General features: G+C 39.4%; 9 protein-coding genes and 6 long non-coding RNA genes across 38 annotated transcripts; 7 read left to right on the top strand and 8 right to left on the bottom strand.

The window, feature by feature from the left end:
• Positions 1 to 31,248: 31,248 nt before the first annotated feature.
• CCDC91 (coiled-coil domain containing 91) lies at positions 31,249 to 205,986 on the bottom strand. 10 transcript variants are annotated; one of them, XR_010390784.1, is made up of 14 exons: positions 205,759 to 205,932; positions 181,011 to 181,053; positions 180,091 to 180,169; positions 167,755 to 167,924; positions 164,201 to 164,389; positions 162,311 to 162,415; positions 139,347 to 139,424; positions 123,476 to 123,583; positions 108,120 to 108,212; positions 107,874 to 107,942; positions 105,285 to 105,461; positions 92,826 to 92,939; positions 34,338 to 37,068; positions 31,249 to 34,168 (listed from the first exon to the last, which is right to left on the bottom strand). XR_010390784.1 is itself a non-coding variant. In XM_064517438.1 (13 exons), exons 2-13 carry the CDS (start codon positions 181,038 to 181,040, stop codon positions 36,994 to 36,996), a joined length of 1,287 nt encoding a protein of 428 aa, XP_064373508.1. In that variant the 5' UTR covers positions 181,041 to 181,053; positions 205,759 to 205,932; the 3' UTR covers positions 31,249 to 36,993. The 10 variants fall into 10 exon arrangements, 9 of the variants coding, with proteins under 9 accessions (XP_064373508.1, XP_064373486.1, XP_025958205.2 ...); XM_064517438.1 differs by having other exon boundaries at positions 31,249 to 37,068; XM_064517416.1 differs by lacking the exons at positions 31,249 to 34,168; positions 34,338 to 37,068; positions 205,759 to 205,932 and adding exons at positions 48,007 to 49,232; positions 205,939 to 205,986 and having other exon boundaries at positions 181,011 to 181,072.
• On the top strand, positions 39,136 to 54,082 carry LOC135329361 (uncharacterized). Its single transcript, XR_010390786.1, has 2 exons — positions 39,136 to 39,219; positions 53,859 to 54,082. It is a non-coding gene; the product is annotated as an uncharacterized LOC135329361 (long non-coding RNA).
• An 88-nt stretch (positions 205,987 to 206,074) lies between the features above and the next one.
• On the top strand, positions 206,075 to 221,022 carry LOC135329358 (uncharacterized). Of its 2 annotated transcripts, none has more exons than XR_010390776.1 (3): positions 206,075 to 206,563; positions 215,488 to 215,589; positions 218,055 to 221,022. It is a non-coding gene; the product is annotated as an uncharacterized LOC135329358 (long non-coding RNA). The 2 variants fall into 2 exon arrangements; XR_010390777.1 differs by having other exon boundaries at positions 218,047 to 221,022.
• Positions 221,023 to 301,945: 80,923 nt separating this feature from the next.
• On the top strand, positions 301,946 to 315,519 carry PTHLH (parathyroid hormone like hormone). 6 transcript variants are annotated; one of them, XM_064517368.1, is made up of 5 exons: positions 303,684 to 303,777; positions 304,212 to 304,263; positions 304,740 to 304,862; positions 310,511 to 310,933; positions 315,018 to 315,519. In XM_064517368.1, exons 3-5 carry the CDS (start codon positions 304,762 to 304,764, stop codon positions 315,025 to 315,027), a joined length of 534 nt encoding a protein of 177 aa, XP_064373438.1. In that variant the 5' UTR covers positions 303,684 to 303,777; positions 304,212 to 304,263; positions 304,740 to 304,761; the 3' UTR covers positions 315,028 to 315,519. The 6 variants fall into 6 exon arrangements, with proteins under 6 accessions (XP_025958215.1, XP_025958216.1, XP_064373438.1 ...); XM_064517372.1 differs by lacking the exon at positions 303,684 to 303,777 and adding an exon at positions 303,822 to 303,849; XM_026102430.2 differs by lacking the exons at positions 303,684 to 303,777; positions 304,212 to 304,263 and adding an exon at positions 301,946 to 302,198.
• Positions 315,520 to 343,547: 28,028 nt separating this feature from the next.
• LOC135328825 (uncharacterized) lies at positions 343,548 to 348,003 on the bottom strand. The gene is made up of 2 exons (XR_010389911.1): positions 347,892 to 348,003; positions 343,548 to 344,709 (listed from the first exon to the last, which is right to left on the bottom strand). It is a non-coding gene; the product is annotated as an uncharacterized LOC135328825 (long non-coding RNA).
• Positions 348,004 to 380,935: 32,932 nt separating this feature from the next.
• KLHL42 (kelch like family member 42) lies at positions 380,936 to 398,227 on the bottom strand. Of its 5 annotated transcripts, XR_010390751.1 has the most exons (5): positions 397,134 to 398,227; positions 389,506 to 389,699; positions 383,363 to 385,537; positions 383,028 to 383,078; positions 380,936 to 381,762 (listed from the first exon to the last, which is right to left on the bottom strand). XR_010390751.1 is itself a non-coding variant. In XM_026102413.2 (3 exons), exons 1-3 carry the CDS (start codon positions 398,015 to 398,017, stop codon positions 385,086 to 385,088), a joined length of 1,530 nt encoding a protein of 509 aa, XP_025958198.1. In that variant the 5' UTR covers positions 398,018 to 398,216; the 3' UTR covers positions 380,936 to 385,085. The 5 variants fall into 5 exon arrangements, 1 of the variants encoding a protein (XP_025958198.1); XR_003259514.2 differs by having other exon boundaries at positions 383,028 to 385,537; XR_003259515.2 differs by having other exon boundaries at positions 380,936 to 383,078.
• A 9,633-nt stretch (positions 398,228 to 407,860) lies between these two features.
• Positions 407,861 to 415,250, bottom strand: LOC135329350 (uncharacterized). The gene is made up of 4 exons (XR_010390762.1): positions 415,179 to 415,250; positions 414,749 to 414,907; positions 409,647 to 409,754; positions 407,861 to 409,521 (listed from the first exon to the last, which is right to left on the bottom strand). It is a non-coding gene; the product is annotated as an uncharacterized LOC135329350 (long non-coding RNA).
• Positions 409,215 to 419,090, top strand: MANSC4 (MANSC domain containing 4). Of its 3 annotated transcripts, none has more exons than XR_010390753.1 (4): positions 409,215 to 409,512; positions 414,271 to 414,405; positions 414,690 to 417,328; positions 418,921 to 419,074. XR_010390753.1 is itself a non-coding variant. In XM_026102417.2 (4 exons), exons 1-4 carry the CDS (start codon positions 409,215 to 409,217, stop codon positions 418,980 to 418,982), a joined length of 918 nt encoding a protein of 305 aa, XP_025958202.1. In that variant the 3' UTR covers positions 418,983 to 419,090. The 3 variants fall into 3 exon arrangements, 2 of the variants coding, with proteins under 2 accessions (XP_025958202.1, XP_025958200.1); XM_026102417.2 differs by having other exon boundaries at positions 414,690 to 415,112; positions 418,921 to 419,090; XM_026102415.2 differs by lacking the exon at positions 418,921 to 419,074 and having other exon boundaries at positions 414,690 to 417,405.
• Positions 419,091 to 424,403: 5,313 nt separating this feature from the next.
• Positions 424,404 to 449,742, bottom strand: MRPS35 (mitochondrial ribosomal protein S35). Its single transcript, XM_026102428.2, has 8 exons — positions 449,553 to 449,742; positions 448,072 to 448,115; positions 446,638 to 446,805; positions 446,194 to 446,254; positions 443,645 to 443,784; positions 438,514 to 438,623; positions 436,227 to 436,296; positions 424,404 to 424,909 (listed from the first exon to the last, which is right to left on the bottom strand). Exons 1-8 carry the CDS (start codon positions 449,680 to 449,682, stop codon positions 424,631 to 424,633), a joined length of 1,002 nt encoding a protein of 333 aa, XP_025958213.1. The 5' UTR covers positions 449,683 to 449,742; the 3' UTR covers positions 424,404 to 424,630.
• Positions 449,743 to 463,336: 13,594 nt separating this feature from the next.
• On the top strand, positions 463,337 to 962,311 carry LOC112984511 (potassium voltage-gated channel subfamily KQT member 1-like). The gene is made up of 17 exons (XM_064517311.1): positions 463,337 to 463,719; positions 493,997 to 494,087; positions 510,953 to 511,079; positions 518,152 to 518,230; positions 521,123 to 521,219; positions 526,070 to 526,210; positions 531,889 to 531,999; positions 533,064 to 533,159; positions 534,442 to 534,570; positions 536,382 to 536,544; positions 563,118 to 563,232; positions 566,607 to 566,618; positions 747,778 to 747,853; positions 751,387 to 751,481; positions 752,478 to 752,518; positions 761,498 to 761,559; positions 960,494 to 962,311. Exons 1-17 carry the CDS (start codon positions 463,337 to 463,339, stop codon positions 960,647 to 960,649), a joined length of 1,974 nt encoding a protein of 657 aa, XP_064373381.1. The 3' UTR covers positions 960,650 to 962,311.
• On the bottom strand, positions 863,849 to 871,795 carry LOC112991562 (uncharacterized). The gene is made up of 3 exons (XR_003261329.2): positions 871,733 to 871,795; positions 866,476 to 866,562; positions 863,849 to 864,036 (listed from the first exon to the last, which is right to left on the bottom strand). It is a non-coding gene; the product is annotated as an uncharacterized LOC112991562 (long non-coding RNA).
• Positions 951,812 to 986,772, bottom strand: LOC135329344 (uncharacterized). 3 transcript variants are annotated; one of them, XR_010390745.1, is made up of 3 exons: positions 986,605 to 986,772; positions 982,484 to 982,558; positions 951,812 to 952,229 (listed from the first exon to the last, which is right to left on the bottom strand). It is a non-coding gene; the product is annotated as an uncharacterized LOC135329344 (long non-coding RNA). The 3 variants fall into 3 exon arrangements; XR_010390744.1 differs by lacking the exon at positions 951,812 to 952,229 and adding an exon at positions 952,895 to 956,336; XR_010390747.1 differs by lacking the exon at positions 951,812 to 952,229 and adding an exon at positions 980,019 to 980,142.
• Positions 986,773 to 1,021,207: 34,435 nt separating this feature from the next.
• On the bottom strand, positions 1,021,208 to 1,025,384 carry CDKN1B (cyclin dependent kinase inhibitor 1B). The gene is made up of 3 exons (XM_026114133.2): positions 1,024,411 to 1,025,384; positions 1,023,690 to 1,023,820; positions 1,021,208 to 1,022,381 (listed from the first exon to the last, which is right to left on the bottom strand). Exons 1-2 carry the CDS (start codon positions 1,024,883 to 1,024,885, stop codon positions 1,023,699 to 1,023,701), a joined length of 597 nt encoding a protein of 198 aa, XP_025969918.1. The 5' UTR covers positions 1,024,886 to 1,025,384; the 3' UTR covers positions 1,021,208 to 1,022,381; positions 1,023,690 to 1,023,698.
• A 51,491-nt stretch (positions 1,025,385 to 1,076,875) lies between these two features.
• LOC112991556 (cyclin-dependent kinase inhibitor 1-like) lies at positions 1,076,876 to 1,090,085 on the top strand. Its single transcript, XM_064517297.1, has 3 exons — positions 1,076,876 to 1,077,020; positions 1,080,970 to 1,081,412; positions 1,085,580 to 1,090,085. Coding segments are annotated over exons 1-3 (513 nt in total). The 5' UTR covers positions 1,076,876 to 1,077,018; the 3' UTR covers positions 1,085,648 to 1,090,085.
• Positions 1,090,086 to 1,132,106: 42,021 nt separating this feature from the next.
• On the top strand, positions 1,132,107 to 1,145,411 carry GPR19 (G protein-coupled receptor 19). The gene is made up of 2 exons (XM_026114107.2): positions 1,132,107 to 1,132,307; positions 1,143,813 to 1,145,411. The coding sequence occupies exon 2, from the start codon at positions 1,143,829 to 1,143,831 to the stop codon at positions 1,145,080 to 1,145,082; it is 1,254 nt and encodes a 417-aa protein (XP_025969892.1). The 5' UTR covers positions 1,132,107 to 1,132,307; positions 1,143,813 to 1,143,828; the 3' UTR covers positions 1,145,083 to 1,145,411.
• Positions 1,145,412 to 1,153,433: the final 8,022 nt, after the last annotated feature.

The following is a 1,153,433-nucleotide window of genomic DNA, read 5'->3' as shown; positions in this document are numbered from 1 at the left end:
CTAGCTTACCTGCAGTAACCATCAAAGCCCATGGCTTTTACCTTGGAAGGCTGTGAAGGTAATGAATGATGGATGGAACCAGAAATGAAGATTTTATTCTACAAGATAAATTACATGGCAATGTCATTTGTTGAGAAAAAATTTAAATAGTTGTAATTTTTTTTTTAATGGGCAAAAGACACCCTTATCATTTACTGCTTACTGTCATCCTTAGTTTCATGTGTCCATCAGCCCAGTCCTGCCTTTTTCCCTGATCACACCCTTCATTTCTACCTTGCTTCCATTCCTTCTCCCCCTTTTTCCTTGTATCCAGCTGCATGTCTCATGATCTTTTCCCATGCTTTTTAGACATCCTACCCTCCCTGTGCTTGTTTCCCATTTCCTTCATCCCTGGCCCTAGTAGTCAGGGATGCTGCAATTACCCTCAAAACGAGCATTAAAAACCTAGGAAGTAAAAAATTAAGATTCTAATTTAATAGAAATTGAAAATATGGAAACACAGCTGAAACACCCAAAGAAGTTCAATTCCATTCTGTGTTGCCACAACAAAGTCAGGCAAGGATAGGCAAAAATGAAAGACACTGTTAAGTACCAGTTTAATCAAATCTTGAAAACAATCTTTACATTGTTTTAATCATAATATTGTTACTGAATGGTGTAATCCCAGCACAAAACTGTTTGGAGGCTATTCTGAGCATTTCTGTAACTTAATATGTTTGGCTACCTTTCAAGGTTAATGCATAGTTTGAATTTGCTGGGTTTATATGTTTGATTAATGGATAGTTATTACCTCATCACAATACGTTTTATTTTACATTATTAATGTCATATTTACAATCCTAAATTCCTCTTAACTTTTTTTTTCTTTTTGGGTAACACATCAAGGACTGTCAACCCAGCTAATAAATAAGCAAGCTCTTTAATCTGAAACAGTTCAATATCTATTCTTCATTCAGGTTTCATTGTGGACTGACAGCTGAGTGCACAGAGAACCAACTGGAGCCTGTTGACTCTAAACATAACTAAAAATAAAAGGTTTCTTAAAGGAGATTTATTTTCACAGACTAATGGAGTATTTCCATGATTTTGATTTTACTCCATTAGTCTTTAAAAAATTACACATTGCCTCCCCATATCTGAAATCCAGACCTTGTAGCATTGAGAAATCAAAGTAAAATGACCTCAAAAACTAATTGGGTTTATTTTCATCACTCAGATCTATGCAGACACAAAAAAGAAGAAAAATCTCAGTAACAAAAAGTAAGATGACCTTTTGTACGGCCAGCTCAGCTAATTTAGTGTGCTCTGATGAATACAGATCTGTGCCTTTTTGTTTTCATCTTGTATGGCTCTGAACATGTAAGAACATATATTGGGTCAAGCCACTGCCCTGCCCTGCATGGACCCAAAACTCCATCCATATTCTGTTCAGTGCAAGATCAATGGCTGGGGACTTACACTAACAGTGCTCTTTTACTCATTTGCATTGTAAATAGGGTCTAAATTCTAGCTTTAGTAACAAAAATGGTATTAACTCTGAACATTTGCATGCATTTATGTTAAATGCATTACCTTTGTATTTAGCCTGGGGCTAGGCTCAGTGTCATGTGAAGATGCCTTTTTTTGTGCAACAAGGAAGAAGGGATGGGCTGGCTCTGATCACAGATACTCACTTTTCTTGTTTCCCAGAAAAGGAAAATGTTTACTGAAAACAGAGATATTTTCAGTGCAGAATAATTGTCAGCTCATTTCTCCCAGTAATTTAGGATTGGGCAAGCAATACTGTATCTTACCAAATGGACCATAATAAGAATGGCAGTTCAAGAAAATCTTTCTAGCTTTTTCTTGTAAGTATAGGTTATCAACTGTAATAATGAAACAGCCAATTGAGGTTGTATATTAACAAAATAAGCCTCTATATTTCACTGCTAATAGCCCTCCACCCATGCCTCTTCATACAAAATAACCTCCTCTGCAGCCAAAGAATCCTACACCACAGGTGTCCTCTGGAGCCCATCTATGCTGTGCCTCAAGGTAGCTCTGTAAATTGAGTTTGCATGGCTATGGAGTGATGTCAACCATTCTGCTTCACTCCCAGCAGGCATCAAGTACTATTCATCTCAAGTAAGATTTGCATCAGGTTGCTTGAGTACTCACATAGGGGAATGATATCGTTATTGCAGGAGCTGTGAAGTTCCCAGAGAAAAAGGCTCCTTATTCTAATTACAATCGATAAAACAATTACTTGGATATTGAAATGCAGGAGCTTCTGGGATGGGTGGGCAGCAAATAAGCAAAAAACAAGATGATGAATTATCTACACCTGCTGGTAAGATTCTTGACTTAGACATCATGAAGAAATTGATGGTGTGACAAGATTTTTAATTCTTGTATAGATTCCTAATGGATCTTTGCTCTCCATACTTCATAAAAATATATATAATATTTCAAACTATGTGGCCATGTGAATGGATCACTTTTTTTCTCTCATTTTCTCTCTCACTCTTTAAAAGAAAGATGAAAAGTTGAGACAAGCCTGGTGGAATTTTCTCCTATTTCTTCCAAACAATCTTTTATTTTGAAGTGGATGCTTGGAGAACTGAAATCAACCCTTCAAGTGTACACTTTGGGAGATCTAACATGCTTTCCTCGGAAACCCACTCTCATTCTACAACCATCGGCATGCAGCCTTACAGTTTTATTTATACACTTGGAGACATGCAGATTATTCCTGGAACCATCCTTCTCAACCTCCCCTGCTCCCACTTTCAGCATAATTGCTCTTGAGAAACAGAATCATTTTTAAAATGACCCATTCCTTTGCTCAGCTACTAGCCAATTCAGTCTGGCAGCAAGATACATACTTCAAGTCAGAACTGGCCAAATGTGAATAATGAATTCAGAAGCGTTTTGGTTCAGAGCTGCATTTTGTTAGTTGTGTGTATTTAAAAAAAAATCTTGGCTGTGAACCCAATGAAGAATTTCTTTAGAATTTTCCTAAATTAATCATTTTTGTAGACAAAAGAGTCAGCCCTGCAGACATACAGGGTTGCATAGCTAGATATTCTTGTTCATAGTGCGTAGTGTAACAGGTCTCTTTTCTTGGCCACAGAGCCATGGCATGACACAGAGCAGACCTTCTTTTTGCAATCTAGAGGGACATATTAATTATTTATATCTTTCCTTAATGGACCACCACCATGGTCAAGCTATGAACCAAGCTGTGAAAACAGCATTGACTCATATTAAAGTCATGTTTAGACAGTGGAAGATGTAATTTTTAATAAGCCTTACCCTGTCTGTGTTGTTTTATTTATTAATGTCACTTTAGTAGCCATAAGTCTATCACTTGGAGCTGTAGAAGCTGTGCTCTGTGTAACTTCAAATGAAACACTGCCTCCACTATCTACATTGCTTAAATTCCAGTTTCTGAAATAATAAAGTATTTCCAAGAAAATAAAAACATGGTTATCATCTAAAAAAAGGCTTCCCCTCTGGATTTATGGCTTATTCTGAGCATGAAATGATGCTGGCACAGGCAGTCTGTAAGAGAAGTGCAGGATGTGAAAATTTCTCTTTCATTACAAATGTATTTGTCTGTCTTCTATCTGAGGAATTCCAACGATGACAACAACTGGGGTCCCTCTGGCTGTTTTTTACACCGAGACGGATGAACAGAAGCAGACAAGAATTTCCTGAGTGAGGAGGAATGAATTCATAGCTGTCAGAAACAGGGAGCTTGAATTTGGAAGTTGGAAGTATGGCCTAAACACCTGTTTTCAAGCCCAAATCTCATTAAGGATGGAAGCTAGAGGGAAGAATGCAATAAACAGCGAGAAATCCCTATTCACTGCAACACTTCCAAAGACAAGTCTAGGAAGGCAAAACTCTGAGAAAAACTTTGGCTCAGTCAAAGAAAAAGGTCAAACAGTAAAATTCCCCTTACCTTTGTTCCTGGAATATTGCCCCACTAGGACAATTCTAGGACAGTGAGAATTGGAACAGGGCACATTGAGTAAAACTTAGGCAATAGCCTCAAAAATTTCACTGCAGTAAAATGATACTAGCTTCATCTCTCTAGCAGACCTATCTCAAAGGAATCTTAAATTAATTTGCCTTCCCTACAATAAAACCAATGCATTGCAATGGAGAATTCCACTTCCCTTCCTGCAGCTGCTGTGACAAAGCAACTTTTCAAAATGGGTATGTGCCATTAAGGCTTGAATGGCAGAGGTTACAGAGAGCGATTGCTGCCTGTTGGCCCTTGGATTTGATTAAAAGAAAGCCATCTTGTTTTATTCAATGTTGCTAGGAATGAGTAAATTAGCTTGGTTAATAAAAGAATTGGCCTGAACCTTAGCCAAAAAATCAGACTCCATATTTCTGTGGTATCTCCGAATTTCCTGGCTGCAGAGAGAAGCCAAAGTGCAAAACTCTTGGAGAAAGCCCTTCTTTGGAAAGCTCTTTATATTGAAATCCCAGTCAGAGTAAGCAGTATTGTAAATTTGCCAGTCAATTAGGGTGCTCTTGAGAGATCTCTTGACTTATTTTTAGAAAAGGCAGGTTCATAAAAGCTTCTCTTAAAGCTACTAAATGGGTTGCATGCACAAAACCTTGTTTGTCTTGCCTCTTACTGATTTCAGGCTAGGTTACGCAATGAGCTAAGTTGCTCAGATCCCAAGGTGAGAGGTGCTTTAACAGTATGCAGACTCACTTTTGCCTGTGAATTTTTGAGGATGACTGGGAACAATGTCTGTAGATGTCATTAATGTTGTTACTGCTAGGCAGCCAGATGACCTCAGGGGCTGACTGAGGAGTGACAACATTCAATGCAGAAATCCTCCTTTCATCATAAGTTTTGACAAAACAGTGACAATGTTGGTGTTGAGCTGAGCAAAGAACTTTTGATTTGAATGTACTTCTGGCTGAACTGGACAGCTAAGTCCTCTTCTCACCTACAGAACTGACAAAGCAGGGATAACACTTGTGCAAACCACTTCCAGTTTCGGCACATTTTACTGATGACCTGAATGGAGAAGTGTAATCCTTCTACATCAGCTGATGGCTGAAGGGGCTTGTGAGTTCCTACCCTCATGTTCATTTTTACCCAAAGAATAGCATCCATCTGCAAACATTTGAAATAAACAAAAATAACCAAGCTATTTCAAAGACAGTAGGCCATTCCCAGCCATCAAATGGACGCAACTTTCAGCTGCTTTTATCTGAACCAGAGTTAACCCTGCCAGCCTAGAGATGACAAGTTCCTTACCTCATGAGCAGTCTTCTGATTGTGTGATCCCATTCAGATGAAGGTTTTCACCCCTTCAATAATAGCAACATCAACAATGTAGTCTCCTCTCTAAATGAAAATTAAAAACTTTTTTTTTAAGAACAACAGAGAACACGTGCCAGCTGTGGATAAGACATGGGCCAAAGTCTACAGGCTTCTGGCACTGCAGCCCTGTTTCTTCCAGCTGAGGAGTAATAATTTGACACCTCTGAAGCAGCAGGACTTCATACTCTGACAACTGGAGCCTTGTTCTACAGCTCTAAGCCATTCAAACACATGACAAAAATCACAGTCAGCAACATCCATAGTGGATTTTTTTCCCACCTTAGCAGTTCTTTTTCTCCTCTGATGTGGGCTTGGAGATATACTCTGTGGTATCACTGTTAAGCTTTTCATTTATTTTTCCATGCTTACCTACACAGAATGAAACACTCCCTTTTAGACGCCAGGCCAAATTATTCAAGAATACTTTTGGCAGCTGCCAAGTAATTTAGAACGATACCTTCTTAACACCTTCTCAAAACAGACCTGACAACCCAGAGGAGTAAAGCTTCCCCCACTTTTAAGTATTCTATGCATGCTAAATTCTACCAAAGATATTCATTACATTGAAGCATAGTTTTTTTCTTCTTAGATGGGTGAAGGGACTTCATGTTACTCTGAGTTAGAATGCATTTTGACATTTACAAAGTGCTATAGTTTTCCTCCATTTGCCACCACCTAAATCCACACTTTGGCTGATGAGTCCTTAATGGAGTGCAGAGTGTTTTAAAAGATACAGTTACCTTTAGAACATGATCCATTACAATACTTAATGGGTCCTGCAAAAAACATACAAGCTACCTAACTGATCAAACCAAAGTCTACCTTTCAAGAGCTTTCTGGTACCATTCTTAAGTTTACAGTCCAGCAAATAATCATAATAGGGAAGTCACCTGGTTAGTTTAAATCATCTGCCTTGCTGGGTTACCCTTCACTTTGGGAATAATTTTTCTTGAATCAATACAGAACATTATTCCAGAAAATTAGGCATGATGGTGGCTGACTCTTTTTGCAACACTGTGAATTGCTCCATGGACAGAGCAGGTAAAACCTGGCACACATCTGAGAATGAAGTTTGAGTCACAGAGAGTGGTTCATTACCATCAAATATTAATAAAATTGTAACTCCAAACTGAGCTCTTAAATTGATTCAGTTAAAAGGCATATAGCTAGAAGCACTTTCAGATATGTGGCCTTCTTTAGTGCTTGTGGCCGTCAGCAGAAGCCCTTGTGGACACAGATTTTTGATCCAGGAAACTCCCCCAAAGTTGAAAAAAAGCTGCATCACTTACTTACCTACAACAATGCATGCCTGTGAAATGTGTGGATATATAATACCTAGGCAGCATAAACCATGTGTTCATCATTATGGATAAATACATCTCTCAGCACCAGACATTTTAGCAAGTAGATTAGAAAAGAATGCCACAAGCAGTGTATTTTTTTTTTTAAAAAAAGACAAAACAAAACAAAAAGCAGGAAAAACCTGTCATTGCAGCAGCAATTAACCCTTCTACCTTATCCCTCACTCCTAAGCCCCTGCTGACTATGAGTCCAAGAAGTTAAAAAAAATAAAAATAAAAAAATAGTAAAAAGGAGCAGGACCAGGTAGGCTTATGTTTAATTTTTGGCATGATCATTGCTTACTGAGCAGATGTTTTCTTTGAAGGAAGGTCACAGCTGACATGGAGGTGTTGGAAGAATGATGTAGCAGCTAGTGTTTTAGACTAGGTCTCAAGAGCCATTTCTCAAACAATAACACAACTCTCACTTATTGCAAAGGGTCTTACCAATAGAAAGCACTCGAAATTGTCCAACACTCCATGACTACAGTAATGACAGCTACAGAAGGAGCAGAGACAGATAGAAAACTTAAACTGATCCATTTGAACAGACATAACAAATCTTGAGGGTCTCCAACTGCTCTGCCCTCCTTCCCTGCTCTCTGCTGAGCGTGGCTATTAGAAATAACAGGGTTTCTTTTGTTCACGTTCAGCATCTTGCAGGGATCATTTTCAGAGCTGTGCAGCATAGTGGATTAGGCTGGTACTTGACCTTTACAAAACAGCAAGGAACAGGGTTAGCCATTCAGCAGGTGGCACCCTTCCCCTCCTTATTGGGTCCTCAACCATCATCTCAGCATGCAACTGGTAGGCCTGGTGTTGTCGGCCTTCAGGTAATATCTCACAGGTAAGAAAGATACTTTAACACAGAGATCATGAACACTCACAGATAAAGGCACAAAAAGGAATTAGATTCTTCTCATTTAGTAATCCAGACAGCCTGAGCAAGCAGGTTTCTTCATTGTCACAGCCTCTCAGAAACATGGCTTGTTCCCCAGCAACTACCGACGTAACAAAAGCCATTCTAGGCCTCTTATCCTTCTCTTTACATCAGATATTTTTGTTTCTTGCACTTGCAAACTGTGAATGCGAAACCTTAAGAATAAACTCTTTGGAATAGCAAAACTGTTGTTGCTGTCTTTGGCAAAAGATAGTTCACTGTCCACTCTCCCTATCTATAGAAACATGTCTTAGTGTGTGACTACTTCTGGTCTTAAAAAAGGTTGCAGTTAGGTGTGTTGGCCCTGATACCTTGGCTGCATCACAGCTTGTCTTTAACTGGATATGCTGTACATCTTTGTGGTCTGCTTTCAGATGTTGCCTTCATGTTGAATGCAAGTGAATAAACTCTTCATGAAAACCCACTAATTTCAGTAACAAATGAAGTGAATCAATTCTTTTTTATAAAAATTCTTATTCTTCCTATAGTGGCACTGCCTCCCTACCACCATGCACCTACACACCAAAATCTGACACAAGGTGGTAGTGGAGAGAAGGGAAAGAGAAGGGTGAAAGTACTTAGAAAAAGTACTCTGGGTACCAAATATGTCATGTGTTTTCCCTGTGGAAGGCTCACAGCAAACTGAAAATTAAGAGTCCAGTAATACAAATAGTGAATATATGATTTATAAAGTATAGTAAAAATCTCCAGAAGGTTGAACCAGAAAGGATGTATTGCTTAAAGAATACGGTGGGAGTGAACAGTCTGGATATTCCCAAGAAATGGCTTTTGGGAAGGATGGGATGCATGATCACAGAGAAGTAGGAAATGAAAATGAAATCCTTACAGCCACAATTGGTCTAAAACCTCCATGATCTTAAAGCTGTAATCCTTTTGGTAAAAGTACTTGGAGAGGAAAAGGAGGGAGAGAGGGGAAAGGATGTTTCATCACTAGCAAAAAAAGGGAGTATCTCACAAATGCTCTGAGCACCTTCCCCAAGCCAGTCAGCATCTTGGAACAGCTACACACTGCCTAAAACTGGGAACCTGTGCAAAAGTGACGAGTCAAAGTGCATCAACTTCACCGAAATCCAGGTAAACCTGTGTGGAAGAGAAATCTTTTATATTTATGCAACCAAAGCACAAGTTAGGGATACCTGAGGTTGAGCATACATTTCCTAGGTCTCCAAAAAGTCTATATAGAGGATGATGTCATCATATGACAGGTAATGGGGAAAAATTCCTCCCAGGGAGCATTACACAATAGTCCTCCAGCAAGGAACAGACAATGCTGAAATAATTTACGGACTTTCTATCCTTTTGTTCTCAATACAGAGATGCTGTTAAAGAAGGAAGTTGAAAGCAGTGGACCTTGCACTTGAACTAGAATATGATGAAGTTAATCATGTTCCTTGGTTCAGTTGATGATTAATTCACTGGCTTGGGGTAGGTTCCAAGAACTTCTTACTCTACCTCTTGCTTAAATCAGCTGTAAAAATTTCAAAGCAGAACCACTGAAGAAGTGCTACCAAATTTGCTTCTGAAACTGCCATGACCTAGCTTTAACTAGTTAACTTGAAAAGAGCTAGTCATACAGGCCCGGCACCCTTGCGCTCCTGAGGAGTTTATCAGCAGAGTATTTAAATAAAATGGAGCTTACTTGTTTTTCTTTTTTTCTGTAGCCTGTGCTACACGCTATTCTGTTGCAGATGCACTGGTAGCAGCAGGCATACTGACTATTTATTTAAAGGTAATTAAGTTATATCTACAATAGATACATTCTTTGAAGTGACTATTTTTTAGATCTAGCCTTAGATGCTCACATGTTTTAATATGACTGGAAATATATAGGAAGCCTCAAGAGTAGGCAGCAGGTTTAAGAAACTCATTGTAGCCAGCAGTTGTGGAGATTCAGTGTTGCTTCCTGTATCAGCCCTCACCCAGCATATGGTAGATCTGTGGAACTCCTTGTCCAAGGGAATTGTTGACACAGAGTTCAAAAGAACACAAAGTTCATGGGTTCAAAGGAAGACTGGGCAAGTATATGGAAGAGAGCTCCATTACTAACTGGACAAAGCACATCAGGCTCAGGAAATATCGAAGGCTGAAGATAGCCAGAGACTGGGAAAATATTTGGGGGAAGTATAGTATAGCTTAGTCTTACCTTGGCATCTGTCCATGGCCACTGTTGGAGACTGGGTCCTTGCTAGACTGTCTTAGATGAGCCTTTGGTAGTCGTTCTTAAGTTGTTATACCAAATTGAAAAGACACTTGAATTCTCTGGAAAGATGTGACATTACTGTAGAGACAATACTGGGGAAAATGGGATTTTACTTGAGACTAAGTGCAGTTAATGCAGGAATAACCCTCAGCTGGTGTAAATCTGCTTGAACTCACTGACGTGAAGGAGCTTCACTACTCTGCCCCAGCTCTGTGCAAGACAGATAAAAATACGCTGTTTAAAACACTTACTGAACTACACTAAGCAGATGAATACATTTAATAAATTATTTGAATCATGGCTTTGGCATCCTCAATAAACTTTTAAAATGGTTAATGGAAGTGCTCTTTAATTCTGGATAAAAATTACTAAAAGGGCTGACTCTGAAATACTTGAGAAGTTTGGTTTGTATTAATGTTTAAAGGTTGGATTCTTATCCCAAACTTTTTGGATATTTTTGGGCAGCAAATCATATGTGAACAAGCTTTCCCTTGTGGTTTGTAGGCCTTATGCTTGGCAGTGTTAGAGTTACCACAGGAAGAGCTTTTTCTCATTGCATTTTGGCTTCCGGTCACAAGCATAGCCTGGAAGTACAGAGGCGTGGGAAATTAAAATAAGAGGGAAAACAGTTAACCAAAACTCTGTGAAAAGGCTTTGGATTCACTAGAAGTTATGGGAAGGTCAGTCCTTATTGTATCCAGCTCCCTCCTTATTGTATCCAGCTCCCTTCTCTCATGCCTACTAATAAACTACAGGAGTAGGTCAACAAACCTAAACATATAAAAAGACAGTAAAATATCTGAGGTCTTTCCTTTTGCCAGATGAGGACTTTCCTGCCACTCTGTAGCCTCTGTATTAGGTGAGACAAAGTGTTAAACCTGACCCCTCTGTGTGATGATGCAGAGCCCTTGATGCTTCATCAATCCCATCCTACTCCCTCCATCCTGTAACCAGTCAATAGTCCCTTGGCAGTGTGGTCCTCAATTCTGCACATTTTCTTGAGAGAAGATTCATTTTATCCTGGTGTTGATACTCTTGGTATATTCAAAGGTCACCATAGAACAGCTTTGCCATCAGGACCCAGATAGTTTTGGGTCTTCCCTTTATGGTTCCCCAACTCTGCCTTTTCCTCAGGAGGAAAACAATCTCAAGCCAGGAGAAGAGACACTGAGATAGCTCAACCTTTGAGTTTAATTGAAACTTAAAATAAAAAGTGTGGAAGCTTCAGTCCTGTAATCCAAGTCACTTAACAAGCTTGAATTTTCAAGCTGAGATAGCAGGCAATGCCAGTAGAGATTTGTGTATTAGGTTGTCTGTTCTTCAACACCCTTGTTCTCCATGGCACGGTCCTACTTTCCTATTCGTTTGAAAAAAAAATTAATCGTCTGGAGAAATGAGATATCTCTTTTTTGTGTGGAGGGAGTTAATTTTAGAGAAGTGAATTATGGAGTTGGGGAAGCATATAGTGGATTTGGATTACTGCTCAAGTGAGCAAGTCTCTTCTCTAAAATAAACCAGCCTAAGGACAGACACTCAGCAGTCAGACATGCATTCTACAAGTATGGAAGCCCAGCAAAGAATGGTTAATTTCACCTTAAAACATTGCCATCTGCTTTTGTTCTGTGGAGAGTAACACTTTATCAGCATTTGGGAAAGGAATAAAGACAACTGAGTAATGACAGAATTAGCATTTGTCTCTTTTGCAAAAGTATGTTATATTCAGAAAAAAGATTGATGTTAGGAGCTCTTTGGTGTGAAAGATTCAAATCTCATAAAACGGGTCTAAATACAATGAGGCCACCTAATGTGTGAAGTGAAAGAGAGTGAAAGCTAAAGGAGCATTTCAGTAGAGCTGACCAGATTTTGGGTCATATCCACCAGGATCTTTTTAGTATAATCAACTAATCAGATCCTATTGTGCCTTGGACTTCCGCATATGGAAGACAGCCTCTTTCTGTTACATCCTCAAGCTGCTGAAATCAGCATAAATTCCTGAACTGTGAGCTTCACTGGCCCAAGAAAAAGGAAAGTGGTGGCACAGTATGTCATAAATAACTGTATATGGAAGGAGTTTTTCATTAAAAACTGCCTACCTGTCTTGGACAGATATATGGGCTCTGGTGTCAGAGCACCCCTGTTAATCTGCTTATCCTCACAAACATCCAGGAGGTTTTACCACCAACTGATGAATACAGGGATTAAATGACTTTACCAAAGTCATATAGGAAGTCTGTGGCAGAGCAAGGAAATGAACCTCAATGTCCTGAATTCTTGGCTACTATCATAAGCACTTTCTGCCTGTAAAATAAATCTTATGCTAGAATTAAAATTTTGGGTCACACTTTGAGACTCATTGGGAGCCCAGATCAATATGTTTGGTAGGGCTACTGTAAATTTTCTCCAAAGCTCTTCTGACTCAGAAAGTAGGAAAATAAAGTAGGTCTTTTATATAACTGTGTCAAGAGGCAACTCAGACAGCAGCCAAGCCTTTCAAGGAAAGTGGATTTCCCTTGTATGTTCTGGCTTAAAAGGACAGGCTATAAACCCTGTCTCCTTTTTTTTAGGAATATAATTGTCGCACCTTCCAAAACAACACAAGAAGCCAACTGCAACAGTCAGTGTCTTGCGAGCCTGTGAATGATCTTGGCTAATGCAAGGAAAGAAGAGTTGGTATCAAAATAATCAGAAAGAAAGACAGAAAAATACAGCAAACAGGTTCAACCACAACAAATAAGTCACTTTGGGCAAGAATCGTCTCATTTGTTGGATATACAAAAATGAGGCATTTTGTCTCTATGATCTCTCTAGTCAACGGAGAGCAAGCCTTCCAGATGCTGATTCAGTCTTCCTGAGATAGGTTTCTAAAATAAATATGATGAATCACTCTCTAGTGGCTCCTGTCTCCCTCCACTGACTATAGATGAGCTTACAGTAGACACGTAACTTTGATGACTAAAGTTAGATGAGAAGAAACCCAGACATCACTTCTTTGATGTGTGCCAGGTACAAAGCTTTTCCTAAGACACATAGGTAGAGCAGTTAAGGCATCTCCCTATTCCTTTTCCCTGATTTGCTCCAAACAGATGTTCACCTGCCTAAGATTTGTAAAAAAAGATCATGAAGGAACTTCTAAACACTTTAAAATATGCAGGAGACAAACATTTTCCTATACACAAAGACTATTTCTTGAATGTATGTATAGCTAGGCTTCCTGATAAAAATATAATCTCTTGAATCATCCAGCTGTATTTCTTCTTCAGAGTCCTCTGAAGAAGACCATCAGCCAAACAATAAAGAAAACTGATAAACATGAAGTCTAGTCAGCATCCTTGCTGAAAGGCACTGTGGTGCAGAATTTTTTCCATCTCCGGAAATTCCTGCCTGTCACTTTTTTTCTTTACTTACAGAAAACAAAAACAAACAACAAGACCCCCAAATAGATCAGCTGTTGCATCCTCTGACCAGGACAACAATATCCACCTGCTTCTACTAGCTGAGGTAAAAGAGTTCTTCCCAGGCACACATGCCACAAATGAAAGGAAGCAGCTGCCTCTAATTTCCTTTCCCTGTCTGAAAGTTACTTTCTTTTATCCTCAGGTCAAATTTCACCTAAACCCAACTCTTTTAGGTGGCCATTAAAGGCATTTTTCACTTCATAATCTTTTGTCAGTTAAAAGATTAGAGGAGGAATATTTTACCATTGTACTGTATAACATCTAATACAACAGCACCTCATAATTTTCAGGGTGCCACCTTCACATAAGTTATAAAAATGACAACAGGAAGCTAAAGGATCTGCTTCTCCTTTGAACTATAGTTCCTGAATAATTTAGAAATCCTTCCAGTCAAAATATCAGCATTACACTGATACACAAATGATGCAAGAGAATCAGGGTATGAGCTTGAGTATACATGGATCATGCACCAATATTCATGCACATACGTAGCAAAAGAATAAACAATGTCTACATATGTAAAGTAAATAACAAGTCTAAACTGATAACACAGCACCTACAAAGCAAGAGCCTAACTACTGCAACATGAAAACCCAGTTTATACCCTGTGACACCAGCAGTCTCATTCCTGCTTTGAAAGCCTACATGTTTTTGTAGGGCCCTAAAGTTAAATTAATCCTTGAAGAAACTCCTGTGGAAATGCACTAAGGAAGAATTTGATTTTTTCCAGTTTAATTTCTAGAGAGAACTTAAAAAAAACCACAGATTTTTCACAACAACAATTGCTGGGTAACTGTAAAAGAATTACATTGTTCTTTTCTATTTAGTTGTTTATGTTGTAATAGCCCTGCTCTCCTGCTGAGCTCTTTGTGCCTATTTTTTACTTTGCCTACATTTTTTACTTCCTTTTTTAACTGCTCTGCTGAGCTGGCACAGAGTCTAGCATTTGAGCAGCATTGGGAGCTATCAGACCATCCATGCTGACTCTCTGATTAACTCAATGATCGAGCTGTTGACCCCAAGACATTCTCCAACCCCAAAATTCCCTTCAGGCCTTGTAAGAGGTGCACTCATGTCATTGGGAAAAGACAAAAAGAGGACTCCTGTTTAAAATAGTAGATGATGATACACAGATTGTCTGGCATTTTATTTTTAACTAGGTCAACCCAGTAGTGCCAGTGCCAGTGATGGCTGAGATGTCTGATTAAAGTCATAAAGTGATTAGGGCTTGCTGTTGAGGAACATCTTCCCCTGACTGTGCTAGGATAACCCAGTCTGGAGCTACTTCAGACTCTGACTTACTATTCATTCTCTAATACTTCTCAATCTTTTCCTTTGACTGTATATGCTGTTGTCTTTGCAGTGTACCTTGATCCCAGCTCACACCTTCTGTCATTTTTTCCTGTCCTGGCTGTCTCCCAGCTCCCATCCACCACCTGCTAATTCAGCATAACACTGATGCAATTATATGAGGACACATCCTATTCCCTTGCAGGCTCATTTGGCACAAACAGCACCCGGTTACTTGCTCTGCAGCACTGTGGGTCACTCAGAGATTAAACCGAAACATTGTAATGCTAAAAAGGGTTGGTAAATTGTCAAGCCTAGTGTATTACATACATCTATATTTTTTTCATTAGGAAAGCAACAGGCTGATGTATTCCTCTTTTTCAGTGAAAATAAAATATATGCTATTTCTTTAGACAATTATTTACCAGCAGCTATTAAAGTTAAATGTATTTTTTATCTGCAAGAATAGATAATTTGCAACCAAGAATATTAAAACAATTGGCCAAGGAGATCCTAAACCATTCTTAATGTTGACTTATAAGAAAGCTTAGAACATCAGGAAATTCTACAGGATTGAAAGTTAAGAAGTCAGTTGGGGTAAAAATAAGAAGGTGAGACTGACAAGGACCTTAGGCAAAGTCATGGAAAGGCTGCTATGGGACACTATCCATAAAGAAAGAAGAAACCGTAACATCAAATGAAAGATACGTCATGTTAAAAGGCTTATGGGTTTTTTTTTTTTTTTAGTATTATTATTATTTCCTTTCTTTCCAAGACTACAAATTTGACAGTTAAAGATATTTTTGACATAGCATTTTTAGCGTTCTGTAAAGCATTTGATATAGTTCTGTGTGACATTCCAGCAGGAAAAAGAAATAAATAATAGTTAAAAAAAAGGAACATCAGTGTAGCTAGTGTAGTTCACATTAAATATATCAAAGGTTAAGAGATTACAGAAGTTAATTGTATACAGAGGGGTTCATCATACAGAGCTGTTTCTACTGTCATCCCATAGGCTTTTGTGGCTGAATGCTGCTTGGTATCTTTATGAGGGGTCTCAAAGAGTATATGATAAGTAATTGGTAGCAAAATTTAAAAATAATATTAAAAGCTATTGGAACGGACGTGTTGTCAGAGAGAGATCATATTAACCTGGATCCAAAATGATACAGATCTCATGGTGAAGTGGGCTTACTTAAAACATATGTATTTTAAAAACTCTGAAGAAACAGACACTGTGCCTATAAAATGAACAAGTGAGTTCTGCAAAGTAATAGGTCTGAAAAATGTTTGTGTATTATGGCAAATAGTCACTTGTGAGCATCTGGTGAGGTGCTGTGACTGTCATGGTAGACATAATCTTTGGTAACAAATATTGAGTAGAAAAAGAACATGAATATTACCCCTCTATCTGGCACCAAGGAAAGCTTTCATGGCGTTACCTAGCCAGTCTGATGTCTACCCTGCCAAAAGACTGTTGAAAAAATGAAAAGTGTTTAGAAAGAGCTATAAGAATGACCTGAGATTACAAATACATGACTCACAGTGTGAGACTGGTTTGGAAATATCAGGATGAAAGTAATTTCTGATAATTGCTAGCTTTCTAATCTAACAAAAGAAACTACAAATAAGTGTCAGTGACTGGAAGCCACAGTTAGACATAAACCAAACTAGGAGTAAGCAAACATTTTTATCAGGAAGAGAAATCAGCCTTTGGGAACATGTGTTTTCTCTATCAGTTGGACTCTTGAAATCAAACCTGAATCTAGACACACAGAATAGGTCAGCCAGAGCTCTGGGCTTGGGGTAGGAACATCTGGGCAAGATGCTATGCACATGCTTACTCTGAGTAAGAGTTAGACTAGATTATAATTGTCCTACCTGTGAAAAAATCAGTTCACTCATTACAGAAAACAGGCTGAGTATTCCTGTGTCTCCAGAAGAGGCATGGCCATGTACTGAAGTGCAGTCTGCAGACTAAAAAATGTGGAATAGTTAGAGCAGAAGGGTGCCCCACTGGATTGTTTATACTCACTATATCTGTGGCAGACCTGAATGAGGTTTTAATGTGCATTAAAATTATTCCATAAGCAGTTATATACTGTGAAGCTAAAAATTTCCTTTCCTCCACTTTCCCCCATCCCAAGCCCTAAGGCTTTCATTTACAGTAGAAAAATGGAGCCAGTAAATCTATACTGTTCTATAAACAGGGCAGCACAATGTCTGTTAAAATTCTGTGCAATTTCTTGTAATCATATATACTTAAGTAAAATTTACATGGTCATTATGAGCTGCTCTTGGGCAATGGCTCTTTGTCAGCCTATAGTGATTAGCACATTTGCGCTGCCAGGACAAAATTCTGTCAGCACCACAAGGAGCAATTTCTTCAGGTTTCTTTTTACACAGACTCACAGCTCATACTGGCCCTGCAGCCTACTGGATTTTTTATTTTATTTTTATTTTTTTTACTTTTCCCTAGCCATGCAGTTTGACTCTTCAGATGGAAATTAAAACAATTTCAAGAATGAATAGTTTTAGCCTGTTTCTAAAAATAGCACTGATCTTCAGCAGGGGATGTGATTCCTCAGCCATGTGCAACAAAGATGACCTCTTTGTCAGGTCTGGTCTGCAGCAGGAGATGTCTGCGCCTGGTCTACTTTTACACTGGTTCAAAAATAAACAGCCAGTTCCTCTGGCGGGCCTCCCTCACCAAATGCGGGCATGGAACATTCTGTAAAAGGACGCACTCACAATCGTTTGAGGGGCCAACTCTAATGAAGTTAATTGATGCATCAACAATGTGTGCTAAACATTAATGCTTTTCTAATATGTTCATGGGTTGTACAGCTATGTATTATGTTATTGCACAGTAAACATAGTACAGGCATTTGGGATATCCTACGGATGTGAGTTGATAGAGAATGCATTTATTTTTTGCAAAATGGAGTCTTTGTGCTCAGATCTGAAACTTGTTTAACATGCCAGGGACACCAGAATATATCACCTACTTTTCTACAGACAGTTGAATAAACCAGAAATGTGTGTAATATTTTACAGCAAAAATTATCCCAATAAACAAAAGGTCGCTTGAGTCCTACATGAATTACATCTTTTAGAAAAACAAAAACAAGGAAGGGAAAAAGAATTAAAGCTGAAGCAACATGAATGTCATTAAAATATGGGCATATGTTGAAAATTGACCCCTGTTTTAACTCTCTTTTACATCCAGGAACTAAAAAAACTACATCACAGTGCAGGGATGTTCAGAGTGAAGTATCAGGTAAAGAATGGGCTCACAGTTCAAGCAGTGTTAAAGAGTTAAGATGGGATAAAACAAATGTGTATACTAAGACATGTTTTATCTGTAAGACAGATGTGCAGTGTTGTTCAGTTAAGAATTTAGACCTATATCTTTGACCTTGAAGTAGCACATACACCAGGGAAATGATTGAAATTGCAAGCACTGCACACAATTCACCCTGTTCCAGCTACATTGCCATGTAGTGATTAATGCATTGAAAGACAGGAATAACACTTCTGATAATGCCTTGGCTAGAGAGCAATCATTTGGGTTTAGGGGAGAAACCTCAGAGGAGACACAGTGCAGAGTCACTCTGAAATGGCCTTCCTTTGAGACAAGATATCAGTAGTTTAGCTATGTACAATATAATGGCCTCCATCTCACTGGGCAAAGAGACAAAGTTATTTGGCAGCCAGAGCAGGATCTAAAGTCAGAGTAGTATCTCATACACTGGGCCATTTGAGCTGCTAACTCCTTTAAAGCAAATGGTAACACTAAAAAGGTTTATTTTGTTCTTATTGTTAGGTTATGTGGTAAGGAGCTTGTCTCCACACACACAGAGGAGCACAGAGAAATAATAGTAGGTTGGGGAACCCAAACACCACCTTGCCCCAGCTACTCCCAGGCCCATCACGAGGGAGCGCTCAGCTCATGAAGGCTCATCTCCACATGCATGCAGGAGCACAGAGGCACAACAGCAGGTGGGGGAACCCCAATAACCTGCTCAGAGAAACAGGACACCAGAATATATCACCTACTGGCCACACTGTGCACCTCATCAGCACAGTCTGTCCTGCCTTCTCGTTAAACTCCATTTCTAACTCTTCTCCTGGGTGAGGGGCTCTCTAATCTGTGTGCATGTGTAAATGGAGGTCTAAGTGCTAGCAACTGGAGTTGGACCAGAGGTCTCAGGGGCCTGTGTGTTTCTGGTGCCAGCAGCTGTGTGAGAGTGCCACATGTTAGTGTGCGATTGCTAGTGAATATCAAGCTGGACTAGCTGGCAAGTAGGTCAAATGGTCTAGGAGTCAGGTGTGTGCGTGTCTCTGAAGGTGAGGCACTTGAAGGAGTTGTCTACCAGAGGGAGCAGGAAGTTTGCATGAGTACTGAGTGTTTCTGTCTGTGTTCATCTGTGTGGCCTGCCGTGTGTGTTTGTGTGTGTGTGTGTGTGTCTGTGTGCGCGCACGCATGCGTGTGCATGTGTGTATGTGTTGTATATGTGTCCTTGTTGGCTACTGCATTTGGCAGCTCCCTAACACTTATGATTTCTCATGTGCCTGGCTGCCAGAGCAGGGAGGGGATTACAGAGCCTATGGATCTATAAGGTTGGAGCTTAAGTCCAAAAAAACGTAACAAATGTGATTAAAGCCATGACAGACTTTTATGTGATGAAAGATTTGAAAAAGGTGAGGCTGGTCTAGAGAGCAGGTCTGTATAGGCACAGGTGTACACTGTCAAAAACTGAACGGGCAAGAATAATGTTTATTTTTTCTGAGAATACAGAGACAAGACGACATCCATTGAATATGAAATGCAATCCCTTGTCAAATATAACACAGTTCCTTGGGGAGCCCAGCGTCACAGTATGTTGCTGAGGGCAAGTGGTTAGTGAAGAGTCAAAAATAAAGAGGACAAGATATTAAGACTGCAGATTCTCAGTCTTCAAGGTGTAAAAGCCAACCTCTGACTACCTAAAAACCAGGAAAGAATATTTTATCTCTTAGCCTGTTACTCCATAATTTTCCATTATGGGATTTCTTGATTTGCTCTTAGGACTACCCAGCACAACTGACTGTGAGAAGCAAGAGCAACTCTGACTGTGGGTAGCAAGGTGTCTATTTCCTTTATCGGTACTGAAATCCAGCAGAAATCATACCAGTGCCTCATTTTGTGGAACGCTGATTAAGTAGGTAACTTGACTATGAACTCTAGTGGAAAGATTGTGCAATTAGGAATGTGGAGAAGTACCCGGAAGAGTAAGCGCGAATGGCGATGTGTTATTCAGTGATCTGCTGAGTCTTACTAAGTTCACTTCTTTAATAAAAACCAGATCATGGATGATATACATTAAGGTGATCTGAATATTGCCAAGTGGCCCTGGAAATGAAAGAACTGCAACCATGTCACCTGTTCCTCGGGGCAAATATTGTGCCTACCATATGAAAAAGATTCAGCAATAAAGACTGGCATCATTCAAACATTTGTATAGACCTGGGAGAGTGATTCACTTCTCTGACACAGACTTCTAGTGTGACTTCATGTCTGTGTTTTAATTTTTCCACATTGTGGTTTTCCCATTTGTAAAAGAGAGATGGTAGTACTCTTCCTTAACTCACAGGGTTTTTCTGAGGTTAAAAAAATGGCATGTGAGGTGTTAAATAGCTAGCAAGAATGATCCAAGCAGGTAGGTAAAATGACAGTCTGCGTACAAAGAAATCTCTTTACTAGCGAACTTTTCAGAGGCAGGGATTTGGACAAATTGAACAGATATAAAACCAGCTCCTTCATTGTTACGTAGTACTTTTTCTTATCACTTCTTCTAATTAATGGTTCTATTTGTGTCCATGTTGCCTGCCTTCTCCTTCCCATTTGTCCTGACATTGAAGCCACCATTACACAGGCATTTGAGCCAGAAATGCCAGATCCAAACTTCTTCAAAGACTGGAAGATGGGAGGAAGGGGGAGGGGGTTTTGGCTTGCAGAATGGAATTTCTGCTGGGGATTCAAACTTCCACCTAGTTTGGGACTGTGCAGTTGTGACACTCCAGTTCAAGTTCATCTCTCCAGTCAAAAGATAGAATTCGTGACATTAAAATTCCTTCCACAGCACCAAATGGATGTCACTATAATCACTGGGTTACAACTTCCTGTGGCGGACAGATGAGTGAACTTTTGCCTTAAACATTTCTTGGTACATAAGGTGCAAGCAAACCAAAACCCCGAACAAGCCATCTGTTCCCAGCGGAAACAGGACTGAGCTGCTGCGACCCCTCCCGCGACCATGTGGGACACACCGAGCCTGCGCTGAACCGGACCACGATTGGACAGAGACTTTGGGACCTGGACTGCAAATTACTGCTGCTTAACACAACTTTTATAAAACTTGCTTAGCCGCACTCCCTAGTTCAGTGAGAAAGGGCCCCAGAGCTGGTGCAGACTGGAAAGATAAGGGAGTTACAAGCAGTTTGCATTCCTATGCTTCACACTCCGGGAGGGAGGATGTCAAGGCTTTGAAATAAGGCCTGCTTGGGTGCCAGGACCCTGGGAAACAAAGCCTCCCCTCACTGCTGAAACAGTGTTAATTAGGGGGGGTCTGGATTATATCCTCCTCGTCAGGACCTTGGAAGATAACACCTACTGTCACTGCTGGGGCAGTGCTAATTGCTGGAACAACACCTGTTTGTCAGGGCCCTGAGAAAGAAGGGCAGAACCCGAGGAATCAACACATTTGTCAGCAGAAACCGCAACAGTAAAGATAAGGGAGAAAAGCAGCCTGCCTGGGAACAACGATGAGACCCAATAGGGAGCAGGAGACCCCAGACCCAAAAATTACTATTGGTCTGAACTACCACGTGAGGGGTGGGAAACTTAATTTGAAAAAGCTATAATTGCCCAGGGATTTCTTTGTTCAGGGTCCCTCTTCGGAGGCACCCAACTCGAGCTGTAACTACTGCACGCGTGTCATTACAATTTATTTATTTAATTTGCCTTGATTTGACTCCGAACTTTTCAGCGGGAACCTAGGGTCGGACCCTGCTCGAGTTGTAATTACTGCATGTGCATCGCTAAAATTTACACCCAGGGTGAAGAGGACCAACGGGACGCCGCTGGATCCACGGGTGGTGATATCTCTTTCTCTCCCCCCCTTTTTTTCTCTCTCTCTTTCTCTCTCTCTCTCCTCCCCTTTGCCTTTCCCCACCTTTATTCCCCACTCTGTGGAAAATAAATTTAAAAGGTTGTACGATATTTGACCGGTTTTAGTGTCTTAATCTCGTCCTTGGGATCGTAACGAAACCCTCCCGATATTGGATCGGGACACTTCCCTACAGGTGGCTGCAAAAAAAAACTAGTGCAGGAGCAGCAGAGACCTTCCTTAAAAAGCAGCATGACCTTTCAGTAACAGAAAACACGGAAAATCTAAGTCTTGAAGAAGCTCTCTTAAATTTTGGCTTGACCTTCTGTGCAAATCTCTGTGTAATGAGGAGTTTCCCAGGATTTCATGCTGTCTCCTTAACTGTAGGCACAATTTTGCACATAAATATTCTAACTCTGAAATCTTAATATACTGATATTTCTAAAGTGTAGGGATTCATTGTGAGAAAGACAACCACAGTGACATCTAAGCTCTGAATTTGGATGTGGAAAAAATAACAACGCAGAAATAAAAACAAGGAAAAGAAACAGTCTGTGTTGGAGTCTTCCTAAAAATCAGCTCAAGAATACAGAAGGAGGGAGTTCTGGATGCTGTGCATGCCTAACACAACCAGCAGATAGATGAATGCCTTGGAGACATAAGAAGTAAGTGCTAGGTAGTTTCCTAACTAGGGAAAGTGCCAGACTGCCAGTTGGGATTTCAAATGTTTATGGTAAGCTATGCTTCCTATCTTTTTTGGTCTGGCTTGAGTGCTGTCTTAGAAACCATAAATGGAAACTTAAGGACCAAACATTTTGGGGCTGGTAATGAACCCACTTTCCAGCATGTAAGCCTCCTGAGGTTTGTGATCACCATCGGATCAAAAAACGTGTCTTCAGGACAAGCCATTCTCTCTTCACCAAAAGGTACATAGTACGCAGACCATAATATTAACAAAGGCAAAGGCTATACAGCTTTAAATTTTCCTTGCAAGTGTCATTCAGTTCTTTTCAGCCTTAACTTCTCCAGTTTTTGTTCTGGGGAAATACTCTTTCCGAGTATCTCTTTTTGCATCCCCCTCCCTTTCCCCGCTGCTACTCACAGCACCCTCAGCCTCCCCATCTTCGCATCTAAATGAACATTTTATGTTTTGATGGTCACTTTCAACCTGTGAGATTCAGCCCAGGCTTGTCCAAGTGGTTTAGCTTCCTTCTTTTCCCCTTTCACCACCACTGCTTGTTATGTAAGGAGGCAGTGTTTGCTACTTCTCTAAAGACAAATGCTGTAAAATTCCAGCTGTGAGCATGTGTGGTCAGGCTTTCGTGGACAAAAGTGGTGGTTTCCTATTCTCAGAGTTCTTGGAGTGCAGAATAAAAATGATGAAAGCCCAAAATGACACACAGTGTTTATGCTAAGCAAACCATCTCTATTGTTTTGTTTGAGTCAGGTGCATTGATTCAGCAACAGACCTTTTTTCTTATTTGTCCAAAGAGATAAGCTGCAGCCACCCTTTCAGGGATGATCATGATGCCACTGTTTCTTTCTCTGCTCTCTGGAATAGCAAATACTGCTCCCTTGGACTATAAATACCTAACTTACCCATCCCTTGCTACAGTTTGTCCCAGTCTCTCAGCATTATGGTAAGGTCTGGAATGAATTATTTGCTGTTCTGATTTGCAGCAGAACCTGAGCTAACTCAGCAAGTAAGGATCCAATTGGCCTGAAGCTTATGCTTTTTAATCTGTTCAAAAACATACATCATCTGTTCAAAAACATATATCAAATGGGAAACACCAGAAAGGGGAAGGTTCCCAGATGTTGGAATGGTGATCTGGAGCCCTAGGGAAAAAAGGGTCATTAAGGCCTGAATATGTATTGCAGATGTCAGTTTGTTTTATAGGCTTGATTCAAAGCCCATTAAAGTCAAAGAGAATCTTTACATTGGCTTGGATGGGGTTTGGATGAGACCTATGGATATAGAGGGGTCTTGAGTGACAGCCTGAGTAGGAATGATAGCAAACCATTGGAAAGTGACTATCTTGTAAAGAGATTTTTAAGCAGAATATTCATGGCAAATCTTTGTATCTGTACTTATGCCACAGGTTAATATGTGAGCTATTCCAGAATGGTGCCCAGCACTCTGTTCCTCTTACTGTGACAGCATGAACAACAAGCTGGATAGGGAGAAAAGCCCTTTTCCGGTTGGATTTCCCCTTTAGTACAGCTTTATGTGCTTGTATAATATGAAACAGTCTTTTCTATTTCTGTTCAAGCTCTGGAGGCTTGGATTTCCCCCAGAATTTTTGATTAACAGCTGAGCCTAAATCAGAGCTGCCTGGGGTCTCCTTTGCCTTACTGACACATTGTAATATCCTTTCATCTGCTATTCCAAGCCAGTTCCTTGTTCTCTCAAGCAGCTCACCCCCTCTGAGAGAGCATGTTGATCCCTCTCCCTTGCTGTTACAGCTTTACTCAGCTGTTTTGAAGCTGGACTTCCACCACTGTGGGGAAAACCTCTTTGTTTGACTGACTCACAACTGGACTGCAAAGGCTACTAGCATGGACTGCAGGCCAGAAGATGGATTATGTTAAAGGTGGCCAGCTTCTGTATACTCAGGCCGACTTTGGGCCCTACCCAAACCTGAACAGCCATGTTTTCACACCACCTCAGGTAAACTAAGACACTCTCACTGCACCAGCTAGGAGCTGCACATTCCTCCTTGCCACTAAACACATATAGAAAAGCCCTCTATGTGGCTGGACTGAGGAATAGATTGAATTCTTGCAGCTGGAAGAGGGAGGGACTAAAACTGATAGAGCTAATTTATGATCTGTACTGGGCTGCCATGTAACCACCCTCAAACTAACTGAATCACAACAGGCTTTTTTTCTATTTTTTGTGACTAAGTATGTCTTGACTGAACTGGTAATGTAAATGGCAAAAAATGGTAAATGGTAAAAGTGATAAGATTACATGTGCATTGTCTGTACGAGTAGAAGTGGAGTCAGGAAAGCCAAAGTTCAGCTGGGAGGCAAAGTTCAGGGAGGCAAAGGACAATGAGAATGGTTTCTATAAGTACATTGGTAGAAAAAGAAAGGCTAAGGAGAGTATGGGCCCATCATTCAGGGGGGCACGGGACCTAGCTACAAGCAACAGTGAAAAGGATGAGGTACTCAATGCCTTTTTTACCTCAATTCTCACAGGTATGGCTTGTCCTGAGGCCTCCCAGCGATGTCTGTGGGAGTAAACAGTACCCACAGCAGAAGAAGAAAGAGTTAAGGATCAGTTTACCCATTTGGACATTATGCAAGTCCATGGGACCAGATGGGAATGCATCCAATGGTACTGAAGGAGCTGGCCAACTTCTTCGTACGGCTCACCTCCATCATCTTTGAAAGGTTAGATAGTGAGGGAAGGTTTCTAGAGATGGAAAAAAATCAGATATAGCACCCATCTCCAAGAAGGGCAAGAAGGAAAATCCAGGGAACGGCATGTTCATCAACATAACCTCAGTCCCTGGGAAGGTTATGAAGCAAATCCTCTTAGAAGCCATTTCTAAGCACATAAAGAACTAGAAGGTGATTGGGAAAGCCAGTATGGATTTATCAAGGGCTAAGCATACCTGACCAACCTCATTGCTTTCTCTAATGAGGTGCTGTGGACAAGGGGAGGGCAGTGGATGTTAAATACCTTGATTTTTAACCAGCTCTTTCACACAGTCTCCCATAGTCTCCTTATCACCAAATTGGTGAGATATGGGCTGGATAAGCGGAGTGGAAAATTTGCTGAACTATCAGGCTCAAAGAGCTGTAATCAGTGATGGAAAGTCCAGCTGGTGGTCAGTAACTAGTGGTATACCTCAGGGGACACTGGGATCAATATCACTTCATATCTTCCTTAATGACATGGATGGTCAGATGGGGTGCACTCTCAGCAAGTTTGCAGATGACAACAAATTGGAAAGAACAATCAGTATGCTGGAGGGCAGGTCTGCTATTCAGAGGGAGTAGAACAGCAGAGATAGGTTGGAGAAATGGGCTGACAGGAACTTCATGAAATTCAACAAGAGCAAGTGCAAGGTCTTGCATCTGGGATGGAATAACCCTATTAAACAATGCAGGCTGAGGGCTGACTATCTAGCAAGCAGTTCTGCAGAAAAGCATCGAGGGGTCCAAGCGGAGAACAGACTGAACATGAGTGAGCAGTGTGTCCTTGCAGCAAAGAAGGCCAACCACATCCTGGGTTTTATTAGTAGAAATGTAGCCAGCAGGTCCAGAGGAGTGATCGTCCCCTTCTATTTGGCACTTACGAGGCTACATTTGGAGTACCGTGGCCTGTTTTGGGCTCCCTAGTACTGGAAGAATATTGGCATACTGGTGAAGTGAAGGGCCACGAAGCTGATTGTGGGGCTGGAGTGCATGGCTTATCAGGAGAAACAGAGTGCTGGGTCTGTGCAGTCTGGAGAAGAGAAGGTGAAGGGGTGAACTTACTGCTGTCTGCAACTACCTGATTGTAGACAGAGTTGGACTTTTCTTGGAGGATGAGAGGCAACAGCCACAAATTGGAACCTGAGAAATTCCAATTAGATGTTAGCAAACAATATTTTTATCATGAGGTTGTCTGAATACATGAATAGATGCCCAGAAAGGAGGTGGGACTAGATTACCTCTGGGGGGTCCCTTCCAAACTATGTTATGATTCTATGATTCTGTTACCCTGAAATTGAATATTCCTGCATAGCTTTTCCTCATAATAATTCTGTGGACCTCAGTACTTAAAAGAGAAGGTCATGGGCTCTATGCCCAATAATCCTCAGAATACGAACCCAGAATAGTTAAGGACATTGTTTAATATACATTGATTGGTGTTATTTGCTATAGCAAATTTAACTTTGTACAACTAGGATATGTTCATCTAAATCTTATCTTATACCCTACTTATTTTTGTTTCAAATGTGGAAAAAAGAAGCTGACATTGCTCTAAGTGCCATGCAATTTTCCAGCTTCTTTTAGACAAAATAGAAAGAAGGCTTTGAAATCTAAACCCAAGGGGTTACCCCACAATTCATTTTGAACAAGTGTGTGTAATGCTGTAACTTCAGGTTGACACTGCCGACGTTCTCAGGAGATTCTCACTCCTTTGAATAACAATGATGTTTAATCAAACTAAGGAAAGACTGTCATCCTCTGTAGAAACAGAACGATTTGCAAGCTTCATACTTCTTTCACTGTTGCTAAGGCTAAATCTATGATTCTTTTTCAGCTCCCACTTTCCCTTTCCAAAAATTCCCTCCATAGCAATTACTGACAAATATCTACTGGATTTTAAAAATCGTACCAACAGACAGACTACAAGAGTGAAAAATTTCAGCATGAAACCTAGGAACATAGATCCAATGACATAGGGAGTGCCTTTAGAAACTGTTTTATAACCTTAACAATAGTTTTTGCTACTGAAAACTTCAGCTGAAAATTGAAGCTGAAAATATGCTTATACAAAGCAGGCAGATGTTTTGTTGGCAGGTCTTGGGCACCATTCCATAACATAATCCATAGCCTTTAATTTTTCCACTTTGTTTTGGCCATATTATGTTTATTTTTCACCTGAATAAAAATCCAGTCACACAGAAAAGGCTCTTAGAATCAAACTTATTAGAAGAATATTAGAAGACTTCTTATTAGACTGTTCCCAAGAAATGGGAGTATATTCTTTCTAACTCTAAATTCTTCTAATTTCTTCTTCAAATTCTGATAAAATCAGAGGTTAAGGCCTGCCCCTTAGAAGTGAGCAGGAGTTCTATTATTGCCTTCAATTTTTTTCTACCTCACTACCTTGCCTGGTAGGTATTATCTCTCTGCTTCTGACAGGGGTTTTCCTCCTTGCCCATGCAACTGCCTCAATCACTTAATCTCCTGCTGAGATTTTTGGACAACTGTCAGTCCTTCATTACTTTCCCCATTTTTTACACCATAAGGGCAAGGTGGTTCCATGCACTTTGTATGGCTCTTTGAACCACTGCCTGTCCACAGTTTGGAAAACATAGGTCAAAGAGATCTGAATTCTGCTCTGGACATGCGATCATTCTTTAGATTCCTCTCTTAAAAGCCAGTGCTATTAATAAAAATCTCATGGATAAGTTATAGAGATATTTGTGAGATACAGCTGAATAGGAAATTTAAGTAAGCTTCTAGTATTAGCTCTCTACCCTTGTTGTTTTGAGACCTAGTGTATCAGACCCTGACAGTTCCCTGAACAACATACCAGAACCCTTTGCACTGCTCATCTCTGTGGGACAAAATGGACAGTGGTTGCTCTAAGGAAAGCCAAGACCTTCCCAAATATAAAGCCATTATAGAGAACCTATTGAATCTGCCACCCAGGTGAAGTGACCTGGAGACAGCAGTGGATAAGAGTGGAAACAAAAGAGAGTTAAAGTGTATTGCCCTCTGATTATCCTCAGTGAAGAGATTAATTCAAAAGACCATTTGTACCAAAATAATTTAGCAAAGCATTTAAACTGCTCTAAATGTCACCCAAACTGAACCCTATCTCCTATTAAGCACCAGCTAAAGTGGGGGAACATAAAGAAGGGAGGAGTTACTTTCCTCCCTCTCTAATCTCTCAAGCTATGCCTTGAGTACAGCTCAGTCAACCCCAGAGCTGTTATCTCCATTGCATGCTTTTCCAGAATGTCAGATTTATGTTTTCAGTGATGCTTCCCCCAGTTTCTGGCATTTTTTCTGAAGTATACATAAGCTAATAATAATCCTGCAGCATATGTAGGATACATCTTTCTATCCTGCCTGTTAAAAACTCTTGGAAGTTTCAGAGATTTCATTAATAAATTTGTAACTTATAATTATATGTTTGCTTTTAGACAAAAAGCACTATGAGGTAATTGACTTCAACCGTCAGCCTGCTCAAATTAACTGGAATGTAAACAACAGAGACATGGGACAAAACTGTGGAAAGGAAAAGAGGAGTGGAGTATTACTGCAGTGTTAAATTTTGTCTGGATATGTAAACAAAAATAGTTTTTTTAAGAAAAAGTTTGACTTCTCACTTCCTATTTAATACTTCCATTACACAATGTAAATATGTCCAAACATCTCCAGATTCCTTCACGCTGAAAATCAGGTTATTCTTAAACAAAGTTTGTGTGTGTCCTTCTCTGGCAGCTACCAATTAAATGTCACTGTTTTAAACACCATTTTTAGAACCTGCTTTTATACTTTGCCAGATGAGGTCACAAATGCTTCCTGTTAATAGCTAGGTATTTTGCTAAAATACAGAATTGATGGCACATGTGTTTTCTGTTGTTTGCTTAATTGCTTGATCTAAAAAGAAGTGTGTGTGTGGGGGAGAAGGGGAGCCAGAGAGACATTGATCATGAAATATAGAAATGTTCATCTTTTAAGTAGCCCCTGCAACATAAGGCTATTTCAGTCACATGAACACCCTCGCTGTATGATCCTGCAGTACTGCCAGGGGACCCATGTGTCCTGTCAGGGCTTCCACACCCCATTACTGATGCTTTCCAGGGTTTTTTCACAAGGCAGGAACAGAGGAACATGAGGACCCTTCTCTTTGTTCTCTCTAGAGTCCCTGTGTAAACCAGCACTAACTCATGACCTCCTGTAACACAGGCAGCTAATAACTCTGACAGGCCCTGGAATGAACACCACGAGATCATCTGCCAGCTGAACCAGCTGATGTCCTGTGTCAAGCCCACCTTGTAACTCTGACTGACTAGGGTCAAGTGAGGTATTGGCATCTGCAACACCTGCAGAGGTTGTCACAATGCTTTAAATAATGTGAACCATCAAAAGCAGATCCTGAACGGGATAAAGAAGAAATAGCACTTTTAAAAGACAGAATAAAAGCAAATCCTTTAGAGTAATTTGCATCATTTTCACCAGAAAAGGGACCAAGTCTTTCCCCTGTACTTTACCATCTGAAAAGGACAGTTAATCAAATAACATTTCCTGGTATGAAGTACAAATCCAGGCTTCTCTGAAAGCAATCGTTATGAGATCAATTTGTTCTATATGCAAAATAATGTGAAATAACCTCACAGTGAAAGCTGTTCAAGTCAGCAAATAAATGGAGATAGCACGAATTAGTTTGGTGACCACTTAATCCAAATCAATCCAACTATATCCTATTGTGGAGACAGAGGGCTTTCTATCTGGCCTTTTTGCAGGTGTAGCAGGTAATCTTCCAAAATCCTTATGGTACCATTGCTGAGCATCAGCATCTGTCTTTAAGTAGGAAAGCCTTGACCATGTTGTCCTTCATTCCTTTTATAACCTATGGTGGTCTTTGCAAGAACAGAGCTGAGGAGCTTTTTAAGAAATCAGAAAAATCAAGTCCTGTTTTTGCCATGATGAATAGCAATACAATATTTTTATCCCCTTAGAGCCCCCTGCACACCTCCGCAGTCAATTAATCTTGTTCCCAATACAGCAACCAGATCCAAGACTTCACACCTCCAAGAGGAGGTTGTGAATCCAACCTCACTCTGGAGGTAGAAATACTTAATGCTTGGTATGACTACAACAGACAGCTCTTTATTCCCTAAGCCCATCCAACAGGCAATCAGGCATGTAAATTAGTCTTTCGTAGGAGTGAGCTGGGTGTCTAAGAAACTATCAGCTGTCTAAGGACAATTCCTACCTCTGCAGATGTCAAAGAGCCTCCTAGGGCTTGGTGCCTCCCAGGATGCTGGAGCTCTTATCTTCCTCAGGTGAAATGGGCACTGTGTGCCAGCACAAGCCCCAGCTCACCGTCACCACAGGATTCACTTATCACAAGGATTTGGCAGCTCAGGCACTCCTAAGTTTTAAGTCAAACGCACCATCACCATGTTCCTTCCAATTCGCCGTTGGTTTCCAGTTGCACAGAGCTTGTAGCAGGTGTACATTGGCCATTTAAAGACCACAGCTGGATGGCTATGTATAGATCTAGGAGGTTATAAATCAGATGAGCCTTCTTTGCCTCAGATATGTCCCAGGCTTTTCCAAAACTCCACTACAACACATTTACACTTCGTGAATCTGGGATTTGGGGAATAGCAGGGATTCCAATGTGAAGGTTCTTCACTAACTGCCTTCTATGACAGCATTTTCTATGATAGATCTAGAGCTCTCACTAGCCTCTTCCTGTGGCCAGTCAGCAAAAATGTAGATCCCTTCACTTTCTCACATAGCCTTTGGTCATACTGGAAATATATATTTTTTATTCTGAATACAGTTGCCTTGAATTTGTCTTTCCATTGACTTCATTTGCCTTTGAATCTGGCCCTGAATGCAGCTTGGAAGCATATGCAGTGACAGCATGACTGAAGGAAACACCCCTGCTTGTCTGAACATCTGCTAGATGTGAGCAAAAAAACAGAGAAAGTTCAGATTACCCCTCTTAAAAATATGACAGATATGAGTAAGAGGTACCACTCATGAGACACCTCTGTGGAGCAAACATTTTGGAATAATATTCCAGGCAACAACTACAGAGGCTCTAACAACAGATCGACCAGCCATTTATTACATTTCAAACAAAGTGACTCAAAGGAAAATGTTCCAAACAGGCACCACTAGGCATTTGACTCAGCCCAAGCAATCCTTTAACTATTGCTCTGCCACAAAGAACATGTGACTTCTGTAAACCGTGTCCTGGTAGCCATTTTTGAATAAATGGATAGCACATTTAACCATTTTTTTCCTCCAACTTTTTAAAGGGAGAAGCCATTGCAGGATGCTGCTGTTTCCTCCCAGTGCATAATACCAGGTTCAAATAATTGTTTAGATCATTGCAAACATTTTCTCCTCCTTAAATAACATTAGCTTTTTGGACAAGCTGAAGGCCTAAAAGCTGGTTTTAATTTAAACATAAATAATATCCTGAGTGACTGCTTGATTGTTCTAAAAATAGATTGTTTTCCATCTTAAATATTTTGGTGCTCTTAAGCAAAATTGGTGTTGGCAGGGGGCAGGATGTCCAGGTCTGTTTCAGGCTGGGGGTGCCTCAGACCTGTGGCATGCTGACTCTAGAGAGGTTGGTCATGTCTGAGATACCAGTATTTTATCTAGAAGTGTATTTATGACACTTTAGTATCAGCATGGCCATTCAGAATGTGATTCAGAAATTACAACGGGAAATCACACACTGTTAAGAGTAAACATTCATGAGCGATCCTCAGTTACGGCAAGTTCAGCAGCAGAGACTGTGGTCAGTGCAGTTACTGAAAGTTTCCAAAAAAACCCCAAGAAAACAAGTTGCTCCAGGAAGAAATTCATACGTTCATGATTTATAACAGTGGGAGTTAGTCCATAAAGCAGGATGAACCCAGTGAACCCACAGTCATCGGCCACCCATGGACTTCGGTGTTGTCTCCAGTGCCTTAGCTCATTTTAAGTGGTCCATAACAATGGGTATGGGCCTCCTTTGTTCTTAAGAGTGTGCAATGGTCAGAAACTTCTATTGGCTTAAAGGCTGCTGATGAATTTCAATGCAAGTAAGCATTAACAGGGAAAAGTATAGGGATCCTATTTACTGCCTGCTGGCAGCAGACAGGTAGAAAAAAAAATACCCCTCCAAAATCAATGTTTGCTTTATGGAGAGGGCCTCCTTAGGTGTACACTGGAAACAATTCTGTCTGTCTTCCACCACAGTTAAGTCACCCTACAGTTAGGTGTGCCAGCCAGTAGTAGCCAGCAGTCCAGAATCAACAGGTTTCTGCTGTTGAGCAGTACCAGACCATATGGCCAAAAACAGATGGAAAATATTATATGTGACACAGCACCTGATGAATGATGATAGTGAACAAAAAGTATAGCAGGGACCAGTGGACATCTTGGCTCCTTTTCACCCTACTTGTGACATGATGTAGCAGTCGGCACCACTAATGTGAGAAATATTTTCAGCAGCAAAGCTCCTCCCATCTAGCACAAGCCAGCCCTCTTCTAGCTCCTTCTCATCACTTAATCTCAGTCCAAAGGAGGTCACATCAGGAGCCTGCTTCTTCAGTCACTGGCACCTTGTAGAATCATTTGATCCTGGGAAAAGTAGCTAGAAAACACATCTGTTGAGAACTGTCAATTCATTTCCTTTGATAGGAGCAACTTTAACCCTACTGTTCAAAATCATGGCTGGTCATCCAGTGCACAAAGCAATGAGAAAAAAGTGCAGCCACTGAAAGCACCTTGAAAGCAGGGCCCATGAACTTTGGCAGCTTTCTGACTATCCTTTCTACATATAGTTCTCTGTGCCTTGATTTCTGCACGTGAATTTTTCACTATGAGGGGCTCCCCAGTCCAGAAACTTGATGTTACTAAGTCACTTGTCCTGACATTCTGATTTAAAACTAAAGTCATTCCCCTTCTCTTCATCATTTCATGTAAAATAATGGTAACTCAAGTCTTACATGCTCATTCTCATGGGTACTAGATGCCAATGGAAAGGCTTTATTAAAGCCCTTGCTACAGTGTTCCAGTTTTCCCTATTAGGTCAGTGGAGTGACACTTTCAGAACCATGAACTCTGTTGTATCACAGTCACCACTTGACTTTCCAATCAGCAGACAGAAAATGTTTCTCAAAGAGGCTTCTGTAACAAAGCATTTCAGACAAGCATAGCAATCTCCGTGGCTAGCAGAATGCTATGAACTGGCAAAGTGCCTGAGAACCAAACAGTTTGACGACGTAAGAGATGGTATGTTCTCTGCTACAGAGTCTGATGTGACTATGTGCCATTATTAGCCAAATGCATACATGGAAAGAAATATATGATAGCTTTCTATAGAATGTAGCTCATGAAACCATGCAGAACTGGGCAATGAAAGTAAATACCGGTTTTGACTGATGCGATTTTATCAAAAGCAAAAGAAAGTACTAATTTGCTACCTAAAAGCTTTCTGCTAGCATTAGCTTCCCAGTCCTAGAGCCTTCTCTAGAGCTAGTGAATATGTGCACCATGTGAAGTCAATGGGACTGTAGTACAAATCTGTCCTCAGGCAGAGGCAATCGCAGGATCAGGCTAAAAGAGTGAGAAGGAGTTAATGCCAGCAGAGTTCAGTGCAGGAGGCTGGAACGTATATCTCTGAAGTGAGGAACAATCCAAACACTGCAGGTTGCCTTCTAGTAGTATATTCCTCTGCTATACTTGAAAAAAATCGTCCCTTAAAACATACCACCAAAGAAGCAAAAACACACTTGTGGACAGAGATGCTGCATTGATTTAATAGTTACTTCATCTTCTGCTAACTGTGGGCACTGCTCCCACCCTCAGTGTTCTGCAAGAGCTGCTGCTAACAAACAACATGCGCTTCAGGGCCTGACCTCCTGCAGGCTTGCCAGGTCCTCCAGGGTTGCATTTACACACTTGGCACATACTTCAATGAGGCACACTGGAGCAGGCAGCTAAGGTAGTGTTTTTGCTCCTGAAAAACAACAGAAAGGTTTTATTGCAGATCTTATCCTATCACAACCCTTTCTCCCACCCATACTCAAATCTTACTAAAAAGAATCTGCATAGTTATGATAACCATTTTTAGTTGTCATAATTATATCCTGAATAGAGTGTGAAATGTGCTTTTCCACATAATTTACCGTTTTCCTGTGATTCATGAAACCTCTTTTTTGCATGAATAATTGATCACTTCTTGTTTATATATCTCCATGGTACATAGCTCCTAGCAGGCCAAAAAAAAAAAAAAAAAAAGACACAAAGCTGGCATTTAATCATTACATCTACGTAGAACTTAACACCCCCTTCCGCCAAACTCCTTCCTTTTTACCTACCCCCATAAAAAGAAGGTGCAGAATTTTTGACAGTGGAAAAGTTTCCTAAAAAAGATTCTGGCTGTTTTACTTTTTTTTAGCACTCATTAGCAAATTATTTTGCTTCATGCTTGTTTTGTGCTTCACATTTTCCAGAAAATAAACAAAAAGTCCCTTATGAATGAACTGAGATGACAGAGAAGGAGAATGTTTTGGGCACACTGTTGTTGGGAATGGCAACTTTCCAAATACAAATTTGTTCATTTCTCGAGGGAGATAGTCACAATTCTGCTTATCAATAGTCACCTGAATTAGAAAGCACATCAGTTCGTTCTCAGAATACTGTTCCAGCCTTGAAACACTTTAGGGATCATCAAGGGGCACATTATATACTTTTTGCAGTCAAGTAAACTGAGGCACAAATTAATTTGTTTACAATGACTACTTACTGAGTCACTACTCAACTCACTTTGACTCTTTGATATGCAGAGCTTCTCTTCTGCCTTCAGCTACAGCTTCCCAAAGAGATTGCATGATTAGCTCAATCTGACATCTACCACAAATGAATGTGTATCTCTGTATGTGCATGTTTATCTAACACTTCCTGCCTTTAAAGCTGAGGGATGACCTTGTGAAGTATTTTGACAGTAGATGAAAAAAAAAAAAATCAAACAAACAATTTTATTTATGCTTGAGAGCATTGTACCGTGGCAATCCAAGAAAATGTCAGAAAACAGAAGTTAGCAGGAACACTTAAGAACATCAGAAAAAACATCTTGGCTTAATACCAGCTATCAATCTCGTCCAGTAGGCTGTCTCCAGCAGTGGCCAGAACCAATACAAAAACTGAATGCAACAGAAGAAGAAGAAGAAAAAAGTTTGTTATAGGGAATACACAAGGACATTAATCTCCTTTTTACCACAAACCCCAAGCAACATCAGGTTTTAAGACTGGGAAAAACAGCTGAGTGTTTTTTACCTCATTTAGACATGAGTCAAAACCAAAGCCTCAAAATCTGATCTTATTAAAAAAAAAAAAAAAAAAAGGAGGGTGAGCTGTGAGGTTTTTGTTTTTCTTTTTTTTGGCAATGAGGTAGAGACAGGAGGGAGTGAAACTTTGGCAAGTGGTAGGGATTAGGACAGTGGAAGGAGAGAAAAGACAAAGGAGAGAGAAAAACAGCTGCTTGGAGTCTAATCTTCTGATTCAAACACACCTTAGCAGCACTGGTTGGAAAGCAGGCTCAAAAGCAGAAAGAAATTTTGGGCCCCAATCAAGATTACAGAAATATCTCAATCTTTGCTGGGCCATAATCTAATGAGAAGGCTTGTGAGAATTTGATATTCCCAAACTAGAACCTTAAAACTGATTTGGACCAGAACTACAGTTGGTTTGAAAATGTTTTACTTCTTCCTGTGGAAAAAAAGCCCCAAAAATGGAAAAAAGATTCAGCCAAACCCAAAGTGCCCGGACTCATTACAAGCTCAGGAAATCAACTCTATTTAAATCTTTTTCAGCACCACTGTCCAACTTTAATAGTGTGCGTGTGGAAGCAACTGTTACACAGAAGTTCACCCTCTCCTCCTGGTTTCTCCCTCTCCCACTCCCACTCTAACCCCATATTTCTGTCTCTAAATGGTCACTATGTGCATTTTTCTTTCTGATTAGTCTTCTCCAGACTTTTTCTCACTAAACACTGCTTTTTTTTTTTTTTTTTTTGCATCGCTCACCTCACTGCCTCTGTCTGTGATCCTCATTATCTCACCCTTGCAGTGTGGTGTTTCGTTCAGTCCTGACTTCCGTGACTTCTCTGGTGTTGGCTCCGAATGTTATTGGTTCCTCTTTTCTTGGCTGCCTCACTCTCCCCCCTTACTCTGTCTTCCCCTCTTCTCTAGTCTTCTAACGCTTGGGATGCCAAAATTGTTTTTATGACATCAGCATCTGAGTGCTAGATGAGTTCACCCAGCTTTCTGCCACAAGCTTATCTTATGCTGCTGGGACTCCCCTAAGCAAGCGTACCCTTAGGAAGGCAGGCCTGCTCCATCCCATGTCCATTCTTTCCTCACCACTACCTCTGAACACCAGTTTCTTTCTCTAGGCTATTTTATTTCTCTTTCCCTGCCCTGACCCATTCTTATGCTTCTAGCTCTTGCTGACAATCACCAAGCCGTGAGATGAGGAAAGACCCCTGGGAGACTCGCACTGATTTTCTGGTCCCATTGACATGACTGGAGTGGGTATCCACTTAGACAAGTTCTATTACCGGAGGTCCAATTTCAGTGCTGAATACTCTCTACCTTTTTTGTTTGCATTTACTATTATTATAAAATCCTCAGCTCCAGCATTCGGCAGTTTACCTTGTTTCTGAATCACCAGCATTAGGTGCATCCTCTGCTGCATGGATTTACTGATCTATTTCTCTGCATGTTGTCAGAACAATACACTTGCAAAGTACTACGTGGGAGGTTGGTCTCTAATGCTGCTGGGCTAGTTGCTCCACCCTCTTTCTGTTCTCTGCAATGCTGCAATGCTACTTCCTTCGGGAACCACATGGCAGGAGACCTGGCAAATCAAATGACATTTTCTAATGTATTCAGTTATTAATTTGCAATGTCTTACATGTCAAACATCATAGGTTTGGAAAAAGCATCTCCATACTTAATAAATAAATCAATCCTATTTCAGTATTAAATTGTTTTTTGCTGTACCAAATGAGCACTTCTTACAAGACTGATGGGTTTTTACTTACCTACAGGTTTCGCCATTTCCATGCAGAGAAACCAGCTGACTCTTGTTTCTCTTTATCTGTACAATGAGGTCCTGTTATTTTCTATTAGTTTTCCAGTGAGTGATGGGAAAGACATTGTATACAGCATGCTCTGAAATGCCATTCTGAAGGGCCAAAGTCCATTAGATTGTCTTTTCTTTCATGAACATCTATGAGGACCTAAAATGCTTCTAATATTTCTATATCTACAGTGAACCTCTGACTAGCCATCTTTATTTATTTTTATGTTTTTATTTTTAATCTTAGTTTAGATATAGCCACAGGTTAATTAATAGGGAAAAGAATTGCTTTCTTTCCCTATTGGTACCAAAGTCTCCCTAATTATTAGCAATCACATGTTAAATAAATCTGCCAACATTAAAATCAACAGGTGCTGCAAATATATGTTTTGATCATATCAGCTCTGCACATTTTGATTGTGTTTTACTGTGAACTACAATGAGGTAAGACTTGGGCTTTCTATTGTGAAAAAAATTTCCTGTAAACAGGATGATCAGGAGAATTTTGACACATTGAGCACAGTTGTTAGTTTACACATATCTGCCTTATCTGTATCCAAACTGCCTAGCAGCCTGTCACTTTGGTATGTAATAAGCCAAATAATGTGAGGTGATTAATCTAGGAGCTGCATGATTTTATTCACATTTGTGGCAGACTGTGAACAATAACTAGTGAGGACTTTATACTTATACACAGAAGCTACTGCTCCAGTAACTGCACCAATACTACAGAGGCATCAGGAGCAGTCTACCAATTGATACTGCATTGGGATTTACAGTTCTTTTACACAAAATTAAGTCCATTTCCTAGTGTATCCTGCAGTGGTGACTTCTGTGCGAGGAAGGAGGCAGATTCCTTTCCACTTAAATAATGTCAAAACAAAAATGCTTGTCAAGAGATTAAAAGTTAGATGACATAGGAAGACCTGACAGAATGTCATGATGCTTTCTTTTTCTTATTAGTGAGAATCAGAAGAATGTAAGATCACCAGTCACCCAGTATAAACCAGCGTTACTCTAAAGCCTGCCTAAGATCTAACCTCAAACCTTCAACTTGGGGGGCGGGTGAAGTTATGACCATACTGAAGTTACGAGCGGAACTGGAGAAGTAGGGTTGAAATATGACACCCTCCTTCAGGTGAACTATTGATCTATCCAAGACAGGGCTGCTCTGCTAATGACTTTATCACAGGTTTTACAGTATTTGATGTTTTTCTTAAAGTCTCACCTCCTGGGATCCTGCGAGTTTTAGCTCTCATAAAGGAGAAAAAAGGGTTTCTGGCACTTGCTATTACAGAGAAAAGATCAGAAATAAGAATGTTAAAGGTTTCAAAACTCTAAGGCAAATAGTGTAATCATTTCTTATTAAAAATGGCTAAAAAACCACTTTATGACTTTTAAAAAAATCTCAGGATCTTGGAAGACTTGACCATAATGTCTGAATATTTTAAGATTTTAAAGCATTGTCAAGCACCTATGTGTCTGAGCACTAGTTTATTGGCCATTTAACGAGAGGCAAATAAAAGAGTAGGAAGCAGTCAATTCCTAAATCATTTCTAAACATGTCAGGAGAACTGCATGCATGATCTCTGTACCAAAGCTGAGCCTAAAGCTGAATGATATATGATGCCATTGCTGTACGATATTGATATCTACTTTAAAAAAGGCAACTGAGGTTTGGTAGTGATGATAGTAACTAATATTAAGCCCTTTTTCAGGTATACGTGAGTTCCTTGTTAGCATCCTGCTACCTGTTGGTAGTAGCCTGGGAAAAACATGGGATGGGAAAGAACAAAGGGAGAAGGAGAACAGACTTATATAGGATTGCATTATATCTGTCTATGCAAAGGTTTGCAAAGGCCCTTGTTTTGCTTGTTCCTACAGGTGAGGCTGAAACTGACCCCCAAGACTTCCACAAAGAGAGGAGTAAGTCTACTTCATCTCCTTTGAGTGGTTATGTTTGGAGTGTCCTATTTGCTTTTTTAATGGGTTCCTCTGAGTAATTTTGCCTCATCACCAAATTTTAAATGCTAAGTAAGATACAGTAAGATAGACACAATACCTTTCCTTAAACAAAAGCTGAAAGCCTTCCTGTATCAGCAATCTCCTCCTCTACATAGAGGCATACTGGCAGTTTTCACTAATGCAACACTTTTCACTAATGCAACAGAAAATAACATTCAAGATCTTATTGCATAGTCACTTTCCTCTCAATATAATGTTATTGTATCAGAAGAGTATTTAACACAATATACAAGAGGACAGCTATACTAACTCCCAGATTAAAAGACCAGTGCAGTAGCAGAGCATGCCAGGATGCAGAGCTGAGCACAAGATGTCATGTCGCTATAACAGTGTGATAAGGCAATTTCCTCCACAACTCAGAACACATTGTAATCTATGTAAGTAGGGGAGATCTCCCTGAAAACACTAAGAAATTAACAGAATGAGGTCTTCGGAAATGGAAGCACGATGTTCCCAAGTGGACTTCAGGCTGGAAAGCTTTTCAGTGTCTCTCTCTTTATAACGGGTATCTTTCCTTGCTAGAGAGCCCTTTGTAAACATCGTATCACTGATATTCCCTTAAAGCTCCATTGTCAAGAAGGGGAGACAATAGCTAGAAACAATGAATAAAATCCTGATCTCACTCAAAATACTCTTTGAAATAAAGAAGAGCAAAATTCCACCCTAAAGCCACAAAGCAAATGCTTCCTGCTAGCATTTGGGGATGGAGAAAGAAGCCTGGGACCTTGCCTGGGGGCTAGCTTGTCCAGATCAGGGAAAGCAGGGAACCCCAAAATAGAGGGGTACATTGATACCAGGAGAGTGGTGCACATATAATGCCTTTTTTACTTTCTGCCCTGAGTTTTTGCTGCATGAGATGGTCGTGTTCACGTCAGTAACAATTCTGTTTGTGACTCACGAGCCAGAATAAAACCAAACTCACTCTGTCCAAGCTCTGCTGGCTCTGAAGGATTAACTGCAGGAGTAAAATCCAGTAACAAAATTCTTTGACCTGCAAGTCAGCAGAGAACACATCTGTTTTGGTTAGTTTTAGGATGCTGTTATATAAATACATAATTTTCAGAGCACCACAACACTATAAAAAACATTATTGATCAACAATTTTCTTAATTAATAAAAGCAAACAACTTCCTTGGCACATGGATTTTGTCTTCTTTAAAGGTAACCAACATCTGTTTCACTGAGCTCAACAATAAAAAGTCTAGAAAGTGTGAATTAGTTCTCACTGTAATGTACAAAATCTATTTTAAAGTTGTTAATTGACATTTCTGAGCTTTGTGCTGGAGGCAGCTGTAATGAAATCATTCATGACGCTGACAGTATACAAGGCACATAAAACACTTCAATCCACTTTCCAGCTTAACTTATTGAAGTTGAACCTACAAGAAAAAAAATTAAATATATTTTTTTCATTTAAAATATGATTAAACATATCATTGATAAGCCAAGGGACATGCAAACTACTGTGCTACGTCTGCTCTATGAAAAGTAACATGCACTTCCAGATGCTTACACACGATAGTAGGTATTAACATTTGGCCCTAATGTATAACAAACTAACCAACCATTCAGTTGGGTTCCTCTTAAGTGGAAGATGACCTCATCATCCCCTCCTTCAACTCACTTACTCTTTTAGAGTGCCTGAGAATTTACTGAAGAAAAATTGTCTTGCAAATTGTACATATATACATTGTAACTGATATTTATATTACATATTCATACAATTGAGTGCAATTTAATATTCATCCTGCTTGCACTTATTTGTCTTCTTCTGAATATTCATGTCACTCCTGAATTGCCTAGTTACCAGTCTTTTATAGACTTTTCCCCCTACTCTCTTGAGCTTATGGGAATTTTTTATTCAAATTTCAGTAATATGTTCAAATGAAAAATTATTTCGTCCAAGACTTAAAGACATTTCTTATTCCCAAGAAGGCAGATAGATGATATATAATCTTCCAACACAACATCTAGACCTCTGTATTTTTTTTTTTTTTTTGGCAGACATTTGAAGACTTCTTTGTCATGTACATAGTATTTTTTTAATATTAGTGTAATTATCAAACAAGAATATCCTTATCATCATGATACAGTAGTATCCCCAGCAAACACCATTCCTCCAGAGACACTCTCAACACATTCTATCCAGGATGTGGAGGAATCTCACTTCCAGACATGCGTCAGACTAACGTATTTGGGTCTCAACATGTCAGCCTTGTAATGCTTTTAAGCTTCTTTACAAAGTATAAATACTGTTTTCCTTTTTTTTTTTTTTTTTTTTTTTTTTTTACATTTTTGAAAGTGGTTTTGAAGGACAGGTCCTCCTCTAGCATGGTCTCTTTGTGAGAACTGAGACCTCATGGCTAAATTGTCCAGGTCCTGACCCCAACACCATTAAGCCTGAGAAGTGCTAAAGGACATGCTTTTCTAGACCATCAACCTTTTGGGCACACTGGCTCCCATCCTGGCTCACACAGCCTCTGAGGATTGTGTGGCAACTGAAACAGAGCAGGAAATACTTTTTTTTTTAATTTTTACTTATTTTGCTGATTATATCTGAGAAGTTTGTAGGTTCAGGTGAGTACTTTCTAAAGGGTCTAGAACCTAATTTCTGCATATTACTTCTCATCTAAACCTGTCATCCTTCTGTTGTGTGAAACCATCTCTTTTCTTTCTCTTAATATACAACAGATAAAATAATATTCACAGCATAAAAGCATACTTATCTCTTCTTCTTCACCAAGTCCATCTCAGTTCATAAACCACAGTACTATAATTTTCTTTTTTCTGCATGTAGAGAACTTCTCTTCCTTCAAATACCCTTTCCCTCAGTAGCAACAGTGTGGAGAAAACAAATTCCACTTAGTTGACAATTGCTCCTTTTCTACACCGCCACCTATAGGTGGTGATCATCATGATCGTAAGGATTTAGAAGGACACTTCCCTTTGCCCTAGGGCATGGAACATGAGACAAATACGGAAAAAAAGTTATGAACCGTAAAGACACAAGAGTTTGAAAACTGTACATGGGCAGATTTCTGAAATAATCATGCTTTCCAATGTTGATGTCACCATTTCAAACAGACTAAATGCAGCACTGCCATCTTCAGACACAGCACCCACTGAAAGCCTTGGGTGATGACACTCTAGGACAGATTTTGTCCTGTTCTATCTAATAATCCATAAAATAGCAATATGCTTTCATTTATATGATCTTTTGACCCTGACTGATTTTTTTAAGAATCATCCTAGTTAAACTGAGATTTTTATCAAAAGACATCTAAGTGTAAACTTCACAGATGGATCATATTTGCAGGAGATACAGTATTTGGGAATTTCCTCATTTTCTTTGTCAACTAAAACTAATAATCAAAGGGATATATAACAAATACTAGCATCTTACATTTACTTTCATGTTTTCCACTACTGTCAAGTCTGATGCTAAGATGAAGTAATTTGTACCTTTGTGATAGTGACTTCACTGACATATCTAAATATGTTTTTTCCAGGCTTTTCAACAGGGGATACTATAGAGATGCTATCAGTTCTGATGTATTGATGGAGAAGCAACTTATTTCAGCAAGAATATCAAAATACATATTTCTTAGCAGTAGTGCAGTAATATTGAGACACAGATATAACCTCATCAAGGTTTCAGCCAGCAGCTCTTTCCCATCTCCATGAATGGAACAAACGCAGTATTTTCTTAAAAAAAAAAAAAAAAAAAAAAAAAAAAAAAAATCTGCTCTTGAAAGAACTTCAAACCAACCCGGTTTCTGGGCATATTTCTGGACCCACACAAAGCTGTGTATGTTATATTCATTGCAGATGCAGTTGCAAAATACGTGAGGAAGGATGAAATCTTGAGCTGGAAATAACCAACAGCAGAATTCTTGCTAACTTCCTGGGAGCCAGAATTGCACAATCACTGTTGAAATACATAATCTATGTTCACAATAAAAGAGCAGGATGCTTAAATGATGGAATTTGTAAAATTATTGCCACAAAAATAGAGACTGGCCATGTATCATGGTGACTGGCCATCATTTAGAAAATTTATATACAAAGATAGGTTTGAAGTCTTAACTGATGCCCTAATTTGGTAGTAGTAAAAGAACTTGCAAAGTATCTTGCGGAGTATCTTATAAAGTTCACTCAGCAAAAACAATTCTGTTTCTCCTTTGGCTAAAGTCTAAAAGGCCTTCTACCATTATACTATACAGGGGATCAGTTAAGAACAGTTTCTTTTTAGAGTCAGAGAGGTGCAAATTCCTTTCACATGTGTGAGAAGAACACAAAATATCTGAATAACTTGAAGAAAGAGAATGAATCTCAATGACTTGCAATCTGATGGTGATCTACATTTATTGCAACAGATTTATGATCAAATCTGAAAAGAAATATGAGATAACCCATGGCATTTCATTGATAATTGTATTTTTAGGAAATGTGTATTAACAAACGTCCCATTTTTTACTAGGGTTAGCTGTCATACTGTTTAAAAATGCCATCAGAAAAAAGTGGAACAGCCTGAGTGTTTATTCAATAATCCTTTCTTTATGTATCATATTACTCATGCCAGACAATGGAAAACATCTAAAAAATGCTGGTTTTATAAGCCTGAAATGTGAAGAATTATAGGCAATATAAACAAATGTGAATCTCTGATGCCTATTAAAATAGTTATAATTACACAGAGAGTATGTAAGACATGGATGCAATACCAATACCATATCTATCACAGGAAATGATTGTCCTGAAAGGTGATGCAGCAAGTTTAAAATACACGCTCTACAGTAAACAAGATCAAAAGAAAAAAAAAAAGAAAAATTTTTTTTGGCTTGCCAAATACCACACTATCATCGGCATCTACACTTGACTGTCACCACTTTCAGGACATTATGGTAGGTCTTTATAAAGAAGTAATGCTAGCAATGCTTCCCACAGAAATGTAATCATAATAACCTACCACGTGTATCTGTGGCAAATGGCATAAAGCAAGACTGACCTTTTGCTCCACATACAAGGGAGCTTGATGAGGGCATTTTTAGCTACTGCATCATTGTAGCAAGTGAACTGCTTAGGTAATGTCTATAATAAGAAGTCACCACACCTCAGTCCTCTCCTTTTGCTAATGAAACATATGCCTGCAAAGGCAGTTACAGACCTTGAGCCAAACAGAGTGCAACTCTGCTGATTTCCTCATGAAGTTAAGCTGATTTGGGTGAAATGTGGCCCTGAACTGCTATTCAGCAACAATTACATCAGTTTAACGTAGGCTTAAAAAAATATAAAAATCTGTTCTTAAGCTCTATTAACAGGCCATTGATTCCTGAAGCCTTGGAACAATATTACTGGATAGATCCCAGAAAAGACATTTGTTTAGCCTGCTCCTGAAAGCACATGGAATAGTTAGGGCTTAAATTACACCCAGGTAAAAAGTGTTTCCTGGATCAGTATTTCATTAGCACATTTATAATCTACTGCTGAAAAAGGAATGCCACAGGCGTTATAAAATCTTTCTAGACAATATTCAGAACTACCATGTAAAAATTCTTACAGCAATCTTGTGTACTAGTTAATTGCTGCTGCAACAAAGCCTGCAGTACCTAAAGTTCTCAACGCAGACTATGTGTTTCAGGTAGCTTAGTGTGGGCTGCAATGCAGCTGATGAAGCAGGGACATACAAATGTGAAGTCAGACCATGCCGAGCTCTGTGCTTTAACATTTACCCATCTGGCATCAAGAAAGCTACCTAGCTGGAATCTAGATTGACTATAGGTATAAAATGTACTTTCAGAGACCATTTTACATTTGCGCTAAGTCCATTTGATACTGTACTGACATTGTACAGCATCTGAAAGTGAGTATAAATTATATCTGTGTCCACTTTATGAACAATTTATCATCAGTGGCTATATCCTGTTGGGAAAAAACATGAAATTATCAAAGACTCCTTCCAAGGGGAGAGGACAAATCTGCAGCTCAAATATTTGGCCTAAAAAATAAAGAGTGGAGGAGAAGGGTTTAGAGAGCTAAAAGGGAGTTTCAGTGTGAACAAGAATTAGGCCCTTTCAGGTCATGTCCACATGGATAATTACAGTCAGTCAGGAATTAATATTGCCATTTACCAAGCAAGCTGGACATGAGGCAACTTTTGAGCAGAAACCAATGTAAAGATGCACAAAAATCTCAAAACACTAATGTGACCTCAGCCTCTGGAATGACTACTGCATTTTCTCTGTTTGGCCTTCCTATGATATAGGGAAGGAATTTAATGCTTTGTTAATAAAAATGGTATTTATCAATGACATTCCTAGAGCAAAATAAATATTCAAATATTCCCTCACTGATCTCAATTCTGGACAGTGTATAGAAAGTGTGTGGCAAATGATTTCCTCTTTGTTAAAAACTTCTACATACATAGGCTTAGGGCTAACCTAGAATTTTGTAGTGGAAGCAACTAGGGAGCCAACAGAAACATATGGAAATATAACACAAATTCATAAGACTGTATGATACCATGGCATTCAGTATTAACATATCAAATTATTAGTTACAAATCCCACTGTTCTGTTCTTCTCTGCTCTAGATCATCAAATAAAACTGTTAAAATGGAACAGGCCTGACACTAATAGCAATGAAAGACACCATTATATATAGCAGTTCTATTGTCACCCCAGTCTTCTAACTAGGTTTTAATACACACAACTGTTTGTTTAAAACACATCTTTGCATAACAAGAATTATGGCTTATTTTTAATTTAAAGTATAGAATCATATACACACACACACACACACACACACACACACACACATATATATATATGCATGCATAAGTTTTGGTGATGTTCTAGGCTGCAGATTCCCTAGCTTGAAAATTTCTGTTCTTGCATTTGTCACTTATAAGGGTCAGTTCAATGGGCAATGATTTTCTTGTTTCTCCTATTAAATATCACTCTTGCCAAAATTATTTTCTACAATCACGGTTATTAAAGATACTGATACTTGAACATATTATAAAAAGGAAAAATTCTACCAAGATGGCAGCCATGCCTCAAAGAGGCAGAAAAAGTTCTACCAGTAGGTCTTGAACATACTACTTCTCTTATATGTCATTCTTCAGTCTGTCAGGAGAGAAGAGAGAGAGAGAGAAAAAAAAAGAATTCTAGTGTCACTAGACATTACTCTAGTGCTAGATTGGGTTTTGCAAACCCTTCCCTGCCTTCCTCCCTCCCAAAACTCCACAGCCTGTATTGTTCTGTAGTTATGCAGAAATAATGTAAAATAAAACTAAGCTCTAAAGCTTTGGGTGGGATGTAGAGAAGATGGAGATTATTGCATACTGAAAAGCTTGCATACTGGATAGCTTTTTCTGCTGGATAACAAAATTTCTTCTCTGAGACTTGGGGTTTTGAATACAATCCAGGTTCTGAATCTGATTTTTCTATGACTGTGGTCTAATTCTGTTTTATTAGTTGTCACCACTTTAAGTAGCAGACACTAAATCAGCAGTTTTGCTCAGAGTGTAGAGAGAAAGATTAAGGGACTAAATCTGTCAAAGGTAAAAAGGAAAAACAAAACAAAACAAAACAAAACACCCCTTACAGCTCTCTGTGATAATCACCATATTCAAGAGTTGACATTAAACAACACATAATGCTAATGGGAAAGATAAACAGTAGTTGTCAGTGAAATCTTATTGACACCCATCAAAAACTTCTGTTAACAAGTGCTTTTGCATATTACTGCAACTCAGAATATAAAACTCTTCAGTACAAAAATGCTGGTAATGCATTAGGGCTCTGGATTTTGATGGGGAACACTTTGCAGTCTATCATAGAAAGGAATACTATTCCACATATGACCCTAGAAAAGAAATACCAGAAGGCTGAAGTCCATCTAGGAATCTATTCATATCACACCTCCACATTTAAACATAGATTGTGAGACAGCACTATACAATCAACTTTATTTTGCACTAACTCTGCTTCCCTGCTTGAGTAATGTGTAGATCAGCACCATCCTAGCTGCAGTTGACAAAGACATGAATTACACTTGCTTGGGACCAATAAACAAATAGAAGACTGCAATCTGCTGGCCAGGACCTGGAGATGAAAACTACTCAAATTCTCCATAACCACATAGCCCTGAAACAAAGCAAGACTTACATACCAAAACTGAGTAACAAAGGGGGACAGACGTTCAAAACTAAGAGAATCAGAACTATCGAGACTGTATCCTTTGCCTATTCTCTCCAGGTAAAAAACATCATTTGGTCAGCTAGAAGTAATGGAAAGTAATCAGTCAATCAAGATATGTATAAAAAAGGAGACTGATTTTTCATTCATTAGTAGAGAAAGGTCATCATACAGTAAAACCTGCATTATTTACTTCTTCAGTGAGCCTTTGCAGTCATACAGAAGATAACAATATTGGTTTTGACTACAAAAATGAAGCACGGAAAAAGAAGGTTTAAATAATACCTAAACACCCTGTAATACATATTTCACATGGCAAAATACATATGCACCATTTGGAATTTCTTTATTAACATAAGAAAGCCCATTATGCATGAAAAGTAACCCTGATGTAAAAAAATCCCAACACTAAATACCAAGTGCAAAGTGTATCTTCACTATAAAATGCCGATGAGTCCCAACTGAATCACAAGCCCACTACGAGAGATATCATTCTCAATTTATTTACATTCATAAGTATGAATAATATTTTTATTTTCCTTTATTTCATTCAGAACTCCTCTAAATTAAAACTCCAAATCCACAATCAGTAGACAGTAGGCACACTGCCATTAGCAAGACTGGATAGACCCAATGATCCAAAGCCCAATACAGTCAGTGGGGAGTATTTTCTACTTTCTTCAGTAGGTTTAGAAAGGGCATCTGAGGTCAGCATCCTGCACTCATCCTGTCAGAAATTCCACTGAGGCAGTGCAGTATCAGTCTCCACATAATTACGTGCACTTTTTTCCTGAAACTGAGGTCAGTCACAATCCCACTTTCACGAGAAAAAGACTTTTGGAATCAGACTAGCTTCAGGAAAAAAAAAAAAAAAAAGAGAGAGAAAAAGAAATAAAGTATAAACTATACATTAGTTATTACAACACAAGACTTCTCAAATGCTTTGCACTACTGTAAAAAGATGTAGTGTTTAGTTTTTAAACTTTTCTATTTCTAGAGCTGGAGCTCTTTTTAAATGATTAAGGAAATGCCTGTCAACACCCTTAAAATTCAGTACTGATCTTCTGTTACACATCCAAAGTAACAGAAGGTAATAAGCTCTTCAGGCTCACTTGGGGCAATGCACTTGGGCATATACTTTGGAAATAAAAATAGACTTGCATGAATATTTAATTAAGTCTTTTTCTCTATTTTAAAAAAATATCAAAACCATTAATAAATTACCCAGACACATGATACCACTGTTTAAGCAGTCACAACAGGGAAATGTTTTCATTATTGCTGCAGTTACCTAGCATATCAATCATGGGCTACTAGAATATACAAAGAAACCACAATCATAAATAAAAACAGATGTGTTTTCTCTAGTGATTTTCTTATTCCTTATTTTCCAATCTGATAATAGTAGTCAGAAATAAAAAAAAAAAAAAATCAAAGAACAACATCCACAAATATTTCTATCATCCATAGCTTCAGATCAATCTTGAACCAATGGTAAAATCGCAAATGATTAGAAAAGACAACATTTGTCATTTGCTACATTGAGATTTGCAGCTCCACAAATCACACTGTATCGGTGTACTCAGAATGTCACTCTCTCTTTTCTTCAGTAGTGATCATCTCTTCTTTTAATAAAGTGCTTAATTGTTTCTGTGCACATGAGAGGAAAAGTTCCAAACTAGACAGATTTCTCTGACGGACAGCTTGATCAAGCTGTTGAAACAGAAAAGGAAAGAAAGATCAGTTTTAAGAAAACCTGAAAATAAATGCCAGAATTTGTCAGCGACAATTCAAACACTCAACCAAAAATCCCAAATAGCTTACATGCATGCAATTTAGCAACAATTTTTTACCTAAGTATTCCAGTTTCTCAAAGATAAAACACATGTAAGTCTAAAAATAATTTTTCAATACCTGCCAAATTCCATGAAAGTGTGGTGACAAGAAATTTGAAAAAATTGGCAACACGCTTCACACTTTACATAATAGACAGTAGGTGCAAAGAATTAAGCCAGTGTGGTTCTTGTTCATGCTCCTTTGACCGGTTAGCCTAAGCACATGTTCTGCACATGGCTCTCAGTAAAAGGGATAGGACTTTTAACCGTTTCTAATAGAACATCATTTTCCTGACAAACTACTAGTAGGGAGAGGGAGATTACAATGTGCAATAAAACCACAACTCTGTCAACTCCATTCTATTTGATATCCAGCAAAATAATGAGTTTTAGTTCCCAGGTTCACCTTTGAGGAACAGACAAGGATTTCGAAGACTGTTTTATGAGAAATTTTCCCTCATATGTAGCCAGGTGTTTCTGTCCTTCATAAATTGCCCGAGTTTGTTCCAGGACACAGCAGCTGTTTTATTTTACTTATGAAAATTGTAAGGGCAACGGGTGTACTGGGTGAAATATTATAGGGGTATAGGTGTAAGAACCTGGGACATTGATGATTTCTATGCTGGGGTTGCATTCATTATGGCAATAACAGGTATTTGCTTGCAAGTTTTACACTTAGTGCTCAGGGATAGCCTGACCCATTCCCGGACATTATGGATAACAGTATTTTTTGCTTCTAATAATAAATTTAGCAAGATTGGGGGTGGGTGGATTTGAACTCTAAAAAAAGATACTGCCTTTATTTACAAACCTACCTATGAACAGTTAGCATTCAAAATGAATTCCAAAGCATTAAAATGAATTCCATTATTAGCTTTTTTTTCTTCCAGAAATGCACAAAACCCTACATTCCTGACTGCATTTCCCATCCTCAGCATGAACTAGATGTTCTCTAAAAGTACTTCACTCAGCTGAGAATAACTCAAGCAACATAATTCCGACTGTTAAATTTGAGTGTCCTCATAATAATTCTTATTTTATAAGGATGTATGAAACCCTTAGATGGCATTCATCAATATTAACTGCTTTTACTTCAATGAAAATACAGGAGTTTACTCAACTGAGAATACCTCCTCATATCTTTCACCTAAAGTCTCATGTTGATTTCCTAACCTCACACTTAAAAATGTTTGTTTATTTATTATCAGCTCTAGACAGAATCCAAATACAACATAAACAAGTGACCAAAGGAGGTGGATGGAGGATTAAAATTCTGGGTCCAAGTAAGGTCAAAGGAATTTTTCCAATGGATTCAAAGCAGCAAGAAGTCCAGTAGTAAAAATACACCTTTATAAAGCCTATTCTCTGTAGAATGAAATTTGCATTGAGCTGCATTCGCCTATATGCAAAAATAGCTATATTCAACTGTAAAGAGAATGAGGGGAAAAAGGAGTTAGATTGGCTAGTACTGCCAAAAAAATATTAAGATAAATCATCTGAAAATAAGGGTTGATTTTATATTATAATATTGTTCATGACCACTTCAGTTTCATGGGGGTTATTCTAAACAGCATTCAAAACTCCTGATTTGATCTGAACTATCAGAAATAGGCTCAGGGACCACAAGGTCATTATTTCTCAAAATTCACCATCTTTATCCTCCCAGATAATATAGCAACAAAATTTACTAACTCTGAAGTCATTGAGTACAAGCTTAAACATACAAGCAAAATAAATCTACTTGTAAACAAGAGAATACTAATAAAGCTTTGAGTAAGGATTTTTGAAAAAAGTTCAGCAAGTACAGCAATCTTAACAGCCCATTTGCCCCACTAGATAAATCCTCACAGAATCTGTTAAAATTACAGCTGTTCGCTTCATAAAAGACAATGTTTCTGCTTTAAAATGAACACTATATATGACTATATATTTCAGATTTCAAAGTGTACTTTTAATTTGAATGATAACATGTTTAAATAGGTCCCAAAGGAAAAGTGGTAATATTTTCTGTTTTGTTTCTTCAAACATTTTGTTCTTTCAGTTGTTGGAGTCTCCTATGGTCAGGGAATGTGAACTAAGTACTTGCAGTAAAGGAAATGCATCCCTTTCTTCCCCTCCCCTTCAAAAAAGACAGGAATCAAATGACAGGATTTGTCAGGTTGCATATGAATGACATAAAAATATGGCTTACCAAAAGGTTTTTGAAGGTGCTTAATGCCATAACGTTAGAAAATAAAACATACAGCAGACTCCCTTTCACTTGAATTCTATAGCAAACATCACAACTGAATGATGTTTTGAATATAACTACCCTTTGGTCAGCCAAAAATTCAACCGAACATATAGATAATAAAGATACAGGGCGAGACTGAGAGGTAGAAGTACAAAGCTAATTAGACATAAAAGTTATGCCACTCAAGGAAGTAAGTAATGGAATTTGGAAGAAGCCTAGCTTTGCACCACTTCTGGCAAACTGTAGTGCACCACTGACTAATTAAGGTTTTGAACTCTGTAAATATTAGCAAAACAGCAGTGTGAGGCCATGCGGCCATACAAGACCTATACTGGCAAGCATGTGCAAATGGCCATGGTTTTTGAAAGCATATTACATGCCCCATATATCTAGCCCTCATGGTTTTAAGTATAGCTTTCATCAAAAATTGCTCCTGTGGTATGTTTCAGCATATATAACAGACAGCTCGCCATTCATCAGTTGCCATAAGGCTACAGCAATCATTTGAATGGATATCTTGTTCCATAAGAGATATCAGCTTTTTTCATATTAATATAAAATGCAGTGCAAAGTTGATTATACTTTCCCACCTCTCTTTGAAAATGTATTCATGGTTTAATTACAGCACTATGACTGAACGTACACAGAAACATTTCTATAAAGCTTTGCTTTGATGAACTTTACACTCCTCTAAAATGCAAACTAGGCTTTGGTAGTTTAAATATTTTAGCATTTTCTTTCAACAGTTATGAATGTGTCAATTCCATAACACACACCTATTTTGTAGAAGTCACACAGTCATAAAACTCTCCTTCAGTAATACAGATCTGCTTGTATTCTTTCTTGTTCTGTTGCTTCCTGCAAATTCCCAGCCGTTGTGCAAATTTTTGCATCTCATTGCAGAGCAGCCATTACTGCTCTCTACATAGCCTGATATGTACTTAGTCTACTGATTTACAACAGATTTTCAAACAGATCAAGTAAATTTCAGAAAAGCCTGCACCTGACATACTTAAGTAACACCTGCCAGTAATAAGAAAACACAAGACTTAGAAACAGCAAACTAAGCCCCAAAGAAGCTGTATCTAGAATGGACAGCCTGAAGCAAACAAACAACATAAATACGCCGTTCTTGCAATAGTGTGTATCTTCTGGTTTGAAAGGTGTCTTGCCTCCTTCCTCTCCTCCAGTCCAAATTATAAAGGGCATTTTGCATGGGGAAGCTTGCAGGTGTTTTTGTGCTTGTGACGCATATTTCTCTGGGGAATGGGTAGATAAAGTCAAATTCACATAAATCATCTGTTATGTCTTATGAAAGAACATATGAGACCTATTTCTGTAAAAGTATGTCATCAGATTCTATTGCTTCTGGTAGATGTATCAGTTTGAAAATGGTTTTCTGATTACTGCACATTATATCATTTATGCTCTTAGACTGTTCTTTATTGAGGCACCAAGAGCTTTGGCTAAACTCTCCCTTATCTTTTCTTCCAGGCTTTACTTGCAGCTTCTGTTTTAAAAAGATCAAAATAGCTCTCCATATGTGTGTTCTGTGATATGCTGGTGTTAACCTTCTTTACCAAGACAGCAATCCCAAGCTGTATACCATTAAAATTATTTATTTCATGAAGCAGCAATGTAAATGTTTAATATGTATAGTGATTGGCTGCAGTATGAACAAAAAAGAATTTCTTCAGACTTTGAGAAAGACGTTAACAGTCTAAAGTGAATTAGGTAAACTTTTGGGTAATCTTTGCTGAGCTCAAGTGGTTAGCTGGTAGTCTGTTCATATGGAAAGTTTATCGCTTGTTAAAAGTTTATGTAAATTCAATACCAGAAAAGTTCAGAACTCAGTTGCCCCTTGTCTGCTCAGTTTATGTATAAGCTTTGCTTTAAATAGTATGTTTTAAAATTTTTTCAAGCTACAATAAATGACAAAGCATTGTGTGAAAAGACTTAGCAACTTCACCGAGCAACACAAAATGAGAAACAGTGAAATGATGCTGGCTTTGAAAATGATACATTTAAATGTGTTTAAAAGAACATTCCCTTTAATGGAGTAATTGATTAGGAAAATAGAAACAAATCCTGTGAAGCTTTGTTATGTAATATATTGTTTAATGAAGTGTTATCAACACAGTCAAATGTTTTTGAACAGTGCCTTGATATGGCTGTACTTCTGCTTGCATAATATACCATGAGACGTGAAAATATGTAAGTAAGGCATTTTAAACCTTGTTTTTCTGAACTGTCTTTCCTCTGTATTTTTAGGTCCTGTTCACTTCATGGAATGATCTCATTATTTAAACAAACATAAATGGACATCTGGCAAAATCAAACTGAATGTGACTCATATGCAAATGTGATCACTATGAATAACACATATTAGAAATGGAGCATTCATGCAACCAAACCCAACTGTTCTAATTCTGTAGATACTGAAAAATGTGTTGATCCAGATTTGCAACATTAAAGGGAGATTCTTCTACCTCAGATCATCACTGTTTTTATTATTATTCAATGTTTTTCTACCTCCATGTGAAATCCAGTTCAAAGCTGCCAGTTCTATAGATTGTCTCCTGTTGGCATAGATTAAATCAGCACAAAGTTTTAATGCTCCTGGCATTAAACGTTTTCCTGAACTCTTCATTATTTTAAGATACTAAGTATCTTTTAAAGTTTTTCAACTTTTTTTTTTTTTTTGAAAGAACCAGAGATGTCTTTCTATGTGCTTGTGTTTCACCTACTGAGGAACTGGCTATGTAAGATATCGAAAAGCAGTTCCCAAGAATTTGACTCAAGAAATAAAACTAAAGGCTCAGACATAACAATGCAGAATGCCACCAGGTGACTGTTATCATTCCAGGCTGCTTTATTTTATTTTATGTCATTCCTTTTTCTCATTAAGTGTCATTGAGATTATCCACAGATCAAACTAAACTTAAGAATTATCCTTCTTAGCTCCCAATTTTTCTTAGAATTTATCTTTCAGTTCAAGTTTTCTATAAAATGGAATGAAAACCTACATGGCTGATGTCTCAAGTAGAAAATACTCTGTTTCTTACACAAATAAGTGAGCATACACATCTTAAATATTTTCCCCTTCTAATGTAACTGCCCACATATAAAAGTATTTTCATGGCATGAGCTTTTAGCTTCCTCTATTGACTATTCTCCACCCCTTTGAACATGTCAAATTGCTAAAAGAAAAACTGAGTCAGAGCTCTATAAATAACCATTATATGTTATAATTATATTATCTATTACCAGGAACTAATAAAATATTTTATGGAAAATACAATTTTGGGTTTAGACATGAAGATTAAAGGATGAAATTCTGATCTCACCAAAGTGAAAACATGTTTTTTTTTTTTTATTAATCTCAGTGTAGCCTGAACTTCACTTACAAAAGTGAAGAAATGCAAAGCTAATGTTACACATGGATCCTTCACTTTTCCTTTTACTATAAACATTAAGACTTAATTTTTCCCCCCACACTATTTCTTAGAGAATACCATTTTATACAGCTTGAAATACAAATGTGTATTGAACAATTTAACTTCAAATGACAGTGTGATGATTAATATATCCCAACGCATTTCAACTCACAATTTTGGCTCTTTAACACTAACAGGAGTAGAAGTTGAAATGTTCTTCACAAATATAACCACTAGAGGCTAAAAAGAGCAAAGTTGAGTAAAATTATTGAGTAAAAAGTTGATAGTTTTACTTTTATTATTGGTATTTTTCATAGTTGACTATATTTAATTACAATCATGCTATTTTTATTTGGTAATAAAGCAGAGTGAGCAGTTTCCCTTAAAGATCACAAAATCAGCTTTCAAGTTGTGCTGATTTTTTATGAAACATATAGAAAAAATTGTATCACAAAATCATTTTAGCATAGGGATATATATGTTTATATTCATCCGTAAAGCAAAATAAGAAGAAATGGACCAGAAATCCTGGAAAGTATCCTTTGTTACTCAAACAAAACAGGTTCTTGCAAAGACTGAGCATAGGAAATTTCAAACCCAAACTGAATGGTTTAGTGAAGTGAAAACATGGAGATTGATCTATAAGAGAATGCATTCTGAAGCTTGAGTTTGGCAGGTCTAGATTTGTGGAGCTGATAGAAAGGCTTTACATTCACTTACTGTTTACAAGTGGCTGCTGGTTAACTGCTGAATAGAACTCATTGCCAAGTTAATTCTTTCAAGTTGAATATTGATTAGCCACAGATAATTACGGACATCATCACAGAACCATTACACACATTTTTTCAAAGTGATTAGTAGCGAGAGAAATCCTACATATTTCAGCATCTTCCTGCCTTCTTTTCAAGTAATTTTCAGGGGAAAGAGTACATGTCAACATTGTTGCTAAGAGCAATCAAAATTTGTTGTAATATTTGTTGCAAATTTATCTTTTTAATGTAATCTTGATTTTTTGCTAAATATATTCATTATTGATAACTATACCAAAGCTTTTTCTATTGGTTGTTTGTGAATTAACGATAATTGATTTCTATTTATTTGACTATATGGTATTACTATATGTAATTATAAATTAAATCATTTTAAAACAGTAAATATAAACTGATAAATGATGATTAGCCTACTATGATTTTTTATAATTTAATTAAATATCCTACTTTTTGGAAAAGAAAAAAAGAGCCTAAGCTTACAATGAAGTGAACTGATACTTCTTCCCATGAAAAGACTCTGGTATAATTTTATTTTATTTATATATATATATGTATATTCCTAACATAACACAATTTGGTCAACACTTAGGTGGATATCTCCAAGAAGAATATAACACTAGTGAAATGCATTGACGATAAAAGACTGCTTCTTCTAAACACTTATGTATGCACTTAACAATTACGGCCTAGAGTAAAAATTTAGTTAAGTTCTATTGAAATCAGTGGAATCAGGCATATACTTAAAGTTAAGTAAAAGCGAGAACTTATGGCTCTTGATTTGTTCATGTACATACATGTTTTTACAAAAACATTCTTTCAATTGTACTTTTTCCTCTGTGCAGGAGGTTATGCTACGTAACCAGTATGATATTAAAGAAATACTGGGTTGCTCATGTTGCAGTTTCTCCAGCTTGTAGTCTTTGACCATTATTGTTGCAATCAAATTCACATTTAGGTATTTCCATTCTGTCCCTAGCTATAAGTACATCTATAAAGGTATGTAATAATGTTCTTAAAAAATATATTTTAGCATCAGTCTGCATATAGGTCATGGTCTTTCTGAAGGACAGCCTGAACTTCAGTGCTAAGTAGACTAACAACAGCATTTTAAATCTGTTTTAACCTTAGCCACTTTTCAAACATCTTTTGAAAAACACAAATTCTGGGGGGCACATTTCTGAAAGATTACAGGTTTTCTTGTGTGATTGAAGTCTTAGCTTTTGAAGCTTCCCTCTGCCCCATACATGGTGGACAATAATCCCCTGAAATGCACTGTTGCAATTTACTATTTAAGTTTCTTTGCATATACCATACAGTATATTGGCTACCGAACCCACAGTATTTAGCAGAATAGTTATTTATAGTTTAATTAAAGACTCCTACACGTGTTTTCGTATTTTCATCTGTAGATATCTCTTTCAGGAAAAATCAAAGATGAGGGATTTGTTTGGTAGAATTTTTATAACGTGAAGTTTTTTTTTCCACAACTTAACCCACAACAGCAAATGAGCCTGACATGATCCTGAAAAATTCTATAGTTGCAGAGGTTCAGCTATATCATTATATTTTCTAGTAAAACTATAGGCTCAGGAAGCTTTCCTAGTGCACTTACATGATCTTCTCCCCAAAGATTCAACAGAAGGCTTTAAAAAATTCTCCAGCACACTAAATAGAGCACATAAAAAAATTATTACCTTGAAGAACCTGAAAATCTGTGAGCTGGATGAGAAAACAATGAACTACTTCCTCTCATTTCTATAATGGATGAAAAGGAAAACAGATCCATATGCTACATATGTGTAACAGAGTTTATTTTAGAGTTAATCCCAGAACAGGACATTTTTGTCTGTCCACCTGTGAATTTCTACTATTGATAACACTTACTAAGTATATAAAAACAAGGTTCTTCATGGCTGTAATTTATACAGTATCTGCTACACATTAGAAAGACATCAGTGTTCAAGACTGAACCTCTAGGAAACAGTGATGTTTAATAAATTATATCGCCATGTGAAAATGTTTCTTTCTCCTTAAATAAATAGTGCTGCAACCTCTAAAACCTTAAGGATTTTATGCTCTGAACTTGATCAGTGAAACTATTAAATAATACCACATGTTGGACACATCTTTAAAACAGATTTGCCTAGTCGGCTGAAGGTGATGGGAAAACACCCTGTCAACTCTCTCAGAATCTCTACTGTCTCCCAACTGGACAGGGGAATGTAAGAAAACACCAACTTTCCTTCTTCATATAAATATGAGAAGGAAATTTGCTTTCAATTAAGGAAGCTAAATTGAGTGCAAAAAGGAACTAAAAATTGTTGCAGCACCTGCCTAGAATACCATAAAAGATGGAAAATGGGTATTATCCAAAACCAAACAAAAATAATAATGGAAATATTAATCTGTAGAAACAGATGAGCAACCTGGGCAATGACCTACCCACGTACTAGATCAGGAGTATGGTACTCCTCTATTATTTGTAGACTATTGACACACACTAAATATATAGAGCTAACATTTTTTTCCAGCAGATTCAACATAGTTAAGACAAATGTATTGAACTACATGCAATATACAACTATCTGAACATCTTATACAATGAAATGCACTTGCATAATCTTACAAATTAAGGCCCTGAACCTACCAACTTTTGGACACAGGTAGAACTTTGAGAACAGTAGGAATGTTCACACTATTGAAGTCACTCATGGATATAACATGAACATAAATCTCATTGTTTTTTTTTAAGGTTTCCAAAAAACCAAAAAGCTTTCTCAAAAACTTGTTTTACTTGTAGAAAATAAGTGCTTTGCTTACAGCTTAACATCTAATGCATGAAAATGCTGATCAGATATAAGAATGAAGTCAGGCTGCTTTTATACTGAGCCTATATAGTCTCTAAGCTCTATGTAAAAGATTTTGTTTTACAAATTACAGTAACATAAATCAAGAGAAAATGACTGATATCACATCAGTTTTTTATTGTTATTAGCTACAAGCAGTATATCTATTTGTTATATATTCTTTTCCAGTAAATACTGGAGTCTTATCCGCTAGTATACGGTGGGAAACTTCCTTTTTAAAAAGCAGACCTTGATGCTCTACCACAGAAGTCAATGACAGCTTTGCTACAAAACAGGCGTAGGACCAACTGACTTAAAGAGAATTCAAGTGTTAGCAAGATGGAATTATTATGTAGAGATATCGATAGCATGTTTTTGCATATACACAAGGCAATTCTGGTTCACATCTTTATGTCTATGAAACTTGAATTACAGGACTTAGCAACAATCAACAGCAGCATTCAACGTTTCAAAGGATCATCTTTAAATATTCAGCACATATCTGTAGGAAAATAGCAAAAATAGGCAATAAAAGTCTCACAGTGTTTACTGTTCTGTAGGCAGAACCTTCCTCTACTATTTCAGTCATATTAATAAAGGTAGCCCTTGGGATTCAAAGAAGTCATTTATATTTTCAAACTATTGCTGAAGCAGAAATATAACACAGAGAAATAGTTGTTGTTATAAGGTAAGGGAGATCTGAACAGCAACTGTTACGTTTACGCTATGCAATAAACTCATAGTGAAAATAAGAGTGCTAAATAATGGCTTACTACTATCCATGGCAGATCATTCGAATGAAATCCTGAGTTATTCGGAACAATCCTGAGTTAATCTTGAATTAAATCAATGACAAAACTCTGAATGACATAAATGGACACAGGAGTTTATCATGTGGACTTATTTTCTGCCCTGAGAAGAAGCTAGTTTTGAGCACATCTGTCATCTCAGTATTTAGCAATATACTACATAACAAGCAAAGTGCATAAAACACAATCCAGGCTCATAGTTAGATAAACAGGCCTAGTCCTGGTCCTGGATATCAAATCTAATGAACTTGATCTGAATTGCAAAATGACAAATTTTGTGATTCTACCTTCTGACTTTTCAGTATCAGCATGTGACGATGATCTCTCAGTGCAATCCAGGGCCCATTGGAATTTTGTCACTAACTTAATGCATGTCAGGATTTTGCCCGAAGTGCTTTGCTGGTGCAAGCACAGCAATAACAAACTGATCTTTCCCTTCCTCCCCACTGTTGAGGAGTGACATTCTATTGCACACCTATCAACTACGCATCAGCCTTTGACTGCTTACACAGTCTTTCCAAGAACATAGGATTTTATAATGGTGACATAAAAGCTACTGGGAGTTGTTGTTAAAATTCACTTCAATTTATAGACATTGAAACAGAGTGAGCTCTGCCTTCTCTTGTTCCCTCTACTAAAACACGCAGCTATCTTCAGTGTCAGTACTTTCTGCTTATTTTTCACACATAGAAAAGAAAAAGCTCAATTTCTCAACCTTTGTTTTCATCAAAGAACCATCTAGCTGTCCTAAAGAAAAATTCCCTAACTCATCACGTATCCTTCTCGTTTAATAATTGTAGAGTATTAAACAGACTACATACAAATTAGGTAAACAAAGATCAGTTTCACTACAACAATAACCAAATTTAAATTTGGTACTTGCGTATTACATGAAAAATGTATGCATTTGAATTAAAGAAAATCAAACCGTAGAACAGAAATTATTTTGCAGAATACCTCCTGCTGTCTTACAGACTATAGTTTGAGTAATACTGGCTTAGACTTGGTTGGTTTTGATAAACATGACTTCTCACATGTTATACCAACTAAGAACAATTCAAATTTTCCTTTGTGCGCATTATTTTCTTCTAGTTTTGAGAAAGGAAAAATCTTCTGGAAAAAATACTATTTGTCATATTAAATGCAATAAATTTGTGCTGGCACAAACCACAAATAAAGATGCTTATCATCCCCTGTTTATTCTAAATACCTTTATGTTGTCCTTGCTGGTACTAAGTATCTTAATCTATATGATATTTCTGAGTACTATTATGACCATTTTACAGATGGAGACATGAGAATATATATGCTGTGTATATTCCTGAGTTAGATCTGACTCTACCCAGAATGTAAGCCAGCATAGTCAGCAAAATCTCTGAAAGAAAAATGGTAAATTAACTCACATTTGGTTTTGGCAAGTGGCTGTATAGATCTCTTCTACACTAGATTACTGTCCCTGCACTGCAGGTACAAAGCAGAAGACCAATCACAGAGTAACTGAGGGTCACATTCATCAGATCACCTCTTCTGGTATACAAAACATCTCAATAAGAGAGTTGCAAATCCTTCAGACTGCTTTCTATTCAGGCTTGCCTGACTCTGGGTCCTTATAGAGAATGTAGAAGACTTTAATAGTTTTCTATCTTGAGCCATTTTAAGTATCCAAATCAGCCTTGGGCACCATCACATGCTGTTTCAATATGGCTACAAATGACTTGGTAGAGATTACACAGGGCTTCTGTGGAGCATCATGACCTCAAATTGTGTCTGTCCAGGAAAGTGCCTGATGACTATCGGACTATCCTTCCTGCAAAGCCCCAAGTGCAGGACTCAGTTGTGGATCTGGTACCAAATATCTGCTTCTTTTGTCAGTATGGAAACACATTCCAAATTAATCCAGGATAAGCATGTTCAGTTAAAAACAACAGCGATTTCCCCATATGTATAAACTGTAATTGTTATCAATGAAAAAAGGTTATCTGATGTGCTCATGGTGAGCTGTGCTTATGGAATTGCCTTGCAACATTAAGGTCATAGCCACAAAACTGGAATCATCAAGCCTAGCTCAAAAGGAAGCAGCAAATGAAGACATTAATAGTAACAGTATATTCTATTACTGTGAGGATTTTATGCTATAAGGCAATACATGTGTAAAACAGGCATAATCACTGCATCGTAAGTGTTTACAGTGAATACAAAGTGAAAAAGTACCTAACGTAGTTCACCACTGGACAACCATGAGCTAAAGCTTTCCACAGTTGCATAATACTGCTATGCCGTTGCCATGAGTGCTTTCTAAACGTTAATGAAGAATCATATTGGATATAGGTAAGACACTCACCAGGACAACAATTTCTCTGCCTCTAAGGAGAAATACAGCAGGTGGTTAATAACATACAGCAAAAGAGAATCACTGTTTTAGAGATGTGAAAGCCAGTGTTACATATAAAGCTGAAACTACAGATAATATAGGAGTTAGATTTTAGATACTGTATTTAGATATCAATGAGACTCGAGTTAGTATCACAATTTCATAGGAAATTTCAGATGATCATAAGCCATATGACAATAAACCCCAGCTACCTCTACAGCAAAATGTTCTCTAACAACACATGTGAGCTCAATATGTACCGAGGTATGGGGGAAAAAAAATCCTACCTCTTAGTCTTCCAGATGTAAATTTTCATCTTGATGAAACTTAGATTATAAGATGTGACAGGATGAAACAGTATATATTTGAAGGCACAGGCAAACATGATACTGTACAGAATACATACATCTTAATTTATTGTCACCATTATGGATTAAAGTTAATGGATTCACATGAAGAAACTCAATAAGGAAAATCATCCAAAAGTGAATCTGTGGTCAGTCCAGCTTTTAGACAGTGGTAATTATATATGTGTTAAAATAAATCATTAAGCCTTGTAGTTTGGAGAACAGCAAATTAATTTTTTACTATCCTACTAGACATTTTTGAGACGACATTTACTACTAGACTTCTCCCTCAGTATTGACAGGACTGCAGATTTTGATCTCTTTCTCTTTTTTTTTTTGCTTCTAAACTGTCAGACATATTTTTGTGGAAAACTCAATTCGGAATTTGAAGCCAAATTAGTGCAGCAAAGTTCATGACAGCTGCTGCAGAAGCACTTCATAAAGCTGCAGCTGCAACAATGTCAAAGACAAGACCTCCTTGTTTCAAAACAAACAGATTAACTACCCATTGCTCTCAGCAGGTCATCACTTACAACACCACCAGGAGAAGACTCTAAAGGGGGAGCAAAGATTCATCAGCAAAAAATAATAATCTGCAGACTTTGTGCTCCACGCAACTCCAACTTTTTTCTCCAACAGCTAGCCACCAGAGACTTCTCAAGAATGCAAATAAAGTATAATCCCAAAGCAGCTTTCCCTTGGTTACTAAGGTAGCCATTCTGCTTCTTCCCCAGGTGCAAATTTACAGACCAAAGCTTTGGACTGAAATAGCATCAGGGACATACAACTTAAAATAGAGTTTTAGTTTCTTATCCTCGTAATTCCGTATTTTGCATATAAAAATAGACAAAAAACCCTTCCCCTCACCCAAGCCAAAGGGTTTAAAAAAAAAATTTCCATGGCCTGAAACTGTCTTTCCCAAATAATATAAGTCAGTAGTCAACACAGATGGTGATAACAACAACAACAATAATTTAATATATATACACATACACACACACCTATATATATAGGTAACTCATTAAAGCATCATGCTAAATTTCTAATATTTGGAAAGAGACTACTTAAATTTTTATTATGCAAGCTGACTGTAGTATAAAAAGTAAATAAGAAACCACATAGTGTTGCTTCATCTATTTTATCTTACTAATGCACAGGTAGGAAAATTTACTTCTTTACATTTCTCTATCTTAAGAGAGAACTTGATTAGGTCTCACATTCTGACCTCACTGGCTTTGCTGCAGGAATCAATCACAAGAAAGAGTAATCATAATATATTTGATAAGGCACACTTTCCAATTTGCTTTTTCAAACAAAAGTTCAGCAGAAGAGTAAAAAAAGTGTTTCATGTACAATATGTATTCATGTACATACACATATACATAAATACATGAAACAGAGCAAACAAGCTACAAGATATGGGATAAAAATAATTTCAAAATTTCTGCATAGGACCAGTTCTGAAATATTTCCAAGAATTCCACTGCTAAAAACCTGACAAGAAAAATAAACAGTTAAAACTACTGAGATTAAAGAATCTCCCTAAAAGTGGACTTAAACGTGAATGAGAATCAGTTTAAAAAAAAAAAAAAAAATCAAACCAAGATGGTTCCTTAGCTGTAGCAAAATACACTTAGAATCAAAATCTGCCTTCCTTACGCACAAAGTTATCTACTCATTTTATTTATTTGTGCAGTGAACAAAAGGAAAAAAGTAATTCCCTTTCAAAACAGTAGGGCTGACAGAATCTGTTAAGTAATGGTCCTTTGTGGTCCCAAACTTACTGTTTTGGCGTACGCAAACTTGTCCTACCCTGGTCCACGAATATAGAAATTCTGTAGACTACCCCCTTTTCTTCTTTTTTTCTTCTTTTTTTTTTCCTCCCTTAAGATGTGTGTGGATTCTGAGTCTTCGCAACACAGTCAGGGGACCACAACAGTGTTCTCGCACGTCACAGAAATGCAATGGATAAAAAGGCCTTCTGTACTCTGTCCTGGGCCCTTTGCGGCCCTTTGCAGCCCCAATTCTAAGTTAAAGATTCATAGAAGTGTATGAATAGAAAAGACCTTGACCTTTGCACTGAGAACTCACAATAGCATTGATCAGAGTGGAATAACTGCCTCGTCCCTCTTGCATTTGACAGCCTTCCAGGTGCATGCCAAAATGCTTCTACTGAGTAAGTACATAGTTAACATTTAAGGACTCTTTAAGATCTCCTTGGTACCAACAGAATGGTACAACAGGGACTTATAAAAAGCCAAGAAGCTAACCTATGACTAAGAAAAGAAACTGCACATGAATTACTCAGGTTTAGTGAATCCAAGCTGATCATACTGAACTGATTAAATTTTGTATAGAGTACAAAGTAACGTGGTTACAAATCTTAAATAATAAATTTTATAACTGCTTCTGTGTTACCGACACATGTAATTATACATACTTGAAAACTCTCAGTTAAAAAAATGTCGGCTGAATACAAATCACTGTAACACAACTTTGGTTGCAAGAATAGAGATGGATTTTAAAGAAAAAGACAGCAAATGAACAAAGGTTTCTTTCTAATAGGAATGACAAAATCTTCACCCAGTCCGCCTCCTCAAAGCATGAACTCACTCAGTCCAGTAGAATGTTAATTGTCTAACCTCCAAAATTCAACCATCCTGAACTTTCTCATTGAGAGAGCAAAATGAGGGTATTCGAGTTCATTCATATGCTAAGGTCTTTGGTCTTTCTTTTTTTTTGATTTGTTTTGTTTTTTCATTAGCTTCTCTTAGTCAACTTAAAGTTCTCTTGTGAATGTCTATGGACAACAGTCATGAGTTGTAACAAAACGATTAATTCCACATATCAAATTAAGAACTTTGAATTTTTCTTCTGTTTAATCTCAAAACAGATTTCCAGAAAGTTGTACAGAACACAGAATAATCCAACTGATAACAAGCTCATTCTCTCAAGGATAACATTCCCTCCTGAACCTCAAAACCAATGATGTTGTTACAACTCTAAGATTTCCAGAAACACAATTTAAATACAGTTCAATTCTAAAACAAGAAGAATAGATAGCAGATTGGTTGATGTATGTTACAGGAGAGCCTCACTTACAGGGGCCAGGAAGAGCATAAGGGCACATCACTCCCTCTTCTCTCACAGACTTTCTCACAGGCAACAGAAAAAATACGGAAGCCTCTTCTGTTTCTGAATCAAATACATGCAGAATAGAGGGAAAGTACTGGCACAGTAATGGAAAAAGGAGGAAAAAAGTAATCTTCTGAAAGACACATTTTCCTTGGACTTCAGGTGTTGCTTATCACCTAAGGTGATGCTTATCAATGGTGGGCAAAAACTCCACTACCCACTGATGGATACATGCAGGTGACATTAATACAGTGTACACTGCACATTCCTTATTAATGTGAACAGTCTATAACTAGATGGTTGGCTGCATGATTATGTGACTGCAGAGCAAAGCCAAAGTTTAGGTATCTCTTACAGTAATTACATTAGTGCATTCGGGATTGAAAACACAATGTATATACATATAAAACTTCTGTTGTAATTTAACAACCAGTCATCTCACTGTTGACCATCATCATTCATCCTGTCTTTTTTCCCCTTTTGGCTTTGATATCACAATCTTTTTTCAGCAATAACACCACTTGATTTCAGTTTCAGCTGGAATTTTGCCTGAGTAAAGAGTACAGGCATAATTTCAGTCTTTGTAGATTTATGCAGTGAGGCACACAAAAGAATAGGAAACAGCTTTAAGTAACAAATTTCAGACACTTGTAATTTTACTCTAGAGTAATTGTAAAATACATACATAGGCTATATATGCAGTTTCAACTAAATTCCTTTCATCAGCATAAATGACTAGACAAGCAGTCTGAAAACTTTAATTTTGGTTATTTAATCAGGTTTTGGGGATTTTAATGGACCTATATAAGTGGCAGAGAACTGTATTCTTCTCTTTCCATTTTCAAATACAGAATAATAATTTCCAGGAAACTAAAAATTCTCTTAAATGCATGATGCTTCTGTATTGAAATGTGTCAGAAAAATGCTATAAGACCCTCTGAAGAAAAATGTCTAATAGGATGCATAGAATGAAATTCTATATTCCTCCATCAGAAACTATCATTTCATTTTAATATTTAGAAAGGATAATTTCAAAATTATAGAGATTTGAAAGTTCAAAAGAATGCTAAGCTCATTTCTGTATCATATGCAGTACACTGCTTCAGCCTGCCTTATTCACAGAAGAAAATGGACAGCCAGGTGTACCAACTCATCTTACACTACAACTTTACATAAATCCCCCACTTAATCCTTTGGATTTATACTGCTCTTTGAATTGGGTAATGGAGCAGTGTGAAAATGCTCCTAAAGCCTCAACGTAAATGTTTCTTTAATCCTATTAAAGCCACAAAACAGGCCCAGCTGAATGAGCAGGAAACTGAGCTAAGGAACTCTCAGTGAACCCATCACTACTGTCTCTCTTGGCACTGACCCATTGGTCACAAGTTCATCCTGGGCATGCTGTGGATGTACTGACATTGGGCTGATAAAGAACATCAGTATCTGGCCCCTTGGTATACATATGTACACAACAGATGGTAGTATGTTTTGTAATAACATTAAGCTTTGCATTGGTAACTTAAAACTGAATTAAAACAGTTGATACAGACATAGTAGAAGTGATTAAATGGTTTTAAATGCAACTTTGTTGCATTACACAGATCTTTGTGAAAAGCATTTTCCCCAAATATGGCACTGAATTCAGACAAAATGATACGGCTTTAGTGCTTTTCTTTTAAAGTCAGAAGAGGGGGGAAAAGTTAAAAGAAAAACACTCAAGGTGACACCACACTTTAAAAACCGGGAAACTGGTCTGTTAAAACGTGTTGGTGGTAACATTTAGGGTTTGGACTCTCTTAATGTGGCCCCAGGGAAAATATAAACACTCTTTCTGAAATTAAATCTTGAGTTTGTCCACCACAGTCTTGTTTTCAGCTTCAGCTGCTGGCACTTCAGCCTGCAATTGAGGCCTTGCATCAAATGCCAAGCCAAACCTTCAGGAACAAGAATGGTAATGACACCCTATTTTGTTCTAAGTCATATTAAAACATAGCCGGTATTTGAAATTACTAATTTAAAAGAAACTTTTTTTAGTCTCTCTCACTTGCACTTGCCTTTAAGTAAGAAATCTTCAAAAGAAAATTGTTCCTGATTCTTGAAATTGAGCACAATTATGAGACAATAGTGTACTTCAAAATTCTGATAACCACTGACTGATACTGACAAGTATGAGTTTTACCTACAGGAGCTCAGAAATGAAGTCTCCGTTTTTGGTGCTTCCTTTTGCAAATCACTTAGAATGAACAGACCAGTAAATTAAAGTCAGCAATCTGTAACACAGGTTTCTCAAGAAGGATCCTTCCTATTCACTACAGTGGGAGATACTAATATCATAACTCTACAAATGAAACATTTAATACCAGCAGCCATTTAAGTTCTTCCTCTTATTCCTCCCTTCTGTTGCTAAATACACTACCTACAAAGTAACAGCGTCCTGCTCCAGCTATTCACTTTTTTCCTCTTTCTCTTCTCAGACTGTAGCAGTAGCCTTCTGTAATCTCACAATGTAGATGGATCAAGAGTATCAGACAAAATGTATGACATAGCCCTGCCCCAGGTAAGGGTACTAGACAAAATGTACGATACAGCCCTGTCTCACGTAAGGCACTGGGATTTCCTGCAAGAAAAGGGAATGGCCAGGCTTGCCCACCTTCCCTCCAGCTTCTGTACTGCCACAGACACTATCCCCTATACAGGGAAAAATTAAAGTCTGGATCTAAGTGGGATGCATGGAGTGTCTTATGTAACAGTTGCTCTAACACATTTTCTTTTCAAGTGATGGGAATCTGTGTTGCAAATTAATCTGACTACGTATCACTGTAGATCACTGATTCAAAGCAGTTATTAAAGACAGCTTACCTGCCACTGGAAAAATAGAAAACTAGAAGGATATGAAGCTATCCACTTATAAAAAAGACAAAAGAAAGAGTGGGACAGGACTTTATCAATAGTCTTAGAAAATCCATTGCTAGAATTGTGAAATTGTTGAATGCAATGAGGGGAAACATGCAGAAGTCACTTGAAAAATAAGAGACTACAATATACTCTACAGTTCTACCTAATATACTGAGTGAATATACTGAGACAGGCTTTTCTTGCCTTTATTTTAAAGAGTAATCATTAAAATCAACCCTGATATGTGAATGACAAAGTGCTACCAATTAAGTAAGTGCTGACTCATGGCCAAGCCTCCATCGCTGGCTAGAAACTTTCCACTTTTATTTGTAGACTACCTGTACTTATGCCTGGATGCACTAAGTAAGGAGATGCTGCATGCTTGTAATGCCTTTTCTGAAGCAAATAACTGAGGAGAAGGCAGAGTGTTGAATATTTTATACTGTGCTAAACTATAGCTGAAATAGTTTGGAAGCAGACATTTTTCACATGCAAGCACAACGAATCACGTCTGCGCTCTTCTTGGAACAATGAAGTCAAGTATATATTTTAAAAACTGGAAACCATACATGTACGGTCTAGCTACTAGAAAGTTACCATACCATCTTGTGGTTCATTTCATTCATACATTTCACATTGCCTTTTTAGAATGCAAGTAAAGTGTTTTCTTCTTTTGCTTCCACTCATTGTCATGCCAATTGCTGTGTAAGTACCTAGTTTACTAGAGACGGTAACTAATTTTGCAAATTTAGTTAAGAGTAAAAAACAAGATTGGATGGGCACAGCTGGGCAGTAATAAAGTTAAAAAAAAAGGAAATGAATGTATGATCTAAATACGATTATCATCCCAAGAATATGACCTCTTACAGTGTGCTTATCTTGGATTTAAAGTTACATTAGGATTCAAATTTCAAGTTTAGATGTTACTAAACTGTAAAAATGGCTACAGCCAATAGATGTATCACAAAAGTAGATACATAATGACTAGAAGCAGAGACGGAAGCCAAGGTACAGTCAATGAGGAGATCAAGGAATTCCAACATAAACAAAGGTAAAAGAGGTAACATTACCTACATAATACATGTCTAGAAGGAAACCAATTTAATAATTTCAAAAAAACCACAAAACAGATCAGCAACAGCTGAACTCTGTGTTAATTCTTGGTTGGAGAGAAAGCCAAAATGCTATTAAAATTGATTTAATTACAATGTCCTACAAATATGTTAACAAGCTTGAAGACTGATGTATGGGCAAGATAAGAATGGTTCCAAGCGTTGTGACATTTGCTTGGTGGCAGAAATACCAACTACATATAGACATCTTTCTAGAGAGACAATGTAAGCTTCTAAAGAAGAAAATTAGAAACCTTTAACATGAACAGCAAGGACATAACATAGATGTTTTCATGTGTGATAACAGGGACCAATATGTCATTTTTATTTTCTATTTGGGTGATGTTTGAATAGGTTTTCTGACAATAATTTTGCTTTCAAAGAACTTTATACAATCACAGCCAGTTTCAACTACCAGACAGATAACTTTTTTCTCTTCTACTGTGCTGATTGTCCTCATTACTTTTATCTAATTCTTAATGTAAAAAGGGTTACAAACTACAAGGTCCTTATGAAGATTACATGACCTTTTACATATTTTATATTCTTGCCAATATTGTACAGAACTAAAATATTATTTTAATTGTAGCATTAAAATATGCAAAGGGGGAACTTTTAGTTTCATTTAAGAAAAATTTCACTGACCATTTTCTCTAATGATTTCAATAGACAAACAACACAGCAGCTATGTAAGTATACAGATATCTTCTCATTTGGCCAACCTGTAAGAGTGAATTATAGCCAGTTCCTCAGATAATTCCAACAACCAGAAGGAATTTGCTGTCTCTCCTCGACAGAATAGATAAATCTTATTTAAGTGAAAATGTACCCTTGGCTTCAACCATTTTCTTGCAGTCTTTACCTTGAATGATTCTAAATGCAAGATACTATGTTTCATGGCAAAATGTTCTCCTAGAGTATTAAAGAATGATGTACATTGCAGACAGAGCCATCTTTTCCCATTTCATCCAAAATTACCTCTTTCAGAAAAAGTTTGAGATATCCTATAAGAGAATGTTCCTATCATCACTATCTTAAATGAGACTTTTTTTTTAAAACTGACAAATGTCATTTCAGAAAACAGACTGCTTAATCCTTAGAAAATTGCTTAAATTCTGGCCTGTGCTAATACTAATCAAATCAGCTGATAAGGAAGACTCACTCTCCCCCAGGGAGTAACAACTGAGAAGTAAGCAATCTGAAAATCTAATTTACAAATGGAGAACAAATAAGCATTTATACATAATTTCCCTAGGGTTTATTTTGTGAGTCATTTTTATGTAAGATTCTTCTTACAATAAATGAAAGACAATATGTGTACTTGTTTTCGGTTTTAAATCCTTTCATTTCCTTTTTCCATTTCTATTATTTTACTTTATTAAAAAAAGATAATTAACAATGTTTAATTCTTTTGTCCTGATATTTCTACTGTGCATAACAAAACATGTGTCTTGTCTTTGTATTAAGTGTATAGTATACCAAAATTAAAAAAAAAAAAAAATCCCCAAAACAAGTGTGTGAAAAATAATGCATAGTAGTGAGGAGTAACTTAAGAAAAATCAGTAGGTTGTGTATGGAGCTTTTAAAGAACAGAGATTTATTTACATACTGTACTTTATGAAAACAATCCCCCCAGTACCATGACTTCACCAATATCACATGGCAATTCAAACCTACAATGCTTTAGGTTGTACGACGACTATGTTCCAAAACATATTTCTTACTCAAAATGTAATCACTTTTCCTGTAAACTCCACATCTCATCTTTAAGGAAAAGAATTTCAGTAACAGTATATTTCATGACTGTAAAATTCTTCAAAGAACTGGGACCCTGAATAAGGCCTCAACTGACTGCTAAAGTTTTATCCACTTTTCATAATTGCAAATTATTGTAGTGTCTTGAGCATCAGATCATGAGTAAAAATATATTTATTATTAAATGCTACTGTTCAAAGTCAGGTCCAGCAGAAGGAAGCAAGCTTCGATGACTACAAGAACCAATATCAACAAGGGTGAAATAACTTAACTTTGTAACCTCAAATGGTATTCTTTTCCCGGTCAGAACACCACTATAAAACCAAAAAAAAAAAAAAAAAAAAAAAAAAAAGTACAAAACCATTCAACAGCCAGAGCTAGTTAGAAGACAACATTTCAACACTTCACACCTTCCAGTTTGGCCCAAAAGGCAGAAAAGAGAAGGTTCAGGAATTAAAGTCATAAATATAAAACAAGTATGCTAAATGACTAAGAGAAAAATAGTGTAGACAGATAAAGACAGATAATTTTTCTACATGAACTGATTGTCCTCTTACATTCCTAAGATTTTGTTTCTAATTAGCCTTTTTCCTTTACTGCTTTAAGAAATCCTGTTCCTTCTTTTCCACTTTTCTTTCCTCACTGCTAGAATATTTTATTTATTAGGGAAATGATCTGTGTTAAGCAGTCAAAATAAGTTTTGGAGTTCCAAACACATTATTAATAGAATCATCTGCCTATAATAACCTTACTCAGATTTAAAAACTGCTGCATGATGTTGACAGTACCCATGAAGAAACTTCAGTGAAAACTTGTAATTTCTCTTTGGGTTTAGATTTTTTTTTTGTTTCTTCCCCCCAGTTCTAGACTCCTCCAGTACTCTCAGCTTTTTAAAATTTTTCTGATACGCAAGCACTAAAAACAGTCTCTGCAGTGACAGCATACAACAGGTATTCAACCTAACAAAATTATTGTTTGATTGTCTTTTATAAGCACACCTCTCAAATAACATTCAGGTGACATTCATTTGCAGAATACCCAGCCATCCACAGATTTCTGATTTGAATGAATACAATAAATTCAGATATTCTCTGTGAATGCTGCAAAGAAAATATCCCACTTCACAAATTAGGAAAAAATCTACATAGAAAACAAAGGGTTAGAACAACAGTAACACAGATGATCTTCCACAATTTACACTGTTGAAGGTGCTTTCAAGATAGATTTTAAATGCTTTGAACTTGAACTACAAAATTTAAGGTAAAAAACAGAAGTGTGACTAGAAGTGTGTTATGATAAATCAAATCTATAAGACTCTATTTAATTATGAAATGCAATACACAGAACTTCAAAACAATCATAATGGGATTTGGCACCATAACTAAACCCAAAAGACACAGCACACCAGATAAAAGACCACCCTAAAAGCCAAAACAAAGGTCTAGTTGTTTCCCCACAACAAAGCAAACATACAAAATACACTTCACAAATCTAGTACATTATTAAAAGTAACTCTGATACAGGAGAATGGGAATCAAGGGTGTTAAACTGACTTACTAATAGATATTTCCTGCTCTCTTGGGTATAACTTGACCTCTATTTTTCTTACCTTAAAAAGCAATGTGATTAAAATTCATCTGTGCAAAGAATAAAAGAATAAAATTCACAGTTCCCTCTGCAAATGTTAAGTACTTGTTTCTTTCCAGAATAATCCCACTGAAACCATCAAATGGACTACTTGTACTTTAAGGTACAGCCCAATATCAGAAGATCCTATATAGACATGTATTAAGGTAAATGCTTGTATTTCCCAAATATGTTTCCAAGTCTTCTAGTTAGACGGTAAACAACCTAATTCCAATCTCACTGTCCTAGTACATACCAAGTCCCTGTTAATCTCCCACATACCCTCTCTGGTTGAACAAAACTCCACAGAAAGCACGAAGACAGTGAAGCAGCAAATGGGACTGTAAGTCTAGTTTCCAAAAGTAATGGTATTATTACCAAACTAGAGAAATACTTTCTCTACACAAAGCCAGAGCAGAAACTTTTCAGCTTGTTCTTCACTTTACAATAAAACAGACCTGGTTTATACAAGGTTGCCAGTGATTCTTGCCTTTAGCTTCTACAATACTGGAAAAAATGATCTATTAAATACCAAAACCAAAACAAACAAACAAAAAAACCTTCGGATGTTCTGAAATGTGCACTTACATTTTGGTAAATATTAGTCAGAGAAATGCAGTGTTTAGTTATGCTCTCTACTAAAGGTTATGAGGCACAGCTGCACAAACCATATGGGAACACACAGTGGTACAGTGAATTTCACTAACAATAGTTTTATCTTTGCTCCCAGCTTCTGTCACTTAAAACCAGATGGGAGTGCATTTGTGATGAGAGTTTTGTCTGTCAGGGAAATACAGACTGAATAAATACAAGTCTTTCATTCAAATGATTACTCAAGTCTTGACACAAAAGCTAATTTCTTTCCCCTGTAGGCCAAAATATGTCCTTTGGAGTCAATGAGAGCTGTGTACATGTATCAGGACAAAATTCAACTGCTTAATATAACTCACTTAGTTGTCAGAAAAAAAGCAGTAAATTTTCCTGAAAGATGATGAATGTCAATATAAATAGGAAAAACTTAAATTTGATGGCTGGCTATAAGGGTAGTAGTTCAGGAACTATGACTAAAAAAAAAAAAGCTTACTCTAGGTATTTCCTTCATGAAGTAAATTTTTGTCATTTAGAAAATTTCTTTAAACAACATATTCAGCATGAACAGATTTAATTTGTAGAAAACTCTCTGTGGTGGCTTGCTTACTTCCACGTATGCCAAGTACAAGAATTATTTTCTTTCTCTCTGCATAGCTAATAGTCATAAAAATTTAAAAAGTATATAAACAATAGACAATATTTGTGTTTTTGCCTGCTATACATATGCATAACATATTGAATATTTTATGATGCACTCAGTAACAGTAAACAGTAAGTAAATTACTGAACTATGAGGTTTATAAACAACTTTCAATCCCTACCATTGACAATAAAAATACTGGAATTGGACAACAGAATAACTTTATATATCTCCATTCCATAAAACTTCCTAACATTTGTATGATCTTAAGAGTTGATGGTGTGTGGTTTTGAACAAAAGGCAAAAGACATCTACAGATTACATAGAAGCCTGAACACTGCACGTGTTTTAAAAAATATGAAGCAGAGCAAAAAGTTTCCTGATCTTTGTAAACAACAAATAATTGCAAACAGATCTTGGTTTGAAATACATTAGTGACCAATTAACTGCTTTGATTATTAGAATTTTTATAAGACATTTCCAAATAATATTTTGTTTTTTACTTTTATGGAGTTTAGCCTGGGTCAGTTTCTGGACAGTTTAAAAGGACACCATCAGCATGGAGAAAAAATAAATAAATAAAAAATCACATTTTTGTCTGTAAATTTCCTACCTAGCTATATGTAACCTCTAAAGTGACTAGAAATGAAGGACATTCATAAAAACAAAGAAAACACTACACTATTTCCCTCAGTTTGTTTACTTTTTTCTTTTCGAGCAGGTGTGAAAGAACAGGAACAGGAAGGTCAGCTGTCTTACTTTCCCCAGATCAACGTGAGTCAGAAGAACAGTGACTGCTGTGCAGTATATGAGTTAAGTTCTTCCTTTCGCAGGTCTACATATTCACTGAGGAGAAAATAGTATTTTAGAAGTTGTGAGACCTTACTTTCTGTGTAGTAGCCACAGGCAGAGAGGCATGCACACAAGAGGTAGCAAGCAGCTATGATGTTGACTTTCTTGAACCTTCCCATACACCAGACAGTGATAGAGATCAGAAGGAACTAAAACATTAACATGTATTCTCTGATGGTATTCTAGTCTGCATACATGTCTCCTCGGACAAACAAATGCATACTTGCTTACATCAGTATTACACGGCTACTTCACATTAAAACATTTAAATGGTGTGATGTCCTGAGTTAGAAGACTAGGAGAATAGCCTGGAGTGACTAACTGCATGGAACAGAGCTCTCCAGGGGGAAGACTTCATTTGGGAGCACAAATATTCCAAGGCTATTGAGTCTATTTCCTGTGGTCTTAAAAGAATTTTTTTTCTTTCTTTCTTCAAAAAGCTCTATGCAGCACTGCATGTGTTCTCTTGAGTATGGCTGCTTTTTGTGCAAGCAACTTATGCAATTCAGAAAGCCACAAATATTTTGTCAGTTGTGGCACTAAACTATAATGAAAGTATTTTTGAAAATGGCTTCTGGAGATTTCACCCCCCCCCCCCTTAAAAATATTTCTCCTTATTTTCCATTAGGAAAATAACACATGACAGCTACATAGCTTGAATAGGGAATTAAATAGGGACAAAGTATACCAAAGATCTACCTGCTCCTGCAGCCAAAGACTGAAGGAGAAGAGATGCAGATGTGTGGTGAGGCTGGCAGCTTGGAATAATACTCAGCATGGTTGTTCTCTAAGGAATCAAAACATCTTGCTGTGGCTTTGCATCCTCTATTGAAAATATATACAGAGTAAAATTTGTTATTGAATTCATAGGAATACTTGCAGTAATATTCCTGAACACAGGTTCATAAACATGGACAGATCTTTTGTTTGAAATTAAGTCTTCCTAGCACTGCCAGACAAGATTTACTATAATTCATGAAAAATAGTATTTCAGGAAAAATACAGTATTTAAAACAGGCTGTCAAACTGATAAGCTTTTGCCATCATGTTATTTGTTTTCAGTCCTAAAAATGTTTACGGAAATGCTTTAAAGTAACATTTGATTCTCATGGGTAATGTGATGTGCTGAAGGTATGCATATTACAAGAAGTTTTTACTTTTAAATACCAGGTTATAATTTCAAATTTCTTTAAAAATGCATCTTTTATCTATGTACTACAGGAATGAAATCCGTATATGTATTACTTCATGACATAAAAGCATAACGGATTTAAGAGCTAGCTTCTGCCATGTGTCCCGAGACAATTAAAGCAGAAATATTTGAAATTATACCATGAGTCATAATTTATGTTTTTACCATCCTACCACTTTCCACAAATCCTTCTTTGTTGCTGTTGTTGTAGTAAATGCAGAAGAATTGATTGTACATATGCAGAAATAACAATCTAAATCAGAAATGTCCATATTTAGTGCTGAGACAACAAATGGTACATGAGCCACAAATAGGTCCTACAAATGTGGCAGCAGTAGCAGCAGCTACCAACCTTACTGTCCCCCTTGAAGAAATGGAAAACAAGTACCTCCTTCAGCACTTGCACATGACACAGCACATGACCAGTGCATTTGGCTTTTCTTCCAGACATGACTTTGTTTTTCTAAAAATAGCTGCAGGTCTGTGAATTCCTTTTCATTATCAGTAGAGTTTGTTTACATAAAAGGAACATAACGAGAAGCTGTACTCTACGTGTCAGTATACGTCAGACCAAATTCCATCTAGCCCAGCATCTATCTTTAACAGGGACAAATAGCAAGTACCTAGTAAAGAAAAGAGTATAACAGGAGTAGCACTGAAATAATTCCCCCCAAAACTCACCTATCTTACTACCTGAACCAGAGCAAAAAACGTTTTCTTTAATAGTGCTTCATGGAATTTCCTTCCATAAATTTGTTCAGTCACTTTAAAAACAAGCAAACAAAACATAAAAACAAACAAACAAACCAACCCCCCAAGCCCCACACATTTAACTTTTTAGCATCTACGACATCTGGCAGCTAGGAGTTCCAAAGTATGTGAAGTAATAATATCCTCCTGCTTGTTTTGAGCTTGTCATGTTCTAACTGCACATACTAGACCACTTTATAATCGTTAATGTCATTTTTTCCTAAGAATCATTACTTGCAGGCTTTCATGAGTTAGTAGTATGCTGCAGTGTTCAAATGCAAACCTTTGTCAGAAATAGTTGCTTGCTCAGAAGGCCCTTTTGTATTGAATAAGTTAGAAGCTAGCAGTTTTGAGGCTTCCACTAAAACAAGATCATAGACCTCTTGGAACAGATGTTCTACAACACCCAGCTAAGGAGAGAAACACTTCTGAACATTTGCATTTTTCCCTGGTTTCAGCAAAAAATGCTTCTACAATACAATATTTTGTATCTAAATGGAAGCCATCAACAAGGTGAAAGAACATTCAACCATGTCTACAAAGCAATTACAAAAATGGATGACTTCTAAGTGTTTCAGCTGCACAAAGGATCAGGTCAAACACAACGGGGGGTAAACTCAAGTCATGCTCTTGTACCGGTTCTTTATGAAACATGGAGAAAATATGAAAACATATGATGATGAATATTTCTTATATTAGATATTGAATAAGATTGAAACTAATGGAAAACAGTAACTTGAATCATCATGAGCGCCTAACACCCATTTGAAAGAAACCCCTTCTTCAAAAATTAAAATAATGTATCCCTCATTTAAGATGAGAAAAAGTTCTAAAAGTACTGAGAGTACCCAGATGTCGCAGGACAGTTATGTGAGCACAGTGCTGGTTTTGATAATGTATCTTTAAATGCAAAGGCCAAAAACAAGCAAGAAAAATAAAGTGTTGATAAAGCAGTTATAAGGAAACTGAGAGCACAATTAGTATCTCCATGCTCAAAAAAAGAAATGGCAGCAATCAACTTTCATCCTGTTTAAAAAAAGCATCATACTCTAGTTTGACTGATTTCTTGCACTGAGCCCCTCATGCTTGTGTTTATTCTTTTCATGCAATAGCCATGGTGATTCAAATGATCAAACAGGTATGAAAAAAAAATGAATGTGTATTTAAACATGTGGAATATTACATACAACTAAATCAAGTTGCTTTTGCAAACTGTAAAAAGAGGAAATAGAACAAAATATCCAAAACAAATACATTTGCAGATCTGTAGTTAATACTAGTTAAGTTACTTTATACATGGTTTGTGTGCTGAAGGCAAGGTGAAGGTTAAAAATCATTCCTGGACTTAATTCATTCTTCTTAATTTATTCCTAAAACATAATTTCATGAATTTACTACTTGAATATTCTCTGAAAAACAGTTTATCCACTAAGTTGGAGAATAAAATTGTTGAGGATATATTGAAGAACAGGATCTGTTAATATTACTAAGTTTGGCTTCAGCTACATTAAATATTTAGCATTGTTGCCTTAGTGCATGGTTCAGAATTTGTAAAACTAATTACTTATGGCTCCAGAAAAATATTGGGATTTTAAAAAGGATGAATCATTTGCATTTTAAGTTGTAATCAGGAACAGCTAAATATCAATCACAAAGTTTAAAACCACGTTAATAACCAAAGGTGTGACTCAAAGTCATTGAAAGTTTCCTTTTAAACATTAAAAAAAAGATCAGACAAACTAATGACATATGGACAGCGCTACCAAAAATAGAAGACCATTTCAGAGGACACAAGTAGAGAACTATTTTTAATTTACTTTCAATATAAAAAGTGGCATAGTAAGACATGCGTTCTCACCTAAGCAGAACTGAGGTGCAACAGCGCATGTGACTGATGTTTCAAGTCTCTTCCATGCTACGTCTACTGATTTCAGCCTTTAGTTTCTAACACAGCAGATCCAGCAGATCTTTATACCCATTCCAATTAGCCAAAATTCCCCCAAACAAAACTTTACTACAAAATTCACATATTGGACCAGATAACACTATGCTAAATATAGTTTTTTTCAATAGTTTTCTACTGTTCTGGATCTAGACCAAATATGTTACACACTCCTTCCCACCGTGGCTTAATTTTGCAATAAAGAAAAGTGGTTTAATACAAATTATATATGAAAATCTGGTAGAAAAGATGCTAATAAAGAAATCTGAAAAATACAGGAAATAAACATTTCTGCATCAAGATATTATTTCAGATCACGGAAACACTATTTCTATTCCAAATACTGTTCAATTCACCCTTTCAGAACCCAGTTCAATCATGTATTGAACACTACTGAAAATAATTATTTTAAAGCACACAATGCACAGTATTGCAGACATTAAAAACTGAACCACAGGAATGGAAAAAAACTAAAGCACATAGGATAGAAAAAGGGAAAAGAGGACATAAATGACTTGTACAAAACCTCACATGAACAAGTAACTACAAAAAGAACCTCCTCCTAAGTCATTCAATTATTTAAAATGTCTAATGACCCACAGTCAAAACCCCAAGATGGATAAACTGAAAAAGTAAGAATTCCTGTAAAATAACTGGGAAAATTAAAATTAAAATTCTATGTTTCTGGATAAAGACGACATTTTTGAGGCAATGATATTCATACTCAAATCAAATGGGAACTTTGTCATTTACTTAAATGGGCACTGGATCAAGCTCCACATGCAAAAAAGATCATAAAACTCTTACGTGCTGACTAAAAAAAAGAATCTCCAAATAATTCCATATACAAAAATACACTAAGGTCCCATTACAGCATTCATGCAACTTCAGCACACCTAACTGAAAATGAAAATCACAGAGTACAGAATAAACTATATTCTGACAAGCATCTCTTATCTTTAATTTCTGAATCATGACAAAGAGATGGCAAATCCAGGTAAGACAAATTATAAATTAAGGCCAAAAGTTCCAAAAAGACTGCACAGTCTGAAATTCACCAATTTTAATCTTTTAAGACTTAATAAAAAAGATTTTAAAATAATTTTTAAAGTTCCTTTTCTCATGCCTATCTGCAAAGTAATACAAAATCATCTCAGCTGGTGATCTTAAGGTAAAATGTAACTTTCATGAATTATCTTTATGGAACAGCGGGCACTAAACTTGGCACATACGGAAAAATCTGTGATCCACATTGTGAGTACAGAGATCAGGTCAGAACCTGGTCTTTAGGAACACTTTCATTACTCTAGGATTAAGAAGCATGGGAGCTTAACATCCTCCAACACTGATTTTATTTCATTCAGATATCACTCTTCTGCTATTTTATTTTATTCTCAAGTTTATTTCTTGTTCAGAAATTAACTCTTTCTCCTGTAAATCTGCTGATCTGGCTTCTCTCAGACCAATAAATTCTGAAAATTCACTTGACTAACTTACAACAATACCTATTTTCTACTATACAGTTTCACTGATTGTTGCATCTGCTACAGTGTGCAGCTAGTTTTCTTCACGTTGGATCACTGAATGGAGACAGTGCAAGCGAACCAGTAAAGCAAATTTGTTCTTCAAACATTATTTTACACAGCAATAATACAGTTCCCTTATTCTTCCAATTATATTATATATGTACACACAATATATATAAATATCATATATATACATACACACACGCACGTGTACCTACATACAGACATGCAAACGTACATCAGGATGCCAGCTGCCATTTTTGCAAACCAGATCAAAAGAAAAGAAAAAAACAAAAAAAAAAACCAAAAAACCAAAAAAACCCTCAAGAAACCACCACAGTGTTGCTTCATCTAACAGTGGAGAAACCCTTCACATATATTCAGTATGAAAGCAAAGGCCAGAATTTTTAAAGACTCAATGCAAATAGCTTAACATGGGTGGGGGGTGGGAGGGGAAACAAAGTTTGTAGAGAGAAGAAAAATCATGTATTAGAGAAAATGTCATAGTTGACAAGGGCAGACATTTTTATGCATACAGTTACTTTATTAGATTTAGCAAAAAAATAGAATCATTATGTTAATTAAACAATGCAAAGGAAATAGGTAGTTGCAGGAAGGGACAAAGAAGTACAAACTTGCAATAGACCATAAAACCAGTATCTCTATAGAATTTATGATTATCAGTACCTAGTATACTGATTGGAGTTCTTGGAATTAGAACTGAAATGTGTTTTATGAAAAATGCCCTCCCACTTGTAACCAAGCGTTTCTGTGTACTGACTGTGCAAGCTCTGTTTGGAGCTCAGTGAAGCTTCAGGTTCACCTGAAGAGCCTGTGTAAGAACATTCTGTGGATGGATGCAGTATGTCATATTTTGGGATGAGTATATACAGACTCCACTGATTTTGAGCATTCTGTTGTGGGAGGTAGCAATTATAGACACTGTGGAGATTTGCGGACAGATTGTACATTTCTTGCTCTGGCAAAGTCCAGATCGAATGTCAAATCTATGTTAACCATTCAGTAACACTGCGAGTTAAAAAAAAATGAATATGATATAACAATGATATATTTTGTTACTTGTCACATAAAGGACCAAAGTAATGACTTATTTAGAAGCATCCTATGACATTTAAGTGGCACCAGCACAGTATTTATTAATGGATAAATACAAAAAACTTTAATGAAGCCTGAAGAGAAGCCTTTTCCCTTTGCCAGTAGATTTAAATCAATTCTAAGGACCTTTATGCCAGAATTTTCTGAACAGAGTGGATGCATATGAAATAGGTGGTGTCAGCCAGTGGGTTTTCTTTTAATATTGTAGTACTAATATATTATACTATACATTGCTGAGTAGCTGATAACACTTACTAACATGATTTGCCCAAATTCCTTTCATAATAACTAAAAATATACAACAGTTGTTAAAACATACCACTTCATGAAGAATCTGAGCTCTATAGAAAGATGATCAGAAAAATTTGACATGGTGTGTTCTAAGAAGCAAAACTGAATGTGTGTACTTATCCTTTTTTCCTTTGTATTGCAACATCCTCATATAGTAATTACAAACTTGAATAATGTCATGATTATTAAGAAAAAAACCTATTCCTAGAATCAATTAAAAAAAAAAAAACAGATCAACATTAAAAAACCAAGTTTGTTTTTTTTTTATTAGATAAAGGAATGGGAATTTTCCATTTAGTAAATGCAAATTAAAGGAAACAAGGAAAAAAATGCTCAGTTTGGGGGAATTCTGTTATCAAAGAATCTAAAAGGTGTCACTGAACACTGATCAAACCAAGGACATAAAATTAAAATTAGTGAGAATTCACTGGATTTATCAGAATTAAGTGATACTGAAACAGCTATGTTAAAATTACAATGCCAGTTCTCACAAGTCTGAGAACAAATGACTGCAGAGACAATCTGCTTTTATCTCATTTTACTAGATTGAGACAATGATTTGAAAGTTCAACTCAATTCACACGAATGTGTAAAATGGATTTTTTTTTCATGTGAGCATTGCATGAAGATGCTGAATTAAGTCATTGGAAACTGGTCACATATCAAATGTACTGCTCCTCAAGGACAAAATAGTTTAGATAGTTCATTTTGACTTACACCAGCAAATGACACAAAATAATTCTGTTATTAATCGCTTTTGTTTGGTCAACTGTAGCAATCAGAATATATGTATTTAGCATATCCATATGGATTACAACTATTTTTATGGTTAGGTATGGTATTCATTGACAGTTCAAAATGCAGTAATGATAATGGATCACGCTGCCACCCAAAGGGAATGTACAGTGCTTGACTTGACCCACAAGAAGAAAAGAAGAGGGACAACCCTTTCTGAAGTATTACTGTGCACACAATGAGCTCAGTGAGAGTCAGCTAGAGACACTGTCTGTCTCATCTTGGTTGGATTTTTCCATTTATTTTCATGAGCAGCAAATGTCATCTTCCCTTTGAGCTTCAAAAAGAAAAGAAAGGTAAGTTTACATACTTTGCAAGTGACCAAAAGCAAACTTCCAGGAAACAACAGGTTTGGCTGAGATTGAAACATACTTTTGCTTTTCCCAGTACAGTTGCTAATTTCTAAATTTTGTTAATTTCTAATTGCTAAATCCCTGACTGGTTGGCCTACGCGATTTGTTAAAACGTGGGGCATTTAGTATAGTGCGACCTGTCACAACAGCAGCTGTTTTCAAAATAGTCAGTTGACCAAAGACAGCAGTGCAAGGCCAGAGGTTATAGGATTCTGAACATCAGGCAACAGAAGGCAACCCTGGCAAATGAGTTAGTAAATCTTGAGCTTATGTCAGAATGGAGAGAGACTTTGCATACTCACTGACAAGCATCTCATTAATCTTTACTCAACTCACTCTTTAGCCAAACTGAAGGATTTGGCTTGCCTCCACATCCAAATCCCATGGATATAGGTGGGACCCAGTACCCATGCAACTGGACACTTTCCAAGAACATAATTCATTTTTATGAGAATTAATAGTGAATGCAGTGGCTTGCCATTTAGTACTTAAATGCCTGTCTTCCTTTTATCTGTGTGCTAGAACTCTTCTTGTTCCTATCACTAATAGGAAGGTAAAGAGTTGTTTTGCCTTCCTAACTGATACTTTTACTAGAAAAAACACATATCAATGCTACAAGATCAAAAATATATGTTCAGGAAACTAGTAATTTTCTGGGCAAAATGTGGGTGTGGCTTTGCTTAGGAAAGTATCTCTGATTAGTCATTGTAGCAATGGGATTCAAATTTTACTTCAGAGTTTTCTGAAGTTTTATATGAACCTCTACAAGCCTGATAACTCTGGAAGATGCCTTGAACAGAGGTAACAGCTTTACTCAATTTCAGTTATGAGGCACACTTGCGAATCATGGTGATGGTGGTGAAACACTAAAAGGTCAAATTCTTCACTGCTAAATGATTTCCTTCACATCTTAGATAGCCAGGTTTTTAACACATTATTTGTGGCAACATAAAAAACATTTTTATAGTATTAAATTCTTCATTTAATGTAACAGACAAAATAGAACTATGATTGCAGTACGTAAGTGGAACTGTTTCCAATATAGTGCTATATATCCTTAAAAACTTGAGTTTTTATTTGAAGTATGAAAAAGGTAACCACAGAGCATTGTCGATCTTTCATTTACTGCATGAAAATAAATGTTGTCCTCATACTTGCATTTTTTTCTTTCAGTCTGTGGATTCCTTTCATCAAATGCAAAGAATTGTCTACATAAGACTTCCACTAGCTTTAGACAAGAGTATGTGAGCTATGCAGCTGTAAGAAGATAGGAAACAATATGCTTATAAGTGATAAAGTTTATTTGTTGCAACCTCTAATAAGAACCCTCCCCCCCCCCCCAAAATAATAATAATAAAAAAAGCCTAAAGCATATTTCAAGCCTATGTATAAGCCATTCTGCAGAAAGCTAAAGGATCTGAAATATAAGAATGGGAAGATAAAGATGATTCAGGTTATCCAGTCTGCTGCAAAGGCATGGAGAGGGGAAATTTTCTTCCTCTTACCTGGGGCATTTCAGCATGATGTAGCATTATTAATCCATCGCCCCCTATTAATTTTAATCTTCTTGACCTCCTCTTCTTAATTAAAAAAAAAGTGCACTGAAGGTCATTTGTTTGCACATGAGAAAATATGATCAAGACTGCAAGTCCTTTTTGTTTCACTGTTACTGAATGCGACTCATTTATGCATAACAAAGTCAAAGATGTATCACATGAAAAGCTTCTTAGTTTAACTTGAAATTTTTTATCTGTGAAAAGCTTTGAAATAAGGTCTTTACAGATTCACTGAAGTACGAATGAATTTTATGCATGTGACATTCTTTAGCAAAGAATCTTAAAGGCGGGACATTAACTTCTCTCAGCTCTAAAGAATTCACATTAAGATCACATATCAGTAAAGAAAAAGGTTGAAAGATGTGTGAGGACAAAGGAACCTTAATTTTTCTCTTTTTGTTAACTTATTACAGGAAATATACACAGGATAATTTGAAGTATATAAGCAACATTGATTAACTGCGTATTGGCGGCTGACATGCTGGATTAGCGACTGGTAAACAAATGAAGCATGAGTAACTGCTAATTTTGAACATAAGTATTCTAAAGCACACTATTTTCATTGTCCACGCCCTATGATAATAGACTATAACTCAAGACGGAAGTAGTAGTTTAATGCATAAGGAATCTTGATACATTTTGAAACTCATTTTGAAATTCAAGAAGGAAAAGGCTGTTCTTTAGATTCACTTTTAAAAGCCACAATAAAGCCTCGAAAACATACTAACTGGCTTGTTCTGTAACAGGTATGGAAGAGTTTAAGAGCAAAGTAGAGAACATGAAGTATAGTTAATGTAGGAGGGTTACAGGATTTGGAGAAAAATTTCACAAGGTATAGAATTAACTTATATGAATTCTAAACTCATGGAAAATGGTGTCTCCAAAGGTAAATATAAACTAGATTACTGCCTACAAAAAATCCTGCCCTAAAAGAAAGTAAATATAACAAAGTAATGCCATATATTCACAAGAAGGATGGATTGGTCGAGGACAGAAACATCTTATTCAAGTCCATTCCAAACAACTCTTTGACAAATGGAAACACATAAAAGAGGGACTTCAGAATACTCATTAAATGAGGTGGGAAAAAAAATGACCAACTATAATAAGTATCTAAAAGAAATGGCAGCTATATGCCTGTAAGTCAATCAAAACCCCTTGGAGTTGCAAAAGTTACAGAAAATTTAAGACAGGAGGAAGAACTGTATATATTTGAATGGACCATAATGAAAAAGTTCTGCTGAAAGCTGCCTTAAATGAGCTTTTCTGCTCTAAATCAAATTTTCTTGGACCAACTTTGAAGAGCTTCTACTCTGTGGCCTCTTGATATGCATGCTGGAAGATATAACTAGACCAGGCTGTTATGCAATACTAGACCTTGAATCTGCTGAAGAGTGTTCGGAAAGTTTAGAAATGGTGGACTGACAGACGGCCTTAAGATAGGAGCAGCAGACTGATAAACCCAGAGCAAACCCAAGGCAAAAGTATCATTCTTGACAATGACTTTTCTGCTATAGCTTTTTGAGGAAGGGAAGATGGCATTTCTGTTAGAAATTTGTGGACTGACCATTAAAACAGGCACAACTGAGTTATGTTCAGCTAGTAACTTCTCACAGTACCTCTACAACAATCTTTAGAGAGCCTGTAAGAGATGCCAAATAAGAAAAGAAATCCATGTCATGATTTTAAGGTATCTTCTTGGAAAGGCTCTGTGAAAGTATTGAAGAAGCTGCAGTCTTCTGAATTATTTTCAGATAGATTCCTAACTTACCTCCTTAAAAATCATACTAAAGAACCTGAACTGGTCTTCACATTTGTGTTGCTGAAGAGGGGCATGTTGGTGAATATCTGCATTTTGGTCCTAATAGGCGCTCATTTCATTGTGCAACAAAGGAGGCATTGAGATGGTAGATCCACAAGTGTCTTCAAAAGTGGCTGTGTCATTAATCTTGTGCCACAGGATGGGGATCACTGCTGATCATGACCCAAAAGAAGTTTTTTTCGAGTTCCAGAGCATCTATTATGTAACCGTAAGTGGTAAAAGTAGCTGGAATTGAAGAATTGTAGGTCACATGGAATACAGTATCAGACAGAATGAAGCCAATATAGATGGAAGCCTACTATTGTAATATTACACCAAATGTTCTCATTCAGATATTACTAGCATCATCCACATTTAGTGATAACAGTTGCTGAGTACTGATCATGCAAAAATGTGGTTCAGCAGCTGTGAATACATCACAGTGTGGGTAACATTTTGCAAGGATAGTATTAGCTAGATTAAAGAACAGTGACACAGATTTTCTTATCTAGTAACATAGAGAGAGGCTGGTGACAAGATCATATGCTGCTATATTGGACAGGAAAAATGATTCCTGCTGAAAGATAAATACAACGAGGTCTCTGAATATTTAATCTTATAGCCTCTTGGCACTCAAAAGTAACTATTATTTCAGCAGTAACACTTAACTAGAAGTCAGTTCTGGAACTGTATCAGGAAATTTCTGAGGTTTGTTTTTATTGTATATGTTACATTAACACAATAATTTATATGAATAAATATCAGATCAATCTGTTTTGAAAAGACTCATAATGATAAGTTTTCCCAAAGCTCTGAATTAAGAAAGCATTTACTACTATAAATACTTTCATTATGTTTATCACTCTTTAGAGCACCATGGTCATTTAGTTGTCTATATAATAAAACTTACAGAAAATTTGTGTAGATTATATTCAACTGCAAGCAAATAGGCATATTGTAGCTAGCATTGTTTTAACTGAGCATATCCATGAAGCTTAATTTTGAAGACAATTATCCATTATATTAACCCAAATCCTCACTATTAAAAAAAAAAGTTAGATCTTTTAAAAAAGCTGAGACTGAATACAAAATTCATTTTTGATATACAGGAAAGATGCTTATATTATATTTACATATAGAAAAGACCGCTTCACAGCAAACTCATATGTCAAGGTCACAGTTCTGGGATAGGCTGAAACACTTCATTCTAGTCCAAGGTCATCAGTCATCACAAACCACAACTGTTTCCTCCAATGGGAACACGTCAAGGGATGTGGTCTTTCCTGTCTCCTCTTTGAAAAAGCCACAAAATTGATTAAATCTACTATTAACTTCAGCACATGTGGTATTACACTGGTTACAAAAATAAGCTATTTTCTTAGTTTTGCATTTTTTAAAAGTTAAGATTATTTTATTATATAGAGTCTTTTACTGTTCAGTAAAAGTCTGAGAAATAGGTTTACTACTGGACTGTATAGAAGTAAGTAACTGAAAAGACTCCAATTTACAGCAATCTCAGAAAAGTTATTTTCCTTTGATCAGAGAGAATGAATAAACCTTCATACTGTATTTTAGAAAGAAAACCGAATATTCAGGAACTTCCCAGTACTAATTACTCCATATTCAAAATCTCTCTGTAGCATTTTAAATACCCATAATAAAAGGGTTTTTTTTTTTAATAAGAACAACAAAATACTACTTTGTCAGGTTTTTCCCCCATCATACCCATTTTTTCTTTTTCTAAGTAATAAATATAATGCTAGACTACATATATAATGCACTGCAAGATTTTTGAGATTGTCAGATCTAGTACATATAAATCGTTTTTAGAAACTTTTCTAAGAAACCAAGCACAAATACAACAGTAAATGTCCATTATTATTTTTAACTATTTGTAATAAATATGTAACTGGCGAAATCTATAATTGATTTCCTCAAACTGATACCACAGCTACTACAATTTTTGTAAAAGAAAGCTCTAATGTAATAAATGCCTAACTAGGTTACAAGCTACTTTGAAAACTGGTACATGCAACATTTACTGTGAGGAAAGAAATGTACTTTGTACAATTACAAAATAAACTGAAGCTTCTGGATAAGAATCTGTTTATGAGTCTTTTCCTGAAACATTTAATCACCAGTAACTAAATAGAAGTACTGCTGTGTCCATATTCCTGCTTTGAAGGATTCTACACATTCATTTGCAAAACAACAATGAAATGTACACCCACACAGTGTACGCTACCTTTGCAGGGGCATATCTGGAATTTCCTCTGCCATTCAAATTAAAAAAAACACATCATCACTGAATCACAGCCAAAACAAGAGGTGAAAACTGTGTTTTCCCTGAGGTTCTTTCTAGAAATTCCTTCCATGAGCTGCTACATTTTATTATAGCTCATAAAATATATTTACTACTTTGACATGTGCACAGGCTTGACCAAGGTCCATATAGTCTGCCTCTCATATAACTATATAAAGCCTACTACGTCAAACAATTTGGAATTAAAAATATCTTCCATGTTTGACTTCAATGTGGACACACTTTACAGATCTTATGCCAGAAAAAGCTATCTGTCCTAAGGCATAAATTTTGTAATATATGGACATACATGGTGATTGATCAATGAAGGAAAAAAGTCCATTGAAATACTTTGATATTCAAGAACTCTGTGGACTGAATGGAAGCACTACTCATACTTGAAGAGGATCTTGTTTCTTTGAAGACTATATTTTCACTGTTTCATTGATAAGTTCTTGAAGAATTTGGTGCATCTTTTACTTATAAACATTTTGGTCCATTTAACTTTTCATTAATAACAAAGAGCATCCTTCTCCCAATTTCTTCATCTTGAATTTTATATGTGATACCATGCAGATGCAATAACCTCTCTCCTATTAATTGCTCATGCTTTTATTTTTTTTTAGGTGTCTAAATATAACTACATACTCAAACGCAGTTCTCAGCTTACATACATGGCAATTCAAGGAAAAGAATATCATTTTCACACACTGATAAACACTATAAATTTGTCTTGCATCTCAAAATGAATCTAAAATATGTTTCTAAAATGATGGTGGCAAAACTTTTGTTTATGACTTCATTAAGAAAACATATTCAGGTTGTTCTTCAACACTGACAAATACTGAAGCATGTTGCATCATAACAACTTAAGATTTTGAGTGGATGAAAAAAGGTGCTTGTGCTATGTCCTATAACAACATGTTCCTCAGCACTGTAAAATTAGAAGAACACGAGATGACAGAATAATCTTTATGCCCTTTCACTTTTTTGCAGCCTTTGCAATTGTTTTTCATTGGGAAAAATGTGTAAATACAAGGCAAAACCTGGTCCAAAGTTTTTTATTTTTAAATCTTGAACTAATTCGTGAAAACTTCACAAGGACAAGACAAATTAACAGTAGGCATATAATAGAATAATGGCAACCAGCTCCATTAGGCAACTCTGTCTGTAGTTAGGGGGAAAAAAAAAAAAGAAAAAATGTCTCCATTCCAAAAGCAAATGGAAATCTAATGAGAGATTAAGTACAGATCAGTTGATACAGATAGGCCTGTAAAATAATCAAGTTCTGCATGATATAATCTTTCTTCAATCTTATTTTTTTTCCTCTGAAAATCATTTTACGATGTTTTGCTCTGGAAAGAAAAACAGATGCATAGGTATTTATCAACAATCAAGTTCTGAAGGAAGTCTAATAAACACTGCATAGAATTTGCACATTTTTGCAGTTGTTAAAAATTATGAACCATATTTCCATGTCTGATGTTTTTTAGATTTAAAAAAATGCACAGAAAGAATGGTCAGAAGTCATTCCCACCACTCAGTTTTCTCCGTTAGATAGCTAACTTAGACACCTAATCTTCTCTAGTTCCCATTTCAGTCAAGGAGAGAGAAGGTCCTCTGAAGACTGACTTACAATACTGAAATTGAGCTCCTGCTCTTCCCCTCTGGAAGAGGGAAGGACCTTATTTCTTCCACAAACTACAGGAAGAACATAGAAGATTTAAAGAGTTAGACTAAGCATTTAAGCTTAAATCACAAAAATACACCCTGCACATTATCATTAGCGGTAAGTAACTATTTCTGGGTCCAAATATTTTGTGCCATTTATTGTAAAATATCTGTAACAAGTTGCAACAACATCTCTTCTACACTATGAATATCATATGCAGTTGTTTTCTTGCTGGTTCAGTTTACTACAAGGTGCTGAAATGTAGTTGTTAGAAGAGGAAAAAAAGGCAGTGACACAAACAACTTTCCTGGGTTCAAAGGAGTTGAGAACAACAATGATAGGCCATCAGTTGAAGGCAGAAGTTGACTAGCTGTTTCCCTTCAGAAGGGAATGCTTTTATACTTCTCAAATGAAATTAGATACCAAAAGGCAACCCAAAGACTGTAGACTTTAAGAAGACAGGAGGATGGACTGACTTGATAGTCTGAGCGGAAAATGAGGATGGGCTGTGGGACCAGGTGGAAGCAGAGAGAGACTTCAGTGCTACCAACTGCTCCTTTCTTGCCACAAGGGAACAATAAAGTAGGCTGAAACATTCCTATACAGGGACACACAGTAATATTTTCTATACATTAAATACTTTTTCTATTAAGAAGTAATATGCCTTACTGTGTTTGGAAGAAGCTACTTTGCAGCCACCTTAAATCAGCCCTTGCCATCATCATCTGCAGAAGAGATCTAAACCCAGGTTCTAACCCCACTGGAATAAATTTAAACAGTACCTGGGAACTGCAATTCAAGATCTGGTGTCAGAGCAGACAAAATAAGAAATGTAACCCAAATGAATGGAGTTGGAGTTGCCAAGAATGACAAAGGGCAGAGGATTGATACTTATGAATCATACCTGTGAAAATCCAGGCAGCACAATGAACCCAGTAACTAAGACAATAGATAAAAGATTTTAAATTTTGCCTGTACATGGGAAAATACCTGATACTGTGTGAATTATTGTTATTCTTAGAAATCACTGTATAAAGAATGGTAGAATACCTACTGGTAACTCATACTGTACACATGACTTCTGGAGAAGATTATTTTAAATATATCTCCTGAGCAGCCAAATCATGATCTTTCAAGTCCAACTGGATGGAGGAATCATCCGCGTTTCTTATTGCTTACTATTTTTTGGAAGGAAATGGAAGAAGCTAGAAATCTCTGCATGAGCAATGAAAGCCGTGGTATTTTTGGTAACTAGGGAATTATTAGGACTGTTTTGTGAGCCATTTTTTGTCTATACCTATACCTTATGTACTTTTAAAATAAACAAGTGAAACAAGTGTAATAAGATAACTTTGGTTATCTTATGATATGATAAATATGGTGTACCCGCAAATGAGTTGAAAACTGATTTGTGAGTCTATTCACATACAAAAGAAAATTGATAGGAACTCTGCAGGAGACAACTGCAGACTTTTCCTTCTGTTACTTTAAACCAAATATTGAACTATAAAATAAAATCCTCAATTTTTCTCCCAGACACAGTTGAAACAAAATCTCTTTTGGGAAATCTAGACATTCTTACTGTCATCTCACAATTGTGTAATCTAGCTGTCAACAGTGCGGAGTCTGCACTAGATGCTTAGTGGTCCTATTAACCAACTTATTTAGACTACAAGCTATTCTAACAGTAGATGTATTTTCACTTACCACACAGTATATCCTTTGTAAATGACCAACTTAAGACATAAACAAGCTTAAACATCCTTAGGGATAGTGTTTTTCCCTGGACATCCCTTTTAAACATCTTAGCCAGTAAGACCCTTACTGATAAATGTAAACTACTCCATCCGTAAGATAATGAAAGAGAGTTCATCCAGTACTAATTTTGAACTCGTGAAGTTAAATCCCCACACTACTCTTCAGCCTATAATAGCAGGGAATATAAGAGGACAAACCTCATTTCTAATTCCTCCTCAGGATAGAGTTACATTCAAGCTTAGCGATTCTTTTTCCGTAGAACACAGAAATAAATGAATTTGAGCTCAGGCTGCTGCTGCCATTTGAGAGGTTTTTTTGTTTGTTTTGTTTTTTTTTCAAAAAGCCCCAAGGGTGAGTAGTGCAGTAAAAATTTATTCTGCTCCTGAAAGTGAATTTATCTTAAAAGTCACTGTTTATTGCTTATACACGTCTATTAGCATGCAAGTATATAGCATTAACAGAATACCTGAAACCAAATTTCATAATATCACATTTCAGAACAAGACCAGTGCACTGAATATAAAGCATTCCGAACAATACACCAAATACATTTTCAGACTGTCATATAACATAGGTTGAGAGGAACAGTTAACAACTGCTGTGTGTATGCAGACTACACAATAAAGTTCATTTGTGAACATAAAATAGCATCTGTTATTGATACCGAAATTGTTTCACTGAATTCAACTCAGATCCCAACTTTAATGTGATGGACTGCATGTATGCCTTCTCTTTAAATTACTGAAACAATACTGTGGATTTCAAACAATGCATTCGTTTCTGCTGTTCTGATTTCTGGTTTGTGATGAACCCATAATTCTGTAAATATGCATGAAGAAATATAGTAACAGAAATCATTTTGAAAAAAAGGAGTGACAAATCTGAAGAAACAACTCCTGATTCTGTTTTCTGTGCATTTCAAGACAGGTTTCAGGATTGATAAGCTTCATTGGTTTCTCCCCATAGGAACTGAAAGCCATTAGAGACTGGTAACTCACCCTTTTCTGTTCTTTAATATATTCCATCAGTTCCTCCCTTGTCCTTTTCACAGCTTCTTCAACTGCCTTTTGACTACGTTTTTGCTCTTCCATTAATGCTTCCTTGACAATTTCCTATGTAAAAAGAAAACATATAAGTCTAAATATTTAAAGTATTTCACAAACATAATGCAAGTCATCCCTTTCCCTTTTTCTAAAATTTTATCATAATCACACTCCTTTTGCAACGATAGTTATCCTAAAAGTGCACATCAACATCTTTATGCAAACCTTATAAATTCAGTACTACAATCACTAAGGTGCTTAAAAAGAGAGAAAGAACCAGCTCAAAACTGTATTAATAGATGCATGATGTTCACTGAGAGCAGAAGAAAGGATGCTAGAAATACAGTACAGCACAGAAAGCTGGGAGCAACTCCTTAAAACACCTCTACTATCTCTAATACAACTTAAGTTATCAGCTTAGGAAATGTCTTCCTGGTCCAAATGCACTGCCCTCAAGCTCATGTCCCAGTCTCCTAAAGTCTCTCAAATAAGGAAAAGCATTATTTAGCTAAAAGTTTGGTTTTCAGAATTCAGGAGCATTGAGGTGACAAACATTGGTTTCCTGAAAAAGAAACATACAAGAGGGTAATATCAGAAAACTATAAAACATTCGACAAAAATCAAACAGTATGTGCTAAATAATTTATACACCCCCCCTCCCCCCACAGAAAAGGATTTTTAAGGGACCATCCAGAAAAAGTCAGAGGAATTACCATATATTATATTTGTAAATGTGGACACAGCATAATAAGCTGTACGAAAAAGTAGTGGACTTCCACTGGAATTTAATGCTTAACTACCTGAGCCCTACATCAATCAGTGGAGAGTTTGCTTTGGTGTGAGGCAATTTTCATTTCATCACATCTCAGACACCAGGTAGTGCACCTCGTACTTTCTACGTCTTTGAGGCAGACATTCAAAGGTGATAATAGCAGAAACACTAGTGGTGCTCCTTCAGAATGAACCAGGGATATGCAAAATATACTTCCATTAATTATTATCACTGAACCTAAGCTTACACACTGCATTCACATTAATGTGCAAGTTCTGTCAGAAATTTATACTTCATTTATCTTTTTAAATAATACAAATATAGCATATAGCAATACAGGTGGCCAGAAATATTACTTCTTCACAAAAAGAAAAAAAGCTTTTTTTTTTTTTTTTTTTTTTTTTGGACAAGAAGTCCCAGTCCTATAGAATACATACGTGAAAACTAGAGGGGGGAAAAAAAAGAAATACTCGAAGAAATTTTAAATGAGGTAACATGACCTTACTTGCTCCTATGAGCCAAAATTCATCTGTCCTGTAATGCACACACAAGTTTTTAAGACACAAATTTGCGACTTGGAGAGTATGTACGTGCATGGAGAGAAGTGGGAGATGGTTGGTCATTTTGTTTTTTTGTACTTCTAATGGCTAAGGACCACGTATCAAAACAGTTTTCAAAGTTTTTCCTTTGCTATATGATACATTATCAAATATGATCCATTATCTGTTGTTATCTAACCATTACATCAGAATAATGCCTACTAAGTAACACAGGTTGTACACACAAAGCAGAACTGTTAAAACCATATATTTCACTTCAGTAAGAAAAAAAGAATAACCAATGGGGGCTTAATTTACTTTTAGGATTGAATTATTCATAGGCTTTCAGGCTTGCCAAAATGAATGTGTGCATCCCGTACACAACTTGCCAGGCTTAGAAGAAAATAATTACCTTGCTGCAGTACTTAAAAGTACACAATTGAAAATATCCACTTAAAACATAACCCTTATTTATATAGGAATAATGACTAACGTAAGGGGAAATACATAACTTTAAAATGTTTGTGAGGTCAGATGATGATCTTTTCATTGCTATGCTTTACTGATTTAGGCAACATTTTTCAAACTTTCTTTAAAAGTGTCACTTTCTTTAAATACAGCATCACAGAAGTCTAGCTAATTTAAACATTGATGGTGCTTTACAATTCTACTTTCTTTGCAGAAAATATTTTTGCTGAAGCTCAGTATTATTGAACGGATTCACTCTGGAGAACAGGTTGAATTCTAAGGCTTTTGAAGTACAAGATGCTTATGAAGATACATAAGTTAACTGCAAGTATGTGACTAGCATTTTATCATAATGCTATTAGTTCACAAAATAAATAATAGCGTTATCCCAAATTAGACCAAACAGACCAAATTTCATTTTATAAAGACTCTTCAGTGGAAGTCTTTCAACTGAAAAACACCATATGCTTTCTTACCCTTAGCTATTGACCACTTTTGAGCCCAAACTGAATTGTTTCTGCAAAACTGTATTTTTATTATCTTTATAGGAGAAAAACTTTAAAATCACAAATTTAAAATGCTCATTTGCATAGTTGTCCCTGTTCTGGAATACAGAAAATATCAAAACCATACTTATGAAAGCTGATTATCTTTTTTTTTTTTTCTATTTTAATTCAAGTTTACCAAAGAAAAATCCTGAGACAAAAGTCTCTTTCACTAGAGAACCCTGGCAAGACTAAAAGAAAAAGTAGCGGAGTTGCACATTATACAAGTTCTCACAACTACATTCTCACGCCAGCTTAATTTGTGAAAAGGTCCTGAAATACCTTGTCTCATATTACAATGGGGGAAAAAAAGTCAAATGTCCTATTAAACTCTTAAAAGCAAAAGAGAGATGTGATAAGATGCTACATCTTAATATGCAAACAATTTTACATCAATCAAATACTTCAAAAAAAAATGTATCTTGATTTTCCTTGATATGATGATACTAGAAACCTTAAACAAACAAACCATATGAACAAAGGTCCAAATAATGAACCAATGAAATTCTGCAAGTCTATTAAAAACTTCCAAGAAAACAAAACCCACTAGTAATATAATTATAAAATACTACTCTTCTTACCCTAAGATTACAACAGAAAAAATAAAATTGGGAAGAGTTATTTTCCATTTATAGTGACAACTTCCCAATATTAAGAACAGTATTAGTTCTCTTTTACAAAAATGAAGTAACAGATAACAGACAAAGCTAATTTGTTTAACATCCTCTTTAAGGAATAAGCATCTAATTGGACACTTAACACACTGTCATAGGTAGGCTAGCTTCTACTCTTAACGATCAAGACTCATTTTCAAAGAAACAAGTTTATAAAGCAAATGTTATTTCCTAACATTGTATACTCTTCTCACTTTCATAATACCTTATACAGTAAGAGCTTTATGTTCAAAAGAATCCAAGGGGTCCTCACAGCATCCCTAGAATTTCCCAAAAGTGAAAGTCTGAAAAATTCGGCAAAGTTCCTCACCCTTTTTCAGTGCCTTACTCTACAGCAAAAAGGCTAGTTTTTTTGATAGATTCTCCTGGTCCACTGCTTCAGAAAGTTTTGAATAGTCCTAAACTGGCAGTTATTCCAAAATTCCCATACCTTAAACAGCTATTTTCAACTCTTCAATTCCTGTGCTTTCCTTTCTCTTACACAGATTCCCTAATTACACAGTGGATGCCTCAAAATTTAAGGGCAAATAACTGGTGTACCAAAGACTTTCTGATAATAATCCAAAACACTTCTTATCTTTGGAGATTAAACTTCATTAACCATACTCTAACATGAATCACATGGCTCTGCTTCTCTGTAATTTGAGTGTCTAAACTAAGTTTAAACATCTCTCCCAAGTTTATTAACCAGGATAATCAAACAGTACAAGAACACACACAGTTTATTTCCCAGGCATATGTCTTGAAAACAGCCACTAACATCTTCAATAAAGAACTGGCTGATTTAATTCATACTGTCCCTTACTTGCCATTTACGCTGTGAAATCATAGGCCTCTATGTGGAAATACCTGGACTGCTCAAGGCTATCAACAGAGAGCTTTGCTGCAGTATCACAGAACTGGGAAGAAAAGTCTCTTCTACTCATCCCACTCAGTATGGAGAAGGCTGCAAAGAGCCAACAGATCTCCAAGACTCCATCTAAAGCAAAACACAGGCATCAATAAGACAGCTTATTTGTTAATGAGGTATAAGGGAAATTAGGAAAACAAGTATATGATTATTCAGCACAGCAGTATAAGTACAGCTGATCATGGTTTCTTGAGAGACTCACAGTAACTCTCAGGGTATATGCTGTCATTAGCAATATGTGCAATATACATTTGTCATTTTCCTATGATGGCACCATAAGTAGACAACCAAATTAGGTGATCATGCAGGAGATGATTTTTTTCCCCTCTACCTCAGATGAACACAAACATGTACTGTATCTGTTGTCCAAAACCTTTGGAGAGACACAACTTAAGAAAACATGAGTTGCTCTAAAATAGTTTATCCAAAACTTAATACCCTATCCAACATTCATATACTCTTGTACAACCCTTTGAATAAATCAGTGATACTAATTTTTCCTTCTGTGAAAAGAATCTTCATTCTTTCTTCTATACTGTCCTTCACGAAATCCTTTCCTCAAAGGCACTGCCATTCTTCAAACTCTTTTTCTGCCACAGTCCTTACAGTAAGTTATCAACTGATATGAAGCTTTTTAAGTTCTGATACCACCTGGTACTTACATGCACGTACATCCTATCGGTGTATGTGCTCACTCTTCCTTTCATCTCCTTCTTTGCTCTTTCCAATATTAAATTTTATCCTGATTTAGTTTTCTGGTTGCAAAGATAAAAATTGGCCCTAACCTCATCTCTAGTTAAAATGGGAATGGCGCTATTAAGAGCCGTAAGTGACAGCTTAGTGTCATTTTAATTCATTCAAGAAAATGGGAAAGCCCATTTTCCTAGATGCAGCTCAGGAAAAACATTCCACTCCATCATACCCAATTCTGTTTTTCCTTTTTTTGAACTTAGAGGCTATCAGTACTCAGAGTCAAAAAATAGCCTTTTTGTGGACACATGCTTGACAACAATCACAGAATTAGAATGGTTAACAAAGTTATTTAAGTACTCAATTGAGAAATCATATTCAAACATATATTAGGAATCATATAAATGTAAACAGATAATTATATATATCCACAAGAAGACAGAAAGAAAAAATAGTGCACTGTGTATACCAGAGCACTCCACTCAATATTCTAAAAACAATAGGCTATATGATGCTTTTCAATTTTACAGTAAAATTCTTTTCTTTCCACAGAAGGATCAGGTGGCAGTACTGAATTTTATCTAGGAAATGCAACCACAGACTGCAATGTGAATGGTTATTCAGAAAATAGTAACCCTCAAATTATAATGTCTGTGGTTATAAACTATTACAAAGTACTTCTGAAGTCAGACATGCTTAAAGTCTGCATGCAGTGGACTACTCCTTTTCCAGACTTTGTAAGTATATTAAAAATAAACTGATCTAATGACAGAGACCTCTTCCCACTCAGTGCTGTTGTATGCTTCCTTACACACTGTTCAGAGAACATTTATTTTAATGAAAAATGCTTTTCCATACCCTTCTGGAATCACCATGATCTCTGTAAGTACTGGATATATTATTGTTTCTGCAAGAAACTAGAAAAACAGGAAGAAAGTGAAACTGAAAATTACTTCTAAAATATTTGTCATTTCTTTCATGTTTCCATAATGAAACTATTCTAACTTATGATGATATAAATAATTTGAGACATTGACTACAGAATCAATATTTTTAGTGTAGACAGAAATAGTGCTCAAAGTGGGGAAGAAGGAAAAAAGTGAGTTAGGCTTCCAAATACAACAGGAGTCAAGACGTAATTTTGTACAGACAGCATAAAGCAGCTACCTAATCAGAGAGGCAATAGTTCCTGATCCTACTGAAGAAGCATAACATCATTGAGTACCACAAAAAACTACTGCCAAGCAGGTACCCAAAGGCATTGCCTCTGCCTAAAATAGTGGTTCCCAAACTAGCCGATCTGCTCCCTTGCCAAAATTATTGGATCAGTTGTTGCTTCACACAGGAACAAGAGACTAGTTCTGTGATCTCTTCTAGGCAGATCGTCAGAACACAGATCTTTATGATATCCTCCACATTTCTGTTATGAAATCATCAACACCACGTAGCCCATCGCTTAAAGAAGACAGTCAGAAGAAATAGATTTTTGCACTTTCATCATGGGAATAGCAGTTGAACCTGTGTTTGCAAGTAAGCTGTTAAAGAGAGAGCATACATATGAAAGAGATGACTAGATAGGGTAGGAAGAGATTTCAGGAGAATAGATGAGAAAACACTCCTCCAAGGACAACACTGAAAACTACTGTGTAAAACAAAGAAAATAAAGGAAGATTTAAGTTGATTCATAGTGTCCAATTCATTCAAATTTCAAAGTCAGGAAGGGGGCATGCACTTGCAACCAACATTCTCTATTTTTAAGAGAAATGAACCCTCAGGAGCGTGAACAAATTCAATTGTCTTGAATGCTTAGACACTTTCTGGGCAAAGACTACTGGGAAGTTCACATTTTTTCCATAAGTTTTTCACTTAAGTTTTTCTTCCAAAAACATTTTTTCTTTGTATATCTCAGTATATCTCAGTTGTGGCTTGGCTGAATGAAATACTCTAGCCTCAATTTTCCTGAAATACTTTCCCATTGGTAAGATCATTTTGCCTCGGTGCTTTTGCTCATGTCCAAGAGGAAGCAGACTTTATGTTAGTTCTTTTAATAAATTAAAGGTTTTTCTTTTTGCCCTCTAATTATTTGCAGCCTTCAGAACACTTTTAGTCTCTAATATATCTGCTGTGTAGATTATGGCAATGATGAAGTCAAGCTCTCTTTCCCTTGAGAGCCAGAGTAAAGCATACAATATTTTAAATATAACTTTAAGTCTTCAGGAAATGACAAGGGTGATTCTTTGCTTTAAGTGCTTTAGGAGAGTTACTAATTTCAAGCTGTGACATGGACCTGAATTTCCAGGGCTTATCCTTCATCTGCCAGCTTTAATTCTATTTCTAATACATTTTCTTTAAAACCAAAATTGTTGTATATAAATTATCTCTTCAACTTCATCTACTTCTCTAAATTTGCACCTCATTTATGCAATTAAGTATTTAGCTTTGTAAAACGCTAGCGCTACCATGCTCACATTGTAGTTACACTGCTTTTCCCACTAACTATAAACGGATTCTAACATCCTTTCTATTTTATCCAAATGTTTATGGATCTCCTCCTCCTATAGCCCCAAAGTTTAGTCTCTCAAGAGTAAAAATAAGTGAAAAGATGACAAATCTATGAAACAGTGGAGAGCACTGTCCGTTCTCTTTTTGGACTAAGGTCTTAGTTTTACCCTAGGAGCTTCATTGCAATTTTGAATTTTGTGGAAAAAGCTTCAGCTTCAGCCAAATCACCTATTACAGTTTCTCCGTATCTAGAGGGCAACCACTGCTTTATTTGAAAGAAAATGTTCTGGAAAAAATATTCCAATGGGAGATTTTTCTATTCCACCAGGCATTCCTCTCAACACTGAGAACTACCAGACATATTACACTATGTTTGCATAGAAGTTACCACCGTAAAAAACATACAAGTATCAAAAACAGAACAACAGCAACAAAAAACCGGAGACATGCCAGCATATATCTAGCCTGCTAAACGTATGAGTTTCTCACCTATAATGACTTTTCAATATGTTGTAAAAAAACCCATGAGGCTACTGTGCAAAGTCACGATATCATCAATTAAAGATTAATTCTAAGGAGAGTTTATTCTCCCCAATTTACAGGACAATGCCAACCTCCCCAAAACAATTCCACAAATTCCTTTTCTGAATAAGACAAGTCTCTTATGAAAGCACTAAGCACATGGATAACACATATATAAAACCTGAAGATGCTACCATACTCTACTAAAAGGAAACAGTCTCTTGGACTTACTAATACCTTACATTCTCTTGAGACAGCACTTAAGAAGTTTGAGATTTCCTTGGTCATGTAGTATATCTCATTTACCCCTGCCAGAACTGTCAGGCTTCAAAGAATAATATCTTTGATTTAATTAAAAATCACAGGTCTCCAACTAAAGACCCAAAGCCACTGGAACAGTCAAAGCTTTCATGAAAACTAATGTAATATTCATGTTACTTTAATTTTTTAATTCCTTTAAAAAAAGGGGGAAAGAGAGCATGAAACGGTTATTCTATCAAGCTGAAATGTTAACTCAGAACAGCTTAGTTTCTATGAAGTTACTTGCACTGTAAGTTTTTCTTTACTTTGCTCTTTCATATTTGGTAACTAAATAATTGATACTGATCATGAACCATTTACCAAACTGCTCCCAAATCCCAAGTTTTTTCCTCTGGCAAGGTTAAATTAATAAAATAAGTCTTACAATGAAGTAGCACCTCCCTATCTGCACACTCAGCATCTTACTGAGGACAATTTTTTTTTATGACAAAGGTTTGTGAAATATGAATATGCAAAAACTAAAAGCAATCTGCATCAAGTTTCCATTTCGGCTCTCCTGCTCAGCCATTCTACAACGACAAACAACAGAAAAGGAACAAGCACCAAAAACAACCTCTTCCCCTGCCAACTCCATAAATACAAATCCCCATCACATCCCCACATGGCAGATGTTAATCTTTTCTTCTTTTAAATAATTCCATTAGAACATGAAGTGAAATCATACCACTTGATTCAGCAAAAACTTAGATCTTCAAAGCTTTATTGCTTCTATACTAAAATTTATTGGCTGAAGAAATTAACTGACATATGTTAAGGTTCTTCCAATAATTTTCTCAAATTTAACAAACCTCTGCAAGGTTCTTCCACTGAATATGCTTAAAAATATGGAAAAAAAATAATACCTTTTATTTTCTAAGTAAAATTAGTTGATAATAAATTCCTCCTTTAAAACAAAAAAAGAGATCAAAACACCTAAGCATATTTTCTGATCTAGAAGGTTTATTTTCCTTCATTTTCATTGTTTAAAGGTTTTACAGATACACAATTCTGCAATTCCTGCACTGCAATTCCTGAAATACGTCTTTCCCATCTGATTTATCAAACTTTTGGCCCATGCATACATCAATGTCCTTTTTTTCCTATATACAATAGTTCATCTTTTCAGTGTTTAACATTCATTTATGTCTCCTTAGCTCTTAACAGATTGCTGACAACAATATGTATATTTTTTTTGAGTCCCAGGTTTTTAAAACAAAATCTCAATTCTTGGTTATGTTTCTTAGTGTCTACTATGATATAACCCAGTTTCTACTAACAAATTCACAATTTTCTTGAGCTCTTTTTTGGCTGTAAAACCTGGGGTCTTAGTTTCTCCTGTTTTATTCTAGTCAACTCTGGCACAGACCAAAATAGATTTCAACTGCACAGGTTATAAAGTGGATTTTCATCCTAAGGAAGCTTATAAAATTTTTAATGTCTTCAACTTTTTTGCATTAATTATTCCTAGAGTTACTTATCTGTACCATGACCAGAAACCCTTCTGCCCCACCTATTTGCAGAAGCCTACAGTGACCCTTTCTGATTTTTCTCTTTCAACTTTGCAGACTTACAATATTAGCAGAGGAAAGTTCTACCTCTTTAATACTATGCTTAATTTCTATTTTGTTTGTTTTAATCGGTAAAGTAAATGTCTTCAAGTTAACTTACAGCACTATAAAAACAAACTTATTTTTGTTTATATTTCTGTGACAATCACTAGTATAATATGAGAAAGAAAAAAAAAAAAAAGGAGACTGAGATGTAAACATATCTTTGCTTTCTCACACACAGATTCTGTCCCTTGCTGATAACTTGAAAAAAGATGACCAAAGAGAAGAGAGTTTTTGCTAAAGACAGTCATGCTGCTTTATTCTTGTTTTGCTTTTAGTTCCAGACTCACGAGTTAGTCGGAAAGAAAGTACTCTCTCCTAAATTAACAATATTGCTCTTAAGGACATTTTTATATAGCTGATACCAAATAGACACTATTCTGCACATTCATTTATATTCATCTACAGTCGGTAGCTTCATTACTTGGTACTAAGCCAACAGTTGTATCAAGTGATGATTCTGAAACAGGACGAACTACACTGAGAAGTGTTACTATACAACACAGCATAAAGAATTAAATGAGAAAAATGTTATTACGTATGTTGTCACAATTTTACATTTCATTTTCTAAAATACTAGACTATGTTTTATTGTTGGCCCTTACAGCTCTGACTTGAAACATTAAACCACCTACACAGTAATCGCAAGAAAGTCAATATTTCAATTACACCTCTTGAAAGAAAAACCTTAAAGAAAAAATGCAAACAAGAAACAACTCTGAGTGGAAGGTTGTACTCAGAAAATCAATGTCAACAGACAAATTGCCTATCTGTAGTTCCAAGTGTTTTTCAGCACTAAACCAAAGTCAAATCTGACATCTTACGTAAGCTGTCAGTTGGCACATTAGCTCCACAAGACTTCTTTTGCTGTCAAATGGACAGAATTTTAGTAGAAATACGGTTGCAACAGTTACAGCCTAAGGACACAGGCGACTGGTTGGCAGAGGTAACAAGTGAAAACTTCTGCAAGAAACAACTTTCTACAAAACAAAACATCACGCCCAGAGAACTTGCACTCATTAATCAGAGAAAAAAAGAGGGTAACTTCAAATATGCTATACATTTAAGTGAGAGAATCTTGGAAAAGATAAAAGAAATCGGCATCGTATCTAACTGAAAATAGGTTAACTATCTGAAAAAAATGAGCCTAATGCAAAGGAGAAATCAACATATATTATAGCAGACTAAGAGAAAGCATTTTGTGCTGTCAAACTTGTCAGAGCTATGCAGTATGATAGTATAACATAACTATATGAGGAGCAAGATTTGACCACCACTAAATACTCCAACACCATCATTTAGTAGCTTGAGCTGAAAAATCTGTCCTCCTGAAAGGCCTAACTTTCTACCTCAGAAAAGCACTGACATCTCACCATGTTTAAGACTTTGTTTTAAAGAATTCATCCATCAGTTTCAAATGACTTTTAATATTACCATGCCCAGTGACAACTTCAAAGGCAAGATCAACAACAAGAAACTCAAGCAGAACACTCCACAGGGAATGTAATCCCACCCTGGATCACTACATTAACTTAATCCTCCACTCTCCCACCCCAGGACATTTTACATGTTCCCCAAATCCATAAAAATGGAATCCTGGCATATGCAGACACAGGACCCCTTCACAGGAGAATGTTCAGGATTCATCAGAACTATCCTCAAACTTCTTAATAGATAAAGAGCAAAATTTGTACAAGACTAAACAGATTTCTACATTAAATTACATGACACAGAACTACCTGCCCCAGAAGGTCACTGTCATATACAAACTTAACGACACATTACCATAACCCTCCCATAAATCTCTTTATCTGTATCAGATAACTATTTTATTGCTCTCTCCCTTCTGTGAACAGCTCCTCAATTCCACTGGTACCATTTCTCATTCCAGATAGTCTAAATGATTCATATCTAACTAAACATTAAACAAATGTTCTCAGTTTGAATTTAGCTTTGAAGTCAGATGCTTCTCTTTTAGTTGCAAAGGAGATCTTGAGTGCTTGAAGGTTTGTTCATATTCTTGCAGTTTTACTATACTAATAGCTTACTTGTTGATGCCCTTACATTCAAAATTAGTAAACAAATGATATTTAGGGTGTATAACTTATTTATACTTTATTTACACTAGGAAGTAGGCAACACAGATATAGAGCATAAAAATGGCTTAGGATAAAAAAGCAATTTTGTCTAATTAAGGTATAAAATGAATAATTCTGTCGAACATTAGAAAAGAAAACATTGGATCTGTTTCCAAAAAGAGGGTATTTAAATTTCTATGACATACTAAAAACTTCTATTTTAATTAAATTCTAAAAAGGAAAACCTCTCTAAAAAGTAACTCTAGAAACATTTCTGGCTCATTAGTGTTACAGTTTTCCAGTTTCAATAACCTTCTTTCTATTTATCTTGTATCTATTCTAGCTTTTGTCTTAGAAAAATATCTTTTTACTAAGATAGGGACTGGAATTCCAGCATAATAAGTAAGAACAGTAACATCTCTTCTCCTCTATAGATATAAAAAAGAAAATCATCTAACCTTCCTACAACACAGATGCCTGTATCTGAGCTAGCTATCTTGGGTTCCTTTTGAAGCCAGTGTAGAGAAACAGGTAGTTACAGGGCATGATTCATCTCATTTCAATATATATGCCTGAAAAGGTCACAGGAATTGTGTTCTAAATGTGCCAATACGCGTCTCCATACACATGGTACAGATGAAAATAAACTAACAAGATTGCTGTGCATTTCAAGTATCAGGTAGGTGCAGTGATAAATGATGGATGACCTATTTTTAAAGAAAATCTACCACAACATTAGGAAGACATTCAAAAGATAAAATAAAATACGCAAAGCAGGTCCACGAAAGGGTAAAATATACTAACTTGATTATGTTTTCTTTGTTCTTGCATGGCTTCCAAAACAGCCTGGGCAATCTTCTCTTTGTGTGTGTCACGTTCTGCTTCCCACATTTTTCTTTCTTCTGCATGAATCTTCTCCACATTTCTCCTTTCCTCCTCTACTGCTTTCAGAACAGCCTCCTGCACTACTTCTTTTTCAGCCTTTGAAATATATCAAGCACAAATAAATGACCAAAATACCCAACATTTGTGCCTAATGCATAAGTATTACTTCTTTTAATGAGACCTATGAGCTGACAAGATACGAGAAATGTTTTTACTTCTAAACTACAAGCTCAAATTTATCTTAAGGTGCTACTAAGCAGCTACGATTGGGCAATGACTTTATAGTTACAGGAAGAAACAAGACAACAAAAAAAGAAGTTATAAGCAAGGATCTTAATTTCCCACCTATTGAAGTCACAGTATATCATAACTAGTTCTTTCCTGCTAGGCAGCAGAGGGGCCAGATATTGAATAGCACTACAGACTGAAAATCTTCATATTCCTTAAGGAATTATCTGTAAAATTGGGTATGTCATTTTGGCAAAGCAACATGAAAGAGGGTTATATGATGCAGTAAACACAGGAAATGAATTCTTTTCTACAAGTAAATACAAAGTGTTTTATTTTGTTTGTTTGTATTAAAACAGAAAGAGAAAGAAACCTTTCAATTTGAAGTCTGGCACAGACTGGGGAGGAAGAAGTGGAGAGGAAACCAAAAGACATACACAAAGCTATCCAAAGCCTTTCTGCGTGCTTGTCACAAATTTTTGCACCCCAAAGAGCTGCAAACAATCCCGTGGAATTAATCTGTCCCTCTCAGCTTGCTGAAGAGTGAAAAGAATCTTCATTACTTTTCATGAAAACAGATAACACTTCACTAACAGAGCAATTTCCCAACTTTCCCAACGTCTGTCAAATGTACAGTTCTTTGACACAGAAAAATCCACCTTGGATACATCTGTGTTGACTATGAGTCAAAACTCAAACTTTCGAAGTATTAAAAAGACAATTAGATACTCATCTAACAAGCTAATATTCTGTTTTGCTTAATCCAAACATGACATGAAACCAAAATCACTTTAGTGTAGGTGATACTAATTCCTCTCATCATTGCCCTCCCAATGTTGTTTGATATTGCCATCTATGAGATACTACTGCTCTTATCTTGCAAGTATCTAACATACAGTCCAGAAATGGTGAGCTCTTTCAGTGACAAAGTAGCCAATACGCATGTAAAACAAACATGTCTCCTCTCCCAAAGCTCTTTAGCTATCCATTCCAAAAGAACACTCATAATTTTTTTCAATAGTCAATGATTACACAAAACCATCAGGTGATACAGACTGAAGCTGGAGGAACAAAGGCAATGCACAGCTTTACATACACTGAGCTACGCATAAGTGTATTTATCAGCAAGACAATCTGGCATTCTATAATATCTACAGATAAATAATAGTATGCTGAATTTCAAGACAAATAAATATTGGCTGGCAAAAAAAGCATTTTAATAAGCCTATAGGTCAGTAATTCCTTTAGTGGCAATTGTGGAACTGGTCAAGTAAGGTTATAAATTGAAATAAATACTGGCTTTCTCAGGCACATACACTTAGAAGAAAAAAAATTTAAAGAAAAAAAAGAAGAAAAAAATTTAAAGAAAAAATTTAACTAGATGTTCATAAAATATAATAAAATACTTAGCAACAGAAATTAAGAATACTTTACTGTACAAACATTTCTGCCTGGGTATCAACCATGTAACAAAGTCCTTTGTGCTGCTGGATGTTATTCAAAGAGATGCTCAGAAAATGTGTGTATACTACACAAAGATATACAGGAAATAATCATATACCCAAACTAACTGTGTTAGGTTACATCTCTAGAGGTTTCCCCAGAATATTATAAGCAACTACAATTTTGTATTGGATTCTAGAAATGAAGTATATTATAACACATAGAATATTACACTCCTAACCACAATGCACTTAATAATGAAGTCAATTGAAGAAATCATACTGAAAAGTGAAAATTTATTTTTAGTCTAACGTGCTACTTTATGAACTGATGTTGTTAACCTTTGCTCCTAATGTTTGCTAAAGTTTTCTTATGAGATTTTATAAAATAGTATACTAGAAAATTGACTATTTTATTCTATCCTCATTCAAAATTACTTTATAAAACAATAATTAAATCAGATGCAATGCTAATTGTCTTAATAAGGTCATCAATTGACTCCACTACCTAGTTCTTCAAATCAAGAGGTATTGATGTTGTTAATGAAAGACTATGAAAACAGATATTTTTTATTTAGGTAACACCAAAGATCCTGACTTCTTGGTATAAATTAATTCAGAGGTTATCTTAAATAGAAGTAAGCAAGCTACATCTCCTGAACAGTTAGGATATCTCTATGAAGGCCTAAGCTATAGTAAATTTATTTATGATTTATATATTAAACACGAATGAGAACATAATTTTTGACATATCTAGTTATGAAATGAGAATCAGCTTGCTGAACCTAATGACACTCATGGAATCTACATTGTATAGCTACAAATTTACAAGAGATACCTTTGCCACAGCTGCCAGAGCTTCCTTACTTCTTTTCCTTTCTTCATCCAAACATTTGTCAAGCACTTCCTGCAAATATGAAAAATTAAATTGCAATACACAATAGATGAATGGCTAAAAGTCATTTCAAACACTTAAAGTGCTTGACAAGGCTTCATTATTTCTGCCAATAACTGTGACAGGATCATTCCTTATGAACTCTAAAACGCAGTCCAGACTCTTGTTTTTTGTAAATAAAAGGAATACCTTATGTTTTTGTGATTGTTGCAGCAAAGCTTCTTCTATCTTTTCTGATAACACTTCCTTCTCTGCTTCCAAAATGTCAAGAAGTCTCTGATGCTATTGGAAGAAAACATCCGTATCATAACTATAGTCTGCTAGTAGAACAGACAAAAAGAACTCAGGCAACACAGTTAGGTTTGTTCTTGGCTTATAAAATGATTCAAAATCTAGATTTGATTAAACAAACACTGCTCTTTAATTGCTTTGATGACAAGGGAAACTCGCAATAACATGAAACATTTAGTATGATGACTATCTATTATATCCTCTAGAACTGAAGAGAACAACAAAGAAAAGTGAAAAAAAAAATTACTATATAGAGCAACACTCCTTACAAAATTTATAAAGATGGCTAGAGCAACATCATACTTGAAAAAATTCATTTAAACAGCTGTGGAAGTTAAAGTATGCTTGTACTAACTTTCACTTTAACATATGGCAGAAGTTAACTGTAAATATTTTTTTTCAACCAACTGTGATACTCGGAGCTCTAAATGCCAGGAGATGACAGTAAAAGAGAAAGCTGTTTTCTTCTAGCTTTCTTGTAATCTGAAATATTTTTCAGGGAGATGGTGAATACTGAAATAAAGTGACCGAGTAGTCTATGTCTGATAATATAATGTCATCGCTATTTTTAATCATAATCCTTTTATCTATATTTTTCAACAAACCAAATATAACATCCTAGAGATGTAGGTTTTGCCTTAAAATAAGCTGTACTCCAAATCTAAAAGTCATTACTGGAAATTACTGATTCCATGTGTATTTGTCAAGAAACAATGGATAGCAAAGCAGCACGTTACATGCTATTTAAGAGATAATTATTGTAACCTTAAAATAAAAATATAGTATCAATACATCATATTTTAGAAGATCACCAAAAAGTATTACACTACAGCTTTAAGAATAAAAGTATATGTACTGAACACAAAACTTTCACGCAAACTCTTAAGCAGGCAAATACACCTTTAACCAGTATTTCTAAGAAACTGCCATTTCTGCTTCATGAATTTTATTATGTTTTAATTAAAAGTGTCTTTAATGTCAACAAGAAACACATTACCAAACTGCAATACTATGTTCTGAAAAATATTTTTACATTTGAAGAATAGAAAACTTTTAGACTGCTTTATAAAATAAAACACCTATCTGTCTTTCCAGGATAAACATGCAAAGAGGCATTTCCTTGTGAATTTACTTAAAATAGGTCTGAATGGAGCAAACATATTCTAACGGAAAACATTTGTGGAAGAAGTGGTTATACTTAATGATGTGTAACTGACTTCTCTTGCGGGCCCAGTATCTTTGAACATTAGCTTTTAATTATCAGGGCAGCTATTCCCCCCCCAGTAACTCAAACAAAAGTGAAACAATAAATGGATGTTATTACTTGGATAATCTCCATTATTCTTCTTCACTTAACTGACTGCAGAGTGACTACAAACTGGCATCTGTTATTCCATGTTCATTTGAAAGACTGATGCAATAACAGACAAACATACTTAAAGACTGAATCAGATACATTCCGCAAATCAAAGTTCAGTAACGTCAATTTAAAGAAGTGAACTTTACTGGCTTTAGATAAGAATTGTAGAGGGATTTTCTAAGGTATGACTATCAGAGAAAATCACATCTTTACAGCTTTAAAACATCTACAATAGGATAGCAATCAACTTCCTCTGAAGGATTATAATTTCTAGTATAACAGTTACAGGCATTTATCTGCAGTTTGACACCAACCACCAGACTTCTGGGTTGGATGAGAAGAAATTGTGTGTGTATTTAAAGTTGCCATACTGGACCAGCTATTATATGTATTTTACAACATCCCCGGTGGGATCACTATTTTCAGTCTTCAACCTTCAGAGCAGGTTTAGAAATTTAATTTACATATATAAGAAAACAGATAAGCCCATCCTGAAAGTTCTAAAACAATGCTGAGATTTGCATTAATTCAATAAATAACATGCCTACACAGACAACGAAGCCAACTAACATCTGTTTTATCTGCAGCTGAAATAGATACCTTGATGACTACAGCCTTCTGTGTGAACCTCACCTCACTACACAGCAGGTTTTTTGGGGAGAGGAGGGGGCGGGGGGGGGGGGGGGGACAAACCAACCCATGTAGACCTACAATCCTGAAAAATACAGAAATTGGGACTGAAGCATTTCTAGCCTAAGTAAAATAGCAATGTTCTGATCTTGAATACACCTCTGAAATAAAAATGTACCTCCTTCCCTGCAAAGAGGAGAGTATAACTAAATCCAGAAAATAAGTATTTGTACAATACAAGACAATTTTATGCCCGCTGGGTGATACAGTGTCGAGGAGGTACATATTTGTCAAATTCAACCAATTCCACTGAGATACAGCGTAATAAACAATTTGAAATATAGATAGCAGTGTAAGAAGAAATCTTTTTGCTTCTTCTGGAAGCAGAAAGGGAAACCTTTAAAATACAGTATACTGCTTTTGCTCAATGCTTTTGACTACAAAAAAATTGTCTAATGAGTAAACAGTTACCAAAAATGTGAAGGCTGCTGTAAGTGCAGTTTACAGTATGATCACTTTAATCTAGCTCAGGATCTCTTATTTCCTTGGCAGATTAGAAAACCAAGTGATATTTTATTTGGAATTCCATGGAATTCATGGAAATTTACTAAGAATTGTAATTTTTTTAAAACACTTTTTTTTCTGTGTATAAATACACACTAGTTTTTATTTTCAAGATATTGCAGGCAAACACTAGCCACAAATATATTTAGAGTGTTTTAAAAATATAAGCTAATGACCTCTGGAACACTTCAAAGCAACTTCTTTTACATTAAATATATTTGCATCAGAAACAAGGATGCTAAAATTCATTATTTCATCAAGATTGTAAGCTTCTTGTGACTAGCTTGGCATGCCCTTTCCTATTACAATGTAAATATTTATGTGGAATAATCCTTCCATAAACGGTTACCTTCATATCTGAACTTCCAAAAGTTCATATATCTTCAGAAATGTTGCAACAGCTGTCTGTACAACCCAGTAAAGCACATTCTCTTGTATCAGAGCTCGAGAAATACCTTGAAGAACTGTTTATTTGGCTTTAAAATTTATATTTGGCCAACTAGATTTCTTTTTCAGAGAAAAACGTACTTTCAACTATTAAATTACATAACTTATTTGGAAAGAAATAAGCAACTGGAAATAGATAAAGCAGAATAAAACAGTGTAAACCACTTCTCCTGAGAACAGGTCTTGAGTCCAGAAAGCCTGTATTGCATAGTTCACACAGATATAATGAAAAGGATGAAAACTGACACTTTGCATTTAATTAAGAGAGGTTATTTACTAAGAACTTCTGTTTTTCCACAGTAGTGTGCTTCATTAGTCCTTATATTGAGCCATGGACTCTCCCTGAAAGTCATGCCTATTAAAATGCAGTAATGTGAGCTCAGTGACATCACTGATCCATTCCATAGACAAGAATGCATCTCTCTGTCATCTGCATCCCTTTTTCACCACAGCACAGATTTTTCAAAGGCACACTAAGGTACCTAAATGTTTTTGGAAGACCTCAACAAGTCCTCATATTATGCATAAACCTTGAGCATTAAAGGTTGCATACACCAAGATAAATGCCTATGGGTGAGCAAGTTTGACTCATAACCGCCTCCTTTCCTCATCAGAAAGAAAAGCTATAGAAAGGATGTGAATTGAATGAATCTCATCCAACATTTCCTTGTTTCCACAGGTAAGAGTTATGAATGTGTTCTTCTGTTAGACACAGTTAAAGGAGTAAATGAAGAGCTTCAAGACTACTCTGAGCTATCTCTATGTTGAGTTCAATTTCCCAGGCCGCTGTTTATCAGGTTTATTCACATCAAAGTTGGGGTTCTTCTGGTAACTGTACCTGTCAAAAGGACATTCCCAATTATCCAACAAGTAAACCTAATACAAGCCTTCAAGAAAGAATGGTTGGTCTCCTGTAAGTAGGATAATGAATTTAGACGCAACAGTCCTATACAGAAAATGATAAAGACTACCCCAGTTCTTTGAAAGTTATGACAGAGACCTGCTATGGAGTCTTAAATTTGGAAAAAATTATCCAACCTCTGTAGACTGTAAGACATGAAGCATCCATGAAGCTTATAATGGAAGTTGAAGTGAGATTTTCCCTTAATTGATCAACAACCCAAAGACCAGAAAATAGATCAGAAAATTATAAAGATGTTGGGGCTTTGGATGCAGTTATCCAGCTATTTGCAAACAAACACACCTAACTGAATTTCAAGACTAAACGGTAAAATTGGTGAAAAGTTATGGCTAAAGATAATTTGGAAAAAAAAAAAGTCTGAACTGATAGTATGGTGCATAAATTAGCATGAAGCCAAAAGAAATCTCAGCAAAAATTCCACTTTAATGAAATATGAATATTTTCAGCCAGCGTAAATTTGCTGCAAATTTACACAGCACATGTTAGCTATAACGCACAGTAAGAACACTATGCAGAGGTACTAAGCCAGTTCTGAATACCTTAAACTTCGATGCCACAAATAGTATAGCATATAAACTTTCATATAGTGTATAGAACTTTATGCATTACTTTTTCTGAATTAATTTACCTAGCTTAACTACTCCCTCTTCAATCAAGCCTACAATTGCTCCCTTTAATTCCCTGGTCAGAGAGTATAAGGCTTAGAGTGTAAAATTTTGGAGTGCAAAAATACTGAAGAGCAAAATCATAGTGGGATGTGGCAGGTTGAAAGTGTTTTGCCACCAATTAAAAAAAAAAAATATATATATAAAAGCAGTATTCCAAACTGGAGAGAAATACTAGCATTTCTACCCTCCTCTGTGGAAAGCAGCAAGAGAGGGTCAAGAAGAGTCAAAAGAAAATTAACCTAAAACAAAAGGCATTCAAAATAGGTTATGTTTTTCTCCCTGAAAGAAGTTCTTTAGGCAACAGTTCCAAATGAAAAATGTTTGATGTAGATTCAAATATAAATACAGAGGTCCTGTGGTTTTTCTTGATTCCTGTAAAAAAGGAATCAAAAAAATCTTTCTTTTTTTCTTCCTGGAATGTGAGTCAGAGAAGATATTGTAAACAGATTTAATCACAATAGCAACTTGTCTTCTTTTTTTTGTTATTTTTATAGATTAAATTTATTTCTGAAGAATCCTGAACAGTTTTACTTCAGGTATGCATCTTTTGAAGGGTTACATAGTATATATTATAAATACTCTGTGGAGTGAATGAAATAATTCAGGATTCTTTTGAGTTATCTTGCAGGTAATATGCTATATTAAAGCTATTAATAAACTAGCTCTAATTTAATATGTTTATAATCCTTGCATATTCCTATTAATCCTAAAATCCAAATTTAAAGAAAAATGAAAAATAGGGTGTCCCAAATGAACTGAAATCAATTTTAAAAATATGGACAGTTTCTTTCTGGGCCCTGTACATTTCATCTGAAAGGGAATGGATACAGAAATTCATACACAAAGATACAATTCTTCTGCTGTAACTGATGGGTTTTATGCTTCTGTGAATTTATTGTGGATCGCGATTGCTTATCCAAGTACTTTTACATAACCTTTGAATAGCAGCTAAAAAGTGAATTTATCCATACTGAACTTGCTAACCTGTGTGTGATAATTTACTCAGTTCTCAGAAGCACCTATTCAAAAGAATAATCAAAGTTAAAGTACATACACTTCTACTAAACAGAAAAAAAGTCTGCTTTATTTGGAGCATCACTGTAACTAGTCATGATACTTTACAGCTTCAAAGACCTTTCATCTGAGGAAAAAAAATTTCCACACACTAGTGAAGTGATATTTAGAACCATCCTGTAATAGCCTCATTCTGAAAACCAAAAAATTAAGACATGAAATATATGTATTTCTGAATTTACACTCCAGTGAATGATCAATTTTTGTTGCAAGAAAAATCTATCAAATTTCTTCATCTAAAAAACTACATTCTAAGTCAGTGGTTTAACAGGAAAAAACACAGCCATAGTAAGACTTCACCTCTCACCTTCATATAGTTAAGTTTTTCTTCTGCCTTGATTACATATGGATGTAGAACAATCCCTATACCTCATTTTCAAGATCTGGAAAAAATTATCTACAGAAACAGTTAGCAAATATTCCAGTCCTTTATTCATTAGCAGGAACATTTTAACATGAAAACTTCTTAACCCCCCAAGTTCTACTTCTACTTCACTTTCTCATGAAGGAATCTAGCAGTAGGAAGAAATAACACTGGTCATGGGAAAAAGCTCATTACCTGTATTTGAGATGGATACGACATAATAAAAATACACAGTTAGAGCGTCATGACTGTCCGGTTCAATGAAAATTAGATAAGTATTTCAGGATGCTCACTTAAGAGCTATTAAATATCAATCGGTACAGAATTTTAACTGCCATTTACAAGCCTGAGGTAATGTTATTAAAATATGTCTATTTCTACATCCTATTCAAAATATTATAGAGGAAAAAGGCAGCCTTAATAAAATAATATTAATACTTCTCTGCTCTTGTAGAAAGGCCAGCTATATTAAATATCACACTACTTTACACTGCACCTTTTCTTCATCACTTCTAACCTATGTCTAAGTCACATGTCAAACTAAAAGATCAGGTAATCACTACTGATTTCCTACACTCCTACACTGCCCTCACTATCTGTGGCATAGAAGGTGGAAAATCTGTGTGCAGAAATCCAACATCTGCTATATATTTCCACTTCCTCAAATTATAACTTAGTATTGCATGGTTGAACTGTATGTTGCCAGTTTGAGGTCCAAGTGGCCAAGAAGACAGCAAAACTTCCTTAAGAGGAATCCGCTCAGGAACCAGCAAAACATTATTCAAAAACAAAAGTTAAACCAATCAAAATATGAAGAAAAATTATAATAAGGGTAGTAAAATAACTAAGCCTACTACTTCAGCTCAGAGTTCCAGCCAGCTGTGTACTGAAGAATGTGTATAACTTGAGGAACATCAGAGGCTGAATTTAAAGCAAGTCATCTACTACCAGGCTTTATATATTTTTTCACATGTGTTTTATTGTTTATAAATAAAATGAGAAGTTATTCAGAGTTGTTTGATACTGAAAATACTTTTCTCACTGAGGCTACATGGTAATGGAGGCTATTAAAAAAAGCAACTGATTAGTAAACAGAGGTAAAAGATTTTAATTAAAAAAAAAAAAGAAAAAGAAAGAAGAGTATTCACTAGGACTTCTGTTTTCACACTCTGACACATCTCACAGCCTGTTTGAGTTCTTGCACAATTGCTCCATCTATCAGAAAAAATAAAAGGAAGAGAATTCCCAAAATAAGAGCAATCTAAACATCAAAATATTCAGTAATGGAAGATAGCAATAGGGAAAAAATATTTGAACAATAGCTGACAAAAATAATTGAAGAGAAAAATCATACTATATTACTGATTTGTTCAGTATTGACAAGAGTAGATGACATAGATTCATAAAGTAATGATTTTAAGGAAAATCGTTATATAAGCAAAAGCTAGCAAAAAAAAAATAAAAAAAAATCCCCCACACCCAGGATCTACTTTCAACTGGAATTTGACAAATCCAAGAAAGATTTAACTTGGATTATCAAATGCAATGTCCAAGTAAGATTTTTGTTTCAGACTCTGAAAGAATCCTGGCACTGCAAAGGGACTACAAAGGGACTGCAAAATCATCCTTTAACTATTTTGTGATACCGGACAGATCAAAATGAAACTAGAAGACTTTGGTAAAGATTTACTTTTATTTTATTTTTATTATTATTATTATTTGTATTTTTTGGTAAAAAAAAGTGCCTTTTTAGATATTAACAATACAACTTTTACTTGGGGAGATATACACTAAACAATAAGTGGATATAAGGTCAACACATCAAAACCAAAGCACAGAGCTAGGATCAACCAAACTTTTCCAGGGGAGGGTGGGGTGTCTTTCCAGCACAAGAACAGCAGAAAACAAGGAGATATTCTGCATTTGGGAGTAAATAGCTCAAGTTGAGAGTAGAAGTCTTGTAAGTACTTTTTCCTTTACATAGCCAAGAACTACCATAGAATCAAGAAGTTCTGATACAATCTAACTCCCCCCCCCCTTGGCAGAAGGGAGATAGACCTGAAAAGATACATCTAGAAAAGCTGTGTTTAAGGATGAGAGGTTAGCTGTAAAGTGAATTAGAGGGAAACATAATGAGAATGACTGATAGGAAGGACAGTGTTGTGGTGCAAAAGAACAAACAGTTGTTCCCAGGTCAGGAAACAGCAAGATTTTTGAGGACTAAGTGGAAATGCCCAAAGACAGCAACATGAAAAATATTGTCAAGAATTTCCAGATCTATTATACCTATTTGGAATTAATGAACCAGAAAGGTGATATCCACTGCACTCTTCATTTTTTCAGTCTTATATGTTGGGATTCTGCAGGTATGTACTGCTCTCACTGCAAAAAATTGACTACTGTCTCCTTAAAGTGCATATATATAATTAGCATATATGCTAATTAGCTATGCAGATGCATTAGCACATGCTTCTGATAAAGCATGAAAAATTTTGCAATTATCACCATTAACAGAGAAAGAAGCACAGAACTTCTTTGCTTACAAGAGAAAAATCAAACAAGATCTTTAGAATAAACATTATTATATAAAGATGCTGCATGTGACAAATAGGTATTAAAAAAGTTGAAATAATAGAAAATGATAGTTTCTGATTGTGGAACTAAGTTGCTGAAACAAATAAATATTTTCTCTGGCATATAGACATTTGCTTATTATACAACCCAGAGGTAAATTCTCTATTTGGCATTCCAGAAAATGTGTGTGTTGGGAGACTACTGAAAATGCAAAGCACATCCAAATGCATTATCCCAACACTGGAGAAGGCAAGGCATCTATCACATTCCAGCATGAGCTGCTCATTACCTTTGCCACACCAAATTTCTGCTTGCCCACAAGCTCACATATAAGCCATTTTTAGAGCATTCATATACTTTAAAAAATTGAGTTCCAGCAAATAGAACTTGTTTGGGATGAACTTTTGGCAAATTGTTTTCAAAATGAAGCTAAAAATACTTTTTTTTGAGTATGTGCCAAAAAATTGCCGCAAAATTTCATGCACCACTGAACAGATTTTGAACAACTACTTATGAAGTTAGAACCATGAATACAAAACACTCTTACAGCCAACATCATGATATAGAGAGGAAAAGAATTAAGGACACGAGGATAACTCAGCTTATCTCAAAATGCTGTTACATCTACAAATGTGATATTTCTTTCATAGCTTCAAATAAAATCATCACAAAAATATCAACATACAAAAGCACAGAGGGAACTTTTAACCAAGTTCTTTTTTGTGCGACACTGTGTTTTAGTACTGTTCTGTCTCATCAATTACACTAGTAGCTGCTTTGGCTTCTTAAGCTTTGGAAAAAAAACTTCAGCACAACATACTCTATAAAAGGAAAACTACAGACTGAAAAAACTTCTCAAAAGTTTACAGAATAGAAGAAAAGACGACCAATGTGGGAGAAGACTATGCATGCACTTGAACTGCAAAATTAAAGGCTTCTATTACTTTTCTTTCTTTATTCTTCCTTTACATGAATCAAAATGGTAAATATCCAGATTAATAAAATCTAAGATAAGCAATCTCTGATGGCTACTGCTTCCTGAAGAAGACATAGAGAAAAAGAGGGATATTGCCAAGTCATAATTTAGTGACTGTGTGATCTGAATCTGATATCACACGTACCTTCATTCCTTTCCGTCCATGAATGCCTGCTTCCCTTCACCTTGTTTACAAGACAGTAAGGAAGACCACCATCAAGAAAGGAAAGGAAAGAGCAAGATAATTGTACAGAAAAAAGATTTCTCATACATAACAAGTGATTTGCTGAAGGTATTTAAGATTCTATTTTATTTTGATGGAACATGTGACTGTTTTAAATAGAATATCTCAACTAATTATGATATAGACCATATTTTTAGGACTAGCTACCTTAATCAAATAGTAAGAGAAGTTTTTGATAAATCATCATTTCTAAGGCTTACAGTGAAAACAGATCATCTCTTTACCTTATCATGCTCAGGGTCTAAGAATTTAATCTTCTGCAAACTATGAAGTGTTTTCCTTCTATAATCTGTATCACTAATAAAGAGGAGGGTTTAAATAGTGGATGTGATATCAACCATACTAACTTCAAAATCTCTGTATTACTACGTAGGAAAAATTACAATAGGGGAAAAAGGGATTCACCTCCCACCTGTTAATTACAGCACCTTTCTCAGCAAGAAAAACATAACTAAAAAGCAGAGAGAATAGCATTAATATGTTACTGACATTCACAACTATTAGTAAAGCAAAAATTCTATACATTTTTATCCCTACAAAAGAACTTTACTAATCAGAAACCATACCAGCTACTCGTTCTGCATTTATACAGGATAGCAATTATTTTCAAAAATAAATGAAACTGTACCAGATATGAAAGACAGCTTAATCAGAGTGTAACTACCTAAATATATTAACAAATCCTGACCCCTATACTTGGCTTAGTATCTTTCATTCTCATACTTTCGAAAACACAGAACAAAATAGAAAACTTGATATCAAGAAGGAAACTATGATTTGTCTCATTCCTCTGCATTCTTCGTCATCAAATAACTACACAACGTAATGCAATTTACAACTCTATCTCTACATCTCCCTTCTTCACTATGTTCAGATCACTTGACACATTGAGATCCAAACCTGAATGTATTCTATTTTTTTTTTTTTAATTAAAAGCTTCTACTGCAATGGATAGTAATTTATTTTCAGAGAACATCAGAAACATACTAAAGCAATTGTAGAAGAAATTATGCTTGGAAAAAAAACAGATGCTAATTTCTTGAAAAACAAAATAGAGTCCTTATGATTTGATAAAATGCTAAAATCGAAAGTCTGTTTGATTTTCTTTAGGTGGAAAAAGAAACCCCTGAAAAAGCTGCAGGGTGGAACAAACATATTTTATTTTAATCAAATAATGACCTTGTGTTCCACTACAAAAGGATATTTATTCCATAAATTTAAGAGAGCTTCTATTGCCAAAATTCCTTATTTTGAAAAAAGAGGTAAGTAGTCAAAATGGGGTACCATCACACTAATTAGCTGGGCCTAACACCACAGTATCTGCCTTTATACATTGAAACACTTTTACTAAATGGCTTTTGTACATATGACTGCATTTTATGAAGTACTGAAAATTCCTATTGAAAAGTTCTATCTTTTACTACGTTTTTAAACAGACCTGAATAGTTAACTTACTCTGTCTTCTTCTGAGATACAAACAGTGAAATCTGAATCCAATACCTTGTACAACTCAAACTCCCTTCAATTTTTCATGTAAAGCTTTCTGGATGGTTTTGTGGTCAGTGGCATTTGTTTTTCCAGAGCACTGTATTTTGATCAAAAAGTTTCATAGGACCAAGTTGTTTAGTATATATTTCAATAGAACACATGAGTTCAAACACAAGATCAAAGTTAGTGTTCATTTTCACATGGCAATATCAAAGAGGTTAGTCTCAGAAGAACGTTACAATGAAATTATTTTCCCATTTATAATAAACTGACACATTTGCCATTGACGTCTTCTCTGATATCAAGTCCTAGAAAAGTACAATTGATATGCATTCCTTTCCTAAACACTCATTCCATAACCTTACTGCTTCCTGGCATAGAGGAGAATGTTCTCATTGTCCTGTTCAGTGATGAAGGACACCATGAACCTGGTGACCATGAATATAGCCTGAGAATGTCTGGCGTGCTTTGTGAAATGTTGATTTGAAAATGCACTTCCCTGAAAACCCAACAGCCCTGAAAGAAACTGTCCCCACTTAAACCAGGAAGTGCCCATTACAGTGGTCAATGACTTCAAGGGAACTTGTCCTTTCGATCCAACTCCACGAATGGGAACTGTCACTTCCACAGTTAAAGAACACATGGGCTAGGATATTCAAGACAAATGACATTACTGGACTCAGAAAAGGGCAGATGTGGAAATAACCTGGCATCAGTGGATATCAACTGTATAGTAACTGCTGCTGCAATTCACCTTTCAAGTGGTTGTAGCAAAAGCAATGGATAGCAATAACGATTCATATATAACAATACAGAGAGACACTTTTTTGAGAGGCAGTTCAGGCATGTCAGAGAGTATATTGAACAATGCCACTCAAGGAGATCCTGTAACAACTGTGCAAACTGTCCCAGGAGGTCTTGAAAACCTCAGTCCAAAATCTGAGGCTTCTGCTACTTGAGGAAAGAAACAGAGTACTGTATACTGGTCACATATCAATTTCAAAAAGAAAAACCAGAACATAGGCCAGAACTTTCTAACTTTAGGATCAGTGGTGAAGGCATTGGTCAGAAGGACGACAACAAAAAATGTCTCAATATTTCACCTTGCAGAATTTTCTGCAATTTTAGCGAGGTCCTAAATTGCTAGTGGAGTACCAAATTAGAACTGGGAGAAGAATCCAGTTGAAAGATATCTGACAGGCCTGAAACAAGATACATAATTAAAGACAACTTGTGCCGATGAGCTGACAGTTCCCTCTTGGCGGGGAGGAGAAAGGAAGGGAGAAGCTGATAATGATGCTACCTATAGCTAATCAGTGTGGCGGAAGATCTTGCATGTCACAAGGATTAACTCCAGAAATTTGTCTAGCAGAAAACTGAGATAGAACTGGGCCTTTCACTTCTTCCCCTAGCCTAGAAGTCACAGCATTGTAAATGGAATATATCAGGAGTATGGTAACCTTCCAGTCTTTTACCATATGCCTCCATCACTGACACCCAGGCAAAATACAGCTTAGATATCAAAAACTTGAATAAACTCTAATGATTAGTTAAATACTAGTGGAGAAAAAACAGCATTTCCTCTTTCCCAAAGAGCTATTTTAGGAAGGTGGGAGCAGGATACTGTTAAGGTGAGAGTGGGGTTAGGAGAAAGCATAATGAAGGAATCATGAAATTACATGAGATAGCTTTCATTCTGTGGAATTCAAAATATGGAATTTGGAAGGAAGCAGAAGAGGATAAGAACTCAGAAGGTTGAAAAACCGCTTCAAAGGTGTGAAGGCAAAACACTGTTTGTAAAACAAGAATATTAGAAGAAAATAACCAAAAAGTGCTATGCTTATTTTCAGAGCAAACTTGTACTGTGTGATGACTGCTACAGCATAAAGCCTCTTCAAACTGAAAGTGAGATGGATACTTGTAATTCTCAATATAAGTGTGCATATGCATGTATAATGTCATAATACAAAATATTAATCAACTTGCTGTATAGTCATTAGTCATCATTTCAGCAATCTTAACTATTAGCACAGAGCAAATCCCTTGCAGAAAAACAAATGCTAAAAACACACACATAAGTAGATAATACATTTAAAAACAGTTATATTAAAAAAATCCATAGCACGCATTTCTCAGAACTCTTCCAACAAACTTTTATGACTGAACAAAATTCGTAAGTATAAATGTTATTTTATAAAAACTGGTAATTCTATCGTAAACACTCATAGTTTTTATCTACTTGCTTAGGCTTCAAAATCCCAGAGTCTAATATTACAATTAGAGATAGTAAACCTTGACTGAGTTGAGAAAGAAATGACTTGGAAATTTGTAAACAAAAAGTAAACCTTTTCTGGGATCCAAAAGTCATATTATGTTACATTAAATGTAGCCACAATATGAACTGGTTCCTGTGTTATGGCAGAAGTACTCTTCTGTCCTACAACCAAGAATAGGTCCTTTGCATTTGTGAGTTCTACTCAAAAACTGTCTCATTTAGATCCCAAGGTATATTTGAACTTCTTGAACATGTTTGCACATTTCTGTCCCCAGCTTGTGGTTTGAAATGTTACATATCATCGAACAGTATTTTTGCTAAATTTGAAAGTACACCCCCAAAAAATCACTCTACAATTCTTCCAGATTTCATGAGATTCACTCATTTTTAAAATTCAGAAGGTTACATTAAATCAGTGCACAATATATTCATTTCAGAAACACAAGACATTTTTTAAAAATCCATTTTTACTTCCTCTTTAGGCATAGCCATAGGGTATGCACTGAGTAACTCTGCAGTTCTGTGCAGTATGCTCCTCTTTCAAGACAGAACTGATTTCTCCGAGCTGTCATGCCTCTTTCTGTTACACTGTTTATACAGATGCTTACATATTTGTAGTAAACTTTAACTGATATGATAACAGTCAGAAATCCATAAAATACTGTTGAAAATGGTGAAATATTTCAAGTGGACTTCTGATGTGTTTAGGTCTAATTTACCTCTGGAAAGTTAAACTGATAAACAAACTATTATCCTTTCCATTTTTAGTAGAATTGTTGCTAATGGTACTTGAATAGTAACTGTAAACAACAATGTAAACAATCTTAGAATGCTATTAGAAAATTAACTGATTTATAAAACGAAACAAAAAACTTATTTACTAATGACAGTTATTATTCCAATTCATGAGTTGTACTTAAATCCAACTAAGGTATTTTCAAAAACCAGACAGGTTTACACTGTTCAGATACTCATCAGTAATTGATGTGACTTCAATTTCTTGTTATGCAGTGTGCCTTTAATCACCAAGCAATGTTAAGTGGTAAAGGTACACACTATGTAAGCATATTTATTTATATACATTTCTGAATTTTATAAAATTTCTCATATTAATACTTTTTTCTATTTTTTTTTACAAAATTTCTGTGAAACAAGAATAGGTTTGAACAACAGTTGTTTGTGTGTCTACTGTCTAAAAAGCGTCAAAAGATTTGGACCAATAATGTGTGTGAAGCCCATACAACCAAATGTTGCATTTAAATATGAAAATTAAAGTTATTACATGTTTTCTCCAAGGCTACAGAAAATGACAGACATTAAAGGAGTATGCATTAAACTACTGTAAGATTCCTCCTCCTCAGTGCTACACTCTTCTTGAATTTTTGCTAAGTGGATTTAAATGTCATAAAATACCTTGGATCCCAAGAAACAGAGAGTCATTGTTTGTTGTGCATTTTTGAATACCTATGTTTACTATTATGGTGAGAACACAAAGTGAATGATTATTTTGTTTGGTGATCATGTATGTTCACATTTTCTCAAACAAAATAGAAAATAACCGAAACTAAAAGAAAATCATGAAGCTTTTTGTATTGCATATATACACAGATAATGATATGTATATGACAGACAGATAGCCTATGTATACATGTCTGCGCACATCCATACCTGAGCATTAAGAAGTTCTTCACATTTGTGAGAGTGTTTTTCAATTGTCAGTATATACTGTTTTTCAATAGCTGCTTCTTGCTGTTGAACTGTAGACTGCAGCAACGCCTGCAAAAAGAAAGCACAGAATATTCAAAGATGTAACTGAGATGTTTATCGGAAACTGGAAATCAGCTATATACTTGTGTATAACCAGAACATGGAATGCTGTTATAAATGCAGAATGTGCAACTATTGAAGTACCTTTCTATGTAACACCACTTTGTTTTTAGATTTATATCTTCCCACAGCCAAGATTAAAAATTTTTGGATCTCAGATTTCCTATACACAGTCTCTTACAAGACAGCAATACACAGAAGATGGAGAGTATTTCTGTTAAATATGCTCAGTGTAGTGAGACCACACAAGAAGAGAAGCATACGAGAGCTGCTGAAGAAAAAAAGAAGAAAAAAAAAAAAAAGCCAGACATATTTCACTGGCTGACAAAACTCCACATCCTCTCGGCACACTGTAAGATCCCATAGGCCAAGCATGATCTTCATGACCACAAGTCAAGTAAAAGCAGATGGAAATTCTGAGCAATTTAAAACATAAAAGAACGCCCCCCCAGGAAGTTCACACTTGAATGTGAAACAGTGAAAGTCAAAGTGTGGAAAGTTAAAGTACCAAGACAATACCAAGAAGATAATAAAACCAGGAATTCTGTGTGTATGCATGCGTGTGTTTGCACACATGTACATGCACACATACACCTGACTGAACTCTAAAGAAGTCACAGCATCTGCACGCAGAAAGAAAAACATAATTCAAATATATGAAAAACTAAATCACCATTTGAAGGAACTGCACTCTGATTTCCTTAAAACAATGCTATATTTTTGCCCAGGATTTATTTAACTCAAGTGCTATACAAGTTCCCCCCCCCCCCAATATTATAAAGTATTTATGTCACTTTCCAAATATTCATTGGACTATTTATACACACTACAGCAAACTATTTTTAACTAGTAATCAACATAGCAAACTAGTTGGAATTACTGTATAAGTTAAAACAGACACAAGTTTTATAGAAAACAGATCTTTGGCCCAAACGGAGACAAAGCAAACAAAATAAAAAAGTCCCATCTTTCAAATAATCTTTGTTTTGGAGACATATTTACTTGATGGAACATAACACAAACATTAAATGCAATTTTGAGAACTTTTTTTTTTTTTTTAAAAAAGCCACACACACAACAACATTATATAGAAGTTACTTTTGCCAGTTTTTGAACGATCTTCCCACATTTTCCTCTACTTAGCCTGTTCTGCCAAAATCAGGTTCTTCAGGATATCACTCATGCTACAGTACAGTTGTAGTTTCAACACAGGTTCAGAAAGTTTTGAAAGTTAACAAACGATAGATCATACTTGATATAAACTTTAACTGAAGAGTAAGTTTGTTGGCTTTTTCAGGGTATTTAACTAGTTACAAGTTTACTTTCATAAAAGCCAATTTCTTTCCAGCTACCTTCAGTTCTTGTACTATTTAAATTCAGACAATCACAAAAATTTAACTCGCAAAGGAGTATAACTTCTGCATGTGAAACTTTATATTTAGCTGAAACCTACTGTGTATACACTGAAATTGCCATGTATCAGTGGCAAAAAAGTCTGTACTTTGAATTTCTTTTTCTTCCTTTTTTTCTTAAACTAGTGTGACAAGAATTGTTCATTAAAAAAAAAAAGCACAAAAGGAAAAATATATTCTGATCCCATCCCAGAAAAACAGTAACAGAACAGTCATTAAGTTGCAATGTAGTTTCTTAAATTGTTTCTTCTTGCTCACACCAAGGGTAGAGTCACTTTACAGACTTTACTATGTGAGCTTAACTAACCATTATTAAATGGTACCAAGCACTTCCTGTTTTGTAGGAAGTAAGTTATTACCCATGAGATGGAATAGGTAATTAAAATTTTATCTTTTTTTAAAAAACAAAAACCTTCCTTTTCCATCACCTACACTACTAATATAGCTTGAACAGCAACATGGAATTGACCCTGTGTTTGAGTATTCCGCTAGGTGACCAAGTCATGAGATAGAGAGGGATATTACTATACGTGGCACAGAACTTCAGAGATGGCTTCCATGTTGTGCCATGAAAACTGGCTAAACAAACCTTTATTTTCTATGGAGAGATGCAGCAGACCAGTCAAAGAGACAGGCATTTAAAATACAGAATCTACTGAGTGAAAGTAATGTAAATTATTTTGACCAATGCGCAAATTTTAAATGATTTAAAACAAAATGAGGTGTGTCATACAAAACTCTAAAATAACAATAACTCCTTTGTATAAAAATAATTCCCCTTTCAAGGATAATTTGAAGATTCTCTGGCCCTATGATTTTAATACATGCTTTAGAATCAAAATACAATGCTAAACTACTTATTTTTATTTATTATTTTATTATGTATTAAAGTGTAGAATGTTTTTATTTTCATGAGAGAATACACATCCGCAAGTAAGTTTTTATGCTCAGGACTGATCATAATTGTCAGTACTAGAAGATAAGGAGCTTCTATAAAACAGAAATTCTATTCTTAGGTATGAAAAGTGTCATAGACAAGTGGCATTGCTTGACAAATATAGCTGTATCTTGCCCTTTGCACTCTTTCATTATTCTTCATTGTTTATTAAATGCATGTCCCATGTTTATTATCAGAAAGAAAATTTTTTTTTAAATAAAAGTCAGATTTGACATAATTTCCTTTAATTTTTTTTTTAACATGCACCTGGTGCCAAGGATACTACTATGTTCACTGCCAACAGCCTACATCTGCCTGTCTTTAGCTCACCATAGAAAATAGGGATGCCATGAGAGATGGCTGAACATAAGGATGTCATAAAAGAATGTCTTTCCAAATGATAAAAAATTAGGACATTTTACTCTTTATCTGATCACAACAGCTATTTAAGGTCTCTTGGTGGGGTAAATACAGCAGAGATGCATGGTATCCACTGCTTTGGAAAATTTCAGAATAATCAACTACTTAGGTTATTAAAGAATTGCATGCATTTTTCTCTTTGGTGATAGACATCTCTAACTTACGCTTCTTATGCTCTTAATATGCCTTCTTCAGTACAAGGAAATAGAAGTCTCTAATTGGTACTCTGGGCAGCTACTCATCACTGCTTAAACATCACTTTCTTCCCAAATTAATTACATGTTATCCATATGGGCTGATGTTCCACAAACCTGTGGTCATTGACCTAATATCAACATGGTATTCCTGAAGCAGCAGCCATGCTTCAATAGCTCATGGAATCTGTTCAAATAAGATTAGAGCAGAATGTAGCCTATGGCATCTCTAAGCATAAAGTCAAAGGGTGGGATTTCAATATAGGTATTCTTGGTAATCTCCTTCTCCCTCTGTATATTGCACAATGAACTTTCAAGGGGCACCCTGTACCAACAGTCAGTTTCAGGACTGTGACGACAGGAGGCATCAGTCTCAGCGTGGATATGTTGCTATATTCCTATCATATTTATTATCTAAATCTACACTTGTTATAGTCCTAGAAGTAGTGATAGCTTCAGTTCCTCAGGATGTCTTTACATATATCAAATGCCCACTACCGATTTTTCATTTTCTTCCTCAGACATCACGAAACACTTTACACAGCCCTAAGTAGCCTCGCCTTTAACAAAAACTGAGCTTGTCCTTTAGGTCTCTGTTAGAACCACACAAACAGTAGCACTTTTCAGGGTGTTACTGGATCTTTTTTGCCCATGGCTCTCAAAAATCTTTTCCACCACTCAGAAAACTCATTGTATCTAAGGTACCACAGTCCTTTACACAACTACTTTAAAGCAGTTTGCTTAAAATTCAAAGCCATGCATGAATGAAATCTCTATTCACTATAGAAATAGTTATGATCATAACTACATCATTGTTTTTTGAACTGATATTTCCACTAATCAAACAACAGACTTTACGAGGACTATGTACTGAATAATCAAAGTATATTTAGGTATATTAAAATAAGAACAGTCACATTTTTTCTCAGACTTCTGAACTTAAAATAAAAACACCACCACTACAGCTCCAAGTAATAGGCAATCAGCTACGCTTCTTTGAATTGAAATTGAAACTTTTACTGTTGGCCTTTTAACATTTCCTTCTTTGCTGCATCACATTACTTTTTACCATGACTAAACTGAACAAAAAAAAATCAACTCAGAAAACCAAGAATTAATGTCCAAACTGATAACAGTGTACTAGCTTTGGCTCAGAGGCATAATTCATTTCCAACTTGGCATAATCTTCTTAGCTAGTCAAAGGTTTAATTCAGTCAAGTTTTAAGCCTCAGACTTCAATCTGTACCTCCCTTGGCTTATAGGCCAGAAAAAGAAAAAAATGTAGTTTGATTTGTAGGATTTTTTGTTTTGAAGAAAACTTTGATCAACATTCCAGTTATTCAAATGGCATACAAAATGTGGATACATGTAAGAAAAGATGTCTTCCCTTGAGCAACCTGGGGAGGTGAGGAGGGGAGAAGACTGTCATCTACAGCTTGAAAGACGACACAGTCATACTTTTTAAAGTCCAGAGAAAGAAGTGAAGACACAGTAAAGTAGTATACGTACTGCAACCAAATGCAAGCTATTATATATGCCAAGTGTCTGTTCTCATAAATTTGATGAAGAACATTAGTGTTAAAATAGAATTCAATTGTTTAATTAACAATTTTGTGACATTTATTTTGCTCCTCCTTTGTTTTTGGCCCCTTAATTTTATTAATCTTTCTGTAGTGTAGGAAATAGGGGGAGAGGCAGAAAAGGGTCACATAAAAAAGTAAAAGTAGGAAAGGACATTTTCAAGTTTCTTCAGTATTATAGGCAACAAAAGTGTCTGAACAGTCAATGTTTCAAATCACTACAGTAAGGCACTACCAGCCTTGCAACTAAACAACACAAGCAGGATCAACACCACTCTGTAGAAACAATGTCAAAAGGTCCAACTGGAAGAGCAATCCACTACCAGAGTGACATGCAGCTCTCTTACCATGCATGATCTGCAGCTACGTTTTGAAAGTCAACAGAATGGTTGATACTTGCCAAAACGACTGCTGTCAAATAAGTCACTGCTTATCCATAGTTCTGAATTACTGGATAGCTGAGTCCTTCTGGATTGAAAAAGCTAATTCCTGATAATACGGAATCCACTGGTGAACAAATCTTAGCATCTTGTCTGTTGCAACTACAGAGGTTTCCATTTTAGCTCTGACTATGAATTTGCGATGTTTTTCATCCATAAGCTCTCCTACATAGAGCAAGTTTGACATAACAAGATGAAGGTGTAATCTAAATAAAAGCCTATGTCCCATATAAGTCCTTTTTAAGAACAGAATAACATTTTGAATAAGCTGCAAATTCTTGTATCTTTACAGATATTTACAAATTATGCCAACTGTTTCATGAGATGAAAAGAAATGGTCTCACCAAGCAACAAAGCAAAGGCTGAGAGCATATTAAAAAAATATAAATCATACATGCCTTTAGATATCCTGCCCACCTCTTTTGAGGGACAAAGATATGATTTACATAAGAAAGCCATCAAAAGGTGATCAGTGTTTACATTTTAAAGACCAGTAATACACCAATTGCAATTGCAAATCAGCTGAAGTACCTTTACAAGAAAAGCCAGATTATTGTTATTTTTTATTTCAGTTCATCTTCAGATGCACTAATATAAAAAGTAACTATTGATTGTTGATGCATATTCTGCTCTGGATTTACAATACACATTTCCTTTGAATTATACTTACATGAATGGGACAGCTCTACAATAAACTAACAGCACATCTGCTACTGCACTGCTTATTCTATTTCCCAATCCATACTCTAGCCATGAAGGTTATAAAACTCAACCCAACCCCTGAGTAGAACTGAATGTTTAGGGGGAGAAAAGGGTGTCAAACTACCATATACATATTTGATTCCCTTAAAATCAGAATTACTTCCCAAAATTACACCAGGTACCTACTAAGTTATATTTGGTCAAAAAGCAGTGACAAGCAACTATTCTTCCCCAAAACCATGTTCATAAAAATCCTCAAACGTTTATATGTTCACACAAAGGTTAAATGGTTTGGTACAAAACATCTTCAAAATGCTCTGCTAGAAAATTTAAAAGCGAATACATCTTAGTTTTATAAAATGGATTTTTTCCAAGACAAATTAAATTTACCTGAGTACATTGGGCCAAATGCTCACTTCAGCTCAGATAGAGAACTAAACTTAGTTTCGAGTTTTATGTATAAGGATATTTGGGAAGACTGAGTTGAAACCAGATCCAATCATCATAAGAACTTTATTCATAACCATTACGGGGTGTCCTTGTGGAGTAAATATTGGTAGATTCTGTATCTGCAATATGTATTTTATTTATTCTTATAAGTGCTTTAGCAACAGCCAAACTTGGTTTGCATCACAAGTTTAGAAAAAAAGGGACAACGCTAAAGGCTGTGCTCCTGTGTACAGTCAGGTTGTCCTGGAACTTAACTGACAGCAAACTGTGTGTTCTGTGGGAACACTAGAGACTTACTTCACTGCATATAGGCTAGAGACTGAAATAAATGTGTTTGATTCAATCTCAGAACAAAAGTTTAAAAAGTCAGAAAATACGACTACAACTGGACAAAAGCACAAAGATATTTATCCCCTATTTCTACAGGCTGTAAGTGTAGAGTACTTCATGCTTTCTAAAGTTTGTGCTTATCCTTGGAAAGGACAAAGTTCAATGACTAAGATTTTGCCAAAACCAAAGCACAGCCACCACTCCAGCCCATCTTTAATATAAAATGATTTGCCAACCTGTAGCACATACTGTCTAAATTCTACTGACAATAGCAACCACAGCCGATTGCCCAGAGAAAGGATTTATTGCATGGCTAAAAGCCAGAATTTAACAGAGTACTTCTTTAATTATATAGCAAAAAGAGACCCTTACCTCCCAATTCACCCCCATTTCCCTAAAAGTAACAAATTGCCAAATTTCTGTCTCTTTCTCTCTGTCTCTTTCTCTCTCTCATCCCCCTACATTTTCTAGCAGAAAAAAAGTTATTCAGAAAACAAAAAAGGAACAGAAAACCACAGTAGAGTTAATCAGCCTTCCTCATCACCTCCAAAAAACAATATTAAAGCAATTCTAAACCCTGCAAGAAACAGATTTCTCAATTGTAACATTGCTTGATAAAGTTAAAAATAGATCAATTCACATAAAACATTACTATGAGATGTCCACCATGATGCACAGGCTGCTGCATTAACCAATATGAGATACTTAAAAGTACAGCACCAAAAAACCTGAGCAAATCCAAAAGACTCGTCATTTTTTCCCCACCACTCTGGCCTCATTAACTTGCTTTGGTAATTAAACATAAACCAGTACATCCAATATCTGCTTTACTTCAAAATTTCGAAGTCAGCATGGTCAAAAGAAGTAATGTTTTAAAAATAAAACCACCTACAGAAACCAAGCATATAATACTTCAAATATATGAAAAATAATAAATACTAGCATTAATTTCAGCAGTAGTACATAATAATTGCTATGTTTTATAGCATGAGACAATGATTCATCTAATTCAGTATCCTGTCTCCACCAGTAGCTGGTTCCTGCTACTCTGAGGGCAAAATATTAGATAACATGCCTAACCAATTATTGAATTATTATTCAATAACAGGGAAGAGGAAACAGTTAACATTTTTTCCTGACCCTGGAGATGATACACTACTTCAACAAACCACAATATTTGACTGACTGTATCATAACTTAGTTATCAGCTAGTACACATATCATATAAATTAAACTATTTCAAGGTTTTTCCAAAAATGTCTTTTTCAACAGAATCCAAGACACTGCATATTTTTATTATCAGGCTACTGTCAGATGAGCCTTCCTTGAAGTGAAAATGACACACTCCAATTTGAGTGCTATGAAATAAAGACTTTTTTGTACAAATAAATACTAACCAAAAATTGAAGCAATTTAACTCCTGTTTGGGTCAGGGTGAACATGCAATTTACAATAAAGTGGACTCTCAATGAGATAAAATAAAATGTTGAGTTGAATTTCCTGGATTGTTTCCACTCATAATCATAGCATATTACCAAAGCTTAAATAGAGCTCCTGCTGTGAAATTTTACATATGGAGCTGAACAGTATTTCCTGTGGAAAATTCTTCTCGGAGTTATTCTTGACAGAAAATCAACCCATCAGGGTATGAAGCTGCTTTGCAGTTTCACTAACCACTGTCCTGTTTACAGTGTGCACTGAGTTTTAGTCAGGTGTTTCAAAGACGTACTGTAAGAGATATTTGAATCAAATACAAGAACAGGCTAATGTAATTTTATAAAGTAGCATAACAGAATTCCACGTTCATTCCACAGCTGTTTTTAGTACACTGGCAATGATCAACAACTACAGTTTTAATACCTGTTTAGCTAGACCTCTCAGTTTTACTGCTCTGTGAGTTTAATGGATTTATTTTCCACGAAACACTTAGTTTTCCCTACTCTTGCAAAAAAACAAATAACAAAACTCATTTTTAATCAAAACATTCAAATATTATCATGACTTACCATCTTACTTATTGTTCAAGTCAACATTACAGTCACAATCTCACACAACAAATATTATTACTAAAAAAAGGAAGAGAACTTTCTTGTCATTTTTATCATTGAAATATTACAGTGCTTTCATTAATATTAAAATATTTTTCTAGCCAGACTATTAGGAAATCTGAGACTTTTTTGAATCCTTTCTTTTATCACAATTTAGTAGAAAGGATTTATCTATATTTTTACAATAGTTCCATCACTGTTGTATTTGAATACTGGTACAATGTAGAAATGACGGGGAATATCTTCCTTTCTTTTCTAGCCATCAGTTCTTCATGACAAAAGACTGCATTATATTATGGCCTACAGTGAAAGCATGCCAGAATGAACAGTCCTATTGCAGGAAAACAACTAAAGAGTGTGATTTCCTAATGTTGTAAAACACTGAAATGCAACGTAAGTAATAAATTTCAGTAAGATAAGCTATGTGTGAGGCACAGTAAGAAAATAAATGCAGAAATCTTTTATAAAACCTTTCCAAAGATTATGAACTTTCACAGAAGAGAAATTCAGTGAAAAACAATTTGAATATTTTCATGATAAACAATACTTGTTAAGACATAACAAGCGAATGTAAGAACAATAGCTAACAGAAGAGAATCAGGATGAAAGTTTCTGTACACCTTCACAGAAGGCCTACCCCATTGTTGTTAAGATGCACATTGTGGTTGATGTAGGCATCACCCCTTCCTCTTCATTGCCTGTGCAGGGAGGGAACTCATCTCCCCATTTAGGTAACTTCAAACAATACCCTCTGTTTCTGAAGTTCTTCCTAAACAACCCAACAAACAAACTAAGGAAGAAACAAAACCCCAAAACCACTTAAAAGCATCTGATTGCTAAATCTGAGTCAGGTTACAGACAAAGACATGGTTTAAAAACAAACAAGCAAAAAACCCCTTATTTTATTAATGAACACTTAATTTTTGGTTGAAAAAGGATATGCATTCATACAGTCATTGTCAGACCTATATAATTTTATACATCTGACTTCTAAATAATGCTGGCTTTCATCCAAACTATAAGGGTAAGTACAAATTTCCACTAACCCCCCCGCCTTGTGATCAAATATTCTTCCACTTGAAGTCCTACTGTGCAGATTCCTAGAACACTAAATATTCTCTCCTAAGTAGCATTCAATAGCCATACAAAATAAAGAATAAAAAATAACCCCCTCAACTCCCCCCAAAAAACAAAACCAACCGCCCTTCCCCCCAAAAACCAACCGCCCTTCCCCAAAAAAACCAACCAAACAAAAAAAGAACATGGAAAGACAGCCCATGCAACGAATGCAATGTTTTCAATACTGCCTCTTTTAGTATAGGCATCATTGCCTAATGTAACAACATCATAAAACCATAGAAAAGCCTCATGGAGTAGCTGAAGTTCACAGAAAGCAGGACAGCCCAAATACCTTCCTTGAACTGGAGTCTTTGAAGTGAGGTCCTTTTATAACTACATCTTACCCCAGTACTCAAGATTTGGGCATGATATTACAGGGCTTTCAATCTCATTTGGGACCCTGTATTGACCACCATACAGACATTTCAGTGATACTGCTCTTTTCTAAGACCCTTTTCTGGCTATATCTAACATAAGCACTATTGCTTTTGAGGTGCTAATTGTACAACATAAAAATAAGTACCAAGGAAATACTGTTGAGTGCCAGTGCTTTTCTCCAGTAAAATATCAACATTCCTAATTAATTTCTTCCGTAATTTCTCTGAATCCTCAGATATAGAACTTCTGCTCGGTCCCCTAATAAAACTCGAAACAAAACTTAAAATCATCGTTTCCACTCAAGGGATTGACTGTCTTGTCCTTCTCACGCAGATATTTGGTTCTTCTTTCTTGAAGACTAATGGCACACAACATTAATTTTTTTAGGCACAGAGATAAGGCAGGAACATATAAATGCCATTCCAAGAACTAGGTCCCCTACCAACTGAGCTTCTCCTTTTTTTTTTTTTTTTTTTTTTGAAACAAGACCCTCTTTATTGCATATCAGGTAATCCAGTTGCATAAGCCATCTCCAGAAAAGTATACAGCTAAGAGGGTCAAATTATGTGATTATCACAGCTACTGCTTTTGATAAATGAGCAGAGATACAGTTATTCTCAGTAGAAAAGAAAAAAAAACACTGAAAAACAAGAGAAAGTAGGTTTCACAGCATGATCTGAAGATGATTAGACATTCTCTCAGACGTGGTTTGTCCAAGATGTACATTACTCCAGATGCATGCAGCGAGGGATTGACAAAAAAATGATGTAATTTTGAATAGTGTTGCCGTCTGACTCATTAATGTCTACAGTCATGAAGTAACAGACTGCATTTGAGTGGAAAGAGACATTTACAGCCACTGGTGGAATTAAGAAGCCATTTTCAGCTTGAGATTCAATGAACCCTCTGCTACATAAAGTACAGAAGCATAAATTCACAATATCCTATGAGAAGGATAGACTAGTAACTGTCATTACAATTTGCACTGATTTCATGTAGTCTTTGTTTAAACAGGTACTTTTAATGCCTCATACTGTTTCCTCTAACATCAGAATAAAGCTGAATATTCGTAAGCATTTAATTCTTAACAGATATTCTTAATGATTTTAAAACTTTCCTGCTATCCAGGATGGTGAAGAATTACCAGAAGATATGAAACCTATTTCAAATTTAATAGTAATATTACCTTATGTTGGGTTCACAAAATATAGTAATTTTTATTGCACTCTGACTCAACACCCATAATCACCATTGAGAGCAAAATTCAAAAAGGATAAATTCAGGTAGCAACAGGATGAAAGCACTTGGGAAAATTATCGATTACAGCATATCCTAAGAATCTGCTGCCAGAAAGAGTTACAAAAAGAGCTGATATAGTTTAAAGATACTTTCTGCAGAAGAATTCCTAAGGAAAGGAGACAGTACTGGAATTAGTTCCCTTCTTAAATTTCCCTGCTGGTTGAAATTAAACATTCTTACAGTTAACAGTAAATCAAAATCATTGACTGTAACTGTCTGAGCAACGATTCTGAAAGATTTGGGCTGCACTGTATTAATTGTTTGAAGTTTGTGGCTTTTGTTCAAATATTTCAGTCTAAACTAACCTCTCCATACCATAGGAACAAGCTAACTCACTGGTGAAATATGCTTATTAAATCTGCCAGTGTTGAAGTCTATTGGTCCACAGCAGATTTAGAACAGCTGCTTTACGAAATCTTATACATGAACCTCGCATGATGAGGAACAGTACTCTCAAAGCAGTTTTTACAATAAAATTTCAAACACATCCGTATATTTATACTGTAAAATACATGATACAATTTTTCAGTAAATTATTTCAAGTTGAACTAATGCTTGGATTACCAACACATGGATCCTTTTCTAAAATCTTTGTTTTAAAATTAGAGAAACAGTGGTCCTTTATTCCTTCCAATCAAAGACATTGGCAGCAGAACTGACAGCATTACAGCTGACTGACAAACTTACTAACTGAAATAAGGACCTTTGGGGTTAGCTTTCTGCTCCCAAATGACTACAGTTCAGTAAAGGAAAAGGAGCTTTCTCAAACAATGATAAAAAATTAAGACAAAGTCGAGCTGACTTCAACACAAAAAATTCCTAAAATTGTATTCATTCTTCAGTTATAGTTAGATTCTAAAAATTCCTCTCTCTCAAGCATCACAATCCTAAAATCATCATGAGCAGAAAAGGAGCTTAGGATATTGGTGAATTTAGAAGAGGTCAAAAAACAGGTGTTTTTTAAACAAGCTTTTGTAAGAGAAGACTGAAAACTGAACAGTAGTTAGGGACAATGCTGAAATGGATAGCTTTTTGAACTCAGATCGTCACGTGCCTCAACTGTTAATAAATTGCCTGCTTCAGGAATTGAGCAGGTAAGAGTGGGTCCAGATATTATTCACTTGCTTTTAACCATTTTAAGAAAAGAAAAAAAGGATTAACTAGAGTCAAAACTCATGACAGATTTTCTGCCAGAGGCCTTTACCCAGCTTAATATTGTTTCTTCAGCTCCACTGTATTTGCATCATACTAATTTATATTCCTTTGGACATACTGGCACATACTTGAAGGCCCAAGTTGCACATCATTGTGCTGTTAATTCTACCACAACTGGCACACGGACTGGTATAGAAGTTAAGTGAAATGCAAACACCTGCAACAACTTTTGAATTTAACCCTGTCTTTTTGTGTCAGGCCTTTCTGGGCAAGCATGTCATCTTGGAAATTGAATAAGCCAAGCTGTGGTGTTTCAGACAAAGAGCTGAAAACTGGCTAAGTCCCTCTCTAGGGCTAGAACTATGTTTAAAAAACAGATACCCTGATTTAGGTTAGCTTCTTTTGTAATAAAATCTTTTAAAATTTTGCTCCATTTGTTAGAGGGTATCTGTTCAGAACAGTATATTTCTGAAAGGCAGTCCTATGGCCCTTACACATCCCATACTTGCCAAATTTGTCTGCTCTTACATTCTGGGCAATGAAACAAAACAAAACAAAAACACCAAAGACTTTCAGTAAAAGGAAGCACCCATCTGATTCATGCAAGCTGTCTTTCAGAACACTAATAATTGCATAAAATAATCCAAGTAAATAAATACCACCAAATAAATACACCTGCCTGTAACCTCATACTCTTTAAAGCCTACACTAAAAAATATTTTATATGGTGAGAAATATAAGCAAAACAGATTAAAAATCTTAACTCCTCTATTTACAGAACTATGATAATTTTAGAACAAAAGCTTGATTAAACAAGCAAAAGAAAAATTCTTATGATGCTTGTGGTAAGTATCTTACAACATAACACGATCCCACAAGCATCATTTCCAAGATCTACATTTACTTATCTTTAATGTAGTTAATTATGAAGGATAAAAGTTTAAAAAAATAATGATGTGAAAGGCAGAAATTAAACAAAATTAGGTAAACACTAGAAGGGGACACTTGGCCTACACAGGCCACTAAGTTCATTTTCAATTTGCTTTTCCATGTTTTTAATAAAAATTTCTCAACTTTTTTCCCAGTGTGTTATAGATGGCTTATTTGTTGAAATAAACATAAGAGCATCAGATGCTTAACAATGGCCAAAGTTTTTTGAAGGTTTGTGCTACAAAGTGTTTAAAGGTGTCTTTTACTGAATTTTTCCCAGCACATTTGGTGAGCTAATATTCCAAAGATAACTGGAATGATTTTGAGGGCTGACAAGTCCTTCAGGTCAGATCACTCAGTATTTCAACTTCTTAAATAAGCTCTGTTTTCTACACTGTTACTATCCTAAAAAAGACCATTTATGACTAGGCCAGAAATTGAAAAGGTTTGGTCTTAAGTTTAAGTTCCTGGCCTGTCTAAGACTAACATATTAAGGAAAGATTAAAGGGTAGAAATATTGTCCTTTTTAGAAGAAATCATTCCCCAATACAAGGGAGAGTGATCAATCAGAAAATATAAGTCATTTTTAAGCAGAAAGAGATATAACAGAAACAAGGTTGCTGCAGTAAATCTGCAGAGAGTAATAGTTTGCTCTAAACATAATGGAAAATACGAACTTTTTGATTACTAATCTGTATGGTAACATCTGTTGGCCATATATATACATAAAACAGTAGCAATATTTTCAAATCATTCTATATATAATATGTTTTTATCCTAAAGATTCTACAAGTACTGTCCCATAGTTGAAACACAGACTGCCAAATACCCTAAACTTCCAGGGACAAGATGAATTCCATTTAAATCTTTCTATTAGGTTCTGATTGAGTTTCCTTAAAACCTTGTAAGTGATAGGCCTCATTCACTGTCCCCACAGTCCACAAGATGGCGGTTCTCCTCTCTGACAAAAAAATAGCGTTGAGATGCCTACCATACCATAAGCAAATAATAGTTTATTAAAAAGTATGATATGCAGGGCAGGTAAACAGCTCCAAGTTTTTCCAGGAATATAATTCTCTGAAGTCCGAGGCCTTTTTTTTTGTAGATGGCCCACTCGCTGGCAACCCTGTAGGCAGAGGCAAAAAAAGGCAACTCTCTTTTCCTTCGTAAGCCCAAAGTCCCTTTCACAAACTTACCAGTAAGAACACTTTTCTATGCCAGGAGTACAAAAAAGGTAATAAAGGCAAGTAGTCAACTCTTTTTCAGTGCTGTTTAACATGGAGTTTCAATACCTAATCTGGGGAGGTACAGTCACTTGGGACTATTTTCTGGGGATTATCTTCTGAGGCAACTGATGAATGGCTTGTTTATATACTTTGGCTATCACCAAACATTCAGCATCTGGCATTATATTCACTCATGTTGGAACTCTACTTGAGATAGCACTGGATATTGACAGCTGAGTCATATCAGACGGATGTCATGATTGCAACAAAACCTAACTTGTGCCATGAACAAGCACTTGATTAGAATAATCTGTATAGTTTTATTAAGACTCAAGGAATGCAAAACAGGACTGTATATACTGTAAGAGAGGTTTACCCTCCTATCCCTTTTAAATGATTCAGTAGACTTGTTTAAGTGATCTACACTTCAGGTACTGTGCAGACTAATTCGTTAATACTTATACATTTACTGAAAATGAAAACCACTTCCACATATAAATTATGAGTATTACTGTAACCCTAAAGACGACATTTTAATACATTATGTGTGGCTAAGCGTAAGTGTATTAAGAGATTCTATAACTTCCACTATTCTGTGTTTCACTAAAATGGCTGATCAGATTTTCCTTCTTTCTTAAATTAAAAAAATCCTATACATAGGATCCTTACTCAGTTATCTGGCTACTAACTGAGTGTAACTGCTGTCATGTCTGCTGCATATAACAAAATAAATTCCTTACGATATGAGTGCTAAAAATATAGACTACTATTTTCATAAAACACACACATTTTACTTTTTTACTTGAAAAAAGTTAATTCTTAATCTGTGTTCCATAATAAAATATTAACCATGAATATAAAATTTTAAACAGAATCCAATTGATCTGTTTTCCTCAAAAAAAGTATAGACTGAGACAATATGTCATGCAAAATTTCAGGCCAATCTATGCTGGAAGCAACTGAAAAGATGGTCTTACAATGAAAAGAGGCTGACGAAACATAATGGAAAGTACTAAAGATGACTACTGGTAGTGTATACTTATATACTGCTCTGTTAATATTATTTGGATTTTGTCTTGACAACTCATTTACCTTGAATTCTTCAACAATAATACTCAAGGCTTCATGTCCAGCTTTTCTCATGTCTTCTAACTCCTGCTTATGCTTTTCCTGCACAGAAATAAGGAAAGATTACATGCAACATAGGTACCTGACATAGCCATGTCAATTGAGCCAAGACCAACTATTTTCCTCATTTATCGTCTTTCACGAAAAAATGCACACATCTTGGGTTTTTTTGCATATTACATATAGGCTCAATTCAAGTTGTTTCTAAACTTCTCTTTTTAAGTGCAGATAGAAACACTCCAATATTTTTGCCTTTCTGTAAAAATGCTTACCAGGGCACCCTTCACTAGCATTACCAGGCAAATCAAGATGCAAAGCCTGCAAATCTGCAAAAAATGCTGTTTCTCTTCTGACAGTAAATTTCAAGTTTTACAGAATTTGCAATTTAGACCTGATCAATTCAGGGAATAAATATTTTAGAGTATTTACTTTAAACATTTCCTGAAGAAAAGCAAATATTCTCATTAGTGAAGAACTACTGGTAAGGCATAATCTGTGTAGGATTGATCACGTCTAGCAATCCATTTCTGTGACACAGCTAGCAGAAAGAATGAAAAGGCATTATTACAAGTACACAAAAGAAAAGTTTTTAAGATCACACTCGGATACTCCCTGCAAAGAAGGACATCATCCAATCTTGTGAGTTCTGAAATATTTATAAACATGCAAGTGCTACATTACATTGCCTGTAGCATGTGTCTGTTTGCAAGATTTTTCAGCTAAGATAGCAGACCTGTAAGTTTACTTCTTTTAACTTGTAAAAGAGTGCAATTCAATTCCTCCTGAGGATGGCGGGCCTTTTCTTCTGAAAGTTTGTCAAATACTGTTTCATAATCGTGTTGATATACCTCTCAACAGAATGCATGCTTGGTCCTTGTAATACTCAATAAAGAGAAGACCAAAAGAAATTTTAAGTAATTATTTTTGAAGTGTATGCATTGATTTACTCTCTAATAATGAAAACGCACCAAAGTTCCTGAGTTTCATGATTTCACTATAAACAAAAGGGACATCTTCCAAGAACAGCAGCACACTGATTTGATGAACAATGGTCATAACAATTCTTCACAAATCCTCAAAATAAACCCTGGTTTCTGTGGAAAATATGTGTTTATGAGTTGACACAACTACTCTTAAAAATAGTACTCTGGTGTTAAGAAAGAAAAGGTCTGTGAAAACTTTTGAAAGGTGTGGACCTAAAATTAAGATGCAATATACAGATTCCGTATTAGAGGGGCTTCTGTGTTTTCTGCCTCTTGTAGAGTCCGAATGTACGGTTTGTATGACTTTGGAGAGTTTTCCAAGAATGTTGCTGTCCCCTTCCTGTATTTCACAAATGCTTTCAAGAAAAGAATCAAACTAGAGTTGAGAGGTTGGAATTTCAGTAAAATGATCTTCAGAGGACTTTCCCCTTGTCCCCTTGTGCTCTCATGGACAGAATCTCACATCACAGCACTGACAGGTAATTAAATAGAAACTTGGAACTTTTTTTTTTTTTTAATTTTGTGATCAAAATCTTGATGATCATTCTAGATAACACTGAGAAGGAGGCATTTTACACTGACACAATACAAAAGTAACAGAGAGTAACTCATTATTCAATGGTTATCAGTGTCTCAATCTTCCAGCTTTGTGACTCTTGCCTGAGCAAAAATATCTTTGCAAACTATTTATGCATAAGACAGTATGTTTTAATTTTAACAAACGCATGTGTCTTCATGAATACACTAGATATAGCTTGAATGATAAAAAAATGAGTGAACAAAATATCTTTTGATAGTGATCAGACCACAACAGTAAATGTCATAATAATTTCAGAGTGATAGCTGTATAGCAGGCAGAACTAACACCAAAAGCATTAACTAGCACCAACAAAACATTTAAAGTGAGTGAATAAATGAATTTATATCATGTCTATTCAATTTGTGGCATTTTCTCTACAGGTACATTTTCCCATGGATTTTTTAATTGCTCTTGTGATTAGAGTAAAAGAAGTTAAAATATGAGATAGAATTTATTAGGATATTGATAATCATAAGCTGTGACATGAAAAAAGATCAGAGAAATAATACATAGATGAAGCAAAAGCCAGAACCATATAACAGTACTAAGAAGTCACACTTACGGGGGAAATAAAATGATGAAAGAAATAAAATGAATTCAGGAAAAGTTCCTAAAATTTTGCCCACTATCATTAATAATGAACTATGATTTACAATAATAAAATCTGTGTTTTGGGGTCAACTGAAATTATGTGCTTATTCTGAAACCCTGTTTTAAAAAGAACATTATCAGTTAGTAAAAGTATACCAATGAAATGTTAAATCAACGCAGTGATAACCACGGGATAACTCTACACATGATTCTGTAACACCCATGAAGAGTCGTATACATGTGATGTGCAGGACTGTTATCTGAGTTGATGCTGGCTTTGTCTATCTTCTGTAAGGCTGCGATAGCTCCAAAATTATCTGCAAGTCAGAGCCAGCATCTTAGGAAGTGATATTCTCTCTTCCCCCTAACTTCAGTACTACAGCAAAAAGGCAACAAAATGTAGTTGTCTACATGCAACTAAATTGGAAGGCAAAGTTCACATTCGTCTTGCACACAGTTTTTCTCTATACAATTAAATCATTTTGACTCTTCGCATTAGACTCAACTCCTCCATTACATCAAGATTTTTCCTCTCCACAAGGTTTTCTTCCTTTTTAAGAAGCATTTTTTATAATAAAGTCAACAACAAATTATAGTTGGTATCATACTGATTCTGTTAGTTAACTAGTAACTTCAACATATATTCTTTCTCCTGCTCACCAAAATATAAGGCAAAAATAATTCCACTGAATATGGGAGAGTTAAATCCCTGCAAAATTGATTTTAAATGTGATCAGAATCAGTCCATAATGGCTAATTAATGGACACGCTAGAGTGTGCTGCTTTGTATGAGATGCAGATTGGTCACTACTTCTGTTCATCTCAAATAACATTCGCTCTATCTTAAGAGCTAAGACATAGGACTGCCTTCATATCAATAGCAAAGCAAGTATTTTCACTTTGGTCATACTGCCAACATCCCAGCAAGAGACAGAACTGAGAGCCTAAGGATATAAGGACAAATATTTTTTTACAGGAAGAAAAGAAAGAATATTTCAGATTTCTCTTCATTACCAACAGAAATGCAGCATGCACAACCTTAAGCTCACCACAAGAACCAACGAGAAGCTATAATTTATTTTATACAGGTAACTATCACTGCTACCTAGAGCATACAACAATAATTGACTATGAAGTGAATAATGAAGTAAAGTAGTGGACAGACTTTCACGAGCAACTTCCTTACACAGTGGTGAGGACATTTCCTGCTGATTTAGAACTCTGTTGGAGCTGAGTGAGTGAGAATGGACCAGTCTGCTGGGAAAGATTATGAGTGATTAAATGTGAAAAACTGTGGAAATGAAATAATATGGCAGAGACTGTACATACTCAAAACAAATCCCCTGACATCCTCAAAAACAGAACTGACGTCCAAAAATCGGAAGATGGCTGATGGAAGGTATGATGTGCAACTTGAACAAAAACAGCAGATCTTGCAGGACAACAGGAAAGACAAACATCTCTTCATCAAGCTTTGTATTTGTTCCATTAGAGAGGTGATGAGGATTTAGATCAAAAGACAAAATGAAGAACATTTTAGGAAACTGAGCATCAAATCAGGTAGTCTGGAATAATACAAAGGCATGTACTGAAAAAAAGACAGCAAAGCCTTACAGACTGCTTCATCTGAGGATCTGCAAGACAAGCTTCTTGTTCAAGTGAAAAAAGGGTTATGAAATAGAATACTTCATTTAGATCATAGTGCGCAAGGCAGAATGAAAACTGCATCCGTAACTTATTGCAACATTTCACTTGCACCTAAAGAGCAGTTATCAAATTGTGAATTTCTAGATTAAATTGTTGATTATTTGTTAAACTTATCTGGCAAACCATAAACACTCTGAGCATCTGGGTGGGAGAGGGGGAAAGCATGATCCAAACAGACGCATAAGTTTCAAACTCTGCCAGAGAGAACAAAAAGCAAATCAAAAGAAAGCAGAACCACCAACATCTTTTACCAACTTTTAAAAGACAAGAACAATACCTCTTCAGTTTTCAAAGGGAAGAATTTGTTGCCTAACTTCAGAAGAATCCTTTCTGGAAGTATCTCTCACAGTCCAGAAAAAAGATACCCAAGTCACAGATGCACAGATTTTATAATATGCCCTTCTCTTTAGTGTTTCTTATTTTACAGAACTCCTCATGCAGTTCCACATTTTGAATGATCATATTTTGCTTACTGCAAAGTCTCATTATATTATGAACCTAGAAATACAGGATGAGTTCCTATTCTAAGAGGACAGTTGTATTTCCCCATAAAACTGTGATTTAAGTTTACAGTAACTGATATTCTGATTAGTATATTTCAAATACTGTATTAATCAGATTTTTGGTACAGGCATTCCTGACCCTGCCATTAATTGCTAATATCTTATTGCTAGCAGCTATCTAGACCAGAGTTGAGTAAAATATTCCATATAAACCCCCCTAGGAGTATCCCCTGGATTTGAGTTATGACCTTAGTGACTGGGAGTGGACTTTTTTTTTCCTGTTTATGACCAAATTATTAAATCAGAAAAATCACACAATCATTCAGATTGGAAGGGACCTCAGGAGGTCATCTAGAAGTTGAACCTCATGCTGAAAGCAATATCAGCACTGAATTCAGATCAGATTGCTCAAGGCTCTGTCCAGCCAGACCTTGAAAACCTCCAAGGACGGAGACTCCACACCTCTTTGCCCCAAAATATTTTTTTTCCTTACATCAAGTTGGAACTTCCCATGTTTCAATTTATGACTATTACCACTTGTTCTCACATCAGTAGAACCTGGCGTCATCTTCTCTGGCAATCTTGTAAGTATTGGACAGCTTCTGATAGGTTCCCCCTAAGCCACCTCTTCCCCAGGCTGAAGTCAACATATACAACATCCACTACATTCCCCTTATCCACAGTGTAGTTTTCTCATCACAGAAGAGAATCAGGTTGGTCAGAAATGATTTACCTTTCAGTAAATCCATGCTGGCTATTTCCAGTCACCTTCTTCATGTACCCAGAAAAGGCTTCCAAGAGGACTTGCTCAATGATTTTTCCAAGGACCAAAAGATTGGCTAGCCTGTATATCCCCAGATCATCCTTGTCTTTCTCCAGTCATCAGGGACTTTCCTCAGTCTCCGAAATGGCATCTCACAGGGACAGCAGACAGCTCTCCCAGCATCTGACTAAACTGAAGTCTTGTCTCCTGAAGTCTGTGGTCTATACTCTGCTGCAGGACTTCCTCACTCCTTTCAGGGAGTTGGACTCCAACATTTCACAGCTGCCACAGCCAAGGCTGCCACTGATTATCACATTCCCCAAAAAAGTTATTTTAAGAAGATTTGTCCACCTCCTCACCCCAACTGGGTGGTCTGCAACAAACTCCCACCATGATGTCACTCTTACTGGCCTTTTCTCTCATCCTGACCCACAAGTTCTCTACCATCCTGCTGCCCATTCCATAGAAAAGCCCCTTATATCTGAGCTACTCCTTCACCCCCCAACCTCCTCCTCCCTGCCAATCTTTCCTAAAGAACTAGGACCCATCCATACCAGAATTCCAATGACAAAGCATCCCAACATGTCTCAGTTATTCAAATGATGTTATAGCTCTGCATCTGCATATGGAGCTCTAGCTCCAGCTCCTCCTGCTTTTTTCCCAGGTTACATGCATTCACATAAACACATTTGAGAAGGGCCTCTGAAAAATGATTAAATTTTTGTGGTGTTTGATGAGTGGGAGACTGTTTTTTGGTTATTTGTTTTTATTGGCTCTGAGGTGGCTGAAGTGACATTTCTTAAAAATAAGGGGATGTTAAACTCAGATCTGAGAGAAAGCAGGTATTCTTGCTTCCTCCCCATGCAAGCAACACATAAAATGGTCAAAAAGATGGTAGTATTTAGTTCCTAAGTCTGCATTTAAGGACTTGACCAGCAAAGATGATAATCTATAGCTCCCTGTCATCCATAAAGTTCCAGTTGTACAACACCTGTATTAAAAAAAGAAAAAGTGTTCATACTTGGAGCCTAGATAGAGACTTAGGCATCTAAAGAGCACTCCAATGTGAAAACATGCATTTATTCATTTTTAACCCTGTGAGGAAATGGAAACAGATACAATCCAAACAAAAAGGATTTCTCTATTCACTTCACATGAAATACTGATGTCACTGAAATAAAAGCCAAACTACTTATTTCAAAAGAGTGAAGCCTTAGTTACCTGAGTTTTTCTGATTAAATTTCCTGAGAAAAAATTAATCTTTACTAAGAGGGCTGATGTTTAGTCTATTTTCTTCTTCTCTAAGCAAACAGGTCTCTTAAATCATCAAAAGTTATGCCAGCAAAATCTCTAGTTTCAATAAAATACTAAATGCAATTAACATTGACAATTTTTATTTAAACCAGAACATATCAGAAGTAATGTATTATGAAAAACTCAGCAATGGTGGACATTGCATTAATACTTATAGATAACGGAAAGCTATTATAATAGTTTAATTGTGATTTTTTTTAATTTTGTTGCAAACTGTTAAAAACATTTACACCTGCTAAATTTTAAAAACTACAGATCACTAAACTATCTCTGCTTATCCAGCTTAAAAACATGATCCTGTTGTAAAAATCGAGGAAAAAAGCAAATGGATTCACAGAATAAACATTCAAAATTCTAACATCTTAGTGAAAACACAAAAATACGCACCAACCTGTGTCTTTCAAAAGACACTCTAAGAGAAACAAAATTCAACATTGTGTGTCCAGTTCTGGGCTCCCCAATACAAGAGAGAGATGGAGCTACTGAAGTGAGTCCAGTGGAGGGCTACCAAGATGATTAAGGGACTGGAGCATCTCTCCTATGAGGAAAGGCTGAGATAGCTGGGCCTGTTTAGCCTGGAGAAGAGAAGACTGGGGGGGGGGGGGGGGGGGGGGGCAGAATCTTATCAATGTGCGTAAGTATCTGAAGGGAAGGTGTAGAAGGGATGAAGCCAGACTCTTTTCAGTGGCGCCCAGCAACAGGACAAGAGGCAACAGGAATAAACTGAAACACAGGAAGTTCCATCTGAACATGAGGAAAAGCTTATTTACTGTGAGGGTGATAGAGCACTGGCACAGGCTGCCCAGAAAGGCTGTGCAGTCTCCTTCCTTGGAGATGCTCAAAAGCCGTCTGGACAGGGTCCTGGGCAACGTGCTCTAGGTGACCCTGCTTGAGCAGGGGGGTGACTAGATGATCTCCAGAGGTCCCTTTCAACCTCAACCCTTCTGTGATTTTATTTTTTTTTTAAACTGAGGTGTATTTGACATGCTCCATTTACTCCTCTTTTGCGTATCATCTCAAAAGACAATGAGGAAAGATGATGGACATAAAACTAATGTCTTAAAATACAATAACTTGAAAAAGTACCATGCCTTCACCATCAGCACTGCAATACTAGTTTATTCAGATCTGCCTTCACAAACTGTTTTTTTTCCCCAAAAAAGATTACTGCTGTTAACTCCTCTGACTGACAAAGTCACTACGCTTTTGAGGTGACTGTAAATTGCCTTGCAGCTTTTCTGGTTAGTACTCAGACTTTAAAAGAAGAAACTATGAGAAACAGATCCCTTGAGAAACACCACCACTTCTTTTGAAATTTAGTCTTTTTAAAAATGTAAGAGTAAACAGAATTACAACTGAAGGATAAAATAGGAAATTGGAGACAATGTTAGGGGGGAAAAAAAAAAAAAGTCTGTCAAATTTGGCCTTCAGTTGAAACTTCTATTTACTTCAGTTGAAGCTATATGGGGATATCCCAAAAAGAACCTTCCCATTCCCATTTACTTTTACAAGAACTGAAAGAAAACTGCCTAGAAACTTCTTCCCTTCCCTCCCCACTCAACCCCAAGAAGAGAGATCAAGTGACATAAACAGAGTTAACATGGATAAAATTCAATTTCTCATCTGTCCTCTCACAGTCTCAGTCTTTTATTTTCTCATTGTCCCAGTTCAGAAAATGCACTTCCCTCCAAGACCTGCACATGCATAAGTTTGAGGTAATAACTGACTCTCCCGTTCCTGTATCTAACACTCACTCACTTTCCAGATCTTCTGTCACTTTGCCATTACATTGTTTCTAAAATATACTTTCCCCTCTCATTCTCTCCTTTCCTCCCACAATGGTAAAACCATGGTTCTCATCTTTGAAATTCTTTCTTTGGACATGAGTAACTCTCCAAACCTCCTTTCTTTAATCTATTCACTATGCAGCGGTTAAAGAAAAAAAAGCAGAAGAAAGGCCAGAAATCACTTTTTTCCCACCAACAAAATCAAGAGGAGGGTGAAACAACAAGAGCAAGAATACACTCCTGTTGCTGAAAAAGCAAGAGAGGCTCAGAGGGATTCTAATTCGGATACAAATCTTACTTCCTCCAGCTCTACAAGCTAAGACCACACCTACAAACTAAGACCGCCACCCCACTCAAGGTCCTTCAGTTTCCTTCCAAGCCAGCTGGCAAGGATGCAATAAGAAGCTCACACTTTCTTTGTTGTATAATACAAATCAAATTGTAAATAGATTTTAAAAGGCCGTAGCATTAGAACTGAGTTTTGACTAAAAGCTTTAGCTGTTTTTTAACCTCATTTGGAACTCCTTGGTATTTTACACTACATCAGACCTCCCACAAATTGGCTAATCCAGATGAGAAAATCATAATTAAGGCACATTCTTCTCATTCTGAGCAGCTCCTCTCTTCAGGTTGGCATAAATATTGCTTACAGTAAGGCTCTTGGCTAAAAGCCTTTTGAAAAAGAGAAGGCAAATAGTTCTGGAACACAGCCTTCCTCAACTGGATACATGCAGATTTATTAAGTAGATACAAAGGTATTTAAAAGATTGGAGGCCACATTAAAAAGCTGAAAAAGTGCAACAAATTAAAAATGCAAAATTTCAAAAATTGAATTAAAAATTGTTTTTTTCCTTCAAAGTACTACTGAGTTTCCATTGTGCAATGGAAGATTAATCAGCTACCCTTATACTGTTATGTCAGTGATTAGAATCCAGTAAGATAATTTAAAGTGGTGGTGACAGAATAGCAATGTGTTGAAAGTTTATGAAATGCTGCCTAGGAATTGCAGCATATCTCAAAAAGTTCTATTATTACTTAACAAGCATTCAGCTCCTGAAAGAAAATGCTACAGCAAAGTAAAAAGGGAGCAAATGCTACTAGACCCTCATCCATATGAGAATTTTTGCATAGTATTTTCACTTCTAAGATATTATCAGACTATTCCTGTAGTCTTTGCTACAGGATAGCTACAATATTCTTTTCCCCTGCACATAAGATGTCCATTGTGCTTTTGCCAGAATCCCATAAATCCCTAAATAATTTTCCTTAGTTAATACAGTCACCACATTTTTAGTAAATGAGGACAGTATTAATCTTAAATCTTAATCTATCTTAAAAACAATAGCATTGAATGCAATAAAGTGATACATGGCTAAAATGAACATTTATAAGCAACAGGTCCAAGTCCTGCTCACTGAAGCAACTTTCTATCATTCCAGCAGCATGCAGCTGCTTTATGGCTGGCCATCAGAGGATTCTGCTCAGGTAATCTCAAGACAGCACAGACACAATCATACTCCATATGAAACAGAGATATTGTTTTCATTTTGTGACCAAAATTGCAGTTGTCTCCATTTACAAGAGGGAAGTTCCTGAATGAAGCAAATCCAATGCAAGTGACAGCAATATCCAAAACCACTCAATAAATACTAAAAGACACAAGATGGAGTGAAGGAGAGCAAAATCTCCCCTACAAGTAGTTATTTCAACATAATCTACTACAGAATTTCTAGAGTTTTCAACCTGAAGCATTTAACTCTGCTCACTACTAAAAACAGGACAATAGTTTAAGCAAAAATTGGAACTGCTACATAAACATAAAAAATATGGTATCAGTTTGAGATCAAATTTTCCCCAATGGAAACAAATATGTCATGTAATATTGTATTTAAAACAAAAATTACACTCATAGGCACTTTAATAATAACAATAGCTTGCTAGTAGTTTTAAGCCACAATCATTAAATAGTACAAACACATTCTTTTAACAAAATACTTTGCAAAGCAATGCCACAAAAACAAGCAACAATTAACATGAAGCACTACCTGAAATCATGATTTAGTAAATCAAATGGAAAATGGATATTTGTTTTTCTTCAGTGCTAACAAGGAGGTTCTTTGATCATAAATATTACTTTTCCAGTTATAGTGGTTGAATGTAATGCTGGTTGGGAAGGCTTATTCTTTCTTGCATATGAGCTCAAACACACTGTGTTTTTTCTCTTTTACGCTTCCTTGAGTTACCTAGCCTTACTTCAGCTTCTACATCTAGCAGAAGAATAGAAATTTGCTTTGCAATGACAGTTACTTCCTTCTATATACATATTTTCAAACTTATTCTGTAGCCTCAGCCATCAGAAAACTAGGCACAGGAACCTGATTGTTCCCACTAGATAAAAATGAACTATAACATTAACTCCAGTATTATTGCACTTATTTGGGGGGGGGGGGGGGAGGGGGACAGACATGCAAACTTACAATACATGAAGAAATTCCAAACTGCTCTCACAGTCTTTTATTACAGTATCTTGGATTATTTTTTTTAAGCATCAATCAGGCCTGCATTTGCAGATTTATGAGATTTCATTATAATATTTATTTCCAGCAATAAATTCTGATCATCCTATGTTTACCATCCTAAATAATTAGTCGTTTGAGGATGCTTAAATTTGTGACTTAAATCCTAAACTAAAATACTGCCTCTCTAGCAATAGGTTTAAATAATACATTTATTATTAAGGAATTGCATAGGACAAGGAAAGCTCGTTTTAAACAGCAGTTAATTTATCTCAGTATCCTTCAGGTTTAAGAGCAGATGTTCTAGTTTTGACTAGGGCAGTCTTCTTTTAAAAAGAACTCAGGCTGTAGATAAACCTTTACCCAAGAAAGCTTTTTTTTTTTTTTTTAATAAAAAAAACAAACTTAAAAATATTCAAGATTTTAAGTACATGTTTATTTTAAATGCCACATTCTGTTCTGGACCTTGTAAGCCTTTAATGTGGAAAAAAATATACAAGTCTCAGCAGCAAAACTTTTTTTTTAAAAAAAAACAGTAGCAATGAACTAAATAATTAGCATCTATGTAGTTATATATAAGCAGAATCAAAATTTTTCAGCATAAGAACTTATGATAGGAAATTACTTTGATAACATAAATACATAATTGTATTTAAAGAGAAAAAATTAAATGTGGCAATCTAGTTATGTTGGAATATGATCAGGATTGACTTTTATCTTGCCTTTTCTCCTCCAACTCCCAAATCTTTTTTTGTCCTTTTAAGTTTCTCATAGTCAGTTGCTAGTTGCAAAAACTCGATGATATCAAGTTGCTATGCTATGTTTATGTTCTATTATGATCACTGCAACAACTAATACTTTAAGAGTGTAACTGTTTTCCCAATATCAGGAGCTTCACAGGTATGATCTGTCATTCCTTGGCAGTATGTGTTTACATCACTGTTTGTTTGTTGAAAGTAAGATGTCACTCATTTTGCCTATGTATTCAAAGTTTCAGCAACTGCACTACTCAAGTAAAAAGAAACTAAATTTTAAAGGCATAATTAATTAGGAATTGTCAGAGTTGACACAGAATGTATGAATAACAACTTTCATATCCAATTCACTCTAGTTTTTCTCAATAAAATAAACTACAGTATGAATTTGTTAGATTAGAATATATTTACACAAACAAAATTAACACTTGACAAATAATATAATATTTCATCTAATCAATCTGTTCCAACACCAAGTTTTTACTAAATACATAAAATTAAATACAGCTTGAAGTAAATGAAATGGTGTTTAACCAACACTCTAATTAGACAATAAAATATCCCTCAATGGTGTAAGGTATTCGCCCAAGTATATTGTGACCAGTTTATGAATGAACTACAATCAAAATGAGATGATTTAGCAATTAGAGAGACTGCCAAAATATCCTCCTAATATTTGTTATTCATCTCATTTCTCCCAAATACATAAACATGAAAACCACACCACTGTTAAAAGTATTGACTAATTTTGACTAATATTGACTAAGATCTAATTTTTCAATAGTCAGCAATGACTAAGTACTCACTATAACTACGTTAGCTGTGTCAGATGCTTGACATTGAATACAAACAGGAATCAAGTGGATCCAGAGATAGAGTTGCTTTCTATCGGTACTGTTCCTCATATTTTTGAGAAACTGCATGCCAAGTAACAGTTAATAAACTTATGAGCATTCTCGTAACAGTTCAGTCATGCAAGTTCTACTATGTGAGTCACCTTAATTTTGGGTATACTTTGCACAGTTCTAACTCATTTTGTTCCTACAAAAGCTAGGTTCAGTGAAAAATTTGAAAACTTGATGGGACACACCTCCAATTTGTCAGTGGATTAAATACGTTTTGGGTGTTTCAAAAAGGTCTCAATTAAGACTCTCCATTTTAAAAAAGAGAAAAAAAGAAAAAGATGAATCATGTTGAACACACTTACTAAGAATGCACAGATAGAGACGTGCAGTTGCTCTGATGGACTTGTGACACCCTGAACTTAAACTAGCCAATTCATTTAAATAGATCTAGGATACACTGGCATAAAACAGGTAAGGACAGTTAGAAAGTGGTCAGATTAGAACAATTTTTATGCCTACACGCTTGAAAAAATAAAGTTGTCTAAGCACAATTTCTTGTTTAAAATCAGACAACCAAAGGAAGTGCATAATTGTAAAAAAGAAAATTTTCTTCAAAAAGAAAATTAGCATGCTAAGTCTGATATCCACTCTTCTAAGTAACCATTCTGAAATGACGACATAAAATAATTCATAAAAAGTAAGTTAAGTTTAAAGGAATAAAGAAGAAAACATGAGGCAGGAGAGCAGAAGCTCCTCCTAACAGAAATAACGTTATTTTTTCCATACTGTGCAGAAATAATTTAGAAGAATGAAGGCATCAAAATTGGAAAAAAAATATATAGGCCAAAAGATAAATAAGTCTGAAATGATTAATAAAAACAAGACTTTAAGGGAAAATAAGTGTCAGAAGGAAGAGTATAAGGGTACATAAAAAAAGGAATTTTTTAAAAGGTGAAGAAATAAATGTGAGGTCTCTGGCACACACTTGAAACAGAGGTGGGCAAGGGATATTACCACAACCATAAATACCTTTAACTGTTCAGCAAAAAGATACATTGCTGTCTATGAAAGTGCCTTTTCTGAATTCTCCAATTTTCACAGTGTTCCATAATTTTAAACCCTGCTGTGCCCTGTGAAATTTCCTGGAATCTTATTTATAAATTTAGTTGCAGGTACAGTAGATAACTTTTTTAACACCTATTTTTCATTATTAGTATTCTGTCTCCTCTATGTCTGCACCTAAAACCAACCTAAATATTTTCTTAGAAGATGGTATTTAACAGGATGTAAGTCATATATTAGTTTTGAAAGAAAACATACATTTTTTTAGTACTCTAGCCACAAAAAGCACCTACCTCCAAAACCTGTTTCCAGTCTCCTGCAGAACATCTTTTTCAAAATCATAAATGGACAGAATGAAATATAAAGTTTTAGATGGAATTTTTCTTTTTTTTTAATCACTATTATTCCAAGAACAGTAGTTTTCAAACTAAGAACTGATATACAGGGAAACAAAGAGCTTACTATAAAGCATCATAGCAAAAATATAACATTGACTTAACTGTCAAATGCCATCAGAGGTTTTCTTTGAGTCATTCTAAACTTTTTACTGGTGTTCACTAATTAAACAATTAAAATAGCACAGCTTTCATTCAGGAGTTCTTCATCGCTGGTGTTACAGTCCTAAGCAGTATCACTCATAGTGTCACACGAGATCATTTACCCCAGGCCAAGAGTCTGAAACAACTGTAAGTCTCCAGTTTCCATTAAGAAAAAACAACACAACGTTATTACCATTTTCAAATTTGAGACATTTATGAAGAATCTTATGTGAATTAGATATTCAAATCCCATTTAAAATACCAGAAAAAAAATACATCAAAACTGCCCAGATTACTTCCAATTTTAATGCGTGGCAAAACTGAAATAGTTGCTAAACTAATTCAGCTCAGCTAGCATGCAGGCACAGAAGTAGTTTTGCTTAGCCTATTTCAGTAGTTCAGAAACAGAAACAGGAAAGATGGCAAAATAGTATATATTTTCCCTGTTGACATGATCTAGATATGCTAGTCATCTCTAAATCTCCAGGGCTGGTTGAAGACGAGCAACTGTGTTTCACAATCCAACTTCTTGGTAACAGGAGAATTCAACTGACCAGGTCTGTTACGGCTGGAATATACACAGTATGGTCTAGTCCATTTTTTCAACCCTCCTTCCCCAATCTGAACTGAAGGTAAGCTGAAATTACTTAAAATCTAATTGAAACAGAACAAGCTACAGCTATGGGGTTTTTTGTTTGTTTGTTTTGTTTCTTTTTAACTAAAAGCCTACTGAAACACAACAGTGAGTAAGAAAAGGAAAACAGTAACTTTTCCCTTAAGCTCAGATACAGATAATGAGGGGAAAAAAAAAATCTCAGAAAAGCATAAATAATTTCTTCCCTTTAAGTACAAAGACCACAAAGCTGTCGCAATGAATTCATCAGGGTATATTCACCTTGCAGCCAGAAGTAAATCCATCAGTCACTAGTAATTTGGAAATATCCTGCTTTCCCAGTTTCTCTGGAACAGAGAGAAACTTTGCAGCCAGAATACTGTGAAACTAAGTTAAACTATAGTTTGAAGGAAAAACATGATTCCTAATGCTGTAAATCATTTTAAGTTCCAAATAATGGCAACAGACACATTTTTTGGATGCTACGGTCCATTACTATAGCATTGGTTTCAAGAGCTATCCTTCCAAATGGAGAAATTGCTGTCTTTATCAAAGCAGAATAAAGACTTGTCTGTTCACATGTGGTATGTTATATATACTAAAATAACAAGAAACAGGGAATAATTCTTTGAGAGAAATATCATCAAGACAGAATACAAAATTTAATGGTCATATGACCAGCTAGCACTATAGGAAACATGACCAATTCACCCTGCCACTTTGACTGTCAGTGCTGAGAGCTTGCTCTCCTAGGTATTCAAACTGCAGGGTTGCTTCTTGAAATCACTTTAGGAAATGAATGTTCCTGCAAGGCAAGCATTGCTTATGTACATTAAAAGCACAATACTAGGATCTTCCACAATAGGAAACAAAAGCTTTCTCTCTTGGATCAACTGTGTTCATTCCAAATATGCCAACTTTGACACCTTCCTATTGTCAGCATGAACAGGTCTATGCAGGTCTATGCACAGGAGATGTGCATTTCGGATTTCTCCCATCTGCCCTTGCGTTTCAGCCATTGTTAGCCCTCACAATATGGCCAGCTGTTGGATCACATACAGCAGGTCTAGAAAATGGAAATGGACAGGCTCCCCTATCTACAAAAACAAAATAGGCTGAGGTGGTTAGAGAGGACAAGCAGCCCAGTTCTTTGTTTTCTCAAATGCTGGGAAGGACTAATACTAGAGACAGAACTATACTCCCCAGGAACCTTCTCAACAGATGCATGCTGTCAACACTGGAAGAGGAGGAAAGAAGAAAGGTGGAGGCAGAGGGGAGGCAGAGAATGGCTGCATATATGTATTAGGTAAGCAAGGTTAGAAACAAGTGGGGAAATAGGAGAAGGACTACAAACAGAGAAAGAAGGGGCAAAGTCCGTTAGTGCAGGGGATGAGGAGGGAGGAGGAACTGCCTTAGAAAAGGAGCAGACCAGAAGCATTACCCATATCTCACACCAGTCACCACAGCACAGTCATCTGTGCCCTATGCACACCAGCCATTCTGAGTCCAGATCGGTGCCACCTGGCATCATCACTACAGGATGAAGTCCCTTTAGAGGTCCCAGCCCTTGGACAAAATCGCATTGAGAGCAGTGAGAGGGTGTGATATTTATGATTAACTTCCCTTTCCTCAATCCTTATTAGTCTCCTATTCACTCTTAACGGCTTTCCTCCTCCCTTCCTTGGAATACAACTGGCATTTGGCCATCAAGACCACAGCTCTCCAAAGCTTCTATACTCCTCTCAGCCAACCACATTCCCACTTTTTTCTGGAACCTCTTCTGTCATCATTACCAAACTCAATTTTGCCATCAGCAGTGAGGACAAAATGAATTATCTTGTCTCCTGTTCTTGGAGTGGCAAAAGTCTAATGCCAGCTTTGGTCCAAGAGATTCTCTTTTCATTATATGAAGTTTAGCATGCAAACACTGGGGCTAGTATTTATTTATTCAGCCATTTATTTAAATAATATTCAGACTGCTATGATACTGTTTAAATCTAAAATTGCAAATTTTAAGATACAATGTGAAATATCATGAGGCTCAATACAACCCTGAAAGCAAGTAACTACCTAAAGTAAGGGGGATAGAGGGCTGCAGCAATTAGGAGAAGTGATTTTAAAACTAAAAGAAATAGGAAGAAACAAAAGGATCCATAAACATATCATCATGCAACACGGCCATAAACACATTACCTAACATTCTTTATTCAAAAGCTGATGATAATGAAAAGGAGCTTTAAAATAATTAGAAAAATATAAACAACTTAATTACCTGCTGTAATATTTTTAGATAAAAAGCATTTTGACAAGTGATCTTACAGTTACCATCTAACAACAAGCTATTACTGAAAAGAAAAAACAAAGACAATTATTTAAAGTCCTCCTAAGCACAAAACAGCACAAAAGCTGTTTTGAATGGGGGACAGTGAGAAGGAGATGAAGGTAATCCAAAACTTCTTGATTTTTAAATGCGGAAATAAGAACTCTTTATGAAAAAATAATATTAATTTTCTGTAAGTTTTATTGTTAAAACTGCTTATAACATAGCTCCCTGTTTTTCAAGAGGCTGTATAAAATCCTTGCAAATCTGACTATACCATTTTGATTAACTGTCAAGTAGCAGAGGATAGATGGTTAAAGGTCAGTTCTGTATCCTTAAAGCTTGGACCATTAAGGAGGATAAAAATTAGTGCAACTAATCAAAATACATGTGGAAAAAAAATTAAGCATTACCACCATGCAGCTTTACATTTCTTGCAATAATTTATTCAGCCTTAACATGTTTTTACCATACTAAAATCTATTTAGTGTTACTTATTTATTTTTATGTTTCAAAATAAGAAAGTTGACAAAACAAAACTCTGATTTACAATAGTTTTTGTTTTAGCAATAGACACCTGCATTAGAGATTCTTCTAACACATAATCTGCTTCCTCCACATTTTTTTCCTCCATATTGTTGTGGTGATAACAGCTTCCTAAAAAATGGGTCAGGCAAACATTCTGCAAAGTGATAAAGACACTAAAATGCAGTCTCTCACTGAGTGATTCCTCACATTCCAGTTACTTTTCTAGATTTAAACAGAACATACAAAATTAACAGACTCTTAGAGAAAAAGTTGAAAATTTCCTTAAATATGTCTCCATACATGGGAGATGTTTCTCTACTGCCTAATGTTAAAAAAAAACAAAACAAAACAAAACAAAACAAAACAAAAACTGTATTGATATAAACTCAAAACAAACTGTTTAGAATCCATTTCAAACTGTTGGGTACAAAACAGATTGCTCTCCTGAATATAATTGAAAACAATAAGCTGGCAGATGACAAGAGGGTTCTTCTATGAGTACAAGCAAATTTATGTTTATTAGGTATGATTTTTGAGATTCATATGAAGCACTCACCTAAATTATAAGCACATCAAAATCAGTGTTTGTACAATTCTACTTAAAGGCAAAATTGTATGATCAATCTAACACTACAGAAAATTCTCAATCTTATATTCCACACTAAGAATGTTTTAAGGTTTTGAAGCATCATCTCCAAAACCAAGAGACACAATCAAGTACGCATTTTATATGAATGATATGTGCACATAATATATAAAGAAAACAAAATTAACAGGCAATAGTAATTGGAATAAAAATAGAAACTAAAAAAACAGCCCTTGGAATTGAGGGATGAAGCTGTATCCCAAAAATCTCAAGTTTACCCTTTTCTACCTTTACTTCAGTACACTTAAAATTCTTTTGTTCATGATTTGAAACTTCATCATTTAAATGATACTTTTAACAGGTTAACCAGTGAAAAAATCCCCAAACATCGACAGCCACTGAAATATAGATGAAATGTTATCACTAACGGCAATGATCATACTTAAATTACCATTCAATTTAATCCCAGTTAGGTATCACAACATGACCTACTGGCATTTCTCAGAAATTTCTCTGCATCATTATGTACTGATCTATAAATGTTTCCTTCAGTATAAGCTTCCTTTCCAAAAGGAAATCATTGTACAAAACTAATTCATTTTTAATCACAACTTTTTGCAACAAGTGGAATATTGTTAAATAAAATAAGCATAAAGCCTTTTAAAAAAAAATACAAAGACATTCCCTAAACAAAAGCGGTGTACAGAAACAAAGGATTTCAAACAAAAACTTTGTTTAGCACTTTGTTTTAGCACTTAGAAGAATAGAATCAGCTGCCAAAAGAAAAAGCAAGTCTATTTCAAAAGAAAAAGATTGCATGACATCAACTATACAGCTTTGTGGAAAAAAACAACCTGCTTAATTTCTAGAAAGGGTTGATGACAGCAAAAAACGTGTAAAGTGGCAATCAGAATTTTCCAGTAGCAACGCAATACAACTTCAAATGTGACTATATGGTAAATCAAAGAAATAGCAGGGGAAAGCAACAGTCCAGTTCTTGGTGAATCATCAAATACTGTTGTCTGCTGATAGACCAAACATCAGAAGTCTTATCAGATAAACAAGCTATCGTAAAAATTAAGTTCCTATGCAGGGTGCTAGAACCGAGACAATATTTTTTAAAAAAAAGTTAAGGTGAATATATGTATGTCTATTTGACCACAAAAAAGACATATTTGCATCTGCTTCCTTCCAGTCTAAATATGAAAGAAATAAGGCTAAAGCTGTGTTTATGCAATTCTATGGTTGCAACAATGCACACAAGCAAAAAATTCAAAGTTACACTTCCCATAGCAATTTTAACTCAGCTACATTTTGTATGCAAAGAACGTAAAGTTACAGTATGTTATTCTGCCTCTTAAGATATTACAAATACCAAAGTGGGAATCATAACTAATTTTACCAGTTTGCATGAGTACAAGATCTCAAAGAGACCATTGCATTAAACATCCAAATGACTCTAGCAATTTGTTTATTTCATTTATGAACCTGCTGCTGCCCCTCTACTGTCTCTGGTCGTTACAGTTACACACAGAAACATTAAGAATGTGAGAATACCACATGCTCTGCTCAATTTTTTTTTACTTTAATTTTATTTAGACGAAATAGAACTTTTTACTGTTATACAGAAGAATAAATATGACAACACTGCATTGTCATCAGTGCTAACATTAAAACAGACTCTGAATTCTGGTCCCAGTGATTAGAATCGCTGATTCCCACTCCCCTCCAATTCTTCCATTTGTAGTATTACCAAACTAAATACCACTTTTTTTCCTCAGATCCATGATGAGGAAAGTTAAAATCCTATGTGATTAGCTCAAAGCACAATTCACTTCAGAGTACCAACCCAATTCAGGGAAAACATTTGTATGAGCTTTATGCCTTCACTATGTCTTTGAAAATGTTTGTATCAATATACTCAAAAAAAAAATCAAAAACATATTTAACTGAGATGTTTCTCTGGCGAAAAACACCTTGAGGTAACAGAGTTGTCACCCTTGTTTAAGCAAGAAAAGTGTAGGAAAAGAAGAGCAACCACTTTGCCAGTAAATAGTAGGAAACTATGCATAATGGATGGAAGCCTTGGGCCTATGAAGCAATATTATTTACTGAAGAAAATCAAAAATGGATTATTACAATGCCAAAGTGCTACCTCGGATTTGGAAGACAGATAACCTGCCTCAGAAAAGGTAATCTGAGTGATAAAAATTGAGAGGTTCTTTGATTCAAAAGAAGTAATGCTATTAAAGGTTAAATGTGTTGTCATAAGATTAAGTCTCATTTACACCTTTCTGTTTTTCTCATCTGCCACTTGAACGAGGAATCTGTTGTGTATTCTTTCAATCTACACTCTATCTACCAGCAAAGCTTATATGCTTGCATATGAATTTTCCAGATATTTAAAAAACTACCTGCAGTAATTAAAACTGGATCAAAACAATACTTGTATCTTCTTATACAAACAATTCAGTTGCTTTGGGGTCATATAAATAGCTGTAGGAAAGTTCTGGACTGTGACCAGGATTAGATAACTTTATACACATTAATATTTGCAATTGAAAAAGAACTGATCAGATGACAGCAATGAAATAAAGAGCTTCTAGGTTTCATTATCTATACAAGAAAAAAGATTTCAGAGAATGAAGTAACGAAATTTGTTTCTAATAAGCAAAAAGGCTAGCTCTGTACTCCCCAGTTTTGTAATTATTTTAAAATTCTGAGGATTTTTTAATTTACATTTTGATACATTTTTCTCTGAGAAACACAGATACTGAAAAAAAAATCCACAAAAATGCAGAACGGTCTTAGGAACATATGACTGACCTATGAAGCCTTCAGTTAGTTTGCTAATCTCACAGAAAGCTATTTTATTTACAAGGGAGCATTCAGAAATATGTGGCTATCAGGAAGTGGTAAGATACGTTCCAACAGCAGTAAGGTTTACATCAGCTTAACTGTTAAACCCTACCCTCAACTTCCACCTCTGTTGTACTGGTACAACTGTTTGTACGGAACTGATCTATTCAGACCTGGAAAACAGCTGGATGAGTAGGAAATACTTAAAAGCTGAGACTAACAACGTAAAATGGTCTTTATAATCACCAATTCAAATCAGCCTGAACTCCTTCCAGTACCTGAAAAATCATAGAGCCTTTAAAATCCAGAAAGAGTAACTTGGCTTAGCTGACAAAGTCAAATTGAGCACAATAACCTCATAAAAAAGAAAAAGTCTATTTACCGAAATATTACCTTATTTGAAGATTTGACTGGCAGTTTGGCTCTATTACCTCCAAACCAGCTTTTGAGAATGCCACAAAAGCCAGAAGCCCATTAACTAGTAAATATAAAGGTGCATGAGATAATATATGTTCACATAAATAACCCATTAGACACATCTCATGAGGCATTTGTTTTCGATATTAGACTCAAACATTAGAATAAAGAAATTTCTTACAACAGGAATTAAGTCAATGCAAACCTAGTGCTTGGGAAGCCACAACCAGTTCCATTAAAAGTCTTAGCTTGAGAGTTCCCAAAGCTAATTCAGAACCACCAGTACAGCCTGCTTTTAAGCTTCTCAAGTCAACAGCACAACTAGGCAGCTGTTTCTGCTGGAAAAAACTAAACATTCTGTAGCTGTCAAATCTACCCAGTGTGTGGCCACAGGTGTCAACCTTAGTGCTTCAGAAGCCAAAGGAGAAAGACAAAAGAAATAGGTGTTAAGAGCTCCACTAACGGACACGGTCCAATATTCAAGTTTCACAAAAGTAATTTTAACTGTCAGCTCTTAGAAGCACAACTCACTTTTCTCCTCTGATTTGATTCTGATTATACCCAGAAGACAAGAGGAAGTATTTGAGTCTTTCTACAAAGTAAGTTAAAGGTTATGACCCTTTCGTCTGATGTTCTTGTACTGTTGAATCTGACTTCCTCAAAAAGATACAATATAGTCAGAGACTCTCAGACCTCAGTAACATTTCCACCACCTAAATGCTTCTGCTTAAATAGAATCATGAAAATATTAAAAAATAACATCCAATAATTCTATCGTCTTGAGTTTATGATGATGTGATCGACTTTAGCCAACAAATGCTCCATATATCAGAAGATTTTTAGGAAAGCTTATTTTTATAATATGGCTAGCAAAAATTTCTTTCTTTGAGTAAGGTGACTGCACAGATACACAAGAAAACAGACAAAAAAGAACAAAAAAGAAAAGATTACCACAAGGTCTGGAAGTAGTAGCGCCAGGAATTCAATATAGACATAGAATGGACATGCTTTACTACAGCAACCCTTCCATACAAATGGGAAAGGATGCAGCAGCTACTAAACCATTCAGGGCAGCAAAAAACTGAAGCAAAGCTGAATTACCAGTGAGAAGCTTTTCAAGTGTTTTAAGTCTATCATTTTCAGTTTGTCCTGCTAGGACACTGGAAGACTGAAAACTAGAATGAAAAAAATTATTAAGCATGTATTTAGTGAATAGTCTTTATGTTTATGATGGAAGTGGTTTTAATTACATTGTCTAGCATCCATCTAGTCACGCTTTCCAGATTTTCACTATGCAACACAAACTATTCCACTCATAGTCAAGTCAGCTAATACTTTACAAATAATCAGCCATAACTACTGCAAAACATGTTAACTCATACTGTTAACACACATTTAATGCGCAATGTGATTTTAATCTGTTCTGTGAGGTAGGTGAGTGATTTGACTGAGAATGATGTATTTATGTGAAAGTAGACTATTAAACGTATATTCCTGCTAATGTTGAAATAAGACTGTAATCTAAAGACCCTAGAATTTCTTTAAATTCAAAAGGCTTTGGAGCAGGGCTCTAGATACTTAGAGGATTTGCTGGATATAAGTATACTCTACACAAAACTCCCCTGAAAACAATGAGACACTGAGAAAGAAACAATACTACCTGAAGCATCTTGTAATCATCTTGATGCGAAATGCCTTTTTCCTTTTTTTCCTTCAAGAAATCCATTTCTAGAATACTATGTTTCTCCAGTAAATATTCTAATTCCTGTAAGGATTACAAATTAAAATACAGGAAATTAAACCTTTGTGAATTGTGAAAACACAAATTCAGGTAATCATTCTATCTAGTTTCACTTCTGAAAACTAAAACATTTCCTATCTTAATACACAGCATATCTCAACACTGAATCTCTCTAATATTTTTTTAGGTTTCTCTAATATTCATCACTAAAGTACCTTTCCAAAACAAAGAAACAAGCCAAAAGGTATTATGTTGACAACTGTATACAACAGATTCATCCTACTTCTCAAAAAACTATACTCTGGATCCACAGAAGTCATCACAATGCAAATATACAACTGAGCTGAACTATCTACAATGCACTCTCTCTCCATTATTATCTTCAGCAGAGATGAAAGGGTCTTGCCAGAAAAGCCTGACTGCAGTCTTTAAATTGAGATGTTTGAGAAGTACAAGCTATTTTAAATAAATGATTTCCATATTTTTAATGGCTTGTTTTGTTAATTTTAAGTTTTAAGAACATATTAAACAACCTTTAAAAAAAAAATTCACTAAAAAGGCAGAATTCCCAATTCATACAGCCCTAATGATTTCCATCTACACCCCCAAAATGACTATAACTTTGAGATACTCTGTGCTGATTTAGCTACTTGCAAAGAGCCAGCCTAGTATCCTCAACATGAGCCTCTCTCTTAGAGGAAGGAGAGTAACACTACTAGCAAAAAAAAAAACCCAAAATTATTTGCTATCCAAAGAGCTAAAGACCTTTTTTTATTTTTTTAAGAGGCTGTTGCCCTACCAAACTCATTCCTACTATACATAAGCCAATGGTAATTATTTCCACAGTCACGCAGACAGTTTAAAAAGAGATGACCTGCTGGTTCACTGTACAGCTACTCAAAGGCACAACTGAAGGGGTCATGAGGAGAACAGAAGGAGCAGGTCTGCTTAATTCAACCCTGTTCTTTGAGGAAATAGTAAAACCAGTTCTTGAGACTCAAATTCTTAGATTCATCTGTAAAGACAGGTACAGATTTTGCAACCATTCTTCATTCAGCACCTAGCTCTCAATCTCCTCTTACAGTCTGTACTCATGCTTCCCTTATGGCTTTCCTCTATACTCTTCATTCATACCAAAATCAATCCATTACAGACCTTCCTGTCTTTGGCTCTAGCAAATCATCCTCGTTTTCCTTTCTAACAAGCCAATTCCTTCTTCTCTACCACACCTTGATAGATATCAAGGAATAGCATTAAGAATACATGAAATAAAGCTTTCTTTCTCTTACTCTCCAGGGCCTTCAGTGACTAATTCAGACACATCATTAGAGGCAAAGTCCTGCCGGATACCTACACTCTATCATATTCATTGCAGAGGGAATATGAAGAATTTAGCTACCAGACCCTCCCCGCAAAAGCCTGTATTACGTTACATTCACAAAGACAGCCAAAAGCACCTTCAACTTCAGTGACCACACGCTCACTTTCAAAACATGGGGGAACCACTGCATCTTCTAACCACATGGCTGCGTGCTAAAGAAAATGTCTCTGTCCATCCCCCCCCATACTTTTTTTTTTCTAAAGGGTAGGCCAAATCATTTTTTATTAAAACACTAGAAAAATTCAGCCTGAAACAGACATGTAAAATGAAAAATTTCTATTTTGGCTAAATTTAGCTAATTTCTATGAAATTTGGCTTATTTCTATGAAAAAGCATTGCAAATCTCACATGAATACAACAGCCAAATCCCACTAGATTTAAATTCTGTGTAAATATCAAACATTTTTCTATGAGAAAAGTAGTCACACCTTTTTAATGATAAATTTTTCTTCTTCAGCAGTGCCAAGTTTAATTTCTAAGCTTGCAACAGTTTGTTGAAGGTCATTCTTTGATTCTTTTGTTCTCTGTATCTCAGCATCATGCAAAGCAATGGTTGATGTGACTAAAGACTTGTCTTCAATTAGATTCAAAGAGGCAACTGGAATATCTTCTTGAATCTAATTCACAAGAGAAACAAAATGGTAAAGAAAATGTTAAAGGGAATATAATATTCCAAGCAAGTTAATTTCATTTCCAGATGAAATTACAGAACTTAAGAACTGTAAACACTAAGGTTACTTAAATGTAACCACAATTCTCTGGCCATGCATGTTCTTACATGTAGGATGGCCAATAACAGTCTCTAACGATGGAACAGTAGCTAGTAATTCTTGATGCATTCACATCCATCTTTCCAACTTCCTTGCTGCTTTTCAAGAACACTTTAAGAGAAGGCTTTAAGAGGGAGAATGACAGATTCCTCAGTTTCCACTGCCTCCTGAGGCTGAAATACTCAAAGAGGTGAAAGTAGATGGGAATGAAACAATATCTCATCTCAAAGCATGATGCTTACAAAAAAAAAAACCTCTCTTTGGATTAGTCACTTCATGTTTTTACCCATTACAGACTGCAAAACCCTAGAAAGGAAAGTAGTTGAAAGGGATTCTAATTAAAAGACGAATACAACATTTTTGTGCTAAAACAAACATCTGAACCTGAAGCTAGACCAATACAATAAAAGTAATTGGGACATGTCTACAACATTTAGCTAATGCTGTTCAAGTGAATTGTAGAAGTACAGAAACTGAAATTGAGGCTTCTCGAACACACAACCCAAAACAGATGGGACATAAATGATCAAGCCTATACTTTCAGCATAAAGATAAATTATGAGAGATTTAAAATATTTTGTGGTATAATTCACAGAAGCCAAAGCTCTTTTAAAAAAACTTGTTTGTTTATATAACAGAGAAGTAACTTCAAAGGGAAAAACTGATAAGTTAAATTTGGCTGCCATTTTTTTGCAACAACGTTTTTGAAAGTTAACAGCACTTGAGAGTTGGAAAGGGTGGTAGACAGAACATCTCAACATGTTTATCAAGCCAGGTTTGACTAATTTGATTTAATCTCTGCCCTTAACATCTTTTAATCCCAGCAGATGCTCAAATAATGAATTAGCTTTTTGATTACTAAATGAGTATCTTTGGATTCAAAGAAACAAAAAAACAGCCATCTGAGACATCTTGAGTGTACATGCATACACAAGATCCAGTACACAAAGCAGACAAAAAACAAGCAGTAACTTGTGCTCTGATTTCCCCTTCCATGAGAAGCAAAAAGAAGTTATATGTTCTAAATCTACCTCTGAGTACCACTCTTATCTCAAGTCTGGCACTGTTGATAATGACATTGGAGTTTGAAAAGTGGCTCTGGAGATGCAATTACTGAAGAATATGGTTAACATCCTCCTCCAACAGGTGGAAGGATATTTTATGTCCACCATACTTCCTCAGTCATTTTCCTTAGCTTTATCCAAAAGTACAAAGGCTGGTCTCCATTTCAAAACAATATTAAATAACTCAACAGCCCCTCTTCCCTTGCAAAATGCTTGCTAATGTTGTACTCTTTAGTTTACATTATTTCCTGCATTAAAATCAGTGCAAATTTTATGTTTATGGAACTATGGGTCAGTCAGTAGCTGGCTAGAACAAGATATGAGGAAGACTGAAGTATAGCCTGTAATAAAATTTGGGCATACAATTATTCAGAAATAGAAAAGTATATTGCCTATTTTCAGTAAGATTATCTAACCAAACAACATCTTAAACAACTTAAAAGCAATATACCTAAGCCTTAGTATTCTGGAATATCCAAAGTGCTCTTACCAGAGAACACAGATAAAAACATAATGTTGCTGGCCTAGCTCAAACAGAAAGGATACCAATTATTCACATTTCACTGTTAGCTGAAATCAAAAAAGGATAGGATCTACTGTGGCTGAAGACAAGCAGAGGCTGAGCACCTCCCCAGTAAAAAAAAAAATCTGCATATCGAAATATTGTCACAGAAGGAGAGAAAGAACTTTCAATATGGACCCTGACTGTTATCGGTCAAAAGAAATTTAAAAAAAAAAGAAAAACCTAAGTAAAACACCTTTTTGATTATTATGAATTCCTGAGCATTGTTTGCATTTGCATATATTTCTCCACTTTTTATAGGCTTCTCCCAGAACACTTGGCTGGGGGGGGGAGGGGGGGAGTACCTGAGTCACTACTAACATTAAAATACTGGAGTTGTTCTAGCCACACTCTTTTTGGAACTGTGAACATGCAGAGGTTGCTCAGTTTAATCAAAATAAGTGTTTTGCCCAAGATGTCTAAATAGCTCTAGCAAAAAATAAATAAAATAAACTTTATTCTGAAATATATAGCTTTTAAAAATTCAGATTATGTAAATCTGACTTAATTGTGGATTACAGGTTGCACAGTGAGTAGCCCAAGGACTTGATGGGACTCACTGAAGCAAGGTAACTTAGCAATAATAACCTAGTAAGTGCTAGAAACAGGGGAGTCACAACCCAGCCCAAAGTACTGACTGAGTCAGAGAGAAACAAGAGCATTTTCTGATTCAAGTATATACTATTTTGCATCCTGAAAAAAGGAACTTTGCAGTCAATAAAACTGCTCCAAAAATAAACAGTCAGTGGCAATAAACATTCAGTTCCATGAGAGGCTAAATCTATGTCATTTCTGTCTACAGCAGTCTTGCATTTTTCTTGCTGACCTCCATACAAAAATTCCTTTCCCTCCCTTGCCCATCTGCTTATGTGATAAAAATAAGCCCCCACTCTCCTACGCTCTACCTCCCCATCCCCTTAAAAACTCCAAAGATTAGTTCCCAGAACTAATCTCTCCGCAAGGGGAGATCGAGCATACACAACTATGACTGCAGCAGATCAGGAGGAAGGAAAAAAAAGAAACCCATAAAAACCAACAAAACCGACTTAGACTGTCATGGAAGTCCACCTTTGAAAAGTAAGAAAGAAGAGTAAGGAAAAAAAATGTAAAAAATAAAATTTAATTTTAATTAAATTACTTTTATTAATTTTAAAAATTAAAGATTTTGTAATTCTAAAACCTTTTGAGAAAATATGAGATCTTGACAGCTTTAATCTCTGTAACTTTAATAGCAGTAAATTTGCTTAGAGAACTTTCCTGCTGCTGTCTCCTACTTTCATGCCTTACTGTATCAGCATGCCTTTAACATATTAATCGTCCTTTAACACACACCTCTCTCTTACAGTCTATATGAAAGTAATATGGTGTCTTACAATTATTACAGGATTTATGTATTATTCACTTACATGTTCCACACTAACAAATTAAAATGTACTGCACTTCAAACTCTAAGTCACAGAAATCATTTAAGGCCCAGCTTTCATTCTTACAAGGCAAACTAACCTAGATTGGGTAAGAAAAGTTACAATGCTGTGATATTTAATACATCAAGTTCTCATAATAAAATAGAGGAACTGTGGTTTTACCTGTTCTTTAAGAACAGCTGCGTTTAAAACACTGTTGGCTGTCTGAACAGCTGTTGCCACGTTATCATTTGATAAAGCGAACGGGTCAGAAGGAACAAGGCAGGAAGAAGGCACAGAGTGCTCCAGCAGAACATCCGGAGAAACATTCTGAGATGCATGGACTTCAGATACTAATGCAAGAAATAAAAACAGAAGAACAAAACATGATATGAAAAAGCATTCAAATATTAAACAATTCTGTATCTGAAAATCTAAACCTAGCAAAACCAGTGTATCAACAAGTATAAATAGGCTAATGTAAAGTTATCTACCTTTTACAATCTAATCTCACTAAAGAATAAGTCTGTACAAAGTTATCATATCTTTGAATACCATAGACTTAAGGATATTTGAAGTTGTACAGGGGGTAGTCACACTAAATTTACTTTGTAACTTACAAAGGTTTCATAAGACAACTGCCATCAAAAACAGTAGTCCTCCCACTCACAGACTTTCAGCTTCAGCATGATCTTTAATCAGTCTAAGACAGCCATAAAACTATACTTGTATGGTCCTAAATTTCCTAAATTTTTAAGGTTAAAAAAATCCTCACTGTGTCTTAAAGGACATATACAAAACAGCTTACCAAAAAACATGATAAAAGCAGTTAGTTTCTCACTTTATAAAAGAGATCAAAAGATAACAAAAGAAGTAACTCTATAGCTAATAAAACAACATAAGCGTAATTAATATTGGAGTGAGAGCTCTTCCATGCCTAAACACCATACCAAAACAGTTTATTTGAAAAGCTTTTGTGAAATGTTCAACAGTAGAAACCTGACATTTCTGACAGCAAGAGCCTTTCTGCTAGAGATAAGTAGTTCTATACCACCAAAAAGACTATCCAATTACGTTTTTTTTTGAAAAAGCAGCTCACATGATCATTACAGATCTGGTGGATTGTTGAAGATTTCACTATTCCTGAGCAAGCTTCAGCATTTCAATGTTACTGTTTTGTAGACTACAAAAGTACACATACACAGAGTAAACAAGCACATACATTGGCCTAATGGCATTCAAAAGAACACTCTAATCTTTGAATCCAGTTGCTCTGTGTATATCCAAGTTCTGGGATTCAGGGTAACATGGAGGAGTATGCAAACCTCATCTAGCAAAGGGAAGAAACAAAATGGACCAAAAGACGGAGACAAAAATATGAGGATGTTAAGTGCTGCAAAGATGGATTTGGACACACAGAAAAAAAGCTGAGTAGAAAATGGAAGCTTGGATGAAAAGCCTGGAGGATGGTATTTCAGCAAACAGAACAGGAACCAATTTAAGTAACCAGGACAAAACAAAACAGGACCGGGCCACCACAGCACCTCAACAGTAAACTCTTCTCCAGAATCTGAAATGGGACTTTTTAAGCTTCCTTTACCTAACTAGAAGTTACCTGTGGAACAAAGTATCCTATCTGTCTTTTCCCTCTCCATCCAGATGACTGTTCACAAAGAAAAGGCAGCTTCATATAGCCGTTACCAGCTCTGTTATTTCAAATGACAGAAATTGTGACAGGGAGAAAGAACTGTTTAGTTAAAAATACCAATATTATTACACTTGTAAAGTCAAGTGTTGAAAGCAGAGAAATATGATAGGACTTCTAACACATGCTCTTTGTCAAGTAAACTCACTAATGATGCACCTGAAATAAGCTATAAAGCTTCACTTTTACAAAAAAGCTATCTTTTAATACACTGAATTTCAGTTTGAGCTCACCAACCAACTCATGGAAAACAAACCAGAATAACTAAAATAACCTGGTAATTCTGACTGAGCAGACAAGCTATTTCTCTTAATAGAAGTGTTAAGTTACAAGAAAATACCGACCTTGACACAGATCTTCACAGATCTCTGATGATGATCAATATAGTATAGGCATAGTTCATATACAATTAATTTATCACTAGAAGTCATATAAAGTGAGACTGGGTTACAGACAGAGAATGCAGACTCTCAGAGATTAAAGCTACAGGTATTCACTTATTTTGGGGTATCCAATACTAGACATAAGACTTAGTTTTTCTGAGAATACAGTTTTATGTGGAACCTTCTACAATCAAATTGAGCTGTCAACGATTTCAGTTATCGTAATGAATGGTTAGCATTTTGAGGGAGAAGAAAAAAACAGAAACAAAATACCAAACTCTCGGTTGTCAAAATAAAGCTTAGGAAAGGAGGAACAACAACTGATGACCACCTCTGAACACTGTGGTTTAAAATCATTTGACTGAACATACGACCTTGCAGAAGACCACAAGAACAGAAGGCAACTCTCCAAGTCATTTTTCAGCCATCTTAATTAAAAAACTTTCATTTTTGGCAATATTAAGGATTCATAAGTTAGCAAATGTAATTCTAGGAATGTCTATATCTGTAATTCAAGTTCTATGCCCTCATCCAATCTTCTTGTGTATACACTAGGTGAAATTTCATTATCATTTTAGTTCAGATCAAAATGCACTTATGCAGAAGCCTTAGTTATAATGGAGAAGTTTCAGAACTGTGAATGAGATTCCCACCTGATAAAACTAAACCAGAAGACTGTACTCCAATAGCTCATGGACATTCTAAGTCCAAGGGGCCAGGCTACAGCTAGTCTGAAGTAAAACTCCTGAAACACATCTAGTATGGAGAATGACTTTACAGCACCACTTTATGGATCCTTTCCTACCCAGCTGCACAACCACTTGCTACGATAGGCACAGCCATTCTGACACAGTCTTTAAGAACAAACTGTTCTGCCACAGAATCTTGGCCTCATTCAATATAAATCCTCTAACTTCTTCGGTATGTGAAGCAGGAGTCCTACAACTCTTGATGGATTTCCAAAGAAAAATGGTGCTGTTCACTGATCAAAGCTGCAGTACTATGAAGAAAAGCAGCACATACTCACTTAATTACAGGCTATATCAAAAGTCACATATCCAAGAAGGCTGAAATAAGATGCAGATATGAATTATAGTCAGAACTTTACTTAAAGAGATAGCTGATCACCTTTGAACTCTTGACTTTCCAATATTAAGAATATTCTATTATAGGCTTGTACATAAGAACAGACAAAACAGTTTGTTAATAGAAGCAGAGATAGTAACTTAGGCTGTATTGGCTTGCTAATAGACGAAAAATTCTGTATCTTTATCCTACTAATAAAGCTCAAACAAATTTTGAAAATCACTGCAGAGATTCTGAAAAGAAGATCAAGTGCTTATACATGAACTGATAAATAAACATTTCATAAAAGCCACACAGGTTTTGAGCTTCAGAAACAAGACATGAGATCTGAAATATACCAATAAATTAAACGAGTAATATTTATAATTGGATGTTATTTATACCCAGAAATTAAGAGATGATACATCAGCAGGGCTCTCACATACAGAACAAACTACTAGCACCACAGTTCCTCAACATACAGGCTTCAGGAAAAAAAAAAAAGAACAAAAACAAACAAAAAAACACACACACAACCACTTTTGTCTTCTACTTCCCTTGTCACAGTTCACTAGCACTTTAAATTTTATTTCACTTTAAACTGTATCACTGAGCACTTTTAAGTTAAAAGTAACCTTCAGAGAGTGAAAGACTATTTTGTGTGTTGATTTCAATGAACTGTTTAAATCCCAATCCCACGGATGGCTGCTCAGGCACAACTGAAGAGACAAGGAACTCTATCCTGAAAGGCAGCAATTTCTGTCACCCATAATGTCAGAGCCAGAGTATAGGGATCTTCAGCCTGCATAATGCTGAATAAGCAACTTCAGGAAAAATAAACTGGAAATTACCGTATATATAGACATCAACTAATATACATTTTCCAATACACAGCAAACTAGCACACAATGGAATATGTCAAATACAATTTAAAATAAATAAATCCCAAACATCCAATAAACTTTTCCTATCACTGCCAGTGGAAAGCAATTGAAATTTATGAAAGAAAAACAAAATCCTTTCAAAATTCTTTATCTTCTTTCCCAGCTAAACAAACAGGAACAGCTAATACATTTGATTCAAAATAGACAAAGTACTTCCTGTATTTTTACATTGTTTTTAGCTTAATTAATCTCTATGTAAATGAATAGCTATTAGGAAGGGTTACATCACTTAAAGAATAAGTTGAGAGATACTTTAAAAGGCATCAACATTACATCCCATATGCTTATAATAAATGTTTTTAAAAGTCTCAGATGACATCCAGTGTTCTGTAACGCTGTAGTAGTTTTATTGGTTTGCTTACCAATTTTCTCCTTCCCAAAACAAATTAAAATCATTATATTTGTAGATCACTGATTTCACAGGATGAGGATGCATTTTCACATCTGCAGGGGAATACAGACTTCAAAAATGAGCAAAAACGTATCACTGTATTGCTTCTAAAAGTATAACTAGAATTAGAACCAACTGCCAAAGATCTACCCACCACTGAAGTTGATGGCATCTTCTCTATCGACTTCAGTTTGCACAAATGTCCTTCTATCAACAGGAAACACTTGGCTGCTTCTCCACACATACCAGTTCACAGCAACAGTGCCAAAACATAGACAAGGAAGAATACCACTCTGTGTTTTCAAAATTAATTCTTAATATTTGCAGCAAAATGCTCTTATCCACATTTTATTCTTCCAAAGGCAAACTATTCTAGAAAATAAATAATTACATATGCTATTCCAGCATCTGAAATCGTGATATTGAACATAATAAAAACTATATTTTTGATACTAACATTTAGACATTTTCCTAGAAAAGAAATCTTAATTTAATTGAATTTCACAGTTCAATAAAATAATTACAACTGCATTCACACGAATACAATCTCTCTAGCTGGAAAGAAAGAAAAATGTATTATTTAAAGCCGCTCTTCAGAATTAGGCATTTTTGACTTTACGTTAAGAGGGATAATTGATTTGAAAACAAAAAATGCTAACACATTCCAAAGATATGGCAATATCAGTCACAGGATCTTTATCATTTGATTAAACCAAGTGTTTAGAGTAATTTTTTAAATTGTGCCAGACGCACTCCTGCAAATTATTAAATAACTACTTCTCTTTTTTCTGCCAATGAGTACAGGCGCAAATGCACTGCTACTCTTCCAAATGCCATAGTGTGCTTTTCTATAATCTACTCTACTGCTGGGAAAATCCTTAACCTGAATTATGTGTGTATGTCTCCATACTGAATTTCTCTTAGAATTCAGCTTGCTAGCTGGAATGAAGAAAACGCATTTATAGGATTCCTTTTTCTATCCTACTCCTTCTATGGGGCTTTCACTGGCTCCTTAACAAGGACAGCACGTCTATCATTGCAAAAATACCTCACCTTAAAAAGAAGTTATTTATTTATTTTTAAGACTGAAATAAAATCCTTCAAATGTACCACAACAAATGTCTTTTATGTAGATATAACATCACTAAATTCTGGAATTTCTCACATAATTACAAAATATGTTTGATTTATCCATGTTCATGATGCCCACTTGCATGCATCAGTGAGGACATTGTATCTTAATATTTTGTTCCATGAAACTCCAAGGTACTTCACAATTCATAGGTCACACAACAGTCTGCTAACACCTTCCCCAACTCCCACACACAATATCTGAACTGAGGCAACTGGTTTACAGAAAATTGCCAAAATACTCAGTTAATCTCACTGTCTTTTAAGGTATCTGCAAGAAAGGAGAGAGGAGGTCGTATGCAATCCAATAAGCATGCAGCATGTATATGTATATTCTAGATACTCATATCTTAAAAGATATTTTACACAATTTCAAAGCAGAGTATCCCAGGTAACAGCAATGTCAGCAAATGAAAAGCAAGACCATTCCACAGTTGAATGTGGGTGCATACCATTATCAACAAAAATCATTGAACCTCATCCAATCATGACAAGAGGTGGAAAACATTCCCTCAGACCTCCTGAGAGATATCTTAGTTTTCTACTACTTTATTTTTCATTTTTTCCCCTAGTCAAGATGTTGGCATCCAGCAGAACCCAAAACATCATGAAAAGAAACAACTGAAAATGATTTCAACACAACAGTTGAAAACAGCACCTTTTGAGCTAAGCAGATGTCTGCTACATGTCTACAAACTTGCGCAGATTACCTGACCTCATATTGCCTAAACTGAATTCATAACAGAAATGTGGAAAATAGGCTTTGCATTCACACGGTCCACCTGCATTCTCACAGAATGTAAGACTACTGAAACAACAAGGAGAAAAAGCTTTTCCAGGAACTTGGAGGACTCTCTGTTATCTAAGCAGATGTTCAGAGAGCTCAATATCAGACTAAACATAAAATTTGGCTAAATTAATACAAGCAGTAAACCAACAGCTTCAAAATTGTACATGCTACCTCTAAATCCTTACGTGAAGCATATCAATGTGACACAAAGAAAGCATAGAAAAGACTCCCAAAATAACTGAAAAGAGGTCCTCTGACACACCTTTGCTCCAAAAAGTACTGAAAATATATTTTAGCCCAAAATTAATAAGTAAAACAAAGACAGGAAATATAGAAAGGAATCCACATATAAAAAACATTAAACAATTTTTCTAATATATGTAACCAAAGGATAAAAACAAGCCTTAAAAAAAAAGTTGTACTCTATAAACAGCCAAATTAATGAAACTGAGAAGTGTGACAGGCTTCCACATTAAGACACAAACTTTGGTGTCTAAGCGACCATTAGAGACAACAGAATCCTATTCAGTTCAAATGGTAGACAAAAAAGCTACTTGGCTCACCCTAAAAGCTGAATTCAGGTTTTGGTCAGCTGAATAGCTTTCCTGTTCATGAACTGAACTGATCAGATTTCCATTAAACAAATAAAAGTCATCTAGCTCACATAAAACACTGGTATTAGGGTATTTACACTTTAGTGCTGGTTTCCATACAATTGTGTTCTTGTCCTCTAGTTCTTGTAGTTCCTTTGTCTCCCATGGTACTAGGTTATAGCTACAACATTCAGGTTATAGCACTTCTAAACCTGCAAACATGCTTAATGAGCAGGCATCTTTTATAAAACAGAATGTACAGTGGCTGGATCCAACCATCCTTTCATTTGGTGAAGCACTAAGTCTATCATTACCCAGTTCCTGACTAGGAGAAAGACAAAAACAAGAACAAACTACAGCCCCCCCCCCCCCACACACACACCCTGGAGACATGTAATCAACAGAGACTATACACCTTTCGAGCTTAGCTGAAACTAGCCAGCATACTCAAAACCTATAATGGAGGAATATGGGCTGAAAGCAATAGCATAAGCTTCATTTCCTCAGGAAACCAGGCTAAAAAATAAATACTGGCACCTCATCTGCATGTAACACCACCGCATCTCAACTAACTCTTGCAAACATAATTGTTCTGAATCCACACAGTTAGGAATTCACTGAAAAAGCATCTCCTGCCCTGCCCCCCTCCCCTCCTTTTTAAGACAGCTCTTGTTTTAGTTTGCACAATCTACAGCGGGCCAGATTCATGAGCCTCCGTCTCAGTCAAAACAGTTCCTCTCTGGTGAGCATGGATGTACAAGGCTTCTCCCCCCACACTGTTCCCATATTTGGGCTCCTTCTGAAGCCCAGAGCTACAAAAGAGATGCTACCAAAACAAAACACTGACATACTACGCAGAGACACAGATTCTGCTGCTGCCATTCACTGTCAGTGACAGATATATTATTCGTAACCTTAGAAAAGCAGTGATGACACCAAAATCGGTTGACATGCAAGCACAGTGCTAAATTTCAAGATTCCCCTTACAGGCGTAAAAGTACACAACTTGGTATCTACAGAAGTGCAAGAAAAATTATCAGTTTGCGCTTATCTTCGGGGGTGGGGGGGACATACAGAGAAAGCATAAAGTGGTCATTACTAGCACTTCAGTAAACCACAACCACAAAAACAAACCTACAACTATTTGGTTTTATCAAGTTGCATAGAAACAAATTTCTATTACTAAATATCTGAAGAAGAAACACAGCAAAACTAATTTAAGAATAATTATTTCTTCCACTGAAGTATCTTGCTTTTCAGTTAAAAGGAACATCCTAGATCCTTTAAAATACTGGAGAGTTACTTTCGTAAATTAAAAAAAGTGTACCAAATGGTCTCCAGTAACATCTTTAAAGTCAACAGAAACACATTAACACAGTGGTGGAATCTAACTGCTAAAGAGCTCAGATTATATATTAATACTTAATATTAATAAATGAAATTATTTGAGAACAGCACAGTTGTTGCATTTCTTCTGCTCAAAAAAATGTTTATGAATTCAAAGAGCAGAGGTCCCCTGTAAAGTGTCTTACAACAACAAGCCAAGCAAAAATCATGAGGTCTCTAGCCAGTCATAACACTTAATATAGTCATTCCCTTTGAAGCTCTACTGAGAATCAGAAAGACTAGGTATAAGGCAGTAGAATATTCCATAATCTCTAACTTCTTTTAGAGTTCCAAGTGCTCTCAATTCTGAACTGTATTAACTGCTTAAACATAAGATTTAAAACCCCATTCTTATGCAGAAGTCTCTTCTTTCCAGAGAACAACTTAATTTCATTTTGAATTGTTTTTAGAGGTGTCCCTGTTTTTCACCCTTACAAATACATTTACGGAATCCATGGTAAGAAAATGCTGACGTTTTGAGTAGTCACCTCACATTCCTCCACAGCCCAGACACTGGGCATACCGTAGAGATTCTTTTTAGTACTTCCCCATATTAGGACTGGAAAGGAAAAAGGGAATCTATCACATGTACAACGACACCAAACTAGAAGTACTACTTGCGTCTACTTCAGGTAAAACAGCCAGAAGGAACAGACTTGCTACATTGGTACAGCAGGCTGTTTTGCAAACATTGCTAACAGTAGTATCAAAGATGTCTAAGTATAGTTAGATATCTAAGACTGCACAAATGCAAACTATTTTTTTTCTTTCACTCTTTGCTCACTCCGTCATATTTGTGTTGCATACTTTCCACAGAGCTAAGCTGTTTGGAGCAGCCCCATTTGCTATCTTTATGTTTATACAGCATCCATGGGGTGGGTACTTGATTGAAAGTTGCAACCACAAGAGATGAAAGAAAAAGTCTGTTCTCACTTTAGAGTAAAAACATTATTTCCTTATTTGGCCACACTGCTAGAGAACCCTACCATGAAAAGAGGTACACATTGTCTCAACAGCCCTGGTGGGAGGAAGAATGGTTTCTCTTGTATGAATTATTATTTTTCTCCTTTTCTGAACCAGCATCCATAATTAACAAACGTTTGGAGATCTAGAGAACTTCACAGAACAGACTATTTGCACATACTAATAAACGTATTTTATCATACTGTAAATCTATTGAAGAAGTGAAATCCATGTACAAAAAGACAGTAAGAAGCCCAAGTGAAATTTCAAGGGCAAAATTACTCACTGTAATCAACACTGGGGCATTAGAAATCAGTTCTGATTACTTCTAGACCTGTTAATCCAATATGCTATACTTGCACACTAAGAAATACTAAGACTGGTTTCGATGTTTTGTTTTATACCTTTTTATATCATATGAATGTCAAATACACAGGAAATTGATGAGATCTGTAACATATACTCCTTTTTCATAAAGCTCAGTGATTCTTGGGTTTGTAAAACAGGACCACACCCCAAATTTATCAAAATCATCTTGACAACACCATAATGCATTTGAATTTCAAGCATTTTTCAACAAAGCTTACAACTGACAAGTTTATAGAATAAGGAAAGGACAATTTTGTATAAAAAGCATTCAGCATGCAAAGCAGTGATTTCTCTCATTAAAAGTATTAACTCACAAGTCAATGCCTAACAAGCATTTGATCAGTCCCATTAAAACATTGCCTGTTAGAATAAGGTACTTTATTCAAAGCAACGTTCCCATGCATGAAAAGGGCATGGAAAAAGAGTTTAAACTACCAACGTTATCTAAATGTAAGGGTTTTTCTTTCAATATTAAAACACTTAAAATAATTTGCTATAACCTACCCCCAAAAATTCAGTGTTACTTACGAATCATACAAAACATTTAAATGTTACATATCTTAATATGAAAGTGTATGCCAGTTGGTTTATATTACATACTATTTATTTATTTATATATATATATAAAAATATATATCTCATATATATATATATATGAGATAGAGGTGCCTTAGATTTAATTTGGTAAAATTAAATACATTCAAATATGCTAATGAATATACAGAGTTGTCTTGGATAGCAGTCAAAATGACATGATTAATATAAAAGGATTCCTGAAAATATGCTTCCTTTTTTTTTTTTTTTATTTCAGTGACCAATAAAACAAATTATAATGGGTGAAAAACAGTAGTGCTAGAAATAATTTTAAAAAATTAGAAGAGAATTTGTGGAGAGATCATATTGACACAACTATGTCAAATTTCTGTGCGATTTCTACAACTATATTAGTTTGTATAATTTATTCAGTTCTATAATGTAATAATAGGTAGAAATTTTCAGTTCCCAAGAGAAGAATAAAATGTTTTTTCCCTAATACTGCTAAAGTGATTTTTTTTCCTGTGAAAGCTGTGAAATTGAGACAAAATTCCAACAACCAAATGAAATGTGAAACAGTAACAGCTGCTTAGTCTGCTGTCCTACTGATATCGTAGGAGAAGACTACTGTATGGTAAGCTGGGGAGGTGTGGGAAGACAGGAGGAGGTACAAGAGTTTTTTGACATAAGCAATATTTATTATTTAGCAGGTGTGCCAGAGGCTCAGCAACATAATATACTTTGTGTATATTATGTAGAACTGTAAATATACAACTCTATATAACATATGTTGCTTTACAAAGGGAGACTTGATTGTAACAGAGCTCTCAAATGAAGAAGTTAATGGTAACATTCAAAGGTATAAATTTCTTTACATTGTGTTAGCAAATATCTTTAGTATATAGACTAGTCTATATACTAAATTGCTAAACTGGCATAGCCAGGTTGTATACATTACCAGAATTTTTATTCACAGCCCTTTACAATCTACCTATATATTGATTAAATAATCTATATTTATACACACACACACGTGTTTGTTTATGAACTATGACACATTGAATTTGCCTTTTCCCACCCAAACAGTACTCTTGCTTTCAAACACTGCTTACATTCCCAATCTCTAAGATCTTGTCTATGAGCAAGTTCAGAAATAAATTTACATCATGCAAGCAATGTACTTCAACTCCCCATCATACTGATATTCTCTGAGTACACAGCAACTGCAAAGCAGCTATTAAATTATATTGTATTTAACATTAAGAATTTACAAAGTTAATAATTGCTAGGTCTCCATATGTGCACTTTTTTCCAACTGAAGAAATTTTAAATGTAAGCAAACATTAAGCAACTTCATTCACTTCCTTTTTGGCTTTTATTCTGAGGATATCACTACTAAAAACTGAGTCTGAAAATATTTGTTTCACAAAATTATACAAGTCTGAAGGCAGAACAACAAATATTTTTAACTTGTTACTACTAGATTAGACAGAAAGTATTAGACCGTGCCATTGCAAAGAAAAGATTCCCTATCTTTTCCAAAGAGAGTGACAGCATTCATTTCTAAATTCAGAATATCTTTGGACTTTACAGTGTAATTTATAGAAGAGATTTTGAGAAGTATGTACAAGTCTCTTATACATTTCCTTTTCCTTTCCCTAAGAATCATGCATAGTGGAACTTCAAGTTCTAATAAGGCTTAACTTTATGCATCAATGTTTATAAAGACGGAAAGAGAAATTTCTAGCACATCAGACATTTTAAAATAGTCTGCATGGTAGATTAAGAATAAACATTCATCAAGAACATCCTGTGATAATTCACCTATACTTAGTGACAAATAGTGCTCTTCTTTTAAACATAGCTAGGTTTTACAAAAGAACAGTAGATTTGATCATAACATATTCTAGCTGTCTTTCCTTTGGAAAGCTCATCATTTACAACAGACCTTCTACACTCAAGAGTAGGAATAATCTTTGATGGAAGAAGTTCCTTTTCTTCTTCTCATGAGATGCCAATCAGCCTCTGAATTGGATAAATTGATCTTCTCTTTCTGACTTATAATCCTCATGAAAGCGTAACTTTAAGAAGTGCAGCTTCCCAAAATAATTACTCAGGACAATCTTATGCTAGGTTTCCACTGCTGCCCACATAACAGCCACTATTTTATCGGGTATATGCACCCTTCTGGGTACTAGTATTTACAATGAATATAGAAGGACAGCAACACATGAAAAAGAACGTTAAGAGTGGTCATATCAATACCTGCAGGAAATGCTGCCCAAGGAATAGCAGGAGATGTAGTCTGTGTTTCACCATTTCCACACTCATAGGACTCTGCTGCCTAGAAACATAGAAAAATAATTTTGTAGCACTTTTTACAAAACGTTATATATCCATATAACAAACATTCTAAAATATTTATTTACAAAAGCCTTCAAGTATGTTTTACTAGTGTAAAGTGGAAGGGCATTTTTAATTTATAAACATTGTTTACTATTATATACCATTTTATTTTATTTATAAATATAGTATATTTTATTAGATATATTATAATTGTTATATTTATTATTTATAAACATTTTAAAGTTATTTATCTAACTATATTGAGCCATTAACTCCTTAACTTAACTCCTACTTAACTATATTAATATTATTTGTCAGAACAGTACAGAGACACAGAAGTCAAGTATAAACTGTATCCATCTACAAAGCGCAAACAAGAAAGGCCCCAATTAGAATGGAAATACTAAACACCTAAAATCAGCTGTGCGACTGGGTCTCAAAGCAATGGAACAACAGAAGTTTTGAAGTATATTAACAGACTGGATATTTGATATACATAGAGATGTGAAAGATGTGTATAGCATGTCTATTACTTGACAAATGTCAGCTATGTGTAGGTATTAAAATCTATATAAAAAATACAGAGTTATGATACTAGAAAATGTAACACTTAGGCACTTAAAGAAGGACTTTAAGATACTTATCATCCTCTATTTCTATTTTACCTAATTTTACCCAATTACTGACATACACAACTGTTCAATTCACAGCATGACAAAATTTTTATGAGGTTATAATTAGCAGAAGCACAGGTGTAATACATTTCTTGAGAAGAATACTTAAGACCATTTTCTTGAAGAATAGTTAAATTTCAACATTAAGTCACCAAAATAACATACCTCAAATCCTCCAAAGTCGTCATCATCCATCTTTCAACTGGTACTAGAAAATAGCAGAAATCCTGTTATAAAAAACAAGAACCAAAACCCTAAGCGGTTATATCCAGTTTACTCATAAAACACCAATAAAAACTATGTAAAACAGAAGCTATGGTGTCAGTTTTAAAGGACAGATTCAAGTAGAATCTGTTATAGCAGCCAAGCCTTAAAGCCCAGCCGTATGAAGTAATACAACACTCTCCATTGCAGGAAGATGGGGATGTTTCATTGGCCAGTCTCATAAGAGAGGCCTGTTGATTTCATCATCAACTAGGGGTCAAAAAACAAAATGACTCATATATTTGTACATCAGTTAGATGGCAGGCGAGTAACTTCTGATATAACTGCTTCCTAGGTCACCTATATGCTCGCCCTAACCTCATCACCTCCCCATCTAGGTTGAGCAGTCTGCCTTCCACCCAGGTACTTATCTCCAAAGATCATCTGAAATCTTTCTAATTTACAAGTTCTTGAAGGACAAGTTCTTCCTCAGAACACTATTGCACAGATGATACAAGGGCTAAAACTGCAAAATCTCCCTTAAGGAACTCTTTTGTATTGACCAAGATAAATAACAAAATTGTGTATTTTTAGGATGGAACTCAAAAAAATCTTCAAGGGAAAAGATAAGCATTGCCCAGCAATATCGTTGAAGATATTTTCAACATAAGAAAGTAGAAAAAGCTTTCTAAGATAGGAAAATAGGAAGAGATACTTTAAAAGTTGTCTGTTGCTTTTAAGTATAGCAATCAAGTCCCCTTGCCTCAAGAAACGGTACTGAAAACAACAGATAATCCAATCATTTGGATATTAAAAAAATAAGTCTAAGTAGCAGGATCCCTGCCTTACCACCAGATTCCAAAAAATGAAGAATTTTCTTCCTTAGTAATGAACAGAAGATCTGATCCATTTACATAATTTAACAGAATATAAAATCTACAATGTACTCTGTAGTTTTATGTTCATGAGTTAAAATATAAAAATTTTCCAGTGTTAAGTTCCTTTTCCAAATCAGCACCGTGATTAAATCCAAAAAGGTTTCCTGCTTTTCCCATCTCTTCTTAGTTGTCTGGCAACATCAGCACAAACTGCAACTCAGAAAAAGACTGTGGTGAATTTCTGGAAATTTTTCTGCTACCACAGAGGTCCTTCCCTAGTTTTCATGGAGGGGCTAATTTAGATTTTAAAAACTGATCAGCATTTTTGAGTTGTAGCCCTGACTTCTGTGGCATTTTGATATATTTTTAGTTAAACTGCTGCTCCTTTTGCAAAAATGCAAGATTACTCAGCTAATGAAAGTAACTCAAGCTATACATGGGTGTTCAAGAAAGGGTATGCTAAATATATGCTTTGAAAAAACTCCTCCTGATATATGAATGAAGGATGATCCAAAAAGTCTTCAGTCTGTCTTTTTATAAACAAAAGACAAAATGGTTGCAAAAATTGAACTGACTTCAGTTTAAGTAGACTACAGGCCGGGGAAACTTTTATTACTGCAAAAGCATATTCTCAGAAATAGAAGAATAGAAAAAGTTTGGAGGAAATGTCTGATTAAAATATTAGAATAAGTCATAGGTGAACACTTTCAGTTTATGTCCACTTCTGAAAATCACTACCCATGGAAAACTGCAATTCAGACCCACGTCTTACAGCATTTGACGAATTTATTTCCAAGTTCTTATTGATGACTGTAGATTAACTCACCACTGTCAAAGTATAAGTGGACAGATCTGATTAGATAAAAGAAAAATATTGTCTGCTATCCACATGTGGTATAAGAACTAAATATCTCTTCAGGGAACTCAAAGGTGGGGTTTTTTTGGAAAAAAGACAGTTGGATATTTTATCAATCAATGTTATCCTTAACTGGTCAAATATTCATGCATTAAGTTAACATTCACAGCTTCAAAATACTACTCAAAAATATAACATATGTACACACAAATTACATCAATGGAAACTATACAGATAGAACACCACTGCTGAAGCAGAGAGCAACGCACAAACAACTCAGAATGCCAACTTATTTGCGCTGCCAACTATTAAATGGCATCCAAAACACAAACTAGACAGCTATATAAATACTGCAAAATTTAACCTAGATTTGAAATTCTAGCAACAGCCTGGGAGTTCCTAATGTTTTCTTTTTCTTTATTTAGAAGGCCTTTAAGTTACAGGAGTCTTTCTCGTGATTTTAAGAGAGCTCTGATGCAGGGAAGAATATAAATAATTACACTAATGCCACTGCTTCATAACTACGTTCTATTTAATTAAAATTAATGTTAGTAATAGATTTTCAACATTAACAATTATTGACGCATTCCTAGTTTCATTAAGCCCTACACATAACCTGATTTACTTCATATCACACTTTTTTTCCTGAATATACTTAAACTCATTCTTGATCCAGCCAGCAGAATTATTTGTGAGAATAGCTGAAATTACTTTCCTAGGTCTTCTTTTTGTGTATATGCTTGAGAAACTCCAGTCTAATGCATTTTAGAATAAATTTAGTCTTAAAATATGCACCTGAGATGCATCTAATACAAGAGCCTTTCAAACCACTGAGTAGGAGTAGCCTAAACCTATTCATTCAAAGAAACATAGCGTTGAAGTAGCAATCACAACAGCTGTGTTGGAGAAAAAGTGGCTTTACAAAGACAAATCGGTATTTTTTTCCATACAATATGATAAGGTAGCCAGAAACCTAGAAAGCCAGTGCCATGTGAACAGGCCCCACAGGCTCTACCAGAAGTTGCTTCAAGGAATGTAGTATGAAAAGGAGATTTTCTCCCCAAACAGCAAGAGATATTACTCCTTTCTTCTCAGAAATGGTTGGGTATCAGCTGGAGAAAGTACATTCTATATTTGGCACTGTGCTTTAAAATGACAGACTGAACAAGTTCAGAGGAGTGCAATAGAAATTAAAACTACTTTGGAAAGGCAAGCTAAAATTCATATAAACAGGCTTTTTTTTGTTGTTGTTAGGAAAAGGCAAGCAAGCATAACTATAGAATAACAAAAATGAAGTTACGAAAAGAACAGTTATAATTATTTTCAATTACCATCAACTGCAGCAGAGACATTAAATATAAAATAAAAACGTGTATTAAATACAAGGATTTTCAAAAAGACAACATAATAAACCACTACAAGAAAATTTCTAAGAACCTATTAATACATAAAACAGAGTCAGTTTTGATACAGAAACCCCTTTAAAGGGTGCAGGGGCAGAAGAAAGAAAAGAACGACTTCTCATTGAATCCACTATCCTTGCTATAACATATCATACATGGTATTCTTAAGTCAGGTAAAAATAATCTCATGATCAATGATTACCTTACTCCACAAATTTTAACACAGACATTTCATGATTACAACAGCATTATTACTGTGTAAACTATGCCTCACATCATATTTTAATGAAACTAAAGAGAAACAGTCCCTAAGGAAGTCCCAAAAGTATCAATGGTGTTTTTATAGCTAATTGCGGAGGAATCCTCTGATCTCCAGTTCTTAGGAGATGTCACAAGAATTCAAGGTAAGTGACGCTGAACCAGCTAGGAATGATTGTTGTTTGTGTATTGGTGTATACCTTCATACATGTGCGTACGCCTCTTTTTTCAAGCACAAAGCTAGAAGTCTACAGTCTTGCCAAAAATAAATTCTTGATTTGTTTACACATTTTGTTTGCTGTAGGCAAAAATAAAAAGAATCAGAATGAAACTGGCAAGCTTAATGTGCATTGCAAGCAAGCAGTAGATCAGAACAGAAAGCACAGGTAAGTCCTGAGGGACATTTAAACTCAGAGACTGAGGAGTTTTTCTTTTCAACCAGAGTATTAGTGAGCTAAGAGCTATTGCTGAGAGATGCTGTCTTTCTGAAGAGGAGGGAGGGAGGGAGGGGAGAGAGAGAGGGGGAAAGCTACTTTTCCAAAGCTACTTTTAGTTAGGAGTCTTTCACAAACCTCAGAAGTACGCACACATTTAGTGCTAAAGAATCTTTGAATAATAACTGATAACAATACTAAAACCATTACCAATTACACCATTTCTCAATTCCACCCCTTATTTTGGTGATAGAAACGGTCTTCTGGTATAAACGAACAGTAGCACTCACCTAAGACTTGACAAAGAACTACAACAATTTTGAGAACAGCATTTTTAAATTAATCATCTATTCCAAAATGTGTAATCAAACTTTTCTTTCTTCACAGACTAGGAACATTATTTGTGGCACCAGAATAGCGAAGAATACATTAAGTGCTGACAATCTTGAGAAGGATTTAAAAAACAAAACAAAACAAAACAAAACACGAACAACCCACACAGTCTTACCATGACTAAATGTGGTCTCTTAAAATATGCCTGATACTGGAGTCAAGTAACTGTAAAATTGGGCAACAAAAAGTTGACCTCAAAATTACAGATTCATAGAAATTGTGGTTGGACAAGACATAGGTCATCTAGTCCAGGCCATTTTCAAAACGTTGCAGTTCTCCAGACAATCATCTCCTACGAGGCTTGAGAAGCTTCCCAGCCTCATACTCCTGCGAAAAGAGGGAAACTTTTCTTGGATCATGAAGATGTAAACCACTGCATTTTCAGTGAAGAGTAGATTCTATCAAAAAGTTTGTATTCATAGACTCATAGAAAAATTCAAACCAAAAGAGACCTCAGCAGGTCATGTAGTCCAACCTCCTGCTCAAAGCAGAGGCAACGCTGAATTCAGGCTAGGTTGCACAGGGCTTTGTTCTCTGATAACATCACACACTGAATGCATTGAAATATAGATAGTTATGCATATCTGAGATGTTTGCAAGCTTTCCTATACACAAAGCAGTCACCAAAGCTTGGCCATCAGACTAACACAGGTCATGAGAACTTTGAGATGTACTTACCTAACAGACATATCAAAGTCATGTTTTTATACACAGCAAGATCAGGAGCCATTCACAAGGAAGAATACAGAAAAATATATGGGGGGGGAGGGGAGGGAGGAACCTCTTTCTCACTTTAACTGTTAGGAGGAGGAAGAATAAAGTTGTAATTCTACTGGAAATCCTCTTATACTTCATTTCCAAAAGCTAGAAGTGGTAGACAGACCAAACTCTGTGTTAAGAAGGTTTCCTCATCCACTTAAAAGACTATCTTCAGATACTAAGAATTGAAATTATAATCAATCCCAGATCTATTACTAAATATAAATTGCCACAATAACACAGACACTCAAAACTACTTTCACCAGGTATATACAACTAGACACTATGCTATTGGTTCTGTAATTTTGAGTAAGCAGCTATCTTACTTGTAGAATTTTGTACATTTTAAAGGAACAACTTGGAGTATAACTGCTGTTCTGTCAGAACTATGTGTGTGGATCTGCCTGAGAGTGGGGCTGCTCCATTTGTATTTCTGGCAAACACAGTCAGTGGTTAACCCTACCTATGACAACGTATCGGTTTTACTTGCATGTTTTTGCTTACTGAATGACTCATTCCATGTGTTCCATCTAGGACAGGCACATTAGCTGTTTCGTTACCGGACATAACACAGACCGCATTATCTGAAGAATAAATCTTTGGCTGAAACTGCAGGCTCCAAAAAGCCTATCCAAGATATGTATGAGAAGCAAAAAAAAAAATATGTATTTATATAGTCATTTAGAAAGCATATATACTGGCAAAGCCTCCATGATAAACAGCAGAGTAGAAGATACATTTCTGTATCACAAACTTCTAATCACCTCGCAAGCATTTTTCCACATGGCTTTTCTGCCAAAACTCCGAACAGCTCTGAACAATCTTAAAACGGGAACTTTTACTTTTTTCTTTTTGTCCATCTCATATATGCACTTTTCTCTTGATCTACAACAATTATACTGCAGGATAAGTATGTACTCTGCAGGATAAGTATGTACTATCTTCACAAGTTACGGTAGCTAAGTTGTTAGAGTTAAAAATTGCTGATTGCAGAAGACACATATTCTAAGGAATACATGAAAACTAAAATAATTTTACAGCATTTGTAAAGTATTCAGAAAAAAAATGCATATTTCTTACCTCATGCCTGCTTGAGATCTAAGCACTAAAAATTGTCTGTCTGTTCTATAATACTTAGATCATAAACAAAAGGATACTTTACATGTATTATGGTAAGGAATTCAGTGGAATGAAAGACACTATAAGCAAAGACCATTGTTCAAAACAAGAATTAACCAATGGCTACTGACAGAATTTTTCTGAGGTTGAGAAATTCTAATTTCCCCTTCCTAGAAGTAAGGCTAAAAATTTCTGATGACCTATCTGTCCGAGATCAATTTCTAGAACTAGCAGACATAATGAGGCACTGACATGCATGTGATTTTTCATTTTTTCTTCAGAAAGAGTAAAATGGTATGATACAGTAATTTTCAATCCCTGAAATCACTGGAGAGTTCAATCCTTTTAAAGTTTTATTTTGTAATCTGCAATTCTTAATTTGCCTCACAGCAATATGTTATTTGCAATGAAAAGCTTCTAAAGTTTTTTCAAGAAGTTGATTACACAGTAACATTGTATGGAAAAATTTCTTACAAAGATAGCAATGAACCATGTAGTTAACATTCACTTAGTGGTTTGTTATTTATTTACTTAATGAACAGAGTTCACAGTCTTGTTACAGAAATGAAGAATATTCTGTACTGTTTTTAAAAGGAAAGCTCTTTACAGTTCCTAAATTCTGTATTAATTTTTCAGTATTTATCACCTGTATCTAACAAGTAAAGTATACAACTGATCAGAGGCTACATCAAAAGGCCTTGAAGGCATGAGACCAGAGGGAATTTTAGGATTGTTTTTCAATTTGGAAAGTTAGACTGCATTAGCAATTACAATAAATGTGATCTTAAAAATATCTTGGAAGTAACAAAATTTACACAAGTCTTCCATTAAGAAATTATGAATTTGTGCCAAAAATATAATCAATAAGATAGGAAACGAGGCTAATTGTTTCCTGAGAGATACTCCAAATTCTTCTACTATTAAGAGACATGTTACTTTGAGTGCTCACTAATGAAACTTGGATAAGCTACAGTTTTTGAAAAAGTTATCTATAAGACTTCTGGATAAAACTGAAAGTAAAAATTAGAAAATCTTTTAAGAAGAAATTTAAGCTTTTTAGCATTTCAGAGACTGAAGTGCCCAAAACAAACCGGGAAGTTCAATTAAGTCTTCTACTTTCAGAAGGAGGAGGGGGTTGGTTCTCATTTTTTGGTTTTGTTTTTCTGAAGTCCAGCAACATTTTTAACATAACACAAAAGGCATGAGCCAAACACTGGTTTTGAATTTTAGGAAAAAGGAGAAAAATAATTACTTGGGAGGGTATCATTTAATACTATTCACAGCAATGAGTTGTTGCTCACTACATATGGCACCCATATCTCTATATTAATTTAAACACAGCATAACTTCTTGAGATCACAGAGGCAACCTGTGACTACATGAGAAAAAGAAAGCCTGTATTTTTTTCTTAAATTAGAGCATCTAAATCCCTGGAGGTGTGCAACCTTATACCTGTACATGCCAGTTCCTAAAGAAGGTGATTAGGAGAGGGGACTGAAAATCTGTAACATCAAAGATGCAAGGCTGAAATTGCAACAAGTGCGTTTCGCTCCTTTACTCAAAGATCTGCTCTCTTATTTTTCAATGAAATGATCGATACAGCCTCACATGAAGCTGTTCAGGGACTGTATGTCCTACCCCCTGTCATGAGATAGTGAAAAACAGATCAAGTCAGCAAAATGCAAATGCTCTCCATTATGTGACAGGCATGTATGTGACAGGCATGAAGGGACATGTAAGAAATTCCCAGCCCTATGAAACAGTAACATGACAGTTAGCATCTATATTTACACTGCAGAAGCATGTCTAATAACATAATAAAGGAAAAGGCTTCAAGACCATAGGGAAAAAGAAAAGAGGACACAATATGTAGTAGATCTGGTCCTGGATCTGAACCCTGTGCATATTCAAGAGACCTCAGGGGAAGAGGATAACACAGAACAGGTCACATGAATTTTCTCTTGGGAAGAAAGGTTCATTTCAGTCCCGACATTGACTTAATAGGTATTTTGCTAAATCAAGCTTTTTGTTTTGTTTTTTTAAAGACCATAACCTATTTAACAGGCGTAGTTGCTTGTATTACAGATTCCATTGAAATTTATGTGGCTTTTAAGTCAAAACCAATTCTGGGAGGCACCTGAGGAGAACACCTGATGAAATCCCACCTGAAAGCAAGGCTATCTTAGACACTACATCAGGTTGGTTTAAGGTCACATACAGTCAAGTCTAAAAATATCTCCAAGGACTGAGATTCCACAGTCTCTCTGGGCACCTGCTCCAGTGTTTGACTACTGTCATCATGTGAATTTTATTTTCCTATCTCTCTCTTTCATCTATTCCTTTATCCTTTTATTCGGGAGACTGCAGAAGGTTCTAAGGCTTAGAGATGAAAACAACATATTAAAAGATGAAACAATAAAAGGCAAACATTGACTTACACAACATAGGATATCTAAAAAGCCAATAGCTAAAACTTATCTATCCATTCCTGAATGAATTTAACATTAAAAAAAATTTTTTTCCAACACCCAAGAACAGAAAACTCTGTAACCCTTAGCCCTTTTCTCAGGAGTCACTCCCTGAACCAAAAGGTCCAGATCCTGTAAGTAAATGAGATTCCATACCATATGAAACGAGATTTTATACCTAAATTCAAGACTAATTTTGAAATATCAATTTGTGTAACACTGTGTTTGTACATAATAAATAGCAGCAACAAAACATGTAGCATTCACATCAGTTTCATATAACAAGAATGTCTTATGAAATCTGCAAGACATATAGCTTTCTCCTATGCCTTTTCCACTTTTATTTAAAAGAGCATTTCTAGAAGAAAAAGCACGCCATGATTAAACACTAAATATATCTTGTATAACCAACATAAAGGTGGCAAAACTTGCAACAAATATATCCAATCATAAACAACACCTGAGTAACATCCTGCTTAAAGAAATTAGAATAAAAATATTCCATATGAACCACACTCTCAGCTGAAAATAAAATGAACTGAAATGAGCAAAAATCCCCAAACTCCCACAAAAACAGATGAGAATATGCAGAATCAATGCAACAAAAATTTGAATGTTAGAACTTGTGGGTCCTCTTCTTCAGCATACAGCTTTGGCTGTTTTAAAGAGTGCTTAAAGCAGGAAAAAAGCAATAAAGTGCAAATTCCAAGTCCATTTTACTCTCCTAGATCAGATACAGCTTCACAAAAAAGGGAAATAATAGTTCAGCTTTTACCCTCAAGAACAGGCTCTGATAGCTCCCACAGCGGAGGTACTGGCTTTCAAATTCACCTTTCTAAGGCAACAGAGGAAAAAACACCACTGCCTTGTGTGGAAAACACATTCAGTAACTGACAATTCCTCAGAGTTAACCTAGAAAAAACATCAGAGAACTAACAAAAATGTCTTCTGTGAAAGCTGATCTCTGAAAAGCTATTAACAAATGGATTTGTAAAAGGTGTGGTGCACTAAAGTTATTTAGAATAATATTGTGAGCTACAAAGAACAAAAAGAGATGGACTGAGAGCAAGAGAGATCACTAGCGTGAAGAAAACGTGCAATATTTGAAGCTGCATAACTTTCATTTGTCTGCTCCTCAACCACACATATATGTAAAACTACCACGTTTGTGGTATGGAAAGAATGAATATAAACTGGGAAGGAAGTGCTTTCAGTATCACCAGATCAATAAAAAGTTGTGAACCATAGGCTGATGTCTAGAAAACTATTGTGCTTGTGATTCAGAAACAATTGCCGAGTTTGATTTCAGAGTATTTCCTAAGGTAGCTGTAACACATTGAGAAATACAAACTAACCACCTACAGCTGTACCAGATGCACGTACCATTTTCGTACCAGACCACAACCCATGGACTGCATGAGGATTCCATGTGTAACTAAGTACTCAGAGGATAGCATCATTCAGAAGACTAGACTTTGCAAGTACCACAGTAGTAATTTTTGCACATATTTTCATCTAAAAGGCCCAGCAGAGAAAAGGTCTGTATAGTCTGGCTTTGAAACGTTTTGATCACTGAGATCTATTTATGGTTGTGGAAAAAAAACAAAAAGCAGAACAATAGAAAAAAAAAAAACACACCCCCTCCCCTTCAGCTGTAAGTTTATTTTTTGTAAAGTGCTTATTCATGTAGCACATAATCTTGATACTTGGAAGCGCAGAAATGAGTGGTACAATAACATTCCCTGTCAAGGGTTTGGGAATGCTAGGATGTACAGTGGTCTTTCTTCTATAGGGCAGGTTGCATACACTCAGCAAGTAGAAGTTTTAGAAGTAAAAATTGTCATATGCATTTTACCAGCATTTCCAACTAAAAATTAGCAAATTTCAACAACTGTTTAGATTAACAATTGAAATATCTATGTTTCTCCATTCTTCTCTGTCAAAAGCCAAAGTTCCCAAATGCAGGCAAATCTTTTCACTAGCAAATCACCGATGTATTTTTACCAGACATAGAAAGAGTTGTCTGTTTGTGAAGGGAGAAGCTTTCCAAGAGTAAAAACCATCAAGTTCTGCCTCAAGGGAAGTTTGTCACAGAATTAAATCTCTGAAAATAGAAGATTTGACACAATCTTAGTAACAGTTAGAGCACCATAACAACAATGTAATAGGACAATATGTCAAACAAAAACTTAAGTCTTTGAAGTGTACTGTCATATGGATGTGTGGCAACTCGTACAAATACTATTAATGCTAATATAAGTGAAGAGCTCAAGTTCTTACATATTAAGACGGAATATACCCTTTAAAGAATCATAAAGTAAGTGGGAAGACAAAATTGGACTGCTTGGCTCAGAAATAGTCTTTCTACAATAAACAGGATAAAACTAGGTTTTTGGCATGCTGCATCGCCTAGGAAAATTTGGGGCTGAGTGAATCACTGATTCTAAAAGCCAACGTTACTTCCACCAGAAAAAAGAATCTTACATGTAAGAACATGAGCTTAAATATCCACTAGATCACCTTCATATGCACTTAAAAATGCAGCCTTTTCTCCCCATGGGGTGGGTGGGGGTGTGGGGGTGGGGTTGCAAAAGGCAAACTGTAAAGGGTGCTTAGCAAACCTGACAGTTAAATATTATGAAAGGGGTATTGTTTCCCGTTAACTTGTGTATAGACAGTTTACAAAATCTACAGAATGGCAGACTTCAGAGATTATTATTTCATTTTTATATTAGAAAAGCTGACAGATGGCTATGGATACAATAAAGAAAATCATTCGTACACAGCAACTCTATTATGCAAAACAGGCATCCTTTATTTTTAGTGTATTTCTCCCAATATACTCATTTTTCCAATTAATAAGACTCCTCCCAGCTTCCCCTAAGCCTTAGAAGTGCTGTACTTCAAGGCATGGAACTAATTTGAGAGTGTTTTCAGGAGAAGAAAAAGAAATCAACCTACTTCTCTGCCAGAAGAGACGTTCAAATTATCAGAAGACTAAAAAATTATGGCTAAGATTTTCAAGTCTTAGTAATTTTACATGACTCAGTTTTTAGTCTTGAAACTAAGCACCCTCCAGAAAACAAACGAAAACACTCCCCCTCTCCCCAATAACCTATATGAAATTCAGGTTCTGTAAAAGATTCAATCGGAGTAACCTAAACACTGAAATAAAAGATAACTAATCTTTTTAAAAGCTTTTATTTCTGTGCTTTGCAAGCTCTGGACATACTATTAGCAACAGGAAAAAACAGGCATTATTCCCTCCACATGGAAAGAAAACACATCATCACTGTGCCTTTTCCCCCCTGCTTCACTGATATTAGAGAAGGTGACCTTATAACTTCTTATTCATATACCAGTAAACAGATGAATTTGATTTTACCTTATCTCCTAAAGAGAAGTTTGATTCATGTAGAAGCAACAAGTGAATTTAAAATCATTTTCATACGATCCTTATGAGGCAACTGAAAAGGTTTCACATTGTCCAAATGTGTCAAAAAAAAAAAAAAAGCTAATTTGCTTTCTAACAGAAAACATCATTGCCAGAATACCTGTGCATATTATCCTTCCTTTTTTTTTTCTTTTTTAGTACACTCCTAAGCACATTGCACAATACTTTTTATCACTTTGACCAAATGGATAGCATCATAATTGTATGGTCTCTTTTGCAATGAAGAAAAATATATTTAGCTGTCATAGAAAAGGTTGATTACCATTGATTTATCCATAAAAATATATTAATAGGATTATACTCTTCGTATTAAGAAGAGGAAGTTGAGGAGCAAACATCACAGATCAGGCCAGAAAAAAAAATGGGGTTAGGGCCAAGTCCTTTTCTTTGCTGCTGAAGCACAATCATTTACAGTAATTTCTAACTGTATACATTATACCTACTATGCATCTCTAGAATACTTTTCTTCGCTAGTCCCAAAGCCTTTGACAAATATAAGTAAGTGCTGTTGATCCCATTTTAGAAAGATGGGAAGAGTTACTAAGAGGACCTATATCCAAAGTTTCCAGCATATTTAAGTAATTTAAGTACCAAGTATGTGAGAAGGGCATTGATATTTATTTGGTAATTTATATTATTTTATCAATAAATTATTAATAAAAAATAATACAAAAGCAAGCTGCCAGCCAGATACTATCCCCCTCCCCCCACGCAAATCATCCATCATACAGTCCCTTTGATTTGGTCACCTTCCCTAGATAGTGTACAGACCTAGGCAGGGAGCATACTAGGTTAACTGCTCTAGAAACACAAACCCTACTTTCTTTCCCAAGATGTCCACAAGTGCCTCTCAGTTCTGCTAGCAGAGAAGTATTTATCACACAGTTAAAATGTCATCAGTGATGAGCTGGATCATCATCAATGGATGATAGCATTTTGGCAATGTGCTATTAGAGAAGTAAGGATTTCCATCCTCATATTACACTAGCAAACAGATAATTCATGAAAATGGATAATTCAGAATAAAGTGCAGAATAAATGGGATGCACAGTATATAAACCATATGCAATATATGCAGACAAGACTCCATTCTGCACAGAATACACCTAATTCAAAATGGTCCAGAACTCCCCAGTTTAATGGAGAGTAGCTGTTCTCCTTCTCCCATGTAATGTATTTCAGATTACAATTTCGTATATTCTCCAAGACCTTTGTTAAATTGTAATTCCCTTGGAAACAAACACATGCCGAATGTGTATTCATCCTAAAATATAAAGCTGCCATATATGTAAAGTTGTATGTTATATACACACAAGGGTAAAAAATAAACTACAGTGGATGTTTATTTTTATGAATTATGTAAGTTCACAAATATCCTACATAAGTATCATATATATAAAATGAACATATATATATGCACACATTCACAATTATATACACATGTATATAAAAGCAAAGCTTAATAGCTTTAATAGCTTTTGAAACAGTCACTGTTTAAAGAAAGCCACTGAAATTTATCCAAAAATTACCATGCAAAAGTGATACCTTTTGGCAATGCTGAGGAAGCAGATAGAATATTCAGGTTCCAACTACATGTAGAGTGATATATTTTAAATACATTAATTACTGGGAAATTATATAGCCTTTAGTCAGCAAAATTCCCAATAAAGACAAAGTTTTGGTTGATTAAAGACAGCAAGGAAAAGCCTGAAAACGATACATTCAACAAAAGTTACAGGTAATTACTATAGGCTTCTATAGAGACTCTAACAAAAAGTTTATGTAAACAGACAAATTCAGCTAAACCACTAATTTTTTAAAATATTAACTTTTTTTGAACAATCTGATAAAAAGATCACAACTGCTTTTCTTCATTCATAATGAGTATTACTGTAGGCTACTTCTATAATCAAACCACTGTTTTTCCTGAACAAATATTGTTGCGTGCACAACTTATATGCACAACTAAGATCACTAACATCTCACTAATTAAGAAAGAACAGAGAAAAATTATTTTTTTAATCCAAGTACTCCATGAAATTCAAGCCCAGTGCATTTAACAATAGCAGCTCACAATGTAGCCTGGCTGTCTGTCACCAGGATACTGAATGGGAGCTGCAAGCTGCCAGAAGACTAAAACTAAGTTCAACTGTGCACATTGTTGGTCTTTTCACCCTTCCTCCACCTTTTTAAGTGTGTGGTTTTGTAATTCAAACCTAATGGAAGAACAAGGACTGGATTAATAAGCAAGAACTGCACAGTAGCCCCTCCTGCAAAAAAAGACACTGTTACTGTTCTATCCTTCATCAGTTTTACTAAATCCAGATGTTTTATAGTCATTTACAGTTTAACCAGGTTAAACACAGAGGTGTGTGCTTCTATAAGATCCAGTGTTGACATACTTAAGTATTTTTTAATGTTATTTTTAAATAAAATCTCTCATTTATTATCTAGACTTCTAAGACAGACACTACAATCAAATCACATGGTATTTTATAAGGAAATTTAATTTGTGTGAACAGCTAAAGTATAGCTGCTACCTGATGAAGATCATCAATTTAAAAATGTGTTTTATTTTTACAACCTTATTAGCTTGTTTATTCTATAAGAATGGCTCAGGTGTCTTTTAAAAATCTAATCACTTCATTTCTGAATTTTTTTTTATATATCCCATGTAGAATAGCAGTAATAAGACGTGATTTTTTTTAAACTACCTGTATTTTGCACACTCTCAGTACTCAGTATTTTTTACATTCTATGATATACATCCACTTTACTAAAGCATGTCTTTAGCATAGTTCACATCTCGAAATGATGGACAAATGAAATTTCTAAATCCCTCCTAAACATGCTCTGTAATACATCAGTGTAAACTGGCAGGTTTAAACCTGTAAAAACATTATGAAAACTTTTACTGATAAATTTATTTTCTAACAGTATTACCATGGCACCTTTCAAATACATTAAAAAATGTGGTTTAATTCTAAACTCCAAAAGTGTGCACTAGAACGATTAAACATTTGCATAACATATTTTCTACCCTATATGAGAAAGTATTTTTTAAAATTAATAATTTTATCTGCTCAACTGTTTGTGTACCACTGGGGAGAGAATCATATGGTAGCATGATAAGTAAGTCTTAGAATATATAGTGCCTATTATCAGATGGTAAAACAGAAAGGATCTATGTACTCTAAAGTCTTAAGGGGACATAGCCCCTTATGTAATAATTTTTAAAAAAAAAAAAAAAAAAAGGAAAGGAGGGGGATTATTTTTCAAAAAATATGGCTCTTCCACCAATATTGCTCTTTTGACCCTAACAAAGGACAAGTCAGGCCTCTTTATAAACATTAAAAACAGTTTAAGTATGTATTTACAAGTTCATCTTCAATATCAATGAAGTTAGATACCTATATACCCATATCACACATTTTTTAAGCACTCATTAAAGAGAAAGAAGTATTCACAAAAAACCCAAAATGAAAGCTATTTTTTTTCTTCTAATAATAAAATTAATATGATCCTGGAGGGAAAGGGAACTACATTGCTGGATAAATATCTCATTTTGTCATTCACCATACAATAATTTAAATTAAATTTCTATATGAAACATTTTTAAGTGGACTGTAACTTTTAAAGTTTTTTATAAATCCAGTTTCTGAGGCCCTTTCTGCAGTAATTCTACAATATTACTACACACCAGTGGTACACAAGCCTGCAAGAACTTGACCGGGGGGGGGGGGGGGGGGGGGAAGTAAAAAGATATAGATCAAATTGTTTAAAGAAAAAAAAAAATAGTACTGCGCTAACCGTACTGTGCTAACCATGAAAAGTTTGAGAACACATTAGCAGAATATATCATAGATAATGAAAGTACACTGAAAACCAGCAGTTTAGACTAAATGCTTTCTAAAATAAGAAAATTGCCAGAAATCCCCCAAACAACTTTTCTTGAACTGTACTAGATTGTTTTGTTTTGTTTTAGGCCAAGATGCTGATGTATACCTCCAGCGGCTTATAAAACCAAAGGCAAGTCAACTATGGCATGCATATCACATGGAAATCTCTTTAGAAGCTCTGCATTATTTTCATTTCAAAAGTCACACCCTATGGAAAGTCTATTTAAAAGCTTAACTGGCAAGTGTATGCTAGAAGTATTTTGTTTTCTATCTGAAACTACACTAGACTCCAATCCACAGAGACAGAATTTCTAGTTTATTTCTCTCTATCCATATGCACTAAACCCCAAAACTGTAACGTAGACAAGCATTGCTGAATTTCTGAAGAAGGAGTAAGGCTAGTGTAAAGTTGCTTATGGTAAGCCTCTGTTCCTCAGAAATTCAAACAACCAAACAAAAAAATCACTGTCCTGTGTTCTTTAGTAAATTAAATATTTAAAGAGAAAACTTAGGTATTTAACATGCAAGTATGCTAAAACAAATTCAAAGTAATGCAACTCAATCCCTACCTCAAACACTGACCCAAAATAAATGAAATCAACTCTAGCAATGCGTTCACGCTACAAATGGAACGATTTCTAGCAAAGTATTTCATGAGAAAAATTCAACTGTAAAGAATTATGAGGCCAAGTTTGGGAAGCACTACGCAAATTTTTGGATAGCTTTTACCTACAAACACCTTACCAACAAGCATAAGGAGATATAAAATGAATTTATAATATTTTATAATATTATAATGTTATAATACATTTTAAATATTATAATATATTGTATTTTATTATATAAATATATTAGAATTACATTTTATAACAGTAATTTTATTAACACAACTTGAGAATCGAGAGGATGCACAGAAAGTATTGTAAGCAACTGAATTTTTTCATAGTAGTAGATGACATTTCAAAGTAACCAAACTCTATAAACATTTGTGTATATTTTCCTAAATTATTTTGGTACATACTTATTGTTATTTCCCCCATTCTACAAAGACTTTAATTGCAATTAAAACAATGAAAGGGGGTTCTTTCTTATTCTTCTCCTTAAATTTTTTATTGAGTTCAAATTAAAATTATAGCCAAATAATTTTTGTGATTTATCAAAAAGTAGGCTCTCCCCTCAGTAGCACGGTTCAACAACAATTTCTTATTTATCAGACAATCAATTCTGTATGAGAAGTTACATTGTGCCAAAAACTAGAGCAAACAATCAAGAACAAGAAGTACAGCATATAAGTAGTCTGCTGACTTTTTTGGCTCTCAAGCATTTGAAAATAAATCATTCCACAGGACACCTAAATAAAAGTAGAAGACGAGTGGCTTAAGAGTGAACTTGGCATTTTTCTGTATCTGCCAAGGGTATCTATAAGTATTTACATAGACACACAACTATTTTAAAAGTAAATTGGTAGTCTGTATTGTTAAATATATATACACACACACACACACACATATATATATTAAAAGCACTTCATTTTTGATTTAGCAGTTTTATATCTCAATCTGACTGATTTTGCCACTACCACTGCAAGCTAAGTTCAGAACTCATTGTCACATCCACCAAATAACCTCTAGGTGCAAACTGTCCCAGAGAATCTACTAGCAACAAATCATCACAAGTCTCATGTTCCTTGTTTGAAGTTCAAACTAGTTTGGTCCCACAGCTATCTACAATAGCATAGTATCACAAAACCACTTCCAAACTAGTCAGTTTTGTTTTTTGAATCTTCAGATTTTACTTTCAGGCTACATCAGCAGACTAGCCCAATTTAATCTAGCATTGCTATTGCCTATTCAATCAAAAACGTCAATTCACACAGTTAAGACTTATTTTAACATTCAAATACACTCACTTCTCTGATCTAGATGGCTCTCTGAATATAAATTTCACCGACTATTACAGCAGGTTATGTCTTCAAACAAACATATAATTGGAACTCTTCACCTCTTCTATGGGCAAAAATTTTATACATCACTCAATAACAATGCCTTTTTAATATTAACTACACGTGCTGTAGCAAGGCATGACTTTCAAGCGACTTTCAATGGACTTGATCAGACACAAACACCTAAAGAAAATAGCTCGAGAAATATGATACACAGTAACTTATATTAGTTACATGGTTCTTCACGGGTGGTAGTCTGTGTAGGTAGGTGTGGCACCTACCAATGCCCACACTTAGTTCTGAGGCCAATGCATTTGAAATTAAGCAAAACTAGTGCATGCCTGCATGGGGCTACTCAACACTTAACACTGAGTCATGCATATTAGATCAGCAACCTTTTAATCCGTTTCTTTACTGTACTGGCCAGCAATCAGCAAAATAATACCCACATATTTGGCCCAAATACAAAAAACTAAAAATGGAAGATAATTTTACTGGGAGAGGGGAAGGGGGAGGATGGGAGAAGGCTATTGCTGTAGCAGTGACACTATCTGCATCCTCTGTTCAGAATTAACAGTAACCTAATGACACAACAAGGAATATACTGTCCTACTTCACAGACAAACACTTACTAAAGAGTTTGACAGCCCATTAAGCAAATCTTCTGCAAACTGCTGTTCAGATAGATAGTTTGTAAACAAATGTTTTAGATGAACCACTCAGAATATTCTTGATAAATCATCCCTCCCCCCCATCCCTCAACTTAGGTCAATAGTTACCTATTTCAGGCATACGCAGTTTTATTTTATTTTCCCAACAGGTCTACTGTCACTCAATGAATTTAGATTCCTGCATTACACTCATCACTGCCAAAACCATATGCAGAAGATAGGCTAGTTTCCTAGCATCTGCTTTTCCTGTAATTTCATACCCCAGTATAATGTAGAACATAGAAATCTAAACAGTGTACTGGTGGAACAAAGACAAGCTTTATCTTTTATAATTTCACTTGAATATAATCCACAGAGCCACTTACAGGAAGAAGACAAAAAATTGCTTATAAAATTTTATTTTTAAAGCTTATAAGACATTGTTACAGAGAGGCCCTTCATGATCTTGTATATTTAGTTGGAGTTGTTTATGAAGTCGCTGTAATGTATTGTTAGCTTCTGCTTTTCAGATAAAGAGCTTTTTTTAAATGTTAAATTACTTTCAGGGATTGGTTTAGCCACCCGTTTTGCTTTGCATTTAAATAGAGTAAGGGATTATATTCACTTTTCACACCTGCTAGGGAGTAGCCACCATTAACTGAAGGCTGCTGCTTCTCAAGCTATCCAGTTCTATCTGCAAAGCACATCTTGCCAATGCCCACACTAAAGAGTGGAAAGGCATATAATACATTTTAAAAAGACACCAATTGTCCTTTTAGTTTTCTCTGATCACAGAAGACTATGCACATAAACTACATTTATTTGCTGTGTTAACTTAACTGGAGTTCTGACTCTTGAGACCAACAGGAATGAAAATGGTAGGTGTGTGTGATCTGGTCAGCTCCCCCAACTCATTTACATAAAAAAAAAAATCATCCACTAACAAGCTGGACTGAATTCAGGTCAGTGACTTTCAAGTGAAAGATTCTGTACTCCCTTTCCTTTCAAGGCATTCTAATCTGTCCTACTCTTGCCCCTTAAAAGGGCCGTTATAAACACTTTTGGTGGAAAAAAACCCACACAAATTGTAACATTCTTAGAAAACTACAATTAGTATCTGCAGTTGAAACGATTGCAAATTGCAAATTTTTTTTTGCTTTTTAGACCAAGAGACTATAGTGCTCTGACGTGACTTTTTCATTTTAGCATACAGAAAAGCTGAGAACCTAAATAAATACTCAAGAACACAACACTTCATAATTAAAGTACAATTCTTCATTAAATACAGGAACTGAAACACAACCAATAAGCCTATTTAAACACCAACATTTTCTGTGGTAATGTCACTGTGAACTGCTTTTATAGAACCAACAGATCAAGTCCCTTCATAAGTCCTCTGCTGAAGCAAAAGCAAGAGTTCTAGTAATAGGTGCAGAGTTACAGTCTTTAAAATTAGTAGTTTTCCAACTAGAAGAATTTGCTTTTCAGCTGTTTCATACCTTAACATGTGTTTGCGCCCCTCATATCCTTATTTCCAAAGAAAATTGTTCTTAATATTGTCATTTCTCTGCAGCAGTTTCCAATTATACTCCACAGACTACAAGCAACCTACTCTCCAATACAGATTGCTTTTCACTGTATAGTATCTCCTACAGCCTTATAATCCCCAAAAGATGCGTAAAAGCAAGAGCCACAATTTGCAACCTCACCTGCTACCAGCACAATTACTTTAATTACTCTTTCCTAAAGCAAAAACCCAATATTGTCACATAGTCACCTAAAATCATTTTACATGTGTGCACAAAGAACCACTATCTTTTCCAAAAGGACTGCATTACAAATAAAAGAAGCATTATTCCTGGAGTTAAAAGGTGGAAGAATTGGACAAGACCTGACTTATATTTCACTGCACCTGACTGGTTACACTATGGTATTAAAAATCTGATCATCATCCTGCCAAAAAGTTATTAAATGAGCAAATTCACAGAAATTAGTGAAAAGATCCAAAACCTTCTTTGACCAAAAAACTGCTGAACAGGTGAAAATTGTATGTGTTTTAGAACTATTACTAAAACTGCTAGTGGCAACCTCAAAAAACTGGAAAATGAGAAAGAACATTTCTGAAAGTGAATGTTCTATAATGCAACAAAAAAAGACAGTGTTCCATAAACTGGCTAAGCTTTTCGATTTTTTGATACCAAATTATCACAATAATTTGAGAATGGTTAATTTTCTTAAAAAATTAGAACTTTATACAACCACAAATATAAGAGAAGATCTATTCTATACCAACAGAAATTAGCCACTTGAACTCATCTCTAGATTCTTCCCTAAAATACACACAGAAAGTGAACTGTGATCATTTTAATGAAAAAAAATAAAAACTTGCCTTTTTTTCTTAAAAGTCTTCAGCACATTGTTTTCTAATATGGATATAAAAAAAAAAACACTAGAAGTTATACAAGCATGAGAAACACATACTTTTTGAGGATCCAGAACAGCCCTATAAGTATTATGTCCATTCCTCTTGCCCTGTTCTCAAGGCTTGAAAAGTTTACTAGCCAATACCTGTTAAAATGTGATCAACATGAAAAATTAGCCTCACATATGTAAGCAGGTTACAGGCAGACAGAGCCCACCACGTCCATCTGCTGAGAAACTGAAGAAGATTGAGCTGTCTCTGAAGTCTGCTTAGAAATCATTTTAACAAACAAGTAAATATAACAAATAAATCAAATTTGCTTTATTTTTATTCAAAGTGTCCTCTATGGTGGCTGAAAAATAAATGTATGCATACCCAGTTCTGCTTCTCCAAACATATCCTACAATAGATTTTACATATTTAAGTCTTGGCTTCATAGAAAGAGTGAGCAGAACCCCTAGACTTCATTCCAGTCACTCCAGAAATAAACCAGTCAATTGAACAATTTAGAGGGAAAAAGCCTGCTGTGTCAGAAAAGTACAATTCTTCACAGAGGTCAATCCCAAACTCTTTAGGAAGAAAGAATGTGAGCGCAAATCCTCCTCTGAGTTAAATTCTACCTTCCACATTAATCTACATTAATAAAATCACAAAATCACTTAACTTGTTTCTGTAAAAACAGCACTACTTCTTGGCTCTGAACAGCAGGTACCACTGTTTAACGGACACACAAGGAATAAAGGAAGGAGATTAAGGCTTCAATAGTCATTATCAGAAAAGCTAGATCCAAGTCTAAAATTTTAAGGATTTGTTTTTACTAACACAAGGAAGGGTTGTTATCACATAAATCTCAAAGCTTTAAAAAATAAGCAAAAAAAACCCCAAAACAAAAAACTTGAATTTCTGATGCCTTCTTATGACTATAAATATGTAAGTAACAAAATAAATGAAGTGTTACACATGGTAAAATACTGCCTGAAAAGCACTTTGCAACAATTTTAGATAGCCTACACAGTGCATGTAAGGTAGTTTTAGGCTTCGCAACCTGAAATTTACTCTGTCTGCAAGCTGAAACTCCCACACTATGAAAGAGGCCCTTCACAAAAGAAGCCTTAGTTGGAAGAAAAAGTCTAGATTCGTTCAAAAATAGTTTCTATCTTCACTATTAGTCAAATTAGTTTTGCATAAGCAGAGAGAACTTACTCATATGGGCATTTGAAAGAGTCAAAAACTGCACTAATTGACAATAGCAGATTGCGAGACACACGAGAGTATCAGATCACCGCAGAATTAAAAAACCACCTTGTGAATCTGAATGGACTCAAATGAACATGGGAAAGGTTTTGTGAGCTTTTAAATTAAAGATTCACAGAAAGCTTGTTCCCATCATACCACAACCTTTTTCCATTTGGTGCTGCAAGCCTTCTTGGATGTTGGTTTTCAGAAAGCCAAAAGTAATCAAGCCAACTACTCAGATAAGCACTATCCTTAGATATCTTAGCAGTTCTGTAAACATTTGGAGAATGCCAGCTATTGCCCTTAACATCGCTATCTAATTGCTCCTCTGGACCACAAATACGCATTATAGCATAATTGTATTCTGGCACCTACAAAGCTATGTAGCTGTCATTATCCTGAACATCAGCCTGACACCACATGAACAACTAGTATTGTCTAGACGACATATATTCATCTGGCAGTAGTTGTGTCACTTGGAAAGAAAGGAGCTGGTCTAACAGCCCGTGGGGTTCAAAGACAAACAGGAAACAATCAAGGAGCATGTAATTAAAGGAAAAAAGTACTTAAGCTGCACTGAGAGTTCTAGTCAAGCACAGACTGATGGGAACACCTCAAAATCCTTATGGAGGATGTACATATGAACTTCACAGGTTTGAACATTTTCAGTCATTTCTGTCTTCACATAAGAAGGAATCCTTAAACGTAATTATAACAATGGTCACAGTAAAGATTTGGATAACATGTTCAAATGTGATAAGGCTCTATTTTAACATCCGCTATCTCAATTCAGTTTGTATGAGATTCACCTACCTCCTCAGATACGCTACAAGTAAATACCATCTCACCATTAAGGTAGAAGGAGCCAGGACATGGAGATTCCAATGTCCTAAACTAATAGCAAAAGGCATTATCAGTGAAGCTATTCACAAAGGTAGGTAAGCACAGTTCAGGCAGGCAGTACACACTTGTGTTTTATATTCACCTGGCTTTCTTTCACAATAGTTTAAAGTAAATCTGTGCTAGATTCTCAAGAAACCCCTAAAGAGGCTCTGAAGAAGGCTCCGGGATATCTGCTCTGTCTGTTGAGCATCCAGACATCACCCATCAGAACACTGTTGGGATTTCTGTTCTGCTTTCAAGTCGTACTAGCCATAGGGTTCACCACTGCACTTAACAGACATGCTCTACCCAACAAGCAATTCTTGAAAGTGACCAGCAGTCCACTTCCTGTATTAGTGACTGAGAAACCAATATTTCCCAAGAAAAAACAACAAAGCACCAGGATACAAGCACCAACTGCTACTTAGGCATTCAGGCCACAGATGTAGAGACACTCAGAACAAAGACAAAAATTAAGAAATTTATGCAGATGAGCAAAATCTCAAAAGAAGGTGAGAACAAATACAGCGTGAAAGAACTGAGAAGTACTAAGAAGAAAAAAAAGTTAAATCTACAGAAATAGGTGTTCAAGCACTGTGACAACAACTAACCAAAGTCCCATTAAAATACAACAGAAAGACACAGGCAAAAAGAACTGCTAAGACAAGGAAGGATAACTGCTCATAAGATAAACCAGATTCTGCTGAGAAGATCTACAGCTGTAGACAGAGCATATGAAAGGAGATTCCCAGAGCAAAAGGTTAAGTTCAGATGCTGAGGAATGAAGTGGGTAGAGTCAATCCTCTTTTACAGGTGAGAAACTCAGACTTGAAATACTTAAGGACTAGATTTATAACAGATATTTTAGATGCCTTAAGATTCAGAAAAATAAATAACAGTATTTTCAGAAACACTTCAACACCTAACTGCATTTACATGAACAAATATTATGCACACAAGTGCTTCTGAAAATCTTACAAGACAGCTACCCACAACTTAATTTCTGCATACATTTGAAAATTGGCCATGCACAGTTTGCCCCCAGAAGCAGAGTGGCAGAGAAGTCATACCCTTCCAAGACTTCCAAAACTCTGGGCTAGTGAACTCAAAAGGTTCTCCTTCCTATTGACAGAAACATTAGTTTCCCAGTGTAGGGAAGGAAGGCTCCCACTGCTCCTGTAAGCTATTAAAACTCCTTTTGTGGCAACCCTTTAATTACAACATTCAGCCACCACAGGACATGGATACCAATACTGGTGCAGCGTGGCTCTGGCACAGGTAGGGCCTGGAGCAGGAGGCAACACTAGCAGCAGTAGAGGAGTCAGGAAGTGTTCTTGCAGGTAAGCACAAAAATGCAGAAGACAGTCCTCGCTGAAACAGTGCCCTTTGGAGTCAAACTCTACCACTGCTGGTACCAGGCCAAATTCACACCCTGCACTCTAGAAGGGGAGGAGAAGGTGAATCGGGTGGGAACTGCATGCCTGCTAGGCTTATTCGATCTGTACAAGCCGCCTCGAAAGGGCAGGACAGAAACTAGCCTCCCCCCTTCCGCTGGGGCTCACTCCACGACGGCTCCTGTCAGGCATAGCCCGCTAGCCCGCCCTCCCGCGACCCCAGGGACCGTTAGGACCGTTGGTGTTCTGAACATCCCGTTACCTGTCAGGCGCCTTGCTCCAGCGCCCCCCGCCCACTCCCGTACGCAGGCACGCACCCTCCACCGGGGGGAGGGGGCGCGCACGCTTGTCACTCAAGGCTGCCACCACCCCTGCACAAAGCGCCCCACCACCCAGCACGCGAGCCGGTCACACACGCCACCCCTAGACGGCGGGGCCTCACCCGGATGTGGATTTCGCAACGCCCCCTCCCCCCTCCTCCAGCCCCTCCTCCAGCCTCTCGCGAGTCACGTGGGGCCGGCCCCGTGTTCCTAGCCGTCGCTGATTGGGCGCTGCTGAGGACTCGTGGCTGTGTGGGTGGGGTTGTTCCTGCGCGAGGTCGGGGGAGGTGTGTGTGCGCGCGGGGCGCCGTGGTAACTGTCGTCCTGGGCAGTGCCAGACAGGATGGGGCCTCATCTGGGCGGACGCGGGGGGCGGCGGGTTTGCTCTCCTTACTGGGTTAGCTAGGGGGAACCCGACTCCACGGGAGATCCCCGTTCCTGGAGGTAACCGGTGCTGGCCATAGGGCAGCCTCTGTCCCGGGCTGGAGCATCGGTTGCCTCCTAGCTCTGCCGCCGAAAACTACTTGCTCGCCCTGCCTGCGTGGTGGGCTGAGGCTCGCTGCCTCAAGCGTTGTCTGCAGTCGCTAGTGATATGTTTGCTGTCAGCTACCACCCTTGCAGATCATGACAGAGAATGAATCAAGAACTGAGTGGACAGTGGAGATCAAACCACCCCACTCAATCCAGCCATTTAAGCAGGCCTCTCCGCCTTTGCCATAAGATGTCGAAATGACCCCATGTAAAGAAGTAAGTGGAAAAAACTAAGGCATATGTTCCCAGCATCCAAGTCATGCCACAGTAGTATAAATGGGGAAAACAGCTGGCTGTTTTCACTACTGGACCTCTTCTATGGTTAAAACAGTTTCACTCTCTAATAATACTTTTTTTAATGAGCAGTTCATTAAAAGCCAGATAAGAGCTAAAAGATTTAGCATTATGGTGCTGTAGTAATTTTCATGTGCTGGACTCTGCGATGGAAAGCAGAAAAGATATTTTAGGCTGTATGTCCCATTGTACCTGGCAGCAGTATTCCTAAGGGTGGTGATAGAAACTGAAATTTTTTGGAAATATATGCACTTTTAACAGTCTTTTTACAAGTTATGCCATGGTAAATAAAACTTGAAAAAAAAGACTTTAATAAGTGTGCCTTAATCACTTTAAAAATTGGAAGATTGGTGGACAGTTTTGAAACATTTGTCCTTAGCTGACAAAAATTGCGGTTCTGACAATTCTTGTTTTCTGCATTAATCAACCACTGCAGTATTATCACAGCTCAAGACCATTACATAGGTCAGTCAGATGGCAGAGTTTCTTCTTGGATGTGCAAGAGAGAAAAAATTCTTAAGAGAACTTTTTGAATGTTCTCTATTAATGTATGGACATTCAAAAAGTTTTATAAAGTTTTAGTCAGTAGTTATCTCATTGATTTCTACAGTACTAGAAGTGCAAATTCAGATTCTCAGGACTTCAGGAGATCCTTTCCAGAACAGTGTTCAAACACACTCCCAGGACGGCCTGTTCCTGTTCTGTCAGTAAACTGAAGATTTCACTTTTTTGACTATCAAAGTAGTATTCTTTGTACAGATTAATGCAAAATTCTATTACTGATTAATAGGAGAAATCCATAAGTATACTATGTTTACAAATGACTTGCTCTGTTTTACCTCTCTGGAAACATTTTTTTTTTAAAGAGTTTGCCATATTGTTTTTACAGAAGAAATAAGCATATTCTGGGCAAAAATCCCAAAAAAGTAGCTTTACCAAACTAAATTAGGTAGTTACATTTTCAGCGTGTTTTTGAAGTACAGCTGTATCTTTTGGGTTGTGAAAATGAGTACATAATATACTTAACTTTATACTTTTCATCTTATGTAAGGGGAAATGTTCCTTCAAAATGCAGACTTGTCTAATTAGCTCATTTTCTCCATTTTGAAAATTAGTAAAAGTAAATGCATTGCTTATTATAATTCTAAAATTTATATCTTTCCTGAATTTACAAAATAGTGAATATTAGCAGATGTCTCTTACTTTTTTTTTCTGTGTCAGAACTAGGTAGAGGAGAAAAAAATTAAATCACTTCTGTTTTGATTTTCCATTATTAATAGGACTGAAGTGATTACATTAGGGTTGTATCTCAACATTTTTTGATAATATTTTAATAACAGATAAAATACAGCAAGGGAAGATGACATGTAGTTACTCCATTTTTTCTGTGCCAGGAGAATGATACCAGTAATGCCATTTTCTTAGTAACTGAAGAAGACTGATAAAATGATGCTGTGATTTCTTTTAGTAGATAACACAGTAAGATCACAGTGTCTTACAGAGTTTCTTGAAAACCTACAATCTAGTCGCCAATATTCTAAGACTGTTTTACTCTATATAAAAATTGGGTATGCAACTTCTGTATTCATGTATAGGAAACCAATATGAATCTAGAAAACAACTTCACAAACTTATTTATGTTTCTCTAATATAAAGTGCTCAGAAATTCTTGAAATAGTATACAAAAGTGTCTTCTAGCTTTAATTCATCTGTCAACATCACAGCAGAGGAAAGTGTCCCTAGTATACTAAAACTGTTCCAAAACAATCAAATACCAGATTTTTTCATAGATGATAATGCTTGGCTTGTCCGAAAGTTCAGTTTCAACATCAACTCTGCCCAATTTAGATTTTTATAACACAACCCTCTGTCTCTAGTTGTTGTTTAGTTTCCACAAATTAACTCAAGTGGGAAAAGTCCTTGAAGTCTATAATTTTCTGAATTTTTGTATTTTATGGTTTCCTTAGGGTCTGATGTGGTATTGTTTTGATATTCATCTTCCCTGCTGACTTGCCACAATGTAGCGCTCGAAATAGTCAATCTATTTCAACTTTTACTTCAGCTGACTGGTCCTGAGGTACTAGTCAATTAATTTTGAAAGTCTGCCTGGATAATTTTCCAGGATAATGCCTCTGAGATTTTAAGAGCATTTCCAATTACAATGCACTCCAAGGAAATACAAAACAGAACGATAATTCGCTTAACTTTCTGTCGCTACAGTTAACAGAATAGCCTGATCTGGGCATACCAGCATCATAAGTTGTTGGCAGGCATTCTGCTAAAGTAGTGCCCATTCTTGACAGTCACCAAATTCTGGGAAACTGGAGAACTAAGAAACAAGAAAGAGAAGAAAATCCATTCGCCTCTCCATCAGACTCATTCATTATAGCCTGAGATGGACAATATAATAAAACTAAATTTAGCATGTAAAGAGGAGGAAACACACTCCAAGCTATATGCTGATTATGATTTTGAAAACGTTTCAGGAGATAGGAGCTATATAGGAGGCTTATATTTTGAATTAAGATTGAACATTTTATAGCAAAAGGTAAGTAGGTTGTTTGATGTCTGTACTACGTCTTCAAACCACATGTTTCTCTCTAGAGTTTTATGAAGTATGAAAGAATACTTTTTATAATACTTAGATTACTAAAAAACAGGAAGTCCAGTATAATTACACCCAAAATATTTATAACCAATCTTTAAGACCAGAAACTCCTTAATTAGGGCTGATTGTTATTGTTATGTCTCTTAGAGAGCGAAGTTTATAGAGATTCATGTCTGCTCTGAAAGTTCTTTTTTTGAACTGATTCAGCCATACATGGTAATGTTAGGTGGTTATGAATATGTGGGTAATATTACCATTCAGTGTAACAGTTTGTTTGGTATGAAGCCAGTCATATTTGTGGGTCTTCCAAATCAAACAGTGTTTGTAATATTACTGGACTGAATGCTATTTTAAATCTTCTTTTTAGAAAAATAAGAAAAACTGTGTTGAACAAGTATTAATTATTATAATGTAGATATGAATTAATTCAACACTATTAAATGCCATCACTAACCTGAAGACCTGACTTCCTTACTGAGGGAAGCTAGTGAGGTTACTATGGCAAGAGAATGAAGTATTCACGTTTCTTGTTTTGAAGCAGGTTGAGACGATGGGTGGGACAGTAAGCTTCTTTTATATAAAACATTGCCACTATTTTGTACTATATAATACTATAGCATTCAATATTTTCAAATACAGTCAAGGGTGATAGCAGCTAAAGTTTTTATCATCTGTTGTTTGTTGATCAGCAGGAAAGAATGGGCCCAGTTCAGTTTGGAATTTGACAGAATTCAGCAAACATAACCTCTTACTCTTGTGGTCAGTATCAGGAGTGAGAGGCAAACAGTGACAATTTGAATGGGCAGAAGAAAATACTGTATCAACCCTGAAACTAGCCATCCCTTGTAGAGAAATTTCATCTGTTTCATCAACTCAAAACTCTAATTTTTCTCATATCCAGGTCATCCTGAACCCAGGACTCTGGTCATCACTTAGTTCCGTCCTCACCCATATTACCACAACTGGCAATAAAGCAAACAGCATATAAGTTGCTAGATCACAATCCTCCTGCTTAGCAGAAAAATTCTGCCATCCTTTTCTACCCAGAAAAAAAAAACGTAGTCAAAGTACGCAAAACTTGTTTACCTCTTCTGTTTTTATAGGAAAAATAGTGGTATAGAAGTTGTTACAATTTCCTTTCAAAACAATTTGATAAAAAGTGGACATTTAAAAATTACCCCAAAAGTCTGCAATAGAGTACCATTTATTCCAGCCTGTTCTGATACATTTCTCCTTTTGGATGACAGCTGTAAAACCTGGAGAACAAGTTACAAAGTTACTTTTTCCCATTTGTAGTGTCTGTATATTAGTAAACTCTTTAGGCAGTTATAGGGAGAAATGTAAAGTTTTATTGAAGTTCATCGAGTAGGCATTCTGTTAAAGTGTTGTACTGTACCTGCCATCTCAAGAGTCAGGCAATCCTTTGCATGCAATGAATTAATAACATCCCTTTACTAACCTCCTCTGATTGTTACAGCTTTTATGTATTTAAATAGATATGTAAGCAGCAATGCTACACTGGAGGCTTCTTTGTGAAATCATTTAAAAAATTTTAAGACCGATTTTTGATTCAGAAGAGCAAGTTTTTTAAATCAGTTTTTGCATGCATCTTCAAGAGTGATTTATGAACAGTGCTCTTAGTTCAAGTGGTATTTTCCTACAGTATTTTAGTTTCCCTTTTTTAATGTTAAAATAAATAAATACTTGAGTTCATAGAAATTCTAGAGAAAACAATATTGTACAAAGAAATCACCCAGTTAATCATGGAAAACTGCACAAGTTCTGGGAGTTTGGTTAGCTGTGAGGGAAAAGTCCAAGTAGTCCTGTTTAAAGCTATTACAAGCATACTTGCAGCAATTTAAGTCAGCCAAATCTCATCAGCAAGAACTAGAGCTCTATTTTTCAGATGGCAGCTAGTGTACACCTGGTTTTGGGAGATTTGACATTGTGGACAAAAAAGGTCTATAAATTCTCTCCCAACTAAGTCCAAGAACACAGAACTTTACCCAAAACAAAAAAAAATGAAAATGAAATTATTGCTATTTGAAAACAATTCTGTTTTTCACTTAGAACATCAGTATTCCAGAGTTCTATGATCATACTGAAACAGAATTTTATTTCTAACGTAATCAGTACCCTTTCCAAGATGTTGCCAAAATACATGAAGTTAAGAGTAAAATCCCAATCTCACAGAAGTAGAGATTTTCAAAAGTAAATTGACTGGGGCAAAATTTTTCCCAAGGCTTTTGATCTTCTACTTAAGATTTTGTAGTCTGGTTGTTTTTTATGTATTTGTTTTAATGTTTAGTAACCTTACAAAAAGAACAGGCTTTCCAGCACTACTGTATTTATTCCATCAACATTGTTTTGTGAAATGTACCTCAGGGAATGAGAGTACAGTTAAACTGTGCTGCTCCATTTACTTTTAGTACATCTATCCATAGTACCAGTATTTGAAAGGTAGGGCTTTATCATGAAATTTTGGATTATTTATTTACATTTTGGTAAATACCTGAGAAAATTTATGGTAATAAATTTGCTGCATTAATCACAATGATTTGACACAGATATTCAGCAATCTAGGAAGTCAATGTGTAAACTGTCTATGTGCAGTTTTGTCAAGCAATAAATTTACAACTTTAAACAGTCAGTCCTGAACTTCCCTCAAGCAGAAACTGACACAGTTCTCTAAGCTCTGGAAATCTGGGGCTGGCACTGTAAGCAAATGTCTAGTATGATGGGCCTGGGAAAATTAGTTTTTCTTGCAGTTTTACCATAAGTTTAAGCTCTGGCCTTAGGACTGAAAAAATATGAATTATTTTCTTAATAATATATTCCTAATAATAGTCTTAATAATGGTTCATATCACATAACGCAGGCATTACTTTAAAATATCAAGCATCTTCTTAAGTGATGTGTATTATCATGTATGTAACGTACAGTCAGTTTTGGTCTTAGACTTTTTTCAGTGCCCCCTGCCAGGAGTTACAAGAAGATGCAGGGGCGGGGAGGTGAAAGTAGGAGTGCTTGCAAACATTCGAGGGTTTACTACTGTGCTTCAAAAGAGTGTGACCCAACAGAAAGAATTTGTCACAGAAAGATGAGCTACTGATAGGACATAGTCTTGGGTTTGGGCCAAGTAACTCTAAATCTTTCTCCATGCTGTATGGAGGACAAGAAGAAAGCTTATTCATTTGTTAAAATCTGAAGTTTAAAGCAAAATAACAAGTATGGCAATTTTCTCAACACAGCATTAAATAAAGAAACGATCAGTTCAAACAAGCCACCATGTTGGTCCAAACATTTCTTACAACATAGTGGAAGTTCTGTTGCACAAAACAAGTTTCTCTCTCCATTCTGGAAGGGGGAGGGTTGTCAAGTCTTAAAGAGTCCCTGATTAACAGATCTGAAGTATATCAGAACAGAACTATACAGAATAGTTTGCTTTTATAAACAGTTTGCAAAATATTATTTGATACAATTTCACAAATCTCAGGTGGATGGTCAAAAAACTAAAATCTAGGGCCAGAATTTGCCAGAGATCTTAAGTGAATAACCACCCCAGTTACTGACTCAGGGGCTAAGTCAAAAGTTTGCAAGTGAGCAAAGACAGAATTCTGCAAACAAGGTCATCATCTGAGCGCTGAAGAAGGCCAAGTACTGATATTCTGATAAATTGCTACATGGAATTACATGTCCTATAGTGCAAGATTTACTGCATCAGATTGGTCAGCATATCAGCATATCATTTCTTTATGAGTAATTTAATATCCACTTTTGAAAATAGCCTGCAGTAAGACCTATTTGTATTGCAGATGAACCCCACAGTTTATTCCTTGGAAGCTGCTCACTTATCTCACCTTGCAATGTTCAGACCAGCCTCTTCACACTGAAGTTACAACTGATTATAACTTAGTTATGTTTGAGACAAATGCAGGAAAACAGTCAGAAATGTTCTGGAACAAAAATTCCTCAATTAGTTGTCTTTGAAAAAGTGCGTGTCCTTTACTAAGTCCAGGACTTTGTCAGAAATGGTGGCTATACCCACCTTTGTCAGGAGTGCTACCACACAGGGAATGGTATTGTTTCCACCGTTAGTCAGAGGGGGACTGACCATTTCTTTCTTCAGCAGTAATTCAACAATGTCAAAGAATTGCATCAAATGGGAGCCCTGAAGGAATTCCACTCTACCTGTTTTTGTCTATTCTCATCTAGTTATAGCCCAAAGACTGAGTCTGAAATTACAGTACTAGGAGGAACACAGATTTATGCTCCACGTGTTTCCTGAATAAAGATATTTTTTCCATCTCTTCCCAGTAAAGTTGAAGGAGAAAGGTATATCTCTGGCATTAGAAGCAATCATTTGTACTGACTGACCATTTGCAAAATAGCTACAAATGGGTTTTGTTCATATTAGAGTTCAGAATAATTTATTTAAAAATGAAAACAGCTAAAATGTAGCAATGAGCAATTACATTTTTCTTTCAGTCCTAGATAAATTAATTTATAGTTTATTAATTAAGGAGGCTTTAATGCTCTTAGTTGAAGTGGTTTAGTCAAGAACTTATGTAAGCTGTGTAGTAGCATTTCTTCTATGGAAGGAAAGAAAAGACATGGAATGAACACTTGAAATGATAATTATTCCCTGTATACTGTTTGATATTTATGGTTTTTACTGTCTGATGTTTACCCTGGTGTTTATTTTTTGATACAGTAAAATCATGACATGCCTGTAGCAAATATTTCTTGCAAATTCTTTGGGATAGCACTATAGCAGTGATAATCAAGCAAATAGTGCAAAAGACCAAGTCCTGATTATGTCATCTATTGGAGCTTCTTTTTCAATTAGAAGCACTCTCAAGTCATCCAGCTGCTATGCAAAAATGTAATTAGAAACATAAAATGGTCGTTTGACTAGGTATTTATATGGTAAATAGCTAAAGCACTGTGTGTCTGCTAGTGTGACAACATAGCAAAGAAACACAAATCAACAATGAAGACTTCTGACATTCAAAAAACACAGACTCACCTTGGGGGAATTATTGCAAGACAATAACCTTTTTTTAAAGAATATAATTTTAACTCACTCATTTTATCTGAAACAAACAAAAACACAACATTCATTGGACAAACCTAGGAAGATGATGTTCAGGTAGTAAGTGCTCCCAACTCTTACTGCTTTCAATGAAACTACTGGCTGTTGTTCACATTAAGATTTAGTGTTATCATGTGTTTAATTTTCATTCAGTTTTTTATTGACTTCCCCGTTTTTGCCTCAAATCAGGCTTTTGCAACTGCAAAAATGTGTGTACTGTTTTCATTAACGTAGAAAGTATTTTAGTTACAAAGACAAAATTAAGTGATTCAAAAATGTGTTTGCCACACTAGAAACTAAGATTGCTTGCCTCATGCTCAAAAAATGATAATATAACATTAGAAATAAACCTCTTCCTATAACCTGCCTTTGGTACTTTTAGCTGTTGGCAATTATTTTTACCAAAGCAAGCATTTAAAAAGTGGACTGTCGGCTTTCCAGTAAGATGTTTCTGGTAGCAAAATTTGATGGCCACTATTTCAGTTGGTTTTCATTAACCATGAATAAGTGAAGGAACTTTCATACTGAAAGTATATTCACAACTCCAGAAAGTTATGTCATAATCTTTGCATTATCATGCTCATTAACTACATACTGCATAGAATTACTTTAGGCAGTCACAGAACCCATGAGAAACTACTGAACACCTGGTATGGCCTAAAATATAGCAAGCTCTTAGAGTTTACTTACAAGATGTTTGTGAAACAACTTACGCATGTATGGCAGATTTGCATTTTTCAGTTACATGAACTATTACCAACCATTTAAAGTAGTGGAAACAGCTGTCTTTTTTAAAAAATATGAATTAAGAAATGAGTCTATATGTGTAAAAGTGAGATTAATATTAGAAAAAATACGTAGGAGAATTTTGACCTGAATCCTGATTCACATTTTAGCATACAATAGACATTAAAAATAACATTACTTCTATATGTGTTACTGTATTATAAAGAAACATCACAAGGGCATATTATTTGCATGAGTGAAAAAGGAGAAAACCTAATACCAAAACTGAATTTTTTCTCATTTATGGTAAGCTGCTACTTATGGGGGAGAATAATTGGTTTTACACTTAAATAATTTAGACAAATGTACATTTCTTAAACATGGAGAAATTAAGCCTATATTCACTTTCTTTTCCAGATTGCATACTTCTATGGAAATAAAATTTTCATTTGGTACAGCAGTAAACTAACATTAATATTCAAGACATATAACCAATTTTGGAAAGTTATTTTATGTACTGTAAGTATATTTTTAAGATATTTATTTTGGAAAAACACAGATAAAAGAGGGAATTTAGAGGAACAGCATCATGTTACTCTTGAAAGTAAATTTACATAGTCTTAATACAAAATGGCAGAATATTGTGGCAGAGATTAAAAGGAAACTAGTTTTACCTTTTTAAATTGTATTTTGTGGACTTGAAAGAAATACATACTTAACCAGTTTCATTATCTTTGATCAGTCATTTTGCTTTTACATCATGATCAACAAAGAAATATTTCCACTAAGAAACTAATAATCCATAAGAAAATATACTACATAAAATGTCATAATTCATTTTGTTGACCAGAATTCAGGGTTTACTACTGAATGATAGTTTTCTCTATTTGATAGCTGAAAAAACTTTGTCATCTCATGTCTTCTTTGCATGGCTGTCACAAACAGATAGAACAGAAAGTTCAAAGTATGGTTTGGTGATAACTGGCATTGTAGAATGCCAAATCCAATCAATCCAATTGATTTAAAAATCAATTACATGTTTTCCATATATTCCAGTGCCTGTGAAACAAACCTTAAGCTGGCATACTTTAGATGGCAAATCATGGAAGGTATATTTAAATGATATGATAGCCTGTATTGTAGATATATTAAAGAAAATTGTCTTGTACTTTAGGTACAAAAAAAATCTCCTTGCTTGTCTTTTAAATGGTTTACAAGAATGAAATAATTTAATAAACTGTGGTGAAAAAGAGTTCTCTAGCTACTTCGTGGACCAAAAGTAGCAGATTACTATTAGACTGATGCTTTTGATTGATAGATGAAACAAGCAAAAAATATCTAGGGAAATTCTGGGTTGTCTCTTGCTGTGTTGAGGAAATTGATTGGCCAAGATGGACAGCTTCCTATAATGAGGTAGGAGTGTACAATGTGGTAAGTATGTATAATGTTTCTTCTTTCAAGCTAGCTAGCAAAAAGAAAAAAAAAGAGAGAAATACAATCAATATGGAAGCATTTTAGGAGGAAAAATCTAACACATCACTGAAACGTAATGTTAGAACCTAATGTTAACCTAAATGTTAGAAGTACTTTATAAATTTAACAATAAAATGCAATAAAACAATAAAAAGGTTTCTCTAATTCCAGCTTAATTGAATGAGTAATAAACATAAACAACATAAGTAGTGGCAAGAAATTTATTTCTGAAACATTTTCAGTTTTGTTTCAAAGTCTGTGTAGTGCAGGTAAGGAAATTTATTTTGAGACATCTTAATAATGTCATCTTCATTTAATAAACTAGGATACACCAACAGTTTCCATACCTGGAACACTAAACCAGCTATGCAATAGATAATACATGAATCTTCCAACAAGACTAGGTCATATACAAATATAATCTTTCAAATACCTTTGTCAAAATACTACTAAACGTAAGTCACGCAGCCCTCACACCATCTAGACTAGTAGACTTCAGCCAGACCGTGTTGCTGAATGTCTTGAATTTATATTTAATGCTTATAGTTTTCAAAAATACTCACTTTATGTAATTTATTTGTATGACTAATTATTAGATGGAATACACAGTAAAATGGAAAATATATGTACAAATGTATCTACTGAGCAACTTCTTTGACATCTGAAAATACTATCTTTCAATATTTTCCCGCTAGAATTTTTATTCCTTAACACAGAACTGCCTTACATTTCACATAATTTTTTATCTATCTCCAAAGAGGGCAACAGCAGGGTAGAGCATGAGCAGAACACCTTTCAGTTGCTATTTCTGGATAAAAATCGCTCTGTTTTCAGCCTGACTTGACTTATTGACACCAAATTCATGGTCACATTACTGTCTATTACACCATCCTGTATTGCCTCCAATTTTGGCCTTTGTGGTACTATGTGTGGAAAGCTAACTTACAGAAGCTTTAGGAATTTTTTGTCAGTTACCATAGAATAGTAGAGGTTGGAAGGGACCTCAGAAGATTGTCTAATCCAGCCTCTTACTCAAAGCAGGATTAACACCAAATTCAGAGCAGGTTGCTCAAGGCATTCTCAAGTCCGATCTTGAAAACCTTCAAGGACAGAGGTTCCACAGCATGTTCCAATGCTTATATGTCCTCTTATGTTCTACTGTTCTGTTACAAATCTCTGAAGGAATCTGTTCTTTCATCTGTATCTGTCAACTTGATAGTCTTGAAAAGCAGAAATCCTGTCGTAGCAGAAGGGTTTTTAAAAAAGGTGTGCCAGAGAAAATAAAATTCATAAAGCACCTGAAGCAGAGCATTGCAGCAGACATTAGAACATAATGAATTGAGCTGCATTCTCCATTTTCTCCTACTAGTACAGTCTAAGACCAGCAGGAGCCACTCATCATCGAGTAGAACAGTGCTCGCCATCTGCTATGTCCTATCTGAAATGTCAGCTGCCTTATAGTAATGCCACATCACCAAAGATTTTTTTTTTTCTTCCCGTGAGTATTGTAGAGTGCCCTCTCTATTCAAGAGCAGAGAGACAAAAGGAGGAGGAAGGAGCAAGAGAAGAAGCAGGAGAGTGCTGCACAAGAAACAGAGGAAGGTATATGGAACATTGTGCATTTTCTGAAACACCAAATCTGATTGACCACAAAATCCAAGCAGTCTTCTTCAGACCACACAGCACACATCTGTGGGCAAATTTGCTTACTGTGTATTTTACCCCCGACATCTCCTACACAGATGCTACAGCCAGTCTCCAAATACATTCCTCTCTGAACAGAAAGCAGAATCAGAAGTTCACTGACTTTGTAGCATTAGCTTTTGTGGCTTTTGTTCACCTCATCTCTCACCTCTTGTTTGAAGATGCAAATCTGAAAACTATTGTTAATATTAACTAGACTCTTCAGATCTTCTGTTTTGTCCTGTTGGTTCCATTTGGGCTTTATATTTCTCTAAAATGCTTTTATTCTTCTCTCAGGATCCTCACTCTTTTTTTCTATTGTTTGATACTACTGTTAATTAAAATTTTGATCTCCATAACCAGAAACTGCCATAGGAGCATGCTTCAGATTACCTATAAAAGAGGAAAATCACTGCAAAATGTACAAATGCATGAGGCGCAGATATGATGAGATGCATCTAACTCCCTCAAGACTTCTAGGACTTTTGAGTGTAAGAGCAGGCTAAAAACTAAGAAGGCTAGAACTCTCCTAGCATTCATCTACCTGTTGGTCAATACACCTCTGTATCACATATAAAACCATGCCTCAGACTACCCAGTATTAGTCAGATTGCTCCAAGGTGGTCAGTGCTGCTTACTCTAGAGCCAATTTGTCAGCAGCAGGTTATTAGTATTAGGAATGTTTGTATTGCACAATGGTTCTGTCAACATTTGCAGATTTATATTATGTGACTGAAGCAGCAACACTGTTGGTATCTTGTGCAGAAGATTGTCAATCATAGGACTTCATCTCTAAACACGTAGTATCACCAGATTCCTATTTAGATCACCAGGATCCAGAGGTTTTTTTCTTGCCACTTCTCCTACTGTGATGGAGTTTTAAGAGTTGTTGTGTCATCACAGACATAGGTCCTTTGCTAGGGACATAAATCGTTGGTGTCTTCTGTACCAACCTCCGATACCTTATTCATAATTTCCAGGCCTTAATGACTCCCTAGGAGTATGTTTCACAATACAGGATTTGCTTCCAATGCCTGATCATGAGACTTCCTTTCCCCCATGATTCTGAGAAGGATTCTATAGGTGTGCCCACATTAGTATTTTGACTTAGATGAGGAGTGTGTTTATTAAATGAATCTCACAATTGTCCCCATTTGTTGTGTAGGGGCAACACGGGCTGGCTGCTGCCTAAGGGATGGGGAGGCAGAAGCTGAGCACAATAGTACAGCCAGCAGGGCTGGCTCGCCAGGCAGGACCCAGTCCCAGAGTACCTGGGTGGGCAGGACAGACCATGGCATTGTGGCCAGGTTCAACCAAGAGTCAAGACTGCCCAGTAAGTTTGTGGTGATAACACAGATCACAGGTGAAGCCAGGAAATCAATCCACAGGCCAGGATCAGGATCAGATCCAGTGACTGCTGGATGGGTCCATGGTGACAAGGAAGGTCTGAGGTCAAGGCAGGAAGTGAGTCCACAGGTTGGAATCTGGATCAGCTGGGATCGCAGCCAGACACAGGCATGGTGGTGGCTGAGCTAGAGATTGGGTCTCCTCCATTATGGCTCAGACAGGGACTGAAGGCCCAGGGCTGATCTTAAATGGACTCCTGGGCCTAAGGGCAAGGTGGCTGGAGGCCCCAGGAAAGGCTGGTCAGGGCCATTAAGGCCTCTAAGTGCCTTCTGTGCCCTGACACACTTTAATTCACACTGTAGAATGGTCTTGGAACACGAGCTGAATTTCTTTTGGTTAAACTGGAAGGAGCGCACCTAATATATGCCAGCTGTTAATAGATGTTCAGTCTATAAGACCAGATAGAGATACAAAGTAAAATCCCTGAAACACATAGTGTGGACTGAAACATCAGCACTGTTTTGTTCTTCAGATCTGCTTCTATCATGTTGCACTACTGTAGACATTGCCTATAGGTACTTGAACAACTCAGCAACTCATTAGTGCAACACTGGGTGAAGATCTTCTAGAAATAAAATAAAAGATTATAGCAGAATCTATGACTGACAGCTGTAAGTCTTTTCAAGATCTTCCGAAGTAATCTCTTCTAGAGATGTCTAATCTCTTCTAGGGTATGTAAACACTCTAGTAATTGTAGTCTGAGGAAAAAAAAATGTTTTTGCACTTCTTGCCTCTACCCTTAAACAAGGGTTTGCTAGAAGCAATTTTGCTGAAGAGAATCTGGGGGTCTTGGTGAAAAACAAGTTGGACATAAGCCAGCAGTAGGCTCTTATGTTGAAGAAGGCCAACTGCATTAAGAAGAATGTAGCCAGCAGATTTACATAAATTTAATTAATTGGAATAAATGGAATCAATGAGTAGTATCATATAATAGGGAACTCAGGTCATGAAAAGGCTATGCTATCTGCCGCTGCTGACATTCAATAGCTACTTTTCTCTTATGTAGAATATGAGCTGAGTATTAGGCCAACCCTGAAGTTTTCTTTTTGTTTAGAAAGTGGCTTCACGGCTTTCTGGGCAGCTGTGGATGAAGAATTTCATCTTTCAGTGTCCCTGAAGAAGTAATACAACATAGTGGCTTCATGGCCTATATAAGTGAGATAAAAAGAACAGAATTAGATCTTATAACACATAATCACCTTAAGTATTTAGTTACTATCAAATATGTGTGTATTGCTAAAGGGAGGGGATTTCTGCTCATTTGTTAAAGAGAGAATGAATGAATGACTCTATTGTTAATTAGAATCAGATTGCAAAAAGTATTTGCATTTGAATAAAGAAACTTCAGATTTAAAAGTCACTGTTCAGTCTTGCCTACCGTTGTGTGCACATACTTTCTAAAATCAGCAAGTGTTGGCTAGCACTGTAGCAGATAAATGACACGTACGCATGTGTCTGGGGGCCATATTGACCCCACAGGCTGTAAGACTTGCCACCACCTAACTTTTCACATTCCATAAGCATGGTATGGATGAACCTAATTCACAATAATAAGCTTGCCTGTACATTTTAAAATCATGGAAGCTTTATTATAAATGCCCTTCTACACAACTTACACACCTATTTATAAAGCAAAATGTGACTTCCATTTCTATTAGCTCTAAATTCTCTTCTCACTCAGATTTACTTTATTAGGACTTTCATTTATTTTTAAGAAAGCTATCCTAATTAGAATTACAGAAAATTCATTTTCTTTTAGGTACACATCAAATAATGATATTAACAAAAGTATTTGGTATAGGAGTTTTCATCAGAGAGTTGTTTAAATGTCTATTTTCTATAGTATGATATCTATTCTCTTGTACTTTACCTTTCCACTACATGTATAGTTTTCAGCGTTCCTCAGAGATCTGAAAGATCTGGAGAGGTGCAACCTCTGAAGTGGTGCATAAACTGCCCTGATAGCTGATGTTTAGACTCATATTAGGCTCAAGCAGTTACAGAATTTTCATAGCAGGAGTTTGGACTTGCCTTTATTTCGTGTGTACTTCACCCCCCCATGACCAAACTTCCATCCACACTCCCTCTGCAAATTTACCTGCATTATGCCTGTGTAGTCAGCCAGATTTCATAGAAGTTGTCTGTCTTCAGCAATGACCTTCCCTTAGCCTGCAACTGGAGTATGCATAACATATACATCTGTGGCAAGGGGATCTCCAAAATCAACCTTCTCGCTGTCCAGTTAAGGACTCATTCCCTGTGGCTTTACACCTTGAATGTACCATGGAGGCTGTGGTCTAACTTGCTGTTTCACTTGCAGTCATGTGAGTGAATCACAGGTGCTCAAGGATTACATCACATGGATTACATCCAGTCTGCTCTTCCTGGAACAGGCAGGGCTAGCTGAGGTTTTGTATGTATACATATAAATCCTTCCTTTTTTAAATTTGTAGTTGTATTCCCTGTTCTATTGCATTCAGATCTGAGTCATATTCCCTCCGTGGCCTTATGTGCTGATCAGAGATTTGTCAGAAGAAAAATTTTGCTTTCTTAACTATATCCAGAAATTTGATTTTTCTCCCAGGCTCCAGGCCCCTGGACATCCCTTCTATATTTTTATTTACTGACCCTTGTTGCATGTACTAACTACAAAATTATATAATGACTCCCCCCAAAATGAAAGTCTGTTTCATGCCTAACAAATTTTTAGTAGAACACTGGGATTACATCTGCATCAGGTCATGGGAGAAGGTCATGAGCAAGCTGATAAACTGTTGGAGGATTAGAGCCAAGACAACTTAAGTCAAACTCAACTCAGCCATGCCCACACCTTCTGTAACAATAGAGCTGAAGCACAGACCAGATCTCAATCCTTTCTTCCTGTCCCTTCTCCAATATTAAGTTTGTCTGCCAAGGAGCAAGCTGGCATATGCCAAATCTGAGTCTGAACATGCAGTAACATGTAGAAAATAAGGATTTTAGGGGAGCTAAATTTTAAGACTGAGATTGTGCAGATAGGAACCAGGAAAGTCTACACTCCAGAGACCACTGACAAAAAAATCCATTATTTAGGGGATGACTGTCATTATGAAGTCCACTGACACATTTCAGATCCATTGCTTTGTTATAGCAGGTATTGTAAGAAGCTGTGAGAATAGTTTTATGATACTGATAGAATCTATCTAGCCTCAGGTATCTAAATCCAAATGTGTTCTTGGTTTTGGGGATCGGATTCTTTCTCAGGGATTCCATTTTGTTTAGGATGGCTATGATTTTGGCTTTTCTCCAATAAACATCCTGTCAGTTTCTCTTCAGCCAAAATTTGCAATTTTTTAGAAAGAGTTCATTAAGCGCATTCTTTTGAAACAAATTATGAGACTAGCTCAACATTGCTAGTTATGATTCTTCAGTGGACTGAAAGAGAAGAAAAACTCAGTGAATCATGTAAGTGTAGACAGTGTCTGGTTGTGAAAGAATGTCAGTTAGTGGCAATCATGGCTCCTTATCAGGGCTTTGAGAAGAGGGGAATTATCAAGTTACAATAGTCATACAGTGAACAGTCTCAGATAACTTTCAAAGGTCATGGAGATCAAGAGAGGTGCCTGAGGACTGGAAAAAAGCAAATATCACTCCAGTCTTCAGAAAGGGCAAGAAGGAGGACCCAGAGAAACAACAGGCCTATCAGCCTCACCTTGATCCTTGGGAAGGTTATAGGGCAACTTATTCTGGATACCATTTCCAGGCACGTGAAGAACAGGAAGGTGACTGGGGAGTAGACAGCATGGATTCACAAAGGGGAAATCATGCAAAACCAACCTGATAGCCTTCTATGCTGGGATGACTGGTTGGGTAGATGAGGTGAGAGCAGTGGATATTTTCAACTTTGACTTCAGTAAGGCTTTCAGCGCTGTCTCCCATAACAGACTCATAGACAAGCTGATGAAATATGGGCTAGATGAGCAGACAGTGAGGTGGATTGAAAACTGGCTGAATGGCAGAGCTCAGAGGGTTGGATCAGTGGCGTTAAGCCTAGTTGGAGGCCAGTAACTAGCTGTGTCCCCCAGGGGTCAATACTGTGTCCAATACTGTTTAACATCTTCATCAACGACCTAGATAATGGGAGAGAGTGCACCCTCAGCAAATTTGGTTATGATACAAAACTGGGAGGAGTGGCTGATACCCCAGAGGGCTGTGCTGCCATTTAGAGGGACCTCAACAGGCTGGAGAGATGAGCAGAGGGGAAACTCCTGAAGTTCAATAAAGGGAAGTGCAAAATTCTGCATCTGGGGAGGAATAACCCTATGCACCAGTACAGGCTGGGGACCAACCTGATGGAAAGCAGGTCTGCAGAGAAGGACCTGGAGGTCCTGTTGGCCAACAAGTTGAACATAAGTCAGCAATGTACAAATTACTTTGAAGGAGTGATATTCTCAGAGACAATTTGAAAACCAAAAGTTTGACATTTGCACCAAATCATGTGCCAAAATACTTTCTGTTATTAAAACTTTCTCTAGCTATTATTTAATTTTCTAGGGTTTTGCATTTTAATTGAAATATTTATAAAAAAATGTTGCTACAACACCCATAAAGTGTTACTTTATTTTTTTGATGAGAGGGAAAAGGCTATTATACTAAAGAGGTCAAGTTTTGCTCATATTGCATTTAACATTCATTAGTATGTAATTTGAGAGCAGTAAAGAGAGAAAACTGTTATGAAAATATGATCGTGAATTATTATTTTCACTAATAGGATCTCAAGTTCATTTTAGAAGCATAAAGAATTTCATTGGATTTTGCTTATGGCACATTTAGCTTTTTGTTTCTCTTGGAAAACAAAATAATCAGGCAGTTTATTAATGCTTTAAAAATAAATCTGAGTATGCAGTTTCCTTTTCTGAACTTGCTTTATATTTTCAGTGGGTGTGTTACCAAGTTACATTTCATTCTGGATGCATGAAAACAATTTTAGCAAGTACTTTCAGCAAAAATATACATCAGTAGAGCTAATTTGCTCTAGAGGTATCTGTTTGGCCCATCCTGTTATCTGTGTGGAAGATGTGTCTGTATGGCTTCCATAGAGCTTGAGAAGGCAGCATTGCATCCAAATATTTCAGCTGAGATTTTAATTGAACGATACACATGAACTGCATGAACTTTGGCAGCTGAGGGCTTATGAGAGAAAAGTATCGCTAAGTAGTATATAGGATTGCAAGTATTTGTATGTTATAAGGATACTGCATCAATGCTGACACTTGGTAAGCATATTATCCTTTCACTTCTGTGTGAGAAACCAATAGGATGCTATCTAAGTGTGTTTAACCAGCTGAAAGCTATCAAAGAGTTCCTCCAAACAAACACTGTTTGAATTCATACGTTATTTCCAAAGGAGTTACATTGGCAAGGTATACGGTAACATGTGGTTTAGAAAAATAAACCTAAATAAAATGAAAACAGAAGCAGCAGAAACTGTTTCAAGTCTTATATGAACTCTGTGTGGATTTTATCTCACATGGTAAATGACTGAAAATTAGAAGGAATATGCTAATGAAAAAAGGTCAAGACACAAAGGAAAGATTTGAACACAGCGGAAGCACCCTTTAAGTCTTATTACATGTGGGGTCAATGTTTTGTAATGTATCAGCAAAATTTACTCTACCTTTTGATATAGTCATTATTCAGTTCTTATAATATAACTGGCATCTGTTTAAACACATTTTCTAAACACGTGAGACCTGATCCAAAGGTCAACAATGTCAGTGGGCTGATTATCAATGCTGTGATTTCTAAATAGATAAAGGTGATGATTTGGAGAAGCTGGGAATGTTGTCTGGCTGTCTTTAAATCAAAAATGAATGTCTGAAGAGCTTATGGAAGAAAGCAAGCCAAGCATTACTTCAGTCTAGTCTTCTGAGTCTTCTAGAAATTCTCTATTCCCAACTCTTCCAGTTTTCTTTGACATGTGATATTCTCTGATAAATCACTTGCTGATCAGAGACTACTCATGCAGGTAGCTTTGAGTTATGAATAAAATGAAACTCTGATAATGAGAGGAAATAGCTTAGGTACAGATTTTTCTAGAGAGCTTATCAGCAGAGGATCTGAGCATTTTCAAGATGTGTTCTCAGAATATTGCTTTACGTAAGAAAGTGATATCTGTATTTCTCAAATGAAAAGCTCAGTTTCAGGGGAAAAACTGGAGAAGATGCTGACTAACTTGTAGAAATAACTGGGGAATGAATGTCCATGAATATGTCCATATTTCCTTCAGGGTATTTATTCTGTACAAGAGGGTATTTATTCTGTACAAGTGTGGCTCATTTGGTAAAACTTTGAGCTCTTATCTTTTGAGCTTCAACTTGCAGACTCAAATTATTGTCTATACTTTACAAAAAAAACCAATTTATTAATGTGAATAGACCTGGACTACACATTACCTCAAGATAGACATACTCACAACTGAGTTTAAGGGAGAACAAGAAGAAAAACAGTGGTTCCTTTCACTGAACAGCTTTGATATTTATATGTTAGTGGAAGAAGTATGGGAAGTATTACGTAAAACTACTTTAATGTGGAAGAGGTTAAGGAAATGGGAAAGTTCACTTAATAACTGAGTTTCTGTTTACTTGTAAACTTACACTGATATCAAACATTAGTTTGTAAAATATATAAAAATACTTACAATATGAAAAGTTCCCTGAAAGTCATTTAGGTTCACTGAAAGTCACCACTCATTTCTTTTCAAGGAATCACATCATTTTACTATCTGTCATTTGGTAGAACATATTGGTCAATGGCTAAGCAATCTTTGACATTAACTATGCACTCAGTATTCAGTGGCAGATAAATACATGAAAGCTTGTTTATCAAGAACCAGACAAATCAAGGTCTTTTGGAGCTTTTTGGATTTTAGCTAATAAAGTTTTCCTCTTCTCCAGTTCTTTATGAATCATGTTTTTTTCGTGGCCATGGAGGTAGATAATACAGATGAATGCTCCAAATGATCTGTAAGAACCTATCCTTTAAAAAAGTTGTGTCTAATAATTTATTTTAATTCACATTTTGTTTGAGCAGACCAAATAAATGGATATTTGTCCTTTCCTAAGAATACCTTTGATTTGTTCTTTATAGCACCTTCTACCACAAATAGATGAAACTTAGATACATAGCTGTTTCCAAAAAAGATAAGGATCCCTGTATAAGGAATTATGTTCTAACATTTTTAATCTATTAAAATCCAGTTTATTTTATTTAATATATTGATTTAAACATGCTTCTTTCCACTAACTAGAAATCAAATCAGTGAAAGTATACTTTTTATAAGATGCTTACTTGTTTAATGATACCAAAAGCTTGTGAATGTTTAGGCAAAAAAGATCCGGAGAGCCAAGTTAAAACAAAGAAAGAGGGGTAAAGCTGTATAACCCAAAATCTTTAAAATCATTTAAACTTTATTAGACACTGACTAGAAACGTATGTGCACTAAAGTTTTAGCAAAAACTGTCTCTGGCAACAATCTCAATAAATCATTATCAGAGTGGTAAAAGAAAAGATTTCCAGTGTCTCCTTATCCTGCTTGATATATCTATATTATTTTATTTCTGGCTTACAATCTCTCTGGCAACTAGAGAAGTCACTTAAATATTTAGTAAGCTAAGAAAACCCTATTGTTTCAGGTAATGAAAGAGAAAGTTCTTCTATGGCAATGCTGTAATTACTTGTCTGACCTTTGTATGAGATGAATGTATCTCCATGCATATTTTAAATACCGCTATTTACAAAGCCACCTGTAATGTAAGAACTTTCTAGAAAGTAAGAGTAAACCATTTATCAAGCATGGCATGTTTATAAAGTATTGTATAATTCTGGTTCTTACTTAGTATTCGTTCACTTTTATCAGCTGAGAAAAATACATTTTGGAGCGGTGTAGGTGAACCAGATAATTTTTGTTAGAATTTCCAGCATGCTGTCACACCAAATCAGATTTGATAAAGATTTTAACATTGCTGCACATTATAATCTCCCTTAGTTAATATGGAAGTGGGAGTACATGGGTAATTCTGTGGCAGGTAGTACATGTACTGTGGTAACAACGTACATCTAGTGTTGAAGAAATAAAATGATCCATCCTTCCCTGCATATACACAACTCCCCTGAAGATCTCTGGGAACTGTATATGTGTAAGGCAAAATTTGATGTTAAAGGCTTATCTACACATTTAAATAGATAAAAATAGCCTTGGGATGAATGACCAGAGCCATTAGAATTATATTCAGCAACTAAAATCATAGCCAATCTTTGTTTTGTAGTCAAAAAAAAAAAAAAAAAAAAAAAAACTATGGAAACCTCAGTTTGAACATGATAGTCAACAACTGCAAGTCTTACTCTTCAGAATGCTGGCTTAGGAGTCATACCATTCTTTTGTAGACAAGTTACAACATATTGCATGTTAGAATCTATGTATTTAAGCATATTGCTGCCATCACATGGTTATATATTTTTTTTGTCAGAATGGTATAATGAGAGCAGTTCTCCATTTTAAAAGAGACATTGTTATGTAAGGAAGTATAAAGTTCACAGTAAAGTAGTAATGAGTGATAAAGATTCTGATCCTATTTCATGTTTAGGCTGTACCAGCTGACTGTCTAAATACAAAATACAGTCTCCCAGAGCTGAATGATGTGTAATCCATATAGAGTGACATAAAGATAATATGCTTAAGTGTTAGAGAAAACACCATGGGAGAAAAGTCAGTGGGAGTTTTGCCTAAGTAAGGAGTGAATATAAACCAAGATAATCTGTCAGAACATATCCCAGGTGGTTACAGAAGTAGTCATGTCAGTGCATTACAGTATGTAATGTCAAACTCAGCCTTACTCCTTTTCTCTCTGATCTTCTAGTTTTGGAGCTTCTCATGCAACCTTCATCAATTAATATTTTGGCCTTCCTTGACTGATTTTTAAAATAGATCTAACTTGCCTTTTCAATATCAGGCCGTTATGTGTGCTGGCAGGCACAAGTCATGTTGAAGTAAATACTCTAGATCATAAGCCTAGCCAGTCTTACAGACACATAGTACAACATGGCCAGGAAGAAAAAAATGAAAGAATAGGGTAAGAAATGAAGAATATACCCAAGTATCATTATTTAAAAGCTTTCATTGGTAGAAAAAAAAAGTGTAGTTCTATATTGGATGTATTTTCTGAAGATTTTATGAAATATGTTACCATCAGTATGATGAAAACTGTGAGTATTTGAAGACAAGATTGTTCCTTTTCTTTTAACTTTCAGTTGCACAAAATCTCACGTGACCAGACCTGTTTGGTTTACCTCAGATCATCCAGCCTGCATTAATTTCTGCAACATATTATTTACTTTGAAATAATTCTACAGGAAGTGACAAATCTGTGCTTACATCTTTGCACCAGGTTAACTTAGGGTTAGAAGAGCTGACTCATAATTATATGAAATATAATAAGCTTCAGAGAGTTTATTCAGGCACAAAAAATGATAGATAGAAAGGATAGAAAGGACAATAACTAACTACTCCAATCAGTCACTAAGTTCACTTTACCAAGTTCAAAAGATGCATATCTTCCTCAGCTATAAAACAAGGAAGAGCATTCCCAGGTAAGCTTCATCATAGTAGTCCACAATTTCAGAGCACAGCATCAAAACCATGTATTCAGTAAGGATTTTAATTCTACATGGCCAGACTGCACTAGACAAGAGGAATAAATCTAGTTGTCATGTATATTGGAAACAGACGTTGAAGGGATGTAAAAAGGTTTTATAAACATAAGTTTAGAATTACCACATTGCTCATAATGATGAAATCACAAGTGCAGGTTCTCATAGATGTGCAGGGCTTTTATTGTTCCAAAGGAAGCAATGATAGAAAACCCCCCCAAAAAAACTCTACAGTGGTATTGTCTCCCTATTGAAGGATTTCTTTCACTGTTTTTTTCCTAAGGTAGCAATGTGAAACTGCTTTTGCACCTTCCATTGCCCTAGGATGCTCGTCTAATGACATAGGTCAGAAGTCTTTTGTTTCACTTTTTTTTTTTTTTTTTTTTTTTTTTTTTTTTTTTTTTAGCATTTGTGTTTAATAAGACTTATGGAAAAGCAGAAGAGGAAAACTCTAAAGGTTCTGGATATTCCTGCCATATATTATACAAATAAAAGTCAAGTCTCAGATCTCCCTCAAAATCCCGCCCTGTGGCAGCAAGCTGCATACTTCTTCTAGCATACAATGAAGGTCATTAAAAGAGGAAAATAGAATTATTCCTAAACTGAAGAATCCTTACAGAGGATACTCTATGGCTAGCCTTCTGTATTTTCAGTCAAGAAGGACTTAATATGAGGATTCACTCTAACACTGTCTTTGGTGATTTGACACAAAGAGCAAATTGGTTTTGTCAAGCCCAGTCACGGAGGACTCGTTATCAGTACCTTAGAGCAAAACCCAATTTCTTACATTCCAGTTAGGAACCAGTTCACAGCAAGGTACACCAGGGGCATATGTTGCTGCTAACAATAGCCACTCTTCTTTTGGTATGTTGTGTTTTGTAGGATTTTGGATTACACCCCAGGTAACTACACTTTAAAGTGACCCAGTCCTGAAGTATGAAAAGCAAGGATCGTAGCAGCAGTTTCCACAGTCAAAGGAATTGTTTCAATCTTCTAAGCACAGACAATACAGCGTTTTTGGTAATTCCTGCTATATGATCAGAGAGCATCTGGTATTCAGCATAAGTGAAATTTTGTAAACGTAAGTAAGAAATAGTGGAACAGTGAAGGATATAGTGGTTTTATGATTGAGTTACTATCCCCGATCATGCCATCAATTTAATCCCAGTTGCACTGGATGAATCAGTTAGATTTCATCCTTCTCCAGTTCCCCTGGACTTTTGGCAAGACACTTCCACTGACTGTAAGAGGAGTGATAAAATTATGGTAAAGAACATCCTGGAAACAATACCTAGATCCTATTGCTCTCACTCACCAACATTCTCAAATACACATTGAACAGGAAAGATGACGAGACAGATCTCCACTGTAGTCCCCCATCATAGTGCATTAGGAAAGGGTAGGGAGGGGAAGGGAAGGGAATTTCCCACAGGACATTTTGGGAGAAGCAAATTAGGTAATAGAACAGCAATTTAAAAGCAGTGGTCACCGTTCTTGTGGGATATGAAAGCTAGTGAAACTTGGAGGAATAGTCTAACAGTATTATCATGGATATTCAGTCTTGATGGGTTCTCAGGTCGGTGGAAGCAGTGCCATTTCTGTCCCATACCCAAGCAAATAATGGGACTGAGAAGGATCAAGGAGCTCTGAGGCAACAAGATCCCTGGGAATTTTCTTTCCTACAAGGTCTGCTATGATTGTGATGAAAAATAGAATGGAAATAATAGGTTGATAGTTAACAGTCAACATGAAATGTCCATTGTTCTTTGTTACAAAACTAGTCATTACATATATTTCACACACATAACATTGTGTTAAAAGGTTTAAAAGATCATACAGGATTGCAAACTCATCAGGTACTCAAACAAAGAGACTGTCATAATTTTGGGTCACGTTTTGTATATCCATCAAGATCATATGATTGAAGGCCATAGTGTCTTTTTATTTTCTCCGGGGGAATCTGCCTCATTGGGTCTCATCTCACAGGCTGGGCAGTCTTCAGTTAATAGACAGGTATGGAATATTTTGTTCAGTATGTGATTTCTTGTCCTATTTGTTGCAGAATATTGAATCCATGATGTAAAAGCAGAATTACACATTTCCCTCTGGCTTTTTTTTTTTTCATATTCATATCTACAGTTTCTGAAAAGCTTCACAAATATTAATGATTTTATTTTCACAAGACAATCTCAGGAAACATGGTATTATAGGCAGAGAAAAGCAACACAAAGATTATAAGGTCAAAAGTTTTTACTGATTGTGAGGGCCAGATCTTACATGCCTAGGAGTAGATCTTTTCAGAAGCTATAGAATTACATACCACTTAATGTGCCCAAAGCACAGTTCCCATTGGTGTCAAATACAGTTCTGAGCATTTGGCCTTTCTATAAATCAGTCCCAGAGGCCTAAGGCAGGCATCTAGAACATTGGGGATACGCTTAACTGATCATCTGGGAACAGACTGATTTAAGTCAGCTGTCTATTACTTTGGAAGTAGCAGAGTTCAGGATAGAGTCCTCCAGGGCAACATTTGTTTTCCCTGAGGGCACTCTTTCTCTTACCACATGGTCTCTGCCTTAGACCTCTCTGTGCCTTGTTCACTTGGACTTCTGCTACAGCTAAAGTTTCCTTCATTATACTGAATAAACCTGGGATCTTGTTTATAAATAACTCTGTGACCATGTAATTAAAAATGATATTGTGCCTATGTATGCAAGTGGCCAAATTAAGGTTGCACAAGTAATTCTAGTTTTGGCTTTTCATAGCTTTTAGCATTTGACTTTATGACCATAATACATAATTCTAGTGTAATGTTTTATTTCTTCTTAGCTTTTTAAGAAAGAAACTGGAAAAAAGTGCTGTATTCTGGCAGCAAATGTCAGGAGGGCTGGAATCTGGATCTACTGCATCGCTTTGTCCTGCATAAGCTTGCAGAGTAATTGGTGGTAGGATGACTTACCGTTCTCTAGGTGAACCAGCACAACCAGAAATGATATATTTTTCTGGGAAAGGAAAATGTGAAGGACTAGTAATTTTGGGTTCCATTCAGAACTACACTCTTCAGTTTCCTCTTTCCAATCCATGTATCTTTGCCTTTTCCTGGAGTGTTTTTATCCTAGACTTAGTTTCTTTGTATGGCAACTAAAAGGCCCAGCTGATATTCAGTGAGCAGTTGCACTGCTCGCTGTTGCTTATATACATGCAGCAGACTGGAAACATCTAGTCCAACTTTCATGCTAAACCCTTGAGTTGTAGCTCAGGCAGTTCCCATTGCGAATTGATGAGAAGGGCTGCTTGTTAATTTGTTTTTCTCCTACCTAGCCCTATGCTTGGAACGATATCTCCTAGTGTCTCCTTCCTGTCAAAGGCCAGCTCAATTCTGCCCATGCCCTAAGCTCTCACAGTCTAATCCCTGTTCTCCTCACAGGTATTCAAACATCCTCCTTTCTCCTCCCTGCCTGTCCTTGCTAAAGGGAGAAAATGTGTTTCAGAGTTTTTTGAAAAGATGCTCTGTCTTCAGACACCCAAACCTGAGCTGCATGAAAAGTACAAAGCAACCTCAGCTAATTAAAGAATCTGCCTACTGGTTTTCTTCCCAATGCATCCCTGTTTCCCACAAGATCTGTGAATAGAGAATCTTATTTTTATTTTTCTAGTCATTTGGATTAGCTGCTTTCGTGTTTTACTACAATACAGGACTATTTTGGATTATCTGTTTCAGATATGGACAGAACACTTACCATACTATGAAGCAGAGTTATACAATGAAATGACAATGCATTCTCAATTAGATGTAATCAAAATTTGATTTCTGCCTCATCCTGTAAGTCTGAGCAAGGCTGGTTGTATTTGTCCTTTTAGTCCCCACCCTGTACCACTTTACTGCAAGGAGAATAAGGTTTTACATGCCCAATAATAGTGTGTTAAATTAGAGGCAATGGAATGTTTTACCATTATGGGATTATGTTTATACAGAGGTGCAAAGAACTCTCACACACAAAACCTGGTGATTAATAGGGTATTGTGGGTCCTTGATGTTTCTAATTCCAACTTTTATTGACTATGAAGCCCTGCCGCCCTGTGGCAAATTGTCTTTGTTCATCACAAAATAGTAAGTTTTCCTAGCTCTTGAGCCTAAATAGAGCTTAATTATAGATTCAATTGAGAACTAGAACAAAAGAAATGTTGGGCTCTGCATAGTGAGGCGCATTAGCTATCGTGTTGTGGCCAAATTAATTTCAACATAATTGAACTGAATAATTCTCCCTACCTGAATTCTCTTTGATTCTTAAGTGAATGTAGTGTTATTCAGCTGTTTGGAAATGCTGTGCACTACTAAACTGCTACTTTTCAGTGGGCCTGTGTTGTGAACTCCATTTCTTTCCAAGCCTGAGCAGCAGGTCCTCAGCACCAGGAAGGCCTTCTGGAGAAAACTGAGGACAGAGAAAAGGAAGAAGTGTCAAAGGTGCTCAAAACTTTCCCCGCATCCCAGGGACTAGCCAACTCAACCTAGAAATGGCACAGCTGGGTGAGAAAGTGCACTGATTCACTGTATATCCTGGGCAGTCCTGGACAAAGCAGGTTCTGTGCAACCCCACCCCTTGCTTTATTCATCTGAGCGTTTCATTTGCTTTTGATTGCCTTTCCACATTAAGCAGATGTTTTTATTAAGCTCTCCACAGTGACACACAGGTCATTTTCTTGGGTGGTTACTGTTAATTTAAAACCCAACAATGCATATTAGTAATATCCTTCCAACACACCTTATTTTGAACTTTCCATCATGAACTTCCTCTGTCATTGTGCTGCCTAATTGCCTAGGCAATTGTCTTGACTAAACTAAATAATTGCTCAGTTGAATAGTTATTAATTGTTAAAAAAATACTTCCACAGCAGATCTTGCTGCCATGCTGATTAAGCCCTTTTCCAGAACATAAGTGTATATACTAAAGTTCTTTCAGCCTTACCATTTTCTGCTGCTAACCTCTGCCATATTGAAAATGGACCATTTTATTCTATGCTGTTTTCTTTTAGCCATTTTGTAATCTATAACGTAACTTCCCCTCTCACCTTAGAACTTCTTAGTTTCCTTACTAGCCTCTTATGAGGTATTCTGCCAAAAGCACTATAAGAGTCCAAATAAATTATGTCAATTAAATAACTCTTGTTTATAGTCCAGTTGAATTCCCACTCTCAAAGTGTACTGATTTAATTCAGAAAAAAAAATAGGAACACCAGTAAATTGTATTTGATTTATTTGTTTTTAGTAGTTTGGCAACAACTGTATTGATGCTATGTCTGACCTTTAGCCATCTATATTCTGACAGAAAAATTAGTAGTGTTAATTGTTGCTCTGGGAGTCCATGGAATACTGAACAGTTTCCAGGACCTGATGCATCTAAGGAAGGCAAAAAGCCCTCTTTGCACACCTGGTCTGTCTGGGAACTGTGTGTTCAAAAGTCCTGGGCAGTAGGAGGAATGGAGGTGCTGGGCTGGAGGGCAAAGAGCACTTTTAGCAATTGGATGAGGTTAAAACTCTGTGTGAAGTGAGTCCCATCCCATCCCACAGTGTCTGCTTTCCTACTGCCAGAAATTTTTAATTGATTCCATGAAAATCCTCTCACAGCTGACCTAATCTCTTTGCTGCCAGCTCTGTATGTCTGGGGAATAGGAAATATTTTTGGCAGGGAGAAGACAGAGAACATGCTGAAGGTAGTAGAGAGAAAACAGGAACACAAAGGGCTGAAACTATATTGTTGGATTTTGTAAATTGACTGGGGGAAAGGGGATAACCTGATTATGGAAAAGACAGGATTCTAGATAAAGATGACGGTAGGGTCTTTAGTGTTAAGAGATATAGTAATCGCTATGGAGAGTGCATTTTACTTTCTAAAGAATAAGGTTCCATTCAGCATTTCAACTTTAAAAATTGGCATTGCATATCTCACCTCAAGAATTGACAAATTGCTGGAATAGGAAATGTCCTGGAATAGCAACGTTGTATCAAAGTGATCTGAAGAAACAGTCACATTGCTTTTTAAAAAATTTTCATTGTCACTCACCAGTAGGCCCTTTTGCTTAAAAACTTTCCTATCCACACCAAATACATGTATTCTAAGTAAATGCCAAAATGGAATAACTTAATGTCTTGGAAATAATTGTGAGCAAGTCACATTATGTTTCCTGCCAGTTCACAGGAATCTTTTTTTGCAAAATATGAGTGTTATATTGCTGCTTAAGAAAATCTTAAACTTCAAAGAATACATTGAAAAGTTCTCTTTTGTCTTGGCAGAGCAGTACAGCAACACTGCCATACTCTCAAGTTACGATCTAGGAAAGGTTTAAACTGAAATGTATGATCCAAACATGGGTAAATAACATAGGTAAACATCGGGTACATTAGGTACCTCTTTTCATATGCCTGTGTTTTCAGTGACATAAGGACACACTTGCCTCTCACATTTTGTGTGTTTGCAGTTCATACTAAATAAATTTTCCCACAAAGGGAAAAATCATCTTTTATTTAATGGAAAATTAGATGATACACAAGTCAAGTTTCATCTCTTTGTTTCATCTTATCACACCTTTGAATGGCTCATGGAAGCAGTTTAATACATGTGGGTTAAAGACTGGCCTCTGTTATGCTGCAGGGAGTTGCACCATCAATCATTTGAAATAGTATTTATCAGTGGATCAGACTTTAACTTATTCTTCTGCAGTGATATGAAGCAGGAGTAATTCAAAGCAAAAGTCAAAGTAATCAGGAGAATAATACCCACTGTGGGACCACTGCAAAGCACAGCTGTTCAGTAGGTAGCATTTCCTTTTTTGACTAAGATATCTGGAGGTTTGTCAATGACAAGCAAGGTAAATTAGTGCTTGATGAAATCTTTGATCCCTTATGTTAAGCACTGCTGGCCCAGAAACTGCTTCAGTGGTTCAGCCACAAGGTCATTCAACTAGACAGTTTAAAAACATCTTGGGAACATCTATATCATGCTGCAAGCAATGACTATGATGGATTGACGACTGCCCTTTATCTCTTTTATTCTTGTGTTAACATTGCCTTATTTCATACAACGCATGGCCCACAGATGGCACCTGAAAGAACAGTATCTGTTCCAGAAACAAATTCCAGGCTCACTTCTTTTTCCTCATCTTCTTCCAAAAGAAGAAAGCACACATACTTTGTGTGTGTTATGGCCTTATGCAGAACACCACCCACAACCTCACCCTTTTTTCCCCTTCCATGGATAATCTTTTCACAGGGTGGAGAGGAGATGGGATGGGATGGGAAAAAAGAGTTGCTTTCATGTTTTCTAGCAATGATTTTGTCTACAACTATTTCCTTCTCAGCTTCTTACTCACTGTTTATGAAATTTCCCTGTGCTTTAACAATAGCATTGTTGCTACAGCTGCGCTGATTATATTTCCCCAACTTCTCTCATTTTGGAGCTTGAAGTCAGTGTGGTTTGTTTTTATACATGGTAACTTGGAACAGCCTATGATAACATTACAGAAAGTCTTCATAATATAATTGTAATGTGCACACACACTACTTTCTCTGCTTTTTGTCTCCCTGATCAAATGACTAATTTGTATTTATTTATTTTTAATATTCTGCTTATAATAAAAAATAAAGTGCTGACTCCAGATGGGAGCACTACAAAATTTAAATACTTAATTAGCATATTCATAAAAGGCTAGTGAATGTTTAAATATTTCATTGCACAGCCATGTATATCATCTATACTTTTTTTGAATATGCCATATCCAGATTCCTATTTAAAATAAAGCAAAAATACCAAGAAAAACATTGAAAATGCCTAAGGTATATGATTATTTTTATATTAGGTTATCAAAATCATTGTGCCCTTCTCATCCAGCATTCAAAGCAAAGATTTTTTTTTTTATTTATGCTAAAACCTGTGTGACCACTTTGGCAAGGCAAAGGGTCCTGACAGTGCAAGGTTCATCCCCAGTCTGTAGACTCCTTGAACTTTGGAGCAAGACCCAGCCCCCACCCCTTTCTGGAACATCACTCAACATTCAAGAAAACAATCTTAGTGTTCTTAAATAAGAATGATGCTATATATCAAATATGTCAGTTTGAAAAGCCATTCATTTGCTGAAGTATCACTTGGAGACAAATAGGTATATGTAATGAGCACCTACTGCAATCAGCATTTCCCCACTATAAAAATACTGGTTGTGGGACATTCATTTAGAAATATGAGGTAATGCAACAGGACTCTCTCACATTTAGATTGCATCAGATACCTATACAAGTCTTAACATACTATATACTTTCCATTGTTTCCAAGGTTGATTAATGCCAACAAAACACATCTCACTGACAGTGTGGGACACAAAAATTCCCTTAATCTGTATACCCCAAACAGGATGAACTGTGGAAGTCAGGACATCACCCTACTGTCCTGCTCAGCTGCATAGATACTCTCAAACAGTTTTAAGGTGTTGGGGCAGAGCCCAAACGATAGCACATGTGTTATGGATTGCCCTGTTATGAGTCAGCCCCTGAGATAGACCCTCTGTGAGAAAATCTTGAGCAGACTCAGTTGGCCCAAAGAGGGTATATTCTACTATTGTCCTCCATTAAAAAGCTCTCATAAAGGCCTATATACTAATGTCACACAGAAAAGTGAAAGGAATTAGACCCTAATGATATTCCATTGTTTCCACTGATTCAAGTAGACTCAAACAAATAACTTAGAACAAAAGACTCTGTATATTCTTAATTGTTCCATTAGTTATTCTGTTCCCCATGTTTTTTGTAATCTATCGCAATTACAATCTTCTTCCCAGCATGTGGGCTATAAATAAGGTGGTTATTAAATCCAGAGTAGATGAATAGCCTTGGCACTGTTACTTCTCACTTCTAATGAACTAGAACTGTAGCATTCACAATTTATTTCTCTGGTATCACTGCATATATTTAAATGATAAGAAGCAGGAGGCAGCATGCTCAGACTCTTAAGATATTAAAGAGGAAAGTGAATTTAAAATCCAAAAGGTAAGGTTTCTTGCAGCTCCATAGTAATTGCTTTTTGGCAAATTAGGTTTGAAAGGAGAGCAAAAAACCCTTTAGAACCAAGCCTGGGAACTAGATTATGTGTCTCAAGGTTAATCAATGCTCTCATCATTGAATGCTCTCATGCATTCTCTAACAGATGCAGAAAAACCTTTACACAATTAAAGAACAGGGTTGTCGGCATGAGCCACAGAAGATTTGTCTCTCACATAAGTGGATGGTTAAAAAATTCAGTGTCTGATGTTTGCACCAAACAAATTAAAGAGGTTAGCAGTCAAGACTGTTTAACACTAGTCAAAATAGAAACCCTGCAATAAACTGGCAAACTAAGCATCAGTTTAAGTTATCTTTTGTTCTAAGCATACAAGTTATATCTGCCTAAGGGATTCTGTTGTAACTCACATATACTTAAGCCTGTTTCAGATGAAGTTTTCATTTTATTTTCTATTTCTCTTCCTTTCACCTGCACAGATTAGCCTGTGCTTTCCTTACTGGACATGCCTGTAAATTACCGGATGCATGTCTGAAAAAAAGTCATGCTGGTGAGTGCAAGCTGAACCCAAAAGGTAAACTGAAAAGATAAAGCAAAATCAGTGCAATTTTTAGGTGCACCTTATAGAAAGTTGCTTAATTTTTATTAAGATCAAAAGCTTTCTTTTAATATGGCATAAAATTTTGCAATTGTCCTTTGAACATGCTATTACTGTTACTCCAGTGGAAAAAAATCCTGAGAGCTATATGTATGTTACACTTGTTTTGTAATTTGAATATCAACCAGTCTTCATGAGGTTTGAGCATAATCTCAGGTCCTATGAATTGTGAGCAATTCATTTCCGTATTTCTCTTATTGATCCTATATTTGAAGCTACCACGCTTCCTGGTTCGATCTAATATGAGAAGCAGAAATACTGAAACATACCAAACACAGCTATGGAGATTTGTTTGGAAATAACACTAGAATGTTTTCTTAATTTTAAAATTTCACACCCAAGTAATTTGGAAAGTGTGTTCTTGCTTAAATGCATTCATTCCTGAATGACCAAGCTATCTGATACTGACCAATTGGAAAAATAAAAGAAAATTCATCCAGTAGAGAAGATATTCTTGCAGAGCTTAATATTTAGGTCTAAGAGCAAGAAGATCTCTTTCCCTATTCCCTTCTCTTCTGATGTGATGAAGAGAAAGCCATGTGACTACTTTAGGCTATGTCCTATAACCCTTATGTTGAGAAGGCAGGGAAACTATTGCAAAATGAGTTATGACACAGTGTGAATAAAAGGACATCAGGAAGTATCTCTTTACAGCTACATTTTTGAATGTATTCTGACCCTTTGATTCAGTGGATGTAATGCATCTTGGTGCCTTATAGGACTTTTTTTTTCCCACCATCAAATAATATTTAAGAGGTTGGGAAGGTTTATAGGGCTTAATTTGCTGCCTTTCTAAAGTATGATGTGATCTTCACCGCAGAAGCAGTATCATTTAATGTACCTTTTATAGACAAGGTTGAAATTTGAATTCAAGGTTTCTACATAGGAAGGTAGCAACTCCTACTATTCTGTGCTTCTGCTTAATGTTAAGCAATTAATTGTACTACTTTTTATGTGTAACAGGTCACTTGATAAGGAATATCCTGCTTGCTAATCAATCTAAAAGGAATATTGTCTATATTTATCTCTTTTGGTAACTGAATGTGTTAAAATTGTCAATATTAGAATGAAAGTGGCTGCAACAGGGAAAGGAAGGAATGTCATATCTATCTGCACTAGGGCTGAGTCAGGCTAATCTACAGCACAATATGGCTCTTACGCTCATGTAAGTAACTTGGCTGGAGAAATACCCTCCCCCTCACATTACAAATGTCTCTCAACAAGAAAAAAAGCTGATTACCTAATATGTCATTTGAAGATCAAGTCAAGATCTTCCAAGTATATTGTTTTTTCCACTGAAAATGGATTCTGAGTTGCTAGATCTTTATCTCTTGCTACATTGTTTTGGCACTCTATCCAATATGAAATGAACATTTTGTTTTTTTTTTTTTCCAGAAAATATATTAATAAATTTTAAAACTCTTTTCCTTATAGGTGAAGGATTGAACAACATTTGAACAGCAAAATATTGTTCTGCATCTTTTAGTAGCTCTGTACCTGAAAATATCGTTAGGAAAGAGAATTGTGCAGTCTACATTGCTGTAATTACTGTATATTATATTTAATTTGAAAGAAGTAATCTACTGTTTATTTAAAATAGATGTAGCAAACTTTGTCAATTATTTTGAAGCACAGACACAGGGAGGTTGTAATTAATTTTGTAAATTGTTTGTAAAGGCAGAGAGTGCACTTTCATTAAAAGAAAGTTATAGATTTCTCAGAAATACTGTGAAATGTGGAAATTGTCAGCACAAACTTTGGCCTGAAGAAATATGCATAACCAGTAACTTATGTCTTTTTGCTTTGCAAAACATGAGGAAGCTGGTGACATACACATGTCCTTGAGAAGAGGAATTAAAATGGAACATGCCTCTATCAGAGAGGATAGCTGCATTTTAGAGAAGTTCATACAGAGAAAAGGGAGATCTCACCTGACTTCATTGTATGATTTTGGGAGGATACACCAACTACTGCTGGCAATCTATGGGAAGCTTGACAGTCACCTTAAGCAACATTCCTCTGTGGTTCACTATTCAGGTATTCAAGCTTCATCATGAGAATGTTATGGCTCCTTTGCTCCATCATTAATGCTTACCTTTGCCAGATTTTCTTGTATCAAACTATCTGTGTTCTATTTTGCACCGGAGGAAGACAAAAGCCAGGGATGAGTCTACTCACTAGAAATCTGTCTTATTCATCTCTAGCCTGTTTGAACAGGAATATGCTTTCCAATAATGTTACCACTGGTTCTGTTTTCTTCACGCCACGTATCTTCCAGGTTGCAAAGAACATACTGGAATTTAGACGTAACACAGAGGTAGGTCTCTTAGAGCAGCTTGCAATACACCAAGTCACAAAATAGTCTAGAGTGTCTAATTTAGAACACACTTCTTTTTGGAGAAAAGGATCATTCCTCTGTGCTATCATTACCCAATTAAGAACTTCAGAGCCTGCCAATATTCTGATAACTGCATTTTTCCCTTCTTTGTCTAAAACAACATGATTAAAAGTGCCACATTTCTGCCATCTTTCCTTTACTGATACTTGAAAGGTAGTGGGGGATCTAAGGCAGTGTAGCGATTACATGTTTATATGCCACCCATAGGCCCTAGGTCTTTTCTAGAAAAAGGAAGAGGAAAAAAAATGAAGATGTTCCACAAAAACGTAAATGCTTTTTTAATATTGAAAGTCTCCTCAGACATACCCCACACTAGGTCCAATAAGCATATGAAGAGAGGGCATGACTCAACCTGAAGATTGCCAGACTATCTGCTGCTTTGCAGAGGGCTAGCTCATTATCAATAAGTGAGGGGTTAACTTTCTTCTGAAGTCACCAGTTTACATGTGCATGGATACAACTTAGTAAATGGGCTGAATTTTCTACCTGAAGAAATATAGATTAAGAAGAAGAAATCTCTCTGAAAATTTATGGCATCTATCCCAGAGGGATATCAGGGGAGACTAGGACTTTTCCACATGCACATCCTTTACATTCCTTCTTCAGTTCCAGACCTTGGCAGTCACTTCTGCCCCATGTCTGCTAGAGATCTCTCCTTGACCGTATCAGGCAGATGTAATATCAAAAAGGAGTATGTCTGTGTCCCCATCACTAATTGTGTCTAGGCTTACTGGCTATGGCCGTGACAGAATGCCTTGCAGAACAACCATAAATGCAGGCCTTCTCCAGGCTCTGGCTGTTTTATATCCACATGGTTACCTTACTGACAGTCCACGTCTGCTGGCAAATGAACTTTTTGGTGTATTTGCACATAGGATGGAGAGAGGGCTCCCCCGTGCTCTGAAGGATTTGCTTTGGCCATGCTTTCATGTGCAAAATACTGAATAAGTGATTTTAGTTTGAGGAAGGCCTTGAGATTGCCCTTAATAAGCAATGTAAGCAATGCAATGCAGTGATTTCAGAGTTTTTTTTTAATTTCAGGTCTAGTTCAGACTTGTTTATAATAGTGATGCTGTTGGATGGTATTTGGGTAAGAGACTCATCTTTATTTCCACATCTCCTGTCAGGGATCAGGTTTTGAAGAGTTCTTATTTGAACACTGGCATCATCTTCAAGTTTCTGTAGTCCTTGTTTTCTCTTCATGATGATCATGGTATATGCTACTTGCTCTATCCCAGCTCTGTGGGAGGAAGAGAGAAATCAAAACAGTAAAGACTGAAAGGAAATAGAGAGGTAATGTTAGGACAGAATGAGGAGAAAAAGGAGGGAGAACGTTGGATGCAAGAAGACATTACAGTAGAATGGGAAGGTGTCTAGGATAACAAGAATGTGTTTTAAAAAGAAATGAGCTTGGAAAGACATAGAAAACCTACAATTTAAAAATTAGTGGAAGGAAAACAAGCCCAAGCAAAAAAAACTGAGCTAGAAAGTCATAAGGGAGCAAGGACCAGTAACACAGTGGGACTAGGTTTTTTATAGCTGTCATGACTTATAAGTCATACCTTAACTTGCATTTAATATTTTAAAAAGTAGTGCTAGTTTCTAACCCACAATAATTTCTTCCTTGGTTTTGGGGGTGGGGGTGATGCTTCTGTTCGGCCATCCATCACCAAAGATCTGAATACTTTCCAAATAGAATGGAAAGCAACTGTGAAGTACTTTACAAAATTCAGAGATTTTCTGACATTTCCTTAGTCCTGAGGTAACCTAAAACTCTTCTTTTGGTTTACATTTTACTGTTTTCACACAACTTCTGAGCCAAAGGGAGGAGAATCAACATCCCTTTCCAGACCTCACCTCCTTTTCTGGCTGCAAACCCCTCAATCCCTCCTGCTTTTTGAGAACTCCAGTGATATGGAAATGAATAATAAATTATTATTATTCATTAGCAATTCTATTCTAGCATCTCTCTGATGGCCTGTTCTATGAGGCACTGCATGAACACAGAGCCCTTGTCCTAAACAGCTTCCAACCAAATGCAACTAGACATTTGGACTAAATAACAAGGGAATAAAATCGCCACTCAGAACACACATTGATTTCCCTAATGAAATTCAGGGTGGGTATACTGGGGTAGACCCATTATCAGATGTTGTTCCTAAGCCTGCGCACATGTCCATATTTGTATTTAGAGATTTCTAAATGAGATAAACTTCCAAAAATAAAATCAGACAGAGACTTTTTTTTTCAAATAAAATAAAATCCAGTACTGAAATTTCTAGCATGCCTCTTGATAGATCCTTTCTTGATTGGTATACAAAAAAAGAGGTTTCATGTTATTCAGAACTTCTTAAACAAGAGGGACATCAGAAAATAATAGTAGATTTGTTCAGTATTAGGGCAGAGTATATAAACCACAGTATCTCTGTGAGGAAATAGACTTCCTGTCTCCCGTTTTTTGTGTGTCTAATTAAGTACAGATTTTTTGGCTACTAAAGCATTTTTCCAGAACTACCAAGAAATAAAAACTAAACAAGTCAAATAAAGCCATGAATACATAAAAACTGTGGTACTCTTTCACAATAAACCTGGAAACTTCCACATGCAGGTACACCCAGCTCTTCTGACATGACCATTGTTCAGCCATCTTACTTCTAGCAAGCTGTTAACTAACTGCTCTGGGAAGACCATCTCTAAACAAGAGTCATTTTCTCTTTCTTGTGCTCAAAGAAAGCACTATAATTCATCTTCTGATGTTGCTAGCTCCATTTAAGAAAAGCAGACCTTGTATCAAGCGGATCTACCATGCAAATGATTCCCAAACCATGCAGCTGCTAGAAGAGGCGGGAGGAACAGGGTCAGAACAAAGGAAGGAAGCAGAGAATGAGGACCCATGGTGCTGAAGATTCAGGGTCTACCCCACACTTTATGAATTCCTAGTTCAAGGCTCCATGACAGCATATGCTCAAATTTGTTCTCTTTAATTGACTGACATCACCTAATCGGCTGTACTCCAGGGCTCCTAAAAAAGAGCCATGAAGAATGCAGTGCTTCCTGATAGATCCACACAAGATCTGGTGCACTTTTGACAAGGGGACTTAAATTGTGCATCACGTTTGTGCAGCACTTCTGCAGGAAGGAAGGAGGATCACTTAACTTACAGCAGCATCTTCTGCAACTCGTACCCTCCCTGGAGCTTTGCCCATGTCCCTTTATCCCTATCTGACTTATTGGATGAACAGATTTTCAGCCAAGAGGAAATGGTCCCTGTTCTGTAGGAGGATATAGCTGGGGCACTATAAAACTTGGGAACTCTGCTACCGATTCTGACCATCATCTACTGACAGCTTATCTATTACATTTGATTAGACATAGAATACTCATGCAACACACAGACTCCCTTTTCTGGCCAATGAGTAACCAACTTCATTCCCTTCACACTGTCTGAAATGTTATTTGCACTGTTTTCCTCATATTATCACCATGCAACGGGGAGAGCCTAAGGTAACCAAAATTTAGTGAATAGGTCTCCAGAAGCTGATTACCACCATTGTCTGATGGACGTATTTCCTATGGAAGGGAATGAAGGAGCAAACTGGCTCAGAAAAACGTTAGCTGACCAGAACCTTTTCCAGGAACTCACATAGAACCCAAAGCAAAAAACTCAAAATACTAGAAATGGCAGTAGACAGCCCAGTCTTGTGAGATTTTCACTGAGATTTCCACAAGGAAGAGGCTTACCAAAGGGGCGGGGCTTGGTTTTGCAAAAGGATGTGTGAAGTGAAACATACAGAACCTCACAGGAGACAGTTTTCTTTAACCTACATGGCAAAATGACTGTTATGCATAATGACATGGCATATGAGAGTTTTTGCAAATGGCAAGCCAGGGAGATGCTTAGTGCTTATGTTGAGAAGCAGTTAAAGTATGCCGTCATGAAGAAAGAAGTGATAGTAATAATTTGCACAGCTGTGAAGATCCTTGTCTTGCTAGCTAACCATCTCAAAATGTTGTGAGATGTCCTTTGAAACCTTTGGGCATGAGCTGGCTACAGCAGCATATGACTTTATCCTGTTACACAGTTTCACAAGGCAGTAACCAGCCTTGCTCATTAATGAAATATAATAACAAGTAGTTTCTTAAGTCTTCCATTTCCAAAGTAAGTACTATTTCTTTGGAATGTTGTGTATTCTACATGAGGCAATTTCTGACCTTTACAAGATTTTCACAACTGGTTAGAGCAAGTGCTTAGATGAAAGTTTGCCTTGCTTGCTCTGTTGGTGGACTAAAAACTTCATCACATCTTTAGCTCTCAGTTTTTTACAAATAAGAAAGCTGTAAATAAATACCTGAACATGAAATCTGATATTAGCTATGCTGTATCCAGAAGACATCAACAGGACAACAGTCAAGCTAGTAATTTAATTTTCAGATAGAAGTAAAAAGATGAGAAATTGAACACAAACACACAGCATTTTGAATATGTGTGGTTAGTACAGGAGTGAAACTAGATGAAAGATTCATCTTAACAAACACAGGAAAAGCCACAAATACTTTTCTCATATTCTCTTACTTTTGAGGCATGGGCCAAAAGGATATTTTTATGGCATAGGAACTAAATCATGCTTTTCAAATATGTTTTCCATCAGTTTAAAGTTTCATAACACTGTGCACATTTACATATATTGAATCCTTCTGCAGAATCAAAGATATGTATCTTTTTGACTGATAGACAATGAGGTTTATGGAATGTGTGAAGTGCCAGAGAAACTGTGCAGGTTGAATGCCTAAAAAAAAGTCTGAAAGCAGGGTGGTCCTCTGAGTTCAGTTTTCACTTGAACTACTGAGTCATTTGGTGACCTTGGACAAGTAATCTGACCTTTGGCACTTCAATGAGGCCAACCGTAAAGCAGTGTAAGTGCAACAGTGTCATGGAAGATCAGAAAAAAATGAGAAAAAAAGGAGTCATTTGGGTAGCATAATAAAGCCCCTTCAATATCCGCTCTCCAAAAATATCCTAGACAAGGCAATATGCTGGTATGTGTTTGCTTGTATCTGTAGTGATCAAACTTGTTAGAATAGTTATTCTATGAAGGTATTTGCCAAGCCTTTCTGAGCTACTTTATTTCCCCTCTCTGAAGTGTTTCTTTTGTAGACTTCTCCATTGCCAGATTGAGTTGTAGGCTCAATGAAAAAAATGATATATATCTGCCACTAGACCTTTGGATGGTTCTAATTTCTCTAAGCTTGGAAATCAGAAAAGCTATTTCAGAGGAAGGTAATCACTAGGTTCTGAGCCTATTCTGAAAGCAAAATTTTGAGGTTTGAAGGGTCCCTTTGGTTTTACTTTTTTTGTTTTTGTTTTTTAATGTCTGTGAGGTGAGCCCAAGGCCAGACTTATGATTGCATCAGGAAAATGGAAAGATGAAGAGAAGAGAGAAAGAATGGCCTCGGCCCTAAAATAGCACTGTAAAGGGCGTTTTACTTGGAACTTTCTTTCAGTTGACATCAGTCAGGGTAAGTGAAAGATTTTAGTTCAAAAGGCTAAAGCTAAAATAGAGCATTTACAGCCGGATATAACACTCTGATCTATTTGGTCTTTTGAAAAAAAAAGAGAAGTTTCCACTTGGACCAGAAGTTTAATCATTGTTTCTTAACTTCAGAAACATTGGGCTTGTTCTGATGTTTTTGACCCTGGATAAGAAAAAGAAGGTACACAATTCAAGACACACAGAAAAATAAAAGGAACTTATGAGCGACAACAGATATTTGGTTCTTTTATTCTTGGTGGGTTTCAGGTTTTATTCTTGGGTGGATTTCAGGAAAAACAGTCTGGAAAGGTAGGTATCAGAAGCTAAGCTTCTGATGATATCTGATGTTCAATGCCAGTGCCATTGGGAATTGCCCAGGGAAAGGCATTTACACCAGGAAAAGATTAAAGTCAACAATGCTGAAATGTATTAATATAATGTATAGGTAAGACACCATTCCTTTTTTGTCCAAAAGCTGCAGTTTGCTCCATGGACCTCCTTCAACCAAACTAGGTCTTTATGTGTACTTTCATTGAGCAAGAAAACAAAGCAAGCCTGGGAGCTATGTAATCATGAGTTTGGTTCCTCAGTAGGAAGTGCTTTTTTCTCAGTCAATACTTGCAACCATGTATCTTAAGTCTATCCTACGCCCAAAAATTTCAGTGAAACTTTGATTTTACCCAGACCAAGTAATCCCACTTTTTCACCAAATTATCTGTCACAGATTCAGATTGTAGTGCATAAAATTGAGAACAAGCAACTTGTACATGAAACTTCACCTACACATCTAGAGTGAACATCCTTCCTACAGATGCAAAAAGGGGCAGAGTAGACAATGACAGGTTAGAGTAGATAATGGGAAGAATACAAGTAGGAGCTTGGGCCAGGTGATAAGACCACAGAGTGATGAAGAATAGAAGGATTTGTTACTTCTTCATTCCAGTTGCCCATGTCTCTTATGCCCTTTTATGCAACTGGACATGGCCTCCAACCCTAAATGCTTCTCCGTTGGCTAACAACGCTAAGAAAAGGATGTTGGAACACCTATTCTAAGCACAATATCAGACATATACCAGGGTTCCTTTTATAATAATTAATACTATCTCCAAGTGATCAGCTTCTTTAATTAAGATGACTTGTGTAGCTGAAGTTTTTCTCTGGCAAGCGAACAGATTGATGATCTGCTGACCACTCTCCCCAAATCATAATTTTAACTAGTACGCTACATAAACTGTTTCATCTTTGTACTAGCATTAAATGGAAAAGAAGGTGTGAGGGAAAAGGAAAAACAAGTCTTTTCATCAGGCAGGTTTATACATGCTTAGCCAGCTCTTCTGTTCTGGTTTTAAGGCAGAAGAAGAAGAAGAAGAAGAAAAAAAAAAAAAACCCTGAAACATAAAGCAGTGTGGATTGTATGGAAAATTTGACTCAGATCAAGTGCCTAGCCCACACCGCAAAATGGACTGGAGACAAATCTGATAATTAGAAAAAGCAGTGAATAACAAAATATTTTTGACTCATGCCATATCAGGCAGGCTCAGAAAATTCTCAGAGGCAACAAAACAGGATTTCATTCCCCACAGTTTATTACAGTTTATTACAGCCATGCCACTGACTTCAATGGCATTATACTAGTGTAATACTGGAGTAACACAGTGGGGAATTAAGCCCAAGTGCACCTCATTCTTCCATAGCTGTCCATTTTTATAGCTATTTACTCAGATTGCACAAACAATCAGGTAAATCAGGAGTGACCACACTTACGTCAATATTGTACAATTGGTATAAAACAAGATCAGAAACACTCCTATTGTATTAATCTGATTTACAGTGCCTGGGCTTTGTTTTTGTTTTCTTTTTAGACCAACAGGCCAAGGTAAACATATATGCTGTCAAGTCCACAGCAAGGGTGGGATAAACATCATGACCATCACACAGTGGATACCATATAGGGGTAAGTGTGTCTGCTGTCTGTTTTTCATCTACTGCTACCACTGCCACTGCCAAGTAGAAAAGGTAGTGGAGGCTGGAAGGCACAGTGATGAAGGCTGGAATAGAGTAAAAAGTTGCCAGAAAGAAGTTGAATAAGAGCACAGGGAAGAGGAGAATAATGCCTGTGAAGGAGCCAGAGCACACAACAGTGGCAATGGTAGGGAAGAAAACCCAGGAAACAGCTGGACCAAGCAGTAAAGTGGAGAGATGAAGAAAGCCTCCAGAAGCCAGGGCCAGGAGAAGATGAAGCAGGAGTAGTGATGAGAGGGGCAAACAAGCACCAGAATCTGAAAGGAGATGAGAGGATGCACAGGAAACCCTTATCACAGCTGTTGCACAATATATTTGACTTCATTTAGAGAAGTGAGATGACAATAACCCTAACAAGCATAAGTACCATCAGTGTTCCTACCTGATGCTTTAAATGGCTACAAAAAATTGAAGTCAGTCCTTTGAAAGTTGTTCTATCCATGATACCTGTTTATGCCTAAAGGGACTCTGAGTTATCAAAAGCATCCAGTGTGGTTTCACATGGCCTACATCTTTTGTTTGGAGGCATATGAGAAAAGCTAGGTGAGCAGAGAATCAGCTAGTGCTCTCCCTCTCCTTGGGATGTTTGACTCAGGATTTCCCTCTAGATTTTCTCACTTTCCTGAATATTAATGAAGATCAAACAGATGCTTCATGTGTGTTTTGTCTGGAGGTTTCATGGGCTGTGGCACTGTGTGACACTCCTTCCACCCCTCACAAAGGTGTCTGTTGGCTTACACCTTTCTCCCTCTCTCCTGGTCCTTCACTGGTAGAGCAGTATGTGGGAGATCCAGAGGAAAAGGGAAGCACTTTGTGAGGCAAACTTGTAACTTCCAGCTCAGAAGGAAGCTTCCCATGTGTGACTCTCAAAGAGAAAAAAAAATCCGTGGCTATTAGGAACTTTACCTTTTCTAAACTACAGTGAGCTTCCCTTGTCTTTGCAATACATATTTTTATTTTGCTACTTCCTTCTTCATCTGATTTCCTTTAACTCCTCCCTCTCTAACAATACTGATAAACAAAGAAAGGCACCTCCTGATGTTACCCACTGTGACTCTGCCCTAAGCAACAGGTTAGCTGAACCAAATAGCTCAAGTATATACAAGCTAACAGAGATAGTGAAGAAAATGAACACTATCAAAAATAAAATATAAAGCAGAATAATGGCAAACACCAAATAAATCCCCCCCCACACACACACTTTGTGGTTTGTGTGCTTAGGCTGTTGGATAAAAGGGAAGGCCTTGTTTCCAAATGAGCCATAACCAGTTACCTCCAAAGAGCTAAATACTTACTACTTACATGTATGCTCCATTGCTTAACAAATTAAGCAGATGTATCCATGCTCTCAGCTTTCACATGCTATTCTGTCATCTGTGTTATACCTAGCAGAAGCAATGTGGAATTTGAATAGAGTTTTGGCTCAGAAGAAAAAGAGGAATGGGAAAAGTTTGTGTGGAATTCACCAGCATGAAATGAGGTCCTTTTGAAGGCCACGTTAGCTGCCAAAGCTGAAGTATTTCTATGAACAATCTTCTCTTGAAAGCCTCAGTAATGCTGAGAAAGTGCCCACAGCAATCATAAAATTCACTCCTTTTAAATTCTTTGGTTGCTTGGTTTCTCCGAGATGCTGGACCTGTTGTTGGAGGACCAGTCCACTAAAGGAACTTAGAGGCTGAGTCTAGTCTTAAACTTATAGCAGGTTTGAACCATCCCCATTTGCCCTACAGATTTTGATTCAGATTCATGACTGGGTCAAGGTTTCAGTTCAGAGCATGATATGCCTACAGCCACATCAGTTTTTTGTACCTGAACTAACCTGAAGTAGATATCTCTAAGGATTTAACTAATGACTGAGTGATTACCATTAAAAAACCCCCAACATTTGTTGTCAGCTGACATAAGAGTATCAGAAATATCTTTCTATTTTTATTTCCCATTATTCTCTTTTGGACGACAATGCTATTGTAAACAATTTGCCAGTGCTGGAACTCTGCTAGCATTTTAAGTAATGGCTATGGAATACTGAATTATAAATCTAAAGAATGAAAACCATTCAGACCTCCATTTATGAAAATAATTCCCATTTCTTAGTGATACTATTATCAGCTTAAATTGTATAAAGTCTTATTAGCTGAAAAAATAATTACCAGAAGAATATTCCCATGGTTCCCCATTCCTGGGAGGCTATTCTCAAATGTAGTAAACATTTCCTGAAATCTTTAAATTCCCTGTTTAGTGAATTTAAACGTAGGCACATTCTAAATAATATTTTTATGCCACTTGCCTTTGTTATTAGAGAGTTTTGTTAGGACCATTTAACAAGCTAAAAGAATCTGCAAAAGAGACACTATGTTAGTTAGAATAAATTTTAAAATTAAAATAATTTGAAAACAGTTTTGCAAACAATTATTCCAGCTGCATAGAATCAGTCAAAATCAATGTGGCATCTTTTCCTGATTTGTGCTCCTGCCCTTTTTTGAATCCCTTTCAACTAGGATACATCAGAGGAGCAAAACTCGAGCAAATTTAAAAGAACATGAATAAGTTATGTGATCATGTGCTTACATACTGTGCTGAATAGGTATGGGCTTAATGGTGTGCTTCAAGATTCAGCGCCCCTTAGGTAAATATTCCTCTATATGAGTAGAGCTAAAAAACAAACCAAATATTTTTCTACTTAAAACTTGCCCATGTTTCAAAATCAAAAGATGTCATGGAAACAATTAGATTTCGATTTAATGTTCTTTCAGATACCTGCTTTGCTTACTGACAGTGTGACTGCATGGCTCCTTGGCAGTCTCTGGGTGAAGAAGAGAGCCTCAGGGAGTGACTGGGGTTTGAGTTCCAGCTTACTATGGATAGACTGCCTTAATGATCAAGGGCTCCAGTGGTTCCCAGATTTACTTATTTAACTACTTTTCATGTAGTCATTTATATGTATACCTATATATCCATATTTCTTTAGAAAAAATATATACATACATCTGACTTTCCTCTGTGTGTGAAATACAAAGTCTTACAGAAAATAGGGAAACTATGGATTCCTACTTTTAATTACTGCCATTTTTAGCATGTAGTAGTACTGCTTCTATAAAAAGCTTACAAAGTGCTGAGAAGAGTAACAAAACATTTAGTTACAGAGATTTTTTTCTCATTCTTTATGTCAGAAGTAAGAATATATTTCTACGTCAAGAAGTGTTGTATTAACATACGTGAGGCAGAGGTGGAAGCAAAGTTTTTAAAAAGCAAATGCATTGTACTTTCTAGAACCAGAAATTACAGTACAGAAAGTAGTCTCTTTGTGACTGGGTGGACAAAGCGTACTAAAAGGTATGAATAAGAGCTATTTCACTGTGAAGAAGCATAGCAAAATCAGATTAAGTATTATTTGTGATTTGGTACTATGACACATTTCAGTAACATAGCAGCTTCTGAAAGAGGAAGCATTTTGGAAATATTACTGTATTGCTAATATTCTTGAAATATTAAAGCCTTTTGCTTGTTAGGTTGTATGTTCCCAATGCATGAAGAAAATTTCCAGTCTACAGCTATGATCAGGTCGAAAGTAAAGACAGAAGGTAGAAAAAGATGGCTTTTGTAGGCTGCTTCTCTTCAGAAATCCACAGCTTACTGGGATGCATCTAAAGTGTTGTAAGGGCAGTTGCACCTGTAAAAGAGTTTCTCTGTGTTTGAAGGCAGGGAAGAGGTTACCAAAAACACTGAAGACCTTTACTTATCCTATCTTGGCTCCCCTCTTCCTCACCTTACAAATTCCATCCTCATCAGTCCAGTTTTAAATGTTTGTCAGCCAGCAGAGACCCTCATCCAGGCTGTCAGCTCTTTGTATCAGCTAATGGCCAGATCTGCTACAATTCCAGTCTATGTGCCTGGGAGGATAATATGTCTCCATCCTGGTCACATGATCAGAACTGTAAAGAAATTGAAAGGCACTGTTTATAATAGCCTCTGCAGTAGTTGCTTTAAATAAATTAAGAAAAATGTAATCAGCATTAATGCCCCAAATCTATATTCTAGTATGGTAGAGCCAAGACTTTCCAGAAACATTACTCTTGGAGAGGTTTTATGCCTGTGCTTTTTACAGATCGTAATTAATCAGGTCAAGAATATTTTGGTTTTTTTAAGTTATGTCTAGTATATAAGGAAGCTGATGAATTCTGACCTGTGACACCTCTGCTACTCTAATCTTTAATTCTCAAATGGCTTTGCTAGAGCATTATAATTTTAACTGGCAGGTACATTAGCTGCCGTTAAAGCGTTAGTTGCCCCCCTGACTCCGCAGATGGCTTGTTCTTATGTTATAAAGCAAAACCATGCACAAACTGTATACATAGGCCACCAGTGTTACTACTGCTACTAATCTGGTGTTCTTTTTTCTACATTTCATTTTGCTGCTTGCTCTCATTTTTCTCCTGATTCTGTGAACTACTTTATGTGAGTGGTTCCAAGTGCCCAACTATGGCTTGACTAATCTCAGCAAAGCTTTGTGTTGTCATGAAGACCTACCCATCTAGATCATCTTAGAGGGGATGGGGCTGAGAATATAGAAGAACTATGCATGAAGATCTATCTTTTCCTGGAAGTTTTCAAAACACATAGCAATTAACATCCCGGTCCTACAGGGCCTTTCTGGAAGCTGCAGCAGTTCAAAACCCAAGAGTTATGGAACTGGTACCACACCTCTATGTGAATACTTCAGATTGATTAGGCATAAAATATTTTTTGCATGCCAGATGTTTGCAAAAAGCTCCCCCTCACTTTTTCTCAAAAAATTCACGATTGTCGATTTTAAAAAAGTTGCCAGAAGGTGGAGAGAAGAAAAAAATACTTCAATGTCTCTGTCTCCTCATATTCGGAGGTTTATGGTATTAAGATAATACAGTCAAACTCTTCCAGGTTCACCCCCTTCCTCACTCCTTTAGCTACCATCCTATATCAGTAATGCTCAGCATTAACTGAACATGTTATAAATTTATCTAATTACACAATATATAGACATAACAGCCATCACTTACAGATGATAATCTGACTAGAAGGGACAGAGTTATGAGGGTATGCAAATTAGAGCTAATGAAGTGAGCAAGTGACCTGTTGAAAGTTTTTGATATATATTTGCACAATGTTTCTTCCCATTTTTTTTCCAAATTCCAGTTAAAGCTCCTATTTTTAGTTCAACTTAAGGCTGGCCTTTTTCTGTACAGAGATTGCCAAATGTGACAAACCATAAACTGTTTGTCAGCAATTTAGAGCATGGTGAACACAATGGCTCGTGCTGAGTTTATGGGTGAGTTCTGCTGACTGCTCTATTAAAGAAGTCTGTACTCAATCATTCAATCAATTGAAAAGAGAAACACTTTCAAATTTCATGTGATCAAGCCCACAGTTATGTCAAATTGACAGCAGGATTTGGCAAGCAGCTTTTCCTTCTCCTTGGAGAACTGTAAAGTGAAAATACAGTAAGTTAAAAAGCAGGTCTTTTTCTTTGTTGGTGAACAATGAAAAAGCAAGAGTGAATTCTACTACTAATACTACACAGGAGTTCTAAATGCAGATGCTCTGCTTGTCTCAACTGAAAATGGAAATGAATTTTTAAATAATAGATTAAAGTTTTTTTCTGGCACAGAGTGTAGAACAATCACAGAAGATATTATCCCTAGAGGATCACTCTTCAATTTTTATACTGAAAGCGTTGGGACAGGTCTCTAGTTGCCGTTTGTGACCACTCAGCACAGACACGATCAGTAGCATTTAGAGCTGAAGCTCAAGTCTTTGTGTGCTGGTTTAAGCAAGCTCTCACAACTGGTACCCTGTGAACAATTTAAGTTTATTTACTGATACAATGCTGCTAGATTACGTAAGTAAGTACAGCTGTTTTGCCGTAAGAAGCAAAAAAATCTGGAAAAGTCTTGGAATAAAACACCCTGGAGCTGAAAACTTTTCATTGCTTAGCAGTAATATTTTATACTGATTATTTTTAAGTACTTTTGTTTACCTATCCAGTTCTTCACATTGGTCCAGAATATACTTACAATTTACTTTCATTTTATGTTTCCAGTTATACTTTGAGGTCAGAGCCTGATTTATTAGCTTGTCCTAAATATAAATTGAAAACGTTTGGTTGTTGGAGCCTCTCGTATTTATGCTCCACGATTATGGAATCAGCTTCTTACTCATATTCGGAAATCGGAATCTGATTTAGAGGCATATTTGATGCTGTTTTTAATTAGGTTAGACATGTTAAGTTTACTGGGATTTTTTCCGAATGGTACTGTAGAAGAACTGTTTTGAAAGAGCATTACTTCCTTTTAAAGATCAATGCATTATCAGAGCTTCGAAATTATAGACCAGCCCAGAAATCTCAAGCATTTATTTGCATAAAGCTATTTTTATGTGGGAGGAGGTAGTAAAATGAGATACAAGAACTCTAACACATAAAAACTGCATAAAATATAGCCCCATAGTACATAGATGGAAAAATCTCTGCTATTCTGGGTCATTCTGACACAAAATTATCCTGCCTTTAGAAATAAAGGCAATACATCAAACCTTAGCAAAACCTTGCTCGAGATTCTTATCTTCTCATTTGCTACCTCAACACCTACAGACTTTTCTCCTCAGAAGGTTTCCCTGCCTCTTATTTTTCTCCTCAACCTTCCCGTTTTTCTCTTGGTATAGCAATTGCGTTATATTATTGAACTGCTAGAAAGTGTTGCCTCTGAATCTAACCTGCTCAAGCACTGACTTGCAATTTCAGCATAAAATTTGCATCTTAGAATTTAGTACACACGTCATTGGGTGAACAATTTTTGGAAGATTATTCCATCCTTACTATCTGTGTGGGAGTAGGTGGGCTTTCAGAGAAAAAGAAAAGAACAGTGGCACTCACATGACCCCAACACTACCTCATGCCATTGAACAGAGACTGAGTTGTAAAATGAATGTCCAAAATCTAATTAAGAAGAATCAAGTAATGATAGCTAATAACTGCTCTTTCTGCAGTGGAAGGGAATCCCCACCCAGCTTTGCATCTGCTGCCAGGGACTTGCCTCAAGCTTTCTCTCTTCTTGTAAGAGAGGAAGTGGAGAGGCTGATGACTAATTCCAATATGGTACTTACTTCCATTTCTGCTACCCCAGTCATTAAAGCCAAAACAAAATTTGCTTGCAGGGTAAGATAGTTCTCCCTAGCTCTTTTTCCAATACAGGCTTTTTGGCCCTGGAGAATAAATACCTTAGTGCCTCTGAGAAAGCAATTCCCCAAAAGAAAAGCGTGATTACATCTGACAGAGAGCAGTGTAAAACAGAAACGCAACATAGAAAAAACAGATGATGAAAGAAACAGCTGCCATTGGCTAGACTAGCTAAATCCTTTCAAAATGGCACCAGGCAGGCCAGATTAGGAGTTTGTCAAGGTATAAACTGAGCTCACTGGATTCCCTGAATTGCCTTTTTTATTTCTGCACAAGAAGCTGTGTCTCTGACCCTTGCAGTCACCATGCTATGGTGGCAGGTGTGTGGAGGGGAGAGACAGAAAAGGAAAGAGCTCCTTTGCTAAGATCATGATCTCAGCTTTTCAGTCCAGTGTTGTTTTTTTTTTCAGGTAAAGAGAGTAAGTCACTTTGTTCCTAGGCTCTCATTTAGGCATAGTACAGACCCAAGACTGATGTTTGTATTTTCGGAAGGATATTTGAAGTTCTGTGGTTTGTGAGAGAAGAAGGAGAGTCTTGAACACCAAACTCTGTGCTTAGGCAGGAGACAGCTGCTACATTCTCAACAGAAGTCTAAGCTTTTTCTAGTCCCTATCTCAATTGTCTGTTATTGGAAGACATCAACTGCAGAGGTATGAGAGCAAAACTTTTCTCAGACTGCTTTGGTGCTTGGGATTTTTGCCACAAAAAGGCAAAAATGAGTTGAGAGATCCTGTACTGTGAACATTTATGTGCTAGGAAACACCAAGGTCACCAGCTCGATTTACACAATCTTCCTCTGATAAAATGAGCCAAGGCTGAAAACAGGGAAGAAGGAAAAAAAAGTCTCTCACATCCCACTATGAATTTCTGAGACATCCATTCACCCACCAGAAGTGTGTTTATCTTCACCCTCCTGTCTCGACAGGACTTATAGGAAAAAGCTGAATGAGTCTCTAGGAATGTTGAAAACATTTACTCATGGAAGAACATTGTCAGTAACAATTCATAAGGAGAACAAAAAGAAAAGAGCCAATGGGAAAAGCACTAGACTGAACCTTTTTTTTTTTTTTTTTTTTTTTTTCTAAGGCCTACACGCAGCTGGACCACTCTGATAAGGTCAGAGATGTAAATGGAGTACAGTGTTGTTCCAAGATGCCAGGAGCAAAGGCAAAAGTACATTTGCCTCCTGAGGATCCCTGATAGACACTTCTGACAGGTGTTCATGAAAGGTTTTTGGGTGCAATGTGCACACCTTGTTTCTAAATGGCTCAGTGCTGCCAGTCTCTTAAGTGCAGCAGAGGGGTCAGCAAAAGGGCAGCAATACAAGTCTGCTGGCATTTATCTTCCTTGCTATCATTTTGCGACATAAGTTTTTTGGGAAGGAAAGGGACAACTTTCATCATCTACTTACCTGCAGCAATCATTTGACTCATTTCCTTTCAGTCATATGGCAATATTCCACCTAACACTAGTCACACACCTGACGTGCAGTGTTGATGCCCTGGAAGTTAGTGGGTATATATGTGTGCATATATAGATAGATAGATAGATAGATAGATAGATAGATAGATAGAGATATATTGGTGTAGACATGTATAAGCATATAAATGTATATAGGTATAGATATTATATTTTATATATATATATGTATGTGTATGTATGTGTGTGTAACTATGGACACAGAATTTTCAGACTGGAGGGAGCTGTAGCAAGGAGCAGATACGAAAAGCAGCAAGCAGGTCTTTGGGTTGGCTGCTTGATGAAGAAGAAGACAGCAGAGTACTTGATCCCTTTGCCCTTCCTTGCCCTGAGCTCACTCTATTCCAAAGGGTGTGCAGACTCAGGCATATTATGATTCATTCTGTATGTGTCATCTGGTAGAACTTAGCTGTAAATGCAGCAGTTGCAAGCCAAATTACCACATAGTTTATAACATGGCCTAAAGTGCTGATCTATGCTATTCTTTCTCCCTTTTCTTCCCTCTTGCAGCATGCTATAGATGTTCTCCTGCGTCCGAGCGATCACTAAGCCTGCTGGGAGTAAGTAAGCAACTTAAGGTACAGGTATTATCCCATTTGTGACTACCTGGCAAAGGTTCAGTTTCTCTGTTTGTTTCCCATCAAGGACAGCTAAGATATAAAACTAGATCAAAGATTTCTCAAAAGAATGAACGAAGGCCCAGCCCTAATTCATCACAGGCAAATTACGTCTAATGCTTACTTCCTTTCATTCAGTTTCCCAAGATCTTTGGAAAACAGCAGCACTTAGTCTGCCAAAGCAGAGGATGTCCCTATTGGATAAGGAAGAAAATGGTTCCTCCTAGATCATTCAGATATCTTATGACTGCTTTTTTTTCTAAACTCACTGTAGCTAGCATACATCATGACCTAGTATTCACAGCCACCCAACAAACTGAGCCCTTAAAGGCCTCATGAACCTGATCCAAAATTCATGGAAAGGAACAAAATCCTTTCCATGACTTCAGCGCTGGATGGGGAATATGGAACTAGTATTCAGATTCCCATCAGTATCTGGTTCTTACTGGGGAAACAAACTAGCAAAATACGTGAACATAATTCTATGCCAGAGCACAGTGGAGCTCTCTAGTCCTTGACCCAGCCTTTCAAATTCAGCAGCTTACCTCAAATGCTGGATTAAGCCATGGCCTTAAGCTAGGAGCCTGCTCTACTATGGCTTTCTTTCAGGTGTCTGAGTTTGTCCTCAGTTCCCGCTAGCTGGAGCTCATTAGCCAGGATCAAAGAACTGCTCTTTTCAGCTTGAGCTCTGGTAACCGCAGCCTAACCACAGATAACCTTTGCAGCAGCCCACGTTGTTCGCTAGCTAGTTGATACTTTGAGCCTGCAGACTCCATCTTTTGACACCAGACTTATGTGCATGCTGATTCCTACTTCGCTTGCTCCATTTGCTATTGCTCTCTTGACTCTGACACTAGATTTTGTGAATTAATGGGATGTTCTTCCTTTCTTGATTTAGTTTGTGCCCCCTTTCTTTCAGCTGATGCAGAAGTTTTAATATTCCAAATCAGTCCCTCAGTGTTTGCCACAAGTTTCAGAAAAGCACTCCATATCCAGTGATAGAAGTAGTTCCTTTATGAATGGGCTGAAGCACTCTGGCACAGCAGTAGCTCAAGGCTCAGGATACATTTTTATAGAGTGTCACATGCCCCTTGAGCAGGCAAACTGCAGGACTGTGCCTCAAAGTGACTTAGGAAGAATCTTTCAACACTACTGTCCTCTTTAGGGAGCAGAGATTGGCAAATTAAGCACTGACATTTCTGTGGTTTTCTCTAAAGAAAAATGAAGCTAAGTCCCAGTGAAAGGAGACAATCTGAGAAATCCCAATAGTGAATACATCTATTGGTTCCCAGGGGTTGTGTGACACGCAAAGCAGCACATACACTCTGTCACTATTATATTGCCTATGCATCTGAAACTTGCTATGACAGACCACAAGCGAAGAGTAAAAGAATCTTTTATTTCCCTAGCTCATTAAATCCTTGTTTTCCGAGAGGCTGTCAGTGAAGAAACTAGCTGATTTCAGCAGGGATCATTTTATTTTTGGTACAGACAGCCTTGTACAAAAACTCGACTATCTTCTTGCAGGCTCCCAAATAGTTGTGAAGCAATGTTTGATATGAGAAATGAAGTATCAAGGCAGAGGTGAAAGCTGTCTGGTCTTTTGACAACTGTAATAATCCATCATTTTATAATAGGTGTATTTATTATATGCTGATTTTAGATTCATTTCCTCCTCATATCAGTGCTGGTTTCTAAATTAGATTGTCCAAATTTAAAACACTTCAGTCCTCTTCTTTAAGTGTGCATTACTCACTGTCTTTTCAATGGGTTCATGAGCTTCTAGAAAACTGATTTGATTCAGAGGTCTGCATTTAAGTTGAAAAATCCTGGAAAATCCTACTTGCTGTATCTTGAAATGTGATCTTCTAATCAGATGGACTTAGAGAAAAGTGAGGCACACTCATTACTGAAAATTTTTGCTTATGTTCATTCCAGCAGGGAGGAGTTAGGGCTGAGATATAATATCTCCAGAAGCCACGGTAAAAGCTTTTGACTGGTAGGGCTAACTACAACTTTGTAAACAGAACATGTTCTTTCCTCTCTCGTAAATAACTGATATTCTTCCATTCCTTGTCAAATCCTATTTGTATAGCAACACAGAGAAATACTTCCCTGGTATTTCTGGTTGCACACATCAATTTGCCCTTCCATATTAAATCTTTCCATTGACTTTCCGCACAGAATTTTATTCAGTATTTATTATGGACTATATATAAAATAAAATGTATATTTTCTAGTATTTTTAGCTTTAACCTCAAATGATTCTATAACGAAATTATGGGTTAACATGGGTCTGGTTGTAATTGTTTCTACTGTTGACCATAACTTGTAGTTTATACATCCTGAAATAAAATGGTATATATTGCTTCAAGGACTCATGCCAAGCACAAAGGTAAATTGTGTCACCCCTTTAGCAGCAGTGGTTTCAAGAAAGTGCTTTTATGGATTTAAGTTATGCGTCTAATTACCAGAAAAGAGCCCTAAAGGCTTTTGTGTTTAATAATCCCTTACCATTCTGTTTCAAAATTAAGAGTACCATAAAAATGGAACAATACTCCATACCTAGCATAGGCTGTACTTAAAGAATGATTTTATTAACATATATTTCATATTAGGAATATACCTTATGCAAAATAATTAAAAAATTATCCCTGATATTTCTTTCAAAATAAAAGTACTTAAATGTCTATTCAGCTTCACATACGATAAAGGTTTATATCTGTGTCCTGTTCCTGAAAATCTCGAAGCAAGGATGGTACTAACACAATCACAGAGTTTCACAAAGTTCAAAGAGTTTAGCCAAGCAGATCCAGTAGCACAGTTAAACCATTAACTTCCACATCATAAGCACACACATCATTCCTGGAATTCCCGCAATAGATTAAAATGATGACACAGTGCAAGGATATGTGGACAATAACAGCAAAAACTGTTTATTCTATACTATAACTATAACAGCAATCCATAGTCACTTTTATAGAATCATTGAACAATTAAGGTTGGAAGGCACCTCTGGAAGTCTCTGGTCTAACCTCCTGTTCAAAGCAGGGCCTTTTTGGAAGCTAGATCCTGTTGCTCAGGGCCTTGTCCAATTAAGTTTTGAAAATCTCCAAGGAGATCCAACAGCCTGTCTGGGCACCTGTTCCAGTGCTGTGCCGCTTTCACGGGAAGACATTTCTCTTATGTCCAGCTGGAATGTCCCTTGCCAGAATTTGTGTCTTTTGCCTCTTTTCAGTGTGCAAATCTGAGACGAGTCTAGCTCCATTTTCTGTATTGTCTCCCTTTAGGGTAGCCAAAGATAGCAATGAGATTCACCTCTCTTAGCCTTTTCTTCTCCAAAGTGAACAAATCCAGCTCTCTGGGCCCCTCTCATACATCATGTACTCCCGCCCCCTAACTTCTGCTGGAATCACTCCAGTACATCAATGTCTTTCTTGCAAGGGAAGCCCCAACTCAGCACAGTACTCCAGGAGCAGCCTCACACCTGCTAGATAGGAAGAGTGATCACTTCTGTTGACCTGCTGGCTATGATCTTGCTAGTATAGCCCAGAATGTGTTTGGCCTTCATCATCACAAGGACATACCGCTGGCTCAGGTTCAACTTACTGACCATTGGGATCCCCCAATCCTTTTCTGCAGAGCTGCTTTCTAGCTAGTGAGTCCCCAGCCTATACTGAGGCATGGAGTATTTTGTCCCATGTACAAGTATCTGTGTTTGCAATTGAGCTTCATGAGGTTACTGTCAACCAATTTCTCCAGCCTGTTGAGGTCAATTTGAATGACACCTTCTAGCATGTTACCCACTCTTCCCAGTGTGGTGACATCTATAAACTTTCTGAGGGTGCACTCCATCTTGACAGCCTGGTCGTTGATGATGCTAAACAATATCAGACCCAGTAACCAATCACCAGTTGGTCTTCAAGCCTCTGACCACTTCCCTTTAAGCCTGACAGTCTAGGCAGTTTTTCACCCACCTTGTAGTCCATATATCCAGCCCCTATCCCTGCCATTTGTTTACAAAGCTGCTATGGGAGACCATGTCAAACTTGAACACATTAAAGTCAAGTTCTCACCTTCTATTATCTCCTCTCAGTGTCCTTGAGCTCCCTGTGTGAACTCAGCCACAGTGAGTTCACCCCACATGCAGTATGGGAGTGGCAGTGTGGGCAGTGTTTAATAAGAGAGAAACATTTGAGCTATTCTATTGCTTAGGAAACTGAGACATTGAAATAACTAACAATAGGCATTGTCACAGGGCTGGCAGTATACCTTTCTTCTGTATGGCAGGAATACAGCTCTGGATTCCTCCAGTCAAGCCAAACTGTAGAGCAATAAAGACAGATGCTTTCTTTGAATTGGAGACTGCATAGACACATCTTTCTTGTGAGACTGAGGTCTGCTTAGAACAGAGATTCCTCTCCAGTCTCAGGAGGTAACAGTTAAATTCATTAGCTCTCAGCATGAGTTCCCTTTACCCCATCCAGCTGCATATGAATTATTTGTGCTGAGTCTGGTTATTCCATCCAAGTGTAAACCTTAAATTAGAATAGCTGAAGCTCAGGAAGGATGATTATCTCAGACCACAAAAATAAACATTTCCAGCTTTTTTGTTTTCAAACTCAAAGCTTTTCAAATATAAGCACAATAACCCTGAGAGGCCATATCTGACCTATAAACTAAAGGCTGTAGTGAATTAAATCTATTTGCTTTGTTCTGCAGATGTTAAAAGAATTGCCTGCAAAATATGACAGGTTTGGTTAATTTTATCTTAGACAAATATAATAAGCATCTGTTTTGATTTTCCAAGCCATCGATAGGATTTCCTTTTAAACTTGATACCAGCTGGTTTATACAAGTGTGCAAAAGTTGTAAACAGCCAAAGATGAAGCTATTACAGTGATGACAAATGTTTATTTATTCCATTGTTATTTTTACACTAATAATAATGAAGAAAGTCAAGAGTATTTCAATATACATCAGGATATTTACATATAAATATGATCCTATTTACAAAAATACTTTATATGTCCAAATAAATACTATATACAGTATATGCACAAATATGTGGATGGTGTTATCCTCATGATAAGCTTGGAATCATAGGATAAACTGCACAGCCATGCACTGAATAATATTTATTATGTGGTGCCGCAATTTATTATGTGCTTCTGATCACCTCACCTGGCCTTTCCCTACTACCCTGCATCTTCTGGGACCGCTTTTACCATTCCATACTTCTCAGCACCTTCAAACAGCTGTTCTTTTCTCTCTGGGCAATGTACCATGACAAAAAGTTCTATTCTCTGAAGATACATCTGTCAAATTCTCATTCTTGTCTCTCAGCAGATTGCGGCGAGATAGGCAGCACCACTAAAGCCTTATGAGATATTTGAACCAAGTACCAGTGTAGCTTCCTTCTCTCCTTACTTTTCCAGTCATACACCAAGATGGAAATTCAGTGTCATCTCCGCCTCTGAGTATTTTTCGGCATTCTGTAGTCCATATACCCAGAAGGAAATGGAAAGGCCATTCTTCCTGTAGACACAAAGTCTGGACTCTGGTAACATGTGATCTGAAACACCACAATAGGGCTTGCTCAGTGATACTGAATGTGAAGGGTTTTGGCATGTTTCTCTCCCCTAAAAAAAACCCCAAACCTCCTATACTATGCAAACTGCGGGCTGAAAAATGCCTATTCCACAATTATAAATCATCCAAATGTAAACTGACATTTTTGGAACCCATAAAAGGCACCTCCCTAAGTCCAGATTATCCTTCCAGGAAATTTTCAATCATACTGTGAATGATAGAAATCTTAGGATAATCAAAAAGGACATGTTTATGTATACTTGCATGTATGAAGATGCAACAGTAAATGCTGCTCTTCTAATGACAAAATGAAAGCAAAGACTAAACAGCTTCTCCAGTGACTTTTGATGCAACATTAGATCTGGCATTAGATATTATATTTGCTCTCCTAGTGTTTCAGAAGCTCCTGGCTAGGAATCCTGACCACATGGCCATTTCAAGTTCCACATCGTTGGGGTAAGGAAGGTTCATTCAGCTTACTTGAAACTGTTTTGAAGAAGTACCACTTTTTCCCCATTCAAATTGCAGTGGATCTTGAGTATAGCTCAGAGGTAAAATAAGAGATAAAAGACAGGTAGACAGATAGAAAATAGGAAGATGGGAAGAGATGGAGAAAGCTCAAGGTAACTAAATTCATAATTCTGCCATGTTGCCTACTAAGCTCCTGTCTTTTATAGAAAACACGGATGCCAAAATACCCTCACTCAACATTGGTAGAAATACATCACAGTGCCACTGTTTTTCACAAAATATATCCACATCTATAATATCCTTATTGTTTTGATTGTGATAAAGCCAAAGAAGACCCTTAAAGAGTGAAAAGCCACTATGCTTGATTTGTACTTATAGAATAGTAGAATTTGACCCAAGTTGCATTGCAACACAAAATTTTACAATATACTATCCACTGCCTCAAAAAGCCATTATAAATTGTTTCTTGTGTCCAGTTGTATGCTAAATCTCTTAGCTGGTTCCTCTTTTGTAAAGGTGCTTCTTGGTTTTCTCACTTAAATAACAAAATATTGTAAGGTGTTAGGAATATTTTTCAAATTGTCTAGTAATTTGCTTTCTCCTTTGATGCTAATAGGCATAATTGAGACATTATTTACTCAGTGAAATAGCTTTCAGCATACTCTCGGCTTCCTTCAGTTGAGTTAGGTTTTTTTCCACATGTTTATTGCATATGGCAAGGATTTTGTTTGTTTGGAACAAGTACAGTCTCGCATTGGGATGTAATCTGAATGGGAATTGGGTCAGAGGGGAAAGATTGTGTAGTACTTATTTGTGCATTTCTTAGGTCAGATGAGTTTGAATTCACTTCTCATCCGCCTGTTTTTTTCTTTATATTAGAGTCAGTATGTAAAGCTGCCACCTATATCACCACAAATCAGTACAGTAATTATGTTTACTGTTTTGGAACAAAATATACGTAAGTTGAATGATCAACAGATTGAATGGCACAGTTTAACTACCTGTAAAGGCTGTGGTTCTTTCTTCTGCTTTAAGCACACATGGGACAACTCTAATATATAATATAAACCTATATAATATATAATTATAATATATAATATATATTGCATAATGTATAATATATAATGTATAATATATCATATGTAATCCTCTCCATATGGTGTGATACAAGCCACAACAATCACAGAACTTGCTTGTATGTGTCAATATAACCAGTTTAGATTATTAGAGAGAAAATGAGTATTTCTGATTATGTCCCAAGTGATAACTTTGAAGAAGCTTTAAAGAAATGATAAAAATATTTCTTTGTTCCCTGCCTATTTTCACTAGCTTTTTATAACAGGGCAAATCTTGTAACTAACTGGTCTGAACTCATTACAGGCTGATACACCCATTAACTTGTTTTATAGACAAGGAGAATTTAAAAACTTTGGAATGCGAGAAAACAAACACTCATTTTAGTTAAAATGTGAATAGCTGTGAAATGTGAACCAAGATGCCAGTCCTGCAATCAGATCTATGCAGACAGTCACATGCTTCTGATGTACTTCCATGGGGTTAAAAAGAAAAAAAAGGTGATCTTGCCATTCAAGATAACAGGGCTCTCCAGGTGAAGGAAGCACTGATAAAGGATACAATTATATGATCAGATCTTCTACTCGAACAGAGCAAGACAGTTTTAAAGTACATTTCGTATGTCATCTCACTAGTCTGTGGGTAAGATATGGTGCATGAGAGTATATCTTGATTCCATTTGAACCAATCTTAACATTAATAAATGTTACTCTGATAGAAAAATCTATCATATGTGATCTAGAGGCATAATCCTTTACTGTTACAGGATGAAAGCATTTTGAAATAATTCTGACTAATGAAAAATTTCAAGTTAACAATCAGATTAGTGAAAATGATGGCATCATAAAAATTCCTCCATTTTAATCACTGGCTAATGTTACCTGTAAACATTGTAAAACTTAAGAGCTGTTGAAACAGATCAAAGTTACTAGAGCTTTTTATGATTTATAACTGTAACAGTCCCATTCCCAAGACAACCAACTTGTTTTAATGAAATATGGCTTTCAATTTCATACTGTAAAGCAATCAGCCAAACTGAACCTCTACTATAAATTATAATTTTTTGCAGTAGAGATTTAAATCTCCTATAGAGGGTGTACTGAAGGAAATATATCTGGAAAAGGCATTCTCTTCCCGTTAGTGGCACTACCTATGTGAAGTTAATAAGAACATAAATCTTTGGACAACTTTAGCAAGCAGATTCCATTTCTTTGTATTGTACTTCAGAAACTGATAATGACGGAAATGTTATAATCTTGGTATTTAGAATAGTCACCTGAAGTGAGGAATAGGATAGCAATAGCCATCTCTCTCTTTCTCTTTTTTAAGAGCTTTTAACTGATTATCTGAATTACACAATTCCATCCACAGAAGTCTTTGATATACTGTTTCAAAAATTCACCCTCAGTTTCTATTTTGGATTCATATTCAGCTTTGTCACATTAATATCCTATCTCCCAGAGCAAGTTCTCTCCATTACCAAATTTCTGTCCTCCATGTAGAGGAGGAATGTATAACCCTTCAACAGGTCTCTCCATATCATTCTTTTTGTATAACTAAGCAACATGAGATCCTTTCTAATTACTGGTCATTATTCTTATGGCTCCTCTCTGAACCATCTGAGTTATCATCATGATTTTTGATTTGTGTTCTGGGCACAGTGACTGTGTCCAGACTCCTCTGCTAAAATCACCTTAGTGAGTGTGTCCAGTCTGCCTCTGGTGGTGTCTGATCCCCAGTGAGCCCCTGGCATGACAACACTGCATCAAAGCTGAGCTGCCCTTGGGAATACCCACTGCCCTGTAAGTCCTTGCAATACACTGAACACAGACCTGCTGGCACTCATAGTTAGTAGTCTTCTTTGTGTTCTGCTGCTAGAGCTAATACACAGCCCTTTATAAGAAATATCATCCAGTGTTGTCTTTCACAATGCTCTTGCTTTCTCAGTTTACTGCGACAGGATGCTATTCACAGACACCAAGGAACCTCAGTGAAGAAGTCAGAGGCTTCACAGGAGGCCAGAACAAGCATCATGGTTCCATATCAAATGCTGTGCTGCCCTGGCCTGCTCCTAGTAGGCTGCTCTGTCACACCTCAAAAGCATAGCCAAGTTTTTGAAGGTGCTACCATTAGGCTGACGATCACTATTCCCAATGGTTGTGGCTAAATATCTAGCACATATGGATAGAACCCCATAGGCATGCTCGTATAGACTGGTGCCATAGTAGCTGGGCATTGGCACTCCCGTGTCACTCTAGTCATTATGGAAGCTTCTTTGATCACATGTGGGCAGACCTGCACTTGAGTGTCTGCTACTCAAGAAAACATCTTGCCATTCAGCATACTCAGCTGTGCATCGGCCTTAAGCAACTCCTATTTGGTGTATATCAGAAGGGACCCCAATAATTCTAACCATCACAGGTGTCATACTCCATCTTACTTCAGAGTCTCAGTCTATGCACCTTAACAATCTGTGCATCTCAACATCAGCAAGCTGGCTTACTTTGTATGTGGCATACATTGTTTCAAAAATCTAGTATCTACTTCACAACAAAATCTAGCCTCTGCTGTCCCTATCATATGTTTTCACCCCTATGGTTAGAGGCAACTACCTGCACCTCTGCCAATCCCTTGCTGCTTTTTGTTTGTGGGCTTACTGTGACAACCCTGACAACAACAGGCAGTTCACCTTTGTCCTCAACTTCTATCTGTTGACTACTGAGTACAACCATGAAGTCTTCAAGAATGACTGCTGCTTCCTACTCAATCAGCTGGACATCAGCATGGAGAGCACCAGTAGGATTGCAGTGACCTCCTGTTTATCTTCTCTTCAAAATCCTTGTGAGGAGAGCAGCCAACCTGTCCAACCTCAGAAAATACTGGAAGTCTGAGTGCTCCTGAGAGTCCTTGGCTAACTGCCAGTACTCCTGGGTAGGTTGTTTTCAGTGAATGTGGCTCAGTCTCAAGACTGGGTTTTTGCAACGTGTTTTGTATGTACTGGTGGGCTCACCTATGCCTTTCTGTCATGGCAGTATAACTCAGCTCTGCCTCACCTCTAGAGCCTTAATCCTTCCCTCTTTCCTCTCCCTCTCCCAAGAAAATTTCCTTAAGCCTTCCATATACTCCCTTCTCTTGCTTTGCATCCCCCCAGACTCCCTCCTTCATTGCCATGATGATGAGAAGCATGTTGGTTGCACTGGGCTGCTCAAGCCACAGTTCCAGGTTACCTCCCCTCAAAATTCCTCCTGCTCTGAAAAACTTTTGCCCTCTCCTAGACTCTTTATTATTTGGCTATACTGGAAAAAAAGATTTCCTTCTCACTGCCATCCCCAGCTCGGAAAATATGCTTGACAACCCATCACGTTGACACACTCTTGGTATGATTCTTTTGGACATTCCTCCTTGCAAGTGCTAACCATGTATCAAGAAGGAGGAGCTATGGTTCTGCTCAATGTCCAACATACCGTCAAGTGGGTAGCATCTTACATATCTGCCAGATATGTTCCCCCAGTTTCCATGCCTCTCACATGCAAACAGCAAAGGGGCTCCCCCATACCTCAGTGCTAATATCACAGGGTAAAGGGGAGACTGCATCAGACTTTATATTCACCAGTGTGGCTGCCCACTGCTTAAATGACATGGAACAAGGAAGTTTCTTAAGACTTCTAGAATACTTTCATTCATGATAGAGCTAGCACATAGGATTAAGCGAAAAGGATTTGAGCTGTGAACTCTGAAATCCAGATTACCGTTCCTTAATAATGACATCCGACTGCAGTGTGTAAGAAAGCCTGCAGTATCTCTGCAAATTCAGTTAAGATATATATTAGTAGCTTTCCCTGCATAACACCTGCAGCCTCAGGGATTCAGTTTTATCTCACTCAGCAGTTGCTAAATTCTTTAATGAGTTAAGTAAGTAATTCCACAAATAAATGAACTTCTATATATGGTCTGATGAAACCACCACTAAGGCAACATCATGTGTTCCATGAAAGTCCCTTCTATGAAAATTTCTTTTCTAGTTGCTAACAATTCTGCTTGAATAACTGGACAGATTAATGCTTTGCTGTTAGGCCGATCTCATACTGTTTCATATAAATGAAGTCTTGCTCTCTCTTCATATGGTAGGTCAGCAGACAATATAGATGTGTCTAGGATTCCTTTTAATTACACAGACTCTGTAGAGTATAAAGAGTTCAGTTTCAGCAATTTCCTCTTTGAAGATCTGCTTCATTTACAGGAAACATCATGTGTGCTTGTATTTGAGTTTAATGTTATTTTACCTTTATTTCTTATTTGAAGAGAGATGTGAGAAAAGTGGATACATTAAGTGTATTTCTCTATCGTACAACGAAATTTACAATCAATGTGTATATTGTTTTCATGAAGCGTACAGTTATGGTTGGTTTTATAAGCTGCTGCTGCACAATGAAGTTCTGCTAAGTTTAAGAAGCTTTATCAGTTGTGGGACAGATCCTTGCTGCAAGCCCCTTTCTGGATGGCAATATAAACATTTCCAAATAAAAACACATTTTGTAAGAGTAAATACTATCCTGTTGCCATTAAGGAAAACAATAATTATTATAATAAAGAGTGTCTTACACTAAGTGATCTTGTGGTTCTAAAATGTCTTAGTCTTGCTTTAGTAGTTAGGGCCAAATTCTGCTTCTACTCAAATCAATGGGGAATTCTATAAACTTCAGTGAGGAAGAGATTAGATCCCTCATGAGCTGCAAAAGCCATCTATTTCTTTGTGTATGATAACTCTTCAACTTCCATCCCTTTCAATTATACACTTAAGCAAATTTTAGCTTTCCCAACTTAGTCAAGCAGGATACTACCTTAGAGGACTTAAAGTTGTCTAGTAATTATCTTAGCTGTATTTTTACTGCTGTAGTGTATTTTAACCCCTCTGCAGCACATAATGCAGCCTTAGAGCATTTTACTGCAGGCCAGTGAAAAGCAGCAATATCTAACCATTGGTTCTTATATGCTGCACTTCACTGATTATGTTTCCAGCATTCAATTATTCATTGAAAGAATTAAACTTTTATGATCTACCTGTTGTAAAACAGAGAAGACTTTATGTCTGGAGAGATGGCCCAAATTCAACTATCTCAATAGCAGCTCCTCTTTGCTGTCCTCCCTAAGGAATGGTGATGAAACACACTTCTACTCATCAGTGTTGAGTTACACAACAGAAGCACGATAAACCTTTCTACATTCTGTGATTTTCATACATTAATGAGACGGTGATGATAAGGTATTACAACATAAGTGCACAAGACTGGGCACTGTGTGTTACGACAGGAGGACTGCCTTGATTTGTTAGAGGCGATTTAACCTCTCCCTGCAAGAAGAGCTAACACTTAATTAGCACAATGTGCCCAAGTATCAGTCACCACCTTGTAGATTTACAGAGCTCAATGCTTGTGCAGGTACAGCAGTAATTAAAGAGCCAGGCTTGCAAGCTGGGTGATGTAACAAACCATACCACCTGCCTATTGGCCAAAAAAGGAAATATCTAATACAAAATTATGAGAATGAGAGATCCACTTTCTTTCGTTGTCTGGAAGTCTATGTGCCCATGGGTCCAATGGTCCTTGCCTTTGAGATGAACAGGAAATGAAAAGTGAACTGAAATGCTGTTCAGCTGGAATAAGATGTGTAGGAAGACTAGAGAACTTTATTCTTCCATACTCTTCACAGGATTAGACAGTAGCATCTGTACAACTGTACTAGTGTCCTCAGAAGAACACCTCAGAGTTGGCTTTTCAAAAACCAGCATTTACTAACAGGTGCCACTTTGGAGATATATTAGGCCTATGAACACTAAAGTTTGCTCTGATTTCTCACTGTGATTAGTGTTGTTAAATGTCTGACTCCTTAATGAGAATCATCATGTTTTTACTGTTTTCAAGGAGCTGATCAGCCCCTTTATGGATATGAAACATGCTTCAAAAGCTGCTGCAGACATCAGATAGTCTAAGCAGAGCACTAGTACTTCACATGAAGTACATCAAATGCTCTTCTCTGGTGGATGTGCCATCGTACCACAAAGTCACCTCAGTAAACTTGTCATCTCCTCCTTCTGCTGCTGCATTGCTGGTTTTCATGGCATACAAGTGAAGAGAAATGGAGGCTAACTCAAGAATGAAAAATCCTTGAAGAACGGGGACTAGACTCATTGCTGAGCCAAAAAGCCTTTGTGTGAAGGAGGAAGCAGGGAACAACGGAGGGGAGGAGCATCAAATCCAGACGTTACCTCAGGCATTAATTCCCTAAGGGTTAACTAGAGATATATTAGTATGTTTATAGAGACAGATTGAAATCGGATTTCACACATAGATATCTAGCACACCAAGGGTTATGAAAATCTTCCCGGACTGGTGAAAGCACAATAGCATAGCCGTTTGTTGCTCAGCAAACCTGAGGAAGCTTGGCTCTGATTCAGGCCAGCAGACAGTAAAGAAACCACAAAATGAATAATTATTTTCATACAGAACTCAGAACTTTTCCTTTTTGAGGAAATCTCAAGTGAAGGAGGACACGATCTGAAGGGTAAGCTCGTAGTTACACAAATCCACCCTATCTTTTAGGTACACCTCAGTCCACTATTATTCAGACTGTGAAGCCATTCACTTTCTACATCATTTCACAGCAAGTATTAGGTATAGTGAACCACTTCTTTAAGCTTTTGAGCAATCATTCTTTCCTGGTGCCCTAGCCTGACATGGTGGGAATGCCGACACAACATTTAACAAGCAGACGAGAGCCAGGATTGCATGTGCCTTGACCAACTGCCAGCTCAGTCTGCTTGCTCTCTGAGCTGCCCAGACCAGAAGCAGTCAGTGACCAGAATGTGGTCAGCCCTGAGCTGGAGCTAGCATTGCTGTGCCAAAGCTAATACAGCTTGTCTCCCAGCTGAGCTAATGGAAGCTTCATGGTGGCTCATGAATGGCTCAAGCAGGCTCTCGTCAGCCTGGAAAATACCAAATAGATAAACCCAGTGTAGCTTACAAAGAAGGCAAGAAATTAATATGCTTACAGGCGGAAGAACTGGGCCTTTACATGCTGCCTATACCACTGAAGAACTTAGCTAATGCCAGACAAACAAAGTAGTTCTGGCTATCTGAACAGCAGTCATGCATTTCCTACTATTGATTTGGTTTAAAACATTCTAACCTGGGCTCTCCCAGTGAAACAGTGACTTTTTGGCAGTCTGGATATCAGTTATACAGACTGCCTACACTCACAGCTTCTGCTCTGAAAATAAAAAAATGTGGGACTCTGTTAAGATGTGATACCATGTTAAGACTCAATACCATGTTAAGACATGATACCAGATGGGCATTCTCACATGAAAAAAATTAGGAAAGAAATTAGGAAAGAAAGAGATCTTAGTATTTCTTCTTGCTCCCATGCTATGGGAGTGGAACATGTACACCTTTTATTTTTCAATCCTAGAAATTTAGCCAACACTAGCTATTTCAGTGCATCTCCAAAAAGAACACGTTTGGATATTTTCCATTAAAAAAAATGAAAAGCTAATATTTCTCATTTATATTTTTATGTCATCCCAGATCAGGGAAACTCATAATCATGAGTCTCATTGAGGCTAAACTACAGGTATGACAGTGTCTCAAACTGGTTAGGGACAGTATTCATGTCCCATAGGCATGTTATTATCAAATTACAGAGTATTAATAAAACCATGCATGCAACATGCAACATGCATCATGTTTAGAGACAGTCATATCATGAAGCTTCACTGAGCTGAAGTGTAGGGGAAGCATCTGTGAAATCAGTGGAACACCTTATCGTTAGATGCACAAGGAACATCGTTGTGTTGAAGCTATAAAGGGTCTGACTATAATTTAGCTAAAATTTTGTCACTAAGACCACATCTCCAGATGAATTTCCCTCCTCTTTTTGTGCTTTGTATGTAGAAATGATTAAGGATATTTATTAAACCCATTCTACATCATCTTAGAGTACAGTGAATCTTCTGTAAAGAAAATACTGTGAGGCAACTATAGGCCTGTGCACGAAAATCTACATAGCTTATTAAAAATAAATGATAAATCAATGACTCCCTTCTCATAGGCTCCTTGCACTACCTGGGACTATTCACTGTAAAACACTCTATGAAGACATTTACAGGGGATTACACATCAAAACCATTCGTAAAATCGTACAAAAATAATCCTGGAAGAGGCTTTAAGGGATTATAGTCCATCCTGCTGCCCAAGACAAGATCAACTAACTTTACCTGCTCTTGACTGAGGTCTGTCCAGTCTATAACCTCCACAGGCAACTTCTTCATAGCACTGGAAAGATTTTACCCCCTGTCCAAATGAAACCTTCCTCTCTCCAATTTGGCCTATTACTTTTAGTTCTATTTCCCATAGACATAAAAGAACAAATTATTCCCTTTGTCTTTGCAGGAGACCATTATGTATTTATATGAACTGCCTCAGTCTTTTCTCTAGACTAATCAGCCTCAGTTCATTCAATTTTTCCTTACTTGTCACGCTTTCTAGATCTCTGATCATTGTTGCTGCCCTCTGTTGACTTCTCTGCCCGTGCAGAGCTAGAGAGCAGATGTAACACACCTGTTTGTACAGCCTCGTAGGGCTTTTGCCTATCTTGAGACTGGATTATTATTGGCTCATTTTCAATCTGTAACCTATGATCTATAGCGCCTCTATGGCTTTTTCAAAAGACAGCTTTATTTCATTCTTCAGAAAAGAGAACATTCTCCAATATGCTGAATGGTGTTGCAGTCTGAAGTTGTTCTAATAACTCATGCACCTAAACGCATACAAAGGCATACACACTCAGTGAATGTGAATATATCTGGCTAATAAATAGCTATACTATATAATTTCAGCCACACAATTTGCTCTCAACACATTAATCTACCTTCCTAGAGCTTAATGTAGAAACTTGAAGAAATTCTGATATTCTTGCAGGAGACCCAGTACGGGCAAGGTTCTGGCCCAGGCCACAGTTTTTACATATATTTATATATATAAACATTTCATTATCTTAAAGTTTGATAAATTAAAGCCCTGCAAGATTAGATAAGGGAGCTTTATATCTTTTGGAAGAGGGAAATTCCCAGCATTGCAGCGAAACAACTGTTGCTTCTAGCTATGTAAGGGCCCAAAATAAAACTAATTAAAGACTAAAATTAATATATGTAAAATTCCTCTCAAATAACCAAAAATAGCCTAACTTGAAAGAGCTGTGATATTTTAATCTGCTCCTGAGTTTTACATGTATTTACAATAGCTAGGGTCTTATATGCTCAACAGAGAAGAAAGAAGTATTTCAAAGCTTTTAAATTTATTTTCATAACTTGTGCACATATTTATACATTACTGTAAGTACACAATTGGGGTTATTTATAATCATACTGTTGTTCATCATGCTGATCCTATCTTAGACCTACCCATAGATGCATGTACTTGGTCACACCATATGGGCAAATACAATGTCTACATGTTCTTACATACTGTTGATTTGTAGGAAATTGATACGCCATGGGTGAGATTTTTCTAAAGTGCTGAAACATGAAACTTTGAATGTGTTTTGCAAACATAATCCAGTAAATTTCTACATGTGCAAACTCAAGTAACATCTCTCTGAGAACTGATTCTTCTGGGAACTGTACAACTAAACTCATGAAAATTTTAATCTGCCTCTTGACAGACTAGGTATAAAATGTATTCCATTTCTCAGGTATGTCACCATCATGACAGCCATTTGCAAGCTTGTGGTTTAGTATGGTCTGTATCACTTTTGCATGAGCACTTCTTATAAAACATACAAAAGTAATTAATAATTTCATTTCAGCTTAGCACTGATCAGATCTTGTCCTCTGAGACATTCTAGGTCTTTACTTTCAATTTCTCTTTCCTTCCATGGCACTTTTAGCAACTTATATAGTAGAATTAAGGATTTCCAACTGCATTGTATTAGAATGAGTTATTAAATTATACTAAGGAATGTTTATTTTTAGCATCAAAGGATTTTTTAGAATAGTGCATCTCTACCTTTAGGAAACACAGGCTGTATCAAAATATATACTGTAATTTCGCTTCTAGTTAGTGGCCACAGATTTCAATATGCAAGTGAATATATTTCACAGTCCTAAAAGAAATATTCATGAACTATGACTCATTTTAGACAACTGGTTATTCTCTCTCTCTCTCTCTCTCTCTCTCTCTCTCTCTCTCTCTCTCTCTTTTTTGGCCTACACATAAGAAGGAAAGAGTGTGAGGAGAAAGCAGGACAGGTGAGCATAAAATCAGACCTTATACATGAGGTGAATGCACTGAATCGCTTGTAACTTTTAGTGACAAAATAAAGATAAAGAATAAAACAAAAAGAGGGAGTTTAGCAAATATTATTTAAGCTCCAATGACTCCACTTTCTGTGTTTGAGGGGCAGTACTAAAGTAATTAAAGAATTTCTATTCACTACACTCTTCCAGAGACTGGGAAAACTGTTAGGCTGGCAGTCTTGTTTTGGGATTATTTGAGATGATGCAATGCACAGAAAGGTGAAAATAGAAAAAAAACTTATGAGGACAATTTGTCTGAACCTTGGCAAGTACTGATGATTCAAATTAGCTGTTTTGTCTTGAAAAGTGCTTTAGTACAGTTCTGTTAAATTGATTCTAACATAGTTTGCTCTTTTCAATACAAAAAAAGGGCATTTAGAGCCAATAAAAGGAGCAGTTAATCATAATAGATCAAGTTCAGCAGAAAGTTGCAGAAAAGGCATCTCCACAAATCTTCCCGGTAGAAAAGAAGTGCACAGCAGAAAAGTAATACCTTACTTTTGTCTATCCTAAAATATATTGTATTTGAGATTATGGCTTCATTCACTCCTAGAAAACAGGCCTGACCTCAGATGGTAGTTTGGAAGGTGAGAAGAGTGAGACTCAAGAAAATTGGACAGAAACCTGTCACACGTGTTACGGCTCCAAGTATAACCCCTACTGAGAGATACTTGCATATAGAGCAAGTAGGGTAAGAAACTACTAATCTGTCCTGCAAATCAGTCAGTCTTCCTTTTTGCTTCCCTCCCTTCCTCCCCCACTCCTTGCTTTCCTCTGTTGTTCCAGTTTTCACTGGGAGGAAGCTCAGAATTTCTCAAATATATTTTGAAAACAAACTCCTTTGCTCGGTGATCACAGATGCAGGAACAGGTCCCTGCTCTGCCTGATTCAGACCAAGCTCTTGAGTCTGGGTTACTTAAGTCTCAGGTAAGAGCTCCATGCTGTCCATGCTGTCCTCAGAATCTCTTCCCCCCACTCCCCTTTTCCTTTCCTCTTTCAGTTTCTGAGAAATCTTTCCTGACTCAGATTCCCTCACAACTGATGTAGTTTCGTGGGAAGATTAACTTCAACAGGTCAGCATTTTCCAAAAAAACAACAAAATAAATAGTGTCAGATAATTCTCAGATAGCTCTGTATGTGTTTCTCCTGAAATCTCTTCTTGGGTACAGGATATTCTCCTTGTGACTCCACAGAGAGAGGCTTTGTATTCAGTTCATACATTTAGTTGGAGTACGATAACAGAATTTTGCCCTTGCAGCTGAATGGAAAGGAAGTCTACAGCAAAGTATCTGTTTGTCTGGAATAATACAACTATAGCTCAGAATTAGCAGTGTATTCATTAATCAACAGTCCAAGCCCCAAATATTTCTTCATTGTCCTTACACTTGAACACTAGCCCCAACCCCCCCTTGTTTGGTTCTACCTGTAAACTATCATGCAAAAAGGTGAGGTAGTAACAAATGGTGAACATACAAGTAATGAGAGGTGGATTTTTTTTTTTTTTTTTTTTTTGAAGGACAGGCTGACATGGGGGACTGGCAATGTCTAAGGAGGAAGAGGAGCAGGAGATCTGGGAAGGACACCAAATCCTAGGGAGTGTATTCATCTTATTCCAGGCATGACTTGCCTAATAATACAGGAAATGTATTATCTAGAAATCCCATTTATTACACATACCAAAGTGAAATTGCATCAGTTATGAAATTTCCCATACTACTATCCTTTACTCATTCAGAATAGCAATGAATTCAGCCATGTCTTAAGAAATAGCCATCATGATGTTTAAAAACTGACAAGAGATTTTGAAGTGGCAAATTTAAAGGGGAACTAGATTATTTCAGAACTTTTCAACCTTTCAATATAGATTAAAGTACAGCCAGATGAACACTGAGAAAGCTATAGAAAAAAAGTGTTTTTCAACCTTTATTTTAATGGCTGGCCACAGCACTAGGTATGTTCCTCCAGTTATTACGTCTTGGGAAATGCCTATACACACTTGCTCAGTTGCCAGTATCTCAGTTCCTACAACCAGTTGCTTATTTGATACTGCACAGGAGTATGCTTAGTGAATTAGTGTTATTTTATCCATTCAGAGAAATTCACAATTCCATCTGCTCTGACTGAGGTCAAATGATAGAAATAATAATTAATAACAGCAAACCCACAGTGCTAGCCCATTTTTTTATTATATATGTGGTGGGAAACAGAAAACAAAATACACAAAGGGTAACAAGCCTGCAATAAATCAGAACAGTTCTGAATTCTACCTAATAGCAGCATTCATTATATCTTCTTTCTTCCAGTCTTTTGAATTCACCATGTACCAGATCAATGAAGCCTGAACATTTATTATTATTTTATCCACACATTCTCACAGGAGAAAAACAAAAAGATAGGGGGCATGAAACAATAGTAGGTTAGCTACTTTGTTTATCTCTACTATACAGTGCAATTAGAATACTTTTTTTTTAAAGGAATTAAAAGGTTAAGCAACATACTTAATGCATAAGAAAATAACTTATTCGATTGAACTACATTGAAATATGATAGATGGCAATTAGATGTATTCAAGCCTACAGGATGATATATTTTATTCATTCCCTACCAAAAAAACTCAAGAGTTGAAAAGATATGAAAGAATACATTTCGCAAAGCAAGCACAATCCTACATGTACCTAATCTTTTCTAACAACCTAACAATGTAATCCAAATTGCCTATGGTAAAGGAATGAATATAAAGGGAGAATGCACATTATATTTCACTAAAGAGAATAAATATTAATTTAATTAGACAGAAAATCTTCATAGTGCTTTCAAAGCAACCACAATTGTAAACACATTTAATCTCAGAGAAAGTGTCTATAACAGTAGATGGTACATCTCGGCTAGTGAAACTGCAATGGGAACATGGCTGGAGCCTTCACATTCACCTCTTAAATAAGACTTTGTTTTGACCCTAATTTCTGGAGTTTAAAATGATAGCATTGACAGCTCTACCATGGCTTTTGAGCACTGCTTTTGTAATGCTTGACAAAAACAAAGTTTTTAAATTTATTTTGAATTTACCTGTTTGTGTCTGAGAGCAAAATCTGACAGTATAACTGTAATGATTAGTTTTAGCCTGTCTCACAGAGCCAAAATAATATCCACCAGTCTAGAAATCTGGAAAGGGTCTTTCAAATTATACTCCTGTTCAGCAAAAATGACGCAACAAAACTTGGGTGAAATTCATTCCTGTGCATTCCTTGTTAGTAATTTAAACACGAATTATTACAACAAACCACTTAAGGAAACATAAACTTGACTTAGACAATCACCCACACCTTTTGCTTAGGTGTTCCCTTTCCCTTCTTTTTCCAAAACATTTTAAGGTAACTAGGAAAGACCAGATGCCATTAACTTTATTACTGTTTTCTGTAGCTTGGTGGGTCCTACTGCTTCTTTTAACTTCAGAAAATAAATATTTGATTTCACAAGGTGCTCCGTACAGCCCTAGAGTCACAGTTGTAACATTATACCCATCTCCACCCTTGCAGACAGCTTTCAGAGTATAGGGTGGAAGTGCATGCGTATATGTGCTTGTATAGGAACACACATATGGACATATGCATCACTGAAACTATTCATTCCCTGGCTCCTTTGCTGTAGTAGATTATGCGACAAAGAGTCGTTTCTCCCTCTCTTGCTTAAATTAAATCAGTAATGTCACATATGTCTATGGCATCTTAAGAAGAGATATACGGTGTATGAAAGAAAAATAATTTCAAAGGTATGAGAATTAAACCAGTAAAACTAGTAGCTGGCACCTAATAAGACATTTTAACAGTGGGAAAAATCCATTAAGCGTTAATTACAATTAGCAATAACAACCATATTGAAATTTCTAGGACCTCCTAAATTGCAAAAAGTGAAAGGCAACTCTAGATGATCTTTAGCACTTTCCCAGGAAGTCTAAGGATTAACTAGAGAAAAGCTTCCAGTCATAAATACTTAAATAAATTGGAAATGCTTGGGTTTTTTTTCTCTTCCTATCTCAAAAGATACACACACAGACACACATTCTCCCTTACTTTTTATCATTAAAAGTCAACAGTTACGAGAATGGATGCAAATCTGATCTGATGGATAATACTGCATTAGTAACTTCTCCATTGGACATCTTACAGTGGATGATTTATGCAGAAGGACACTGAGGGATAGTGGACAGCCCCCTTAGTACCCTCAAAAAATCTGCTGCTGGTTATGCACCACTCTGAGATAACAAATATACTTCCTTATAAGTATAACTTCCTTCGTTCCTTAACTACTGCAGTGTTTTGGACTCCCACATTGTCATCAGTTGGGTGATGTACTAAGGAACTTTTTCACTACTACACATAAACAGTAGTGAAAAGTATGTGGTTATGAAAATTTCTCTGCTTTATCTTCCAGACTCAGAATAGACAACAACTTTTTCACAGAAGGTATCTGCAAGTAATTCTGTTTCATGCTTCTCAGCAGTGCTGCATGTTCACTGGAGGGGGTGAACTCAGCAGTTGTGGAGATTTTCTAGGAACCAAGAAAACTGAGCAGGTCACTTTTCCAGCATCCTAAAATCTTGCATTGGATAATGCTCTGACCTGAAACACTGTTGCTCCCCTTCTCCTGGGGCAGGGAATTAAATCCTTTCTTTTGTAAAGTTTGTTAATGTGGACTATAAATCACAGTGGATCCCAGCAACATGAGGGAAACATCCACTGTCCAGTTCCTTTGAATTCCGACATTTCATGCTCTACTGTAAAAGCAAAGCTTTGTAGCAGCAAGGGTAACATGGCACAGCTTCCTGAGGACTTCGGAGTCAAATCTGTGTGAAGTCATGCTGGACTTTACAAAACTATGAAAAAAGGAAAGGAAAAAGGGGGATAAAAAAAAATAAATGAAAAGGAGAGGAATAAGAGGGAGAAAGCAGGAGGAAAAGGAGAAAAAGGTGAAAAAAAGGAGGGAAGGGTAAAAAAGAGTGAGAAAAAAGGGAGGAATGGAGGGAAAGGTAGAAGGGGGAAGCAGAAAATGGGGGAAGGAAGAAAAGTTGGAGGCTAAAAAGAGGGAAAAGAAGTGAAAGTGAGAGGCAGAAATACTGAAGAAAGTGGGAAAAAAGAAGAAAAGACATGACCACAGTTCCAGATGAGAGGTGATGTAAATCTGCGCAGCTTCAGGTCTCACCTCTTTTAACTCTTTGACTGTGCCTTATGCATATCTGTCTGTAGGTACTATCTGTTCTTTTCTTTAGCAAACCACTTTCTTATCCTTTTAAATCAGTGTACATACTAAAGCATTGCACTGTTTGAGAGTCAAAATGAAAAGTAAAGCCCTTACAGTCAGCAAGGAAAGGGGATTCTTCTTGCTGTGAAAAAGAGGCCATTTTGCTAAAAGAGCTGCTGCCTAGAATACAAATAGCACATAGGAATCTTCTTCCTTTTTCCTCAGTCAATTAAAAATCATATATAGATTTACTGATGAAGGATGGTCATGGAGAGGAGTCTGCATTTAGCTTTCCATGGTGTAGTACAAGACATCATTTCTTTCATCACATTGCTCTACAAAATGTTGGCTTAGAACAGAGCCTGCAAGAAAATTTAGAATGAGTTCTGATTAGGCCAGTACCACTAATTACAAATAAGAAAATATTACTGTATTTGTATTATAAATTCACATTGTTAAATCTTAAATTGCACTTCCAGCCTATTTATTAGACTTACGTGTTACATGAGCCTCATTCTGATTTCATGATATGAATTCCTTTCTCAGTGCTATCAGTTCTATTCCTTGCTATTTAAGTGCAAGGTATTATTTATAAAATGTTTCCCTCATATGTTTATGTTCATGTACACATGCAAATATACACACATTTATAACCTTAGCAAGCGCTTAACATTAAAGGAAATGTTCGTTGATTAATTCTTGGGTGTGGCAACAAAGCAGAGTTTTAAGACCAATTAGATGATGCAAAGATTAAGACTTTAGAGGACAATAGCAGAATTCAGAAGACATGTGGCAAAAGTGAAAAAATAAAATAATTCTCCTGGACTTTCATGTGGGTGGATCATGTCCAGAGGCAACCCATTTCCAGCTCCTCCAAAAAAGAAATAACAATCCCTTCTGAAAACAAATAAATACCTTGGCAGAAATCAAAACAATCAATCAATGTATACATTAACCTAGCCATGAAAACTTTAGCAATAGTATGGTTTAACAAGACTATCACATTCTGTGAACATTAACAGAAATGATAATTGAAATTTCAAGATGATTCCTCATGAACTAATTAGCTAAAGAAATGAGAGGATGGGAAGGAATTGGGAAAGTGAGGAGGACTATACAGCTAAGATCAAGGAATTGCTATCTCTTGTTCCTACTAATTTTCTTTTGTTCAAAGTGTGGGGAGCAGCAGTCATATCAAAAGCTAACCACTGACAGGTGCTTCTATGCTGAAATGGTTATGGCAACCTTCGCTGGAATCTTATGATTCTGTATTGTACTGAGAAGACATAAAACCGTTGTGCAGACTTGGCATAACTATGACAATGGTGTCTTTTCAGCCAAGCATTATTTCTGAGGACCTTCACAAGATCTCTTCCTCCCCTTCCCCTCTCCTCCTCTTCCCCCCCTGCCACTTCCCTTCCCTTCCCTCTTCTCCCTCTTCTCCCTTCCCCCCTTGCCTCCTTCCCCATTCCCCCTTCTCCTTTCCTCTTTCTCCTTTCCCTTTCCCCTTCCCCCTTCCCTTCTCTTCCCTTCCCTTTCATTTTTCTGAAGAGTGAGTAATGTCCCAGAGCATATAAATCCTCTGTCTCCATCATCTCTTCAGATCAAGATTTCTGTTAGGACACAGGTTATAGTTAGCAATAATGATGTATGTATTTACAAGTATCCATGAATGAATGTGGGCTGACAAAGCTTTCCCCAACAATCATGTTTGCCTAGACAAAGCACCTGGAGGTAATACAGCCACATAGAATTTTTGCACTACATGTTGCGTGAGTGTCAGCTTTTTTCAATAAAAAGGAGATGGAACATATGCTGGGTAGATATTTACAGACACTCCCTCATCAGGACACCAAGTGTTAGCTTGAAATGGTTTCCCTCCTCTTACCAACTATCCGTTAGCATAGCATTTCCATAATGTAAAGCCCATGTGACTGAGGAATGCTGCTGGAAAATTCCCCTTCCCATGAAGGTGTAGATTTCACTCCTTGCCAAATAAAATAACAACGACAACAAAAAAGTGGTAGCTTCAGATCTCACCTTGTACATCTGGATTGAGAGTACTGGCTGATATTTCACAGGGCTATGGAGCACCACTAGCCTCTTATATTACATTCAGAATAGCTGAATTTGCAGACCCTAATTTGGAGTAATAATGCAATACATTATAAAATATAGAAGCAAATGCTTAAAAAAGGAGTTTGATTACATCTCTTCAGCTTTCACAGTATTTGACACCACCCACACAGAGAGATTTTCATCTTACAAAAATGGGAATAAGCCCTACTACCTGCATAATTGTGTCTGTATGGCACTGCGTGTGTCTGTATGCAATTGCATGGCTTTCACTTCCAGTTAACGTTCTGGTAGGAGTCTTCCTAGGCTAAGCCCTGTCCCCTCCAAGTTTGACTGTAACTTCAGTAAGTTGCCTGTCAGCTGTCTTCTTAGACTGTCCCCCTTCTTCTCAGGACAGCTCATTTCCTTTGTATCATGCCCTCTCTATGGGCTCCAAACCCCTATCATCATTTTGCTTTGCTGTCCTCCCTTATGGCTTCCTCTGCTTCAATACTAACTCCTTCCATGGTAATGGCAGAACAGCTCAGTCCTCCATCATGGAGAACATGTTTAAAATGGCAAAGAAAATCCTTCTGATCTCATCATCACTTTCTTAACAAGGGGCCTTTTAGCACTTGAAAAACACCCTCACATTAAAAACAAACAAATATCTTCCTCAAGATTTTAATAGCTCACTTCAGTGCTGGTGACAGATGTCAGAATGACATCCTTTGAGAAGACAGTCTTCAGGGAAGACAGGTACTGGTTAGGTGCTGATAACCCGTTCTGCCTGCTATCCCACCCCCAGACCTCCCCTCATGAATATAAAACATGGTGCTGAAGCTGTCACCTGGAGAGACCACCTTGAAGAACAGCGTAATCCTCATGCCAAATTAATGCTTAGGTTCCTAGCTGACACTGCCAAGAGAGGTGCCAGTCATGATGGTCTTTATACTGTAGATACCTACCACCCACTGAGAGCCAGACTGAGAGACCATCAATTCATAAATTTATTCTATTTATTTTATGACATCACATCAATTAAACTTCTATTCCAAAACCTCGTGTTGTAGCTGAAAATACCTCCAGGCAATATCCTTCACATTTAAATTAAAAAAATACCTCACTTCATCTGGCTTCTTCTGTTCCTTCTTCCCCCCCCCCCCCCCCCCCATTGTAACTCGGAAATGACATAGAACAGATGAAGGAGTATGGAAATAAACTTAAAATCACTGTTTTAGAAGCTATCCCAGCAGGTGTGCATGTTTTGCTTGGAATTTATGAGGGACAGCAAATATTGCTAACTCAGCCCATCTTACAGCAGACTCTTGCTAGCTAACTTCTATGAAGCATCCAATCACCACTGATGGCAGTGAATGTTGCTGTCAGATCCCACTACAGAAGACTCTAAAGGGCTAAAACTTTCTAGTATTGCCACCCAGTAATGCCCTAGAGTTGTTTTAAGTGCTTTTATATTTCTATCTGTTTGGATGCGTATCAGCAACAAGCAGAACAAATCCCTTGGTAAAGTAGTGGACTGAGTCCTTTCCTGTTCAGATGCAGATCACTTGGCCTAAATAAGCAATCTGTCACTGCTGAACTTCATTATCCATTTCCTGTCATTAAATTAGATGATATTATGTAAGTAAAAATTGACAGACAGCCAAATTTTGCTCTCCTATAGAACACGTCCCCAAAGGAAACGCTGAAGAGAGTCTGGTCAGTCATTATATGTAGTTCATTGTGGAGACGAACAAGTACAGTGGAACTGTTTTCCTAATCTCTTTTCTTAACTCCATTTATCCCAGACAGGCATCCCAGTCTTATGGCTGGTAGGAAGTACTCCTAGACAGAAGCCAGGTTTTGAAATATATGAGAAGGGAATCCAGCAAAAGCAAGACAAGATAATGACATTTCAATGAAACACAATATTCATCCTCTACTAAGGAGCCCAAGGAGGAGAAAACATTCACAGAGAGAAGTACCAAGAATTTACACTATCTTTAAAGCAGTTTCCTCCACAAGGGTATCCTATTCCACATGCCCCACTTGCAGCCTATTCTTCTGAGGTGCTGACCTGGAAGTGTGCCCCACATCTCTGTCTCCCCACTTTCTTCCCCCAAGATTAGACCACCTGGTGAAGAAAAATAAGAGTGTGTAAGAAAAGCTGAAGGGCAAATAGAAATCAGACTTCAAGCTGCTGCTTTGCCCTGAATCTGATCCTATGGAGCCTGGGTGATACAGAGAAGAGTGTTATTGTAGTGGGAGCTGGCACCAATCACTATATTTAAGTTGCCTAATGCTTTTCATTGTAAGATTATTGCAATCAATTTTCAAATAATGTTAACACCTCCATTGTTCATCTTTGAAATCTGGCAGAAGAGGGGACTGCTTCAGGGCCAGTGACATGCCTTTTGCTGGTACTATACGAATAGGTTCAAATTTGGCCAAGTAATAGAGATGTTGAAAATTGCCATTTTTTATTGTATTTTCCAGAGCCCAAAGCCATTCTGGGAATTAGCTAAAACCCCCACATATTTGATGTGTCTGCCTCTGTGCTGCACTTATAGCATTTCCATGAACAACCATGTCTTGGGCTGGCACAGACAAAAAAGCTCTGCCAGTCCACCAGGGAGACTTAATGTAATAGGCACAGGATCACAAAGGCCAGTGTCAGTACATGACATGGCAGCAGCTACATCAGAAAATAAGGCAAGGAAGAGCAGGCCACTGGGATGAGATATACAGAGCATAGCAGCAGCTGACAAAGAAAAGAACTATTGGGATGAAGGGAAAACAGAGACTTATGGACAAAGATGCCATGGAGACATCACTTTGAAGGAAAATTAACTTAAAGAAATAGAACTCACAGTAATTCTCCCTCAGATGTCCAGTTCATATAGAGAACGGCCTTTTCTCCTTAGGTTGCACATATGGTGGTAGTTCCCTTCATTGATTTAAATTTTTGTGCTTAAAGGAAGGTCCTAGACCAGGAAGAGGCAGTGCTGGGGAGGAAGAGAGCAACACAAGGTTTCTCAAACGCAGCAAACTGTGAGGTAGTCACATCACTATGGGAAGGTGGAAGCAACCACAAGCCCTCAAGTCATCATGAGCTAGACACAATGTCAATGCTTAAGAAGATGGAAAACAGGATTGAAATATGGTCTGCGCTGACCTGTACAGATCTGTTGCTTTTAACTGCAATTAGTCATGTAGCTAAGCAACGCCGCACAGCCCTGAGGACTCACACCCACCCTCAACCTCCATGCAGTTTTTCAGCCTTTGTCTTTCTAACAACCAAACAACACCGTTGTTGCATATAGACTGCTCCCAAGGCCCAACAGTCTGGCACACACCGTTTGTCTGCTACTGTCTTCAACATTTGGGAGCTCCAGGACTTCACCACATGCCTCCAACTGTGGAATCAGTTATGGAGTTATTATAACAGAAGTTATAGTAATTGAGTGCTACATCTGGCTTAGCTGAGATTTCTAGATACCACAATAGCCTGCAGGAAGATTTTGCAGTTGTTCAGCAGAGGTTGAACACAAAGCATTCCAACAACTGAGAAGTAACAGCAGCCTAATTCTTCAAGGGAAAAAAGACCCTGTTTCTATGGTTTCCATGTAGATTTTCAAGTCACTTCTAGACTCATTTTTATAAAAATCTCAAACTCAGCATGCTCTTTGAGTACAGATTTAAACAAATTTTGCTAGGCCTTCTGAACTTCCTCAGCCTGTCTAACAAAAGGGAAAAATATTGCAAATGGAATAATATTGCAAATAGAGTGTGGAATTTAGGAACTCCAATTTTGGCTGACACTATTAGGATTACCTCTAGGATTACTGTTTACAAATTTCCAAGCAATGTTTATTTATTAATTATTTCAAGGCAATGTTCCAAATTTTTTCCCAAGGGGCCATGTTAATATAACCTTGCTGAACTACTCTTTAAGTCAGTATGCACTGAACAAAAGCTGCACAAAGATTTGGCAATGTAGAGGTAAGCTTTTTTGCCATATAAAATCCATGACATTTGGGAGTAGACTGGAAGGTAATGATTGTGTCTCACTCAAACTTCACTTGAGGTATTGCATTTCTGCATTTTTTGGTGGATATAATATTCTTTTCTGTGTGTGTGTTTCTGGAAATATTGCCTGGTACTGCTGTGCAGTGTTAAAATATTTTTCTGTTTCATCCCATTATGTCAACAAGTGAAGATACAGTATCTGAGACAAAGCCATTAATCCCAATGGAAATCATTCCTTGGGCTTTAAATCAAGCTCACATTAAGATTTGCAAATTATGCTCCAAATCTGCACAGTATTTTGAAAATTTCTGGAAAAAGTGTCTTCTGGGAAGAGGAAATACCATTGTAAGGTGGACATGTACTTAAAGAACTCCAATAGTATAAAATATACAAAGTAATTCTTATACAATTGTTTAAAGAAAATCAAAATCAAGAATAACAAAATCCAAGATTGAAAGAAACAATTTGTTAGAATATACATTAATTGCATTTCCATAGCAAGACATAACAAAACAGTCATTTTCAAAATTTGAAATGCATTCTTTCCATGTAGCAGTCAGAACATGTGTGGGGGAACTGAATCAGTTATGACATGGAAATAATGCTCAATAAAATATGTTTAATTTCAGGAAAAAGGCTTGGTCATGTCTACATTAAACTTAGAATGATTAATCCTTCAGCTATTGTTTTAATACCTAAAGGGCAACAACTACTATTTTCCCATTAAACATTAGCACTGACTCAGCATGCGGTAATATGAGGTGCTCTTTTCACACAGTCAGAACTTGACGATGACGGTAAAAACACTATTTTTTTCAGGGTGAATCTACCCACCCATTACTTGTCAGTTTTTGTTTTAAGATCTTATTTTTTAATCATACATTATAGTCATACCTGTTAATCTTCTAACTCACCAGTATGATATACTGCTAGGTATGTGGTATACTGGGACAAACCAGAAAAACCTCAGGATAGATGCTTTCTAGATAGGATGTGCTGTTTAGCATTTTGGGTAGTGAAAGCTAAAGTTCATTCACACATGGATTTACTGAGAGGAAGGAGAGAAGGGGAAAAGGCTTTCAGTTCCCTCCAGTACACATTGGTTGGTGTGGTAAATGCTTCTCCACCACAAGATACAGTCCCAGACATGAGGTTTCATAACCCATTGCCAACCGTTCCTCCCTAACTAGATCAGTCCTGAATCCGCTTCTACACGCATTTTTTAATCTTAGATTTTCAGTTGCTTACAATTTCCCAAACCACTTCATTTTGTATTGAAACACCCTATGCCTGCATTCTGCCAGAAGGTGATTTATTCTTTAGCTTAGTTTTAGTCTGAGCAAATCTCATTTATTTGCACTCTCCACTTGCATGCTTCCCATATGTTCCAAGTTTTGCACTCACTAGAACATAAAAATCACAACCAAAGCTGTAACTTTTACATGTAGGCACATGTAAAAACTCCTGCTTCTCCTACTGACATGACTAATGCTACCAAATAATGTTACCAAATTTCATGGGTCAACTCAAGTAAATAATGTAACCAATATCCACCCTAACCAACCAGAAGCAGCAAATGAATAAATACCCTAAATTAGGGGGGAAAAAAACCCCAAACACTAAAAATAGGCAGCAGAAAGAATGGAGGTAGTCCAAGACTGTAATGCACCCAGTACCAAACCACAGCTCTGTAGAAAAATATATGAATTTATTTCAGGTTATCAGGGGTGGATTCTGGGATGAACACTTACGTTGTATATCATTTATTTGTCTCACAGGGGGTCTTCCTGTGCAGAAGAACTTTCTGTTACTTCTCAGCCTTACTGTTGTATGCAAATAGGTATGTCTACATACATATATGAAGTATATGTATATGTATACATATGTACACATAATTTCTATATGTATATATGGGAAATACATCTAAAATATTATTACTATTATCTATAAAATGTGACTTATCTAAACATATATGTAGGCATATATGGATAAGTGTATTGCCTTTTATTACACATTGGTCCCATAAATTCAGAGGGTTAGGACTGAGCAATCTGAAGGTTTCCATGTCCAGAACTCCCTGTGAAAAGTGGGATCCTCAGGAAAGTTGAGCTTTTCCCCTGCAAGAAACAGCTTAAAAATGCTGAATATGGCTTTTTTCCCTAGCCAGACCACAAAACCCTTTCTCAAGAAAGAATGACCTCATATCTTATTAACCCAAGCACAAAGTGAATGAGCTCACACACACACACACACACACACACACACACACACACACACACACTAGCAAGCACACGCACGCACACACAGAAACACACAACTAAACGGCCAAGCAAAAGCTAAGACACAGACCTTTAGGAACAGGACTTCCAAAGAAAAGCAACTAAATATGGATTTTGGAATCTAAATTCTTTTCTAAGGGCCATGTCTGCTGATGGTTCTTCAAAAGCTTTCAAAACCAGACAGGTAATTACATAAAGAATTTTCAGGCGTACTTTAGATTTTTTCTTCTTCCTTTTCTTAAGTTCAAGGGAACCTTACACACAAATAAAGAAAAAAATCCATCTCTGCCATCTCTTTGGGTTGCTTAGAGGGGAAAAGTAACTTGATATTTTCTTTGCAAATACTCCAGTAGAACTGAATACACAGAAATCATTCAGAACAAGCAACACTAAAGCTGCATACAGAAGCTGCAGAAAAACAGTGAGTAACTGGACATTAGCACAGAAAAGGAAAACTGTAAATGTGTGAGAGAAAAGAAACCTGAGTCTGCATATTCTTACATGGTGTGTTTGCCGCCTTTTGAATAATCGTGCAGTTCTGGTTGTCCTGTGTCAAAAAAACACTACAGTAGAAATAGAAAAGATACAGAGCATGACTGCTAAGAGAAAGATGACTTGAATTAAGGAAAGGCTTGCACAGGAAAAAAAATGAAATCGACTACAACTGCCCTGCAGGAAAAAGGGATGACAGAGGGGAAATATAATAGAGGTCTACAAAGTTATGAACGGCAAAGAGAGGATGAGCAGAAAATGACTATTCACTAGTTCTCATAACACAAAAAATAAGGGAGAATTCTGTTCACTCAACATTAAAAACAAATAAAAGGAAGTACTTTTTCACACAACGTAATAATTAAACTGTGGAAATCTGCCACAGGATGTTGTGGAGGCCAGCATTATAACTGAGGTCAGAAAAGACTTAACTAAAATTCATGAAGAATAAATCAATTGGTGGCTATTAAAAATGATGGTACAAATGCAGCCTCTAGTCATCTTCTAAATCGGTGATAACTGAGAGATGGGGGAATTTAACTGGAGATGTGTATCTGCTGTGTATCTGCTACTGGCCACCAGCAGAAACAATCCAATGGACTAACTGCACCTTGTTTCTGACCTAATATGGTTAGTCTTATGCTCTCTAAAACCTTTAGATATCAAGTTTTGTACAAAGTTAGGTCCTATGAAATAATGTATGTGAACATAGTACTATGATGTTTTTTCTTTCATTGCTATGTCATATTACTAAGTTAATAAAGGCATGTGTAAGTCAGGAAATGAACCCCCAGTCTCCATGTTGACAAGGATACTCAGGCTATGATTTGGGGTCATTTTTCCCCTTAAGCTCCGTATAGTTTTATAGTTCCCTTACTTTTGATACATGTGCATGTTTTAATCGGTGAATTTTGGTTTCGAAAGGACTGCTTGCAGGCTTAAAGTTAAACATATGCTTAGGCTATTCTATATCATTGATTTCCTAACTATATCATTGTGAAATAGTTGGGGTTTTTATATATATATATAAAATTAACAAATGTTACTTAGTGTATAATTTGAAGTAAATTGAAATAGGGCACTGTGCGACCTTACTGCTCATTGAAGAGGCTAATACTGGCTAAAGCCAGGCATGTAGCAGCAAATTTTCCATGTAGCTCTGCAACGCCTCTTAATCCTAACATGGGTTCCAGCACCCTTGGTATTTTAGTCCCTGTTGTCCTTGGTTCTGAACCAAAAAAGCACAGCAGCCTGTGCTTAACTTTAAGCACTTGAGTAGTCTCTGTGAAGTCAGTTTGCTATTTGTACTTCCTATGCGCTTTGTTTTCTCATGGCTTTAATGTACCAGTCTCGCTTTCAGCACACCTTCTGTTCCACTTCTCTGGACTACTTCAAAGCGTGGATTTTGTAGCAGCTATATCTTTATTATTCATTAGGTATCAAGATGAAGAAACCAAACCCATGTCAACTTATTCAGGATGTTAGCCCAAGTCTCATGAGATGAAAAGTCCGTCAGGGCATAACTAAAAGGGCACTGTCCCAAATTCATAATTTATTCCTAGCAAATTCTACTGCAGTTTCTTAGGACTGCCATAAATTTTCAAGGATCAACATTACTTTTGGAGTGCAGACTACCTAAGCAAGGGTCTTATATGAAAACCGGGAGGGATAAGTAGTAACTTGGCTTCCTTTGAACTTCTGAAAGCACATTCTTCTGTTTACATTCTTCCCATTTGTATTGTTGTTTGAAATGTTTGGTGAGTTTTCTGCCAGTCTGTAATCCATAGTGGCTGCTTAAATTTAAAACATGTCACATCCGTGACATGTTGGGAAGTATCACAGCCCAGTATAATATTTAGTTTTCAAATTTTTGTTTTGCAACAAGAGGACCAACAGTCTAGATCAGCAAAGACAACTTTGGTTATTAGAGTTTGGACATGAACTTGGCTTGCCAATGCCAGAGAAATACAAGTGCGTCCTTTCATGCTTTTAATGAAATCATTAATTATGTCAGCAGCTCAAATGATAGATCTCCAAACACTTTACATTGCTTTGCAAATGGGTAGTCACATAGAAGTCTTAGAAAAAATATTCTCAAATTCTAAATTCATAAATTCTAACCATAAATAGACTTCTGGTTGCAGGGATTTGTCCATTTCCTCTCATCTTCTAATTCTGTCAAACTGTGACAAAAAAATTCTGTTATTGCTTGTGGGGAAAAAAGTGAACAGAATAATGTATCTATATACTGTTGCCTTGTTGTAACCTAGATGAACTTCCTGAATCTGAATATTTGCCATGCTTTTGATTAGCAAGAAAACTGTCTCAATGGGCTGCTTTCTTTTCACCTAAGCATTTACAGTACTTGTGATTTTTACTGTATTTCATGTAATTGCTAAATAGTTTATTTTGATTAAATAATCAACCTGTTGATAATGACACAAATAATAATTAAATCATGTATCTTTCTTGATTTAAGTCTGCATAGCTTCATCATCTAAAATAGCCTCCACTACAGAAATGAGCTTTTATATATAATAAATAAAAACAGATTTCACCCTTTAGAAGCAAAAGATAATCTTGGGGAAAACTGTTTCTAGTCACAGAGCTAGAATAATGCTGTCTGTGCTTTACACTGTACCACACTTAGGAAGACAAAGAACTTGTAAAGTGAAGCAAGGGCTTATGTAGGACTGATTTTGTTTATCTTCTGCATGAAGTATTTGATCTAATTCTTTATTCCAAGAAGGCCTATTCCATCTTTGCTTCAGTAAACAGCCATTCATTGTCTTTTCCACATCACTGAAAGACAAGTTTATCTGTTCTGTGCTGGCATAACCCCCCCCCCCCCCAAATAACAGTATGACAGGATAAAGCAAGTAAGACTTGATGTACATAAATCAACACTAAGACATTTTGTTACAAAGTAAGTCTGTCATTCTGTTTGTGCCTGAGCGCTGTATTCACATGCCTTATCACAATGTAATAAAAATTCCGTAAAAGAGACTGGAAAAAAAATCATCATTTCTTCTCACAGAAATGCTTTTATGGAACTCAGTACATATAATTTTTGGACCTAAAGGTGTGATTACATAAGCTATAAAATGCTTCCAGCAAAACTCTGGAAATAATGACAAAAACACAGAAAAACTTCAGATATCTCTCCTGTCCAATATTCTGAAGGAACATTCCAGTATACAGTATAAATTAAACAAGCAGTTTCAACTGATGTTTGAGAGGATGGTCAATGAACCAGTTGGCTTTGTTTGGTTCTTTGGAGAAACTTTAATGACTCAGTAACTTCTGTATGAACTACTAAGGAATGAGTATAAAACTCAAGATGTCTCTGAAATAGACAGGAAAGCAGAAGGGTATAATCAAACTGTACACAAAAATAAACAGGTCAGGAAAATTATAAAAAAGCTTGAGGACCAGGGTACCTATGGAATATAGGAGACAAACTCATTACAGAAGTGACAATCACAAAGAAGTGAAAATCCACAAAGAACACTAATGGGCCTAAAGGATAAAAAAAAAAAGAGAGAGAGAAGAAACATACTTTTCATACTCAGGTAAAAAAACTTAGGAATAGGGAAGCTGGAATACACAAAGTTCTGCCCTTGGTTGCATGGTTATAATACCACTGAAGCTGATCAAAGTTCCTTACATTATACAAGCAGAATTACATACCTGTGAACTTTGGACTCAGCAAAATATTTCTGTCCTAGACTAAAAAGGAGGAAAAACATTAGAAAGACCCACAACACTGTTTTAAGCATGCTGTAGTTCTTCCTCTCTTCAAACAACCCATACGTGACAATATTCCCACTCTCTTTCTTACCCCAGATGAGGGGGCAAGCTTTTTATAATAATAACAACAACAACAACAACAACAACAACAACAAAACCAGACTCCTTCTCACTGATTCCATTCACAGCTGTCTCTAGTTTAAATTTAGCCTCTTCTTTCGACTAAAACAGTTCTCAGATAAGTTTCCAATCTTTTTCTCTTGGCTAAATCCCATGGCTCCATCTCTGTCCACATCCTCATTAAACTGCTCCTGAAGTTCTTCTGTTCAGCAGCACCCTAAGTACCACGTTGCACTGGGCGTCATGTTTCATCACATTCCTTTACTTAGGCATTTAGAGCCTTATCCAGATGATCTTTCTTGTTTTCCCTCTTTCCCTTTCATTGGGCTTTACCCTGTGCTCTGTCATCGAACCCTGCCTTTGTGACTGATTATTGTGTGTTTGCATTACCATAACATCTAGGAGTCTGAATTATGGCTCAAGACTTACCGGCTCTCCTAAACACAGTACTTCTAACCACTCTGAAATGATCTTAATGACACATGGAATTTTCTCCATCTAATCCCATTTTTTATTCCATCTCTCACTTGAATAGCCTTAAGTTGATAGCAGCTTAAGCTAAACCCAGTTAAGATATCAGTTCAGCTCCACTCCAGTCCCACACTCTTCTTTTTGTCCATGGGAATGGATTTTGATTTTTTTGGAAGGATGTTGATACTTCAAACATTTGGCCTATGCTCAAATATTTTGCCCTTGCAGCAGCTCCAGAATGCAGCCTGAATAAAAAGCTTTCACCTAGGTGCTTCACTCTTGCACCTTAACCCTCAGCCATTACAAGCTTTTTGCTCCCTGGTCTTTTCAAAAAACTGCCTAGATCATTTTCCTTAGTAGTTACGTCAGTCATACTATACATACCACCCATGACCTTCTGCTAGCTCCCCACCCTCTTTCCTAAAACAAACAAAAAAAACCCTCCCTTTTTTCCCTCCCTCTAATTCCTTTCACAATTTCACTGTGCCTTACCTGGCTGTTCAGTTCTTGCTGCATTGCCATCTTCATTCTACTAGCACTGTCAGCTTTCTCTGTCTGTCACCCAATTTAGCTCCTATTCCTCTGTGCTTTCTCTCCTTGTGTCCCTTAATGCCATTAAGCCACTTCCTCACATACCTTTAAATTTCACCTGAAACTTTACTTCTGTCTTGATGTCTAATAATTATTGCCTGGTAGACAGTGAGTTGAACTGATACAAGGCTAACTGAAGCAGATTTGTTACCCATTTGTCATCTTTCTTTCTCACTCATTTCTCTATTGCAGCTTATAACTAAACTGGATGGTGAGGCAGAGACTGTCTCTGTACCACAGGACAGCATAGCACCGAACACAGCAGAACGCTTGTGCTCATTTCCAGCCTGTAGAAACTACCTATTCTGCAAAAACTACAGAATATACATGGGACCTCTGAGGCAAGAATGCTTGGCAGAATGACAATAGCAGAACTTTTGTATGTCATCTTTTGTATGTTTATGAAAAAAGGCCCTTAAATTTAGCAATGATGCTGTTCCCTGAATTCTTGTATGCATATTGTTCCCTTTTTTGGTAAATCCATTCCGAAACATAACAAGTAAACAGCTTACACAAGCCCGCGCCTGAGACTGAGCACCTGCAGCTCAAATAAGATCATCATTGTTTGAGTAGGGTTTAAATAATTGAGTACAAATTGGCTTCCCTATAGGTGTTGACAAGCCCATCATCACCACGTACTAATGAGTACAGGATTCCAGAGGACTACACAGATATCACACTCCTCCTTACACTGCACATGTGTCCCCTGAAACAAGGTATTTCATAAACAAGCACCTGGAGGCCTTGATTAAAAACACCTGCTCTGAATCTGTTTGGAGGACAGATTGCACAGTATGCAGATGGCCTTTGCAGCATGGCTTGCTGATCTTTGTGATATCTGTAGTCATTGAAATAAATTTTGTTCCCTTTCCTCCCCCATGCCAACCCAACCCTTTATACTGGCTGCATAGTGGTTGGTTTCATAAAAGGACTTTATGAGTATATCCTCAAAGAGATGGTTAAGGGAGTGCCTGACATGATCTGACAATGACTGCAGCCATATGAATTATGAGGCCTAACAAACCCTGCCTTTGTGACAGGACAGGCTGTTGTTATTACTTTTTACCTTTTGGTCTGATATTGCAAAAATAGTGATATCTGGTGAAAACAGGATAAAGACATCTCATGGAGTATTTAGTGATAAGCACCATCTGCTTCACCACCTATTGCACAATTTTTTTCCCTGTTCATGCTTGTGTGGACTCCGCGGATTGTAAATGCAAAGCCATATAGATTTAATCAGGTCTGACATTCCCCCTCCCCCAAGCCTGGCAAACTCTTTTTTTTCATACAGGTGGGATTCCCTGAATTTGAATGTCAGATTTTCTGTTCCACTGGTCCTGGTGCAAGGTTTCTGTAAGAGTTTCGATGCTGTGTTTTCAAAGATGTAAAGGAATGGAGTGAGGAAGATTTCTGTCAGGTTTGGGCAGGTATGAGGAATTTCTGCAATGAGTAGGGTCTGAGAGGGTCTTGGTAAAAAAGACTGGAGTGCCCACACGCCCTGAGTGACTTAAATCTTCATGGGAAGCCCAGGAGACTTTTCTGTAGGTGTGTACACATGATTTCAAAACTGATACATCACCTTAGGACTGGAATTGAGAAGCTCATCACATCTAAAGGCTCAGCGGCTGGCCATTTCCAGAGAGCAACCTCAAGCAAGCCTGTGTTAGGCACTTCTAGATGTGCTTGATGTACTGCAGGGGCAAGTCTTATTAAAGAGCCTTCAGTGAGCACAATACTCTGATAGGATCAAGATGGAAAAGTGAGATTCACTCCACTGAAGGATTTTGTTTCTAACCTGGTAATCTAAAAAAAAAAAAAAGAAAAGAAAAGTGAACTATTTCTTATAAAACAGAAACCAGCCCTGGCTGCCACTGTGATCTACAGATTGGAATAATGACTACAACCTCCTTTTATCAGGAATGTGTATTACAGCCTTGGATCTTAGTCTTGCCAGCATAACAATCTGCAGATCCTTCCAGGGCTGTCCTCAGCCTGCACTAAGTATAGCTTGCTTTGTTGTTACATGTGCTATGACTACAGAGGCCACTCCTGAGTCATATGGGCTGCTCTCAGAAAATTCTCTCATGTGTCATTCCCTCATTTGCCAGCTCAAGAACCTGGATAAGAATAAAGTAATCTCAAGGGCTTGGAAGACTGAATGATTTCAAGGAGGGTAGCAGGACCCAGGAAGTCTGACTATCAAGGTCCAGTCCTGATAAGAACCAAAAATCCTTACTGCTCTTCTATTTTTAGCAGAAAATTAAAGACCTTCCAGCCTTGGCTTGGCTAAAGCCAAATATGGCTTTACCATTTTTTTCTGCATGCTTCAGCTTCCATTTCCCACAGTCACTGCAATAATTGCTTCAAGTATTTGGCAGAAATAATTCCTAAGAAACAAAAATCAGCTTTTAGACTGATTAGGAGAGTACAAGGGATAGATCACTCCAAACACACAGAGTATTGCTTCTGTTTAAAGAGATGAAAGCTGGAGATGGATAGAGCAATTAACTTAATCTCAGTATCAGACAAGGTGTTAAGATGATGTAAGAAGCAGTTTAATCATCTTGGAGTAAACAAGTAACAGCTAATATATAAATTTTATAGCTGACCTTTATTTATTTCTTTGGGTTAATTGAATTTCGTGTTTGATAAGCTAGCAATTTTAGAACCCTAACTTGCAAGAGTGAATTGAAGCTCCTTTAAAAATGTGCTTGCTCACATCTCCTGCTGTCCAAGTTGATTATGCAGAGTGTCGTTGGCAACGCTACAGGCTACATTTCACTATGCACAGCCTGCTTAAAGCAAGTCAGGTGGTCATTCAACTTTTTTTATCACAGCCTAGGCTTCACAGCCTATGGAATATCATGTCAAACCAACCACACTGCAAGATCAAAGAACACTCAAAATTTGGATAAGTGTTAGCCATGTAAGAAGCTGACCTCTGTCCAAATATAGTGAATGAAGAGAATCAGTTTGGCTTTTGTGAGGGCTGGACTGGATCCCCTGACTTCTCAGAAAAGTTTAAGCATTCATTTTGTTCCAATGGTAATTAAGGATACAAAAATGGATAATTAATGCAATATGAAAGGAGTGGATATGGCATCATTTTACGTGTCCAGAGAAGGAGCAAAGCACATTTGAATTAAAGCAGATGAAGTACCTAACAGTTCTAGTCATTTGTTTGTTTTAAAAAGAACAGCAGGAAGAAACAGAGTTCCTGTAAGGCAGATTGGAGAAGAACAACAATAATTATAATAATAAAAAAAGCATTTGTAGCAGAGATACATGTTTAAGAAATCTTAACCAAAAAAGGCTATGCTCATGGTAGAGCGTGTGGTACCTTGCTGTCCAGATCCATAAGCAGAACTTCAAGCTTCACACAAGCAACTCAGTTTCATTAGTATGGTCTTCTCAGCTGGGAAGTCAAATAAGGCAAAACTTTCTCTTGTGTTCCATTTGCTAAAGAAACCAAAAATTAGAACTAAAGCAAGCATGCCTTAACCACACTAGCGCTGCAGGCCTCGGGAAGGACAGAGCCCTGCCTTTTTCATAGCACACTCCTTTCTTTTCATGTCTTGCAATTCCTTTCCATTACTGTCTGATGGCAGCACTGAGTTCTCCTTGTTTAACCAAAAATCCCAGGCTGCTCAGTGTAACTAGCTGTTAGATGGGAGTTTTTCCTTGACTAAGTGTTTGGTTTTCTCCCTCTGAAAAATATCAATTCATCACTAATGTCATCAGGAAGGTTCTTCAGGTCTGGGATGGAACTGAGAGGAGCCAACAGTCCAGGGATTAGGGGTCTGAATCAGAGAAGGGTAAGGACTTGAACTTTGGTGTCCCACATCCCAGATGAGTACACTAACCACTAAGCTATTCCAGGGCAAGAGGTGAGTCTGTATCCTCTCAAAAAAACGGTCTGAAGGGCTGGATTTTATTCCAACATAGAGGAAAAAAAATGTAAAGCTTCTATCCCCACTCCTTCTTTCCTTTAAATTGAATTCTTGTTCTCCAGCCAGCCCAGCTTGGTAATAGTTTTGTGTAAATTAAACAGACCAGACACGTTTGTTCCTGTTGTTTAATAGATATTCAGTCAAAAAATGGAACAAATAGAACAGACCAATCTATGTTAAGAGATATTTAAAGCTGAAGAAAAGACCAGACCTAGAGAAGTACAGCTTAACAGCTTAAGGTTTCAAGGCACTAAATGAAAATACATGCATCACTGTAAGTATGGTTGCTGTTAGGGGTTCAAGTATCATGAATGTTTGGTGTGGGGATGTTTGTAAGCCTTGCTTGAACAGGGGTCTAAAGTAACTGCCTGTTACTTTCTGATTACTCACCTGGAGTTTACAGTACAAGTAGAGGCATTAGAAATAGAAATGGAAAAGATCTATTAGATCGCTATAATCGCCATCCCCTTATAAGAAGTCAGGATTAGAGAGCCATTAACGCAGGATGTGGTAATATCTTTAAAATGGCCCGTGGGTACATTCTTCAGTGAGCAGAAATGTCTTTTGTACTCCAAAACCACCAGAGAGTCACCCCTCTGATGATATTTGCAGAAGGGCACCTAGGGGAAGGTGGTCTGTGACTTGCTGTCACAGGAGGAAAACTAAATCAAAAGTCCTTAACCACCATGGACAGCTCACTGGGGCTAACCAGTCCCAGGCACTTACAAACTCCATCCGACTCGTAATCTGATTTGCTTCTTTATCCTCTGGAGTTTTTCCATATTCCACAGTCTACACCACGACAGGATGCCAGCTATGTTCACCATGGAACTATATATAGTAGGAACAGGCTTTATGAATTAATAACTGTCTCTTTGCCCTCAAATTTGAAAATTATTCCTTTCGGTGTCTACTAAATTCTAGGAATCAGACAGAAGATTTGGCAAAACTGTATCCAGTTCCACACAACTTTTTTTTTCTTGAACGCGTTAAATTAAATGCACATTGTCTAAATAAACCGTGTATTGTGTCAATAGCTGAACTGGGGAGCTCCAGCTGCTTCTCGGGTGGGAGAGGAAGCTCTGCTCGGTTAGTCTATCGTTGTTTAATAAAGGAGATTAGTGTGCACAAATCCAGCGCCACGAAACGCCTGGGTCTTGCTGATGAGGGTGAAAAAAAGCTTTTCTCCCGAAGCAAACTCTTCATCCAGTTAGAAGAATACACCACATCAGACAGGAGTTTCTCTTACCTGACAGCTGCCGGAGAGCCAGAGTGGAGGAAGACAACTGCTATGAGAACTGGGGACACCAGAGAACTACAGGGATAGGTTGCAGGCAAGAGTGAGTATATGCAAGAAAATCTGCCTAAATCTGCAATCAATTCTATTTGCTACTAGCTGCATAACAGGCTTACCCTCAAGACCACCCTGCAAGCTTTTAAAAAAACGCTGGGACTTTGCACCTCGCCTCCAGAAAGCTGCACTCACTCACTGTGAAGCACGTCAGATCTGGGGTTGTATAAGTCCCAGGGGGTTCCTGGTCCTCTCAGGATGAAGCCAGCAATCGTTCCCTTCCCTTCCTCTCCAAACTCTCAAGCAGTCAGCACGGCTGTGTTTTTTTGCTGAACACCATTTTTTTCCACCCTGGGAAGAATGAGGAGGTTAAACTCCCCGTCTGAGCCGAAGCCCTGGTCGAGTGCAACTGAGGTTATATAAATCTGGGAGGGGAAATGACGAAAATGCCTTATTGTGAATAAAACAAGCGGGAGAAGGGAGAGAAGGAACTTCACAAAGGTGAAGGATGGGAAGTTTGCAGAGCTCAGGATTTTGCCTGCCCCTGACCACCGGGCGGGGGGTTAGTCATTAATTTCTTCTTTCTCTCCCTCTGAGGCTACACTTACAGCTCCTCTCGGATTAGCTGAACCTGTCCCACTTGTCTGCTTTTGTTTCAGGGGAAGGTTTCTCTCCCGAGCGGAGTTTGAGAGAAGCCGGTCCCTCACCCGCCCGCAGCCCCTGGCCCTACTCCCCGCTCGGGAATTAACATGCCAGACCTGGAACAGGGACTTATCTTGCTAGCCAACCTCCCAGGTCAACTTCCTTGTAGGAAAGCTGATTTATGCCTGTTTATACGTATGGAAAAAGGAGGCAGAAGCCAAGCGCGGCATCCCTCCAAATTCTCATTGTCTTTGCGACGGGAAGGCGGGGGGGCAGTAGAAAACACAGAACGATAAGGTGTGTCTGCGAGAAAAAGGGTCGTGGTAGCGAGGGGGCGACCAGAAAGACAAACCCAGGGTTTTGCCTCACCTCCCCGCGGCTGAAGCCTCTTTCAGGTCCGACCAAACGACCTGTTCCTCCGTGTGCCCCGACTGGGAAAACAACCAGCCACCGCAAGCGCCTAGCCTGGCGGGGAGCCCTGCTGTAACCGAGGCTCCGGCAGGTGAAACCTAAATAAATCTGTGTCCTTCCCCCTCTCCTAGAGGCCAGCCGCGCCGGGGGTGCCCCATGCGTGGAGCGATGCTTTGACATAGGTGTAGGGACAAGGCAATTCCCGTCCCCACACCTGTGCCAAAGCCCGGCTCCGCCGCCTCTTCCCCTTGTCCTGCCTCATCACGTCTCCCCCCGAGGCAAGGGGAAAAGCGAAACGTGCCCCCGGCCGCTGCCCGGGGCTGGCGGGGAGGAGAGGCTGGGGCAGAGCAGGGTAAGGTGCGGCAGGTGGCGGCGGAGCCGCTTCCCCGGCGGCGCCTCCTGCCCGGCTTCAGCCGGCAGGAAAGGATGCAAAGTGGGGGTAGGACCCAAATTCAGAGGTGTTTTGCCCCGTCTTGCCGCGGTGAGAGGGCTTAGGCTTGCGGTGAGGCTAGGTACCGGGAGGAGTTTGCTCAAGGCTTAGGCATGTGTGTAGGTGGCAGGAGAAAAGCGCTGCGTCAGTTGTGCAGATGACAAAGTATTCGGGGGGGAGGGGGAGGGAAAAAAAGAGGGGGGGATGGTGTCATGGTATGATAGTAAGTCTTCGCAACGGGTTTGGCACTGCTTAGTTCCTGCCACATTAGCAAAGCCATAGATTTTTTTTTCCAAGCCCACTGAGGCAGAGATGAGGCAAACTCAGCCATAGGAAGGTGGTTGGTGATGTCACAAGTTTGGTCTTTTCAATAAAAGCAATAGAGAAGGGTCTCCCTCACTATATATATTAGGAGAAGCTTCTGCTCTTCACAATAAAAAGAGCAGCAAGGGAGAAAAGCACCTGCTTTAAAAACCCTTTATTTAACACTAACATCTGCTGCACGCGAATAAAAACTCTTTAGGGCTGGATTTCTTTTGAAAAGTATTTCTTTTTTTGATTTATTTCACTTATTTTTTTCTGTTTTCTTAAGGATAGAGAATAGTTTTGGAAGCGGTTGCTGAGAAGATCAGCCAGGGTGATCTCTGAGAGGCACAGAGGGCTGTAACTCAAGGAAAAGGTGAAGTAATAAATTGTGAAGAAAGTTCAGTATTCCAAGTTTATAAAGGCTATTTATTTTTCCTGAGTCTGTAAGATTTTTTTTTTTTAATTTCTGGGGGAAAGGAAATTCTAAAAATATTTGATGGGCGTTTTACCATTAACACCAGCAATAGAGCTATGAGTGTGTGGGGGGCTGTTTTCGGGGGATGTCACAATTATTTTTAATTAGTCGAAAAGGCAATGTAAATCAAAGAAGCCTATTAGCTATACATTTTAATTTATAGGTGCACAAGGGATTTATTTACAGCATAAACGATTTAATGTTTTCAGCATGATTTCTATTTCAGTTCTTATGTTTTCGGTTTTATTTGCCTGTGTGGTATGAAATTTGGCTGACTAGCTGGGGTTTTTTAATTGTGGCAGCAAGTATCGTTTAACGCAAAATAACCTGCAGGTATGAAAACGGTTCGCTCGCAACTAAACTTTCCTCAGAAAGCGTTCTGTAAAACGGGGCGAGGATGAGAAGGAGTCACCACCCACCACACCTCAGTGTTTTGTTGCGGCTTGTGAGGGCGCTGGGAAGCGGTTTGCTGTAAACCAGGCTGTCGGTGGCAGTAACCGATGACCCCTGCGTACCTGCTGGCGGTGGGGACGGCGGCGGCAGCGGACGGGTCCCGCCCGCGGAGGTGTCCGCGGGGCGCGGAGCGGGGCTGTGTGCGGAGTGCGCTGGCGGGGATGCTGCCGAGGGGGAGCCTGTGTCCCCCAGGTGTTTATTGCTGCCGGAAAACACCTGGGCAGGGCCAAGGAGTGCAGGAAAACCCATCCTCTATTGTTACACAGTTTCTCAGAAGATTGGTTTACAAATTATTTCCATTTGGAGAGAAGAAGAAAAAAAAAAAAAAACTGGCCACGGGGGAGAGGGAGAGGGAGAGGGGCATCAAAAAAACACAGGCTTTTCTCCCCATACGTTACTTCATAATAACCCGGGGCAGTTTCTTGCGCGGGAAGGATGTATAAAGGGGCGGATTGTGTTACCTTTGGTTTTTTACATAAGTGTTTTCCTGTGATGGAAAATTCGGCCGTTGCCTCGGCGGGGGAGAAGCGCGGGGCTGCGGGGCGCGGGGCGGCGGAGGGGCGCACGGGGCTGCCGGCGGAGGGGCCCAGCACCCACTGCCGCCGCCCCTCCGCCGCCGCCCGCCTCTCGTAACCCGACGCAGATACTCGCAACGGCCCGGCCTCGGTAGACTTTCGCGGAGGCGATAAGTTGAAGGGAGCGCAAGAGGGAAAGGAGGAGGAAAACTTTCCACTGATTTATTTTTTTGGCCAGCAGCGCCTGTGTGCACAGACTGCGAGTCCTTCCCCCCAGCCCTCCCCTTTAGACCCCCCCCCCCCGCCTCCCCTTTACTAGCATACAATTAACATCGTTAGGAATCAGCCCCGCAGCTAATAGGTGAACTCGCGACGATCAACGGTAGGTGTGTGAAAGGAAAGGCGGCAACGATCCCAGCCTAGGCTTTTGGGCTTGAACTGAAAAGTGCCCCGCTGATGGGGGATCGCCCTTTTCACCGCGCTGCGGCAGGGGAGGCGCTGACCTAGGGGTAAACACGAAGAGGGAGAGGGAGAAGAGCCCTGCTGCAGAAGATGAGAAGAGCTTGGCGGGAGTCCTTGGGGTCTGCTGCGTGCATGTACTGCCGCGGGTGTTTCCCTTTCTTCGCTCCGTTTTGATTCCGGTCCTGGGAAGCGCTGATTTCTAGTCTCTTTTTTTGGCTGCGGATATCCCGCGCTGGGCTCTCGCTCGCTCCGCACATGTTCCTAGGGCGCCATCTCTTTGCAAAACCCTCCGTCCCCCTGCAGGTCTCCCAGAGGCTGCTCCGGAGCGTGTGAACATTGCAGGCTCCAGCCCAATCCAACCTGCACAGCCAAGCATGCTTCCCAGCCTCTGAGCTTCCCCGGGCTACTGCTCCTCTTAGACCTCTCTGGCTTTCCAGCTTCACAACACACTTTTGCTTGAGTTCACTTTCCTTTGACACAGTGTGGACCCAACTCTGCGGAAGCGACGGACGTAAACCTGATTTTTTTCAGAGGTACAGACAGATATATAGATGCGTTTCTCCCTGCCTCTATGCTTGTGCGTTTGTGTGTGTATGTGTGCGCCTGTTTAGGGAAGAGGATAGCTAAGCTGACTTTTGGGAACCTTTCCTTATCTGAAAAGAGGGTTTGCCTTGTAACGTAAAGCCCTGAGCCAGCCGCTTTCCAGGCTAGAGTTGAACACGGCGCAGGGAGACAAACGGAGACGCGCCTTAACCCGATACAAATGTGAGCTGGATTTTTTTAACAATATTAAGAGAGATCTTGCCTCCACGTAGCTTTAGAGAGAGAGAGGCAGGCTGCAAGGAAGGGAGAGGACGGAACAAAGTTTGGAAGGAGGGAGCCGCTGCCGAGAGTTCAGAAAGTTTGTTTTTCCTTCACAGTCTCAGAGCTGGTGCAGCCGAAAGCAGGGACCGTTTGGGAACGGCGCTGGCGCATGTGTCGCTCGGAACTGATCTTCCTTTCCTTGCAGGTTTTAAGACCCGGAGGATACAATGTTCACTAAACTCTTCCAGCAGTGGAGTTTCGCAGTGTTTCTGCTGAGCTATTCCGTGCCCTCTTACGGGAGATCAGTGGAGGGGATCAGCCGCAGACTGTGAGTTTCCCTTTTCTCGCTTTGATCCTTATGTAAGTGGGGAGGAAGGTCGGGGGGGACACAAACCCGTGGGCCCGCAAGGCGAGCGCTTGTAGCGGGAGCAGCCCGGTAGGTTTCCCAGCCTCCAGCAGGGCTCCCCAGCGCAGTTCGGCACGGGAGGGGCTCCGGATTTACCTGCCCCCAGGTGCTCTTGTCACTGTTTTTGTCCAAGTAGCAGGTAAAGGGGCTTCTGCAAGCAGCCACTTGCACCAGGCAAAGGACACTTTTCAGTTCTCTGACCTTATAAAACTTTTGGACAAGGGAATGCTGAACTTGAGGGTGCCTTCTTGGTGTGGGGAGCAGCAATACAGCTGTACGTTTGCCCAGCATACAGTGTTGCCTACATACCTTTCTGCACCCTGGGGGAGTCCTAGGAGGGAGCATCCTGTCTTATCAAACTTCTGTATGGTAGATACTGTACTATATACCCTTTTACACCCTGGCATGGAGCCAATATTGATAAGGTTAGTGAAAATACACGGTAGTTAGGGCCATCATGAAACTGAAGTACTTAGCAATTTATTTGGATTTCTGCCCTATTAGCAATAATTTTTCCACTGGGAGTCCAGTATCTGACTTGGAGGCAGAAGCATGTTTTTGATAAATGATAATGTAACTTAAGAGATTCTGTTCAGGAAATGACCTCTTTGCCTCTTCCAAAATAATCAACATGGCTCATACTAACATCCCCTAGGCAAAGTGCAGCAGAGAAAAAACTGGTCTGATGTAGGAGCAATTGTCTCACTCATGTAGCTCACTGGATCTCTGTGGGCAGTTCAGTGGCGGACTTGCATCACATTTTCTAAGGAAGGAACCCTTCAGTCTCTACTGAGGAGGCCTGTGTTTTTATTAAGTGCAAAAGGGAGTCAGGAGAAAGAGGATTAGAAAATCCAGTCACACCATACAGGGCAGCGTGACAGAGGAAACTTAACTCCAGATAGGTTCTCTGGCAGCTGTTTCATTATGTATATAAGGACAAGCGCTCCAGATATCTCTTCCTCTGCCATTCAAGCAACAAAAATTCCCCCAGGTGAAGTGACTTCAGACATGCCTGAACTTTGGTACCAAGTGGAAAGCTATTATAAATCTCCTACAGCAAATTTTGTAGGACATTGTACTGATGATAATGCAACTGTGTATTCTTCCCAGTCCATTAACATTTGTACTCCTGCAAACTACCCTTGAACTATTTCTTTTGTCTGAGACTCTTTTCTTCTCTTTGTCTGTACAGAGAACCCAACAAATAAAAAAATGAAAATAATTGAAGTACAGTCTAATACTGTATTTCTTTGGCTAAGAAACTCTGAATTGGAGCTAAGCCAAGTTTGTTAGAAAGTTTAGATTTGCAAAGAAATACTCTTTCTCTTTTTTAAGTTAGGGTTGTTATAACCCTTGGTTTTAAAGGTCAAGATTAGAGGTCTTCCCACTATCCCTATTCTATCCTGACAGAGGGAAGAAAAGTGGAAGCTAAATAGTCAAAAAAGCATTTCTCAACTCCCTCTTTGCCATGGCGTGTAAAACACACACAAGAACCAGTTAGCTGTCAGTTAGTGGCATTCACGTAGTTTTGTTTGTGGGCACAGCACAAACACAGACACCACACTCAAACATGTGTCCTGTTTTAATATCACCACAAACCATTCCTAGAGTTAATGGTTAATAACTCACTTAAGCCTAGAGATTTTTTTCTCAGTCAAAGGAAGGCTTAAACCAGTAATGGATGAAAATACTGAAGGACATTATTATAGTCATGAAAAAAAAAAGGCAAAATGCCACAGGCCTAGTTTTACAGACCTTACTAAGGCAAATCTCCTATGGAAAGCTATCTACTATTATAAACTGCCCCCAGAAAAAAGTGCCAGACATACTATTTGTTATAGAAATGCTTTAGCTGCTAAAGATCTTTTGAAAAACCCAGTAATGTTTCAAAATGAAATTAGATATTTTTATCAGTGTGCCTAGACACTGCAGCATTATGTCCCTGAATCTGCTGAAAACATTTTTCCTAATCCTGAGATAGGTTGAGCAGCTTTCATTCCCTTTGGAGCCAGTGCAAGGCAAGGGCACTCAGAGTCTTGCAAAGTCCAGACAGAAAGCTCACTGAAGCCTTTCCACTTATTTTGCTGAACTAATGATCAGACTCAACATGAATATTCAAGGATAATGACAGTAAAATAAGAACAATTCTGAGATAGAAAGCTGATGCTTGAAGAATGTTACTTCTCAGTGACACTAGATAGCTAGTGAAAAAAAAGAACAAAGAATGTATCTGAAAAGAACAAGTTATCAGGAAGTTAGTGTTTAGAAGTCAGAATGGCTAGAAGTCCTAGATTTCTATGAATTGTATTTTTCTTATAAGGAAACATTGTCTCATTTGTGAGTAGTATACTTGGATACAATAATTAGTTTGGGCACTTTGGTGAAATACAAACCATCACCATCGTCCTTCTCTCAGAAATGCCTTCCACATGTAAGCTTAGCATTTACTGCACTTGGTTTGGGGTCAGACTCTTTTTTCCTTGGATGAGAAGTGTATTTTATAGAAGGATGGAAGGGACCTCTAGTGGGTCATCTTAACCCTAACAGCTTAATATTTCTTACATATCATACCCAAAATGTGAATACAATAATTTTGGTTTCCATTGCCTCCGTACTGTGTGTGTAGGTGAGATGTTGTTGATATCTCTATTATGAAGCACTTCTTACATCAGCTTCCTTGGGCAAGCTTTTTCTCTGGTTTACAAACATAGCAGTTGTTTGAATGACTGGGCTGAGGGAGGGAGAAGGTCAGAGAGATATGCATCTACCACATCTTCATTTTAGGGAGATTTTTGATCTACAGTATACAAAGGAAATTGGTAGGCAAAATGTAATCCTCAAGTCTGGCTGAGTAATAAAAGTCATCTGAAATGTAACGCTACATAATGTTATACAATCATCTGGAATAGCAGAATGTTATTTGGGGCCAGACTTGATGCTAGATATCATACAGACATTTAAACAGAAACCCACCCTCTTTGGCACACTAACCTTCACACGTCAATCCATGCATTATTTTGGAAATGCATACTCACACAAGATGTATGTCCTGTAATGCTGTTTGACTGTCTTGTGTGTATTGGAACCAAATCTTTAGGTTTCAACTCTGTAAAATGGAATAACTTTTCAATCAAGAGTCCTTTAATAATAGGCTTTAGAGAGACAGGATTTTGTAACAGTGGGGAAATTGACCAAATACACATTACAGGATTAAGGCAGCTTTAGGTTGTCTGTGATAAAAGGAATTATTCTTGATAGTTTACAAGAGGCAGTAGGAAAGCTTTGCTCATCACATGAGGCATACTATTTTAAACTCAGTAAAGCACTAAGATTTTGTGTTTTTTTTTTTTTTTTTTTTTTTAAGTAGAAGAGTGAAAGGAGAAACCTTCCCCATTTCCCATGGAAATATCCTGGGAAAATAGAGTTCTGAAGCTAGGAATGTAATTTGGGTCACAAAGGATAGATTGAGGAACAGCACAAAAGTATGCCATGCAGAAGAGTCCAAGGTGCTAGCTTTATTAACATACTTGCAAATCAGACTGACCTTAACAAGAAGGTGGTTAGAGAAGGCTGTTGGAGAGCTTCAGTAAGTATACTGGTCAAAACAGTTCTCCTAGGGGAGATCCTGAGCTTGTGTTAATGGTTACAGCTGCACTGAAGAGAATGAGAGAATGAAACAATATGGATTCAGCTCAGTATTATCACATTGTATTTTTGCTTAGAGTCATTGAATGGAAAGGCATATCCTTGCCCTAAAGTCTGAAGTCATCTGAAACTCATCTGATTTGAGGATATGTAAAAGACGGACAATATTTGGTGAGGGGTGTGCTCACAAACCTTTTGAGCATATGTAGGCCTGATTTTGAGCAAGTATGCCCACTGTATCATTTTATGTGAAAACTACACTCATCTTTCCATCTCATTTTGGAGTGAGGGAAAGCTGGTGTTTATATCTGATTTTTGCACTAAGTTATGACCACTTTAACCTAATACTCACAAAGTGCAGATTTACAAAGACAAAAAATGAAGGGGATACTCTTAAACCAGTGCTATATGAAGTTGCCAATTTCAAACAGCTCAACTGCTGGTCAAATCACAAATCTAAAGTGTTTGGCTGAAGAGATTGAGAAAGATAAACTACAGAACACTTCCAATCATTTGGCATACCATCTTTGTCCACCACATCTTGAAACCTGGTAACATAGCAGAATGATTAGAGATGGGATGGAAGGAAGAAATATTCACACACACTGTTGTGTGTCATCTCCCGTTTCACCCACATTCAGAAACAACTGTGTATCCAGCTAACTGACCAAATCATTATATGACAGACAAGGCACTGAATTCATTTTCTTTGGCTAGTAAGGATCCAGTCACATACAGTACCCTGATACAAGATGAGAGGATACATAGCCAATCTCAGCACAGTGAAGTAGGGCAATTGGAAGCATAAACTGTATTATAGCATTCATGGTAACATAACTAAAACCCCCACCGTGCACTGTTGCTGTGGTTCACAGTGCAGCTGTACATCCATCCCACAGCAAGGAAAAAGTGTGTATTTTTTCACAGCTATTTATTATCCAGGTGCCACTTTTATCTTCTGTCCCTAAAAGTTTCACACCTTGTTTGCCAGTACAACCTCTCATCTCCCAGTTTCCTCAAGAACTAGACAGATGTTAGTGAATCAAAATGTCACAGCAGCAATGGTGAGTAAATGAACTCTGAAAGAGCACCAGAAATCTATTCAAACAAACCAGGATACTCTGGAGGAAGATCCAGTGAGGAGAGCTAGTGTAAGACCCTAAGAGCACAGAACACAACAAATTCAGGCCCAAAAGTTCACCCTTAAAGGAGTATCAAGAAGGCATCTGAAACCATAATTAGACACAGGTGGTTAAGCAATAAAATCAGCAGGCGCAGCTGAAGCTCATCACTGCTGATGCTCAGGCTGCCTGTCTGGATATCTCATTATGGACTGAAGTGCCTATGTTTTAGGCACCCAAATCTGAACATGTTTCCATCACACTCCAGCAATTGCATTTATTTAAATTTAGAACTGAAATGCACTTTTACGTATTTATTTATATTTTTTAAGTACGTGACTGAGCAGAAGAAAATTATTAGAGTGGTGCTGTATAAACACCACTTCCGGCTTCAGTATTTTTTCCCTCTCTTGTTTGACTGCAGTGCTCCACTATCTGACCCCCTAGTTCTCCTGTCTCTGGCAACTGCCTTCCTGGTTTTACTGCCTGAAGTGTGATATATTAAGAGTTTAAATGCTTTCCTAGAACAGAGTGGTGACTAATCCAGCCCCAGGTCTGGTGGTGTATGATCAGTCAGCTGTGAATTGTTAGTGGCTTAGGTCTTTCCCTTCTCTGCAGGGAGCAGCTACTCTAAGAAGCAGAACTTGCTCCAGCAGTCTGACTTAGCTTGATGTCCCCAAGCTGGAGAGCTGGTACATGGTCACTGAGGCCACCGCTGTCCGAGGAGAGAGGAGTTGTTCCAAGCACTGGCAATAACCAAATTCTAAATATCTTTTTTTCCCTTCTGCTCTTCTCTTTCTTTAGCAAAAGGGCTGTATCAGAGCACCAGCTGTTGCATGACAAAGGCAAGTCGATCCAAGACTTACGAAGAAGAATCTTCCTTCAAAATCTAATTGAAGGGGTCAACACTGCAGAAATCCGTGCGACTTCGGAGGTTTCACCTAACCCTAAGCCCGCTACCAACACAAAGAACTATCCCGTCCGGTTTGGCAGTGATGATGAGGGCAGATACCTAACTCAGGAGACAAACAAATCACAGACCTACAAGGAGCAGCCCCTGAAGGTATCAGGAAAGAAAAAAAAAGCAAAGCCTGGAAAACGTAAGGAACAAGAGAAGAAAAAGAGGCGAGCCCGTTCGGCTTGGATAAATCCTGGCATGTATGGAAGTGGTATGACAGAGAGCCCGCTCTTGGACACTTCTGCTACTACACATGATCACACTTTAAGGTAACTCTGCAATATCCTTTCCAGGGGGATACTGTATGTTTACTGAAGTTGTTATGCTGCTGTGCATGAGGTCAAGGCCTCACTCAGTCCTGGAGTATTAGCACACATTTTTGCTCATAACAAGGCATATAGCTTTTCAAGCAGTGTACAGTCTTAAAGTGCTTTCTGAAGGTAAGTATCCTTTCCATTTTGCACTGCTAATTTTCATGCCAGAAATAAACATTTTACCTTTGGCCACACAGCCACTCACTGCCACAGCAGGGTAAAGCTCACGGCCCTACCTCCTCCAAGACAATCTTGTCTTCCTTTCCTATGACCACCAATCAGAGTAAACTACTTATGGCCAAAATGAGCTTCTGGAAACTGAGTTTTTAGGCAAAATAAAGTTATTTCTGCTAAAAGAATACACATCATAGGCATTAAAATCTCCTGTACTGTTTTTATGTAGTATCTCTCACTTCAGATCTCGGTCCCATGTTTGGGCCTCAGCAGATTGAAAGCTTCAAGTTTTATTTAAAGCTCTTTAAAACTCTGCATCTATAAAATGGCAAAGTTTTCTTTCCTCTCTCTCAACACCCCCCTTTTTGGCAACTTTCCTACCCTTACTTTACAGTTTTTCATTTTACTGTTTAACCTTAGGGGAGAACACGGAAAATTTCTCTCTTAGTAATATCTGCAAACAACGCAGACCAGCCTTTTGCCATAAAATTTTCCCTGCCATTAGGACTTTTTAATTCAGCTCCATCTTTTTGCCAGCTTGTGAAACAATTACGTTGCTGCTGAAAAATGTTGAGCATTGCTTTTGGAGAGAGACGTGCTTTCCTCCTGTATGAGAATGAAGGGTTTTCAGGGCAGCAGTGAGCTGGAGTCTGAAGACTAGGTAACCCCAGTGACTCGTCCACTTGAGGTCATCTGAATTTGAATGGAGGTCTGAACACCTGGAGACAAAACCAAGCAGTAGATCCCTCAATTCTCCTCAAAAGTTTACATTTCCAACAGCAGCCCCTCACCCCTTTTTCTCTCCTGCCTTCCACTTTGGCTGAATAGGGACTTAATAGAAGGGCCTTGCTCACAGTAAATACCTTAGGAAGAGATGCCAACTGTGGGATTTACTAAAATTCTTCCTTAGGTTAAGCTTTACGGGCCCTCAGTTTGCAATGTGCTCCATCACCTCAACTTCTGCTGGCATCTGTGGGAGTTACTGGCATTGACCTCCCAGCCTCACTGGGAGGCGTTCAGTGTTCCTGACCATAAACCATTTAGTGCAACTTCAGCAGTGAGCAGTGAGGTAACGGAGGCTGGTTTTGATTCAGTGTCTTAGGAAAGGCATGTTCCGAGGCTTCTGTCAGGAGATGCCTGAAGTTTCAACAGATGTTAAGAAACTATGGTGGTGAACAAAAAGCTCCTGCCCTCAGCACGCAGAAATCTTAAATGTAGGGAAAAAACATCCAAAGGCATTTTCAGTGTTATTTGTTTTTATGACTATTTCTTTTGTTGTATATCCAGTGGGATTGGTAAATTAGCTACAAATACAATCCTCTAGATTTTCCTCATTTAGACTATATGTTTCAAACACATTTGGATGGCTAAAGGCAGTCAGCCTTACAGTCCAGTCCAGACTTAATTTTACCCCCCTGACATTACTGCCCAAGTTGCAGTTTTACTCCAGGGGGAAAGACAGTTTCCTAGGGCCATGTATGTATTTCAGATACTTAATTGAAGATGATTAAACAAAGAGAAATTATAAAACAGGAATTCAAAATTCCTCCTTCACATGTATAGAGCATAATGTGCAGATTCAGCTCTTAGGAAATGGCTAGTATATCAGGCTATACATATCCCAGTAAGCTGGCAAAAAGGTATTGTTTCTAAAATTTAAATGTAGACAAGTGCCAGGTCCCCGTGTATTTTAGATAGAAGGAGTCAGGTTCGACACAGTTTTCCATGCTATTATTGGGACAAGATGGGCAAGCACATCTTAGCTGGGATGACCACATCTGAGTGAGGTTCGTTCCACAGATGTATGGAGCTGAATCAGGAACTTCTGCTCTATCTGTTGGCTGGGGATGAGGAAGGCATATCCAGTCAGGATATCCATTTGTTACATCAACAGAAGCTGCTTTTGTAGCACCTGTAAAGCTAGCTGCAGCTCGGAAGAAGCACCACTACATTACGGTGAAGAAATGGATATGCATCATGTAGCAAGGCAGATGTTGAGGAAGTGCAAAGATAAACTTTGAGTCTGCTTTTCACAGCATCACTCTGCTTCCTTCCTCTTCAACAGGCTGAACTAAAATCCTCATGCCAATTCCCTCCATCATCCCAAAATCTTGGGCTCAGGTCAGAACAAAGACTGAAACTGACCTGCTCTCTAGATCATTTGTCTTACTACAGGAAGTATCTCAAAGAAGCAGCTATCTTGCAGTATCTGGGACCAAAATCACAGAAAGAAGCCTGCAAGTTATTGGTGATATGGAGGCCATCCAAAAGCTGTGTTTTAGCTCAAACTCTAAAATAAAGCCTTAATCCAAATCAGAGTGAAAATGTCACTGTCTTGAAAATAGGCCTACGTAGTGCAGACTCCCATATACAGTTGTGCTGCATGAATTATGCAACCATCATTATACATATTGTAATATATGCTGAATATTAGTATTGCTAGTTAATTACAAAGAAGCTTCATGCTAACTTTTCCATTCTAGGCACTTAAAAAATTCTTTCTCACAGACATTCCAACTATTTTTCCATTCCAACTGAATTTAACCGTTATTACCCAATTTCCTGAAAAATCTTTCAAATGAGTAGACCGCCTAATGTTAAATGTAGTCCCACTTTCAATGTGCACATTAAGAAATCCTTAAATTCTCAAGAATTTGGCATTTTTGTGTCTCTCACCCACACACTTCTGCAATGTGGACCACCACCTACAGCTTTGCTGATGAGTCCAGCAACATAGCAAATCATACTCTGTCCTATAGTTCCACATTCTACCCCACAGCCATTTCCAAGGAAAGCTATATACGTTACAGAAATGTACTGCACACAGTGATAGAAGGGGAAAAAGCCCAACACTTCAGTATTTCCTATGGCACAGCTAGAAAATAATTTAAAATATCATATTGTAATGTAAGTAATATACTGACAGAATGGGAGCAGATCCTGCTTTTGTTCTCATAAATTCACAAAGCAGGGAGGATTACAGAATTTACACCAGTCTGTCAGCAATCCTTAGAAAACTTCCAAATTTTAGGAGTATATAGAGGAAGATGCTGAATGTTTCAGCTTTGGTTGAGCACCACAGGAGTTGCGAATACTCAGAACTTAACATGAGATGCCTATTTTCTTTCAGGATCAAGCTCTTTGTCTGACAAATACAAAATTACAGGACTGTAGGTTTTTCATTCATTCGATAAGCAATGAGAGAAACATTCAGTCAAGCGTTAGTTCAAGACCTGAACAGACTTTACTGAAGAGAAATTCATGTACAAGTCAGGATAGTATATCTCTAAAATAAACAGCCTTTTGTCTCATGGGTGGTCTATACTGGGGAAGATAGCCCGAAAGACCACCATGGGACAGGTTTAATTGGAAGCCTGATTTCACACCCAGGCAACTAATACAACAGCATGAGTACCATGAAGAGGAAATAAGGATTTTTATCTTTCTTCCTTAAAACCAGATTTCTCATTTCTCCCACTATATTTTTCTTTTTAGAGCTTGGCCTATTTGTTACAGGTTGATACGATCTTTTACCCAAAGCACTCAGGAATCTTCTTGCATAAGGTCTTAAGGAAGCCAAAGCCTCTTGGTATTTCTCTGAGAGGAAAATGTAGTGGAACATATGGCCTCAGTTTCATGACAGACTGCAGATCTTACTGCTAGCTGTATTTAATTGAAAGCAATATAATAGAGACTTTAAAAAGATGTCTAATACCTTATCACTGTTAAACTAGACTTGGTAGTGCAAAATTTTATTAGCAAGGCATACCCCTTATCTGTGGCAATCTTACCATTATTTTATGTCCATGTATTTGAAGTGAAAATTATCTTTTCTACTTTTTTTATCCTTTTCTTCTCTTTGCAGGAGGCGCTGACATTTTCAGCAAGAGATCTTTGGAAGACATATTGCAGTATTCTGTAATAGTGAACATATGGGAAGTATTAAAATATTTATTACCTGTAAATATTGTAAATGCTAAGAATAAAACCTTTTCCCCCATTTCTCTCTGAAACTGCACATTTGTTGTGAATTTTCCTTTTTTTTTTTTTTTTTTTTTTTTTTTTTGGCTAAGGTTAAGACAATTATTATTGTCACATTTACCATAATTTATTTTGTTGACTGGTGTATTTATTTTGTGAAAGTATCTTGGTGCTGCTGACTTTCTATATTTTTTGTAACATAATGCACTTTAGATATACATATCAAGTACATTGATAACTGACATAAAATGTTCCTGTTTTGTGGTTGACTTCAATGAATGCCTACATACAATTGTTCAAACTGATTTTCCTTTGTGCATGTAAAATAGCAGTATTTTAAAATTTGTAAAGAATGTCTAATAAAATATAATCTAATTAAATCATGACTCAGAAGGAGAAATGTGTCCTTTAGGAATATCAAGAGCAGGAACACCATTTTTTTTCTTCACTACATTTGAAAATGGTTTTAAATTTAATATGTTTACATTGGTTCAAACTCTTACATTTTCACATTAGCTTTTAGTTAAAAATCATTATATAAACATATTTTGTTCCAGTGTTTTATTTCAGGGCAGCTGAGCTGCTGAACAACCTGGGGGTACTGCCATGTAGCTTAGACTCTGCTGCAGGAAAAACATTACTCCCAGCCTTTCCAGACCCTAACCATGCAAAGGCTGAAGTGTTCCACTCTCCAAATGAGATGATGTGAAAACCAGTCCCAGGGGCTGCATCACTTACTGCAGTCTTGGAAGGTGCTCACATGTCACACCCCGTAGTCTTGTGCAGAAACGGATAGATGCTCAGTATCCTCTGCTCCCACCAACTTCACTAGGAGACAAAAACGTCTACCGTATAAGTGGAGAGTCTCAGCTCTTTGTACTTTGGGGTCACCTTATGTTAAAGTGAGAAAAAAAAAAGAGAACATTTATTGGGTGAATACATAAGGAGAAAAAAAATCAGAAATTGCAATAGGTACCAATAGGCACTGTTACATTGCGTGATTTGCCTTTCCCCTCTCTCACCCCCAAGATGCATCGTATTGCTCTGTTTCTGAAAAACATCTGCATTAATTTTAATTCTGCCCTTACACACACAGTTAATGGCAGTTAAGCAGGAGGCTATCTTCATTATTTAATAGCCAATAGCTGCAGAAAATAACAGAAGAAAGTTATGATCTCCTACCATTCTTTTAAAGTGAACATGAGCCCTGCTTCCTACCCTCTGTCCTGACACATATTCTCCTTGACTACTGCCCACATATGAACACAATTAACACTACCCCCCACCTAAGGGTTGGGGGCAATCTGAGGAAAGGAGGTTATTTTACAAAGATATCTGTACCTGGTAAAGTCCTACAGAATTCCCCCCCCCCCCCCCCTTCAACATCAGCAACATTAGAAAAATGCATGCATGGAAAAATACGTTATGAATCCTGGGAATTTTAAGACAATTCTTGTAATTGTTGCTCCATTCTGTAGTTGCCAAGCTTCTCTTTTCATTCTTCGTTCCTTTTTTTAAAGTGCCATCCTTTTCCATTGCCAAATACAGCCATCATATGATATGAAACAGATGTCTTTCTGTTCTCTCTACCCAATCTTGCAGAGAACTACCTCCAAGAAAACATTTGAAGCAACAAAATTTGAGAAAACCTCCCTCATCCACTTCTCTGAAGTGTGAAATTCAATGCTTCATTATGTCCAGTTAGTTATTACAACCACCGAGCACCAAGCACCAAGCACGTGCATTCTTTGTTTCCTTTTCAGATCAAAAAAGCTGTATGTGACAAAATGTAGCACAACTTCAGGGTTGCATTAAAGAAAAAGCCATAGTTGCTGCACATTTTTAACTTGGCCTCCTTGTACATCCTGCCTATTTATAGTATTCAGTTAGTTCTTGGATTTGTACAACTGAAGTTAACTGCAATACATTCAGAAGATGATTTTGTGTCTCAGGATTACCAGTATATCCCAACTGGAACAAAAATCTAAAGCTGCAATGGGCAGAGGCAGTTTATCTTAATCAAAAAGAATGATTCTTGGCAGAAAGAAGCACAGGGAGCATAAGACAAAAGCACATACCCAAATGTTAACCCTTGGCTCTATAAAATTGGCCACTTAATAAAATAAGGCCCAGTTCTGAAGTGCCTCCAGTTTCCCCCAGATCTGTATACTGTCCATTAAGGGCTTGCAATTATTTTCCCATTTACAGGCTTTTATAAAGTTTGCTATTATAGCAAATTTAAGCAACAGTCCTGTTTTTCTTATAGAACATTACAGGCTTCATAAAAGCTATCTATGGATCCTGTAGTTAACAGACTATGGTTTGAAAGACAATGCTGTAGACTGTTGGATTTTACTCTGCAAAGCTGAATGCAAGTTTTTTGAGCTCCCAGTTTGCAGGCAAATAAATCCTGAAAACCTTTATTTCTGAGACAAGCTACATCAGCTTTGTCTTTCTAACTGTGGGAGACAAAAATGTTCCAGAGAAATCAATTTCCCAGAGAGTTCAAGCCCAACTATATAACTTGATCTGTAAGATGTCTCAGAGACCCTGCACTAATCTGGATTTATCCTGATATTTTCTTATATACATCACATCACACATCAAATGTAAGGTATGTTCGTTCCATTGGAGAAAAAGTTGGTGCTAGAATTTCAACTTTTGCATTGTATGACATCTTGAAAGATGTAAGGCCTGCACTTTACACTAGTGCATGTCTGCACACTTAATGTTGTATGTTGCACATGTGCATACCTAAGCACACTTAAAATGGACATCTGACCTCTCTGCTTACACATTACAGTCAGGGCTAAGAAGACATGATCACATGTTACTGTTCCTATTTCACCCACCTATTTTCTCTTCCCTCTCTCTCCCCACGTTTTCTCTCCACCTCCGGCTCCCCATCTCTGCTTCAGTCCTTCTTCTCCATCAAAAGCAAATCCAGCTCTTGACATTTCATCCAAAGTGAGCCTCTCTTCCCTCTCTTTGGTTTACTTTCTCTACTCTCACCATTCTTGCCATGGTTTCTCTCCTCCTCCTTCTCTCTCCATACCCAAAGTCCTTTGAGCTCTGCTTCTCCTGGTCCTCACCATCCCCGGCCACACTCCAGCTTTCCTTCTTTTTGCCCTGCTTTACCAGCTTCAGTGTCCTTTGCCAGCCTCCTGGCCCAACAAGTCTCTCCTCCCCAAACTGGCTCACAGGCACTGCTTTTGTCTTTCTCCAAACTCTTCATCCCAGCTTTTCTCCTACTTGGTTATCATCTTCTCTCAGCATTCACACTAGCCTCCTTCTGCACTCTACCCACCTGCCAGCAAGAGAACAAGCCAGAGCACAGCGAGAAGTCTTCCTCCTTGCAGTTGCTATGTACAGCGCTACTAACATTCCTTTCCCCAAACTCCTGGCTAGGCAGGCATTACCAGGAAAGCTGGGCTCCACCCTTATAGCCTTTGTGCATGAGCCTGCTCAGATAGCAGAGCAGATGCATAACCTAGCAGGACACGGGAGCTGAAAGGTGTTGGGATAGGTTTGGTCGTTTGGTAAGGCATGTGCATTTATAGTCCAGTTATGCACGACAGTGTGATCTTGCTCAGTGATGGATGTATTTCCTGATAAAACAATAAAAGAGCCTCCATTGAAGGAGTGTGGTATTTCAGAGGATTACAATGTGGCCAGGTTTTCTTCGAGGTGATAAAAGAGCTTTCTCAATGGAGAGGGCATATCCTTCCAAATTTCCATTTTCTTTCCCAAGTCACAGAGGTGCTAAAGCTTCTCAGAAGAATTTCCAGAATGTTTCTGATGTGGTCAAAACAATATCTCCTTTTTTTTGTTTTATTTTGCTTTTAAAAATGATAGGACTGTTTTGGCTGAAATTTTCCAGAAGACGGCTTGCAAATTTTCGTATGGAGAGGTTCAAAGTGAGGCAGAATTTCAAAAAAAATGACATCAGGTTGTCATACAAAGAGATAGGCAACTGCCTTGGAAAAGCACTGTGAAGTCCTCCTGCCTCGCAGCTCCAGCTGACACATTCAGAAACATTGTAACAGCCCATTTCAAGGTAGACCAACACCTCAAAGGGGAACCCATACTTGGCACCGGATAGGTGTTCTGGTCCTAAAGTAATCACCGCGCTTACTACAGTGTTTAAAAGTTGTTAAGAAACACCAGATGACGACAGTTCTTCACAGCAACTACCCTGTTGCTGGACCTCAATAACGGACCCTTTTCAAGGTCTGTGCACTTGGCAGTAGCAGTTCAGTAGCAGTAGAGTTCCACTTGCAGAGTTTGTTTCATGATCCTTTGTAAATAAAAAGACATTCATTTGGCAGTCAAGATACACACATAGAAAGGCCAACATAGTTTATGTCTATAACATGGAATGACTGAAGCTCCATGCTCTCAAGGAAGGAATTTCAAGCACAGGAACTATTTGGCTTAGTTTTAGGCATTCACAGTCTTGACATGCAGACAACACTGTTCCCAATACAACGCACCTGCAGTATAGTAAGCATGTATGTTCCCCTAGAAGTAAAAGCCTGTGCTCTCCTGAGCCACCACAGAGAACTTCACTGTCTTGCAGTAATTCAGAAAGTAGGGGAATGTTATCTGTATTTAGTTACAGTATTTGAAAGTTTAAAACTTTTTGGTTTTGGTTGTAATATCGTGCTGAGGAAAGGTTCTGGAATAATACCTCTGGAGACTGAAGGTCTTTATTTAATTGCAGAATAGATACAACACAAGTAGAAGCAGCACAAACTACCTTTCAAGCATCATACCATCACCCCATTATGAAATGGAAACCATCAGCATGAGGAATCAGGTCGTGTGAACCATATACTCATTACAGAGTACACAGAGACCATCAGAGTACTGAGACCATTGCTCAAGTTGATTAAGGGCTTCCTGAACAAACATGGGAAGAGGCACTCCTATTCTCCCCCAATTCTGACACGAGCAACACTGCAACATCTTGGGCAAGTCACTTTACTTCTTCATTCCAGTTATTATTCAAAACAAAGTCAGACCTGCCCACATTTCTAAAATGTTCTGAGATCTACCACTGAAAGGTTGTTGTGGAAGGGCATAGCATTACTGTAAAGTGCAGAGATGACCATGCTGAAAGACAGTCTCTCATCACCCATCCACCAAGATGCCTCTCTAGACATTGACTCCAGTGGAAGTTATGCATAGAACTTCCCACACAGTTCTTTGAAAATATACCCCCCAGAGTCCTCTCTTTTAATCAGTTTCCTGGACTCTTCTACTCACAACTAAAATAATTTTTTCCTATAGTTAATGTTAATTAATTTACTGTGGAAAATATCTATGATCTAACCTTCTCCATGCCCCTCCTTCCAAATGAGTTAGTGATCCAACAGAATGGTTTCCAATGCATATGCCATGGGCTGTCCTTTTCCAAGGGCTGGATCCTGTACTCTGACAAGGCAGGTGAGTACCTCTGCAACTTACAGAACACACTGCTACACTAGAGTACACATTTGCATTTTAGAAGGCATGGTTAAGGCAATTCTATGTATTGTGGGCAGGTTTCCATTAAGCAAAAGTTCAGAAAAATTGAAGATATTTTTGCCCAGTGACAACTTCAGGGTAAGTTCTATGTATGCACTAATGAAAATCCTTCATTAGCAGCAAAATATTGGAATGAACCCTTCTTACTATGAATGTGCATGTACAAGCATGTTGGGGTGGGGGGTGTTTATGTGGATTACTGCTGCTAGAATTACGTTTTATAAGATCTGCCTCTCTTAAACAGAAAACTAGGGCAAGACATAAGGAAAAAATTCCTGCCTTGTAGGCTGAATTTTCCAGTATGTATCCACATTTTCCGTTTTGTCACCACACGGAGGAGTGAAGAAGAGCCACTTTGATATATTTCAAGTTTTCAGACTGTTAGTCACTATAACTGTGTTAAGAAACTTACCCTGCTTAGTCTTTCCTTCTTTTATCCTCTTGTAGTTGAAAGGACACGGAAACACACAAACATGTCAGAGTAAATCATTGACTGCAGCTGAACTCTGTTCCCAGTAAGATCAGGTTTTTTCCTAATAATAATAAGAAAAAATAAGGAAAAATGGCTGTACACCACTTTGTCAAAGGCTCAGTCCTGAGACCTGATCAGCCCCCAATGTGAACTATGAACTGCCCCAAGGCTCCTCTGATCCAGGCTGAGCTCACAGGAGTGATGATGGAAAGCCATCGAGTAATTCCTAATTCAGGCTATCAGGGCAGTCTGCTTTTTCAATTCTGAGACAAAACAGGAAAGATCTGGTGTTTTATTGTACTCACTTAAAATGTCTACAGCTTTCAATACCAGCAGGTAAAAAATGTCTGTAAATAGATTTTTTTTCTTTCCACTTCTTGCATTGCTCTATTTTCTGTTTCAGTAATAACCCAGAGATTTAGCAGGAAAGCATATAGACTTCTTAATAAATTTTTCTTAAGATAAATTGGGCTTATCACGCTTTTGGGAAAATAGATGGGTCTTCTCACTACATAGTGATGACATTCCACTCATGCATACAAAAATTCAAGAGATGAATGACGAATCTCCTTGTAAGTCAGTAGCTATGGAAGTAGCTAACTTGGACATACCTTGACTTGACATGCTTGTTTTTTAGGGTCAAGCAGTTTGAGTTTAATAAACCAGTATAAGTCTCACATGATTGCTTACTATTGTTAAGCAAGCAAGGATTACATGGTCTCTTTGACCACATAGGGACTGTTCACATGCATGAGCTCTTGGTATTGCAGGCATCATCACAGATAGATCCTACGTTTGCTGACACTCTGGATATAGCACCTGCCCATTGCATGCAGCAAAGGCACAGCGATGCACTCACTGCAAAGCTGTGGTACCACTGAGAGGAGTAGGTGCAGAGTCACCAGCAGCAGCTGGGAAGATCTGAAGGGGCATCTTTCAGTATAACCAAGCAGCATAGGAGGGCATTACTGGCAATAAGCTGGATGACAGTCAGTTCCAATTGAGCTGCCATGAGAAACTGGCATCAGCACAAAAACTTGACAAAAATACTGTTTGTTTGTTTGGTTGATTTTTTAAGTGTGAATGATACACAAAGGGTGTTCTATAAAAGGCCTTTTCTCAAGTAGCCTAGCTGTTGTGCGATGGCTGAAGGGAGTTCCTTACAGACCAGAGTAGTTTCATTTATATTCAAAACACCAAATCATGAAAGAAGATATAGAAAATGCTATCTACGTTAATGAAATGCAGCTGACATCAATTAAAGGTTTTTTTACGTTGCACTTATTCTCACATTGGGACTGTGTACAATGGTAGGGCTAAGCAGATCCAGAGCTCTTGGCTTTGCTCAGTTTCAGAGGCTCACTATTGGCAGAGAAAGTGAACAAAAACTTAAAATAAACATAGCACAATCACTGTGACTGCATTTGAGTTACTCAAATAATGATAAGATGACATTGGGTAAATAGTTCAAGTTAAGAGCTGCTCTAACAACAGATGATCTGTCATTTATATTTAATCCATTTAAGAGATGCTTTTATCAGACAAAGATCAACCTACTGGGACCATTAATAGTTACACTTACAAAAAAAGCAAGCCGTCAGAGACCAGCAGAGACAGACAAAACAAGAGTTAGTCTCACAGTCCAAAATCACCAGTAAATTTAGAACACACTTACATGAACAATTTGCTGTGCATGTCATTATTTAAACAATATTATAGTAATAACATATGCACACATAATGAAAAACAACTACAAGGATCTAGTTAAAATTCTTTGAAAAAAGACCTCAGGAAAATGTGCTGCTCATCCTAGGTGATTTTAACATGTTAAGAGGAAAGAGAGTAATGTTGGCAAGTCGCCTAAAGCTGGAAAAGAGTGGTCTGTGATGTGATTTTCATCAGAGTCCAGGTAGAATTATATGAAACAATCTACAGTGCTATACACAATGTCTGTTAGGTATGGTGAAAGGAATGCTTGTCTGGGCTCACTATAAACAACGGGCTGAGCTTTTGTTGATGTTAACAGGAGCGATCCCTGAGGGTGCAGCACACACATGGGATGTCCTGCTGCAGATTGCATGCACCCAGTCATCATGCATACTCACACACACAGATGTATTCGGCTTGTCTGAGGGCAGCCTCTTCGTGCAATTGGAAAAAAATTATTAATAGCTGACACACAAACCAGAGGTTGATCTCACACCAGCTTCTAGGGAGCAGTCCTGCATTTCACCACCATTTTCCCTTCTGCCACTGAGCAATGCTAGCAAGAGCCAGGAATATCTCTCAGCAGATCAGATGCACAGTGATGGCAGAACAAAAGGGAAGGCTACTGATATTTCCAAGCAATAAAATGTATGTATTAAGTATCCTGATACAGTTTTCAACAACAGACTAGGAATTCGTTCATGGACATTTTTTTTTAACACACAAGCTTCTACTTTTGTTGAATTTGGTGAAATTAGGTACCACAAGGAACAAAGCTGTCTTCAGACTGCGTACAACTATTGGAAGGGCTATAGGATGTAGCAATTCATTTTCAGTTTTGATGTCTTTTGGTAGGTTTGGAGGGAGAAGGAGAGGGATGCACTAGGGCTATATTCAACTGCTCTTCATCAGGCAAACCTTCCATTGGAATTCACTGGTAGCTTTGCCTGTGTAAAAAATATTCTCAGAGAGCTGTTGGAGTTTGTGGTGCATTTCCAACACAATTCCACTTTCAATCTATACCAATCTGTGTCCTCTACACATACAGAGGTGTCTCAGTTCTAGCTTTTCTCTTTAATTCCCATCCTCCAGGTCTTGTCTCATCAGCCCTCTTTAGAGTACAGATTTATATGCTGTACATAGAAGGTGAGCAGGCTTATAGCTTCAGAGCTTCTGGCACAAGGTACAAAGAAATAGCAACAAAAACACTGACATATGCAGCTGTTTCTTTAAATAAGGGAAGGCCAAGCAAGGTGACCGCTGCCAGCCAAGTCTGAATGTATAAAGAGAACCACTTCCAGAAAGAGGGCTCACAAAGTTCTTGAAAGTGGGACCACCTCAGAGACGAAGTTAGTCCCTTCCCCTCCCCCTGGTCCTCCCTGACCTGCTTCAAACTTTAGCAAATCAGTTTTTCCACGACTCTCACCCCCCCCCCCCCCTTAAGCAGTCTGATTTTTCTATGTGAACATTTTGACAGGTCTCAGAGCAGTTTTACTCATTCATTTAATAGTCACAAATGATGGTTCTATTTCACCAACTAATTATTTCCCCAGCCTCACAGATGCATGCCTTTCCTGCATGCTCAGCGAGAAGGAATTCAGTGCCCATATGAGCACCAAGGACAATAATTTCATTAAAAAACTGATGTGTTCTCATTTCTTCCCTTCAATAGATTTCTGTTAAGAAAAAAATAAGGGATAGGGGGAGAATTAACCCAGCGTCTTTAAAAGGACAGCATACAGGATATAAATGAAGAGAACCACTGGAGGTCACTGTGACAGAAAAGTAGAATGACTCAGAGGCAAGCAAGACCTCCAGTGCACCAGTCCCCCGTTTGAGGTGTGTGTGTTGGGGGGGGGGGGAGGGGGGGGGGACCAAAAGGGAGAGAGAAGAGACTGCATCTCCGTTCAGACTTTACTGGAACTTGGAGGCACTGGCTGCAGAACCAAGACATGAGATGAGGCCGTATCCACATCAAAAGCTTGAAGTCTGACCAGGTTTACCTCCAAAGAATCTCAAACTTTTATCTACTGTATATACTTACATGTTTACAGGCTTCAGTCTAACTGTGAAGTGTCCTGGCCTGCTCAGAGCCTCCCAACTCCATGCCACATTGAATAGAAGCTTTTTTAAAAAAACAAAGTTATATTATATCGTACATATATAATATCATTTGGCTTTTAGAAATACTGCTTTTTACAGCACCAGGGAAAAGCTAACTCAAGGCTGCAAATGCTTGATCTCTGCCTCAGCTGGCAGTGAGGGTTTGATGCCACAGTGCTGTACACAGCGAAAGGAATTCTTTCCTAAAAGGAGAGCTGCAAATTGGTTACAGTGCCGCTGACTCTCCATCCTGAGAATTTCCAAGAAATGCATAGCTTGAAATCCTTATTCACTCTATTAATGCAGGTGTAGGAGGGAGGAAGTGTGGTGGGGGCGAGGGGACAAGGCAAGAAACATCATGCCTTTTGAACACAGGGGGTCATTTTCTGCTCTTTCCACTCCGCCTCCTGACAGCTGCTAAATCCAATGTTTTTCTCCAGCAATGCCTGCTGCCTCTGCGACAGAGGTATGCACAGCAATCATCACTTGCAATGGCTGAAATCACTTGGCTGGACCTGCAATAGAAGAGGTTTGCAAGTTCATTTGGAATAAGAATCCAAAAAGCTACACAAGTTTTTCTGCCATTTAGAGGCCCCCTCTTTAGCCTGTAGCTTCCTTTCCACCCCATAGTCTCTCTCTCTCTCTGACTATTTTCTGCTATGCCCTTAATTCACCCCACTGTGCTCCGTGAGTCTCTGGTAACTTCATATTCAACACAGAATACCTTATAAAAGCAGGAGAAAAGTGAAATATCTGCTATCAAATAAAAGCACAAACACAAAGCTGTAAACACTGCATCTTGCAAATGATGTTCCTTCAGCAGCAATTTTGCCTTTCTGCCTTGTTTTTAGTGTATGCCTGCATGTATTTTTGACTAATAACTATGCATACATGCACATGCACGTACGAGTGTGTGTGGGAGTGAGAGCCAGAGAGCATATAAAGGGTATTTGGGGATTCTTTGGTTTTGGACTCTCTCATATAGTTGGGGGAGGCAAGTTATAAACATACAGGTAGATCCAGGAATGAATACTTTAATATTTGCAGATCTCGAGAGCTGCCAAACGCTAGCATTTCAGGGATGCATATTCACATGCAGCTGGCAACACACTTTGGAAGATACTCAACATTTTGCCAGTTAGGTTCCAGCCTTGACATATCTCAGCAGACCCACATATATATCTTAACACCAAGTAGGGAATGTTTCCCCTTGTTCTCCATACTCCTTAACTAATAAGCAAGCAAAATGGCTTGCTGAGAATAGCAGAGGAGAAATAAATTGCTCACTAGAAAAAAACAGCCTTTTAGAAAAAAAAGTTATCCTTCCTAGGGCCTCCAAGTCAACCTGTTAGCTCCCTAACCTGGAAAAAGACAGTAAAGCTTATTAGACTTAATAAAAATCAATGCACAGTCATCCCCCTATGGGATGCCTCACCTCCATGATACTTCCTAAGCATTTAAGTGGTTCAGTGCAGCTGGACTTTTTATTTAATTTCATTTTCTTAATGCTATCACACAGCTCTAACATCCCCCAGCTTGTTTACTGCAAGTCTCACCAGCAAGTTGAGTTCCAGTTTTATTTAATTTGTTTTTTCCAGTGGCAGCAACAATCTGTGTGGAAAGCATAAACAGAGGGGAATAATCTGGAATCAGCAAATGGTGTGCACAGCTGCACACCATAATTTCTGCAAGTGAAAGTTTTAATTCAGTTCATCAGAAGAAGAGCAGAAGCGTTGGAGGCGAAGAAGAGGTGGAGTAATGGAAGAAATATAGCAAGAGGAAATAGTAAAATCCAAGACAGCTGGAGAATCTTGGAGTCACTATAATTAAGGCCCAACAGGTTACAATTCCTCTGAAAAAGAAGTCAAAACGAGAAAACAGCCAATAGAGCTTCAGGAGGGATTGCTCAAAGATGGGACTCTAAAATAACACTGCAATGGAAGCAGAGAAGCTGCATATTGCCTTCATTTCACTTGCAGATAACAACATTCAGTCAAGATACAAGATGAGAAGAAAAAGTCGTAAGAAAAACAAAACTATGTAGACCCAAAAAAGGAAGTGAGTAAATTCTAAAACCAGAAGTTAAGAAGTATTACTATTGGAGATGAAACTGAGGTACTACAACTCTAAAACAGCGTTTCAAATCACTCTTTAATAAGGAATAGAAGGACAAGTAAATGGTAAATTTGCAAGCCATAGCAAAAAGCAGATGTAAATACAGAAATAACTAGAAAACATACCCATCACCTTTTCCTCAAAGGCACCGCACAGCAGCTATTATTGATTGTAAAACAAATTAGCTAGTGAACATATTGAATTGTTAATATCTATACTTTGAAGTAATTAGGAAATGTAAGACTGGGAAAAAAATTGAATAGTGTTATTTTAAAAAGAGGAAGGAAGGAAGAACCTTGTCAATTAGCACTCAGGAAACACAATTTCAACACAATTTGAACAAAACTACAAGTGCTCAGAAAAGCATCCTCAGCATCTAGAGGCTAGTAGATATTTCAGGAATAAGAAGTTTGGTTCCTGATTTGTTTCCTGCTGAATACTCCCTGGTTTCAAGTCTTTCCCTTTAAATGGAAAGCAGCTTTTACAGTTTCTAGAGTCTTCTCATTTTAATCAATAAGTTCATCCAGATGGATTCTGTCACTTGCTTTCCTGAAAGCTTGCCATAGACTATGTTCATTGCTACACAGGCACAATTGCCTTTTATGCCCCTATTCACGAGATATTACTAACCAACAGTGTCCCATGTCAGCGAATGATCATGATGATTGCTATTCTTATTAAGACTGAGCTCCAACAGAATAATTTAATCCTCTACAGGCTTGGATGATTTCTCGCTCCCTAGATGACATATCTCACAAGAGCCTGTAGGCTTTCATTTGACTATCCATCCTGTAATTTTTTTATATATGGGTTTGCGTGAGAGAGAGGCAGCTAAGCGAAGCTTCTAAAACACTTTGGGCTGCAGTGCCATTTGTATGCCCAGTACATCTAACTCTTTTTTTTTCTTTTTTCCCCCAAGATCTAGTTGTCTTGGTGCTTTCAGATGAGGAGTCCAAAATAAAAGGTGTTAGACCAAACTGGAGATGATGCTGGTGGAAAGACTCTGAGTCACTACAAGGGGACATGTTTCATTCTTCCTTTGTGAGAGACTGCATTTCTGTTTGGTTCAAGCTGCAGCAGTCCTTCTGTTTTTCTGTTGAGTCACAAAGTAGCACCGGTGTCTGGACATGCCTTCTTTTCTTCACAGACTGCTGACCAGGAGATGGTAGGCCTTGCTTTCTTTTGGCTGATAAACCTGACAAGAGGCCTCTACCCCTTTGTCTTGTCAGGTGTACAGTTATCAGAGCAGTTAGCAGAAGTCAGAGAGAATGACGGAGAGAAAGCTATGATCCACAGTTACAACTTCCTAGTACAACATGTGCACATGCCAGATTACCAGATGAGAGGCCTTCACTTTCTGTCATCATCCACTTTCCAGATTGCAGTTGCAACTGGCCTTGTCTGGCTTGGAGTATTGTCTAAATAATGCTTTGGATTGCCTTTTGTCAGCCATTTAAGCATCTAATTAAATGCAGATATCAGTAAATCGCTTGGTTTGGTGATGGCAATATTACAGAAGCACAGCATGTTTGTGCTGTATATATTCCACAGCTACTTTCTGTCTGCTGGAGAAATTGGAGACTCCAGCTTTGATCTAGCTTGACACAGGTCCTACAAGGCTGGGTCCCACTCTTTTTTTAAAGACTGCCTCTTCCATATACAACCCTGCTCAGCCACCCCCTGCTGAAGTACCAACCATCTAGATAAACTGCTCAGCATATGAAGCTGGATGGAAGATCCAAGGACTCTGGCCGTGGTTATCTGCTCACTTTAGTTAGATGCTGGGCTTTTCCATGCCAGAAGAATGATCTTGCCCATGCTCAGCTACTTGTTCTTGCCACTTTCCTCATTTCAGTGCTGGCATTTATGCAGCATTTATTAAAACAATCAGGCCAAAAGATCAGTGTCAGCGCCAGCACAAGACACTTGATGGAAAAGAGAAGTCAATGGTGGGATGGAGAGGAAGGCAGGAATACCCTTTTGGCAGCTGCATAGATTTACATCAAATTAAAGTGCCCATTCAATGACTGGGTGGGATCTCAAAATGGTTGACTGTTAAGTATGTTCATGAACTGAACAGTTCATCTGTATCTCAAACTTTTAACAATTTTTGACAGCCTTTGCAATTTTCTTTTAATTCACTGTCATACAATTAATCAAAGACTTCTCCCTTAATAGCAGTAGTTGGCATTTCTTATTAGTGGATTTAAAAGAAAGAGAGTGAAAATATATTGAAAAAAGGCCTGAACCAACAGACTTGTGCAAAGAGAATTTGTTTAAATACAGATAAATACAATAAATATAAAAACAAAGTCTTTTCAGGTAAACAATAGTTTTTTATTTTGTTTTTTAAGAAAAGCTACAGATAAAGAAACACAGATGAAGAAAACATCTACATTTTAGCAAAGAATTCAACATATTGTCATAAAACCTTACTCAGTTATTTCAAAATTGACTTGAACTTCTATACTGTCAGACTGGAAACTGGCTGAAAGACCATAAACAAAAGGGCAATAAGAAAGATGCATTTTTGTCACAGCTGTCATGTGAGTCATGGATTTTCATGTGCTTTCAAAGTATCCGTGACTTTTGATATTTGGGGATTTTGTATGTGGGCTGGTAAACGTGATGGTTAAAGAGCTGAACCAATTTCTCTGAAACCTCGAGTTCTGCCAAGTTAAACCCTAGACTGCACAGGAGGCTAATAGAGAGCAGGAGCTCAGCAACAACACTGTGGTTACACAAAGGATCAGACCAGGGAATTCTCACTGAGAGCTTTAATTCCTCCAGGGATAGAGAGATTTCTCTTTCCCCACAACATTTGCAGTTAGGTTGAGTTTGCAGAGGCCAGCTCTGGCAAGACAATGATGGAGGCTAAATGGGTTCTCACAGCAAAACGCAAAAGAAAAAAGAAAAAGAACAAGAAAAAGAAAAAGAGGAAAAGAAAAAGAGAAAGGGAAAGGGGAGGGGGAGGGAAGAGGAAAGAGAACAAGTGTGTTATCTATAGCAGAACAAGCACCTCTTCGCCTGCATCCCTGCATTTGTCATGTCTTTCTCAGGACGTGTCCATAAAACTGTTGTAACTGTAATGAGTCAGACTGAAGATCTGTTTGGCTCAGCACCCTGTCTCCAACACCGGCCAAAAGCAGATGCCCAAGGAAAATTGTAAGAAAGAGATACAGTGATACTTCCTTGGAACACTCTTTCAACTTTCAGAAATTTGCAGTTTAGGGACTTTCTGGTTTTGTATTTAATATTATTACTAGATTCTTCTGCCATGAATTTGCCCGCACACTTTTTGAAGCTGTGTAATTTCTTTTTTTTTTTTTTTTTTGAAGCTACTGTCTCTAAAAATTAATCAAAGAATTCAACACTAAACAATGATGCTAAATAAATACACAGAAAACACAGGCAGACTTGCCAGAGGAGTTGCCCTTGGTCCTGTGGTGAACATTCCTTAAAAAAAAAAAAGAAAAGAAAAGAAAAGAAAAGAAAAGAAAAGAAAAGAAAAGAAAAGAAAAGAAAAGAAAAGAAAAAAGAAGAAGAAGAAGAAGGAGAAAGAAATCTTTCTATTTTTCCATCAATTGCCTGGTCACATAACCAGTATGAAAAAGTGGCTGACTATCTCAGGATACAGTAGAGCTAATTATACCCCAGAACTACTATATATACAAAATAAACAAATGAGAAATTAAGATGGAAAAATAGTGTTTACAGTAACAGATGCTGTTAATAGTTATTACAGCATGGAGAGAGATTTCAGACAGACAGATGATAGTTTCCTTAAAAAGCAATGATCAGGCTATTTGTCCCTTTCCAAATGCACTTGTTCAAGTAGAAGAAAAGTTTTGCAAAGGGACACTGAGTTTTCTGGCCTACATTTTTTCATATTTAGCTGGGACAGACAGGGCTTCACCAGTGCAGCTTAAAGCCATGAGACCTGTAGTTTGTCCTTTACCCTCTTGTGCTAGAAGTGAGGTGGCCAGGAGCTGGAGTATGCTTGATCAATATTCACTTTTGAAAATTCTAACCCCTCAAGGCTTTTCCACAATAATTCATTCATTTACCATAAGACTGATAAAAAAGTTCTCAGAGCTTTCTTACAGAGCTCTCCCCTTTCATCAGAACTGGAATCCTCTGCATATGCATCAGGACAGAAAACTGTCATGTTTTCTGTTCTAACATGCCAAGTTCCTTGGGGTAAAGATTATGTTTTCCATTGTCATACACTAGTGAACATATCAACTCTGATCTTAAACCAATTAGAAGCATAATAAGAATGTCTTTCTTCTTTTTTTTTTTAAGGGGACAATTTAATTCCATAAACATAGGTGGGGAAAAATTTATGACAATCAAAACCTTAAGTTGCAAAAAAATTCTCATAGACATTGGAGGAAAACCTGTTGTATAGACTTTTAAAAACAGATTGAATATAATGGGCAAAATAAAATTCTGCACTGAGACATAGTTTCTGAAAATGCCAAGGCAATTATGTGTCCTTAATTTGCATGGACAATTACAGCATTGATGCATACAAAGGAACAGTTGTAAGGGAAATTATTGCAATGACATACCAAAATAAGGCATTCAGTAGGGCATTGGGTATTGTGAAAAATCCAACCTAACACAGCTTCCTTATTCCCTATAGCTACTAGTCATTGTGGATACAATAAAACTTAGAAATAATCATGTGCATTGAAGCAGACATTTAATGTGGAAGATGTCAGATCAAATTACTACAATTCAATAAATTCAAAATAAATACCAACAGGTAGTGCTGCCAGCTCTACCTTAGGTATATAAAGTGTACATATGCTTTGGAAAGACCTACTGTCTTTCAGAGGACAAGTTTCCCTGGACTCCAGAGCCCACACCGGCTCAAGGATGCAGCTTTGTGGTGGAGATGGAGACCAGTCATATAGTAGATTTGTCCAACTTTGCCCACCTCAGCCATACAAAAATCAGTCAAAACAAAAAAAGGTCTTTCTTTTTTTATGCTGCATTCTGAATACATTATTTACCTTACGGTCTGAGATCTTCTATCACATCTTTGGTTCATATCTTCGGGCCACTCTCTTTCAGCACAAGTCATGGAAGCTTCTGTGTTTCCTGTTCCTGGTCAAAGGAATTTGGTCTTTGAACAAACCATCACATACTGAGAGAACCACCAACATTATACAGCAATATCAAAATACCATTCCAATGCATACTCCAAGGAAAGACCATCACATTAGTCCATATAATTTGCACAGGCAGTAAGTTCCCTGTGACTGGAAGGTGCTCCAGGATTTTCTACCTCTCCTGTTTTCTTATGTTACAAAAGACAGACAATTTCTGTTGGTGCCTGAAGGTTTGACCTGAATTACCATATATTCATTTTCAATACCACATAAAAGTCACTGAGACCTATATAATGTCTTTAGTGCCCGTATAATAGACAAGAAACCCCGTTCTCTATTCAGTTTCTGCTACTCCCCTTTAAATTATTATTTTTTAGTTTAACTGCATGCTTTCCATTTACTTGTTTGGGGAAGTTTTATTGAATTAGGTTAGTTTCTCATTCTTAATGTCCTTGATCACATCCCTTGAAGAGGAAAAGACAGATTTTTAGATTACTCCTGCTTCATTCTCACAAACCATAGTGGTCCATGGGAATTCCACAGTGCCATCTGCTGCAAGATACTAGAATAACTGCTAACGCAACTGCAATGCAACATTTTGCTTTTCCAGTTTATCTTACCTTCCTGAGTTGTTCCAAGGTCTCTTTTTCTTCTGCTAAGATCACAGCACATTTCGTTACCATGCCAGTTTCTCTGGTTTTCTTTTGTGCTGTATTTGTGGTCATAGCGTTGCACTACTTATTTCCAACCCTAATTTTACCATTTATATTATTATATCTTTTTGTGGGTAGGTATGGTAGAGCCATGTTGGTTTCTGAGGCATGACCAAGCCCCTTGCCAGGTCACTGGCATCATTTCCTTCAAGGAGACCTCGAGAAAATTCCCTTCAGAGCCTGCCATGATGATTGCTCATTGACTAGGGAGTGAGGTGAGAGATTCAAACCAAACAAAGCACTAGCATCCTTCCTGACAGAGCCAAATATGCTGTCTCTGCAGCTTCTGCTGGGCTTGGAAGCAAAAGATCAGGATAGAGAAATATACTGCTATTCAATTCAAAAGCAGTAGAGCAGAGTCTAAATTGACTGGCAATTCTAGCAAGGCCTGGCACAGCTATGTATTTAGCAAGGATCAAAGCAACCAAGGCTCATGGGACTGTGTATTTTCCCTTTGACATTATGAGCTGTTCCATAAGGTAAAATGCAGAAGCCCAGTGATTGAGTGGGATACAAGTGGGCTGTAGGCCTTGGGTTAATCCTTCCTGATTCTTTTCTGTTCTAGAGAAACTCTAGGGCTCAGTGAGACACAGTAAGAAATGGTTATCAGTTAGCATGATCACAAGCTGACTTAACTTAAACCAATATTTGGAATCAAAGTTTCTTCCTTATCTGAACAGTTTATTAGCTTTAACATGCTAGAATAAAAATAATAAAAAAATGAATATTTGATATCATCAGTCTCCACTATACTCATGCAATTATTATATCCTTCATTCTTCTCCTGATGAGTAGATTAAGAGGATTTCAACTCTGTCCATGGAGTGTGTAGCCAAAAAGACACTTACCTAGCACTTGCCCACAATCTGACTAGCCTATATTAGACTGAATGCTCTTCACTGCAGCTGCCAGTGGCTGTAGTCTAAAAATCCCTATAGAATAACAAAATGGAAAAGGAATGGAATGGGAAAAATATTATGCTGCAAATCACAATATCCCTCCAAGCCAAAGCAAGGCATATTTATTCCCCAGACTAGTTCTCACCTCATATTTGATTGATTACTGCCATGTTTGCTCCGAATTACAGAGATAATAATGAACTGCACAAATTATGTAAACACAGAAAAGATAATGAAGTATTGTCATCAATGTATATGTTTCTTTAAATTATAGGCTTCTGTGTATGCTGGTTATGTACAAATGTCTGAATGTTAGCACATGTTTGACAATCCTAGGCAGGAAAATTTCCATCATAACTATAAATAGATTTGTAGCCCATTAAGTACTAGCACAGTCATTAGCAAGTTATGTTTATTCTCTGATCAGAAAATAGATCCACCTAACCATGCCAAACAGACATTGATATTTCTAAAATTAGACAAGAGAGGTCAGTAATCTTTTAATAGCACTGTTAAAAATTGGCATCCTAATTAAGTTATCAATTACAAAAGTCCTTTGAAGCTAGAACTGCTTGCCCAAGGAGCACACGGATATATAAGGAGAAGCCCCTCACCAAGTTGTGATTTCTTTCTATATATGTAATGCACAGGAATCTTGAATAAGGATTGATCCCAGCTACATAAATGTCTTGAGAGTTTGTTAGCTTCTTAACAGTTGATCTAAGGAAAGAGTAATTGTATGTGTGGTTTCCTTTTATTTGTGTATGTCTGTTTTGTTAATCTTGGAGTAAGAATAAAATTGTCCTTTACTTTTACTTGGTTTGCTTTCTTTTGTTTTGTTTTGTTTCATGGAAAGGGTAGTTGGCAAACCACAGAGGCTTTTCAGAGGAATTAGAGTATTCCCCAATATGCAGTACTGGACCATGACTACAATGACCAACTTTTCAAAATAATACTCAAGGTTACCCAGGAGGCAGTGAGATGACCCCTTTCTAAGCAGTATGGAGGACAGTTTGGCAATACTACTGTTAGGAACTGCTGTGGAAGTGAGGGCTTACAATACAGAGCCTTACCAGAGTATCCACAGAGCAGGAGAGCGAGTTCAGCACCTGAGCTTTGAAGGTCACTCACAGGTTTCTGTGCCTGATGAAACTACTGAAACTGAACATATTTTGCTCCATTTACCACAATCCTAAAATGTTTTTTAAAGAGTTAAAAAAAAATACAGTTCTCCTCCCCCCAAATAAAGGATCCCCTTGGAGTCCTGGTCATCCATACCTGCAGTTCACCTTAAGTACTCAGAAAGTCCAACCATTCTCCCAACCCAGCAGAGGAGTGCAACTCTTCATTGGGTTGGGGGCTATTTTCCCAGGCAGAAATGATCCTCTGGGCATTGTAACATATGCTCAGCTCATATTTACCTGATCTATTAGAAGCAAATGCAGTTCTGACAAGAACAGTAATTACAAGAATGTAATGTTCTTTTCTACAGAAGGCACGGTGTCTGCATGCCTGGGAAAGGCCCAAGATGCTTACAGCATTTCTATTTTCCATGCTGTGGTGAATTTGGAACCTTTACACAGCTTAAGACAGAATAAATTTCACTCCAGCACAAATCTCTTGATCATTTCTCCTTCAAATGTGGGAAAACAACACTGAGAATGTGGAAAGTGTAGAGCACATCATAAATCCATGGACACAGGAACTCAGAAAGCTGCATAAGGCACATAAGGTCTGCTATAAAGGAAGCACTGTGCTTTCATATTATTTTCTGTTTTAAATCTACATATGTGGTTTGGGACAAAGGTCTTTTAGTGTGGAAGAAAGAAGGTTCAGTGTTTTTCTTCTTTTTTTCTTCTTTTTCTGTGTGGGTTTTTTTTCTCTTTTTTTTTTTTTTTCCTGAAGAGAGGTACGTCTCTGGAGAGACAGTGGAGAGATGTGCTCCAGTCTCTAGCATACACCACTGAGGAAAAGGGGAAATTTTTGAAACCACAGAAATAATAGTAAGGAGAGCTCAGCACCTAGGATATGGTTCAAGTATGAATTACCAACAGGTGTTTATTCAAAAATAGAGGTCTGAATGCTAGCTGTCATTTGCCGAGTTTCAGTATGGATTTCTGATACTGTAAGTGGGATTTCCAAGGAAGTTTCTACCAGAAAGCATACACTTTCTTCCCTTCTCATTTCTCAGGTAGGCAGAGTAATCCCATCAGGCCCACTATGTAGCTATTTCAATCTCAGTAGCAGTCTCAGGTGCTAGAAATACCACCTGAATATTCCTACTGTTCCTTTAGAGAACAGATCCCTCACACTGAAGAAAAGCATACTGCCAGCCAGTATTTGTCTGAAGCTGAGATGATGAGAATATTTACATGTTGCCTGGCTTGTCAAGGCAGAGTCTGGGAAACCTTTTGGTTTCCTTTTTGATTTTTCCTATGTTCTACATATCTTCCCTTTTCCCTGTCATGAATGAACTGCAGAGTTAAAATCCTTAAAGGACTTTAAATACACATAACCTAGACAATCTAAAAACAAACTGTAGATGAGTCATCTATTTAATAGAAGAGGTCAAGTCATCAGCATCAGCTGTCACAACAAATACTATCAACCCTATTTTTGCCTGTATATGCTCTATATTAGGGACAGACAGAGAAGTAGAATTTTGTAATTGATGGTCATTGGGGATATCAATGGTGGGTTCATCTCCTCTAACTTTCGATGATTACAGAGTAGATTTCATTCTGTAGCCAAATGAGTCCCTCCAAGCTCCCTTGATAATTAGTGAAGACAAAAAGGCACTTTTAGAGACCTGTTTTAGTTGTCTAGCTTAGGATGGGACAGGTCATGCTCTAGAGGCTACTACTTATACTGGCTTACTTATGACTGTAAATGGAGCCCAGTGTGACCAGTTCAGCTTTGGTCATCTATATTGTATTCAGCTACCTGTAGATGAGCCCAGCCTTTCATGCTTGAAGCAAGGGAGATGTAGTTCTCACAGCACTGTGACTGCAGAATCACAAGATTTCTACTCTCTTGATTGTGAAGTTAAATGTGATAACTGGAATATAAAGTATGTGGGTTTTCCTTAAGTTTCACACATCTCAAAGCCCAAGTTTTGCTCTCATGCACACTGATCAAACCTCAGAGACAGTTTTCATCACATCAGCGGAACAGCAGAACCTTGGTACCAATGGAAAAAAAGAAAAAAAGAAGAAGAAGTTCTTACTACAAATGCAGTAGGACATCATTATGCTAACAGGTTTTTAGCACCTTTCCTGAAAACATACCTCAAAATACATTCTCTCTTCCACCCACCTCATGAAATTGTCAAAGGAGTATGAGTAGGACAGTTCAATGTCCTGCATTGTGGAATGACTGAACTGGAACACTGGAGAGCCCACAGACCTCTAAGGACAAAATAGGCTCAGATTGTTTTGGGACAAATATGGCCTGCCTTCTTTGAAACAAATCATAAGATTCATATTATCTGTGGCATGTTAAAGTTTTTTTCCTAATTCACTCAAAATTTTGTTATATTTTCCACCTTTCTTTACATAAATGCACTTTTTGCTCATTCAGAGAAGTGTTTTAAAAACTACACATCCAAGATGGAGTCTCACGAACAAACAAGATTTCTAACCCAAATAAATCTGCACAGTATACATACTTGTTTGTAAATTTTTGTTAAATTATGTGGTGGAGAGGAAAGGTAAGGTAATATTTTCCTCTAGGGAGGCTTGTTTAGGTGCAATGAATTTCAATAGTTATTATTATTGCTTTAGAAAAAAATGTTTTTGATTGTGACATAATCATGCAGAAACCCCAGAGTGCAACTAGAACTCAACCTACATGAAAGATGAGTCGAACTCCTGGAAATCACGATGACTGCTTCACTGTGCTTTGTGCATATGTTCTACAGCATTGCAAATCACAGAGCAGGGAGGCATTTGGCTGCTCCTGTTCCTGTAGGCTGCGGTGGGGGAACTCAGAATGTGGAATTGCTCTTCCCTGCTCCATAAATATGGGTTTTGACAAAATGGGAGATTGTAGAAAATCGAGGTTCCTTACGCAAGGAGGTATGTCTGTGCTGTCTTTCATGTCTGACCATTTATGACTCAGATTCTAACCATCCCCTAAGCATCTCCCATTATGAGACGCAAGGTCCCCAGTAGGCTCCATGATGGACCTAAGACAAGCCCCCCTGTACATGTAATTTTGATACCAGTGGCAGCCATGGTACTACCTAACCCCAGGCACCTAATTCCCCCTGGAGCCCTTCTACAAGTTCTGCTGGAGGTAGTTATGATCACAGAGATTCTTGCTCTGTGTTGGCCTCTGGAGAAACCCATCACCCAAGGAGTCCAGGGCTAACCTAGCCAGCTAATTAAGTTCCTTGAATTGGATGGTATGCATATTTGCCTAGATAATTACATGTAATTTCTCAGCAAGGAGCAGAACATAAGCTGTTACATAGCTGTAAGGGAGACACCAATTTTTTGGAGATCAAGAAGGATCTGATTTCAAAGATTTTGTCTCTGTTTCAAGAAGTTTACAGTAGAGAGGAATCCAAGAACGCAAGGTCTCACCCCTAATTTCTACATGTCTCTGGATTCTGAAAAAAGAAGAGTGGTAGTGCAAATAACAGGCTTGAATGGATTTATTCATCCTTAATTATAGTGGATTGGAAAACACTTGTAGATATCTTAAGATTATGCTGTTGACATACAGATAATAAGCAATAGCCACAGAGAAGATAAGGAAAGCAGTAAGACAGAGTCCTTGGGAGGTCAGAACCTTAGAACTCGACACTTACGAATATACATTTGTCTACATGTATACAGAACCTTCTGTGACAAAACATCCTTAATTCTGTAGAAAATCAACATGGGAATCTGTGCCAAACAGATGTCATGGTCTCATATACACACAGAGTGTCCTAAATGCTAATGGAAAGCTCCTATTGCTTTGTATGTACAGAAGAAAACAAACAAATAGCATATTAAAAATTCTACCTTGAAATCTACGTGGATTCCAGCAGGCACCACAAACCTGTGTTAGCACTACAAGCTGCAGGAGACAGGGGGTTGTATTGAAAAATTTTGTCCTACCATACCATGTAATAAACAGCTTTTTAAAAAACCTCTTCTGGTTACTGGCAGTGTAGGTAGGAGAGCTAACCTCCCACCTACTGGAATTTGCTCAAATCCATGGAAAGAATATCAGTGATTTTACTTTGGAACTAGCTCTAAAAGCATACATATCTTATGTAAAATCAAAGAATTTCTGTATAACCACATCATAATGCCTTGTGATTCTGTGAAACAAGAGTATATATTGTCAAAATTTTCTGAATAGAGCTGGCTTACTTGTCACTGAAAGCATGCCCATAAAATATCCGATGATATTCGTCACCATGAGGAACTTTTGTTGTACTCAGAACCCACATTTAACACCTATTGAAAATTGCTGTATTTCCAATATATTTTCTAAAGTAAATATATTTTTTCCTAAAATTGTTACCAGGTTATCATCATCTACAATCCTCAGCAGTTTTCCAAGGAACCTTTGGGATCCTGTACGGAAAAGTATGGTGTGCTACATATGGAAATATGTTCCTGGTACGTATTGGGCTTGGAAACTTCCATGGCTTGGAAACTTCATGACACTGAAGGATTTATTCTATCATCAATAGAAATATTAGATCCTTCGTAGAATCTATCTTCAGCCTAAATGCTGAAATAAGTATTGATGTAGGCTCTTTGGTTCTACAGAGAGTGAATTTTCAACTCAAACAAGTGCCTAGAAGTAAAATATCCATCTTGAAAGGACAGAGTGAGTTTTAATAGGCATTTCAGTGCCAAGACTTGTCAGTCAAATTATTATTGGCTCTAGATGCACTCTCTCAAGCTGTTACATTCTTTACCTGCAGCAGAGTGGCACTCAAAAAGGTGCAAAATTCTTTTCTGCTTTTGAAAACACCAATGAAAGTTAAAAAAAAAAAAATCCCAAACCCTCCAATCTAATTTGCACAAATGAAAACCTTGGATCTACATACAAGAAGGATAGACCCACAAACTCCAATTGGAACTGTCCTTTGAAAGCTCAAAGTCCACAAAGCCAAAATATTTAATAATTGATGCAAAATCTGTAATATTATCCAAGTCCTGACACAAACGGAAAGGGATGTGAGAGTACACAACATGTTCTAGTCTTATTACTCCTATTCCCACACATGCCCATGTGTGCATGTATCTACAGTATTATATAATTTTGCACAAGTCATAATAGTCTCAGGCTTGCTCTTCATTATAATCACAACTTTAAAAAACATTACTGCTCCTTGAATGCAAAAGTAATCCTACTGAAGTGTTACATAGTTAATATATTCCCAGGGTACTGGTTTTCTTTAGAGAAAAGAAATTATATTGGGAAGAAGGAGAGAGGAGGGAGAGAGAGAGAGAGAGAGAGAGAGAGAGAGAGAGAAAGCAGGGGGAAATCAGAACTGTTATTTTTAGATTACAAAGTTTTGAAATGTAATCTGTCCTTTAAGATTCCCAGATGCCCTGTCTTCCTTTTTTTCTGCTCCTTTTTCATTTTTGGGGAGGGAGTGGTTAAGAGGGGAGGGAAAATCATATATACACACAATAGCTTTGTCTAGAAACTCTGAATGTGTCTCTGGCCTTGCAGAAAAAAAGTGCTATATGAATTTGGGGAGTGGAGGCTAGGGGGTGTTTTGTGGGGAATCACACTGCTATGTAATTATAGCTCTTGTATACCTATAAACAAACTCCACCTTAAGTTCAGCTGAGAAAAGGCTTGCTTACTTGTCTGATGGCCAAGAAAAATTAAACTAGAGCAGAATATAAATAGAATGAAGAAGAAAACTGAGAAAAAGCCCTGATAGCTGAGAGAAAATGTTCTCCCTTACAAAGGGGACATAGTTCGGCTTATAAACATTGCTAGATGTGGTAAGCCTCTTTTTCTCTCTCTCTTTTTTTTGGGGGGGGGGACTCCATAAGATCTACCATGACACAAATCTTTCCTGCAGAGCTTTCACACCATGCCTTGGGCATGCCTCCAAATGAACGTCAAAGAGAATTTCATTTCAAGTCAAGGCTCAAAGTGCATTTCAGATAACACGAAAATACCACAGTGAGAAATTCCATGAACAAAAACCTGCAACAATTCTTTACCCTGCACCATCGTACACTCACACATGTCCTTTTTTCCTGGTGAGAAAAGTGCAGTCTGCTATAGCCACCCGGTTTTCTCCCTCACACAGCTCCAGACTCAGCTCACTGCGCTGATCCACACTCGCTGTGACAATCTCTAAGGGATCATTTGCCACCTGAGAACTTCCAGACATAACTACATCATTTATTCATAGCTCTCCCACCTCTTAACTTAGAGCCGGAGCTGGAACCAGGCAGCAGGAAGCATCTGTAAGCATTTTACATCCACCAGGCGACAACTCCTCCCAACTTGTGGACTTCTTATCTGGCCGAATGCAGACAGGGACCTACCCCTTCTTTCTCAGGCAGCTAGAACACTGTCAAGGTGCATGTAAGCTATAGCTATAGCTCATGGGATGAAGGCATTTCCTCTCTGCTCTTAAATCCATCATTTACTATCACAGTCTTTTTCTCCATCAAGTAAGGTTGGCAATGGATACTTGCTCCTCTCACCCTTCCTCCTCTTCTCCCTCCCTTTTCCACCACCCCCGAACATGCTAAGCCCCAGGAGGTTTCACGGGAAGGAAGATGGAGGTTGTACATTGTCTAAGAATGGTTTATAAGCTGCCCTTCTGGCACAGAACTAGAATCAGGACATTGTTTAGCTACATGTCTGAACTAGAGGAATAGGCGCAGTGAAATTAGATGCCATTGGGTGGTGTGCAACCAGTAAATTAGCCTACGGTATGCTAAGCAGCACATCACCACAGCTGCAGTTCTCACTCCTTTCCTGTCTTTGACTATGCCAGGTAATATCCCACAGTTACAGGAAAATGTCAAATGCACTTTGCTTGTTCCATGTTTACTGCGTAACACAACAGTCTCTGAAGACAGAACTGGAGACAGGGCTACCTACGACGTAGGTCTGGGAACCATCCAGGAAGTTAAGTCAGCAAGTCAGAACAGGCAAGACTATCAGCAGTGTAGTTCAGACTGGAGCTGTCTTGGAAACAAGACTAGAAAGAGGGCTACAGCATAGACCTGGTGTCCATCCTGGAAATCCAGTCAGCAACTTAAGAGACAAGCATACCTACAACAGCACTCCGGCACTTAGGGTCCCTGGACTGAGCTTGGATGGAGCTTTTGGACCAATGGGCAGAGGCTACATAGATAGAGGCACTGGATGTGGCTGGTCAAGGCAACTGAGACCTTTTGGTGCACTCAAGGCACCTATAATGGGGCAAACTCTTTTGCATGAAGGGCTGCCAATGCAGACAGCCTAGCATGGACTTGTAATACATGGGAATTACTATTCTTTAGTAATCTAGCAGTGGTCTGTCCAGTTGCTCAACTCATCTCAGCACATCAGTACTTAAAGGGATGGTCATTCAAGGGATTGGTAAGGTCAGTAGACACATATATTAAATTTGCCTTTCTCCTTAGTCACAAGATGTCAGAAAGTAGTTGCCATGCAGGTAGTTGTTGCCTGTTCACCTACCTCCATCCAAGAACCTAGCAGTGCGTACGACAGGACCCAGGGTTTTCCATAGATACCTAGATCAATAGGAAAGATATAACATATTTCATGGCATTCCAGAACCTTGCCCTCTTCCAGGATAAAGTTGTGAATGGAATAGGGAAATCTGCAAAAGTTTGGAAATAAAAGAGGCATTCGAATTAGGTTAAAAAGAAGTTCTTCAAAGAGGTAGGAAGCTGCACCATTCTGACTGTTAGGTATCATGTAATAGAGCTTTTTCCTCGCTCTTTTTTCATAACCAGGATAAGCTGTCCCCAGCCCTTCATCCTGGGCTTTGAGATCAGCATACTTAACCCCTTGACTGTCTGCTTGAAGCCACCTGGAGAAAAAGCATCACTTGCTTTTGTTTGGGTTCAGCTAGAGCTCTTAGTAACATTGGTGGTTACATTAATCATTCAAAACATCCAGAATGTTCTCTCTTTTTTTATGCCATGAGATAAGACCATTTGATGCTCCTGGAAGCCTATCTGAAGACACCACATCTCTGCCTGAAGAGAGCCACTCATGATTCTGTCTTCTGGTGTAATATTTTTACCAGTAGCACTGTCTCCTTGCTCTCTTGAAGCCTAAACATAGTTTTGCAGTCTAAATTGTCTAAACCCAAAGTTCCTCTTCAGTATGACCAGATGGTTAAAAAGAGAAGACAAACACTTTAAAAATAAAGTCATAACTTTAAGCTCCAAGTCTGGAAAAAAAAAAAAAAAAAAAAAAACCCTCCTGCAACTGGTGCCATTTCCAGTCAGAACCACCACAATGCATTCCATTTTATAAACCCCAGTCCTCGAGGGCAAACAGCTAATTGTTTAAATGGTGCTGTGCAAATATTCCAGAGGTGAACAATCCCCCAAACACCTGCTGCTGTACTTAATGCCTGTGTATTTACTTCTAGCCATAACACGCATATGTATAATTTCTCTGTGAAGAGACATCATAGAAAGTGCTAAAAAAGCAGGAATGTTCAAGCCACCTCTTTCTCCTCCCCCTTTTCCTAGTTTTTCTTTACCAGAAAGACAAGAAGAGAATGCACAGATAAATGCGACCACAGAGTAAGTGGCAACTGGATTTAATTCATATTAAAATATTCACATGGCAGAAGACACACACACACATGCGTAATCAGGGGGGTTTATTTTGTATGGAAAAGTGGCCATGAAGTGACTGGAGGCTAAACTACTCCCCAGTGTTGACAATTTTTTGCAAACAAAATTTAATATAAAGCAGCCCTCTAGCTGCATCATTTGCCTCCCACATGGAGGTGAACCAGAGGGATCAAAATTAGCATGGGAGCTACTGCTCCACAATAACTATTGACCATTCCTGTTTGCTATCCTACCCTCCAGCGGCAACTTAGTCAGGTGCCTCACACCCTGTGAAAGCATCCCACAAATGGCTTGGAGCAATAAGAAGGAGCAAAAACAAATTCTTTCACAAGCTCAGCTGGCAGTTTATGCCTAGAAGCAAAAGAACTTATGATATACCTCATAATATTTTAACCTCATAAGTTAACTTCAGGTATTATTCCTATTTGAGTGGTTAATCCTACCCTGGCTTTCAAACTGTTTGCCTCCATATCCCTCAGCAACAAATTCCACAGGTTGATCAGATTCCACTTTAAAGTACATGGCTTTTTAAGTGCTTTGAATACATAGCCTGCATTTCACCATGCTGATCCAGCATGAAAAGATAGATGGAAGTGTCCAGCTAATTACAATCCTGTCAGCCCTCACTCCAGTAGAATGAGAGCAGGTCTAGTAACCAGAAATTTCTACTGGAAAGGATGTTCTTTGGATTACAGCATTAAATCCTAAACTAAGATTAGGTTTGAGCTCCCAACCGTCTTAGAGATTTCCTAGATGTGAGAAAGGGCAGGGAATGTGAGGCTGGGTTTTCTGAAGTGGCCTAACCTTGTTCCCAGGAAAACTTTATCAATTAGTTTAATGGGAGTACAGTGATATATATTGGAGGCATCCTCACTGCAATCAGCATATGAAAACTAGAAGTTTTCTTTCTCAAAAGCAAATTAGGATACTATCATAAATGTATTTTTTCAGAGGCAAAGCTCACACAGTAATCAGGATAGCCATAGCTATTTGGGTAAGAAGGAGCATTGCAAAGGTGTTTAAAAATGTAGAATCAATAGGTCAAGTTCTTCAGTACAACAACTTCTGCTCCTTCTTTGCTCTGGTCAGGATGTTCACCTCTTGTGAGTCTGCAGAAAAACACAAACATCTCTCAGGATTTTTTTTACCATATGTTTTTTAATGTCAAAAACACTAGTTCCATAAAGCCAGAATTCTTAATGGGAACACGGTAGTTTAGAATAACCTTCTGTCAGGAAAGCGCTCCTAAATTTTGAGTGGAATTTTCTGTCAAGTTTAGAGTTTTGGTAATTTGATACTCACCTGGAATACAGGTCAAAATCTTGTCTCACTGAAAAAAAATATTTATTTAAATAAGTGGAACTACTCCAAAATGACAGGAAGAGTAAATTTCAGAACTTCCAATGTACTCACAGTCAGCAATCATCCAAAATAAGCTTTTATTATCTAAATCTCAATAAAGCAGAACAAAGAAATCAGTTTGTCTTATGCCTCTCCCAGGAGTGTTAGGCATAACCAGCTACTGTGTATTTAGGACTGAGGTAGCCTAAAACAGATGAAAATTGCTCAGTTTTAAAGCTGGGTGGAATTTTTTTTCTGTTGGACAAAAAAATCAACAGGGAAATTCTTTTGCCGTGCGTCAGAGATTAGAATACCTAGGATGGAGGCAAACCAAGGACTAAACTGAGGCGAGACAGGAGAGGGATGTGCAAGAGGCTGACCAAAGAACTTGAGTGTAGATGATAGCCTACTGATCTGGGCTGTCATATGGGATGTAAAAATCGATTTAAACCTCTGCTATGTCAATCTCTGCCAATCCATACAAGTGCCCTAAGTAGAGAGCTCTTAGCTGTTGCAAGATATCTTTTCACATGTGTGTGAAAATAATTTACAAGGTTTTTTTATTTTTCCTTGGTCTTGCCATTATGCTAATAAAGAGCCTTTCTTGAACCTCAAAAACTTTCATGGGGTGAAGCACTCATCTTTCTGCTGTTGAAAGCTGTGTACTTCTAAAGCACAGCCTTCTGAAAATTTTGATACAAGAAACCGGCTGTGTTGGTCCTGTGGAGGATTCTGCTACGCAAATGGGCACTGAAATAACAAAATCATCACAGCAATGCTAGCTGTTCAACAATGAGCTGCCATTTGTTGCCAGAGAAATACTGTGTTGAATGAAAAGCATTTAGAAAAACATTATTACAAAGGGAAAATATGAGCAATCAACCTAAAGAAATGAGCCACAGAAGCTTGTCTTATGAAATGTCTTCTTGACTGTCTCAAAACATTAGACATGCTGACAGAGATATCAGAGAGATTTTGTGTTATTTCATATATAGATGGTTTCAATTTTAGATTCAGTGCCCCAAAATTATACCATGTTGGTCCACCTGCCATGTTAAGCTTTTGAGTGGAGGAGTCTGAAAGTCTGAGTGTCAGGAGAGAACCTGAAGAGGCAGAACACAAAGAATTTAATTCCAACCAATATGCTCATGGCTGTGATGTGACAGTTGTGCCTATTGTGAATGTCTTTCTCTAGTTCTTCCTTATGACGGTCTTCCTCATGACGGTCTTCCTCTTCCTTGAAAATGCAGAATCCAGTCCTACTCCTTGCATTATATAGCAGATGCAAAGAAGTGCTCATGTGAGTACAGAATGAAAATTATATTTCAGAAGCTTGAGCAGAGCTCTCCAGAATGACCTCCAACCTTGAAGTCTCTTATTTTATTAAATCCTTAGGTCTGAAATATAACATTGCCTAATTGACAGATGTTGAACCAAAAATTAAATTTCTTCTCATTTCAACATTGGCAAATATTTTCCCATTAGAACTAAAATTACCCACAGAGACAATGTCCATAAAGAAGCCGCAGTCCAAAGTGGACTCTGTACTTTGCTTTATCTTCCTACTGGCACCATTAATAAACTCATGCAAGTGGGTGTAAATGGACCCCAACATGCTGGACTCTGAGACACCTGCAGCAGATGAATATGGAAAGAACAGACTTGTGAAAAGATAAGGGTGGGAGTAGACAGAGAGATGTCTTCACTCAAGAAATACTCTTCTATTTTTCAATCTCAGTATTTGCACATAAGCAGCTCTCTTTACAGCATGTCAGATTCTGCACAGAGGGTTGGGAAGTAAAATACTTATAGTGCAGACTAGTACAAAAGTAATACTTTCTCCACCAGAAACAAGAAAGCAGAGCACAAAGGAACTGTTAGTCTTTAAAGAATGCATATTTGCCTTAGGTGCTCCGGGAACAACACAACTTCAATTTGCTTAGAACAAGAAAACACATTGGGAATCACATAAAAACACTGTGTAGGCCTCAGGTTAGCCTGCTGGATGTTTTTAATAGCTTGAATATATTAGATTAGGAAAAAAATAATTTCCTTGAAAATAAAATTAAGGAAAGCTACCAACAAGCCTAGTCATATTGGCATTCCGTATAGCAACATAGATGCCATGGAATAAATATAATAGGTATTTTTGCATATTCTCTGTCCTGTACAGATAAGCAATGTCTCCAGCATTAACGCCAAGAGGCCAAGAGATGTGGCTGCTTGAATACATTGCATTTGTCTTCTCTGTTTCAAGGCTATAGTATGAGTCACAAATTTAACAAAGTGCATTTTGAGGCAAAATGTGGAAGCAACAAGAAATTGCAAGTGGTTTTCAGCTCTCACCTGGGCCCAGAGCTTTCTTGATTAGTCAGTCAACAGGCCAGGAAGGTACAAGAAAATAAACAGGCTCTAAGGTAATATCTAACAATTTTCTTACGCTTTGTTTCTTATTTGGCTGCTAAAACAGAGACCGTAAACACTCATCAGATAATGAAAACACAGGCTTATAGAAAATCTTTTTCTTTCCTTTTCCTTTTTTGTTTCAAACCTTCTTACCTAATTTAGGTGTCAACCTACCTTGTAGAAATGCTGTCAATTTTATGACATTGTTTCCATTAGAGTGTGCACTTTTCTATTTTGGCAAACGTCCTCAATAAGAAGTGCCATCAAAATTAAAACACTTGAGGGTAGGATTATGCCTAAGTATATCCACTACTTTTGCTTGAGGAAAATAAACTCCTGTTGTCACTTGATAGGTACTTAATCTGTTACAACCGGATCATTTTTTTCTGTAATTCTGCTTCTCCTGACTGATGCATATTCTCCTATGACACTTCCCTGAAGAATTTTTCCTCTGGCCATAGATAGTGGTCATCAACAGAGAAAATAACATTCCAGGCATGCACATGGTTCTAATACATTGCAGGCACAACATCTGAGCCCTTACTAAGCCATAGTGTCTGCTCCATAATGCCATCATGCTCTGGGGACCGGCACTACTTCTGAAGCAACCCAGATGCACTCTAATCCAGATAGCTCTGAGGAAAGATGAACAGCCTGTTTAAAAAAAAGAAAAAAAAAACACATTCAGCTGACCAAGCCATTGTATTGTCTAAATACTCTTGGTGGAGATCTAGCCAAGTCAAGCTGTGAAGAGCAATGCTAGACCTGATCTTTCTCCTGCATTTGGAGTGAATCTGTATAAAAGGCTTTGGTGTGGACTTGCCTTTTACTGCCTACCAAGTTGAGTGCTGTGGTCCAGGGGAATGTTGCTGGTAATAAAAACTCATTTGACAAAGCTCAGAAGTGGATGATACTTAGAATCAGAGAATAAAGGACAGAAGCAGGGGTAGATGGATTTCCACAGTTCAGATCTTTCATTGCTTTTACCTCACTCTCCAAAACTCTTCATTACAGTTACCTTTGTACATACTTATCAATAACACTGGAAGTTTGCTGATATGTCAGTAGTCAACTGAAAGCACTGCATTTCTTGTTTCTATGCCAAGTGGAGTATAGCTCAAAATCCACTTATGCCAGATGAAGCAGCATCTCTGAATGGAGTCAGGCTGCTGAGGGAGAGTAATTATTCCAAAATTCCTATTACACTCACACATACTCAGTGTTGCATGGTCACCGACAGCCATCCAAAAACTGTGAGTAAGCATCCTGATGCCATTTCAAAATGGCGAGGCTGAATTTCTTTGAAAACAATAACATTGTGCAGTCTTTGTCCACGTTCAGTTTTTAACTCCCACTAGCTCACTTGTGACATTTAGTTTTACTGACACTTGCAAATTCATAGCAAGTGAACTTTGGCCCCAGGATCCCGACATAAATTAATTATGCACTTTCAGCCCTATGACAATTCTTCAGTACCCAAAGACAACTAATTCTCCCCTTTGCCTCTAATACACATCTGTTTCTTCTGCATTTGCAGCAGATCTTCACCTTCTGACCAAATCTGTGAAAGGCAGTTTCCAGAAGATTTCCCTACACATCACTCAATCCCAACACAGAAATAACTGCTGGAGAGATATTCTCTTCTTCTCCTATCCTCGAATGGAAATTGAAGGAAGATGGTGAGGAGAGAAGAGAGAACCAGAGTACAAACTGATTTTTTTTTTTTTTTTTTTTTTTTTTTTTTTGTTCAGCAATGGAGCCAGCTCAGCTGTCCTAAAATGATGGGTAGATTCTGTTCTTCTCCCATCCCAGGAAAATAACATCAGATGCTGTCTCTCCCCCAGATTCTCTGGTAGTCTGGGCAAAATGAGGAGAGGAAGGGATGGCTTAGCCTCCTGCAGAAACCTTCATGAACTGCTCTTCCCTGCAGAGCAGCCAGTCAGTCATGTTCTATGAAAAAGCCAGCTGTGGACTGCAGCTTGGCATAGCTACCTGACTTTCAGCAGCCGTGGTCAAAGACATGTAATTAAGGTGAGGGATCCACCAGCTGGCACCATTGCTCAGAATGAGCTCTGAAGCCAGGGTGGCTCCAAATGAAGTAGCTGCTGATACTATTAATAAATCCTGTGCTTTCTCTCCAGCCCTCTGGCTCCATCCTGCTCCCCAAATATCGAACTAGACTAAACTAGATTCAGACTTCTTTGCACAACTCATGACAGAAAGTGAGCAGAGCCACCTCTGCAGGCCGCACTTGGCCTAAGGAGTTTTTCTGAGCAACCAAGGGAGGGCATCATGACTGAAGTCTCTCCTAGCCTTCACATGGTTGAGGAAGAGGCAAGTGACTCGGGCAGAGGTAAATTAATTCAGCCTTGCAGCTGTTCCAGTTCGCTCTGTGCCACGAGGAGCTCTGGCCTAGCTGGGCTAGTATCAGTGAGTGGCACAAAGCCAGCTGTGCCATCCCCTCCTGTAGGGCTCCAGAGCTGGAATTCAGACTGTGTTTGGCTGGGTTGCTGTGCCCCAGCATGGCTAGGCCAGATATCTTTTTATATATTAGATTTTACATGTATGTTTTAAATAAATACCCTGTATTTTAGGAGCACTTAGCCATAAGTATATAAACTGCTCTGAGGTTTACCCCATTGGAATTAGAATGAACCTAATTCATAATTCAGACATCAGGCTAGAAACAGCTCAGCTTCGCTCCATGGACCTATAGCTTGATGTCTGAACTGCCCACAAGACGCCCTCTAATCCCAATAGCTGTAACCTAACCTCAGAGTGGTTTCTAAACTTACTAAATAAATACACTTTTTAAAGAGGAATGCACCATATTTATTAATGTTTTTGCCCCATTCAGGCAGACTATCATTTTAGAGCTGTTCCTATGAGAGAGGCTTTGGAGAGACACAACTATATTCAAGAAAAATTTCAGAGCATTCTTCTTTTTCTTTTAAAAAAAAAGAAAAAAAATCCAGCCTACTTTACAAAGTTTAATTAAATACAGGATATACACAAAAATATACATTTTTGAGCTATGGAGAGCTACCGCCATAAGCACTTGCTCATGAAAAAACTTTTCTTGCATGGGTAGCCCCGCTGAATTCAGTATGGGTGTCCACTTGGGAAGGTTATTAAAGAATGGGCCCAAACTGACTACCCTTGTGTTGGTTTTTAAACCAATGTTTTTTTCATATGCTCACACTTACTTTTATTTATTCAAGTAAATAAAAAATAATCTTCTCAGTTAAACTGGAGTGGGGGCATTTTGTTTTTCATTAAAGTGTACACTTGGCCTTCGCTCTCACTTTTTATCAAAATCTTGTTCATTACCAAAAGTTATTTTATAAGTATCAATGAACCAAGACAGAAAAGCTGAATTTGCAGTGTTTTTGCAAGAGGAAGGAATACAGTAATAGCATGAAAGTCTGGCTGTCTGATCAAATCACGGCTTTCAGATTTGATCTTCATTGATAATTTTTCAACTTCACTCAACACCTCGTATACTGGAAAAGGGCTGTGCAGCAGGGACTTTTCTGAATGCCTCAGTACCACAAACTGTATCTGGTCAGTCTGTCTGCTCTCCATGTGTGCCTGGCTTCACAGCAAATAAATGCCAGAAATAGCATTCCTACAGGATTTCCAGTTCAAAAGCCACAAGAATGCTCTTTCTCATGGTATGGCACCGTGCAATAAAATGGTGTCATCTGGAAAATTACAGTCTTGGAAACAAATGTTTTTCCCTCTTCGCTGATTTAAATCATCTAAAAATAGATGGGTTGTCACATAACTTTTATATTTGCCAAGGGAGCCCCTCATTTCATCTGTGACAGTACCAGAAAGGTATCCCATGGCAAGACAGACAGATCTCCCTGGGGAATCCCCAAGGAATATCTTTCTTCTTCAATTGTGCAAACTCCTCAGCAATAAAACCTGAAAGTAATTCATTAAAGATTGAGGACCTGTTCAAGATCACTCCAAGCAATGATTTCAGAGAGTATTTACATAGAAAAAATTTAGGGGGAGAAGAGAGGAAGCCTCATGGACTAAGCTTTTCTTCTGTTTTCTTTTGGTTTTCTTAAGGAAGATTTGTTAACATTGAATCTATGCAAAAACAAACTGCCACATTTGCAGGGTTGAGAGAAACATCATTTAGTCCATTTGCCTAACCAGCACAGCTGAGCCATTCTTGGCTGATGTTTAGCTCACGACTTCAAAAACTGGAGATCCTTAAAGGTGGGATGTCATGTAAGTGCTTAATATAAGAAACCAAGGCTCCTTGATGTTCAGCTGATCAAGAGAGAATCGGTTAGTTAGTCAGTTTGTTTTGACTAAGAAAATAGATCCATATTATTAGGATGGATTTTTTATCACTTAGGGAAGTTTGCCAGCCTATGAAATCCACTAGTGTTTTCTTCTCTGTCCATTATTTCTGACTTCCCTACTCAAACTTCCCAGCACTTCTGCCATCATTTGGAGCCAGTGTAAGCACAGATGTGCTTACATCCAAGGGGTTTCAGGCCATCACCTGCCCTCCCTAAAACCAGCCAGTCACAGATCTGAAATAGTTCCAGTCTCCATGTACCTGGTGACTTTGGCAGAAGCTCAAAGAAAAAGCAGAGTCTCCATTATGAGAGTGAGTGTCTTGTTCCCACCTTTCTTTGACTATTTTGGCATGGTGAGCAAAAACATTTGAACTAGAAACTACTTCATTACAAATGTAGCTCTTTAGTTCAAGCTGACAGGATTCACATTGTCACTATCAAAAGTTCAAGGGTCAGGCCACACTGATGGTCTGAAGACGCTCAGGCACAGAAGCTCTGGCAATCTCCGGAAGACTACATTTGTAATTCTATATTTTTTATCAAGGATCAGAGATTCTTTATAAGCAAAATAAATAACAAAATTGCAGTGGCTGAATGTGCCTTTGCAGTTTCAGTGACTCACTTCTAAGAAATGTTGATGATGGAGAACAAGAACTAGTTTCAGGTAGAGTACAATATCAGTTATCATGAATGGCATAAATCCTTTTCAAATAATGAAAGTGGATCGAAACAATTAAAAACAGAGTATGTCAATTAAATAGCACAATTGCTTTTCTTCTGGTGATCATCCTGCTGTTATCTCTCTCTACCATACCTAAGGGATATATGCAAGTAAAACTCCAATAGCCCTTGTAAAACTTTGGCCTTTCTGTGTCTTAGAAAAGAATGCTGTTGTCTTTGTTGGCATCTACCTTTCTGATAGCAACTCAGTACTAGTTTCTAATAATATACACTACAAATTGCTCTACAAACCCTAGGACCAAAAGACATATTCAAAAGCAGTATTTTTAAGTGGGAAAACCTGGCATTCCTCAGAGAAAAAGTTCTTTGCTGAAAGTACTTCCTTGCCCAACCCCAATAATTAACATCTGCTGGACTGAAAAGAAAACACCCCTATTTGGCAAACAGAGAAGAGAGATTTGCATGCAAGCTTTCTTCCACATACTTTTGTTCAACAGCTGTATACAAGATCAGCCAGGACAGGCACATGACATGCTTTCACATGAAATGCACATGTGAGCCATAAGCCTGCTAGAAATTCCCAGAACCACAATATTTCACTTGTCATATTACTTGGCTTCATTCCTGCACTGATGCAGTATCAGCTTTAGATTCTCATTAGGCAAAAACAGGCATCTTACATTTTGGTTTCAGGCATTTGGTCACCTTCATTAACAGCAATATTGTGGCCATGTTTTGACCATATATCATTATTTTTCTTCATATTTTCTTATGCTTTCTGAAAGGTTATCTTGCAATTATGAGCAGTTGACATGTCCTTCTCTTACAAGTGATTGCATAACAACAGTTGGTGACATAGTTCCCACAAAGGAAAAATTGCCTCAAAATCTGTATGGAAGGAAAGCACAGCTGGCCAGATTTTTAAAGATAATTAAGTGCTGGAAAAAGCAGGGAAGCCAGACACCTACTAGGATTTTCAAATTACTTGATTTTTAATCATTTAAATGCCTTTAAAAACTTAGTCTCTGAGACAGACAATGTTAGCATCTCCTAGAGGAAAAAAAAAAAGAAAGAAAATGTGATAAAGAAGGAAGATCCCTGCAGCTCTGAGCTATTTTTGGCACAAGAAGGAAATAACTGAATTGGAATTAACAGATCAGTTTATGAGAATCAGCACCAGATCAGTTTATGAGAATCAGCACCAAAGAAGCTGTGCATCCAGATGGACCTCCTTGCGGATGGAGTACTTTTGTGGGGGGCCCCTCCATGAAGAGGAAAACTTGGATTTAGTTGGGATGTTTTTGGTCAGAGCATGGGAATATCTCCAATGTAGACATGTAGATGGTGCCAGTCACAGAATGGTATCATGCTAGTTGGAACTTGTGAGTTTCTCTCAGTAGTAAAAGGATCCCTGCTAAAGGAAGCTGATGTAGGGACTCTGCAGAGGAAAAAGGAACACGGGCCTTGTATTGGAGTCAGGAAGCAAGCTGCTGTTGCCCATCTCTGAACACTAAATAGATAAATTGAGCTTGTGTCTTTATTACTATTCCAGGTCTGCTTTATGGGGATTTTAAACCAGTGATATGGAGACTGGAAGGACAAATAATAAGGGATGCTGCAGACCAACTAAACCAAGTTATTCACCTTAATCAGCTCAAGTCTTACTGCACGTTTAAATTGCCCCTTCCTTTCCTAATATAGGTTACATTGACTGTTATGATATGCTGTGACAGCACTGAGTAGTATCTATTACTTTCAAAAAAAAAAAATCAAAAAATGTATTTCAATTAGTTTGCAAATGCTTCACCAGAATAGCCATGTTTTGAGTTTTAAATTCTATACAAACTGAATGTTCGTATCAGAAGTATTGCTGCTTGACTTTTTTTTATTATTATTTGAAAGCAAGTCCCCATCTATTCAAGAAGGTCAGTAACTATCTTATCATAACTCCCTCCAGTGTTGGCATAATTATGTCTTAATAAAGGCATTGTTATTCAATATTTTTGTGCTTGTTACTGAATTTTAGATTAAACATATATTCAGCACACATCCACCCATAGGTTCTGCTGATGTGAAAAACTGTGCACTCTAGAAAAAGCATAAGGAAAGAGCATTAAGAAGTAAGACTAATCTTGGACCAAAATAAATGTTTTTCCCATTAGATTGTATTTTTGTCCATGTTACTGAAAAACAGAAACAGCAAAACAAAGCTTGTTACCACACTTTCAAGCTTTCTCTGTAATTAGATCTCCTCGAAAAGAGGTATGCTACTGAAGAAATGGTTGAAATTTTCAGAGCATTTTTATAAATCTAGAAACATATCTAACCAATTTCTGTGGTGTCATCTGTCTAAAGAACCTGAATTTATCAGAAATCTCAACCAATAGTTAATGACAGGGTAAATCTTCCCTAGTAATAACTGTTACTATGGACACATCAGGGTCTGGTTCAGTTTTCAGTGGTGACAGTAAATGATTTTTTATAACACCTTTAAGTGAGAACACAACCAGCCCTGAGGACCACATCTGACAGTCCCTGTCCCACTTGGGTCCCTATGCTTACTCAGTGGAGAGAGCAAAGTGCCTGTGGAGGCATCTGAAATATGGTTCAGAGAGCTGAAGTAAGCTAAGGAGAGAGCTGCTGAAAACCAGCCAAGAGGAAAGATTAAGCATTCAAAGGCTTTAGGCTGGTTGAATATGCCCTTAGTGTGTAAGCGTGTTGCCCTTTAGTTTATATGGATGTTTCTGCAGATTGGAAAGAACTTGGAGACTCTTTCATACAGTGCTTGACAGATGTCTTCTTTTAACTCAAGTGTCAGAGGCCCCTGTTTTGGAGCTGTGGTGCCAGAGTTGTAGCTCTTCTCTCTCAGGTGCCTGCGTTGTCAGTCACTTCTTCATAGTTCCGTAAGTTAATCATTTTCGCAACTTAAAAACAAGAGAAGAAGTGTTGTATTCAAACCCTGAGTGCAATCTCATTGACCACTTGAATGTTTTCTCAATATCTGAAATAATAGACATTTTTTAAATTAAAAGTACTTATAGTTATTTTGACGTTGGATCTCTTCTTCTGTATATCTAATAAAGAACATTTAGACTAAAAACTGGGAACAAAGATCAGACATGTTTTTAAAAGTAGAAAGCATAAAATGTAAACAACATGTACATCACTGGAAAACGAGACAATTCTCTTAAGAACAGCAATGGAGAAATTCATTATCGGTCGTGGAACTGAATTGGCTAATCTTCAAGAAGTAAAAAAGACTCCAAATCTGGTAAAGTGACTCCTCATCCTGCATTCCCCAACAAAATGGCCCCCCTGAATTCAGAGGAATTTTCCAAAGGAAGGAACAGAGGAAAAGAAAGTTTGCCAGAGGTTACATAGGGAATTTGCAGTGGAGCCAAGAACAGAATCTTGCTTGCTAAGGAGTTAGATTCAGGTCCTATCCATTAGACCACAGCAATCTCCATATTTAGTTAGATCAAGAGCAACAGCAGTCAAATAACATTCATCTCCTCACTTTCCTAAATGTTCTGAGATTTCCAGATGAAAAGTATGACATGTGGTCAAAACATTACTTGCCATCATTTTCAGACATGAAACTGTGCAGGTTTCTGCCCTAAGTAAGGATTAAAAACACAGTACTTCATTGTTTCTAATACAATGTGTTTTACTGAGTTTTATGCATAGCTTCTCACAAATTTTCTCTGTTAGGTACACCTCCTGTCTTCTTGCACTGCCACAGATATGTAATGGAAACCAGAAGCCATAATCAGACAGTTTAAGGCCCGCCTTAGCCTAATGATCCCTACTGGCTTGTGCCACTAAATGTTTAGAGCCGACCAATAGTAAATGCTAGGCAGAGGTAATTAAGTGGAATTTAAGGCTATGTGAATATGGTCTCAAGCAATGATCTGAAAGAAAAAGTTAAAAAGTGTGTCTCCTACTGTGGTGAAGATAGATATTGAGTCCTGAATCCATGCCATCACTTAAAAAAAAAACTAAGTCAGTGACAGTAATAAAAAGGGGGTTAAAAAGAGCTAAGTTCTTCCAAACCTGTATGTAATTTTAAACCAAATATTAGCAGAAAAAAAACTGGCATTTAAGTTGGCGCTTAACTCTAGTTAATGATGAGTTCAGATTTCCATTCTAACCCTCTTTTTCTGTTGCTTGTAATTTTCTCAAATAAATTCCATTTTGGGCTGAAATTTTCCATGCTTGAGATTTTTTTTGGAAAGTTTATACAAAATCAGTTAAACAGTTTATTTATGTTAGCACTGAAAACAAAAAAGCCACACATACAAAAAAAAAAAATCTTTCCCTGTATGTTCTGATCAGATACTTTCTGCTCAATGAACTCAAAATCAGCCACAGTAAGGAATTTCAAAATTTTGTTTCACATGTACCATTGATCTCAATGCATTTAAAAAAAAACACATGCAAAAACATCAAGCCAAGTCTGGAGATTAAAAAATAAAGCATTATAAGACTTCTAAATTTATTTTTAGGATGTAACTTAAGTACTTACTTTCTTTCAAGATGTAGTTTGAAAAGGTATAAATATTTAGAGTGGAATCATGAATGTTAGCCTAATGATTCTCATTGGATGTGTTTACATGGGTGTAAAAGGCAGTTTCAAAAGCATCTGGTAGCCTAACCCACATTATATCTTGTCTCTATGGCTATGTCATGGTCTGCATATTGTTTTCAACCAGTGTGCTTGAACATAGCTGACAGTGTGCTAACCTGCCTTGTGGCCTTAGACAAATGGATTTCCATATGCTCTGGCGGCTGTGCTTTGGCTGCACCAATCTGCATGCTACCTTGTAAGTCCATGGATCTAGTTCTAATGAATTTAAAGCCACTAATTTCAATGGGAAAAGACAAAGGACAGTAATGAAAGTTCTCTAAAATCCTGCTCTTGGAAGCAGCAAGTCATCTCCAAGTGCAGTGTCAAGAATTTATTCTTGAAAACTGTGTATCATCTGTACACACAGTTCAGTGCAGTCCTTTCTGAAGTAAATGATTTTTTAGATTTAGGTTATCAAAATATCTAAACACATTACATGATTAATATGTTAACTGGCTAACAAACTTCAGTGAAAGTACTCGTTTCCTCACTGAAATGAGGTTAATAAAAAGATGCCAAAATCCAGTCTATCAGAGATTTTGGTATGGCAAAACACAAAATACTAGCTATGCAAAACTCTCGGAATATGTACAGCGTTTCTTAATGCAGATAAAGAGTCAAAGCAAGACAGATCAATTTATTTCGCTGCTGGAAATGTGGAATATCTTTTGTTTTATTGGCCTAACAATTCTGTTGTTAATGGCTGGGCATGTTGAACATGCTTGTGAAGAATGTATTTCAGTCCCTTTGTTGAATGATCTATACATAGACTAAATAGTTTATTTCCACCAAGGAATCTTTCTAATTGCAGAAAAGAAAAGAAAAGAAAAGAAAAGAAAAGAAAAGAAAAGAAAAGAAAAGAAAAGAAAAGAAAAGAAAAGAAAAGAAAAGAAAAGAAAAGAAAAGAAAAGAAAAGAAAAGAAAAGAGAAAAGAAGAGAAGAAGAGGTTATTACTTGCAACCTCCAGCAGTCAGGAAGAGTTCACTTCCTTTGCACTGTACTTTCTTACTGCAAGCATTCCATTTCTGGGAGAAAAAAAAAATCACAGATATTATGCTCATGAATGACTATTCTGCACTTTGCTGTAAAATAGTCTAGATGAAGTATCTCTCTATCTCTAATTTGCACCATGATTAAAACCTCATTTTACCACTGGGAATATTGAACATAAATATCACACTGAACACAATTCACAAATGAAGTGACTGGCTCACAGTTACACAGAACAAATCTGTGGCAGTGTTTATGCTGTATAAACTCGCAATTTTGGCACTAGTTCAGCAAAATACTTAAGCACACATGTAGCATAAGCACAGGAAATTTTGCTCATCTCTCCTACTCATGTTCATTTTCTGTTGTTTTTAACTAAGAGTCTTATTACAGAGTGTCTCTGAGCAGAGAAAACAACAGTGGAACGGTGCTGCCTTTGGGTAACCTGCTTTTACAGTACTAGTGCGTAAATGATGTTTGGCAAGGTCTGATGTGAGGAAAATGTATTAACTTAAAACACAAAAAGCTCCTGTAAAAAAATCCATATCAACATATTTTGCTGCCTTTAGAGAAAAAAAAAGACAGACTGTCTGAACCACAGACTCCCCTCAGTCTCAGAAGCCCACAGACACACACTTAATACAAATATATGATCTTATATGCAGACACACAGATACTACCCCCTACACACTACATCGCTGCCATACTTTCTCACAAAGGCTGCATGTAGGCTGTACGCAGTAAATACAGACACTATAGCATATCTTGGCACACACGATATTGAGCATTGGCACAAACACACATGAGGATGTGCACGTTATTCTTGAAACCAAGAAGTGAATAAAATATTGAAAAGAAGAAAAAAATCCACCATAGTCACATTACGTAAATACTGTTTGACACTTCTAATGGGATCTCAAATCCAAGAAACCAAAGCTTTTTTCCAAACACAACATAGACTTTAAGACACTCCTGTTTTCTCAATGAACATCACTAGCTCTATTGTACAGATGGAGAAGCTGAGGAGCATGGAAGTCAGTGCAACTGGTTTCCTCCTCAGTGCACATAATTTAATGCACATAATTCAACAGTAGTGCTGGAAATAGAGCATTAGGCTGCTAATTCATCATTCAGTCTCGCCACTAAAACGTGGCCTCACATGACTAGCTGAATACAGGTCTGAAGCAGTGTAGCACACAACAGCTACCTTCTTGCAGGCACTGCCTGGAGGTACAATTTGCCCAGAGGGCAAATACACCATGGGCAGTGGCAAGAGTAACGAGTAGGAGGACATAGGCATTTTTGACAACCAGTTGGCCAATCTCCTATTCACAATCTTCCCTGATTATTCTACAGTTCCTCCCACTGCAAATCAGCCTTTAGTCTGGGCTAAACTGAAAGAGGAAACATCTCTTAAAAGTTTGGGGAAAGCTCAAAGGAGCAGAGAGGTGTTCAGGTTCAGGTTCCAGGTTTGACTCTGGATGATGACCATCTAAGCAGCACAAATGGGGACTTCAGCACAGTTCACAATAAACTGTGCTCTGCTCTCTCCTCACCCACTCCACAGGAAGCATCAGCCTCAATTCACCCATTTTTCTTCTCACACATTCTTACCTAAGTCTTACATGCCATCAGATGGGGGATTTTGGGTACTTTAGAGAAACACATAAGGCAATGAAAAAAAATCAGGTATTAGCAGCAACTTTAAAACTCTTCATAAATAACATTTTCCAGCAAAAAATACAAACAATTTTCTTTCTCTTTTGATCAGTTTTATTCCATAGGCTGTAAAATACAGTAATGTATCTAAATGGGTGTTAAAAATTCTTTAGCAACCCACTCAAGTTGCTAACAATAACTTCCTCCTTTTCTTCACCTGCATTCCTGCAAATGATTCTCCTCACTACAGGCTGAATCAGCAGTGGGAGAGGTAATATTGCCAGTCCAGCATTTACTGCAACATCTTGGCAGAGGCAGCATGCTGCTAACAAAGATGATGTTACAGCCAAAGCAAAGTATGAGCAAAGACTATCTGGTATTTCTGACCTAGATGATCAGGAGTTCAGTATGAAGAGCGCTGGTATTGTTTGTTGCAGCCAAGTTTTATGAATTGTCTTGGGCTTCTTTGTACAATATTAAAAAATATTGCCATACTAAAAATATTACATTTCAATAGATAATATTTATTTACTAATAAAGTCATTTGACTTCAGAAGAGCTAAAGGTTTTCTTGCTTTCTTTCCCTCCCACCTTTTTTGGGGACCTAGTTTTCTGCACTTGGCAACATAATGGTTTTAAATCTGGGGAGAGGGGAGTGTATCAAAATGTGGTGCCAATACACTGACTCATATGTAAACTACTTCATTCTGGAGGTGAGGACTGGTTGCTTAATCCTGAGATGTGCACAGGCAGTCCAGCATGGAGCAAGCACTGCTGGTGGCCTCCGTGCCACAATACAATTCCCTTTCTACAGTGGTAGTCCCACAGATAGGGGTCTAATATCTAGCCTACTTTAAAGGATTAATGCCTGTTGGGGCATGAGGCAATCCATAAATTAGAGATGCCTCATGCCCAACAGGTACTGAGGAACCAAGTCTCTTAAGCAAAAGGAAATTTGTTGCTAGCTGAAGCTACTAAATATTGGTGGGTTCCTATTGTACTCAAAACCAAAAAATGAATAAGCCAGATATCATCTAAAGCTCCAAATATGGTAAACGAATAGTACATGGATGCCAGACATTGTGAGTGGTTAGTTTTAAATTTAATGTGCTTGTTCACAAGATGTAAAGGTAAACATATGTCTAAGTCTCTTCAGGGCCAGGATTGAGCTGTTGCATTATGGTCAAAGCTGAGGGATCAGTGTGGGCCACAGCAGGGTGTTAATATCTGAGGTCCAAAAACAAACAAGAGACATCCTGCTACTTGGGGATCCTCGCTGAAGTCAGTGCTCTGATGCCGTCAGAAACAGGTTTAACCCAGAAGAGGTTTGCCAGTGGGATGAGACTATAACTACCCAGACCCACATGATGTGGTTCTTAATTTGTTCAAGGATGGAAATCTATAGTGTCATGGAGAGCCCTGGTGTCCCTTGGTGGAACAGGCAGTTAACTGCATATTATAAGAGGTCTGCTTGGAGAGTTGAGGTCAAAAGGGCTCCTGAAAGGATTTTGAAATTTTCTCATAAATGTTGAATGTTTAAGTTACGATTAAGTCATGTTTACCCATTAATTGTGCAGTAAATAAAGCTGTGGCTTTAACCTTCCAGTCATAGCATGGCAGTGTGTTAATTAGGACTTAGAGCCTGGCAGCCTGCCAACGTTATGCTGTATGGGAGGTTGAGAGGTACAATTTGGTTATCAGTTATGTTGATGTGTGCTGAGCGTTATGTGGTTGCACTGCATACCCAACAGATCTAGCACTAGCTCTCCCTGTTATGAAAGGGCTGCTGTTTGAAATATTTGGCTCTCAGTCAAAGTCTCTAAGTCTGAAGATCAAGAGCCGGTTGGGTTTTCTTTTTTTTCTCTCATTTCTGTTAGTTTTTGCAGATCCACTTTCCCACTTGGGGGGGGGGGGGGTGGCAGAGGGAGAAGGACTGACTCATATAACAACAGTGCATGAAGCAAGGTTGTGGGGAGAGGGAAAAGAAAAGGTGTAAAGATTTGACTTGGAGCTCTGCATCTATTTACCCTTTTCCCACTATTTATAATCTCAGCCATTTAACAATATTTGGAGTTTGGTCCTAAGATGGGACTTCAAACTTTCCCACGGGTTGAACCTACCCGGATCCAGAAATTTGCACACGGGCCATTGTTAATCATTTACCAAAGATGTCTGCTTTCAGGCTCCAAGCTGTTTCTGGGACATTATATGGAGATAAAGGATAAGAGATGGAAGGGACAAATCATTTGGAAATATATGGAGGAGAAAGGTGGGAAAAAAAATAGTTGTTCATAGAAATGCTCTTGCAAAAAACTGAGAACTTACAATGTTTCCTAACTAGAAAACAGAAATCTGAAGATTCTCTTGTGAATTCTGTCATTTGCATCTGCATCTCAAATTTCTACCATTCATGCAGGTACCTTTTATTGTCGCTTTTCCTCTCACTCTACCATCCCATGATCTGATAAAGTAGCAGGTCACTTCTTTAGTTCTCATTCACCAACCCAGTTTACAAATGGCCTGCACAATCAAAATCCAAGAAAATTCTGAAAGAAAAAAGGGAAGATATCTGTAACTGAGAAATTATTATATGGTGGGGAGAAGTGGCTAGATCTGTAAATAATTCAATATTTGGATTTTTTTTCTGATACTGCATTTTTTTTAAAGGAAGCGATAGTACCTAGGATATTATAGTCCTACAAACAGAGCTCTAGAGTAGGATCCAGGAAACACAGATTTAGGTTTCTGTTCTGATTTCTGATGTGACTTTCTGCCTCTTGACCCCCATTTTTTGTCTGTCAGCAATATTTGTTAAAATAACAATCAGTATTTTAGTATAAGCTTGTTGAAGCACAGATTACCTCTCACTATTATGTTCATAGAATGACATGCACAATGAAGCCATTAAACCCAACTGTAGCAGAGAGTCATTTTTCTATAAACAGAGAGTCCATGTCAGAAAAAGCAGTTCATCTAATGGTTTATTCTCTATTTGTATGAAAATAATAGATTTGCTTTCTTGTTCTTCCAAAGAGGAGGAAAAATCATCATTATATGCAGATAGTTTGCAGGGTAGTGAATGAAAGTCTATCCAGTTGATCCTCAAGTGACACTAAATGGGGTTGTAACTTGTTCCAGCATGAAAACCCTCATGTTACTTGTCAGGAGTTTCTATCCAAGCTGATTGTCCAAAAATCTGTAAAATCCAAGCAAAAATGCTCACTATGCCATTCAAATGAGAACATCATATTATGCATGTGATAATATCAACTATATTAGAATGGTATAGACATATTTCCAACTCAGTCAAAGTGGAAATCAATGAAAAAGAGGTAAAACACCTTGCCTATGGTTATACAATAGGCTATTGGCAGAGATTAAATTAGAATAGAAAATTCCTCAATCTTCGTATTTGTATTTAATCCACCAGGTCCTGTCAGCCCAGAAACTGGAAACTGGATGCAAGGCAGATACTTTTATGGTGTCTCACTTTTTAATCAGCCGTAATAAGGATGTTTTGGTCTCTTTCAAGATAAAATGAAATCAAGGACAACCTCTCCTGCTGTTGTCTGTCAAGGATATTATTTTTGGAAGATGAAGTCCATTAACTGTTAGACAGTGCAAATCTCCGTAGCATCTAGAAAAAGAATAAAAAGCAATTTCTCATTCCCAAAGGGTGTCTCTGCACATGGGCACATTCAATTAAAAACCTTGGAGCAAAAGGTCCCTTTTACTTCATCTTGATCCTACTCTTATTACTTGAAAGAGATATTTTGAAATACTTCATGCTTACTACACACAGTTATGCACGAGGGTTGCAGACACAACTTTAATTGGTCCCCAGGACCTTGCTTTGAAGTGATGACTCACAAAGAGTATTTTGTCAAGCCAACTGTGCTGTAAAAATATTAAGTGTGGCTTAAAACAGTAAAGGTTTTATTATCCTGTTCACTTCCTGTCATGAAGTATTGCATTAAATTGTACTTTTAAGGGATTAATGACCTATTTGCTTCATTCCATGCTGCATTTGTGGTTATAAAGGCCATTAAAAGTCATGTTACCAACACCAGTGTTAATGAAGATACTGGAAAATCGGTCAAGCACAAATATATTCTAATCCATAGCATTAATCCAATTGCCTTTCCCTAGGAGATACTTTACTGTTCCCTGGTGACCTTGTAGCATTGTCGCCATTTTTTGGACAGTCAGGAAAATTAAATGAGTGTGAGAGAGAAAGCAGGGAAGCAAAAACTGAATCTATGTGACATAAGTCTAAAGCCCTCTCACTTATGAAGGACCATACAGAAATTTAGATAATGTCCATATCAACACAGACAACAAATAGCATGACTTGCCCTTACCACAGCTGAAAACAAATTCAAAACTATGGGAAATGTTCAAGATTTTTGCTTTTGTTATTTTGAACAGACACACTACAAGTTTGAAAATTAATCCAATTTATTCAGTAAGAGACAGGTCTGCAAAATAAGCATTGCAAAACAATAATGAACTCTTACAGCTTTTGCTTATAAAGAAAACTGAGTAGATTGATTTCTTTCTTTGCTTTCTGGCAAATAGTTTATTCACAGAACTATGTAGTTTTGGAAAGGCTGAAACCATTCATGTAATTGTGCTGAATTTCACAAATACTTTTGGCTAAAACAGATAAAAAGGCAGAAAAGCTGAAATGTTTTACACTGATACTGTCTAAATGAAACATTTAAAAGTTTTATTTCAATAGCAACTTTTTTACTTAAAAAAGTGCCAGAATTTGAAAAGAGAAATTAACAAGAAAATATTTTAGATAGACCTAGAACTGAATTACCTTTTCAGGATTTTCATATGGACATCAAACCAAAAAATTGGATCAGTGGATCTCAGACTAAGTTACCATCACTCCCAGTAATAAAGATATCAGGAAGTTAGAATAGTACAGTTACAAACCAACACACTTATGAGACACCATTTAAAAATACTCTATGATTAGCAGCAGCAGATACTGCAAAGCAGAAGAAAGGAAGGTCTGGGGAAAAAAAAGAAAAACAAAAAGAAATCAAAAAAACCCCCCACCCTCAGAGCAAGTCATGTCTTGTCTTCCTGTGCAGTGACATGGGAGGACAGGATCTCTTGACTGTTGGCACCCTCTGTATGTGGTCATTTTTACCTGTACACCCTCAAGTGCTTTACTGGGAGAGGGGCTGTCACAAATTGGGACTCCAAAGCTCAGCAATTTTCCTAAACCCACATAGCTACTCAGAGCAAAAACCTACAAGAGAACCCAGCTCAGCCAATTCTGAGTCTGGTCCCTCATCAATGGACCTATTATCTACACAATACAGTTTTCAACATCTTATATGAAAGACCCATACATATTAAGACACATGGCACTCAATTTATTTACCTCAGAAAGGTGAAGAGATTCAAAAATTCTGACTAGTGAGTAATTTGTGCCAAAGTAAGGAAATAAATGTGAGCTTTTCTTCCTTCTGGGTTATCTTGGTTTTTTACTGACAGCGTGTACAGTTACTAACAGAAGAAAACCTGACTATGACTCTGCAAAACATTCAAAAACACTTGAAGACACTGCTCTTAAGAGAGGTACTGTAGAAGGGACCATATCTAATGCAAAGTGTATGTTTAGTAAATCACTGTTTATGCATTGTGAACAAAGTCAGTGCTTTACTTCACCATTTCTTTGTGAAAGCACTGGATTTGCAGAGAAAAATCATAGGACGAGTTTTTTTCTTCACATGTCTATTGAGAAAACAACTGGGGGTAACCTCACCACCAGAGTCTGTCTCATGAGTAAGCGCGGCAGGAATGCGTGAGGGCCCGCAGGAGGGAACCCTCCTCCCTCCAGGATGCAGCTCAGAGAACCAGGGCTTTCTCTGTCTCCACATTGACTGCTTTCATCCTCACAAACAGCCCAGCTATCCCAGCATGGGTAAGAGCTGTCCTAGAAGGAACGGGAGGCAATGAAAACCTCTGTTCCTCTGTCATAATTTGTTCTGCTCTTCACTCTTTCTTTTTGGGGAAGTGTCCATAAGATCTAGCCTCTTTTGACACAAGTGACACACCTCCTTGCTCAGAAAGGAAGAACAATATGTAAGTGGAGGTACACCCTCAACAGTCCTGCTATTTTAACAGACTGGCTCTTTCAGATGTAAGACCTACTAGCCAAATTTGTCACAGTGAACCAGAACAGGCTTGGGAAATGTTGGTTTTATGTAGGTGTTGGATTTTACTCCACAGGTAATGGGCATAGGCTACTTAAGAGTGCCTGAACATGCACAAGACATCATTGTTTAATATTCCATTAGCGCCAAAAAAAGAGTAAGGAGCATTTCTAAAACTATTTCCAAGGTTAACAGTGGTGCAACTGTGTGTGGCTTAAGAATAGATTTATATTAGTCAATGATATTAGAAGCATAGGTACGTTATGTTAACGGAGCAGATGATGACTTGTTTTTTGAGCTTTTCTTTTATTTCTCCAATTCTTTCTCTCTCTCTCCCTCCCCTTCTTTCTCTGACTCTCTTGATATTCAGAGATCACAGCTCATTTTCTTTTTCTCCTTCCTTTCTGGAGACTGATCGTGCCTTCTCAGTGTATATGCCAGAACACAAAAAAGAAATCTATGGTTCACTAGGAGAAGGAAGTTTGAGAGGTGCAGATTTTCCATCAGGTAATAATACCCTTAGGAAGCACTGACTGTCCAAGAGGAGCAGCTTTTAGTGGTCAGCACAGTTAATAACACTTTCAACACAGGGACACCATACTCATCTCAAAAGCTTGGAGTAGACAATCCATGAAGAGATAATGAATTTTATTAATGTAAATGCTGATGCAGGTTGACAGCAATTTGCCAGAAGTTTTGGCTCTGTATAGATTGAGTTGACTGCAGCTCTGAAACCTATTGGAAATAGAAATCTATATATATGTTACATGTTTAAAACAAAGCCAACAATTTATGAGGGAATGCTCTACATTAAGGAGTTTTCAGAGAGTGTTGTTAAAGGAAGGTTTTTGTCTCAAATTTCTAGGGAGAAACCAGGGATATATTTATTTTTATATGTTTTTTTCTATAAATTTTGTAGGTTATATCCCTTAAAAATCTATAATAAAAATGTATATAGAGCAAAAGTCATAGCATTAGAACTTCCCTATCAGATCAGCTCATCTAGTGTCAATGAAACTAAAGCACATCAAAATTTATTCATTTGGTTAGAAGCACTGTGGGAGCAAATGCTCTTATCTAATGTTACATTTCTCAACTACTCTGATATATTTTATTTTTATAAAAATGAAACAATTCCACATACATGGGGGAATAGAGGTAAGTACAGGCTAACATAATACTGGCTGTTGATACTGATTGGCAGCTGTGAAATATGGCCACATATGGTGGTTGAAATTTAAAAGGATTTTAAAATTAGAAGTAGCATTTCTGAGCCTAGTGCTGAAAAGCTCTGACATTTGCAGTGCTGGGAGCAGGCTATGAGAGGGATTTCTATCTTGGTTTCCCACCCAGAAGAATATATTTACTGTTCAAACATTTTGAGGCAGGCACCCATGGAAATCAACGGGAACTTTGCCATTGGTTTTAATGGGAGCAGAATCTGTCCTTATGTGTAAATATGCAGCAATATTTTTTTTCCTCTGACTGTTAAAAACCACCATCACAACTGGATGAAACCCGGTTTAACACTCAGACATTGGGCTTCTTTACCGCAAGAGTCTCCAGCGATGTCCATCCTTAACACCAAACCAGCTGCCAGCTGAAGGCTCTGAAATGCTGATTTTAATCAAAATCTTTCCTTTCAAATCTAGCTTACAGTTTACTCATAGCGCAGAAGTGCTTCTCAGCCCTGGAATTTTCAGGATGCGATGCCGAGCCAAATACTGCAGGCACAGCTCGCTCATAAGACAGCAATCTCACGGCCCACCTCGGAGCCTGTAATAGGGCTACTGTACTCAGCCTCCCACCCTTGGTGAAGCCCACTAATAACATCTGTTTTATAGCATTCACTCCTGCAACCTGCTAGTTCCTTGGCTCTACTGCTGTCATAGAGAGGATGTGCTTCACTACGCTGCAGGTCTGGTGGAAAGTTGTCAGACTTCAAGCCAAAAGTAAAAGCAGCCAGTGGTGAATAAATGACTTGAAGTGCTTTCTCCAGGGACCCCTTCCAGGTCCCAGATAGCCAGATTTGGCCAGTGTTTGTAGACAGTCTTGCTCAGAGGCAAATTAAAAATCAAAATACAGACACCATTTGAAAAGCATCGAAAGCTAGACTCAAACATCCACCATGTATTAAGACATTCTTATATAAAAATAACCACAAGGTTGCAAATTCATACTTTCCTACTTGGTGAGACCAACTGCAACCAGGAATAAACCTGGAAATGTGTGGGGCAGACTGTAGCACTGCTTTAAGAGAAAGCATAAAACCGGAGGCAGAAAACTGGAGTGAGAAAAACGAGACACTGTGAGCTGAGCAATTAAATCAAGCTGTGGGTGGCACAAGGGGCAAGGGTATCCCAGTGCACCCCATGGGACCTGCACCACTTAAGTCAATGGAAGCAAAGCAGGATACCTGCCAAATAAATATCCATTGCTCTATCTATGTAAGACAGTGCTATATTCAATACTTGATTCACAAATAGAGGCTTACTGAATGAGCAACAGTGGTCACCTGCTGCGCTGGCTCTACTGTGATCCCCACAAATAAAGCACTGAGCTCTCAGCACAGAGATACAGCAATCAGAACTGGTACAATGCTCCTAACTCCTGCTTTAGCCCTGAAACTCCCACTGAAGTCTAAGAACTGGCCCTCAAGCATCATGACAGCAGGAAGACACTCTGCTTCCTCTTTGCAGGGATAAGGAATGAGAGGAAAAGGTTTTCCACCAGACTGGCAGGACACAGAAACTTCAGTTAGGAACAGATACAAGGTGTAGCTTCTCTGCACAGTCTGAGGCATCAGGTCACAAATTGTGCTTGGCTTGATGGGAGTGACTAGAGTCTTTTGCTTCAACAGTGAAAAATTAAAAAATACAACTCTCTTATTTCATTGTTATTTTTTGTACATCCAAAGTGTTAATAAAGCCCACACTCCAGCTGGCAGGCTTGGAAGAGTGAATGGCTGCACTAACATTACGGAGGGGACAGGGCCCCATGGAATGAGTACAGAAGAGTTATATGGTGGGAAAAGTGCAGTGGTGAAAAGCTTCAAGCCAGTTTGCTGCCAAACTTTATCTCAGAGAGCTGCAACCTAAGATAAAATTGGCTAGTCATCTTTCAAAATCCTCCAGCCCTTCATATCTCCCTTTTTCTTCACAATTTTTTTTAAGGTTCTCTGACCTGCTTTATAGCATGGCTGAGCAAGTGATTTATCAGCACAACAGAATGGGTAGTGGCACAGAGGCAGGAACATGTGGTGAGGGGCAGGGGTGGGAGCAGGAAAGCTGTAAGCAAGCACTGCCACCAAAGTCTTGACACTGGAAAACCACAGGCTGTGGCTTCATACACATGGTTTTGGCAGCAACCTGGGCTTCTGCAGCACATGCTCTCAAGCACTCAGTCATGCTCCAACCTCACGCCCTTTCTCGTGCTGGTTGCCTGGTGCTTTCCCAGCCTGAACTAATTGGTGACAACAGGATTGTGGTAGTCAGGGTTGGCTTCCGAGCAACCATGGCAGTCCTCCCCTCAGCAGCACATTTATAGCTATCATTTTCCAGGATATATGAAGAGTAAGCTCAGCATGTATTTCCACAAACCTCCTTCTGTTCTCCTTCACTGGTGACCCTGTACTATAGCAGGATCATGCGTCACAAGTCTCTCTCACTCTTCTCACAAACCCAGTTACCACTGAGTATCTTTAGCAATCCATGAAATTGATAAATCTGTCTCTCCATGTTATTCTTCTCACCACATGTGACTCATGCTGAACAAGAAAGCTTACTCGTAGGTGCAGGGAGCCTTGATAAAGTTATGCCATCATCTGTGTAACTATGACTGGAAAAGAAGCTACAATGCTGCTGCTACTTCTTCATCTGTACAAGGAAACAAGGAAGGTGCTACTTCGGCAGTGTTCAGATGCAAATGCCTCACCTGTTTATGATGCTGTTGGCTCACAAAAAGGTAGTAGCTGAGCTGAAAAACAGAAAATGATTCCACGTGGAGGAGAGGTGACCAAATATTCCCACCATGCAACAACACGTCTCAGAATGCACAGCTCTCATGAGCAATGCTATACAACAGGTCACTGGGCTGTACGCAATAGAGTTTTAGATATCAGTGGACTCATCCTTGGGTACTTTGGCAGAACATCACTGTCATGAGTTTTTGCTAATTTGGTAGCATGTGTATTAAATGCGTATTAAAATACAATTGCAATATTCATATCTGCAAAAGTTCATATATGTACTGCTGAGTGAACTCACACTTCTCAGAACCTACAACAAACAATAATAAAACAGTGATTGAGGAGAAATTGTGTATCACTGCTCTTTGACCTGGATTTTACTGCTTCTCCTCATACAAGAGGATTGTCTACTTCTTCCAGCTAGATCAACTGACCTAGTAAAAGATACTATCCCTACCTACAAACTTTTTCCATATTTTTTGCAGTTCCTTTTCACCCTGCTCTATGAAATATAACCCTTTCTTTCATTCTTGCCCATGATTTTTCCTGCATTTAGATAAATTCTACTGGGTCCTCAGGGAGTACTTTAGTTTTGACTTTCCTATTCCATTCTTAGCTTTGATATTGATGGGCTATTCACCCTTCATCCTTCAGACTTTTGAGACCATAATAGTTACTACTCTTTAATATTGGCATAGCAACCTGGCCCAAGGGCACTCTTCTGGCAAAGATCCACTTTATAAGACTGCTGAATTGAGGGGAGCATTCATGCATAAGATGCATAATGATTACACATAGTCCATAGTTTAGAGTATTTTCCTGTTACCAGAAACTGAAGTTTGGGCCATTACTTTCTGTTTATTCAAGGAGGAAAATTCTGGCAGAAGGTTGGCTTTTCATCCTTAAACAGAACTGAACATCATATGGAGTTCAGCGTGTAGAACACAGTGGGTAGAAGCAACTAGAATACTGGTTCTCCAGTCTCTGAAGAAATAAATTCCTCAAGTTTCCTTTTTCTTCAAACAAACAAAACAACTGGCAAACTTGCCTTGAACTTGATTTTTCAAAGATCATTATGGAAGTTCAACCGCCTGTTAATAATGTGGAGAGCAGAAGAGATTATCAAAACACTAATTTTAAGAAATATTAAGATATTAATGAGCTTCTGTTTTTTGAATATATCCAGACACTGCAGACTTAAAATTAGCTTTCTCAAAAGACTATATATAACGTACATAAATTCTGCTATGACGTACTCTTGTGCGTTGTTATCACTCTTGGCTACGTACATCTTCTTACAGAAAAATAAGTCGGATACTTCTTCTCAGCACGGCTGTGTTAGACCTACTTACTCTTATCTTCATGCCTTTCATTCTTGCTTCTATTGTCCAATACACCTGGCTTCTGGGATACATATTTTGCAAGATTTTCTAGCTTAGTCTGGCCTTCTCCCTGGCTGCTAGTTTTCACGCTTTGTGTGCCATCTCAGAATCATTCTGAGACTTTACAGTATTAGTATTTCCCCATGCTATCAAGACAGATATACTATCAAGTATACTATCTCCCACAGCATACTCCTGGGTATACACCCAAGCACCACTTGGGTATACACTGCACCACTGTGTTGATGCTGACTGGGGTTTGGGCATTAAGCTTGGTCATCAGTTATATATTGAGAGTCCGTGCCACAGTAGAAACAAAGAGCACCACAAAAAAAAAAAAAAAAAAAAAAAAAAAAAAAAAATCTGCCAGCCAGCTCTCTACCAGCAACACCGTCAGATTCTTCTTACTCAGTTTGTTCTCTACTGTTCGATCCCAATCTTGGTGATTACATTCAATGACATCTCATTAGTTCTTTTCCTGCACAAAAGTCCCATGAAGTCCTTGGTGAATTCCAGAAACACCAAAGAGGTTCTCTGATGATGTCTTGTTCCACTGGTACCTTCCCACTGTCCTAGCTTCCACTATATATCCAAGAGATCTTTGTCTACCTATCTACCTGCCTGAGAATCTACTACTGTGACTGCACTTCACACTTCATTTTGTCTGCACTGTGCATCAGTATTTTCATCCATGCATCAACCCTGTTTTGTATGTGCTACTGTCCAAACAATAAAGAAATAACAAAACAAACAGAATCCTATGCTTTCATAAAAATAAAGTCCATCCTCAGATCCATATCTTAACAGAACCTCCCTAAAATATTTTAGACCTCAGGGTTAAAATCTTAAATAGGTTATTGTGGGGTGTATTGTTCGTGCAATTATCATAAATGCTCTCATATTATCTGGATTTGGGCATAATTTGAAATGTGTTAAAAATGCTAGTGGGAAAGAAAATCCCCTAAGCAGTAAGGAGAAGATCAGAATTTTGGGCATGTTTCCAAATTGACATTTAATGTAATCTTCAGCCAACTTGCATTTCCCAGTGAGACAATATTTGCCTGCTTTAAAACATTTGCTTGTGCAGTGAAAATTAAGTTCTGCCTAACAACACCACAGCTTCACTACAACATAGTGGTGCCAGAGAATGTTGCTCATAACAACTTATTTTAAGCATTGTCTTCATGAAAAAATTGTGAAAATATGAGTTAGGGGAAAAGAGAAAGAATAAGGCAGGAACTAACCATATTCTGCAGCATATCAGCTGCTGTTTAAACACTATACAGCTTTCTAGGGTAGACAAGCCCTTTGAGCTGTTTAAGATCCCAGATTTCTGCTGGAAAATTAACATCAACTTAGTTTGTTTTATATTTGTTAAGCACTGGTAATACTCTTCATTCTGTATCTGAGTTTTTTTGTCAGTGGGTGAATTAAGTGTAAATTTCTGTAAAAATCTGGGAAGGAGATGGAAAGATATAATCTCTTCCAAAACTAAAGCAAACGAATGAAGAAAATTTTCCTGCACTGCCTCAGTTAATCACACACTGTTACTGGGCCTCAAGTAATTAGTCAAAAAGTGGGTATTTTCAACATTCCTGAAAAATTTTTACTACATTTACAAAATAAATTTATTTTTAGTACATGTGATTTTACAAACTAGAAAAAATAAAACAAGACACCTCAAGCCCTTTAACACAGCCTGAGAGGAGCACCAGAAGAGGCTGCATCTTAATGCACTCTCTCAGAGAGAAATTCTTTTAAAAAGTTACATTAAAGTCCTTTCTTCAAGAAACTGATAGGACTCAGTGTCAGTTCTAGGATAGCTTAACTACTGAAAAAAAAGTGAGAATGTTTATTATTTCACATCAAAGTTTTTGGCATAAACAGCTCAAAAGAATTAAATTAAGTCCACCAGCAGTAAGAAAACACAGAGAGCCAAGAATGCCAAAACCTATTTCTTTGCTCTTGGCCTCTTGAGAATGCTTTCAAATCTTACAGCATCAGATCGAAGAAGTGCTGGAGGCAAAAGCAGAAATGAGAATAAACTTAAAAGTTAAACAGAGTGTGACCATGCACATGTGTGTTATTATTGTGTCTTACTGGCTTGCTGTTATCACAAGCCCATAATGACATCATGATAAAGCCACAGGCAAACGCGTCATATTTTTGTCAGTGATCTCTAGTCTCTGGAATATTTTGACTGGAGGGGAAAGCAAAGTCGATCTCCCACCTTCCATAGCTGACAAGAAGTGACCTTCTCTGATTTTCCTTTGAAGAATGTGCAGTCCAGCAATAAACATGTTTCATGCAACAGTTGTATCTTCAGTTGAGAAAAATCAGTGCCTTAACTTTAAATAAGAGTTGAAATGGAAGTGGAGGGCATGGAGAACAGTCCTCCAGTTAATTCAGGATACAGTCACAACATGGCTAACAAAAGTGGAATATATTGCCTTGGGAAGATGGGATTCAAGAGGCTAGGTCATATCCTGTTCAGCAGATCTGCACCTTGCAACTCTACTGGTGTGTTTCAGTGCAGTTTGTTTCTCTCTTCTTAAACAAGAAACTATTGCTCTTATTGAAAAGCCTAAAAAAAGAAATCTCCATGATGATTGAGAGCAGCATAAACATGCAATTAAAACAAGATGGCTTATGCCTTCACTCACTGAAGCCTTATATTTCGTACAAATAATCTTTAAACAGAGCCAAAATGCTGTATTTATTCTAGATAACAGGTTCTTTCAGTTATGATGTACCACTATTGCAAAAGCAGGAAGTGTAGTTAGTATAGCAACACCTAGCATCATCCTCTCCCCCCACTCATGGGGAAGTCTACATCTGTGTTGCAATAAGTTAGATAGCTATTTAAATATTTACTAAAGGAAATGTATTACATGATAAATGTTTATAGAATGTGTGGTACACTTTGCAAAAGCAGTGCACTAAAATTGTGGAATATTTGCACAGGTTTTATCATAGGTATATGAGTTTTATTGTTTGAAATGCTATTAAACAACACAAAGTATGAAATTTTTTAATATTTGACAAATGGGAGTTTGTGTCAAGACAGCATTTGGATTTGTAAGTTTCTGTGGGACAGAGTACCCGCACCATTAAGTCATTAAATCCATCTCGCCAAGGGTGTAGAACTATATAAAGTTTGAGAATTTATAACTTTTTATATTTCAAATGATAACATTATTTTAGCTTCTCTGTGTTTTTATGTACTGGAAGTGTTTAGAGCTAAGGTTGTAATTAGGCACTCCAAGTCAGCTTGAATGAGAGTGGCTCTGCACAAAGAGTTCCAAATCTCTTTTAGACTAAACTTTACTCAAAAGAAACACTTTGCAAAGTTAAAAGTGTAAGATTTTAGGAGAAAGGGCATGGATCATCATGTACACAGACTCATTTGCACACATTACACACAGATCAAATTAACCAACAATGAAACTACAGCTTTCCTATAGACCATCACCTTCAGCTAGACAGCCGAAGATCTTACAGATTCTGGCACAAAATGGACCTTGGTGCCATGACCAAGCAGAGCCCTCCGAAATTCATGCAGTAAAAGGAGCTCTTGCTCCTAATTTCACTGTGCTGCTTCCAGCAAGGCAGATTAATTCCTATCTGAGCCTGCAGAGTGACATTTCTTCATACCAAACTCAACGCTATGCAACCCATTTGACCCAGCACAGATTCATTAAACTGTCAAATCCCTGGAACAAGTCCACTATGACACACTTGCGAGGTTAGAGGAGAGGAAACACATCCTTAGCTTCCCCATCCAGCCACCTCTTTTTGCTTTAATAACACGGTGCAAATCACCATGATCTGGCCTAAGACTTCTCCTGTGGGCACTCCTTACTGTCACCCTATTCATCCAGCTCATCTGTAAACCATGGTGACCTGTGATTGCAAAGTCTGCAAAAATGGCCTTTCTGAGGTCACCAAAAAAGTAGTCTGCTTTATTCTACAACTCTGCCAACTCTTGGTAGCAAACCATCAGCTAAATACTTTTCACAGCTGTTGGCAGTTCTTGGATTTCATCAGTACCCTTAGGCAGGACATCAAAATTGATAGTCTGTTCTGCAAAGCTGAGTCACAAGTGGAAGGATCATTCCTTCCAACAAAAGAGGCAGAATAAAATAAATGATGGTAGGAAGTAGAATAGATAACTTCAGGTCCTAAATCTTCCCTAATGGCTGCTGCTGTCATAGAGTAATGTAGGGAGGTAAGTGAAAGGAAACCCAAGGCTGTGCCCTCTTCCCCAAATCATCTATAACATGCGAGGAGTTTCCCTATCTCAGAAAGCACAAGAAAAGGGAGAGGAAAAGGAAGGGTGAAAAAAGAAAAAAAGCCATCTCTCAGAATTTGATAAAAAACTCTCAAGGCTCAAAGGAAGCACAAAGATGGGTGGATGAGTAGATAGACACTTGCATAAAAACAGTGAGCATCTGAAAGCAAAAGGCCGTTTATCACTTTGTTGTGCAGATAAAGACCCTTCATTTCCAGCTACTCCTGTTTCTTTGTCAGTCTCTTTGCACATGCACTCCTGTCTCTATAGCTTAGCTTAATACTTAACTAAGCCAATGTTGGGTCGTTTTCCTGCGTCAGACTATACTTGTTTACTGATCTCTGTTCAATAGCCCTTTATGCACAGTGCATATACAATATATTTTGCAATCTCTTATCTAGAATACATTGCATGAAAACTGTGGAGATCTGAAGTGGAAGAACTGCACTTCCACAGTGTAAGTTGACTCACTATTTTTCTTCAGATCACAGAGCCTGAAGGAAGTCTACCCAGTTTAATAGGCCCCATTGAACAAACATGTTTTACCACTGGTGTTTTCAAAGTTGCAAAGCATTCAAAAGAGCAAGATGCAGTGAGGTGCTTAGTAAAATTTACAGAAATGGCTCAGAGTGATTGACTAAACATCTAGACACCTAATTAGAAACACTTGCAGAAAGTACTAAGCGCTGAACCCATGAACTGTTAGAGTTGGTTCTGAAGTGTCTAAAATGTAATGGTCCCATGCTAAGGCATTGTAGATCATGCTGGAAAACCTCTTAGTTTTTTCTAAGCCTATGTCTATGTCTACTGACCTGTCACTGCTGTACATATCTGTGAACACTGCAATTAATGCTACAGCAGGCACCCCAATTTACATTGTTTCCATCAAAACATTTTTTTGGACATTTGCCTTCATTTTTTATTAAACTACAAGTGCATTTTGATTCTGCTAAAAAGCCAGTTAAATTTTAATATTATTAGGCACCTCTGCTTGGTGTAGAGGGTTGAACTCAGATCCCAAACTTGCTGCTGCTGAAGAAAATCCTGCAATTTCTGTGAGGACGTCCCACAGAAATAAAGAAAGAAAGGGCTGCTGAGCCCCTAATATGTCCCACCCTATGGCATCTGAAGGAAGTAGGTGCTAGACTGCCAGGGAAGAGCTGACAGGATGAGTATCCAGCTTTAATAGTGACTAACTGAAAGGCCTGAAGCCAAGGAAGACTGTTCCCTATTAAAGCCTCCCTTTGGTGAGGAAGGTCTGGCAAAAAAAGAAGTGATTTTTCTGGCTGCCAGTGACTTAGGGGTCCCTGATCCCAGGTGGGATGGAAGTATTTGCTTTTTCTGAGTTCTACTGAGCACCAGAGGAGTGAAGAGTCTGCTGAGTGCCGGACCCAGAAGGGGTGAAAGAGTTTATATTTCTGTATGTTTATTTTGGACTTCAGGGACCATATAGAGAGTGGAACTTTTTATGCAACACAGCTGGCAGAAGAAGATCACTCTGTCTTGAAGGTGTCAAAGGGTGGACAGATCAGCCAAAAATCCAGGAGGGAAACAGAGTCAGATTTACTTTTGCATAATGCCATATGAAAAGAGGGTGTTCTGTGAAAGTTATGGCCATACCAGTGAACAACCGCTCCTCAATATTGCAAACAATCTTTACAACTAACCTTGAACAGCAAGTTCAACGTACTCTGATTCACTGGCCTACTGAAATCACAGTGCCAGTAAAGCCTGTGACCATTCCTCACAGGTACATACAAATATACCAGGTTGAGGAAGAGAGAGGCACTCTTGTTTCATAAGCTGTTTTGCAAATACTCAGGGGACGTTGCATTAACACGATTCATTTGAATACTTTAGTAGCCAAAACAGATTTAGAGAAAAAACAACTTAAGGGAATTAACACATAGGAAATGCAGGCTTGAAAATCCTAATTTGGGGTTGTTATACACAGACAGGTTGGGGCAAATAGTTTACTTTCTGGAAAACAGTTTGGTTACCCCAAATACAGTCTGCCAAAAATTTTTGGCTTAAGAAAATAATAAAAAACATAGTTACACATGCAAAAAGAGAAGTAGGGCTGTGCTTGCTCAGGAATTTGCCAAGACATAAGAGAGGGGCTCGAGTCCATCCTCTTCTCAAGGATTTGAACTCACTACTTGTAACATGCCCTTACCTCTCCTATAAAGATATAACCCTGAGATGGGTTGCTCTCAATTTATGTTCCTGGAGCTGTTTCACATTGCAAGGAATATTTAAAAATTAATTCAGCCAAAGTTCCAGTCCCTGTGCAAATAAATCTTTTGCATTTGCATATTCACAATGTAAAACAGGAGTGATGGATCTCTGTTCCACAATATCATACTTTGTATATTGTTGGTTATGGCATTATTATAAGATGCGAGATAAAGATCCAAATGCCTATACGTAAGATATTTTTTGGAGGGGACAATGAGCAGAGAAACAAACAAACAAAGAAACAAAAATATCTCATAGCACTGTGAGCTAAAATCAAACATTTTCAGTCTCCCATGCTGCATTTCGTATGCTTTGATTCAGGAGCCAAAACATGAAAAATCTAAGTGTAGCGCAGTCTCCTGTATGACATAAGTAAATGCTATAGAACTGCCTATAGTTACTGGTTAAGCTTCTTGCATGCCAGTTCATTCCAGTTGAAACCTGGTAACTTGCTCCACCTCAGCTGGGACGCTCTTTGTCCTGGTGATACTTAAGGGCCTGAACTTGAGTACTACACACCAGAAACTCTCATTCTTTTCATGGGTACCTGGTACAAGAAGATGGAGGCCAGCACATACGACAGTGCTTTGCTGTTTAGAGTCTCGGCACCTTAGGGATTGGCAGTGTTTTCTCAGGCTCTCTCCACCAGCATCACTGCAGAGAAGTTTACCTTCTCCCAGGACATTCTTAGGAAACCATCATTCTCCTCATTACTTGAGAGCCAGTATGTTTGAAAGACTTGTATTAACAGGGGTGGACAACTTTGCATCAAAATTCAACACAAAACCCACACACGGGGCATATCAGAGATCTTGCTCTAACAAGATTCTTTCAGTCTTCAGGATTCATGTGTCTTCTATCATCAGTCAAGTGTACAGTTAACATCTCTTCAGATTCTTTGAGAACTAACTAATTCACTGAAATATGTGCCTAATTCAAAGCTGGTTCTTTTTATTAACATCAAAAGGCCTTGGATCAGGCCCTGTTAAAAAAGGTCTCTCTACAAGCCTATTGTGTATTTGCTGTCAGGTATACAATAGGGCTTCTGTGATTCCTCTCCCTGCCTGACCTATCATTATACATACGCTAGGAGATAACATGTCAATAAATGTCAGTCAGAGAGTCATACAAAAAGCTGAAGGAAGGTTTCTTGGGCTGCCAAGTAGCAGCTCTGATAAGGGATCACCTGTCTAAGAACAGTGCATTCCTACCTTACCACTAACATTTTCTTCCAAATGCACAGATGCCTGGCCATGAATCATTGTGGTTGAAAGGGTTTGAGTTTCAGGGGAGGGAGAAGAAGAAGGAAGAGAGAAAAGGGAGTTGTTTCTTTAAAACCGTTTAAAACTTGTATGCCTGCTTCTGCATTTGAAAATTGCTTATGCCTGGAGGTTAGAGAATGGCTGCTCCTAAGCATCTGTTTTCTGACTTCATCTCCACCCCTGCCACCCAAATCCATGTTTTTATGGGTTTCAGAGTAGTTATCATCAATTGATAATTTACAACTACAAAATACATGTTCTCAGATGACATAGCTTTGGTCTTCACAGTAAATCAAGGCCCGACCTGTAAAAGGGCAAAATTTCCCTCACACCCAACTAGAAAGACAATAGCAGATGTAACGCCAAATTGTAAAACCAATTACTAAATGTAATACCAGATATATGTAATATCCCCAGTAGAAAAGGAAGATTTTAAAAATACACAAAAATGAAGACTGATTCCCTACAACATTCCCTCCCCTAAATCACTGTTCATTTGCAAGTTTTTTAACCTCAGTGACAAGTGTAATTCTTGAAATTAGTCTAACCCCAAGGAAGACTAAGTAGTGTCGCTTTTTATGTTTCAAGTCCTTCACAGCTGGTCTTGTCCTTAAAGAACTAAATACAAGATTCTATTACCCTTACACTGCGTAAATCTCTTATATTGTGAATACTCACTACATATGATAAAGTGCTTGAAATTTTACAGAATCATTTTTCAAAACATGGCCAATAAATCCAAACCAGAAAGTTTGTAGGCTTAGTCATTTTGAAGATACAATAATTTAAACCTAGGAAGCTTCTTGGAAGAAGGTTTTTCTAATTACAAAAGGTGAATGAAGGAAGAAGAAATCTTGTTTTCTCTGACAATACTATCTGAGGAAAAAAATCATGCAGAATGCATGGGGGGACCTGTGTCTCCTTGGAAAGTTGATGAGGTACCACAAAGGAGAGAAATGGGAACATCAAAACCTACATAGCAGTTCAAGTTAACTTCAGTTTAAAAGGACAGGATTCCCATGAGCTCTGTACATCTTTATCACATGACTTGCACATGTTTACAGAAATCTTGAACAAGAAGGCTAGAGTACAGTGCTCACCTTTCACAGGAAGTGCTACTAAATCTGCAATATGTATTATTCAAAGAGCCAGGCAGCTTCCAGCGTACAGGAGGCTGACAGCTGCATCAGAAATCCGACGTCAGCAGTGATTTGCGGACTGACAGCAGCTTGTAACTCAAGTGGAGTATTACTGTACAATAGAAGCAGTGCATTTAAAGTTTGTCCTGGGAAAGGGAATTAGGACTTGAAACGCATCAGAAGCTACTACGCCATTAGCTCGGCCTCATCCAAGAGTGTTATCAGTTTGGGTGCTCAGAGAGCATAGTCTGGCGAGCAGGGTGAATGTGGAGGTTGATCAGAGAAACCTGTTGACAGAAGGATGATAGAACTGTGCGGCCCACAATAACTTGATAAAATCTTTGTAGGCAATAACTGGGGAAGCAGAGAAAACTATTTTAATTTCTGAATGTTATTTATAAGGGGTGTTTTATCACAAGGCACATTCTTAAAAACACCTGGAAAATATCAGACAATGGAAAACCAAAAAAAGATTGAATAATCATGAATATCATAAAAATCCTAAAAATAGGAGTGAAGAAGTAGGATTCAGACAGTTGGCATTCACTGTTACATCTTTAAGAGCCGTAGAAGTGCCAACAAACAAGAAGTATTTTAGGTCAGGTGCTGAACATCTTCCACAATGAAGCATCAATGAGTTGAAGATGTGTGGCACACTGTGTAACTGGATACCCTGAAACTGGACAATGACTACTTTGCCTTTTGCTAGAAGAATACAGTAATTGAAGTGATTTCTTGCCTTTTACAAAAGGCAGACAGTTTGCATTTCAGAAAATATATATACTTCACCATTCTAATTGCCACAAAGAAACTGAAACATACTTTAGAAAATATTGATATCCAGAGGACACACATAACACATAACACTTATTTACTGATAATGTCAACAGTCTTAGATAAAAAAATCCATATACCACATATAACTGGCATACCAATTTTAAAAGTTCATGAAATCCATACTCCTTTTCCAAACATCACTCTCCTTTTTAGGAAAAAAAGACACAAATTACACTGACACAGGTTCCAAACAGATTAGATAGAAAACATACTCAGAGGACACACATAACACATAACACTTATTTACTGATAATGTCAATAGTCTTAGATAAAAAAATCCATATACCACATATAACTGGCATACCAATTTTAAAAGTTCATGAAATCCATACTCCTTTTCCAAACATCACTCTCCTTTTTAGGAAAAAAAGACACAAATTACACTGACACAGGTTCCAAACAGATTAGATAGAAAACATACTCAGTGTCAATATAGTGGAGAAAGATGTTGAAACTCTCTGTACCTTACAGCTTTTGTTTTGGTTCCTAAGACTTACTGTGGGTATGGGGTGCCACCCTTTGGTCATCACTGCAAATGCAAAATCAATAAAACCTACCATGGATGCTGCAGGTTTCTGCTCTCTGAAAAGGATTCTTGGTAATTGCTTAAAAATTCATTGGTAATACTGAGAGGTACCCCAAGAATCATCTCTGGTTTAACACCATTTACAATGTATATTTTACCTTACAGGGACGATAGGGATGATTAATCTCTGTTTGTGCAAGGGCTTTGAGCATGTTACGTGCTAAATGTTGTCGTACACTCTGTGCCTTCTGTTCTCTCTCACATTACTGACGCAGATCAATTCCCACAAACTCGGAATATCTGTAGCATCTTTTCACACTAAAATAAGGATTAAATGAAACAAAACACATTTGTAGCCTTGTAGACTTCTCTTCCAAGAGCTCAGAATTAAATAAATGAAAACGTTCTACCTGAATTACAAATTACTTCAGTCTTTCATCACTGTGATTGATAGATAGATCACTGTGAAAAGCAGATTAACAAATAGAAAAGACCAACAAACTGGTACCATGCAATTTTGACAAAACAAGCTGGATATTGATGTAGCAAGACAAAAACCTCAAAGAATGGAAAACACAGACATTAAGCCCAGGAAAGGTCAACTGACAGGGCAGAAAGGGAAACATATGGAAACTGGCCAGAGAGACTAAACTTAAGCCCCACACAACTCTTATTTCACATTGAAAACCACAAACCATTCCCGGAAAGGAAGAAACTGTTATGTTCTCTCTTAGCCTTGATCTGAGCAACCTTTTTAAAAGCTTCTCTATTTTGTGGGAAGGGACTAAAGTTCCCACAGTTTTCCATTTACTCCTCCCTCAAGACTTTAGAGGCTGTTGTTCCTTCTGCTTGCAACTTCAGATCATCTTCTACCATATTCAGCTTTTACTGGTCATTATCTAGTGGAATCAGTCCATGAGACAGAGAAGATGAAAAGGGGATATGTAAACACTGGATATTCCAGATGCAGCAGGAAAGCAGCAGTTCTGAATTTGGATACAGACTTGAGAACACAAAGAAACTTAGACAAACTGTAGGCTATTATATGCCCCCCCCCCCCCCAAAAAAAAAAAAAGAAAACAGACTGGAAGTAGAGATCAGTTTGCAGTGAAGGCAATTAACAGAGACCAAAATGTGATTACTTGCTGCCTTCTATCCTGACACCTTTCAAGAAGCAGTTTTAATAACCAGGTAAAGAATTACAACAGTGAGCATATAAATATATATACTACTTCTGATGTTCAAAACACTTTACAAACTCTGCTACACCAAATAAACAACTTGTGCCCCCACAGGATCAATATATCTACCCACATATTACATTTGGGGATGCAGATGCAAGAAAGTTGAGTTATCACTCGACGGCCACACAGTAAGTAAAAAGTAGGACCAGGATTAACATTCAGGAATTTCCAGTCAATCAAAGTACAAGGCTCATAACTTGAGATTTATATTGCTGTCATTCAAAGCAAGCTTATTTGTCTTTAATTTAGGACTTCTTTCCCAATAACAGAGAAGAAAGAGCATATTGGATCATTGAACAACATTTCCATTAGCTAAGAAGCAATTTTTAAATTACTTACTATTAGGGAATCTCAACCAGTCTTCCTTGCCCAGAAGCTGCTCAAGAGTGCCTTACATGAAATATTAAAGTAATGGTAAGAAAATGAGAAGGGTATGGGACAGTCATTACAATTTTTTTTTCCTGAGGAGTGGAGGGCCACCCACACTGCATACTTCTCCATAATTTTTTTTTTAATTTAATATCTATTTCAGCTTGTTGTAATACAGTCCACTTAGCATTATTACAGCCTGGTACTACCACTGAATTCAACAACTATTTTGATCTGTGATTGTAGAAGGTGTCAGTACGGATGAATTTGCACCATGGATTGATGTAAGGATACCAAAACCTCACCTGTTATTTACAGCGTGAGCTGTCTTTCTCCTCTACATTTGCACACGTTCTCCAGATTTTCAAAGCAGTCATTTGATCATAGGAAGCTGAAAACAACACATACATAAACCCAGTGTGGAAGGGGCTCTTGTGAAAAGAATGATGATACTTAAAACACCATGTCATAGTTTTTGCAATGCTACCTGTGCTAAGAAATTACTGGGTTTTAGAGGAGTTGATTAGATACATCACTCTGCAAATCTGGGAGTGACACCTTTTCGCAGTTAATTTGCTACACAAGGGAAGGCTGCAACTCAGATGCGAGTCTCTCTACCAATACCAATCTGAGGTGAGTTTTAGATGACTGCAGAGTACTGAATCCGGTACTGAAAAAAAATGAAGGGAAGCAAGTAACATAATGTGATGGGGATTAATTTATCATCAGACAGAGGCACACTGCTAACATTTACTCTAAAACAGTTCTGAAATAAAACATTTAAAAATATATCACTTAAGATTCTTATGAAAGCAATCTTGTTTCTTCATTGCAGAAGTGTCATTGCTTGGTCTTATACCACTGTCATAATACAGCAGCTGCTCAGGGCATTATGTTTCCAAGAGAATGAACACTTACACATACACTCTGATTCCTGAATCCCCAGCTAAAAAAGGCATCTCCATGTAGGAGCTTGTTTGGGAGAATTAAATCTCTGTTTTCTCACGTGGAGAAACTGCTGGTGTAGAACCAGCATCCCTGCTGTGTTCCTTCCATACCAAGCAATTCTGTCTCCCATTTTGCCCCAGATGACTTATATCAAGCTGGATGTGCCTGGTGCAGAGCCTGCCTATGCAACTGCGGTGGTGGCTCACACAGTTTCCTAACATGTATCTTGTTGCCAACATCTGCTTCCTTGTTTCTCTAATTTGATCTTCAGTGCTCAGTAGTTCAAAATATAACAGGACAACTAACTAAACCACAAAACCTTTCTGAAGATAAGCAAACTTTCCCATCTGAATTTACAGCCTTTTTAGTTCTGCCTTAATGGCAGGAATAAATGCTATCAACTTCCATTAAAGGATCAGCTAATACCCAACCAGCAATCTTCAACCTCTAGGCAAATCCTCCCAACTCCTGCCAAAGCATTTCATCACAAATAACTCAGGGGAATTTATGTTTCTCAGTGGTACCCAATTGCTGACATCTCTGAAAAATCTCACCTGTTTCTATAGAAGAGATAATACTGTAAGAGTACAAACCATCTTAAATATTGTGCATTTAACAGGACACACTGAGTAAAAACTGTGTCTTAAAATAATTCATGCCCTTTGTGGTTTCTCTTAGGTTTATAATTATTTACTTTATTAAATTATCTTCACTTTTACTATGCATACTTTTTATTTATCTTCTAAACTGTCTATTAAGATGGAGACTAAAACTAGAATGATCAGTTTTGCTTGCGGAAGTCCATTATCAGTTACCAACACGATAACGTTATATGTAGATTGCCAACAATTCTTGGTGGCATTTAAATCCAAAACAATAACATTTTAAAATTGTAATCTTAAAAATGGTTCTGGAAGCATTTCTCTGAATACTTGATTTTGCAACATTTTTTTAAGAACAGAATCAATATTTTATGCCTACATTATGCAACCATACTACATTCTGAAATTGGAATTATTTATAGGGAGCAATATTTCTTACAACAATGATTAATGACTTAAGAAGGAAAACCTGATGCAGTTACACTTCTCGTACATCAGGCAAATACATAGAACAGATCAGCATGTTTTGTCCAAAGGCTGGAAAGCGTCTCAGTGACTCCCAACTGTCTGTAAATATATTATACTTAAGAAAAACCTGGTGCTCCAAGCTTGTAGATAATGTAATATCCCTACTCATTATATAAACTCCATCATTGTGGAGAGTGCAAGTCAAGTTAAGACCTGATTTTGATGTGTTCTCCTTGAGGTAGAGCCATTCTTTGGTAGCAATGTTGTAAGACTGAACAGCTAACACATCCTCACTTTGGCTGGATTTTTGGTTTGGTCCAAGTTCATGAATACAGCCCCCAACCAGGTATATAGTTTCTTCAACAGAGAGCATCTGTTGTTTGCGAACATGGACATCACACAGTTCAAAGTTGGTCCAGGAATCAGAAGTGGGACAGTACTGCAAAATGTTCATATTTCTGTCTGAAACAAAGGAGAGATATTTATAAATAAATTAATATATTAGAATGTACTCATGGGGGAGGATTCTTCCTCCCTGAATATCATATGAGCCAGTATTACAGACTGCCAACACATCACTCCACAGCACAACAGTGTAGCAGAGTAGGGAAGAAATTCTGATTATTGAGAACTGCAAGTGTTTCCCCTTGACAATAAAGCATGAACATTCTTTTCCATTGCAGAGGGAAACATTAAGCTGCTTCTGGCACTTTGATTACATGATGCAAATGGTCCGGGAATGGGAATTTTAGCTGAAAAATCCCTACCTGTTAACTTACTCTTTTAGTTTTGTCTTTGACTGATACTTAAGAATTTCTTATGAAAAATGAAATGCAGCAATATTCTGCTCTCCACCAGCAATCACAGATGAATCAAATTATCACAAACACAGTATGTTTCATTAATGGTTGCCAGGTGATGATTTACCATTCCAACTTTAACTTAATGCTTTGCATTTCACTCCACAAATCAAAGTTTTACGTAATAAAATTCATAAGGCTTGTTACATTTCAGCAAGTGGTGTGGGTGACCTAAGGGCACATTTTCAGTACCTCATAAAGAGAGAAATACACACATTGTCAAAATCATTTAAGAACCAGGAACTCCATGCTCCCGCATCAGAGAAAGGATAGAAAAAGGCTGAGGCCCTACCAATACTTCAGTCAGAACTCAGTAGATGCATCCATTTATAATACTGTTATTCTATGAAATTTTTACAATATCTCCCTGATTTATGGTGCAGAGGAGGCCCTAGCTATGTCCTGTATCAAGGTTTCACTACATTAGCACAGAATGCACAGGGCCCAAGTTAGCTAATAAATTCAGTTTCAATCTCTGGAGATCTGAGATTAAATCCAAGCTCAAATGACAAGCGATAACACGCTTGCAAACTCCAGCTTGGTCTTTTAATAAAACCTGTTCCTTATTACAAGTTTACTCTATACGACGAACTCCAGATGAGCCCACAAGTGGAACAACAGATGGTGATATACTGGCAAAGTTATGTAAGGGCAGACACAAATAGTCATATATATATCAGGTTTGTCATGAATGGAGTGCATTAGCAGCATGGTTAGGAAGATGCTGCTACAACATTTGCACGGCCAGTGATGACTATTAGTCATTGCTTATTATTTTGTACTGTCTTCTTGAACATGTAATTCTCACTAAATAAAGGAAAAAAGAGGAAAAAAGTCATGGTAACGCCCTACGAAACTGCTGATCAAAGTTTTACCTATGGATGATCTCTTTATTTAAACAATGTATCATTCTCTGACCCATTATGGGGGGAAAACCCCACATTTCCACCAGTTATGTTTCTATGTCTATCCATAGTAACAATTTTCCCAGGAAAAAGGTGCTATTGTTTGAGAGGGATCATATGAAGTGGAAGTCTATTGTGATATGACCCTAGTTTGCTCAGTCCAGAGCCTGAGTCTTTTATTTCCATAGAAGAAAAAACTAGTATGAAACAAATATTTTAGTTCCTGACATGGAGCTTTTATTATGCAGGATAGATGCTGTTGGTTCACAACTAAAATCCTAGATTTAGAAGAAAAGTCTTTATTCAAGAAGGGTCATTATAATTTATAGTGGGAAATTTCAGATCCTGCCATCTTTTGAAAAGTGCAGTCTCAGAAGAAAGATGTACACAGATTAAAAAAAAAAATCCACAAAACCTACCAAAACCACAGACTTACTGAGGTATATGTAGAAACACTACATAAAAATACATATTAATTGCTCCATTTGTTTTATTTGATGAATAGAATGAAACAGCATATGAACCTTACTCTGTCTCAGCTAGTTAGATGTGACTTAACACTTTCCAGCATTTACATGACTCGGAATCTGAATCAGCAATGTAATAATTCTTATTTCTAAGTCCGATTGCTGTCCTAAGCCAAGGTGTTGTAGAAAAATGGATCCTAGGCCTTGATTCAGGAAAGGATCTTTATTTATAACAGGAACAGGCCTGACTGTTGTCATGAATGGACTTGGACTTAAATATAAGCCTAAATGTGCTAGTTTTTATCCACTCTTCATATTTTTATACTGTTTTACTATCCTGTTTCCATTAAAAACAGACTTTAAAAAGGGATCTCTTGAGACAGGACCCTGAATGTCAATGGAAATCCTCTAAGATGTGGAAAAGGCAAGATAACTCGTTGACTCTGCTCCAACTGAAATGACATGTAGTAAGTACCAGACAGGGAGCTTGACACACAGCAGCAATCCTGACAATATATGCTTTTTTACTGAACTTTAAGGGATTAGGATCTGCTTCAACAACATGCTGATCTTCCTATCCATAATACCAGGAGAAGGCAAACTGAAGAAAGAACAGCACGAGCACCAGCCAAACAACTTGCAAAGTTGAGGGGAAGTGAAAAGAAAAGCTGGCACTCCCATAATCCTGTAGCACTATTAACCAAATCAGAGTTTTTTCCTTCTTACCTGTTCTCTCTCTGTAGACAAAAATGAAAAAAAAATAACTCCAGTCTCCAGAAACAATGCGTCTTCCTGTTACTCTGTGTTTCAATCTCCTCTCCTCCCCCGTCTCAAAGCATGTTTCCCATTGGACTTCACAGCAAGTGTCCTGTGCTGGACACCCTTCAGTCCTAGTCCATCTGAACATGTAGGACATCAGGGAGCACAATACACCCCACAGGTCCTTTAGTGGGGATGATGAGAGGACCAGGACTGAAGAGTACACCATAGAGTGCTCCTCCATGTGGAGACAGCAACTCTGATATCTTTTGTTTACTTCAGGGAGGTCATCGGGTTCTGGGTCAGAACAGGCTGGACAAAATGCCATTGAAGGTTATCATTACCACAAGAACCACGAGGGGTCAAAATGCATCTCTACAGACTCTGACACTGAAAAGGACAGCTTGCTCTAATGTCGGTTCAGCTTTGTTTGCAATACTCGCTGCAAAAGCTGAATCATGAATGATTTCTCTTCTAATTTTACCCTTCACTTGGAAAACACCAAATTTTTCAAACGATTGTGGTCAAATGAAGTGCGTAAAGACTTGGAACTTGAGTTTAGGAAAACCTGGTAAATACTAAACATTCAACATGAAAAAAAAAAAGACCTCTAGTCCTCTGAAAAATTGGTATTCCACCCAAAGAATGGCATTATGTATTTAAGGAATGAACAAATGTGAACTCTTTTCAAATGGCTTGCTTTTCCACTGGATAAAGGAAAAACTGCCAGGAGGGAGTGCAACTTCAAGTCATTCCTACTGTATGGTTCCCTCAGAAGACAGTGTGCAAAAAAGTAGTAAATTAAAAATGTTAGTTCCTGATTAAGCTCTCATTCCATTAAGCTATTTCAATACTGAAAATCTTATCTATAGCTTCAATTTGCCTGTGAAGCATTGAAATGCTAGAGTGAAAGGGTTATGACATACATTAATATATGAGAAATACTAATGGAGGCAGATATTTTCTTAATATCTTTTCTTCTGTCATTCTAAAACAGGTATTTAAAAAGGTAAACAAAACTGTATGTGTTGAGACCTCTATTTCTATTTTATGACCAAAATTTAAAAAGAGGAAGGCTAACCCGCATGCCAAAGTACTCCAGAAGGCTCATTTCCCTCAGAAGAACAGCACTCCAGATCCACATACTAATCAGTCAGATGGTAAACAACTGCCTAAATATTTAAAGTCTATATACTTGTCAGCCGTGACTGGAAACCCTAGCATTAGGCTCTGAAAATAATAATCTGATGTCTGTATGACAGAGCAAACTTTTGATTTAGTTTGTCAATTATTTTCCAAGAGTGATTTATTTTTACTTATTGCAATGAGTACTTTCACAGCTTCCTACATCAATTTAAAAGGCTTCCTGAAAAAGAAAAGAAAATGACCTGCACCTTAGAAGCAATCAAGTTAAAAAGAAGAACCTAGAAGCTTTGTACCTCGTGTCGTGTATCCTCCGATAACATAGATCTTGCCCTTGCACTCACAAGCTGAGAATTCTGCAAGAGGGTTTGGCATGGATGCTACGAAATTCCACCAGTCATGTTCTGGGTTGTAACACTCCACATTGGAAAGGGATTGACCACCGATGGCATAGAGCTTTCCATTTACAGCCAAAAGCTTAAAATTGGACCTGAAAGACACAGATTGCAGTATTGAAATAGGTTAAACAGATATACAGAAAAATATAGAAAAGACAGTTCTTCCTAACCAATATATTCATCATCATGTTCAACATATTCCATCGCTTTATATATTACAGCACCTGAACTGTTCAGTGCATGTCCAAAATACACTGTAATTGCTTGTGACAGTGTCCACAGAATGTACTGGTGACATTCTGGAAGTTAATGATGCTGAGATTGATTAATATTTTATTTTGGATTTCAATCTATCACAATTTGATCTGCAAACTGTTTAGTTAACTAACGTGTTCAGTGGATGTCTCATTTACTAGGCTTTTAGTTAAGTGCCTTGAGGATAGTAGATAAAAATGTATTATATATACACACAGTCAAGAATATTATTTTAGCTAAAATTCCAGGAATTTCAAACAAGACTTGATGAACGCCTATGAATGTGCACCAGTCTTAATCTGTATAATTAGTCTCTTTAATAACCCTAATATACAGAAATTTAATGAGGTACACATTGCAAAAGACAGAAAAAGAGAAACTCCTGTATCTCACACAGCATTAATTTAAACTACTAAATACACCCTCCAGCACACTTAAGCAAGACATATTTGTAAATGAATGTCCCCCCCCATAGTTGGACAAAATACACTCTGCTTCATAAGCAATGCCCCGTTCTTTTCTCCGTCTATTCCATTATGCTGTTGTACTTCACACATGACAAAAGGTAATTTTCTAACTACTGAAGCACAAGAAGCCCTACATCTTGTATTTTTAAGATAATACAGACAGAAAAAATCCAGAGCAAACAAAGAAATGTCTCAAAAGGGATCTGGGAAGTGAGGGGGAAGGAGATCCATGAACATGTCAATGAGTATTAGCAGTATTCTTGTAGCTGTAAATAGTCTGTGGATAAGTCTAGCTCATTTTCTAGTAAGAACTGTTCCTTTCATACTGTTCATTTCAAGCTAAATACATTAGATTTTACCAAGCGCTATCTCATTTTAACTAAATATATGAAAGTCATTGCAACAGATAAGCACAAAGCCAAATGAGGCACTGCACTATGCCTGTAAAACTGAAGCGATGCTTTAGCCTTGCATTGGCCTGCTAAGCAGTAAAGTGAATTTCACTCTGCATGGATCCAAGATTCAAAAATTACCGCTTAACTACTTTTGCAGGGTTTTGTCTGGACAAAATGAACCTTGCCTAGCAGCAGACTGCCCTGCAATTTCTTTTTATTAAATATATTTGGAAAAAGAATTTGTTTCCAGATGGAATCATTTTGTTCTTGTCATCCTGATATAGCTCTGGAAACTAAAATGCTCCTTTGAAGGAATTAATTGCTTTTTATTCATTTTTTTGCTGACATTTAGGATTAGGTCACTCTGTTCATCTTCCCTCTGCAGTAATTATGTTTTCCATTTTAGAGAATCCAGAATAACATGGCAATCAATAGTGGGTATGAAGTGAGAATAATTACTTGCAAAAACATTATGATTTTCAAAGCAATGTACCTGTTCTAAAAGTTATAGTGAAGAAAAAAATCTATAAATAAGCAGAGGAACAAAAATGCAAAATAGAAATATATGCATTTTCTAAATAATCATTTAACATCAAAAATATGTTAGAAAGTCTGTAACTCTGTCTGTGCTATGATGGAGATGGCGCGGGATTTTTGGCTTATAAAATTAGTTCATTTGCACACAGATAGCATTCATTATCTCCAAGAGCTTCAAGGCACTTTTTAAGCATGGTAAAAGCTCTGCCACAGAGGACACAACTTCACAAGACAAGCATGCAGTGTAATAACATAAAAGAAATCCAGTCTATTAACTTACACTTGCTTCTGTAGTCACCCATTAATTGCAGCCTCTTACTTTTTTATCTCCATGGAAGTCATTTATACCATTTTTGCCTGATAGCATTCATATCATGGAATAACTTCTTGCAAGCGCAGGGAAAATGATATAGTTAAAGATGTATGGCACAAATTTCAACTTCAATTATTCTAGAAAGAGGCCACGTGCATTTGTATCATTTGGTTGAGTCATTTAACCACTTTCGACACTAGTTAAAATAGATGACATTCGGTGCACACATCTCTGATTTCTGGAATGTATTAACTACAGGCTTCAGTTTACTTAAAGGTAGCCATAAGTTGCCATTAGTGCACTTTATATGGATAGTTGGGACAACTGCTCAATGTTATCATGCAAAACTTCTGCATTGTCCCTTCCATGTCAGTAACAGCAGGTGTTTATATGGAAAACAGACATTAGGAAATATTTAGTGTATTTGTACACTCTTTTAATGTATTATAGCAGCTGGAAACACGGAAAGCAAACGTGGAACAACCAGCCAGCTCTCCACAACTAGCAAGTGTTCCATGGACTGCTGCTTGGAAATAACTGGACTTTGTCAAATTCAATAGTGATACAACTCCACTCACATCAATGAGTTACCTAAACCTGGGGGATCAGAAGTGCTTTCCAAATGCCAGGCCTAGTGTGTACCCTTCTTGCTGGGACAAGAGCTGGTGTGAACTGTCTTCTGAAGCCCCTCATTTCCTCTGAAAGGAACCCCAGGAACACAAGCAAGAAGGAGCTGTGGAGTTTTACAATAGTTCAAATCACAACTTTTTTTTTTTTTTTACAACATTTTGCTTAGGGGGAAAAAAAAAGTCTTGCAAATAGTTCAAAGAGTCTGGACAAGTAGATGACCAAGACTCTCAGGTGAACCTGCCCTACAGCTGAGGCAGACCCACTGAAACCTTTTCTTGGGAAAGAGGGGCATGCATTTGAGGTCTGACGTGATCACCAATTCAGAATAAGTTTGTCAAATTATGAAAACAGCGCAGAATTATCACAGTGAAATTCAATAAAGACAAGTGCAAAGCATTATATACAGGAAAGAAGAAAAATCTAATAGACAAATACAAAGGATCTGGGCGTCAGAGTACATAACTTAATACAAGAAAACATGCAACATCTTGCAAAAAAGCACATTGTTCTGGGCTGCATTAATGGCCATATGATATACATGTAAGAGACTATCATAAAAGTAGTTATAAAGAAGACAGCAAGCATTCTTCTTGTCCACTGACAGATATCATTCTGTAACAAGAAAAAGTCAGATTAGATATTAGGACTTTCTGACCAGAAGGGGAGCGAAGCATGGGAACACCTACATGGAAGGAAGGAGATTGGAATCTACACCGCTAGAGGTTTTCAAGAACAAGTTTGACATGTATTTGCAAGGTAGGCTTGACCCTGCCAGAGAGCAGGAAGGTTTGACTAACTACCCTGTGGTTCCTTCCTGCCCAATAATTCATATTTTAACCTCAAAGTTCCCCACAAATCTGATGATTTCTTCCTTCTAAAGCCAAAGCATTTACAGCAAAGATGAAGAATCATGAAAACAGTTATGAAGGCAAATCAAAAGCATTTTACATTTCTTGTATGGACAAATCTTTTACATTCCTTACTTAAGTCTACAGGGCACACGGCAGCTAATCTTTAGCTTTGGCAGAGTGTATGATGCATTTGTGATAAATGTGACATAAATATTTCTAATCTGAAAATCTTCGGAAAGTCTCTTTTCCCCCAACACAGAGGAATTATGAGTGAAAAAAAAAAAGATGGGGAAAGAGAAGTTCTCCTAAACTACTACCATTCTCTAGGAATATCTCTTCTTATACTCCTGCAAAAGTCCCCAGAGTGGCAGCAGTTCAGGCACAAACTGCTCACAAAAATTTTGTTCCATGTGCATGTGTATAATCCCAGCCAGGGCATTACAAGGGTCTTCCAAGCCTGGAATATTTACCTATCATGAATGTTCTGAGGGAAAATAAAAATGGAATATACAGCTGAAATGGTCACATGCAGTAGAAATCCTATGAGTACATTATTTTTAAATGGTAAATTTCAACTGACAGCATCAGTTCAAATAAAACTACGGAAAGGCATTCAAATATATTACTTGAACAGTCCTCAAAGCTCCTTGTTATCTTCCTGTCCACAAAGCCCACAAGTGGCCTTGGGCAACATTTACATGAAGTTTCTTCCTCAAAAAAAGTCCAGGTAGTTCTGTGAATTACAGCAGTACAGCAGCACCTTTCAAATGAAAAGATCAGAGATCTAGAAACTATTTGTGACCAGCATCAGATTTAGCCTCAGAAGACAACAGATTCCAGGATCAGCTGCAAACATCCTATATGAGCTTGAGCAAACTCTTTTATCTACCTTGTGTATGTATAAACAGGGGAATAATATATTACTACCAACAATAAGTAGTAATAATAAGTTTTCTTAAGTTTACATGAGTATCACAACTATAAAATATGGGAGTAACCTGTTGTGGACAAATTTGAAACTATGGTAATAAGACCTCTATACTTAGAAAGAAAACTAACAGCTATAACATGAATCAGAATGACTACAAAGTATTCAGGATCCATCTGATGGCTTTTGTCTTCTACTTAGAAGCAGAATCTTTCTTCTGTGCATGCGCAGAGAACCCCAACAATCTGGGATTCTAAATTATAATAATGTAAATAATTAAAGATACAAATATTATAGAATTTACAAGTTTTTTAAGTGCAGAGAACTTCTTATATTAGAAGCAACTCAACATAATTATTTCCATAATTCCTCAACCTTCTCTTCAGGCAAATGCATCCATTCCTATGGGCAAAATCTAGATACTGTTAGAATGTCACTTTAAGTCAAACCATCTTCAATGAGAACTACAATCCTGCCTCAATGTACATAAAAATTGATCCATGGGATCACACATGAGATGACACAAATTCTTTTGACAGAGTGTCGCACAACTCTGTTTCCCAAGCAGCACTCTAGGCAACTGTCCTACTTACCTGACTACAGCGCAACAAACTAAAAATACAATGCTAAGCAAACTACAGCTCCAACTGCAGTACATCTACAGCTGACAGGCGTAAGTGCTGTTCCTGTTGAATGTAAACTCCCTGATTCTAAAAATCTACCTGCTGTTGGCTCCTAAAACATAGCCCATACTTTCTTGTATTCTAACCACAAAATGTTAAACTGGTCAATCTGGCATCAAGAGTGTGGAAAGGCTATTTCAAATAGAAAAAAGAAGAAGAAGAAGAAGAAAAACTTGAGAGTTGAGACTCCATGAAGATCTTAAAGTCACCAACATGTTTTGTGAAGGGGTCAGCGGAGCTTCCATGACAAACACTTTCCTGGCTTATTGTTCAGGGAGCTACATACTCACTTACTGCTACCTTCCAGTCTAGAGACAGATTCTGGGTTCTTTCTGACTTGCAATAACTACAATGAAATGTAAGAAAAGAGACTATTCCAAAAATAACCCTGTGGAGATTACTCTTGTGCAACGAATTGCTAATGTGAAATTCTATGCTAAGGAGTATCTTGCTGTCACCCGTGATGAGCTTAAAGATTAAGTCGATATGGTAGTACAGGTGTAAATAGAAGTATAAGGAGAAGATACCCATTTGTTCATTTCTGATATGACTGTACATCCTAGAAAAAAAAGGAAAATATGGGGAAAAAAGGCTGGGCTAAAGTTTGAACAGCCAGGTTGAAAGTTGAAAAAAGGGCCTTGTAGAAGCATTTTTTAACAAGTCCTCATTTGCCACGCTGCAGAATCATCACCTATAATAACATCTTACTTGCTATGCACATTATACAAACCAATGCCTAGATCTTGTAATTTGATCCATGTGGTATTCCAATATTTACTTCCATAGAAGACACTGTGTGGGCTGACACCTTCAGCCACTTTCACTAAGGCCAATGTGCTCTCAGTCAGGCTCATGCAGTCAAGACTGAAAGCTCAAGGCCTACTAAAATGGCTCAGTTCTCAAAGGCACCTCAATGAAGGTTGCTTATAGGTTCAAGCTCTGAGAACTTAGTCTGCCAAAAGACATTTACAGTGTATAAGAAAGTACTTAAAAAATCTAAATACTCATTTCATGGCAGACTTTTTCTTCAAAACTCTTCAAACAAACCAGAGAGACGTTGTGTTTCTCATCAATTCCAACAACTGATTACAGATGCAATAATTTTAGTTGAATTCTCACAACACTACAGGCAGTGAAAAAAGGGTGTAGTGGGAAAGAAACAATTTTAGGCCAAAACCCTGTTTTGAGGGGTTTTAGGTTGCAAGCTCACTGGAATAGAGACTGCAGTTTTACTGCACAGATATAAAGTATACATGCCTTGCACAGTGACTGGCTAGGGTCTCTGCTGCTTGGTGAACATTAAATTTACTGGTTGGAAAAGAGATTTTCCATTCTATGGTGAATTCCAGCATCCTTATTTGTTCTAGTTCTGAGTCAAATTGAGAAGACAAAGTTTAAACACTTTTTGTGAAATGGAAACAATGAAGAAATCCATGCTGGATAAACAGAAACATTTTGTTTCAATGAAGTAAAAGTCTTCATTTTGATTACCCTGAAATAAGCTGATTTAGGTAGAGTGAATCCTGCCTTGGGCAGGGGGATGGGAATCTGTTCTTGGGGTGCCCTCGGGCTTTGCTCCCGGTTATTCTTTCAAATATAAACTATAACAAATGATTGTGAATATTATCACAAACATACATGTCAAACAAACAATTTAAAAAGATATAGGAAAAAAAGAAAATGATCAAAATGATAAATGTCTATGAGATCAAAATACTCTCATAAAATGAGAAATTTCTCACAATCTTTTCCTGACTTTTTTTCTGGTGAATATTGCACTGAAACACAGGCCTACAGAACATTCAGATTTTTGTGAAATTACAAGCCAATGAAAAATTGCTCCAATTAAAGTTTTTCACCCATCTCTAGCTCTGACAGAGAGCACACTCTGACTAAGAACAGTAAACCCTGTCACGTAGAGTACTGTAGTCAAAATGCACCATGAGAAAAACTAAAAGGAGAATTTTATCTTTGCTTTCTATCTTTGTTATCTTAATATGCATTTCTATTTCCAGCACCATGCTGAGGTGAATGATTATGGATAAGAGGGCAGTAAGACAGTCAAGTCCTCCTCAGCTGATGCCTAGCTTGCACTCTCCCACAGCTAAGGCCTTACAAATATTTATGCAACAGAGCCCCATCCTCCTTAATATTGCCTTGCTACAGCAACTACCTGTGGCAGGCACAGGTCACTAAGCAGGAGGGAGGCTGCAGTGTTGTGCTGCTGGATGACTGTTATCGGCAAGGACTAGGTTTGTCAGGCCTATCCGGTGGCATACTGCCAACATGTATACCCAAGCACTGCAGTCCTTCCCATCACATGATGCAACACACACTGGTGACTCACGGTACAGAGACAGGCCTGAATCACATCTTGTAACTCTGAGTCTGGTCAACACCATGTGACTCAACAGGTTATATTTTGACAATATACATGGACACGTGTATTTCAGGGAGCACAAGTTACCTCTTCTGGTTCATTGAAGCCAGCTGACTCCATTCGTTTAGGCAAGGGTTGTAACAATGGGCAGCCGAAATCTCCTGGCTGGTAATCCGGTAACCCCCGACAATGAACAGATAGTTGTCGAGCATCGCTGACCCATAGCCTCGGACGTTCACCAGATCAGGGGGCATGTTGTTGGCCAGGGGCAGCCACCTCTGGGCTTCCTCATCATACCTCAGCATTGACCAGGGAGCTTCCACCTGAGGGTGACAGCCCGGAGGCAGGCCCAGGGAGGAGGCGCCCATGAAGTCCCCGATGGCCACAAGGGTGGCAGTGCCCTTCATCCGCCTCTCCTTCAAGTGTTGCTGGAGAGCATGGGGCAGAAGGAGATGTGGCCGAGCATCAGGCCTCCGCAGCACCTGATGGTAATGGGCAGCCATGAAGTCTAGACACGCATCGTGCAGGTCCTGGAGACCGTAGACCTGAGCCAGGCGGTGCAGCTCCAAGCAATTGCCCAGCCTCACCTGGGAGAGGAGCAGGCGGAGCAAGGGCATGACCTGCAGGTAGGAAGCGGCCTCCACTAGCTCCTCCAACAAAGGGGGCTCCTCATCACCCCCCTCCTCCTGCTCCAGCCTGGCCAGGCAGGAGGTGTTGATGAAGTCCAGCACCAGCTCCAGCCCCAGAGCACTCAGCCCCCCACGCAGTAGCTGCTCCTCCTGGCCTTGCCCTGCCTCCCGCATGCCCGAGCGGTACAGGGCGCGGAAGTAGTCGCTTTGCTCGATGAGCTTCCTCTTGCACACCGGGTAGCACTTGTCCCCCAGCCGGATCTGCACCACCTCCTCCCCCGCGCCGGCCCCATCCCCTTCCCCCTCCGCTTCCTCCTGCTGCCGCCGCTCCGCCAGGGACATGGCTCTCCCCCTCCCCTGCCTGCAGCCCGGGCCCGTCGCTGCCGGACGGAGGCTCCTCCTCTGGCCGGGCCCGCGGCGGCGGGCGGAGCCGCGCAGCGCCGCGCCGGGAAGAGGCGGGCGGGCAACGGCGGCGCCCCGGCCCCTCAGGCAGCCGGGTGGCAGGGGAGGCGGCGCCGCCCTGTCCCAGCCCCGTCGCCGGGAAGGAGAGGGAAAAAAAAAAAGAAAGGAAGGAAAAAAAGCCCTAAAAAGGCAATGTTGAAGCTCCCAGCTGGCAGCCTAAGCCTCTTGCTCTGCCCCGGGACAGTCAGCTCCCAACTATGCTTTAGGGCTAACCCACCCTCTGCCACCTCCTTTGCTAGGGAGGGATTTTTAAGCTCTTGCGTGTGTCAGGGCCACCAGCAGAAAAGCCAAGCGCTCGATTTGGCTGGGCAAAAGGAAGGCAAACGTGCACTAATTCCCTCGCCTCCCTCCTCTCATACTGCCCTGAAATGGACTGAGATCACCGCATATGCCAACTGTAACCTCTTGCTATAAATGTACTTATAAATACTGCAGGACAGGAATATTCTGGAACACACAAGCAGCAGGAAAAAATATGTGTGCATATATTTATATATACAAAGGGAGGAAGAGAGAGAGCGGCAGCGTGATTCCATGGCATCCTGATTCTGTGACATCTTATTTAAAAACAATAACAGAATGGATCATCTTTCAAGTCTAGCACAGCACTAGGATTTAGAAAGGCCAAATAAGATGCATAATTCTGCTATGACCTTCCCGATTCCTTCTGGACAAGTCTCTCACTGTCTCAGTTCCTCATTTGGCACAAAAAGATACTACATTCCTTTCCTGCTACTCTCTCTCTTCTATTTAAATTAAGTTCCTGAAATAGGAAATATATGTCATTATTCGTCAGAGTGGTAAACACAGCCGGGCCCTGATTTTGTCGACATGAACAAGGAAACAAGAAATTAATAACTGAGCAGCTTGCTGCATGGATGTAATGACAGTTTTGCTGTCTCCCTTGTTATATTCTTGAAACATTAAATAATGTTTTTTTTTAACTGATAAGATAGATGAGGAAGTCTACCACCCTATTTATTTTTTAAACAGCTTAAAATAAAAGTTATTTTATATCTTTTTAGTTTTTAAAAACATATTTTGTAATTTTTTATCTTTATAAAGATACTTGTTTCACCCTGTGTGATATTAGTCTATAGAAAAATCTTTCTCTTTAACAGTTATGTGACTCATTTCCAGTTATTGCAGATTGCTTAGTTTTCTGACAACTCCTTTTTTCCACTACTCAGGAGGGAACATTTCCCTCAACTAATAATACTCTTCAGAGTGCCTGTTGTTTTTTTTTTTTTAAGAAGACAGGTTTTTTTGCTTTTTAGCATTCCCTCTGTGCAAGGATCTCTCACTATTTTGTTGATCTTCGGCTTTTTAATTCCAGACCATAGAGATGATACTAATGTCAATCTCAGAGTTAAAGGTGTTCTTTTTTGCTGATGCTCAAGAAAGCAGGTGTTGAGGTAGGATAGATTTCTGTGACTTTTTTTCTACCTCACTTCAAAGCATTTGCATCATCTTGCTTTTGAAGGGCTCACCTTATATTTTTAAATCCTTTCATATAGGATTTTAACTAATTGGTAAAGAGCAGCAGCTTCAGTCCTAGCTAGGTCACAGTCATCTCTCCTTTCCTCTTTCCTACTAAGCAGCTTCACTGTTATGTGCTCGTTTTGTATTCCTCCTGCATGTTTCCTCAATATTTCATTAGTTTTCATCTTCTATTTTTCTATCTTCTGTTCCTGATGAAGCAATGCATCATTTGGCTTTTCAAGTTTCTTATGCCTAGCTGTATAGTGCTTGAATCTAAGCTAGTCCTAAGTGCTTGAATATGAGCGCTGGCCTTTTTTTTTTTTTTTTTTTTTTTTTTTTTTTTTTTTTTGCTGCCTTAGCTTCAGCCTGAAGAGATACCATACAAAACAAGTATCTTACCACTCTGGTAAAAGGCCAACCTGTATTTCCTTGTTGCACTTTCATTCCCATAGCCAGACATCATAAGTAATTGTAATCATTCACACTCCAGAGATAAACAGAGAGCTCATATTTGTCATGGTCATTCCTGCTGGCATACCGTATGATCGCCAACATGCTGGTATGATTGCCATCTTTAGGCATCTGTTTTGGAATCTCATATGTTTGATGTATTGGTAAGTATGGTCCTAACTGGTGAGTGATTTTTTCCATGGAGTCAGTTATGATAAGTTCTGTTCCCTCAAAGTGTTGACACCACAGCCTGGATAGATGGAATATTTCTGCTATTGCTTTATGGGCCTTTCATCTGTACCGGTCACTCTGCCAAGGATTCAAAGTCCATCTTCTTCACATTCCGTGAGGTTTTTAATAGACTGGATCAGTTCTGTCATGTACTAGTAAGTATTTTCTTCCTGAAAGCAACCTTTTGAGAGTACTCACTTCTACAGACTGGCTGTCATTGGGAGCTGCTCTATGTGCAAGGGGTCAGCAATACTCTCTGCTGAATGGCCATTTTTGCGAAAAGCTTAAATCTGTTTCTCCAACCAAGGGTTTTTAGTAGGCTGATCGTCAGTTGCCTGTGCTTTACCCAGACTTAGGACTAAGCGACTGTATTAAGTCAGAGCATGCTGACAGTGCAGTTCCATTATTTTCTTACCTCTCCCATCAGTTGGGCTGTATGCTGTGCTTATATGATACTACACTGCAACTGCACCAAGGCAAGGACTGTCTTTTAGTTCTACATCTGTACAGATTATTTCATTTGTCCCCTGGTCCCCAGCTACACTGTGCTTTATAATAAGATCAGTAATACATATTATTATATTGGAATGAATAGGTCTTGCTGTTTCACTAGCACTCGTCTTGGGTGATCATAGAGAGTAAGCTATGCATTTTCCAGAGCTGAAAATAGAAATCTGTAGTGCTAGAGCTAAAAAGTCAAACTCTATAGGTAAGAGCCAAAGAAGACTGGCATTGTTTTTGAAACAAATGTGAAAGATGATCCGTTGCTCATTAAGTACAAGCAGAAGCATGAAACAACATGAAAACAAGTTTGCATCCTTGAAGATACTAAGTCTGTGAAAAAAGAACATGCCCTGAAGAATGAGACATTAACACAGAGAAGAATACAAAAGTAACTAAGCTAGGATTTGGCTTCTGGAGTGAAGTCTTCATACCTGATTTAGATCCTTCAAGTCTCTCTCTACAGTGTCTAAGAGACGTAAATTAATCTCACAGAACAGGATTCTCAAGTGCCAACAAGTCAGGCAGGAAGACAAAAAAGAGTGTCAGTAAGGGCTCTCTCCCTTTACAAGACGCCCACTTGTGCTTGGGATTCACAGCCTAGACACTTTTTCCTGTAGGTGGTGCCTAAACTGTTTTCTTGTAGTTAATGCCTAAATTATTTCCAAGGCTGAAGAGAGATCACAATTTTCTTTTAGAAATACTTGGAAATAGAAGAAGCTCTTTTATACAACAGATATATTGTAACGGACCATCCAACCATGATGTGGAAAACCTAAGCTTCTGACCTTTTCACTGCCGGAGCATACATTTCTATAGTTCTCCTGAGTTCTCTAGCATAGCAAAAGTAAGCACAGACTGAATCAGGAGGAGTTACTGCTACAGAGATAAGAAAAGTAAAGCCAGAGATAGCTAGATAAAAGTAATACTCATTCTGTTCTGTGCAGAACTCTGCTCATGCTTCCTGGCTGACCCTTCGAGGCAAGTAGGCAAGTAATATATATAAAGTTGGTGGCAGCCTGCTCTGTGTGCCAAGACTGAAGCCTCCTTAACCTTCAGATTCACTTCAAGTATTTAACACTGCTTAGATTTACATATATAATCTATGAAAATCTGGCCACTTGTTCCCCCAGTGAACCACCCAATGGCTTTGTGTAGTGAACCGCATGAGACCACAGTCTGGTGCTCTGTAAGGTCACAAGGCACAGCACAGCGGGTAGCGGAAGTACAAGTCACTGGGGATGAGGAGAATGACAACTGCTTTTCTTGGAAACCGTGTGTATGGTTTATATACATGAAATATAGCCTAAATTTCTTTGTTGGTCTAGCCCAAGATCACACAGAGAATCTGCAGCAGAAGACAACCAAAACCTTAAGCACTGGTAGAGAGCCTAAAGGAACACTGCAGTGATTTTGTGTTTGTTTTAGGCAAACCTTCTCTTAACTCAGCACATAGACACTAGATAATACATGAGACTAAGAAAGAAACATCAATCTGATAGCTTAAGGATAGAACCACATAGAGGACAAAAAACACAGGAAAATTCAAATTCCTCTCAGCCTTATTAGTCTAAAATGTGAACTAGAAAGGAACTAGGGGATATTTAAAATATACATGCTAACTAACATAAAATATAAAGTGCCACATTCTTCCCTTGGGGCTGCCAGGGAATTGCAGTGTATTGCCAGGGAACTGTATATTGAGTAATAGTGGAATTACTCAAGAGAGGAATTAGTTTTTTGGAAATGATTCACCAAATGCTGCCATTATTTAGTATTTTCCTTGTCACAGGATACAAAATAAGCATATCTGGAACGTAGGAAACATCCTGCAGTATTTCAGCATTAAAAATATCAGTGTTCTAAAGGATCTTGGCTTTTTTGAGAGAAACTGACTGAAATATATTTTATTTCAACTGAAATCTTTATCATTTGTGAAGGATGAGCTGCTAAACAGGGACAATGTCTTTTTTCAGATTCCCAGCCAAACAAAGCACTTCTTACACAATGCCATTACAAATATTATTCAAAAAAAACCCCCTATTTTTAATAACACTTGCTTAGATTTTATTCCATACTATATTATGCTTAATTTTTCTGCCTCTGAGGTACTATTTAATACTTATTTGCTTGCAACAAAAGTACTGTGTAACATAGTATTGAGAAAATTCTTGGGAGTGTTATTTTTGGAATACTGATTATTTATTATCAAATACTTAACTTATCCATGCTTAGCTCTTTAGTCAAATTTAATGACTGATTAATACTAGAGTGTATGTTACTGAGCTCTCTCCCAGCAGCAAAAAGCCCCTTCCACTTACCTATATGTTAGTGGGCTGTCAGAGTCCAGTATTCTCTGACCAGGTTCTTTTAGATACTCCACACATGGAGAGTGTAATGTTTAATAAAAAAGTTTACTTTGAAGATATTTAATGTTACACAGGATTTTTGATTTAGCAGAGTGATACAGCAATATACTGAAATCACAATATAAGTGTATACGCTTAATATGAAATGTAGCAACTGCAGTACACAGTTCAATCTCAATACCAGTGTGATCCCAATTACCAGTCTCTATAACATGCTCACCATCAAAATGCTGGGCATCCCCAGTCTCCGGGAAGGAATATGTGGGTTGAAGCCAGCTCGAGCCCGTTGCTCTCTTCGAAATTCATTTGGTAGATGTTCAGGTTTTATATTCTGTGTCAGGCTGAGCCACACATACACCTTCCCCATGTTGGTCTGGCTATCTCAGGCAGAAACATTGACATTTGGTCCAATTAATGGCTATGGCTGCTTATGTAAAACAAAGGTCACCCTCTGGTCCCCTTTGTGTTGAGATGAAGTCTGTTCTCTGTGCAATAGCTGTGATTAATGAGCCACATCCTACACTACTGCTGAACTTCATGGGGCATCTCACCCTCTGAGCCTTCTCCCATTGTAGGGATTATTGGTCGGCCACAGTGGGCTCTGTGGATCATGAGAAGGTTCAGTTACCAGAGAGCAGAAAGGAGGCACAAGTGCGTAAACCATTACAATGACATTCAATCTGTTCATTTTTTAGGCAGAAGATCCAATAAGGAATTTTCTTGTAACTCAGGTGAAATAAGTGCTCCCTGACAAAACCTGAACTGGGGTTAGGCTGTTGGAGCGCTCTGCCTGCGGTTGAATCTCCTGTTAGGGATTTTTGTTCCACACAGACACACTGTACATACCCAGGCCAGCATTTTATTGTGTAGCTCTGTCTAGATGAGAATAAACCGGGAGCTTTTAAAGCAGCATATATTTTTAATCCTGGTGCAGACAGACAGAACAGAATTTTAGTACATAATAACTAGGTAAGAGAAATGGTTTCCCACATGGAAGATTTTACCAATTACTCCATTCCTTTTGCCTAGTTTCAAGTTCTGTCATAAATCAACATTCATTCATTAAAGTGTTTGCTAAACGTTGTGCTCCTTTGTCATAAACCTAGGATTAAGTTTGTGTGTACGTCAGTGTAATTAAATTTGTATAAATCTAACCTGGCTAGGTCTTCTGTTATTCTTTGTTTTAACACAAAGATTCCAGCTTTCATATATAGGTTTTACCAGAATGAGTTTGAATCCAAGCTCTGAGAGAAACTCAGGGCCTGGCAGCCTCTTTGAAACAATGGTCTAAAAAGAGGCTTGCACAAAGTCTGAGAAACAGAAACTGTAAGGTTTCACCTCTCTTTGCTATGTGGCTGGAATGGGTCTGAAACCAGAATCTTGGATTTGACTGTCCTAAACCTTGGAGTAGTTCAGATTCATTAAAAACTTAATACATTGTTCCAACCCAAAATCTGACCACTAATAACTGTTTTTTACAAAACGGTGCTCTCAAAAAAATGTTGTTTTGTTGGACTCAAAACATTTTTCAAGAATGTTTTGATTTCAAGGAAATTTTAAAGGAGAGAGATTATTGAAATACTGTGTTCATTTTGTCAGAAAGGTTTGCTTTGATATTTGCTTAAATGTACTTACTGTGATTCATTACATTAATATTTTTGTAACTTTTCTATTATAATGTCACAGTGACATATTCTGGCATTACTGAAATATTTAGCTTAGGTGAAATTTTGATCTTAACGCTATCATAATAAAGGGAAACCACACACACATGTCTAAGAAGACTGAGCTACACAAGATTTCAGCACAGTCCTGCAATTCAATTTATTTACATGGAAGATAACACAGGTGCAGGGGTTCACTGACTTCAGGAGAGATTCTGAGGGCTGACACTGCATGGGATCATGCTGCACATTTGGTCAAATATGATTACTGATGTTCAACATAGGCAGGGACATAACTTGGATGGTTAAGCTAACGTGTTTGACTTTAGCTGTAGCAGACAAGAAGCGCTTTGTGCAGCACTTGTCTCTCCCATGGCTGGGACAGATAGGGTCTGTGCTAGAAGCAACCCTTTGCTGCACCGCTCTGCATCAGTGTGGCAGCATCACAGAGCATTGCTCCTGCCACATCTGCACATCTGGGAGTGCATCTCACCTCCGTCCCATAATCTACTCAGGAAAGGGAAGGCCCAGAGGCATGTATTCACCTGATCCCATAGGCTTCACCACCATCAACAAAGTAGGATAAAGGGGAAACTTTCAAAGACAGGACTAGACTTGGCTGGGAAATAGCAACTTATCTTTCATAACACATCACACAACATTAAGGCCTAAGCTTCAGCTTGACCCAGGACACTGACTATGGTCTCACATTCCCCCTTCAGAGCTGCCAGAAGACTTAAAGACACCCAGCAGAGAAGCAGAGGAGAAGAGCAGTTTGGGCAACAGATGACCTATGAACCAAGCTAAGCTGATTGTGCAGGGTAGTTTTAGACAGGCTGACCTGGCAACCGAATCAAAGCCTTTGTACTGTTAGTCCAGTTCAGGAAAGCTTTCCTGTATTATATAAATCAGTCTTCTCTCTGGCATTTACATATTCCCAGCACTAGAACCATTTATTCTATGTAAGTTAAATAAAATGATACACATACATTGATATTTGGGATTATATGTGGAAAATATGTTTGCTTTTCGTTTAGATTTGGCAAAAAAGGAGTTAATGCCTGGTGACTCCTTTGTGGCAGGAAGCTCTTGGATTGTGCCATTATCACTGCCAGCCCAGGTGGAAAACTTCAGGTACTGTTTTCTATTTAAAACAAGTATTATTAAAAAGATCATTCTCCTCCTTTGTGGCAGGTACATTTACAAATCTTTCAGTAAAAGAGATAAAAAGACATCCATGTTCTCACAGAAAACAGGCAACTGCCAATTTATAAGAAATCTGAGAAGACCGATGAAAAGAATTATTAAATAACATGGAGTGCCGGTCTGATACTGAGCAGAGACGGCTTACTAACAGTAAATGTCATTGACCCCTCCCTGCAGAGCACATGGAACAATCGGGCTCTGGTTTGCAGGTAAGAATCGAATATTTCCTTCTTGCAAAATTTTTATGATTTAAAACTTTATCATTAAATTATATTTATGCATTTCTCACAGAAAGTCAAAGTCAAATTATGTGGCAGGTGGCAGAAGACTCTGAAACTTAGTAGACAAAACTTCTCAGTTTTTAAAGTAAATTCCTGAAAGCAGCCTTATATATTGGACAATCTCTTTATATTTCATTAAAGAAAAAGTCCCTCTGCAGCTATTCATGCTCCTGTAATTTATTCAGAAACAGAGAAGTCAGAAAGAATTACAATTAATGTAAACAAAAATGGGGGGCTCCTGGATGAAGCACACTGCAGAAGCACAGAATAAAAACATGAAGGTAAAAACATGAAAAATGTCTCTTCATAAAAAATATGAAGAGAAAGAAAGACTATCAATGTGTCTGTTGTCAAACGGTGTCAAACTGAAAAGACATCTAAAATGTACATTGAAATCTCAGATCCGTACAAACCATGACTGGTTACCCAAGCTCAATCCTGAAAATACATGTTTAAACATCACGGATAGTGAGTACTCTTACCTACTGCTGTTGCTCACTGCCTCAACAGAAGTAACAGGTACTTGAAACTTTGTTACCTTATTCAAACTGTGACGGCAGAGAATGACTTACTGAAAGATCTGCAAGATGCTTAGATGATCAGGCATTTTCACACTCCCTTCTTGCACTTTTTCTGGTCAGCCCCACTGAAATCAAAGGAACCATAAGGTCATTCAGGTCCATCTAACTGAAATATGTCACAGGACTGGTCCTTTAATTTTTATTTTTTCCTGGAATGGAAGAAATAGTCGTATTTATTGCCTACATATAAACTTTGCAAGGTATCAAACATATATGAAAATATAGAGGAGGTGAGACAGCATAACTTTCATGTAACGACAAATACATATACCATTACTATCAAGACTACCTGTTACCTCTCATTTTTTTGTTCATGCAAATAATCCTATTTATTTCAATGGACTAAAGACATATTCAGTTTTACCCAATATAAATACTTGTTTTATAACAGTTTAATCCTTTTTTCCCATGTTTCCTCAAGTTATCAGAACCTTTTAGATTTCTCACCTTGGAGAAATGGGAAGAGGAGGAGTGAGGAAAGCAACTAGGACTCAAAATTTTTGCACACCGAACTTACAGAATAAAATAGATCCAGAATTCATACTAAATGCTGGAGGTAATGCCACAACGCAAATTCAGATTTCAAGATTTCAACATTTTGACTGTGCTCCATAGCAAATGATGCCTTGTGAATATTTGGAAAACTGAAGCAAAAGTTATTTTAGAAAAATGCACTGCCAGTAATGCTTGTGGCAATGGTAGGTAAATGCCTAAAAACATCCCTATGCAGTTCCCTGAGCACAAACCAACAGGTGAACTCAAACAGATTCACGGTTTTAAATAGTGACTTTCATACAGAGATGAAAATAAAGGAAAGCACATCAGACTACCAAAAACAAATAAAACAACACCAGTACCAAGAACTGTTTTTCGGGACAGAGGCTTAAAGAATAATCCACTTAAGCTTTCACTTACTATTTAATTTACCAGTTTCCCCACCACAGACATGCAATCTGGATAAAAGCAGACATTTATTTGGCATCCTGGTTATAGCCAGTACTTCCACTGAATAAATGAAGGCCTGGATCTTGCTATTGGATCAATAGGAATTAACTTGTGCAGAGCCCCGTTACCTTCCAAGGATCTCTAGCAGGCACAAAATTATGTATGTGTCAACTTATTTCTCAAATGGGGGCCTTGTTCTGCAAAACAAACACTAGCTATAACAACTAAGGAATTAAAATGAATTCGAAGACCCCATTCATAGCACTGTTCTGTACTTTATGTGGAGCTGGGGAAATTCCTTGATCCTAATCTTGAAGAAAAAATTCCCTTCTAAAATATTTTTTAAATATTCCACACACGATTTTTATTGGAGACAACTGCATTTCTACCTAAATCCCTCAACCTCCCTCTATAGTCCATTGAGTTTAAATGGACATCAGCTGTATAGTAACATTTTAAAGCCTTTCTGTATGCTGTCTTGCATGAAGAAGTGGGAATCAGGGATCACACTGGCTCTTTTTAAGAAACAAAACACTCAGTTTCAGGTTTCAGAACAAGTGCTTGAAAAACTGACTTCCTAAATACCAACTATATTTTCTTTCTTGCCCTCTTACAGGCCTTTTCCAAGCCTGTAACATAAGCAGAAAAATCCATCTAGATTGTTCAATATTCTTAATCTTAAGATTAGTGACAGGACTTCAACTTCCTATCTAGTCCAGAAATAAATGTAGGCTACAGACTTCTCCAGTCATATTCATCTATTGTTAGATCATTGAAATAAAATAGTATTCTTTTTACATCCAAAGCAGAGTAGGGAAGAGGAACAAAGTTTCCACCTCTGGCTGGCAGACAGAATTAGATAATTCAGTGTTAATAAAGACAGAAATTACATTTGCAGCCACCAGATAATTCAAAAATAACAAGAAACTAAACTGATCCTTTTCTTCTGCGTTGAATGTAATAGTGAGCCTGAACAAAGTGGCAGGCCTACCTGCTCTCAGGGGGCTGGACTGCATGCTTTCAGAGCTGAGGTGAGACAATCTCCTGTGCTTACCATTATTCACTACACATTAAGGCTGTCTGGATAGTTTGAGCTCAGAGGGACAAGAGATGCAAACTTGGGATCACAGAAACAAATTCTCTGAATGACTAAAAGCAGCCTATGTCTGTTGTCTCTCGAAAACCATCTCCAAATAATTCATTTACAGAACAAATAATAACTTATAATCATATGTAGCTCATATGCCTGCTTCCTTCCAGCAACTGTCCAAACAGCATCATGGAAATAGTTTGGAGAAACCATCCCCTGGCTCATTTCCCTGGCAGAGTTGGCAGTATCCTTACCACTCAAGAGCTTGTCCATTAAAATGCTTGTCCAAACCTCAGTGCATCTGTGGAGGAGCAAGCGCAGTGACGAAGCCCGTTACAGCGAAGAGATGGTTCTGCTGCTGGCACTAGCAGAAGTGCTCTTCGTTCTGGGTTTGGCCATGGACTCAGACTCCCTCTGCTCACCCACTACTTTTTACAAAAACTGCTGGATCCGACGCTTCCCAGGTCTTCTGATCGACCTGCAGGAATCACAGCGGAGGGGAGCCCAGGTGCTGAAGATTTATTCAGAAGTCTCATCCCAACAATGCAGCAGAACCTGCTGCCTGATGAAGAATGGTGAGTGTTCTGTTATGAAGATTGTGACAGATATTAACATATGTATTACCATATATGAGGAAAAACATTTTGGTCAATTTTTATGCAAATATTCCTTTATTTGAAGAAGAAATAGTAGAAAAATGGTGCAGTACCTATTTTTTGAGGCAAGAAAGCAGAGGCACATTGTAGCTGTTCTCCTGTCTTCCCTTCAGTCCCATAGAAAGGCATTTGATAATCTGAAATTTTTCTGGAAGACTACACTAGAAAGACACGAAAATCTTAAGGTCTGCCTTCGAAAATTTAAATCTCTATTATAAAATTTCTGGTCAATGCTAACGTTAAAACAGTAGCGCTTCAATATCCATATTACCACCTACTCCTGTAGAGAAAAAATACATTCTGTTATCAGTGACACTTACTCCAACAGGACTCTTCTTCATGGAGTATGATACTAGGCTAGAATATGGTGAGGGAGGAAAAAAGAAGCAATACAAAATTTGGCCTTCTCTGACATACAAGAATACTCAGTTTCTTGGTGAAAGGACTCTTGTTGAATGTTTACACCACATTTCTGGTCCAACCCAGGTATATGGGGCTGCTCAATATGAGCAATAAAGCAGAGACATAGCAGCTATTCAGCTTGCAACCTCTTTCCTCCCCTTCCGTCAGTCTTATAAATTCAGTCTCAGAAAAAAAATTAGAAAATTTCATTGCTTGTCTTAAGCCCTAAGACTATACTTTCTCTGTTCCACTGCACTTACTTTAGGCATATATTGCAGGAGTGCACTTGAAGAGTGCTTCTGTGGTGCCTAAATTTGATTGCAAAACTCAAAAGACTTGAAAGGTTTTTGAATAGGGAGGATGAAAGTGGCCTACCAGTTACTAAAAACTGTCAATACACATTTTGAGGAAATTTTGAATTATGAATAAAGATATGAGCCTGACCACCTAACACTGAGATAGCTAATAAAACTGCCAGAGGCATTCCTGGGAGGAGTCAACTTCTGTCTTAATTATTGTGATGAAAGAACTATTATATATATTTCAGTAATGGTTTTTTTTTCCTATTTAGCCAATGAACTTTTTGTCATAAAACAAGGGACTGGGCATCTTACAGAGATAAATAATGGTACCTGGAACCTTGCTTTTACAATCTTACATAGTCAAATATGATTTTGTTCCAGTCTTAGCAAAAATACAAAGACATTAGATGGCATTTCAAAGGTACACTTTAAATCAGCTGGTAATTCTGATTTAGTCCCAAGGAGACATATGTAGTCACTACCAGAAATATTACTGCAAATAAATATCCTAATTAAGATATCAGAAATAAAGATTTGTAAGAAGTTTAATAACAGACTTTTCTTTACTGGATTATCAGTAAAAGCAAAGTTACTAAAAGCTCATCTTACAACTCAGAAACATTTTGAAATAATTTAAAAGCAAACAATAAAATTTGTTGCTTTTGTCTATTCAAAGTAATAAAAAATATTTTACAGAATGCTCTTAGAGCTTTTATCTTGACCAAAGAACTGTCCCTCCTTATCAAAAAAAGTTTGTGACTTATTTTTCTTACCCTATTTTATGCAATAAAATCCATCACACATCTGAAAGAGACTATATCCACAGACAACCAAGTTCTTCAAATGGAAGACTTCTTTTTCTAATATTTAATGGTATTTTCATGAAGGTTACAAAGTAATCATTGAAATTAAAAATGTTTTTAAAATTATGTTGTGCTGAAAAAAAAAGAGTTTCTAAAGACCCTACAAGTTTGCACAAATATGGAAAGTAGGAAAATTTTGGGAGATTTCACTCCTCCGTCCAAGCAAATATATTATTTTCAGATGTCTTATATGTTCTTAAATAAGCTAGTTTTTATATTAGCAAACCTGCACAGTATTCATGTATCATGCTAAAAACAAACTTAAAATATGCTATTAGCACAAAACTTCCATTCTTTAACAAAATCGAGAACACTGTATATCTGGGTCTGAAGGCAAAGTACATACTGCTACAATATGTGATGAAAATGAAGCACAGTTTTCTTTCCAAAGAAAAATCATCAATGTGAACAAAAATCTGAAAAGTTTGATTTTCAAACAATGACTTCATAATATCACATTATTAATGTTTGCATTAATCTTTGAATAAAAGATAGCACAGAAAATCAAATAATATATAGATATTTCATACAAATATTTGAAGAGACTTGTCTTTTAAACTGTTAACTTATGCTAAAAATGATACAAAAAGGTTTGTGACACCTAGAACTATTTTTGTATTCAGAAACTGATTCTTAAAAATAGTGATTGGATTTTAAATTGCCTTACCCATGGAAGCCAACGTACTTTGTATATCACCTGTAAATATGTTTGCAGTTCTCAAGAAATAGATTAAAATATTAACGTAGTGACTAAAGATGCCCCCTTAACCCTGCAGAATAGATGTAATATTTGAATTAAAATGTAAACTAATTGGCGTATAACAGAGCCAAAACTTTGTATAAGCCCTGTAAAATTATCATTCTGTCTTCCACAAGACATCATCTTCTGTTTTTTGTATAATCATAACCTTCCTTCTACCAATCTTAATTGTCTAAGAATATATTCTAAGCACAAGTTCCTATGACAAATAAATGATGAAACTTAAGTAGAGTTAAATATAGGGTATGAAAATGATATAATTGAAAGAAAAATTGCAGGTTATCCTCTTTGTTTTAGAGCTGATGTCAAATTGTATCTCTACCTGCCTTTAATTAAAGATCCCAGTTTTATCTGTAGATATTACTGTTTTGTTTCAGCTAGGCAGACAACTTTGATCTTTATACCCAAAGTAGCTAAAAACCACAAGACAATAGAAATTCTGTAATAGCACTTCTGCCATCATCCTTCATTTCCATAAAGTTGGCTGCATCTGTATTGTTCAGACAGACAGAATGCATTTTCGTTGCAAATACTTAGACTGAATGGGAAACATTTTTTGAAAACAATACTTCTCTCCTGTGGCAGGTAAGTTCATTATAGCTGAAAAACTTGTTTCCAAGCTGCAGGTTTACTGTATGACACCGTATGCAGGCTACTAACTGAAAAAAATATATAAGTAATAGAGAAAAGATAGTAGGGCTGGATTTAGTGTATTTTCTTCCTTTTTTTTTTTTTTTCATTTGTGGATAGTTAAGACTTTTTGTTTAGGATTACATAACATGGAAAGAGTTGCATAATTTTTCCATTATAGACTGCGGAAGTATTACAAATTAGTTTAATTACAAATATGATGCTAATGGTTGGCATAAACATCTAAGTAAATGGAATACATTTATAAAGCTAGGTAGCTTCTGAATAATTTAGGTAAAATAAAGCTTTTTGTTAATGGTGCTACATCAATATACTATAACTAAAATGCTTCTTTTTCAGTATTAACAAAAATCACAATTATCTTAGAAATGTTTGCCTGAAACAACTTTTCAGCTCTAGTAATCCATATATTTTAATGAGAGTTACACTAAGAAATACACATAACCATCTTATCTTAAAAGCTAATTTCATAAATACATTGCCCGACTTAGATTCAGGAGGAATGCTAGAATTTTTTCAAGTGCAAAGCTTGAGACTCACAATCAATATCAGAAAAGTTCTCTTTAGCATTTTTAGTGATTCACTGGCTTTTCTGCTATTTAATTTTTCCTCAGTCCTGGCAATACTTTTTTAATTGCAAGTAGCTGTGTTACTTCAGGTATGGAGGTTACATTCAAGGCTGGAAAGAGATTAGGTAAAATTAAAAAAAGCAAAAAACCAAAAACATCTAATTAACCCCCAAACTAACTATTATCATGCTCCAAGCAGACTGATATCGTAAGAGAAAATTAACTTTTGACTAGATATTTACCTTTTGATGCATTGTAAGACTCTGTAAGAAGAATCTTGCATGGGTTTTGATATAGCGTGACACTAACCATAAATATTTTAGCACGGAGATAAACATAAAACTATCAAAAGCACCTGATTAAATTGACTTCTAAGCCCTATTTTCAATCTAATCCTAAATCACTGGAATTTAGGCATCTTTATACTTTTGAAAATTGTTTTTCAGTGACAAATTGTTGAGGCATTTTTTCCTCATTATTTTAGCCCTGATTTCTGATGTGGGAAGATAGAACTGAATTTCCAAACATAAATCAAGAATTGTCTAAACTAAGTCTATACACTTTGTTCACAGAAGCCCAATAGCACAAGGACAAACAAGGAAAAGGACTGGGAACTGACAGTAGGGCAAGATGTTGCTTACTTACTGCAGTTCAGTAGATGGTCATTTAATAGTCTGCATGAAGTAATTGGTTGCAGTCCAGTTTCAAGCAGACAGGTATCCATACCACAACAGCAAACAGCTTAAAGCTGTCTTCCTTGATAGCTTTACTTTTAGAAATGATCTATTCCCTGCAGCTGAGGTGTGATGGAAGGGACTGTGTGAGGAAACTGGTAGCAGGACTATAAGCTACAGCATATCAATTCTGTAAATTAATTTAATCAGAGCCACATTTGGAATTCAAGTGGCCATTCTACTCCTTTTCTCCAGATGTAAAATAATAGTCCTAAATAGTTCTACCTTTCTGACCATGGGTTTAATTAGTTTGTAAAATAACAAGAACCACAGATCTAAAGCACTACGTAGTTCCCCAGTATTATCGCTCTTTTACTGTTAAATAGTGTAGTAACATGCAAAATGCAATGAGGTCATGAGGCTGACAAACTCAGCTTTATTCTTTTCTTGTTATAGTGTCCTGCAATCTAGCAGTGTTCTACCATGGAGCTCCTCATGAGAACATGAACTGCCTGCACTTGTCTTGCCCAGCATTGGAAAGCTGCATACTAAAGGCTAGAATCAACACCATTTTGTACAACATCACAAGAGGTAATCAGATATTACATGCATAAAGGCTGAAAACACAGCAACTTTAAGAAATGATAAGATTTTACTAGGTCAGGTGTTATGCTCAAAGATCTTCTTAAGTAATACACATAATGCTAAAAATGCATCAAAGTTTTTTTCCTATTTCATTAAAGTACCTATTTCAGAGAATACTTTCCCCCTTTCTTCCATTCATCATTTGAGAAAGGACCTGGAAGATACCCCCTGCTTTCAAGATTCATGTTCTAAAATGAGTATCTAAAGAATATTTGTTTATGATTTAATAGGGATTGACCCAGATCTTCTTATTTTTGAGAAACTGACACCAAGAGAGCCAAATACTCACTCCTCACTGAACAAATATGAAAGGCAAAACAGCACAAAGATGACTGAGCCGGAAAGATGCCAGCAAAATGATGTCACATCAAGTTCTCTTCTACGCCAAGCTCCATCTTCTACCACTAGCCACGGCTTAACAGCAGACAGTTACACCTTCAGCACAAGCCTAAGGGTCCAAAAAATTGAAGTTACCACTTTGTCCAGGCCAGAAACTTTTCTACTAGATGATCATTTTGCTAAGAAGACCAGCACGACTTCAGTAAGCAGTGGGTCTCTCACCAGTTCAGACCAAAGGACTGTACATTCAACTCTGATATCTAAATCCTCCGAAACGTTATCCCACGTGCCCACTCCTTCTCGTCTGAACAGCAGTAAGCAATACTTTAATGATACCAAAGGCTACAGCGGTAGGAACTATACTTCAGATAATGAGGCACCTGCTTGGGAAGCTGTAGCTTTGGGTGTCTGGTTGATTCCGGTTGTTCTTTGCTCTTCTCTTATCTTCCTTTGCTGTTGTACTGTTGCTCTTGCAGCAGGGTGTTGCAGAAAGAGAAGAGGTGAGTATAAGCCCATAAAGAGAGGAAGAACAGTGTATAGGCAGTTCATAAAATATACTACTGTCAAAAGTAGTTTGTAAAATACTGTCACCATCCTTGTTTTGGAACAAACAGTTTTTTAAAAATGAATTGTATATAACAGCTTATTTCTTACATGTTTCTTTTACAGAACAAAAGATAATTTTTACTCACAGTTTCAGCATCTTTTGGTTGCAGTTTCCTTCTCATGAGATAAAACACAGTTTCCTTGTCTCTTCAGGGAAGTGGTACACATTCCACAGCTCCCACTGCATGTTCGGAGGTTTCTGAGCACATTTGGGTTTATAATCTGACCCAGACTAATGCCTAACAAACAGTATATACTTACTATAATTTAAGAGAGCAGGTTCACTGCAGCTTTACATATCCTTTCCCTCACACTGACTAACCTGAGAAAATGAAGTATATATGCAATCAGTAAAACTGATTGAAGTTTCACAGTATCATAAGAGAGTCATTCAATTATAACCATCCTTTAACTGCCTCAGATCTAGTTGTTTCTATAAAAACCCTGTTTATATTCTCCAATTAAAATCTACAGACAGGGTGCTTTTCCCCCTTTCATCTCCAATATTGAGACCAAACAATTCAATTCAGCCAGCACTTTTTACTTCTTTGAAAAACAACAAAAAACCCTAAATCCTCAAAACTACTAAATCCCATTAACTCATACCCAAATATCTGATTATTCAAACTTTAAGCTTTATTTTCCTCACTTCTTTCTTCACTCTTCTAATATCACTTCAAACGTTTCCTAAGTCATCCCAGAAACACCTTCAGACTTTTACTGTTTTTGTAAACTTGATCTGTTACGCATTCAAAAATCCACTTGGTTATTGGCTAAGTAAGGGATAAATGTGGCTGACTAAGAGCTGTTCATATATTGCTATTAGTGTCAACCTAGGTTGTTCACTTGCTTTTTCTTGTCTACTTGTATTTATTGTTTACATCATTAGCTCTTTAAAATAGGGACATTTGTTAAATATATGTTGCATAGCAATACAGCATAAAAGGCTTTGGAAGTTCTAGGAGGTAGCATTAGAATAAAACAGCTTTTTTGGTTCCTAATCCTGTATACTACATTTATAAAAGTCCTCCTCCTAAATACAAATCAAGTGACTAGATCAACAGGGTAGCAAGCTATTTCCTTGCCTTACCATACTTAGGAAGTTTGTTTAGCAAAGCAAATATTTTCAGCAGTAACCAGGACTGTTCTTCATCTTTTAAACTTGTTGATGTTTCAGAGCTCCTCACTTCTTCACTTATTGTAAGGAGTTTCTTTATTTTCTAGAGAAGTTTAAACGATGCAAAAAGAAAGAAAGAAAAACGAAATCGATAGTCACATGTCTATGCAGAAAATTATTTTAAAACTAATACGATTTATGGAATGTTCAAAAACTAGAGTGATGAGGTTATAAGGCCACATGAATACCTAATCAGAGTTGAGTAGGTCATTCTGAAAGAAAAAGACCTCCTTATAATTATGTTTTAGTACACATTGATCAGCACTGTAGCTTAGGAAACTGAAGTTTAAAGAACCTGTTAACAGTCTTCAGTTGAACTTCTATGCTAATTTATATGCAATAGACGAAAGATAGACACAGGGATAAAAAGAACATTTTAAACTTTTCTAAAGGAGGGGTATTTTTAATCATTTGAAATAACACAAAAGCAGTTTCTTCCAATTAAGCTTTAAAAAGTTAGAAATAAGTATGGTTTGTTTTTAAGGGCAGTTCTATGCTTATATGTAAAGCGATGAATCGTTAGAAATGTATGCATGGCAAAATGTACCTCAGATTTGACCAACCTGATCTTTATCATCAAATCGCGCTTTTCTAATTCATCATGTGGCTGGATCTAGGACATCATCTTTGTTAAATTATCACTAAAGACATTCACAATGAAAACTTCAGTTAAGAATGATGAGACCCCAACGGTTCTTCAGTGTTAGAGGAAGCTGACGTACAGTCTTTTCGAGGAAGAGGAACTAGGTGAGAGGAAGCAAGGTACTCTATATTGTATCAAAAGATGAATATGGTCATGCTGTAAATAAAGAACATATTTCTTATGTTTTTCATCTTAAGATAATCTTAATGGAACTGTCCCTAAAATGGAGAACTTTCAGATGTGATTCACTTCATTAGGAAACACAGGCACATGCACATCAAAGGAGGAATGCAGTCCCTCAACCTGTAAAGTACTGTACTTTATATCCTGTCACCACAACTTACACCACTAATGGTGATGCACACCAAGACCTTCAGTATGGTTTAACTAAGAGCTGCAGACCATTTAGTTCAGGACACTTTTCGCACAGTACTCTACCGTCTATTCTCTGTCCAAGTCAAATTCAGAAGGAAATGTTCATTGCTCAGTGAAGCATCTCTGTGTTAAAGACAGAGGCAGGCATAGCTCATTGCCATTTACAAAGTCTTAACCAGGAAATGAAAGGTCAGTAAAGCTGATGTTTTGATCTTTATCACAGCCAATGTCTAGACACTTCTCATAGCATGGCAACCTGATCGAATACATTAAATAAACAAACAGATTAATCACATTCTCCATGTCAAATTGTGGTACTCTCCACTCAATACTGATAATAGGCACATTTTGTCATCGGATTCTCTCACAAAACCCTTCAGCCAGCATTCTCACATCAGTTTGTAATGAAGACTTTTAAAATTAGATTTTACTCCCTGTAATTTCTAAAATCATGTAACCAAGGAAAACACATTTTAAAACCAACCTGCATCTCAAATGTAAAGATATATGAAAAGCAGGTCTAAAATTCAGCTAGTTACTTTTCTGTTTGTCTATTTGCTACCACGCCAATAAACATCCAAGGTAATGTAGTAATAAAGAAATGATTCATCAAGTTGTCTCCTTAACATGGTCAAGAAAAATCACAACGGCAAAGTTCATGTTTTGCTGCCAAAGGATGGTTCAGCAAAAACCTCACTTTGAAGAACATTGTATTTTTATAGGATTAACAATTAAGAAGCCTAAACCTAAACCCAGATACTCTGTAAGAGAACTAGATCTGCACTCTGGGATGTCTTTTTCAGACTGAATGGAGCCATTCTCTTCTAAAGCTCTGCTTGTGTTCACATCATAGCTCCTAGCCAAAGAGAAGGCATGTTAATTGAGAAATTAAGTCATCTCGAACTACACAAACTATTTTCAGGAACTTGCAGCACAGAACTCCAAATATAATTGATCTTGAAACTCAGGGAATATGATAAAATTTTTATTGCTCAGTGCTCTTGCCTGAGGATGAAAATTACTGTCCTGCAGGATGATCAGGCTACATAATTCCATGCTATTTTTAGGATGCAGAATTCGCATGCAGGCAGCTGAGTCAAATTCGGATCGTGAAAATCACTTTCTGTTTACCTAAAAATTCCCCTCTCAGTTTTAACTGGATAATCTGTGTTTCATTTTTCTTAGCCTAGAGTTTTGCCAAGCATTGCTGAACATTAGTTACCTTCAATTACACAGGCATACGTATTTTGTATTATAATTAGTTGTTTCATACTTTGTGAATTTTTTTTATATGAATGTCAACTTTTGTTTCCTCTTCCAGGTTTTAAAGAAAAGGGACTGAACGACATCTCTTTCTACCTGCCCCACATAAGAAATAAGTAAGAAGATTTGCAGAACTGTGTAACAATGTGAAGTGACAGTGCTGAAACACAGTGCCCTTTATACATTAATTTATTATACTGAAAAGAAATATATTTCTGATTCATCTGGTTATTTATTCATATGTATAAAATAGGGGAAGGTCTCTTAAATTTATAACACAGTATCGCTCAACTGCAGTCAAGTGAGCGAGATCTTTCCATGTCAAGGCAACATAGCTAATGCATTATCAAAACTGGATGTGTAATACTCAAAAGACAGGAAACATCAGAAGTGAACTTGAACATGGGACAATACCTCTCTGTTCTTCCTGTACTATTAAGAAATTAGAGTTCTCAATGAGAGTTCTCAGATAAATATCATACAGTTTAATGGAAAACTGAAACATGTTCTAACATCTTGCAATACCTTCATTATAAGGGACTTGCGCAACTTCATTGATCCCCAAATCCTTAGTATCTTTTCTTATTCCGACCTTTCTTCCTATTCAGGCTGCTACCTGAATGCCTCATGAAACATTTGCTGACAATATGCATTGCTGGAAAGTCAATAGTAGTAGGCTTCTTCCAGCCTAACTCTTCCTTTACTATAAATGACCCTCCATAGCAGCTTGAATGAAGAAAAAAGAAAATCTAGTCATAACAGATAGACATAATAAGTGGAATACATTTTAAAAAAAAAAAGTGTTGGGGAGGAATGAACTACTTAAAAAGTAAGAACTTGCTGTTCTTACATCAGGGATGGTTGTATACCCAAGACTACCCAAAGATGACCATAGAAATCTGTTCATTAGACACGATACACCCCAAGATGTCAGAAATACAAATCCCTGCAAGGAGGCATTAATCTTAATGGAAATAAACCACAGGCAATATACCCTTTATCTTAAAACAGCTGTTTTTTCACCTCTTTCTGCTCTCAGAACAGTAACTTGTATCTGATCACTGATCAGCTGTGTGATCTGAAGCAAGTCACAATCATCTTTGGGGTCCATGGTTTCTTTACCTCTGGGTTAGTATGTGTACCACTTGGTAGCAACTTCATGTTCCTTTGCTACTCACCTTCAAAACTCTGTTCTGCGGATTCATATCAGTGAATTAGGATACCAATATTAACCAGAAGAAACAGATGAGAGAGAAGTGAAGATTTTTATTTATTCCATGCACAACACTGGTGGGGCAGGATGAAATGATTAGAATACTTGGCATCATGTTCCAGAGAATTATTCTGATTTGTTGGTATATGCTGAAAAAATTAGGCAGAAAAGGGTTCTATAAAGCACAGCAACAGAACTGTTTTATTACAACCTAGGACAGTCAAAAGAAAGTGAATACATATGTTATGAGGGAAAAATGCAAGTTTTCTAGGTGGAAAGATGTCTTGTCCAGACAGCACATCCCTCTTCAGACAGCTGTCCCTTTATCCCTTAGGTGTGCTTGTATCAATGCAATACATCAAAACAGGGCAAAAGTGTAATCAGGAGTATAAATTACCTCTCTGAAGGTAATCATGAGATTACCTGCAAGTGTTTACCACCTCCTCTCCTTACATATAGCTAGTCACATGCAGATCTTGGTGCTTGGAGAAGTAACTGTAACATCCACCCTCCTTGCCAAAGACTGAATCATGTCTCTGTATAGGCCTTCCCGTCTAATCAGAGCAAGAGATTGTGCTTAGTGACCTACAGCCCTGTGTAACGGGGCAAAAGTGTGATAGACAACCTCAGGAAACTATACAGTGAAACTATACTTTTACTCCACAACTCTTCACACAGTGTTTACTAAAAGCATCTTATACCAGTGATTACAGTAGTTTATAGATACAAGAAATTAGCCATAATACTGACAAAGCAAGTTCTTTTCCAGTTTGACCAAGTGCTAGATCTCAACCTCTTTTGAAATGTTTATATGAGAGATAAAAGAAAGGTTAGCCTCTTGAACAGCACCAGCAAAACTATGCATCAGGACTGTTCCAGATGGCCAAGAAATTAATTTGTGTAAGTTTTTTCCATTGGAGACAGCTTATTTTTCCTTTGCTGTAAGAAACTTACTTTTCCAGTTTGCAGGGGCAAGTGTTCAGATTTGAAATGAGACTTCTGCTACTTGGAGTTTAGAACAATGACCTCAAAGAAGTACACATAGTAGCCTTCCTGGTCAGGTTTCAATCTATGATGGACAGGGTTACCTGAGGTTAAGGCTGTCATGAACTAGCACCACATGCCTCTTGGCTAATAAATATCAGTAAAAGAATTGCCTATAGAGACAGCCAACGCCTCTAGATATTACATGTGTTTTTTGTTCCCCCTTCCTTCTCGATTTATGCACCGAGGGCCTAGCCCGCTTCTTGATTTAAATGCTAGCTATCTACATTTCTACCTAAACATAACATGAAACCTGAGCATTTCCCTGTAACAGAAGAATGTACAGATGTACAAGTATACATAGAGGAATGCACACTTTAGAGCTGTGCATTTATATTATGACACATTAATGACTGATCATTGATAAGGATGTACTTATTATTGTGCAGCAGAGTGGCTTAAATTGCAGATCTATTATGCTTTAACTCTACAGCTTTCGAACTGCAGTGCGGGTTTCCAAGGGGGCAGTCTTCAAGAATAACATACAGGAATGTATACAAAGATGTGTAGTTTTTATTAAAACATACATTATATTACACATCACCAAGGACTGCAGGACTCCTACTGAAATTGAGATCCCACTGCCCTAGATATTAAAAAAAAAAAAAAAAAAAAAAAAAAACACACAGAGAAATACTGGCACCCTTAAACATTAAATAGTTTGGAGGGAGAAGGAAAAAAAGAAACAGAAAAAGAGAGAAATATCCAAGATGGCAGAGTGCTAAAAATACAATCCAAGCCACCTGTGACCCAATCCACTGACTTACACAAGTTTTGTACCATAACACACAAATCACTAGTTAAAATAAAAATGCAACTCTGAATTTGGTATTGCTTTTGGTTCTAGCAGCTTGATAGGCCACTTGCAGGATTGGGAACATTTTTAATTTTGCTTGAATGTTTCTCAGAAAGGAAAGGAAGGGAATAAGACAAAGAAAAGAAAGATTGAAGGTCAATCTTGTAGATTTCTAAGGCCAGCTGGCCAATTGCTCTATACACAACAGGTCATTAAGCTATATACTATTGGAAAACTGATACCTTTGACAGTGATTCAATTTCTGATGATCAATGCTGGATGTGGTTAGGGACCATAACGAATTAGTCCCAACATTGCAAGTATTTGCTGGCCAAGAACAATGAGAAAAAAATCCATTGTTGTTAGAGACACTCGGGTGTCCTGACACTTGAAGGACGACCACGATTTATCCTGTCTGTATTTCTTGAAACATTTGTAGAACATATATAAGCTGGGCTTGAGAATGCTAGACGCGTATGGATTTTAGGTTTTTCATGAATTAGCTCTAAAGCTAATGAAGTGCCTACGTAATCAAATGAAAAATCACTTCCCTTTGCTGTGCTGTTCTTCCTGCCAGCCATTATTAAAAGGCAAATTCTTATTCAACTACAACTTTCACACAGAACCTTGCTTAAGTCCATTTAAAGTCTACAAAGAACAGAGGAAAAAGTGAATTGCCCTCTGTTGCAAAAAGAACTTTTTTTTTTTTTTTTAAATCAGGTGCCCGTATGTCTTGAGTACATAGGGACAATTCTATAGAGAAAAGCAAGCTTATCGTGTCTTAGGTTTCTTAAATATGTAAGGACATTACTTTGGAGCATTTAGTACAAGACATGCCATTGCAAAATGGAAGTTAGCTATATATGCTTGTTAGCAAACCAGTCCTTATGCAAGCATTGACAAAGCTAATTAAGCAAACATTTTATGTACATACTAAAGATCAATCTGCTCTGGAATAAATTCAGACACTCCTCCGCCATTCACACCATTCTCTGAGTCAAACTGCAATTACTTCCCAATGATTTTGGTTTGATTGCTATTCAAAAAAAGATTTGGAAAAGTACATCTGTGTAACTCCTAATGAGAATTTTAAATATTACCTCCTTTCTCCATGAATTAAGGAACATCCTGATAACAGCCAAAATTTTCTTCCCTTTAAGCTTTTGATAAAGCTCACATTAATACAAGTTTAAAAGGAAAGGCCACTAAGCTCTAGCAAATTCTTGTTTGTATGGAGTAAAGAAAAAAAAAAAGAAACTGCATTAAATTCAATCTCTTGCCATATGAAAAGGGTGTCTACCTAAAATGAACCCTTCAAAAAACTGCACAGTTTTGGGAAGTACGAATACATACATTCTTTGGCTGTATGTAAACATTACACAAGCTGCAGCAGTGAGAGCCCCTAGTAGTGAAGGAATCAAGCCACACAAGATGACTATTCAGAAGTCAATTCACCTCCACTCAGTTTTCAATATCCTTATTCTTATGCTGTTTCCCCTCAATCACCTGTTGGCTGGGCCACATGTGAGGCTCCCTCATAGCAGTGCAGAATTCTGAATGAGCAAAAACTCCCTCTGCTACTTCCAGAAAAGGAAGGTTTTCTCTCTAAGCTGAAAATCTGAGTAAGCCAGAAAGGTACAATAAAAGCAAGAGTATAGTTATGTCTTTTCAAGATGATATTTTTATGATTATTTTTTAATCATGAAAAGGTAACAAAAGTTGCTTATGATCGAATGTTTCAAATACAAATTACCAAATATAAGATAAACCTCCATATGATTTCTTCCTCTGCACTTCACAGCAGTAAGCTAGAAGCTACAGACATTTTTTCATTGCAAAGTCTGAGTTCATTAAAGAGGCAACTCAGCAGGCCTCAGCATACCGCATTCTGTTCCTATTTAAGCAACATACTTGCCTTGTCATCAGCCCTCACTAAAAATGATTTGGATACTTTCAGCAACTGTCATCACTTTTGTTTCTCCAAGTACCTTGGCATCCTGTAAATAACTGCTAGTTTACCTTCCTATTAGCATCTCATTTTCTACCTTACTTCATTCCATTCTTTTATAGCACAGGTACTCTTTACTTGGAATATTTGTATAGCCCTCATGATAACTGAGAATCTCACATGCACAATGTACTCCAACACCTCATTTCAATAGTTAAACCACTTAGTTAATATTATCTTCTATTTTACAGACATGGAGTAGAGTTAGAGAAAAACATGAGTGACATTTGGAAACCATTTAGAAAGTTCAGAGCTCTTAAGATTCTCATTGCAAAAGGGACTGCATTGTAATAAAGGAGACAAACTCTTATTAAAAGTTAATGGAATCTGGAAGCCTAAGTCACTTGATTATTTTTGAAAACATTGTCCTCAGTTATATACCAAAAGAAGTTATGTGAGAAGTCAGAAAGCATTAAACAGAGAACTGAATGAGGATCTCCCAAGCTAAGAATGCACAGAATGGAACGTTCAAGTCACCAATATGACTCAAAAGATACTTTATTCGAAGAAAAAGATTTACAGACAGCAAAACCAATGTTTACAAGAAAAAAAAAAATCAAGCGGTAAAGAAAAACCTATTTTTATAATTCTCTCATCACCAAATTTCATTTTTTTTTTTACTTAAGATTCTGAATAATTATATCACATAGAAATATTCACATACCAGTATAATATTTCCAAAAAGAGGTACCTGCAAGAGTCTGCTTTCATGGTAATGCTTGTATGTTCAGTAATTTCTTCACAGATTCCTTATACTGAGACATGTTATTTTCTGTTTCACCTTCATTTTTAAGTGCAACTACAGAGTTTCTGTAACTCTTAACTACCTCAGATGAAAGAAGCTCTTCCTTAGTTACATTACTGACATTCTCTGAGGCTTTTATCAGAAGTAGTGTATCTAAAGCACTTTTCTGAGAGCAGCTATTTTCCCAGATATACTCTTCCATGTCTTCCTCAGTCTTCTCACTCTCCCACATCTCAGTTTTCTGAAAGAAAATATACCTCACCTTAAAAACTACAACACTGAAACAAAGCAAAAATAATTTGAAGAAACTTTTCTCTCTCATCCAAATTCACTTTAAAAACACTTTTTAGAAGACCACATTTCCCCTCCCCCAAAGCACAAGCCTTATAACTCAAGCCTCTTAAACAGAGTTCAAGAGGTGCCTGTGTGCCACATGCTTTCTGTGGAGAATGAGTTTGTTCTACAATTTCACTTATCTAACATAAAAATAACTAGCTAATTCTTTATATACTTGGCAGACATAACTTTGCTAGTCAGAATGGGAAGAGAAGTTTATGGATTATACATAATGAATAACAACAAAACCCCCTTTTTAAAGTAATAATTTTAAGTAACCCTAAATATTCAAGCTTTGGAAGATGCCACCTAGCCATTACATCCCTAGCATATGAGTTTGGTCTGTTTTCATTGGCTATAAAATGTCAAGTGAAAAAGCTCATACCAAGTAACCTATGATGAGAAACAGCAGTTCTTCAGCATCTGTGAAATGGTTTAGTTGTGACTCATAAGGAAAAACACCATCAATTAATTCATTTCCTCTTCCCGCAATACAAATTGCCCCTTAAATGGATCTCTGTCCACAGTGATAATTTTCCATCTAATTGGTGCCGCAAGATCAGACACGATCAAAAGTTGAGTGTAGGCAGATTTTCTGTTTCATCCCTGTGCCTGCAAGTACTTGGCTTGTGCAGTTGTTCCTTGTAGAGAAAATCTTATATGTGACTGTTTCTCTTATTCAGCAATCCCTTTGTCTAGCTTCACGGTCCATTTAAGGGATATTTCAAAAGTTATAACTGGCTATTTTTGTGCATTTAATTACTATAATGTAAACCTAAAGCTGATAGTATGTTAACTTTCTTTCACCTACATAAGCACCACAATTTGAGATTTTTTTTTTTTGATTTTGTTGTTCATAGTTTTGTTGCATAATTGTTGTAGAAATCACATGGAAATAAAATTCTATTTCTAGAAACTAGGAATAAGTTGAAAAAAGCATTCTCCTAAAGCTTTTATATCGTATGGATTTCAAAAAATCCCTTGCCAGAAAGAGATCTTCAGTAATTTTTCAGCTATGCCTATCATAATTAAGCTTCATTAGTGGCAAGCAGACACAGAATTCAAATAAATCTGACAAAGGAGGGGTTTTTTTGGTTTTTTTTTGTTTTTCTTTTTTTAACTGAGACAAAAAATTATTTTTCTAACACACATGTCTAAGCTAGCCCTGTATGCTTGGGCCTGTCTATCCAGTTTTAAACATGCTTTAACAAACGTTGTACCCTGCATCTGGTAAATGAAATCTCTCATCTTTTAAATCTTTGAGTCCAAATGTTTAGTCAGAAACAGTGATTAAAGTTGCTGAAGGGCTCGCCTGACTGACATGAAAAACCTGCACACAATACAACACAGAAATAAAAGAATCTCATTCAGCTGCCGGTGGGGAGGAGGAGGTATTCTAACCTGTATTGGTAAATCAGCAGTAAAACAAGTGCATAAAGTAGTGCATGCTTGAAAAACATCACAATACGATGTGGAGATTTATACATTCTTAAAATTAACAACTTCATTCTGTTTTACATATCCCTTGTTTATCTGCATAATAGCTATCCAAGACAATCTTTCCCAACCTTCAAAAGCATTTTAAAGTAAAAGTTTCTCTCACAGGGATAGGGTTTCTCAGGAGTAACGGAATATCAGTATTGCCTCTGGACAGTCTCTGGACCAAACTCTTTGCCAGAGTCATGTTCAAAGTTCAAACAAAAGACCACTGTGAGGCTTTTGAACGCCTTCAAGTTACAGCACAGACAACAAGAACTAATTACAGTCATTAGATTTATCTCCAAGAAAATCCTTCTCTGCACACATTAACCTATGAGATTTCAGAGATGAATGTTGATAAACAGATTAAGAGTTTCCCCATCCCTTTTGAGCTATACAGAGTAAGAGGATTTTAAAGGACACCAAAGAAACTATTAAGTGTTTCTTTCTTGGAATCCTTCCCAGCAGAATGGTATGTCAAAATGGATTTTAAAATAAAATATGACTTCTCCGGGGTGGGGGAGGCAGTAAGGGATTTGATGGTAGGGGGAGATTTCAAAATCCATTCCTCAGCCCTACTACAAGCAGCCAGTATCCACTGCTGCAGTGTTGGTGGCCTTGCTTCAAAATGAAAAGTTATCCTAGTGCACACAGGCCCAGAAATGCATCACAAACAGGAAACTCAACAGAAATCAGATTTTTGCAAGCTGACTGAATTAAGTGAAACTTAAAGACCTTTTCAACCAGATTTATTGCAAGAGTAGAAATGAATTCAGAATTATATTTTCATCTGAAAAAGTACACTAGGTAGTCAAGCACCTATGAACTCTGAATAGTGGAAATGTATGAGCATTGTAGGCTCAGCTTTACTAAGGAGGAGACAATGAAACTTCAAACATGAGGACGTCACTCACAATTTTGTTAGTTGCTTATTTTTGTCCCCTGCAAATTTAAAATAGGTTAGTAAAGTTGCAGTAAGAGCCTTACAACAGGGGAATAAAACTGTGAAAGCTGGAATATTCAAACGTGGCGTTTGTGCAACATTTTTCTAGAATCCCTACCTAAAGAACTAGGTTAAAAATCATGAATTTATATTTCTTCAGTGAATTGATTAGAAATGACTGCTTCAGGCTACCATAAAACAATTTCAATATTCCTACTGGCTGAAGATGCACCCAGCTGAATTGCTGAGATAAAAAATATCAATATATACTGAACATTTAAGTACAGAAAAAAGGAAAGAATTTTTAATCACTTAAGCAGACTTTCATTTTTCTTGGCTTTTCTGCCAGTTTAACCTTTATAAGTTAGCTGTTGCAGCCATATGGAGAATTAGAATTGTCAGCTCTCTGGTGTTTCCTTTGTAAGTTCCACAGAAATTTTCAAGGCGATTAAAAATACTTAGGAACTCAAGTTGGTCAATTTTCTTGCCAGCTGTCTGAACAATTAAAAACTTAACACTGTGTTAGCAGTGTTAACAATTTTTTTAGTGAGTTTTTTTTTGAAGGGGGGGAAAGAGGAGTTCTTTAGCACAATTTTACAAGTCAAATTTCAACCCCTGTATAGTCTACAATAAGTACACCCACTTCTTAGTGCTGCAGTGAAATAAAAGATGCTCTGTGTGGTACAATTACTACAGATTTTCAGGTAATAAATGACAGCTATACTAGCATTTTCCAGATTACTGGGCACCTTCTAACCAAAGAGGAATTGCCAAAATAACATGCACTCATCTCTTTGGATATATTATAGCTTTGAACTGTACTACTTAGTTAGCAACTTATAAAGAAACAGCTATGTAAAATTCCTAAATAGGCAGAACATACTTGTGTCTGACAAGATTGGTTACAGAAAGTTTTAATGGCTGAGCTACACAGAAAAGGTTAAAATAATCAGTATGAGAATTTAAAGCATTGTACTGATGGTGCACCAATTCTGCCTGGCATTCTTATTCTGCCTCTTGACAGGGTAAGTTTTAAGTTAAAACACTTCTAGATCAGACAAAAGTTTCTTTTCAGTTTTCTTGTTTCTACTAGAAATTGCTATCAAGGATTCTGAACAGAAAACCAAAGTTTCTCCTATACAGAACACAAATAAATAGGTTAAAAAATTGTTCTCTGTCCTGTTTGGATAATCTTTATACAGCATGGAGCTGCAAAATCTACCTTTGTCCATTCCCATCATTTATGCTGGTCTGAATAAGCGAAACCTTTCTTTCTAGGACACAGCAACAATACAGGGCAGAAAAGACCTCCGGGATCTCAAAAAAAAAAAAAAAAAAAAAAAAAAAAAAAAAGTCAGGAGAAAGACTGTGAGAACTAAACATTTCCGTAAGGGACAAGCACAAACCTGGAAGGGGGCGGGGGGAAGGCAGACAAGCACAAACCTGGAAGGGGGCGGGGTGGGGGGGGGAAGGCAGACAAGCACAAACCTGGAGGGGTGGGGGGGGGTGGGGGGGAAGGCAGACAAGCACAAACCTGGAAGGGGCGGGGGCGGAAGGCAGACAAGCATAAACCTGGAAGGGGGCGGGGGGGGGGGGGGGGAAGGCAGACAAGCATAAACCTGGAAGGCGGGGGGGGGGGGAGGGGGGGGGAAGGCAGACAAGCACAAACCTGGAAGGGGGCGGGGGGGGGGGGGGGGAAGGCAGACAAGCATAAACCTGGAAGGCGGTGGGGGGGAAGGCAGACAAGCACAAACCTGGAAGGGGCGGGGGAGAGGCAGACAGAAAAAAAGAGTAGGATAACAGAGTATTTTGTCTCAAAAAATAGTATGGCAGTAATGTAAGAGATGGTTTTGTAGTTCATGATACTCCTAGGTTTGATCTATGGTTCTGGCACTGACTCGCTTTCAGTCCTCAGCAGTCACCACCATCTACCTTGCATCTTTCAAAAATGAACCCCTCTGGGCTGAAGTAACTGCATGTATTTTCTGGAAACTCTGTTACTGAAAGTCATTTGAAAGGTTTTTTTATCTAAATAAAGTTGTCTTCTGAATGCAGAGTAGGTAAGATTCTGATCTCATCCAGGAAGAGTAGTGTTAGTAAAGGTTACTAAAGGATGACTTTCTGTTGATTTTGTTAATAGCTATGTCCTGCAAGACTTCACTTCTCTCCAACATCTAGACTGAAGATCAAACAGCTGTAAAAATTACACCTATGCATTAAAAAGAAGCCTTGTTTCTCCAGTACCTAGGAACATAAGACTTAAGCATAAGGTATTGCCAAAGACTCCTACAATTCAAACTGTACACAGAATTTTTAATTCAATCACTTAGGCCACTTAACTTTGTTTTAGCTTTGGCTTCATAATAAATAATAATAAATATGTTCTTCCTCTGTGCTTCCAAGCAAGAGGTACAAAGTTGTTTAACCTTCTTTCACTGCAATACATTCTTTCTGTCAGCAAAATTCTTTTTTTATTTTAAATGTTTGAATTCAGATAGTCAAAGAAAGTTTATTAAACTTAATATCCATTCATGCCATTTAGCTGTATCTTTTCTGAATTGTGTTAATGATACAGACTCTCTGCAAGTTGCTCAATTTTGAGCGTTAGTAGGTACACAATGAAATGTAATACACACTTCAAACAAAGTAGTATATTTAGAGACCACACTTACTTCAGCTTCAATTTTTGTCATTTATAAAATATATAAAGAAATACTGAGAAAGAACATTATTGTAGGAAGGGCACAATTTTATCACACTTATTTTAAGATCTCAAAGCCAGAAAAGACTTATACTAAACAGTCTTCAATTATGCTAAACTGAGCCCAAAGCCTCCTCTCTCCCTGTCCCTGTATATGCTCTAATCACTGGGCTATGGTCCTCCTTTTCTGTTTAATGAATCTTGATTTTTTTCTTCTTCTTCCAGGGAAAACAGCTTTAGCAAGACCAAAAAGAGCATCTCCCCCCAACTCTCATTCTAATCCTACGGCCCATGTGTTTTACACCTTCAGTGACTGTTCAGGACATAAAGTTGAAGTATACTAAGTGGGGCAGAAGCACGAAGATCAAATCCAATGCTTAGGTTCCTAAAGCAGACTTGGATCCTTTCACGTAATTTAGGATGGATTATAAAGCAAATTACTACTACGGAAAAACTGCAACTGACACAAACTGAAGTGATAAAAATATGCTTACTTGTAATAGCTTAAAATGACCAAAAATGAAAAAAGACAATACAATACAATAGCCCTGCTATTAAATGCTTTACAAAACATTGAACAGGAAAGCAAGATGAAACATTTTCCTCAGATTCATTTCAAACTGTACACAGATTTTGGGTTCTCAGATAAATTTTAGTAAAGCTTCTAGCATCATGCTGCCTGTCCATTCTGCATTTTTCCCCTTCCCTCACCTTTCTGCTTCAACTTCATTATCCTTTCATTTCATCAAGTATTGTTATCTTCTGCAACGCAAGCACAAGGCAAAGAGAAGGGTCCCAAAGGACCCTTTGGTTATTATTGTACATATTCTATCAGTAGCGACTTCCCACTTATCTCTACTTCTATATTCTTTCTTCCTTATGATTCTTTTTAAGTCTTCAATCTTTTGATCAGACTCCCACATTTATGCTACAAAAAGCAAAAGAGAGATCAGAAGTGTGTGCAGAATTACTGCATTATTTTTAATGCATCTCAGATTACACCTTTTTCTTTAAAAAAATACACTGCAGAATACAAAGTCCAGGGGCAACTTTTCATTAATCATCTTTCAAGATATCAGCTGTGTAACAAGGAATGATTCCCTCTATTCTGCATCATCTAGCATTTGTGTATGTTGAAAATCATGTGCAACTGAACCTAGGAAAATTACTGTACTTCTGTAATATTGACTTTTTTTTTTAAAAAAAAAAAAAAAAAAAAAGCTATTTCCTTTTCCCTCTCCATCTTTTCCAGCTCCCTAACCTTTATAAGCACTATCAATGTCTTTCCTTGTTGGTAACTTAATTTTCTGTTCCACTTAGTTCTCTTCCTGGTAACTTAATTTTCCTGTTTCATTTAGTTCTCTTCCTGCTTTCAATTCAAAACAGAACTTTACTTTTTAGGCACACTAGCTAAGGGAGATCAGTTTATGCTGTTTCTAGCCACTTGAGGGCAGCAAACTATTACACTTTAAAAAAACAATACTGTAAAAATCATTATGTTTTTACAGCAGCTGTAACAGCATTAATGCAGTACCACCATATAAGCAGCAGAAATACAACTGATTGAGCTACTTTATCTAATATATCTCTCTTTCATTTAGTGAATTCACTCATGGCACAATAGTTTGCAAGGAGTCAAAGGTGGATCCACCAGAGGATGGATCAAGCACCAGAGGACAGTTCTACCTTCAATTCCCCAATTAAAATAAACAAGCAAGCAATCCCACCTCCCAGAAACAAGAAGGGGCATAATTAAAAAAAAAAAAAAAAAAAAAAAAAAAGCACTACTCAACTCTGAAAAACATATGGTATTCCAGTTTGAATCCAGATTCACAGGATTTTGCATGGTCAAGTCCATGGCTGGCATTTATGTATGAAAATGAGAAGACAGGAGAGAGAGCACAGTTTAGAATGCAATACCACTTTTAAATACCAATCTGTAGGCACTGCAAGTCTATACAGTAGCATCCTGCTTCTCCTACAGGTAATTAAAAAGCTTCAACCACCCTCTTTACTCCCAGCTCACGAATGTACCTTTTCACTCCTGCCACCTTTGTCAGCTTCTTCATCTTAACACTTCATTCTGACTGTCCATCATCAATCTGACCATTCTCTTACCCCCTCCCCCAGTATCTAAACTCTGCTTCTTCTAGCATTCACAAATGCAAAATAAGACATTCACTTGCTCCTTGTACAAAAAAATTTCAATTTGTTTCTTCCTTTTGGTTCCTTCCCTTTTTCTTATTTCCCCATGCACTCAAAAAAGGGAGCGCTCTTATACATCTAACCAAACAATACTCCTGAATTTCTCTGCAAGTTTCGTGAAAGCAGGTTCAATCCTCCCACACATCTTTGAAACCTTTCACAATTTGGCTAGCCTCTCTTCTCCCTTCATCCATTGATTGCTAGCAGGCTACAGGGGAAAAAAAAAAAAGTTAGTCTTATCTGATTCAGCTAACATCCTGCCCGCTCACTTCTGCTGTGGTACCGCTCAGAAATCAGTTGGCCAAATATGATTTGGATAACCTCTTATTCAAATGTAAGCAAGTTCTCTTCCCAATATCTCAATCCAAGAAAGAAATCCACTCTTAACTACATTCATAGCCATGAGGCTGAGCAATATCTATATCAGTCACTGAGCATCTTCCATTTTTCCTATTTTTTCTGTCACACACTTGGTTGCATATTTTAACTGTAACCCCATTACAATAGGGATTCTTGCTATTTGTACACTACAAGCAAAACAAACTAATTCTGAGCCATCCAACTGATACAATAACAATATTGCTGAGTTGTGGATATCCCAGCTTTTGGTATAAAGCCAAGATTGAAAAGGTAAACAAGAAAATTTGTACTAGAGAGGCTGTTGAGATAAACTGGTAAGTTTTGTCTTCTAAGCATGCATTCAAAAGACAGACAAGCCAGAATTAAACTTGTCATATTCACCACTTAAGAATAAATTCATTAGAAATGTGCATCTCTACACAATACGACTGTCCAACACACACTTCACTACATAACCAACAAAATCACAATGAACAATCATCCCCTTAAAAAAACCTTTCAGTTCCTAATTGCTAATAGATGCTGTATTTCATAACTGTAATAAAAGTATTATACATCACTTGCAATTAAAATATAATTACACTTGAAATTATACTTCCTGATGTATATCAGTAGACAATCTTTACTTTTATGAATTCACATGCTTATTCGTTCACAAAATTCAATAATTCAGTTACTTATATAAATTAGGGAGTTATACCATGTTTTAAAATGATAGCATGCAAAGTTTTTAGGAGTCAGGGCAAAATCTATATGCAGCCAGCTTTGCTTTCATTTAATAAGAGTAGAATGGCTGCCCTCATCTTTCTACTGAATTCCAGCAACCCCACTAATGCAAATGCTGTGTGGCACTACTCTGTTGGGAAAGTCACCAAATCAAGATTAGTCCTGTAAAGTGGTTTAACGTTACTGTCTACATGGAGGACTAATTTCCACCACTACCCCAATATTTAAAGTTCACACAGATTAAAATAGAACATAGTGTTTGCTTATGGTTTACGAAACATATCCAAACTACCTTTCAGCAAGTCTATTAAAAAGGATTATTAAAAGGGATTATCACTGATTATGGAGGGGGGAAAAAAAAAGTCACACCAGACCATCAATTTTTCATGGAAATCAAAGACAATTACAACTGATTGATGAACTCATCAAATATTAACATGGAAGTTGAAAGGTAACAAAAGGGCAAGGGACTTGTGCATATTCAATACACACTGAACACTCATGAAGCAGTATCACATAGCCCTGTCTTCCATCACTAAGTAATGCTAGAGCAAAGGACAGACATGGTGTCCATCTGTAATTAATAAAGCAAGTAGTGTCTAGCTCTCTTGTCATTGCTTAATACTGGAAACTGATCTGTCACCAATTTCAGATTTGTAATGCAATGTAATGCTATTCAGGAGAAAAATATCCATGTGTTTAAAGCACCTTAAAAGTAAGGTACAAACATCTTAAAAGATAAATATATAAGGAGAGTTGAATTGGATGCACTCTACAATTATGAAGCACGTATCCTTCAAATCCAACTTCTAGTCAAAGGCAGATACAACTCAACCTCCTTACATTTTTGTGTGACCACTGCAGTGACTGAAATCAAGAACACTGAAATTCCTAAAAATGCTAAATATTGAGACTTCATCTAAATAGCAAAGAACAACTGAAAACAGTAAGTGTGAATTTTGGTTACTAATCTGCTATTACATCATTTAAAATGCATCTATGGAGGTACTTTGAGAGACAGACAGTGAAAGCCTTCATACTCAACGTGACTAACAACACATTACCTCGAAAAAAAACTAAGCTGTCCAGAACACAGCTACAGGTTTTCAAAAATAACTTGATTTTGGACTTCTAACTTGGTTTCTGTTAAAAGTTGGTTGTTAAAGGGTTGAAGATCATAGTTTAACCAACATGACTAAGCACAAAATCAAAACAGACAAGTCTGAAGGATTCACTGTAGAAGAGTGAGCTTGCGTTTGAAAGTGTCTTATAATTTTGAATGGATCACTTACGAATTGTAATAAAATATCAGTCATTGGAATAAGATCTTCTGAGCAAAGAGGAACTCAGAAAAGCAGCCTGAATCCTCATTCCTTCCAATTTGAGGTCAACTTTGTCACAGTGCATTTAAGCAGCCGAATAGTCCCAAATTATAGCCATAGTTTCCACAGCCAAAGAAAAGGCTCAGACTGTAAGTAACAGGTAGAAAGTTTTGGAAACAGGCAAAAAGCCACATAGTGCTGTATGTTAGCGTTCATAATTTTCAAGTTGATAACACGTCTCTTTGCTTTATTTGAATAGACCTGTTCTCATCTTTAAACTTTGTCATTGTTAAAAATGTAGAGATAGGAGGTGACAGAGTAGACCATTTCTCCAGAAGCACTTAATTCATATTTGAATGCTGTGCATAGGCAGCCCAATACACTGCCAAACTAAAGGCATGTTTAGGAATCCTACAAATCAAGGTGTTTTCTGCTAGGCTCAAGGCCAGTTTTGGGCTCATTGTTGTCAGAAGCCGAGTATTGAAAAAGGACCTAGACCTAGGGCAGAAACTAGAGAACTTCTGAAAAAGCAGCAAACTATAAAGAGAAAGGTTGCAATATTAGGTGTCCCCAACATATTACTTCACTGCTCGTATCAGACACTACAGAAACACACACACACACACACACACACCCCAACTCCACCCTGTTTTGCTTCCTGGAAATCAACCTTTTCTAGGCCATAATGATTTTAATATGCAAACAAGAAATCAGGTAGTGTATTTTGTTTGGGTGGTACTACTTTGTTTTCCTCCTCAACAGTATCATTTTTCTATCTTTCATGACTAGAATGTATCCAGTAATTCCCAGATAGTTCAATGTACTTCCTTATATGCTTTTATTTCAAGTTCTTTTTTCCCTCAGTACAAAAGTGTTTATGAGTCCTTATAACTGCCATCCTTCTCTACCCAGCTTTGTTTTTCAGTCTCAATTACACACTTTTCCCCCTCAATAGTCATATAAATCTAAATTCTTTTTCTAGTGAGACTTCTCCAGCAAATAGCACTAAGACAAGGGTGAAAACCCATAAAACTTGTTTTGAATCATTTTAAGCAATAAATGAAGTTAATTTGATCTCAATCCTGAGGTGTCAATTTGTTTTCTCTCTCTCTACTTCACCAATTCAGATAAACTCAAACAAAATTAACGTCCGTAAAGAGAAATTTACTTCTAAAAATTCCTAACCCTCTGATGTAATATGTTACACATATAGTTACAATACATACAAACAAGAGAATAACTCCTGGAAAGCCAAAGAAATGAACTACAAGCTCACTGTGGAAGTAGGATTTAAACATAAGCAACTTACCTCTGTTGAATCTGAAGAAAATTTGGGAAGGTGAGGGGAACAAAATCTAAGACAATTTAAGTGTGTATAGTCATGGAACCTTTCATAAGTTACAAGTGACATTTATATGTATGTCCATCTGCATAAACTATCTATACATACATACAGAGAGAAATATACATATGCACAATTGCTTACCCAAGATTCATGGTACAAAACTGTGAGGAGGTGTATTCCATAATCATAGTTCTGTCTCCTTAATGGACACCTAGAAATTCAAAAACAAAGCTAGTCTTTCTGGAATCAAGTCACTGTCATCCACTTTTGAACAAAATACTAAACTAATCATCAAAAATTTCTAATCTATAGCCTGGGGATCTTTCTTCGATTCACACACACATTTCTGGACTACACAATCAAGAATAATACTCATGCTTTTATGATGATATTAAGAACAAAACAATGAGAATCTACAAATCAGTAGGAAAAACATGCAAAAAGCAAGAGTCTACAGATCTTTAGGAACCATTAAAGGGTTCTTTTCACTCTATGCCAAAGATAGCCAAAATGGAATCTAACATAGTTTAGTCTGGATTCCCTTCTTTCAAATCTGAGGGACAACTCTTTTCAGTAGTGGTACTGATTTACCATAGATTAGACCGAGTATGGAATTATATTTTTGAACAATAGAAGTTACACAAAATAATCTAGAAATTGAACTTTTAAAATTGTTCAAAGGATCAATCAGAAACATGAAGAGAAAGAATTAGGGTCATCGCAATGTAGGAAAAATACTAACTAAATATTTTCTTCTGCCTTTTGTGAGCATTATCAAGCATATCTGGATTTAAACTCAGACTCAGATACAAAGAAATGCATTCAAACAGTTTTCCAGGTGAAGTAAGTGGAGGCAGCCCTAGTTAACTCTGAACATGACTTTCACATTTCCAAAAACACCCTGCTTTATATTTCTACTTTCAGCCTAGACTGACAAAGAATAGATTCAAGAATCTTGAAAGAAGGCAGTAGAATATTCAGAAACATTACTAAGCTTCTCATAGACTAAGCAGAGATGAACACTTTCCTGTGGCCACAAAGTTTGTCTTCTGAATTTACACAAGATGACCTGTCACTTGAAAGAGGTATTAAACCAGTTCTGAAATCATAGGCTGCCAAAATAAAGCTGTTATTTTTCAATTTAAAAAGGTACATCATTTCTGGATACACAAGAAGAATTATCCATTACTTTTTTCAGTTAGCAATGACTAATTATAATATGAATTTCTGAAAGTTATTTTCTGCCAATGTATTTTTTGATCCTTAATGTAAGTTAGAAATTAATACAGAAAAAATTGCATCATGCCAAAATTACACGAGATAGTCCTTAGCCATTCAGATAAATGCTTTTAAACTATGACAGGTCTAGCAAATAAACTTGTTTCCTCATATGTCTTTCAAAGTGAAAGAATCTCAATTTATAAATAATCAAAATAACAGTCTGGAAGACCCTGCATTAAAGAAAGAGATACTGCTCAGAGCTTGGGTCTTCAGAATTTACCAAAAATTAGGTGAAACATCAACTGACACATTAAGATTTCCTTCCAGAATGAAACATGAGACCATACACAGATGTCCTAGAGAGTAAGCTCTTTTCAGCTATCCTAATGTTTCAGCTACAAAATAAAAGTTTTGCTAGAGAAATTAAAAAACAAAACAAAACAAAAAAAAAACCCCTTTCAATTGAAACTGCTAGTACCAAAAGCGGTCTCAAAGAATTAACCACATTTCCAAGTCTGGTGGTAAAAGAGATATACAATTATTTTTATTCATACTGCATTTATTTTACTTAGAAATTAAACAGTGTCTATCAAAGGACAGGAAATTAAGGACAGGGAAAATGGATTCTAATACAAAAAAAAAAAATGCAAGTAGAAAAGACTACCAACTACGTTTTTCCTAAAACTGAATTTAGCTGTGTATTTCTAAATTCACGATACACTTTAATTATTATGTATATTGAATTATTCTCCTAAACTCTTCAGAATCTAACATAGAAAGCATGCTTGTCCAATGCAGCCTGCTGAACATAATTGTAAATAACTACAGTGCTTCATTTAAATCTAGAACATAAAAGCATTGAGAAATGTCTGGTCACTAATGCCTTAATTTTTCTTGCCTGGAACTCTTCAGATCATTGTTAAAACTAACATAATCCATTTGTCAAACATAATAAATACTTTAAAATAATGGCTAAGATTTCTAAATACAGAGCATAAATATCTGTCAATATTTAGCAATTACTATGTTTGACCTTAGATGATTCATCCATAAAACTGTAACACTTAAAGAGGAGTACCTGTCAGATTTTAGCCCACAAAATAATACTACTTTGCTAAGACAGTAACTTCGTATCAGTCGGGGGGGGAGGGGGAACCTTTCTACTTTGACCATTGATACAGGCATTTTTTTCCTCCTGTAATCATACCTGTCTGTGGTAACTGTGAGTGTATCTGTATCCTTGCAATACCGCTCTCCTACAAGTTTAATGAGCTTCTTCTTTGCATGGTCATCCAAATTCAGGTGAGAAAGTTTAACCTTCAAGTACAAGAGAAAACATCTTAAATTACTTGGAAAATCCAATCTCTGTACCCTGAAAATATTTTAACATATGGTTAGGCACACCTTTTACCAGGAGTTAAAAGGATAGCTATAAAGTATGCATTTGTAGACTCTCTGCTTGTATCATTTGTTAAAAGGTTTTTTTAACACAAGTCAGGTATAATCTGAGCTTTCAAACAAATTTCTTCTCATCCAAATATCAAAAGGGTTGGGAGAGGGGAACATTTTTACTCAAACTCCTTTCAGGGAGGGAAAAGAAAAAGGCAGTTTCGTTTGTAACGATATTTCATATTTGAATTACTTTATGTGGAAAAAATCTTTTTTAGCTAATATTTTTTCAAATGCATATTGGTAATGTTGATATTAAGTTGTTCCAAAAATATTTGCTATAAGCATCTAAAAGAGCAGGAAAAACATGAAGGTACTCAAACTTCCCAATATCATTACAGGGAAACTTTTAATAGAAGTATGCAGGTACACACAGACATGAATAGACAGGATCACAACTGTCTAATCTCATGTAATTGATCACATAGTGTGAATATTGATGGCTTCTCTTTTGTTCCACTACCAAGAAACTCACAACCATAAAACACATCCCAAATAACTATCACTTACATAGAAAAAAACCTTAAGAAGTTAGTCTGAAGCTAGTTTCTGTATGTATAATAAGTGTGAAAAGTAAAGCAAGCTGCTTTTAGCTATTAAATATCAAAAGATTTCCAAAAAGTTTAAAGACTAAAACAAATATGAAGCTCTAATAAATACCAGAAAAAAAATGTACTAGCTGAAAAGAAAAAGAACTTGCTACTAAAATTAGGAGAATGAAGCACTTCAAGGCAACTCTAGATCATGAAAAGAAGGGCAAAGGAAGAGAAGGGGGGAGGGCAAAGATATTTTAAGTGTTATTTAATATACATTTTGGATACCATTTGCACTAAGGCGCGTTGCACAGCCTGCTGAAGAGCAAAATAAGATTATTCCATACAGCTACTTTCAATGGATGGAAGCTGTATATAGATAGGTTTAATAGCTATTTTGAAGTAAACAAAGGGAAATATCCATTTAATTCTCCACTAAGGGAATTTTTTCTGTTTACTGTGTTCAAAATTTTAGCACTGCTAAATATACAGCGGTAGCACCTACTTAATCTTATCACAAATTGTGCATATGTTAAACTTTGCTTTTTTTTTTTTCTTCCATTTCCCACAGTTGGTTTGTCAGCTTTGACTAAGTTAGTTGAATATGAATGAATAAAACATTGTCTCACATCTGCAGAAGTAGTTACTACTTTCAACAGCTGGCTTAGCAGCTCAGCAAACTATTTCCAAGATGCTTAGCCAGAGAGGTCTACATATCGGAGGCAGATTTACTTTAAAATTTTGGTAACAAGTATACGATACTTATTATATGTGTGTATATTTGCACCTTATCATAGGTTTATCCTGTTTTTTTGAGTTTGAAATTAGAGCTAAATGTTTAAATAAAACCTAACAAACCCAGAAGTTTTACCTGCTTTTATTTCAATACTGAAACTTCTAACCTTGGGGGAAAAAAAGGAAAAAAAAGAAACTCCTGAAACCAGTACTCACTTTATTAGGCGAAAAATGTCACATTGTTAAGGAAGATATGCTCATTTACTATGCATCAGTGGAATACTGGTGAGTAGGAGCACTAGCTTTGGGAAAAAAAAAGACACATTTTATCAAGTCTCCCTCTAATTGCATCAGACCTATTAGGTGCATCCAGTCTATAAGGCAATGGTAAAGATACATGAAAAGGACTCCATTCTTACTGCACCTCAAAGTGAATATAAGCAATCTCTTTTGAAGTCACTATGCTTGGCAGGTCCCTGAGTGCACTGTATCCCCTCCAAGTTTTCTGGCAGCTTGTGTCCAAGGCTGCCTTTGATACAGTGCAGCCACATAGCCTTGAGTCAGAACCATGCAAATAAGAGCTGTGTGTAGTAGGGGCCTGGTCCATCTTTACTCAGGGGCTGCATTTAAGGCACTCAGCCTCAGTCTCTGCCTGAACCATGCTTCAGCTAAGCCTGTGCCTGATCATGCCCCTCACTAATGCAGACCCTGGCCCACAGACCTGGCTTCCTGGCTTGACCTCAGACACACTGCATCTTATGGACTTGCTTGCTTGGCAATCACTGGACTGTCGACTGATCCTAGTTAATGTCTTTGGACCTAACCCTGACCCACTGGTTTGTCCTCCTGGCTTGACCTCAGATTTGTCTTGTCATTAGGGCAATTACCAGGCTGTTGGCTGACCAGAGTGTCACCAGACTTGCTCTGCTCACCTTGCCAAGGTACTGTAGGGCTGCAGCCTTATCAGAGAGGTCACTCCTCCAGCCTGCCTTGCTGCCACCCTCAAGCCCTGGCTTGCCTTCCCTTACAGAGCAGCTGCTCCTCACTGCTCCCTGAAAATACAAACCGAAACTACCGAGAAACACTTTTCTGTCAATTACAATTTTTTAACATTGTCTTTCTGTTACATTCATGCAAGGAAATAATGCTCCAGCCTCTAAATATCTCAGAGGCATCAAGCAATACTTTTCACACTATCTCAAAAGGATGTCATTATCATGGTTGTACCATGCTGCTGTACCATGGTGTGATCATCTGAAATCCATAGTTAAAAGAACTATAATTTTACTCAATATGACTTTCTTTCCCTACAAAAATTGAAAGCTACCTGGTCTGTTGCTTGTTACAGGACCATAAAAAATATATACGTATAAATATTTTGTTCTTACTAATTCAAAGTCATATTAAAGTGATAAATATTTATATGGGTAGTTCCATCAAAATAGGATATCAATTGCATTGCTTATAGTTGTTAGCTAGAATGCTGTAGGATGCTACTTTATGTTGAAGTTTATAAAGGTTAGAGTTCCACAAAGAATAGCAGTTGATCATGCAGTATCGTGCAGTATTTAACTTATGCACAAACAGAGTAAGAACACAACCATAACTGGCCCCACTGTTGCTGCTGTTAGGATAGGCTCAAATCTCATTCCAAAAGACAAGTTCAAAAGTACAGCACAGTCCTAAATTTTCTACCATGAAGACAGGCAAGCATTGGAACAGGTTGCCCAGAGAGGTTGCACAGTCTCCATCCCTGAAGGCTGTCAAGTCCCAACTGGGTAAAGTCAGGAGTAACCTTGTCTGACCTCATGCCTAACCTTCTACTCACAGCAAGGTCAGCTTAGAAACCTCCTGAGGTACCTTCCAACTTCAATTATCCCAAGATCATGCAATCAAAAGGGTGCTGCTTCTACTGCATACGCAATTATACCTAGAGCACTGTTAACTCAATGCTTACTAATAGAGCTATATTTGTATGACCTACCTTTCAATATTTATGCATATAAAATAGAAATGCATATAAAACATACAGGTATATAAAATAGAAGTTAGAGAATCTATGCGAGACACCAAATACCAAGTCACCTATAGCCAGCAATCAAAAACACTGAAGAGATTCAGCATGCCCCAAAAGTACCAGATTTACTCCATAAAAATTGAGAACATTCTTTAAAAGCCAGAGTCTCTGAATCATCTTTCAAAGTCTCTGAATGTTTGCACATGGCATGTTGCAGATAACAATCTACCAGGAGTCCTACAACAATATGTGGTATTTGGATGCCTCCCCACCCAAGTCACCTAGAAATTCTTAAAGAGAGACTTCAATTCCAAAATGGTTTAATTATCCAAAACATTAAACAAAAACTCCTCTAGAAAAACTGCTTTCTTTATAGTAAGCTGCAAACCAAACCATCAGTATCAAAATAAAGCATCTCAATTCTGCCTTTAGTCAAAGAAACTTCAAAAAACAAGTCTCTCTTCTTCTGGACGTTACCATGCTGAGGGATTACCTGTACCTTTACAACTCCACATATCACATCTAAACCTCACTATGCTGTTTCAGGCACTAAGTAACAGCAGTCCAGATTACACACTGAGCTGCAAGCTAAGATGAATTTTGCAGGATATTGTAGCTTTTTTTAACTTTCACACTGAAGAAGGAAATACTAGTAAGTCTCTTAATTGGCTCGAGCTGACAGTACCAGAAGATGATGAAGACAGAATTATCAGAGCAACAGACAAAACAGTTTTCAAAGCAAAGGACCATTATGTCTACTAGCATTTTGCAGCTGCACCCAGCTCTCAAAACACTAATGAAGCCAGATCTATCAGTATACTCTGCTGTATTTCAAGGCCTGACATACTGCCCTCAAAACCTTACTATTAAATACACCTTGCAAGTCCCTGAAAATATCCTATCATACTGATCTCTACATTTATTTTTAGCATCTATATTAAAAAAAAAGAAAAACACAGATTTAGGGCTATCATCTGCAAAACAAAAACAAAACTAAACAAAAGATAAAACAAAAAAGCAAACAACGATGTATGGACAGAGTTAAGAATTCCTTAACATCATTTCCTGGACTTTTAACAGTCTTCAAGGAAGAAAAGCATTATTTTAGCCATACTTTACCATAATTTACAAATAACATTACATGTTAATATAGACCTGCATCTAGAGATGTGAAAGTCAGAAATGCATTAGAACAAGAAAACACACTATTTATAAACAACCAGTAATAAAGAAAACCAAGATCTATTAGTGATATTTCTAGTAAAAGAAAGTATACAGTCCCCATACTGTGCAATTAATAACCTAGAAGTGTACCTGCGCCTACTTTACAGAAAAATTGATTTGTCAGAAGATATGCTATTTTGTTTCTAGAAGAGCTTGGTCTTCACTTATAAATAAATACATATATCATGATAATGCAAGTTCTAAGATGCTGCTTATATATTTAAGGAAATCCACTGTTTTTTTATCTGGGCATTCAGTGAACCGTTTCCCACACTTCTTAAAACCTAGCATACTTGCAAATGTTTCAAAAACAAACAAACAAAGTGGCATTTGAGGTTTTAAAACAAATGTGTGTTGTTAACCAAAAAAATACTACTTACTCTTAAAGTCACCACTCTTGCTTTGGGATTACGAATAGATGTCCCTGCAGAAACATAATCTACTGTTTCAATTTCAATAGGAAAATGCTTCTCACATTTCTCGTCACTGTCCAAAGCACTTGGCCATTCAGTGCAGAAATCTGAAGAATAAAAAGAAAACAAAGTAATATGTTTTCCACTAATTTATTGCAATATGTGCTTTTAAAAGTAATTTTTATAAAAACTTTACTCATTTAGATAATGGCAGGGTCTCCACTGGACACACTCCAGCGCTACAGTGTCTTTTTTATACTGCGTTTCCCAACACTGGACACAGTACTCCAGATACAGTCTCACAGCTGTTGAATAGAGGGTAAGGATCAATTGCCTGAACCTGCTTGCTACACTCTTAATACAACCCAGCATATATATTATACATCATTGCTGCTGACTCATGCTCAATTTTCAAATGCCCACCAGGACCCCCATAGCCTATTCTGTAAAGCTTCTTTCTAGTCATTTGGCCCCCAGCCTGTACTGATGCATGGATTATTCCATCCTAGGTGCAGGACTTGCAGTTGCCTTCATTTAACTTCATGAGTCCATTTTTCCAGCCTGCTGACATCCCTATTCATGGCAGCCCGGCTCCCTGATGCATCATCTGCTCCCTTGTTTTTGGTATTCTCTGAGAACCTGCTGAGAGTGTGCTCTGTACCATCATCCAGGTTGTTAATAAAGCAGGCTATCATGTGCTTGGAAATGGCTTCTGGGAACATTTGCTTCATAACCTTCCAGGGACTGTGGGGAGGCTGACCAGCCTGTAGCTCCCTGTATCCTCTTTCTGCCCTTCTTGAAGGCAGACAGGCAATGCCTCTGTTCTTCCCAGGTAGTCTATACCTGCGTCTGCCTTCTGTGTACTCTTCTAAGGTCACCCAGGAGTTCTCGGTTCACCCACGCTGTCCTTCTGACACACTTGCTCAACAACTTTCTGCACCCTGGAACGGACCATTCTTGCACTTCAAGGAATGTCCTGGAACATCCATGAGCCCTCCTGGGCACCTCTGCCCTCCAGGACAGTCTCCCATGAGATTCTGCCAAGCAAATTCCTAATAAGCCAAAATCACTCTCCTGAAGCCCAGGCTGTAATTCCATCTGTTTTCTTGCTTCTGTTAGGATTTTAAACTCCATAGTTTCAGGGTGGCTGTTACCAAGGCTACTCCTGACCTTCACAGACTTAACTGCCTTTTCTGTGAGTAACAAATCCAATTGATAAATTGACTAAAAAAGATGATCTATCACCTTCATTAAGAAATTGCTTTCAACCCACTACTTGCCTTCCTCACTTCTCAAAATCTTAAATTCCAACATCTTATTGTTGTGGCAACTAAGACTGACATCACCTTCGCATCCCCAAACAGTTCTCCCTAATCTGTGAGTAGCATGTGCATCACAGCACCTTCTAGTAGTCAGTTTATCCACCACCCACGTCAAAAAATTATCTGCAACACATTCCAGAAGTCTCCTAGACTGCTTCTGTCCCACCTTATTACCCTTCCAGCAGATGTTGAGATGGCTGCAGTTCCCCATGAAAACCAAAGCCTGTAAACATGAGTCTTTTCTTAAGTTTAAAGAAGGCTTCATCCACTTCCTCTTCTTAATCAGGCAGTCTGTGGCAAACACCCACCAGCACATCCTCCTTCTTGGCTTCCCCTCTGATCCTGACCCACAAATGCTCAACCAGCTTGTCCCTCATCCTGTAGCAAAGCTCTGCGCATTTCAGCCATTCCTTTAGGTACAGGTCAACTCCTCCTCTACATCTGCCTTGCTCGTACCTCAAACATGTGAGCTTTCCTATTGCATTTCTGTGACACCTCATAAGACTTCCAATTCCTCCCGTTTCCCTTGCTGCATATATTTGTCTACAGACAACTCAAGATGGGCCTTTCATCATTTCCTCCTTGCCCCCTTGCACCTCCACTTCTCTTTGGGCTTTGGCCATCATTCCCTGGGAAATCTAATTAAAAGCCCTGCTCTTAAGTCATCAAGCCAGTTAGCAAAGATGCTCTTGTTCTTCAACAGATGGACCTTGAGTCTCTCCAGCAGACCTTGCTCCTTTCAGAGAGCTCCTTTTATGAAAAGTAGTATTTTCAAATGCGTGCTGGAATGGTAGGGTACTGATGATCTGTGATTACACCAGGCTATAATCTCCTGAGAAATGAGTCATACCCATCACTCACATTCCTTAAGACACTCAGCTATGAATTCTCCTGTACGAGCAGGGCCTAATAGGCAAAATCAGAATCTCACTGGTACCCTGAAAACATCACAATACATTTCTTCCCATCACCTATGTAACTCAATACAGCAAAAAGAAAGCATATATGCTTTTGCCTTGTCAGCCAAAGCCGGAAAAGAAAGCAGCTTTTTAGGCAGATACTGTTGTTCCTTCTGCATCATAGCACAGTTACACTTTGAATTGTCTTAGAAGTCCAGATTTGTTTTAAAAACAAACAAACAAAAAAGCAAAACAAAAACATAAAAGACACCCCAAAATGACAAAAGAACCTCACCTTTAAGAGCTGCACAATGTTTCTTAATTGCAGGAGGAGTAAGATGCAAAAAATTGGGAATCTGAAATATACATATTTGAGTTACCAAAATAATAGCATTTTGTCTGCTCGTAAATAAGAGTATTAAAAAGGGACATTACTGAAATTTGATTACATTTTCAAATTAAGGTAATAAAATATGTTTAGTAGAAGATGACTCTCCTCTCAAACCTGATCTAGCAAAAGACTTGAGCCTCATTATAGAAATAACAAGCATGATAATCCTAATTAAGTCACCTGATATGGTTCATTTATATGTGCTACTTACACTAATATTCATCAGAAGGCTTATTAAATATATTTAATAGAAAATAGTACCTAGAAAGAGATATTCTGACCAAAACAATGCAGTTCTAATCAAAAATAACTTTCAAAGTCAACAAATGTCAATGGAACGTGTCTCACCTTTATAAGCTCCAAGTTGCCTTCTTTTGGCAGAGGTACTCCTCTCTTCACCGGGTAACCCATTCGAATTGGAAGAGGCACAGAGGCAGGTTTAAACGCAGCTGCTGTTGGATAAACACTGCTCCAGTCCTGATCAACAGCCATTCTCTCAGTTCTAGGAGGTGCATGCTAACAAATTGAAAATGATGGAAATTTGATGGGGGATACACTGTTTTGTGAGACAAAGCAGTAACAATACACATGAAATGCTATTTCAGAAATAAGTTCCTGTAGCTAGAAATTTCAAGAAACACCTTTACATCAAAAGTTGTCATTCAGTTTTAAAGGAATTCTCAAGAGAGAGCCTCTCAAGGACTGGATAACAGGCTTTTCCTTTCCCTATCCTCAATTGCATTTTATTTCAGAAATACTTAGAATGAATACCCTGCCCTCTTCTTGGGTTCTCATAAGTCATTGGGAAAAATCAAACCAATACTTAACTGCAAGCTCAATTTCCTAAAGCACCTAAGCACTTGGTGGAGGACAAGGACAGGAGTTTTAAAATTATGGAGTTCTGAAAGTCTGAACAAGTTCATAGTAATCCTGAAATGACTTGCTATAGGAAGTCCAGTATAGGAACAATATATTACTGTATTGCAGTAATATGCAATATCCTCCAATAGCTGAACAAAGCTCCCATCATGCCAGCAGCTCTTAAAATAAATATATATCTAAATATCTAAATATCTAAATATCTAAATATCTAAATATCTAAATATCTAAATATCTAAATATCTAAATATCTAAATATCTAAATATCTAAATATCTAAATATCTAAATATGTGTGTGTGTATATATATATAGAAGGGTTAAACACAAATGGATATAGGAAGTCTGACTGTTTTGGTATATCAATAAATTTGCCCTTGGCAGTTAAATGAACAAAAACAGAGTGAACGTTAGTCCACTTTTACTATTTGCCTTTTGCATGGTAATATACTTTTTAAAATGCTGTGTGTGTAGAATAAATAAGAAAATTCTCAGAGATTAAATGCTCAGGTATCAGTTTTAATTCTACTGTGCAAGAACAATTTCACTTACATATAGTAACAGGTCTTCTAATTAAGCCAAAAAGCAACCACTACAAATCCTGTAAACTCATACTGAAAATAACACTAAATGCCTCTGCTCCTTTTAAGCATAACTTTAAGTTACTTTCCAAGCCTGCCATATTTGGGCTCAATACAAACTAATTGTTAATGTTTTTGCCTTTATGAGAACACAAATTGAAAATAGTTGGGACAGTGAAGAATTTAGATACTAGTTCTGGAATTTGGTCACACTGGATTGTTTCACCAATTGCAGAAGAGGTTCCTGTACAAACTAATAAGATATACATATAGAAAACCTTTTCAAACACCTCCGAGTTAGCAGCAAATAGTTTCATTTCTTACTGATTTTATGAATTGTGATGTCCTGCTTGTTCTCCGTGTTGAAGCTAAAAGAAAAAGAAGTATTTTCAATAGGAACTTGCTTTTTTACACTCATATTAGCATTTATTCACCACATCCACATAATGTAAGGAATAGCTCAAATCAGCCATTCCAGAAGCAGAAAAACTGGCTTGAAGTACACCCTGCAGTTCACGGTTTAGGAGTTCTGGCCTCAAACCTATTATAGGGCCCCCCCCCCATAAGCAACTGCAGTGATATATGAACTGGGTTTGGCTCATATCTTGACCTTAATTCTTCAACAGTCAAGGTTCTCCTCAGAGACAAGAAATGATCTTGCAAGTTTTTACTCAGAATTCAAACAGCTACTTTGCAGAATATTAATGAAACAAAACTCAACCCAAGATCTCATGGAACAGGAAAGGATTTTATTTTACAGAATCTCTATGCAAGACTTTACCCACTCTTGAATCCAAATACTCAGAAGCACCAAAACACATCTGTCCAAGTGGCTTGGCTGAGATCATTATGACACAGAACACAAAGGAACCACACCAAGTCTCCTGGGTTTGTCTTGACTGGTGAACAACAACTGGATTTTGAATATGCCTTTTGTACTCTTTAAGAGTGGATGTTTGGGGTCGTTTTGCCTTACTAATTTGTCTTACTCCTTGTAAGTCTTGGAAAAAACTCCTGAATTCCACAGTTCTTCTGTTTTCCCTATCTAGGTATTTTATGATCCCAATTCTGTTCTTTCTCTTCTTGCTACACAGTAATCAAAACTAAAACATATGTATGGGGCTCTGTGGCAGCAAATACGTACCATTCTTTTATCACTTGCCCTGCCCTTTCTTGTGGTGCTTTCAACCATACCTACTTCACTCATACCAATCTTGTTGTTTCTGTTAACAACACTCTAAAATTTCAGATCAGGACACCTTTTAATCCTGGAGTGCCATGGGCCCTACAACCAGACATCATCTAAAAGCCCAATCGGTGACCTAGCCTGCTTCTGAATCTGCAAGAGATAAATGCCCACCTAACCTTCGGAAAAATGTTGATACAACCCTGTCCAACATGGTTTCCATCTGGGCTCAGAACAGGCTGAGTTGCTCACTCAGACGCCAAACATATACCACAAATACGTGTGTATTGGCAAACTACAAAAATCTCATCTAGAAGACCTAAAACCAGGTACTGCACTGCAGGTCCACTGTAGCAAGCACAATCAGTGCAATCCTGTGCAATCAGTCTAGGGACCACCAATTTCTTTCTTCAAACTGTTTCTTACATGCACTCTGACAAAACCTGCGTCCCATACAGCAGAGCATGTTTTATACCACAGATTCCCCAGCCAGCCCTTGCCAGCCAAACCCCTCTTTAAGAGCCGCCCGAAGGCGGGAAGAGCAGAGGGTAACCAGCCACACGCCTCAGCTTCGCCGCTCCCCCCACAGCCGCCACAGAGTGGCCTGGGCCCCTCTCACCTTCCCTCTGCTTGCCTCCCCTGCTGCTCACCGCGGGCACGGAGGAGTAGGCTGCACCCCTCCCGCCGCACCGCGACAACACAGCCCAGTAGCCACCACCAGCCAGCAACGGCCTGCTGACGGACGCCATCTTTACTGCCCGCACACGCGCAAGTCCCCCGGGCAGGACGGAAGCCGGCGTGGGCCAAGGCAGTTGGAAAGGCGAATAGTAGCGCTGCCTGCTGGCGCGCTGGGCGGGGCGCGGGGGAGGGGAAGTGGCGCGGGAGCCACGGCGGCGCTGGCGGGGGGAGGGGCAGCAGCTGAACAACGTGACAGGTCAAAATCCCCAAAGTGATTTCCACCCCCGGAAAGAGGGATGAAAAAGGTTAAAGGCAAAGAAGACGAATATGATGTAGTGCTTAGAAGTCGCCTTGCCCCTGCATCCTGGCTAGCTCCAGCTGCCCAGGATCTGCCTTTTTATATCCCGTGGATGCAGGATACGGGTTGAGGAGCAGGCTGTGGATGAGGGGGCAGTTACTGCTCCTGTCTCCATGAATTCAGTTTCTCGGTCTCACAAGTGAAAATACAACTTCTTAAAACCTGTGTGCTACTCCTTATCCTCTCTCCACCCCTAAAACAGGGGAAGATCACCAGAAAAAGATGTGACATAGGCACATCCAAGCCAGGCACAACATGCTTCAGGCAGCTGAGGAGTTATGTTAAAGCAGAGTTAAGTGAAAAAAGCAGATGTCAGCAATTTGGAACAAAAAACATAAGGCATAGCCTGTACCTAACACCAGCCTTATGTATAAACCTCTAAGAGGAAAGAAGACAGCTAACAGCTTTAGCTCCTTGTGGGGACAGTCTTTCAGCTACCCGCATAATTGAAGCTCCCTGAATTACCACACAATCATTTACTGTTATGTTAAGTTTCTTCTCAGTGGCACAGTTAGTTCTTAATAGGTAACACGAATTACAACCTAAAACTTTCAATTATACTTTCCACAAGATTTCTATAAATTTTACAAAATTTGAATTGCGGACTATCCCATTGTTAACAACAGGTGGAACAAGGACAAAGCAAGATGTGTCCGAATTCTTAAAAATAGTGTGCAGTAATTGGGATAAACTCAAAATTATTTAAGTGAATTCTATGAATCGTTAAATTCTCAAGAAAATAATTTTGCAGCTAAAATGTAAGGTACCCCATTCTCCAAAGATCACTGAAAGCTAGGCATCTAAATAAGCGTTTGGGCCTGAGTGCCCCGGGAGTTTGAATCTGTCTTGAAATATAAAAGTGAATGTTACTAGTTGTAAGATGCCCAGACACACTTCTGGAAATAGAGAGCATATGTTCCTCATGCTAATTATACTGGCTATATAAAATTGCACTAACGTGTAGTAGAATGGATGTAATATGTTGAGATGTATTATGTAGCTCATAAATAGTACCTGCTTTTGCAATAAAAAGGTACTTATTGCATCTTCATGTTCAGAATATTTGTCAGGCACTCCCTTTTAACCTCACAGTGAAGTCTCATTGTCAAGGTTCAGAGAAACAATTTCCATATTCACACACAGCTGTACTTGTATCTCCATGACAGGTACCTTGCAAGTCATCTTACACCATGAAAAGAAAATGAAGAATGGAGTTAATATGTAAAGTCTGATAAATCTTTGATTTATATATATATTTATATATATATATATATATATATATTATATATTATATAATTATAATTTAATAATGATTTTATATATATATTTATTATAGTGCTTAATATATTTAATGAACTTCACAAATATTAAGCAATGATTTAGGCAGCCTTGCTGACCTCTTAGGACGTTAACCGTTATCACAGACATTCTGAAGTCCTGCTCTATATTCACGGATTTAAGTTATTCTTACTAGAAAACACTCTGAATTTTGTCATATTTTATTTTCCATGTTAGGGTGAAATAAGAAGGGATCCTTTGTTGTTGAAAACATGTAGTGCCATTAACAGAACAAGATCCGGCTGTCAGTGTTATGTGTTATCTAGGAGTTCCTGTGTCATAACTTCACTGTAGGTCACTTGTATGTGTTAGATGGCAGTTTCAAAACTTATTATTTCTTTTAAGATCTCCTTCAAATTTTGCATGCTTTTCCTAAAATGAATCAGATTAGTCATAAGTAGTTGTTTAAATGTCAGCTTTCAGTGGAATGGTCCATGATCAATCCACTGCTGTTCTTGTTGGAGTTTACTCAGGAAAGCACACATCCAGCTGTGTACTTGAGAAGGTTTTTTAAAAAAATGTTTATGGGATATTCTAGTTGCTAGAATAAACAGCTCTCAAGAATTCCAACGTGCTCAAGAATAGCTAGGCAGCCTCCTTTCTTCAGCTATTTTTAAACTGATCAAATTCTGTCTTATTGCAGATTTCTTTGTTTTGCCAAGCTAAACACAGACCTGACTTTCCAAGAGCTGAAAAAAAGGCACTGAAGAAAAGCCTCAAATCCATATTGTCTTTGCTGAACTCATTGTAGTCAGCTGATTCATCACCATGTGTTACCACTTGTCTGTATTAATGATATTGTGAAAACTGTTGATGCAACAGAAATAAAGAATTATTTGAATAACTAATGTTAGGGCTAAGGCTAGGAAATAAATACATTAAATGAGAAGGATCTCTGCAGCCACTGAGCCTTGCTTAAAATCTTCTGTCAGGACTCTCTCAATTCCATCCTGCCTGTCTTCTCCAACAGATGTCTACCAAAGAAAACAGTCCACACAATCACAACTGATTTTTTACAAAAGAAAAGCAGAAAAATCTTGCCAGCACTGTTATTAGCAGGTGCAATGTAACTTTTTAAAATAACATGGTTATGGTTTTGAATTATTTGATGTTTGCATAGCAGGATCTTTTCATTCTTCAGCGTTTCATCTGCTTTTTCTGCTTATTTTCCCTGTGAGGTAGTAAGTCCATTTCTTTCATCATTATTAACCCCAAGATACTTGAGAAAGTAATGTCATTTTAAAAAAATTAGGGGAGGAGAAAAAAAGGAGAACTAGGTGCAGATCATAAAGATCCAGTTTTCCTATAAGTGGCCATAAACAAAAATATAATACAAAGACAGTACTTTTCAGTTTTCCATGCACTATCACTAATTATGAAAAATCATACTTTGTTTCTACTTATTACGTGTTACACATAACTGCATTTGTGACAGTTGTTAGTGTTCAGTTAATAAATGTCTGCTGCCATTTTTTTATTTAATGTTATTTCATCCTAGCCAGCATTTCCAGAAAGCTAAAAAAAAAAGATTAATCTGTATTTTTACAATTAAAAACTTCATCTGAATGGCTTTTCAGGAGCAATAGCTTAATTTATCACAAAAAAAACAATTTATGATCAAACAGATTTTTGTAACACTACTACTATAGTGATCCAATTACAGGTATATTAACTTTCATTAGAGGTTAGAAGCAGACCTATAAATAGGACTTAAAAATTTACTTCAGGATACATTCTTTGTATACCTTTTTATCTCACAAGTATTTTGTTTTTTCTTTAGTTTGAAATACACACATTTTGAAAAGCATTTCCAGTAACAGTATGATGCAAGCCACTTGGTTTTTATTCAAAACTATGATTTTGCATACAAATGGGATACTGGAAAAAAGAAAAAGTATATTATTTAGAAAGCCCTATAAGTGAAAAAGTATTGGAGATGTTAGATAAATACGTGTTCACTCTATATAGTTTGATCATAGATTGTTATTACTATTTTTCTTCTTCTTTCCACTTTTGTGAGTTCTATTCACATCCATGACTAGTGTATCTCTAGTGAAAAAGCCAACATTTAGAAAGGCTCTGTCATCTATAACTGAGAGATTATGGTTCCTCTTTCATTTTCCTGGTCAGATTCAATTTTACATTGATAATTCAGTAAGCAAAAATGTCTTGGTGAAAGAGAAGGAACTTGCTTTTATGTTCATAACCCACACCTGGTTAATAGCATGAGTGCCTCTACTAAAGCTAAGCCCACCTGATCCAATCTGATTGCTTGGTGCACAGTGGTAAGGCACTTCGATATTCTCCCAGTGATAGCACTCTTCAAATCTATGCAGAATATGTTGTCAGTACTGAAGCCTGACTTTATGGTTATACTGCATGTGTACACTGCATGTTACATATTCCTGTAGAAATAAAGAATTACAACTACCAAACAGAGTAAGAGACACTTGTCTTGAGAAATTTGAGGGAGACAGAAGTATGAAATAGGACATCATTTCTCACTGAGGATGTTCTCCATCTCAGGAATGAGCTGTTGCTATAATTTCAGACAAATTACTCAGACTTCATAGTACAGAAAGAAGATGGCAACATGCATTGTGACCTGATTTATTAAGAATTTTGAGGTAGTTTACTGGTCTTTAAAGTCAGTTCTGATAATCACATTGCTCACTTACATTGCGTTTTCCTTTAGAAATATTACTAGAGCCTTGATAATTGATTAAAGGATATATAACAAAATCTACTACAGAAAACAGCTTTATGGAAATCTCTAACAGAAATTAAAGGATATGTTATTGCCTTTAGAAACTCACCCACATAGATATGTAAAACTGCACAACTGCAATTATCCTTACAGGAACATTGTCATCTTTCCAAACTGTCTTCTCAATTACAACACACAACTCCTTTGCAAAGAGTCTCTCCTGAAGCAGTAATTATATTTTGATCAGTCATTTCAAATATACTTGTAATAGCCATCCACTTTTAATGGTATTCTGTTACTACCACAGTACCAACAACAGTATCCTTCTCCTCCAGTGCATTACTAATGATTTAAACAAACCCAATGAAACAATGCTGGGACACTTAATGTAATTGGAGGTAAGAATCAAGTAACAGTCAAAGTTCACCGTACAAGAATTTATATTGTCTCTTATTATTTGAAAGTTCTCCATGACTGCTATCTGATACCGCTTTATCAATTAGAATGGATACAATATTTCAAGCAGTAATTTTGTCTTCCTTTTATGCAACATAATCATATCAACAGATACTTTGCCCTGTGTGGTGGCAGTTTATGTTAGCCCACACCATGCATTTAGTGTTTTAATTTCCACTTATGTAGGTATTAAAAATAGAGTGGGTTTCTATGAAGACATACTGTTATTATATTATAATTAGTTTAAGAATTCTACTGACCTAGTAAAGAGCAGTAAACTTAAAAAAAAAACACACACACCAAGCTGTTCTTTAAGGTCCATGCAGAATAACATGAGGCCAGCAGAATCTGGCTCTAGAACTGCAAAAAATAATTCTCATGTAATACATGATCATTATTGCTTGATTCACTATAGTGGCTAAAATAGCAAACAGGATCTGGACCTTACCATGTTGACTTTTATCTAAAAAAAAGTATTTAATCAGCACACATGCCAAATTAGAAAATGCACTCTCATGATATGAAATTCTCCTTATACCCAAGATTTCCAAAAGCTTACAGAAATTATAGTATAATTAGCAAGGCTGCCTACTTTATCACATTCATTTCATCACATTGCACAATTAGTGCTGTGCCTACTGAAATCAAGATTGATGATGCTTCAAATCTTGGAACTGATCGCCTGTGACATTCCAAAGACATTTTCTTCAGTTTTACAGATCTCTTCAACTCTTGAGGGCCAAACATTGTTTGTCCTTACCAGACAACTGTTAAACCAAGCAGATCACCACCCTGAAAATAATAGAGCGACATACACTTCCTTAACACAGATAACCCACAATGGCATTGGTGCAGCATCCATCTAATAGCAGTGAATTTATTTGAAATATGGTTTAACTATGGAGCAAAAGTACCAGAACTGAATGTTTCTTTTTCAGAGTTCCTTCTACAGAAGAAAAATACAGTCATTTGTCTACTCTTCCTCCTGATTCTCCAGCTCTCTTCTCCCCTGCTCTTGGGTTAGAAGACAACATAAAGTACCAAAAAGATACCAGCTTAACAGACTGAGGCTCACAGCGTGTATTCTTCACAAAAAGGTGAAATTGTGAAATTTATCCTGAAACATTGTGGAACTTGTGTTAAGCCACACAAGTGACTTGCTTGTCTAAGATTTTCACGCAAAAAAATAAAAAAAGGTGAGCTGAATTTAGGACATTGTTGCTGAAAGTATAGCACAGAAAACTGAAAACATGCTTACTTATTAAGAGATGAGCACTGGACAGTTATTGACCCAGCAGAACTCAGAAAAACAGGGACAAAACTCTGAAATACAGATTCTGTTAACTCTGATGTCTTCTCTGAAAACAGATGGACTGGTAAATTCATTCCCACCACAATGTTCTTTAAATATAAGTAATGCCAGTTCTTGCCTGGAGAAACTGCTGGTTTAAGGGTAATTAATATGACTTTTAAGGTGTTTCCTGAAATAAGGCCAATGTTCACATAGATACAGATGTTTGTTCACTGAAAATATTTAACTGCTGACATTTGAAAGAATTGCACAAAAGCCAAGGGTTAACAATGAATAAAAATCGCTTTCCTTTGATTACTGAATTTTTATTTTATCTGCAGTTGCAAAAACATAATTCTACCATGAGTAAATGCATATGTAAATTTAACAACTTTTTGAAACTTTACATGGCTTTTAAACATCATTCAGATGTAAAAAAAAGGCATACACATATTTTATTTTTTGTACACAGGCTGTCACTGTGCTTGCACAATATATACTAAGACCAGTGTGAAAGAGTATGAGAATTGTGGAACCATCATCTACCCAGAGGTCTGTCCTTCACTGAGTAGGAAAAGTCATGTTAAAGTTTAGGTTTTGCCGAAAATTTAGGCTGCTTTTCTTTCTTTTGTTGTTCATCTCTTCCCATCTTGGAACTATTTAGCAATTATAAATACAGCAGGATAAAGAGGTCAAATGTAAAACCTTACGAGGCTTTCACTCTTCTCCCATCTTCATAATGTAAGGTTTTATCTGCTGTTTACAACCCATGGCCCCTAAAACTTTTAACTCTGCTTTGGAAATATTCCCTTAAAAAACAAGTTGTTTGTGACACTAGTCCCAAAAAGAGAGAGGTGACATTTTGTTAATGAGTTTCATCTTGGTGAGTGAAAAGCTTGACTGTTTTTCTTTATTCGTGTTTTCTCTAAAGCATCATGCACTGCTGTCATAGGTTCCCAGGCTGGCCTTGGAATGGATTGATCGTTGTGTTGCCAAAGTCAGTTCAAAGTTAAGCAAAACAGGCAGCAGCCTGTGGTGGCAGATTGCAGGCAGGGGCAGACTGTCTGAGACTGCTTGAGGAGATGGCGGTCTCCACTGATCTAAATGGTTCATGCCCATCTTCTGCCTGGCCTCTAACTGAATGATGATTTCACACATGGCCCTGAATGACCATCAGATAGCACCAATAAAAGAACAAACTTTCAGGATTTCAACTTCAGTTTTCAGTATTTATAAAAGGTGCCTTATTTTGAAATAATGAAATCACGCAACACATTTAAACATTTCACAGGGACAATGTTCTGGAGCACTGTTCTTCACTCACAGTCCTGCCTCCTGTCCATGGTATCTTGCTACCTCTTTCACATCCACATATCTTTGCATCAGAGATGCTTCCCACAATGACATTCAACATCCAACAGCACTGATCTTGTTGTATCAGGACACACTAGCCCAGAACTCTACTGATATGAATCACTGATTTAAGAATAAATACAAATAAGGACAGCATCTCACAAACATTAGTCCAAATGCTGACCCAGTTTCACAGGAAGTCTACTGTGGAGACCCATTTTGAAAACAGTGACAGGAATTCCTTTCTTTTACCAGGACTGACTAAAGAAAACCTAGATCTATGCACCTTGCTTGCTTGTGTGCAATTTAGCATTTTGGGGTATGATCTGGAAGCTGTTATGCATGTCAAATTCTTTGGACATATCTGTGGGAGTTTAAGTTTTCCTATTAATTAAATATTGATGGCCAAATGCTCTTTTCAGAGCAGACATAAACTGGGGAGGGGAAATGGGGGTTGGTTAGACTGGAACTCTCTGCCCTCTCCAGGGTGCTGAATCCGGTTTATGCTGGCGAACATGCTCTGAACGGAGGTAAATTGAAGCATGCTTTCAATATACAAATGGCTGTGCTTCCCCCCTCTTGTCATTCCTATAGGCTGAGGGCATCCAAAGGAATTGGGGGTGTGGGCAATATCGTTGGATGTATACAGTGCTCTTATTATTTCCAGACTGAAAACTGCATCCTTCAAATGAAGGCCCTCTTTCTTCAAATGATACTTTACATTGATATCCTTCTCATCCTTCCCTTTCGGTTTCATCTTCCTCATGCCAGCCAGTACTTTAGTATGGAACATTTAATAGGGGCTTTGCATTTGCCATTGAAACCAGCACTTCTTCCTTTTTCATTACATAAAGCAGCAGGGTTTGCCTGGGTAGGGTGGAAGGTTTGGGGGAGTGAAAAACATGAATGAAACAGAATAAGCAAAAGGAGGAATGTCATATAATTGATTTCAGATTGGAGTTGTTATATGTTTGTTGCTGGTATTTTTAGTTTTAAAGGGTTATTTATTTTTTCCCTAGTTTTATGGTCAGAGATGGCTGGACAGTTTCTTTAAGCAACCAGTTAAAAACAGAATCAGCCAGACTTCTTCCAAAGGAAAATTTCAGTCCATATGCTTGTGAGCTTGGTGAAATTTCAAAAAATAAAAAGGAGGAGTGTGGTGGGAACAGACAAACTGGAAGATGCTACAAGTTCCCCCTATAATGATCATGTGAATTAATTGATTCATTAATTTTATTTCCACCAAATATGTTCTGGCACATAAGTCATAACATAGCTTGTAGGATACTGATTTTCTCTTCACATCACAGCTGTTAGTAATTTCAGGCTTTTTTTGAAGAACTTGCATTTCCTGTTTTATTTTTCTAATGAAGCAATTTTTTACATTCAGTTTCAACAGAGAAAAATCTGCATAGCTTCCATAACTGAAGGGGCCATTCTTCATTTCTTAGAGCAGTTCTGTCATTGAAATAGGGAGATTTACAGAATGGTTAGATACTGTTGTTAGATGCCCTGGGTCAGGCAGTCAGCCTTGTAGATTGTCTATATTAATACTCAAAAAATGTAGCAGTGCCTGCATGCATAAAAGGCAGTTTAGCATTTCAACCCATCTCCCATGTGGTAAAATGCTACAATTCATTTTATTAGCCAAGCTTTTGGGAGTTAATGGAAGCCCAGTGTCACAATCTGCTGGGTTTTTTTACATGTGATCCTTCCAATATCATAACACACAAGTCCTGATAATCTTGATTTGTCTTCTTTGAAGAAGAATGGCATTCATGGTGCACATTACTTGGGTTGCAAAATGCTCTACAGACAACTAAACTGAATAGCATATTTGCAAAAAGGATATTACCCCATCTTCAGTCTCCAGTTCAAAAATGAAAAGTGCAGAGAGTATTGTCATGTGAACTTGGGGCTCATGCCCACGATCCCTGATTACCCACAGCAAGCTTTGGTTTACAGTCTAGGGTAAGCCAGTTGGCTCACCAGACTGGGAAGCTCAAGCAGAAAGCAAGGACTATCTCTTTGCCTCTTCCAGGCAGCCTGGGCACAACCAATTCAAGCCACACAACATGGTGAATGTGTTCCCACACATGATCATGGCTAAGAAAAGATGCTATAGCTAAAGCAGAAAAGTACATGGCACTCAGCGATGTCTAACTTTTAGGAACCCAGCTCTGGAAGTGGAACTCACAAACCCAAAGTAGATGCTTATGAGCCCAGGCACTGCACACAGAAAATTTAGGTCATCAGAACGGAATCTACAGTGAACAGAGGAGTGCTGGAAAGTTTTTTCAAGCCTTATCTTTTATGTATGACCCCAAATCTTTTCTAGCCTTTGGGTTTCGTATTATTCCTTTATGTTTCTGGCATGACTGGTTGACTCCTTTCTTCTGAAATATAGCCCCTAGGGGAAACAGTGATGAGGATATCAGTGGCAGACTGGTTTGGTCTTGTGTTTAGGGTAGTTTCCAGAGAAGTGTCTCCTTGTTAGCCAGAAGGGGTTCAGATCTGTAGTTCAAAACTGGGCATTAGCCTGTGTCTCCCCACACTAGCCTTTTGATTCTTTGTTACATGCTTGCTGTGCATTGTGCTAAATACAGGTCTATCAGAGTGGGGAAGATATGCTCTGGGGCTTGTGTAGATGGGATATATCAGGCTTGATCCAAAATTGTGATATACTACATTTGTGGAGGTGAAGGAATGAGTCCATGCCTTCCACAGTCCAGTCTAATAATATAAGCACTAAATCATTATCTTTTCCCTGGTCAAAAATAGGAGTCAGATGCTGTGTGTTCTATTTTTGCAGTGGTTTCAGACCTGCCACTACTATGCTGAATTTCCACATTTACAGTAAAGATGGGTACTACTTTTCCTTCAAAGTAAAACAACTTTAAACCCTAACATATCCAAGATAATGGATAATATCCATTGTCAAAGTTCTTGGAAGTACTTTTTTTTTCCCTACATGCTTTCATTAGTTATTTAGAGCTTGAACAATTACTTTCAAGAGAGGTCAGAGGTGAGAACAGACAATTTTGCATTTAGGAAATTACTATCTGGAAAAGTTAATACAGCAGAGAAGGTATTAATTGACGAAGAAAGCACTTCAGGGAAAAAAGCATGAGCAAAAACTGGAGAAGGATTTCTATGACTACAGACAGTTAATAGTCCTTTTAGATGGGTCCCCTACATTACTGTCTGGAATACTGTATTTGATTCTAGGTACACCATAAACAGAGGGTCACAAGGCAGCCAAGGACAATGTTCTGGAGGGGCTGATCATTAGAGAAGTAAGAACTAATAAAACTGAACTGACTACAGATAGCAGAACAGAGTAAATACCAATAACTTTTTTTTTTTTTTTTTTTTTTTCCAGTGGCATGGAAATAAAACTGGGAAATTAAGAAAGTAAGAACTTTCTGGACAAGTCACTCAGGAATGAGAGATGCTTCAGCTGCATGAACAATTTTGATAAAAGTTGAAGACCACATAAAATAGTAATATTCCCCCGCTGCCAAAAGAAAAGTTGTAATAATTAGCTTGCTTTCACTGTCAGCTGCGTGACTGTAGAAAAGTGGGAAACAATTTATATTCAGAATGCTGGCATTTTGGACAGCAGTCTATTTTCTGTTACAAAAGGAAGAAGAGGAAAAAAGAGAGAAAAAATAGTACTCATCTCCTTTTAGCATGGTTAGGATGTTTAACAATAAAGTCAGGAATTTGATGCCAGAATGGTTATGTTTGGGATTCCCTTCCTTCCAAATTAATTAAACAACAACAACAACAAAACCCAGTGGTTCAGAAAAGGCAACAGCAATAGAAAACTTCAGTTTTCCATGAGTTAATGTAACATGTAATGAAGTGCTGCTTTTGGTTTTGCCAAAAATTAGAGCCAAAAACCAGACAGTTGAAGCAGCCTGTTTAGACTACTTGATACGAAAGGATGCTGCAAAGCCTTTCGCTTTAGCCAATATCTAATTCATTTTTTTTTAAGTGCAAAGTAAGGAAATGATATTATTAACCTGTTGCAATTAGCTGTATGCTGGTAGGAAAAGGGAAAGGAAGGAGAGGAAGACGATCCTAAGCAAAAGTACACTGTCACTCATGCCTGCTGGTTTTGACAACAGGAAGAAGCACATGTAAGTCCTGTCTTAGCACAAGTAAACCCAGTTCTTTCTCTGTCTTTTCCAGGGGAAACCATATAAGGCAGATAACAGGGAGGGACGCTGTGCTATCAAGGGTGGGATTTGATACGGGGAGGGGAGGAGGCAGAGTCAGGCAGCTGGGCTCCCTGCACCTATGCAGAGGCTCTGCCATATGGAGCTGAGGGAGCAGCAAAGAGGAACAGAGGGACACGCAACAAGAAAGAGGAGGTACTGTTTGCCAGATGGTTTCATGTTTTTCTGTGCTTTATTTCTGACTGTGAGGAATTCCACTTTTTGATTAAACAGGCTAGCGAATGTTTCAAGTACACTTGTTGGCAGCTGCTGGATAGCCAGCCTTTACTACCATCACTTGTTTAGGTAGCTTCAGCACCCAAAAATGAATGATACAGAGAGAATGTACTTCTGATATGTGTTTCACTCACGTTCTTGTTGTAAACTGGTTTGGCTGAAAAGCTTCATGTTTTAAGTTTACTGTTTGGTCCCTAAAGCTTTTCAGTGTTAAGAGAAGGAGTGATAAGGGAAAAGAAGTAGTTCTCTGTCTGCTGTGGGATTAATGTAGAAATACATCGGTCCATCTTACCAGTACCAGTGGTAAGAAATGAGCTCTTCTGTAACTAGTTCACTACTCCATGTAAATATTTTGAGGAATAACTTGGATTTTGTGGAGTAACTTGGAGGGTTTTGCTTAGGTGTACTAAAGTGGCAGTTTATCCACTCACACCTGGGGATCTTTGAGCAGCAATGAAAAGTAAGCTTCATTGAAAAAAGGGGATGAAGCCTGAAATTCTCTCTCTCTCTCTCTAAATGGTTCTGTTCTGCAGAGGCTATAATGACTCAACATGTGGGTATGAGTCTTCTCTAACAGAGGCACAATCAGCTGCAACCCATAAGCATGCTGGCTTTTCACTGCAGATATCACAGTACTTTATGATATGACATTACAGCCATAATTTTGACATTAATGTCAGCAGTGCTTTGTGCTTTGAAGTTGAACAAAACCTTTCACGATATGTTTAATGTTTTCATATGCATAGCAGTATCATTTTAGCTAAAAATTTTAAATAAGGAAGCTTTTCATGGTAGTAAGAAATGAATAAGTACAAAAATTGACACTTCAGACAACAGCTGCTCTCAGTCTGACGAAATGCTTAATATTGCTATTAATATTTGCATATTAGCAGCAATTTAAGTCTGTCCTACAAAATATATACTGAGCTATAAGAGCCTTATTTATGGTTCTATTTTCCCCAGGTACTTCCTTGAGACTAGCAAAGTTAGCAGCAAATATTAAACTGCTTGAAGAAAACCAAGTATAAGGCCAGAAGTCTTTGATCTTTTCCCTTGTAAAAATATCAGTCCCCCAGAGACATTTAGTATTAACGAGATCCTACTTTTTACAACTGAGAAAAATTCTTCCTGAGCATGGTGGATTGCAAGATTAGATTCCATGAGGTGACAGGAATAATTCATTCTGATATTAAAATCTTTCTATAGCATTGACATTCTAGACAAGAGCTCTTGAGATGTAGGTGCTGAAGTTCCCTATTCACAACATCCATCTAGCATGCTTCAGGCACAGCGAGTTTATAAATTCCAGGAAATTATCTCAGTTCTACCTCTAATCAGGACAGTTCAGGAATTGTTCAACTTAATATCATAGGATCGGCTCTCAAGATAGAACTCTGTACTACTGTTGCAGTATTTTAATAGTTTTAAGCTTCCTTCTTAACAAATGTAACTTTGAATCTTAATTTTATCTCTTCCTCCAGAAGCCTTAACCTCTTTCTTGTTCCAATATTCAGTTAGCTCTGGCGTCTAGCATGTGTCAGTGGTCTAATATGTTCTTCTGATTTAATTTCAGAGGCCCTGAGTGACAGCAGGTGACAGGCTGACAGTTCACACTCTCCTGTCACGGAGAAGTTCCATGATAACAGCAGAAAGTCATCTTATCAGCTACTGGAGAACACCCTGGGCTGGGAGGATGTACAGGACCCTCTTTTATGATTTTAAATATTGATCAGGGTTTGTAATATTTGTACGTTGTTACAGAATGTCCTATGGTGATGGAGAAACTGTTGGGCACCCAATGTATAACCTCTGCGGAAAGGTTCAAAGCTCCGGTTCCCAGCTAAGCAGTCTGGATGGAAATAGGAAGTCTGCAACCTTGCTGGAAGTAAGAGAGAACTTAAACAATATGCACTACTCTTCAGTAGCCCTGGATCCAGACACCACAGTGACTAACGGATCCAGAATTCCCTGTAACCCTGAGGAAAGCACAAAGGCTTCAGCTTTAGCAGGACGTGAAATCCGCAGGGCCTGCACAACAAAATGTTTCTATGGCCGTTATTTAGCTAAAACTAGTATGCAGGGAGATGTCTACAACTTCCTGGAAAGGCCTAGTGGATGGAAGTGTTTTATCTATCATTTTACTGTGTAAGTATCCACATTTTCACATAATTTTTGGTGTACGAAATATTTGAAACTGTCCATGTGATCAACCAGAAATCATGGTAGTTTAGCTCCAAGGCTGAAAACCATCATCACATGAGTAATCTGATTGGAAACAATGAGAAAGCCAGTTTCACAAAGAATCAGCCACTATATCTATTAACATTTCCAGTGGAGCACTTTTTATTCTTTATTTGATGTTTGTCTTCCAAAATACATGTGGTATTTAATACTTCTGAGGTGAGGTCCTATATGATCATGGCAGTTTTTAGCGCTGCTTAGACGCTTGACATTGCTCCGGCTTCAGACACTGCAGTTTTTGGCAGCGGGTATGGAAGGTTTCTCTGTGATTGGATGTATCACATTTTTATAAATGTATTTTGCTCATGCTGAAATGCCAAGACAAGTAATTTGTTGACAAATATGTAATCATAACACTATTAATTTGAATTAATTTACAGGAGTGAATACTCAATGAGTACATATTTAGCAAGAAGTCATTCATTATACCATGTATTAGTACATGTATGGAGGACATTAAGGTTTCCATTTACCCTTGTAAAACAATGGTTAAGAAATTAATACAGCTGCTCCTGTTTTCTTTGAGCTGCTTATGGCATCTGTCAGATATAGCAGGTATTTTGAATGGTGCTAAAAAGTAAGGACAATTTGTCATATTAGCTGTAGGAAAGGTGTGAATATGCTCTCACTGAAGCAAGCAGAAGTTTTCCTGGCTACAGTGAATGAGAAATGAGCCAAAAGTCCTTGGTTTTATTGTAAAACTAATATATGTCCTCAAGAAAGGCAGAATGTTGAGATTATTCTGTTCATCTCAGGCACACTTTCCTATGGCCAGACAGTGTTTTGTGAAAACCACTATCAGTTACTGCAGTCAGGAATTGCCCAGAGAAAGATACAGTAATTATTTGAGAGTGAACAATGATGCTTCTTTTTGGTGTAAGGTATTTGTCCCATTATTATTTGTTTCCTTTCCCCCTCAAGATTGTCTTTGACTGTTGTAAAAGGATGTTTTGACTTGTGAAATTTGGCCAAGCAAAAGGATAAGACCTCTTTCATGGACTGTGCTTATAGTATATAATCATGCCTAAGGCATAACAGATGTAATTTGTGTAGATTTAAATATATGAATGATCATGAGTTAAGCCTATTTGAGGTTAGGATTTACTAATCTTGCTAAAATACATTTGTTATCATCATCTGTGTTATTTTTGTCTCAAACTAAAGTTGACCTTTAATATGTACTTATAGTCTGAAATTGACTTTCAGGTGAAAAAATATATATATATACCATAGTAGAAAGCTGGAGAAAATATTGGCATTATTGACAGCAAAATATTCATTTTGCTTAACAGTATAAGCATTTCTAACTAAAATGAAATAATATGTACATTGACATCTGTTTTAAAAGCTTTTCCTTTAGGAGTGCTTGAAAAGAAACTTTTTAAACATAATTTTTGGCCAACATAACTTATGGTTTTGCCTTAATTATATTTGTCCTAATAATTATCCTAACAACTACCTGGTATGCTCATTTATATAACTCCCTTTTTTTTGAAAAAACATATTATACAATATCAAATGTTATTAAAGAATTCAAACATTTTTAAGGCAATAAAGTGTTAATCTGAAATATGATTAATCTTATAGTGAGAACAAGACGTAATATATTTTAAAAAATGTTTTCTGTGTTATATCTGTATTTTGGGGGTAACATGTAGAAATGATCTGATGATTATTATTTTTATAACAAATCCAATCTGTGTATGTAGCTGAGATTTTGAAAAGCTATCTGCGTAGCCTGAGGGAGCTGGATTTGCAGCTTCCCTTAGTGGTCTTTTCATCCTTCATATGGTGCAAGGACCACATAACTCATTTACAAACTTGTGAGAAGTTTCTATCCAAATGAGACTGCAGTCTGCTACAAAGAACCTAACTCTTCTGAAAAAAGGGCAAAATGAGGGAACAGCAAGTGCTCTCAGATGTAACATTCCTTTCACACCCTGAAATTACCAAGATAAACTCTCATCTCATGTAATATTTATCGTGTCCCTGATACCTCAAGTTTCTTTTAAGGGAGTAAACACATGCTTCTAAGGCAACTCTGTCATCTATATTAGAAAAGGGAATTATTTTTGCCTAATTATATCTGGAATTTGTGTTATTTTAATGGTGCTATTCCAGGCTAAATTTATGACCTTTCCTGAAATAAAGTTTCAAGGGGGGAGTGAATTTGTTTGAGAATTCCCCCTCCCAATCCTGAAAATCTTCTCATTTAGGTGATTTTCAGTTACACTGGAAAAACTGCAACATACTTCCTTCTGAAAACCTCAAGAAGAGGGTAGAGAATTGCACTGACAGGTTAGAAAGAGGCAAGGGCTTCAGAAACATCAGTGATGTGCAATAGCAATACATTGATGCTAACCAACCAGTTCCTGCTGTTCTTTAAGAACCTTAAGGTGTTGGATATCAATATGTATTAGAGCCCAGCTGCTGGCCATATGATACTCAGTCCAGAAAAAGAAGTGTGTGCCAGGCTTGAATTTGATTTCTAAGCTCAGCTATGCACTTGTTTAAATCCCATCCACATGTCAAGATGCCATGGTATAACCCTCAGATCTTCTCTTGTGAATGAGAAATACGATATGCAAGTTTCTTGCTCTTATGAATTGGTGATGAGTTATGTATGGTAATGAAGTTACCTGGCAAATCCACACATTTAAATCATTTAACTGTAAGTAAGTGGAGTCTTATTCATGTGATGAGTTTAAATTTCTCTACGTATATATGTATATATATTTAATTACACACAGAATGGCAAATGGCTCATTATTGTGCTCATTTGGCTAAAATATTGTGTTCACATGTATGCGAATGGAGTGGAAAGAGATGAGGGCAGAGAGTTCTGATGCTAAAATGATTGACCTCAATTTAGATATCAGTTAGGAAAGATGATAAACCAAAAGCAGAATCCAATGTATGTGACTAAAGTGCTAGAATGTAATAGTGACAGGGAATGTTACACTTCCAAGTCTTTGGAGGCCACTTGTATATTTGGCCATAGACAAAGGATGGAGATAGACCAGCTTTTCTGCCACATTTTTGGAGTCACAGAACAAGAAGGAAGGAGTAACTCAAGCCTACTGAAAGAAAAAGATTAATGTACACCCACATGCATTCACAGACATAAGTGATGACTGATAATAGAATATTACGGTTTTACTTATATTCAGGGAAAAGAGATAACTGCTCACTTTCATTTATTAATTTATTCTGGGAGTGAGTGACAAGGGCACCTTGTGTCAGCCTAAGGCTCTGTCTGCATCACTGTGCAGCCCTCTGTTGAAGATACCTGACAATATATCTTCTTCAGGTCTTCTTTGTCAGTGTGGTACAATGATACATAAGCTGCACCAGCTTGATCCCAGGAAGAGTAAAACCGATTTTGCACGGATTTGCACTGGGGCCAATTGGCCCTATATCGCAGCAAGCAGCATGGACCTATACTATTACCTCTGACGTGCCCTATTCTTTTCATTCACTGCAACCCGACCCACTTGTCCAACCTGTTCCATCTCTCTGGAACCCCCAGCATCTTCCAGTTTTCATCTTTTCAGCTGCTGTTGGCTAGGCAACTGAACTAAAAGCCAGCAGTTTAGAGGGAACTTTGGTGGGAAGCACTTGGACTGAGGAGACAGGAACAGAGGAGAACCTGGGACAGAAGACTACAATGGATTGTCTTGGAAACTGAGACTGGTACCAGTGGTGCTGAAACTGGAGGAAAAGGGATACAAGCAGGCTAGATCAAGAACAAAGAGAAGCAGACTTAGGCAGGAGGGACAAAGAAACAAGGACTAGCAGCTTTTGGAGATCAGAAGGCTGGTGAGGCACAAGGAGCTGGAATTGTGGGATAGCTGAAACTGGTCAAGAAGCTCAGAGAGAGCCACTGGGAGGAAGAAGGGATGGGGAGGACATCTGGAAGCCAGGAGAAAGAAGGATCATGGAATTCATGACAAAAGAAGGAACCTTTCACCCTTAGGCAACTGGTTTGAATCTGATCCAAGTCCATAGTGAAGAAGAAGTAATGCCTGTGGGGAGATATCAAAGGAGCTGTTGGTCTCGATCCAGTTCTTAGTGAACGGATGTCAGCATCACTGCTGGACTTAGCACAGCTGGAAGGCTTGCTGGCAGTCAGTAGAGAAACCACAGGCTGGTTGAGAAGGCAGGCAAGTCCACAGCAAGAGGGAGGCCCATGAGAGGGACTCTTGGATTGTATTCTCAGGCCTGCCACTTATTGTGTGATGCCGTGAAAGTTTAAGTAAGAACTTGCCGCTGTTCAAGGCTACTTCGTGCTGGTTTGACCACTTGTTTAATGAGTGTTAGACCTTGTTCTCATTTAAAAGTTAGACCAATCTTTATATCTCACAACCTCCCATAAGATGGGGTAAGTTGATCTGACAGCTTATGGCTGAAACCTGGCTCCAGTTCTCCTGCCCTCGCCTACCTTACCCATTCGATTTGCTCTTCCCAGCTGTAGTTGTCCTTGGATATTCTTGGATTACAGAGTCAGTTCAATTTATTACTCCAGCAGAAAAGTAGTCCAGCAACAAAAAGTGGAAGGTCTTCTCCTGGGTTAGTAAGCTTTTGGATACACATACAGCATCTTGAAGTACTGTCCATTATTGTTTTCTTAGTGCTCCTAGCGGATCATAATCACCTGTTAACATTTCAAATAACATGGTACAAAATAATTGCAAAGTAACACTGCAAGTCATCTTGCAAGTACTGCAGACCACCTGGTTTGACTGCAAAACATTTCACAAATGCAAACTTTTCCTAGCAACAAAGCCTGCTTTCCAGGCTCCCTTTCATTTACAGAGAAACAGCTCCTCCAAATGGTGACTCAGGGAGAATAGTGGCAATTGCTCTGAATCTTTCCTAGGGGATGCTGTCTCTCTCTGTTGACTGCATGGCCTCCCTCGGGTATGTTTTCACAAGAGCTTACCACTGCCAGAAGAGGGAAATCCCCTCTCTCACCTTCCCTTTTCCTTCCTAGCTACACGCTTCTCCTGCTTAATGTGTGCTGCTTCCAGCACTCATTGTAGCCCTCACAGACTAAGTCAACAAGAAAGCAAGCCCAACAGAGAGTGGGTATTTTTAGCTATTTTAGAGAGTTAGGTTGTCTCAGCAAATGGGCTGAAAATGCCAGCCAGTCCTGAGCCAAGACTGGAATGAGATGAATGAGACCTCCCTGTTTTGCCCCCCCCCCCCCCCCCCGAGCTGTGGTGTTGGCTCAGGTGCATATGAAACCAGGCCCTAAGTTTGCTTTATTCCTCACCTCCTTCATACTAACACCCCTCAGTTCCTTCACACACCGACCCACATGCATGCACACAAACACATTACCTGCTGTTTATTGAAAAGAACTCACCTAAAGAATGACTACTGAGACATTTAAAAATACATGCTGCCTAGAAAAAATATGAAAAAAAAAATCAATAATGCTGCTTAATTATAACTTTGGAAGGAGAGTACAGAATAACAAGAACATATCTGAAAAAAGGTGGCTGGCCAGCTAAGATTTTTTTTCCTGTAGGAAAGATTCTATGTACTGAAATCTGTGTCACCATGTATAATACAAAAGGAAGAGAGTTCAGATTATTGAACTCTTGTCTCCAATTTCCTCACAGGACTGCTTCTCTTCCAACTTTGCTTTCTTAGTTTTTTTGCTTCCCTCTACTTCATGTAGGAAATGCTGCAGTCATGTTCCATTAATGCAGCTGAGGAAGGTAAAAGCCACCATTCTGGTTCATATTTCATTTTTGGAGGAAAACAACTGCTGATTTAAATGATATTAAGGGGCAAAAATATAAAGATCCAGTGGTTCCTTTTAATAACTGTGGGGCACTTGCCTGCATGTCTTTTGGTTCTTCTAGTATAGCAGCTCTCGGTTAATGAAACTAAATATAAAGCTAGCATAGTGTTCTCCTGCTTCTGCTCTTATCAGTAAATGGAAACTATAGCCCATTATTTATAACTGTTTATCTCAAAGGGACTGTCAAATTCCCATCTCTGTCCTTCCCACTATTATCTTGAGAATGCAAGTGGATATTTTCTTTTTCTCAATTGTGTGATTGTAATATGACCAACACTAGCAACAACTAAAGTTCAAAGTAATTATAAACATATGACTGCTTCTGAGATTCTGGTTTTGACCTTGATGTCAAAGCATAGCTCTGGACATGATATACTTTGGATAGAGTAATTTAGGGCCTTTTTTATTATCATTACTGGATTCAGGGTGTTTCTTGACAGTATAACAGTAAATTATTTGGCCATTTTATATGGAAATTGAACTGACAAGTGTTCTAATTTAGAACTATAATATCTGCTTTTCACATATATTCTCCCTGCAGAATGGTGCTATGCTGATATCTTGACTATGATGACAGACTTTAGGTACTAGAGGTTGAGGAGAATTGAAGGAAAGAAGCTCAAGAACTATTAATTTTACTAAAGGGGGATGTTTCTTTAACTGCCTAGGGTTGCATTATTAACTGGATGATTTTGTTGGAGGAGATTAAGTTGCTAATGGAGGCACACTAGTAATCTTCAGGAATCCATGAAGTCCCAGTACGGGCTGTGCTAAAAATACATGGGGACGGTCATTAATTTTTAGCCTGTTTTCCTAAGGAAATGAGGTTTATGCAACCACACTGTCTGAGTGCGTCTGTCTGAAAGTGCCTTCCCAAAGACTTCTGAGCCAATTGGCAAGTTTTAGTGAATATTGACAGAGGATGAGACATCTCAGAGATATTAAGTTTCTTCAAGTTCTTTCAAAATAAGCTGTTAGACAGAGGAAAGATAAATTAATACCCCCAGAGATGAAAACACTTCATTGTGAACTCAATTATATGTTCAGTAAGAGAGAGTCTTTACAGGAGAGAGGTGTTACGAAAGTTCTTAAGGAAAAACTTTGATCAGAGCTTACTTCTTATTAGCCATAGAATAACATAACCACAGGGCATAAAACCACAGGCTATGTAAGTTTTATTTTCATTTTTTGAAATTATTGATGATTTTTTTCCATCATTTATGTAAGAAATTCAATCCATCCTATTCTAGAAGCTCAATTTGGTAACAGACTGTGCAGTGAATATCATTAACATCCCCACAGGCTTATGTTGTTTCTATAGTGAAACCATTTGTTTCTATAGTGAAAATAAATATTGTAGTGTGGCATTGATATGGTGCTATTGATGGGATTTTGATGTACTTTTTTGGAAATACCCTCCGTTCTTACAGAAACCAGTAAAATAAAAAGCAATGCCTTAGTGTTAATGTTACAATTGCTCATTAACATGTGGTATCAAGTTCAAGGAGAATAGTGTTTCAGATATCTTTATGATCAGCAAGCTGATATTAACTGAATACTGGATGTATTTGTACAGTGTCATTGTATGAATTTATTCTTCCAGTCTTTTTGATACAGAAACTAAGGAACATTAATTAAAGTGTGTGCTATGAAGAAGCTGATCTACTCTGTAAATGCTGGTAGTAATTTCCCATCTCCATGAAGATACATCACAGATTGCATGCTGAAACCTGCTGATTGTTCTGTCTCACAGCCAAGGCCAATGATAAATATATCAGAATCCTGAAAACTGACCATAAAGTTGTGTTGTCATATAGTGAAAAGTTTCTGTGAATGTTTAAAGAAATGATTAGATCTCTTTCAAGCACGCAAAGTGCACCAAGCCTGATGCAGAACCAGAAGGGAAGCTTGATTCCTGCATACAGAGAAGGAAAGGACATCCAAACATACTGGCTAACATGACAGACAGAGATAAAAGCAATAAAGATGAGCAAAGCAGCACAGACATTAGTAGAAGAAACAAGCAACTCATGAGAATTGAATCAGGGAGCTTAAACCCTTGGAATGGTAGGGCACAGAAAAAAGGGTTTTTCTAAGGTCAGTGCTTCTGACACTTGTGATGGACACATGAAATCTATCAGTTCTGGACTAGGGTAAGCTAAACTCAGAGAAAGGGCAAAACTGAAATCTGTGTATTTCAAAGAGCAGCAAATATGTCAGGCTGTTAAATACTTTGAAAACGTGAAGTGCTCATTACTAGTAAGAGGTATAGATGTCTTAAAAGTTGCATGTCTTTGGGCAGTTGATTCAGAAAGGTGATTTAATGTGGAAGGTCTTTATGCATGATGTGTGGCTCACAGATGTTATTTGAACAGCATTGCTAATAGCTATTGATTCAAACTAGTCTGCGATAGTTCAGACATGTACAGTGCAAAGGTGCCAAGAAAGATACAGAATAGTTGTGTGTATTTGTAAAATATTTTTTAAACATTCTCGTTGTTTTAGAGATATTAGCTAGCTACTTCTAAAACATACAAGAAATAATTATCCCCATCTGAAAGACAGTGAAATACTGGCAGTAATTAACTGAAGTCACCAAAGGCAAATAGCTTGGACAGCTTAGTTTCTGAATAGTACTCCTGAGTAGAACTTGATAAATAATGGATCTTTTTATTTAGTTCTTTTATTGAAGATGGTCAAATTGTGTGTGTTTTTAAAATAAAAAAGCTGCAAGATTCAGTTTTGATTTAATTCCAAACAAGTGTTCTGGTTTTGTTTTCTGTTTCAGCACCTTGTTATAGTAAGTCAATTCTTACATAATAATTGCAATAATTCCAATAATTTTGGAAAAAATAAAAGTAACATTTAGAAAGCATCATGTTTCTACAAACTGGAAAAACAATATAGAAAACACCAATGTTTTCACAAATTGGAAGGACAATATTTTGTTTTGAAAACATTGAAATGAAATGTTTTGACATTTTCAAAATCTTCCTTCTCTCTTTTCTCTCCCTAGCCAAAACTATTCACTGGAGGTGAGGTGAATGAGCAAATAATGATTTCCTAAGAGCTCTGTTTTTTGGGCTTATTTTTTTTAACGAAGAGTAAAGTAGTCAAATGTACTGCTGACCCTGTCTGGCACAACATGAAGCACACTAAAACTCCAGCAAAACCTTGAGAAATATTTAGTTTTGGTTCTCACAGAACCAATACTTAAAAGTTAATTAGCAGAAGTTTCAAGTAATGACTAAAAATTAGATAATTCTGAAGTAGCAGTGTGTATCAGATTATGAGAGCTGGTTAAATATTCAAGAAGAAATCCATGGCAAAGAAATAAAGATAGGGAAGCAATATGTCCAGACTATATGTGGAATGTCACTGCTTGGGAAAGTTGATATGTCTGACTGTACTGAAGAAAGTTATGGAAGTTTCATCCTCAAAATATATTTAATGGAATGCTATTTTAATGAAGAAACTAAAGCTGAGCTACTATCTCTCCATGATCAATTTCTTAATTGATTTCTTAATATTTTTTGAAAAATTAATTGGCTTTTGATCCTTGAAAGAAAAGCTAGGTGTTACTGCAAGTTAAAATTAAATCCTGGCCTCTGGGGGCTGCATCAGCAAAATGCAACACATTTGTAAGGTTTTGCTGTGGAATAAACATTTTTCTTCTTTGACAGTAAAGATAAAGACATGCTATATTTAAACTTGTGAAGGAAAGGTGAATAGAAGCCCCTTTTCCTTTCTGCAGTGTATCTTACTTCCCAGCTCTATTCATTGTCTTGCATTTGCCGATCTGAATGCTGTTCTTTTATCTACTGCTTTCCTTGATTCCTTTGTTTTCTGTTTGGCTTATTTTTTCTACTTTTTCCATATTTTATCTTCCTTTTGCTATTCCTACCTCCCTTTCACATCTTTGGGCACACACACACCAAAGTGGCAGGTAAGCTGAATCAGGAGGTGATATTCCCCGTATCCAAGAATATGAGAAATAGGGGGACAAACAACAAAACTAGTAGGATATCAGTTTAAAACAGATAAAAGAAAGTCCTTCTTTCCCCAATGGACAGTGAACTTCTGGATCTTGTTACCACAGGAGGTTGGGGAGGAAGAAAGTACTGGCAGTTCAAAAAGGGATTAGTCAAATTCATGCACAACAAGTCAATAAAAATAAAGAAAGAGGGCTAGGCAGGGAGGTACCTATTCAGAGTCCTAGTAGGGCAGTTCTGCAGGCTGGGGGAGTAGGAAGGAAAGGGACTGCAAAAGATGGCCAGACTCATGCTCCTCCTAAACAATATCTCTTCTTGCCACTCGCCATGCAGAGTGTTGGGCTAGATGGACCACTGGGCATATCCAGTAGCACATTTTTCTATTCTTCTCCATATTCTTTACCTTTCCAGCCTCTAAAAAGTCTCACTCCCTCTCTATCCACTTTGTATTACTTTTATCAGCTAATTATTCCAGGTATTTAAGGATGAATGGAAATGGAATTGCTTGTCTAGATTAGAGCTTTTCTCCATTTCATATTTGTCAGTTCAGCAGCAATGATGAGACCAAATGATGTCTTCAATTTTTCTATTTCTCTGGTCTAATGCTTTCTTAGTGTTCCACTAGTACAAGACAGGATATCTAAGATATCCAGCTTTTGGATATTCCCTGATCCAAATATAGGTGTACCCCTGAGACAAGATCAGGTATATAAAGTATGGCCAATGACCAGACTGACTTAAGAGCTCTCAGCAAAATATAGCAATGCAATGAAACCAGCTTTGGATTTATGATGGAGAGGGACAGTCTGTGGAAGAGGTTTATGTGAGGAAGAGAAACTATTTCACATTGCAAGCATTCAAAATATCAGCAGTCACATCCACAGAAAGCAATTAACCAAAAAAACTACCCATGAAATAAACCTCAAAATTTGTAAGATTTAAAACTGATCAGACACATGCTGGATTCTTTTCAATTGCCTTCTGATTGGAGTCAGCTGGACTTCATATTATATACAATTGGGCTATCAGGCTTGTTTGGCTGCAACCTAGATCTAGCTGAAGAGAAAAACCTGAAAACAGATATTCTCACTATACCCATGTGTGATCTGGAATTTTCCTTTGGTTGAAGCCTTTAAATCCCTGAAAATACTTTGTTCTGAGGCAAAATAGAACATCAGATATGCCCAAAATCCCTGCCGGGCAGGCTGCCAGTTAACAGAGTCCCAAGCTAGGCAAACTTCCACCAGAAACCTCTCTGATCTCCTTCTCCAGTTCTGCTGAAACCAACACATTCCCAGACTACTTTCTAATTTTAACATACTAGTATTTTCAACAAAAGAATTTTCCTTTACCAAAATTTCCAACCAACACTAATTTGTGCATGATTGCATGCATCCAAGTGCAAGACCTTTCAAGAGAACCTCAAGCCTCAGGAGACTGGAAATAGATCTGTGAGACACCGGCGGGACATCAAAACTTGCCTACAAGGCTCATGGGCAACCTCCTCTTCCCTTAGTTTCGCCAGTTCCCTTAGTCAGTGACTCATCTGGATACCAAAAATATTTAAGCAACAGGAATGAGGTTTTATTCAGACTAGTAGGAATGTTTTATAGGAGCGTAAGACTATCGAACATAAGACAGTACAATCCCATTTAGAACAAGTTGAAGTCCTTCAGGCACCCAGGACTAAGAATAGTGTGCATTTTTCTAGCATGAAAAAAGGGATATTCCTTCCTTAATAGGCCTCCCCCAAAATAGCCACTTAAAAGATAAAGCAACCCACTCTGAACTTTTGGTTGGCAAAGCTCATCTATTCTCCATAAAAGCAGATTGTCTTGAAGCTATCAGAGTTTTCACTGGACAACTCAGTTGCCTGTCATCAAGAAAGCCTGAGCTCAGACGGCTGTAAATGCACATAGATTTACCCAGACATGTTACCTTCAGTCTATTTTCTTTGCCTTGTAATTTAACTCCAGCTGAAGCAAGTGGATTTCTTCTGTTCCAGTGTGTTAGTAGAACAGAACATTTTGCCTTCACATCTTATTAGAGCCAACAATAGATAGGACAAAAGTATTATCTAAAAGATTCACAAAAATAATTTTTGTTATAATTTTAACTGGAGACAAAGCTGAGCCATTCACGGTTATCTAACTAAAGGGCTTTTTTATAACAAAGTAAGGCACAGCAGCTCTGTTTTGAGGAAGGAGGAGAGCAGGGCAAAGACATGATTGGTTGTGCTAGCAACATCAGTGACACCTGATCAAAGCATCTAAATGATACTAAGAATTCCTACAATATTTTGTGTTGATTTTCTTTCACTACAGGGCTCGCAATTTTCTAGGAATGTTTTCCCTCTCTTAAAACACACCTTTTTAGAGTTATTAAGTTTGGCAGGCGCAAAAGGCCACAAAGCATCTATTTAATACTGGGTTGCCAAGGAGTCTGTCTGTCTTCCAGTTTATAAGCTTCTTCCCTCTTCCTCCATCCCTTTTTTGTTGTTCAGGAGATAACATTCTAACAAGTGTCTCATATATCAGTGCTGCAAGAACACTTATCTGCAGTACATAAACACAAAAAACACACGTGCAGGTAGTCTTTGCTAGGAATGGCATCATTTGATGCAAAACTCAAAAGAAGAAAACGTTAATACTTTTCCTTTAAGAGCTTTCATTAGGCTTGTCTTCCATGGAAAATGAGATAGTTATAACATGACCTTGACAGAGTTCACCTTTGAATAAAGTACTTGACATGAATTTGCTCTTAGTGTTGTAGTTAACTTACTAGTTCCAAGTCTTTGAGGGCTCCAGTAGAGCACACTCACAGCCAATTAATCTGTTGAGCAGAATTTATCCCTGGCTACTATAACAACAAAAGCATGTTTACAGTTGCACTCTACTCTCCGAACTGGAGCAATGCTTAAGGAGATTAGGGCACAGAGATGCACTTACTCTTAACCTTTAACCCTGATTGACCAACCATCTAATGCACTAGCACTGCTAATTTAAATTTGTTAGCACATGAAACATTTAAGAATGATGCTTAAATTGTTGTATGCATAAGACTTAAGGAATTTTGGAGAAATCATGAAACAGCAAGACCTCCCGTGAGAAAGCATGGCACCTCCACTGTCTGTTGTGTGATCTCTGTTAAGTGAGATTCCAAAATCAAATAAGAAATAAATAAGAAATTTTTAGAAAATCATCTTTCCTCTGTTTTTTGGGTTTTTTTGGTTTTTTTTTGTTTTGTTTTGTTTTTTTTGTAAGAGAGAGAGGAAAAGTCTACAAACAGGTAATCAGGGGTAAGTTTCTGGTGTCTTTTTCAGAAATGTAAAAATTTCAAGGAAAAGAAAGCCAGGTATTTTGAGAGGAAATACTTATCTCCTCTAGATTGAACAGCTATATGGCAGACAAGGAAAATAGTATTTATGGAGTAGTATTTCTTTCAGGATAGGAGAGAGCAAGCCAACTCTACAAGCTGGTAAGTCCTCCTTATCACACCGTAGGAACTGAATGGCAGCCAGCAAGTGAGGAGAGTTAACAGTTCTCTGTTGGTGTAGATAACTACTTGTGAGTAAGTAAACAATCCCAGCCTGCTTTCACCCCCCTGCAGCACAGAGATCTATCCACTGCAAAACAGACTATGAATAGCAGAGATCAGGAGAAAGGCAGCTGGTGGAGAGATGGAAATTGCCACATTACAAGCTTTAAGTACTTTCACCCCAAGCCAACAATATTAAGCTCACACTCATCCATTTACCCTACTTATAAGTAATCTAGAAATCTAATCAGAAATATTTAGGGAGACATGGGAGTCACTTGTGGACAAGTTAATGCTGGTAAACTTTGCCACTGTATTTCAGAAAACAGCTTGTTTCTCAAACCAAAACACGAAGTGAGATTGGAGGCATACCACTGGTGGTTAGTGGTGAGCCTTGCATGGGAGAGTCTTTCACGTGGGTTACTACATATTCAACTATTCTCCTGCTCTTTATAGGGAATTTGGCACTAACTCAAGTTCCCCCCCCCAGTGTATTTAAAAAGGTCATTGGTTAGAGCTAAGTTTAGCAGCAAGCCACTGGGGATTTTTCTGATCACCTAAGAGGCAATAAAGCACAAGCTTTTTGGATTCTGCATATCACTTGGCAATTATCAAATCATTTCTTATTTAATGTCAACCTTCTCAAAACAAACCTGCATTCTGATGCATGCCTCAGCGAAAGCAATAGCAACCTTAACAAAATATGAAGGCAGTGTGTACTGGCTTCTTGTCTGAAGATGTCAGAGAGAGAAGGAATAGGTGTTCTACTGTATTAGAGGAAAAGGTGCAAAAGGAGTGGTTTCTTACTATGGGCATGGATTTACTTTGGGGTAGGGAGGACTTGGCCTTTGCTTTTGTTACCTGTCTCCATCACGTCTGTCCCGACACAGATACCACTTTCTCAACTCCACAGCTTCTTTCCAGCTCCCCTGATAAGCTGTGGTGTGCACTGGGAGTATACACTGCTCCATCACTCTGGCAGGGGCATCACCAGCTTTGATCTGCGCAAACCGGGGAGGAAGCTCGTACATGTTCTTGTGGGCTCCCTCAGCCTTCACTGTTGCTCTGTTCTGCCAGCTTTACCTGGAACCTATGCAACCCCAGCTGAGCTCTGGCTCCTCTGAATCATTTATATAGGATAGCACAGGGAATATATAGTACAATAAATGTGCTAGTTGTGGGATGGTGGGGAAGGTACAGAGGAGGATGCAGTGGCAGGCAGGTAGCAGCAGGAGCAGCAGAGGGAGATAAGAGGTGTACAGAGAAACTGTAGAGCAGAAATGCTGCTTTGCTTAAAATCTTAGAAATTACAAGATTTTGCAGCTATCGGACTGCAGGATTTCTGAGCTTCTCCCTGAGGATATGTCTTTGTTTTTCAGTTGCTCCAGGACAAGGTGACATGCAGGCACTCACTTTAAACTGTCTTAATGCAGAACTGCCACTACTGTGGTAAGAGCAGGCTAGAAAGCATGCCTAGCATCTGCAGGCAGCTAACCTGTGCTGAAATACTTTGCCATCAGCAGGTCCCAGGAGAATCAGTTCAACGCTAGGTCACGTATACCTGTTTCAGCTGCAGTGACAATTGGGTAGACATACCATGAGGTGAATTTGGGAAGTAATCACACAAGTCGTCAGGCCCCTGAGTGCACCAAAAGGCTGGCCAGGGCAACTACAGCTTGTTGATGCAATCAGACCCTTGAGAGCAACTGTATTCCTATCAAGGTGTATCCCTGCATCTTGCAAAGGTCTGCTTTTGGAGGGGTGTGTATTGTCCATCAGTTCCTAGAAATGTTCATCTGGTCCATTGTCCTGCCAATTGATGGGGTAGCGTAGCTCCCCACAAATGAGTTTAGAGACCAGAATTTGCTTTACATGTTATTCTGGCTGCCCTTGTACTATGAATGCAGGTGGGGGGTGGATTGGTGGTTGAAAGGTGAGTGATGAGGCTTTAACAAAAAGACCTAAAATGGTTGATCTTCATTGATCATGGGTGATACAGGCTGGTCAGAGCAATAAGAGTCTGTTGGTGCTCTCAAGGCACTGACAGATATTTTTCATTGTTTCGGGTTCCCTATAGACTCTAATGGACAATGGCTAGATATAGTGTACAATTTTTAAGGTTATTCTTTTGAAGTGTGAGGTTGTGGAGCAGAGCTAAAGGCAGGAGCAAATTCCACTATCATGGAATCAACATCTTTTACAGCTTTTGAAATAGTCATTGCAACATAGAGGCAAAAGAAAATTTAAAATATTATATATTTTTAAACATATCAAGAAGTCAGCAGGCAGCTTTCACTTTCCTGTTTTATGGTGTGTAAAGGTAAGCAGCATTTAATTTGAGTATGAGCTCTCATGAGCATGAAAACTGACCTTTGTATATAGAAAGCAATAAGCATCACCGGCTTCTCAAGATGTCCTTGTGTTTGTTGGTAAGAAGCTTAAATTTATTTTGATATACTTGAGTGTGTCTGTGTTGATCATCCAAATTGTTTACAACTGATAATGCTTTGAATAGTTCTTTTTTGGGATTCTTACCTTTATCATCTTATCTTGAGATTCAAGATAAAAATCATTATCAGTTTTATATCTTTCTTAATTTAGTAGTTCCTAGAGTCAATATTATATTAACAGGAAAACTATTTTAATTTGATCTACAGCTTGGCGTACTTCAGTCAGAGATTTATTTTCCAGTGGCCATTTTACACATTCGTTTCCCCCTGTAATTCTTCATCATAGCCCTTTGCCAGAGTTTCTGTGCAGTCTGGGGGAAGTGACAGAGGGATTAATCTCCTTCACACAGAGGAAAAAGTAGCACTCCTGCCCTTTGACCTAGTGCATATTACATGCTTACAGTGCTGTAAAAAGCATCAAATAATTCAGAATGGAAATTCATATTGATGGGAACCTTTTTACTGTATGTAAGCAGACTGTCTTAAACAATTTACAAAGATGCATAAAAATGTGTCTCTTCTTTTTGCCTTTACTCATCTCAATGAACTGAGTTCTGAACAGTGCCCAGTTGCTTTATCAATCAGATTTCCACTCTTGACTTCTTAATCATCTTAAAGTCTTGCTTGATTTGTAACATATTTGTTTGGCTAATGTCTCACACTCCACAAATAGTCTCATTTTGAAAGAATACTCACGTGTCAACAGACATTCAGTACTGGCAAAACTGGGTCAGATGGTGGGATTTGAGCTTTCTCTTACTAACACATCAGGAAGCAAAATGATCTTCAGCAGCATGGGTGATCTGCTGGTAACACTTCCTCTAATTCAGCTCAAGAGGTAGATCTACTGCAGTTGCTCAGCTGGGTTTTGCATATGTGGGAAAACCCAGTAGTCAGTGAGCTCTTGCAGTGGGCTACAACCTATTTTAGAAATGACTTAATCCGGTGGTATTTAAAGATGCGGTATTTTTCTATAGGCTTCCATAAGATTGCTAAACAACTTTGTTAACCTTTTTATTTGGTGGGGTTTCTTTTATTCATTCTGAGTGTGAATGCTGGCTTTTAATTTTTTTAGTTAGGAAGGGTTAAATATACTCTTCAGATTTTTTTTTTTAATACTAAATCCTTGAGTATACCAACTGTGTTGTTACACAAGACTTAAAACAACCATGTTAGGGCAGGGGCGGGGCCATGGCAGGGCCAGAGCTTGGCACCACTGCAGTGTCACAGAGCAGCGACTGATGGCCCCCAGCTGGGCTGAAATGGGAGCCTGGGGCTGGGGGGTGGGAGGCCCCAAGGGCCTGGTCAGGGCCAGTGAGGCTGTTAGTGCCCTCAGGGCCCCAACAGTTGCCTGAGTAATTATTAGCAGATTTAATGGCTATTAACACCTCCCCCCCCCCCCCCCCCCGCCCATAAATGACCTATCTGGAAAAAAATATGGATTCCCCATGATATTAAAAACAAAGATCACTGAGATTGTTTTAGAGCTTACAGTTGAGGACACTTGATGGGTATATATTTCAGTCAAGTTGGGCTTGGTTATATTTCAGGCAAGTTGGGCTTGGTAAGAAGAGAACTTTGTTCTTCTAAAACAAAGCTTTCCCCTGAGGAAAACCATTTGTTGCCAGTGCTGTTTGCTGCTGAGCTGCGCTTGCAGATTGATGTCTGCTCTCCCCTCCTGTAGCACATGCATCTCTAATTCCATACAGATTATTGTATAGGCTTCCTTTTAAAACCTACTGTCTCTGTGCCAGAGCTTTGCTGTGACTAGATTACTGGAACAACATCCTTATTACAGGGAACTTGATTTCCCTATGACAGCTACTGCATTTCCTTAACATCTTGTATTGCACACCTTGGTGCTCGTTCGTTTCCTCTAATTTAATAACTCAGCTATTGCAGTTCTTTCCATGACTTGCCTTACCGCTCTTGTCTGTTTGTGATGGCTGTCACTCGTTAGTCTGCAGTTACCTTTGACTGTGTCCCCACTGCAGCTTGGAGTCTGTTCCCACCTCAGATGAGCTGCCCTCATGCTCATGCTACCACTGCTTTTGCCACTGCCTAGGTTGATTTTTTTATTGCTTGGACAAAGGCACCACTCATCTTCCTATCGTGACATTAGGTGCTCAGCTCTCTCTGTGCTTTCTGGCATTCAGACTGGACATTGGGCTTTCTGACATTCCCCTAACTGTTTCTATGCTAGGCTTTTTATTCTTCCACACTGTAATAAACAGGCTGTAATAATTTCTCATTTCTGGAATCAACATCAAGAGTCTCAAGCCCATCCTTTCCTATTTTGAGCTGTTCCTGGTAACACATTATAATGGTCCAATACTACTTAGTGCTGATACCATCCTTGTCTGTTTCTCTGAATGTCAGTCTCATGATTGTCTTCACCAGTAGTTTTAATTTTCAATTGTTTTGTAGGTATCAGGTTAAATGTCTGAATTTTTCTGCAGAGCACTGTTGCTGTATATCATGTCAGTTATACCATACCCCTGAACATATACTCTGGATTTGTAGGTTTAAATCCTTCTCTGATTGTTTTCTAGAGGGTCCACTTTCTGGAAAGAGGAATGGTAGTCTTCCATTAAAAATTTAAAGGTTTCCACCCTCTTCCTCAAACTGATTTTGGGTCTCATGAGATTACAGAACGTCCTTCAGTCTGCTGTTACAGTCTCTATGTATATTCATACTATTATGTGTACTCAGCTGAATCCTGGACACCCAGTCTGCCATGTCCTGCTCAAGGTGAGAAGTGATTAGCCACTTGATGATGTCAGCTCTTAAATCTGCTGAGATTATAATCTTTGCTGGGGTTCTACACATTCTCAGTCATGGAATACAGGGTGGCTCTTCTTCTCCCTAAGGTACTGGGACCATGGCTTTTTTTCCCCACCTATTGCATTGTTCATCAATGGGGTACTGTTTCTACCTTTACGTATTTTCCACTGTGCAAGTGTTGGACCATGATGCAAGAGGGTTGAGTTTGGTCTGTCCACAGGCTCCTGCCTCCGTTCAAGAAACTGTACGCTTGTGCTAGTAGCTGTCTTTGTTTTGACTCTTACAAGTGACGATCCTTTGCCTTTGCACTTTGAAGCCATTTCTTTAGAATTAGATTGGTTGCTCTGAACAATAACTCATGTGAGCTGAAACCATATTCCCATACCCATTCGCACTCTTAATTAGTCTCCAAAAACAGAGATGGATACCTGAATTTTCGGCTTTCTAATGTAAGCATTTATTCCTTTTCCCACTTATTTTGGGATTCCAGAACTCAACAAAAGCCCATTGGTGGTATTATTTACTATTTGTCTTGGTGGTATTATTTACTATTTGTCTCCTCCTTGATGAGATGATGTGTGATGTTGAAAAAAGCATTTGCAATACTTTTTTTCCCCTCTGTTTGACCCGCTCTGTATGTAGCTCTATGCTTGGTTCCATACCTCTGTACATTTTCTGTTTGGAAGCATTCTGAGTAGGGTCAGCACTTCCACACTGCCTTTTTGCTTAATTTCCATGTGCTGTCCTGTTAGGCACCTGGCAGAGAAAGTAATGCAGTAGATAGTCTGCGGCTTTGGTGCTTCCTGTAAGGCATTGCTGACTGGAGGTGTGGGAAGACTCCAGACTTCTAAAACTCTAAGCAGTTTCTTTATTAAGTCTATTTATGAATATGTTTCAGCTGCACCTACGTTCTAGCCATATGTGTGCACAGACTGTATTTCTGGAGTCTCCTCCTCCTTTTGCCTATATTGAAGTTTGGTGTGGGTCTCCACTTAAGGTTCAAGATGTGACATTTTAGGAACAGCTAATATTTAGTAATAGCTAATATTTATGCTAACTTGCTGCTACTTGAGTGCTTGAAGTTCTTAATATTGTAGTATACAAAGAGAAAAACTTTTTGCTTGAAATTACCAGTAGGCTTTGGATTAGGAAAAGGAGCTTATTGAAACTGGAATATATCTATGTGCTCTAAAGCTCCTCTTGCAAAAAGTATGTTTTCATCTTTTATGACCAAAAGCGATCAGCAATGATTCTACATTTCAAAAAATACATTTTATATGAGGACATGGTACTTTAGCAATAAAATGTCCAGTCTATCCAGTGCTATTATGTGGGGAGGAGTGACACTCACTGGCCAGAATATATAGTGTCATAAACTAAGTGAATTTAAAGTGTCCTTTGAATGGTTTTAATATGTGTTTTGGAAACGGAGAGACATACAGCAGCTTTAGTCCCTAAGTAAATAAATAGCACCAATTATCTCCCCTTGTGCATCCTCACGCACATACATCTTTGCACCTTGGATCACTTTTTTCTTGATTTCGTTCCTTTTCAAGGTTTCCAAATCTGGTTGTTTTTCTTGAGGCCTCATAGGAATCATGGAATCACAGAATGGTTTAGGTTGGAAGGTACCTTTGAAGATCATCTAGTCCAACCCTTTGCTTAAGCAGGCTCACCTAGGAGATGTTGCTGAAGATGTAGCGCTAATATTTGCAGGCTATATAAGAATATCCAGGTCTTCTCTTTGTCTGTCTTAATTTAAAGTGGAACAGGAGGAACAGTATAAAGTACTCTGTCATCATCATCCTCAATATCTTGATAGACTGTATTTAGACTAATGTGGACAGAACATGTATTGTGCTGTTGTTGAAAATACCATATTCCTATTTCTTTTCATTGTATTTATCTGATCTTAACTGTAGGTCTGTAAAATCAATGTGTATGAGCAAATCTTGACTGAGTTGATTTGCTTCAGGAGTTCCCTTATCACCTTCAAAAAGATGTGCATTAAATATGAAGCAATAAAAAAAATCTTCTGCTCCTGTTCATCTGTAGCTAATTAATTTGCATCTTCCTGAAGCTGATCTGCTGTCATTATTATTGAAAAGAAATTGAAGTTTTCTCACCTGTTTTGGATTTGTAGCTTCATAAGTGACCTAAGACAAGGCAAGTAATTTTAGCCTGATTCTAGACAGCTTAGAACATTCAGTACCACTGCAAAGTTATGCACTATTGGATTACTGATAAGCATTAAAAAAAAATCCTTTAAATTCTCTCTTACGATATTTCTGATCTTCAGTTAGGCATGTCACTGTCTCTTAGCCATAGCCAGTTTTAAAACAACCATGTGGGATACTGAAAATAACATCACCACCACAACACAGAGTTCACAGTGAGCAAAGGCCTTATCAAAATATTTATTACCAGTACCTGACCTAAGTAGATTAAAGACAGCTCTTGTGAAGCAGCAGCAGCTGGACCTTTTGACTGCTATATGCATTGCATAGCATAGACCTTCCAGTGCAGTTATAGGAGGAAAAGGCAAGATTTTTTTTTCAGCCTGTGGAAAAGGGGATTAAGAGGTTATGCTTATGCTTTTCTGACGACGCATCCTTTCTCCTCTGTTCTAGCCTTCTGATGGAAGCTGCCCTCTCTGCCCTGCTAAACCATCTCTGCTGTTTCACTTGAAAATTGCTGGCCTATACTGTCAGCCTGTGAGTGGTGCACCTTCTTTGCACTAAGTGGAGGTATAAACAGGAAGTGCTTATCTGAGCGATGCCTACTTAAAACCTGTAGAAAGTACTACGATAATGAATGATTGCAGCTGAAATATGATTTATGTATTTATGTATATCTTAATATAATGATTCTGCTTTGTATTTTATTACAGCACATAATGTGGAAGCTCTGTATTTGTATAGCATCCATACTGACAGCTTAAAAAGTCAAAGAAAATTCATACGAGTTACCCCTGGCTTTTTGTTTATTACTAGTGTGGGTAGTAGAAGGAAACAAAGATTTTAAAATGGGGTAACGGAAATGGCAGGGATCTGGGAGCAATGAATGGGACTGTACTCAGAAGCCGCTTTACATACACGCGTTTTGTCTAGAAATGAGAACTCTAGCAATGGTAGGAGTGGAACAGCAGTCTCATAAGAAAGATGAGAACAAACAGACTAAGTAGTTCCAGGAAGTGTTTGGTAAATGTATGCTTGAGTTGTTTGATGTGGTTATCTGCTATTTCAGAGGACTAAAGCTAAGACCAGCCAAGTTCCTATGTTCCCATGGCTGTTGAGAAGAGAATGGTCTGTGCTTCAACAGACCCGAGTTCTACGTGCCTCTGACACTGCCTTGATGTACGGACAAGTCTGTTCACCTGTTTGTGGCTTTCTCCAGTCATCCATCATTGGAATTGCTAATTACCTTATTTTTATGTATGCATTTTCTTTACATGGAAAGCATTCCTACTACAGTTTAAGGAAAGGCTAAAGCTTTGCCTATGCCCATGCCTAAACTCTTCTAGTATTGGTTGCTGGGGATACACTTCAGATATAAGCTCCTTATCAACTTGTTCTTTCCCATTTGAAAAGTGCTGGCTTGCATTCCTGTGTCTCTAAGTTTGTTCTCAATGCTTTGCTCTGTTCAGGATTCTTTTTCTGAATATCACTTTCCAGTAATTGTGCGGGAAGAAAGTTTAACATTTGCCCCCTCTGCTGGCTGGCTCATCAGGACCTGGACACAGTCCCATGCCAAAAGTGCCACTAACATGTCTTGGCCAGGGCGTTGCTATCTGTGTCGCTTTTCCCTTCTCCCCATATTTTTCTAAATTTGCCAGCAATGAAGAACTAGAAATCATTAAAATGCCCACCACAAACACATTTCTCTTAATTAATGCCATCAAAATTGGTGAAACTGATTCCTGTACATAAGAGACTGGGAGAAATCAGACTTTAATTTGCATACAATTAACATGGCCTCTTCTCTTCTTTACTCCTGACAGCACAGGCTTGGCTTGGTCTTTTACGCTGTGCTGCTGAATCTCAGGCCTTTACAGGCTTTAATTCCTTTAATTTGGAGCCCGCCTCTCTCTGTGTTTCAGGTAGACCAGGAGGCTCCAGGGCTTGCGCAGGCATGAGATACGCAAAGGCCCTTGACACGATGATGGCAGTAGTGGGGGCAGTCAGTGGCAGCTACGCTCCCCAAGGGAACAGACATACAGCTAAGGGAGGCAGCAGCAGTTTTGAGGCCTGGTATGTGAAGGAGCCCTAAAGGGATGTGGCAGGAAAGGGAGCAATCGGTGTCCCGGAAGTGACATGCCTGTGCCAGTTGTGGCAGTGGAGGAGAGCCATCGGAGGGACTTTGCCATTGCTGCCTGCTCGGCCCAGCCTGGCCGGTAGCTCTTGGCCTGAGGCACTTTGGTCTTCCTTGAAGGGGCTGGAGGCAGGCTGGTGGGGAGGAGAGCTGGCAGCCCTCTTGCACTGAGGGCAATCGATGGCTTCGTCCTCTTCTGGGGGGACCTCAGCCATGGGGGGGTGTTGTGGCAGGGGCCATGCCTCTAGCTCGTGCAGCTCTCTCGGCTTGTCTTGAGGTGGGTTGGCTCAGACAGGCTGCAGGGCTGCTGCAGCCTGGAGGAGGGCAGCTGCTTTGTCCCACCAGGTCTTCTCCACTGTCCTCGTCCTCGTCCTCCTCCGCGTGTCCTTCGTGCTGTGCGGCAGTTGCTCTGCCTGACTCATTGGTGCCGGAAACCCGTGCTGGGCAGGCAGAGACAAGCCCGATCCTGGTGAGCCTCTGCCACCGCCGGTGGCTCTTCTGGCAAAGACTGTGCAAGAGGGTGAAACAGTGACCTTATGGGTCACTGGTGACATCAGAAAGCCCTTGTGATGTCACGTGTGGCTTGGTGCCCGCCCCGAGGAGGGGTCTGGTGGGCGGAAGAGAGCTGCACTCTGGAGGGGCAGGGCCTCCAATGGGCTGAGGGTGGCTTTCCCGGGAGCGGTGTTTGTGGGCCTTTTTGCTCACCAGAGAGCAAGGCTGCTCCTACGCCGGGGGAAGCGCTCCCGGCTTCACCGCACAGCTCGTGGGCTCCAGTGCCAGCCCCCTCCCCGTCCTGGGGATCTCTAGCCGGGTGGCTCCCAGGGTGTCCCTGCCTGTCCCGTAGGCACCGCGGAGCCCCAGGCTGGGCACAGTGCTCCCGGCACGGCCTCACGAGTGCCGAGCAGCAGGCATAGCTCACTTCCCTCGACATGCTTGACATGCTCTTTTGCCTTGCGAAATTTTGAAAATTATATATCTCTGCTATTTTGGCCTCTCAGTGTTTTTTATCTTATGGAATTGCCCCTCCATTTGTTAATTCTTAAAGATATCTGTTCATTTTTTTTTAAACAGAGTTTTTGTTAAGAAGTTCTTTTCATTCGTTTTCCTTTGCATTGTGTTTTCACTTTGACTTTAGATGCCAAATATCCTACTCTTATGGTTTTCAAGTTCCTTTCTTGAGTTCACAGACCATACTTTGTGTGGCTCTCCTAATATATTCTGCCACGAAGGTAGAAAAGGAATGATTAAGTGAAAAATCCTCACATTTTTTTTAGAGATGAAACAGTGCTTTTCTACACCAGTCTGTGGTTGCAGCACTGAAATTTCTGATTTAATGACAAATGAGCTACTGTGCGTATGCAAAGAAGGATAAGGTATGTTGTGTAGAGACTTTTTTGGGACTTCAGATCAAATCATAATATGTTTCTTAAGGGCTAAAGGGTTGAGATACAGAGCTGTGTTAACAGAAGTATATTTCATTTTTGCTATATGAATGGCCTGAACCTGGATGGGATCAGTGCTGGTGTAGCTGGTATTGTCCTGATAGTTTCTTCAGTAATTTTCACTGGGTGTTATGGGTAAGTCATCTGACTTCTACCAGTATAGCTTTATCCTACTATTTCAAATTTATTTTGCATCTCTATGACTAAGGCTCAAATAAATATATTCCAGATTGCAACCAACATTCCTCCAGTTTTGCAGGCACAGAAACTTTGTGGTAGTACACTTAAGTTTCATATTATTTTAGCAGTTTTTAATCATAGCCTATATTTGTGCTATCTCTTAATATGTATTATAATTACATTCATACATATAAATTATAATTACATTATAAGTAAGCCATTAAAGCCTATTGAAGTGCACAAGGAAACAATTTTTTCAAAAACATATTTGGCACACTTCCGTATTCATCAGAATGTCCTGTTAAAGTGTGAGAATGAAGAGCAGAAAATGTTGTATGGAGCAGTTATATAACCAGTTAACAGATACCATTCTTCTGCCTTCATCTAAAGGAATTAATTCCTTGGCAGTGATTAGGAACTTGGATAATCCATGTTAAAGGTCAGTCTTAATAGCATGGATCAGGATGGCTAAATACTCAACAAAGAAATGCAGTATTTATTCAGGGACAGTCATGCACATCAAGTTCTATCTACTATTCAAGCAACTCAGTTACTAATGGGGCTCAAATCTGCTCAAATCTGTCTGTGGATAATAGTGACAGAGTTGGTGGCTGAGTCATTCCAGCGCCATATGAATGGAAGCAGGATTTTTTTATACTTCCAAATCCAGTTTCAGGCTTGAACAGAGTCAGCTGTTGTCTGTCTGGCAGCTGAGGAACAACCGTCTTTATTTGACTGTGTTAGCACTTAGATGCAGTTGGCTTGCGGTGTGGACCAAGCATAGCCATTTATGTGAATGGCATTGTCTTCAGTGTTTGTTATTCTCTGTTCAGTATTCCTGATGACACTGAAACATTCTCAAAATCTGAAATATTCCTGTAAAAGGAAGGAGAAAGCTGAAGGGCCCTTACCTGTGTTTCCATAGTACTCCTCTTCCACAGTTTTGCCTGGTTCTAGTTATGGTTTAAATGTGCTGCATAAAGAATATTGCTTAAGTTTACCCTCCATCTGAGACAGACATGCATTTTGGATGTTTCTGTACACATATAATTCTTTGCAAATGCTAAATAAAGACTTTCTGCAGATTGCTATATGGCAGATGAGTTTTGTATGTCACACTGGCTGTGCAGCAGTATAGCAAGTTCAGCTGGAAGCAGCTAACTGGAGGGAAACTTGGGATGAATTTATTGTTAGCATCAATTTGAGTGGCAGTGCCCTGAACAGCTGTAGGCTTTGAAACTGGAATTATTGCAGAGGGCCTTCTGGGTGCAAGGGACCCCTCTGTGATCCTGGAAAGATTTGAATTCTGGATTTTAGTATAGTCTGTCAAAACACTTCATGTATCAGCTTCTGAAGTATCTAGGGCCAGCCAATATTGGAGCAGTGACTCTTGGGTGAAAAAAGATTTTGTTTTGAGGGCAATTGCTACATTCTTTTCAGAAACATCTCAAGCTGAGACATTGCATTCAAATGTGAATTTTACTTTTCAGAAGTTTCTTTTGGCTAGCAGGTTTCAGAGTGAAAATGGGCATGCAATCTGTTTAGCATTAGAAACTCTAAATGTAGTGCAGGTGCTAGAAAACATTCCCAGCTTGAGAGAAATGAAAACCTTGCTTCAAAGCTAATGTCAGGGCCCTGAAGGCACTAATAGGCCTTAACTGTCCTAAACAGCCTCACCTGGAGTCTCCATCTACACACCTGCTGCCCATTGCCCTATTTAATCTCAGGCTGTGATGCCTACTTTTTTTCTGGGCTATGCTGTAGTGTGCTTGCAGTTTATTTTTGTATTCATTTCTGTCTTCTGTAGTGCTAGGTTATTGATGTGACTTCCTTGCTGGTCCCTGGACCTGTGCTGTAGGTAGCTTTGTTTGTAGTCCTGCCCTAGTCCTTGTCTCTTGGACAGACCTTGGACCTGTGTTATAGTCTTGTTCCTGACTGGGTTTCCTCAATGACCGATGTACCTGCCTTGCTGCCTCAGCTTGTGTGATGAACGCTGAATGGTTGAAGGATCGAGTTACCCTCACTACCTCAGTGCTCCTCAGGTACTGCAGCACTGTGAAGTTTGGTACCTACCTGTGCTGTTGCCAACCTGGGCTCCTGGTTGCCCTCCCTTGTGGGGAGAGCAGCCCTGCTCTCGTTACTCTCTGACAGGTAATTGCTTTGTTACAAAGCATAAAATATTGGTTATAGTAACAACTCTAGTAAATTACAGGTTTTTACTAGTATCAAGTGATTCCCCTTTGGAATTCAAAACTTGCACATTTTTGTGTGGGTTACTAAAAGAACTTGATGCTAATGGATATTGTATGTAAATAATTAGTCAATGTGATTATCCTGGGCTTGAAGTAGTGAATTTGGTCTGAAGAGCATGCTTCGCTTCTTATATCTGTTGCTTGTATTCTAGGCTTATTGTTCTTGTGCATGATGCTAGGATGCAAAGAACTAAGTCTTTTCTTGTGCTCCCTAGCAAACGTTTGTCATTAGCATTCGTTGTTGTGATGGTTTGTAGAGCTAATGCAGCAGAGCTCCTCAGCATGAGCCACTGTGTTCTCGGGAACTTTGCAGATGAGTCTGTCTTTCTCTCTCCTATTCACTGCAGCTAGAAATGTGCAAAGGGGACTTGGTTCAATGATGATTGAAGAGAACTCTGTAATTGGGAGAATCAAATATAGTGGGGGTTTAATCTACTTTATCGGGAGTAAAACATACTTTCTCTTTTTTTAGAAATTCTGAAGTAGTATTCTAGGACAGGCATGATCAAAGTCCTTCCTATATCATCATCATCAGGTTTTTTGCAAGATTTGCGTAATGTCGTTGGTATTGAGTTTCATTTTTATAAAGAAACATTTGTAGCAGACTTTGAAGATCATCTGAACATAAGATTATGGAGTAATATGATTAATTACATTAGTAAATAGAAAGACTATGGGATGCTGGGACTTGACGGTGTTGCATGGAGTTTAGAAGTGATAGGCTCTTTCTTTTCCCATAGATGATAATTCTCAGTGTACAGATTCTGGGTGATGCTGTGTTCTAGCTCTGTTCCGAAACACATGACATGAAGGACAGCCATTATCAAATTGATTGAGCTCTGAAGCAGTCTTGCCAATACTACAGAAAAATTCAGCAGTGAGGGTTTCTTGTTTTGATTGGTTTGTTTTTTGATTGAGGTGCTTTTTGAGACATACAAAGCAGAGTATTTGGGCTCTCTGGCTGTATCTTATATTAGTTGTCTTTTTGTTGTTTCCATTAAGGATCCTGAAACCAGCTGACTATGGCAATGTTGCAGTCAGTTTCTCTCAGAACAGGTCAAACTTCAATACTCATGTAGGAAGAAAACAAAACTTTGTTATGCCTGGATTAATTAACACAAAGTAAAATTGGCCCTTAGGAGGCCTGTGCTGAAATGTAACGTCTTTATAAAAGTACAGAACATTTTTTTTAATAACATATTAGTGTAAGCAGCTTAAATACTAGGATCAGAAACATTCAGGTTGGAAAGGACCTCAGGAACTCTGTAGTCTAACTTGCTGCTCAAAATAGGGTCAACACTGAATTTGTACCAGGTTGCTCAGAGCTCTGTTCAAGTAGGGTCTTGAAAACCTCCAAGGTTGGAGGTTTTTGCAGCCTCTCTAGACAACCTTTTCAGGGCTTATTATCTTCAGATTGATTTCTTCCCTTCCCTGCCCTGATATCTGGTTGGGACTTCCTGGTTTCAATTCATGAACATTGTCCCATCTGCTGTGCACCTCAGTATGGAGCCTGGCTCCACCTTTTCAGTAACATCCTTGTAGCTACTCGGAGGTTGGTGTCAGGTCCTCCCAAAGCTGGTCCTCCTTCCAGGTTGAACAAGTCCAGTTCCCTCAGCTTCTCCTTGTAGCTCAGGTGCTTCAAAACCTCACCTCTGCTGAACTTGCTCTAGCTTATCAACATATTTGTTGCACTTGTGGGAGGAAAAACTGCATGCATAATTTCAGATGTACTCTAATGAAGTGGAATAATCATTTTTCCCTTGCTTTTCTGTTGATACAGCTCAGGATGCTGTCATCCTTCAACTCTGCCAACAAAACTGCTGGCTCCTGTTCAGCCCGCTACACCAGGCCCCCTAGGCCCTTTTCAGAGCCACTAAACAGTCAGTACCTAGCCTGATGCATGGGTTTAATCTACCCCATATGCAGGGCTTGACATTAGTTCATGTTGAATTTTGAGATTCCTGTTGGTTTGTTCTTCTGGCCTGTTTGGGGACCTTTAAATAGCAGCTTTCCCCTCAGGTTTATTGACTGCACCTGTGGTTTGGCATCATTTATGGGCCTGATGAGGTATATTTCCTCTCCTCTTCTGGGACATTGACAAAAATACTAAAAAGGAGAAGTTCCAGGGTAGACTCCTATGGGACTCTGCTTGTCACTGGCCTCCAGGTTGGACATGGACTTTGCCCTTCTGACAAGCTCTTCATGTGACTTTAAAAAAACAAAAACAAAGAAAGAGAAAAACACACCACTAAAGCGTGCTAAGCGTTGTTGGTATACTTATATTTGCGTGCTGAAATCTCATGATTTTAGTAGTACAGCCACCAGGGCTGTTATTCTGTCATTTGCTCTGAAGTTTTGGAACTAGCCTTGGCAGTGGTGTTTATCTTATTTAGAAAGGTTTCCCTAGAGGATAGAAAAGTCTCCTTACATGCAGGGCTGTAAGGTTTTATTGCTGGTTTGGGGATTTTGGAGTTTAGATACAGACTCTTGACGTGGAAATAGAGGAAATGACAGCTGAAAGAGCTAGCACAAAAGAGGGAATGTTTCTGGTTGGTCAGGGGAAGAAATCTCAGTTTTTCTATTGTTTTCTGCATGACATTAAGAAATGGTGAAAATTGTAGTGCAAACATATCTGAAATCTGGCTTTCTGGTCTGTCCATCAGAGTTCTTCATAAAGCTTTTATATTCACCATTTGTTTAAATGTTTAGCATGTTACCAATGGTGCAGATGGGACTGAGATAGCATTCATTGTGGTAGCGGGTACGCTGCCAATCTTTGAGGAATCAATCATCCAGAATTCAGTTACACTATTCCCCCCCCCCCCAAAAAAAAAAAAGCTTATGACTTTTCAGTTTTGCTTTTGAAACTTTTTTTCAGAGGGGGAGAATGTAATAGATTTTAACACTTCTGGATATTTTTTTTTTAATGGTGATACTGGGAATATTGTGGTAGTAGCTGTTCATTCTGTATTTATGTATGTTTTGAATTTATGGAATGCAGTTAATAAAACAGTTATCACTAGAGTGACAATCAGCAACTTTAGTGAAATGTCCAAGTCTACTATAATTAACATTTTATCAAATCTGACAGCTTTCTGTGCAGTACATGTTATAGAGCTGTCGATGGCTTTACATGAAGCATTCACTATGATGAGCTTTTTTTTGAAATTATACTTGATAATGTGAGTTTTACCTATTGATTTAACAGCATTCAGCCTTTCTATAATTTTATTCCTTGTCTCTTAAGTCATTGAATGCAAAACTGACATTCAGAGAATCCTCTCTGCTTGAATAGGAAGAACAAACTGATTAAACACAAAGTACTTGTGATGAAAATTATTATATGAATGAGAGAAGTAACACTAGATTTAGACTTGCAGATCAACTGGAGAGGTCACTAAACTATTTTTTCTTCTTACAGATTTCTCTTGGTGCTGATTTGTTTAATATTCAGTGTACTGTCTACTATAGAACATTATTCTGAATATGCCACAGGGACCCTTTTCTGGATGGTAAGTGAACTTTTTTGTGAAAGACTCTAGTTGGTTTGATTAAATCCAAATTGCTTTATATGAACAAGGCAAGTATCTTAAAAGTCCTTATGCAAAGTATGCTACCAAGGAAATTTAAAATGTTACCTGCTTTCACATAAAGGAAGGTAATAGTTTAATAGGGATGCTTATTTTCCAGATATGTAAACTAAGACGATACTCAATAGACTAACAGTTTTTATAGACTTGCTTTTCATAAGGTATGAAACTCTATCCAGGAGCTTTTACAATGGGTGCATGGTGTTTATCAGTCTCATGCAAAGTGGAACAGGACATTCCATGGGCAGGAATGCATTTTTACAATATACCTTTTCTGTGTCTTATGGTGAAAATTGGCCAAGAATTATGCTTCAGAAGTATCTGAATCTCAGGGCAAGCAATTACTAGTAGACTAATCTATCTGTATGTAAGTCAGGACGGAAGAGCTCCTGTCATACTTCTGTGTATCAGAGGTTTGGTTTTGAAGTTGGTGCTTGTTAGGTCTTGCTGCTGTTAGTGACCTGCCAGTGTCTTGGATCCTTCTGGAGCATGCATTGTGTACTTGGTATTTTGCAAAAGGATAAAGTCATTCTGTTGCTTACTTGAGTTCCTTTTTCTTGCTGTTAAGATCTGAAGTAGTCATTTAAACAGATGTTGCACCAGAAAAATTTGCCCACTTGGAGTTAGATATAGGTTGCTTATTGATTTTTACAGTGGCCAGGGATCACTTTTTTGCTGGTCTTGAGTGGCTAATTTAAGGTTGAAGTGTACCTGAACCCTATTGGTACTCCTGAACTAAGTCTCTTAAAAATGTAAATTCATATCTAACAACCATCCATAAGCAACTGCAAAAAACTTATGAAGTTTTGAAGTGTTATTTTGAAGCAGGTGAGAAATTAGGATGAGTAATTTGCATGAGGACCCTAGAGAAAGTTCCTCCTCTGATTTGCCCATGGTCCCCCCTTTTCCCCAGAAGTTTAAGAATATGAATAAAGTAAATTTAAGAATATGAATAAAGTAAACTTGATAAAAATAGAGTAAACTATACAACAGTTGTTCACAACATCTGGTTTTCTAGCCATTCAAATCATCTGATCTTAAGTCATGCTAATCTCAGAAGTCTTATTTTATTTTTTATTTGCTAAGTGGTGGTTTCTATTGTGATGGATTTCGGTTTTCCAAAATGTGGTTTTGAGCTACTCATTTGTTTTCCTGTGGCTTAGCCTCCATTAGGATACATAGCCTTTGTGTGCAATTGACTAAGCCATTATTAGGTTCCTTGAGTTATTTTTGGGTTCTGATTACTGTTAATTCTGTAACAATTGTTGCCTGGCCCCTAGGCCATGTTCAGTGTCAAACAAAGTGCGATATTCTGTCTGTCACATGCAGGCTTCTTGGACTTCCTTCTCAGAGGAGGTAGAGTAATTATAGCTCAGTTTAACAACCACCAGAAATGGTGATACGGGCAAAGATTCAATGTTTAACTGCTTGTGCAGACGCATTATTGTAGAATAAAAAAATAACTAGATGAAGATATGTACTTTGCATCATGCCTGCATAAAATTGCCAGCTATTTTTAAACTGTCATCATCTACAAATGAATCATACATGGTCAGTGACACTGCTGAAACAATTTCTTGGCCATCTTCTGTTACAGCCTTACCATGTAGGGTGGTACTTCTGAGTTTATTTTCCCTCCCTGCAGTTTCCTTAGCTTCCTTCCTTAGCTTCCTTCCTAGAAATGGCCAGCACAAAAGTTACTGTATTGCTAGCTACTGCAGTTTCAGTTACCTAGAATGGATGTCTTAAACCCGTGTGTCTTAGTTTTTGTTCTGAAATAAATTCACCTAAGTTACAGCATCTGAAAGGCTGCTTTTGAAGCTGGACAAATTAGTTTTTTTCTTGTAGCTGTGAGGTTTCCTGCTTATCTAGTAGCTAACGATTAGATTCCTGTTCAGAGACCTTCTCTTTCTCACTTTTGCCTGTAGAAATTTAAAACTACATCTCCCAGTTTACCCAGGAAAGTGCTAACCTCACTGAACCACAGTACCGGGGATCATTGCTCTCTTACTTTATCACCTTTATACTTGGCATCATAAATGCCTATCTGGAAAACCAGGGAGCATGCATATCTATTGTCTTCTGTGCTGCTCTGATATCTTGAAATCGATGGAGAGCAGTGGAGACTGCCAGTATGGTAAGAAACAAAATTAGATCAAAGCATTGATTGGATCAAGTACATAATGAAATTGGCTGTTCTTTCCTGTTTTAAAGAAACTGAAAATTCTTTTCATGGCCCAGTTTGTGTGTCATTAGCCAGTAAATAGTGGTATGCTGTGCTTGTGTTTTCCTATTGGGGGGGAAAAATTGTTTTTCATTGAGTTAAATTAAGAGGTTGGGAAGGGTGACTTCAAAATTATAGTGCTGAAAGCTGATAAGATCTGTCAATGGGAATAGCATTTAAATGTCTGCATTTTCTCTAGAAGAGAGGGTGAGATGATATGACATGCAATTTTGGATAATCTGTGTCACTGGGAGAAATATGGTATGTTAGAAACAGAAGTAACTGCAGACATGTACTAAGCCACTAGTCAGTTTTAAAGACTGAATTTTTTTAATGTTCTTAGTACAACAGGGTGCTGTAAGATAATATCTTGTTGGGAATGAAACCTATCATCATCCAGACAAACTATGTGAATAAACCAGGGAGGATAACACCAAGGAGAATAACACCAAGGAGAATCAGGAAAGCATTCAAAAGCAGAGTGTTTGTAGTTTGAGTGGAAAAAAAGGGGCCTGAAAAAGCAATTGAAGGAGCTTAAAGTGTGTTTGTGGGGAGGGCAGGTGGCACCCACACAAAACCACACTTCTTCCAAGTGTCTGAAAATTCAAGTGAATTTTGGAGGAAAAAATGACTCTTTGGTCCTCCATTTGAATGGGGGCCAATCTGTCATCTTTGAGACACTAAAAATGGTGCTTAGCCACTGTTTCCAATACAGACTGATTGCATGGCTCCCCAGATGCTGCGAATTGTCTCATGGTCCTTACTTAGTCTTAAAGGGAACTTTTGTTCTTTGCATTTATACAGAAAAGGCATGCTGCAAATATCAATCAGATCAGCAATGTGGTAACATGAGGTTACTTCTCTGGTAGTAGGACTGGTGAAATTGCTCATCTTGAGCTTACAAATGCTGTCGGCTGAAGGAGTGTTTTTAAAGGAATTTTTTTCCCCCCCCTCATGCTACCAAATGTTATGCATATTCATGTCACTGCATTTAGGGTTTTTTTGCCAGCTGTCTTTGAGATGATTTAATTGCTTTATGATAAAAGAAAATTGTATGATCTTTAATTCCTGTGTATGTGTTTCTCTGTCCCCCCTGACTATTTAGCAAGTTGGAAAGTGAGGGAAGTGACAGTGGCACTGGCACAGTGAATCATGTTGATAAGCAGCAACAACATAAATGGTGAAGGTGTTTGTTTGTTTGTTTTCCAGGAAGGTCACGAGTTTAGTTTGGCCCTTTTAGCGTCCATGTACAGCAGATGCCTCTCCAAATTTTCCACCTCTTCAGTCTAAAAAGAGCTATCTGAAAGCCCTACAGGGCCAAGCTGTTTGGCAATTGTTTTCCTTAATGTCTATTTTGAGCTAGGCCTGTTGTGGTAATCTGGGATTCTTATTAGAAAGGACTGTGAATGAAAATGGGATATATAGGAGTGGCTTAGGAAGTGATTTTGATGTTTGTCCTACCAAAAATCAGGAAATGTTTAGTTTTTTAAAAGTATAAAGCCATAAATGAGAAAAGAAACAAAGTTAAACAAAAGTTCAGGGACTGTTTCATCATCTGACTCTCTCTGACTTGGGCTATACAATTTCTGATTAAAATTTGTTTCAGCTGGAGTATATGTTCTATGGAAATGACCGTTCTTGATTTAAAAGTTACTGTAGGCAGAAAACGGGTTGCAGTTCTGGATGAGTTATTCCAGCTGATAAATTTCTTACTGTTTTAAACGAAGTTTAGTCTGCCTATCTCAGCTTTACAGATTTTGAAGGAAAACATGTTTTCTTTGCTGTGTAGATTCCAACCTTACTCAGCATTGGTTAGATTTTTGCCTACTGTCTGTCATGATTTTGCTTTCATTTAACTTTTTTTGGATGTTTTCTCTATTATAGGCCTTTCTTATCAAAGAAGCTGGCCATGAAATGACTGGTTTCAAATAGTAAGCGTATATAAATGATGTAATTGTATGTATTTGTCCCTGATTTTTATGGCTCTGTATTGGATGCTGATACCAGTCAGGAATGGATGTATTTAATGAAATGTCATTTTTTGTTGTTTGTACTCAGAAAAGCATCACTTCAAAATTGTTAAGAATGGCTGTGAATACTTTTCAGTAAGTAGGTTGCTATGCCCAGCTTTTATGTATCTTATTTATCTGCAACTTTGTATAGCTAAATTATTGTATTAAATGTTTTGCTGCTTTTAGCAAGGAGTAGGCTTTCAACCATTGGTCTACACTAGTAATAATGCTTGAACTGCGATTTATCATAAACTTGACTGAAAACAGAGTTAAGCCAAGCAAAAAAGAATGGACCTGGTAGGACGTGTTGGACTGGTAGTAGAAAAAGCCTTCTCTTTGATGTAACTTGATAATTACTACTTGCTTCGTTTCTTTTATAGTTGGGCTCCAGAGTTAGTGATCTTTTTGTCTTGAATTTTCAAGATACTTGCAGAGAAAAAGCTTGGAATTTCAAATATTGGCTGGAAATGATTGTAGGAGTTCTAGATGGGGATATGCAGACACTTTATGGGATTTAGATTTTAGTCCTTTTTCATCATACTTTGCTTCAAATTGCATCATCCATGAATTCCTCCCATCTCCCTGAAAAAGCACTGTACAAACCCGCCTCACTGCCTGATGGTATCTGTATCTTATATTGATGCTTAAAGTCATGTTATGCTGTGTTGTGACATTCCGTAACACAATGTGAAATGGCACAATGTGATGCAATGTAACATGATGTGATGGGACATGTGGCAAAGTAGAAAGACGTAATGTGGTGCAATGGAGCAGAATGCTCCAATGCACAATATCCTTCTGTTTTTCCAGTAGCTGCACTATCCATATACACTTTGAAGTCCTACAAGCTGTAGGGAATTAGAAATCTAGAATCTAATTTAAAACTTGCAAGTGTCATGCACTTTGTAGTTTAGAACTCTCTATAGCAGTTTTAAGAATATTGCTGTGGCTATTTTCATAGAAGGATACATGTGTAAAAGTTCTGTTAGATTAGATGCTGAATGGCTCTCTTGAATGAGAAAGGGAACAGAAGGTGCTCTATGCTTCTGAGGACTTGATTTGAGTAAGACACCTGTGTTGGTAGGTAGAATAAGTAGATGTGCTAGCCCTCCTTAGCTATGCAATTTCAAGTCTCAGCTAAGTGGCTTCTGCTCTTGAGTCTTGCCACTTAGCCTACCAGGTTCTATTTATGTCTATAAAGCTTTGCTGTTACTCTTTCTCCAATACTGCTGACGTGATGGGATAGTGATAACCCAGACAGACCTGTCTTGAAGGAATTGAAGAAGTCATATCTGAGTGGCTGGAGCAGGTGTGGGTTCATTGTTTGTGGACTGATGGAATTTTCTCACCTATAATCTCCAATAATCAAATACAAGATCTCAGTCAAAGCCCTACTTACCTCTTTCATGATATCCCAGCTATGTTCTGCCTTCTTTTTCCAGTTCTTGTATTGATCTTCCCATGTTTGGAATAAGCTTTTTGTGGCTGTGTACTTTCTCCTTTGATTCATATTCCCTTTGTAAACCACTTGCATGAAATTTATGAATGTCATGGTGTCCTTAGAACTGGAACATCCTGATCATTCTTTCCCCTGCTTCCCCTTAACATAGGGGTCCAATTTTTGTTAAATCCAAAAACTTAGATATGTTCATTATTGCTGAAGGAGGAGAGGGGAAAGATGAACATGTGCCCACAGTGCAAAGAATCAGCACTCGTGGCTTGTAAACTTGCATATCTTGATTGTGCTGACTCGCGAGCTTTTTAGTTTGTTTTGTTTTTTCAAACGCTTATATGCTTACCTATTATGGGAAGGACATTCTGATTGTACAAAGCTCTGTTCAGGTTTAGAGTGCTTCTCTATTTTGGAATTGGTTATTATCAACAACCTAATGATAGCAGGACTTGAAGACCTCCTGCACAGTGAATAGGTCATATCAAGAGATATAGTAAAAAGACTAGACCTCTATGAGGAAAGTCTGCTATCAGAATGAGCACTAACGTCGGGCACAACTGTTCATGAAACTTGTGACTTTATACATGAATGTTAGCTTAGGTGCTATTGATGCTTCTGCAGGGCAATTCTACACTGCAGCTGCAAATTATGGGGATGAAGTGTAGACCAGTATTCCTGCCATGCCTTGCTCTGATGCCTTTGCCTCTTCTGGTATGCTATCTCTTCTTGTTCCCACCTTTTTTAAGCCAGATAGCACTTCATATTGGCATGTTTCTCCTGGAGGCCTGGGACAATCCACAACAATTCCTATCAGCTCCTGACCATCATTTAACCTGCGTTTTGCTAAGCCAGTTCTATGCTGCAAACAACCTTGTAAAAGAAGCATACATGTGTTTGGAAGACTGTAGGGTTTATGCCAAGCACTAAAATTTTAGATGAAAGAAAATGAGTAGTCACCAGTGATTCCATTTTGAGCCTTTTTCAGCTGAGGAATCGTAAGCCTGTGCATGGAGTTCCAGGAACATTTCAAGTATCTGTTAACTGCACTGGAAAGGTTGAATTGAGTTTTGGCAATGTGTTTGAGTGAAATCATGATATTCCATGGTGACTTAAGCAAGGTTTGCTTCTCTTTAAGAAAAGACTGAAGAGGTGTTCTTATTGTTATCTTGCCCTATCTGATGGGAAGGTAGAGAAAAGGATCAGACTCTTCTTGGAGGTGCATGGTCAAAAGCTAATGGCTGCAAGCTGCAATAAGGGAAGTTCAAATTAGATATCAGAGCAAAAGCACTTTCACTGTGAGGCCAGTCAGACACTGGAACAGGTGCCTAGAGAGTGGAACCCCCATCTATGGGGATGTTCAAAACTTGATTGGATGATGTCCTGAGCAACCCAATCTAAACTGTCCCTGCTTTGAGCTAGGCAATGGTCTCAAAGACCTCTGGAGGGACCTAGCTTACTGATTCTGTAACTTTGGAACAGCCTGTACAGCAAGTCAATCCATTAGATGTTCTAGATTTCTTGGAGGACCTGTTGAACAGTGAACTGACTCTGCATGAGGAAAGAATAGCCTCTAAATAAAGTAGATCCTTAATCCAGGAAGTGATAGCTGCCACTTCTTATACAGGCCATAATATCCTAGCATGGATATAAGAATATTGTGGGAGAAGATCTCAAATGTCTTAGTAAAGTTAAGTAAATCGCATTTACTGATTTCTACCACACAAATCTAGTCATTTTTTTCACAGAAGACAATTGGGTTGGTGAGGCATGATTTATCCTTGATAAATTAACTCTGACAATTCCTGTTTTCTGTTTTCATGTGCCCAGAAGCATTTTTCAAGAGGATCTGCTCCATGACTTTGCCAAGGATTAAAATGATGTGAACAAGCCTGTAGCTTCCTAGATTTTCATTTTGGCCTTTTTGAAGATGGCTCCAACATTTGCCTTCCTCCAGTTGCTGGGGACCTCCCATGCCCTCTGACTTTTCAAAGACAATTGAAAGCACCCTTGCAAATGACAGTAGCCAGGATCAACCACTGTGGTCCTATAGACTTGTATGGTTTGAGTTCTCTCAAGAAATCCGACTTGATGTTTGTCCACTGTCAGTCGTCCTCCTCTTCTTTTGAACCCTGTCTTTAAGAACGGAAACCTGGAAGACCTTGTTGATGAAGACTGAGACAAAGAAGACACTGAGAAACCTCAGTGTTATCTGTCTCTGCTGCCACTAAACCATCTGCCCCTTTGAGCGGAGTTCTGTGTTTTGCCAAGCTGATCTGATTCATTTACTTGTTTTTCTAAGTACCATGATGGGCTGTTCTTGCTAGCTTTCCTGAGCTTGTTTACCATTCACATTTGACTTCCATGAGAGGCACCTATCAGTTCCCTGAACAACTGGAAGTCTGTTCCCTCAAAATGTAGGGTCTGCACTCCCTTAGGATCTGGAGTGCCACTATTTCATAGTTGCCTCAGCTAAGGCACTGTCACCGATTATCACATCCCCAACCAGTATTTCCTTGTTAGTGAATAGCAGACCTAGCTGTGCTTCATTCCTGGTGACCCACTCAGTACTTTTATCTAAGTGTTATTCCTGAAAGCCTCCAGAAATCTCTTGGATTGTTGATATTTCACAATGTTGCCTTTCCAAATAGGTGCTAGGGGGATTAAAGTCCTCCGTAAGAGCTATGGTGTGATCCAGAAGCTTTGAGATGTTTAAAGATTGTTTTCTTATCCTGACCAGGTGGTCTGTAACAAACTTCCACCCTGGTGTCACCTGTAGTGGCTCTCCTCTGGTCCTGATTTGGTGCACTAGGTGCTGCAGAATCAGAACTTATCATTCTGCCAGAGATCATGGTAGTTCAGTGATTAAGACTGAACGTGTAGGAGTACTTACAGTTGAAGTTCGCATGGAAATTATTTTTCTTTAAAAAAAAAAAAAAAAGTGGGGGGCAGGAAAGATGCATGGGGAAATACTCTGCTTTTGGCAAACCTGGAGTATGTCCTTTTTTTGTCTTTAGGCTTCCTTCATTGTTTTACTTCCATTATGTCCCAAACTTTAATTTCCTCATATAGATAGTTATAATTTTATTCTACTATAAGATGATTCTATTGAAAAAAAAAAAATTATCGAGAAAGTTGCAAAAAAACCCATTTGTATAGGCACTGCTGCCAAGAAAGCAGGCTTTAATGTTTTTTTTAATGTTTTAGTAGTTTGTCACTTTTAATTTGTAAATGTTATCAAGCTTTCTAATGCCATACTCTTAAAAAAAATAAACTATAAACTGGATCAGGTGTAGTTCTTCCTGTGAGGGTTAATATGTTGAGTGCTTTAATTTTTGGAGGTCATATATTTTTTTACCAGAAGAGGTCACCGTAGTAATTTACAAGAGACAGATTTTTATTTTTATTGTAAATGATCTTGCAAAAAGATGGTTTCTTAACTCATGAGGGTAAGTGAATTAGAAAATATTAATTGTCCTGCTTTGAAAACAAGAAAAACCATTTTTTTTTACTGTACAAATGTGGGGGTTTTTTACATAGTAAGAATAATCTGATGCAAATAATCAATTCCTATGATATGTTATAAGTGTTATAAGTGAAGGGAATAATTTTTAGTTTTCATGTCTTAGTGTTAATTACTTTTTTAATTCAAGGTTATCAAGTGTGTTCTTGACTTTGAGAAAAACTACTTTCGCTATAAAGCATGCTGATGTGCCTAATACTGCAGTCACTACAGTTGGAATGAAGGAGGGACAGGAAATGTTATTTATCTTCTGGTGCATTCAAACTTACAGCGGACAGTGTAAATTTGAAATCACTGCGATGTTTACAGGCTAAGCAGTAACAGTAAAACTGTATAGGCACTGATATACTGGATGGGATAAAAACCCCAGTGAGTTGAGTGTTATATCTCTCATAGTGGTCAGTATTCAATGCAATAAAAAAAGATTTTTCTTACCTACTAAAAATAGTGGAGGGCTTCTGAGTCTTGGTGTGTGGTGGTGTAGGCTTTGTTGTTGGGTTTTTGGTGGGTGGGGAGGTTGCACTCACCAGGGGTTACTAGATTCCAGTTCTATTCCCTTTTTGGGTGTTTTCCTACTGTAGCTGTCTCTGGCTTATGGGATAAGACCTTCAAGGACATGTACTGTCCTAGAAACTTTCTCAGCAAAGCCACAAGATGGAATCAGGCTCAGTGTATCAGCTAGGATCACCTTCTGTGTTTCAGCTGGGCTGGATCCTGGAGTCCAGGGGTTTTTCTAGATGAGCTCAGCTTCTGTAGCAGCTCTTCCTTTGGGAGATGGGCTTTATGCATCCACTCTCCTCTGTTTTCCTTTGCTGGAAACAGCAACAGTATATCTTGCAAATGCACAAACCCCTGTGGTTCCCAGCAGAACACTAGTAGAGGTGCACAGTATGTTTAAAGACTATTTTTGGATTCCTAACATACCACCTCTATTGTAAGCCATATTGTACTGTCCTTTCTTGCTGCTCTATTGCTAGCAATACTCATGTAGTGACTACAGTTAGCAAGTAGCTTTCATTAATACCCCTCCATTTCCAAATCCTGCTGGAGCAAAGGCTCAGGTGTAAGATCAAGAGTTCCCAGATCAGCTGGTGCTTAAGCTTTTCAGGAGACAGGTTCTGTGCTGGGGAGTTGGGACTTAAGGGAAGATACCATGAAAGAGTTCTGGGTTGCAGGTGGTTCACATTGTTCCAGCTTTCCTGAAGCCACTGCTTGGTTTTGGTTTTATACAACAACTTGGAATTAGATGGCAACTCAGTTTTCCAAGTATGCATTTTGTAAAGAAGGCTTACCCATCCTATCTGTAGAGGAGGAGTTCAACTGTTCTTTTATGTTTTTGTCTCTGCTCTTGTCCCTCTCTCCCTTAAGCTATTCATTCATATCCTAAAATGCTGTGTTATTTTCAATCTGTCAGAGGAGTAGAAATAAGACTGGGCATGGCATGTACCCTTAATTTCTTCTTCTCTCTGATTAATTGTGAACTGCATGCGCTCTTACAGGTTTGAAGGCTTTCCCCAAACCCCATCAAAGGAATCAGCTTTAGAAAGTAAAAATGGTGGAATTCTTACCAATGTTTTGCTTTGGTGCTGATATATCAGGCTAGATTTGTCCTCTGACACACTGCATTAGCACTTATGGCCTGCTCCATGTTTGATTAATGCAGGTGAGATGTTGATTATTCAATACAACTTTTCAGCTGGTGCTCCTGCTGCCCTTACCAAGGCAAATCATTTCTGATATGTGATAATGGAATTCTTGTTTATGGCATGCAGAGTATGATTATATCCCATAATATTTAATGGGATTTTGTGGTATATTTGTGGTACATTTTGCTTGCATAGCAGTAGACATTAATGAAGTATCCAATCCCTTAAAGAACTGACAGGTAAATTAGCCTCAGGAGAAAAACGCACCATTTCTTTTATATTATGGGACAGTCCAATACTGTTAATGTAGAATATATATGAGTAAAAACAACCATTTGACTCCAAGCTTGCTTTATCTTTTCATTGCTGGCTTTCCTTTGTAAACCTGGGAGAGGAAAAAATTAAAGGAACATTCTTGTTTGCTTCTGAGCTTCATGTTGGTGTGTGAAGATTAGAAAATAGACCAGGGATATTGTATTTTAATATGAAATTTTATTAAAGTAGACCTGAAATAATTGTTTCATGCATGAAAATGTTAAAAACTGGGAGTGCAGAAGTCTTTCAACACAGTTCCTAAAATTAAGTTCTGTCTTAAGTGAGCTGCTGAGTTGCCACATTTTTTTTCTGAAATGACACATAACTATCCAGCCATTCAATGTGAATTATGATACAACCATTCTCACAGCTTATGTTATCTTGTAGACTGCCCTAATGCAGCACATAACATGTTGTATTGGCTGACTGCTGTGTACTTTTCAACTGTCTAAATAGAAATCATTGTGAAATAAGTATAGCTAAGAATGAATAACAAAGTCAACTTGTGATGCCTTTAGTCATATTTTACTCATTTCTTACTCTAGCTCTATAAAGTTTCCCCCCCCCTACAGTGTTTTTCAAGATGTGGCCCAAGAGACTTGGGAAATATTTTTTATATAGGAGTGAGAGTAAGGTGAAGAGGTACTCATAGGATTTTTCCAAATCTGATGCACTCCCAAATCAAAAGGTTAAGAAACATGTATGTGATTATTTACCATTCCAAAGTGGATATTCACTTTGGATAGGTTCCATTACAACAGTAAAGCAAAACCTTCCCTCCCTACTGGAGGTGGTCTCTTCAGCACGGGCTTCATGACATGCTGATGAGCAACTTGGTTTCTGTAGAATAGTGGTGGATCTAGAGAGAAATAAACATCTTCAACACTGAGATGTTGAATCTCCTTGATTCATTGTTTGATTACTTGTTTGCCTAAATATTATTTTTCTAGATTAAGCAATTCTGGAAAGTCCTGTTCAAAAATAGTGAAGAATACAGTTAACTTTTGCAGAAAAAAATTTCTACCTTTTTTTTTTTTTTTTTAAAAAAAAGGTTCCTCTGACTCTACCCATCTCCATTGAATTGTAGTTGTCACAGGTAATTTGAGCAGTGTAACATGTGCTTCCCTCATCAGTATACAACTTCATCCTCTATAGAAGTAGCAAACTTTGATAAATTGAAAGACAAAGATATTCCTTATATGAAGTCAGTAAATTCAGCATATGCATCAGGTGTGCACATAAACGTTTTTTTAAGAAATGTTGAACAAATCCATTTATATACAAACAACAGACTTTCAAACATTAAATGCATTGTTTTTGTTTGAGAAAAGCCTGAATAAACTGATGCTATAAGACACTCAGCAAAGTTGCATCTTGTCCATGCATAGGATATTCTTTTTCATACACAATATTCATCAACTTTATAAGAGCAAGCATGATACTAGGAAATAAGTATTTTTCAATATCATAGGTTTTCACAGCCTTTGAGTAGCTATTGAGGTAATCAGATTGCTAAATTGACATTTTCACCTCTAAGGACTGAAAAAACTGTGAAGACAGGTTATCAGATTAAATTCTGGACATAAGCACATGTGTGCAAACATTTGAACTATTAAACCTTTATGCCTGCTTCTGAGGCTTCATTGTTTTGAGCTGACATTCCTTGATTGAATCTTCATGAGCACACACTATTCATTTAGCCATCCCACTTCCTCCTTTTACCCAAGCACCTAAATATTCCAATAAAAAAAGTGAAGAGAGCCTTGTGTGTGCTCTCCACCTAAAACACAGCTGCAGCTGAGAAAATACTCGTCTTTTTCATGTGTGCACTTTAATCATTTCAGCCGAACTCCTTCTCTTCTCCTGCGTCCCCCATGCAGTTACCCATAACCGTGCTGGAACATATTGTGAATTGCAGGTGATACGTTTCACTTTCATGCTTTCATATATACAATGTTCATTTTATATGTTAATGTGAGCATTTTTCTGTTTGGTCATCAGTAATGCATGTAAAAGTTGACAGCCTTTCCACAAAAGCCGCTTCTTTGAAAATATATTATTGAACTAGATAGTGATGGAAGTTATTTGCATGTGTATTTCCCTTTAAGCTTATTTTGTTCTTCATCTTTTTTATAAAACTGATAAAATGGAGTTAAGAGCAGCATAAACATAATTATGTATGTTTTTGATTTATTTTGTGTGACAAAAAAAGACTTATGCAATGGCCAGACTGTACTTAAGAAAAAAAAAAAATACAAAGATGCAACAGGCTTAAGGGCTTCCTTTCACCTGAATGGTCAAAGAATATTATGGGGGGGAGGGGAGGGGTTGTTTTTGTGGGCTTTTTTGTTTTTGTTTTCTTACTTTCCCTCCAGGGGAAGCTGCACACTCAAAGCTGAGTGCTAGGTAGAGCGAGCAGTCAAGCTCTGCTCTTAGCTATACTTTGATTAAGCCTCATTTTGCTTTTATTTTATAGAGATAAAGGTTTGTTCCTACTGATCATTTTTGGTTCTGACTTCATTAGAGTTCATCCCTGGCTTTCTGTTGATGCCAAATGGCTTTTTAGCTTTATGGAATCCACCAAGACTCTTCGGTTGTATGTCTCTTCCTTCAGCACTTTCAGCAGAAGAGGAAAAGTACTGCTGGGAGCCTGAAGAAAAGCTTTGCAGGGTCTTCAAGTATATCCCAGTTTGAAAAGAAAGAGATCTGGAAAACTTTGGGAAGCCAGAGAAAGATCTGAAACTTACAGATGGATGTCAACAGGGTTGAAGCGGAGCATATTTGGCATACTCTTTAATATCCAGTTTTGTTTCAGGTTCATGTTTCATGATGTCCCTAACAACTCCTCAGCAGCTTTTGTTGCCACTTCAGTAAGAAGTATTCTTTCTAACTTGCCAGAAGGTTGCTGGTGGCTGTAGTTTTTTTTCTTTAGTAGAAGAAAAATGAAATGCAATAAACTTAAGATGCTGGAGTGAGAGTGTGTAGGAGAAGGAAAAGGATACAGGTTTTTTAAATGTTAAGATGAACTTAGGTAAACTTTTGATCAATCTCAACAGCCCTGGAAATGGATGTTTTCTATCTTTTAATAGAAGTATATGCAACAGCAATACAGGCTTTCATAATCTTGCTTTTTGGGGATGATGGGGGGGGGGGGGGGACCACCTATGGAGCTGTGATGTTTGTCCAGTTCCCATGTTCTTTTGGTCTTTGGTCTGTCTGAGACTGCCAACAAATGTGTTAATTGCTGTGGTTTTGGTAACGTGGACATCTGTCCAGTACAAAATGAACTGAGATTCATAACTTTAAATTTATGGAAGAGGTTCCTCCTCCTTTCTGCTTCCTGACAACAATTTATTTTGCCTTTGGGTAGACTGTACAACCTTACTGACTTCAGCAGGGTTTCCTGTATTGTAATCGAGATGGGTTCTTGTTGGTAGCTAAAATAAAATCATAGGTTGTGCAATTTACCTTGAGAATAAAATACACTGAGGCCGGAATATAATTTTAATTTCAGTTTTTAAAAGTGCCTTCAGAGGGTCATCAAGGAATTTACTAACTCTAGGAAGTCTCTTGCTTTCTCAGTACTTATCTTGTTGCTTCCCTTCTGCAGAATTTTTCACCTAACTGACCCAGCAATTCTAATGTGCTATTTCTATGGAAATAATTTTTCAACTGATGTTAGTGTTGTCTGTTAGGTGGGACACTGAATAAGCTGCCACTGAGTAGGGGAAGCATGCTTTTGATGCAGTTGGATGGCAATTCTGTTTCCATATGAATTGCTATGGAAATCTTTCCTTTTTCAAAACATGTTACCACTATTGTCAACAAAATCACACGAGCTATGCTTCCTAATTATGTTTCTTCCTCCAAGAATCTAAGCAAATGTATTTCTGAGGGTGAGCTCAGTAGAGACATCCATTATAGTTTGCAGGTGAGGACATGGAATGGTTTGATTTACAAATGTTCTTCCAGTTCAAGGTCTGGCACTATCTTTCTGCCTAACTACAGAGAGAAGTGGTCACCACTTTAGTATGTTGCAAAGCTTTAGTGCTATTACTCCAGTATGATGTTCTGCTTCCTTTGATGGAAATAAATGATCCTTAATAAGAGATATAAACAAATTTCACTGAGGAGCAACACTAGAAATCTGCTAAAAATATGAGTAACTTAGAGAGTTTTGCCAGATCTCTGAAATGCAAGAATTGTTTTACTTTGAAGATTGTGCTTGAATTGTGTTTGGAACCCTGGATGTTGTGCTAGAGTAAACTTTTGTTTGGTTTTCAGACAGCACAAACTTGGAAGAGGTATTACGTGTAGCAGCTCTAGATATATAGTTAAAGTTCTGGTGAATATAAGTTTCAATAAACTGGGAGCTAATTTGTTGTGTATACTGTGCTTCTGCCTTCAAACTGTGCTATAAAGTTTCTTAGCTTTCTGCTAATCCATGTTTTTAGTGAGACTGAAAGTACCATGAGAACAGAGGAAAGATTGTGCATATTTCCTTGCTTCTCATTCCAGGCAAAACAGGGAGGTGGAATTGAATACAGAAATGTTAACTTTGTTAAAAATCAAAATTGGGGTGAGGGTTTGTGTATTTAGAGTGGTGGGTTTTTTAATTATTTATTTTTATTTTTTAACCGAACTGTTTTTTAGCTTTGAAATGTTTTGGTCTCTTTTCACCCCGTCATAGCATCAGTTCTAAAGACATGCTGTTATTTTTTCTGTGAAAATTGTGATTTAAGTGTTCTCTCTCTGGGTGCTTTAGAAATCCCCAGGTGCAGAACACAAGTGTGTTTAAGTTAAAATACAAATATTTTCCAAAGCTTTCATTTATATAGTAGGTGTTTGGTGACTCTGAGTTACTGGATACAGTTTGGGTTGGAACAAATCCTAGAGGCTGTATTTTTGGTTGTGCTAGCATATTGCAATGGCAAAGGAAAAGAAGGAAGGAAGGAAGGAGCAAAGATCTCAGCAAATCTGTCCATGTTGCAGTCCTCAACTGATCCGGTTTCTTTAGAAGAAGTATCTCCAAAGTGTATGGATTCCTGGTTACGTACTATTGATGCAGAATGCAACAGCACTGCAGAGGGGAGCAATATTAAAATATAGATTGCTGATTTATTTTGATTTGCTGCATGTTCTTGCACATGCAAAAGTTGACATTACACTTTGGTTTTTATATTTATAAATTGTTTTATGATATTGAAATGCTTCATATACTTGCTAGTTTTAGGAATGAATACGCTTCTAGCCACCATTCTTTTTTATATTTTTAAGGTCAGTAAATAAGCAAAGGAAGAGGAGTATTATCTTTCCCTGTAACATGCTGATAGAAGGGAACTTAAACCTTGCTTTTATTTGTGCAAAATCACATTCGGGATCAGGTTATATCTCCCTTTGATATACTGGCCAGCATATGCATATAAAATGTGAACGGATTAGGCACAATTCTTCTTATTGAAGGTGCTTTTTGTCTCCACAAGCTTATTTATATTTGTTGCAGGAATAAAATTAGGCATGCAAATTTGTCCATCTTAAAAACAAACAAACAACAAAAAAACACAAAACAAACAAACAAAAAAACCAGCTTGATAATTTCTTCTTTTAATCCTGACAGGAAATAGTTCTGGTCGTGTTTTTTGGTGCTGAATATCTGGTCCGATTGTGGTCTGCAGGTTGCAGAAGTAAATATGTTGGCTTCCAGGGAAGGATACGTTTTGCCAGAAAGCCGATATCAATTATTGGTAAGATTTAAACTTTCTTTTCTACTCTATTATCATTCACTTCAAATAGAGATGTCATCTGCTGCAGAGAATATACTCCAAGCCTGAGCTATGTCCATCACTCAAGCATTTATGTTTTGTCACCTTATGCAATTATTCCTTCTCTTTGGATTGTCAGAACTAAACATTTAAAATATGGCTGAGAGACACAGGAAGGCCCTCAACTTTACGTGATATGACAAGCAAGGATCATGTGATAGAGACTTTTATTGGTCACATAGATGAGCCAGGAGCTCTCTGGGAGGCCAAACCTCTTGCCTTGTCTCCTGGTGTAGCAATTTGGAATTCATGAGGTTTTGGTGTTTTGAAAAAAGATAAGATGGGCCAAGTGAGAGGTGAAAAAGCAATAAAAAGTGTTTTATAATTTTCCCATGAAAAGCATGTTTGAGCCCACAAAATGAGAATCTTTGTGTGTATCTGGCAAACTGAGCATCCATTCATGGTGGACTGTCTGGTATTTGTCTTTGGAACTCCAACTGTGATCTGCTTATGATTCTGACCACAAGGATGTCTTACCCAGAGGTAGGATAGTCTTTGTTTTTTGAAATGTGTTCATCTTCCATAGTGACTGCTCTACAGGATAGTCGCACGCAGTATAAAGACAAAGTAGGCTTCCCTGCTGCCCCACATCTCAAACTTGCACTGAATAGCTTGTAGAGTTGCCATCCCCTCATGATGCTGTAGTACTGTGATCTGGTTAGTAAGTGCTGATCTCAGCTGGGCGCTGTTACGACCGTATAAAAAATGAGTAGTGGTAACACTATAGTCTATGAAAGACCTGGGTGAAATTGCCCTCTCATCCACCTCTGAATGGGCACTAGCTCAGGAGAGAAAAATTGACTTATGTAAACCTTGTCTGAGGAGCAGAGAGAATGAGTGTCACCTTCCACCTTTCGCTGTGGAGAGGGGAGGTAATACCAGCTGTATACTTACTGTTCCTGTGCACACCTCAGATGTTTTTAGGGACAGAGTTCCCTGCTGGCTTGGTGTTCTGATCTCTTTCATAAGACAATTTCCAAAATCTCTGTTTGATTTGAATAGTGGAAGATGCAAAAGCTGGTTGGAGAGTGTGTGGGATCCGGAAGGGGAAGATGTGAAGATCAACAGAGATTTAAATTTGCTGCACTCTGTTTTTCCTTTGTTTTGCAAACTCCTTTGGAAAAGAAGGGCCAATCTTCTTCTGTGTGAACACATCATTTGTACATTTACAGGTTACTGTTGGTTCTGCAGTACTGATTCAGTATTATATCTATTACTGAAATAATTTCTCTCTTATTAAGCGTTAATGGTCTTGCATTCTTATTTGTAATTGATACTTAATAGTGACATTGTCATCAAAGAATATAAGAAAGGCAAAATTTGTAAAGTGAAGTAATCTTTATTAAATCTATTTGTGTAATTGGAAAAAACTAACAAGACTGGACACAGAGCCCATCCTTAAGTCTGATGTAGACACAGCAAATGGAAAAGCTAAGTATAAATTGGGAAGCGTATGGAAATAAGCAAAGTGCAAGTTGCACTAAGTAATACTAAAGTTACTCAGTTTTAGATGGTTTGAGGAAGAATGGTGGGTAGCATCTCTGGAACAGCAGAGAGGTTAGGAGGACAGTTGACTAATAGCTCCTGGGGAATAATGAGGGATTAATGTAAGGTGAGGTTTGGGCAAAATTGTAGTAGACCGTAAAATTGATGTTTCTATTTTGAGTTGATGACTTATATTCTGGTAGAGTTGTGAATTTTATGTTACTCAAACTTCACTTAACTGGATTTTAAATGGCAGAAAGTGGGAGAGGTCAAAAAGGTAGAGAATGACCTGTTGTTTCCTTAACCACCTGTAACTTCATGAATCTTGATGTGAAAGTTTAGGAAACAAACTGTTCTATTATCCACTATAGACATCCAGATGTATAATATGGAGAGATACTGTACTCAGTCTTGGGTTATCGAGAAAGAAGTGTTTTATTACATACAAACAAATTTTCACTTGTTCCTGGAGCTTACCTAGTTTCAAGATCTAGTCATGAAGCCTAGATAGGTAACTCTTTCTTCGTCCTAAACATCATCTTGACTTATATTTGAACTAAGAAATGTTTTTAGGTAAGTATATTAGAGTACACAGGTACAGGAGAATATGAAACTGAAAATATTAGACTGAATTCGCACCGTTTTTGTGCATCTAGTGCAGTAAATGCTGCTGTTTTTATGGTCTTTGGAGAGGATAAACTGCATTCCAAAAGTCAGATTTTTATCAGTTTGGATGCAATATTTTTGTTAGGAAAGTTAAGAATGACTACATCTGGTTGTGCATCCAAAGCTACCAGTACTGGTTTTACATTTAAGATTCCCCTAAGAATAAAATACTTTTAAAGTGAAGATTTGTTTTTATATATCAGATGCAGGTGGAAGTGTCTACACTAATCCAAATAGCTAAAGTTCAGAAATATTTTTGCCATGAGTGATAGAATCATACTGACTCATATTGATTGTCATTTTTTCAATTAATGAGAATAAAATACAAACACTAGAGAAAGAAATCCAAAAGATAGGTGAGAACAGAATGTAAAAAATAAGGTATTAATTTTATCTTTGCATTAATATGAAAGTTCCATAAGATATGTCCATCTTTATTTTAAAATTAGGAAAGTATCATTGAAATACTTTTAATATAAAAGAGTTCTCTTATCGCTTTTTTTGTCCACAATAAAATTGGGATTATGTCTTAAAGCTTGCTTGGGCAGCAATTTTGAACTTCTTTAATTTCTCCTGTTCTATTTCATTTTTTCCTCTCTGATTATGAATGAAAATGAGTTTGATGTTTATTAGCAGGAAGGGGTTCTGTAGCCAAGGCTGCTAATAACTTTTGTTTTCTAGATTTACTTAATGTTCTTGAATTCTATGACAGTTAAAGTAGTATGATAACATGCAACTTCTAGAACAGGGGAAGGAAAAAGTTAAGATAGGAGGAGATGCTATTTCTTGAATGGTCCTTTAAATAAAACTTAAAGGCAAAATGATGCAACTTCTCTATCTCATAAATCAACACTTTCAATTTGTTAATTTTCTAAAGCTAACCTAATTATTCTTCTGTTTGAAGACAGGTGATAGAATTGTCTTTTCTTGCTACCTAAAATTAAAGAACTTGTCAGAAGACGGGTTGAATTCATTACCAACACACAGAGAACCCTGTGACAAATAACTTTCAATGTTCCTTCATTCCTAGTTTGACAGAGTGAGCGCATCTAAAGACTGTGGTGCTCCTGTACCATGGTGACAGGAGTAATAGTGATATATCTTTGCTAAATATTATTTTAACGCTTCAGTTGCTTACTACTTCAGCAGGTTTAGGTGAGTGGCTACGTGCTTCTAAAAATCTCAGCCGATTAGGCTTTATGAAGGGCAGGTACCAGATGTAGGCAAAGCTAAGAGGAGGTGTTTTCACCATGTCTCTTGTCCTTTTGTCAATGTTGAAGAAAGTGTCACAAAGAATTAATTTATGTGTTAATTTTTGTGTTGGGCTTGAGAGCATTGGTATAAAGAGATATTTAGGGATATAAGTTGCTGGAGCAAAGACCTGAGAACATGTGTCCATTTCATTGTCCTTAAGCAAAAACTATATGGCACTGTATTTATGGACTTCTTTAATTGCTTATGGTATGCAACTCTGAAAAAGCATCAGCCTATGGTATGTAAAATTCCTGTTACCTTCTATAAGCATAACCTGGGAGAAGTTCAGTGAGAAAGCATGTCATGCAAGTCACTCAAGTATGTATGTGTAATCTGTTTATTTTAAGTCCATAAGGACATCATACTATCTGCAAGTTACTAATAAAACAATTTAAAGCTAAGGGCTTTTTCCATTCTGTAAAATATTATGGCAACTTGAAAAGGAAAATAGAAATGCAAATACTGATAGAAAAATATTTTTACTCTTTTTACTTGAAAATGAATTAATTGGTTTTAATCAAAAGCTGAGTTGCATACTAGAAAGTAATCTTTTTTGAGAACAGTGGAAACAAGTCAAAAATTGCTTGAGAAAAGAAATACTCTTGTAAGTTGTGTTATAGGTGTTGCGATCTGCGATGCTGAAGTGTACGTATAACTAATGTCATAGGCAAGCTGATTTTTAGATAAAAATAGCAGCTATTTGGAACTTCTTGAGGATCTGGAAAATTAGAATAAGCCATAGGAATAATGAACTAGCAGGTTAGATTTTTTTTAAAGCTGTGTAGTAAATATAAACTATGAGGAATGTTATTTATTGTAGGTTTGTCTTTGCATATGGGGTGTACATATTATATAGAGGTTGCTGTGTTATTCTTTGTCTCACCACACCTCACATCATGTACAGATGTGTTTTTCAAATACATAAGTATGTAGAATGTTTGATAAGGATTTGTACACATTGCTTTTTAAATTACTGAAACCCAATTTTTTTATTTTTAAATTTTTAAAAAAACTTTTACCACAGTTTCCTGACAGTATTTTTAAAGTAACACAGATACTAAGACTGATTTAAAGACTAATAATTGTTATAGTTGAAATAGGTATTTAAACAAATGATGGCTCATTATCCTGAAATTTTCCATGTCATATGTTTGCCTTTTCATGCAAAATTTTTAAGCTGTTTCTGAAAAAGGCAGTTAGAGGGGGGCAAAGGTTCTTTCACTTGTGCTTTAAAAAAAAGGCAATTTCGGTGACTTCTCACACTTCCACTCTTTGAAGAAGATACTTGAAACTTAATAAAAAAATAGCTCTTTGATTGCCCCTGAAAACCAACCCCAAGCTAAAAATGAAGTCTGAAAAAATTTTAGAACGCTTAAGGGAGCCTTGCTAGAGAAAGATCTTAAATTCTTCAAAGTTTCCATCTGTGCAGAACCTGCACAATTCAAATTTTGGGCTGCTCTGAGCAGGTACTAGGGCTGGAAGTAGAAAATCTGTTGATTTTGTTTTCTTAGTGTTCTTCCTGAAACTGCCGAGGGTGCATGAAGAGGGAAGATACCTGGATGAAATGTCAAGGGGAAGTGGCAGGGTAGGAGGAATGGACTGGGATGCACAGTCCAAGTGAAGTGGCAAGAGAACAGACACTGATGTTGGGGCCTGGGAGAAGGAAGTTTGGATGGCCTGATGAGCAAATGGGAGACTGAGGGAGAGAAAGCTGGGCCTGAAATTATGTGGGACTGGAAGGTGGCAGAGTAAAGGCAGAAGGCTATCATGAAGAGCTGGAGCGTAAAATGGGGTTGGTTGAACCAGTAAACTGTGGTTAATATGAAAAGCGTAAAGATTAGAAACTGAGGTGAAAGATAGAATAATGAGATGAAGATAGAAGAACAGGGCTGGGGAAAAATAAACATCTGTACCATCTAGAACGCACTTTTGGAAAAGTGGAAAGTACAAATGGAAAGTAGATTTACCGTGACTACCTGATAGAAACTCATTTCTAAAGTGTCAGTCTCTTCCTCCTTTAGTGCTGGTCACCCGGTGGGTGTATACGTGTCTGATAACTTAGAGAAGATGCCCATTACGCTATTTGCTCACTGATGCAAGTCTGTATTATGATGCTATATCATATTGGCAGGGGGGACTCCCCAAACTGTGTGCATGATAAAGGTATAGCAAAAAAAAAAATTAGATAGGTCAGATAATCAAAAGCTATATTATTCTGAAATGGAAGCTCTTTCTGTAACCTTAAATTATCCTTTCCTATATTTATTCATCAATGTACAACTATCGCGGTTCAATCTTTAATTACACAATTGAGTACTACTCCTCGGGCAGGAATCCTGCTTTTACAGCAAAAGTTAGACTGACATTGGAAATTAATCCAGGTTGGAGAGTGAAGCATACTGCTGGTTGCAGAACTGCTGCACTATTTGTTGCAGTAACTGTGCGATTGTGAACGAGGCAAGAACATGTTTAAAGGAGAGGGGGGAAAAAAGTTACTCGTTGAAAGCAACTGGTGTTGCCTCTGGAGCTGGACTCTATCCTGCATTTTGTCTAGGCACCACATGAAAACTCTGACAGTCATTTAAATGGATTTTCACAAGAGTACCTAATTTTTGGATGTCAAAACTGAGACTTTGAAGTCAGGTTGCAGAAGTTCTGAGCTCTCACAGCTGCAAATGAAGTCAGCAGGCACAGGGTTTTTTTAAAGTGCTGTATGACATTAAGTGCTCTGAAGAATAAGGTCCTGTTTGTTTCAAAATGGGCAATGAAAGTTTACAAAAACTTCTCCTTAGCCTATATACACTTGCTCTCCATTTACATCTGTGTCCTTTATTTTGTGGTCAAAATTTGAAAGTGATTGTCTGTGAAGCACTTACATGCTCTAAACAGAAGCACCATGGAAATGCCTATGAGGAAATTAGAAAAATGTCTTTTCAGAACAATTCTGAAGTGGGATTCAATAACTAAAAGCAAAAGAGCTGTTCACTGAACTCGGATAAGAGGAAATGTTTAAGGGATGCTGGTGCTCTGAGCACAATCCATCCTTTGCACTGCATGATGCTGGCATGGTGTGGAAATGATTGATTTTTTTTTTTTTTTTTTTTTTTTTTTTTTAATACAGCTAAAGATCTATTACAAAATAAGCCACCATGCCTGGTTTTTAGCCAATCTTTGTTCTGACAGTTCCTTAAACTTCTGAAAGTTTACCTTTGCAGCTTTGATACAGTTTTTAACTGTGTGTGCCTGAGGCTTGTCTGTGTGCCTTTCTTCATTGATAGAAGCAAACCCTTGTTTTTTCCCCTTAAATCAAGAGCTTTGAGCCAAAATATAGGTTCATTTTGGGGTGTACATATGCCTTTGCTTTTGAGGCATATTGTCTCAACAGTTCTATTAGCATTTTTCAATCACCCATGATCAAACTCATAGCAGAAGAAGCTGTAGTTTTTTTTCCTGTGTGAAACTTACTGTCCACCAAACTTTAGCTAACTTTCAACTCATGTTTCTTTGTTAAAGTGCTTTCCTTGATCTGTGTTCGTCATGTGTTTCAATGCTGAAAGCTTACATTAATACTTTTTTTCTTTTTTAACAGATCTAATTGTAGTAATAGCCTCAATTATCGTTCTGAGCGTAGGATCTAATGGGCAGGTGTTTGCTACCTCTGCAATCAGGTATGTCCTCTACCACTGTAATTCTAACAGCCGCAGAGATCTACATCAATACAGGAAAAGTTATTTTAATGAAATGCTGGACTGTGGAAGACTCTCGTTATGCTTGGTCACTGCTTGGGAAGCAGCGCAGAGGCAAGGTGTATGGAGAACGATGTAAATGTTGAAGCCAAGAGGAAACAACTAAAGAAACATGCCCTGTATAAAACATCAAATAGCTCTCTTGCTGAGACAGGAGTATTACAGAACATCAGTTTATTTAAAAGTAATGCAGACAGCTCAACTCACTTGGTACTTTTTTGAGTACAAGTATTTACTTTGCATAAAGTACAATTATGCTTCGAGTTTGTTTGGCACAAGTAACTCCTCCTATACAGGAACCAGAAACATGTGATATCTATAGTGCTTGTTCAGCTTGCACCAAGTACTGCAAGCTTGTTTTGGGAAGTAAACTGAATAAAAAATGGAAAAGAATGATAAGAGAATGAGCAGGAAGTGCACCTACTCCAAAGTTAACCTGCAAGATGTGCTGCACTTCCCCTTGTTAGCCTTTAATTTCTACTGCAGCCAAATTACTGAGGAGTGAGAATGTACAGTACTGTCTAGCTGGGGGCTGTGTAGAGAGGGGACTACATGTGTAAGGTGTTTTTAAGATAAATATTTATCTTAGAACATTTATCCTTAGATTAGTTAATCCTTTGGTAACTTAGAACATGATGATAAAGATCCATGCATGCAGCACAAGCGTGATTTATCAGCTTGTACAAGGGAAGAGGAGGGTGAATGTGAAAGTTCCAAAGACTGTTTAATCTTACTAAGAGTATAATTATTGGGAAGGGCTTTAATGAAAAGACTCACTGTGTGATTGCATTCATATGCCTTTGGGCATATGAACCGAAGTGCCTTTGGGCTCAGCACAGCCTTTCCCGGTGTTAAGCTACATGGACACTGCCCTACAACTTGGGATGCTCTTTGCCGGAAAAACTTGACTTGTGTCTCTGCAGTGATGTTATTCCCCCATGGGGAAATGGGGAAATCATTTGGGTCAGACAAGTCCCAGTCGGATGAGGTTTCCTCTGAACGCATTGTGCTGATGTGAGTGGCTGTTCTGGATTTAGAGGAGCAACAAGTCTTGTATCCTTGCTCTTGGTGTTGTTTGTTTTAAAGCATACTGTTATGGTCCTGTTCAGCCCACCTTCATACCTCAGAAAAGTGGAAGAGAAAAGCATGGATCTATCTACATAAGTTTGTTCTCTCTAGAATTAAGTTAAGCTCCAAATCCATCACGTATGGAGTTAACCTCTGCAGCAACCAGGGAGACTGAAACCTAGCAGAACTGCAGGTTCACATCATAGAGTCCTAGAGCCTTTTCTCCTTACTGATTAAACTTGCCAAGTTAATAAAAAAATGCTGTTTCCAATCAATTGCTTTCCTTTTTTTCAGAGAGAAATAGTGTGCATATTCAGAGGCTGTGTATCTGGAGCTTTTGTTCATTATTTTTTTGTCATTGTTAATCTATACTTATAAAACTGCCAGCCTCTAACATGCATATCACATTTGGTGGATGCAACATAACAGTAAGGATCTCAAATACAACAGAGATAGGAAAAACAAGAACTGGGCCAAGGTGTCAAGAGGTCCATCTAAAATTTGTATAGGTAGCTACATATAACTCTTCCCCTGCCTTCCTGTGTCAGCAACCAATCAGCTATTTAACTATGTAAGTCTATTAGTACTCATGTATTTGGTAGTCTTGTAACTCTTCTTTCATCTAGGCTTTAATTAATGTATTTTAAAATAATCACTTAATATTTTCCAGCTAGATAAAATGATTCAGCAACCAATGAAGGAGTAACAAAACAGTGTTCATGTAGGCAGTCACTGACATAACTGTCATTTTGTAGTTATTATTTATGTGCTTTCCAAAAAAGGACAAGTATTTGACTGTCAGTTGTGAATACTCAGAAAACCTGCTTTCTGAATGGAGGAACGTTTGGATTTTTTTTGGAAGACAGTACACCTTCCCAGTCTGAGTAATACCAGAGATTGCAGAATAATATCATGTTGAGGTTCCTGCCTGCTGATGTAGCCCAGGAAGATGCAGCTACAGTCAAATTGAGATAAGGCTGAATTTCTGTGAGGATGACTCTTAAGTACTGTGGAATGAAAAAATAAAATCGTAGTGAAATAGATTCAGATATAATTCAGCATTCACCTTTTCCTTCTCTTCACTGTTTTGTTTCAGAGATGAGATAATAGGTTAAATGTAGGAAAATAGGAAAGTACAGTGTAGAAAGGTGACTAGAATGAAATATTCCCATAGATGTAAATTTTTGCTGAAGAAGTGTAAGGATAATTATTTTTCTTTAGTTGAAAACATGCAAAGTTTGATTCTGTTATTATCCTAAAATCACATAGGATTGTATCTGCTTCCTAATTAGATGATTTATATAACTTACATAAAGACTTGAGTAATTTCATGTCTGATTCACATTCTGCTTTTGGCAAAGAGGAAAAATTTTGCTCATATCCATGTTAGCAAAGCTGGAAGCACTAACTTAGCTTGGAAAGGAAGTATTTGAGAATTGGGTTAAAAAAATGCAAGTTTCCCAAGTTTAAAAGCATATATTACAGATTTTTGCCTTAAAAACAAACAAACAAAAACACGTAATCATTATACTACTCTGTCCTTTTGAATATATTTGAATACTCTGCAATGTGGTCTAAACACCTTGCACTGAAATGCCTCAAGTCCAAGATGCAACTGTAGCTAAGGGCAATATATCCACCCTGCTCTTATATGGCAGTATGTGACTGAATGTGGTCAACTGTGTATAGATATAGCAGTATTGATTTCAATTACCATTTTCATTCCATGTCATCTTTTTCTTACAGGGGAATTCGTTTTCTCCAGATTCTTCGCATGCTTCATGTAGATCGGCAGGGTGGCACCTGGCGACTACTGGGATCAGTCGTTTTCATACATCGTCAGGTACTAGATCTGAAAAGATCCCCAGCATTTTGTTTTAATTTAGTATATTCTTTTCCTGAACTTCAAATCACAGCCTGATTTTTAAATGAACAGTTATTGTTGCAAGAAAAGTACTTTGAGTCCACATATTTCTTCTTACTTTTGAAACAGGAGTACTATAGCTTCCTTCAGGGCCACAGGTAATAGGGCATTAGCATCAGTATTTTGGGGAAATTAGCTGCTGTGAATAATGCTACTTCATGCTCTTGGATGTTATTTTTCAGTTTAATTTATTAAATGCTGGTGTGTGGGTTACCTCTTGTATAGGAAATACTGTCCGCTGTCTTCACAGGAGATATTTTCCTAGCTTGCTTGATCTGAAGTAAAACAAATACCAACAAATCAGCTATTTAAATGATTTTATTTTCTCTGCCTGAATGAGTTTTCTAATCCATTCTATAAATAAAACATTAAATACATTATGATAAAATGCAGGAAAAGCAACCTTTTTCAAGAATGTAGGTAGTCAAGCACAGAGGTAAATATGGCTATAAGTAGCTATTCATTTGAGATAGTTGTTTTTGTATAGGAATGTGTTTAACAGGAAAAACTTAAATATTTCAGTGCAGACTCTTTTGAATGACTAGTTTTTTAGGGTTTCTGACCTTCTTTTTAGGGTTTCATGCAATGTCTTGACTGCAGAAGGCTATTTCTATGCTATGAATCTTTACATCAGGATTATAAGGGAGGTTTTTAACTTACCCTCTCTCTGTTTGATATATATAAATAGTTATGGACTTCCACAGAGATATTGTTTTCATTTATTACACCTTGTATTTAACAAATTGCTTTTTCTAGTGTTATTTTGGTATGAGGAAAGGGAGGGAATTAAATCAAAAGACTTTTAGTATTAAATAAGTTACTTTTGTTCTCTTTATTTTTTTGTGTTACTGTAAGAATTGTCCTGAAGGATGAGCAGCATTGAAGCACACAAGTCCTGATTTTTAAAATACATCTTTTAAAAGTGCTTTAGTATAAAGCCTACTTTCATCCTGTACAACAGGATGAGTTTTAATGCCCCCAAATCAGTGTGGTCTTTGTTTATTATGATTGCAGTGCCTGGATATCTAGCTAGGAATCCGAATACTTTCTCAACATTCACTAACCTTGCTGACAGAGGTGTTTAGGAACAACTTTTCCTGTGAGTATTCAGAGTTATAGTCAAGAATCTGGCAATCTCATCTCCAAAACATAACACGTAAGCCTTAAATATTGCAAATATAAACAAATTCAGTGATTTTTTTTTTTTTTTTTAAAGGCAAACCCTTGGAGAAGCTGATTCATAAGTAAATGTACCTGAATTTCTGCTAATCCAAAGAAGTAATGATGATATATAAAACTCTTCAGATCTGTAGTATTTGTCAAAGCAGATCACCCACTAACATGTTACTGGTTCAAAATCAAACACACAGTTCTGTATTGACATTGGACAAGTGTAGCATGGGTACCAAAGGGTAAATGAAGGGAAAACGGAACCTTTGTTCCTCTCCAGTCTCCTAAAGCAATTTTGGTGTTTTGTTTTTTTTTTTTTTAAAAAAAACTCGGCAGCTTTTTCTTTACAGGCAGAGTACAAGGTACTTATTTATTTGTTGAATTTGATACTCTTTCAGAACAAAATGGGACCCTAAATCCCTAAACAATGTGAAAAATTCACCTCTTTGGGACCTGTGAAAATAATAAGCACTTGGACCTCTGGACCCAGAAGAGCTTACTAAAGTTTTCACCAAAGCTTTCCATGTGTTTTGGAATTTTATAAATAGCTGTATTAGCTCACTTGGACCCAATTTGGCTAGGATACTCTTCTATTTTCAGCAAGTTGAACTTATACAAGTATTTCTCGCCAAAAGCAACAAAACATGAATCAATATTACATGTGGTGATGGAAAGACATGGAAAAATCATGCAGCTCACTGAAAAATGGAATTAACCAATCCCGCCCCAGTTTGAGCCTACTGCTTATTCCTCATCTTGCTTTGTGAGCCCTCCTACTGCTTGTAGTAGGGGGTCACTGATTAGTTGTGGGTTTGAGGGTTTTTTCTTATGTACTGAGTTTTATATTGTACGGGACTTGCTGTAACTGAAAACATAAAGTTGTCCAAGTTAAATGTGACTTAAGTCTCTCAAAATTAAAATTTACCTATGGGCACATATGCTTTTTGTTCTTGTTTCTTTTGCATATATATATTTGAAAGTCTCCCCTGAAAATAGTCATCATTTATATTAAGCAGTGTTCTTTACTCTTCAGCTCTTACCTATAACAAATTGATGCTAATATGAGTATCTTTTTGGAGTTTTAAGGACTAACTTCTGCAAAGCCCTGCTTTAAGATGATGTATCAGTTCATCCTATTGGTACTGGTAGACAACACTCCATCTATATTTCTTGAGGCATTTACTATTTTAGTCTTCTGTGTTGTCTCTTAAATGCACTATGTATTAGATTGCTGCTACTGTTATTAGTAATTAAATACAGGCAAGTAGTACTTTGTCTTTGCATACTTATGCTATTTTGATATTTAGAATCAGTCTAAGGAAATTGCCTTTGAATCCAGGCTACAGTTTAAAAAGAGTTCAATCTTTAGATGAACAGGACTTGGAACTGAGAGGTGTCAATGGTGAAATGACTGAAGTAGTTCTGGTGATGTTTCAACCACTTTGAAATATCACTCATGAGACTGTGCATAACACTTCTGAAAAGCATATTTTTCTGCCTGCTTCTCAAAAAGTCAACGCTTACGTTTTCCAATTATTGTCCACACTGTCTCTTCTGAGACAAAATTTGGAAAGCAGTGATGGCCATTCCTCGATTACATGTGACTTCTGTTAGTATCTGAGATATAAGCAATGTACCAAGGATAGCTAAAAGATTTCTATTGATATGGTAGGAAGTTGCATCATCTCCTAGAGAGTTAAGGAGAGTGTTGCTTTTGCAAGTAGGGAGCAAGAACTAGTCTCTGTTGCTTTTGTAACTCTCTGTGGGTCCCTGAACTTACAAGTATTAAAAAATTTCCTCTTGCATTGAGGAATATTGTTTAGGCAGATCAAAAAATTGTGGAAAACTAGGGAAATGCATAGCACTAGCAACTGTAAATGTAAATACAAAGAACTTTTAAATGCTCAGAGTAATAAGATCATACCTACAAATGCAGTGTGCCATTATCATTAGAGAACAAGAGGATGAGAGGATGGTGATGAGAGTAGAAATCTGAGCTACTGAAAATCCAAGTTTCATTTCCTCTTTCAGCTGCCTTGTTTAGCAAACAGACCTACAGAAAAGGTAAGGCACGGATGGAAAGACAATAACTAAATGCTATTGAAATTCATTTTTAGGTCATTATTAAGTGATTAGAGAAAAGACACCTACTTTCCTTTGTGCAAAGTTTTTATTGGTTAAAAACTTGCTGAGTCTACATTCTTGTTGGTGCTATATAAGAAGAAAGGGTGTGCATAGTCTAGCTTCCTGCTGCTGCAAGCAGGCACTAGTTACTAGAGCTATGTTTCCCCAGAAAGCTGTTACACAGAGGGAAGAGGGGTGTTACAAAACTCCATGAAGCGAATTTTGTATTATAAAACTTGAACCTTTCCTGGCAGAGTTTAAGAAACTTCGGTGAAATGTTACAGAAGATCTGTGAAAACCTGGCATACGTTATAAAGAGAGGGAATCCTTCTTGGACAGGTTTTGATTTTTAAATTTATTTTATGGGAATTTTTAAAATTCTCATACTGTTTTGGATCCAAGGAAAGATAGAAAACTCCCTCAGTTTAAGGAAGATGCTGATGAAGATGTAGTAGTACAGTGTTTGATTATGAATATGGCTAAATATGAGCAAGGGAAAAGCTGGAGTAGTATTTAAACAGTTAAGGATTGTAAACTTAAAGTAATTAAAATAAACTTCCCTCAAAATTAGGTATTGGATATCACTGAAGGATGCATGAATAACTGATTTTTATAATGATGTAGTGCTGCTTTTTTAAGCTTTACACATTTTGTAAAGCTCTAACACCACACTATGGCTTGCTTAAATGATGAAGAACACTTTATCCAGAAGATCTGAATGATCCTGTTTAAGTTGCATCATCATGTCAGTTTTGATACGCTGTTGGCATTCAAATCTCAAAGTTACACAGAAATTGTCATTCACGAGCAGTGTATCATGCCTTAACAGAAATGCTTTCTAATAGGCTGGCCTAGGAATCAAACTGTATACTCTGCAAGAAATTGGTCTTTTTTTCACACTGAAGAAGGGGTTATATTTGTCTAAAATATTTTGTAGTATCTCAAGATGATACTGGTAATGTGTCAATATTCAGTCTTAAGCAATTTGAATATAAGCTATACAAGTTCATTGCTTTGATATGGTCTCAGTCACAAGACAAACACATGGTTATCTCTCAGGAATGGGCCCAGGCATCTGTTTTGTTCTGTTGTTGGTTTTTAATCTTCACAGCTTTAGAACAAGCACTTTATGAAAAGTATGCTCAAATATTTTACTAGTTTTAAAATGAACTAACATGTGGTACTTTGAGGAGTTAATAAATGGAACAATTTATGTTCAAGGGAGGCTAAACAGGAGAGATGTGCCACCCAACATTTAGCTGTCTGACTGATTTTTATGAAAGTGATTGCTTCTTGTTGAATTTTTTTAGTCCAATATGAATAGAAGTCATTGACTTATCTATTTTGCTGGAAACAAATTTCATACTCGAAATTTAATTTATTAATATTGCTATTGTGATGCAAAAAATATTTATAATGGGTTTCAATCAAGTTATGATTTAAGCCTGATGTACCTGTTTCTTCTCTTTTAATAGGAACTCATAACTACACTGTACATTGGATTCTTGGGATTAATCTTTTCATCCTATTTTGTTTATCTTGCTGAGAAAGATGCAGTTGATGAGGATGGAAGGACAGGTTTCTCCAGCTATGCCGATGCCCTTTGGTGGGGTGTGGTAAGTCTTTACCAGCAAAATGTATGGTCAAACTCAATGCATAAGAGTGTTTGTTCAAGTTGTGATTTTTCTTCAAGAATCTGGCTGCCTTTTTTTTGTGTGTGTGTGTGGGGGGGGGGGGGGGGGGGGTCTTTGAAAAAGGTATTCCTTTAGGGAATCTTGGCTTTTATTTTTTAAGGAGGAAGAAAAAAAAATACAATTAAGATACTTTGGTATTAAACTTTTTTTGTGAAAGTACAAGAGTGAGTCCTTAGTAAAGCTTTCACTCAAGTTTTATACATACAAAAAGTCCTTGAAACCTGCAACTTGAAAAGAGTACAAGTACTCTCCAAATCCTTTACCATTTCTTTTAAATGCTACTTGGTTTTCTGCAAAAGTTGCATATCTTTAAAAGTATGTTTTGTTTCTGGAAGCTGCGTTAATGATTCTACCATTTTATTTTTCGATTTCTGTATGTAAAGTTCCCTCTCTCAGTAATAATGCAGACCTTGATGCAGATTACAAGTTCCTTGGAATCTTTTTTTTTTTTTTTTTAAATGATGCTTCCATGATTTACTGTAATGCTGAGTAGCTCCATCAAAAGCAGCTGACAAAGCTTCCGAGATACATCAGCTACTTTGGATATCAATCACCAGTCAGTCAGTGCAGGTTGGTAAAATAAAATAAAAATCTTCATGAGGGTATTGGGAGTATGAGAGAGTTGAGGTGATTATTACATTGGTGTGCATGCCCAGAATCAGTTGAGAAGGGAATAGATAGCTGTGAAAAACAGAATAAGGAACCAGATTGCTTCTGCACTCCCTTCACATGGCTGTTCTCGTCAAGTTTCTTGCTGTGTCTCATTTTTTTCCCCTCCTTGTTAGCTGTTGCATGAGCCATCTCTGCTCTTGCAGTCCCTTCCTCAGTAGGGAACCTTGTATTTTGAGTTGGCTGTCTCATTATAACAAACCTGAGGAGGTTCAGCACAACATGCTGTTAGTGACAGAAAAATGAGCAGACTTGAACAGAGCCACTAACTTCCAGAGAAAGAAAGGAAAGAAGGATATATTTCAAGAGCAATCTGAGACAAAATAAACTCTATTTGTTTTTAGATGACAGAGATGCAAAATTACAATACAGTTATTAAGCAATAAACCAATTGTTTACCTCCATCGAAATAAATTAGTGAGTAAGTCTGGGTATATAAACAAAAAACTCCTAATGTATGTATGTTTCTAATCCTTGAATTGGAAGATGCTGTGTAAGCCTCTACTTCTATGTTTATGTAGATTTCAGTGATTATGTTACATATACCCTGGGGATACCACTTTTAAAATGTTTCAGTATAAAAACAGATTAAACATTAAATTCCTATCATTTGGTTGTCAGGTATTCATTGCATTTGTAGAGTCTCACCTATGTCTTATGCCAAACAAAGTACAAACCAAGAAGAATCTTGTAAGTTTAAAAAAAAAAAAAAAAAAAAAAAAAAAAAAAAAAAACCCACACACCTTGTTAAACTCCTCCATAGACATATGACAAAATTTTAAATAGAACGTACACCCTCAATGGTTATGGACATGAGATAATCTCTAGCTAAAACTAAACTTGTACTACATTTTAAAAACAAGAAGTAAAACAATATGGGTCTAACTGACATCAGGAAAGAGGCTTCATGGCTGCTTTAAGAAAACAAACTAGTAGACAGGCTCACTTATCCTGATTAGCAGTTCAGCTTAAATGCCAGGGTTCCAAACAGTAGAACGTGGCTACTGTTTTTGCTGATGCTGTAGCTTAAATAGTCTGCAAAGGATATCTAATTAGAAGTGAGGCTACTTAGGGGAACCTCAACAGCAGCAGGACTCCCACAAAGGCTTGTGCTAGTTTAGCTAAATCTATGAGAAATAGTCCAAGCCTTTCTAGCCTGGTGAAGTCCCAAAGAGATTTGTAGCATTGTGTGAATCTGAATGACACCAATGAAAGAAATGGACTGTGTATAACTTATTCATAAGGAAATCTTAATTTAATATGTAATCAGTAAAGGATGGTGATTTGTGTTCTTGCTCTGTGCAATTTATATTTGGTGTCACATAAAATAACTCCTAGACCTGTAATTGCCAGAAATGTCCAAATTCAGACCTGAATAGGAGGAAAGAATAACTGCTTTCCAAACTAAGGGAAGCACAGTACAATGAAAGACAAAGGATTTTTAGGAATGAGTTTGGGAACTAGCTGTGTCGTTCCTGCATGCAGTGAAGCTTCCATGTGAAGTTAATGCAAGTTTGGTTATCCCCCCAAAAGTACAAATTACATTATTGGATTGAATGTTTATACATGGATAAAAAAAAAAAATATTTTTGAATGCTAGAAGCTTCAGTCTTGACTTGAGTAAGGAGTATAAAGTTAAGGACAAAGTAGTCAGGATGTGTTTATACAGGCATATTTGGTTAATATTTTAGACTTATGGAATTTGAGTTAAGTTACAAACACCAGCAAGTTTAAAATGCACATTACCTTGTTGAGACAGATGACTTGGAATCTGTATTTCAAAGTGTATGTGAATGCCTTGCAAAGTGCTTGCTGGGTTTTGTTGTTGTTTTCCAAAACTTGACTTGCTTTGTGGAACAGCAAGATAAAATCAGCTTTGTCTTTCCCTAGCTGTGTGAGGCATATGAAGAACACTGTTTAAATTGTTGTTTAAGCTTTCCCAATGTCTAGGCCTCCTCAGCATTAGTGAGTCACAGTGCAGGTGCAGTTCACAGCTGGGAACAGTGACAAAGGACAAAGTGAATTGGTTTCTTTTTCTTTTCAAATCTTCTTTAACAGAGAAACACAGATGTGGAGTTAAATCAAATTTCATTCGCTAGTCACTTTTGCCTTTCAAAACTGAACCAAAGGAAAAAACCTTGGTGGCAAGTATTTGAAAGTCTTATGTGCCTGACAAAAACTGCGGAGTGTATTGTGGGTAATGTTTTGCCTTGAGCAGAAAGGCTTGCTGAACTTGATACAAATGACTTGAAAGGCTTAAAAAAGAAGAAAAGGGAAAATAAAAAATTAAAGATTTGGAATCAAATGCTAACCGGGTTCACCTGTTCCCATTAAATGCGAGCTTGTTTCACCTCCATTTGGCAGGCATGCAGCTTAAAGTACACAGAAATATCAAAGGCTTGTAAGATTTTTACCTGACCCTACTTTTAGAAGTTGTATCATGTCAGAACACATGCACAGGCATTTCCAGCAGAAATGTCAGGCTGCCAGAATTGCAGCCCATGTCACAGCTGTTTTTCTGTCATTTCTGATTTTTTTTTTTTTTTTTTTGAAGGAAAAACTGGGGCATGTAGGAGGCTTCCCTTCTGTTGACCTTCCATGCTCTCATCCCTTGCTGTTGGTAATGCTTGTTGCCATTGCTGAAAAAGGGACTATTCTGTATCAGTAAACCTGAGTCAAATGGTAAATTAGTGATAGGGATGCTTGGGAGCAATTGCTGAACCCCTTTATTTTTAAAATATTTTCAAGATGTATGGTTCTGACTCTTCAAACTTCAGGACACCTGCTTATCTTAAAGTATGTGAGAAGCTCTGTCTTCAACTGAATTAGAGTTCTTCCTTTTTTGAAGTTAAATATATATGTATGTTCTAACACAAACTCTGAAAAACATGTGTGTACCAGCTGGGCTATGCCATAGTAAATCTGGATTAAGAAGGAGCTGTTGTTTTCCAAAGTCTATTAAATGTTCTTTGAGCAGATAACTAATAACTTCTGGAAATGCATGTAGAAAAAAAAAATCTGTTTGTGATTAAGAAAGCCAGAGAATTAAATTATCTATAATCCTTTCCACATAGTTCAATGCACTAAATAGATTACCAGAGAGAAACCCTCTTAAGGTAGCAAGAGAGAAACTTTTAGCCTTGTGCATGCACCTGCAGGAATCTGCCAGCCAAATGCCTGCTGTAGAGATGGAAAATCATCTTTTCTGTGGTTACAGCTTTCATGCTATCTTCCATAGTAATGCTAAGGCAGCTCAACTTTACTGCAGCTTGTTTTTAAGTCCCGAGTGCTGAGAATTCAAAAAAACCAAGAAGCCTTTCATAAGAAAAAGAAGAAAAGGAAGGAAAAATCCCAGACTTGGAGTCATCTGGGTCCACTGAGGAGCTGAAGTGCCATTAATGAAACATAGATTTTACATCCTCCACTCCTCACTAGCCCATTTTGCATTTCAGGGTTGAATTTTGGAGGGTTGGTTTAATCTGGGGGTCTGGCAAACCCATCTGCGCTGCTGGTAGTGCACAGTGGCCGAGTTGCTATGTTGCAGGCCCCGTTGAGTCTGGACAGACACCTGGGAAGACAGAGTTCCTCCTGAGAGGAGCTAGCAGTGTAGAATGGTGGTATTTGTTAGGGAATGTGGATACTACAAAGCTGACTTCACTGAGTAAGAAACTCATGATGAATGAACACAAGCCTAATCTTTTTTTGAGCTTGAAATATCTCAATTTGGTAGTAAAGTCATTTTTTTCCCTGCAAATCCTTCTTCCAGTTCTGGATAGAACCACTCCAAGAGGAGGAAATGTGTTAATGGAAACATTCTTCCTATGCTTCTACTGCTGTTAGTTTTTTTTTTTTTTTTTTTTTTTCCCAGAGAAGCCTATTTTTCCATAGTATCTAAGTATTTGCCAGCAACTTCTCCTGTAAAAGGTAGTATTTCCACATCCGCTTTTGTATGCAGTGTAGACTTGCATATTCTTTTAAATCTATTTTGGCTGTATTTTTGTTACCCTTCAAGGCAAAATGAAGAGAGTGGGACTGGGTTTGGAGCTGGTACTCTCAAATGCAAATACGTTCTTTCTACTTAAAGCTCTCCCACGTGTTTCACGCTGGTGATAGAGTTTGTTTGCTCACCAGAAGCTTTCCACTTTTCAGGGGTGCAAATCCTCTTTGCTGTACTATTGCATGGTAATGAGCAGATCCCACTACAAGGTACAGTAATATGGTGCATCTCATGGCTTAACACACCCTCTGGAGTGGCAGTGGCAAAGAACTGTACTTTGGCGGGGAGGTACAAGATTAAGGGCATGGGGCTCAGCTGTATTTAGCTGCTGTTTGCTGGTGTATTTGCATTGAGAGGGAAGGCATCCTGGAGCAGTATATTTATATACATAAGTATACTTATCCGAGTGTACGGATTGTGCGAGGATGGTGCTGGTCATGTTCATTTTCCTTCCTCCCACCAGTGAATCTTGGCCCGGGCTGATGACTAGTAGCCCACCCAGCTATAGCTATTATTTCTGGCTGACAGTAGACTTCAGGAGATGTCTGCAGGTCAGTTGTGTGTGGTCAGCACTTGAGTTTTTCTTCATGACCCCATGGGACTGCTTTAAAAAAAAAAAAAAAAAAAAATATTGCAGGCCCCTAGGGCCCACCCCTTCAAGTTTGGGAGGATGAAGGAGGACAAGCTGCAAACTGTGAGAACAGTCATCCCAGGTCCAGCCTGCTATTGCATCTCCAGCAGTGGTCAGTTGTGAGTGCCTCCTGAAGAATATAAGAATGATAGATCTACAGTGACGCTTTCTCAGTATGCTCTGGCAGTTTCCTTATGCACAAATCCACAGCTCCACCTGTATCTCCTGATGATTTTTTTTTTGAACTGCTTACAGACAAATTGTACTGCATTGCAGTGAATCAGATGTTTGTTTCTGGCCTAGGTAACTGTCACAACAATTGGTTACGGAGACAAAGTGCCACAGACGTGGATTGGGAAGACCATAGCTTCCTGTTTTTCAGTGTTTGCAATATCTTTCTTCGCTCTGCCAGCAGTAAGTAAAATGTGGATCAATTTTCTTTAGCTGTCTGTCCAAACTGGACTGCACAATTAAGTAATTTTAAATTGGTACCTTTATGGGAGAATGAGTTTGACTGTTACTTCAGACTATAAGTTTATGCATGCACACGTACTCATTTATAGTGTGTGTTCAACTGTACATGCACACGCACACATAAATGAATAAAACAACAGTATCTTTAGCATAGCATTTTTGCTTATAAAAATCAGTGTCTTAGGAAGAAGGTAAGACTGTTTTCACCATTTGAAGAACTGAAGCGGAGGGAATTTGGGGGGGGATTATCTTGGTTTCCCCCACACATGCATGTCAGCCACAGAGCTGAAACTTCCTTCCTACTTTTGATTTTTATGAAAAGACATCGGGGTGCTGTAAGGTAAGAAACTCTGCTACAGAGCAGGAATCTAGGAAACTGCATCTACTTTCCTATATGGCACTAAAGCATTGTTTCTGGGCTTTTTGGATCCCAAATAACTGAAGGAGGAGCCATCAAGATAACACCACCAAAACAATTAGAATACACAAGGTATTCCTGCAGTTCCTAGCAGTTTTCATAGAAATGCTGAAATTACATAGCTTGTCTTTGACTTCACTGCTTAATTTGTCTGGAAAATTGAGCTGAGGTCTACTTTTGGTTGTGTTGTTTTGTGGCGAGGAAGAAAAAACAAGTGCAGAGAATAGCTGTAGTTTGGTCATGATGTTGGCGTTTGCTTCTCCCCATTGTGCAGGGTTGCCTTCGTTAATGTGACTGCCTCTGTGACTAATGGCACCTGTGGACTGTAGCAATAAACACATGCTGTTTATTGAAGTTATATAATGCTAAGATCAACCTGCTCAATCACAATTTTATTTGTTGGCTAAACAGTTTTCTGTCACTGTGGACACTTGAAAATTCAGAAACCATGTGACTGATTTACTTTGTCTGTTGTGTTTTTTTTTCTAGACAAGCCTCTTATGGCCTTTTATTTCAAGTGCCAAATATCTGGTTTAGCCACACCAAGTCTTGTTGGAGTCCGACGAGTAATTTTGTTTATTTTTAGGGTATTCTGGGTTCTGGTTTTGCCCTAAAAGTGCAACAGAAGCAACGCCAGAAGCATTTCAACAGACAAATCCCAGCTGCAGCTTCCCTAATTCAGGTAAGGCCCCTAACAGTAAGACAGATAGAAGAGTAATACAGGAGGAGTGTGGCTGAGTGGTTACATTACTACCTGAAAATCACAGTTACTGGGTTTTATTATAAATCTAAAACTTGCTTTTAACCACCTAATCTTTCTGATACACTTTAGCCACTAAAGAAAATTAGATAATTGCCTGTCCCCCTCTTAGGAGTAAGCATAGGAGGTGTCACTAACCTGACATTCACAGGCATAATGACACTAGTTGGATGCAGAGAGTTTATTTAACTATATAGCAAGAAAAAAAATGGTCATAATCTTTCCTTTACCTTTAATTGCTAACTTCCTTTTTATATCGCCTTAGTCCCTCTGCATCTGCCAAATCCAGAGGTGAAGAATGTGCATATCCACACACTCTCCCCCTCTCGCTCCCTCCCTCCCTCTTCTCGCTCCCTCCCTCCCTCTTCTCGCTCCCTCCCTCCCTCTTCTCGCTCCCTCCCTCCCTCTTCTCGCTCCCTCCCTCCCTCTTCTCGCTCCCTCCCTCCCTCTTCTCGCTCCCTCCCTCCCTCTTCTCGCTCCCTCCCTCCCTCTTCTCGCTCCCTCCCTCCCTCTTCTCGCTCCCTCCCTCCCTCTTCTCGCTCCCTCCCTCCCTCTTCTCGCTCCCTCCCTCCCTCTTCTCGCTCCCTCCCTCCCTCTTCTCGCTCCCTCCCTCCCTCTTCTCGCTCCCTCCCTCCCTCTTCTCGCTCCCTCCCTCCCTCTTCTCGCTCCCTCCCTCCCTCTTCTCGCTCCCTCCCTCCCTCTTCTCGCTCCCTCCCTCCCTCTTCTCGCTCCGTTTAGAAAAATGCCCCAATAATACTTTTCGTTATCATACAAAGTGCTATCTTGGCACACAAATATTAAAATGTGGCATGCTGTGGAAAAGGGGAAGCAGAAATATTCTAACGTTTGTCAGGATTTGCTTTTGTGGGGTTCACTTTTACCACCGCAAACAGCAGTCAGGCCCCAGCTCCTAGGAACAACTCTGCAAAGAGTATACTTAAAATCACTGTGTGCTGACTGTGTTTTTCCTCATGCAGATTACCCTTAGCAAAACTGTGTATGAGGCAAAAGTATGTTTTATTAGGCACGCTGTTGTGCAGCATAGCATGGTGATTGCAGTCCAAGCCCTTAGGAGCATGCATGCATACATACATAGATGGGGTAGTTTGGTGTCAGCCTGTTTTTTGACGAGTTCTGCCTTATCCATCCTGTAGGACACAGTGCCCATTCGTTCACTGCGAGTGTTGTTCGGATTTTATTACAGACCCTGTGGCGGTGCTATGCAGCGGAGAAATCATGCAGTTCCACAGCAACGTGGAAGATCTACGTTACGTCACCTGCTCAAAATCCCCAAAAAACTCCAGCGCCATCTAGCCCTAGTCTGAGAAAACAGGTTGTGTGGAGTTGGCAAAGCTCCCTGTTCTGCTTTTTGCTTTTGCTTTGGTTGGGATAACATGGAGCTCTCCATGGAGCTGCAGCTGAAATAAAGCTCCCCAAGTGGGACTACCTAAATATAGGTAACTACTGGCAAGCCTGCCTAGCCTTCAGCACCCATTCCAGAAAGAAACAGGTCTGCACAGCAGTAGGTGCAGATACTGCTAGCTCAGATACCTAGGCCGTCTGAAGTGATATTAGAGACTGGCTTTAGGCAGTGAAATGCTGCTGATGCCTGTCCCCCAGTGGAGAGTTGCAAAACATTTCTCCACAGCATGCACCAATAGCTGCATCTGCCTGATGGTGTGAATGTGTTGGTGTTACAGTAGTGTTAGCTACTCAGTGCTGAGCCGCATGTAAATGTGCAGTGAGAGACTAGCTCTGTCCTGAGCTGCTTTGCAACCAGGAGGAAAGGGGTAAAGCTGACAGAAGGCTGAACGGCCTGCAGCAGCTGGAGGAAGAGCTGGAAAAAATTGGTTCTTGATGCCCTTCACTCTTTCACTGTTTTCTTCAATTGTGAGAAGGAGTTCCCTAACATACGATTAAACCTGAACTTTCCCTGTGAGCTACTCACCCTAATTCGATCTGCATCCACTGTCTTAGTGATAGATGCCAATCTCTAAAGCTTTTCTTGCCCTGTTTCAGTTCCGACATGCTTTTGTTTAATTGCTCACAGAGCTGAACAGAGCTAATTCCAAAAGACTAAATGTAGACCAGAATGAAGTAGGATTGGTTTACTCAGACCAAGTAGCTTTGTCCTATTTGTGATGGTACTGAGCCAGCAGCCATTTGTGCCTGTGTGTGCAAATACTTATACTCTCTTATGACAATTTATCTCTTAACTGCCTAGCTGTCCCATCAGAGACCAGAATACTTTGCAGAATTGAGCACAGTAGCTCTATTTCTGTATTTTGTCAGAAGGCAGCTAGAACCCCAGGCAAGTGAGAAGGATGCCCCTTCCCTTTGTCTGGAGGCATGCGAGCAAGAGAACCGATGGGGCTGGAGCGCATGGGTGGCTATTCACGACAAGTGTGGAACTAAATGCCGTGTTGTGGGAAGTAAAGTTTGTGTAGCTGGAAGGTGGCAATGACTGGTCATCTGGAGCATCATCCAGACAGTAGACTGTACATGCCATGTAGTCAATATGTGAGTGGCTGCTCTGCTGGTCACTTCTAGTCATGAAGACAGATGAAGATCAGCCTTGCTCGGAACCAGTCAAATTCAAATGTCGGTTGTCATTCTTGTGCACCAGTTACAGTGTGTTTAAGTTGTCTCCTAGGTTTCCAAAATTGAGAGAGCTTCTATTGTGGACGTAGAGGGAAAGGTGGTTCTACTCCTGGAATGCCTAATCCAGCAGATTTCACCTCTGCATAAGAGGGCTGAGAAGCTGCACAGTGCCTTGCTAATAATTTAAAGTCTATGGTTATGTTTTTATTAGCACTTTAGAAGACAGCTAAAGACAAGTTATTTGAGTATACAACTGATTAATATTTTGGGTGCCTGGAGTTTTGGACCCAGTTTGAGAAATGATAATTGAGACCTGGCTTTTGGAGAGCTCTAGGCATCTTCCCCTGAGAATCAGTCTCTTACCATGTTTAGGGTGAGAATCTGGAATCAGCCACTTTGAAAACATTAACACTTTCTTGCAATTTTAATCACATTCTTAAATAAACCTTTAGATGAATTTACTGTACAGTGGAGTTCACATGTATGCTTTTTTTTTTTTTTTTTTTAATATCTTCTGATATCATCCCATCTCTATTGCCACAGACTAGAAGATACAAAAGAAAAGGGAAACCAGGCTTTGGTAATGGTTCTGCACCTGTAATAAACCCCGGAGAGACTGCCCTGTCTATTCCACAGATCACTTATGATCACGTTGATGAACAAGAAGACAAAAAGGATGTGTCTTTCTACATAGAAGAACCAGGAGGTAATTTATTTTCATTTATATTTAGGTTAGCAGTTTTTCTTACAGACAATGTTAAAGGGAACTGAACTGACAAAGAGAATTTCTATGAAAAAGTAAAACTATTCAGTAAAGCAAGCTGCCTGAAAACAAGGACAATTACCTGACAAAAACAGAGAGACAAAATAAAGGAAAACTTTTAGATACATGTGCTGTGAACATCAAAAAGAGGTTTCTTCTTGTTTGCCACAATATAACACTATATCCAAAAATTGTAATAGTTAATTTTACCTTTCTGAGTTACCTCAGAGCTGGCCAGAAAGCTCACTTAGGTCTACCCCAACTCTAGACTTTCTGTATCTCACATAGAGCCTGAAGGAAGGAATTTTTTTTTCTCTTTTTACTTGTTAACATCACCACCTCAAGCAATGTGCAAATCAGTTGTGATTGGAACAACATAAATATTTTGTGCTTAGGCTAACCAGGAGGTTTTGATGAGTGTTGTTTTTTTTTTTTCTGGCTTCATTAAAGTATGTGTTGCTGTTAGTAATTGTTGCATTTCAACCTGGAAACTTGCTGGATTTCACTGCTGAGCTCAGATATTGCTGTATTTGTAAATTTCTTTTTTTTAATGAAGCTTGTGGTGAAAATGTAGATCTTCTAGATCTTTAGGTCAAGGAGAGACTGTGTCATCATATTCTAGGAACTGAGTTCACTACCTAGAGGCGTGCGAAGCCTTGCCAAGTTAACTTGAGGTATCTGAAGGTGCTGGCTCTAGTCAGAGGTGTTACACTCTTGTTTAATGCTTTGACTTTGACTTTCACCTGTCTCTGATAAGCCTGAACACCATCTCTATATAAAATAAGACTCTTGCATTATGTTGAGGCTGATGCCTGATTTCAGCCTGGGGAGAGAGAGAGAGTGTGTGTGTGTGTGGGGGGGGGGGAACGAGGGAGCTGTGGATGGTCTTGTGACATGATGATTTCTTTAAAAAATATTTTAAAAATACTTTTGCTCCCAAAGGGAGTATGCTGTGTCTGTTGTATTGAGCACGATCAGCAGTGGTAGTTTCACTGGCTTGTTCTGACTTTACAGATTTTCTGGGTTGTAATGTCAAAGCAACCTGTGATCTGTCAGTCCAAAGTATTTAGCATGGAGCTGAGAGATATCTGTAAGGGGCAGGAGCTCCTGGCTCCCACAGGGATTTAGGAAGACTTCAAGCTGCTGTTTCATACAATTGATTGCCATGAGCCTGTTTCTGTGGGAGGAAGAGGTTCGTTCTTATACTGGTGGAGGTTTCTGTTCCCCCTCCTGTTCTTACTTGTGTTCTGTCTTTCCTTCTGTTGTTTTGTGTTGAGGTCAGAGTGCTTTTCAGCAATGACAGTGTTTCTTTTTGTTCCTGTTGCTTGGTGTTTCCAGTGCTTTAACAGGGCTCTGGGAAAGGGGTGTAAAAGCATGATTTATAAATAAAGCTGCCATTTTAACGACATGCCTCTCTAGAGTGCTGTGTTCACAGTTCATTCTCAACACCCTTGTCCGCTAGAGCTATGCAGTGGCCCTTGCTGACTATGTAATTGCAGGTTTTGCTCAGTGTATCTTGGTATTGTGGCATTAGTTGAACAGTGATAGAAGAAAGTGTTGTATAACTAAAATATCCTTTAATAACACTGTTAGTCCTCAACTTCTTAGCTTCTCTGTTGTCCATGTCCATTTGTCTGTCAACACACATTTATTCACTTAAGCTGTATTTCTTAAAGGTTCATAGTTTGTCTGAGCAAAGTGCTGTGCTTCAGAGGAAAGGGACTGAAAAGACTAGCATGTATTTTTGTTTGTTTGTTTTTCCTTCTGACAGCTTGGTAACAGAGGAAAATGAAGGCATTTTCCCTTCTTTTTTTCTGAAAACACTTTCCTGTTATGTTTTTATTTTTCTGGTTGGTGTGTTTTACTCTTCTGAGAGACAGCCATACATATTATTCCCTTATCAGTTAATTTTTTCTGTTTTTCTTTTTTGTTTTGCCTTAGCCAGTGTCAGGGTAAGTTACACTTCATTTGATTTTTCTGATTTATTCCATCTGTTGCAAAGCTGCCAGGAATGTAGCTGCCTAACTTGATTGCTCAACTGACTGAACATTCTTGACACCTCTCAAAAGTTTAAACCTGCCTTCTCTTAGCAAAGTTCTTTTTGCCAGAACTAATGGGCTTCTATTTTTGGGAAGTGGAAGCACCAGGCTGCAAGCCTTTAGATGGGGTTGTTATTTTTCCTGTCTCTTAAAAAGCTAAAAGCAGAAGAGGCAGAGAATTGAAATAAAAACAATAAAGAAATGGCAATTGAAAGGGATAGTGTCAGCTTCTGTTTCAGTGTTGCTGTAGTGGAACACTTTGTTCACTGGTTGTAGGAGCTGGATTTTTTTTACAGATGATGCCAAAATTTTGAGGTTGAATTGAATCATTTCTATAGGCCTGACCTAGCAAGAGCAAAGCTATTGCTTTAAACCCAGCTGCTCTTGCCTACTGCTGCAGACAGGTGTGAGGGAGTGTGTAGGGACACTCGCAACAAATGTCTGGCAACTGCAGGCAAAGGAATAACTGTCCCACAAGGAAAATTCCTTGTCCTGGGTAGAAAATAGGTTGAAGCAGAGAGAAAGCTTTTAGATTAAGGGAAGAGTTACATTGATTCAGGAACTGCATTATATGGGCACAGCTTTTCTCAGGAGAGATGAGTTTTTCTTAGGATATCCTGTTCAAGTATCCATATTCATCCAGCATGTTCTTGTCATGTTTAAAAACTTTCTTAGGATGCATATCTTTCAAGACTAGGCAAAAATGCAAATGCTTTCCTCTTCTATATCTCTAAAGTGAAGGTTTGAGAAAAAGGAAGCCTTACAAAGCCTACAGATGTGATCAATAGTAATAAAGGTTTGTGAGGCACCTGTGTATGTCTGTATATGTATAATAAAAAACATGTATTGGAATTCCCTGCCTAAATAAAACAGTATAGTTTTTATGGCTATATTATCAAGTGAAGCTGAGGTATTATGGGATATTAGAGAGTCTGCGGGGCAGACAATAGTAGTAAATAGTAGTAATAGGGATTCCACTATCCCCCCAAGTAGGCTGGAGTAAGGATAGTGCATAATGTACAAACTAAATCTTTAGATACCTTAAGTGACTGCATCTTGGAACAAATACTTAGAGGACCCAAAAGAAGAGAAACAGCTCTTGATTTAGTTCTGCACAGTGCGTCAGGTTGAGGGTGTGACTTTTGAAGAGTGGCCTATAAGAGGACAAAATTGTTCATCCTTGCAGGAATGGAAGGGCCAAAAATTTCTCAAAATAGTTTCCTCCCCCCCCCCCCCCCCGAGGTCAAATTTGTCAAAATAAGGCTATTTAGAAAGAAATTAAAAGAAGCAGCTAAAGGAAGGATGGATTTATAAAATTCTGGAAAATAACTGTGGTGCCGGACATACTTCAGTGCAGCAATCTCTCCCTACATTTCTACTGCCTCAAATCAAGAACTTTTATATACCAGGGTGCATAGCTTAGTTTTTTCTGTGAGGGATTCAAATCACTAATGGTTTCATTCTCATCCAAGATTATTACAGCCTTTATTATTGTTCTTTATAGTCTAGAAATTGAGCTTTAACTGTGTATCTGTCAACTGCTGTGTATATGCATACTCTTATGCAGTAGGGTTAGTTATCAGGATGACAAGGCAAGTATGAACTCTCCAGCATCTTTAATGTGCCTGTAAGATTTAAAGAAGGCACTTAGGTACCAAGATGATAGTTATTTATGATAGCAAGAATGAGTGACAGGTCATAAAGACCAATCCAAAGAAAAGAATAAGAATAACACGTGTATGTAACTGACGGTCCTTTATAGACACTGAGTTTCATCTTCAAATACCTATCCACTGTAATTCATGCTTCCCAAAATGAGCTGAATAGCTGTTTCATAACATTTTTTATTAGGGAAAAAATATATAAAAATATGGAAGTTTTTAGACCTTGAAGGTGAGCCTCCTGAGACTGCAGCGGATGGAACACAACATTCTCTGACAAATTTTTTACAATAATGAGTTGTGTGTACAACCTACAATAACTGACAAAGTCACAAGACCCTCACAGTGATAAATTTCTGCTGGGATAAAAACTCTCTCTCTCTCTTTATCACTATGCTCTTCTGATTTTTTTTTTTTTTTTTTTTTTTTTTTTTTTTTTTTTAGTTTCTTGCCTGCTGATATATTTTCCCCTCATATTGAAAGTAAAACTGTATAAAAGTAACTTTTCAACTGGAGGTGGAAAGAACTTTAATTTGGATGACCCCCAAAATACCTTTGTAAGTCCTCTCAGATGAATGCATAATAGTATTAATGTTAATTTATTTTGTCTGTATTGTTAGTTTAGGGGCCAACATTTCAGAATTGGCCCATCCAGCAAGTGGATTAGTTGTTCCTAGAAACTTGTTGCATTTCTGTGGGGGAAGAGAGCTGCTTTTCCTCTGTGGTGTGGATGGATTACCATCTGCAGTACATATAAAGAAGCAAACATTTTAAATGAAGTGGATTCATAAAGATTCCAGTGCTGACAAGTTGAGTGAAAGATGAGGAAAACCATGTGGCTAAAATTAACTAAACAAAGCAAACACCAAAGCTTTTGGGGGTCTGCATAACTGTCAGTAAGGCAGGAAAGGGTAAATATAAAGATATGCTCCAAATTATAAGAGAAAGTACCTGGATACCTTGCTTCTGAAAAACTTCATACCCTTAAGAAGGTGAGTTTAGCAGATGCCAGTGGTTTTATAGAGAAAACCTATATTCACCATAGAGCTGCTTAATTCCTAAATTTGGAAGTTCAGGACTTGTAGGTTATACTGATACTTGCTTGTGGGTAAGAATTGTGGGAACATACTTGTGTGCTTCTACCAGAAAGTTTTCAGTCATTGCCACTCAGCCCTAGCTGTCCTGAGCAGGAGCTTTTTCTTCTTCCCTGACCAAATGAGGATAGTAGAGCTAAGAGGGGGGTGGTGGAAGGGGAGATGGAGGCTGGGAGGAAGAGATCAGTTGTCTCTGCCAAACACACTTTTATTTCTGACTAAATCCAGCAGCTTTTGAGATTTTAAAATTTTTGTTCTCCATTTATTCAACTCCCTGTTCTGCCTGATTTAGGAGCAGAGTTTAGATCACTGATCACTGAATTATATGAAACAAACAGGGACTTTTTAAACAAGTGGAGTCCTGGAGACCATGAGGGTGTGCACAGTCTGAGAGAAGGTATTTGTGGCTCTCAAACTTTTTCTGATTAAAATATCAGTAAAATTGACTTTAGAGATTGCTCATGTGAAAGTGTTTTCTGGGGAAAGCAAAGGCAGCCCACCTACATGAGATGTCATTTAGTTGATAATGTTCCAGCTCACTTCAGTTGTAATGTAAGACTGAGTCCAGTTGTTCAGTAGCAAAAGGAAACTTACTCTCCTTATGATAACCAGCCTTTTCTTGTGGACTTAATCATGAAGCTGACAGAGGATAGGTATGTAGTAAATCATACATGCTATGGAGTTAAAAATGAACAGAAAACAACAGAAGTCTTGTCAGTCATAGACCAGTACTGCCATTGTTTTTAATAAGATTGACTATTAAGACTGAAAAAGGAAATAAAATGAGACTATCAGCACAACAGGGGGAAAAAAAAAAAAGAGTTAATTAAAAAAAAGTTGCAAATAAGGGCACATCCCAGAATAGTGTTTTGGGGGGTTTTTTTGTTTGTTTTTGTTTTGTTTTTTTTGCCAAAGGAATAAGCATCTCAGATAACTGTTAAAAACTTACAGTATGAAGAAGATTAGTGAAGCAAATAAATTGTATTTATGAGTCAACATATTGCCTAACAATAAAATGAAGCCTGTTTTTAAAAGGTCAGATTTTGTTTTCTTCCATTGTGTTGGTGCATATGCCTAAAATAGATGATTTTGGATTTGCAGTTCATGGAGAAACCAGACTAAATGCATAATCTGTCTCAGAGGGCAGGAATGGTGCCAGCTTGATCAGTCTTGCAACAACCTCTGCTTCTCAGTTCTGGGACCAAAAGATCATGGTCTGCAAGTTAGGGTTGCTGGTAACATGAAGAGAAGAGATGAAGAATAAGCCCACTGAAACTCTTAGATTATTTAAATGATGATGCCAGAAGCACAAGGGGAAAAGAGAATTTGCAAGTCTTAGTCTAATCACAGTTGCTATTAAATCTATCATAGTTTACTAAAAACTATAGCAATTTATTTTGCAGGACTGAGATGGTGGTCACGATTGCTGCTTTGAGATACAGAATGTATGTTGTGATAATCTTGCTTGTAAGTCTCTGCACAATAAAAGGAAGGAAGAATATCCAAGACCCTGTCATATGGAAGTGCTGGAGAGAATTCAACTCTTGACCAAAAAGTCAGAAAAAACAAATTTTGTTTTGTTATGTTTGAGCAACTAGCAGATTCATCTGCAATGGAGGACTTTTTAGCTTTTCCTGACATCTGTCAGAGAAGGACATGCTATCTAGCTAAGTCTTGGGTATTCTTGGTACAGAAGGTGGGAGTAGAAATAGAAGTGAGGCTGTTCTGCCTTTGATTCCCACTACTAAAGATTTGATTAAAAATATGGAATATGTGTTGGGGGATGGAGAGTAACCATAAAATGGTAGATTTAACCAGCCTTGAGAAGAAGAGAGAGGAAGAAAATGGGGAGACAGCACTTCAAGAATGGAAACTCAAAGTTGAAAAGTAAGGTACCATAAGAAGCAAGACCTAAGGGGAAAGAAGAGATTTCAGGAGACTTGGGATCTCCTTAACTAATTGAGGTGAATGTCCCAAATTCACTTTCTCAACATGCAGGAAAGGTGGGAGCAATCTGGCTAAATCATGACCTCAGGTTTTTAATGACCCAAAACTCAAGATGAAAGCCAATGGAGAGTGGAAGACAGGTCAAACTATTAAGTATAAAACAGTTCAAAGAAAGTAATGACAGCAAGAAATGATTAACATATTTTTCTTTTTTTGATGAAAGTTCACAATGAATTCACTAAAACTGACACTACAAATTGTCATTTGCTATTGTTTGGATAACAGTTCAGTGAGGAGAGAGCCAACTCACAGCGAGAGAGGATAAAATACACTGAAGTCCAGAGATTTTTTGATTATCTGGGCTTGCTGAGTACACAGCTGAGTAGTTATGGAGAGGTGGAAAAAACCTGAGAGCTGTCAGGATAAGGACTCATAGGAGGCTGGTGAAATTCTGTAAATCTAGAAAAGGGCACATAATGCATGCTTTAAAGCAGAGGGAAAAAGGAGTCACGGAGTTATGGATCAATGAGTGGATGTCCATTTCCCAGGGGAATGCTGGAATTGTCAAATTATTTTTTTATAAAATCCGGACAGCAGCAAGGAAATTCTCAACATGAATTTGTCAAGAGGAAATCATGTCAGATTGTGGGGTTTTTGTTTGCCATGTCACAGAAAACAAATCATGTGCCTTGTGGATAGGAGATAGGAAGGAGAGAGCATATATATTGATTTTTAATAAGCCCCTAACTCCAGTCTCACATGTATACATGCACAGGGAAAAGGTCGGGGCTTATGGCCTAGAAAATTAGTTTAGGCTACTGTAAGAGAGCTAAAAGTTTGCTGGACACTATACTTGAAGTGGTTACTGGTGGGTCACTGTTTAACTGGAAAAAGATATTTAGGTTTCTAAGCCTGATACTGTAAGTCCATCGGTGGGTTAGATGTTAGCCTAGAGAGGAATTTTTATTAAATATGTAGTTGATATCAACAGAAGGTTGACTGAAAGCATTTTGGAAGACAGCATGTGGGCCCATAAGTCTCCCATGCAGACAGCAATGGTCATGCAATTGGATCCTGCCTCACATTCCCCCACCAAGGCTGTATCTCACTAAGGTGCTGCAGTGATGTCTCTCCACACTTTGACAGCAAGCACTAAGGCAGTGGCTTGACCTGATCTCTAGTCTACTGATCGGCAGCTTCTGCTACTTTTCCACAGTGCAGCTGCACAGTAGTAAGGGATGTGTTGCACTCAAAAGAGCCATAGTAGATAATGTCTTCTCCAATGCAGTGTAGCACGGCAACTTCAGCCATTCATAGGATCACTTGCCTTCTTCAGGCTCATAGGATCCAAACTATTTGGGGGAAATGAAGGTCTAGCTTTGAGAGAGAGAAAATTAAGCAATCTGGGGTTTAAGGTTTCCCTTTTTATGAAGGGCTTGTTCTAGTTAAAATCCCTTTTTTCTAATTCTGTTCTAATTAGTCAAGTAATTTAATATTAAAAATTATAATGCAGGTCATGAGTCAGGAAGGGGAAACAAATATATAAATAGGGGTTAGCTAGGGAAACAGTCTATAAGAATCTACCCTTGAAAGTGTAAATAAGTATGTTTTTAGTGTTGCACAGTTCAGATTCCAAAAATACATTGTCATATAGGGTAAACATTTACATTTAAAATTGCATCCTTATAATCTAGATATAGATCCTTATAATCATTTATCTAAGTTTTAAGTCACTGAACAAATCCCTATGTTTCAGTAGTCTGACCTATTCATTTTTTAAATTAAATTTCATGCTGTGATTCTCAAAATTAGCAGAATTGTTAGCACTGGTGATGCCAAGTAGTTTGAGTTCTTCACAGCTGGCTGTCTCAAATGTAGACTAAAACAGTTTTAAAAGGCTGTTAATACTTGATTTTTTTCTCCCCACTGCAACTTTAGAAACTCATCTTTTTGTTACATGTTTTCAGTAGAGTAGAAAGTGCAACACATATCTAGTGAAATACAGTGCTCTACAATGTCAAATACCAGACTCCAAAGGACATTAATTTCAAAATGCAGGTACATCTCCATGTCATCTAGGAATGGAGAAAAGGAAAGAGAGCTTAGGCCAGTGGTGACATACAGAATAATTGTACTTCTACTATACAGTATGAGAATTTCCTTTGTAGTTCACTAGTGACTATATGGGAGTAAAGGCATTTTGGGCCATCTCAGAGCCTCCTCACTGAGGCTTTTGCTTCATCTTGTAAATAGGAAAGAGGGCAACTTTTTGCACTTTGATTTTCTTTGTGCACTGGTTTTGAAAAAAAGCCAAGCATGGTGCAGTTTGGCGTCAAAATCTCTCTCTCTCTCTCTCTCTCTCTCTTTTTTTTTTTTTTTTTTTTTTTTTTACCCATAGGCAACTAAAGTGACTGTTAAAATGAGAATGGGAAGGCAATGAAAAATCTCCAATACATTGCCGTTGGCTGGGGAGATTTGTTGGGATCCCAGTTTTCTGTGTTGAGACTATATGTAAAAGGCTCGTCTAGCGCTCAGAAGCAAGTACTGCATGAGTCAGTGTTCCTGGATTATGTCCTTAGCTCTGTTACTGATTTGCTATGTGACCTTGGGCAGACAATTAACTCGCTGTGCTTCAGTGGCGTCATCTGTTAAATGAATACATGTCTTGCCTCTGTCACAGAGTTGTTGCGAGTCTTAATTGTTTATGAAGTGTTTTTAGACTGACACAGCATTACAGAAGTGAAGAATGCTGTTAGTCAATGCACTATTAAACGTAGGCCTATTGGTTTATTTATTGTTAGCATAAACAAGGAGTGCAGTAATCGGGAATGTCAGCTTTTGCAAGAAGAGAAGCTGATTTTTGCATAAAACATAGTGAATGCTCTGTGGGGAAAGTAAGTGGTGAGCTGTGATTTAATCCAGAGTGCAAAGCTTCTTTTTAGCCATGAAAATTTGTTCTTTTTAATGGGAATGACAAAACATTGTTGTGGGGGATCAGGGCACCATGTTAAAATTGATGGCTTTTTTTTTTTTTTTAACTGTTTCTACTTAAATGGAGGAGTAAGTGCTAGTAAATATAACTTTCACCTTGAATGTCTGACTTAACATGGCTTGAACAAGCATGTCTTTTACATTTTGTATCAGCTGGAAAAGCTGAAAAGATTCCAGACTTAGAAATAAAACAAGTATAAAGTCTGTGTAAGTATATGTGTATGCAACCTTGACTGTCACTTAAAATGCGAGAGAAAAATATTTGTGCAAGGTTCTCTTACTTTCTGAATTTGTTGCCTGTTTGGATACCCAGGTGTACTCCACACTCAACAATTTAGCTAGCCTGATGTCCCTTTACATGCGACCTGCAGCTTCATGGAAGATGCTCTATAAATAAGTGTGATATAACAGGGATTCATGATATTCTTTCCTGATTATCCCAACTGGAAATCTGTGGGATTCTTTGCTTTGTGCTTCTGTACTTTGGAAATGCTTCCCTGCACCCACATCATGATGAGGCACCAGGGATACGTGCAGTGATGGAAAATACAGCCTGTCAGCTTGCCTGTAGATGTGCACAAGGTATTTTTGCACCTTTCTGTCAATTTACTCCTACTACATGTAAAAGTACTTTGTGTGTTTGTGTATAAACAGAAGGAAAAAAAGTCTAAGATATAAAGCTTTGTTTTGACTTATATATATGGCAAAAACTGACACATTCCAGTGCTCTTTATGGTTTTGGAAGTAAAGGTTCAAATACTCTTCAGAGACAGATGGCCAGGCTGTAGGTAATCCTCATATATAAAGTGGCTTTGCTTCCTATTAAGCTATGAATCTTCACACTTAGTTTTGAATTCCCACCTGACCCATCCATCTCTGGCTATGCTTTTCTTTCCACTGGTTTCATGAGTGTCATATCTGATAACCTGAAACTAATGTACTTTGCTCTTCTGTTGGAGCTGGAATGATGGTTCTTTGGCCTGATGCTAGCGTTGCACTAAGCCATGATCTGGTCTAGTGACACTTCAACATTTTTCCTGTTCTACTTCTAGTTACTCTGGTAAAGGGATTATCTGTGATGAGTGGCTTGATTTTAGGGGTAAGCACAACTGAGGTGTTCTAAAGGGATGTGATTTTCATTGCTGAGCTTCTTCCTGTTAAATCTCATCTGTGTAAGATCTGACAGACTGGAGGTGAAAAGAATTATTAGTTGCTCTGAAGACTGCCCATGTTCCCCATTAATCGTGAAAACCTAGGAAAATAGATACTGCACTGCGTGTCTGCCAGTTAAAGGTAGTCAGAACTCTAAGAAGTATTTTTCATGACTCTTGGCGGGGGTGGGGGGAAGGAAAGCAGCTGCTTGTCGTTTACTTAACCTTGCTTGGGCTAAATTTAATCAGTAGAAAACATCTGGAACTGATTCCCCTTCCACTTAGAGTGTCCAGTAATCTGCTGTGTATGTACAGCCAGTGCACCTTTAGCATTAGAATACTTGGCTAAACAAGCTTTTGAAATATTGTTATCTTTTTGGAAAGAAAAGAGGAAGCAACAGTAATTTCCTAATAAGCAAACATTTACAATGTTCTCTATAGGTTGCTTTGTTCATTGATTTTGTGCAGCTGCTGTATGAAATCCATTGATCAGAGTTAATAAATTTCCAAATGAGTAAGACTGCTTATTATTTGTATTGTTAAACTTAGTCCAAATTCTGAACTCTGCAATGTTGCTTGAGTACAACTGATGAAACAATGTGACCTTGTTACTTTATTTGATAGAGTGAAGCATTTAATTACGAGCAAACTTGGAAGACAAAAAAAGCTCCTGCCTATGATTTATGACTTGATTAGGCTAAAATAATTGAAGATTTTCTTGCAGAATAAGGGTGTTGGAGTTTTATAGTGAAAGTGATTGATGGCTGCTTTCCAATTGACTTTTCTATTAAATAAAACTAAATGAATCACTGAACTGGATAGAAATACTGGAGAAAAAACTTACCATTTTTTAAAAGCCACTCAGTGAGAGATGCATGGAAGAATAATTAATGCATTTAACCAATGCCTTCTGTGGGTAGTTCATCCCTCCTCTACAAAAGTTGGCAAAAATAGAATGGATGCTCATTTTTAATATAAATCCTGTTCACCTGCAGATCACTTATGTTTAAATATATGTACAATACCTCTTTGGAAACCAGAAGTTGATAAATCTGTCTTTAGGAAAATCTCCTCCTCCTAAGTCTTCTCCTGCAGAGAAATTTGCAGAGAATACCCCAGCTGACTTAGGCAGTGGCTTCTGGGAATTCCTCTGGGGTAAGGACCCCAGACAGGGAAAAAGGGTGAGGAGTGACCTTAGACATTCCTCTCTGCTCTGTCCCTTCTATTTGGGAGTTGTCTTGCTTTTCCTTCCATGCTGATGTGGGTCGGCTCCTATATATCACCTTCCTGTATTATGAAAAAAACACAGATGTAACCTGTTACTATTATCCAAAGCAGGACAAAAGTATCCAGCTTGGAAATATAAAAGCATAGGCCTTTTGATTGCTCTGCATTATCTTTGTAATCATTATTAATCATCTACCAGCAGTGCCAATCCAGCATCAAGGTGGCTTTCATCTTTCATTCTCCCTATGCTCTGTAGTGTGTGGTCTCACCAACATGAGAATTGTGTGGAGCTGGCATTGATTCAAAAACTCCTTTGTAAGAGGAGAAGAGTAATTTTACATCTTGAATAAGATGAATTATGGGAAGAGCATCTGTAATACAATTCTGATAACTAATTCCAGGAATTCTGGCTTGCACACAACCTGGTTCTGAATCTGCTTCATGGGCACACAAACTGTGACCCTATTCTGACCCTTTGGATCTATTTGTGTTCCTTCAAGTATTATATTATGCTGACTCCTCAGAACTTGATTCCAGTTTTCAAGAAAATTCTAAGCAGTATAATGCCAGTATTTGTTGCTAGTGGCTTTTTCGTTCCCTTTTTAATGGGGTGAATCAGACCATGGCAATGGGATACTCTAGATCTGGTTGTACTAACTCAATTAAGTTCCATTTCAGGTCAGATTGACCTAAATCTATCCTAGATTAGTTTGTGCTGAGTGAGCCATCGTGAAGCAAGAGTGTGCCGGCAGCCCTAGATAGAAGTCTACAAGTTTTTTGCTGCTGTTTGTTTGAAGGGCTCAGATTGGCTGCTGTTTCTATAACCTGGCAAGAGAGAGTACTAGATTTCAGTGTACACAGGGTCCCAGCAGCTTAAGTTTTACAGGGATGAATTTAGACAGCCTGATGAGCAGAAAGTACATGCAAAAGTGAATGCAGACTTCCTTAGCATAATAAAATGTAACTGTTAGAAAGTGCTTTTCCCTTTCCTGCGGAAGAAATGACATCTTTGGACATTCCTGAGGTTGCACTGTTTCTAATAAGATAAAATTGCATTCATAAAACAATAGGCCTATTAATATATGTTGTATGAATGATATTAAATATAGCTGATAAGAGATCTACTTGGTAGGATAGTGACAGTTTTCATATGGGGTTCATTTTGCCTGGTAAAGATTCTGAATTTGCTTTATATACAGTCTTCTGCTTAAGCCTCCTTAAAGGAAGGTAAGGTGTTCTTTGCTAGCTAAATAAATAAAACACATGAGTAATGCCGAACAGGAACAGGCTGGGTGGGTGTGAGGAGGATTTTTCTTGAACACATTATACAAATAAAGAAATCAAGGCAATTTAGATTGGGGTCCATAAAGATTGTCTGTGTGTCACTAGCAGTTTCTAAAAGAGAAATTTGAGGAAGTTCAATGTTTTAAAACATTGAATTTTGTTAGGATCAGGCTTATTAAGGAGACCTCTGATGCTCCTCTCTTCTGCCTCCTTCATCTCCACACCTCCCTGCCACAATGTGGAGCAGAGCTGCATGTGCTCCCATTTCACAGGACACAACCACACAACTCTACGCAGCCTTCTATCACCCCTCCCTCCATTCAGATGCTACTGCAGCAGGCTCTTGTGATTCTTGCCCACACACAGCAATAGAATTGTCTAAGAGATTTTCCAGTGTTTGTTTTGTTAGCTTCTGGGCCAACCATCTGAAGGATGCAGGAGAGAAGATGCATTTGCTTTGCACGTCCTGTGTTGTGTAGTACAGATATGCCCCATCTCAAATGCTGATATGTGTGGGTTTTTCTTTTTTTTCTTTTTTTTTTTTTTTTAATATGGCTGTCTCTGAAAGAAGCCAAGGTGTTAGCTATGTCAAATGAAGGCATTGTCATAGAAAAGCTCTTTGACTTAAGTGATCTCCTTTGAGAAATTGCTGTTGCAACTCCAGGGTAAATAACACTGCTGAATATTGCCTCTACGCTGGCAACTCATTTAAATTGTTACAGATCAAGTAACAAGGTGTGTTTTGATGACTGATTCGAATTGATTAGAGCCTGAGAGAAGAGTTTGTGGAGTGGACTTTCTTTGTTTTTTATTTAAGAGGGAAAGAGTTAAAGTATTGGTTGTGAACCCCTTAGAATATCAGATGAGAGTGATAGTTAGATCTAGGGGTAACAGAAGCAGGTGCTTTTCCAGGGGGTGCTACTCATGCTAGCAAACAGACCTCCTATCATCATAACCTTTTCAAAGCAAGAAATGGTCAGCACTGTGAACTAATCAGCTAGATCTTCCCTTCACTTGTGACTTCAACCTAGTTTAAATCTGTGTCTTGAAAGTATGACTTTCAAACCGGGATCTGAGAACACTGAGGGATTCACAGCTTGAAAGCCAACTCATCAGGTGTGGCTTTTGAAGGGGCTTGTTGGGAGTCATCTTCCATCAGCACAGGAAAAGCACAGACAGTGCTCAGCATGAGAAGGTAACAGCACAAGAGCATCAGTGAAAAGGGCGGAGGGAGAAGAATGTGGTAACTTCTCCCTGCTGGTCTGAAACCAAAATACAGAAAGTCTTCTGTCCCATAGGCAGCAGCCTTTACGATGCCAGGAGTCTAAATGGCAGTGGAAAATCTTAGGTCTTAATGCTTTCCCGTCATAATCCAAGTGTCTTTCCATCCTCAACAGAAGGAATTTACCCCTTGGGCTATGCCTTTAGAGACAGATGTTATTCCCAGACTCTAACAATAAAGGCTTATTGGAATAAAATTACTTTTATTCATAACCTCCCTTCTCAGGGCTTTAACAAGGGCCTTCACCAGTGTTTCATTTTCACAGTAATATCAAGTGTTTGAGGCTACTGCAACAATTTCCCATTCACTGGACAAATGTACACATCCCTACTAAAATCTGGGTAGGCAGATTCACTGACATATACTTAACTTCACATGAACAAATTTACTGAAGAAAACTCACCAAGAATCCATGGATACCACCTCAGACTTGAAGTCCTTGCTGGAAGTACTCTGAGAAGGTAGCACCATAAACTTGGCTTGTCTCCCCATGCATCTGTTCTTCACCTCTGCGGATAACTTAGTTCATAATACAGATCCTTGCTGTTATCTGCTGTTATATGATGTTAAGAAAAAAAACAGTAGTATTCTGTTTTACCTGTTTCTCAAAGTTGCAAACTATCCCAGGATGCTGTATGTTTCCATTTGGATGACCATGCAGTCCCACTCCCCTTCCACTTACAGGTCTCCAAATAAGATACATAGTGAAATATCCATTTTGCCTAGATTTAATGGATGAAGCAGAACAGCCAGCACCTTGAGCCACTGACAAATAAGCACTCAAAAAGTCTTATCAGAAATGTTCTTGATGTAGCCTGAATCTCTGGCATTTGCCTGAGGCAAATTTTAAATACAATAGAAATGATCTTGGAACAAAGTGCCTCTATTTGCCTTCAAAACCTAGCCTTCCTATGGTGAAAGACCTCTAGCAACCATGCTCAGACAGAGCACAAACTAGAGCCAGGTAGGCTCTTGGCTCTGCATGCTGAATGTAGGTCCAGGAATACAGTGTTCTCCTCAAAGAAAGGTCCTCCTCAACACTAAGGCAACAGGATTATAAAATATATTGTGGGGAAAATCAAGCTGAAGTGTTTCAGAGACAGTCCTTCAAGGTAGTGAAACTGTCAAGTATTTGATGTCTCAGGAGAAGGGAATGGTATTCCTCAGCTGGCTAAAATGTTTTATGAAGAAAACACTTAGCGAAAATGTTTGCCAGAGCTGAATTTTTTTTCACAGGTGAACTTCAGTCCTGAGCAATTTTTTTTCTAGTTTCAGCCAAAAACATCTCTGCCAGTTTATGAAAAAACAAATGTGCAAACATGTAAAGAATCTTCAGGGCATGTTTTTTTGCTACCTAAAAAACCTGACACAAAGATTATCTTGACCCAGTTATCAGCTGTTCCTAGTATGTATTATAAGGCAGAGGATGGAAGTTAGGAATCACTGTTTGGATTCTGCAGATTAATTATTCAGGTTCCACTCAGCGTCTAGTCTCTCAATCACGAGAAAGATGAAGGAAATTTTCTGTATTCTGTTCTGCCTTCAAACAGATACTAGAACTGCATTAGGCATGCTGTGCTGCCAGGCACAAAGATGATTGTACTAGTCAGTTTCTGTTGTCTTGACAATACATCTGAAATCAATAATGAGGTTTAGACAAAACTTGTACTATGTTTTGTTTGTTTGTTCATTTTTTAATAAAGGGAAAATCTTTGGCTGGAAATGAAAATAGTACCATTGACATCTTTTTTCCTCACTCCCTCTGTTATGGTTCAACATCTGTAGTTGTGTTTATATATAGGAAAGTCAACTCTGATAAAACATGAGCTCAATGACAGTGACAACTTGATAATCTTGAGCTCTGTGTGACTTTTACCCGAGACAAACATGACTTTGTCTTAGTTGATCTTTGCTGTAGTATTGAGGACTGCTTAAAGAAATGGTGATGCAATCAAAGCCTTGTGTTTCTGATGGGTTAAGGAGACGCTTTGTGTCATCATCTGCATATCTACTTTCTCTGAAGACATTGACCCTGGTCAGGTTGCTTAAGTTCAAGATTCATTTGGATTTCTCACTTACTGGGATTGGCATAATCTGCAGCTGGTTCATAATATACTGACCCGGATGTTTAGGAATCTCAATGCTGGCAGCTATATCTGTTCTCTGCTTTTCAGGGCTTAATTGCACATCTCTTCAAGCAGGACGCTTTTTGCTCTATGGAGATGCATTTTATTGGGAGAGTGGTTTGGTCAAATAGAAATGTTTCCAGGAATCAACATTTTTACCTTTTTGTCCACAAATCCTCTCCTAGAGAGGAAGATAAGTTTGAACAACAGGCCTATTTGCCTGCTTGTATTTGTCTGTATTGGTCACTGTCCTCCTCATCTTCAGGCAAACCATGGCCTGATGCCAGATGAGAATCAAGGTCACCCTAAGTCTCAACAGCTACAGAACACATTCAAATGCGTTTCCACAGTGTCATCAGTAAAGAAAAAGACTTCAAGTACCTGTTGACTGAGGGCATGTGTCAACTGTAGAGATAAATATCTTAGCTATAACCATTATTGCTCACTTGTCATATACAATTTCTGATTGCTGTTGCAGAAGCGTAAAGCACTAACTGTGCTGATCTTCTAAATCTAATAATTTGAGTCTCAAAATTTTGGATTAAATTCATGTTTTATTTGTAGCAGAAAAGCTCAGTAGCTTCTCATTTAAAAGTAAAATAATTTAACTAGAAGCTAGAAAAATATTCTAAAGAACTCTTAATGGAATTTCTGTGTGAGGAAGTGGGCATGTAAGCTTAAAGTGAGTGTTCACTCTAACTGAGCTTTAAAGTACATGGTTGAAGATCTTATGGTTTTAACTTTCCAGAAAGTGTAATCAGTTGGTTTACAGCATTTCTAGAAAGTTCATATTAAGAGTTTTCTTGTGTATGCTTATGAACTGCTACAATCCCAGTTTTGTAAATGCTCTGAGAATATCTGTTGCTCAAAACTCTTATAGTATTGAATATATGAAACAATGGCCACTTTGGATGACTTTTTATAGGTGTAACTTAGACTTGTTACTAACAACAAATTACTACCTGACCTAAGATACCTTCATATTCAATGTTTAGCAATTAAGTATTCAAAGCAAGCGTGTAATTTGAAATAGAATGTGAACAGTCACACAAAAAAATTGTTTCTTTTTTTGACCTGGAATGTACAACGTAATAAAAAACAATTGAGAGTTTCAGGTAGAAATAGTTTAGTTTTGATTTAATTCGGTTATTTGCTAAGATCTTTTTTCTGAATTTGTTTTGAGTTTTAGGACAAAAATATTGTAATTATTCCCTCTACTGATAAGATTTACTTTAATTTTCAGTGTTTTTCCAGACAATAGAGAATAAGTAGATTGGTAACAATGTTGTACTTCTTGAATCCATAATTAACTACTAGTGAATGGGAAATTGTTTTACAAGGATTCAGTTGTATGAATCAAAACTGCATTAGGCCAGCAAATAATTTTGTGGTATATTTCACTGTACTTGCACTAATTAGTTTTTGTGTTCTTGTGAGTCAAAACTGACAACTATTCCGGTGATGTTTCCAATTTTACTGTCACTGCAATTTGTATGCTTTGAACATTAACAGTCATTAAAAATAAAAACATTTTCAGACTGGTTTATTTTCTTTAATAGTTACACTAAAACTCTACTTCCTTTTTAAAATAAACATTTTTACTATAATGGCAGTTCTCAATCCTATAATGGAAAGTAACTCTATATATTTATATTACATGATATGTTCCCTATGTGTAATTCTAAGAGTTTGTATGTGCTATGCGCTCTCCCTGTAGAGCTAACAAGCTGCCAAATTACATTTCACTGGCTGTTAATTGTTTCATTTTAAGGTCAAGTTCTTCTTGTCCTGTAAAAAAATAAAATAAATAAATAAAAAAGCAGTGGAGAGAAGGATTGCTTTCAAAGCTATTTTTGTCTTATATTTTCTCTGAATATTCTTACTGTACACTTTATTCTCCAGAATTACTGAACTAACAATCGAATATATGTTTTGCTTGCCTTAAAAAGTCGGATACATTAGAACTAGTGATCTGAATTTAGTCAAGGGCAGCTGGTCTCTGAACCTATGCAAGCTGTAGATGACATCTCCAGCTCTGAAAACACATGTTCAAAATATCTGTGGGCAGGGTGATCTTCTCGGATAAGTGAAAAGAACTTGACTGAGATTTCAGCAAAGAGAAAATGAAATATCTGTCAAAGCTGAAATGAGTCAGAACACTTTGTTGTAGAATATTGAGAAAGGGTGTTTTCTTGCTGTCCTTTGAATGTGATTTGTCTTGATAGATCCTTTCCTAAAGGTGTCCATCTATGGTTGTCCTCAACTGCTCGTGGCAGCATTTGGGTCTGATGTGTCCTAGCAAAGTAGCTCACTGCTGGCAATAGATGTTGGCAGCTGATTCTGTGCTGTTTCAACTCTCGAGCATTAATGGCATATGTGAGCGACTGACAGAAGTGGTGCTGCTCTCCAGTGTGCTGTGACTGTGCATGTTTGCCTGGTCAAAGTTTTTAATGCAAGACTGCGTGGTATTGAGCTAGGAGGCCTGCAAAGAAGGATACACAGGAGGAGAAGAGAAAGTTTCTTCTGCAAACGCTTTTGAGGGTCCTTGTAGAAAATAAGCAACTTCACTGGCTCTGAAGATTATGATTCAGGAATTTCTTGTTGATCGCAAGGTTGATTTTTGTCCAGAGGGGCTGAGCTGGCAATAGAGATGTGTTTAAAAAGAATCAGTCTCAAGAGCAAATTTGTGCTAGGCAATGTCTGAGGAGGTGAGGCACCTGCTGCCCTCTGTGAAGAAGCGTAACCTCAAGGGCTGAGATGTCCTTAAGAAAAGTAGGTGCTTTGCATCTCTGCTGGAGAAATGTTCTTTCTCCTACTGATGTCACTTACTGAAACAACCCTGCTGTCATGGTCCTGCTGTTGCTGCCGTGTGGCACAGTTAACAGCCAAGCTGTAGCCTCTGTGCAATTCACTCCTTGGGTTTCTCTGGACGCTCTCCACCACCACCACCTAACCAGGAAACTCCATTTTATGATTTCTTGGCCCAGTCTTAGCCATTAGTACTATCCATAACAACCAGATTCTTTTGACTGAGTTGGAATGCCTGCCCTTCTATCTTTAGAAAGTTTTCATAAGAAAAAAAGATGTTACTAACTCTTTTCAGGAAAAAGCCCCAAAGATAACAAGTGTTAAAACAAAGATGTCAACATTCACTTTTATATCTGCATAAGAACCTACGAAGGGCAATCTCACTGAGATATGTGAATAGGTCCTGTATCTTAGAGTCATCCAAAAAAAAAAAAAAATCTCCCATCTCTTGAGAGTGAGGAATCCTTTTAGTGTTCAGTATAGGCTGCCCTCTTCCCAGAGTTCCTTGTCTTTTGGGTCTTCTGGTCAAAGCTAGTTTTGTAGCAAGATGGAGAGCAAAAGGCCTTAGAGGTAAATCTTGTTGTGACAAGTGGAGGTTCTAAGGGCTGGGTTACACATAGCCATGGAAGAAGGTATCAGGCTGTCAGAGTTGTACGTACTCCTGAACTGCCATTCCCTTTCTCTTGAGAAAGGCAGGTCAGATGGATGCATACAAGCGGTTGGACCATGTACCTAGCCATACAGTAAATATTCATGTTACAGGCCAGTATGTGATATGACTAAATGATGGTGGAATGACTCCAGCTCACTTATAGCTAGCTGTATTTAGTACTATTTCAAAAAAATATCATCTGATTTTTTTTTTTTTTTTTTGAGCAAATTTTAATCTTACTGTTCTGAAATGCAAATGAAAACAGCTTCCTCTGACTTTCTATTGTGGGTCATTCCCATGCGGAAAAATGAAAAAAATGCTGGGTAAAATATACCCAGAAATCTAGAAGTTAAAACTGTTATATTAGTAGCTCTTCCTTCTTGCTTTGCTCCATGTTTTCATGGTTTTAGTTTATCATTAATGCTTTTGTCATTTATAATAGCACAATCAGTAGACATTAAAAAAAAAATCCAGTGAATTTGTTTAGATTAAATTGGCATGGAAAATCCTTTCTTAGTGCTTTCAAAAGGGACTAAACTGGGCACAATGGAAGTAACAGCTCGCTATCTGACTGGGTAGAATAAGTGGTGCTAACAGTGTATGCTTCTCTACTATGCTTCATTAATCTCTGGTTCTCTTCTGACAGGTCATATCTGAGCACGAGGAGGTATTTGAGCCTCCATGTGCAATTGGTCCCTGGCCGCTTTCTGAATCTATCAACAAACTTATTTGTTAATTAATGCCAAGCATGCACAGGCTCAGTGGTATGGACATTTGCTCACTATATGAATGATCTAGGCCAATATGTTTTATTAAAAATAAATAAATAAAAGCAATGTTTTTGTACTGAATGTACTTTTTTGAAGTAGCTTTATATTTACGATATGTAGAAAACAAATTTTGTTATTTTATTGTATGAATATGTTGCATCCTTCATGTTTGCTAGGTCTTACAAGGATGTTCAGGCAGTCAGGTAGGTTACAGCATCTTCATATGCATTCAGAAGTGTTTTCTGTTGTTTTCCCTCTGCATGTTTTCCAGTGTTACGTACCTTTGTGATTTTGAATTATGTGCTGGCACTCCTTTGCATCTCTGTGCTGTCCCACTAGGCATGTAGTGAGTGATTATGGTTCCACAGGGTGGGGTAAGTCAGTACATAATTTGGCCTGCAGGCTTATCTAAACAGAAGAATGTACAACAAATAAATTCAGCATTAGTGCATTTTGAGTGCTGATTGTTTTAAACCGGTTATGCAGGATGCTAGATGTTGAGGTTTATCTAAAACACTTGTAGCAGATCATGTTACTAAGTACAGCAGCAGTGGTGTATGGCATTTTTTGCATATACTTATGCAATATGTTTGCAGCAAATGTGGACTTACTCTTGCTACTCAGCTTACTTCTTGAGTTGCTCTTTTATTTCTGTTCTGCTATATGACTGCTGTTTGATTCAGTTTAGCCTGATTCTGCAGGTCTTCTGTGAGCAAAATTGAGTTCGGAGAGAACATACAAGAACTGCAATATCAGTTGTATTGCTCATGACGGTAAATTTAGATGCCTAAAATTAGGTACCTAAAATGGCTTGGTTTTTAATGGTACTGAGTACCTGCAGCTCTGAGTTGTGTTTGGGACAATCTCAGTATTTTCGCATTTGCAGATGGCTTACATCTGAGAACCTAGTATGGATTCAGAATCTTAGCTTCAAATGCCCAGATTTGAACATTTTGATGGAAAAGTCAATGAACTAAGAATGGCTATATCTTATTTAGTCTTGTACTGACTGACTATTTCCTGATGCTTTAGTTCCACAATAATAAAGAAGTAAAGCTCTTGTATATAATTTTCATAAAGAAGTGATTCAGTCTCTGCTAGTAATGTGTTTTGCCAGATTCTTCCAATATGACCGCTCAGTTGAGCTTGAACACTATTTGGCTGCTGAGACATAATAGCAAATTGAAGACTTTTTTCTTTCTTTCTTTTTTTTTCTTAGTAGAGCCCAGTGTTATTAGAGGAAATGCTTTAACAGGATAACTTCTGATCTGAAAACTAGTAAGTAGTTAACTGGCAATGGCAGCATTTAGGTTAGACTGATCCAACCTACCTTATGTGTCAACGCAAGATATGTGCATTTACAAGCTTAATGCAGGTGTCTGAGGCTGGGTTGACAGAATCACTTTTCAGAGATTTCCCTTTTTCTCTCTCTCTTCATAGACTACAAAGAAAGCAGAAGTTCCTGGTTTAGAGTGTCATAGAGTGTGAACGAACAAAAATTAAGAGTCTTTTTTCCGACACCCTCCCCCTCCCCCCGGCCATGTCATTTCATCCATAGAGTATTCTGTGCGGGCACATTCTTTTAAAGTGATAATTGCTGTGGGAATAAATTAATCAAACAATGAAATGCACTGTTGAAGAGTGCAAAGCTGATTTCTTTTCAAACGCATGTGGGATTTAGGAACTCAAGCCTTATTGAACGTTTGTGTCATATCAGAAAATTGTTCTTGGGTACCTTAAAAAAAATCACTTGATCTCATTGTAAAGAAACTGGTAAACTTGCTTTGTTTCACATTGTTGAACATGTAGTTTGATCCACAGATAAAGTTAGCTCTTTAATATTTCATTTGAATTGATTTCCAAAGTAAAGTTTTATTAAAGCCTATAAAGTGTGGACTCGTTGTCGTAATTTTGATGATGTGCCAGATCCAACTGAATTCAATGAGAAGAAAAATAGGGGATGTGGGGAGCTGTGTAGGTTTTCTTTGCTTTGTTTTTTAATCTGCCAGTGGTTTAGGACAAATGGAAAAAAACTGCATTTTATTTCTATTACAGCTGTGTAAATGTAAATCAAGAAGCTAGGTATGGATTGGTGCTAAAGCCTACTGTTTATGTTGTTGGTTCTCGCTGTTCTTACTAAGTTCTTGCTAAGCATATAACAGTGGTAAAAAATATGTACATCACATGGTATAAAATGCTATCTTGTTACTTTTCTTTCCCACCTAATTTCATTTCAGAGTTATTTCATATAGATTAGCTTTTTGAGCACTAATATAAAGCCTTTTTCCTAAGAAAAAAAGAAAAACAGAAATTGGTAAAAGTAATTTAAAAATAAAAGCAGCATTGAAGGAATAGACTGGAATTTACTTTTGGTTTCTTAAATCCCTTTTTGATAATACTCTGTTAAACAAACAAACAAACAAAACCTCAAATGAATACAACTCTCTCCCCCACCCTTGCTTTCGTCTAGTAGATAAAGAGACCTTATCCTCAACACTGCTCTCTGAATGTTAATCTTTTTACCGCTTTGGTTGAACAGTGGTTTAGCTTACGCTTTGCTTCCCACCTGCGGACTTTCAGCAAGTATAATATTCTGTGGGAATGGCATGAATTATCTTTAAATTTGCTTTGCTTTTTTTTTTTTTTTTTTTTTTTTTTTTTTTTGGTGAATATGAAAAAGAACCTCCTAATAGACAATAAGTTGGAGGTTTTTGCAGTAGGTGAATTGATGAGAGAGCAGGTTTCTGAAGAGACCAGCCTTTCTCCCCATCTCCCTGTGCCCCATACTTTATCTGAAAACAGAATAGTGCAAGGTCTTCGTGGTTATTGTATCCTGGTTAAGTAGGCAACAGTGCCCACTTATAAGGATGACCATGGCTCTGGGTCACATTTGGGTGTTTATTATATGTATTCACCATTTTAGAAATTGACACTAAAGAGAAAAATACAGAGGTTTATGAAATTTAGGTTTCCTTTGGCTGTTTCATTTTCTGAGTTGTTGCTTTGTTTCATGGAGCGCTATGTCTATGGCATTCAGTGGTGCACCAGATGCCGCTCTGTATTTTCTACTTCCTGCTCATGCTCAGAAGATGCTCAGAAAAATATTTAGAGGAAAGGGCATGACACTTGTGTTTACTGTTGATATTAATGTCTGGAATCATGGACAGGAAAATGTCGAAGTATTAAAGTGTTAACATTTTAAAGTGAGGGTCATACAGAACTTAATGAGTGGTAAAAGTATAGAGAGACTTAGCATTAAATAGATATTATTATTAGGGTTACAAGGATAAAACCTGAATTGCCCTGTGGTGGCTTAATACTTCACAAACCACTAATCTGAACTGACTCCAGTGTGAGTCAGGTGGCTCTGAGAGAGAACAATGACGAGTGTGCGAGGAGTAAGAAATCTTATAATATTACGATCCAAATGTTATGAACCTCAGACCTGTGCTTTCTGCTTGACACTGGTGCTCAAGGACAGCACTTCTAGGAAAAGCTCTTCTTTCTGTTAGTATCTGTGTATGCTAATGGCAGGTTTTTGAGATAAATCTAGTCTGTAGCCAAACTGGCAAAAATAGTTGCAAAGTTTGCAAAAATAGCAAAGTCTGCTCCAAATAAGAAAATTAGCATTCTTTCCCCCTACATAAAGGGGAAACAGAAGTTTGGCATGCTTGTGTGGGTAACCAAGCACCAGCTGAGGCTGTTAAGCACAAGATTATATTCTCCGTTTCTGCAAGGCCAGTGGTCAGTGAAGCAGGGCTTCCTCGCACAACTGGGGGTAACACAAATGGGAATAGTGAGAAGGTGAGAGTTTCACAGTAGCTTTAATATCTACCCTACATTAGAAATGAGGTAAAATCCCCAACTTAACTGAGTCCTACCATTGCCTTTTCAGCTGTCCAATGCGTAATATGAGTTAGTAGGAACAAAAATGTTTTCCTCTTAATTTTCTTATGCCTTACATGGGCATATAGTGACTTAACTCTGCCTTTGGCAGACTCTTTCAAGTTCTGCTGGGTTCCTGCAAGGAGAAATGTTCACTGAAGTTGAAGCCAAAACCTCTCCCAGTCTAAGTTTACAGATATGATCATAGGTGATGTTACCTCTCTGGAGATTGAAGAACCTTATTTCTAAATCCTTGTATGGTTCCAAAAGATATTTGAAATAATTTTTTGTCTTAAGACTGTGTCCAAAGATAAGGCTACATACTCCTTTATAGAAAAATATCACAAGTGCAGAGCTGACAGGTCTCACAATGTGAATGTGCTCCTCTAGAGAAACCAAAACATTTCAGTAATGCTGGAAGTGTACAGAAGTTCATGTTCCCAGTTTCAGAAAGCCTTGCTTTTCCCTGGAAACATAGTTTAGAGTAATTATGATTACATCCAGCAGTTGTAAATCAAATAGTTTGGGAATTTTTGATCCTTCAGCAGTGTTCGGTTGTGCCATTTTAGTTATATTCCACAGACTTCATTTTCACGCTTTGCCATATATGTTATAGCTCTTCCAACAGTAAGCTCTGATGCTGAATGCTTTAGTGTTTAGTTTGAATGTAGTCCAGCTAAAGTGATGCTGCAGAACTAACTTGGGACTTCAGTAACTTAATTTTCTAGGAAGCAATCTTTCTCATTTCTGTTGTGTGGGGTTTTTTTCCCTTTTCCCCATCACAGCATATGCATGGAAGTGACACTATGTAGTATTTCATTTATTTTACTTATGATGCTTATTTTTAGTGATTCCACCCTCCAGAAACATTTATCTTTTTTTCCTCCCTTGAATTGTACATGTACCATCATATGCATTTTCCAAGTTAGACTCTGCCAGAAGAGTCTTCAAGAATGATTAAAATTAAAATAGAATAGAGAACATTATTAGAAACTGTTAGGATTGCTAATAGCCATGACAAATTTGCTATTTCAGATCATAGCAATTTAAGCTAGTTTTACTTCATGATTTTTGAATTAAATATAGTAAAGACTTTTTAATGGAGCGATTGTTTATGAATATTGATGCAATTGAACTCAGAAAGACGCACATACTTCCCATTTATAGTGGAAGAAGTCAGCTCTGTACTTGATAGAAATGGGCACCAGAGTTGGTGCTGTTTGAAACATGTCTTTTTCATCAGTTACTGGGCTAGCTGCACTTCTGCCTGTTTTGCAGTCTGAGTGAACTCCTTCATATGTTGGCCATTGTCTTCCTTCCTAGTCTGTATTGAAATTTCTAGATATAGTGAATATCTGCTTAAACTGGGGGCAGCCCTCAAGAAGAAAAGCCTGTGTGCTTGACATTTACATATGAATTTATATTTTTGTATGGAATATATGTTATAAGCATCAATTTCACTGATTCTGACAAAAAAGAAAGCCATGTCCCATATTAGAACCACTTCTTTAATCTAATGCAGAATATCACAGGCAAGAGAAAGCACTTACATATGTTGCCTTCCTAATGTGTTATGCCCTCTTTGAATTATTTGTGCAGTAAAAAGACGTGTGGAAGGGAACCCTCATGAAATGTCAGGGGCCAACAGTTTCATCGATGACATTGACCTTGTATCAGAAGAGTCACCACTGCCAGCTGTATCTGATGTGGCACAGTAAGTGAAATAATAGCTTTTTACGCAATAATATAAATGTCTGTTAATGGTAAGGAAGACTCATCTCTGAATAAGAGTAGTATCCTTTGAGTACACCTGAAGCTATTACATGCTTGATCTTATGTAATTGTATGTGAACATTTCTATGGGCTTCAAGTTGGGTTTTTAAGTTCAATGGAGGTCATCTGCCATTTGGAAGGAGAATTGTTCTGTGATGGGTGGCTTGCAATTTTGACATGTGTGTCTTGTTTTACATTTTGTGGCAGATAAAATGGTTCCTGAGATTGCATTTCATAGGTAGATTTATACTTTGCAGAGTTCTGAATCAGTCGGATCTTTAAAGGTCTCCTAATATGTGTAATATTGAATGAAACGGTCATGTATAAATACAGAAAGGCTACACTAAGTGTAATGTTTTGACAAAGAAGGCATTCTTGTAAGGAAATGATATGCCAAAAATTTGAAAGTAGAATTCTTAAAGAGGTACTGCTGCTGTCTGTATTGACCAGAATAGAACATCCACATTATTGCGAGTTCACTGCAGTTGTTGAATGATCTCTCATGTTGCTTGTCTTGGGTTTGGCAAATGCCTATGATGGTATTCCTTGAAAGAAGTGGGTTATGCATGCAGGATGCCTCTATATTATTGTCTTAAGACAGGGCCTTTAGTAACGTCGATGCTTTTGTCTTATAATGTACAATTTCAGTGTTGAGGTTAGGGACTCTGGAGTCAATTTCAGATGTGAGGCAGAGTATTAGAAGATGCAGCAAGGACTGGATAGAGCAGAGCATCCAGATATCATCCTAAGGTTTTATTTTACATGCATAAACTGACACAAACAACATCATTGAATAAAACTTATGGGTTAGCAGTTATGTATGGCCTAACGGCATGGTACAGCTGATAAAAACCCATGAAGGTCTAACTAGTGGGTTAGACGTTATGTTAGTGTCAGTGACAACCTTGACCATGTTCACACTTGCAAAAGAAAGTATGGAATTATTGTTGGGAAAACCCTTTGGGAAATATTTGAGTATAATATTGCTTTTTTAAAATTGAAATAAGCTTTGACTAACTTCTCTTAGATATGACATTGGAAAAGACTTTGTGTATGAGGTTTTTTATTTCTTCCAGGAATGGGAGAAGAACTTAAAAGGCAAAATCTTGCATGTTAGATTCACAGATCTCTATTTCACCTATCACTGGGCTGACAATAATTTGATGGGTACTCTACTGCAGGAAAATGTTCATGCGACTTCAGTGCAAAGTTACCTAAAAGAATAATAAGAAATACATGTCAGCGTGTTTGTCAGTCTAACAGAATATACACCATACTAAAATGCTTAAAAATGCAGGACAAAGAAAAGAAAGTTATACACTAAACTTGCATGCCTTTTGTTTCATTTGGTTCTTACAGTATATTAGGAAACTGGCACACACAGATTTACAGGAAAACTGGAGTTGTGCTCAGAATAATGTGATTTCCTGATTTGTTTTTTTTTTTTCTTCCTCCAACTATTCCATATTAGCTCATCAGGGTGGATGTATGATGAAAGCTCTCTACACATGGATGTGAGTGGAGTTCACTATATGACAGATTTGTCATCAAACTAAAATTCAGTACATTTGTTTCTGGTTTAGGAAAGGCTGAAGGGTTTTTCACTGGGAAAAATGGCATTTAGGAGCAGGTGGCCAGAGCAATTAATACAGCATGCAGCAGGCTTCCAAGGGAACCTTGGGGGAAAGAAGCAGTTAGGAGCAAACAGTGTGTAGACAAATTATCTTGTTGGGCTACATACAGCCAACATAAACTGGTCAGTGCGTGCCAGTGCAAGTGAGAGAGAGAATTGGATTTGTGGCCTTTTTTTTCTCTTCTGAGAAGCTGCAGATGGATCTAAAGGAATCACTGAAATTTGTATTTCCTAGAGGAAAAAGTAGATTTAAAAGACTCTTGAAGTTCTTTTAGGATATCTGTGTAGGGGTAGAAATGTCATAAAATGGCAACTGATATCAGGCAACTGATACCCCCCTGATATCAGGGGTTTGTGACAATTCAACTCTTTCCACTTCTGCCAGTGTATTGGGGGGCCCGAGTAAAATCCCAGCTATGTTGGAAGGTATTTCAAGAAGACTAAAAAGAATATTTTCATATAGGAATCTTTCAAAACGACTATTACAAGCGATGGATTTTCCAATTGCAACACATTTCTGAAATTATGCTGCTTGTCTTCAGTCAGGGAAAAATACAAATAATGGTATTCAGAATGAATTTGAAAGTAAAGCTGTTTCAACCTGTAGTGTGGTTGCTTTTTACATGTTTTCTTTCTCTTTATATGCTTATCTTCTGCCAGGTAATTCATGCAGATGATACATGTGTTAAATGAACAGTAATTATAGTATGCTTTTATACAGGATATCGTTATGCTTGTAATTTCCCAAGATAATATACTTTGGACCTTTCTTCAAATAGAAGAATTCTAAACGATTCTATTTAAGTTGAGCTTTTTTTTTTTTTTTTTTTTTTTTTTTTTTTTTGCTAGTACAGCAAGGGGTTTTGCATTTGGACAGAATTATAATATTTCTACTGTTTAGTACATGAAAGCTGGTGTTATTGTATGTTATTCTGTTTAATGCACCTTGCAAACTGTACTAGCATTTCCAGATCATATTAGAGTTTAAATGTATTTCTCTCTTGGGTGGAAAATATGAAAAGGAATGGTAGAAAGCTGATGAAATATACACATGAAAAAATTTAAAATGTGCACAGTGTTGAAGTAATATGTTACAATGTTTAAAATAATATATTATTAATTGTTTTTGATGTGAATATCAGGCGCATATAAATGGAACATACTTGCTTGCAACTGAAAATTGCTAAAATAATTATTAAATTCTATGATGTACTACATACGTATATAAAAATTTTAACTTCTGCATATCTGTAATAAACTTTAAATGTGCAGAAAACATAAGGATAAAAAAGCTATAGATGTACTATAAAGTTCTATAGGTACTACATAAAAATGAAGCAAATTACCATTTCATGTAATGTTTCATGTTTTCGAAGTCTAGTATGCTGGTTTTCACTTTTGTCACTGATAACATCATTTTTATACGCTTGAAATTCTACTTAATGTGCCACCGAAACAAAGATGCATTAATTTAAGAGGTGTCCCGATTGCTGAGTAGAAATGCAGCATGTCATTATTCAAATGGTGAACTACTCTGGCCTACTTATGCATCTTCTTTTAAACTGCCATTTCTAATTTAAATATTAAGATAATTTTAACACTGTATTTGTGTGATATGCATGGGTCTTCTAATCAGAATATTAGGTATACTTAATGTGCTTGTTTGTCTTGTCTTCTAGCAGAAGTATAAGCAGGTAAGCATTCATACATGTTGTAGTGTGCCTTGGAATATGTGATGGGGAAAGCTTTTTCTGTTTTTCTCTTAAAAGGTCCACTTTTATTCTGCTTGTTTACCTGATTAGAATGAACAGTTATTCATGTTTGCTCACCTGAGGACATTGTTTCATGTTCTGGCATTAAGTAGTGGCTTTATTTTTGTATGTTGTTGTATGTTTGTTGTATGTTTGTAATGAACTATGTAATGGAATTGGGTTTAACTCATCAGGATTTGATAAGTGAGACACATTTTATAAGTGAGACAAATCTTGATTCAAGAGTCATGGTGCAGTCAATGAATTAGGCAAAAATTCTTCTGAGAGTACAGTTCAGCTGAAAGTGTACACCTAGTGAACCTTCTCAGTTTGCAAAATATGTGAAAACATGGCTTTCACATAACACTTAATGATAATATGCTGATGATGATGACAATCTCACATGAGGAACTTCTTTGTGAAGTCTAGCATGACTTTGTCAAGCTGCCAAATGGCAAAGTTTTCCTTGCCTTCAACAAGCATATGAGTTACTAGATCAAGCTCACAGTAGGTCTTTATTTCAAAGCCTGTAACTGGTCATTTTTTAAATTTTGTTGGCTGCCATATTGATTATTAAACATGAAACGTCAGGCCTACAGCTGTAAAGTTTGGGGTTTTTTCTGTAACACAAACAGCATATTCTTTTGAAATCCTCTGTGCTACACAGATGACAGGAGAGATGTTCACTAACTACAGTAACCTTTACTTTTGGTGATAGTCTGATCAAGACATGCAAAAAGGTTGTGTGGGGAGGCACATTTGTCCCAGGAGAACAGAGTTACTGCACTTGAGCCCAGGTACCTTGGACAAACCTCTGTTGCATCAACCTGCACATGTGCATTAGTTCTGACAGTTACTACAGTGGTTACTCGGTAAAATGCGTCAGGCTGGTTGGAAACTATTGATATCACTACTTGAGAATGTGTCTTGAGTGAGAGCAATGCAGTTCAGGGGGCTGCAGCACTGCCCAGGTTTCAGTGGTTAATACTTCCAATATTAGATTTCTATTATTGGTGATCCATGCAAGCTTAGAGGAAGTATGTTCTTGTGGTAGAAAAATGAAGATGTCCTTAAAAAAAACAAAACAAAAAACCAAAAAACCCCAGCAAGTTTGCAAATTGAGCTCAAGTGTAACATAGCTTTCTGTACAAATATAGCTGCTTTGGATAGTTGGCATGATATTTCAGTTTTCAGAGATCCAGATAAAACTGTGGAAGAATGCAGCCTCCCTGAACTAGGGAACAAAGGCATCATATTTCCTATGCAATTCTGTTGCTGTTGGAAGCTCTTGCTGAATACCTCAGGCCTAGGTTCTCAGAGGTAAAAATCTCTTGTAGTTGTTGACCTCAGTGGAGGTACATTGATTTATATTGGCTGAGTTGTCCAAAGTTGAAATATGAATGAGATTACTAGATTTTTAACACATTTATTTCATCATAAATACTGTCAGACTTGATTAATTTGAATCAGTTGATGAATAGTAGGGTTTTCCTTTTTTAACAATAAGCGCCAAGACTATCTTATCATATATGATTTACTTACCCAATTTTCAGATTCAGCTGAGCAATTAGAAGACAACTCCATCAATGAATAGAGAGACTGTAAAGTGATATTTTGTTTGTGCTATGAAACCTACAAAAAGACAGATCATATTTGACCAGTTACAGCACATTTGCTTGGTCATTAGGGCTAATCTTCTACATATATTGGTAACAGTATGAAGATTAAGTCACATGTTTAGAGCAAATTCTGAGATCTAAATCTTGAGTATGTTATTTTTAGAGATAAAACATTAATTTTTCTCACTTTTATCTTCTTGCTAATATAGGCACTTTCTTCATATCTCCCCCCCCCCTTTTTTTTTTTGGCAGAAGTTGTAAAATCAAATAATTTAAAGATGGATTTTTCATTCCACTGGACTCAGTGCCTCAGCATAATGTATGGTACCACTTCTTTCTGCATGATGTTTTATCTTGAAGTCTCTCTCCCTTCCTAATTTCCTACTGTATGGACATAGATGTTCTGAGAGAAGGCCAGAGGGCCTGGTGTAGAATCAAGCACACAATGTGACTTAAAGCCTGGCCTGCTTGTAAAACTAGGATACCCGGTAAATTCCTGTATCTTTGTAACAGGTTGTTACTAATGAAAGAGGTAAGAGATTGCTCTGAATGGCACTGATTAAGCAAGTGGCAGGCTGTGCTGTCTGCTTTTTTTGTTAAGTCTTACTTGTACCCTGTCCATCTTCAGCAAGGCTGTTTTATCTATCTGATGCAGCCTACCGTATGCATTACAATGTCCCCTGAGGAAAGAGCTCCTGTCATTCTGGCCTGTAAGATGAGTAGGAGGATAAGGTTGCTGATCCTTGATCTCTGTCCATAGGCAACACAAATGCAAATAAAACCTCTCAAGGTATATGTAAATTTGGTATGTGACAGAAAGAAAGAAAGGAGGAGAAATGCACATTCCAAATGAGAGCAGGGGCCAAGCAATAATGGATCTTTAATGTTTCATCCTAATTGGAACATTTAAGATCAGCCTCTCCCAAAAGCTTGTTCAAACTGGAATTACAGCTGAGATGTGCTTTACCTGTGTTAAGTGACACAGCCTTTGGGGATGGATATGGAGCTTGACTGAAATGCAAGACAGTCAAATACAAGTCCTATTGACTTTCACTAAAAGGTATTCTTGGACTATCTAAACCCCTCTTGAGGAAGAAAAAGACAAATAGAAGTTAAAATGATGGGCATGAGCAAGCAGCTTGCTGAGGTCCTGTGTAGGCTGTAACAAACATTTGTATGCACTTGAATGCTGTAGCAGAGAGGATCTTGTAAGGGAGGGAGCTGCTTACAGGGAACAGCAGCAGTGCTGGAGAGGAGTGGAGATGTCCTTCTATGCCTTAGTCTCACAGGGCTAATGAAGTCTTAAGTTACCTCTGCACAAGGAAGCTGGAGGTGACTGCAGCCTGCGGCAACTAAGAACTTACTTGGCTGGAAGGGAACCCTCTCCAAAAGGACAGAGCTGAAACGTCATACAAAAGACTACTGCTACCAGCATAAAGCCCGTTGGGAGGCTCATGACGCTAGCTGTCGACTTGCAGTGATTGCTGGTGTGGAAGCTGCTGAGCTATCCTATTTCAGATAGCCTTTGCTTGCTCCTTTGCTCACTGCTTCTTTTCATTTTTCTTGGTATGTTCTTGTCTCTTCAGAGGATCTGTATCTGTTGGCCCTCAATTGCGTGTTTAAAACTGCAGTAACTGAGAGGAGGTAGAGTATATTAATTTGTGCACCCTGCCACTAAATGGAGTTGTCACAACAAATCCAGTGCCTGTTGATCATCCAAGGGGAACGGATACTCTGAAAAGGAAGGAGCAAAGATTTTGCTGCCTTGAAACATTTTGGGTGATTTATCAAGGAGCTATGGACCAACAATGGTCCAGGAAAACTGTGGGCATCTTCTGTGAGGGAGAACACCCATTTATCAGTGTTTTCATACTGAAGCTGTGCAAATACTATCCTTCTTTCCAGATCCTCCCTGGCTGCATTGGAGCTTTGCATGGGTGTAGGAGACCACTGAACACAGCTTTATATAAGGTTTAATTTTTGTGTGTGTGTGTGTCTCCAGCTGGCCCTATTGTTAGGCAGACTGTGATGACAACAACGCTTGGCCATGAAAATATGAAAATATTTTCTATCATGCACCAGAGTTAACCTTCCAGCAGGAAAGAGAGAATTTGGCCAATAGGCTGCATTGAAAGATTACACCAGCCTGGTCCCAGATAGCACAGTCTCAGGAAGAATATCCACAGCCCCAGCTTTAAAAGCAGACATCCTGTTTTTGTTTTTCAGAGTTCTGTGGTTTAAAACTGTGGTGTTTAAAGCTCTTTACAGTGTAAGGAAAAAGCAAGAGTTAGAAATTCTGTATGTCAGCATGGTTAAGCAACTGTGGTTGAGTATGCATTTTGTAGCTCACTAAGGTCATGCAAAGGTAAATGTCAGTTGATCTCTTTTAGCAGAAAGCAGCGTAATGCTGCAGTTCAGCAGTCATCACGTCAACTCTCTTGGGAGGAAACCTTTAGAAGGTGAGATCCACATACAATGACTGTCATCAGTGGTAACCGCTGTCAGCTGAACAGCTGTAGTAATAACTCTTTAGTTGGAACAGGCTGCCAGGGAAGTGATAGCTACACCTGTTCCCCACAGGAAAGTGGGGTCTTAATTAGTTTTCATGGGTTGAGAGTGAGACTAACAGTTGCTCTTCTTTGAGGCGCCATCCACAACAGAGTTGCATGATGTTAGGGAACTGTGTTTAACACAATTCTAGCTAAAACAATGCTGTGCAAAAGCTTAGAAAGGATTTCTGCTACAGATTGGTAGCTTTCATGTGACCTAATCCATGTGTAACATGGCTATGCACATGGTTTACTATTTCAGTTTGAATCCTTAAAATGGTGTGTTAGAAGCATAGGTTGAGATCTGAAGGTGGAAGCAACCAGATATCCACTGCCCCCTCCTCCAGTTGTTTTCTATTAAACTCATAGCATCAAAAACAGCTCTTGGGTTGTATGAGAGATCTTATCTGCAAAATGATTAGCAGAACAACTCAGCTTTAGGATGTGGCTATTGCACAATCACAGGAAGTGGGAATTTCTGCTAAAAAAAAAAAAGAAAAAGAAAGAAAAGAAAAGAGAGGAAATGGCTGATTGCTAAAAGCTGTAGAAGAAAACACAGGCCTGAGACATGGGCCACATAATCTTAAGGCCTGCAGTGTAGCACTCTGCTTCAATAGGAGAAACTAAGAGTCTGGGGTGAGGATGATTGAACACTTTGGGCTGTGTCAGGATCTGTGAATCCTGATACAAAAGATCACAAATGGATCTTCTGTGATGAATCCAAGTCTGAGAATTGAGGCATAAGGAAGGCAAAGAACGGACTCTTTTCTGTTTGCATTTGTGCTCACTCCAAGTCGTGAAGAAATTTGTTTCACCCACGGGACTAAAGCACCAAAGCAGCTCCCCGCTTTACCAGAATTGGGGACTGCAGACGCAAGGTGGAAACAGCACTCCTGTTCCCTGGAAAGGAGGACACCACAGTAGTTGCTAATCCACACAACTATAGTCAAAGGAAGATACTTTTGGATTAGTCTTGGCATCTGACTTTTCTCCTTAAAAGCAAATTCAGGAACAATGTTAGGCTATTTTTTTCTAGTGCAAGCAATTTATTTAAGTTTGCAGGTATGAAATATAAGTAGTTTCCTCCATTGCCCGCTACCAAAGACATTTTACATGAAGTGAATGGAAGAAATTATAAAACATAAGCAACTTAAAGCTTCCATCAACAGTCATCAAATAAAATGGTCTGTACGTCCCTTTCTAAGGTATTGGTCAGCACTTGAAAAAAAAGTGTTAAATTCATCTTTCGGCTTTATTTCCATCTTCCAGTTGCTCTATCCATCTGTAGATGGCAGTGGAGGTATTCACCAAGGACTAGGAGTATTTTTGTATTCATCTGCTTTGACTCTGCTTGAAAATCCCAGCAGTCAACAACTCTTGATACAAAGCATAGTGTAAATCTCTTCTGTGTTTTTTTTTTTTTTTTTTTTGGGGGGGGGGGGTTCTGTACAAGCACCGTTTATCTTCTCATTGATATCAAAACTTTCTCATACAGTTATCACTTTCAGTCTCACTAAAGAAACTGTTCACCTAAGCACCAACAAATCTAGTGTATTGAATACCAATAGATCAATTATACTGATCAAGTGTAGAGTAACTGAGTCTACTGAAAGCTCTTATTAACAAAGCTGTTATTGTTGAGTTTGAATGGGACAGGTAGGGTCTCTACTCATGAGCTAAATGCACTGGACTATCTATTGTCCATTTGCACATGTTCATGGATTATTTTAAAATACTGTTGTTCTTAATTTTTGAAAGCATGCTCAGGCACTTGGTGCAATATATAAATATTGCCCATATTGTCATTCAATTAATATAGGTTTTGGAGAAAGCTGGAAAGCAATCCTGCTATGAACAGCTAGTGAAGAGAATGGTATTATAAGAGGTAAAATGACTGAAATGATTGTATAGGTTGGCAAAATGAGAGCAGCAGGGTTAGGCAGAGTGCAAAATATTCTTGAAGATGTTGCAGCTTGCCTACCTTCACAGCATTTATGTTTCGTCCATATTTCTGAAACAAGCATAAAAGGAAGTGAAGGAGAGAGATGAAAAGCTAAGTGGGCAATGTACGGTGTCACCAAAGGAGGACGAAGTGGTTGATATTTGTATCTTGCTTCCATCTATCTCATTCTGATTCTTGACGCTCACTAATCCTCTCTCTCAGGTACATCTAATAAATATAGTACTGATGAAGCTAGTTCTGTGCACTGCGTTCAAGAGCTTTATTAGTTGCTGCAAAGAGAAACTTAGATGAGTGTCTGTCATTTCTACACTGAAAAACGTAAAATAGTGATAAATTCAATGGACAGTAGTAATTGCCGTTGTGGTCCTATGCTTTGCCATTATAAGGCTTTATATTAAGTTACAGGTCTTAGAGCCTCCTTTTTTCAGTATTGTCACCTCTAATTTAAAACTCTTTAAAAGGGATGTTTCAGGATTTATTTCAGCATCAAACTATTTTATTACCACGTAAAAAGAAAGCAAAGATAGCATTAGTATAAACTGATGCTATTATGTAGTAACCTTTTCTAAGAATCTGACACTGCTTGTGTGTGTGTGTTTGGTTGGTTGTTTTTTTTAGTCTGGATGGAGTTTTTCAAAGAATTTCTTTTTCATTCTTAAGTGAAGGCATTTGGCCAGTAGAGGGCACTGCACTATAACACAGTGAGAGACAGAAATTGCAGTTTCAGTTTTCGAAATCTAATTTGTCATTTCATCAAACTTACTTATAAACTTAATTTATAAGTGTCTGAATTTCCTCAGTGTTAAATTGGCAAGTTGCCACCCTGAGGAAAAATGCTAAATGTATTCAAACATCAGATTAATGAGAAACTTAACCAACCCCCAAAGACTCAACTTGGTATTGTGGTTATATGTTCTTTTCTGGAATACAGACTATATTGTAACAGCCCACTGAAGACTGTCAAAATAAAACTAAGTGTGTATATCATGTAAGCTTCTATGCAGCAGATGGTTCAAATCTAATGGAAAAGACCTAAATAAAAGAGCTGAGTTTTTTTGGTAACAGAAGGTCTCACAAAAGTACAACATTTGATATCATTAAATTCTAAAAAATTAACTGATTTTTCTAAGCATTTTATAGAATCTTAGAGTCAAGATAGAATTTTTCATGGACCAGGGTCAGATGACCCAAAGATGTCTGGGTGAGAATATCAGTCTTGTATAAGAAACAGGTTACTAGGAATGTCTCTTTTTTTCAGAGTAAAATACAAGATTCATATGTGTGGCTTTGCTTTACTCAGAAATGATTAATGTAACCTGAAATATATTGTAACAAATATTTATCACAGCAAAGTAGAGTGTGGAAAAAAAGGTAAGTCTGATTTGTTCATCTAATGGTATGTTATTGTAAAAGACGTGGAGCACAAGCTTAGGTAGGCTGCACTAGTTTTTGATATGTGCATGTTTTGTCTGTATGTGTAAGGAAGGTGTGCTAGGAAAGGGAGGCATCATGTTATTAAGGCATTGTTAGGGCTTCATAATACCTTGAGGTTTTCAGTTAGAGACCACATGTACATTTTACTGTGCCCATCAAGCTCCATAACACTTGCCAGTAACAGTAGCTGCATTTCTATGCATCTATGATGAAAGTGTGAAGGATGCAACAGTAGAGTGATTTTCTTTGCTGCGGAACACACTGGGGAACTTTTCTTATCAAAGTGCCATATATGGTACATGTTTCTCTATCTCTCTCTCAAAAAAAAAAAGGAAAAAAAAAAGAAAGCCATCATGATTGCAAGGTATGATTTTGTCTTCTGTGGTGACATAGTAAGAAATAAATGAGTTTTTTTTTTTTACCTTAGTTTTTTGAGTGAGACTGAAGTATATGTATAATATGCATACACATATTCTAGGAACAGGTGCATGTCTATTGCCTTCATTGTAGCCATATCTGTAATGAATATGGAGGGAAAGGAAACGCACAGTGATATGACTTTGGGAGGTCTGCAACTGAGTTGCGCAGGTAGTGCCTGACTCAAGCTAGCTTCATCCGTATGCCGCATCACAGCATGTGTTTTGTATTGACAGCATCCAACAGAAAAAAAAAAATATTTTAGAAATTGCATAAGCCAGGTGTCCTTCTTTCTCCCTTTTGCAGTTGCTCCCTGGGCTGCTCCAGTGATCGGAAGCCAGGCAGCCCACCTATCTCTGAGATGGGGGGGAAAAGAGCGCAGAAAAGTTTGAAGGCGTGAGGAGACCATTTGTTTTACTGCGAGTTCCAGTTGTGGCAGTAAAGGGAAGGGCTGGAACAAAAAGAATTAACAGTCTTCCTAAGGTGGGGGTTACAAATTTTAACTCATTAATACTTGAGCGTTGTGTTGACAGCACATGCTTGCAAGGCAGAGCCCTGCACTTTAGTTGAAAGAATGGCTTTTCGCCTCCAGAGCCTACTTTCTTAAGAAGTGATGTTGGCTGCCTGATATTATGCTCCTCCTAAAGGCACTAATTTGGGGGCACTACCAGCTGGAGAAAGATACACAGACTGGAAGTGAAAGTTCAGGGAGCTCAGTGTTGGTTAAGGGGAGGGTTGTGATGAATAGATTAGAGGAAGAAAAGAGGTAGGAGAGAAAATTTTGTTGCAGATGTGGAGAACAGCTGTATAACTAGAGAATGCTACTTATGAGTGTTTTCTTCTGGATTTTATAATTGATTAACAGTGTCATGAAAATAAATTTGAAATAGAAGACTTTAAAAATAACTGGTAATGTGATTTATTGATCATAAATTAAGACAAAATAATTTGGACATGTTTTTTCCTAGTGGAGTCTGAGTCAAAAAAAAAAAAAAAAAAATCAGAGTTTCTTATTTTTTTTCCTACCCAGAAAATAGAATATCCATTTACCCTAGGATGAAAGAATGAAGATTTTTGCTGTGTGTTAAGTGTTAATTTGATGTTTATCAATGGGTGTTTTAATCTTGTCTTATTTGCTAATCTCAACACAAGCCTTATTCTGGAAATACTAGTAAAGCCTTTTTTCCATATCGAAATATAACTATCCATTTCAGTCTGGTGGCTTTTATAGACTATGGTACTACAAAATAGTAGACAACAGAATTAGATGTATGGCTAGAGAAAACTACATTGGAATTCAGATAACATGATTGAATTATCAAAGCTTCTTTTGTTATATGGGGTAGAGTTAACGCTATGGATCATTTATGACAGTTCAAAAACGTCTCTCATAAATACTTGAATTATTTATCTTTCAAAATCACTTACGGAATTTCTTAGATTTCAAAGAAAAGTACTACAAGGAAAAGTAAGTTTTTAGCATGTTTCTCTTTTGGAATCCAAGGAAAAAAATACTGTATGCATCCTCATTCCATTATGCATCTAAAAACAATAATTTGATTCCTCAAGTGAACACTGAGACCACTGATTATTCAGCTACAATAAAAGTACAATGTGTATTCATCTTCTGCATGTTGTAGATCTTTCAGCATATTCAAATTTAGATATTTTGTAATGAGCAATCATCTCCATCTAAGAAAATTATCTTACTGTAACTTAAAGTATTAATTTGGGATCTGAAACAGGAATATGAATTTGTTTCATATCTGCTATGGCTAATTTAATTCTTGGGTAACTCCATTTCGATTGAAAGCATGTGTTCTAGGCCCACTGTTTCACTTTTTTCTAAAGGAATTTCATACTTTGTTTTCATGTCAGATGATGTTTTGTGCAATGATTTATACCAATAACCAAAGGCTTATTGCCAAATCAACATATGGTTTAGGTTAAATATTGGTTACCTTTACTTCTGTACCTGCAGTGTTGCAACCAACATTCTGCATTATAACCCATGTTCAGCGTATACCTGTGTTTGACCCTATGAATAGGGCTGATACGTAAAAGCTGATAGATAAAATTGGTGCTTTGGTCATTTGACTGCTGTTTTAACTAAGCACTTGGAAACTTTATTTTAGTAAGTTGCTTTAAGAAAATTCACGTGGTGGAAATTCTTTAAAAAACAGCAGCTCCTCATGGATGTCTTGGGTCTAACACTTTCACAACTGCACATTTAACATATTTAATTTTTATAGATAAAACTCGATTAACTCAAAGTGGGACTATGAAAGTTGCTTTTCAGGTTGGATACACTGAAATAGATGCCAGACAAATACCAGTGCCAGTTGCCTGTCTGTTTTTTCTTTTATCACACTGTGATTTGGAACAGCAATTACACACTCTCCTTTGCTTTAGGTTAAACCCCCTTTCTCTAGGGCTGTTTTTCCCCATCACCCAACAATGCTGTTAGATCTTATCAGTATGTTCTCCAAAAACTTTGCCCTAATTGCTTAGCTGTTTGTTTGTATTGCTAAGACAATTTATCTCTGGTCTCTGGGTCAAAATGAATGTATCAGACCATTACAGTACAGAAAGCTTAGTATGTGGGCACTGAAGCTTACAGTCATTGCACGCTATATTGAGTTCTGTTCCTCTCATTTCACATGGCTGTTTTGCTTCCAGCATGCTGTAATGGCATTTTTCATAAGTTACTGATACTTATCTCCTCTGGTTTACGTTAGTTAGAATGCCTACACCCAAAGACTAGCAAGAATAGATAATCTTGATGGCCTTTTTTATTTAGTCAGCTGTCTGCAGTATATGTGGTGCTCATTAGTAGTAAAATATTGATGGCAAACTCTGATGTTCACAAACTAAGCTCATAGAGCTAATAAAGCTGTTCTTATACTGATTTCTCTTTCTGCAGCAGTTGTTACCGAAGGAAATCCTCCTGTGAGTTCTGTGACTTGTCCCTGTAGTAGCTCAGATTCAATAGTACAATGTAATTGTTGTTTGTTTTCTTGGGTGCAACTTTCCTTTAGGTTTCCACACGTTACTTCGCTCACTTAGCTATTCTACATTATTTTAAAAAGTTACTTCTGAACTTAGTCCCTAGAAATGCATGAAACTTGCAGCATCCTGCAGGCATTTCAGATAAGCACAACATGAACTCTTCCCATATTTAGTTCTTTTACTCTTTCTAGGCTGTGACTGCAGTAAATTGTAGGCATCATTTCAGAACTTCATTACTTGTGAAAGTTCACAATACTTTCCAGTTTTAACAAAAGACTTTTTTTTCTTTTTTAATGTAGGGGCAGTTTCGATTTGTGTGTTTAATCTTTTATGTCTAATTTCTAGAGTGGACGGCTTCCACTAATCTCATGATACACACCTGCCAAGATAGCTGCCTCTGTTTAAATTTTGATTTAGAAAATGAGGCTCTTAGTGTGAAGTAAACAAGCACTGAGAAAAGAGTACTTGCTAGCCAAGAACCTGCTATGATACCTCTAGGGTTTTGGCCTCAAGACCTTCTTTTGGCCCCTTCTCGTGGGTAAACCCACCGTCAGCTCTAGATAAAATAGGGTATGCCCTATCTAGCAAATTACCTCTCAGTGACTACTTTAGAGCCTGCTCTGGCTTCCCTCATCTCCCTTTCCCATCCTTAGCTACCTCAGTCCCTCACTGATCCCTCCAGATTATCTTCTTCCTCATGGGGTGGGAGTAGTGTGTGTGCGTATGTCTGGTGAAAGCTCCAGGCAAAAAAATTCAGTTTTGCTTGTGCTACTGAGAAAGGCTTGATTGACCTGTGTCTTCTGCATAAATGGTCACTCATCTGAGCTTCATGTGTCGCTTTAATTGGTCAAGTGTCTGAGTTTACACATCCTCGGAGGGTTTTGACCTTTTCCCAGGAAGCATCTGAAAAGCTGAGGGAAAATCAAAAGCCTTCATCCTCTGTTATCCACTTCCACATCACATGTTATCCACTTCCTCATCACCATCATGGCAGGTCGCTGATGTACATATATAATCGATAAGCCAGGATGCTGGGGGTACTGCTATTCCCTTCAGATTCACTCATTCACTGCAGTGGTCAGGCAGCCTAGTATTTAGTTGAATAAATGTGGGTTTAGGAACATAATTGTGTAGATTGGTATTGGATTTCTGTGCAATGGATTCTATGACTGTCTTACTGAGGTCTTTCTTTAATATTATGTTACACCTTTTGAGATTTCTTTGCTGTTTGTTTGCCTAGTCATGAAAGCTCTTAACCAACCTGCATGCTTGAACTCCTGCATATTTACTTGGAGTCTAAATTTAATTTTATCACTCATGCATAGTATTCAAACCTTAAAATTAAGTTAGAACTAGCCTCCTGCTTGCTTTACAAGTCTGTGTGTGTGATGAGTAAGCACACTGTGGGTGGCCTAGGGTAAAATAAAATTTAAGTGCTTGTTCACGAGGGCAACTTTCTTCACGTTCAATAGATAAACACCTCGCCATGGTTTAGCAGACTTTACTAGCCGGTTTATTTGACATGAGAAACATATTCCAACAGATGAATGTAAAACTTTTTAAAAATTTTTTTTGGGTATTTTCATAGGCATTATTGGAAAGTTTTCTGAGTCGTCCAGTGCTCATGACTTATCTTACAAGAGACTTTTGCCACCATGTATAGCTCAGACCTCTAACTATATTGAAAGCAACAAAATCAAAACATATGCCCTACCTTTACCCATTCAGTCTTTACCTCAGATAAATATTACACAATAGAACAATAGCAATTAAGCAAACAACCCTCAGCTTCAGAATAGTATGAGAGAGTCCTCCACTTCTTGAATTGTACCTTTTTGAGCTTCAGTAACATACATTTCTAAGCTCTCTGTTTATTTCAGCAGATAAATTGTGATGTTTTAGTGCATGAGATAATACAGGACTGGAGCTGTGACCAAGGTTATTTAATCTTATCTTTAGCTGTTCCTTGTTCACTAAGTTCTTATCTCTTTCACAAATAGAAGAGGCATGAGCTCATTATATAATTTGCTATTCAAGACATCACCATTCCCCTCACTTGTCTGAAATGACTTTTCCCTTTCTAGCACTGGCTGAGAAAGGTTAACATAAGTACAAAAGTTTGGCAACAGTTGTACTGTTATAATGCCTTGGGCATTTTGAGGGATTTCTGCTTGTTCATTAATTTCAATATCTTTTTTCTTGTTTGGCAACACAGAAATATCACAGGGTTATCTGACAATTCACGTGACTTGCTTAATCCATCCTTATTTCAGAAATATCCCCAGTAGTAGTAGCCACAGATACTTTACGTCTTTTAAAATGCCTCAGTTTATCCAAGACAAAATAAGAAACAGTGAGTGAAGCATTTTAATTTCAAGGCCCTTTGATTTACTTAATACTGATTTTAATAATCGAAATAGAGCTGGCCTGTCTTGGGTTAGCAATCAGCCGTGCCCCAGCAGGTGGACTCTGCTGCTGACACTGGGAGTCAGGGGGAATCTGAGGAGCTCCTTGACACAAGATGCTAGATGGGCCTTGGAGCTCATTCTCAGGGCACGATGGGAGAAGGCATCCATGCAGGCTGTAGGCTCAAGTTATTGAACAAGTTGTAAATCATGGTCTTTACACACTAGCTTGTGCTGAGCAACTGTGAGCTGCAGTCTATTTAGCTAGCTGGTCCCAGTCACTATGTAGGCAGGCTCCTAACTTCAGGAAGGTCTTGCTGTGCTTGGGACTAGTGCAGAACAACCTGTGGGGAGACACCTTTGATACAAATGCAGCCCACAAGTCCAGATCAGAGAAGGGCAACAGCTGTACTGGGTCATGTAGTTACTCCTTCGACATTATTAGAATATATAAATTTCATAATCTTCAATAATACTGTGAGACTTGTGAGCATATAATATATTTTTCTATCAGGAAGATATCCTGATAGTCAACGTTAATTTTCCCTGTCTTAAAATCAGTCTGTTACTTATCAATAAGAAACTGACAGACCTTATCTTCATTCCCTTGAAATGATTATGGATGTATAAACACAGGGCTTGTTCATTGCTTAGCCAAGTAATACTTACCATGTTTGTTGTAAAGTTCCATCAACTTACATTTTCTGCATATACTATTTCACTCCCCCCCTCCCCACCTTGGCATGTGCCACTTTGCATAAGACCTATGAAGCAAAGTGGAAGGGAATTTCTTTAAGAGTAAAGGTCTATAAAAATTTCTATGGTACTAATCATTGCCATAGGACACTTGGAATTTTATTTTTAACTTAACTGTCTGCAAAAAAATGTTTGACATGTAGAGCAAGGATAAATTTTGACTAAAGGAATTATTAGTTTGAGACAACAGGATGAGAAAACTCTGAGTGGCCTAAGAACTTGCTACAAAATTAAAGTTTTTCTACTTCTCTGTCTGTAGGTCAAAGTCAAGATAATTTCTAAACACTGATGTGTTAAGTTTTGGGGGACTTAAGGTTATAAGGCTAAATGTTTGTGGTTTTACTTAGACTTATACCTGCATACCAAAATGTTTTATTATTATAAAGACAAGGTATGAACATTATCTTAAGGAAGGTTCTTGTTTATGTTTATCTGTTCTTAATCAGTAGCACTTATTTAACACTGTACTTTTCTGGCGTGAAAAAGCTTTTATTGCCCAACTGCTAGAGGGAATGATGCTTTCCAAAGCAAAATTGCTGGAAGTATGCTTGTAATGTTGTACTGTAAGTATTTTAGGGGCAGTAGTAAATGATGCTAGTGATGTGTCTTCTTTGGGGGGAAAACATGCTCTAATGTGTTGGTAAAAGTCCAAATGAATTATGGTAGAAGGGTAGAAGTTTGATGATTTTCCAATAAAAATGAGATGTGAACTTTGTGAACTAAAGGAACATATGGCCACCTGACTGAAGATTTCACTCTGTTTTTTCTTGTGCTTTTCTTGTTTTCTATCCCAAGGTTAATGCTACATGGGCATCCCCTATTTTTGCTTAGTTCTGAAAGTTCCTATAGAAATATATTTGCATAATTAAAAGCTCTGTCACTGGGCAGTTCAGTCTCTGCTTCATTTTATCCATTCATAAAAGTACATAGACTATGTACCTCCTAGAATTGTAGTGAGGTTTCTCAAATTACTCCAAAATAGTTTGAGTTTTTCAGATGAAAAATAACGTTTGATTTTTTTTGATCACTAGATAATGCTTCAGGAAAATGTAAGCAGGCATATTTTTACTGATCATATATGGTCATTTATCTGTGTGAAGATGACTTTTTTTCATTGCAAAGGAAGATTGAATACAATGAGCTGTTTTATGCATTAGAGCAGAAGCTTGTTCTTGCTCTGGATTTTTTTAACGGGGATAACTTTTGAAATAAAACATAGGCTGGTGTGGGTTCTAAACACTTTTTAATATTGATACTTTCTTTTTAGAATTGAATTGAGAAACATGATAGGAGAGGACTAAAATGGAGATAGAGAAGGGGAATAAAATGAGCTGTTAAAAATCAGCCATTTAATAACTAGTAAAAAAAAATTTTTGCAAAACTTCTATGCTGCTTCAATAAATGAAAGGATTAGGCAGTACAACTACAGTTGAATTATATCAGAGAAAAATCAAAGATAGTACACTTTTGATAATCTCAAACCACAGGTGTGCTGACATTTGATTTTTGAACTCACATAGGTTTCCTACAGAATTCACATGAGAAGGATGAATCAGAAGCAGCTTTTCTCTGTCCTTTTTATCCTTCAGAAGTATTTTTTGGAGGTCTTTCCAGGTCTAGTTATGTGGAAGTATAAATACTATATATGTGTGTGTATATGTGTGTTTGTGTGTGGAGAGAGGTATGAGGTGTGCACGTGAGAATGTATTTGTGTGTGTGTATATATATAGAGAGAGAGGTGTGTGTGTATATATTTATATATATCTTGTGAGTTTAATTTTCATTTGGAGCAATAAGCTTCTCTGCCTCATTTTGTGGCTGTAAAATCCCTGGTGTGTATGCAAGGAAGGGGGCAATAGGGGATGAAGAGTTGGGAGAGGTGGGAGAAGAGACCTGCTCTTTTTGACCATAGTGTTTTTAAACGGGCTGAAATCAGCCACAGAATCATATCACTCAATTAGGCAGACCTCCTCATACGTCCCACTGCAAATCAACGTCTTCATCAAACAACTTGTCTGCATCCTCTCCAGGCGGTTTCTTGCTCTTACAAAGAACATTCCTGCTTTTTTTTCCCCACTAACTGCTCCCTTTTTAGGCCAGAAATTGAAACAAACCCCAAACCCTTGGTGAAAGCTGCAAAAGCACCGTAGAAGAGGCTAAGAATATACAAAGAGAAAAAAAATCCTACGTTGATGTGGGACAGTTCCTTACTGTGAATGTAATGAAGACAGATTTTTTCCATGTGGGCTTGCAAGGTTCATGGAGCTCTTCTTTTTAACTTCAAATTTAAAAACTCTTGACCCTCTTGTATTTCACTTTACATATGGGCACTTTAACAGTATGGCCAGCCTTTTATTTGCCCAGGTCTGTAGCTGAACCAGGTCAGAATACACTGATTAATAAATTCTACTGAGATGACCTACAAAAGCTTGTGAAATTCAGGATGATATGATTTCCCATTCCTTAATTCCAAAGTTCTGTTTAAGGACAGTAGTCATGAAACTAAGCAGTTGCCTATGAAGGATGTACCCCCAAATATCTCATTGTATTTGCACTTAAACATCAGCAGATTTCTGTACAGTGCATGCTTTAAGAGAAATAATCTATTTATATCTATTGAGGGAGGCAAAAGACTAAATAAATCCATTCAGCTAGTGCCCTGAGTCAGATAGATCTGCATTAAAGAATGATGAGACCATTTTATAACAGTCCATTCACTTCCTACATGGCTTAACATGAAGTTTTGCTTCACCATGACTTTTTGGGGTCTTAAAGGCCCACCATGTTTTTTTTTTTTCTTTAATCTTAAAAGGCCCAGGTACTTCCACACTTCTTCACAGACCATGTAGACTTGTTACCTGGCCCTAGCTGTTAATACTTGCATTGTGTCAGCTGCTACTCACCATGATAGAGGCTGCACTATAACAGACGTTCACTGTAAGGGTGCTGGTGATTTCAAGACTGGAAGAGGGAGTCATTAGCCTTATAGAAAACAAGTGTTTTTAAAGGTCAAGCTGTATCTCTCCCAAACTCTTATTTTCTTCCTGCACTCCCTACCATATCTCAGCAATAGTAGGCTCTCCAGGCCTACCTATGGCTCTCTCCAGTGATGAAGGACGTAGCAATTTTTTGATGTCAGGCATCATATTGTGGTGTATATGATCTATGTGGTGACAGAGGAAAAGGGTGCCTGTTTACTGATTGTATCGTGCACTTCCCCACATGTGCAGATAGTTGTCACGCAGTTGTGTCAATAAATAGTGTCAGGCTTTGTTGTTTTTCCTTCTGATTTTGATCTGCTTGCATGTATGTACATAGACACCTCTTACATTTTGAAAACTGAATACAATGCTCTGGTTGGAGGGCTGTTTCCTGTATTATGAGTGCACTATATATAACTTGCTGTGTTTGTTCCAAATTCTATACTGTGAGTGGGCACATAGACCTCCTTCTCTGAGCTTCTATAAAAGTTCTTAGGCTGAAAATATAGATGAAAAATGACAGGAAAATAGTGTCCCATGTTTCAAGTTCAAAGCATGTGCAGATTAAGTATTAGTGTTTTGAGGAAAAAAAACAAAACCAAAAACCTTGTGAATAACAGAATACACCTTGCTAAATTAGTTTGGTGTTTTGAACTAAAGCAGAGTGATTCCTGGCTTCAGTAGCAGTTTACAAATTTTGCAGCATAAGCTTGTAGATGATTCATAAGGAAAGAGTCAACAAGAACATATTTTGCTTAATTATGTGAATTAAATTATGCAACAGCAAATCCTTTTTGTACTAAAAGTAGATATGTCTGAACAAATGTAATGGGAAATTACATATTATCATCTTTTTGTTGTTAAACAAGTACACAAGTAAGCAAGTAAACAAGTACGCACTTTGCAGATGCGATTGCCTTGAATATGGTGATAAAACTATGCATTTCTTCAATATTTCACTACTGCTCTCTCTACAAGACAACACTTTGTTCTTCCTTTCCTTCCGCTATTCACTCTGATCTCAAAATACAGGACGGCTTGCAGCCGAACAGCCACAAGAACTGCAACTCAGTAAAGCTGTAGTCACTGCATCCCCATTATATACACGTTCAGTGAAACATCTGAAATAGCTGCTTCTCCATGTATTGTAACGTGTAATACAGAACAGAGCAAGAGTGTTACTGGGAGACTGCAGGAAGAGTAAGCTATTTCTTCCCAAGGAGAAACACACATCCACTTCAAGATTAGGTTTGGAATATTCTGCAAAGCACACTGCAGTCCCAGTTAGAATAACTGTGCGAGGAGTGGCTATGGGAGGCTGGAGTTCATGAACTTAAATGCTTCCAGCTCGCTCGGTGTAAGAGGCCTGGAATGTGGTGATATCATGGGTGACTTTGCCAAGTGACCTACAGAAGTAACTTTTTGTTGTTTGATGAATACAGTTTTCAGAAGTCCTTCTATACTTCATGGTATTGCCTTTGAATGTATTTGCCACAGAGAACTGTCAAGATTTGGATTGTAAAATGTGCTAATGCTACCACTGCCATATTGTTTTCCACCACCCAGGGTGGTATGTTGATTTTTTGGGGGTACATTGCCTATGACTTTCAGTCTGAAATCTTTGAAACATCTAGAAACAGAGAGAAAGCCCTATTAAATCTGACAACTGCCAGTAGTGTCATAATTGAAGCTGTAATCTTCATTATTGTATTATTATTTTTTAAATACTAGTTTTATTTTTTTATTTTTAAACACTGTGTTCCTTGCTTGGCTCTTTAAAACTCACTTGCTTGCTTTTGACAAGTGATTGTGCAAGTCACAGTCACTAATCTTTTTAAACTTTAGAAATTAAAATTAAAACCTCATTTTAAATGTAGCACAGTTTTTTCCCTGAAAAATCTTTCTATTGTGTCCCCCAAATATATTTAAAATTCTGCAGAAGAGCATGTTGGGTACTTTCAGTCCTGCTGAGGCTTCATTCTTCTTTCATGAAGCTAAAAGCTAGCCAGCCTCTGTGATTTGGGTCGCATCTTGAGGTAACCAGAAACCAGGAGTCTGTGCAGTGCCATTACAGTGCAGCAGTGGTACCATAGAGGGTGGGTGAAGCTTTCTGCCCAGGTGTTTCAATCTCCTGAGCTGTGTGTGCAGGCTGTACTGGGGTGCATTCTGCCTCCACTACTACATCCACCCTAAGCAAATTTAAATGGTGCATGGGATAAGCAGTTAGCATGGAACGGACAAAACTAGGATAAAAAGTCAGCCACTGGTTACACTGGGGCTGAGCTGCTGTTACCGTTACTCCTGTTTTGTCCCTCTGTATGCCTCAATGATCATGCTCAATGATTCATGCTAATGCACACAAACCACCTGAAGATATTGAGTCCTTTGTTCTTTTTCCTTTAGCCACTACTTTTAAGATGTGTAGAAGAATACAGCCTTTCCTGGTGCATGTAATGTGTATTTCATTTTGTGTGAGGTTTTCAGGGTAGAGGCTTTGACCTTGATATTCAAGAAAATGGCTATTCAGGGCACCCGTGCTTAGAGAAAATGTCTTGGAGCACTTGTCACTAATCATGCCAGATGCCATGAGATTTCTAAAAATCTAGACTGAGTCCTGAAAATCTGTCCTTAACCCAGTTGTTGCATAAGCAAGTGCCCAACTATAAGCATCTTAATTTTGTGGTTGGATTTGTAAATTGATGAAATGAAGCAAACGAAGTATTGATCCGAACTCATACTAGACTCAGCCCCAAAACTTCCTCCTGCCCAGAAATAGATACAGCCACTGCATGTTATAGAATAAGCCCTGTACATCAAAACACTTCTCATGGGACTCTGTTCATAGTGAGCTAGGCAGGTATGTCTAACACAAAGGGGAGAAAGAAGCACTAAAGTTCATACAAACAAATGTTCCCGCAAGATTTCCAGCCTAGCCCAGATGAAATGTCTTTCACTGTACGAGATTGATTATTGGTTCCAGAAATACTTTAAATTTAGGGACTATTTTTGAATGGTTAAAATATTTCACAGTAGAAAAAAAAGTTTAAACACAAACACTGAAGCCTGATAGAACCTGTGCTTTTGATCATTGTTTTTTACAAGAAATGGCAAAGCCCTTTTAGAGAGAGAAAAAAAAGAAAAAAAATGTTCCCACTTGCCCATAAAATACTCTAATGCTAACTTGTACTTTAAGAATGTTTTATTTTTCATCTGCCACAGATGTTGTTAAATTTTAGCCAACTTGGAATCTTACAGATAGCAAAAAGCTTTCATTTTTTCTTTTTCTAACATGGTACTAGTTAAATCAAACCTGGCAAAGATAAAGCAAAACATTGACACACACACTTGGAATGAATGTATTCAGGCCCTTCTCGTGCAAAAACCAGCAGAAACCCCAAAAGAGTTATTTTTAGCTTTTGTTTTCTCCCAGGATAGATAAATGGAATCAGCTGTGACAGAGACATGATTCACCAGCATGAAAAAGAGACTGATAAAATCCAGAACAAACAAACAAAAGCAGAATAGGGTTTCAGGGAAAAGGGAGAAACAGGTTTATTTTTAGTTGGGTCTGTAGGTTTTGCAGAGGTAGGTTTCCTCTTTCTCCCACCTCTGCCCTGAAAGTTGAACAACTTTTAGACTAATAAGCAATAGGCCTGAGCAAGGCTTCTGTTTATGCTAGTAGAAGTCTGAAATGTTCCAGAACCCTGAATAGTTCTTTCTCTTACCCTTTTCAAATATAAATTAAAATGCAACAGGTTTTCAATAGTATCTGTCAATGATTTAATATTTTCTAATGTGAGTTCAGAAAATCATTTCCTTCTTTGCATCAACAATCAAAATGTTACAGCTTGGGCATGCTTTCAGTAACAGAAACTTGTGTTTCTTGTAAAGCAGACAGGCCCTTGGGCTGGTGACCAGTAGTTATGTAATTCATTTTTTTCTGTACTGTAAGAGATATACAGCTCTGATATACAGACAGTTTGGTGCAGGTGGTTGATATTAAAAGCAGAGATATTGTACAAGTCTTGAACCAAAGCTATTAGAGAATAATGCACAGTGTTGTCTTCTCTTTAAAATACAAATTCCTCTAGCTCCCATATTTCACCAGCTATTCAGCCATCATCCCTACCAGTTGGTTTACTGTAGCTCATTTTCAGTACATCTGTGTGTAAACTCAAATTGGTTGCTTTGTTTTGATGTTGAAGAGCGTACATTTTGCATATATTTTTCGCTGGGTAAGATTTTTCTCATGTCAGGCTGTGATGAGTCTCAAATGAGCTTAAACACATTACAAAGTTTGCCTGCAACTTTGCTAAATATATTGATGTCTGAAGGTTTGTAAAGCTTTCGTGGCAAAACCATTTATACGTTACCTCTGAATCTGCTGCATTTGTGTGAAGGCATAGCACCCCTGTAAAAGCTTCCCAAGCCATGTTTTGTCAAAGTTGTCTGTTTTGCAGTATTTGTGTGGCCACAATACTTTTTCAGACAAATACATTTTTAAAATTTATTTTATTTATTTTTTATTTCTTTCTGAGCCTGGGTATTGAGAGTGGCAATGTAGAATTTGGTTCCAATGTCAGGTTCAACAAGTACTACCCTGCCCTGGGCAGAAGTTTTGCAGCAAGCCCTGTTGAGTACTTCTCTGAGGGAGAGGCTGCAATTCGCTATGAGCCAGGGGGAACAGAGGGGCTTTTTGCTGACCCTGCCGAGAGGTACTGGGTATGTTGTGCGTGAAGAAAGACAATTTGACTCTGTAGAGTCACAATGGTAACAAAGGATTTTCAGTGCAACTTCCTTGTATTTTCCACAGAAAGACATAAGTGAGCTTCTCAGCAAAAATAGTAACTTTGTTACCCGTCTATTCAAAAAGCAGGGAGCCAAACAATAGCTGAAGCAAATTATGCTCCGTTTTTAGCAATCATAGAAACTATAGGCATTTGAAGGCTTTAGAATAAGAAGTCTGTGTATCAAAGGGGAATTTTCCTCCCTTAAGATTATATTGTTAGGATTTGAACAGGTTTTCCTGGCTGACTTTACTTATTGATTGTGGGCTGCCTTATTTACTGTAAAGCTCTCACTGCAGTTGTGCCTCCTCAACATTAGGCTCTGGTTTATTGAGTGCTTACCTGTATACATGTTTTATGAGTCTGTGGGTGGTAAGTGCAGCATCTGCAGATTTATGTTGCTTGATCCATGTAATAAATGAACAGCTTGTTTTTCCCAGGGTAGGTGACACTCAAGTTAACTGTGACTTTATAAACAAGAATGGGAACAAATGCTGAGTTTCATGGGGGGATGAGAACATCATTGTGTTTGAAATATCTATTTCTGGTTTCTTGCTAGTGGTCAAATAAGCATAGGACAGCTTTTTTTATGCATTCACTTCACCTCTTCTAATTCTCTGATTGTGAGGTTTTCACTTCTAAGTTCATGCAAATTTTGGAAAAAAACATACCAGTTTAGAAACTTGGGAATTTTCGCAAGGAGGTTCTGTGTTTGATGGGTGAGTAGGAAAGGGAAAGAGAGGTAACCATGATGACATGCCTGCATTAGCCAGGGTGAAAATATACTCGTCCTTATGTCATAAAGTTGGATACACAAAATACAATTAATCTACAGATGTTTTTATCCTCTCTGAATATTGATAGGTTATACATATCCTAGAATAGGAAAAGATGGAAAAAATCTTTTTTTTAGAGCCTCATTAATGAAGAAATGAGTGTCAGAGCTCAGTTAATGTAGTAAATTGACTGTCATGATTTCAAATGTATCAGCCATCCTTGTGGTTCTTGATTTCTTATTGACTGCTTTTGATTTTCCTTCTTTAAGGCTCCATACCTGAAATGCAGTCCCATGGTTCTCTCTTCAGCTAGCTGGAGCTATGTGGTGTCACAACTGATACTTGGTACAGACCTGAGTTCATGCTTATTTCTGTGACCAGGGAGGATACTGTCTTCTTAGGACTATTCTTATAGGAGGATAGTTTTATACTAAGACCATTTCTGCCTCTCTCCCACTGTACAAGTATCTGTTAAAGATCCCTTGGATTTTTTTTTCTTTCTCAAAACTGTGGTTCAGAATTTGATGCTTATAGGGCAAATCATTATATGCCATCACAAAATTGTGCTTTTAGCCAGCTCATGCAACAGATTCTGTAGCTGCATTCTCCTACCGGTTCTCCCTATTGCTTGTTACTCCATTGCTTGTTTATTTAAAATTAGGCCCTGAATTGTATTACTTGCCAATGGATAGCTGTACCCCTTTATAAATGAAATGGCTATTATTTTTTAATATGCATATTCTGTCTGAAAGTCAAAGCAGTAAAAAAGCATGTTAAAAACTCTTTTACAATCTAATCCACTTGGCTCCCATTCTGTCCATGGAATCTCTTCTCAATAAGATGAGCACATAAAATTTCTACTCTTGGTGCTATTGTAATTTAAAAACATTAAAAAAAAAAAACTGCTGCAGATTGTCACAGTTCTTGCATGATAATAAATACCATATGAGTTTCCATTCTCCTCAGCTGAATAAAATGGATCCAGTTGTACTTTAAGGCATAAACTAGATCACAGGTAGTTATAACATCATCCTGGTAATTAAATGTTGAAGTTGTTCTTTTTTAAAAAAGTAAATGGCAGCCTGCATGGTAATATTTGTTTAAAAATGTCTGAAGGGCAGTTGTATTCAAATGGTTTTACTTCTCCAGTGAGCATACCAACTAAAACCCCTCCTCACTGGTATAATCTTTGTCTTGTGGTAGATCACATCTGCTGCCACAAATCAGAGAGACTTTTCTGAAACAAGAAGAAAAAACAAAATAAACAGAGGAAATTGCTGTTTTTTCCAGAAATCTTTAAAAAGAGGCTGCATTATGTCACTTCAGAAACTGCAAGTAAAACTAGACTGAATGTTTTGTTTTGGTGGCTTTTCACTTCCTTTGGTAATTAGAACAGTCAATAAAGCAGCTCAGTTTGTGGGATACAACTCTGTACAAGCAGATGAAGAACCTCTATCAGAAAAAGTGAATGGAGGGAGAGAAGATTTTCTCCCTAGTTTTATGTATTTTGTATTTTTCTTGATCACTGTAGGGCAGTGACAATGGCAGAGACTTTTTTTTCTTTCTCTTTTCTAAAGGCCATGCAGAATAGATACCTTTCAAGTGAGTGATATAGTAAGGCTTATGTACATGATAGGTTCACCTGCACACACTTGTGAAAGCTAAATACTGATGCATGTGATATATCTCTGAAATGTTCTATACAGTGAGTTGCATTTCATCTTTAGGGGATCCTCGCTGGTATGTCAGCTTAGGTTCTCACCTTAGGTTTATTCTTGATGTGTCCTACTGTATATAAATGGCAGGCCTTTTATTCAGTAAACCTTTTCAGTCGTCTAAATCTGGATTTATTTTTCCACTCTCTTCCTTATTATGCTTCTGTGGATACTGAAATCACATTCAAAATTCAACAAACAGTAACAGCAATGTAGGAAGTGGTGCTGAATATGATCCTTTTATAAAACTGCTGCACCCAGGAAATACTGCAGTAAAACTCATTGGAGCAGTAAAAAGTTCCCATGGTCAAACACAAGCCTATTTTACCACCTCGATTCCTAAAGGGGAGCAGGGGAAAAGTCATGATAATTTTCAATTTGCGAAGTATTTCCTGTTCTGGTCAGAGCCCAAAACTGACCAGTCAGTTGCTGGATCCTGTTCCTGACTTTGGTACTGATTCATCTGGACTTGGGGACATCACTCAACCTGAGCTTTCTGTTTACTCAAGGGTGAAGTCAGCATAAAATTGTCTGTGCCTTACTGTTTTCTTCATTTAAGTTTCATGAGAACAGTGCCTGCGCATTTTGTGATGGTCTCCTACAGAGTGCTCTGTGTAGTTGTCAGGCTAATATTATTTCTCCAGGTCAAACTGGACTATAATAATAACTAGGTTTTTTTGTTTGTTTGTTTTTTTAACTAATAGACCTCAAAACACTTTACAGAAAGGACTGCTGATGTTGTTTCCATTTTGCAGATGGGAAACCGGTGCACAAAGAAGGGATGTGTCTTATATAAAATCAGCCAGGGGAAGGGAAAGCAGGCCTTCTGAGGTCACCAACTCATGGAGGCTAACCACAGGGCCATATTCACCCACCAGCCACAGGCTCCCTTGTGTTCATTCTTTCCATTTTTCTCCTCTGTCTCTCCCCTCTGAGGAAACAGCCATTCAGCAGTGGAAAAAACTATAACAGAGGTTGTGGCCTTTCTAATTTTCAAAAGTAGGCCCGTATCTTTTCCTTTTGCTTGTAAATCAATCCAAAACTGTTGGGAATAAAAGTAACTCAACTCATACAATGTGCTCTACAAATTATCCCGGTCCCCGTTTTCCTACGTCATCTAAGTAACATTCTTATCAGATAGACTCATACCAGCTCATGAAGAGGAATTATTTTCTTTTCAGACAGCCCTTCTGACTCCTTAAGTAGTCCTGTGGGAGTAAGATACTGAACAGGGTGAGTTTCTTTGCCAGTTTTTGGAGATTGCTAGTCTGCAGCTGACAGTCCTGTAGTCCTGTCCCCTAGCTCTTTACTGAAGCAAAATGAAAAGGACACAGCTCATGACCACATGTACAAATTATATGAAGTTTTACTTTCCTCCAGTGCAGTTGAGGACTTCATGTGCAAGAGATTCAAATTAGTCTGATTTGTTCCCTCCCACCAACAATAATTCAAAATAATCAGTTTTAAGAAGTCTGGGGCCTTTTTCCCCCCTCCATTTTAGCTGACTATAAGTTTTAATAGGTAAGAAAGAGTTAGCATTTGTTCTTATTAGGTTTTTTTGGGGAATCCACTGGAAATTCAGGTTTCTTTTTTAAAAACTGTGCACCAGATGTTCTGAAGATGCTGCAGTGAAGCAGAATGCTTGCCTTCTCTGTCTGCAGGGAGGAGAAAGTGCTCCCAAACCAACACCTTCCTGCATGACAACAGTCTCCAAACACAAAAGCCTTCTGCTACCTGTTCTGGCCTTCAGCATACAAAGTGTGCTGATGAGTGGGATTAACAGGGAAAAGGAAAGATCATTTGCACTGTTCTCAACTTGTTGAAAGTCCTATATACATCTTTTCCCCAAGTTCAAGAAGGCCTGTGGCACTCAGTGATGTTGTGATGCTTTTGGTTGTTGGAACTGTGAAAAATTTCATATCCCGCAGCATAAGCTTCTCCAGAATTTTACAATCAGAATTCAGAGTAAGCAGCATTATCCGCTCTAGCTATCAGGGCTGAGAGATTGCATAGTGATCCCAGCTTTCCAACACACAGGGGTCTGTATATATGGTGGAAAAATAGCCACCTATAGCGTCAGGTATGTATCCTGGACATACCGAGTTGTGCAACAGGAGAGGAGTCTTTGTAGGGCAGCTTGCAGGTTGTGTCTTAGGATAGACACAAAAAAAAAATCTATCCCGTATTCTCAGCTGGTCTAAGTTAATATATCTCTATAGGCTTCTGGAGCGCTGCATTAACTTCCCCCAGGTGGCCCAGTGTGTGAATGAGCAGCAGTTCACATTTGTAGCACTCTGTTAGCAGTAGCAGTGGTTGCTGCTTCTTTGAACCTCAGTTTTTGCACTCAAGTTGCTTCTGCCTTTTTTTTCTCCTTTCTTTGCTCAAGGGAACAATATTTTAGACACACAGGTGTAAAATGCAGTTAATATGAGGATGACAAATATGGAAGAAAATTGCTATGGTAAAAAAAATAGATTTAATTTCATCAGAGAATAGCTTAGTTTCTTTACATTTCTAGAGAGTGAGTCTCTGGTGTAAAATTTGGAAAGGAAATTAACCTTTTAATATGTTTTCCATTTCCCTCCAAGTTTCAGAGTCTAATTACTAGTACAACCATAACAGCTTAATTATTTGTAAGTTTTCAGAATAAAGTTTGACGTGAGTACAGGTAATTTTGGAAACAGATTGTGATTTTACAATTTTATGTAAACGGCAAGCATTCTGAGAATATATTCTGTTCGGCTATAAGAATAATTTATAATATAAGGTTGCATAATTTTTTGTGAGCATGAGTAGTGAGACAGGGAGGCCAAGATCATGTTTATACAGTAAGGCAACTAAAGAAAAAAACAAAAGAAGTAGTCATTTGAGCAAGGACCACCATGCTCAACAACAAATATCCAGACTGGCTGCTCTTTGAAGTCAGACGCTTAATGCCTTTTATGTCAACAGAAATCAAAGGGAAAATTGAAGAACTGAACTAGAAAGGTTAAGCTGCACACTGATCATGGCATAGCCCAATATGCGTTACAAATGCAACAAAAAATATAGAAGCCTCTTCAAGCTTTTATTTTTCTCATGAAAGCTGCTTTTTTTAGAGTGACTGCATGAGAAGGGATTCTCAGTAAGACCAGGCTACAACTTAATGCTTCCTTTTTCATTTCTGATTTAATATTGGAGAAACTGATCTCCAGTGCTTAAGGGTCAGGAACTATTCACAGCCGAATGTATAACTCTGTGTAACTAAGGGCGGCACCCGTTTCCTTAAGTCCATTAAGTGAAAAGCTGTGGAAGACCCAGAGGTAGAACTGTGGTCCCCTGAAACCAATCCATTGTCAAGACTTCAGTGTCATCAATATTGTTGACCCGTATTCTTATTTAAAATATAAGCCTTGCTTTCTTAACAAGAGTTGCACAGAGTGTTAGAGATGCTACCAGATTCCATATAATAGAGGCATAACTAAATAGGAAAAGAAAACCAGCAGATTGGATAGTTGAGGTTTTTAGCTTGTTATCTTGCACCATATCTACATGTCTTTTGAACAGAATTTTGAAATACATATTTTAGAGAGGGGTTGGGAAAGTATAGTTTTTAGTTTTGCCTGTAAATTAAACCAAGTTGATGGGGGTATAAAACTCTGAAGTTAATAATATTGAAGAATTGTTATGTTTAACAATGGATACAAAAAGTTACAGCATTTCACATTCGCAGTGATTTTTTTTTAAAGAATTATGATCTCTCCACTCAGAGAAAATGTTTTCATAACTTCATTGCTGTATAAAACAGAGCTAGAAATCAAGCTTGGTTTCTCTTTTGGAAATGAATTTATATGATTAATTTCACTGACTATTTTCCTGCCAGGGAGATTTTGTGCTTTAACTTTTTTTTTTTTAAGCATAGAATACATTCAGCATAAAGAGTGTATTTAAAGTTTTTCCCCAAGCTATATAAGCAATCGTTGACAAAGAAAAATAGACGATGCTTGATAACTGAATGAGGTTTTGTGCATGCGTGTACATCCTGACAAACACACGTGTGCATGCGATCATTTAGAATGTGATGGAGTTTAAAATCTTATCTAAGCTGTCTCTTGCTTTTGAAATGAACCTAAACAATGCATTTCTGCCAGAATTAAGATATCAGTTCCAATATTTGTGTTGAATCAAATCCATTTGTTAAGTGTCAGCTCAGCAGTTATTGACAAGAGAATCATCACAGGGCCCACTTTCCTGGACACTGAGCATCAGCCCAAAAGTACTAAATAACATCTGGTGGTGACCTGCACTTTGTAAAACATATTTTTGAAATCAGCTTAACATATTTTCTGTAAACAAAACAAGAAATTAATATGCAAAAGAAAGAAAAACATTCCAGCTGCAGATAAAAATAATTGCTGAAGTATTATCAGGAGACACCAAGTAATTGCAGAAGTGTGATTGAGTGGAGAAAGCAAGCATTTTGTAATTTTAACTGTAAAACAGGACAGCAGAGTAGAAAACAGAAGGTCTTTAATATGGCACTATCATTAAAAAAATGGTTCAGTTAAGTATATTGTACACAGAGAAGTGCTATGTTTGTTAGAATGTGTATGGAAGGAACTGAGTATAATTAGACTTATAATAGAAGTTTTTGGCTCTGGTTTCTCTCGGTTTCAAAGCCTCAACTGTTCTCGAATTCTTAATAAGTTAAGGAACGAGTACAGCAGAGGAGAGAGCGGGCAGAATCTGTTGTAGCAGCTTGCCCACACCAGTTTGCCAAAAATCTAAATAGCCCTTAAAAAAAAAGGGCTTATTTTTGTTGATGACATCATTCCTGCCACTGTCAAAATATGACAAGTCTTGGCTTGCCTGAAGAAGAGGAAAAACTTTCTAAAATTGATACCACACAGATTTAAAACACACACAGGGGCTACTATAAATGTAAGATATTTGTACCCTGTTTCTATGCTAGGAGCTTTTTTTCAAGAATAGTTTTTTCCCCTCAAGCATTTTGACTAACTAAATCTTTGAACAAAGCATATTAAACATCCAGGTTGTTCCTTGCCATTTTCTTATGATTGCCTTAGTTTAGGCATTGGACAGTTTTAATACCAGTAGCCACAATCTGCCTTTTTCAAATTTAGTTAACTTCAGGGCAACTGAAGATATTTAAAGATAGGAATGCCACAGGTGTTTCTGGAGGTGATTTAAATGCATGCTTTCCATAGTGCCACACACTAACCTTATTTCTTTTCTCTTCCAGTTTCTCATTTCTTCTGATCTCAAGGTTTATGGAGATGTCTTATCAAAGTGTTTTTGAGCGTTCATATTATTTTCTCTTTTAAGAACCATCACCAGCTGTGAATTGTACAATGAATAATTAATATTGAATGGTGACCTTGAACCTCATAAAGCTGATTAGTAAGACAATGCATCTGGGAGAACAACTTTAAGACTGCACTTGTAAAAGAATATCAAAACAGCTTAACACAGAAGGGAAAAGCCCCCTGGAGCCCTTTTAAAACCAATTGCCTACAAACACTTCTAAAAAGAACAACTCTGCAGTGGAAAAAAAAAAGTGCATTTAAAAATCCTATGAAGTTCAGAAAAGTAAAACAGCCTTGAGACTTAATTGTAAGAGAGGCATTTGGAGTTAAACACTCCACAACATTGTATGCAGGATATGGGCACCCAGAATAGAGCATATTTGTCTTCTCACTCAGACTGTTACGGCACAGTTGCTTTCTAGTTCACTGGGCTCTAAACTCATTCATAAACAGGGACACCACACATCCTCGCTGGCACTTTGGAGCAGAAAATATTTGCCCTGGTTCTCTCTTGCAGGGGCTGTTGACAAACTGCTTGTAAACCCAGGCAAAACTCTTTGTTCTTGTTTCACACTGGCTGCTCTTTAAATGGGAAGCTCAGTAGGATGGAAATTTCAGAAATAACTAATCTTTTTTTTTCTGATCATATTACTGTGCAATTTTGAGAAATACTTTTTTTTTTATTATTTTTATCCATTTGCTAAATTAGTTGCTGTTGGTTCTAGTGCTCTGGCGGGGAGGAAAAAGTGAGCCCCTACCCTGAAGTTCAGCTAGAACTCGGTAGCTAAAAGATGGGAGAAAGGAAACACTATTTCTTTCACAAGGCGGAGAGATCTAACTCAAGGTCTGAGATACAAAGATATTAAGGGGTTTGCTGGAGATTACATAGGAGCTGTGTGACAACATGCCTAAATTCTCCCGGAACTGAAGGATTTAAGCCCCTCAGTTAGAGCAGCCACCATGGCATTAGCCCCTGGGTTACATGACACAGGAGGGGGTATGTGCAGCTCCTTAAGATGAGGAGTACATTCTGTCCCTGTGTGATAAAGCTGGACTGGTCTCAGACAAAACAGTTTTAATTGCAAGATCCTTCCTTCCATCCAAATATCTGTACTCAGCGAGTGAATGCAGGAAGATTAGTTTTATGGCTGAATTTCATCTGTAGTTGTATTTATGAAAACATGGTATGGTCCAGTGGTGACTTGCAGCAGTTTTAAATGAAGCAAATCCTCTCTTCTTTTTCTTTTTTCTAAGCCAAGTTATGGGTCTCAAAATATAGATTACAAAAGTGATGCATGAATTTTGTGCTTTGTTTTTTCCCCCACAGATAGTTAAATTTGTTGATATTTAAAAGAATTATAGTGCATCTTCTTGTCATTGTTAAATGTCTTCATTCCATTCTTTAAAGAACTACATTCCAGGGTTTTATTTGCTTTTTCTTTATTTAAAATAATTATTAAAATAATATAAACATTCAAATGAAGCAAAAAGCTAACTTCTAAATGAAATATTCTGATTTTTTTCTCAGTTATGGTTCACAACATTTTTGGAGATTTTATTCCAAATTGGGATGGGTAAAAAATTAAAATCCTGAAAAATTTCACATTGTGGAAAAGCATCTGCTGCTCAGCCTTTGTCTCTGAGTAATTTAAACTACTTCCTTAGAGAGAAAATTGAAAAAAACCTAAAGCTTCAGTGCAACCAAAGCATGCACAGATTTCAATGGGATTTGGCAAGCAGTTTCAGTCAAAGATGAGGAAGAGAAAATTGAATCATTTCATGCCATTGTTTAAATTTGTACTGTTCATTTTCACTTTAGAAATCAATGCAAAAATGGCTAACCTGAAAATGATTAAAAATTTAGATTGGGATCAATCTAATTAAAACTCTTCGTATACTATAATGTATAGCATAGCATAGTGTTGGGTCAGGTTCAGGTAGTTCTCCTCATTTTTACTGAACTGGTTTCATTCCAGAAATAAAAACAGGTCGTGTTTACTAAAACCGTATGAGTTCTGCACTGGAGATGTAAGAAGTTTCAAAAAACTCTGCATGATTTTAAAACGTGTTGGATAATTTTACCAGTATGAAGAAGCTTTAAGTGATTCCATTTGGTATACTCACTAATCACAGAACTGTACTTTCTAAAATAATAATTTGCTGAAATTACTATGGGTTATTCAGAAATGGATAGAATGTTTTTAGCATGAACCTATTTTCTATAAATAGATTAAGATAAAAAGTTTTGAATCCTAATTTAAATACAAAGCGTAAGTAATTATGAATCTGTCATCACATCTAATTTGAATTTGTAAAGATATTTAATTTTTAGAATATTTTAGTATTGCACTTCTAAGGCAAAGTCATTCAAAAATTGTAACCAAGCTCTGAAACATGCAGCTTAATATTTGGAAATGAAGTAAGTTAAGTTGAATTATTATTATTTTTTTTTAATTATGAATAGAAGAAGCTATATTATGGCTCACAAAGATCTATTCTCTTAAATGAATGATTTGTCTGTCTCTGTAGTAAGGAGCTGGAAGTGGCCATCGGATTTGGGCAAGTTGTCCTTGTACCTTTGCACCTCACATCTTTGGAAAAAATCTGAGCAGTTTTCTAGGTCTTAATCCTCATGGCTTTCTATGACATAACACACAGAGTGTGCACCTGTATGTTTGGCACAGTCCAAAACCCCCAAATCTTATGGAAAGTATTCTGAGTTTGGGAGAAAAAGATCAATTATAGGTAAGGTGAAATCCTTATGTGCTGCTCAGATTTTCTTTTGAAAGCCTGAGTAAAACCTAGAGGAGTTCGGCCCTCTTTGCAGGGGTAAATTTCATTCTGTTTGAATGTTAACTAGCTCAACTGCATGCTTCTTTTTATTGTGTGTGAGGTGGTTGTTCCTCCCCCAAATACTGTACTATCAGCCAAGAATAACTTGAGCTTGAATTCAGGACTGCTTTGTAATGCTTCCAAAACATTACAGGAATGTATCTGATGCTTTTTTGCACTAGCTTCAATATTTTTTTTCAAGGCGCTTAGGGAAACCAACGACTCCCTCAAAGCAGCAGCTTGCTGGTGCTGAGGCTTTGTGGAAGAGAGACGCTGAACCCATGACTAAGCTGCTGGGCTATGGGAGAGACTGCTCAGTAGCTCCTGCCTCAGGCCTGTAGCCATTCAGAAGGTTCATTGTGCCAATATAGGCAAGTTTTGCTTTGCTTGTATTGCCAAAAATCTTATATTAGAAATACCAGGTCACTTCAGCTTTTTCAGCCCTGAGCTTACCATGTATTTATCAGAGCTCTTCTCTGTTTGTCTGCTTTTCTGATATATGGATCTTTTATGAATGATCACATCTCCTTTGTGTGTATGTGAATGAATAACAGTTCTCCCTTCCAATTTAATGGGTGAAAATATACTTGTTTTCATCACTGCTTGTTCTTATGCATAAAGCAGTATTTTCTGAGCAGGTTTCAAGTGAGCTGAGAGAGAAGAATGATGGTATGATAGACTCATAAGTCAAATCCCTCCTGGCTCTTAGGCATCCCCTGCTCTCGCAGAAGGCCAGGGCAGGGGGTAAATGAGAGGAGTGTCCCAGTTGGGCACTCCCTGGGGAGCAATGACATTGAATGGGGGAAGGATGTCAATGGCCCTACAGGTCTCATGATTAACACCTATTTCCACCAGGCAGCAGACATAGAGGATTCCCAATATGTTCTTCTGTTAAACTACATCTCCTTAGTAAGTTTATTAGGAGTGAATATAGGGAAGCTTTTAATTTATGTTCAGTCATCCTCTACAGCCTCAGTAAGTCTATGTATAATTTGCAAGGAGCAATACAGGAAGTACAAGTTCATATTCTCCCTTGTGTGGTGCAATTTCATCCTTGTGCCATCCTTTGCCCAGCTGGTAAAAACATTTCCTTGAAGGCTTTCAGCATCTCACACATCCACCGGTTGGAGTCAGTGTGTTGGAGAAATGCTTTAAACTTTGCAGGTCGCCTGTTTTGCAGGTGGCATTGCCTCATCTCATGCCAGTTCCTCTTCCTTGTGTGGCCAAGACATGTATGAAGAGATTTATCTGAGATTATGAGTAGCAACACTCTAAATAACAAAAAGCATCTTGAAATCTAATTGTGTATTCGCTTGGGGACATCTATGCAAATTTTTTGCCAGGTAGAACCACAGTTTAGCCTCCTGTCAGAGATGCAAACGCTCTAACTTTTCTCCAAAGCAGCCAAAGATGAATGGTCACTCAGAGCATACTGGAGCAATTTCTGCTTTGTTATCCCCTACTTGTGTCCTTGATTTCAATTACTTTATTTAGGATGTTCCTTAGTGCAGCCACCTGCAAAGAGAGCAAGCAGTAAAGCATGCAAGCTTGACTTCTTCCACCCTGCCACACTCCCAGCCTGGCAAGCTACTGCTCAAAATGCCTCAGTTCTCTTGCTCTTCCGTCCCTCGCCTTTAACCAGAATTCATCCTGCCTATGAATGGCCAGTGAAAACAGGTAGCTGTGCTCCTGGGGAAAAGTTACAGGAAAGCTGACTGTAATACCATTGAGTGAGAGGCTAACCTAACCTCATGAAACTTCAGAAAGTGCTTTGTTTGAGAGCATGATACAAGCATGGCCCCTTGCAGTGGTGTTTTACTGTGAATTATCTAGTGGGAGCTGGTATACGATCACTGTGCTTGTTTTACACAGATCATTGAGCAGCTATGAGATCAGCAGTAACTTTGCACTGGAATAGCTTCATATTTCAATTAGGTAAAACTGTCACAATTTCATGTTTACTCTGAAATATTCAGATTCTGAAAATCAAGCTGGCAGCTTAAGTCTACCATATGTCACCTCAAAGATGTAGGAAATACTGAGCTTCTGGTCTCTTTCTGTTGTGATTTGTGTTTAAGTCAATAGATTCTACCTTACTACTCAAACACATCATTTCTGGTAGCTGGTTGTGTGACAGCGGTGTCAGTTTTCCTTTGCTGTCTTGGAAAAGTCATGAAGACTTTGATCTGGGATGAATCATGTCTGAGTCAACATTATTTATATTATTAAACAATTACTGCATTATTTTCAAATGGAAAGGAACATCATAATGTGAAAGCTATTGGATAATAGCTGTACTATTTAATGTCAGAAAGAATGCAATCTTCCATATCAAAGTGTCTGATTTACTAAGACGTAAGATGAAAATCACTTAAATTCTATTGAAAGAGATGGGAGTTTCTTAAAAAATATATTTATCATACACCTTGGTAGTTAAATCAGAAAATTTATAAAACTCTCATAAATGAGATACTATAAAGTAGCCTTGTACAGTGATACTATACAGAACTGGAAAGAGCTGTGCATGAAAGAGAAAAAAATTGTTTGGATTTAACATGAATGGATTACAAGACTTGTGCAACTTAAGAACTGGAGTTCTTAACAGAAGAGATGTCATGATTTTTTTTTCTGCCCCTAGAATATGATTTTTCCTATAAAATATATGAAGACTTTACTAATATTGAAAAAAGGACATTTTTATTCATTCTGTCTTCATGGAGATTTCTTGCCTTTTTTATTCTCTTATATTTTATATGTTCCAGTTTCATCGCCAGTTAACTGTATTATCCTTTCAAACCAAATAGAATTGTATAATTTGGATTTTTTGTTGGACAAGCATTTGTTTGCAGTTTTGTAGAGCAGTTTCTCATAAGACTTTGTCATGGAGTTAGGAGGGGAAGCTAGAAGACAGCAGAGATGATGTGCCAAGTAGATCATATTATACATTGTTGAATGCAGCGATAAAAGCGCTTGTCTTTGTTGTGAGTTAGTTAAATGGACTTTCAGATGAATATTCCTCTCACAAGTCAAATATTCAATGTATTTATCTGCTGAAAGTCCTAATCTTAAATCTCTTTCCCCTCAGCAAGGCAAAGTGCAGAAGAAGTGACAGAGAAGTATCTAGCCAATGGGAGGTACTGAAACTACAGGACAGCTTTTGTGCTCCAAATAAAAATAAAAGTCGGCTCTTTTCACAGTCCATCCTGATGCATGCACTAGTAAAATAAATCAAGTACTGGCCAGCTACAGATAGCTGGAATACTTTCCAAAGAACTCCCTTTACCAAGACTTCCGTAACAATCCTGACTCTCGAAAGAGCTTCAAAACTGCACGTGACATGAGCAGCAAATTAACATATGATTTTATTAACAAAGATTATCTGATACTATATATTGTCATGTTATTGTTATTCTAAAAATTACTAACCACTAAGTGAAAAATGTCAAAACAGATTGGCAAGGAATGTCTTGCAAGTATGAATGAACTTAGCATGTGCCAGCCATGGGTGGGTGGAATGTGCCACTTAACAAATTTTTCTATTTTTAGCACCCTAACCTTCTTCATATGCTTTCAATCAGGAGACGAGTCTGATGCAGGCGAGGCGGCCAAAACAAGCTGCTGGTTGTGGCCTTTCCATTAGCTCTCCATGGTTTTAGTTTGCAGACTGAATGCTGAAAAATCCTGCAGCAGCTGGCGGCAGAGGGCTGGCCGATTTGCTGTAGCCATGGTGTGGAATTTCTCTAGGTTGAGTATATTTAGACAGCAGCACACTTACAAATGTGTTGTAAAATTGGACGCCTGCCGGGGGAGGATTGGGCCTCCTTGGTTTACTTACTAAGCCTATGTTTCAATGGAGGAGCAAATTTGATTTTTCTCCCCCCTCCCTCTCGCTTTTCTTTCTCTTCTCTCTCCTCCCCCACACCTCCTTTGCTAAAGAGGCATCGGTGACTGGTGAGAAGAACTGACCAACTTGACCTCATCTCCCACTGGTGGTCATGAGAATAATACGGGAGGAGGTCAAAGGTTAGCTTTTGAATACTCTTAGGAGCTAATTTATTACAAGGAGGGAGTTTCACATTGGCTGAATTATTTTCTTGAAGAGAAGACCACACTTGAGTTTGTTTATGCCTTGTGTTCAATGGGAGCTCTCTTTAGGAGCCTTTCCATGCACCTGTGCAGAGCACAATAATGGCCCTTTTCTGCAGGGCCGAATAACCGACAGCCACAGAAAAAAAATGGGCTAGGCTGGAGCAGAACCTGGAGGCTATTTCATTACAAAACGTAGTCCAGAGGGTGGGTGTTTTTTGTTTTGGGTTTTTTTTGTAACTCCTTTTTTTTCCTCCCCTCTTTTACCCTTATCCTATTGCTGGATATTTTTTGGCTGGTGGAACATGGAAAGCTGGTCTGGGGGAGGGGGAAAGGAAGGAAACCGCATTTGCGCAAGCATCTTACTGAGAAATAAGGACGTGGATCCCTCAGGAAGTAAAGCCCTGGCTTGCTTGGAAGTCCGTGTTAGTGAAAGCTGCCTTTCTGTCAGTTATTGCTTCCATTTACTGTTGGGCAACAAGCAAATGATATATTCTGCTTGTATGTCTAATCTCCTTAGCTGCCTAGAACACCATGATAGTTCTATGACTTTGGCTTTGGAAATGATTTGCCTGGATTTAAGTGTCCTGGCTACATTTAGTCTCTCTGCTGCTCAACTACAGCCAGCAATCTGATTGCTCAGTCATTCCTCTTGTTTTTGTACAGTGTCTAGTGATATCTCAAACATAACTTGAAGGCAGACACGGCAACCATGGCTGCATGTGCTGTTGGGACTCTCATTATCCAGCAAATCTTGACTTGTTGTAGTGATTTTTCTTCTTACAAAATAATCCCTACCCTTTGTTTGCAGTTTAAGGAAGATCTGTTAGGAGATGCTGCCCTTTAGGCTTTCTGTATTCTGAAACCTAATTTTGCCTACATGTTCCATTGATTTAAATTTTTTTCAGATAGTTGGTGAAAAGCTATGAAAGCTAAATTTATGTAAGTAAAGTGGCTTTCTTTTGAACAGAGTGGGACTGAGACATTCAGTCTGCTCAGCACAGGAACATGGATTTGTTGGGTTTTTTTGCATATTCCAGATTTACAAGTACCAGTATTAAGACTCTAGTTTTAAATACTATGATTAGCTTTGTCTGTGGAGGCAAGGGGGTACAAAACATTTTGGGGGGCTTGAGAGGAGGTTGTATCATTCTTGTAGCTGCAGCCAAATTTAAGTAAAGCAAATTTTCTGCCCACAACATTCTTCTCTCCCTCTGCTATTTACATTTTGTCTTAAATATCATGGTATTTTTGTTTTATCATCTGGAAGGAGATTTGCAGCCATTTGGCAGATATCGCTGATAAACGTTTACACCCTGTTAGGCTATGTGATAAAGGGCTCGTCTCCACACACACACAAAGGAGCATAGAGGTGCAATGACAGGCGCAGGAGCCCCAGTAATCTAATCAGAGAAAGGCACCTGCCACCTGGCTCCTCCTGGGGCTGTCCCAGAGCAGCCATCAGCCCTATGATCCAGGCGTGAAGCCCATCAAGATAAGTCAAGGGGAGCAGCTCTCCCAGTCTCCTTTTGAACCAAGGGAAGTTACTGACCTGTACAGGGCTATGGGACGCGTTACAGGATGCTTGGAAGAGCATTTGGGGATTGCACAAGACTTATTATAGGATGTTTAGGGGAGGAACCAGAGCTATGGAAAGGGAGGGATCAAGGTAGTTTGAGGAGGAACAAGCATGGGAAATAAAGGGATAAGTGGATAAAAGGCACCCTGTATCTGTTCAGCACAGTCTGTCCTGTCTTCTCATTAAACTTTATTTTTAACTATTTTTCTGGGCTAGGGGCTCTCTATTCCGTAGAGAGGTCTAAGTGCCAGCAACCGCAGGGGTCATTGGGCCCCATGTGTCTAGGTGCCAGCAAGCGGAGCAAGCGCGTGTGAGTGTGTCCGTTTGTGACCGCTAGCAAATATCAGGCCAGACTGGCAAGTAGGTAAATGGCTTGTGAAGCCGGGTGGAGACCAGAAGGTCTGCAAGCTGGCTACTGGAGGGACCAAGGCAGCCAGAGAGGGGAATGGGATAAGGCTGTTAGTGCTGTTTGTGTTTGTGTGAGTGTCAAGTGTTTCTGTCAGTGTAGATCTGTGTAGCCAACCGTGGGTATGTGTATATATGTGTTGTATACGTGTGTTTGTGTGTGTGTCTACTGGGTATTCACACTCAGCCTAGCAACTAGTTGGACCTTGGGGCGTGGAGGTGAAGTATCCTTACCTCTCTCAGGCTACTGGATTTAGCAACTGCTAACACACCCCATACCCCACCACTGAGGATTTTATTCAGCATCATCTAAGTGGGAGGGAATTGCATTGCTGGGTACCTGTCATGAGAATAACGGAACAATTTGTTTTAGGCAGAATGTTATCACTCTAAGCTGTGAAAACCACAGACCATTGTGATATGTCCTGAAACTGAAAGGAAATAAGTACAGTTTTCTGTAGATAGTGAGGGGGGGAAAAAGACATTTTTCTATGCTGTGCGAACATGTGGAGTCAGTGGTGAGCCTGGCAAAATTTGGCAGACCAACATCATCCTGGTAGAGGATCCATTGGAGATCCAGTGGCAGAAGTTAGATCTTCTCATTTCCATTAGTAGATATGACCAGCATCCTGAACCAACTACTTTTCATTCTAGAGACATTGTCCTGTGAAATAAGAAGGTATCTGAAAAATGATGCTGTCTGTGCTTAATGAAAGGTCATAGCAGAGCATGTGCTAGCAATTGTTCCGGCTGTGCTCACTCCACATTGTAATGCTACAGCCTGCCCTTTGTTTTTGCTTTTTTGTCCTTGAAGTTACAAGCTCTGCAGACCAGAAACCATCGTCTTTTCTGTGTGGACTGTGTCCACATCTCCTACTGCAGTGATCATGTATGATCATGTCTAGCTGCCAGCTGAGGCTGGCATTTTGTGACACTGGTTGTGACTTTGTTGGTCAGCAAGTGTAGAGGAGAAAGGGAACCGCAATGTCATCATAGGCAGCAGTGCGTTATTGACCTCCAAGCCTGCATTAAAAGTTGGTCTCTAGTTTATTATATATTTTCTCTGCTGTTTTACATGCTGTAGGCTTCACTGTGTAAAGTAACACCTTCTCTGAGGTTACAGACCCTGCTGGTTTGGGGACAGGAAGGGGGAAAACGCCTTGATGAACATAATAAGTAAAGCTGAGAAAGCCCGTTCTAAATATGAACTGGAAACCCATGCATAGGTTAAGGTTTTGACTTTAAGGTAACATTTTTCTCTGTTGGGTTGGGTGAAACAATTTAGTACATCCCAAACTTGTTTCTGTTTTATTCACAGAGGAAAGAATTTTGTTGCCAATCTAATTCAATAGCCAAAATAATGCAGTGTTAATAGATTGCATTGATATATAAATTTTGGAGAGTGAACTAGAACTTTCATTACTGCTCTTAAGTGGAGCCTGAGCTGTTTCAAAGTGTTCATGTGCAGGAGGTAAAATGATATCTGAAGTTTCAGCTGCTGCCTCAAAGGGTTGTCAGACAAGGATCCCACAGTGCTCTCCAATATTTCCCTTCTGATCAGCAAGGACACAGGTACAAATGTACTCTTTGCATTTACTTTCTTTAAAGATATAAAAAGAAGTCTCATTAAACTGAAAAGTTTGAGGTGAAGTTGGTTGCAATTTATACAATTGATTAATATATAAAAACTCCAGTTGTATACAGCATTAAATCTAGTTTCTAATTTAATTAACAAGCAGAAAAAATACATACAGCATTTCATGAGCACATATAACATTTTTCTTCTTCCTATTTGACTGTACTCTGCTTTACTTCCTTCTGTAAGCAGATGTCTTCCCCTCAAAAATACAGATATGACAAAAACTTAGCCAAATTAGATGATAATGAAATTCAAATATGAAGTAAAGACAAAAATTTGTGTTTTTTCTCTTTTACGCTAGTGACATTGAGAGGCTGTGTGGGGTGGTCACATCACTTTTAACTTCTGTTTTCTATTCTGCTGTAGGAAATCTTGATTGATAATAACTTTTTTAGTACTACAATATGACAACATTTTGCTGAAAGACTGTGAAGGCTGGTAGCTTTTAATTTATTACCTCTCGTATATTTTTAGAAGGAGCAATCTGTCAGACTGAGAATTGCGAGCAATGATGGTCATGACAAATTTTACAATGGCTGAATTTCTGTAAAAAAGCGGACACATTCATTTTATAGTGGGTGATTGGCTCTGTACAGCCCAAAAGTTGAAACTTCTGTAGTTAAAACCATAACTCAGAAGCTGACCATTAAATTAATCTTTCTGGAATTCTGCTGATTCACAAATAAATGATTTCATGTCACCTTATTCTCAAACTAAGTTTTCACATTATTTGACAGCCTAGGGAAAAATAACTATTGCTATATTTATATATGATTATATTTTTCATTTTAATTGCTTAATTCTTGTAAAGTCTTTTCTGTCAATTTATAAAAAAGAAAGATTTTAATTTTATTTGCTATTTCTAGAGCTCTTAGAAGAGAGATATCTACATGAGCAAAGACTGTGTACATTTGCACACACTCTAACCTGTAGAATTTTTTTTTCTCCTCTTCCAAGGGGTGAAGATGCATTTCTGCAATAATGTGTCAGTGAAGAGGAGCAGGGTATTCAAAACTGTATCTTCTCTGCAGAACTAATAGTTGCCTATCTGATGCGTCTGTGGATCGTGTGATGAAACAATCATGGTTCTAGCAACCCACTTTGGCCTGGCAGGGAGAGCTGAAATTACATCTTTGAGTGGGTGAGGGCTGTTTGCAAGGTTTTCTGTTGAGGCCAATAAGACATATATTGTGGGGTAATTCCTGGAGTTTTGCCAGTTGCAAACAGGGGCCCCCAACAAGCCTGTTAAGGTAGGAATGAGGCTGGAATGCCACACTTTGCTGCGCTCTATTTTCCACTGTCCATGCTCTGCTGACCACCAGAGCAAAAATAAATTAGGGGAATTTTTTTTCACTGTAAGGTCTGCCATCCCTTATTACATGTTATAATTTATAAATAGTTCATCTGATTAACTGTGATTTTTTTTTAATACTTATAAGAAATATTTTCCCACTGACCCCACTCCCTGTCTCTGTCTGCAAGTAGCAAGACAAGGTGACATACATCCACTCTATTTTGTTATGAAGTGTTAAAACTTTAATGGCCTTTTGTTGCTGAAGTTTAGGAGGAGCAGAATTAAAATTCAGGTTTTACGTACCATTTTAAAGTCATGGCTTTAAAATAAAAAGTTAGAGTAGAGTAAACTAAATTCTGCTTTTGTGTCAAGATCTGGACACTGAATCCTCTGAGTTCCTCTGGACATTGGTTTTTAAGAATGTTATCATTAAAAAGTCCTGTTAGTCTAAACCATTGACAGTTCACTAAAATGTTGCATCTTGGTTCCCAGATCTCAGTTAGCCACTCGCAGTTATAGTGGGATCAATATTCATGTGCTGGTGTATTTTGGTGTGAAGTCTCGCTTATGACAGAAACAAAGTTGTTGCCTTAAAACAGGAAATGGCTACCGACTTGCAGTAATGCGTACTGACAGTAAGGGATTTTGGAGTTTGGGTGTGGGTGTCCAGTAAGGAGGTTTTCTTAAGAGTAACGTTCTTGGATATATTAAAACAATAACTTTATAGGTCTGGAACATGCTCCTTGTAATGTGGTATGAAGCATGAGATTCAGAAGTTTGGAAAGAGATTTTTTTTCTTTTGCTGCAGGTTGTTCATCTTGGAACCATTTAGACATTAAAGTACTCTACTGTATGTTGCACACACATGTGGTTTAACACACAAACTGAATAGCCGCTTACTCTTTTCTTCAAGGTTTCAGAACTCAGTTTTATAGTTTTTGGCAGTCTGTACCTAGAAGTTTGAAAATTGTTCTATAAGCAATATCTTGTGGTCATAAATTATCACAGCCATTTTACGTTTGTAAAAACCCTACATAAATCTCCATGTAAGCACAACAATAAAAAGTGCAAATGTGTTTAGTAATGTTTCTTGGGTCACCATTGCTCTGAGTAGTGTATAACAGTAACCTAAAAACTAAAACTGGAAACCTATCTTATTACCTATTTGTTAACTCCCACCATAACATACTGCAGCAGTAAAATCACCAAGCTTTGCTGTTTATTGCCCTTTTGATATGTAGCAACATAAGCGGACCACAGGCACTCCAAAACAGGAGGAGGCTTTTTTTCAATATTAATAGTGCAGATGTCAGAGCTTTGCCTCCTTGGAGCCAACAAACCAAATGTGATTGTTGTGGGCTTTCTGGGAAGTCTACTTTATGCAGCCTCTGGGTTCTTTATTTACTGGTAGAGAGAGCATTGTTCAGCACATGCCTGGCATCACTCTCTGTCATTTGGGGAGAATATTATCTAAATGACTGAACTGTTATTGGAAACATCCCTGCAAGTTCAGCTGTAATATGTGCTTTATGAACTTATAGGAAAACATCCTTCTTGCTTCAAAGAGCTAATAATGAGGTTCAAAATGAGGCACACCACATCAAAAGAGAGAGATAATATAGGAGGGAAGGAATACAGAAGGAGGTGCTTTTGTCCAGTGGGACATACCAGAATTGTGCCTTTAGTTCCTAACTGCTCTAAGCAGCTTAATTTAAGAGTTTTAATTGTAGTTGCCCCAGCCAGTACCCACTTTCACTTGTGTGCCCCAGTTCACAGCAGAATTTGAGCTGAATCCAAGCCCTGCACTGCTTTCCTTAGCAGAGCAGTGACCCAGATAGGTTAGCAGCTAAACAGCTGCAGAGTACCAGCATCAGCTGATGAACGCAGGCTCTCAAGTGACAAAATTAGGAGTGCAAGCAGCTGGATAAGATTTCTGTAGTGTAGCTGATGTACCAGTGTGAATACATTTCCTTCTGTAGCTGCAAAGAAGTTCATAAAATAAAAATATTCTCCCCAAGTGTTTTTTTTTTTTCATTTAGTTCTCTAGTCACCTTTGAAGTTTTAAAGGAATGTTATATTGTGAGGAGCAGGGCAAGATTTACCCCAAAGTTCTCATTTTCCAAGTAGTTAGTGAAACCAAATGTAACACTGTGTTCCTCAGCTAATAATGATGCCAGGATCTTCTTGAAATTAGTTGACTCAGACCTGCAGAGTCAGTAGGCCAGATGAATGCCTGCATGTGCTGCAGGAAAGGATGAACATTCGCCATATCTTGGCTTTTAAAATTGAGAAGAGATGCAGAAAGCAGAGAGACTCAAAGGGAAAAAGTGTATTTTTGGATGATTGAAAAAGGCACAGTAGGATTATTGGTTAGAATAACGCTTATGTATGAATATTTTCCAGGCAGGGAATATTATTTTATTTGACTCCTGGACACTGGGGTCCAAATTCCTGTACCATGGTAGGCAGGGCATGCAGCTGAATGTGGGTCTTCTGTTACATACTCAGCAATGATGTAACATGTAAGGTATTAGAGTGGGCATGTTCTCAGTTTTATCATAGATTTCTTCCTAATGCTGAGAAACTTCTCCTGTCACATCTGCTGTGAACACGCTCTTTGGAGATTTTTGGTTTCAACTTCTGATAGTTTTTCATCAAACATATTTTTCTGAAGCTCTACTCCAGAGATGATAGTTGTGAAGGAAAGGTCGGTATGCAGGTACTGTGGGTGCATCTCAGAATAGAAAGAATTGGTTTATCATCCTGAGCAGCTCAGAATAACCATGCTTCAAGTCTCTTACTCTCAGTAGCCCTTTACGGCTAGCTAAGATCTCTTTGAGACCAGCTGAGCCTATTCCTGTTGGATTTACCACGTGTCCTCCCTGATGGATGGCTGTACTCCCTTGCTGCTGTAAGTCAATGCTCCTCAAACTGCCATTGCTGCAATGTGGTTCAGTATAAGCAGACCCAGAGCAGAGCTATTCGGGCAGTACAAAAAAGCCCTCTTGTATAAACAGCTCATTGACTGCAGGAATATTTTGCAAGCAGTGTATGTGGCAGATGCTTTTCTGCTTTTCTAGCTATTTCTCATGTAGGTAATTATTCAATGGAGATAAACACCTTACAAAAAACCCGAAGTTGCCGAACCTTCCAGCTAACACTGACTTGTAGTTGCTGTCGGGCGGAATCTGATAACTCAAAGCAGGACCCATGCGGCCTTACTGTAGCCATTGTATGTTGGCACTGGCTGCCCTATACCCCCTTGTGCCATTTTGGGCCTGGTCATTCGGTCTATGGGGCGAGAGGGTTTCATTCAGCAACAAATTTTGAAGGCCATTGTCATATAATAGTGTCACGAACTGTCACTTTGCAGAATTCACTGTATAAAGAAGGGCTAAGGAGAAAAGAAAAAAAAACTTACCCTCCCATCCATACCCTGCCCCGTGTACCCGCTGACCGCATTTATTCCCAGGGAAAGCAAACAAATGCACTCCCTGCTTTGCACTACTCTTCAAAAGACAGGAAGAAATAAAGTTGATGTCTGGAAAGGGGTTTGAGAAAGAGAAAGAAGCAGTTTGTAGTATATTTGAAGGAGAAATTAAAACCGGTGTGCAACTCAAAAGATGCAGAGGGCGCTCAGGCACCAAAAGAAAGTGCTCTGCATAGCTACACTTTCTTAATTTGTGTCCCAGGTGTGCTGCAAACTGTCTTCTATTTTGTACTTAAAATTACTAAGCAACTGGTTACACCTTCATGTGAAATTAAACCATCGAGTGAAAATCATTTTTTTCTTAAGGTGCATAAACTCCAGGCTGGGTACAGTGTTTCTGTCTAGGGTTTTTTTGCTGCATTTCTTTTTTTTTTCCCTTGTCTTGTGGGGGGAAGGGTTTATATTTTTGTTTTCACTTAAATAAAAGCTACTTGAATGTATAAGTTAATGTGGTTTCTTGGACTCTGGAAATGGCAATAATAGCTGAATAGTATTTTAAGCATGAAATCTAGTGCTCATCGTATATAAAATATTCTGTTCTTTCTTAGGTATACTGTACCTAAAATTTTGACAGTGTTGTGTTTAGAAGTGTAAATTGTTCCTTTGATATAATATTTAAAAGCAGAGAAGTTTGTGTACTGGAGTATGTAAAGCCAAAAGCTGGGCTCCCTTTGAGGAGAGGAAGAAGTATTAAGGGCTGAAAAGTCTAGTACTTGCTCAGCTCTAGTATTAATATTTGGCCTAAGATTTCCTGACAGCTGTCTGCAATACTCCAGCATCTCCACATAGTAATCAAAACTCTCTTTTCTTTTCCTCTCTCAAATTTAGGCTTCAAAACCTAGTTTGGTCAGAATAGCAGTATACTGGTAGTATACTTCTCTCTCATATTTTTATTTAAGCCAGATTTGTAGCTCAGCATCCAGTGTTAATCTGTGTTTTCTGCTTACTAGGTATGGAAGTGTGAGATTTGACTTTTTTGATTCTATTTAGCTGTGCTGCGTTCCTGGTATGGTTTGTTGTCTTTTGGGGGTTTTGTTTTGTTTGGTGGTTTTGAAATCTGTCTTTGGATGTGCTTGCAGGATTAGAGATGGCATAGGAAGCAACACCTAGAGTGAAGATGGATTCAATTCTCATTCTCCCTCATTTTTTAAAATGTTTATAGCTTTGCCAAATATTTTCACTTTAGTCTGGAATTACCTACTTGTTTTGCTATGTTTCTGAAAATTTGAACCAGTGTAAATTTGTCTTTTTGACTGAGAAAAATACTTTGCCATATATGCATGTACGCAAATTGACATACACAGTATATTTTAAGTTGCTGGGATTTTTTTTTTTTTTTTTTTTTTTTAATACTTATCTCTTCCAGCCCACAGAATTTTGGTGCTCTGGAAGGGTCATAATCCCAAGTCATACATTTTAAGAAAATCTGTTTTGATATGACTATGTTATAGGGGTCTGGTGAAAACAGTTTGTGCATGCACACCAGCTTTTCTTATATTTTTCCCCCTTTGATCTTTGTCTTTCACAAAGATCAGTCACTGTTCCAGTGATCCTGTGCACACAAGTGTAAGTAAGCTGAGTTAATTTTCATTTCTGCGCTTCAAGCAGAGGGATATGATCTGCAAGGTGAGAGTGCCCTGTTTTTGTGCTCTATTTATTAATATTTATTTCAGATTTTTTCCAGAAGCTGTAATAAGGATTTTGTTTAAATGAGTATTCCATATTTGTGGCATGTGAAAGCACTACAACAAGGCATTACTCTAATCCAGCTCTTATGTTTCACAGTTGAACTGTACAGATCATACTTTTTTGGTCTCTCAAAAAGATGAGCTCATCCTCTCTTGTCTCTCTGATTTTGTCACTCTTCCCTTTCCTCCCTTTTTCTGCCTCAGTCCTCACCAATAACTGTTGAACCTACTAGCCAGTGCAGTCAGAGAAGAGAAGAGGCCTGAGATATATTCAGTTCCTAAAAGTTTCCTGAAAACTGGCAGTCTCAGAGAAGTTCCCCTCCAAGGAGGAAAAGGCTTATAGTGTAAATGTAATCTTTAGTAGGGAGCAGATAATCCACACAGGGGCGACTAAAAAACACATTGCATCGTGAATTGTACTGTTTGTGGATATACTAAGCATCAGGATTAATCATAGAAGGCTGTTATATGGAAATTTTGTGGAAACATTTTGCAGTCAGGCTTTGATTTATTTTCATTGCTTATTTGCGTGCTTCCCATATATGTGACATCCAGCCCACTGACGGATGCATACACGCACACATGTCATCACCATAAGATAGGCTGAGCGCTGAAAGGTTAGCTGCAGAGTGTCTTTCCTTCCTTCTGTTTCTACTCATAAACAAAAAGTAAGATGTATTAACATGAATAGTAGGTACTTTTTAAAAAGGTGTGTAGTAGGATGTGTTGAAAAGGTAAAACAGTTTCAGTATGAATGACTTAATCCCTTGGAGAGTAACTGTTGCATCAAACGCTCCTGCAACCCAAACCATCTTCTGCGGATATAATATGGTAGGAGCATGCTACATTTTCCTTTTTTCTCTCAAATGAGAAAGAAAATTTGGCTCTTCTCTCTTGTAAGTTATTGGTAATGCTCTAGGTGATGGCCAGCAGAGGCCCTGACTGAGGGCAAATGGTTTCCCTACCCACTAATGTCATCGGCTCCTGCAATCAGCTATCCGATGTGTCTGGGACGGCTGGACAGAGACCACTATGGGGTAGAGTCACTCCGTGTATTGCAAGAGCCATTCACCCACAGTTTTTGAATATACTGCAAAACGGACTGCTAGACTATGGTGATAGCATGTAAAATAATGCAGGAGAAGTGATGGACTTGAAATAGGAAGAAATGAACACATTTACATACTTTTCAAAGGCCTATATATACTGTTATCTTCCCAGGCAGGGTTAAACAGTAACACACACACACACACGTATATGTACGTGTGTGTGTGTGTATCTATCTGTCTTTTTTAGTGAAAGCACTACCTGGAATGTGCTAATTCTCACTGTCCAGTGTTAATGTTTTCTCTTTTCTCACATCGTCTGTACATCTCACAACTGTAATAAAAAGGCCTGGGTATGCAGTCATGACTCACTAGCAGCTGATCTCAGCAACTATGCGGTCTGTTGTTTATGTCAGAGTTAAAGGAGGGGGTTTTTTTACGTGCAGAGCTGTACTTTTTGATATTTAATATTTCAGGTTCCATTCCATTCCCATTGACAGTCTGGAGCAGGCAGGGGTCATGACTTAACTTGTCCGTAAAGTACACAGCACAATATTGATGCTATAAAGATAAACAATATTCATTACAAAGACCACATTAAAGTCACATACTTGAAGAGGCAAGTATTTGGATGCTAGGGCATGCTGGATTTATGATTGTGTTATTAATTCAGTCACTACACACACAAGCATAATGATCAGAGCTGGCTGATAATTCAGTAATACATTTTGTTTGAATTTCATAATGCATTAAATATTTTCGAATTCTGCACTGACAAATATTCAATGAAGTATAAAATCTCTTAGAGGAAAGAATTAAAAAAAAAATCTATTTTCCTGTCAAAGTGGTGCCTTGGCAAGACTGAAACAACACTAGTTGTTTCAATGAGATGCTTATTTCAAATTAGGGCTAATTACGAATGCTCTCCTTAATTAACTGATTACAGCCTCATTAATGTGTACAGACTGGATGCACAAAACAGCTAAGTTGTTTGCATGTGAATTTCCATAGATCTCAGTTAGACTGGGATTTGATTACCCAAATGTAGGTACCTCTTGTCATTTGAGACACAAAGGTGTCCCACCTGGCTCCCAGCTGCTGCTTCTGAGGGAGCTGGCGAATGTTATTGCTAGGCCACTCTCCATCATCTTTGAAAGGTCATGGAGAACAGGAGAGGTGTCTGAGGACTGGAAGAAAGCCAATGTCACTCCAGTCCTCAAAAAGGGCAAGAAGGAATACCCATGAACCTACCTACAGGCTAGTCAGCCTCACCTCCATACCTGGAAAGGTGATAGAGCAGCTCATCCTGAATGTCATCTCTAAGCATGTGGAGGAAAAGAAGGTGATCAAGAGTAGTCGGTATGGCTTTACCAAGGAGAAATCATGCTTAACCAGTCTGATAGCCTTCTATGATGGAATGACTGCCTGGGTAGATGAGGGGAGAGCAGTGGATGTTGTCTACCTTGACGTCAGCAACGCTTTCAACGCTGTCCCCCATAACATCCTCATAGGCAAGCTCAGAAAGTGCGGGCTAGATGAGTGGACAGTGAGGTGGACTGAGAACTGGCTGAATGGCAGAGCTCAGAGGGTTGTGATCAGTGGCGCAGAGTCTAGTTGGAGGCCTGTAGCTAGTGGTGTCCCCGAGGACTCAATACTGGCTCCAGTCCTGTTCAACTTATTCATCAGTGACCTGGATGAAGGGACAGAGTGCACCCTCAGCAAGTCTGCTGAAGATACAAGACTGGGTGGAGTGGGTGATACCCCAAAGGGCTGAGCTGCCATTCAGAGAGACCTGGACAGGCTGGACAGCTGGGTGGAGAGGAACCTCATGGAGTTCAACAAAGGCAAGTACAGGGTCCTGCACCTAGGGAGGAATAACCCCAGGCACCAGTACAGGCTGGGGGTTGACCTGCTGGAAGGCAGCTCCGTGGAGAAGGACCTGGGAGTCCTGGTGGACAAGTTGACCATGAGCCAGCAATGTGCCGTTGTGGCCAAGAAGGCCAACGGTCTCCTGGGCTGCATCAGGAAGAGCATTGCCAGCAGGTCGAGGGTGGTGATCCTGCCCCTCTACTCAGCCCTGGTGAGGCTGCATCTGGAGTACTGTGTCCAGTTCTGGGCTCTGCAGTACAAGAGAGACATGGAGCTACTGGAGTGAGTCCAGTGGAGGGCTACTGAGATGATTAGGGGACTGGAGCCTCTCTGTTACGAGGAAAGGCTGAGAGGGCTGGGCCTGTTTAGCCTGGAGAAGAGAACACTGTGAGGTACCCTTATCAATGTATATAAATATCTAAAGGGAAGATGTGAAGAGGATGGGGCCAGACTCTTCTCAGTGCTGCCCAGTGATAGGATGAGAGGCAAGGGGTACAAACTGAAACACAGGCAGTTCCGTCTGAACATGAGGAAAAACCTCTTTACAGTGAGGGTGACAGAGCACTGGAACAGGTTGCCCAGAGGGGTTGTGGAGTCTCCTCTGGAGATGTTCAAAACCTGCCTGGATGTGAACCTGTGCAATGTGTTCTAGGTGACCCTGCTTGAGCAGGAGAGTTGGCCTAAATGATCTCCAGAGGTCCCTTCCGACCTTGACCATTCTGTAATTTTGTGATTCTGAAAGGTGCAAGTTCTTCTTAGATCTTTTCTCATGTCCATAAGCCCTGTGCAAACATCTCAGATGCCTGATGGGGTCTCATGACACTAGTGCTTACATCTAGGCAGTTAAATCCACACTTACTGACTTTTCAAGCTAGAAAATACATTGAAATTAGAATTGTATGTACAATTATGCTAATATGCAGATTTTCTCACATCAGCATTAATCTAAATAGGAACAGTGCTCACTTGCAGCATATCAGATGTCAACACCTATAGGTAATCTGGCATTGCAAAATCTTGTAAAACAAAACCAGACATGCAGCATAAAGAGGAAAACACAGTGCCTAAGTGTAAAATAAAGTTCCAATGTTTTACTTTATTCTTCCAATAAAATATAACACCTTTCATGAAATAAAGGCTTTTAGTGTTCTTCACAGATAGTTGCCATGCATTTTTCTGATATAGAATATTTTATTAATTTTAAATACTGTCTTTCATCTCCAAGGGACTGCAAATTCTCAGACCTATCAGTGTACAGTTTCTCCTGCTGGGGGAAGGGCAACAGAAGATATAGGTATACATATAACTGAGCAGCTGAGAAGAGGAAAGGATTTTTAGGGTAAGTATACAAGAAAAAGAGCATTCCTTTTATGGCTTATTGTCAGGTTCAGCATACAATTTTTGGGGGTGAGTTTAGATATCTCTGTTAAAAATTATCAACAAAAAGTCAGTGTGTATCTTTTTGCTTTTGAGGAATGGTTTACCTGAGCATACCACAGTACTTAGTACTCAAATAGTTATTAATATTTCCTCTTAGATGACCATGTCCATGGAATGCTGACCCAATAAATTTTATGAATATTTTAGTTATCCATGTCTAGATGATTTCCAAGTAAATATCCATAGAATAATTATTATGCAATTTTAATTTTTAAAAAGTTGATTATAAAAATATTTTTAATGTTTTAACATAGATTTTTTTTTAATGAAGATTTTTCTAAACGGTCCATTTCAGATATATAGGAAAATTGCACTTAATTTCACTTTAGGAAAGTAAATCACTGGAAATGCTTCCCTACATAATTTTGTGTTTCGTTATTTTGGTATACAATGTATGCTGTGTGTCCTTAAGCTGACTGGATAATGACTCAGTCTTGTCTGCTGTAGTAGATAGGCTGAGGTCTACTGGCATGAATGTGTAGATCCGCTGCAGGTTGCTCCAAGAAGCCACCTGCAGGCTCTTGCCCTTCCCTGTTCTTTCCTTTCTCCTCATTCCTCTCCCTATCTCCTTTTGTGTTGCTGTGGAGCAGGATTTGTCAAAGCAGTTTTAGTTTCCAGTTTGTATAATTATGGCAGTTTGAACAAATTCAGGATCGCAGCTAGCTGATTTAGCTTTTGCTTCTGTAGTATCCAGCAACAGCTCTGCACAGGCATGACTGGGATGGGAGTAGAAGACATTAGGAAAGTTGTGTGTTGTGTCTGCTCTTTGTCAGGAAGTGTTTGATTTCAGATATTTCTGGGTCCCTGCTACTCCTCAGACTCCCTGTATCTTCATTATTGACTCCCTGTCTTTCTTCAGCTAAGCAACAGATCTTACTGACTGGCTAAAAGTTATAATGCTCTGTCCTAACCAGAGCTTGTTAGCTATATCTTTATAATTGCCTGGCTAGACATGTACTACAAGTGGGAGACTTTGGTCAGCTGAGAGTGAAGCAGTTCTCAGGAGCAGCAGTGAGGATCACAAGGAATACATGCAAAACATTTCCCAGATACTGCCCAAGCTTCTTATGGGCTTGGGCTTCCTAGGGGCTCGGGTGTGCTGTGCTCTGCTCTGTTTTTGATTTATCAAGCCTTCTTGCAGAATCCCTGCATCTGAGAGGACAACCTCCAAACTCGACTCCCCCTCTTGCCTCTGTAAAAAAAACCCTCCAAACCAAAAACAGAAACAAAAAAACAGATTAAGTCCGAGCAGCTGAATTACATAAAGGTTGATAAGCTGAGTGAACTCTGCTCACAGTGTTTATGCTTATCTAGAGATAGGTAATTCAGGAACAGCTGACCATACTGGCATGTTGTTTGCTTTCCTCTAGAAAACAACATTTTGCCCCAACATTTAAGATCAGCTGTTAATAGAACCAAGTTATGTGAGTTTAGGATTGGCTTAGCTTTTCTCCCATTTATCAGTGCAGCAAGCGTTTCTAAAAACCCTCCCTAATGCAATATAGATATGTTGACAGCCTCAGTGGAGGGCAGAGAAAAAGTTAATGTGTATGGAGTGCATGTACTGTTGTAGTCATGACTGACTAAGGGACTACAGAAGGCAAGCTTCAAAGGAAAAGGTAATATCTTTTCTTAGGCTAATCAATGCAGTTAAAACGTAGGGAAAAACTTCCAAAACTTCCCCCAAACTTTCTAGTACAACTGCAGCATCTGTTTGTTTCCAGTATTCCCGTTGGTCAAGTTAAAAGGTTCCTCCTCTCTAAATCTTGTTTATGTGAAAGCAAATTATGCTTACTGTTTTCGCCCACCAGCTTGCAATACTTAATAGATGAACAGTAAGGGAAATAAAATTCCTCCACTCAGCTGTTCCCTGGCTTCTTTCAAGGTCTTTTTTTATTTGACAGAATAAAACATGTAATCAGGAACATGTAATTTTTAGTGAGCACAGCAGTGATTCTCTGTATTGAGTAGTTAATCAAAACTTGTCTGAACACAGTCATCTGTTTTCTGAAGCACATACAATGTATTTTCCTCTTATTACCAGGAAGTGCCTATCTCTCTGTTGTATCTGGCCTTAGTGACATAAGAAGTCAAAAAGTCTGAATACAATTGTCAGACTTTATTGATTAATCTTATAGTCTAGAAATTTAATTAGTTAAAAACATTGTATAAAAAGGGTTTTTTTAAATCTCTTTAGTAAGGCTTTAGAGTAGTCTGATTTAAGAGATAAGAGGCAAGTAGTCTTAAATGATCTTTTTTTTTCCTTTGCATGATGAAAACTCAACAGGAAGCTGTAATTCTTACAGGAAAAAATATGAACGCACACAAACACATGCATCGCCAGAGAAAAGAGAGTTGATCCATTTAAGATGAATGATTCTACTGTGAGAAGGATGCAACTTTGAAATAAATCTTCTAATTTCTTTAGTTTAAATGGGAATAGTCAAAAGTGTTAGCATTTGAGTTCTTTTAAAAATCAAAAATGGTAGCTATATACCCTGCTTATGTAGGTCACTGGCAAAGACATATCAGCAGGCATATACACCTGCTTAATTAAGCTAAGTTCAAAATATTAGGTATGAAACCCTGTAGAATAGCTAAGGGATTAGACTAGGGAGCTAGAGCTGCCTTTTCCTCCCTCCAGGCCCTCCAAACTCTCACATGCTCTTTGCCCAATCCTCACCCTGTCCAGTTCTCCTTCACACAGACTTCTGCAAATGACTCAAACCCAAACTGTCACCCAAACTCAGAAAATCCTGTCAACATTACTTGTTTTAGATCTTAAAAAAAAAAGTCTCCATCTGAAAATCTTCACGGCCATCTGCAGATGGTTCACAAAATATCCAGAGGAGACTCTAAAAAAGTTTTCCAAAAAAAAGCAGTTTTCAAATTCTTTTCCATCGCTTTTGTAACTGCATATACCATTAGAAATGAACAGAGTTTTGATTTAGTAGGCTACTAAAATTACCATAACATATGTTCTACATAATGAAGTCCCAGTACAGTATTCATACTGGGAGTCTGCTGTTCCTTACAAATCAGTGCACATTAGGATACACTGTTCAGTGCATTTATGAAAGGAAGAATGTTGCTAGTAGTGAAAGCAAAATGATCTGCCAAGAATTAACCAAACCACTGCATAGTTTGCATTCCGGAGTTGCAACAATAATTTATATATTGTAAGAGCAGAGAAGCAGCAATGGTCTATTTTTGCACAAGTTTGTAGATAACCACAGCATGTGCATGAGAGATGAGGAAAGGATGGCGTTGCGGTTAGAGCTATGGGTGCCATTCTGAGCTCTGATGCAAACTTCCTAACATCAGGTCACTTAAAACTGCTGAGACTCAAGGGCATCGTACTTTAAGACCACAGTTCAGGCCATCAGTTGCCTTGGGTGGCTACGCATTGAATCTCTTATAAGGCCAGTCAAGAGAAGTAATCTTTCTTTAGCAATGTAAATGCTTCTGAGTCTAGATAGCTGAGTTTACTGTTGCTTAAACTCACCAGAAAGGTCTATAAATGTTCATATTAATATACACAATATATCTGAGCTCATGTTATGACAGTGTGAACAGAGTGGTCTGTGGAGCTTATTTTTGTCCTTTTCAGCCGTGCATATGGCAGGACTGGATGAGGCACACTTTGATCTAGCTTGCATGTACATCAAAACATAGGGTCAGTCCAGAGAGCTTTTGGTTTTTTTGTTTGATGGGGGAGGTTTATTTTTTAAATTTCTGTGTATGTTTTTTTGAAACACTGGAATTTTTATCTGTGTCAGAAGAAGCAAACAAAAATACATTGAATCCCAAGCTATATATAAATTGGTGTAGGTGTGAACCATCAAGAAGTTGGGCTTATTCAGGGAGTTATTTTGTAAACAAACTTGCAAAATAGAAAGGTAATCACACTCCTCTGGGGAGATTAAAAATAAAATGAAAAATGTTTATTTTACCTCAGTTTTCCTGAAGAATGTGTGGCTGTGTGGTGTTACTTTGTAAACATAATTTTAAGTGTAATGCCTTAGAGAATGTTCGTAGACATTGTTCTGAAGTGATTTATCCTTTAAACCACAGCTGTCTTACTGGCTGCCTTCATCTGATCCTAAAAGTATAAATGAACTCCAAAGCTTTGATCTGGAAGGTTCACAACTCAAAGGAGATTTTCAAGGGCTTTGAAGTTGAGCTCTAGAAGGGACAATGCACCGTGCACTTATTCACTGGGGGAATGCTGTCATCGTACAACCAAGCCTTTGCCACTGTAAATTCATCATAGTGTTTGATGTAGCATTATTGCATCAGTATTCCTTTTGTTTTAGAGTTGGGATATAGGGAAAAAAAGGGAGCTTCTTTTGCTGTTTGACACTTTGTTAATTGAGATAAATGTATGCTAGGTTTTTTTTCTTTTTCTGACAGAACTTTTCAGAATTAAAAGTGTGTCTCTTGGTATCACTCTTTCCACCTTTGCAGGAAGGTCTGAGAAACAGTTCAGAGAGATTCCAATTTCTATTAGCAGTTTTCACTAAATGACAACAGGCAAGAAAAATGCCCTAGAAGAAACTGATGTAGACTTTAAAAATCTGCCTTGCTAAGGCCTCTTCCAGTTTCAGAAAGTTACCTGTGCCCTTCAGTTGTGATCATATAGGTGAAATCCTGTGCCTGCAAAAAATGTGATTAAAGTTACAGAGGTTGTGTGATTACATGGCATTGCAGAGTAGCATTTGTAGAGTACAGTAAGTGGTTGATGCCTAAAATAACAATCAGATTTCAATGACTTATTGCTGATATAAACTTCTGAGTTAGAAATATGGGATGCAGCCTATAGAGATGCAGAGTGACTTACATGGCTGAGCACACCTCAACATCAAATCAGTGGGTACTGAGGATATGCCTGGATCATCTGAAACTGCTGTAAATGCACAGTACAGGATATGAAAGCATTATATGAGTTTCTTCAAATAGCTTGATAAACACATTTTGTTTTTTCTGTCAAGGACTTTAGTGTTTCAGTTCTTGGTCTGTGCCTCTTATGCTGAACTGTGTGGTAGCTCATTGATAAGAGCATTTGATTGAAACCACTAAGCTTATATCTTTTGTGACCTGAACTAGATTAAAACAGAAGCTTTCTCAGATGAAAGGCTTGTAGGTTTATCTTTTCTCCTACCTAGCCCCAAAGAGCTGCAAACTTCTTTCTGTAATTTCATGGTCCTTTTGTTGGGAGTGAGTATCACGAGACTGGGGATAATGACATGCTGTGACTGGCTGTTTCAATAAAGACAGGATTATGATGATGAGGGTTTTTTCCTCTGTCCTTGTCAGTTGGTATGATAAATAAAAGTCAGCTGGCACGTTCATCTTGATATTTCAAGATGATATTGCCTTTCTCTTCTTTTCAATTGTTTTTCAGATCTGATACGTTTATCATGCTCTGCTAATCCACGTACTTCCTGACCTGATCTGCTTTGGTCACTTTTTTAACATGGTTGATGACAGTCTAATGATCAGTGGTGTCTCATAGATGGAAATTTTGTTTTGCTTCAGGCCACCTAATTGTCTCCAAATTTAACAGTGTCTTGGAGTTTATGCCATATTCTGTCACCACTGCAATCAAACCCTTTGTAGCTGTTGAACTTCTAATGGGCATTAATTGCCAGTTTTGAAATATGGCAAAAAAAGAGCAGGCTGAAATTCCCTATCCTTGCGACAGTTTGGAAACTAAGAAATGGTGTGAATGTGCTAGTCAGATATTATTTTAACATATAACATATAATTGCTATGTGATATTTAATATATTACTCTCACACGTGCAAACACAGGAGTGTGTTTGTGTATATTTCAAAATGAAGCTTATATGGCCTCCCACATCACATTTCAAGCCTCTTTTACAAAAGCAAATTTTGAGTTTCTAAAGTTGATAACTTTCCCATCAATAATAGACTTAATCCATAGGAAAATTATCTCCTGCTGGCCTGATTTGCTGAAACTGCATCAAAGCAACTGTGCCTCATCCCTGTCATTGGGTCAATGTGCGTATTTATCTCACATAGGATGGGTGGAAGGAGGGCTTCAGCCCTGCTTTCTGGGACACTGGCAGAACTTGCCCTCCCAGCTGCTCTGCAACTCTATAGTTTCTCTCTGGCCCTTCCCCAACCAAGGGAGGGCTGCAGAAGGGTGATGCAATGTGACTGCACGTGGATGCTGTGCTGTCCCTTCCCCATCCTGGCAGCTCCACACTGTGCAAACAGCCCGTCATAGTGAGATCTGACAGAGGGATGCTTAAGCCAGAGCAGCTGAGAGAGGGCTCATCCCTCCCCTTGCTGCCCCTCATACCAGTGCTATACCAATGGATGCTGTTATAAAATCATTTATAGAATATGATTTAGGTCCTCAGCCTGATTTAGGTTCCAGTTCAGGAATGGGATTTACGTGTGTAAAAGTTAGCCTCTGTTTCAGTGATGATAAAGAAAGATGTTTTCCTGAGTTGAGCTTTCTCACGTGGTCAAATTTTATTTTCACAAATGGCCTACTAATGTCCATGTGACTTAACCTGTTCTTCTGACTAAGGGTTGCCATACTTAGGCTCTTACAGAGTAAACATCTCTGCCAATTTTTGAATCAGCTTGTTGAGCAGGAAGTTGGGAAACAACTTGAAGCTTTGGAGTTTTTTCTTCTGAGACCAACTATTTCCCCACAACCAACTCTCCTAACTATTTCAGAATAATAATAGATTTTCTGAAGTAATAACAGGCTTATTGTTATGGAAAATATTCAGAAAACAACAATACTTGAAGTAGATTAATGAGAGTTCACAACATGAACAAGTTACTGATAGGTGGTTCAATAGAAATCTCTTGAAATAACTAGCTCTCTTGAATTGTTTTTGATGCACTATTGCACTATTTTGATGATAAGCAAATAAAGCGACTAAAATTTTAAAATAATAATTAAAAAAAAGGCAGCGCATTTAAGCCAAGACTTTCATAACTAGTTAACTATCTTGTCTTCTTTAGTTATGGGATTTCAAACTTGAGGTCCATTTTAAAGAGCCTGTTTTTCAGAAAGTTGTGGGCTTCCATGCTTTGAAAATTTTAAGCTTTTTCAAAATGAATACCCCATAAATGACATACAAATCCAAAATGACAATGTACTATTGTAAATGTTGCCATTAGTACAGTAAAGCATATGAAGTTTTCACAAACAGAATGTGTTTGGGTGCATTCAGCACATCATCCTTGTTTACTAGGCACATTGTGCTGCCTAATGTGGAGCTCCCAGCAGAATGATTTTAAGGTTGAGGTTACTGGTTGCTGCTGGCCCTTTTTTTTCCGTACTAAGCTAATTTTGAGTTTTCTAGGAAATTTTCAGCTTTCCACCTAGGTCGAAATGAAGAAAAAAAAATCAAATTTTGCCAGCTGTACTGCTAGTTTAGTTACACTTATTCCTGTTCAGTTCTACTTGTCTCAAAGGGGAATCAACTGCAGCAGCCAGTTTTGTTTTTGCATGAGTTGTGATTTTCAAGTCTGATGACACATAAGTACATGTGAATATGCACACACGCAAAAGACCTGAGAATTGTAAAATATTGTCACACTGTTCAAGCTACCCCTCCTGGACTTTCCTTATACTGCTGTGTCAGATCACAGCTTCAGCACATGTGTGCTAAGCTTTTTCAGTCTTGGTGGGCTATGCTAATGGTTGTTCTCCAGCCTTCAAGCAAGTTTCCCTGAGTCAGGCTCTCTGTATGTTACATTGCTTTCAAAATGCAGGCTTAAAGCCAAGTTTCTTTAGTCCTTTGGGATTAATGCAGAAATCTCAAGATACTACAGCTGTACACCTTCTCTGAGAACTCACTACTGAGGATATTAGCCTTCTGGTTTTTGGTTTACTGCTTCAGAGATATGTGACAGAAGCAGCATATTGCATACTTTCTCCCACAAACACATGCACTTTTCATAGATTCTAAAACAACATTGTCCTTGACTTATAATGGAAATGTCCAAATCTAAACACAAAAATAATGAATCTTATGTGTGTTTTCACCAGGTGGTTTTCTCACCTTTTTGGCTTTTTTTGGCTGGTATCAGGTTCCTCTGAGTTTTTCCAGCATCCTTCTCCTGAAGCTTTATAGCTTGTCTTCTGCATCACTGAATCTTCCCAGCTCATCTTGTATTCTCCAGGTTGCACTGGCTCAGCAATCACCAGACCCTCCTTGCTTTGCAAAAATGGTTGTTTCTTCCCATCTCTTGTCCTAGACTTCTTGTGTGACCCAAGGACTTTTCTTTGGATCCATTCTTTTTCACAACCCCAATTCTTTAAGATGTATTGCCTCTCATTTCCAATTACCATCCTTATGTAGTTTAGGCTCTCAGGCCAAAATATGTTGGGCTGCTATGGAAAGAAGTGATCCTGTCTTGGCCCTATTAGTTGCTATTCTTTTTCCTCATATTCATGCAGCCATCTGGTGAAGCCACGTGATAGAATCAATACAACCGAAAACTAACCCCCAAAACCCATAAATCAATCAGTTTTTATTTGAATAATAATGTTGTAACATTAGCCAAAATGTGGAAACAGCTTAGAGACAGATTCTACAGCTCATCAGACATGGACACAAAATGTGCAGTTTTATAGTAAAAGCAGGATTTCTTTCTTTCTCATTCCAACAGCAATTAAAGGTACTAAGGGAATCTAAATGCTATTTTCTCCATTTGGTTTGCAGTGACCTAATACTTTTGTATTACATTTACTTGTCCATTGTAACCATTAGGGTAATCTAAATGTTAAGAATAAGTTAGAAATTTATAATTTCAGATTTTTAATGTTATTTTACTCTCACATCAATGAGAAAGAATGGATTTTTTCTTAGGGGCTTTTGCATTGTCATGCCTTTAAACCATAGGGGCATCACTACACCCACTGTTGAACAGATGTGGAATATAATATTATTTTAGTGACTCAGTCAAAAAATGCATGGTTATTTTATGCCTGACTTATGCTAGTAAAATGGAGAAAATAATACGTATATGAAGCTTCTCTTTTGGCATGCAGCTCTTCCTTAATTTCTACTAATTATTTTTCTGTTGTGTGATCTGGACTGTGTAATTTCACAAGGGGCTTGTACTTTGTCACCTTATAAAAGTATAGTAGTTAAAAAAGAAATAACATTGAATATGTAAACCTGTTAAAACAAAATCACCATTTTCAGCCAATTCTGTGAAAGACAAATATTTGATTCAATATTTACATTAAATATGCATTATCTTGAAATGCTGCATATTTCACTATGATAATAGATATGTCTTTTAAATAGAAATGTTGAAGTTTTGAATTTTCATGCATGTATAAGGAAACATTTTCAAGGAAATGCTGCTTATAGTTGCTGACTGTTAGGATACATCTCATCGTTTGTAATAGTGACAGTAAACTTTCTGTTCCTCCTCACCTCCAACTTTGCTGAAGCAGTTTCTTTTAACAGTCTGGAAAAAAAAAAATCTGTTAACGTCAACCTGAAATGAAATGTCTTGATTTTCTAACACTTTCCGTTTTAGTTTCATGACATTATTCTGAAATCTCAATTTCAGTTTTCAGTTTCTCTCAGAAAAGTAGTTCATGACCTTTTTTTAATCAAACCTAAGTTTAGCATCCAGAAATTAGTTGCCAAATAGGCATCATTATAATATTTTTTTCAGCTTGACAGTAAGAGGGAAATGCTGTCTGTTAGAAAGATAAAGTATTAGTAGATGAAGCACTTATCTACAGCAGCCTTAATGAAAGGTTAAAGCATTGACTGATAAGTTGTTAAACAAGTCAAGCATTGTCCCTTTTGGAGTACTTTGAGGCTATTACATTTCATGTATAGTTAATTTATCCCATTCAGTCTGTATTAAAATGTCAATTTTACACTGAACTCTGAAGTCGTGATTATAGGTGACCTTTTCTGAAAACAACAATAGAAGCAATTCAGGATAAACAAGTGTGGAAAATGCTGTTCAGTGGATTTTCAGCAGTCTGTATTTTGAGTAGACTTTATGACCTTATGAATGTATAGTGCCCTCCATTTAGAAGAACTTTTATTACGTCTGTGAGACCACAGATTTAACGTAGTATTTTTTGTGTTATATCATTTGGCAACTCCTTGGCATTTCTCATGAGCTTTCCACAAGACTGAGTTGTAAAGTGTTTTTGGAAAGTGAAAAAAAGCTAACACATTGCCATTCTGTTTGGATGTGAATCGCTAGTAGTGCCAAGTTATTCTTCTAGCACTTTGAAGCTGAATATAGTATGCCTAAGATATAAAAATGATTCACTTGTTTTGGTTAGTGCTTTCACCCCTCACCTAAATAGAGGGCATTAGCGTTTGCTGTTGAACGTGCCATGGTGTAGGGGAAAAAGGAAACTCCTAGAATATTTTAAAACTAAGTTAGAGCAAGCAATGTGGCAGGCAGGGGGAGGGGAGGAGAGTGTCGGGTAAGAAGCTAAAACTAAGAGTCATTAATTATGCACACAACTTAAGGGAAACTTTTTGCTAGTAAATCCAGCCCTACAGTCGATCAGCTGTAGAAATGAGTTTCAAGTCCGCAAAAACTGAGACCTACAAATTTGTGCTTGTCCCCTAGGGTCGAAGGGCACTTCTCCTGCAGGCAGAACTGTCCATGATCCAATAAATGCAGGCCTGTTGCCAGGACACAAAAGGGTTGTCACACAGAGTAGGGCAGCAAATAAGTGGAACTTTCTTCAAGCCGACACAAGGGAGTGGGGAAGAAAAGCTTAAAGTGGACGTGTTCTCTCTGAAGGCATATGCATGCAAGAAAGTTGTTCACAGTAATTTTTCAAAGCAGTATCTCAGATTGTTTTAGTTGGCCTGTTCAATAAGATGTAACCATACAAGAACTCGAAGAATTAACCACATTGATCTGGGATGCTGCTGCTGGCCTGTGGAGACATGCACAGCAGTCTGGTTGCACAGATCCAATTTTATTATCAAGAACGTAAAAAATGAGATATATACCAATAGAAGTAGCAGATAGGTATTTGATAAAATTTAGATTTATGATTTTTCCACTGAATTTTTTAGTGTCATAATTGTACTAAACTGCTTTCCAGTGGTCCTGTCTAAATGAGAAGTGATACTATCTTTAAGCTATGGTTTAAATGTGTCTGCTTTTCCTTATGTTTTAAACAGAATGCAAGAAGTACTTGTTTAATGTTATGATTTATGATGATAATAATAGACTGTAAAGTTGATTCTCACATTTTTCAAGTGATCTCCTAGGAACTCATAAATTAAATATATTAAGAAATGTAGATATATAGACTCTCTCCCTCCACCCAGTACCAGGCATTTTTTAGATTAGATTGAGGAAAAACTAAAAATAGTTAGGCAACAGAAAAACCAGCTATGCTTACAGCAGGAACCATCGACAGTGAAGGTGTGCATATAAAACAACACATGAAACATATTAAGGAAGAATGGTTTATGGACAGTCGTATCAGTCTTGCCTAAATGTGTTATATGGGGATAGATTAAATAACCCATTAGAGGGCCTGGCCTTCCAAATATGTCTGATGATATATGAACATGTTTTAGCAACTTGTCAGTTTATTGAGATTTAATTCCAATGAAACAGTTACATTGGCTGATCTTTGCCCCATACACTCAAGTTAAATGCTCTTTCTGCTACTGACGCATCCAAATTACTCAGTTCTTACAGAAAGACCACACAGCGCAGGCTCAGCTGCGTAGCATGCTACGTCATTGCATTCCCATGGTACTCCCAGCTTGGTGTTCTCCCTATTGAGAGTATACCTTTGATTTGACAACAGCTGATATATGAAATGGCAAATCCTCCTCTTCTTTGAGTTTCCAAATAGCCATTTGTTGTGTTATCAAACTTGGTTAGAATCTGGTTTATATAAGAACCTAGGAATGATCCTAATGGATTAGACCAAAGGCTCCAGAAGCCCAATATACCCTCTCCAAATATAATCAAGAATAGACCCTTAGGAAAACGCAGAACAGGGAGAGTCAAAAGTTATCCTTCCAATTGTACTCCCTCTGGCATCAGGAATTTAGGGATTGCTTTCTGAATCAGCTGTTTTATCTAGATTATAATATTTCATACTACTAATGGAGCTACTTTCTCCAGTTTGTCCCTTTCATTCCATTTCCATTTTGGCCTCCAAAATACTCATGGCAATGAGTTCCACAATGTCCGTGTTGAACCACTGCCTGACAGTTTCACTGACTGCTCTTTGATCAGGTCTTATAAGTAAGTAAGTAAGTAAGTAAGTCTTGTCTCGTAAGTAGCAGTGAATAGCCATCATTGCTGCACTTTCTCCAGACTATTCATGGTTTTATTTATTTTACACTCACCTATCATATCCCACTCATAATCTTTCTTTTTTTAATAAATAAAGGAACAAAGAGTTTTTTAGTTCCTTTTTTTTTAGTACACAAACTACTTCCATTACCCATTATTATCCTTATCCCTCCACTCAATTCCTTTTCTAGTTCTACTATATCCTTTGACATTATTTGGAATTAAATACCACTTTATTAAATACCAACAGAACATTAACTGTTGAATCTATTCTGCTATAAAGATTAAGATAGAAGGGTTTTGGTGCAGAGGATTAGGGACTACAACAGACTTCCACTAACTATATACATTATGAATTAAAAAAGAAAAACAACTTATATTCCTTGCTTCAAATACTTCTGTCCATCTAGTAAGGAAAGTATAGAACTTCATTTCCCTTAATTCCTTCTCTTTGCTTAACACCACACCTGAGGAGGATGTTTGAACTGAAATGTTACTTGGAGGCCTCTCCCATTGTCTCACTAAATTGAAAGTCTTTTTAGGGTGTAAACATTTTGAAATTTTTAAATAAAATTGTCACAGGCCAACCAAAGCTCTGGAACATAAAGATCAGTTTGCCCAGAGAGACTTACAGTTGAACTGAATGATGAACAACACCAGGAATGTAGAGTTATATTATCCTTTCTTGATAAAACAATATTCTAACTGTTATTGCTAATCTTATTACTAATGCTTCAATTATATTCAATATCTAGCCTAACACAACGACACCATAGAGAGTCGTATGAACACAAACCCTGCTGGCTCAGCCGCACACTGATGAAGCTGTTGCTCCACAGCCACTGCCTTCCCAGACACCAGCATGGCCACACTAGAGCAGTGGTGCTCCCACACATGGCCTTGCTGTTGTCCAAGGGAGAAAATCAACCTGGCAGGGATGGGCAGTGGTCGCTGACCGGGGGGGGACCCTCTTACCAGTCGAGACCAGGGTCTCCACTTGTAGCTCTTCTGCCTCAGGCACACAGCAAGGCAGGAACTTCTTATTCACTTCTCTCCCTCTGGCATTCAGGTCCACTGATGGGTCTCCTCCAGGGTCTCTGGAGGAGCTTCCCCAAACCTGACCTGCTACTGCATGTGCTTGTATTGCTGGTCTCTGGTCTAGGCATCATATGGGTCACCCAACTGGATGGTTTCCCATTCATCTTACTGTGATTTCATCCAGTTGTCATCAGCTGCCAGCAGATTAAGCCTCTCTACCATTTGTTTCAGCCCATCACCTTATAGCTACAGTTTATACCTTTGTCTTGGATAGTCTGCAGGCATCAAGGGAAAGTGGTGTGGACTCCTCCACAATAATACTGTTACACTAATGATGTGAAACTACTACACAAGTGGGCTATGGACATTGAGAAAGAGATGGCTACAATAGCTGCTGTTCAAATACTATCTCAGAATATTCAGTGTATATTTCCTTTAGCACCTGTATTCCCTGTAGTTTTATTTAAGAAGTAAAAAGCAATGTACTCACATATGCTCTCATTTCACCTTTCAGTGTTGTTCCTCTCCTTTTATGTTGAAAGTGTAGTTTTCTGTGTGATCCACAGTCTAGGAAGGAAAGTTTCAGTTGCGGGGTGATCGTGTGCACCACTGTGTTGTGTTCCCATGCATGTTCAATAATTCTCTCTTGCAAAAGATACAGTGCCTGCTACCATCGCTCTTTATGTTTTGCAGCAGACTTAATTCAAATGAGATTGCTGTGAATGAAGTACAGAGGTGTCAGGTGGATTCAGTGAGTGAAGGATATGTTTTACTTTGGTTTATTTCATACATGACATTTTATGTCAATCAGTGGTAGAAACAAAATACCTATGTCAAAATATATTGATACAGGAAGATTTAGAGTCAAAATATATTGATACAGGAAGATTTAGAGTGATTGATGTGGGAAGATTTAGAGTGAGGCATAATCTTTTAGTGAATGGGGTTTTAAGGTTAGCATAAGAATATTTCTTCTGGAAACCTAGTGGCAGACTGCTTGATAGTTGAACTTCACTTTGTGTTTCTTTGAACTTAAAAGATCTCATAGGATGAGAGCTCTTCTATGCTCATTACTTTGTGCCTGTCATAGGGCAGCCAAGTAACACAGAGAGATGTGTGCTCTCAGTAGTGAGCAGTGCTTCATTTGCAATGTTGAGGCCTAGATTTCACAGTAGCACTTTTTGATTTCTAATATCTGTGGTTTCCTGATATAGAGGTTCTGTCTGATTTCTACTGCTCACCTGGAGCAAGTAATCAACTACTAGTTTCCCACTTCACTGTAGAGAGAAAACAATCCTAGCAATCTGTTTTGGGATGACAGAATGTACTAGCAACTGGATTGCAGTGATTTCGGGCCATTTGTAACTTAGATATTTCAGAGCATTAGGTCTGGGAAACAATTGTATCTTACTGCATAAACCATCAAAACAAAAAAAACCCACAGAAGTTTAATTGCATGTCTGCCATGTGGATACCTCTCCCTCACAAATCAAAAATCTTTAAAATTGTCATTTGCTAAATTCTTTGACTCTAAAGGAATAAACAGGGCACAGCTTTGTTTCTTTTCTTATTACAAACAACATTTATAACTAAAAGGCCAGTATAAAAATATATTAGATAAAAGAAGATAATTCTCAGAGAAATCACCCTACTTCACTTCAGGAATTGCCCATCAATATTTCCTGTGTGTTGAGAGGTTTTCCCTTACACAACAATTCTCATGAGTACCCAGACTATTTTAAACCTCTATCCCTGAATACAAGCAAATGGGAAAAACTGAATCAAGCAAACAAGAAGAAAACCTGACAAAAAGAGGAAATGACTTTTGATGAGTTTGATGGCAGTTCATTATATATACTATTAGGAAAGCTGAAAGCCTAAACAGATCTTTTACTCGGTCTGAGCAGGCTTGGGAATATAACGTAGGCATTTACTGGAAACAAAAATGTAATATAATGGAATGTAACTTCTTAGTTTTATTTTTTTTTCCCAAAGGCTGTTTTCTAACTCTTCTTAACTATCTGTTTGGCATGTATGTATTTCTAAATGAGTAATAGTCCAGGTATAAGATCTAAGCATAGTTTTACATGTGCTTAAGCATTAAGATTTAGTTCCTGTGTCACCTGATGATCTCTATTAATTTAATACTTTACTGCATCAGATTTCTACGGCCTGCTGAGATTAGTTAAAGCTGAAGCCTGTGGCCTCCATCATTGCAGCAGGGGTTAAGTTTTTTTTTTTTTTTAACCAAAAGAGGGACATTCTCATATTTCTTCCCAATCTTTTTGAATAAATCCACCTTGAGGTTATAAGGGCTTTTCTTCTTTCCTTTTGTGTTTGTAAAGAATGTGGGGCATATGCCTCTTTGGCCTACTTAACACTTGTGTTTGAGAGCCAAATAGACTAGGTCAAGAGGAGATGAGCACAGAGAACTATTGCAGGTTTGAAGAACTGAAAGTTTGCTCAGAAAGTAATGACTTTGGGTGGTCCTCTCTGGATGACACATGGAAATAAGCATTTGAAATGTGGCTCATTTTCAAATCTATAAAAGGGGAAAGAAGGTGACTCCACTTTATAAGTATTCTCAAGTTTTTCCTTTTCAAAAGCAGCAGAAAAGTTTTTAATTTGCCACAGATTCCTCTTCATAGGAGCTCCAATCTAAGATAGAGTATTCCCAGATAAGGTTAAGCAGCTTGAGGCAGTTAATTTTACCAGACAGTGCAATAATCATATTTTTCCACATTCTTCTTCCTTCTCTTTAATCTACTGAATAATGAATGAAGGCACTCAAAGATTTACACATAAGTGGACTAGATTTTTTTAAATTAATTTATATAATTCCTTTTTATATTTTGGGAGATGAGTCTCTATGTTTTAAAGTACATTTATATGCAAGAAAATTAAATATAAAGTTGATCTAAGTGTTTTTATTTTATTATATTTTAACTTTGAACATGGAAAATATGATCGTAATAGAGATTATATAACACAGAAAGTCAGTTTATCAGACAGAAGAGATTGAAAGCCAGAACTTTCATCTACTGGGACAGCACACTAAAAATATTAATAAATACTTAAAATCATTCATGAGAAGAAAGAATAGTGAGGGGTTGAGAGGGGAGGTTCTTTTCTTTTTGAAAAGGTTCAAAATCTGTTTTTGGAAAGGGCGAACTATTTAAAGGATTTGCCCACAAATGATAGATGTATTTTTGAGTTAAATGAATGGTAAAACTAAGTCACAAACATTCAGAAGTGAATTATACTAGAAATTACATGAATGTCGAAGCATGTCAAATCACTGGGGAAGCAATAATAAGGGTTCTGAGCATATTGCAAAACAGTAGGAGTGAAATTAGATTACATTCAGTTCATAGTGGTTATACTGAAAGCAACACTTAACACTTTCTGTTATTACTCATTTGTGTCACTTCTTACAAATATTTGTGATCTGATATAATAATATTTGTGGGTACAGTAAGAAATTTCCCAAAGGAGACCTTTCTTATATTATTACTGGGATTTCCTGGGTAAGTTTGCCTTGAATCCAGACCTTTAAATTTGGAACAACACAATTGTTGGAATCTACTTTCTAATGGACAGTTCTGTGTTATTTTCTCTTCCAGCTGGTAATCATATGGTACAGCTCTCCCCCTTCCCCTATTATTCTTTTTTCCCTCTATTTTATAGCAAATAAAATTTCACATTCTTATGATAGTTGTGGAGTTGCTATTTTCTTGTCTTCCTCTGCAAGCATTTTTTTATACTTTAGCCATACCATATCTCCACATCCAGCTCAAATAAAGCAGAAGCATTTGGCTGGACTGCAGATGATCTACTGAAGGTGGAAGAGAGTGAGGGAATTTGCGCATGATAGAGCAGAGAACATCTGTGCACAAATACATTGTCTTGAGTTGGGATGGGAATATTTGGTGTGCTTAGTCTTTTATTACCAGTTTACGAACCAGTTCTCTGTTAGTTTGTCTAATCTATTCTTGAACCTGGTGATGGTTTGTACCTCCACAACCTCCTCTAGTAGGAAGTTCTAGAAGTGCACATCTAGCTGTGTAAGAAAGACTTTTTAATTTGCTTTAAACTAATCATATGGCTCCCAGTTTTAGTAACACATGAATTCAGACAGGCAACTCTATGTTCTGTGTTATAAGCTGAGTGTTCTGTAAGCCTTCACCAGGCTAAATTAAACAGATGGCATATAAAATGGGACATGTGTATATTGCCCCAGTCAAATATTAAAAAATTGAAGCCTGTCCTTTACAATCTTTTCCATGTAAATCCTGACTAATTTATTAAGGAACTATATACATGGATCTGACAAGCCTGACATGTAAAATGGAGCTAAGAATGCTCTTTACATGCTCTTTACAAGCTTTACAAGTTAAGATTTACCAGTACAAGGAAAGAGAGCATGTGACTGCATTGTACAGTTCATGAGGTGAATATGCCTTGGCTGATGGTACATTTACTTTTAACCTTAAATTCCCTGTAGATATTTGCATCTCTGAGGATTAGTTCTAACAGCTTTTGCTGTTGGCTGTAGGAAGTTTCCTTGTCACTAGAATTTGGCTATATGTTGTTCTTAACGCCAGTGTACTTAAATCCCACATGATTTATTTGTTCATAGTAATGCACACAATCACATTGCTTCCTGTCATCTTATATATCAATATACTGCCATCAGTCATGGAACACTTGTTTTTCTCTTTCTTTCATGCCATATCCATTTTCTGCTTGGCATAAGTTTATAATTTAGCATCTTTATAATTAACAGCTCTAAGCCTTTTAAACAAAAAAGAAGAGCAGAAATCAATTTGTATATACATGTACTAAAGACGAGAAAGGAAAAGTAGCCATTCAGTCTTCTCCACCCATGTAATTATGGTTACAAAAGAAAAAATCCAACATATTGCATTTGAGGAACATGACTGAAATTAAGACTACCTCATACTCCATAGGCATAAAAAGACTAAGTTAGGATGGTGTGATGAATTTTACTGTGATGTTTCCTGACTTTTTAATGGATAATTCTCTATTAGAAGTAAAAGTTTGCAATGGGGGAATGGAATGAGAGTCTAAATGCAGAGATTGATCTCCACCTTCAAAATTTTGTTATTTTTTGGAAATTTGAAAATCAAATATGCAGATCAAAATTATTTCCCTAAAGATCAAGGTCATGGACTGCTTTTTCAGTTAAGGCTGTTTCCATAGAAGATATATTTCAAACAGCTGCTATCTAAGTGAAAATAGACCAGAATATTATGTTTGTTGGTGTTGATTTGAATTTTTAAACTGCATGTGTCTGGTACCTAATTATGAATTCATCCAGCTCTAAACTGTAGTGGTTTGATGCTAAATTAATATGTGATACAGCTAAGACAGGCATCAATATATGAAGTCAGCATGCCAGCTGGATGAAAGAGGGACATATATCTAGAGAGGAAATGGTTGTTTAATTTTTTCCTCCTGTTTCTGTTTAAAGTTTAAGCATTTTCTGAAAGGACAAATTAAAGGCTTCTTTTAATTTTTAGCTGATTCAAATAGGCATTGAAGCTTTTACCAAGTGGTACACTAAGTTGATGCACTTGAAAAATATGTAACTCAGGATTTGAACATGCAGATAGCAATTTAAGTGTTTTTTTATTTTTACTTTTGCATTTTTAAATGCAAGCTCAAGTTTTATTTTTCATTTCATTTAATTCATTTTCCTTAAAAAAATATACTATGCAATATAAAATTCTTCCTAATAATGTGATCATGACTTGATTTTTAACCTAGTTTTAACACCAGTGCCTTTAGTTTTGATCTCTATTTGTTCCTTATATTTCTGACACAGAATGCTGATTAATAAAACTTATTTTAGGGGGAAATATAGAGGATCAATAAACTCTCTTGTTCTTAAGCTTGCTTAGCTTTTCTACCTAGCTTGTATCTTTTGTCTAGCTGCTAGATAGGCATTAGAAATGCCTCCTCTTCAGTTTGGCTGTGGTATGGTATGGTTTGCTGCCTTGCAAAAATACCAAGTCTCACAAAACAAAACTGCGCCTTTGTACAGTAACATATTAGTTCCAAAATATGCTATGACTTCATTTCCACTTTCACCAAAATGAAGGGTCTTTGTGGCCAGTTGTATGCAAGTGACAGCTCCATCAATAAAATGGAATAACTCTGGAGAGGTGGCGAAGAAGGGAAATGTTTGAAAACTGAGGATTTATGGTCTAATAGCACTTAGGGACACTGTCTAAGGATTCTTCATAGTACATAACTGTCTAAGGATTCTTCATAGTACATGCTATGCACTTGTATCTGTCTTTATAAATGAAGCTGTATGCTAGCGTACAGGTTTTGTCATGAAAGGTGACCATTTTTATTACATCTTTCATGATACAGTATAGCGTTTTTTTCAAGCAATATTACATGGCTCTAGTGAATGAAGAGCTTACCATTCATATATCCATACTTCTTTATTTAACTAGGAAAGTGGTAATATTTACTATGTAGTGAATATTTTATTTAAATATGCAATGCAGAAATATATTCCCACAGTTGCAGTTACTATACATGGACAGTTCTTTTTGAAAAAATAACTAATTTTAACTTTCATAAATTTTTAATTCTAAAATGTTTTGACTCTGTTGAAAATGTGTAAAGGAACGTGGAGTACTTACTCTATGTCAGTGTGTAACTAATCAAACATTGTCATTCTTAAAAGTTCTTGTTGTTTTTGTTGAAAATACTTTAGAAAAGGCTTTCAGCAGATATGTATATATTCATTTGTGTGACTGTATATATGAAAAGAGTGACCTCTTTAAACTGCTAGTGTTAGTAGCAGAATAATAAATTGCCAATTTATTTTATCTCCTGAAAAATAAGTACATCATTTTCTTTTACATGCCCTAGACCTTTGCTGAGTAAAAGCAGTGTGATGTGAAGCCTGCCCAATGTATAGCAACACTTTTCTACTCTTTTCTTATATTTCCATCAGGTCTGAAGTAAGCCTATAAGATCTTTACATCCGTTCTTTGAAATTTAGGCCACTTTCATTTAATACTGTGTATGGCATTAGGAGTTTAATTTGGGGCAATGCAGTTGGGAACGTGTGTCAGTGATAACAAAACCATTGTTCAACAATGTCAGTGCTAATTAATTGTAGTGGTGGAAAAAAAAGCATTCATTCAAAGCTGGATTGCAATTTTTTAAAAGCCGCAGTGGACAAATAGAAATGAGCATCCAACAGATTGAGGTTGGACTTTGCCAAAACGGCCCTGCTCCCGGTGCCCAACACAAATGTCCAAAGGAGAGCAATGCAACATTGCTTTTACATCAGCAAGGGCAAAAAGGCTGTCTGAGATGTGAAATATTCCAGATCCACTGAGAGAAGATCATCTCTCTTCAAAAAAATCTTACCTCCTGCAGAAGCGTTCTCCTGATCTTAGCCATGCTTTCACATGACATTTCCTGAGTTTGTCTATGGCACGAGAGACAATGATGTGATCTACATGAAGGTCGTGTTGTGTGGATCTGCAAATGCTTTGGAAATCATACCCTGTGAGTAGGTTACTATGAGTATGACAGGCTATGAGTTAAGTTAGAAGACAGAAAGAGGTCTCAAATGATGTTGAGAAGCAGAGAAAATTATTGAGGAAAAAAATAGTATGGAAGTTATTAGGGACAAGTTCACAGCATTGCACTGAGGCTCAAATACAAGAATGATAAAGTGCATAAGTACAGGAAGGGGAACAGGAGCAGCTTTATAGAAAAGGGTACAGATGTTTTTTCAGCACACAAGCAGAACATTAGTCAGCAATGTCATGCTATTGCAAGAAAGCAAACACCATACTGGGATGTATAAACAGGAATGTAACTTTCAAGACACATGCAGTAATCTCATAAAGCCTCAGTGGGAGTATTGTGACCAGTTTTGGGTACCATGCTTCAAGAAAAAAGTTAATAGACTAAGAAAGAGTCCAGAGGAGAGCAATGAAAATGATCAGCAAGCTAGACAATGTGACCTGTGAGACGAGATTAAAAGACCTATTCTTCTGCCTAAAAAAGGGAAGCTTGACAAGGAGTATGGAATTCTTAGAGGATATAAAGATCTGCTATAAGAGGGAGGTAATGATATGCACTCCATTTCCTTGATAGATAGGATATAAAAAATAGTTTATACTGCAGCAAGACGAATTTAGTATAAATCTCTGAAAAACTTTGATCATAAGAGATGCTCTACAACAGACTGTGTTTTGAAGATCTTTGAGAACAGGCTGAGAGAGGCTATCTGTCAGAAACACCACTAATTTGAAGCCTCCTGCCACAGGAAAGACACCTTCCTGAAGTCCTGCACTAGGGTGGCATGAACAAAAAAAAGGGGGGGGGGGAGGATTGCGGCTGGCTTTTGAATAGATTTTTTAGGTGTAAAGTGCTTTTTTTTCCTGTTCTCTCTAAAACTGCCTTATGTTCTGTTTAGAAATTAGCCATCATCTAGCCAGGAATGTTGTGAAATTAAATTCTATACATTTTTGTTAATTTAATCAAAAAATGAAGTCTGGTTAATTTAGCATTTGAACTGCCCTTGCCAGTTGTCTTTCATCAGAAGACCTCCTTATTCTTCTTTATATTGTGTTAGTATTGCAGAAACTGGGAGCCCTGTGGTGATACATCCATCCACTCACCCACAGCAGCACATCAGTGTTATCCCAACATAAGAGAGGCAGATACAGACCACCCAGCAATATGTGGGTTTCTGGATGGGCCATTCTCAGGCTGATTCTTTCCTTTCAATGCTCATTTTTAAATTGTTACCAAATAATGTGTTGGAGCAATCTAGTCATGATGACATAGAAGAAGACAAATGGTCCAGTTCTGAAGCCATATGGGAGTTTGTCCAGTAGGAACAGGTGAAATAAATCAGTCTGAACTGTTTCCACCTACCTCCCATCCCCATTTTAAAGGAAAACTTTTAGATGTGTGCTTCCTCCACTCTGCCATTCTGAATCCTAATCCATTCCTGAACAGCTCTTCCTTCTTTGCTTAGCTATCACCTTTTTACTGCACTCCTGAGTTTTTCAATTGTATTTTGACACGTCTTGTAGTTGCATCCTAGGACACTTGGTAAGTTCTTGCCCTGGTGCTTCCTGTCAAAGCCATAGTGCTAGAACCCAGCTTCCCAGGGTCCTGTAGCATAGCATTAACTCCAGGGAGCTGGTCCAAAAAGAAAGTTCATTCAGTTCTTGACTTTCCATGTATAAATGGAGAGAAAATTCCTATAGAGCAGCAGCAGGATGAGCAGCAGAGGCCTAAAGCACAGGAAGAACTTGGGAGCTAAGTGTGCATTTCAAAGCTAAGTTGAGACACGGCACTGTTTAGCACTGAAACATGTTAGTTCCTAAGGGAATTCAAAAAGGACTTGAAATGCACTCAGCTTCGGAACTAGGATCTTGAGGATACAGGATGGCTAAAAGCATTATAAACATTCATTTGTCCTTTGGATCCAAATATCAGGAACCCCATGCAGCAGGATTCCTCTGACAGTTGTCGAGCAAACTCACAACAACACTGGAAACAGTGTGTGCTGTGCAGCAGAGAGTTGTGTTCAGAGCCAGGAGTACATCCATGAGGTCCTGTAGTATTCGTAGAGTGTGTTGGGGCCCAGATTCCCTGTCCTCTGATTCAAAGGAACACATAAGCTTCTTGGCCCCAGCCCAGGCTTTAGTTTATTTTTTTGCTTTATTGACCAGAATCTTTCCTTATATGATATTCCTTGAAAATAACAAGGGTATCTACAGAAGGAGAAGGAACAGAATACCTGAAGAACATGCTATACTTTCAGGACTGCCTATTATTTTGTCTTTTGTTGCATGAGCTGCATGAGCTGCATTCTCTGTGATGACAGTGAAGGCTGTGCTGGCTTCAGACCATTGTAGTGGACATATAATTAAACCCTCAAACATTTTCCACTTGCTATTTTTCTGCTACATTCTTTCTTCTTTAAAAGAAGCAATCCCGCTGCTACCTGTTGTCTCTTGTGTGACATATCAGTTTATCCCAGTGGTAGTCAATCTCCATGGGACTATGAGCATGTGTTCTTTGCATGGCTGGGAATCATGACATGCAATCTATGTACCTCAGACATGTTGAGGAGCGTTTCATGGATGAGACATGATATTCACTGCCCCAGGATCTGCTTGCTCTGTTACAGGTCCAGGATGGCTCAAGGATTGGAGATTGGCTACCACAGCAGCACATCAAGCTGCTCTGCTGTGGGTTTAGAAAAAGACTAGCTAGGCTAAAAACAAAGGAAAATATGGTGGTTCTGTCCTGATGAGGTATCTGATCCCTGTTTGAACAACAGGTATTTAGGGAGAGATATTTGGTGTAGTTGATATTTGTATAGACTCAGTAGCTGAGACTTTGGAGGTTTTGTAGCAATTAAAACCACACAAAAGGAAATGGCTTTTAAGTAACACTGAAGCAGGCTCACATTGCAGCTGAAAAAAGATTTGGTAGAAGCCAACAGCAGCTTGGCTTTTCACAAATGGCTGTGTATCGATTTAAATCTTTAGCCAACTGCTAGTCTTTTAGTTTTGTCATGTTGTCAGGCTTCATTACACCGCTCAGTGCTGTAATACATGCTGCATGACAAATTGTTGGCTATCCGCAGAATAGCTGAAAAGCTTTCAACCAATTTTCTGCCATGATGAATCTGTTTATACAGTACTGTTTCTTCCTGAAATATGCACAAAAATATCCACAATGAAGATATTCATGCCAGAAGATTTCCTGCCTCTTATGGCCAAGTAGGGGCAAACTTAGAACAGTTCAAGGTCAGACTATAAGTAGTATGAAGTATGTGGGAATACACTTCATTACCTACATATTTTCCATACCTATATGTGTATATATATATATATATGTTTATATATATTTGTTATTTTTCCTTTATTTTAGGAAGTAATCTTTTCTTCCTCTCTTGGAGGCCAAAAACATGTAGTCCATCCGGTCTCATTTTCTTGTGGGTAAGAATGGTATTGTCAGTTCTTTTAGCCTTCCTGTTCCTCACATGCTTCAGTAGACAGATGTCAGATGACTTTTTTCTCTGGTGCCTACCCTCCCCACTGTGCTGTGAGTTAAGCATGTGTCCTGGGAGAGAAGTTGTTAGATTTTTAGTTTTTAATGTAAAAGCCCATTAATATAGTAAAGTGATTTTCATGCTGTATGTTAATAATATGTTAATTTAAAAAAAGGAACAGAAAAAAAATAAGAGCTAAATTTTTTTAAAGAATCTGATTTTTAGTTGGCCAGTGCTCTTTACGTTATTGATGCTTTGTGGGTCATTTTTGGTTCATTTCAGTTTAGAAGACAAAATTAGCCTAATCAGCTCCTTGTTTCTTCATTGCCTCTTACTTGCTGAAAATCATGACCTAGCAAGGAAGTATTGTTTCAGCTGCCAGGACATGAAGCGGGCTTTAGAAATAAAATCTCTCATTCTAGAATTTTGGGGGCTTTTTGGATTTGCCATTGGAACACTTCTGTCTGTGTTTCAGCTTACAAGACTTTTTTGTTCTACACAATTAGATATAGTTTCTTTTGACTGTTTTGTATGTAATAGCTCACTTTGCTTAATATGTAACCAGTATAGACTTCCATGTCTTTCGTAGCAGTTTAGCAAGTTTTTAAGTCAGTGCAATTATTTGACTTTCTGTGCAGACTCAATAACCTTAGTTTGGCCTCCTGTGGGGAGACAGATGATAAATCTGTTTTGTCTTCTGGACCATCTCGTATTTGCTTTGAATCTCCCTCCCTGACAACACGTCAGTCATTATCCAGAGCGCCAGAGAAGGAGTTCCTCCAGATAACCGCAGCAATCACAGTTGTCTAGTGGCTGCCCCGATAGGGACTCCCCTGTTTTGTGTCGCAGCAGCCCACGTATAGGGATACCCTCCCATAATGTGATCTGACATGCTGTGGGCTCTTGATGCAAAGCTAAAAAAAGCTGACTTAGTGTAGCTTGCAGTATGGAAAAGATGTCTTTGACACCTTGGAATCTGTCTTCTGCCTCCTCGGGTTGCCAGCACCAAGTGTGACCACACGGCTGCCCAGGCTTGCATATTTGTATGTAATGTCTTATGACATGTCTGTTAGTCTCCTGATTTTCTGCTTGCTTCAGTTCATCTGTGGCATTACCTCAAGCTTGCCTTGTTTGGAAAGAAAAGTTAACTTCTTGTAATCTGCTTTTGGAGTCCTAAGATGAAAGCTTTTCAGTGATGTATTTGAACTCCTGTTACTTCTACAAATCACAGTTGTTTGTAAATCATGCACTAATCTGGGCAAGCTATTGCATGTATTGCTATTTGTTTCTTGTCTGGTTTCATAACTCTTAATAAATAGGGGAAAAGTGTATTTCACCCAGTCTGAATTATGTCCTGAATCTCAATATGAGATAGCGATCACATAGGAAATACATTTGTTCTAAACTGGACTAAAGATGTGGTAGACTGTGAGGAGTATCTGTGGCTATCATGAAGTAATATGTATCGTGGATAGTGGTGATACAAAATCTATGCTAAAATTTTAACGTGTACGTAAAAGAGGATTTTTGTTCCTAAGGGAAAACCTTATTTCTTTTAATCCGCTTAAATCATATTCCATATCTAAAAGGTGCTGAACTATGTTAGCAAACATAGGTATGGTTTAGTGATCTAAAGGATACATCTGCCAGTAGCAAGACTTAGCTGTTTATAAAGTTTTGATCCCGAACACCAACATTAACAAGTAAGCCACCCTCTGGTCAAACTGTTAATATTACTAATTTTCAAATGTCAAGAATACATGTTTACAGTTGCAAAAGCAAAGGAATGAAAAGTTAAGTTTGAATTCTTAGCTTTAGCCCACTGCAAAGTGCTAAGACTGTTACACACAAACTATGATATGCTGTATTGGGAGAAAGATATTCCCTTAATTCATTTATATAACTGTACTATTTTGTAGGTTATCTTTACTGACAGATAGAATCATTTTAAAAATTTCTTTTTTCTCAATCAGAACCTGAACCAAAACTTTTAAAATTGAAAATAAAAATGCTTTCATTTATTACCACTTTTTGCCTTGTCCCATCTCATCCCTCCTGCAGTTATTTCTGCTCTGACATTTAATAAGTGTGGCTCAGACCTTCATAAGAGAATCTTTTATTGTAACGTTTTCAAACTCTGGGCATGTGGATAGGTCTGGGAAACTCACAGCTTGTTATCGTTTTCAGAATGAGCCTCCAAAATTTATACTACTACAGTATACATTGATACCTGGTCTTTGAAACCAAAGTTCCAAGATAAATAAATCCACAAAAGGCTGAAAATGTATGATATGTAGCTACTGAATCAGATTGAATCCATTTTTGCACAGTGTAAAGAAAACTTACTCAAGCTTAGTTGATACATTTGTGACTATCGCTACATTAATTTCCTAGCATTGATATGAAGTCTTCTGTTACTCACACAAAGAATTAAATACCAGTCTTGTATAAAATGATCTTATCATCCAGCCATGGATAATTTTTCACTTGTCACCTTCTGATTTATATTGCACTGTCGTGATTTTCTTCTCTAAAACATTTTATTGAGGTTGTTCCTTTAAACCTCATCCCTCATTTCAGACTTCTTTAAGTTGGGATTAGTTCTCACTTAATCCTGAGTTGCTTCTAGCACATTGGTCTGACATCCTGGAAGACTTTGATATTATCACTGAAGCAAAGTTTTTCTTAGCATGACCAGGTTTCTCTCAGCTTTCTAGGCAACATCCTTCTGCTCCAAACAGCAACAACCAAGACTTCTCTATACATTTTAGGACCTTTCTTCATTTTATTCAGTACCTCCACATCTCAGCATGAAGGCTGATATCTAACTTGCTTCTTCCACCTCCTAAGGCCACCAAATGCTTTCCCACAGGTAACCGAGATGCACTGAAACAAGCAGGATACTATACTTATTTCTTTTTCAGCTGCAGCTCTTTTCCACTGTGCGCTTGATTAAATAGTGAGCATTTTTAGGCATCAGTGTAATGGTAAACAATGCGCAATAAAATCCTAAGCCCCACCTCATCACGGAATGACCTGAATAATTCATTTGCTCATGTGAAAAGGCCTCACTTTTCCTGTGCTGAAATGCTGGATGTAGGTATGTTGCAAAGAGCTAGCATCTGATCCCAACCTTCAGAAGCTGAGGCAACATACCCCGTGGTCCAGTGCTGGCTTCCTCCAAGAGAAAAGCAAGGTGCACTTGGCATATTAGATGTGGGTATCTCTCATTTGCACAGAGCAGCAGAAGCCTCAGGTCTGTTTAAAGTCCATTAAGGTAATACCACAGCGATGCTTCAAGCTGACAAAATGGAGCTCAGCAGTGCTCTGCCTAGTAGAAGGTATCTGGAAGCCTTGGAGCTCTTGGGAAATAGGAACATAATCAACAAATTTTATTTTTCTCTGAATCCCAGCTCAAGGGAGAATGTCAGTCTTGATGATGATACATCGAACATAGACTGATGGTCTTGGTATATCAAATTGTGCAGACCTGTGAAGATCTCATGTCACCTAGGTTGAGACTTTCATATAGCCTTTGGCCAAGGTTATCTTTGACTTCAGATTTTTGCTGTATCTAGTAGACAGATGGGTGAACAGCAAGGAAGGGAAGAAGGAAAAAGATTTCTGTCTCTGGATTGCGAAATAAAGAAAAAAACCCTTACAAAGCTTCCCACTCTTCAATTTTTAGAGATGTCTAGACTGCAGTGGCCAAATCAGCCTATAGGCAGAACAAGACAGGAAAAAATAATCATCTGCCACTTTTAATTTTGGAATAAATCCTATCCATCAGAGGCTTAGGGAACAGTTATCCCTGAACTCACTTTTATTTTAAAACATAGGCTCACCAAGGTACAGAAATCTTCATAGTCAGAAATAATGGAGCCAAGATCACTTTGGGAAAAGTCACATATGTTAAAAGCCAGACAAGCTATGCACTTTGTGATCATTTTGCAAAATCAAGCAGTCTGTATTCCTGTGCTGTAATAGCATACTGAATGACTGTAGTAGAAACAGGGTCCTGCCAAGCAACTTGCAAAGAAAGCCTGTGTTAGCTTTCAAAAAAGTTTAATGTAGGTGCATAAATCTGCATACACTGCACTGTGCATTAGAGAGGCACCTGCATCTTGAAACTCAGTAACAGCCTCACAGTGTAGCTGAGAGCTAACCAGAGTAGGATAAAAGCAGCACTTTGTAAAACTTAACTGGACATGCTCAGAAGTTGCTTTAATGGACACCGTTACCCGTGAGTCTTTCTAGAAGAAAAAGGAGCTGGGTGTGGGGGGTTTGTTTCAGGTTGCCTTTTTCTGTGAAGGTGAAAAAGGGTATGACAAAGCCTGCAGAAAATGACAGTAATTTTCGTTACATGAATGCAAGAACTCCTTTCCCCAGAGCTCTGCTTTTAAGTAGCCACTAGAGTTTGCTGTAACAGTGGCACAAACCTCACAAATTTGTTATGAATAGAGAGTGCTGTGTACCATCACTGCCTTTGAATGAGAAGCAGAGTTTAGGGTAAAATGTGGATCAGTCAAATGGCATCGCTTCATGCCAAGTTTCAGTCCGGTGTGAATGTTTATGGCCTCTGAAAATTCTGTTATAACATAAAGGCTGCCAGATTCTTAAGTTCAGTGGTGTTACTGGGCTCCTAACATAATACAAATGTTTTCTTTATTCCTATGATTTATGGCCCTGTCTCTGCAGCTTTTATTTTTCTGGGATCTTGGGTAGTCAAGCAGAGTCCTAAGCATGCCAAACCTCTAACTGACAGCTATCTCACTGGTACAAGAAGAAGGGAGATTTGTTGGTCAAAGTACCCAGCTGACCAAAGAAAATAGCTTACAGTTGACATTGACAAAGAAAAGTGCAGTAAAAATATCACAAGTCCAAATATGCAAACCACAAAGTGTTGAAGCCAAACCTGGGACACATAAATGGTGCAACAGTTTGGACCAGCACTTCTTCCAAGCAGATAAAAGAATTTACCCAAGGTAAAGTTGTTAATTTAATTTTCATGCTCTGTAAAAATAAGCAGATCCTTGGAAAGTTAAGATTTTTTTGAAAGTGAAGTCATTGACAAAGTGAAGTGCTTATTACTAAAGAAACGTGTGCCAGGATTCCTTAAAGAGTGCCATTAGTAAGGCAGGGATGATTACCCTGCTGATACAACCAAGACATAAATATATTGAAAACATTAGGTAAGTTAGGAATCTGTAATACTGTAACTTAATGTGCATGCCAGGATACTGGAAGCAGTCTGCTCTTGGTGTTCTTTGTTAACTTATAAGCTGTGAAATTAAATCTTGCTTTAACACTTACAGTCCTGAGGAAGAACTTTTTTTTAAACACGTGCTGTGTATCCAACTTAATTTTCATTGCTCATTAATACAGTGTGTAATTTCACACTGTGGTCAGTGGATATATTTGCTTTTTGTCTGATTGGTCATTTTTGGATTTTATTCTTAAAGCACTTTTAGACATTGTACAACTTCTCTCTCATATTTTCATGCCAACTTAGGCCTAGCTTGACCTGGCGCTGTTTCAGGGCATGCATTTTTATTCTCTGAATTCTTACTGCTGGAGCTGTTCAAGAGTGAGGTTGCCAATTTATTTTCTGTTCACTAATCCAAGCCAAGTCTGACCCAGATGGTAGCTTTCCTTCCTCTCAGAAATAAAAATATATTTGTTGAAGAATAAGACCTGTGTCAGGTTTATAGTGATGTATGATGGCGTCATCAGGGTCTTTGGAAGTTTGCAAAAAGGCATCCACCATCCATAGATCGTCTGAATACAGAGAAGCTTGCAAAACCATGTGTCATGCTCTTACATATCATGCTAAGCAAAGTATGAAACCCCTGTGGTCTGGGGATCAGGTTTGAACAGGGTGGAATACAGTTGGCATTTTAAACAAAACAGGTCAGAAATGCAGCTTCCATTCCACACAAGGTGTGTAACAGAATATCAAATATCTTTTTTCGTGGTAAAGATTGTAACATTTAGACAGGACAAGTCCTTTTGGAAAGATACTTTAAATTCTAAACTTTAATTTAAGGGAGATGCAATGTTACCATCTGAAATTACAAGTTTAGTCTTTTCTGATTACGTGCCTCTTTTAGCTTGTGGCATATTTAAGTGATATCCTAAAAGTACCATTAATTTGATTTCTTTCAGTCATTGAATGTTATTTAGAAAGAAGTTGATTGCAACATGCTACCAACAGAAAGCTTAGTTTCAGGCATGTAATTGTGAATTTTTCACAGATGTTCTTGGAGAGCTACTCACATGAGTGGAAAACAACTATTTGCAGCATGCATGCATGCAGAGGAGAAATATGGCTGTCTGATGTGATTCACTGAGCAGCATGACAGTCCTTTGCTGTTATCCTATGAGGACTGTTCCATAGAAGCATGAGGGCTTTCTGGTGTTTTTCAAGCTTCTGCTCTCCTTGCATCTTGTGCGCCTTTCCACTACTTGAGCAGAGGATGATGTGAAAAAAAAAACAAGTCCAAAAGTTTGTTAGGGTACAAGCAATGGCAAGCCAAACTGACTGCAGGTATATGGGTTTAGTCTTCAACAGACCAAACCTCTGAGATCAATGGGCAAAAGCCTTGTCCTTCTAAACCATGCATTCCAGAACAGAGCCTGTTAGAGCTTTCTCTTAGTGATAGGCTTCTACAGCCTAAGTTAGCCATGGTGGACTTTTCTGGTGCCTTGTGACAGATTTCTTTTAAAAGTACTATTGTTATGGCCACTGAGAAAACCCAGGTCCCTTGTTAGTGCTGAACCTGGTATCAGTACCCGTAGTTTCCTCATCTTCCTGACTACTACTAAAACTTTGGATTGATACTGTCCCTGGTTTAGGAACGCTTCACTGGCTTTAGATTTTGTTTCTCTTGGGGCTGTTGTCACAGTTGTTCTCCTGTCCTACATCTGTGCAGACTGGATCTTTAAGTTAGTTACGTGAATGGTTTTTCATGTTCTTCTCCCTGCTGTTTGTACACTCTACGTCCTAGTACATGTCTCTTCCCAGATAGATGGTAGCAAAAGACCCAAAGCTGCCTTAAATTCTTGTATCATGGAGAAAAAAATCTACTATGTGGCCATGCTCCTTGTAATTGGTTTAAAAAAACTTAATTATGGATCATTCCTCAATGGCTGCTCTTGTGGTATAGGATAGGTGCTATTCTAGTATATACAATTGCTGCTCATGAAGTTTTAAAAATAAGTTTTACTAAAGTGTTTTCTTCAGTAAGAAGCTAATTAAGGTAAAATAATTCAAAATACAGGTATTCAATAAGAAGAAGAAACCTGAGAAATCGTAGCTCTTGAAGAAACTTTGAAGCTGTAAATATTGAATTGAATTACAGTTGTGTATAAAAAGCTAATGGAGGCTGCCCACATACCTTAAAACAGAACAGTGATATAGTAATCTTGTAGGATTATTTCATGTGGAATATCAAACTACTTTACTGAACACATCTAGGTGACCTGTTTCAGAGAGCTCAAAGAAAAACAACAAAAACAGCTAGGTGATGGTGATTCTAATAAGAGAAAGCAGTAAAAGACCAAAGCCTACTTATTTTAGAAGGGTGAGCACCAAAAATGGAGAACTCTATTTTGCAACTAAAGTAGGGTCTAGTATTAAGAGAATTTAATTTAATTAGGGAAAATTAGAATATTAAATATATTTCCTTTTATATTACAGAATAGTCTAGTAAGAAAAAGGAAATCATTTCTACCTTTCGAAACATCTAGAACTAGGCTAGAAAAAGCTTTAGGGATATACTGTAAGGAGAAATCATGCATTAGGCATGATTAGAAGTGTAGAAGATAATAGGTTTTCCAGCATTCATTTCACAGTTCTTTTGGACTCTCCAAGTGTTCTGTGTATGGTTGGTTCTACTTTTTCTTCATCTTACTTTTTCTTTTGTCTACATTTGGTTTTTTCAAGCGAGCTGTAGCTCTCAGATGACTGAAAAGGACAGTCAGCACACCAAAATGATAAAACTTCTCTACAGAGAAAATGTTAATTAAACAACAGATTATTTTAAATAAACCTGGTTTAAAACATAAGGAAATAATACAGCACGCTGCATAACACTAACAAATTCAGAGATACTCTTTCCTGGTAATTACTGTGTATCTGAAGAGATACTCCTGCTTATTTAAAACATAGCTGTGACTTCTGTTGAATATATTATATATATTGTGTAAATAAAATTTAAATGTGTTTAAACATGGAATTTTGTATATTTTTATAATTTAAATATGTATTTTATGTAATTATTTTGTTTACATTATATAATAAATCCCCATTAGTTTTGAAATTTTATGCTGTGGTGTACTACTATGCTCACCAAGCTGTTATGTTCTCAAAGCAGAGTAGATCTATGCTGTAATAATGTTACTGTGCATTTTTTTACCTCATACTTCTATGAAATTCTGTAGCTAAGGGACAGCATAAACAGATAATTGGAACTTAGTGAAAGTAGAAAACTGGCTGTACTCATTCCCACTCCACAGGCTTTAACCATGAAATCCATCGGCCTCTCCCTGAAATGGAATAGTGAGAGAGAGGCTGAAATTCAGAATTTGCTGCTGGGTTCCCTCTGAGTTTGATTGCAAGTTAGCTGTTTTTTTGTGAATTCCAATAAAGCAATAATTACGGAGATACAGCTATTGAGGTGATATTTTCTGTAGAACTATCCAAGAGCCTGGGATTTGCAGACACTGCTTCCTACTTCTTCTTTCATGAAATTGAATTGCTACTTTTGAGCCTGATAAATCTGACTGCATTTTATTTGTCTTGCCAACATCTCCTTAAAATTGGTTTGCATTCCTCTGTTCAGTATTTCCTAGACATGTGGAGGAGTAGACCTGCAGCAGAAGTACTGTGGAAGAAAACGAGCTGAGGAAGTTTTGAATATTTGGGGGAGGGACAAGTGGCTGGGGAAGTGTGGGAGATCCCAACCTGGATAGCATTCATTTTATTTAGTGTGGTGTGGGAAAGGATGAGAAGAAAGGAAAAGAAGGGGAACACTAAAAATATGTATTCTGGAATGCACTTAATGAAATTCTTCAAAATAAGCCAAGCTGTTCCATTTTGAACCTTGTAAAAGAGATGTGGACAACTGACAGATTGGTATTCGCTAATCAGTGAGTGTTGAGAATAATTCATTTATTCCCACAGTAGTTTGCTGTCGTTTGATTATGTGTCTCCCTTCCCTGAATTCCTCAAACTATTTCAAGGCAATCTAGGAAGACTTTTTGAGAGTTTATTATTTACATTAAATTAATTTAAATTATTTAAATTTAATTTATTTTAAAATTAATTTAAATTATTTAAATTAAATTTAATTATTTAAATATTCTTACATTTTATTTTTATTAAATTTGCCCAGAATTTGGTTAAAGGTTTTGAACTTTTTTAGGTCTCAAAAAGGGATTTTGAAAAATGCTTTTCAAGCTTCTGTATAATGAGAATATGACTGATGTGTTACAGTCCCATCCCCTGAATTAGAGATTATTCAAACACGTATAAAAAGCTTGCCCCAAAGATCTTATAGTTGTAGGGAGAAGAAAAGGAAAGAACATAACATTATCTGATGAAGAGCTGGCAGAAGTGTTTTAGAGCGGATGCTAATTTCCTATTCCTTTTCTTCCTTCTCCACTTCCTTCCCATTCCTTTCCCCCACCCAGGGAGTTCTTCTACGTAAACTATAGCACTGATGAGTTATCCCCAGTAAGGTTCATTTTTTGGATTTGTTTCTTAAATCCATATTTCAGATAACTCCCTTACCACAAACCTTTCTTCTCTCCATGTAAAATAATTCATGATTGTTTTTAATGATCAGGACTAGCTGTAATGTTACATTGATATCAATAGACAGGCTTTAGAAAATATACACTGAGAGTGTGGATCCAAAGTGATTTAAGAGAAGCTAAGAGCATGTGGTTTCTGAAAGGAGCGGACCCATCTCCACCTGGTTCCTGACTGTGCATCCTGCCTCTTACCTCAGTCTAAGACTAACACTAATGTGGTGAGGTGAATCTGTGCTATGACCAGTTGAAAACTTCTTGCTTTTTTTTTCCTTTTCTTTTATAAACTTATTTTTTTTATTCAGTCAAAAATGCTTCATGCTTGCTCTTTAGCTGAGTACATGTCATCAAACTCCATTTTAAAAATAGCACATAGGAATCACTTATAAGCATCAAGCTGAGGGTGATATTATTGTAGTCCAAGTCAGTCTTTCTCCCTCTAGTTCAACCCCAGCCGAAAGGGAGGAAATTCAAGGCAGGAGGTAGAAGTAGGTGAAATATGCCAAAGTTATTTTTCTTTCAGGTGTTTCAAAATGCTGTGAGGCTTGTGTACAGTCATCTTCATATGTATTTGCATTCCAGTAGTCCAGTCTGAGCCTGGACTGACTGTGGATAGTTCTTTCATTAGCTTTAGTTAGATGCTAGTTTGGCAGTCCAAAAGCTTTGGGTACTCTCCTCTTGCAAAACTGTTATGTTTCTCTGAAATACACAAATGAGAAAGATCAAAGCCAATTACTCTCAAGCAGGAACAAATTCTTGTCATGTGCAGGAAGCACAATGGGCTGCAATGAAGCACTGAATATATTGAATAGGACAGGCAAATTGTAATAGTTACTTGAGGGAGAGACAAAATTCCAGAAACTGATGAACTTCATGTGTTTATTGCTCTAAAGAAATATTTTGATTGCTGCCTTAGCACATATTGTGTACAGGCTTTTTACATCAGGCACAGTGCTGTGTTGGACCTGAATAATTGCAAGCAGTTCGGTGTTCAACCTGTAGCTTGTTCAAATTTCTCTTCTTTAAGATATATTTGTCCTGTCCTAGGTCTCTGGTTGACATGGAGTTGAGTGGGCCAGTTGCTCTTTGAGCAGGGCCAGTTCCACCCGTGTTTGAGTATCTGAGGATCATACTTTCCATTCATAGGGCAGTGCCACAACTTTACTCCATTTTTATGATCCCCTGTGTCAGACTCAGCTGCTTAGCAGATCACAGCAGTATCTGCAATGGGGTTTCACGACAAAGGCCAGCATAAAGTAACTGGGGAAATGAGTGAGTCTCATAGCAAGCAAGACTTTGCAGACTTGAACTCTTGGCTAGTGAAAATGCCTTCTTTTCTATCCTAACATCTTTGGGGAGGGCAGAAGTCTGGGACCAAATAGTAGCACAGCTGCTACTCCTTCTAGAGTGAGATACCCCTGAGTGTTTGTGACTGTATTGCAACTTCGGTTAAGCTTCCAAAATGTTGCAAAGAGGAAACTAAGGAGGTTCTCAAAGTTTGGCTGAGGAAATCTGTTGATCAATTTTAATTTTAATAACAAATTTCTAGGATGCACCATGTCAGGAGTAATCTTTTTGTTTCATCAGTATGACTCAGGTCCACTAGGACTGGGAAAAAAAGTTGAAAACAAGATTGTTCATTTTCAGGCTAGGCAGGATGGAGGAGATGAAAGGAGGTTCTAAATGAGGTGCTTTTTTGCAAAGAAATACCTAGAGAATGGGAGAACTAACCCATGGTGCACATGACATCAAACCAGTATCAAACCATTTTGAGACATTCCTGCCTTTCCTAATACGTTATGTCAGCCACATATGCAGGAATTCTTCAAACGGCTATACTTGTACTTTCTTGCCGATTGTCTAAAGCAACACCCATTTCTTCTCCTGTTTTCTTTTACCTGTACCAGATACATAAAAGGAGCTGGACAAAACAAAAACAAAAATTCTTGGTCAAAGCAAGACAGAAAGTCTCCTTTGTGTTTAGCTTGCAACAAGCTATTGAGGATTTAAGGAATGTGAGAGGGCTTCTGTGAACATCACCACCACAATACAGAGAAAGCCCATAATAAATGCCATAACCTGTGTATTTATCTCCACCACAAGTAAAACTCTCTTTCAATTCTTCTTCCACTGCTTGGTTGCATTAAAAAAGGGATGCTGAAGGGTCCAGATGACATGCCCTGATGTAATCCACAGAATCCCAAACAGTTTTCAGCATCATTTTATTCTATGCACAAGCTCTGCCATAAAACATAGCACCACTGGCATAAATCGAGCAGTCATGCTATGTGCTGTCAGCAGATGATGAGGCAAGCAATTACTATCTGCCAAAGCTCATGTAGCATTTCTCTCATTGTTCCTTTTACTCATCTGAAAAGAGGAATCAGGGCAGTGTCTGCAGTGCATCATTCATCCAACATGGATCATGTAGCTGTTATCCTGAATATACAACATGCTCAGTTCCTGTTTGCCCTGAATAAAGATATCAAAAACAGTAGCCAAGCTTCCCAGGGACAATTCTGCTGTCAGTGCTCCAGCTAAAACAGATGTGGCTCAGCACTTCCCCCCCCCCCCCCCCCCCCCGCCCCCATCAGTGGCCTCTCTGTGTCCCGTGCATGCCCGGTCTTCAAATGGCAAAAATTCTCACTGTGGCTCCTGCTGGTTCAGCAAAAGGGTTCCTTAATATAGATGTTTGTCAGGTAGTTTCCAGCATTTCTGCTGTTGTTTGTTATATGACTTTGCCCACCACAAATGCAAACCCTTCAAAGTCCTTTAGCACTGGGACAGCCACTTAGAGATTGCAGCCTCAAGTCATCTTCACCATCTGCTTCTGGATGCTATGTATTTTGTTCTCTCACCTGTGTACCTGCATGTTTCATGTTTATGTTGCAAAGACAGCTGGAATCATTTCATGGTTTTTGCTTCCTGATTGTTTGCTCTTTTCTTTTGCTTTCTGAGATATAAAGCAATAGTCATAAATACTACAGTACTTCTGCTAAGCTGTTTCTGTGATACCTTGTTCCCATGGAAGTCAATGGGACTTTTGCCATTAGATTCAGCAAGCGGCCTTTCTGTGGGATCTGATAACTCCTTGTAATGTTTATATATTTTACTAAGATGTTTTGCTCTAAAAATATCGTATCTGTAAGAAATAGTCTAATTACTATTCTTTATTTTAATTCACAGTAAAAATGTGGAAATTCTCATATTGGGCAAGAGACTGTTGTATTAAACCTGCACAAATATGAAAATTTATCTTTTGTCCTGAAGCTAAAACCCACAAGAATGATGATATATCAGTGATGCATATATCAAACACTCAGTTTTTTTCATGGCCTTGTTCAAAAGGAGAATGTTGTATGTTCAGAGTAACCTTCTACTAACAGATACTAATTGTTTTTGCTACAGTTTTGTTTAGTGACTGATCTTATGTACTGCACAAAGAAGTGGGACTGTCTCAACCCAGAAATGACTAGCCATGCAAACAAGACAGAGAGAGACAAGAAAAAGAGATCTGACATATAGGCAATATGACTGGTATGATACTTCTGAAAATCTTATATTTAAACTTTGATTAGCTAAAATTTCCAGGTGCCCCACACACTAGTTCCCAGTATCTTTTAATACAAGTTCAGATTAACGTCTTGCAGTGCCCAAAAGTATGCTAGTGGTTGAGCAGTCAAAATAAATAGCACAAAGTTGCTGCCATAAAATGCTCATTATCTAAGCTCCTGAGCTTGCAGGCACCCAACCATATACATAGATTTGCTCTTGTGAATGGCTTCACTGATTTCATTAGAACCTCTTGAGTAGATAAGATTATATACTACTTAAATGTTTAAAAGTTTAGGGCCCAAAACTGAACATGGTATGAATTAGAGGGGACAGGAAAAAAACAATCAAACAAACAAATAAAATACTGGGAACATCAGTGATGTGGCTGTGATAAGTCACCTTGTTCATTTTATTACTAATAAGGTATGGTTGAGATACCTTGATCATTTTTATCTCTTTATGAATTAAACTTTTTTTAATAGTTTAGAAGGGGATTTAGTCAGATTTTATTTTGTCTTTTAAAAGTTTTATTTTAATAAAACTAGTAATAAACCTATTATCAGGAGAATTATTTTATTTGCTTATCTATCAAAATGAAATATTTTCTGTAACTTTCTTTATGCAAGCTAGATGAGAAAATTAAAGAGGAAAGAATACATATACCTAGGGAATATATACTGTGACACTATTACTATAAATATTTTTAGTCTGCTTTCTTAAACCAGTAAATCCTAGGTGAGATCAATGTCTTTTCTCTGTTAGTATTTTCTCCTCAAAACTTTAAACTCACAGTAAAATTCAATCAAAACTGACGGCTGTACAGCAATGCTCTTATGTATTTTGTACAGATCAGCCACTAGTGAAAAAGGAACCTTAAATTTAAGGCCTCTACTGAAGGAAAAGCAAAATGTGACTATTAACTGGTCTGTTTGACAGGAGCCAGCCAGTCAAGTCAACCCAGGCATATGGCCACCAAAAAACATATGTAGATCCAGACCAATCTAGGGGGAAGATGACAGGAACAGAGGCTTTATTAGAGATGCTATCCATAGAACAGATTGTTTTTATATATTTAGACATAAGCTCCAATTTAATGGGAGTAAGTTACCTGCCCTCTGAATAAATCATTTATGGAGAGGTCATTTATTTATTTCTTCATCCATTTTCAGTGATCTCTTTAATGAAATCAGGTGCTCTACAGAAGCAAATGAAAATGGAGAAATGTCATGGTGGTTGAATTATAACCATCCACTTTGACCGAACAATCTTTAGGCAAATAAAAATTTTGTAGCCTCCTTATAGTTGTGGCAGCTGAGGGAAGGACATAGGATCCAGGCCTTCTGGTGAATTCTCTAGACACAAACCCATTTTTTTTTGCTCCTGTTTCTGCCTACGCACCACAAACCAAATGCAAATAGAATAACATAGGAGAGTCTATTAAATCCTGGTGATACAAGCAGCTGGAGAACATGGGAGCTGCTGTGGGAGATAGGTGAATCAACTTTACTCCTAGTGCAAATGAACGGGGGAGAGGAAGGAAGGTAATTTAATACTACAGCAGCAGAGTAAGTCATTCAGGCTCAATAGACTACTTTTATCAGTGCCACATTCATAGGGATACCATATGGTGCGCTGCTATAAAGAAAGGCCCCACCCAGCTCTGCATATGGTACCCACCATTTATAATAGATATTGCTACATGTTTATTAAGCATTATTAAAAAGCTAATGTTACAGCATCCTTCAGAGACACCTAAACCTAGTGTTAGATTACAAAGATGGTAGTATCCAGCTTTCAGCTGCTTTTTTGGTAAGCTTTTAAATAGTATTATGTGTATGTAACAGTAACAAAAAGAGGCTGAGCTTGTGTCACTATACATGAGAAAGAATTTTGCACCAACTTAGTAATTCTGGCAGTGGGACAGACGTTAACAGGTGACATTTGTCATTCTGAATGCCTTTATCAGAAAGATGCTTTTCTTTATTCTTCTTTCCTTTGTGAATGAAGAAAGGATAGAAGATTGTTTGACTTCAGCACATGCTGGCAGGGATAATAACTAGCTTACAGTGATAAGAGAGGGATGTGAATGATAGTCTTTGTTATAAAAAATAGTATAGTTCATTGAAACTGTTTGGCCAGATTTTTTTTTTTTTAATGCGCAAATGTGTAATAGTACTCAACCTTGCAAAAACTGAGAACTGTCTTTGTTGATTAAAAATGCTGAGTGCCAAAAAGTGGTTACGGTCAGCCTGGCATCTTGATATCAGATTGCAGTGTTTGCATTGCGGCGTTTTCTTGAGTAGATACAATGTGCTGACATTGCCATTTAAAGCACATCATAATGAGTCCAAGGGACTGGCTTTCTGGAAGGGGGAGAATCAGCCTGCGATCTAAGTAACATAAAAATGTGGACTCTAGACTTTGAAACAGCTTCATCCTGCTTTCTCTGCCTCTTCTGTTTTCCCACTCTTTCTTCATTTCTGACTCCTAAGAGCAAGAGGAGGAACACTTACAAGGGGGAAGCTAGTTATTTTGCCTTCTCTCCTGCCTTGTTCCTTTTCCTCCTCCCATGCCTTCAACAGAAAACAAATGATTTTCTGAAACAATATTCTCACTTTTTGAGCTGGTTTCTACCAGACTTCCAAAAAATGATAATGTGGGTAGTGGTTTTTCAACCTCTTTTAGTTCACAGACTCCTAAACATTTTCAGATGGGTATGCAAACCTCTTTAGAAACTTCATACGGGTGCACAGCACCTTTTTTACTTTTCCTATCCTCTTAGAAATAGTATACAGAGGAGCCATTACAATACCTCTATGTTTTGACAGATATAAGAATGGGTAAGGATTTGAGTATTCTGCTTGGTTTAACTAAATTATCTCTCCTAAAACATTGACATCTGATAAATGGGTGTTCAAATCATATAATCACTGGTAATCATGAGTTAAATTCTGGCTATATTTAAGCAATTTGAAGTCTCCCTTGATACTGGAAAGAAAAACATTTTTGTCATAGTTTTGATGATAGAGACTGAATCCTATTGGTGGTAGGGTTGAACTGTGGATGTAACTATCTAGCAAGGGAGGCATTTTAAGAAAATCAGGATACTGCTTAAGGACTGAAATATCGCCATTTATGCGTCTTACAATGTTAAAAAGGACTAGTTTTATATCTTAGTGGAGGAGAGCCCTTTTTTTCCCTACGGAGTACAGATGATGCTGGGATGAGCATTTATGAGTGAGATATAGTGTTGATAGGAAAGGTATAAGCTAACGTAAGTAGTCTCTCTAGTAGTCTCTAGACTTGCAATTAAGATGCAAAATACAAATAGCTCATTCCCTGCCTAAATTTTGAAGTGCTTTTCATTGTTAAATATGGTTTTGATTATTTTCATGGCATACATGAAATAGTATTTATATTAGACATTTAAACAGATGATCTTTTGATATTTCTTCTTAATTAATGTGGATAATTCATTTTACTTAGATGAATGTGGATTGTTATTTTAGGGAGAATAGTGTACTTCTTGTGTATGGGAAAGACTGACTTTTCTCTTTTGATGAGCCAGCCTGGGTCTGTGCATTTTCAAAAGCAGAAAAGAAGAAAAAGTGTGTAGAAGTCTTCTCTGTTGTATGTTCCTACGAAGTCCGTGTGCCTATCCCCAGCTCTGAGTCAGGGTTCTAGTTAAAAGTATCTAGTTGAAGAGATGGCCCTTAGTAATCCCAGCTCATTCTCAGCTTGAGCCCTATGCACCATACAGCTGCTGCCCTTTTTCCCTTGATTCCCTGTCCCCCAGCTTGGCAGAAGTCTGCTCCCACTCCATTCAGCATTTCCCACACTTACTGCAGCTGCTTAGCTCTTCAGCATCTTCCTGTTCCGTACCTGCTCCTGACGTTTCCCACCACTATGCATCTGCCAGCTACTGATGCTCATTCACACACTTCCTTAGGTCACTATTGTCAGCCCTCCCACTCCACCCCTTGGCCAGCTTTTTCTTGAAGAGACCAAGTTCTAGTATCTGCTCTATTAGTGACTTAAGAAAACATCAACAGACCTGGGCCACAGTTACCACCACCAAAAAGGAAATAGTAATAATATACTCTGATGCAATTCTGAAGCAGGCAATACACACACATATATGCACACATGCACAGAGTAACTCTGGGTTACAGAGGAGAACCAGCAACATAAACTGTGCCTTATTTCTGTGGAGGCAAGGCATTGATGCTGACACCAGAAAGTAAGCCAAGCCAAAAGTTTATTGGTTACTACTATGTTTTCCAGTGTAGCGACAGATGTTTTAAAGTACTGCAAGGAATGCTAAGTCACGCAAAATTTCTGAGAGTCGCTTGTGACTCAGCTCCCCCCGCCACCTTCCGAAATATCAGTTCCAATGATCTGTTTTGCCTTCCTCCTCTCTCCTACTGGATAAGAAAATCTCCATCTATCTAGTTCAGCCTATTTATTCCTGATTTACTGGCCAGAAAAAAGTAGCAAGTTCTTAATTGACAGTGAGGGAACAAAGATTGCAACTAAAACTGAAGTAATGCCAATGTAAATAGGACACTGACTTCAGCAGCAGATAGAACCTGGGGGCATAAAGTTACAGGGCCATAAGTTACCACACTAGAACAAGTACAGGAGATTTTTAAAGACAGAGATTTGAAGGACAAAAGGGTTTTGAGCTTGTGTACCAAGAAGGACCATTTCTACTCTTACCTGGAAGAGAATAGTAGCCAACCTAAGTATCTGTCTAGGACCATGGCTCTAAATTTAAAATCGGTTCAAGTTGGAAGAGACCTCAGGAGGTCTCTCCTTTAGTCCAACCTCCTGCTCAAAGCAGGGTCAGCTATGGGATCAGACCAAGTTGCTCTGGACTTTATCTAGTCTAGTCTTGAAAACCTCCAAGTACAGAGACTGCACAGTGTCTTTGGGCAACCTGTTCCAGTGCTTGACTGGTGATTTTTTTTTCCCCTTATATCCAGTCTGAACATCTCTTGTTTCAGTTTGTCCATGGCCTCTCATTCTCCAGCTATGCATTGCTGTGAGAAGCCTGGCTTTGTCTTCCTCTTAGGTTGTTGAAGACTTCTAGTAGATTACCATGAAGTTTTCTTTTCTCCAAAGGCCTCCTCCCTCAACCCCTTCTCAAATGGCATCTTCTCCAGCCCCCGGATTAGTGGCTCTTCACTGAACTCACTCAACTTTATCAAAGTTTTTCTGGTACTGAGGGGACAAATCTAGATTCAGTATACATTCGTACCTTTGACTTCAGAGCCATATCTTGCATCATCCCCTTCCATGTGTCTCTTCCCCAGTTCCCCCCCTTCACTTCCCAGGTGCCTTTCAGGGGGATTTAAAGACAATTAAAGCCAGAGGAGTTCTTGCCATTAAATTCAGCAGGCTTTGTTTCACACATTCAGTGAGGACTGTGCAGCTGGGGAGCACTGGCAAGGCATCAAGCCAGCCTTCTTCATACTGCTAGTTCATTTAGCATGTGGTTTAACAGAGTTGCTTGAATGTTACAGTACTTGAGAAAAGCTGGTGACCACTCTCTAAGAAAGATTCACTGATGCTCATGCAAACTGTGAGCAATTTTTGCTCAGGCATGTGTAAAACCTGTCTGAAGTAAAACTCCAAGGCTCTGAAATAATCCACCAGATGATTAGACTCCAAGAGTCCTCCACCTAGCGAGAATGTTGTTGTTATATAAAAGTTTCCTTAAATCCATGCAAGTTCTGACTGCAACAGGTCTGCAGACATAGGTCTTCTTGACATGGCCTTACCATATTATTTAATTGCATGTTCTCCTCTTTTTTGTTGTTGTTGTGGAGCTTTGGAGGGATGTAGAGATGAGAGCTGTTTGTGCAGTTCTTTTCTTAATATTATCTATAGAAGTAAAAGTAATACTGACTCTCAAATTTTTCTTCCCAAAAGTATGTTTGGAAAGTAAATTTTAAAACTACCATCTTTCCATAATTACAGCTAAGAAATTCCTTATCAGTTCTATTTCAGGGCTGCCATTTTGTAGCAGCAATCTAGGAAGTAGGTTTTGATACTTCTTATATTTTAACCACCATTTTCACTTGTTCAGTTTACAGAACAAACTCTGGTTGTAATACATACAGAAATAAAATAACACAATATCATTATTCACTTTAGTTCTGAATTATTTTAGATGTGTACTATGTGTAAACACTAGGCAATTATTAAAGATCTGCTGTGCTATATTTTTCAAAGTTTCTGCTGTAAAAAAAAGACAGAAATATTTGATGGTCTGAGTCAGGATGTGAAGATTTTAGCCCATGACCTTAAAAGCAAAGGTAAAGGTATTAGTGAACAGAGCTAGTGTTCCAGGGCAAAGGGCAATATATCAAGACATTACATAGCAAATATAAATGGAATCTTTCACCTTATTTGTAAAAGAAAATGTTAAAGATTTACTTTTTAGGATGATTGTAACATACATGTAGCACTGTTTTATGTCTCCAGCAAAGTATAACAGATGGACTGTGGGTTTATTGGGAAAAAAAATGTGCTGAAAGATTTTTATTATGTGAGAAAGAGAGAACAAAACCCAAGGAAACATCTGGACAATTAATCTCTCAAATCTTTGTATATAACATGAAGAAAAGTACTCAAATATTTCAGGAGTCTTGCACAGAAACAAATTAACTATTGTTAGCAAAGCACAATAATTTACCATCCTGCCTGTAAAAAGATCTTTGTAATTAATAATTAATTGATGACATTTTATCTTTCACTCAAGCAAAAGAAAAGAACAAGGAGAGTGACATATTCCTTTCTACTTTGTCATTATAAAGTGATGAATCTCTTTCACTGCAACTGAAATGATCTGTCATCTATCAAGGAAGTGTATGTCATTGTGGGGAAAGGGGCTCTTTACCTATTATTCCAGTCTGCATGGTATCTGATTACTAAGATGGGCCCAAATATCTGGTAATCATGCCACCTCTTCCTGACGTGTGTATGCAATACGCAATTCTGCTTTGTTTAAAAAAAAAAAAAAAAAAAAAAAAAAAAAAAAAGCAAGCAGGCTACGCAATGACAGCTGAGCAAAGAAATAGGCACTTTTTGTCTGTGCTGGTGAAACATTATCTTTTTTGAGTAGTTTACTGTTTAAACTAGTGTTTCTCAATGCTGTTGCACCATCAACCCATTCTAAAGGAGTAGGCTGAGGCCTGCCATGAAAGCCTGCTGCTTGTTTCTGCTTATATTCTTCTCATTCAGTGCCTACCATGACTTTTGCAGTGGTACAGTTCAGAGAACAAAATCACAGATAAAACAATTTATATGCTCACCTCAGTACTCTTAGTCTGCTCACCTCTCTTCTACATTTCTACATATATGTTGACTTCCTCTCCCTTCACTTTACATATTTTAGGAAATGGGAAAGTGTTCCTTTCATTGATATACCCCACTATATAAATATACATATATTCTTTGTGTTCTGTTTTTGTCTTCACCTTCTAGCAATCCAACTGTGTTTTTTTGGTAGATATACATACAAAAATGATAAAAATATATATACTTCAGGCTTTGTCTCCTTCTTCCAGCCAAATAGGAATGCAGGTATTGTGCCACACAAGTCCAAAACAGTGGTGTCTCCTGGCTAGTATCCCACTTCTGTCAATAACTCTGTGACTTCCAAGGAAGATGCACCAAGGAAGGTAGTCTGAAGAGTAATCAGCACCCCCACACTCCCAAATTCTTCTCAGTGTGCAGACTGACTTGTGACCAAAGCTGGAAAATCAATATCCTTTCTGTTTCTCACCCTGTATATCTGGATATTTAGTTATTTAAATTAGTTATCTTTAAACCTCTTTTGAAACCCATTAAATGCCTGCACTTCCTTTTATCATTTTAAGAGATGAGTGGAAAAAAGATGTCTACTAATCGATCAAAGAAGGATTGTTTGTGGGATAGGAAATCTCTAGGGAAAATAAACAGACAGACTTTTTAAAGAGGATGGTTCAGTATGGGCTTTTCAAAAATGTGAGTATTTCTGACATCCGGAATCTAAGTGCCTGGAATCAATGTGAGTCTTTCCCATCCAGCATATGTGCTGCCAAATACTGTCAAAAGAGACTGAAAAACAAGTGCTTCAGTGAAAAGTTATTTTTAGTCAGACAACTAAAGTCTAGTTTTAATATCTCACCTATTTCCTGTCAACACCAATACTGTTAGACACCCCATTGCTGATTGGCGTTTATTGAAATAAAATGATGACCATTATATGTTACTGTTCAGCAAGGGTCTGGTACCAGCAAAAAGGTCGACACTTAATTGAGGGGCAACATTTTTCGAAACATCTTGAAAAAATTCTGTCATCATGTTTAGCAGTATATTTTGCTTTGTTTTTGTCTTATATAAAGACACAAAACAAAATACAGAAGTCTTGTAGGTAGATGGGTGGGGAGCTTTCCTCTTGGAAAGACTTGCAGCTTTTTGAGCACTGCTGTGACTGATGGACTCACAAACAAGTCAAAGAGGGTTTCTGATGTTCTCACCAGTGGTTTTGAAAAAGCTCTTACCTACTTTTATTGATTCAATGTGCTTATTTTATGGTTTTCTTTTTCTTTTATAGCTCATGCTTGAATTGGCATTCGCAAATATATTTAAACAGTGCCTTTTGTTATGTGTTGTGTGTATTTTGGTATTTTAGTTTTTAGTGTGTACTTACCAGGTACACTGGATGAGGAAACTAATGGTAGCCACTGAAGAATAAAGATTTCATGCTTTATATGTTTGTACTGACACTGTACTGATATTTGAATTTGTACTGACATTACCTTCAGTGCCTAACAGACCTGCAAATTCACTGAGATTAGCATAAAAGTTTTCTTTTGAGGAGGAATTTATTAAATGGCATTGCACTCTACTGCATGTTATATCCTCTGCAATGAATCATATGCTATTTACCACAGTCCCTGTCCACTGAAATATTTTGAATTTCACCAAAAGATTATTTGAATCAGTGTTTTACCTCTTTGTGCTACCACTGGGAATAGTACTATAAATTAATAATTAATATTACTATTATAAATAAAGACATTTAGCATTAGGGGAAACATTTTTTCCTCACAAACCTTGATTTAAAGAGTGTCACACTTCAGAGACAAAAGATTTTTCCTTTGATGATACTTGAGGGCTAGCTGAATCGTGGTGGTTCTTGTGGTATTTTACTAAGGAACTGTGGTGAAAAGAATTCTGATTGTCTGGAAGCACGAAAACAAAAGACCCTGTTTGGGAGGAAGAAAAGCGGCTGTGTTTTTCTGGGTTTTGATGAGTTTGTTTGTTTGTTTTCTTAAGTATTTGGGGAGTAGTGATGATGTCATCCATTAGAAGAAGCAACAATAAAATCCTAGACAGTTTTTTTAAAGCATAACTCATGCAGAAAACACCAAAACTTCTCTCAAAATCCCACACTGCAATAAAACTTAAAAGTACAACCTTTCTGCTTTCAAAGAGGTTAATTCAATCCAGTTACTTTATGTGAGCCTAGTACGTTTGCATGCCATAGTGTCCCGATCCAATATCGGGAGGGTTTCGTTACAATCCCAAGGACAAGATTAAGACGCTAAAACCGGTCAAATATCGTACAACCTTTTAACTTTATTTTCCACAAAGTGGGGAGAAAAGGGTGGGGGGGGGGGGAAGGCGAAGGGGAGACGAAGAGAAAAAGGGAAGAGGTGAACAAGGGTAAGGGGAAAAGAGAGAGAAAGTTGGAAAAGGAGAAAAGAAACTAGGTACCACCACTCCGAGGCCGAGGATGTTCCACTGACTCCATTCGAATTACAGCTCAAGCTGGGTGCCTCTGACAAGGGACCCCAAACAAAGAAATCCCTGGGCAATTATAGCTTTTTCAAATTAAGTTTCCCACCCTTCACGTGGTAGTTCAGACCAATAGTAATATTTAGGTCTGGGGTCTCCTGCTCCTTATTGGGTCTCATCACTGTCCCTAGGTAGGCCATGTACTGTTGCTGTTTCTACTGACAGGTGTGTCTTCATTCTTGGGTCCAGCCATTGTATCTCAAGGTCCTGACAAAGAGGTGGTAATTCCAGCAATTAACACTGTTTCAGCAGTGCACAGGAATGCAAACTGCTGGTAACTCCCTTATCATTCCCGCCTGCACCAGCTCTGGGGCCCTTTCTCACTGAACTAGGGAGTGCGGCCTAAGGCTTCAGCAAATTTAGCTACTCATGCTAAGCAAGTTTTATAAAAGTTGTGCTAAGCGGCAATAATTTACAGTCCAGGTCCCAAAGTCTCTGCCCGATCCTGATCTGGTTCAGTGCAGGCTCGGTGTGTCCTGGGTGGTCGCAGGGAGACCATTTCGGGGGTCACAGCAGCTTACTCCTGTTTCTGCTGGGGACAGATGACTTGTTCGGGGTTATGGTTTGCTTGCACCTTATGTACCAAGAAATGTTTAAGGCAAAAGTTCACTCATCTGTCCGCTACACATAGCCATGGGCAGACAATACAGAAAGCTTCAGGACTAAATTGCTTCACTTAGATCGTTCTTAATCCAAAGAAAATTACATATATTTGAATGCAAAGTAGATTTCACAAATGAAGAAGTGAACTATTTTTCTTTTTTCTTTTTTCTTTTTTCTTTTCTTTTTTTTTTTTTTTTTTTTTTTGCCTAATCCACATATTCTCTTACGATGGCCCAAGTTTTCAGTCAAAACCAGTTAAGTTTTGGGGTAGGAACACAAGCAAAACCAAGTTAAGGCAAGTTAAGGGTCTCAAAGAACTGGGCATAGCAATTGCTTTCATCAGTGCTATTTTAAAACACATTTTCTCCTTAAAAGTCTAAGAATGTTTGACTCTCTTGTGGGCATTTCAAATATCCACTTTGACTTCTTTGGGGTTTCTTACGTAAATAAGTACTCAGTCTTTTGAGGAGTGGCTGTAAGCTCAGACATTAGATATGATTTGTCTTTCAAGACACCAGTATTACATTTTGAAAACAGATGTTTCTCCTCCAAGCCGAAGCTATTTACTCTGTTGCAATAAAAAGGAAATCTCATCATCTATATTATACACAGTTTCCAACTGGCAACCTCAGGTTAGATCCAGTCTGCAGAATCACTGGATATGACCTAAGGAGTGAGATGAACACTTTCTCCTTACCTGACAGATAAGGGAATATAGCTCAGCAGGACTTGGTACTGCCTTAGAAGGAATGGTGGCCATGGTAGCTCAAAAGATTAGGTATTGCAGAGTGATGTTCATGGCAGCCTCAGCAGGCAACCACCTCTTCAGGCCAGGGTCTTTCAAACAATGTTTCTTGGGCAGCTACTGCTCTTGCACTGCTGGAAAACTTGAGGGTGATCAGACACCAGGAAGCCATCACTGCTTCCTGTTTCTCCTCTTGCAGTCTCTTTGGCCACTCTCCCATTTAAGTCCAGCTGCAAAATTTGCAGCTGACTTGCAGAATTTCACACACACACCCATGCACCCTTTAACACTGTGTTTCACATATGCACCACCCTGGCCTAGGCAAGTGTCCTCCATCTTGACCTTGCACAGTGCACTAAAAAGCCTGGACCATCATGGAAGGGTTTCTTTCACTAAAATTTTGCTTGGTTTTGAACAAAGATTAGAAGAAAAGAAAATGGTAGCTACTTTTGAAAGCTTATCATTTTTATTTTTGTAATATCTTGGGTTTTTCCCTTTGAAAGCACAGTAAATGATGTACATGGCCCCTTTATATGATAGTCTGTCCCATTTAAAGGTGCTGAATCTAAGGAAGAGAGGCAGAGGCCTTGGAAAGGTCACACATTAAGTCGCTAATAGAGTCTGTTGTCGTCAAGGAACAATGACTTTTTTTTTTCCTAGCAATTAGCATGATCTTTCTTCTGAATGAAATGGCTTTTCTTGTAAAGTATTATTTTCTTGACTTGTTAGGGACATATATGAAACTCAGTGATATATTTTCAGGAACATGAGTGCTGAATCAGGTGCTCTAGCATTCAATGATAGTAAACGCATTCTCTTAGCCTGACAGTACTCCTAAGCCAAAAATGCTTATTCCATTGCCCCATGCTTTAGTTTTCTTGTGTCATCAAATTCATATTATATAGTCTACGTTAGAGGCAGCTAGATGTAACATTATCTAACACTTTGGTATAGTTCTTTTGAAGACATGATAGACTCTGTTGTTGCACACATTTTGCGTAATAGGGAGAGGGTGTTCAGTTCCCCATATTAAGTAATGGCGGGGCTAAAGCGGCTGTTACTGAAACTGAAGTCTCATTTGAGAGTGCTCAGTGAAATAATATAGTCCTGTCACAAAGACCTGACATCTGCAGCCTGTGTCACTCCTTTTGTCCAAGTTCCTGAGAATTGCACTTGCAGACTGGGAGTGACAACAAATGAGGAATTCTTAAGAACATAGGAATTTCTATAAAATCCACTTTAGTACTTTTAAGTCATTCTTCTGATATGCCATCTACTATTTTTTTCTGTTTCACTAGGTATTTTCAATTTTGTGCTTAGTATTGATTTTTTTGTGTACTGCAAGTGATTTGTATGAGAAGTATTTCCTGAACCCATTTTCAGTTCTGTTTTCAGCTATGCTTTCTCATCTTAGAAACTCTGCAGAGACTCAAATGAGAAAAGTCAGTGTTGTCTGTATTTTATTGTTTTGCATAGTGACAGAATGCCTTCACCTAGGATTCCCAGCTTGTCCTCATAATTGCTGTAGGATTTGATATCAATTTTGTTTATGTATTTAGGTCTTTATAAATGCTATGCATTTCTTTTCAGCATATTGCCCAAAAATGAACGCTATATGTGAAGTGAAAATGTTGCATCTCTTGAGTACATTGTCTAATACACAACATATTCAAAAGTCAGATGTAATTTATTCTTTATGTTTTATTGTTTCTATAATGCCTCTTGGCCCCAGTGCTGCTGCACTGTACTCCAGTATCCATTGTATTCAGAACTACACAAATAAATAAAAATGCTACCTTTCTTAAAAAGCCTTTTTCCATACATCTGATTTTACAGATATCCATTCTCTTGCATGAAGTGACCAAACTGTTTAATCTGAGTTTGAAACTCTTCCAGATATCTCTTTATTACTGCGTGAACTTCAACTTTTTATTGGTGCAGTAAAAATGGTCAGCTGCATCAAACTAATGTTATTTGTGAATATGTTTTACAAATGTTTTCATACACTGATGTATATGTAAAATATGTAATTATTACATATCGAAAGTTGCATTAAAAAAATCAGTGTTTAAAATATTAACTTTTCAATTATGTCCAGCTTTGACTATGTATGTAACATAGTCTTTAGCTGCAGAATCACTTAATATTTTTGGATAGACCGTTTGCTTCAGGCTGTATTACAACACGTTCATAAGGAGTATTTACCCATTTCTGTAGGGGCTGGTTTTGACACCTCAGTATTCCCTTGACAGAGGTACTTTTATATAAGTGCATATGTTTTAAAATGTAATTTTCAGTAACTACAATGTCCCAATCAGTCTTTTTTGAAGCTTATGATAAAATTCCCATTTATTTCAATGCTACAGGTTCAGGCTCCTAAAGAGTGTTGTAACTAACTGGAGAGTTTTACCAAAAAAAAAAACAAAAAAAAAAAACAAAAAAAAAACACAGAGAAGTTTTCTACTCCAAACATATTCAACCTGAATGCTTTGGAGTACCAAGGGTGTCTGTTTGTAAGTGGCATCCAGGTGGCGTGCAGGGAGGTCCTTAATTTCCCAAAGCAGGTATGTGAGTGGAAGCTCATTTGAGGGAGCTCATTTATGAAGTAGCATTTCTTCACTTCATAAGTCTGGCCAATGTAACCCTGGAACCTTTACATTTCACTTGGCCTCAAAAACTGGTTTGTTTGCATGACATGGAAATACAATGTTCCAACTATTGTTGAAGCTCTTATTCCATTAAATGAAGAGAAGGAGAAGAGAAAGGTGATAGTAGATAAAGAGGTTTCCTTAGTACCCTGAGACTAGGGTAAAGAGATTGTAGAGTACCCTGTCTAAATAGGAACATGTGGTTTGAATTGCTGGAGTGGAGGTTACTTTCTGCTTCACACAGCTGAAGTCCAGAGTCATCTGAATCCTCTCTAGTGCTCCAAAAGATAACAAGTGACTGGGAGGTGCAAGCCATAATTTACTTCTCCAGTGACAAGCAGTCTCTGTTTGGTTTATTTGTGTTGTGCTTCTTCAAGCTGTGGAGTATGTTCAAGTCCGGGAGCTCGTGGAATATGACAAGGGAGACCTGTGGCAGGAGAGACAGGTGTCTGCTGGAGAAAAGCAGATGTGATGAAAAGCAAAGAGCAGACACTCACTGTGGTGCCCAAATGTCCTAGGGACCAGAGGGGACTGGGCGACATATCTGTGTTGTAATACGCCCTTGCCACGAAGCTCCACAACCATAGAAATAAACAGATCTCTCAAATGCCATGTTAGGTGCCTCGCTTTCTAGAAGCCCATCTGAAAACTAGCCTGAGTTGCAGAAAGTACTAGGTATCTACTTCCTGAAGATGAACTCCCTTTTAAGGGTATTTCCAGAGGGGCACTCTCAATCAGAGTGCCTCAGATCAGTGACATTTTTAAAATCCTTGGGCAGTTTTCTCCTTTTCTCTGCCCACGGGCTCTACCATGCCATTAACTGCTTGTTTGTACGTCTACTGGTGTCAGGAGAAGGCCAGATGTACCCTACTCAAATGAGTATCCAAAAGTCTTAGAAATGTCTCAAGCTGTTTACTTTGTGTTGTACTGTCTTGGGACAGAAGAGAATCTTTTATTTGCCCTTTTTTAATTTGAAACATCTCATTCATACAGAAGTTATCCTATAAAATAGTCTTGTTTGCAAGTTCTACTGGTATTATGTGCTGTTTCCGCTTATATGATCAGCTCTTCCTCAGACAAGTAAATCTGTTTTACAATTCCAGGCATAACTTTTTTTGGCACAATAAAACTTATATTTCTATTAAAATTTCCAAGAATCACAATTGCTACTGCCAACTTATATCACTGAGAAACTGGGCTACTCAACCATAATATTTTCATATAAATGTATTGGCTTAAGACATTTCTCCCTTGGGTTAGGCAAGCTGCATATAAAGTCTAGTAAGGGTATTGAAGAAAAAGAATTTAAAAGAATGTTTAAAGTTAATCTAAGATGAAGCCTGAACGTCAGTTCAGAGGAAGCAAAATTTGCTTAAAGCATTGTATATTTAGCTTCTGCCTGGAAGTGAACTATAAAAACCCCAATATAATAATAAATAACAATAAATCTTAGTTATTTGTTATTATGCTCTATTTGTTTATTGTCCATCAAGCCGAAACTTTAACTTCCAGCCTCTTCCAAGTTACTGTTTTGAAAAGAGTCAGCTGCCGGGTAATGGACATCTGGGTAAGGCTGGAGGATTTTACTGGTAGAAAGAAAATAGCTGGTGCTTTGGACATTCTACATGTGTGTGAGGCTGTTTTGATTTTGTTCTCTGAGAAATATTGATAGATTTTGGTTCCACGAATGAGAAGAACCTCCTTTTTCTCTGATGTTTTTGAACCAAAGTGACTTTAAACCTCTGTGTGGGAGTGGAGAAAGCAGGAGTCGCAGGGAAAGGGAAATATAATTTCATTTTTCTCCACCTCAGCCTCTGACTGCCACCTTGCTCCCATCCTTCCATCTGCAACCGGTTAGCTGTGTGCAGGGAAACAGTTAATACCACTGCTACAACTTGTCACTGGGATTTGAAGTCAGTGCTCTACGGGGTGGATGTTTACCTGCACAGCTTTCATGTAACCAGTAGATGCAAGGACTAAACATTGCAGTGACATTCTAATTCACTTCACATTTTTAAGGCTATCTTACTGATTGGGAAGCTGAGCTTCTGATGCCCGTTTATGCAGCAAATTAAAAGAAATAATTATCTTGAGTTATGTAAGCATATGTGAACTCATATTCATATTTTCTGTGGAGTCTTGCATGAGCTGGACTCAGTTTATCACTTTACGAGCTGGTCAAGGCCAGATCCCCTCAACACCCAGCAAGCAAAGGTTAATACTAAACTGACACTGATAAGCTCATCAGGCATGTTTCTTCACAGCCAACAGTACTGCCAGCTTTCAGGCTAACTAGTCATATAGGGCTGTTCTTAGTGAAATGTTCAGAAAAAGGAAAATGATTCTGGAAAAATAACAGATTTGGTATGGGTGTGCTGGTGAGTTCCCCTGGAGCGCTGCCTGATGTAATGTATCACTGTTTAGGACCAGGCATTGTGTCTATTAGATAACTGAAGGAAGAATTTATGAGGGACAATGAAAACAGAGCTGAGAGATACAGGAGAGCCATGTGATATCTGGTGTAATTTATATGCTCTTATCATTTATCATTTGTCTGTATTACCCTTTATTTTTTGGTAGTATAGCTTTTGAATACACTGAGATGTTGAATACATTTCAGTCACTGAAATTACCTACTAGAGAATCATTGTCTGGTGGAAAATGCGGTGTCTACAAAGTCTATTTTTTCTGTGTGAAAATCTGAAATATTGCCAAAGCATTGCTGCACAGCAGGAAACTCAAATTGTAGTGTATTGTTTCAGGTCAGTTTGGTGCAGATCAGAATTTAGTTGAATGGACTTAAAACATTTAATTTTAAAACAGCTTACTATATCTGCATTCTCCTACCAGCACATTTCCCTTTGAGGGCAGAAATTCAAGCTCCCTACATCTCCTATTGTCTGAACAGACTAGAGTATTATTTCTCCCATAATGTAGCACAGCTTCCCCATTAACCAGTCATCTTTGTAGTGCATCATGGGGCAACACAACTGGAATTTATTATGAGAGATGTAGTTTCTCCAGGGATCCCAACCTAAATAGGATCTGAGCTGGACCTCCTCTATGGCAATGGGAAATACATTTTTAATGATGAGGTGAACTAATCTGAAGTGGGTCGGCTCAACAAATTGAAATGAGATGCTTTTGTCTAAGAAATGTTGAAACTTTTCAACACTGATAGTGATAGAAATTCAAGTAAAACTGCCTTTTGATACTTTCTGATTTTCTTGGTATTCAAGTTCACCTTAAAAATGTATTAGATAGAAGAAGTAAACAAACCTTACCTGATATAAGGAGCAGTCTCCTTAATAATATATTGATTTAGGTTTGAAATATCAAGACTCCATGATGTGGAGAAGGATGTCTGCATAGCTAATAACAATAGGTGTGCAGCACATCATGGTCAGCATCGACTGTGTAAAGGGAATGAGCTGAGGTCTCTCATTCAGCCAACCATCCACCACTCATAGCCCACTGTTTGCATACCTTCAATGCATTTCCTACTCCTGTAGTATACATGTGCTTCATAGTTATGCTACTGCCCAGAAACTGCAGTGTTTAGGTGATGATGCCTGGGGACACATAATGTGGCGAATCCAGATGAGGAAGTAGCTTGAATTAGCTTATGAAATCATATCAAATAAAAATTAATTACATGCGGTCATGTCAAAGGAGCAACTTTTGTGAAGAAAATAGAGCTGGATAATATGGAGATGAAATGTTAGTCTGTAACCACTTCAGCACTATGTTTCTTTCTACACAGATGGTCTCATATAGATACAGAAATCTGGAGACCTTCCTGAAAAGAAGGACAAAACAGTACTTCCATGCAATCATGTTGTGGAAATTTAACACCATCATGTTCCTCTCATCTTTCATCTTACAGGCTGGTCCCTTCTATTCACTCATTTTGTATTAAAGTTCAATTGCTTTAGTAACATAATATTGGTGCCTGAATGCCAAAGCAAATGTAGGGTAGAGATTTTCATTAGCTAGAGCTCTGGAAGCTTTTATTTGATTAATTATTCTGTGGCAACAGAAGAGTTGTGTGAAAAACCTTTGCATACTCCTTTTACTGCATATGCTTACCCAAGGAACTGGGGAGTTATTTATATAAAAATTACATTAGCACTTGCTGCCTCAGCAGTCTTCTTGGGTTTTGCCAGAATTCTCCTCTGAATATCTGTTGGCCCTGTGCAGTAAAATATAATAAAGGGCTTTGGGAATGTTTCAACACATCAATTATCAGTTTTATAGAAAGAGCTATCAGTGGGCAGGGTGCTTACCCATTACATTGGAAAGACTGTGGCTTTTTTCACACGGTAATGATAGGCAATTCATGAATAGCCAACAATACAAAATCATAACATTAGCCTGGAGTAGGGCAGATATATTACCATTGCCAGAAAGAATAATTTTGATGAACTGTTAAAGTAATTATTCAGTTCCATTACTCTGTCATAACATCCATTCAGTCTGTGTCTAGGTTATGTTTGGTTTGTTGTTATAACTTCTGTAGTGGAAGTCAGCTGCAGTGTTACCTTTGTCAATAAAAGACCAACATAAACAGTTGGGTTTTGTAGGTTATTAGCCATGTTGTCACGGACTTTTTGTTTTCCTCTCTGGTGACTACTGAGGTCAGACATCAGTCTCGGGGAAAACAGAAAAGCGCTATGATGGTGTAGAGATTACCTCATTAAATGACTATGCACTATATTAATAGTGGCTTTTCCAATGTTACTTTAGGTAAACCCTTGCCTTTTCTGTCACAGTCATAACACTGGAACACTTCCTGTTAATTTTGAACTTCAATCTACATTGACTGTAGAACAGGTAGACAAAGTGGACATGCCACTGAGCCCATTTCCTGGCTTCTTGTTTGGTGTAAATTATAAATTAGTGTTATGATGATAGCTGAATGGTATAGAGCTGTGCAAGAGAGATGGAGCTTGAAAGGACAGAGGAAGGGGAAAAGAAGTGAGTCTGCTGTTCTTCTCTTCCACCTTTTGGAAAGGACGATGTTGTGAAGCAGTGAGCTAACTTAAGACATGGTGTTATCCTTGAGCACACACTTCCCATGGAAAACCAAGTGTCAGAGATGCAGAAATCTCCCTCTCAGCTGTGCAGTTTCTGCAGACTTCATCCACATGTATCCCAGGATGACCTCTCAGAGGCAGTACCTATGCCCTGGTGACCACAAGATACCCTTATTTCAATTCTTTCTTAACACAGTTTGCAGCTCGCCTCCACCACGATGCTGGAGAGAGCTAAGAATGCATGCCTACCTCACTCAATTGAAGAGCCATGATCAAATTACCCCTGCTCTGCCTTCTCTATGTTAATTCCCAGAAAAAAAAAAAAAAGTGGTTTGATTTAAAATTGGCCTTTTAAGAAAAGAGTTGTTAGCACAAAGAGATGTTTTAAGAAATTCAAGATCTGCTTTTTTAGAGTTTTTAAGATGGCATTCATTTTAAAGGGGTTTGCAGGGTCTCGCAGCTTTGATTGGCAGGGTAAATCTTTTGCTTTAGTGATTCTTGAGACGTAGAATTTATTCCTCTTGAACAGCTGCCCCAGCAGATCCTTTAAGAAAACAATTCTGAAAATATTTTTTTTTCCAGAGTTATTTTCATCTGGCTCTTATATAATTTTTTGCCCTTATAGAAGAGGTTTTCTATGTGGCTTTTAATATGTTGTTACACTTTTATAGTGTGTTAAACTGCATTGCATTTTAATTGGGTAGGTCTCCTCACTGAAGTTGAAAGGATTGCTAGAGAAAGGCATTCCAGACATAAAAAGATTTAGCTTTGTAAAACTACTCTTGTCACATGATGACTTTTGAAAGAGTCACTTGCCAAAAACTTAAATATACCCCCTGCTGTAATTCCCTGTTACTCCAGAGCAGAATTTTGATCTACTGCTTCAACTAAAAGCAGGACAGAAAATAAAGTTGCAAAAACAAAGACTTATCTTGTAACATATCCTTTTGCCAATTTGGTTAGAAAGGATACTGTCATAATATTGTTAGTTTAATGGTTTTTTATAATTAGCCTTTGGAAGTTTGAAAACAACATTTACTGAACTCTGTTTTCCTTTTACTCTTTGAGCTGTATTATTTGTTCTTGTGTTGGTTATAAGAATTACAATATACTGGCATTTTTAAATTGTTTGTTTAATGATAACGGTTATGATTACATAAAATTGTGAAGTATTACTTTTATTAGCAAATGCAACAAAAGTCCCAATTTTAAATGTTTGTGTTGCAAGTAAAGTGATATCTTATAGTAAAAAACAAAATTATACCAACTGTTCTTTTTTCATTTTTTTAATTACTAACAATATTAGCTTTTATCTTCAAAAACACATGCTCCAAATATTCCAGATATTGCAGCCATATTTTCTCCTTAAAGAAATGATTTTCATTTAATCTGATAGCTGAATGGCAAAATGTATGTAGTGGTATCACTACCAGGCATAAGTTTCTGATTACTCAAAATCTCAAACATATACATAGCTTTACTCCACACAATAGCTTTGTTACTCATTAAACTACTTTGTGTCATAAAAATTGCATTTGTGCTTAACCGTTACAAGGATTTGTTTCCAGGTTTTTGAAGCAAGGTAATGACAGTGACTTCTGATGAATTCTGATGTACCATAAACTCCTCAAAACTGATTTTGATGGTGGGATTCAGGAAAGTGAAAGGGAAAATGCCAGCATTAGATAGCACTTAGTCAGCATTAAAAATTACATTGTTGAGGCCAGAAAGTTTGAGGCCAATAATGTAAATGTGGGACAAGTTTATATTTAGAATTTCTAGCTGTATTTTCCTTTCAAAATCCTCTACAGTATCTGTCTCTGTTCCAAAAATCTGATTTTTTCAACAACAGAATAAAAAGAAAGAATACACTATCTTATGGATGATATTGTCACATTATATAAAACAATGGGCATTGAGGAAGGTCATAGTAAGAGCTCCTGAAATGGGGAGATTTTGAATATTATCTTTTTGATAGAGAATCTCAGATTGCCTTTTTAAACTGTCAAATATTATCTAAATGATAAAATACATCATGTTTCCGAGTGAAAACAGAATCACTCCATTTCTTCCAAAATCCATCTTAGTTTGATTTTATAAGGAATTCTTGCCATTGAAACAACATGTGTTCTTAAGCCAGGAGCCACTGAAGCACAGGCATTGGTAACAGTCTTTTAGCACAGTGGGCAGATGTTGGATGCAACGGATTTACTGTTTTGTGCCTTGTGCAGCTAAATCCCATGTGCAGTGAATCCAGATTCACTGCACATGAACATCACCATATCTGTGCACATACCCTGGTTGTGCTCTCATATTCCTGTTTTGTGGCAAGAGGAAAAAGAAGAATTTATTTTACTGACAATCAGAAAATGAATATGATCCCCATATTTCTGTTTTTTGCCTTTCTGTTCATGTTTAATGTTGCATTTGTAAGCCAAGGGCAAGGCCCAGTAATTGAAATCAAGTCCCCCACATGGCATTTCATATCCTAAAGACTTTCTTCCTCACCATAAGCTCAGTTCCAACAGTATGACTTCTGATGAAATAACAATGTGAAGAAAAGGTTTGATGATAAAGGACAATTTGATAGGTTGCCCTACCCAAGGACAGTCTGAGAGCTCTTTTTTGGTAGTTGAATTGACTTTAATTTCTGAACTAAACTTTGCTTCTGGTTCAGTGACTCATTTGATCATTAAACTCCCAACTGAAGTAGGTCTGGAAGACCTAAATTATAGCAATGCTGTAAAGAATCCAGAGATAATCTCCTTTTGTTAAGTATGTAGTCTTCAGTGAAGAATTTAGGCTTTTGTTTTAGGGTCAAGACACATTTTGTAAGGAAGATATGAACCCACATAACAGTTTCAATTTAAAATAAAATTATCTACTTGTTTTTCCTACTTTCTTGTTTTCCTTTAATCTTCTACTTCACTATATCAACCTTTGCATCACTTTTTCCTTAGTAAAGACTTTTTTAAGGTACACATGACTCAGGTGGAACTAAGGAGATGCTTGAAACATGATTCCATCCCATAATACTCTCAGTTTCAAAGTTAGGCTCCACCAGAACCATTTTTTCTGTAAATAAACTAGTAGCACCAAGCATGATTCAGTTTAATTGCTGTAGCTTTGAGGGCATTACTGAAGAGCTGTTGATGGTTTAACTCAAAATGCTGAAAACATTATTTGCTTTCTTTTGCAATTTGACTCCTGTGTCATTTAAAATGTGACTAGGCTGACTAGGTAATATAGGGGTTGCATGATCTATCCTTCAAATAATAATACTATTCTGGTTCATTCACTACAACCTTTGCCTTTCAGCGTAGACAATAAATTTGCATCAGATAACCTTTCTAGCTGGGCATAGCATACTCTGCTGAACATGTGTCAGATAAACTGAATCCTTTCTCAGGCTGGAAACTAAAATGTGGTTTTCCAACCACAGCTTGATAAATCAGTTCTTTCACATACCCAGAAATAAAAAAGGACCATGACCTTCTGACATAGACCTCTGCAGATGCCTCCTATAGACAGATTTTTCTGCATGCTGGGAATGTGTGAGAAGTACTTTAATGTGTATCCTCCTTTATTTCCATGCAGAAAAGAGTTAGTGGGTGGGGATAGTTGGCAGTTTCTCTTTACTTCAGCTATTGCTAGAAAAAAGTGTGCCAGAAGTTTAGGTTTGAGGCTCACTGTGGCTTTGTCTACACTAGACATCTCTTCTCAGTCCCTTGCCAGCACTTTTGGCTGTGGCAGCAAAGGCAGCAGTCCTAGTTAAACAAGATGCCAGTAACTGACCTCATTTAAACTGCCATTTTGTCAGATCTTGTTCAGAACATACCGGTTAAAAAGCTGCCATTTCATCCAGCATCTGCATGAAATCAGGCTCACCTCGCACAAGAGGGCCCTGTGGCTGCCCCTAGTCTGGCTTTGAAACAGCAGGGGAACACCAGGAGAAAGCTGAGATGGGAGGAGGAAAGGGGACAAGAGGACTTGGTGGGAATGGGGTAAAGACAAGGGACTCTCAAGCTGGGAGACCTCAAATGGGGAGTCAGAAGTGCATGACTTGGGGAGACCAGGGGCCTTGAGGTACTGAGAAAGGATATGGGATAGAGGGAGTCTGGGCATGGAGGATGTGAACTAGCAGAGGTTAATGCACCTGCAGTTGGTAGACCTAAAACAGTGGTGGGATGAAGCTGAGTAGGAAGTGGTGGTCAATCTTGGGATCCTAGCACAGAGGTCAAAAAGGGGAAAACCTCAGAGGGGACTTGAGAGACTGGGTAGAGAAAAACTGAGGGAAGAACCATAGGATATTTTTTCTTTTTCTTTTTTACTTTTACTTTTTCTTTTTCTTTTTTTCTTTTTTTTTTAAGAGGAAGACCTCATATGGTGAAGAAGTGATAGCAGAAGAAAGATGAATAGTCATACAGACATCTGAGAGTCAGGTTCATTTGGCAGGAAAATGAGCAAAGTCAGATTAGCAGCACTCCCACACTTCCTCTCCTTTATAGAGCACCTTTTAGCTGAGAATCAGAAAGTACTGTATAAACATAAACTTTATGGATAAAGGAAGCCTGACCCATGGGAATGTTTGATTTTTTCCTGAGATCACACATTGAAGCATGGTGAAAGAATTAGGAATAGTGCCAAAGTTTCCTAATTTGTAGTGCTTTGTTCTTGCAAACAGACAGTATCTCCTGCCGGCTGTCTGCATGCTGATAGTATTTATTGACACTTTCATGTACACATGGGTGGGAATAAAATAGAATTAAATCCATGATAAATTTTTATTTCCAAACAAACTGTTCTGTGAATAGTGGAACTAATGAAGCTGGTTTCCTATGGATTTGGGTCTCAGTGTTGGACTTTCTGACCTCCAGTAAAACCTAAGTTCCAACTGAAGCTTTTTCCACAGCTGGGATATTTACAGGGCCTTTTGTGTTCCTGGATTCTCCAGTGTCTAACAGAAAGGGAGCTTATATTGCACTCTTTCCTGTTCATGGGGCAACACTAATGGGACCTCTTTTTTTTAATCATCTTTGCCTCTTATTTGCATTAAGTTTATTAGAACAAAATATATCTGAGATCAGTACTCCTCTGACAGATTGGTTTAAGAGCAATTGAGGAAAGTTAGTACTGAGATGGGCAGCCAACCAAAGATATAAAATTATGCAGAGTGTACAATCAGCTTAATTTCCTTAGGAAACTGGGCTAAAAATTAGATTAATCTTTCAAGCATCATATCATTTTCTTTCTATGTAAAACACGAATAAACAGTGATATTTACGTGATAGTGTACAAAATGGAGATAACGATGAAATACGATGATGCAGGCTGCTGTCAAATTCATAAAAATGATTAGACTGACTGGTGATAATGGGAACAAGTAAGGAATGGAACAAATCCAGTACCAGCAGAGTCTGTGAAGACAAGCAAAAGTACTAGAAATGGAAGAGATGATATTATCCAGAAGTAAAAGCAATTGAACAGTCAATTAATTCTATAAGTTGTTTGTTTAAACATTTTACCAATGCTAGCATTTAGAGTAAGTGCTCTAGCTATCCATCTGTGAACAAATAACAATGTTGCTGTATGTCCCTCAGGCATTAACTACAAACCTTTAGGACCAGTTCCATTTTTACTCTCTTGAATCTACATATTTTTGATGAAATAGCAGTAATAATGTGGGTTTTAAATTGCACTTGGTTAAAAAAAATTTAAACTGCAATTTAGCACAGCCAGTGAAAACATTTATTTCACAAGTTTAAACTTTCTGATGGGAATACTGGAGCAGCCCTTCTGATCTCTCTGTGTTCAAAGGAAACATCTTTACAATACAGATGCTTGGGAAAACATACTGGAACATAGACATTGATTCTCAGGAGAATCACAGAAACACAGCAAACTTACTGTTTTTTGTTTGTAGATAAAAAACAGAACAGCAATTTTATTTTTGCTGTGGTTTTCAGCTTAAGGTTTTTGTTTTCCTCTAAACATGAGTAGGCATAAACAAATCACTGCACGTCAGGAGCAGAAGGGTAAAAGGGCTGACTGGATGTCTGCAATGGCAGCAGATTTGGTTCTTGCTCGGTGATTGCTGCACCTGCCTCTGGGCCAACTACATTGTCTCCTCCAACAGGTCTTAATCGAGTAGATTAAGACCTACAGAAAAAGACAATGGAGACAACTTCTATTCACTTGGTGCTTAGGTAATGTGTCAGTACTTAAGACATACCAGTTCCATGAGAATTCTGCTCCTTTTCTCCTATACTGGACATGATTTTATGTCTTTCCATCATAAAAACCTTCCTTCTAAGATTAGTGGATTATACTTAAGAAAGTCCAGGGGTGTCTTTCCTTTCAGTGCTCTGTCACTGTTGGATCATATCTCTAGAATGAAGGAGCTACACTGGTTTTGTTGGGTAGACTGTCCATTTCACATACGTCTAAACACCAATCTCTCCTGCGGGGGGGGGGGGGAGGTGGGGGGGGACACACAAACAAAGCTTTTCAGTGATATTCCTACCCAAACGAATAGGACTAGCTGAGAGGAAGAACCAAAAAAGATTGTCCTTGATACTTGCTGAAACTGTGGCACTGGCTCTACTACCAGAATCAAATAGTTTCATGTCATTTTAAGAACTCATGAGAATCAGCACGTGTTTGAAGTAGACAGAATTGTCATACAGGAAAACACAGTAATCAATTCAAAAATAACCTTTTCAGTACTGAGTGAATGAAAAGCTGCTAGACTCAGCCCCTGTGACAAATGCCTATCTCGATACTATCTGAAAGGCAATGAAATGTCTCCAGATTGACTTGAGTATTTCTTTGAAATATGCTGCTGGGACTGAGTCCCTATATGTTGGTTGTTGTGATTTGTTAATTAATGTGTGGTTGTTAATTAATCACATACACTAGGTGGTATGAATGTGGTCCAAAGTTTACCTTTCCGATTCAGTCTTAAATTATTATTCTCATGTCACTATTTTGACTGGTTTTCTCACTTCTTATGTGCTGAGATTCCTCAGTGACTAACAGTTCAGACCTGACTTTTATATGGGCTCTTAAAATTGTCCCACTGAAATTCCTAACATTTCCAATAAAGTAAATTTTGAATTGTTTAATATATCAGCTGGACTTTGACATGTTGTTTTGCTTCTGGTCTGACCTCAGCATGAATTGTCAGTGAGTTCCAAGCCACCATGATGCTTTCTTTGGAAAAGGTCATGTTGAAATCACATTTCAAATTCATGCTAAAGACAATCTCAAAATATACCCTAATTAAACTGCTAGCCTTCTTCCTACATATTGTGCAAGGGGGGTTTTTTTTGTTTGTTTGTTTTTGGTTTTTTGGATATTTGATCTGTTACTATGACAGGACAAAAATTTAGACCACCTTCTGCCCAAGATTAGGAAGTCCTTAAGTGGATCATATAGCGGTTTTCTACAGAAAAGTAATGGTGATCTTTTTTTTCTTTCTCTAAATGTTGAAGCAGATTTCAAGTGCAGCACATAGTAGTAATTTATTATAGTACCTAAACCTCAGTTAAACACTGTGATCTTGACGTATGGGTAGACCTTGATGCTGACTTTAGAAAGTCTTTCAGTAATGACTAGAGTAATGATGTTGAATTTACTCATTTCCACTGTCCAGTTCATCCCAAAGAGAGTCACATAATCACATGCTTGAGAAAGAATAAACTTACAGTAACGGACTGCTCTTTTATATAATGTAATCAAAGCAGTTCTTCAAGATAGCTTTTAGGAGGCTTTAAGAATAGAGACTTAGAACTGGCGCTCTGAGAATTATGTTGGAAGTGACCAAACCTATGGCAACCCTGACTTTTGCAACTTTATGTGGGAACAAGAAGCTGTATGCATGATCCATTTGCACTGCAAATCAGGAGACTGCAATCTTGACTGTCTTGTGTGCACCTGCAGTAAGCTATGTAGAAGACAATTACTGTATACAAGTAGTGTCTTTCTTTTTGATACTGCTGATTGGGTACCTTATTTATGATTCCCTGGAAAATACCTGGTGTTCAGAAATAAATATAAATATAAAATCCTGACAAAACTGCAGTTGCAAGAGGTACAGAAAGATAGCTTGATTCCCCAGAAAACTTATTTGCACAAAATCAGAAAGAATATGATGTTGGGTTTTTTTTCGCTTCTAGGGTGACTGTCTCTACAAAGCATTCCTGAAGATAAACCTCTGTGCTTTAACCATTCACCATAACCAGATTTTCTTAATCAAATTAACTATCACATTTCATTATAATTTTGATTTTTTTAATATTGACAACAGTCATTGCTTATTTAGGAAAATGAAGCAATCTGTTATAGACTAACTAAAGAGGCTGAAATGCCTTACTTAACCAGCTGTCCATAGGCATGTGACTCTTTCACATACCAGCTGCTTCCAACTGCCAGCACATCTACATTGCAATGTCCTAATCGTGGCTTGTAAGAATAGCTATCCATGTAAATTGATAAAACATATTACTATACCACTCTTTTCCAGTAATAATTCAGCTGAAAAGTTCCAGCTGTTGGAGGCAAAAATATTCTGATTAGGACAATGTGGTGTTTTTCTAGTTCCCCTCACTTAGCAGTTAAGGGTGTGTTGCCTTTAGCAATATTTGCCTTTGTTCAAGTCCTCCTGACCTTAGGATTCTGTTTTATAGTGCACTCATGACCTCTCATTATAGTATATACAAAACAAGACATGGATGGAATGATAGAAATACATCTGTTAAGTGAAAAAGCATGAACGCTAATGGACATCTTACTGAAAACTTCTATTTCCTCAAAATAAGCAAACAATAGAAGGGACTGAAGGTCAGCTAAAGTGAAGCTGACTGTGTATCTGACATCCTTTATTCTGAATTAAGTTTTAGTTTTATATTCAGGCTGTTGCACTGACAGTTTCTTTCTCTGAGGCGTGCAAAAACCATGTTGTTATGTCTGACTATACAGTTGATGCTCATAATAAGTAGTTATGTCAGCCTTTGATTACTGTGGAAACTCTTGTATCTTACAGTTCACCACACATGCACATATATTTAGAGGGAGAGATATCTGTATACTACACTATCTCCTCAACACACATCTGTGCAAAAGGAAATTACAGAGTTACTGTTTTACTGCTCTAACTTCACATAAGTGAACTTGAAGTTTACCAAAAAAATAGCCTTTTTAAGAAAACTGATTTCAATAGGAAGAGCTATCAGTCCAGACAGTGTCTGTATGCAGTGCAATTGCCAAAGTAACCTCGTGGGTTGCAGCATCTAAGTTTCATGACTGGAGTGCAAATATCAGTGAATATCATATTGTATACCATACATGTGTTGACTCTCTTGGTAATACTCTAAGCAGCATTAGATATGAAGTGGCATTTTTTACTGCTAACCAGCAGTTGGTCAGGACAGTAGGATAAATCATTGCGTTTGTAGAGCCAAACTCTTCGTAGGGGCACACAACAAAAGGACAAGAGGCAATGGACGCTACTTGTACCAGGGCAATTCCAAGCACAGAGAAGGAAAAAGCTTGTCATGTTGGGGTGATTAAGCACTGGAGCAAGCATTCAAAGAAGATGTGAAATCTCCATCCCTAGAGATTCTCAGAACTCAGGTGAGCAAGGCCCTGAGCAACCTGATGTAATTTGTTTGGGAGTATGGACTATAAATCTCCAGAGGTCTCCTCCAGCCATGGGTCTCCTCCAGCCTATGTGGTCATTCTCTGTGAGTCTCAGTGCTCCAGCTCAAAGATGCCCACCCTTTTTGATGGATGGCAGGTACAGATCGCCTAATCTAGAGGATTTGCTCTCTTGTTCATTTATTTTAACAGAAGATGCACCCCTGTAAATAACAGAAGAGGGCCTCAGAAGTAGCATATTGTTTACATCATTCTTTCTTTTTGAAAACTCCCTGCTTTCCATCAGGGAAACTGTAGATTCTTATCACACTTCTAGGGGGAAGGGACCCCCAAATACTTCACATTCCATTTCCTAGGAAATCTGCAGTTTATGAAAACTAGATGCATTGGGAGTTGTATGACTGAATTATCTTTGACAAAGGGAGAAAATACAAGAAGGGTACTGAATTATGACCCTGCTAGGAAAACTCAAATTTGCAGTTCAGCTGGCTTAAGTGGTTTTTCGTCAAGAGCATAGTATCACTAAACCCATTAAAACTGTGTGTAGTAATTGACAAATTGACAAAATACTGAATTGTGAAAGTCTGAGCTGTTAAGCATTTAAGCCTCTTAAATGCATAACATTTCTCTGAACTGTAGCTCAGAAATTAACAGTAACACAAACTACCTCCTAATGGCTCAGATAAAGTTAATGAAATGTATGGCCAGCACTATTTGTATAAAGGTAGCTGTTGGAGGTAATTTGTGTCCAAGTCATGTGTAGCTAGAGTAAAAAAGCTGTTTGAATTTCTGCAGGAAGCAATAGCCAGTCTTTTGACCTCAACATTTTAAGTCTGTAATTCTGTATCATTAGAAATGAATAAATAAGTGGGTCTGAAATGTTAACAAAAATATGTCCTTGGAAGAGGATTTTAAAGTCAAATTTTGATACCTGATAATGCTGATGTGACAGTGACAAGATTTTTCACGTTGTGGCTGATCTTTTGAACTGATCTTAAAAGGTTCAGCATGCTATTAAAATGCATATATGCTGATCAAGCACAACAAACTCTTTTTCTAAAATCCAAGACTAATTGATCAACTGTGTTCCTTTTTTTGTTATAACTTGAAGCTCAGTTACCTTGGAGGAAAAGGAAGGAATATAGTAAGGATGATTGTATATATCTGAAAGGCTCCAGGTTTTGCTGAAGTGCAGAAACACTTGGAAATGATCCAAATCTCTCTGAGTGTCCTGCTGTTAATTAGCCATGTCTTGGACAGGTACTGGTAACTTCAAAACAAGTGTCCAAACTGCCAGTAAGCACCATTTTGTCTCCCCTTTTGACACCTCATAAACTAAAATATGGTTTAAATTTCAGAATAGTATTCACATATTAGAATAAAATAGTGATGATCTTTCTAGTGTTTTTTGTTGGTTTGTTTTGGAGAGCACAATGTGTGGAATTCCTAAACTCTTCTGTGACACAGCTGTTAAATATGAATAATATAAGGGAAGTTTGCTTGCTTAAAGGATTTTGTAGGAATGTTAAAATAAGAATTTTTAATCTACAAAAAAATTAGAAAATTACTAATGGTAATGTAATAGATACATTGTTTTGTTGTAACTGAGTGCCGTGTCTGGGCCATTAGGAGGCAGCTCATATTACTGTTAATTTTTGAGCTGTGGTGCAGGGAAGTTTCATTTATTTATTTAAGAAGCCTTAATGTGATTGAAGAATATGGTTAGGCTGTGTTAGTGAATGCATTTGAGTTGGTAAGAGGAAAGGTACAAATAATAGCAAATAATTGTATTTGTGTACATTCTCTGCATGTTTCTAAAATGATTCTTGTATATCTGTGTGTGCATTGCTATATTTCTATATAGCCCTATTTAATAAATACAGAACAGTGCTGCATGTCATAAAAGATGTTTCTGCTGTGTTGGGATATTCCACTTAATTGAGTTATTGATTCTCCATTTGCAACTAATGCTACTTTTCTGATTTCATGCTGATTGAAGACTCACCTGCATGATCTCTGTATCTAAGTGCCTCAACTGCCTGCTCAAATGTAGTAAGTATATGCTAATTATAATCAGGTTTCAAGCTTGTTGTTCTAAGTATTACAATTTCTAATTTCTACTGCATAACACTGATAATGATGCATTGTGAAAGGTGTTTCTAAGGAGCCACTATCACTAAGATAGACCTCAGAAACACTTTAGATACACACTGTCATTTTCTAAGAAATGAGAACTTTGAGATATGATGGGTCTTTTTCCTCTATAAAATAACTTTTCTGTACTTAGTACTTTGGAACTGTTACTTATTCTATACTTAACCAGATTCTAATACATTTATTCACTTGGCATTTCACTCTCATCTAGTCCCTCTGACTTCAGTTATTGAACTTGCAGTGTGCTGCTGAGATGTTTAGGCGACTGGAGCATGTAATGTATAAGGAGAGGCTGGGAGAACTGGGTTTGTTCAGCCTTAAGAAGAAAATAGACACAAGTTAGAAAATGGGAAATTCTGATTAAATGTAGGGAAAGATTTTTCAACATGAGGGCGGAACAGGTGACCAAAGAGTATGTGGAGTATCCATCCTTGGAGTTATTCAGAAGTGGAGCGGACAAGGCCCTGAACTATCTGGTCTAAGCTGGACCTGCTTTGAACAGGAGGTTGGACTAGATGAGCTCTGGAGGTCCCTTCCAACCTTAAATACTCTGTGATTCTCTGAAGGATTTGTGGAGTTCTTTTTCATATAAGAGAGAAAAACAGCAATTAGTTCAATATGAGCAATTCAACTTACTGAGCTGCTGTGGAGTAAGTTGTGTATGTTTTAGAAAATGATTATGTAGGCACTGTGAACTGGTGCCATGTTTGACCAGAAGTTCTTGTAATAAAAGTCATAGATGGCTCTCCTGTGTCTATCACAAGGAAAAAGCATATAGCTTCATTTAATGTTCCAGTGTCTGGAACATTGCCTAGAAACAATGGATTTTTAATTATTAAAAAAAAAAAAAGATAGGCTTTTCTACTAATTTATCTTTATTTGGGGGGCAGCATGGAGGTATTTAGTATATAAAATTACCACGTTAATGTAAAACAGAGTGTAGCTGGTTTACCTGAAAGTGACAAAGTAATGGCAGACATTGATAAGCTTTTAGCAAATGTGTGTGCTGGGTATAAAGGCAATTGTTTGATAAAATAGCAGGGCTGGACTGTTCAAAAAACCTCTAGTAGAGCATTTTGGCTGTGAAATATCAATTGATTCGTATTTCTCTCTCTTCTTGCATGTGTCCACATAATAATAATAGTGTTACTGCACCTGCATTCCTTTGTGATAGTTTTTGGATGATTAGCTGTGAGTAAAGACTGAATCTTACGAAAGCAGTAGAGATCATTTTAGGCTCTCATTGCTGATTCCCAAAACTGCAGCCCTTCCAATTAACTACAAGGAACAATTGCAAAGAAATTCTTGTTCCCATGTGCAGTCCTGAGTCTGAGTGTGTCCTGTGTCTGTGCTGTCATCATGTAAAGTCTCTGTAGAAATATTGCTTGGTCAGTACAAATGAAATCATTAGATCATTGAGCTGTCAAGCTGTAAGAAACCTCTGATGAGCAAATGTAAATTTAGATCTTTCAGAGGCTTAGAGGCTGGTCAAATCTGTGAGATTTCTTGGGGACACTAAAAAGCATATCTCTGACTGTAGTGTGAAATCTGTGTCAAACATGAGTTTTCTTCTCTAAAGCAGAGTGCTAGTAGATCTTTTGATTGACACTGTTATTGACTGTTTGGGTGGGGAAATCTTTTGTCAAAGAAGCTTTTGTTTGTTACATGGTCGTAAGTGTTTGTTTTCTCCTGAAATTCTCAGAGACTATTGTATCATTTTTGGTAAATTTTAAAATAAAACTCAACTACAAAAAGATACCCGTCATGGAAAATTTAAGCTCAAATGGCTGAAGTCAGCAAAGTTGCAAGGAAATGAAATGAGGGTCTTGTAATGGTAAGCACCAGACAATCTTAATTATAAACTCTCTATCTGTGTGTCAATTTTTATGCCAATCAGTTTGCACTCTTTCTCATGGTGGGCTGGATTATAGATAATTCTCTTTTTAATTAAAACATTTTTCTGCAAGAACTAATCTGTGTGGTTATAATTCCAAAGACATTTCCTAAATTAGAACAAGTGTTTTTATATTATAGTTAATATTTTGAAAGGACAGCTTGAACTAGCAAAATCATAATATTTAAACTCACAAATTAGAATGGGCATATGGAAATTCCATAACCACAAACTTAGCCCAAAGATTTAAATGAGGTCAGAGTTTTGATTCACTCTGACTTTTTTCTGAATTAAATGAGAGAACTGTATATGGTAGTTATGAGGCAAATAACCTTTGTGAATTTATCTGTAATTTTTATTCCATGCTTCTTTTTTGTGTAATAGTTTTTAGCATTCCTGGCTTACTATAATTATAGTCACTATCGCTTACTATAAGTGCCTTAGCACATCTGTTACAAAATCAATTATTGTTGGTATGCAACTTTTCCAGAACAGTGCTGTAGGCTAAAAGTTTTCATGCTTGCTCATCTGTAAAACACTTCTTGTTTTGTTTTGTTTTGTTTTGTTTTCTCTTGTTTTGTTTTAATGTAGCCCTTGGTAAATTAAAGGAAAGGAAATCATCACACCAAAAAGTGTATATAGAGAGGAAGAAAGTTTCCTTATTTGATAGCTGTACTATGCTGTCAGCTGTGGCTCATCAGATATTATAAGCTAAGTAAAGCTAAGCCTTACCATTACTTGAATGAGAAATCATGAGGGAAATACTAATTGCTTCAGAATTAGTGCATATTTCTTAATGGAAACATCCTTCTTTTGAGTCATGCTTGTGCCATTACTGCAGTTGGGTGTTAAAAGTGCATACTGGCATTGGAAGTATTCAGACGGGTTTCAAAATGCATATCCAGTGAAGAGATCATTGCAAAATTTTATATATTTATGTTGAACATGGTAAAAATCTGATATTGGTTCCTGGCATTAAAAAAAAAAAAAAAATCCAGCCATCTTTGGAAATGTGTTAAGTTCCTTTGCAGTCCAGCTGAAACTTTTCATCCAAGAGAGCAATGTCACAGTCCAAAACACAACAGCATGTAACTACAATTTGACATTAATTCTTTTAAATCAAAGGTTGAGGCAGATATTTGCTTTCTGTTATTCATTCCTAGCATATCTTTCACAAAAAAAGTGTGCATAATTCTTAAATTGACTGTCTTTTAAATGCTATCAATCATGAGAATTACAAGGTTTATAAATAGACTTATATAAACTTTCATATAATTTCAAAGTGACAGATGAAATCAATGTTTAATATGTGTCAGACAAAGACTTTATATAGGCCTAGGTATCTCCCAAAATGAAAGGAAGACATTCGTTTCCCTCATTATATAAACAGATAGCCATATGAAAATGAAAACTTAGGCCTGTAGATTAAAAAAAAAAAAGCTCTTTCAGGTTAGGAATCACGTCTTTAGTAAGCATCCTCATTTAGCTTAATGATCTTAGTATCAACTGTTGATTTCAAGTATCTGGTGGCATTGGCAACAAAAGGATTTTGCCTAATATTCAGCACACATTTCTAATGTAAGCACATATTCTTGCAGTCTCACTGCTCTGAAACATTTGACCCATAAAACCAGACTCCCCAGTTATTTCTGCTCACCTCCTTATTTAAAGATATATTTTATCCCACTCATAATTCAAATTAAAATTATGGCCTTCGCTAGAAAGGGAAGAGAGGAGGACCAAAGAAACCCGCTTTGGAAGGGGAAACTCAGAAGAGCAAAGTCCTAGGCATCTGCAAAGAAAAACTTTATACTCTGCTCCCCTCTACTTTCCAACCAAACCAGTCCTTCCCAGTTGACAGTATTTAAGGTCCTGTGGACAGATGCAGGAGAGACAAAAAGGACTGAATGAGTCACAGTGAGCAAGCTGCTGTCTTTCTTGCAGTGGTGGAGATGTGGCCAAAGTTCGATCCCCACAGTGAGGCAGGCTGGCAAAGCTGCCACTGAGGGTCCTGTACTTCTAAACAGAAGCAGCACTAAGCTCGGCATAGCACAAACAGAGGTCTGCCTCCTCTAATAAAGTATTCCTTCAGACAGCCTTGAAAATGCAAGTTGTTCTTAATTTGAATTGGGAATCAAATCCTCAGCTCCTGGATTGGAAGTTTTCCACAGTCCTCACAAAAGGAAACATTTCATTCATTTCAGTTCAACTTTTGCTTGAGTACAAGGTCACTTACAAAGCAGAGAAACCCCACAGAAGTGACTGATGTGGTGCATTACGGGGAATATAATATGGTTTGCTCCAACGTCACAGCCCTCCGTGATGCTAATCTTGCTCCAGCCAGCAGGGGTTCATGTGCAGGGCTGATGGGGCCACTGATGTAGCTAACACCAGATCTAGATTCTCCAACAATTAATTGGGCAGTCAGTTTGAGGCCATTGCTCATTCAGCAACTTTTGCTCCTTGTACAATGGTTTGGGATTGGAAGGGGGAAACAGTTTGGACTGTTTAGTCCCTTTTGTAAGCTTTTTCATCTGTGAAGGGAAAATTTGTGCAAGAGTAAGAATTTGGTCCTAGTATTGCCTGAGTATTCAGAAGTCACCTAAGCATTGGCATTTCTGAATGATACATGATCATTACTCTACCAAATCATAATATGATCCTAGCACTGATCACTGGAAATGGTGGTGGAAAGTAGGACAGTTTCTACATGCAATACACGGGATTGCAAGAACCATGTTCAACCCTGCCTGTGAGCCCTAATGAGCTGTCGGGTTTATGAGGTTCTGTTCAACATTACTTTGGTCAAAGAGGTTTTGGACCAGAACTGACTTGCACCCTAGCAGCTCAGAGGCTCGACACAACTAACTGGCATCTGCCTGTAGTCATCCGTTCTCTGTGGCCCTTCCTTTACTGGAGCATACATTATTTGTCCTTTAGTCTTTTTAATATTTCATGAAGGCCATCACATGACTCAAGAACTGGAGTTTCAAGAAGAAACAAGACCTTCAATAAAGTAGTGAGAGCTAGAAATGCAGAAATAATAGCATTCATCAGAAATTAATTTAACACTATCTGTTTTGTTACATCTGTACTTCTAAGGGTACTTTCTTCCCTGGCTGGACAAACTTTAAAGAACAGCTGTATAAACCTACAAACCTGGTCAAATAATTCAGAAATTTTCTTACTGTTTTTGACTAGCTTCCTCCCTTGATCACTGCCCATCATTTCTCTCCTCAAGGTCCATGAACAAAACCTTTCATCCAGGCTGGGCTCCGATCCAGCGCAGCGCCTACAATAAGATGCAACCATGCAGTGACATGTGACATGCACACCAGTGTCCCTCAGAAATCTCTTGGCACCCTAGCACAAGCCTGAGGCCAACATTTCATTTCCCACAATGTGGTGGCTGGGTCTGTATGGAACAAGGACAGTGTGGTCCAGATCTGGTGGGCTGTATATTCTCAGCTCTTTGCATGAAATTTGTGAGTGCTGCTTGGATTAAACAACTCTCAGTGGGCAAATGAATTATCCTTCAGAATGTGCAGAGTAGCAAACATTTGAAGCCAGAAAGATTGGACTTTTTTTTTGAGAGCTGGGACTTAAGTTAAATACATTTTTTCGCCTGAAGATTTGGCCGGCACAATGTGTATCATGTTGGCCTCTGGTGAAATCAAAGTCAGTTGATCAAACTGCGTCTTTGAAAATTCAGTAAAGTAACTTTTTGAAAAGGCAAGATTTTTAATTTGATTTAACATACTTATAACAAATTAGGTTAGAGTGCCCTAGGGCAAGTCATTTGTTCATTTGCAGATACCTCATGTTTATGACAGCACCAAAACTGGCATTTAACACTCTACCTGCAACAGCTTTTTTATCACTTTCCTGTCACAGCTAGAACTTTCTTAGCCCATAAATTCCAACCTCCGTCAGAGTAGCAAAATCTCAACCAGGAAGTGAACTAGCTACTTGCATGAGTGGGAAGAGTTGCTTTTGGCCTCCATGCACCTTTTCTTCACGTGTGTGAGAAAGACCACTTCTGTCTTCAGAACAAGATGATATCCTGAAAAATTCCCAGGTTCCCAAAATCTACTAGATTTTCGGCCGACTGCTTCATTTGTGACTCTACCGATAGCGTGGTAACAGTAATTGTTGAAGTATTTTGTATCTGGAAAAAGATGAGGTAAATTTAAAAGGCACTATGAAAGGAGAAAGCCTTGATTAATTTTACATGTTAGCTAGGAAGGGAGGATGATGAAGGCAGTGTTACTTCAACTTGGGAGAAACAGAGGGGTGGCCTTTTTTTTTTTTTTTTTTTTTTTTCCCCTGGATTTGCTAGAAGTTCTCTGTGGCAGACTAATAACTTCTCTGACCTCAGGTTGTCTCTCTCCAATTTAGGCTTATTACAGATAACTATCAAGCCTTTTCTCTACATCTATAAATCCATAATTAAATCTAGCTGCAGCACAGACTGTTAGAAGAGTTTTGCCTTATGGGCCCATCAAAGCATTTGCAATCCTTCAGAAGACATTGTCCATTTAGTCCTTAACTTCTTATCAGTGGCATTTCCTGCCAACCTAAAAACATCCTCAATTAAATCACATGCCTCAGCCTTGAGCCTGTTTTACTTAGGTAGTTTGTTTCTACTGCTCAGGGAGCTTTCTTTCTCCCTCCCTTTTGTTTGTTCTTTTTAAAGAAGCATTTTCGTACCAAAGACAGCTTTCCGACATGCCAGACATAAATCCTGCTCACTGCGGAGTGATTCAGATCTGAGTGAAACTGCCTTGATTCCTCAAAGTGGGGATTGCAAGTGTCCAGAACAGGGACTCTGCTATTGCCATCTTCTCTTCTGACTTCATTACGGAAAGACTTGACCACCAAACTGAGCAGCAGGTAAAAGCTACAAGAAGCAACAGGTTCGTGAAGTGCATGTTCCCATGGAAATAAACCTTGGAGAAAGCAGAAGGATGAATATAGTGATTGCCTCTGGGCAGCAGCAGCAGCAATGGTGACTCCCCCATTCTTGACTGCAAAGGATATAATCTCTCCTTTCCTCCCCCTTATCCACAGTTAGTTTTCTTGAGGTCTATTAGCAAGATGACAGCATCATTCCTTAAACAGGAATTCTTTTGTTTGCTTTTCAAAGATTTAGTTTTCTGTTTGTCTATTCATTGAAAGCATCAGTGGAAACATGGAGCTCTTTCTTGTTATTTGTGCTTTCCCATTTGATCCAATTGTGGCAGTCCTAAATTGGAGCGATATCATTAGTACAGTTATTTCCTGGGAACAGACTCCAGTTTCTCAAACCCAGGACTGTTACTCAATGGCAGGATCAAGCAGAAATAGAAGTGGTAAATTGTAGGACTGAGCTGTCAACCAAGCAGAAGGCCTTGAAAAAAATAGGGAAAAACACATATTTTACTTTTTTTTTTTTTTTTTTTGGCATATCCGCTCAGTATCCCAAAGATTCAAGAGAGAGCTGGGAAATGTCCTGCCCAACCGAGTGCTATACATCCAGCTAGCTATATTTCATATCTAAATATAGCAACACTTGGCATTAGAAATATTTTAGGTGAAATGTTATGCCTTCCTGTTTTCTTTAGACTGCTGGAATATACCCAATGTGACCACTCAAATCTAAATCGGTGTTGATAATATTTTATTGAAAACAGGATTTTTTTTTAAAGTATATTTCTCTCAATACAGGAAAATATATCAGCACTCCAAAAAGGTGCAATTACAAAGACTTTGATATTTTTGTCACACCAGGTTGCTTGAGTTATCTGTGACAACGGATAGACATCACAACCATGGACATCTATACGTTGTATTCTTCCTGTGAAAACCATCGTCTCCCTGTTACGAGTAGAGGAAAATTACTTAAATTTACAAGAATCCTCTTGACTGCCTACTCATGAGAGCAGAACACAGGAGTACAGAGGACATGATGTCTAATTTTCAGGTCTACAGTACCCACTCTGACGTTGTCCTTTTAAATTTTTGTGAAATCTTTACAGAGAGAATTCAAATGAACCTTTTGTTAGGACAGGATTGTCCATCTGGCTTTTTCCATATGACCGCTATTAAAACTCTGGGATCGAGAGACCCCGTTGTTCTCATCTTTCTTCTCCTGCATTTGAGTGAATGATCTCTTTTACACTAGGATAGTATGTGAAGATCTATAATTCTCAGGAGCCTTTTTCTTTATCCCATTTTTCCTGAATTAAGGACACTCCATATGTTTTTAGCACCAAGAATAGATCCAATTCAAGTAACAATTTTCTCCCATGGAATGAAAAGGAAATTTCCAACAACACAGAAGTTACTTGCAACTTATTATATGTCTGTATGAAAAGCATTTTTCTCATTTGAGATTTTATTAGGATTTTTTTCATGGAAAGGTGGGGGAAAGAATTAGAGTTCTCCAATGCTGGTCCACACCACTGGAGAATGGTTGACCTATAAGAGCTTGGTCTGTGATCTGTAGCTGTCTGTGTATTTTTTCCCAATAGACTGGTAATACAGTAATAACAATGAGATTTGTTAGAATTAATGAGAACACACCTCTGAGGTTTATTTCATTATAAAGGAGTGATCTATCATTTCAGATATACGTGGCATTTTCTTACTATTGTTGTTGTAAACCATTTACGTGATAAATCTGAAACTAAAAGTTCTTCGCTTTTTTAAAGTTTCCCATAGTCATTAATTTTCTTCAGTGCTTTCCTTTGCATCTTGTGCACAATTATGGCTCCTCATTTGGGCCCTGGAATACTGAAATATGCACAGACAGGAGAAAGACATAGGATTGTTTCATGGATTTTAGCATAAAAAAGCTGACAGGTAGGTCTCTTGTCCTTTTAAAACATAGTATTTAGTATCCAAGCATTCCATCCTCAAGGGATGTTTTTATTTAGGGGAGAGCCTAATGTTACCCTCAGCAAGGACATGTAAAGCTCAGAGCAATTTATTATGCAAACTGTTTTTCGTATTGAATTTCAAACTGCAACATAGTTGGCGTTTTTTTGGATGGGGAGAGGGAATGCTAGAGATTTAGTTACAGGAGTTTGTTTGTTTTTTGCCCCTTAGGAAAATTCTGGACTGAAACAGTCATTGCTTTCATACAGCAAGCCTAATAGGTGTTGCTTTAAAAAATCCTCTTATGTCAGTGTGTCTAAGATGAATTGGTAAATTCTCATAAGAAACTTCATTACTGCAGCATGTTTCCTATTTGACTAATGTAGTATGTGTAGATGGACAACTCAACACTTAAAGGAGGCAGGCTCTTTAATGTTGAAAGCATTACCATTCACAGTTTGGAAAAAAACAAGTAAGCCTAACTTTTTGCAAGCTTTGGCTTTCAAGAACAAATCTCTACTTTTCATAAACACTCTATTTGCACTGCAGGGTAGCTGAGACAGCAATAGTCGCAGGGATCAGAGCCTCACGCAGCTTAGACCAGCAGCATGCAATTTATGCAGTCTGCTCTCCTGGCTCACTCTGCTTGCTTTATCTCACGTCTTTATTCTGCCTACAAAGATGTACAGTAGGTGGAATCTGTCAGGCATGAAGCCAGCAGGCAATGTGAAAGTGGAGACCACTGGCGTCAGATTGATTAAGCCTGCGCACGTGTCTGTAGAAAGGAGACATCAGGTTTAATCACTCTGCCTGAATTTCTTTCTCTTCCTTTCTCTTGTAGATAAATGTTTTGTGAAATGCCTTGTGCAGAGCACAGTAGGGGCACTCCGCTAAAGTAGAAAAGTAACCAAGGATAAAAACTTATTATCTTCCCCCTATTGTTTTGTTATCAGCAAAGGTATATGAAGTGCGTATGCCTTGAAAGAAAAATTTCCATCAGGCTTGCAGAACTTTTTCTTATACAGCATTCATAGTGAATAATAAATGTTAGATAAGGGACTACTAAATAGCAACTCTTTGGAGACATCAGCCTCAGCATTTCTCAGTTGTTTATAAATTTGGTCTTTATTTTGTTTACTAGAGAGTACAAATCATGAAAGTATTTTGGTTCTAGACTCTTCTAAGAGAAACTGGATCCTTTTTTAAATACATGTGTAGTTATTTTTATTGGTTTACAAAAGTGGAGTGATTGCCCAGTCTGTAAAACCTTGGGGCTGCAGTAGAAAACACAGAATATATTTACGGTGCAAACAGACAAGGAACTGCCAGATACTGAACGGGCTACACATTTTGTTGTTTAAAATATTTGGCAGTCTTGTCTGAATAGAAATGCAAGGGGGAAAATGATGGAGGAAAGAAAAAGCCTAAAGGAAGAAAATGAATGTAAATATAAAAGTGAAGAGAATAGTTTTCAGTTGTTCTTCAATAAAAAGTGTTACCCCAAAGTCCTCAGCACCTGGAGTGCTTATAAGTATATTCTGCTGGCCTATGCTGCATGACATAAATTGACCCACTTCCATATAATAAAATAACATTCAAACACAACAGTTGTTGATTATTTCTAATCTCTTAATTGAACAAGTGTCAGGATCCCCTACCTTTGTTATTTTGAAGTAAAAGGTTGACATATTTTACACCACAAAAATTCTAAATTGGATTTTTCAGCCCTGTGCTTTAAGATGCTTTGCACTGCATTCAGACATACAGAATATAACATCCTCCATACATCTCTATGCCTGCTGAACTTGTACGTTGTCTATTTTTTGCTTCTTAAGTTCTGAACCAACAGTCTCTGGAGATTTAAAAGGATATTGCATTATTTTAAATCAACCATCCCAAGCAGTCACACTATTCTTGGTTCACAGTTTTTTGTTTGGCTGTTTTTTTTTTGGTTAGGTAAGGGTTGCCACAAGTTAAACGAGACCAGAGACAAAAGACAGACTCTGGATACAGGAGTAATAATGGAGTGTTTTGACCTAAGAGGAAGTGTGGGATAAGAACTGAAACAGACAGGCATGCAGGATTTTAATTTTAACTTGCAGATCCTATTAAGTCACAACTATTTGGCTGAATTCCAAAGGTTGCAAATTAAAAGGATTGAACTGAACTGAAACTCCTTTGATAACATCTAGGATTAACTATTGCAACTCCTTATTTGTTTTTTTTTTCTAGAAAACAGTATGGGTAAATGTGGGTTCCTTCAAAACTGCACTTTTAACTCACAAAGGAGCATGTTCAACTGAGAGATGGAAACAAAGCCCTGGTCGCTTGTGGTTCTTAAAGTTCCCATGATGTTTTTGGAGAAGCTGAAGGTGTTAATCCTGGTGGCCTGGCCAAGGTGCCACTTGCATGATTGCATTACAGACCTACCTTCAGCTCTGGTGCAGCTTCAGTTGACTATGGAATTCATTCCTGGCCTGAATAATTCTGTAATGTCGCTGAGTTTTATTAAATACTATGTCTCTTTGCTTCATTGTTCTGGGTGTATTAAAGGCTCAGACACTCCAGCTCGTAGGTGTGACTGCTGGACCACAGTAACCGTTCTTCCACACTTTTCTATATTGGCAGAGGTAATGCAGTTCTCTTTCCCTGGGCTTAGCATCCACTCCTTGAGCTGCTTTTCATGTGCAAATTCTAAATCATTCATATATCTAAGCACTGCAAATATCAGAAGTTGGGTTTCAGTTATGCATAAACAGATCCTTCAATCACAGAGACTGTTTCTTGTGCTCCTGGATGTTTCCTACGTGGAGCTCGAAATGCTGAAGAGGTATTTCCCTGTCAGGTAGGCTGAGAATTTACACAATCCCGGGTAACTAGGCAAAACAATATCCTTTGCTTACAATGTAGCCATTGAGCTTGGTTCCATGTTTTTATTTTATTTCTGTGACTCCTTTGGTAGCAGTGAGTTACATCAGTAGATAATTGGAATAACAGAGAGCCAATCATTTTGCCCATATGAAAGGAGCAGTTGTATTTTGTCCACCAGAAGGAATATTTTAGGCCATTAGATCCAATTCCTTGTTACTGCAGATACCAGGTAACATACTTTCACAAATAAGCTAATGAAAGTAACATCTTTCCTCCTCTGCTTATCTGCATGCTTACAAATTGTACTTTTTCTGTGAAGCATGTTCCTACACATTAGTAAATACCAGATTTTGGACAAACTTAAAACTATTTAATGCTGCAATAGTTGCTGCTCTTGGTAAAACTCTTCCTTTGCCTTTCATTTATAAGTGACCTATTCCACATTTTACTCAACTGACTTCTTTGACCTGCACTGTCTACATTTGATCTCCTAGTGTGCTGGAGTTTAAATAACTCTTCTGTCCTACAAAATTAAATCAAGACTTGCATTGGCAGGCATTCTCACTGAAGCAAACCTTTTCCTTGACTGCCTTCCATTGCTCTGCTACCTGGCCCATAACAGAGCCTTAAATAATGTGAGCTAATCATCAGCTGCAGTAGGAATCTGCCCAATTGTTTGTTCTACACTGGGCTAGTTAAGCTCTGATTTTAGGGGAAAATGTTATTCCTTTTGAGCTTGGCATTATAAGCCTCCATTTATTTTGTGGTATGATGCAACAGAAAATGCTGACAGAAGATGCATGACTGTTTTCATTAAATAAAACAATCTTTCATTTTTTTAAGTGCTTGCCTGGCAGAATGCATTTTTTACATTTTTCTTTTATTTATGTTGCACTTTAATGTCTTGACTACAAAGCTAAAGATTTGATTAAACAAGGCACCACACAGTTTTTATTAAGGGGCTGAGCTACTCTAGTTAATGGAGGTAGTTTACAGATATAACTGGATGTTTTAGTAGCAATGGCCAAATGACCATCCACCATAGTGGTAATTTCAGGCTGGAATGATTAGTAAGAGGACTTTATCATTTAAAGCAACTGGGAAGTGTTTACGTTGCATGGTTAGGCACTTTGGGAATTATATAAATGTGCATATGGAGAAAATAATTTTTCTCTGTTTAGCTGTGAAAACTATTTGCATTCCATGCCAACTATTTTCCGCTTTTTTGTTAGGTATAGTCACTAGAGCAAATGCAATCTGTTTTGCTATGGCATCACTGCCTGCTTGTGGATATGTTTTTTGGGTGCAAGTTGCTATTGATTGCAAATGCATGATGAAAAGTGAAATAAAGGGTCATGAATGATTCTGTTGAAGAGGGATTTTTGACAGCAATGTATTCTAGTCTCTTCTGGAATCTTCTTCTTCCCTTCAAGAGAATGTGAAATAGGGCTCAAGACAAGGATTCATTTAATGTAACAGCTGCACTTTCATAAATATCAAGTGGAGGCTTCCTTTTAAAGATCATGACAAAGACGGCCCCAGATCAGCTGGATTCAGGGTGGTGAGAGGATGACTGGTGAATGGCAACTCAGAAAAGACAGCACTGAATTCAGTGGCCTTAACAAATAAGCTTAAATTAGGAATGTCAAAATGTTAGAAAATAATGACTTTTATGAAGTAACTTACTGAGATTTTTCACAACAGTGTTCAGTTTTTAGAGGGGCAGGAAGACTGAATTATTTGCTTTATTACTGGGCCATTATTTGCTACATTCATGCAAGCTGCTTTATAGAAAAGTTCTTCCCTCTACTTTGATTTGAAAAGTTGGTAAATGTTAAATGCCAATGGACCCTGTGGAGTCCATGTGTTACTTGTAAGATAGCTGTATTTCACAATGTTAACAAATATTAGGTGTTGGATACACAGGCTTCAAAGAGAAAAGCACTGCAGTGGAAACTGGATGGGCTTGGTAGGTGGAACATTTCCTTTTGCTCAGGCAGCCCCCATTTAGTAGGGTGCTGGGTAAAACAACCTTCTTCAGATGCTGCAGTTGGATAACTTGTAAATGGAGTTCTCAACTCTGTAGGATATCTAAACATCTCACAATGCTCCTGATGTTTCTGTCAATCCCAGCTATCTCACCAGATTCCCATTTGAATAATTACCTAAATCTTTGCACTTCAGTCACTGAGGTTGAAGGGGACCTCTGGAGATCATCTAGTCCACCTGCTCAAAAAAGGGTCAACTAGGGAAGACTATAGTCCTTGTAAGTATAACATGTTTAGTCTTTCCTCTTGCCTGATAGTTTTGATTTTTACAATTATGTCCATTATTTTATAAAAAAGAAACAAATATTTTAAATGTATCCACTGTTTTCAGCTATTTGTTTAGTACATATAGTCCGAGGAAATACACTTCATAATCTAACTTGGCACAAAGCAGATCTATAAGTAGAAGTACCAATTGAATCATCAGTCACCCTGGCCTGCACAGGCATTCCTTGTTGGGAAAGTTTAAAATGAAAAAATCTCTCCTAGATCAAGATGGGAGTAGTGGACTTGTCCAGTCATGAGTTTTTTCAGAGACCTGTGAGTTTGCTGTTGTAGTAAACAGTTTTGAGTTTTGTATGTTCTTGACAATATGCATATCCTTCTGTCTCTAGAATTCTGCTGTTGTGTGGTGGAGAGGTTGTATCACATTTAGGCAGTTTACTTCTACCTTTGATGTTATATCCATGTTCTGGGGAAAATTCTGTAGCCTATTTTTGCCACCTATAATGTTGTAATAATAACATCTACTGATTTTGTGAAGGTCCTTAATGTCTGCAGATAAATATGGTTATTGTTAGCTAAACTGAGAGCTGAAAGTTGTGTACTTTCTGATGGGAGCTGAATGAGGATGGTTTTATATCGGCAGATTAGCACTGTAATCTGAAGGATAAATGAAAAGAAAATTAAATTGAAAGGGGCTGGCAGCAATACAGGGTCAAGAATCAATATGTTGAGCCACATATAAAGTGCAATAATTTTATTTGCCATTTTTACATATTTGTGAACAGTGCTAGATGTAATCATGGTGAGTTGTATAATCCCTTACACTTAATGTGACTGATGGAATGCAGGCCCGACCAGATGGGTGCTCTTTGCCCACCCTAGTCCTCTCTGTGGTAACCCTAAGCTTGTTTTCAGACCTACAAACTCACCTCTGCTCTCTGACACTGAACTTCAATAAAGTCCTCATTGCAGTTAGTATGCACACACACACTCCCCTTTAGCAATAGCCAGACTGTAGCTGACATAAATCACTGAGAACTTAACACAAGAGCTGACTGAAATTCCACACGGGATGAGAAGGGGAGCTGAAATGCCAATTACCTGTTAGCTTTATTGCTTGCATTACCATAGCGCTCCCGCCATGCGCTGGCAACTCCGCTGTGCTGGCTGTCATTTAAGGTAGCAAAGCCCCAGCCGTCACATGCAGACGGCCCATTCTGCCAACTTAGCAGGAGGCATGCACGTCATATGGAGTATCTCCAAAGGCAAACACAGACTTGCTGAAAGACAAATAATGTGATCTTTCTGACAGTAGACTGTAGATGCAAATGTATTACCGTATCTCTTTGCTTTATGTTTTTAACTTGCCCATGGGTTGTTCTTCAGCACATAAGCATCTGAGAGAGAGGGAAAAAAAATCAGTTGCAGATTGATCTATCAGCATTTGGAATGGTTCCTTTAGATGATCATCTAGAAAGTCAAATGCAAAACAGCACGAAGGATGCAAGATAAAAGCACAAACTCATGATCAGCGTTGAGTGAGCTAGTATTTCTACAAACTTTGTATTACAGCTTAGTGAACTAACACCACTTAATCGCTGTATCACAAACAAACTGAGGAACTGTATTCTGGCATTGCAGTCTGGTACAACAGCTTGCACTGGCTAACAAGAACCTTGACTCTATAAATGCTATTGGATTCGTAGACCACCCGAGCTCTCATTTTTCTAGGGAACGAGAATTTTCATTTTAGGATCTGTATTGCTTCAACTCCCAGGATGAGTGTGCCGTGCTCTCTATTTGTCTGTCCTCTGAAAATGCTCCTCTCTCTGTCTTAATTCAAAGGTAAAGGATTGCCACAGAGGTATGATTCTGAAAGGCATAATTAGGATATACGAGTGACGTTTCTGAGACTAAAACAAGAGAGAAAGGGATTTATTGGCCGGTGGTAGTGGATTAATGATACTTCTATTTATGGGGTTTTGGTTTGAATCTAGCTCATGTTATATATTTACAGCATATCTTCAGTTTACTTGAACATAATATTGTGGTCCCAGTCCCAGTCTTTCCTTTCAAGTCTTATCCTCAGGGCCAAACTATTGTAACAGGCAGCCTTTTAGGCTCTCTCAAAGGGAGATCAAGGTCTGAGGTCAACCATATATAGAGAAAATTACCCTATCACCACTCGCCGCTAGGTTTGGTTCCTTCAGATCTGGGCAGAGATTTTATGGGGAGAACTCCAGTCTCCAGAGATATTAATGCAGCCTATCTTACCATCAGGAAACCCCAACTCTCTCTGATGCACCTGGTTTTACCCATAACTGTGTCACCATGAGGCTAATGCAGAGTAGATAGTGATGACATTTTCTTAAGGATTATATGAAGCTTGTGAAATCCATGTTTGGGATTTAGTTAGCTCAGAGATGAGATTTAGTATTTTTATAATGATGCCGCATTCAAGACCTGGAACAATTTTTTAAAATGTATGCTCATTAGGACATCCCATGTTGCACAGATGTTATCAGGTTGTATGACATCTGTAATTACGCTTGTAATATCAGCCTTTGCAGCCCTGCTGAAGTATTTTGATTTTTTTTTTCTCTGTCGCTCAGTCAGCTTCCTGGCCATGCCACATCGTGTCACAAACAGCCTGTTGTAATAAACAGTGCAGGAACAACGTTGCATACAGACAGCCTATGGACAACCGAGAGGCGACCCAGAAGATAATTACTAACTTTGCTTGGAAAAAAAGCCTAGCCAGACAAGGAAGGATATGTTTTTAAGAAAGCAGACAGTCTTAATTCCAAAATTAATTGTGTCTCCAGCCACTGGTAATTAATGGGGGAAGGAGAGGTTGAAGTAGTGTGTTTCCCTTTATTCTATAATTTACCTTATCAGAAAAATGTGTTCACTTGTAATGAGACAGGTTTGGAGGATGAATCATCTGGCTTTGTTTCGCAGATGTAAGCAACAATAAAGGAACGGCTTACAACCGAGTAACTGCAAGAAGAATTGTATCCCCCATGCTTTAAATGGCATTAGGTGGGGAAGAAGTATCTTTCTGCACTCACTCTGAGTAACATTAAATGTGGTTGCATCTCCGGGAGGGCACAGCCAAGTGCATGAAACCAGTTCCCTGCTGCATCAGCAGACAGGACACACTGTAACTTGTTAAGCCTGTCAGCAGCTAACCTCCAGACTGTGAAAAAGATTATGGAGACAAAGAGACTGTGCTATTTAAAGTGCAAAGCATGCTGCAGAAATGTTTGTACTTTTGCTGAACCAAGTCAAGAGAAGGTGATGCTCAGGTGTAGAGCTGTTAGCCCCTGGCTACATGAAAGAATAACCCTGGCAGCTAATGGCCAGCTCTGGACTTTGAGTTTGTTCTTTGGCAAGTTGGAAAAATCCATCCTTTAAGTTAAGGAGCAAAGCTGAAAAGACTCTGCAGTCAGTTTTGGAGAGCAGAATACGCAGCTACTGTATCCCTGCACTTCACTATTGCACCCACCCCAGGCCTGGTAGATGCTTAGCACTTAGTGCTAGGTGGGGAGTTTATACAACTCCTGCAAGTTTCTGAAATGATAGAGCTGGAGGAGGATTCGCATCTGCACACGTGAAACTGCTTTATTTAAAAACAGAAATCACTACCAAAGAAAAAAAATCAAAAACTTTTTGCTAAATTTAAAATAGTGGTTCACTACTACTGTACATGAATGACATCAAAATAATACATGCTAATTGTCATTTCTGATAAATATAGCACTAATAATTGTTATTGAGCAATTAGTTGAGAAGAAGGGTCTATAGGGCTGTTGAAAAAAGAGAACCTATGAGTCCACATCTTTCTGTTTCTAATACATCTTCCCTCAGAGGACTTTCCTACAGTTGCAAAATGTACAACTCAATATTCCCTTCTGCACAGGTTCTCATACCACATTCATTTCTGCCTTGAATGAGCATCTCCCAGATCTGCACTATTCAATGTGGCCAGCTTCCGTCACATGCTGTTTCTTAGCTTGGCACTCACTGCCCTGGCACTATTCATGTTCATACCTCTGTAAATTGAATTTAGTGCTATGACACTAGTGCCGCAAGTCTGAAATGGAAAGCAGCCCAGTATCTGGAAGGTGTATTTAGTGCAGTATCACACATGTAAAAATAGTCTTGGAGGACTGGAGGGGGTAGTGCTTAGAACAGTCACTAAGAAGCTACATACAAATTCACTCTGTCAATCTTCTGACTATTTAGTTTGATACCATGAAATTGGAGGAAACAATGGCCCCAATTCATAGAGCTCAAGTAGTTTAACTTGGCTTGTCTAGTTATTTAGTATAAGCAATCCTCATCTAGATTTAGAAAGCTGTGCACATTCATAGATGTGTAAGGGAATTGCCACTTTAACAGTATGAGGCACCTTAGCAATGGTACAATTATGTTTTACAGGAAGGCTTATATTCATATAACTATTTCAGTAAAAATATTAGATCCTTAGCCAGACAAGTTATATCGGTTAAAGATTTAAGGGTGAATATTTGTTGATATCCATCCTCAAACAGAAATAAAGGCACTAATTCCAATGTCTTTTTGCATTTTGAAAAAAGATTATAATCAGAATTAGGAAACAAAAAATCAGAAACAATAAAAGGAAATTGATATTTTATCACCACACCTTTCACTCATGCACATATGGCATTCTGTGTTTTCTAGAGGTTATCACAATATGCAACTAATAACATCAGAACTGTAACAATTTTCTTCAATTCTTTTTCTTAAAACGCTAGGTGATGGAAATGTCTCTTGGTCAGCTAGTAAGAAATTATGATTCTTGAGGGGAGAGGTCGAAGCATTACAGTTTACTAAATGGATAAGGATTTTATGTTGCAGAAACAAATTTAGGGAGGTCAGTCCAGTATTTAATGTCATTAAATCACAATTTCTTCTTTAGTGGATTCATCTTCACCCAGCATCACAGAGCAAAGGGCTACCATGTTTTAGAATGACCCATGATGTCAAGTACCTAACCTGACCTCTTAAAGAAACTTGATGTCTGGAAGTTGTGGGTCATCTGTCATTAGAAAAAAAATCATATTTTAAGTTCCAAGATGTGAAAAGAACAAACATTTGTCACTGGGTTTTGGGAGAAGTGCTGTTTCAACTGTGTATAGTTGTTTAGTTCTAATCAAACTCTGCTGTATAGCCAGGAAAAAAAAAAAAAAAAAAAAAAAAAAAAAAGTAAATGCATGCCCTTTAACAGGAATTATGTTTGATTATTTATTATTTGTATTACTGGATATCAAGGTGGCAATGTGTTTGGCATAGTGGAAAATCAAATATTAACTGTTTCACAGATAAGGAATCAATTTATGATTTTATTGTTGCAGTCCCAGAGCTACCCACTCCCACAACATTAATTGCCTGTCAAATTTATCCCTACCCATGCTCTGCTACAATTAAGGTGTTGAGGGCCTCATAGAATTAAGTTTTTTCCTGTTAGGATTTTTTGACATTGCAGTATTTGAACTAGACAAAACAACTCCTTTTTTGTCGCAGAACTCTCAGGTCTGCTGTAGAGCATGGAAGACGCACATTACCATGTTGGCATGGCAAATTGCATACATATGATTATCCTTTTTTACCATGCCTGTGTCTTTATTTTATTTCCTTTTCCTCATTGATGGGATGGAGTATTTACACATTCTTCAGATCATAATGTCAAGCTTTAAATTACTTGAAATGACGGTGAGAAGTTACATTTTTATACCTTTATAAAGAAGACAGCAGCTATTTAACAACAAATGTTTTTTTCCAGTGTCTTGTGTTTAGTGTATACTTTGCTTTTGTTCTGAGCTGTGTTTCGTGTTTTTTTCAGAAGTCTGCCCTGGTTTGCTTCCTAAAACTAAAGGCACTTTTGGGAATCAGCATTTTAACCTGATGTCTCCTTGCAGTAGATATTAGTTTGAAATGAATTTGCTTTGACTGTATAGACAGGTGTTTTGCATTTGCAGAACTGAAACTATTTTTTTAGCAAATATTTTGAACAAGTACTGCAACTCGTACCTATCAGACCCAATCCTTGGGGACTGGTGGCTCAGATGAGCATGAATGTTACATTATCTAAGCAGAACTAATTGAAACATTTGCACTCATCCTTCAGCTGTTTCCACCTGACTTCATTATTGTATTATTGTTAAAAAAATAGTATTTGATACCCAGCTTTCCTGTGCTTAAAAATTGTTTGTGGCTTATTTGCTCCAAAACCTACTGAAAAACGTTAAAGTGGAGAGATGCCAGAAAAATCTTACCAAGCATTCTTCAAATGATAAATAGCACTATTTTTGCTTATGGATGACTAGTCAAATCTCGCAACTGTTACTGAAGTGCTGTGTTCTAGTAAGATAATGGAATCCGCTCCTGTGTCTAGGGTTCAACTTAGGGTAGCTGAAGATACTACTCTTCTAAAACAGAAAATCTGCTTATGAAACCTCTGATTCATTTCTTTCAAAGAAGATCTTTGTCTCAAAGGATTAGATTCACAGTCTCCAGGTGAAGGTGAAGAGTGAGTACTCGGTACCAAAGCTCTGCATTGGTTTTCATTTGACACCCAAATCTAATATCACAGAGTGGTTTTCATCCCCAGTGGATTTGCAGACCACTCGAAGTTTAGGGGGGTTATTTGGTTTCTCTGTGTCTGTTTTAGTGGCAGAGCCCTGCATAGTGAATTTAAATTTACTGATATTAGATTTGCATTCATTTACAGATCTTTCAGAGGTAGTCCACAGACCATTAGAGGTTTGCATACCACAGGTTGAAAATTATTGAAAATTACTGATTTAAAAGGGCTCCACCAGTTAGGCCATGTTGCACTGTAGCTAAGTCTTGTGATTTTACGATAAGTTGTGCAATATTTGATATTCTGCTAAAGGAATACATGGGTAGAAATTGGATATACTGGGGATAAATAGGTTAGATTGTGTCTTCAACTTTTGTTGTCTTTTCAAATGTATTTTAGGTATAATGGTTATAGGTGAAAAAATCCTGAAAAATGTGATAGCAACTCAACAGGCCCCCAAAAGTAGAAGGCACAAGGAAGAATTCTAATCTCATTAATTTAAAAGCTTCTAACAGTTACATCAGTCTTCTGATCCTAGGAACGTTGGTTTTTAGTGCTTTGGATTGGTGATGGTATGTGCATCATACAAGAAACAAAGCTTCATGGGCTGGTATTCCAAACTATCTGACTTTAAATATAATAGCTATCCAAAGTATTTTAAGTTAATGCAAGTTAAAGAATCAGTGCATTAAAATCTACTTCCAGGTATTATACAAGACTATGGAAAGTCCATGACTGAATAGATATCCAGTGCAGCTATTTAGCATACGTACATCAGCCCATTTCTGATAAAGCCCTGCATGTAAAGTTTGGAAATCCCCTTCCTCCTCCTCATAATACATGTCACAGCATCGTTACATTGTTTTGTAGGTAATGGAACATGTCTGTGTTGTTGACAATGCTATTCCTGAGAACTAGGTTGAAATACATTTCACATGTGGCTTCTCAGTCTGGCTTTGAGCACAAAGCACTGAGCACAAATGGCGCTAAAGTGAGTAATTGTTTTGGGTTATTTTTAAACACACTTTTGATGGATTTGGTTGTCTGCTCATTAACCACTTCTCCTCACTGGTCAGAATGAGTCAATATAAAGCAGTATGCCATCCGGATATTTCTCAGCACTTCAAGCACAGAGTAAATAGTTTTCTACATGTTGGAATAGATTTAAAACATCTCATAGTAAGACTTCTAAACTGCCATTTTAACTATACCCTTTACTGAACTATGACACGGTGCGGCTGTTCTTCAGTTTGGATTCTAAATACAATTTGAAGCTAATGCACAAAACCAGTAGATACTGTAAATAAATTATAGCTCCTCTGCCTCTCATAATTTACTTGTAGACCTCATATTGTATCTAATGAGCAGCACAGCCAAAAGTTCAGCCAATATTGCCATTCCAAGACATTCCAAAACTGCAAGCCAAAAACCTCAAAAATCACAAAATATTACATTATTATGATTAATTTTAAGTTCTTCCACATTTCAATCCAAGTTTTGAATTTCAGACATTGTACCCATAAGTTTTTTCTAGAGCCATGGGAACTGGACATTTTCTTTAACAAAAGCATTACTTCTTACATAATCCCTTGCTGCCAGTAGCAGGGGGCTCTGAGGAGAAGATCATGAAGTATCATGAGACTCTCCATGAAGTCACAAGAGTAAACAGCCATTAGTCAGTTTACGGGTCTAATTTTACTTCTGTAAACAAGCATGTTAGAATGAGTGCCTAAATTTGCTTCTTATCTACAATATTTTATATATGTCTCTCTGGTATGGGCAGCATAGAAACTGCTACTAAAATCTGGAGTATTCACCTCCCAGGCATTCTCGGGGGCATAATTAACATTTGAAAAATGGCTTGACATCTCAGAGTAAAAGATTCTCTGAGTACCAAATATGATTATGATCATCGCTGCTGTGGTCCAAAATAATTTGTCCCATCTTTTAAACTGGTGTGTGTTGCCAGATAGTGTGAATATATTGTTATGACCTTTTTCCTATTTTTATTATGTGTTGCTGGGTAACCTATTGTTTTGGAGTCTAGCAAGAATCCAGTCAAATCCAAGTATTAAACTGTTGCTAATGACCATTTTGTTAGATTATCGACCTCCCTCTGTTTCAACTCTGCCTGTACTAATGACCAATTTCGAAGAAATTGTTGTTTAATTACTTCTGCCACATGATGATTAGCATTGTCAAATATTTAATATCTGCTTTCAGACTGTGAGAAGTGCGAAATCTGCAGATTTTTGTTATTGCAGTCATAAGTCTAAGAGTTCTTGACTTGAAGGTAATTCACTTCTTTCTGGGGAAATCATGAGAATGTAATCACTTTGTGCAGGTGTCTTAAAATATATACATGCATAAAATTTACTCTCTTCATTTTTTACATATTTTTTCCTATCGCTCTAGGTGGGGAAAAAGAAAAGAAAATTAGGTAGATACCAATGGCAGTTGGCAGTTTATTCTGCAAGTAGAATATGTACCAATAGTTAAATGTTGAGAACACCTCAATCCAGTAGACAAGGATGTGACATAAAGATTTAGCTTAAATGTTTCACCAGTATCACTTTTCCCTTCTCATTTCATTTGTTTCTCAACAGTACAGAAATCTGGCAGTGGGAGAGGAGGAAGAGTTGTTGTTTCTTTTCCAGCACCATTTGCTCCTTCCATAAATGGACTTGCGTTTGATCTACCAGGAATAATAAAAAGCAGATTTTATTTTCTGCATATTATTACTTTTTTAATCCAGTGTTCAACAGAAAGGCATCCTAATTTAGGCACCTAGTTGTCCAGTTTTTTCAGTAACAATGGCTTTGCCAGGAAAAAAGTCACTCTGTTGCTCACAGCTGAGCTCTGGGATTTAGAGAGCAGAAGTGATCATGCCACTGTGGCTTATTTTCTAGGTTAAAATTACCCATAGCTGTGCATTATGCAACTTCTGCAGACTTCCAGAGGAATTCTTTAAGCTAATTGGGGGTATAATTTGGCCCTCTGAGATTCTGGAGAGAAAGGATTTCATTTTTTAAACTGCCTAAGGTGTTTTAAATTCAGAATGAAAATGGCCATGATTAACAATCATGTTATGAATAAGAATGTAATGCTGGTTTAATTAAGCTACATTTCAGATTCCTGAATAATGATCCAGTCTCTCCAGTTCTCTCTTCTGACCTGAGCCCCTTCCTACTACCAGCTGCCATTTCAGGCATGTGTCTTAGACATTTCCTCTGCTGGGAAAGGTACCTTTTCCTCAGCACATGCTTTTTGCCTTGAGCTCCTAGTTTGGATGTCTTTGTTCCCACATTCGCCAACAGAAGTAAACAGCTCCATGAAAACCATGGAATATCGAGGAAGTAAAAATAAGAAAGCTGTACAGCATTTTTTTTTTTTTTTTTTTTTACAGAGAAAGGAGGAAAGGAAGAAAATAATAATGCCTGTAACAGGAAATCCCATCCTAAGTGCTAGTGAAAAACAACTTCTTCCTCCCCCCACCACTTTCCAAGCAGGTTTTCAGTCCCTCACCATGTCAATGGCAGACATGGTTGCAGAAAACACAGTCAGAGCTTTAGCATAAAATCCCTGAAACAAAACATTAAGTCACAGAGTATGCCATCCCAAAGACTTGGACTGCGGAGGTCACCAAGGTCAGGGTCCTAATAAGGGAGTGTTTTAATTGGTTTCTACTTTTTCTCCCTCGACATCTCTCCCTTCCCTCCCTCCTCCCCTCCACCAGCCTTCGCACGTTTGATCCCTCAACTACTGTGATTCTGCAACTGTATGAACAAAACTGCAATTATACAAATATCACCATTACTGTGACACATTACAGATAGAGGGAGCACAGGGCCTCCACTACGAAGTAATCCTGTAAATTGCTTAAAATTACAACGAAGAGCACTATACACTTTTCTCATCCATTGTCAGACTGAAATAAATAGGCCTTTCTTTAACGTGCCTAATCCTGCTAAACAGTACAAAATCCTATTACTCAATGAATTATAAATCCTGCTTCAGCACCTCATTTGTCCTGGAGTGTTTCATTGTGAAAACCCAAAATTCAATACCTTATTTTAGTCACACAATCCCTAGCACGACTGATTTTCCCCCTCCCTTCCCCCAGCCTCTCCTCCCATGTTGATTGTTCTGAATAAGGTTTATGTCACAGCTACTACAAATCCTGGTGTGGAAAGTAAAGTCAGTATTTGCCTGTTTAAAAATGAGCCTGCATGTTTCTTTACCTACAGTCTCGCTGTGCACTTTTGGAAGGTAACGCAACACAGATTTAAGGCCTTGTTAACTTAGTGGTGTGATGAATACCTATAAAGTAGTACTTCTTGCTCAGGTGGACCCATAATGGTAGTATATGTTTACTGGTTTTCTTGGGATGTATATGTTTACTATGTTTACTTGGGATGGAATTGGACCCTACACATCTTCAAAAACTAATTTTAGACTTGCATAATAATCTAGACAAAGTAAAAATGCTTCTTTAAGGTGTAAGGATGCCAAAGGCAGCCCTGAAGCATTTGTTTGCATTTGTTGTGAAAAAATAAAGCCCCTGCATTGGCCAAATTTCTAGGACCTTTGAAATGCATGAAATCTGCATAAAGCATAGAAAATTGCTTTTCCTCTTATCCTTAATAACGTGGTTGTGCAGCCTGCAGAAACCGCAACTCCCTGTGGGCAATGCCTCTCTTTAATTCCTGCTGTGATCTATGGATTTGTTACTGTTAATTCAGCAGAAATGAAGTAGAGCCATTTCAGACCAGGCTGTGCAAATTAAGGGACAGTTGGTGTCATGTTTATGAGACCATTACGGGAAATGAGAGGATCGTTATGGCTCTGACGGAGAATTAAAGTGTGGGAGAGGAGTCTTATAACAAATAAAACCCTTATGAAAACCAGTAGAGTCAGAGCAAGGTTAAATGGGATTAATTTTCTTTGGTTTACAAAGCATGGATCAGGTAGTACCTGGCCATGCAGGAGGACATGGGGAGGGAACATAAGAAACCATACTTCTTTGCCTTAAATTGCAAAGATTCAGTATAGTCCAAGGCCCAACACCCTGATACCATCTCAAAAAGTCAATTAAATGTGCCAGGAGTGGCTGGGCATGTTGTGGAGAAGAACAGCATACAAGACATCAGTGGGCAGGTCATTAGAGCTAGAAATCATCCATTATAGCTCCTGGAGTAATTTTAACTGGCTTTACTGGAGTTCCTTCTGGGCTCTCCTGCTGTAGCTTAGATCCTTATTATGCTGTCCCGGTCATGCCTCTGGTTGTAAAATGAAAATCTAAACCTAGGAGTTTGAAGGATTGCGTTTCAGAATACATGCCATAAATATCTCATCTCTAGTCTGAGATCTGTTTTGTTTTCTTGCCATCTTTAGTATTTAAGACATGGTAAGTATGTTTAATTTACCTATGCCTTTTTTAATGGAATTCGTTTATAATGCATGGCCACATTTCTGTCATGCCTTGCTCTGCATTTAATTTTTTCAGGGCTTTATGTAATAAAACATTCCACTTCTTTTAATGAGCATGTTTTCCCCTACAAACAATATATTTTAAAGATAATCATTCTGTGTTAGTTCTCTTTTCCTTATAAGACCCAACACAAGCTGCTCCTGGGTATATTTTACTTTAAGAAAAAAAAAAGTATTTCAGATATGGTAGTCAAATTGAAACATGGAGCTTAGAAACTATCAAGCTACAGTCAGAACCTCTCAGAAATTGTGCATCTAGAAAATAATCTTTTTCTGTTGTGTTTCCTTTTTATGGTCTTATTTTTCCCCAGCAATGACCAGGTTTCCAAATATTTGCAACACTAAGAAGTTATTAGTTATTAAGTTCCTCTCTCTGAATATGGCATAGCATGTATCTTTATACAGTGCCCATTGACATTGGCTGTCCTACTAACATTTCTCTTCTGAGTATTCTTCAGAGGCTTCCCAGATGCTACAGATTTGTACTGGGTCTGCTCAGGAGAAAAGATTTGAGATGTGGAGCAGTTGGGGAAAATGAATGCTCGCTTTCCCCAAGTAACCACTGCAGAGCAGGATGCAGGGTGGAACAAATTAGTGTTCAGTAATGACTGGCAGAGGACATTTTTTTTTCAGTGTTGATTTATGTCGAACCTGAGTTCCAAAGTGAATGACCTGTGAACTCAAAGTGTACCTAAGCCAAAGCCAGAATTACTGTCTGATTACAGGGAAAATCACCTGTAGCATTATCTGATTAAATATTTTGGGTGACAAATCTTTTCTGGTTTGACTTAAATTGTTGCAGAATATTATTTTGGCCAAAATAAAGCCAAACAAGGGGTTTTTTTAAGGTTTATATTATTTAATGTTATTGGTGTTAAAATAAACATTTCACCTTAAATTTTGAACACATTCCAATTTAAAAATATACATAAATTTTAATTTTAAAAGTAATTCCACAGTGAAGCTTTTTTTTTTTTTTTGCTCAGCCAAGCACTATTCATGCTTGCCTGGAATGACTTTGCACCTGATATATCATGTTGTAGACTCTAGTGTCATCCCAGAATTCCCTGAAATTTCAGAATCATCATTTTTGCCTCTAATGATTTGTAACTGTTATCTGAAATATAAGATGATGCCTCCAGAAAGAGCAGTTAGCAAATATATTATACTAATCTCAACCTACAGTCTTGACATAATTCTGGGAAGTACATAATAAAATAATACATAAAATAATACATAAAAATACATAAAAAATAGTACATAATGAATTCTGAAATAACTTAAAGTAAATTAGGGCTTTCATATCTCTTCTTAAGCATACACATTTACAGATTTTTTCAAACTTTCATAGCAAATTTATTTTCCTTGTCATGCGAGGAAACAAAAAGCATTGCGCTTTTGTGGGGGCATAGTGGGGTCTGTGTGAAAACTACATTGTTTTGAGAAACAAGAAAAGAGGAACACAAACTGATCACACAGCTGTAAGAAGTGATCTCAAAAAAGGTATTAGACATGCTGATACTGATCAGGAAGAAAAGCAAATATCTAGATGATAAAGCTAAGATGTTAAAATTACAGGGCAAGTATCTACATAAGACTTTTAGAAAAAAAGCCATGTCCACATCCTAAACAATGAAGTAACAAGTATCACCTTAGTGCTAAAAGCAGATTTATAGACTTTAAGTTTGACATCTGGTACATGAACATGATTGGAGATAGTATTACTGTTGATGTGTCTTTTTGTATAATGTATAAAGTTTCACAAGCAAAACTTACAAATCTCTCTCTCAGAGATTTCACAGTTGGAGTCTTCAGTATTTGCCAGTCATTTTATTCACGAGTAAGGTTAGATACGTGAACCAATCCCCTTGAACTCGGTGAGACTAAGAGCACGTCAACTTTTGCAGGGTTATGGCCCACACAAGCAAGGATATGAAAGATGGGAGAGAGCTGAATATTAGGTATCACATTGTCATGAGACAGGACCAATGCTGAATATGAGAAACCAGCAGCAAATGCAACAAGAAAGCAGGACTGAGCTGTTCAGGGCCATACATGAATTTATGCACAGAGAGAAATTTATGTTTTTCTTTTGTCTATCAGAATCTTTGATTGCTTCTGACTAATCCTTTCCTATGTGCTCTTTCCTTTCTATTTTCATGCGTGCATTGTGTTCCCATAAGTAGAAAAATGTCATTTCACGTGCTTTTGCTGCAGTGAACCAGAGCAAAGCCTTTGTTTTCATAACATGTTAAACTGTATTCTTTAAATTCTTCATTGATTCTATTAAGCTTTAAAAATAGCCCTTTCCCTCTCCCTTCCTCTCTTCCCCCCAAGAAAAGAAAAATCTCCCCTGGTCCCCCTGGGCAGTAGTTTGGAGTGATTGGCAGTCTATGCTCAGAAGAGCCCCCCCAGATGCTAACAGCAAGGGTTGCTGCGGGTCAGGATGGAGGGTTATTTGCAGAGCTGTGGAGGGGCCCCAGACTGCACGGAGGGCAGGAGGTGCTGCAGGGCACAGGAGTGGCATCGGTGCAGAGCTACGAAATGTAAGGGAGCTCGGCATGGGTCAGAAAGGAGGTATCAGCAGCACCTTTTGGGAGCCCCGGGACGGGAACAGCAAAGGGCATCACAGGTCAGGACTGAGGTGTTTTGGCAGAGTAACACAGAGGCCTAAGTCTGCAATAACGGGAGGTGAAACAGGTCACTGGTGTTGGCAGGGATGCATGGGAGAAAGCTGCACAGAAGAGCCTGCCTTGCTTTAGCTGAAACACTATTACTCCTACTTTTTAATGAGCACAATATTTACCCCCTAAAGAAAAGAAATAATTATTTCTAAAGCCTGCTCTTCTGTAGTCTTAGAGCAATTTTCTGCGTATGGGAGAGATGTGATATCACAAATTATTACAGTTGGCAGATCTTATGTCGTTAATAATTACTGATTTGAAAAGTGAAGCAAAACTGAGTTTTCAAAAGATCTTGGGAAGTTTGGCTTTACCAAACTCCCAGGCTAAAGACACTCCATGAAGTCTGCAGACAACAGGAGAAGTCGTCTCAGTGTAGATTCCCTTGGGGCTCAAAGCAATAGCTTTGGTATCCTGCTGTAATCTGCTAGTTCTTACAATAATGTATATGTGCTATTTATGGCATGACCCACGTGCATTTAAATGAGGTCATTGTACTTTCCAATAATATATGTTAAAGAAAGCAGAAAGTTTACCACTTCTTGTTTGAAGATTTTTCCAGAGATTCCAGGAGTTCATGAATATTTGTCTGAGCTGCTCATCAAAATAAAATGAGAAAGATGCTTCAGGGGACAATGTAATAAAAAAGGAATAGAGTTAAGAATCGTATGACTAGGTCTAGAGCTGGATAAATTGTTCCACTCCTTTCCTCTTTTTCTCTCTCCCCACCCCAAGAAAACAGTTTGGGAAATGTCTGAGTTTCATGGTAAACTCTCCTACATTGTGTTTAGTTTGACTCCTTCTTTGTTCAGTAGCAAACATGTTTACCTTCAGAAGCCTTTAATTTCAGCTGAATAATAAAGAATATAATGGAAAAAGAACTGCAATTTTATAGTCAGGATATAAGTCTTCTGAAAACCAGATACTTCATTTTTCCATTAAAGAGTCAAGATCATGCTACTGTATCCTGTCATACTTGAAATAATGAAATCTAAGTCCTAGGGGCAATATTCACATTAGATATTCGGTGAGTAACCTGCTATAATAACAATAGCGTAAATAAAAAATAATAATGGCATCATTAAAGCACTGAGAGGACACAGTTGAGATTTGAACTCCTCTGGATTAGGTAACGAAAAATACTCTGCTCGTAGTCCAAATCTAAATGCATCAAGTATTTTATCTCAGATAACTAAATGTGAGAGCTTAGTACAAGGAGTAAATGATTTTCCCAAATTTGGATTTAAAAAATAAAAGTTACAGAGGAAAGACTAGCTGAATCTGATCTTCTGTCCTGGTCCAGGGGTAGCTGAGATTTCATTTCTCCTTAAATTTCCCAGTTTGCCTTTTGCACAGGGATGGAATTGTTCCCCTCCTTTCCCCTCCTGCTCATTGCTATCAACAGGAAACCTACGCTCTGCGAGTGTCATGTTAATGCAGGCACGTTAATTTATTATTGCACATGAAAAATCCCTGTAGGCCACTGGCTGAAATGCATTGTTGGCCCCTAGTACAGGGGCCCCCTTTTGTGAGTGAGGACCCTAAGTCCTGTAACAGTAGAAATATTTCATCGAGATGGCAACTGAAGAAATGGAGTAGTCCAGTAGACACTACCTGAGGCACTTCAAGCAACCCTTTCCATCTAGAAATGTGAGGAGCTCCAAGAGTAGGCTTTGTTTTAGGCATAGCATATGCAGCCTCCTCATCTCTCATGGCTTGAACCATGTGATATTTAATCCCTTGATATCCTTGCTTCTGCTCTCCTGCAGACTTCAGTGCAAATTCCTTCACCTTCACAGCTTTGTACAGAAAAGCACAGCACCTAAATACATCTCTTCTGTCCTTTTTTGCCATTCCCATCCTTGCTTACTTCTCCCTACAAAAACTATTCTTTTTGCATGGTCCTTAGCATCTTCTCCTCTGGTCCCTTCCAGGCTGGGTACATCCTCCTTATTCCATCACATCCCCATCCTTCTCTCTTCACTTACAACCATCCAGATCCATTTGCTGCTTAGAATTCCTCTGGTCACAGCTCTCACAGCAATAAAAATGCTGTATCCCTTTTGCCCATTACTGGATCTATGCTAAGGAGACATGAGGCATCCAGATTTATCCTGGAGGGCATTTGGTATTAGAGCTCCGTCTCTACTTGAATAAGGGAGTCTATCATCTCTTTTGCACAAGCCTATTTGTAAATAGGAGTGCTTAGGTGTAACTGGACTGATCTCTCTTTGAAGCAAGCAGGGTTGCTATACCTGACTGTATACAGGTAGTGAGATTGGATCCTGGTAACTGATACAGAACCTCTCACAGAGTGCAAATATGGGTGAGCTTGGTGCCCACCAACTAACCACTGGTATCAAGAAACTTCTCCCACACCCGAAAGACCTCTGTTTAGGAGACTGAGTGACTGGATTGTCGTGTAGGGGAGGGCAAAACTTGCTGTGTAACAGGAAAATGGAAAGTCACTGAACTGCTTGCCTTTCTTTTAAGGGAAGAGCTGTATTCAGAAAAATGTAAGAGCAAAAAGAGGGTCAGTCTATGATGGAGATGAAATTTTCACAATCTGGAAAGAGAAATGTCTACATAGTTCTAATGATTTCACATTTTTAGTAGGATGTGTAATTAAATTTAAAGATTATAAAATAAAAAACTAAATAGCATTTTTAATCAGCAGGTTCATTACAAATCATGTAAAATGCCCATTTATAAACATAGCTGAAACATTAAGTATCTGTGCATTTGAACACACAAAATGGTACACTGGGCTGCAGACATGTTTTCCCTCGATTGTTTGTGTCTGCCATCACAGCATGGTTTATTGTTCTCACTGTTCAGAAAAAGCAGCACTAAAAAAGCTACTCCATTTTCTGTGTAATTTTTCACCCACAGTTTTAACTATAGTTTGAACTACAGTTTCCCTGACTGCTTAGACTAGGGAGACAACAATTCAACACAGTTTTAACATTAAATGTGAATAATTCCATCCATTTTCAGCATAATGCTCAACTGCATACTTTAATTAATTGCTTTGCTGAGTAACAAAGAGATTATTCTTGTCCTTAAGTGCTTTGCTGATCTAGAGACGGTATCTCTGCTATAGCTGGTCCCTGCAGCATTGAAACCAAGAGATTCTGTACTTTTTTAGCAGATCTGAGATTAAAACAGTAGAATGCAAACATACATATAACAGGAAGTAGTATGGAGTGTAGATAACTCATGTGAACTAAAACAAAGACATGGCAACTGCGTGTCACTGCACAGTCTGTTATAAACATTTTTTTCTGTGGTTCCACTGTGGAAAAATAAACTACAGACAGTGTTACTGCACAGTTGTCAGACCGATATAGAACACCAACTCTGTTAGTTGACATTAAAAAAATAAAAATAAAAAAATACAGTTGAGCTGCAGTAAAAGCAGGTCACATATTGCACATGGCTGTGTGCACATTTTCTGAACTTTTTTTCAGTTGTGACTTAACATTTTGCAAATATTTTTTATCCTCATCTACATTTAGCAAACATGTTTTGTAATAAAACTACCTACAGCAATTGGAATGATGCTTCTCAGTACAGTATGGATCATCAGAGGCATTCCACACTAAGGACATTAAAATCAAAAAAGATGCATCTTTAAAAAGTGAAAAATATTTATGAATATACAAGGATTTTTTTTTTTTTAACCTCAGAAGGGTTTCATTACTATGAGTTAGCAATCTATAGTTATGAAGCTTAGGCCTCTATCCATCAAATATTAATCTAGGTCTGCAAGAAATCCCATTGAAGGAAATAATGTTATTCATGTGCATGAAATTGGGAGTGTGCAAGCCTGGGCTCAAACCCGCATAAGTGACTCCACGTGATATATTTGTCTCTAGGAGCCATCTGTTTCCCTTTTTCCTTTGTATGTACATTTTTACAGTCTGTAAAAGTTTGGTAAAACAGTCAAACACTGGAGGAAAAAAAAAACTCTTCAAGTATAAATCAAAGTTTTATCACTACTAATGGGTACACAAGTGATTAATACTGGCAAAATATTAAGTGTCAGAGCTGTATTTCAGTAGTCAGAGCTCCATGACTTGCATGGATCAGTTTTGCAGAGCATAAGACAAGGGCCAATTTCATAGTAGGCTGAATGGCTCTTCTTTCTTCTGTCCGGCATGATGTATGTGGCATTGGTCATGTACTATGGAAGAGACCCACCTGTGCAGGCCACACCAATATTCTGCTTGATTTTAACTCTGACATGTACATTGCCAGCAAGTTCTGGCAGAGGTCTGAAAAGTGGGAGTCCTGAGCAACCTGAAATAGTAAACCTCTCTACTACCTTCAGCTTTAAGATTTCTTACGTAATAGAGTTCTAGACAGGTGCTTGAATTCGACTGTTAATGGTTAGATAAATTTAAAAAAACTCACATACTTCAAATACATTTTCCCCTTCGTTGGCATTCAAGAATTGATAAATCCAAATTATCCAGTTCTCCTTTTCTTTATACTCACTGAATTTCCATTTCCATTCTCAAGTATAACATAGCGCAGCTGCTTATTTCCACTCCTTTGCAGAGAAATATTTATTTACCTCTGTTCACTGAATTTAAAAATTAAAAACCAAACTTCAGGGTATGGATGATGACATCGTTCCAACTGATACAATTTCCTACAGCTCATGAGTTTGGCCACAATTCAGTAAAACATGGTAATATGGACTGACAAGCACTGGCAAACAAAAGAAGTCTTAATTTCTACCTGGAATAAAATTTTTCTCTCTGCTTATTCATGGAAAATGGAAACTATCCAACCATTACAATGTATTACTCACTGATACTCACTCCTTTTTCACTCTGAAGGTCAGAAATCTGGAATGTGAACAAAAAGGTAGTTAACATTGACTAATATAACTGTGAGATAATAAATAATAGTGGTCTTTAACATTTGATCTAACGATGCAAAAAACTTATCCTCAATAGCACATTAATTCTTAGATGCCATATTTGTCAGCTGTTATTTGAAGAAAGAGAAAATTTCAGCCATCTATAAGTTGTCCTTTTATTCTTTCCCCTTTTTCTCCCCCTTCCCACCCTGGTCCAAGTGTATCAGCTCAAAAGATCCTCTAGCTTTTGTTCTTTTTCCAGGATCTTGTCCACTGCCCCAGAGATCCTAATTATCATGATGTTTCCAAGTGTGTTGTTCCTATTGTTTCCATACCCTACATAAACACTACATGACTGTCTTTTGTAGAATACTCAATTTTAAATCAAATGGAAGTGAGTTTCAGCATCTTCCCTGGTTAGAGGTGTCTTAAAATAAAATTTGTGCCTTTGAATTTCTGTTATCAGGCTCAGGTCCAGGAAGAACAACACACAGGCAGGCTGTTCTTGTAATTAATTGTTTGCTTTTTCTGGCTGCTCTGAGAATCTGTTCTTTGTCCCATATATCTGATAATGTCACGACTCTAAGATTCTTTATAGCCATAGCAGCTAATGTACCTTAATGCATTTATATTTCAGAGGCTTCAGATGGGTTCCAAGCTGTGGCCTCATTAACAGAAGCCAGAGCAGAGTGGAGGCAGCCCTCCTGATAACCACACTTTTGAGGCCTCTCTTTCTGCCTCTTCTCCCTCACTTCTTCCCTGACCTCTCCCATTCCACTCACAGCCTGGCCGCATTGTAATCACCCTTGCTTGCAGTAACAAACATTGTACATTCTCTAATCTGTTGTTTCTAATCTCTCAATTTGTGCTTGTCCAGAATGTCACATTTATAAACACAGACAGAGTCCAGTGCCCTCTGTTCCCAAAGCACAGGCATCCACCACAGGAGTGAATGAGGAATCCTCACATATTCTAGGAGATTTAGGGTTGGCTTTACATCTGGAGAAAGGGAGTGCTAAACTTAAAACACAGTACACAAACAGCAGCATTAAATGAAGTCTCTGTTACTGTTGTTCATCTGAAATGCTTGAGTTAAAATCAAACAGCAATTGGCTCGTTGTATTGGAACCACAGCTAACAAGTACCACCTGGACTGGCTGAGATGCTGGACATCAGAGGGAACTAAGAGGATTTAGCCCTTCAATCCCCATCTCTCACCAGCCTGATTTGTTCCAACAGGACCGCTAAAGCACTGAGCGCACGCTGGACCGGAAGTCCATCTGGCCTAGTCTCCTGCCTCCAGCAGGCAATGTAGATACTCAGAGAAAAATAAGACAACAAGCATACAGTGCCACTTGCTCAGCTTCTCAGTGCTGGTAAAGCTCCTCAGATCTCAAACAAGTATTCACTCTGCAGGTACAGTGAGTCATATGCATACAAATACACATGTGCTGTGCCATTAGTCTACACATGTTCAGTAAATCTGTTGAGACCTGGAGGTATCAGATATCCTCTGTGTGTACTGATGTTCCTTGTAATGCACATTAAATCTTGCAGGTCCACTCTATATGAAGCTCTGTGTGCCTAGGCAGTATGACATATGCACCAATATTTTTTTCCAGGATTGTGGCACAGATCACAAACAGCAGAAATAGAAAAACACGATAGAAGGCATCTCTGCTTGAGAAAAGAACAAAGCCACTAAAGAACAGCCATGTTCACTCCTGTCAAAGCAACACCTAGTGACTCTTGGCACTATAGGCAGCTGTTTGATCTACAAATGTCAGCTGAGATACCTAGTCATCAACCATTACTAGAGGCATACCATAAAACAGGGTTGTCTTTAACCACGGTGATGTACGTACCTGAGGTAGAGGGTCAAACAGATCAAAGGAACTGACTGAACAATCATCTTATCACCTTCTGCACAGTCTAACCCAAAATACAATGATCCAGTACTAACTGGTAATAAGTAGAATCATCCATGTTCACTAAAAAGTCTTCACTATTGCTTTTCTTCAGTTTAAGTAGATGAGAAGGTCAGCAAGAAGGGGAAACATACGTTGCAAAAATGCCAAATGAACAAAGTGACAGTGTAGAAACTGATTTTCATGTAAGACTTACAATGAGATTTCACAGCACTAATTAATCAGAACAACAATATGATACTAATGGGCTATAAAAGGGAGTCGAGGGAAAGAGTAAGACAATGAAGAAGGGAAGCAGGCAAGGCTGGCAAAAGTGAAAAGATGATGGGATGGAAGAGGAGGGGGTTTTAAGCAGATGATCTTTTGTCTGCAGAAACAGAGTGTGTAAAAATTTAGGGAACACCACAGGATTATCAGAACAGCAGCTGGATATCCTTATCACTCATAACTATAACAGTTTTTAAAAGACTAGGAAAAGCCTAACTGAATATTCATTCCTCTTTTTAATAAAGCATCTGACTTTCACATTCAGAGTTTTCATCATAACCTCTGGCAAACAAATGCTAATGGGTTCATTTTCGTGTCTGCATTTCAAAGTGAAAAAAGGGTCAGAAATAAGTTGAGTTTTTTCTTTCTCATTGAAAAGAAGTGATATTTTGACTTGCAAGGAGCCAAGTGCAGTTCATGTGCTTAGTTTCCTCTGTACTGCGCATAAAAACAGGAAAAACCCGTCTTTTGGCTGTGCTTCTTTTTATTGTTGGTTGTTTGACATGTTTTGCTATTACAGGTCACAGCAAGGAGCATTTATCTCTGCTATGAAAACCAGTTGGCCCATTGTTAGGAAAGAAAGCTGCACTTCCCCAGTAGGAAGTCAAGTGTCTCTACAGTGTCGTAGGAGGGCATTCTGCAGGCGAAGTCAACATGTGTTGGTGCTCGGAGGCTATGCACAGCACTGGCGCTCCTGTCTGATTAGGACAAACGAGTTTCTCCCTTGCACACATTGGGAAATGGTGGGGTGCATGGCAGGCAGTGGCAAATCCAGTAGGAGTCCCACCTCCCTCCTCGTAGAGACGGGGGAGGTTTGGGTAACAATGGCTTTTGTGCAACGTTAGCAGATGCTGAGAGGTCTTGTTCTTTTTCTTCCTGATTTTGGTTACTTTGCAGGACATGCTCAGCCACACTCTGAAAAATGTCTTGCTCTATTCACTTAAAAAATGTAAATATCACTCTATAATTTTTTCTACTTCCTCTTTTCTTCCAGAACATTAAGAAATATAATCTCACTTTCAGTTATGTTTTATCCAGGTTGTCTTTTTTTCTTTACAGTTCTAACACTGAGAGCTCACTTTGCCTTTTTTTGCTTTATTTTCTAATGGAAATTCTCTAAACATTAATGTCTGATGGTGCCCAGTTATTCATGTGGACATTTCTTAGAATTTGCTTCTTGTTCAGCAAACACTGTAAATCTGATGTTTGGCTTGAAAGCGTAAGTGTGACTATTCAAATCTAAGTCAAAGGCTGTCCTGCTTCTGCCAGTCAGTCTTCTGCAGTGCTAGGGTGACATTAGAGCTTAGAGAAGAGCTATTAATTACATTCAGTCCAGATGAAATAGATTTTACTTAGTCTGTCTAGAACAAAGAATAAAATGTATTTTAAATGCCACCAAAATCATTCAGCAAGGGTGAAAGACTCAGGCTGCTGATTTTTAAGATGGGCTCGAATCAGAACTCAATATCTACTCTTTTCAGCAAAATTCAGATCTTGAGTCCAGCTTTCTGTTTGCATAATTCTATGGTCAAAATCAAGAACAGGGAAAATCTGATCTTAACTTTGATGCATATTGTATGACTTGGTCATATGTCCAGTAATGTTTACACAGTTTAATTACTCCACTTTCTTTTTAAGTCATATTCCAGTGTGTTGAATAGTTATGGTTTGTTTATTTATTGGATTAATCAAATTATTGTGTTATCTTTTATTTATTAATATTTTTCTTGGTTGAGTATTTGTTATTATACATGGGTTACAAGCTAATATCAACAGCTTTAAGGCTAGAAAACAAAATGAAGATGTAACCAAATTCTCACCTTTAAGACTCCTAGTGTAATTGTGTTTTTTGTGTACTTGCCTTTTGAGCTCAGTTGGTCCTTTGTTGTAAACTACATAAATGGAGTCCAGATTCAGGCTTCATATTCTAGCATCAGTCTTGTAGGTTATGAGTTTTTTAATACAATCTGTCTTTCACTGGCTATTCAGTGGGTACCAAGCAAGTATTTCAGTACAAGATGAGGTTATTAAATGTATTGTCAATTACTGTTGAAATTTGTTTTATCTCGTATTGCTTTTTTTTTTTAAATAATTATTAAGACATTAAAAATTCAGGGTACTAGCTTAAACCTGTGGGAAAAGTATAACAAGAGATCTTACAAAGATAAAAAGCTCACTGAATATAGCTCTGGCTTATGTAAATACAGACAAAACAGCTGTAGAAGAAAAATAATTGGTTCTAATGAAAAAAGACAAAGCAAACAAATTCCAGATAGTGGGGATTTTTTTGAGTTTGTTTCCCTAAGACTTTAGAATGCTATATAGCTAAGAACATAAACTTCCTCATCAAACTGTATTAAGAGTCCAAAATATTTCACACTTAACCTCTTCTGTATTCTAGCATTTTAATCTACAATTATGCAGAACTTTGTAAACAGGTAAGTCATCTAACTGTTAAAAGCCACAGATATTTAGCATTCCACGTATTCACTCACATACATACACTCCATAGTTTAAAAAAAAAGTGCAAGTATGTAACCTTTGACATGATGCACAGTTTTTTCAAAGTGTCAAAAACATGTAAAAGCATATGCTATTTTTGTTAATAAACCAAAGCTACAGTGTGTCTGCCTTCACAAACATTTCAGATCAGATCTCTGTACCTGTTCATTGTGCTTTGCCTCAGTTTTTGCACAGTTTCTGGTTTATAGAACTTACATTGGGATAGAAGTGACTAATGTTATGGACAAAAATAATTCTGTCTATGATTCACTGAATTAAAATATAGTAGAAAAGGACTTAGAAATTTTTGGGATATTTAGATGGTAAAGGCATACTTGGAGACTGTTTCAACAAAAATCCTTGTTGTAAGTCTAAAATCTTAGGGTTTAGTTTTGTTGATTAAGGGATCTAATCGATAGAAGGGTTCAGTGCACTACAGGAGAATAAACTCAATCTTTGGCAATGGATAAATTCCAAAAACATTGTGAAAGGGAGGTCAAAGGGATTTTTCTGCCTCTCTAGGTTTGTGTCCGTTAGCAGACGTTATTTCTAAAGAGTGAATAGTTGCCTTTGAAATGGATCAGACTGCCTCAAGTATAAGGTGTCCTCAAGAGTGTTCCATATAGACAAATACCAAAAATATCATCCTTTACCTCTCATTTCAAGTGATCTGAGACTATAGTCACACCATCCTAAAATGTATTTTAGGAAGAAAGTATAAATATTTCCAGCAAGACTACTTAATCTATTTGCTTACTATCTGCTACCCCCATTTTGAGATTGGTTTTCCCCTTGACATGAAAAAATAAATGAATGATTCTCCAGGCATTCTTCCCTCTTCTTAGAAGCATCCCTGGGAAGGAGCTAAAAATTCTTCTGGAGTCAACAATAAAATTCTCATGGACTTCAGCAAATGAGGAGTTCATACAGGGTTGAAATGGGAACCCATGTGTAAAAGCCTTTTAGGATAATGGTGAAAAGTCACTACACATATTTCATGAGAGCTTGAAAAATAAAAAGGGTCCTCTCAAAGATAAGCTTTAATGAAAAAGAAGTTATTGGTGTCAATACGAGGGCAACTGGGCAAAATTCCACAGATGCAATGACTGAAAAGTGTTTTATACCTTTCAAACCTGTTAAGCATCTTTTCATTTTGGAAAAAAAATCTGCTATAACAAGCTAATTGTAGGTCCCTTTAACAGGCCCAGAGCTGATCTTCAACCTTTAGTCTGTATAGTTGTTCACCCAGGTTCATTTTCAGTGTTGTTTTGGCATGCTGTTTTAGCTATGCATTAAAATTAACTGTCTTCATAAACTCTTAGTAAAAGACCTGGTAAAACTTCTCACGAGTAAATCTAATCCCTGTCATAGTTGCTTAATTTGGTTACATCGTCATTGTTACTATTATTACTTTTTGTAATGCAATAGCATCTACAGATCTCATGCAAGATCAGGGGCTCACTGTGCTAGACACTGTATAAATACAGAATATGAGACAGTCCGTATCCCTAAAGCACTCCTAGTCTAAATAGGCACAGTAGGAAAGGAAGCAGAAGCATGAAGCACTGAAATGATTTTGCTTGTGGTCATGCAACAGGTCAGTAGTAGTTTTGGGGAAGGAAGCTGTTTTTTGTATTCGCCTTCCAAAATCTCTTCACTACACCTCTCAGATGGTGATTGGAATTTTCTTAAATATTTACACTCTAAATCTTGCCCTTACTTTTTTTTTTGTCTAGTGTGCTGGTGATTTGCTGGCCACAAAGTTGGTCCCTGCTCTTGTATATTGATGCTAACAAACTGTAAAAGCAAGATTACAGTTTTGACACAAAAATCCAGCTTTGCCAAGAAGGAAATCTTTTTTTTCTAAATAACATTCCTTATAATACTAATATTCTACTACTACTGGTATCTATTGCACAGTTTCCAGACAGTGCTGCTGAATGAGCAATTTATCCTTGCTATAAACTCACTGCATTCAGGCACTTTTTGGTCAGGTAGAACAGCTGATTGTTTTAGGATGTCCTGAGCTGTGATGGATCTGCATATACGTAACTTGCAGCGCTAACTGAAGTCATGTATATTACCTGATTTTGATCCATCTTCAATATCCTTTGGTATCGCCTCCAGCATCAGATCTTACTCCCAATAAGATTATGTTGTTCACAAATACACTTCCATTGGCTGTTTTGTTGGTTCTCTGAAAGAATTCAGGTCAGGAATTAAGGAATGTATTTTCTTCACTGAGATCATGTAGTTTGTCACTATAATATTGCACAGTGTCTACATAACCTAGCATGCATCTGTTTAATTATGACTTTCAGCTCAATTACATGGTATTGGAATACAGATTGCAAGCATGCCAGGCTGCACTAAAGATTTTCAAAGCTTGAGCAAGCTGATCTGACTTTGACATTAGCCCTGCACCAAGCAAGGGACTGAACTATACTTCCAGCCTGGATGAACCTGTGATTCTGTTTTTGATGGTGACTCAGCCACTTTGTTCTTACACTATAGGTTGGACAGAACATTATCTAATTCTGTGGTAGTTTTATGTTCCTGGTTTTTTTCAACGCAGTGTCTGCAAGCAGCTTAGGCCACGGTTTTACTCCAGTCTTTTGGTCTATAAGGAACATCTGTGAGGTAGATGCAAACAGCAGTATAACCCAGTGCAAGACCTTCAGCTTCACTTGCTGGATGGACCCACTGTTTTATTCTTTGGCAATTTAGAAGAACCACTGACACTCTTTGCTTTTTGCTGTTCTGGTAAGCTTACTAATTTGCCTCGCCTTGTGTTCTTAGGGGCTTTGAAACACGTGTTTTCCTTGTACGGTTTTGTACCAGGTGCCATACCTACATATCAGATCAATTAGCCTGACAGAGAGGAAGTGGGATGTCCTGCCTACCAGTTGCAGTCTTCACCATCATCTCACTTATGAGATGTTCCTGGCATGACAGCTTCCCGCATAAGCAGCTGATGCTCCCATGGAAAACTTTAGAAGAATATTTTGTTTAGAAACACTTCAGCCATTGTCACATTTTCTGTTGCTATTTTTTATTCTCTCATTCTTTATTACCAAGAAATTTTTCATGAAAGGGAGAATTTTTTATCTGAAGAGTTCATCTTATTCAGGTAACCGTTCCTCACCTAAAGGCCTTATTCATATCCACAATAGCCATTTATGCAGCTTCACACAGAGGATTATAGCTTCAGGTGGGCAAGAAGCAGCAGGAGTAGATGGAGTCCCAGGAAACAAAGATACCATTCTCATGCAAATCTGTCTCCCAAAAGAAGGAAAAGAAAATATATTCAATGCAAACACTCCTTCAGTGAAACCTTGTGATCAAGAAATCAAAGGCACAGGAATTAGAAGTTTCAGCAGTAGCGTTTCCACAGCAGCTCTATACTTGGCTGTCTTGTTGCATTTTTCATGACATTTTTAGCTTTCGTGTCTGTCTCCCATCCTGAAATGTTACTGTGAATCTGACCCTTATTGTATGAGAAAGTTAAAAATTTTGATTCTAAATTTCCAACACAAATCCTTCTCTGTTCAGCACCGGGGTTTAACTTTGCAAGCTATCAGCATTTGCATGTAAAAGAGCTGATGTTAGGTTTCTCTGGGGACTCAGACACTGAGCTATCTGACTTCTGTAGGTCTAAAAATGTCTACCATGATGTTGCATGAATAGAAACCTTTTATACTAAATTTCTTTTTCATTGCTTTTGTCTTTTTATATGGAAGCAAAGTATATCAAGTGTAGTTCCTTATAACTTCTTTTGTTGGTAGTTCAGTTTGTGTTCAGCTTCTTGGACAAAAGTAAGGCTTTTCATGGTGGAGAAAACCCAAAATAGCAAGGTCATTGGAAAAGTTACACATTATTAATCTAAATTGATAACCTAAGTGTCAGTTTGGTACAATGTTTACACTTACACTGAATTTCCCATACGCACATTGGTTCAGACTTCTAAAAACCACAGTTCTCAGTTTTCTTTGAGCTGACTCTGCAATGTACAACCATGTGTATGACAAGGTTAGCAGTTGAACTATGTGGCAAGTCCATCTTTACATGTTTCAGCCTCCCACCTTTGTTAGTTCAATCCAGAGAGTTAATTTTCCCACCACCTCTCTTCAATTGTAAGAATGTCCAGTCAATTTGGTTTAGGAATATTTTAATGGTTGTGCAGTGACCCAGATTTTAAATGAATAAAATAACTAAAGCTTCCCTACTGTGATGCTATTTTATTGCGCTACATTTTCTTTAAAGAAAAGCCATAACAATTGCAGCCACCTGCAATTTATTGCAAAAGGCAAGGAAATCAGGAAAAGGAGACTATAAATAAATACATGACAATGTGAACTTTCTTCATTCTCTGCTGAATATAGTAGAGTAGGTAATTTCCTAATCTTGGTTGTTTGATGCTACATCCCTAATATTGTTTTCTTAATTTTTAATGATAATTTTTATCTCCATAACATGTTTGTGGTTGTTGAACAAACAAACAAAAAAACCCTAATGACATAATGGCATCTTATCATTGATATAAGACATAATATCCCTGATATAAGTTGTAATTCTGTTATGTGGGTCAACACTGGAAAAGGAGCAGACACATACTGTTTAATAGACTCTTTTACCAACTGTTTTCACTCCCCTACCCCCAGTCCCTGGGTTTTCTCCAGCTGGTCTTGCCTCTTCCCCCCTTCTGCTTCCTCATCGCAGGCTGTTCCCTATACCTCAGGTTTCTTGGTCTAATCTACTAGACTTGGTCTAGTTTACTTTGTCAGTTGGTTCCTACTGCTCCTACATAGCCCTTTGTCTATCTCTCTTTACATCTCCACAGTCTCCTGGCACAAATGTATCTCCATTCTGTATTTCCAGTGGCATAAATGTAAAAAAAGAAAAAAAGGGGGGGGGGGCAGGCCACACCTACTTGGTGTGAGCGGGAAATGGGTGTACTTCATACTGCCCAAATCAGAACTGGCCAGATATTCATGGCTAACTGCATCGTTGTCCCTTGTCTTTCCTGGCTTCCTCATTCTCCTCCAATTCCTCTCTTTTCTACCCCAGCTAACCTCAATCTCCCTCCTCCATTTTTGTTTACATCTTCTAGGTTTCTTCTTCCTCCTCCAGCCTTGGACTCCAACAACTTCTAGCTACTCCTTCCAAGTTCCTAGATCCTTTGTTACAGTGTGTTTGTACAGTGCCTTCTATTTCACCTCAAATTCTTCTCAGACCTGATATTTCTTCCTGACTGCTTCGCCATCTTGTCTCCTTTTCCAGTCTCCTCATCCAGCCAGTGCCAGTCTGCCTGTAACATGCCATCTAATGTCAGTGTCCTGACCTTCCTGAAAAAGAGCTTTTTGTACTTTTTTTCTTACTCTTTCTTTTCTTTACCTTTTGTTTCAGGCTATCTTACTCCAAGTCTGCAGATTCCCCCTTTGCTTCTCTAATTCCTCTCCTGTCTTACCAGACTCCACTTATTTGGAAAACTCTATGGAACTCTATGTAGTGATCTGTTATTTAGCAATCTGTCTGAAGATTGGGCAGTGTGAGTGTGATTGCTGGTATTCTTGATTCTTTTCTTTTTGAAGAACTACTGAAACTACCCTTGGATTGCTCCATTTAAAATGTGATACGTGAGCTTCAAGAAAATGGTGTTCAAATCTGAAAAGATTAACAAAATATTGTTGTTTGCTGGTGACATGTGAACAGGAGGGAAAAAAAGTATTTCCAACTTCTGGGCAATGTGCTAACACTGCAAAGGGAAAAAATTATTGGGGCAGATCTGAAAGGTTCATAGACATTAGCAAATTGCAGGTGCAAATTCCAAAACTGAGTCTATGCCTGTATACCATGAATTTCTCTGTGCTGTCCCCCAGTACCCATTACCTGAAACATCCATTCACTGCTGGTTGCCTTCCTAGCACCTGCACCTTTGACACCTTTCAAGGGGGATTTGCAGTCAGATGTGAAGTATTTCTGCAGTGCAGACCTACAGAGAAGATGGGAGAATAAGCTTTGGCACATGGCACTTGCAGGTGGCAGAGGCCTGAGAAGGTGAATGGGCTGGGAGAGAGGAATGGTGGACATATGGGGAGGAGCATATTCTCATGGGAGCTGGGATCCAGCCAAGTGGAACAAAATGCTGCCAGTTAGGTGTGAAGTTTCCTGAAGAGCTGTCTGCAGGTATGTTTGGCATGTGGTAAAAGTAGGTGTGAGCTGATAATGACTCAGGCTCACCCAATGGTTGGTCTTTTGGTAGAGATTTAGAGGAAGAAGAGGGGGGAAAAAAACAGCTTTTCACAAAGACAAACAGGCTCTCCTATGCACAACCTAGAACTGTTGATGTTGTGCATATGATTTGGGGGTGTTTGAACCTTCCTGAGGCAGAACTACTGACATTAAAGGAACTTTTGTGCAAGCAGAAATGTTAGTGCAGCACAGGGCTCATAGGCAGCTGCCCATGAGGCTCCCACAGTGGGTGGTAAGCCGTTGGTAGTCGCCAGATGGCTGCTGCACTTTTGATTAAGGTGTTGGGACACCCCATGAAGCATGTTTGAAAATATATCTTGGACCACACATCACTCTGACTATAGTATTAATTTTATGTTTTGTGAGGAGTCAGATTTATTAACAATTTGTATACTTGGAGCTCTGTGTGCTGGGCAATGCACACTGGTCTCATTATTGTTAATATCAATAGGAAATATGCACATAACCCCCCTGTGTACTGTGTAGGCAAATTGCCTCTAACAGTATAAGTTACTGGAAAACAAAACTAAATCATCTATGTAAGAAAAGAAAATGCTTACATGGTGACTTTATTTCACCTTAAACCTCAGTGTTTAAAAAATGTTCAACTACTTGGTATTAATCAAATAAAGCTGGTTAAGTTTGCCTTTTATAAATCTGAAATGGAACTCTGTTTTATAGCATGAAATATTGTTTTTTAGGAAGATAAAGTTGTGAGAACCTTTGACTGATCTGTAGTAAAATATTTTACTGCAATTTGATTTGCCTGAACAAATATTTTTAGAACATTAACAGAAATGTATGGCATAAATTTCAAAGCTTAATATATAATTTCATGTACAAATATTTATATACATGGTCCCAGGGAAGTTAAAAATGTAATATTTTTATAGGAAATATACAATACAGCATATACTCACCATACAGTATATAGCATCTAAAATGGGAGAAGGGAGAAGTTTTTTTAGTGTCTCTAGGAAAATATCTCTCCCTTAAAATATAGCTGATTAATGTTAGCCCATAGAAATTTCATTCTGTAGTGGTGATGAACCAAAAAGGCCTAAATAACTAGGAGATGTTATATAATGCTGATATATAATCAAGGGGGTTAGCTAATATCAAAGTGACTGCAACTGTAGGAACCCTTGCATTATAGGAGACAGCCTTTGCCTTTACTCACTAAATCTTCTGTCCCACACATAATCTATCCAACTCTATTGCTTTTCATAGTAAGTAGTCACCAGCTGCTACTTACAGGGTGCTGGAGGGAAGGCTTGCAATGCAAGCTAACCTGAGCTCTGTTTCTTTGGTTCAAACCATGACCCATCTCCTGTTCACACTGAGAAAGCCTAAACCTGACTTTTAGCACCTCTGACCCTAGACCTAGAAACCTGCTACTTCCCCTTGAATTCAGCAAGGGGAGATGTATTCTACCTTACATCTATATGTAATGTAAATATACTCAGATATGTGTTTTTACAGATAGCCAATTCAAGTACCCTCATTCTCAAATCAGAACAAGCTGTTTTCACTGCTAATTTTCCCTCCTTCCCTGCCGAATGCATTTACGAGAAAACACTTAGTTCTCAGACTTGCCAAGATTCACCTGTTATTTCACAAGCTGTCAAGTGCCTGCTCCAGCATGCAGGGTCACTAACAGCAAGTAATCAGGTTAGGCTCAAGATGAGCCAATCCACCAGCTCAGTGCTGCTAACAGGAGCAGGTCCTACTCCTCTTCCCTGTGCTGATCATTGTATTATGTTCTCCTGAGCCAATTCAAATAGCTATTAGTCTGACAAAATTAGTCTGACAAAAAAACCATGAATTGTTTCTGCCAGATCAGTGCCTTGAATTGGCTTACTAAGCCAGAGGACTATAGGGTGAGGACCAGGAGATGGTGAGAAAGGGAAACAAGATGGGATAGAACTGTTCCTCTCTATGGTAATCAAGCATCATTCTGACTTGGCTAAATAATTTAAATTTGTCTTCAGAGCAATTGTTTTTGACCAGTATCCAGCTTTAATTTTACTGTTTCTTCAGATCTGAGTAAGCCCTTCTGTGCCCAAAACTTCCTCCAGCTGAATCAGTTAATCACAGTGAAAACTCATCTGCTTCCTACCTAGTTTACCCAGTTATGCCATTTGCAAAGTGATTTTGATTAGGTGGTCAATTCAGAAGGTTTTATGGTGTGCTAAATTTTTTTTTTTAATAACCCAATCTAGGAATGCACATTTGGACACAAAAGAGCTTTTGCACCAAACTTGACAAGTTAGATTATGAATGTTTTCTTGGATCGTGGACACTAGGTGTTTATCTTGACAGTTTTGTGAAGATTTAAACTGGTTTACCTCTGAGCTGTTGCAGACCTCCTCTTCCTCCTCTGTCTGTCCCCAGCCATCCATTGCTGTCACCTGACCTGCACAGGTGATTTTGCTCAGTGGTCTAATCCAAAGGAAAATGCTTTTTTCCTCCCCTTCAGGGTTAGTTTTCACATGGGCTGGTGATGTGACCTGAGCACAGCTGTGAGGTCCTAGGTACAAGCAGGCAGTGGGAAGAGTTGACCACAGAGGGAGTAAGACTGCCTCTCCTCAGGAATGGTGTGGTCTTACCTTGAGCTACGCTGATCACAAAACATCTGTCTGAATTTTGTCTTATATCTTTAAAACCCACTAAGACCCTGTTCAAAATTCCCTTGAAGTTGCCATAGAAAGGCTACTCTAATGTATTCTGTGGCATTCAATGGTGTTTGGTTGTGCTCCTGTGTTGTGTTATTTACAGAGCAACTATGATACCTGCTTGCAAATTGTGTGGTCAGGTCAAATGCTGTCATCCACTGCAGTAAAAGTTGTTGCAGTTTTAATTCTGATGCAGATATTTCTTTAACCTTGGAGTGTTTATTGATCACTAATCTAACCAGCTGTGGTCAGGTCAAATGCTGTCATCCACTGCAGTAAAAGTTGTTGCAGTTTTAATTCTGATGCAGATATTTCTTTAACCTTGGAGTGTTTATTGATCACTAATCTAACCAGCTGCTGGGGTTTTTTTAAGTGATGGAGGAGTTACTGTAAATGTAAAACCATAACAGAAAAGTTAGTACTTTTGCTAGGCATTCAAAGACAGAGGAAGCAGATAGCCAAGGAGTACATCATCCAGAACAACATCTCCTGGTGTGAATCAAAATGCCATAGATACCAGAATAATTCATATGAAATATATGGCCTTGAAAAGTGGTGAGGGGGGAACCTACTTCCAATTTTTCACAGGACTGCTCTAAGGTAACACTAGGATATTCCTAATGATTTCAAGATTTCAGATTGTGATTACTGTTGAGTTTCTTTTAAATCAGAACTGAACAGACTAATCTGAGTATACCTCTTACTAATGAGTTCAGGACTGTGATGTCGAGTAAAAGAAATAACCCTAAACACTTTGAGGACCATTAACTTTAAAGTTTGCCTAGCAATGAGAGAATTTTCCAGGCCATGTGTCTGGGTTTTACACCTTGGAGTTTTTTTAATAGTGTGATGACTTTCATTTGGAAACATTAGAAAGTTCAGAATTAGTAAGTGCTGCTATAATGCACACTCAATCTTGTAGGGAAAACATTTCAGTTTAGTTGCAGTCTCAGTTTTTCAATGGCAAAAATTAGTGCACAGCCTGCATTAAATAACTAGCTCCAGGGCTCTCAGGCTTTTTGTAAGGCCTTTGTTAACAAATCATGAAAAGGGGAAATAGTGATATTTCTTCCCTTTATTTGATGGGCTCTTTTGTCTCCTGGATCAGCACAGTCTCACTATATTCTCTCTCCAAATTGCAACTGTCTCTGAAACCCATTTCTACAGGGTTGTTTCTCCTGCTGCTTTCTCAGGTGTCTATAAGGGGTTTGGCCATTCTGCATAAAGAATATGTGTTTAGCACCTTGGATGAAATCCTGAGGATATAAAGAAGTAGGGATCCTGCTGAAATCAATTGCTGTTTTCTTTACATATGGATGCTCCTTGCATAGTACATCAGCGTAGCTGCTGGGTTTTCCAGGATAAGATAACAAGGTAATAGGTTCTAGTTTGAAAGCCCAGGATTATTGCATATAATTTTCATGACCGTGTCTGATTTTGCTCCTGAAGTCAAATATCTACACCTTAGTGCAATCATATTATTTTTACAGTGATCTGTAGAAACTGGCTGCTTACAGATATATCTGATTTTCTTTGTCCTTCATTTAAAAATACTTCATTTGAGCATATCCTTCTTTGAAAGGGTTAACTTCACCACTGCTAATATTATATGACTCTATTAGTTATTAATACAGTCAACTCATAAACACAGTTTAGAATGTACTGGCCTTGGAAGAACTTTCTGGGAGACCAATATATCAAATCAGTTCTGAAGTCCCTTGACCTCAGGATAGAATTACAGGTTTATAATTTACTCAACACTTACATGACCTGGAGTACAAAGGATTGCCAAGTCAGTCAAAACTAAATTACTCTTGACCTTAAATTAGTCATTTTCATGCTATTAAAACTATAGCTAAGTCACTGTTGAGATTATTTTGAGCTTATAAATCAGGTTTGTATTTTTCCGTATTTATACTCGCAACCTAAAAATGTAAAAAATGTATATTTTGTTATTTTCTAAAAGTTAGCAGACAGCTGAGCTTAATTCATGGACGTATATCATATATGTTTGTATATGTGTGTGTATGTATATATATGTATGTATGTATCTCCAAAATATCCAATTTTCTTGTGAATATAGTGAGTACATATAACACAGACAAGCAAGTTATAGATGATAAGGTGGGGCAATAAGAATCTTGTAGGATCATGGCAACTGCCTATTATTACTTGAAAGGTTTAGTAATCCTTATTCAGGTACAGGATTAGCTCTATGCTCATCAGTTGAGGCATGACAGAGCAGAACAAGTTGTTGACAACATTGACAATATTTGTCCCACTCTGTAGACATTAAAAATACCGAGGCTAAATAGTTGAGGAACATTCCCAAAACACCCCTTTTAATTGCATAATTAGGTTCAAATTTTGCAAACCTTAATTTTGATCATAGCTTTATCCATGTCTGCAGACCATGCAGTTCAGTGAGATAACTCATGCACAGAAAGGTACTTTCATGTGGGTTAACAGAATCCAATCCTTCATTAATTCTGATCAGATATTAGCCTGTGCAGATATTTCTCATCAGTCATTTGGAAAGTAAGCTAGTTCCTGTTTCTCTAGGAAAAAAAGATATATTTGAAAGTATAGGTGAGATGAGTAGCTGAGTAAAGACTTTCAGGGGTTAATGCTATGGCTGCAAGAATCAGAAAACTGCAGTTCCAGATTGTGACCTGAGACATTTGAAAAACAATATTCAGAGATGTTATATTTTTAAAAACGCTGTGTGTGTGTTTTCAGTAACCTCAGTAACACAAGAAGAGTCTTCAACAGGCGCCGTAGTCTGTAATAGCAGCATCCCCAGGATGCCTTGTATAGGAACAAAATCTGATGGGTTTTCTTTTGGATACACAAAACATCTCTTGCTGCTTTCTGAAAACCTTCTTCACAGGCTGTCATGAAGTTTTAGCAAGGTCTTTAAGCTAGCAGAGAGCGTTTCTATGTAGGTAAGCTCAATGTTTCAATGCATTTTTTTAGACCATCTTAAAGAGTCTGATTTCTTGGCATAGTATAGACAGAAATTGCATGTAGAAGCACTCTGCTCAGCTGGGAGTACAGTCCTCAACAGAATGCTAAAGTCTTGATTTAAAGAATCTGTGTCACAGACAATTTACCATATCATTTAGATTACTCTAACAGATAGTAGTTAGCTAATAGAATCTGTTCCTGGTGATACCCATTGACTTCATATATCCACCACAGTTCTGCTGATAACTGATTTGTTTTCCATTGTAGCTTCTGATTCAAATATCTGGGAAAAAAAATCTGTTCAGTGCAAATACAACTTCAAAGTTGTTTTGGGGTAGATTGTCTTTGCTTCCCCTATAGCTAAGCATGATGCTTAAAAATTGTGTTATGTTCTATGTGCATTACAAACAAAAATATTGAAGTGAGGATGATATGATTTTTAAGTGGAGAGGCTAAGAGTATTGAGGTTTCATGGTTGAGAAGAATGGTAACAGGAGAGGCAAACTGTCATTGCGTTTAATCCAGACTATGTAAACTGTGTTAAAAAAATGTTCCTGTCAGATTCCCATTTTGTCAACCTCTGTTTCATGTCATATGAAGTTAAGTATCTTTGATTCACTGAGTGTTGTGTAAACGTTTGTTGATTTCTATCTATTCTGGGTTACACTTCTGCCCTGAGGTTTGCTTTGAGTTTCAGGTTTGGGCAAACTGAAATTGTCAAAGTAAACTCAGTTTAAATTACAGTGTTTCAAGTGGTTTTGCCTCAAATCCATGCCAAACCCCAGATTTTGCATAATTTCTTTTTGCATAATTTCTAAGCAAAAAGATAAATTGTCTCAGGCTTCCTTGGAATGGGGCTGAAGTTTACAGGTTTATGAACTCTTAGAATACTTAGCCTGTAATTCATTATCAAATCAGTTCAGTGTTGTGAGGACTTGCTGGAGGACACTGGGAATCTTTCATATATCAGCAGTGTATTGGAACAAAACAAGCATGCTCTTATTTCAGCTTGAAATGGATAGTCACTCATAACCTTTTTCACACTTATGAGCATTGAAATACTGGGCTTGAGTCCCTGAACATTGAAGCTGCTGCTTCATCTCTAGAGTAAGTTCCTCCAGATCCAGAATAAAGCCAAATGCTCAAGGACAAGACTCAGCTAAGTTTAGGTGACATGTATATGCCTGTTCTTCAGATAAAAAAAGAAATTCCATTTGAGTTGGAGTCTTGACAGCACCTTCCTCATTTTTTATTTCATTGTTAAACAGAACTTCCAAGAGAAGTCTTCAGAGTGTTGTCAGAGAACAGTCAGTGGAAATGTGTCAAATAAAATTAAGATCTATTTTTTTCTTTTTGTCTAAACGTATTTCTGTATCTAAAAAATCTTAAAAATGGCCTCCAGCATTGCTGACATAATTAATTGCAGGTATTAAGTGTTCTAATTACAGCAATTCATGTGGTTAGCCACCTAAATGCGTGCATAATTATTTAGAAACACTTTTGATTATACTACCAGCATCCTAAAGGCCCAATTAAAAAAAAAAAAAAGAGAGAGAGAGACTTTGAAGCACTAGTACTAATAGCTATTACTCTGTTAATTAAGTAATCTCATATGAATATGTATTAAATATTATATAGACATCTTTTGCTCCTATGAGATATTAATTAGCTAATAACCTTCAGTGACCATAGAACTGATGACTTCCAACGGAAGAAGTTTCTTTAAAATGGAGCTTGTCCATGAAAAAACTTTGAAGATTTTCTAGGATTCATTTGATTTAATAGCAGGAGAAGTTAAACAAAAATTAATTTGATTGGAGGTACAGTTCAGAACATTGTGATTAGTTGAAAACTGTCAAAGCCTTTTTTATGCTCTTACATGAAACAATATGGAAAAATGATAAGCATCTGTAGCCACTCAGTTTCCTCTGCTGTTCTATGAGTATGATCACTGTTGTCTGCAAAATAGTTTATTGACACTAAAATTTAAACAAAGGAATATCATAATTTTTGTTTGTTTCTGAAATGTCAGTTCCTCTAATGGCAAAGCAGTGTTCATTCTTAGCACAAGTGATGTTAGAAATGGATGCTGGAACTTAAAAGTGTGCTGTGACTTTGGTGATGGGAGGTGCAAGGCCATTCTGAGAATATATGTGTCTTTGACAAGACCTTTGAAGGGCAGATTTAAAGTTAATTAGGTAATAAGTCAATATGAGAGCTAGTTTTCAAGAATCTTTTCTGCAGGTGTAGGGTGATTTCTGTGTACCGAAACTCAATGTAAGCCATTATGAGATGACAAGATGAATTTATTTTAAAACAGCTAGCTTCAGTGATTCACACTGGCAGAACCACATAGGCACAAGAACGAAGATGCACGTGCCCACATAGTCTCTCCAGGTATGTGTATGTCCAAGACGTGTCCAGGTGGGCTACTCGGGATTTCTTGCAATTCTTCAGCCTAGGTGGAGGCTGTCCCTTACTATACACCGTCCTTTGGGTTCCTGGTTTGGGCACCCTACCAAGCTGCAGGTAAATGTGCTGTGATGGATGATGCAGGTGCCATCGGCACCTGCCATCCTTTTACTGCCATTTTCCCTTCTGGTGCTTCCACACACAGACCTCCCCATTCATTCTTCATTCCTGCTGGTCTAAGCATTTCCATTAAAAATCTCTATAATTACGGACACTATGATTTTAATCACAGGCAAAATATTAGTGATAGAAATGTTTTAGGCTTTCAGATGCTCCTTGTAATCCCTCAGAGAGATTCTCTGGGAGAAAGACAGAGCTGGAAAAGGCTAAAACTGCTGCTACTCAGGTTGGACAGAGGAGGCTGGAAGCTGAATTCTGGCAAATTTAAATAAAAAATAAGGCAATCCTTAGTAGTATATAAAGGTCTTTATATCAAGGCCAGAGGCCTTTCTGGAAAGTTACTTTAGCCCTACACAAGTCTTCTTGGCTCAGGGCAAGGGCAGCTGCGTGAAATGCAATCCACTACACTATTGAGCAGTTCAGACTCACGATCTGTTGGTCCTGTTTGGTGTCAGATGCTGTGGGCCTCCTGTATTGCTGGGTAGAGAAGGAGCTAATTCCCACTCAGATTGCACAGGTGCTCGGGGAAGGGGAGCAGAAGTTTAGATGGTGAGAAGGGAGACTGCTTTGGAAAAGGGGAATGGCTCTTTATCCCAAGCCTGCAGATTGGTCTTCCTTTTTTATCATCATCTTTAAGGGAAAGACATAATGTTTTTACTTTTCTCTGCTGAGTCATGCCATAAATTGGAAAAAAAAAAAACCTCTTCACCTGAGATCTCTAACTGCCTTAAAATCCTCAATGAAGTAAACCTCCTGACACCTCCATGAGTTAGGTTTTACACTCACTTTATAGACATATAAACTAGAGCATAGACAGGTTAAAAGACTTGCACAAGATCACCCAGAGAGACAAAGGACAGTTAAATCAATCAAGTCTAGAGCCCAGGCGTTGTGTTTCCACAGCCCCTGCTGAAACCACTAAATCACAAGAGCTGCTAAGGGAAGATCCTGCCAAAAGCCAGTGTTTTTTGTTTTCTAAAACCACAAGAAGCATTTTGCTCTGTTCCACAGGGTCTCTCCCCTGCTACTTGGTGCAGATTAATTAATTACTTATTTTTTTTTAAAGAAATGTGAAGCCTTGGGCAGCCCAAAAGCCGTTGACGTTTTAATTCTCAGAACTATTCCCTGACTTGACTGTTATCCAGTTTCTATTCAAGCAAGATAGGAATTAAGATTAATGAACCCAAACAAACTGATATTTCAGGGAATCAGTCTTTGCCAAGCATCATGACAGAACATCATTGAGGCATAAATACAGCACTCAATCATTGGTGTATATTAACAGCACTATGTTGTTCCTGTAAATGCTGAATACAGTGAAGAGGAAAATGAACTCTTAAACTGCATGGATTTGGATCATAACATTTTTTAAAGTGAGTAAACCAGAGCCCATGGAATAAGACAGTATCATTCTAGTTCCCACTGCACTGCTGTGAACACTGTTCAGAGTCCAGAAAGGAAACTTCTCTGCTGGGAGGTATTTGGGCTTGATGATAGCTCTCTCTCTCTGGTGCCTTTAACTAACAGGGCTTTCAATTCTATTTGCATTTTTTAAAAGTTTTTTTTAAAAGATGAAAGGCCAAGTCTTAAGGAGAGAGAAATGAAATAATACCTTTGTCTAATAGGATCACTGCCTGTTTTAATAGGTGAGGCAAAAATGTGTCATTGTCTTCAAGGATTTGTCTGCCTTCCAAGAAGTTAGCTGTGGCAAGAGTCTGTTTTCTAAGCAAATGAGAATTGGCTTGGGGACAAGAGCATTCCACCTATCCTGGGACCAGAAGTAGTCATGGTACAACAGCAATGCAGGAAGTTATTGTGGCAATTTCTAGAAGCAGTTTGCTCAACTCAAGGAGAAGGAAAAAAAAAAAATCTCGCAGTGTTTGTGTTTTCACACTGAAAAGACATCCCTATGACATCATCTTATTTGTTCTGACACTGCAGGAAGAATGGAAGGAACAAAATGACAGAAAAGAGACCAGGCACCTTTATTTTGCTGCCAACAAACCATAGAGGAAAGATGTAACCAAAATATCCAGTGGTTACTTTAGTTCTCAGAGACAGTTCAGCAGATGAATTGTTTTTCAAGGGCATTTGGGCTCCCAGACATAAGAACATTCTGTAGTAAGCTTAATTACTCCTTTTAATTATGCATTTTAATTAGCAGGAGACTAACACAACTTCCCTCACACACTTTCTCCCTAATTCCACTTCGTAATATTACAGAACAAACTTGTAACTGAAAACTCCAACTATGTGGGATTCAAAAAAAACAACCTAAAATTCAAGCAGTTTTCTTACTCATTAAATCACATCTACTGCCGACTATTTTCAGGAGCTCTCTGCTTTTTTTATTCATGGACAACACCAAGAAAACACCCTGCACTGCTGCTTCTCCCACTGATGTTTCTTCTGCCAATACATTGTCTTTCTGGTGGCTCCCTATAAATGATGTCTTAGCTCTTCCTCTTCCAGCAGTGTCTCTCCTCTGCATTGTTTCCCTGCCCCTGTGCTATCTGTCTTCCCTGCCCAAAGCCCTGGGAGCATTGCTGTAGGAAATCTGTTTTCTTTCTCATTCACTTAGGAAAAGGGAAACAGAAGCAGAGGCAGCTATGTCCTGGAATGAATTCAGAGGCAGCAATGTACATGGTGATGGATGAAGATAGCAAAAGCCATGAAATCTTCAGCAAAGTAACAGAAAGCAGCTCCCCACCAGCACATTGCTACTGTACTCTTTTCTTCTTTGCCAGGGACTGTACCTGGTCAGGAGGGAGATGCACAATTTGGAGCAGCCCTTCATGAATTGGGGCTGTCAGCAGAGCCTGGTGAAGCCAAATGTGCCTCCAGGCCGCTCTGTTCAGAGAGAAGCCAGTCCTAATTGATTTGTAGTTTTGAGCCAAACATGGGCTTGGAAAGAAAAGGTTCAGATAAGGGTATGCTTGGAAAAGAGATGAAGTAGGTTTAAGGTGGGATTGTGATTGGGAATAAAGGCAAAAATAAACTGGTCCCAACATTTTCTGCAATGTTCTCTCAGGTTCCAGTTCAGCTGGCATCTTATAAAATTTCCATCATGTAAGTGGTGGAAATTCTCCAGCAGTATGTGCTGTTCACAAGGTTTTGATGAAATGTTACAAGACTGGAAACCTCTTCTGTTATACTGTGTTGTGCAGTGTTGTACTCTGCTGTTTCTGGCTCGGAGTGAGATCCGAAATTGGACTCATTGCCCAATATTTCCAGGTGTTTGCACCTCAGATTCAAGCTGCAACCTTCTCTTCACTTTGTCTGGTTCTGCTTAGCTGAAGGCAATGTTAATTTATTGGTAGGAAGATATTTTTTTTAATGCTTGGACTTTTTAACTTCCCTCAGCATTTAAAATTCATTAAATAAGCTCCTTTTCTTTATGGTTTTCATGCTGCTGATGTTCTCTCCCCACCAATAAAAGATCCACATACTGCATGTGAACAGACTGCTGTGCCTGTCTGTAATAAACTGCAGAACAGATTTCCTAGTTTTTAAGTCCTTTATGATTTCTGTTTTCCTATTGTCCTCCTCCTTCATCAATTTATTGGTGCATATTATCCATACAATAGGATACCTACATGTTTTACCTAATTTTGAATATAAGAGGTATTCATTTCAGCTAGATTTTGCCCTTCAGTAACAGAGAGCGGCTGCAGCTTAATGAAAAATCTCCCCTCTGAAAATAGTGGGAGGTCTGTGCTGCACACATCTGTAGACAACAAGTACTCAAGGTTTCATATTTTGTATTGGTTTCTGGTCATGCTTTCAATACAAATATTATCTAAGGTTTGCTTTATATTTTAGCTAACAAAACATCAGCCTATTAGCGGTAATTGTACATGAGAAAAATTAAAGGTAGGCTGAGAATCAAAGTTCCTTCCCAGAAATGGAGCCTGAAAGTGAATATGCTTAGTGAAATGTGGTGGGGAAAATAAAAAGGCAGATAGAGGGCTGAGCTTTTCAAATAATTACTTTATTTTTCAGTTGCCATCACTGACCTTGTTGGTATTTGTGCTGTCTTAAAAAAGTAATGTCAAGTGAATGACTCCAGAATAGATGATACTGTATGTTACTCTAGGCAGGAGTTACAGCATTATCCAATGACCGGTATTAAAATATAGTTAGCATGGCTTTATATGTGTTTTCCTGCTAAGCAGTCAAAACGTTACAAATGAATGAATCTCAGCAGTAATCCAAGCATTGTAAATACATATCTTCAAACCAGTTTTGCAAATTGGGACAGAGAGCTATAACTGACCTTGCTGAAGTGGCTTTTATTTTCCACAGTTCATGATCAAAGTAGTTAAGTTACACTAAATAACTCTTCTAATTCATGACACCTGAATAAACGGCAGGAAAATCAGCCTGGAATGCATGTTCCCCTATCTGCAGCCATCCTGCAGCCTATGCCATGTAAAGTCCTTCCTCTGGTCTCTGCAGTGAAGTGAACTCTAACAATCAAAAAAAATGCTTCTGGATTGAAAGGTGCATCGGACTGATAACAGGCTTGTTTGGAGACTCCCTGGCGCTGTGCTTCAGAATGACCTGGAATAATTATAACTTTGCCTGGGTTTAGGATCCATTTACATAGCAGTTTTTCACTTAAAATATTCCCTGGCTGTTCCAAAGAACATTGAGCTGAAAGTTATCGGACTCCATACAAGAGAAGAAGAAAAAGAACAAGTAGGTTTGAACTGGCTGACACAAGCTTTTAACAAACAGACTGGTATATAAAAATAAAAGAATGAAAAAATCCCTGTGGATAGTTTCCAAAGTTGCTTTGGATTTGATCATCTCTCTTTTCTCCTCTGGTTGAATTATTTTAAACTGAAAATGTTTGGCTGCTTTGGCTTGGGCTACTGCCTTTCTTCAGTTGAAAAAAAAAATTCTTAAATGTGTCCAAGTTTTTTTAAGCTGAATGTAGTGACTTTTTATAGTGCTCTCCATGCCACAAGCAGAGGACCGAAGCTAGGGCTACAGTTGCCTTCCAGCCAGGCTGTGCAGCCACGTGGGCACGCTCAAAACCTGGCAAGGGGAAAGGTGAGCCAGCCAGCAAAGAGGGGCCCCTTTCTCCTTCACCCCTTAGTATAACTTGTGGAGCATTACTCAATATCAAATCAGGGTGGGGACTGCTTGTAAAATATACATTCCAGGCCCTCCACCCAGTCCCCAGCCTCTTTTTCCCTGTCCTGCCATGGTGATATGACAGCTCAGAAGTCCATAAGCCAAATCAGAAAAGGCTCATTTGTATTTAAGGGTAGCCTTAACTGTCCTTAAAATTGAGCATCCTGCTGAGCAATCAGTTAACAGTGAGGCAGAGAACACATGCTTTTTTTGCAAACTGGTCCAAGATTTTGGTTCTGCTTGTAGAAATAGCTTGAGATGATGTCAGTATCATTTATGGATCCAAGTACATGTTATTTCAGTAGACATTTCGTAGTATCCATTATAGTTACAGATGTTACAAGCGTCCATTATTAATTTTTTTTATGTGCTCATAACTTTCCAAAGACCTGATCACTTCTGCTGAAATTTGATTTTGTTCTCCTTTGTGGTCTTTTGGGGGAAAGCTTCAAAAAAAACCCTTAGCTGTTGTTTAGATTAAAAGGCAAGGGAAGTGCATGATTTTCAATTGATAAAACTCTTTTGAATAAAATACGCAATGGTGACAACACATCTCAGCATGGACCCCATCCTTAATGAGGGTGAGAGATCCTGCTTGGTTTTGTGGGTAAAACTGCTTAAACAATTTAAAATCACGTTTTAGTGTGCTGGAGAAGATCTGCTAGTATGTGTGTGCCACTGCCCTCTGCTGCATAGAGGCAGGAGTGCTGGGAGGCTTTTGTAGTGACCGGGTGCTGGCCACCCACCCACCCATATTCCTGCTTACATCGAGCACTCAGGTCCTATGTAAGCAGTTAAATACTCACCTCTGTGGGAGTCTGGCACCACAACACCTGTGAAGATCTGCCCCTTGGCGTCTGCTGGCAGTAGAGTGCTATGGGGAGTGCGGGTATGGTGACCACCACAAACCCCCTGGATTGACCCAGATTGTTGTTTCATGGGTTGCTTATCCCAAAATATCTAGGAGAGTCACTGCAAGCAGTACTGTGTTTCCATTGAACATTGCTAAAGCCTGACCTGAAGCATCACTGGCCTTTTGTTCCCTTTGGTTGTATGTTTGTGGCACGAAACAGCCTGACAACCTCAAGACTGAAATTGTTTTGCCTAATCCAAGTTATTGGGCTAAATATAAACATTATCAGGACAAATGTATTAGGATAAATATAGGGATAACTGTAACATGGCTAGTAAAAGATGTGATTATCTATTCCACACTTAAGTGCTAGGAACCTATGAAAATCACCTAAAAACACTGAAAATGTTTAGAGTCACAGTTAGCCACACTGCTGCAACCCCCTGTTGAGAGGGTAGGTCTTCCTAGTACACAGAGTAGGGAGTTTAACTCATCTGCCAGTTAATCTCTGCCATCTAGAGACACTATACCCCTTATGGATTTATTGAGGCAATTAAGATAACATATCTACATATCTCAATCTATGGATTTGCACCTTTTCATGCTGCTTTTTCTCCACTGAAGTTAGGATTTATGTATTTATGCCCTTCAGTTTAATAGCAGCAAGTAATAAATGTGAACAGTAACTTAGCCCTTTTTCAGAATTAGCTCCCAGTGAAATTAGTGTGAATTTTGCCAGGCGGAACAGAATCAGGCCAATATCAAATGCTTTTGAATTACAGTCCAGTAATTTCTTTTGCTGTATTTCACAAGCACACAATTTTGTTCCTAGAAATGAGGTCAGTTAACAGTGTGTCAGCTTCCTCATGGACTGGGACACTTAAACTTGACAACACATTAGAGAAAGTGCTGTAGGGACCAGATTTCCACTGAAGCAGGGGAATTAGGAGTAAAGGACTGCCTTGGTTTGTTTCTATTTGTGACTTCTGTTGGATTATCTATTTGAGACTGCTTAAACAATGAGTGAACTATTTCCTATGGATTACCCTAGAAAAACTTCGTAAGGGCATATAAAAAGTTTCAAATCACTCAGAGCTAGAGGATAATTTCAGACCTTATCTTTAACGGCAGATAAAGCAGGTAGGCCAAACTTTAAACCTTAAGTTGTAATTCTTCTCAAGTTATAAATACAAATAAATAAATATATATACATATATATGCCATTTTAGGTAGAATGTTGTCTCCATTCTAGGCAGCAGCCATACGATCTCAGCTGGGGTCCTGGGTGTCAAGCTGAGTGCTTTTCTTTAAACATAATGCAGGTCCTGTAGGCTAAACTACTGGTAGGCTGTCAGTGACACTTCTGAAATCCCTTTGATGGGCTTACACAAATGCAAAGCTTGGTACTTAACAATGCTGGTGATGGTATACAACAAGTTTTTGAATCCTGCTCACTCTGTGGCGTCTTCTGTGTGTTTGCGTGTGTGTGTATATATATAGATATGTGCATGAACACAGAAAACTATGTGAAGCGTGAGGATTTGTGTGGTAGAGATGCCTGTTTCACACATATTTTGTGCCTGTGTTTAATAATAAATGAGTCTGAAAGCTTATTTTAAAAAAACTGTTCCTGTGACTGTGGTATCTCACCCAATCAGAAACACTAATTTTATCAGAGAGAAATTATACAAATGAAAAATGGTGCTAGTTCTTAACTACAGTCCTTGTTTATTTAGCTTTTATTTACTTCACTTTGATATAATGCACTATAATCATTCCACTTTTTAAAGCCTTTATCTCTAAACTGTGATATCCAAGTAGGTGGCCTGGCCACCACTTCCTTTCCCCACTTAGATACACTGGGAAAAGGCAACAGATTGTGTTTTCAGGAGACTAGAGAAAATTGCTGGCGAGTTTTCCTAGGTTTATCATCACATGTCAAAGAACATTGACTTTCATAACAGTTTTTTTTCCTTAAAAGGAAAATTTTATTTTCCTTAGTTCATTCATTTTGAATGAATGAACAAGTCCATTGGGAAGAAGTTAGTCCTTAAACAAAATACTTGTTCTCGTAATTGCCACATTCATGCTTCCTCTCTACCTCCCCCAAAATTTGCCACAAAGAAGTGGGTGTGGTAATTAATCTCCTGGTAGACTGTTCCTCGTTGCCAGCCAAGTGGCACAACTGGTGCTGTGCAAATACAGTATCCTCTGTGGGAAATGATATTGATAAACTAGTTTAAGTTAGAATACGTTCCATTCTGTGTCGAAGTACCACTGCAATCACATGTGCACACACAGATGTGCCAAAAGGGTGTGTTGTGTTAAGTTTATATTTTTTAAATGTGATACTTTAATTTTTCTTTCCTTCCCAGAGAATCAAAGCAGTTTTCAAAGGACTTAATTTCTGTGCAATGGAGCTCATGGGCAACCACTCAATAAAAGCAAAATAAAGAATGCAGTCATGGTTCTAAAAACATTTCACATTCTTCAAACTGATGCCAGTTGTATGCACTGACAGTAATCCTTTCTAATCCCCTCCACACGTATTATCTTTGTACACCTGCTTCCACTGTCTCTCTTATCAATTTTTTATACTTAGAGCCACAAGAGGGTAAAGCAGCAGAACAAAACATGCATGCAAGTGTTTGATGCCACAATTTTGCACTGTAGACATATAACATATTTGTAGTTTTTGGTGCTTAGAGTCAACATCTTCCATTAAGATATTTTTTCCTACTCTGATTTTTTCTTTTTTTCATTGGTGCATATCTGTGTTTGTCTTTCTTGGCAGATTAACTGAAGCACATCAAACAGCTGTAAAAGTAATCAGAAGAATGCAATATTTCGTAGCCAAAAGAAAATTTCAGGTAAGCAGCACTGTTAACAATAAGTACAATTCGTAAGCTTAAGTGTAGGATGTTGAAAGTGCTCTGGGAGTGAACTTGTCCTTGAGCATTTGGTTGTAATACGTCATAGGTACTACTTAGGCTCCAAGCTTCATACCTACCCTGTATGGTGTTTTTCATAGTGAGTGCAAAACTATCAACTGTCCATGGGTATAGTATGATATGCAAATATTCTGAATTTGTAGTCAGCAGTTATTTTTTCGCTTCTCTTTTATTCTACTTTTTTTTCTTTTTTAACTATACTGACCAATATATAATCATCTTGACCATCTACTAGAAGAAAAGAAGAAAAGATTTTGTTGGAATGTCTGCTAAAATACTGTTACTGTCTACATTGATTATCTAACAACCGATGAGAAAATGTTCTACTGATTTTTTGCTCTGCATGGCTTATGTAACAATAGACCTAACTGATCAGCAGTTTGCTGTGTAAAGTTACTTTCACATTTGTGGTCCATTTTTCCACACTGATTTCCCATCTTGATACCTCATAGATGGGCTTTATTTTCAGAAACTGTGGCGCATCTGCTCTCTGGAAATTTGCTCTCTTTATGAAGTCTCAAGTCAAATTTCTCAATCAGATTGCAAAGTGCCCAAAGTATTTCTGCTACACTGGAAAAACTGACTTCTTTTGACTGCCTACTAAGGCTCACTGTGATAAAACTTTTTTGGAATGTGTTTCTGGTATGATCGTCATCGTCGTCACCCATGTGCTGGCGATGTCATGGAAGTGACCAATTAACTCCTGGCCTGATTTTTGAAACACCCGTTACTTCCATGTGAAGGTTCGTGCTTTTTCGTCCAAGCACCTCCACTGCAAGTTAATCAGTTTTCATTGTGTTTTTGAAGAGGTTTAAAAAGATAAATCAAGAGACCAAATTTCAAGCAAGTTTGGCTTGAACTGAGCACTGAACTGCAAGGGATAGAAATCTGAAATAATCTTGCAGTGCTCAGACAAATGAATTAGGGCTGACAGTATAGCAGAGACATTTCCCAAGCTCATGTGAAAAATGTATCTTCAGAAGACCTTATCTTATGAGAGAAGACTAGGAGAACTTGGTTTGTTAACTCAGCAAATGACGGATTACCAGAATTAAATGACTTCTAACTGTATCAGAAGGGTAAATATCATTCGGAATGAAAAAGAAAAAAAAAAAACTAAAAGACACCACTGCTGGAAAACAAAATCAGTATATGAATGAGTTGGGATGAAAATCAGATTTCTAAACATCAGAGAACCGATATTCTGGAGCAGTTATCCAAAAGCAATAATGCCAGACTTTAAAAACTGAACTCGATCAGTTTATGGAAAGGATTCTGTAAGCTGGTGTTCATGATGAAGTTCAAAGCCAGGATGTTATTCTGAGTTTTGCCTTAGGAGCACTGAACACTCTGGATGTAGAATGCTGAGCCTAAGCAACCAAGGATTTTGGATGTATTTGGGGAAAAAGAATTGGGCAGACTGAGAATTAAATAAGTTCATCAAGTTCTGCATTCATCAAACCTCCCTGGAAGTCCATTACATCCCTCCCTGAGTTGTATTGTGCATCCTAGTATTTCTCAAAAAAAAATACAGGACAAGAGATTGCATTAAGTTCAGACACACTTGTGGAGATTGTGCCAAAGTTTGGCAGGACATAAGATGTTTGGGTAGAAAGGTTTATGGGAAAGGGGGAAAGAAAAATGGAGAGAGTTGGAAGGATATTTTTGCTATGCATTAGAGAGGACACAGGCTGCAGTGTACAGTACTTTGCAACAGAAGAATTCAGGGTGGATGGTTTGGTAGAAAGGATAATAGATGGAGACTTTTTTAAAGGGAGAAAGGAAATTTTACTGGGAATGAGTAGAACTAATTATGCACGTAGTAGCCCATGGGGAAGAGGGGAGGGAGGCAGGGAAAAATCCCTAGCACATCTAGGCTCTGCGCCATGCATCGTGTTTAAATAGAGAGTGTCCAAAGGAAAGGACAGAGGATTTAGCCAAAACGCTCTCAAAGCACCCCTGCTAGTCAATCTAAAGAGTGATACTGGCACTGTTTCTCTGGGCGAAGACAATAGGCTGCTTTTCTGGCCAGAAATAGTGATGTGTCAGCGTCTGCAAGTGAAGCTGGGGAAGGCAAAAAAAAGGCTATAAACTGAAAGCTGAAACTTTCCTCCCCTCAAAGTGTCTCTTCTGACAAATACACACAAATGCACACACACCACCAAAACCATGAACTCTGCGGAAAGTATAATGCAGGTAGGTGCTGACGGCTGAGCTCAAGGAAGGCATTTTTTCATGAAGAGCTTTTGCTTCTTCATTCATTTCACTGGATTTGTTTCCATTCCAGTCCCATGCTTTCATTTGAAATTTCTAGGATCCTGTGGCTGCCTTCCAAGCATGACTCCAGCACATACTGTAGGTGTTCAATGCATGTGTGCAGCAGTGCATGCTAATGGCTCTGGCTGAAGCCCTGACAGAGTGGAAACAGACAACAAGATGACTAATGAGCTGTTTTCAGTAATTTCCAATTACTAGATTTGCAGTTTACCTTTCTTTTTTCTTCTTCTTCTTCTTCTTTCTCTTCTTTTCTTGAGTCGGAGCCAAGAAGGAGACATCTTGCCCCATATTTCCCATACAGTTTGGTACAGCTCTGAAAATGCTGGTGTTTTCAGAAGGACCTCATTTACATTTCCCCCCACCCCCTGTTATTTTTATTTTATATTATTTTCTCATGGTAGACTATTTATAATCAGATCATTTTATGCAAATTTTCCAGACTGTTTTTAAATTCTGCCTTAGTCATTACAGCAAGAAACTGGAGTTTGGCATCTGGAGTTTGGCATCTGTATTCTCATCAGAATGGGAATAAAGCCAGGCAAATGGCACATTTTTAGCTCCTTTCCATTTTTTATCTTTTCTTCTTATTAACTTGAATTGTACCTTTTTTCTGACCTAATAGGTATCATGAAAGACAAAACACTCCAAACAAAATCTGCATACAGCTGTGTTCATACTTATGCAAAGCAGCTGTCCTGTCAGTTTTTTAAGCAATAATATTCCTATCACCAGACATCTTTAGTCTTCAGAGGCATTTTTTTCTAGATCCAAGTGTTATGAATTGGGCCTGTCTCTGTGGTTCTGTACTCTGACATTATGATTAGCACATGATTTTGGCATGAGCTAAGAGATATCACACATGGTAGTCTTAGATAAATTATATATCTTGGTTTTATGTGTTTTAAATAGACTGTGCAGGTCTAATATTTTGCTCAGTTTGAAGTAATACAAGGACATGACTCTAACTGACAGTAATGGGGATCACTTGGCTCCATCTCCATGATAAATATGCACTCCTACAATGCCTACATATTTTTATTCATTGCGAAGACCATTGTAAAATGGCAACCAAATGACCTCTGAAACATAAAAAATAGAATGAAGGTCTGTCTGAAATAAATAATCAAGTTTAAACTAAACTTACCTTTCAATCTCTTGTATGACTGCTTTCACAGCAAGCTCGGAAACCGTATGACGTTCGAGATGTGATTGAACAGTATTCGCAAGGACACCTCAATATGATGGTTCGGATAAAAGAACTTCAAAGAAGGTAGGCCCTGTCTATCTCCTGAAATATTTGATTTCTCTGGTGCCAGCTGGGTTTAGGAGAGATGTATACTTAATGAACAGTAATTGTCCAAAATTGCAAGCACAACAGGGAGCACAATATCCAGAGGATTTAACTTAGAGTCAATTTTAACCCTTTTTATGACTGAGATTACAATTATTGTTTATCCTCCCCCATTCTTCCTCCAAGTGAAATTAGAAGAAGCTAAGGTAAATATTGTGAAGTTTATAGTTTGCAGTGAGCTTTTCTGCCTTGTTCTTAGAAAAGAAAAGCTTTTCAAATAATGATTTTCTTTTCTGTCCCCTCTCTGTGGTTCTGCACAGTTGAGAGAAATCTGTTTCACTTGTGCTCCCCTCTCTATCTGGAGTTTTTCCCCTCCCACATTCCTCCTTGCACATACTTTCTCCGAGTTTGGGGATTGCCACTGAAATATTGAGCCACAAGAGTATACTCCTTTCTTTCAGCACAAAGTGCTTTTCTCTTTACAAATTAACACTGTGGACCAGGACACCAGGTTGAACTCTCTGGCCCTTAAATGAAGAGGAAAAAAAATCCTATTGAATGGAATCTAGTGTGTCAACATTTTGAGATATTAAATCTGCCTGCATGTGATTCAAAGAACAGTTGCAAATGTTATTAAGAAGCCATTCTGCTCGTATAGTCTTGTTATTAGATTACATATGCTACAGGACAACTATGTTTTAATTAAAACATGAAAATCAAGGAAATAAAATACCAGTACCCATGAAAACAGCAGTAATAATATGGTTTGATTCTAGAAAAAAAACTATAAAGGATCAAAGTGCTGGCTGTATTTATATGCAGTAAATGATGCCAGCCTAAAGTTTTTACCTGTTTTGTTTTGGGTTTAAAGCTACTGTAAATTCTCATGTAAATTATGCGTCTATACTCTTCCCAGCAATCGACTCTACGTTGTTTGGTAATTCCATTGCTTGTAATTCTCCATTTGCTTTTCAGATTGGACCATTCCTTGGGAAAGCCAGGCCTTTTCCTCCCAGGTATCGTGACTATATTTTATATGAAATGATTAGTTTCACAACTTGCTGAAAATACCTGCAGCTACAGTAAAGTAGATTTATAATACAGCCAATTATAAATGAATATGTAATTCTGTTAATAGGTCTTGGAATAGCTGTGGAAAGATAAATTCCTTGCATTCAGGTGGTAGTGAGGTAAACGGAAATTGAGAATAACTGTTAAAAATGTGTATCAGCATGTGATGACCTGCAAACAGCTTACCAGAAAATTTTCCATAAAAATATTCCTTCTAAATCTTTTGAGCTGGGGTTAGAATACATGTTGATTCCACTTAAAAATATTTCTTTTTTTTTTGTGAGCAACCTAGGAATTTAAGTTCTGAAAAGCCCAAGGGAAGATCAAGGATAACATTCAGGAAGAACTGAATGACCTTGAAAGCTAGAGTGATAGAAGTGCTATGAAATTCGGTCATAAAAAAATGCAAGGTCATGTGCAGGGAAACTAATAAAAAAAATCTCCTACATGCTAGTAGGGGTCAACAGTCTGGCATGTCTGAGAAAAAGAAAGGCTTGGTATGCTAATTAATTGTGAACAAATGCTAATTGAATGTAAGCAATTGCTGTGATGTATCCATGAAAAAATTAGTCTGATCCTTGGATCAGGAGAGAGATTTTCAAGACATACAGGAAAGTATACATGTCATTGCGCAAGACTCAGGTAAGATCTTATGTGGAGTATTGTGCAAAATCCTGATTATATAGGTTTATGAAAGACTAACTGGAACAGAAATAGGGAAGAAATACATGTTCTATAAGTGAGAAGCAAAAGTTTGCCTCTTTTAACCTAGCAAAACAAAGGGCTGGAAAGGGGAGTAATTGTGCGTGAGGGAAAAGAAATATGTAACAGAAAGGAAAGTCAGGCAGAAGAACAAATGGCTGTGAGCTGGCCATAAATACATTTAGGCTAAAGACTGGAGGAAAGTTCCTCCAGTTCAGAGCAGTGAGATTCTGGGGCAACCTTCCAGTGAGAATCACGGAGGTCAGAAACCTGAGTGCTTCTATGGGGAGCTATTGGAAGGAGCCATCATTTGTTACAGTGAGAGATTGACCTGAAGTTTCCAAAGACCCCATCTGAGTCTGTGTCCCTAAAAGCTCAAAAATCACTTAGGAGCTGAAGTCCTGTATCCCCCCCACTTTAAATACTTATAGGCATAGATGTAACTGAGAGTCAAGGGGTGCCAAAGTTGTTTCAAAACCTTTAAAAATGTCTCCATACTACCAGTGGTTTAAACAGTTTATGCCATGAGAACAAGGGATGTCTCTCAAAACAGAGTGAACTTTTAACATATGATTGCCACAAAAAAGACTAAGTGGTACAAACCCCTTCCCAGTAGCTGAGCTGGTTTGGGACCACAGGAAAATAATCAGTCAGCTTGAGTACATCTTCTATAAGTACTTATGCTTGCGAATTCATTCCACATTGTGACCGGCACAAGCTACATTTATGGGAAAGTTTTGCTGTACCTTTAAGCGTGTATTGTTTTATTTTGAATTTAACATTACTAAATTAGAACTGCAATTTGTGCTCAAAAGCACTGGTGTTTGAAGCATTTTTAGTGAAACAGCTTCTTGTTTCAGAAGTGGGGCACAGAGGCGTTTAACTGCAAAGACACTAACTGGAAAGTAATGTTCCTAGCAGTTCGGGGGAGCTGAATGTTCTCCATGTCTAATTCGGAATCAGATTGTGCTGAAGATGTTCAAGAAGTTTAGTCGCCATATCTTAGGTCAAAAAGGTTTGGGAGGACGGTCTATGGATTTGCGCATGTGTTCAAAGTGTTCACATGTTGAACAGAGCTGTGAGTTACTGAGGCAGGGCCCTGTGTCTGCGAGCTGTCATAGATTCAGCCCAGGGCAATCCATGTACAAAGCCTATGCTAGAACACCAAAGAACAGAAGCTATGTGAAGGAACTGCCTGTAGGCCTGAGGTTACACAGCAGAACTCTTTGCATCAGCTAGGTCCTAGAGAGACAGGCTACAAATATAGCCCCAGATGATGAAAAGAAAAGTTCAACTCAAAGTCTGCCACAAGCTTTTTAGCACTCTTTTTTTTAGCTTGGACTTTATATTTGGGAAAAAAGCACTGGCTTCCACATGTAAGTTGGGGTAGGCTCATCTTCAGAATTCTTTATGATGCAAAATTTTATTGGGGAGAGCATCTAAGGACTTTGGAGATCTCTGGAAAAACAATATACTGTGCGCTGGAGAAGAACACAGCATCTCTATGAAATAACTAGCTTTCCCTGTTAGTCTTCTTGCAACAGCATCACTCCTGGATAGCTGCTTTGAGTTGGCTCTATCAGATGCAAAAACAAGGTGGCACTGCTGGGAATGATGTCTGCCTCCACAGCATGGCAATTCTATGGAGTTATACCTCTTGCAAAGTCATATGTCTCTGCCCTCAAATGGACAGAATACTGACTGGAACAGGTAAAATGGCTCTTAGGGCTGCAAAACCTGGTAAGCTCTGTTCTGGGTTTGCAAGACCAAAACCAGAAGTAATTTGATCTAGTAGTTACTTTATCTAAACCCTCCACAAATCCAAGAATAAGATAAGTGGTTCCAGATAAATGGCTTGCAGAACTAAAACTAGAGTTACTTCATAATTATTCCTGGTATTATCCAGCCCACCAATAATCAATGGTTATTGTATTGGTCCATTTTGGGTGGTAACGCACTGTTGCACTGCCCTTCTTCCTGGGTGTTTCTCAGAATGGATAGCCAATTCTACATCAAAAATATATTTTCAATATGATATATTTTTCCAGTTCAAAGACATTGCTGAAAACTTCACTTATAAGCACTATGGGTGTTTCCTCCAGACTGTGTTATTTTTGTATTGATGGCAAGCAAAAGAGAAATGACAATGCAAAGAAAATCAAACCACCAAGGAGAAAAATGGGAAGAATTTTCCTTTCCAGCTCCTTTTTTTCTGTTTTATTATACTCTAGTCAAAGAATCTTAGGGTCTTATTCCAAGCCTGTTGAAATGAGTGGGAATGACCAGTGACCCCGATGAGTTTTGGATCAGTCTGTTACTGAAACCCTGTTGTCAACTTTGATAATATTATATGAAGTAATTACAGTGTGTCTATAGTATTACATTTCAAAAGTAAATGGTGTCATAAAAGATCCAGAATCTGAATTCACTGGAAGAGATTATTATTTAGTCAGCTTCTGAAAGATAAAAAGCACTGAAAGAAGTTTTAAAACAAGATTAAGATACAAGGACATAGGAACAACCATGCTGGGTCACGGCAGTCCTGCCTCTGATGGAACCAAAAGCAAGGTGCTTTGGGAAATGTAGAAGAAAAGGGCATGCAAAAGGGTCTAACCTTCCTGTTAGCTTCCAACTATTTGCAAATCAGAGACTTCCTGACATGGTTTCTGTGAATTTAGTAGCCCTTGCTGATTTTTCTTCAACGAGCTTGCCTGTTTTCCTCTGGATCACATGTAGACTTTTGACTTCCTTAGTATCCTGGGGCAGGAAGATTCTTGATTTAACTTGCACATACACATTTTATGAAGAATCAGCCCTTCTTGCTTTTTTTGGTCCTGGCTCCAAGTAGCTTCATTTGAAACTTTTTATGTATTGAAGTGTATTTATGTACTGAAATGTATTTTAAAAAGTTAAAAAGATAATGAATAAATTTTCCAAGAGTTCCATCCCGTTTTGTCAGTGATTTATACACTCTGTGGCTTAGTTTCATTGAAAGTTTGTGTAAGTGCTCCACATAATACAAACAAGTCTGTAAAATGAAACAGATTTCCCTAATAGTAAACAGGCCCCATAATAATTGAAACTTTTAGCATAGAGGCAAAGTATGTGTTAATAAAATTTCTAGAATTAACAAAGCAAACACTTATGTGAAGATACAAATAAGAATAGTGTCATACTTGACCTTCACTACACCTGATGGAGTTAATTGCTTTTGAATGCAATTTTTGAGACTTGCTATAGCTTTTCAGGGACAGAGATGAAGAATAATGCCAAGATAAAACAAAAGATCCAGTGTCTGGGTTCAGAAAAATATTCAAAGGACTGACGTTTATCAGCAGTTCCTCTGAACCTCCTGTGTCTACAGAACACAGGTAGGAATCTCTGGAGAAAAAGGCTTTCTCGTAAAATTTTTGGCAGTTCCATTGTTTGCTTTATTTCTGTTAAATGCCACCTAAGCTTTTTGATGCTCTTGCCTTCCCAGCCAGTAAGGAAAAACTGTGCCATAATATCTTTTAAAGCATCATAAATATACTTTGTTTAATTTTATTTTTAAAGGTGGATTAATATTTCAAATGAGAGATATCCACATTTCTGCAGGAACTGGTTTATTCCATCCCTTCTGCAGACAATATCAAAGGGAACATGGTCAAAAATAAAAACTCTTAGGAGCAAGCACATTTTCTGTAGCTGTCAGCTGTTCACAGTCTTGTCTCTGAAAGTTGTTTTTGTTCCTGGGGATAGTCCACCTCAATGCAAAGAGAGGAATATCACATCTATTCCACTTTGAGGGCCTGGAACCTAATAAAAGCTAATTTGCTGCTTGTCTGGGTCTTCCTCACAGCGGTGAATTTCATTCTTGATAAAAAGCTACTAAATAAACTTATATTTTATATTGCATTTGCTGTATTAGTTGTTTTATAACTACTGTTCTGATTGTGTGACTAAATGCTGCCATCAGCACCTTCTGATGAAAGTGCAGAAATGTGATGTAGTTCATAGTGGATTCAGTGTTTATGGCTTCTCTTTAGCAAATTGATTATATTATTCCTCATGTACTGCTTGAGCAAGCTGTGTCATCTCAAAGGCTGGGTAAATGAAACAGATAGGCAGAGTGACCTCCTGTTTAGGATTGTTTTGTTTATTGAAAGATGGTTGTACCTCTTTAACTTGGCAAGTTACTCACTGTGATGGCAGCTAGAATTTTGCAACTTGAAAAAACTAGAAATTCATACTTTCACTGTATACTGTAGAAGCTTCACCATGGAAAAGTTAAGTTTATCACACAGTTTTCTATGTTACAGTATAGCCTTCTAACCTAAAAATATTTTGGTGGTTTAATCTTTATACTTTTTTTTTAGGCTGCCCAAGAGAAATCAAAAAAGCTTGATGTAGGATTTAAGTATTCCATCTTTTTAATCCCTCCTGCCTATCAGTTTTAAAGGGCTCTGGCTGACAAGAAAAGAGACTCAATCAAAAGTCATGATACTTAAGGCAACTTTATTGTTTGCTATTTTATGGGCTCTAGGTTTAAAAAGGCAATCTTGACATGTTTGGAGAAGAACACCCACCTTATAAACACAGAAACCTAGATTTTGCCATAAGCTCATCACAGTTTTGCCTACACAGAGTTTTTACAGAATCAGAACAAATACAGATCCAGGAGGACTCAGTTGCATCAAGTTAGACACAGGAAGGTAGTGGTATCTCTTACACCATCCCACTTCCTGTAGTCCCAATCCTGTACTTGATATAATTTCCTGAGGTTTTGAGATGTCTTTAGCAATCTGGAATATCCTAGGGTCACAAAGCTCAAATTCTTCATTTTCTGTTTTTTTTTAAAAAAAAAAGAAGAAGAAAAAGTTTTCAAATAGATTTTAGAACATTTTGAGTTAGCGTATTTCTAGGTGTATACATCGTAAAATTAAAAATCAAGCAAGGTCTCTTGCTCTGTAAAAGTAAAGCAGATCATTTCCAGCTTTTATCATTTTCAGACCATCTGGTAACAATTCATTCGCTGTCTTAATGTTCGCCATTAGTATTTTTTTCTAACCAAAGAAAAAATCTGTTTTCTTAAACGTTTCATATATTCTGATGAGATGGAACACAGTAATTGAGTAAAAAAATTAAGATTATGGTGCTGTCCCTCATTTGATTTGCTCTTTTCCTCAAACTCATTTCAGATTACAATTGCTATTCTTTCGTAAAAGAAAACAAAACTGAATAACCAGTAATATGTCGTTTATTTCATGTGCTTCCATTTGGGGAAATGATTTGGGATGACCTTTCTTGTTTTCTCAACTAATGGGATTATTTAGTTTTAAAATTTTAGACAAGAGGCATCTCATGATGATCATTAGAAAAGGAGATGCCTCACCTGTGTGAAAATACTAGGAAATAAATACAGGATCATGTTGTTTTGAAAGTAGCATAGTATGTATATGCAGGAAAGTGTAGGCCTTCAGGGAAAAAATTTATGTATTAGCCAAGACAAGTGGACTAGAGGACTCAAGAACTATTCAGTCTCCTTAAGTATAATACCTATTTTTCATATACTAGTATTTTACCTGGTTCAAATCTAAATATACAAAATTAAGGTTTTATATCATACCAACCATGTGATACATGCTGGTTTCAGGATTTTCAGGGAGGTTTTCTGCTGAGCTAAAATTTGTCTGTATGTTTATTCATCCTGTTATATCTAAGTGTAGTTTCTTTTATGATGATCATGAATGCTTTGTTTGTGTTTGTACACTGTTATCAGATTGCTTAGCCAGTCTGTTTTATTGCAGACCAACACAAAGAACAAACAAAAATCAGTACTAAAAAAAGTTATTTTGGGAAGTAAAGAACCTAAAAATTAAGACATTTCAGATCTATAGTTAGCCATTTAATCTTTTCAACTATCTAAAAAACAAATAAGCCAATGTAGGAAGTCTAAAATCCTGTATCTTGAAAAGACTCAAGAAAGAAGGTGTAAACATGAGATAGAAATCAAATGTATTAGAGCAATGTTATCTGAACTTCTGCCCACCCTCCTTACCACAACACTCAGCACATCGAATATAAAGCCTGTTTACTAAAGACATCCTTTATTAGAGGAAAATGCTTGTAAATTGGAGCTGAATGCTGATTTAAATGGAGGCTAGTAAGTGGGAAAGAGTACAGCCTTTTGTGACTTATACAGCATGCATGCCAGTAAAGGGGTGGATGTAGCACAGTTACATGCATGTACATCATGCTTTTCATGTCCTCTGGTAGGGGTGCCGCATGCTACAAAATAGCTTCTTACTGCTTGTCTGCTTCCTGCTCTCTTGTTTTCTGCTCCATGTCTCGTTCTAGAATAGCTAAAGTAAAAAGTATTATTAATTTGGTTTGGTTGTTTTTAGATCTCTCGGTGAATATGTGAAGGATGTCATTAGAGATGGTGAGAAACATATTCTTAAAAAAAAAAAAAAAAAGTGCTTAGCAGGTTTTGGTTCTGTTTTTTGCAGGGGGAGGGAGTGTCTTACACCTAAGCAGAAACACTGCCTCCCCATGTCTCTGCAAATCACTTCTCGGTTTAGAAGTCCTTAAACACAAAAATATGCATGGTCGTTCCTACATACACTTTGAAAGATGACGTTTCTGCAGATTTACGAACTACCAAGCAGGTTGCAGAGTCAATTATTTCATTTTAGGCAGAGACGAGTACAAAGATAAACTTGAGCCTCAGCCCCTCATATTTTAAAAGGTTTCTGTGTTTGTGAACTAATGAATGATGAGCAACATACGTGCATGAGCCAAGCTGTGTCATTTATTTTCTGTGCCCACACAGTGTCCTTGAACAATCTTTGAATTGTCTCTCGTTATGGAATTTACTCCTCCAGATGCTTTGATAGAACATTTCTGCTTTCTAGAAAGGAGCTGTCAAGGGACCAGGACTGTTTTAGCTTTCTGCATGGTCTGTGGAGGAGGAGAAAAGCAAGAAGGGTGCTCTGCCAGTGTTGCTTCTCGCTAGGGTCTTCCTCTATGGTCAGGTACATACAGTCTGAGTTACCTCCAGATCAACATTGGTGCAAATGTGTCACCGAACATACCACATTAGTAAAAGTATACAATGCTTTTGTGTTGTGTACTATACCCTCCTTACTGTAAAGCAAGTAACATCCACAGAGTAATGCAAGAATGTGAGTTCACTGTGAATGAGCACACATACAGGCAGTTACTGCAGAGGCTGATGCACTGTAAATTCACACCTCAGCCTGCCTTCCCATAAACCCTTCTTCATGTTGTGCTCATGCCCTAAGCAAAATGGACTGAAATAGCTTTAAAAAAAGCTCAGGCACTCATAAACCTGAAATGATCTATGGGAAAAACAAGAAGCAATTAATCCATCCTTTTATTGGAAAAATAAATAGTTTAGTACTTAGAAGTGTATCCAAGTACCATCGACACAGGCTTCTAAGTCACTTAAGTATTTGGGTTTTTTTTCTCATAAACATTTTCTCCCATCTCAGAATACATGTATTATTGTGCCTCATTTCCTGCAAAAGAACACCCCCCAAGTATGGCATTCATTTGCAATTGACCAAGTAAATACAAAGGATAAACCCAACTTTGCCCAGCTTTCAGTTCTGTGTCCCAATCCCACAATTCACAGAGGGTAAGTAAAACAAATTGCATAATTGGGCTTAAATGAGCAGGTGTCACAAAAGCTGGGAGGGGAGACGAGGATTGAAAAGTGAGGGCTGTTCCCAGTGTCACTCATTTGCAGAGCCATCATGAGGGGATAGGTATTTTTTATATATATGTTATGTCCTTATGGATAGATAGCATGCATTGCACATGTCATGTAAGTGATATCCAAAAAAGGGGTGTATGCCCAGAGAGCATGTCTGTGCCACTTAATGATGTGCAGCTAATTGAGATAATTAAACAAGGAATAAAGTTGTCTCTGACACACTCTCTTGTCATTGATGTCCATGGACCGCCTCCACCTAAGTCCAAGTTGCCCTCTAGGCTCTTAACATAAGCATGTCAGTTAGACGAATTAAATCCCTTCTCGCCCACTACTCTCTTTCACTTCTGTGTACGATGAAGAATTTTTCTCTTGTTATGTTGGTGTTACATATACTGCCCTAATATTTTACCAACTTCTCTTTTAAATAGTGTTAGATATAATTCTTAGTTTAAATTTATTCTCCGTCTCATGCATGTCCCATTTTTATTCTTTTTTTATTTAGAAAAAGGGGTAGACAAAGGATACTATACTGTAGGAGCCAGACTGATCCGGCTAGAGGATAAGGTAAGTGCATGAAAGCTTTTTCTTCTTTTTTTCTGGGTAATGATATCTGATCTACAGACCTGCAAGATAGTATCTTGGCATGATTTACTTTAGAATTACAGGGCACCATAATAAAGAATAATATCCTAATTTTTGTAAGGGAGTTGATGAATTATCATGTACATGTTGTTCAGCATTAACCATTTACCTGCCATACAGACTTGGTTCTCAATTAAAAAAAAAACCTACTTTCATGTTAAGGCCAAGTCATGTCTTGTAGATAAATACCGTGAACTGACAAGGTGTTTGTCATACCAGGATCAGAGAATTAAACAGAAAGGCCATTATCAAGAGTCTTTGTAAACAGCAACAGCTGATATCACAGTTAATAATCTTGAGGTTCCCTAGTCTTTACTGCATATTTTTCCTCTGCGCAGTTATCTCTGCATCAATTCTGCCCTTCCCTCCACCCCCACTTTCTTCTCTCCAAGAATTTGTTCATCTTTGTTTTTAATTAGAATTGCATAGACATATAGCGAAAGGCCAAAGCCCAGGGAGGCCCTATTGTTTCAGGCGTATTACAAACATCCTCAAGAGCTTTTCCCACTCAAGTGATAACAAAAGTTTGCTTTAAAGAAGGAGTGTGTTTCTGTAACAGCTTTTTCGCTCGGCTCCCTTGAAGGCATACCTATCCCCAGAAAAGCAGCACCCCTACTCAGGTTTATCATGCAAGTTTTCTTTTCCCTGTTTTCTGGGGAAGGGAGGAGGGAAAGAAGCCTTTCATTATTCTTAGGAAGAATTTTGCATCTTGTAAAAAACAGAAATACAAATGAAACAAATAGAACTCCTTCCTCCCTCCCTTAGTATCTACTGATCTTTGTTGCAACAACGTTGGAAATATTCAAGGCTATGATTTCAAGGGACAGATTTTCTTTGACTTTTAGCTTTCTTGGGCAATGTCAAGGAACCAGCTTCACAGAAAAATGCAATTAATCTGAGTTAACTCTTAAAGCTCATTGGTCCCTTGTGTGGACATTCTCATTTGAAGCGAAAGTGGCTTAATTCACTTCAAAAGGGATATTGCTCTCTAACCTCTGTATGTTTTCTAAATTCACACCACTGGATCACTCAGATATGTTTAATATATCTATATTGAGAAACCTACAATATAGGTTTGAAAGTCTGACAATAAAATTATCTGTGATAATATTTTGATTACTTTGTGTGGGAAATATTACCAGCATTGTAAATACTTATTGCCTACCTGAAGCAGTTGTTCATGGTCTCCTGACTGCTCCATATTTATGAAGAAGAGAGGTCAGAAAGTTATTAATGTGTCTGGCACTGGTCCAGCTTTAGGGCCATATGGTGTTTATTTGATAACTTTTAATTTCAAACCCTTAACTTGAGCACTACAGAAGTATTTTGGTTTAAGTGGGGAAATGGTACCGGAGATGCCTGTGTATTTGGTAAATGCCACAGTGAATGATCTCAATTGCAGATATCTGCTCTGCCTTTACAACTTAAACCTGTTAGAAAACCAAACTCCAGCTGATTCCAAAAGGCTATCATTTTCATCGATACTGCCTCAAGGTAAATGCTTAGAGATGATGAAGTAACACGGTTTCGCTTTATCATATTAAATGTCTATTGTAAGCATGTGGTAACCAGTCTGTAGCATAGATTTCCAACAATGTTCTTGGAACAACCATCACACAAGTCAAAAAAAACAATGGTATAGCCATCTTAATGTCATTTAAGCATAATCTAAATATAGTTGTTGCAAACTCAGTTTCAGCCATCAGTGTGGGCAAGGCTTAGCCACTATTCTGTTTGAAGAATTAAACTGTAGTGCTTTAATTTAAGCATGTATTGTGTGGGAACTGGTGATTTCCATCACTCTACTCATTGTTCTGGAGAAAACAAATAGAAGGCAATAAAAATATGTCAAGATATTTTCATGAGATGACATTATGAAAGGCGTTCAATCACTGCAGCTTCCTTGTTGTTCTCCAACCAAACTACAAATGTAAAATAAAACACTAGAGTCCGACCCACATGGAACCCAGGCATTTGTTCTTTCAGTACAAATTAGCCTTCTTTTAGGTGCACAGGACTTTGTTCTGTTGAGAAGCCAGACGCTGTACTGAAAGGGCAAACATTTGCTGTGTGCAGGGTTTGCGTGTGCGTGTGTGTGTGCATTTGCATTTTTTTGGCACATAAGGCTAAAATATACATGTTTACATAGTGAAAACAAAGTTAAGCTTCCCAGATATCCCTATTTTAATAGCACAATAGAAATGACCACATCCTGCTGTCAAACTGCTTCCCCTAAACCATTTTCCCATGTCACATGGGCTCTCCTGCTTTAACAGTTCTCTGTGTAGTAGCTGATACATGCCCAAACATGAAACAATATTGGAGTCAGGAAGGACAAGCTGGGTTTCAACCTCTGAGCAGAATAAATGAAGCAGGGGCATGTCTGACATCAGGCTTCAGCTGGTGGTGAAAAACGATCTCCCCCTTGGAACTAGAAAACCTTTGGGATCAGCTTCATCCCCCTGGAGACATTATTTTAACATTCAGTCACCCAGTACAGTCATGGCAGCCTCCCAACCAAGCGACACATCTGATAAAATGACACATTTTTGGACAAAGGCCAGTTGGTGCAGACTGATAAAAATGCAGCGCAGATTCAAATGTTTCATCTGCTTAAAAATGTGTACCAATAAGCAGTTAGTACACTTCTAGTCCAGGCTGATCTTTCCCACAGGCATTTTCTAGTTTTTAGCTGTTTGCACAAAAGAGAATCAGAACATAACTCTCCCATTGAGAACTGTGCATTGTTCTACATACAGCCATATTAACTCTTTTTATATTTTTTTCTGAGACAGACAGAGATAGAGAACTGTGTATTTCTGATGGTTAAGAGCAACTTCCTTCCCTTGAAATGTCTCCTACCATTTGGCTTAAAATGTGGGGTTTGCCATGTAGAAGGTATAGATGCAGATCTCTGAAGTGGTTGCTTAGTAATAGATAAAAGCGTTGAGGCAAAAATGTTTCAGAGAGTCAAAGACAGCAGCCTCCTATTCATTTTGCATGAGCAGTGCTGTCTGCAGCATCTCTTTTGTGGCTCTCAGGGCTTTGTATGTAAGTTTAAGGTAGCAATGAAGAGGTAAGAATGAGTCAGCGCATGACAAAGCAATGTTCAAGTCCAGCGTAAAGGAGGGTTAACATACACTTGTATCCCTTTGTGTTTAGTCGTTCCTAAGCTGATTGGAAAGGGATGAAACGTATGGTGGCAGTTTCCAGACAATATATAAAACCCTTTTTGGCAACATCAGCGCTGCATAAGGCTTTACTCCTTTCATTAACATGGCATGTTGCATAGTGCAAGTTTACCCGTAGCACTTTTCAACCTGTTTTTCTCTAAGTAGGATATAAAAAAATAATTTTGTTGTGGGCAGCATAATAGCCTATTGTGGTTCTTTTCATAAAAACACTGAGACATTTAGAACAAGAATGGGGCTTCTTTCCCAACACGTGACATGTGCCATTTGGCCGACCCTATCTTTAGTTCGATAGCAGGGTTTAATTTTAAATTGTGGTATGTAGCCATTGACAGATTCTTTTGAAATGTATTAAGAGGGAGATTGGTTCCAAGATGATGTTCTAGAGTTGGCATTAGTTTCTTTTTAAAATTGTGAACTAATGCTTCTTTATGATGAAATGAGTATTCTTTCTTTTTCTTTTCTTTTCAAAATTAGAAACAAAAATTGTGGTGTGCTATGTCAAACTGCATGGCAACCTATAAATAAAAACAGGAGAGAGAAGAATCTACAAATGAAAGGTTAGAAGGGACAGCTGTGTTGTCTTTGAAAAAGAAATCTATTAGGTATTTTTATAATTATATGGCAGTCTTCTTTATGTGGTATTTACAGTTATGATTTACGTTCATATTACCATAACTATTTCCATACTTATAGACAACATGTGATAACGCTGGGAGCCAAAAGCAACCATTTGGTAGCATTTAAAAAATGCAGAAACACTAAGAGAAAACAGGGCAGTAAAGCAGAACCCTTCTGAGCTTTATCCATCTGAGTAATGCAAGCCAGAACAAAAGTATCATCCAACATAAACAAATGTAGAGGTTGGATTGTGGTGGTAAACTCTCTCTTTACCAATTTAAACACTCATTTTAAAGTTGGGAGCTAAAAAGATGGTCTCAGAGAAGAATGTTTTTTCTCCATCATCTTCCTCCTCCTGAATAACAATAGGGAGATTGATGTTAGCAAATATGGCTCCAGCTGTGATTACATCAGGAGTCATTAAATAGTGAATTATTTATCATGATGGTGCCTGCAAGCACCACTATAGTGAAGGCTCTGTCAGAATTTCCATAATAAACCCTTAATTTGTGGGTGGAGTGAAGGGCATAACTGAACTGTATTAAAAAAAGCAAGGGAAAAGGTTGAAAATTGGTGCACAATGAGTCAGTTGCAAAATGAGTGTGCCGCATTTTTGAGGTTTCCAGAATATGTCAGAAATAAACCCAACAAATGCATTTGCTAACAAAAACATATTTTGGCACTAAAGTGTTTGTGGGTTTTTTGCCCCCAGTTGCTTAAAGATTGAGTCATGCCTTATTATAAAGCTTTTCAGAAGGCTTTTTGCAAATGTGAGTTATGTGGGATCTGTTAGCTACTAAACCAGGCTGATAATGTTTTAAAGTAGCTATTGGAGATGCACCGCCATTCATTCTTGTAAATAAATTTTATTATGGATTTCATCCTGGCCCTCTATGCTTTACTAATATGCATGAACACTGTTGATTTTTGGAGCTTACCTTCTCAACGCAAATCTGCATGTGTTGATAATTAACTTAGCTAAACCGACAGGCAGTTCCTGGTAGATCTCTCATGTAGAATGGGTTTTACTTGCTGTACATTTTCTTGGAGTGTATTCAGTCCAAAGAGATGGGCAGGAGGTTCACAGCAGGGGATGCTGTGAATGTGTATTTGAAGTAGGGTGCCACTAGCCAGAACAAAGCCTTATCCTATTTACTCCGTAGCAGTTCAGCACCCTGACCATAGTCATTAGGATTTTTATTTTTAAACTATTGTCTGGTTAAAAGAAATAAAAATAAGCTTGCTGCAGCTAACACTTCAAGCCAAATTGTCAGTGTCTTGTTACTTCAAGCCATCTATGCCAGTGGAGTTACTCTGGGTTTATGCAGGTGTAAATTACAGCAGATTTCTTATATGACTTTAAACCATATTCTGGCTCATGTCCTTACATTCTGCTCAAGAGAACTGAATCAACAGGGATGAGGTGAAAGCAGAATTGGGACCCCAAAAGTTCAGCATTAGCCTGAGTGAAATTATGTTTTTCATCTGTTATGCCTTAATGTTTTGAGGATCCTTGCAGTATGCTGGTGATTTAAGGTGCAGTGGACCTGAAACTGTGTACAGAAACATCCAGACAGACTTTTTTTATCTGAGCACCAAGTAATGCTGATTTAACAGCTTAGATTTCAACAACATTTAAGCACACAGCTTCTCTACTTTCTCAGTGCAGAGAGGAACTATAACAGCCTGGACTTCTTTTGATCACTTGACATGGTTTTATACTTCTCAGATAAACCTTGCTTAATAATGTTTAGAGGGAAAGCCCAGTTCTGAGCTGCTGAGTTGTAAGGTTAATGTCTGAAGGATCAGACAAAAATAAGACCTAACTTTGATATGCCTTTCAAGCAAAAGGAAGAAATATATATCGATAGTATTTTCTGAAGTATATTTGAAAGAATTGTAGCCTGAATTCTTCTCTTATGGTTCCTGCTATGGTATGGTAGTACCCCCCTATTATTAAAGTTGTACACTACTTTCCATTATAAAATTCTATTTTCAGTTGTGTACATCTTTGCCAAATTTTAGCCATCTGGGCTGAAATTTTTCCAAGGCAGATGTCTGCTTCAGGATGAATTTTTCGGGAAAATGTATATATAAGTGTGGGTCATCCTTTCTGTATCACGGTAACCTGGCCCACTGTGAAGATTCTCTCAAAAGCCAACACAAAAATGTTGATGGAAAACACTTGATCTTCTTCTAAATTGGAGCTAAAAAATTGGACAGAAATGGTACATTCTCTGCCAGTCTTGAGACCCAGAGGCCTGATCCAAAACACAGCGAACTCAGCAGGAGTCTTTCACATGGATCAGGCCCTGATTTTTAATGGGCGAGGGAGCAGAGAGTTTCACAGAACAAATGTTTGCCAGGACACAATTCACCACCATAAATCAAACATTAAATAATTCCAAAGCCCAATAAACAAGCATGCAGATGGCAGTGTCTGCTCCCCAGTGATTGCACTGACTGCTGATTAGCATCCAGCTCTAATAGCTTCGTCTCATTTAGAGCAGTCTGAAGGACTGCTGTGATTAGGCAGTTGGTACAATCAAGTTGCTTTGCTGCTATCTTGGCTGAAGCTGTTCTGGTGGAACCAAAACTACCCAGCAAACAATTACTCTTGCCTGTGACATCTTGGAGCGTGCTGGGCGGGAGGGAGGCGAGGGCTCGTAACCATGTGCTGTGGAGCAGCCTGCAGTCAGTTTGCAGCTACCTTTCATTTAATAAGAAACAAGGAGAGCTGCTTGCAGAAGATGTACTCTCTACTAACGTTCCTTGACAAGAGCACACAAATTAACTGTAAATACCATAAAAGATAGAAATAGTAAAGTGATTTAGAGCTGCTGGTAAATAATAGAGCCTTTGGGGAATGCAATCTTTCGTGGGCTATTATGACATTGGAAATCTAATCCATATTGATATGCTTGAGCTGTTTAACCTGAGGGAAATCTTATTCCCAGTGCTGCTTGTTGCCATTTCTGCTAGTCCAATCCAGGATTCCTCCTGTAGGAGTTATTAGTTATGCAGAGTAAGCTCAACAGTCCACCCAGATGCAGCCCAGCCTTTTCTCAGCTGACATAAAATTGTTAACTAAGCTTGATTTGACAGTTCAGAAGAAAAGGTTTTCATACTTATCGGTTGCAGTAATTAATAGCAGATGATGGGACTGTCAGTTACTAAAAGCAGGCTGTGGCTAGTCCTCACGTAGCCCATATAGCAAAGGGAAGCAAAGAGTTGAAATTCTCTGTTCAAATGAAACGCTCCGAGGAAAAACCTGATTCGCCACTATCTGCTGACATGTCACTCAAGGGAGCTGGCTGAACTGCTTGCAGTTGGAGCAGACCGTTCCCCCTCAGCTTGACCGGGGAGAAATACAAAACGCGGCAGCTCTTTGATAAAGTGCATTCATCAGGACAGGGCAGCTGCTGTACTGCCCCTGCTGTCACTTGCCCAAGGTCCTGGAGACAAGGCGTTAGTGACCGCATAAGCTGTCAGTGAGGGAGCCTGTCCGACTCTGCCTGGTCTCCATGAGTAACTTCTGAGCTTGGTGGTCAGTTTGAACCAAAATTGAGACGTGATTTTGGTGATGTTGATTCCCTCTACATTTTGAGAAAATCGATGCCTGAGTAGAGGACAGATCCCCCTGTTCCCAGAAGAAGAGAGAGTGTGAGCTTGGCTCTGCTCAGGTGCCAGAGAGTCCAGCAATGAATGCATAGGAATCAAAGCCCCATCAGTTCTGTTGCCCATGAAACAATTTACTTATCAGCGCTGAGTGGGAAAGTATATTTTTTACCTACCTTATTTTTGAGGCCTTGATGACTTTTTGGACAAAAAGTCAAATCCCCATGTACTTTGTGTTGATCCTCCAATGAATGACAGAAAGCAGATCAGTTATAAGTTGTTGGGTTTTTTTTATTATTTCTACCTTTTATATTTTTAATGGGTTCTCCTAAATTAAATTGCTAACTGAAAAGTTAGCCAAGCCCCCAAATTGAAATGTTTTCGTTTTAAAATGTGAAAATGAAGTATTTCAGCAATTATTCTAACCTGTTCAAATAAAAAGAAAAGGAGCAATTCATTAAAATCAGTCTCTTCTTATGAATAGCTTTTAAAATTTTTTTATTTTCTGATGGAAAAACGTTTCATTGAAAGATTTTTGACCAGCTCCAAATGTTACTAATTTTAAACAATTTCATATAGAAAGCTATTTCCAAAAATAGACCTTGTAGCTGTTCTTAATTGCTTGTGGCTGTATGCTGCAAGTGCTGCACTACGTACAAGTTGAGAATTTTCCTTTGGGATATTCCTCTATCAGAAAATGACATTTTGTTCATAATGGAACCTTTTGTGAAAAGATGTCACATTTCGTGGAATTGTGTTTTAAATCATATATTGAAAACAAATATTTCTAATCTTCCCCATCAAAGTGACCTTTTGAAAGTCTGAATTGGGTGAAATCTTTTGATTTTCTGAAGTGGGCATTTCACTTGAACTGAATTTTTATAATTCAATTGTTTAAAATTGATATTATTTCATTCTGCTTCAGAATGAAAGACATTCCAGCACCATGAAGAATTAACAGAAAGCAAACTATAATTTTCCTGTAGGAAAAATAGTAATCTTCCTGTAGTCTTCCTCACTTCAGAATTACTGTGGCTATTTCACCTACAACATTTTTCAGATCAGTATTTTAAAAGGCAATGTTTAATATTATTTCAGTTATATATAAAATATAGGCCCCAAATTCCTCCTAATCAAGGAAAGTCCTCTGGAAAAAAAGCAGATTTATATTATTCAAATGGTTACCAGACTTGCAGTTGGATTCACGTTTCATGCCGGAACCACGATGCTGAGTCAGAGCAAGCATCTGTTTAGTCCTGGGGCTATGCTTCTGCTGTTGATGGCCTGTATCAGATGCTAAGGGATGGACAAGAAGAGTAGTTTGAATCTAAATTGTTAGAACTAGTCTCTGGGTCTTTGCAATGGCTTATATATAATAAATAGTACAAAGAATACTGCCATAAAAGGCATGTTGCAGGATGACACAGTTCTGTAAAAATATATATATATATACATATACAGGAGTACTCTGGTGATCTGCCCTGACAGATTGTATCTAAGGAGGGATGTGGTCACCCATTTTAACAGTAAATTCATGGTCTTCACATAATGGCATATGAGATGAGGGAGGCAGGGAGGTAAAGTGCTGAGAAACCTAGAAACTCTTGTCCCCCATATTCACTACCGAACTGTTATTTGAAACATGTAGATTTATATTTTTTATAGGAGCAAAATAGTGAACAAATCACCATTGTATACTCTCTTTTATAATGTAATTACTTCTCCTACTAACAAATAATATTGATGAATGGTATTCGTATTTTTCCTGTTTAGAAGTTTGGTTTTGATTTCAGTGCTGCACTCTGAGATGTTTCAGTAAAACACGTTAGTCAATGTGTCTGCTACACATTCAGTCCTTTGAGAGCAGGAGAGGGGGAATAAGGTCTGCGTCTGAGGAGGTGAGGTGGTGCAGATTACCTCAAAGCCCTTTTTGATTATGTAGGTACAGTGCCTAGTTTATTTAGTTTGATCCTGAAGTGTAATTCTATGCAATGCCAGAATACAACTAAATAATAATAAATCCGTAAGTGATTTATCTGGGGAGGCATTCAAGCTCTTGTAGTTGAAGAATTGTGCTTTTCTGATTATCAATAAGTATTCTTCTGCACGTTAAAATGGCTTTGTGTGGAATTGTGATGATTGTGAATAGACTGAAAAAAAAAAAAGGAAGCATGGTCTCGTGGCATGCATACCGAACTCAGGCTCCAGAAACCTGGGATGCTCTGCTGGAGAACCTCATTCTAAATGTAAAGACATAGACTTCCCCTCTGTGAAATAATACTTTTCTACTTCAGTTGGGTATGGATTACTCAGATACTACAGGACAGGGAGTTGCATAAATACCTCACAGAGAAGGATATCACTCAGCCTCTAGCGGTATTCCTCAACAAAATAATGTTTTCTTAGGACTCTGATGCTCTTCTACGGGCTGTCTGCTCCAGAAGATCTTTCCTTCAATCTTTGAACTTAAAATGTCTCTCTCTAACCATGGAGTTGTCTGATCAATCCAACAAGTAAATTGTCTGCTGTTGCATCTGAAATCACCAGGGTTCTCAGATTGCAGGATAATTCAGGTTGGAAGGAACCTCAGGTGGTCATCCATTCACTGCAGCACCCTGCCATTTCTACTGTGGGTCTAGAACTATCATGTAGGATGTAGGTGAAGAAATAATCTCTAAAAAATGTGCTGACAGCTTTTGCTCGTGTTGAAGGTACATCTTGAAGTACTGAATTGGCAGCTCTGTATTTGTTCAGGAGATCTGCAGCCCACTGCTTAAATGCACATGTGGAACACGCCAGTGGCTTGAGCCTCGGTATTTTCAAAACCTGGCAACTATAAGTACTGCAAGCTCTGTAATATTTTCTCTTCTGAAAAATGATAACAAAAATAGGAGACTATAACTGACATTAAAACGAACTATTTTTTCAGTAGGTGAAGCATGCAATAATGGAGTGTAAAGTAAATTTAACAGGTACAGAAAACAGCCAAAACACTATCATTTTAAATCTGGGCTAGTACAGGGCCAGGCTCTCTGCTACCAAGCCATGTTAAAAGTCTGATCAGACCTCCATCTGGATTTAGGATCTGGTTAATACGGCATCCCTGGAGCTGCAGGAGTAGAAAAGTGCAGTCTAACAGCTCTGAGGTATTATCACAAGTCTCCTACTACTCTACGTGTTAAAGGCTTCAGTATCTGGAGACATGTAATTATGTGAGAATTTTTTAAATTCTTATTTTCTAGCCCTCACTGTGGATAAACACATGAAAAGCAGGGACCCCGAAGCCTTAAAAATCAAAACAGAATTAGGATAAATATGTTGGGTTTATTTAAATGACAGGTTTTTCAAGACAGTCTAGTTGCAATGATTGTAACCAGTTCTATCAGTCACTAATAGACATTACTGCACACTGTCCAGGGGAGGCAGAAAAGCCATCTGAGAGGCCAAGTATTCACTCAAAACTAGAGCATTCTCACCTCTATGCCACCGCAAGTGCAATGCCAGCTTCAGTGCAGTCAGCACGTTTAACATTAGTTCAGGTATCTCACAAGTAGCAGGCACTGGCATGAGGACATACCCTAGGAGGCAGCAGAAGCCCATATTTTCTCTCAGCAATTTTTAAAAATTCCTACACTGCCTTCCCATGAGCTGCACATTAACATTATTTTTATTACTGACTTTCAAAATGTTTAGTGGCTGCAGCCTTTATACGCTTTGTAGAGCTTGTTGTCACCACCTGTATCTGGAGGGCTTCTAAAGCCACAATCAGCAAGTCATCTCCTCTGTAACAAGCCTCTAATCTGTGAAGGGAAAGGCTTGCAGGACTGAGTGGGTGCCATGCGTAGAGTGTTAGTGTCTTTGTGCAGTGCTTGGTGTGCCTCGGAATTTGTAATCAGAGAGGAAACACCTATTTTCTCTGTCATGGTGTCTAAAATCTGTAATCCCATGGCAGGAGGATGTGCCCTTGGTAAGTGCCCAGGAGCTGGAGCAAAGAGGGGTTCTCATTCTGTCACCAGCACTGCCACGCATGTCTGAAATTAGTCCAGGCAAGTCATTCAGAAACCATTTCCAAAGAGCAGGACTGTATCCACAGAGTATGCTCACTTTGCAGTTTATACATATGATTACCTTAGAAATTGGATATCCTTCTTCAAAAATGTGTGGCTAGGTAGTGAAGACCAGAGTAGCTTCCTGAGCACTTGCATTTCCAGGACTCTGTTAGGGCTGGCCTGTCCGTTCACCCTTATCATTAAGCTGTTGTATTGGACATCTGCCCCATGATAAAAGCCTGCATGTGTTGCAGGGGGAGAAAGCCATGAGGCTGAGGAACTCTCTGGAGGATGAGGTCTCTGCAGGAATGTGAGGCTGGGGAGATGGTAGTTTGACAGAGTAGGAGGTTGGAGGTGAGAAAGGAGTCATTCTTGCTGGATGTGTACAATACAAATAAATTTGATTTTCTTAAAGGATTTTGGAGCCTGACCTCCACATCTTGCTTCAAGCCATATTTCATTTAAGCCGAGTCCTGTAAGAAGTCTTGCATGCTTATTAACTGGGTATGCAGTTGTATATACACCTCAAAAGGGGTGTGTATATATCTATATGTGTATATCCTTTGCATTTTTTACCTCTACATCTTTTTACTGGTTATCTTTTGTATTTCATGCCTTTCAGCCTCTGTTTTTTAGAGTCTATAAAGCTCTGTGAAGACTGAACATTGTTATTATTTATGCCTAGAGTTTTCGCTAGATACTCCTACCTCCTGTTCTTCAGCACATTCTTTAGCACAACTGAATATCCATAGAAAAATATCACTGTTTAAGATGTTGAGAACAGTCTTTATTTCGAGCCCCAGCTACAGAGTAACTACTACTGCAGGGATCACTGCAAGTGGGTCAGATTCTAGAATCTCAGTGAAATTTTGCCCTGAGTTGGGACTGTAAAAATAGGCTTTTGTTCCTGTGGTAAAACCTATCTGCTGGGGGGGTAAGATACTGAATGGTGACAGGAACTACTATAAAGCTAACGCAACCTTAATATGTAGGGAATAGAGTACTCCATATTGCTGCTGTGTGATTTCCTTCTTTGGCTTGGAAGGCAAAAATAAACTTCTTGTATTTGGAAGGTAATTTTCAATCCTAAAAATATCCTTTCTGCATTTACTTAATTTCAGGAGATGGTTGGGCAGGCTGACCGTAGCTCAGACTGACTGAAGTAATGGTTATGTCATTCAGCAAGAAAACTCCCTTGTGTGGAAAGAGTTTTGTTTTATTTTATTTCATTTTTTTCTCCTCTCTCCTCCTCCTCCAAGGCTATACATACAGTTGAATGTCACAAAACAGAAGTAAGCTGCAGCCAGAAAACTTCAGATTTTGAGATAAAAGAAACTATATATACTTGTTAGAATTTCTTGTTAATGAGGTCATTTATGTCAGGGCAGGAAATGTACAGAATAGCACAGGATAGAAAAATCTAGACACTGTAAAACACACCAACAAATTTGACGCATGCATTATTCCCTTAATATGCCCCCAATGAAATCTATAGATTCCACAAATGACCACATTCTGTTTATGTATGAAAAAAACGCCTATATATGTAGCAGTCATATGAGTAACAATTTTACTAGTGGGAAAAGATTATTGTGGTCTTTTTATATAGCATATAGGTTTACTTAGAATGAGTCCTCGTAGAAGATTGCAGAACCATGAAATACTGTTAAAATGTCATGATTATATTAATTTCATATTAAAAGGAATACTTCACTTGAAGTTATAGCTCCAAAACTACCCTGCTCATTCATGATTTTTTTTTTATGTATAATTGGCTGCCTCCAAAATTGTCACAGTAGGAGGAAAAAAAAAGTTCATTTTCCTTGGCATGTGTACTGCTGCTATTCCTGTGTTCATTTGGATTGGCTCGGGTAACGAAATGCTACAGTCTGAAATAACTTTTTATATGTTGACATGTGCATTTAACTAGAATAAGTGGGCAGAGTGGACCAAGTTGGATTCAGCAGCGAACAAAATATATCTTGTATTGCACCTTTTAATATATCAGCCTACATTTATGACTCTTTTCCCGTTTCTTCATTGTGATGGTGTACACACCCCTCCTAGCTGCACACAATCCCAGCACAAAGACTTGGAGAAAGAAGCTCGGCAGCATATTAATTTTAATGGGGGGGAGGAGTGGAGAGGAGGAAGAAGAGAAGGAAACTGAGGGACGGAATTTTATCTCTTGAAGTTGACAAATATTGCTTCGTTGAAATACATTCAGCCCAAAGCCTCTTGCTTTCCAGAGCAAATGGACCTTTGCTGCTTTGCTGGTCGCCCTTCGGTCTCCACACATGGAGAGGCCTCTCGCGTCTTGTGCTACCTTGCCTCATGTCTCCCCAGCCTGGCGTGAATCTTGGTCATTTATAACCCTGGGCTAAGGCTACGCCAGACCTCTATGTGCCAAATTTGTCAGTCTGATCTGTATATCACTGACTGCCAGCTTCTGTGCTTGATGGCACGCAGCAGGAGAAAGACTGTAGTCCTGTACTGCAGCCGAGGGTGTGCTGCTTAATGGGGCCCTACTGGGCAGCATGTTCTCATGTCACATCTGCTGCCTCCCCTTCTTCCTCATAGCTTGGCACGCAGGTCTCAGCCACCAGGAGTCACCTGCAGCCGAAGCCCCGAAATATGAAAGATGCTGGCATTCATGCATTGCATGTCTCCTCCTGCTTGGGGGCTTTCCTCCAAGCCCAGCTCAGAGGGTTGTCCCGTAGTTTGGCAACCACTACATTAATTTGTGGTTGTGTGGCAGCTTCTGGACCTTACCCAGGGAAAATCTTCAATGCTCGTGGAGGTGTAGCACAAAGGCTTAAAAGCAAGGAGTTGTATCAAAAGAATCCCAATGATTTTTTTAAGGCAATCCCATCATTTTGAATGTCTGTTTTGCCACCTTAGCCACTGTGATCTCATGCTTTGCTCTAGAGGAGTAGAAGTGTCCACTTTTAAAACTGACCACTCTTTCTGGGGAGGAAAGATCCTTCTGTTCCCACCTCCTTAACACTCATGTGGGCCTGACAGACACCTGTGGGAAAGCAGAGAGCTGTGCGGTGTGAGAGCTGGGACTGGGACATGCATGTTATAGCTCAGCAGTGATGTAGCTGTGTGTATGTGTTTTGCAAACTAGGCAAAAGACACCTTACTCGGTTATAAACAGGAACCTTGGGCCAAGTTTGTAGAGGTTCATCCCCAGGGCCCCTCCCTGGAGGAGCTAAGGCTTGGTGTATTTGTGGAGATGGAAATCATGATACACCCTAGGATTTGTACATTATTAGGACCTGCACCTAACCACATCTCAGAAAGGTTTTGTAGCATTGGAATGTTAAAATTTTATGCACAAAGATCTAGGAGTCAGTTTACAAACAAAAAAAAAATCCAGGTCAAAAATACCATTTTAAAAAATATGTTGTTTAAAGCATACTGCATTCCAGTATAACGACCTGTGGTATTAGTCCTGCAAGGGCTGGAGTTGCACTTTTTTGTGTCACTATATCAGCCTTATGCCTCTGTAACAACATTATAATGGAGTCGGAATAAAGCAGACCTGACAGAAGAGGGAAAGAATAGATTTTAGTGTCAATTTTTCAGATGCTTTCTTTTTCATCAAGCTTTCTTTAAATATAATCTGTTAGGTATAAGGCATTGAGGACTATACACATACCAAATTACATATTTTAAAAAGAAAGCTTTTACAATTCATTCAAATGCCATTAAAATTATTTTCTTTTGGCTTTTTTTTCTTCTTATTCACCCATCTGGTTCTCATAAAGGATACTAAATAGAACTTTATCAAATGTGTCTTTAAAAATTACTGGTGATCTGAAAACTAAGAATCTCAGCCTGCATGGCTTAAGTGCACAGGATACCTGCAGCGACACTTAGAATGAACATATAAATATTCACCGTAATTATTGAGCTAGTATTGTGATATAACATTTATACAAAGTAATGTAGGTTTTATGGGCAGATGTTGTAATGCAGACTAGTACAATATAGGAAATGAACTACTGAGTTCATTTCATAATGAATGAAATAAACTGAGCATAAACTCATAAGTTTATGCATAAACTGCATAAACTGAGTGACCCTATAAATATATTTGTAGTTTCAGTAATGTGATGTTCGGAAATATATTTTCTACACAAAATCTGTCAGTCTTACAACTGGTGAGTCCTGTGTTTAAAAAGATATCTGTGTTTGTGCCACAGAGTTTCTGCAATCAACTTTTTCCTAGGTGGAAATGGAGATATAAGCTGTTTTTAGTTGTCTCCGTATTCTGTTGATATGTCTTTGTGTGATAGCTGCTCTTTTGACAAGAACTGATCTTTTGTTGTGCATATGCTGATTCATTTATATATTTAAAAAAAAAATCAAGTAAGACTTTAATTGAAAATGCTCCAGGAACCTAATTCTGTACTCCTGTATTCTTATTTCTGCCCATTCTTGAAATTTCCATCAGGACTTGAGGATGTGACATCCAATTTTAGAATGAATAATCTTTTTTTGTCTCACTTTATTTGATAATTTTTTATCTGGCCTGTGATAGAAGACAAATATCACATCGTTGACACGACATCTTTTAAAACAGATTTAAAAGTTACAGCAAAATAGATTTTGCTTTCTGTGTCATTTGGGAGAAGTGTTTGGGAGAAGTGCAGAAAATACCTTATTAGCATTTAAATGATTTGAGTTTTATGTATTTATGTGCACACATGCATTTCACTTCTTTAAAAAAAAAGAAAAGAAAAGAAAAAAAACCCAAAGCCATTAATGAAGTTTCTTGTTCTTAAAATAGCAGTTCTGTTTGGAATACCTAATTGCTGGGTTTCTGTTGTTGTTACTGCCTTGGTACACTGGTCAAAAAACAGAAGCGTAAAGAGCAGCCCGTGTCTCCCTATGTTCAATAGGTACCTGTGTTTCGCCAGTGGTAGCCTTGCAGCGTTCCTGGTCCTGTGGCTAAGGAGCTCCAGTCCATGCTTCAGCCACGTTGCCTTTAAACCTCTCAATTAAAAGCAGCAGAGACTCGATTGATGGGAACCGTAAAATGGTTGCATTTCTTTTTAAGCTGAATGATTTATTTATTTACTACTTCTATATTTATTTATTGCCAGCGTCAAAGAAAAGATTGTACTTGCGGCCGTTTCATCTTTTCCTAAGTGTTGCCTGCACATTTAGCTGACCCTGCGCAGAAATATTACCCCCACTGAGCACATTTGCTGATTGGAACAAAATCCTTCAAGGCAAACTGCAGTGCTACCATGTCATAATACTTCATAGATCATTTAGAAATATTATTGCCAGGGTAAATAAATTTATCCTGAATACTTAGTCTACCTCTAATAAGTAGTTTGGTGAAGTTTGCAAGAATGGTGACGTTTCACATTGAATACCTTTGGCCTCTTAAAAAAGTGTTAGTGAACAGGGTAAAAGGGAAAAATAAACTGGAAAGATTATGCAGCAGATCTTTTGATTTTTTTTTCTAGATTTTAGTTGCTTAAATGGGCCTTGTAAGAGTTCATGTGCCTATGTGAAGCTGGTTACGGTGTTTGTTTAATGTGTATTATTTAACATCTCATTTAGTTTTGTTCGTCTGTTTGTTCATATTTTGATGTATTGGGGTGGTTTAAGATTTACAATTATTATCATTATTTCTGGTTAAAAAGGTCAGGGCTTGTTTGGATTTTTAGATAGTGATGTGGAGAGAAAGACCAAAATGGGGAAAGGATTTTATATCATCCTTGTTTAAATTTTTGGGACAAATTCTAAAGAAAAGGGGCAAGGTACAAATCTTTGGGGGAAAAATGCAAGCCACTCACAGTGACTACGGGGGACATGTGGCTGCCAGTACTGCATTTTGGACAATAGACAATGGCTTCTTGTATTGTCTTCTGCCTTGACAGCTCAGCAAAGGTGTTAACTGTCAGATTTTTTCATACAACATTTAAATTCACGCCAAGAATAAATGCCAAAGTATTGTCTATCATGAATTTGTCATACAAAGTGGCGTTTTGTGAAATCTCGGGGAAAGGCAGGGCAAAAGATCTAATTTAAGCATGTGTGGGAAGGTTATATTTCTGTTGCAATAATCCAGCATGAAAATATGGGTTCTAGACAAAATCTCCAGTGATTTTTGGAAAACAATGGATAATCTCTTTCAAAAATGACAGTCTCTGCAACTCTAAGGATGGTCCACACCTCTTTTAGCAAACCACTCCATACCAATCTCTGCCACGTGACAGGGCATGACCAGGCACTCTCCAGATATTCTGGGGCCAGGCAGGGAGAAAACCTCAGCAAACTCCAAACAGGTACAGGAGGAGAAGCATTTTAAAGGAAGGGAGGCAGCTGTAGCTGAAAGGCTTCTGGTATAAAGAGCCTGGAAAATTTTGTACATACCTCAACCAAATCCCACATAAGACTAGAGGGAAAGGAAACAACCCTCCTATGTGTTTTTTAGATGACAAATGACAGGGTTTCCAAGAGCAAAGCAGGAAATTCTCTGCACTTACAAGTTTATGACAACACAGGTGTGCTCTCCTGTAGAATTTGACTTGCACATGATTTTGTCATTGAAAGCGATGGGGATGAGTGGGTAGCTCTTCTGACTTCAGTTTCTTTGGTTATTAGGCCTGTGCTAATAGATGGACTTCCCTTCTATGCATGGTTGTTACCATGATATTGATATATATTGATTCTTTGAGCTGTGGTTTGATTCGTTTCCTTCCTGAAGGCATTTGTTCTGAAGTTCCTGGTGGGTTTAGGCTGTGGTGCCTGCCCGTTGCCCCTCTAGAACATTAATCGTGGTTCCTAACAAGCAATGAAGATGACATCAAAGGGCAAAAGAAGAAGTTTCTATGGTCTGTTTGAGTAAATGTCTGAATTAAAAGACAATAAAAGAAGGGAATTAAATTAGTTTTCAACCAGACTTGTACAGATAGCTTGGGAAAAAAATGATCTGCATGTGTCTGTAAGGCTGCGGCAATGTGATCAGCCTGAAGTAAAATACCTTGGGAGAACACGCAGTCACAGTGGCTCCAAACTTCCATCTCTGGAGAAGTTTATATGCAAGTGGAAAAGGTCCCCAAAACATCGATATTTTGCAGTAGCTTGAACGGTGAATCTTCAGGGTGGTTTTGCTGTACAACGCTGGTTTGGGCCCCAAGGCTTGAAGGGGAGATCTCTGAGTAATTATTCAACCCGAGAACCCCCCATGCTGGTTCCTGGCCACCCCAGGACCACTTTTCTCTGAAAATGTGTATCTTCTTTCCTCACTCTTATATTACCCCACAGCTTCTGGAAGTATCACAGCTGAGGCAGCATCCCTGCTGCAACTGTATTCTTCCTCAGTCTCCAAGGAGCAGGGCAACAGAGAGCATTTAGGATTACTATAAAGAGCAGAATTATCTTCCAGAGATATCTTCCATGTGGTCTAGGGATTTTATTAAAAAAACACTTTAGTCCCTTTCCTACCCACACTTACATAACATGGAGAGACTAGCAGGAAGGAAGAATGCCTTACAGCTGTTGTTTTCTACCTACCCTACATTTTCCAGGGCATGCAGTAAGCAGCAGAAGGCTTTACTTGTGTTTAATAGCAATGGAGTATTTTCGGACTCTTTTATTTATGGACTGCATAAAGACATTTCTTGTGAGATTCTAATTTCACTCATAAATCTCTTTTCTAGCAGCAAGCTACACTCTGCTCAGTAAAGCTGTCAAAATTGTCAATTTTACCTTTGATCGTAGTAACAAATCTGTTTGACACCAGGTTTTCAGAAGTGTGTGTTATATATAAGGGAAAAATTGTTGCCCTTTCCAAAGGCAGGCTCTAAAGTTTGAGGGAAATTATGCTGTTGCATGTGAACATTTTGACTATACTGACCTTTGCCCAAAGAAGTAGCTTGAAGTTTCACTGATTAGTCAATATGACCACCCCTGGAAAATAATTTCAGTATTTGCAGAGGATGTGAGGAAATCAGATACATTTGCAAAATGACTTTTTAGCCTTTTTTAATTCACGAAGCTAACTCTTTTTATTACAGAGCTGTAACTAAAACATATTACATTTCGGGATATATAGATGTTGTATCTATCTTGTGTGCATGATGTTTTCAGTCTAATACATTGCAAGCCTTCAAACAGCTGATTACAGCTCCCAGGTATTTAAATGTGTTTCAGTGAAACAATGAATGTAGAACAGCTTATATTCATGTGGGCCTGAAAGGGGGGATGGAACCTTGGTCTCACCTGGCTCCAGTGAGGACAAGTCCTGAGAAAAATACGGCTGCATGTTTGCACCCCCATGCAAGTCTGGTAGCTCAAACAGTGCGAGGCGTTGTGTAACGCAACTCTTCACCTCCTTAGATTTCAGATTGCATTACTGCTGCAGCCAGCGGAGCTGTACGAGTGCTGAAAAGTATTAGATGTTTTTTCTTACTGAGAAAAAGAAACCAGACTGAAGCAGCTGGGTCATGTGCAGAAACTGAAAAGAGAATACACTCATCTCTACTTAAGAGTCAGCAGGAAAAAAAAACAAAAATGACATATTGAGTTTTAATAAGAACTGGGTGGAGGTAAAGTTCACGAATCCTTCTTCTGTCTTGCTAATTGTCGATATCTGTGGCTGGTATAAGGTGAAAAATATTCTGGTTCTCCCAGAGAAGAGTAGCATTTTTCATGATAGTAAACCAACACTCTATAAATATCTATAATTCCAGGATCCAACCTCAGGGGCAGCACGGCAAAGGCAGTTTAGAAATCTTATGCTCTGTACTTCATCAGAACAGTGCCCTCTTTCTCTCTCTCTGAGTTTTTAATAGTCATCTCAACTTGAGATGACTGTCAGCACTTTCTTCTCGTAAGACAGAATTTTGCTAAATAAGTATTCTATGTTTGTAGATATAAATATACACAGACACAGAGTCTATACTTTCTGTAGAAAGTCAAGTTCCATTTCTGGCTCATTTTCTGATTTATTCAGTGCTGTATGTTGCTGTAAATGTTGCTTTATTTTTACTTGAATTTGACCAGTTGCAAGAAAATTTGTGACATGATTTTACACAAGAATACTATTTCAGTCCCAATGCCGCTATAGCTGAACTGTTAATTTCTTCATTTGGATCTCTAGCTCGTTCTAGTTTTTGGATTAGGGCACAGCAGCAAGACTGAATTTTGTGTTTCTGATAAATATATATATGCCATGACCAAAGTTTTTTTTTAAGTTAGGGATAAGGCTGTAAAGGACAAGGTACCTGGATTTTGCACTGTGTAACTGAGAGCAGTCTCTGAACAATAGAACAACACATGTAAAAGCGTGAGGAAGGGTAAAGCAGTTCCAGTTGAGCTAGACAGCAATTTGACAGCTAAAGTAACTAGGTAAAGTAGAACCAGACCAGCATAATCAAAACAGCCCTTTGCATATTTCGTAATCCAGGAGACTGCCTTAAATAAAAATGATTCTCTTTAAAAAATATTGCTGAATTGGACTTTTTGTACTAGAGGAGGAATGTCCTAATCAAAAAGATGATTCTCTTTAAGCCTTTTCAACAAAATCATTAAACAGTTTGCAGGATATGTTTAACCAAAGATTTTTCATGCTTCTCTAAAGAATAAAATGAAATACTCATGTGTGGCTTATTGGGGTCTGGGGGATATTAATATCTATAAATAGCCTGTTCAGAAAATATGCAGCTATCCTGACTTCATGGTGGATATCTAAGATTTTTTAATGTATACATGTGAGGTCCAAATAATCAGTGCTCACTGGAGCAATGGACAGAAGGTCCCCTCTGCACTCAGATTTCTCCTCCCCAGAAAGAGGAATGGAAGGATGGATGGACAGGGACACACAAACCTGTAGCCACACTAACTTACTTTCAATTCTTCTGCATATTATTTTTATCACACAATCCAATCTCTATTATTCTGCAGAGCACTGCAGCCAGAGAGAGTTTCCCTTAGAAATGCATAGTTTCCCCTCTGCAAGTTCTCTCTGACATACACACTGACACAGCTAAAGAAAATCCAATATACGTTAATTCAATGACAAAAAAATCTTTGTTAATACAGAGTTAAAATTGCCCAGTGGTTTCTCATGCCTTTCCAAAATGCTTTGTTCAGCAAAACTTAAACATCGGGGGGTGGGGGAGGGGGGGAAGGATTCCTGGCATATGCCACCAGAACCTTAACTGCGACCCCCATTCCTGGGAATTGCTGGGGTGCTCTCCAGGTGAGTTCACTGCAGTAGGTTTCACTGAGACTGATGCTCCAGGACTGGATGGGCTATCAGCAGGCAAGCTTAAGTCTGCATTCATTTTTCTTTTGCTTTGGGTTTTGGGTCAGTAAATTGCCTGTATTTTAAACAGGGTCAGAGCAGTATTTTTACAGAATTTAGAAAAAGATGCATTAGCCATCTCTTCCTTTTCATTGCAGTCAGCTCTGTGCCTGATGCAGGAGCAATGCATGTCTTTTTTTAGCATTCCTGGAGGTTCAGACAATTTTCCGTTTCCCTGCCATCTCTCTTAGATATCAGCACGCATCAAAGGGCAGAACGCACCATTGGTGGACTCCTTGCACTTGCAGCCTTTGCCATCCACTCCATTTTCTTCCTTCTTCCTCCCTCCTTCACCCACCATCTCTCATTGCACTCCTCCTTTCCAGCCCCAACAATCCCTCTCCAGAGAGAGACTCCACTGGATTTTTACACCCCTCCATGTCTCCCCCACACCCTTCTCTTCTCACTCCCCGCCCCGGTCCAACAGTTTTCCAGGGAGAATTCACATATGTGATTTATTTTCCTCCTGCAAATATGTTACATCTCCCCAGCAAAACCACCAGCTTCCTGAGCAGGAGTTGGCTGTAGCTACCTACGTGCCTGAGGCTCTTTGCCTATGTCCTTTTTTGAAATATCTGGGTCTGGCTGCAGCTCACCTTCCAAGGCTCATCTTGAACCATGTAGGGTCTGTTGAGAAAGGCTAGCTGGGAAATCTTACTCCAGTGTTGTCTTTTTAAACATTCCAATGTGTTTTAGACTGTGAGTCTTCACACGCTAAATGTTTCCCATAATAAAATCGTTATCATTACTTTTCCAAAAGCTGCAATGAATGAAGTCAGTTAAGAGACAGTCAGAGCCATGATTTGAACCAAAGGAGCATGCAGAATAATCCCAATCAAACCTGCATATTTGAAGATATTCCCAGAGGGCTGTTGATTTGGAGCACAAACTGGATTTTGCAAATACCTTCTTGGATTATTCCAATCTCGCTCATGATGCCAGCAAATTGAAAGGTAAGCTAAGTAAGTCTGGAGATTTTTTTGAAAACTTTTAAAAATCAGCCCAAATTTCAGGGATTTTCAGCTTTAATTATAGCAAAACTGGTACTTTGCTACTATCAACATTTTTCCTGCAGGCTCCCCATGTTAAAACATGGAGCAAGAAAGCAATAGTCTTATTGTAATCTCTCCTTCAAAATATTCAGTTGTGCATAAGCTACGGTGAAGAAGGGCTTTAAAATAACCTTACTAGATACCTCAGTGGGAACAGAGATGCAAAATGCTCTGCAAAATCAGGCCTTGTGTTTGACAGCACTTAGATCTTAATTTCCAATGAGCACAAAATAGTTTCATGGACAAAGTAGAAAGCTTTAAGAAAACTCTATTTCATCTCAACTTTTTGTATATGGAGTTATACAAGAGGCAATATTTTCAGGTATAGTTATCATGTTTCTTAAATTAGGTGTACAACATCAGCTCTTTAGTTCCAAGATGGAGCATTGCCAGATCCTTGAGTTTTAATGCTGATGTTGGTAAATAATGTACAGTTTTTGGCTAACCATGCAAGTACAAACTTGTGGGTTAGACCAAAAAAGCAAGCACAGCACACTGACAGAAACTGATTCAAAGGTAGATTCTGCAATAGTTGTGCCCTTGTTCCAGGCTTTCAATTATGCAAAAATGAAATGTCAGTGCCCTTTTGATTTGAAGCAGAAATTTATGGTTAATTATAGCATTTCCCGTGATTACATGTTTGTACTTCAGTAACTGCTAGATGAGGAGGAAAGTTGAAACAACTTGAGGGCTAGTACCTTGCTCTAGCGAAGGTCTACATTTAGATATCTCAGCATGAGCCCTTCCTTATTTCCTGGTAAGGTAGACAGAGGTTACACATCACTAGTGCTACAGAAAGGTGGCAGCTGGAGAGGGTGATTTCCGCCACGGCTTCTATCCCTCACCCTTTCCTCTGTGGGCAAATAATTCAACGCTCCCATCTGCAAAATGAAGATAATGAGCTGAGCTTAACAGTGATTTCAGCTCATCCAAACTGTGAGTTCTGCACGGGTGAGTGGATGATCCAATATGGTAGGCAAAAGATTTTTACCCACCCATCAAAACCGCCTAGGTTTGATTATGAGTATGTACATAGATGCTTGAAATTCTTCTACTGTACATGGTGGGCGGCAGTGCTGTCTTGGCTGGGCTGAACATCTAGACATCTACCAAGTGCCTGAAGCCATCTGGGCTTCCCAGAGGAGGCCTCCTCTCCTAGCTGAGATGCTGTGACAGGGCAGCAAGAGGAAGGGCTCGGAGGAGAGGCAGAGCAAGTAGCACCGACTCCTGAGCTCAGCAACTCTGACACTCAGATGGGACAACTGAGCTACGAGCCCTGCTCTCTGCATCATCTCATCTTTTTAAGCTAATGAAAGTCCATAAATGGGTACATTTCTGACAGACACATTGTGAGGTTTGATTAATTAATAATGTGCTAATCAGTAAAATACTGGCAAGCCCCCAGCAGAGAATATCCAGTATTCATTCTTCCTTTTTCTTTCAGAAAGCTAAAATCCATTGCAATTATTTTCATGTTTTATTCCTTTTCAGATTCTTATCTTTCCATGCCATGTTTAGTGTTTTGGGTAACAAAAGTCTGTGTCTGTACATCTAAAATGTAAATGAAATCTGAATGAAGTTCAGGCAGGCAAATATGTCTTCTGGAAGTGAGTGTTCTTATCTAAGATATTTCCCAGTATTGACTGAAAAGGGGAACTGTTTGTTTCTAGATGTATGGCTTCAGAGTTTCTGTTTTGGGGTGAATGTTCATACAAAATTGCCACTTGAGGTTTTGTATTTCGCGGCCACAGCATGCAGTAGCTGAAACCAGTGTTATTTCCAAAGCATTTTCAGCATTCAGGGAAACTCTGAGTGACAGACCATGACACCAGGCAACCCATAAAGGCGTTGATCTTGGCTTTTATGGTAATTTTTCTGTTTATTCAAAATGTATGCTTGCACATTGCACAGTAAGTATAATGTTAGTGTGTTCCCATCCTTGTTTTGCAATCTGCATTATAATTGCCTGGGGAACTATATTTAAAAGAACCTCTGTTTACTTTCTTAGCTGTAGGCTCCTATAAATAGTGTATTTTTCTTTTAAATTCATGCACAAGGAGAATATTAAAAAACTACTGTGCCAAATGTTCAAAGGCTTTTTCTCTCTGCAGCTACTACTTTTATGACCATGGAAACATTTCTTTTGTTTCAGTAGAAAAGCTAAAGTGAACGTTAATGAACTGAAAACTCAAGAACACATCAGATTTAAGATACAGAGTAACTAAGGATAGCTGGAGCACTGGAGATAGAGCAATGAAATACAAGTACACCTTACAGGTACACAGTAACTAAATTAGAAGATTAGGATCACAGAATCCCTTGTTGTGGTGGAATGCCTGTTAAGTCAAAATGAAAAGGAAACCCTTGTCAAATTTACTGAATTAAAAAAAAAAGAAAAAAAAAACCTCAAAGTGAAAGGAAAATGAGACAAACTATGCCAAACCTTTGAAACATATAGGATGTTTTATTAAATGTAGTTACTAATATATGTTCCAAAGTAGCAAGATTTTTTAAACGTATATATTAACCTGCACTTAGACTGTAATTCTCCTGGTTTCAAGGACGGCTGGCGATGTCTGGTTTGGTGAGAAAATAAAAGTCCATTCCTTCCTCTAAGGGATTACCATTTGGGATTGAAAGAAGGGGGCAGTAGGCAGCAGAGATTCAACACTTGACAGAGCACACAAGTAATTTTCATTTACACCACTGACACCAAAAGGAGATGTAGAAACCATGTCCTTCCCACCCAAGTTCTCTGTTAAACCTGAATTCTTGTTTCCCATCTCAAAAGCTAGATTTCATGGGTTATTGAGAGTATTTGATCAGCTGCCTCAGGACAGGAACAGTTTTCCCCTCACCACCAGACTTGAAGGAGTGAGGTGCAGGGTGTTACAGGTCTGCACCTGGTGAAACCAGTCTGCAGACTGAGCTGGAGTCCCACAATTTAATACATGATGAGTGGTGATGTCATAAATGCCCTGAGCACCTAGTAAATCCAGGTTAAAGCAATTTTGCAGAAGACATCTCCTATTAGAGCAAAGGATGGAATTAGCCCTTCTAGGATGAAGTTCATCACACCTAAATTTACATCTGAGCTTTATTTTCAGTGGAGAAAAGTATACATTTCTAGAGTATAATGCATGCTAAAACAAGTGCCTAACACAAGCGAGATGAGTCTTACTTTGGAAATACTTGTTTCTCTCCACTGACTGCAAAGCAGCCTCGGTGTCTAGCTCAAGTGTGAGGAGATTAGTCCCATTCCTCATATACAGAACAGCAGCAGATGCACTTTATCTCTATTATTAGCAGAGGATGATGGCTTCGCAGTGATAGCTGAGACTTGGCAGGGAGGGGTGCCTGGGGGATGGCAGTCTTTAACCAGATGGAAATGATTCAGAAGAGAGTCATGACCTGTCTTGGACAAGTTACTGCTGTGATTAATTAAAGAAAGTTGCAGTCTAATTAATCCATATCCTTTCTGTCTTGTCCCACTACTTATTCAGGATAATAAGGTTAGTATTTTTCTGTTCCCAGGTGCATTTTGTGCATCAAAATATCACCATGATTTGCACATTCCTCACAGGCTGGAGTTTTGCCTTTGAGATGTGATCCTCACACCTATGTTCTTCTCTATTTGCATAAGGCTCCAAATAGACTGTGGAATAAGACCCTCATCACTTTTATTTCCGGTAAAAGATAGCTGGGCATCTTAATGTGAAGCTGCAAAACAGGATGCAAACTGCAAAAGGAATTATTTTAAGCTGAGTTTAAAAAGAACGAAGTCCTGTTTTTAGTGTGTTTACTACTTGTCAAAGGGATTTTCTGTTGTCTGAAACCCAGACCACTGAGGTTTACCACCGCTTGTATAACATTTTTTTCAATAACATTGCTCCTTCTTAAATAATTGATATTGCTTCATATGGCTTTAGCCTTCCTCCTCTATCTGTGCAGTTCAAAGGGGAGGCTCTGCCCCATATCAGAGGTGAGAGAGGGAGCAATTTCTGGGTGCAGCTTTGTGCTCAGCCTGATTGGTGGAGTCCTGTTGGCTTCATCCATCTCGCTGGTGACAGAAGTAGGTCCAGGATTGTTTTGTTTTCACTGCAGCCCAGTTAGTTTCCTGGTAAGGATACATTTCTAAATATAGATCCTTACATTTGATGCAGGAATGTTTATCCATGCAAAGTCAGGCAAGGTAAACATTTTTTTTCCTTCTTCTTTTTAATAGAAATAAGTCTCGAGGTATATTTGGCATCACCTTGGCATGCTGAAGCTAAATACAGGGACTGTCTTCCTTTTTTGGTATCAGTTATTCCTCATTTTATTTTCACTTGGAAAGGGGTGATTTAGTGCTGCGTGGTTTTAGATGTGTCAATCAGAGCAGATGCTGCAAGCTCTATGAATTTTGCATTCACTTTCTAAATAACACAGCTCTGAATGAATTTGTTGACAGAAGCTGAGCAATTTAAAAATACATTTGAAAGTATGCAATGGGATTATGACAGAAGACTGTGCCAGAAAAAATACAAGCTTTTACTATGCTGTTACAGTTGCTTAAGCACACATTAAATGCATAGTTTGCACTCTTGCTCTTCCTCTGTCTTTCAAAGAAAAATTTATTGTGGAGCACATTTATTTAGGACTGTGCCATCTTGTTAATTCAGTTTTGACTCTTATGATGGATTCTTTTTTCTTTTTTTTTCTTCTTTTTTTTTTTAATTCCTCTGTTTATTTGTGATGAGCTTTGGCTTCAGATTTGACATAAGCTTGCCATTTTGTTGACAAAAGTAAGGTTTAAAAGCTATTTATAAGAGTGCTTTGCCTTTATTCTTTAAAGAAGAGGATAAATTTCTGACCAGGATGGTATTTTCTGGTAGTTGACAGTCATCTTATCAGCCAATATCACTATACCTTTTAAGAGCAGTTAAAATTATTCTTTGCCAGTCATATTGTACAGGTTATTGTGCCATATAGATCCCTGTTTTGTTCATTATTAAGCAGCAAGGTTCTGGCTGAAATATTCTCACAGAGTTAGGTGGTATTTTCTACTTACTTTTATTTAGAGAGGTGAACTATTTTCAGTACAAAGATAGACCAAAAAAACAGACCTTTAAAATAAATCATTGGCTTTTTAAAAAATGGTGTCCCTTCAGCAGGATTTCTACATGGGACACACTAGTGAAAAGAGTACATGTGAACAAGAAGGGGGATGTTTTGTGAGTGATTTGCTATATTCCCATTACCAGCATTGAATGTATTTGGGTCGCAAGAGAAGCCAGGTACAGGATGTATTCCAGCATTCACTTTTCTGTGTAGTTTGTCTACCACCATATTCACGAGGGTTTAGACCAGGCCAGACAGCAGGATCCATGGGAGATGTGTGGCATTACTGAAAGGACTATCAGGTAGCAAGTCAAAAGGTCACAAGGATCTAAGTGCAGATGTACTAGTTTACCTGGGACTTGGTTCTCCTAGGGATCCCAAAGGGAGAACATGATCAGTGTGGGGACATTGTGCCTCACCTGCATCTATCTGTGCTGAGACGTGGGTTTCAGCTGAGTCCCACTGCCAATGGGAAAGGAAGGAACCAAGCACCACTCACCAAAGCAACATATTATGCTTGGCAAAGAGCAAGGTAAAAATATAGCAGTGAACATGGAGCTCAGTGCCAAAAGCCACCAGCCAAGAGAGATCTTAGAGGTTCCTGTCAAGTTTCTTGAAGCATAAGTTGCTTAAAGACATGCAAACTACGAGTCAGAAGCTAGATCTCTTAACTTATCATTGACACCCTCTAGGCACATTTTTCCCTGTTACCCCAGAGCATATAGCAGGGGCTCTTACATGTGCTGGAGAGCAGGAAGGGCCTCTCAGCTGTGGTGGATGAGCTGCCACTGGGGCTTCCCTGGCAAGGCTGTGAGCAGCCAGGCAGCAGCTACTGATGCCTCCAACAGAGAACAATGGCATCTCCCCACCTGCAGCTGCCTTAAAACAGCTTGGCTGTTCCTCCGCAGCAGGAAACACACAGCCCTGCGCTTCCTCTTGGGGTGCCACATACCAGGTGTCCTGCCCCACTGCAAGGATCCTCAGCCCCCCCAAATGGGTGTGCCAGGAAACACCCAGAGTGTGCTAGGGCTGTGGTCTGAGCACCTGTGTGCACCCTTTGTTCTAGCTGTAAGCACCCTCATAGCATATGGTAAGGGACAGGGTTACTACTATCCCCATTTTCTAGAGGTGCAATGTGGCTGGCCCCTTCAAACAGGAGGTCAGCAGTGGAGCAAAGATTGAATCTGTGCCCTGGTAATCCTTGACCTGAGCACCCTGAACCACACCTCATCCTGTCATCTTCTGCTGGCTCATTTCTATTCATTTGAATGGTAAATAATAATTCCTTTGAATTGTCATGTGCCATAAGAGGAAATGAACATCTTTTAGTAAAAGCAGTGGATTAGGACTAGAGAAAGATCTATAAAGAGAGAAGGATACCACAAACAAGTCTGTGAATGTCTCTATGCCTCAGTTCTTCATCTATAAGGAGAGAGTAACTTAATTCCTTTAACTCACTTAGGCATGATACAGATGAATTTCTCAGTGCTTGTGAAATGCGTGTGTCTTACAGTGATGGTGACCCTATATGGGGATGGTGGATATATTACAAATTACATGGAATTTGGTGTGGTAGTTGCTTTTGCTTTATTTGGTTTTGTCCTTTTCATAATAAATGTTCCCATCTATAATTCATTTGCATTTGCTGCAGCAGTGAACGTTGTTGGTCTTCAGCTCCTTAGAAGCCAAATGGAGATGTAACGAAGGAAGAAAAAAATCAGTTAGGATACCATTTTGTGGCTTGAGCTTTCCAAACAGAGTAAAAGATGAAAAGCGCTTGTATGTTAGATCAGGGTAAATCCCTGGCTGCTAATGTATACCTCTACCTGAGTTAAATGGAAGCAGTGTGTTCCTTGTGGAGCAGACTTCAGCCTTAAAGAATACGGTAGTGTCAGCGGTGTGACACCACATATGACGGTTGACTGGTGCACAAAGTTTTGATCTGCTTTTTCCATTGTCTGTGATGCTAATATTATATGGAGGTCAGAAGCAACTTAATATTTACTCTAATGTATTAGTTTATTGTGCAATATACCTCATGCACAGTAGGTCATGAAGCTGGGAAGTTATAGTGAGATGAACCTTGCAGTGCATGGGCAGAGTCCAGGAAGCTCTGGATGAGCTGGACTTACTGAAATGCAGACCAAGCAATACATGTGCGGAAGACTTGGTGCATCCTGCTTCCATAAGGTAAAAACTGTCTTGGGGTCATTTGCCTGAGATCCCATATGGTCAGCTGCACAGACATTACCCCAGCTTGATAGGCATCACATCTCCCAAATAAATGTATTACAGCAGGGGAGAGGGCTTGACACTGTTTGCACTTATGCAGCCTTCTCTACTTTACTGTTAATCCTGGGCCTGGTGGGAGATTTCTTGAAGGATTCAGCAGGAGTTGATGGTGATATGCACAGCACCATCGTACAATTGCTCTGGAAGGAAGTGTAATATTGTGAATAAAAACAGAACAATTGATTTGTGAGCTGAGCTCTCCATTGACATGAGAAGAGTGAGTGAACGGACTTTGTAAAAAGTAAAGGAGGATATTTGAGAAAGTGCTCAAGTTGCAGAAATCTTAAACGATGGGCTTTTCTTACTGTAAAATACTTAAGTGAGCTTCTTAAATGACACATAGTGCTGTGACAATACATGTCATCTGTTGACATACAGAGAAAAATTGAAATGTGTTCACACTGGAGCTATTTTAAGCTATTCGTTATAAGCCCTCTGCTTGGCTCAGGCTATGTGCTCAAATCGCTGTAGCCTGCCTTCTTCCCCAGTCAAGTAGCTGTGGGTTTGGCAATGACCTCCCTCCCACAGGGAGATAAGGCAGTTTGTACCATGTCAATGACCAGAGGCAGCCACAAAACATTAGGCAGGCTCCTGACTGTCGAGAAGTTGAAACTGCTTGAAAACAACGGGGTCAGTCTGCTCTCAAACACACTGATATTATCTCATTAGTGGTGGCATTTACTGCACGGCAAAAGGAGCAGAAAGGGGAGTTGTTTAAAAAAAAAAAAAAAGGCAAACAAATAACTGCAGTATATGGAATAGTTAGGCAGAGGGAATGTTGTTCACATGTGGAGTTTTTCTTTGTTAAAGAAAGTAGTCATTCTATGCATCGTATATGAGCAGCAGATTATCACTTCCTTATCTTATATTCTACTTCCAGCTGCTAGGGAAAGAAGGCATTTTGCCTGAAGCTCAGTCCTGCTTTTTAAAATTTCATCTTTTTTTTTATTATTATTATTTTTGCCAAGCCAAGAAACACAGTATCGTTTACCAGGTCTGGGTTTGGGAATGAAAGGTAAGCCCTGCTGTGGAGCTCCTCCCCTGCTCTCCATATTCACCTGTGCTTACTCCTACTTTACAATTTTGCTGTCTGCTCCTCTACAGTCAATTGTAACATCATAAATTTAGTTCTGACTTTCCTGTGGCATTGCAATAGACTGATTCAAGAGGACACTGGCCAGGAGGATAAAAATACTAGAAGATAAACTCTTGAGATTAGAAACAGCCTTCTTAGTCTTTATCTGTACAGCACCTAGCCCAATGGCTGCACAACCAGAGCACCCCCAGCCACAACAACAGCAAATTAATAACAGCCAAGCAATGCCCAGGAGTGAGCAGGAGGGATGAGAGAAGTGAGAAGTGTGCAGGAAGTTGTTTTGCACAGAGATATATCCTGCAGATATATTTTCATCCACCTGTAAATGCAGTCACAAACACATGGATGTCTGAGACGTTTTTACAGCGCTACCCCTAAATAGAGCTGCTTAATGCCGTCTCTGTTAAGTACTTCAGGATGGGCACTGAGAGGCAGTGACACCAGCACAGCAGGTGGCCGCACGTGGGCCCCCACCTGCGAGCTGCTCACATGTATGGGTCTCACAGACTTGGGGGGACACTTGGCACAAGACAGCTTTGCAGAGGCGGAATTTTTCATTCTTACTGAAAGTGTATATTAGGATAACTTCCTCAGAAATAAATTCCTTTTTTAGTCATTACTAAGTGCTCTCTGCTGTCACAGTACTTGTGATAGGTGAACTGAAAAGTCACACACAAGAAAGTCGATGCAAAATCAGGGGCAGAAGCAGAGGAGCTTTCAAGAGAGAAGAGAGCAGCTTGCTGGAAATCAGACACTGGGAAGGTAAAAATGCAGAGAAAGCTGGGAAGGGGGCAGTAGACTTCCTCATGTATACCCATGCTGCTGCTGAATCATGAAGAATTTTCTTTTAACAAATCAGTGATACACATGAAGACATGGTCCTTAAAAAACAGAAGAATTCAGATTTCCAGGACACAGAACAGTTCTTAATTTGTGGTTTCCTAAGATCTATTTGTTATTTGGCAAATAATTTAAAATCTGTGCATTCATTCTAAAGAATTCCCCATGACAGCTTTCAGTCTGAGCTGCATTGGTGAATTGTACTTTCTCAGGCAGGCTCGATTATGTTTTTTCTTGCTTGCATACATGTGTGCCTCTGGCTCATGTAATAGCATACAGGCAAGTGTTAAAATGACAATTTCCAAAAAACATGAGGGGAAAAAACCTGCTTTGAAATTCTCGGCTGTTTCCTGAAGTTGTCATTTTCAGAAAGCAAACCCCGAGAGAAGTATGCATAGAACCAAGAAGAACTCCCTGAAAATATAAATGCATGCAGATACAGACATATTGTGGCACTTGCTCAGCATGGGAATCTACAAAAAGATACTGAGTTAATGTGTTTGCACCTGTTAGAGAGGTATCTGATGCAACTGAATTTTCCAGATAACAGTTTTTTTCCCAAATTTTGAATTGATCGTGTTTTCTGGATGGATTTTTCATAAAACACCTAACAGTGATTCTGGGCTGCATTTGACTTCGTCATCTATTGAGGGTTGTTATAATAAAATAATTTTTAGAAAATACTGGGACTACTGCTGTATTTGTTGTCATGTCCAGGCACACTGCTTTATAGCACTAGAAAACTTAATTTTAGAGAAAATAAAAGTACTCCTAGTTTAAAAGAGCCAGTGCAGGCCATGATGTAAGCAAACAAGTTCATACTAAGAAAAGGATGGGACAAGAACTGCACCAAATAACACAGCTGCAATCCACCAATACCGGAAAAGGCTTTACAGTGTTTTTTGACTAAGGAAGGTACTTGGTCATAACCTGAAAGGACAAAAGTCATACTTCAAATTTTTGTTCTGAAAACAAAGAGTTAGGTATATGGTCTTTACTGAGAATAAATGATGCCAGTCATAAGCTGTAATGTTTTTTAAAAAAAATATTATCCATTTTGTTGCAGAGATGTTATTGGTAAAATATAAATTATTTATGTTTTACTTCTGTTTCTAAGAATGGACTATATCTGAATAGCTGTATGTAGTATATTTAAGGTCTTTTTCTTTCAGCTCACACACATAAATGTACAAAAGTTGCATATGTAACTTACAGGGAAAATAACTTCTTAAATGCTTTCAGAACTGATATCCTTATGAAAGACATTGCTGTTCTGACCTGTGCACAAATTAATTTTTCTTTCCTTCCTTCCTTCTCTTTCTTTCTCTTTTTCTTTGTTTCTTTCTTTCTTTTTCTTTCTTTTCTCCTTTCCTTTCCTATTTCTTTCTTTTTTCTTTTCTTTCTTTCTTTCTTTCTTTCTTTCTTTCTTTCTTTCTTTCTTTTTTTCTTTCTTTCTCTTTGTGTGCCCAGGACATGTTTACACTTGGCAGCTATTCTTGGATCCATAAATGAAGTTATTGCAAAAAGGCTGTTGTTTTTAAACAGCTAGTCAAGAAATTCACTGGAACATAATCAGCCATATATCAGATCGCAATAATTAGAGATGTCTGCAGTTAGTTTGCAAGAAGGCTGCATGTTTGTTGTTCTCATATATTTTTAGGCATACCCGGTGATATGCCATCTGCAAAAAGCATTAGGCCTGCGATGTAAAGGCATACACCCAGGCATAAGGAACATTTTTTTCCCTATACTTAAGTAGTTATTTCTTCTTTTTATAGATACGTTTTATTTATTATCATATATCATATTTAACGCACCAATAAATTCATTTACTCTATCCCAGTTTTCCTTTATGAATTTTTGTGAATGAAAGTGCAATATGACTACAGATCTCAATATGTCTCACTACTTGTGTCTGTGTAGCAGGCCTTCATGAAATGGATCTATAAAGACAGTTAAAATATGTTATTTATAGGTGAAACTAAGAGTGTTTCGATTGATCTTTCTTCACAATACTGCAAAGGGATGCTGAGAGTGATGAAAAATTCTTAGCCTGTCTGGCAAATATCCTGCAATTTTAATTGTACTCAGACAGGAAAAAATACAATAGCATTTGCTAGAGCTAAGTGAACAATCCAAAGTGGACAATGTATTTAACACATTAAGGTTTGGAGTCTGGGCTGCATCATGCCTTAAGAGCTCTACTCAGGACAGCTCCAAGAACAGAGACAAAAGTAGTATTAAGCAACCCTCACCAGTCCTTCCCTCACCACTTATGCAATCTTTGTCACGGCTTTTTTTTTTTTTTTTTTTTTTTTTTTTTTTTTTGCATTAAATATTAGCATGTGTGTGTGCTTTTTGCACAGGCAACACTACAGAAGTACAGACTACAGAAAGAGCCTTGTTGCAGTCAGGTTACCTGGGAATTCTCTTAAAATCCTCAGAAGACTGAATCTTGCAGCCTTTTATTTCTTTGTAGCGTTGCAATGAATTCCTCTGATCTTTTCTTACTTTTACAGTATCTCCAAGTAAGCAAAGACTTCCTCATACATATCCACTCTTCTAATTTACCCTTACAGAACCTTATGGATTGATCCCAAATAGCTTTTTCCTTTAATTGGCATTTATTAGCTGCCTCATTTGGCACTGTTTCCATTCTTCAGTTGGGTGAGATAGGAAGCACTTGCACAACAAATTTTGAAATGCATTTCAAAGTTGTTTTTCTGTCATTCCTGGTGCTACTGCAACAATCCCTGGAAATGGAAGCTAAAGAAGTACAAGCATTTTTTGTAACAATGTTGGTATGGTTATGTTATTTGTCTCTCTGACACACACCCAGCAGTTGAAGAGCTGCTAGGGAAAAGACTAGCTGAAGAAAGAGGCAGGAATCACCCCTTGGGATGAGCAAGGGATAGCTTGTCATTATGCTACTGTAATTTGCCTTGCAATGTTACTAATTTACTCAAGAGCAGAATTAAAAACAGGGGAAGGCTATGCTAATGACCAGGATCGTCTCCTTGAAAATGTCAAATGTAGTATTGCTTTTCTTTCCCATTTGCCCACACTTTGGGAAGACAGAGAAAACATGAAGACTGAGATTTTTCAGAAGCAACTATTACTTTTTTGCTGCTTTTTATTTTGAGACTTCCATGTTGAAACCCCTTGATAGGAAAAAGTATGTTCTACAATTCAAGCCTTTTGAAGGCATATCAGCAAAAGAGGTACAAATATTGATGCCTGCTTTTGAAACTAAGCTCTGGAGCATCTCTGAAAGAGCAGCAAGTTCAGAACCAATTTAATGTGATATTGAAAATTAAGCTTCATTGTACTGTATCCCCTGACTTGAAGATTGTTCCAGAGACTCAATAGTGAAATACTGTTGATTATTAATCAAATGATGCAGCTGGTCTGATCACATTTCCTGGAATATTCACAATATCCTGAGCGCCTCTTTTCTTGCATGCAGAGGACGTATTTGTTGCTTGAAGCTTATTATCCTATCCTGTTATAAATCACAAGGAATTATGGAAGAGTCTAGTTGTCTAAAATACATATGGATAAATAAGCATTGAAAGGCATATTGATAGATCATATTGCCAAATATTACCGAGGAGGTGAGAGAATGTAATGCTTCTCTACAGCATATATCACTTGAACTTTGTTGATAGGTGTATATACACAGAATATAAATAACACAAAAATCGACTCTGGCATCAGACATAAGCTAGATGATAGAATATAGAGTGTAGCGTGCCACTAATATTGCTAATGTTTCAGAGACAGAAAAGAAGCAATACAGAATGGTTGAAAAGGACTGTGACGGGGAGATGGGAAATGAATTATCAAGAAAGATAAGCCAGAATTAGGCAGCATTGATAATAGGAGGCTCCCCAGAGACATGCTGAAGACAATCCTGAAATGAAAGAAACAAAGGGAATGGATCACGTTAATCTTTTTAAGATAGTCACTAACTTGAAAAGTCTGGGATCTAGGCTAGCAAGAGGGTGACTCAGAGCTGATAAGTATTTCCGGCACATTTATTTAGTGTTGTTGAAATATTGAACAAATAGCTGAAGTCAAGAGCAGTAAGTCAGGGATTTAAAAGGAGCTAGTTTGTTTTCTTTTTGTGAAGGATTTTTGAGATTACAACATTAACTACATATTTGAAGTTACAATGATAAGTTCTAGGTTGATATGTGTTTATTAGGGTTATAAGGGCAGGCCTCAGTGGACCATATGGTATTTTTACAGGGCTGTTTCCATAACAAAAATGGCACAAAACTGTATTAACTTTTCACAGATTGATAGAGAAACAAACTGTCTAAATAGACATGTTTGTTTACAGAAGGGTGCAAAAGAACTTGAGGTGGGAGAAATCTGTGCATGTTTTTCAAATGTGTTGGTTTGAAGGTTTAACTCTTGTTTGCATTTCCATTCTCCTAAGAACTGGCTGGGAAAAAAGGGGCTTTGGGAATAAAAAATAGAATTAATAAAAAGGAGCAATAAGAGGAAGAAGGAAAGAGTGTGAAACAGCCCAGAGAGACTCAGGAAAAAAAAAGGAGAAAAAAAATTCTAATGGCCAGATAGTTTGTACAGCTCCAGATGGGCGCAAATTCATGCCTGCCCTCACCCTGATAGACTGGGTCACGCGATTAGTTAAGGATTTTTCTTCTCTAGCTGTAGCCCTCTTTCATCTTCCTGGGTACTGTAATTTAATTGAAGTATATCCAGCTTAATTCTTTGGCATAAATATATACTTTTTTCCTACAAATTAAAAAAAGATTTTAAAAAATAGTATGATAAAATCAGACTGAGCGACAATATAAGCAAACAGCAATTTCATTTTGATTTATTGGAAAGATTACATTTCTGTTGTTCCAACACAAGAACATTTTGGGTCTGTAAACTGCTGATTACTAGAAGGTGGGAGGGTACAAAAGCGGAGATCATTTTTATCTTCTTCTACACTCTCCTCTATTAATCATGGTAGCAGACAGGAAACTGGGTTACATGGAGCATTTATTTGACCCAGAGTGGCCAGTTTTATGATGTATGTTTTCATGAAGTGATGGATTCTAGAATGAAAATTCCACTATGTTTACTTGCAATAACTGTTTTTTAACATTTTTTTTCAAATGCCATAACGACTCCAATTTGGAAAACTGAACAAATGAAAAAGAGAAATGGAGAATGTCAGTTTTGCACAAAAAGGGCTAAACCAGATTTTGTACTGAAGGGTAATATTAGGTCCTGCCTAAACTACAGAAAATACTTGCTTAATTTTCATGACCTGTGGTACATTAACTGCATATGAGATGAATTCATAATGCAGATAAAGCAAGCTGTGGTTTTTGGTTAGCTCATCGAAATGAACATGGGGGGATGGAAGGGAATTCTTATATATTTGCATGTATTTTACTGGATTTTAAACACATTTCTCAATATGTGAATGTTTTCAACCCAGGGAAGGCATGAAATAATTATTAACACCACACATTGCATATTGACATTTATCACTCTAAAATCATTAGTCTTAAAAATTCAGGACCTGTATTCTAAGGCAAAAGACAAAATAGGAAACAGAAGGAAATGAAAATGTGGTGCAGTGCCTTGAAAATGGTCTTCTAGGTAAAGCCTACACTGCCTCTAGGGAACCAAGAGTGTCCTGGACAGAGCCCTAACCATCACCTGTGGGATGCCTATGATTTGGTTCCCGCTGTGAAAGGACAGCCTGAATCTAAGCTGCCCACAAAACTTGCCAGCCCTTGTGGCAGGTCTCAGTACAGCTTCTATGGTCACCTTCAATGGGAGTAGATTTGTTTTCTAGTCCATCTCTCATTAATACCATTTAAGAAGGGTGCCTCTACTTTATCCCAAGGGAGTTCAAGCTGCTTGAAATGCATCCTCTGTTGTTCCAGCTGTCCTTGGTTGATCTTGCATTAACCGAGTTTGTTATCCAGAGGTTTTGATCATGATTATGAAAGACAAGGACATAGCCAAACAATTCTGTAGAGTGACTGTAAGGGCAGGACACAGGCAGAATAGTAAAGCTTCTGGCCAAACGTCCAGTGACTAATCCTGCCCCAGAAATATAATGCTTAGAGGAGAAAAAAGTCCATGCTCTGAACATCGGTATTAACTATCACCAATAAAGTGTAAGATCAGTGGCAACCAGTGAGAATCTTTTGTTAGTGTCTCAGAAGCTGAGGTCATCATAGTCATGACATAGTCATCACTGCCCACCAAAGACTAACATTGCACAAGGCTTACACAAGCTGCTATTTTGTCCAAATTTCGCAAAGCTTGTGCTTCAGTGCGTTTTTGGATCAGGACATCCAGTCCAGGTTCTCAGAGGGTTTTTTGGCACCTACTTTCCATTGAAACAAGTTTCCATCAGCATTTCTAAATAGGCAAGCAAAACATGTCCCCATCTTGTAAACCTTCTAAAAAGTTCTAAAGTGCCTGCGAAAACCTGACAGCTGAAAGACAGAGTTAACTCTGGGGAAGCAGGTAATTTATTGAAGATCAGCTTTATGTTTTAGGTGTATGTATTCGGAAAAATGCTTGAGCACTTGTCTTCGCTAGCCCAGTCTTTACCTTCAAATCGCTCTGACTGGATGCACGATAGTTTCCAAAGGGCCTAAGCGCCTAAACAGCCCTGAGAATCTCAGCCTAAATTTGTGTGAGCCTGCAAGAAAATTGCATCACTTTGAAAAAAAACAGTCTTCTAATTAAGGTGCTGAACTGATACTGAGTAGAACTGAATTCAGTTTCCAGATGAACCAGATTTTTGGTCCACCTCTAAAAGCTGCTTATTCTCTCTGCATATCATATCCTAATGACTAATTTGGGAATGAAACATCCTTACTCCCATCCATGGTCACTGATTTTCATATTGATTGCAAGATCTTTGGTTGGGGTGTAGGTCTTGTTAGATGCATTCATGTAACACACTAAGACTGAGCAGAATTTCTAGGTACTAGAAACTGGTCTGAAACCACTTTGTAGATAAAGGAGGGAGCTGAACTTTGCTGTAGACAGAGCAAATTAAAGAGTGAGCCCAGGTAAACAGTGTGGCATTAACCCGCTCACCATCCCTACACAGGTAGCAAAGCAATTTTTAAAATCCATCATGCTCAATAGTTGTCCTGCTTTACATGGAGAAAGGTTTGAACTCTCCCTGTAGGCTAAGTCCACCTCATTTGGGGATCTCCGCCATGCTCGTGGAAGGGAGCTGGGGCTGCTGCTGGTGTGGGGCAGTTGGGTTTTGGATCCAGGCCTTGTGTTTGCAGAGGACAACTCCCCAGATTTGCCTTTTTTAGCACATGGCGCTTCGCTGACATGGCAAGCAGGTGGCTGTTTCTTCCTGTGCGCGTCTGACTGAAAGCAGGCTTTCGGACCACAAGGCAGAGCAAATTCCTGCACCCAAGAATAACCCGAAGGCAAACTGGAGAAGGGGCAGGGGAGCTGACCGAAGGGCAGCTTTTCTGGGCAACAGCAACTGGTCCAAAATCCCTTCATGAATGCAAAAGAAACAGCCCTGCCCCCACTCTAGCTCTTCAGAATTCAGTGTCTGTGTTTGTTGGCAGCTAGGGTTTTTTGGTTTGTTTTGTTAACTTTGCAAGAAAAGGAAGGTAAGATTTTAGCAGAATCCTATTGCAAAGCATGTATTTCTTCTTTCTTTCTTTCCCCCTCCGCTCCCTCCCCCTGAAAAATTCCCCAAGGTCAACATTGTAATAAACAGCAGGAAAGGCCCAATTTTCTGCACCTGTGGCCTTGTTTTTCTATATATTTCTATAGGTGAATGGCCACTGGGGACACAGAAAGGAAGTGAATTCAATGGATTGGTTTAAAAAACTCAGCATGCTGATCAGCAGGCACTCAGGTGAAATAGCTTTAAAACCCTGTTAAAATAGACCCGAAGTGAAGCAGGGTGTGCAGCTACAGTGCATGCAACTTGGGATTTTTTTTGAATATAAGAAAGCGGCATTGTTAAAAATCGGCCTCTAGTCAAGTAGCTCGTTATTTGTGATACAAACCCCTGCCCCTGAAATCTCTTAAACAGAACAGAAGGACGATTTTGGTTTTAATCTCTTTTTTTTTTTCATCCCATGAAAGTTTAGTGCTGACAAAAGATACTGGACTAGCAGCCATAAAAAAAGGAGTTTTTCTTTTTTCAGAAATAGGACTGGCTCAGGCAGTGGCCCAGTGAGCTTCCCCACCCAGTATCCTTCCTGGGAAGGCAGAGTGGGGACAGTGTCCAGCACCCAGCCTTGGTGCTGAGACAGCCAGCAAGGGCACCAGGTTAGCACCCGCGGTGACACTGATACTCACCTTGTGGCAATCATCTGAACCCCTGAGATCTAAGAGGCAGCATGACCTCCTGCTCTCCTGAGATGCCCATCTTCTGTTCCTGCCTGGCCTCTGAGGTGGGGCAAATCACTTCATCTTTCTGCTCCCCTGATTGTTTTCCCATTTAAAGTATTTCTTTAGTTAAATTGCAAAACCTGTAGCAGGTCCATTCACTCACAGTGTGTCTCTGGCAAGCCTAGCACAACTGACCACAAGCATTGTCAAGATGAGCACACTCCAAACACATAGTAAGCAGCAGGACGTGGGTCTTGACTCTAACTCCAGAGTGATTCTAATCAAAGTAGGAGGAATATCAAAAGGTTGCCAAGTAGGCCACCTAAAAATTTGCCAGAGGGAGGTAAATGTTGGTTGCTGAGGACCTACATTGGATCCCAAGTCGTGTCAGGGGACTCCAAAGGAGGTGCAGGCACAGATGTCTGCATGGGGTGTTTATGCACAGCCTGGGAGGGAGTGGGCTGCTCATGTGAGCAGAGGGCAGGTGGGCATTTCCCCTTCACATGTGGCTGCCTTTGCCACAGAGTTATTCCAGGTTTGGGAACCTGGATTAGCCTAGCAGAGCATCTGCCCTGCTAAACCCCACTCGAGCAGAGTCATCTATCTCTTTGAGGCCAGATGTAAAGGAATAAAAACATGTTCTAGCACAACATTGCTCAACATTCCCTAAACGTGTAATACACATTTTTTTCCAAACAAGATCCTGCTTTATGTGTAAAATCTTCATATGCCAAGAGGTGCACAAATTCTCTTACATTTGAACAGATTTCTTTTCATAGTCTTTTTTAAAATATCTTAGGGGAGTGATTTGTAAAGCCCAAATACTGCCAGAATTGATCTTCTGGTATTTCAGTTCCTGCATGGTGGATGCACTGTGAAAAGACCAGATCTCAGGTTGTTATGGCTCCCTGAAGGATTCGCAAAAGCCAGTTAAGAGGGGTAAACACAAATGCAAAAGCCAAACTGTTTGCTTTTATTTGGGTTTACCACTGGGTTATTTCTGCCTCTGTTATTTATTCAAGTCCCTACTGAAAAGTTGTAGTATCCACCCATCTGAAAACACACTCACTCGCCCACTGCTGCAGAGGAGCAAATTCAGCCCCCGAAGTACTTGTGGTGCTAATTTATTTGCAGTATAGGAAAATAAGCCTGAGATAGAAAAGGGCCTCACTGAATTTATTCCTGATGCTCCTCTCCTGAGATCAAAAGGAGCTACAGCAAGGATGTGTATTTCCTTGTTTTACTTGTGGTGTGTGTATGGGAAGAGGCAATGTTTGTCATCAGACTGCTTTCAAAAGACACCAAGGCTTTAGACAAGATATCAATGGCAAGAAGGAAAGAGTTTAAAGTCCAGAAACCAACAATAATTAATTAAAAATGATTGGGCCAAAGCTAAGTAGAGATTACTGACAAGATTCCCAATTAAGTATTTAGTTTAGATTCAAAGAGACGCGGCAAGTATGAATTAGCTGCATGAGCAATTTGTTTGCTTTTGACCAAATTGTTATTTAGTACACACAATCTGGTGTCTCTTCAAAATTAGCCTAGATAGTTTGGCTGAACACATGAATTCACAGTCATATATGTGTACTTAATCTCAAATACAAATACTCAACCATGGATATGTTTGTTCAACCCTTTGTTGACTCTGGTGATCAATTTTGAAGTCTGAATACCGGTTAACAGCACTGTAAATAACTCAAAGACAGCTGTTTATTTACTCATAATATTTGTCAAGTATTTTTATAAAAACAGAGGCATAGGATTAGCTTTCAATTGCTTCCTTGATACCAGAAAGAGATACCCCTCACCTGAGTCTGTGTGTAGTATGAGCCATCCTGTCTGCTCTAACTGGTTATTCAAACAAACTTCTAAGACTGAGGAGCATCCGTAGCCTGACTAAGGCTCTTTCCCAGGCTGATTGCATAGCCTTGCACAAATTGCTTCATCTTGAGATGAAGCAATGGTTGATTGGTCAACACCTCCATTTGCCCATCCGAAGACTGAGGATAACTTGTCGTTACCAGCCTGACACAGATGTTAGCTTTAAATTTACAAAACACATGACTGTGTACATACTGATAGTTTTGACACACGTGACCATGCTGAATAGGTTGGAGTTATTCAACTGATCAGGAAATGTAAGACAAAAATCAGCCAGACAGCTAGCAGAGATCCCTATTTAGAGATCATACTCTCCTTTAGCTAGGAGGAGTCTGGTAAAGTAGTCCTCTGTTAACTCTAAGGACAGAAAGAAGCCCGTTTGATATTTTTCTCTTTACCAGCTGATTATTTGCTGTCGCTCCCCAAAGCAGACATATCCTCACCCTACGCTTAGTGCAGATTTTTCTTTAGCACAGTCAGCTCTAACAGCCCAGAACACCTGTATTGTCTCCAGTGCTTAAGCAACAGCCAACAATAACAGCAAGAAGCTGGATGTCAGAAAAGCCCAAATCTATCATGGTATGACACACAGCATTGCCTTTGCAGCCATAAAATTACTGATGGATCAGCAAAAACTGTATCCAGAGGTGGTTAGATCTTCTGTGGAAGACAGTTGAGATGACTTTTGAATTGCAACATTTTATTATTGTTATTTATGACTTTGGTTATTAATTAATAATTCTACCAGTAAATTTGGTATGCAGCACATGACTTAGCTGTTATGTTGGTGTGCTCCTATAGCATTCTTAACAACCCTCTCAAAGCACTTCGCAGGCATTGACTATTTAAATCTATGCAGTGGCTAAGGGAAACTTCAGGGACCACTTGTTGCTGATAAGTAGCTGCCTCTGAAGTGAATCTACACAGCTGTTTGGCAGTGCATATCGATATCTGAAGACATGGCATCGGTGTATTTCTTTCACCTGTTGAAAAGGGAAAGTGCTATTCTTTAGCCTGGACACATAATACATGTTCACTGGTATGGGGGTTGGGGGATCTTTTTATCTTCATGCTTTTAAAAAAAGCTTTGTTTATCCTACAAAAAAAAAGGTTAAAATTTAACCTCGCACTTTGAAGTTAGGATTTTTAAAGCCATCTCTAGTCCATTCATCAAATAATTTCAAATTTGTATTTCAAGGTTAGTGGCCCAACTAAATATGCTTGAAATAAAAACATAGGGGAATGAACTTGCTACTGAAATTATTTTGTACTTATTCTTTGCTGCAAGCAGAATCAGAGCTGATCCAAAATTCTGGTCTATCTGCAAAGTTTGCCAAGGCTTCCTTATGCCACGGTTTCACATCTAGAACTGGTAGTGTTCATTTTATGGCAGTCTCTCGCTTTCTTTAATTTTTTGCAATGATTTTTTCAGGTCCCAAAGGAATTAGGGAGGAACAGGAGGTATTTAATGTGATGAATGCCCTATCAATGCCACAGTATCATTAGACCTCAGCTGAAAAAAAAGCTTAGGTCAAGAAACTGGAGTGCTAAAAATACTTGCTTCAGTAGGTGGCACTATTCCCTCTATGTCACTCCTAAATCAATACCCTTACATGGGGCTCTGGGGCTAATGAGATGTAAAGCAAAGAGCTTTGTCGCTTGCAATTACTGAAGATCACATTTCACCTCCCAGCAGCGATAGATGCTGGGTTTCATATCCTGGTCACAAGGCAAAAATTCAGCCTACCTCCATCCTCTTGAAATCACTGAGGTGGTTTTGCTTGGTTAGTTGGTTTTGTTTGGAGTGAGGTTCTGACATGCTGCCTTCAAAGTATCACGTATTTATGCGGTGCTATTTTAACAGCTGCTCTGTTCTTGCCGAGCAAGACTGCAAAATGATAAGTCAAGTATCTCTCTCACATGCAGACTGGGCAATTCTTCATCTCTAGCTTGGAGAAAGCATCGTTTAACTCAGTACAGTGGTAATTACAATGATTTAAAAGCAAGTTCAGAGCAGGCTCACTCTTCCTGTGAAACAAGTAACATTCTTATAGCAATATACAGTACAGTAGTCACAAAACTCTACAACAAAAAAAAAAAAATCTGGCATCCGTTACTGAAATGCATTCATATGCAATTGGAGTTTCATCACTTTTCATAGCTGTTAAGCAATATAAACTAATATATAGTTGCACTATTTAGTTACATGTGGCTTTGTTTTACATTGTAATGTAACATTGGATTAGTTTTTTAGGATCCCTGTAGAAGTCTTTTTCTTCTTCTTCCTTTTTTTTTCTTTTCTTTTTTTTTTTTTTTTTTTTTTTTTTTTTTTTTTTACTTAAATAGTGTATATATTTTGCTTGGTTAAGCTTTCCTCTTGCTTCAGTGATAACAAGCAAACACAACTGTAGAGTGAGATTTTGCTACAGAATTCCCATAGTCACTGAGCATATATAAAAGGAGGATCCTTGAAGTGAAGCATCAATGTAACATGGCTGCAATTTTAAAGCAACTTTGTGGCATCCAGTGGTAATTGTGCCAGCCACAAATAGTATTTGGACCAGGTATGTTGTGTTTGCTATAAAGCAGATTATAGAGGAAGGATATTGTTTAGGAAGTGGCTAGAGAGTTTTTTCAGTTGGGGAATTCCCAGCTAAAGAGATCCAGTTTGGTTTTTAACCTAGCCAGGTCATGGACGTGAATCTATTTCCACAGGCTTTAACTCAGATCCCTTTTGATTTTGATTCTCTGTTACTCATCTGGAATGCAAGTTTAATGCTAATTTTGTACTTCATCAGAAGGCAGCCGTTAGTAGTCAACAGTATCAAAGCAAATTTTCTGTAAATCCCATCTCCCTTTGCCAAGTACTGTTAGGGCCATCTTCTGTCCTTAATATTCTGCCCATGAACATTCCTGGGTATTCACCACATAAGGCTAAGAATAGTTCAACCATTTAAGGGCCCAAGTTTACACGCAGAGTCTGCATGAGTAAAGGATTGCTGAGCTGGATCAATGTTAAAACATTCTAGCAGTCTATGTTTATCAATAATAAGGTAACAAAACAGCATTATCTGATTTCAACTTTCTTACTTCTAATGAAATATTAGTTCTCAGTCAAACTGAGGCTCAGTTCCTGGGCACAAGCAGAGAGAGGTTTTTGTAATTACTAGTTCTCTATTAGCCTTGGTAATGATATTTAACCATAAGTCAAATATTTGTGTATGTTATTAATATCTAATTTATCCATGCGGTACAAAATGGTATAACCAAAGAATGCAATAAAACAAGAAATAAATTCAGTAAAAAAGCCCAAATCTGTAAATGGAGTTGAGCAATCCATTTGTAAATCCATGCCCCCTCTGACATACTCATGTATCCTTTAAGATATTAAATCAATCATCTGCACTGTTTTTCTGCTGGATATGTCCGGATTCAGGTCAGAAAGCACTTGAAGAATTGTTGTCTGCTTGCATTATCACCAGGACTATGTATTTTCATTTGTCACCATGTAGCTTCAGCCTTGTTTTCCAGGATATGACAGATCAGTTGCAATATCTCGATGGTGACACTGAAACTTTTTTCTTCTTCACTGCCCCAGTACTGCGAAGTCTAACTCATTCCAAAAGTGTGAGACTTAAAAATGAATACAGTGAGAGGAGGCTGGATGGTGGGATTATTCTCCTTTCTGCAAAGTCTTCTGGAGTAAAAATATGCAGAGTTCATGTTGGAAACTTTTCTCAGCACTCATAAGGGCTTTCTCTTACGGTTATTTTAAAGAAAAGTGAGATTCCTGTACTGGCATCATGGTTCAAGCGCAGTGATTTTAAAAAACTCATGAGTGTTTGTAACATTTCAGCCTGGTTATCTATGTATTCATTGATAAGTACCATATTCATACCTAAGTATTAACATAAGTATGTAAGTACCCCCGAATAGTGTTTTTCAGCTTGTTATCTGTGGCTCCATAGATGACTTGTAGGGTGGCCACAGAAGTCAGCAATGAATAGTAAATATGTAGTCATGAAGTTAAATTCTTAATGAAGAAGTTCACACCATATCAAAAACAAACAAACAAAAAAAAGCAGTGGTCCACAAATTGAAGTTTGAAAACCCTTGTCCAGAGGAAGATGTGGAAGTGGAGAGAGTAGAGGCACATCCACGCAGACTGCAAGAGACTAAAGTGGCAAAGAGACCACGGTTTTGTCTCTTGGCACACTGACATACAGTGCAAGTGGCTTTAAATAAGCAAGCCCAAATATTTGATGCTTTCTAAGGAACCACCACATGAAGCTCTGTGTGGGCCTGTTAGGGCTGCCAACAGGGCTGCAGCCTCAGATAGAGTCCTGCTGCGGCAAACAGCTTTGGGTGCTAATGTTAATTCAGGTAGGGCTTGCAGTGGAGACTGCCCTCCAAGGGCAGGGATGGGCAGCTGGAATAAACTGCAGATCCTTAATGACAAGACAAGGCAGAAAAAAAGGAAAGGAAGGACACACCAAGGTGAAAGGACATTTCAAGAGTTCCAGCACAGGTAAGCATCAAGGTGGGAAACAGAGCTAAACTACATAGCAAAATAAAATCATGCATTGACCTGTACCGGTAGGCATTGTCAGATCCATTCCTCCCACTCCAATGTTATGCTTTGACCTAAGTCTCAAGCCTATTCATTATAACATTATAGGTCAAGAAAAGGAGGCAAAAGGTTTCTGTCAGCATTAAGTAGTAAAACTTATTTCAGAAACAAAGTCTTAAAATAAACTTGTTGAACTGTTTTTATGACATGCTATTGGTACATTATTCCTACTATGTCATGAATGAATAATAAAAAAGGAGAAAAATCAAAGCCCTGCTAGTAAAAAATTACTTTCTGAAATGAAAGAGCAACAGAATAAAAAACACATTATCTTAATATTTTTTTTGAACTCAGCACATTTTTTTAAGTTTCTGTTTTGGTGAGAAGAGCATTTTTTGTAAGAAAAGTACTCCAGCTAAGTTTTCCCAGCAGACTGTATTGCTTGTTGCACGGTACTTGCACAGTGAAAAAGTTGCCAGTTGCTTTCCCAGTAGGTAGAGGAAATCAAGCACTGTGTGCGTATTATTCACAAAAATAAAACTGGGTTAGTGAGGGACAGCCGTAGGGGGCAGTTCAGGCTGTACATGATATGAGTCGTTCTGGAGATGCCTGCCTTCTCTTCTCATGGAAAACGAAGGCAAACTAAGCACCTAAACTAAGTACCTTAAATTACCTAGGATTAATCAGGGTTGGGATGAGCTCATAGCTGTTAAACTAACTGCCTCCCGACACATGCACGTGTGAAATGAAATCATTCTGCAATACTCCTTGTACCTGTGCTCAGTCCGGTAAAGCAGCATTAAGGCAGCCGACCACCTTGTTCGCATTTACAGGTCCATCCCACAGAGCACGGTTTAGCCTCGGAGGAACAAAGGCGAGACTGCCAGAGTCCAAGAAGATTGTGTTTGGTCTGACAAAAGTCAGATGCAGCTCTGTAAATTACAGCAAATGATACTGCGCCTCACAGGGACTGCAGCCCATGGAGATGTTGCACCAGCAGGATGGGGCTCTACAGCAGAGACCTGTCAGGGCAGAGGCAATCCCCCAGTGCTGGCCAGCCTGGAGGCTGCTCTGAAAGGAGGGAGTGGAAAAGATCTTACAGGGCTCCCTTGACTCCTTACCCTGAGGGCAGCCATATCAGAAATACGCAGAGATCAAATGCGGGGAGTCACTGATCTGCCCCCTCTCCATGCCCCTCTGCACATCAAAGCTGCCCATTTCCCCAAAGCTGAGTGGATAAGTGGAGCAGGACTCAAGGATTTCAGAGGAAATTACGTGCTGTTAGTCATCCTGCCCGGTGGGCGTGTGTGTGGATAAAAAAGAAGAAGAAGAAAAAAAAAAAAGGTCTGATATCAGCTCTTGGGAACACTGCTCTCCAACATTGTTTTTCCTGGGAAGGGGCTGTCGTATCAGACCTTCTTTACAAGCCAGAGGCAGCTTGTTCCACCCATTTTGCAGAGAGTTTGTTTCATCGCTGGTCATTGCTGCGCAGTAGGTGACCTAACCAGGAGCTGTTTACAACGCGATACCTCAGCAGCTGTTTCGGTCGCTGCCCTGAGCTGTCAGGGCTCACGGTTTTATGGCACTTTCGTCACCATCTGTCACTCCTTTCATGGGCATGGTGTGCACGACTTGCCACCTTCTCCCCCCCCTCCCACCAGACACACACACTTGCTTTAAGGCAGTGCAGCCATATGGTGGCAAATAAATGGTGCTGCCTGCCTTCATCTTCTGGGCCCGTTTTGAGGGATTACTGGGGATGGCAGCTAGATAGGAAGGACCAGGTAGCCCAGAGTTAGGGTTTAAGAGCAGAAAATGTGATGTTATTATATTACCATAGGAATGGTGGTCTGTCTTCAGTGCCATCTTTAGGCATGTAACTGTCACCCCAATGTAGCTTGTCGGGCAGTTATGGATGTTTGGCCTGGTCTTCTGAAAAGCAAAGTAACCTAAGGGTTACTCTTTGTTAATGCTCTGTGTTCAAATGATAAAGAATAAAACACACACACACACACACATTTTTAAATAAAAGTATTTGTTTATGTATACACAGACACACCCCAAGGCTTAATATCACACGCTTGCCAAGAAACATACGTTATTTCAGCTTGACACATTTAAATTGCAAAATCCAGGATGTTCTTTTCGTATCTTCAAAACAAGAGAAAACTCTGAGTGTACTGTGGCAATCTTAAGCCCTGCAGCTCCCTTCCACCACTTATCTCTGTCCGTGCCGTGAGCACACGTGGTGTGAAATCAAAGCCTCAGAGAAGCACCACCCGAAAGTAAAGAGATCTGCTTTTCCAGGCCTTACCTTTCAAGCCAGGGAGTTCTTAATGCCTGTAAGCTTAATACTGTGCATTATACTGTTATCTGCATTACCTGAGGGGTTTAAAGGCACAGTTTGTGGCTGAAAGTAAACTTCACTGTAGCACTTTTTTTTCGTCTTATGTGTTCTTCTGATTGGTCATTTGATTATAGTGAATCCCCAAAGACTCATGGATTAAAAACAAAGGCTGGTTTGTAAGTGAACTTGCTGTTGATGGATTAGGGCAGTGTGCCGGCTGTAACCAGATCCACAATACAAGTTCATTCATTTGGAGTGCAGCTCTCGACTCGCATTACACTCTCCCTGACTCGGCTCTTTACCATCCAGCCAGTGAAACTTTACACCTCCACGATTTTATCACAGCCTCAGTTCACCAACAATGTGTGTCATGCTGTGAAAAATATAACTATAAATCAAAGTCCTGCATATGGGATAGTGGTAACCTCTCCAAAGACCCCTGTTTTGGAGGCTGTGGCTAAAAAGATTTGTTTGTGCATGCGTGTGTGTGTGTGCATGATGCATATACACATATAACAATCAAAGGCCACCACAACAGAGCACTGTTATTTTCTAAGTTGTCATTCCACGGTATGAGCCCAAAAAGTTCGCTTTGCAGTACAGTAGGCTAAGTTTGTGATATTAATAGCAATAGATGCCTTTTAGATTTTTACTTTAAAGACAAATACATTCCAAGAAGATATGTTTTTATATTATTAGGTGGAAAGCTCTAACAAAGCATGTCCACATTTCTGCAATACACAGAAGGGAACTTCCACCCACCTTCTTTGCTTTTTTTTTTTTTTTTTTTTTAATCTCTCTAATGCTCTTGGACTCACGTGCTACTCTGAGCATTCCCAATCCTTGGAAAGTGCGATCTTTAAGAGCTGTCATTACACTTCTCAAGTTTGACAGAAGATAAGAAAGGGAACAACTGGTTTTAATCACAGAAGAGTCCAAGCCCTAGAAATCTTTCCAGAAGTTACTCCTGAGAGCTGACATTTGCTGAAGCCCCTTCTCCTTTCAGCGCATGGGTGCATATTCACACAATCCAGAGAAACTCACCTCCAGATCTTTTCTCTTGCCAATGTCCTTAGTAGACAGGAAGACTAAACTGTGATGTACTTTTGCAAATTATGCATGATAACCATTTCTATTATGGAAGAGAGCCAGGTCTAGACATGCAAAAGCCCAGAACTTAAAGCCCCAAACAAAAGTAGTCAAGCCAAGTCTGCAGTGTGCAAATGGCAACTCTGTGTGAAGAAGAAAACCCCCTCTAAAGCCTCTAGTCATTGCTCCTCTTGATTATTTATACGAGCCTCATCTGCTTCTCTTGCCAAGAATTGTCATGTCACAAATCTTTACAGATATGCTTTTTATTGGTGTTACCTCTAGGAGATAAAGCTACACTTTGCATTTTTCAAAGGGAAAGCCAAGGTACAGAAAGATTAGGTGACTTACAAAACTAGAAATCTGAGGCAGAATGAGTTTTGAATCCAGCTTTGCAAAGATTTGGTTTTGTTCTGCTGCAAGAGCTCGACTCTGCCATGAGGTTAACTGTTCTTCCTCTAAGGAGGTGATTTACACCAGCCATGGGCTTACCCATGCAAGGAAAAAAATAGCGAAATTCAGGGAAACTCACAGGTACTTTATGATTCTAGGATCTTCTAGGTTTTCCCCAGCACTACCCTAATTTCCTCTTCTGTTATGCTTTGCTTCTACCTCGAACAAACATGACTAACCATGCACAATTACCACCCAGCCTTAGCTGTGACTAAGGCAGGCTTCTTTGGTGTTTAATTCTCCGAAACATTACAGCACTTTCTTCCTCATTTCTTGTTAAGCTTCTAACAGAGGCTGAAACAAGCCACAAACAAGAGGAGTGCAACAGCTTTTGAAATATCTTTAATGAACAACAAGCTCCTCTGTACTTTATTCTGTGCTTTTTACAAAAACAGATACTTTTGTATTAACTGTTGCTAACATGTCAAAGTTCTGTGGAAAACAAGTTCTGGTTTTGTCATCCACAAGTTTGACATTTAGGAGGTTGATTGTTGGAAAATAGGTTTGATTTTTAAGTAAAACTGATTTTTTCATTTTGATCGTTAGTTTTTCACAGGAAAAAATAATTTCTTTACCTGCTGCAAGCTCCTCTGATAATTTTTTAAACAAATAAAGTAAAATCATGCTGAGACAACAGTATGAACCGAAGTTTCCTGTGCTGCCTCATGGATGGATTTAGCTGGTATTAAAGGTTCACTTGTGTTTTTCTCCATAAGAGAAAAAAAAATGCCTGTTGGAGTAAAGGCATAGGGAATGGAATATGTTCACTTTATGTGACTTGACAGTACAAAACTGTGGAAGAGTTTTTTGGAGGAAAGAGAGGAATCTCTCCTCTCTGTGTCTCAAGCTTAGTTTTAGGTTACTCAAATTAAACATTTTATTACTTGGCTTAGAATTTTTTATTAGTAACTTTGAGTACTCACAATGGAGCCAGTTTTCACATTACACCAATCCGCAATATTTGGGTTTGTCTCAGCTGAGAAATTAACTGTAAACATGGGCCATATAATAAGAAGAAAAACAAGGGGGAAAGAGAAAGCAGTGTGCATGTTTGGAGTATTTGAAAATGAATGGATGATCTGTCAAGTATCAATGCCTTCTAATTGTCAGATTAAGCCTGTGAAAAAGCAGTGATCTAGAGTAGCCTGTCTGAAATGAATTAGTACATAGTCACAGCCGTATTCTAGTTCCTGCTGAATCTGTGTCTGCAGGACTAGATGAAAATGACCTTCAAATCAGCATCCTTGGTGTCATACCCAGCAGTAGGGTTCAACAGCTGAGTGACAGCAGACCAAACCAACAGTCACGGAAAAAAAGGGTAGACTTTCCTTGGACTTCGAGCCTTGGACATTGACATCTCCAGAGACAGTACAAATCGGACTGTGGAAGAATGTTACCTATGGCTCTTCACTATAGCAGTTCACTCTTTATGCAAATAAATAAAGGCTAGGAGTCAATCTTGTATCTTTCACCAGTGCCGCATTCATTGCTGAGACAAAGAGCCGCATTGCTGAAAAGTGCTACCTGAGTTGTCTAATGTCTTTTGATGGCTGTGCTAGTGTGATTGTGCTAGTATGACTAGGACCAGCACTTGCTGAGACTGATCCAAGCACATGGTTGTGCAGACAAAGAGAATTACAGGTTTAAAACAGTTGTATTTGCTATAATGCAAATCCTATATTTGAAAAGGCTGAGAGTTGTTGATGGATGTGCTGGTGTGGGTAAATGCATAGCTGCCAGCTGCTTCAGATAGACCATTGCATGAAATTGTGCCATTTATATAACTCTTGTTTATGGATTGGAGCACAAGGATAATCACATTTTTATATGAAATCATGTAGTCAACATCCTGGGCATGCTTATGTTTGTGAGAATTCTGCTGATGTAATGAAATGGAACGGTTTTAAAACAAATCACCATACCTTGCACTAAGCTTTTGGGGAATTAGGTACCAGGAATATTTATGCAATATATATTTCATATACTTTTCAAAAAAAATTATTGTGATGCCCAAGAAAACTGATTCAGATTTATCACTGTGTTTTCAACTTCATTTTGGGAATACCCCACAGTTTAGCTCCTCATAGTATTTGAAGATGATCTCATTCTGTTTATCTTTCTCTTGCTTGTTAATTTTTGAGCATTAATTAACACCAGACATCATTTTTCTTTTCCTTGCATGGGTTCTATCACAGATTCGCAACAAAAGTTACTGTTATGTATTTATTGTCTAGCTCCAGATAATTACTGATCGAGTCTAACACCCATTGTGATGCATTGTAAACATGTGGCTTTGGTATTACAGTTTGAGAGGCCTTTATTCTTTTTCTTGTTTTTATTTGTATTAGCTCTGCTCTTTGCAGAATTGAGGCTGGCAGACTTTTCCAACCCTCCCTCCCCCCCATTTTCTGTCAAGTGGAATCTTTATTCTTTCCATTTATAGCTACATGGAATTGGACTTCACAACTTCCTGAGTTTCAAGACCCTTTTGCCATACAAACTATTTGAGATTACCTTTGAAATCTACACTTTATACAAATTTTACCTTGATTTCTCTGGGGCCAAGCCTTCAGCAAGATCTTGTCTTTAGGCCCAATTCCTGTAAATGTATCAGGTAAATAGGGTACATAGGAAACCACTAGCCCATCTGGAAAGTTGACCATTCAGCTTTTTATAACCTGTGTAGACTCCAGCAAAGATAGCTGAGCTGCGCTTTCCTTCCAGATGAAGGAATATAAAGATGTGCTGAGCCCAGATCTCTCTCCAGATATGATTTTGCTTAGAAAGCTAAAGAAAATCTGAAGTAAATCCACTCACTAGTCCATCTAGAAATCCTGAAGTCTTACATATTTTATCAAATTCATGGTTCCTTACAGCCATGTGGTTGTTACCATGTTGTCTATCGTGCAGAGTTAAGAGTGATCTTAGAATAGCTTCTTTAAGATTGCTACTTGTAGGTTATGATCTGCACCTCTTGAGCACAGTCCCTGTGCTCTACCCCAAAATTTTTGAAGCACAGTAGTGTGCAGCTGAGCAACAACAGAGAATTTGAACAAAGTCACAGACGAGAGAGTGGGTGTGAGCAGAAAGTGTTACTCCTTCAGGCCCTTCAGTCTCTGTGCTTCTGTACTAAACTTTTCACTGTCTTGGCAACACAGGTATAATATTTAACAGAAACTTTGAGCTTGTGCTTAACCATACTGCCTCTTCTAGAAGAAGAGTGCAATGCAGCTGATTCTGCTGAAGAGCTGCCACTTAAATATACATTTATATATAAATACATCAAATTATATAGTTATATACATATATATGTGTATGTAACTAGTACCTTCCATAACAATTAGCTACAACTCAACATTAAGTCTTTTTCAAACCCCTAACCATTGATGTTAGACATTCTAAACAAACTTTCACATTTAAAAAAATCCAGATCTTTGAAAATGAACAGTTAAGAGGTCCAGTGAGTTCCTCTACTGCCAGAGAGCCTGTGTTACTTGCTATCATTTTTATTCCTGCTGCTGAAGCACAATACCCTAGTGTTTATAAAGGTACACACATACACAAGTACCTACAATGATGAAATGAAGAGAAAAAATATTTCATTCTGTTATTAAAAATAAACGAGAAAAAAAGCTATGTATATGAGATTCAGATGCCACAGAAGCACAGGTTTGTAGGACCATTTCAGATGCCCTAGGGCACCTCAGCTGACCTCTAGCCTCTGTTCCAGAAGGGCGCAAGTCTTCAATACAACCCAAGTCATATCTACCAGGGTAAGAGAGATACCAAGGGATATACCTTGGGAGCAAGTCTAGAGTGGCTGCAGACACATTTAAGCATCCTTATCACTATATTTGTCTAGGCAAAGAAAAGTGATTTAGCTTCTAACAGCTGAAAATTTTACAGGTATTTTTAAGTTACTTAATAATTAGCATACACAAAGAAACCTTACGAAATTGCCCGGTGGAGTGTAACAGATCTATGAGATCAAGCTTTCATCATCCCATTAGCAGTTTTCTAAGAGCTCTGAAATCAAAATGTTCCCAGTCTGTATTCAGTCCTACCCCACCCCACTCATCGCATGCATAAATATTTTTTTGAAACCTTCAGGCTTCCCAACCTTCCCCTGAAGAAAGAGAGGTGATGATTGTAAACAGATAAGCTTCCCAAACTCAAGCGGGAAAACAGTGGACACATCTGTTTAGCTCACAACAGGCTTATTCTTACATACAAAGGTGCTTGCAAGCTTCATTTCATCACTAGGAAATGGCAAGGAGAAAATTATTTAGAAGTTCTTAAAATATTTTTTAAATTTTAAAGTAAATAAGGAAATATAAGAAGTAAGTAGGAAAATATATAGAATGTGACATCAAGAAATACTGCAAGCAGAAAACTATTAACTATTAAATTGTGAAGCCTTTTTATCAAGGGATTGCTAAAGCAATGATGTGAATGTAATAAATGATCTTTTCCCAGCTAACTAATCAGTCTGTAATGGGTGAGGCCAAGTTCTTATCTACACAAGAAAACAGAACTGTGCCAGCAGCTGGGCTGATGAACCAGCGCCAAATATCAGCTAACTGAAGGTATCTTTACTTGTAAAACACAATCAATGCCGGCTCATTCTGGTGCTGGTTAGTCCCTGCTCCAAGGAGTTGTGGTCACGGTTAGCTGATCCCATAGGGATAAGTCTTGCTGCTATTGCAATTTGCTCAGGTTCAGAAATGTTGCCAAAGAGGGTTCGTCTGCTCCCAGACAAGGTCCATGCTGCACAGTTTGCTCTGGGTTACACACACAAGGATGGCCTCATTGGGACTGCTGAGAAACCCCACGTGGCTTCGCTGCTGTAAAACTGCTCTATCATCATGGCATATTGTCCTATACTGCTTCAGTTCCCATATTTGAAAGTATTTCAGGTTAACAAAAGCTATAGTAACCAGCTAACAGGCTTCAAGGGGCCTATGTGAGGAAGACCTTTGGTAATTCAGTACCACAGCTACTAAATAGAGCCATAATGTCCATAAGGACACTGTTTTATCAACTGCTGTGCTGCTACTGGAGGACAAACAGCCCAAGAATTTGATCCTTATAGTCAAGTGTGGGCAAGATTTTACAGGTATTCCCTTTAGGGATGAAGTCAGATTGGCAAGTCACTATCTATGACTATATCTGTATTATTTGTGTATGATCAAAAAATTCAGTCACCAGATTAGTCCCTCTCACACCTTCCATGACCCCAAGGTCTGTTGCAATGCTCCCATAATTGCACAATTCTAATTACTTAGGTGTTGGTGATATCCATATGATTGAAAATGCATTTTTCAGGACACTCTGAGCACAGAATAGTCCTGCAGCTAGGGCAGTAGCTTAATTAAGGGGTTTGATTTTGGATTCAGTTTTCAGCTCTGCCTCAGAGTATTCACGACATTGAGCAAGTCATTTAACCTGATTCTTCTCTGTAAAATTTAGATAATAAAAACCTGCTTATTCTACTGGAAGGATAAATGCTTTCAGTGTTGAGAACCCTTTCAAGATCTTCTGATGAAAGCCAGCTACTATTATTAGGATGCTGATGCTGGTGTCTCTTGTGTTTGTTTGCTAGTCTCTCTTCTAAGATTACTGAAACCCTTCCAGACTTCTGGCTAGTTTCAAACTAGTGCTTAAAAAAAGAGGGGAAAAAAATCAAAAAAACATGCGCAGACAAAGCAGTTCCCCTGCACATGAGCGACAGATCCACTTTATTTTCCTCCAGTGCTGAACTCCCAGTTTTTCAAGTTAGGATTTCTGAAACAGCCCCCTGGGATCATCTGTTTGTGTGCTGTTCCACTCCTTCCCTTCCCCCACTGAGCAGGAGAAAAGAGAACAGAAATTCTTCAGCTTAAATATTTCTTTAGCTTTTTCTAACACTTCGTGACCCCTTGTGAGTTCTGTCTTGACCCCAGCCCATGGGGGGTCATGACCTGCAGTTGGAGAACACTGGTCTAAATCTAAGATGTTAGTTGGGCTGCTTCTGTGAGGTGATTTGACAGTTGACCACTTCTGTGGCTGTGGTGCGCTCTTGGAGGGGATGCTCTGAACTGCCAATCATGAGATGTTATGTTTCATCTACATCGGTAAGTTTGCTCCATAGAGTCCAAGAAGGAATAAAGAGTACCGCATAAAATGAGGCTTCTGTTTAAGTTTTTGGGCCTGCTATGATTCCTGGACACTGGAGCTATTTTCTTCCTTATTTAATTTTTATCCTGACATGGCTCCAATGTTAAGATGAGAGAATTTGCAAAGTAATTTTTTTTAAATGGAAGTCATTTTTCATTGATTGGACATAACACCCTATGAGAAAGAGAGCTAAATGTTGGAAGAAGACCCAGATAGAAAGAGAGCGTAACATTTAAAAGAGGGTTGCATGTATTTTGCATACTCTCTGAGAATGGGATCTGCAGCAGAGACAGGTTGAGTAGGGAAGGGTAGGGTGCAGCAAAGGCCATCAGCAACTGGGAAACTGAAGAGTGGATGGAAGCAGAGAAGGAAAGGGCTGGAGAGTAGGTAGAAGAAGCACCAAATGGAGCAGAAAGCATTGTTGAGCATATTACATTGCCACCCAAGGGGAAAAGAGTCACAGGAAGGAAACCATTGGGAACACGCAGCTTGAGGGAGATGGAGAAAGTGATTTACTTTTGCTGAAGAACAAGCAAGACAAAGTTGATGCAGGGCTGACCCAGCTTCCTTTTCTGGCCACTCACCAAACTGGTGGGTCCCAGGCCTACCCACTCTAACCATGTCAAACATGGGTGTGCCAGGTTATATTTTCCTTTCTCATATTAGAGATTAGTGCTGCAGGTAGGAATTCAGCGGGAACTTGGTGGTATTGTGTCTCAAAAAGACAAAGTTTTGTCAGCACTTATGGAACCATTCCATGGTAGGCAAGAAATTCTCAGGTCCACTGGCACCAAGATCAAAGGAATGGGAGCAGTTGCTTCTCACATACCTCTCTCAAGGCATCACAACTCACAGCTCCTAAATTGCCTTGGCTTTGCTGCTTGGGATTCAAAATCATCACTCTTTGGTATCAGTGCCATCAGGGACAGACCACTGCCCTCAGTTCCTGTGACGTACATTAGGTTTTTAGCACTTGCTCTTTCCTTGGCTTTTCAAGCACATTTCCTAGACACAGTGTCCTCTCTGTCACTGTTTCCTGGAAATGGGCACTTGCAACCTAGGACAGTTTGTCTTAGATTTCCAAGCTAATTTGAACCCCAAGTAACCCCAGGAGCTTGAGCATGTCTTCTTCCAGAAGCACAGGTGTATGGCTGCTCTGGCTAGTATCCCTCCTTGGTGACACCTGTCTGGCCGTAGCTGGCAACGAGCAGACAGACTATGCTTGGGATCTGAAATATCACTGTGCTTTCTCTGTGGCATAAAAATAGCGAACTGGAGAGGATGCTTCCTTCATTATCCTCACTGCTCGTCAGCATTTTCTGGATAAAGATTGCACATTATCTTTATTCTGCAGCTCATTCTTGACTTCTGAACTACAGATATGTTCTGGCTAAGCTTAACTGTGGCAGATACCTTGTGTAAACCAAACTCCTCTGCCTTCCTCATAGAAAATCCCTGTGCTCCTTGCCCCCTTTCTTTCCTCTCTTGTGGCTTCCACCCTGGTTATTTTGCATCTAGGAATTTTCTATTTGCCAGACATCTGCCTTCTGAAGAGGTGTTTGGAGCAAGGAGTTATCTTAAGGCTTAGTCAACTTCCTTAGCAAAGCAATTGTTTAGCTGAAGTACAATTGTTAACTGTAAATGCCTTCCATTGTTTTTAGTGTGGTATGTACATGCCTGGGACCCTGTCATAAGAAATGGAGACAGCTAGATGTGTTCTGTGCTATAGCGATTTTCGTAGCTGACTTTCTAATATTAACCCAAATGTATAAGCTGCCATCCATAGATTTCTCCAAATGACCACTACAATTATTGTTTCTCCTTTTGTTTTATACAAAACATCATATTTTCTGGGCTATTCGGGGTACCAGCATCAGACATATGCTGTCTGTTCCAAGAGGGGAAACTGTTTTCAGGCATGGTTTATCTTAAAAAAGAGTGAGGTGTGATCATTATTGTTTCTTTTGAAAATTAGTAGCACTGAAAAAGACCAGAAGTTTGGGGGAAAAGAGGCACATTCTCCTTGTCACACGTTCTTGGTTCTGATATAACCTGACAGGGAAACTAATGTGTAGCTAGTTTAATATAATAAATAAAGAGAGAAAAAAGATGCCTTCGATTAACAAACTTTTTTATAGCAAGATAAAGGTCAAGACCTTAACAAAAGCCATGAAGGTTCAAGACAGTGTAAAAACAGTCCACGCCTGTTCCATAGGATTAAGCATCACTATTTGATCCCTTTAATGTCACAGACTCTGTTTCATATTTCCACTGTACATAGGACACCAGTCTGAGAGTGGTCCTAACAGATGCATATCCAGCCTGTCTTTAGTTTTGCCTTCAAAGGTATTTGCATTTCTGCAGCGTTACTATTCTAGGATTCATGCAGTCTTCACATGGCAGAAGCACTGAAAATTTTTTTTTTCTGAAATTCTTCTCCATAATTGTCATTGCCAAGTTTACCTTTATTGGCATGATGGGGAGCCACTTTTTAGCCATTTCTCCAGGGAACTCTGAGAAACACTGGGATGGTAACAGCTTTGATTTTAAAAATATCTCTTTACAGTCCTGGTCTTTTGCCTATTTCCACCATTTTCTTTGAAACAATATGCTTCATTATGTGCCTGCTCTTGTAAATCCATGCACCAAAACTGTGTAACATAAAGAAAACTGGAAAAAAATTGCAGAAAATATAATTTGAAAGAAAAATAAAGTTCAACCAGCTTCCAGGATTACCAGGATTTGTGTATGCATTAACAAGCTGAAATATTCTATTGTGAAGGAAATGAAAAAATGAAATCCATATATGTTTGCATATTATGACAGTGTCAAATGGAGGGAATTCAGTAAGAAATCTAATACCCTTTGTTAGATGTATATATTTGGTAAATCACGTTTTATAGATGAATGTGGATTAGACAAGCCATAACTAATTTGTCAGATTTTGACTGAATGCCAATATCTTTGTTACATATATGACATTTTAATCGATTTCATCTTTGAAACTGAAGGTGTATTGGAGAAGGAATTTCCATCTGACCTGTTGCAATTTTTTAATGGTAGGCAAAAAAGAAAGAATGAAATGATCTAGAAGCAAATTGCTGAGTTAGACAAAGTGTGGTGAAACATAATGGGATAATCAAAATGGATGTTGAGAGGGAAATAAAAACATTTCTCACATAACTGATTGGGTTTCCTCTGATATACTGTGACTTTCATATACTATGCAGTAAGTAAACTGCTTAATCAAGTTCCCCTTATTGCTGAAAAACACATGGTATGAATGGTCTGCTCATGATTCATTAAGTCCTCTGAAAAAGTAAGGATTGATTCAAATGCATCAGCTCTGCCTTGTTAACCTCGTTAGCAATCAGGGAACGGCAATGAGCTGAGAAAGAGCAGAGCTCATTTTGCAAGCACCCTGATTTACAGATCCCTGATGCAAGGACACTATCTTTGAAACATTTATTACAAATGTCAGAATCCTAAGTCTTTAATCACTGTGTCGCTAATTAATACCCTATTTGTTTCTGTCACTGGCTGAATACTGGATGTGCAAAATTCCACATGTGAAAGTACTTAATGTAATCAGGTAATACATTAGTGAGGTGCTGCTCAGCTGTCAGTCTGCTGGAATGTCTGGGAATGCCAAGAAAAGCATTGGAAGAACAAAAAAAAGGATGGTAGGAAGGAGAAGGGTGAGATGGTGCGCAAGATTTACTTTGGAGTTAGCCAATAATGGGCTCCCTCTCCAGCTAAAAAACACTCAGGCTCACTCCTTGAAATTGCACTGCCTTCTGCCACTGGTGGGATGTGATTTCATTCTGAAATAATTGGCTGCAGAAGTGTACTGTGTTATGGAGGCTGTGCAAAGATCTTCTACAAAAGAAATGAGAATGAAAACAAAAGCCCTTATGTAAAAGAGATGTCTTTTAAGCAGATAACTTGGACTATTTCTATGCTGAGGAACAGTTGCCAATTTCTGCTGCTGCTGCTGTTATAAACAGAAGTAGATCTTGAAATGTTACATGGTGGTGTGCAATAATAAAGAAAAGGTTCTGAGTAATTCAGGGGAAGGTATGTTTCCTCTCAAAGTAGCAATTTCATGTTCAGAGTTGAGAGGGGACCACTTCCTTCTGGAAAAAGAGGTGATGTGCCAACAGGGAGGGTGCGGGAGTCAGCAATGTAGGCCTGTGCCAGAGCCAAACGAGAGAGAGGGATGCCCCTCTACAGAGTTATTTTGAGCAGGAACCTAAGCTGCGTGCTCTACATCACCCTCTGAAGGAACTCTTTTCTTTCCCTAATGGCTACATGGGGAGAAGCTGGATAGTTAAGGTGAGTGCATGAATTAATGCGGAGGATAGGTAGAATGAATGCTGTTTCCTCCTAGCAATAGTTTTCTGGGTTTGATGGTTCTGATTCCTCGGTATATTATTTCTAACAAACAAATAAACATGAAATAAGACCGTCTGCAATGAAAAGCTAAGATTGTATTGTCATATTCTTATTCAGATCTCTAGTAACAGGATGTCCCCAATTTACCATATTATTTGAGGACTTTAAGCACAAGTACCATGTTACTGGGTAAAATAGTAACGTCATATGTTAAACCTATCACAAGTTAAACCCATTCCTGCTCTTCTTCCTGCCTTTTTGAAAAGTCACACTAGAAATCTTGAAGCTCTGTGTGTGTGTGTGCGTGAGCACCTTAGTTTTACTCCCTGCCTCACGAGCCACTGTTCTGCATCAGCATCTCATCTGGTTCAAACTAGCTTAGCCCTGGGCTCTAACAAACAATGTTTGGTACCTGTGCAGTTCCCTCCAAAAGCGTGCAATTTTAATATGTTACTTCTAGCCTGAAGGACAGGCCAGTGCATCTTCTAAAGATATCCAAGAGGGAATTGGCCTGTGAAGTGAAGAGTTTCTTACCTCAATTTTGAAACTAGGTAATCACATTATTTCAGTAGCATACTTATCCAGGGCCTGAAAAGTTTAGTTTTACTGGCAAGTAGTTACTACAGAAAGTACCTGAAAAGGAAATTTTCCTCTATGTGTGTCTGAATCTATGCATACCTGCAAACATGTGTCCACATGTAATTCCATAGTATACAGATAGCTATCTTTTTTTCTGTATTTCATTATTACTGATTGATTGATAAAAAGACAAAGAAAATCTAAACTGACTTGATAGAGGAATTAACTATTGGGAAAAATATTTAACTGGACTTTCCAAACTCTTAACTGTGACCTTTCCATGGAGGCTAAAAACTGTGTAAGGTAAACTCATATGGGATGTAAACCATTTCTGTGGTGGTCCTCCTACTAATACCAAAGCTGGCTTTGACATTATGTTTTTGTACGGTTTGGGGGCTTCAATTCTGATTTTGTTGTTTTCCAAAGCTGTAAAATGATTACAAAATTAAACATACTAGCTGTCATGATATGGTAAGTAATTGTTAGACAGTATGAATGGCTGTGCACCTAATATGCTTGTGTAACATAATAGTTGTTTTACATTATACCAATTGATGATAGTTAAACGCTATCAAACTGCTTCTGACTGCTTTCACCTGAAATTGTGTTTCATATTTGCAACTCTGTGGCATCTATTTCTTTCACATTGTAGTCTATTCATTTTTCAAAAACAAAAAAGTGACAAGGTGTGGTCTACACATTGATGGCCGCAATGCTGTGCAGAGAAATAAGAAAAGGTGGTAAAGAAAGAAAGAGTGAAGAGCCACTGGCATAAAGAGAGATCGGGGAGAGTGGTACGACAGAAAAAGAGGAATGAATGCCCGGAGATCCAAGGAAGAGGAACCAGCTTCCTATCAGGGGAAGAAGGTGGAAGGCATTGGTAAAGGCAGATGGGGAAAATAAAGACTGGATGTCTTTCTTTTCCTTTTCAGTTACCCTCACCATCTGTTCCTGATAATTTCTGTTTTTGAAGGAGAGCTGGTACAGTAAGGCAGCCAGCCCACCAACATAGTCAGGAAAGGCAAGGAAAACGAAGAGAACAGGTTAGAAGAAAGGGAAGTGCAGGGTTTATATGTCTGATAGTAAACACTTTCATCCTTCCCTATTGCTTGAATAATGCATCCTAATTTGACATGACTGTGCTGGTCACCAGGTTCATGCTAGGGTTATATAATCACGATCTGATCATTTTTCTTAAGCGCTGCTAAGCATAGAATCCTTTTATGTGGATAAAGGAAAGCAGCTATTCTTTTCCTTGTGATTTTTGGCCTGGGTTGATAGAAAAGTCAGCCAAGAACAAAAATACCTTTATAATCTTTACCCTTTTTCCCTACAACACTTCTGAGTTATACTATTATTTCTTCATTGTCCTTCTATCAGCTGAAACAGAACTTCGTGTTTATGCCTGTGTTGGTTTAATAGTATGTGGCTTCGGTTCAAGTTTATTGAAGCATTCTCCAGAAAATGTCTTCGAACTCTCTCCGGCCATGTATGAATGACTTTAGGCCTTTCTTATATGACTTCTCTCTTCAGAGAGGCAATAAGTAGGAAATCTCCCTCCATCTCATCTCTCTGCCTCCATACCGTGTGTCTCCTATGGTTGACAAGGTTTAGATTTTCTGTGAAAAATGAGAATGTCTGTGAATTGTGTGCAAAACAACCTGATTTCAATGACATTTTTTCTGACAGAGAAGTACTGCCTGCCTGTTAACCATCTACTCTTCCTTTTCTAGCTTCCAAGTCATCTCTGTGAGAAAGGCAAAAGGCTGCATGAGTCCTTGAAGGGTTGGGAGGGGGAAGCATTAAAGGCTTTTATTTCTATGTAGAGCAATCCTTTCTCAATATTGTAATTAGATCTGTTGTGTTTACATAACGTGGATGCCTCTGTGTCAAGGAAGGACTCAGTTACTCAGAAAGTTATTGCCAGGCCTCTGTTCTTATGACTTTGAGGCTGTATTACAGAAGGAAGAGGATAACACAAATTGTCACAAATGCAGCCCTTGCCAGATACCTTTAAATGACTGCATGTAGCAGTGCAGCCACCACTGCAGGATTGCACCTCAGGATGTAAGGGCTCCTGGCTCTGCATTTGGTGAGAGACTTTAAACGTACATGAAGATATTGCATCAAATAACTTGGTGGGTCACACTGTGACCTGCTTCCTCATGAACGGAACTGCAGTAGCAGGAGAGGTGCGGGCTTCTGGATAATGAGAAATTTAGGCAATCAAGTAATCTGCAGTTTGGAAAAAAAAAGAAAAAACCCACAAAGACTCTTCAGAATCGTCATTTTGGCCAAATTCTAACTTCACTGACTCTAGTCAACTTACACAAACTGTGCTCCATACGGTTTGGCTGGCTGTAGCCTGCACTTCAGCCAAAACAGGTGCGATGAACCATTCCCTGGAAAGTCCTGTCTCCACTGATCACAGAAGGAATCTGGAAAGATAACTGTTGGTTGTACTTTGGGCCCTACTCATATGTGCAACTGGCCATAGAAAACTTGCTTTTTAGTGGCAAACCTTCTCTCTCTGACTTTCCTGAAAGCGCACCACTTTTCTGCACATGTCCATACAAAGAGCAGAATAGGTTCATATGAATTTTACACACAGGATTAATAGTCCTCATACGGAGTTACTGTTATCTGAGTGTTGCTATAGCAAAAAAGTGGGTGTATAGTACTCGTGAAGCCATCATGCAGCTTTATTTTGCTTGTGTGTGTTTTTTTCTTTTTCTTCTTTTTTTATATTTGCATATGTTTAACGCTTGCTGCACAGTCATTTGCTGATGTTCATTGGGTGCTCGCTTGGTGGGGGTTTTTTGTATTTTAAATTTTGTAACCAGCAGCAGCATTAATATCTGTACTTTATTTCCTTTCCAGAAAAACAGAAAATAAATGCACTATGTGAAGGCCCCCTGTGCTTCAGCTTAGAGGTGAATATGTCTGAAAAGTGCTAGTTTATAGCTGTGTGCTGGGCAGATGGTTTGCTCACAAACTGCAAATCCAGTGCATGCGGGTTATACTGGACTTTGTGCAATGTGCAGTTTTGTGCAACTCAGCTGTACAATGCATACACAATAAACCCAACACTTCCAGAAAATATTGGCCTTTCTCCATGGATTCAGAGCAGAAAGGATAAGATCTGGAAAACTGGGACTTATGATAGTACGAATGTCATCTTTCAAGGGTGTTTTTTAAAGATAAATTCAAAAATGTCCAACAGCAGTCCAGCACTAGGTTGATATATTATTAAAAAAAAAAATCTCATGAGGAAGTGAAAAATTTTTGATTTTGTGCTGGCTTAAATGATGTGCAGTAAATAAAGAGGCTGAGTAATTTGTATAATAAGAATTGTAAATAGATTTCCCTGCACTGAGCCCCATTGAACTTTTGCACTGAATGAGGCAGGGTTCCTGTGGGGGGGGGGGGGGTTGGGGGGGGAAGTGTATAATCATGTAATTAAAGACTCTATCATAATTAATACCCAAAAGGAAGCTGATTTAAGGCTGTGGTCAATATCATTTTTGGCATTTCCTAACTTTTAAATGTTTGTCATTGTGACCTTACGTTTTTCAGGATTTGTTTCTGTTTTTTACTGTTTAAAACTAAATGTATAAAACTAGTGATCCAGTGATCTTACCTTGTTAGGATGTAAAAGGTGGTTGGAATTAATGTACTGTGTAGATGTAATGCACTGTGAGACTTACAATGTATTTATAAATGCATGTACTGCAAGATGACCAAAATTTTTTAGCCTTTAACGTTAAACCAGCACCTAACCTAAAGCCTTAAGTAAGAATTTTTTCCTGGAGTCTAAAATGTCTGATCTTTTATGAAGTCTGTTGTCTTTAACGTGTGGTCTGGGACAAGACTGGAAGAGAAAGTCATGCTGTCTCTGAAGCTGAGAGTGGCTACTTAGCATCCAAATATATAATTAGGGAGCTTTTCATGCCTTTTTAATAAGTTGTAGTCATTAGTAAATTGCCAGTCTCATACCCCTCAAATGATTCAGAGTCTTTAAACTTGACTGGACTGGCCCAATTCCATCCAGAGCAGATGCTTTTTTGTCTCATTTCATTCTTCCCCTTTTGTCAGGGGTTTCAGCTGCAAGGAGAAAAAAATGCTAGATGCAAATAAAAGGCAGGACACTGAAAACATAGCTCCTCTTCTGTGCCAAAACCAGACATAGAGATCTCCCTTCTCTGCCTTTCTCTAACTTGAGAGTAAGTGTTCTGATACTGCATCCCTTGCTCCTTTAGGGAAAACCGGGATAAGATCATAGATTCTACATAAATACCTTTAGTGTCATATTTAGGGTTTACCTACATGGAGCCCGAGGAAAAAAAAATACAAATTAACCTGATTTTGAAAGTGGATTAAAATTTATTAAAGCTAAAACTGCATTACGATCCCATATAGATGCTGTCACCTAAAATTAAATTGGCTTTAATTTAATCAAAATTAATTGACTTCCAAGGTAAATTGGGGCAAACCAAATGAAAACATGTTGGCTGCGAGTAGGAATGCTCACAAATCAGAAGCTAAACTTTAAGTCAATTTATTAATTTAAAAAAAACCTAAATACTTGATTAATTGCCGAGTAATTACAAATAAGCTTTTTAATTAGGTTGCTAACATGACATTAAGCTGGTACTTTAAGTTTTAAACTGCATTAGTTATATGGCATAATTTGTTGAACCAGAACATCACCAGGTAGAGGCCTATAAACCTCTAAAATTCTGTAACTGTACCCAGTATTTTAAAGCCTTCCAGGTGTAGAACTTTTTGAGTCCCTCATATTGTTTTGTTTTGTCTCTGACTTTAAATGTACAGTAAGAATAGGGGGCATCAGTTTTCTCCCTCTTTCTTTATGGAGCATATATGCTCCAGCAAGTTATGCAGCTGTCTGTGAGCTTAACAGCTCCTTTCAGCTGCATTTTTTCCTTCTCAGGGGATTCTGACAAACAAATGAAATGTTGCACCAGCACAAAAGTTTGCGAAGACTTAAGATAATTACAAGAATTGATTCACTCATCATCCTTTCTTTTTTTTCCCCATTCATATATACGTTTGCACTGAGAAAGTTAGTAAGGCTTTAAATTAATGGGCCTTCCAAGACCTTTTGTCATCTTCTCAGGATGTTCTAGATGGATGAACGGAAATAATAATCTTGTTGTACCATTTTTTTAATTTACTTCCGCAAATTTCTTCCCTGCCTCATCCGAAAAGCGTAGCTAAATCAGGGATTATTGTACTTATGTTATTTCAAGGACAATCGTAAGACCTGAGTCTTTAAAAATGTGTGCTCTGAAACCACAAAAGTCAATGGATTTACACATGCATAATGGAAGGGAAACTTTGTATTTTCACTTCTGATATTTTCCAGATATTCATATAAATATTTTGAGATGTATATACAAAGCTATTGTTGAGATTAATGCAGAAACCAGCACATGCTGTTGGTGCAGCATCACATGACATGTGCTAGGACCTAAAGTGTGGATACTTCAAAGCAGGTGCTTAACTCCAAAGAAGTCTGCAGAAGATAGATGCTGCCTTTTAGACAAGCTTTCACTGTGTCTGATAGATCCTATAGAGTTAATCTGATATTTTTTCAGGCCTATATCAAATTCACTTTTTGTTCAGCAGACCACATTGTACATTTCAAGGTCTCAGCTGGGCTATTGCTGCCCATGTTATGTGCCGTATCTTTTCAGCTGTAATACCTTTCCAGGGCTTGTTACTTCTGCACTGGAAAAGGGACTGCCCCTCAGTATTTGCAGCATGAAAGGAATCTACGTAGAGGCAGGAGAGTTAGCGAGCTCTCTAGGATTTGGATGTGCAGGTGCTAACTGAAAAGCAAAATAACTTCCAACCCAATGAAAACTAGTCAGATATAATATGCACAGTCCAAAGAAACATGCACAGAATTCCCAAGCCATGAACATACGGATAAATGGAATGATAATTTGGCTCATAGTGCACGTAGGCACTTCTTTTATACATCAAATAGATGAATTACCACTATATCACTGTTTTATTAGCCTAGTTATCCTATTCAAAGGATGGGTAGGCCCTCATAGGTTAGCTAGAACTACCAAAGATGTGCTTAACCTGGAGACTGCACCTGCATAATCAAGAAAATGTGCTTTTCTGCTACTTGGAACTTCTGGCAAAAACATAGCTGACGTTTCAGATCTTACAGGATCTTATCTTTTTTTCTTGAATAACAGGTTTTTGAGCAAATTAACCTGATAACTCTGGGTTTATTCAAAGAAGCTGCAGAGAGTCTGCCTTTCAGAGTGAGGCACAAATTCTGTGGCCATTTTACCCAAAACCTGAGAAGGGTATCCCAGTACGGCATTTTATTTAGTTGTCTTTCCTGGCTTTTCATGAGTCACAAAATACCTGTTTAGCCCCTGCAATAATTATTAAAACCTTTTAAGATCCAGTTACATTATGCTCGGTGATAACCCGCATATCAAACCTAGGTGGCCACAATGCTCATCTGCTTAGTTTTTCGCATATTTATCTTCACATTTTTCATCTGCTCGGAACCCCAGTCCACAAGCCCCACCACCCCATCTGTGCTGCTGTGGGAAGCCTTCAGTCTATGCGCTTCAAATCAGGCAACATTTTGTGGTCCTGATGCAGCTCTAGCCGAGACAGCTGACATAAATCCTGACTGTCTAGCGCAGACCCAGATGCCTGGCTTCAGCCACAGGCTCTCCCAGTTGGGTAGATTAACTGGCGTAGATTACTCATTGTTTTTAATGTTCATCCCTATCTAAACCATTCAGGCATGCAGCTTTCCTGAAGGGGAAAAAAAGAGGAAGAATTAAACATTTCCTTTTAAAAACAGTATTTTTGGAGTCTTAAAATTATACAGTATCACTATTTCTTTCTGTTAAACTTACCAATAGCCACTTTTCTGTCTTGCTGTGTGCAAGGTGTATGGCATGTCCTAAATTCAGATCCATTTTTCCTTGTTCTGCGTCCTGTCCAATTCCTATCTTGTTAAATATGGGAGAGCTCAGTTGGGTCATAACTGTGTCAGAGAACACTTCTGAAGATGTTGTCCCCAGTGTGCTGGCATAGTTCCCGCTTAGGCAGCTGGGTTGTTCTTTTTAGACAAACTCTTTTTTTTCCCCCCTCTCTTCTATCCCTCATAATGTGAGCTTTCATTTTTCATTTCAAATCACTTTAGAAAACAAAACTGTGGTCATGCTCATTGATGTCTAGGTGCTAAGGCAAGCCTCACTAGAGAGATGCAGAAGCAGTGGAGGTGAGTTTTGCCAGGAAGGAAATTAATATGAAGCTACTGTGGTGTCCTTGGCTCATTAGTCATGTGCAGTGGAGGAGGACAAGGAGGAGGTAGCAGCAGGAGTCCAGGGAACAGTGAGAAGGTTGAATCAATGTCTCAGGGTGGGGAGTGATGAGACAGCAGCCTAAGGATGGATGTCAAGCAGGAAGAAAAAGTGGTGGGGTGAGCAGTGGCAGCAGGAGCGAGCAGAGCAGCAGTACCAGAATGCATCCTAGGCGAAGACCACAGGCAAGTGCCCGAGGTTAAATGCAGCTCCTGGACGAAGGGGGCCAGCACTTGCTCTCAGTGGGCTGATCCAAGTCCACATGGCTCCATCGAATCACACCAGCTTTGCACACCAGCAGCCAGACCCTTTGCAGGGGGGCACTCAGGGCCCGGACTCTTGACACCAGAGCAGCAGGGTGAAGGTTCTGGTTGCTAAAATCAGTGTAATGAACTAATACTAATACTGACTTTTTGGTGTGTCTTTCAAAGTTGATAAGGTGGAGTTTGGAAAGCCTCATACGTAGAAAGAAAACAGTCTACACAAATGATATGAAGCCTTTCCTACTGGAACCAGAGCATACATAGGTTCCTTGACTCATTTTTAAGCACAGTTTCAACTTTTGCTAATATAAAGAGACACAACTGGAACTGTTTTTAAGAATGTGTTTTTAATGTCTATTAGACATTAAGAGACCACAGCTTTGCTAACAGTCCATTGATCCATACCAGCTGGGTTTTAGTTTCTGTTCCTCAAAAACAGGTACTGCTAGAAAATACACAGGAAGAATCGTTGTTAATTTTTACAAGGAAGGCAATCTGTTTAACATCCACAGACCCACTCCGTGCTATCTCTGGAGACAAACCCCTCTGAAGAACAAGGTCTTTTTATAATTCTTTTGTTTACTGATGACTCACAAACCTGTTGAAAAAGACTTTGCCACCACCACTGTAATCTAAGTGGAGATCAGCAGCCCAGACAACCCCATTTTTCAATAACCACTTCCTCCCTGGTCCCAGCAATCACTGATAAATATGAAATGGTGGTTGTAGAACATCCTGTCCCATCCTGTACTGGAGCTTTTACGGTGACTTTTTATTTTCAGATCCGAGGAAAATGTGGGCACCATATGGCAGAACTACCAGCACAAACACGAGATTGTTGGAGAGCCAACCTAGAAAGCATAGTTCAAGGACTTGACATAAGGCGTTAGTCTATAAATCCTGTATCTTTGACTGATCTAGTTGTCTCATTTTGCCAGCACTGTGCTATTATTACATATTTAATGACAGTTTCTTGTAAGTTGCTTATGAATCATATCTACACACGCTTCATTATTCCTGCCAGGTCTCAATACATTATTTACTAAAGTAAAATTGATCTTTTCCTGTAGGCGCATGTCTTCCTCTTAGCTCTGTGCTGCAGCAAAGAAAAGGGGCAGAAGCAGTCTCCCATTTAAAGCCAAGTAAAATGAATTGAAGTTGAAAACACAAACTGCTATTTCCTAGGATCGAACAGCTTTCCGTCAACACAAAGAGTTTTTTTTCCTTCAAGCTACTTTTTATAGTCTTGTTTTCCTTTTAAAAGGGACAGTTTGGGAATATCTGGAGTTTTACAGGAGAAAGATTTTGATGTGTTCAGGAACATACCGTGGAATCAGATCACAGCATACTTCTCAGGTTGTATCTACTCATCCCCATCTTCCTCATGGTTTCCAGTGGGAAATGTGTTTAGTTCTTACAGGTCTGTTATTATCATAAAACCAGTACATGCGTGCTGGTCATAAAATTAGTGCAATGGTGACTCTTAGGTATTGAAAAGGCAAGATAAATTTTAGACACAGGTATTCTGTCTCTTGAGGAGAAGGGCTCAGCTTTCTTCTACAAGGAAATTAAGGACAAAAGGCTAATAATTACAGTTTTTTGAAAAATCAGACATTTCCTTGCATTTCTTAGAAGCTGTGGTGCTGACTTTGTGTTCCTCAGCCTGTTCTTTAGGGAACTTCTCTCCCACAGGTTACTGACCAGCAAAATCTTTAGTGAATTTTGCCTAGGAACCTACAACTCCTTTGAAATGGGAAATGATTAAGATACACAGTTCATCCATAATTTGCAGAATCTCATAACTTGGCCTTTCATACCATGCATTAGCAAGACTTCTTACCCTCATGGGAGAGCTTGGCCATGTCAAAATCTCAAAGGCTTTCCTTCAGTCTCCTCCAGATGTGAACTTGGCACCTTCAAAATGAATGACGATAAGAAGCCCTCACAGAAATCTGTTTGTGTTTATAACCCACCTAAACCCACACAAGGATCAAGCAAAGTTATTTTCTGACATGTATTTGGCATATATTTGTCCTTCCAATTCATGTCTAGGCAGAGAAAAATAAAGTTTTTCCCTGTGTAACAGTTTCTGCAGATCAAAATAGAACATGGTTTTGTTGGCTTGCTTCTCCTGAGATGATTTCAAGTACCATGGTCAACTGAAGGAGGAAAATTCAGTGATTGCACCCATGGGCCAGATAGCAGAGTTCTGCCACTTTGGCAGTTTACAGTAATTCGGTGGTGTTTACGATAATAAGAAAGCAATTTGGTGAAAGTGAGGTAAAACAGTAAATACAGAGCAAGATAAAACTGCCATTAATTCTACCATCAGGAAACTGAGCACTGAAAAATGGTCCTGATATGTCACTTTGAGCTAGTCCAGGTTATGATTTTACTCAATCCACTCCTTGTTTAAGTTTCAGTGCTAAAAAGATCATTTGTCAGACTGTCACTCAAACAAACTTTATGCATCAGATACAAAGCAACCATAGTACGTTGCTCTGGTGCAGCAAGACAGAGGGGCCCTTGCCAGTAAAGTTTTCCTTATACTGTTTGTATTTCATCAACCTTTCCAAAAGATAAAGATGTGATGTTGGTAGGAAACAAAACCCAGTAGTCCAATGGTGTTTATCAGCTGGTTAGTGCCAGAATTGTATGAGAAGTCAAACTGAAAGTGAGTAAAGACAATAAACAGAATGATAGATGTACTGGCACCTATTTGCATGTTATTTCAAGTCGTTGACAGGCTGGGATATAGCCTGTGCGTACACAAATATGCATTTGCCCTCGTGTTTTTGCCAAGCATTCTCTCTGCAAGAAACAGCGTAACTCTGGCAGCTACATTTAACAAAAAAGCAGCCCACAAGACTACTATGTACCGGAATGCTGCTTATAAGCCTTATGACTTTGCATAATAAATTGTCCTCAAATAAAGAATATTTATCTAAAAATTTATAATTGATTCAGCCCTCAAATATCTGCTTCCATTTTAGATGAGTAATTGATTAGCAGGACTACAGGAAATGGTCCTTGGTTGCTTAAAAACAACAAAATTTGACGATTAAGTTCTGACTCTTTTCTACCTTAAAAATAGCCACACTAATTTCACTGAGACTATTATATAAGCATTCAGCACTGTGAATAAGTGTGCCAAAACATGAATACTAGTTCCTCACTAGCATTGAAAAAGTCATCATTTTTGGAAAGCAAGGCACTATTTACGAAAGTTCACAGGTAACAGAACAGAATCTCCTCTCCTTTACCCATCAGTCAAATACTAGGACTGACAAAAATTACCCACAAGCCAAATACTGGGACTGACAGAAAAATAACCCTGTTACTGATTCATGCTTCAGTAATACTTCCTGTAACAGTGCTGCTTCAAGCGGTCATAGCTCTAGATGTAGCTGACAGCAACATAACCAGCAGACACCACAGTGATACCACCAAGGCCCCCTTTCCTCACCTTGGTGTATTTATTGTAATATCAGTCATAACTGCTCAAATGCTCAGAGAAGAGAGAAAAAAATGTGCCTTGATGTCAGGTAATTTTTCAGGTGGAGAGGAGGAGGACAGCTAAAATCTGAGCTGTAAGCCTTTCAAGTGTTTGGAATTTAAGTCAAGTAACTATGGGGCTAATTCAGGTAATATTGATATTAGTGCAAAGGCTACATTTAACTTAAATGGTATCTAGGTAAAGAGTTGAATTATTCCATCACATCATAAGTATATTGTGTCCCTGCTACCTGGTGTACATAGCTGTCCAGTATGATAGGATAGATAGAAATATAGAAATATTAGAATAGAAATATAGAATATTAGAATATCAGATAGAAAAGGAGGTTGGTTTTTCACACTTTTAAGAACCTATGCCTCCTCATACATACTTCTACCTAGCTGCTTAATAATGGACTCTCTGTTTAAACTACCTCTTTTATTTTCAGATTCTTTTGGTTATGGGTCTTCTGCCTGCACTGAGGGATGTGGAGCCTATTTATTTATTTATGTCTATTTTTTATTTAAAGGTACAGAATGTAACGCAATTAAACAAGCTGTTTCAAAGATCTTGTATCCTATCGTCAAATGCACACCACTTGAAATATGAAACCAGCCCAAGGAATTCATTCTGTAATCCCAGCTCTGGTGATGGAAGGCCATAGTGCTTTACAGTGGGTTTCAATTTGTTTAACTTTTGATGTCTAAAAGCTCCAAGCTAAATTCGGTCTAAATTAGTCACCAGGGCTTCCTCTGTGGCATCAAAATACAGGTAATAAGCTAGGCAAAATGAACCACTCTTTGGAAGCGACTGTTTCTCTCCACTGCTGTGAGGAGGAAGCCTCACTGATGCGAGGGAGGTGGCTTCAATATTTACTTCAGGTTAGACACCTAGCTTCATGTGGCACTTTTGGAGCTGAATCCTGCTCCTTGAGATGTTTGGCATCCGTGCTGCTGTTGCGAGTAATTTCAGGGGAAATGTTGCTCTGGGCTACAGGGAAGGGAAATGATTGCACCTAGCACTGGGACAGGCCCTCTTTGGAACAGGATTTGATTGGTGTCATATCGTCTTGATACAGCCCAGGCTGCCATCTCTTCTCTGCTCCGTGGAATTGCAACCAAGTAAAACTGGGATCCTAAAGTGGATCCTAAATCCAAGCAGAGTGCTATATCTGGTTTACAAGTCACAGAGAAGAGAGGCCATCACCTTGTTTGGCAGACTGATGAGATACATAGCAAGAGAGCAGTGCAGGGAGTCATTAAACCAGGGCTATGCCTTGTAGAGGGGTTGCTGCAGCAGCAGTCTTTGGCTCATATATAAAAATGTCATCGCCCTCACTCACACCCTTTCTCTCTCTCTCTCTCTCTCTCTCTCTCTCTCTCTCTCTCTCACACACACACACACACACACAAAATCATTGCAGCCTACTGCCACAGGTATTAAATATAGAAGCGGACAGGCTAAACCAGCCTACCTTCTGTTGACTAGGCCTTATGTTCCTTCCTAATATCTCCATCTCCATTTCAATCTGCTTTCTGATCCTACTTTACTTCACAGAGGCACTGCAATGACTAATTTATTATCGTTTATCAAATGTTTTCAAGACTAAACGCACTCTGTAAGAGATACCTGTTGTGACCTAGCCCAGATGTGTGGTTTGGTTACACAAGATGAGCCTATCTGTGGCCTTGTGAAAACAACAAAAACTCTTTGATTTTAGAAATTGCTTGTTATGAAATATGATTTTTTTTAATGAAATAGTTCTAGAGTAATGTGCAATGTGTAACCTCTGCAGGTTCTCTGGTTCTTCTGAGTCCTGGCACATTAAAGCAGCAGCCACAGTGAGACATCTGTCACTAGTTAATGTCATGGTTATGGAAGTAGAACCTCCTCTTCTGCTTGGGCCAGTGTGGTCAGCCCTTTGATGGATGTGCTCAGCCTTCATCCAGTTTGATCACCCCGTGCAGCCCCTTGTTCAGATCTGCGTGTGAACAAGAATGTCCTGACCTGAGATCTTTTTTAATACAGCAGGGATCCATGATATAAACCATCAAAGGAAACCTTTGATCTTTTGACTATCTCTTAGTCATCTGCAGCACAATGCAAATAATAATGAAAACAAAGCTAAGGAGCAGAGCAGCTACATTAAAGAATCAGGCTTGCTGTCGGCAACAAAGCTAATCACTGAGGTTTTATCCTATCATCAAGCTGAAAAAGGAAAGGGGGGAGGGAATAGAAAAAAAGAGAAAAAAAAGCTTTGCTCAGCAGTGAAAAACCTTTTACTAAGCTGAAATATGCCAGGAACACTAGTTATTTTATGTCAAAGAAATTTAGGAGAGACACAAGCATGCAACTACTCTTTACAGTAGAATTTAACAAGTAATCCATATTCCACTGTATTTACTGTGCTTCTTTTAGAAGTGAAGTATGATGATAGGCCTGGAGAACAGTAGTAGACTATTTCTTTTTTGGTTTACTTTGCAAAGAAATACGTATGAACACCTTGAATATTACTCACTTTCAAATTAATTCAGTACTACCAGAATCATCACTGCCTTTTCTGTGGATTTTTTTTTCCTTTTCTTTTCCATTATTTTTTCCCCCTAATAGGCACTCGGGATGGAAAGTAGGTTGATTCAGAAAGCGAGCATAATAACATTTTAGATGTAAAGCATCTGAAAAATATGAGTCTCTTCACTGTATTTTCATTTGATATTGTAGCATTTTCTGAGACCCATATAACCTCAAACAAATGTGTACAACAGTTGGAGCCTGAGGAAGTGTGAGCATGCATATGCATGTATGCGCATGCATTTGTGTCTTCATGTGCTTTTGTGAACATACTGAAGTTCAAGTCCTGATGCCAAGCATGTCCATTTAAATACATTCACCCTTTTACATTCGTCTTGCATGTGCTTTACATTCATCTTGCATTAGCTTAAGTGAAATTTTGATCTGACAAAAGCCTTGAAGCTTTCCATCTCTTATTTACTCAGAGAACAGAAACAGCCCAGAAATGCCATTAAGTTCCCTCTTCTGTTTGTGTTATCAACATCTCTGAGTGTTGGTCCAGCTATCAACCTATCTCTGAGGTTGAAAATCTTATACAACTTCCACAGCCAGTTCATGATCTTAGTCATCCCTGATAAGACTGCTCAGTCTTCTGGTTACTACAGGCTGTAACAGCAACTAAGCCACCATGAATTTGTATAATTTTAAATGGCACTGGCCTGGAAACTTTACTCAAAAAAAGGGAAGCTGCTGGGAATCACCTGGCTTTTCACCATGTTTTCAGTGTCAAAATGGGTCACTGTTCTGCTAAGGAAATCAAGTGACACAGTGGACCAATAAATAACTTGTATCTATTGGGCTAAACAATCCTCAGCATCTCTGTGTTGGTCCAACTCAGATATATGAGTGTGTGTAAAAGAAAGTTTTGATAGGTAGAGAGGTCAAAATAATTTAGAATATTGACTTCAGTGGAGATCTATGATGATAGTGTCTTCCATAAAGAACCTGTTCCATAGCAAAATGTGTTGCTAGCACTGGTCTAAAGTGAGGAATGTTGCCTAGTTTCTTTAGAGAAAGTCTTATGCTTATACATGTGAAGCCATATATCAACCAATGATTTCAGGAAACTCAACACATTTAGAATAAAAAGCTCAGACCAGTGTCAATAGGTTTTGTGTTTTGTTGTTTAAAGGTCTTCAATATTCTTTGCCATAGCTGTTTGATGTTTGTGGGCTGAAGGTTAAAAAAAAAAAAAAAAAAAAAAAGTCAAATTTTGGCTTAAGGGAAACAAAAATTCCTTCTGGAGCATATAATCAGCTTCAAGAATCCCTGAAACAGAAGACAACAAGTAATCCAAATCTTATTCATTATGTCTTTTAAATGTGAGAGTGATTTGGACAGAAATAACTGCTGCTTGGTCCAGGTGTCTCCAGCACTTGGCTGAAGGCCTCATGCTGAGCTAAATAGTCAGCCCCTGTAGCTGAAATTTCACATCACGCAACAGTGATCCTTCAAACTGACTTTCAAAAAATACTGCTAGGCTCTGAGCAAACTTCAGCATCCTTCAGCCAGAAGGATGGAGGATCCCTGGAGAATGAGAGCTATGGAGAAGAAGGAAGATGTAGTTGAAAGTTAAAAATATCCATCTCTATCATGCTCAGGAAGTAGTACATTAGAGAGGAAGGCAAACAGATTTGTTACAAAAAGCAGCACTATTGATTTGTAAGACTTTTCCTGACACTCTGAAGAAGAGAAAAAGTGAGGGACACTAGCTACTATTTTCTGCTCTGTTTTACTAAGGAGAGATTCAGCTCAGCAAAAATAATGGGAGCTGCAGTCAGTAAGAATTGGTATTTGCTGTAATAAAACTCATGATTGCTTCACATTAACATTGGAACAAACTAGCCCTTTTACCAGCTAATTATTCACAGACAAGCCCAGACTAGTGCTCTGTAAGGGTTAGTAACTATTATGAAAAAAAAAAAAAACAACAAAAGAAAAAAACTGGTAGATACCATCTCAAGAAAGTGTCTCTTTTAAATTATTGTTTTCCTTTTTTTAAAGAATAAGAGGGAGACTAATGCACAGGCTGAGAATACCTCTGTTAGATTTGTTAGATTTGGGCAACAGTGTTAGAAGGGACACAAGCAAACTCACTTTTTAAGCAGGATGGACCTGGGTAAACACTGACAATTCGGCTGCTTCGACTTTTTATGGTGGCCAGTCTCATAAAGGGCAGAACAGTACAGAGTGGTCGACAACACCATCATTTTTCTTAACCAAAGCTGACTCTGGAGGCCTTCAAAAGATTTAATTTTGTAACCTTGTTGAACCCTTAGGTTGTATACAAAGGGCTTTAGATGGGTTTTATTTTCATATATGCTTGCCTTCCTGATTTTACTTTCCTGCCTTTTTTTAGCACTGCAGTTTTTAAGTATCTATTGGCAAATGAGTGATAATTTCACTTATATTTGTCATTGGTGGTATCTGAAGGGAAAAAAGAAAGATATTTTAAAAGACCTGTTGGAGTAACAGAAGGTCTTTTCCTTTTTTTCTTTTTCGATTAACATGTATGAGTTTTCTGTTGTCCCTTGTCCCTTTCTGTTTGAGCATACAGTAGGAAATTTTGTTGTTTTTGTTAAACTTGTGTTTACTCTTACCAGCTTTTGTGTCACTTTTCTTTACTTTGTCTGTATGTTTTCAGCACATCACAATATGTGGAAAATCCCATTTTTACAGTTTTTAAAATTTATCTCAATTGTGTTACAGCACAAAGATCCCCTGTCCTAGGGAACTTCCAACATGAGGCTTAACCAACATACAGCCACTAACTAAACAGACTCCGAATCTTTCATAAAAATAAAACATCGGTTGTCAGACATAATATATACGACTCTTTGTTATGAAAAATTGCAAATCTTCAAATGACCACATATCCTGCAGGAGTAATTATGTCATTTTAGAAGAAAATAAAACAGCCATGTTTTGTCAAATATAAGACATTTCACACACTATCAATTTTACAGATATAAATACCTAGGGGCATGCACAAGCCCTATGATCGCCAATGGCAAATTGCCATGTGAGGACAGATTCATTTAGCATTAGAAGTATCAGGCACCCACCCAAGCCCATGAATTAAAATTTTAAGCCTTGAACGTTATGCCACTGCATACAAGTTAAATATGTTTGGAGACATTTTTATGCAGCCTAATTAGAACCGAATGGAGATCGCCATTAATGTATGATGTAGCTCTTCCTAAGCCTAGTTTCCTTGGCTAAAATCAGTCTTAAATGAGTCATATTCCTTTCTGCAGCTTGTTGCAGCTAAAAGAAGCTGGTGGTAGACAGGCTTCAGAAGGCTTTAGCTGCAACTGGATGGTTAAAACGATCCCAGTCTGTTTAGGTTACCAGGACTGTCAGTAAACCTTTGTAATCTGCAGGCAGAAAGGGTGAGTTCTCAATGAATATTTTCAATAGCAGCGACTAATCTTCTTTGAAACTAGCTGCTGTCACCAGATGAAATTGTCAGCAGGCTTCTGCTGCTACTGTTTGAACAGCCAGCGTCTATTTACAGTTTTAAAAAGCTACGTGCATCTCAGCAATGCGATACAATTAAATGTGAGCTTTAAACAGCATGGCAAGGTGGAGACTCTCATTTTCCTCCTGCATGCTAGGTTATACCAACCCACAGCAGCGACCAGGGAACATCTTTGTGCACTGGATGCAGCAAAAAGACTAGCTTGAAACACGACTTGCTTCATTTGCCATCACAGGAAAGACTGCGCAGTCCAGGCTACAATCTTAGTTACACTGGGGAGTTAAAGATGAAAAGCAATAATGGGCTCTTGCAGTCTTGCAGTGGGAAAGATGTTCATTCCCTTTAGCTGAGCTCAGAGATTATCCAGAAAGTACTTGGTATTTCATCCAGCTCCAGATTTCCTACTCATCCTCAGTTACCAGTTTGCTGGGTGTCATTTCATAAGGAGCTTGCAAAGGATTGCCCTCAGTTGTGGTCTTTTACTCCTCTTTGGTCAGGGAACTGACACAGCCAAGAAGGATTTCCTAGTGTTGTGTCAAAGATCTTTGATTTAAAATCACAGAAATATGCACATTTTTCTTTCCATTATTTAATAAAATTTACATTAAAAGTTAGGTTCTGCCCAAAACATCCTAGTGATCTCAACTTTCAAGCATTCAAAACAAAAATCTCTTCTCCATAGTTGTTATATACTATACAGGATATTCTTCACAGTATTCCTGTCTGTGCCACTGTGTTTCTTTGCAATGCAGATGACAAGTTGCACAACAAGACAGCCTCTTGTTTATAGGCAACAGGTAACTATGCTGTTATGCACCCCAAATCATGGAGAGTGGTAGAAATAAAACTAGACCTCACAGACCTGTCATAATGCTGTTAGTGATAGCAGCTTCTGCACTGTGGCCAGTTGTTTCCCCACTCACCTAAATTGCAGCTTATTCACAAGTAGAAAACAATAAGAAAAATCTACTGAATGTTACAAAGATCCTACAGGGAATGCTGATTGTGGGTGATTTTGTGAAGGACTAGATATCCGTGCCTTTCATGGTAAATTAAGGCTGGGTTACTTGGCATTAGCTCTGTTTGGAGTTCAAACAAAAGATAAAGGTCCCTTTAAAAATAACACAAGGAATTATTTTTCTTTTCATGTTGTGTTTTGTTTTATCAAATTAATAATGCTCATGTACACCCCATTCACCCTTCAGCTACGATTCATGTGCATGTATGTGCATAAATGGGAGATACAGGTTCTCAAAATTGACCACAAAAATTAAAACAGGAAGGCAGATGGCAGTCTTTTATTCCATCTGTATTTCACTTAATCAGCTACTCTTATCAGAACTGCTGCTTTGGAAATCAGTGGTTCTTATTTGTTCTTTGTAGGCTGGAGACACACAAGCTGCTCTTTTGCGAATATCCTGCTGGCTGACACATACAGAATACCTATCTATATGTAAGAAAAATGAAAGAAAGCAAAATTACCTACAAACATTTGTCACATATTAGCCAGGCTTAACAGAAATACTTTGTCTAAAAACAGGCAGGCTTGGGGCTTTGATTTTGCTCTGTTTGAGTTACTGTAAAGGAAGAAGTCACAGGAATTACCCTCATGCAAGGAGTGAAGAGCCAAATCTCTTTGGCATGAATTAGTCAAGTCACAAATTAAGTGAACCTGGGGGAGAAGAGAGAGAGAAAGGCATGTATGTGTCCCTTCTCTACCAGTTTGGTAGGTCACCACTTTCAAAGAAGGAAAAAGAGGAAAAAAAAAAAAAAAAAAAAAAAAAAAGAATAGCTGGCAGGTTGGACACTGTCACAGAGGATTTGTGGAGTTAATTTACCTATTTTGCAGGCATGTATTTTAATAAGATTTAATGAGCTGCTGAAAAGAGGAGTACTGCTTTTTTTCACCTGATGGCAGCAAGATGAAAACATGCGGCTTTTTAGAATGACATTAACTGGCACTTTAAAAACTAACAGAGCTCTTATGAATCTGTGTTGGCAGCACCTGGAAGAAGCAGGTGGGAATTCCACTGCGATAAATGGTAAGCCAGGGGCAGAACAAAATAATAAAGTCTTATTTGCAAGATATAAGATCTGTCCTTCCTCTAGCAAAAACCTTTTATGGAATCAGTAAAAGCCTTGTCTGTATTGAAAGGTAAAAGATGAGCTCTTGAAGAAAATCTGGGACTAGTCAAAGGTTTGTAATATTTCGGACACAGACAGTTCTTTTAGAATAGTATTTTTTTAAATTTTGTAATAAAATCTCAAATCTCAAGTGTGATAGCTAAAGGAGTGTGTATGTAACTACTGCCCCCACCAACAGCAGTGGGAAAAGGACACTGCTGTCTGCCGAGCGCTGAAGTCTGGCCTCTCACTTGCAGTCCAAGACCCACATGAAGGTAGAAACTGCTCTGATTTCATATGTTCCCTCTCAGCCTGGTTTTGCAGTGCACTGAAACAAAGGCTCTGCTTTTCTAGCTTGGCCGAGCTATTTAAAGGGCAGCATCCAAAGGGAGTGATAGAGGCAGCAGTGGTTTCCAGTCACCTGCAGTAACTCAGGCCCAATGCCATCTTCTCCTGCAAAGTAGCAGATCTCAGTAACTCTTTCGACACTGTCCCACAGGCTGTTCTCATAAGCATGGCAAGGAAAATGTGGCCTGGAGACACCTACTATGGGGTGGCTGGAAATCTAGGTGAAAAACGGGTGTATTTGGTGGGAAATTATCAGATATTTACTTTGAAAATGACAGCTGTCTAAAGGGAGCTCCAAAGAGGTCTTGTACTGCAGAAGATTCACATTAATGAGTTGGTGATGGAGAAGGAGAACACACTTCTCAAATTTGCAGATGACTGCAAGTATGTTGAGGGACAGGAGGAGAGTTCAAATTGATCTTGACAAGTTAGAGAAATGAGCTGAAAAAATAGGATGCAATTCAACAAGAACAAATGCCAGAAACTACACTTAGACAGCAGTAATTGACTGCAGGCATGAAGAATGGGAAATAGCAAGACAGCAATTCTGCAGAGAAAAACTTGCAAGTGGTATACTGGATCTGGACTGAAAACAAAGTTAGTGATATTGCAGCGTTCAACACAGGTAAATTCCAGCCTTGGACACATAAACATAATTCTTCCACTCTGAGTCTTCTAGCCCTCATAAATCCTTAGAATAGGGATCTTGTGTTGTTATGGGTACTGTAATTTGGGATATTGGAGAAAGCAGAGGAGAGCAGAGGGAATGACCAAAGGTCTTAGAGAAATGGCCTACAAAACCAGATTGAATCATTTGTGGTTATTTAGTCTGAAAAAGGGAAGACTGAAGGAGGAACATGATGCCATAAGTACATAAAAGACAGCTAAAAGAAGGAAGAAGAAACTCTGTTCTCCATTTTCATGCTAGAAAAGATAAAACAGGAGCAAGTAATATGCAGATAAAATATCACTTCCTAGTGACAGAGAAAATGAAGCCTTGGACTAGATGACCTGGGGAAGATTGTAGAGATTTTTAAGGATAAGCTTGATAAATACATATCAGGAAGACCACGGGTGCAACCGATCCTGCCACAGGCATGGCATGACCTGGGTGACTGTCCAGCTCTGCAGCCATGCTGTGCTATAAGTCACAGTTCATCACCAACAACCAGAGGGGTTGTTGCACAGCACAGCGCAGCTCCAGCACTCACCCAGGCCTGGAAGGGCTCATCGGGGCTTTACTTCACAGGGGAAAGTATGTCCTCAGGCAGGTTGTGGCTTCTGGGAGCTGCCAGAAAATGGCCTAGAGTCAACCTAAAATGACAGTAACATAACAAAGAGCCTGAAAGTAAAAGAATTCAAATGGCAGTGTCTGTTGAGTGAGGTGCCAGATCTAGACATTGCGCAGAATTTCGCTCTGTTTCTTTCTGTCTGCCTTATCTTCATCTTCTTTCAGTTTTCTCTCTCTTCTTCTCTCATTCCTTAGGAGAAATTAATTTCAAAAGTATTTTGTGAACAAATAAAGATCAGTGGTGTGTGGTTTTCATAACACGTCTCTTTGTGGTAAGTCTTTGTCTGCACACCACAAGTTCCAGTAGATAAGAAAACTGAATAAATATTTCATGTAAAAAAAAGCACCACAGAAAAGAGCTAATTAGCTGGATTGATATAAGTTGTTCTGTGACCCATGAAAATATGTTAGTCGTAATGCCTTTCTTGACAAACCCCATGCAAACTCATTCAGACATATTGTCAAACTACGAAAGGCAAATGTGAAAAGGAAGGAGAGGCACTCAAGGTAATATCAAAAGAAAATTCAGAAGGAAGATTTTGTGTCTTAAAGCTATCCACTACATATAACTCCATCCTCTGCAAAGCAGATGACAGCATCATAGCCAGAGTGAGTAAATAGACTCCCAGAGTTATGAAATTGGAGTGGTGTGATTTGTTCAGCAGAGGGTGGAGTAAGAATGAGGGCAAGGCTTGAGGTGTGGTTTTCAAATGGTGCACTTAAGGTCACGGACCGACTGGCTCCAGTCAGATTATTGCCTTTATGTCTGCAGACAAGCCTCTTAATAGCATACCCTGCCTTTAGAAACTGCACAGAGGAAACACTGTCCATCTCCAGGCTGATGTATAAGGTTCAGCTACCCCATCACCCACTGTAGAAGAGTCAGCATTTTGGTCTTGGAATATAGTTCGTTACTGAGGTCATAGAAATGAGAACTTTTCCAGTGTGGAAATGTTCTGCATGGCCTGTCTTTGCTGGTTGCTAGACAAAGACGACTATACAAATAGACACACACACTCATATACAGATCCTCTTGATGGAACCTTTATAGACCCCTCTTCTTTTTTTTCTAAAAACATATTTCCACTCTTCACCTTCAATTATGGAAATCTCCTTTAAAGCCCAGGTAATTTGTGCTCTAGCGCCTGTAGCTCTCTCTTTCCTCTTCTCGCTCAGTTGGGCTTCAAGGCACAGCAAGGAGCAGTGACAAACTGCACTTCCTTGGAAGTCCTCCAGGGTCAAGGGCAGCTCTTTTGGTTGGTTGCCTTTCTGTGGCATCCCATGCTGAGTACAAACCTGTTCATGTCATGAGCCTGCCAAGGGGAACAGAAACGCCTTAAAGAAGCAACTGTGTCCCAAAGTTAAAAGTGAGCAAAATAAGGATCTTCTCAAGCGGAAACTGTGTCTTGGCAATGGGATCCCTGTAATGGGAGCCCTATGCTCTACCTGTGCTTGTCTTAGAGGTCTATCTCCAGGTCCCACAGAGCTGGGATCAGTTTCTCCTCTCCAGCTTGACAGATCCCATAAGTGCAGTGGGCTGACTGCAACCACGGGAATCCGTTAACCTCCTTGACTACTGAATGATACACCCCCTCTCCCATCTCATTTCTGTGGGGAAAAAAAAGTATTTTACAGTGGATTTTAAAGTAATTTGAGTAAGTTGGTAATGTCTTGAGATTGTGATGGATTAGAGTTGTGGAGTTCCTGCTTCTGTTGTCAGTGATAGATGAAAAAACATCACATGCCAATAATAAATGCAGTTTCTGGAAGCTGTTCCCCTTAAAACATTCATTTGCACATGTGTGTACACAAGCACACACACAAAAATTTCCTTTAAACTTCTGGACTTGACCCTGTTTATTTCAGTAAAAAGGTGACAACTATTGAGAAAAAGTTTTGAGGACATAGCAAGAGCTGGAACGAAATCTCCAGACTTTTTCCTTGTGATGGCTAATAGAGTTTTGCCTTCTGCAGGGCTAGGTTTCTTCCTTACTTTAATGGCCAGCTTTGCCTGCCTCACAGGGTCACAGAGCAAGGCAGAGACCCAGATGCCAGCAGTGAGGAGCCACAGTCAATGGCTTCATCCCTAGCCACAGCCCAGTGCTGTAGTCTTCCTCATCTTCCTCATTTTCCAGCTCACCAGAAGGGGCTCAGTCATGTGTGGAGCTGGTGCTCACAGCAACTCTGCATCTGAGCCACAAGCTGCTCTTCTCTGATATTAACAAAATAACTTCGTATTCAGGATTCAGACTTGCTAGGGCCTTAGAGCTGCTGTTTGTAACAAATTCCAGCACTGAGATTTTTTAAACACTTGATATGGCACCAGGCAGTGGATCCTTAATGATTTTTAGCAAAGAAACGCCTCAGGCTCCTTGGCACCTGTCAACTGCAAGAGCCAGTGCAGTAACCTGCAAATGCCTGTAAACTGTGTCTTGGCCATGCCACATGTTTTGTTTCCATTTGAATTTCCTCTATTCCTGTACTCCTCCTCCTATAATTTCACCCTGTCTTTTGAGTGCATGCAAATGAAAAAATATGGTGCTGCTCTCAAGGAAAGCAGTGATTAGACTGTGACTTTTTTGAGGGGAAGCAGAATCCAGAAAGTGGCCTTTTATTTTCAACTTAACTTGACAGTCACATTCAGCAGCAATTGAAGGTTCCCCAAAAACATACCTTCGGAAGAAACACTAGTCAGCATTTCAGTAACACAGGGAAGAGCTTAGTTTAATGTACATAGCACTTTTCTATTCAGCACTGATTCTGGATAGAGTAATATTTCAGAAGACACCTCACACCATTTGCTTGTCTTTTAAAGAGTGTTATTCAAATGAAAGGAGAGTCCAAAGAGCACTTAATTAATACCAAAAAATGACTAATGAATACAAATGAGTAACGAATGATGCAATAAACAGATTTAATTGCAGTCACAGTTAAATACAGTGTCAGCACCTTTCTGTGGAATATGACCAACCCACAAAAGTTTCGAAATCACAAACTCCAGGCCAAAATTTTCACACTGACTGCTTTATTTCAGATGCCTCATTTTGGGGGAGCCAAGTTACGATGAGGTAGTGAACCCTGTTTTGCCAAACAAGTATGCTCTGGGCTTTTTGAAATCAGGTACCTGTTGGGTATCCTGAATTTTGCCTTCAAGAATCCCAGATATATGTTGAAGCAGGTGCCCAGCCTACTGGGATGTGAGCGTGGGGGTATTTTTAAACAGAAATAGACATGTCCAGAGTCCACTTTATGTTTGTAAGACACATCTATCCCATTTTAAGCAGCTGCAAAGCTACAAAGAATGAATGCCTGTGTTTGGTAGGTTAAAAACACTGCCTGTGGTTAATTCATGCCTCTGAGCTCAAAGCTCTGAAAGTGCTGGGTGGATCATTGTGGTTTTTCAAAATTAAGGTGTTTCTTTCCCCATAGTTTCTCCCTCTTTGTGTGTCATCATTTTCAAAGCATTTATGGCAGGCTTAAATTTAGAGTTCTTGTGGCTTTGTTGGGGCACCACCTTTACCCTGTGTGGTCACAATTTTATGCTTCCTGTCTTGAAAAGATGGTGCCAAGATGGGTGGAGAGCTTCTCGGTGAGGTAACGAAGGACGGGCAAAATAGCATCAAGTATCATTTACTTTCCAATTTCAAGGCATGTAGAGAGGCAATAAGTATGCTTAGGTAGCTAACTTCATTCAGCAGGAATGGACCAGAGTTAAATGAAGACAGATGTATTTCATGGCCCTGGTGCTAATTTCATGGTAGGGGGAGTAGTCAGGGCTGTATGGGTGTGTATGAATAATAAGATAGATAGATAGATGTCTAACATACATATTATTTCTTTGGAACTTTAATTGCACTGTCTGCCGTATGATCATATTTACAGGCCACCAACATTTTCCAGCTGGATATCTAAAGTTAGCTTCCAAATTTCATATCAAGGTTGCTAAATGAAGGAGGCCTGAGCTTTTCAAAAGTCAATAGGAGCTGCTGGCCAGTCATCACTTCAGGAATTCGAGCCATTTCTATGGGCCAATAAATATGAGTGTTTAATTTAGGTATACAGATTTAAAAATCTGGCCTTTTTCTGCTGTGAAAAATAATATTTGGCTTGCCTGTAGACAGATGATGTGTGAGTGCACATAATACAGTTCTATGGTAGTTCTAGCCCTGAAAACATGTTTCCTAGTAAGGGATTAAGGAGAGAACTGTTCTGTGAAACAGAAAATCTTTTTTCTAATATAGTGATCACATTTTTTTTTTCAGTGTGGAACAACTTTGCAGTTCAACCCCCAAAAATCTTTTTTAAATGATTTCATGTGCCCTTTAAATGTTGTAGCGCCCAGAGTGAAGGTCTGAAAGATTCTTTGTTTTTCTTTTGGGTATCATTTCTTCCTTGATCTTGCAACTTTAGAACTGCAAGGATCTCCAGTATGATCAGTCTGTGTTTACTTTGGAGGCCTGACATGGTCTCTAGAAACCAAGATGGACACTGTGGAGCCCTTCTGCTGATGAGAGAGAATTTAGAATTCTATGGAGTATAGATCTCTCCTTAAATATTCATTTGGTTTGTCAGTTTAAAAGATTTTATACAGAATCACAGGATGTTTGAGGCTGGAAGGGGCTCTGGAGATCATGTAGTCCAATCCCCCTGCTCAAGCAGGATCATCCAGAGCACATTGCACAGGATTCGGCCCAGACGGTTTTTGAGTATCTCAAAAAAAGGAGACTCCACAGCCTCTCTGGGCAACCTGTGCCAGTGCTCAGTCACAGTCACTGTAAAGAAGTTTTTCCTCATGTTCAGACGGAACTGCCTGTGTTTCAGTTTGTACCCCTTGCCTCTCATCCTATCACTGGGCAGCACTGAGAAGAGTCTGGCCCCATCCTCTTGACACCCTCCCTTCAGATACTTATACACACTGATAAGATCCCCTCTCAGTCTTCTCTTCTCCAGGCTGAACAGGCCCAGCTCTCTCAGCCTTTCCTCATAGGAGAGAGGCTCCAGTCCCCTAATCATCTCAGTAGCCCTCCACTGGACTCACTCCAGTAGCTCCATGTCTCTCTTGTACTGCGGAGCCCAGAACTGGACACAGTACTCCAGATGCAGCCTCACCAGGGCTGAGTAGAGGAGGAGGATCACCACCCTCGACCTGCTGGCAATGCTCTTCCTAATGCAGCCCAGGAGACCATTGGCCTTCTTGGCCACAACGGCACATTGCTGGCTCATGGTCAGCTTGTTCCACCAGGACTCCCAGGTCCTTCTCCGCAGAGCTGCTTTCCAGCAGGTCAACCCCCAGCCTGTACTGGTGCCTGGGGTTATTCCTCCCTAGGTGCAGGACCCTGCACTTGCCTCTGTTGAACTTCATGAGGTTCCTCTCTGCCCATCTCTCCAGCCTGTCCAGGTCTCTCTGAATGGCAGCCCAGCCCTCTGGGGTATCAGCCGCTCCTCCCAGTTTTGTATCTTCAGCAGACTTGCTGAGGGTGCGCTTTGTCCCTTCATCCAGGTCACTGATGAATAAGTTGAACAGGACTGGAGCCAGTATTGAGTCCTGGGAGACACCACTAGCTACAGGCCTCCAACTAGACTTTGCACCACTGTTCACAACCCTCTGAGCTCTGCCATTCAGCCAGTTCTCAGTCCACCTCACTGTCCACTCATCTAGCCCACACTTCCTGAGCTTGCCTATGAGGGTGTTATGGGAGACAGCAACAAAAGCCTTACTGAAGTCAAGGTAGACAACATCCACTGCTCTCCCCTCATCTACCCAGGCAGTCATTCCATTTTTAAAACAGACAGAGAAAAAAACAGTGTGATTAAAAATGCTCCGTGGTCTAAATTGTTCCCTTATGACATATTAAGTCCAGTGGTTTTCTGATTGTCATGCAGGACGGAAGAGTCACGCTTCCATTGCAGAGCAGCACATGTGAGATTTTTTGTTCAGTACTCTGAGAGTTGAAAGCATGAAAAGTGATTTGTATTATCACTGCCTTTGTAGGGCAAAGCTCTGCCTGCATTAGTCATGCAAAACTAAGGAGGGAGGGTTTGGGGTTTTTTTTTTTTTTTTTTTTGCACATAAGATTCTGTCCACAGTTCAAATTAATTAAATGAAAAACAGAAAGAAGATACACCGTATTGTCTTTCCAGATACAATTACCTTGTTGATTTGAATTCAGTTCAGTGAAGTACATTATTAATAAAAATCTACCCAGAACACAAAGCAGATGTCCTAATCTGATACAACTGTAACCTGGAAAGAGGTTGCACTGAAGTGATTCAGTGGTAACTGAGGTAAGAGGTAGAATAAAATATATAATAGATAAGATGCTAACTCAGTAGCTCAGCTGCTGATCTGAGCTATTACCCAAATGGAAAATCCGAGGTCCATGGATGATTAGATCATACTATTCTCCTCCCTGGATATCTCCATTTGCTTGGTCTTGCCTTTTGTATCAAATCCCTTTCTAATAGACTCTTTGGCCCAAAATTTAGTGTTCATCTTGCTGTACTCAAACTCCCCTTCAAACTCAGAGAAGATATAAACCCTTTTAACATTGACTTTTGGGTTGAGAAGGAGCTAACTTGTAATAAAAGCTTCCAGATAAAACTTCTTTCTTCTGAAAACTTGACAGATATCTTCCCATATTTAATAAAGTATTATGACCATCTATTATTAAAATGTCAAATGAAGCTAAAGGAATGCACAAACAAATAAAAATTTCCAAAATCAAGCTTTTAAAAGTGATCAAATACTTGGAGTGCATTTGTTTTTAGTGGTCCTTCTCAAGACTTACATGCACTTCACTTTCAGCACCTGCCAATCACAATCCCCTGAAAATGACTAAACAAAATACATACTTTTTTTTTTTAAGTAAACACATGGAAGTCTAAGTTATTTTGAGCATTGTAGCCCTAATTTGCAGCACCTCCTAGGCCACAGTGTTTCTGTGTCTGCTCTTTGCCTGCCTACATAAGCTGCAAGTCCTTTGAAGAAAATAGCATGTTTTCCTTTTTGCTTTATACAATATCTTGCACAACGTTAGCTAATAAACAAGCATGCAAATAAAAGAATAAATCCCATGAAAAAAAGCAGAATATTTGCTGCTCTAAATATGCTTTTAATGGGGCAGTGGTTATGGAAGAGTGTGTTTTATGATACATGTGGGTCAGCTGCAAAATGAGAAAACAAAGGCCGTATTTGGATTCATTTTGTGGCTCCAATCCATGCTCCTTTCATTAAAGCTTCTTCCCTCCCCAGCCATCTCTTGCATGAGAAAGAGACAGAGCAACCCTGGAGGATTATAGAATAACAAAATCTGAAGGGGGTTAGGGAGACGGTGGAAAGGATAAACAGACTTGAATGTCAGGTTCTGCCAAGAAAGCACCTGGAACAAATGTATTTTTCTATTATTGTATGCTAAGTGGGTTCGCCCGAAGAATTGCATGGAATTTAATAGCGGCATTTCCTGAGGAACAGGTTTGAAATGAGTTTAATCACAACTAAGTGATACTCTGCTAATTTTAAAAAGACAGATAATTATTGGACATTTCCGTGGGCATTTGAAGGGGTGGGGTTTCAGAGGGTTTTTTCCCTTCCCTTCCCTCTCCTCTCCTCTCCTCTCCTCTTTTTCCTTTCCTTTCCTTTCCTTTTCCTTTTCCTTTCCTTTCCTTTCCTTTCCTTTCCTTTCCTTTCCTTTCCTTTCCTTTCCTTTCCTTTCCTTTCCTTTCCTTTCCTTTCCTTTCCTTTCCTTTCCTTTCCTTTCCTTTCCTTTCCTTTCCTTTCCTTTTCTTTTCCTTTTTGAGTTTAGAAAAGAAAGAGCAAAATCTAGTGAACCAGATGTTTCTTCTCAGATTACAGCAGCCTGCTTGGTCTACACGTACAAAATAGAAATAGGCCTGTTACAGTACCAGGTGTTATATCTAACATATAGCATTACTGTTACTATTGTTTATACAGTAGTCCTCTAACTCAGTCTCAGGCATGCAGCAGGCTTATACTACCATGCTTAAAATCTACATGAGTTACTATTAGAGGGCTCTAAGACAAAGTCCTCTCTGTGTTAGAGAAAACCCTGCTTTAAGCAACACCAGTGAGGAGGCACTTAGGCTATGGTACCACAATATAGTCTGGCACCTGAAACTTTTGGCAGTTTGGATTGCAGTTGATGTGTAAAAATCCATACTGATTATTACAATAAATGACTTCACATAAAGAAATTGCACAGGTCAGTGAATATACAGTAAATTTGTTGTGATTAAACATGTACGTTTCAGAGCTGTCTAATATTAAAAAGCTAGAGTCTGAAAGTAGAAAAAATACAAACAAGAGAGGGGAAAAAATCTTACAGAGCATCTGCAGGCAATCCAAACTATTTTTGTTTATTCTATATGCCACCACCACTAGCTTCCCTGAGGCAGAAAGACATTCTGGGTGCGAACGCACTGATGTGCACATAAAGGACCACCTTTGCAAGTTTTAAAAACCCACAGATTGGACCAATTTTTTACATGATCTTTGCTTCCTTCCTAAACAAAGGCCTGACTTTCAACAGTTACCCAACAGCCAGCATCTCCTGCTTGCTGTCAGGCTTTGCAGAGAGCTCGGCATTTATTCACATGCTTGCACTGGAGTTTCCCTGCATTGAAACATTCAGCTATTAACATGGGTGCTCAATGGTGGTCTTGAAAGTGCAGCCTGCATGGCTTCAGAAAGTCTCTGTCCAGTGCTGTGACAATAGGTAGCTTTTAAATTCAAAAGCAGGATTTTCCCAGGCTGAACATTTTTATGGACATTTGTTTTATCTTGTCGGAGCTTGTCAGCATGGTATGCTATTTATGAAGCAGAAGATAACATCAACCCTACAAACATATATTTCATTTGTAGGATTGGTTTATTTTCCATGAATACATTCCCATATGCAACATGGTTAAAGATAGCAAACCATACACAACTAACTTATCAGGGTTAAAGCAACAGCTTTATCCTATAATCCGAAAAGAAAACAGCTGAGCCATTATCAAGTTTGAGGGGAAAAGGAAATCCATTTTTTTCCAGCAACATAACTATGTAATATCCATCTTTTTTATTCTCCTTGCTCATTCCCCATGTCCAGGTTGGGAGGAACTGCCTGTGCTTCTAAGTCTCTGTGTTAGACTAGTAATTAGACTACTAATGCAGATTGCAGCTGACCAGTTACTGGGCAGAAGAAATGGAGAAAATGAAAGTTGTTTGGGCTCTTGCCACCTCTGAATAAATGACAGATGCTTAGATATGGAAATAGAAGACTATCTTTAGGGACTTTTGGGGGGCCAGGGGGAATATTTGTAATAATTTTTGCATATGTGAATCTTCTCGAATAATTTAGAAGGCATTATAAGCTACTGTTTTACACATGCTAATTGTTATTACAAGCTTTCCATTAATATGCTGATGTTATTGATTGTCTGAAGTTCATATTAATACACACAGCCTAATTCATTTTAGGAAGGAAAAGAAGTTTATCTCTGAAAGGTAGGAGAGAGAGACAGTTTTTATTGTTTTCTTTGTTATGAGTTAGCTTAATTATGTTCCATGAAAATGTAAGAGTGGCTGTTCTAGATCAAACCAAAGGTCCAACTAGCCCAGTATCCTGTCTCCAGCAGGGGTCAGTAGCGGATGCCTGGAGAAGAATGTTAGAGCAGGGCAAATGGATAATAGTATTTCCTGCAGTATTTTCCCAGCCTCCAACAACTTGTCACAAGGACTTCCTGAGCAAGAAATGCTATCTTTGTATTAAATGCAGAACTCTTGCAGGACTTCTCTTCCATGTATTTGTCTAATCACCTTTTGAACCTGTGTTAGCTTTTGGCATCCCGAGTGATTTGTGGCAGAGTCCCACAGTTTAACTATGTGCCGCATGAGGTGTTCTCTCTGTGCTGCCAATCAATGATTTTGTTTCATGCCCCGTGCTGTTGCATAGTGGGAGGCAGTGGACAATCATCCTCAAAGGCCTCTGGTTGACAGGGGTACCAGTCACAGACCTGCCACTTCTTGCTCAGCTGGTCATCCACCATCCCATTTCACAAAAGGAGGAGTCTTCCAAGCCTGATCTTCAATTGCAAAGAAAGCAATTGACCCCTTGCTCAGTTTTGAGGTGGTCTCTCTTGGGAGGCAGATCTGGAGTATGAATCCTGTCAAATGTGTCACTGACTTGCCTCTTCAGGTTGTTTTGAGTAGCAGCCTGCTTAGCACTGGGGCTCTTGCAGCTCTCAATCTAATGGGATCCCTACATGGATCTGGGCATTAACCTTTTTACACTTTTTTATCTCAAATGTAAATATCCTGTGCAGAAATGCTTGCCATATTTGGTGGGAAAAGGATTTTACTAAGCTGTTGAGCTAAAATATTCAGCTTTATTGATGTATGTGATGTATTTGTTCACATATTATTATATGTAATATGAAACTGTCTTCAGGGCATTACATAAGCCCTGCTTACTGATTAAAGACCCTTTTATTAACCCAAGTCATCCATTAGAGGACCAGATTTTCATAAGAAATCAGCATCCAGTAGTTTCCATGCAGATCACCATAGTAATGAAGGGCCAGATTTTCTTTAACGGCACACTTAGCACTGCTATTTGAACTGACCAGAGTGTCAGAAGTTGTCTGTACTCAGCTCTTTCTAGTGCTCCATCTCCATCTGAAGAGAAAACTGGGGAGGTACAAGGCACCTCTGTTTTTAGCTCCCTAATGGACGTTCAGCTCTTTGACAGTTTTCCCATCATTTCTGTTGCTGAGCAGGTTTGGAAAAATGGTAGTTAATATGTTTTGGTGGATTTTGAACACTTGAAATTCTCACTAAAATAATGAGAGCTACATATCCCTAAAAATCAATCAATTTAAATTCCTAAGTAGAAAAACATGTCGTTAAGTGTTGTGTGTTCCCCAAGAACTGCATCCTAAAATCTTATAATGATAATCTTTGCCTCAAAAGTTGTTGTTTTGTTACCTGTTCTGTTTCACTACATGGTTGTATGAGCACAAGAAAGTGTGTGGGACCAAATGGGACTCAGATTAGCTCACCAAGATATGGAAACTGGGTTAATGGGTCTGTATGTTTGTCCCACTTTGAATTCCTCTTTTTTAAACACGGGCGAATAGTACTGTACAAAGTTTTCAAAAAAAAAGTTGCTCCTGCCTTCTACAGTGGTACTAACACTTTCCTGTTTTGAATGGAAATAGATGTCATGGGCTTACAGCAGTCTTCTTCATAGCTGCCTCACATGGTGGCTCCTGGTTGTGCTATATTGACCAGCATTTTCAGGCTTTCCTAAGTTATCTTCTACTGGAGAGTTCCCAGCTTAGACCAGAAACTGTTATCATTAGTTCATAAGTGCATGACCTACTATACTTCTTTTATTCTAATCATTAGTTCAGTTCTTCACGTATGACAGTTTGATCCTTTGCTGTACTGGCAATATCCCAAATTCTCATCAAAAAGTTTGATTAATGCATTCCTGTGCATTCCTATTATTGTGCCAAGATCATTCATGAAAATAGTTGAAGAGATCAGTCCAAAAGCTAATCCCTTCACTACAGCACAGGAATGTTTTTGCCTCCACCTCCGATGTGGTAATCCCCATTGTGCATTTGTGATAAAGACACATCTTTCTCTTGACCCCAGCCCTGATGCAACCTCCTCGCATAACTCTTGAAGTTGGCTACAGCTTTCAGGACTTATGAATTTGGCTGACAACTTCTGCTGTGATTGTCACAGCATGCTATTTCCATGGTCCCACCAGAAAGAAACCTGAATAGACACAGGCCCCTTCGGATGGATTATCACCAAGAATGAAGTTGCAGCTAGCCAGATAACTTTTCTGAAATAGCTCTATGTTTATTGGTCATCTGGTGTAGAAGTGAAGTCCTCAAGTGCGAAATCATCTTAGAAAGGTCTTTGTCAGTCAGAGACCAACTGTTCGTGGTCCTTGAAGAAACCCACAAAACAAGTGTCAGCATCTGTCTCTTGCAGGCTCCAGCTTATCCAGCCTCCTCTGCGTTCTTGTGTTTTTCCTAGCTGTTCTCTGCGTCTCCTCCTCCCCACTCTCTCCTTAAGTAACTTGTCTTTCAGGTGACTGGGGTTTATCTGTACTCTAGGGATACACTATTGAAAGTTAATGTCAAATGGATGGTGCAGTCATTGTCTATGAAAAATAGTGTTTTCTAGCAGGTAATGGGGATCCTCAATTCTGAAGGCTTGTCCCACTCCAAGTAAAACAGCGAGATTCAGATATCTCCAGACTTCTTGTCTCTCAGCTCAAGACAAGGTTTTAACCCATTCCTGTATCTAATACACCACGCTGAAAGGTAGAAAAACAGCAAACATGCAAATTTAGAAAATACTTTCATGTTCTTTACATTGTCCAAACTGGTGCTCCCTTTCCCCTCCTACCTTTGGCACTGCAGCCAGTGCCATTATACATACTGAAAACTCTGGCAGTTTTTATTTTGTTTTATCACATACCTACTTTATTTTTAACCAAAGAAGTTTTACATTTTTCCCTCATCCTCTTGTATGTTTTCATTGCTGAGGAGTCTTTTGCTGTTTAAGTAGTTGAATTTTAAATTAGTTCAATTTTCTGAAAGAAGTTCACTGGAAAATTTTCATAATTGCCCTACAGTTCCCCAGTTCTGAAACAGTTTTCTTTGACACATCTTCTTTGAAGATGGATCCTTTCTTTCCATATCTTTTAGGATTTCTGATTATGCCTGCTATCCTGTCTTGAGGCAGGGTTAGCTGTGAAGCCTATCTCCAAACACAAGTCTGACACAAATTCCAGATAACTTTGTGTACCTTAATCCAAAGATATTCTAGTGTTCCTCCACATTCAAATCCTAGAAATTCTCAGACCAGTACATGTCATTGTTTCCCTTACTTCACTGAAGTTTGACCTCCATAATATATAAATTTATTTTGCTTGCCCATCTCTTCAATTTAAGATGGTTTCACTCATGAGCATTCAAGCTGTGGTTATTTCTCTTAACAGTCTGCCTTTCATTTTCTCACTGCTCACCAAAACCAAGTCTAAGATAACATGTCCTCTTGCTGGTTCCACAAAAGCAGCAGTAAAAAAGCCTGTCAAGTACCACTGTGGGCTCTCACAGTATTGACAGAATTTGTTCTCCAATGTATATTTGGAGAATTATAGTATCTTAACATGACGCGATGCTCAGCCATGTTTCTTTCCCTGTTATCATTACATGGATCTTTATTCATATGAAAGTGTGACTCCACTCAGTAACCCAGGTTTCTCCCATCTCCATTTGAGATGGTGGTGACCAGATAGTCACAGTTTTTCTGTTTATTCATGTTAGCTCTATGTTAATGTACAGGGTTACCCACGGCCTTTATCATTACATCTGTTTTGGTGGAACAGCATGTACCTCCTGTAGCTGTACTTCAATCATAATCCCTATTCCAGCCACTATTATACCAGGTTTTGGTTACCTCTGCAACAATCTGCTGGCTGTCCTGCACCAGATGTTCTGGTTTCTTCATCTCAAGATATCTTCTGACATTTCTGTACAAAATTTTCCTTTTTATTTCCAGTCCACCATACCTATCACGAAGTACCATCTGCATGGGTACTCTTCTCATCTTTACTCTCCATTCATCTGTTTTCTCTTGTTCTTTCGGCTATTGTAATGCCCTCCTCTATTCCATGTGCTCTGTGGACTAGGATCAGGCATGGAGATTACATACATCTTCTCCAGCCCTCATTTCTGAATTTATAATAGAAAGCTTTTCTTTTCCATTGTCAGAGAGGGCTCGTTCCTTTTTCCTGTCCCCTTTTCCTGTAAAGTCTCTCAAGGAAACAATCTCTTGAAAAAAGAAATTTTGTGTCTTCCATAACCCCAAGGGTAGTGCATCCAGACCTGAGCCTGTCTTTGCTGGAGTCAAAAAGGGAAGTAGTGAGCAGTGTACTTCAAGGAACATAATTCATTGTTTAAAACAAGCTCCTTTGAAAAGAGTTATTAAGATATATGTAATTAAGATATAATGTGTTTGTAAACCAGCTGCTTAGATCGTCTTACAGACCCCATGGTGGCTGCTGATTCTGTATAGAGGATTGTGCAGCTTGCCTTTGCTTTTTGGAAAAGTCCTTTACTTAATTAGACTGATCTTCAATAATCTGAGGAATGGACAGCTAAACAAACTGCCACATGTACGCAACAGTTATTGTACTGTTGCAAGTTCACACCCGAATTTACCTTATAACTACTAGCTTATCCATCTTTACTCTTAGTTCAATATTGGACATGTTTCAACGAACATTCTGGGAGCATACCAAATAGTACTGGACTCCTGAGAGCTATAGGCATAGAGCAGATGAATACTAATAATATTTTTAAATGAAGTAATGTAGCAAGTTGGCTAACTTTATTGTTTTCTCATTGTGATGTGTCCTTAATATTAAACAGAGTGTTTTAACAGATTATATCATGTGTAAAATGGGAGCAAGCTTGTTTGTCAACCTGAACCAGTCTTAGTGTCCCATCTCTTTGCCCTGCCTTTCCTTGGAGACATAAGATCTATGTTTTTTTACTTGAAACTGCAGGTCTTTTGGCAACTGTTGTCATAAAGCAGGATCAACTGATGAAACCTGTTAAGTTTTAACAAACCCCTATACTACATATAAGAATTATAGTGGCCTTCAGGAGATCTTGGAGATCACACTCGTTGCCTGGCATTAGGAACCAGCTTTGTCTACTAATTTGGGGTGATACCAGAAAGTAAATTTTCCAGGCTTTAATTCTTCCTTCAAAAAAAAGAAAAAAATCCAAATGCTTAGCAGTAGCCCTATGTGAAGAAATCTTGAAGTACCAGATTGAATACTAGTCAAATAGAAATCAGCATTTCTGCAATGACCAGATTATAAGGTACTTCAGTAGCAAGCCTCAATTTTGGCTACAGAGTTGTAAGGGTAAGTCTTTGGTTATAATAGCAAAGTGTAGGTGGAGATGCTGAATAACTTCAGGCTCTAGACAGCTTCAGAGCATTCAATATGCAAAGAGCTTATTTCTGTGGTTGTTTCTGACTCAAAACTTACGTATGCATTGTTTTTTCACCCCTGATGTAACTAGGATTCTTGGCCATATGGAGGCCAAAGAGACTCTCAAAGATTTGCTAAACAGCTTGTATAAGCCAGAATATCACAGGCCCGTGACTAGAAATGAAATCAGTCCTTCTTACGTAATGTTCCTACTCTTTTCACTTAGCCAATTACTGAATTAAAAAAAAAAAACATCTCAAGTAGTCTGGATTATCTATGCACAAATAGCCCAGCAGACACAGAAGGTCACTGCCAGAATGGCCCGAAATTTATTTTAAACTTATTGCTTAGAATGCCAAGAAAACCCCAGAGGAGAAAGAGGGAAGTCTTCTTGCAGTCTGTGTATATATTGTAAGTGCAGAGCTGATTTGGCAATTTTAAACCATTTGTTTGAAGTGGGATTCTGTCTAAAAATATTAGGCCAAGGAGAGACTCAATGAAACTGAAAGGTGGCGTATTCAAAACTGATAAAAGGAAATGCTTTCTCACATAGTGTGTAATTAGAGTATGGAATTTGTTGCCACAGGAAGCTGTTGAGGTAAGAATTTAACACTACTCAAAGAAGGGATTAGTGTATATATATGGCTAATTGTAATTTCTATAGACAGTCCTAAAAATTGAAAGGAACATAAAACCCACAGCACAGCTGCCTTCTGCAGAATTTCTTGAGCTCTCCTCAGAAAGCTGATGCTAGATAGGGTCAAAGACAGACTAGGACTAGCTGGACCTGTAAGGACCAGTCCAGCTCTGTAAGATGAGCCTTACACAGAAAATCCAAATGCACAGTGTTGTACTGGTGTGGAAGAAGGAGGACCAAGTCCAGCTGACTTCCTGAATAGTGAAGAACAACAAAGAAAGAAATAGCATCTGTGCTAAACTGTTAATTTGCTTTTGAAATTCATTTCCAGTGCCCTATGGCATAGACTTAGATATAGAAGTTATTATATTCAATGAAACTACGCTTTGAAACTCTCTTCAGTTTTGCTCCGTTCCTTGCTCTCCTGCCTCCAGGAATGGCTCAGAGATAGGTACCTTGCTGATATTCACATTGCCCTTAGGCCTCATCACCCTCACCTTGTTTCAACTCCTTTTTTTCCATCCCAAATTCCTTTTTTCTTTCTAGTTTTTCCTCCTTTTTTAATTCTTCTGTTATTTTTTTTCACTCCTTTCCCTGATCTTCTCCTGTAGCATCACATACCTTGCTATTTCAAAAAGGTTGCCCTGAGAGGTACAAGTACAAAGCAGGGACAAGAGCAGCTCTATCAGCTTCAGCTTCTTCCTTAGCCAAGAGTCATGGCAGCAGCAAGCAAAGACAGCCAGAGGCCTGCAAGAAGTCATCTGCTGCTTGACTCCTACATGTTGCAGAACTTCATAGGTTTGGCTGCAGATTTAGGTCTAATCTGCTTTTCCTTCCCATTCAACTTTCTTCCCTGCTCCCAATTCTCATGCCCAAAGCATGTAGTTGAAAATTGTTCCTTGTAAAATTGCTTTCTTTGGGCCTGTTCTCGCAAACTTTTGCTACTTGCCTCAGTGCTTTCCTGAGTGTTTAGTCCTGTGGGCTGCAGAGGTGGCTGGGTTAGGTCCTGGACTTGCCTGTGCACAGTCAGCTTCAGAGATGCTCCACAAGGGTGCAGCAATCTGCCTACACATTGCTAATGATAGGACCTTAAAGACCTGACAGACACCCTTTTGTTGGGAGGAGGCTAATGGGATTTTAGTCTTCCTTCCCCCCAGCTAAGTTGCTCCCTCCTACTTCCCTCTACTGATGCTTCTCAGGTTTCCCTTGCAGCACCATGGCATGGCATTTCTCCAGCTCCTCCATCTGACATGCTGGATGCCATGGGGGTCCTTCTGACCAGCTGCTGGGCCTGATCCTGTCTCCTTTCCCCCTGAAAAGGAGCTGCCTGTCATTGTAGAAACAGACTTTTGGCTTTCAGTAGGAACAGCTGGAGAGGAGATTTCTCACCACGGATAAGGGTAGGCAATACCTGGTCCTGTGCTAGTTCTTGCAAGAGAAAGAAAAGTCAGAACAGTAAGCGGTACAGTATTGGGAGCCATTTGACATATAAGTTGTAATTGAGACAGGTTGCTATAAGTCAAAAGAGTTGTTTAAATGGAAAAAAGAGTCAATGAAATGGAACAGCCCAAGAATAGAACATGAGGTTTTTATATTTTATAGTCCTAAGTAACTCTGTGTCGCAGCTACAGGACTTTTAGGAAACCATGACTCTTTCTTTCTTTCTTTTTCTTTCTTTCTTTCTTTCTTTCTCTCTCTCTCTCTCTCTTTCTCTCTTTCTCTCTTTAATCTTGCTTGGGTATTACAGCCAATAGCTTTAAATTAACTGCTTTTACTGCTCTCATCAGTTGCTGGCCCCTAAACAGAAGGATATTTGATTTTGTTGAAATGTGAATGGCAATTTGGTAGGAATAAAAAGTCAAAGTGAAGCAAAGGCTTTTCAGCCTCTGGCATATCAGCAATACTTTATTGATTCAAGGGTCTTTGCATTCAGCTGTCAAAATGGTACAATGACTATTCTGATATTTCTTAGACAAATAAATACTGAGTGCAATTTGCCAGCCTTAGAACATGCAGTGACCAGGTAGAGTGACATGCCCACTGAGTTTATGCAGGTTTCTTAAAAGCCTTGCTGTGCACCAGAGAGTTTCTAAGCTTTTTTTAAATGAAAGGAGTGCCTTGAAACGGTCTTCTACAGATGTTATTAAAGGACTTGATCATCAGTCCACTGCGATCGGTAGAGAGACTCCTACTGATTTCAGCATGCTCTGAATCAGCTCTGCTCCCAGTATCTAAAGCCCATTTCAGATGATGTCATCCCTTACAACACAAGTGTTACTGGAATATATGGCATGAGCTCGATTCAGCCTATGACTTTCTTCAAATATAAGACATCTTTCATACTATGTCTTTAAACAAAAATCTCCACATGTACAGTCATGTTTCTTGGACTTGATATATCCCTATGAAAATAATAGTTTAAAAAACCTTCATGAGTTTTCATTAAGAGAGATTCTCATGTTAAGGGAATGTACATTTGCAGCAGCCAGAAAAGGGGTGGGGGGTGTGGGGGGGAGGGAGATAGAGGATGAAGCAGAAGGCACAGGAAGAGAAGGATACTTGTGAAAATTGGACAGAAAAAGAGCAATTTCAGATATCTGCTTTTGCTTTTTATCTATAGTGAAGTTTTAAAATAAAATACTAGTGCAGTGTTTAAGTAGAAAAGTACCTTAAATGTTATGAGATTATTTTAGTTATGACAAATATATATATCATTACATGTAAATATTATTTTTCTTGTGTTTTTCCCAGTAGTTATAAAAAGGAAAGAGAGTAGTTCTGGTATACTGGCCAACTGAAACCAGGTGTGGGAGGCTCGATAGGTAAAGGGAAGGTGTATAGATTAACTTTGCAATTGCGCTGCTAACTAAAAGACTACTTTTAAAAAGCTACAGTTTCTGAGGGAAAAGTATCTTGCCTTTATGCTGAAAAGGCTTTTAATAATTTATCTTCACTTGAGAGAAAATGATTGAATAGTAAATTATAGCATGAATTAATATGTTTGAGAATTCTTTTTGCAAGTATGGAAAAGCTGATAGGATTCCTGCATATACACTTCAGAAAGAACCTGTATCTTAACTTGTACTACCTCAGTCTTCAGTTTTCATGTAGTACAAAAATTATTAAAAATAATCAGAAGGATTGGCCAAAATCATTCTTTTCATTATGGCCTTTATTTCTGTGGATTTTTACCAAGAACTGAGTTCTTGCTGGAAAATGCCAAAACTTTAATAGTAGAGATTACATTTTAAAATAATAATAGTATAATGATATATTCAGAAAGCCTCTGATGCTGTTACAAAAAAGCTCCTCTGTGCCACTTTGAGTGTAAAGAGACTTTAAAATTGGGTGTGAGTGAGGCTGTAGTGTAAATAAGAATCAAAATTGCAGTTTATAATACCTCATGTCTCACTCAAGCTTTCCGAGTAACTTTGTGAATTGCCTGGAAACATTGGCTGAGCTATAGGCAAATAACAGGAAGAATCACTAGAATAATAAGAATAACAGAGCGAATATTAAGTCAGGCACTTGAGAAAAGCTGAAGTTTTATTTTTAGCAGTAAAGTTTTATTTCACAAGCAACTTACTCTGAATGGGCTTGGCACAGCTTTTGCAAGCGAGGGCTGCGTGTGCAGCCCCCCATCTTTTGAGCGCAATGAATGAGGTAAGGAGTCAAGACCTATTTTTAGTGCCCATGCACTCAGGGATAAGAATGTGGGTTCTTTTCCGCTGGCAGTTTCCAAACCTCTTCTTTAATCCTAAAATGTGGAAAGTCAAATTAAATTTGCAGCATTTATTGTGCCATATTTCAATGCCAAAAGGTGCTTATAGGCCATCTAGGTAAAAATATGAAATAATGCTTTGAAAGTTCTTCAGAAATATTCACTGGACACTGTTCAAAGTTGGCCAGTGATCTACATTACACCTTACTAAAATGCCAGGATTTTACTGTTGAAACAGCTGTTGTTTTTCCCCAGGAAATCATTAACATCTCCCCTCGCTTTAGGCAAGTATCTTCAACATGCCCCCCTTCCCTTTGCTCCCAGTGCTTCATGTCACAGTGACCTTAGTCTCCATGTGGAGGGATGTATGTTAGAGGCTACTTTGGAAGTGCTAAAGCCAAAGCTGAACCTGCCAGAATGGTTCCCCTCACCTGAGTCTGCTGCAGATGTTTTCCTTGAGCGTAGTAGTTCAGCAGTGCTTCTGCTGTCTAAGCATGCTGAAATGGAGGAGGCAGTTAGACACTGACATGCAGACGTGGTACATGGCTGTACCAGGCACCCCTGCTCTGCTTGCCTGCGAGAAATACTGGCTCTCCTCCAGGAGCCCAAGAATTTGCACTTAGCCTCCAGGAAAAGACCTGCTTGCAGCTACCTTTGTGTTTAATATGAAGATGCATTTCCACATGTTGCAATGGATTGTAATACATTACAGATCCTAGCAGGTCTGTGTTTTCCTCATTTTAAACACCTGCCACTTAGATCAGCGAGGAGACCTAACTTTAAGTGTAGTCATGGTGCAAAGCTGCACTGTACCCTCAATACTCAGCTAGTGCACACAGTGACAGCTTATGGTCTGATGTGCACAGCAGTTTTGGCTACCTGAGTACATGTCCATAAAGTTTTGCAATTGTTTGCCTGAACAAGTGGAAATCTAAACTGCTGCAGCAGCAGCAGCACTGTGACTTTTTTTGCCAAGCTTCCAGAGACTTCAGTATCCCTCTGAATTTGGCCCCTCCTCCGTAATTCAGCTGTAAATTAATTTTTTGCATTCAAACGACTAGCCAAGCGGGGTATTGTTCAGGTCTTGAACTTGGTCCCTGGCTCAGCTCCCCAGGCTGTGAGAAGCAGCACTGCGCATTGCTCTTCCAGGGCTTCCTCAGAACCTCGGAGCATTTCCAGATGGATGGACAGCTGCCACCACGCAGCAGCTGGAGGGCAGCAGGGGGAGAGGCTGTGCACTGGAGGGGGATCCTGCCGCCCCAAGAGGAGAGCGGAGCTGGCTTTAGCCTTGTCTATGCTGTCTTTTCAAGAAGGGCAACCTTATATGAGGCTTAATTATGGGGGCTTGTTTTGTTGATTTATGATTTAATCTATGACGAGTCAAATAGACCTATCCTCCAAAGCTGGGATAGCAGCACTGCTAAACTTTCTAATGAGCTGGCACAGCAGCTGTTAACAAGAAAGTATGTTTTGCTGCCATCTCTGCTGTGATAAACTTGAGGACTGGGCAATTCAAACATAAGGTTTAGGAAAATTTGAGTGATCTGTGTTGAATGTATAGATGCAAAGGGCTAATCCCACTCTGCCTGCAGATATTCCCTGATGTACTTGGACACATCCAGAAACTCACATTTGGGCACCCTCAGGAACCACCCAGAGTGTCTACACACCAACTTTTATGAAATATAGTGAATCTAATTGGATAGCATTTATAGAATGATGGGCGTTTCTGGGTTCTTACTGACTTTTTTCTGGAAGCCAGCTAAATCACATTTAATTCAAAAGTTCAAGCTGCTGTATAAAGCATATTTCCTGTTCTTTATTTCTTTATTGTAACTAACTGGGACTGATCCGCCTTTGAAATCAGTTCAGCTTCACTGACTTCAGTGGAGCTTCACTGGCTAGCTGGTCTCTGGCTTGTAAATTTTTTGCTGTATTTCCTCTTTCCTTTCCACTTCTACACTTTTTCCTTCTGGACACTTTTTCCAGCACTTTGCGTCTGCCTCTCTTTTATTTTTTTTTTAAACAACCTTCAATATTTTCTTATTTTTTCTTTCAGTCTCTCCCCACTGTTCTCTTAAATCTTTCCCTTGCTCTGTTTGTTTGCAGAGGGAGCCCAGAGTTTCTGTGGTACATAAAGGAGATAGTCTGGTGCAAAAGCAGGTGTGTGAATAACATTATATGTATAGGTAACTTACATCCAGAAGCTTGTAAAATCTTCGGTTTATGGCAGTATTTTCTGGTGTTTCTGAGTTGTCTTCTTTTTAAGGGCTTTTTTCCTTTACAGTTAGTTATTCAGTATGCAAGTGGTAGTTGAAGGGGGTGTTCAGAAAAGTAAGTATTCCCTGAAGTTAGGGCAGCTAGAGAGAAAATCTAGATAGACAATGACAGGAAATAGTTCTGTTCCCTGTATCTACTATACCCAGAAAATGACTGGAAGGGAAACTTGGAAGTATTGGATGAAAAATGGCTTACCATGTCAGTCAGAGGTAATGCATAAGACAATCCACAGGCTTCTCTGGAGCCGCTCACTAGCACATCCCTCCCGAAGTTCATCTCCCTCTGGGAGAAACACCATAATTCAGCCATTTAGGGACTGTCTGAAACAGTGATGTATTTTCTCTGGCAATACAGCAAGACCCAACAGTGACTGGAAGAAACATTTTTCCACATGAAATTGGCTCAAGACTGCTGCTTCAAATGTCACTAAAGCATTAGCCCATTAGAAAAAAGGGTTAAAGCAAGCTGACAAACAAGAACTTATTGCTTAATTCTCGTAACCACCCTTAGTTTTGGAAAGTCCACCAGTGCTACTGACTTACCTCCTCTCTAGATTCAATACTATCAAGAGGATAAACTGAAGAAAGCGTAAGGTAAATGGAAAGGTGAGACAGACAGACTCTCCTGCTCACTCTCTGCAAAGGCAAAGCTGTAAACTGAGTCTGTAAATACCTAAGTATGTATATGATTTTACTTGCTTGAGAAATCCCATTAAAATCAAAAAGATTAGTTGCACAAGCGAAGTCACACCATGCTGTATGGCAGCAATAGACAATGTTGTTGGCGCACTTGGCCTTTTAATATGAAAATGGAAGAAAATAACTGGCAGGAAGGAGATTGTTGAGAATTTTGACCTGTTAAAAAAACTAATTTTTCATCCAGTTATTACAGGGAAAACATTTTTTGTGTGTTTTCTTTCTAAAACTTTTTACATAGTTCAGATGATGAAGTCCATTAAATATTGCTTTAATCTTTATATTTGCTTGCATTGCTTGTCTTTTGTCCTATTCTTAGTTTGTCAGAAACTACAAAGCCTGGGCTGGCTTTTCCATTTTTGTATGTGCTTGGCGCAGGAGAGTCTTTGTCTCTGCTTAGATACAATGCAAATGAACATAATGGCAGTAGCAGTAACAACAGCAGCCACAAAAACAACTTTAGTGAGAAATGAAATTTTGTTTTTTCATAGTGCTGCGTTGAAAAAAAGAGATATCAAAGTTTCAAATCCTAAAGCTGGCATGTGTCTGAAAGGCTCCTGAAACTACATGTCCATTTTTCTGCAGTTGCCTTGTCCAGACACAACCAGTGATGCTTTTCCCTAATGAAATAAAACCAACAAAACCAAACTGTTATTTTTGCCCCCAGTCTGACAGTAAATTAATTCCATATATGCTTTTTGTTATGCAATTGTTCCCTAGTCAGGAAAGTCAGGGCTCAGGAGAGCAGCCCTGGTGTCATGGGCTGCTTGCTCTGAGGATTGGTTTTCCCCACACTTTAACTTCTCATCTTGAAATGACATTGCACTCATCATGTCTCAGTGTCACATGCCCAATGTCTCTGGCTGCCTTAATAAACCTTTATAAAAAGCAGTTAACCATATAACATTAACCATATAAGGCAGCTTTTTGCCTTTATTTTTTTGTTTTACCCTTCCTCCAAACTTGAAGGGAGAAGAAAAGAGGTCTTGAGATGGTACAGAGCATTTTATTTCCTATATTCCTGGAGACTGTTTCTTGTTTTCTTATGCAGGATCCCACTAATCACAGATTTGGGGTTAAGATAGGACTTTCCCCTAGACCTGTTTGGTAGAAGGTTCTGGCTGCCATTTTGCTCTCTCCCTCGATTTTCTTGCTGTGTTGTTTTTGTTTTGGGGGCTTTCCCCTCTTTATATAGGACAGGGCTGGGTTTGCCTGCTGGAATCAGTTGGACTTTCCTCAACTCCTTTCTTCCTGGAGGCTGCAGAAATCTTGAGCACTGATGACTTTTCATCTCTCCTGTTCTCCGCATGTGTCACGTAGTTTAATCCTCTATGTACCTAAAGCGCCATAGTCTCACTTACGTCTTTGGGCTTAATATACTGGTGTTTGCGTGAAACTTAACGACCTGATGATCTAGTTGTCCCTCCTGACCTCCAACCTTATGAAACCTGCCTAACTGCCACCATGTAATAAATCAGGACAAACAAATGAAATAGGCCATAGTCTCGCCTGTTCACACCTGCTGACTATAAAAACTGAGGAGAGAAGAGCTGAGTGATGAAGGAATACAGCAGCTTTTACATATGGGTTGCCAGTTCAAATCCAACCTTGAATGACTGAAAGATTTTACCGATTGGAGGATGTGTGAAAAGAGTGTGGTGGCCTCAGTCCATTTCCCAGTAAACATAAAAAATTCAACATCCTTTTAAGAGCTCCCATAAACTGGTGTAGGATCTCCATTTAAGTTTTTTCGTATCAGTGTAGGGGTACATTGGTTGAGGAGTGATTTTACCTATGTTGTGCTGGTTTGGGGAATAAACAAGTGTGTCTGGTTTTCAGAAATGCCAGCTTCCGAGAAGCCAGAAATTCTTACTGACACATGCTGAGCCACACTACCATACAGAGACCATCATAAACACAGAAACCCCAGAACAAGGGACATGCTGTAGCACTTTGTGATGTTAAGTCCGAATACATCTTTTTTTGTTGTTGTTCAGAATATATAAAATTTTCACTGTGAAAAACAGCTTAATGGACATTTTCTACTGAAAATTTACAAACAAATGTGAAACAAGTCTTCAACAATAAATTTTGTTTTCAGAGTAATTTAAAAATTATGAGTCCTTAAGTTAATTTCCCACCAGAAAAAGAAAAAGTGTAGCTGTGCTCATGCCTCTGTCATGAAGCATTCAGCTAGTCCCTTCAACTTATTTAAGAGACTGAAGTCAGAGCATAAAAACAGAGACCCAAGCTGTGCAGTCGATATCCACTGGCCATATGGTGTCACCAGGAGAATTAATCTAACCCATCGCTTGCCTCTGGCTTTTTCCTGGGGCCCAACAGCCCCTAACTTTCTGCGTAACAGCTGTGTATTTGGTCACATATCCAACAAGACATCACAGGGCCCATGGGAATGATGACAGGCCTGCAACCTATTGCTTGGCTATTTCTAGGGATTCCTGAGAACAAGGGCTGACAGAACAAGTTGTTCTGGAGGTGGCAACCTGTTCTGACCGTGCTTTTTCCTATGGGCTCTTTGGAAGAACTGGGAACACCTGGCATGTTTACAGAGCAATCAGACGTATGTGCAAATATATTGTAATGTACATTTTGGTACATACATATGGTTACATGGGTGAAGGTGGTTCTGGTTTCTAGCCTTCACCTACAATTAAAAGAGGCTCTGAGTCTGCAGCCCTTAGCCAGAGAGTTTGGACCACATATTGAGTGAACGGGTCCTTTTTAGGGATACAAATATGCTGAAATTAAAATTTCAACATGCACCCACTGCTATCCTGATTTATTTAATTCAAGAACTCCCCCTCCCACATTCTGCCTGAGCTGAAATCTGCAAATGGGATTTCCGGATGGTGGTGTTTTTTCAGAGCAGCCCCAAATAAATTTCAATACAGTAGCCATTCCTCATCCAAGAAAGCAGATTATAACAATTTAGTATTTCAGATTTGGCAAAGGCCACTTCTTATGCTGCTAAAGCCAGGTTAACTTAGAATGGGAAGAATGGTCTATACAGATCTATATGGTTCATGAACAAAAGCAATGCCAAAACATATCTTGCCTTAAATGCCTGCACTACACTCACTTATTATAGTTAATAATAAATATATTTTGCATGTTCAGAGTATAATACAAAAATTAATTCATAGAGATGCAACTTAATGATTCCCGAGGTATCTTCTGTGTCTGTCCCATAACAGAATGGCTTATCACATGAATTAACTGTTCTTGTGAATCACAGAGATAACACAAAAACTGAATACAATTCAGCCAACTCTTGCCAGGGGTGTTCTCAGCAGACACTTAGGGCATATAGTCTGATTAGTGATCTAAGGGGTTACCTTGATATATCAAGCAGCTCTAAGAAATTCCCAGAAAGACTTTTGGGGGCACTTGAGTAAAAGCAGAAAATGGGGTTCTGGTGAACCGCTCATTCCCCCACCCGCCGATGGCTGCATCTTTTAACTTGCTCAATTTCACGTGTTCTCACACCCAGGCACATGTGGGGCTGACACAATAGATGGTTCAGCTCTGGCATGCTGAAGCTATGCATATTTGCTCCCCAGGTGCTCAGCTTTATGTCTGCTCACCAGGCAGCTGCAACCAAATCTGGCTATTGTTTCTGCTCAGGGATGGCAGGGCAAGGGGAAAAGCACATCATAGGCCGTTGTTGCAAGGAGAAGGGGAAAGAGCCCCTCTGCCATTAATCCTGCCCAGCCGATTCTTCCCTGGAGCCAGCACAACCCCTGACTGCACAGCAGCGGCTGGACAAGGGACACGTCTGTTGTGTCTCCATGACGCTAAAATTCCCAGTGTTTCTCAGCCCTTCTCAGATGGTTGAGGATTGCTTTATTGGCACAGGTGCCGTCGTGACACTGAGCATTGCCCCACCGAACACCTGCTGCAAGACCCTGGCTGCTTAATGATATATATGCAAACATGAATCTAATTGACCAAGAGTTGAACTCTAGTAAAATCACTTTATGGCCTTCTTTGTGACTATTTCAACAAAGCCAGATTTCTTCTTCCTTTTTTTTTTTTGCTTGGACATATAGGTCCTAAACAGAAAAATAAACACTTCTCTCTCTTCTCACTCTTTCTAATTGCAGCTCACACAATATGGAAAAAAAAACACCAAGAAAAATGGGCAAAGTGGGTGATTGTTTGTCTTCCTTGTCAGTTGAACAGGCTGGTATTTGAGAAGACCATATTGTGGTGATGGGCACTGAAGACATACATTGGAAAGAGCTCATAAAGCCTGGACAAAAATTGGAGACAGTGAAAAAAAAATTTTAAATTATCATTATTTCTAATGCACTTGAAGTTGTTCTTTCATCCCGGATGCTTACCACAAGCCTCGTTTAAACTAGGACGCATACTTTAGATAGATTTTTCTTTTTCTTTTTTTTTTCTTTTTTTCTTAAGAGAACAAACCATAAGAAGAAAAGATCTTGTAAACTACTTTAAAGACTTCTCAAAACAACTTGACTGATTTGCAAGCACCTATTACTTCAGCCCTCTAATTAAAACCAAATGAACTTTGCCAGCCTTTCCTCCTGTAAAAATTGGTGTTAATGGAATTAGGAGAAATGTTAAATACTGTTACCAGTAGGATGGCTTTGTTGTTATACACGTCTTTCCCCATTAAAACATGTTTTATAAAAACATCGAAGTTCCCACAGTTTTTTGATGGGTGTTTTCTCTGAACACAATACTAGTTATCTGAGAGTTATGTTTCTTACCTGCAGTCCAGAATCTGCCATGGAAAGCACACGGTTCTGGTTGCATCCATGAATAAACAGGCAGGTACACACTTGTAAAGCCACTACGACAAGTTAATGCACAAATAACCCTCAGGCTTGCACCTCCCTTTTCCAAAGCGAGCCATACTTTCTTTATTTTTATTGTTCACATGCAGTTGAGTCCTTAGCATTCTGCTTCTTTATTTTTCCTTACTCTTTGGCCTAAGTGCTTTTTGGACTTAAAAAACTGCACTTTATAAAAAAGTGTGGTCTGCTCCTCTGTTAGAGTAGGGATGCTTCTCTTATTACAGTCATTTTATGAGAGGAGAGTTTCTGAGCATTTTCAGTGAGAATTGACTGCTTGTGAAAAGTTAACAGCCTGAAAGCTGAATTCATCTGCTTATTTGCAGAACTGGTGAAACATAGGCAATGTCAGTGAAGATAACATGTGTGTGCACTCTGACCCAGGAGAGTCTCTTGTAGGTGACATTTTGCAGTGACTGTTCACAAAGGCATGTGCTCCATGAACTCACTCTCTTCTCCAACACCTTGGCACTCCTGTGTATACACAGGCAAAGTATACTCCAATGACGCCTTACAGGAATTCTTTATAAGGACTTACACATTTGTATTTTAAGTTTCTCTCTGGCAATATAGCATCTTAGACAGCCTTTTATATGGGCAGTGCCATTAGCTTGCTGTTCATAAAGCACTGTGAAGTGGAAAAAGTTGATCTGTGGAAAGCGTAGGAATGATGGGGGGATTTGCTCCTCTGCTGAAAAATCCCTCCATTCTGCAGTGGAGAAGGATGTGTGCCTCTACGATAATCAGCCCACAAGCTGGGGTTGCAGCCAGAGTGCAAGAGTGAATTCACTGCATATCACCTGCCTCCTACCACTATGAGCCAGAGGACTTTGGGGCTGGGCAGTGGGAAGACCAGAGCTGCTAACCAATTTTTCAGCAGAACTTGTTTTGCTTGACAAAGCAGTGGCTTCCCGCAGATGTCTTCTTTTGCTGGAATTTAGCACTGGCATCTCTGAATATCCCCTCTCAGCCTGGTTCCTGTTCCTCTCAGAGACAGGGAGAGATTGGTTGCGGCATTTCCCTGAGGTGCAGAAGGCTCAGGGTCAAGTCCTTGCTTTAAGAAAGACACCCTTTTACTTAGAAAGATGGGAACTTTGGGCCTCCTGGCTATTATCATTGAACAAAAAATCATTAAGAGGTTTTAACAATGAGGATAATTCATAACTGAGTGTAACTGATTCAACAAGGGAGTTTTGCATGAAGACAGCATGCGTTTTGTCAGCTCTGAAAACTACAGCTGTTCAGAGCTCAGCTATATTAATCTTTTTACATCATTTAATTTGTAATTCCCAGGAAGTGCAAAGGAGTCTCAATATTAATGTGAGAGTCAGGCTATCACTTTGCACAGTGAGTTCATGTAATCTGCATATAATCTAATGTATGTGTACATTATTAGATACATGTACAATGCTTCAACAATACAAGGAGTCAGTAAAGTGCATCCAGTATGTCTAAGCTGTAATCTAGAGATGCGCTTGCAGCCTCTGAGCTAACTTCAAGCTAAATTTGGAAGCCTGCCCAAGCCTCAGTGCCTCCTACCATTGCAGACAGCACTCCAATTGCAATGTGAGCATACAACAGAACGATTCCTGCTCTGAAGAGCTTAACGTATATCACTAAGTTTCCTTAATGTGGAATATCATCACACCCCTAACCTGTAGGGTCAGAAAAGAATTAAATTCATTTTAGGATCTTGTGATAGTCTTTCCCCTGTGATGACTGTGACCCTGAACAAATGTAGCTCTGACACTTTCCTCACCTTCCCCATCTGTAGAGTAACAGTGAGAGCTCCTCCCCTCAGACCGGCCCCCATCTTTAATTTTTAGGCTGCAAGAAGACCATTGCAGTCCCAGCCTGATATAAGTAATTGTTTCTGTGGCCTAATTGCTTATGCCATGGAGTGACCCAGGAAAGCAGTATCTCAGGGGGAAGAAGGAGAATTTGGTGAGAAAGGAGGTTGCCTGAGCTTTTCCAATCAGATCTGCATCTGGATAGACTTAGAGAAATCTAGCTCCAGTGTTTTGGCTCTTCCTTTGCTCCAGTTTGTGTTCATTTCCCCAAAACAGTTCTGAATTATGTAATACCTTTGGTGTTTTTTTCCTCTGCTATCATCTTAATTCGTATTATGGGCTGCTAGTTTGCTATGTAGCAAGTAATTACAATGAGCTGATCAGAGACTAATTAGAACTGCTTTTTACTGATATGGTACCAGAATACATCAGCTTGTTTGGGTGATCCGGTTGTACAGTTTTAAATGTTGAATACAGTGCAGCACAGCAGAGCAAAGAAGCATGGAGGGAAGCTACATCATGCTACATCATCCCCAGGTTTTCACTAGTTTACCCTAACCTGAGAGCAGAATGCAACCATCTGGCCACTGGTGAAATCTACTGACTTGGTCTTTCTCTAGAGTGCCCATGCCACTCAGAGAAGAACTCAAATGAAAGTCTCAGGATTTAGGAATAAGCCAAGCCAAGGTCCAGTCTTAAAATTTAACCCTGAAGCACTTGACAAAAATGGGTCCATGCCTCCAGCACTCTGTGATGTAAAAAAGTCCCATTATGCAATAGCAGATATTTCACAGGCAGGAAACAGAGGTAGGAACATATTATGAGATAGATTTTCCAAGGTTTTCCACCACTGAGAAGTGTACACACTGAAAAGACGCCAAAGATGTCAATAAATAGTTATCACGAACTAATAACAATGTGCATATTAGGTGCCTAACCTACTTTGGCACTTTTTTAAAAAACTGACAGAATACCCTTAAGAATTTGGCCTTGGGGAAAGGCCAATATGAAGTCAGTTGCCAAAGCTGTATGTGGACGTCCTGATTCCCAGTGCAATGGCTTAACCATGAGATTGCTCCTCTAGACAAGGTCTGCTGGCACTATATAGTTTCTGGTTTTGACACATGGTAAATCCACCCAAAACCAGAGTTTTGGAGAGACAGAAACTGTTTATGAAACCAATCAAATTTAGGAATCTTGCCCATCAAAAGTAATGAGGGAAAGGGTTTGAAAATATCAAGAAAAACAATTCAACATTTTTTAGAAATGGAAATGTCTTACTTATGGAAAGCTGAAATGTTTTGTTTCATCACTCCTGAAATGAAACTTTATTTTACTCCAAAATGTCCTTTAAAAAAATCAAATGACTTTTTCTTTAGAAGAAAAAGAAAGGGATAAACATTTCTGATGCAAAATGACACACTTCAAGTAAACCCAAAAGAAAAAGAATAAGTTTCTCCATTTCATTAGACAATTCAGAAAATATCAATACTTTTTAGATTGCATTCTTCACCTCTGGTGGCTTCCTGCAATATATTCTTGGATTCTGCTGGGATTTTTTTTCCAGATGCTATCTCCCTGTCCTGCACCACTTCCCTCACAAATCCATACCTTCACTCATCATTCTGTTGGCTGAACTGCCCTATCAGCTTTCCTTTGCTGACATTGAGTTTATTCAGTCATGTATTTAAAGCAGAGCAAGCTGCCAGTGTGCCGCAGCTCAGAGCTGAAGCTCTTTGAAGAGACCCACAGGCATAGGCTAACTGAATCAGCTTCCTGAGGATGCTGCAAGTCAGCAGTCTTAGTTGCTAAGCTGCTGAAAGGTTCAAATGAGGCTGCCCATGGAAAGAAAAGAAGAAGAAGAACAAGAAGAAGAAGAAGAAGAACAAGAACAAGAGAAAGGAAGGAGGAGAGGAGAGGAGAGGAGAGGAGAGGAGAGGAGAGGAGAGGAGAGGAGAGGAGAGGAGAGGAGAGGAGAGGAGAGGAGAGGAGAGGAGAGGAGAGGAGAGGAGAGGAGAGGAGAGGAGAGGAGAGGAGAGGAGAGGAGAGGAGAGGAGAGGAGAGGAGAGGAGAGGAGAGGAGAGGAGAGGAGTTTTAGCTGTACCAGGGAGACCTGTGATCTTGGAGAGTTCTCCCTGCAGACATGGAAAATGCCATCTGTTCAGTGAGGGCATGAAACAGCAGAGGATCAGCCCAAGTAGCCCAGTTAACGTGGAGGCTGTGCCTCTGTGCCAGCTTTGTCAATGACACCTTGTGCAGAACCCACACACATGGGTGAATGGACAGGCTATTGCTGAAAGCCATCTGCTACATGTGCTCATGCTCTTAAAGGTCCTTGGAGCAGGTTATTCTTCATAAAGCTGTTGTTATAATTTTTAAAGTCACCAAATATTGTCTTGGAACCAAAAAATATCCCCTAAGAAACATTCAAAAATCCATATATGCAGATTATGGAAGCAATACTTCAGTTGCAAGCTGAAATTTCCCAGATAAACTAGGTCACTTAAAATAACACTGCTTTCTACAGTATCCTAGCAGAAAAATTAAGACTACAGTTTAATAGGAACTGCTCTTTAACCTTATCTCCGCATAGCTACCTTCATCAAGATAGTCAATAAGTGTTTAAAAATAGAAAGATGCAGTAGTGAGTATTATGATCTTCCTTGGCCATTGCCTGTCTGTGCAAATGTGGCCTATTCAGAGAGAGAAATTTCAAGAAAAAGGGCATCCTTCATTTGGGTCAGAAGCAGCTGGAGAATCCTTCACCCTTCTTCTTTGTGTGAAGCCTTCATACCTAGCACTTACGGATCTGCCTTTGTTAGCTGCCAGTCTGCAGCAAGAGAGGAAGGTAACCTGCATGTAGGAAAATCTATTCCCCCATGACTGTAGTAAGGATGGTGCTCCAAAAGTCACAGGAAGGCTATGAGCGGCAGGATGGAGGCTCAGAGGGGAAACAGTGCAAGGAATGAAACATCAGGACAACATGGATCCTGTTGTCCTCTGTTATGAGGTTGATAAATGGCTGCATCTTGTCACAAATGGACCTTTTAAAATTGTTTGGCTTCCTTCCAAGATAATGTGAACAGTATTAGGCAAAAGCACAGTCAAATCTGAAACCAACAGCAAGGTGTAAAGCCTTCTGCTTTATTTGCTAGTGAAATTTTTATAGTTGTTATGGCTATTTGGATGTGAATTAAAACTTCTGGCATCATGGAGATACTTGGTCATCAGCATCGGAGAAGGCTGGATGCCCAGCATGGGTCTGCTTTCCTTGTCTATGGTCCTCCTCTAGAGCAGCATCTACCCCCAATCATTCAGCCCCAAAATAAAATGTTTCTATGTTTTTTCAGCTTGTGAGTGGCACTGGAGAGCATTTTTCATGACATTTCATTCAGCTGTGATATATTTAGAGCATACTGAGTTGCCAGTGTCAATGCTACAGAAAAAGGCCCAGAATGCAGTTTGCAAAATATGCAATGCAGCACTGTAATGCCCAGCTGAGATGTTCCCCTTAGGGCAACTGCTTTATCACTCAGCAGCCTAAGGGTCAGGGCACAGCACCAACTGCTCAGACCTGGGTAGGCTCATGCAGAGCTTGTGGATTCACAAGTACGGGTGGGTTAAACTTGGAGGGTTTCTAGCTGCTTAAACCATGGCAGTTGAGGTGTGGATCAGCCATCTCCACCACAGGCAGTGACAGACCGAAAGGGAAGAGTGGGGAGGGGCAGTACCCTCTCCATCTATGCAATTCATAGGGACAGTGTCCTTGTAACGTTACAGCTGGAGTGCCTGACACGTGGTGGGAACCCACGCTCAGGCATCCCAGGAGATGACACTCTCTCCCCTTTCTGCTGTGGCACCTCCTTCCTGACAGCATGCAGTGCATGGCCCCTGCTGCTACATGGCCACATACAACAACCACATCCCCTGTCATGTGGCGTTGCATCTCTCACACAGGGTTTGAGAGCCTGATTGCTCTTCTGGTTGACTTTTCCCTCAGCCTTTGGAGGTACCATAGCTGAGGCAGAGGCAAAAAAACCCAGGGTGGCAGAAACTCCGCCATGCTGCACTCCTTGCCAAGCTCTCCAACTACAGCCCTTGCTGTTGTAGGTATTGACAGCAATCCCTATGCCAGTGCTTGCCAGAGGCTTGTGAATGGTTGTCACAGAATGAGGATGCTCCTCAAGATCACCAGATTTATGATTTGAGAAGGCAAGTCAGATAAAACTGCTGCTTTTGCCACAGCTGCACTTGCCTGTAGTCAGAGCCTTGCCTCCTTTCCCTCCCAGCCAGTTTGCAACTGCAGCCCAAAAGCCTTATCTGCCTTCTTTCCTTTCTTTTTTAACAGGCATTTCCAGTTGGTACCCTTGAGGGGCACAGTAAGTGTGGAGCAACTTGTTTTTGGGGACTGTGGCTTTTAGGTGCAAAGGAGAGAATATTCCCATGCAAATTTCTCTTGGTGCTCAGTTGCTTTGGAGAATCTGCTCTCAGATATCCTCTCACTTGTAAAGTATAAAGAATGCATACAAGTTTGGAAATAAGGCTTTAGTTGTTTTATGGTACTATTAACTCTCAGCTTAACTCCCAGCTTTCAGCATCATTAACTACAGAATGGAAAAGCTACTAACTTTCAGTGCTATAAATTAAAACCTAGAAAAACCTTATGTTTACTGAAAAAGTAAGGATGCCTGCCAACAGGACCTTCTCTCTTGAGACTACTGAAGGTCTTAAAGTACATCTGTATGTTATCCTCACTGGGTCTGACAAGGGAAAATAATCATGGAACATAAATACCTTTGCTTTGTCATATCGTGTCAAACTCTGAGAGATCTTTGGACCATTTATGTATTTAAGAATAGAGGCTGGCAAGCTAGAGACCAGTACGTCATCAAGCCTGGAGACAAGCGAGGTTTTCTATGACTGCAGTATGACAATCCTTCTTCGCTGAAGCTTTAGTAGTAAGTGGTGTAAAATAGGACATCCTGCTTTAAGATTGCTAGAAACTCTAGCAAAGCAGAGTAGACTAAGGTAAACATACTCGGCACTTGAAAAACAGTTTGACATTTTCTCTGAACACCACTGTTCCAAAAACAAATACATCCCAGATTGCATGGGGAATGTTTTCTATATTATCCTAAATGATGAAGAGCTATATCTGCATATGTTAGGGAGAGGGAGAGTTACTTCCACACACCAGCATTCCCTGCTGGCTAGAGAGAAAATAGCAAGTGCAATGGCCAGCCACAAGGGTTTCCAAGAAACAGACAGTTGCAAATCCTGTCTGAAAGGCAGGTATCAAGAACAGCTGGATATAAAAACAACCTCCCTGAGTATAAGGGAAGTTAGAAACACACTCTCTTGCTATCATGATGTATTCACCTCAGATTCAAGTTACGCTTAAGGCACAGCAGCAGATTTGGAAGTGGAATTTGAATGTCCAAAGCTTCAGAGTGATTTGAGTCGAGATTCATACCATTTGCAAAACTCGCATCCAGACTTTGGCTTTGCTCTGCCTCACCAGCCTTCAAACTTTTTAAATCCAGAATATGGATTTGAGCACATTCCTCTTTATTTTGTCTGTTTTCCTTCTCGTATCAGGGTTGAAAAGGGTGTAACTTCATCAACTTTCAGTGAATATTGTTGATATAGGAGAATGGGCACCTGTTTTTGGACTAGTGACATAATGTTTAATAGGATGCTTGAGAACACTGAAACCTGTATATAAATCAGAACATGTACTCATTCACTATGATAGAGATATTCTAGTATTTAGCATTTAAAGAAGAGAAGTATGTGTACAATAGAGACAGTAGTCCAGGTTTAATATGTGATCTCAAGAAGCCCGGGTTGAGCATCTGCCCTTTCCCATTCATCTCATCCTTTGATTATCTTACCTGGAAAAAACTTTAAGTATGAAGTCTGTCCAACACAGTATGCTCATATGCTTTAACACTTGGCCTTTGGCTTGAAAAGGGGGGAGCGTCCTGTCCTAAATTTGAAATCATACTGTCTAATGTCTTCTGAAAGCACACCTCACCTCTAACACTTTATCCATTCACCGAGCCTTTGGCAGGATTTTTGCACCTTCATTCCACTCTGACTGGGTGTTCTCTGAAACACATTAAAGCTGAAAGCCTTCAGAAGACTTTTTCTGCAAATTAATAATTTTTTTTTACAAATCTGAGTGAAAAAGCATTTTAACGTTTTGACAAATTATGAAATAACAGGTTAGAAACAGGATTCTGGATACTGTATTTGGGTTGTCCTAGCATCTGGACAGTATTACTGAAATTTTATGTCTTCAAAAAACTGTTGTTAGAGTTGGAGGCAAGCAGTTTCGTTTTTTTATTTTACTGAGTATGGTGTCATCCAGGTGCACAGGTCTGAAGCATGCTTCTTGGAAACATTAAGCGGCCAAAATGAGAAATGTTGCCAGATCTTGTGTATGCTTCACAGTTGGTTTCCAAATATTGTCATGGCAGTTGGGAAGCAACAGAGGTTGAGATTGTTTCCAGATAGTTCAGTGTTGTGTATTTCCTCTCCTAACTGTTGAGTGAAGCTCCTCTGAAGAAACTGATCCTTTACCATTTTAGGTTCCTCATCATTATTTCATATCCAGTGAAATCATTGAACCTAAATTTTCCCAATATGAAGCTGTTGACAGCCAGAAGAGATTCAGGGCCACTCTTTCCAATTTGTCCCCTGAGCATCTCTCACATAAAACAGGGAGGTGAACATATCTGTTAGCAATACAATGACTTCTACAGTAAGATCTCCTGCTACCCACTGCAGGAAATTCATTTGAACTTTCAGCTTGCTACGTGTAAAATTGTTAAGACTCAGTATGCTTTCTAGGACTCACATGATGAGATCTGTTGACCTGCTAGTTGTACTTAGAACATAGTTTTCCCTACTGAAATATCCAAATGCAGGGCTAGATTCTCCCATGGTTTCTGATGGAAAAATACTTTATTCCCACGTGGGAAAAAAAGTAAAACACAGGGTACAGTACTTCTCAGGCAGAGCCTATCACTAAGTTGAATTCTGGCCTTTTGTAAATGTTTGTTTTACAAAATGTTTTGGTGGTTTGGTGAGGGGGTTAGTATATTTTTCACTCTTGCTGCGTCTGTAAGCTCCCTCTGTGTTACAATCATCCTATTTCTTCAAACTTTTGCATATTTATTATCTGTGGATTTCATAGCTAATGAGACTTAATGCTGTTATCAAAGAGGGATTTTTAACAGAGATCTTCCTTTAAGTTCCTAAGCATTTTAACAAATCTATGTTTTGACTGTAACTGCATTTTAAAGGTAGTCTGGTGAGAGTACAATTCTCCCAAGGCAGCCTGTGTACTAGTTTTTGTTGTGAAGGCTGTTCCTCTGTTAATTCTGCAGTCTCAGCACTGACTTAATCCATTCCTTACTAAAGCCTGAGGGTAGCCTTGCAATGGCATAATCTCCACCAGTCAGTGCCTGGTCAGGAAGCTTCCCAGAGTCTCCCTCCTCCTCTCAGCCAGACTTCCATCAGTCAGATGAGCGTACAAAGAGACAACCACCAGTCATTTCATTGGAGAAATGTAGCCATAAAATTGGGGACCTTAAATTACAAAAGGCTCTCAAATCTGAGAGAGTCTTTCCTTTAGCCTTGCTTAAACAACTCCCCGCTACTGTTCTTTCTGCTTATGTAGATAATAGTTGAATTTTCTTGGTATTCCTTCACTGTGTAGCTTCTAGCTTCTTTGGGTTGCTGCAAAAGAATTGCACAGAGTAGATGCTGAAGTGTATATGAGTTTTGACTAGCCTGCTGGCAAAAATCAGAATTTCTAGTATAAATCCTTCAAGTATTCACCATAGGCTCTGTATTTTTTCATATTGTCATCAATAAATGAACTAGGCAGTCTGACATAAGAGATCTAAACTTGTGTCATTCTTGACGATAGAGCAAGTGGAAAGGCTAAAATGGACTAGAGAGAGCCCTGCTCTTGGAGCAATCCTAGGCTTTACCATTGGTCATAAACAGGGTTCTGCATGCCATGGGCATCTGTAAGAAGAAATGATCTCTGTCCCACAGAGTTTACATCTTCAATAGTTTCTATCTATCAGACTATGAAACAGCATAGATGGAATAGGATAATACATTCTGTGGTTGTTAAGGGTCTCCTCTATAAAGAAACACTATTCCAAAAAAAATTATCATTTGGTGCATTCAGACTCAAGCAAAAACCATAAATTTATTCTCTGCATGCATCCTTGTGAGACGGGAGTACCCGTGCACAAACAGAGTGATTAATAGCAGCCAATGTGGGTGTGTATTTGCTGTGAGCATGCACATGCACACCCACCAACTCATGCGCCCACACAGAAACACAAGCCTGGTAATCATTTGCATGTTTAGCTGTAGAATTTTTGGCATTTGGACTTTCTGCTAATTTTTTTAAACTGTAGATACATTTGGGTCAGATTAGCAGAAGCTGCCAAGGAACCATATCACTCTCTCAGCCCCAAGACATCTGTTCTTATGTTCACTTGGAGCAGAAATGAAATAGAGTTACAGACTTCTGTTTAGTGAACATCCAGCATAAAATCGTCTTCCCAGCAAGCCTACAGTTAACCTAACAGGGACAGCTCAGGTTATGAGACAGCTGGATTACCACGGCTGGGTCTGAGAAGTTGCAGAGTACTGGGGAGTGAATCCAGCAAGTAGCCATTGCTTGTTAGTCACTCATTTTCTTGGATATTAAATTCACTTACAAACATATGAGTATGTTCTCTTCATATTGTGAAACCAGTGCTTTGCAAGAAGACCAAAATTTCCAGTCACTTTGCAAAACATTTCAGCCAGTCATTTTGTAAAATTAGTTTCATTAATTTCTCAAAATGTGGCATTATTTGTCTACATATGTATTTATAAAAGCATACAGTTACTTATTTCCACACTTAAGACTCTCTTGCAAAATGATTTAAAGTGTCAGTCATTTCAGAAAGTAAAAACTTATCTTACATTATGACTGTGAACTATATTATGGGACCTTTAAGGCAGTTAGGAGGTATATTGGGTAGTTGATATGGAGAGCACATTTCAGAGCAGTCTAGTTACTGGTAAATAATCCTTTTTTCTCTGAATTCTTGTCCATATGCACAAGCAATATTTCCCTTTTAGTTTTAGGTACACAGAAGCTCCTGGACCGCTCTGCTACCTGTGGTGCTATGTTAAGATGCTTTGCAAAGTTGTCGATCTTGGATCCCTGTGGACACTGGAAAGGGAAGGTCAGCCCCATGTGAATAGGTCAAGTGATCCCAGTGTCCGGGGACCCAGTGTCCCCCACTGGTTACACAACACACAAGAAACCATAGACTCCTTCTCCAGGGAGGAGAAAAATGTTGCCCCATTTAGGAACTCAGTGACATGATCTTTCACGAATAATTTTACTTTTCCTAACAGTACTGCAATGTAATGCCAGGTTTCATGATCAGACTCCAGCAGTAATACTAGCCATTTCATAAATGGCCTAAATCTTTTCGATGTAATGTGCTTGTGGCTAGGTTAACTGCAGCTTTTAAGCATTTCAGGTAATAATTTGGACATTTCTAGTGCCGCAGAATGCCTCTGATGCCAGTCAGTCACAAAAGCCTGAAAGTTTTCATCACCGATTTCATAATATGATTATACCTCTATTTATGTGTATGTTCATATAAGTACATACAGAGTTTTCACAGCCATCCACATTACAAGTCAGAGCAGAAATCTGCCCTGGCCAAGTACGTAGAAAGCAAATTTCCCTTACAGTCAATTAAAGAAATGGGCCAGTGAAGTAATTTAACATCCAAGATATTTAACTCAACTAGTAATATTTTCATGTTAAATGACACTGTGGTGTTTGTGCTTCTCTTTAACTCCTCACGCTGTTGGGGGGAAGGGAAGAGGAGGAATTATGTTATACCTATGAGCAACCCTAGCTTATTTCACAGAATCACAGAATGGTCGAGGTTGGAAGGGACCTCTGGAGATCATGTAGTCCAACTCCTCTGCTCAAGCAGGGTCACCCAGAGCACGTTACCCAGGACTGTGTCCAGAAAGCTTTTGAATAGCTCCAAGGATAGACTCCACAACCTCTCTGGACAACCTGTTCCAGTGCTCAGACACCCTCACAATAAAGAAGCTTTTCCTCATGTTCAGATGGACCTTCCTGTATTTCAGTTTGTGCCCGTTGCCTCTTGTCCAGTCACTGGGCACCACTGAAAAGAGTCTGGCCCCATCCCCATCCACCCAGCTTGGAAATATCTGTACTGGATCAGACTCCGGGTAGCCCTACCTGACTATCATCCAGTGTACATGTGCCTTCTTAGAAGGCTCCAAATAGGACAACCAAAGGCATGGACACATGGCACTGTGCTGAATACCTAAGGCGGGGCAGGTCTTCTGAAGGCCTTGTTTTGACTTCTCAGGCAGCCCAAGCCTTTCCATCAGCTTTGGTGGGCTTTGGATAAAGGCTGAGATTGATCAGGAAATATCATCTGTGACAACACGTACATGAACGCCCAGGTCCTGCAAACAGTTCCACATAAAATGTGCTTCGGGCCTGTCACCTCTGTCAACTGCAGTTATTACTGCAGTTATTTCGGGAGGCAGTTCCAGATCCTGCTCTGTAAATGTGTGCAAGACTGGGGCTCTCATGATACTCAACAGTAATTGCTTGCTCGTATTTGTGTTTTTAATTGCTACTTTTGACACTAATGCGTTACTCCTAAAAATTAAAAAAAAAAATCAATTGTGCATTGAATTTTCTGTCAGTTTGGAGGTGAAGCAAGCTGCCCTTTCATTGTCTGAGTATGCATACATACTGAGTAAGCATCAAAACAGAACTGTCCCCAAAACTTACAAACATTTAAAAAACACAACAAAAAGAACCTTCAGGAAATACAGTTATTTCTGAAGCTGTCAGCAGAAACATTAGGCTCCCTATGGCAGCAGAAGGATCATCTATCCCCATCAACTGAAATTCCATCATCTTATCCTTTTCCTTCTTTTGACAAGATCTGTTCCCATAGAAACAACTGGAAAATTTTCATTTGATTTTCCTGAGCTTTGTATCTGTCAGTGTTGGCCCCCTGTGACTCAGAGGACTTTTTGAAGTCTGTCAAAGAGATATACTGCAGGCTGAAATGAGAAAGATGCCGTATGTTATTTGGGTAGAGTAGCTTATTGTCTTACAATAGTTAAAATGAGTTATGATGGGGTTTTCCCCTGATGTTATTTAAAGGAGGAACAGCATTTGTTAAAGACAAGCCTTTGCCAACATACACTTTCTAAACCATAAAAAAGTCACATGGTTTTATCTTATTCCCATTGAACATGTTTTTTCAAAGTCAAGACAAGAGCATTCTGATAATGAGATACATAGCTCAGAATAATTGTCTTAGCATTCTTTGTATTTGTGTGCATTCTTAAATAAACATTGACAGATACTACAACTAGCTGTCAGGAAGATAAGAAGGGGGAGTTAGTTGAACAACAGAATAAATCTCTTGTATTTTAACAACATAAAAGAATCAGAGGCAGTCACAACACAAGGTTTTTCTTACATGTTTTCTGAATGGAATCGCTGAAGGGTTGCCACAGTTATCTAGTCAAAGGTTTATTTTCTAACACAATGGATAATACACACGAGAAGTCCAGCATATTAGGCTTACAAATTAAGGAGGATTATTATGTTGGTGGTGATAATCCTCAGTAACATCAGTTTGGGACAACAGTTTTGTATGCATGGACCAAAGCAAGGCCTTAGGGGCTGTAGGGACATCAAGTTCCTCTGAATTTCCACGGCAGATGGAGGGACAAATCCTTGGATTCCACTAATACATGCTTGCATGTTAACTTGCACCATTGGCTGTTTTGCTTTTTGTTTTCATTTCAGACAAACTTAAACTTATAGTACAGACATTTTCTTCTGTCAGTGTGTCTGTTTTTCTGTTTATCTGTTCCTTCTCTGCATTACACAGAGGATGGATAGATAGAATATACAGTTAATATGAATGATAAACATGTTAATGAGACTTGCTTCTCTCTTGTGAGCAGTGGCAACAGAAACCATTAATTTAAGATCATTCGTCATTTTATGGGTGACAAAGTTTTCTGTGGCTACAAAAGTATTCAAGGTATCCAAAACTGCAATGATTGTGAAGAGCTCCAGCTGACAGGATAATAAAATAGCAGACTGATTTCAGTGTCAATACATGTAAAATAATGCATATGAGGAGAAAGAACACTATGAATTCCTTCACAGGGAAGGCTCTGCATGAGCAGTTAGCACTCACGAAGGAGGCCTTGGAGTCATTTTGTGCAGTTCGGAAAAGTCAGCTCAGTGCAACCGTGCAAAAGGCATTTGGGAAATAATGGGAGAGAAATGGAAAGCAAAGAGAAGGCATCATTTTACAGCAATATAAATCCCTGGTGACCCCACACTGTGGATCCTACATGCAGTTATAATCACCCTATTTAGAAAGAGTATGGGAGAACTGGAAAAATAGTACACACAGGGAACAGGAATGATCAAAACATGAGAGCTGTCTGTGCAAACGAGATTAAATAGACCAGGACCCTTAGGCCAGGAAAAGAGACTGTGAAGAGGGTCCATCAGGTCAAGCAGAACATGTGGAAGAAGAAGGGGCAATAACTGTCCCCTCCTTCTAATTGTACAAGAAATAAAGGACAGCAAATAAAAACAATAGTTAGTAACTTAAACAAAGGAAATACCATGTTCATGACTAGCATGTTAAACTCACCATTGCAGGATGCTTTGGATATGCATAAATGGGTTCAGAAAGGTAATTTAGACAAATTAACAGAAAAAAGATGTAGCAAGTGCTCTGATGGTGTGGATACAACCTTTGGTCACAATTTGCTGGGAGAAAAATAGGAAAGCAAACTCTTTTTCATCTTCTCTTCCTGGATGCTGTCAGATACAAAATGGCTGCTTAGATGGACCTAGGATATTCTTATATGTAACAGACAACATGCTGTTGTATTTTCTTTTTCAGATTTATCTGCTGCACATAGATTTCTGGCACTTCTCATAGGCTTTTTTGTCAGCAGTTTTAGGATTTGCTGCTGTTTTGTTATGTGGATGTTTGATTACTTGGCTATGTTAGTTTCTATACCAGACTTGCATCCTTCTTTCTTCCTCCTTTAAGCATATCTTGACAACAGTCTGAGTAACAGCATTTTACTCACATGCAATATATGACTGATAAAGTAGCTCTAGGGATGACTTAACATCTTCTTCTTTTTCTTTTTGTTTTAAATTTTTGCACAATGTGTATTCTACGTAAGACATCAGCTCTGCCAACTTCAAACATATTCTGCAGTCTGTTCTACACAGCTGCCATCTTCTTCTCCAAATCAACATGGTAATAGTAATAGTACATCTTCCCCTGGGACCACAGTAAAATATGCGCCTTCATAGCTGTTATGTTGCATGGAAAAGTTCACAGCTCAAATTAAGACAAAGCCCAATGAAGTATGGTGGGGGCAGGGGCATTCAGCCTGTATGTTTCTTTAAATGTGACTCATTTGCAAGAGCTATATTCACTTAGTCTTTTGTGAGTGTGGTGGTGGTCAGAACATATAACACAGTTATTAAATGAAATTTCCTATTATTTCCTTGCTGCATCAGAGGTTTCAGAGTAGAGAGTGTTCAGCAGAAACAATCAACTTCAGGTTTCCCAGTATAACATCTCTCATTTCTACCTCTAGGAGAATGATAAGCTGCCTTATTTTTTAAAAGTACACATTGTTTTGGGGAGGATCTACCAATTTTGTTGATCTGGCTCACAGCACACTCTCAGTCAGAGCTGTACTGGCACAGCGTAGGGGGCAGGAACAAGCAGGGTGCAGGCTTGAAACACCTTGCATTATTATTGTCATCAAAGCATACGTGTCCTGAGTTTATCACTTCCTTATATGCTTGTTTATCACTTCCTTATATGCTTCTTAAAGGATTATCAAATAGAAGTTACCAATATATATCTATAAAATTGCAAATTATCTGTCAGAAATAATTTTGCATCCTCTTCTAGGATATATTATAATAAGATTGTTTTAGTTATATTGTTCAGGCTGGAAGCACCTGGTAATGACCTGTACTAGAGAAGAAGAAAACAAATTTAAAGGACCACTAAGAAGGAAGTATAGTTCTTGTGAATAAAACATGGGTCTGGCATTAAGGGAACTATAGCTGTGACACAGGCCTCCCATCTGAATTTGGGAAAACCTCTAAACAACTTTGCATTTTTGATTTCCTATCCATAAAAAGGTTGTCCATGTTTCCTTTTACCCTTCACCAATCTTGGCTCTGTAAAACCTTTAGGACAAGTGAGTGTTTCCCTGGCAGCCAGCACAGTATATATGCTTTCCTATAAGCTGGCCAAAATAGTAAAAGGGACTTAACTATATAGCTGTGTCCTATCTTATGGCTACTGTATAGTGTCTGGGCACCACTCTTTCCGAATCAAAGGTGGCAACTGGTACCTAAGTGATGTGAAAAAAAAAAGCAATTAAGTGAAACTAAAAGGAATTTGAGTACAGTACACTGTGTCTCTGCACCAATGCAAGCTGCCTTTGGTATATCATATCTCAATGTTAAGTTGAAACATAATATATTTTTCATTCACATTCTAGTAGTCTGCCCTTGTGTAGCATTTTGAATCCATCCCAGCCTTGAGGTCATATTAATATATCTTGTTACAAGTACACAGTGAACTGAAGAAGTTGAGGCAGTTATGAGTTGAAGGGACTGAGGAAATATGACAGTTGCCCTAAAATGTCAGCATAAAAGCTAAACTAATTTTATAGAGAGGAAAGGAACTTAAGAAAAAAAATTTTTAAGTTCTTTGTTGTTTTGATTATTCTCTTCTATGACCAACATTTTAAATTGGACCCCTCTGTCAACCACCTACCTTTAGTGACACCGGAAGTAGTTATATCTACCTGTAATAAATACTTTGTTCTCACTGCAGCTGGTGAGATACATATTAAGCAACCATTGCCTTGAAAAGGAGATTGATTAAGCATTTTTCAGTGCAAATAAATGTTTTTCTGCTTCCTGAAAGCATTTACATCCTTATAGTGCAGCACACAAACACACTTTTGGGCCAGCTAGAGGCCAGATCAACTTTGCCCTTATCAATAGCAAAGAAATATTTGATTTTTTTTCTCTGCCAAACTGTAGATTTGCCTGCAATGGGGAGTTTGTTGTGCCAAAACTAGTGCCAGCTTTGACCCAAATTTGTGCAAATTACTGTTAGAAAGAAGTATAATGAAAGAACATGGATATGGAATAAATTTACAAAGCTAGAGAAGAAAATATGGCCATCTTATCAAATATATAAAGGTATCTATAATGGTTAGAGCCTTCCTTAGGCTGTAGGCAAGATACCTTGATGGTCCTAGGGAAGTAAGGCTCATATGTAACATCTCCCTTCTTAGACTGCAGCTGGCAAAGAGAAGGGGGTGTTTGTGGCAGTGGTGGCAATGACAATGATGGATAGATGGAGCTGGTTTAAAACAGCTATACCAATCTCTCCACTCTATATCTTTCCCTTTTTCACTGTTTTCCCAAGTCTGGGGAGAGATGGAAGCCCTCTGTTCTGCAAGATCAACAGCAGGAGAACTGTGTTATTTTTGTTACATATATACTCTCTTAGACTTAAAATGGCAAAAGCACCCATACCAAGGTAAACAGCCACCTAGATCTGTATTTCAGTCTCTCAAACAGTAGAAAAGCTTGTTGCCTTGCTTGTCTTGTGCTGAAGATGTTTGGTCTGTCAGGGCCCATTGCAAGGGTATGGCTTTAGTGCTGCAAAGTCACCCATGTGTCAGTGAGGGCGAAGCTGTGTGAAATCCAAACCAGCTCCAAGCAGTGGCTTCACAGACCATCATTTGGGAACCTTTCTCTGGGTGCCCAACAGTCAGTTAAATGCCTTACAGTTTCAAGGAGTGACTAGACAGCAACAAGGAGAAGTATCTGTGGCAATGAATTAACAACTTAAGCACCAGAACCACTTCCTAGTTTCCGAAAATGTAGTCTTTTACCCCACAAGGAACACGTCAAACAGCAGAAGAGCTAAGTGTTGAATTCAGAAGGTCATCAAGTTTGGACTAAGAAAAACCTCATGATCTTCTTATTAAATTTAGTAAAAATAGTACTTAAGTTCCTGCTTTTATGATTAGCTTGATTTTCAGAAAAAAAGGCCTAGGCAAATGTCATGGAAGGAGAGCCTTGGTACCAGGGGAGAAGCTGACTTGGGATCCCTTATCTCCCTCTCACGTTTCAAAGAATTCCAGGCAAAATGAGAAAATGTGGGAACACAATCCCTACAAATTTGTGCACTGATTAAACCCACTTCTCAGGCTAGCTAAGCTCATCTGTAGGTGAAGGTGTTTTAGTCATTTAACTGCTATTGAGTTTCAAGGTGTGACTAAAAGCTTTATACAATGAAATCAAAACAGTAGAGAGAGAGGTTATGCTATTCCATTCAACACAGTGAAGGAACCATAGATTACTTGAATTCAGACACAAATAAACAATAATCATGAATATAAATTACATGTTTTTAAAGCCCTTCCTACAGGAGAATGATTAGGCTCTCCTTTTCTTAAGGCAGGACTGAGAGTTTGGTTTTCTTGAGTTCCTTCTTTGGAGAGGGTTTCTGCCAAATTGGATTTGTTTAGCCACATAGCAGTGCTATTGCATGTTTTTATATATCATGCTAAGCTCATATCAAGCAAATGTACAAATAAACTGCCTGGCATTGTACCTTGTACTCTGAGTGAGCCACGTGCCATGGGTGTGTTCAAGTGAAAATACTGTGTTGGTCTTGGACACTTTATGCTTATATAGATGCATTTTGGCTTGTGTGGGCCAGAAGAGAAAGCAATGACCTGAATAGCCAAGCATGAATCTCAGTTAAAACATTTACACAGCTGAGACCAGGAATCTCTCCTGTGCATAGAAAAAACAGTTGAAGCTGTGAAATGCTTTCCAACATATCACCGCCTGAAACAGCAGCATAAGGGAAGACTGGTCTGGAGATTACATCTGGAAGGAACAGAGAGATGTTTCTATTCCCATCACTGACTGGGTTTTTCTTCTTTGCTTTTGTTGAAGTTGATATGTATCAAAGCAGCGCAAAGAAATAATAAGTTATTCAGAATAACCCATTTAAGTTTTACATTGTGTATACTGGTAGAGCTGCTTCTTTAACTAGCGTCTTTTCATGTCCTTCCTTTTCTACCAGAAAAGAGTTTGTGTGTGTGTGTTTATATATATTTATATTTATATTTAAATTTAAATTTATACAAAGATACACACATATTATGATGTCACATATTGTGTCAGGGCATTTCAGACTATTCCCTAGAAGTGAGCCCAAAGAGGGCAAAAAGCCTGTCGGCAGATAGCTCATATGCACCATGAGATGTTTTGGAGTCCTGATATGTTTTGAAAAAACAAGGTGGCAACGCCTATGCTTGGAGTACAACCAACATGTCACGGCATGCCTAGGTGGCTTCTCGTATTCTCTGCAGGGCCATCAGAGAGACTGCAGCAGCTTTTAATAGAGCTCTCTGCTCTCAGTGGATTTTGATGCTACAGAAACAAAGGCAGGTGAAAACGAGGTCTTTCATTTTGCAGAATGGGAACACCCTTTGCACAGGAGAGCAGACAGTCCTTCCTTGGTCACAGTCATGGCTCCCCGCCACTTTCCTTGCACTGGCACCAGTAAATCACACAGTTGCATGCTCAGCTGGGGTAGCTCATCGATCCAGACGATCATTTCTCTATTACTTACATGTTTTGTAGGGTTGTCTTTCAACTGGAGTTAGCCAGGTAAAGAATATGTGCTCACAAGTCAGGAGGGGAGATCAGGTCCACTGCACCACAGCAGCAACATGGTTTTAGATTGACTCAAGCTCTGTATGAAACCATACTCATGGACAGGAGGAATCCAAGTAGAGGCTTCGCCAACACTACAGTGAAACCTCTATACCTATGATTAGCAACATTGCATTTTTGGTGGTAAAATATGGGCAGGATTCTCTCTGATCTCAAATATTCTGGATCTGATTTTTTTCTTTCTTACCTTTCTGAAAATCAGAAATTATGTCAATGGATTTCCTTACACTGAAGTAAGGACCATCTGAAAAAAAATGATCATTTGGCCATTTATCTCTTGCAATATATTCTCCCTACCAACATATTAAACACTGAGTTAGCACTGATTCAAAGTGGCAGCTACTAAGTCACGAACGCCACTTCCTGAAATAATGCTGTTTGGAGATCTCCCATCCAAGTACTAACAAGCCCCAACCTTTCTTAGCTTGCAGGCCAACCAAAATGATATCTTAAAAAGATTTTGAACCAGGATAACTTACTGCCTTCATGTCTCTGCACTGTGTTCAGTGTGTTACATTACTTCAAATGTCATCAGTTACTGCTCCAAGTAAAAATAGGTGTCCTCTTTCAGCTCTTCTTTCTCTAATATAAACTTATATCAGAACATGCACTAAAAAAATAAAAATTAAAGAGATGACTGTTCTACGAGCTTCTGCCTGCAGAGCAAAATGGAAAGACAAGAAGTCAGACAACAGTTACACTGCTTCATAAACTACTGACAGACTTTCAGATACATTATGTTGATGCATTTGGGCTAAAAGATGTATTAAAACTGAGTATTTTAAAACATTATTTGTGTTAAGATACATTGTGTAGCTTGAATTGACTGTATTTTGCAAATTTTCTTATAATGCTTGAAATTATACTAATATAACTTTTCTCAAAATGTACATAAGAACTTAGTCCTATGTTTTCAAAATTTACAATAATTTTGTGTTAGTTTTCTAGCCAGTTCACATAGGATCTTGGCATTATAGAGAAAAATCAGCACAGTGTATCTTAAACAGAAGTCATCATGGATCCTCTGTATAGCAGTATGGGGAGAATGGTATTTCAAAGTCATGAAGCACCATATAGTTTTATCTGGCTTCTAGTCCTAGAGCTAGCATGTGAAATTGATGACACAAATTAAGTGCTCACTGCTGAAAAGAAAGGCAGCCTGAAAAGTATAAACTGAGGAGAACTCCTTATTTTTGTTACTGGGAATAACAAACGTAGGTGGGTAAATACAGGAAAATTCAAAGAAACTTTACAAAGGGAGCCTGATCTTCCATCTTTCCTGGAAACATACACTGAAAAAAAAAAGCCTAGAAATGACTATTCTACATATGACTGTTAATCAAGATACATTCAGTTATGAGCTGTAAATAAGCATCAGACATTGTAGCCCATATAATAAACCCCATCACCTATCCCATAAGCACAAATAACTGTACCCAGCCTGGAAGTTCTCATTGCTATAGAATATCAGAAGTGCACGTATATGAGGGGTCAGGGCTGATATGGCTGTTACCTTTCTCTGTTTGGCACATTTCCGCCTACCTGGGGAGCGCCTTTATGGAAGAAATAGCAGTGGCTGGTGAGTCAGCGTGACTTCTATTGTGGCTCCTAGGATCAAAGGAACAGATGAGCTCCGGGAAGTTCGCACACCGCGTATGACACAACACAACGCAAAGGCACTGCTGCTGGATATAGCGACCCACTAAAAATATACGAGTGTGGTAACAACTCCAGAAAATAACTAGCGTACACAAATCTAAAAATATGGGTCCTATTCTCTCACCACAGGATACCAATAACGTCAGTGGGAGCCTACTTATAGATAGTGGGAAGTCTATGGGAGTTACTCACATCCTGCATGAGTCCATGTCTCCTTGAAATCCGCAGACATCCCTTTAGGACCGTTACTTGTTGTTATTTACCAGTCTACAACATTCAGCTTGTTTATGCTTTCCCGTTCTCTTTTTAATTTGTGCCTTCCCTATGAGAGATCATCTGAGAGTGATTTAAGCTTTATTTAAAGTAAACTTAAAATTTTGGGACCCCATGAAAGTAAAACCCTAGGATCTCTAGGAATGCCATTGTTCAAAACAACTACAGTGATGTCCTTTCTAATTTCCCCCCAAAGCACTTTTGTCTCAAGATACTACTACTATTTAATATGGGTCTAAGACTGGTTTTCATTGCATTTTCTTTGTTTGAGGATGTTTTGTTTTCTTGTTTGAGAGCTCTCAAGAACTTGTTCCTGAAACAGCTCAATTCTAAAGGAATCTGGATTTGAGCTGGCATCTTTTGTCAGCTCTCTTTCAAACTAACTGCAGTCCTAAATATGGTTGTGTACGAAGTATCACCTTACTTGTTTCTGTGTGTGTGTGCTTATGGCCTCTTATATTTCCCAGACACACAGTATCTTTTTCCTCTGCTTAGTTCTCTGCCACCCCAGATGGCAAAACAGTTTCTCTTCTCAATGCTGCAAAGATGCTAATTTGCTTCCTAGGTAAGAAGCAGTACACCAGTGGCTGGAAAATTAAATCACAAAAAATACATTGCCCAGTTAGCATGCCAGAAAATTATAGCAACTGTAAGAGATCAGTATCATGGTACCATTGCTCTTGTTTAGAAATAAAAACATTGTCTTTGCTTCACTCTAAGGGAGCACTTTTATACAGACACAATTCTGCTGTCTTCAGCAGAGTCACTTCTGGCTATCCCCGATGCACAATAGGCCGCAGTTAGGACTTAATGTAACAGCAAGAAGCCTTTCAGTTAATAGTCTGTCATTTCATTAAGGGAAAAATTCCTCTACTAGTTATTCACATGGAGTTAAGTACTGTCCTACTGCTTTATGTCTCTTTGGCTCTGTCCATTTCCAGGCAATCTGTATGGACACATACTTGCATATTCTTAAATTTGGGAGATATTATTCTCTTCCATTAACCCTAGCTCAGTTTTTGTCCTGCAATATTTTCATGCAGCTGCTGCTGAAGTCAGTAAGGTTATATAGCTGCACTAGGAGACAGAATCTCATTTATCATTGTGTCAAGAGACCAGCAATAGCCTTAAAATCATAGTCCTTTTATTTTACCTCTTCTATATGTCTAATGAACTAATTTGGACACTCATGCCAGTAGGATTTGCCTTCAATGATTTACATATTGCCAGGACTTTCTGTTTTAAATAAGTTTTAGTAGGTAATAAGCCTTTTACTCAGTGTTTTCCATTGGTCTGAGATGACAAACAGTGAGTAACAGCTGACTAAAAGGTTTGCAATGCTGACAAAAATACTGGGTGACAATGAATGAAGCTTTGTTTCCAGTGCTCTTACTTCTTTCTTTGCTTTTATGGAAATCTAAAGTAAATGGTTGCAAAGACCACCTGAAAACTGGTCTCCCCACATGGATGTGACTCAGGTTGCTGACTTATATTGAAGCAAATGCCACAAATACCAAGTCTGCTACTCACCAACTCACAATATGGCTGTGTCCTTCATCAGAGCAGCCATATGCTCAGTTAAAACATATAATTAAAACTGGTCAAAACAGAGAAAGTATTATATGCCATCTTAGCCACTGAGGATAGGTAAACTCATTGAGACATGGATAATGGTAGGATTTGGAAGGGAAAGAACAGTGGGACAGATTAATATGTCAATGTGGCAAGAACAGGATACGAGCTTCTCTTGACTACATAAGCTTTTACTTATTCGTTGTGTATGCTGCATGCTTCTGCCACTATCACATGGATAGTGGCAGGTTTCTGTGCACTCTTGCACAGCTCTTCCACAGCTTATCAAAATTCTGGACAAAATTTATTTGATATCCATCCTCTATCCTTCAACCACTGATATAACACTGGATTCCTTTTTCTTTTATTTCTTAATCTTTATTTCTGAAAAGAATGATCTGATTTCCAGAAACATGCATCGTCTTGATCAGTTTTGTTGTAAGCACAGCAGAATGTGTATAAATATAGAAGCCTGTTTATTTCAAGATATTTTTTCCACACTGCATCCGGTCAAAGGTTTAGATTAGAATTTAGAGATGTGAAGGAAAACAGGGCTGGGACTCTGAATCAACTAGAAAAGGGTGGGGAAGGAGCAGTCTTCCCATTATTTGAATTCTCTGCCTTCTTTACTTAAATTGCTAGCTAGCTCAAAATGGTGAAAAAATCGTGAGTGTTTAGCAGACACTGGATCCTTTTTAAATACCATCTTGCAAATTATTACTTTCATATTTTTTTAAGAATTTGTGTCTTATAGCTTTTTCCACAATCATGCAAAAGTTAAATTTGGGACTCTCAACTATACATGCTATGATTTTCCTTAGGTCATTTATCTCTGTCTCTCATGGACACTTTCTTTCTTGGAGACATCAGCAATATCTTTGGGCTTAAAGGGCCTTACTCAAATTTACTGATCCTTGGGAACATACTTTGAGCTTACAGATATCATGCAGGAAAGAATTTACCGTGGATGAGTTATATCAGGATGATCCATTGCTTATCTTACTGATATTTGGACATATACGTAACAACTCCAGATAAAATGGAAGCAGTTAGCAAAAAGAAAGAAAAAGCAACAAGAAATTTGAAATATGGCTTAACCCTTTCCCTAGCACCTAGCTGTAGGCACAGATTTACTGGAATGAAGAACAGAAGCTAAGACCAATAATATTGCCTAAAATGCTGTGTGTATTCCAGTATCACACATCCAAATTTGAGAAGGACACAGCCTCTGTCTTCACTCTGCTCTACGTGGGATCTCCAGAGACACAAATCCTTGTATTTTAGGCTTTCTGGCACAAGGCCTCTCATTATTTTACTGTGGACTTAGATCAAGGAGGTCTTGGATCTCCAAGCAAATTTTTCCCACCCGTCAAAATTTTCCAACCTGAGCAACTATCAAGTGCTGCCTCCAAATTTCTGGGCCTACTCTCAGGCAGCTGTAGGAGCTGAAGCCTGGTTCTGCCACCTTGGCCATCAGACCAATGGGCCAGCATTCCCAAATTCACCGATACCTGAAAAGCCCTTTCCAAAGGCTTGAATACAACATGCAGATCTGATTGCCACCTATTTTAGGAGATAGGAGAACTAGGGAAGCTACAGAGAAGGACAACAAAGATGATCAAAGGTGTCTGAGGTTCTGTCACACAAGCAGAATAGACTAGGAGCCTTCCCTCTGGAAAAGAGATGACTGAGGGGAGACATGGGAGACATCTTTAAATTCATAAATAGGGGCAGAAAGATGAGAGAGAACAATTAGTCACTAACTTTTGCAACACAAATGACAGAGCACAAAAAATGGCATTAGCAGGGTAGGGGAAAAAAAGCTCTATATGTCATTGGGCATCATATAGTAAGTTTGTGGAACTTACTGCCATGGGACAGTCAGGAGGGTCATACACAAAGAGGTTCAAAAAGACATTGGACAAATTCACATAGGAAAGCTGCATCAGTGGGACATGACTGGCCAGAAGGAACCTCCAGCTCAGGAAGTCCCTGAAGAGCTGATTAACCAGAACTAGGAGGCTATACAAGGAAATGAATAATGCTGCACAGCCTCTGTTTCAAAGTCTCCCCTAAACATCTGCTGCCAGCCACTGCTGGAAACAGAAGATGTGGTAGGTGGACATTTGACCTCCTGAATTGCAGCCCTCCTTCTGTTCTTGTGGCATATTCTCCATTGTTGAAAGGGCCATCTTTATAACTTTCCTCATGTTAGTTGGGACTTTGAAACAGACTTTGCAAAAGGCCTGTGATGCAATTATTCCTTTCTTAAAAGTAGCATAAAGGCTGTACAGATTACGTAAATTAAGACACACTAGTTAGTCACACTTTGCTTCTCTTTCCTCATTGTCCACTAGTGTTCTTTGTGAATCATGCCAGCATCTTCTCAAGATTTCAAGTCACCTAAGGTCAGTCACAGCAGACCTGGTTTATGTGGCTACGATGTCTCCCCTTGAGTCTTGCAATGAGATTCCTCCAGCTCTAGCAGGTTCCTCCACTAAAGGGGGATACCCTTTTCCTCTTCCGTCCTCCCATAACACTTCTTTTGTCTCTGAAAGTCCTTCTGAGGTTTTAAATGCTGGCTTGAACACCTGAATCCTTTGTCTCCCTTCTGGGAAAATTCCACTTCTTCAAACCCTTGTTCTCGGCACAAAAGCTTCATACAGAATGGCTCTATCTAGGGAGCAATTGCTGCTTTGTCCTGGGCCCGGTACAACTCAAATACAAGCAGTCTTTAATGCTTAGGCTATTCCTCCTCAGAGACACTAGTGGCATTCACTGCTCCCTCAACCTACAGGCTGTCAGGTAAGAGCCTAGTAAAAGGTCATTATAAGACTAAAGGATAAAAGCAGTTCTGAAAAACAAGGTAGAACTTACAGAGATTCCTCAAATAAAATATCATAAAATATCATCATCACAATAAAAATCTAAAGCTTGCCCCCACTTGCAGCAACAGTATGTTGCATATGGGCATAAGCAGTTGCTATAGGCCTTGATCCAACTCCCACACATGTCAGCGGGAGCTTTTAAATACACTTTAATGGGATCCTCTGCATTTGGGGGTTTTTTTTGTGAGAATCCACACTATATGCTAGAAAAATGTTTCAGGTTTGAATAAAAAGTCAAGAGAATTCAGTGAGATTCTGGTCTCTGAGCAGCAGCCCTTGGTGCTACTGTATTGAAAATAGTAAGTGCAATTCATTGCAAGTCTGTTTGTTATTCCTAGTGTAAAAATAGATCAGTCCAGCCGATAGGATTAATAACCCTATTATTTCTTGTCTCATTTCTTTATTGTTGTTGTTGTTTTTAAATAGTTTTCCTGTTCTGTTGTTACAGATGAATTCTGGTAAATATTTATTCTTACACTTGCCGTAAACGTATTCCTTTCCTGGTGGGGCACTGCAGAACTCCAGATGCGCAGAACTGAATGTTTCAAAAACAAAAGGGGCCCCAAATGTAGCCACATAACAGAGAGGGGGCAAAAGGCTTGTATCTTTAAAAAGTTGCTGCGTGTGGCTTTGCTGAATGCAGCCGTCTCGGATCTTAGGGATGTTTGACTTGGCTGCAGCTGAAAAGAGTCAGGATGAAGAATTACAGACAGGAAAAGGGTAAAATCTTGCCTCTTGAAAACTCTTCATTGAGTCTGAGTATTCTTCCTTGCACCTACTAAGGCTCTCTGAGCTCAAACCACTACAATTCATATCCAGACTTGTTATTTAGTTTCAGGAAGGATGGTGGAAGTGTGCTGCATGCAGGGTTTGCATGGGGAGCCCCCCTGCAGCCTGAGCCCTGACATTAGGATGACCCACAGAGCTCAGCTGAGCAGCCAGAGGGTGCAGGGAAGGAGCTTCATGAAGCACACAGGGTATTGAGTTGGCATTGCCCCTCTGCATCCAGACCTGAGCCATTCCCACAGCAGGTGCAGCCAGCATGCTCATGCCAGGTCTGCACAGAGTGGCTCGTGTCATTAGTGTCACCACACCATCTGATGTCCCGGGCCTCTTTCACCCTCCCTCCTCTCACCATTTCTTATTATTCATATCAGGTTCTCCCTCTTTTCTGGCTAAGACCATTCCTGCTTATTACACTTCTGCTCCCTTCAGCAATCCCATGTGTGACACAGGGGAGATCACTTGTTCTGCAGAGCTCACTGTTTGTAAGACCAATAGCCAAAGGAACAAAAGCTACATTACACAAGCAAATCATCCTGAACGCTAGCCATGAGCTACAGCCATGCATTGGCAACACAGCATTTGAACAAGCATGTTATCACTGGGGTACCAACAACTTCATCAGCTGACTTGGCTTCTCCTATCTTGACGACAGATGATACTGTCATCAGTGACAGAGAAGAAAGGGTGGGGGCAGCACAGAAAAGAGAAAAGCAGATAAACCGGGAGTGACACAGTTGCACAGGCCTTTAAAACACAAGCTCAAAAAAGGTGAACTTCATGACCTCTACCCAGGCAACATCTCCCAGTCCAGTCAAGCATGTGCCCTATATACTCAAGAAAGATACGCCCAAGGAGTGATCCAGGGCCTCTACTGCCTTGTGGATATGCCTGGTCTTCCTCTTGAGGGAAGGAGACTTTGAATTGGCCAGTGCCCCAGCATAGAAACGTGTGCTCAACTATGTGCACCCAACAGTGAGAGAATTTGGGCCCAAGTTCTGCTTAACTCGCTGAATGAGATCACTTTTTCCCTCCATGTTTTTGTGACAAATGTAAAACAAGCGGCAGATTGACCATTTGGGGCTAGAACAGACTTTGAGGGCCATTCAAGTGTCTTGGACATAAGTAAGGGTAGAATTTAAGTGGCAGTGGATCAGGGCTAGCATGAACTTAAGGGGTTCAGACCTGAGATGTTGCAGTCTGCCCCCTCCAGACCTGGCTGAGCAGAACTAGCCTTGCTCCATTGGCCTGAACATGAAGGGTTTAATCCCTCATGAGTGTCCTTTGCAAAATGCAGGGACCTAAGGATGGAGCCCACAGAGCCCTATAAAGAAACATTTGCTCTTGACACAACTAGGAATATTAATGAGAACAAAATAATCAATTTTATATGCCTTCAGGAGACACCACCACTATTAATATATAAAAATTTGCTACAGAAACCTAATTTGTTGCCTAAAAAGGAGAGCAAGGTTAGTGCCTTCTCTTAGTGGTATTTCTCCATGTTTTCTGATGACAGGTGTTATGATGCCCTGAAAAAACAGCAAAAGCCAGGTGGGGTCACCCCCTCTAGTCAAATATTATACAAACCCTTGTTGTGTGAACAAAGTGGCTGATGATGGCCTACTAAACATACCTAAGTCACTGTTTCCTAGCAAACATGTAAACTGAAGACAGAAACAGACTTCAAGAACACGAAAGCAAGGTTTGCTTGCTTATCTCATTTTATTCTAATGTGATTTGAGGTAAACACAAGACAACTGTAGATTTTCTTATTTTAGTTCTTCTATACAGCTGATACAAAGAGGGTGACACTGCATGATTAAGAATAACTCTTATTGTCTTGCAAATTATTAACATAATTCCAGAAATTGTACATAATTTAGAGAATATTTTCCCCAAGGGCCTGTCCTGACTAAAGACAGCTTTGTTCAGACCTGTTCCAATAATGAGATAAAAAGAGGTACATAGATAATATTCAGGTGCTACATCTGTCCAATCTGCACTTAATGTCTCCATATCCCTTAGCTGAGGGTTTCAGAATTGATCTGCCTGTACAAAGAATTATATTTTAACAACATACAGTGAAATTAGGGCTCAGTGCAAAGCCTGTGGGTGTCCTATAAGTTTGCATCTGTCCTATAGAACTTAATATCCCCATTGCATTTTAGAGAAGCTAGTAATGAAATACTGTGATACTCCCCAAACCACTGTGGGCTCTAGTAGGGGTAGAGTTTGTGCCCTGTCAGGCTGGACTGTTCTAAGACATTTTGTTCTCTGGTATTGACAGTTAGTCTTTCAAATACTAGTTATGGGTCAGCTAGAGATTAATTTCAGCTGAGATGGAAGAAGATGGGTGATAAGAAGTGGAGAAAAACTGAAAAAAAGCTGGCTGAATATTTGATAAACAAGTGTGAGAAAATTCACATTGATCCGAGAATATCTGCAAAAGAAAGATTAAATTCTGCCAGCTCCAGCTCTACAAATAATCCCCTGTAAGTGTACAAAACTAGTCACATGAGCCAAATTTTACTAGCAGACTATTTCCTCAGATATGTTCCCACCCTTCCAGTATTTTTCTTTTTACATATTATTTCCACTAAAAATGCTAAAACACATTTAGCTTTTCAGATTACACATACCCAATGGCATGATGCATTTTGATAATGTTTTTCAATATTCATAACAGATAGTCCTATAGATCCCGATGGAGCATGAGCTATAACTCTCTGATTTCAGGTGAGATTTTTGCCTAACGATCAGGCTCTGGGGTGTCTGGCTCAATGCTTACAGCGTAATCAGCTAAGAAAAATTTGAGTTGATGAAAAGCAGGGAATTAGTTAATGGCACAGACCACTGGCATAGCAAATACATTACAGAGTGTATGTGTAGGAATACTTGCTCCCTCAAAAAAAATAAATAGGCTGTTAATGTGGCACATGCTACTGTGTCATCCAGGCACAGTAAAAGACTCGAGGAGGGATTTAGACAATTCTGTCAAATGAAAATTGAAATGCTGCACATTTTAACCCTGTCAGTTGTTTCATGCTTATCATAACTATTGAGGAAGTTGACAAGAGAAAGTAAACTTTCCATATTTTATCAGACAGAGTCCTTGGATGTTTGCATGCATAAAGAAAGTGCTACTAATTTAGCAGAGAAATTTGAAATGGGCTCTCTGTGCCTGGACTTCTGAGTCTGAACGACTGCGTCCACCTGAAGGCACCCCAGCAATGTCAGGTAGATGCCCCGTGGCCTCAAGGATAGGCCAGTGGGGCCTAGTAACATAGAAGTGGATCGCAGACAACAGATCACTTATGATACACAAAGCTGAGGATCAAATGATCCAAAACTGGCCCACAGAACTGCATTAAACAACTATATAGTTTTTCCAGTTAAAAGTTTGATGAGAAAAGAGCACACAATACTTAAGAATTTTGCAAGATGTCATTAATTCATCCAAGTAGCGGAAGTCCCCTACTTCAGGAAAAACATCCTCTGACCAGACATCTAAACTTAACTAATGTGAACCAGCAAACCTTATCTCAGCACGCACTCTGTGTCTTTTAGGCTTGAGCAGAGTTTCTCAAAGAAGTCATATGGGATGGCTTCTAAATTCAAGTCAAAGACCTAGAGGGGGAATCTTCCCAGTGAATAACAAGTAATCTTAATGAAGCCAGATGGCATAACATATAGCCTCCCTTCTGTCATAGAAATCTTACACAGCATTAAAGACTAGTTCTCACTTTTGTAATAAGATGTTTTCTGTCCAAATGCTGGGCAAAAAACATTCAGTCTCTGAGGCTACTTTAAGGTGGCTTTTAGCCACCATGCTCCTGGTGTTTTTCAGAGCATTTCCATTTTCCGTACAGCATAAATGATGTCACTTATCAATTGCCAAACCTATTTCATAATTTCAGTAACCTCCAGGGGACTGATTAAATCTGAAATACTTTGGCCTATTTTAAAGGAAGTCTAATCGTGTTTTTAAGTCAGCCTTGGAACACATGATTCTTTATTAACCTAATAAGCCTCCATTATCCCATTCCCAAAGTTCTATTCAAGCCCTGTATTTAGTGTAAAGTACCGTGCACTGGTTAATTAGAGCATATTATCTTGGATGAAAATGCTGAATCTTATTCTGCAGAGTCAGTGCTTGGAGAATTTGCTAATACGCTGCGTGTACCCAGATTGGTTCTTATCTGAGCCTTGGCATGTGTTAGCAGTGCAATTACCTACTTGCAATTGCTGCCTGCTACTTGGCAAGGGGGAATGCTGAATAGAGGGTTATTTCACTAAAGATAGAAAGTGACTCATTTTGATTACTCAGTCATGGCCTCTTCTACTTATTCATGCACAATGGGAAAGTCTGATGGTACCACAGAAAAGAGAAGCAGCATGTGTTCAAGTCACTTCTCTCATTCGCTATTTAGTTGTAGCAAAACCAAAAAGCCAATAATTATAACAAGAGGGAGTAAGAAGACGTTTCACCTTTGCACATTTAGAAGTGGAATCTGAATTTAAAGGGAAATGACAAATTAAATATGGCAGGAGGTAAAGGATACAGATAACTCGATTTTGTTTTCGATCATTGCAATTTCTAGTCAGCTTGGCTTTCTCATCTTCACGTAGAGTGACTTTTTGTTGGTGTCGCAAAAAGGACAAGTGTTTTCATCCAAACAAAATCCTGCTTTAAATTAGTGTAATGTGGTTTATATTAAAAGTGCATTTATAAAATGCACTCTTCCTAATCTAATCTGGGAAGAGGGAATAAATAGTGTATGCTAGTTAACATCTGTAAAGCTTTCTACTGACTTGGTAGGCCTCAGTTCCATATTTAAGTGACCTAGGCTTATGAAAGTCTAGTAAGACTCACAGACTTTCAAAACTATCCCTTACAGACATATTGCATTAATTTTAAAAGACTTTTTTCGTGAAATTGCTCACAAACTGTGTCCTGTTCTTCTATTGAAAAAGTATTAATAAATTCAAAATTTTACAGCACTGAAAAGTGTATCCGTAAAAGGTCATAAGTAAATCTTTTATTTGTTTGATTCTACAATAGTCTATTGTAATTGATGGGCCATTCATTAAAACATTAATAAGCATTTTTCAGTATTCATTTTTAGTTTATTAATGTTCCCTTAATCCAATGTAACCTTCTTTCAAAAATTAGCAAAATATTTCTATTAAATATTTCATTTCATTCCCACAATGTTTAGACTAATGGTGTCATTTTCAATGTGTGCACATTTGTGATTATACATCTGACAATGGCATGTTAATGCAGCAGAAATATTTAAGAAGAAAATTGAGCCGACGTACATCACGCTCTCCTATTACACAGCATACACAGTAGGCATTTTAACCTGGAGAAGAGCATAATAAATCTGCACACCCTTCATGATTTTAAAAATTAAACAGTTTATTTCAGTTCTTGTGACATCAGTGTAGTACATGAAGTAAAACAATATGAAAGTAAAAGCTTGAAATGCCAAAAGCTTTCATTTGTAGAAGCTTCTGAAATGAAACATCTTCTTAAAAAAAAAAAAAAATCCCAACTCTGAGTTACTGGGAAAGCCCCCTCGCATAATGACTACAGATGGCTATCTGCTTCTTGAGCTTTCACTGGCGCACTGTGGCTATACTGAAATCTTCTGCACTGCAGTTCGTGCCTACCATAGCTGAGACCCCTGTCTGAGTCCTAACTCCCAAGAATTTTAGTCAGCCTTTTGTCCCTGCCACTGCAGGAAAGTATAATCTCTATTTTTCCTCTGATCTCCTATCGCTAGTAACAACTCCTGTTGTGAACAGCATCTAAGGCCAGGGATGAGAATGACTGACAGGAAATGGGGGGGCTCCAAAACTAGGCAGCACGCATGGGGTTTGGAGGGAGGACTGAGGTTTGAAGCCATCTCCACTACAACTACGTATAGCAGCCAGTCAGGCAGGCAGCGATGAGACAGGCTGAGGATGCGCTGTACCGTGATGACATTGCCACATCCAGCCTCCCTGCAATCAGAGGTCACCGCTGTGCTCCCAGCTCCTGCCAAGCTGATTGTATGAGCACCTTACATCTTAGGGCAGCCCAAGCAACCTGTGTTTATTATGTTTAAATAGTAGGCCTTTGCTAATGCAGTTTGCTTTGGCTGCAGTGCATCAGTGTGCATACATTTGAAGCTTTCAAAATGGAAATAACTTCAACGGTTCTATTTTTTTCCACAAAATGATTTCCCCATTTTTCAGCCATCTCTTATTATAACAATAACTCACAGGTGTTTCCTGTTAAGTTGGTAATAATTGTGTCCTGGGATAATAAAACTCTTTGGGGTTTGGCCCATTTATCATATTTAAATTATAACTTAAAGGTGCATCCTGTTTACAAGGTAATAATTATATATGGGACTAAACAAACTCCCTTGGAGCCAGTCCAATCTATTGTGCTATGTCAGACTAGAGCATGGGCTTGAAGAAAGCTCACATGGATAACGCCATAGATAGTAAAAGTTGACTCTCCCCTCTTAAAAAAGTTTGAAAAAAATATTTGGTGTTTTGTCTATATTTGGAAATGAATTTTGAAAAATTAAACAGACTCTGAAACAAGTGATTGAATGATCTTAAAACCTGCACCAGTGGCCAGACAGCTCTGGCAGAACACACCCACCTGAATTCTTTCAGGTGGACGTCAGTATGAGATGCAAATACCCACACACGCCCCTGGTTTGGGCTTTTGCATGATTGCAAGAGGTCTCAGGCCTCCCTCCCATGCCAAGCCCACCAAACTTGGGTTCTCACATTCCTGTTTGTTTTCTTGGGTGGCTGGAATTTTAAAATGTGCCTCTTTTTGTCAGGAGTGAAAACACAGAAAGTTAAAAAAAAAAAAAAAACACTAGTGAAGGAGCTCAGCTATTGTATTTTTAAGTCCTCTGCTAGACAATTGCAATATGATCAGATTTTTTAAATGCAAAGCTCTCCACCTTGCTGCAGTCTGTTACACCCAGATTTCCAGCATCTTCGTCAGTGCCAGATCCTTTTGGCCAACACTTTCCACCTCAGTTGCTTAACAGCCTGCACAACCTTGTGCCGTGGGACAACAGTAATTCCTTTGTCGAGGTCAAGACTTTGGGGGCTGGGGAAGGAATTTGGCTTGTCCTGTATACGCAGGAAAGTAACAACTTTCAGCATGAAGTACACTCCAAGACGTTTACAGAGAGAGATACTAACGTTCAAAAAAAGCCAACAAAATAAACTCCAAAACTGACCACTGCGTCAGCTCACATCATAGCTTTGCTCCAGTGTTTTACTGTTATTTCTTAAGAGCAAAATAAGCCCCAAAGTTTTTTTTTGTTTTTGTTTTTTTTCTTTTTTTGCACTACATACTGCACAGTATGAGTAATTCAAAAAGAGAATAAAGGCCGGCATTGTATAGCACACTTTCTCATGCACACACAAACCTCCTTCCAGCTTACTGAAGGAATCAAAGGGTGGAGGGAGTGTCTCCAGTGTTTCATGTAAATGACATCTTTTTTTCTCCACTTTTAATGCCACCATAAACTCAGTGTGATGAAGCATTGATGAATAATGAGCCCATGACACATCGTACTTTTAGAACAGCTCATATATTTGGCATACGTCAGGCCCCGTTTGTGTCAACTTCTTCCCCCCCTGCTACTTGGGCGCAGATTTGTAAACACTTTTACCATAACTAAGAAGTGTGGTTTTGTTTTTATTCCATGGGGAAGCCACGTCGAGTGTCTCTGCAGCTAGCACTGGTTATGCTGCTGTATGATGCTGCAACCCGAGCAAGCGCTGTGCATTTGTAGAAGTCTTTACCTTGCCGGGCCAGGCCTTAAATATAATGTTGTGCTGGACCCAATGTTTACCACTGAAACTGTCACTCATGGGTTTAAAACCTCAGTGAACCTAAAAGATGAAACAGCCCAGGAAAAAAGCAGTAGTTGGTTCATAAATCACCATATGTGACCCAGCTGCCAGAGGGAGACAGAAAGCTCCGCTGTCCTCAGGGAAATTAAAAGCACTGATCTCTGGCCGCAGAGCTATTTACAGCCACATCTGCCAGTGCCACCCCTGCAACAAGGTCTGTTGTTTAAGGTGATCTCCACTCTCCTTGACAAAAGGGAAGAATAATATAATAATATTATTATATAGAATAATACTGGGTAGAGTTTTTCCCGGGGGGAAGAAGGGATCCATCTGTATTTGGCTGGACACAGCCAGCAATGCCCAAGTTTGGCAAAAAAAGCCCATTACATAGGTCAAAAGGCCTGTTTTTTTCTCCAGGGTAGGATTGTTTTCTTCTTCAGGCTAAGACTACCAGCAACATAAAGATTTGTCTTATAAAGATCACATGTGGTGTCTAGACCAGTGTACAATGTTTTCTTTCATTTCTAATTTAACTATATCACTTTGCCTAAGTTTCAACCTATTTCTCACCATTTTTTTAATATCTTTTTTTCCAGTAAAAGCTTATAACTTTCAAACATGAAAAAGGATTCCCCCCTATTCTCCAGAAATGCCCTTAAATTCTATCATTGAGTCTTTCAAACCATCGTAAGGGAACAGAGCATAAGGAAACTATTTGAATCTTCATTGCTTTGAAAAAATAGAAACACGGCAGTTTAAAAATCAGAAAACTCTTTCCCTCACTGTTCCCAAGACTCCTATAAAGTTTTCTACAAGGCTGGTTAAGTTCAAATATCTGAGCTGCCAGTAATATTATAATGAAACCTGAATATTGCTGACAAACCATTGCATGTCCTTCATTTTCAAAATCATCACTGGCCCAAATTTAGGACCCCACGTGACAAATGGGTATGGTTTTGCAATTACATTATGCTCATTTCATCAGTAGCAGTCTGCCTGCGGGTGGGATAAGCTCCCATTGCTTGGCCCGTGTATCCCAGGAGTGTTGCATTTCCCACAGGGGTCCCACACAGGCCAGCACAAACTGGTGTGACTCACACAGAGCTCCAGTCATCACGCTCCAGTCAGGGTTTTCTGGTTCATGGGCACTTTAGAAATGAGGATGACTCAAGCAACTTGGTCTACTACAAAGCCGTTAGGTTCCTTCCACTTCATTATGAAACTAACATTTTTCTCAGTTTCGTAACAAAACTCCAGAAGCTAAATGAGCCAGTTTCTGATGTCAGAACTGTTTCCTTTTTCCATTCTCTTAAGGCAGGTTACACTGCAGATTTGAAAGCACGAACTGAGTTTCTTGCAATTGGCTTTCCTGGCAAAAATATAGCCATGCTACAGAAACCAGGCTGATTGAAATGAATCCCTCTGGAAAAGAATTTCTTTTGGCAAAAATAATATTTTCTATAACTTTTATCAGTCTTTCTCATGCCAATAATTTATATTTGAAAACTTATTTAAAGCTGAGGTTGCATCTGAGGCTAATTATTTGGTTCTAGAAAAAGATAAAGCTAAAAGCATGCTGATAATCTGCTTCTAATCTGTCTGTACCAATCTCCTTTGGCCCCATACAAATCTTCTGGTCAATGATAAATTCGGCAGCTCTGTTTTCAGTATTGGCTCCAACTCAGCTGATCTGAATGCTCTTTTTAAAAAAACAACAACAACAACTCCTTCACAAAATACATGGTCACTATTCACTCCCGGCTGTGACTGGCTAGGCTGAAAAAGTGTTAAATCCCAGTTTTGCACGATCACATTGACTGCCCCCATTTTATTTGCCTCCTTGATTTTATGTCAGACACATGCCCATGCTGAAACTACAATACAGTCAGTGTCTGGATCTCTGACAAAGATTAGGCTTTCATCCCTGTTATTTGTGTTCCTCCTCCTTTTCTTTTTTTTAATGATTTTTAGCATAGTAAAATAACAGTCGTCATTTGGGAGTTCTTCGGAATGATCCAGCATTTGCCATCATGCAGCCTTTTGACAGATATTTTTGGATCCTCGTTCTGGCTTTTGCTCCATGGGGATCTATAGGTTTTCAAACAGGTTTCCAGTGACTGGCATGTGAAACATAATAATCTCTGCAACAACAATAAGCAAAACTCTACATTCACCCCCGAGACTGTGATTTGATATTTTTGGAGGAGCAATGATCAAATGGAAGAAATATTCACCTTGATGATCTAGGCTGAAATGTGTAAGAGTCCAGCTCGGCCAAGTGACAGGACAGCGACAACACATGAACTCACACACAAAGCGCCATCAGTTCTCTTTACCTACCATCTGCCTTCAGCTTCATCTGGATCTGAATTTAGACTAGAATGGTTATTTTTCCCCCTTTTATCTTAAAACTTTTTTTGCCTGGGGCTCCTGCTAGATCTATCTTCAAGTGCTAGAGAGCACTGAGAAATTTGTATCTGCTCCTGTAGTCCAAATCCACAGCACTACTCATCTTAATCAGCTTAAATAAGGGGAACCATCTCACACATGATATGTTAGCACTAGACATCCAAATAATGGTTTTTAAATCTCTCAGTGTCCTTTTCTTTAGTCTTCAGTCATCACATGATGCTGGACAGCATTTTACATGTCTTTTTATTTATAGCAGTGTCCTAAAAGTCACTATTTGTCAATGGCTACCTAATAGTGGCTTTAGGCATGATGTACATTTCCTTATATTAGCAGTGTGGCAAGGAAATACATCAGATGGTTGATACATGATCATTTTTAACAGGTGTCAGAAGCGGCCTCAGAACTTACTCTTAGATCTCTGGTTTACCATGTAAACCAAACATTCTCCCAGAAGATTCAGGAATTCTCATATGCGGTGAAATTGCCTTTGTAATTTGCATAAGGATTTGAAGATGGATTAGTAACTATCTGATCCAAAGTTCACTGAAACCAGTGAAGGCCATAAGGAATCAAATACAATAAAGACAGTGATAGTAGCCAAGACACTACTTTTCCTGATTTTCTTTTCCATAATACAATTCAATCAATCATTGTATTCAAGCTCCATATCACACAATCAAATATACCATGAAACATTTTTCTTTCTTCACAAAATGTTTAACATTAAATTGTCAGTACCAATCCATTAATTTTAACTGAGTTATGTAAGGAATTGATTTTTTACTCAAAGCTGTAGTAATCCGAGACTGCAAAACAGTACCCTATTACTAAAAATCACAGCTGCAGAGAGAGAAAAACTGGGTTATGATTGACAAAGTAAGAATTAATGGATTTCAACTGCCTGATGTATTATGAACTTACTTGGATTTAATGTACCTAGGCTGCCTCTACACAAGCCCTAAAATACTGACAGCAGTTATATATGTAACTTAAGATTTTCAGGCAGCAACCAGCCCACAAGAACAAGTGCTAATTAATCAACAGGGAGGTACAGTAGCCACTCCACACAAGCCCCATAATTCCAATTTTTCTGTCCAGAAATCTTGCCCAGGTAGAAAACTAATTTTGGCCATTTGTCTGGGATCTCTGGAAGTCTCATAGCCAAATCAGAGCTATTGGTACAACCAATAGAGGGACAACTACAAACCCCAGCCAGGTCTAGCCATGGATTTTCAATTCACTGGTGCAGTACATGCACATGGCAGATATGCTGCACAAGTCATGAATGCTTACATCATTCTAGAAAATCCCAGACGGAGATATGGGAGCCCTGCCCTCCACTCCATCCAAATCTGCTCCTTCTTAGCTCTCTTCTGAAGCCTAACAAATGGATAGCCTTTGTCTCATGCCCTGAAGGGCAAAAGTAAGCTAATAATAAATTTCGGTCTATGGAGATAACATGTAATTGTAACTGTTTTGTAGTTGCTGGTCTTCCAGGCTATCTCATTATGCTCTTTGAACAAGCTTTGAATTACGCTTTTTCAATTTTAGATAAAAATGAACCAGTGGTTTTGCAGCATGAGCAAACTAAATTAGATTAAACAGTTAGAATTAATGGGTGCTTTGATTTCATCATTCCTCTTTGACCTTGAAACCAGCAGTCAAGCAGCAAAATCATTTTCTCTCCTCACGTTTTTTTTCCTCCTCTCCAGCAGTCTTCCTCCTTTCTGCTTTCTCAGTTACTCGCTTCCTGGCTTTCCCCTGAATGACTAGTTATACCATGCTTTGCCCATATTTCATTTCCTCGACTTCTAATTAACTGGTGTCCTCTAGAACATCAGTCCCCACATCACAGTATTTTCAGTATTTGTATGTATTTGTAATCAGGATGAAGTCAAAACACCTATGTTGCTGGTGACATAACCAAACAGTTGTTCTGCTTGTACTTTATTTGATCTTATTCCAAATCCCTTTCAATGACTGGTAGTGACACTGTTCTGTAATGGAGTTTGAATGAATCATGAGAGTCTCCCTTAACCTCCCGAAAGCAGTAACACTCACTTGTCAACTTGCTTTTACTCTGATGGCTTGCACAAAGCAGAGGCATTCTCTGAGGAGCTCTGATACAGGTCCTCCCTTACCCTCAAGCAGATAGGGCACTCCAAGCAAGCCTAAAATCAGCTGTTCCCAACCATGCTGGACCATTGGGCTTTTGGGAGCATTTTGAAGTGAACTTCAGATTAACCTCACAGAACTAATGAGTCTGCAAGTCCTTGGTTAATATGGCCACTTAAGACAGCTGTAGAGCATGTAGATCAGTGGTTTTTAAACTGCTTGCTGAGGCTGGGTACATCAGTGAGATGCCTCTTTTTCAACAGGAGAGGCCACAGACCTTTTTCTGGTGGAAAGGGAAGACCATATATCACAGCTTCTTTGTTTATCTGCCACCAGACCTACTGTACAGACATAATACAGACAACTTACATGAGCACATAAAGTCTGGTGCCAACATTACTGCAAATAAAATATATGCAACAGGCTAGGTACAGTATATAGGCTAGATATGCCTTTCTGTTCATTTATTGCATAGTTCACGCATGCTAGAGTCCTCTCTGCCCTTGCCCAAAAGGACTCAGGAATGATAACAGTGGTAACAGTGGCCACAAGGCAATGTGTTCCTGATGCCATCTTTTGCAAGGGCCCCACAGTGCCTTCACTTCCTTACAAGTCCCATGCATTCTTCAGAAGATGTGGGAGGGATCACAGTTCACCAAGATGACTCACATCTGGAGTCAGGAGAATTGTCACGCAAAAGAGCCACCTGTGTGGGCAAAAGCACTCTGCAAGACAGCTGTATGGGAGCAAGAGGCAATGAGCTACCTCAGCCTCGTGCCAACCTCTGGGCTTCTCTCCAGGCCAAGTGCTGGCAAGAAGCTGCAAAGACTTACGGATTTCGTGCATAGCAGTGGTATGTAAGTAGTCTTGAGGCTGGACTAGAGGGAAAACGCATCACTCGTCCGTGTTTCTAAGCTGCTAGCAAGCCTGCAGGGCTGGCTCCAGTGCAATCCAACTGGTAGTCTTGGGGGGGAGGAAAAAAAAAAACCAGTGACCTTAAGAGCACCCACCAAACTGTGCTTGCCTGCCAGAGTGCCTGGAATTTCATGCTTGACCCGTTGGCCTTCCCCTATCTTAGCTGCCTTCCCTGAAAGGTATAAAGCTGCAGTCAGACAAGGCAGATCCAGAGCTAATACAGCCCTAACTTGTCCTTCAATAAGGGCACATGGAAATTGTAGTTGGCCTTTATTTAGAATGTATGCAGGAGAAGTATTAATGATAAGAATAAGGGAATATAAAGCATAAACAAAGCCTCAGGTGTGGTGGAGCTGAAACCAGCAAGGCTTTGTTCTCTCACCAGCACCATTTTTCTTCTCCACTGTTTATGATTATTTACCAACTTGCATCACCTAGGAGAGAATTTTGGACAACAGTCAATGACCCCTGAAGGGGCTGAATTCTTGGGGGTGTTTATCAGACTTCAGCTTGGTCTTTTTTTTTTTTTCTTCCAATATTTGAAAAAAGTGTTTTGTCAGGATTTACAATCCACAAAGCCCTACAGACTGGGAGAGAAAAAATAAAAAGAGAAAAGGAAAGAAAGAAAAATCTCAGGTGGTACTTAAGAAATTCCTCATTTCTAAACCTCAGTGGATTAAAGTTTCTGCCCTAATCATCTCTGTGAGTGCTTTTGTGTAAAACTTTCAATAACTTTTTTGACTACACTGTATATAGTTCAAATCTAGACTTCTATTCTCATTTTTCTTTTCTAAAAAAGCCTCTATGAAACATACAGTACCAGAATGGATTAGCCTTGCTTTTGCAGACTTGGTTCCCATCCCATCTGGATTTCAAGTTAAAGAGCTTTACCAGGCAGGATAGCGCTTCTCAATGGAAAATGCCTCCATAATGAATAATGGCATAACATTTAGCACAATTCAGCTGGTTTGATAAGTCTGTTCTTTGCACAGGGAGGGCTAAACAAACAGCATGATTAGTCAGCCTTGGGATGCTTTAGACAGAGCTGTTTCAGAACTAGGATAATTTTCATAAAGAGCTTAGAACAGAAGCACTTTACCAAAGCTGTATGGGAGATTCCAGCTGGCATAACAGAGAAGTTACAGGTGAAAAATGAACTTTCTTGGCAGAATGGTGGTTGGGCTTGACTGAAACAGCAGCACGGTGCCCACAATTTTAATACTCTGCCAATGTCTCCATAACCATTTTCTTCCTGGTTTCTCCCAACACAAGGTTCTTTCACACAAGCAAATAGAGGAGAAGGGGAATTTTCAAGTTTTAGTTTAAAGTAGCCTGCAGAAGCCAGGCTTCACTGTTTTTAGAAAGGAAAGGGGATTTTTGCCTAAACCCAGACTCTCCCTCTCCACCCTCCCTTTCTACCCTCTCGTGTCCTTTCCACCTGTTTAGATGTTTTCACAGTGGGATAACGCATTCATTTCCCTCCAGACCAGGGCTCAGCTGTTAGGAATGGAAAATAAAACCAAAGTTTGCAGAGTATTTTTAGCTCAGAGAAAATAAAGCGGTTGCAAATACCATACACCCACCAGTTCCTCCAGCTTGTAGAAATCCGTGCCCAGAAAGAAAGGAAACCGCATGACCAGACTAAACCCATTGATTTGATATCGATGCCAAGTATGCTGGAGTGACTCACCCACCAATCCCACTCTTCTTTTCCTTTTTCATTCCTTTTAAAGGTGCCCTCCCCAGAAGTCACTCATCTGGTCTTTCCCATCTTTGTGGCATGGGTGCTTTCATTACCATATATGCACTTAGTTGGCCTCAGCCCATTACCCCGATCTCTTTGTACAAGCTAATCTGTTAATGACTCACTAATCAGCAGGTTGCAGATGGGTCTCCCATTTCTCTCTGATCTCAAATCTTGAGGGACTAGCTGCCTGAGACGAGACAGCACATAAGGGGATACAATACTAAACAGATGACACATATTTTAGATCCACCTAATGGTTGCTCCTGGTTTCCAGACTCCCCAAATGCCATTTGTTTTTAACAAATGGCCACACAGGCTGTAGGGATGATATTTAAACAATGTCTTTGAAATGGCTGACTTGCCTCCAATGGCATTTGCAGTATGTGTGCCCCTGACAGCAGTCCTCTGTTCTGTCAAGCTGCTCCCACTGCAGGTAAAAACAAAGTAGTCTCCAAAAGAATTAAAGACAACTAGGTGGATTTAGAGATGAGCATGACCTGCATGGTAGAGGTGGAATAAGAGCCAAACACAACAGGATCTAGATTTCACCAGCAACTACAAGCAGGTCTGAGCATCCTTAGACTGTGAGCTGCAAGCAGAGCTTACAATACGTTGTATCAAAGCAGTGACTTCTTCACTGCTGCATTATATTGGGTAGTATAGCAGTCACATGTAGTACCTGCGATCACAGTACAGGATGCTGGCAAAACTCTCATTAAAAAAACAGCTGAAAGGAAGTTATAAATCCTGGGATATCCTTTACGCAAACTCTTCCAGTTTTCTGTTTTTGTCCCAGGAAAAGTTGAAGATTTTGTACAATTGTCTAGGATGTCCTTTGCTGCACATCTCAGACATGCCCCCTGTAGAGCAGCAAAGGATGTCTTTTACAGCTCAGCTTTACTGCCTATACACAGTGGTCATATTCCTAGTAGTAAACAAAACAAGACAGAGCCTGTTCTCTTGCACTGCCACCAATGGGCTCAGCACAGTTCCCACTCAACCTATTTTACCTTTCAAAATAGAGAAGGCACGTTCAAACTCTGTCTTCCACAAGTTGTCCAGGAGGGTAACAGCTGGCCCAGATTAAGGCAGAGCCAGCACCATGCTAGCAGCTTGGCAGTTTGGACAACCAGGCGCCAATCCTCAGGCCAGAGTGCGGCCTTACTTTACAAGTATAGGTGTGGCCACTGAGCCCAAGGTGTGCCAAGCACTTTGGACCCATTGCACACATCACAACATGTGAGCAGGGCACGCCTACTAGGTCTCAAAGAGAGACGCATTTTGAAGGCATCACAGACAACTCAGACACATGTAATTCTGTCCAAGAAATCCTGGAAAGAAATATGGCAACTCCTTTGGGAGACATTGAACTTTCCTCTTCTGTCTCCATTTACTTAGTCATCAGCTACTCTCTGCTATGGGTTCACTTACGTGTACGAGTATTCCCAACAGACCTTAAAAAGCACTTTCTATTTAAGACTGAAAAGCAGCTGCTGATAATGCTGCCTTAAGCTGGCCATTTTGCTTCTGGATTCTATAGTTTCCACAGTTTTCCTCTCCAGCTAGTGCAATAAGCATTTCTAGCTTCCATTACCTGGGATGCTCGAAAATGCTCAGTGTTAGCCTAACAGATCTCACTGTAACCAGCACTAAGTGTGTTTTGTTCTCCTCTTCTTTATATTCTTGAGAAGGTGGAGCATCCACAAATAAAAGATCATCTGTGAAATTAAGACCAGCATGTAGTTATTCCAGTAGTTGACAGAGTGTTGAATGAATGCTGACTGTTTGCAGCAAGTATAATCTGAGTTTATCTTCTACAAAATCTTTAGCAAGTTATTTCTGGAAGTTCAAGTTATAACTGCTGTGCCTTGTGAGTAAGTAATTCATGGAAATGGTTCTATTAATCAATCCAGTTGTGGGACAAGGGAGAGAAATACCTTTTTCAGGCTTTCAAACCTTGTATGGGGAAATGAGTGATGTATGCATGGAATTATCTATTAGCACGTGTTTTAACCCTCAACACTTCTTGCACTATTGATGCTTGCCTATAGAACAAATACCTTGGAAATTAGACTTTTTCTTTTGCAAGTCTCAGAAAAGGCAGCCCCACCAAATTGACCAGACTCACCCAGCCTAGATTCAGAGTGTCAGTGAAGAGCCATTTAGACAACTCACACTTAAGGACTGCTAACCTCTCCTTAGAAATCACCAGAGGGAGAAAGAAATGGCAACAGAAAGACAGAAAAAGAATAACAATATGAGCCAGGTATGTACATGACAGGGTCTCAGTTTATCAGAAGTTAGTTTTTAATTTTACGCAAAGGTAGCTTTAAAAAAAGTAGTTTTCCAACTCATTCAATTCTATGAACCCCTGAGAAGAAAAAAGGGAGAAAAAAAAAGTCCTCTGAAGACCATTCTACAGTGAATTCAAGTGTACAACAAGACTAAAGCAAGAGTCCTGGTTTTCTCTTTTTAAGTTCCTTGGAGACCTCATAAGAAATCCTGAGGGCATCTGAGGGGTGTAGCAACCGTAGCTGAAAATATCTAGTATGAAGTAACATTGGCAAAATGCTGCCTACTAGCCATGAGAGAAAAACACAAGTTTCTCCAAGAGTAAGTTTTTTTTTCCCCCAGTTGCTCCTCCTGAGGAGTTTCACAAAACCTTTGGTATGGTTGCCCATTATTTGCTACACAACATGAAAAGAATACACTTCATAGATGAGCACAAACAATAACTATGCACCTATTCAGCAAGACATACATTTAAATACTTGCTAAACAGCTGCTAAAAAAATCTCATTTTCCAGGAGCTCTCAAAAGACATTTACAGCCTATTCAGCCGTGACTTGGATGTCAAAAATAGTATTTGGAGGAATCTCCGTTGTTCTCTGAAGGGGAACAGGTTTTTAATCAACTTACTCTAGAGAGATAGTTGAGTCAGATGACTGCAGTTGGATTTCTGCTTTCTTAGAAGCTGGGCATTTGCCTTGGCTTGCAGTAACAGCTTCTGGGTACCTGGTCCCACATGCAAGCAGGTAAATAATTGACAGATGGTTTTCTTTATGCAGCTAAGTAATAACTTTCAACATTATGTCAGAAGAGATTAAGAAGCAGGGAAAAAATGTGTTGAAGAAAGTTTGGGCTTAAGCTGCTGCACAGTTGTTACACAGCATTCCTACCACATAGACTATAGCAGACAGATCCCACAAGCACCTAAAGGTGCTAGTTATAAAGGGTGTTTACAGGTGTGCCATTATCAAGTACTGATATAAAATACTACTGTGGAAAACCATGTTTAATAAGCTCCAGCTGCCCATTAAATTAAAACAAAATTCCTGCAGCAAATAGTCAATTTGAAAAACAAGCAGGAGTAGGACTGAAACAAAAGAGCTGAGCATGAAAAGAACCTTGACTGAATCAAGCTGTAGTTTAGAAAATATATCAAAAGAATGTTTTTCTAGTTTTGCTTTTATGCAGAGATTTGCTCCTGCCAGCACAGCTAGATGCTGAGACCACAGCCTATCTTCTTCTCCCTTTGTATTCCTGTGTGCGTTTGTAGCTGTTGCAAGATCATAGGCTGCATCGCAGGGCTGGCTTTATAAAACTCATTAGTTTGCAGAGGTGTAATAATCCATTTATTTCAATGCAGAACTTAAAACAGAAATACAAACACAAACAACGAGGCCTGGCAGGCTCAGCAGTCTCTTCTCCATCCCACTCCCCAGAGCTGGTTGTCCTGCTTCCCCTCCCAATTCTCTGTTGACTCAGAGTCTCCCCAGCTGGCAAAAACTTGGGGCAATTAATCCTTACTTCCTAAGGCCAAATACTAACAAGACCTAGCTGGCTCTTCTCAGCAGAACAAAAGAAGTAAGATCACAAAAGAGTGCAGCGAGTGCGTGGGGCTGAGTGTTGCCCGTTACCTCATGGCAGCACCCGCTTCTTTGTTCTCTGCTTGCACAGCACCCAGTGCATCAGGCCCCTGGTCCGTGCTCGCCTTCCTTCTCGCTGCAATGATGATGCAAAATAAATACTGCAGATGTGACCTGAAAGGTTCTAATTTTCACCTAGTGGAAGGGAGGTCTGAATTGAGAACTCACAGGCTTATTTTCTCTTTCATTTAAGAGCACCAAAAGGAACTATCAGTTGCAGAGATAGCAATACTAGCTTTAACTGGTTTGGGTATCAGAAGCAGCACAGCTCTGTAAGGGATAATTCACCATTGTTGTTGCCTGCCTAAAGGAAACAGAACCTGTATTCTCTCTCATTTGTGTCTAACACATCCGGGGCTATACCACAGCCCAGATTTCATTTGTTTTATGAAAGCATTCAGTGCTGTCCATTAATAGCAAGCTTTTTCAAAATGCCTTCACAGGGCGGGATTGGATCTTTGGCCATGCAGCTTCATTCCCATTATTTTCCATGGGTGCATTAAAGATTTTAGATTACAGATGTGTAAGGCCAATGCTGTTCAGAAAGGATGCTGGAGACACTTCCATATTTGAGACTAAGGATTTTTGCTATTGTGGCCTTCATCAGAGTAACAGATTTATGTCTTCCATCAAAGCCAATTGAAGATGCTTTATTATAGCTGTGCACCAGCAAATCAACAGCAATGAAGACTGAATGCAATTTCCGTCCTATCATATATGTATACAACTTTTTAGTTGCTCATGACTCTCTCAAGCAAATTTTATTGGATTGGGTACATCCTTTGTGTGAAAAAGAGCAAATGTTCATCTTTGAGTATCAGAAAAACCAGCATAGCTTACTTTATGCTTTAAAAAGCAAACAAGCAAATGCATTATTGTGCCTTAGATGCCAACACAAAAAATGTATGTTTATTGTAATGGTTGGACTTACTGGAAACATATTTCGATTATACTACTGAAATTTAAAAAGCAGATTAAGTATGCAGAAAACTGGTTGAGTAGCTTTGAAGTTGTGACAATAATAGTTTTCATGCACAGTAGAAATTTCCATTACATTTCTTTGCTTGGTCCAAATTCAGGAGGCTGGATTTTGCACACTTCGTAGGACTTGCTAATCAGTTTTTCTGTTTCATCGGAAGTACTTTTCACTTTGGGAGAAACTGTGAAGCAAAATAGAAACAAAAAACAATCCATTCTAAAGACAGTTTAGGTAGTCAGGAGCAGTGTCTCCTTGGAGGCAAGACTGTCTAGAGACATGAGCAGAGCTTCCTTTTTTCTTTTTGTTTCCATGTCTGTTTTCAGCCAGGCTTAATAATGCTTTGTAATCCCTTAGGACTTCACAGACATGTTAGGCCTGTCACCCTCTCAAGGTGACCTCTGATCATCTAGTCAAACCTGACGGTAATTTTAGTTACACTCTGGATCTCTATAATGCATTCCAACTAACCATCTTTCAGAAGACTGCACTAAAAACTTCCCATGCAGCTCAGTAGCTTTACATCTTTTTCCTCATCGTTCCTCAGGCAGCAGGAATGCAGCAGTAACTGCCAGCATTGGTGAGTCTCTGCTGTCAAGGACCTCAGCAGGGGGGACGCCCAGCCAAACAGCCCAGAGATACTGAGATGCTCACTCTGAGGTCAGCCCTCAGATACTGAGAAATGAAAAGTACATCTTGATCCTGAGACCAGCTGCAGCAGGGACGTAGCATGGGGGCAGCTGTCAGCTCCATCCCTACACATTCAGCACATGTATACCTTCACATCACTCCCCCAAGGTGACAGTGTCTCTTTGGCCCGGAGGCTGGGGAAGATCCAAGCCCCTTCTCTCCAGCTCCTGCAGCTTTTTGTCAGACCAGGTTTCCTCTGACACACCACCTTTGAAAGTAGAGTCTTGGTGATGGGACTTCCCTGGAATAAAGCTGGCAGTGTATTCCTGCTCCGATGCAAAGCAATGAGGCTGTGATCTCTGTCCGACAACTCCATATATTCTAGATCAGCTGGGAAACACATCCTTGGTGATCAGCCTGTTCTGTCAAGGACAGCCAGAGGTGGAAAGACTGCAGAGAGTCAAGGGAGCCATGGACCACACTTGTCAACATTTTTTTGCTGCTTACCTTCACAGATTGCAACACATTACAGCTGAGGGCTTCCAGAAACTTCTCCTGAGCTGATTCCCTCCCTGTTATTTCTTAGCCCTGGATCCTGCTCAATGTTTTCTTTCAGCAGTTGAACATTCTCTCCCAGCCAACATGATTAAAAAAAAGAGGTAGACCTTCAAGCACTTCTCCCTTTTCAATGGGTAGGAGAGAATGGGCAGGAGCAAAAAAGCATATCTCCCCAGGAGTAACAGCGTATGAGCATACATTCCCATGAGGGTATAGTCAGTGAGGTGGACAGAGACAGAAGTGACACCACCCAGCTTTGTGGGTCCATAAACCTTGTGCTTCCTCGCTGTCTCTGACAACAGAAGGGCTTAAAAGCCCACACATGCCACCTCCCCAGACTGCTTGGCCAAAGGGCAGGTCAGATTGAGATAGTTTGTTCCCTTCTCCTTGATCTTTCCCTTTTCCTTGATCTTCAAGGCTTCACAGGAAGCCTTTGAAGCAGTGTATACAAGGGCAAAAGCTGCTGCCTTGGGTTTAGATCCTCACAAATTATATCCGTCTTCTACCCAGCTCAAGATGTTCCGTTGAACAACAGAAGCTGATACCAAAGCCTCATTAAGGCCTTTTTCTCCAAATGTCAGTTTGGAGTATATTCAGGTTTTCAAAGGCTGGACATCATTTAGCCAGTCTGTGTCCTCCAGAGCCTCTCAGAGGCAGACATTTAGCCCGCTGGCCTTAATATTCCTTGAAGATCTCAGACATATTGCTCCTGACCATTTTTTCAAGCATGCTTCAGATTCAATTTTCAGAAAAAAAAAAAAACAAGTTATCCCTTTCTCCAGGAAAAGATGTTGCAGTCTTAGTTGCCCCCCAAAGTCTTTTCTTATTTCTTTGAACTTTTCTGTTAAAAGTTAGAGAAATAGGCTGTCAAGGAATAGAGCAATATTTGATTTCCATTCATCTAAGCAGGAATATTTCAAATCCTCCATAGCTTTGTCTAATGTAATTTATAGAACAAAATAATACTTCTTTTTCCAGTCATCTTAAGAATTTATTGCATATTTCAAGTAATAATTTGAACATGAATTAAGTCGTCAGCCCCAGAAATGAAATGCAAAAGTATAGCTGGAAGATTTTGAAGGAGAATTGTGATTTATCCTGTGTGATTTATAAACTGTGATTTATAATCTGCTGCTATCCTTTTATTGTGTACTTTGTTTTTCTCTGGTATCTCTTAGTCTTGTGCAGTTTGAATTTAATACATGTCATGAAGCCATTTGTTTATTTGTAAAATTTCCCGAAAATCTCTAAGTTTAGTAGGAACAGTGTTATGGTATTTTTGGAGAATTATGACATTAGATCTTCAGAACTTCTGTAATACATGTATTAAATGAATTTAAAAGAGGACTTGCAAAGATTTTCCTGATTGCTCATTTTTTTATGAGGACTGTCTAATATTAGGGGTCTTAAATATTTGTTTTATTATCTCCAGTTTCTTGTAACCACTTTCAGATGGGATTCCATTTTTTACTTTGATCATTCTTGGAGTGTGGAAGGCAGAAATGAAAAGAAAATATGGCCCTTAGAAAAAAAAATCTTCAATAAAAGAAAATTTGTTCTAGAATATCAAATCTTTCAGTTAAATTTGGATTTGGACAAATAAAATGTGTCTATTCCCTGAAAATCATTCCTGGTTGATGAGAGACCTGTGAGAAATACATTAATACAACAAGTCCAGCTACTAAAACACAAACAGCTCCAACACTTTACAGATTTTCCACTGTTACTGCTTGTGTTGGTCTCAACAGACAGATGGTAACACTTCGGTGTATGGAATAGTGGCTTCGATAATTTCAAGCAGCGTGAATGTAACCTAAGAGAGTAATGGTCATCTTCTGTTTTGCAAATTGGACTGGAGGGGATAGGATAGTCAACACCAAACACCAGACTGCACAAAAACAGGGTAACTGGTAAATATGAGGAGAACAGCTCCTCAGGTTAAACTGAACTAGACACAGTGAAGCATGTTACTGTGTATGCCAACCTGTTCAGAAAGGCTCCCATCCAGCAAACCCACCGAAGTCAGAGAGCATAAAATTATTTAGGATGCAGTGTCATGCTCTAATACTGGGCTACCACTGAAAGAGATAGCCCTGCCCTTCCCTTCACCCGTGCAAGTGTATGGAACACTGTGGGGTAGGAAAGACTCCTTCAAAGGCTTTATAGCATAAAGAGGGCATCAGTGCAGCCAAGTTCACCTGTCCCCTCATCTGACATCTCTTCTGTGCTAACTGAGGTAAGGTGGGAAAGGGGACACATGCACTGAGACACCAAAGCCTGTCTGTCTGCCAGAGAGGAGCTTGCTCAGAGGAAGACCCACTTCCTCACAGGCCAGTCCTGACCTCTTCGCACCACTGGAGGAGCACAGAAGAGACTCCAGCCCTTTAATAGCCTTTAGGCACAAGTTAAATAAAACAGCAACTTGTGGCATGAAACTTGTCTCCTTAAATGATTTTGTTTGGATGTATTCACAGAGCACTGGCGAGAATGCAATTGCTGCCAAGCCCTCACCCTCCCTTTCCACCATTCAGCCTCTGACAAAACTGATGTTAGTGCTGTTATAAGTAGGATATCTTAATACAACACATACATACACAGAATCCCTTTAGATTCTGGTTTATATCTTCAATGAGAACCTTGGCAGCTGTAAAAATACATTTTGGTCTGATGACTAAGCTAAAGATTTTTTTTTTGCTCTAATTTCATACACAGTTATTAAAAGAGCTGGGACTTTTGGCAGTGATATTGCACAGTTCTGTCAGCTAATCCCTCCCCCCATACAAGTTAAAAATGTTTAATTAAAATCCATCCTAGCTTGTATGATTAATATATTTAAACAATTCAAAAATGGACATGCTTTTCATTGTTGTATGCTTTACAATATGATGCTTGATCAGAATGAAAGAAAGTGGAATGTTAACAGGGCCATGATGTTAATTGCTTGCACCTGAGGCCTCCAAGCCCAGCAACTAGCCACAAACATGAGCATCTGGAAGCAGCAAACAGATTTTTACAAGGTATTACACTGAATTTAGCCAGTATTAGTGGCTGGATATACCAGGGTGTTCTGCATCAGCTCTTTAATTTCTGTTGAACACGGTGCTCTTCATTTACTGCCTTGCACTTTTGCCTGAGTATTGCTGGGCACTGTTGGACAGCTGGTACCATTTGATCCTGGGGTCATTTCATTAACACTGGAAGTCCCATCTCATAATTCCCATCTCACTAATGAGTACATCAGCCACTTCTTAGGGCTGTGTTAGGGAATGGTAGCAAATCTACCAGCTCTGCTGGTGTGCAAGTTTTAAGGGCACGCACAAATCTAAAATGTTTTCCAGCATCTGAGTACTTACTTACACAGTGTCTCTGTCAATGCTGGTGCTGTTTTCACAGAATGACAAAATGCTTGAGGCTGGAAGGGGCTCTGGAGATCATGTAGTCCAATCCCCCTGCTCAAGCAGGATCATCCAGAGCACATTGCACAGGATTGTGCCCAGACGGTTTTTGAGTATCTCAAAAAAAGGAGACTCCACAGCCTCTCTGGGCAACCTGTGCCAGTGCTCAGTCACCGTCACTGTAAAGAAGTTTTTCCTCATGTTCAGACGGAACTGCCTGTGTTTCAGTTTGTACCCTTTGCCTCTCATCCTATCACTGGGCAGCACTGAGAAGAGTCTGGCCCCATCCTCTTCACATCTTCCCTTTAGATATTTGTATACATTGATAAGAGTACCTCACAGTGTTCTCTTCTCCAGGCTAAACAGGCCCAGCTCTCTCAGCCTTTCCTCGTAAGAGAGAGGCTCCAGTCCCCTAATCATCTCAGTAGCCCTCCACTGGACTCACTCCAGTAGCTCCATGTCTCTCTTGTACTGCGGAGCCCAGAACTGGACACAGTACTCCAGATGCAGCCTCACCAGGGCTGAGTAGAGGAGGAGGATCACCACCCTCGACCTGCTGGCAATGCTCTTCCTGATGCAGCCCAGGAGACCGTTGGCCTTCTTGGCCACAACGGCACATTGCTGGCTCATGGTCAACTTCTTGTCCACCAGGACTCCCAGGTCCTTCTCCGCAGAGCTGCTTTCCAGCAGGTCAACCCCCAGCCTGTACTGGTGCCTGGGGTTATTCCTCCCTAGGTGCAGGACTCTGCACTTGCCTTTGTTGAACTTCATGAGGTTCCTCTCTGCCCATCTCTCCAGCCTGTCCAGGTCTCTCTGAATGGCAGCCCAGCCCTCTGGGGTATCAGCCACTCCTCCCAGTTTTGTATCTTCAGCAGACTTGCTGAGGGTGCGCTTTGTCCCTTCATCCAGGTCACTGATGAATAAGTTGAACAGGACTGGAGCCAGTATTGAGCCTTGGCGGACACCGCTAGCTACAGGCCTCCAACTAGACTCTGCGCCACTGATCACAACCCTCTGAGCTCTGCCATTCAGCCAGTTCTCAGTCCACCTCACTGTCCACTCATCTAGCCCACACTTCCTGAGCTTGCCTATGAGGGTGTTACGGGGGACAGAGTTGAAAGCATTGCTGACGTCAAGGTAGACAACATCCACTGCTCTTCCCTCATCTACCCAGGCAGTCATTCCGTCATAGAAGGCTATCAGACTGGTTAAGCATGATTTCCCCTTGGTGAATCCATGCTGACTACTCCTGATCACCTTAGTGTCCTTCATGTACTTGGAAAGGATATGCAGGATTAGCTGCGCCATTGTTTTGTCCAAGTGTGATAATGCAAATCTTTGTCTGAGAGGCAGGACCAGAGCACAGGTTTGGGAGATGCTGTGTGCTTTAGGCATGCGAGGAGACACCTATGGCTGGGAAGATAAGAGTGTGCACTTAGACCTAGTTTTCAGGGAGGTGCGTGGTAGGAAGGTTATGTGGGCTAGCTGGAAGTTGGGGCATGGAAAGTGATAGGATGACTGAACACCCCAAAAATCAGAAGGGGCTGCTGCTGCCATCACTGATGGTGGTATCTGTAGATAGAGTGCATGGGACTCCTGTATTCATCTAAGTGTGTACACTGCACCCTGCCTATATTAGTCCTGGTCAGCGTAGTGCTGGCAGCCTGATCTTGTCATTAAAAGGAGTATTTCTGTGGATTTAAATGGGTCTTTTCTAGTCATATCTGGAACTATAAATGGATTTAGGTGCCTAAAATAAGACTTCAGCACCTCCCTCCCAAAATTTAGACCCTACACCTACAGCTTGCGACCAGAAGCATACAAATGCTCCCTAGTCACCCCTGTCTATGCCTCTGGACATGCCCAGAAGTGCATCAGTTTTGACAGGACTGTGCTGCCCAGTGCCTGCCTCATAGTTAAGGCCTGTCATGACCACAGATGTGTCCTTTTTCTACATTTTCCACACAAACAACTCAATTCATTCAGCAATCTCAGAGCATACCCATTGAATGATGCTCTGTACAAAATGCTGTGGTAAGTGTGGCTTTTCTTCGGAACACAGCGGGTGACAGTGGTGGCATGACTACTGCTTTAATAATAACTGTGTTCCCTGGGGTGCAGGGGATCTGGCCTCAGCTCCTGTGAGAGGTCAGATGAGTACTTCTCCCCTCCAAATGTCCCACTTGCTGGGCTATCCTGAGAGGGTAATGTCTTTCCTAGCTTTGCTGCTCTGCCTACTCTGCATCACTCCCAGCAATGAAAGATGTATTAAGCCAGAGGCAGGGTGAGTGCAATTTCTTTCCCAACTGTGAGAGCAATCCTCACTGGAGATGCAAGTTTCTGTCCCCTGGGCAAAGGAGAGAGTGGACACCTCAGTGTCGCTCATCCTCAGCGGGTGCCTCAACCACTGAGCACTTTTATAACTGGGAGCAGTCTGTATTTCTGATTAGAGGTGGCCCTGTGAGGTCCTTTGGAAGAAAAGAGGTTGCCACCTACTTTCAGGAGAGTTCCAGACTGTTAATGAAGAAAAGAAAAATAATGCTTAACTTTTTTTAGCCGACATACGATTTTTTTTTAATTAGAGGTGTATGACATAGCCAAGTTAGCCTCCCTAACTCAATGTTTTCCTTTCCTGACTTCTTGTGATTTAAAATACAAGAAAGCACAGGGATGTTCTGGGTTTTAAGGAAATGGTTTTTATTTTTAACTGAATGTCTTAGAGAAAGAAGAACATTAATATGTCAATATATTATTAAGGATATGAACACTCAAAGGTCATAGATTGCTTCTGTACTATTAAACACAAATAAGCTGTGTCATAGTGGAAATCCTTTCTTCCTCCTCTTGCCTCCCTGGTTGACATTAATTGTCAGCTTTAGCTTAGTGGCATTCATTTATAAACCCACAGTACAGACAAGGATGATAACTTGAACTTATCAGCAGAAGAAAGTGAATAGCTGAATCCAGGGCTACAAATACTGTCACTATTTGCATTAATTTGCTTTGGGTACTTTTAAGTGATTTGAAGAATTGGCTCTGACATGTGCAACGTTGTCTGATAAACCAGCGTATGAATGCAATGTGAATGCTTCAGGGATGACTACAGAAAGCAAGACTGTTCTGCAGCTTGGGACAACAGGTAGTCTACCAGACAGCTGGAGGCTGTAGGTCAATATTTAGTTCTATTTGTTGTTCTTCAGAAAAGACAAATGTCTTCTCCACTAATATTTTTCCCCTTTTAATATCCAGCCATTTGGTACCACAAAAAAGAAAGTACTATTCAGAATAGTATCTTTGCAAACAAGAGATAAAACAAATGTCAGGCCAAGATGCTTTAGCAATGTCAACAGATTCAGAGCAGGAAGAGGGGACTGGGCCAGAGGCAAGAAAATCTGTCTTGTCTTTCCACCGCATGATACTCAAAGAAGTAAATGAATCTGAGCATTTTAATGTCAGCGGGTTTTTAGGTCTGGAGCATTCGCTGCAGGATGTGCTCTCACTGAATGAGGGGAACTGAAAAATAGCCCCACAAGATAAAGCCATCACTAGAGTCACACAAGTAAGTGTGCTGCTAAATCAACATGTCCTCATGTTTAGAAATGGACTTTTAGGGAACACACTGCATCCGCAATTATTATTGCAAATTATATATACTCATCTAAAAGCAAGAGGTGCATTTTTGCTGGAATTCCTTTGTTCTCAATTGGCTTATCTGAAATCAAATTGATCCCAATTAAAGTGTCTAAGGTAGAGACTCTGAAGAATGGTGTCAGATTGTTCATGCTGACAAGGACTTTTGAGTTACAGTGAGTTCTTAATATTCAGTATTTAAGAACCGCCTGGGATTTGTAAATGAATACACGTTCCCTTCCAAAAATTTCAAACCCTTGCTTACCTTGGACTAAATACAAAAATCATATCTATAGTGTTCCCCACTAGTGTGTGTGTATGTGTGTACGCATGTGCACTAGAAAAGAATCTTTTCATTTTGTGACTATAGTGAGAAAGTTACTTGAATTTTCTTTTAATTGAAGATAAAGCTTGAAGTTATGAATATGGACAAATTCACCATTCAGTCCTGTTCCAAATGAAGTCTGAAGGAAGTTGCAGGTTCTGGAGATGTCACTTGGGAGCGCTGGTCTCCACAGCAGTGTCCCTTGCCAGTTCCCTCACTCATAATGGGCCAGGAGCTTGTAGTAAGCAGAGACAGTGACAGTGCCACATTGTGGGTGGCCTTATCAATAGGTGGCTCCACTGGCTTAAATCCTCAGGCTGCAGGCAAGATAGCATAGCAGTATTTTTCTACTGTGTAGCTTCTTTGCTCTAGTGAGGTTCTAGGCTCTCCTAAGTGAAACATGCTTCAGTAGGTGTTTCATCCACAATGAGGAGAAAACACATTAAGAAAAGCACAGGAGAAAAGCAGCTGACACACGCTATTGACCTGTAGTGGCTGTGACAGAAGCTGCAGAAGTTCACGTCACCATCTGAGGTGTGGATTTTGTGACAAAGAGAAAGCTATGATCAGTGTTACAGATCAGCCTAAACCTGTAAATCTTCCTGACACCTTTCTAGACAGACACAGCCAACTGCTTGCATCATTTGCCTCCAGCCCAATACGCTATGCTAAATGCCAGCAAATGATAAAAGCGAGAGATACTGTTGACCAGCTACAGGGAGCCCATTGTCCCATTGGGTGCATCCCCTCCTGTGACTGAGCAGGCTTTCAAATGCTGAGGAGTCATTAGCAGAGCAAACCCAGACAGGAGAGCTTTGTAGCAGGCGGTGCCACCTGTGGTTGCCTAATCCTAGCCCAAGCAGACAGCCATCACCCGGTTGTAGAGGAGGTCAGACTCCACATGCCGGTGAGTCAGAGCCGTGAAGCAAGTGAGTAGGAGCCTTGGCTCAAAGCACCGAGTTTACACAGTGGCCTTGTGGCACTCTGACAGTTGTATTAATGTCGGGGTAAAACAGATGCAAAGATCCCATCCTGTTAGTCTTTCTCTTTTTGGGAAATGCAGTTGAGATGCATGCTGGCAGGCTGGTTAGCTAGCAAGTAGCTGAAGCTCGAAGCTTGTTTGTATAGCTGGGATATACACAGTTGTATGTGTTCCCTACTGAGTCATCTGCAGTGAGGACTCCATGACAGCTTCCATACATAGACTGGGTTTGGAAGCAGCGTTCATTCGAGAAAGTTCACACCACAAACTTTCTAGCAAACAGTGGCACTAGACACACTTGCTTTCAAGAGGAAGCACTTTTTAGCAGAATAAGCTGTGTGAACACTCAATTCGAACTAACTGTCGTAGCTTCCTGCATTGTGATCTGACCACCGAAAAATACGTGATAAGATCCAGGTGCCAAGTGGCTTGGGAAGCACTGCACTCTCCTGGTGCATCATATGATTGGAATGGAAAAGGTGTTCTTATTTAGCAGCTGGTAAAAACAAGTAGGAGTTTGGACATCAAGATTTCAAATAATGAGACTCTTAGCCAGTGCTACAGATATTAACATTTCTCGAAGGTGCATTGAGTCATTAGGCCAAAAGAAGAAAATGTGTAACTTTTAATAACTGGCAATATCTTTATATGGACATTTGAAGAGCACGCTAAAGGAGTTTCTCTAGGCAGAATTGAACACAGGAGTCCTCATGCTGGATATTAGCACTTACCCCTCTCTTTCAACAGTATCCAGTGCAGGGAGGTCTGTATACAACTTCTGAAGGCTCAACAAAAGATAAGTGAGAAAAGCAAGCTATTCTCATGACTTCACTGTGCAGGAGTCTCCATTTCCACTGGGAAAATTTTAGATAAGCTTGAAAACCACTACTCTCATCCAGGAGAAAACAGAAGGTTTTAGATGGATGAGAAAGAGCATTTCTGTCTTGCCAAGTTTTTTCAAGCTTCCACAAATTTCCCTCATTCATGTTCAGTTGAAACTGAGACCTTTTGAAAATTTGCATGTCAAAAAAGAAAGCCAGACCCCAGAATAACCAACAGGTCTGAAATTAAGGCTGTCAGCTGGGACGTGGGAGGCCCAAATTAGCTCCCCGTGTACCCACCCCACTTTAGAGTCAAGGTTCCCCGGTAGTTTCTTGGCTGGCAACCTGGGGGGGAAGCTTGGTTTTTCAATGCAATGAATGCTTCCTCAGAGCTGGCCTCAAGGTTCCCAGCTTCCCTGAAAACTGCTGAAAAGCTTGGGATTATAGGGCATCTGGGCCTGCCAATGGAGCAGCAAGGAGATGGTAGCTTTTGCACCCAATTGCAGTTAGAAATGAGGGGCATTCTTAGACCTGAATCCATCACTGAAGCCTAGGGTATAGTAAGGTATATTAAGGACATACTGTATCAAAAAGAAAAAGTCAATGCAATGTTCTGGTCACTTGGAAACAATTTCTGTCTTCAAAATGTAGAGGGTTTGAAAAGATTGATTATTCAATAGCTTTCTTGCTTGCCTTTTGCTTCATGGTAGAAAATATTGATGGGGCACAAGTCAGCACAAGGGGATTAGTAGAGCCTGAATTTACATAACAGTGAGAAGAAAAACTATGCAGCTCATTTGTTTAATGAGATTTCAGAAGGCAAAGTGAACATCTAAATCAGATGTGTGAATTTTACTCTGTACTGAGACATGCATCTGCAAGAAACATTCTCAGGGATGCAGATATCAAGGATGGGGGCATGGTATCTTGTTTTTCAATGGTTTGGCACATCTTCACATTCAAGGCCACTGCCAGTGCCTTTTAATTTCATAGTGAATGAAAGTGCATGAATTCACCAGGACTGCATAGGCTCAGAAGGAGGATAAAGGAAATTCTTTGATATTCAAAGTATTAAAGAGTAAATAAAATAGATCGTGCTATAATAATGATGAGCTATGAGTAAAAATGATAAGAGCCAGCTTCTCTGGAGGCATGTGGCAATAATAAAATCAGTATTACAAAAAGAAAGAAAGAAAAAGGATAAACTTGCTCTCCCAAGATGTTACAAGATTGAAACAGGACATTAAAGTGGTCTACAAGCACAGACCGAGCTGCCAAGCATTGTCATAATGAAACCAGCAAAAACACTAATCGAGGCAAGTATTTGCTTAACAAATGACCATGAAAAGAGGGTTTCTTTATTTTGGATTTTGTGATTTTGTTCCTTGCTAATTCTCCCTCCACTGCCCTGCCCTGTCCTGCCCTTTGAGCACTGTGAGCCAAATTCTGGCTGAATGTGAGCGGAGGTAGCTGTGTTGGCTTGAGTCGATTTTCTTGCTGTTATCCCAGGCCTGGATGTGGGATGCAAGGCCAGGCTGTCCACTGCTGTGAGTCACTGTGGGTCCCAGGGAAGGGAAGCCATCGGAGCACCAGAGTTTTCCCACTACGGCTGCTCTGGAGCCTCCTGATTTTAAGACACCCGGTCTTAGCCACCAGCTTCCACACTCACGGACTTCGAACAGCAGCTCATGGCATAGGTCTGCTGGGTACTGCTCCCCTTCCTCAGCCAGGCAAGAGGCCCAGGGAGTTGGGCACCAACGAGTGAGTTCAAGCAAAGTGCAGCCTCTTCATCAGTCTTGTCAATGAGTTAGGGCTTTATTTAGTCCTAATCCATCCCAGCCGCACACATGGCTAGGAGGGGCTTTCAAATTTCCAAGTCTGTGTTTCAATTTTGCCACATGACTTTCCAATTAAAGAGTCAGGGAGAAAGTCCAGATTGTCTGCAGCAAGGTCTCGGCCCTCCGCAGTGCCCTGGACACTCCCACGCAGTCAGGCACGTCACAGCTTGCCTTGTTTGGAAACCCCAGCGATCCTGAGGCACAATGAGGTGAAATAAGGACAGTTTTCTTTATCTTTAAATTTCCTTGTTTTCTTGGGCACAGGCCAAACCCTTTGTTTTTTTGAATATAGTTGTTTGTGGTTTAATTTCCTTTGGTTTTTTTTTTCAGTATTATTATACCAGGAAAAACCCAGCTTCTCAGTGGAATTGTATAACAAGACAGACAAGATAGAAAGCAAAAGCTCAATGAAACGAAATGGTTTTCCCATGAGATCTTGCAAGATTGCACAGTAAATCTTACACAACAACTGTGAAATTACTGTGTGCCACTGCCTTAGGAGACCCTGTCCTTAATAACATTGATGGTCTAACTTGTACATGCAAAGGCCAGAAGAAAATGGCTGCCGTGGTGTCTTTATCTCCCTCTGTTCTGCTAAGGTTTGTTGAAGGTCCAGAACAGAGTGTGATCTTAAGCCCTGTGTGATTTGCATTTCTCACACATGTCTAGATGTGTTCATGCTTGCTTCTGATAATCTATTAATTCATTAACAGTGAGAATTTTCCTTGGAAAAAAGCTTAAAAACACATCATCAGACAAAATCATAGGAATATGTGACAGGTAACTCAGGCTGTGGTTCTGCCATTTGTCTTAGGCAGTAGTGAAGGAACCCACCTTGTCCTGCCTTTGCACCATCTTCTGCACTGTGCCAGCACAGCTGTTTGTGGGACTGTGTGATGAATCAGGTCAGGGAACTGATCCTGCTGAAAAATAACCATTTTAGTTTCCTGGATTCTCTTTCACTTGCCTCAGTTTCCCCTTCCAGTTCCCTGCATGGCCATGCAAACAGCTGTGCTGGCCCAATGTGTGGTCTGCAGTGTGGCAAGCAGAAATAAGTGCCCACAGGTTCAGGAATGGGGAGCAAACAGCTGTTTAAGCTGGTTTATGAAGTTCTCATGCTGAATGTTATCTGCTGCCTTGGAAAGGATCTGATTTTAAATTGTAGCCAGTGGCACATGTAATTAGCATTCAAAAATACTATTAATTACACAAGAAAATCAGGGAATTACCATTTGCACATACAAATGTATGAAAAATGCACATCACTGGCATAACTGTACAAGTGAGTTGTGTCCAGTTGAACACAGCTGGTTTTGAAAAAGATTCAAGTGTGAGACGCAAAAGTCAGCTCCAATTATCTCAAGGGAAACCAAACATAAGGACAAAAAGTTCTCTGACAAACAAACCTCATTATAGCATTCCTCTCAGTCATTCTTTTAGTGTTTTACAAACTGATGGCCCTGCACCGCAGGCCTAGAGAAAGCAAAACTGCCATGGATCTCAAAGAGAAATGTTACAGAAGTTCAGTTTACAAGAACAGTGCCAGATCAATATGAAAGTCACTTTTCCCACCACTGAAAGGCAGCCACCTCTAGCATGGGATCTGCCAGACTTTTAGCAGCTCACAACTTGGGCCAGACAAGACATTTCCATTCCATAGTTGAGATTACTGTGCAAATAAGACATTATTATACAAAGAAGGAACACTATGCCCTCTACATCAGTGCAGATGTGAAATAGAGAGAGAGCCCAGATCCTTCAGCTACAGTAGGAGCTCCTCCAGTGACACTGTGTTGCCAACGATCACGATTTTATTGCCAACAGCCATGATTTAATTGCAAGTCTCAAGGTACTTGGCAGGGCTGGGGTTGGGATTGGGGATGGGGGCTAGGGCATAAGCTCCTGCAGGGAAGTGATTGTGTAAGAGTGGCAGCTTTCTTTCGAAATAAGAAGGACCTTCCTCATCCACATGACTGCAGAAAAAAATCTTAAAGCCCCACAGCTATAGAGCTCCAAAACCAGAAGGGCCTTTTTTTAATGTGCAAATGGTGCTCTTGAGAAGTGAGCAAAAAGAAAAAAAAAGCTAAAATCCCTCATGGTTTCAGAAGCCTTAATGAGTATCTGTTAACCTTTTGGGCTGCAAACTGACTAGTGGTTTCAGTGAAAGTAAGCTCTTAATTCACTTCCAATGCAGAGTTTTCCCCTGCAGTGGGTGGTGGCAGAGCTCTTTGCACCATTCCCCTCCCATGTAATGTTAAATGCCCATTGCCCCAGTGTTTGGGCTTGAAAAGGTGATGATGGTAGGTTTGATCTCAATGCTGATCAAGGTGTTGCCATTATGCAACCCCTTCCCATAGCCCCACTCCTTCTAGGAAAGAAACCCAGTCACATTTAGAGGTGTTGAGTGGGAGGGGAAAGTTGAGAGCAGAGGTGAGGGCCCGCCTCTGCACCTGGATTGACAGTTATTGCAGAGAAAGAAAATGCCTCAGCTTGGCAAGCCTCTCTGCAGACCCAGATGGCCTCTGGATGGCCGTGTGTCCTGCTAATTAGAGCTGCGTTTCTGTATCAAGGGCAGAAGCTGACCTTCATCTGCAGGTCGAACCAGTAACGAATGGCATGGGAGGTGGCTCCATATCGCTGAGCTCTGAAGGTCCCACGGTCCTCTTTACACCACAGGAGACATGATCCCATTGCCATCCTCCTAGCTGACAAGGATGGGTCTCCCAAATCCAGCAAGGCTGCCTACATCTTAACTGGCCACGGTGTGATGCAGCACACGCTCAGCTCTCACCCTGGGCTGATGTCTCTGCTTGTTCAGGCTTTGCCATCCCATCCCTGAGGCTGAGAGCAGAAATTTTCCAGTTACTCCAAAATTACTGATCACTTCACAGTCTTATTTAAATATCACCAATTCTCCTGCTTAGACTTCACTGGCCAAATAACACCCATGCTTCTTTTCTCCTTTCTTTGTTCTTCTCCTTCCCTCTTCCCCCTCCTCTTCCCTCTGCAACCATCTGATGCTGCTGCTCCACTGCGGGAAAGCAGTGAGGGAATAAAATGCATATGAGGTTCAGCATGCAGCATGGAGTGAATCATCTGTCCTGAGAGATAAAAGTTCCACCTGATTCATCCAATGACCAGGCATGTTCTCGTTTCACTCGTGTATATGTGACAGTCATGAATTTCCTGATAAATGACTGCAAATAGGCAGATGCCTGTTAGGAGCCTAACCTTCAGTGGTGTTTGCCTAACTGATTAGTACAGAAGCCTAATGAATCTGTGTGTTCCTCAACAGAGCAATTTAAACTGCATGTGAACCTGTGGAGTACAAATTGAAAAGCATGTGGAAAAACACATACTTTCAAAGTGCCCCAGCCCAGATACCTAAAAAAATCCCTTGGCTGCTGGGAGAGTTGCTCAGAGCACTGCAAAGTCATCCCCTTGCAGGAAATATGCTTTTTCTTGGTGGAGGAGGGGCAGGGGGAAGTGTGCGCAGTGGTCAGGCTTAACCCTGCCAGCTCTGCCCTGGGCCATGATGGATGGTTGGACCGACAGATCCCGTCAGCTGTGCACACACAGTGCCGCTTCTGTCAACCTCGCCCTCCTGCTCCCCGCAAGCCTCTCCCCCAGCTGCAAGGCTGGGGCCACCAGGCAGTGGGGGGGTGTAACTGAAGTCCTAGAAATGCTCTGATTTCAGGGAATGGGCTGAGGTATTCCCAAGCAGTGCTGCATCTGCACCTCCCTGTCCCAGCCAGCATCACAAGGCACGGCTGCTTGCCTGTTGCTAGTGATCCGTTTTAACCAAACCTGGCAAGGCAGATGCAAAAGCCACACTATTTCCCTGCCTCACAGTTTGGAAGGGGAAAACCATATTCAGGGAAGCACAGATCTTGCACCCCCAGACTGACAGAGGCTGCTTGCATTGACTTTCTGTTCTTACATTCTGTAACTGCAAATATAAAGCACAGGTTGTCCTAGGGCAAAAAATGCATATGGCTTTGGAGTGGAGTAGGCACAACTGACTTCATCTCCACAGTTGACAATCTTTTTTCCTATACTCAGGCCCATTGAGGTGAATAACTGGAAGTGAATTTCTTCTCCTAGTGCTTGCTTCCCCACACCTCCCAAGTCGCTTTGTTGGAAATCAAGGGCTGAGATGAGTCAAAGTTAATATTTGCACAGCACTTCCACTATGTGAGGTGCCTATATGAAGCATACAAGGACGCTAAGAAAGGCAATGGTTGGGAATATTTCTTGATTTCACAGGGATTTCTCTAGGCTCCCTGACATGTTTAACCTCTTTTTTACAAGCTAGATGTCTGTTTCATCTCGTCACATTCTGCCTTTTTTTCCTCCTCAAATATCCCCCGCATATACCAGCAAACACCAAGGCAATTTCAAAACTATCAGGAAAGGTGGAAGCTAGATCACTGACTCATTAATTGTCGCCAGGAGGTTTAGCTGTACCCTGTGGAAAGCTGATGCTTTTGCTCAGAAAGCTGGCTAGCGGGGACCAGATTTCAGGTTTTCAGAGACAACCAATTTCCTTCAGGAGGAAATAGCCAGTAGGAAACTAAGAGAGATGAGTCCTTACTTGAATTTAATTATTGAGGAAACCATACCCCATCACTGGCATTCAGCACGCTGTTTGTTTTTTTCTCATCTCAGAAATACTGACTAAGCCTGGGCTTTGCAGGCAGCCTCTGCGCACTTGATTTGTTTTCTTTTGGCAGTCCCGATCCTGTTGGTCAGCTAGGGAGCCTGGGCCCCTTTATTTGTACTAAAATGGCAGTGAGGGAAAGGGAGGGCAGGGAATTTGCATCCATGGTAAATCATGATAAACTCTCACCAATACTGCTTGCTATTCTTTCTTTACGCTCATTGTTCTCCAAAACCTTATAATAGAAGGGGGAGGGAATGAACCCCAAGAAGCCACCGCGCTCTGTAAACCCCCAACAAGACCCAGCTTTGCAAAGTCACCACTGCCGTTCCTCGCACTGTCTGGTCCTGCAGGTGGTTGCTCGCCTTCACGACCCTGTTTGAGCTCAATCCAGGAGATCAAAGGCGCTGGCAGAGCCGCAAACACTAAACCCTCCCCAAATTTTTCTTATGAGACTCACTCATTTTAGTTTTAACTTAGAAGCCAGCCTTTGATGGGAGCTCAGCTCTTGACAGAATCAGGCCTACCATCTATCTTTAAAAAAGTAATGTGTTTTGCTAGCATTTCATGGTCAGTGTGTATAGAGAAAAAAAAAAGGAAATCCCGCAGTGGGGTAGAATGCAAAGGGAGGCTATTACCATAACATGTAGTAGCTTCTTTTTTTTTAGTTTTTATTTTTGTTTTGAACATTGAAAAAATAGCCTGAGCAGGCTGTTTACCACATGAAACAAAGCTGGACTGGAAAATTTTCAGGCCACTAAACTTGGATTTCAGACAGCCAGCTTGGATTGACATACTGGATGAGCTACAGCCGATTGGCATGGAAAAGTGAGCAAAATATGCATCTGTCCTGGTGCCAACTTAGGCTAGGCTGCCGTTTTGTTTAGTGTCTAGAGAGCTGGTTTTCGTAATTAAACCAGCTTTCAAACCCTTTTTAAATAAAGCTGAAGAAAAGAGGAACTGAAAGGGATTCCTCTTGAGCGTATGCACACTGCTCTAGCAACTCTTACACGGCTTTCTGTGCCGTCCCTGCAAATGTTTTCCTTTTTTTAATACTTCCCTAGTAATACGCACACAGCAGCGCGCACACGCGCACGCACAAAGCGCACCACCAAGGATCGACTGCCGAGAGGAGCCGTCTCGCTGCGCTGAGCTGGGAGAGGGCTCCTCATGTCCAACCAAGGGGAATTTCTTTCCCCAAATCACAGAAGCTCCTGTGAATTATTAGCAATAGTAACAGGTTGCTGTACCTGAACACCTGACTGCAGCCAGCACGGCAGCCAGACAGCCTGAATGAAGCATGAAATGCCTGTTCTGTCCCAGAAAAGGTCTGAAGTGGGAAGGGAGTGGCTTGTTTTGTTGTTTTTTTTCCCTTTTGTTTTTTGTTCCCCCCCCCCCCCCCCCCCCCGGCATCAGAGCCTTCAGTGACTTCAATTATATTCGCCTGATGGAGTATGAATTGAATCCTAAACATTATTCATGTTACGGACAATGCAGGTCAGGGTGGAGGATTAAGCCGTATTCAAAATTTTGTTGGGCAAATAAAATGTCATTTTAAATAGTGAACAAAAGTATTAAAACTGTAGCCAATTGTATTGTCAAACCCGGCAAATAAGAAAATGATATAGGTGCCATAAGCACTGAAAGCATGAGTGGAAAGGCAAGGCAAGTGACTTGCGCCTGCACCCATCAAGGTCAGCAGTTACCTCAAGGTGTCCATGGGCCCCTCACCACGCACTTCTCATACGTCGTAAGGCATGTGGCAAAAATCAAGAGTTTTCTACTGTTTAAAAAGTGCACAAATCTAGTGTAAGTACACACTTTTGCACATTGTGTTGTTGATTTAAGTCATGGATGCTTGTAATTCAGCTTTTTATTTGCCTTTGTTGCAGAGCTGATAAAAAATGGCAGTTATGTGTGGGACGGTGAGGTGGGGAGGGGTTCCTTATTATTATCTATTTTCTATTAATTTTCTTCCTTTTTAATGAAAACTTGAAACTGACTTTTTTGTTTCCTTTTAGAAAAGTTTTTCATTCAAAAAACACATTTTCAGTAAGAGACTTTAAAAAAATCATAAGCTGGAAAATTATGGGGTTAACTGTACTTTGTTTTAAAAAGGAAAGCAGGAAATTCTGAATACATTTTACATCTCTAAAAAAAAGTTAGTAACCAATATAGTTTAGTCAAAACCATTTAGATGAAAATGTTTCAACCCTTCTATTATTTTAGCGTTGTGTATATAGAGCAGGGTAATTTACCATTCCCAATGGCTAGCATACATGAGAAAAGAAATCTGCAGCAAAATGAAATGCCATTAGGTCCTTCACAAAGACATATTTGCATAGGGAAAAGTTTTGTGAAAATCACTGGATAAATTTCACCATGGTGTTGATTTCCCTGGTATTTGGTCATGAAGAATGTAGCTTGACTCATCAAAGATGAAATAAAATTAAAATCAGTTTTGAGGGTCAGCCATTCACAGTAATCTACAAAACTACACACTCTGTTATGGAAGCCAGGATTTGCCTCATGCCATTTTCAACATTTTTTGCCATGTCTGACAGCAGTGACACCATGTCCTCAGTTGCACATCAAGCAAATCATCTGCCTTTACCTTAGTCTTTCAAGGGCAGACTTTTGAAAATGGCTTTGCCCTGTGTTTCCACAAATTTTGCACTGCCACTTTCTCAGTGCACTGTAATTTTCCTGCTGGCAGGTTTCCACTTTGGGATTTTTTTTACTCCCTACTCACACAGATCTGCTGCCAAACTCTGACTTCTGTCTCAACGGCCTGGATTTCCTATGGCTGCAGCAAAATGGCAGTACTTACTGTGACAGATGACAGAAACAGTCACATTTAAGAGGAAGACAGAGCAGCTATGGCACAGGACTTTTGCAAAAATAATAGCTCGTCAAATTTCTGGCAACGCTTCAAGTGAGTGTTGCCCATTGTCAGAGCTGAGTTTTTCTGAAATCTCCACCCCTAGGAGAGTCTCACCTAATCTCCTTTTTTAATCTTTTCTTAAATGTTATTTTTTGAGGCAGAAAAGAAAACATTTTCAGCCTCCAGACTGGTAAGGATCAAAGTCATCCAATGAATCAGAAAGTACAGGGATAAAATGAGCCATGAGAGGGAGGGAAGGCATGTGCATTGGAGAGGAGTCCAGCTCTGCGAGGCTCCCCACAGCCACAGGAGAACCAGCAGCTCCTCCAGCAGGCAACAGTCCTGCACAGATGCCATTTTGCCATTGATTGGACAGGTAAACAAGCTAATAACTTAAATGCTCTGGTTAGGTTTCTACAATGAGATGGGCTGAATCCTTGCTAAGGAGATCGATTTGATACATGTATGGTTATTAAGTGAGAAGTTTTCAATGCTGGGACTGTCAGTACATTATCTGGGAAATCCTTAGGGCAGATGGTCTCTGCACATGCCTCCAAAGCCAAGCGTGGCCGGAGAAGCCCAGGGTATGCATCCTTCTCCATGCCTGGGCCAGTCCAGGTGTTATGGTTATTCCAGACACTGTGCAAAGTCATGTGCAAGCATCCACCGCTGCACAGATGTTTCATTAACAGGTGTATTGCCAAGACAATGTTCTGTGCCGCTACAAACCAAGGTGCCTCCCCAATGACTTGCAGGAGGGTCGGAGGTGATGGGAAGAAATTGCAATCCTTCCAACATGGGGCCTATCAGCATTCAAGTGACTGCTTTGATCGTCTCTGAGAATTAGATGTATTGCTAGCCTGTGTGCAGGTGGAAAATGGCCTAAAAATCTGGGTGTGAAGAGGGAGGAGGCCTTAGAGTATCACCTGGGTAGGAGGCTATACTCACAGCAAGGCAGATCTGCTGAAACACCTGTGGCTGTCCTCCCAGAAGCATAGTGTTTCTTGCAGACAGGCATGGTCTTCAGCTGAGAGCCGTCATGAGCCCTTCTGCGCTGCCCTGGCCATGGCTCGTGGTTTCCCAGACACACTTTGACCTCGTGACTGTCTAGGAGACCTGAAACATGTGCAGCTGACCTTCAAAATGAAGGTTAAATTTAGAACCAGGAGACTCCTTGCTGCTTTTGGCTTTTTTTCTCTGAAAGCCCATTCTGTTTGTATGCCCAGCTGCAGGCACGATGGCTGCTTGCAGGTCCACAGAGGGTTTGTATTTGTCCCTTGCTGCTGGTGCCCTGCTCGACCCAGGGGCACCTATCAAGTGGCCATGGCATCTCAATCAGCAATTCTGTCACCAGCCTAGGGCCATAGTCCATCCTTTTCCCTGACTCTTGCTCCTTCTTTAAATAGGCCAGGGTGAAGCAAAAAGTGCTGGAAGGATCTGGAGGGAGGAGAGAGGAAGGACAGACTGATTTCTGAAGGAAACAAGCCTCTGTGTGTGTGTCTGTCTGTCTTTTGAATTTGCTGGTTGGTTTCACCAAATGAGTGGTAAAGGTCCCACAGGTATTAACTGCCTGTAAGTTTTATAAAAATACCTGGCTAAGCAGAGGCAGGAGCCCCTTCTGTTCTGTTCCTCCTACCCATTCCTTCTCTCCAAGTGGGGTGCAATACAAGTCCAGCGAACCCAATGCATCCACAGGGAACAGGGCTATTACACAGGCCCCAGGGGCAGGGAAAGCCTCATTCAGTGCTCACACCACCGTGGACACCCAGGTATCCAGCCACAAGATGCAATCCCCTAGGAAAACTGGCTTTGCTAGTACAGCCATTCCCAGAACCACTACCCATTGTCCTGCTGCTGCCAAAAGCTCTGGCTAGCTCCACTTGTATGTGCATAAACATGGTTTTGCCATTATTTTGCTCATCAGTCTGGCAGAAGCTAGATCAGCAAAAGCACTGCATTTTTTGGTAAATCATGCATTTCTCCTCAGAGTGTTTACCAGGATAGCTATTTTCTAATTTAGACTCATCCAGGGACTCAGCTGATGGAGGCTTCAGCCATACCAATATCTAACACATAGGGCTTTTCTTCTGTATTTGTACGTGGCACAAGACCATGTCCCATGACTTGAGCTCCTCTGCTTTACAGTATTACAAATAAGTGATTATAATACTGGCTCCTGGATCCCTTCACAGCTAAGCCACAAACCATCTGCCATTTAATCCCTCATTGCTTCAGAGAAACATACTTCCCTACCTAAAAAAGAGTACAGTAGAAATAAGTAGACTCATGTACTTTTAAGAATTAGATATTAGAGTTTTCTCACAGGAAATATATTCATTCTCATTTTTTGTATGCATGGTGATGTGTGCAAATACGAGCTTCTCTGTGCACAATAGCTGCCTGCATTGTGCATGCAACTAAACATTTTGCTCACAGAAAAAACATTTTTTTCCATAAAATAGCCCAGAGATAACCCATTTCACATAGTAAGGACCATTTATGTTCCCTCAGCAGTCATTTGGCTGGCATTCTTCAAAATACCAGGCATCTCAGAATCAATAACACCTCTTGGCACTAAAAAGCCCCAAACCCAACCAAAATTCTTTTCTTTGATGATCAGTTGGACAACCAGAAACTTGTGGGAAATGTTTTGATGTCTTGCCAGGAACAGATAGTTTTTCTTTACTAGCTGATCTCTTTGATATTGTATTGGGATCTCAAGAACTTTTTTCTCGGAGGGCTTTAAGAAAAATAGGTCTTGTTCTTGGACTCTCACAATATGTCCTGCAGGGATTAAAATAAAACTTGTTTATAATCTATTACTTCCTGCATTGAAGGGGCTTGCAGACTCTGCCAGAAAACTCTGTACTTTGTTGCTATTGCCACTGTGTTTTTTCTACATAGCAATTTCTTCTAAGGACAGGCAGTAGAATCAATAGCCATGGTTAATGGCAAATTATTAAGAGTTGTCTCAGGATTAACTTGTTCATGTATATAAGACTAGTTCCCATTTGCAACATTTAAGACATTCTTGTTGTTGACCAAAAGTATTTTGTTGCTCTGGTTTTCATGAACTTCTCACTTTCCCTACACATACAAAGCTGCAAAACCTAGAACTAATGAATTTTTGAAATCTAAAGTAAATCAGCTGATGGCAGTAGGCAGAAAATTTGTTTTCTGCCTGAATGGTCCACTATCTGAAAGGATAACAAGAGTAGTCCAAGCCCATTAGATGCATTAGCAATATGAAATCAACTGTGCTAGAACCTGCAACAAAGAACCAGTTCATCACAGAGCAGTGTGGACTATGGATGTGCCCAAAGGCTTTGAACTTAATAGATGACACCATCTGTAAAAAAATTTTTTTTAATTGAAAATCTCCCATGTTTCCCACCACACCAGCATTTCCACCTTCTTTTTCCCATTTATGTGAATGAGTAGTCCTGGAACCAATTTTGGATGTTGTGAACCATAACCCTCAAAATCCTTAAATGGCTGCTCACATCTGTATGACTTCCCTGCAGTTGAGAGGGCCAATCATGCAAATTAATTAATTTGCAGGATGATCTTGATGCAGAAAAATGTTGTTTACTTCATTATGTTTTGAACATTCCATGGTTACCTCCTGCTTTGAAAAATGGCAAAAGCCATATGGCACCGGAAAAAATTTCAAGACCTTTCAGCAACTACTGAAATTAACCTGATGAACCCAACTCTTGCCACAGGCAAGGTAAACAAATTGACCCTATGACTTACACATAGCTTTGCCTTGCATATAAGTGGAGGATCACTGGCGTCAGGAGTTTCAAGAAGAAAACTGAAGCTCTCTTTGCTCACACAACAGTTCTCTTTAAAAGTGAAGGATGGAATAAAATGGCATAAGTAATCAGAACAGTGAAGGCATTTCCATTTTAATTTACAAATCTGTCTAATTCACTTTGACTCTGTCTGTGCAGCAGAATTTGTCTGGACTTGGCATTCCTGAGTTTAAGCCTTCACAGGCTTAAATGGTGCATAAGTTTAATTGCATAGTTGTGCCAACAACTGCATTATGTGATGGGCTTTTCTGTGAAGGCACATCCCACAGCCCTGAGCGTTGTACTGAGGTATTTTCCAAGCTATTGTGGGAATCTTGCCTTTTTCCCTTGATCCTTTCACAGAAGAGTAATAAAACAGAAAGCTCTGGTTCGACACGACCTTCCTTCCAGCAGGACCAAGTTGTTCAAGCTGTTTAACTTTGTACATCTCTTTGGAAATAAGCATTGGGTGTGGGGTGGTTGGTTGAAGAGTGCTTCAGCTGTACCTTGAGAAGACGCCTTGAGAAGACAACAGTGAATCTTGCTTAGCAGTTCCTGCAGGTTGAGACATGGCAGAGCAAAGACACTGGACAGGTTTGATCAACTGTCGAAACCCCCGGTGCTGACTAGTTTTCCTGGACCAGGAGAGCAAGCCCAGAGCTGTAGAACTGTATCAGCCTGCACCCTTGGTTTGATCAGCTACGGCTCCAGAAACATGGGAAGCATGCTTCAACCCTTCAGCCCCAGGATACCCCAGTGGGAGAAGTCACCAGTTGAGGACAAGTTGCCATTGCTCACTAGAATTTGGCTCTCCCGGAATGTCCTTGCTTGGTGGCTGAGTTGTCTGGCATTGGCAAGCTGCCTGGTGTCATGTAGTCATGATGACTTGTGAAGCAGCTTTTGCTATGGTTTGTTGACAGAGTATGCTGCTAAATTAACAGCAGGAATAGAAAGAATGACATTCCTGAACTGTACAGGGGCAGCTGACGGCACTAGTGAGTCCAACATTTGTCTTCCACCAGCTTACAAAGTTATGTGGCAAACAGTAAGGATAATACTGTTTCATTACTGCATGCTTAAGCCTACCCTCAATGGAGATTCATGAACATTAACGCAAGATTCTCTGGTAAACAGTGGGATTTCAGGGCATTCTAGCATTAATTCGTTCGTGCAAGAGAGGATTTATCCTTCCTCTAAACTGCAGGTCCCTGTATCCACTGCTGTTCTGTAACTGTCCTGACTCCTGCAGCCACAACTTGAGATAAAAGCACCAGCTTTAATTACATCCTAAACAGGCATGTGAATTGTACTCGTGTAACTGGGTAAATATAGACCATATAAACTGCAACATGGTGGTAGGATGTCCATTTGGCCAACCAAAAAGCTCATGTTCCTCTCTACTATCTCTTTTGGGAACCACTTTGCCTTTTGTTACTGATGTTCTTCCATGTGCTACAGATAACTTCTACAACTGTAAGGAAGGGAGAGATTTTAGCAGAAATAAATTGTCTATCCTGCTGGTCTGCAAGCCTTTGGCTGCACAGGGTGATGGATGTGGATGGCTTTCCGTGCTCACATGCATTCCTGCTGGCCAGCGTTGGCACAGGGTCCAGCCCAACCGGCCTGGTTGTTGCACAAAGAGTGGCCAGGGCGCCGGCTTACTGGCCGGGTCCCCAACCATAGCGTGGTGAACACGGCACACCAGGCCTCTGGATATTCCAAACCGCAGTCTTGTATAGCTATTTTCCACATGTTTTATTTTTCTCCTGATTGTGTTTTTGTCATGCTCTTCATGCTGGTTTTCCATTATTAATGTCCCTTAGTTTCCCTGGTAATAGCTAGGTTCAGTCACTGCAGACATAATTTTCTCTGTCCCCCAGAGGGTTCATGGGCATGGGGAAACGAGGAAGGGAGCAGGGAGAAGTGCAGCCTTCGTAAATCAAAGGACAGAATGAGCTTTTCCCAAGGTAAAGGCAGATGCTTTGGTTACTGTTTCATGTAAAATATGTAGTTCAGACTATGAGATGTAGAGGTGTCATATACTGGGACTACCTTCAGGAATGAATCTTCCCATTGTAAATAAAGCCCATCTAACTGCTGAGAAAAGAGGGCTTTTAAAAAATTGCATTTCATCATATAATGTTTACATTTGCTTTACATTGTTTTAGACTTACTGACTATTTGGCAGCTGAGAGTTTTTAATAGTTCTGTTTTTCTTCTTTTTTTGAAAGCTAAAGGGATCCTGTCAGATTGGGGAGGCCCAGAAATTGACCTATTGTCTCTATTTGCCAAGTCAGTGTAATTCCTTGGGCAGGACATTTTCATAAATGAATGCCTCAGTAAGGTTGTTTGTAGAAAAAAGAAAAAAAAAGAAAAAAGAAAAAAGAAAAAAGAAGAAAGTGGCAGGAGCCCAACACTCGGCGATAACAAACACGTGCGGCTCAGCACTGGGGTGAGCAGCCCCTCGGTGAGAAACCTTCGTGCAGCCACAAGGCGATGAGTAACCCCTCGCACTGCCGTGCTTTGGCAATTGCAAGTCATGAGTCAGCGCCCCCCCCCTCCAAATTATAAGGGGGAGATTGGCTTCAAAGTCCTGAGACTTTAAAAATAATAATACACGCGGGGTTTTCATTTTTCTCCTGCCCTTCAGATGTTTGGAAGCTTTACTATGCGTTCTGCTCATGTTTTCCCATTTCTCTCCCTGACCCTGTGGTCCAGCACAAAGTTACTTCATTTTTTTTAACAGCAAGTTGAGGTTCTCGTCTAATCACTTCACTCCAGGAGTTGGGGCTTAACAAAAAATAAATATCCCAAGCCTGGCAGTAAGCTCTGAGAGCTAGCACTGGTTATTGTTGCAATAACAAATTTGGATGTTTATGCAGTGTAGAAAATAGACACAGTGAGAAAACAGGCTTCGGTTTCAAGATATAAATCTTCCCATTGTGAGAAATTGCTTCAGAGAGCTGTTTGTTTTAATTAATAGTCACAGAACGGTGAATAATTGGGAGAAAATAACTGGCCCAAACCTTCACCTAAATCCTGAAAAAAAAAACAGTCATTACAAACTTCTTTTAAGATATGCATGCAATTTCCAGTTAGCTTGTGGCGAAGCTTTTTCATGTAAGAATTTCTAGTTAGACTCCTGAACCCAGTTTTAAACAAATAAATATCCTAATTTTAAATCTGGTCATTCATTTAGGTTCCTATATATGGATTTAGGAAATCTAACTTCTTTTCTGAAAAATATACCTTCTCCTCTTTCATAAATATGTGTGGGTATACATACATACATACATAAACACACACATATACATATATATATATAAAAATTCTAAAATTCCTGGCTTTAGGCTTTCACTTGTCAGTGAAAATAGTATGTGAGGAGGTTCATGAAAAATAAATCTTTGCAGTCCTCTCATACCTTTCACCTGAGAATCTCAAAGTAGTTTACATGATGAAGGAATTAAGCCATGTAGGGAAATAATTTTAGCCCTGCTTGACGCTTGAGCGCTGTATGCTAGACTATAGCGCAGAGTGGTTAAGTGACTTGTCCAAGGTCAGCGTTGTGCATGTTACTGGTTTTGTGACTGTCTGTCTCAAAGGAAGGACTTCTTTTGCAAAATGGGGACTGGCACTTTGTGGGAAGAGGAAGAGCATACGGAGGTCTGAGGTTTGGATTTTACCCACAGCTGAATAATTACTTGCTTCATACTCCTCCGGTTGGACCCTCCATCACCTGCCCTCGCTGTTGAAATCCAGTTGCACTGATCAGTCCTTGGCCTCAGGCTGCTCTTCATTTCCCCACTCCTTTTCGCATCCCACCTCCCTCTTCATTTTCAAAAATACAGCCCTGACCTCAAAGAGTTTCCAGGCTAAATAGACCTGATTTTATGTGTGGGTGAGAGAGACACAAATAAAAGCAGTTGTCTTGCCAACCCCTAATGACTCTGCTTACGTGTTTTCTGTCTTTCCCTCATTCTTTATCTATTTTGTTTATTTAGATTATAAACTCTTCAGGCCAGAGATCCTGCCTCCTTCTTCTGTCTTTACAACCCCTACCACAGTGCGGCCCCAAAGCTGATTGGAGCCCTACACTGCTACCACAGTACAAACAATAATAAATAAAACCAGGACTGTGAAGAGATTATAATTAGAGCTGTGCAAAACTCAGCAGTTTTGGTTTGCATTGGTTCCTCCCTGCTGAGTCTACATTGTGTTTTGGATTTGTATGCAAAAAACTCAAAGCAAAACTCCCAAACTGCCAAGTGTGGCCTAGTTTGGACTCAAAATCATGCACAACTAGGGTGTTTTAACGGTTCCTCCTTGAAATTATAAATCTGCCAAGGCTCAATCCAGGTTTACTGAAAGTTTGTTGAACCTTTGCAGATTTTGGGGGCCAGCCAAGTTTTCAGTTTCATTACAAAAGTCTCTCTCAGCTCTGCTTAACATACTAATTGCCACACCATGCTGCCCTGTGGCTAACAAGAGGATTTAATCTTCCCTGGCTGTTCGTGCAGCTCCACTTATGAACGCCACAGCTAGCTTTAAAATAATATTTCAGATCGCCGTATTCATTGACAGCACCTAGCTGTTGTGGGTGAACAGAAGACTGTTCATAGTTTTGTACAGAGATATTCTCTGCTCCCCTGGCGTAGCACCACAGCCGCCTTCAACTGAGTAATCCCTTGTCTTGCTTGCCCGAATCCCCACAGGACTACGGAGCGGAGGAAGCCAAACAGGAGCAGGTCGGTGGCACAGTGCTTGAAGCAAGGGCTCATGTGACTTCCTCAATTGCCTCTGAAGCATTCCGTTGAAACCCTTATGAGTTAGCAAACCCACATTATGCCAAAATAATCTGTGCCAGACAGTCAGATTTCTGAAGGTTCCACAGACAAAAAGAGGTATTTTTTTTAAGGTAAATCGACTGCTCAGAAGCCTATTTAAACTTAGTGGCCATGTGTGCATGCATGTGCGCTTATGCACAAAACGGCATGGGGAAAAATCTAAGTGATTTCTCATGCGCTTACCAAGAAGCGAGTGCATAGAGGCTTTGCTGAGTCCAAGCTGAGGAGTTCACAAGGATGAAATCACCAGCCTCTTCCTCAGTTCCCTACCTTCAAAATAAACTCCTCAGTATTTCCTCCCTCCAACCCAGCACATCTGTCACATTTAGACTGTTAGCGCTGGGACAGTCTTGAGGCTTTCATGCAGCACGCACGGCGCCCCACAACCCCGCTGGACGTGCTCTGTATCAGCCGCGCAAGTGAGCCTGGCTCCTGGGGCTCCTGCGCTGTGTGTGTGTGCAAGGCCACATGCCCTTTGGTGCATGTTAAATCACAAATGCTAAAACTGGAGCTAGCAGGAACTTTTACATCGACATGCTTCGCCCCAGCAAATTCTGTGGGAACCACTGTCTTTCAGAAAACTATATTGATTTTGATGAACTTTTTAGGAACAACAGGGAAAACAAGTGAAGATTTGAATCCAGGTATCTCAGTATTTTCAAAATGCAAAGTTGTGCATGGAGGGGGTGTATTTCACAGTGATTTTGTCTTCTGCAGATTAGAAGTAAACAAACAAGGGTGAAATTTAAATTTTGTAACAAATATCTACTTTTAGCCAGGTTTGGGATGCTCTGGGGTTTCAAGGAGTTTTTATTCTGAATCTTTTTGCAGGATAGAAAATCTGTTTTCTGAATAACCTTAATTAAAACCTAAAAAAAGGTGCTGCCTAGGGACTTTATTTTACGACAAGGTGCCTCTCCCAGTGGGACCTCTCCGAGGCACAATGCCAGCTATAACATAGTGCCAGGGCTACTCTTTTTCTCTGGATTCCCACGGGCCAGCGGCAGGCTAGAGATGGAGAAGGGTGAAAATCCTCTATTACTAATACCTTGGATGCTGGTACTAATACCTTAGCAGCAACGGTGGGGCTTGCGCGCTCTCTTCCAGCCCAGTTCAGGGCTGGGTGAGATCACCGCTCCATGCAGTGAAGGAAGCCAAGTAGAGTGGTCACGCAGCCAAAACCAGAGCCTCAATTCATGATGATGGTCATTTTTGGTTTACACTGTACTGGTGCAGACCCACAGCCCCCTGTCACAGCTAGAATTTTAAATATGCTTTTCAAACATCAAAGTGAAACCTCTTAAAAGTATTAATTAACTAAAAGACAGAAAATCTTATTTTCTTTCTCATTGATAACTATTTCCGTATCATGGTAAATAAGCTTTCTCTGAAGAGGTGAGAAACACTGCACAACAACAAATAATGCAGGCATTTTTTAATACAGCTTAGACCCATGTGATGTATTATAGGTTATGTTGAATTAGTAGATCAAAGTCATTGTTCATGGTTAGTGAAAGTAATGTTTGAGCAAGTAGATGTGAAGCTAAAGCAACTAAAACTATAAGGTTCTGGATAGTCCAAACGAGTATCTATTTTATTAATGAGTTTTAGCGTATGGACCTGAAAAAGATCAGTTTTCCCCTACAGCAGACATCAGTGTAAAAACCTCCATAGTTTCCCCGTTTTAACTCTAGAACTTCAAAAGGTCTGGTACTCCAAAATCTTAATTTAACTGCAGCACCAGTTCAAATAGTTTGACTAAATGCTGGGACAGTGAAATCTCAGCAGGCCATTCCCATATTCCTACAACTCAATGTTCATGTTAATACATGTCCCTTTCTATTGCTGTGCATTTCCTCTGCAATGATACAATACAAAGAAGAGGAGACATGCGAGAGAAAAATGAATGTTTATTCTCCAAGCAGGATCTATAATATTCTTCTCCCCAGCAATACTACCTGAAATGTAAGGCCAAAGAACTGTAAGAGTGATAGTAGGTATAATAGACTTTTTTCCTTAATTAACAGTGCAGTGCCTTGCAACCGAAAACCCATGCAGGTTTTTTGCTGACTTAGCATGTGCCTCATAAGGAAGAAATTTATCTGGCAATTATGGCTTTGCGTCTCCCGCCCTGTCTCCTTTTGTTTGTATAAGACACCAGTACTTCTGCCACAGGCTTCTTCATACAGCTGTCCTGTCAATGCCAGCTTTCATAGGTGAGCCATCTAGCTCAGCAGAGTTCAAATAAGACACCTCCCTTTCTTTGCTTTAATTAATGTTTTATTTGAGTCTCCCCTGAGGATGTAGCCCTGCTGATTTTTCAAAATTCTCTTGTTATTTTTCAAGCACAAAAAAAAAAAAAAAAAAGAGGAAAATGTCCACAATTTAGATTCTGGATTTGGAAAATCTGCTTCACTGAGTTTCCTATTCTCAGTCAGTGTTTTAAAACCTATAAACACCTCTTTAGCTACAGAATATATTATGCAATTAGTTCTCCAGCTTGGGAAGGAGAAATAAGACAAATCCAGTCAAATTCATTCTCCCTGCAATCTCTTCTGCTGTTCTGAACCCAGAATGACAGTAGCTATATCTGGTTTATGCACTGATTCTTTCTGTCACAGGTCCACACCCTATGTACTGCTTAGACCCTTCCAGGTGCTGAGCAACCTAAGCTCAAGTCACAAACCATTTCTTGCTAAGTAGTTGTTTTTCCTGCGCAGTTTATGCCCATGGCTTTGCTAATTTGGGGCCAAATGCTGTGGCCCAGGATGACTGAACTGATATACAGACATCCTTAATGTGAGGTCTCTGTGGCTGCAGAACCAAATCAGACAGTCCAGGACCCATCCAGTCCCCATGGCTTTTTCAAGAATTGGTTTAAAATATGCATGTGGCAGTGCTGTAAATCAGGCCTGGTATATACAAGCAAACCAGTAAAATCCATCAAATGACAGAGAAGCAAGACAAGCTAAAACCGAAGGGTGCAGCAAAGCATGTTTGAATCAGCAGGAATCAAGAACTGCTACACCCTCAATCAGCATGGTCTGATAATATTTTACTTGCTTGGTTTCTCTGTATGTTTTAATGGTGTTTTGTAATCCTTATCATTTAAATACGTAGCACCGCTTTCTATTTCTGTAGCCTCTTTCTCAAATTGTGTTGCATGCGTTAAGTAAGGCTTGCAGCATCCGTTAGAGGGTATGAGAGTTTGAATAAATTCATTACATGACGGTGATTCTAGAGGCCTGTCCCATGCAGAGTTGAAAAGAAGTAAGTGCACAAGTTTTCATTCACACTTTTCAATAGCGCACGGTACAGGTTTCACTTTCCAAGGCCCTTATAATGAGTGAGCTTCCATCAAGCTTATTTTACTGCTGTAATTGAAATAGGGCATGTGAAAATGAGTGTCCAGGCACAGATTCCCCTGGAACTTTGAAAGGAATGTTGTGCCGTTGATTTCTGACATCAGCACAAGTCTGCACACAGACCAGTCTCTAGCTTTGCTAAAGGATTTGGCCAAAATTGTGACGATTCCATGGCAGAGCTGAAAAATAGAAGCCCAGATGGTGGCCTCCCACTGACACCTTCTAATCTCTAGATTATTCTTTTGCTTCGTGATTAAATTTATTCTCTGGCATGATCACGGTGCCACATTTCCAGCCCTGCTCTGCCACGCCCATTTCAATCCACAAAGTGCTGAGGGTAGGAAGGACCAAGCAGCACCACAGAAATGAAAGCAACCAGCCACTGGTCTGAGAGGGCAAAACACTCTCCAGCCACCTTCTCTCCTCAGGTCCTTTTCCAATAGGCACTGATCTTCCCTTCTTTTTTCCATTATAGATTCATTTCCTTCCTACAGCCAATGGTTCAGTCAGCATTTTAGATCACTCTTACCTTTTGTGGTCTGTGGCTTCTGTTTTATATCAAGACTCAAACCTACGCAATTTTGTGTGATTTCAAGTCAGCAAGGTAAGAAATGGCAGATCATTTGATGAATGAGATGATTAACAAATATTAGTGAGGCACATCCAGAAAGTGGCTTGTCCTAGTGCAAGAAGTCCAAGCTGGGGAGAAGTCTGGAGTCAGGGTTTATGAAGTCCCAGCCTAGTCCTACAAGAACTGCCTGGAACTTTTCTAGTATCTACATGTCTCGCTATCTAGATCACCATCACTGTAATACCTGCGCTCCTCCCAATGATAACACTCCCTCTCTCTTTGCCTTTCTTGCCAAGCTATAGGAAAGGATGGACAGATTATCTGAAGTAAGCTTTCTGTGTGTGTGAATGTGAGGGTCGATGGAGACCGCTTGTGTGTCAAGACTAGCGACAAGGCCTATAAATGTCACTTTGTCATATGCAGCCTGTCAGCTGTGCTGGGGAATCTTTTTTCTGCCTGGGGGCTGTTAGCTTAACTGGATGTCAGGTCAGTAGACTTGGATTAAGCAAATTCACCCACTGATTTCAGTTTGAGTAAGTAATGTGTGCAACTGATCTAAGAAAGACATAAACCAATTGCAGCACATCCCAAAGTGTCCTCCCCAAGACAGGAACTGTTTGAGCCTATCCAGCCATGTGGTTGATGGGATTAGATTTTGTTCTCATGAGGGAGATTGAATAGAGCTCCAAAAAGTAAAAATAAAAGCAAAATAATCATGTCATAGAGGGCTTGGTGCCATTTCTTCAAAGGTTTAGGTGAGGCACAAATACAAAGTCCATTACACCCATCTACAAATGCTAAGCTTATCACCTTCATCTAATGCAAGGCTAAGGACACTTCTTTCTCAGTGGTCCTTTGGCACTGTTTAAATATTCAGTGTTACTTTTTCTTGTTTCTCTCTGTTCAGAATTGTTTAGAGATTTAAAAATAAAAATCTGCATCTTGGAGCATAAATTGCAAGGTTGCTTTATTGTGAAATTAAGGTGTGACTCACTGTAGCTGCATATCCACCTTTGAGGCTGGACTAGCTTTGTTATTTTTGTCTGTTGTTTCTTTCCATGCTGGTTTTACAGCAGGACTTGCAGCCACACAACATAATGAGCTAAGAAATGGCAGTGCGTCATCCAGGGTGTGGCTGAGCTGCAATGTCGCAAAGAGAGATGGCAAGATTACAGGGAGGATCTGAGCAGGATCTTGAGGAGGGCAAAGAATGAAACATCCTGCAACAACAAAAAAAAACCATTTGCATATGTAAACCAGGAGAAAGAGGGTTCTACAAAGTCTGATTTATCTAGCAGGGGAAAATCAGGAAAAAAACAACTGTTTTAAAGTTTTGGCTACACACAGACACACAGGTGCATGTGCATATAGCACTCGCACAGCAGTTGCAGCACATCCAGCAGCAACGTACTGCTGCACAGTTGCAGCTGTGGGATGCTGTCGCTTTGTCCACTCCAGGAGCGGCACCAGTCAAATTACTTCAGCCAGAATCAAGTAGTTCTGTGAGCAGTAGAAATTATGTTGCCCGGTTTCCTGTCGCTCTGTATTTTGTGGTTGATTATCCGAGGCTAATAAGGGGCAACTGCTGAATAAAGCTTTTCCTGTGGTCAGGGCATCCTGTGTGGATTCTCCAGGGTCTAATAATACAGTTCACCTTCCTCTTCTGCCTTTCCTTCAATGAGGCACTAATTTGAATGTCTCTCTTCTGCACAAGTGCCAGGCTTCTAGGAAAGTGTACAAATTTTCTATCTGTAAAAAGTCTGTCCCTGTGTCAAGTGTGTTTGAAACGGGCCAGCTTACTCCCAAATTACTGTGGGAACATATATACAGATTGACGATTAGGTAAGCCTCATTTATTTAGGAAGCCAGGATTCATTAAAAAACACACCTTCACCAAAGCAGTAACATGGCTAGCACAATCTAACACAATCGCTAACGCTTTCAGAAATCGAGTGCTGAACTCTTGAGAGTTGCCTAGTAATTTAAGCAAACGGCATCTTACACCAGAACTAGAGTCCGCAAACACAGTTCTCATTGCAGAGGTTCACCATTGCAACTGTGGCATAGGAAAGATAAAAATATAATGCTCACCAAAAGGGTACCAGCAGGAAATGCCCCAAGAACAAAGTGCGGAGGGATAGACTTTTTAGTTTTCATTTAAACAGGAAAGGTAGATGGAAAGCAAAACAAATGAAGCTATACTTAAAATAAAGATTATGATATTCTAGGCCACGAAAGGTTGTAACACCTGACCTAAGAATGGGTGGGGATGTTTGGGATAAAGGAAGGGAGGCCTGGAAAATTGTGGGCTTATCTAGATAAGTTTCATGGAATGAAAATAAACAACCGATATCTGCTAAGGGGTACACAGAATAAGTCAAACGTGACAGTCTGGTGGTTTATATATTTTTTGGTGCTAGTGGAGAATTGGGTCTGCCAGAACAACAGGCTGTAATGGAAATGGGCTCTGTGTTGCTTTTACTCATGTACCTGTTTATGTGACCTTTGAGGTTAGTGGGAAAAGCTCCCATTGACTTAAGCTGGTCTTTTTGCAATATTTGCACTCTCAGCAGAATAAAGCAAGGAGCTGCAGGCACTACTGCCAGGGCAGGGAGTGCGGGCAGTTGGCTACTAAACACTGACATACCACAGCGAGATGTTTCCCTGTGTCTGTGCCACCTGGCAACCTTGCTTTGGGATTCAGCATCATTTTAGGATTCAAGCCAATTCCAAATCTCTTACAACTCATCCCCAAAACAGTCAGTTAATGCGAGCCTGTTCATCAAAGCCCTCTTGTTGTTTTTGTTGTTGCTGTTGTTAAGAAGAGAGACAAGCTGCCAGTTCTCTACCAATGTTAATATCTAAGTCGTTTCATGAAGGGTACCATGGTTGATACCAATTATCATTTCTCCAAAACTAAAAAAACGGTGGCGTAGATATATTTGTGCGTATGTTTATTTTAGGAGAAACAGAAAGCTTATCCTAAAGGTATTGTCTTGAAAATTGTTGACCATTCTGGCTTCAGTCCAGCAAAGCACTTAAACATTTGGTGAACTCAGGGAGACTCTTCACATGCTTCAAACTAACACATACAAAAGTGCTTTGCTGGACCAGACCCACAGATTTCTGCACCTTGCACAAGAGATGCCTCCACAAGCTGGTGGTGATCTCTATGGCTGGTGTGGCAATTTGCTTCCTACAGACAGCTATTCACAGTACAACATCAGGCCGTATCAACATGCACATTAGCTGGCCATGTTAAACAGGAAAAAAAAATTGTTTTCAGTGGCCTCAGCATTTCATTCCAGTGAAATTTCTCTAATGGGGGATGAATGAGGTGTGAGGGAGAGAGTTTTGCACAGAAATTTTATTTCGCATGCAGTGTTTTGGAGGAAAGATTTCCCTTCCCAGAATAAGCAATCTCTGGGCAGTAATAAATCCACACAGGGACATGCTAAAAAATAAAGTGATTCCTAAAATAAACAATTCAGACTTCGAACTGTACAATAAGCTATTAGTATGTGAATAATTGGATGTAACTGTAGGCACAGAGAAGCTACAAGACCAGATGTGCATATAAAGCTAAACATAGGTTTTACAGGATCTAATCAAATCAGTCCACCATCTGGTACAAGAAGAGAAATCATGTGACAGACCTAGTCAGCATGAGAGAATGGCACCAATTTCCAGATAACTAGCTTAAGCTAAATCAATATATGTTACATGAGTCAAAAACAGAAGCATCTATAAAATGGATTGCACTAGTTTAACTAAATCAGATCTGATTCTACTAAATTAATACCATTTTCTCCTATAGACTAGTCCTTAGGTGACCTATCACAGACAACAAGCTGGGCATAGTCAGAAATAAGTAAATGCAGATAGACTAGCTCATGGCAGACAAAGGCTCACATATGGTCTTCTCTCCATACAAAATAAATCCTATCCATCAGTCTAGCCTTTCCCCGGCAGTTGGGTTTAGAGTCATCAGATCAAGTGTTTGTAACTCAAAGTTGCAGCAAGTGGAGCTTGCTTCATCCTAGCTGGCTTGGGAGCCAGGAGCTGCAGCACAAGCTAGAAATGAAGGAAATGGTAGGGTCTTGGGAGGATGCGGTAAGTCTGTGATCTCAGAAGTGGGCTAGAGAAGTAGTGTTTGGTGGGCTACACTGGAGTTCCTGGTGTGCTGTGGGAAACCTGGGGTTGGGATGTTGTGTTCGCATGCACTGGGACAGCAGGCTAGAGCAGCTCTGGCCCTGCAGATATGGCTTACTTTGCTGTGGCAGCTGGAAAACTTCACATAACATCTTGCAGAGAACCTGAAAGCGCCCTTGCTCTCCTCCTGCCACCTGCTGTGCTTTGGTGCCTCTTGGCCATCTGGGCTCAGGTCTTCAGTTTGTTGCAGGATGAGGTTTGTACATTGGGAAGAAGAAGCCTGGATGTTTTGTGGGACTCGCAGAACTAAAACATCCATTGTACAGTGGCTGCAGTAGCATGGGATATGGTTTGACAATTCAGCAGTCTCTTCCAGTCCTTTATCCCTGCCATTACAGCTTTGTGTCCTGTGTACACAACTTCATAGTTTTCCCCACTCAAGTTCTTAGGCAAGCAGGAAGCCAAAGTCAATCCAGCTTAACCAAAATCAGAACTTACTGTTACTCTATGCCATTTTTTGGCCGGTAACAGAAATTGGAATGTCTTCTCTCCCTCCTCCATTTTGTGCTGCACTCTGGTACCAGCGCTGTAGACATGTATCAGACAACTGCATGAAGGCTGTACAGCTCAGACAACTGCGTGAAGGCTGTACAGCTCAGCCATTTGGATCAGTCCATGCAGAACCACTACAGGCAGGGAGAGAGCCCTGCCTCAAGGAGGGGACAGCAACTTTATTTGATTTATGGGGTCTAGTTTTTGATACAAAGGTCTACCTATTTAGCAACAGGTGAGCATGTTTGTGGGTTTACAGATTTACTTCAGTGCTCCAGCAGACCATATTTCCTTCTGCTACTCCTGTGGAAATGGTTCAAGTCAGTGTGTTGTGCACATAATTGATACTGGTTTTCCCAGCCTCTAGAAATAATATTAAAAAGAAAGATACAACCTAGGTGGAGGGGGTTTTCTAGTTTAAAATGAGAGGGTTTGGGAGAGATCATGTGGCTACTCCAACTGAGTTTTCCACACATGCATTTTGTTCATAGCATGTGCCTACAAAAACATGTCAAAAAGTTCACAGGGGAGTTGGAAATCTGCCAGCCTGTGGCAAATCCATAGGATGATCCAGTCCTCCATGCTGCTGCCATCCTTTGGGTCCCCTTCTCCACAAGGGGTTTCTGCAACAGGAACACACTGAGTTAAAATGAGGTATTTAAATAAGAGGCTGGGCACTAGCTTTCATAAATACAGGCTTAAAAGCAACCACAAATAACAAATACTGAAAGCAAAGCTAGTGCTCATGGTTAAGAGCAGGGACATGCTGGGTCCCACTGGTTGTCTGACCCTGTCCTCTTCACAGCTTGCTGTGACTCACTGAGCCATTTTCTTTTTTGTAACAGCTCTGCATGTCACCATGGGATCCAGCCCCTTTCCATGGGGGATGTTAAAATGAATATACATTTCAACACTCCTTCAGCTCACCTCGTAGCCCCAGTAACAACAGAGTAATATTTTAAACTGCTTTTGCCGTCTCCTTTCTGCAGGGCGGTTGAAAGGATATAAAAGCATTTTAACAATTTTATAGATTGTCTCTAGAATTCTTTTGTGATGTGGGAGAACAGAAGTTTTGTTGCCATTTGCCTGTGGACAGCTGCCAAACTCACCTGTCTCCAAGGAGCCTGCAAGGGGCATATCACATCTCTCTGGAAACTCTGGCTGGCCTGGATGGCTTCTCACTTTACTGAGCTGAGAAACATGTTGCAAAATTTAACCCTTTACCTGTGTGCTTGCCTGGGTATGTTATTCAACGCTGACAACTCGTCCTGTTTGCAACAAGACTTAAGGAATGTAGTAGTCGCTTAAATGACAAATATAAAATTAGGACTTTCTTCTGTAAAACCTTTACCCATAGGAAAGGTCTTTTAATCCTTCAAGTCATCCTCCTGACTTCAGTCAAGCCTTTAAGTTTCCACAACTTGTGTTTTGTAACCTTTTAATCATGGTTAACTAGCCTCCAAATTTGACCCATTTTTATATAGGCTCCAATGTGACGAGGTACTTAAGAATGTGTCTGTTCACCTAAAGGTCTGCCAGGTTAGTTGCATGGTCAAAGTTAGATGTATGGTAAAGTATCTGAAGCCAGAAAGTGGTGCCTTGATCTTGTATGTAAAAGAGAAAGCTAAGGATTAGAAGAGATCTGCCACTTCATACAGACTTAATTTTGCAGGGTCCTGCTTCCATTCTCAAAAGCGAACATTAAAATGCTCCTGTGCGTCTAGTTGACACAGAAAAACTGTGCAACTTCATTTGTTAATGTTCAGGAAACATTTGCCAATCCCTGCATGAAAGGCATGACCAAAGTGCAGAATGTCTCATCTACTCCCTTGTGTACGTGTTTTTCTTTTTTCTCCTCTACAAATGAATATTTACATTCTCCACCCCTCTCCTCTCATGGAAGGAAAAGTGCGTAAAATTATTCCCTATTACATTTTTTCACTGAGTTGGCAAAATAAAGAGAAATACAGCAAGTTTAAATGATATGCAATATATAGGCATAACTTATCTAAGATTGAGCATGCAGATCAAAATCAACAAAGCCTCACAAAAGAAAGCCCCAAGAGATCTTTCATCTGCTTGATCCCATCTCCCTGCCTACACCTCTTTTACTCTTCTCTAATGTATTAGTTCTACTTTAGTTTCTGCTCTGTACAACATTTCTGCTTAAGAAAGATTCTGTTGAGTCATTACAAGCATCAGCCAAACAGGCTTTTCAAGAATGGAGGAGAAAATAAAGGCTGTGGTTTTTAAATCAGTTCCATGCTACTTAACCCTTAAACTACTAGTGACTTCCAGATTTCCAACTAAGTTAATGCTTAGCAGAATAAGCAGTTGTTCTGCCTTTCTCCATATATTGAAAACACCTCTCTCACATGCGTCTAGCACTACGGTGTGATATTCCTTTGAGAGAGCTGTTCAAGAAAAGAACAACTTCTGTGATTGCTCCTTTTTTCCCTCTAAGCCAAACCCCACTTTTCAATGAAGATCTTTGATGAAGTCAGGAGGGAAGCAAAACAGTTTAGAAAAAGAGAAAATGGCAGCAAGGGGGAGAAAAATGAGGCAGGTGCAATGCCTCCGTGCCGTTTCACTGACATAGGACCAAGAAATGAGAAAAGGACTGCTTCTGTCAGCAGCCACAGTAAAGAGAGAGCGAGACAGCCTCACCCACGCTGACCTTCATAGCTCATTAGACAAGGGAAAAGCCAGTTGCCGCTACTGGTGTAGGGTCATGCTGGCCAGGAGGCTGCTGGACCTCTGCCAGCCAGAGCCTCTGTGAGGCTCTGTTGCTCTGAACCGAAGACTGTGAATATATATATGAGTTGCTTTTAGACTGTGACTCATCGTACACAAGGACTGGCACCAACGGCCACACACACAGCCAGTGCTGTAGGAAATGGCCCCAGTTCTCCAACATGTGGACACGTTGCTATCCCTGCCCTTGTTACCGTGCAGACGGTGCCCACTCTACCCTGAATGTAGTCAAAAGTACTCAGGCAGAAATCTTCGTGAAGGGCTACACTGTCTAACCCATGCCATAAATAATTCCTCTTTATTGCTTGCAAATACTTTCTGAGATAACCTGCACCCTTAGGTGATCCACACCAGATCTTAAGCAGGGATAGGGACTTTTCTACTAGAACATAGCAGTCATGAAAACAATGTTGAACTCTTGTTCTCAAGAGAGAAAGTTTTTGAAAGAGAGACAAGCATATGTGTTTCCCTTCATGAGGTAGGAGAAATACCCCACTCCTCCTTTCCCCAGCCAGCAGCGGGTTGTATATAGGAGGGAATACTGGTTGCCAAAATGATATAGCTTAAATAAGCTCCTGGTACCTTGAGGTTTGAGGGGCCCTCCGGGGAGTAGACATTTGGAGTGAGAAAAGGCAGAGGAGGGAAAAGCAGATAAGGTAATTTTCTTTGCCTTGTTTTTTAAAGCAATCTCAGCCTGCTAAACTTTCAGTCCATGCTGCCACTGGTTATTTCCAAAGTTATCTTTGCACAGAAAAAGGCTAGAAACCTTCTCTTTCTCTGTCTCTCACTCTCTTTTTAATGAAAGCTCAGTTTAGATCTGATATCACTTTAAAAGGTTTGCTATCACAGTTTATTAGACCCACTGGGACAGATCAGAGTTTTCAGAGGCTAAGAGTTTCACAGCAGATAACTGAAAAGTGAACCATCCAATGTTCTTAAAAATACTCATTTTTCTTGGGCTCATCTATTACACAAAGCTGCACTGTATTTGAACATTATTATGAGCAATCCCGGCTGCTTACATGATGCTGACCACATTTTTGCCTTCAGAGCAAACTAAAGCAGTCAACATTCAGCAACCTGTCCTCCTGGCTGGCACAAAGTTGAACAGGATGCCACTTTGCAGTGAGTACAAGCCCTATTACAACAGTGGAATAATGGCTGTTTGGGCTTCCCAGATAGAGGTCAGGATTTTTAGAAAGTGATAGGAGGTATGAGAGTGACTTCTTAGCTTTAAAAACCTAGGTTTTCCTTTCCCTCCTTAAGTAATAATAATAATAACAACAATAATAATAAATACTTCTCTGTCTAGAGACTATGAATGAGAAATTTCAGCTGGAAAGCAACAAAATGAGAGGAGATATTAATATGTTGAGCTTCTTATAGAAAGGTTGTTCTTTTCTAATGAAATCATTGGTATTATAATGTGTTTTTTAGTAGGCCATCCTAACAATGCATGGGAATAAACATTGTATCTGGTAGGATCTCTGACAATAACATGTATCACAGAGGCATTTATTTACAGTGTGAAGGGAGGGGAGCTGTCTAGTTTCCCAAGACTGTAATGGAAAGCATGATGTCCTAAAGCTGAGGGTGGTGAAGTTTTGGGAGAGGGAGTGGGAAAAAATACTCATGATAAACCGAAGAGTGAAATAGAGTTTCGGGGCAGATGTTTGCAGGATGCATCATCACTGAGAGAAGTTGGCAACACTGGGAAAATGCTGAGAGATGAAATGGCTGACTCCAGTGGTCAAATGCTGGGGCCACCAACCTCCTGTCCTGCTGCAGCCACTTAGCAGTGTTTTATACCATGCCTGGTGATTTCACAGCACTCTTTGAACTTGCCACTAGCTAAAGCAAGGGACCTGATAAAACTTGGAAGAGCTTTTGGTGCTCAGGGCCTGAAGATGCCAATGCCCACTGCCAGAGTTTATACCCCTCCGCAGAGCTTTTCATCAGTGAATGTCTTTCACGAGAAACACATACAATCATTTTACAGCTCATCTGCTTTCTAATTCCTTAACAGGCAATGCAGATGGACCAGAAGCTAGATGACATCCTGAATATGCTCCAGGTTCAGCTTGCGGATCAGCCACGGGCACAGATGTCAGGGCCAGCCACCCCACCCATCAGACAATTACAGACAGCCTCGGATTCCCCCCCAGTCAACCAGAAAATTTAAAAGCGAGAGGACAACCACATGCCACCATCTCATTCTTTTAGGTCTGGTTATTTTTAAGTCTTGCTGTCTCGGGATTAAGATGTGTTGTTGGTGAAATGAACTATTCTGCTGTAGTAGATTAAATAAAAATGAGAAGAAGCAGCAAAAAGCCAGTCACACCCCTAGAAGAGCACCAAAGTTTTGCACCTGTTTTATTAGCCATCATTAGCTAACCTAGGCCAGCCTGTGGAAGGCCAGTGCAGCCACCCCATTTAGACTGACTGCACATGCACAGAGCACTCTGTTAATGTCAGCATCCAAGCAAGGGTTAGGATGACCCTTTTGTGGGCGGAAGGGAAAAAGGACTGCTTTTTGGCATTTAATCACTAAGTTTAATGCTCACAGCATGCCCAAAAGGGGGGAAAGAGCCAGCATTTGAACATGAAACAAATGGAAATCAGTGGACAGGAAAATTAAACAGCATGTTTTGACTTCTACCAAGCAGCGAGGATCATAAGAAGGGCAGATTTATATGCTAGTGCGAATGACAAAGTAAAGACAATAGGCTACTGATTAAAAATATGGAAGTGTGCACAGGCTGGTTGACATATGAAAGACTGAAGTAAAGGCTTCATCTAATTAAAGAAAAGGGTTGCAAATGAGAAGAGATGCATGTTGGAACAGACAGGCAAGAGAGATAGTATCTGCGTAGGCTTACTGCACAAGAACACTGTAATAACTATCAGCTACACTGATGACTGTTATGCAAAATGTTCTCAAGCCTCTACCTTCATTCAGCAGTGGTTGTTGACTCCAGTTGCCTTAATTGGAACATAAGAAACCTGTATGGTAATTGGCTGTGAAAGTATTTGCAAAGCTCTGTTCAAGTCACTGAGTAACACAGTGCTCCAGGAGGGCTGCAGCTGTGATTGAGAGTGGCAGGATTTCTTAAAGAAAACAAAAATGCACATACTGTTGATGAAAGCTAATCGCTATTTAAATAAACTGCTATATACAATTTAAAATGCTAGATTTTTTTCCTGGTAATTTGGTTGTTGATCGAGTGCATGTGCTGGCTGATATACTGTCACTATGAAATGGATCTTAATCTGGCACTCCAGAAAAGGGACAATGCAACACTGTTGCTAAATATGTAAATAATAAACGAAAGTAAAAAGGGTGCAGTGTTATTTACTCAAGTCTTTTTAATATATTTGCATAACCAAGCCTTTGAATGAACAGGAGTCTGCAGAGCAAAGACCTGATTCCTGGGAAATTCTAACTATATTCTATTCCCACTCATATCCATGGAGGCAAATCCTGCACTGTGTTTAAAAGCAGCTTGAAAGACTGGTCCCTTAATAAGCATTTATTTGGAGCAGTGACTGGTCCATTTCAGTGTAATCAAATTCGCTTCTAACTATTACCTGTCTCTTTAAAACTCTTTCCCAGGTTTGTGTGTCTGGGAATTCAAGCTTGGAAAGAGCACAATGAGACTGATTCCAATCTTTAGATTGCAGGCGCGTCTTAGACAGAATATTAATGATGTGTGAGAGGCAATAAAAAAAAGCAATGTGGTTTTAATTAAATCAGCTGACAAGCTGCCGTTCCATCTTGTCTGATTGCTAGAGTTACTGAACATGACCAAATACAGCATGTAACACAGGAAAACGGTAAATAAACAGTGTCAGAGCACTGAGTTGCTCCTGGTTATTGGACAGGGCCATGAGTTTCAGCAGTGGTCCTTCATGTAACTCCACTGATTCTGGCCGCTCGTAGCCAAATGGGTGACTGGACACTGAGGAGATGTAGCATTGCATCACCCACAGGTAGAAAACCTCCCTCAACATCCCTTTTCCACAAAGAGTCAGAGGACAACACGTTCTGCTTTCAGGAGAAGAGTTCTGGGACTTCTATGGCCAAGGCATGTTGACATTTCCTTCTGGTACACAGCAGGCATTTGTGTCACTGGTGTGCATAGTCACTGTCTTGTGGAGCAATGAATGCAACAGTATTTTACTTGCTAATGAGTCTCAATAGTAGTGTTAAGGCACTGTACATACAGTAACACCTACTACTCTAAAGAGCCTAGAAAATACACTGAATGCCCTCCCTCAGAAGATTCAGCTAAGTGAAATATAAGTAGTGTCAGCTACAGAGAGTGTCAGAAGGAGTGAGTGGGTCAGAGGAAAAGATAACGAGGCCCCCTGTGGTCACTTTAGAAAAAGAGAATGTGTGAAAGTGTGTGTGTGTGCGTGTGTGTGTGTGTGTGTGTGTGCGCGTGTGTGTGTGTGTGTGTGTGCATGTGTGTGTGATTTCTTTTTTTTAAATACAAGCCGAAGCTCCCCCAGGAAGTCTTCAGTGAGGCCACAGCCTGAGCCTTTAAGGGTCTGAAAATCCAGCAATGCTGGCCAGCCACCCACTTTACAGCTGGCCACTGTGAACCCTTCTGTGTGGCATAACATGTTCAGACAGCACCTGCAATACATGAAGGCAACCATCACCATTGCAACGATAGAGAGATAAGGGTGTGGCCTGTACAAATTGTGGTGAGGAAGGAAGAAAGCGGGTGGGAGACACCCACTTTCACACTGTATGATGAGACTAATGGTAAGGAAATAAAAGCAACATGGCTTAGCCTTACTTAACAGAGTCAGGCAAATCCCCTCCATGTTCACAGCTATAGAAGACAGCAGTTGCCATCTAACAAAAACCTTTCTGATTGCCCAGGGTTAAATGTGTCCAGGAATAGCAGTGATGGCAGCCATCTGGTAGTATTACCTGACCCTTCTTCTGAGCAGACATGTCTTTGCAGTGAACATATTAATATTAATATGCACTGCATATTAATACATTTGCATGTCACCAGCATTTGAGTGCCCCTCTACCAAGATCTGCTAGCAGCAAACATTCAGCAACAAGCTATGATTTCTCAAGACAAGCATTAACTCCTACTAATCGAATTTTTGTCAGGCCTCACCATCCACTATGCAGGTAGTAACAGCATTAGATCTAGGTCATTGCATATGCAGGCAAAGAAAAAGAGCAGGGGAAAAGCACAGGTGATGAGCCTCAGGAAATTCTAAAGCCTTGAGGAGTCCTCTTGCAGTCACTAGTCCCATCAAGTCATGAGGTGGTAGAGCCCATCTGTGAACAGTAGCAGAAGACTTCCAGGTACACCGTAGCAGTTTTTGCTAACTGGCTAAGGCAGCATGGATGGACCAAGCACTGCCCAAATCTGTCCTTTCTTCTAAGGAAGCCTTGTGATAATTCTTGCATGCAACTGAAATTAAATGAAATTCTTGCTCTGGAGACATGAAGATTATATGGTCCCACAGCTGATTTCCTTGCTCCAAATCCATCACTTTCCTGTGTTTACTGTTACATTCAGGAGTCTTCCAGGGAATAAATAAGCAGCGTAGCTACAGAGGGAGGCTTGACTCTTGTGTGCCATTATTTAAGTAGTTTGTGAAATACTGGTTGGAAGATTATTAGCAGAGGTCTTGTCCAAAATTCCAACTTCTCTACTGATACTAAAAAAGGGTTCATTAAAAGGAAGAGAGCAAAGTGGACTTACGGGAAGAATTCTACCTTTGCATTATCTTCTTGGAAACTGTGAGTATTGAATGTTCCCTCTCAGTAGTGGCTCTAATACAAGGCAAAATTACAGAACATATTCCCAGGGAAGTGCATTTTTGTGTTTTCACTTCCATTTCCACTAACTTTAGTGCAGTGAGTAGGTTATAATACTTCAGCACTGATCTGAGGTGCTTCCTTTTAATTTCTTCATGCTGGGAGTCCAGCACACACATCACACACCCGGCTGCTGATCAAAGAATACATTCAGCCAAGCGCATTGCTACAGCAGCTCTTCTCGCATCAGTAAAATAATAATATACCAGGAAAGAATATGCTCCAAAGAAGTTACCTGCACAGTAATGCTCTCACATTGTCTTTTCATTCAGAACAAAGGCATAGACTTCACAGTCAAGATCCCTCAAGGCCACAGTGTAAGAGGATTCAGCAAGGGTGGTGGTCAGGAATGCATTCTACTGATGCATCAAAAGACAGGACTACGAGAGATCAAGCAAAGATTAGCTATTTATTTTCAAAAAGATCACATGGTTTTCTATCTGATCCGGTTTCACTGTGAAGATACTTGGTGTCCTCCCTTACTAGAGACAAAGACACCAACCAGAACAAGATTTTCCACATTCCTTTCAATAATGCATGGCATCCTGAAGGCTGCTGTCTGCCTATGATGATGCAAGATGTTCAGAAGTCATTACAACAAAGCCTGAGGGATTATTTTCTTATTTCCATAATTACACAGTCAGTAATATTATCATGAGCCAATCTTATCTTCAAATGTATACCCAGATCCTTAATGACAATATTTCCAAAGTGATGTGTGGGATTACAGTTCTGTGTACAATATAACTGCTGCAGTGAGGGAGATTAAAAGTTCAGTTTTCATCAACTAATGGTCTTTCATTCCTTAATAAAGATAACTGCCTCCAAAACAGCCTATATGGGTCACAGATCAGAAGGCTGCTCCCAAATTTGGAGCACTCTGCACATCTCTTGAGAGTAAAAAGTAAGAAAAGATTCACCAGTCATAGCTTTAGTGGCTCCAAAGGTTTTCCAGACACGTGCCTTGACCTGGAGTCACCAAAGAAGCCTTTGTTGGAAGACCCTTTCACCTCCATAGAGCAATGTCTCAGCTCCCAGCTCTCTAGCTATGGAGAATGAACAGAATTCTTTGTTGCTTCTTTTTTCAGTACCTCAAGGGGTTTTCTCCCCTCGCTGATGTTTTCCAAGCCCAAGCCACAAAGGCACTGCACTCATAACTATTGCCCAAGATGTTTAGGATGTGTTGTATCTGATGGAGCCCTAAATGGCAGGACATGTTCGGTACCCCCCAAACAGTACCTCACAGAGAGTCTGAATAATTGTGTCTAAAAGGAAAGGCATGGTTTAGGGAATAAAGTTCCATAGAGTGAAGAATCTCAACCATTGAAATTGCATTATTTAGTACCCTGAAGGGGGTACGCATTAAGGTAATCATGATGGCCCAGGAAAAGCATGGCAAAGAGCTATGGTGCAGATGTCTCTCAGCCATGAGCTCTAGCTCAAGCAGAGTTCAGCCAACAAAATTGAGCAAGATGGTATTGTTCTACTTTTTAGATAGGAAAAAGTTTGAGTTTCTCTGAGCTTGCCTGCAAAGCAACCTCTTTTCTTGGTCAAGGCACAGTCAAAGGCAGCTGGAAATATTAAACAGTGTAAGGGAGAAAAAAAGTAAACTAACTTTTTGAAGCCCCTGCTAGTGATCATTATCCTCTTTCCCATTGCACACCACATGCTTTTCTAATCTTCAGAGATCCTGGAGCTCTGGATTATATTCATGTTACTGGTGCTGGGGATGTGCATGCTCTCTCTCTCTCTCTCCCTGTCACGTGGTAAACAGTGTCTGTCAGACACGAAAGAGTAAAACTGCAGAGTGTCTTCTCTACGATGAGCTGTTTTGCCAAAATACTCATTATGTTGTGTTTAGCTCTTATTATGGTTTACAGTGGCTCCCAAATGACTCTGTAAAAGTACAATGTCTCTGCTTAGATTGCTGGCTGCGCACCCATTTGTCTCAGGGTTTGGATTTGATACATGTGGGTTTGTGAACAGAATTTTAACTCATCTTCACGATGCTATTTGATCTCCTCTTGAGATGGGCGGGCTGTGTTGAAGGGAGAGACTCATAAGCTCTAAAGGAAAGGGGATTTTTGAACTCTGTGATCAATGTAACTGCTAGCTTATCTGCCAAATCAGACTGGCAAGGCTTGTTCCCTGTTTAACCAGTCATAATTTTCAGGAACGAAGCTTTCTAAGCATTTGCCTGAAACTTACCTCAGCCATTGCATGGAAAGAAAATTCGTATTTCAAAAATACCTGTCAACGCTCCTTATGAACAGCTAAAATGCAGCTTTTCTTCTTTACTGCTATGTACCTTAGTTGTCACATTTGTTGTTACGTGAGCATTAACATAGTCCAATAACCTAGTAACATTTTACACCTACTTCATCCAAGGATCAAGCTGCAGAGAAGCAAAGTCCCTGGTGTTTCACATGAAGCATACTCTGGCCAATGCTCAGGTTACAGACAACCCTGACCAGGAAATTTCTAAGAGGTTGTTTTCTTTGCCAAAAGATGGAAGAGATGTTCAATGGAACGTGCCTTGAGAGATGGAAATGCTTGTTGCAGGATAAGCACAGCACTGGGTATCCCCGAGTACCGCTTTCTGCGAAGGTGTTGAGAGTCTCAGGGTTGCAGAAGGAACAGGAGAGCATTCCTTTCCATATTGCCTGGCCCCCGCTAACTAAGGTGAGCAATGATTTGCTTAAGGTAGGCTAGCTCTTTGTTCACTCATCTCTAACACCACTTGTGATGTGACAATGGGCAAAGGCGGTGTGTCAGTTCCTCTCTGCGTACTGCTTGCCTTTTGTCGTCATCTTGAAATGTAAAATGAAGCTACTTCACTCCTGAATTTTGGCGTCTTGGAGACACTGCAGATAGCTTCTGAGCTTTGATCCAAATGACCCCCGCTTTCCTTGTGGAGAGGAGCTCTTATCATTTCTGATGCAGAGATAGATCCTTCCCAAGATTGGTCACTAGGGTCCTTCAAGTACTTCTGTGTTTGTGGTCGAAGTGCTGGTTTTTCTACTGTCAAGGTATGGGGCAGAAGGGGAAGCATCTGTTTGTTACTCCTGCAATAGAAGAGCAATTGCCTGATGTGGTGTCCTAATTCTTTTTGCTTTCTTTACTAAGAATTTCCCCTTTCTGAAATACTAAATAGCTCGTTTCTTCCAAGCTAAACAAATGATTCTGCCAACTACTGATTTTTTATCCTTTCTACTTCTAAGGGTTGGTACAGTAAAGTACAAGTTTCCCTTCATTTGATAACAGGTCAGGAGGCCAAAAAGAACTAGGGACAGCTCCTGTGACAGAGCATTACTGCACCAAATTCTTCAATTTGGCTAAACCGTGAACATCATCACTCTTGGATTCCAGCAAAGCAGTCGGCCAGCTCCCAGGGGGCTACTGCTTTGGTCGAGGATCAGCAGAGTGCAGTAACATCCCAAATAAGTCTCCATCCTCAGAGCCAAGTATGTCTTTTTTACCACTCGGATACTTCATCTCCTTTTTGTTGTCATGTTATTTCCCACACAACAGTCCAGCTAACGAGATCCTTGCATTTTAAAAGCAGTATGAACAAACTTCATGAAAAGTCAAGATCTGGTCCAAAGGGCTGACGCTTTCAGTGTACAGTCATTCCACTCTGTAAGGTTTACAGGAAGAGCATAAAGGACAAGAATGAAAATCACTGCAGAGACACAGACCACTGAGAGGTTGTGTACTTGATGGGCCCATGGTCAAAGCAGGCTAAATTTAATGCAGGTAGGAATTGAATGGAGTCAATGGAATTACACCACAGCTGAATTTGGCTTGATCTCACTTATCATGTGCTGGAATAAACACATGGTAGGTTAAAATAAGATCTGGTTCCACTGACCTTACTGGAGCTCCAGATTAGACTCAACATTTTACAATGGCCTGCAAAACACAAATATTAGAATGGTATATAGTAGTTTTTATGTCAAGGAAAATGCATGTTATTTGAAATAAATAGAGATAGATTGATGGGACCTTCCCAATGGCTGTGGTCAGCTTTGGCAAATGGTATTGCTTTGGGAAGCCAAATCCCTGGGCTTCCCTTGAGTTTAATGTATGAATGAACCCAAAGCAAAAAAATGAAATTGCCCTGAAACCCACACACTCTGCCTGACTTGGGATCAAAATCTGAGAAAGTCACATATGTTTGAAACTGAATTAAAATCACAAATTATTGAAAATATGGCTGACATTATTAGGTGGAAAAAAAGCCCCCAAACTATCTGGGCCTGGCCCATGTCCCCATTCCATAAAAATAAGATGATATTCACCAACAATATTTAGCTTGAAGCTAAAATTTAAGGTGATAGTGGAACTGATGAATAAACAGAAAATCACCTTATCCATTCAAGTACAGATAGCTGAAAGAGTGGTTTGTGGCAAGGAATCACCTATGACAGTTATGCTCTTTCCTGTCCTGGTACTGAGCTGCTCCATGAACTCCCCCTTTCATTCAACTCACTGTCAAATTTGGGTGAAGTCACATCTTCGGTCTTCAATAGACAGTCCTTATCTACATCACTGATTTAAAGAAGCATTGCCCTGGAGCCGTGGATGGCTAGAATAAAACAGCAGCCTGAAGCTGTATCACTTCTTCTGGCTTGACAAAATAACCTAGAGTGGGGCATCAAGGGGCTGCCAGAATAGGCTGCTCAGCCAGGGAAGAGGACCTGGATGCCCAAGGTGACAACAAGGCTGGCAGAGGCCATGGCATCACCAGCAAGGGCCCACAGGACTCCAGCAAGACAAGCAGAGCACGTCTGGTGACGGCAACCAAATTGAACCAAGATGACCTGCCCAGGCCATGGTGGTGAAGTAGGACCGAGGTCAAGCTGCGGAGTGAAGTCACCAAGGCAGGGTCAGGGCCCAGGTCAGTGGGGCAAATGGCCAGACACAGGCATTGCCACCACATGGCTGTAGCGTAGCTCAGGCAGACACCACAGGGGCCACTCCCAAGGGAAGGAGGGGGTTCCTCAGCCCCTCCTGCCAGGAATTACACTCCACTTCCAGGGGCTTATCAGTGTTGTTGAAGCAGGGCTAAAGATTCCCCTGGAGGATGGAAAGGCTTAAAACAAAAAGATTATAAAAGTAGCTGGGAGCTTCAAAGATACATACAAAAGAGTAGGAGGAATTGGATGAATTGACGGTCCCCCACACCCAGGTGTCAGAAAGGTGCACAGTTGGCTGCATGGAAAGTTGGATGCACAGCACTCAAACAGTTTTGTTTTCATAAAATTTTTTTCTAGAATTTTGGTTCTGTTTTTCTTCTTTATCTCTTCCCCAGCAGCCGCTGACAGATGACCTTTAAAGCTCTGGAGAGGCGCACCAGCAGGTGATTTACTAACAGCTGTGCCAGTCAGCAAAATGGAGAGGGGCAGAGGTCAGCACCGGACGGAGCTGGCCACTGAATGCAAGAGTGGGATTTAATTAAAGAAAGATGCATTGCACTTTTTATTGATTTGTGTGTGTGTGTGTGCACATGTGCCTTTTCTTTTTTTTTTTTCACTCCTGCTCCCTGCACCTGGACATTTCATGCTGGATGTGTCAGCCCAGCAGTGCACACTGTGCCTCCCCCCTGGCTTGCCCCGTCTCCCCCTCAACCCACCCCCAGGATGCTGCTCACTGAAATCCCATCTCACACTTGCAGAGAGGCTGGAGAACAGGTGGGGACTAGGCAGGAGGCGGAGGAAGCTGGCAGCTGACCGTGCATGGCATTCCTGCCTGGCCCTTGATATGCACGAGGCGTTGCCTGGGTGTTTTGGGGGGCTCTGGCTCCCCCCTCCCCCCCATGCAATAAACCTTTGCCCTTCTTGTTATCTTCCAGATGATCCATTAGGAGAGAAAAGCAAGCCACTAAAATGACATATTACAGTCTTTCCATTTCCATAGGACGGAGGGCTCATCTGCTGAAGCCAGTGGGAATTTTAAGAACAGACTAGTGAAATGCTGCAGAAAATACAGATTCGGGGGCTCTGAATTCACCAACCAGTGTAGTTCATTACTTTCATTCATATGCATCTGGTCCCCTGTTTTGGCTAATTCAAACTTTTATAATTACCATTATTCTGCTGCTCATTTTATCTGATTTTTTTATATATAATCTTCATATGTAAACAAGCTTCCATTCAACTTAGGACTAGAAATGAATGAGTCTTGAAAGATCCAGCACTTCAAATGTGGAAATTCAAGTAAGAGCAAACTCAGCAGTGTCTGACTTGAGCCACAATATGTCTGTTAAGAGCTGAATATGGTAGGGAGCAGAGTACCTGCAAATCATGGGACCAGTTTTTTAAGGGCTCATTACCCACAAACGCGCCCCCCTTCTCAAAAGAGCACAGCACAGAGGATGCTGCTCTGCGCTGAAACACAAATATCGCAACGGGAATGGCTGCAAACTAAGCGCTTTTGAAAATCTGGCCCCACAGTGACCTGGAACACATTAGACAATCCTGTTTGGGGCCTCTCCAGTTTTCATCCAAAGTTAGGAGAGAGCCTGCATTCTTAATTTGATTATATTTAGGTATGTGTTGTATCTATTACGTTGACTGATTTCATTAGCTTGAAAAAGCTGGCTAATAAACTTGCAGGACACTACAAGTGCTCCAGTCCAAGTCTTTTGTATGAGGATGAGAAATATGCAATCTTAAAAAAAAAATACAGGAATTTTTTAAGCAGTATCTGGTAAAATTCTTTTTCTGTTTGACTTTCACAACTTGTAAGCTTACACTTTAAAAAGCGTAATAATCATCTTCTCTGACTCCTACATAGCATTGTCCTTTGCTCCACACAAAGTAACTCCTGGATCAAACTCAACACTTCTGCCTGACCAAGACCACAGCTTTGAAAAAAGTTTCAGGCTTTCTGTCAAGTCTTTAAGTGATGGAGAATCCACTGCAGATCCCTATGTTGTTCTAGTGGCTAAATTAATCTTCCTTAAAATAAATAACATTTTGTGTCATATTTCTAGTCCAAATTTATGTAAAGGCAGTTTTCAGTCACAGAATCTTATGGGGAGGAATCAGATGAATTAAAGAAAAAGGTTGTGTCTTTTCAAAAATCTCTTTCCATATAGTCATTTCCACTGATCACTTTGTAGTCTTCTCTTGAGTAAACGACGTAGACTGAAATTCCAAAGACTCTCAATGTAAGGCAGATTTTCCAGGCTTCAAATCATTCTGCGAGCTCTTTTTTGTCAATGTTTTCCAATTTTCCAAACATTCTTCCCTGTGTTGTTGGTCCCTTTGATTGTAGAGTTACAAATAGGCTGAATGGTTATGCAAAACATGGTAGTGGTCACTGGCAGGACACTTCCCTGAAAACTCCTGTGACTGGTTAGTATCCACGGACCTAGTATGTAATACCACACATAGCTGCCAAATTTTACTTGAAGCATTCTCCACAGCTAATCATACTAGGCTTAGGTATCCATTGGGTTTAAATCCAAGCTAGGTTGCTTTCAGATGGCTTTCATAAAAGGCAAGAAGAAACCACACGCATCCAAGTCAAAAGAGATTTTGGAGTAATCAAGGTTCTGTGGGTTCCTATTTTCCTCTCACTCTGTTTCATACCTACTTGTTTTTATCTCCATATATTGACCATGGCCACTGTCTATAGGTCTTAATTTTGCGGCCCTCACTTCAGACAAATTCTCTCCAAAAAATGCATGTCTTGGCTTAGCAAACTGTCCTGGAATGTCTAGATCTAAACTAATTACACATCCGTCACAGACTTCCCGTCATCCCGCAAAAACTGGGATGAGTGTGCAAGGCTGAGACTTTCAACACAACCAAGGGATCTCTATGTTCAGTTCCCTTTAAAATGCATGGGAAATAAATATTTTACCTCCCTATCTGGCTTTGAAAATCCCCCTGCAATCTCTAACTCTCACTCTCCATCTGTAAAACAGGAATAACAGCAATTCCTACCCCATATCTGCTTTATTAGTCTTGTCTATGCAGACCACAAGTTCTATGAGACATGAACTGGCTGCTACTAAATATAGATACAATGTATAGCACAGATTTTATTAGAGCCCCAAGGCACTATGGCTCCATAAATAAACATATTGACTTTTTCCAGGTTAAGAACACATCAATGGAAGCTTTGCTTGAGCAAGAACTGCAGGATCTGGCACTAGTGTTTTTAAACCCTAATAGGAATGAGAGAGTCTGAAGCCTCTTCCAGCCTCATTCACCGGTATCAATGCTTTTAATACCAAGTCAGCTGCTGTGACACAAAGGGTATGTTTCTCTTGGTGCTGTTTCTTGGAACTGAAGAGCCCTCCTGAAGTTTTCATTTTCTTTACTGAAAAGCCCCGCTATGGTAAATCATCAACTCTCCAAATTTATAGGAGGCACAGCACTTGGTATGTCACGTCTCTGAGCCCAGCCTAATGATTCACTTACTTGTGCTTTTGTTCCTTTGCTTTGTAGTTCTCTTGATTTCAGCAACTGTCTATCATTTTCATGTGGCTTGCTAGCTAGAATGCCCCCTACTATTCCAATAATCGTTGCCCTGCTAGAGTGTTTATTACTGACTGAACGGCTGCACAGACTGGTAAAATGACCTGAGCTGTATGAATTTTCCCTGAAGTCTCTGGGGCCTCACAATTCTTGAAAGAATGCAAAGGAATTTAAAAAAAAAATGCTTAGTTAGGGGGAAAGGCTAAAGTCAAGTTTTTCTACAATAGGAGATTTTGTCACTAGCCTTGCTGTCTCTGTTACTGAGCACTCCTCACATCAGTTTCAATAGTCAAAGAGCAGCTGTGAACTTGTCATGCAATAACTGAGCCAGGTAATGTTTGACACCCTGTTGTGCATCTTCTATCAAAATACTGTTGCTTAAATCATATATGCTCATCCTCTACAAAACATGCACCCTGGATAGGGTTCCAACATGCTAGTGACTGCCTAGTTGTTTGCCTTCTGTATTTGAACTGAGGTTTGTGGTAGGTGCACTACAAAAAAAACAAACAAACCACACATACACATACAAAAACCAGTGACCAATACAAGATAGTACGCAGATGTGTAAATAACTATGGGAAGATAAAACACAGACTGTGTCTAACTTTTATCAGTGGTTTGATTTTTTCCTTCTGGCTAAGATTCTCAAAAGTGGGCGCCTAAAGTTAGTGTGTCCTGGGTAAAAGCTTCAAAAACATCTTAATAACTCAGGAATCTAAGTGCCTAATAGAACACTTCTTAAAGGCTCTGGAAAATCTCAGTTCTCCATCCACACCCTTAGTGATACAATTTTTAAACGCTCCGAGCTCACAGTAGCTACTATTGCAGTTCACGGCTAGGATTCTTTCAAGGGGCCTAAGGAAGTGGGGCATGCATCACACTTTGCCTCTGGGCCTGACACTTTCAAAAAAATCGCACCTAATACGGATTTCCATGTTCGGTATGAGTCTAGCATTAGGTCTCAACTTCTGAAAATCCTGGAGCCAGTTTCTATGCCATCAATGCCACACATCGATGCCACACAGCATTTGTATTTACAAATCAGACCACAAGTACTGTCATTTGGGGAGGTTTCCACAGCACTGTTATTCCCATATCCACAACCCGTCACTGCTGTCACATGTGCTAGCTCTAGGCAACAGGGGGTATAAAGGGCACCAAAAAAACAAGCAAATTATTCTCGCATGCAAATTTTATTGCAGCTTTATGAGGGCACTCTAAGACATTTCTGTTTTTTACTGCTTCTTATGAAAAGAGGATTTTTTCCATAGTACTAAAACAAAAAAACCCAACAATTTTTCACCCTGGGAAGATGGATAGGGAAAGGACTCCTGGAACATTTATTGTGGAGTAAGCTGTTCCACACTCCTTATTCTGCAAGAGTCCCCATGGAAAACGCAGAATAAAAGGCATTTTTTCATTCTAGGAAAATTTCGCTTTCTGAGCAGAGTAATCCATGGAGCATAAAGTCAATTACTGAAGAAACACCAAAGCCCAGTTTTACTACACCTAACTCTAGGTATATGATGTATCTAGGTAGGCAGCTGGATCTCTGGGTCCTGATTATAATTAATGGAAAAAGACAACTCCAGAAGGCAATTCATCCCATCCTGAAATAGATACTTCAGAAACAGAAGATGAACCAGCCTTTGGATTTGCCCAGCTCTCTCTCCCATGGCTACGGAGGGATACTAGGGATGCTAGTTATCTAGAGCTAGAGATAGCTGAAGCAAATCCAGGCCAAGGACTGGAAGGGACTAATACAGCTACAGAAACCCTGGCAGATGCTTCTGAAGGATACTCCAAACATATTCCCAAATCACTGCTGGTGACAACAATGAAAGCTTTGCCGCTGACATGAGAATCAAACAGCAGCTGTAAAAAAATCAAAGGCAAAAATTAAATCAATTTAAAACCTCTTCATTTCAGCTAGAGCTAAACGAGCATTTTACTCATTGAATTTAGCCTTGCTCCTTGTTTCCATATGGGTCATCTAGAGGTTATGGTTTCCTAATCTTCTGTATCAATCTCATGTCTGAACCACTTTCAGGATGGCTCATATGTCTCTACACTGTTTGTCAGCCATTTGTTATGATATGAAAATCCATGCAGTACTGGTCAGATTCACTGTGATACAAGGTCATACGGTATCATTTTTGGTCCCAAAATGAGGTTTTCTGATGTAAAGAAAAAAGTCTGTATTCACAAGGTCACATTTATCCCTGTAAGTTTTTAACATTTTCTGTTGCCATTAATGTTATTTCCAGTAAGCTATTCACTGTGGAGCACATGCGATGAAGAAGAGGCACTTGAAGGTCAGAAGGAATCAGTATTAATGAAAAGTAAACTTGCAAGTCAGGGAGGAATCACAAACCCAGCTTGAAGCTAATTTGGTTTTTTATTCCATGAAATATGCATGGTCATTTTTGCATTGTATTCACCAAGTTCTTGTTTGGGACTGTTTTTAGGACCTCTTGAACTTGCCTTGAGTTTCTAAGCCATTGTATTGTCAGCCAAACATCTCTTGTTCACCAGGACCCCAATGCAGTCCTAATTCAAGAAAAGGGCAAAATTTGCACGGCTGTCAATAGGGGAGCTCAGAATGTCCAGTTTCCTAAGGATCCTGGAAAAAACAGCAGCTGTATTACCTGCAGCGTCTGCACAGAGTTGTAAGCCCTTTCCTGAGCTATCGTTATGCTTTAATCTAGAGCATATCTTCCAAGCCTTGATGTGCTAAATATGGAACAGCAATCAACATCTGTGGAGAGTGCATATTTGGCATGTTTACATGAGTATTTATTTTTCCTTTGTCTTCAAGCAACAACTACTACATAATGTATTTGGTATGATTAATTGTGGGAATGTTGCTCATCCCAGCTTGCTTGACATCTCCAATTACATGACATCTTTCTCTCATTTGTAAGAGAAGAATTGATTTTTGTATCTTGACATGTTTATCATTGTGACGTTGAGCTAGTTATCTTATATGGGCTTGCTCCCTGGTTCTCAGGGTTGACAGATTATGGTGTCACATTAAAATCACATATGCCTTGTTATTGCAGCTGTATCTTGAAAGGAAAGCAAACAGAGGAATCTCCACCACACAAGAGCTGTAAGATGATGTTTTGTTCAATGAGCCAGTGGTTTGCAAGGTTGTTTTAGGCTATTATAATTTATGAACAGTTATTTGGTATTTAATTTTCCCAACATTTTTTTAAATCTCAACAATGGAAAATTTAACACACATTTCATACTCCCACATCAGCTCCAAACTGATCAAACTGCCCTTGTGGGTGGGATTTACCTCACCTAATTTTAGCCATCTATTTAAAAGTGAGGCATCTGCTCTATATTAAGCATTTGGGCTTAGTCACAAGTAAGAGACAGATGCTTTTCAGGAGGTGACTTATCCCACCTGGTTTTGACTCAAAGCTTAGAACAGGAAGGCTAGTACCCTGCCACATGGATACAGAGCAAGGAAAAAGCAGAGCTTTTGTTCCGAGGCAAGGCTAATGTTACAACCCCACCAGAAGAGCTCTGTCCAGGCACGGTCCTTCCAGGTGAGGAAAACATTGTAGACAGGACATCACCAGAGGAGGATAAAAAATTCAGATGTGAGGAAAGGAAGAAAGTCTAAGGATTCAATTTTCAATTGAATTTTCAATTCAACACTCACTTTGTAGTGACAAATGCATCTTTGCAGCACTGCTTCAAAATGCGTAACTTTTTTGTGATTTTAAAAGCAATAAAGCAAATATGTATTCAAAAACCTCTCACAAGATCTGTGAGATCTAGGCTAAAATTTTCATCCTGGTGGACTCCACAGAGCTCTATACAAAGTTCAAGACACTGTGCAGAACAAGAAAATTATCTGGAAGCACATTTCCAAAATAATGCCCACAAAATCACCAAATCATCTAGACTTGATGGTTTGGGGTGGACAACTTAGCTAGAGAAGCACACGTGGTACCATTCAGCTGAGGCTCATATGTCAGGACCTAGTGCCCAACTGTCCAGTCAGGGAGAGAGGGAAGTAAGCCTTGGTTGTGGGATGGATGAGGCATCACTTTCACCTTCTCTTAGTAGGACTCCAGCCAATAGAACTATTCCAGCAAGATGCTGCCTGTCTGCCCTGGAGTCTGCACAATAATTGAGAGTATACGAAGGTCCACATGCAATTTAGTTTATGCACTAATGAAAATGTGGCCAGCAACTTGAATGGGAACCTGAAAGTGTATTTGTTTCTAGAGTATAAAAATTAGTGTTTCCAAGAAAATTCAGGAATCAGAGATTTGGGAAAACACAGGACGCCAAAATGGTGGTCTGAGATAACTTTCTTCAACATATAAAAGGGCTTCTGGTGTCCTGATAATGTTTCTGTTGGTTGTAGATGTGTTATTGCCTCTCAGGAGAAGTGACCAACTGCACATACTAGTTCAGATTTATCATACTTTAAAAAAAGGTTAATTCCAGGAGGCATTTATAGTCTAAGATACAAACATGTGAGCTTTGTTTCTGGATGCACAGATAAACAGTTCCACGTAGAAATCTCGGAGATTCTTTCCTGCAAGCACATGGATGCTTCCCCTGCCCTACTCATTCCACAAGTGCTTTTATTGGTAAAAGCAGAGATGTAGAGGCCAAGACCAAGTAAATGTCCAGATCAGTAACTGGTGAATTCCTCAGCCTAGGAACTGAACTTTGTACTGGCAGGACAATGGACTGAACGAGACCTCTTTCCATCTTTGCAAAGCATAATCTTCTGGAAGCACTATCTTGTGTTTTTCATTATGGTTATTAGTACAATAATTACTTGCTTGTCATTACTTAATACTTAGATATTGCAACCAGTTTCACTTCCAGTACTGCTGCTTCATTTCTATTGCTGTGGGAATACAAGAGAAGAATTGGTAGTCCTTCCTCTCAGAAACTGGACCAGCATAACTTCTTCCCCAGTACATCATTCTTTGATGAACTACCCACAGGGTGTTGGAAGACCAAGCCCTGAATTTTGCATTAACCTACACTTGCCACTGGTAAGTGTGCAACTTCTCACATTGATGATTTATGTACAGAAGTATAAAAGTAAGATAGACATAAAACTGAGGCTGAAAGCAGCAATACAGATATCTCCTCCATAGGTTACAATTTAGAGTTATCATTGATGGATCGGGACCACTTCCTAGCAGGACTAATTACCGTTTTAATTGGTTGTCTCCTCATCATACTTTTGTTTACCTATGCCCGTATAATTTCCAGCTGTGTTAAGCAGTTTTCCAATTAATAATGCATTTGAACTGATTACTTCACCTTCTCTGACTCAGCCATTTTTCCTCCTTGTTTACTTAGCTGAGTTACAGCATGTAATTTCCACATATTTCTCAGCAGCTGGAACCCACTGAATACTGCAACTGTCCCAAGGCAAGGGCTGCCTGGCACCCTCCCCTTGCTCTGTGGGGGCCACAGTAGCCCTATCTCTGCTGAAGGAGAAGGACCACTGCCCCATATGTATTGGTTTCTCTTTAAGTTATATGGCCAGCCCTCTCCAGCCCTTCCCGTTCCCAAACCCTTTTTTTGCAGTAATGCTTCAGCTGTTTATATTTCTCTTCCTGCTTCTTCTTTTGCTCTGTGAGCAAGACCCTTCCACCCTGCTGGGCAGTGAGAGGAAGGTGAGGGACTCTTAGCTTTCTCTCACACAAGCAGGAAAGTGACGGGATCACTCAGAGCTTTACAGAAAGGAAGGAGAGAAGTAGTCCTCACATCTTCTGTACTCCCAGCTTTCTTCCTTCTAGCCCTCAGATGAGCCCCCTAAGAAAGTTCATCTAACTGGCCTCGCTGGGCTGCTTGCTCATTTTAGCTTGCCCCGTGCATTTCCTGTTCTCAGCTGGTGGTGGAAGAAGAAAACAAAAATATCATGAGAGGCTAGTCTCATGGCTGAAACCAGAAAGTATGCATCCCAAATTAGAGGCTCAAGCTGCTCAGATATACTGCTGAACCGACTACCAGCCTTGCTGTCAAAACCGGTCTCTTTTCCCAGTTATTTGGGAGCTTTCACCAGCCATTTCCTATGTCCTGAAGAGAGCAAGGTCACCCCTAACCTGCAATGAGGCATGTCATAAAATAAGGCACGAGAATATGAACCACAAAAAGGCAGAAATGCTATGAATAGCATGGCTCTAGCACACCTGTTTCAACTTCCACTGAAGTAGAACAGCAAAGAGACGAGTTTTGCAAATCTCAGCACAAAAGCTGCTCTGTCCAATTCCATCACCTGGACCAAAATAACATGTGAGGGAGCCTTGCTCGCTAGCACTAGACGGATGGGCAGGTCTCAGCTTAGAGCCCACTGCCAACCCCAGGAAAACACAGTTAAGAGACACCCTGTTTTCTTCTCTCTGCAGTAGTTCTTGGCAAGTCTAAGAAAAGAAGATGCTTTAACACAGCAGCAACAGTAGCACTGAAAAGAACACTTTTGTGTTAAATCATCAGGAAAAAAAAATGATTATCCTTTTCTTCTTTGTGTTCTTTTTGTTTTCCTGCCAAATACCAGAAAGAACAAAATAGCAGGTTTTTTGCTGTGCAAGGCAAACTTGTAAAGTCAGAGGGAAAACAAATCCTAAGCAAATAACTCAAAGCAAATAGCTGGAGGAAGTGAGGGTGGGGAGGTAGGCAGCAGGAAGACCAGCTGATACATTTTCAGCATTTACTGAATTAAGCCTTGAAGTAGCAAGATAAATGAAGAATGGGCACCCACGTAATCAAGAAATGCCCTGCCATCTTTGGTGGAAAACAAATGGCTTAAAGTTACATCCTAAGCCTAAAAATGCCACCAGCAATCCACAGTTCAGCTCCAGACACTCAGTGGGCTCTGAATCCTCGCACAAAAACATACAGGTGACTGGATTCAACCAGGGAGGAAAGCTTTTTCTTAGATCCATCTCTAGCTTATCTAAAACAGAGGGATAGATAAAATGAAAATACTGGCTTTACATGACTGTCTACAAGTTCAAGATTATGTTTCATAAACTTTCAAGGCAGAGAAAGACGTACATCCACATAACCAGAAATAGTCCATTGGTTTTCATGGGACTATAGTTCTGCCTAAGGCTACAACCAGAACACAGAGCATAAGGATGCCACTAAAGATCCAGCTCCAATGTGTGCATCAAAGTGATGCACGAAAGGATCTTACCAGATCTTACCATCTCTAGACTGGCAGGAAGGTCTCAGCCTAGCACCTTCCAGACAGGACACTGCTCTGATTCAGTGTGGCCATCCTGCACTTCAAAAGTCTTAGGAGTCTCGTAGCCAACCTCATCAGGGAATCTGCAAACACATTATACTGCTTCATTGCACACACACTGTGCTGGGAGTATGACAAGAAAAAGACCATCTTACAATTTTCACCAAGTGCCAGATTTGGACAAGCTTGTTTGTTTTGGGTAAAATGCCCCCTGCAGCTGACAGCACCAGGATTATTTGACGCCATTGATTTCTGAGGGGTAAAGCTCAGGGCTTCTCTGCAGGACTGGGGCCCACAGTGCAACACACAATAAAAGTGGCAGAGTGCAAGTGTAGGCAGCTTGCCCTTTCAGCCTCTGCACTTCATACCCTTTGGGCTGGAAGACTGACTGCTCCATCCCCAACCTTCCTGGACTGTTCTCCTGACCTTGGAGACATGCTGTGAGCTGAGGCCTGCTTTATTTTCCATCCCTGCATGCATTCCTCTGTGAGAATGACTCCTTGAGGTTGAGCCAAACCAGCATCCCTTGTTCTTGGACTCTCCCACCATATTGGACTCTTTATCAGGGTATTGCTTTCTCTCCTTAGTTACTCTTAATTTGAAAAATGAGCTCCAATCCCCACCTATTGGCACACAAAGGAACCTTCCTCTTTCTCCTTAACCCCGCTGTGGCCGCAGCAGCTGCTAACACAGAAGGGCTGAAGTGCATTTACTATGCAAGTCATTTTTCCTTTTCCTTCCTTAAAAAAGAAGGATGTTTTCCAGTACAGTAATCCCAAAATCATGCCTGGTTTAAAATATAAAACAGCAGCAAGCTGAAAGAGACCTGGAGAGGACACTGCTTCTTGTAATAGGATTAAGGGCTATATCTCAAGCAGTGCTTCTGTATTCAGCTGTTTCTTATCTGGGCTTCTTTATAGAAGCTATGATCTCTTTGTACCACGGTGTGTTACTGGGCTACCTAGCAAATGCTATTTTTGGCTGACTGTACAAATGCCATATATAAAACCCAAGTTTCTGGGAGAAAGGCTACTTTGTTACTGGATACCCAAAATGCAGGTGCTTGAAGTAGGGAAATAAATACAACTCTTCTTCCCCAGCCTTATATTATTTGCTATAGAGGTTGTCTCAAAAAGCAGATCACAGTTCCTCTTAGCTCTTGCACCAAAGATTACTTTTTTCCACAATTAAGTCTCTGGACTATTTCAAAATGCCACACAAAGACAGTCCAGTGTAACAGGCATTATGTGCACATGCTTCCACATGCCCCCTGTTTACTACCAAGCACATCAGCATAGCCCATGCTATCTCAGCTTGTTCACCTATGGGCTCCAGACACATCTCCTGTTTCCCATCATCAGAAAATGACAGCTGATGTGGAAAATAAGCAACTGGGCTAAATAAGTGGCATAAAAATGTCTTCTTGGTGCCCACTTCTGTTGCTCTCTCAGGACGCACTCACCCATTTCTCCTCCACCTAACAAAACAAGCAACCAGCTAATTAGCTCCCCCTTGTCCTTCCAGTCAATGCATTTTGCCCCACCGATAGTCTTCTGGTTACGAGGAGAAGCAGCGGAGAGGAGACCTAAAGGAGATGTCCCTGCCTCTCCCACTGCACAGAGCTGAGCGTGCTCCTGTTACACAGACATAAACTCTGGAGCCCAGGCCCAGGGCAGAGCAGGAGAAAAGGCACTGGTAAGAAAGCGCCAAGATTTTTAGTACCCCTGTTCTCCTCCTGCACTCCATGCTTAACCTAATTTTACAAAATGAGCTGGGTGACTTTCATAGGCAAAAGCTGCCTGCACAATGATTTCTATTCCACTCACTCCCAGCCCTTTTCCTCCACAAGTAAGAGCGGATAACCATCTCTTGCAATTCAATAGGCTTCATATCGTCTCCAGGAAATAATTGAATCCTTTGTGGCTTTGAGAGCAACATTTTGGTATTTTCCCTGGCATCAAAATACTGCTGGACTCTGTTTAAATGGAAGACATGGCCAGTCTGAATTAGCTGGGAGAAGTAATAAAGCCGAGAAGAAGACAAGTCAGCTGCCTTTGAATAAACAGGGTTATCAGGGCAAAACCAATGGTTCGCAATGGGAAGAACAAGTTCTTTCATCCCTAGAAAACAGATGCATTGGAGGTCTGAGACAAAACCTATTGATTTCAATGGGACCAGTCTCCCACTTCATCCCATACCAAAACAGCCTGACATGTTTCTGTTCTGACACAGGTTTCTCCCACTACCCCATCCACCACAGAGCATAGTAACCATCACACTCCTGCATAATAAGCCATTCTAGCAGACACAGAAATCACAAACGACATGCACTTTGTAAGGGAAGGTAAAGGAAGGAACAGGCCAGGCTTACCAAAGTCCATGCCCAAAGTATCATTAGTTATTTATATAGCATTGTGCACTTACCTGGTGCTCTCCAGTGACAGTCTGTTGGGTACAGGAGATCCACAGATACTATCAGCCTGGATTTGGATTCCCACCCTGTAAAACATTTCAAGCTAACACAGTTTCCTTACTTCAAGTGAGAAACTTTTGTCTAGTAGCTAATAGCTATGGGATCACCCTAGCCATGTCTGTGTACCGTTAAAACCTTTGCACAAACTCAAAAACCTTTCCTATGGTGATGTTCAAATACATTCCTGAGGGGCTTTCACATGCCACATCCCTGTGCCTGCCCACCATTGATTTTGTGTCCTGTCTCCTCAGTTTGTGCCCACAGACTTCTACTGGAAGTGTTAATGAGAGCAATATGCAAACAAATGTGGAAAATAATCTCTAATGCTTCAGGCTCCAAGGCCAGCAGAAACCAGAGGATCTTTGCTGGCAAAACAGCAGCAATAAGAGTTGTTCCCTAAATAAATAAAGTCTTAATGCGCACAAGCTTAGCACTAGCGAAGAAATCTTGGGTTGGAGGCTCTAACTAGGTTTGCTTCCCCCCACACCCCAAGGAAGTACTGCTATGTGTTCCCCAAACATTAAATCATGCACCCAGGATACTTGCTGGCACTTTCACATGGTGGCCAAAGCTCACTCACCAGGCAAAAGTTCAGATGACTTCACCTTTCTTGTTGCCTTTATAAAGATGCTTCACGTAGCTATAAAGTAGTTAAATACTATCATACACGCTTCACACATGAGGAAACAGCACCCCTGAAAGATTACAGCTCTGTGACTTCTCTCTGGGCACACAGGAAAACAGAAGTATGACAGACCTAGGAGTGTGACAAAACTCTACGTGTGAGTAAAACCATATATGAGCCTGACTTCCAGACCCAGAGTTAATCTCCCCGAGTTACACCTCACTCCTGCCAGACCACAGAAACACTCTCTCGCTAACGACAGCTCACGCATTAGCTGCCTCTGCCCTCACCCTGCCAGGCCACCAGCGGCCACCAGCATCCAGCCGCGACCTGCTCCTGCCCACTCTCTGCCCCATGGCAGCCTGAAGCCTAGTGCTACCACACCTTGCACATAAATATTAAGACAGTTGTCTAGGGGATGCTACCATGCTATATCACATGCGCTGGAGCTGGTGAGACAGAGGAAGGCAAAACCCGTGGCCCACTTGTTACCGGCCCTGATAGACTTCCTATTGATAGTCCCATCTCACACTGGCAAAGCCTTTTGTACTACTCTGGGACAGCTGCTCCAATGCCAAGAATTCCTCGCAGGCTGGCCAGCCCTTCTGGTGCTACCAGGGAAGCTCCAGTTTCAGCAAAGAATTTGATGGTTGTCTGGCAAGTGGATAAATCATAAAAGTAGCTTTGTTCTGAAGCACTTCAAACCTATTGGACTCTCTCACATGGCTGCAGTTTGCTGGCACTTGCCGTTCAATTTATATAAGCTAAGCTGTGCAAACTCATACCTTTCCAGCCTGTAGGCAGTCTGTTATGCCACACAGTGATGCTGCCCCACTACTCTGAGCTGCAGTTTGCTGACAGCAGAGCCTTTTTGGATAAGGCACAGCCCCTTTTTGCAAGATTTTATTTCACAGGAAGCCCAGTCGACTCCAGGCTTTTTTTCACTTAAATAAAATTAAGAGGCTGCATGCAGGCTAATTCCTTCCTTTCCCCAAGCTCTGAGCTCAGGACAGCCAGATGGGCCTGAACAAAGAGGAGTTCAGATCCTTCCTCCTGGATTTCCATGAATCTGTGAGCAAAGCATTACTGTCCAACCAGGCCATGCAAAAATGCGCTGAACGGATACAAGAAAAGACGCTACACTGGTCCACAGTACGTGCCATTTATTGCTGAGAGAGTGGCTCGCAGAGAGGGCACTCGGCACTTGCGAGGTCAGCCAGGCACACATAAACCTCCGCTCTGCACTACCAGCAGATGCGTGCAAACAAGAATGCTACCAGTAAAATTGCCTTTATAGACATGGCCCCAGGCAAAGGCAGTGCTTGAGTCTCTCGGCTCCTCTTGCAGTGCGCTCCACTGCCAACACAGACAAAATCCAGGAAGCATCTGCCATGCTGAGCAATGGTCCCACCCTGCTCTCATACCCCACAACAGGCCGGATGGGAAAGCAGCAATATGTGGGCAGAGGATGGGTGTATCCCAAGAGGGGTGGGCCAGGCTTTTATCTGGTGTGAATCTACATAGTGCCTTTGATGTTCATGGATCTGACTAGTAGGTTTCAACAGGATCTTCATGGTAATGAGGTGAAGCCAGCGGAACCTGCTCTGACACTCAGACTCATTTGAGAATCAGGCCTTTTACAGAGCTGCTGAGCATGGAGAGTTTGTCTGTGCAACACTGCACAGCAGTGGGCTGAGATACCCAGGGCAGAGACAGCTAATGAATGAGCAAGGAGGGACTGGGAAGAAATATAAAGGCTTTTGTTTTCATCAAAATCTCCAGATTTCTTCCCAATGAAAAGTGCATGGTGAATGCACTCTGTGAATGGTCAGAAAGCTACTCTTAAACCTTTTTCTCAGCTTAGGCCAGGTGTTCCTAAACTGTTCATAAAAAAGTGCTAAATCCATGGGATGTCAGGATGGGGGTTGCATAAGAAAACAGAGTTAGCATCAGCCCAGACTGAACCTTGGCACTTCTCACCTCCTCAGCAGCTGCACTGCTGGGATCTCCATCTCCTCGGCACCTAGGGCTGCTTGCTGGGCTGGGCTGCCCTTTTCTGTCACTCTCCCAGGGTCCATTGGCCCAGGCTGTGGCATAGACCTGCCATCATTTCTACCTCCTGTGCAGAGTGATAAGATGATCTGGGGGCATCAGTCAGAGTATAGGTGGTAGGCAGGTCAGTCTCAGGGCCCTGACAGACAAATCAAGATCACTGAGTATCCAGATGCTTGGCTCTGTGACAGCTGGAAAGGACCCCGCAGGCAGCAGGACACATGTTGAGGATGGCCATGATTAAAAACTCCTTTATAAGTGATGTTCAAAGGCTCTGTGGACTACAAGAGTCCTGGGGAATGGTTCACTTTAGGAAGTCCTACTCTGCATCCTAAGGGCCAAGAGAAACTGTGGGTTGGAGTGAAATGAAAAAGGAGAGTCATTTGGGATCCCAGATGGAAAAATTCGGGTGCGGAAGAGAGGTATTTCAAACCTCAAGCTGCGTATATATATTTATATGTGTCTCTACGTGTGTATATACATACGCCTCTCTTTTAATCCCTGAGACATACAAACATACCGTGCACACCATTACACTCACATGCCCACGTGTCCATCCATTGCCTCTTTGGTAAATGCAGCCCAGTGACACGTTACAGCTTGTTGCCCTGAACCCCCTGGAAGGTCAAGGCTTGGTCTCTTGGGGAAATTAACTGTCCAAACCAATTAAAAGACCATGAATACAGGGATGAAATGAAAGCAGAGATTGCAAAAAAAGCCAAAGTGTTATTTTTACAGCTAGCTTCCACTTCTGTTGATCCCCAAGCCTTTGGGTTTGGCACAAACCTAAGAGACAGCAATCCCAAAATGCTGCCACCCCTCTTGCATTCAGCACGCCCTTCCCTTCCTTGTTGCTGGTGGCCAGCAGCTGCACCACAACCACATGTGCATCCATGTCTGTGTCATCCTTAGCTATGAAACAGGAGGCACAAACTTAACCTATTTTGTTCTTCAGTAGCATTCAGAAGCATTCCTTAGCCAGACCATCCCCCACCCCCACCCTCATCCACTGCTTCCCAGAACAGCCAGACCATTAAACACATTACTGTGGTACACATCACCACTTTCTGTTTATTGCATGGTTATTTGCAGCAGGCACAGATGCACCAGTACCAAAGGTTTCTCAATTACCAGTATCAACATGGACAGGCTGTTTTACCCTTACCACTGAAAACACAGCAAACAGGGACTCTGCTTCTCCTCTCAGTTACTGAGATGTAAATGAAAACTAGCACCACTGAAAACAGTCAGGTTACATCCTGGAGTAAATGAGATCCAAAGGGAGCGCAGGATCTCAAAGGGGGCAGTTAGAGCCACAGAAAAGCTCTAGAGTTAAGGAAAGATCTAATGGGGGAGGTGGGAGGGAGCAGGGAGGAAAAATAACAAAGCACCTACCTGCAGGCCATAAGAAATGTTTCCCACAGGAAATTAAAACTCGTAAGTCATTGAATATATGGTACTATGCATGCCCACTGAAGCCCATGCCAGGAGGAAGAAATAAAAGACTGGGGGAAGGGGAAGAAGTAGCAGCTGTAGCAGTAACAGTACTCAGTGACCAATGGTTTGGACTCAGATTTCAAAGTCCTCCCTCTTTTAAAACCTCAGGACATTAGCTGATGAGGAAGGGGATGGGAAAACAACACTGTAGAGAGGCTTTGGCAGCTGGGACTTGTGCCAGCACTACAGACTCATGCAAACTCTTTGGAAGGGTGACATCCTGATTCGGCATCTCTCACACACTCAGCACGCTGGGTCACATTTTACAAGCAGAGTGATGGGATACCAAGAATCCCAGGGAAGAGGAGAGGAGGAACAGGGTTTGCAAATGCCCCTGGCTGTGGCTTTCCTGCAGACGGGGGGGGGGGATGCGGTGGCAGTAAATGTCAGCAGAAGGAAATGTTCACGCATAAACAGCAGAGAGGAGGATGGGTCAAAACCACAAGGAAAAAATGCTGTGCATTAGAGAGAGATTCATAGGAGCATAGAAAAGGCAGGGCAAGTGGATGGGTTGGGAGGAGGAGGGATATGTTACATGACAGGGGAGAGCATTTTCTGTAGTCAACCGGTTACAACAGAGGAAACACACTCACACGTCTTTTAAACTATAAAGGCCAAAGCAAGTTTCCCCAAGGGATCCCCCGTTTCCTCCTGCAACCTCTCCCAGTAGGGTTTTTCATTGTTTTTTTCCATTTTGTTTCGGTTTTCAACTTCACCTTTCGCTGAGCCTCCCCTTTCTAATCAGTGCCACATTATTACCACCTCCCAGGATGAGGCCTTGGGTGCTGACCTCTGCCTGAGGCCGATGAAGCACAGAAATGCCTTCAGCCCAGCTGCTCCTGCTTCTCAGCGCAGGTGGGGGAAACCCTGCCATATAAGGATCCTGTTAAGACGAGTGCGAGACGGGTGCATCAGGCCTGCATCTTTTGTCTCTTTTTTGACCCAGGAACCCCCCCTTTTCTCCTCTTTTTGTGAAGCATCCAGAGCTTCTGCTGCTGCTTTATGTGCATCTAGGGGCACCTGCAAGCAAACATGCGGCTCCCTGCTCTTATTTACAGCAACAGCAGCCTTGGAAAGAAGGTACGACTTCATTTTCAGGTCCCTTTCCACACTTCCCAGCTGCCTGGTTGGTCCCTGAGGGGCATCCATACAACCCTTTGTCCCACACGTGGAAGCTGGTGGCATGACTCAGTTGACCAAAGGAGCAGTAAGAAGTTAGACTAGACACGCTCCAGCAGCAACGGATGTCCTCCCAGGGTGTCCTGCTCTGATAGGGCTCATTGCGTTATCTGGGCATGCTCTTTGCTCCAGTCCCACCAACATCCTGCAATTCACAGAGGGTATTGCTCCGCACTAGGCTTTCTAGTCACCACCCTGTCCTTTTCATTTCAAATCTGATGCCTACCGATGAAGCCCTTCAGGAGGAGGCTGCACTGCTGTGGGAAGAGAGAGACCTCCACAGCTGTTGTAAAGAAGGAGGAAAAAAATACTCCTGTTGCTTTTATGTCTTTCTTTTTTTTTTTTTTTTTTTTTTTTTTTTTTTTTACCTTTCTGGCCATTTAATTAATCTCCTGCTCTCTTTCTAATTTCTCCATAATTGTTTTCTTTTTTCCCCTCTTATTTGCTTTCTTCCAATAGACCTCCTCACCCTCACAACACACCAACTCCCTTGGGCGTGATCTGGAGGAAAGCAAAGTTCATGCAAACTTCCCTTTGTCCACAGCAGTGTTTATACCTGCACAGCACATCTTCAAATTAGGGCTGAAATCTCTGCCCATATCTCAGCAACTGCTCAAAGGGCGGCAGGATTTCTTCAGGTCCTGAAATGGCCAAATTCATTAGACCTCTAAATGAGGTTCTTTTACTTTTCTCCTTCTAAGCTTAAAACAGTGAAGATGCTGCAGCAAAGTCCCTTGAGCCTCACATTTATTCCCCTGCTAGAGCAGGATGTTGCAGATGCAAGTGCATGGTCTGATTCTGGTTCAACACTACCAAGTCACTGCTTTCTTCTGCACCAGAAGGGACATCCCTAAAGATGCTCCATCTCTGTGCATTAGACCAGCCCTGGTTTAGGCAGGACAATAAAGCCCAGACAGCACTCAGGCATTGATTAATCTGCCCAAACTGTGGTAAATACTGTTACTAGTGATAGCAACTTTCACAATGTGAAAACTTGACCCTAAGGAAACAGCCTGTTAAGGAACCAAGGCATTTCACATGGGACTGCAAAGCCTGCCATCAGGTGGAAATGACCTCTGATTGCTGTCTGGCTGTATTGCGCTTACCCCAGGACCTTACAAGCAAAAGGCTCTCTCCCATACAGTGACTTCAAACCATTCCTCCCTCTGTATTATTATTTGTATGGGAGGGTACCATAAGGAACTGCTGAGGAAATATGGTCACACAACGAAAAGAAGTCCTTCCATTTAACAGCTACAGAAGAAATCTAGCAGGTAGAAGGTCTGTAAGCCATTTTTCTGAATATTCATGATCAGATTTTTCTGGCTCACCTGCAAAGAGGGTATCTCCAGTTCACAGCGACAAGGAGCATCTACGTGCAGCATTCATGCTGAGTGCAAGTATCTCACACAGCACTGGCCTTGAGCTCCTCTATCAGCATGACTCACTCGTGCACAGCAGAGAGCTAAAAAAAGATAAATAAAAAAGGTTGTTTTGCTTGTGCTTTGGAAAATGCTTGAATAGAAAAAAATAATATTTTTTTTAAAAAAAAAAGAAGGAAAAAAATCCCAGCACGTCATCACATCCCACGGACTCTGAGGCAACATTCTGCAGGGCCCCAAGAAGAAATAGTGTCTTTGTTTTTTAAACTGGTGAGCTGGACTCAGCGAGGCGGGCCACATTCACCAGGCGGACCAGCACACTCCAACATATTGCAACACTTAATAGCAAGCTTTTGACTGATGGGATTCATGGAAGTGAGTCATGGACTTCACTGCCTCCATGCTGCTCAATGGAGTTAAATGCCTGGAGATGGGAAAGCCACCTAGGCTCGTGAGAGGGATGGAGAAAGAGAGAAAAGGGAAAGGAGAAGAAAGCTAGCACCAACAGCAATCTAGGAGTTGGGACACTCATCTAGAAGTGAGACAACTGACATGCAGTCTCCACTCTGAAATACTAGTTACAAACGGAAGGGCTTCGACTTCAGGGACTGAGAAAACCCAAACTTGAACACCCAAGATCCTAGGTATCAAAATACTCAGCTAGCAGAGACAGGCAGAAGAAGGACTTGACACTGGATTTCTGACAGCCTCCATGAGCACCCTCTCAGCTAGGCTATGGGTTAGAAATGGGTTAAAAAATTTCATGTGGGCAAAAACAAGGTCTCAGATGTCCTGAAACCTGGTCCCAGGAAGCAAGGTAGGGGGAAGCTGATCTAGTAAAACTGAGTGGGGTGCATATCTAGCTGCAGGACATGTTTGAAACCCTACTGGCACAAACCTACTGTGGGTTTCCAAGCAAAACAAAGGTGTGAGGATAACATGAACTAGTGTTTGGGTTCTTCTGCAGAATTCCCCTTGCCACTTCACTACATCCTCCTAGCAAACACCCAGCACCAGAGACGGAAAAGACAATAAAATCAGGAGTGGAATGGTCTGACCAAAAGGTGCTAGCATTTACTGCAGAACACTATCACATGCATGTATTTTTAAACATGAGAAAAGATATATGTCTCCTCTTAAACTAACATTTTAATAATTAAGCATCCTCTGACTTCCAGTCATCACAGCTATATGTTTTAGGCAGGAGTTGCCACAATGAGACCGATTCAAGCTCCAGCCTGTTCAGCACCCAGGCGCGCCATAGGAAGGTGCATAATATGAGTATTTGTCTAACCTTGGCTCTGATGTTTTACCTTCACTGTTCTTTGCTTGGAGAGCTCCTTCAAATTGCTAATTTTCCGAGAATGGGAATGGAAGAAATTTTCAGAATGACTCAGATTCTTGAGCTTTTTATTTTGCTAAATCAGAATCCCACTGACTAAAAGCTTATGATTTTTGTTGCTAACTAATGAGGAGTGCAATTGTCAATAAGATATACAAGGTTCACACTCTGCCCAAATGTGATTAGCAATAAGCCTAATAGCACTTTGCCAGCAGCTAGAAGCTTGCATCTAAAAGGCTGAGAAGGAGATGTCTCTGCCTTCTTCTTCAATAGGAGAATGAGGCCCAAAGAAGTGGCACGTGTCTCCATCCAGCTTGGATATTTTGATCTGTGCAGCCCTCTCTTCTTGGCAGAACAGAAAGTGCCCCCTGGGATTCAAAATGTCCAGGGTTGTCACAGACCTGGCTGCACATAGTAATCTGTAACAGCCCAGCCTAGAGCTGGGCCTAGAAGGCTTGAGATGGGGTTAGAGGAGAGACTTCTGTATCCAGACTTGAGCAGGCTGAGGGAGAAGAGGAACCACTGAAAAGGTGGTCCATTTCTCTGGTGAAAAAGCAGAAGTGACAGGGAGCAGAGCTTGCAGGCAGCACCTTCAAACAGCAGCCTCAGAGTCAGCTAGGATTTTCAGTAACCAATTTTATTGAACTAGGCAAACACATTCATAAATAAATAAGTAAATAAATAACAACTGCTCTGAAGTGTTACATGAATTTGTGTACTAAGGATGGAACATGGCAACAAGATCCATCAGGACCAGATCTAGCACATGCTATGAACTTCAGAAGTAGGGAGGCAATCATCAGGGAAACAAAAAGTCCTCAGCCAAGCAAGACAGCCTACTCTTACTGAAGTCAATGACTGCTTCTTTTCACTTAGTCCTCTTTTCCCTCTACCCCTCCACCCATAAATTCAGTGGAAGGCCAAGTATTGAGTAAGACACTGTTTGAATCACGTTTAAATCAAAACTTGCATTATACCCTGTAGAGGAGAAAGACTAAAATCTTTGTGTGAACAAGAGCTATGGGATCAAACTCACAGACATCAGCTAGCACATCCCATTTTCAGGTTTCAGAAACAGAAGCCTTACTTACAGGAGTATCTCGTTGAATGTGCAGTTTCTAACAAAAAGAGCAAAATTCTCAGGGACCAGCTTCTGAAATAATTCAGAAGTGCTAGTGACAAGAAGGAGGGAATATTTATTTCAGATCATTTTCTAGAGTTATCTACTTTTTGGCAACAGACAAATATTCAGGACTGGGAACACATTTTAAAGACTATTGCCTCCCCTCAGTGATGCCACAGCATGCTCCACTGGCTGCATCAGAGTGCCACACTTGTCCGAAAAGGGGCACTATGTGGAAAATGACACATACACTTGAAACAAATAATTAATTTTGCAAAGTGGCAACTGTGTGCATTAATATTAGAGGAGGGAAAAGAGGCATAACAAGACAGAAGTGCTTCAAATGGCTCAGCAGAGAGTGCTTGCAGCCCCTTCCTCTATCCCAGCTTCCTGGCTCCCTCTTCCCAAACAGCTGGCCTCTGGCCATTAGCCACAGTGAAGTTCAGGAATGATCTGCAAAAGTTTCAGAAGCCCCAAAATAGGACAACAGCTTCTCTTCACTGATTCCTGCACAGATCTTCCTGCCCCAATACTTTTAGTACAAGCAGGATAGCTTGTGCTAAAAAATAAAGCAAACTCCTATTGCAATTGGCATAAATTATTGTGCTTGGAAGAGATAGAACTGAAAGTCATGTGGCTTAGAAATCTTACACATATGTCTGTGCATTGATGGCTTGAGTATTCTAATAGAGTTACACAAAGAAGTTTCTACTGCTGCTGCTCAGGCTATATTTACACAAAAAGGTACCAGTTAAGAAATGATTTGTCCTCTCAAAACCTACAGGTAAATTCTAAATTCTGGCTTGTGCTAAAATTGGAAAAAAATTCCAGAAACATCAACATCCATGGAAATGGCCATCTTTTCTGCTCTTTAAGCACCCCTGCCCAAGATAAGGTGCCTGCCAACCTACAGAGACTGTGCAGTCTGACATGTCTGGATCCACCAGAAAATGACGGTTTTGCAGTAGCATACTCCTCCATTCCTCCCAAACATCCATTCTGGGTGGATCCACTCTCTGACCTGCAAGGTCATTTTCATTTTTATATATATTTTTAAAACAGCATTTGCAACTCTGTTTAGGAGAAAGGGGAAAGGAGGTCTTCTTCCCCACTGCCTTTGTCCTGCAGCAGAATCACAATGACACTGTAGTGTCAGCACTCACATTACAATACCTCATTATCAGGCAACTGGGAGCTTGTAGCTTAGAGGACAAATGTCAGCCATTGACAATCCAAATGTGAGCCTTCGGTGAACTATATTATCCCCACCTTCAGAACAAATTTGGCATCTGAATCTGACTTCTCAAAGGCATAGCTGAGCTTGGGGGAAGGGCAGTTTCTGTGTTTGTATGTCCAGTACAGGGGTGAGGGAGAAAACTACAAGCCTGGACTGACTGCAGAGACCAGCCTTACAGTCTAGTTCATTTACAGGTTTGGTGGCTAAAACACAGAGTGACATTTCTTTGCAATCGCTTTCTGTGCTTGGGAAACGCATTGCCCTCTTCTGTGCACTTTGCAAGGGGCATCCTTGCCTGGAAATCCCTATTGTGGCATTACGATTTCATCTGCAGCAACGGCAGCTGTGTGAATTTTATTAGCAAAGGCTTTCAGATTTTAATAGTTTCCACTGAGAGAAGAAAAAAAAAAGGCAAAAGAAAACAACAAGGCTGTGAAGTGGTTTGCTGCATTCATGTTCTGCACACCATATGCACACACACTGGCAGGCAGCATGGCAGCCGGGACTTTACTCATGACGTGAGTTGTGGTCAGTAGAGGAAGCAAAAAAAGGAACTCGGGGTTTCTATTAATTGAATGGGGGTATTAGCTTACAGGAATCTAGGATGTATTGCTGCAGATTTACATACAAGGCAGAGATGTGTGCTTCAGAGATATGTAGCAGATCACCAAGAACACGCAGTCCTGGAAACTGAAAGCAACTTCCAAGAAGTGTCAAAAGTCCGAACTGCTATTGCTCAGCATTTTCTAGGCAAGTAAGGAAGAACTGCACTTGCTTTCTTTCCCGTCTGGGATGTTTCAGGTGTGAGATAGGATTCCCTTGAGAGAAAAGATAAAATCAAAGATAAAACCAACCAATCATGAGCTAACGCTACAGACCAACAGGGCCATGTTTCTACACGGAGCAGAGATCGTGCTTTCCAACTCCCTAGGTGGGGTGTCTCCTGATCCCCTCTACTCACCTGACCCTTGAAGAGCCCAAGAATGTGAAAGGAAGCCAACTTGGCTGCTGATTTAAGGAAAGCCTGTACAAACCCTTGACTTCCCCCAGCAGAATTAGACTTTTCTTTGGATGCTAAGAAGGTCCTGGGGGGTTTCCTCTCTCTAAGTACTTCATCATAAGTACCTCCTCTTTTCCTTCCCATTGGGGTTAACAATTACAGCTGGGAGAAGCTAGCATGATTTCTCTTGAGGATCACTGTGTTCAGAAATTGATTTATTTGTTTGGAATGGCCAGGGATCCTTACAGCCAGAATTCTCCTCTTTGGAAATCCCCCCGAATTTTCCTGAATTTTGCTAGGAAAAAAAATAGCAGCACTTTTTCCAAGAACTAGTGCCACTTTCTGTAGGATCTTCATGCTTTCTGAGTAACATAGCACTTCCTGCTCCATAAGAAAAAAAGGCAGTCACTCATTCTCATAGCAATTCTGTGGTCCAGTCCAAAATATAGTTACTTTCTTAGTGACAACAGGAAGCCTGGAGCAGTTTTCCTTCCTTTTTTGCTTACTGAGAGATCACTTAATGCAATTGTTCACCTTGAAAAGGAGTCCAGTTTGAAGAATAAAAGCTGTCAGGCAAAGCTAATCCTGAAGCCAATCAAAATGATGCCAAAACTGGGATCAATATCAGCTACAGAGATTTATTATCCATATTGCAATCCATGAGTCAGTTTGGGGATCTCACCACCTCTCAGGCTTGCCACTGCAAAAACACAGCATGAAAATGGTGTTTTTTCCTCTCTGATGAATTTACAACCTTTATCTCTAGAGGATCTTAAAATGATCATTAAGGGCCACAGATGGCCAATAAGGCAATGTTCACACACCAGTTAGGTTTGGCACTGACTAAGGGCTAGGGTTGAGAAAAAACGGCAGAGAAGCTCAACAAGCTATTTTCATGATTTCAGCCTCAGATTGGCCAGGGAACCAGCTCATCTCACACCACTTCCACAAGAACCTCAGGATCACAAGCCATCTCAGGCACTTCCACCTCAACCCCCAAACTCAGTCCCTTACCTACTAGGCTTTGAGCTGGGGCAGGGTGGAGGGGAGTCAGTTTGAAAGAGGAAACCCTTATTCTTCCATCTCTAACATTTCAGGCCATACAGATCCAAGGCTCCAGCTTTGTTTTTGTCTCTAATTATATGTGAAACCAAAGCCCAGGAAAACAGAGTTATGTCAGGAGAACTTAACAACAGCTTCCCCAAGCACCCTACACAACTGGAGTAGTCCACTACCTCTTTCTATGAGTGCCTGTTAAGGAAAATGGTTGGCTCATACAGTTGTCATGTATAAAGCATTAAAACCCTGTTCCCTACAGATGGAGAGGGACATTGTACATCTTGAACAATGACTTATTCAACAGTGACTCCTTTACTATGTTGGCTTTACTTTGCTGCAAAGGATTATCTCATAGCATATTTCACCAAAATACAGGTGTTTTCTCCCAATGTCCTGGCCAAACTCCAATGATTACATTCCCTCTACCTAAATTCCCCTCTGCAGGTTCAGCCAAACGCAATCGTTAGTCTTCTTTGCCAAAGTGTTCTCCTGTGCAGCGTAAAGCAGCTGCCACACTTCACACCAGAAGCGGCTGCATTTAAGTGGCAGGGAAACTGACTTGCGTTGTGGGAGGGAGAGAGTCTGTAAAGCAGGATCAGATCCCTCAAAAGAAGAGGCAGTTCTGAAGTGCAAGACATTGAGCTTTACACCATTCACTCTGTGCTCCATCCCAACCAAAGGTACCACAGTGGCTCAATGAGTGCCGAACCTTGTCAGGATGTGCTGCCAAAGGAGTACCAGCCAGGTCAGGGCCAGGGTCAGGGCCAGGGCCAGGGAGCATAAGGGCCAGGGCCAGGGCCAGGATGGAGAATTGGCAAGGGCAGGACCCTCCACTGATGGGGACAGAGCTTTTTAGGTCTGAGCTGGAGTGGGTGGGGAGGAGGAGTCATGCATAGAGCCAAGCCTGGGAGCTCGGGTACCAGGAGAGACAGCAGCCGCTGCAGGGAGCCCAGCTTGCTGAAGGTGATTTTTTAACAGCCTGTTCGGGAAGCAGCTATGATTTCAACAGCCAGTTCTGCAAAACAGGACAGAAGTGCCTCTAGCACAGCCCTAGCCCTAACAGCATCTGAGCCAGCCCTGAAGACTCCCCGACCCTGCTCTGCATTTAAAATGAATTCCAAGAAGCATTATAATCTGGACAAAGCGGAACAGAATTAGATTTAGGAGAGAGCAACTAAGGCGACTGCTCAGGGCCCTGTGCTGGAGGGGAGCCCCACTAATCCACATCAGACGGCAGCAAAAGTCAGCCCCTCTGAGGGGGGCAGGAGAGAAGTGACCGAGCCCTGCCTTTGCCCTGTGCCCCCAGAGTTTAACGCTGGCTGTGCTGCAAGAAAAATGGGGCTAGGTCAACATACGGGTGGGAAGCAAGGGACAAAGACCCCATGCAGCATAACAGTCAGGTGACTTCAACATTTACAGGCTCACTGCAAGCAGGGGGTGAAGAGAAGTCAAGTTTTATGTAAGAAGGCAGTAAATTTCCTGTTCGAATCTGTACGTCATGTTTCCCAGAAGCAAAGTTGCTATTTTCAAAGCCGTTCAGACTGATGTACAGGACAGCGCCTCTGTGACTAGAATCTGGTGCTGAATGGCTGGATGCTACATTTGCAGGCACCACAGACAACTTCAGCCTAACTTTAGTATGAATGACTCTGAATAAGCAAAACTGGTTTTCAAAACCTCTTAAGGTCATAGCACAGCAATGCTCCAGGGCTCCAGTGCTCCAGGGCACATCCCCCCAGCCCCTTTGGAGCAAATAAAAGACATCAAAGAGTGGGAGAGGAGCACCATCACCACCTACTTAACTAACACTGGTGATGTGCTCCACCAAACAACTGTCCTCTAGAGACACGGAAGATGCCCAGGGGCAAAACTAGCTCTGGGATCATACCTCAGAACTCATGAGAGAGGAGACATATTGAGAGCTATGAGCAAAAGTGAAGACATACTGGTTTCAGTTCTAGCCACAAGAACTGGGTGAACCTGAACCTGACCCAAATTACATGAAGATATTTGCATCACAGTGAAAACACTCTGCTGCAACAGAGGCTGGTGTCTCGCCTTCTCCTCCCTGCCCCCTCCATGGCTTTCTGGAAAAAGATTTCTATAGCACACCGCTTTACTCAACCCACCGCTTCCTCATTTGTCCCCTGCTACTTCTGCATGCAGGGCTATGCCGGCTCAGCCCTAGCCCATGGGCCCAGGATCCCAGCCCCAAGAAGAAAGGAAGGACTCTAGTGCGGTCCTTTCACCCTTGCAGCGAGTGTGTGGGGAGTGACACTAAGGAGAAAACTGCTTCTCTTCCCACTTAGGAGGCAATATAAACTGCCAGGGAGGACAGCATGAACTTCCGAAAGGGAAAGGACACCCCGTGTGCACCCAGGCTGGGAAGAGCAGCTGGTAAAGGCAGGAGCTGCTTCCCCAGCTTCTCTCTCTCTTTCCAGTCTCTTCTTGCATTCTCCCCTTTTTCACAGAAAACTCTCCTGGGTTAGGTTTCCCAGACCTGGCCTCCTGGGTTCCTTTGACATGCAGTTACTTCCGTATACCCCCTTCCTTCAAGGACTTGTCACCACAACCTTCTGGGGAAAAAAAGTAACTATGTGACATCTCCTTTCCATGTATGTTATTTCTCCTCCCACCCCCCACAGAGGATAAGGAAATACTCTGAAATACACTCAGCTACTTGTGTTTTCAGTAGTAGATTAAACAAAATTGTTCTGCAAATCTTATCTCAGTGAAAGTACATTCATTGTGAAACTTCAGTTTCAAGAGAAAGATTTCTTCGCTAAGAGGGAAATGAAGTGGAAGCTGAAATGAAGTGTCCTGTTTGTCATGCTGGTAACAGGTGTCTACAGCCATTACACTGTATCTTGCTGTAGATTATGCAAGTGATGGCTGAGAGGATGTTGAAAGTGTGCACTGCAGAGAGGGAGAGCGCTCCCAATGCTGGACTTTGAGCTGATGCAGTCAGCAGAGCTCATTTCAGTTACCAGGGCCTGACTGATTTAACCCACAGCACAGATGGTCTTTACTGCTGTGTGCTACTCCTGGCACAGTGGGGACAGAAACCCCAAGCATCATGTCAGTAATCATACCCTCTCAATCATACTGTTGGGATGGCCGCTCTTTAGCACTGTTATCTCATTTTCCCTGGAAAACGGCAAGCTTTTTTCCTACCAGGTTGGTCACCAGACCTCAAGGGGAAAAGCACCTGCTGCCCTGCTGAGAGAGGCATGCAGGTAGGGTCTTCTGAAGAAGGACAGGGTTCAAAGGACACAGGAGGAGAAGAAAAGTGTGATATAACAAGGGCAGGCTTTCTTTGTTTTCCTGCTTTCTGGTATCACAGTCGTGGTTATTAAATCAGACCACACCAAATCACGTCTCTCAGGTGTGCTTATATCCCCCTTTCTGCCATACCCTACTGTAGGCAGATACCTCTTGCTTGTAAGAAAGAATAAGCCATACGTCAAACCAGACTAGGAAAGGTGAGACTCAAATCCCTGTTCTGCAGCACACTTCTTCCACAACCTCAAAAATATTCTACAGGAAACAGGCACTGGGCCATCAGAGCAGATCCCATGCTGCTTTGGCAGGTGTCTGCCTTCCCCTTCCCCAGCACAGGGCTGTGAGGTATCACTGAAGTTCATACCAAAAAAACAGTATATGGAGATACCTTAAATTCTACCCCCTGCAAAGCTGTCCTTGACTTCTGCGTGGTGCTCGACTCAAGCTCCATAGCCCAAGCATGCTTGGAGACCCACAACACTAGGCCACACACCAAGTGCACATACACACCTTCAATCCCATCCTTCCTGCTTAGTCTTCTTTTGCAGTCACTCTTCATTTGCAGCGCTTGACCAAGACAAGGAAAGAGGCTGTTCTCCCTGGTGGTTTACATCCTCTGCAGCTCTGCCCTCTTTATTAGCATTACTAACTGCCCCAGAGCACACTGTGCTCCCCCTCCACAAGCAGAAATGGTTTTGGTGGTTGACACTTTTAGATAAGAGAAGAGATAAAGTTAAGGGTTCTCCCTAGGGCTGAGAACAGATACCATTTTGAATAGTCCAAGAGTAACTTCTGGAGTGGTGGCTGCTGAGCCTGGGAGCTGCCAGGGAGAGCAGGCAGGCAGGCTGCTCTGAAAAGGAGGCAGCAGCCTAGCTTTGGTCATGGTCCCCAACCAGGACTGGCGGCTGTAGGGGAGTCACTCTGCAGAACATGCTCTGCCCACACAGAGGGAAGGGGACAGGTCTTCTCTCAGAACCAGGCAGTATTGCAGGCCCCTGACTCCTGACTGCTTGGGGCAACAGGCTGTGTTTTGTGGTACTACTGCATTATAAATAAAGACCTCAAAGGGAGTATCACAAGGATGATCACACACAGGACAGTGAGGTGTGTTCAAAAATCACAGCAAGTGAAGGAAGCCATACAAATGCCTCAGACACCACAAAAAGTACGATCTCTCTGTCACTACAGATGCGTCCTTCACTAGGATGGGCTAACCCTGAGAGATCCAGTCACTGCTACAATCAGTCGTTCTTAAATGTCCTCTTTGTTGGCAAGCAGCAGAAATGCTGCTCAATGCTGCCTCATGTAAGCAGAGTCACAGACCCGTCTGGGCTGTGGGAGAGAGGCGGGAAGAAGGGAGCGTGGGAGCCTGTCAGCACCAATGCCCAGATGGGGAAGCGAGCAGACATAAATTAGGAAACCAGAGCAACTCTTCCTGTGTTGTTGTGTTTCTGCTTGTGCAAAGAGGAGGAAACGTAAAGCCTGTCTCACAGACTGACTTCTCCCTGACTGCAGGAGATCCTGCAGAGCCCCCTTTGCCCTTCTCTCCTCCTCTACCTGTGCAGATGCAGTGGCTGGGTCACCTGTGGGACCTTTGCTGAATACAGCTCCATTTACTTGGAAAAAAGTACATGGACATTTTTGGTAAAGCTGCCAGACATCCCTGTGCCAACTGTGATAATGAATCACAGTGGCTTTTCTCTCTTACCTTTTATATAAATGGCAAAACTTCCCATCATGGCATAGCCACCAGTTTCACAAGCTTCACTGACCAACATTCCTACAGTGTTTGGTCTTTCCTTTCGCTCTTCTTTCAATGAAGTGATAATACAACGTAGATTTCTTACAGGGTTTGGCACAGGCTGTTGGACATACAGTCTTAGTAAAGGTTTTGAAAAATAACTTCCTGTGAGTCAGAGCCACATGATTTTGCCTAGTATCCCATCCCCACCCCGGTGTCGTCCTCCAGCCCTGTGTTTCACAGTGTCAGAGCGAGTCACCTCTCAGGGCACAAGAAATGTCTAAAGAAACTACAATGGTGGTGATGGCAGCTATTTCCTAGCTCAGGAAGCACAAACTCATGGGCTTTTTTCATGGTAAACAGCTGCTTCCTCACTTGTGCTGAAGAAAGTCCTTCCAAAGCTTTTCTTCTTAGCTTCTGTAGCAAAACAAAATGAAAAACAGAGACAAATTTGTGAGGCCGCCTTTGATTTTCTGCAGTGACAGCAACTGACCAAAAAAAAAGAAAAAAAAGTCTTGGACTATACCGTAGGGCCAGGGCAGAGAAGAACGCTCGAGGTGGTATATGCCAGGATGACATAAGGGGAGTGATACATTTGATCTGTGCCCAAGAATCCGGTGTATTGCAGAGCCATGTAGCATGTATATATAGAAGGGTATATTTTTTGTACATAAAATGTGCTGTTCAGAGTACGTACACCCCAGCTGACAAATACAGATGGTCAGCTGTACATTTTGCCTGTGTGTCTCAGTTAGGTGGAGTGGAGAACTCTGCCTAGCAGAGGTCACTTAACACTTTCCATTAGAAGAATGTGTTTCAGTTTGCTTTCAGCTTTGCCAAATTTGAACTGTTTGGGCTGGACTTTTTCCATACATACTGTCTGCCCCAGGTTAAGTGGTTTTTGGGAGAGTTTCAGCAAAATGGTTTAGTCGCTTCTCAGCACAAGGCTAGGGGAAGAACATTTTTTGCCCCTGTTACACAATACACATATGAGAAGTGCTGTTTGAGGGATTTTGATGTGGCTCCAAACACTAAAAAAGGAATACGGCATTTATGCTGTCAAAGTTGGGCCTCTTGCTGCCCCTATGGTTTTGTCGAAATTGGCCCTGTTATAAGCTTTCTAGAAACCTCAGTCCATATAGGCTAAGGAAAGACTTTTCAGGGTTTGAAAATTCCACCTGCATGCTTCATCCTTGGACCCACATCATGATGGAAAGGAAGGAGAAGTCTCATTTGAATGAGGGAATGGGGGGAAATGATGGACGACCTATGAGACGATTGTCCTCCCAAGCGCTGAGCTCTGCAAAAGCTTCTCGCTCACAAAAGGTAATTGCTGCAAATCAGCCTTTGCCAGAGGAGCAATGTCTCCAAGCCCTCTGACTTTCTAGCATTACACTTAGCCTCTGCTTTTGTACAGAAATGCATAATACAGCATGTCATCCATAAATGGTGGGCAATCACTGCTACAAGAACAGAAAAAACGAAAGCAGCCAGTCAGCCTCACCTCGATCCCTGGAAAGATGATGGAACGGCTCATCCTGAATGTCATCTCTAAGCATGTGAAGGATAAGAAGGTGATCAGGAGTAGTCAGCATGGATTCACCAAGGGGAAATCATGCTTAACCAGTCTGATAGCCTTCTATGATGGAATGACTGCCTGGGTAGATGAGGGCAGAGCAGTGGGTGTTGTCTAAACGTCAGCAACGCTTTCAACGCTGTCCCCCATAACATCCTCATAGGCAAGCTCAGGAAGCGTGGGCTAGATGAGTGGACAGTGAGGTGGACTGAGAACTGGCTGAATGGCAGAGCTCAGGGGTTGTGATCAGTGGCGCAGAGTCTAGTTGGAGGCCTGTAGCTAGCGGTGTCCGCCAAGGCTCAATACTGGCTCCAGTCCTGTTCAACTTATTCATCAGTGACCTGGATGAAGGGACAAAGTGCACCCTCAGCAAGTCTGCTGAAGATACAAAACTGGGAGGAGTGGCTGATACCCCAGAGGGCTGGGCTGCCATTCAGAGAGACCTGGACAGGCTGGAGAGATGGGCAGAGAGGAACCTCATGAAGTTCAACAAAGGCAAGTGCAGAGTCCTGCACCTAGAGAGGAATAACCCCATGCACCAGTACAGGCTGGGGGTTGACCTGCTGGAAAGCAGCTCTGCGGAGAAGGACCTGGGAGTCCTGGTGGACAACAAGTTGACCATGAGCCAGCAATGTGCCATTGTGGCCAAGAAGGCCAACGGTCTCCTGGGCTGCATTAGGAAGAGCATTGCCAGCAGGTCAAGGGTGGTGATCCTCCTCTGCTCAGCCCTGGTGAGGCCGCATCTGGAGTACTGTGTCCAGTTCTGGGCTCTGCAGTACAAGAGAGACATGGAGGTACTGAAGCAAGTCCAGCAAAGGGCTACTAAGATGATGAAGGGACTGGAGCATCTCTTGTATGAGGAAAGGCTGAGAGAGCTGGGCCTGTTCAGCCTGGAGAAGAGAAGACTGAGAGGGGATTTTATCGATGTATATAAATATCTGAAGGGAGGGTGTCAAGAGGATGGGACCAGACTCCTTTCAGTGGTGCCCACCAGTAAGACAAGAGGCAATGGGTACAAACTGAAACACAGGCAATTCTGTCTGAACATGAGGAAAAACTTCTTTACTGTGAGGATGACTGAGCACTGGAACAGGCTGCCCAGAGAGGCTGAGGAGTCTCCTTCCTTGGAGACATTCAAAAGCGGTCTGGACAATCTGCAATCCTGGGCAACATCCTCTAGGTGACCCTGCTTGAGCAGGGTGGGTGGACTACATGATCTCCAGAGGTCCCTTCCAATCTCAACCATTCTGTGATTCTGTGATTCTGTGTGAAGTGAATAGGCCTTAAGTCAAAGAGTACATGTCCCTTTAGAACAAAAAATGATTTCTTGAGTCCCCCCTCTGCTGACAGCAAAACTTATGAGTGGGTAGGTTTCCTTTCAGTGATCGCTCCAGGGAGAAGACAGCTCACAGAAAACTGCCACGTGACGCTTCACTGGCTGCCATCTTGGTGTCAAAGTTGCTGATGAACCAGCCTTGGGGCTCAGACAGGTTCTTCACGTAACACAGTTGACAAATGAAGAAGTGGTTAACTTTGGGGGGAGTTGCTTCTTTGTTGTTTGTGTTTTTTTTTTAATTTAGGAACACTAGTTGTATAGTCAAAAAATCATAAGCAGAAAGTAGAGGTTGCAAAGTCAAGCCTGCACCAGCTAAGAATTCCGTAATGAAAATCATCTTGTGCTTGACTTTCTTTCCTATGCATTCTTTAAAATGAATTTCTATAGGATATGATCAGGTATCAACATCATAAAATAATACTTACACTGCTCTGGATACTGATTGCAAGCAAACAGAAATAAAGGCCAAACTGTGCTGATAAGCCCCTATTCAAATAAGTATGCCTACTAATTCAATGGGACTACCCATATGAGTAAACACTCAGTTTCACAGTTCAGCTCAAAGTACCTATATTTTAGTAAGTAAGATAGGAAGAATAATTAGCGTAAAGAGCTGAGCTAGGTGCAAATGCCCATTACCTTGAAATACCTAATTTACACAGAAACATTATGGTAAGAGCAGGAAATACCACATTAACTGATATAAATCACTCACTATCTCATACCCTGGCCCTAATCCCATTCAAAATGAGAAGAATGCTCGAGTCAGAATCTACAAGGAGAACGGAAGAGGTGAAGGATAATGAGATGGTTTTATGAGAAAAAGTATGTTGGCAGGGAAACATATTACAAATCTGAGACGAAGCTGGAATATCTTGTGGTAGGACAGATGCTCATTCTTCTAAAGAATTAATAAAATTGTCAAGGCATATCAGAATCCATTAAGCAGAACTAGAAATACAGCTGATACGCACTTGCTGGAAACTGTGCAAGAAAGACTTGATGTCTTCTATTAAACACTAGCCTTCTATTGAGTATTTGAAAACTTGTTTTTGCTTAATCCTCCTTCTGAGAGTTTTCCCTGTCCAGCATGATTGGAACAATATGAGCCAAGCTCTCTACTTTAATAATCTATTAATTGGTAAAGAAAGGAGGAAAACATGTGCTATTGATTATGTAATTTATGTGTTATGATATCCCAGTGGACTGACATGTTTGGTGGTGACCTTAGTCTTGAAATAATGGATTATATAGTATAAATCTGCCTTTAGGAGTACTGGACATTTTATAGAGAAAATCTTTCTATTAACATGCCACAGCCTATGACTGCCGAACATATTTTGTGGTCCAACCTAAAAAGAGATGAATTGAGAGGGCTTCTGCAATTTTCTATCTAAAACAACAGGCCCAATTCCCTCAGTGACATTTCTGCAGATGTTCCAGGCAGAGAAAATTTGGCCATTTTATGTTCACTTGGATTAAAGTAAGTGAGCATTTGGGTTCCCTCCTGGAAGAAAAGATTTACATGTTTGTTGCTATGAACGGAGCAGAATGGAGAAGGCTATCTGTTTCATATATCCGAGTAAGACACTGTTTTTCTCCCACAGAAAAATACCTCAGTTTTTTCTTTCAAGTTAACCATTCCTCTGGCCATGGCATTGCTGTTATCTACCCTTTCCTGCCATTTGGGAACATCTGGGTAAGTGTTGCCAGAGTGCTGCATTAATAACATCAGAATAACAAATCTACAAATGGGTCCAATCCTCTGCAAAATTTCAGGCTAGTTTCCTGAAGAAATGAGGCTTATGCAATCATACAGCAAGTGGGTGGGTCTGTGTTTCTCTGGTTATCTATCCTCTCCCTTCCCCTCCCAAGAGCTTTTAAACTGCTAGGGAAACTTCCATCAAATCTGACAGAGGGGCAGTTATCTCAGTGCTAGTATGCAGCCTCACACTTCATAAAAGCAGGTGGCAAATTAGAGGAAAAAAACTGTAACGATGCCCTCAGTAAGGGACAGGCTAAAATAGTAAGTGACTAACTAGCCCTTTATTAGCCAACAGAGACTCTACATGACAGAAGACGAGCAAGCTTATTTTCACCAACGGTAAAATAACTTGCTCAGTGAGAAGTTCTTATTTTTATTTCATTCTACAGGAACCTGCAGTGAATGTTTTGATGGACACAGAGAGAGATCAAGAAAAAATTCTTAGAAACTGTGTATGCTTCTTCTGCAATGACTACATAGTTATCTAAGAAACAACAATCCTTTTACCCTTCATTCCATCCTCACCTTGACTAATTTTGTTCTTTAATTATGACTTCTGGCAATCTTCAGTACAAATGAGGATTTTCCTCCTTAAGGTAATGTATGTTCTTGGCTCTGAGGAGGGAGGCTTGTCTGTCAGAACATTAGCTGCCTCTTTTATATGTTAAGTATTAATTCTATTTATCTTCAAATTATTTTCAAATACTGCAGGCATTCTTTCTTGTATTGGAATGCAACAAGTGCTTAATTTCAGGGTTTTATGTTATTCTTGCTCAGATATGAGGCCAAAAATGAGTAATTAAATTCTCATTTAAACTTCATTTCCTTAAATATACCTATTCTCTTACCACACACAGCTTCTTTACTAGCCCCATGCTCTCTCATGGAAGGCAGGAGCTTGCAGCCCATGGGGACAGGTACTGCCCACAACTTCATTTCAGATGGCCTGTAACCACATTATTATTATTCCACCATTTACTGGGTAACGCTAAGGCATGTGTTAATGTGTGGCAGACCAAAGGTGCTCAAAAGACTTATTTGTCCCCCAGCAAGTCAGTCTCCTACTAAATGTACCCAGGGATCGTCTTTACTCATGCTTGTATCTGGAGCCAGCACAGGTCTATGCTTCCAGCAGAAGGAAAATGAAGGGTTAAATCTGGAGTGATCTGAGGAAAACAGAGAGACAAAGGTGGTTTGTGTGCTGTGTGCATTCAGGGCCAAAATCAGTATTAGCGTCCTGGCAGTGTACTTTCATGCTGACCTGCATGTTAGACCTCCAATGCCTTCAACAGCTATTAGCATTATTATTCTTTTTCACCAAGGGCTTCTCTGAGAGCGCCAATGAAAGGGAACCACAACATCCCGTGCTGACAAAGATACCACTCCTCTTGAAACTGAAGGAAACTCCCACCTGATTTCGTGCTGCCAAAGGGAGAGGGTAATGTCATCACCACCAGGCTGCTCTAAACCCCAGCTGAGGCAGCAGAAGATGCAATTTTAACGCTTTGAGCAAAACAGGACCCCAACTCCTAAAAATGCATATAAGGCACTGTAAATGCAGGCAAAGCTTGAGCAAGAGACACAAAAATAGACTTGTATCCATAGCAACACACATACACAAGAACCAGTGCATTCTAGCATGCCAGTTTTTCGAGGCTCCAACAAAACTCTCCCCAGAACAAAGGATGGATGCTTGAAGAGCAAAACACACTTCAGAAATACTTTCCCAAGCTCTTTGGAGGGGAAAACCTCCACCAACAGGAACACGCGTCCAGCCTTGTGCCATCTTCCAGAGCTGCCCTGCAGTGTGACTGAGCAAGGAGCACAGCACCACGTTCATGAATCCATGTTTTCCATCACGAGGAGGAGCATGACTCACAGTCCCCACCATGACCCAGGGACTTGTGGTATCCAAAGCAAACACAGTTAGTGAGGCTTTTCAACAAACAATCAACAATTTCCTGCTAGCTGCAACAATCCACCCCATGAAGCTCAACAGTTTACTTTAAGATTTTTTTCTCACTTTGTCCTTTCCCCATTCATATTCAAAGAGCACAGTCATGAGCAAAGCTTGCCATGCATAACCTCATGTTCCCACCCAATCTAAGCCTGGGAGAGTCTGCAGAGGCCCGAACATCTTTCTCAGTTTTCACCATGTGTCCCAAGGCCTGTTGGATAAAACTGCTAGGAGTATTCAAAATGAAACTAAATCCTGGTCTTCTTTAGAAAACAGCTTTGATTTTAACAATCCATTCAGTGAGGGGCAACATCACCCTCAACTTAGACGTGGATGGGGATAACAGTTTTGCACAGGGACCACTGCAAATGATACAGGAGCTTTCACTCCCTGCTGTGCAGAAGGGGAGGCTTAAAGCCAGAGCTTCCGTACCTCCATGAAGGTGGCCATACCCACCTTCCCAGCCACCCTCTTCTGTCCTGTAGCTGGACAAGGTCCAGACATCCTTGTCCTGAGTGACTAGGGAGGCTGTGATGAGAAGGAGAAAGGGAGAGCCTAGTGACAGTCCTTTGGGACACGACAACAGAACAAGAGCCAGCAGAATCCAGCATCCTCAGGCAGTGCACAGAGAAGGAAATAACACATTGCCTTTGTCATCCATGTGAGAAGACTTCAGGTTTTTTCCTCCTGCCCACTGGTATGCCCACACGTCCAGTGGTCTGCTCTACATACAGATTCCAAACTGCTGGTATCAGCCAAGAATTTGTATACGACTTTGCAAAATAATTACAATGGTTTTTCGATCTTTGCTGATACGAATTTCAAGACTAGTAGTTGGCTTGGCAGTATCTGCCTGTAAGGAGTGGGTATGAAACTGCTTCATTCTGGCCATCAAATAGCAATCATATGTTAATGACTTTCAGTTTATTCCCTATGGTACCTGGTTGAGATTTGTGAAAGCAAGAAAACTTGCTAATATGTTTTCAGATTAAATGGACCTTTTCTTCTCTTAATGCAAGTGTCTAAAAATAACAGAAGTTGCACAGTCATGTCAAGAGATTAAATTACCCTAAAGTTTGCAGAGAGATTACAGCTGTCTGAAAACAATATGCGTACACTTTATTCAGCAATGGTGTGCTTAGTCAAAACAAATTTGAGTGGTCATGAAGACAGCTTTGTTTCTCTGTTAGTCTAGGACTTGTGAAATGCTGCATAAAAACAAAGCAGTGTGAGCCACCTGACATTCATTCATGAACAAGACTGTTATAGCAATCGCCCTGTATTTTGGTTAAAACCAAAAATCAGCAGAACCACCAAGCAGGTTTCAGATTTGATTTTTCTAAAGGGCTTTTGAACACAGTAATGGTAACTACATCCATATCTAAACCTGCTGAAACTTTCTATTATAAAGTTCTATTTTCAGCAAATTTATGGTCCTATCAAACTAAATGATGGGGTGACACTTTCCATGCCCGAGTGTCTGAACTCTCATTCTTTAGCCACCTAGTAGCATCCACAGTACCTCAAGCAGGTACCTAGACTCTCACAATATTTTGTAAGGTGAATTATGTACCTACAATGGCAGCTGCAAAGCCAGAATACAGAGAGGGAACCTGCTTGACTTCAGCAAAAAAGAAAGCATGAGGAGAAAGGTATGCCTCTGTCTGCCTCAGCACTTAGGCCTGTAGAAAGACATCTCCTTGCATACAATGCAAATGGCTCTGAATACTCTTCTGGAGAAGGAGGCAGCCCCAGTGCCAGCACTGGCACCACTGCACATTTCTCCAACAGCTCAGTGCGGTTAGAGTGTGCCTATCAGGTTAAGCACCTCCAGTGAATGACCCAATGAGATACTTACAGCATGATGTCCAGGGAGTGAGTCAGATAAGCTCAATACTTCTGGGCCAACCTTGACACCTCAGCACCATCACTTTGGAAAGCAGGTACCGATGAATTTGAAGCCTCTACAGGTATGGGTTGCAGAAGACCCAGAGTGGTAAGGACAAACATTTGGGAATTAAGCCCCTAACACAGCAAGTTAGGCTCTGGCTCTAGACAATCTCTGGCAGGTTTACCTGCAGTGGTGGTCCCACCTCTATCAGCTTGCCCTCACCCCTGGCCAGAGATAGCCACTGAGGTACAGAGGGGACACGTGCAGATCCTCAGGAGTGACAGGTGATAGCCCTGAATATTTAGCACAAACCACCAGCAAGAGGGGTCTGGGATTTAGAGTTCAGTTCCAGGCCAAGTGAAAAAGTGTAGAGAAAATAAGGACATAAAATTAAATACAATAAAAAGACATACTGGATGAGGAAAAAAAGATGAGGAATGAAAAGTGAAAGAAGAGTAGCACACAGACTTCTGAACACTTTCAGGACTTGGTGTTTCTCTGGAATGACTCAGCCCTGCTGAATAAGCTCAAGCACAGACAAAACCTATGCAACAGGCTGTCCCATCCTACTCCGGAGACAGACTAGCCAGGACTTGAAACTCTTCCTTTACCTGAGCTCCAAATCAACACAGAGAGGTAGGAAAGAGACTTGGGGGTTGCTGCCAGGCAGGGCAGCAAGGTCTACCCTTCACAAGGACACTAGACCCAGAGCAGTTAACACAGAGCAGCTCTGTTATGCCTCCGCTTCCTCCTCGCTTGCTGCCTGTTTGCAGTGGAGAGTGGCTGGCGGAGCAGCTGAATCTCCACCCTGCAAGCTTGCTGCCAGCAGAGTCCCCCCTGTGAAGGGAATTTGCTGCTGCCCATCTGCAGCCAAAATCTCACCCTGTCCGTTTATGTTCATTTGCCCAGAAAAGTTCACTTCAAAGGCAACAGCTGCTTTTCAAAGAGGCAACAAATTGCAATGAAGTGGAGAATTGGTGGCTCCTCTGCTCTTGGCCAGAGCTTCTGCAAGACTTTGGAGGGGCCCTGGCCCAGATTCCAGGCGTAAGCATCCCAAATTTGGGGAAGGGTGAGGGCAGGTTGTCTGTAATTTTTCTTAAAGAAAAAAATCCTTCACCCTTTCTTTGGTAAAGCCCATTTGTCATTTCTAATCCATTCCAATGTAGATTAAAGATGGAGTGTTATCTACCTCTGCTGAGATCCCACAGAAAATACCAATGGCCACCTGTCAGCTCTGATCATCCCTGTAAAATTACAGGCATCCAGCCTCTCGTGGGGTATTAACACAAAAATTAGAACTGGTTTTTTTGCCCATCACCTGGCCCAAGAAAAGCTGTAATTCTTTGTGGCTGGTGTAAAGCAGAAAACTAGGTTCAGATTCTTCAGCATAATCCAGGTGTCCTCAGTTCCCTTTGGTCTTTCAAAATTGCCACCCTGATTTACCATAATGTATTACTGAAAGGCCATATATGTCAATAAAAGGAATTATTTATCTCCAGACAGAATTCCTGACAGAAGGACACTCTGAGAATCTGGAAAAACTCCACCATCCCATGTGTTCTCTTACATGACTGAAAGGGGGTTTGTCACATATGAGAAAACTTTGCATTTATCAGACTTCAAGAACAAAGCAAAAAAAAAAAAAAAAAAAAAAAAAAAAAAAACCATCTATTTGCATTTCATATGGTTTTCAGAACTTCCCTGGCCTGCTTCTGTTTACTGTCAAAAAGAAATACTTGCATTTTATCTAGAACTTTAAATTCATATGGTCCCACCTTCTCTCTCCCTGTATTCTCCTACCCTTTCCTACAGCACACCTAAAACGGAGACTGTATTCCCTCACCGTTACTTAGCACCCAAGTTCTGCAAATAAATATACTGATGAAGATCCTCATCTTTACAGATACCCACATACTCAGTTCAGAGTTCTTAGATCAGGCTCTGAACAGATCAAGGGGAACAGAGGCCACTTCTGTTTTACAAGGTTTTTCCAGCGAACATCACAACATCCTCAGCAAAGGCCTGATGGCCAAAAAATCTCTGGAACATCACAGTTTTTTATCTCATTGGACAAAATGCTAATTTGCATGGTAGTTCTATCCTCCATAATTTCTCCAAAATTATAAAATGTTGGTTCATGAAAACAAAGTTCTTTCTCTTAAAAAAGGCACAAAGAATCCACAGAAACAGGAATTCTGTGCACTAAATTGTTCAGAAGATGAAAAGAAAACCTGAAGAGAAAGCATTAACCACTCTTACTCAAAATGAGTATTTGCAACACTTGTTCATGGCTTCTTGCAAAACCCATTCAGGACATTCAGGAAAAATTCCACTCAGAGATAGGTGAATCTGGCTGCTCAGGTAAAAGCAAGCTGTTGTGATAGCAGTATCTGTTTTTATTCTGAAATAGAGCACTTCTGTCTTTCTGTGTCTGTTTTGTGAGTCAGTAAAGCTGCCACAAGCATACCATGTCCTGTACAATTTTGAAGTGATAGGGAGCTCACTTATAAATTACCGTGACACTGCAGCTTCACCTTGAAAAGCATTTCCCCAAATGGCAGCTCTCTGCAGCATGTTTATTACTGCCCTGTGCTTTCCCTACCGCATATATTCCATTTACTAGAAAAATGTTTCTCTTTTTCTAGTCTGGCACGGTTTGTTACACCCACCTCACCACAGCATCTGAGCAGGTTCCAGAGTTGCATTAAACAACACGCCTAACATCTGTCACATGTGGTTTCTTCTCTCTTTCTCATCCTCTTGCCCAGAGGAGGTCTGTGTGTTCAGTGGCTTGCTTCACTTTGGCAAGGGGGTTTTATATTTTTAAGGTGCTTCTGGATGTTTGTTAGAGAAATCATCACCAGGAAGCATACCTTACACTTATATACTGACAAACATACCTTACAGCAGAAGGAAGTAAGTCTGTGATTCTCCTTGGGATAATTTCTTCCATTTGGTCTTGAACTGGCCCTTGAGAAACCATCTGTCTCCTGGACACACAAGCTTACAAGGTCACCTGGAACTGAAAAGCATGGATTTTGAACATGACCCTTACAGTGGAATTCAGATTTTTTTAGATAGCACCTGGAACATAAAGGCATAAGCTTGACACAACACTTCTAATTCCAAGCCCCTGAGATACAAAACACAGGGCAGGCTTCTCTGACTTCCAATATTTGTCAGAAGTAACACTGATTACTTAAATCCCATTAAACCACTAACTTGGTCAGCCTGCAAAGCCATCTGTGACACCTTTGCTGGTTATGAATGAGGGATACACAAGCTGCTCCACCGCTGCCCAAGAAAGGAACCCAGAGATTCTCTTGTGTGTGCTGATGGGGAGCAGATTAGCTAAGTAAAACACTATCTATATAGTTGCTTTTAGACCAGAATCAAACATTAAGGTGAGAGTGACAGGTAAGACATGATAGGGTGGCATCAAGAGCTATTTCTAAATAACGAGGCAGTACAAATACAAGTTAGAAGGGGTAGTTAGAAAGGGCAATAAGTAGCATCAGGAGGAAGTGATGTGCAGGAAGCACTAGAAACTGAGGGACTGGTTGTAAGTTACAGTTTAAACGAGCATGACAGAGGGCACAAGGCTTCACTTGCTACTGTAAGGTTAGCTGTGCTAGCTTCCACTTCCTCGGATTTGAACAGACTGGGTCTGTCGAATGTGTCTTCTCACCACAACCTCAAAGACCTGGACAGAAAGAAGAAGGAAGAAAGGAAAAAAGGAATAAACGCAGACTTTTGTACTTAGCATTTGGGACACTCAGCTGAGAACACGAGCCCCATGTTCCAGCCCCTGCCCAAAAGATTTCTGGAGAAAAAACAGTGAGTCATTTGGACAGGAGCACCCAGGCAAGTCAAGAAACCAGTACCCAGGACACTCTCTAGGGAGAAAACAAACTTCGGTCCCTCCAGGCAGAAGAGGCAATTGATGCCCTGGATGCTCTAACCACTCAGTGAGTGGTAAAAAGGGAGCAAAAGGGGAAGGTGGGAGGAAAGGACATTAAAGATGGCCATGGAGCAACTTCTTCCAATGTGTTTTAAAAGAAATTAACTGCTTTTGCTATGGAGACCTAGTGGGAAAAGTACACTGAGATCACTTACTACACTGAACTGGCCAGGAAAGGCAGGCAGGGAAGGGCTGTAGCACAAGGAAACAGCTAGAGCCTCTACCTTCCAGTAGGTCCGTCAGCTCAGAGGCCACTAAAAGGCAGGCTGTCTGGCCGCAGTGCCCTTACGCCTGCATTGTGATCCAACACCACACAAGGACCACACCAGGCCAACTGCTGGAGACAGCGACAGCAGTCTCAGGGGTACAAGAGCAAGGCATGGCCCCAGCTGTGGGACAGGGGTGATCACAGGAGTTTCTTGCTCCAGGCTAGGATTTCACAGGGATGGCAATGAAGAATGCAGGGCCTCCAGCTCCAGAAGCCACTGTTGCACCCTCCTCTGCCTTTGCAACTATGGTGAGTTACCTACAAAAAAAAAAATATATGTGATGTAATAGATCTGTAATATCTCCATGATAGAGATCTGCTGGTGGACAACTTGGAAACCGGTATCCATAGATTTCCCATGGCAATAAGAGCTTTCAGCTCAGCTTCATTCAGGCCATCAGCATCTAACACCCATTTCCCTAACTAAGCAGCTCTTAGGTGGCTGGTGGTGCAGATTTTTCTGGGAAGAGATGTGAGATGAAGGCTAGAAGTCAGGGCCTTCAGCTACAGGGTCAGAGATTGCCCAGCAACTTCTGGCAAGCCTCGTCACTGCAAGAAGGACATCAGTTGTCCAGCACCAGGCTTTAGTTTTTGCTTCACTGAAAAGATCAAGCAAGACACTACCAGCTCTCAGACTACAATTTCATGGTGGCAGTGCCAGCTTGCTAGCTCCCGCCCACTATGCTGTGCCAGTAGAGCTGTTGGTGCAGTCGCATGATGAACCAGACCAGAGAATGGATCTAGCTGGAATTTAAAAAAAGGAAAGAAACAAAAACAAAGAAGAGAGGCTGGGAAATTTCTGCCAGAGTCATTCCCTGATCCAGTTCATAATGTAACTTCACCAGCAATGCCAGGGGCAGGAGTGAGTGAGCTGGATGAGGAAGGAAGGGGATGCTTAAACCAGCATTTAAGCGGTACAGGCTCAGCTGGGTAACTACTGCCTCCATTGCTTTCAGTCAGATTGGCAACTCAAGATTTAAGGCCTTGCACTCGATGAACAACCACGACTCACCCAGCTCTACCGTTTTGCAGACATCAAACCTCTTTTGCCTTACTTGTGCTCAAATAAAGAAAGCTTTGCTAGAAAGATCGCATGTATTAAATTTTCTCCAGCTGAAGGAGGCAAGCCTCCACTGATTATTCTCCACATGTATGGATGGCCAGGTAGGAGCTGACATCTGTGCAACTGGCAGCAAAAGCAGGATGCTAAACAGCACCGAGCCAAGTCATCCTCCATACAGAATAATACAGCCAGAGGAACAGAGAGGGAATAAAAGGCAGTTGAAATCAATGGAGTGGCTGAAAACATACTGCTGCCTTGCCCTCCAGTTCCAATAAGCCTCTAACTCCCTCCCATTCTTCAGTGCCCAAGGATCATCACCTCCTAAAAGAAATAAGCCACTTACTACATCGAACTCTGCCACAAATTCAGGTGCCAGTTGTTGCTAGAGTCCTGAATGTCTCCCTCTATACTTTTTTTTAAAAAAAAGAATGGCAAACATGAAAATGTGCTTCTCAGCATTCCTCAGGAGATGTCTGTGATCCAGTAGGAAATTTTCAAAGTAGCTGAAGAAAACGCATGTGAGAAATCCCACTGCCTGCACACCCTGGCTCGCCAGCCAGACACTTGGAGGAAGCATGACAGTGGCTCTTCAAGTTTAGCCAGTAGAGGTCTCTCTTCTACAAATTCACTAATAAAAATAAATAAATATATATCTACATTTGTGTGTGTGCACATGTGGTTTTTTTCCGTCTGAACACTGGGTCCCCAAATGGAATGAAATACATAAAACTGGGAGCTCGGATAGGAACAATTTATCACTTCACTCCACAAAAAAATAAAATCTGTTGTCTACCAGATTAAAATGCTACAACGCTGACTTCAAGTTTCTCATGTGGCAGGAAAAATCTACAGTATGGACAGTCTTAGACCTCCAACTTCTGTCCCCAAGGAAAATGGAAAGTGAGGACTATAGCTGCAATTGCACTCACCGGAGCATGGCCCTCTGCTTGCAAAGCTCTTCCAGCCGATCAGGTAGCAAGGGGATAGGGAGGGAGCCCTTTCTGCACATGTAAGCCCCTGACTGCAATCTGGGGAGACTCAGTCATGACAGGAAGGCTATTTCAGGCCATGGTTATTTTTCTGGTCTGCGTGTAAAGGCCTACTTGGTCTTTGTGGGAGTAGTGTCTGGAGCACACGAAATGGGGAGCCTGCCCACAACTGGAATCCTTGCTTGAAGTCTCAGATGTGAGGCCAAGGATAAAACTGGAATGAAACTAATGTTCTTGCCGGCTGGCTCCTCCAAACAGCTGCAGGCGCATTAGGAGGGCCAGGTATAAAAGCCTGAACTGGCACAGCCTGTCTTGTTGAGAGGGAATGTTAAACCACAAGGTGTGTTGCTCCGTGCTTCCAGCCGGAGGAAGCCAGCAGGTGCCAAACTGCCAAGACCCACCAGGGCACCCTAGTGCAAGCGCAGCCTGTCATGAACCTCTGCACACGTCAACGGGATTCTAGCTGGGCCTTCTGCAGTGGTACCAGTACCACTCGTGACCCACAGGAGATCCTGCTGCACCTCTGGTAGGAAACACACTGCATGTGCTGCTTGCTTGCGGAGGACCTGCGAATTAGCAAGATTTATGGAGATCAGGAGGAGCACACATCCAGGCCCATCCAGAGAGCAGTGGAGTCCAGAGGAGTTATTCTGCAGCCCAGGTGTCAGCAGGGCACAGCAGAGCAGCAAGACATTGGCAGGAGGCACAGCTGTCCCATCTGAGCAACAACGCTTATGGCAACTGCACTTCAGTGATGCATAGCTACACCCCTAGGTTTGGGGAGGAAAAAAAAAAAAGCTAAAACCAAAAATTGCAAAACAGCTGTATCTGTTTAACTTCAATATATCTCAGCTGGAGACAGACGTATGTGAAAATATGTCTGCTCTTTGCAAAAGAAGGCAAGTTCAAATTTTGACTATAGGTTAGGCCTAGAGAAGCAGAAGGTGCACTACAAAGGGAAAGCAAATGTGCCTTCAGGAAGCACGGCTACTGCTTTCTAATGCATGACGGAGAAATCAACCACATTTCTGCCCTGGTTCTTTACACCCAGAAGGCAGATCATCTGTCCGATATTTTGAATATATCATACTTACATATTGCTTCTCTTACCCAGGCTCCAGACCATAAACTCTTTGAGGCAGGGACTCTCTGTTCACATGCTACAATGGCTGCTTAGGGCTGGAAGTTGACCCTGTAACAAGTAACAAAGGTTCTTGTCTATCAGAGAGCACCCTGCAATGGGAGAGCTGGAAATAGGTCATCTCTTGACTTGGTTTTCACCTGCTGTGTGTCAGCAATATTTTTTGTCTGCTCTGCTAGGCAGTGACTTTTCCCTCTTCGTCTATCCAGGAGGCCCCAGCTCAGAGGGGAAGGCTCCCCACAGGCAGCGGGAACACCCAGGCACCCCACCACATCTGGGCTGCTGCTCCTGCACAGCTGGATCCAAGGAACAGTCAGAAGATGCTAAGAGAGGGCTGGGGACAAAGCTTTGTGGTAAACATATCTTTTCGCTTGTAATTTTAGTGCTTGTTTTGCATCTTTAGTAACCTCCTTTGGAGGGATTTTTGTAACTGCTACCCTGTTTTGGTTTGCTTTCTTCAGGCAGAAGCAGATGAAACTTAAAAGAGTGGATAGTCTGATTCTGGTTTAGTTAGGCAGTTGTACTTTTTATATTATCAGCCAAATCAATATAGGAAAAAGATACATTTGCCTAATTTTTAAGTAAAACAAATTAATAATGATTTCTCTTTTAAAATGAAAAAAAGAAAAGCAACCAGGGAAGAAAAAACATGTTTCCCTATATCTTTTTGCTTAATATTGAGTCTTGAAATGATTGATGTGGGCAAGGGAGAAATCAGGCAGGGAGAGGAAATGCATGCAAGCTCCCTGGATCAAGGAGGTGGCCTCGCCTGTGTGAAACACAGCAAACCACAACTGCAGATACTATCCCACCAGTGTAAGAAATGCCTTTTTTCAGCTTAGGAAGTAAACCGAACATTGGAGGTGGGGGAAAAGCCAGTATCAAAATAGGATAGAAAGTCTTCCAGTTTTTTTTCAGTAAAATCAAAGTAGAAAAGATCTAATCTGGGGACAAACCAAAACACTTCATGCAACATAATGTAATGATTTCATTGCAGATGAGACTTGACACTTCAAGCCATTATATTGTGCACGTTTTCTTTTGGTGGGTATTTAAAAAAAGAAGTAACAACCAAGTAGAATACTTTTTAAATGCAAAAAAAAAAAAAAAAGACATTTCAAACTGAAAAGTTGAAAATGTCATCATCAAAATATCATGATAAAAAGGAGTCGAAACCAATCATGCTGACATTTCTGAAATGGAACGTTTTCTTTAAAAAATATTGAAATTCAGTGTTTCTTCACGTTTTTTCAGCTGAAACTACTCAACAGATGTACAGAGGGATATAGCTCTCTTCAAATGTAGAGCTCGACTACATTTTGTCAAATAGTAAAATTAATTGAAAAAAATGCACTTTTCAGAGATAACAGCGGGGGTTAGTACTGACTTTATGGACACACCGTTAGTACTTTTTCTTCCAGCCAAATGGCTCTAGTGAAAAATGGTCAGATCTAGGTCCACAAGGAATCAGCCCTATCCTTCTGCTCTGGTATGTGAATATACAGGTTTATGTAAAAGACAGTAAAACCTGTCTGCGGCAGACCCTGTGTGCTGTGTATAGCCCAACACACTTCATATGTGTGCACCCTGCACACACCACAACCTGCTTCCCATGGGGCTGCCTCACTCTCCTGAGGTGGGGCGAGAGATGCTGCGGCACGTGGCTGCACACGCTCCTATGCCCGGCGCACGCCAAGAGTGGGAGGCTAAGCTCCTGAGATGAGATAAAGCAGGAGGAAATAAATATGGAGCTTTAAAATTAGCCACAATGCAAACCGGGGGCTGCAGGGGGGAGGCCTGGGGATTTGCCTGGCTGGCTGCCATGGCACCCATCGAAGGTGAGGCTCTGCACCTGCCCAAGACCCCGTATGGCTGCACCAAGCTCCACAGACACATTTGGGGTTGCCTAGCCACCCTCCACCCTTGCGCTGGGTGCGTGGGCAACATGGCCAGGCCCACAGGGCCCAGGGCACATCCTCCCGCCCCCTGCTCCTGCCCCCTAACCCACCACCCTTCCCCCAGGAGCCATACAACAACCAGTTCCCACGCTTGTGGCACTGCACACAAGGACACTGGGGCCAAAGATCCCACTGCCCCCGCTGCCACTGTGCTGGACACCCCTTGGGGTTCTGCAGAGCAGGGCAGGCACCGCCCCATGGTGAGGCGGGGACATGCCCCAGCCAGAGCCACAGCTCCGAGCCCCCCACGGGCAGGAGGGACCCCCCGCCACCTGTGGCAGAGTGCACGCACGTGGCACTGCACTGCCGGGTATGTGCGAGGGTGGACATGGATGCACATGTGTGTGCCTGCCTCCGTGCGTGTGTGCGCAAGGATATGCGGGGGGAGGGGAGGTGTGTGCATGCCTGTGCCCGTCTGCGGGGCTCGGCATGCGAGCGCAGCCTGCGCGTGCCGCTTTGTGCATGCCCGCCCGGCCGCCCGTGTGCGAGGGTGTCAGGGTATGCGCGCGCCCGCGTGCGCGCCTGCGCGCGCTCCCGCACGGGCGGCGCTCGCGGTCGCGGCGGCCGGGCCCTATTGCATCAGTCGGGGCGGGCCGCGGCGGGCGGCGCCGGCTGGCGGCGCGGGGCTCAACCCAAACAAGCCTCACACAAAGTGCGGCTGCCCCGCCTCGGTCCGCCTCCCCCCCCCCCCCTTCCTTCCCCAGCCCCAGCGGGCCCGGGGAAGCGCCGCCAGCCAGAGGAAAGCAGCGAGGCAAGGTTGCCTCCAGCCGCCCGAGGAGGAAACGCCGCAAAGGGGGTGGGGAGGGAGAAAACTAAAAAATTGAACGCGCCGTGCAGGCCCTTGTGGGCGCGGGAGGCCTGGCCCGGCCCCGCACCCAGGGCCACCTTAAATCTCCCCGAAGGCCGCTTCCTCCCGCGGGGCTCCGCCGACCCCTCCGCCACAACAAGCCCCGACACCGGCGGCGGGGGGACAGGTCCCGCCCGGCCCCCCTCGCTCCGCTCCCGGCCCCCCGCGGCACGGCGCGGAGCGCGGCGGCCGTGGGGGCGGAGCCGGGGGACGGCGCGGACCCCCCCCCCCCACGCGGCCGCGGTGCCCCGGGGCGCGGGGCAGGGTGCGCCGGGCGCCGCGTTTGGCCCTGCGGGCGGCGAACAGGGCGGGCTTGAGAGCCTCCCCCCCGCCCCTGGGAAGAGCTGTTGTTTTTTTTCCCCGCTGGTTTTTTTTTTTTCCCTTTTCTTGCTGTCGGCTCCGTCCGTCTCCCCGGGGATCGCCCCGGCCTCGGAGCAGGGTGGGGGCGAGGGGCCGGAGCTGGCGGGGGCGGCGGCCGGCCGGCGCCGCTCCCCCGGGGTGGTGCGTTCCCGGCGGGCGCGGCCCCAGGTGAAAGCGGTTGCTGGCCGGGCGGTGCTGCTCGGAGGGAAAAAACGAAGCGAAAAGCACCATCGGCCGCCACCAAAATATATATATATATATATAAAAAATACATATATATATATATATATATATATAAAAAATAACGTGGTTGGTTTGTCCGCAGCGGCTCTTTCGGGGAGGGGGGCGCTAGAACGGCAGGCTGCAGCCCGGCTGCTGCCCCCCACGCGCCGTGGCCCGCGCCGAGGGCTCCCCCGTCGGCACTGACCTTGCCCCGTCCGCCCCCCCGGGCGGCTCCCCCCACTCCCTTCCCACGTCCCCCCTCCCCGCAGCAGCGGCAGTGGGAGGTTTCGCTTGCGCTGGTCGCTGGGATAGGCTGGCTCGGGGAGGCGCCGCTGTTTATTTTCCATCATGATCACTTTGTTCATGCTGGGAAAAAAAAGTGTTGTTTTTTTTTTTTTTAATTTCGCGAGGGTTTTCCACGTTCGCCGGCCCGGTATCCAGCCTGACTTGCACACCTCCTGCACCCCCCCCCCCCATAAGGCGGCCTAGAGTCAAACTGGGGGAGGGGGGCGGGATACCGGAGTGTACTGGGGGAGGGCGGAGGGCAGGGTGTTCAGCGATCCTTTGCAGCCGGAGGAGGAAAAGTCGGTTTGAAACCCTGGCGGTGTCCGCTCCCTCTGCTCGGCCCTGGGACAAGCGCAGGGGTGGCATCTGCCCGGCGCCGGGCGAGTCGGAGGGCTGAGATTGAGGCGAGGAGCCCGGAGTGGGGGGGGGTCGGTGCCCTTTCCCCGTCCCGCCCTAGCGCCAGGCCAGCACGAAGCAGTTTTTGGGGAGGCTTCACAGAGAGGGCAAACCCAGGCGCGGCCGGGATAAACAACAGGATCGCGTTGCACGGGGGAAGGGGGGAAGGGGGAGGACACGAGCGAGGGCTGGGTGAGACTCGCACAGCGCTCCCCCCCGCCCGGGTGGTTGAATTCTCTATTTTTCCTCAGCTCACGAGCCCGAGGGATGCAAAAGCCGCCGCTGCGCTCTGCCGCCGGGGAAGGCTGGAGGAGCTTCGCCGCTCGCTGCCGGGCAGCGAAACCCGGCCCCCTCGCCCTGCTGTGCCACCCGCTTCGGGTGCGGAGCCCCTGGCGCTGCGGGCGGCGGCGCCGATGCTGCCGCCGGAGCGCGCAGCGCTGCGCGGGTGCGCTGTTGCCCGCCCGCCCGGCCTTGCACAAACGGCGTGTGGGGCTGTGCTTGCTCCTCCGGGGCAAGCCCGGGGCGGTGGAGGCAGGCGGGGCGCTGAAAGCCAGCCCGGCTGCAGGGTGAGGGCAGCGCCCGCGGCTTCGCGCACCCGCATCTGCTGGGACGGGGCGGGGGGGGGCGAGACGCCATCTTTGTTAGTAATAAAAGCAGTGGTAAGGCAAGATGCACCACCAGATTGAGGCAAAACCCTTCAGATAAGAGGAGTGTCGCTCGCACCTTCCTAGGTTCACACTGCCAACGGAAGAACAGTCTGAATCCACTCTATCTGGGAGGACAAACCCAGAGGTTTGATGACTGTGTGGCCCAGAACCTACAGCAGGAGAAGTGTACTTAGGTTTTAAGTCTTGGGTCAAACAACAAAGTGAGAAATACCTCGATACATATTTTTTTCTCAAAAAAATAAAAGTTGTGCCTGAGGAAATTCCAGTTTTGAATTAAGAGTACACCTTATTCCAAATGAAGAAGAAATCATAGCATGGCACTAAGGTTGAGGAGAGCGAGCTGTATTCCTTACTTTCACCTGTGCTCAAGACACAGAAGACACCCAAAGGAAACTTACTGTATTTCTTGAAGTAGTCCATCTCCTCCTGTGCCAGGAAGAGTGAGGTGGAAACACACACTAATAAAGAACATATTTCTTATATATGGCAGTTTTCTTTATTGATTGCTTGATGTGAAACAGTATCAATCTGGATTTTTTTCCCACACATTACAAAAAAAATATTAAATTGGCTCAGTCTGCAATCCTTTAAGCACAGCCATATTAATTATCAGAAAAAGGAAAAAAAAAACCTAAAAAGTCTACCAAATAAGAGCATTTACAAATGCACAAAAACATGCCACTTTGGCTTTATGGGGAAAATATCCTCTTCTAGATTAAAAAAAATCTTTTAACATAAATAAGTTAGTATAATTTCTCAGTGTCTTTACAGAGTTATGTACACAGGTACACTTCAAACTTTTTTTTTATTTTTACATACAAGTACACAGGCAATGTAGAAATACTGTTTAAAGATGTAGTATCCCTTTTCACTCACACACAAACACACTGGGAAGTGGGTCAGCTCAGGAAACAACAATATTCAAGATTCGGAGCAGAAGCCCTCCAGATTAGTTTAAAAAAAAATCAGGCAATATAACGATGGGATACATTTACAAAACTTTTACCAGCATTCAAATTTGCTATAGGGATTTGAGGTTGGGATGGGGGGAGGACAAAGCCTTTTGCTATTACATAACGGAATCATCACAGCTCCCACCTCTTCAGCTTAATGTTAAGTAGAAATTTCACAAGCAGCCTCTAATGATCTGCTATAACCAGTGTTAGCATAATGGTGCACAGAAAAGTAGGAAAAATAAAGAAAATCATGGTGGACCCACTTAAAGGGACAATACATCTTTAAGTAATAAAAAAAGCCTACACTGCTTTTCTTCATACGTTTCTTTGCTTGCTAGATCGTGAAAGCAAGTTTCGATCGGTCACTCTCTTCCATGCCCTCCCCCCCTCCCAAAAATGTTTATGTGCTACATAAGGTAAAAACTATATACACAGGTAGTACAATGAAGCAAATAAGGAAACACCTAATTGCACAATGCTACATCCAATGCTTTTAGAGGCAGGCCTTTTAAGAGTGCCTAAAATTTTAGTGTTATTTTTGTTTTTTGTTGTTGTTTTTCAGTGCTTGTACAGGATCTCCATCCCATGGAGATCGACGATATGTATTTTCACTTTTACTACAAGTTTACACCTTCCTCGCTTCACCGACCCCCGAGGCATCCGATGAACAAGGAAGCGCACCTTCCGACCTCTGCAACGGGAAGGAGACGGGAGGAGAAGACATTAGAAACGTCGAAAGAAACGTGATCCTTTTCCCTGGCGGCCGCCCGGGAGGCGCAACTGGTTCAGACCGACACGGCTCCGCGGGGCGGGCGCCCCCAGGGGGGCCCCCCGGCTGTCCCCCCCACGGTCCGTGCGCCCCGTCGGGGCTGCGGCCCCGCCGCCGCTCGCTGCCCCCGGGCCGCGCTGCCCCCGGGGCGGCCGCTTTGCAGGCCCTCGGTGGCGAGCGGGCCCGCGGCGCCGCGTTTGCGTTTCCTCATCTTTCTGAACACAAACGCATTTTGTGCCGCGGGAGTAAAAATCAATAAAGCGAGAACCCTCCTCTCGGCCAGGTTTAACCCCTTCTCCACCTGCGTGCCGCCGCGCAGCTTCCCCCACCCAAACAAACGGGCGGTAGTAGCAATATTTGCATAGACACGCATGCTGACGTGCTCCGCCGCCGCTCACCCCAGCAGGACTAATTTGTTGCAACTTCTGCTTTACAGCTTAATCTCTCCGGCACAATCGCAAATCGTGTTTGTAAACCTTTCTTCTAACCTCCACTCCGAAACCGCCGGCAGAATATACCAACTCCCTCCGCCCCAGCCCTCACGTTGAAACAAAACAACAACAAAAAAACCCCCAGCTCCCATTAACCCACTCCCTTCCCCGTAAACGCACCCTTCTGCCAGCGTCTGAACCCAAACCAAAACAACCGGGAAAAAAAAAAGTTGCCCAGCTCGGAATTAAAGAAAATAATGGCCCGATTCCCGTTCAGTCCAACTTATCTACTCAGCCCTCCCGGGGTGGAAGTTGGCTGCTCCGTGCCAAGACAATGCTGACATTGTAAACTACGTGCAAAAGCCTCAAGGGGGGTGGGGGGGAGCCCCCCCAGCCCCCCATGTCACCTGACATAATAAAACCGTCGCGTTTGAAACTCCGTCCCACCCGCCCCAGCGCCGGCCCGGCAGCCTTTGGGAGAGGAGCCTGCCTTATCCGAGCGAGCGAAATGCGAAGAGGCGGCGGCGGGCGGCGGCGGCGCAGCCCCGCAGCCCCCCGCGCTGCGGAGCCCGGCGCGGGGCTGCGCGCTCCGTTTTGCCCCTCTCCAAGAAGCCCGTGCGCGTCCCACCCCCACGCACCCAGCCCTAAGCGTTAGGGAAAATGTAAAGTTTCGGGGGATAAACGCCTCAGCAGCCAGCCCGGAGTGGCCTGAAGCCTCCCCATAGGGGCAGGATACCCCCTCGGTTTCCCTTTCTTCGCCTTACTGCCATCCTAACGCCAGGTCCTAGTGGGAACCTACCTAAACATTTTACGTTTGATGTCTTCTTGGGCTTGATTTCTTGGGTGTTTGCTCCACTGAACTTGCACTGGGGGAGTCTTCTGAAACCTCTTCTTCTGTTGTGTTGGCTCTTTTATTTTGAGGAGAGGAATCTAGGAGGGGAAAATTAAAAACGCGGGGGGGGGGGGGGGGGAGGAACAGTGATATTAAAATATTTTCCTGCCAGATTTTGCTCGGTATCCGGAAAGGTAGATGGGGCTGGGGAGGGAATGTTCCCGCCTCCCCATGTCAACTATCGATTACGTGAAGGAGAGCAGGGGGAGGGGAGAAGGACTCCTCTTTAGGTAAAAGAGACCAGCTTCCTGTTTTTATCTAAAATCCATGTCCGTCCTTTGCTTCCCACGGGTGTTATGAAACCCCTGGTGCTGCTCCTCTGCTCGGAAGGAGCAGGGTTTCCGCAGAAGAGGGTGTTACTACGTGCGTAAGGGCTTTTGCTTGCAAATCACCCACCGGCTCCCATTGAACGTTGGGGGGACACTCCTGGGACTTAAAAACAGTACCTGGGCTTTTTAAGGCGAAAGGAGATGGGGGGGGGTTGGGGGGGCCTAAAACGGTGCCCGGCGGAGCAGAGCCCCCCGGAGCGAGGACGCGTGTGGTGCGGGCGAAGGGGCCGAGAGCCGCGGCGCTGACACCGCCGGGGCCCGCACGGAAAAGCGCCGCTGCTTTCGCAAGTGTACGTTACCGTCAGTGGCAGGTCTTTTCCTCTGCCCAGTGCACTGCTCTGCAAAGTCCGTCTGATTTTCAGAAACATCAGTCTTTTGATCTACACAGTGAGTGTCCTCTGAGATTCCCTGAGAACCAACAAAAATCACGGCCTGGCAATTCCCGTTTACATCCAAGCTCTGGTGGCCGGCGGACTTGCAGACGGCTTTGAGTAGCCTCGGGGGCCTGAAGTAGAAGTCGGGCGAGCTCCCCTTCTCCACGGCTTGCCACTCGTACCTGCCTTCCAGGGGCTTGTGATTCTGGAAATCGAAATTCCACTTCCTCTGGCATGCCTCCTCCATCTCCTTGCGGTGCTTCTTCAAGTCCCTGTTTAACTCTTCGTGGTTCACCGGCCCGAAGAGATTCCTGCAAGCTGAAGGCTTCGGGTACTCCGACTGCCTGGCTTCCATGCGCTCCAGGGTAGGGCTCCCATTAGAAATGCGTACGTTTGACATCTCCCCCCCCAACCCTCTTTCTTCTGGTGGCGGTTGTTTTTCTCGCTGCTCTCCCCCCTCCTCCTCCTCCTCTCTTCTCTGCCTTTTATTTCTCCGCGGTGAAAGCTTTTCTTCCGCTCCTCCTCGCCGCGCTGCCCGGCTCTGCGGCACCTCCTCGGGCCCGCGGAGACGAGGCGACAGCAAACAATCGCATAAGCGCCGGGCCGGGGCGAGGGGAAGAGCCCCGACAGCCGCCGCCGCCTCCGAGCCCGGGCGGGTCAGGCGCTGCGCGGGCGAGCGCGCAAGGCTGCGAGCGGCGCTGCCCTCCGTGGCCCGGCCGGCGGCTCCGCGCTGCCCGCCGCTGCCCCGCCGCGCCTGCACGGCTCGCGCCTCTCCCCGCGGCCGCGTAGTAAGGGCGAGACGGAAAAAAACAACCGGAGACGAGCCCTTTTCTCAGTTGCCCAATATGGCGATTGAAGGGAGGCTGACGAAGAAGAAAATGATTGACAGGACAAGTCTATTTAAACAGCGGAGCCGAGCCATTGGTTACGGCGGCGGGCGCCGCCCCGTCGGCGCGGCCCTACCTCGCAGCCGCCGCCGGCTCTAAAGGTGGCCCCGGCGGGGCTGCCGCCCCTCGGTACCCGCGCCCGGCGGCGGCAGAGCCGGCGGAGCGGGCAGGACCGCGGGGGAGGCGAGACCCGTGCAAAGGCGCCGCTCGCCCCGACCCCCTCGGGCCGAAAAGCCGCCGCCTCCCTTTGCAAAGCCCAGGCTGGGCTAAGCTTGTGCTCCCCTCCTCCCCCCCCCCCAAAAAAAATCCCGTCGCTTGGCTGAAAGGGCTGAAGTGAGAAATGGTAGCAGCTAGTTACATTTTGACTCGTTCTTGCGACAGAAGTGGCTCATCGCTGCTCTTCCCGGGACTGCGCTCCTGCGCCACCGTACCCCAGGTCGGGAGTTCAGGGCAGGCCCGGGGCTAGCAGGGGGCTAGCTCCCCCGGGGCGTGCAGGGGGGACTGGCACCTCTCCCCATCGGCACCTCGACCCAGCCCTCTGCAGAGGTGCTGGTGGCTCAGAGGGAAGGGAGGGAAGGAAGGAGGAAGGGAAGGATAACCTCCTGCTGTCCTCCCAGCAGAGAGAGGACTAGGTGAAGAAACAGCTCTAAAATCCTCTGCCGGGATTTCAGATCTCAGCAAGCAGGGGAAAGAAAACAAAAGCATTAGTTTTTGTCCTGCTTATGTGCTCTGAAGATTAGATGAGCCAAGAATCACAGCCAGGGATTTTCTAAGCTACTTCCTCAGCTAGCTGCAGCAGGTATGGTGGAGATAAGAGACACGCAGTGTCCTCTGCTATACCCTGCTTGACTCCAGCCCCTTCTTCAGCCATCTCCCTCCACTAGGCAGAGCGGCCCCATGGACATGTTGCAGGACACTGTAGGTGTTCTGTAGTGCAGCACACCTCCAGGATGCTGCTGCCTATTGCTGAAGGCCTTGGCCTCTCCAGGCACCCCGCTCCAGTTTGGGAGGCTGGAAGCTCTTCGCACCAGTCCATCTGCCCATTTCTTCTCTGCTCTGCAAGCAGACCAGCCCTCTCTGAAGTTTGCTGCTGGGGGATTGCAGCCATGACAAACTATTTCAACAAGGTGGAAGTCAGTGCAACTAGGTGTAACTGGCTGAGAGAACAGGGTCAACTGATTTGGCCTCAAAGACATTGAGGTGTTTACCCTGTGCTGGTCACACACCCACAGTGGTTTGGGGTCTACAGTCTTGATGGGCCACTGAAACTTTGACTGCAATTGCTCTTATGAAGTGATGAGCTAAAATCTGCAGACACTGGGAGAGGGAACAAAACAATTACACAGCACTCAAACCTCAGCCAAAGCAGTTTGCCGGCCTTCAGCAGCCCCGAGGTAGCAGCCCCCTGGCCTTTGCTCAGCCTACTCTCTCCAGGGTAATCTCAGTATCACCAGCCTTGAGTTCAAAAAATGATGTGTGCAGCCAAAAACAGAAGAATAAAAATGAGATTGGTTTAAAAATCACGAGGTTGAAATAAAATATTAGCCATGTTATTTCTATTTGTTTGCGGGGGTTTTTAGCACTCAAAAGTTGTTTTCCAACTTCTCTCAGCAACCACAAGTTCTAGCAATTCACTTGCAGAAAATTAAAGTTGACATTCTCATGTCTGCAGGAACTTAAGAGTTTTCTTGAGGTTGCAACTCTATGATAAAACTGCATGAGCTGGCAGAGTGGAGCCTATTCATCTGCTTTATTTAAAGGATTTCTTTCTTTCTCCAGGCTTTTCCTGTCTTTGACTGTCTTAGTCACCAGTATGGAAGTGCCATTTCAAACCTTTCTTCACTTTCTCTGTCAGGTGTAGGACACTTGGTTTGCTATGTTTAAACCGGAGAGCTGTACTAAGAAAGCAATCTGCAAAATATGTCCTGGGGCTCCCCTAAGATGCCCAGGGCTCATAGTGCTGATGGCAACTTCATGCAACAAAGCCTGCTGATAATCTGCTGAAGGTCTGACCAGTAACTTCTTAGCTGAGACATTCCCAGTCTCTGGCGCCTGGCTGCTTGGGAGCCAGTGCACGACTCCCGAGTCCACGAGGACTCCAGAAGTCCACAAAAGGTAACTCAGAGAGGCAAGACCCTCGTCGGTAGGATTCACAACACTGTACCTGGGTACAAACTTCCCCCAGAACAAAAATAATAGGGTCCACGCATTGGGGAAAAGACTGTGTGCCCCACAGGTAAGCAAACAGGAACGTGACTATGGTAGAAAGGCACACTGATTTATCTACAGCCTTTGAAAAAGTAGAACTTTAGGGCACTACCTTCTTTTTGGTCCTGCTCATACCACCCCCAGCACCAGGGCCTAGGACTAAGCCCCCAGATGTTAGAGTAGTAAACGTACCTTGATAATTAAAACCAGAAACTAGAAAAAAAGGGGGGGAGAATCATTTGAGCCACTGATGGCAGTGAAAGCAAAACGCAGTAGGAGTGGTCTGCATCTGGCTTAGGCGATCGCTCCTTCTTTTAAATCTGCGCGCGGAGGCGGCGCAGGGGGGCCCCGAGGCCGGCGGCCGCGGAGGAGGCAGGTGTGCCGGGGGGGGCGGAGGAGGGCCCGCGGGGCCTCCCCGGGCAGCGGGGGGGGGGGGGGGGGTCCGGAAGGGGGGTGGCGGCCGCAGCTGAGCCCGCAGCGGCCCCTCCGCAGCCATCGCGCGGCCCCCGCAAAACGCGGCCCGCGGCTGCGGCGCGCTCGGGTCGCGCTGGGATAAATGGGGGGGAGGGGGGCTAAAAAAGGGAAAAAAAGCAGGGCGGACACGATGTTGTGCGGCCCTTGCCCCCCACCCCGCCCCCCCCGCGGGCAAAGGCCCGGCCGCGGCGGGTCCACCTTAAATCACGGCGGCTGCGAGGAGAAAGGCTGTGTCTGCAGCGACCTTGCCATGATCTAAAGTGTTTTGTTTACAGTCAGGCACCCCCGATGGCTGCAGCAAATAGTGAGAGAGGCAGGCGCCTGCTGTAGTAGCAGCGAAGCGTGAAAAAATACTATAGAGCCCCGCGCTAAAGATCGCGAAATATCAGAGCGCCATCGTCTTGCAAAAGCGGGGCACAGCAGCCTGGCCCGAGCGGGGCTTGCGCGCCCGCCCAGCGGGGGCCGTGCGCTGCCTTGCGCGGCCGCGCAGCCGGCTGGAAATGACGAGAAGCCGAGCCCTGGGGAGAGCCAGGCTCTTCCCTCGAAGTTGCTAACTCTCTCTCTTTCGCTCTTGCCATTTAAAGCTGAAGAAGGAGAGGCAAAGATCGGGAATAGAGGATTAGAGAAAGGGAAAAAAAAAAAAAAACTTGGAGGAGAGGACTAGGAAGGAACGAGGACTGTTTATATGGAGGTCTGTGTGAGGAATGTCCTGGCTAATAGTCTCTGAACACCCTGTCCCCTCTTTTCCCACTGCCCTGCTCCACTCTCCTATTTGGGCTTTACTGCTGGCAGAGCTTCCTGATGTTGTTTTCCTCCAAAACTGCTTCGGCAAGCTTCCCGTTCTCATTTTGGCCCCTCTCATTCCCCAACACTTAATGAGGTTGTCAAACTAAACAGCAAAGCACATTAAACTATACACGTAAAGGGTGGGAGTTTGGGTTGTTTGGGATTTTTGATACTCCCTTACAAATTGTAGGTAAATTGGGAATAATACCTGAGCTGTTCCACAGGATGCTTCTAGAGCTGAGGATGAAGGTGGCAGGGCTTGAAGTGATCCATGTGAAAGCTGAAGGCTTCTGACCCACCTCAGTTTTTATTGAGTTGATTCTGTTTCCATATACCTCCAATTTCTCAGGCAAAATGCTAGCTTCCTCAAGGAACTTGGGATGAGGTCATCATGAGACACAAGGCACAGGCCCCAAGAACTCACCGGAGGTCACTGGGGATATTCTTCACATGCCTAGAAGTAACCCTTCTCTTGCTGGCAGGATTAGGGCCCTATGAGGTTTAGCAGTAGCATGTCACAGAGGAAACAGGCCTATGCTGTTTTATTCTACTAAGGCTCTTCGATAGAATTTACCAGTGACTGGCACTAGAGAGGTGCATGAGGGGAGGTAGAAGAAGCCCAAACCGTCTTTCCCCTGACTCGCTATAGGGACAGAGTGCAGTTTCCTGATGGCATAGGTGATCCTACTGCCAGCTCTGCCCGCCCTCTCCTTGCTCCAGGGAGAAGGAGGGCTGCAGGCACCTGGCCATGAACCTGAGCTCCCCAGACTGACCAAAGATGTGGAAGCCAACTTGAGTTTTAAGACCTTTCACTCATTTGATGTAAACTCTAGAGGGAGCCTAAGGACAAAGATCACTCCAGCGCCAGTGTGCCCAGCCAGGCCAGCCTACCCACCAGCAGTGGGACTAGGGGGACTCCCAGCTGCCTTGGGGCTGGCCCAGCGGGCACTGCGCAGGCAGGGGCCGGCTCCCATGCTTTGTCAGCATGGGGTAGCAGCTCTGCTGGGCTGGGCTTTTTGGCCTGCACTTGCCATTTCCCGTGCTGCAGGTGGACAGCGGTTAGGCCCAGAGTGTAGGCTCACCCACTAGCCCAAACTGCAGATCGTATCAGGGCATAAGGACCAGTTTAGGTGATTTTGAGCCCTTGTGATGATCCATCAGAACAGCTGACAGCTGGCAGCACTTAAGGGCATGCTTAATGGAATTTGCTTTAAAAAGCAGGAAATCTGTCAGAACTGCCTTCTTTACACCTAGTGCTAGCAAAAGGGCTTGGCCCATCTCACTGCATCTAAGGACAGGTTATACAAACAGTTATGTCTGCAGAAGATACAGGTTAAATTATTAGCACTCAAAGTTACTCGTTCTTTTCTCTCTGGAGCTACAGCTGCTCACTGCTTATCACCATCCTTCCCTTGACCTGCCAGAGGAGCAGTTCTTATAAGTCATCCTGATTTTATTTCAGGGAGGTATCCTCTGGGATGTCTCACTTTTTTCATTTTGCCTGAAACATTTAGCTTAACCTACTCTTGAAGCAGGAGAGGCTGAGAGCTTCCTCAGACAGCAGCGACGCACACCTCTGGCTAATAAATTCTTCCATTTTCACACTGGGGATGAGGAAGAGGATGTTCATACAAACAGTATGAACATTACAGTTCCTAAAAATAAACACACATGCACACACACACTTGTCTGTAGCTATCTCAGCAAACAATACTATTGTGGAGATGCAGCTTAAATCAGTAAAACAATTACTTGCTGTAAAGTGGTCTAATTTTTCTGAACAAAACACACCATATGAGCAAAACCACTTTTTTGCATATATTAATTTGTATGTATTTTTGTATATATTAAGACTTCTCTTTGTCCATTTAGATACATCAGGTATCCCTTGCAGCTTTGCTACTATAGCAAATTTTTCACACAGGAATCTTAATTAGAGGCTTACCATAGCAACTAAACAACCTGCTGGCTTTTGTTTTCTTTTTTTCTTTTCTTTTCCTTTTTTTCCCCTCAATCACAATGCGAGTAACTCATACAAAATACTCTAAGGTAAAAATAAACTGGACAAAGCCTTCTAGTTTACTGTATGGTAGTCTCAGGTTTTACATTTATGATAAAACTGAAGGGCCTTGCCTCCACTGTTGCTGTACCTTAAGCTAGCCAAAGGTAGAAAACACAGCTTTTACAGTTATGAAGATAAGCCAAAGTCAGGTGCAAAACTTCAGGGAGCTCCAGCTTCACCTCTGAGTTCACCACTGCACATATCCCTTAAAGAGTCTAATAATACTTTACCACCTCGCCAGGATGTTGTGAGGATTAACTGCTTCATGTTTGCAAAAATCCTTTGAGGATAGAAAGTGCTATGCAAGAGCTAAGTAGTAATAATAAAGATGAACCATTATTGTTACTATGAGATTAAACAGTTTTCTAACCACTTGCTCAACAACTTATGCCTTTAAAGAAGTTTCTCAATAAATGAATTATATTCAGTGGAAATGAGTTGTTCTGTTTTTCTACAAAGCCTGAAGTGAACCTTTCTGGGAAGGGGATGATATTTTGTAGCAATGTTTTCTCAAGTACAATTCTTTAGGTTCCCAAGTGATGACACATTGTACAGCAACGCTCTTGGCACAAGATATACATCTGCGAGAAGGGACACTGGCCCCATTTTTTAAAGCCATTCATTAAATAAAAACACCCTATGTCATATGTTATGTTCGTCTGAAATGTTTAAAGTTTTTAGTGCATGAAATCATATGGTGCCTGGATAATTTTTTTTTCCAGAATGCAGCACTAACCTCTAGCTCAGTTACTGAACGTTGTTGGAAGGGCTTGTTATTTTTTTGTTGGTGTTGTGTTTTGTTTTCAGTTGGTAAGGTCCCAACCTTATGCACTAGGTGTTTTCAGAAGAACAGAACTATGTAAATGTGATGCTTACAACTGACCACAACGGAGGTGCTCACCAAAAAAATAACATGACACAGAAACGTCTATAACAATTTTTAGGTATTCTGAGTGCCATTTACATGAGAATTCAGCCCAACTTTTTTTTTTTTTTTTTTTTTTCCTACGGTCTATATTAATTGCCTTAGGATCAAGAGGTCTACAAACATCTTTCTTATATAAACAGAGGAACTGGTCTGGCTACTTTCTAAACCCTTTAAGGGAGATGACCCATCTCACAAAACAAAATGATGGTATTAAGTAACTGATTACTATCGGGACTTCAGATCTGAGTTCTGGTTCTGGCTTTCCTGAGTCATGTTGTGCACATTGCTGCAACTCTTGTCACCTATATTTCTCCTCTCGTGCTTTTCCTGTCTGTTTAGACTTTAAGCCACTCAAGGTGCTGCATTTGTGCAGTATCTGGTACAGTGAGACTCCAATCTCAGCTGAGGTCTCTTCATGCTACAATAATTACAAATGTAACAGTAACAATTACACTTCAAGCTTATCATATCTTGTTTGTGTTAATAAACCCAGCAAGGGAATTGTTCAGCTCCAGGATGCAAAAGTCAGGGCATTAACCTATAATAACACAGTGTTATTACAGAGCAAAATTGCAAAGTGGATTCTGCAAGACCCTGGTAACAAGAGCATCATTATGAGGTAGGTGATAGGTACTGCAGGACACAAGAAAAGAGGCTCTGTTGTACCTGTGACACCACACTGGCACCAAACATGCTCTTTTCAGGGGTACCACATTAAAAAAAAAAAAAACTAAATAAATGAATTTTCCTTTAAGATGAACTCTCGTGAGCAACCTGCAAAGGAAAGACATATCAGTTTCAAAAGGATTCCTCCCCTTTTCTCAATCCTTTAAGAATTTGTGGCCCCGTTGCCAGTAACTAAACATACAGCTCCTTCCTTCTCCCCAGAGAGAAACTAGAACTGCACTAGCTCTGCCACCATCTGTATTAGTGCCTCACTTTCACCTAATCCTGTTCATGGCTGATCTAAATCAATACAATGCTTAAAATAGTAGAGCAAGGTAGCAAGCAAAAAGGCAAAAATTATTTCATTGAAGCCAGTCTATTACAAAATACTTCCCTTCACTGGGGCCATGATTTCAGTTGTTTTGTACAAAGACGGAAAAAGAGAGCCTTCTGTGTTTACCAGCATTTGTTCTGGGTTTCCTTCATAAAGAGTTAAAGGCTTTTTTGGGCAGTGGCCTAATCTGCTCTGTTTTTTAACTCTAACAAGCTGCCTTGTTACTCCCTTTGTTCTGGTTCCCACCAGCTAAACTGGGACTTTTATTCAAAGACAAGTACCTGAAAGCATCACTTTTAAAGGATTTGTCACCTCATTATCTCTAGTTTGAAAGACTTTTTGAGATCAACTGCCACTCCAAAATGGTTGGAAAAGACAGAGCTAGCATTGCAAGTACTGTAGAAATTCAAAATGCTTCACTCTAGCATGGGAAACCACATTCAAAATCCATGAGCCAGGCCTCCCTGAAACCAGCAGGCTAGCTTTAAACACATTGCAAGCCTTTTTTCTCCCCTTTTATTTACTTTCTGTACTTAAGCCTAGAGAGAGTCACATTTTCCAGCTTTCTGCCACAACTGCAAGGGCTAGAAACATCCAGATTTTGTCTCAGACTTATGCTCTCAAGCTCACATTGCTTTAGGTGACTTCCACAAAGGCACCAAATAGCACAAGGCATGGTAAAATCATCAGGAGTTGGCAATATTTTTGTACCCACAATACAATGCTTCACATTTTAGTTGTCATGAAAACTGCAGTTTCATGCTATAGGTCTTTAGGCCTGACTTCAGGGCACTTCCATGTCCTGTTGAAATACACAGGAGCTACGGGTGTTTTCCACCCTAGATATAAAAAAGATCAGGCCCTGAACATCTTCACAGCTGGAATTCTCTTCTTTTCTGCTGCCCCCCCACCCATCAAGTCTGCAACAGATGTGTGGGAAATCACAGAAGAAGCAAAAGCTATTGTCTCAATCAATATCTGCTCCTCATAATGAGGTCCTAAAAGAAAGTCTTCTACCCCTGCTGCTCTCCAAGACTTCCAATCCCTGTGCAGCCTCTCAGAACTCCTTTGCCTCCCTCCCCTCTCCCAAAACCCAGCCAAAGAAGCAATCCAAGCCCTCATCTGGCCTTACGGGTTTCTGAACACTTTTTGGGCCTACAGCACTGCATGGTTTTCAGAGAGTATTAAGACCTGAGTGCACCCAAAGCCGCTTAGGCCAGCAGGGAGCCCGCTCTGATGTGTTCTTGCACGTCTTTGGAGCACACTATTGGACCTTGCTCGCTTTGAGCTTACAGACTTCCCTAGGGTCCCCTCATTCTCTGCTGCGTTCTGCTCACCACAGATGAATGCCCCAGAGTGAGAAAGAAAAAAACCCAATTCTCAGCACTGAGCAATCAAAAGAGGCTAATCAGCCACCCACCAGGCCAAATTAAGCCTGCTGAGAAGTCAGGGCCAACTCCTCAAAGGCATTCAGGTGTCTAAATACCTTTGAAAACCTGTCTCTAATGCTCCAGAAGATGGGTTGGCAATAAGCCTTCTCGAGGTGCCTGGTGGGGAAGCAGAGGTTCAGCTCTAATGAGTGCAAGGCTCTGAGGGTGCAGGGTCCCTTCAGGGTTTTAGAAATGATGAGGTTTCTAAAAGGCTATGTGTTGGGGTTCTTTTGAATGTCTTCCACTTTTTGAGACTTCCTCCTTATCCACAAGTACCAGGAGCTCATTTTACTGGAAATGAAAGATTCAAAACTCTCAAGTAGTAGCATGGCTTTGGGACTATAAGCTTTAAGAGAAAAACTAATCAACAGAGCAAAACAGTGAGAACTGAGGTACAATCTGGTTAGGCAGGTCAAGGGTTGACTTGTGCTCTGAATATACGATCTATAGAAGGATTTGGGAAGACTTTGAAAAGCAAATTCACTGGCTGAAGTCCTACGAGTGACTTTGGCACAAGGGCACCTCAACTCCCTACAATTGTGTAGCCTTCCAAGGCCACATTCTCAATAATATTTTCAGCAAAATCATGCAGCCACATAATTTTTATGCCTGTGAAAACTGTCTTGATTTAACTAAAATTATTTTAGGTTGGTACTCCCCATTCTGTGGATATTCCTAACAACATTTGACAATAGCTCTTTATTTCTTTTTGCCAATTGTTTCCTTTTGCAGGGGTGATTTAGTGGAATCTTTCAGTAAGAACAGCAACATCTACTACAGTCTTCTTGTCTCCCTACATATTATTTGTAGAAAAAGATGATGATAATTCAAATAATCTGTTTTTCTTTTGTACATTCAAATAATGGACATCTGTAGCTCAGGCCCAGGAGGCTGATTATTTCTGAACAGTTTAACAGAGCTGGTATTTAATTGTTAAGGAGTTTGATTCTTTTCCTTTTTAGTTTCTAACAAGTGATACAGCATATACTTTAGAAAGTCAAGTACACTGCTTTCTTTTCCCCAGTACGTACTTAACTCTAGGCCTGGAAAAGGGCCAGAGCACACAGGGACACTGTTCCACAGTAACATTTTGTACCTTATTAAAAAAAATAACAACAACAACAGCCAACTCTCACTTGAAATGTCTTTTTTTTCCTCGTTCTCTTAATACACATAAATATTCATTTATGCATTATACTTTCTGTATAAATGCATGCACACACACACGCACATTCACATAGAGCTTCTGCTGATATTTTCTGGTGAACGAATGATGTGCCAAGATGTCTTGTATTATTTTTATGAATTTAGTTTGGCTTACGTGAAGCTACTATGAAAGAACTCCCCCATCTCAAAGGCTCTGGGTCAAAGGTTTTTCCAAATGATCAATCAGTGGTTTGGATTTCTTCGTTTTGTGTGCTTTTCTTAAAAAAAAAAAAAATCTCTGCAAACCCATCTCTTTTAAGGTGTCTCATATTGGACACTTCAAAGCTAAGAGACTGCCAAGTCACTCTGGAAAATACTGGCCTGGAAGACTTCGCCCATCTGTACAAATACATCACAATCCAATTAAACCACCAGACTTCCCAATTATTTACAGATTTTCACAACTGAGCAGCAGCAAGCAAAAAATGGCCTGTGTCACATACCCGAATCCTCACAAGCTGGCATGTCCCGCAGCCTGACGGGTCTCCCCGAAAGCCTGGAAGGAGAGGGGGACAATGCTGTGCTGCCGGAAGACGGGCACACACTGCTCCAGGAGGCTGCCTAGCCCCACTCTCCAGCCCCTCGCTCTTCCCAGTCCCTGCATCATCAGCATATGGTTAAACATTACAGTTTCACTAGCAACCAGGCCAGTTGAAGAGGTTTCCACACTTTACCACTCTCGATCACTCATTCCCACCTCAACTTCAAGCAGGTTCTCTAAAATGATGCTGAAAAGTAAGAAAAAAGGAACAGAAGGAGAGGGAATAACTCAGATGATTTTATGACTGTTTTGGAGCTTGGCGGCACAGAAGGCTGCACTATCACAACTGAAGAAGAGGGAAACGGAGGCCAAAAAGTGGCCTTTCCTTAGGAAGGAAAGAATATCTTAAACTTAGGAGTTAACCCAGGGCTATCTCCCCAACCTATTTCAGCATACAGCTGTGCTAGTGCTTGTGACAGCACAGGGTGACAAGTGTTTGGAGAAGAATGAAGAAGTATTTAAGTGGCAGTGCCATATTAGAGGGTTAGTAGGGGCCTAGTTCCCGCTGCTGGGATGTCTGAGCTACATTTAATTGACAAATTGATTAAAGGCCTACATTTAATTGACACACAGCCAGGCCTTCGCTCCTAACAACTTATTTGATACAGTATCTAGGCACATAAATGACATTAGTTCACACTTCAGGCTAACTTCTTAAAAACTAGGCCTAAATAATTTAAAAATTACCTTTACGATCTCCTTCAGTGTTACATTTTCTCCACCAGCACCATTTATAGCTGTTTGTTTTCACCCTGATTTCACTTTCCCCCTCAGTGGAATGAACACTGCTGTTTGGCAAGTTGTCGTTTCAGCAAGATCCCTGAAATGCTCCAGGTTAAATCTGCAATAAAGGAGGGATAGAGAGGTTTTTAATACTTAGTTTAGTTCCCAGGCATGGGAACAACTGCATTGGCACAACCACTGGGCTGAAAGATGCCGAGGGGCAGTGGGCAGTGACTCTTGGCCATTACAGCATCGAGTCCCAGCCCTAGGTGCTCTGCCATAGAGAAGATCACAGTCAGGCTGGTGTTTCCATGCAATGCCAGAGGGAGAGACCCCAAAGCAGATTAGCTGTTACAGCACAACGCATTTATACAGCTTCTGGCCTGGGAGCCAAGCGGTTTTCCCTGGCTGAGAGGTGACTGAATCCCACTCCATTGCACGCTGTGGGCAGACACATAAGGAGGAGATGCGCTGAAGCCAGCACTCTGAGCAGGGATCCAGCTAGGCGATTAATAGGAAATCCTGAGATGAAAAGCACTGGCCTGAGGCCTGCTGCTTGCAGGGCCTGGGATACGTCACCACCCGCAGTTGCTGTGAGCTCACTCAGTAACTGTGAAACTCTAGCAAGCACCGAGCTCAGCGCAAGTCACAAAATGCAGCTGAGGAGGAGGGTGAGGGAGGCAAAACCCGGCTATACTATATGAGGTTATGCTGTATATATATTTGTATGTGTGTATATACACATACATATAAATATATATGGGTAGTTGACCCCTGTGGGATACCCAGCTCGGCTGGCTGGGTCTGTGCCATGGAGGCAGCCCACTCTGGTTTGCAGATAATGCTTTTCTCCTGTCAAGACCCACAGCCATGCAGATGCCCAAGCTCTTCCTTTGCAGGCATGAGGAGGAATCCAACCTTTCAGATGCTGGCTGCATCCTCTCCCACAGCACGGAGCTCATACAGCACCCTCATTTCCGATCCCGCCTGCCCCCACCCACCCCGATCCCCAGGGTTGCCCAGCATGGGGCTTTTTCTTTGTCTTTGTGTTGTTTCACTTTCAGGCAACTGAAATTTTTGGTTCTTTTTTATGCTCATATGAATGCTATTCATTCTCTTGCTTGCTCTCTGCCCATTTCTTCTTTCTCATGAATATTTAATTATGCCATACAAAATGAAAATAGTTCACCAAAAAGGACTAACGCACTCTATGATGAGCAGTTTGTTAGTGTTGTCTGAACCTCCATTTAAAAATGGACTTAAGGAGGATGATGCTCTAGGCATGTGCCGTAGCCATTTCCATGGAAACAAGGGACCAAAAATGGGTGAGAAATGGAACAAAAAAGCAGGAAAGGAGAATCAGAAAAGTTAAAACTAATTGCTATCCTTCTTTACTGGGTTTACATAGCTAAGGCTTTTAGTCCAAAAGCCAAGGTTTGTCTCTGTTACCGCTGATATGCGCCTGTTGCTTCCTACTCTTGTAGAGTATTTTCTTGCCAGCTCCTCCATCATTTTCTGAGGGTGAACTGAATGTCTTCTCTGCCAGCTCTGTCTTACAGAATGAGACTCACTTTGAAAACAAGTGAAAGATCCCAAAGGTTGCCAGCTAGCAGTCCATGGAGGTGCAATTAGCATTGGCTCATGATTTTAGGGACAGTTTCTGGTGGTCTGTGAAAATCATGATGGTCACAGAGGACAGGATTCATGTCACCTAATTTTAGCAGCCCAATATGAGGTTTCTAGTCTGAACTAGTCCCTTCCACAGAAAATGGAGCACCATCAGAGGGCAAGTCATCCCTCTTCTGTTGGACAACAGTTGAGGATGGATGAATCACCCTCTGGACATGTCTGTCTCTCCTCACACTCTACAGAAAGTACCTACATGTCTAGTTCAGACTAGATGCAAACTTCCAGCCAGTCAAAGTTAAGCAAGATGAGTCCTACCCATAGTGCTGGCATCTCCCCATGGTTTCCATTTGCAGTAGGACTGTAACAGATGCTGAGAATATATTAAATGCTTTCCTAATGTCACATTCCCATGTCTGCAATCATGGTAATTGCCTCAGTAAAGTTTTGCAATTGCAAACAAACAGGAAACCATCTGCAAAGGAATCTGTCTATTAAGATGTGGCCCCTACTCTGAAAATGCTTGAAAAGCCCCAGCACATTTCTTGGGCCAAAGATGAAAAAAAAAAGGTCAGACTCCTGCAGCAATATGGAAGGTATCCAAAATGCACTTTAGTGATCCAAGGAATAGACTGACTTTTGCTTCAGAACTGTGCTAATTAAATACTGCTAACTACATCTGAATAGAATTAAGTCTAATTTAAGGCCCTTTCTAAGCTCGGGGGCAATGTAGGCTTGTCCTAAAAAAAGAAATTACCCACTGCTGACAACAGGTGTCAGCAACCGAAGCAGTTGAACCAGTGCTGAATGTGAATTAGCTGCAAGTGTAGACAAGGACAAGCTAAGTTCAGCACTGTCTCAGCAACCATGATGAAGACCTCACTGGAAATGTGGAGGAACGTGGGGGGCAGAACAGATATGCCCCAGAAATAATCCTGAAGACAGCTATCCTTTCCAGTGCTTGTAGATAACCAGTGCAGCTCTAACTTTTGTGGTATAGATAAGATCTGCTTTAGCACCACACATGCCAAAAGTACCTTCGGTTCCCATAGCAGTTCCTTGATGGCAGCCAAGGGGAATATTTTGCAGAGCATACTTGCTCTTTTACTTCTTCCTCCTGCCCTGCAACCACAGGGACTTCCTTGGTGAGGGATGGGATGTTTTGCTTCCCTTCCTTTGCTTTCCCCACGCTTCTCCTTCCCCACGTTCTCAGGTGTGTCACACCGGGGCCTTTTAGCAGGAGCTAAACCCCAAAGATATTCGATAAACAAGAGGTGCAACGAGAGAAGAACACAGTTGGCCCCATCAACCCCTTCGCTGGCAGCAATTTTGCTACCATTTCCTGCTGGCTCCTAGGCAGCCTCTCTCATCGTGTTTCATCAGCAACGTCCCAGTCTCTTCTTCTCCCCCTGCTCTTTTGCTTTTAAATATACATTTAAGATGTTTTGTTTCCATGCCCTTTCCCAGTAATTTATCCCATATGTGTGCATGACTTTTCACATGAAATGCTTTTGCCCAAATCCTTCTTTGCAGACAGTTTTTTATGTTTTGGTTTTATTTTTAATGTATTTTTGCTGTCATGCTCCCTTTCTCCACTGTTTTCCAGAGCAGGCCTGTTTAACCCTTCCTACAGCCCAGCCTTTCCCCACCTCCACAATTATAAATATCAGTTTTGATGCACACTCTCATCTTCTACTCCCTGACGCTGTTTTCCCCTCCCTGGAAAGAGATCAAGAAGAACGGGTTTGCAGTTGGTATTTATTAACAGAATAAAAACAGCAGGCTTAAATTCCTCTGGGCTTGTTTTTGTTTTCAGGAAAAGAAATGGTCAGGGAAAGACTGACAGCTCAGGACACATACCCAGGCTTGCAGCTGGAGCCAAGTGCGGCACCTGTTCTTCCACAGGCTTCGCAGGGAGACGGGAGCAAATCGAGACTTGGTGCAAGCAAGTGCAGTTTCATCCATTTCAAAAGAGTCGCATCCATCTACTCCCATGCCAAATTAACATCCATGTTTTAATTTACCTTTGTACCTCCTATTAGAGTAATTTCACCTCTGAGTCCCATTGCAAACTGAACTTTTTGCCAGGAGTTAAGGGTGTTGGACTGAGCTCACAGGCTTTTCTCCATTTATAAGTATTCAACATCTTCACATAGGTTAGCTTTTCTGCAAAGGAAGGAAAGAGTATTTCTGCTCCTATATGTGAGAAAACCATATGATGGGCTATATGACCCATACCTGAGCCCAGAATAAAAGCCTTTAGTTCTGTATCAAGAAAAACAACTGTGCATATGCTCAACTTTCCACAGGAGCAACTGAACTTAAATATGTGTTTGAAGGATGCAGATGCGCTCTCCTGAGTCCCTACCTAAAGAAAGCTTGAAAGAGTAAAAGCAAAATGGTGGCAATGGGCAGTACTTCAGAAAATAGGATTCCACTGTTGGTATCAGTGTGGGACTGATACAGCCACCTCCTGGACATCCCACCTTGGGAAGACTTAACTGACCTATTAGACATTTTCCCTCTCTACTTTTAGGAGATAAAGGCTCCTAAAGAGAGCTAAAGAGTGGCCAGAAGGATTCACTGAGAGAACAAGACTTGCTACAAGGCCTCTAAATTCCCAGGCTTTCAGTGGGATGCTAATAGCCAGGGCAAATGAGAAGCACCCGCTTGGAAAGGGTGAGTCCGGGTGCATTTCAGTCTGAACTCATTCAGGTCGACCAAAGAGTTGACTACGACTCTAATAGCAGAAAATTTTTCTAAGGGAAGATGATTTACTTGGACCTGAGAGAATCACCTTCCATGCAATCTTTTATTCTTTTCATGTTTTTTTAAATGCAGTATCTCAGATAAATCAGGGTGTTTTCCAGAGGGAATTCTACTGGAGAAATTTAAGTTTGGATACTGAGATTATACAGCTCCCTGTTGTATACTAAAAGGACCAAGTTAAATGAATACCTCAAATGTGGCAAAGGAATGATTGCCTGTATTTTTCAATATCCACCATCAATTTTGCAGTTCACCTTCTGTCATAATTACACTTCGGTTAAACACTTGCATGTGCTCTGCCCTCCTGGTGTGATTGCAGAGAACTACCTGGTGAAGACTGCAGAGACCATCTCCATCACTTTCACAGGGCACTCTGGATTTTTAAAGGATGATGGAGTTTTCTGAAATGAATGTTCCCTAGCAAATATTTGTATACTGGCATGCTAATGATGACTGGCGTGAATATATGAGTGTACTAATCAGACCAAAGCTCCACCTATCCCAATATCTTGTCTCTGGCACTGGCTAAAAGCAAATTCTTAGTAAAAAATATATAAACAGAGCAAGCATATAGTGATATTTCCCAAGAGTATTCTCCCAACCTCTAACGGTTTGAGATTCAGGAATTTCCTGGTGTTTTTTGTATTTAATAAACCAGGATGGGTTTCCCTTCTGCAAACTTGTTCAATCGCCACTTGAGCTTATGCAAACTCTTAACACCCACAACATCTGGTGGCAAGGAGTCGTGGGGCTTCACTGTGCTTGATTTGAAGAACTGTTCATTCTTGGCTATTCTGGACCTTCTCCTTTCCAGCTTCTTTTGAAGCATCTAGGTTTTGTATTGGAGAAGAGTGAACAGTCACCCCCTCCAAGATACATGAGTATAAATTCATCATAGATCTCCTCAGTCAATTCTCTCCCAGGCTAAACAGTTAGGGAAACTTAAAAGATCTGGCTTAATGAATTGTTTCTCATATGTAAGCTCTTCCGTGCCATGGATCACCCATGTTATCGCTCTCTGAACTTCTTCCAGCTCTGCGTGCCTTTTCTGAGACGGGACGAGCAGAACTTCTCACAGACGTGGGCACACCACATATTTGTACAGGGGCAGAATGGGGATTTCTGTCTTGTTCTCTGTCCCTTTTCTAAGAGTCCTTACAATTAGGTGGGTTCTTTGACCTCTGCTGGCCCCTGAGATGACATTTCCTACATTAAAACCCATGAGCATGTTCAGTGACATCCTGACTTTACACTGGAATGGAGAAGAAAAGCTTATACAGGCAGCAATAGCAGAGAGGCAACTGGAGTGCCTCCTCTTTGCCAGTCTTTGGCTTTTACATCCCTTCTCTCAGCCCTGTATTTCTGCACAACTCATTGCTCCTTTGACCACAGAGCACAGAGCAACAGAGTTGCACCTTGAAGGGCTGGCTTCCATCTGGGTATCGAGCCATAAGCGAGGAGACAATATTGCCAGTCTTGGGGGCAGGAGGGTATATAACTGGCAAGTACAGGCAGAACCTCAGACTCAGACACCTGCTTACCTGACCCTTTGCACATATCCCTACTATCGACAGCCAAGCCAAAATAAATGGCTTCCAACCACAGCATATACTCTTAATTGTAAAGGCAATTGCTGGCTCATGGGCTCTTCCCTCCTCGCCAGCATGTTCGGTAAGAGGCAGATGGCAGCAGTTAGAACCTAACATTTTAACCTTTATCCCATTACTCTGCATATTTTGGCCACTGATTTCCGTAAATGATTCTTATTAAACGCTAATAATGCAACATGCCATTTGCACTCCTTGGGTCAAATGGTTAATGCATTAAAACCAGACTGGCTGCACAAGAGACCACCCGGCTCCTAGGTGGGCCCCTATAACCCCAGCTCAGCCGTGCTCAGCTATTGCCATGCTCTGCAAGCATGCATACAGCCCCTGTATTGATGACACTGATGGAGCTTTTTTTCCTTTCCCCTCCTGTTCCCAAGCATTAAGACTAGGGGATAGCTCTGGTCACTCAGGTAACATACAGCCAACTTGAGTATCTTTCCTGATTGCTGTGTGCTGAGACTACTGTACCTTCTTCCGTTCATTTTCACATTTACATTTACAGTTCTCATGCCAATTAACCATCATAACCTCCCCCCAACCCATTTAGACAGACAGGCTTGCACAGAGAAAACAGAAATATAATCACACATATGGCAAATCTAACATGTTTAAAGTGGCCTTCATGGTTACACATGCCAAAAAGAGATACTAAGATAGGACTTGAAGCATTTGAGATTTGTTTTTAGTTTGTGTCGTAAGCACACACTTTATTTATGCATAGAGTGACTACTCAGTTAATTTTACAGTGTACATAAACATGAACTACTTGGTACAAGATCCATTTTTATGTGAATGTAAAACATGATTAATGGAAGAAAACCCAGATATTGTAAAATATTTCATCTGTACCATTTCAAAGTGAATCTGATAAAAACCAAACAGAACACAAATCTGTATTAAATTAACGCACCCCTCCCACACTACTCCCTCCATCCCCACACTCAAAGTCATTAAAGTGATTTGAGGGAAGAAATGTAAGCTTGGAAAATCAGCTTATTGCTTAAATGCAGGGTAAAAAATGCAGTTGCAAAGAGCAAACTCACTGACTTCACTGGGACCAAGTATCACCTTAGTTCTTAAAGCCTCATAAGTGCCAAGGAATTGGGACTGGAATATAAATCACCTTATTCCTTTATGTCATGGGCCACCTCATCTAAAGCCCTGCTTCTACCAACCTACAATACATAGGAAAAAAATTAGGAGGAAAATAAGTTCACCTAATTTTTGTCTATTTGTATTACTAGAATCTATGCTGTGCCATGCATTTATTGTCAGTCTGAAAGCATTGTGAAATTTTCTCTTTCACAAAGGTCCTTATTCTGCCTTCCTTATGCAATTCCAGATGCGCTTTACTGTGATAAACTTTCTATGGGATGAGAAGGCGGTAGGACAGAAAGTGGCAGAATGTGACTAGAAGGTATTTAGGTTTGTCAAGGCTAGCTGGGGGCCAGAAATCATGAGCAGCAGTCTTGTGGTTGATATTAGACCAATGCCAGCAATATCCCTTGAAGGCACTTGTATATCACAGTGCAAAGTGTGTTCCAACAACAGAAAACTAATCTAAGAAACCAAGAAACACCCCTTGGCTCAGAAACATAACCGCACACACCAGGTATTTCTGAAGTAAACTGTTGGGTCAGAAGCCCTCAGGAAAAGGTGAAGCCCTCCAAAGGATCCCTGGTCCCTCAAGCTGGCCATGGAAAGCACCTGCTCAGAGGACAATAAGAGTCAGAGCAGTGCCCATCACGCTGTAAGTGAGGATAATATGGAAGCTGCTGCAATGGTAGAAACAGACTGAGGAAAGAAACGGACAGAAATGAGGCACTGAGAGGAGCATGCAGTGCAGAGAAGGGAAAAGGAGAACAAATGTTCCAACGCTCTCAGAAGGGAGAGCACCTCTGCTATGGCTTTCCTCCTCCCACAGCACCGTGGAGAAGGAGCTCATCAGGTCACGGCATCTACTGCAAAGAGGAACCTGTAGTTGCTGACCTTGCCAGCTTTCCACAGAGATACCTCCTGCCTCCCAGCTATGGGGCCTTCCCAGAACTGCATCCATCACACTCAGCTGCATTGGACCTCTAATTTTCCAATAAGCCTTTGTTTATTATCACCCTGCTCAAGAGCAAACTGTAGAGCCACCAAATGGGGAGGACAACCAAGGTCTTTCCACACTCCAGGGCCCATGGCACAAAGAGAACCTCATAGGCTTGAAACTGATTCTTTGAAGACCCTTTTGCAAGACCTCTTGACAGGAAGATGGACTTTAGAAGAACAAATGAGGGATGCGGCCATAGCACACAGCACTTGTGAGACTTCTAGAGGTGTAAGATCAGAAAGAACACCAGTTTCTAACCAACTCTCCCTGCCTTCCCCACACACAGAGCTTTTTCCTTTATTTTTTCTAAATCAGTTAGGCAATGGACATGAAAAATAACACAACAGCAATACAAAACAGTCCCTTCCTGAAAAATCCATGCTAAATTCTGGAATTCATAGATGAAGGTGATTGATTGAATATTAATTTCAGAATTTACCCAAAAGATTCTGTGATAACTTATTTTAAAAGTTATTATGATACCAGGTGCAAATCTGGCCTAGAAACATACATTGATTAAATTATCCTGCAGATTTCAAAATATTTCAAACCACGTCAGTAAGAAAGCAGAAGAGATCAGAACCAAATTCCCAGGGAGGGCACACAAGCAATGACTCAAAAAGGAAGTTTGTGAAATGTGGGGAAATACTTGGTAATTACTTTTTGTTTTTCTTTATTCAAAACAATTAAATGAAGGAACATGAAACACGAAAAATATAGCAAACAACAATAATGAACTTAGCCCAGACTCTATCTTAACTCCAAAATGTAAAACAGATCGCGCTCCAGAAAACCTCTCTGGTGAAATGCAGGAACATGTACCTTGAAAACTGTGACCAAAAGAGAGAGGAAATCATATTCTATTAAGCACTCGCCTGCCTTGCTTTAAAATTACAGAAAGCTTTGCATTGACTTTAAAAGGAGCTGGATCGGGCCTCTGCGAAACAGTGGAAAGTAGAGCTTTTATGCAGGACAATATGTCAGAAGGAGCTACAAGCTGAAGTCTTCTGGCCGCCTCTGCTGATCAAGTCTCTAGCCCAAGGCAGTGTTAAGTCCAGGTACCAAATTTCAGGTACCAATTTTTTTGGTATAAAGAGGACAAAGGGAGAAAAGCCCCGCAGAGTTGTTTGAAGCAGCCCAAAACACAGCTCTGCACATTACTGCAGAAGTCATGTCTCTCAGCACTCCTGGGCATCCACCGTGGCAGAAATGCAAGCAGGTCTTTTTTCCCCCACTGTTACTCAAGGCCATTGACACTAGGTGTCACTCTGAACTGTGGGGGAACGGGAAGGAAAAGATAATGAGGAAAACAAAGAACATGAAATGTTTCTCCTCTTAAAGCTGGGACAGATTAGAGTCCCCTGCCCCCACACCCCAGCGGAACGGTCTGTGAAAAGATCCTTGATTTTAGGAATTGTATGACTCAATGTACGCATATTATATAAAACCAGAGATGCTATAAGTGGGAACTCCAATAGAAAAAAAAAGGGATTTAAGAAACAAAGAGAGAGAGGTTACAAGGACTTAAACAGTCTGTATTCCTAAAGCACCAGGCAGTAACTGGACTGGAAGCCTCTTGCCTTATGCAGCTGAGGTGAAGACCTCAGCTAATGTCAAAGTGCAAACTGTTCTTTGAACACAGATACTGGCAGCAACGCTTTTGGACTGGCGTGGGATAAAAGTCTATAGATGTTCCCGTGCTTAAGCCAAGTCTGAGAGCTGAATGAAGATATTTTCCAATACATTTCTACCTCCCTCCCCAGTGCTCCCCAAACAGTAGCAGGAGGATCTTACCACCCATACTTGCACTGCCCTTAGGAATGTGCGCATCTATTTTTGGATAATTCTGAAACCTTTGGGAACATTCCTTTTACATAAGGACATAAACACATTTTCTATTCTTTTTTCTTGTATTCCCCTGTGACTTTCCTCGTCTTCCTTTGTCAGCTTTTGTGTATGAAACCATTCATGACAGAGCAGCAAGGCAATCTGTGGAACTCAAGGAATTCTAACCTGGCCAAGCACTTAGCATGCAAGGCGGAAATTATTCCCTTGACCTAGTAAGTAGTTGTCTCTTCAGTCAGCTCTAGGCCTGCAGTATTATAGTCAAGCCATTTTATCAGGAAAGCAGACATAGGGTAACCTGAAAAGGTTCTGCTCAGAAAACTGTCCAGCAGTTAGATAATCTCTGTTGTATGTAAAGGCGACAAGGACAAAGACAAGGACAAGGACAAGAAGCAATAAGTTCACGTGAGTCTTTTACTGTTGACTAAAAACACTGCCAACAAGATGCTTCTGATATTTCTGTTTGCAGTACTGGTCCAAAAGGAGGAAGTGCAGATGCGTGGGAAGATATAAAAAAAATGTTGTTGTTCTCCATGTGACACATTGTGTGACTGCAACTCTGGAACATCTATGTGGAGTGTTGCATCTCATCTGCCCTGCCTTCCCCAGATCCACAGCCAGGCTGAGCGCTGCTCCCTTCGCCATCACACTGGAGGAGCTTGGGCCTAGGATGAAGTTATGATTTATTTTTCCAGCCCATCCAGACGGTGTCCTTCCCACTCAGCTACCCTCTGGAGACCAAGTTAAGCCACACAAAATTCCCTTTGCAGTCTCCTAACAGCTGTCAGATGTCAAAACTATTTTGCTCACTATCATCTTGGGCTGAATTTAAATTAAATTAGGGCTTCACTGCAAAGGTAGCTCAAGTGATCTAACTTAGCTTAGCCCAAACATGAAACTTTACACTTCCCATTAAAACACAAGAAAAAAACTTTTTTTTTTTGGCCTATGCATTCTACAGGTTTGGCCTGTGGTTTTTCATGCGATAATACACTAAGCCATTCTGTTATTTTTTACAAGGCATCTGTGGGAGAGTGTGCCTGCTTTTCTGCACAGTTTTCAGTAGAAAACTGACTGAAGACAACCGTGGACTATAAGTGATTAAACCTTCATCCTCCCTATAGGTATGATAGATGCACATGAGAGCAGCAACTCAGCCTCTGTGAACCTGCCAGCCTGGACTGATGGTACTATCACATTTGGTGGGGTAGCTGGAGAAGGGGGGCGACTGTTAAGGACAACACCTAGATTAGAGCCTGAGCTAGCTCTACAGTAAACACCTAAAGGTGAAAAGCTGAGCTGCCCTTTACAAAAACCCTGAACCTGACCCTTCTACCCAGGCTGTTTCCCCACTCCTCAAAATAAGCAACCGAAAATAAAGAAAAATTAACCAAAACGTTTTGAAGCTTAAGGCAGGCAATTCTTATGGTTCAGGGACAGGAAAACTGGATCCACACCAGGTTTCCCTGGAAAGTCACTGCCCCACTATTATCTTCCCTGTACAGTGGGACTAATAACTAACAGGAATACTGTGAATGTTAAGTTCGGTGATGTTTGGTAATTCATTTGAATTTCATTTGAAATTCACACAAGGAAGGGACTATAGGAGAGCTAAGTATTGCATTAATGCATTCAGAGTTTGTGTGGCAAGGGGATTTTAGGCATTCCTGTGGCATGCTGTGCCACCCCCACTGACTTACCGCACCCCACCATCTCTGACATATTTATCCTGACAACACTCCTGTGAGGCAGGGCAGACCTATTTACCCATTAACCATTGGGGAATGGAAACACAGATATCTAAGTGACTTGCCCAAGGTCACCCACTGACTCTCCAGCCCTAACACTCGAGCAACTAAACCATCCTTCCACTTGCCTACACTGCTGATTTGTCTCCTTTGAATCCACTGTAGCTGCATTAGGGCAAAACCTCAAATGCAGACAAGCAAAGAGGCTATTGACAGGTTGTCTCTAATGTTACCATACAAGCAATAGGACTCCAGTGACCCTACCAATGCAAATTGCTACTTTACAGATATAAAGTACTATAAAGTATTATAAAGACACACTCTTTATATAAACCAGTTCATGAAAGACTATATTCTGGCTCTGTTATTTCCCTGCATCTGATTCAGGTTTTAGGCTTTTAATCTACACCAGGTACAGAGTAACAGAGGCAAAGTAGTGTTGTGTGCGGGCTGGGGCACTCACCAGTGTAAATGCACCCTTCCTGAAGACAGATGACTTGTCTCAGAATTTGTGCCTTGCTAAAAGGTTCTTCTGGTTTTGCATTTTTTGTTATTGGGATTGCTTTTCCTAATGGATCCCCACATGGATTGACAGGATCCTAAAATAGGAGGTATAAGGCAAGTGCCATAGTCAAGGTCTTTTGCAACAGCAGAGATCATGTTTCTGCCTGAAGCAGGTACTAGCCACAGGCAGCCTGAAGGAAAGATGGTTCTACCTGAAAGTAGATTTCAATCATTATTTATTAATCCGTAAGTTCAACACACAGACTGCCTGAAGAGCCCCTGCTCAAGTACCCCTGAAGTGGTGCTGCCGCACTGTCATTGCACAGCTGCGCACAGCTCCGCGCCTGCCCCACAGCCCGCTTGTTAGGGATTCCCGATGTCGGAGCTGCCTACAAGCTGCGCAGTGTGAGCGTTCAGAGGCTGGCCAGCAGCAGCATCCCATGGTATTCCTAAAATGCTTCATAACAAGCCTGTAAGAAGATTGACTGTAATCAGTCTAGCTGAAAATTAGATTTATTTAGGCAGTCCTGAGTATGTTATCAGCTACCACAGAGCCTTCTGCTCTATCTGGAATTTGTCTAACTGGTGAAACAAGTAACGCATCTTTCAACATGGAACCAGTATCATACTATCTGATAAAGCTGAGCACTGGAAAATTGCTGATAGCATTCAAATTCTTCAGGATAGGGATATCTGGAAGGACTGTGACCACCAAAGATAGAACTATTGTTACAATTTCTGCATTATATGTCAATGGGATCAGGTGGAGGGTCTGAAAGGTGCAGAGATTCTTTTCCTGTCTCTCCGTTAAGCTTCTGCTCCCCAGTTAATTTGATCTCTCTGTTAGGCCAAGATCTGTCCCTGGTATTTCATGGTGGAAACTGTATCGTGAGATGGAAATTAGACTCTCAAATCATCTCTCAGAACAAATTGATACTTTGCCAGGTCCCATGACATCCACCCCCAAAACACTCCCAGCCTTAACACTTTGGTCATAGAGCTCTGCCCTGCTTGAGCACTTTGTTAGGGGAAGAGAGAGAGGAGAAAACAGCCAGCTGGGCAACAAGAGAGGGGAGCACAGCCTGCCACCAGGCCCACCAGTCCTTGGCACTGACACAGAGGTGACAGCCACCATAGACCTGCCAAGAGGGGCAGGGATGGAGGAAAAGGCACAGAAGAGCTGGGCACCGCAGCACCAACCTGAGCCTTTCAGAGCAGAGCTTTGGCTATTATGAGAGATGTTCCAAGGTAGTATCAGCAGCTAGTCATAATGCTGTTGTTTGCATTTCAAGTCAAAATACCCCCCATGCACTGCTGCCTCTGGCGGGAGGCCCTCCACCACCAGACCCTGAATGGTTCTTTGTGGGGTGGCACAGCAGTGCCGCGGGTGCACGTGGCTGCAGGTCGGGAGCTCTCAAACCCCGGTGCCATTGTGACAGGGCGGGCAGCATGAAAATGGGCCAGATGAGGGTCTGCAAGCTTGTTCTGATATGTATGTCCACTATAGCTGCAGCCTAGAGAACCACACTTTGCTTTTGCTACACAAGAGAGCATGTATTCCTACACCAGTGAAATGAGGGCACTGAATGGCTCAAATTGTTTTTCTTCCACTGCAGACACACTCTGTGGTGTCTTCCATGGAGCCCCAGTTCTCCCAGCTCCTCACACATCATGCGTTGTGGGCACTTCTCTGACAAGTTTTACAGCAGAGCCAAGATTGCAGCCTACCAGCCCTACCTCGAAAGAAGACCAAAGCAGACTTCCAGCAAGAATCCCAAAGCATGTGGACTGCCCATAGAATATTCTTAGTTCCAGAAAGCACATAGTGTGTGACAGATGGCTGCTATCTAAAAGAACTGATCATCAGCTGATGCTGAATTGCAACTATGTTTTAGTAAGCTCTCTGAGTAAACCCACTTTTCTTTGTTTTATTTCAAACCACCTGTAGCTGCTCTGAATTCCCATTGTAAACTCTCCCTGACACAATAATGCTATTATTCACACATGCATTGAGTATTGGATCTGGCCAGGTGGGGCTTATACCATTAGCATTTTGTTTGCTTGAATATTACACATGTTCATGCAGTTCATGCAGCAGTTCATTTAAATGCAATGGAGATACAAATGCAACTGAACTACAAAACCTTAATATGGTAACATGCTCCATGGGAGCAGGCCATAGGTTATTGATTGCTGGGGTGAAAAATGCAGGACGCTTTCCAGGGAAATTGTGTTTGGCAGAGTACAGAGAATTTCTGCTGTCAGAAAGCTGAGTCTCCAGCTGAGGAGATCCCCAGCATTCATACCTAGTATCAATAATTAGAGAGACAAATACTTTGAGAAGACATATAATAATCTGTGCTGTAAATATTACAGACACTCTATGTTATAGATAAAAGCTATGACAGAATCTTTATGCCAGAAATTAGGAGGTAGGCCAAAATGCTTACTATGGGCTATAAACAGAATTTAGGCACTGGAATCTTAAACTGCAGCTCTGAATTCCCTCCCCTCACCCTGCTATCTACCAGCTGGGTTCCTCAGCAACCTGCATTTCTGGCTGTGGTCAGGAATCTGAGATCCTGACAGGCAGCTGAGCGATTCCAGGCACCTGCCTGAAGTCCAGCCTCGCTCCAGTCTGCTGGGAGGCTGAGCTGGTGGGTGTTCCCTGCGCAGATGTGATGCCTGTGCTCCTGCGTGGGACCTCCACTGAATGCAGTGTCTGCCAGCAATTTCTTTTCAAACAGGAAGGACAGGAAGGACAATGTGAGTGGTACCTACCATCTAAAGTGAGTGGTAGGAGCATGTGCCCAAGTAGGAAGCCAAGGCTTAATCTCACTCTCCTCATGGCAGGTTTAAAACTATAGCACCTTTAAAGTGCCCTAATTACAAGACTCTAGGCTCTTCTGGACATGCATCTTCTCCTCTCCCAAGAAGCTGTGTCTTTCTGTATAAAATAAATGTAAAACATTCATTTAAGCACGCAAAGAGCATGAAGACAGAAATGGCTGTCTGGGGTAGTGACTGAGGAGTCCTGTGCTCTTCCTCCCAGCCCCAGGATTATCTCTGATTTTTATCCACTGGAAATTTATTGGAAAGTACATGAGGAGTAGAGTAGGAGTAATACATAGGAGTGGAGACCAAATCCAGGACTTTCCCTCCCCACCAAGTATCCTAATGATTAGGCTACAGAATTCAGCTCCAACTTATTCTTTTTCTTGCTCTGTCCTGGAACCTGGCATCCTGTGGTGAACTGTAGCATAGCTCTAACAAGGGGAGAGGCCCTCTTGAGACTTAATGCGCTCTCTGGACTGAGGACCAGTCCAAACCACTTTGGGGTCAAATGTGCTAATCACTGGACTGTGGGGGTGGGCTCCCATTGGTGATGGCTTTGAAGGAAAACCAAACTGGTATACTGTATTTTGTGAGATACATACATACACATTAGATACATAGATACATGCATGCCACTCCACTTCATTTTTGGATCTGCTCAGTCTCAGACAGGAGTTAGGCATTGAGGAGATCAGATTAAGGCAAGTCTGAAAATGCTTAGGGAGTTTCCAGACATCTCTGCTGAGATACGCGTGCATGTGCTGTGAGCAGCAGATCCAGAAAACCTCAAACACACCAAATTTGCTGAACATGCACCGCACAAATGACCCGCATGTGTGCAGCAAACAGCTGCTCCAAGCTGAGAGGCATCCAGAAATCTTAGTCCAAAGTCCTCAGATTTCACCTAAGTGTTTCAGCTGGGAAAGAAGTGCATTTCTGGGGAAAAGTGGGTATACAATAGTGGCATTTACAGGGCAAATAAAGATGTTTGCAGCCAGGGCAAGGTAGCTGCAGCCTAGAGGGATTTAGATCAAAATCTCAGATTTAAGAACCTGAATTGTATTCATGACTGATCCCCTAAATCTTTGGAGGGGCTCTAGCACTTATTTCTTTCCCCAGTTTTGCAACCCAGTCTATGAATACTTTTCAGATAGGAGAAGGAATCAATTCATTTCAATTAATCAACCTACTAAAGGTTTAGACATGTGACTAAAAGCTAATTTTGTTTTGCTTGGCTAGAACATCCAAAGGGTTAATACTTTCTAACAAGGCTCGTTTGAACGACTGCTTCTTTACAAGACTAACATGACTTTTTAGATGGATGTCCTGGATTGCATTAGACTTACTGGCTACCTAGCAATCCATCCCGTGTGATTACAGGACAGCAGCAGAATCTGCTCTGAGTAATTATTTACCATATGTACCACGCTTTACATACACACACTGCACATGAAGGGCACATCCCTGTGCTACGCTGCTCACTCTAACTGCAACACGTGGTATTCACAGCACAACATCAGCAGCAAGACCAGGAAGATAGTTAAGATCCCAAGCTTTTTGCCATGACCAGCACCTCACTGAAGTCAGCTGAAGAGGCCCTATTTCTAAATTATCAGAAACTAAGACTCTTTATCAGGAGTGAGTCAGTCACTTCCAGTCCAGGTGCCAAAGGCAGCACGTGGCAGATCCTGAGCAGCATGAGAAAGAACTGGTACAAGGCCAGATAGAGGAGCTGGGGAAGCTGTGCTAGGCACTATCTCCTGTGTCACGATTTCTGCAGGGATGTGAAACCAGCAAGAGCCACAGCCTCTTCCAGAGTTAATACAGCATTTTGGCTGCTCTCCTGCACCACATCCCAGCTTCTTAATCTTAATCTTTCAAGTGAGAAGGAAAAATACAGTCTGGCACATAGCCTTTGAAAGGTGGCTCATGTCTCTTTGGAAAGTCTCAGGCATTGCCACTATATTGATGTACTCATGCAAGAGCAGCTGAGGAAGGCAAGAAAAGCTGAATGGAGCATGTGAATGCATTGCCATATGTGTGCTCTAAAGGAAGCTCTCAAGACTTTCAATATTTCAACTGGATGAATAAAATCATTGGTATTTCTGTGATCCATAGGGTTCCTAGGACCAGCGGTGCACTCAGTGTAATGGCTAGCTTCAGTCTGGGCCACAACATCTACTCCTAGTCCAGGTTTTTCCCAATGCAAGACATAGAAAGGATGGGTCGGCAGTGGAGAATTTTCTTCACCAACAGAAAAGTTTGAAGTTTGACAACTTTTCAGTAAACATAAATTAATAAGCAGGTCATGGTTCAGACCCTGAAACTTTGCAGTAGCTACAAAAGAGTAATGGTGGGGATTGCCCCTGTATGCTGAACTGTAGCTATAATTAGACCATTTAGATATTATCTTCCTAACAGAGAAAATTACTGAGCTATGCAATGCCTGCTACTGCTGATTCTGGAAGTTCCCCCATATATTTATTTACACAAAATCAAAAATTCCAACCCTGTTGTCTTTGCTAAAGCAAAACTCACCCTGGCCTCATGGAAGCCCTATCCCAGGTACTTCAGGATTAGCACTTGAGATGCTGGCATAAGAACACAGTCATTTACATCATTCTCCTCTTTCCTTCCCCCTCCACTTCCATCCCTCAGGCGCTTGTTCTCCTTTGAGTGATGAGCTGTAAACAATGCAATATATGTTACAAATTGTGCTGCACACAATGAGTGCAAAGACGATGGGTAATTGTTTGGAAAATATGAAATGCTGTGTAAGCATCCCCTTCTCCAGTACCAAGAAATCTCTTCAGTCCCCAAACAGGCTGCCAATTAATGAATTTACAAACAACATTGAAGGGCCAGATCTTCCTCGAAGCTCCTTTAGGCAAACAGACAACAGCTGAGGTCTAGTCCAAAGACCCCTTCCCCACCTGAGTCCCCCTTCACGCCCCGCTTCCCTGGGCCCTAGCATCTTTACTGGGGACATCCTTTCATCATCTTACTGTCCCGCTCTCCCTGAAATAGGGTTGGCCAGTTACCCAGAGAACAGTACTGAAAGAAAATCTCATGCATAAAGGCCTAAGCTCATTTCCAAGGAAGAACTAGTTTGCCTGAGATATAGACATCACCCTGTCAGCTACACTCTCAACCTGTTATTCCACCTGCCAGCGGAGAGAAAATAAATGCACATTTTTAGCTAATTTTCAAACTCATAAGTATTAGTCTCAGGAGGCTTCAATATTGTTGCCTTATAAAGGAAAAATGTCAAAATTGTTTAAGGTGGCCATTAATGAACACCTTGCATACCCACTGATCTCATCGCAATAACATGAAAAAAGGTTTTACCCCACCTCCCTGGAAAGAAATGCAAGCTGAAGTCATGCACATTGCTTCAGGCCATTCTCACCTGCACTGCAACCCTGTTCCATTGCAGGCAGCAAGGTTTCTATCTTCTGCACAAGCTCAGTCCTTTTAGAGTTGGGAAAACAAGAGGAAGAAAAGAAATACCCTATCTGACAGCTGCGGACAAATGAATTTGACTCTGAGTTCTTGTGTCTTGCTGTTGTCAAAAATAGAGTATTTATATAGGCATGTTCTTTGCAAGGTCAATCTTGGGTTTATTGCAGGATGAGAAGTATAAAATAAATGTTCTCTCTCACTTCACTGTTACCACTGCTGAAGGTGGAATTCTTTGCTTCGCATCCTGTGCTAACAGACTGCCAGTTTCTTTTCCGGTTGCTGGTTAGACCCCCAGAAGCTCCTGGTGGGGAAATAACCTACCCTGATCTACACAGAAGACTCCCACTGAGGTCAGTGAAGAGATATGCAAAGAACAGTGGCAAAACTGTCTCATGACTGCTGCTTGCTAATGTCTGAGCGTCGAAGCCAGGAGGCAGCTGCTATCACACACTCACATTATCTGTTCTCACTATCTATACAACGAAGCGCTGCACAGTCTGGAGCAGAGCAAAGACAAGAAAAGGAGGACTGCCAGGTGTTATATCAGGACACTTTTACATCTTCCCATGAGCATGGCATTGCTGACTCTGCAGACCTGGGACACATTATCCTAAGCAGTAAGTCTCCTTTCCAAACTCCTACTTTCATTAACCCTCCAGAGCAGGGGGCAGAACAGAGCCACCACTGCTAATGCGGCTCTTGGGGAAGCCATGCCTGGGGCATGGACAGCCCCAGAAAACTGTAGAAAGGCTTAGGCCTACCATAGGATAAATCATTTTTGAATCAGTTAGGAAAGAGTTAAAAGTGTAGGTCTGTCTGACATGCAGTTCTGCAGAGATTTAAGAGAAAGGGTGTGCCCCCCTGCCTGGCAGGGAGAGAGGCTGTGGGCTGCTGCACTGAGGAAGTAGTTATATTTTGCATTTGCCTCTGTATCAGGAGGCAAAAAAACAGAGGTGTGGGCTCCCTATTTGTTCTTCCCTGGCCTGGTAAGAGCAGCTTATCCCCTTAGTAGAGAATCACCCTCTTGCTGAGCCTTGGGGTCCCTGTGACCTCCTGGGGAAGCCTACCTGCTGCCAAGTTGCAAGCCACTCTCTGGAGGGGAGGATTCTTCTCACCTTACATCTTCTTGCCCTCTCACGAACATCTCTCCGGAAGTCTAAGCGTGCATCTTCAGAAGTATAACTTGCACCTTGCTTACAGCGGTCAGAAGTAATTTAGGGCCCCTTTTGTAACAGTATTAAGTTATGCAAAGAGACCAACTAGAAGTTTAGTGATGCTGCCATCTCCATACTTGGATACGTAAGTAACTGCAGCCCTTAGGCTGTGTACACACATTGCCTTGTAATTGTGGCCACACTTGTTAAGATTACTACAGCCTGTCTACAGCTGCTCTTCAGACCCCTGCCAAGGCTACCAGCCCCCCAAGTCTGCCTGATTATCCATCCTCCTGTCAAAAGGAGATGGACCAGAAAAGACTTGCTATTCAGACCATTCACACTAACCTGGTTTATGTTACCTCAACCCAAAGCTTTTTTCAGGACTCCAAACACACCTGGATTTCTTTGGAGTCTGGAAAAAAAAAATACGACTTTCACACTTGCTGGTCTACATCAGTACTTGGTGTAAAACAGCAATCCTCTGATTTAAACTCTACCAACTGAAGCTGTCTCTAAACTCAGAGAGGTCACAGTCATTTGCATTGACATACTGGAAACTTGCTTTAGAAATGCTAGAATACTATGGGAAAGGCTATATTATGGTGTTTCCAGGCTGATGGCAATTAGCATGTTTTCTTACATTTCTCAGCTCCTCAGTGAGGGAACCAGTTCTTCTCAGTTTTACAGCAGTGTTAATCAGTACTTACTACAGTCAGAGGCTATGAAGTTAGGTTCAAAGCACAGGATCTCAGACATGAGATTCACATGTTGGTGGTTCCATGTTCCCCAGCAGCCAGGCTCATGCATTTAGGCAGTGTAGCACAGCAGGGGCTTTCCATACCACTGTCCCATGTGTGAAAGGCAGATGATGATGGCAGTACATGTAGATGTCTTTGGGGTTAGTTTAAAAGCAACTGATTGGCTCCACTAAAATTCATAAGACACGAAGGTAACATTAAGAGTACAAAATCAGGCCATTCAGAATGATCTGCCAGTAAAGTGGTTGGAGCAACCCAAGAGTCCAGCCTCTATGCAACACCATCATTTCATACTCAGCATTGGAAGCTAGAGGCGTTTACAGATGAATATACAAATGCATATGCACACCACCAAATTACTTAGTGACTATGATTTCAATGTTAATGCATTTTTAGGGTATTCAGCTAATACTGTTGTGTTTTGTTTTCCAGTATTGACTTTAGGTTCTTTAGAGTTTATAAATCTGCATTTCTTTTCTCCATCGTATTTCTGCTTTTTTGTTATCCTTTTTATTACAAAGCCAGGCCTTCGCAGCAAATTTATGCAGCTTGAATGTTAACTCAGCTTTACCTCAACACCACTCCATCACCTTCAGGTCATTTTCCTCCCAAATTGCAACAAACACTGGAGAAGAGAATCAGATTGCCTATCTTATAAAAGATTCATTTAGCCACAAATGCCTAACAAAGACAAATAAACATTTCCAAATGATCTCTGTGATTTAGGTGTCCGTGTCCCACTTTCAGAAGTGGTTTGGGTCCACATTTTAAAGGTAATTTGTTTGTTTAAGGATCCAGTTAGGAGTAAAAGCTCTGTTGAAGCTTTTGAGACTTGATATTTGGGACAGCTAGTCAAAAACATCCACCAGTAGCCACATCCATCCACAGCCACAGCTACCTTTGCTCCTGACACAGGCTGCTGGTTCACAATTTTGAGTGAGTTACAGCTGGACCTTCTAAAAGCGCCAAGATTGGCAAAAATACTACTTTATCCTTTTCAGTGCTGGGAACTGCAGGTCAACCAAAGAGCAGTAAAGCCCAGGTAATAGCTCCAGCATTTCTAAAGCACATTGGCTCTATCCCTCCTAGGAATACACTTTTCACTTGAATGCTACCAGATTCCTTATCCCATGAAACTCTGCTGGGAGGCAAGCTATAATGTCCCTATATCAGCCTAACCAAGGGGCAGGAACAGCACAAAGGACATAGCAAGGAATAAGCTGTGCTGAACGTGTCATGTAGGCACCTCAGATCGGAACAGCAAGGGACATGGTGCACAGGTGAGAGCATTGCCTAACCGGGTACAATGACATAGACAATTAAATATTCTTCATATGAATTCAAATTCCCTCAGGTGGCCAGAAAGAAGCAATCAGAAAAAGCAAACGTCCAGAGCCGCAGATCAAGTGTTTTCCTGTTTCTATCTAAACTGGACATATTCCTCTATCCACATAACAGCAACATAAACATGACCCGGGGAGACAAGTACTGTCCAATTTGCTGAAAGTAATGCTCACCAGATCTGTACATTAGTGTAATGGCCATTTTCCAGCACAGTGTGAGATATCTATCAATAGATCCCTTAAGTAAAAACAGTGTAATAAGGATATCAGCTGCACACACTAGTTTACAGTGAGGATTCAGGAAAGATGTGTTTTGATGAACACCCAAGGAGATGTTCTTTCCATTCATGCAGTGAAGACATGCAGGGAACTCCTCATTAGAGTTAACATGTTTAAATATGCCAATAACATTTGCCTCCCACCTATCCTGGGAGAAGGGCACTATAAAATAAGCCTCTGGAGTGTATGACAGAAGGAATGGGCCTCCAGAAGAAAAAAAAAATTATATTCTGGCAGAGGGATGAAACGAGACATAGCTACTCTTGTCCTTCATCAGCATGTGCTACAAAACATGCTAATGACGTGACTGACACACATAAAAAACAAATGGAACTGGGATAGACTGCTGTGTTTTATACCAAATGACTTTAACTTCTCCTGCCTAAAGGAAGCCCAGCCCATACCGTTAGGGAATACACTGAGGCTTAGCCAGAACAAAAGCATCCATCCTGCTCCTCCCTTCTCCTGCTCAGATATCAGAGTTGGCAGCATGAGGGACGGGAAGCCAATCAAGCTCCAGCATAAACCCGCTCTCTATAAAATATTGAGTGCTCTGGAGATGGGGAGAGAAGTTCGTCTGCCTCTGCGGCTGGCAAGCTGTGCTCTCCCCAAAATCTCATTCCCTACTCCACCCTCATAAATACTTTTTATTTTTTTAATGGAAGAAGGGGAAAATTACATTCAAAAAGAAAAAAAAATCCTTTTTATTTCCCTCAACTTCCAAATAAAACCAAGCACATGCATACAAATCAAATTGGGAAACCAAACTTTGTAAGAGGTCCCCTTGCTCTCAAACATGCCTCCAGCTAAGCTTAACATGAAATCATGAAGTGGACTTCCCCTGCATGCACACACACATGCACAAGCCTAATTATAAAAATCAGCAGCTTAAGGAGCTCCAGAGAGCAAAAGCAGAAACAGTGACATAAGGACAACCACTGCATTCCCCTTTCTAATATTTTGGTATGTTCCTCCCGCTTGTGCCCCCCCCCCCCCCCCATTCCTTCAAATAAAACTGTTTTGTTGTCGAAAACCGGTGGCTTTGCCACTCCCCTCCCAGCTCTCCAGACATGGTTGTGCCTGCTGAGCTGCTGCTATCAATCCTCCCTTTCCAGCTGCAATCCTTGTGACTCAGATTCTCCAGAAAACCCTTGGCTCGGCATCATAAGAAGGAGGGATTAAAACTCATGAAAAACGAGCTCATACCAGCCCTTTTTATAAGTCTCTAATGGAGGGTCATATGAGCTGGGCAGACCTCCTGCCCTCCCTTCCCCCCTTCCCATTCTCTGATCCTCCTGTTATTCTTGGCCGCAAATGGTCAGGCGTCCCAGCCGGGGCGGTTGAATTGGGAGAGGATATCCCATTCAAAAGCCCAATTCCCAGCGTGGCCTTTTCCTGCTGGAAGTAGTTGTAAAACTCCTTTTTTTTTTTTTTTTTTTTTTTGGTACAGTTTGCCTGACCTACATATTCAAACATGGTGTGACTTACATTCTATCACTGACCTACATTCTCAAAATGAAAAATAAAAACTTCGGGAAGAGAGGCCAGTAGATGTGTATGAGAAGCAGGAATCTAGCCCCGTGGGGAGATCTCCAAGCAGTTGCCCAAAAGTCAGGCTGATTATTCTTTTTATTTTTTTTTCTTCTTTTCCTTTCACCCCAGCTGTTTCTACTTAAAAACCAAAACAAAGCGCAGATCTCTTGCTAATTCAATTTCAAATTGGGATAGATTTTGAACAAATCACTCAGGCTGCTCTAGACTGTTTCCCCTTCATACTCAGCCCATCTGAAAGGTGGGAGGCTTAGCACCCTTAGAGGGATTTAAGCTCCCGTCCCCCGAGGGAGTTAGGTGCCTATCCACTTTGAGGGACTGAACCTCCCTGCAGTGGCAGTGGCAGAGCCTGCTGAAAAGCCTTGGAGGGCTCCCTGCTGGCTAAGTGGCTCTGGCCTGCTTGGCAGACCAGCAGCTAGCAGAGGGTGGCAGAGATTGACAGAGAAATGGGAAGCTGATTGCCTCTGCACCGGGATTGCTCAGAGACTCGTCCAGGCAGAGTTAAACCGAGAGTGGACAGGTTTAAACTGAGAGTGGCCGAGAAACCAGGAAAGAGGCCACAGGGCTACAAGCAAGGGGACTGGAAGAGCTGTCACAGCGGTGGAGTGACAATTTCTGGGGACAGTTTATCAAACTGCACACAAATATTTCTTCCATAGCATGTATGAGATTCAGTTTTGTCCCTGTTGCTGCAACATTAGCAATGCTGTGCCCAAACTCTGATCTCCCGTGTCAGTATGTGGAACGTGTCACTCTAGCATGTCCAGTAGATACATCACTCCCTCCAGCATCACTAAAACACACAACTGTTCAACTTGGTCCCTTTTCTTTAGATCTGAAAGGAATATAACCCACAATGGTTTTGTCCACTGGCTCCCCACTGACCACTGCAAAAAATTTAAACTTTCTATCCCTCCCTTCCAAGCTCACTGTTTGTTTAGCAGAGCTTAAAAGTGTTACCAGGCATTATCTATAAAAAAAATCAGATATACTGAATGAGACAGTCTAATTTCTACAAGAATGTAAGTTCTTTCTTATTTATTTGCTCAAAATAAGGAAGGGGAATGAAAGCAGTCAGTGTGTCTGTCCTTTTCACTCTCTTCTCTTTTTCAACAGAGCTTGAGGAAATCCTGCCATGCAACATAAAAAAATTAGTTTCTGCAACTTTAAAGCTCTTCAGTGTGTTTTAAAAGCAATGGACACAATCACAGCCTCATGGAAGGCAATGCCAAAACTCCCATTAACTTCTGTCAGCCCAAAATTCCTTTCAGTATCTCCAGTGTGTTATTTGGAGCATATCCCCTACAACCAATAAACTATTGTTCTAGCTGTGACACAGTCATGGAGAACGAAGCCTCCCCAGAAGACAAGCCCACTACAGTAACCTTCGTTATGATGTGTGGCTGAATGAGCGTGCACACAATTGTTTTCCCTTTGGTGGGATTTTCATCAGCAATCAGCATGGCCTAATGCTGCTGTCTTCCAAGTCCAGGGTAACAGTCTCTGGACTTCAATGGAGAAGAGTTAGGCCAATATCCAGTGTTTTCTGAAATCCCCACAGCACTGAAATATTATGTTCATGTGTAATGTGTCTCTAGTGAACTATATCCACTTATCTTTGCAGAATATATTAAATTACTCACCATTGCCGTTATTGTACTTGGTGCTGGCCATTAAAGTGTATTCCATAGAATTCAAAATACTGTTACAGCTTAACTACATAATGTAAAAAATATTTAAAACCTATGAAGCCAGGGAGCTGGGGGCATGAACCCCAGTGAATTACAGTTGAGTTCCTAATTCTCAAAAAACCTTTCTGGAAACCACTGCTGTGATACCAGCTTTAGACTCTGGTTGAGGCTCTGGTTCTAGGCCACTTTTTACCATAGAGTTTCTAACAGTAATTAAAGTATAGATTGAATGCCTGTTTTAATATTCTAATGTAGTTGTTATTTAATTCTGTGCTAGTGAATTTCAATGGCCAGAAGGCCAGCAGATGTAAAAGTGTTCAGCTTCATTGACTTCCATGTAGGAAAGATAATTTCCACTGGCTGAACATCTGCATCTTGGCTTTGAAACCTCTTGTCCTTTTCTTTAGACCAATTTCTAAAGAGTTATGTGCTGCAGTAATACATGCTGGTACTATTTGATGTGATAAAAAATGCAGTTATAGCCAGAAGACGACTGTTAACAAAAAATAAGCTTTCTTTTTAGACTTTGAAATTGTTGTCTTTTTTTCCCCCTCAAGTCATCATGGCACAAATGCTTTTCCAATGAGTCACATATAAGATTTAGGTTATCATAACGTATCCCTAATGGATGGTATTATAATTGGTGCTTCTCAGTGTTAGAGCCAGAACGCTTAGGGATTTCCCATTGCTCATAGACCCTGGCCGTGATTCCCCATCACATTACTCTAGTCAAATGGGACTAATGCTCCTGCGTGAGCCTACAGGTTTCAGTGAAGTGGAGGTGGTCTTAATAGAGCCACTCCAGGAAATGCCACAGTGGGAGTCAGGCTCCAGATTTTCCACAGAAAAAGAGGCCTGGTCCTTCAAGGTGCTAAGCTCCCTCAGATCCCTCAAATCCCACTGGCTGCAGTGGGAGTCAATACCATTTAGCATCCTGCAGGACAAAGCTTAGTGTTAGGGCCCTGAAGCAGTCTAGCACGTTAGCAGTTTGCCTGTAGTTAAACACATAATTGTCTCCTCAAAGTCGGGGGGCTACCCATGTGTTTCAAATGACATATATGTAGGAAAGCCTTGCTATCAAGGGGGAACCAGGCAGTCTGGGCATCATGTCTCTCAGCTGAATGCCACCAGCTACATGGTGGAGGCCCATGCACAGCAACCCATCTGAACGAAACCACTGAGTCTCCCTTCCTCCCAAGAACCAAAAGGGGAAGAGGGGAGCCCTGTCAAATAGCACGCTTAGAGGCTTTGGTACCAATTTGAAATACTCACCTGTTGGGAGTGGGGGAAGAGGAGGCTTCCTTATCATTGTTTTGCTACAGGGAGGCAAGACAGCCACAGCGGCACTGCCAGTACTCTGTGAAAGTTGGCTTCCTTATATGGGAAGCCATATAGGCTATAGGGACATTGTATACACCTTTAGGAGCAAGTCCTAAACTCGCAGCAGAGTTGTTGCAGGCTTATGAACAAGCATCATCGTGTTGAAAGCCTCCATTTATTTCTCAGAGGTGAATTTATTCTTATCTTGACTAATTTTGTGTTTGCAATGAGAGTTTATATGGGTTTATGGAGATACATGTAAGTTCTGTTCATATTAATAGTCACATTCCAGTTTCCAGGGTAAACACAGAATAATCTTGGACCAGCTCTTGTCCTGGTCAGGAGGGAAGGATGCACGGGGTCCAGCTGAGGTGCCCCACTGCTGGCCAGGAAGTGGTTAACCCAAGAGAGGAAGCCCTGTGCCGCACCAGCGAGCATGGAACTGGGCACCCCAGCCAGCCAGTGTGCCGCGACACACTCCAAGCTTCCCAGGCTTGGGAAGGGGCCAGGTACAGCTGCCTACCAGCCCAAATGTCTGCAGTGGAGTGGTGCTCACTTGAAATACTCCAGTACCAGATTCCTCAGCCTCTGACGTGGCCAGGATTGGGCAAAGCCATGCATGCAGTTATGTAGATCCATTAAAAAAAAAAAGTCCTTCCATTTTCTTCCTTTTCCTTTTGAGAAATTGCTGCTTCTCCCTCTCTTCACTCAGTCCTCCCATGTAAAATCACCCAGGTGACCTTTTCTTATCCAATTCAAGAACTATTCAATTGCTTATAAAAGCAAAGCACAGCCAGCACTAGCTTGAGCTGGCATAAGACAGGTGTGGGAGAGACTTCCCACCCTAGAGACCTCAGTTCATCCCCTTCCTTTATTCCTCTTGAGTGTGCACACAGTGTCATCCCTCCACAAGTCCCCTTGTTCCCTACCTGGACTGCCCCTTCTCTTCCAGATGTGGGCATACCGTACACTGTCTTCCCATCTTCTTCCCCAACTTTTGCATTATCTTATGCCCTCTCCTTCCATCCCTGCCCTACATGGTCTCAGACTGTGGACAAAGGAGCGGTTATTTTTTTCACAGGTGTTCAGGGATGGATTTCAGAGCCCAGCAATATTGACTATTGGAAATAGTGACTTACTGCAATTGCTGAACAGTCACCTCAAAGGAGCAGAAATGAATTCTTGTACAGCAAAAACACTGTGCCACAGGGATGGCTGTTCTCCCTTCTGGGAAGACTTCTGAGGAGAAAATGATGAGGGCTGGGCCTCCTCTTTGCATTCTGTCCTTATATTACACTAACTTGCCAGATCTCCTGCTGAGACATGCCCATCTGACATTCATTTCCTGCACTACCTATATAAGTCCCTGCATGATCACAAGTGTTTAATGGGGAATTTCCTGATGAGCCTTTTGTGGTGCCATGGCTTAGCAGGGTGGGAAGGTGAGTACTGTGGGTTTTCTTTCCCTCTTTCTCCCTACGATATACTCTGTTCTTAGATGGCACTTTCATCCTTGAGACATGGTTCCCACTCAATCATCTGGGACAATGAGAGGCAAGATGAGGCTGAATACAGTTTAGATGGTGCAATAGTGATGCTGATGGGGAAGAGCTTTGCGACGGGACCATGGGGCCACCACCCTGCTATCACAAAGAGCATGCGTCACCCAAAGAGGTACTAAAGGGGAGGGTAAGAAATCTTTCCCTAAATATCCTGAAACAAGAAAATCCATAGTCATGCCAAGCCTATGTGAGCTGTGAACATCCAGGGAAACAGCAAAGGAAAAGCAAAGGGACATTGACACCCCAGCAGTTCGGTGCAGGGGTTTCATGAGCCACCACTCATCCAAGCAAGCTGTCTGTAGGGTGCAGCTTCCATACCCCAAACACAGCCAGGCTAATGCAAGAGCACAGGCATGAAGACAGATGCCACAGGCAGGACTCAGCTCCCCAGTCCCCTGCTACCCTTGGACTGGCTGAGCGAGCAGTACCAGGACTTAGCATCCCCAGACCCACTCCTTCCCAGCTGGTCCCACTACAAAGTGGGCTATCCTGGCAGAGTTGGCAGCGAGGGTAGATCAACTGTGCATCACCCCAACAGCAGCTCCTGCCCAGGGGAAGACCCTGGTGACTGAAGAGGAGTCAGGGAGGCCCAAAAAACATGAGAAAATGAGGTAGGATGCAAGGAGGAAGGAGCAGCACTGACAAAGTGGGGGGAAGCCTGGAAATCTGTGGCAGAGTTAATCAGCAGTGGGGATAATCCATTCCAAGATAATCAAAACCTGATGGCAAATATTTTTCTCTTAGAGATTAATTCATTTTTTTGCTATTTATTTGGAAACCTCAGCAGCCTGAGTATGGTGTTTGTGAAGCCAAGACCAAGTCAGGGGAGATCCCAGCCAGACAGGAGGATTATAAAAGAGGCTGAGGAGTAATACATAAGTAATGACAGGGAAACAGAGCCATAGAGAATCCTTTGGTCAAAAAGTAGAATTACAACAACAACAACAAAATCTACTTAGTTCTGGCTAGACCGCAAGCCCTGCGTTGTGACACCCAAGTGAGGAAGGCAGCTGGGAATCTGCTTTCTTTCCCTGATCCAAGACTTCTGTCCCCACAAAACCATGGTGTCCATTCTCCAGCACTTCTGTGGAAGCCCCTATGGGAAACCAAGCCACTGGAGCAGGCAGTGTCACCAACACTTAGGAATCAGATGTAAGCTGATCACCTTGTGGGATGGTCACAGCACTAATAACAGCAATAACCAGAACAGACTAATATCACAGCAAGTGCAAACAGTGCCTTATATGGCTAAGGTTCTCCAGCTACTTTGAGCTCCATGTTAGAGACTATCAAAAGGAGCCTGAGGTGCACACCCATATTCTACCAAGTTAGAGACTATCAAGGCCCTGAATTCATCCAGCCTTCCCTTATGCACTTAGTATTTCTACTAATTAGACACCTCTGAAAGTCTAGAATGAACCTACAAGAAATATGAACAAGGATCTGGGCAGAATTTAGGAGAGAGATAAGAAAAACTCAGTTTAGACAGCCTGGATTTTCCAAAGAACCTCAAAGGTGCCTTCAGTTTTGCACCCTACTTTCATGATTTTGGTAAAAATAGTAGGGACTGTTTGGTGTTAGGAGCCCCACACAGGAATCACGGAGAGCTTTTTAAAGTTAGGGGACCAGAAATCAGAAATCCAAATCTGTTTCTTGCTCTCCTAAGTAAGTGACCCAAATTTCCAGAAGTGCTGAGCAGTCATAGCTCACGCTGCAAAGCCAAGACTGAGTGCTGCGCAGTCTGCCAGCAAATGAAGCAAGCCACAAGCCTGGAAGCTCAGATGACCCCTTTTGACAAATCATGGTTTCCTGACCTGGTTGTTCATGACTGCAAAAATTCAAGTGTGGAACCAGAGCTTGCTTCTAAAAAAATCCAGCCTGGAAAATCCACCCTGAGAATGTGAATGCGGAAGGTTGGGGGGGTTTTTTGTTGTTGTTGTTGCTTTTCCCTAGGTGACTAATGAAAAGCTTTCAGGACACGGCAGGAAAGAACTACGAAAACAACTATGACATGTGACGAAGCAGTCACATTGCACAAAGCTGCAGCATAACAGTAACCCACAACCGTCCTTTATAGGTTGGGAGGGAGCAGGTGGCGAATGAGCCAATGTTTTGATGCTGCAAAGGGTAGAGTGGAGCAACAGTCCTCAGGCTCCAAGAATGTCAGCAGACTCCAGCCTCTGTTCAGCACAGCACCAAGTGGATGAGGTCTCTTGCCTGCAGGCTATTGAAACACAACACGTTTAAGATCCCCAAGATAAGTAAACCTGACATTGCCTTGTTTTGACTGGAAAGAAGCCTCCAGCATTAGAAGCAGGAGTTGAGAAAAAAATGTATTTTTCTTCCTCCACCTCTTCTACCGTTCTGTAACCTGTCTGAATTTTGGGAGCCACACATAAACTTTTGGTATTTTGGTATTTTGCAAAATAAATGCATCAGGAATAGCAAAAAGGAAACAAACAAACAAAAAATGAACGTGTGAAAAGGGAGAAAGGCTTGTTTTAAACCAATTAAGGGAGAAATCACAATACAAGTCCTGGAAGGATCAAAGCAGTATTAATGTCATGCTTATGATAATAAAAAATGTGTAGTTAGAAGCCTTTTGGGAAGCCCTTGTTAGCTACTGAAACTGGCTGTCTGGCTGGTTTGATTAACGTTTTTCCAGGTATACTCATTAACAGGAATGAATATCATTTTATCAGTCAGCACAAAAGTAAAACATGCCTTTTCAGAACCATTTCTGAGCACACAAAGAAACAACTGGAAACGCTCACTTGCACTTGCTGGTGCTTGACTATCTGCACGACAGACATCTCAAGGGTCTTCCTCAATACTCAGGGCCTCTCAAGTACTTTTGAATGCCATGTCCAGCAGTGCATGCTTTATGGGGTCACCTGTACATGCTGTAAGAGGTCACAGCACATGCTATATGGGGCCGTGCAGCAGGAAGGAACCTGCAGTGCTGAACTATGTGAGATGCAGCCTGAGCTGTGGAGAGGTGTGCGATGAGAACCAGCTGCCTAAGCCACATGCTGGTCAAAGTTTAGGCAGGTCTTATGATAACAGCTGGAACTGAGTAGCTTATCTCAGCCCTAGAAAAAACCTGCTCTCAGGAGGGCTCTAATTTCTGGAGAACTGCTCCCTAGTCACCAAAAAAAGCTTAGAGTATTGTCTAGCTTAAGAAATGTTGGCACCAATATGTTGCCGTTGTAAATACAGCACTGCACACCTCCCAGCAGAGCCATGTTGAAAGAGCACATTTATCGTGCAGGCTATGATACTCGTTTTCCATACCACTGCAAAAATCCACAGTATAGAAAAGGCCTCATGTGTCAGTCAATACAGGGAAAAAAGTGGTGGAAGATGAATAAGCCTTCATCAGAGATTGTTCAGAGGACACAGTTATTTTAAATAAAGAAGAATATGTTAAAGGTTGTCATCTACACACCCCTGACTCTATCCTTTTCCACTACAAAAGCAATGTGAATCACTAAATACGTAAAACACAGTGCCTGACAGGTTTAAGAGGTAAGTGACAGTCTAAGACAACAGGCAGGGTAGGGTTGGGCAAAACCAGGTCGTACCGGTTCATTAGCAAGGCTGATGCCCAGGACAACTCTGTCACCTGAGCTGTATCAGATAATTAAAAAGTCCCCGTCCTAGAGGCAGATGGGATGCGCTGCCCTCCAGTTTCACAGATCCTTCTTGTCAGCAGTGGAGAATCAGAAACTCTGGTTCCTCTCCAGGTTTGAGGGGGTTGTGCTCCCTGGGCAGATATTTTTTTCCAAACCACTACAGATGAGCCCCTTTCTGCACTGTCCTTCCCACTCTAAGGCTGTTTTCTCTCTTCCCTATTTTTGGTTCCCTGTTCCAGGCCTTTTCTTGTCGGGTAGCTAGGTCAGGCCTCTCATCTCTCTGTTTCCCAACAAGACATCCAGATTTCCTATCTCTGCTCCCACTTTCCCTCCTTCCGCGCTCTTGCTTTCACTGGTCCTCATCCAATCTGTCTTCTTCCCCAGCCTGGCCACCAGTCAACCTTCCACTCTGCCCATTGACTTGAGCTTCATTTCTAAACAACCTGCTCATATCCACCATCGTGGCACCTGCTGCTTGACAGTGCTCATAAAGCAGCCCAGATGTGCAAAAGTAAGAAGGACAGAGGGATCCCATATGAGAAGCTGTGGGGGTCCCTTTGCCCATCCCTCAGCTCCCAGAATCCCATCATTCTGGGGGTGGGATTGCCACAATATGCAGAATAAGAAAGCCCAGAGTGCCCACCATTGAGATGGAGCAGCAGCCATGGGATGGATAGTGAGGGCCCATGATGAAATGCTGTCGTTTGTGTGACTGTACCGACCCAAAAGGCAGCATCACTATGAGGTGCCACAGCAGAGATGCAGTGCTCACACAGCAGTGGCATCACGCAGCACTAAAAATACCAAACCCACAACAATGTTGAGTTCAGACTCTGCCTCACTCTTCCCACTCAAGTGCATCAGGAGAAGAAAGCTGTCAAAACCCCCACCTCTTTCTCTGCCCTTTTGTCTGCGGCCCCCATCTCTACAACAGCAAGTCTGACTTCCCTTACTCTGCATGATAAACAGCACATTATTCACTCAATGGAGGATAAATTAAGACCATCATGGAAACACTGTGCCTGCCTGTAGGGCTAAAGTTTCTGCCAGACCTCAGTGCCACTGGCAAAGAATGACAACATTCCAATAAAGATAATAATTAATTAGCAATCTTCACACTCTGAACTTTTGAATATGCATAGCTTTTTGACTCCCGGAAAGGAAGCCAGGATTTTAGCAATGCCCACACCATCTGTCTTTTGTCTGTGGAGGAATTTATCCCTGTTTTTAGATGCCAGCAGGGAAACTGCGTCTGTTTAGCATTCTCACCTAGTTGCAGTCAGTACGCTGTGTGCTGCTACTGGAAATAAATGTGTGTGTCTTGCCTAGACTTAAGAGAAGATGCTGTGTGCCAATTTCTTTTTTTTAATATATATTCCCTTGAAAAACATGATTACTTCAAATCTGGGGAATGTTTTATAGAGACTTCCTTACTTGGTAAATAATGCTCTGTCTGTCTTGTTTATTTGTTGAAAGAGATGGCAACTACAGTTTAAATGTTTAATCCAGAGGGAACTGGAAAGTTTCCAGCATCACACCTAAGTCTCGAGCCTAATCTCCATCCGTATCGTGTTTTTGCCTCTACTGCCTAATGTGCTGGGAGCTCTCTCACATTGCTGAACCACGCTCTCTGCCTGCATTTCCGGAGGGATAGGTCAGACGGCACCCACAGGAGTGCAGGAACCATGGGCCACTGGAAAGGATTTGGGCTGGGATATCAGAGAACTGAGTCAGCTCGTTCCTGGCCAGAGCATGGCACTTCAAATAAACCTCTTTGCTTGGCTGTCTCTCAGTTTCCCTCTTTATGCAAAATGGGAATAACAGTCTTCCTCAGTCTTAGCAAGGTGCATGGAGCTGTACTGATGGAAAAACATGTCTCCTTGCTACGACCCTCCACTGTGGAAACACAGTGAGCAGCAGCCCTATACGACAAGAAACTCAGAAAAAATTTTGGGGAGAGATGAAAGCAGAAAAAGCAGGAGACCCAGTTCAGTCTCTGGGTAGAGGGCAGGTAATGGAGTAAAAAAGGACAAGAGAGAGGAAATGTAGGAAGGACAATGGAGAATACAGAGCAGGAGAAAAGTGGGACAAGTGGGAAAAGAGAAGCCAGGTTAACACACATCTGATACAGTGTGGCAATAAATATAAATGAGGGTTAAAAGAAAGGAATTAACTGGGGAGCAAGAACCACAGAGGGTGCAAAAAAAAGGGAAGTAATCTTGGTTGTTCACATGGGGGCAGTTTGGGACTGGTGTTGTTTGCACATTTTCTCTTTCCTTGCCCCATTCCGTTTTAAAATTCCTGTCCTCATTATTTCCCCTAGGAAACTAGACAACAATATAACAACTGACAGAACATCTTTCCTGAAACTGAGACTAAACTTTCCTTTTGTATATCCTATAGCCCAGCCTTTGGCTCCTCGTTACTCACTGCGAGCCATGTGAAATACTCCCCCTCCGCCTTTGCCTTAATACACTTGAAATCCTAGCAGGCTATTATAAATTCCCCTTACTCTCTTCTCCTGCCCGTCATCTTTTAATCAAATGATGCGGATATCATTGTGTATCCATCTTTCTCCTAAGTCAGGAAGAGAGCTCAGGGACACGCCTGAAAAAACAATCCTCCAAAAAACCTGTAGGAATGGAAAGGTGACAGACAGTGTCTTTACTCGCAGTTCCTAACCTCCTTTTACCTTGGACTTGGACACAAAGCTCGTCTCCTAGCATTTTCTGGGGGCTGGTCTAACAGTTAAACTTCTGTGCCTGTTTTCAATCTTCCTTGACACTTCTGCAGCAAGACACATGCCCCCAAGACTTAACTTGTCCCAGCTGAGCTGTTTCAGAATACGTAATGTGAAAACAGGGTAAAAAATCTGCTATCTCCCTTGACAGAATGGGCTCACTTCAGGCCCCAATGAAAGCGTAAACTGAATTAGGAGATGTCCAGCCAACTGGCTAACTGCTTCAGCTGGGGACTAACCCGTGTTAGGATCACACATTTGTGCTGGGAACTAGCAAACCTGTCCTGTGAATGATGTTACAGGCTGTTGTCTGAGCCATCCTTCCTGGTGTTCGGGAGAAATGAGGTAAGTAACTGAAACAGGGAAGATGAAGTAAAAATCAAGAAGTCCCAAGAAAGGTACTAATCTGATTAATGTTGTGTTTGGCTCCTGGCTCTCTCCGTCTCTTTCAGCGTGTCAGGCGATAGGTTAAGGGTTGGGAACAGCTTCATTTATACCGAGGGAAACCGATCCTGGGAGCTTTGCTGCAGTCCAAGTGAATTTGGGTGTTTTTGGTGAATATGTTCTCTGCAGTTGAAGCGTTAGTTTGCATTTTCCTGAGGAGGAGGAGGAGGGAAAAGAGGGAGGATTTGACAGTGCCGTTGTCACTGAGTTCTCTGAGTCCTTGTCCTCCCTCCCTACTGCTCTGCCACTCTCGGCGGGAGAGCGAGAGAGAGACAGCTCATTTCCAAACACTTGTTTCATTCAGATGGCTTTATTTTTGGTAATGCTACACTGAGGCTGCGAGCAGCTCGAGTGGCGGACGGTGCTAAAACACTGTGCTGGGCATATTACCAGCTGGAAGGATATCACAGGACGTTAGCCCACCAGGGAGACAGGAACATGGGAATTGCAGCGCTGGAACAGGCCAATGTTTCATCTCACCCCATATCCTGTCTCAGACAGTGACCAGCGCCAGCTGCTCCAGAGGAAGGCATAAAACACCCACGGTGCACCTAATTGTGGTACATTACGCAACGAGGAACACGTCTTTCTTTCACCTGCTGGCACTCAGGCTGTGCTCTGGAGCCCACAGACTTCGAGGCCTCATAATTTTGTTCAAGTCAGCATGACTGCAGATGCAGCTTGCTGGCTGAAAGCAACCCCACAGTCCTGGATGTGAGCAAAACTGCTGGAAAAGGATCAAAATTAAAGGTGGGATTTTTCAAACCTGAACAGAGCTAGCCTGAACCTTCTCCCAGCAATGTCAGTGGGAGTTTCACTACTGGCTTCATGGGGAGCACTTAGGCTCATCCCTGAGTATAATGATTTTCTTCAAACACAAGTTTCTAAGACTTGAAAGACCCAGGGAGGCTTTGATGGTAAGGAGATTACAAAAGCATTTGCTCTTCTGGCTGACAAAAAATGAGTACCTTCACTAGGAAAAAAAATAATCCCTAAACAAAAGCAAGCAATTTCTCACAAAAGCAAGCGATTTTCTTTCTCTGTGCTGTGAGCTCCCTCAGTCACTAGTAGCCCTCACATGACTCCCAACAGGCCTGCCAGCTGGCCACTGCCACCTCAGCTAGAGGTGCCCATCAAACTGCAAATGTTGGCCTGTTGTGTTGAGCGACTTCTGTCTCTCATAGTCCCAAGCTTGTATAAAGGGCAGGTCACTTTTTCACCAAGTCCTTCTCCCGCTCCAGTGCCTTTTATACTGACCCATCCCATTCACACTGGCTGTGGGGAATTGAGCTTCATTCCCAGGTCACTCAAACAAAGGCCTAATCCAGGTCATGGTGAATTACAGAGTGCAGTATGAGCACTGAGCTACAGTGCCTTTTGGTTTAATTTGAGATTGTCTCCTATGTTGATACTGCACATTTCACTTCATCCCACATAGTAAAGAGCCTTTTGAGCAGGGAGCGATAGGTGGGAGATACCACATCGACCATGTATTAGCTGCAGACATAATGACAGAGATGTGAACAGAGCAACAAACTGTGACCACTGACTTTGAACACAGATCCTATGCTGGGGAAGGCACCATATTTTTAATGAATGTTTTCTCCAGTGCAAAAAAGATTGATCCTTGTCTTTTTGGCACTATGTGTACTAAGTAAATATATATGTGTATATAAAATAACTGTGTAATGACAGCAACAACAACATTCCCCATAGTTTTATGGCAGAAGAGAGGAGGCCAGGTTCACTACTCCGTGTAAAAGTCATTCCTTACTCAGGCAGTTGCATCGCACTTAGCAACTGAAGTTGTTCTCTCTAGTTAGCAGAAAGCTGTGAAAGACTTCTGGGGTCAAGCCATCCTGTGGCCTATGTCCATCACTGCAAACCCAGGAGGACCCCTTGGGCCCAGGTGTTACTATAACAGGGCTCTGCGGGAAATGGCAGGAAGCAGCAGGAGCACTCAGCGCCTCCACCGTGCTCGACCCACACAAACGAGCCCTGCTGCGAGTCGAATCCATCACCATGGGTCTGCACAGCACCGTGCTAATGTGGACACGCAGCTTATACCTGACTTAGAGTTCACTCAGAGAAGCCTACCATGAAGTCTTACCTTAGCAAATCCCTGTCCAGAGGCAACTTGCCACCCGGCACACCTTCCTCATGATGAGTCAACTTCTCCCCAAAGGGCACTGGCAGCACTTGTACCACGTACCCCTATTGCTGACGGTTGAAAAACTCACTCAAAGAACTAATGCTGGCCTAAGTTACGTTGTGCAGCATCGTAATTATTATTTAATTGACAAATAATTTAGCTGTTGAGGTTGCCAAAAAAATATATTCCGATTAATGTTTACGTATGCTTTTTTGCACTACTGTTTGCTGAAGCACATTTTGGTCTTACAGCTCCATGATCACAGGTGAACAGCTTCATTTTGCTTTGAATGTTGGAGCATAGACAGCCCACCTTTATGGCTAACAAAGCAGAGGTGGAAAGGCAGAGGCAGCATCTACAGTGCTAAATGAAACAGGGTAAAGGACCATTCTCTGGTTTTGCAGCTGAGTGGCACAAACTGCCCACATCTATGCAATGGAGCATTTGACCCCAGGTCTCCACAGAGCCCTGCACGGTACTCTCAAGACCTGATTATTTTATGATTCTTATTTTTTCAGCTCAAAGTGCCTGAATAATAGATCACAGAAGTCATTCACATTGAGTGAGAAACATTGCAGACATGAAAACTAGTGGAAAAACTGTTTTCTTGGGGCAGGGGATGAAAAAGTCTGGTGTTTTCTTATACCTCCAAAATCCTACAGGTCTAGTTTCTGTGACCAAATTTTAAATGCAGTGTAAGAGGATAAATGGAGTGAGAAAGACTGCTTAGTCCTTAATGTTTCCTGTGTTTATGTCTGGTTTTTATGTTATAGTCAATACTCCTAAGCCTATTTGAAAATTACCAGTGAACAGGTGAATAGATTTTGGAGCATTGGTTTATTTACCTCCATTTTTTCACTTACAACATTAATTGAAGCTAGGAACTTACTGAGTAACATTTTTCAAACCACGCACTACTGGAGAATTTTGGCGTCATGCAGCAATTTGTCTTTTGGTTCAATGGTACTTAATAAAGGCTATAAGTTGCACAAAAATACAAGTCATTAGCTTTGCACAGTGACTAGAAGTGATATATCAATAATGCAGCTGTCACTCCACGTTTATCACACTTTCTTTAAGTTATCAACCCTCTCCCTAGTGTTTTTTGTAAAGATCTGTTAAAATTCTGGTGAGGATCTACTAAGGATCTCCTGACTTTCTTAAACTATTTTCCCCATCTAGAACTTCATACCTAATGCCAATCCTTAAGCATAAAAGAGTATGGAGGCTATGAGCAGTACACATGTATGTACTGGTGGGTACATGTGTATGGCCCTCTATTGCCAGCCCTTACATCCTCCTGCTCTCTTCTCCTACTACCAATGAATTGTCAGGCCGGATCCCTGTATCGAGATGAGAGTGAGATACAACAAAGGAGGAGAGATCTCGGAAATTCAGCATGTATGGCAAGCCCAAGTTGGAGCATAATCCCTTTGAGAGCAATCCCTGCTGCAGAAAGAGCACTGCAAAAAGCTGAAGCAGAACCTCAAGAATGATGTGATGTTTAAATATGAATTGCCTTTATAATCTTATGAAGCCTCAGATCGTGACTGTAAACGGCTAAAAGGATGATTCACAGCATTTGGCACCAATGCGTCCATGTGCCTGAGATAAGGCACATGATTGCATGCAGTCATGCCAGAAACTATACTGTTAATTCGAGCCTCCCCCAAAAAATTCAGTAAGTAAAAACAGGAATTCTGTTTCCAAAGAGTTCAATTTTCTGTGAAAGAAACAAAGGCCTAACATAAATGGCATTGCTATTTCAGTAGGAAATTACTCTACCTAAACTACAATACAAACAACTGTTGCCAATGAAACTCACTGTTTCATAGTCTGTGATCTGACAAAGGACCAATCTCAAGAAAAATTTGCTTAAAACATCAGACTCTCTTGAAAAATGAAGGAAATCCAAAAAACACTCCATAAGACTTAACAACCTAGATGGACATGGGTTTTCTTAACATCTGAAATTGCTATTAAACAATAAAAAAGAAACCACACCTTTACAGTGTTAGCAGCCTCAGCACTGAAACGTTGCGCTGGTGCAGGAGCACCTGCAGCAATACAGCCTGAGAACCGAACAGCAGCCAGACGCCCAGCCCTGGTGGAGTGGACCGAAGTGTGGGATTTCAGCCATGTCCCTGCGCATGATACTCACTTTCCCATCACACAGCCCAAACGAGATGTTCTACGAGATGCGCACTGAAATGCAAAATGCCATATTGAGTTTCTCCCACAAGACTTTAAAAATGGGGATATATACAGCAAAATTCTGGCATTCACCCTGCAGGGGTAATGCTCAGGGGTAGGAAATCAAAGAATGGTGGAAATCTTATAAGTTGGGGGTGGGGGAAGATTGAAGGGAAGAAGGGCCCTGCTGCCTGATTTTAAGAAGAGCAGTGCTGTTCCTGTAGAATTACTATTTTCCTCCCCTTCTCGGCCCCAAACCCTCTTCTTTCTTATCATTAACAAGTTGAAAAAAGTAGCTGACGAAAACTGTGGCCTTTTGCCAGTTCTTCCCTCTCTTCCACCTCTTGAAAATCAACCTAGAAATACAGAGGAATGAAAACGAGCAGGGCTTTCAAAATCAGAACTGGAAACTCCGGAGATGGAGGCCCCCTATCACAAACTTCCCAAATCCCTCTGCACTTCTGCCTCTGTACCATGACCTGGAAAATGGAGTGAATAACATAGAGCTAACTTTCCGCAAAGGGATTATTCGGCCTGCCTCACGAGTCTTCTCGGAGTGACCGGGAAATTAAAACATGACAACACCTCACTTCACGGAGAAGTGCTAAGCGTTACTAAAAAGCAGGGAAATACATGGCTGATGTAGATGAGATATAAACACAGGCAACCAAATCTGGCAGGGACTGTCGAGCGTCTACGCATCACAGTGGCGAAGGTGTCATTAGTAGGTACAGGCCCCCGAGCTCCTGCCCGGGCACCTGCGGCGCCGGCGGGCACGCTCACGTTGCGGAGCCACGTGCGGCGCAGCCCGGCGCCCCCCCCCGCGCGCCCGGCTCGGCGGCTCCGGCGGCGGGGCGGGACGGGGCGGGACGCGCTGCGAGCCCGGCGGCAGCGCTCGGCTGCGGCCGCTTCCCCGCGCTCCCCGCCGCACCGGCCGTGGGCCCCGAGGTGGCAGCCGCGACCTCCCGCATGTAAGTGAGCTCCGTCCGGGAGCCCCCGGGGGGAGGCCGCCCCGGGCCCTCACCGCGGGCGTCTGGGGGTTTGCAGGGGAGCGCCGCGGCGCCGTCGGGGGGCAGCCGGGCGGGCGGCGGCGGCGGCCGCGCTCCCTTCGCAGGGGCCCGGGGGCGGCTCCCGGGACCGGTGTCCGCGGGCCGGCAGCCGCGGCGAAGCGGGCAGCCCGCGGCCGCTGCCGCGGTGCAGATCCCCTCCGTCTTGTGCGGGCCCCCCACTGCCGCACACACCACCCTCATGGGTACGGTCCGCGTTTGGGAAGGCGAGAGGTCGGGCAGGAGACCGCCGCGTCCTGTTGGCTTCCTCGAGGGCGATACAGCGCTGGGCACAGGCCGTCTCGGAGGCGGCTCTCGCTCCGCTCCCCTCCTCTCTGCGCGCGGGGAGCCGGGCGCCCTGCAGCCCATCGCGGCAGGTTGATGTCGATGCTTTGCTGATGTGCTGCTGTTTTGCGGCTCAATACCAAAATCTCCATAGCGAGCGCGTTCCTGCGAGCCTGCTCTCAGAGGAGTGACCGCAGTTAGCGACAAGCTCGCGGTCGCCTCCGCTCACCTTGCGCAGGGCCCGGGGGTTCCTGGCTGGCCGGGAGGTGAGGGAAAGAGGTGCTGGGGTTTACGCTGAACCCGGCTCCCCGCACGGGGAGAGAACAGGTCCCTACCAGCGCGAGAGAGCAGCACTGAATGCAGCGCGGTGGGGCTTGCAGAGCAGTTCAGCTGTGCCTTCAAGCAGCCAAGCCTTATCTATTGTTTGAAGTTATGACAAATAAATCCCATTCTTGCACACACACCCTTCCCTTTCACCTCAGTACAAAGGGGATGTGTATTAGGGACAGATGGTGGCACTTGACTATGCTGCCAGGGTAGCAAACACCAGAGAAGAAAGAGGAGGGATGAAACAACTTAAAGCCAAAGACAAGGACTGTGGCTTCCCCTGCACCCTGAAGGGAAGCAGAGGCCTTTTCAGCTATTCTTCTAAAACAGAATTAGGTAAGGGTACCTGAGCACCTGTCACAGACAAGCAGTGTGTCTGAAAATAAGATTTATAGCTAGCAACTTTAATTCAGTATCACGATTACTGGGAAACAGTCCTTCACTGAAAAAATGAAAATGAAAAATCCACAGCATTAATTCCTTCAAGCATTCTCATCCTTTTCTTTTTGAAACCATACATATATATGACGTTCAAAAATGTGACATAGCATTCCTCTGATACTCGTAAAGTTTGATGCAAAAAGCAAAAACTGGACTGTTCAGGAAGTTTATATCTCTTTTCGACTCATTCAAGCAGGCAGAAAACTGGTGAGAAAATAAAAGTCGCCATTGCTAGTGCAAAGTGCTATCTTTCAACTTTCTGTCCTGCACCTTGACTTTAATACGGATCCATGTATGGGTAGGTCTAAAGTTGAATGGGGCTGACAGCTTGTACTTAGATGTCGGAAAAAAACATGGGTTAAGAAAGAAAGGAAATGAATGTTTTTGCATTTAACAAGCATTTCAGTCTAATTTTAGAGGTGTTTAATACACTCACACAACCTGGACTAACCTTTGAGAATAGTGATGGTGTAGCTTTAGAGCCAAGAGCTGGAAAGAATGGTTTTTTTTGTTTTTTCTTTTTTTTTCCCAAGTTCTGCTGCAGTAAACTGGCACTAACTGCTGTAGGACCAGGATTTCACCCTAGATGTGATCATGAATAATGGTAACAGCAACAGTCACTATATACACATGCTGTAAGTTTAGAAGAGTTATAAGCATTTGTGATTCATGATATAATTAGGAGCATTAGGAAGAAACTTTCCATAGGGAAAGGTTATTCTATATTTATCCTCTCTGCAGGCATTTTATCTGCCTTTGAAACACCTGGAATTAGACAGTCTTAAAGACAAGGCACTGCATTAGTAGTCTGTGCTGGAATAGTTATTCCCATGTTCCTGTAATCATTAGCAGAGCAAGATAGATTCTTTCTAGTTCATTCATACATGCTATTACAATGCAGTATTACTAAAGGCCAAAAATGTTTGATAAATACCTTCTTTCTTGCTAGCCCTGATTCACTTGTATCAAGCAGCCAACTCTACTACATATGAGGAGAGTTTCTAATGTAGAAGAGTATTTCCTTCAAAGCACTGCATATTCATCCCTAAAACTGATAGATTACCTTTGAATTAATGTAGTTGTAAACTGCTGGAGATTTGGCATGGGCTGCAAAAGCAGTAGAGCTGCCATGTGATTGTTACTGGCTACAACAACAACCACGACAGCCGAGTACCCTGACAGCTAAGGGCAAGGTTGTGCACAACTGTAGGAAAAGCTTGTCTTTGCTTTCTGGGATGCCGGATGCCACCTAGAGGATTATCCTCACTCTTGTACACTACAGCTGCTTTTCCTCAAAACAGTGCTCTGCCACCCTTGCTAGGTGCTGCGCCACAGTGCAGAGCGAGGAGCCCCGGTGATGAGCCCCGGATGGTTGCCAGGGCTGTTTTGCTCCCAGCCCAGAGGTCTATTCTGTCTTGTCTCTGTACAGTGGTGCACAGTGCTTGGGAGCCATCAACCTTCAGCAAACCGCACCCGCCACTTGGAAATCTACATATGTGCCGTAAGGGCAACCAAGAGCTGGCAGCCTCTGCTTTAATTTCCTCTGCCTCTGGGCCATGCATTTGTGGGCCACTGTTTCAGAGCCACTAAGGGCAAGGAATATGATTTAAACAGATGCAGGAGCCTGTCAGCCTCTTTGGTCTCCTGCTGTTCAGGTGTGTTTCCAACCTCAGCACTGACACTTGGCTTCCACCAGATATGCCCAGAACCAAATAAGTGCCAGCAGTGCCCCATTGCTGGCAAGCTCTTGATAAAGAGCCCCAAAGTGACATTTCCAGAGCAGGCACTTGGGTGTGATTGTGATGGGATGCTCAGACTTCACTTAACTTTTTGCAGGGATACAACCCTGAGATCTATATTGAGCTTTTCCAGAAATTAGAGGCCTGAGGCAGTAATTAGTGAGTGAGCATATTTGGTACTTTTATGCCCTTCTGGCCTATAAAATCTGTAAATTGCCTGGTTTCTCTTGCCATGTCTCTACCTTACCTGCCAGCAGAGGATGCAAACCCTGTCTCTTCTGTCCTCAGGCTGGCCTAATAAAAGGGAAGCTCACCTACTGGTAATTGAATGAGGTGTGCCCTTATAGGAAGCAAGACAAGGGTTTTTTTGTCTGTGATTGAGACCATTTTTTGGAATGAAAACGGCAGTCAAGAATCAAGTAATAAATCTGATCATCTTTAATTTCTAACTTGACCAACACTGCAAAAGAAGTTTTAAGAATAGTCAGGAAGAGATACCACATCCACTTTAAAATTAAACATTTGTCTTTTACATTTTTCTGATTGCCCTCACCTTTCTTTGCCCTGAAAGTTCTTCTTTTCAGTCCCTTCCCCTTGTTTAAGGTGATGCTCATGCCTGTTTTCCCAAGTACCACCTCTGTGCTTTCTGTCTTTTGCTGTGCTTTATATTACTACAACTTTTAGGCGTCTGAGTCCTGTTCCAAGCCTGCCTACTGTAGACAATGTAAACAAAGCACAACAAAGAAAATAACAGTCCCTACCTCAAGGAACGTTGTCCACTTCCGTGTGTATCTCTAAGCCCTTAGGACAAACCCTTATTTAGTACACAGTGAAATAAGGATACCCGGAAGAGGTGAGGGCATTTCACCCTTCTGCATTACTAAAGCTGCTGCCCACAGACACATCCTATAGAAGTCAATGAGCATTCTCAGTCTGGACTGGGATAAGGTTTTTTTCAAAGATGAGCCAAGATTTACTATAGTGTGATTGATATTATCTAGGTTTACTCCCCGTAAAGAGAATGAGGTGCCCATAAAACTGAGCTTGCAAAGGGTGGCTGATGGTCTTTCTGTCCCTGGCAGGGAAGCATTGCTGTGTACCCTTGCTGGAGAGCGGCAGAGGGGCGAAAAGATGGAACGGAGGTGGGGGAAGACGACCCAGGCCCGGAGGAACCTCTTTGGCCCTGTAGACCACGAGCAGCTGCAGCAGGACTTCCAACACATGCTGCGCAGCAGCATCGAGGGAGCCCAGCAGAAGTGGAACTTCGATTTCCTCCGGGACGCACCGGCCGAGGGGCTTCTGCAGTGGGAAGAGCTCGAGGGCCACCAGGTGCCCGCCTTCTACCACAGCTGCATTGTAGGGGACAGTCGGAGACCCCTGCAGCACTTGAACTGGGCCCTGGGCAGGGAGGACAAGATTCACCACTTTGCCCAGGTGACACTGACTGAGAAACCCAAAACTTCAAAGAAAACAGGGGGCAAGAGGAGCCCAGAAGGGAAAAAAAGAAGACAGACATCTCTGACAGGTGTGTGATACCTTTGTATTGCTCAAGTGGTCCAACCTGGTCCCAGCAGCTTCTTAGAAATTCCTTGATAGGCCCATAAACCAGTCTTCTTTTAAGAAAAAGGATCTTTTTCTTAAGAGAAGCATCTCAGAGAGAAAGAATGCAGACTCTTAATTGAGGGACTATTGATTTGTGTTTTTTCAAAGGTGCTGTGCCACAACCTCCCTCCAGCCCCTGGGGGTTTGTTTAGGACTTGTCAGCATCAGAACAAATAAGATAATGGCCACTTCTTGCCAAGAGGATGGTTAGGCTGGTTACAAGGGTTAGGCATTTAAAAAGCCATTCTAAGAAAAGCAGTGAGATAATTTCCCAAGCAAGAACCCAACAAGAAAACAGGGTTGCCCATCAGTTGGGAGTTTGTGGGGTTTTGTTTGCTTATAGTTTCCGGAGTGCAGTGAGGAGCATAGCTGGCTGAGCTAAGCCTTAGGAGGAAGACTAGAAACCAGAGAAAGCAGGCAGTTCTCCTCTAGCTTCAGCTTGGATATTATACTCAGTGAAGGCATCCAGGAATTTTAAGGGCAGATCAATCTTAAACTTGGCCAGGCAGCAGAAGGGGGCTGGGTTTTAAAATGCCTCTCACCAGGACTTGCTGCCAGATGCACAAAGGAATGGATTTCTTGTTTCAGCACCCATAAAGGAGTTCTAAGTTTTTAAAGGTCCTCAGCATCCTGCATGCTAAGCTCTTCTGAGAATCTGGCCCCTCATTTTCTCTTCCCAGTAGGATTTGAGCGTATTTGAAAAATCTGATCTCATAGATTAGATTTCTCTTATCCATACTGGGATTTTGGTTTATCCTGGGCTGGGGTTTTCAAGACATAGACAAAAGATTTTCTTTGGGGAGTTTGATGTGAGACACCAGCTCGAAATTGCCTAGAAGATAATTGAAGCTAAGGTTTCAGGAAACATTTTCTGAATAGTGATGTTGATCTCAGTAAGTCAGACAATAGAATAATTTGCTATTTGAGGGTATGAAACTTAATTGCTAGAGAGAGGTTCAGGAAGAGGTTGGAGATTAATGAAGACTGGAACATTGTACAGTGGAGTACAGAACAATGATATATAATGAGTGCACTTTTCTTTTCCAAAGCACTTTACAGCCATTAACTAATTAGCAGTATAATTTACAGGTAGGAGTACAGAAGTGTAATTCAGAGCACAATGTTGTGATGGTTTGAGGGAACTGCTGTTCAATTGTAAATCTCTCACTAGGTGTGTGGGAGTAAATTATGCAGATATTTCCAGGGGACATTTTTCTTCCGTTCTGTTTTCCCCAGGCAAGATGCATTTCAACAGGGGATGTGGAAACCAAAATACCATGCTGCACAGTTTAACACTTTCCCACATATGTTTTCATAAGAGAAAACTATTTAGTCTAACGGTACCCTTCTCCCCAAGGAATCTGGGTGTAATGAGATGGGCCAAGAAAATCATTTGCAGTCCTCTTTTTTGGTGACGCTTGGAGATCAGGGTTTCTCTCCTTCTCTCACAAACACACATAGACCCATGCAGCCTCCTTATTGCCAGCTGAACAATTCATTAAAATTTTCCTCTGGCTGCAGAAAGCTTGTCCCTCTGAACAAGACTCCAGTAATTCAGGCAAAACTGAAGGCAGGATGTTATGGGAAAGTGATAACTGCTGATGAGGTCTGACCTCACTTTTCAGCCCATTTGCCCAACTTCTGCCATTCCAGAATGAAAGGTTAGTTTAGGATCAGGCTCTCCGACTGGATTTGAACACAGTTATCTGCATTCGTCTTTGGTCAAGAGGAACACTGTAATGCTTTACATTAAGATCCAACAATGTGCATTTAATTTAGACTTTAAAGGACAGCTGTGGCCCATTAAATAAATATCAGCGTATTAAAAACCATCCATGGGGTTTTGTGGACATTGGCGCCTCCAGAGTGGAAGGAGCAGAGGTTTTCTTGCTGTATTTGACTTCTCAGACATGCAGAGAGATAACTGGTATGAAAGTACATTTTTCTTTCTGTCTCCCAAACCTTTTATGTGCAAATACTTCATTTTCATTCGTCTTTCTCAGTGTAGTTCCAGTGTGGTTCTGCTCTGCTGTCTGTCTGGAAGAGCCTCAAATTCAGAAAGTAGCTCAGCTACAGGCCTTTTTGTTTGGTTGGTTGGTTGATTAGGGTTTTTTTTTGTTTTTTTGAAAGCTGTGTTTCTCTAACCAGGGCTGGGGAACCCTACCAGCTTTTTGCTTCTCTTCTTCTTTTCCAAATCTGTTGGCTTGCCTCAGTCTGATACACTTAGACCTTGTAGTGTCACTCGGCTCTCCAGGAAGACGTCCGTAAGTCCTTGCCTCCTTTGCTTAATGTCAAAAGAGAGAAAATTGGCAACATTTCTATGTTTTCACTTGCTGGTCTTCCTTCTGAAGCATATAGTCATGAAACTCCATTTTTGCAAGAGAAGTGGGAGAAAACAAGGGGGAAATGAGAGTAGGTATTTAGGTAGGTATATTTAAGCAGTACAGATCTTTTCCTCATAGGTCCCTGTGCCCAGGGTTTCCTTCTGGAGTGGCTGCAAGAAATGTCCCACTCACTACTTTACTTATGCCAACTGATAGGCTCTTTAGAGACCCTCAGACGTACCAGCCTGTTTTCAAGGACCCTGTCTAGAGTCTTAGGTGGAGGCTAAACCATCTGAATATGGCTCTCGGGATCTACATCCGCCTGGCTTTTAAGTGCCTCCATTAATCCTGAAATGGGGCTCAGCTATGAAGTATGCAAGTGTCTAAGCAGTTTGGCTCTGGCTAAAATTCTTCACTAGCTGAAATGGGAATAATGACTATCTAAGACTTTTATGAATTTCTTCCATTAAGCATAATCCACAATGCATTTCTTTGCCCAAAATGAAATGGAGGTTAGCTTTGTAGAAGCCTTTGTACTAGAAGAAACAGCAGATGCAAGGATTACATTTTGTCACGTAGGCTTTTTATTCTTACTGCTGTCCTTCTCCTCTGCGGCCCCACTGAGAGCCTGCAGTGGGTTATAATAATAGCAGGACTTGCTTTTCTACTGAGTTAGCAGCGCATGCTCTTGCCTGGGAGAACACACTCTCCTTGGGATCAAGTCTCGCTCCAGAAGCTCAGCTTACTCAAGGTTAGCTCCAGTACCGCTACGCTCCGTTGCACTGTGCCATGTAGACATATCCTTAAGGAAGCTGGCTGCAGGAATCACTTTGCACAAACTTGGCTGTGAAAGGCTGTAGAGTTCCAGTTACCCTGCCAGTAATATTCTGTGCTGAAATTCATACAAGACTTTATGCTGCTAGAACTCAATATACGTTGCCAATTTGATTATATAGGAAGCTTAAGTTTAAACATTATGAAGCTTGGATCCTCAACTGGTTTAAGTTGGAATAGCTTCGTTAGTATGAATACAAACAATTTACACCAGGTAAATACCATCAACTCTAAAGGTAAATAAGCATTTAGCTTCCGTTTCAGCTAGTTTTGCTCTGTTTGCCTGAAAAAAAATGGTATTTTTTGTGCTGTGAGGACAGGGAAAGAACTCCTAGGTGTTTGCTATAATTATGGTTCTGTTGTTGAGATGGATTTAAGTTTGCACTTAAAGCAAAGATTTAGCCATGTGTATATATGAAAAAGTTCTCCTCTTGAGCCACAGTACTTACTGTCTGGGTGGAGAATTAGTTATAATTCAGTGATATAGCAAGGTTTCATGCAGTCATCCCAGAATCCGCATTTGACCTAATAAGTAGAAATAAAATGCCACATAAATGCAGTTCTTCTGATGTTATTTTACAGTGAGTATGTTTTATTATTTTTAAGGAGGAGAAACAACTGTTTCTGACAGGAAAGCACTGCAGCAGTGGCTCTAAAAGTTGGAGTAAAATGTCACATTGCTCAGCTTGCATAAGAGGGTCCAAAGTCTTTTGATCTGAACTGGATAAAAGCCAGCACATTTCCTTTGTTTTGCTTGGTATTACATAGCTTTCTATGGAACATACTAAAGGTATTAGTTTTGTTCCTTCATGAGCCTTAGAGAAGTCCAAATGACTTCTCTGACACAAAACCAGCAAGATTTGAGGGATTTCTTTAAAGCAGTTTATTGGTGTTACAGTTCTAATTCTCTGTGTTTTTTTGTTGTTCTGCAGATTACTACTCAGCAAAGAAGCGAGTCAAAACGAATACACAAGCTGATGCAAAGAAGTCAACTTCTTGAATGTGAACACAGGATTGTTCTGCACCGGGGAGGTTAGGGACATCTGCCAAGTTGCCTCGACGCTCAGAAACTGTGCGCAAGCTGTGGACACTTAGGGGCATCACACAGAAAGATACTCATGGCAGCAGCAATGAAAAGTCTTCTGGCACACAGAAACTTTCATTGGAATGGGGTCAGGTCAAATCAACTGGAATCACTTTGATGAGAAATGACTGGCCTTAAAAACTGCTGGTAAGCAAACTGGGGCACTACAGCAATCAGCTAAGGCTAGCAGTTTAACATGCATTAAAAATAATTCTACATGAGAAAGTGGTAAACAGTTATAGCTGTATATGTGTAATAATGTGCTTGGACATGTCACTGTACAGGTGGAGCCTTTCATTGTTCTGTCTTTACACAGCCTCTGTCTTGGTTTTAGCAGTGATGCTTAAAATTTTCACCATCTCAGTTTTACAGGTCTGACATACAAAAAGGTTCCTGACTCTTCTATGATGTTTTTCAGGTATAGAATATACTCCTGTTTTGTGCTTGCAACTATTTGGGGCATAAACAACAGAATTTAGATGCCAAATGTACATATATTGCTGGGGTGAAAATGGAGAAAACTGATATTTTTCTTGGGAAGTTTCCATTTGTATCAGCAGCTATTTTAGCCCTGTATGTCTGCCCTCCTGGATCCACTCAAGAATTAGATAATCTTAAATGTTATGAGTAGAAATTTGCAGACATATTTTTGTATCTTTCAAGTCATTCCTGTTATCAGCTGGACCAAATTCACCCTTCATTTTTGGTTGTGCTCTTCCATCTATGTCTATGAGTTTGCATAGTGAAAATGAAGACAAAATGGGCTGTGCATTTGTCCACAGTGTTTTAAATTGCCTGCTGCCTACCAGAACATGCTAAGAATGAGGGAGACAATTAGTTACCATATTGTGCTTCTATTCATACTGGTAATATTTCTATAAAAAGATAAAGGGCATTAATAACACTGAAATTTCTGTTCCTCTGGGTGTTGCATGGACTGCTTTTTCTAGGGCATTTGGTAACATATCCTTTTCCACCACCTCCTTTTTATTTCCCTTCTTCATTACCCTGACTAGTTCGGATAATTGAGGTTTTACAGCACATAATAATCAGTGGGTAAAACAGAAAATGAAACCTATAAAATATACTCTCTAAATTATACTGCTGCATATGGCCTGAAGATGCAGGTTTAATGAACACATTTGGAAAGACCTCTGCAAATGTGAGCATTTTAGAACTTCTACTTTTTATCTCAAATCTACACAAGCTAAGGCTTCTCATGGGTAGTAAAAATTAATGCGCGTGCACACACGCACACGTGTCAGCTGTACGCATGAGATGTGGTTTAAGGAAGCAATACACCCAGCATTACATGCAACATCAGGATAGTTTAGTGTCTCCCCCCCCCCCCCCCCATATAAGAGCTAGAGCGTTTAGACATAAATAATAGTTGGTTTCCCCCAAATGGCAGACTGCAGTGATTTCAGCTGTTTCTCTGTATGCTGAGGTAAGGGTGCTCAGCAAGTCGTAGAATCGGGGCCTGTTTCCAGCTGCATGCAAAAGAGACCCACAAGATGTGATTTTCTCTTTTGAATTTTTGATTTAGTAAGGATCTGTGGAAACAAAACTTGCTGCGGCTGTAGCAAAGGGAGTTTTACCTAAATGAAGCAGGACAAGGGCCTGCCTAGCTGGCAAGTGCTGCTAGCAGTGCATTCAATGCAGTTGTGGGCCAGGCCCTACTCTTACAAGTTTTTTAGCAAGTTGAGATGTAGCATAAAGGTGTGGGGCTTTTTGTATGTTTGGTTGTTTTTATTTTTAACTTTGCTTGTCACTAGAACAGACCAATATATTCTTTTTAACTGTGCAATTTTCTGTAGTTCAGAAAAATATCACAACTGTTCCTCCATGTGTCTGTGATTTTAAATCAGACCAGGGACACTGTGCATCTTTGTTTTGTAGCAATGTTTTGCAGCGTTACTTTCTGACTGGGTTGACATGAGCTGTGCATAAAAGCCCACAAGCCTGCCCGCAATCCACAAGGTCACTGTGAAGCTGCTGAGTCCCTTTTTTTTTTCTTCCCAAGGGGAAAAGGGATGCTTCTTTTCATTAGGAGAAATAATGACTATTGTTGCACTGCTATCCCAGTGAAACAAGAAAGCTATTTTGGAACCAATGTGAAAAAAATCCTAAGTGCTTATGTGTATGTTTAAAAGGACGTATTTGCTTTAAATGCTTTGTGATCGGGATACTGTCCTGGGAATTCATAAAACCATCGTTTAAATTATTCACAAATTAAACACCACAGTTTTCTGTTCCCAGTGCAGATACCAGCTCAGGAGTGGAATTTCAATATATTCAGACTGAAAGGTCCAGACCACAGTTTAGAATTAGGCCTGTCCATGTTTAGCTCTGCTTGCGACTGTTAGTTCAGTGCTATGGTAGAAAAAGAATTGTCTGCTGATTAGACAGGGTGGTGTCTTTGTTTGCTGACTACACATTTGTTAATGTTTTTTGGAATAACATAATATTGGAAATGGAGATACACAGTAATACAAAAGAATAATGGGGGGGGGATAATGTTTTCATGCCAGTGTTTGCAATTGGAAAATTCTTATACTTGTACCGCAGGGCCCAATCCTCCTCTGGCATACATCATTGTAGCTCCACAAACCTGTGGTGGAGCTACCTGGGTTTACAGCAGAGGAGAATTGCAACTGAGGTGTTTTGCACTAGTTTTTTTTTGTTACTTTACAGAATAAAGTGACAAGCAGCTATGTAAAGCCATTGCCTCCCTTCTACACACACAGATTTTCAAAGGTAAAGAAAAATGGTTTCTGTAATATGAGCACTACAGATGTGGATGTGATAGCCAAAAATGATAGCAAACCTCTGATTAGTGTTTGGGCTCCATCATCAACAGGGTAGATAAAGTATATCAGTCTTCTATCTCATTACAATTCCATCAGGCATGGAATATTTTATTATTTTGTTCATCCTGTAAATTGCACTTTCTTGTTAAACACAGGAGATATGTCTCCACACAAGGAGATATGTCAGTATGTAGCAAAGCTATAATAATAATATTGTTTATTATTACGTGGGTCTAAAACATTCCCATTCTTTAAGTGCATAGAGGAGGCAGCAGACTTGCTGGAAAAAGCAGTACACCGAAGCTCTGGTCTGCTTTGCTCCATTGGCAGAAACAGCATGTTGGGCATACCAAGCCTCGTTCTGTAGCAAAGGGCTTGTTTGCTGTCCACCAAGTCAGATTGTCCACATGGGTGCATGGCCATCCACCAAACCCCAAAGCAGCTTTCTCATAATGAGGAACAAGGGAGGGTATTCAGAAACTGAAAGAAATTGGGGCATTAAAGAAATGGTAGCAGCACTGTTCACAGGCCTTACGCAGCTGTCTTTACATGTAGTGGTTACGCAGCAGAAGGGAAACCACATCAGGAATCCACAAAATATTGTAACCTCAGTACGCTGATAAGTAGATACAACTACGTCTACCTGAGCCCTCCTCCTTCCCCTTATCTGAATATAAACTGCATACATGACTCAGGGCCATATATTACTCAACAGCCACAGCCTAGCTTCCACTGGTACCATAGTGTGACCAACATATACATTAGGGAAGTATGCAGTTCAGAATTTTACCATCCAAATGTGTCCCATGTGCAAATGGGACAGAGCAGGTTGCAGGACAGCTGTTGCACTTGCATTATGTTTTGTACAAACATGGAAATCATCTCTCAGGTATGGATCATTTCATTAAATTCCTTTCAGCAGCACCTGGAGAAGGTTGTTCCACTTGGGCAAGAGAGCCATGAAAAGAGAGGTTCTACATGCTTTTAGTTATTTTCAGGATTATACAAATACAGTTTTCTTCTACTTAAAGCAACTCCTCTGCAAACTATCGTAAGTACCCTTCTTTAGGACGGAATCGGTTTCCTGGAAAATCTGTCAGCTTGCCACAGTAGATGCTTTATAATTCCACCATCATCTTTTGGGTCTTTGTTAATAGGCATTGGGGGTGGGCCTTAAAATCATAGAAATGTTTGGCTGGAAGTGACCCTATGATACTGTCTAGTCCACCCCCCTGCCCTAGGACAGGATCAGGACTTATTTATTCCAAAGCTTGTGAACTACTGTGAGAAATGATTTGCTCAGTTCATGTGGCAAATTCAGCCAAGGTCAACAAAGTTCCTCCTGAGGTTCAGAAGGTTTATCTTATACAAGGTGCTTTCTTTCAGGTATTAGTTTTGCTTTGCTCGTAATGTTGTGATGCCATAGATTCAGTTAAACTCTGTGTGAACAAATTGGTGTGCTGAACCATTTGGTTGTCAACTGTGGATATTTGCCATATCATCAATAAAAGCTGGTGCATATATATGTTTTAATAGCAAAAGAAGTTTCATTGTCGTCTTCTTATGCAGGTCCCTTTTGTGTTGTTTCTGCACTGCTCTGCCCTGGTCTCCCGACACTGCCCCCCACCCCCCCATGCCATTCCACCTTTGACGATTCATCACTTCCACATGCAGAATATTGGCACAGCCTGTGGGGTAGGGTAAGCTACCCCAGCTCGCCTCAGCTGACCTACAGCCCAGAAAATGCATTTCTGCAGTGGATATTTTCACATTTTCCCACAGAGGTGTCACAAACCACATATGAGAAACCCCTTTTTTCCTCCTTCATTTTCTGAGATTTTTTTTGCTTAGGAAACGCTGCCTCTTTTACCTTCAGCAATCTGTTCCCTTGGCAAGAAACATGACTATCAGGTGTTTAAAATTAAAGTTGTTAAAATCAAATTTGCAAAAGCAGGAAGGTTTGCCCCAGTGTCCTGGACATAGTCCAACTTAAGTAATTATGTCTCACCTAACTAAATCCTTCTTGCCGTTTCACAGCATTCTTGCTGTCCCACTGAAATCTGGTATGGAGAGTTGCTGTGACAGGACACGTTGAACATCTGCCATGTTTTTGCCCAGAAGTGGCCGCACTTCAATAGCAGATGAAGTGATTTATGATATATGGCATGCGTACACACAGATTTTTATTGCAATGACTTTTACTGAACTGTAAGAGTTATTTAGGAGCAGCCCTTCTGAAAAAATAAGCTCAGTAACTAAATATGGATTTGAAAGCCTAATTCTACGCCCCTCTTTCAGGCAATCTTTTCCAAGCCCATCCTTTCTTTTACAAGGAGGTACTAAGAAGTGTCAGATTCATGTGATCAGCTGTGTTTATGGGATAATAACCTTAATTCTGCCCATTAATCCCCTCCAGAAACACAACTCACGTTCCAAAGCTCTGAGCAACTTCAGCAATCAGTGGGTAAGAACAACACACATGCACCTGCTAAATAAATATTTTCCTCATCTTTGTACAAACGTGAAATTTCTTCCTTGAAATTATGTTGGCAAGAGACCAAAGACATCAGTTCACCCTGGATCACTGACAGGCCAAGATAACCTCACTATTAGAAAGGGCTACTCTATACAAGCGTTTTTCAGCACTGGCTGGGGACCTCTAGTGGTCTGGAAAACACCAAAAAATGATCCCTGTAACAATTTTAAGCATTTTTTAAATTAAAAAAACACACATTCTCACACAATAGCAGCAAGGAGGCAAAACAGAGCAGATCATAAAAATACATGTATGTACAAAGATTAGCCCGGTTAGAAGATTAGCTGCTGTAAAGGAAAGCATTGTGGCAGCACTCTCATAACTGGTCTGCAGATTCTTTTTCCGAAAGAGTTAGGTAGTCCTTGGCTTGAAAAAAGCTGAGAAACACTCATATGTTCCCACTGGAAATGAGAAACTCCCAGGATCCTGGTGGTGTATAGCACTTGCTTTAGTTTTAAAGAGCCGAGTAAGTTTACACTTTAAAATCATAACATACTGAGCAGAAAAAAATGTTTTATTATCAATATTTTTAAATCCCTATATCATATATGTCTTTGGAGCTGGATCCATGCCACTAAGTATGGGATGAATGAAATCTCTTTAAAACTCGGTGATATGAAAACTCCAATGATAATTGTTTTGGATCATCTGCATCCTGCACTCATGAAGTAATAGAGACCATCTGTCTCCCTTCTTTCCAATATGTGTGTGTGTGTGTATACATATACATATATATATATATATATATATATATGAATATCTGTATGCATATCCATTTGCACTGACATGGCATACAGACTCTCCCAAATGCACGTCAATAAAATGTTTATACCCAGGAATGGCCAACCTTTCTGACCTTACAAGCCACACGTGCACTTCCATGAGAGACACTACCTAAAGCTCAGGCATTTATGAGTTTTGTACTACTTGCTGATATATTCCTCACACACACACACCCACACGCACACACACATGCACACAAACTCTCACTAGCAATATTGGGCCACTATGAAATAGAAAACGTGTTGGGCTAAGAGAGGAAGAAGCAGAGTGCCTGGAGAAGTGGTGTACCTTGGCCCTGGTTCTGGTGGCAGGCACCATTTGGGAAGATTTCCTAGGCAAAAATATGGCAACAGGTTCTTTGGGACCCTCAGCCTGGTAAGTGAAGCACAGTGTAGCTGAACGAGCTTTACAGCGCAGCTACATTGAGCTACAGCTCCCCGCCCTGTGAACACACCTTGTGCTGAGATACTGCAAAATTCGACTTAAAAGGCAGCCAAGCAGTAGAGCACATTTCTTCACTTAGATTAAAAGCATTGTTTAAATTCTTGTGGCTAGACAATTTGTCTTGTCCTTTAAAAAAAAAAAAAAAGCAGCCATATTAAACAGTGAAGCGGCATAAAGAGGCTGGGCTGGGATGGAGAGACTGCGGGGAATTTTTAGCCTGCCTGCTGCAAATCAAGATCAGCCTTTTTACCTTTCCACAGTCTTTCTCACTTTGTTATTTGTGGTTACCACAAGATCTTATTCTAAGAGTCTCTCAGATGCTAGAATTAGATAATGGCTCTGGAAAATGGTGCCACAGTCTGGATAAACATAGCCTTGCAAATAATAGTTTATACTTTGCTGCTTCCCATCCAGCAAGACTCCAGGAAAAAATACATATATAAAAATATATATATACACATATATGCACATATATATTTATATATTTGCATCTTATATGCAAGGATTTCTTTGCTTGCTATGAAACAGTCCCATTTCGGAGATGAACAAGAGTGGCAGAAGGGTAAGGCATAACACGCACATTGCCGTTTATATAATAAGGAAGTGACACAAAGCTCTTCCTGACAGAAGGACCATAAAAAGAATGCATCACACATTCCGTTGGGACTGTTAAGGATCAGGAGAGCGTCAGGCACAAAATGTGATTGGGGAAACACCTGAAGTAACACAGAATTTTCTCATGGCCGCTGCTAGTCGTTCTCACCCCATCCCAAATGCAGGCCAAGCTCAGCAGAGAGGACTGTGGAGGTTATTTGTAATATTTTAGGCCCATACCCCATGCTGTGAATATCTCATCTTACTGCACACTATCTATAAGGTAAAGAATTAGTTAAAAACCCTGGACTGAGCAAAATGCAGAATTGGGATATTTACATGTAAACTGTCTAACCTGGTTCCTTCATAATGACATGTGGCCCCCTTCCTAACAGTGAAACCACAGAAGCAAACCAGACATTAAACACCTCTGGAACAAGCTTTAAAGGAACCGTATGGTGAGGACATCTTTTTCAGCTAACAAAGAAAGAGATACATTGGTGACATGTCACAAGAGAATGGCAGCTGGGAGAAACACAAACTCCTCATGGCTTTAGGATAAGCTTTGGTCCATTTGTGCCCAGATTTTGCCTTCTGAATCCAGAAGACCAGAAAATTGTGGCTTATTTTGGAAAAGCTCTCTTGCCTCCGTAAGATTCACTGCTGGGCTTCAGGCTCCTCCTGAAAGTGCTCAGCCCCATTTCAGAGCAGATTTTGTTCTCCCTTATGTAACCATGGTGAGATTTTGCAGGCCAAAACCCTGTATCTAAAGAACCAGAGGGCCCCTCCCCTGTGCCAAGGACTGTGAGGGGTGCTGGATACAGGCTGCGTGAAGGAGAGGTCACCAGCAAGTCTTCACAGGCATGGATATGAGAACAAATAAGGTGGAGAGAGACTTCCCTTTACCACATCAAAATCACACAGCCCATACTTGTTCATAAAAAAATCTGCATCAGACAGAGTCGTCGGTAGCCGGTTGGGAAACTTCGAATATCAGGACTGGAAAAACGTTGATAATTTGCACTGCAGGTTATTTTCTGCTCACAAGTCGCGTGATGGCACGCAGCCACATCAATCACAGGACCATTGAATGGCAATGGGATAATACAGAAAAACAGGGGTGCCCCCAGCACCAAAAAGCTACCAAATGTCAACTACAATGACATATTTCCCATGACTATTACATCCCAGGCAGTGGAGTAGGGGTGGGTATAATTCAATATACAGTGTATGTTCATAGGCAAAAGAACACCTGAATAAAATAAGGAAGAAGGAACTTCCTTACGGCCCTAGTAGTGTCAGTCTCACAATGAAGAGGAGGTTTTCCCATGAATCCCTGAGCTCCATGTGTTCACCAAGCCATGAACTTGACTTGGTGCAAAAAAGACTATACCATGGTTTTCTTGATACCAAGTTTTTTACTGTATCCATATAAGTCTGTACCTATTTTGCTGTAGTTTGACATGGGAAGAGACCATAATCTGGATAGCTCAAATATTAATCTCCTTCCATCTGAAGCCTGCTTTATGAAGGAGAGACACACCAATGACTCAATAATATATATAAACTTTGGCATCTTGCATGTCAGAATCAGTGAATGCATCTATGCAGCTATAGAGCTCATTTAATAACATCAGTTGTGTAAAATGCAAATCTCACTCATGCAATTTTTCAGTCCCCGCTGATTCCAGCAGCATGACAAGGGAGAACTACTGCTCAGTAGTGCTGTCAGATCCAGCTGTAACTCTGCTGTTCCAGCTGCCAGAATTTGTTTCAGCTCACTTCCAGATCTTTTTTTTAACTTCTCTTTATAATGAAATATACTAATAGTTTCATGAAGGTGAGTATTGGATCAGTGTCTAAAGAGAGGAAACGACAAAGAACCCAAGTTCTTGTTCTCACAAGGCAAATTTTGCAGTGAGTGTTTTGCTTCATTTTCCTCAATAAAACTCCAGCTCAAGGTTTCATGCTAAGTGCAAATGAGCAGTCCGCTCTGCCTCACATATTTGCACATGGATCCAGCCCAATGAAAAAAAAAAAAAAAAAAAAACTACTGAAGGCCTTGAAAAAAAATCAGTGCCTGGAAAGGGGCTTAGTACATTCACAATGTTATTTAGCTTTAACAAAGAGCAGCAACCCCAGATGACCTTCTGGCTCCTGTCTCCACCCAAGTTCCTGGCCTCTGTTCAACGTCCTGGCAAAAGTTGCAGACATCCGCAGCACAATGCCAAGTAGCTGTTTTGTCTGTAGATATGTAATAGAGATTAGGAAAGTGGTGGTGGGGAGCTGTTACACATAAAACATCACCTCCAAACACGAAACTGGCATCAAATTCCCATCAAAGAGCCTTCCCCCAACAACGCCAAACACCTCCTCAAGACTTCAGTGGCTCGGCCAGAGCAGAAAATTTCCGCCTTGGCTTACTGGTGGTGAGCTCCCCTCCCCAGCCCCCTCCCACGTCCATGTTGAGGCCTCCTCTTTCATGTCAATGATTAACTCCATGAGATTGGGCTCCACAGCCCGTGTGAAGGATGGAGTGAGAGCAGGGCCCATTACATCATACTTTGCTGATGTGCTCAGTCATGGATCACTGATTTGCCTCCGACTGCAAGCTAGCAAAGCTGACACTTGAATGGAAAAGAGAATGTAACCCGGTGCACATGGCTTGTTAACACCTCCCGTATGTGATCATTTTTAAAGAAACGCCTGAACGCTGCCTGTAATGGAAATGGCTCTTGTTTTCCTATAGTAAGCTTTAGAAGAAAATTCAGTTTTGACTTTAAATACTTTTTCTGTCCCCTTTCCACTGGAGACAGGAAATAGTCCTTTCATGTGTTCAGAAATACAAATTATGATTGGCAGAACATTAGAGTACAGAAAAATAGCTTTTGAAAAAGATCCTGGAGGAGTGATCAAGGCAGATTAAAGGTTAGGCCCTGAACCTATCCAGCCAATCTCTTTGAGTTACACACCCCCACTTTCAGGAGTTTGTTTGTATTTTTATTATAGAACTGGCTAGACCTACAATTTAAGTGAAAAGCAAAGTGGGAAGGGAAGAATGCTGGGCTCTCCTTCTCCTTGCCTTCTCCCTCTCCCTGTCTTTCTTCCACTCCCTCTTTCTCTCCTTCTCCTTCTCCTTTTCTCCTCCTTCCTTATGTAGGAAGTATAAAGAAGGCATAAAATATTAAACATTTTGCTTCAGCATGTCCTCGTTATTAGCAATTTATACTTTTACCAAGACCACTGTGACATTGCACTATGAGTGCAATGTAAGCTCTTCTAAAATAACATTAATTCTATATAACGTAATATATGCAATTATATTGTATATTATATAATATGCAATAATTAATGTAATATGCCATTAAGTGCTCATTGTGTTATACATTGGATGAATTTCATAGCAGGCTGCCATGAGAAATCAAGCAAAAGAGCACGAGGTCTCAGTTAAACATGTAGATTCAGTAAACACTCTGGGTTTGTTAAGAGAAAGGGCCCAAGCTGACTGCCATGAGATTTTTATCTCCTGGTCCTAGCCTATTTTAAAAACTTGTTTTGGCAGTCCGGACCATCACTGAGAAGCAACAGAGCAATAACATAATAGCATTTTAAAGAACTCTTTTTTTTTCCTCTCTCTCAAAAAGGGGCTCCACTACTGATGACTGTGTCAGAATGCAAGTGGGCACTGTCTGGAGTGCACAGAAATACTTAGCAGAAATCTTGCTATGATGTGCTTTGTTCCTGTGACTAAATAGATGGGTTAAGAACAGGTTAAAAAAGTATTTTCAACGTTGGTCACTGATTTGTAAGTGGAAGAATGACAGCTGCCTAACTCACTTGGCTCTTCAGACTAAACTGTAGGTAAACAGGGTATCAGTTCAAGGTCTGATCTAAGAGAGGGGGAAACCAAGGGGAACCAAGATGATATATGAGAAGGTCATTCAGAGACCACTGAATGGACAGAGCTGCAGGTGCCTTGCCAACTGTTACAATAGGCAAGAAGCAGGAAGCAAAAACACCCATCTCACAGCCTTAGCTAAGGCATCTAACCATCTCTGGTATTTACCAAAGTCAAAATACTCAGCCTCTGCAGTACAGCTGCACACATTGAAAACATGCAACATTGCTTAGCCTAGAGGTACTATTTCCAGAGGTCTCAGGTTTAAAGAATTTTAATAAATCCTGAAGACAAGTGATGTAACCTCTGTTGTGCTGATGAACCCTACCAATCACAGAAATTTGATGCAAAACAGAAGCAGCTCAGTGTCAAGCTGTACAGTATGCTGTTCCCTTATGTGCTGAGGTAGCTTTATATCTCTCTGGAGGCAGTAAGGGGCCTTAAAGTAGGCCAATGTGCTTGGACAGGCTTGTCCACAACCCTAGGCTATGCCACACGAACAGTCGCAATGCCAGAGCATCACTGTTACTGCTGTGTACCAAAGCTGTGCTGCCTGGCTCTGCACAGAGACCAGCAGGATCCATGCAGAGGGCGCAGAGCTGTGGGAGAGGTGCTGAGATCCAGGGCAGAGCTCCCACCAGCCCAGCCGCCACTGCCTGTTCCCCATGCCCACCCAGAAAGGCAGCTTGCCCTTCGTCCCCTCTGCTTGCGCAAACCCTGGCTGCTCTCCCTACCCCCATGCTCCTTGCCTCCACCTTTGGAACAGGTCGGGATTAGTCTGGCACCTAGCTGTGTGTGGGAGGATACTGTGTATATACGTTCCCTCTGGGAATAATTAACCAAGGTCAACATTGCTTGATCCTGAGATGGGAAACTGTCAGAAAAACAAGAGTGCTACAGAAAGCGGTGCTGGTAACTCAGGATGTGGGAAACCATCTATGAGTCAGAGATGAACCAAGCACTTTACATAGCATTAAGGACCTTAGAGGCTACATTTTTCTTGATAGTTAGGTTTAATCTCACAGTGGCACTGCAGCTCACATTGCACAGTATCTATACTGCAAGTCTCTGACCACAGCTCCAGGCCCAGGAAACTCCGCTGAGGGTCTGTGTATGAGGCCAACCCCCTCACCTGCCATCTTCCACATCACTCAGCCCTGGCCCCACTCTACAGTGTATTTGGGGTCTATTGAAGCCTACAGACCTCAAGTAGTGGGAGTCCAGCACTGCAATGTCTGCTCTTGACTTCCAGCCGCTTCAGCTGCCTGTGTTGCCCCTGGATAGAAAAACAGGGCAGCAGCTAAGCAGACCATGGCCTGCTTCCTGGAAGAGCTCTGCTTAGCAAAGAGGAACCCCACAATGTGGGCAGCTTTAGTGCAGGTCACTGAGTATTATCAAAGACGGACACAGTGGGCAGGATGGAGTGGGATGGGATGGGATAGGAGGGGAGCAGAGGAGAGGCAATATGAAAGCATGAGCAATTCCAGACCATGATAATCAGAGAGAGACCATTATAGTTTTTCCTCAGTAAGTCAGCGCTCCATAGTATGTATGGAGAAAAGCTGCTCACTTCATTTTGGCTCCTTGAGAGCCACTTCCAGCCTTCCCCAAATAGTTCAGCTACCAGAGAAGCTGGAGATCCTACCAGCATGTTGGACTGCACTTTTCACAAGAGCAGGCTTTTACAGCTCTGAACAATTGGTGCACTTTAATTCTGCCTGCCTCAATTCCCCTCTGCTGAACTTCTATGGGTGTGGTGTCCTCCCATATACCTTGTGCTGTACAGCAGCAGAGCACTGCCACTGTGCTTTTGCCTCAGAGATCATTACATTTTAGTCCTTGGAGAAGTGATCCATATCCATTTTGTAAAATGCTTTTGAATAGTTTGAGAAAGACAATGTAGACAGATGATTCTTCCCCACCATTGTAATTCCTCTCCTCTGCATTTTTTCTCCTGTCCCCTGTACAGTACAAAACTCTTCTTGCTTTTCTTTTCTGAACTGAGATTGCCTGATCTTTTTAAACTAATAATGCAAATAACAAATGTGTCCTGGATCCTGAAGACAGCCCTGCCTTACAGCGCTTATATGTTGTGAAGATGGGGGGGTGACAGAAAAGACCTTTGGCTGTGATAAGACCCAGATGTCCCATTCAGGATGTGTCTAGCAATGTTGCTATGTCAAATCTTTGTTTAAATTGGGTCCCGCTACACAAGTGTATTTATTAGCATAACGAAGTTGCAATGACCAAGGGAAGGAAAAAATGACTTGCCTAATGGAAATGAATTGTGCAACATAACCTGGTGGCACATAGGACTCTATCGTGGTATTTAATGTTTCTCCCCACACTGAGAGAAAGAGCCTTGACAGAGGCGCCAGAAGGTCTGTATAGCCATTGGTAGACAGCCAGGGCATACCATTTAATGGAAGGACATCATTAAATATGCCTTGATTTTTATTACTTTGCAATATTATTATGCAGCTGAAATAAATCACAAGCTGTTTTTAGTGGGATTTGGTCACAGCAAGCAACAAAAGCAATGTGCTGGGGGCTTTCTTCCCGTTGTCCCTGCAAGCAAACCTCTCTGCCCTCTTCAAGCAGCAGAAGTTTTGCATAAGGGTCAGCCTATGACCTTTTGGTCTCACCTTACAATATTTACTAAATACATTAATAAGTACAACTTCTCAAGCTCCTAGGACCATATTCTAGGCTCTTGTAGCCCCAGTCTGCCATCAAAGGTGGGCTGCAGAGTCCCTTGACCAAACCGCGTGACTCACTATTGATCCTTCCTGAATCAACGTGAGTGAACATGTCAACCTTTTCTACGCAGTCACTCATTTTCTCAGCTCCCACATGAGTTAGAATTTAACTTTTGTGGTGCAAAATACTCTGCTAGAAAAACTAAATATGCTATTGGAAAGGTATTAGCCATCGTGTGATAATTTTGGCTAAACACATCTTGTATTTACTCTGTTCCCAGTCCCCTCTGAAAGCACGTCTAGATGTGCAAGTTCTTTCTTAAACATTTGTTTTCTTGTTTTAGTTTATACAAACACAGATGATTTTTGAGGGAGGAAGACTGGCAGACTGTGATTCAGATAGCACTGCTGGAATACCAGCATTATTTGTGTAAAACACCCATTAGCTCTTTTTTGCGGTCTTTAAGATGCTTTTCTCTTCTTTTTTTTTTTTTTTGGTCAGGTAAATGTTAACAGGAGGTTTATCATTAATCACCTTTGGGGTTTTGTATAAGGTTATATTATTTCAGTGAACACTGTGTGTTGTAAGACTGCTTTTCCACTATTTTGATTAAAATTACTCAGAGCTTGAGTTTTGGCTAAAGCATATCCAAACTGAGCTAGATAAACCCCATCTCGAAAGGGAACCTCAAAACTTTTCAGCTTACATCTGGTTAAGATACAAGCATCACCTCCTTGGATACTGGAATGCGTGCAGAGCAGAACTATGAGCTATCATGCTTCGAAGTTGAGCAGATAGATAGGCAACAGCATGATGCTGGATTTGAGGAGATCATTCAATTCATCTACTGCATACATTCAAAAATCTCTATAGCCCATTCTTTTCTGCAGTAAAATTGTATTTCAGTAAAGTTTATTTTTATCTAATGCTAATATTCTGGTTTCTACAGAAGTGACGTCTCCACTGACTTCCACAAGACTAGGATTTCATAGACAGCATCACAGAGCTGGGGTTCACCATATAGGCCTGAAAAGTAACAATAGCCACAGAAATAAGAAGCTCTCCTCAAATGGTTTTGTTTTCTAAAAGAAACAGGTTGCAGAGGAGATGTCTCTGTGTAACACAAAGGAATGAGATACAGTAAATCCAAGCTCAGTTACTGACTGGCTCTGCTACAGGTTTCCTGTCTGACTCCAAGCAGATCATCATATCTCAGTGTGCTGCATGGTACACCTCAGCATGGTAATTCTTTTGCACATTCACAGGAGGAAGAAGCAGTGAAGGGGAGGTAAGGGAGCCGGGGTACTGTCATATCCATTTCTGCAGCTCCAAGCATCAACACCATGAGACAGCTTTTAAAAGGACAGACACATAGACTGAAATATTCATCAACTTCTGCTAGTACTGATTTCATAATTAGGCCATGGCATCATTTTGGGGAGGAGAATCTCTGTATCTCTGATGATCCTTCAGTTCCTGTTCCTGAACTCGAGCAATACTTCTTTACCATGTCTTACGCCCCCTGACACACACACCACACACACATGCACACACACACACACACACACACACGCACACACACACTTCTTATTTGCATGTGGTACTTGGATTAAAGAGGGATTCTGTTCACAAATCTAGAGGGACCTGTGGTCCTGGGCCTGTCTCTTCAGAGCACTAATTCCCCCCTCCTTCTTTTGTTATGTTTGCCAGTGGAAAAAATTAGCAAACTCTATTTACAAATATTTTTGCCTGTGGCCCCCTGCCTAGTGCTGTGCTGTTAAGGCTGTCACTGTTCCACTAAACAATTGCCAAATGTTTTTGCATGCATGTATTGGCTTGCTTTTGAGTTCACATATTCTTTTTCCATCAGCTACCATCCATTGCTTAATTCAAGGTGAATGCTCTATTCTTCAAGCTTGGTAGAAAATTTCCTCTTTACTACACAACTAAAATATACTATCCCAGAAATGCTGGTAAAGTTTTGAGCAGTTCCTGCAAACACTTTTTCTGCTCCCGCTTCTCCTTTCATTATAGAAAATGCTCCACTCACAATGGAGCACCATGCCCAAAAGCCTTGTATTTACTTTGGACTAGGTCAAAGAGGCTGTAGTCACAGAAAGTGAGACCTCAGGGGAACTTGGTTACCTAATTCCAAAAACTGTGTCCCAGAAAAACCTCTTTTCAGCTGGTGCCTGATCCCAGAGACAAGTAATCTCTACTTCTGTGTGCCCAAAGATGTTCAAGCAGCTCAGGGTCTAAGCCGAGTTACAATAAAGGAACAAAATATTTCTCTTCTTTTTTTTCACCTGTGGCTCTTGACCTAGTGACCATTCTCCTTGGTGTCCAACACTTTATTTTAAAGTAGAGAATGGAGTAGTTGTCTGTGTTCACCTTACTGCCTTCTTCCCTTCTCTTTAAGGCCTACCAAGGCAGTCCACCAAGGCACTGGTCTACCAAGGTGGACATCCACTTTTTCTCTGTCTGTGGGGCTAAATCTCCCAAGATGCCCTTAAGGAGCAGCCTGTACAGGCCATTTTCATTAAGGATTGACTCAGTGTCATGTAAGCAAATAGCAATAGTGATAGTAATTCTACATGCTTTGACACGTGCCATCAATATAAATGCATGATTGTACAGCACATGGGTGATCTGGTACTTGGACAAAACACAGATGCTCATTTGCTGTTTTAATTTTTGTGCAAGTCCGTTCATGCTTCTGTGTGTGTTTTGTCACAAATACACGAGTGATCTAGTTTACTAGTGTTTCAGCAGCAGCTGAAACAGCTGGTGATAAAAAGATGTTGAAGAACAGTCAAAGAAAGCAAGTTTCATATCTGTAATTGCAAATGGTAGCATGGGAAATGTGATTCAGAGACTAGAAAAGAAAGATTTATGCCTCTAATGAAAACAGCTCCAATGTCAAATACAGCATTACTTTCCAGACAAGATAAAAACACAAGAATTATGTCTAGAAATTATTCAGTGAAAAATTCTGAATAACAAATGCATTTGAGAAAATTACTAGGACAGTTTGTAAATAGGAAAAAAGGAGGACACGTCAGGTTTTTAATCATTACAATTTATGCATCTAGTGACGGACAATAAATCAAAGCACTGCCCAGATTTTCTCCACACCGTTTGGTCAGTGAACCTTAATCCTGATCCGAGGCACTGCTGTTTTTAGACCACCAGTCCTACCAAGCTCAGTTGTTTTGCTAAGCGCATGAAGTGCAAACACACAAGATCCAGGTAGTCTTCAGGAAGATCATTCCAGGACTTGAATCCTTGTTTCTGCAGTTGAAAACAGACAGTATAGGAAATATGACTGCAGACATATACAAGCCTGTATGTACTATCCTAACCTGTGTAAATATATCGTGTGGGAAGATTGCAACATAAACAGTTAAACTACATTCTTTCCATGCTGGGCACATCCTAACTATCCACTTGATGCACCTGGGACAGGCTGTGAAGAGAAATTCTGGAGTTGGCACCATGAGGCCTGTTGAGTATTTTAGTCCTGACTGTCCCATCCACTTGTTCAAACTCTGTTCTGAGGCTGTAGCACTTACTGATCCATGACAACTTAAAACACAAGCTTGTGATCTTCAGACTTACATTAAGAAAGTTTATGATGTTGCAAGAGTCAGTGATAGTACGCTGGAAGTAGACAGGGTTACAGCACTGCTCCAGACCCACTGGTGTGCAGAGCCACCTTTCTATTATAATTCCAGATCATGCCACAAAACTGTAAGATTACAAGGATGGAGAACATTTTCTGAACACATGTAAAATATAGTTGTCTCTTGTCTACCCAATGTGAGAGAAACACATTCATCTTTCAGGGGGATTAGGATTACACCTTATTCTGTAGTTGATTTTCTTGGTCTGGCCTGAGTTGCTTTACTGCAACCAGTTGCCCTTAAGTAATGACAAGGAAACAGGCAGATACCCTCACTGCCAACTCCTTTTTATTGGTGCTGCTAGACCCTGCACAAGTGTCAGGCCAAGTCTCCCTCACCCCCAAGAAGTGGGATCCAACCTTCCTGGTGACTTAATCATGGCATCATGACAGATGAGGTCTTACAATTTAACACCACAGGCCACTAATGCCAACCAGTCAGCTAATCCTTTGTGCTATATTTCTTAATAAAAATGACACTGGTGTAATTTCCCTCACTGGAAATGGAGGTGACTTAATGCCTTAAAAACTGTATAAAGCTCAGTAAACTTTATCCAGCTCCATGCAAGCATTCTTCATAATCTGTTGGGGTAAAGAGGACTGTGCTGGAGGCAGTTCAGTCTAGCTTGACAGAATAATTGTTAAATATCCCTGAATGTTAAAAGCGTGCCACTGGTGAGTTCCACGCTCCATGCATGCTCTGCCCTCATTTTCAGATTTTGGGCTTTGGAGCTCAGGTCTTCCTGTCTAAACCCCTTATGTTGAGACCGAGAAAACTCCATCCAGTGATCCCCAGAACCAATGAACCTTTATCTTTCTTGAGGAACCTGTCTCACCTTTATTTGTTTGGGGTTAGGTAGAGCCCAACAATCCAAATCAAGCTAGATACTGTCAGCACATCGCCTAGGGGAGCCTGCCCAGCACAGCTCGCAGTCTGATTAAACAAGACAAACACAGACAGATGGGCTAGGTATACCAGCAGAGCACCTAAGGTGCAAGTTAATGTTGTTTTCAAAAAAGCCATCCGCATCTTCCCCCTCCCTCACAGAAACGCTGGCATCCAGGGTTCATTTGCAGTCTCTTTCAATAACTTCACGAGCGGCATTTCCTACCCCCACCCCACGTTCCAGTACAGTGGTCTCTTTATTTTTAATTCTTTTAAATATGGCCCCAAGCCCTTTTATTACTTAAAAAGCAAAACAAGGGGGTTGTAAGCAAATGATATGAAATTCATTTCCTTTCCAGAAGGGGAAGGGGGAATCCTGGGGATTCTGCACACAACTTAAGCACCATTCTTATGGTCTGTGATGTTCCTACTGCCCTTTCATGCTATTTTTTTTCAGGCATAAATCAATCCCAACCCTCCATTATCCTCCACACACACATCATATAGAGGCCGAAATGACAGATGGGCTTTCTGACTAACTGGCTGAGAACAATTCCTATTAAAGATCTTTCCCCAGCCTGTCCAGCTCACACAGTAGCTGTATACATGAACCTCTATCATCAGCTATTAGTTTGCTGTAAAATGAGGTGACCACATGATGTATTCCAGCTAGCTACAGTTCAGTGATACAACATCGCATTAAAGCAAAATTGTGGAGTGCACATTGTGGAGTGCACAGTGTACTTCAGCATATACAGCACTTCCCATCAAATGCAAGCCAAAAAAGGTGAAACAAAATGAAAATGATACAAACAGCTATGAGTGAAGCATTAAATCAGCTGATTCTGGATTCCTTATTCAATATTTTCACAATGTTTCTTATGAAGCAAAAATATCGTTTTGAATTAGTGCAAGAGGAAAACTGGATCTTTGATCAAAGAAAAAAAACAAAGCAGGGGTTAGGGGAGCTGTTTAGGAAACCTTATTTTAACAAAAATCTTTTTTTTAATAATATAATTGAAAAAAATAAACATTTAGGGGTTGGCAAATTTCAGTCAAAACATTTCAATAGCCAAAGTGCAAAAAATTATGGCTTCTACAAGTTCTACAAGTTATGATACCCTCTGGAAAATGTCAATAAGATGATAACTTATTTTTGTTTTCATTTTCCACAGAAAAAGCTACACAGGCAGATACTCTCTCCTTTAGACAGCAACCCTAGGCTTCAATCTTCCTCCATTCAGCTCTTTCCTTTTTTATTCTAGCAAAGAAAGAGAATGAGACTTGGAAGATAAAAAGAGGAGAAAACAAGCAGGAAAAATGAAAAGGAAAAAGCAAAGCACCAATGCTGAAGGTAGCCCCCCACGTCTTTCAACATGGTTGAGCATGGTGCAGCACCTCCTGCAAGGGTACCACACGTGTCCAGTGCTCCCACAGCATGACATCCCTCCATGTCAGCCTTCCCACCGCCCAAGAATGGTATTTCCTATTTTTGTTATAAGGTAAAAGATAAAGGAGTTTTAGAGTCTACAGAGTGATCAAGGACACAAGAAAAGGAGAAAAGCAGGAAGGGAAAACAGGACAAAGGAATGGGAGGAAGAGAGGGACGATGCAGGATTCCTAATAAGGGGAAGGACAGAAGGGGATGCTGGGCAAAGAAAGAGGATGAAAGGGCCCAACAAAATGCCAGAGGAGAGCAGGAAGGGCCAAAGAAAGAACAGAATTATTTTTCTCCTTTCACCCCATTACCATAAGTTTAATTTTCTTTTCTTCATCTGTTGTCTGAAACTCAGTATGTTTACAGCTTAAGTGGTAAAGACAAAGGTTGGGGAGGAAAACAGAGTAAAGTGAGTTGCCCAGGGGCACAGCTCATTTCATCTCCTGAATCCAGGTCCACATTTTTGTCCACATTGCTTTAAATTTAAACATCATTTACTGATCTCCTGCTTTCCATTAACTTCCTACTCAGTCTGTGGCTAATGTGATGGTAATGAAAATTTTAAGTGAAACCGTTTTAACATTGCAATGTTTGAGAAATTTGTAAGGCATCAGAAGATATTGCTTTAAAACACTAACAAATTCACTGCTTCCGTGACATCTGGCATCCAAGGTACAAGACAGCCCTGGTTCTAAGGACTGATTTGGCTAGTGCTTTCCCAATGCAGGTGCAGACTGCTGCTCTTAGGCATGCCCAGAGAGACCTAGCCTGTTGAAAATGCCCACCAATCTACAACAGCATAGTGAAGAGCTGTTTGGAAATAGAGGGTTCAGGCGAGTTGGGAAATTTTTACAGAAAAATCATTCGCTGTAGTATATTTTTTTCAAAATGTGATATGTCAACAACAAGCCTGCATTAAAGAAATCAAAGAAGAAATTTTTTTGACGATTCAAAAAGGGGATTCATGCACTGGTTTCATTTACAAAATATTACTTCCTCCCTATTAAAAACCAATGTCAAATTTTGAGGGGGAAAGGGGCTAGTTTGTGTCTAGTATTGAATATTTCATGCTTAATATCAGTATGCGATTTATTCTCCAAGGTGTGCTAATCACAGAATCATCTGGCCGTCACAGCGAAACACAAGGCCGAAGGTGAAAGCAGACCCACGAGCTTCTCCCATCCCATTCCCTCCTTTGTGAGGTCCCTCAGTCCTGCCTGGGCTGATGGCCAGTCCTGAGCCATCACAGAAACTCCTCGATCATGGTTAGAAGAGCTTGTTGGCTTTGAACTACCTAATGTGGACACTACTGGCAAAGTAGCTGCAGCAGCACAAAGCAGAGAGCACCCCAGGCACCGAGTATCTACCAGTTTCTTGGAGGCTAGAGAGCCTTGCTGCTGCTTGGCTACGCAGCCGATTTGGATGTGCCAGCAAGCTTCCCAGCTACATTGGTTCCACATGGAAATATCCCATTCGTTTAGCCTGAAAATTTGGCACAAGGCTGAGGCAGTTCTCCAAACCACTGAGAGCCGTGGTCATTTCTGCTGATCTGAGCTGCCAATAGCTCCAGGGAAAAAGGTGTTCAGGGCTCAGGATAAGAAAGGTGCAGGCCAGCCCCCAGCATTCACCTTCCTGGGCAGCAAGCTCTGCCTGTCCCACTCATGTGAGTAGGGTGAGAAGACTGTTCAGCCCTGGACCATGGTAAGCAGACAACCTTTTGCAGTTGTAGGGCTGGTGGACTATGTCAGGTTCAAGTAGAAATCTTCTAAGCAAACTTACTTCTGACTAAGTGGTTCCAGACGGCAAACCATAAAGATTGAAATCATTCATTTAACCATGACAAGGATCATAGGAAATATTTCTTAATGCTTTCCAAAGAAATGTTACTTAACTGCATCTCCCCCCTTTTTTATTTTCCATGAATATTGTAGCTGAATATATATTTGCCAAAAAGATTCACATTAATTTCTGAAAGTGTTTACAGAAAGCAAATTTACCACTGGTAACTGTGAGTATTCTCAGTGGAAATCTCAGAGTTATACTCATGTAACCATGGAACAGAAATCTGTCATCGTTTGTCCAGTCCAAACTAACATTTTGACTATCTAAATGCTCATAGGCAAGCTACAAATAAATGATTATTCACAGAAATTATGGACAGAATTATTTCAAACAAGAAGTACATACAAGAATATCTGGGCTGGCTGACAAATAATTTAGAAACAGAAAAAACCCCTAAACTCTTCCATTCAATTAATTGCAAATTATTCGCACAGCTCAAATAGCAATCCCTTGTCTCTATGGGCCTGCATCAGATGCAGTCCAAAACTGGAATAGTGGTGAAAGCTCCTCCTCTATCATTATCAAAAGCCATAGTTCAAGCTCTTTTGCCCATTCATTTCTATCAAACAGCAGCAAAGGATTGAGATTCTCTTCACAGGGGACGGTTTGGAGTTGCTTCATCTCAGTGGTATGCAGATATTTCCATTATGGTTTTCCAGAGTGACCAGGAACATTCATTAGCCTTAGAAGAAAAGCACAAAATCACAAAAACCCCATTTTTTTCATTCTCTAAATATTTGTTTTTCACATTACGGCAGCACCACAGCTTGCAACTAACATTTGGGAGCTGCAAAAAATAGTAGTTGCTGTCAATCAGCAGTTGGTTGCTCAGTGTATGACAAAGGGCCTACCAATGGTTACACTTAGTGCAGACCCTAGGCTCTTGGCCAAACACCGTCAGCGGCCTGCACCCTCTGCCCCTCCTAGCCTCTTACTACCATTTCTCATAGGTGATACCCACTTCCCAACTGTTTTCCTTTCCTTTGAGCATGCCATGCAATATTCCTGCATCACATTCAGTCCATGGCCAGGTAGGATGCACACCACGAACATCCTTCAGTTGCAAAAGCAGAAGGTCCTCCCTAGGAACAGAGCTGAAAAGAGCCCTGCCAGCCCTCAACGGTGCCCAGTGGTGCTGTTCTGACTTCAGGCAGCCAGGGGTATTTATTTCTCTGGTTCAAGCTCATCCTCTTTGTCCAGGCTAGTCAGCATGGCTAGAGAAACTATTTGGAGGTAGGTGGGTATACACTACTATTCACCTTGAAACATTCCTGTCTTTCTCCTAGAAAGGTAGGTCACATCTCCATACTTTCCTGGTGAACCAGAGACTGGCTTTGAACTCCTTCACCTCTGGGCTTTCCAGTGGGAACACATCCACTTGGCTGTCCACCTCCCTGTCTGAGCTGGCTGAGTGTGCATTGGTTCAGGAGCTGGATGACCGTTCAGCTTTGCTCTGCCCCCAACTTCACAAACCCTGCTCTTCACACCAAAGTAACAGGTCTATATTGCTTCTTTGCCAACTCTGGGTAAAGCCTGGCTTATGTGGAGGTGCTCAGCACTGTCTGCTTCAGACACTGCTACTAGCAGCCTTGTTTATGTGAAGGGTTCCACAGATTCAACAGTATGCCTCAATTAAATGCTAAAGAGGTTTGTGGTTGTTTGCTGAAAGGAATAAACTACGGCAGTTCTGCACTGTGCTCTTAAACAGATACCTCTGTGCTGCCAACCAGCAGCTCTGTCCATGAGTGCAAGCTTGTGAAGATGTGTAATGCATCATAGATGCATCAAGGGTGCAAATTTGTCTGGATCAATCATCAGCATGTTTTCCAGAGAGTAAAATTACATGCCAGATTGTGTTTAAAATCATATACAGGTTGATATGTTTTCTAGATGGACTTGCTTTCTTCACTCTTACCTGTTCTAACAGGCAGACCAGTTTAAACTCAAGTGGCAGTTACTGCTTCAAAACCTATTGTGACTCACTAAATTTGTGGCTCTGCAGGGGACAGCTCCTCATTCACTGTACAGAGAAACAGAGATAAGAAGTGAAGAAAACAGAAGGTAGCTGACAAGATCATCATGTCACATGCCCTGGGCTGGGATTTACCCTCCTGCCCTAACTGTCCTGGACCATCTTTTTAATAACTGCTTCATCTCGGTGAAGTCACAGACTCATACCTGAAAAATCTATTGAGAACTACCTGAAAAATATTCAGACCTTGAAATTCGGGGATGAGGAAATAGGAAAAGTTTTTCACAACATATGTCACAAAAAGTGGCTCTTTTTTGTTTTTGTTTTAAAGACATCTTTACTTAACTGTTGCTCTCCTAAACAATGGGCAGCCACAAACACACTGCTGCTATCAATCTTCTTTTCTGCCTCTCGGCCTGGCACATGGACAGCTTTTGTTGAACCATTGCTGGGCACATGGACTGCTAAAATACAAAACTCTCTGGAAAACAGAAAGTTTCTGATGTAAAATCCTAATTGTTGTTGGAAAAAACCTGTTAATTTGAGGAAAAATATTTCCACACAATGACTGTCAGAAAAATGAAAGCCTTCCAAGCTGAATATTAGGCTTTGACCAAAAACATTTTCTGAGGCAAGCAGACATTTTCTAAAAATATTCAGTTAGTCAAAAGCCTGAGTTTTCAATCAGAAAATTAACAGTGGAAAATTTTCAGCCAGGCATAGTAAATTCACATTTACACCTCACTAGTCCAAATATTCTCCTTGCGTGTCCTTGTGTGTCAAGAGAGTTTGCGATACAATAAAATGACCTGTAAGATCAGCAGCAATAAGTTAATATTTTACCAGGGGCCTGTTTGGGAGCTGCCATATAATAGAAACCTCTCGCTCCCCAGTCGCTATGTACTGGCTATTTGGTGGAGAAGCCCGTGCCAGGCGGCAGGATGTTTAGACAGTTTGAAGTGCTATAACTACAGTGGATAGCAAACAAGTTTGGACAACACGGACTGACTTTACACGGAGTTGTCCTCCTCCAGTTCCTCTTTTGGCCAGAAGAACAGACACCACAAGGATGCAATGGGAGAGCTGGATTTTGGAGCATAATGTCACGGGGGGCATGGACTAGGTGTTTCATAAACTGCATTTTGCAATGCCCAACATATACCTGCACGCAGGAGCCATGTGATGTTGCCTAACCATTCCCAGTCCCAGTAACAAGCCCCAAGTCCTAGAAGAGAGAAGCAGCCTTTTCTTTCTGAGATGCATTAAGGTCCGCTCCCTTCCTCAGCTCCAGGACTAAACTCAAGGCTCCCTCTGCCGAGCCTGCCACAGAGCTGGTGTCTGTCCCATCCAGCTCACAGCAATGGTCTAAACATCCTCCCACCTCTTGCGTCTTTATCTCACCCCCTAGCCCTAGGCAGAGAGGGCAGGCCAGGGAGAAACCCAGCAGAGACCCCTCTCCTTGCTGTGCCTTGTGGGAGGAAGGGACAGCCACAAACTCCAGGGGAAATTTTTCCCTCAGAAAAATGTCTGTGTGGGGGGGTATATTATACCATGAACCCTTACACATCTCCAAACCCTGATTAAAAATCATTTGTGCAGTTTAGCTGAAAAGCTCTGGCTGAGTCAGCCTCAGCGTCTGGGCTGAGGAACTGCTAGCAGATGCACAAATGTTCATTTTCTAGTTAGCTATAGAGAGGCTGTTATCAAGATAGACTAACAGGATTCCTCTGTTTCAATGCAGCTTTGGGGGAGTTCTGTATCAAATGCAAAAGAAAACAAGTGTTGTCTCAGCTGGAAGCTGAAATATGATGTGAACTGGCAATTTTATTTTGGACCATCCCTGTCTTTTTTCCATTTTACCACAGAAAATGATTAATAAAAGGTAAAAATAACTTGTTGTATATGTACAGCTCTTTCTTCTCACCAGTGTATTACTCCCCACTTGGCTCCGCATCTGCTTCATAACTGTACTCTTTTAGATTCAGACGTTTATATTTCTACATGTCATCCCATTCTATTCCTCTCATTTCATGGCTTTTCAAAGCACAGTCCTTTTTCTTCACTAATAAAAATATGACAGCCTTCCAACTCCCAAAATACACTCTTTGATACCTTCCCACATCCCACGGAAGCACTTATGATTATACCATCCCTTTCCTGCTCCCCGCTTCAGCCATGCACAGGTCTTCTCATTTCCATTCCTACTAAAAGGCCTCATTCCCATTTCTCTCTTTAATGATATGTGCCCTCTGCAGTACCCTCCAGCCCTTTACCCATGCCTCATAAAGTCCACATCACACAGGCCACTATTACAGAGTTTTGCCCTTTCTCCCCAACACTTAAACCCTCTCTCCTCCACACCTAAACTGTGGGCTGATATGCTTCTATCTATATTCGGTTCATTACATTTCTCACCTTCCTTCAGAGTTCCTATCTACTTACATCTCCACCCTATTTTGGATATTTAACTTTTAATAAGTCTTTAGTTTAACTTTTAGTAAGTCTCTCCAGGCAAACCGTCCAGGCCCAACACATAACAGGCATTTATCCATGTCTCTATCAAAATCATTCCTGCCAGATTTCCTTCCCATGGTATTCCTCCATCCTTCTACATAGGTCTACCTTTCCTCACTTAGCTATCTCTTTTTCTTTTCCCACCACTTTCCTTGCTCTCCTGCCTGTCCACAGACTCCTATGTGCTTCAGCCTTCTGCCCCAGTAAGAATCGATAAAAGGGAATGGTGAAGTCTTCTGTATTCCGTTCACAGTCAAGGCAAGAAATTATGATAAAATTGAGTAAGTGTTTCAGAAAACAGCACTGATGTTTTCTCCTTTTTTTTTTTTTTTTTTTTTTTGCCATGAACCACAGACCTTTCTGACATATCTAATTTTTTTCTAAAAACCACATCAGCTGTCATCCTACTATGCCTGGGTTTGAAGACCAGCATGTATTTTTTGCTGCATAATATACTGATCTGTCTATTTCCTCACCAATCCCTGCCTCCGAGTGGGATTCAGACGATTTTTCTCCAGTGAAGTTTGAAGGAAGGACCTTTTAAAGATATAAATAGAAAGCAGCAGCAAGTAATCTGCAGGTAATATACCCATGATGCATTATATCTGTGTGGAGCACCATGCCTAGAACTGTTTTAAGATCATAAATCATTATAGCAGCAAAATAACAGGAACATCCTTTGATTTGAATATCTCGTCACACTCCCTACTGAAGACAATAAGAGCTGAAAATATAGTCAAAAGGAGATTTTTGACCCTATCTCTTAAGGAAGAATCACCCAGAAGAAAGGTAGAAAGAAAAATCTTCCATGAGGAGCTTAAAATATAGATGGAGCTTTGTGATGCTGAAGTTCTATCATTAATGGTAATACAGCAAGAGTGTATTAAGTTTTGCCTCTGCAAAAACAGCGCTGTCCTGTTGGCATAGCAGGACCTATGTAACTAAACAGGCCACACAATACTGCATAATGTCAGTAAGAAAAAACTCATAGCTAGTTACTAGAAGATCTACTTGAGGCATTAAGACCCATATTAGATCCTTCCTCTCCTTAACTTGAGCAGACGATGCCCACAAGTTAAGCAGGTTAATCACATGACTTCTTAGGACACAGCACAGTACAGCAAAGCTCCAAAGTGCTGGTGCTTATAGCAATGTTGATGCCAGACGAGAAAGTTTCTGTGACTCTTCCCCTTGATCATGGCAATGCTCCTGCTGGCATACTCTTCCTCTCATTTTCTGAAATGTCAAGCTACAACTCCAGAAGATGCTGTGATCTTTTTATTGTTTTATAAAGGCTATTTGACCAGATGACAGATTCTAATTATTTTTTGATGGGGTTCTGGGTGCGACTGCTCCTCCTCCCTCGACCTTCAAATTTCAGTGCTGTACCAGCAGTGTCTCTGGGAGCCGGACAGGTTTTTCTCTGAAATCCATCAACACCACTCCATTAGCCAGAAAGCCAGAAAGTGAGTGGCCTCGTTCCCCATTGCACAGCCAGGGCTGAACAATTCCTCTTTGTCTAGCTCTAGCCCTCCCTCCAAAACATACATGTTCTTGTTTAAAAAGCCAGCTCTAGAAATTTAATAGTAAATACCAAAATTCTGCCTACATATTTTGCCACCACAGTAACAAAGAACCAGAAAATATCACAGTTTGTGGGATATGTATGCTGCCAGCATGGCTGCAAAGTATCCTGATCTGTATCTTAAAAAAGGAGATGAGGCACAGAGGGATTAAGGGCCATAGTCAAATCTCCTGCAGTGACTTTTATTTCTTTGATGCCTAAGTCAAAAGATCGAAGAAGTGTTTAGGTCCCCTGTTCGCAGGGCTGCCAGACCTTGGCTGATAAAAAGAAGTAGAGTTGTATTCAGATCCCTTTTCTGGATAGCTAGCTTCAATGTTGTGTCTGTCTCCTTCCTCACTGTATAAGACACTGTGAGGCCTGGACAGCAGGACTTGAGGATCTTTCATTGCTCTCCTTTATGCAGACCCTGAAGCTGGTTTCCAGGAGGAGCCCAGCTGTGCATGATTCTCTGGAGGTAACACGGGAAGCACTGGCAGGGTCCAGAGATGAAGCCCTATCTACCTTAACTCAATCTGTCACTTACCACTCATATTTCATTAACTGCAATACATACTGCGCTACTTCAGAAACAATGTGCTTGGCATAACTGAATCGTGCCAATCAGCCTGCCACATGCAGCTATCTCCAGTGCAGAACAGAGCAGCTATGCAAGACAATTTGATTATACGTGCACACATTCAATTACTTAGTCTAGATCTCAAAAGATAGTCGCCATGGGTTTCACAGCTCGTTTATAAAAAGCAGCATTGTTCCCTAACTGTACCAATCATCTGTCTTTATAAGAAGGCATAGTTGTCATTTTTGCAGTTCAGTCCGAAGAGGCTGATAACACAAATGCTGAACAAACGTGCCCATCTCAGGGCATGATATTTCCTCTCCTACTGCATTTTGATTCTTCAAGGCAGGTATGAAATAAATAACCTGTGCTATAGCCCTGGGACACCAATAGGTGGTCATTGCCAGCTTTGTTTCACAGATGGACAAACCCTGGCCCATGAGATGAAGCCATCTGTCCCAGGCTACACAACATGGCATCAGCAAAGTCAGGATCTGCTGAATTTGTCTGGTGCACATGAAGGACTTGTCTAGAGTAGTACAAAAATTAGGATGCAATATTACTGGAACTTTACAGCTGAGGTCTGTGCTGTATACAGCACTTGCACCACAATGCTATCCCTGCTCAAAGGAAAGCTTTGCTGGAGCTTGATACATTTTAATCAGACATAAACCTCCCTCCAGCAGCTTTACACAGCGCACCATTGGTGTTGGTGAGGTTATGCGGACTGACAGAGGAAAAACTCCCCAAACGGCACTTCACACTATCACAGTATTGTGCTTGTGCTGCCTCCTCCAAACTGATGTGTTTGTTTGCCATATATTTCCTTTGGATTTCAGCAGGACTTTTTCTGCACAGGGTGCAGAGGGGTGAGGCCGGGAGCATTGGCCTGAGCTCCGCTGACACCTACTGACTGCAGGGAAGAGTGCAGGGATGGAAGGATGGAGGGATGGAGGGATGGGAAGGGAAACACGTCTGTCCCTGCTGACCTGCCAGGGGCCTCAAGGGAGCATAGAATCCCCAGCCCAGATATCTGACACAGGAGACCCCTGACTGCTCAGTGCCCTTCATTCAGCCATACATCCTTAATGTGATTTACCCCACTAGAGCCATGCCCTGCTCTCAGGCACCGCAGGCCGAAGACATCTTCAGCAAACAGCTGGCTGACGGTGCATGTGTGGGCCTAATTTCTGTAAGACTCCTGTAAGACAGGAGAATTGCTGTTATAGTTTATATATAAAGACTGAGGCACAAATTGTTTTAGTGGTGTCTGCTGTTACCAAGACCATGTCTTTACATTAGCACCCAGGAGCCCTTCTCCCCCTTTCTTCCACCATTTGACAGCCAAATTATATGGTGCCTTGGGACCAACCTATGCCATGTGAGAAACACCAAAGACAAAACATTTTCAGTCAGACCCTCTCAGTAAGATTATCCATCACTCCTGCCTAGGAAGACGCATCCCTAATGGGCCATCTGCACCCCCCCTGATTTCAGACATGCCTCCTTGCAGAGAAAGGCGCCATCCAGTGCAACTATTGAGGAAGCATTTAACCTTAAATGAACAGAAAGCTTACTCGGACCTAAGCCCTAGACATAAGCCCTACACAGAGGCAACTCTCACATTTGTTCACTCGTGCAAATAATCCCTTTCGTCCCAAGAGAGCAGTTGTGCCAAAACACACCAGTATGATAAAGGGCCCCACAACCAGGCTTTCTTTTGTGAGCCAGCCAGTGCCCTGCATTTGAGAGGACAGCATTGCCAACACTTAAAACATTGATGCAGTCTCTCAATACCTGGCATTTTTCCTATCATCCCACTACTGAAATCCAGTGAATGCTTTCATTTTTAAAGGTATGAAGAAAGCTTTTAGCACTTTCACAGTTGAAGCAAAAACCTGACCCAAGCCTTTAGATTATGCTGGGGGAAACAGAAAGAGGATAAATGAAAAGAAGTCCCACTTTTTAATCCTTTCTAAGCCAAATTCACAACTTAGGGGAGAGCTGAGTACTTTAAAAGAGTAAAGTCTGCAGTATTGAATTTACAATCTTCTCTAGTGAAAACGAGTCACTTAATCTACCTCATTTCACAAAAGATCCCATTAAGGATACTTCCTTCCTCTTCTTTTCCCTGAAGTGCTCACATGCTAAATTACACTTAGGAGAAAGTACAGGAAAAAAGGTCACACAATATTAACTGCAACAGGGAAGACATCTAACTCAGTTTTCCTTTCCTGAGAGTTTTAAAGTTCCCATAGCTTTACTGATACAGAGCATCAGCTAGCATAAGATTGTGCATCACATCAGTTCCAGTGAAGCTTTGTTTCATCGCACTAATGTAGGATTGGAGCCACTGATATCAGCAGATGTTTTTCTGAATGACACTGCTTTGGAAGAAAGAAATAGCACCATCATCATGAAACGCACACTGAGTTTCACCAGAACATATACTTGCCAGAGAAAGTGGTGGAGTGAGACTTGCCTTGCTGAGATGAGGTTGTAAATGTTTCATTGCATCAGCAGACATGTTCTCCACTTTGATTAGTAAAATAGCTTATTAGCTAAATATAGCTTTTTAATAAGAGAATTCAGTCCCAGACAAAAAAGCTGGTCTGACAGACCTTAAACAAAGCTGGGCTGACAGACTTGAAGCTGGATTAACAGGTCTGAAGTGTTTTTCTCCTGATAAAGCACAGACAAAGCACACATGGTGACGGTATATCAACAGGCTCCCTGCCCCTTAGCTTCATATATTCCTTCTAAATTCAAACAGATCCCATCCAGAGTGGCCTGTCCTTACTTTATTCTCTCTTTACTGAGCTGCCATTATGCCAGTTGCTGAGGCATTTTTGGGTGTGCAACCATCTCTTTGAAACCAGCCTAAAGAGAAGTAGCTCATTTTATGTCCCCAATACAAGGTCACCAGCAGTGTGCCAGTACTAGTGTTATGACAGAGTTGTCCACTGCTGCAAAAGCCAGCACACACATATAGAGGTTGCACAGCAGCCATATGGCCACAGTGCCTTTTTTGGTTTCAAAGGTGGCAACACTAACCCAGCCCTACCTATAATAAATCTCAAACTGCTACAAGTATAGCCCCTCAACAACAACATACTTACATGCCCAGTCTTTTCTCACCATAAGTGATACCTCACTTGGTCTTAATTATTCCTCCTGTGAACTTCACATCTGATAAGCATTAAAATGCAATCAAAAATAGAATAAGGCCTCCTGCAAGAACAGTCTTGCCCTCTGTAGAGATTCCTGATGACTCCTGGTTCACCTTCCTAACCACAGAGCCTTGAAGCTGGGGGAGGGGGAAGGCTCAATGTGTCAAACTGTGCCCTCAGATATGCATTCCTACCATCCACTGATGTTAGCAGGATTTGTGCATGAGGACAGTGTCTTGCTGTTTGCTGCATTCCCCATGCCTCTGTTGAACCAGCTGTGCCTGCTGATTCACCTGAGCTACCATAAGCCTTGTGATTTCTGTCCTGCTTATGCAAGCTCGAGGAAAGATGAGCTGCATTTAAACAGATGGGCATGCAATGGTGTGAATGAGAGTAGAGTCTGGGCCTCTTTTATAAAAGCAAACCCGTAAACCACTCTACAAATAGAGAAATGTGATCTAAGAAGACAGCCCTTAAAATCCTACCAGAAAAGGAGGGAAAGAGCATATTGGCGCTGCTGGGCTCTACTCTGCCTTCACTGTGCTTTTCCTGGTACTCTGAATCTGTTGCACTTTTTCATATAATCACAAGGCCAGCTTCTGCTCTCCAATGCACCAGACTGAGTCCAAAGTCACCACAGTTACTTCAGGGTTACTGCAGACTCAAACTTAATACAGAATTTAGCCCAGTTTAATGCATCACCACCTTGCCAGCTGTCACCCAGCATAGCACATTTGTTTAATCTACAACTGTTGTTGTCTTAACATTCCTTCACTAAAAATCCTCCCTCTTCGAGGTCCGATAAGAACAGTGCAGGCAGCTCTAGCCCTTGGTGCCCAGCAGGTCATCAGAAATGGCCTGGGGATTTTTAGCACAAGGACTGGTTGTATTTGTGTGAAATGGGAATAGTCCTAAATGAGCGCTACAGATTAAAACAACCTTTAGAGGAGCCTGTGTAGGCTGCTGTGCCATTGCCTAGAGGCTATGCAGACAATGGTGGCTGTTCAGGCTCCTGCCTCTGGAGGCCTGTGTTGACCATCTAAGTTTGCTGTCTAGTCAAGGGAACAAGGCAGGTTCTTCCAAAGAGCAATGAAGAACAGCTCAGTCGAGCTTTTACCTTTCTTTGATTGACTAGATCAGCAGTTGCAGCTTCAAACTTAGGCAACTAATTTAGGTGTCAAAGTTGGAGGAGGTGTGAATAACCCCGGGTAATCTCATTGCTTTGTGGCTCTCCCTTCCCTCTCCAAAGCACAAAAATTCAGTGGTGCTGGAAATTGCAGCCTCCTCCTGGCACTAGCAGATCCAGAGGCCGCATGAGGGCAGCATTGATTTTCTTACAGAAGAGCCTGAGCGCTAACACAGCCTGCACATCCCAGCCCAGGTCCAGGTTGGGCTGTAGGAGAAGACATGCTTGCGAGCACCGGGATAGCCTACAGGAGATGTGAGGAGGGGAATCAGTCTGCTGCGTTTTGTTCCCAGATAGCTCCAAATAGGACCTTCCTGCAACCACTCACATTTATTTTCCCACTTGGCTCTTTACTAACTATGGGTAACAGGGACATGGTGATAGTTTGCCTGCAAAAAATTCCCAGGTGACTTAAAGCAGCAAGACCAGAGCTTAAAGGTACTCAAAAATTGTCTCTTACCTCCACGTGGTCCAAGGGCAACTGAGATCATCAGAGGAGCACAGGTTAGTGAAGCCCAGCTTTGAACACAAGGTTTTAGGTATGCTGGGAGGCTGGAACAAGGTGGCCTCAAGGGATTGCCTTTGTCTATGGAAGTACCTTCCTGGTTTGTTTTATCAAAGCTGAGCCCCTGTGCTTGGGGCTGCACTGTATGGCTCATCTGCCATTGCGATTTCCACAAGAGACAGTGAGACCATTTAGAAGATGGGGATCTGGAAGGACTCAAAGTTTGTTTCCAGCAGTTTTTAGGATACATTCATTTATACTAGGGATATGACTCTGTTTATATATCTAAAGCCTATTTGTATGTGTTCTCAGATAAGCTGATTTTTAAAGGAAGGGGAGGAGGCATGTCTTTAAGGGATAGTGATGCAAAAATATTGTGGGTTTTTGTCTTGGTGAAAGTATGAAAAGTTACAATGGAGTGTCATCCAGAAAGTAAGCACCGTCTGGACAGATTTCTGGTGCATGAGGGCAGCATCTATTTTGCAGTTTATAAACCCCTCAGGTCAAATTTACCACGGTGCAGTGCTCTTAGCCAAAAGGCCTGGGACAAGGACCAGATCCCCTTTGAGCATCAGTGTCCCAAAAATGCATTTAACACAATCAGTAAATAACGATAACTACACATGGCCACTATTTTTTGTATCTCTTTGGAGTACCTTTCTCTCTTTTATGGATATGAGGATTTTGTCTACAATGGCTATGCAAATTTGTTGGATGGGCATGGGAGAGGTGTAAGTTCCTTTAATGTATATCCTTCCCCATTCTTCCCTAAGGAAAGCTAATAGTCATTGTGGCCCATGACTAGAGCCGTTCCTAAGAATTCTCCCAGCTCCTAATAGCCTTCAGGAAAGTATCTCAAGCAGTAAAACTTGAACTGGTCATAGGTGCCTGTGCAGGGCAAACAAGTCAGGCACAGAGCTGGTACTCCTGAGAAGAATTTGCATTTTGATGCAAGTGCTATACCCATCTCACACACCCTACGAGGAGAAGGGGTTGTTCTGGTTATCACTGCCTCCCACTGCCCTGCCGCTTTGCAGCTCGGCACAGAGCTGGGGCTGGTGTCTCCTTGGCCACCGACAGCTTCCTGCAGCAGCGGGGTCCCCATTCTCCCTTTGACACAGCGATTTTGTATGCAGCTCCCGCTTTGCCCAGAAAAGACAAAGCGCCTGCTTCCAGCTGTGCCACTCCAAACACTTCAAAGGGGTGACTTCATCTGCACCATCCCCTGCAAGATACGATTCGAGCTAAGGGCTTGAGTGCTTCACAAATAACCCTGGAGTTTATTTCACAGTAGGGGGAGAGAAATTACCATATCTGTTCATGTAAGAAAAACTGTTGGCCATAGTGAGTGACAGATGACTGCTATTTTTATAATAGATACACACACAGCGCAGCTAACAGAGGCAGTGAACAGACGCAGCAGTTTGCGCAGCAGTTCACACAGAAGGGCACAAGAAGGCACCTTCATATCTTAGTAGTGTATGCTTCCTCAGATATGGTCATGACACACCACAGAGCACATTCCCCAGTAGCTGCTGGAGTCATTGCATCAGCTGTGTCAGAGGCTTCAACCTAGACAGACCCTCTGACAGCAGATGTATCTCTACAGGTCTCAGGCTGCAGGGAGTGCTTGGGGCCTCTGCGTGAGGCCTGGGCTGACAGTTAGCTCTCCTGCAGAAGGTGTGCTGTTGATGACAAGTTGTGTCCTCAGGTAAAGCAGTTACAGGAGGAAGTCAGTAGGCTATATAGCATCTGAGAAGATGAGCAAGAGATAGACAGGGTAGTCTCAGAGACCATACAGCTCCAGCAGTCCCAACCCCCCACAGCAGTGGAGTTGCCGGAGGGCTCTGTGCTGTGTGAAACGGTACATCATAACACTGTAGAAGAAAACTGGAAACTGGTCACTTCTCGTAGGAGGAGAAAGGCTCTTACTCTTCCTGAAGACTTGCAATTGAGGAACAGGTTTAGTGTCCTCCGGGCTGAGGAGGAGCAGGACATGGCTTCAAGGGAAACAACTGGGCCGACAGAACCTGTGCAATGTGGGAACACACGGAAGAAGCTGCAAGTGATTGTTGTGGGTGACTCCTTGCTGCAGGGAACAGAGGCACCTATCTGCTGACCTGACTTCCTGTCTAGAGACCTTCTGTCTTGCTGCTGGGGGCTCAAATATGAGATGCCATGGAAAGGCTGCCAAGGCTCATCCATGCGTCAGACTATTACCCTTTGCTGCTCTTCCTTGTGGGCACTAACGACACCAAGGGCAAATTGGAAAACATCAAACAGGATTTCAGAGCTCTGGGGATTGTGGTCAAGGGTCTGGGAGCCCAGGTCATCTCCTCCTCAATCCTGCTAGTGAGGAGGAAGGATGGGAGGAAAAGCAGACGGATTTTTCCAAGTTAACAACTGGCTGCGTGGATGGTGTTGGCAACAGGGGTTTGGTTTCTATGGCAATGGGACCCTGTTTGAAGATTGACAACTGATGGGGAGAGATGGGATTCACTTCACTAAGCGGGACATGTGTGTCTGCCAACAGGTTGGCCAGCCTGGTAAGGAGGGCTTTAAACTAGGAAAGATGGGGGAAGGGGAGAGTTATAGAGACAGGGTAGTCAGCAAAACGTGGCTCAAGTTGGGATGCTTCCAGCAGGTGCATGCAGCTGGGGAGGTGTGTATGGGACATGACTATGGAGGATCCTCTTGCACCCCTCCTGGGAAACCTGCATGCTTGATTACCTCTTTGAAATGCCTGTGCGCCAAAGAACACAGCATAGGGAATAAACAGGAAGAATTAGAGATCTCTGTGCAGTCACAGGGCCATGATCTCACTGCAATTACAGAGACATGGTGGGATAGCTTGCATGACTGGAATGCTGTCATGCATGACTACGTGCTTTTAGGAAAAACAGGCCAGGAAGGCAAGGTGGTGGAGTTGCTCTTTATGTGAGAGAGCAACTGGAATGTATTGAGCTCTGCCTAGGGGTGGATGAAGAGCAAGTCGAGACCTTATGGGTAAGGATTAAAGGGCAGGCTAACACGGGTAACACTGTTGTGGGCGTTTACTAGAGGCCACCTGATCAGGAAGAGGAAGTCGATGAGACCTTCTACAAACAGCTGGAAGTAGCCTCACGATCACAGGCCCTGGTTCTCATGGGGGACTTTAACCACCCTGATATCTGCTGGAAAGACAACACAGCTAGGCACAAACAGTCCAGGAGGTCTCTGCAGAGCATTGATGATAACTTGTTGACACAGGTGGTGGTGGAGCCAACAAGGAGAGGTGTGCTGCTGGACCTTGTACTAAAAAACAAAGGACTGGTTGGAGATATGAAGGTTGGGGGCAACCTTGGCTGCAGTGACCATGAGATGGTGGAGTTCAGGACCTTGCAAGGAGGAAGCAGGGCAATAAGTAGGATCACAACCCTGGACTTCAGGAGAACAAACTTTGGCCTCTTCATGGACCTACTTGGAGGAATCCCATCGGTTAGGGCCCTAGAAGGAAGAGGGGTCCAAGGGTTAATATTCAAGGATCACTTCCTCCAAGTTCAAGATCAGTACATCCCTATGAGTAAGTAGTCAAGCAAAGGGGGCAGGAGGCCTGCATGGATGAGCAAGGAGCTCCAGGCAAAACTCAAACAGAAGAAGGAAGTATAAAAATGTGGAAAAAGGGACGGGCCACTTGGGAGGAATATAGGAACATTGTCAGAGTATGCAGGGATACGACAAGGAAGGCTAAGGCCCATTTGGAATTAAATCTGTCCAGGGATGTCAAGAACAACAAGAAGGGCTTCTTCAAATACATCAGTAGCAAAAGGAAGACTAGGGAAAATGTGGGCCTGCTGCTGGATGGGATGGGTGCCTTGGTGACAAAGGAAACAGAGAAGGCAGAGTTACTGAATGACTTCTTTGCTTCAGTCTTTACTGCTAAGGCCAGCCCTCAGGAATCCCAGATCTTGGAGACCAGGCAGAAAGTCTGGAGAAAGGAATACTTTCCCTTAGTTGAGGAGGATCGTGTTAGAGATCATTTAGGCAAACCTGACACCCACAGATCCATGGGCCCTGATGGGAGGCACCCACGAGTGCTGAGGGAGCTGGCAGATGTTATTGCTAGGCCACTCTCCATCATCTTTGAAAGGTCGTGGAGAACCGGAGAGGTGCCTGAGGACTGGAAGAAAGCCACTGTCACTCCAGTCTTCAAAAAGGGCAAGAAGGAGGACCTGGGAAACTACAGGCCAGTCAGCCTCACCTCCATTCCTGGAAAGGTGATGGAGCAGCTCATCCTGGATGTCATCTCTAAGCATGTGGAGGATGAGAAGGTGATCAGGAGTAGTCAGCATGGATTCACCAAGGGGAAATCATGCTTAACCAGTCTGATAGCCTTCTATGATGGAATGACTGTCTGGGTAGATGAGGGGAGAGCAGTGGATGTTGTCTACCTTGACGTCAGCAACGCTTTCAACACTGTCCCCCGTAACACTCTCATAGGCAAGCTCAGGAAGTGCAGGCTAGATGAGTGGACAGTGAGGTGGACTGAGAACTGGCTGAATGGCAGAGCTCAGAGGGTTGTGATCAGTGGCGCAGAGTCTAGTTGGAGGCCTGTAGCTAGTGGTGTCCCCCAGGGCTCAATACTGGCTCCAGTCCTGTTCAACTTATTCATCAGTGACCTGGATGAAGGGACAAAGCGCACCCTCAGCAAGTCTGCTGAAGATACAAAACTGGGAGGAGTGGCTGATACCCCAGAGGGCTGTGCTGCCATTCAGAGAGACCTGGACAGGCCGGAGAGATGGGTAGAGAGGAACCTCATGAAGTTCAACAGAGGCAAGTGCAGGGTCCTGCACCTAGGGAGGAATAACCCCAGGCACCAGTACAGGCTGGGGGTTGACCTGCTGGAAAGCAGCTCTGCGGAGAAGGACCTGGGAGTCCTGGTGGACAAGAAGTTGGCCATGAGCCAGCAATGTGTTATTGTGGCCAAGAAGGCCAACGGTCTCCTGGGCTGCATTAGGAAGAGCATTGCCAGCAGGTCGAGGGTGGTGATCCTCCTCCTCTACTCAGCCCTGGTGAGGCCACACAGAGAGTAGTGTCCAGTTCTGGGCTCCCGAATACAAGAGAGACATGGAGCTACTGGAGTGAGTCCAGTGGAGGGCTACTGAGATGATTAGGGGACTGGAGCATCTCTCCTATGAGGAAAGGTTGAGAGAGCTGGGCCTGTTTAGCCTGGAGAAGAGAAGACTGAGAGGGGATCTTATCAATGTATACAAATATCTAAAGGGAGGGTGTCAAGAGGATGGGACAGGCTGTTTTCAGTGGTGCCCAGCAACAGAACAAGAGGCAACAGGCACAAAGTGAAACACAGGAAGTTCCATCTGAATATGAAGAAAAACTTCTTTACACTGAGGGTGACTGAGCACTGGAACAGGTTGCCCAGAGAGGCTGTGGAGTCTCCTTCTCTGAAGATATTGAAAACCCGCCTGGACATGATCCTGTGCAACGTGCTGTCAGTGACCCTGCTTGAGTAGGGTGGTTGGACTAGATGATCTCCAGAGGTCCCTTCTGACCTCAGTCATTCTGTGATTCTGTGATAATGACCTCATGCTCATTTTTAAGAGCAAATTCATGAGTGAGGGAAAACAGTGGCCAAAATGTGATCAGACCTGGTTTTCTTTCTCAGGGCTTTTTTGCCATTTCTTATACTTTTTCTTGAAACCAGGAATATTTAGTCCCCCCCCCCTTTTTTTTTCCAACGATAAAGCTAAGCTAGAAAAGATGTTTCCTCTCTAAATACGCAGTATGCTCCGTCCGCAAAATTCCTATCTCATAATCTCCCAGAAATATATTTCACAAATGAAGTAACACTCAATCCACCAACTGAGATTGTACTGCAGATGCCAAAAGTGACTTGAGTTTCCAAGCTTCATGCACAGCTTTCTGACAAGAAAGCTACTTGATTTGCTAATCAAGATTTATAGTAATATTACATTTACAAATACTTTATAAAAGACTAATGGATGTGTAAGTGTGATACACACTTCAGCAGAATTTATTGTGTATGCTGTAAGTACATCAGTCAAAGGTGTTTTATAGGGTAAGCAACCTTCTGACCTTTGTGGGGGTCTGTAAGAATCAAGTCATCATTTATTAACTCTGTAGAAGTTATTTATGCATGTAACCGTAAGATAAGGTTATCTTAAAGCCTCAAGCAGAAAGTTCCAGAGTAAGAAATGATTTCCATACTGAAATCAGCGGGAGTATTTTGTTAACTTTAATGAGACTAAGATCAGGCAGAAAGCAAGCCTGCCAGGAGCACTTCTGGAGCAGCCTTGTATTTGTTAATGTCGTCTGACTGCTTCTTTTGGAGGAAATAGGTGGAACCTGTTTTTGCAGCAGTCAGTCCCCAGCCAGGCCTCACCAGAAGGGGTGTAAGCCATGGCAATTACAACATGCAGAACACCTCAGCCCTAGGTCAGATCTGCTGATCAGACTCCATCACAGCAAAGGCATGTTTCTATATGCTTAAAAAGGCAGCATGAGAAGGAAGTCCACAAGATGAGAAGGTCCCTGTGACATCATGTGGATTCAAGCTGTTCTTGGCCTTCCTTCACCCAAGTGGAGACAAGTCAATGACCACAGCAAGGCAAGGATTTTATGCAAAAATATCTGAAAATAACCAGTGCAGTAAATATGAACATTTAAAAATGCCTATAGAGGAGTTTAAATGACTGATCTTTCCAGTTTAGACTTTTCTCTTAGGAAAACTTAAGAAATCCATGTTAGTTACGATTAAAAAAAGTAAAATATCCTACCTCATTATATGCCTACATCAGCTAAGGAGGAGATTTTATATGTTGACTCTGTTGATAAGGGCTCAATTTATAGCTCTAACATTTCACTTCCTTTTGCTTCAGTTTTCCCCATATATGTAATAGATATTATCAGAATTTGGCCCAGATTTTGGAACTGTATTTAAGCATTGCTGTCTTCAACACACCAGAGCCTATGTTGGAAGCAAAGCTACCCTCCCATTTTCAAGAGGGTAACACTTTAGCACTAATGTGACTAATTATCCTCCCTGGCCTCCCATGAGACTTGGTCTCCTGAGTGCCTACTTCATTTTTAGCTCACTGTTTCTGATGAAAAAGTCCTATTCAGCTGGGTGAAAGATGCTGAGGAGTAAAGGCTACTGTTTTAGTGGGATGCAGCTAACTTGTTATTTGGTGGCTATGGTAGGTCTGTGGACTGTAAGAGACAGCTCTGTAATAAGATCAGTTGTTGAAATAACCCTCCTTCTCAGTCCCCTGCCCAAGGCACTCATCTAGGCAGACCTCCGTGTTGCTGTGCCAATTTGTAGCCCACGCTTCAGGGTTGGACACAGTCTTGGTCTGACAGGGCACATAACACAGCAGCCGAAGACCTCTGCTCCTCATTCCCTATACCCATATAAAACTGGGGCTGTTCTCAATAAGAGAATTACAATTTATGGTGTTGTTGTACAGCCAGTTTACATTTCTTCAACCCAACAGAGTAACACGGATATAGAGCAGGATTAACATAGTGAGAAACCAGTCCCTAAGCATACTGATAAGCATGTTAAATTTATAATAGGGATAGTTCTTCTAAGAAGAGCCTGGGAAGCCTATAGTGATCCAGTCTTCTTACCTGAAGGTAGACAAGTCAATTTAATTCCTAGGTTTGGGGGTCTTCTTTGCAGTATTTTTTTTTTTTTTTTGGTTGGTTGGCTTTTTTAGGCAGGCTTACCTTACTACTTCTAGCCCACACAAGGCCCCCAAAGTAAGCTGTGATTCTCTGACTCATAACAGCTAGAACATTTCTGTGGCCTCTCTCCCAATAATCTAAAGTAAGAGATATTGCTCTGCAAAAGAAAGTAAAACCTCTCTTTTGCCTCTACTAAGGAGAAAGTAGGCACCCAAACAATCCAGAAAAGATCTCCTGCTCAGTCTTGGAAAAAAAAAAACCAAACACATTTCAGTTCAGGAACGCATGTCAGATTAAAATAATAGTTAGTTACCCCATTTTCATTGGCAAAGAATTATCCCTGCTGCCAGCCAGTTGTGCTTGCCATGGTGTCCTTTACAGCACTTCCTCCTATTTAGGCATCCCTGATGGGCACTGTCCAGAGTCCTTTCTGTTCTCATCCTGCTGACCTGACTTTGCCATCACCAAGTGGCTGAGACCTGCATTTGAGCAAGAGATCACTGTCTCCAGGGAAATCACTTCTTTAAAGCAGATACAGGCCTTATAGCTGGTTCTGGATGAACACATTAGCTTCAGTCCTCCCTCCATCTTAAATCTATGCATTAATTTAAGAATATAGTGAACATGACTGCCACAAACACAGAAATTAAGCTCATCTCAGCTGCAGTCTATGCATGTAGGTCACATGAAATGTCACTATTAAAATGCATAATACAGCATATTAGCTTCAAGGCCCACTGAATGTTGTTCTGCCTGCAGTGCGAAGAAAAGTAGTTCCTATTAGGCCTTGATTAAGCAAAATCAAACTAGGCATTCCCCAGATTTTCTAAAAGCAAATAAGACTAACCTATATTTCCTTCAGGCAGCCTCGTATTTCCCACACCAAACAGAGATAAGATATCTCCAGAACTTGCTATCTTGTAATTTCACTTTTTCTTAAAGAAAAAGGTCAGAACTTGTTCTTCATGGGTCAGTGGCCTTACAGGGGTCCAAATAAAACTAAGCAGAAAAATGGCTTTATCTCAACTGGGAGACATTTCTAGCTACACTCTAAACCACTGTTGGGATTTAAACAGGTGAAAATGACAAACAAAGCCAAAAAACCACAACTCTTGATGTGCTATCCTTTCTGGGCACAATTCACACCAGATTTAATAATCCTCAGGGAGCCTGTCTGAGGTATATCAAGTCACCTGCCCATCCCTTCACACAAAAGCTGGTCGAAATTCATTGTTGTTAGAGAAAGTAGAGTAATTCACATACTGGACTGAGTTCTCAAACCTCTGAGCCAAGTTCAGCCCCAGCGCAGCTAGCAAATGCATGGAGTAAAACAAGTAACATTTTGGGTTTTACCATGTGGCTTCAGTGGAGTCACTCTGAATTTGCTGCAGTGTTCCCGAGCTCAGAATTTGGCACAGAGAGGTTAAATGATGCATCCCAAACTGCACTTGGCCATCAACCAAGACAGGAATTTAATGCCTGATTCTTGTGCAATCTCTGTGCTGTGTTCCAGCACACCAGGGCTAATGGCCCCTGTATACAGAGCGCCAAAGCTTGGACCCATTGAACAGAATGAAAACGCTCAGGAGGTTGATGGACAAGAATTTGGGCCTGCGCATACATCAAAGCTGCATGCCCACTGTCTGACCCTACAAGTACAGAATGCATGTGCACCGCCTGGAGTACCTCAGGGTTAATGGTCTCAATACATAGAAGATGAAACATGTCACATATTTTAATTTTCACCTATTACCTCATATCTCTTTGTATGGTTTATCTCCATGCCTCACCCTATTCACTAAAACAAACTTTCTAGCAATGAGTGCACAGACAGAGTGCCCTTTTGTCTACAGTTAGGTATCATTTGGGAGACCTGACATCTCCATGGGGGTTTGTCACTGAACTCACAGACAGGAATAAAAGATTCTTTAATAACAGGAGTGTGACAGGTGCCAAAAAAATGAATATGAGATTTATTTCCAGCCTTGGTGAAACAAATGCCCCTTATAAAGGCTTGAATAATTCAACAGCCACTAGAGTAAATAATTCAAGCTAAGATCATAAGAAACTAGTATTATCATGTTTCAGACCTTGAACCTTATGCTGGTGTGGTTCGAAAGAGAAAGTGCATCTCAAAAATAACTGTTATGTTTTTATACCTTCTTCCAAAATGTTTTGTGTGTGTCGCTGCCAAAGGTAACATCCCTAAACTAGAGGAACAATTGTGTGAATCAGTACAGCAGTTTCCCTGCATTGTCTGGTAATAATCTTCCTTCACCCTCAGTTTCTGCTGTGGAAACCAAGCTTGAAAGAAGGTGAAAAATAAGATAATCTTTCTCTCTCACTGATAATCACAGGGGGGAAAGCAGAAGAAAAGAAACCTGCTGAGATAAATCAAGGTTTGAAATATACAGTGTGAAATATTTGGAAATGAAGCTGGTGTATGGTCAAGCTGCCATTAACATTGCCATTCTCTAACTGGGCAAGGATATACTGTAGATGTATTTGGAAAATCACACTGCCATCCCAACCTCATAAAATTATTGGCATAGTTATAAAGATGCAAACATTTTTTGCATTTCACTGATCCAACCCCAGTACAATGCATACTACAAAATGAATAACTTAGCCGTATTCATGAAATGGCACGTAGAGCTGCATTTCTTTCAGATCCAGGCCTATATTCTTGTGACATAAAAGTGTTGTTGTAACCTGAGAGCCAGATGAAGAGATTTTCTCATTTGCACAAAAACTTATAATGTTAGTCACAAAATAATTAGCTGCAGAAGTCTGACACAACTTTGTGTAGTTCATTGCATCGATGGCAGAACGGAGTGGTACTTTTCCTTTGGGCCACGGAGCATTAACTGTTCTCCTGTATGCTCCTGTTCATCTGGCTAGAATCACTTGCTTGTGTCAGCAGGCTTTGCACCTTGGACCTAAGGAGCCAACTGCCACACTATTGGTGCTCCATATGGCATAATTTTGGGATGACTTCACTGAGGCCATTTACCTGATTGATGTCGCACAGTACCAGTGAATGGAAATGTTGCCATTGAGTTCAAAGGGAGCAGAATCTGTTGGCTCTGACTTTACCTTCCTGAGTAAATAACACCAACAATGGTTATCGAGCAGCTATGGAGCAACACCTCTTTAAGCAGTCCACAATTCCCCTTGGTCTCTCCCTAAGTTCTGAATTGCATAAGCTGCTCAGAATGAGCACCACTGCTTGTGATCACTGTGTGTTTAGTAAACATGGTTAATTAGCTGCTACCTGAGCTTGTGAGCCTTATACATAGTTTTTCTCCTGCATTAAAACAAAGAAACAAAAATACAGATACTTTGCAACATACCACAGGATTTGAAATGTTGGGATTGGCTGACAAAGCATTCATAGTATATCATTATGAATGCATCATTCTCCGCAAGAGCCCTTCATGGAGTATGGATTTATTTTGTGCTAACTTGCGCACTTCAGCTAGTGAGAAACACTATCATTTCCTGAGATCTTTGACGTTCTAGCTGAGTCCTCTTCCAGGAAAAGGTTGCTAACTGTGACAAACAGTTATGCTGTGTGGGACTTTTTATTCAGGCTGTACCCCAGGAAGGCCATGATGCACAATGTTAATAATTCCAGCCAGCTCCAGCATTAGCCAGTTATCCTTAGGGAGGCACTGAACAGATAGACAAGACAACATTTTTGTTCATTTAAAAAAATAAAACTATGACAACATCACTGACCTTCATGCAGAAACAAACTTAGTAGAACGGAAAGGAAAACATTTCAAATAAATATAGTAATTCTGACTCAGGTCAGGGGTCTTTCCCTGTGTCCTATCTCCAACAGAAGATAAAAGCAGATGCTCATGGAAGAGTAAGAACAGAGCAAGCATGTCCAACACTTCCTCCAAGAGTTCTCCCAACTTCCAACTGTTCTGAGCTCAGAGGATTTTCTGAAATTAATGTGGCTTGCCCATTTAGGAAAATTTACGTCTATTTAGATCTACTTAGTACTTTCCAAATATTTTTCCAATATCCCCTGAAACCTGTGTGAAATTCTGTGCCGACAACTTTCTTTGGCAAGGAGTTCTGTAGAGCTACATCCCACTTATAGGGAGCCACCCCTTCTGTATGTTTTGAACAAGAGTCCTTCACTTGATGCTCCTTCCAAACAGTTCTTGTGTTGGAGGAGAAGAGGAACAGCCAATCCCTATTCACAGTTTCCATGTCATAGCTGTTTTGTAGACCTCTATCAAACCCATCTCCACCTTACTCATTTCTAACCAGGTCCTAGCCTACTCAAGTCATTGTTTGTATAGAAACCATTCTGTATTTCTAACTTAATTCCCATCATATATGGTAATATATGGTAATAATTAGACTTAAAAAAGGTGGTGTTCAGTTCACTGTTCTTCCTTGACAGTGGCTTTCAATAAGCCACTGCTCTTTCCCTTCTCTGCCCTGAAGGCATGTAATAAAAATTATAAAATTATACTGGGGGTTCTCCACTGAAAATTGAAAAGGGGGGGGAATATTCATCTTTTGAGTCATCCTTCACTCAGTCAGTCAGCCAGTGCACCCAATGTTCAATACTGAAATAACAGGAATCAAAACACCAAACAATTTCCTTGGTTAGATCACAAGCAGAAAGTTTCTTTGAAAACTAAAATGTTACACTCCTTGAAACTTACAGAGTAATATAATTTACAGAGCGTTTGTACTTCTGTGGGACAAACGTTTGTGAGAGACTCCACACCGAAATTTAGGGAGGGCTGTCAAGTCTCTGTAACAAAGTGGATGTGGCAGAGAACATAGGGCAATGGTGTCAGTGTCATTCCCCATAAGGAAAAAGGTGTCCAACAATAAGGGGACCAGACACTCTTAATTCGCTTTTTTTTTTCATACTGGGTTTCGGTATCCACAAGGTAATTAAAACAAAAGGGAGGGAGGGAGGGAGGGAGGGAGAGAGAGAGAGAGAGAGAGAGAGAGAGAGAGAAATTCCCGAGGGAACCTAATTAAATATTCTTTCCACCTCCTTCTCCTTATTCACTCGCACTGTTCCTTTCAGTCGGCGGGGTCCCATGGCGACCATCGCCGTCGACAAGCCTCCTCTCGAGCGGTCGCCCCTCGCCATAGCAACCGGGACGTCAGCGCCGGCCGCCGAGCGCCGGAGGCGGCCGCGCCGCAGGGTGCCTCCGAGCTGCGCGCACCGGGCGCCGGGCGGCCGGGGAGGCTCCGCGGGGCCGCGCCGCTATCCCTGGTGCTGACGGGCGCCGCGCCGCGCAGCCCCCCGCACAGCTCCCGGGACGCCGGGCAGCGCGCCGCTGTCCGCGGTGCTGGCGGGCGCCGCGCCGCCCCCTCGCAGCCCCCGCGCAGCCCCCGCAGCGCTGCCGGCTGGCACTGGGCGCCTCTCCGCATTGCCAGCCCTGCCCGCCCGGCGGCTTCGAGGGCAGGAGACGGGCAGGGCTGGAGGCGGCCAGACCCCGGGGAGGAGAAGCCGCATGATCCTGCTTGACAGATTAACAGCACCTCGGGAAGAAACGGGTGGCAGCAGCCAGCCCTGCAAAACGTCATTTTTTCCTCCATCAGGGGAGAAGGGCAGAATACCCTCCCCCTCGGCGAGATTTACAAATCCGGGCAGAGACAGCTACAGGCATGAACATACTTCATGGTTTCCAGCATGACTGGCACCTTCCCAGCAGTGCCTTCACATGCGATTACAAACAGATGGAGGAAGAGACAAGCACTTCTGAGACTACACTTTGGAGCAGGTATGTGGATTTGTAGGTACTCTGATGAACAGTGCCATGGCTAAAGGAATAGCTCTGTTTGCAAAGGCAAGGAAGATGATCTTTGTCAGTAATTAATCTTACGTGCATTTACATCCCTCCTGGGTTTTAGCAAGGAGGACTCATTCCTCAGGAGCAAACTCTGTGAGGCTTGAATTTTAAGCTGATTCTGCTGAAAGCAGAGAGATGTCTAGAATCACTGCAGAATAAATGTCTGTATTTTCTATAGTGATTTATTTTCTATATATCTATATTCAGTATTTTTATTTTTAAATCACATCACTTGTCTAAAAATAATCCCCTGAAATAATCAGTTCAATGAAAGCAGAAAATCACTTTCACTGAGCTGGAGAAGACCAATCTGCTTTTTTTTTCTAGATACATTCAAACAGCTTCTTGTTTCCTCCTGTTATTGCACTAAAACCAGCTGCTTTAGTATTTTTTAGTCATTAATTTGAGGTCATCCTTTCTGAAAGCATTGCCTCTTTTTCTGTGTGAGTGCCAGGATGCAGCTATTTAGGAAATCCCCACAGACATAGTAACCTTTCCTTATCTGTAGCCAGTAGAGGCAAGAAGGGTGTTCTGTCTGTTAATTCAGGCACATACTCACTATGAACACATAGTAATATTTTTCATTTATCCAGCTGGCTTCCAGTATGGCAAACAGTATGTTGGTTCCACAGAGTTATGAAGAAGGAAAACTGGGTTCTGCTTTCAAAAGGCTATTTGTGTGCATGAGACAGGATTCACAGCCATTCTTTCTGGCAATGATTTTCAGAAGTGTTTCTTCAAGATTTCTTGTTAGAGACAAGGTTAATCACTTAAACAAGTGGCTTGATTTGCAGAAAAGTTGGATGCCAACCCAAAGTTGTCTTTAAAAGCTAATCTTTATTTGGATGCCTAAATAGCGGTTTTGGAAGCTGGATTTATGTGTTTATTTTAAACATCCTGGCCTAAGATGACTCTGTAATGGTAAAAAATTCCATACATGTTAGGTACATTAGGGGAGGTCTGCTCCTTAACTTAAAGTAAGAGCTTGCAGAGCACTTATGCCTCCACAGTTCTCTTGTGGAGCCTCTATTTGCAAAGCTATGCTGGGACCATACTATAGAATTGCCACCTGCATTTTCCTTTACAGGCCTACTGGGCATGTTTCCTCAGCTGATTAACAACTTAGAGGTGACCCTCCTCCCCACCTCCCCATCCTTTGGTTTGGAACAATCTCAAGCAGACAACACAGAATAACCCCTAACATCCTCAGGTGGAGTCTATTTCCTCTCCCCACCATGAGCACAGTCCTCCAAGCATCAAAATATGATGCAACATTTGTGTATTTCTCTATTGCAGCATCTTCCATCACTCTCAGACTTGCCCACTAACAGGCAGCCACCACAGTCCTTGCAACTGACAGTTTGCCCCAGAAGAAGCCCTGACTTTGGGGGTTATCTGCAGGCCAGCACCTTGCCTTAGTGGCTTCCTCTAGCCTGCTTTTGTCCTCCCTGAGTCTAGTTCAGCTAAGATGTCCCTTCTGCCAGTCACCTCTGCATCGGGCATTTCCAGACTAACAGAGGACTTTGCATGGCCTTCAGCCCCCAGGCTTCTCCAGCAAAATCAGTACAGGGAGACTGTGTGATGCTCGCTCTAAATGCCATGTCGTCTGACTGAGGCCCATGGGAACATGGGGAACGCTACTGCTCATTCAGCTCTTCTCCTTCTCATATCCCTGTCAGATAAGTCCTCCCAGAAGCATCTTCAGATCTCTGTCAATTCTATCTCAGTCTGTTTTGTTAGCCACTAGTGTCACCCTGCTCTTCATCACTGTATCTGACACAGGTGACCTGTGTGACATGAGCACCAGATCTGCATTACTGAAATGGGTCAAGAGCCACATGACAGGTACTCCAAGGTTCTGGCATGAATGTTTGTACCATTCCAAAAATACTGTTGCCATATTAACTTCTTGACTGCCAAGCAAGAAATTGTCACAAGATTTAACATCAAGAATTCATTTCCATATGACCATTTCATTTAGAAGCAACAATTCCCCTCTCCCCAAGATTCTCCTAGGAAAACTCCTTTTGGGAGATTGACCTACACTGCCAAAGTCTTCACTGAAGCTGCTGGCACATGTTCCCTGTAGAGGAGAGGGTCCTTTGCAGGGAGAGGGTGACTTTCCAAGAGATGAGGTAGAGCAGTCAGCCAGGTGTGAGACTCACCACAGCTCATCTGTCAACATCCACCATGACAACCGAGCCCTGGTAAGCACTGTGTTCCCACGTCAGGCAGAACTGCGTGCTGCACTGGGGGCAGGGGCTGGCATTGCCAAAAATCAACATAAATGTGTGGGAGGGAGTACCTTCTATTTTTTTTGCCTCTGAGTCAGGAAAGGGTTCAGCCTAGCCAAGTCCGAGAACAGATTCAAGCCTCTTTCAAGGAAGGCGAACAGCCTGTAAAAGTATATTTCAAGCTTCTCCACACTCTCCTTGGACAACTCCAGTAGGTGGAACCCATATCAATAGCTGAGTTTGGAAATGAGATCAGTCCTTCTTCTCCTTGCTCCCACTTTTTCATGCTCCCACCTTCATACTGGGCAAAGAGTTGGGTTCTGCCATCATTTTTAGATCAGTGCTAATCTACAGTTGAGCCCACTAGTCACAGCAGTAGGGGGATAGAATAAAACCCTCAGACTTTTAAGACTCTGTGAGTCTTTCCCTCAGGGAAGAAGAGTTTTATCTATAACAAGAGATTCATAAAACTGTATATTGGTTTATAAACTATATGTTGTGTTCATGATTATGCTCACGAGCTAGTAGCCAGAGCACTGTACTGTGTGTCTCCTATGATTAATGGGACCAGGCCAAAGGCAGAACCACAGGAGGCAGATGGAAGAAATCAGCAACCTGAAGGGCATGGAAAACCTAACAATTCATTCCTAGCTCTGTGAAATGAATGCAGTGTTCTCCTTAGGCCTTATGGATGGCCATACCCCACAGCCACTGGAGGATAAATTTCTTATAACAGGTGACCCTGCCCATCCCTCCCCTTCAAAGACCTGAGGTTTGCAAACTCCATGTGTGCTTCAGCACAAGGCTTGTTAAAGTGCATTACACCTGTTCCCTGCCTCTGCAGATGCTGATGAGATGAGGACAGTAGTGATAAATATAATTCTGACATATTTTATATTTATCTCTGCTTGATGTCAGGTATAAATGGAATCTGCAGCTACTGCAAAAGCTCCTTCCCAGCACTGCCAACACAGAATAAACATACTGTTAAGACACAGGTGCATGAATAAATTATTGTGGCTTAGCACCTCATCTCAGGTTAACAGAGTTGCAGTACTTGCCTGCATATCAGTCTTAACTCACTGTAAAAACTTGAGAAAAAATCATTAACTTCAAACACAGCTAAAGATGCTTCTCCTAGAACCTTTAACCTCACATTGGGCTATAAGCAATAGCACGATCTCTTAAGGAGACTCAGCCAACATTTAGTACCTTGTGATGCATCTGCATTTTGAACCCTTAATGTTAATCATGCCCCATGAATTTGTTCCAAACCAGGACTTAGGCTCAGTGCTACAGTTCTGCAATCAGTGTAGCTACTCCAGGTAAGAAGTGATAGAACAAAAAGCAATGTATGGACCCTATTCTTGGCCTATTTAGTTGCTGCATGGCTCACAAATTACTTAGCCAAGTTAAAGGGTTAAAAACTGAAAAAGGATTTTTCCTCAAACAACCGGTACAAGAAATATAAATTAGCTCCAATCCCAACAAGTGTCACAGTATTATATCTTTGTTCCCGGCTTTTATATCTTCTTAAAATAGTCAGAAATCAACAAGAGTCAATCAAGACTGATGGCAAAGAGACTGTCTAGTTCACCTTACTTCCTCAGGCACATAGCAGAAAAATCTTGTTTATGTTCATGCTCATGCAGTAGCCTTGTACAACACATATTCTTTATATACGCTGAAATTTAAGAACATTTCCTTCCTTTACTCAGTTGTGTCCATATCTCCTGCTCCCATGACCTCACCCTGCAATCTAGGTTAGAGTCGCAGAAGCTGTTGTAAGACAATAATGTATATCATCTTACATCATCAGTTCAGCTGAGAAGCTTTTATGCTGAGCTGTCACCAAAACCAGCACAGAAAGCTTCATGCATGAAACAGCCTCTGCACACTTCCAGTCATGTACATCTTTAGCTAACTGTGCTGCAGAACAAAAAGAATGCCCACCAGCTGGGTAGTCAGGGATGAAGGTGACAGCATACTAAATACAGGTATGAATCTCAAAGGTTTTATTCCATTCAAAACATTTTATTCTACCGATAAAAAAGAGTGGTAGGTGTTTTCCATCCCCATGCACTGGTACATAGAGAGTGAGGAAGAACACACTTCACCTCAAGAAATTTTCAAGCTGTGCTCAGAAGAGCTGCCAGAAGGATAGGAAAGCCTTCATAACAAAAACAGGGCTAATAGCAGAGCATTTTTATAAGTACTAGACCAGAGAAAAGAACTGGCAGGGAGTCCATGTGCTTACCAAAGTATGTGTATCTGCATTCTGACATTAGAAGCAGGAATACTGAGTGGCCTCAACATGCATGCTGTCATCTCTGTATAACAACACATTTCCAGATTAAAAGACTATGTTAAAATTTAAAGATTAAAAGACTTCTATACAATGATTATTACACTGAGCATGTACATGCATAAGGCAGTTACTTTGAATTAAGGTAGGGACAAATGTCACCTTCTAGTACCTTACTCCTGGACAAAAGCAACCCATTCTAATTGAATTTACTCCAATTCTGATGTTGATTAAACTCATGCATTCCTCTTCCATTCAGGCAACTATTCCAGAGATATTATTTAGAGAGAGAGGTCTACACAGTAAATGACCAATTCAAGGTCTTTGAAATAACTTCCTGGGCCAAAGCTTGCAACTACGTTTTGCAGTTATGATGCAGAGAGACAAAAGAATGTGTTCAATAAAAAAGCCACTCTGCTAGTGCTAAGTAAGTAATGTGCAATGTTCTTTTTCTTTATCTTTCTAACCCTAAAAAACAGCAGATAGGAAAAAATGTTTGCTCTTTTCATTAAACTCTAAAAGAGCCATTTATATTGCACTCCTACATGAATCTTAACAGGTTTCACTGTTCCCAGTTGCAACAGAAGCCAGGAAGCTACACTTCTAGACAGGACAGTAAACATGTAAATACATAGCAACTACACCATATGGGCTTTAATACAACAGCAAAGTAGACATGGCAGTGATTTTATGAAGTTCTTGTGACTCAAGTACTTCTTCTCTAAGTATGAGATCTGTTTGGAGGGATAGGAAGAATATAATTCCTTTACTATCAACCCAAAGGGATATCTCTGAAAAGGGAGTGCTTGGGCCTTCAAACTGCATATTAAGGTCCATAAAATAGGAACTGTGGCACCAGGAAATCCCTCCTTGATGATTAAGAGTCATTTAGCATTCTCTTTGGTTTTCCATGAAAATGTACAAAAACTAGGCTTTTAAACAGAAACATAGGAAATCCTCAATCAAAAGAAACAAAGAGAAGTTTTTTGGCATTGCTACATCAGTGCAGATTCACAATTGCTAGAAAGTGTCCATTCACTCAGATCAGTGTTTTCTTAAGAGGAAAATCAAACAAAAACATCTTTGATAAATAAAAATTCAATTAGGCCACATATATTTGCTATGCATAATTTCTACCTTCTGTGGGTCCACTACGTGCTTATTAATTTGGCCTGCTAGGCAGAGGGAGACTAAAGAGCTCATCACCGTTCCTCCAAGGATCTGATGTTTGCAAGCTGAACAGCTCATCAACACATCGATCATATTCCAGTAAGCAATGCAGCAAGTGCTGGGGATGCTGGGGATTGGGAATTGAGGATTCATAATGTAGCAGGATACAGAACCTTTAATCATTAGCATCCACATCCCACACAGAGTGGTACACATGCTGGGCTTTTCATACTCATGCTGACATTAGGACTGTTACTCATAATGCAGAAGTTTATGTCTCCACTACAGCAAACCTCCTTGCCTACAGATAAAAAAGATGAGCTGGGCCATAGACTACACCAAGGTCCTTCTCTCAGTGACAAATCAAGGCATGATTCTGGTCTCAGTGCCACCTATGAAAAATGCAGTTAAGCCCACTGAGTTGAATAGAGACCGTTTAGTATAAAAGGAGATCGGCTTCTGTTCCAGTAGGAGGAAAAATGATGTATGACTAGGAATGCAGGAATCTCAGAGCACACTGGTTAATCAGATAGCATTTACTTTAAAAACAGAAGTAAGCATTTCAGCTAACAAGTAATTGCTGTTCAACCAGAATGTTCCTGTGCTCAGGGTAGCTGAAGTCCCTATTTTTGCAGTTGTATTTTAATTTGGACCTTGTGGACAGTGTTTTGCATGACTGTGGATTTTTCCAGGAAGAAAGAATCACAGAACATAATGTTACTTGCATTTCTGTTGGGTGCCTCTTCTGTCTGACTGAACAGGAAACTGCTGCCACTGGGAGACATGTAACCAAATATTCTAGCTCTCGATGCAACAAAGCGGTCCCTGGAGAAAGGTCGCACATGACAAGGCTCCTCTCATTCAGCTTTCATTCCCTTTGCTAACTAAGCTCAAGTACTAAATAGCTGGATACATTTCTTGCCATTCTCCTTTCTCTACAGTCACCTAGGTTAAAAAGCAACAGAAAGAAATACTATTTGAGTGCTATAACACAGCACATTTTTGGTTTATCCACCTGCATTGTGAGTGCATTACCAAACGTCTTATGTCTGAACAGAAGTGGACAACAGATTTAGCTCGCCAGGAGAAATCATTTGAGAACAGTGTTAAGAAGCTTGCATATTTTAAAGGCTTAAGGAAGTGATGTCACTATTGTGCCTGACTTCCACCATTCCTCAATAATGGGCAAGAAATTTTGTCTGGTTACTCTGGTACTGAGCTTAATTTGTGCAGTAAGCAGCTGGCTATTTTTAAATAGCACATATTTCTGCATGGCAAGAAGGGAAATTAAGGAAGAAAATTAGCCCATAATGTTCTTTTCTATCCAGTTAATAGGATCCACATGTATTATCCTATTACAGATAATTCTAACAAGGAATTTAGTGGGCTGCACTGTCAGCGCATCCTGCCACTCCGCCAGAAAAAACAGCCCAAATCCCCCGTAGACAGAGCTGATGAAGGCAGGGTATCTCCAGGAGAGCAGACTCATCTGAGCAGCTTCTGCCATAAGGGAAGGTGGGAAGAGAGAGGCAGGAGCTGTTTCAGAAATCAAGAATTATCTGCCAAGCGGAGCCGCTAAGCAAACGATGAGGGAAACCAGTGATGAGCAACGACTAGGGAAAAGCAAGGGCCTCCCCACATAGCCCTCCATCACAAGAAGGGACAAGCCGCAGTGTCCCATTTGCAGATTCAAAAGGACCTACTCCTTGCAGGTGGCTGGCAATCCAACCACCACAACACACACTTCTGGCTGCCACTGCTGATGCTCCCTTTTGTTGTTTTGACAGGAAGGGCCCATGCGATGTTCCCTCTTCAACACGACCTGCTCCATCAAAAACAGTTGGTACTAGCCTCAGACCGCTTCATCTAAGTGTTCAACTTAACCTGAGGTGTTGCCATTCCCAATATTGCTTGAACATGAGAGCTGCTAAATAAAGCCAAGCACTTTGGGAGCAGTGTTGGTGACTCACGCTCTGACCCACTTTCTCCTCCCAGAGGCCAACAGTGCCAGGCACGCTGCGGAGGCCGAGCTTCAGAGGAGAGAGAGGCACAGCTAGGTCTGCTGCAGGCTGCCTGTGCCTACACGGAGTGGCTGTAGCTATGCAGATGTGCCACACTGCTCTCATCACCCTTCACACTTTTAAGCATGCTAAATTTATGCCTGTGCCATGTAGCTGATTGTGTATTAAGCCCGTATATTTGACACATACAGTGTTATATTAAGCTTGGCTAATGAACGTAGGCCCTAAAAAGCTGGAAAAACATCTTCTGTAACCGTGTCAGACAATTAGTACATCTTCTCCTTTTCCACATCTGATTATTTATTATATTGTATTCTTGAAGACGACATACACAATGCGAGGAGGAAGATCTCAAATTTGCCCAGTGCCTTTGCACTTTCAGGTTCCACTCTGGGTAGGCAGACAAGCAGAAATTATTTGGTGATAAATGTAAAGCTAGATTATACGCAGAGCAAAACTCTGAAAAACATAAAACAAAGCAGGGAGTTTGGATCACTTAGCAGGCTGGGGAAGATGGTGGTAGCTTTTTGGACTTTTCTATCTGGCATCTGGGATGGGCTTTTTGATCTTCTGCTCAGGAATTTTGTTCTGATTAACACTGCACAGTATCAAGACTCTGGCGTTAAGTATTCATATGACATACCTAGAGGAACATACTTCTAATTTCTAATGAATAGGAGGCTTTACATGTCAACACCACAATTGAAAGGACACTTTTGGGAGCTCCAGCCGAGGACAAGATGTCTGTATAGGCATAGCCACTAATATTAAGTACTTTCTCTATGTTATGCCTGTGATAGGCTAGAGCCAACCCAGCCACCAGCTAATCCAAAGCTGGAAATTCTTATCTAGTAATATTTCCATTCTTGTCTCAGTTGGAGAATATATACTTAATTCTCCCCCTTAAAACAGAGGGTTGTATCTATCACATTCTATGGTGTGTACCATAGCTACCACAAATTAATAGCTACAGTTTAATCACAGAAGCCATATTTCAGTGCTTCCTCAAAACCAGAGCAGCAACTTTAGCATCCCTGCAGGTGAAAAACACCATCTAAAAGGAAAAGAGATTATTGATTTAATCAGCATTACAGGTGATTTCGTTGTTAGCAATGAGAGTCCACACTGAATTAGTGCTCCATGCTGCTTTAGAGTGGTAAATGCTGAGGGCACCCAAGCTCCATGAATATAAATGTAACAGTGGGGTGCTCAGCAACTCGCAGAACCACAATCCCCTATAAACCTTGTTATGACCTCTCTTTTCACCCTGTGCTCCCGGATTTGGTGGGGCAGTTCACTAACCTGCCTCAGAGCCATAAAGGCTGTGATACTAGTACATAGGCAAGGCAGTTTCTGCAAAGGGGAAGAAAATGAGGAGGACTGCAAGAATCCAGCAGGAAAACAAAGGGATCTACTTGAAAGGAAAAAGAGAAAGGAGACACTGTAAGCTGAGGCACTCACGTTTAAGAAGAATGGTGAATCAAACCGTTAGGGAACATTCTGATGGCTGCAAACCAGCAGGTCGTTTCAGCTACAGAGTCCTCACCTCAGAGCAGAATTTGGCACATCTCTAGGCCTGACAACATGATTTGGTCCATCAGAGCCCAGCAAGAGCTTTCCTGTGAAAAAACTCACGGGCTGCCCAAGACAGGCACAGCTTAAGCATTTATGTGCTACTTTCAGCTGCTCACGGCACCAGTTCAGTTATCTGGTTGGTCACAGATCTATAGGATTTTAAGGGAAACAGATGTATACTCTTCTACTCATTCTTCCTGAGGTGGAATTACAGCAGGTAACAGAGAAAAAAGTACTATTCCAGGCACCACTAATGGAATGCCAAGAATTTTTTTTTTAATTGCATATTCAAAGGTCATGAATGTTTCTCTCCAGCACACATAACCAGTGCTACAGATCTCAGCCTGACAGCTTAGCCTTATAGTTTAAGCTGTAAAGATTCATACTCCCTGCTTGGGAGGTGCCTGACCAAGGCAAGGACATCAATCCTCTCCATTAGTTTTTTCCAGATCATAGAGAGCCTCAACAGCAGACTGCATTCATATCTAATGATAGTGCAACCACTACAGCCAGAGTCTGCAGCACTGGAACTTGAAACAAAAATCAAAAGGCTCTCCTCACAACTCAGGTGTATGAGAATATTTTCCTCCTCCCGCAGAGTTTTCCCTCTATATCAAGGCTTTGTAGTTAATTAAAAAATATACTATTTGGGGTTGAGGGGAAGATGTGTCATACCATCTAGTTCTCAGGCTGACAGGGGACAGGTAACTAGCAAAGCCAGGACATATGCAGCCAGCATTACTCTTCTGAATGGACTCTAAGGTGTCCAGCTATTTCTGAAAATGGTATGCTGTGCTCCTCAGCACAACTGAAATGACTCCTTAGCTCCTGATTCTGCTTCTGGCTGTAGGCATCAAGTCACTCCCACACAACAGGGACATCAGTGCTGGGCCTTAAGTGGGAAGCTCTCTCTCCTCTAACCATTCTCTCACTTAACAGCCCAGGTCCCCAGTTTTACTTGCCCAAAATGCAGCCCTGCCATCTTCAGACTATTTCACTCAGCCTTGGCCACTTACTTCCAGCGTAAGCAGCCACATTCCACCCTAGGTGTACCTCCCCTTTTCTACCATCCAAACCTTCCCCAGGCAAGTACTCATGCCAAAGAACCATGCCAGCGATGCGCCTCCTGACCTCTGCCACTCCCACCACTTGCAGTCCTTGATGGCACTTCCTGTGAGTGAAGGAAAGACAGGATTCTGGATATACGAACCTTTCTCCCTTGAGTTACTGCAGAAACCAGGGTGAACTTCTCAATGTGGAGGGGTTCCTGTCCAGTTTGGTACAAGCCCTTCCACTATGCCGACCTTCCCTTCAAACCCAGATCTTTCTTGCCTTCCAAAAATAAGTCCAGAAGCAAAAGGATTCAGATTCTGCAATTTAAGGAGGAAAAAAAAAACACCAAAAAAACAGCCTGCTCAAATTGGGTGGGCCCAGCAGTGCCTCTGCTAGTGAAAAAGGACAAGTCATCTTTGGATGGCTTGTAAACAGAACATGAGCTAGCAAATACTTAGCATTTTTTGTGCTTATCAACCTTTGCCTCTTATGAAATCATAGCCTCACAGCAGCTTTGTATGTACTTCATGCTAAACTTAGGTATATTAATACCAATGTTATTATACGGGTTGACTGGAGCAGAATTTGGCCTTTAGTACCCTGAAATACTGAAGATATTATTGTGGAAGATAGTATTCCCCATTCTACCTCTAAGTTTAAGAAACGCCTCCTGTCTAATCTGCTGTCCAGATCTACATGCAGTCAAATGAACAGAGACAGTGTTTGTTTTTTCGTAACTTCCACTCACCCTATGAAGTATACCTCATTCCCAGGATCAGCAGGGTATACTCCACTCGCTTAGTTTGCAGGTCACAAGCATTGGTGGCACCTCAGTGTGTATCTGTGAGGTGGACATTTATCCTTCAGAGGACAGAAATATTTGTCCTAAAGTATTTGGAACATTAATAAAAATCTGTGCGAAATTTAATGGCCTCTGCCATATCAGAAAATCCCATAGTGTATTTTTGACCATTTCTCTGAAATCGGTGTATTTTACTTAAGATTATCTTTCATTGATCAAGATAGGTTTTCACACACATTTATTAGATATAACCTTTTGGCTTCTCTCTTTATGCAGAGCCTGAGTAGAAAACATGGCTGTGATGTTTGCGCACGGTATGGATAACAACAATGCTCCTTTTGCTCTCCCTACATCATTGCTCCTGCTGCAGAACTTCAGCTACCCCAAAACCTCGATCCCTCCTGCTAGCCATGAGACGACAGAGTCAGGCAAAGAGGCCAGGTCAAACAGGAACCATACTGTCTTGCAGTATGATCTGAGGCCAGAGGAAATCATAGCAGCCAGCATGATTTTTGGAGTATTGTGGCTGTTTTCCATCTTTGGAAACTCCCTTGTTTGCTTAGTGATCCACAGGAGCAGGAGGACACAGTCAACCACCAACTACTTTGTTGTCTCCATGGCTTGTGCAGACCTTCTCATCAGTGTGGCAAGCACCCCCTTCGTGCTGCTCCAGTTTACATCAGGCAAGTGGACGCTGGGGAATATGATGTGCAAGCTGGTAAGGTACATACAATATCTCACCCCTGGAGTCCAGATATACGTGCTCCTCTCCATATGTGTGGATCGATTCTACACTATTGTCTACCCCTTGAGCTTCAAAGTGTCAAGGGAGAAAGCCAAGAAAATGATTGTAGCATCTTGGATTTTTGATGCTGTGTTTGCATTGCCTGCTTTCTTTTTCTATGGCTCCAACTGGGATGACCATTGCAACTTTTTTCTCCCAAATTCTTGGGAGGGAGCCATCTACAGTATCATCCACCTCCTTGTGGTGTTTTTGATCCCATCTATTCTCATTATCCTATTCTACCAGAAAGTCATCAAGTACATTTGGAGAATAGGCACTGATGGCAGGACTGTCAGGAGGACAATGAATATTGTTCCAAGGACAAAAGTGAAGACCATCAAGATGTTCCTAATGTTAAATTTATTGTTTCTTCTGTCCTGGCTCCCTTTTTATGTGGTACAGCTGTGGCACCCACATGAAAAAGACTACAGAAAGAGTTCCTTGGTTTTCATGGCTATCACATGGATCTCTTTTAGCTCTTCAGCCTCTAAGCCAACCCTATACGCAGTGTATAATGCAAACTTCAGAAGAGGGATGAAAGAAACTTTTTGCATGTCCTCCATGAAATGCTACAGAAGCAACGCATACACCATCACCACCAGTTCAAGGATAGCCAAAAAAAATTACGTTGGGATCTCAGAAATCCCAGCGCCGGCCAAAACTGTAACCAAAGACTCAATCTATGATTCATTTGACAGAGAAGCAAAGGAAAAAAAGCTTGCCTGGCCTATTCATTCAAACCCACCAAACACATTTGTCTAATTGATTTAATTGCTTTGAAAAATGATTATGCACCACCAGAACAAAGAGCTTTATCTCCTTTCTGAAGAAATGTATATTTACGTATTTTTAATACAACTTTCAGGGAGGAAAAAAAGATGTTTTATTTTATTAAATGTTTTGATTTTAATGTATCCAGTCTATCTAATTTTACTTACACTCTGCTTTTCGGAAATACCATCCCTAAATCATGAGCATATTTTTTTATGAAAAAGGAAGCTCTTACAATATCTGTATGTAGTAAAAAAAAGAAAGAGAAAACACTGCTTTTTTAATCACTGTACTTTGGCCACTCTATATAAATGCATAAATCCACCAAAATCCATCTATACTTCCTTTTGTTATATCCTTATGGATACTGTTGCACTGTGATTTACTTTCTTATTGAGACCTCGTAGGTAGGACTTTTGTATGTGGGCAACCCTGGCATAGCTCTAAGGCCTTTGAAATCTGTGGTAAAACTCCCACTGCCTCTGTAGGGTCAGCATTAGGTCAGTACTGAATGCTTTTGTATATTTTGTGTTGCACTGCTAAAGAGGTCTTGTGTTACTGACTGCCTGAGAAAAACCCTCCCTGCTGTCTTGCTCACCCAGGCTCCTCTCTACCTGCATCTGCACCCAGCCTGATGTAGCTGCTTGGCAACACCTAAAAAACTTGACTGCCCAAAGGCAGCTGTAGGGAGGAAACTGCATGATGCACCCTCATCAACAAAACTCCCTGAGACACACCTAAGTGCTGTGTGAAATCCCAAAGTTACATCCCTGGCAGTTGGCAGGTGATTTAATTTCTTGCCAAAATACGAAGAACAAAATCCCAAGGCTGGCCCGGGAGCTGCTCAGCTGATAGTGCAACTTGCCCAGCCTTGTCTGATAGCTCTGCCTTGGGGCCCTTAACCTGGAGTATTTACCCTGGGGGTGACTGGTTTTGCTCCATCTGGGATATATATATATATATATTTACTCCAATCATTAGGACTGGGTAAAAACACCAATAGTTATCTACCAAGAATTACAAAAATAGATCATTAAATCCACAGAAGAACAATGAAGTCCTTTTTTAACAAATCAGCCTGAAACAAACATTTTTTCCCCTCATGTAGTTATCAAACTCATTAATAAGAATAAGGCAGCATTCATGTATGGAATATTGATTTTTTTCTTTTAATTCTAGTAGTATTGTCCAGCAGTACAGTAGCATGCCCCAGAGAGCACGGACAACTAGTTATCCACAAAACAAGGACAGCACAAACAGCCAGTTTGTGAATCCCCCTACATTTGAGGCACCACTGTGCTCCTGTGAACTGGGAGTCTTGTCTGGACCCGTAACAGCCCAGTCCAGGCCGCTGCACTCCACACCCCAGTAACACTTCCTATTTTTCTTCTGATTGATAGCATAGACAGTAGAGTCCCATGGGGTTCAAACCAGAGGTCTGCAATCAGCAGCTGGACAACATGGCAGGGAAGCCAGAGAGTGGTGTCCTGACTCATCCTTTCAGCTTCTGGTGGCCTCTGCTAAGAATTAATACCCTTCACAGCATAGCTGCCAGAAAGTGGGGCCTAAGAATCAAGGATTTGACTTCTTATCACTTAAGGATCTAAAGCACTTTCTTCCTATTCTATACTTTCTTCAGGACTAGCTCTGAAAGTCAGTTGAATAAAGGAGTAAGACCAGCCTGCAAAAGAAAACCAAACCTTAAAATTTTAGGCAGACACTTGGTCTCATTCACAGGTGTGAATGCCAACACAGTTATTGTCTTTTTGCCTTCAGCAGAGCTAGAATTTGATTTTCGGTGGTGATAAGGAGAGGGCATTTGGGACTATGTAATACAGTAATGTTCTATGGCAACACACACACTAAATGTTCAGGGATCCACTGCTTGGGTAAGTGCTCAGGAAAGGGAGAATTCAGGCTTCTGACTAGAGCAGTAGCTAACATTGTTGCTCCTACACAGTAGGAGTTCATCAGCTGGACTCCCTGGTAAAGTGTTCTGAGATCATTATCTCCTCTTCAAACACAGAGGACATGAGGCATAGAAAAGCACAGCATCTCACCCAACTGCTTCCAGCAGGCCAGTGGCAGAGTTGGAAATGAACCAAGGATAGGACTTGATTACAAAACTCCATTAGATCTTCCAGCTGTGATTCACTGCTGCCTCATGTTAGTTTTTTGCTGATGTAATTCCACAGAAATCAGTCCAGCCTCAGTGGTATCAACCAACAGAAATAGCCTAGGAAAGGAGGCCCATAGCACTTTCACACCACAGCTACAGATTTAACACAGGAAACCTGAAATTCTCTTGTTAACTCCCTGGAGCAACATAATGTGCCTTATTTAATTGGTGAGTTTCTCCAGGAGAGAACATGAAGAAAAAGCAGAGAGAAGAGGGGAGAAGAGAGTGGTATTTGTCTGTTTTTTCAAGATGCTGAGACTTAACCTCTCAGTTCTGCACTTCACGAACTGTGTCTGTTCTGTACACCCCCTGTATCACACACTGTGAATGGAGCTGCACAGCAAACAGCTTGATGTTGTTCACATAACTTTCAATCGGTTTCTTTTCCAAACACTAGTTCCACCTTGCCTTGAGTCAATGCAAATTTTTTGTGTCCACAACATCCTTCATCATGGAGTTCCACAGGTTTTCTATCCCTCCTATGAAGAACCACCTCTTCTAGCTCTTCTCTTGGGAAAGATGGTGAATCCCTATCCACTCTCTCTGTGCCAGTCATGGTTTTGGAGACTTCTATCATATATCTTCTTAGTTACCTGTTTTCCATTCTGAAAAGTCTCATCTGACTCTGTCATTTCCTGCACCTGGCTCTATCCCATATCAGACTCTCCTTAAGAGCATCCTAACGTAGCAGCCAGGCCAAGGCCAAGCATCCTATGGTCCAGACTACCAGCAGGCATTTCAAAACATCCTAAAAGTTTTGTGGATGCTTTGATCCCAAGCATCACACTATTCAACAGCCAACTCTGTGGACAGTAGACAGTGTACAGGTAACAGATGTTTGTGTGTTTATAACTTCCCTCCACATTCTCCTAGTTCAAAATCTCAGGAGCCCTGCTTGCTATATGTTTTAAAGAGACATTCCCAATCACAGGCTCTTCAGAAAAGAATTATCTTTTTCTTCTGCCTCCATAGCAAAGCTGGCACTCCTGGGTTCCTGTTCACATGTGAGGCCTGAAAATACTGTAGTAATGGAAGTTAATAGAACAAGAGCAGCGAGTACTACAGAACACACTGTACACACTTGGGTACCTCTGTTTCCTGTCAGCAGGAAGCAGAAGCACATGTGCAGTCGAGCCTCAGATGACCAAAGACTTATTCGAGAGACTCTAATGCTGGCCAAGTGGTGGGGGAACTCCTTTGGTGAGAAATATTGCTGCGTGTATGTCAGAAAGCTTCCTTCCCCTTTTTCTACCACAGTAAGTGTGGTTGTAAGAACTCTTACTGTCTTTAGGATCATTTCCAGTGTAGATTTCACAAATTCAGAAATCCCCAAGAATTGAGGATCTGATATTTCTCAGTGAAGCCATTAGCAAAAAAAAAAAATCCCATAAATAGGGAGAGGAAGGCCTTAAAAATGAGACAAGACCAATGTTTTCTGTGTGATTCATAGCCCAAGCAACTTATTTCTCCCTGAAACATCAGCATTTACTTAAGTTTTTCTCTGTCACTTAATGACCTCTAACACAGGAAAATCAGATCTAGGGTCCTCCTGACTTCGAAGCAAGTCTCAGACCATCAGGGATATTAAAGGAAAATACGACTGTTATAACCATATGCAGGGGCTGCTTCCGTCAGACTTGCTCCGTGGCCCAAAACAAAGGGGGAAGAGCAGTAGTCCACCTGTAAGGTACTAAAGCCACATTACAGACTAACAGTCTGCTAGACATCATTCAAAACCAAAAATGAGTGTTTTTCATACTAATAGGTTCAAAACCACAGACTTCTGTGTAACTTTTCCTCTTTTGAACTTCCCCACCTCCCAGAAGTTGTAAAACTACACAAGCTGGCTAGAAAATAATCTTTCACTGCCATTATACAATAGTTAGGAATAAAATGTCACCATTTGGAAAGAGAGAGCAGTCTCCCCTGAAATCCCAGGCCTAACCAGCACTGCTTTTGGGACTGAAGTTTGGGGATTTGTTTTCTTAAACATTTCCACATCAGTAAAACCTTGGATACAGCTGTATCACTGTAAGCATGGTTCTGCTTGTATAACTTATTTTAGCCAAAACTATACTGGTAAAAATACATTTCTGCTATCATAAGCTGCATTTAAACCAGGAGGAATTTGCCAGTACAGCTGTCCCTTTACATAGAGTACATGCTGATAAACCCTTTCTAGTGAAGATAAACCTTCCTAACTTCAACTGCCATAAGATGCAGCTTTAGGTATTGTTAAAAAATTTTCCAAAACAATCAAACAAAAATGAATCCTTAAACTGCTAGCTAGCAGACAGATACCTCAGTCCTAAAAATCTGTTTTCACAACCCAGCACAAGCTAAAGGAACACCAATGCACACCTTATGCCACTGGCAAGTAGAAATCTTTTCCACTGCTCTTATTTTTTTCAAAGCATCAGATTAAGATAGGTGATGAATCCATCACCAGCCACCATGTGCCTCTCAGTCTGTCAAGGTCCCAGAGGTGGGAAAGACTCAAGAGAAAGATCATACATCATCCAAGCAAGAAATGGAAAACACCATGGAATTTGCTTGGTAAATATAAACCAATCTTTCCACACTACTTCATGGTTCCTTATTGCCCACAGATCATTTTAGCAATGTGTGTAACACGATAATAAAACTAATGAGGGATGAGGGAGCTTTAGAACTGAAATGAGCAACACGATTCAATAAAAGGCTTTAAGAAACACAGTTTAATGCAGGAAGAGCAGGAAAGCTTACATTTTGGAACTGCTATTACAAATTGTCAAATTATATCCCTCCTTTTTATTTCAGCAGAACATTAGACTTTCAATTAAACATACCTAAAATTCATGGAGGAGAGGGGGAAGAAGTGAGAGGAAGAGACACACACCCCTTTGAACTACTTTTCAGCCAGCCTCACAGAGGTGACAGTGAGGTGGCTGTCACCAGTAACTGGAGTTAAAAGTTTCCATATGTCCAGTTAAGAATCCCCCGAGTTTTTCAGTCTCCTGAATTCAACTAGCTTCACTTCAGAATTAATTGAGATTGATTTAAGAGCTGGGTTTCCAAGCTGTTGAATGCATGCCATTGATTTTAGCTGAAATTCTGAGTGCTCAGCCTTTCTGAATATCAGATCCTTCCTGTTTAAAAGAAAAAAAAAATCTAGATTTGAAGTATATCAAATCCAGACCTGTATGCTTAAAGGAAGGTTATTAGCCCCTTAAGTGATTCTGTAAGTTAATACGTCTTTATTAGTTGGCTCTTTTCAGCCTACCAAATGTTGTGGAATAGGCCATTATAAATTACATAAGCTTTATTTGAACTGGCTTCTAGTAAAACACAACACATCTACTGAAAGATTTTTATATAAATGACACCTTCTGGTGAGCAGTCTGAACTAAAACCCAAGGCTGAGTTTTATTCTACGCTACTGCTAATGCACACAAAGTCTTCTTTCATTTCTCTCAAGCAACCAGTCTCTGGGTAAAATACAGAAATGGCGTACATAGCAGTAATTCTTTTGTGCTCAATGCTGCGCTCATTTTAGACCAGCTCTTGATTTAGTCCTACATTTGTAGAGAAAAAAAGGGAGAAGTTTACATCACCAATTAATTTAAATTGTACTTATCTCATGCCTGGCCAGACACTAGCTTTTTCACTGTGTATATAAGTGTGTGAGTAAGAGCAAAACATTTTTGGTTCCATGATTTGGGAAGAGGGATGTACAGAAACATTTTCTTTTTCAGTCTGTGTAGAGTTAGACAGGATTAGACAGTAGAGGCCACAGACCGATGGGCATAATTGCTTCTCTTAATCCTAAAGGCATGACAGCACTTCTCACAGATTTCAGTTCAGTCCTGTAAATTTACTGTCTCCACAGCAATACTTACTCGTCAGAGTCCCTCTTCACATTGATCCAAGTACAGGAAGAGCAAAGATTAAGTGATATCTGGTTAGCAAGATTTCAGATTATTTACAAGTTACCTGTAAATGCAGTAGGAGTAGCACTGAGTTTCTTATTAAATCAGGGCACTGTTGGGAGCTGATCTGCTGTGAGGATTTCTGCAGATTCTGAAACAGCTCTTGCCACATTATTGAATTGGTCTTACTAAACCAGGGATACTTTCCTAGAATGAAGTCTCAGGATTCTGCATTTTTTCCTTGAGAAGTGGGATGTTATGAATGTGAGCTTTGGCCCTCATACCAGGAGTTGCATTGACTGCACAGGCTTATGGCAGAAAGTATTGAATTTTCAGAGCTAAATCATGCAGAACCTTAGGACTTCAGTGGAAGGTAGCTACCACTTCAATACAAGCCGTAAAGCAGCCAGAAAAATATATAAAGAACTATTTCAAGATACTTCGAGACAGGTGATGTGGCAAATGGTGGCTCTGGGTAACCACTCCACAAATTGTGCTTGAGCCTACTTTAATGCCTCCATCAGTTCCATCAGAGAGCTCCTGTCTTTGGTGGAATAACACATTGTCATTCCAGTACCGCTGCACATGGTCATTCATCGCCCCTGCTTGTGGTCTGCCGGCCTGGTATACTAATGCTGTCACTAGTAAGCTCATGGTAGCAAAAGAGTTTGTCATGGCCAGGTTCCTAGTTGTGTCTTCAAAGGGAGTTTCCTGCTTGTTGATCACGTCAGCTGTCATAAGAAATTCCTATCAACGTAACAGGATTTGGGGTTTTGTCCTCAAAGGAAATAATACTCTCTTTTCTATATTAAAAATCTATTCATAGTAGTGAGCACACTTTAATACATTTGAGTATTATATTTCAGGTATTTGATGCTGTTGTGGAAGTTTTTCTTGAGGAAGAACCCTGGAGGACATTACTTTTCCTTGATCCCAAATGACCCAAATGATGGTCCAGTGCTCCACATAGATTTAGCACCATTTCAAGAGTGCACAGGACGTACCTATTGCAGTGGCTTTTGTAGCACGTGCAGAGTGTGTGTTGGGTGTACAACTCCTCTGACTTTCCACAGTTCCCATTAGAACTGCACACACAGAGAAGAAAATTCAGTAGAACCTCATCATTAGCATGCAGAAAGCTACCTGGGAGATGGTACCACTCTTTAGTCTTCCCATTCTAAACTTTTACTTGACGAATGTAGAAACAAGAGCCTAAAAATTTATCCACCTGCAGCACTGACCTAGAAATGGTCTGCTTCACAGAGCACCCACTATGACTCATTCCTTACATAGTACTTTTCCTTGGGATTTCCAAGATCAAAGGCATTCTCGCCATGGTTTTCAGCACGAATTTCCTCTGAATTTCCCTAAAATCACACTTTATTCTCCAAGACTTAAATTTAACAGGGGGCAAGAGAGTGGTATACTATATTGAAGAGTTAGTGAAGACACAAACAAGGAAAACACATCAAAAGAAAAAAAACACCCAAATCACTTTCGGGCAACATAACAAATCTTTGGTTTAAAAGAAACATAGAACATAACTTACATTAGAACATCCTGTATACCATCATGGGGAGTTTCAAATAACCCTCAGTATCTCAGAGGAGATACTTGTAAAGCACCTCCAAAGTGCTGAGCACTTCTACAGTACACAACTCTAACACATGCAGCTGAAGAGTTTGCGTGAAGGGGTTAGTTACACTTGTCATTTAATCTACCTACAATCTTCAGCTGGTTAAAATCTGGCCTTCAAATTTGATACCACATGAGAAAAATGTTCCAGAGAATATAAAACAAGAGGCTATGCAAGAAATGAGTGGCAAATGCTCCATTTCCAAGCCGAAACCTTCAAAACTGAATATTAGGTTTCCAAGCTCACCTGGCTAGACCTTCACCATTCGAACATTCAATTTTAATTAGTATTTTCAGAAACTCCTTTTTTGGTATAGCTATTTTAGAGAAGATTCCCTCAGAAGTCAGAGTTCAAGAAATCATCTATTTTTCATTTGTTGAGAAATTGATCATATGCTATAAATATGTAATACTCTTTAGAGGAAAAACATGTTCCATGCACCAACATAATAGAGCTATAAATTTTGAAATCCCAGCATAAGTGAGGTTTTGATCTCAGATTTACTACTAAAAAACCACTGTCTCAGCTACTGCTTTGTTACATAGAGATCTTCCCTCTTAGATGGATTCTGTCTGGTCAAATTTGATCCAAAATGTAGAAAGCGAACCAAAAATCTCCC

This window comes from Dromaius novaehollandiae, chromosome 1 (assembly GCF_036370855.1).
Source record: "Dromaius novaehollandiae isolate bDroNov1 chromosome 1, bDroNov1.hap1, whole genome shotgun sequence".
Lineage (NCBI taxonomy): Eukaryota > Metazoa > Chordata > Aves > Casuariiformes > Dromaiidae > Dromaius > Dromaius novaehollandiae.
Note: the sequence above shows the minus strand (reverse complement) of the source record. Positions and strands in the feature narration are given on the sequence as shown.

What these genes read in the sequence shown, in the direction of transcription:
- CCDC91 (XM_064517416.1), bottom strand. Translation starts at nt 181,040, where the DNA reads ATGGATGATGACGACTTTGGAGGATTTGAG. An exon ending in AAAAATTTATCATTAAAAAG is followed by an intron (nt 162,416 to 164,200) that starts GTGTGACTACTT and finishes TAATCCTTACAG; the next exon opens with GAATTAGAATATTTACTGGA. An exon ending in AACAAAGAAAACATAATCAA is followed by an intron (nt 92,940 to 105,284) that starts GTTAGTATATTT and finishes CTTTTTACATAG; the next exon opens with GAAATTGTCAAGGAAGCATT.
- PTHLH (XM_026102430.2), top strand. Translation starts at nt 304,762, where the DNA reads ATGTTCACTAAACTCTTCCAGCAGTGGAGTTTCGCAGTGTTTCTGCTG. An exon ending in GAGGGGATCAGCCGCAGACT is followed by an intron (nt 304,863 to 310,510) that starts GTGAGTTTCCCT and finishes CTCTTTCTTTAG; the next exon opens with CAAAAGGGCTGTATCAGAGC.
- KLHL42 (XM_026102413.2), bottom strand. Translation starts at nt 398,017, where the DNA reads ATGTCCCTGGCGGAGCGGCGGCAGCAGGAGGAAGCGGAGGGGGAAGGG. An exon ending in GCTTCAATGAACCAGAAGAG is followed by an intron (nt 389,700 to 397,133) that starts GTAACTTGTGCT and finishes TGTGTCTTTCAG; the next exon opens with GTCCAATTTTAAGCTTTTGG. An exon ending in CGGAGGATACACGACACGAG is followed by an intron (nt 385,538 to 389,505) that starts GTACAAAGCTTC and finishes CCTTTGTTTCAG; the next exon opens with ACAGAAATATGAACATTTTG.
- MANSC4 (XM_026102415.2), top strand. Translation starts at nt 409,215, where the DNA reads ATGCTTGTCCAAACCTCAGTGCATCTGTGGAGGAGCAAGCGCAGTGAC. An exon ending in CTGCTGCCTGATGAAGAATG is followed by an intron (nt 409,513 to 414,270) that starts GTGAGTGTTCTG and finishes TTCTTGTTATAG; the next exon opens with TGTCCTGCAATCTAGCAGTG. An exon ending in TTTGTACAACATCACAAGAG is followed by an intron (nt 414,406 to 414,689) that starts GTAATCAGATAT and finishes ATGATTTAATAG; the next exon opens with GGATTGACCCAGATCTTCTT.
- MRPS35 (XM_026102428.2), bottom strand. Translation starts at nt 449,682, where the DNA reads ATGGCGTCCGTCAGCAGGCCGTTGCTGGCTGGTGGTGGCTACTGGGCT. An exon ending in GGGAGGCAAGCAGAGGGAAG is followed by an intron (nt 448,116 to 449,552) that starts GTGAGAGGGGCC and finishes TTTTTCTTTTAG; the next exon opens with CTTCAACACGGAGAACAAGC. An exon ending in TTTTGTACCATGAATCTTGG is followed by an intron (nt 424,910 to 436,226) that starts GTAAGCAATTGT and finishes ATTTTCTTTCAG; the next exon opens with AAAACTGAGATGTGGGAGAG.
- LOC112984511 (XM_064517311.1), top strand. Translation starts at nt 463,337, where the DNA reads ATGTCCTATGGTGATGGAGAAACTGTTGGGCACCCAATGTATAACCTC. An exon ending in TCGTTTTCATACATCGTCAG is followed by an intron (nt 521,220 to 526,069) that starts GTACTAGATCTG and finishes CTCTTTTAATAG; the next exon opens with GAACTCATAACTACACTGTA. An exon ending in ATAAAAGAACTTCAAAGAAG is followed by an intron (nt 751,482 to 752,477) that starts GTAGGCCCTGTC and finishes TTTGCTTTTCAG; the next exon opens with ATTGGACCATTCCTTGGGAA.
- CDKN1B (XM_026114133.2), bottom strand. Translation starts at nt 1,024,885, where the DNA reads ATGTCAAACGTACGCATTTCTAATGGGAGCCCTACCCTGGAGCGCATG. An exon ending in GAAAAGACCTGCCACTGACG is followed by an intron (nt 1,023,821 to 1,024,410) that starts GTAACGTACACT and finishes TTCCCCTCCTAG; the next exon opens with ATTCCTCTCCTCAAAATAAA.
- LOC112991556 (XM_064517297.1), top strand. An exon ending in AAGACAGACATCTCTGACAG is followed by an intron (nt 1,081,413 to 1,085,579) that starts GTGTGTGATACC and finishes GTTGTTCTGCAG; the next exon opens with ATTACTACTCAGCAAAGAAG.
- GPR19 (XM_026114107.2), top strand. Translation starts at nt 1,143,829, where the DNA reads ATGGCTGTGATGTTTGCGCACGGTATGGATAACAACAATGCTCCTTTT.